The following is a 1,153,433-nucleotide window of genomic DNA, read 5'->3' on the forward strand; positions in this document are numbered from 1 at the left end:
ATGAATTACGGTTCCAGTTCATATAATCTCTCTGTATCAAAATCTTGAACTAAATCTTTCATCTTTCACTTTTGCATTTTGTTTCAGTGTCTTCTATCTCAATAAAACACTTCAATATGAAACTATACCTGCCTAAAAAGAAGGCCCTGGGCATTAATATTGTGCCACTTCTTTTTGATAGGGTTTGAACAATGTTCTGCAGTCTTCCCATGTGGTAATGGACCTCTCACTGGGCTTGCCTGGTACTCTGAGCCCAGGACTCCCCCTTTCTCTCTGTAGCCCTGAAGCCATATGTCATTTCAAGACTGCCAGGTTTGGGGTTTTTTTGGTGTGTGTTTGGACTTTTTTGGTTCTTTTTTTTTCGATGCTGCCCACACAGCTCTATGCTAAAATTGTAAAAACCATTCTTTCCAACTTTTCCTATCACACTGGCATCATAAACTGTGCTAAGGCGATGTAAGCAGTCTCTTAAAACCATATTTTCTTCAGTCCATTTTGTCCAAAAGTACCTTTACTTGCTATCACACTTGTTTTGAAGTCTAAAGTTTACCCTTTTCAGACTGTAGCCTATATGTTCATTTTCACAGGCCAAATCAATCTATTAGCAGCCTATTTTTACCTTTTTGGATTATCATAGAATAGTAAGGATTGGAAGGGACCTTAAAGATCATCTGGGTCCAACCCCCGTGCCATGAGCAGGGACATCTTCCACTAGACCAGATTGCTCAGAGCTCCATCCAACCTCACCTTGAACACTGACAGGGAGGGGGCATCCACAGCTTCTCTGGGCAACCTGTTCCAGTGTTTCACCACCCTCATGGTGAAGAATTTCTTCCTAATATCTAATCTAAATCTGCCCTCATTTAGTTTGAAGCTGTTCCCCCATGTCCTATCACTACACACCCTTGTGAAAAGTCCCTCTCCATCCTTCCTGTAGGCCCCCTTCAGGTACTGGAAGACTGCTATAAGGTCACACCGGAGCCTTCTCTTCTCCAGGCTGAACAGCCTCAAGTCTCTTAGGCTGTCCTCGTAGGAGAGGTACTCCAGCCCTCTGATCATTTTTGTGGCCCTCCTCTGAACCCGCTCCAACACATCCATGTCCTTCTGTTGGGGGCTCCAGAGCTGGACACAGGACTCCAGGTGGAGTCTCACAAGAGCGGAGTAAAGGGGCAGAATCGGCTCCCTCAACCTGCCGACCATGCTTCTCTTGATGCAGCCCAGGATACGGTTTGCTTTCTGGACTGCAAGCACACATTGTCGGCTCATGTTGAGCTTCTCATCCACCAGTACTGCCAAGTCTTTCTCCTCTGATCTGCTCTCAAGCCACTCTCCGCCCTGCCTGTACTTGTGTTTCGGATTGCCCCGACCCACATGCAGGACCTTGTACTTGGTCTTGTTGAACTTCTTGCAGTTCACACAGGCCCACCTCTCCAGCCTGTCAAGGTCCCTCTAAATGGTATCCCTTCCCTCCAGTGTGTCAACCACACCACACAGCTTGATGTCGTCGGCAAACTTGCTGAGGGTGCATGCAATCCCACTGTCCATGTCACCAACAAAGATATTAAACAGCACCGGCCCCAGTACCGACCCTTGAGGCACATACCACTCGTCACTGGTCTCCACCTGGACATCGAGCCATTGACTACAACTCTTTGAGTTAATCCATCAAGCCAGTTCCTTATCCAGTGAGTGGTCCGTCTGTCAAATCCATGTCCTTCCAATTTAGAGACAAGGACATCATGAGGGACAGTGTCGAATGCCTTGCACAAGTCCAGGTAGGTGATGTCAGGTGCCTGCCCTTTGTGCACCAACGCTGTAACCCCATCACAGAAGGATACCAAGCTGGTCAGGCATGATTTGCCCTTGGTAAAGCCCTGTTGGCTGTCCCCCATCACCTCCGTATTTTCCATGTGTCTTAGCATGGTTTCAAGGAGGATCTGCTCCACCATCTTGCCAGGCACAGAGGTGAGACTGACGTCCTTTTATCCCTTTTTGAAAATGGGGGTGATGTTGCCCCTTCTCCAGTCGGTGGGGACTTCCACAGACTGCCATGACCTCTCAAATATGACGGAGAGTGGTTTGGCAACTTTGTCCACCAGTTCCCTCAGGACCCGCGGGTGCATCTCATAAGGCCCCATGGATTTGTGCACCTTCAGGTTCCTTAGATGGTCTCAAACCTGGTCTTCTCCTACAGTGGGCAGTTCTTCATTCTCCCAGTCCCCACCTTTGCCTTCTGCAACTTGGGCGGTGTGGCCAGAGCACTTGCTGTTGAAGACTGAGGCAACAAAGTCGTTAAGCATCTCAGCTTTCTCCACGTCCCAGGTAACCAGGTCTCCAGCTTCCTTCCGGAGAGGGCCCACATCTCCCCTAGTCTTCCTTCCATCACTGACATACCTATAGCAGGCTTTCTTGTTCCTTTTGATGTCCCTGGCCAGATTTAATTCTGTCAGGGCTTTAGCTTAACTAACTTCCTCCTTGGCTGCTTGGGCGATGTCCTGGGTTTGGCCAGGACAGGGTTAATTTTCACCAGATTCCAGGAAGGGGCACAGCCGGGGGGTGGGGGCTGACCCCACCTGGCCAAACAGCCCGGTATTCCATACCATGTGACGTCACGCTGGGTTCCGGTGGGGGGGGCGGCGCGGCGGGAAGGCACTCGCGGCTTGGGGGGGCGCGGCGCCGGTCCTGTTTCGGGAGAGCGGCTGTCTGGGTCGTTACGGTTCGTTGTTGTGTTTTCTCCTTATTTGTATCGTTGTTGTTCCTGTTTCCCTCTGTTTGCTGTTCTGTTAAACTGCCCTTATCCTGACCCACCAGTTTCTGCCTTTTTCTTTCCATTCTCCTCCACACGCCGGAGGGGGAGGGGCGGCCGCGTGGCATTTTTGTTTGCCGGCGGCAGCCGAAACCGAAACATTAAATTGGCGCCCAGACGTGGAGCGGGGATAACGGCAGGGCTGAGCAGCAGGTGTTAAAACTGCTTTTATAGATTTTGTTAAAATTTATTATACGCATTTACTGTGTTAGTTAAAGTCGCCGGTAAAAATGTTTCTGACTTTGATCGAATATCTCTGCTACGTAAATCCTTACTTGCTGTATGTGTTTGCCGCCGTGCTGTTTGTTACCTCGGGAAAGAAGATCAGGATGATGATTTTACTGTACTGTATGATATCGACTTATGATATGATAACATCACTGTGCATGAAACTAGTCTTGTACTTGCATGCGGCACTGCGGTCATTTCCATACCTCGGATGCTATGTCTTAGAATTTGTTAATAATCAAACCCAGCCTGTGGGGAAAACCGAAGGGGATACCTTCCCCCACTCTTTCGCCCCCCCTCTCTCCCTCAGGCTGGTCCTAACTGCTTTTGAGAATTTCGAGTACCCCTGGGATGCTCACATCAGCGGGTTTCTATTGTTATGCTTCCTGAATGGGTTGCAGGTTTTGTTTAGGGTTAAACAAGTCGTTAAGAACATCGTGCAGAGACCTGCCCGGGGCCAGATAGCTGTGAGTGGCTGGGTGTGTGGGACAGCATGGGCAAGTACCTAGGGCAGTGGGCATCACCGGTGTTTTTTACACTCACCCCTGAACAAATTCAGAATCCGGAAAAACTAGTAAAATATCTGCAAAAAGTGTGCTGCCACCCTGGGAACTCCAGAGAGACACAGATCACAGCAACGTACTGGGGTCTGGCCCATGCCTACCGAGCTGCCCTGTTTAACACTGTTCAGTGCCCTAAAGGGGAAAGGGGGGGAAACGAAGCGGCAGGCACTGTGACTGGCGCTGCCCCCCCAGCCGGCCCTGCAGCCCCTCCAGCCCAGCAGACAGTCACAGCCCCCCTGACCAGCACCACCGCTGCCACAGCTGCAGGGTCTGCCTCAGTTTCCCCAGCGGGCACAGCAGCTGCTCCAGCCCCAGCTCCAGCTGCAGGCATCGCGGCTGAGCCCAATGACCAACCTGTGCCAGTAGCAGTCGCTCCTGTAAAACTAAAGAAAGACGCAAAGAGAGCAGATCGCTCCGGGAGGGATGACGATGAGCCAGGGTCATCGCGGGAGATAGAGACAGAGATCATCACCCGTTCCCTGTCCCTGGGTGAGCTGCGAGACATGCGGAAAGATTTCAGCCGCCACCCAGGCGAGCACATTGTCACCTGGCTGCTGCGGTGTTGGGATAACGGGGCCAGCAGCTTGGAGCTAGAGGGCAAGGAAGCCAAGCAGCTGGGATCCCTGGCCAGGGACGGGGGCATTGACAAGGCCATTGGGAAAAAGGAACAAGTCCTCAGCCTCTGGAGGAGACTTCTCTCAGGGGTGAGGGAGAGATACCCCTTCAGTGACGATTTTGTATGCTATCCTGGCAAGTGGACCAATATGGAAAGGGGTATTCAGTACTTGAGGGAATTAGCTGTGTGGGAGCTAGTTTATAATGAACCAGATGATGACCAGTTACCCACAGACCCAGATGAAGTCCAGTGCTCACAATCCATGTGGAGGAAGTTTGTGCGGAGCGCACCCTCCTCATATGCCAACTCACTGGCAGTTGTAAACTGGAAGGGTAAGGAGGCACCAACAGTGGATGAGGTGGCTGTCAGACTCCGGCAATATGAGGAAAGTGTCTCTTCCTCCCTTGTCTCAGCTGTAAATAAATTGTCCCAGAAGGTCCAGCGACTCGAACAGAGTATGTCCTACTCCCCACCTGTGCGGGCCCGCATCTCACCTATTAGGGGCAGGCGTTTCTCTGCTCAGGAGAGGGAATACAGAGGCTATACACCCCGGGGCACCCTGTGGTTTTACCTGCGTGACCACGGAGAGGACATGAGGAAGTGGGATGGAAAACCCACCTCAAGTCTAGAGGCACGAGTCCGTGAGTTGCGAGGTAAAACAATCACCAAAGGGGATTCTCTTAGGAAAAGTGCCGCTCCAGTTTCCAGAAGCCAGCTCTCCAGACCAGGTAGACAGTTTGACATTGATTCCAATCCTCTGGAGGGGACCTCCAAGTCATTTTTACAGCAAGTGAGCAGCAAATTCTCTGACCAGGATTAGAGGGGCCCTGCCTCCAGCCAGGTGGAGGAAAGGGACAACCGTGTCTATTGGACGGTGTGGATTCGGTGGCCTGGCACGTCAGATCCACAAGAGTATAAAGCTCTAGTGGACACTGGTGCACAGTGTACCTTAATGCCATCAGAGTTCAAAGGGTCAGAGTCCATTTGCATTTCTGGAGTGACAGGGGGGTCCCAAGAGCTGAGTGTACTGGAGGCTGAAGTGAGCCTCACTGGGCAGGACTGGCAGAAGCACCCCATTGCAGCTGGCCCCAAGGCTCCGTGCATCCTTGGGATAGACTATCTTAGGAGAGGCTATTTCAAGGACCCAAAGGGGCATCGGTGGGCTTTTGGCATAGCTGCAGTGGAGACGGAAGAAATTAAAGAGCTGTCCATTTTGCCTGGTCTCTCGGAGGATCCGTCCCTTCTGGGGTTGCTGAGGGTTGAAGAACAACAGGTACCCATCGCAACCACGATGGTGCACCGGCGACAGTATCGTACCAACCGAGACTCCCTTCTCCCCATTCATCAGCTGATCCACCAGCTGGAGAGTCAAGGAGTGATCACCAAAACTCGCTCACCCTTTAATAGTCCCATATGGCCAGTAAGAAAATCTACTGGAGAGTGGAGACTGACAACTACCGTGGCCTGAATGAAGTCACACCACCGCTGAGTGCTGCCGTGCCAGACATGCTAGAACTTCAATATCAGCTGGAGTCAAAGGCAGCCAAGTGGTATGCTACAATTGACATCGCTAATGCATTCTTCTCCATCCCTTTGGCAGCAGAGTGCAGGCCACAGTTTGCTTTCACCTGGAGGGGCATCCAGTACACCTGGAATCGACTGCCCCAGGGGTGGAAACACAGTCCCACCATTTGCCATGGACTAATCCAGACTGCACTGGAAAAGGGTGAAGCTCCAGAACATCTGCAGTACATCGATGACATCATTATATGGGGTGACACAGCAGAGGAAGTTTTTGAGAAAGGGGAGAAAATAGTTCAGATCCTTCTGAAAGCCGGTTTCGCCATTAAGCGAAGTAAAGTCAAGGGACCTGCGCAAGAGATCCAGTTTTGGGGGATAAAATGGCAGGATGGGCGCCGTCAAATCCCAATGGATGTCATCAACAAAATAGCAGCTATGTCTCCACCAACCAGCAAAAAGGAAGCACAGACCTTCCTGGGTGTTGTGGGTTTTTGGAGGATGCACATCCCAAATTACAGCCAAATTGTGACTCCTCTGTACCACGTGACCCGGAAGAAGAATGATTTTGAATGGGGCCCTGAGCAACGACAGGCATTTGAACAGATTAAACGGGAGATAGTTCATGCCCTTGGTCCAGTCCGGTCAGGGCAAGATGTTAAAAACGTGCTCTACACCGCAGCCGGGGAGAATGGCCCAACCTGGAGTCTCTGGCAGAAAGCACCAGGGGAGACTCGAGGTCGACCCCTGGGGTTCTGGAGCCGGGGATACAAAGGATCCGAGGCCCGCTATACTCCCACTGAAAAAGAGATTCTGGCAGCATATGAAGGCGTTTGAGCTGCTTCAGAAGTGGTCGGCACTGAAGCACAGCTCCTCCTAGCACCACGATTGCCGGTCCTGGGCTGGATGTTCAAAGAGAGGGTCCCCTCTACGCATCATGCCACCGATGCTACGTGGAGTAAGTGGGTCGCTCTGATCACCCAGCGCGCCCGAATGGGAAACCCCAGTCGCCCAGGAATTCTGGAGGTAATCATGGACTGGCCAGAAGGCAAAGATTTTGGAGCATCGCCAGAGGAGGAGGTGACACGTGCTGAAGAGGCCCCATTGTATAACCAGCTGCCATAAGATAAGAAACAGTATGCCCTGTTCACGGATGGGTCCTGTCGCATTGTGGGGAAGCAGCAGAGGTGGAAGGCTGCTATATGGAGCCCTACACGACAAGTCGCAGAAACTGCCGAGGGAGAAGGTGAGTCCAGCCAGTTTGCAGAGGTGAAAGCCATCCAGCTGGCTTTAGACATTGCCAGTCGAGAGAAGTGGCCAGTGCTCTATCTTTACACCGACTCTTGGATGGTGGCCAATGCCTTGTGGGGGTGGCTGCAGGAATGGAAGAAGAACAACTGGCAGCGCAGAGGCAAACCTGTCTGGGCTGCCCCATTGTGGCAAGATATTGCTGCCCGTCTGGAGCAGTTGGTTGTAAAAGTCCGTCACGTGGACGCCCACGTCCCTAAGAGTCCGGCCACTGAAGAACATCAAAACAACCACCAGGTAGATCAGGCTGCTAAGATTGAAGTGGCTCAGGTGGATCTGGACTGGCAACATAAGGGTGAACTGTTTATAGCTCTGTGGGCCCATGACACCTCGGGCCACCAAGGAAGAGACGCGACATACTGATGGGCTCATGACCGAGGGGTGGACTTGACCATGGACACTATTGCACAGGTTATCCATGAATGTGAGACATGCGCTGCAATCAAGCAAGCTAAGCGGGTAAAGCCTCAGTGGTATGGAGGACAATGGCTAAAATATAAATATGGGGAGGCTTGGCAGATTGACTATATCACACTGCCACAGACCCGCCAAGGCAAGCGCTACGTGCTCACAATGGTGGAGGCCACCACCGGATGGCTGGAAACCTACCCTGTGCCCCACGCCACCGCCCGGAATACCATCCTGGGCCTGGAAAAACAAGTCCTGTGGCGACATGGCACTCCCGAAAGAATCGAGTCGGACAACGGGACTCACTTTCGCAACAGCCTCATAGACACCTGGGCCAAAGAACACGGTATTGAGTGGGTGTATCATATCCCCTACCATGCACCAGCCTCTGGAAAGATCGAACGTTACAATGGGCTGCTAAAAACCACTTTGAGGGCAATGGGGTGTGAGACTTTCAAAAACTGGGATACCCATTTAGCAAAGGCCACCTGGTTGGTTAACACCAGAGGGTCCACCAACCGGGCTGGTCCTGCCCAGTCAAAACCTCAGCGCCCCGTAGAAGGAGATAAAGTCCCTGTAGTGCACATGCGGAACATGTTAGGGAAGACGGTTTGGGTTAATCCTGCCTCGGGCAAAGGCAAGCCCGTCCGCGGGATTGCTTTTGCTCAAGGACCTGGGTGTACCTGGTGGGTAATGTGGAAGGATGGGGAAGTCCGATGCGTACCTCATGGGGATTTAATTTTGGGCGAGAATAGTCCATAAATTAATTGTATAAAGTTAATTGTTAAATAACCCTGTCACTGTCTGTTATCACTGTTATGATTGTTATATTTTGTACCAGTAGTATCATAGTAAGAATCGTTCAGATTAAAGAAGGATGGACTTTTTCAATGAAAACCTAGCAGAGCACAGCGATGATGGAACTGGACCTGGTTTTCAACAACTGGCATCCAGCAACTTCATCAAGATCAAGATGTCCTGCAGACTGTGGGCACGGGCTGCACCAGATACATCAGCCGTGATCTCCGGATGCAGCAAGTGACCGCCCATCACCACACATCACCTCCCCTGCCACGGAAGACCATAACGACAGATGGAGCCTGAAGTCATGGATTAAACGAACTCAACGGACACTTTAGAGTGATGATCGATAGACTAAGGGAATGATATCTGGAGACAGGAGAAGTGGTGGTGATCAACTGGACAATGGGGGACCTGGGCATGATGTAGATGGTATGGAATAAGGGGTGGATAATGTCCTGGGTTTGGCCAGGACAGGGTTAATTTTCACCTGACTCCAGGAAGGGGCACAGCCGGGGGGTGGGGGCTGACCCCACCTGGCCAAACGGAGCCGGGTATTCCATACCATGTGACGTCATGCTGGGTTCCGGTGGGGGGGGCGGCGCGGCAGGAACGCACTCGCAGCTTGGGGGGGGGGGGGCGGCGCCGGTCCTGTTTCGGGAGAGCGGCTGTCTGGGTCGTTACGGTTCGTTGCTGTGTTTTCTCCTTATTTGTATCGTTGTTGTTCCTGTTTCCCTCTGTTTGCTGTTCTGTTAAACTGCCCTTATCCCGACCCACCAGTTTCTGCCTTTTTCTTTCCATTCTCCTCCGCACGCCGGCGGGGGGAGGGGCGGCCGCGTGGCGTTTTTGTTTGCCGGCGGCAGCCGAAACCGAAACAGGCGATTTCTCTGTATTCCTCCCAAGCTACCTATCCTTGCTTCCATCCTCTGTAGGCCTCCTTTTTCTGCTTCAGTTTGTCCAGCAGATCCTTGTTCAACCATGTAGGCCTCCTGGCGTATCTGCCTGACTTCTTCTTGGTCGGGATGCATCACTGCTGAGCTTGGAGGAGGTGATCCTTGAAAACTGACCAGGTTTCCTGGACCCCTCTTCCCTCCATGGCTTTATCCCATGGTTTTCTACCAAGCAGATCCCTGAAGAGGCCAAAGTCTGCTCTCCTGAAGTCCAGGTTAGTGAGCTTGCTGTGCGCCCTCCTTACTGCCCTAAGGATCTTGAAATGCACCATTTTGTGGTCACTGCAGCCAAGGCGGCCCTTGACTTTCACATTCCCCACCAGCCCCTCCTTGTTGGTGAGAACAAGGTCCAGCATCGCACCTCTAGTCATGGGCTCCTCTATCACTTGGAGGAGGAAGTGGTCATCAGTGCATTCCAGGAACCTCCTGGCTTGCCTATGCCCTGCTGTGTTGTCCCTCCAACAGATGTCCGGGTGGCTGAAGTCCCCCATGAGGACCAGGGCTTTTAATGTGAAGCTGCTCCTATCTGCCTATAGAGGGCCTCATCTGCTCGCTCGTGCTGGTCAGGTGACCGGTAGCAGACTCCCACAGTAATGTCACCAGTCCCTGCCCTGCCTTTAATCTTGACCCATAAGCTCTCCATGGGCTCCTCATCCAGTCCCAGGCAGAGCTCCATGCACTCCAGCTGATCTTTGACATAGAGGGTGACACCTCCTCCTCATCTCACCTGCCTGTCTTTCCTAAAGAGCCTGTATCCTCCCATCCCAACACTCCAGTCACAGGAGCTGTCCCAGCACTTCTCCGTGATGCCAATGATATCATAGCCTCACAGAGATGCGCACATCTCTAGCTCCTCTTGTTTATTCCCCATGCTATGTGCATTTGCATAAAGGCATTTGACCTGAGCCCCTGATGAAGCTGCACTGTTGCTGCCGCACAGCTCCCTGTTCCGTACCCTCACTGACTCAGCAGAGCGAAGGTCCTCACTAGCACACTGTCCACTAAGAGCTGAGTTGCCACCCCCAGGCTTTTTGCTAGCTAGCCTGGTTTTATTCCCTTCCCCCTTCAAATCTAGTTTAAAGCCCTATCAATGAGCCCTGCTAACTCCTGAGCTAGGATCCTCTTCCCCTTTTGTGACAGGTGTACCCCATCTATTGCCAGCAGGCCTGGTGCCATGTAAACTTACCCACGATTAAAGAACCCCAAATTTTGCCTATGACACCAGGCTTGGAGCCAGGTATTAATCTGTTGACTCCTCTTGTTTCTTCCCGCATCTTCCCCTGCAACTGGAGGGATAGAGGAGAACACTACTTGTGCTCCTGATCTCTTAACCTGTCACCCCAGAGCCCTGAAGTCTCTTGATTGCCTATGCGCTTTTGTCCCTAACCTCATCACTGCCAACCTGAACAACTAAGAGTGGGCAAAAGTCAGAGGGCTGTACCAGACCAGAGAGTTTCCTAGTGATATCTCTCACCCAGGCCCCAGGGAGGCAGCAGACTTCCCTGTGGGATGGGTCCGGTTGGCATGTCGGGCCCTCTGTTCCCTTCAGAAGGGAATCGCCTATGACAATTACCCTTCTTTTTTTCTCCGTGGAGGCAGTCGTGATGCGTGGGGCTGACTGTCTAGCTCTGGGCAACCCTGTATGTGGACTTTCGTCCGCCTCATCATTTGCCTGCCCCTCCGGTTCCAGAGCCTCATACCTATTGCATAAGGGCACCTGGGGTGGAGAGGGAGGCCGGAAGGGGATTCACCTGCCACCCTGAGCAGGGACCCGTTTCCATTCCCCCTTGTCTCTCAGGTCCTCTCCTTCTGCCTGGTGGCGAGAGAGCAGGGGATCTTCTGCTTCTTGTGGAGCATCCATCCTCTGCACTTATTTCGGGGATAGCAGGGCATGGCTCCACCAGTCTATTTCCCTCTCACACTCTCTGATGCTCCTTAACATTTCTACCTCCTCTTTGAGCTCTGCCACCAGGCTAAGGAGATCATCCATCTGGTCACAGTGCACACAGGTATTCTGTCTGCTGCCCTCCAATATCAGTGACAGGCTCAGGCACTTCTTGCAGCCAGGCCTGCTTTCGGCCGAGTGGAGGTCATAGCTCGATGTTTCCTAGCTGAGCAAGCCATGACCACCAGCTGAATTTACCCGGGGAGCTGGCCGAGCCTCGGGGCCCTGCGTGCTTGCCACGCCCTCTTTGTCCATCCTGTTCGCCATGCTCCGGGTCACTCGTGCTCCCCAGGGGCTGCTTTTGTGAAGGGGGAGGGTGCCGCTGTCACTCTTGTCCCCACCCACGCTGAGTCAGAGCCGCCGCTCGTCAGCGCTCAGCACTTCCCGCTCTTGGGTGGGGGTGGAGCCATACTCTCTCTCCCTGGCTTAGGTTCTGCTGCTTAAAAAAGGTTGATTGAACCAAACAAATAGACACTGGCTTAGGAGTTACACTCTAGCCTGTAAAATTTATGAATTTGAAATGACAGATTTCAACCAAAGCAGAATATAATTCAATTAACCAACTAAATAAACTGGAGCACAGATATTCATTTGATAAACTGTTGACTGTGATAATAAGTGGGCACAGTGACCATTTTTTTATGTACCTTGTCAGGCTATCTTATGAACTTCATCATAAAGGCTTAAATAAAGATGCAGTATGTCCTCTTCTTTTTATATATCCATTTATATATGGTATCATAATTATCAGTGTACTTATATGACAATTAAGGCAAATACACTTTTTCTAACCCTATTAAATTTATAATTAGTCATTTTCCACAGGATGATGGTGGAACCTCTGCTGATTGCCTACTTGGCTCAATGCTGAACTCCATCATCTCTTTTAGCTAAGTAATAGTACAAGTGATTTGTTCATGCTCAAGACTTGGAGAATACTTCTGATGCTATATTACCATCATGACCTGCTAGGAGAAGTGGTGTCTTGATTACTAAGTCACCAACTTTTACTTCTCTCTTATGACAATTTCCCAATCAATGTCTGCTCTAAACAAAATATGCTGCCTCTTAAAAATTCTTTACCAAATTATGGAAACAGTTTGTGAAGGAAAAAAAAGCCTCCAAATCTGCAAAGAAAGAAAACTTACTGAATAGGTATGAAGATACATAGACAACATCTACGTTAGAGCCTGACATTGCAGTAACATGGATCAGAAGAGAATCTGGTTTCCAGTAGCACAGAAGCCAGAAAAGATATGTGTATCTCGCAATATTTGCGACAAGAAACACGGATTTGCAACAACCCAGAAGAAATTAATTATAAAACACAGAATCTCTGCTCTTCTTACTGCCAACCACAGCACCAATGGTCATACTTTAACAAGCTAGACTTTGATCCAGCAAGATCCTTTCAAATTCTGATTAAACATGCCCGTTGTTTAACTGGTGTCATCTCTGACTACATTTTTTTTTTCTGTTGGAGGAGATGATTTTGTGAGCTTAATTGGATTTCTGTGGATAAAATAAATTTTGTATAATGGTGAAAAAAAGTTTACTTTTTCATATCAGGTCTGTAAATTGCTCTCATCTGGAGAGGATAAAAGGTGAAGTAGAACAAGCTCTTCCCATCAGTAAACAGCAGTCAAGTTATGTGACAGGTTGTCAGAGATGACAGGATCCCACTGTTCTTTATAATATAAAAATAGAGAATTGTCCATCTTCATCAAATTAGTAGGACATCCCTACTGTTCCATTCCTAATGGAATTACACTTATTCTGCAAAGGCAGTGGAATTTTAAAACACCCCTGGAGAAGAAATCAGAGAAGCTTATTGTAAGTACCCACTGTCAAAGAACCATACTATCTTCATTTGCTCTGTCTTTGTCTTGCTTTTGGCAGGGATAGAATTTATTTTCTTTCTGGTACTTGGTGTAGCGCTTTGCTTTGGATTTGGGGTGAAAATAATGTTGATATCATACTGATGTTTTTAGTTGTTGCTAAGTGGTCAAGGACTTTTTTGCTTCTCATGCTGGCCTGTCAGGTGCCTGGGAAGCGGGGAGGGGACATAGCTAGGATAGATGACCCAAAGTGACTAAAGGGATATTCCATACTACATGACATCATGCTCAGCATATAAGCTGAGGGAGTTGGCTGGGGGGCAGGGATTGCTGCTCAGGGACGGGCTGGGCATCTGTCAGCGGGTGGTGAGTGGTGAGCAACTGTATTGTGCATTACTCATTTTGTATATTCTATTGTTATTATTATTATTACTACTACTACTACTGCTATTATTACTATTGTCTTGTTCTTTGCTGTCCTATTAAACTGTGTTTAACTCAACCCATGAGTTCTAGATTTTTTTTTCCATTCTCCTCCTCATCCCATTGAGGGGCAGGGGGAGAGTGAGAGACCAGCTGCCTCGTATTTAGTTGCCAGCTAGGTTAAAGCTGGCACCCTCTTAAACAAAAACGCACACAAATAACCACCAAATTCCCAGTCCTTCTAGAAAGCTGGATTCTAATATCCGAAATTCACATACAATCAATGCAAATGTTGTTAGGCCAAGTACTCCTTTTTGTCCATTCCAACTGACTGGATTGTTGAGTTCGTGCACAGAAAAGTAATGTACTTTGGTTTGCTTTCAGGATCATGGGTTACCGAGCAATAGAGTCATTGAAATAATTCCTAAGTAGAAAAAATACAAATGACTTAAACATTAATCTTGGGGGAAAAAAAAATCAAATTAATTTGGCCAGCAGCACTGACTACATGGTTTTTAAAAAATCATTAGGACTAGTTATTGGCCTATTTAAAAATCAGCCAGATAGGAAAGAAGACAAGAAAAGAAAATGTATGTGTGAATAATGGAATGCAGAAGAAGACACACTGTATCTGGTAGAGGGTGAATCTACTATGGAACAATAATCCTCCCCATATGGGAGCCAAATATAAAGGGAAGGGAAAGAATGACAATTTCAACTCTTCTGCACAGGGGGACAAATGTTAAAGACATTTTGTAGGACTGAAGGAGAAAAGAGTTCTCCTGTGTATGAAGGAAAGTAATACAGGACATATTTGTATCACACTGTCCATGATCCTATCTTATAGGCTTATCTTCATATAAAAACCCAGCAACATACATAAATACAGGTTAAATACATAATTTCAGATTTTAAATCTATCATTTGCCCACCTGTTTTATTTGATCCTGAAGCTCTGTACAATTTCTTTATTGGCCTTGCTGACAAATTTATCACAGTCCCTTACTTAAGAGCATCACTACTAGTAGTATGTTTACTGTCAGAAAAAGAGACTATCCCTGTGTCAACCTGTATGGGATCCTGATTGTACAGCCATCTTAAGGAAATAGAAACAACAGCTATTTACAATTAAAATGAGAGACATAGACAATCAGTAAAATTAATATTTTTTATATGGTAACTTTCTCTTCTGATGTCTTAATAGCCATGATCATACTGGGGATAATCGAAGAACTGAAGTCAATTTTCTGTTGAATAAAAAGAAAAGAATGAAATATTACATATGGCGAGATAGTAAAAACGTCTGTAGAAACAAATTATCCACCAACAATCCAATTACTTGTTTCTTGCAGAACTTCAATTTGTTAATTACCTCCATTCTTTCTGAGTCACTTCTCCATTATTGACATTCATCAAATGTCCATTCTGGTCTCTGAATCTATTCAACATCTTCCGTGTCCAAGAAAGTACAGCATCATCAAGCTTTCACACCTCAAATTTAGGGTTATGTCCTTGGATATATTTATGTATTTTGCATTGTAGTCAAATAATTTGGAATACAATAACTGATCCACTATGTTTTTACTGTTTTATCACTATTCAGAAGTTTCTTTATGTATTTTTATGTTTACTGATATCAGCTGGAAATTAGCAGCAGTTTGATGCCTGTTTACCTACATATCTGAAAAAAATCAAATCTAGTATCCACATACAATCAGAGTTTTTTGCTTTTATTACATTTACCCCTCATTATGGTTCAGTATGTATTGAGAATAGTTGAGTTTTCACATTAAATATTTTTTTGAAAATGTGTATACATATAACTATTTAAAGATTTAGATGTGAATGGATGCATTCTAACAGACACTCAGTATGAAAATTGGATCCTAAGACTACAACAAACATTAGGACTTAACGTAAAATTTAGCCATCCTGATGACCAGAGGAACAGTAGGATCTTTACCACAACACAACAATTAGGATGAACATTTAGTCATAAAATAAATACAAAATTAATTTCCCCAAAATAGCAAACTGAGCAGCTTTGCAGGAAATACTAAGGTTTAGGAGGTTCCCAGGTCTGTCTTGCCAAAGGTACTGAGAATCCTCAACTGAAGCTAGAAAAAGATGCTATCTCTACTTGGGATTCACAAGAGCTGAAATAGAATTAGTACTTCTGACTTTGACTGAGGACACAGAAACAAATGTCCTCGCTTTGTTTAATATTTAACACAGTTATCAGGGATAAGGAAAACCAAGGTACTTATATAGCACTATATATGTAGCATATATATGTATATCGTATATGTGTTTTATTATCAAAGCATGTATTCATCCTTTTTCTGTGTTTCTGAAGCATATACAAATCAATGTATCCTTCGAGGCAGCTCTAGTTACTAAATACTCTGAATTATGTGTAGAAACTTGTCGCTAGTGAATGTGTATTAGCTCAAAATGGCTCATCACAAACAGTCAAGCACTGAAAAGAACCTCTCATTACACAAATGTTAGCAAGGTTTTCTGAGAAGTGTGATGTTATAATCAAATTTCAGTACGGAAAGACAGATGTGAAATTCATTTTTTTCATAACCCACACAACTATTCTAAGTGCCTGGATGGACAGTGCATGAAAAGGTGGGTATCGACTCTTTTATCTTCATCTACTTGTTCTGAGGATGCTGTTCTTTTGAAAAGGTAACCTCAGTAAAATCCCTGTGATACTTTAGCTCCTCACTGAAGCAAAAAAAAACTTCTTCATTGAGAAACTTTATTCAGAAAGTACTCTGCAATCATGAAAATATCTCTGTACTTTTTAATAATTAACATTTTCATATACTCTATTATTTATACACCTGGAATTGTGTAGGCAATATAACCTACTCCGCAGTTAGATACTAAGAACAATAGTAAAACTGATATTTTCCAACAAAGTAACTTAGAAAATAATGGTTTAGGCAAAACAGACTTCTTCCATACTGAATAACTGTGTTACATCCAAGCTTTTGAAAGCCCTGATCCTGCTATCCCAGAGATGCCTGGGTTTTTTTTAGCTAACTTATTTCAACTACTCCAGGCTATATTTGAAATAAAGAAAGCTGAATGGCCATACTCTGTATCTTACTAAAACATATCACAGTGTGTTACAGGTTAAATGAAGCCCAAATGACTAAGACAATTTTTGCTTTTAGGACACTGCAGAAATGTGGGATTTCTCTTTTTTGCCAGTTTGTCTTCTTTATCTTAATTGACACCGGATAAGTGGCTCCACTATGTCCCCTGTACTTCAAGGTGAACTTTCACATAACACCCTGTTTCCAGTCCGTGTTTTAATAGATAGCTAGATTGTTTTAATAGATGTGGAAACTCACTGAACTTTTTACTGCTTTCAGGAGTTCAGAAGAGAAACATTTCAGTGTGAATTTTGACTTTATTAACAAAAAGACCTTTAGAATAAAGTTTCCGGCTATACATTCAGTACTACATTGCCTGACTTTTCCAAGATCACTACTGAAGGTGTTAGAATTGGTACCTTAGACTCACCAAATATTCATTCTACTAGAGGAATATTATTCTTCTCCTATTTTCATGTGAATTTAACTATTGAGAAAACTATTTATTTAACTTTTTGGAGATTACTGCCTTTTTTCCAATAGACAAGAAGAGCTCTATGAGTAATAACATTTGAAATACCTCATTCTTAACACTCCTCGTCGCTATTACTGTAGCCTATACAGGATAAAATTTGTGATTTCCCCCCACTTACAGGAGAATAACCAGATTTGCACAGACATCATGGAAATAGAATTTGGCCACCAAATCTTTACGACCAATGAGTGTGAAAGACAAAACATTCAGTATTAATAGCAGACCACAAATTGCATTTGTAGCCTTAAGTCTAAAGAAAACCATCCAACTGTAATTACTAATCAGCTTTGAAGACAGCATTTGATCTGCAACCTCGGGAACATTTTGAAAGACCCCATATCATTCCAGTAGCTGTGTTTATATCTTCACAGAATTAATCTCCCTTAGAGCACAAACCTACTGGTTATCCCTGACAGTGATTTCCAGCAGAACCTGAGAAAACTTCCAACCAAACGTGGACTCAGTCCTTCCTGCAACAACATCACATAAAATGCTGGAGAGTTTCAAAAAGAATTGAACTACCCCAGAGATACATTCACACTGCATTGACAGCCACAAAGATGCCTTTCTAGGTCTCTCTTGATACAGTAAGTTAGGAGGCACAGCTTACATTTTTCACTCACACTATGGTTTGACAGATATGATAATGGATCCTATTCCAGTGTTTATGAAAAACCTGTAACATGCCAAGGGTGTCTTACAGCTTTGGTTGCATAACAGGCAGTTACGAGCTGTTAGTGTGAGCTATAGAGAATAACCTCATGAATTTACATGGCTTACTTTAAAAATTAAATTCTTTCTGTCTGAGAAATACTTCCTTAATATTCAGAAACCACTAATACTAAGACAGAAAACAGTTTAGTGGGGCAAATGCATTATACTGATATGAGAACAACCTTCTACACTTAGCTCCTTGAAAAGGATATAATTTCCAATACCTGATCAAATCAAATCTATTTCAAGATGTATTAGTCAGCCTTCTTGGAAGCCTATAATTAGTGAGCCATTAGTTAGGTCATCATTTTCATATGCAAAATCTGATGCTAAATAGTTTGTATTTCTTACATTTACTTTTTGTAAGTCACGCTGGGGAACACAAAATGAAATAATGCACTGTATATGAAATAAAAGCCTCACTAAAATTTCAGCTTATGATTTTTGGTATCAAGAGATAAAAACACAGAGAGTGTAATTTCCAAATGGACATGTATATATCTACTTAGGAAGAAGGACATAAATTCACAGGGTGGCAGTGTCAGCCAGTAAAATGCAGGAAGAAAGCCCTATTTATCCTCTTTCGATTCCACCATAGTCCCAAATTCTGTGAACCATCCACTTCACTACGCATGGCTAATAGCTTCAGAACAGAGATCTGATTTAAAAGTCACTGCAGGTTAAAGGGTGGTAATTAGCTCTGAAGTAAACATAAAAAAAGAGGGCAATGCAAGGTGTGTAAGCAGAGTTATTGTCAATAAACGGCCAATATGAATTTGTTTAAGCTCTAGAACCTTAAAGAATGTCAGTCTGAACTTTCTTTATTTGTGCTGTTGTCTTTGATAAATCCAGTGAGGAAGCCTGACAGCCTCGTACCAAGTTACTGGACTGGAGCTGTCCACTAAAGAGAGCATGAAAGATAAAAGAAAGCAAAGTTAAAAAAAACCCAACAAAAACCACACCGAAAAAAACAAATAAAGAATGAAAATATCTCTGGGAATCAATCAAAAGTTGACTGTTCAGTGCTAAACCCCTGCCAGACCATATTATCCTTGTAAATTTATTATTAAGAGTACAGCACCAAATGCATGCACATATCTACTAGTAAATACTACAAAAGATAAAATGACTCTGCTATTATCATTCTAACTTTTAAGCTTATGGGGAAATGGCATATTGGTTGGGTTCAAGTTCCACTACTGAACATGCAGAGAAAGGCTCCAAGCTAAGGAACTCACACCTAAGTCTAGAAAGGTCACATCTACTTAATTGTTAGCAAATGCTCTCCCCGATCATGCCCAAGAAATATTTGACCTTGCTGGCACAGTTCAAATTACCCTCAGAGAATGTGTTAAGATCTGTTCCCAGTTAGCACTTTCCATTCAGAAATATGTTTTGGAAATAACAAGAAAGTTTAGGAATGTAGACAAGATGAGCCATGCCACTTGACTCAGGGACAGAAAACACTTTCAGGACTAAATTCAAGCAGAGTCGTCAAATCTGGAGCCCAATGTTTATGTTTTTGTCCTAGAAGACAGATTTTAGCCCCATTACACTAAGAGAGTAACTGAATTTTGACCTCTTTTTTTGTCTGACAATTGTTGCAATAACTATTATAAGAAAGGTAAGAGAACATCACCACCACCTACAACTGAAGAGATTAGCTTGTTTCTGGCTGTAAATGGTTCCTGACTATACACCAGAAGTAGAGTAGCATTTCTCTGTAATTGCAAATTCTTCAGCTGTCAGGCGCAAAGAAAAGGGGAGGTAGGATCTTAGACACATCCACATTTGAATAGGTTCAAGGGGTTATGAGGCACCTTGATCAAAGCTAAGTTTTTGTATTAGTATATACAGAGGCACTTCATTCTCTCAATGTACTGTACTGAGAGTGGAGGCATATTTCTACCCTTGGTCTCCAAAAAATCCATAGGAGATAGTAGACCTGAGTGCCGCTTTACTGAAAGTCTCATCAAAAGTACTGCAAATCCATTGAATCTTTACTAAGTACTGGGTTAGCTTCTCATTTAATTGTGTAGGAATTCATTCATTCAAGTTCAGTCATTCTGCAACTAGTATAATTCTTTTGTAAAAAAGGTGTAAAATCTGTAGATGTAACAGGAAAAAAAGAATACTATACTTTGAGGTTGTAATTGATATTAGTCTAAGCTTGGAAAGTAGCAGATATGTATTCATTTTAGATTTATAAAAGGCACATACTGGACAACGTGACATAATTTACTCAACTGAAAAACAGACTTAGCTTAAAGACCACCCCAACCCTTGTCCTCTCACTATGTTACCTCTAGTACAGGAAGAAGATGGAAATGATATATAAGATTTACATCATGTACTGAATGTGAGGATTAACACACTCGGACTTTCTCGGACCAATTAGAAAACTAATTCCAGCATTAGTGAGTCTAAAGCAGGATACTTCTCAATTTCTACATACTTTCTTGGGATTAACTCATAGATTTATTTTGTCACTATGTAGGAAAGAAGCAAATAAACTACGCTTCAGTGAAATTGGTCTGGCATAAGCAAAACATGAGCAAGAGCCAGACCATACCTTGTTTTCCACTTGCAATTCAAGATTACAGGCCCTCAAACTTTGCAGTCCAAAGAATATCTTTCTGCATTATCTGTATCTCTGCATTAGCTGTCTCTAGAGATACTTGTAAATGTGATGTATGAGCTCATAAGGTGGCTGCCTCAGATCCTGTGCAGTTTAGGATCAGTGGAAATGTTGCAGAAAGCAGACATAGCAAGAATTTGGCAATCACCTACATGTGAATAATTTTAAAACGAGGGTCAGAGGTGTAAAGTAGAACAAAGTTATTAGATTGTATTCTTCAACATAGCGAGTTCTCTGTCCCTGTAACCTTCAGCCACCAGATTGCTGAACTGCCTGACGAGCAGTGCTTATATAAGGCAGAACAAAATCTTTTAAAATAAACACAATACTTGCAGATTATTTTAGCATAACTAAATTTAACACAACAGGGTATGCTGGCAAACAGAGCACCAGCTGTCAGCACTCAGAGCTGACATGGTTATTCTCTGTTCATTTAATTATCTAGGTTGGTTCATTGCTATATTGCAGTCTAATTATAGTAGAAGTTGTATGATCACTTCTTTCACTGCTCATTTGGCTCTCTGGATCAAATCTTACTTTCAAAAGCAGAATTCTCTTTTATATAAATCTGAAGCTTTAGGCTACAACAATGAGCACTGGGACTACTCTTCTCATTTTTGTTCATAATTTTAATGGCAGAAATTTATTGGGTTTTTTACTCATAAGACAATGACTTAGTTTCAGGTAAACAATATTATGCATAGTAGAACACTAAATTACACCTTAGATAGCCTCCTAGAGCTCTGAATGCTCTGAAATAGTTAGATTCTGGGAAATGTGAGACTTTGCAATATCTTTTTTGAGTGTAGGATCTATGTAGCTCCACACACAGCAATCACAAAAGGGACACCCTCAAAACACTTGTCTAAGAGTTTGTTCACTGTTGGCATCGTATGTAACAGGCTTTTGAAATTTGGTGGGAATCGGAAAGTTTTGACACAATAGGCTCAAATGCGTTTTTGTGTTATCAGTAGGCAAACCAACCCACACAGTCCATTCTTCTGCTCCTACTGGGAAGCAACAGAAATTTTATGAGACTAATGAATCAAGATATTAACAAGTGCTACTTCTGAATAAAAGGCAAGTGCTCACAAAAGCTAATTGTATCCATGTATTTGTATAGAGTCCTGTCATGCATGTTGATCATGTGGAATCATTAAACTGAAAGACACAGATTTTTCTTAGATTCTTTGGGCTTTAAGTAATTACTTCTCAGCTTCATATTTCTGCCATTTTTTATGGATTTCAAAACAGTGCCGATTATGTTATTTAGCCTGGGAGTACTGAGAAGTAAAATAAATGGGAATATACAGAGTCAGCACTTTAAAGAAAATTACTTACAGGGCATTTTTTTAAGAATTATGAAAATCAGAATGTTCAACAGAAAGGTTTCTGTTGCATCAGGTTTTGCGCATGCAAGAAAATGCTACTGAGGAATTATGAAAGCTTGTGTTTGTCCTTAATCTAAGAAAAAGCCTGTACTGAATGTCTCTCTAATGTGGCACTGCACCACACAAGAAGTTTTTATCTCTTCAATTCATAACATAAAAGTCCATTTATAGCACAGAATAATGGGCATATTTTATTTCCATTTAAGATTACTCATCTGTTCACACCCACAAAGATTTCTACTGTGCTTTTAATTTATCATTGCTTACTTTAAAGCACCCAGTTTAATCACAGTAGCACCAGGAATCAGATCATTATAACCAAAGCTGTACTGAACTAATTTAATCTTCTTGGGCGGGGGGGGAAGAGACTGTGAGAGAACATTTTAGATTCAAAATACTTGAGCTTTTCTTTTTACAACGTTACTTACCATCTCCCATTATGTTTTAAAACTGCTTAAAACAAAGAGGCCGACATATCAGTTTGACCACCCTGACTCCAAAAAACTGTTAACTCTCTATCCAGAACCATACAACATTGAAAAAGATATTACAAAGAGTTCATTTGATGTAGCACTAAACAACAACAACAAGAATGTAAAGGTCTTTTTAGATCTCGGCTTAGGACTAAAGTTTGTTAAAATGCCTTCGAACTGTCATGTTTTGTTTCAAACTTTTGCACATTTCAAAAGCACCATATAAGTTTTTCAATGTCTGTGTATTTCTGTGCAAGAGAGACCCAGATCCAGGGAACACAGTTATCCAACAAAGCTGCCTCAGGAGTATAAGAAAGTTATTTTAGAAACTGCTCCGAGACAAGACCAAAATGCTATGCTGAAATAGTAGAGAACTAGAGATAAGAATTACTACTGCTTGTGATATACAGAAGAGGTGAAGGAGTGCAAGTCCCGACATTGCAAATTCATGCAGGGTTAGGATTGTAGTGAATCACGGTAACAGCTGATGGATCCTCTCTCACAATCTTCTACTACGAAGGCATTTCCAGGACTGAAACGTCATGGTTGAAATATAGCATTTTAGAAGTAGACACTATTTAGGGTTAACTTTTTGCTGCTTGTTCAATTAGCTCCAAATCTTTCACTCAAGGAAACAGACGGCACAGGCTTTGTTCAATTAGCTCCAAATCTTTCACTCAAGGAAACAGAGGGCACAGGCTTGTTTTCTTGGTAAGAGCACCATACAGTAGAGATTTATTCATACTGGCTGCAAATGCTAGGTGCATTTTCATCTCTACAATGCAGCAATGCATCTCATGAATGAAAGTTTTTGAAGTTAGTAAATATATCTATTTTTGCCACAAGATAAAAAAAACATTGTCACTGATGCATACAGTTAGTTGAACTTATTTTCTAAGTGTGTACTTCTAAACCCAAGTTGGCATCAATATTGTAGTCACTTGGCAAGCTTTCTTATGAAGCCGTTAGTCAGCAAGAACTTCAATCAGCAGAGAAGCAAGAAGTTTCAAAGGTTATTTTCCAAAGTGAATGTTTTAGGATGTGAATACTTGCTGGCCTATGAGTTGCTCTGTTTATTGTCATGAAAAAAACTGTCTAGAGTGTTTCAAGGAAGTCCCAGGCAAGGAGCACAGAGCAGGGAAATGCTACTGTATTGACCCTTGACTCTATCTGTAGCCCCTTCAAACTGCAGCCTGCATAAACAAACACAACCTTCAGGATCTGAGACTAACCAGAGTAAAAATAACCACTGAAGAACAGAAAGATCATTGTAACTGGGATGGGATGCTATATGGATCTCCAGCAGCAGTGAAACTGTTTGTGAAATCTTAATACCAATACCAGCTTTACATATACACATTTCTGTTGAAGAAAGTCCTAGCAAGGAAAAAGAGAAGGTGAAGGACCAACGTGGCTCAGCAGCAAGTCTCAAAGACACAGAAATAAAGTTTCAAGAAGCGTTTCAAGCCAACAATAAAATCCAGCATTAGCTTTTACCATATTCAACTCCTAAGAAATGCCACAAGATGTAGAAACGCCTAGGCCTTAAATACTTTTAGAAGCCAGAGATAAAGCAACGTGCACAACTCTGGAGCTCGTGTCAGGAAATTAGATAGAAGTGCACGTAAGAATTTTCATCAGTAGGAACTGCACTGTCTTTTCCTTACAGGCTTTGTAACACTAGTTGCTTGCTATACATCAGCTTGTTGCTGTACTGGCAATGAAGCTTTTCCTATCAAGCCCGTTCAGCCTTCATTACTTATGGTAATGAGTGACTTAGTTCTTTTGCTCTTCTCTTCTTCATTTCTAATATTACCGTATAATAACTGATATGATTCTTTCTGTAAAGCAACTGTAATTTTCAGCCCAGATTGAAATATTTTTTTATTGTTCACCTGAAATAGATGACATTAGTCTTAATTTTTTCTTGCAGGTGCTCTACAAATAGAAATCTATTTACTGGTAAAAGGTGTTGTGGGAATATTGACACACAAATCATTAATCATCACCCCCATAAATAGTTATCACTAGCAATATACAAAATATCCATACCAGTCCTCAAATTATTTGTGTATAGATTTTGAAAGATTCCAGTGAACCCTACACCAGAAATCCAAGTGAATGCACTTTCAGACATTTTATAAAAATATGCCCACATTTTTAGCAAATGCATGTTAGGAGACATTTTTTAGCGTCCTTTCCTACAAGTAAGGTAGAGCCATCATGGTCTTTTGTATCTTCTATACATTGCAAGGGTTGAACAGTATTATCCTGCACTCCAAGACCCCCAATAACCTTACAAAGAAGTTCAGACTTGAAGTCTTCAGAGATACTGTAGAAAGGGAAGTCCTGTTGAAATATCACAGGAAAGACCTGTACTAGAGAAAAAAAAATGTGAAAAAACTATGGTTCATAAAGAGACACCCAAGACTGTAGAAATTGAAGGGCATTGGAAGGAAGAAAAAGAGCTAGAAAATAACAAGAATTTTAGTTGCATGAATTTGAATAATTGATTTAAAGACAATTCAGTATTCTACAGTAAACTGATCCTTCTAGTCAAAATCTGCTGGAGGTTGGAGTACATTGCTAAAAAGAAGGGGATTATGGGGATCAGGAGGGGCAAGTTCAATGCTGAACAGTGCTATGAATAAAGAGAACTTGATTCTGCAGAATTGTCAGTCTGGCCTTTTCACACAACATTAAAAAATTAAATAACAAGACCAAAGCATTTCTCTGCCTGAATTACTCCACTTTTCTCTGAAAGGGATAGAATATAATTATGCTCACATATGTAAAAGACTCCTGTAAAAAACAGAATCTATGAATCAGTTGATCAGGTCACTTCAATAGAACCTTTAATGGTGTGCATCCAGGGGTGTTCTATGAAAAGGCAAACTAGAAACTCAATTAATTAGGAATTACTTTAATAAATGACTTGTTGTTTGGGGTTTGCGTGACAAGGTTTTGGTAGCAGGGGGGCTACAGAGGTGGCTTCTGTGAGAAGCTGCCAGAAGCTTTCCCTATATCCTGTGGATCCAATCCCAGCCAGCTCCAAGATGGGCCTACCACTGGCCAAGGCCGAGCCCATCAGGGATGGTGGCAGAGCCTCAGTGATAATATATTTAAGAAGGGGAAAAAAAACCCTACAGCAGGATAAAGGAGTGAGACTGTGTGAGAGAAACAACTCTGCAGACACCAAGGTCAGTGAAGAAGGAGTGGGAGGAAATGCTCCAGGCACCGACTCTGTGGGTAAGGAGAGGCGAGCTTTTTCAATTCTCTGCACGGTATCCAGGAGTCACAACAATGACCCAAGAGGTTCAACTAAAAACAAAGCTTTACTTGCAATTCAGCAAAATTACAGAAGATGGTAACCTCACAACTTTATAATGACATTACTTTTAAGGCAGCAGGGTTATAACACATATTGACTTGGTGAAGCTTACAATGATATTATGTCTGATTTGGGGAAAGTATAACACATAGTGGATTGACAAACTTCAACATTACCCTAATGTACCTATAAATCAAGTCAAAAATAGAGAAAGAGAAAAACAAAAGGAGAGATAAGAGAAGAGATATCACCAGCCTTGGATCCAGCAGCAGTTTCTGCTGGTTGTCAGGGTCCTCTGGTGGCGGGTACACGCCAAGAGGCTTGCCCATTCTCCTTTTACGTCCTTCAAGTGCCTGTCATCCCTCCTCAGGGGAGGATTACTGTTGTGCACGTGCAGTCGTTCTTCTCACAATTTCACAAAAGTTCTCAAAATGAGTTGGCCGGCACAAGAGGTTCTTGGTAGTCTCACAATGCCTCGCTGCAAAGTAGACCGAATATTGACCTTCAGCCTCATGCAAGCTTTTAACTTCCTTGCCTAAGTGGCATCTCAGAGGGAGGGAGGTGGGTTTCATAAGACAGCATCCTGCCTCTGCAGTGTTCCACTTGCCTGCCATGGTCGCTTATTAAGTGAGGAAATTTGCTTGCAAAACTAAAAAGTACAATGTCTCATTTGTAAGTTTGATTTAAGCATGTCTGTTTCTCAAGTGTCCTGGGTTTGTCCAGGACAGGGTTAATTTTCACCGGACTCCAGGAAGGGGCACAGCCGGGGGGTGGGGGCTGACCCCACCTGGCCAAACAGAGCCCGGTATTCCACACCATGTGCCATCACGCTGGGTTCCGGTGGGTGGGGCGGAGCAGCGGGGACTCACTCACGGCTCGGGAGCGCGCGGCGCCAGTCCTGTCTGGGAGAGAGGGTCTGTTGTGCGAGTTTGTGTCGTATTTTCTCCTTATCTGTATCGTTGTTGTTACTGTTCCCCCTGTTTGCTGTTCTGTTAAACTGCCCTTATCCCAACCCACCAGTTTCTGCCTTTTTCTTTCCATTCTCCTGCGCACCACGGCGGGGGGAGGGGCGGCCATGTGGCGCTTTTGTTGCCGGCGGCACCTGAAACCAAAACATTAATTTGGCGCCCAAGCGTGGGGTGGGGATGTTGTGCGAGTTTGTGTCGTATTTTCTCCTTATCTGTATCGTTGTTGTTACTGTTCCCCCTGTTTGCTGTTCTGTTAAACTGCCCTTATCCCAACCCACCAGTTTCTGCCTTTTTCTTTCCATTCTCCTGCGCACCACGGCGGGGGGAGGGGCGGCCACGTGGCGCTTTTGTTGCCGGCGGCACCTGAAACCAAAACATTAATTTGGCGCCCAAGCGTGGGGTGGGGATAACGGCAGGGCTGAGCAGCGGGTGTTAAAACTGTTTTCTTAGATTTTCTTAAATTTTGTTATAACCATTTTTTCTGTGTTAAGTAGTCGCCGGTGGAAAAAAAAAAAGGTTTCTGACTTTGATCAAGTGGCTCTGCTATGTAAATCCATACTTGCACTATGTGTTCATTGCCATGCTGTTCATCATGGCTGGGAAAAAGATCAGGATGATGATTTTCCTCTACTGTACGATATCGACTTATGACATGATAACATCAATGTGCATGAAATTAGGCTTGTATTTGTATGCGGCACTGTGCTCATTTCCATATCTCAGATCCTATGTCTTAGAATTTGTTAATAATCAAACCAAATCTGTGGGGAAAACCGAAGAGGATACCTTCCCCCACTCTTTCGCCCCCCCTCTCTCCTTCAGGCTAGTCCTAATGGCTTTTGAGAATTTGGAGTACCTGTGGGATGCTCAGGCCAGCACTCTCCTTTTGCTCTGCCTCCTGAATGGGTTTCAGCTTTTGTTTAGGGTTAAACAAGTCGTTGAGAACATCGTGCAGAGACCTGCCCCGGGGCTGGATAGCTGTGAGTGGCTGGGTGTGTGGGACAGCATGGATAGGTGTCTAGAGCAGTGGGCACCTGGGGTGTGTTTTAAACTCACCCCTGAACAAATACAGAATCCGGACAATCTGGTAAAATATTTGAAAAAAGTGTGCTGCCACCCTGGGAACTCGAGAGAGACACAGATCACTGCAATGTGCTGGGGTCTGGCCCACGCCTACCAAGCTCTGTTCAACATGATTCAGTGCCCTAAAGGGGAAAGGGGGGGAAACGAAGCGGCAGGCACTGTGGCTGGCGCTGCCCCCCCAGCCGGCCCTGCAGCCCCTCCAGCCCAGCAGGCAGTCACAGGCCCCCCAACTGGCACCACGACTGCTGCAGCCACTGGCGTGGTCCCGGCTCCCCCAGTGGGCACAGCAGCTGCTCCAGCTCCAGTTCCAGGCACAGTGACTGAGCCCAATGACCAACCTGTCAGTCGCCCCTGTAAAACTAAAGAAAGACGCAAAGAGAGCAGATCGCTCCGGGAGGGATGACGATGAGCCAGGGTCATCGCGGGAGACAGAGATCATCACCCGGTCCCTGTCCCTGGGTGAGCTGCGAGACATGCGGAAAGATTTCAGCCGCCACCCAGGCGAGCACATTGCCACCTGGCTGCTGCGGTGCTGGGATAACGGGGCCAGCAGTGTGGAATTAGAGGACACGGAAGCCAAGCAGCTTTGATCCCTGGCCAGGGAAGGGGGCATTGACAAGGCCATTGGGAAAAAGGAACAAGTCCTCAGCCTCTGGAGGAGACTTCTCTCAGGCGTGAGGGACAGGTACCCCTTCAGTGATGATTTTGTATGTCATCCTGGTAAGTGGACCAATATGGAAAGGGGTATTCAGTACTTGAGGGAATTAGCTGTGCGGGAGCTGGTTTACTGTGACACAGACGATGAGCAGGTACCCACAGACCCAGATGAACTCCAGTGCTCACAATTCATGTGGAGGAAGTTTGTGCAGAGCGCACCCTCCTCATATGCCAACTCACTGGCAGTAGTAAATTGGAAAGGTAAAGAAGCACCAACAGTGGATGAGGTGGCTGTCAGGCTCCGGCAATATGAGGAAAGTCTCTCTTCCTCCCTTGTCTCAGCTGTGGAGAAACTGGCCCAGGAGGTGCGGCAAATCAATGAGAACATATCCTACTCCCCACCTGTACGGGCCAGTGTCTCACCTATTAGGGGCAAGCGTTTCTCTGCTCAGGAGAGGGAATACAGAGGCTACACAACACGGGGCACCCTGTGGTTTTACCTGCGTGACCACGGAGAGGACATGAGGAAGTGGGATGGAAAACCCACCTCAAGTCTAGAGGCACGAGTCCGTGAGTTGCGAGGTAAAACAATCACCAAAGGGGATTCTCTTAGGAAAAATGCCGCTCCAGTTTCCAGAAGCCAGCTCTCCGTACCAGGTAGACAGTTTGATTTTGATTCCGATCCTCTGGAGGTGACCTCCAAGTCTTTTTTACAGCAGGTGAGCAGCAATTTCTCTGACCAGGATTAGAGGGGCCCTGCCTCCAGCCAGGTGGAGGAAAGGGACAACCGCGTTTATTGGAAGGTGTGGATTCGGTGGCCTGGCACGTCAGATCCACAAGAGTATAAAGCTCTAGTGGACACTGGTGCACAGTGTACCTTAATGCCATCAGAGTTCCAAGGGTCAGAGTCCATTTGCATTTCTGGAGTGACAGGGGGGTCCCAAGAGCTGAGTGTATTGGAGGCTGAAGTGAGCCTCACTGGACAGGAGTGGCAGAAGCACCCCTTTGCAGCTGGCCCCGAGGCTCCGTGCATCCTTGGCATAGACTATTTTAGGACTGGGTATTTCAAGGACCCAAGGGGATATCGGTGGGCTTTCGGCATAGCTGCAGTGGAGACGAAAGAAATTAAACAGCTATCCATTTTGCCTGGTCTCTCGGAGCATCCTTCCATTGTGGGGTTGCTGAGGGTTGAAGAACAACAGGTGCCAATCGCGACCACAACGGTGCACCGGCGACAGTATTGTACCAACCGAGACTCCCTTCTCCCCATTCATCAGCTGATCCACCAGCTGGAGAGTCAAGGAGTGATCACCAAAACTCACTCACCCTTTAATAGTCCCATATGGCCAGTAAGAAAATCTACTGGAGAGTGGAGACTGACAATAGACTACTGTGGCCTGAATGAAGTCACACCACCGCTGAGCGCTGCCGTGCCAGACATGCTAGAACTTCAATATCAGCTGGAGTCAAAGGCAGCCAAGCGGTATGCGACAATTGACATCGCTAATGCATTCTTCTCCATCCCTTTGGCAGCAGAGTGCAGGCCACAGTTTGCTTTCACCTGGAGGGACATCTAGTACACCTGGAATCGACTGCCCCAGGGGTGGAAACACAGTCCCACCATTTGCCATGGACTAATCCAGACTGCACTGGAAAAGGGTGAAGCTCCAGAACATCTGCAGTACATCGACAACATCATTATATGGGGTGACACAGTGGAGGAGGTTTTTGAGAAAGGGGAGAAAATAGTTCAGATCCTTCTGAAAGCCGGTTTCGCCATTAAGCGAAATAAAGTCAAGGGACCTGCGCAAGAGATTCATTTTTTGGGAATAAAATGGCAGGATGGGCGCCGTCAAATCCCAATGGATGTCATCAACAAAACAGCAGCTATGTCTCCAGCAACCAGCAAAAAGGAAGCACAGACCTTCCTGGGTGTTGTGGGTTTTTGGAGGATGCGCATCCCAAATTACAGCCAGATTGTAAGTCCTATGTACCACGTGACCTGGAAGAAGAATGATTTTGAATGGGGCCCTGAGCAATGACAGGCATTTGAACAGATTAAACGGGAGATAGTTCATGCCGTAGCCCTTGGTCCAGTCCGGTCAGGGCAAGATGTTAAAAACGTGCTCTACACCACAGTCGGGGAGAAAGGCCCAACCTGGAGTCTCTGGCAGAAAGCACCAGAGGAGACTCGAGGTCGACCCCTGGGGTTCTGGAGCCGGGGATACAAAGGATCCGAGGCCCGCTATACTCCCACTGAAAAAGAGATTCTGGCAGCATATGAAGGCGTTTGAGCTGCTTCAGAAGTGGTCGGCACTGAAGCACAGCTCCTCCTAGCACCACGATTGCCGGTCCTGGGCTGGATGTTCAAAGAGAGGGTCCGCTCTACGCATCATGCCACCGATGCTACGTGGAGTAAGTGGGTCGCGCTGATCACCCAGCGCGCCCGAATGGGAAACCCCAGTCGCCCAGGAATTCTGGAGGTAATCATGGACTGGCCAGAAGGCAAAGATTTTGGAGCATCGCCAGAGGAGGAGGTGACACGTGCTGAAGAGGCCCCACTGTATAACCAGCTGCCAGAAGATGAGAAACAATATGCCCTGTTCACGGATGGGTCCTGTCGCATTGTGGGGAAGAAGCAGAGGTGGAAGGCTGCTGTATGGAGCCCTACATGAAAAGTCGCAGAAACTGCCGAGGGAGAAGGTGAGTCCAGCCAGTTTGCAGAGGTGAAAGCCATCCAGCTGGCTTTAGACATTGCCAGTCGAGAGAAGTGGCCAGTGCTCTATCTTTACACCGACTCTTGGATGGTGGCCAATGCCTTGTGGGGGCGGCTGCAGCAATGGAAGAAGAACAATTGGCAGCGCAGAGGCAAACCTGTCTGGGCTGCCCCATTGTGGCAAGATATTGCTGCCCGTCTGGAGCAGTTGGTTGTAAAATTCTGTCACGTGGACGCCTACATCCCTAAGAGTCAGGCCACTGAGGAACATCAAAACAACCACCAGGTAGATCAGGCTGCTAAGATTGAAGTGGCTCAGGTGGATCTGGACTGGCAACATAAGGGTGAACTGTTTATAGCTCGGTGGGCCCATGACACCTCGGGCCACCAAGGAAGAGACGCGACATACTGATGGGCTCGTGACCGAGGGGTGGACTTGACCATGGACACCATCGCACAGGTTATCCATGAATGTGAGACATGCGCTGCAATCAAGCAAGCCAAGCGGCTAAAGCCTCAGTGGTATGGAGGATGATGGCTTAAATATAAATATGGGGAGGCTTGGCAGATTGACTACATTACACTGCCACAAACCCGCCAAGGCAAGCGCTATGTGCTCACAATGGTGGAGGCCACCACCGGATGGCTGGAAACCTACCCTGTGCCCCATGCCACCGCCCGGAATACCATCCTGGGCCTGGAAAAACAAGTCCTGTGGCGACATGGCACTCCCGAAAGAATCGAGTCGGACAATGGGACTCACTTTCGCAACAGCCTCATAGACACCTGGGCCAAGGAACACGGTATTGAGTGGGTGTATCACATCCCCTACCATGCACCAGCCTCTGGAAAGATCAAGAGGTACAATGGGCTGCTAAAAACCACTTTGAGGGCAATGGGGTGTGGGACTTTCAAAAACTGGGATACTCATTTAGCAAAGGCCACCTTGTTGGTTAACACCAGAGGGTCCACCAACCGGGCTGGTCCTGCCCAGTCAAAACCTCAGCGCCCTGTAGAAGGAGATAAAGTCCCTGTAGTGCACATGCGGAACATGTTGGGGAAGACAGTTTGGGTTAATCCTGCCTCGGGCAAAGGCAAGCCCGTCCGGGGGATTGCTTTTGCTCAAGGACCTGGGTGTACCTGGTGGGTAATGCGGAAGGATGGGGAAGTCCGATGTGTACCTCATGGGGATTTGATTTTGGGCGAGAATAGTCCATAAATTAATTGTATAAAGTTAATTGTTAAATAACCCTGTCACTGTCTGTTATCACTGTTATAATTGTTATATTTTGTACCAGTAGTTGCATAGTAAGAATTGTCCAGATTAAAGAAGGATGGACTTTTTTTCGATGAAAACCTAGCAGAGCACAGTGATGATGGAACTGGACCTGGTTTTCAACAACTGGCATCCAGCAGCTTCATCAAGATCAACATGTCCTGCAGACTGTGGGCACGGGCCGCACCAGATACATCAGCCGTGAGCTCCGGATGCAGCAAGTGACCGCCCATCACCACACATCACCTCCCCTGCCACGGAAGACCATAACGACAGATGGAGCCTGAAGTCATGGATTAAACGAACTCAATGGACACTTTAGAGTGATGATCGATAGACTAAGGGAATGATATCTGGACACAGGAGACGTGGTCGTAATCAACTGGACAATGGGGGACCTGGGCATCACGTAGATGGCATGGAATAAGGGGTGGATAATGTCCTGGGTTTGGCCAGGACAGGGTTAATTTTCACCGGACTCCAGGAAGGGGCACAGCCGGGGGGTGGGGGCTGACCCCACCTGGCCAAACAGAGCCCGGTATTCCACACCATGTGCCATCACGCTGGGTTCCGGTGGGCGGGGCGGAGCAGCGGGGACTCACTCGCAGCTCAGGAGCGCGCGGCGCCGGTCCTGTCTGGGAGAGAGGGTCTGTTGTGCGAGTTTGTGTCGTATTTTCTCCTTATCTGTATCATTGTTGTTGCTGTTCCCCGTTTGCTGTTCTGTTAAACTGCCCTTATCCCAACCCACCAGTTTCTGCCTTTTTCTTTCCATTCTCCTCTGCACCGCGGCGGGGGGAGGGGCGGCCGCGTGGCGCTTTTGTTGCCGGCGGCAGACGAAACCAAAACATCAAGATAGACGTTTGTGACAATCTCTGCCTCCAACCTGGGGCTCTACAGTACTTGAGCAGAGATTCCCCTGCAGCCCGTAGAGAAGACTGAGGTAGACTGTCCCCCTGCAGCCCATGGACGTCCACGATGGAGCAGATGTCCACCTGCAGCCCGTGGAGGACCCCACGCCGGAGCAGGTGGATGCTCAAAGGAGGCTGTGACCCCATGGAGAGCTTGTGCTGGAGCAGGCTGCTGGCAGGACCTGTGCACCCATGGAAAGAGAAGCCCATGCTGGAGCAGGTTTGCTGGTAGGACTTGTGACCCTGCAGGAGATGCACGCTGGAACAGTCTGCTCCTGAAGGACTGCACGCCGTGGAATGGACATATACGGGAGTAGTTCATGAAGAACTGCAGCCCGTGGGAAGGACTCATGCTTGAGAAGTCTGTGGAAGACTGTCTCCTGCAGGAGGAACTCCACACTGGAGCAAGGAAAGACAGTGAGGAGGAAGAAGCAGAAGAGAGAATATGTGATAAACTGACCGCAATCCCCATTCCCCATCCCCCTGCACCACTTGGGGATGGGGAGGAGGTAGAGAATTCAGGAGTAAAGTTGAGCCCGGGAAGAAGGAAGAGGTGGGGGGAAGGTGTTTTTAAGATTTGGTTTTATTTCTTGTTACCCTACTCTGATTTGATTTGCAACAAATTAAACTAATTTCCCCAAGTTGAGTCTGTTTTACCCATGATGATAAATGGTGAGTGATCTCCCTGTCCTTACCTGAACCCATGAGCCTTTTGTAGTCCTTTTTTTTCTCCACTGTCTAGTTGAGGAGGGAGAGTGATAGAGCAGCTTAGGTGGGCATCTGGCATCCAGCCAAGCTAAACCATGACACTCCTAAGCCTGGATTTAAAGGAGCTATATATTTGCCAACATAGCAAATCAACATAGGTATGGCAACCCTAAAGCTAGGATTAACTGCTGCTGGAAACATCACAAAGAGCTGAGATTAAAAACTGATTTAATCTGAATCTAGAAAAAAATTGAAAGATACTGAATTTGGAGGATCCTAATAGGAATCTATGCCTGCAAGTCAAAGAGGAGGAAGTACGTATAACATGCTAACCATGCAGACTTCCTAGTGGTTACCAGCACACTAGGTATTTTTTAAGTGCAAAAACCTACAATAAGATAAACTAAAATTTGATTTAATTGACTTGAAAAAGAAAAGCTTACTGCAGGATTGAAGCTAAGTAGGCCACTTCATATATGATATGAACACTGACTGAAATCAGATACAGGAGTGAATATCAAGAAACGCCTGCATTTTGCATTCCTAATAACTCTGGCATATCGGCATACTCAAAACGTGAAGTTGCTGTGGGACCACATTACCATGCAGAACCAACATGGAGGTTTTAATGGTGCCTACAGAACTAATAACAATTTGGTTTTATGTAAGGACACAGCATTGTCTTTCCTGTCATTTAAAATTTGTTTTTAGGCTTTCTGTTGCTTAAATACTTACAGCTTACCAAGAGCTTTGTTGAGCTTAGATGAAAGGAAAATAAAAATTGTAAACTGCAGTCTCCCTAATTCCCTGAACTACTCAGAGATCTGTACAGTCAAGGCAATAAACTGTCATACAATATCATTGCTTATATGGGAAAGGAAAGAATTGTACTGTGCAAGGTACTTAGGTATGATCAGCTTTCTGCCTTTTGGTTATGCTGGCTCCCCCAGCAGCATAGTTTCCCTCCTGTTAGCCCTGCTTCTACATCTCAGTGAATCCTCACCCTTTCCAAGAGGTACTTACAAATGGCTCTGAGACCTTCACATTGCTCTACTTTTTCTGATAAGCAGGTGAAAGCCTCCCCAGGCATGTGACCAGAAAACAGAAAAGGGTGACTCATGAGATATAACACCATTTGATGGGAAAACATGTAGAATGCAGAAGCAAAGGAGGTGAGCGTAAGCTGGAACAACTTAATATTTAGCTGGATGTCTAGGCACAGAGCCCTCTGTGAATACTTCTCATCTAAAAGGTTTCCCAATGGAAAATTCTTACAACAGTTAATATGAACATATTGATCTGTCATCGTCTCTAGACTGTAGACTCAAGTGAGAAATCATATATTACTCCAAAATTGTTCCACTGTTTCTGGAGAATATTTTCCCCAAATGGATTTTTTTTTCCTCCCTATGTAGTTTTATAACATGGCATATTACTGTGCTCAACAGAAAGATTTTGAACAATTACCAAAGTAATTTTCTTATTGTAGTAAGTCTGCTACCCCTACGTTGCATGTGAAGCATATTTACCCTTTCTACTCATATTCATCTGATTTTTTTTTTTTTACTGAGTACCTTACCAAAGGTACTTAAACCCCACTTTCCTTGTTCTTTAGATTTATATCAACAAAATTGCTCTTGGAATACAAAGTGGAAAAATTGAGTGACCCATGACCAAAAATCAGATATGAGTAGCAGGCTTTGTTGAAACAAATGGCAGTTGTTGAATTCGTGGTATATTGGTGCCAGCCTGTGAGAGAATTGTTGCACTGCTGGAACAATTCAAGGACTCAAGGGTAGGAAGAGAAAAGGTAAAATGCTACAGCGTGGAGAAAGAAAACAGATTTGGGAAAATCAGAAAGCAAGTTTGTCTTACCCAGCTGGAAAAGGCTGAGGAAGAACCTGCCTAAGGAGTCCTGAGGATTTCCATAGCCTCGTTTACAGGGCCATTAGAGGATCAATTTACCTCAGTTTTTTTTAATTAGAAATTGGAAAAAGGCTCTGAAGTTTTAAATTTATCACATTGCTTTGTACCCAAAGATAGCATTACATCCCCTGAGTCCTCTGCACAAATGCCACTATTTGCACAGACTGCTTTACAGAAGCATACATATATTTCTGGTTCACACTTGAGGATGTGAAAGATATGAGGATGCACAATATGAAATGTAAATGCAAAGCTGGGTTTCATGTAAATGTGCATCTAGACCCAAAATCTATAGTAAGAGTAGTCATCTGCCATTCTATGCACTCAGACCCAGAGCTAACACTTATAATAAGAACCAAACTTCATAGCATGTACATTATACCAAAGTACAAAGACGTTCAACAGTACTGCCCCAAACCAAGAGCTAGTTAAGTTTCTTCTTTTGAAGGCCAGTTCTGCCAAAGTTTCAATACCTGATAAACCATGATGAACAAGCATCCTTAATAAAAGATGCAAAAATTCTGACCTCTCAACCACCTACTGTGAATTCTCTAATTTATTGTTCTCAGCCTGCTCTAGTTCATAAATGACATAATCAGCAGTTGCTAAACTGAAGTTCTAAGAAGTCACCACTGCTTGTAGCAAACATTGTGCCAGGCTTTACATAATTTTGTGACATTCAGTAGTTCGGTTATTTATCATTGGTGTTCTTTTATTAGTAGTAGTATTTGTTCCAACTTGGTCATGTTGTCAGGAAATATTAAGTGAATTACAGTAGCACAAAAGAAGTTCAGTTTTATATAGAGTTCTGTACATAAATTGCTGCCTTTCCACCACTATAGTGATTTTAGAGACCTGTGTTCAGATGTTGTCCAGAAGCACCCACAATCCTGCAGCCTTTAAGTTCCCATCACTGAGGTCCCCAGACATTGAGACCTGTACCCATGCTAGAATGGTCAACAGAGCCAGGACACTGGAACATGATCATCTGGTGAAAGGTTTTCTGAGAATGTGTTCTCATGCCCTTTTTAGCCCAGCTAGCACTCTCCTGAACAACAAGTGGTTGTCAAGCTCTTTTGTGCCCTCCTACTGAAGCTGTTCCAAGGACGAATGGGGTAAGCAAAATTTCACTGACCAAATGAGATTCAGCAAATGAGAGCTGATGAATGTGTGGGGCTACACCCAAGGAACAGAGAACTCTTTTAGGAGTAGGAAGCTCTGAACTTCTCATTTTGATCAATATTTGTTATAAAATAGTTTGATAGCTATTTGAGAACGGACTGGGATTTGTCTGCCATTGGGACCAATATGCTAACTAATGGGCCAGGGAAAACAGCAATATCAAAACAGAGATTCACAAGTGCGATGTCTGCACTGTGGGTCTTGGAAACATACAAACACTAATATCATTTCCCTATGGTTAAAAGCTAACAGATTTTTTTCATATTGCCTTATGTCTCTGTTGAAAGACTCCAGCTGAGTGTCTAGCACTCTGCAGTTTGTCTCTTTCAGAAAGGAATCTGCAGGTATTAGATCTATGCAGCAGTACAGACATCTTTCTCCCATAGCAAACAGTAATAATGTTACAACATTACTATTTGCACTAGAACAGAAAATTACATATGACTTTGATAAACTTCAAAGTTATAAATTATCATTTTTTCATTTGTCAAAAAGCTGAAATTACTTTGAGGCACTTCATAGTATTATTATTATTATTCTCAACCCAAATCCGCAGACACATTTCACAAAAGCGATCACAGACTGAAAAAATATATTAAAAATTAGGTGATTCTGCTTGTTTGTTTCTGTTATGGCTTACATTTTTATCTCATACTGTAATTGTTAATACCTATCGTAGTTTAACCTGAGAACTGGTAACTATGCAGTAGGCAGCTGCTCATTCACCCCTCCCCTTCCCCCCACAGCGCCATGGGGAGGAGAAATGTACAAAAGGGGAAACTCATGCACTGACATAAAGGCAGATTAATAAGGCAACAAAGCAAATACTAATGCTACTACTAATAACAATGATAACAACAATGTTAATAATAAATATGCAAAACAAACTGTACACAATACATTTTCTTCTCACCATGTGATGACTGATTCGCAGCCCAAAAAAAGTTTGAACTCCTGACCAAGAGAGGATTAAAAAAACCTCATGGAAACCAAGAAGAGACAATAGCTTCCTGCCCCCCAGCCAACCTCATTGATAAACTGAGCATGACATTTATGGTATGGAATATTTGCATTGGCCAGCTTGGCTATCTGTCTGGCTATGCTCCTTCCCAGTTCCTGCACACCTGTTTATTAGTTGAATGTGAGAAACTGGAAGAAGTCCTTGATTTATAGCAACAACTGAAAACATCAGTGTTGTCAAGATTCTTCTCGTACAGCAGCTACTGAGAAGAAAATCAACTCTATCTCAGCAAAAAACAGGACATAAATACATTCTCTTCACACTGATAAGGATAAAATTTTTAAAAGCCATTTGAGAACTAGGAGGTGTTAAATCATTCAGAAATTATACACAGTGCTAATAATACTTCTAGAGAGAGGAAGAAACAAGCAGCTCTGTCCTGCAATGTATTTCTACTAAATTCAGTAATTTGAAGGATCCATTCGACACCTGTTGAAATCAGTATGCATTGGCAAAGGTAGCACAGTGAAGAAATAATTAAGTGGTCTAAAATCATGCTTAATTTGCTTCTTACTTTAATGTAGGATTAAAGGGAATAATTTTTGTGTGCATGTGCATATTTACCTGAGCAAACTGGAAAGTTGTTCTTTCCACCATTAACCTTGATTATAATGTAGTTTGGCACGCAGTCACATATCCTTGTCTCTGCAGAAAATGGAAAATTAACACTGTGGAAATGCCTTGAAATCTTTAAATAAGACTGCAGAAAATATGAACAACTCAAAATTTAAAAAAAAAGAAAGTTTTTTTCTTGTTTCATTACTACAGAATTAAGCTGTGGTACTCATTGTCAATGGGAAGCTCTGAGGTCAAGAATATGAGACAGGCTGAAGGTTTTTAAGAAAGTCGAATTTATCCTGAATTATAAGAATCAACTCTTAAAAATTTGAAAGGAATATTAAACTTCGGGATAATCTCTGATTTAACAAATCAGAGACTACTAAACATAAACATAAGAATGGATGTGGATGTCTTACAGCTTTATCTGAAACATTAGATATTGGACATCACTGGATTTTTTTGGACATTGCACACACACACACACACTCACACAAATAGACAAAATAGATTCTGGAAGGGAAAAAGATATTAAAAAAGTAGTGATATCAGATTAGTGAAGTAGGAGAGATGGATTCAGGCTTGACTCTTCTTAATTAGTTTCTTTCTAACTCAGTGCAATCTACTTGGATTCTTTTCAAAGTTGTGACTAAAGATGTATCTTGTAACAGACTTGCTGACAAATAAGCACCTATGCTGTCTTCTGATGAGAATTATACTTTATTATTAAACTTTTGGCTTAACTGTCTATAATAAGCAATGACTATTAATAAGTTGATTTCTGAATGGCTAATCATTTTGAAAGCAACTGCATTTCAGAGTTCTGAAATGTCTGTTTACCTCTTTATAAATTCTGAAACTGAAAAATACTATTCACTTCAAACAACTGTCTGCCCTGAATAGTGACTTCCACATCAGTACTCCAGTGTAAAGCACAAAGATTTCTAATTTAAATTCACTATCTTAAAAAAGTTGTTCAACATCAGGTAATAAAAAACTAACAACTTATGTAAAATGCAAAAAAATATGATTTACAGATATAGATGCACATGTGCAAAAATTGTAAGCAAAACACGAGACATTTTTCTTGGATGCCTAGTACTTCTTGTGACTTTTAAGCAGAACATGAGAATAGAAGGCTGCTGCTAAATTTGGTGGGGTTTTTTAACGTCTTGAAATCCTTAGAGAGAAGTTAATAAAGAAAATACAGGGATCATTTAGTTTTTTCATGCCCTATGATTTTTTTGTTTGTTTGTTTTTTTAACGTGTAGGTGTTTCCTCCTTAGTTCTAGCACTGCTGATGTTGTGAAGGACTGGGAGAAACTCCAAGAAGCAGGCAATGGACAGACTGGGCCACTCCTGGGTGGCCAGTTGAGCTCCTATCTATGGATGAAGGATAAGGTTTCTTGATAAAATATATGATCTACTATTTTAGTAAGAGTAACCTCAAAAACACATTTCCCTCCAAATTTCTAGCCTGTTGTCATAATTATTTTATTATTAACATCAGATTGTATTAGGCCTTTTGAAACCATTAATTTTACTCTCCCACATTACTTTTTTTTCAAATCAAGTATAATGATTAGTTCTAAAGCAAAATAGTGTCAAACTCTTGACTGGTATTAAGGTATTAAAGGTATCAATTCACTAATGGTTTTATATTCTTTATTGTTTTATTTCTGGAAAGATTAAAGTAAGGTTTTTTTTCTTTTTCTACTAAAGATATATTTTTGTCTTCTAGTGTCAGACAAAAAGCAGTGGTCTAACTTATCATATACCCGCTTACAGATCCATTTAACTTGCATACCTACATGTGAGAGTCATTGGAATTTATATTCATACTGTTATCTGACAGTGGCAAGCAGCAGCTTTCACTTCAGATTTCCCTCTATGAATAATATTAGCCATCAGCTAATGTCTCCAAATATTAAGCACATTTGCAATGAGTTAGAAACACGCACATACACACCCATATGCTAACACAGGGGAAAACATTGTTTAGATTTAGGAGGTTAAAGGAACAAATTGCAGTTCCCTCCCTTTACAAGTTAAGTTGTAAACATCAGATAACTTCTACTGGGCAAGAAGAGCCTCAGAAGGCGGCTTTAAAATGACATCTAGAATAGCTCTGTGTAGTGGACACCACAGGGGACAGAAATAGCAAATAAGCAAACATCTCCAAAAGTCACTTGAACTAAATAAATTCTAAGTGTAGATAATACATGATACGCATTAGAATCCCACTACTTGCAATATTAAATTAATAGATAGTGATGAACAGAAAATCATGCTTGAAGCAATATACTATGCGTTACCTCACTCATTGTAAGGTCATTGCTGTAGAAACGAAAAAATTTTTTGGTCCCCAGAGTGGCACAAAATAAAAAGCATTTTGGTTTTCTTTCTTCTAAAGCACTACTTATAAGCAAAGCAACCAAAGATTAGTAAAACACAGTCAGCAGGTAATTCTTTACTCAGAAACAGCAGATAGCCTGAAGTGCAATTCTGCTGCATCACTGCAATCATTTCCTTCAAATGCTTCAAGAATTTTATTTCCTCTCATTCAACTGTAGAAAGTGTTCATCTTGCTTGTCACAGAAATTCAGTATGTTCAGTGCTTGGACTTTGAAAGTGCTTGGAACCACAAGGATTAATACAAATGGAAATTAAGAGTACAGTCTAGTAATTATACCTGAAATACAGAAACAAATTTCCTTGGTTCTGCCTTGTCCATGGTATCTTCAAAGCATGTACTTTTCCCTCAAGGCAAAAATTAATACTTGCAATGAACAGCGCTTATAATTCTGTGAAAAGAATAATTCTCTTTTATTCCACCCCCACTTTACGTGTGCGGAAAAAAAGTTTCCCTCAGAAGGGCATAACTAGTATAAAATCAATGAACTATAAAGCTGAATTTGTTTTTGTAGTTTATCACTGAATGCAAGAACACCGGTTCACAGTCTATTCTTTATCTTGCAGGCATAAAGTCTTTGACAATCTACAAGAAATTATTGGAGATTGCTCAACTCTTAAGAAATACATCAGTTTGTAAGGCTAAACTAACTGGAATTCCCTAAAAGTCAAGGCAATTAATTATTTTTTTTAAATTACTAAAACCCCACAACTTTCTAATGGGAAATAATTCAATCATTATACAAGACTCAATTACCATTTAAGGGCAAATTGTATTAAATCCTTTGGCTAACTGATATTTTCCAATTTTTAGTTAACTCAAGTTGTCATTCTGATATTTGTTCTGCCCCACTAGAAGAAAAATAATGAAATTTTCAAAAGTAGCCTTAATAGAATGGTAAAAATTAAGGGAGGAAGAAACAGGGAGTGTACTCTAATTATCCATGGTAAAAAAGTGAGTTAAAGCTGAGGAAGAGTCTCTCCAACCAGGGCTGTTAGACAGCTTGTTTTTCCAGCAATTCAATCTTATGGTGCAGATTTTCCAGAAGGAAAAAAAAAGGAAATGCATATCCAAAAAAAGTGCTTCTGACTACCAGTGATGATGAAAATCTATGAAAACTGGAACTTTTTGAAATAAGTACTAAAAAAATCAGTTGAGCTGAACTCCAATTTAGCCCTGAGTAAATCTATACTAGTACAATCTTGATTACTTAATGTCATTTAATTCAATTAACTTTTACATAAATAATTTTTCATATATCTAAGATGTACTGAATTTGAGTGACTCAAACACTTTTTGCTCTTACTACGCTGGTGTAAATCAAGATCGACTTTAGAGAAGTTAGTGTCAAGATCAAATTCAGTGAAGTCAGCTTTGAATTTAGGTTGTTATTAAGAGCAGAATCCTTTACATTTTCCCTATTTAATGTTTTGATGTCATTTACATGCAGAGCTGAGATATTAAGAATATATTCATCACCCTCTTTTTATTACTACATATTTAATTACCTTTCGAGAGAGTTCCAGATGAGTGTTACGGAAAGTACATGGTTGAATTAAAATCCTTTATAATGAAATGGAAATGTTTAATGCCCTAAAAAATTTAATGTCATCTATCATTTATTGTCATAATACATGGCATATTTAAGTTCAATCATATTATTTTCCAGCTTATGCATGGCTTTAAGAATTTCTGTGAATTCTGAATAAATCCTTTACTGCTCTGTGAGACTGCAAGCAACCTGGTACTAATGTTTATAGAAAAAACATGTTCACAAGGAAAGTTTTGTGTGTCTCAAGACTGTCCTTATTCTTTAAAGTATGAAGATGGAAAACTGAAAGTCTGTGTGGGGTCATTAAAATTGCTCTCCTTCTTTGACAGATGACTTCCTTGTGGCTTCTCATTCATAAATAATTTAAGCTACATCTTTAAATCAGCTACATTGTTTTCTCTGCTTCTCCTCTCCAAACTTGAGAAAGCCTCATGCCATCCTCCTTATAGGCTAAATTCACTCCCAGCCAATTTATCTCCATTTACTCTAGGTGCTGAAATTGTCCTTAAGCTTAAACGGCTTTCTTCATCTCTGATGTTTATCTTCTGAGACATTCATAGTGAGAAATCATCTCCCCTCTCAGCATTAGTTTTATTAGGTTAAACATCATGCTCGTGTAGTCCATAAAGCAGGATCTCTGTTCTCTTAATCATTTTATTCACTCTTGTCTATACCTGCTTTTCTTTGAACATACCAGTTATGGACGCTTACTCTGGATGCATTCTTATTAGAGATTTGTACAGTGGTATCAATACTTCTCTGCTGGTTCTGCAACGACTTTGCCTGCCAGACTGAAACAGTATGTCATTTTTCAATAGCTGCTTCACCTTGACAAGTTACAGTCTCTTCTAACTGCATTCCCCGGTGTTGGGATACACTTTATGGAACAATCTAATCTGACTACGATTAAAAAGTAATAGGTCTGAAACTGTATTAGCATGTGTTTAAACATCTTACATAATGTATGAAACTGCTAAGCAGCTTCTTTTCAGTAGAGCAATAATGTGCCTAAATCAAGTTGTTTAATTATCACTGTCTCAGAAAAACAATGCATGCTCAGCAAATTTGGCACAGCATGCAGTGTCCAGCCTCAGATAAAGCTTAGAGTGGCTTTGCTTTATGAATTAAAAAAAAAAATATTCTATGATATTGCTTTTGTCAGTATGGTTTTAACAATTCTGTTAGCTACAGTACTTTGGATCAAAGTACTGCAAACACTTTAATAATGAACTGTTCTCTTCAAAGGAAGCTTGGGAAATTCATGTTGCTTTTCATTGTCTCAAGTATTGTTCATGTCATAAGATTTTTTTATCACTCAAATCCATATAAAAAGTTGTGTTAATGTCCCACTGTCTGTGATCTCATTAGGGATCTCAGTATATGCTGGCAAGAGCAAGGATATGCTCTGTAGTGCAAAACAGTTGATGCCGAGGACCTGGCATCCACAGTGACATTACAGACGGGGTTTACTTTGGACTGACTCTAGTCTTGTCCCAGGGACCAAGCATCCATCAGCACCTGGAGTTACTAGTTTCCTCCTGGAGAACATCTCTTGATCGAATTTACTCTGAAATCAGGACTGACTGAAAGACTGTCATCAAAATCACATTCATGACCCAAATTGAAAGGATGGGTTAGATACATATTTAAGGGAAGTCTGTATGGGAGATCTCCACGTAACAAAGACACTATCTACTTTTAGTAACAGCATTAGATATAAAGTGATGTCTGGATTGCACTGCACAACAAAGTGATGAATAAGTTGCTATAAAGGAAGTGTAAAACGAGAGCTTGACACCTTGCAGTCATGATAGTCTACCCTCTAACAACACATTATCATCAGTGATCTTCAGTACAGAAGGATAAAATATATATCAAAGGACAAAAAAGGAGCACACGGGGTTTATTCACAATACATTTGAGGCTAACATTTCAGCTAGAATTTTGCCTGCCTTCCTAAGGCAAATGAAATTGTGATAGCTAAGGAATTGGTCCTAACATCCAAGTCAATCATACCTGCAGTGGCTCAGAACTTAGATAACAAAATCCAAATCCTTCCTAAGCAGGAATTCTACGTATCATCTTTACAATGTTAAACATGCAGTTGGTTTTCAGTGATATAAATCCTTTGGTGTCCAGAAAGAATTGTTCCCACCTTACCTGTAGTTTCAAAATGCAATATATTAGGTTACATTAGAAAGACAAGCACGTACTCCAGAAGAGCACAACATGCTGAAAAACACATGCTACTCTTGCGACAGCTTTAATATTGTGCTGTCATAGGGGTTAATGGGCAAGTAAGATTCTTATTCACAGCACATGTTTCAGTGAAACTTTAATGATGAATAGTGATTGGCTCCAATAACTATTAGTTACAGCATCTGCCACATATACTGCAGAAACACTCATATGACTTTCTTTGAATGTATTAAAGATAACACTGACCCAAACAGATCAAGATCTATATCCTTTTGCCTTACATTTGCAGAAGAAAACAAGCCTTCTTAGGGAGCTGTAAAGCAGGCAAGCCAGGAGACAAGCTTCACCTTACAAAGCATTTACTTAATTTAAATCTGGGGTGAAAGTAAGGTTAATTATCACTATGCCAGCCTTTTGTTTATGCATAGTTACACAGATTGTGCTGTTTAATTGCACTATACTATACCTGATTTTTTAAACTATTATGTACTAGAGGAAGATGGGAGTTTTCTGACTTTTTCATAGAATGATTCTTATCTCAGGAGAGACTGTCTTATGTATAGATTTCTATATACATATTTGTGTGTGTGTATATACTTATAGCGTGTGTGGTGTGTGTATATATACACACACACGCACATATACACCCCCCTATTCACAGTGTAGAGGAACTTACTGTAATCTTTTTTTACCTTATTTCAGCCTGAAGTAAGAATACATGCTGTCTAATCACTGACTGACTCTCTGGTTCATTTCACCTCCCAAACCTCAGTTAGTCTGTCCATAAAACTGCATTGCAGATAGAATTTGTCTGTCCATAACAACTTCTGAAGCACTTGAGATCTAGTTTAGAATCTATGTATTATTACCTGTAAAACTCAGTACATACATTTGGGGACATCTTTTGGGGGAGAAAAGAGTTACAAAATTAGACTGACGCATCTACTGTAATAAAAACATAACTGAGTAGTGAAATGACAGATTGTCACAGCCTCCTAGTTTTAACACCTATCAAGAACAACCTCTGATAAATTCCAGAAAACACAGTGCAGAATATTAAGCAGTCTCCTGCCACATGAAGCCTGAGTACAGGGACACTGATTACTAGTGCATTCAACCAGATAAAGGCAAGGATATTTTTGATAATGTTGGCAAAACCAAAGTGCTTTAAGCCACTGTGTTAATACAGAATGAGTTCACACACTTCTGATTATACTGCACATTATCACTGTTGGCATCCCTGTGATAACTCTCAAGACTGACTGAAAGAGGACAGCTATAAAAGGAATTCCAGCATTTTGTTCAAGGCTTCTTTCCATCCCAGATACACAGTGAAATTATGGTAAAACCTTAGAGCTTAATGAACTGACTCTACTTGGAGCATGGGAAGAAAACTAAGCTGGCAGGGTTTGTTCAGAATGCAGCTTTCCATTGCATGTCTCCAGCGGTTGCCACTGCCTTGTGGGTCCTTCTGTGCTGCACCATACCACTGCTCTAACTCTACCACCACCGTGAAGCCTGCACATGTAAACAGGGGCCACCAGTTGATTCATCACACAACTGATGAAAACATTAACAAGGAAAAAAGTTCTTGAGCCACTTCTCAAAAGTATTAGACTGTGCCCATTTTATTCTACTTTTTACCATCGGTTATGAAGCTGCCATTATATAAAAGGTTTGGGCTGAACTAACTCACCCTACTTCACATTTATCTCAGTGCAACACATTTACTTTGGGAGTGGTTGATAACAAATATATAATCCTGAAGTTATAAAAGAAAATAATGTGGCTTTATTTTAAACGCACCTTCTACCATTTTGCATTTCTAGATACCTGTTTCCTAATGATTTCCTCCCTCCCTAAGTATGAATTCCCTTAAGCAACTTGCAAGTGTACACCATTATTTGGCATAATAAACCCTATTAATCTATGTGGTCATGCTGAGCATAGATAATATGAAAACCTATTGAAATAGAAAAGTTATGAGAGAAAAGAAAGGGAAAGAGGATTTTTATCAAAGATGCTGAAGATTAGAAGACAAGTTCAGCCCCTATACAGTAGGATCTCTGAATTCACCCAAAGTATCCTTTGGGTGTTACAGAAACCATTCATAACAAAAAGATGAGTGATTGACTACATAAGTGTTTGCAAGACTGAACTGCTTGCTTGATCTGATCTTTACCATTTATCTATAGTATCCGTTACCAATTCTGTTCTCATTCTCAGTTCTGATTTAAGTTACCAGTGGAACTCGCATCAACTTCACTGAAAATATTTACCAGGCACTTAAAGATTCAGTTCTGCTGACTGAATGACGGCTGACCAATAAGACCAAGTTAGTTATTCCATTCTGTGCTTTACCAAGACATATGTTTGGTCCCTCCCAGCTTCAAGCCTGGGCTGGAGGACAGGGACGTCACCCCATCCCAAGGTGGTGATTTCAGAAGCTCTGGGCTTAGTCACAGCAGCAGTCTGGGGCCATAGTTCTGTTTCTTGATTTTTAACGCTGCTTCAGATTAACATATGTGAGGCGGAAGAAGATAATACTTCCCTGCCACAGACACTATTTAAATGCTATGATATGTTTGGTTACTATAATGACTAACACCAGGAATATAGATAATTTGACAAGTAACAGGCTGTAGAGTTATTTTTGTTACAGGGTGAACTCAGTACTCTAGAGAATAGTGTCTAGTGCAGAGGAATTTCAGAATTCTGATATGAGTGCTTTAAAAGCAGATAAAGAAGCAGCAGATGCATAATGCATTTTAAGAGGTACTTACATGTTAAACTGTAAGTTTATATTGTGGCATTATATTATTCTGAGACAGAGATTTGAATTTATATTCTTTGGATTTATGTATTTTTAAAGCCTTTTGATCTTGCTTGTTATAATTAAAGCAATGCAGCCTAGTTACACCTAATAGAAAGTGGCAGAACATGCCAACACACCTTTGGGAACACAATTGTGTGCTCCTTCTTGCAGCTTTGTTTAGTCTCAGAAAATTAATGCTAAGATTGATAAGCAACACTCCTCATAAATTCAGGTCAGATAGTGCTTCTTTGACTAATTCAGAGAGTAAAAATAATTTCAAAGACTTACTTCTCCTGTGCTGTGCTCAGAGGCTTGAATAACACCCAGGGCACCCAGTCGCCAGCAGGGTTTTGTCAATGGAACATCAAATTAAGCTTTAATTTAATGTGAATTTATATGTGTACGTGAAGATTTGGTGAGAAATGAGTACAATTTCACTTGACACTTAGGTATCTGTAAATAACAAATGGATTTGTTTCTTGACAGCAGGACTGGTGACTATTTTTTTTTTTTAATTTATCTTCCTTTAGAACTCAGGTGGAAAAAAAAAGATGTATAAATCTCTTCTTTGTTTTCAGTTTTATAAGAAGCAGAGCACATCTTTCAAGATAAATAATTTTTGAATCACAGATGAATTTTTCTGGGTAAACTCCAGGGATCTATAACAAGATACAGAGCATTTCACTCCTATGACATTGGTTTGAAATTAGCCCAGGTGAACAGGGAGCAGGAGTCTTTTTCATCTGATGTCTGTTCAGCAGCCTACACAAAATGAGTTGATGAGGTTTAATGCATGCATCTCCTTGGGGTCACACAGTCACTTCATAGAAACCAACATTAACCAGTAGCCAGCCTGAATTATGAATAGGCACAGACAAACTAGCAGTAGTATGCAAAGTAATCCACATGGGGTAAGAACTACTCTAACTAAACATACACAGTAACAGACTCTGCAGGAGAAAAATCTTGGTATCAGCATTTGTAGTTCTTTGAAATCATCAGCAATCAGAAAGGCAAGTGTTTAAAGTTACTAGGAAATACACAGGGAAAACAGGAAGCGCCATGGTTCCACTGTATGAATCCATGTTAGATCCACACCTGGAATATTATTTTTTTTCATTGCCACACCTTAAGAATACTGGAGTTCTAGACCAGTTCCTAGAAAAGACAAGTGAACAAGGACGATCTGAAGTATGAAGTATGGCACTTCTTGAAAACAGAGAAAGATTAATTAGACAATTCTTCATTTTGGAGGAGGGTCAATGAAGAATCACAGAATCATAGAGTCGTTAAGGTTGGAAAAGACCTCTAAGATCATCAAGTCCAACCATCAAGTCATCACCACCAACCATGCCTATTAACCCACATCCTGAAGTGCCACATCTACACGTTTTTGTGAACACTTCCAAGGATGTGACTCCACCACGTCCCTGGGCAGCCTGTTCCAATATTTTACAACTCTTTCAGTAAAGAAGATATATATGAAAAAGTAGTGAAATCATGAATGGCATGAAGAGGAAGAATTGGCATGTTTATTCACTTTTTCCACATAAAGGAAAAACTAGGAGACATCAAATGAAATTATTAGGCAGCAGGTATAAAATAAACAGATATACTTTTTCACGCTATACTTAATTAAATTATGGAACACACTGACACAGGATGTTACAAAATCTAAATGTGTTTAGAAAGCCGTTAAGAGAGCTTCTTGGAAGTAAGGCCCATCAAGGATAATTAACACTATGCAGCTGCAGCCTCTGGTGCTGGGATGCCTAAACTGCCATTTGCAAGTAGCTTAGAATATAAGCTTAGAGGAAGCATTTTTCTATGCTACCATTATTTTTCTGTTTTCCAGCAACATTTTTCTCCCCAGCATCTGCTATTGGCTCTGCCAAGAGAGGCTACTAGGTTAAATGATATGGTCATTTCTACAACTGTCTAGAAAGTCCTACTTGCCTAGTGTTTTTGTGAATATACTCAAAGCAAACAACCAATTGTTTATTGTGGAAAATGTATTTAAAAGTTATCTAACATCTCATTAAAGCGAGCACAGGAAGCAAATTATTCTCCAAAGGCAAAATAACTCTTAGAGGGTTTTTTTGTTGTTTGGGGAGTGGGCGCTAAATACAGCTGCTTTTTTATCATTAATTCAAAAGTGCTGTGATAATTGAATCTCTGAATATGCACACTGAGAAATACTTGGTGAATTTATTAGAGCAATAACATCAAATACGGGGGAAAAATCTGTTTAATACTTAAGACAGAAAACAATTTTCAGCACCTTTGTACTTAACACAAAAACGATTTGCTTCAAAATTTAACTTTCTGAATGCCAGTATTTTATAGAATCCTAAAGAATGCAAGGGCTCATTTCAAATGATCTCCTTCAGCATCCAGTATACTGCAATTTAGAGATGGATACGAAGATCTCTTCACGCTGAGATTGCCCTGTTCTTGGTATAAACTGGAATTGTGTATTATAACTTTTTTCTTACACTGCATTTTCAAAAGGAGAGTTCTTTCCCATATTTCTTACAGAGGAAGTTGTCATCTCTGACTGTGGAACCAACTATGTACATACACATTATGTATTCCTTCTGGACTGACTTTTCCTGGACTTTTTAGTTTCTCAGTATAAAAACCCCCACCAGTTATTTTATTTGTTTGCATGCTCGTGTGCGTAAGCCTACCATATGTAAGCATCTAGCATTTTCTTCTTTTAAATCCTTAGGTTTAAAACCTCGGTTTTACACAAACAGTTTTCAAGTATCTGACATAAAAACGTCTGCATTTTGCTTGGAAGCAAGCAAATAGCCCACAAAAAGGACAACGAAATAAGAGTTTCATTTGTGTCAAGGCAATGGCTGCAGGAGCAACCAGGACCAGTTTTAGAGTTCAGTTGATTTTCCAGCACACTTCTGCATGAAAGCCATAGATATTCACATATATCACCTATATTTTTGCTCAGAATCTTAACAAATATAGAATAATAGTTCACATTGAACTGGATATCCAGATGAATATTTAACTTTCTATACCCAGAATTTTGAAAGGAAAAGAATAAAAAAATACGGCAGTTTTACATGAAGGCACTAGTAAAAGCAATAGAACTTGTCATTATTGTAGTACTCATATTTGAATGTCTGGACCTTTATTGCACATAATAGATGGAATATTTTTTAAACTGTTATTTCTTTATTTAATTTGAAGTAGTTATGCATCCTGAGAAATCATTTTTGGACCTGATCTCTAAACTTATCACACACTGGGAGCTGTTCATCAAGGCTATTAAAATGATTTTTAAAAATAAATTCCTGATTAAATTCTAAGCTAACATGGAGCTTTGAAATCTCCAACCTGTCAAGAATCAAAAGGACCTTAACCATATATATGAAAGCCCAGAAAAAGTAGAGGATCAGTATCACACTGAAGGCTATTCCCATAACAATGGGAAACCAATGACAACTGAAAAAAAAACAGTTTGAGGCTGTTCCTAAAGGCCTCTTCCACACTGGGTACTGAAGACCTAGCTCCAGGGAAGGAGGTAGAAAGCTTATGCTGACCCCAAACAGCTTAATGAACAAATACCAACACATTAGAATATATTTAAACAGTACTATTCCTTCCAAATCATGCACATAGCTTCAGTTAGCTTCCCAAACACCTACTGAAATTAAATTGTTGTAGAAAATGATAAGCTATACTTGGAAATTTCGCACAGTCATCAAGGAAAAAAATCCAGTCAGCCTGACTACAGCGTGAACCTTAACTTCTACAGAAATGCTCTTTTAAATTTCAGTCACCAGAGGCTGCAGATCTTAGAAAAGAGAATGCAGATACCAATGATGTGAAGATGACAGATAACTCAAATCAACACATAGTGAGCACTGAGACTATGAAGACCGGACATGAAAAGGCCCCAGTAAAGGCACACGCCTGCATGGAAAGATTTTTGACTAGAGAGTAATCTACAATCTTTATTTCCCCCTTTCTGGACATGCTATTTATCTCCAGCAAATATATCTATATTTGGCAATAAATCCATTCTGTAATTAGTTGCATTCAATAAAGTCTTATTTTCACTTTGGATAGGATAAACTTTTCTGGGCCTTCTATTACGATTATATTTATCTAGCAGACTAGCTGAATAATTCCCATAAATAATGCACCTTCTTTTCTCTCTTATCTTTTGTGAGTCAAAAATCTCACCTCATAGATTTTAAGAAATGATGAAGATAGAAAAATGAAATAAATGAAAACCTCAGAGTTCCCCTCAACATATGCCTTCTTGCTGGGGTGCAGGCACAGTGCAGCTCTGGCTTTGGGACCCAATGCAGCCCAACATCTGCATGTGTGACTATGGAACAGGTTGCATCAGTATAAAAGTCTTTCTATATTTCCATATTTCTTCGCCTTTAGTTAATGAAGTTCTCCCTTGAATGTCTGACTACAGCAAGATAATCTCTAGTCTGTAAAGATTAACCCCATTAATACCAATTAACACATAACAAAGAAGGCTTTAAATGTTTTACAGCAGCAGGCTAAGGAGGATGGTATAGAAAAGGATTAGAGGGGATCACCTGTATCTTTAGTGTATGATATCTCATTAAATAATTTATAATAACTGTCAAACATTTTATATTGAAGAAGTTGTAAAAGTTTAAGCAGTAGGATCCATTAACTGCAGTGGAGAAGGGAAATTTCTCTCATACTGTTTAATACGTGGGAAAAGAGGAAATAGACAAGTAGGGCTGAGGTCCTAAGGAAAGTAAAAACTCAAAGATAGTACCTCCAGCATGTGGAGATGCTAGTCACTCTCCCACTACTGTGAAAGACAGCAATAACAAGTTATATCTTCTGTTTACAGTAAAGGAAAGCAATTCGGGACCACATTCAGGCAGCAGCTGCGGGCAGGCACTGCATTCAGCCATTATTTCAAGTGTTTTGCATGCACCCTCATCTTCCACTGATAACACTGTCACACAAGTGCCATACCAGCTCCGTGCTGGGTCAGACTGTCCTACAATAAACATGCTTGTAATGCAGTTAGTCTTATGACTGGAGTACAGCTATCGATGGCTACAGGCTGTTCAGAAGGGACAGGCAAGGAAGGAGGGGCAGAGGCATTGCCCTCTTTATCAAGAAATGGATGACTGATAAGAGCTGTCTCTGAAGAATAGCTATGAGCAGGTAGAAAACTTATGGGTAAGAGTTAGAGACTGAAGCAACAAAGGGAACCTTGTGGTTGGTGGCTACTACAGGCCACCTGATCAAGGGGAGCATACTGACGAATTCTTCTTACTCCAGCTACAGGAGGCATGGTGCTCGCAGGCTCTTGTCCTGCTGGGGGACTGCCCCGACATCTGCTGGAAAAGTAGCACAGAGAGCTGTAGGCAATCCAGGAGACTCCTGGAGTGCATTGAGGACAACTTCTTATGCCAGGCAGTAAACAGCCCTACCAAAGGGGATGTGATACTGGACCTGTTAGTCACCAATGCAAGGAAGCTAATCGGTGATGTCAAAACTGGAGGTAGCATGGGCTGCAGTGATCATGCACTGGTGGAGTTCACAGACCTGAGGGATATGGGTCAGACAAAGAGTAAAGTCAGGACCCTGAATTTTAGGAAAGCAAAATTCCATCTGTTCAAGGAGTTAGTCAATAAGACCCCTTGGGAAACTGCCCTCAGGGACAAGGGAACAGAAAAGAGCTGGCAGATCTTTAAGGACACTTTCCATAGAGCACAAGAGCTCTCCATCCCCAGACACAAGAAATCAGGCAAGGAAGGCAAGAGGCCGGCATGGCCGAGTCGAGACCTGCTGGTCAAATTAAAGGGCAAGACGGAAATGCACAGGCAGTGGAAGCAGAGACCGGTGTCCTGGGAAGAGCATAGGGACGCTCCCTGGATTTGTAGGGATGGAGTCAGGAAGACCAAGGCACAGATAGATTTGAAAGTGGCAAGGGATGCAAAGAATAATAAGAAGGGCTTCTACAGGCATGTCAGCCAGAAAAGGAAGGTCAAAGAGAGCATATCCCGCCGATGAACACAGAGAGCAAATAATAACGGAAGAGAAGGCTGAGGTACTCAACAACTTCTTTGCCTCAGTCCTCTCTGGCAACCTCTCTTCCCACACCTCTCGAGCACATGGACCTCGAGGCAAAGACTGGGGCAGCAAAGTCACTCCCACTGTAAAGAGAAGATCGGGTTGGTGACCGCATGAGGAACCTGAACATACAGAAGTCTATGGGACCTGACAAGATGCATCCCAGGGTCCTGAGGGAATTGGCTCATGTAGCTGCCAAGCCACTCTCCATGATGTTTAAAATGTCATGGCAGTCAGCTGAAGTCCCTGGTGACAGGAGAAAAGGAAAAATTGCACTCTTTTTTAAAAAGGGTAGAAAGGAGGACCCTGGGAACTACCGACCTCTCAGCCTCACCTCTGTGCCTAGGAAGATCATGGAACAGATACTCCCAGAAGTTCTACTAAGGCACATAGAGGACAGAGAGGTGCTTTGAGACAGTCAGCATGGCTTCACCAAGGGCAAGTCCTGCCTGACCAACCTTGTGGTCTTCTAAGATGGACTGACTACATCAGTGGACAAGGGCAGAGCTACAGATGTCATCTATCTGGACTTCTATAAGGCCTTTGACACGGTCCCTCACAACATCCTCTCTAAATTGGAGAGATGTGCATTTGATGAGTGGACTGATCAGTAAGCGAGGAATTGATTGGATGGTTGCAACCAGAAGGTAGTGATCAATGTCTTAAGGTCCAGATGGAGATCCCTGACAAGTGGTGTCCCTCAGGGGTCTGTACTGGGACAAATACTATTTAATATCTTCATCAGTGACATAGACAGCGAGATCGAGTACACTCTCAGGAAGTTTGCAGATGACACTAAGCCAAGTGGTGCAGTTGACATGCCTGAGGGACGGGATGCCATCCAGAGGGACCTGGACAAGCTCAAAAAGTGGGCCCCTGTGAACCTCATGAGGTTCAACAAGACCTAGTGCAGGGTCCTGCACATGGGTAAGGGCAACCTCTGGTATCAGTACAGGCTGGGGGATGAAGGGATTGAAAGAAGCCCTGAGGAGAAGGACTTGGGGGTACTGGCTAACAAGAAGCTCAACATGACCCAGCAGTGTGTGCTCGCAGCCCAGAAAGCCATCCGTAACCTGGGCTGCATCACAAAAAGCATGGCCAGCAGGTTGAGGGAGGTGATTCTGCCCCTGTACTCTGCTCTGGGGAGACCTCACCTGGAGTATCTGCATCCAGCTCTGGAGCCCTCAGCACAGGAAACACACGGACCTGTTGGAGCGGGTTCAGAGGAGGGGCACAAACGTGATCAGATGGATGGAACACCTCTCCTACAAGGACAGGATGAGAGAGTTGGGGTTGTTCAGCCTGGAGAAGAGAAGGCACTGGGAAGACCTTATAGCAGCCTCCCAGTACTTAAAAGGGGCTTATAGGAAACATGGGGACAAACTTTCTAGCAAGGCCTGTTATGACAGGACAAGGGGTAACAGCTTTAAACTAGAAGAGGGTAGATTTAGGCTAGCTATACGGAAGAAATTCTTGACTATGAATGTGGTGAAACAGTGGAACAAGTTGCCCAGAGATGTAACAGATGACACAACCCTGGAAACATTCAAAGTTAAGTTGGACAGGGCTCTGAGCTAGTTTAAGGGGGCCCCAAACTATTCTAAGATTCTATTTTATTCTATGAATAGGAGAATAAGTCATCCTGATACAACTTTGTAGACATCATACGAAAGAATTTGCCTAGAAAGCCGCACTTCTGATCGAAGGAGTTCGTACTGCAATATACATTTGTTTCCTTGATTATGGAAGAAAAAAAAAAAATCAAACCATAAACAAACAAAACACACTTTAAAGCATTCCTAGTTCAATGGAGAATTATCTTTTTTCTGACTACGGATAATGACTATACTGGCTCAATTTCTTCTTTGCATTTATCCCTAATTCTGCTGAAGAAAATCCCTGACCAATGCCAGTTAATTAATAAAATTTTCAGAATTAGATCTTGAAGTGTGTTATATTTCTCATTTAAACATGTAAATTTGCAAATAAAATTAGGATTTTATTTTCAAATTCAATTCATTACATTCTTCCTGGTGCTCAAATCAGTTCTTTCAAACTTTTACTTATCTGAGAATAGGGTCCTCCTGTGCTAGGGATCTCTACAACAATAATAGGGAAGAACCCCTGTCCTGAGGCATTTACAAAGGACATCAAAAAAGCAGATCTTAAAAAGAAATATTATTATCCTACACTTAAAGAATGAATTTATGACCTAGAAAATTTCTTATCTTTTTTTTTCCAAACAGTGCCATAACTGTTTCCCTCTCCCCTTTCTTATAGGTATGCTTGAACGCTCATAGGAAAATAATTTTACTGGACATGTTGACATCAGAATTTATTTTATAAACAACCACTGAATTACTAGTTTGTTTGGGGATTTTTTCCGCTTTCAGACACAGAAGTCAGAAATATTTGAATGGATCAATGAATATTGAAGTCCCTGGGAAATATATTTAATATTTCTAGTGCAGACATAAACTGTAAAAGGAATTTTCTTCCTCTGTACAAGACACTACCTTTAAAAGGCATGGAAAAAGTAGATCCTTGCATATTTAATAACAGCCAATTAATCTCCAGTCAAATGCTCTGTTCTGTTCTTCTGCTTTGCTACCCTCCCCTTCTGCTGGTATTTTATTCTTGTTTGAGAATATAATCGGCATAGAAGTTGACACTCTGGGGAGTTTATGTAAGGAAATGCTAGTTATTGCATTTCAGTAACCATATTCATTTTACAGAGCTACCTATATAAATACAGCAAGCTATATAAAGTCAGCTTTGCTGAACTGACACTGCTGCTGCCGCATATTGCCTCAGAGCCCTCCTGCTCCCCCACATCTTTCCTGCTTGTTGCTTGGTAACCAGAAGGATTTTGTAAGCCAGCCTAAAACTGGTTTCAGGTTTGGGTATGAACTACTGTAATTTGTTAACTAGCAAATACAGAAATCAGCATTTGTTAGCTGATGGCAAAATTCTGCCTTGAGGGTGTGTGTATGTGTGTACATGTTGTCCATGGAAGCAGAATCTTTTTGTCAGAATAGAGCCATGGTACCTTTTTTGTATATTCCACAGGGATATCAAGTGTAGCCATCTGCTAAAGAATGGCGTTATCTGCTATCTGAACATTGTGTACCTTCTCAGAATTTCAAGAGTCCATTATGAACAATGCGCTATTCAATAGCTGATATGTCAAACATGCTTTAAAACTTCAGATGCAGTAACAGAACACAGATAAGTACATATGTTTGTGTATATCATACTTCATTTAAGAAAACCTCCAAGTATTGTGAGAATACAGAAATAATGCATGTCTATGTAATTTTTCACTTCAGGAAGGATTCAGTCGCACCTTTGAGAAAAGAAAATGATAAAATATGTACACATGTTTAAGGACATCAATTTCCCACAACAAATTTGGTCACGGCATATTTTTCCCTTCATGTTACAGCCTCAAAGTTCATTAATCTCTCTGCCACCCGTTCTATAGTTACAGAAAGGGATATTTTACACCAATTCAATTGCTCAATTGGAGAAGATACACAGGCATCATGTTCATCATCCTCTCCTTCCTTTCCACAGAAGTACTCTCTTCAAAACTACCTTCTGACTTTCCTACTACAGCACTTGCCATTGAACTTTCAAATTCACAAATTCTGAGAGCCTGGAGATCCTTGTCTCTGTCCCAGTCTTCCACACTCTACTTTAGGTATTTCCTTAACAAGATGCATTTTCCAAAAGACTTGTAGCCCAAAGTTACCTGCTTGCTCTCTCCCAGAGAAACATTAGCAAATCATATGATGGTGCAAATTAGACAGCTGCCTGCAAATCACAGAATTTAAGAGGTGTGCTAACATAACATTGCTCACTTAGTCACCTGGCTTTCATTACATCCCGTCTCTTCATCACTAAATCATCACATCTCTTTATAAGAAATTCCCTTTGACTCCATTAGACTTTGTTCTCTGCTCACTGAGACGACCAGCAGTGACAGAATCCTTCCAATCCACAAACCCGGACTCAACACGTGGCACAATCAGGAACCAGGCAAAAAATGGAATATGATGCTCCATCTAAGTCCTCTATATTGTTTGTACCATGTAAATAGTAATGATGTCAAACAATATGTAAGTGCTATGTGAGTCCCGGGTTCAAGATTAAATGTTTGCCTCCTAGCTGTTGAAGATACTATAACCAGCTAAAATAACATTCCTGTACAACAGACAACAGCAAACATTTTCAAACCCCAAAACTCTGATCACACATGATTTAGCAGAAGATTCCTGTACAACAGACAACAGCAAACATTTTCAAACCCCAAAACTCCGATCACACATGATTTAGCAGAAGAACCCAATATTCAACATATCATCTTTTAAAAATAGCATAATACTTATGACTATATTGATGCTACCTGCCTGCAGTCTTCAATGTCTTTAAATTAAAATCAGGAACAGAATTCTCCATTTACCTAAGAAAACAAACAAACCAACAACACAAAATACCCCTCTATATTTTCTGGTATCTCCCATCCCTGACTGTCATTTGAATTGTTTCTCTGTGTTTCAGATACAACCCTGAGTAGCAAATTCTGGTCTGGCAATGATGTAAACTATGCACTGTCTGGATGATTGCAGTTGCCAAGGGGATCACGATGCAGAGTTCTCTTACCCTGGAGGTGTATAATTGCAGGTACTCAGAACAGACATGAATGCCTATCTAGCTTTAGATGATGTTCCATGATCTGCTTTATTATTTCACAGATAAGAAGGAACAGAGCAAAATTTAAAATGAAAGTGTACAACGGAGAGCGAGTGGATATTAATTTATCTAGTGTCACATACAAGATATTTGGATTAGATCCTCAAGTAGTGTAGCTCCTGAGAGGTCAGTATATATGCTCAACTCAGATATTTTCCACACAGAAACCCACATCACCATCAAAATATCAAATAGAGAGCAACGGCATAATATTTAGAAAGTTCTTGTGCAAAAACGTAAGTGCCTGCTGCTTCTTGGTGTGCAGACTAGGTCGTCATCTGGTACAGTCTGTCTGGCTTCAGCAGAGGCAAACCACTAAGTACCGAACAAAACTACAGCAATCCCCAGGGGAAGGTTTTGCCCAAGTGGCAATCTGAAGACCAATGTATATATGGAAAGTATGATTTATTTACGCAACACAGCGCTCTCGTGTTCGGGACTTACACCAGCACAGGTGTTTCTCCAGTGCAGAAAATGCAGAAACCTGTCAAGAGGTTTTGAGAAGCACTGTGTCAATGTGGTGATTTCACTTCATCGTAATTTGAGTTTCCATTTAAACTTTTCCTTTAGTCAAAGAAAAACTGATCCAAACAATACGTCGCTAATTCTTATTTCCACAAAATCCATGAAGTAATGTGAATGAAAGGTTCTTCCAAAACATATGATGACAAAGACACTGAATAATACACAGTTGCTCACTTGGATCAGCTGAAAAAGTTCTGCGTCTCTTTGACCACAATCCCTATGTTATTCCCCCTAACAGATTTCTGGAGCAAAAGTGCCAAATATTATATTTAAACCAGTCATCACATGTGATGCCTGAACATTGCTATGTCCATGTACTTAGATGGATGTATTCTGGAGGTGGAATTCATCATCATATACCATAAGATAGCTAAACGGTAAATTTCACATAAAATACTGATGAAAGTCACTGCTCTTAAATGATAACATAATTCTTCAAGAACAGAAATTGCCTTCAACGGTAAGTTTACTGAATTAAAATAGAACAGAATTTTATTTGCATGGTAAAAAAATTGTAAAACCTACAAAATGGTTGAACCCTACTATCACCAACAAAAAACTTCCAGCAAGTTTCAGTAAACTGCCCACAGCACCTGCCATAGCTAGGAGTCAAGACTGAAAAATACTGTATACTCAATTACATTTCTGAAAATGCATCTGTGTGAGAGACAATATCTTGCCTTTCACATTAAGGGTTAAGTTCAAATAATACGTTCCTTTAAAATGAATCCATTTACTAATAGAATTGTTCAGAAGAAAATAATAAGATTTGATTTAATGTTTCTGATAGGAAAAGCTTGAAAACCGTTGAGTGGATTGTTCAAAGTTGGACATTTATTTGGAGCTCAGTAGAAGTCACTTTAAATAGTAGCAGAATTTGCCATCAAAAGTAAACATCCTGGGAACACAATTTCATATATGCCTTTTTTTACTCTTATCCAGTTTTGGCTCCACTGAAAAACTGTAAGAAAAAATGAATTCTATTGACAACAAAGAAATTAAACTAAAACAAATAGAAAATAAGCAAAACAACCATAACACTAAGAATTCCTGATAAGCTTTAAAAGAGTCAACATGGGATAAATTTTGCATGGGGCTTAATGACTTCATTTATGATATATGAAAGTGTTAGCACATCCCTCAGCATGATTCAGCTCTCTCATCAAGCCATTAAGATATATAAATATCTATTTCATTGCTTCTCTAATGATATTTGAAGGTACTTGCTATCTCCCAAGAGTATGCGTTTAAAAAGAACAAATAAATAAATAAGCCCAAGCTGGTTTTTCTGCTTTACACTTAAAAGTTTTAGCTCACTTAGTGATAAAGGCCTACAGATTTGCCCCAAGAGCTTTAGAAGCTTATTAAATGGAAACTGTTCTCCAGTGCACACGCTGCGTATGAAAGATATGTTAAGACTGTATTCCATTTCATTGAAGGTATTTATATATGGAATTTCTCACAGATATCTACATACTCACACTCCACCTCTGCCCAAAGAGGCTCAATCATCAACTTCAAGTCAAATAAACGTATATGACTTCATCTGTGTGAGTGCTCTTCATTAAAAGTCTCTAACATTAATAATTTTACTCACAAACTGACAACTGAGAACAAGCATTTTACATTTTGAGAGAAGTTTGTAAATTCCAGTATTATGCGAGGCATATTTACACTGGCTATGAAAATCACCCATAATTTACCTTCACTATGAAGCCAAACTTCCTAATAAGTTATGTAATACATTATTTCGAAGAAAAAAGTAGTATTCTCAAACCTGCTGTTCCAGTTTTAATGAGCTATACCCAAGATACCTCTCTCTTCTGGAGATCCTTGACTTTCATGTGCCTTTTATGCCTCTCTACGTTTTGGTTGCTTGCTTCTTGGAACAAGTGAGACCACTAACATGATTTCATGCTGCTAGATCTCATCACCTTCCCTATGATTCTGCACATCCTCTCCCATATCCTAGCTTCGTACTTCGGAGAATGGAGTTAGCAAATTACATGCCATTTGGGAATTCAGTTTTTCTTTGAGTACTTTTTCACGCTAGATCCTTTTCAAAGCTAGGTTAACAATCTGCCCATACTAACCATCCAAGGGCAGCAGTCCTAATGGGGCTTTGTTGCATTCGGTTGTTGTTTTCTGTTCCATTTGGTAGTTACTTCCCAATGTTGTGTTGTTTTCCTATTTAATATATCACATCCTTACTTGTTCTCATGTACATATCAGAAACTGTGCTCTGTGGTCAACTTTCTAATTTGGGCAAGTGTAATCATAAACATTTCAAGCTATATTAGCTTCGGAAAACTAAAGATGCATGGGGCAAAAACAAATATATAAGAATAAATATATACATATATGTATATGTATAAGCAACCTAGCAGGGATTTGAGAGTGGGATTGGGGGGAAAGTCGATAACTGTAAGGAAAGGAAAAGCTTTGTTGCAGATCACAGGTGTATGCTGTGTGGAACCACTCTTTTTATCTTATGTAATTCCTTATTAGCAGGGAATGTTTGAAAATTAACAAAACTAAGTATTGGAAACCAAGTTGTAACCTATTTTCTGCAAACGATGGGAATTTTAATTTTTAGCTTTGAAAAATCCACCCTCAGAGACCTCAGTCAAGTTTATTATATGCCCTTGAGATCAATTCCTTTCATTCTTTGTAGGTAGCATTCTGTAGACTAAGCAACATAGCCCTCAACACAGACCTGGTCTGGCACTACTCTGCTTCAAACTCCAGTTGCAAATTCCTTGCAGCACTGGCAGGAAAAGCAAATTGAACACTCTTACAAAGATTAGGGAGAACTGTTTCCAATACACAAGACATGCACAGCTAATACAGTTCTTATATATGGCTATCTGGACTACAAAGTCACCCTGGCTTTATTACTGGAAGTCATTGTACAGCCATTACAAAAGAGAAGGCATAACACGTTTATGTATTCAAATAAATGTACAGATTTAATTTACTGGATTTCAATCAGAGGTGAATGTGGCTCTTCGCAGCACAATTCACTTACAGCATAATTCAACTCTTTTTGGTTACAAAGATCCTGCGATGGATGAGCTATGCTCTTTCTTCTACATTGCAACTAGATTGATTCATGGGCAAATCAGTGCAATTTAATCGCTTCTAGACTATATGGCCTACAGCATAAAAGAAGGTTAATAATCTCAGAAGCTTGAATGCATTCTGAGTGTTGACTATTTATTCAGAATTGAGATTTCAGGTCTCTTGGGTACTGCCTCACAATTCCTGTTTGTATCCTCAAATAATTGTCATCTAAAATGTACTTAAAACCAGCTCAATCTATTTCTTTCTCTACTCTTTGTGACAAGAATTGCATTGAGGAATGCAACATAATTGTGTTATTTCAGGCAATAAAATGGTCATCCGGCACAGAAAAATAATCAAGCAATTTAAAATGTGGTCATGGTTGCCTGAGAAGCCAGATTCTGATTCCAAAAGACCTAACTACATAACCCTGAGTAAGTATTGCCTTTTAGGGAAAAACCATCTTGCAGAAAAAATATTACTTGAATGAGGGAGGTGAGAAAGGAGTGTATAAAGCATTCATTGTTTTTGTGAGCATCTTGTCTTGTGGCTGGGTATAACAGCATGAGAAATTCCTAAATTCATAGGAATTTTAGGAAACTTCAGAGGTTTGCTCCTTCCCCCCCCCCCCCCCGTCTTCTTTTCACATACACAAGCTTTTTTTTTTTCTTTCAGTCTAAGACCTCAAGCTGTGGACTTTTTTGTTAATTTACTATGATACTGTGAGAAGTATGTGAAGCAGTTAACAAATCCTTCAGACAAGAAAGCAGTGGGAGAAGGCTGGAGGACAGATGATAGTTATATCAAGAAGAGCATGTTCTTCATAACAGAAGACTTGTCTATACAAACTTCACAGCCAGGTCTGAGGCACTGAATCCAAATGAAATAGACTGACATCATGTATACCAGCCATCAAGTTAGAATCTGCAAATTTATCTCCTAAGTATTTAAGTTTCTTTGGTTCAGACTTGACTTAGTTTTCTTAAGAGTTTAGGCCACAGCAAGCTGTAGCAGTAACAGGTGACAATGTTTGAATCTGGACTTTTTTAAAAGAAGTATCACTATCATATTAGGTAGCACAATTCTACTGAATTTTTTAGAATATAGGACCCATAAGAGAAAGGAGGAATGTGTAGATCTCTTCCTTCTCTTTAACCAATTTCATTTTGACCCTCAAATCTGATTTGCTGCAGGCCTTCACTCTGTAGTGAACCATATTTTCCAGCTTCCCAAGGTGTGCGCCCCCCTCCATTCCAGGACCTGCCCTTCCTATCCTTCATCCCTTAGACAAAGGATCTGCACTCTCAGTGTTCCCCATCTGACACCGTTTCTGCCTCAGGGCATGCAGAGCCTCATTTAACCTTATGAACTGCACCTGCGGCTCTTAAGTGGAAAGAAAAGGAAAATGAGAACACCATCTATCTTTTCATCTGTCTGTCCATCTTCACAACCACCTAGTCATCATTGCCAGAGCTAGGATCTTCAGTCAGGGGGCCCCAATTCTGATGAGAGAAATGGGGCAGAAGGCTAAAACAACGTGACCCTACATTGCAGGACTGGGCAACAGCCAATGACACAAAAAACCCAGCATCTCAAACAGGCACTGAACAGCTTTGGTATTGTTAGGTGTACCTCAAAACTGTGATTCTATTAAAGTAAAAATACATTGTCCAGCATCAAACAATAAACCAGCAAGAACAGCATGATTACATCAGATTGGTGTTTAATAAGATCGTCTGTCCCATTGTGCCCACTGCCTGCAGCACAGTGACAGCTCTCTCCTTTGCATATTACCAACCCCACAACTCGCTCGGAAACCATTTAATAATCTGTTCTCCATAGCTGGCTCGAAGCTAAGGCTTTCCCCTCCATAATCTACAGTTGTAATGAAGGCTCCTTTTATCACAGTTCAGTAACCACAGACTGCTCAATCTCCTTCATGGACTGTGATTTTTTTTTTATTAAAAGGCTTTGTTCATTAAAAAAAAATAACTATAGCGGAATAGTCTAAGCCACCAGCCCCCCAAAATCCCCAGAATGCTCAACTATAATGAAAATAAGGTTATTCTGATACTTCATAAAACCATATGGAATTATTCGTTTCTCCTTAAAACGAAATACTGTGAAAGTAAGTCCTATTCTTCCGCACAGAACTTTGTCATTGTCATTTCTGCCTTCACTCACATGGACAAGGGCAACAACAAAACTGTACCTGCCTATAAGTTATTTTTGTAGATTACTATTAGTGGGAAAAAAAGTAAGTTTTTATCCATACAACATATTTCTCTTAAGAGTCAGAATACTAATGCAAATACTTTGCAGTGACTGTTAATCTGTTCCAAAAGTGTTTTTCTATGATGAGACTGCGCTGAAAATTTCATACTTTGCCTTGGGAAAAAAATTTTGAGAGCCAGGCAAACTTGTGGCACCTCAGAGAGCATCACTATCCCCCAGACTTTTCCCTGTTTTTAAGTGAAACAAGGAGCTACAGAATATACCCGGGTTTCCCTCCACCCCCGCCCGCCCCCCCCCGAAATTAACAACCGTGCCAACATTAGAAGACAAAAAGTCAAATTGTCCATTGGTATCCACATGAGATTTTTACCATAAATTGGTCAGAAATAATAAAGTATTTCACTGTTTTCATACAGAAGTTTGGCTCATTATACTTTCTCGACTTTAGAACTATTTGCTAGTAGTAGCAATGTGCCAAGGTTAAACGCCACGCAAAGAAACATATTTAAACACTCAAGGTATGCTGGCTACGCGCTATGTTACAACACACTGTTGAGGAAGTAGGCTTCTCCACTAAACTTATTACAGAAATGTATTCAACCTCAATCAAAGGAGATGAACAGCAGGCAAAGAACTATGTTCAGCCTTGAAGAGTAAAACAGAATAGTAAAAAAACAATAAAAACCACCTTTTTGATCACATGATTTATCAACGATGAGCACTTGGGAGATTTACTGCCAAAAATAACAACACAGACTCAGATATTAAGCCTTCCAACTATTTCTTAGAAAACAACATTAATGTTAATGCAACAATCATCATATACTGCAGGACACTTATACCGCATATACTAGGGCCCAGAAGGAAGTAAATACAGCATTCACACAGTGAAAGGGAAAAGAAGAAATGATACTTTCTACTTGTGACACAGTGTAATTTAGATGATCTTTGTCCCAGATTGCTGTGTTATAAAATAAATATCATGCTTCACTACACAGAACCAAAAGCAGCCTGAACTTGGAGATGAATATAAGACCGCTCCCCACTCTCAGATCAAAGATGATAAAGAAATATTTTTAAAGACAAATGCCAGAAACTCTTAAATATATGTATATACACTAAAATAATAAGTTTTCTAAATAGATAAAAGCAAACTAGACTCATTTATAAATAAATCTCCCTCCCCTCGTTCACTGCACCCTTCACTCAACTCACTGTTAGCTGCAGACTCTGTGGCACCTCTGAGTTCCCGCATATTTCTTTTTCCACCACAGCAGGGTAAATCCCAGTGCTGTGTCCCGGCAGGGCCCCAGCGAGTCCGTTCCTCTTTCCGTCCAGGGGCTGCGAGAGCCTCCCCCAGCCGAGCAGCCCGGGCCCGGGCCCTGCCCGCGGAGGGTCGCCTACCCCCAGCGCTCGCTGCACTCGCACACTGGGAGCAAACCACTTGGACACCTCTTACCGAAACCTCCCTTCTCCCGCATGGTGAATAAATGTTTGTAAACTGCCTGAATGACCCTCATGGAAAGACTTGTGAAGCAGTAAATGACAGCAATTCCCCCTTACCCTTATCAGCATGAATATCCACTCTGCTTGTTTACACAGAGTTAAGTCCTGGTTCTTCAACGTGTGGCTTCCTTTGCACAAGGGCTTTCTGCCCTTTAGGTGAATCCATCTTCCTGAAGACAGAACACTTTGCAGTCCATACGTAAGATAAAGTTGAAACAGATAAGGCTGAATGCACTCCTAAAAGGAAAAAACCCACAACAATTTGCAAAAGCTTACTTGGGAGAAGCCTTTCTCTGTGAGGAAGGTGGGAAGCCATTTCCTACAGCTCTCCCCAGGTGAAGTGCATCTCCCGCAACTCTGCCTCTTCCGATTGTTTCCTGCCCTGCATCTGTGCCTGCACCTTTCCTGCATCCCTTCGCTTTCTCCCTTGTAGATGGAAAGCGCTGTTTGTTCTGCCCTTTCTCCCAAAACTAACGTTTCAGAAAGCTACAAGAGAAACAAGGGGTGCGTTGTGTGATTTGGTCACATCTCCCAACAACCGAAGGTGCTGTCACTGGCCACAGACCTTGGCAGTGCCGTCACAGGTGCACAACAAACACAAACTGTGCCATATCCATCAAGTAACACCACAGAACAATCTGGTTTACCTGGAGATCGTGACTTGCTAACCCTCCCACTTGAAATTCTCAAAGACAAGCGTTGAATGCTTGAGAAACACAAATGAAAAAAAAAAAAGTCTTCCAGCCTCAGCAAAAAGAGCAACAGCAGTAATGCCCAGCATTCACACTGCTTTTTGTGTTTCTGTTTCCCAACGCACTCTGCAAATGGGGAAACTGCTTCAAAAAGTCATGTGAAGAGTTTTTTACGTGGTGATTACACAGACCAGTGGCAAAATCAGAGTAACTACAGAGACACCCACCTTCTCCCACTGTCAGACACCTAAACTGGAGTGCTGTCAGCTGCCCGGCGGAGAGCCTTACCTTTTGCCTGTTTATACACAAGGAAACTGTCGCACAGCAGATCCTCCAGGCTTACTGCATTGTATGCACAGGGCCAGCTCTTACCTCAGTGGTAGCCGGGCCCTGTCCACGCCAGAAGTTTTACCTTTGGTGAAAGCTTTTTGTGTCTTGATTTCCTGCTCTGCCACGCATGCCAGTGGGCAACCAGCCACCCAGTGAGAAGTGCACTGCATCTCCACTGCAGCTACACTGCTTGCTCGCAAGAGCAGACCTGCTGAAAAGCATCACAGCCACAAAACAGTGTATGTATTTATCTATATGGATGTGTGTGTGTGTATAACAGAGGAAAGAATGGAGCTTCTGTTTGTTTTTAATCTTTTGTGTCTTGACTGCTCTGTTTCTTCTAATAGTTTTTTCAGGTCTCATTACGCAAACATTATCTGGATTCACATATGTCCTGGAAGCAAAATCACCAACTTCTTTCTTCTTGTCATCACTCGTGCCATTCCTTGGAAACACCCTGAGAAATGAAATGGAATAAAGAGAATTAATCTTATCAATTAGGATTGCAGAGAAACATGACTATTGGAAGTTTCTGTAAGGGATGGACAGACAGCAGTTTGTATCTGAGCAACGGATATAAAGTGACGACTCCTTTATATTTGCATGACTTACCCTCCAAGCACAGGCTCTTAGTGATCAAACACTTTGCAGCTGCACTAAAGTAGAGTGCTTGATAGAAACTGGAATGAAGATACAGAAAGCTAACCACAAGGACAAAGTCAGAAGGAAGAGATATTGTATTTATTACCCCACGATGAATATACTGTGGCCTATTTGCAATGTGTCTGATGATAGAGTTTGTATCTCAGTGTAAATGTTCTCATAGAAAACTGCATTTCTGATGGAAGATTGGTCACAAGAGAGCAGATACAGCAGCTGAACACTTCTCATACAGTTCTGGTGCACCCTTAAAGTCAAAGCTGCAACACCGTTGCAGCGAAGCAATGTGTAGGACTTGGTTCTCAGCCCAGCAACCCTCCTAGAACTTAAATAATATTTTAAAAAAGCAAATTAGTTTTCCCTACTGAACCATTACAGCAGCACATGTCAGATCACAACTTTAAAGTTAAACTGGAGCAACAGACCAATACCAGTAAATTAGATGCCACGAATTTGTACAACTGTAAAATTTTGGCATCATTCCTAGTAATGTGCTTCTATAATCATATTATCAGTACTTTACAGTCATTTAAAAAAAGACCCATAATTAACTGTGGTCAGCAGAAGGAAAATCCTTTTAAAAATAGGCTGATCCAATCCTTCAGTGATGTTAGCTGAATGCCAGTCTTGTGGCACCTCCATCACCCATGCACGAAATACGACTGCAGAAATCTAAACCACAAACAGGTTTCAGAAATTTTAAATAAGAAGACAGCTTGCTAAAAAAATCAGCTTCCTTTTTGCTAAGGTTGTCAAGCAAACTTTAGAGGAGACAGAGTATTCTGCTATTCAGGGATAGTATCTTCCCATGTTAAGATCTACACAAGAGACGAATTACCTCACACCACTCAGGCTGTTCTGCTGATATTCTGCAGCCAAACCCCAACTGCCACAGAAGCCTGGTAAGTTTGAGTTTATAGTGTTTTGCTGTTAAGCCTTGAAACAAGTGGTGGACGGTCATACTCTTCTACACTTCCACTTTGTGTTTGTGTGGAGGAAAGGTGCTTAATGACTTTATGGACTGACTCTCAGTCAGACACAAAGAGTGATACAACCAGATAATGCTACAGGGGCAGTGAATGAGAGCAGCTACTGCCATGAAGTTAGGGAGGATACATAGCAGGGCAATGCAGACTTAGATGCTACAACCATGTACCATGGAGAAAATACCTAACTAATGGAGAAAATACCTAATGAAAATAGACTCAGCTTCTGAGAAAATATGTTGAGTGAAAACTGAAGGTACAGAAAAAAGCTGAAATTGTAAATAAAGGAAAGGAAAAAGGTTTCTCATCTGAAACATAATAAAATTCATAGAAAATGGATTTGACCAGTGGAAGAAAAAAGCATATCCAAAACTAAAGAATCATGAAAAAAAATATAAGGAGGACTTCTCTGGGTTTCCTGCCCTTTTGTGACAGCAAATCAGAATGAAATTACGAAAATAGTAAGAACGTATAAATCTTGCACCTTCACAAACTTCATCATAGATTCAAGTTTTCTATCTTACTGTTTCATTTCCTTAACTTATATTTGTTTGCAAAAGCAAGAAAAAAGCAACTTAAAAAGTATGCAAGAGCATACTACCAAATTAGCAGGTGTTTCACAAGGTGTTTCACTTTTTTTCCAAAATTCTAATACCAGTTGCACTAGCCAGCCAAAAATGTTACCCCCACTCGAGGGGAGAAACGGGGAGAAAATGTACAAACAATCCTCTTTTTAGATCCTAATTAAAAATACTGTATTACTGAAAACAATCCCAGAGGATAGAAATGAAAGTTCTACTAAACTAAACATTTCACTACTACCATCCTTACCCATTCTATGCATTTTAGTGCTTCTTCCAGATTCATTTTAATGTACTAATCTTAAAATCAGTAGAGGTTAATGTTAAAATGATATTTACATGCAGAAATTGCCAGCTGGGTGCTTCCAGAATACAAATTTATACTTTCTGTCTTGGGAAACTATTTTTCACTTCTAAAGTATGAATAGTATTTTCAGAATTACAACTTAAATCTCTTGCTGCAGTAATCTCTTGGTGTCTTAGTACGATATCATAACATCCTAAATAGTCCTCTGAGACTGGTTGGACCCATGTAAGTCTAAAGACTGTTGCTTTTATGACTTATAAAATAATCCCTCAGACAATTTCCAACATGATTTATTTAGAATGCATTCATCAGTGTGTTCAGCTATTATCCAGCTATACCAGGAAACGAAATGCATGAAATGAGAAGAAAAGGAGGGGAAGAAAGGAGACAACAGCTTCTCATTACTTTTTGACTTCCTTCTTCTTTGTAAGATTTTTTTTTTTTCTTTCCCTGTAATACTTAGTTATCTTCTCAGGACTCTGGATTTTATTTTATTTTTCCATTACCACTGGATTTTATTTTATTTTTCCTTTCCTGATTCAGTCCTTTATTATTTCACTGTTGTGTTAGTTGGGCCAAAGCTTCCCTTTCAGTACAGAATTGATTGCTTCCCCACAGGAGTGTTTGAAGTCAGTAGGGAGTTGAAAAGGAGAACACCCAGAGCCACCATTTCTCCAGGCAGAAAAAAGAGGTGACAATGCGTCCAAAAATAATTACTCATATCCATCCTGATGGAAACATTGCTGATATAGGCAATAGAGTATGTAAAAAAAAAGCAGAACAAAATAATCTCTATCATGGAAGTCTCAGGAAAAGCCATGGAACTTGTCAGTGCCTCTGCTTTATTCAGTCTGATAAGGCCTTAGTGACTTTGCCAAGTCAAATAGAGAAACTGTTCTTAACCAAAAAAAAAAAGGGGGGGGGGGGGCAATGCCTAAACAACACAGTTTAGGCAATTGCATTCGAGGAATCTAAGAGCATTGTTATTTATTGCCTTTTTTTAAGTCTTATTTGATACATTTTGGAATCCTTTTACAGTCTGAATACCCAAAGACATAGAATTTTTCTCTCCAACCCTTTAGAATTTGATCAAATACTTCATCACAGAAAAGGTGTGTTCCATCAGGGAAAAAAAAAAAAGACTATTTCAACCTGAAAGATAGTTAATTGTCATATGGCAGGTGATCAAGAACCCTGAGCTTACATACAGTATTAAAAAACATATCAATGATTTATGAAACTGCCTTGCAGTATTGAATAGGAATTAGTTGTTTAGGAGTTAGTGGCCTTCAAAACCTAGTAGACAGATCTGCAGAGGCTCTACTTAGTTACACAACACTGACCTGTCTCCTGTCCCTTTGCCCACAGGAATTCAGTCCCAAGCAAGGCTGAAGAAATGAGTGCCTCAGGAAGACAATTTCAGAAAATGTTTGTTGAACAGCTAGGCAGAAATCACAAGCCAAGGAGAGCAGGGAAAATGAAGACCTACTTGATATCATGTGGGTACTATGAAAAACAGAACTCGGATTTCCACCTCCTTGCTCAAAAAACTAACTGTCCTTTTGAGGAATTAAATGAACAAATTAAATCAAATTGAATTACATATTAAAGAATTAAATTAGTAGTAGGGGTTGGAACAATTCTGTTCCACTAACTCCAGTTCCCTTTCACTAGACTCTCAGCTCCCTTATTCCCTCTCTGTTTTATACATTTCTTCTGTTATTCCTTTATTCTCACCTGTAGAATCACTTTTTAAATAATACATACAGACAGACACATGTCTGCATGCATAGCAACCCAAGATGTAGTTTCTATTTCTTAATTTATTTTTTTTTGGTAACTTAAGTGCATCTAACTGAGCTACTGTGAAAGGAATAGAAGTACTTTTAAAGTCAACAGAATTCAAAATTTGATCATAGAATCATAAAATCAAAATGGTTTGGGTTGGAAGGGACCTTAAGGATCATGTAGTTCCAACCCCCCTGCCATGGGCAGGGACACCTTCCACTAGACCAGGCTGCTCAAAGCTCCATCCAACCTGGCCTGGAATACTTCCAGCCACAACTCCTGTGGACAACCTCTTCCAGTGCCTCACCACCTTCATGATAAAAAATTTATTTCTTATATCTAGTCTAAATCTACCCTCATTTAGTGTAAAATTGTTACCCCTTGTCCTACCACTAAATGCCCCTGCAAGAAGTTCCTCTCCAGCTTTCTTGTAGGCCCTCTTTGGTTACTGGGAGGCTGCTATAAGGTCTCCCTGGAGCCTTCTCTTCTCCAGGCTGAACAACCCCAACTTTCTCAGCCTATCCTCATAGGAGAAGTGTTCCATCCCTCTGATCATTTTTGTGGTCCTCCTCTGGACCCGCTCCAATGGGTCTATGTCTTTTCTGTGCTGAGGGCTCCAGAGCTGGACACAGGACTCCAAGTGGGGTCTCCCCAGAGCAGAGTACAGGGGCAGAATCACCTACCTCAACCTGCTGGCCATGCTTCTTTTGATGCAGCCTAGGATATGGTTGGCTTTCTGGGCTGTGAGTGCACACTGCTGGGTCATGTTGAGCTTCTCGTCAGCCAGTACCCTCAAGTCCTTCTCCTCAGGACTGTTGTCGATCCATTCTCTGCCCAGCCTTTATTTGTGCTTGGGATTCCCCTGACCCAGGGGCAGGACCTTGTACTTGGCCTTGTTCAACTTCATGAGGTTCTCACAGGCCCACCTCTCAAGCCTGCCAAGGTCCCTCTGGATGGCATCCCTTCCCTCCAGCATGTCGATCACACCACACAGCTTGGTGTTGTCGGCAAACTTGCTGAGGGTGCATTCAGTACCACTGTCCATGTCCCCAGCAAAGATGTTACACAGCACTGGTCCGAATACTGACCCCTGAGGAATGTCACTTGTCACTGGTCTCCATTTGGACATTCAGCCATTGACTGCAACTCTTTGAGTGCAACCATCCAGCCATTTCCTCATCCACTGAGTGGTCCATCCATCAAATCCATGTCTCTCCAATTTAGAGACAAGGATTTTTTTACTTAAATAAAATATAATCACAATTATATTTTAAATGTTATGAAAATATAATCCATGCAAAAATATCTTCTCCAAATAGGTTACGAATCATATATTGTTACTGTAGTAGAGGAGCAGAGAAATTCAGGAATCTTTCACTGCACACGCCATTTCAAGCAGATTGAAAAAAGCCACAGAGAGTATTAAACAGGACCCTCCAATGGGTGAAGTTTGGTTCACTTTGCAGACTTCCCTTGCGTGCTCTGTCTGGGAATCTATCGCAGAGCTGAAAGCCCAGATTACATCATACATATACTGCAAAATTTAAGAAGAAAACAGAAAACTATGGATAGGGCAGCCAGAATCCTGGCACAAAATGAATGATACATAGAAAAGTAACTCAAATTTTTGAGTTTGAAAATTGTGTTGAAGAGCTATAAAGATTATCTGGCATATGACTCCCACTTCTTGCTTTAATCGTTACATCTTGCTGTTACTTTCAAGTCTAATAATGTCCTAAGTTCTTTTTTTTTACTAAGGTTTCCTATTTTTACCTAAGATTTGGTTTTTAAAGTTCTCAAAAATGACAAACTTTATTTTTCTCTTTCAGATTTTACAAAAGATAGCCACAAAAATAATCTTATGATGTCATTGTTTCAGTGTCTCTTTCTCATTCCAAAAATCCATACCTCCCTGGAATTACAGTATAGGAAAGACTTTTTTGTTATGAAAGTTAGGCAGGGTTCACTGATTCAGCCCTTTAGAGAACACTCCAATTAACAGTCTAGGTGTAAGTTATAAACATATGAAAGCGAGGACTAAACCCAAGACAAATTAAAAACAATATTTTGTTTAACAGATCTCACCTAAAAAAAATCAAAACTTATTTTGATTGAAGCAAATAGCATGTAGCTATTGAACCCCAGATATCATTTGTCTTAATAGATTTCTTAATACTGAAAAAACTTTCCCAGACACCTTCAAACCAGCATTAGTAACCATTTGTCAAAATGCGACCTTGCCACTTGTGTAAAACTTACACTGTAGATCTGTGACTTTTTTTATTCCTCAAGGTTTCAGTTGTTTAGTGTGCACTAAGATTTATGATTAAATGTGATAAACAATAAAAATGCTTCCCTCATTTTTATTCACACACGGCATGTCTGAAGCTGGGCTACTACACCCTGCTTACTTCAGCATTTATGCACTTCAGTGGGGAGCAGCCAATGGAGTTGTTCTAAACCAAAGCTATTCTGCCCTGCTGTCTGCCTCCAGCCTCAAACTACATACAACCACAGTGTTTCCCTGGGGCACCACTACAGAGTGAGACTGCAGGGCCAACAGAAATTGCAAATTTACTGGGTAGGTTTCCCAGAATCTCCCCAAGCCCACTCCCTGCTCATGAACTCTTGCTATTTCATTAGTGATGGCTGAGTGTTAGTCTACTACAATACTAACATATAATACCACATCCATAACAAAATATCCACCACTACCTTCAGGCTAACTGCAGATTGAATTTTAGATGCAAGTTTGAAATGGGATTTTTTTATTTTTGCAACACCTGCACAAATGAGAAAAAGATGCTTGAAATAATTCTACTAAGAAAAACAGAAACCCAGACATGGAAGTCTAACTTTTCTTATTATTTCTTGAAGTTAAAGATAAATTATTTCTTCATTTACTTCTTTTGCTGTGAAATTGCAAGGTAGATCCTAACATTTCCTAGACCTTCACCACCTGGAATTAGTAAAAAAATGAAACTTTCAAAAATGCTGTACTTAGCTTGTGAAAAAATGGAATACAAACTTTAGAGAAGGGCAAATAGGTTGAAAAGATTTTCCATTCTCATAACTGAAAAGACTACAATAATGGTCATATCCGACACATAAAAGCTTATAATAGCTGTTAGGAAATGTTTTCATGAGACTATGAAGCTAGTACAACTAAGTACAATATTAATTTAGTTATCTTTCCTCTAAAGCCATGATTAACCTATAATGCTGTCAGGGGGAACAGGGAATCCTGAAACCATTACATGTAGTTTTTAATGCATTAGAATATTTTAGCAAAAAAATGCAATTACTGTAATAATTTTCACACATTTAGCTCTTTTCAAAGTAAAATTAAATGTCCATCTTGAACGGTGAACTAAATGGAACTCACTTGCTTTGTTTTTCACATGCTATTTCTGCATATGGCAAGATTTGTAAGACTTGATGATAATTCCAGAAAGAAAATGGTTTGCATTCTGTATTTGTACAGGACAGGAGGCCAACATCTTCAAACTCCATCAACTGAACTGAAGAATAATACATCCCTTCTCGTGAGCCCACTGGAAAGTGACAGATCATAATCAAGACGACATTTTTTTGCACGATTTTTTTACATCACACATCATCTACAATGTGGTTACCTGCAAGAGAAATTTCATTACAGCTTTCTATCAGTTGTGTTTTGCTGTATAGGAGACCCAGGCTTCACTCTTAATATTGTAGTCTCTGGAGCAGTACCAGGCTGCAGTGGCACATGATTTGAGAACCAAAACAAGAGAGCACAGCACTCCTTTCACTTTATTGCAGAGCTGAAGTTCATAATTTAAACTGTGATGTTCTCTAACTCTGGAATTTAATTAATCTGCAAAAGTACTGGATGTTTTATGAAAGTAGGAAGGAGTCAGAAATTATCTCTGTGGTTCCAAGAAGGATATGGAAGAGGCTGGGAAAACCATAACTAATACGGTTTCAACATAATATGTATATACTCACTCAACCAAACACACGAAAACACTTTTTCTTTATCCTTATTATGAGTAAACAGGAGTGTCTGATTATTTTGATTAGCCAATAAAACTGGATTAACACTCATTAAGAATGTATATATTGTTTAAAACAGTCACTGATATTATTTTGTTTTACTCCAAAGATGAATAACGATTGTCACTGACCCAGTGTCCCACTTGGCAATAGCTATACCATTTTTTTCTTCAAGGCCTTCTACGCATAAACTTTGGGAGTTATTAAAAACTACCTGTTCATAAAACCATGATGACCATAACATAAACCTGTTGATTACAGATGGCCCAGATTTAAGTTTACAGGAAAGCATTTTTTCCATTTTCAGATATGCATTAGTCACGGAGATAATGTTACTAGCTAGATGGTCAAAGTACAAACAGCAATGTGTAATTGCAGTGTTTCTCTACAGACTCTATCACGATCCTGAAAAGAAATCACCAATGGAATGCTCTAATGCACTTTGAAGAAACAGGCAAAGCTAGGAATCACAACTTCAACATTTTACATTCAGGTCCATCTTTGTCCTCTATTAAAATTCCCTTAGAGTAGATACTATTTTTCACATAGTACATCAAAGTGTAATGTGTTACCAAATGTTTCTTTGAGATTATTATAGAACTTTGGGTTCATTCAGTATTATAGTTACCTGACTCTTTGCAGGGTGTGATTCATCAACACCTATTTCCACTGTGTCCTCTTTAAATGATAGAATCATAGAATGCTTTGGGTTGGAAGGGACCTTTAGAGGTCATCAAGCCCAATCCCCCTGCAGTGAGCAGGGATATCTTGAACTAGACCAGGTTGCTCAGAGCCCAGTCCAACGTGGCCTTCAACGTTTCTAGGGATGGGGCCTCCGCTACCTGTCTGTGCAACCCGTTCCAGTGTTTCACCACCCTTATTGTAAAAAATTTCTTCCTTACATTTAGTCTAAATCTACCCTCCTTTAGTTTAAAACCACTGCTCCTTGGCCTTCTTAATACAATATTCACTTGCAACCTTGAGAACTGTGCATCCAACAAGAGATATTTACCCCCTCAACCTAGCAGAAATTCCTTCTTAAATTTACAGAACTGGAGTCTTCATCCTGCATGCTATTGCATACTAGAAAGTTCTGAAGAGATTTTGATAAGAACAAAGAACACTATTTACCTGGCAAAGGACCCTGAAAACACACAGTAAGGGTGGTTAAGGAAGCTAACAGGTGAAAAGACATTCAGAGATGATATATAAGAATCTTCTTCCTCATCTAAATTGTCTTAAAATGCTTCTATTCAGTTGCCAATGCACAAAGTAGTTTAATTTGGCAGAAATACCACTTGGAAAAACACGGTGTCCTGAAGCTGGTTTCCTTATGCAAAGCCTTCTTTTTAGCTTTCAGCATGCAAAGTATACACCATTCCTATACCAGTAAGATAAATCCAGAGATCGTATACAAATAGAAAATAAAAGGGTGTACATTTCCTATTGAGAAATGAGTTTGAGTTTAAATTAATGTAAACTGGTTACTCTACAGGGAGTTCAATTGTGCAAAATACAGTAACCTATACTCTCCTCTGATTCGGCTGAGCTTGTTCTTGTATTTTTTAAAACCAAAATCCTTGGACTTCTTCCTGTGAGTTACTCCATTAGCATCATTTTGGTTTAATTTTGAACATAGCAATACAGCTCCTATCATAGGTATTGTAGATAGATCAGCATGTTTCATATTTATGTCTAGGAGTACCAGAACAACAGAACTGAAAACCACTAGCTGTAATGTAAAGGTTAATTTTCTTATGGACAGTTATAAATAACAAAAAGCAGCACAAACTTTTCAGCTTTGTCTAATAAATTCAGCGATGACTGACACTCCTTGAAAAAATTTTCCTGGCATTGTGAAATACATCTTGTGCTCTGATAGAGATAATTGAAAACACTATTAGAGAGAATGATCTTAATCTTGCGTTAAAAGTCAAACACCCTTGTTTGCCAGCATGTTTCTTACATAAACTAAAATAAAACCTATGCTATTCTTCAGTAATGATCCAAAATGGTTTTATTATTTTATTTAAAGTGATTGTGTTTTGGACCATCACAGCAGAATATCATAAGATTTTTAACAAACTTTTGATGTTTAAAACCACACTAGAAATGAGCTATATCCAAGTACAGAAAAAAACAATATTTTATTTATAACCTTAGTTTAGTGTTTGAACTACAAATTCTGGTTCTAGAATTCTTTAAAAGATCATGGGTTTTATAGGTTTTTCACAAGTAAATTAATTTCTTGTTTGTTTTTTTTTACTTTTTTTTCCATTTCTTCACAGAATGGTGTTTTTTGGTAAATACAGAGAAAATCATTACATGGGAAAAAAAAAAGTTTTGCTTGTTTGTTTTTTTCACTTATAAAGTTGCTGTTAATATTCCATTCCCTGTTGAATAATTTCAAAAAGGGAATAAGAAAACAAAAGAAAAAAAAGAAAAAAGTGACAAAATAGACCAAATCTCACCACTAGAACTCACCATAAAAATTCCCAAGTTTAACAGAATTCTTACAAAATTTCCTAGACCAGTTCTTTTAGGGAATCAAAATCTCTTATGAAAAATATGGCAAATGGGAATCAGGGTAGGCTGGGGAGGAAAAATGGAACGAGGAGGGTAAATAAGTGCAGCAAAAACAGGTTCTGAGGAATACACATATTTTTGTCTGCTTTAGATCACAATAGAATTTTTAATAAATAAATTTCTTTTTCTTTGTAAAGACACTTTTTTGAAACAGTAGATTTAGCCCAGTCATTTGTGTCATTTGTTTTATAAACCATCTTTTGTTGTACCCACCCCCACCCCATAATGTCATAAATGTTTTAGATTTGAGTCTCTTGTACATTGTCTTTCGAGTTCATTCGGATCAATAACGGTTCATGCACTGAACTGTGTATTGAATTTATTGTGTTAACTGTTGTTGTGTGGTTGAAAGGAGACTTATAAGAGTTATAGTGATTTAGGTGCTCATGCTCTATTGCTGGCATGGGCAAGTGACTCTCTATGGGTGTGTCACCTGTCAGCTCATCATCCACATTAATGATCTCTACAGTTCGTGTTGGAGCATGATGGTTCTGCCGGTGATGCTGTTTCCTCATTTTGTAGAAAATTACCAACATCACAGCAGCCATGAGTGTAATAGCCACAAAACAACCAATTATGATTTTGGTAGTCTTCATAACCTCATCTATTCCCGGGATCCCGTTGTTTGCGTCTGTCACAGGAATAGTAAACATTTTTTCTGTTGACCTTGTGCTCTGTGGAGTGAGTGAGGTTGTCATGTTAGTGGTCTCCCAGTTGGTAACTGGTGTGGGCCCAACCTGCTCTGTGGTTTGTGCCTCATCCTGAGAAGGTTCCACAGTCTCTACTGTGACAGTTGAAAAGTACGTGTAACCAGGGTTATCCAGGGCTGTCACATTCAGTGTGGCAGAAGCTGTGGTATTCCCAACAGAGTTACTCACCATGCATGTATACAAACCCGTGTCTTGTACAGTTACCTTTGTAAAATTTAATGTGCCATCACTAAGCACAGCAATCCGAACTCTGTATGCCCCATGCGTCATAACAGATCCATTAGGAGTAATCCATGATACAGAGGTCAGGGAGGTTGATGCCCGGCACTTCATCTCTGCAGCCATGCCTTCTGTGACGTTGAGGTCTGCTGGTGGCTCCACTATGACTGGAGCATAACACGTGAAGTAATTCAGGTCCAGCTCACCAATATACCTTCCTTTTAAACTGGGAGGTGTGTGGCAACGGGCACAACATGCAGTATTGGAGGGTGCCTTGTCTTTAATCCACCAGCTAAGCCAAAGGATGTCACAGTTGCAGTTCCAAGGATTGTGATGCAAGTGGATCCTTTCTAGGCGGAGTGGTGTGAAAAGGTCATGAGGCAGTAGCGTTAGATTGTTGTGTGCCAGATTGATCTCCACAAGTGACTGAAGGTTATCAAAAGCATTCCTTTCTATCACTTGAATCTGGGACTGTATCATCCACAATTTCTGAAGATGCATTAAGCCTTGGAAAGAACCTGGCCGGATGGCAGTCAGGTGATTCCCAGAAAGATCTAACTCATCCAGTTTTACAAGTGGGGTGAGGTTAGGAATCTCTCGAAGATTGCACATGGCAAGGTTCAAATACCTCAAGTTAGACAGACCTTCAAAGGCACCTTCTGAGATGTATGAAAGCCTTTTCAGTTCCCCCAAATCCAGCCTCCGGAGAGAAGGGATTCTGTTAAAAGCATAAGAAGGGATGCTCTCAATGGGGTTGTTTCTCAACCACAGTTCCTTCAGTTTTGACAGGTATACAAAAGCCCCATTTGGGATAGTGGTCAGACGATTGTCGAAGAGTTCCAAAGTGTTGAGATTTGCCAGACCATTGAAAGCTCCTATTTCAATTGTTCTGATGTGATTCCTGCTGAGCTGCAAGATTTCTAGGTGCCTCAGATGCTTGAAGCTATTAACTTTAATGATTTGGATCTGGTTCTCATGGAGATTGAGTAACCGGGTGTTGGTGGAGATGCCGTCTGGCACGTCTCTCAGATTTTTTCGTACACAAATCACTTTACTGAACTGGTTGCTGCAGGAGCAAACCGAAGGGCAAGTCTGAGCCCTCACTAGACCAGCCACCACAAGAAGCTGAAGAGCCAACAGCACCACAAGCAGGGGGTCAAATAGGGCCCTGTTAAACCTAGGACCTATCATTATCTGCTGTGGATGTAAGGTCATCTTGTTCAACATTCATAATTTATTTGGTGTTGGTCCTTCTGGAGTTTGAATAGCCTGAAAGAAAGAAAGAAGGGAGAAGGGGAACATTAAATTAATATCAAATATTTAAGTGTGCTCTCTAAACAAAGACTTCTCAAGTCCTTTCAGTCAACTCTACCATTTTCATGAAACTCTGTAGTGAGAATAGCTATGGAAAACCTATTATTTTTTCCCTGTACAGCTATGTCAGCTGTAATTGGCAATGAGATAAGAAAAAGCCAGACACTAGCTTCCCCTGCTCATTCCAGTGTATAACGCAGGTAGCTGGGTGGCAGATAACAAGTTCAACCACAGTGGATACCTAAAAGAAATGACTTAACTCAGGGGGAGAGTTGAAAGAAGTGACAAAGGCCTCAAAAGGCAAAAAAGGAATCATCAGAATATTCAAGGTGTTAACCGTCTTGAAATATTATAAGACAACAGATAATATGAAGAGCAAGTGGAGACTCTTGTTTTGTATGGATGAAAATCTTTGTCTATACAAACATGATTCCTGCATCGAAGTTTAACTAGAAGTAGAGCCTTTAATACTGAATCTAGCAGATCATGTAAATGCCAGGACAAGACCTTGCCTATTTTGAATTTAAAAAACAAAATACAAAAGAAACATGCCAAGCATCAGTTCTTCCCCGCCGTTAAACAGCATAATCCAATTTCATATCTCCTCCTCAATTCTTTTGTTTGGCACCAGCAGCAGAGAAACACTCATTAGTAAATGTGTGCTGAACACAGAAATAAGAATAGGCATTTAAATGTTGAAAAATATCTCTGTAGCTTCAGGGTTGGCAGTTTTATTGGCACCTTTAAAAAAATCCTACAGATCTTACTGTAAGGGGAAAAAAGACCTTTAAACTACAAATGATCATTACCATTTTAAGAATTTCAGTACTGATTCATTTGTGGTAGTTCTAAAACCCCCCAGCCCTCAGTTAATGTTCAATCTGCTGCTCAGTGCAAGGTCCCTCTGCTGTAGAGATTAATGAATAATTTCCTATAAATCAGCCAAAAGCAAAGCCTTATAAATTACAGCAAGCTTAAAGCATATTTATAACCTAGAGCACCCAGATGCATAATACATGTATTCAGTAAAACAAAATACTATAAGGCAATGGTTTTCCACTCCAGGCTCCACATTGTTTCATTCTGTGTAAAAAAAACTGTCTTTCTCAAAAAAAAGAAAAAAAAAACAAACAGGAAAAAATACATTAATTTACATCTCACAGCAATTCCTTTAATGAAAGAATTTTTACTAATTATATATTCAGCCAATGTGGTTTTGATAATTCCTGTCTGCATTTTTTAAAAACTCGTTATAGTGGTTCAGAACTAGCAAGAGTTCTCAACTCACTTTTAATAATTTACTGCAGAGAAAGCCAATATAATGGTTAAAAATCTGTGAATGGAATTGGAAAGTCTGGGCTGTATGTGTTAGATCTTCTCTGTGAGTGCTATTTATAAAACATCATTCTTGTTATCAAAGATTTATGAAACTAATGTGCTTTGCAACCTTGAACAAGTCACTCAACTTCTCTCTCTGTGGCTTGTACTTCTGCCATATGACTCTGGAGGACCCTGTGGCTGTAGAGTTAGATGTTATTGCGCCCTCATCTCCATTCCTTCCCTCTGCCAACAACCATACATCTGAACATCATCTTCATGGGTTTAGGATAATGTACTAGACTAGTTGAGGGGTGGATGCTGTACACACATTCCTTTTTACTGCAGGCTGTCAAGGTCACTTCGATCTTCAGAGGTTCTGAACACAATATATGGAGAAACACTTTCAAACTAATCACTGAAATATAAGTTCCCTTACATCAAAAATCCAACTGTAGTGAAACTATCTGAAAAAAGGAGCTGAAAAAAACCTGGTTTCCATCTTTCTTACACTGTCAGGAAGAAGAATCTGCCCGTTGTGGTCATAAGAATTATACCAAGGAGTTTAGTATCAATTCCAGGCTACTTAGGCAAGATCTGTGATCCGCGAATTTTGCTGTTGAATAGTAATTAAACATCTTCTGTGATAGTTAATGCAATTGTATTAACATTTTTGTTTGTCACTAGTTGTTTGTTTTATGCAGTAGATTTTCTTCTTTCTTTTCTCATTTTTTTAAAAATTCTTCTAAAACTTATCCCCTAAGGACTTGGATTGAATAATGAATTCCATTAAGAAGTAATAAAAGAGATACAGAAACACATCAAACCAGTTATTTTTATCATTGCACTGGTGCAATGTTATTGTCTTCACTGGAACTGAGATGAGAACTCAGCCCCCTATGTCCAGCTTCAGAGCTGCCAGTTATCCTTGTATGGCTGGTGTGGCACCGGGAGCACATGTGGCTTGTAGAGATACAGGAATCTTCTGTGTTCTGCCTCAAACCCATTCACTATTAAAGGCCAGCTTTGCAAGAGGCCATATGGTTTCTCTACCTTTCTTTTTGCTACTTTCCACTCTCATTCCTCTATCCTGGATACTCTGAAGGACCAGGAAAACAATGGGATTTGTAGAACAAGAAAGCATAGGAAAAATAAGAAAGGTCATGAGAGAGCAAGTGCCCTCAACATCAGCCAGTGCATGCATAAACTCCCTTTGGTTGCTTCTTTGTCAGCCTTCACAAAGCTGATGATGCCAAATCATGCTGCAAGCACTGCAAGGCCCCTCCCTCCTGCTCTGACTTCTTGCACTAGATGGTGTCTCCCAACGTTACCTTCACCTATTCCTTTATCTAGCAAATCTTCCCTTTCTATCACTACACATACGCTTCATGGATAAAAAAAAAGATAAAAATACTTTACTTGAATACAGTACTTCCATATAACAAATAAATTTTCCAGTTATGAGACTGATCAGCAGAAATTGTTCAGCCCAAACCAAAATGCTTCCATATCTCAGTTGCAAAAGGTTTTTGAAAGAAATTCTTGTGGTTTATCTTCTTAAATTTCCTATGTTCCTCCCATTTTTGGTTATTGACTCAAACAACAAATTAGTCACATAAAACAGATCTTTCCTTGTTCCGAAGGCCAAAATTGCCTGTGGCTTTTACGGTTACCTTTTTCCCTGGTCCTGTGCTAGGAATGTCTCAATCAAACATATGCCTTAGAACTATTGTCTATCAAAGATCCTCAGGGAATTCTGCAATCTTCAGGTTTCTGCAAAATTCAGATCTGTGTATACTTCAAGTACAAGCTCAGTCACTGACTACTTATTAGCTGCTCTGAGTGTACGATATTGAAGACAGGATCACCATGTTGTGAGATGTGGATGGAAAGTTCTAGATATGTTTTCATATGTGTTGGTGTGTTTGATTTTTCTGTGTCTAAGATGTATCTTATTTAATATACAGCTACAGAAGATCTGTATTGGCATTCCTCTGGAATGTTTTCTGGGAGGCAGTGAGAGCAAATCTCAGCTTTTGTAGCCATCATTTAATTTAATTTTGGATTTATTTACATTACTAAATTTTTTTCCCCCTTGTTTGGTAGTACATGAAGCAACAGGCACTATTTAGCAGAAGACCACACTAACTGAGCTTGGTACTGCTAGAGTACAGGGGAGCTGATGATTCAGAAGAGCCACCATGATCAGCAGAAGCTATGCTAGGCAATGGCTTGCAAGTCCTCAAGTCCAACTGGAGAGCTTCACATGAGGCTAACATACTGCAGTGAGCTTCCTAGTGGCAGCAGGAATGTATCAAAAAGGTCTTTTATACTGGTGATTTTCCACAGCTCAGACCTTCAGTATTTAGGAAGTCTTGGTGCAGTCATTTAACTTCAGGGTCATTTAAAATCATAAATACCCTGGAAATACCCTGGAAAAAAATCAGGCAGCACAAAAACACAGTGGAAAATTCATTTGAAGCCTTGAAGAACATTATGGAAATATTTTAACGGGCTTTACATAAAGACCCATTTGGAACTCCGTACTAGAGTAATTTATTATTCAGTACCTGTCTATTATGCTAGAGACATATGAAGGTTTAGCTTTATAAATCCACACATGGAACACATGCCATCCAGCTTCTGCAGCCTCTATTGTCAAGTAATAAAATATCAACTCTATGGTCAATTCAATAACACTAGTACCCTCTGCTGTACAGATTTAAAATGTAGTTTAAAATGCTAAGAATTTCCTTTCTGCACAGTCAGTTCCCCAGACACCGTACATTTATTAAATGTGTTTCCAAATATGACCTTAAGTCTGTCTGTGGCATTGCTCTAATTACCAAAGCATCTGCCATCTGGCATTTTAGTACAGTAATCTATATTCTCTTTATGGCCATGGAGACATACATATACATATATGGAGAGTTATTTATTTTGTTTTCTATTTCCACAGAACTTAAAAAGTCTTTTGTCAAATTGAGATTTGATAGGCATTTTTTCCTTTCTACAGCTTATCTCATACTTACTTAGTCTCGATTTACTATCCATTTTCCTCTGAGCATAAAGCACTACCATCTGTAAGATCCGAAGCAGAAGATGAAGCAAGGGATGACAAAGCTAATCTACCTCTGTAGATATGCACAGTGCAGCTTTCCTTAGGGATGGCTTGAAGGATGCTCATTGAAAGGCAACTTTGCCAAATGTGTATGCAGCCATGTCTTCCTTATGGGCATTGTACTGGAAACCGCAATTCATTTTTCTATTTTTTTGTAATTAGGTCTTAGGCCTCATGTGCTTTGATCCCTCTTTGTTATTTTACGAGGAGAAAGTGACTATACTCACTCTGATCTCTGAAGCACTTGCCTGTAACAGTGGGCTTCGATTACAAAAGAGAACTCTTACACCATTTCCAAAGATCTGTCCATACAGGTATGGCAGGTGGCAAAGAAACTTTTCCAAGCTCCAGTGACCCTTATCTGGATCACTGGCAGTTTAGTTGCTGTCGGCAACTCCTACTCAGCTCTCTCTGATGTCTGTGGGTCTATGAATAACTGTCTAAGCAGTGGAGCAGTGCAGCAAAGGCCATGGCTTTATCCGAATATATGGTTTATGATATGGTATGATCTAATACACTTTGTTTGGTGCTGTACATCTGCCACTAAAAAATGAGATGTGATGGTATATATCACTGCATTGAAAATATAGACAGACTCTATCAGCTGTCAAGTGATTAAACTATCACAGTAAAATTAAATCATCACAAGTACATCACAGTTAAATCTCAACTAAAGCACAGTTAAACCATCGCAAGTCCCCCTCACCTGTGCACCAGAAAATTTCAGCATCAGGAGCATTCAGATCACTTTTTACGACTTATTTCAAGTTGACAAATACGTGCATGCATTCAGAAAATGCACCTTTGCTTCACTTTATATAGCACAGTTATGTATGCTGTACATCACACCCTTTTAAAGAGGTTTTTGAGAGAAAAACCCTTTACAAAGATCTCTGCATTTTTTAGTAAACAAGCCACTCTACAGTTGCAAATTAAATGGCAGATTTCCAAACATATGAAGAGGAGTTAGGTGTGTCAAGCAGATAATCATGCTGGGAAGTCTCTTCTGGTAGTATCAGCACTAGAGAATTGCAAATAGTTTCCATATGGAACAGAGCATGGAGTACAGCAATAAAAATAGGTCTAAATCCCAGGATGACCTTATGCAGAAGTAACTCTTTTAACTCTCTTTTCAGGAACTCTGAATGCTTTCAGGGCCTGAGACTGATCGCCTTTTGGCAGCAATGCCAGCAGAGGAAGCCAAGGGAATTTCAGTGTAGATACCAGGAGACAAGCACACAATCTGTTTTAGCTCCACAAAATACTGAAACACATGAGGGTAAACCCTCGTCCCAGAACAGACTGAACTGTGGGCAGGAAGCTCCGCTGGGGTCAGAAATCCTCTACCAACATCTGCTCTGCAAATGCTTCTGCAGCCTCAGATGTGTCCCCTCACATGGCTGTGAAGGGCTGGGCTGATGGAACTATATTGCTTCTACATATACTCCCGCTCCCCTCCCTGCCTTTTCTGTCCTGAAATTCCTTTCCACCTGGCTGAATCCCCGAAGACTGGAGCCTTCAGTTCAAGAGAAGTACACTTTCCTTGCCCATATACAGTACAATGACACCATTTTTTTTCTCAGTTGAATATCTTTGCCACCAACAAAGGAGCACTATGTTCTTAATAGAGCATTACAATAATCATCATGCAAAATCAGTAAACTGGGTTACTGTAGATCTCATAGCTTTCTCTTCCTAACCTTACATTTTATTTTTCTCACAGATTGGCTCCCGTTTGAGGTGTTTGGTTTTTTTTAAAAAGACTGTTTTACAGTGAAAACCCATCACTGCAACTATATAGCTGTGTGTCTTTTCCTCCATTCTTAAAAATCGGTTTTCCCTTTTCACTGCTATAGGACTTTAAAAGTCTCAACAACAGTTTAGGGAGCCTTTGCAATAATGCCTAAAAACCTGGGAGGTTTCAAAGCCCAGAAGCTTTTATCTATTTGACTCTTATTTTATTTTTAGTTAAATACAGTGGAGGCCAAAGAGGGCTAGAGAGGCAGCCCTGCAATGCAAACTGATTACTCATGGGACCAGATAAATGAAAACTCTCACAATGCAAATTGTTCTCCTCTTTGCATGTTTCACTGTTTCACTCTGGGACACAGCCGGGATTTTCTATGGCCCCTTGAAGCATGTCAGTGTAGGAGACAGAGTGGATATTGCTATATCACAGATACTTCCCGGTTCTCTTCTGCAAGTCTTTTAAGACTCAGCTGAATCACTAAGACACTGACCTGAAAGACCTAAACATGATTGGACACATTCAATCCTCCTGAATCACCACTGATTTCAGGGGAGTTCAATCAAGAATGAGTTTGATCCAGTCTGCCTTTTTCTTCTTTTCTTTCATTTTGTTATACAGAAAACAGCTTTATTTCACACCCCTCTTTTTCCAGCATGATTTCATGTTTCCTCTCTCATGTCTTCCTAAGGTTTAAAATTTTCTCCTTAGCTTCAGGTAAAATAAATGAACATGAAATAGACATTTTAATAATGAGAGTTCTAGGCATGCATTGTTCTAGGCAAAAATATTTGCATTTTAACTGGAAATTCAGAGTTTTCATGGTGTTTTAAACTAAATCAGTCTGATATGTCCCTTTATTTACAGATATTTGTTTACTCTTAAGCATCATTTGCACTTCATATCCTCAGTACAACTCATAACATTGGCTAATTTTATACAAAAATCATAGGAAACATCAGACAATATGTAATTGATATTTCTTTAGGACATACTTATTTTTCTTAAGAGGAATTATTTGACTGCATTATTGACCCTTCCCTGGTTATCACACAAAGGGTGAAGAAGACAAAACAGTCCTAATCTCTCTGTTCAGACTGCTCACATAGGTATGAATAGGAGAAATCTATGAACTATTCACAATGAACTAACTTAAATTCTTTCATAAAAGCCACCGCAATACAGCTCAGTACTAGTCCACCTAGTAACATTCTAGAAATTTAACTGGAAATAACTTTTAAAGTGGGTTAATTATATTGCATTAAATCTTTGTGTGGACACTCTTATTTAGAATTTAATTTAAGCTAAATTGAATCAAGGCCACTGTAATTTCAATTAAGAGTGTCCATAAAAGAATGTAATGCAGTTTAGCTAGTCCCTTTTCAAAGTCAGTTTGGATTCATTTTCTTGAGACCCCATGTAGACATTAGGAACTTCTGTTCTGTATTGACTTGGGCTCAATTCAAACGAATTACGTAAAGGTAAAAAGGTTTTCTACCTCATCACTGATCCCTTGGGTTATTCAAGTCCCATTTTGCTCTTCTCACTTCACTAATTCTGTTGACAAAACACATTTCTCTGAACCTTTTTTGTTTGTTTCATCTTCTATATTTTTCTGGATGGATATTTATGTAGGGAAAAGAGGCAACTGTACAGAAGAAATTTTACAATAGCCCTGATAATAAAATTCTATTAATTCGAGCAGCATGTCATTACATCTCTTGCACCAACCATGATATAAGGAGAAGTCACATAAGTATCTTCAGGATTTCACTATCTTATGCCAGATATACTTCAGCAAACAACAATTAAACTGCAGTATATCTGTAACTATTGAAAGGATGCTTACTTAAGCACTTTTTAGTTTATTATCAAAGAAAAATCACAGAACCCAATTCAGAAGGCATCTGTGAACCACAACAAATTAAGTATAAAACCAATCCTTATTAAAAAATTATATGATGTTCTAAAGCACTGCTCCAAAGCTGTGCAATTTTCACTCCTGTCAAACTGGGATCATTATTTTGAAACTTTGTCATATTTCTTTGTTTTTAGCAGACTAGTAGTGATTCAAGACAACATATATTTAAAGATACTACAGTGATATTTCATTTAAAACAAACTAGCTTTGGTCTGGTAGAATATTATCAATTCATTACAGGGAAGTATTAAATTGTACAATTTAACATCCTTTTCAACAACATACTAAAGGATTTCAAACTAGCAGGCAAAAATCTGCAGGTTAAGTATATGAAATGTTAAAATGTCAAGTCTTTTAAAAGATGCAAAGGCAAAAAAGTGCAAAGCTGACAGAATCCAAGATGTTAGCCCCAATTCCTCCCCAAATTTTCTCTGTACTCACAAATTATCAAAACAGATATAGGAAATATCAGATCAGAACACCACATAGTCTAAGAATGCATATACAAAGGTAACTAGTAGAATGAAGAGCAACCAAAAAAAAAAGGTAATTAGAGTACATCCTTGCCCTTAAGAAAGTTTCATCCTAATCTTAGAGAATTGTAGTTTAGCTTTTAAAGCCAAAAACATCCTTTGCTAAATTAAAATATGTGCATCTGTCTACTGAATGTGCTAAAGCTGAATATTATTATTACCCACACAAATCATCCTTTGAGCCTTGCTGAGCTCTTGACCTCAGCAGGTAATGCAAACTAGAAGACAGAAATATTTCAGTTTGATGAACATATAATGCTGTTGTGGATCAATAGTACTTTCTATACGTTGGCAACAGAGATGCTCTGGTAAAATTTGGATTAATTTAGAAAGATTTTAAGATTATTTTGAGATTAGCAGATCAGAGGATTGTCCATTTCAGTGGCATAAAAAATTGAGTTTGTGCCTTAACAAGTCCAGTTTTTCCTAATGCATTTTGTAATATGTAAAATAGAGGAGACCAAGGTATGAAAGGGAATTATATTAAAGCAGCCATGCAAAATCTGCACCAATGTTTTTTAGGGTATGAATTAAAATAGGTATCTGCCTAAATACTTCTATGCCATAATGCTGTGTCAAGAAAGGTGTTTTCCTTTTTTTAAGGTTTAAATTATTTTATATTGAGTTGGAGAAATGCTTGATAGGCATTTCATAACCTTGGTAACTATAGGCTGTATTGCTAGTATGCATTGTTCTAAAATACATTCTGGGAAAAACATACCGAGCTAATAACACACTAAAGCACGGGAGTCCATTTTGCATCATTGCATTTGCAGTGGCTAACTGAGTCCAAATTACTCCCTCATTCTGTTAATAAACAAAGAGACAACAAGAAAAAGAGATGAGATAAAAAGTTAAGGCTGCATATAGCCTCGAGTCTGGCAGCTGATGGTTAAACTTCTTGTCCTTGGTAACTATGGAAACCCCTTAAGGTAAGAGAGGAACACAGGCATTTTGTGGTCTGCAATTTACAAGCTGTTTATTTAATTATGAAGGAATATGAAACTGTTAGGGGCAATGCAATTATCATACTGTGATAGTGTTTTGAGAGAAAAAATAGGTACAGAAAAAAACAAGCAGTTAATTTTTTGGAAAATGACTTGTTTTAGGACTTCTATGAAACTGCAGCACATCATTGTTTTTGACTGAGATTTGTGATTTTTTTTTCCAAAAGGACATGAGGAGCCAAAATTAGTAATACAACATTTTGCCATGATATCCCTCAGTAGATTCATAGTGATTATGTCCATTCTCTGCCTCATGAACAAAACCGAGGTCAGGGTGTATTTCAATTAAACCCTAGGTGTTACCAAAGAGCAGCATAGCCAGAACAGCAAGCACATTATTACCAGATCTATCACTGCTGGGCAATGAATAGGTCACAGGTGCTCTTGCATAAAGTATTTGTACGCCTTATATAAATATTATATATATATATAAATATTACAATTATTAAATATTACAATTATTAAATATTACAATTATATATATAAAAATATTACAAGTGGGAAAATGTTTCAGTTCAATTCAGGAGTCAGCTAGTGAAATAAAAGTAAGAGTGAAACTGTGATGATTCGGGGTGGGGGGGGTGGGGGTGTGGTGTACAACAACTGCTTACTAGTATTTTCCTGGACTTGAACAACAAACTTTGACCTGATATTGTTGGGAGTTGCATAAACACCGTGGCCCCAGGGCTCTCTGCATACAATGGGAGTTTTGGCAACAACCCATCCTTGATTGGATCACCTTAATGAGACATCAAACACAAGCACATCCTAGCAAGGCCTCTGCAAAAGGAGATAGGTAGTATCATTCTAGTTAATAGCTAAAGAAATTGAGGCAATAATGGATTAAATCAGTCAGCAAAATTTAGCATGTGTCTACATGATACTTTGCAGACATGAGTTTCACTCTCCATGCTGACTAGATGCAACGCATGTCGTTCCAAATGATAGCCATGTCGCAGCCGTTAGCCTGTTGCTGACCCCAGGCTAATGTGTTTCACAGCACTGCTCCAGCCTGGCCCTGAGACCACAGAGACTGAGTGTGCACCTGAGCAGAGTATGGATGAATCTTGCTCACAGCCATCCACAGGAGTCCAGGTGGATGAGCTGTAATTAAATGTGCCAGCAGCAGAGGCAGGACAGGTACCCAGAGATCCTGAATCACATTTCCACCAGAATGTAGACTTTATGTTCATAGATGATCAAGTTTTAGAAGACCAACACGCCATGACATTTAAAACTAAATTTGATTAAATATTAGAAAATGTTCTGTCCTATTCTACAGAGTCCTGTATTAGTCTTCTTATCATAGTATTTGTACACCTTAGAGAAACACATTAAATATGCTAAGTTTGTAATTTCATCTGTGTATTCTTTCTCTCATTCCTTCTCCTACAGGACTGTATTCAGACGGTGTTCTGTTTTGGCAGATGTTATTAAGCGTCTGCTGCAAGCTGTTGATACTACAAATGGCAAGTTTAAAGAAATACATTCTGAGTTTGTACTTACAATTGAAGATGTTTGCTATGCTATTCCTTCTTGAAATTCACTGGAAGTCTCATGAGAAGTGTTCCTCTCTTCTACCCAGAGAACAAGTCACAGACACTAGTATGGATCACCTGGGACCCAGTCCAATCCTTCCTACAATGGGAGTGGGCAGGGACTCCTGGGGACCTACTGTCACCTTTTCCCTGTGAACTGTTCTCAGAACTTCCTCTTGACAAGCTCTCCAGTATATGTGCTATGATCTTATCCTTGGCCACAGGAAAGCTTTCATATAAACCTCATGTCAGACAGGGTCTTGGAAAGCCCTGAACTGACTTTTAAATATAAATGTTTAAAACAACCTGAAAGAAAAATCCTGCCATAGAACTGTACAAGTGGCAAAAAGTGACGTTTCAAATTCATTACCCTTTGGGGTATCCAGCTAAGAAGATGTAAATCCCTTGAAAAAGAACAACAGTTCACATTCAGGGAGCTATCCTCACTAGCTGAAGAAGGAAAGGGAAGACAGTAGTAGTTAAGAGGTTCATAACTGTTTCACATGCAACTAGGCAAGGTATCTTCTGGCAGCACAGCATCAGTCCAGGACAACATGAACTCCACCTTTCCCATTTGCAATAACCATATCCTCTCAAGTGTCAGTCCTTCTGCACAAACATCTATTTCTGACCCAGTAAAGGACTGATGATGCTTCATGGACCACAGTACTTTTGAAAGATAGCATGTTGCAAAACCAATTTCACTCTAAAGTGACTAATAACGAATGATTTAATTACTAAATTCCAATAATAAGGGAATTAACCACCTGAATATATTTGCATAAAGCATAGTCATAGGGTCACACATGCATATATAAGACTATATTTGAATTACAGAAATGCTTCATACTGTGATTTCCACACTGACCTTAACAGGTAAAAAACATCCTTTCCCTTTACAGCTAGTCAAGCACTGGAAGCAAAACCAGAGAGACATAACTAAGTCAAATCGTATAATTGTGTTGTCTACTTTGAACTTTGCAAACAAAAATGGTTATGTACTTTTACTTTAACCTGTTTTAATTTTATTCAAATGTTAAATTAATTCTGAAGTAACTTGTTAATAGTGGAGCATTCTGTTTCCATATGTGGTGAAATGAGGCACCAGCACTGTCCCCTATCATCCCTCCCAATGTGTTTTCCTGGGGTATCCAAAACATAGAGCATATATTCACAGAATACGTGGTCTGATTCAAGAACTGATGATGTAGATCTGCCTCAAAAAGTTAGCATTAACAAAGAAATGTTTGAATGCATCTTGGTGAAAATCAAAGGCTTTAAAGGAGCTTGTGAGAAACAGTGGCAAATTATATGACTTATTTTCTTTCTTTCCAGCTCATCTATAAATCCAAGAATCATACATGATAGAGAAGAGGTTAATTCTCTGAAACTTTACACTGTGATAAGTCTTAGAGAGATAAATAATAGACTACTTCATATTTTCGTGTATACATGGCGTTTAAATTGATGAATATACATTTACACAATGCATTATCTGCTTATGTAGGTTGCTTATAGCCAGCTTATTGAAATCACCGGCCAAATTCAAAGTATTATTACATCAATATGAAAATCATACAAGATCCAGGAAACCTGGCATATACTTCTTTAACAAATAAACATTTTTACTGAAGTGCTGTTTATCTACTTCAAGTTAACCAACAGGACACAATGTCCAGTATCAGCAGCACTGCCTGCTTGTTCAGCTCTTCAGACTCTGAAGTGCTGATACGGTATTCTCTGTTCATGAGCCCACCACAGACTTTCATTTTTAACTAGATCCATGAGAGAAAATCATGGGTAAAAAATGACTCCTGCAGAAACCAATGGGACTTCTGTCTTTGATTTCAGTGGAGTCAGGACTCTGCCTCACATGTCACTAAAAATTTGCTATACAGAGCCAACGGTAGATTATTGCTGATGTAAGCACTAGGGCTTTGATGTCATTCTTTTAGGATAGTTTTCAGGAAGATGGAAATTTAATTTTCATTTAATTGACACTGTCATATAGCATAAAAAGAAAAGTAGTAACTGAGACAGCTAAAAAGACAGAGTTCATGTATATGAAAGCATGCTCTGAAATAAAAGTAATGGAATATCTTAAAATGTCACGTTATTAACATATTGGATTCTTAAAAGATTCCAAGAAATTACTCTGCTACTTTAAATATGTACAGCAAGAGAGTGAATCCAAGGTTCAAAACAAATTTGAAAATTATGTGTCCAAAGCAGAATAAATTTGATAGCTGATGATATTCAAGGCTATAAATATGCCTGTTTGCAGTAAAGCTTCCTATTACTATGCTGATTTGTATAGCAATACAAATATATTTGTCGTAGACAGCAGTGATACCACCTACTATTAAAGATGTCCAACATCTGCCATTGTGAAAAGCTGTTTTCAGTTTCTTACAGCTTTGCAAAATTTTAACCATTTACAGATTAAATGTTGTTTGCTAGGGATATACCTATGGTATAGTCACTGAAAGTTGTATAGACATATTCAACGCAGATTTATAGCGGCTATCATACCTCATGGTAAAAAGTAGTTACAAAAAAAAGGAGAACGTTACTGATAAAAACCCAAGTACTGAATTCAGGTTGTTTTTTTCATTCTGTACATTGAAAGATACAAAGTTACTATGGGAAAAATAAGATTTGGCCATATAGTTAAAGATAGTATTAAAACACAAAGCAGCCAATGAAGCTTGTGTTCAAATACACATATTTATGCATGCATAGGTCTACCTATAACACTTTGTAAAATACAGTTGAACACTATTTCTAATAAAAGTCTATTTGTTTCCTATCAGGAAAATATTTTCTGAAGTTTTAAATTCTAACTATTGTTCCAGCCTAAGCACATCAAAAATATAGTGGAATGGCAAAAGCGCTAATGTGTCCAGATCTCTCTGGCTGAGAACTATTTCCTGGATTTTTATTTGTACTCTCTAACTCCAGAATGATGCATGAGGATAAGTACATTAAGCATTTTCAGGAAGTCATTAGCAGAGGGCCATGTAAGCCCTTGAAGTGGACAAATACATTGATAAGGCAGCCCTCCCATGGAGTATACTGGTGAAGACTTTTGGCATCATCAGGCACTCTCTTACCACAGTATTCCATGCCAGTTCCACATGGCTGGGGGCTGCTAGGAATGATGATAAATATAAGTGCTAACTTTGCATTTAAATACCCATGCTGTATAGCATATATATCCCAGCACTGTTCTGCCTTATTCACCTACATCTCACGGTGAACTGTTTGGTCTGGAAGCTTACATAATTGATTGTAGATGTGGAGTATATTTTGTTATTTGCCTGATACTTCTAGCTATATCCACGGGTGCAAGCATGCCTAATGGTGGCTATTAGCAAGTAATTGGCTGTCAACATTTGACCTTGATTTGCAAGAATGATTTTAAAACCTGGGTTCAAGCATCTTCGGAACAACACCTTCATTTCTTTACTCATATTGCTCTCCATATGTTCAATACCTAAGAAAGCTCAGGAGGTGACAAGATGTAATAACAGCAGCTACAAGCAGCAAAGACTACAGGAGGTTATGTCTCACATTCTTCACACAGAAGCACAGAGATCTTCTTTACTAGGATTGGGATCTATATCTCAGTAGGATTTCATGGAAGACAGGAGAGTTGCTGGGGATCAGAGATAAAGAGCACGCACAGATTTCAAAACTTCCTTTAATACTACAGCCATAGATCTAAACTTAAGCTATATTACCAGGCAGGGGATGATGGAAAAAACAAATTTTTTTATAGGTGAGCTCCTCTCTGGCTCTGAGGAGAAAAAAAAAATTAGATACATAGCACATTCTTGCGGCTTCTGTTCTTTATAATCCTTTCCATTACAGAAGTGTGAAAACAATATTCTTTTCTGTAATTTTACAGAAATTGGCCAACTTCAGTCTGGTTCTCCAATAAGATAAATTGGCATTGCTCCATTCAAGTCAATGAAACCAGAATGATTTTTATTCTAGCTGAAGTTTGTGACCCTTGTTACCCTCTAGACTGATCCACTTTTGAGGAATACCAGGAGGTTCAGATAGCCAAATGATATGAAAATGGAGCTTTTATAAAACAGGCTTCAGAGTGTAAAGATAAGATGAATGCTTTTATTTTTAACTGTGTAATAAAGAAGATCTCTCTTCTGATTGCTGAAATGCTGAAAGAATGGTAATTGTACATTAAGAATGGCTTTAGTTTTAGTTCTTAAAAAAAATAAACTTTCCTTTTTCAAACAATATCACCCATGTTTTTTTTTTCTTCCTTAGTACCACAAAATACAGGGTTGCAGTGGTAGCTATGAAATAAAATCAGCAGACATATCTCACTATGAATGAAGAGAGCTCCTTATCTCCAACCACTCTAAAGTGTTACGTCTGGCGTACATAGGATTTAGGAGGTTTTACATTGACCAATAGATGGTAATAGCTTACAGTTATTTACTGACTTTTCTTTAGAAGTTTCTCTGTGAGCTCTAAATCCTACATTCACAAAGACCATATGTATATCAGAATTACCTCATTCACTGAAATCTAGCTATTTCTAGAGAGAAACATAGCAGTTTTCTTATAGTTTACAATGTTACAACAAGAAATACTGAAGACTGCTATCTTCAACTGAAACCGAAGGTAAACTTTAGAAATGTGGGGTACATATCTATGCTCAAATTTGAGGTTCAACATTAGGGTAAACTTCCCTAATGTTTTGGAAAGTACATTTTGGAAAAAAGGCTTGACTCCAAGTGGGGTGGATTTCTCATTCACTTGTATCATGTTAGAGAACAGTATTTGTGTCAGAATAGCACTAGAGCACTGCTGTAGGATTAGCTTGGAAGAATAATCTGCTTTTATGGAATTGCAAAAATAGCTTCTTACAACTCTGTGTCTTGTTCAGCAGATACAACCGATCTTTCTTCAGGACAGACAGAAATCATGGTATCCAATATGAGCAGACTAGCAGTCCACATCCTTGAGTCAACAGTAGCATATGCATAATGATAATCTGTCTTTCAGTATTTGCAGAAGCATGTGCTAGACAGTCTCTCTGACATTTGTCTTGAGTGAGCCAGAGCACGACTGATTAGTCGGGAAAGAGTTAGCCATGAATCATCTTTCCTCTTCTGAAAAGTAAAGACAAATACTGCAAGAAAGTAGCCATCATTTGGTGGGATCTATAAACATCCAGTATCTGCTGCTTAGACTGCCTTCAGCAACTGCTGCTTCTTTTCTTACTTAAAACAGGTAACAAATTCATGCTCCATGGCAAATTCCTGGATTTAAAATCCTTTCTATAGGAGAGAAAATTTGTACTAAAATCTTACTATATTTCTTTACAGCTCTTAATGGGGGGAAGTCTTCTGCTCCTCCACAGAGCAGCCCAGCAGTATAACCTGCAAGACTGCAGTATACTGCAGTCAGCACAACAGCCGTAATAGTTTCTCCTTAATGTATAAAAGTAGCACAGCAAGACACCTTTCAATGTAATTAAGGGTCTGCCAGGAACTTACAAACTTCATTTGTCCTTCTTAAAGAACATAAAATCCTCCTTTTAAAATTTCATTTACCTGCAGTACGGTATCCAAGTTGTCAGCATTTATTTTTTCCTTAAGTGTAGCACAAATTGCTAAGTCATTTCAAAATTACACAGCAGCAAAAAGAACAGATTTTTTCTTTTAATGGTTTGAGGTGCTTTTCTTCTCACCAGGATCATTCACATTTATACTAAATATGACTTCATTTTTCAAAATGAAATTTAACAAGCAGTACTTAAGAGGGAGAAAGGCACTTACTAGATCATATTCGATTGCTCTTCACTGCTATTCTTTATCTCCGAAATTTTACTGAAATTCAAAGTAAGAACATACTAGGGAGTGAGAGGAATAATTTCATTAGTGATTGCTGAATAGACAATGAAGACACAGCAGACAGTACACCTGAAAGCTGGTACAGGGCTACTACTAGAACTGGAAAATCTATCCCAGGGAGCGGCCTTGCAAAGACGTTGTACCTCACAAAGGTTGTTGGCCATGCCATTCTGCCCATTACATGGTGGCGCAATCATCAATAACACGAACAAAATTCAAAGATTCAGACTTTATACTTCAACTAAAGTGACCTGACTCTTCGTCCCCCTGAGAAAGAAGTTCTCTTTTCTGAACACCTGCTGAATTTTGTTATCTGGGCATTTTCTTTTAAAGGACAGTTTCCCATTTCAATTCAATGCACGACGATGAGGTCATTCAACACAAAATTAGTTATGGATGCTGAGCCAGTGCCCTATAGCATGAAGAATGCCTGTAGAAAGTCCTGACTGTGCTGTAATAGTATTTCCTGTCAAATATAAAATTCACAGGCCAGATCCACAGCTTGTATAAATCAGTGTAACTTCACTGCCACAGGATCTGGCTCACTGCATCCATTTAGACAGTTTCTCAAATCCCTGATCCTACATTTTTATCCAAGTGCTGGAGACAGACAACTGAGGGTGAATGGTCTTACACTTGTGAAAAACAACGACAAAAAAGGATACCACCTTTGTTCCTTGCTAATTCTCAAGAATGGAGATGAGTTTTTTAATGTCTGGTACTTAGTTCATTATATTCTTATGAAAATTATGTTTAATGCATTATTTCTCAAAAATGTTTTAACTTAATCAACATCAGGGTCAAAAAATTCCCCTACGGTTTTTTATGTCTCTGTCCTTTACAATGACTATTGGATTTCTGTCACAAGAAAGAAACAAAGGGAGGTTTCTAAAAGGTGTGGATGATGGTTATGCGGAATTCAGTATTTGATATGCATGTGAGTCTTCTCTCTGGAATGCAGACATTAAAGGGTGCAGAGTATAAGTATTTAAACTCCATTTTTCACTCCTCTCCTAATGCATTATGACTTTCCAAAGCTACACTGTAACTAACAAATTCAGGATCAGTACTCAAAGGTCCCAAGCTCAAGCTTTCTTTTTTTTTTTTGTCTAACTTATCTTGTCCTCTCAATAGTATTAAATCCGCCTTATGTTTACTTTCATGATCAGGCACCAAATGATCAGTTGTTTCAAACTGTAGAAGTCTAACTAATCACTTTATCTCTCCTATTTGCCCAGTCAGCTCACTCGAAGATAACTCATGTGTCATTGACCAATGAAGTGATTCAGAGGATTTCAAAAGGGAAATTGGAAATATTGCTTCTATGTGTTTCTGTTCCGTTGCTGTTCTCAACTTGCCCCTTCAAGCAAATGCCATACCCTTACCAATACCACATTCTCTTACACAATATGCAGAAATCTCACCTTTCTGTTTAAAGTTACAGATCCATCTTAAGCACAAGTTAATCATGTATATTGGAGAAGATCACAGCTTTCCATTATCTTGAATATTTGATCTTAATGAGGTCTGGCACCACTTCAACTGAGTTAGAAAAAGTGTGTGAAACTATCAGGACTGTATTAGAAAACAGTACCCACAATCTTTGATGTTTGATTCCCTTCTTACTCAAAGACAGGCGTGAAGTAATAGAATTTTTCTTGTTACTCAAAGCAGCTCGTTGAAAAATCTGGAAACTGCAAAAAGGTTTTGCCAAGAGATTGCACTTCAAAAATTATTCTATAGCTGATTGAAGACCTGAAGTTTATTTTCAAAATGCATCTAAATGTGAAATTTTTATACAGTTCACAGTATAACTCAAAATGTCAAAGTAGGAAAAAAATTATTCATACACACTTAACAGGGTATGCCTCTAGGTTTTCTAGACATGAAAATGGCTTTTGCCCAAATAAGCCACTCTGAGGATTTTTTTTTCCCTATACTTGCCTATATGTAGTATCAGACACACCTGTTGTACCTGAGCAACACCAAAGATCAGTCTTCACAATTTAAACTTAAACATGTTATGGAAAAACAGGGCTAAAACTTGGCCTTTGTAAGCAGTTTAGGGATTACTTACCCTATCACTTGTTCACTCACAGCAAAGCTGAGTGATGTGTGTGACAGTTGCCATTAGCTGCAGCTCATAGGTGAAGAAAATAGTCCTGCCCCACAGATAATGGAGTTATTCCTGTAATACAAGTAGCAGAACTTTGGTGCTGCAATACTGAAGATTACAAATTCACACACTGCTGCTGAAAGATGCTGGGGGGGGAGGTCATCACTCAGTCTGAGCTGAAGCTGATTTGATCTTGAAACTCAGCAGAGTAGCTTCCTGACTCAAGATCATAGAGTTATACAGTCTTCCTCTATAAAGGGTCAGATTAAAAAAAAGGGGGAAAAAAACCACAAAGAGCTCATCTCAGTTAATTACTACAGCCATATCTGGCTCATTAGTGCCATTGACTCACGTGGTGTGAAAAAACAACAGAAAAGGCTGCAATCGAGCAAACTAAATATGAAAAATGCTCTTTTGTACTCATGAATGAAATAGATTAATTGATTTACGGTTAATTAGTCTTTTGACCATCTGACATATTTATAGCTTAAGAGGTAAATAAATACACAATGCAAAAAAAACAGAGCTTGCAAAAAAAATAAATTAATTTAAATAGAAGACCTATTTTCTTTGTAGGTTGACTTCATTTTACTCTTTTTTATTTTTTCATCATCTCCTCCCCCATTGCAAAGCCACTGCCAATAGAATGTACTGAACAATAGCCTGTTATGCAATACACTGAAATACATCCAGTGGTTTTGATGATAATAAACAATTCAGAAGCCTGGAAATGCATTTTGCAGAGCCTGGGGATAAAAATCTAAAGAATTTAATTTCTGCAAACCTTACAAGAGAGTTTTATCCATCCTACAAGATAACCCCAAACCACTATCTAAAAGAAATCATTTTTAATTAGGTTCTGAGGAGGAAACGCTGGCCCCAGTAAAATCATTAGAAAAACACTTTCTTTCCACAAGAGGTTCATTATACTCCACATGTTTTTAGAAGAACAGAAATGCAGTCCTGTTAAATTTTTACAAGATCTCTATTCTCTTCATCCCTGTTAAAAGCTACATACGTCTCTCACCCATACGTATTTTCTTAAGGGTCAGTTACAGACAAGCATAGAAACTTGGAGACTTAAAAGATTGACACCAGCATACTTCACAATAACCAAATCTGTAATTCCTGAAGTAGGAATAAGGTATCTACCTAGTTTTGCAGATCTGAGCCAGAGCTACTCTTCGTGGCTTGTTATTGCATTGTTTACTGTAATTTTCCTGGAGTTTTTAAAGTCGTCTTATATTGGGTTCACTTGAGTAATATATAGATCACCTATTTCTAAGTTAGAAGGAGAACCATGTTGTGATGTCCTCTATCCCTAATTTAGTCTCATCCCTTTTTAAGTTCTTACTAGTGCTGCACTCCAGACAGAAATAAGAAAAATGATGGAGCTGAGACAGTGCAGAATTATAGTGTGCCATGGATGTTTATGCAGAGGGTCTGAAACCATTACCAGTCCTCTGAGACAGTCCTGAGAGACTAGGATTCACCCACTCGAATATTGTGCCATGCAAATGAAACAGAATTGCTTCTGGGGAGAGGTAATGAAATGAGAAGATGAGTGTCTTTGTTACCATTTTCTATTTCATAGAGTAATCATGCCTTAAAGCTGCTAAGACCATTTCCTCAGATACTTATTTGCAGTGTGGGGGTCCAGACAAATAATGACATTTACCAATGCTATTTCATCCTGCCAAGGATGTTAGCCCAACTGGCTATCTGTTCTGTTGTTAGCTGAGAGATGAATGCATATATGCATAAACATAAAAGCATACATATTTTGCAGACGCAAATGCTTTAAAAAGAGGTAGGGACTAGAATTAAGGTCTCAAAAGAGGAAATTAACTGACTTGCCTACTGATGCACCCTAGCCTAGCCTTGTTTGAGGGCAGACACATGTTCCATTAATTTGAAATCTAATTACACTCTACTGCTAAGTACAAATGCAGGGAACTGCATGTACCCAAGGAGACATTTCAAAGAGCTTTCCTCTGTGGAATGTCTGCAAAACCTATTTTCAAACCGGGACCCAAGATCTTGCCTTCACTGAAATGAAGCTAATCTCTACACAGTGAAACAAAAGAGCACTCTCCTAATTAGTGGTGTCTGTATTGGGCCAGACAAATACGACAGAATTCCATTTCAGTCCCCAGGATCAATCAAAATCTGATTCAAATGTGTCGTGTAGAACTGCCAAATACATGTTCATATGTGACTGAAAAAGATCACATATTTAAAAAAAAAGAAGTTGCTAGCTCCATGCTTTAATTACAGTGGCTGAAGAAAGTTTTGAGTTCTAGTTCATCTGCTGGACTGAACAACATTGGGAAACAAGTCTACCAGCAAAGGAACAAAGATCTGTACAGCCTATCTAAAATTCATCCTGCCTTTTCTAAGATTGAATCACTTGGAAAATCTTTCTTTGTTGAAGATCTGTTTCTTTTTAAAATATAAGTCTTATGCCATATTTGACATCCTTATGTCCACAAAATACTATAGGTTCTGGATTTAGTGTTTCATTTGAAATTATCTCCAGCAGCATAACAAAGACGTACATCTTACTGGGCTGAGATTCAGCATGCACTAAGATGACCTCCCGAAAATGCATCATCAAAGAGCTCATCTAAAAATCTCACACCCATGGGTTTGGTGCTTCTGAAACCTTGAAAATCAAATGACATTAAACACAGAACATCTTAGTCTTATTACCACCATGGGCATTATGCAATTAAATCAAAATTTTCACAGTCAATAAAAATCAGCAAAGAATTTTAAAAATCTGTTTTTAAAATTACATGATCACTAGAACGTGGAAATCACTATCAGCTTCGAAGAACAGCTGTAGACTGACAGTGCTTTTATAACCCATTAAAGGTATCTTAATTTGTACATCCTTATCAGGGTTCCACTATTTCAGCAAATTGGTGCTTCAGAGGAGCTTTATCTGAACACACAGTGTTCCATACCAGTGGCCCTGCAACTGGTGATAAAATATAATGAAACAATGTTAACAGCACAGTGTGCTAGCTTGAGCAGTGTGTAATTCAATGAGTTTTGTTAGTTTGGCTGGGGCAGTTCCAACCTGTCTGTAAATTCAGATAAAAAGATAGAAACGACATTTTTCACCAAGTCTGAGTTGCACGTGTCCTCCCTGGCTCTCACCATGTTTTTTTTTTTCCCAGACCAATTAAAGATAGTCCATCATTATTACTGAAATGTTCCTAAGTCCAGCTCCGGACACAGAAGGGACTCATGGCTCTGTGGTCTGTAACAGAAGTAACTGTGCTTTTGTTCCATAAGCACGCAGAGCCAGTAAAATAAACTCTTTTCTTCTGCCTCACACAACTCTCCACTTACATTGTTAGGTGCTTTCAGCTTCATTTGAAAGATCAAGTATTGCTCATTCCTTAAAGCAAAATACTGAACTTCATGGTTGTGTGACCTGATCCAGTGTGGTAAAACTTCTCCTCGCAGGCCGCGGGCTGCGAGGTCTCCCTATCAAACTGCAGCTGCTGCCTCAGCAATCACACTGCATGCAGTGTCTGCCCGGGGGAATTTATGGGTGCATGCTGCAGGCAAAGGGGGCCGGGAGCCGGGGGCAGAGCAGCCGGCGTGCAGCAAGATGGCAGAGGGCTGGGCTGTACCGCAGAAAAAAATGAGAGAGCAAGGGAGCTGCTGACAGCCCACAGACTGGATGATCGGTTTCTTTCTGAAATGAGGAAAGTAAAACAACACTCAGCAGTGATGAAAAGAAGTAAAAGAGCAGCCATGAACTATCACTTCTCTCAGCGTTGCAGGGACTGGCTCTGTGCCCAAGGCAAAATCACATCTAAACTCTCACACGCAGATGAGCAGCTGAGAGGGAAATGCTGGAGTATGCACAGACTATCTGACTTCTCATTTCTAACTGGTCCTAAAAGCAGCTGAAGATCCCAATGTCGGTATTCAGCCTAAATGTTATAAATGTATATTTTTTGTAGTCTGCTGCAGCCAAATGTAGTGTCGGTAAGTGATGCAGGAGTGCCCCTGTAGGAGACTTAAAACTCCTTCTTCAGGAAAGCTGCAGCTCACAGAAACTGTTCCCCAGCGCTGTGCTCCCATATCTGTGCTTCACTAAAAACCAAGGAACCTCTCTAAGCACTGACCCCCCCACCAACAAAGCAGCTAGTCTCTGCTACTCACCACTAAGAGGTACCAACAGGGGTAGAGGCTTACCCGGATTTAACTGTGACGGTCAGGGGGTGTTTGTCAGTATTGTGACCATCTGAAGTGCCTTAAAACCACAAGTTTACCCAAGTGAAATAAAAAGGTACAAAATCCTGCATTTCCAAGCAGGCATTGATATATATAATTCGATTAATTTAAAAGAAAACTCCTTCATGCACAGGTTATAACTGCCATCTGTGCAGGAATCCTATACTTCCCACTGAAGCACTCTGTCCTGCCCACTCTCAGGCATGGGGAAACGGATGAGAATAAACCCTAGGTTGAGGTAGTAAGGCGGTTCCTCAACTGTCTCCCTGTGTATGAGGGGACATATGAATGAAACTACAGATCAGCCAGCTCCAAGACAGACGAATTTTTCATTGCTCAAGATGATGAACACATTAGTTCATTACAGTCTGAAAGGTGAAGCTCCTCAGGTAGTTGAAATTGAAATCAATCTACCATTCTTCTCTCTCTTTCACGTCAATATCTGCATTTTTTTTCACTCAAGCAACAGACACCCTGACCAGCCATTTAAAACCATGTTGTTAGCTGTTCTTTATGCTGAATTAGGGTCACTGTCTGTGAGATCAGCCTACCTGACAATAATCAACACACTGTACCCAACTCTTGCCAGGGAGAAGAGAGCTGGTTTTATTTCCTCTCATTCCAAGTTTAATTTTCTCTTCTTAATATGAGTTTTAAAGGGTCTCATAGAAATGTCAACTCTGCATTGCTTGATGATGGAATTTCATTAGTCTAAGGTGACATTTTAGGTTTTGTTTTAATCATTTCTAGTGTTATTGCTTCCTGCAGTGAAGGATTCTTTTAAATCATCGACACATTGCTGTGCACAGTAGAGACCTCCCTTGGCAGGATATGAGAGAAAAATCACGTACTGACAGGTATTCATACCACAAAAGCGGACAGAGAGTAACAAGGAATAAAGCAGTCAGAGAAACTCTGAGCATGGCCATCTTTTGCAAACAGAGTAATCAGAGGACAAGGCATGTTCTAAAGTTGTTGAGGAAAACCTTTCGGCGTACAGAAGCAATTACAACTCCCTTGACTGTAGTCCAAAAACAAATCCACAGCATTTCCTTCTGCACCAAATTTAAAAATAAGTATGTATATACATATAGATAAAGCACATGTGAATACACTGCAACTCAATTTGTACCAGCAATATCCTTTAAATAGAACCAGAAATATTCAGCAAAATACGACACACAAGAATTGTAGGAAACTGTAACAAAATTCTCTAGACCACGGCTGTTGAAGTCCAGGTCTATATTTTCTAAGTTACCTTGCATTTTTACAAATTTACATTTACCTTAACCATCTGAATTCATTAAAATCAATGCCCAGCTCCCAAAAGCTATTCTATTAATTGTTCTAAAGAAAGTTAAACCCTAGAATGCAAGCTCAAGTGCTTGAACATAGCATGATCAGCATTTATTTGAGTTGTGTTTTATTGATGAAGCATATAAATAGGATTTAAGCATTCAAAAATTTAGTAAGATATAGAAATGACTGACAAAATTATCTTCGTATCTTTTGAGCTTGGACACAGGCAAACCTTTTTTTAATCACTTGTTTTCATAAATCTCTCTAGAGCTTAAGATCGCAGTTTAAAAAGGTATCTTTTTCCTACATACAAACAAAAATTATTTTTTGTTTATTGGAAAGATCATGAAGAGTGACACCACTCTTAATAATGAGATTATCAAAGCCGTTGGACACATATTAAAATTTTGCATTATTTACATATTTATACTTTCCATTAAGGAATATCAGAAGAACGTGCTGTCAAAAGAAAAATTGATTTAAACCCAAGAGATTATTTGCCCATTTTTCAACTCTTCTTCTTTATATTTTAACATTTTCCTGCAGTGCTATGATCACAAATAGCAGCATTTTGTTGGTGCACACGAACTGCAGAAACAAAACCTGATTGGTGTTCATTCATTGTCCAAGTGAAGAAAGTGCACAGTGTAAAGAGCACATGAATTAGCTATAAAAATTCTGTCAGCTTTAATAATTTACGTTATTATTAGTAACACTGTGTGAGCAGGCATGTTTCCCAGGATTCTCTATACTCAAGGCAGTCCAAAATTCATGCCTTTCCTGTGGTTAGGCTTTATTAGTGCATGAAAAAATAACTTAGCATTTCAAAATATGGATGTTTCTATATACACCTCCTCAAACTTAAACTGCTGGTAGTTCTCCTCCTTCAGAATGCCTTAATCTTTCCTCTTTAACAAAGCCATTCCTACCTCCTTTGTATTTAGGTCATGATAATGAGTTACCTGCCTCGGTGAGTCATTGTGCTGCTATTGACAATTCTTATGATTTTATAATGAGATATGATTTTTAAGCATCAAATTATATTACCATCTTGCAGTCAGTCATGAAGCTTTCCATACTTTGAAATGACTACTGGCCACACTTCCATACTGGCATTTGCTGCAGAAGCAGCTACAGTCCATATGTAAATATCCACTGCTTTTTGCTATTTTTAACAAAATAAAGCCAGGCTTCCCTGAGAGTTAATGGCCACCTCCTAGATTTGATTTTATGCTTAGTGGGCTGAATAATAAGACTGGTCAGGAATTTTACAAGACATTATTATTCTCACAAAATCCTTGGCAATAAGACAAATTTATCAGGGCTTCCAGTAAAGTGGGAAGCTCAGAAAGTGTCAACCCCTGTTTAGAGACAATATCGAAGACCATCCTTCTGCCTGCTGCAGAGTGAGGGGCCTAGTGGCCCTGGAGCATGTATCTCTGAAATTCTGTACGTCTGGCTTAAGCTGATTCTCCATGAGTTTCTTGTTGCCCATCTTTGCACCAAGGCTTATATAAGAAGGAATGCTGGTTTCCTCAGCATTTCAGGAATCTTAATAATTTTTTTTTTTTCTTACTTCAGTTTGCTTGAAACAATATCTCAGAGTTCCCAGGTCACATGGAATTTGTAAAGTTCATACTGTGATTAACATTTTTTTCTCTTATTTTTCATTTGTGCAGTAATGAGTTTCGGCATCCAGCCAGTTTTACTGCATAAAGGGATGTGCACATATAGGAAGAATGGGATAGTCTGCAGGAGGTTGAGGATAATGCAGATCAATGCATTCTGTAATGCATGGGAAAAGCTATGCAGAGAAGAATTTTGAAATCATAAAGGATAACTCTATGAAAACAATATTATAGCAGTCAAAAACACACAGTAACATCAAGAATTATTAGGGAAAGAATAGAAAACAAAAACATTGCCATTCCCTCTTTAAATGCTTGACATTCCTACTTCCTGAATACTATGCCACATTTTAGAAAGGATATAGTGGAACTGAAGACAGTTTACAGAGCAGTAGCTGAGATGATGAAAGACATGGAACAGATTCTGTACAGGAACACGACAAAATGGACCAGAATTCTGTATAAAGAAATGGAGGAGGGTAAAATAGTGGAAGTCTCTAAAACAACAATACAGAAATAATGAATAGGAATTGACCATTTTTTGCTACTTCTCTCTATAGAAGCAATAGCAAGCATAAAGTGAAGGTATCAGGACTCAAATGGAAATACTTCTTCAGACAACAGATAGTTAAACAAACGGATGCTGGACAAGTATTTGGAAGAGCAATTCAATAAGAGTTATTAAATATAATTCTACTTCAGGCTCAGAAATTCATCTGAGCTGAAAACAGTCAGAGACTGGAGAGTACCTAGCTAGGGAAGAAGCATAAATAGTTGACCAGCTCTAGCTCTTTGGTGTGTTCATATCATTCCTGCTGGAAAGAGAATACTAACATAGACAAACCTGGGGTGATACTGCACCATAGAATCATAGAATCATAGAAAGTTTTGGGTTGGAAGGGACCCCTAGAAGTCATCTAGTCCAACCCCCCCGCAGCGAGCAGGGACACCACTAACTAGATCAGGTTGCTCAGAGCCCTGTCCAACCTGGTCTTGAATGTTTCCAGGCATGGGGCCTCCACTGCCTCTCTGGGCAACCTGTTCCAGTGTTTCACAACCCTCATTGTAAAGAATTTCTTCCTTATATCTAGCCTAAACCTACCCTGTTTTAGTTTAAAACCATTACCCCTCGTCCTGTCACTGCTGTCTCTACTAAAAAGATTGTCCCCATCTTTCCTATAGGCTCCCTTTAAGTACTGAAAGGCTGCAATCAGGTCTCCCCGCAGCCTTCTCTTCTCCAGGCTGAACAAGCCGAACTCTCTCAGCCTGTCCTCATAGGAGAGGTGCTCCAGCCCTCGGATCATTTTTGTAGCCCTCCTTTGGACACGCTCCAACAGTTCCATGTCCTTCTTGTGCTGAGGGCTCCAGAGCTGAACGCAGTACTCCAGCTGAGGTCTCACCAGAGCAGAGTAGAGGGGCAGAATCACCTCTCTCAACCTGATGGCCACGCTTCTCCTGATGCAGCCCAGGACACGGTTGGCCCTCTGGGCTGCCAGCGCACATTGCCGGCTCATGTCCAGCCTTTCGTCTATCAGTACCCCCAAGTCCCTCTCAGCAGAGCTACTCTCGATCCTTTCATCCCCCAGCCTGTATTGATAGCGGGGATTACCCCGACCCAGGTGTAGGACCTTGCACTTGGCCGTGTTGAACCTCATGAGGTTCACACAGGCCCACCTCTCCAGCTTGTCCAGGTCCCTCTGGATGGCGTCCCGTCCTTCTGGTGTCTCGACCGTACCACTCAGCTTCGTGTCATCTGCAAACTTGCTGAGGGTACACTCGATGTCGCTGTCCATGTCATTGATGAATATATTGAACAGCACCGGTCCCAATAGGGACTCCTGAGGGACTCCACTCGTCACTGGTCTCCATCTGGACATTGAGCCTTTGACCACTACCCTTTGGCTGCGACCATCCAACCAATTCCTTATCCACCGAACGGTCCACCCATCAAATCCATGGCTCTCCAATTTAGAGAGAAGGATGTTGTGGGGGACCGTGTCAAAGGCTTTACAAAAATCCAGATAGATGACATCGATAGGTTTTCCCTTGTCCACCCTTGTTGTTACACCATCATAGAAAGCCACTAGGTTGGTGAGGCAGGACTTGCCCTTGGTGAAGCCATGCTGGCTGTCTCGAATCACCTCCCTGGCCTCCATGTGCCTTAGCATATCTACTAGGAGGATCTGTTCCATGATCTTCTCAGGCACAGAGGTGAGGCTGACAGGTCGGTAGTTCCCAGGGTCTTCCTTTCTACCCTTTTTGAAAAGGGGCACAATGTTTCCCTTTTTCTAGTCACTGGGAACTTCCCCTGACTGCCATGACTTTTCAAATATCATGGAGAGTGGCTTGGCAACTATGTCAGCCAGTTCCCTCAGGACTCTGGGATGCATCTCATCAGGTCCCATGGACTTCTGTACATTTAGGTTCTGCAGGAGGTCCCAAACCTGGTCTTCACTTACAGCTGGAGGGATTTTACCCTCCTGGTCTCCTTCATGCCATTCATCGACTCGGGAGGGGTGAGGAGAGAGGTTGCCAGTGAAGACTGAGGCAAAAAAGTTGTTGAGTACCTCAGCTTTCTCCTCATCTGCTGTTGCTAGTTTGCCGGTCTCGCTCATGAGCGGGGGTACGCTTTCTTTGACCATCTTTTTCCGGCTGACATACCTGTAGAAGCCCTTCTTGTTATTTTTCACATCCCTTGCCAAGTTCAGCTCCAGCTGTGCCTTGGCCTTCCTGACCCCATCCCTACACAAGCGGGCAGCTTCCCTATACTCTTCCCAGGAAGCTAGTCCCTGCTTCCACTGCCTGTGCAGTTCCCTCTTCTTCCTTAGTTTGACCAGCATCTCTTGTCTCAGCCATGCCGGTCTCTTCTCTTCTCTGCCCGACTTCTTACACTTGGGGATCGAGAGCTCTTGCGCTCTGTGGAATACATCCTTAAAGACCTGCCAGCTCTGTTCTGTTCCCCTGTCCCTGAGGAACGTTTCCCAGGGAGTCCTTCTGACTATCTCCTTGAAGAGCTGGAATTTTGCCCTCCTAAAATTTAGGGTCCTGACTATGCTCTTCGTTATTCCCATTTCCCTCCGTAGTGTTAGTTCCACCAGCGTGTGGTCACTGCAGCCCAGGCTACCTCTGATCTTGACATCCCCAAAGGGCTCACTCGCATTGGTGACTACCAGGTCTAGTATCGCGTCCCCTCGGGTAGGGGATCCAGTATCACCATTCTTGTAGTAGAGGCAGTCATCATGGTAAAAGCAGTTACCTGGGTAACCTTGCATTAAAAACTGAGGAGACAAGCTAGTAGAATGAAAAACTACCAGGAGTACTGCAAAAATAACATCCCAAAGACGTCCTAAGTTGAAAATACTGGAGATTAAATCAATAAATTATTATTATGCTTTTGTTCTTTTCCTATATTCCTTCCTACATATCTACTCTATGTTACTACAGGAAAAGGATACTGAACTACATGGATATATGGTCTGACTTGGAAAGACCTTTTCTATGTTCCTGTTGTTGAGAAAGGATTCCAGAGGTCAGAGACCAGAAATATTAGCAACATCATACGTTACAGGGAAGATGTTGATCAGAACTTCCAAAGGACTAATCTTCCTGAGTGAGAGACCTCCTAGTGAAACAAAAAAGGAAATAGCACAACGATACGAGAAGAAAATGGAAAGACCTAACACATAACTGACTTTGTTAGATATGAGAAGGTTTACCTTTTCAATTTTGTATTTCTGAATTAATTTGGGACTTCAATCTGAAAACAAGTGCATCATTAAAGCACAAAAAGAAAATGGAGAACACATCCCACAGAGTGTTGAAGACAGAACTCTTAAATACTTAACTTTGATAGTGGTGGAGTCAAGAGAACATAATAAACCCTGTCCTAACTGGATTGGTATTCGCATAATGAGTGGGATATTTTAATGTTGCTGGTACCATCTAGTTAGATGAATAATTTCCTTTTAACAAATCCAGTATCTTGGGTTTTTTTTCCACAAACTCACACCTCAAGAAATATCTCTTAATTCAAGCAGTGTAGAAAAATTTGTTGAGTCAGCGCAGATATTTTCCAATAACAGAGCAAAATAATAAACAATTCTACAGGCGGTCTAGGAGCCTGAAAGAAAAACTCTATCAAGTGTCTCTAGTGGATTTCTACTGGAGAATTCACCAGTCACTACCGTAGTACAAATAAAATATCTAAGCAATAATAGGATTCCATACTATTCACCACTAGTGCAGACAGAAATAATTTATTTTCCTGTTGTTAAATAGTTGACATACTATCAATTCTACAGAGTAACATAAGAAGACAAAAACAATGGATTTCTTTCTCCTCAAAACACATTTCAAAGTTAATCTTCATGACAAGAAAACACAATGAACAGAAATATTTGACATGAGATTGCTATACACTTATATTTGAAAACGCGCACACCTACACACCTGTGCGCACACATACAAATCCTTGCTTCTCATTCCCATCCATTCTGGAGTAAGTTTTCACCTCTTAAATCACTTTAAACAGCTGGAAAAAAGGTTCCTTTGATCCCTGTTTATGTGTTTGGCCAAAGTAGACCCAGCAGAGGAATTATCTCAGTGTTCGAATCCTTGATTTAGTGACTGTACCTACTAAAAATTGGACATGTTAACTGCCACTGCAACTTATTTTGCATTAAATACTAATTCTTTACTTATACCCCAAGATTCAATACAGGAGAACATCCTTTAGATTGCCTAACAGCTGAAACTGCAGAGCACATATATAGAAACAGAGCAAAACCTAAATGTAGGGAGATAAGCCAGCTCCTCAAAATAGCTCACGTTTTATTTTTATTTAGTGTTTATTTTTACTACATTGCATAATGTGGCCTTCTCATAATCTCACAAGCCAAGATGAATCGTGACCCATACTTGTTCCCAATTCCACTAATTCAATGAGGTTGGGGCAATTTCTGATTGTCTGATGGGGAACTTCCATTATTTCCATCCCAACGTTTCAGAACTGTTCTAGTAAGTGTTTTCTAGTAAGTGGTCATGAGGTTTTTTTGCTTGTTTTTGTTTTTTACCTACTGCTATTCATTAGAGACCTAGGAACATTTTATGACTCTACTCCATAGGCAATAAAAACCATTACATTTCCACTCAACATTAACCTAATTCTAGTGCCAGAGAAATCAATGAAGTGGGAGCAAAGATGATTCAACATCAAATGCTTGCAAATATTGCTCTCCTATCCATCATAGGCCTAGATATAAACAAATGATAACTCAGTTGAAAACCTCAGTGTTTACGTCCACTGAACTCTATGTCTTCTGTGGTTTAGAGTTCAAAATATTTTTAGTTGTATGCTGGAGAGTCACACAGGGATTTTTGTGCACTCACATATTAATTACATTTGTTTCTTCCTTTTTCTTTCTAGAGGAGCTGTCACCAAAATTAAAATTGTTGTTCAAAGCACATCTAAGCAAGAAGGGGATTTTGGGTTCATTATCTAATTGATCAAAACAACCTGCTAATTAAATATATCTGGGCCTAATCAAAGTAGAGACATTATGCAGAAACACAGTGAAACTGTCAGCTAGGTGCATGAGACTCAAACCATAAAGGCCACTGGAGCTCATTATGTTGCTTAATTACATTAAAGCTAAGATTTTCAAAGAAGCATAGCAGAGAGAATTGGCTGTGTATCTTACGTTGTCCTAGGTATGTAAGACCGTATTTTGGGAGCACCTACACCTTACAATAAGCTCTGTTTCACGACTGCTCTTGCCAAGATCGCTCAGCTCCTACAGTCTTGACTCAGCACATATGAGACTAGTATAAAATCTGGGCTGAATTCTCTAAGTGAATGGTCTTCATGGTTCCATAGTCAAAAAGTCAGACATATAGATCTGGTCTATCTCTAGTGTTCAGTAAAAACCCCCTTGTTTCTATTTTTTAAAAGTCATGAGCTACAACAAGGTATATGCAAAACTGCCTTATGCTGTTTCTTAACTATACAGCCAGTAGCATTTTATTTTTCATTAAGGCCTATTCCCATTCTGAAAATAAAAACAAGGATATGACTTAAACCATCTGCCAATACCTATGTCTCATCTAAAAAGAAAAGACAGGGGTGAAACAAGTGTATTCCCCACATGAATAGAACCTTTTCCATACTCAAATGATAAGACAAAGACAGCGACTGTGTCATTTGAGAACAGATTTAACAGTCTATGATTGATAACATGGGTTGGAGCCAGAGGTGGTAGAAGCTTAGGTCTATCTGAACAATGACAGGTTGGTCTTACCAATTCAAGACTAATTTATTCAACCAAGGATAACATATACTTTTCACTCAAATGGTTCTTATGCTAAGGTGAACAACATTATTTTTCACCACAGTTATTACATATATTGCAGTAACATCTGGAAGTACAAATCATAATGGTAATGCTGAAAGAATCCTACCCCAAAATTCACCTTAAAAGCAAGGACAGATGCAAGATTATTTGTTTAATGCCATGCAATAAAGGAGCACAACTATGACCCAAAGTCCCTGGCATCAGTCTTCTGCTCTAACTTGGCAAAATTCCAGTTGTTTAATGATGTGGATAAAAACTCGAAGGCATGGCTCTGCCTGGTGTCATTCCTGGTTAGTGAACAAATGTACATTGCCACAGTGTAGATTGCCCTGGAGCCCAGCACTGTTTCCCCCTTATTTTATAGAGTGACATCTCCACAATGGAAAAAAGTAGCCACTAATGCTGTTCACACACAGCTTGCCACTTATCCACTAATTGGTGGAGTATTTTCAAACTTTTAATTACTATGAAAGATATGTAGCAATAACCCCCAACAGAAGGATCTGTCTTCTGTCAGAGGTGATTTTCAGCCATTTGTCTGGGTATAGTAGAGATCTCCAGTAATAACTCATACGGAAATATTTCCATAATTCAAAGCAGGATGGATCTCACGCTGTGTCTCTTAAGGAGAAAACTGAAACAGATAGTATGGTTTTATAAATTTGAACTAAATAAAAGTAGGTTTCAAAGTAACAATTTAATGAAATTCACTTCCATGCCAATATAATAAGAGGTAAGAATAGGAGGGAAGAAAAATAAAAAGCCTATGTTGTTGCACAGACTTTGCAGTCAAGCCAGACCTCAGAAGCTCTACCTTTAATCATGATCTCAGACATTGTAATTGCTCCTTATGGGAAGCATCAGCTGGTTTTAAATCATCTTTCTTCTGAGATTAGTTCAATATATTAACTACAAGCTCCCCAGACGTGAACAATACACTGATTTGAACCTCAACCATTGTGGGAATATCTAACCACTGGATCTAAGTCTCCTATCAAATTCAGTGTCAGGCTGTTACAGCAAAAGAAATTACAACACAGCTCCTTTAATTGAAAACGTCTCAGCATTCAACAAAAATTTCCATGTAAAGTTCAGGCGTAGGTCAGGAGGAAATCATGTATGTACAGTAATAAATCTGTGTTTATATGTATATGACATCAAACATGAAATTCCAGTTATCAAAGAAATTTCATATCTGAACTGCAGTTTTTAGAGGCAGCAAACTGTTAATCACCAGTGCTACTCAATTCCCAGCAGTTCTTTCAGTTCTTTAGGTTGACTTTAGAGTTATTTTTACAAGGAAATTAAATGAATGACTTTGTCTGAAGTTAAAAAATAAAAATAAAACATATCTTAACATGTATGTGTAAAAAAAATTCAAAAAAATCTTGCAGCCTTTCTCTAGGTAATACAAGCCTAGCAAAAGGAAGCTTTAGTTCAGAGACAGAAGTTGCCTGCTGTTCCAAAAGTTTAGTGCAGCTAGCAATTTCATAGTCTACTGGATGGAGTCTATAAAACTCTAAAGTATTATGAAGGCTTCACTTTCTAATGTTTTGCTATATATAATTGAGGCAGAGGAAACATCACTGTTTCTCTCTCTTCACTGGTATGCTCCTTTATGCAACTGCTAACTTTGCTCGTTCCAGGATCCCCTTTTCCAATATTGAAAATCTGAAGAGCTCATTAGAAAGTAGTCCAAGACAAAAATGTTTTTCTTCATTTCGATGACAATGGATTGCCATTTTGGGGTTTCCATCTCCCTAAAGTTTTTTTTGGCCTCCAGAAGCCAAAGAGAAAGACATTTATATCCTCGAGTACTCTGTAAATGTGCTATTTACATATTATCTTACGTAGAGTGAGAAATTATATAAAAAAAAAAAGTCACTATAGACACAAGGGTGGCAACTAGCATTGATGAAGCCCGAGCAGTTTTACTGTAGCCAACAGTTTACCAAAAAAAGTCATTGCTCACAAAAATTAAAAAAGGACTTTTGATTTGACTTTGGATACACTTTCAAAAATATGCAAGAAATGAAGGAGGCAGGACCAGAAGACTTGCCTCTCGCTCCCACTCCATGCCTTTGCCAGAATGTCACCTTCCTTCTTGTCACAAAAAGAGGCATCCAGTCCCAAAATTCCTGCTTTATTAGATTTTCCAGCAATCAAGTGAGCGCAGGCATTTATTATTTTTTTCTATTTCTTCATTTATTCTATTTATTCAACCGATATGGCAAATATCTAGCAGCCTGTCCCTCGCTGTAAATACAGAGAAAGAGTACAAATACAGGAGCAAAGTAATCTCTCTTATGCTCTCCTTCTGAAATGTTGGCACTGCAGCAAAACATTAACACATATTGTAAAACATATCAGGGATGTTATGAAGGGAAAAAGCTATAGGAGTTCCTGTAGGGTGGAAATATAACTTACAGGGTAGAAATAACACATTGTGTCTTGAAAATTAAGTACTTGGATGTTCTATTGAAAGGGGTCATTGCCTCTCCTCTTTCTAGCCAAAGCGGAATCGAAGCAGGGAAAGGTGGGATGCCTTGGGCACAGACAGAGCAGAGAGATGAATTCAGATGTTTGACTTGCAACTCACTTTATTTTCTCCACAGCAGATGTATTATCTACCAAAGAGGGAGTTGATTCATCCAGATGAGTGAGTAATTGCTCTAGTCTTAATCCAGCAATCTGCATTTTACATTTCTTCACAGTTCTAACAAACACAGTGCAAGATGCTCAGCCAAATGAGAACACAGTTTTCTCTCCTTTCAAAAAGCAAATGATCCTTGCATGATTTGCAGTTACTGTATTAATTATGAAAAGATTTATTTACTTACAATTTTTCTAAACCACTCTAAAAGTAAAACCATTTAAAGATTGATTCAGTTTCAGTGTCCAAGTGAAGTGCCCCCAAGGAATCCCAGCCACTGAATTGCTTGAAAATGCCCTTGTAAATTAGCAAGCATTGCACAAACACTACTGGCAAATTCAATCACTTCTGTGTCATGCTGCACTGCTATCTTCTGCTCACTTAAAGAGCTGAAGTTCATTCTTCCTTAATTCCATGTAGGCTAGTGAGATGATATGAATGACTTTGCTTAAGTGGCACTGACTCTTTTAATATTTAACTACAGAGAACAAGAAAAACAGAGCAAAAAGGCTTAGGAATCAAGCTATGACTTGCATGGCATTTCCTCATGCTCTCTATTTTTTGTATATCTATTATCTCTCCAACAGTATTTTTCCATTTAAAAAAGTCCTTTGTACAGTAATGGTGTTTAATGTAGAGCTATTAGAAGAAGAAAATATAAAAGTTGAAAGGTTCAGCCTACAATAAATGTAACGTCTCTCAACCCCTATGGGTTTTCACAGAATTGAACAGGGCTAGGATTTTCAAAACAAATGCTTATGCCTAGGCCCAGTCACTGTAATATCACATATATTCTTTCAACAACAAAAGTAACAACAGCATGTGAAACTATTGTGTGAACCTCCTGTCAAAAATAGACAATAATATTCCTACTATAAATTTGCATTACACCTGCAAGCAGCCATTTATGAGTGCAAACTATAAAGTTAAAGGATAAAAAGTTATATTTGAAAATTTGTTCTCATATTTTACAAAATGTTTCTTAAAGTTCATACTTCCTGACTTCATAATTATTTTGATTGTGATATGAACTTATTAATTAATATGATCACATAAGTAAATATTTAAATGCCTGAGGTACTACTATAAGTTCAATACATATATAGAAAAAAAGGCTGTGTTCATAATTTTTTTTCAATTTTCAAGATTAGGAGACAGTTTCTAATTGTACAAAAGATACCCTGCTACACAGCTTTTCATTACAGCAGGGTTAAAAATGTTAACTCTCAGTGGAGCACTGAGAATTTAATTAAAGTTTGCAAACACTGTGTTTCAACTATTTGTAAAGGAGCATGAAAGATATGCAGAGTAATTCTTACTGTAGCATTACAAGTGTTATTCTCTGACAGTCTATTAATATATTCCTCATTTTATTCCCTAAATAATTCTGATATTGTTCTCAGACGTATTACAAACTTTCTGCCTCTTGTGTTATTTTACTTTCATAAACTCACAGCAATTGGTGATGTCTATATTTGTATAGAGAAGTAAACATTCTTTAATACTTGAGCAATCCTTTCTTGACTGATAAATAGGAATGATTAAGCAACAGTTCCATAGAGAACTACAGACCCAGTTGGCTGCCCCTCCTACAGCTAATATTTCAGCCTTAATGAATGAAGTTAGTCAGCTTACATTAGATATAATGGTGCTGGGCAAATTGTGAATGATGCCAATAACTTGTGCAATTTTCTGAAAAGCCACTTCAGCTGTTAAATTGTCCTACTTCTTCATTCTCATGATCTTGCTAATGGAATAATTTGAAATTAAGGCAAGCTAGAAGTATAAATAAGATATAAATAAAATGGAGTATGTTGCTATAACACAGGAGGAGGATGCCATTCCTGGGTCCTGATCTTACAAGAACTTAATACAGCCATGTTTTTACTTAAATATGAGATTTACTTACATTGTGAGGCTATATTCTCGTTACATACAAAACTGGAGTAGATTTTAGTATGGGAAGGATATTGAAATGGATAATTTTTCACTTATGATATTTAAGTAACTTATAACACTCAGCAGAACAGGAATGATGCCTTCAAATACAGGAACCTGTTGAAAATCAGATTAAGTCAGTTTAAAACTAGAATTACAATTGGACTTAAATGTTCTTCAGTAGTTCCTGCCACAATTTTGTATTCTGCACTATTATATGGTTTCCCTAGATTTAGTTGTGTTTCAGGGACAATGGCACACGTACAGCACTTGTATGGTATGGGGTTTTTTTGTCTCCAACAAAAAGCATGATGCTAAGGTCAAAAAGTAAGTTGGGATTTTGGTATTCTCTTTGAAATATTTCACGATATTTTGAAATATTTCACGATATCAAAAAGTACTAAGAAGTAATCCTCCACATGTTTTGGACTGTTTAAGACTCTCACTCAAGGAAGTATGCCTCACCTGTAAACAGTATATTTTCACTGCATGCTTCTAAACTTCAGACAAAGTTGAAAAGAGAATAATCTACATTTTTCAAGTATGACTCCAGTGGTTCATATGGAATATGAATAACAAATCTTTAAAATTCTCTTTGATAAATGTATGCACAAGAAGCAATCATTACTTACAGGTAGAACTAAGATGTGATATAACTTAGTTATGACCCACAAAAAGGAAGCACTGTATGTAGGGAAGATAAAACAGAAGTCCCAAATCTGTATGATATTGGGCTGAAAGCCAGGAAAGTAAATTAATTTACTGCTATGACTATTACATATTTATAAAGCACCTTATAAATGAAAACTTCAAAAGATTTTTCAAAGGATTCATTACTTAGATCACAATAGTCCAGTGAATTAAGTATTATGGTATTCATTTTAAAGACCATTAACTTCGACATGGACAGTTTAAGTGACATACTCAAGAGTGTATAATATAAAACAGTGGTAAAATAAAAACTTCAGCATATTAGTTCTCTTGAAAACTAAGAGCTGAGATTTCAACTTTCCGTTGAAAGGAAAAATGTATGTTCTGTGCATGGAGGGGGGATTTTGACCACCATGTATTTAAAAAAAAAGGTGCAGTAAAGAATCAAAACTGAGTGAGGAGCAACAAGCAGACTGAGCCTGGAAAAAATGGAGAGTAAATAGTAAGTTTTATCCGTGAAGTATGATTTAGTTATTAACTGAGACAAGAGCCTAATGTGAACTGGAGGTGGCATAGAATCATTAGAGGAAATTACAGGCAATATTTGGATTATTTTGATAGTAGACATTTGCTAGATACCCACCTGATCAGAAGAAGTAAAATGAGGAGGAGATGATAATTGAAATGAAAAACAGGCAGATGAAAAGACTACATAGGTTGCAATCAGTGGGAGGTTTCAACAGATACCCAGGCAAACGTTGGAATCCATTAAATTGGATTAGAAAATGTCACCAGTGCAGCAGCCAGTCAGATTCAGCTTATAGTAGTTTGGCACAGTAGAGAAGTCATGTTTCATTAGGATTAGTCCTGTTTCCTTTTAACATAGTTCCCGGAATATCATGCAAGAAGCGATACAGTTCCAATTTTTGCAACTTGTCATGTTTCTTCTGTGCACCACTGTCATTTTAAATACTTCTCTACAGAATATATTTTTGCTGTAGCTATGCTTGCAGCAATGTAATTGCATCTCCCACACTGCATATATCACTTAAGCAAGCAGTTAAAATTTTAAAATTCGAAACATCTAAACCTAGATAATCACAGAGCTCTCTAAGAAACAGTATAGACGCTTATCTTGTTTTCTTATACTTTCATTCTTTCCCATTCTATCTAATTCTGGATATTCACCATTGATCACTTGCTGCTCTGAAGTACTGTCCATAAAACTCTGGTCACCACCTTCATATTTCCTCTTCAGAAACCTACACTTTCTGAAGACATACATTAAAGCAGGCTACCATTCAACCATCAATACCAAATCAAACAGTCTCCATATTATTTTTAATTCCTCATCCAAAAGAAAAAACAGAATATTTTTAATATTACCTCCTGTTTTCTCATCATTTGTCTTACAGGCTCTATCTCCCCCATGGGCAGCTCTTTGCATGTGAGAGTCACGAATAAAGCAGCACTACTGATTAACTTGGCAATTAAATATATGTCCAGGTGTTTTATGAGCTCAGAGTGTAATAGGCACTATGACAAAATAAAACAAAATGCATATGGTAAGATTATTTCAAAATAATTTTCTACATTTTTGGTTTCAATATGCAGCCAATTTTTCCTCTTACATATATATTATGCCAAATATCTGAGCCTTCAGACACAAGAAGTTATGGAATTCAGCACTAAGATAGAGGTCTGAATTTTGGAAACCACAGATCACCCAAAAGCCTCACAACTAGAAAATAAATAATAGTACTTAGACCCTCAAAGTATCAGATGTGCTTATTACTCGAAGTGGTACAATGAAACTTCTTTGAATGCTCTGGGGTTCATAAAAATTAGCTATTTAATGGAACGACACTTGAACTGTTGTCCAAAGATGAGAGATGTGTTGGAAAGGTACAATGCCTTTACTTGGGTCTAAGGTTTAATCTTTCCGCCCAATTTTCTTGGGGTTTTCTCCTCAAAGCTATACCTGAACATCTTCCAAATCATATGAATTTTAACAGCAGAAATTGTCAAGTTCATTTGTTATTTGAACAGATTATGTGACTGAACAAACTGACCAAAAAGAAATCGGGAAGTAAAACACAAATGAAGAAAAATCCCTCCTATTGTCTAGAAAGGTGAAGGCGAATACTGCATGGCTGAAACAGCCATTTAACAGCTCAAACCAAATCATAGTCATATCTTGTAAGTATCAAATTTTACCTTGCTACAAACATGAAAAGCAATCAGTGAATATACCTCATGTTATTTCATCATACCAAGTCCACATTCTTGTGTTGAGGGACGTCTTGCAGCACTGGAAACAACTTAGAATTTCTGATGGGAATAATTTACTGTGATGAGCAATAACAGCAAGAACATTTGAGATGGAGCCAGTTTGGGATCAGCTCCAGAGAAATGCTGAGCGAGAATATAAGCACATATTTTAGGTCTATATCCCTCAGTGTGTTTGACCCACTTTTACCCAAATATATGATGTCTCAGGAAACAAGACAATTTTAATGAGATGGAACAGGTATTGCCCAGGACAATAGTACTCCGCAGAATAACCTGTGTGTGAAGTAAATTTTCCATGGTTGTTTACCAGTTAATAGCTTACAACACTGTATTTAAGTACACTGATGTAAAAATTTATGGACAGCACAAGGCCATTCAGACCTCAAATATTCAGAGTAATAGCCAAATGTAATAATTAATGATTAATTTAAAAGTCTGAGATTAGCAAAATTAATCAGACAGTACAGAAAACTTCACAAGTAGATAAGAAAAATTATATAGAGACAGAGGATGAGGCTGCACTGCCATTAGCTGCCCTCTATGATAGCTCATTAGGTTAGCTTTTACCAAAGGAGTCAAACCTAAGTATGTGTGTGTAGTAGATGAAACATAAAAAGCAAGCAGGAAGATCCTGCTGGGAACATAGGGAGAATAGCTCTCAGATTTCTCTGCATGAAGTCAGAGAAATGTTTGGGGATACGTTACCCTGTGGAGTTCGATAGCAAAGTAATCATTAAACAGCCAAAAGCATGGCACCAGCAAAGGAGAAAGACAAAAGGCAAACAAACAGCTTCTACAGCAGCAGATGTACTGTGCTAGCAACAAAAACTACAGCACTGGATCTAATGGTCATTACTGGTGTGCTGCAATGGCACTGAGGCGGATTAGCAAAGTATTAGAAGTGAACATAGGCTCAGAATAAGGACCAGGGACATTCTGTTGATGACATTCAGAATTATTCAAATAAAGATAGAAAATTTGTCTTGTCTATGCATGACTGCAAGGCAAGAGAAGGGAAAGAAACTTTCCTGTTGCTGGCCAGTGTAAATAATAAAAATAAGAAAAAAACAAATTATAAATTATAAGAGTAGAAACTGCAGTCTTGCTTGCCCACTGATGGGGAATAATACCCACGTTTTGTGAGTAAAAGGATGTCCTGGGTTTGGCCAGGACAGGGCTAATTTTCACTGGAATCCAGGAAGGGGCACAGCCGGGGTGGGCTGACCCCACCTGGCCAAACAGAGCCGGGTATTCCATACCATGTGCCGTCATGCTGGGTTCCAGTGGGGGGGAGCTGGGCGGGGGGAACTCACTCGCGGCTCGGGAGGGCTCAGCGGCGGTTCGGTCCGGGAGAACGGCTCTCTGGGTCGTGTGGTTTGTGTTGTGTTTTCTCCTTATCTGTATCGTTGTTGTTACTGTTCCCTCTGTTTGCTGTTCTGTTAAACTGCCCTTATCCCGACCCACCAGTTTCTGCCTGTTTTCTTTCCGTTCTCCTCTGCACCCTGGCGGGGGGAGGGGCAGCCGCATGGTGCTTTTGTTGCCAGCGGCAGCCAAACCAGAACACAGGATCACAAACTCTACATTTGAAAGGTAGCACAAGATCTTACTTTCTACACCTTACATCATCCCCACCAAAAATAAAATCCCTGACAAATCATAACGCTTGCAGCAGAATGGGACCCAGCGCGTCCTGTAGCAACACCGGTTTGGCATAATTTTATGAAACACACATCTCTGTCAGAGGAAACTCTAGGTAAGAAGGTGCGATCTTTATGCCGTCCCTTGGCCCTGAGGTTCTATCCAATTGGATCTTACATCCTGGGCTTCCATCTACTGTTTTCTTGTGGCTAGTTAACTTGAGCTGCTTAACAAACTCTATGCACGGCTTCACAGCCCTGCTGTAAATCTCCTACTAATATCGATACTACATGTTACATTCCTCCTAAGAATGACAGTGTTCCAAAAGAGAAGATTCATAAGAGCATCTGACACTTTTTACAGAAAGGTAACATCTGAGACCAGGAAGGGCACTGAGTGAGTACTGTTTTCTCTAACTGTGGGTCATAAATCCCTTGGAGGTCATACAGAGGTTAAAAAAGAGAGCTGTCCATGAGTAACATCTCAATCCCTGCAGGGCTGGGAAATAAGGACTATCATTATTTACTCCAATTTCTACACTTCCCGGAAAACTTCAAATTACCTTTAATTGCTGGAAACAGTTCAGCTCCTTCAAAACGAGCACAGTTGTTTTTCACTCTCCTGTTCTGGAGGGCCTGGTTCATACTGACTGTCAGAGATCACTCCAAAACAGATGAACTGAAAGGGCTTTTAATGTTCATCAAGTTGGTTATATATAATCATCATAGTAAAAGATCTAGGGATAGATAGCAAGGAAAACAGACCATTGTTCCACAGCCATTTCTCTTGGCAACTGTGTCTTACTTGGGAAGTGCCTGCCTCCTGTGATGCCAGCCACATGTTTCCATCCCCTGAATACCCATTCGGGTGTGCTGGTGTAATTCCACTCACTGCACAGATCTCCAGGGAACCAGGTTATAATTCCCAGGTTAATAACAAGCCTCCCCGTACAGGCAGAATATTTTTAAAAAATATTCAGTACTCTATCTGTTTCATCACGCAACCCCATAAACTGTCATAGGGGCAAACAACAGGCACAGCATCAACTTCAGCAGAATGAGCTACTGCTACTGAATCACTGCCTCAGGACAGAGTGGGAATAGAGCTAGGGGACACAAGGACAAGGACTGATTTCTAACTAGAACACCAATCTGGAAGACAGAATGACAGAGGGTGTCAGGAAACCACTGTACGCATCTGGGGCAGAGAAGGACGGGATGAGTCAGCAACAAGAGAAACAAAAAAATCATGATTTGATGCAAATGAAATCAATGAGACTTTGGCAGAACTGTTTCCAAGAAGAATGTTTTTTAGTGTTTTGCATGAGGTCTTTAGCAGAACCAAATATGATGAGGTTATTGAAGCTTGCAAGGACAGAACTACAAGTCCAAGAGAATACAGAAGTACTGATTGAGTGCAGAGGGAGGAGAGTAAGAGTACACCAAAGAAGACCAATTACATGTCTTCAGAATTGAGGAAGGAAAAAATTGGAAAGTTACTCAATTCTCCTTTTAACTTCCTCAAACAATACAAAGTTAAACCAATCCAAAACAAACACCATGTTATAAATGCATATCTGCTTCTTTTGGAGAGAAAGGAAGAAGAGTGTAAAATATGCAAACAGTAGCACAAGACAGAGCATCTGCAGTATTTAGTTCTTAACATCCCTCCTCTTTTTACTACCTACTGCCAGAGGAAGAAAAAAAAAAAGGTCAAGGGAAGCACCCTCCTTTTTCAGATGCAATGCTGAACTCAACTTGATAGTATGCTTCACATACAGATCTCCAGCTGTTTTTACTGGGAGTTCTGAGTACTCACTGATGGAGTTTAAACTTTCTAATAATAGCAGGAAAAAAATGTGAGTATGTGTGACATCTAAAATACATTACTCTCAAAAAAATGTAAGTTCTTTCAGTTGCAAAGACAAGTATTCAAAAAAGATTCCAGATTTTTTTTGTCTGCTGTTCCTTTTTTAAGTCATCTTCTGCAATGAATGAGGCAAGGTATCAATGGATAGTGAATATAAGGGAAAGAATGACTAAAACATGATCATGCATTTGAAAATAGCATCATAATATTTATGTTGATGTATACAGTATAAACACTACATCCCTTTCATACTTTACTGGAAATAAAAAATATTTTCTACCGCAGCAATCCTTACATATGGACTAAATTAATTTTGAAGAGAGGAGAAGAAGGAGGTGAAGAAGTATGGCAGAATTCTATTTCAGTGAGGCTTATCTAAGAAAATGCAGAAAGTAAAAAGTAGAGGTGTTAATGGATTGTGCATGCACACTTTTATTACAATTGTGATAGGAGTAACACAGTAAAAATAATTAAGAATATAATTAAAATATGAATAAAATCATAAAGCTAAAAAGTTTCAAATTAATTTACCATTGATAAGTTTCACAGCCCTCACAAATTTAGTTTCATTTTAATACTCATTATAATCAATATAGGTATGTATGGAGAAGGGTCAACACAGTTTTCTACATATCCTGTTCAATAAAATTTCTTACATGCACTAAATTAATAATGCCTGTGAATTAGGGAGTAAACAGAGAATACATAGCTTCTTCAAGTGGAGAACATAATGTGTAATAATGAGACTGAATTTCTCCTTTTCATCTGCAGGGCACTAGAGATAACTGTGGCATTCTTGGTACGACAGTGTGGTGGGCATCATTCTGAGCACCATACACTAATGGCTCTGAAACCTCCCTCCAACTTGAAGTAATTTAACTCTTGTTTTCCAGATAAAACTTCATTGTTACAGCCAAGAAATAGCTCTTCTGCATCCTAAGTCAGTCCTTCCTCTCCTTCATTTCAATTTTTTCCAACACTTCTGAAGTTTGTTTTATCTGTAGTAATGTGTAAATCATCAAAATACATATATACATACAGTTCAATCAACACTAAAGAAGTTCTCGCACCCCTCTTGAAAGTAAGAGCACACCTTTCCATCAGAATTAAGAGGTTTTGTATCCGGCTTTTTTTACAAAAGTGCTTTGCTTTCAGAAAATGTTCATTTTTTTCCTATTTCTTCGGTTTGTTCTACGATAAGTCCAGAGATCAGAAATAAAAAATGACTGAAAATACACACCAAAATCTGATTCTAAGTCTAAAAATGGAGGCTCTATCTTCATTATGAAGATATTAAAACAATTTTCTCATCTGGATGATCCCTAATTTAGTTTTTACATGTTTGTTGATTATAGCTACTTGTGCCAACATTTTTTTGTGTGCCTCACTTGAAAACAGAGGAATGAATAAAGTGATACCCACAAGAATACTGTGTCCTTTTTTGGGAAGTAATTTCTGAGCGTGATGGAATAAAGAATCCCTGTTATTTGATTCTGCAGACAAGACAGCATACAGTTTTAATTCTGAAATTCTCACCAAATTCCATATTAGACTCTCCTACAGGAAAATCTTTGTTCACACTTGGCTCAGGAAAATCTGAAACTTTGGCAGTAAGATAAGTAATGTTTAATATTCCTCCTTCACCACAGTCATGATCTTGGCCCGAGGCCCCGGACGTAAGAGAAGAAGCCCACAGAGAGGATGACTTTCCCTTGGTCGAGGAGGACTGTGTGAGGGATCGCTTAAGCGATCTGGATGTCCACAAATCCATGGGCCCCGATGGAATGCACCCACGAGTGCTGAGGGAGCTGGCGGATGTCACTTCTGAGCCACTCTCCATCATCTTTGAGAGGTCCTGGAGGGCACGAGAAGTGCCCAAGGACTGGAGAAGGGCCAATGTCACTACAGTCTTCAAAAAGGGCAAGGAGGAGGACCCAAGGAACTACAGGCTGGTCAGCCTCACCTCCATCCCGGGAAAGGTGATGGAGCAGCTCATCCTGGAGGTCATCAGCAAGCAAGTGGAAGAAAAGAAGGTTATCAGGAGTAGTCAGCATGGATTCACCAAGGGGAAATCATGCCTGACCAATCTGATGGCTTTCTATGATGACATGACTGGCTGGGTAGACGAAGGGAGAGCCATGGATGTTGTCTACCTCGACTTCAGTAAGGCTTTCGACACAGTCTCCCATAACATCCTCCTAGGGAAGCTCAGGAAGTGTGGGCTGGATGAGTGGGTAGTGAGGTGGATTGGGAACTGGCTGAATGGCAGAACTCAGAGGGTTGTCATCAGTGGCGCTGAGTCTAGTTGGAGGCTGGTACCTATCGGTGTCCCCCAAGGGTCAGTACTGGGCCCAGTCTTGTTTAACTTCTTCATCAATGATGTGGATGAAGAGTTAGAGTGTACCCTCAGCAAGTTTGCTGAGGACACCAAACTGGGAGCTGTGGTAGATACACCAGAAGGCTGTGCTGCCATTCAGCGTGACCTGGACAGGCTGGAAAGCTGGGCAGAGAGGAACCTGATGAGGTTCAACAAAGGCAAATGCAGGGTCCTGCACCTGGGGAGGAACAACCCCATGCATCAGTACAGGCCTGGGGCAGACCTGCTGGAGAGCAGCTCTGCGAAGAGGGACCTGGGTGTCCTAGTGGACGACAGGTTGACCATGAGCCAGCAGTGTGCCCTGGCTGCCAAGAAAGCTAATGAGATCCTGGGATGCATTAGGAGGAGTGTGGCCAGCAGGTCAAGGGAGGTTCTTCTTCCCATCTACACTGCCCTAGTGAGGCCCCATCTGGAGTACTGTGTCCAGTTCTGGGCTCCCCAGTTCAAGAAAGAGAAGGAGCTACTGGAGAGTGTCCAGCAGAGGGCTACAAGGATGGTGAGGGGACTGGAACATCTCTCCTACGAGGAGAGGCTGAGGGAGCTGGGCTTGTTTAGCCTGAAGAAGAGAAGGCTGCGAGGGGACCTAATAAATGCTTACAAATATCTCAAGGGTGGGTGTCAGGAGGATGGGGCCAAACTCTTTTCACTGGTGCCCAGTGACAGTACAAGGGGCAATGGGCACAAACTGAGGCACAGGAAGTTCTGTCTGAACATGAGGAAGAACTTCTTCCCTCTGAGGGTGATGGAGCACTGGAACAGGCTGCCCAGGGAGGTGGTGGAGTCTCCTTCTCAGGAGATATTCAAAACCCGTCTGGACGCGGTCCTGTGCAGTCTGCTGTAGGTGACCCTGCTTCGGCAGGAGGGTTGGACTAGATGACCCACAGAGGTCCCTTCCAACCCTTACCATTCTGTGATTCTGTACTGTATTTTTAAGTATTGATCAGAGTCTCATTGTGTTCAGAGAGGCACCTCTTGTTACCTCAGGCATCTGAAGGACTTAATGACTCTGAAGTGATCAAATGCTCTTGTAATCAGCCCACCAAAAAAAAGAAAATCATAGCCATAAATCAAGAGGATTAAATAAAGATATTGCTTCCCTCATTGTGGCATCTGAATGATTCAAAGCTCTCTTTTATTCTGTGCTCATATAGTTCTTTTCATAAACTGTCATAGGCACTACCACAATACAACAATGTTACAAAACTATTGGAAATAATATTGTGACAGTATATAATAGCCCACTTGGCCAACATAAAACCATGCTTTTATATATTAGAAATATGTTCACAGCTTAGCTTTAGTTCACCCATGTTAGCTACTATTTTTTATGTAGTATAAAATTAGCCTTGTCTGTACTGCTCATTTGCTTTATAGAAAAAATGCAGGGATTACCCCCAAATTAATTTTTATTTTACTTTAAGTCAATTCAAATATCTGTATGAACAAAATGAACAACAATTTACTGGATTAAAGTAATCTTCAGCCTAAAGAGGCACAGCATATCCAGGTCTGCCTGGTGATGTGGGCTGCCTCTTTGCCATCTGCTTCTAAGCAGGAAGAACAGAGGACTGTTATGCCAGAGGGAATTCCTTCCCAAAGGCTTATATCTGGCAGCCACAGTCCCCATACTGATGCTTAGCAGAACAGTAGGAAGCACTCTCAGCACCTGTCTCAAGGTGCAGTTCTGTTTCCACTACCTTCATACTACTTCTTCTGACTTTTTACCTCTAGCAATGTAGACAGTCCTACTGTTTCATTGTGATGTATCTTGCTCCCAGCACAGGACAGGCTTGAAGACAGAAAACAAAGCTATACCTAGCAAAACTTTAGATTAAGGTATTACATAGTGCAAGCAAACAGAGCACTGCAAGCAAAAAATAAAAAGTAAACCCCATAAAATACTGATCAAATTATGCTTACAACTGATTCATTCACACCCCTCATGCAAATTTCTTTCAGTGTGCTCTTGCTCAAAGACCACACAGTCATGAATTCCACCCCTTCCCCTCACTTCACGAGGCTCTGCCTGAATAACTTCCACCTTTGCTATGGGTTTAAATGCCCTGGGGAGTTCTAGCTGCAGTCAGACACCTTGTGTAAATTGCCTCCACTTCGCTTTTTTAATAATCTTTTTGCTAATCCAGGCTGTTCATATGGTAATCTTCAGTTCTTGTTACAGATCTCAATAACTTCATGAAAAATATTATATCAGACATTGGATACAAATAAAAGTCCCTATGCATCTGATCTCTGGTATATTAAAAACTTCTCACAGAGACCTCACCTTCTACAAACAGTACAAATGACAGACCAATAAAAAGTGATCTGCTGGATCCATCTGAGAGTAAATTCTTTCCCTCCCCTTTATCTTCCTTCAACATGGTTTCTTTTGTCAGAAGAGATTTAGTTTGCAGCTGAATTTTTGTTATCTATCAATTATATGTTTCCAAATCAACAGCTAATCTTTTGCAATTCCCGAAGATGTCAAGGGAATTAAGGAAAGAAATTCTATTATTTCATATTCAGATCAACTTTTCCACCACCAGTTTTATTCTATTGTAGTCAAAGTAAAATTTCCACTAAAGTACATGTTAAAAATTGCATGACAGGGGCCTAGAACAGTACAGGAACTAGAACATTCAGAAAAAGGTGTCTGAACAGTCAGTCTTGCAAAGAGCAAATACCCTAAACTATTCTCCTTCAGTATCAGATGACCATTTTTCTGCCACCTATCATAACAGAACTTGAGGAATGAAATGGGAAGTCGGGAAGAGAAGCATAATTAGTAAGAGATTAAATAATAATGGAGAAAAAGCAATAGAAAACAAAAGTGGCAGATGAACAAAACCCAACCCTAGAGAGCGGAATAAAAAAAAGAATTTGAGATATTGAATCATTTGCATCCTGACACACTAGAGGGGCCAGCTTTTCCACCTGTTTTTAATGAAGGAGAAATTTCATACAGTAAGTTTAAACAGAAAGAACACAGCACTTTTCTCCACAAAACATACCAAATTTATTATACACAGTGTTATCAGCTGTGGAGAGAGTAATGTATATGGCATTGAGTAATGTAGGTGAAGGCTACCTGGTAACTCATCTCTCTCATATTTGATGTCTCAGATCATTTCATAGATCGAATGTTCTATTCTTGTCATGTCACAGTCTTTAGTCTTTCACGAAATATTGAAGGAATTGCTGCTAAGTTATCCTGTCTCCATTTGTCTCTTGAGGGTTATTGACTTTGGTTCTGTCTACAGGTTCTTTCTTCTAAGATAAAATCCTAGAGGTCTCTTGGTGAAAAAGGAAAAAAAAAAAAAAGAAAAAAAAATAGAAAAAGACTGAACAGAAGCTTCTCATTTTTCACTTATAGATACAAAGAATATAAAAAATTACTTAGCTGAGCATTCCTTTCACCTGCTAGCAATGGGCACTGCCTACACAGTTTTGCATGGAAAACATCTCTGCTTAGTGACTGTAGTCTTATCAATCACCAGCTGTGTAGAGCTTGTCATGCACACACAGGTCAGTATCTATAGCCATTCAAAATACAAGCTTTGTTCTAAACATAGCTATATGAATTGTTATTAGGTGAAAAGAACTTCTGGTTTAATTCTAATATCTCATTTCTTCTGTTCCATTCCAAACTCTGGGACATGACTCATTCTCAGCTGAAGACGACAATAATTCATTCTGAAGCTGTATATCCTTAACTTAATTTGGAAGGTTTGAACTTCTCCATAAATCATGGAACACAACTGGTTTCTTAGCTGTTAGAAAAGGAAAAACAAAACTAAACCCAACTTGACTACTATAACTTTACTATAAATAGCCTTGAAGGGGCATAGCGATTGCCAAAAAAATAAAATTTAGAACCATTCATCTAAACTACACACAAAAAAAGTATGTATCACACAGAAGAGCAAAATACAACCACTTGCAAACTGACCAGCCAAGGAAATGCACCGACAGAGCTCCGTTTGCTGGAACAAAATGAAAGATTTGTGGTTCCCGCCAGAAGATGATTATGGTCAGAATTCAAGAATATATACTTGGTACTGACATCAGATCGATATCATTAGACTCCAGTGAAGATGAAAGCCTCTTACTGAAAATATAAATTACCTTTTACCATCAAGATTTCAAGTTATATTAAAACAGCACTCTTACCTTCTCCTTCCTTCAGTCAAAATGGCATTTCCGACAATAGTTCACATGAAACACAATTTAAGCAGTGAATCAGAGACTGAAATATCAATCCATTAAGCTTCCTGTTTCTCATTAAGTATAGGGGTGGAGAAGTTCAAACTTCACTATGTTGCAGATGAAGATATCACGATGTCATCTCACCTAATTTCAGGTTTTTTCCATATTTGCCCTGAAGGATTGTAACTTCTTTTCCCAGTGTAAAGACTTGAATCCAAACCATTCTCTATGGCATTGAGGTTAGATTCATCATAGAATATCTCAAGTTGGAAGGTACTCATACGGATCATCGTGTCCAACTCCCTGCTCCTCACAGGACTACCTAAAACTAAACCATATGACTAAGAGCATTGTCCAGATGCTCACTGAACTCTGATAGGCTTGGTGTCATGACCACTTCCCTGGGGAGCCTGTTCCAGTGACCGACCACTCTACCAGTGAAGAACTTTTTTCCTAATGTCCAATCTCAACTTCCCCTGGTGCAGCTTCATTACATTTCATCATGCCCTCTCGCTGGTCACCAGAGAGAGATGACCACCTCTCCGTCCGCTGCCCCCCTCAAAGAAGTTGTAGACTACAATGAGGTCAAACCTCAGCCTTCTCCTCTCCAAGCTGAACAAGCCAAGTGACCTCAGCCGCTCCCCATAAGCCTTGCCCTCAAGACCTTTCACCAATTTGGCTGCCCTCCTCTGGGCACACTGTAGTAGTTTGATGTCCTTCTTATACTGAGGTGCCCAAAACGGCACACAGTACTTGAAGTGGGGCCACACCAGTGCAGTGTAGAGTGGGACAATCTTCTCCCTCGACCAGTTAGCTATGCTGTGCTTGATGCCTTTTGGCTGCCGTGACACACTGTTGGCTCATATTCAACTTGCCGTCAACCCAAAATCCCAGATCTCCTTCCACAGGGCTTCTCTCCAGCCTCTTGTCCCCTAGTCTGTATGTATAACCAGGATTACCCCATGCCAGATGGAAAATCCGGCACTTGCTCTTGTTAATTTCATACGTTTGGTGACTGCCCAGCTCTCTAATCTATCCATATCTCTCTGTAAGGCCTCTCTACACTCAAGAGACTACATGGCTCCTTCTAGTTTAGTATCATTGGCAAACAGACCAATGTTATCTCTGATCCTCCTTTTGCTGTTAACATATTATTGTTGCCCTTTACAGTGCTGGCCAGCATGAACTCTGTTCAGACTTTGGCTGCACGAATTTTCTCCCTACATTGGTGAACAGCATCTCTGTAGTCCTCCCATGGTGCCTGTCCTTGCTTCCAATGTCCATACACTTTCCTTTTCTGCTTAAGTTCTGGAGTAAGATCCCTGATCATCCAAGCCAGCCCTCTTCCCCACTTTCTTGACTCCCAACACTTTGAAATTATCTGCTTCTGTGCTCTTAAGAGATGGCTCTTAAAAAGTGACCAGCTTTTATGGACCCAAATACCTTCAAAAGCAGATTCCCAGGGGACCTTACTAACTAGCTCCTTCAGCAGCCTGAATTCTGCTCCTCCCACATCCAGGGTTGAAGGTTTGCTGGCAGTTTTTCTCCTGTCACCAATGATATGAAACTCAACTACTTTGTGGTCACTGTGACAAAGACAGTCACCAATCGCCACTTTGCCCATGAGTCCCCCTCTGATAACAAACAACAAATCTAGGAGGCCACCTTTCCTAGCTGGCTGGCTCCCTTAGTACCTGCACCAAGTTATCTTCAATGTGCTTCAGAAATTTCCTGGACCTGTTTGTGTCCAGTGCATGATATTTCCAGCTGATATCTGGGAAGTTAAAATCACCCATAAGGACAAGAGCAGTTGATCTAGAGATATCCCTTCATCCATTGTAGAATAATTCATCGGTGTCATCATCCTGGTTGAGTGGTTGACAGTAGACTCCCACGACAACATCGACTTTCTTTACTTTCCCCTTCATCCTTACCCAGAGTCTCTCAACTGTTTCATCGCCAACTGTAAGCGCCATACAATCCAGCCACTCCCCTACACACAGTGCCACCCACCCACCTTGCCTGCCCTGCCTATCCCTCCTGAAGTGCCTATAATTGTCCATCACACACTCATCCCACCAGGTGTTGCTTATGCAAATGATGTCTTACCTCTGGGACTGGGCCAAAGCTGCTAGCTCCGCTTGTTTATTCCTCATGCTGCACACATTAGTATAAAGACATTTCAGACATGCTCCAGTGTACTCAGCACATCGTGGAGCAGTCTGAAGGACTTTGCTAGCACACTGTCCCTCAAACACTGGCACACGCCCACCCTTATCTATAGCAAGCCTGGTTTTATGCCTTTCTCCCTTCAAATCTAGTTTAAAGTTGTTTCAATGAGTGCTGACAAGTCTTGTGCAAAGATCGTTTCCCCCTTTGAGAAAGGATTATCACAAAAGCATCAACAAAAGAACAGTTTAGAACTTCCATGTGAGTCCACCCATTTTACAGGTAGAAGAATGCACCCAAGAAGACACCTGAAACACAGCTAGGGACTGTTGCCAGTTCCTCTGGATCTCAGACCAGTTCCAATGATAAGCAAGCTATTTTTGTCTTTTGTTTACAATAAACTACCTAAAACCAATTGGTGCAATTTTTTGTAAAGACTATTGGACTCTCATTAAAAAAAAGCCCTGTTAACTTAATTCTTCTAAATAACAGAAAATGAAATCAGGTCTAGAGAACCTAGGCTGAATTGATTAACAATAAATTTGACTGGGAGAGTCTTGAAAAGGAGATTATAAACTGGAAAATATCACCATTTGTACAAATGCAGAAGGCAAGACCTACGCTTACTCTCACTTTCTTATATCAAACCTTTTTTCTGTCACAAACGCATTTATAACTTCTGCCAGGTAATAAAGTAGTTTCTATTCTTTCCAGACGGGAAGGCTTTAGACTCTCTACCACAGCTACAGGTTATACAAAGTCATAACTCTCAGCAACGTTATATGAGTGCAGATTGGTCTGTTCTCTGGCAGCTGCCAAACCTGGTGAAGCATGGAAGTAATTTGTGAATTGCAGCAGTGGAATCTCTGAATGATTTCAATTAATGAATGCCAGAGAACTGGAGGGAGCTCACCAGCAACAAAAAGGAAGGTATTTCCCAGAGACATTTGAAAGCCTAAGCTAGTACTCAACCAGCCAAAACATCTATACTCCTGAGCAAAGAAAAAAGCTCTCTTAACTAAGTGGTGTTTTCTGCTTCTCTGGTGTCTCATGAGATGTGGGAATAGATCCTTATGAAAACTTTTGCATCAAGAATCCAATTTTGTTTTCCACCAGTGTGATTTTTCATTGTTAATATGCTTACACTCTGCATATGCTAATGCACATTAATAAATCGAAGCAGCAAGTCAACCTGTCAAATACTTCATAAAGTACCATGGGAAATGATTGGGTTAGGATGAGTGGAGAAAAATCTGTTTGTTCAGCAAACTTAATCTTAGCAGCCGATCAATAAATGTGGGCATATCATGGACATACTGAAAGTTAACTGGGGTCAGAAATACACCATATAGCTGAGCTTTTGGGGCAGCAGAAAAATGTAATGTTCTGGTACTTCATGGCTCAACTGTACCTTGTAACATGAAGGAAGAAGCATACAGTTACACTGAGAGATGACAGATCTTTAGCTTGCACATTCTCTTGGGCTTCTGTAATATTCACAACAAAAAAATCCATAGTGAAGGCTTCAGGGGAGAAAAAGATTCTGCACAAACACAATAGCTAAGCCCAGAAGGTGAGATTGAAATAAACCAATCAAACAAGATTATACACAGTTAAAAATAAAGCCATTTCACTGTGAAACAACATTTTATTACACTAAATTGTTATATGGCTGATAAAACTCATGAAAATGCCAGCTTAAGTCCTACAAGGAATTTCTTGGAAAGTTACTGTAAACTTGTGATCTGTATTCTTTAACAGGTCCACAGGAAGACAAGAAAACCCCTGTAAGATATAGCCTCCAAATTCTCCCTCACACAGGGAACAGGGTTGAAACTCAGTGCGGTTGAAGAAGCTCTTGAAAGATTTTCAGGAGACTTGGTATGAACATTCACACAGCATCAAAGGTATGTACTCCCATTTCCTACCAGTTTTCTGCCATACGCTCCAGCCGTGATACCCCCAGAACCTGAAAAGCTGACTGCATAACAATATCCTAGCATGAATTACCTTTTTGGTAGGTTTACCGTCTTGGGAGATGATGCTTCTCCTTGTTTCCCAAACTACCCCTGGACCTTCTCATCCTACTAGCCCATTGGAGACTGTTCCACAGAGCTGCCTGGACCCCCCCACAGCATCCACCCTGTGGAAGAAACAAATATTGAAAAAATGTGATGCAGCAATTAAGTCTTCTAGAGACATAATTTGAAGACCTTGGGAGAGAAAAACTAAAGCAGACTAAAACATGCTATAGAGCTGTCATTACACTATCTGAGAAGGGAGTTGTAGGATTATAGTATTCCCTCACTCAATGTACTTGTATGTATAATACAGCTGCTGAAGGCACAGTTAATTTCAAGAAGACTTTAAGACACAAATATAAGCAGAGAATTCAAAGGCAACAATTAGTCAATAATGTGATGACCTAATCTTGCATACGAAAACCTTGCCTGGTTTGGAAATGCCTGTATTTTTGCATGCTTAGCAGTAATAGGAAGCAGGGTGTGTGTTAGTGCTGTATTTCTCTAATGAGTAGCTTCACCAAACATTGTACAGGACACGGTGGTAGAAATTAGGTCTTTTCCTGTCACTAGCAACAGTGAAACACAGACACCTCTTGAGGGCAAGGTACACCTTCCACACTGGAAACTTACTTCATTTGGAGATTTATTGATGTAAAAATGAAAATTAAACAAAAATTTTAAAATTAATTACTCTGCTAAATAGTTTACAGGTTACAGCCTGGATATACTGCACCAAATTCCTGTTTCAGTCAATGAATAAATAAACATTAGAAATAATAATCACACATATAATTTCATAGTTTGAAAACACTCATAAAATGAGATATAAAACGGGCCTTTTATTTCAAACCTTTTAAAAACATTGCCTATTTACTAAAGAAAAATAAATTCTACTGTCTCTTGTTTATGACAAAAGATGACTGAGTAAATGGTGACTCCAGATAACCCATAAGTCACTGATTCTGTTTTTCAAAGACCTGTCTGCTTTGTATTTCTTTGGCCTCGGCTGCCTAGCAACCTCCACAGAGCTTTCTTAGTCTATAGTAATTCTGGAGAGTTTTCATTTATATATTTATTTTTGAGAATGTCTATAAGGAGGATACAGAAACAAAGAGCTGTTTGTTCCTTCCTTCTAACACTGGGCTCCAAACATGTCACCTCAGTGAAGGACATAGTCCTTAGTTTTGCAAAGAGAGGTACCTACCTCCTTGAAATCGCTTGGGAACTAAGCAAATCCCGCCTTCCATGAGGCAAAACCTGAGTCTCTGTAGGAAACTCCTGATGTAATGTGTACGGATATTTCTTGCCCTCCCTGTTGATTTGAATCTTTGATAAGCTTTTTCACCCTGAAACACTAGATGTTTTTGTAAGGCTCCTGTTTTCATGCAGCCTGGAACTTTTACTTAACATGATGACAGAATTTGTGATGCTGTTCTGGGTCACCAGCAGTTCCTGAATCATCCAAGCACTGGAGGGAAATGGAGATTAAAACTGATATCCTGCTGTGTCTGTGACTCGAAGTGGGACAATTTCAGAGTTATGGATGGGACTACTTATTACAGTAAGTAGTTTGAAACTGGATACGGACTGTGTCTCCCTGAACCAGTCATAAGCTTTTTGGTGAAAAGCCTATTTCCTCAAGACTTTTTTCCTTTATTATTAGTTCAAAATTGAGGATGCCACAGAAAATATCCCTATGCTACATAAGAAAATATTTATTTTCTTGCCAATTCTACTCAAACAGAACTTTGCAAATACTTTATGCCCTAATCAACACAGTCCTCTCCTCCAACTGGGAGGGGAGCGGGGGTGGAGAAGAGACAGAGAAAGAAATGGTCAAAGATGTGTCCTGAATAGCCTAAGAGGCTCATCCGAATGATGTGGTAAATGCATGCCAAGTGTTCATAGCTTGCAGTCGCATGGCAGTGATGTGGGTCTTGTGTCTCGCTATTACTGAACTAATCTAGAAAAGATTCCAGTTACTTCTGGATCAAACTGAAGCCTTAAACATAACAAACCAATGTCTTTTGAGATATAGCAAGATGCCTTGATCAATCCATTACATTGCTTTCTGATTAAGTTGACCTGTAGCTGTATTTTGTCATTAAGGAAAACACAGGGAATCTGTGACAGAATATGAATCTGAAACCACATCTCTTAATTTCCACTTCTTGGTTCTCACCAACAGAACTATATACATAAAGATAAGATTATTTTAAACATGACAACAACTGTACGATTATGGAAGAATTTGTAAATCTTGGTGTTTACTTATGCTTAGACATATGCTTAGACATCAATCTCCATTTACCCAAAATTTAATAGTATGAAATAAGTATAATTTAATAAAAGTATCCTTAATATTATAACAGGAAACAAAAAATATATTGGATGATATATCAGTGCCCAATGAAATGAAATATAAGCAACAACATGGATAACAGATAATTATTCAAAAATAACCTGCTGGTTAAAAGAGCTTCATTTTTCAGAGGTACTTATAAACAGTGAAAACATCCATGGAAACTGAAATGTGTGAAATGATTCACTGAACAGGAGGAAGAAAGATACTGGGAGTAAACATAGATCTGGGATTTCTTTTTCTATTCATGGACTCACTGTAAACAATTTTCTAAGTTGCTTTACCTCTGTCATTCTGCACAATGACCTAAGTTCCCAGCAAACCTGGGACAATTTGTATTCCTGAGAGTTCTTGTAATACAAATAAATTCCAGGTACAATCCACAATTAAGTAGTTGCTTATTGAGAAGCAGTTTCCCCATATATATGTTCATTTTTCAGAATATCATTATTAAAGCAAAAATTGAGGGCATGTTGCTTCCCTCCCTTGCAAAGCATGATCATGATTTCATATGCTCTTCAGTGTAAAGTCAAACATTCTGAAAATAAACCTAATGAAGAATACCAGACTTACATGTCTGTTTTCTCAACTTTTGTGAGGTCTGATTTTAATAAGTTCAAGAACATGTAAACAGACAACAGAAGAGAATTTTTTTCATGGATTTTTATAAAAATTGTTATAATAGTTTTTCCTACAGAATAAACAAAGTGAGAATTATGCCAAAGCAGCTATCAAAGGAAATCCTTTGGAAATAAGCAAAAACTAGGGAAAATTAAGTCTGTTGAGATATATGGAAAAATAAGCTGCAAGCAGTCTCACCCTAAATTTCAAAGACTATAACTAGGTACTAAATCTACTACATTTACACTGGAAAACCTCACCTGCCATGCATTTATGCTTACAAAAGAAGAGGTATACCAAAAAGACTGATTTTGGCCTCCTTCCTCCCTTCCTCTGTTCCTCAAAAGAAATGAGACAAACGCAAAATGGATTAGTTTTCTGGATATGTACTACAACAAAATGAAATGTTAAAGAAGATTTGGACAAAGGACGTTATGAGGAAAATGAAATTTTAGTAACAAAAAGATGAAAGTAATGTTATTGTTAATATAAAAGCATAATCTTTGCTTGAATAATTCACCAAGGAGAACTGCAAGAAATCTGAAAATAATCAACATTATTCATCCGATGCTCACTTCCTCATTTTAAGTGCACTGATTTTACTTCAGACTTCTGCCAATAACTGATCAAAATTTGGTCTAACATCTTTAAATATTTTCTAAAGATTTATTATGGCAATAAGTAACACAAACTCACTGAAGTTTTAACCAGGCTTTAGTAATTGCTCTCAAAGCAGATATTTTTTATAGATTGCAAAGGAATGAAAAAAGCTGCATTAAAAAGAAGACTTATTAAAGAAGAAATAAACAGAGTAGCATATGCTACCACGATGACACAGTAATCAAATAAGCAGAAGAGATCAAACACACAGTTCCTGCCATTTTTAATAAATATCACTAACAGGGTGGTATTCAACCGCTAAGAGAAAGCACATTTTTTAAGATACTCTGTATTACTATGTCTGGCCCCGAGTTGCTACTCCAGAAGAGCACAGGTTTCTTGTAGATCCTATGTCTTCTCTGCCTGCTCCTGTGGAAGTCTTGGATACCCTAGGACATATGAAACAGCATTAGATGCTTTTATTTATGAACCTGAACCACTTGCAAGCTGTCAGCAAAAATGTGTGTCAGCTCCGGGTATTTACATATTAGGTAACAAGGGTAAAGTTAACAAAACAGGAAAATCTCAGTGTACTATGTCCACCTAAGACTTTCAACAATCCCAGTGGGTACAGAGAGAAAATGCTACTCCAGACAGTTTCTTAAACAAAGAAAGATATCTTTATACAAAGTCTGTACTACCAGTGAATATGAAGAAGTTGTTAAATCTCATCTCTCAATAAATGCTGACTCACTGTGCAGTAAAACTAGCTACCAGTGTTTTCTTGGTGGTTTGAATAGGAATTCTTGACAGTTTTCATTCCCTTCAGTTGTTGACATATCCTGCTATTTCAGAACTCTATTTTATTTTATATGCTTATCAGACTAGAACCCTTTTACACTACGGAATTGGCCAAGCCTCCATAAACCTTGATTATTTATTGCAAGTTCGTAACTACATTTTTTCCCTGATCTTTTAGCTTAGTGAAATCCTGAGTAAGGATTATTCTCCTGCATGAGACCTATAATTGCTGTGTATACTGTACTGCTCATTTTTCTTCTCTCATGAATGTCAGATGGGAATAAAACAAAGAATAGTTGCATGTCTGGTATGCTAATATTTTTATACTTCTGCATTTGTGTTAAGCAGATGGAGATTAGGTAATTCTGCATGGCTATCTCTCCAAAACAAGTTGAGCTAAGGTATGAATACCAATTTCTAAAATCATTCTCAACTTTTCTGCGTGCTACAGCCAAGAAATTCACTCATATGTTTTTGTACATCTAATCAATAAACAAGTTAATCTGTGTTGAACTAATCTTCTAGACGATTTGTCTTATTCAGCCTAACTAATACAAAGCTGTGAGTGATTCATTTCACAGCACCAGTACAGTGTGAAAAACAGGTCTACTGTCTTTTCAATGTGAGTGCCTCTGTGTGTGTTTATAAATACAAAATATCATTAAAAATATTTCCCCCTGCCAATATTGCCCCCATTTTATGATCAGTTCTATTGACTACTAATAACAGTCTCCAGATACTTGTCTGACATATGGCTGTTTAATTTATTTTTTTACTATGAAAGATCTGACCTGTTTTGTTCATCTATCAATACACATTTTTGTGCTGTAGACACAAATATTCATTTGTGTTAGCTTTCATCCCTGCTGTGTTTGTACAACACAGTGTGACATTCACAAACAGAAAGAAAAGAGATTGAAGTGAAGAACATTTGATAGTGTCGCCGAGCATTTTAAATACAGCAAAATAAATAAATTAGTGCCGAATTCATCAACTGCTGATTTTAGTGTGGCTGAACAGAGAGTGGGCCAGAAAGAATAAAGCGAATCTTAGGTGAACAACCAACTCATATTGTCTACAAAGCAACAGGACGAGTGCTACTGAATTCTACTGAACTCTTAGTTTTAGACTTGGATTTTCCATCCCTACTAGGGTATCTGATATACCCTCGTTTATATGTTACTTACCATTTTAGCAATCTTTTACCTACTTAATGCACAGTTCCTAGAGCTTTCAATCATTAATTCAAAGTGAATTTATGAAAATCAGCTTCAGAAACAAAGCACGGAAGCCAACAATTGGAAAGGAGCTACAGGATACCCCTACTCTCTAGTTCATGTGGGCACTTCATAGTCACAATGCATTTCCCAGGTCAGAGAGTTTCCAAATACAAAGAATTTCAAATATATTAATAATACAAAAGACAGAGCCCATTATTTAATATTTTTTCTGCCCTTTGTACCCTCAAGATACTGCAAAAGAAGGTAACATCGGTTGCTGGTGTTACACATTGCAAAAAATTTCTTCCCTGAGGTATCAAAAAGAAAGGCTTTCGAAGATGTCTGCTTTTTAGCTGACGTGATTTCCTTCAGAAGGATATGAAGAACATAATTTGTCTTATGCTAATGAAGAAAATGATATGTCTTATACTATATATGCATAGCTACACATCATTGTTACACCTGTGAGAAGAATTCCAGGAAAGGGAAGTCTTCTCAGAAATTCACAAGATCTCATAATCTTAAAAAAAGGGGCTAGTGACAAAATGCATTCATTAGGCACCGCAGAGAAATAACTAAATGTTCATGCTTTCGCCAGTTCAAAACAGACAGTGGAGCACTCTTTATCAAGAACAATACAACTTCAGTTGATAGCTTACTGTTTAACCTAATGGCCATTCAGGGATTATATGATAATCGGTATTCTGGACAAAAGACTCATTATAAAAATAACAGAAGTAAACTAGTACTGAGATAGTTATACTCTGGAAGTAAATAGGGCTTCACTTACCTGGTGGAACTACTGCATCTCTTGAGTAATTCCACTTCCACCCAACAGAGGGAGTGATGTTCATACCACAGCTGTACATCTCATTATAAAACACACACCTGCACAGTTATTGATCAAATGACTGCCATAGAGCAACACACAAAATAGTTTACTTATAAGACATTACATATATTGTCCAGCAGTCATGCATGAAGCATATTGTTTTCTGAATTTGTAAAGTTGTGGCAAAATAGACATTTTAAGAATATTAATGAAGTGTTAAGTTGTACTTAGTAGTACCAATCTCACATAGCAAAATTGTCAGATACTGGTTTTAAATAAGATCTGTATTGGGTCTAATAGAATTAAAATCTCATTTTCAACCTATAGCAATTTACAATACTATCAACACATCATCACATGTGATACAAAAAATGGTCTCTCGTTATGAAATGTGCACAAAGTTGAATTCATAGACCATATAAAGGTATATATGATTTGGATTTCAAAGATGGTTTTATATACTATTTGGTAAACCAGAGCTCATTGCCTTTTTCTAACAAACAAGCAAATAAGAAAATACAAGAGTGGGCTAAGTAAAAGCACTGATAAGAACGTCAACAGTGTGTCACTAGTTATTTGCATGTATTACTTCTAAACTAATTTCTACATTTTTATGAAAAGGGGTGAATATAAGGTGGAGATTGACAAGTAGGGACTGATGCATAATGGATATTCCCTGCAACATATAGAGTAGAAATCACTGAAGCTTGTGTTAATGGGAGGTGCAATGAAATGTTACGTGCAGAAGAACAGGGAATAATCATGAAATTGTCATTAAAAACTACAAAAAAAAAACAACCAAAACAACCAGTGTGGAGCTATTAAAGATCAAAATGTTTTTGAGTGGTACTGCATCAGTATAGTCTACTCATATACAGCAAAGCAGTTAAAAGTATCAGTTACTTTCCTGTCTGTAAATTGTTCATAAAATAATGACATGCTTCCCTGCTAATAATGAAGTTTTCAATAACTTTCAAAAAATAAATATAACTAAAAAAAAAGGAAACCTATACATTGACAGATTGATTATGTGTGATTGCTCACATAGGTCATATAGTACAATGTTGGTGGTTCAGAATAGATGATACAGTCCAACAGAGAAAAATCAGTCAGAAGTATTTGGAAAAATAAATTTGGGCTTTAGAGCTGGAAAGGATGTCAAAATCCTTTTATTTCCTCTAAAAAAGGACATGATTTGGAAATAATCTGAAATTTAAAATAAATTCTGTTCCCTCAGAAGGATGAATTGTTACTGTGTCTCTACCAGGGACGTTTCACAGAATCACGGAATGGTAGGGGTTGGAAGGGACCTCTGTGGCTCATCTAGTCCAACCCTCCTGCCGAAGCAGGGTCACCTACAGCAGGCTGCACAGGACCATGTCCAGGCGGGTCTTGAATATCTCCTGAGAAGGAGACTCCACCACCTCCCTGGGCAGCCTGTTCCAGTGCTCCGTCACCCTCAAAGTAAAGAAGTTCTTCCTAATATTCAGACAGAACTTCCTATGCTTCAGTTTGTGCCCATTGCCCCTTGTCCTGTCGCTGGGCACCACTGAAAAGAGTTTGGCCCCATCCTCCTGACACCCACCCTTCAGATATTTGTAAGCATATATTACTTCCCCTCACAGCCTTCTCTTCTTCAGACTGAACAAGCCCAACTCCCTCAGCCTTTCCTCCTAGGAGAGATGCTCCTGTCCCCTCACCATCCTCGTAGCCCTCCGCTGGATTCTCTCCAGTAGCTCCTCCTCTTTCTTGAACTGGGGAGCCCAGAACTGGACACAGTACTCCAGATGGGGCCTCACTAGGGCAGTGTAGAGGGGAAGGAGAACCTCCCTCGACCTGCTGGCCACACTCCTCCTAATGCACCCCAGGATCCCATTAGCTTTCTTGGCAGCCAGGGCACACTGCTGGCTCATGGTCAACCTGTCATGCACCAGCACTCCCAGGTCCTTCTCCGCAGAGCTGCTCTCCAGCAGGTCCGCCCTAAGCTTGCACAGATGCATGGGGTTGTTCCTCCCCAGGTGCAGGACCCTGCACTTCCCCTTGTTGAACCTCATCAGGTTCCTCTCTGCCCAGCTTTCCAGCCTGTCCAGGTCACGCTGAATGGCAGCACAGCCTTCTGGTGTATCTACCACTCCTCCCAGTTTGGTGTCATCAGCAAACTTGATGAGGGTACATTCTAACTCTTCATCCACATCATTGATGAAGAAGTTAAACAAGGCTGGGCCCAGTACTGACCCTTGGGGGACACCACTAGTTACCGGCCTCCAATTAGACTCAGCGCCGCTGACGACAACCCTCTGAGTTCTGCCATTCAGCCAGTTCTCAATCCACTTCACCGACTACTCATCCAGCCCACACTTCCTGAGCTTCCCTAGGAGGATATCATGGTAGACTGTGTCGAAAGCCTTGCTGAAGTCAAGGTAGACAACATCTGCGGCTCTCCCTACGTCTACCCAGCCAGTCATGTCATCATAGAAAGCCATCAGATTGGTCAGGCATGATTTCCCCTTGGTGAATCCATGCTGACTACTCCTGATAACCTTCTTTTCCTCCACTTGCTTGCTGATGACCTCCAGGATAAGCTGCTCCATCACCTTTCCTGGGATGGCAGTGAGGCTGACGGGCCTGTAGTATCTTGGAATACGCCCCAGAAAACAATAGTTACATTCTACTTAACAGCATAGAGCACGAATACCTTTTGAACAGAGTTCAAGAAGAGATTCAAGCTCAGTTAAACCTAATGTAGACAAAACCCCTGCTTTTTATTCTTGATTGCTTAGTCATACTTCAAGAAGGAGGAAGAGAAGACTTCACTAACCTCTACCATACCTACCATAGTTCTTTTAACCTCCTGAATGATTATAGGCTATAAGCTTCATCACTCTCTTGATTTCTGTCTGAACTTTCACAACATTTCGTATGAGATGCTATTTTTATCCAAGATTAGGGAAAGTAAAAAAGAAAGAAAAAACAGTCACACCTTGTGTGACTGCATTTGTACAGGACTGTACTGTAAGGGAACTCATGGGGCAATCTCTTCACGGAACAGGTAACTGTGCTGTAGACCCGTTTCATTTGTCTTGTAGCAATGAACACAGCACCAGGGGACAGAGTTCAGAACATACAGAATAAAATAAAATCTCCACTATGTTCTACTCTTATATTCAGTAACATAAGAAAATCCACAATAGCTGTACCGAATTCCTGAGCGCAGAGATTAAGAATAAAAGAATGCTTCTAGGAATGAAAAATTACGGAGCTTCACAAACCATTCAAACCACTAATTCAAATTACAATCTACATGCAGCAAAATTTCAGCAGATATCAAAATATTAAAAAAGGAACTTGAAACTGCTTCAGTATTTTTGTTATAAAAATATCTCTATGAATACGGGACTTAAAAAACAAAAAAACCTCACTATTTTCCCCCCTTTCTTCACATGCTCTCCAGAAATAACATTTATTCCTTGGCTAAGAACCTGTATAATGAGGCCAAGTTTCAACTTGGGAAGAAGATTTTTGTATCCAAGCAATTAAATACCCCTAAAAAAACACAAATGCAACAAATTATGCTGTTATCAAACTTCAGAAATGGAAGTTCACAGAAAATTATATTTGTGACACATCTTTGTCTAAGATTGGTTTTAGTGGTTAAGAGAACTGTTAAATTCTCTCAGGAAGAATTTCAGACCTCTTCAGATCATTTTCCACATTTTCCCTGATACATTTCCCCCAGCCTGTGGCCCAGAATTCACAACTGGTGAGTTACAGCAACTGAGCTCCTGATGCAGTCACGTAGAGAGAGTAATTCCAACATATGCAGCTCTCCGTCTATTCTCTTGGCAGATGCTACATGTTATTATCTCCAAAGTCTGCATCTTCGTAAATCTAGATCATGCAATTCAGTCATGAGGTGAAAACTCACATTCTGCTGACTTGCTAGATGAGAGAGTAGCTGGAATACTTGGAACACATATCCCTAAACTACAAAACAATCCCAATTTTGAATTATATTCGGGATTATTATTTTTCTGTTGCTGCCAGGAAGTTTAACACAACTTGTGAAAGCTTGGAAATGGCAATGTAGTTGCCATTTCATTCATATTCATTCATTAGAAAATCAACGTTAGCAAAGTAAGGAAAATGGGCATATAGTTCTGGAAAGCAGTTCTAGAATGATGTAGAAACTTGCAGTCCCCTTAATTTCTATGCTAAAAGAATAACCAGTGCAGAGACAGAATACCTTATTTACAAACATTCATTCAATTCTTCACTTATCAGCTGAGATACTCAAGAGAAATGCCATTAGACAAAACTGATGTTTGCTCCAGTAGCAAAGGGAATGAGAACAGAACATTTTATAAACACCTCCAAGGAATTGATAAGGGATGATTGTAGTTATCTGCATCAGAGGCAGAGACAAGAAACTTGTCACCCCTTGCTAATGCCATAAGCTACCCAATCATTTCAGCTCTAATGACACTCATAGGAAAATATTTTGGGGCTAAACCTTTTTTTTTTTTTTTTTTTTTTTGGACATATGCCATACTCCACATACTTCCAAGACATACAGCACTGAGAGTTTCTTCCTCCTAAATATATGCTATAAAAGACTTTCTAATGAAGTACCAAACAAATTTATACATTCATAATTCAATTGGTTCCTGACTGCTTACTTCTTTCCAAGGCTCAGAGTTGCTAGTATCTAGAAATTTCTCTTTACTTTATGTGAAAGTGTTCTCTGGTTTTGTAAAAGGAGGATGCAAGTTCTACATTGTATCTTCCTTAACTTCCAGACCTTCACAGACAGCAGCACAGTGACAAATGTAACTTTCCTGAGTAGTCACAAACACACTAAAAAAATACAGCATACCTGGACTGTCATCTCAACTGACTTTTTCTACATGTGAATTATATTTTCAGAAATTAAATAATTATTGAAATAATTATTGTATCAGACATACAGGTAATGTCTCCTATTCCCATTGTAAGGAATATGTATAGCACAGAAAGATTTTGCTGTAGTGCAGCCATGGCAGGGTTATTTAAGCAACTGAAAATGCCTATTTAAGAGCTGGTTTCTTTCTGTGCTCATTCGCATCAGAGGGAAATAGAGCTAATGCTACGGTCTTATGAGTGCTTTATGCATTCTGACAAACCAAACGAGGTCTGTCAGGAGAGGCTCTAGGCAGCATGGAACTGCTGCAATTTTACATCTCATTGATTACAACAATGGGAACTGAAAACAGTTCTCTGCTTTCCACATGATATCAAAAATATTGTTGCAGACCTCAGAAAATATGCGCATGCTCTGGTAGAGAGAAAATGAGGAAAAACAACTTTGTACAGCATTGTTTCCTCATGAATTTGAGTCAGGCCCATCTGACCTTTATGAAGGCTAATAATAAAGCAATAAGGTGACATGCAGTAAAGCCTGTCATTCTGTGAGTAGTTCTGCAATAGGTCACATGGAACAAAAGGGCAGTTCAATGCCCTGAGGCTTTGGGGATATACTTCTTTTGTGGTAAGTGCATCCTGTGTACTGCTGGCATTACACAGAATATGTGGGAATGCACATGTCACAACAAACCATATTAAAAGAACAAGGACCTAACAAAACTGCTAAGAAAATGAAAATTTATTATTACTGTCACATCACCTCAGTCATTGACTGATTTGATTTTCTGGAGAGGTTTTCTATGAAATTTTCAGGGGACTAATTATTTTTATTGCTATTATATGAAAATCTCAAGTCTTTCCTCTTCCCACATCTCCAGTGACCTGTTTTTGCTGGATCCAGCAGTCCTCATCCACAGAATGTTACCATTTTGTAAGGGATGGACTCACAGTCTAAGCACAGCAAAACAATCCCAAAACCAGAGTAATTTATAGTGACAGCAGTAGAAGTCTGTTCTACTCAGAGATTGCAAATGACATATGTAGTACCGTGTGCTAAGCAAGCTGTGATAGTCACCAACACTTTGAGGTGCCTAGCAACCTTCAGTAGCATTCAGTGGGAAGAGAAGATTTCCAGCACTCTACAGAATTAAATTCCTAATAAAAGTGTTTACTCAGGATCAATCCTAGCAGCCCTCAATGCTCCCTAAAATCAGGTAGACGGAAGCATGCTTAGCATGAAAGAAGGGCAAGTCCTTAGGTACTCGTTACAATCACAGTGTCAAAACCAATTTAAGAAGGAGATCTTTGTATGAAAAACAATGTCAGTTTTATAGAAGTTCCAGTGGACTGGTCACCAGACTAGTAAATAGAAGATCAAAGTTCTGAATTTCACCATGCCTTTTGGATATTTTATTTTAACTATATTCTTATATTCATATATGAATACCTATAGCAATTCTATACATGTAGACCCAATCCAGGTACATTTTCAACACATATATAAGCAACTATTAACGATAACAAGCAAACTTAATCAATGGAGGTTGAAACAATAAAAAAAATGAAAATCAAGTTTCAGCAAGTTAATAACATCCGTGTTACTCCCACCAGGAATACCCAGTCACAGGAAGCTGGATGCAAGAACTAAACACAAGCACTCTCAGTGACTCCCATTAGAACATACTGGGATCTATGTATTGGGTAAAACTAGGCCTGCATGACAAAGAAACATGCCAATCAAAAAAAGAAACAAAACTCAAATGACATTCAAATACTTGCAAGTAGCCAGTAAGAACTAAGCTATTGGATATGTGAGGGTAACTGGTAGCTTGATCAGTGGCAGAACAGAGAAATCTAGGAAAAGAAGATCCCTCTCCCACCCAAAAGGCAGCTTTTGAGAATTTACAAGTACCTGTTCCCTGCCTGAAAAGGGTATGATAAAAGCAACGGTCCACTTAGAAATGCAGTAAGTAATCTCATTCATCATCTGAAGGACACAGAAATGCAAGAATAAATTTGGGTATAAAATATCCTCTTGGATGTCTTGATTCTGTGATATAAAGCCAAAGAAAAAGCAAGTAAGGCCCAGAGCAATACAGTGATGAGCCAAGACTCCTGAGTCCAGTTGAAAAAAAAAATTGTTGAAGTTAAGAACAAAAGTAATCTGCTAGTCAAAACTTGTAAGCATTTACTACTTCTGTAATAATAAGAATCTCGTTCACAATAAATGGTGTGCTGTGTGCAACGGCATCTGTGACAGCCGTTCTCACCTGTTGGTTATTGGTCTGCTGGAGAAGCATTAATTCCAACTGTAACACTAATGGAATAATTATAATCCTTGGGTTGTATATATATTATGTTAGTAACCTATCACCTACTACTTCATGTGGTAATGCTGCTTTATTGAACATAGCCCATTATAAACTTATTGCAACACTGAACACACAAAACACACTTTTCTATGATTTTCTTTATTTTTGTGCATGGCATATATCTATATAAACTAAAAGTTATAATACCAACAGCAAGTTAAAGTTGTGAGACACAGAAGATTTAAAAGGGGGAAAAAAAAAGATGTAAAAGAGTACTTTTTTATTTCGAATAATTATGACAGTTTCTAACACCAATAATGAGTTTTAGACTGGTTGTTCTTTGCTGTAACTGGCCAAATATACTTCTGGCTTCAACTGTTCCAGATGGTCATCAGCTGCCATGAAGTGCCTGACCCGATGATAATAGTCACTGTGAGTTCCATAAAGAAAGTGGTGAAATTTGGGCCACAGTAATTCCATGAATTTAGTGCTTACACAGAGCAGTGTATTGGCATATCACAGAATCACAGGATGGCTGAGGTTGGAAGGGACCTCTGGAGGTCATCTGGATCAACCCCTCTGCTCAGGCCCTGCAGGCTGAGAGGCCTCTGGCCCTGCACTGGTGCCTGGGGTCGTTCCTCTCCAGGTGCAGGACTTGGCACTTCCCCACGTTGAACTTTCCGAGATGCCTGTCAGCCCACTTCTCCAGCCTTTCAAGGTCCCTCTGGATGGCAGCACAACACTATCAATATGCATACATAACATATTCTTGGGTCACTTGTTTAATACACTGCTAATTTTGCTGCTTCTCTTATTTATTCTGTGAAACACTTTGTCCTTCTTCTTTTGAAGTTTATTGAATAGATAATATATACATGATGCAATTTTTTAGAAGAGGCTGAATTTGTTGTTTCTTTCTGGAAAGTATCTGTCACATTACAGATACTGCTACAAGCAAAAAACGCTGCAGCTTAGGCCCATTAGTCTCACAATGAATTCGCTTCATCTGAACACATAAAATCATGATTACATTGAAAAATGTGATATAATACATGAAATACCTGTAATCTGAACTTGGTTCTATACTGCAAGTCTAGGAGTCTAAAAGGCTGAATTATAGCCAAAGGGATTTTTTGGCTCTCTCTTTTGTTTGTTTTGTTGTGATTTTTTAAAAAAGAAATTAACTAAGGTTTCTTTTTTTTTTAACTTCTGATTTTTGGTATCCAGTGACAGAAACCTTATGGCCTGAACTTCAGGGTTACTAAACTCCCAATGATTTCAAAGGTATGTATCATCAGCATTTTGTAAATTCAGACTTTGCAGGAATTTAAACTTGGTTACTCATAAACAAATACATCCAACACAGACTGTTAAAAACAGTGGGGCAATCCCTTCCTTTAAAAAAGGATTATATATGTTTAACCAACTTCTAAGAAATCACATGATCATAATTACTGAACATCTATAAAATATTTCATAAATGGAATTCTACAGAACTGCTAAGTTTTATTATGCTGTTAACCACATTATTTTGATTTAAAATCAATTAAAATTAAATAAAGCAGGTATGAAACTTTAAATAACTTTAAAACTTTTAACTTTAAAATAAATATGCATTCCTAATACAGATATACTGCATCTCGTTTATGCTGTATTAATGGCAGTCACACTGAGAAGAAACTGTGTAGAAGAATGTATTAAAGCTAATTGACAAAAATACAAATTTCTCTCAAATTCAGCAACTTTGCCTTCGAGGCAGAGGGAGGCCAAATACTGTCCCTTGCCCCTGCTCTTTTCCTCTGGCACGAAATGATTGCCTCTGAGGAGGAGACACTGTCAGTCACCATAGCCTTGGTCATCTATATTACTTGCACCTGAGGCAATATTGGATTCAAAGCAATACTGGATGACCAACAGATTTTACCAGTATACTTCACACTAACCTAGTCTGTCATCTTCATCATATATACTACATGAGCCTGATGCAATCACAGGTGCAAAATCACCCTAAATCCACCAATCTGGTAACCAAAACGATAATGACAAACAGGATGTTCAGAGATGGAATAGTAATTAGAGTAACTTATTTTATGAGGACAGATTAGTCTAACATAGGTAAATAAAAAGATGGAATTTTATGGATTTCTGAAGATCTTGAGGAAGAAGATCTTTATTTAGCATGGTACAGGGAGAATGAAACTCCAAGAAAATAACAATAGTATAAAATGAAGATAATAAGCTGAATACTAGCGAAATATTTCATGAGACTGCAATCCATCCAATAGAGACATAATTCTGAAAGGCGAGAGGATTTGGAAATAGAGACGACAAAGCACGAGCAGCAAGAAACAAATGTATACTGATCACACTGAAGGCTAAACCATCTATATTTGCCTTTTTTGTCTTTGAGATTACTTCTTCTAGTCAATCATTCTGGAGCACCACTACAGTTTAACACCTCTTTCTTTCGTGTTCTCTCTCCCTTCCTCTTCCTTTTAAAAGCACTATCAAAATAGACGTGACCTCATTTCCCTTCCTTTTCATTCTGCTTTAAAGGAATTATTTGCATAATCACTATGTTTCCCTAATGTTTTCATATTTGATTCTTTATATGTGAAAACCTATTTTAAGCAACATCTGGACAGAGTGTTCAACATTCCTCCTTTATAATGTAGCTTTCTGTAGCCACATGATTTTTATAAGGTCACCTATTACAATAGTATCTCAGTGACCTTATTAAAAAAAAAAACAGATGGATGAATAAAGATTTGGGCTGAAGAAAATGCTACATATCATGACTATTTACCTTGTCCCTTCATCCACATACAGAATTCATTCACAAAGAGTAGACGAAGGCTCTTCCAAAGTGAGTGAAATGCCTACAAACCTGCAAGCATTTCATAGAAAAGATATAATGCTAACACAAGTCTAGAAAGTAGAATTCAAAAGCTTTTGATGCCAGCAGAAAATAAATACATCTTCCTCTGTGTTTCAAAAAAATCCAAACAGTTTTCCTTTTACCGGGAAACTGTATTTTAAATACCAGAAATATCTGTTATCTGTAAATCTTTGCTGAAATGCTCCACAATATAAATGGGAAGTGTGGTGAATTTCTAGGATTTTTTTAGTTATATTCATATTTTCTTCAATACATTTTTTTTCAAACACTTTCAAATGTCAAAGGCAAAGGGAGGCAAAATACAAAGATAGTCACTGATATCTTAATACTGTATTTTCCATCAATAGCTGCTAAAATTTAAATTCTCCACTAGCAGTATCCAGCTTGAAACTCTTATGAAATGCTTACAGTATCTGTTTTTCAATACAAAATTCATATTCTGCTTTCAGGATATCTTACAACTAGTGGCTGAAAAATAAAATTTATATATCTCAGTCCCCTCAACACTCTTACTATTACACTTAACAAACGGGAATTTTGTGTCATTCAGCAAAATGTCAAAGATTTTAGTCCTAATGAAAGAAATGAAAAATTAAATAATACTAAAAATCATTTTCACATTTTATTCAGTTTGCCAAACTTGCATTTTACTTGTAGTCATAAAAATAATAGTAAGTAATAAAATTAATTTGAGGTTTATCTAAGAGCCCCTACTGCCTTTTGGTGGGGTAAGTGCAGAAGAAATATTTATATATACACATATATTTTTATATACACATAGTCAGTTCTTTGACTTCTTGGTGTTTGGTGTGTAAGAGCAGAGTCTTTTAAAGAATGTATTAAATCTGTTCATATTTATTTCTGCTCACACAATAAAACGTGAGGTATAATTTAAACATTTTTTTTTTAAATTCTCAGGAGCTCTTATCATCATCCCTCCCATTTCAACTCCAGGAAAATAATGTTTTTTGATAGTCTGAAAGTATGATTTAAACTGATCTATTTCGCTCTCTCACACACACACTTTACTAAATTGATCTTAATTGCTGCATAATCTGGTGAAAATCAACAATTGGCAGACTGCACTCAAGACACACTTGAGAACGGAATAACAGGCTTTTTTGCAGATCTGGGACTGAGCTGCATAGCACACATGTTGGAAAGAAGATGTGATAGAAAGGGTTTACAATAATAAGAAAGTAAAAGAATAAATCATGTGTAGTGCTGCAGACTCATGCCTAACTGACACATTGTGTCATAGGAAGCTGCATGGAGCAGGAACTCTGGAGGGAACAACTTACAAAAAGTACTTGGAATTGAATACATATCCCCAGAAAGCTACACATACTGAACTAGTTTTGGAAAAAAAACACACAGAGTACTACGAAAGTATTGCTAACCCCCACTAAACACTACTCTTTGAATTCCAAGGAGATTTTAGAGTTTGGGTTTGCTCATTTGTAATACAATGAAAGGAAACATTGAAATTAAAAGTAATTTCAAGTAGAAAAAAACCCAGCCACAATATTTGCAGTTCTTTCTGATAAATGTGAATGAATGTTTCTAAAAAATTTTAACTAGTCATGGAATTTGACGTTAATTTAGTAAATACTTTATTCAGCTCTGAACTGTACATTTTTTAGTTTGGAGAAGAAGGGAGAGGAAGAAACAGGGAAATAACATTGTCTAGCTGGAGCACGTACCTGCTAATGACATTGCAACCAAAGCAGAAGCATTCATTTGCTATTTCAATAATACATTCTGACATACTAGGCTAGATGAGCTATTCTGTCGTGTGATAACCTTTACTGCTGTTTTTTCCAGTGCAGCCCAGCACACTTCTGAAAAACTGCAATTCAAAAGCTTAAAGAAAATGCAGCAATCTTTAGAAACACCAGTTGTCTTTCCTGATACTTTCCATGCCTAATACAACAACAAAACCTGATGCATCTACAAGACAGAATTTTGTGGAAAGTACAGCAAGACAGAACTAATGTGAGAGTTCATATTAAGAGATAGAATACATACTTTACCTCAAGATGCAGAAAATGGGTAACATAAAGCAGTCTATGGCAGTCAAGCAGAGTTTGGTGGGTTTCTTGTCCTGGTATATCACACAACCCTTACCACCTCTTGGGATAGTTATTGTTGTATAAGTGAATGATTGCCTCAGAAAAACAAATTATTTTTAGTCTAACTTGTCTCAAAGGCTCAGCCGTTTGTCAGATACAGTTAAATAAGAAATTATTCCCTCCACCCAGACTAATGTTACACTAATTACAGGGAGCATAATGCACAATGATGTGTTATACCTATTATGTATGGATCAAGGAGGAATTTTTCTGAAAATGACATATTTTATTCTAGGGAAAAGGGGTTTTGCTCTTTTTATGGAACATAGTCAACACTTCCAAAAGCTGTTTTACAATTAGTCCCTACTTGGCATTCTTTTTCTTTTTTTTTTTTCATCAGGTAATTCTCAGCATATTCAGGCTGCCAAGAGCCTCTCCTCACAGCAAAATATGTGAGTGACTAGAGTCACAATCTAATCTTAGCCTTGCTCTAATAGACATAAGAAGCCAAAGAAGGACCACAGCAGCACAGCACCCTGCACTTGGTTCCTTCTGCTGCCATGTTCTGGGCCTAGGTGCTCAAGTCCTGCCAAGAGTTGAAAAGTATCAACAATAATTGCCATTGACGGCATCTTACTGTTAGAATGGTCAGTCATATCAAAATACCAGATATATTTATCTTTATCATACACCTACAAAACAGAGAAATATATTAAGGAACATAGATAAAACTGTTTTCTTTAGTGAAACAGGGAAATGAACTCTAATTTATTGAATCTAGAAAGAATGAAACTAAGCTCGGAACCATATCTTCAAGTGCCACTACTTCTCTCATCTCCTGGAAGAAAAAGATTCCGAGAAACTTAGGAACTGAGTCAACAGTCATATCTTGCAGTTCAACAAGTGCAAATGTCTGCAACCACCATGGCTCAATACAGGCTGAGACAGACTGAGCAGCAGCCCTGAAGGAAAAAACCTGGAGGTCATAACGGATGCCAGGTTGAACACTTTCCCTGAGCACTGCCCACTGTAACTGCAAGTTTGCCAAACCACGTACGAGATTATTTTAGGAGCACAACAGCCAGCACATCAAGGGAAGTTATTAATTCTCCTTTCCTCCCTGGCGCTAGTGAGGCTTCAACTAAAATCCTAGATAGAGTTTTGGGCCCCAGATTTCAAAAAGAATGTGGAGAAATGGAAGAGGGCTCGGAGGAAGGCTGCCAAGACTGTCAGAGTCTAGACCAGATTTCTAGGAGGAGAGGTTGAGGGAGTAGGGCTGCTCTTATCTGGCAGATAGGAGCTTAAGGGGTGCTCCTCTGTTGGCAGCCTACATTCATTTAAGGGGATCTACAAAGATGACCACAGCAAAATCTTTTCAGGAATGACACATCAAAAAACGAGCAACCGCCAAAAATTAAAGGATAGTATTTAAGACTGGACTTTAGGAAAAAACTTCCCTATTAGGAGGGTGATGCACCACAGGAGCAAGAGGGATTGTGGAACATCTGTTCTTGAAAATTTAACAACTGAACTAGACAAAGCAAGGCCTAATTTGATGTACTACTATTGATAGCCCTACTTTGAGTGGACAAATGGTCTTGATTATTTCCAGTAGCCTTTTCCAACCAGTATTTTCTTGATTCTATGAAGTTATAACAGTAGAAACACTTGCACAGACATATTCACAAATATTTTGTCTTAAATACACAATAATATCAATAACTTAAAATATGCAAAAATTAAATAAGAGAAATGTAACAATTTTAGTAGTTTGAATGGTCTTTTTAGGCACTCTTGTTAAAAAAAACCTTAGAAAAAAAAAGGAGAAAAAATAAACTTTTTGTTATATAAACTTCCAGTTTACAGAAACAAAGTGGACAAAATGAATGTTTTAATGCTTTTACATAGACATTGATCCACTTTTATAGGTGTCAAACTAAATTTTATATCTGATACAATCCAATACTATGCACCATAATTAGAAGTTAAAAAATAATAACCACTATTTGGAACAAACAGAAGGCTTAGTTCTAAAACCATTTTCATTTGTTTAATATTCTTTACCAAGGGCCTAAAAGGTGCTGAAAAACTACAGCCTCTAATGACTTTGTAATCCAATTTTGCACTTGTCTTATTATAGAAACTTGCATTTCTCTTCCATGGCTCAGTCCTGCATTGTAGAGAGATCTAGTCCTGATCCAGTAAAGCACCCTGATTCCTGCAGGTCATATCCAGACCAGAGAGTCTCTAGGTATTTCCTTTTTAGTGAGGATGGTAAAAGAAGTGAGTAGAAGAAAGAGTATTAATATTGCTTCCTAACACAAAAGTAAGCTGAAAAATGCATATGTAAATGCAGATTGCATTAAATTGTTTTCCTATGGATCAAGGTATTGTCTGAGTTGGAACTGTAACAAAAGCACATTTCCCTTCCTGGGATTCTTCTTGGATATTCCTTCCCCTGCTGAAGGGCTGAACAACTGTTCAGCCTAGCTTTCAATTTATTCCCATCTGTATTGCCAAGTCATGCACAACAAAATCATTTGAATTTTCAAGCTCAGTTATTCATAAAGGTATGAGTTTTATGTTCTTTAACTAATTAAACTTATTAATACACTTTTTTGCTTTTATACAGATATTTAGGTTACCTTTAAGTGTACATTTTGTTACTTGATTTGTTATTAGCAATAGGTTTCCAGCCAAATAATGATATCTAATATTGACAATACATGCAACAGCAGTACTAAATTTTGCTGCACTTCTACTGCCCTACACAGAGGCAAGCAGGAAATGTTTGCCTTTTAGGAAGAGGACACCATTTAACATCAGTATCTCTGGATTACTGCATCTTGATGACTCTGGAACTCGTTCAGTCCACTTTATCTGTACAATCACTTAGAATAGTAGTAGAAGCTATGGAAAAAACAATTACAGAAAATGACAACTTTTTCTAAGAATTAACACTATATTAAATGCCATCAGAGGAGGAGGGGGGAAAGGGGAAATGGTTCTTTTAATGTATCAGGGTTCTCTATTTGACTTACATAAGATCTAGTGCATCCGTATGAACAATGAGAACAATTACTCAATTACTTTTGATTTCTCTTTCTTGGCCAGCTCTGGGACACTGCAAAAGAATCCCAGCTATTTCTTGATTGCACATTTTATATTATATGGTGTTATGTTTTGCTTAGTGCAAAGCAGAGAGTTACTAACACAGCAAGTCAGTTACTATGTATGTTCTCTGTAATATCCTGATCTTAGCAAAATTAAAGTAGATTTTATAAAAGAATCAGGTAAGGAATAAAAATGAAGCACACCATAGAAGTGCTTTGCATGTCACTAATATATTCTTAAACAGTAGGACTGGACTTAGAGTACACGTGTTACGTGTGTATAGATTGGATCTAGCAATAAATGCAATTGCACAGTTAAGCTAAACTACATTTATCAGTTCTATTTAATAAGTGTTTGCATAGCCTGTACCATAGGACTGCAGAGCGATCATTCATCTTCTAGTCTATTCAAGCACACTGACATATAATCTAGCAACATAATCTTTGAAAAGGCAAATGTAAAACCAAACTACACTAATTCTTTTTTGTTTGAAAGACAGGTCTGATGAAATACCTGATTTACTTCATGTTAGGAGTCAACATTGTTTAATGGTGTTCCAGGAGCTGAAATCCGTGAGAACCACAGCTGTTGAGATTCTGTGACAAAGGCAGATGACGTATGTAAACGTGTTCAGATAGGTTTACTTGTCCTATGCAAAGAATTGATGTTTGAGGGCTTCAGCTTATACCTTCTGCTATCAACGATACAGGTAGTAGCTAGTTCCCATGCCTTCTGGAACACTGGAGATAAAGAAACTAGAAATACAAAGTCCCTTAAATTTAAATTGAGGATTCCTTGTCCCAAGGCATTAATACCGTGTATCCTTGTTCTTTGAAGAGAATTGAACCCAGATCGTCAGTTTTTGCTTTTAGTCATGGTGCATAACAACTCATTTACTCACATCTCATTCACATTTATTCAAGAAGAATGAAACTAACTAGGAATAGCAACTTACACTCTTTGTGTAAGATTATTGGTAGTATGAGGCAAAATACAATTATCTTCAAAAGGAAATTTACATTTTAAAAAAATAGTTATTTTTTAATTTCAGCTCTTTCAAAACATTGCCTACTAGGATTTTAAAAATATGTATACATTCCTACTCGAGCACCAACTTTTTGAGGAATGAGAATTGTTCAATTTCATTTATTTTCCATCTGGTAACAGGAGCTTACTTCCTTCTAAAGAAGACTGATGTCCTGATCAGATTTCAATGCAAAAATATATTACTACTCAGGGCCAGCATTTTCCGTTCACATCTATGGTATTTAGGCAATACTTGTTCCAAAGAATGTTCTAGTTTTTCACCTATATTTAGAAAAGGTATTGTGTACCATGGTGAGATAGCCTGATTCCTGCCAGATATGAACAAAAAGGCAATACAATGTTAGATAATTTTAGTCATAATGACACCATTAGTGGAATCACAGTTATGCAATGCTATGTTTTCACAGCATTCTGGAGTTGTGGTAGGATACTAATTACTTGGCACTGCAGCACAATTATTTTCATCTATAGACTCAGAGGGCGAGTTCTGCCATGCTGAAATTCGAAGCAGTCCTATAGCTTTCCACTTTCAGTCCACTGTTGCACATAAATTATCACAATAGTGGAACAACTCGGTTATTACAGAAGAGGCAAATCAGACATTTGAAAAACGAATGAACACATTCACGGATTTTTGGATGAAGAGTAAAGCAAGGGAGTAGAGGGTGTAGGGGAGTCATGTCTGAAGCAGATCTGCTTTGTGGAAAGCAAACCAAAGCAAAATGCAAAAAAGAGTATGATCTTGTTCTCTCCATCAACAGCCATCTCTTTATCTAACACCCACCACAAAAATAAAGAAAAAACCAGTATGTTCGGGAGACCGAGGGTCAATTATTTTCTTTAAATTCCTAGACAGTCATAGCTCTGACTCACCCAATTTACTCAGTTTAATAAAATATAACCCTGTGGGTGTTGCAAAAATTCACCATAACTATCTTCTGCCTCCAATGTGAGAAACAAATTCTAAACGTGTGGATAATTTCTCCTTTGTTTGGTTCTTTAACTGTTGAGGTGTCTCAATGTAATGTCTATCCTTATCACTCTGGCAACGTAGAATTTAAGCAATGCACAAAACTATGATAAGGATTTCTGTATTAACGTAAACTTTATCCAGCAATTTAAAAAGAGGATGAAGTAATGCTAAGAGTGGGGAAAATAAAAGAATAACAAACTGAATAATTAGGAGATCAATAAACAATTAAGAAATTCATGAAAGCTATTCAAAGCACCTTCAAAACAAAAAGACAAAGACTCAATGTTAAACACAATTCTTAAAAGATACTTAATGTGCCAAACAGTAGCAAGCATGATGGTGATACCGATTTAGGAGTCTTAATTGTGTTGTTACCTCCACAGACAGCTCTAAGGGAAAAAAAAAAAAAAAAAAAAGGAGGAAAGAACCTAGCACTACATTTCTCCCCTACCAGACATCCGACTGAATTTCATTTTACTGAATTTGCGATTTATAAACAGTGACTCCCATACAGGAACAAGAATGGAAACTGTAATAGGAACCTTAAATTCAGCCAAAGATCTGCTCTTGAAAAGACTTTCTCAAATAAACAGTTTATACTCGCCAGAGTATTTCTAATTCAGTAGGAGACATGCCTTCCTTTGCAAACTCATAGCAACTAGCAAAGTGAGAAACTGAGACATCGCCAAGCTCTTGGGTTGTGCTGGGAAGTTCCTAAAGGCAGGTTGGTCACAGTAAATTGTCCTTAGCTGTGAATTTCGCTTTCCACCTAAGATTCTGAATCTCTTGACTTCTGACTCACATTTCAAAGACCACATACTAACCCAGGCTCTCTTGTCTGCTCATTTGCAGAGAAGGGAGGGGATAAGTGTCTGCGTAAGCAGATGGGAGGTTGAAAGGAGATGATTTGATACCAGAGAACTCACTACCATTTCAAAAACAATACATAATTCCAGTTACTGACTTTACACCTTTCCATACATATTGGCTATGACTAGAAAAGGCAATTCAACATTAGAGAAACAAAGCAATTATTTTCATGACTAAATACCTCCAACAAAAGTTAAGGTTAGCTGCATCAGGTCCTAGCCCTTAACACAGCCAAAGTTCTTACAGCCACTTGCAGATTTACATTATACTTGTAATTAGCTGTCTAGATCTTTCACACTGAATTGCTCCTAACCTTTCACTAAGACAAAGTAAAGAAATCACTTCCCTGGGTTGAAAGAAAAAAGGAAATCTATAAATTCATGGGGCACTACAGAAACCTTTCATCCAGCATTGGGCAGTTTATCTACTAAATGCACTACAAATTGACACCAAGAATTCAAATGGAACCAACCAAAGGTCTGAATTATGACAAAAAGAACTTTGCAATTCTTGAATGAACTACTACATGAAGTAGCAGTGAACTACTACAAGACGAACTACTACAAGATTGACAGAGTACATCTTCCAGGAAAAAGAGCATTTGGGCACTGTGTTTTTCAACCATCCCCATGTATATTATTCATTTATTTTCAATTTAATTTCAGTGTAAAATGTGTAGAAATGTGTAGGTTTTACTTGAATGCTCTTTATTCAATTGGTTAGAGCTAGAAAATCAAAGCAGTATTTGAATAAGAACATGTTTGCAAGTATTTACTCTTAACAGTAAGAACTGGCAGCTTAACTTTAAGGAAGGAATTTTTTGTTTATTTATTTGTTCAATTCAATTTATGCCTGGGGTAAAATAAGTCAAGAGGAGAAAAAATCAATAAAAGTCTGAATATAAAACACTTAGTGGTATCATGAAATTGCTGGCAGATTGAGAAAAACCTTTCTTAAGAATGGAAAGATAAAGAAGTTTCTGACCTATGTCTCCAGAACTGATTCACTAATGCAATATTTAAGGATAAAAGTTGTACGTGTTGTTTTGTTTTCCTCTGTTACTCCGAACTGAATCTGTGTTTTATGTACGGTGATACTGATTGCAATAAAAATTGTGCTTACAAATGCGTTTTATTCAAGGACCTTTCATGCAACTGAAGGCTTAAGTTCACAAAACCTCTTCTAAATTTCCAATCTCATTTCTTAAATTATATTAAACTCTTTTTCATGTCTGAACTTTCAAATAGAGTTCTGGCTGCATAAATTGTAGAAGAATCTGTCCTGCAATATGCAAATGTAATTCCTCTTAAATTACAGAGAGATAAAATGGAGCACGTAGAGTCTGTGTGATTTGTTTCAGGCAATGAGTCAGGGGCCACACAAAGACCAGAGTCAAGGAATGTCTAGTGGTGACCACTACAGTACACAAGACTGTCCATTCTACTGTATTTAAATGTCTCCTAATTACATTTTCACATTAAATGTTATCATTTGAAATGGTAGAGGGGGAAAGACATGACACGAGCTCTGATATTTTTTCTTGCTTTTGCAAGGTGGGGGATACTTCCATTCCTTGTTTTGAAAAAAAACTTACTCATTCTTAAACCTTTCTCAAAGCAGTTACTTTTTTACCTAGCTGCCATATAGTCAATGTTATAATTCTTCTAAGATCTACATGACTAATGTGTGGAGATTTCTATCCCACTCCTACACAGAGAGATATATGGAAGCAGGTGTTTTGCTCAATATATAAAAAAAATACTACTTCCCTGCTATTTTTCTATAATGCAACCACCTGTGCAAAGAATCGTCACTTTAGTATGTCATATGGCCAAATACGCTCCAAAACTTTCAAGGGTGATCTACTTTCTTAAACACACATGCACACACTTCTATGAATACATAGCTTTAGCAGTGGAAGTAGTTCAGCTCCTACCACTGAAATGAATCTGACAGCTCCTGCATTTTTTCCTCAATGTAGAATTTGCTTTAGTTTCAGTGAGTGAGGCTTCATTCTGATCCATAGCTCCATCTGCATGGAAAAGCTGGCAAGAACAGCATCGTATTTTGCAAGTTTTTAACTTTTCGGTAAAAAGAGTTAGAGAAATGCTCAGAAAAAGGCAAGTGTTAGCTTTCTTCCAGTCCTCAGACATCTCTCTCAATTGCCATGATCATTCAGTGACAGTCCTAGTTTTCAAGAGACCTTTGGCACCAAAGTTCTCTTTGGAAGCTCCACACGAGAAAAAGAGCTTCTGAACTCTGCCGTCACTGGGAGGGGATAAGCTATTGACAGACAACATTCATAAGGAACTCTAGTCAAGGAGTGAGGAGCAGCCCAGCCAAAGCTAGTTTTCCTAGTAAGCAAACTGAATCCATGCTGGCCTCGGCAGTCATTTGGCTGGTCCCACAGTAGGTCAATGGTTTGAGAAGTGGTTACATGAACCTCTGACAAAGGAATTGGAGAAGCAACTGGGAGAGAGAAAAGAGAAAGGGACCATCCCAGACATTATCTGCTAGATGTAGGCCTTTCTTTTTCAACTCCTAAATGGTCACCTACTGTAATAAGTCAACAGTATGATGATGTTAAGTTTTAGCAACACTTAATTAATTTCTTGTTTGATTTAAAATGTAAGGAATGAAGCACTGCACAAAGTGTGCAAAAAATGAAGGATATGTCAGAAAAGGATGCCTCATGAAATTACAAAACACTGGAGGAGCGGAGAGCACAAATAAAAACATTGTAAGAAAATTATCCTAGATGATCAATTTGGTAGGATTTCAGAAGTAGGGGAAGTTACTGGCTTCTGTGGGCACTGTAAAGGAACAACAAGAGACTTGTAACTTCCTTCCTTGAAAATTCATGACCACACTATATGGAACATACATGTGGAATAATGAGCGAGGATTAAAGTAGGGTATGAATTTTCAAAATGTTGATTATTACTCTGACTACCCAGACAGACATTCTTAGTCAGTATTAACAGTGCTTTTGGATAATGTAACCTAACATGCAGTAGCTATGCCAGCACTCTTAGTGCAAGCTCAGTGCAGGTTAGTATGTTATAATCACACTGTTTACATTGTTTTCTCCCATAAGCAAGCATGTGAGATCACTTAATTTTTGTAATCCCTGTAAAAGTAAGATTATCTATCAAAAGCCAGAGTACAGTAAAAGGGTGCAAAAAGAAGAACAATATAGAATATAATAGCAAGATTAGAAATATAACCTTGCCTCTAACCTCATCCTGAGCTTCCTAAAATTAGGAATATTTGAAAGGTCTGCAGGCTTTTTGTGGTCCCTGCGGTACTGAAAAGGGGTGACCCCCTCTGCAAAGAGTTCAAGTTTCCACTTTCTTGTACACAGCCTTTTTCACCTATGTTAGGAGAGCATAAAATACTACATTTTCAATTTTGTAGTGTCTGAATTCCATTGTCACCCAGTGATAAATGACGATATAACCCACAAGGAGAATCAGGCCTAATAAGTCTTGTATACACTGACACAGTAACTCTGAACGGCATCTCATGAAGCTGCATTACTAGAAGAATATGTCCTATTATCTTATCCAGTGACAGTGTAAACAGTAATGAGGAGACAATTAAATTGAGTATCAAAGAATATACCATTGATTCACACTTTCATTAGCTGCAGCTGATGTATACAGCATGGGTGGAGAGCAGTAAGTAACGGAAAGAAGGTTAAAGATTAAAAAGGAATTATGATTTTTACTTGTCACTTCAAAAATATGCCTCTTGCACACCAGTACTGCTGAAGCATCACAGGTGGAGAACGCACCCTCGAAGCAGTAATTAGGTCAAGATCTCCTAAGACTTGAAATTTTGTTGAGTTTTTCAGAAAAGATGGAAGAAATAAGGACTGGATATCTCAGGACACAGAATCTGTTAACAATCTATAGTTGATGGCAATTGAATATAGTTACCTTCAAAGGAATGCCCTTTGCTACCTCAGAGAATATTTTCTCACAGTCCACGACCTCTCAGGCTAACTACATTCAGCTGTAATAATGAAATGGCCTACTACTCCAGGAAGGCTCTTGAATGCAGGAAACAGAGTTTACACAAAAAAATTATTTGGACTATGAAACACACTATTAAACTCAAAACTAAACATAGAAAGTGACCACCAACCTCACCTGTAAGTATGAAATATATATCTTTGTTTTAGATTTCCATCGGTAATTTTTTCAGGTGAGTTTAGAACAAACCCTGTCCAAGAAATCAGGTGAACCAAGAAATCAGTAACTAGAAATACGAGAACACGGCCCACTGAGACCACACACAATTGCAGCCTACGCTACCAAAAGTCATTATGCAGACACACAAAGTCAAGCTTACTTGATTCTTTCCTCTTCTCTGTCTTCCCAAATCAAGTATATGCATTAGCAAAAGAAGCAGTAAAATCAAATCCACAAATTGACTTCTTATATGAAGACAGAAAAATAAATTTCTAGTCTAAAATGCTCAACGACCATTCACAGCAAGACAAAAACGTGAACAGAGCCATGTTCAGTGGCCTCTAAGCAGAGATAAACAGAGAGAAGGATATGCCAACTTTGACACCTCTATATTTAGTCCATCTCGGACTTGGAAAAGCCTGGCACCAAGACCAACTATTGCAGAAGTTCATATCTGGATTCATATCGGAAGCCTGAGCTAGAAAAAAGCTCTGAGACAATACATTTTATTTAGGTGTTGAACTCCTGTGCCAGCTTTAACAAATGGACTTTTTCAGGCTGGAGGGCCAGGTTGCTGATAACCCAGTGTTTCAGAGGTACAACACCCAAAGCCTGCAAATCTCTTCACTAGGAATAGAACTATGAAGGAGGTAGAAGCTTGCTCACACAAATAAGCTAGTGGATGGGCTACTGAGTGGACAAGTAAATATGCATAGTGAGTATTTGTTCACTCTCAGCACAACCTTTAAAATGAAACATTTCAGATTTGACAAATTAACAGATTTCAAAAGACATTTTCCTAATTAACGAGACAGAAGTCTCAGGTACTGAGACAGAGTCAGAGTACTGCCACAAAGAAGCAGTTCATCCAAAAACTTCTTGGGTCTTCTGCTAGCAATCTCAGCAGAGAGGAAATGATTGACTGGGTAGTGAAATCCTTTGGGGTGTTCTGTGCATTGCAAGCTAGACATGTTTGTTGATGATGGACATGATGATCTTAGAGGTCTTTTTCAACCTTAACGATTCTATGATTATGAATGCCCAAGCTACACTCCTTCTAGCTGCAGAATCACAGAGTTAGGGTACAGGAACCTCAGAACCACCTATTCTGCCCTCCTGAATTTCACAATAAAGTTTACCTCACTACAGCAGTCTTCCACAAAGACATCCAATCTGCGTACATGGATTCCAAGACACAGAGAAAATGCAACTTCTTCAAGCAATTATTAAAATGGTGAACTATTTTCACCATTAAAAATCTACTCTTAATTTCTAATCTGAATGTATGAGACCTCAGCTTCCAGCTATTAATTCTTAGAATTTTATTTCCTATAATAGAAAAGATTTAAACATCTATTTTTCCCTCATACACTAATCATTTCTGTTCTCAAGTTTTTAATCAATAGACTAAAGTTTGAGCACTATTTCCTTTTCTTCAGCACTGAGTAATTTTGTGTGTCTCTTCTTTCTTTTCAACAAAATTTTCAAAACGTGGATAAATTGCAATGTAAACAGCATTCCAGTTTTCCCATTGACATTGTTAAAATCCCTATTCTATCTCTATGCTTATTTATTAAATGGTACAACACAGTCTTTTTTTAACACTATCACTGTCAGAGCTCATATGGAATTTCTTGCCTGTTATGTTCTCAAATCCTTTTCACAGTTGCATTCACAGACCAACGTCCCTCATTCTGAAGGTATATCCTGTAGCCATCCTCCTTATACATAAGATTTTGCATCCACTATCTCTGCATGCTTGTCTTATTTATCAAGCTGCCAACAGTTACTGTTGCAAGGAAAAACTTTTCAATTCATGTGATTTAAATCACATCACTGTAACCAACAACATTTAATTAACCAGCACTCACTGCCAGCTCAGGATCAGCAATGCAACAGATAAACCACAATACTAGATACTTACCAAATGACAATAAACATCTAAAAACTTCTAAACACCCTTACATAATTAATCCCCCAAAGTAATATCACTCAGACGCCCTCACAAGCCATATGGCTTACAAGCACATCGCAGCTTCTGGGAGTGCTGGCTCCCCTACTTGTTCACTCCTCCTCTCAAGACATGGGTGGTCTAGCTTAGTGTGGTCCCATGCTATCTGATAATGCATAGGCTGGGAAGAAAGCTCTCACGGTTCACAGATGCCCTCACGAAGTGTGGGTCCCTCCTTGTTGCACCCTGTGCGGTCACTCCACTAGCTGGATGCTTGCTCCTTGGTATCCAGTGCAGAGGCAGCTCGGTGAGACCAAGCCAATGGTTGCAACAACACAGGCAAATGTCTGGCAGTGTCAAACGAGTTTTTTCGCTCACCTGCCCAGCCACTCACACTTAAAAAGGTTCATGCTTCTTTTACATCTTTTTTCAAGCTTTGTTTCAGAAGTTTTTTTGCGGGTTTTTGTTTGTTTATTTCTTTTTATGTGTTGTTTTTTTTTGGGGGGGGGGTGGGTTTTGGCGGGTTTTTTTGTTTTGTTTTGTTTAAATTCTCCTCTTATCAGTTTGGGGAAATGTCCTCTCAATCAGCTCAGTTATCTTATTCACACAGTTTACCCTCACATTCCCATACTAACAGACGTTCTTATCTTGGTCATTTTGCCAATGTGGGCCCTACGCTTAAGTGTAATTTCCTGTCAACGATCTGTCTAGATCTTTGATACAAATGTTGTAAAAAGAGTTACAATATCTGTATAATCCATTCAAACAGATTTCCCCACAATACTTATTTCTGAATATCTGATCAGTACTTCTAAGCTACTTTATTATCCTATGCAGTTCAAAGTTTAAGTGCACTATAATATCATGGTAACTTCCATCTACCAACCTTGCAGAATCATCATACTGTATGCTTGATAGAAAATACTTCTCATAATACCATACTATTGCCATTAAACATTTCACCTGCTTTAATTCTCTATCAGCTGAATCCCATGTTGGATTTGCTGTTATTTTGCCTACAATTTATGTCAGACTAAATGGTCAATGATTATCTAAAGTTCATTGCAATTGTATCATTGGAAAGTGGAAAGTATAGTAGGATTGTTGATTTAAAAATAATTATCCCTAGTAGATATTTTCCAGTATCCTTTCACTTGCTTTTTCTTCCAGTTGCAAGAATTTTTAATCATGATTTCTCCAGATACAGAATAGAAATATTAATTGAATAATTCCATCAGTTCTACACCACTACGGCCAATAACTCTTCATACGATGTCTCCAGTAAAAGCAGCAATAAGAACAGCAATAGTTCCTCATTTCTGGTATATTCTGAGCCCATCATACAACCTCAACATTTTTCTCCTATCAGATCAATTGCATTCTTTTTATACCTTATATTTTATAGGGGTTGTTATCTGTTTTCCTCTGTTTTTTTTACCTACTATATACTAGTTCGCTTCGATTTTGGTTTAATTGTTAAATTTTGGCTTCATTTGCCCTTGTATCAATGACAGACTCATAGCCAAATGTAAACTTTTATGATTTTATTTTTTTTCTGACGAAACACTTCATTCCTAGAAACTGTCCAGTTTATAATCACAGCCTTCTGTTTATATGTTCTCTCCAATTAATTTTTCTCATCGTTTTCCTCAAGTTTAGAAGATCGGTCTTTCCAAAGCAACGTCATTGGCTGCGTTTTATCTTTCATTTGCTATAGGCAATCATCAACTTCATCTGTCTTTGCCATAAAAAAAAAAAATCTTATTTAGATGACACTTTAAATCAGATGCAATACCTTTTGTGATAGGAAATTATTATCTATATTTCTCTGCAACTCTTAATGACGTTGTACTACTGCTGCATGAGATTTTCATACATATCCCCAAATCTGAAATGTCCCTTTAAAAAATGCAATTATTTTTTCCACGTGTCATCGAAAGTTACTTAAGGACTAAGACATCCTCTGCTATAGTTTGATCAGTAGTCTTTAACAGATACCTCCAGGCCTTTACTTAATGTATGTAACTCAATGTTCAGGGCCAGACTACTCAGTGAAATGTACATTACAGAAAGAAGGATATCAACATGAGCATTCACTGAAGGTGAGGTCTTTCGACTTCTTTCCAGTTCAAAAAAGAAATCTATTGTGGTTTTAATTCCCTGCACGATATACAGTCAAAACTCACGTGGGCATTAAATACAATGAAACTCTTATTGAAGTAGTAGACCGTGCACTGCATATGAGCAACCTGAAAGGCTAATGGGGTCACCATGCTACCCCTTTAATAGCTGTGTCATCAACAACCCTAACAAAGACGAACCTCATTTCTTTAAAAGACCTAACAAATATAAAAGCTTATCTCTTGAAAAATAATATAACCACTTCTAGAGGAACCTGTCTGTCCAAGAAGGGGTCACAAACAGTACTGACAGAGCAAATTCTTGTAAAATCAAATAGCCAAGTAAAAACCCCTTAACACAACATGTATGCCCTTTACCAAAGAAGCTCATGGAATTTAATACATTTTTGTGCGCTTCATTTGAAACTTGCATGCATTGACAGAGGAAAAACTATGGTTCCTTAAATTGACCCTTTTCTGTCTTTGTAGATCCTCTTCTGTAGCCTTTAAAATTCAGCCCTAAAATATGATGTTCTACAGAATATCTGGTTTTGTTAATATGGATTGAGGTTTTGCTGTGGCAGTAACAAGGGCCAGATGATTTAACTAATCCATTAATTATTACATTATACACTGATGAAAAAGAAGCATTAATACCTAGAATGTCATCAGGGACTGCAAAGGGAATAGGGAACACTTAGAAATTTAAGAGTTTATGGCATATAAATTCAAAACAGTATTTGGAGCACCTTTTCATGTCTGTAAATATAAATACTAATCCTAGTGTTTATTTCTGAAACTAAAACAGCTTTTGTACTTCATTTAGGAGAAGGAAAAAAATAAAACAAAACAGACACAGAGCAGGATCAATCCTGCTGAAGCAATTACTAAAGTTCCAGTTCAGATTAGTTGGAGCAGAACTGGGTTTATCTTTGCACAACAACAGAAGAGAAGAGAAAGAAAAGTGAAAGGAATTAAATTGTTTGCATGGGAGAGTTACTACAGAACCAACTATTTCGTGCATGTTGCATTGCTGCATCAGAACAGAAAAACGGGCACTAGTGAATAAAAATCAAAACAATCCTTTTAATTAATTCTCTGCAAGACAGAATTCTCACTTATACCAGTTCACAGAGACACTATCATCCCAGGCTCTTCCACCTGTCCACTAATAGTTGCTTCTGGAGATTAAAAAGAAACTAAAAAGTTGGTCTATAGCTGAGGAAGACCCAATAATGATGCAACTTTCATTCCTACTTCAAATTCCAGTCAAGACAATGGAATTTGATGAGCTTCAGTAATCTGATGAGTGGGCAGTACCACAGTGCAGAAGAAGCGAGGTGAGTACTTCCCATGCCCATCACATCTGGCCAGCTTTTTTGCTATCTCAAAGATTTGAGGGGAAGTTCAAGGTACATGAACAGAATTAGCGCCTGCTTAAGGTCCTCAGGTGTCTTTTGCTTAGGATCATGACTGAGGTACAGTGATAAGCAGTGTGAGGAATCCTGCACTGTTATTACTCATGCTGCACTCCATCGATAAACAAGCTCTTTATGTGCTCGGCTGTATTTCCCATTTCACATGGCACATGAATGAAGAGATTTTTGACACAGAAATGAAGAAAGGTTTGCAAGCAAAAATGAAGTATGCTGGAGATCTGAACAACACTACTACTTTTTGAAAATTACTACCACTGGCTTTCAGGATTAGGTCTGACCCTTACAACAATCATTCTTGTATGTATAGTGAAGGAAAAACAACAACTCCTGGGCCTTCTAGAAGTTGGTTCATATTATACTGTTCATACAAACATGAAAGTAAACCACGTCCATATTTCTGAGGGCTATTTTAATGCACAGGACTGTATGGACTGTATGTATAGCTGCCCAATAGCTGAAAAGAGGTCCCTCAAACACAAACAGCATTACTAAACACTCTGAATTGCTGCTGGTTTGCAGACAAAAACTCTTTCATTTCACTTATCTTGCTGTGATACTTCTGAGTAAGCTTTATCGAGTTGCATGTGAAACCATCGTTGCTGGAAATTTTTTGCTTTGTTTTGCAGTTGGTTGGTTTCCTTTTTAATTCTCCTGGTTTCCTGGTTATATTGCTCCCCCACAGTCCTGACATAACAAATACAAGCTCTGCAGCAAATAGTTTGGGAGATTTTATTCAGTGGTCTGATGTCGCCTCTCTGCCTTTCACATGCAGCAAGGGTAAATCTTGTCTCAGCACTGTGAAAACAGAATTTCAAGACTTCTTACACTGGTGTTAGTTTTTAAACTTACAGAAGCTCTGGTATATACCTGAAATGCATTTTAAACTACCCAGGGAATAGATTCAGTTCTGGGAATTTCACTGTTGTTTCTAATTGTCAGCGACTGCTACACTTTTCTTGCCTGCAGCTATCCAATTAACATAGCACCACTACACAAAATACTGTAATATACTCGATGTCCTAACAGCAAGAGCCTCACACTCCACTTCTATCCAAAAATTTCCTCCTAATTGGGTTTCTAACACATTAGCAAATGACAGGGAAAAACAGACAGACATATGCAAACAGATAACACAGCCTTCAAACAACTTCTCCTATTGCTGTGCAAAGTTACATGGAGATACCCCTGGTGTATAACGACAGACAGAAAAACCAAGAGAGGGAAGAAAAGCTCAACCCCAGAAGTGGAAAACATGTAACTTGTGCCCTGAGATATTTCTATGGCAACATTTAAACACTGAACAGAAAGCCCTGCAGGATTCTGCTCTCGCTTCCTTGGATACCAAATGTAAATCCTGATTCTCTTTTATTGTGTGCATGCACAAGCATCTGATTTTTGCCTTTTCCTCTAACAGACAGTAAAGTATCCAGGCCCCCTACCAGGAACTACACGTTAATTCACTTCCATATATTGCAGCTTGTGAGTATGCAATTAAAACACACCCCTAGCACAATCATCTCCTCTCGTGTCCCCATTTCTATCCCCCAAGTGAAAAAATAACCATAATAGTACAGCTACATAACAGATAGCCTTCTTTTCTGAATAAGATCATTAAATAAATCACTCCAAAACGCCACAAGCCAAGCCCCAATGTCTTCTGCCATTACAGGAAGTGGAGGCAGGATCCTTTCTAAGGGCAGTTCCTTGCCCATGCTGCTGGACTCGAGCATGTTGCAAGGCTGCCTTTCAGACCTCCATAGCTCCTGCTATTACTAAATCCTCTCATCTCGGTTGTCCTGCGGGGGCAGTGCTTTTATAACTGAAGGAGGCTTGTTTTTCATCATGATTTTCATAGCGCAGCTGGCAAGGGGATGCATGTGGATGCAGAAGGAGGGCCTCTGTCAACAGCAGCCCAATGTTCAGTCAGGTCACCTACTGAAGAAATGACACTGTGGGTCATTTTCATCCCAGACTGCAAGAGGCACTAATTCCAGTACCCTTCCCTCTCTCTGCGTTCCCTCACTAGCAATCAGAAACAAAGGGGTATCTCCAAGCCAAAGTGAAGGCACAGTGGCAAGGCCGAGATGGAGGCTCTCCCACACAGCTGCTGTGCACAGTGCATTCCTCCAGTGAATATATTGTGACTTGACTCTTGGACAGCTTGGCTTGTGAGTTTTCACCAGCACAAAGCTCTCTCAAAATGTACTAAAGTCCTGTCCTAAGCCCACTCAAAATCTTTCTGTCTCATATTGGTACAGCAAGAATCTCCATGTCAAATGGGAGACAGCTTTTTAGGTCACAGGCAAATAATTTTAAAGTCTATATGTAGGAAGCCACAGCAGCACCTTGGGAATCCCTTTCTTTTCATCTAGTCCCACACAATTGCTTGCTTTGGCTCACATCTAGAGCATTCTTTTTTGGGTTTCACCCATTCTGAAAGTCCATTTTTCACTCATCAGTGCTCTCAGGCTGGGAGATATTGTGACACAAAATTTGCTGCTCCAGCAAACTGAACATGCCCCTATTCTAGATAGTGCAGATCATTCCTGACATCAAAAGACATGGACTAGCTACCCCCTTGCATTACTAACCTACAGTTTGCAAAGAATACCTGAAGCTTGAGATGCATGATCTCTGACCTTCCGGAGAACAGTTAGAACAAACGCAGCAGGACCCTCCAACACAGCTTTCTGTTTCCTTCTGTACAAGCATCTGGTGTCTAAATACACCTATAATGGTTTCTTGTACAGTGCCAAAATCCAAGCTGCCTAGGGTCATTACCAAAAGGACTGTCCACAGTTTGAAGATGTAGGACCAGCATATGCTGCTGAATGATACACCTGTGCTCAGGCACTTGCAAGGGAAGCAGCAGGGACAGCCAGCTCTTGCCTCTGCTTGAGGAGAGTTGTTGCTCCTCATTTAGCTGGATGTTTGGATTGATGGTTTTGGCTATTTATTTTATGATCAGCCATTTGGGTTCTGGGTAAGTCCCAGCACAAATGCTGAAAAATGCTATACTCATTCCCATTATGAGACTGAATGAGTTAAACTCTGGGTTGTTCCATGTGTCTTTTGGCTACTGTATTAAGTGCATGATTCACTGAAGTGTGAAACTGTTGTCTCTTTAGCAGCAGACATGCACCCCGGGCTTTTTAATGTTGACAAGATTTGCCTATTTCAGCCCAAACCAGTGGCTAAATTTTCCCAATGCTTCCTTATCACATCAAGAAAATCCTCCTGCTAGTTATTGTGCAAAATGAATGAGGCATCTATGGCAGCTTTCTATTGTCAAAAACTAGAGTTGCTCTATCAAATTATCTGTTTATGTGTTCACTTGACAACAATCCAGGGAAAAGCTTGAAGATGCCTTTTCCTTAGCCAGCTTCTTTTTCCTTCAGTAATTACTGAGCAGCAGCTTAACATAAATTTAGCTGCTCTATTACTGCAACTGCTGATGTAAGTCTTGCCCACAATAGGGCACAGACTTATAATGACACATGAAGGAATGGAGAACAGAGTTTTGTGCTTATTTTCAGATGCTGACAAACTTATTACCCATTTAAGTGTTCCACTAGGAAATATGTTCCTAGAGAAATGAATGAGGCTAAAGCACTTGATACTAAAATGATTTAGCTATACTGAGAAAGATGAGAGTAATTGGAGCCAGAAGGAACATTTTTGCTGTGCCTGCTTTCTTCTTTTTCTACCCATAACAGCACAAAGGATCCGATTTGTTCATGTGGCCAAACAAAAACTCCCAGAGATGTCTGGGAGCAGAATTGCACCCTAAATCTTAATCTTTTACAAGCATCCAATGTTTAAGAGGCATGACCTCCAAACAGAAGCGCATGGGACACATCTGAGAGGCAGAAGGTCTCATTTCCATTATGTTAAAAGATTCAAGATGTTTACATGAAGTAACAGCGCTGATGTGAGTGAATGGAGAAAGGGGGAAAAAAGGGAAGATACTGATATTTATTTATTTATCCAGGGAAATTAGAGCTCTGGTTTATGTTGTTTCAAACAGGAAGTTTGTGAAGAGGGAAATGCTGCCAGAAAAAAATTCCAGATTAAGATCCAGCTCTACCAACACCTCTCCCATCCCTGCCTTCTTTCCCCTCCTCCAGAACACTGCAGCTAGAGAGAAGTATAATGAGTGGTAAAGCTAGTTCTGCACCTTACCGGCAAAAATATATCCACATCTATCCAATGGCTTGTTTAATTAGCTGTTTCTCTCTCTCTCTCTCTCTCCTTCTCCACCAGTTTCGGCCTAATACTTTCAGCTGGAACTTCTACATGTGAAGGCCAAGGCTGAGGAGGGTAGAGGTGAGGGAGGAGAGAAGGGGAAGAAAGAGAGAGAAAGCTCCCTATCTATAAGCTAAGCAGTCATGCCAGGAGAGGGGACGGAAGTGGCACTCTTCCCCACAGAAAACAAGGACCTCTGTTTTAAACACTTATCCTTTCTTTATTCCACACTCCCACACCACATTCCTCCAAGAAGAGACCGACCTTTACTGGTCTGTTACACATCATCGCTGATCTGTGAACCCCACCATCTACAAGCCACTTGGTTACTATTCTCTTTATCAGCATAATAACAAAAGCCTCCCAACACCACAGTATCCTCTCACTGCTTGTCAATCAAAGTAAATCTCCTTCAACTGCCATGAAAGTCCTAGGGGAGCCTGAAGGATTCACCACAAAATCACAAAGAATTTCCTCGGAGATCTGGAGGGCGTGCACAGCTAGTACAGCAGTTTCCTAAACTCCCCTTCAATAGAAGAATGTCGTCTCTCTGCCTGTTACTGCTTTTTCTTAGCAACAGAGAGTAAAACATGCCATTTGTCTCGGAGCTGCCTCCTCAAAATCCATTAAACCTCCTTGTCCTACACCCCCCCCATTCCCGCCAAAAGCCATCCTTCAACTCTCTGCTTGATTATAAAATTTTCCTGTTAATACACCATATCGATCTGCAGTGTCAGACTGGATATCAGCATTCAAATCGGAACCTTTCTCTATTTTAAACACTTACAAAATAAATAAATACACCTCCTCTGTGCATCCAATTCTATGCAACTTGCATCTGCTTGTACAGACTGGGCAATCAGGCAGCACCCCCCCACTCACTGCAGGGGCTTTCTCAAAAGATTTCTTCGCTAGTGAACATTTATAAATGCTAGAAAGCCATGCAGGCAGGCACCTGCAACATCTTACTAAGGTTGGAATTTTACTAACAGGAACATTGGAGCTACAGTGAGAATTCAGTTCCATCCTCATTCCTTCCCTTCTCCCTTCCCAATCGCCCCCCTCCAGCCATTATCAAAATCCAGTCAGATTCCTTACTCAGGTGGGCAAAAAGGCCAAGAAAATAGGGATAAGCAGGAAAAAAAATAGGTAATGGAGCATATTTCCTTTTCCAAAAAATAATAAAATGGAAAGTGTACTTACTGTATCCTCAAAGACTATCCGGCTGGAAAATCCAAACGGTTATGAAAAACCAGGCTGGGGGAGGGTTTAGGAAAACTATTTCATTTCAGCAACCAAACCAAAATTAAAAACATGAAAGGAAATACAAGTAAAGGACATCCAACTGCAAATTCCCAGCAATTTCAGTCCATACAGGTGCCGATCCAACCCAACACTGCTGAACTCTCCCTCTCCAGCAGTTTTGCTTTCTTCTTCTCTGTCCTTTATTTTCTCTGAGGCTTTCAACTTCTCTGCTTAAAATTGCTATAGTGGTAACGTTGACGTTTGCCTTCACTGGAGAAGAGTGGTTTAAAATAACAGGAAAAAAAAAGAAATCGTTGCAGAGGATGAATGGTCCTTCTCTTTTCTGAAACTTTTCATTCCACTGTGGATCCTTTGCCTAGTTTCCTTTTTCTGAGGTTTTCTGCCTCTCTGGCTCCACTGCTCTCCATTGCTCACTATTTGCGTTTCCTCTAGAGAGCAGAATGGGCTGTATTTCTTTTTAAGCAACCCTCCATCTGTATTCTTTTAATGTAATTTTGTTGTGACTGTTAAGATCCAGGTCTTGCCAGGCAATTTTCTTCTTCCCCCTTCTTTGCTGCACTATTAATTATCCAATCCATGTGTCTCCACATTAGAACAGGGATTCCCATTCTTCTTTTTCTTTATCCCCCACACTGCTTTAGAAAAGAATCTCTTTTTGCATTTAAATTTTTACTTGCGTCTGTCAAAACAATAAACTTTCAGTCTCTCTCCCCCCTCTCCAAAGATCTGATTAGATTTCCAATCACAACCCAGTGCGCAATTGGATTTTTGATTTCAGCAAGAAGCCAGCAATCCACAGCATCAGCACCCTCTCCTTGCTTCAAACTCCACGCTATATCCTTTTGCCTTCCCTCCAACTCCTCTGCATTTTCATAATCTCACATTAAATGGAATGAAAGAGGGAGAGAATAGAGAAAAATTCAAGGTTCCCACCAGCTGTCAAGAATAAATCCATCCCCTTGTTTTTTTAAACACTTGGGATGGGTGTTTTTAACACCCACTCTCCCCTTTGGCCCCCACACTTCTCAAAATCTTTCTGATGTTAAAACTCCCCCAACGGACCACAAAAGAATCTGGGGGAGGCGTGATTTGTCCTCTTAGCTGTAAATTTCACAAGAACCCTTTGCTTTTCGTTTCAGCTTCCTCTCCATCTTTTGTCCAGCAGCTATACAGATCCAGCAGCACCGAGACAGATAAATTTCTATTTCTCCTTTGAGGAAAGAGAGGGAAAGAAAGAGAAGAAGAAGGGTAAAGCTCTCCGGTCTCTGCCTCCCTTTTCCTCCCTTTCTCTAATTCAATGCAGGTCCGATCTCATTTCCAAGCTCAGTCTGGTGTATTTCAGATCTACAAGTTGGATTTCCCTTCTGCACAGCAGTGAGTTAGTCTCCCATCTTCTTCCACACGCCAGTTATCTTCCCCCTTTTCTTCCTTCCTTCCTGCCTGCCTCCCTCCCTCCCTTCCAACATGACACCTTTCCAGGAGCACAGCCGCTTCTTTCAGTTTTTAGTTTCATCCCTGAAATGCACAGCCCTTCGCACAGCCGAAACCCTTTCTCCCTCCCATTAGCTTCAGCTTCAATTCTCCCTGTGTGTGCATGTACGTACGCATGTATGTATATATCCAGTTCCTGACAGCTGCTGTTGTTGCTGCTGGGAGTAGCTCCGCTTTTCTGTTGCTCTGGCTTTGTCTTACTCCCCACCTTTCAGTGGCACCCTAGGATTTGCAAATGTCCCAGGGCCAGGCTTTCTGGCTACAGTCCTCCTTCTCCCCTTCGGTTCATCTCCCCTTTTCCCCTCCCCCCCTTTTCTCTGCTTGTGATCAGTAAAATACAATTACCCAATTACCTCCCATCATCTTAGCACTGATTGGTCAATTGCGTTAACACTTGATGTCGGGGAAAGGGGATGGGAGCTGCTCCGACAGGGCACTGCTGCCACCTGGTTGACAGTCTGGGAACAAACTCAGGCTTACCTTAAGAAACCTCCAAGTCGGAAAGCAGTAATTGAAAAACAAGGGATCATCTTAGGGAAAGGAATGTCAAAACTCATTTTCTTAAAAGCCTGCCTGATTCTGACAGTTCAACCAGTATTCACAGGTACCAGCCCAGCTGCTGCAGCAGAGGGAATGACAGTAAATTGAAAGCAGTTTTAAAGTTGTCTTTGCAAAAGAAGTACAGAACAACCAGTATCCATGGGTACCAACTGTAGCCACAGATGCAGAGGAATGACAATAAAATGAAAGAAGATATAAAGTTATCTTTGAAAAAAATGTAACAGTGGAAATAATATGCATAGAAAGACATCTCGTTTTCTAATTACAGAAATAAATGTTTAAAATTGTATATACATAAAAGTTACCTAAAACTCCATTTTGGCAGATGTTACAGGCCGAAAGCCCTATGAAACATCAAGGTTTCAGGGGGTTTAAGTGATGGCTCCAGTGAGCTGTGAAGTGACAGCAACACAGCAGTACAATGTCTAGGCTCTCCTATGAAATCTGCGGCAGTTTGATTAGGATGACTTCTGACCAGGATTTCTGAGGTTTCTAACCTGACTCCCTGATTTGAGCTAGTAAAGTACTGATATGTTTGTTATGTACTTAACTACTCACCATGGTATGTTAGATGTACTTATGTATGCTACCTAAAATGCTTAGAATCGTGCTTGTGTCTTCTTTTCTTCAGGGACTTAAATTCAACAGAAACTTTACAGAAAACTTTGCGTGTATAAAGCTACCCTCTCCAGGATCAAGGCAAACAGAATATGGATGATGTATGTGCCAGCATTTGTCTCTTCCAAAATCAGAAAGAAATTATTTATAGATCCAACTCCTCCATGCAACCCCAAAAAAAGGATTAGTCAGGAGTTTTCATGGTAATTATAGCACATTTTATATACTAAAGCAGTAACTCTGAGTTATTCCATACATGCAATAATATAGCTAGCTCTTTGCTCAGCTCTCTCTCAAACAACCAATTTGTGTTTGGTATCCTTACTTAGCCTTCAACTTTCGTGTGAAATGGGCATATTTGAAAATGAAATAAAACATGTTTTTAAGTTATACGTCATATTGTAAGTTTTTCTAGAATTATAAAATCCATAAGCTAGCTCAGTTCAGTCAAATAACACTTACTGAGTCATTAACATTGACTTTCAGTTTTATTCTACCGACTCAGCAGGCTTTCTGGTGAGAAAGTTCTACCAGATATAAGTGAAGCAACTGGAACTAGGTCCTTTATCACCGTTAGATCATCTAGCATCTGATGTTACCATCACTGAAATCAATGGCAAACACAAATTACGTACAATGGGTGAAAGACTGAGTGTGTAGTAATAATGAATAACCCAAACATAATGATCTTTCAAGAATGCTGAAAAAGACTTTGGGGGTTTTTGAAGAAGGCTGCAAGTGTGATAGGAGATGAAGTTGCTGACAAGTAACAATCTTTTTCTCAGTTGGTGAGCTTATTTTGTTCCTGTCTGATTCATTGATGCTGCTGGTATATTTTAAGCCTACAAAAGTCTTATGAGAGTCTTATTCTCTCCACTGCTTAAAATCTGAAAAAACACAAAGTTGTTCCTTTTCCCAGACAATAAAAACATCACAGTCTAATATATGTTTGCTCCAGTATTTCTTTAAAAAGCACCTGAAAAATTTTCTGCTAATATTAATAGCCTGTGAGCAAAAGTGAAGGTCTCTATAACTTAATTAAAAAAATATATGGGTGTCAAACACAGAAAACACACAGCTTTGAGGATCTAATCAGAATCTAAGACACAAGCATCTGCAATAGACATGGTATTTCTGTGGATACGAACTAATATTTCTCTTTTGATGGAGATGTGCACGTTTTGTATTTTTTATGTCATTCAAATGACATCAAAATACATACCTCTAACAGATGGCAGTACTTAAATACATGTACATAAATACATGGCAGTACTTAAATACATGTACATAAATACATTTGCTGACATAAATGTGACTGAACACAAAACTAGTATCAAGACTCTAATATGCTGTAGGCTATGATATAATATTTTCTCTTAAATATTGTTATTTTTAATATACCATTATGCTTTATCACCTAATTAAACGTAGAAGATAGTTATTAGCTTCTTAGAAAATAACTCTAAAGCAATCTAATTTGAGATATTTATGAGATGACACTGCTATATGAAAAGGTAAATGTGCTTTTACTAAGCAAAATAAATAACAGACTTGTATTATCTGTTTTACAAAAGTGTGTGCCACGTGCAAAATCTATTTAAAAAAATATTTTAGTTTTATCACAGTAAATAATTCACTAATCAAATGTTAAAAGGGTATCATTAGCACTGGACAAAACTGTTTGTATGACTTTTTTCCTGCCGTACGTTATGTGTTGTTGCCTCCAAACAATATTGTTTGTATATTGCCTTCAATCTTTCATTTCACACATTTTCTAGGCAAGAAAAACAATTCCCTGCATCTCAGTTCACAAAAGCCATCCAACATAGTGAGCTGATATTCAAAAGAACCACGGAAAATGGAAAACGCTGGATGATACACGACGCAATGTTTTACAAGAGCTAACAAGTTGAAACTGAGGAAATATCCTGGGGCCACTCTGTTCAGGTCCTAAACTAGGTTACTGCGATCCTTCATGCCCATTCTCCACCACTGGGCACACTCAGGTGAACAGCAAGTATTAACAGCAGCTGTTACGTGGTCCTTCCCCTGCCTGTGAGCTGCCCTTGCAGTGCTACCATTCAGCTTGCAGAATACTCACTGCTGCTACAGCACAAAATCCCAAACACACAACAGAGGTCACTGGGCCCTGGTTTCTCTCATGGACCAAGACTATCAAGCGTCAAAAGGGTGAACTCTGAAGAAAACTAAACACAGACTGGCAAGGGAACTTCTTCATATAATGGAACAAGCTTGCCTGATCCTGAGTATGGGAGGATAACATAACTGAAATGTATGTACTGGAAAATCTTCACACAACAATTATGGACAACAACAGATTGTTATAATACACCTTTTCCTTCCCGAAAGATAATGCGAGTTAAAGAATTGAAGTTCTGGAAAAGACTAGTGGAAAACACTAGATATTAAGAATTGTCAGTCATTTGGTGTAAGAGAAACATGACTAAAGCCAAATAAAAGAGAATTCTGACCAGTAGATAAAAGAGTAGAGAAATTTTAAAACTGGAAAGCATAACTAGAGTTTAAGGAAAAGAGTGAAACCAGAACTCTACAAAGTAAACTGTAAAGCAGTTTCGAGTTGTTCTAAGTCAGTGACAGCCCTGCCTTCCTTTTAAATAAACATGAAGAAATCATAAAGGAAACTGTGGAAGATAGTATTCTTTCTGTTCTATTAAGGATCGCTGACAAGAAGCTGCTTGCATATGGAGACCATACTTGAATCCTCTTATAGCTTACCACTTTCAAAAGCAACAAAAAGTGCTGACAAACACACTTTTGACTGCACGGGTTTAGTATCAAGCTTGTTGATCAATTTAGGGATTCAAGAGAGAGCCTAAAAAACTCAGACTATATAAAACATGTCATACATAATCTCACAAGGAGACTGTGATTTTTGTAATGTAATTGAAACTCGTTGTATATATTTTCCTGCATATGCGATTTCACTGATTATTCTTCAGTACTTTTAATATGAAAACCACTAAAATCTGGTGCATAACTATCAAAATTAGCAGCTGACTATAATACTGCCTCATTTATTAATTTTCACATATTTTTGTTCTGATGTTTAGAGTTCTAATGAGAAATTTTGTTCCATAGGTAATTATTTCACAGAGGCTGGGAAGAACTAAAAAAGATTTCCTCATTTCAGGAAAATCTGGGTAAAACCACAGCACATGTGATTTTGGCACATGGGGGTTTAAGTGACTGTTCAATAAACTCATCTCTCCATAATATCATAGTATCATAATATTTATTGTTTGTGGTAAAGGTGGAACTGAAAGGTGGTTTTCATTGAGTTGTTTGAAAGGAACCATATTCTCAGAAGTTCTATATGTCCATTGTCCAGCTGGGTTAAGAGGACAAGTTTAGAATTGTTCTAGAGTTGTTCAACAAATTTTCATCTTTGATGTTAACAATCCATCAATGAAAAGCAATCTGCCATCTAGAAAGACTTTCTAAAATTTCTGCTTATGGAACTTAATCCCATATTGTCAGTGTTTCCATTACAGTAGAAGACAACCAATTCACCAAGCTGAACACGAGCCGGAAATGTGCCCTTGCTGCAAAGAAGGCTAATGTTATCCTGGGTTGCACTAGGCATAGCATGGCCAGCAGGTTGAGGGAGGTGACCCTTCCCCCCTACTCAGCACTGGTTAGGCCACACCTGGAGTACTGTGTCCACTTCTGGGCTTCCCAGTACAAGAGAGACATGGACAAGCTGGAGAGAGTGCAACAAAGGGCCACAAAGATGATGAAGGGACTGGCCCATTTCTCGTATGAGGAAGGGCTAAGAGAGTTGGGACCGGTTAGCCTGGAGAGGAGAAGGCTCAGGGGGAATCTTATTAATGTCTATAAATACATGAAGGGATGGTGCAAAGAGGATGGAGCCAGGCTCTTCTCAGTGGTGCCCAGTGACAGGACCAAAGGCAATGGGCACAAACTAAAACACAGGAGGTTCCCTCTGAACATCAGGAAATACTTTTTTACTGTGAGAGTGACCAAGCACTGGCACAGGTTGCCCAGGGAAGTGGTGGAATCCTCCCCCTTGGAGACATTCAGAAGCCTTCTGAATAAGGTCACAGGCAATTGGTTCTAGGTGGCCCTGCTTGAGCAGTGGGGTTGGATGAGACAACCTTCAGAGGTCTCTTCCACCCTCAGCCATTCTAGGACTCTGTAATTTAATAGTTCATAAAAGTATTTACACAGAAAGAAAGTAAGAAGCCTTATACTTTTTTGGTAAAAATATTTTTTCTGATCTGCTCTCAGATTCTCTCATTCACTTGTGTGCCTAAGAGAATAATGTGCCTAGCATTCAACTCAGAACTAGAAGAGGAGATCTTTTTCTAAAACAAATGCTGCTTTGAGGAAGAAAAATATGAAAAAGACAAACCACTAACAAAAAAAGTTAAGTTTTCCCGACTTTGCTCTTGGGACTGTTGTGTTACAATTCTGAATAGGGCTTATATGTATACATATATAGCTAGTGTTAGAAGAATTATGAAATTATGTCCTTATCAAGGGGTTACTCTTTAGGGTTGGTAATCACTTTTAAGTTTATTGTAGCGTGACTTTAGGGTGCCTAACATTTAATAAAGTTAGAGTGTTAAACCTTTAGAATATAAATATACTCTCAAAAGTAACTTCAAATTTAACAAAGCAAAAGCTTCCTTTGTAGCCAGCAGAAGAATTCTGGTACCCCTGAGGTTAATGAAAAAATTTCTACTGACTTAAATAGGACCACAATTTTACAGAGCAACTTTTTTTCATGTGATTTTAAATTTTAACTTCCATTCCTAACTCTGTCTGTGAGTACAGCATCTTAAAGATCAACATTAATGTTCACTCTAACTTTTTTGCTACAGTTATTCCCATAACAACAGAGGACAAGCATTCTCTGTTTCTGAGTCACAAATAGCTCTTCACAATATGCACGCACATAAATGCATTTGTTCAAAAACACTGTCAATTCACCTTAATTTGGTTAGAAACAGACTGCATATATATGTTTCCTGAAATACTGGGCACACTTAATCTCTACTGTAACAGTAGCCGTGTAGCCCTTCAGTAATATTTTTTCACATCCTATTCCAATTTTTCCTTAAACTAATTAGTTCAGAGTAGGAAGAAATACATGTCAAAACCCCTATCCTATGACAAAATCAAATTGCAAAGTAGTACTATTATTGTTATAAATAAGAATAATAAAGAAGATTTTTCATTTTTCTATTCCAATTTCCAGTTCTTGGCAATGGTCATGCTTTTCAATGTCCTATAAAATGTGAACATTTTTAGCTCAAATTAACTGCTGTATTCAACATAAAAAATCTGTCTCAAAATTACTTAGAACAACATTTCTAGTGTTTTAATTCTAAAAGACTCCTGAGAAAAATGGCCCAAGTCCCGCCACTCTCCTATGGCACTAATTTCAAGCTTCAAATTTGAATCGAGACAACTTCTCTCCTTTTCAGGACTGAATGCCACTGATACAATACTGTTGTAAATTCACTCCACGGGGAGGAATAGCTCCTTTGATTTCAATGGAGTGTCTTCAGATTACTGCAGGCGTAGATGAGAATAGAGCATGGTCCTTCATTTTATATTCATGTCCCATTTAATATGTATTTTGTTTTGTAAATCATAGAATCCTAGAATCATTAGGTTGGAAAATGTCAGTAGTGTCCTGGTTTCAGTTGGGATAGAGCTCATTTTCCTCCCAGTAGCTGTTGTGTTTTGGATTTAGTATGAGAAGAACGTTGATAATGCACTGATGGTTTTAGTTGTTGCTAAGAAATCAAGGACTTTTTTCAGTTTCCCATGTTCAGCTAACAAGCAGGTGTGCAGGAACTGGGAGGGACCATAGCCAGGCAGCCAACTCAAGCTGGCTACTGGAAATACTCCATACCATAGTCATCATGCTCAGTTTAAAAATGGGAGTTGATTGGGGGGAAGGAATTTTTCCATGAGTTTGGTAAGTTCTGTGAGTTCTGCAAGCTCCATGAAATCTGTGTGTTCCATGAAGTCCATGAGTTCCATGATCACTGCTTGAGGACTGGCTGCACAATTAGTTGTCGGGCAGTTACAAAGGTGTATCATGTATCACTTGTTTTGCATATTCTTTTTATTATTATTATCATTGTTCCTTCCTTTGTTCTCTTATTAAACTCTTTTTACCTCAACCCATGGGTTTTACTTTTTGTCTATTCTCCTCCCCACCCCACTAGGGAGGAGAGGAGTGAGTGAGTGGCTGTCTGGTCCTAGTTGCTGGCTGACAGGTTAAAACATGACAAGTGAAAAAGGAGGACTGTTTCTTTTAAACTGGATTTTTAAGAACATAAAATAGACTTGGACTTGAATGATGCATCATTTTGGAAATAGTGTCCTTACAGTGTGACACCATTTATTTTCTTCAATGAATTTTAAATAACAAGAGTACAACACTCTTATACAGAGATGATTGCATCAGAAATCTTAATTTCTTCTCCTGTGGAGTTATTATGACTGGAAAATGCAATTTGCATTCATTGAGAATAAAATCTTTACTACGTATGCTTCAGAACATTACTGAGAAACAACCTAGCAGCCATATTTTTCTACCTTACCTTCATACATTCAAAGTGAAATTCTGGTATGGGGAAAAGACTTTCAGTTTAAACTCCGAGCCAAGGAAAAGGTAACATAGCAGATTTCTAAATTTTCATCACAGAAAGGAAAATAGCTTGCTTAAACCATGCAAGATCTCAAAGAAAGTTATAGCCTTTAATAAATTGCGGAAGAAAATAAATGTTGCATGAAAGAGATCATTGATAGACATAATTCCCAAAGTGGGGGTGGGAGGAAAAAGGTTCATGGCACATATAACACTAGTAAAGGACATAACTTTCACTTTCAAGATCTATTTTCAGGTACTTACAAGTTTCTATATAAATTACTTCAACTAAATATCTTCAGCATCCTCTATAACCAAAATCTGGACATCATTTTTACATCTTGAACAGATTTCCACTTAGCACTTATTTGTCATTATGAAAAAAACCCCATGTACCTTTTGAAGTGAATTTTTTCAACTATTTTGGGGTTTTTTTTCCTCTTTTTTGTCTTAAATCACTAACGACTTATCCTTGGACATTATGCAACAACAGAAAATTTTGGGGTTTTTTAGATTTATCCAAATTCAAATGGATTGAAATACTATAATGCATATAGTATACATAAGAACATATTTTCTTACCGTTGATGCTTGCAGGACTGTGGCCAGTGCTGAGGACATCAAAAGCATTATAGCCAGGACTCACCGGAATTGTATACCCAGAGTCTTTGCATGATCTCAAGATAGATTATTTGATTTCTCTGCATGCCTGTCACGCTGCCTGTAAAATAGAAATAATATTTACTGAATGTGTTAAACAGGATGGACTCACCATTTATTGGACTAGGGAGAGTAAAGTTTCACAGTTGTGTCTGTGCATGATGCGACATCATAGCCACCATAAGATGTGCACTATACCAGGCAAGCCAAACAGGAAAAACGCAAGGTAGCAGAGAGGGTAAAAACCCACCCCTCTAAATAATTATAATTCTTTTATGTACCCTAGCAGTCAATACCTGATATTAAATAATTTAAGATCTCTGAAAGCATTGTGATACAAATGTACTTTGACAGATGTTGACTCAAACTAGATGGATGAAAAAGTCAGGGAAAAATTTAAAACCTAGCAATGAATGAAGGCAGGAGGCACTACATTTATACTCATAAGTACTTTGAAATATGGTATAAGTTAGTTAAAAGATCAGTCTTTACCTTGAGTTCTCTGGATTTTCTCACCCAGTGTTCAGTGCTCCCTTCTATCTCCACATTCCCATTAAAATTCTATGTCATTTAAAGAGCATATGAAGTGTGAAATATCTAATCATCTTTCAGTATCATTTTAAAGAGGTGGATGAAAAACTGTAACACAATACCGAGCCTCTTGAAATTCTTTTGAAATTTACTTGGCTACTACCACTCCAGAACAGACCAATAGTCTGTCTAGTCCACTGTGGTGTCACTTCTAAAGAGAATACAGGATTATTCCATTTTAGGTAGTTCCACAACTTTCATTCCATAAAGCAGTATGAGTGGAAGAATAGCCCATACCCATTTGCAGTGGATTTGCACTTCAGCCCTGGAAAGGTTACAAGGGGAAAATGTAACTATATTTTGGAGACAATAAAAGGAAATAGGTTTAATACAAGTAAACACCTTTGTCCTCATTAGGATAGGATCCTTTGAGAAGTTCTAAAAGGAACTTGTGGTTGAGAACATTTCTCATTCTTTACTGACTGTATGTAGAAATTCTGATTAGAAGTTAAGAAATCCTGCCAGTCAAAACTGGTGAAGATGATGGCAAGAATAATGATTATTTAAAGTGTATATTTATTGGGTTTTTTTAAATCAGTGGTACTTTAGACTCATTTTTCCTACCATCTCACTGAGCTTCATTCCCAGTGGGTTGGACACAGTTTTAAATTGAAACTCACCTTACTAAATTAGGTCTGATTTTAAATATCTAGGGAAGAGTTTCTTGTTAAAGGGACTATTTCTCATGATGAAGAGGTTAAAAAACCTGCAAGGAATGGAACATTGTTTTAAGAAGCTGCACATCATGATAATAGGATTGTTCAGAGGCAGGGAAAAAACAAACAAACAAAAAAAAAAGGTGATACACAGGAGTCTGGATTTGGCCAACATTTGTATCAATGGCTTTTTGAGGTTTTTCAGACCTTCTATCTCTCTCTCCTGGCACTTCTCCACTGTCTTAGACTGATGCTGCATTTTCTTACAATTGTATTTGCTTTACACTCTTTTGTGCATGTAGGTGCAAATTATCTTTAACATGCTAATAAAAATACCTATCATTTAAGAAGTAAGACTAAGTATTAGCATCAAAAATTTACAGTATTAATAGTCTTCAGACAATAACAAGGGGTAATATTAAGAAAACTAGAATACTAGGCTGAAGTTTTCAAATTTTCCAAAATTGCTCACAAATACATTTGGTGAAAATTAGGAGGTCAAGGGATACAGGCTTTCAGTTTAAGTGTTTCAAGTGGGCCTTATTTTCAAAAGTAACCACAGCAATGTTTGTTAAATCCAGTCCCATTTAAAATGTGTGCTCCAAAGATGAGCCAACTAAAATTAATCATCACTTTTCAAAATGCATTTAATAACTCCATATATGAAGGCATAGACCTGGAAGCAAGAATTAACCATCTGTGGTCTGAAAGTACATACAATACATTTTACTAGAATTCCTTTTCTGGAAAAGAAATTTAGAAGAGAAGAGCTATTTAGGTTCAAAGTACAAATATAATGCAAACTCTCCCAAAAGTAAGGTTATAAAGCTGTTTCAACTTCCTATGAAAAACTTTCCTCAGAAATATGATAGTCAAGGACAGATTAATTTTGAAACAAAAATATTGATAATATCAAACTACTCCTATTTTAATAATTTGGTTTTTGTTATTTTTTTTTAAATTACTGCCCCTCCACCTAGTTATTCCATTTTCATCAAAATAAAAACAAATAAAACATCAATATATCAATCTATAGTTATTGATATAAAAATGAACATATTGTTCCAAAGTGATTAATGTTTTATGTATTTTCCCTTAACATTCTCTTAAGAATTCAAATAGTTATCAAAATCAGAGAATTACATTGAAATAGATGTTTAATTTCCTGCATGACTATCACAGATACAAGAATCAAGGACTGGTTAGTTTCTACCTTTTATAGGCATATGTAGATACATATATGTATCTGTGTACATACACATTTATCACAATAAATGGTAATGCTTAAATGTTGTCATTGGGACATTTTGTTATCGTCATTTCATAAAAGAACTTTTCAAACTTCTGTGAATCATAACTGGATAGTCTAGGATTTTCTGTTTGTTTGTAGGCAGAGTGGCATTGGAATTGTTACCATTAAATTATTGTGTGTAAGATAAGAAATTCGTATTGTTCACATAAGAACTTAAGCTTGCAGACATTCTTCAATATAAACTTTTTCTGAATAACATTAAAACATCACTAAACATGACTCTATTCTACAAACAAAGCCTCTAGGATAGATTTTAAAAGGTATTCAGGTTCTTAAATATGGTTTACAGATTTTGCCTGAGTGCATTAACCACCTAAGTCCCATATGTCTCCATCTTCAAGAGCCTTTCAAACAAGAAAACTGTTTGTTTGTTTGCTAATGTAACAGAAAATAACATGTGCTAAATGTTTAAGGTCCATGTGTGACATTGCAGGGGTAAGGAGTATTTCTTACACGTAGTCAGCACCATTCATGTCAGTTTAATCATACAAAGATGTCAGTGGTGATCTTATTTTTCGAAAGACAATTTCTGTTTCTTACTTCCTTTGAACAGAAGAAAACCAGCAGCTTGTCACTATGGTATTAGGTGGGAGGCCGTGCATGGCAGGATTATGAGTCAGTCATTAAGCCTGCTGGTCAGCAAAAGAAAACCAAATCCCAAAACAAACAAAAACTTGTCATAATGACTGGGGCAATTCTATGCAGAGAGAAAATGTATTAGACAAAATACTCACAGGTTTAAATTTATTTCCAGAATATTCTAATATTAAGACACAGAAGATATCCAAGATACCACTTCCCTATGCTGCGGCGGAAAACTTTAAAACACCTGCATCTTATACATTCCTGCTTTAGCAAACTGATTGATGTTTTTTCTGGGCTAGTTCTGTATTACACCCATGCCCACCTTCAGGATTTGATTCTGTAAGATATTTAAGTGGGATATTTATAGGGCAACCATGCTGATGAATACTTTGTATACTAAGCTCTAGAATGGCAAGGATTTCTGATTTGGTTAAATGAGAGCAAGTATATAAATATATCCCAGCCCTTTGTCAAAAAACTGTGTGGGAGTAGAGGAGTTTGTTAGCCAAGGTGTTAGAAGCGAGAGGGAAGCTCTAACTACTTGCAGCTATGACACATTATTATTCATTGTGTGGTGTGTCACTCAGACTGTCATCATGCACAGCAGAGAGCATGCACATTACCGGTGCTGAACAGTACTGAGAGTGATTTGCAGAGGCACAGGTCATTTGGGGGAAATACCTCTCTCATAGTCCAGGCACAGGTTTGCTGCTGTTCTTGGAATGGTTCTGGCAGCACAAGCTAGGGGATCATCAACTGATTACTAACAACTAACAAAATTAATTCATTACAGATCATGACATATTTGTAAAGGCTTCCTGAGGAGCAGTCAGAATTCCGTATGTAGAGTATTCACTAAATATTATTGAACCACATCTATTGGTCTTGGAGAAAGTGATTTGAACAAATAACAGGTCAAATGTGCAAACAGTTGTATGGATATGGGTGTCAGCACAACACTTTGCACTGAGGAAGAAGGTTGATAGGAGAAGGTAGAATCTGCAGGGTCAGAGAAGGCATAAATATAAAAATTTAAAATCATCCAGGAAGAACATAAAGAAATAAGGCAGCAAAGTAAGGAGATCAGACAGAGGCATGAGGCTGAAACATATACACACACAATACAGAAGAGGAAGCAATTAGACAAAGAAGGCAGTGTGAGTTTCTTGAATAAGAAAATCTCAAGTTATGGCTATAAAGAATTAAAAACTGGTTTTATACCTTTGAAAACTAGCTTATAAGAAGAAAACTTTATATGTGTTACTTCCACTAAAACTTGCTTCCTCAAATATTTGCAGAAGATGAAATTACAATAAGCAAATTAATTTCCCCGCCCCTCCAACCTCATCTTTAAAATTATTGCAATATTGAGATAATTTCTTCAATTTTTCTGCTTTTCTCTGTTTTCTACAGCAGCACTCTCTCTGTTTAGGGGTTTTGGGATTTTTTAGTTTCAGGTTTTTTCAAAAACTTTTAAAAATAAACTTCTGACTGGGAGTCAAGAATAAAAAAGCCCTCAAGAATAAAAAAAGTCAGACTCTGGCAGCAATTCAGAGAAATTATTCTCCAAAATAATTACCAGGTAAGGAAGCCTTAATGCAGTGCCATTGCAACCAGCCCTGCGTGAGACCTTCTAGCAGCTGGTATCAGCACTTCTAAACCTTATCTAGACTTCACTCATGCTAATATGCTTCTTTTAGAATACAGTGGATAACAAGATACAAATCACACTGTAACATTCCTTGTTAGAGCAATAGTTTGAGCAATAATGATTGAGGTGCAGAGCATTTCCTGGGAAAATACTAACAGAGGAGATAATGATCATTCCCCTTCCCATCAATAATACCAATTTTTTAGTAATACTATAATATTAAAAACCCTGTAAGCTTATTACCTTTAGATTAACAAAAAACCCATTAAATTGTATTCATGCAGGTTTTTTAATCACTGTGTGATTTAAATCATCACATAGAAACCATTCTACAGACCACCAAAATGTACCCACCTCAATGGTGGAGTATAACTTCTGGTAAATGATTCACAGTAGTACCACACAGAATTTTCATGTCAGGAACAAGAACTGGCATTCCAGCTCAATTTCTTTTAAAATTTTAGTAGGCAAAATACAATCATGTAAGTAGAATTCAATCACTGCACTGTCATTATTGTATCTTTCTAATTTCTGAATTGACCAGGAATTTAACGGTCTAAGCAGTCCAAACCATGTGTGACCGTTTCTTACCTCAGTAAATACTGAGAAGAACAGTAAGCTGACAATTTTGGACAATGTGGCTAATGGCAGATGTGGTATGGGAAGGTCAGGATGAATATCAAATTGAAATCTAGAAAGCGTTTATATATTTGTATCTTAATTAACAAATCCATTTCTTTCAACAAGCCCTGTACCATCCATGATTAATCTTTCATAACATTCAGAATTGTTATCCAATGACTTCTACCAAAATTTGGTATTAAAAACCCCAACTTTATGCTTTTTATGGAGCCAACAAGCAAGTTAAAGACAAATAAAAGAGAGAAAACATCCTATTTCAGTATGTGATGATCTGTCTACAGTATTCTGGGTTTTGGTGGCTTTTTTCATTAATCCTTACACGAGACAAATTAAATCACAGTCATAATTTTAGTTGGAAGGGAACTCCAGGGTTCCTCCAGTCCAGTCTCCCACTCAAAAGAGGCCTAATTAGAGCAGGTAACTCAGAGCATGTTCTGTGGAGACTTGAACAGCTACAAGAGCCCACAATGTCTCTGGCCAGTCTGTTCAGGTATTTAACCACCCCCCCAGTATTTTGTATTTGTTTCCCCTGTTACGCTGCCTTTGCTGTGCTTGGTGCTGAATTCGCCATGGCGAAGATGGTGCACATCGTCTACTGAATGGGAACATACCCTATTGTGTCAGAGGAAAAAACAGCGTCAGCTGTGCTAACCTATGCACCAGAAATGTTTAATGAGGAACAAAATACTAGACTTTTAAATTAAGAATGAAAATACTGAGGAGACAAGTTTAAAAACAGAAAAGGAGGGGCCACAGAATTAACAATTGACAGAGAAAATCTGTATATCCAGTATCCCAGCAGCGTTAGCCAAGGGAACTGATGGCCACTATGCAAAATTATTAGCTGTGCATTGTGAGACATTTGGCTACTTTCTGTCAGTTTTATTGATATCCTGCTGTTCCTTGGGATTCTCTGGTGTCTGGGACATATTCAACATTGAAAATCAAGTTAGAAGGAATGAAATTATCCAACATAGAAAAGCTCATGTCAAATTCCAGTCTTTAAAATACACATAAAGTATAACTCGCACAGTGTAACTATTACTTAAATGTGTCAGAAGCAGCTGCATTTTCTGTTACAAATTCCATTGGATCGTTCCAGATGAAACTGGTCTAATCTGGCCTACATAAATTTATACTGTTATTAGATATGATATGTGTTCCTGAATTATTAGGAGTCAGGTATTGTGATTAAACCTGGCAGCCAGCAACTAAGCACCAGACAGCCACTCGCTCATCTCCCCTTTCCCCCGCAGTGGGATGGGGAGGAGAACAGACAACAGGTAAAGCTCATGGGTTGAGATAAAGACAGTTTAACGAGACAACAAAAGAAATAAATAATAATAATAATAATTATAATAGAATATGTAAAACAAGCTATACACAACACAATTTTTCTCACCACCCGACAACCAACTGCGCAGCCGGTCCCTGAGCAGCGATTGCAGAACCTGTGGATTTCCCAGACCTCATGAATGTCATGGATTTCACCAAACTTGCGAATTTTGTAGAACTTGTCCAACTCGTGGAAAAAGACTGAACATCTGGAAAAGAGGCTCCTGCCCCCCAGCCAACCCCCATTAATAAACTGAGCGTGATGTCTATGCTATGGAATATTTCCATTAGCCAGCTTGGGCTGGCTGCCTGGCTGTGCTCCCTCCCAGTTCCTGCACACCTGCTCAGTAGCTGGACATGGGAAACTGAAAAATGTCCTTGACTTCATAGCAACAACTAAAACGATCAGTGCATTATCAACATTCTTCTCATACTAAATCCAAAACACAGCAGCTACTGGGAGGTAAATTATCCAAGTCGAAATCAGGACAGCAGGCTAAAAAGAAGATTCACAAAAGATAAAATGCAGCAACTTCTTTTTTTTTTTGTCTTGATAACAAAAATCTGTAAACGTTTTTCTAATACTGATACATAAGCTAGACTATGTTTCTTTTTCTTACAGAAAGCAAAAAATTTAAATCCAAATAAAATTACAGAAATTATGAGACTTAGTCATAGGTAAGTTTAAAACATGAATATACTAAGAAGTAGGTTTACTGAGTTCATAAAAATATTCTGCTTTTAAATGATACTTGAAAAAATGGCAAGAAGTGTAAGATAGTCTGTGGCCAAGCAATGTAAATGTCTATTGAAATGGGAGGCCATATGTGTCCTGATGATTAATTCTCAGATATTTCTAACTATTACTGGCCAGTTCCTACTTGATCTGCTCAAGCAAGTACACACAATGACTTTATGAGAATTACTTTCATTAGAAAAGCTGAATTATTTGTTCACCTATATAAAATTACTGTCAGCTATACTTACACCTACTTGTTTTATACATATATACATATGTGAAGAAACACACACTTACTTTGTCTGCTCCTTACAAGGAGCATATGAATAATTTTCTGTGCAAATATGGCCCCAAATATTAACCTTAAGAAAATAACTTGGGGATACTGATAAAATTGAACAGATTTCATACAAGGAAAGAGAAAATGAAATTATCAGAAGACATGAAAACTCTATTAGGGATCAGCATATAAATTGAGGTATTTCCTGACAACTGTCATTCTTGTGCCAAAGTTCAGAAAAGCAATAGAGATGCCTCGCTGTGCCAAAGTCTTTCTGTGCCATCTGCCAGCACTATCATAGTATTAAGGAAACTGAAACAGAACTGATTAGAAAACTAGAACAAAAGGAGATCCAATTGTTTCCTATTATCTGTTTACAAGAACAACTGTGTATTTCAAAGACCTCCAAAAGGATCCTTTTTTTAATGTTGTCTCATCAAGGAACTATCTCTGTACAGGCTTCAATAAAGGTGGTGCTGATGGAAAATGCAGCAGAATACCCTTCTGCCTGTGTATGCCTTTTTTTCCATGTATGTAAGACATGACCACAGACATGTAGAAGACTAGCTGTGAAATTGCAGAGCAATGTTTTGACTTATGCCTACTGGATTGTACATGACATCCTAAATGGCTTATTTAAGGTGTTAGGATATGTTGTCTTCAGCTCTCAAAATAACAGTTCATACAAACCCTTAATAGAATCACAATTTTCATGAGGTGTTAAAAAAAGCAAGACCGATTACTAACTATTCTCAACAGAAAAAAAAAACAACATAATTGTAAAACAGCTGGTAGCAGAAAATAAGCAAGACTAACTAGCATGCATATTATTATAAACTGACCTCTGTTAATTGTCCTTGACACTTGCATGAGTTAAAGCAAGAAATCCTTGGTGGGGGAGGAAAATTCTAGCTTGGAGAATACGTAACCACATCTTCTACAAACTACATAGTAATCTTAATTGTAACTGAAGTTCAAAAATGTTCAAATCACCTAACAGAAATAAATGAACTTGTATGTCCCCTATTCCAGGTAAACTCAGCAAACACATGAGTCAACTCTTTATTTTCTCGTTGCCCTCAATAACCACCCTAATGACACTCAAATCTGTCGCTATGTATTGACACTTTGCAGGAGAAAAAAGGTTGCACACAGACTCTCCCAAACATTTGTATTTGTATGACCTCAAATTACAAAGCACACATTTTATGCATGCATTTCTACATTTTTCAGCCTTATCTTAAATTTTGATACATGGAAATCAATTAATCCTTGACTAATTCTCAAGTTACTAGAAGAGTACAAGAGAAAATGAAGAAATACTAATGCCACGTGAATTTGCCACAAATTCAGAGACAGAAAACTAATTTTATCAACAACACTATTAAGAGCTGTACAATTATTCTGCAACAGGGTCTTAGATCCACGTTGTATCAGAGTAAAACAAACTTCAGTCATTCTCTTTGCTAATATGGAACCAAACCTTTTGAAGACTTCAGGTTCATGCTTAGTAGCCTTCCACGCAGACCAGCCCATCTACCAGATATGAAAATCTGCAATCTTTGTCACAGTAAAATAAATGAAAACTGCCCTGTAAAACTTTATGAGCTGAACTGTTGCCATTCCTGGTATGTATATACTTCCCCTGAAACATTTAGGTAAAATCCTACCTGCTTCTTTACAGCTGGAAAGCCAGCACATTCTCACTTGTGGAATCAAGCCTAGGAAGTCTGTGCTCTGAATGACACCAAAAAACTCTGTGTCACATTCTGTTGCAGTTTACTATAAGGGAGAGTCTGAAATGTACTTCAACGTAGGAAGCACGGCCTATAATAGTCATAAAGCTGTGGCAGCTATCTTAGCAAGAAGATGGCTAGGCAGGGAAGAGTATTTCCTTCCTTCATAGCTTCCCCAGAGTTTCCCAATGGTAAATGCCAATATTCCACATACATGAAAGTTACATGAATTTACATAACATGAGCTCAAGGGGCTGTAACAAGGAGCAGAGATAAACCTTCTGTGATACTTGCCCCTCCTGCTCTGACTCACATACAAAAAAAGAGTCAACATCCAGCTGTTTTAAATCACACTTGGTGCCTTCTTTGTCTTTGAAAGAACAGTTAATTGCTTCATTTAGCTCTTCACTTAAATGAGTATACTACTCTGCACTTCAGCTGCCACTCAAATGAAAAAGATGTAGTGCTGTGGGGAAAAACACTTAAGCATATCTCTTAAATGCACAATTGTTTCCCTCTGTGCAAAGCAATAACCTGCCTTTGAATTTATAAATAGCCACCTTGCCACTACAACTGGAGAAAAACCTCGATTTGCACACATCTACTTGTTAGAATGGCCTTATTCTAGTGATCTGCATTAGGTAAGTCCTAAATCAATTCATTTCCCTTGGCAAAAATTCCAAAATATTTATCTCAGTGGTTTCCTGATATTCTTGCACTTCATTCTCTGACCAGCTCCCACATGACCATAGACAGTTTATTTGCCTCTTGAAAGGGATTGTCATTAGTCTAAGCCACCAGCTTAATTATTTTATCTTATTATAATTGCTGTTTAAGGAAAATAAGTCATTCTTGCAACCTATGGGAACATCACTTCTGTTTTATAAGAGTGTAAAGAAAGGCTGTAAAAAGCAGAAATACATTATCATAATTTTCCAGTGAGAGAGGTAGTACAAACCAGTGTGTTCACAATTTCAGAACTATGACCAGCTTTGTACTTTGAATACCAATACAAAAAGAAACACTAAAAATTTAGAAATAAAGTAAGTTTATGAGGTTTGAGTCTAAAAACAGACATCAACTTGGCTCTAGAATCCATCTATCCTATTTTGTATTTAGAAAATTAGGCCCTTCAGAAGGTAATTTTTTTCATTAGTCTACCTCTTTCACAAGGTAAATTGTCATCCCATTTGATAAGCACTAACTTGTTCAGAAAGAATTCAGTGATAGATATTCCACTATCTCATAGTCCAATATTTCAATGTTGTTATTAGAAAGTGATTCCCAACATTAAACATTAAAAAATTTGCTACTGTGTAAACCCACTACATATCCTGCCCATAGTCAGCATGGATTACTCTTGTTTCCAATAATTTTGATGTGCTGAAAACTTTTATTGTTCCCCCTTTTCTATCCCTCATTCTTCTCTTCTTTTCAATGTCAATTGTTTCAGTTCTTTCTGAAATGCCAGTTTGCTAGACCTTGTTTCTCCTTTTTGCCATCATATGTAGTAGCTCATTATTGAAGCTGAATTTAAGATTTCATCAAAAAATTCAGAAATCCTGAACAAAATATAACTTTGTATTTCATATCAAACAAAATGTACCTTTTGGTCTGAAATTATTTTTTCAAGCTCGGTTTTAGTAGGAAGAGAAGAGAGAAAAATTTATTTTAATTTGTCTACAGTATACTTTTTGATTTTGTAGAGAGATGAGTTGGGAGATGAGTAATTTTTGTATCTCTACAAAAAATATGTGTGCACTCATGTTTTGTGTCTTTCAAAATGAGCAAGCTTTGCACAAACTTAAAGGTGAAAATGCAAACCCTTTCAATAACCTCAATATCCAAATTATTAACAGATACATAATCTGCACTTATAAAAGAATTTATTCATCAAAAATTGGCTTCCCAAGATTGCCATCTACATATTTAAAAACTACTTTTGAAAATGTCAAGCAGATTATAAATATTTTCTCCATATCCTCAAGTAATTCAGGGTTACTTCCTATATGCAATACTTTGTCATATTCAGTGTTAAGTAACTGTCAAGTCATTCTAGCAACACAGTTTTTATTTTATTCTTCAGATGGTTCTGTCTATACTTAACATTATGATTTTCCATCTAACTTTTCTTTCTTTGGTTTCCATTCCTTTTTCCCATTTGAAGCAACTGTATTCAACACCGTACTGGGTCTTGCAAGGATGAAAGACCACATACCATTTCTTTAATCATACTTGCTTAAATTCATATCCTTGCTCGTTTTAATCTTCTGACCAATGCATTACAGATACCCAGATCTCTTAATATTTGTAATTTGGATCAGCAATTTAGGAAAGAGAGAAATAAACATAATATATATTTTTTCAAAAAGTGAAGAAAGAAGAAAGTGAAGAAAAATGTCACTGTATATGACTCAGCCTGATGATTTTCAACTCTTCAAGCTACGTTTGAAAAGTGACAATGTTGATGCATGACAAGGTACAAATAACCATTACTTTCAGCGATGTCTTTGTCACTCCCTTGAAAATGCCCGTGTGGGTTTTATTAGGAGCAAAAAAACCAACCCTGTTTGAAAGTCTCTTTAGGTATGTTGCTGGGTTTAATAAAAGCATTAGTGCTGAGTATCATCCTACAGTGCAAGCTTTTTCAGCACTTACAATATATGAAACTTTTAATCCTAAATACAGCACATAACTCTCTAAAACTGAAATCTAATAACTAAAATATCTGTGGAGAGAAAATGGAAAATGGAAAATGCAAATGGCCTTAACCTACTGTTACCCAACAGATTACATCATAATTGATGCGAAATCACTAGAAAACAGGAGCAAATCATTTAGGTCTCTACTATCTGAATGGGCATATATAGAAAAATGATGTATCACATTTATGTTATGATGGTAACAGTCGAGGAAGTCATATCTCTACCTGTACAGGACTAAAGACTAAACTGGTTTCCATCTTGTAGTTTTCTTTTAAAAATGAATTACTGAAAACAAATATATCCTTGTAAACTCTACCATTCTAGACTGGTCTGGGCAGTTATGAAAAGCTTCTAATATTGGCACTTGTTGTGTGCTTGTCATAAAAAGGAAAGAAGGACTATTTCCCAAAAAAGCACAGAGGAAAAAACTTCTGAATATCTTATGTTGATTGTGTGCAATTCTCAAAAGCACTAGTGTTTAAATAATTAATTTCAGTACATATAATCCGAAACTATAAATTCACTGCAAAATTATCAAGTTCATCCCAATGACTCTTTTTGAATAATATTTTCAAACTAGAAGTTAAAATTTTGCATTTGGAAATCATTCAGTTTCCTACTAAGTCCCAGATTTCTTGAACTACTTAAATAAATCATTTAGCCTTGTTAGGGTTCAGTACCATCTCCTGTCAATGGGAGACTTTCAACTTCAAGTGCATTTTTGTAAATAAATGTTTTGAAGATTTCTGTTTGTTCAGTTAATGGGTAATGTTAACATAACAGAGGCTTTTTAACTAAGAAGGAGGAAAGCTTTGCTTCTGCCATTAGAAAAGTTATTCTAAGTTTTACATTTTCTCTGGTTTTAGATACAATTAAAATAATTCATTGCAGAGGTTTAATGCTCTGTGAGTCATAGCTAATTGCAAATGTACAATCACTTTTGGACGATCTAGTACAAATACAACCCTCACACAATGGGACACTTACTTATGTTCATAGCAGCTCTGTTTCATATTCAAAAAAAAATCTATGGAAAATATTCAGATTACATGCACTTCCTTACAAAAAAAAAAAAAATCTAAGCAGGAGAAGTAATAATCTCACTGAAAAGCACTGAGCTTCTGAAGTACTAAAAACATTTATATGACAATTTGCTAATTCTCTAATTTTAGGACCCTCTGCTTTTTCTTTAATTGCAATACCATAGCAATGAAGACAATTGTGTGCTGTGTACTGGAATACAGTGTGTATTTCAGTAACTATACAATAAATTCAATTTGAACATGGACTCCCAGTGTCAAAGCCCTTAATTTATCCCTGCAGTACAATACACAGTGGTGTAGAAATGAAACAGAAGACCTAGCAACTATTTACAAGCCACTTACGTTCTACCTCAGGATTTAAACAGTCTATAGTTCCTGTATGAATCTTTTGTACAGTGGAATATTTCATCTGCTGAGATAAAGAAGACTTCCTATTGATAAGTTAGTAGCAAGCTCCATGTTGAAGAACTCCTACATCCAAATGATGTGCATGTAAATTACTTATACTTTAATAATTACTGACTAACAGATTTCTGAAATACCTAGAACATCTGATTAGGCAAGGAGTATTTACAGCCTTCACAGTCAACTTTCTGAAGCTACGCATTATTTTTGTATTTTCAGCTTTCTGTACAAGTAAAGTTACAAAAAGTGTTAGTCTCAATTTTTTTTTTAATCAATGTATGTATGTTTGGCAAGACTAGGTAAAGGCCTAAGCACCCGATCTTCAGGACGTTTTCCTAGCCTTACCTGTATATTCCTCATTGTAAGAAGTACCATGTTGCAATTTCACTGAAGTGTATCACAGAATCACAGAATGGTAGGGGTTGGAAGTGACCTCTGTGGGTCATCTAGTCCAACCCTCCTGCCGAAGCAGGGTCACCTACAGAAGGCTGCACAGGACCGTGTCCAGGCGGGTCTTGAATATCTCCAGAGAAGGAGACTCCACAACCTCCCTGGGCAGCCTGTTCCAGTGCTCCGTCACCCTCAGAGGGAAGAAGCTCTTCCTCATGTTCAGATGGAACTTCCTGTGCTTCAGTTTGTGCCCATTGCCCCTTGTCATATCGGTGGGCACTACTGAAAAGAGCTTGGCCCCATCCTCCTGACACCCACCCTTCAGATATTTATAAGCATTTATTAGGTCCCCTCGCAGTCTTCTCTTCTTCAGGCTAAACAAGCCCAGCTCCCTCAGCCTCTCCTCATAGGAGAGACGTTCCTGTCCCCTCACCATCCTCGTAGCCCTCCGCTGGACTCTCTCCAGTAGCTCTTCATCTTTTTTGAACTGGGGAGCCCAGAACTGGACACAGTACTCCAGATGAAGCCTCACTAGGGCAGAGTAGAGGGGAAGGAGAACCTCACTTGACCTGCTGGCCACACTCTTCCTAATGCACCCCAGGATGCCACTGGCCTTCTTGGCAGCCAGGGCACACTGCTGGCTCATGGTAAACTTGTCGTTCACCAGGATACCCAGGTCCCTCTCCGCAGAGCTGCTCTCCAGCAGGTCCACCCCAAGCCTGTACTGATGCATGAGGTTGTTCCTCCCGAGGTGTAGGACCTTGCATTTGCCTTTGTTGAACCTCATCAGGTTCCTCTCTGCCCAACTTTCCAGTCTGCTGAGGTCATGCTGAATGGCAGCACAGCCTTCTGGTATATCTACCACTCCTCCCAGTTTGGTGTCCTCAGCAAACTTGCTGATGGTACATTCTAACTCTTCATCCAGGTCGTTGATGAAAAATTTAAACAAGACTGCGTAGCGTGTCAAGAATAACCAGCAATAAACTACAACCAAATCTTGCTATGGAACCACAATCTCCACGAAGCATGCAAAATTTCAACGAAGTCAGAAAGCCAAATTTACCATCTGAACACGCAATAATTTCACTCTTCAACCCCTTGAAAACCACCCCTAAGTATATAAAATAAGAACAGATATGTTTAGGGACAGAAAGATCAAATAAGAAGTTGCCCATAAATATTTATTGTTGATAACTTTATCTATTAACAGTGTAACTTGAGGCATTTTTTACTTCTTCTCTAGTCATAACTCAAAAATATTATGTTCCATACCATGTAGACTTTAATATTTAAAGCAGTATTAGTTATGAAAATAACAAGAGAATTGAAGCTGATAATACTGCATGATTTTAAGAAGAGTTTGAGGGAATTTCACTACAAATTTCTGAGATATTCCACAGAATCTAAATACAGAATTGACAAATCCAGTTGCCTTCGTGGACAGCTATCTGAAACATATTATGTCCACACCAGCTTTCTTTAGTGAAATATGTTGACATGCTTTCTGTTTTACTAACTAGCTAATAGCTGGTAAGAGAAACAGCAAAAAGCAACAAATGAGATTCAAGAAATTTCTACATTTACAAAGGAACAAAAGGCATCAAACTCTGGCAAAAGCTGTAATCAAATGTAGCATGAAGACACAACTTGAAAGTGAAAAATTTTCTTATATTCAATAATCAAAGAAAAAATAAGCCATCATTAAAATTCAAATATTCTTTCTGCATCTGCATGTATAAGAATGGATATTAGTCATTCATCATTAAAAGTACAGATGGGCAGACCATCATTAAGCAGTTCTGTGAAACTTTGCAAAATATATCCCAGCAACCATTAACAATAACTAGTAGAAATATTTACTTGAGATCATTGGGTCACAAAGGGCTGGATAAATATGGTGACATGTTCTTGGCATGACTGAAAAATGAGTTATGGCCTGGAGGAGGTCTCACATTTACATCCTGCAAGTCCAGCTAATGAGGCAGGACAATCATTAAACTTGGCTGAATTAATATGGCATGAATAAGAGAATCCGCAGATCCAGTGACAGAGATGAAAGTAGGTCGTATTCTCACAATTTAAATAGAAACTATCTAGACAGCATTAGCATGAGCCTCACAAGTCTTGTACTAAAACCCACAACACAAATCTGTAACATCTGTTATGACTGATAATAAATGTAACAATAGAAAAAACAAAAACAAAAAAGATCATCGATATATGTAAAATGAGAACAAAGAAAAATTGCTTTAGTTTTAGCTGACATTCACTGAAGTAAAAATGTTTAGAGCATACCCAGTAAATAATACGGTTTCTAATACGATCAAAAACAACTGATTTAACAATCATTTTGAGATCTTGTCTTTCATTTCAAATGCTGGTGACTGTAACAAAAAGCATATCTGTCTCTGTTATTATATACAAAATAGTAAAAAATATTGCATCACAATGAGAACAGACTAACAATATTTTACTAGGCTGTTTTTCTCTAAAGCTCTTGGTAGAATGCACAACTTAAAAAAAAAAGCACCAAATAACCCAACAAAAATATGTTGGTGTAAAGGAGTAAGAGGTCCTTGTCCATTCTTCTCCCTCACCTTCACTCTTTTCTTTTTTGAAAAAGATGCTAATGTGACGTTGAGTGGACATGGGTAGCAGCAACGACATGATGAAGACGAACAACTGAAATATGAAATTGCTAATATGAAATGCTGAAATATGAAAAATAGTTGTGTTTTTTCAAAAAAACATTTTCTAATACAGAAATGTTCTCAATTTAAATAAATGGAAGAATAATGTTTGCGCAGAGCTGTACATTGTGATTATTGTTCAATACCCATATAATACTTGGTCTGACCAGTTCTCAGGTGAAGTTTCTCTTAGAAATCTTTTGGTACCACAGAAACTGTCTTTTTCTGTGTGCCATTGTCCACATGCCCCTGCCCCGAAATGGAATAATGTGACAATGAAATAATTTTCAAAGTCATGAATATTATATAGTGTGTTGCAATGAGAAGACATTATTGCAGTAATTAGAAGGTTGCCTTTTTTGTGCTTATTTGATCTGTGTCCCAACATAAGGAGCACTGTACTGCTAATGGTAGTTTCTGAAACTGCAGTACCTTTTAAAAAAAGGTGTTAAGGTTCATTGTGTGGTCACATTGCCACTTTGGGTAGTTACATTCCACCAAAAACTTGTATTAGTTAAAGGCTACCTCACCTTTCTCAGCTTTCTGTTTTGTTTTTCTTTCCCTTCCAAACCTCCTTTGTAGAACAAATCAGATAGAATGTAATGGTGAATATTTGCATTCATTAAATTTGGGTTTTTTTATTACGTCATCAAGAGACGTAAGTCAGAGTTATCTGTGCACCGTATGTGTAATAAGTGAGTAGAGAATTACCATAGGACTTAAATCTGAAGCATATAAGCAACGGAATGGGCTGGGATCATACAACATTGTCTAATCTAGTCTAAAGCCACACACAGTTCAAACGTCCAAGTGTTTTGTTTTGATTTACTGTTGCACCCATTGGTATTTACTTGCTATTGATTGTGCATGCAGGAGCACTGTCAAGTAATGGTCAAAAACACATGAAGGACAGACATTGTAGTCTTGAGACAGATGTTCAGACCTGTTACAAAGAACTTACTGTGGGATTTCAGATACAATTAATTATGTTTCTGAACTTCACTTGTTTTGATCATATAACAACAAATGTCTAAATTATTTGTTTATTCAACAAATATTTGCTTATTTTTGCTGGGAAGAGACTTGCTCTATAAGGGGATAAGCAGAATTTCAAGTTTTTTAAAAAAAATCTTTTTTTTTTTCAAAAAATGAAAATCAGTGTTGTGAAAGAAATGTTTTAGCAAAACTTTCATTTTACTTTGGGGAAAGGAACAAAGGCAGAGAATAACGAAGAGGGAAAAAACTAAAAGCTATTTAGTTTTAGAAATGGAAATCAACGTACTAAAAAATTGATTTACTAACTTCAGCAAATAAATTTGAAATTGAAAAGTTGAAATTAAATGAAAGAGATAACTAAAATTCAAACGTTTTCAAATAAAACCCCTTTTTTGTATAAAAAGTATTCATTTTTCTCTCAATTAAGTTCTGTAGTTTTTTTAAATGATCTATTTTCCAGGCATTCCCAAACAAATAGTTACGCTGTTTTCAGTGAGGTAGAAGACCCTTTGCAACACAGTTAGGAAAACTATAAAGATTATTCTAAAAAGGCAAAGTGAAATTTTATAATCTAAAACCAAGGTAAATGCCTCAGCTTTAATGATTTTTTTAAGAACTACCTTTAGAAACGTAACAATAATACTAGATATTGACTAATTTTTTCCTATGCTCATATAATTTCTGAGCAGCTTAAAGTATTACTGATTTATCCACTGGATTTAGTCAAATGTACATATACTAGATTTTCACAGCTTTTTTCAACTATCCTTTCAAGACACATGTATAGTTTTGGTCCCCACAGCCACGATAGTTGAAACAGCAAGACCCTCAAACGTGAAAGAATTGATGCCGTAAATTTTGTCTTGAAGATATGAGGATGAAACCACAGAAATAAGCAATACCTTCAAACTCTTCTTGAGGTCAAAAAGCGAACCAAATATTTTATATATTTAAACCACAAGCTTGTTTCCAGTTCAGATTCAGGGGGAAAAAAAATAATCAAAAATTTACTTGGAGAGTTCTGAGAAGTAGACTAATTACCTTATACACCCCAATATCAAAAGCTACACAAGTTGAAAGACATCTGTCTTGGACACATTTTTATATGATTGTTAATCATGGATTTAAACCAAGATTCTTCCAGGCAGATTAAACAGCTTAACAGCCAGATGCTGCAGAGCAGTATCTGGCATATGTAGAGTTGATAAAGTTACCAACCTTGAAGTGAACAGGAGAGACTGCAAATATTCCAAATTGTTACAATCAAAACAGCAGAATGCATAGGTAAAAAATTTTAGTTGAGTAGTGTATGGCTTAAAGCAGAAGTAAATACCAACTGGTACATAGACATTTAGACTATATGGGTTTTTCTGATACCCAGCTCTTCTACTGCCAATTGTTCAAAATGATAACAAATGTAGTCAGGAAAAGAGACTTCTTCAGTCCAGTTAGGAAGATTTGTGATTTCTTTTTGTCCTGAAAATCTGGAGATGTCTCTAGATGGGCCAATAACGAAAGTTTCAGTTTTACTGAAAAGTATTTAGTATTTACTGAAGAGTATCGGAAGTTGATTCTTCTATTCTCATAGACTGACTTTATTCAGGGCTAAAAAGAAGGACTATATTGCTACTGATGTCAATAGATTTTTCAAAAATATAACATTTACTGAAAAACATTCAATTTTATGAATTCTAATGAGATCTACCTGATATATGCCTCAGAAAGAAGGATCTCCCCAGATTTCTAGGGTCAGTGGCTGCAGGATGAACAGGCAAACTACTTCTCAGACACTGTTACATTAGTTTTGCAGATAACAAAAATATTTCCGTTTTCCTTGTAAGGTAGCATTCTGGACCCAACTTTGCTACGGATAAGTGACATACATAATGTCCTGATCTCCTTCATCAAAATACCTCATTTTGTACTCAGTAGTGCAGCCTGTAAAAATACATCCTTCCCTGTTTTCGGAAGCAGAAAATTTCAGCAAAGCAATGCCAGCTGATATTTTCAAAATTTCCAGCCTGCTTTTGAAAAATCTCACCTGTGGTATCTGGTAAATACTGCTAACTATTTTGTTCAGCTGTGCAGAATTTAATTAAAACAGCTCCACAAAAAATGTTCCTGGGAGAACATTCCCAATACCTTTAACAAAATTTAAGGCAACTGAAAACTACCTGCTGGCAAAGATCTATACTTTATTCTATTATTTTCTTACAAGTCACCTACAACAATCAGGACAGCACCCATTCTTCCCCTTACAATTGCAACAACACTAGTGCTTTTCTTCCAAGCAATTTACAATATGGACTGGCAGGCCAACAATTATATTTTTATAGATGGGGGTATGCTATATGCCTTGCTGCAGTGCCAACAGTATAGAAAACCCCTTACTAGTAAGCCAGTGGGAAGAAATGCTTCATCTATCCCAGCAAGCAGACAGGGTTACTTATCACCTATTTGAAATAGATTAGCAGGTTTACCTTACCTCTCAAGGGAAAGATGCCATTGTCATAGGCAACATCAAGTTTAGAGCACTGGCTAGCATTTTTTGCAGTGAGACAAAGACTGTGACGCCCACAGAGAAAAAGGTTACAGTTCAGCTCCTAGAAGCAGTCCCTCTGGAGACCTCTTACAGGGCTTATTGAATGTCAGAAGACTTTGCTGTTGCTGTCGGCTAGACTTGTACTGCAGATAGACAGCAGGATTTCAGCATACAGTTTGCCTCTTTCTATCTGCTCCTAAATTCAATTAAAAGTGCCTATGGCACTTTTCTGCTAGGAAACATTTAGCGCTGCCACAGATACTCTTTCCGAGAAGAAGTCATTTCAAGGCACCAGAGTGCTTTTTAAAACCTTCGCTGTGTATGCATGAATGTCAGAGTCCACAAGTATCTGCACACAGTCATTATCAGAAAGAAGTTACCAATGGCCTCCATACACTGACTTAGAGGTGACAATAGAAATGAAACAATGTCCACGGCTGCTTTTGATTACAATTCTGTTATTTTGACAAAGCACCTCTGCCCATGTTCACAGCTGACACAAGACACACTTTTCCTTCTAAGTTTTATTTTTTCCCTATATATACTACAGTAGCTCAAAAGGGAACAGTGCATTGATATGTTCCACTCTGGCCAGTGAGATGTCCCATGAACATAAAACTAAAACCTATCTGATATACCATTTCAATTTCAAAGACCCGCCTTGTCACTTCATTTACTAACATTCAAGCAAATCCATGGTCACACCAACATATATTTTTTGTGATACCGTAAAGACCTCCAATCACTGGCATAACAGGGCCATTCTCCTTGCCCACATATCCACTACAATTCATTTTGCAGAAGAAAACCAGCATTTTAGGTCATCTACAGATTCCCCATGCAAGTTAATTACAAGAGCTTTGTGAGTCACAGCAAGGCAATGAGAACAAAGGTTTGAAATTCAGCTGAAGCTCAAATCTTTACCCTGAGCGAATAATTAGTATATTATTCAAACACAAATACTAAGATTCCAAGGAAGTGCATATTTTATTTTGATGAATATCGTTGTCATTGCCCCATATTATTCTTATGTGAAAACAGTAACTTAAATTCCTTTCCTAAGTCAAGCACAAACTATCTCCAGTAGATTCCATTTTCATCAGAGCTCCATGTTGACATGATAGTAGTAAAACTGCAATTCTGATGTATAAATGGGAGCTGTACAAGTTTTATCCAAATTCTACTTTCACTTGCACTCAGAGAACTTCATAGGAACTAAATTGTTTTCACAGAATCACAGAATGGTAGGGGTTGGAAGGGACCTCTGTGGGTCATCTACTCCAACCCTCCTGCCAAAGCAGGGTCACCTACAGCAGGCTGCATAGGACCTTGTCCAGGCAGGTCTTGAATATCTCCAGAGATTTTCATTTCTCGTATTTTCATTTTTTTCACATTTTTCATCACGAAAATGTTTTAATTTGCAACAGAAGCTATAACTCAGTCTTTGCTTAAAGACAAAGAAATAACAAAAATTACCATAAACTCTTCATCCTTCGAAACCTAATCAAGCAGTAAAGCCAAGTAGGATGAGACAGTAGACGTGAAAAACATAAACATTCATGTAGTTAACCCAGTTGAAGGTGATTTCCCTGTTACATTTATAACCATCAGTCAGGAAATTATGGAAGATAAAATACTATCTGCTGGTGGCTGTTTAGTAGCTTAGATGAAAACAGGTGGTGATCTCAGCTTCGTGATTTCAAAACATTTTTGAGAAGTATCTTCTATTTAGCTGATTCAGAAAAGAAGCCAGTGACAGGTTGGGTCACAGCTCACCCACTGAAAGTGATTCCTTCTGACTCAGTTATTTCAGAAGAGAGAGCAGCTTTCTTGAGTTTCAAATTTGCCAGTCCAATAGGTTTTAAAAAACTCCAATGATTCATATAAACAAAGAGAACACAGAGAAGAACTGCAATGAAAGATGCAGAATTGCTTGAAAACACTGAGATTATTGAAAGGGAAAGTGGTAGCACACAATACCCCCCCCTTTTTTTTTCATTTTTAAAGAAAAACGTATTTATGGTTGGAGTGGCATTCAATAAGGTTCTAACAGAAAAATCTAACCAATTGACATATTCAAATAGCATACTGAAAAATCTTACAGAATTTCCTGACAGACAAACATCTTCCGACTATTTTTCTATAATGGTTAACTACACAATTCATATTTAATCACAGAATGGCTTGGGTTGGAAGAGACCTTATAGATCATCTAGTTTCAACCCCCTTGTCACGGGCAGGGACATCTTCCCCTAGACCAGGTTGTATAAAGCCCCATCCAACTTGGCCTGGAACACTTCCAGGGAGCGGGCACCCACAGCTTCCCTGGGCAACCTGTGCCAGTGTCTCACCACTGCCATAGAAAATAATTTCTTTCTTATTTCTAAATCTAAATCTACCCTCTTTCAGTTTGAAACCAATACCCCTTGTCCTATCACTACATGCCTTTGCTAAAAGTTCCTCTCCAGCTCTCTTGTAGGCCCCCTTCGCATAATGGAAGGCTGCTATAAGGTCTCTCTGGAGCCTTCTCTTCTCCAGGCTGAACAGCCCCAGCTGTCGCACCCTTTCCTCACAGGAGAGGTATTCCATCCCTCTGATCACTGCTGTGGCCTTCCTTGGGACCTGCTCCAGCAGGTCCATGTCTTTCCTAGGCTCAGGGCTCTAGACCTGGATGCAGGACTCAACATGAGGTCTCCCCGGACCAGAGGGGCAGAATCCCCTCCCTCCACCTGCTGGCCATGCTTCTTTTGATACAGCCTAGGATATGGCTGGTCTTCTGGGCTGCAAGCTCACATTGCTGGGTCATGTCGAGCTTCTTGTCAGCCAACACCCCCAAGTCCTTCTCCTCAGGGCTGCTCTCAATCCATTCTCCTCCCAGCCTGTATTTGTGCATGGTCAGGACCTCGTACTTGGCCTTGTTGAACTTCATGAGGTTCGCACAGGCCTACCTCTCAAGCACATGAAGGTCCCTCCGGATGGCATCCCTTTCCTCCAGCATGTCAACCACACCACACAGCTTGGTGTCATCAGCAATGTTGCTGAGGGTGCACTTGATCCCACTGTCCATGTCACCGACAAAGATGTTAAACAGCGCTGGTCCAAAAGCATGATTAAGAGGATAAATGCATTTTCAGACCATGACATCATCCTAGTCAATAGATTAATTTTACTTAGAAGACAATTTATCCCCAGGTGAAAAGTGTTTACCTCGCAGTAGTTTTAAGTCAATTCCATTATATCTCTTGGAAAAAAACAAACTAGTAACAAAGTAAGGTTATTACGCAGAGACAAGTCTTAAAAGATAACTGACTTTTGGCAGTCTTTCTAATTAGTCTATCCTTCTTTAGATACACAATCTTAGAAGTAGGATGCTCAACTACATGAAAGCTACTGTGTTTACAAGAAGTTCAAGGGGAATCTCAGCAGCCCTTTATCATTTAGTGTGTAATCACCACTTGTGCAAGCAAGCACTGTAGGCTGTGGCTATGCTGAAGGCACCTAAGTATGTTCCTAACTGCACTCAGATGAAACAAGGCAGAGATAAGCATTACTCAAAGTAAAACTACTACTATATTCTTCCAGGGTGTTATTCTGGTTTCTGCCATAAATCAAAGCTAAAAAGCTTCTCTGTTCCAGTGGTTGCCAACAGAAGCAATTAGATACTCCTATCAGGGTGGGTTTCTGAAACGTAATAGGATGCTATTAAGAATATTCTTTTTCCTAGAAATATGATGGCATCAAGGGGAGAAGAAAGAAAGAATTCGTTTCTGCTCTGAACACTCATTCTAATGTAAATACACAACTTTGTTTAAAAGAAGAGTGGGGGCAAACTTTTAGACCCAGGGCCTGAGACCTCCAGATCTTCCTGTCCTGCTGCAATTATGCAGGAGGCTCACATTAGAGCTCCAGTTGTTTGTAGTGACTGCACATACACCTGCTACCAGGTCTGGGAAATATAGGCCTAAAGAAAAGAGGAATCAGTTAACTCATTTATATGAATCCCTTTCTGCTACCCACTCAGATTCTGAACACCACCAGCCACAGAGCTGAGAGGCAGTCTGCTGTTCAGGCTACCACAACTGCCTGACCTTCCCTTTAAGCATATTAGCCTACAGCAGATCCAGCCTTGGCAGCCTTCTGGGGCCATGGACTTTGTTGAGTTCTATCCAACCATCACTGTTCTGAGCCCCAGGCAAATCCTTCAGTGCTGCTCTTCTTATTACACAGTAATTACCTGGCCTTTCTTCAGACTGGTTTGAATTCATGGGTGGAACTCACCAAAAAGGTTAAGGAGTCAAAAACTCAAATTAGAACTTGTTTTCAGTCAGTTTTCCTGACTTCATACCAGATGGAGTCAGCAACTTGAGTAGTCTGACAGGCAACTTAACTATCAAGTGGTCAACTGATCACTTTCATGTTTGCCAAAAAGTTTAGGGATAAAAAACAGAAGTATATTCTATTGACATTAAAATACAAAGACTAGAGACAGATTTCTGAACTGACACAGTAAAATACTCTTGAGTGGGAGGATTTTTTACATAAGAACTAGAAGAGACTTTTCTCTCTAAGCAGAGTGACTGGTGACTATAAATGTTAAACAGTTTCATGTGGAGTTTTAGTCAGGGGAAGCACTCTGTAAACCAGAAAAGAAAACAATCATTTCTCTGAAGAGCTGGTTTATATTCTCTCCAAGAGACACTATTTGACTAATTAGCTGGAGAAGAATGGCCTAAGTAGTCCTGTAATACCTATATGCTATGCTCTTTCTTGTTCCAAGCACGCTTTTGTTCAGATCGCGTTGGATAAACACTGAAATCTGTGACATTTGCAGGTCACAACTCGATCATCAAACTAGTACAAATTGCTGAGCTACGTGAATTTATTCATTTGAGATGCTGTCATACTCAATGCAGATCCAATAGGATCCTTCAGTAGCCTTTCACTGAGGCGTGCCCTGCCCCCCGTCTCCTTACATTAGACAAGAGGCTTAGAAAGAACATATACTAAGACAAATATTGCCAACAATCTTTTTTTTTTAAAATATACTGCATCTCTCTAACCTTTCCAAATAACACAGTAAGAAGCTACCTAGTAAAGGATAAAGATGATAAATACTACGTTGGATGCTTTCATATTCATCTCATTTCACATGAAATTGATTTAAATTTAAAAATCAATGGCAATCCCTCCTGTCCATAAGTTGATATCTCAAATTATGAGATGTAGAAAAAGATCAAAATCTCACATTTCTGTTCTTAGGGAAAAAGAAAGCCTATTTAGATTGTTTGTGTAGAACCTTCTTTGAGAATATTTTGGTCAAATTTATAGTAATTCCTGTTATCGGATTAAGACAATGTGAAAATAATTAAAGAAATATGTAGCTATTTATTTCATCTTCATCTATATCTTTTTTGTATCAAGAACTAATCAAGACTATTACTTATAAAGTATTTTCATTTCTATGCTTCATAATGGACTCTTTGTCAGCTTGATACTCTAAGATTTAAAATTTTATAAAAATACTTAAGTTATACTTGTGACTGAGGGAAGCAGATTCACTTCTGAAAGCAAAAGCCTGCCAGAAGAAAACATTCAACTATATACAGTTGCTTTTTTTAATTCTTCCATCATTTCTTATAGCCCATCTGTTGTAATTCACACACAGACTCTGTGTGTGTGTGTATGTACGTACTCTATATGTTGTGATTCATATAGTTACCAGCATAATACATTAGTCTTCCATGTATGCAAAAAGTAGCAGATGTGACTACTGATGTTAGTACACTGAAGAGTTTACTATTCTCAGACATTCCTTTTTTTTTCCAGATTTTTTTTTAAATGAGCTATTTCAATGTCATGTTTTTATAAATTAAACCATAGTTCTCTTCCTCCTCCTCTGTAGTACGCACTTTATTGGACTAATTCATGTAGATTTAATAGTGTGCCTGTGCTATCTAAGTAAATAACTTCAATTTGGCGATCTACCCTAGAAAATACTTCAGTATAATACATCTCCAAGGCCACACTCAGGCTTGCAGTCAGAGACGTGAGGGAAGATATGTAGTGGAAGTTTATGAGCTCAGCAGATGTTCATTCCTGCTGTTTGACGTTGGTGACATCTGAAACTGGTCTTTTACCACTAACAAATCCAATAGAAGTCACAAAAGTAGCACACAAACTTCCTGCAATCACACTATTAATAAGACCATTATTAAAAGAAACTGGTAGGAATTTATGTGCAGGCAATTCTAAGAGCTTCTTTAGTAGTTTACTCCTCTTTGGTACATTCTCTTCCCTTCAAAACAGAACTCAGAATTGATCTATTGGTCAGGCTCATTTTAGGAAAGCTAAATATTTGACACTGTGTAACGCTTTTGGGTCTGAGAGTTCTCTACATAATCAGAAGGTTCTTGTGATGAAGTATCTCCAACTAGATCATAGGTATTTACTCCCATTGGACCTAAAATTTACTGAGTAAAATGGCTATTGTTTTAATTCCTGTAAAGTTTATTTTTCTGAAATATTTATATATATATATTCCTCTCAGATTCAATAGCAGATACCAGAAAATTTTATGCCTGTTTTGTAGCAAATCTGTAACATAAATACATTCAAGTAACTAAATTATTTATAAGCCTAAGCTCTGTTTTCCGAAGTGACAGTGGCACTTACAGACTTAAAACTAATTGATTGTCAATGGGGCTCTGGTTTCTACTTATGTAATTAATTTATGATTATGAGACTTAGGCTCCTAAGTCACATAAGAACCGTTAGCAAGTTTCTATTAAAGATTAATGAATAATTAAATCTACGAAGATTAAATGAACAACTACTTGACAGATACACTGAGGGATGAAAAGTTATTAGCATGATTGCTTGTAGTTGTCTGCTGATGCAACATCATTTTAGTTTCCGGACCATCACTTCCACAGAACATTCCTAAGTATTAACCTTTCTAGAAATAAATATGATTTCATCATATCAATGGAATTTAAGACTATCTATTACTGATCTTATAAGTAGGGCTTTTTTTTGGAGGGGACAAGACGAATACAGGAATGGCAGTTACCATGACGATTTCAATGAAGTGAAAGTAAGTTCCAGGTTTCAATGAAGGAAACTAGAGATGTAACATCTGCGAAGATTCATGCAGGTCAAAATATACAGCGAGAACAATTATCAACAGGTGAAATCTTTTGGTCACTAGATTTATACCACATACATAAAAAAGTCTCACTAGCTTCCATTACTCAAGTGACTGTATATATAACGTGGGAGGGAAGATGAAAGGGAAAAAAAATACCCCTGCAGCTTTCCAGCTTTATTTTTTTTTGTTAACAGCCACTACTAAATTAAATTCTGCAGTAGCAGATCCTTTCAACTGACTTCACTGCGCTTTAGATTAAGTTTTTAGTGACCAATGGGTAACAGAAAGAAATACAATGTATTATGTTAAGAATTCAGGCTCCTGTAACGATTATTAAGTGTGAAAATACATTCACACGGTATTTGCAAAACTTCCTTCTTTACAGTTCACTTCCCAGTACATGTACATATGTACATTTTAAAGGGTTACATCAACTGGAAAATAGAGACAAGACAGAAAAAAAACCTTCTTGTTCATATTGTTCTAAGCAAATACTGAACTCCTTCCCCAGCCCACAGCACCCGATCAGGATACTGTTCTCTGCAAAGAGCAAGCGAAAGGCACAGCAGAAGAAAATTCTTCATTACTTTACTAGAGGTGACAATAATAATTACAGAAGTCAAAATTCTTCTCCCTTTATGTATTCCCCTCTTCTATGCATTTACATCTCATTTTTAAGATAATTTGGTTTCTAGCCCAATACTTTTGTTTTGGCAGTTGCAAGTTTTCATTTTTGTTGTTGTTATGACTTACTGTGGGCAATGCAGCAGTAAAACAAAGTCAACAACCAATCTCCAAACAAATATGTGCAAAATCAACCTCATTTCCATGGAGTCATTTCTTTTTGCCTTAGCAATTTTCCACCTTATTTGAGCTCTTATGTTTAGTGTTTTGTACAGCATCACTGAATGGCCAAATCGCTGCAGCCCAGCAATGTTCTTTCACACATCCAGTTCCTAACTAGCCCCCTTAATCTTATTTCCTTTTCAATATGAAAGAAAAAGATCCTTATATGAGTAAAAACAGAATCTCTCCAGGACATTATTCTATCTGGGTTTGTTGTTGTCTCTCAGCTCCCTTAACCTTTATTCAGTAATATAGTTTTTGAAAACTGTTTTGCTGTGTTCTGTAAAATAATGGGGCCACAGACACTGTTAACCAGTCATGCCTCCTCATTTTTCTTGAGGAATTACATTCTGATTCCTTGCCCTGACTTTATTAGACTCCAAATGCACACAAATAGCCTTAATGGCCTAATAAAGTATTATTGGCTAAATAAATGTAACGAACAACTAACTAGGCCCAAGAAATTGACTCTTTTAATTCACACATTTGAGCCCTAGTCTTTTAATCTTCTAGATAAATCCTCACAGCTGGTTGGTACAATCTCCAAAACAACCCTTTTGAAATTTTCTCTGAAAAATACCATAATGCAATACATCTGCCTTTTGGCTAAACCGCTACTAAACTTCTAAACCACAGCACAAGGAGGAACGTACCTCAAAAAAACATCTTCCAGGATAAACTATGTGTCTGTGCTTTGGTACTTAGTGACTAAAAATAAAAGTTAAATGGATGGATCAGATAAAACTATATTAAGGATAAATTAAGTATTGATAAACTTGATAAATCATGATATTACTCTGGTGTGCCACAACACAGAATGACAAACGGCAGAACCAAATGTCATTTAGAATGCTGTAATGTGCCACAGACTTGAAACAGCCTAGTGATATCACAGGAATCCTAAATAACAAAATAAAAATCTGGAAGAGTTATCCCTAGTAGTGAAAGCTTTCAGCTTTTAGTTCTACTTTAACCAAATATAAGAATACAGACAAAAACCCCAAACCAAATCCACAACCCAGTAAATGCTATTATAACCTTTCTTCTTTATCCTTAGAGCAATAAAAATACCTCTCAATTTACATAATTGAACACTTGCTAGGAATGAGGATGAGGACAAATTTCAAAGTGAGGCTAGTAACTGACATTCAGATTGTTATTTTCTGCAATTAAGATCAATGTCACTGATTGAGGCAGGAAGACCATTTATCATGCAAGCTTACATATGAACACACAGAAAAACAGTAAGAAAAGTTTTCTGCTTTGGATACTACATAGTACTAAGAACATATTACTGAGACTTTAAAATCCTGTATGCATAAGTACTGTCTTGGTTCATTAACAAATCCTGTTTTCTAAAATACTGGATGTTTGTGTATGAACAATTATAAGAATAGTCCTCCAGTCTTTTAAGGAGATTTCTTTCTATTGAAAAGTCATAAAACTTTCTTTTCTTAAATATTCTTCATCTCAAAAGAGATATTTAGTCAAAACTGGCTTCATATTTCTGAGTTATGTGTATGATTTCTCTACTTCTAGCAGAAAAATAAGTATCATCAGAAATATGGTAGAAGCAGATATGATGTAATGGTTAACAGAGTAACACAACTCTTCAATAAATCATATGAGGTAGTTGTCACACACATTTTCACTTTCATGAGATCAGGGCTATACCTTCTGTACCAAAATCTACAGTCCTCACAAGTTGTCAGGATTTGACAAGGGACTCATCCAGGAAAGCATCGGAAAACAAAAATGAATTATTTGCTCCATGTAAGTACTTGATATCTGGATCTGAACTGAAACATGACCCTAAGAAATGAACAAATCTGCATTACAGAGATAATCTCAGTTTTCATTTCACACAGAGCAAAGAGCAAGTAGGTGAAAATGCATGTTTAAAAAGAAATAAAAATAAAATATTTCAGAAGCTTGACTTCTAAAGCAAAACAGTGGTGGTTAGTGTATTTAACGTTATATAGACTGGCAGCCCTGGAGACTGATATAATTTTCTTTAGCCAGAAAGCAAGCAGTGTCTCACAAGCTTTCAAATGAACTAAAGCTTGCAAGAACCATTTACACAGATGACAGGACATTAATTAATTCAAAAGGCCCTGAAAAGACTGTTAGGAAGAACAATATATTAACATAATTTTTATTTTATAAGCTATCATAGATCTTTTACATTATTTCTCCTATTTACCCAGTTCTCTCAACAATCACTTGCAATCACTTGCAAGAATTTCATTGCATGACCCGAGAGAGAGGTCCAGGCTCTGTACTACAGAATGTTACACAAAACCAACTAATCAACCAACCGAAAAAGTCCTTAGCATTCTAATAGTGGGCTAAAATTCCTCTCTAACCTCAGTCACTAACTAGTGATTGCTATAGCCCTGACATAGTTGATCTCAAATTTCTAACTATCAGACGCAATACTGTTTCCAGCCATTTAATTTCAGACAAAGCCATTTCTTTAAATTTCAAAGGAAGGAAAACACACTAGCTCCCGTGTTCTTCTCACCCAAGAAATCAGGTTAAAGCGCATATCTGTAGGGATATAATATATATAATTTACACTTAGAATGAAATAAATATAATGAAAACACTGTGAACAGACAATGATCAAGTCTTATTGAGGATATCAGCAGATAAGACTTTCATCAACTTAGTATGTCATCAGAAGACAGGAACAAATTAAAAGACTACAATTGAAAAAAGGGTCAAAAATATTAAAAAAAAAGTTGTTATCAGAAACAGGCTCTGTGAGGTTTCATATGACCTACTTGTCAGCCGAGGGATCCGGTGAAGTCTAGGAGGGGCTTTAAAGAATGGGTTAGATAAATACATGTCAGGAGTTAGTTGTATTTCATCTTAGTTTTGAAAAGACAGATGGCCTAGCTGACCTCTTTAAGTCTCGTTCAACAGAGTTCCACTTGTCGTGGATGACTGCCACACTACCCGTAGTGAGCTTCCTTGCTGTATAACACAGCGAAAACCTGTTAAGTAATTGTCATTGTCCGTTAAATATTATTAAATGATGAAGTAGCTAAGGGAAAATGTTATTCTAAATCAATGGAAATAAACATCTTCAATAGTCACCATTGAGTTTAATATTTCAGATGAGACTGACATTCTATGCAGTCAATCCTTGGCTACTACATATGAAATGGAACGTCAGATTGGCCATCTCCTAGTACACCACTTGTAGTGACGCACAGTGATGCCACAGCAGAGAACAAAAAGTTTCACAGTGTATTTAGCTAACAAAGTAAGATGCAGCCCTGCTTTGATGTCAATTTACACTATTGGTTTTAGGGTAAATTGAATAAAATTCTGGGCAAAAGAAGAACAATTTCTTCTTAATATTTTCCATGGGAGTCAACAGAAGCTTGAGATCCATTTGCCGTATGTTAATATGAATATTAAATTCAAATTGCTGTAGTCACAGTATATCCAATCTCCTTAAAAATATTTCCACAATTTTGACATTATAGTAAAAATGTTTGACCTAGACAAGAAGCAACATGAGAGATGTTATTATTTCCATCTGAACAACAGACAAAGTTGGTGACAAGCAAATGTAGACAAACTACCAGCTATGTGTCTGTTTTCCTTTAAATGGCAGTGCAAAAGAATGGATTGGCTCAAAATAGATACTGGGCAACTAGAATATAGAAAAACACGGAGACCTGCTACCAGCCAGTTGGAATAATTTTTTTCTTGACTTGAGGTAGTAACATGTTTTTAAGTATTGAAGCTGCAAACATGTTGAAGTAACCTGAAGATAATTTCACAATTTTACGTATACAGAGAGAAAAAGCTGAGGTAAGAGCAATCTATGTGGTGCCCAGGAGGATGATCCACCTAAGTTACAACATTTTCAAATCACAGAATCACAGAATCACAGAATAGTAGGGGTTGGAAGGGAACTCTGTGGCTCATCTAGTCCAAACCCCCTGCCGAAGCAGGGTCACCTACAGTAGGCTGCACAGGACCACGTCCAGGCGGGTCTTGAATATCTCCAGAGAAGGAGACTCCACAACCTCCCTGGGCAGCCTGTTCCAGTGCTCCGTCACCCTCAGAGGGAAGAAGTTCTTCCTCATGTTCAGACGGAACTTCCTATGCTTCAGTTTGTGCCCATTGCCCCTTGTCCTGTCACTGGGCACCACTGAAAAGAGCTTGGCCCCATCCTCCTGACACCCACCCTTCAGATATTTGTAGGCATTTATAAGGTCCCCTCGCAGCCTTCTCTTCTTCAGGCTGAACAAGCCCAGTTCCCTCAACCTCTCCTCGTAGGGGAGATGCTCCAGTCCCCTCATCATCCTTGTAGCCCTCCGCTGGACTCTCTCCAGTAGCTCTTCATCTTTCTTGAACTGGGGAGCCCAGAACTCGACACAGTACTCCAGATGAGGCCTCACCAGGGCAGTGTAGAGGGGAAGGAGAACCTCCCTCGTCCTGCTGGCCACACTCTTCTTGATGCACCCCAGGCATAATGTAAGTATTAATAGGACACAGGTGCTTTTGCTGTTGCATAGAAACAGTTGCACTGAGGCAAAACAAGTTATTTTTAATACAGTAATTTCCATTTCAGACAACATAAGGTGGAGATTCTAGAAACAGCTTCCAATTCTAAAGCACCTGATGCTGCCCACTAACACACACAAGTCTCCATCCTTTGTAGAAATACACTACCATGTTTCATTAAACATCAGAACTGGAGATAAGATAAAACCTTGGTGTCAAAAATTAATCCAGGAAACACTACTATTCAAGAGTATCTACCAGGCTAAAGGTCTAGAAAACAAAGAATTATGCCATTGAAAATACAACCAGCATGCAGATTAACCAAATTAAATCAATGTCATAAACAGGAAGAGGAGAAAAACGACAATTAGATATGCTGTAACAGTACCTTTATCTTGCACTATGACTTAAAATCTACGTAATTTTGTAAACACAATATGCTACCCTTACTGCAGACTGCTGTCATCACACTGCAGTGTAGTCTCAGGCTCTGACTGTAAAACAATGCTAGAGGAGGCTTACCTGTACTTGGATAGAAACGTCACAAAAAACACTGGGTATTTCTGCATGCAGTGTCAGCAATCTACTAGCCAGGTTGGAGTCTTTTTTAAAAGAAACAGTCTAAGCCAGCGTCTAAGATTGACACTTAAGACCTCTGATGTACACTACCCTTTCATCTCAGGTTCATCGCTAGCCACACGTAGTTATTGAAATGGCATGCCTTTTGAGAAATATGGCTATTATTAGCTTAGTCTTCAGAACGTTATTGTCTGAGGAAAGTAACCGCATTTTCAGCAAGTTCTTCTCTATTTCCTCACTTAAACTGTTTTGAGATATTGTTCAGTGCTAAGAAACAGTAATATTCCAACACAGAACAGTTCATTCAACTGCTAAGCAAATGATAAATAGCTACAATTAGTTGCATCCTGAGGGGGCAATGTTTTATGCTGATTACAGGTTTGGTACCTTAAATTCAGAAGAATTGGGCCTAATAGCATTTTGGCTGCAGAATATCACTAACTTCTGGTACCAGATTTGATCCATAATATCCAGTTCATGGGATATGCTTCCATATTTCTCTACGATCCAGAGGGATCTTCATTTCAGCTCCAGTATACCTCCAGTCCCTGTATATGCAAAGCTTTGTGGGAGCCTCTGAAGGTAAAAGGCTCCATAAAAAAATCATATCCACAGTCTATCAAACAGTATGACCAAAAGGTAAAGGAGAATTGGAGATGACAATGCGGATACAGATGGGTTATTAAAATTATAATTTTTCATCTTTTATTACAAATTAAGGCCTGTATTAACACTGGCCATAGCAGGAAAAATATAACAATGCTGAAAAGCACAAGAACGTTCCGGTAATAGCAAAATACCATATGCAGCCTTCATTATGGATTTAAATACCTAATATAGCTAGCAGAACCAATGTTAAGAGATAGGGGACTTAAGGGATGGCAAATTCTTGGGTCATTTCTCATCATGACTTAAAAAAACCCTGTATTTGTGAGTAAAGAAATCAGCTACTAAAGTTTTTCTAAGTTAACAGAGTTTTTATTAAAAGAATTTGAAGGGGTAGCTTGAGGTGTCTTCAAGACAACCATAATGACCAAATCCTGAAGCACGGAACCCTGATAATTATATAAGACCATACTTCATTTTTCCATGAATAAACAGCTTGCTATGATTTCTGAAAAGGTTATGCACAAGCTCCTTATTTCAGATAGTGCACCTCTCTTATAATGAGGGGAGAATTTTATATTAAACAAACTGGGAGGGTCATTTAAGTTTCTAAGTCCGCCATAGACTTGCTGCGTAATTTTGAATTTAATTTCACTGTAATTCATCTCCCCACCTGTTTTGAGAATGCTAAGTGACTACAATAATGAAGACCACAGAAGAAACTAGACATATGTATTGCAACCTTCCTTAGCAACAGAAAACTCGAAAGATTTATTATAATGGATAAGCAATCTTCGCATCCTGAGAAGAAATATTTTCATCAGGGATTTACTGTGTATCTTCATTAACTGCATATCTACAATATAAAAAATAAATGTCAGGGCCATTAGGTGAGAAATTGTAGATTTTTTTAGTTCAAAACTCATACTCCAAAATTATTAGAGTATTATATATTAAAAAAATAATCTAATACGTATGTATATGTAAAGAGTCTACAGCAATAATCCTCATAGATGGAAAAGGCTTTTGTAAGAAGTACACTCTCGAATTACATCCATCACATTCTTGTACACCATCTGCAACTAGCCACTTGTTTTAAAGATGTATGTCCTGATGAGATGAAGTTGTTGAGACCACGGAGATTAATTTGTTGATATTCTTAAAAAACACTGCTCAATGTTAAGACATTTTAACAAAGATCAATTTATGTAACTTCTTAACTCAGTCAGTTTTTATACCCTTTGTCCATCACTATCCTTTTTCCCTAATTTTATTCTACACTCATCAGTAAGACAAGGCACTAAAAGCACTAGCAACCGTGCAGAAAAGAAGATAGAACAAGGGTGGAGGAGGATGAAGTGAAGGGACCAAGCCATAAAAAGAAATATGATTGCTTCTATCTCTATTGTGAGTGCTGTAAGCTCTGACGCAATGTGTTCATCAGCACGTATTGTTTCTGATACTGTGCAGATGAATGTAATTTATGCTTACAGTAATTTATAAAGTATTCCAACATGTTATACTTATTCCACGCACAGTAATAGGTATGTGGAGAATGGTCCATAATGCTGGCTGCTTATTTTGCAAAAGAGTATTTCTTCCCTTTTGAGAACCTTTGATAATTGGCAACATTTAGAGAAGCAGACAACATTTTACATTAGAATTTCCAGCAGGTGCACTGCGATGATGGCTTTGTCAATTCATTTCCTTTGCAGAGTAATAGTATAGAAATGAAAATACCGCACATATTCAACTCACAAAATCAGAAGGAAGATGGACAGCACATTCCAACCACTGACCTGGTAGTATTGAGCTGAGATGGAGACAGTTCAAAGCCTCCCAATGTGACAAAATAATGAGTGGCCCTTCCAGAACCATCCTACTTCTCAGAAATAGAATTATTAACACCCCCAAAAATCCTAGAATATGTTTATTGTTAATGGGTATGGTTGCATTTTTGCAACAACTAGTGGTGCAAAATTAGCAGTAGACAGACAGCTGTTCATCCTCTCCAAGCAGACCAAGTACGTCTAAGTGATATGGAGTTCCTGTAACAAAGCATTCCTTTTATGAAGACCAATATTGTTTTAAGATGGAAAAAAAGAATACGCTACCTTAAACTGGAATTCATTTGGAAAACATACAGATGCCAGAATAGTGGCACTGATCACACTAGAATACTTCTAGACAGAAGGTGAAAAAATAATTAGTCTACTGAAACTGCAAAGCAAATGTAAATGGGCAGAATATAATTACCAGAGTTGGAATTTGGACAGCACACTGAGGTTCAGATTTACACTTGATGTGAAAGACAGCACATGGAGCATGGCATCTTCTCTAGGACAAAGGCCTTGGTTTCATCATGACTTGGACAGATGAGTGTTGTCTACTGAAATACAAATGCCAGTTGCTACACCTTTCTAATTATTTTTATCTCTGGGAGAAATCTGTGGCCCTGTTTCTTGATTTGAGTTATTGAAGGCAACAGGAACAATTGTAGATTTTGACATTTCCTTTGTAAACCACTACACAGCCACAGATCCTGCAGTAATTACTAACCAAGGGACACAAGCCAAAGATGTACAGCCCTGAAAAAAAACACAAACAAACAAACTTTCAACCCCGAAAATTCTCAGTTGGAACTTCCTACCTCTAAAACTGAATTCCCCCAAATTCCTTAAAACCATTATATTATTTCCTGTACACGTATTCTATGTGAAGAAATATATTTATACACTCTCCTGGGAAGAAATACAAAACAAAATTAACAGTATCATCAGACATAAGTGACCACATATTGCAAAGTGTGAACTGAGCCAAAAGTCTGCTTAAATATTCCCAGAGTTACCTACTTTTCCTTCCACTTTTGCAGTTTACAATGGTCAGCTGCTTTACTTCCCTCTCTCGTAAATCGAGTAATAAGCTCTCAAAAAGCAGGGCAATCAACCGATCCAATTATTTATATAAAATATTGTCCTTCCAACAAAAAGACCAAGATGAACATGCCTTCTCAGTGTTTTGTATATTTTTTCCATTTGCTTAATTTGCTTAATTTAGTCTAAACTGAATGAAATCTTTTAGCATGTTTCTTCAATGGATGTTACTTAAAGCACTAAGGGTGCCTACATCCTTGGAGACCTTGGTCTTAGAAAAAGCAGTTTTAACACAGGGCAAAGGCCATTCATCTTGGTCATTATCATTCTCAGATGTAAGCCTGTGGCTCAGTAGGACAGCATTCATGGAAACTATGCTCAGCAAAGGCAAGTCTGACAGATGGCTCCCTCCCTTCAAGAAGGGCAGGCTTTTAGAGAAACACTTTTCTCCTTATTTCTTCTGCGTAAGATAGGAACAGATGAAGGTAGTTCGTCATGATCTAAACACAAGGGAGGACCTGAACCTTGGTCTTTGAAATAGTTTTACCCACTGTATAGGAGACTGTGAACATTTTTTTAGCACAGTGAGCAAGATAAACTGTATAGATTTATACTGTGCTTTAGTACAGATGAAGGTGTTCCAGGGGGAAAAAATTATACCCGTATATTCAGTTGGTAGATAATACAACATAATACCATTAATATTGTTAGGAAAATATTAGTGCCTTAGGAATTCTCAGTGTTCACCCCAAAACTATTTTTTTTTTTTTTTGCATCTAAACTAATTTCTGATTTTTTCTCTGGAAATAGTCGAGTAAATTGGTTTACTAGGAGAGATCTTTCTCAAAAATAACCAGTAGGTTGCACATACTTACACTCAGAAACCTTCAATTCATCCTATGTATTTACTCATAGCAGAAGCTGAAGTTAAAGTCTTATAAGGTAGCACTAGATAATCTCTCCACTGTATTAGAAATTACCAACCTCTTTTCATATTTTAACATTTAAAAACTCACTGTAAGTTGCTGCTTATTGAACACTGCAGAAAGGAAGATATTTTTCAAGTTTTGCAGGTCAAAGGTATGATTCCTAAAAATTGTGAGGAAAATTTAAGTGAAGACAATGTTTCTTCCTTGGGATTAACAGTAATGACATTTAAACCAATTTTTTTTCTACTCTACTGTAATACTAGCCCCAGTCTGGGAAAGCATTTAAGCAGATGTGCAGCTTCGTTACATACAAAAAGACTACTTGTGTTCTTAAAGTTAAGCAAGGGCCCAAATAATTTAGTGGATGGAAGCCAATATCAAAAGTACACTGGTTAATACTTCAGACTAGAGCTGCAGAAAGGGAGAAACTCAATCCTTTTTACGAGTCATATGTATAAGTTATCACCTAGAATTTACCACCAGTTCACACGATTCCAGTTAAAGTATTCAATAACTAAAAAAATGTTAGTTTAGGCTATTCATGAAAACAAATAGCACAGACAAATTAAGTGGACGGATTCATATTTTTTCTAAAATTCTGAGTAAAGAATAATAGGGGAAAGGAAGCTTTTTGCCGTAGACGTGACGCAGTCTATAAACAACTACTTTGCAAATAAACAGGAATTACCTGTATTCTTGGAGTACACGCTCTTGTGGGAAATGCATACCTAAGGTGAACATAGAATCATAGAATCACAGGTTGGAAAAGACCTCTAAGATCATCAAGTCCAACCGTCACCCCAACACCACCATGCCTACTAAACCACAGAATCACAGAATCACAGAATAGTAGGGGTTGGAAGGGACCTCTGTGGGTCATCTAGTCCAACCCCCCCGCCGAAGCAGGGTCACCTACAGTAGGCTGCACAGGACCTTGTCCAGGCGGGTCTTGAATATCTCCAGAGAAGGAGACTCCACAACCTCCCTGGGAAGCCTGTTCCAGTGCTCCGTCACCCTCAGAGAGAAAAAGTTCCTCCTCATGTTCAGACGGAACTTCCTGTGCCTCAGTTTGTGCCCATTACCCCTTGTCCTGTCACTGGGCACCACTGAAAAGAGCTTGGCCCCATCCTCCTGACACCCACCCTTCAGATATTTGTAGGCATTTATAAGGTCCCCTCGCAGCCTTCTCTTCTTCAGGCTGAACAAGCCCAGTTCCCTCAACCTCTCCTCGTAGGGGAGATGCTCCAGTCCCCTCACCATCCTTGTAGCCCTCCGCTGGACTCTCTCCAGTAGCTCTTCATCCTTCTTGAACTGGGGAGCCCAGAACTGGACACAGTACTCCAGATGAGGCCTCACCAGGGCAGTGTAGAGGGGAAGGAGAACCTCCCTTGTCCTGCTGGCCACACTCTTCTTGATGCACCCCAGGATTCCATTCGCCTTCTTGGCAGCCAGGGCACACTGCTGGCTCATAGTTAACCTGTCGTCCACCAGGACACCCAGGTCCCTCTCCACAGAGCTGCTCTCCAGCAGGTCCACCCCAAGCCTGTACTGGTGCATGAGGTTGTTCCTCCCCAGGTGCAGGACCCTGCACTTGCCCTTGTTGAACCTCATCAGGTTCCTCTCTGCCCAACTTTCCAGCCTGTCCAGGTCACGCTGAATGGCAGCACAGCCTTCTGGTGTATCTACCACACCTCCCAGTTTGGTGTCGTCAGCAAACTTGCTGAGGGTACATTCTAACTCTTCATCCAGGTCGTTGATGAAGAAGTTAAACAAGGCTGGGCCCAGTACTGACCCCTGAGGGACACCACTTGTCACCAGCCTCCAACTACAGTCAGCGCCGCTGATGACAACCCTCTGAGTTCTGCCATTCAGCCAGTTCTCTATCCACTTCACCGACCACTCATCCAGCCCACTCTTCCTCAGCTTCCCCAGGAGGATATCATGGGAGACTGTGTCGAAAGCCTTGCTGAAGTCAAGGTAGACAACATCCACGGCTCTCCCTTCGTCTACCCAGCCAGTCATGTCATCGTAGAAAGCTATCAGATTGGTCAGGCATGATTTCCCCTTGGTGAATCCATGCTGACTACTCCTGATAACCTTCTTTTCTTCCACTTGCTTGATGATGGCCTCCAGGATAAGCTGCTCCATCACCTTTCCCGGGATGGAGGTGAGGCTGACCGGCCTGTAGTTCCCTGGGTCCTCCTTCTTGCCCTTTTTGAAGATTGGAGTGACATTGGCCTTTCTCCAGTCCTCGGGCACCTCTCCTGTCCTCCAGGACCTCTCAAAGATGATGGAGAGTGGCTCAGCAATGACATCCGCCAGCTCCCTCAGCACTCGTGGGTGCATTCCATCGGGGCCCATGGATTTGTGGACATCCAGATCGCTTAAGCGATCCCTCACACAGTCCTCCTCGACCAAGGGAAAGTCGTGCTCTTTGTAGGCTTCTTCTCTTACCTCCGGGGCCTGGGATTCCTGAGGGCCAGTCTTAGCACTGAAGACTGAAGCAATGTACTGAATTGCCACGTCTACACGCTTTTTGAACACCTTCAGGGATGGTGCCTCAACCACCTCTACGGGCAGCCTATTCCAATGCCTGACCACTCTTTCAGTAAAGAAATTTTTCCTAATATCCCATCTAAACCTCCCTATATGCGACTTGAGACCATTCCCTCTTGTCCTATAGCTAGGTACTTGGGAGAAGAGACCAACACCTGCCTCACTACAACCTCCTTTCTGGTAGTTGTAGAGAGCCATAAGGTCCCCCTTCAGCCGCATCTTCTCCAGACTAAACAGCCCCAGTTCCCTCAGCCACTCCTCATAAGACTTGTTCTCTAGACAAGTTTTCCATCATTAGCATCCCTAGCCTTCAGACATTTGGGAAGAATGTCTCCATTTTTCCAGTGATAATAGGAAAGGAGTTTATGAAACAAGCTGACACACAGTCTTCAAACTGATGTCTTAAAGCAGCTTCCTGTAACACCTATAATACTGAAAAACAGTATAAATGCATACGAGACTCCAATAGGATTAGAGAAGCTCTGTGTGTAAGACTTTTCAAACCCAAAATATTTCACAAAGCACATGGAAAACAAAAGCTTAAAAAAATTAATCTCTTTGTCCAAACAGTAGTTAAAAAGGCTTAATAAATTCCATTTTTTCCTCCCATTTGTACGGGAACCATCACTATTATCTAGAAGACAATTATGTTGTATTAGTTAATGCAGATGTTGTCCTTATGATGCCAACATTGAGTCATAAAATATTGCAAATGACAAATTTTAGATCCCTGCCCTAGACAAATGAAGGGATCAATATTAGTGGTTTCTTTCTTATTCTGAGCAAAGTGCACATGTGGAATAAGAGACACACTGAGGATGATGGATTTATCGTTTTGCTACTTGTTTTCAAAGGGTTATTTATCCCATCTGCCATCTGAGTTAGTATATGACTTAATGATATGTGTCTTTTCATACAGCTCCTTTCAAAACAGAAACACCTATTCTAGATATAAAGTCAGACATCGTCACAGATTTATCTGATGCTATGAAGATGCTGAGACCATGTACTTCAATCAAGAGTAAAGAGCAACAAAACCAAACCACAATTACCTTACAATCTGCACAACTAGATAATTAGAGTGATTGCTAAAGACACTGTAATCCAACATAAACTTGCGGATTTCAGTGGAGGCAAACCCCAAGCGTGTCATATTCATTTTCGTGTTTGTCAGCATTTGGAAACAGCCTATCTATTTTCATTTCACCTTGACCTTGAGATACTTAAATTCCTTTGACTGATTTACGTGTGCAGCACTCGTTTCTAGATTTCTTACAGCTAAATTCATTCTTCAAGAATGAACCATTTCAGTGTGCCAGATCAAAGGAAGCCTCTATAACTCATCAATTTAATGACAATTTGTCATTCATTTTTATTAGATTTCTTCTCTTTCTATCAAAATAAATATCAGCACTAGAGATTCATTTCTGCACACTTACACTAGTCTGGAGAGAGAAAGGAGAAGAAAATGGGTAGTGTGCTAGAGGAGTGGAAGAAATTAATTCAATCTCTTGTTACCCGCTAAAATTACTTGCATCATTTAAGAATAAAATAAAATTGTAGAAAAAACTATCAGTGAGCACTACTTTTATAATTTTACTTTGACCTAAGAAAACAATTCCAATGTGCAACCTCAATTAATATAGAGAATACTTTGACGAGCTAGAAAAATGCTGTAGGGCAGAAAGAGGAAGAAAAGTGGCCTTGATGTTCTTCAAAATTCTTCAGAAAATGTGAAGAAGGAAGCTTAATAGTTGAGCTCAAATAGTAATCAAAATCGAGATGGAAAATTGACATTTTCGGGGGGACATTCAGTAGAATGATCTTACTTTTGTGGAACGTGTTCGCATAGTCTTATAGCAGGTATGGGAAAGGTTTTGAATCTGAAAGTTGACACAAAGCTTCTGCACAAAAAATCTGGAGTGATGAATCCAGATTTGGGCTTTAACTCAGTTACTTTCAGTTCCAAGGGATCCAAAAAATCAGTTCATCAAAATCATGTGCCACTGTCAGGCTACTTGGCAGTGCTACTTACCTACAACTTTCACTGTTAAACTGCTTTGGTGTTTGGGCCTGATTGTGCCTGCCTCATAATACAGAACAGTGGAATAATTGTCTGCATTCAAGTTAGCCAGTACGAAAGGTCTGACATAAAACAAAAAACTACATGCTGTTTTCCATATCATCCTTTGACAGAAACACAGACCCTGAATGTCTTCTATTTCTCAAAAGACAGCATAACTTCTTTCTTTCTAGGACCTGAGCACTGAAAAGAATTCTCTGCATTGTCCACACTGAGTCTGTGACCAACTGTCACGGTTTAACCAGGCAGTGGGCAGCTAAGCACTAGACAGCCGTTCACTCACCTCTTCCCTCCCTCCACCCCAGTGGGATTTGCAGGAGAAATGGACAAAAGAGAAAACTCATGGGTTGTGATACAGTTTGATAAGACAACAAAGTAAATGCTAATACAAATACTACTACTACTACTAACAATAATAGTGATAATAGTCAGTATGCAAAAAAAACTATATGCAATACAATTTTCTAACCACCTGATGACCAATTCACAGCCAGTCCCCAAGCGGTGATCACTGAACCCCGAAATCCCAAATTTCCTGAAAAATTTTGAATGCCCAGACAAGAGAGCGTTTGAACTCACGGAAAACATGAAGAACCAACAGATTCCTTCCCCCAGCCAACCTCCACTCATGAACTGAGCACGAAGTCTATGGTATGGAATATTTCCATTGACCAGTCTGGCTATTTGTCTGGTTTTGCTCCCTCCCAGCTCCTTGATTTCATAGCAAAACCAGACAACATCAGTGTTATTAACATTCTTCTTGTACTAAATCCAAAACACAGCAGCTACTGGAGGAAAATTAACTCTATCCCAGCTGAAACCAGGACATTGAATAACACATTCCAGTCACTGCAGTTTATATCCCTTGTATATATTAAGACTGTTATATGCCTCTCCCTCTGGTCCTTTTTCCCCAACTCAATTCATTCTACTAAGCTATACACTATATATTTAGCTCATTTAATCTTTACTTGTAAATTAATCCTCTGGCCTCTAATCATTATTGGTGCTTTTATCCACACCCTAAATTTTTTTATTATCTCATCCTACCACCTCTGAGATTTTAAGGTCAGATCCTGAATATGTTCAACATATGGGGAAGTATGTCACCAATGTGAAGAAGGACACTAAAAACATTTGCAGAAATGTAGGGGAAGGTTTCCCCTCTCCACTGCTGTCATCTCCTTTGAAAATGATGCGTAATAATAAAGACACAGAAATCCTAACAGAACAATAAGAAGGTAGAATAAAAAATGAAAAAATTAACCATTACCCCTTTAAGAAGTCTTTAATTTGCTGTAGAAAATACTGATTGTCATTTGATTTTTATCATTGCTGTGAATAAGGCACCTGACATAACAATAAAATCTGCATGAGTTTCCTTCCCTCTGTGATCTAGCTTACACTTGTATTCTCTTTGCAGTCTAGCTTCTATTTCTATCTCCTACTGAGTAGAAGTTGCAGAATATGAGGGACTGACTTAATCACAATACATGACCTTTCAAGATGCTTTAAATACCTTAGCAAATTAAAATCTATTAGATCATGAACTCCACACAAGAGGTGGTACATTTAAATACCTATCTAATACAATTATTGTTAGTTATTGGAATAATCACAGAATCACAGAATAGTAGGGGTTGGAAGGGACCTCTGTGGGTCATCTAGTCCAATCCTCCTGCTGAAGCAGGGTCACCTACAGTAGGCTGCACAGGACCTTGTCCAGGCGGGTCCTGAATATCTCCAGAGAAGGAGACTCCACAACCTCCCTGGGCAGCCTGTTCCAGTGCTCTGTCACCCTCAGAGGGAAGAAGTTCTTCCTCATGTTCAGACGGAACTTCCTGTGCCTCAGTTTGTGCCCATTGCCCCTTGTCCTGTCACTGGGCACCACTGAAAAGAGCTTGGCCCCATCCTCCTGACACCCACCCTTCAGATATTTATAAGCATTTATTAGGTCCCCTTGCAGCCTTCTCTTCTTCAGGCTGAACAAGCCCAGCTCCCTCAGCCTCTCCTCGTAGGGGAGATGTTCCAGTCCCCTCATCATCCTTGTAGCCCTCCGCTGGACTCTCTCCAGTAGCTTTTCGTCTTTCTTGAAGTGGGGAGCCCAGAACTGGACACAGTACTCTAGATGAGGCCTCACCAGGGCAGTGTAGAGGGGAAGGAGAACCTCCCTCGACCTACTGGCCACACTCTTCTTGATGCACCCCAGGATTCCATTGGCTTTCTTGGCAGCCAGGGCACACTGCTGGCTCATGGTTAACCTGTCATCCACTAGGACGCCCAGGTCCCTCTCCGCAGAGCTACTCTCCAGCAGGTCCACCCCAAGCCTGTACTGGTGCATGAGGTTGTTCCTCCCCAGGTGCAGGACCTTGCATTTGGCTTTGTTGAACCTCATCAGGTTCCTCTCTGCCCAACTTTCCAGCCTGTCCAGGTCACGCTGAATGGCAGCACAGCCTTCTGGTGTATCTACCACACCTCCCAGTTTGGTGTCGTCAGCAACCTTGCTGAGGGTACATTCTAACTCTTCATCCAGGTCGTTGATGAAGAAGTTAAACAAGGCTGGGCCCAGTACTGACCCCTGGGGGACACCACTTGTTACCAGCCTCCAACTAGAGTCAGCGCCACTGATGACAACCCTCTGAGTTCTGCCATTCAGCCAGTTCTCAATCCACTTCACTGACTACTCATCCAGCCCACACTTCCTCAGCTTCCCTAGGAGGATATCATGGGAGACTGTGTCGAAAGCCTTCTGAAATCGAGGTAGACAACATCCACGGCTCTCCCTTCATCTACCCAGCCAGCCATGTCATCGTAGAAAGCCATCAGATTGGTCAGGCATGATTTCCCCTTGGTGAATCCATGCTGACTACTCCTGATAACCTTCTTTTCATCCACTTGCTTGATGATGACATCCAGGATGAGCTGCTCCATCACCTTTCCCGGGATGGAGGTGAGGCTGACCGGCCTGTAGTTCCCTGGGTCCTCCTTCTTGCCCTTTTTGAAGATTGGAGTGACCTTGGCCTTTCTCCAGTCCTCGGGCACCTCTCCTGTCCTCCAGGACCTCTCAAAGATGATGGAGAGTGGCTCAGCAATGACATCCGCCAGCTCTCTCAGCACTCGTGGGTGCATTCCATCGGGGCCCATGGATTTGTGGACGTCCAGATCACCTAAGCGATCCCTCACACAGTCCTCCTCGACCAAGGCAAAGTCATCCTCTTTGTAGGCTTCTTCTCTTACCTCCGGGGCCTGGGATTCCTGAGGGCCTGTCTTAGCACTGAAGACTGAAGTAAAGAAGGCATTCAGTAGCTCTGCCTTCTCTGCATCCTCCGTCACCAGGACACCCACCTCATTCAGCAGCGGCCCCACGTTGTCCCTAGCCTTCCTTTTGCTGCTGATGTAGTTGAAGAAGCCCTTCTTGTTGTTTTTGACATCCCTTGCCAGCTTCAGTTCCAGGTGGGCCTTGGCCTTCATCGTCGCATCCCTGCATGCTCTCACCACGTTTCTGTACTCTTCCCAAGTGGCCTGCCCCTCTTTCCACATTCCATGGACCTTTCTCTTCTGCCTGATCTCCGCTAGAATCTCCTTCTTCAACCATGCAAGTCTCCTGCCTCTTTTGCTCGATTTCTTTCTCAGGGGGATGCATTGCTCCTGTGCATGGAAGAAGTGTTGTTTAAAGAGCGACCAGCACTCATGGACCCCCCTGCCTTCGAGAGCCCTGGCCCACGGGATTCCTCCGAGTAGCTCCTTGAAGAGGCCAAAGTCAGCCCTCCTGAGGTCCAGGGTTTTGATCCTGCTTATGGCCCTGCTTCCTCCACACAGGATCCTGAACTCGACCATTTCATGGTCACTGCAGCCGAGTCTACCTCCGACCTTCACATCCTCCACCAGTCCCTCCTTGTTTGTTAACACAAGGTCCAGCAGCACGCCTTTCCTTGTTGGTTCCTCCACCACTTGCATCAGAAAGTTATCATCGATGCTCTGTAGGAACCTCCTGGATTGCGCCTGCCTAGCTGTATGGTATGTTCACACTAGAAACAAAAAATAAGGATTAGCATACCTTGTCATCATCTACTTTTTAAGAACAGATAAGCTGAGTCACAAAGTGCCAAGAGTATTTTTACGTGACCAAAATGATACACATTGTTCCAATGTACCATGCTGGTACTTTACACCAAATCCTACACAAATGAGACTTACCACATAGATGAAGATGCATGAAGATATGACACTTTCTACAAAAGCTGTCCTCCATGTCAGCTTGGTGTGTGCAGGCTGTGACTTCTTGTAAAGTAAAGCAACATTGTAAAGACAAAACTAATAAATAATTTTTAAAAAACATGTGAGCTATTAATAAGCAATACAACCTTGCCTCATGGCATCTTTGAAGTAGGCCAAACTCTAGTAAACAGGCCATACAGCGTAGTTATTAAAGACAAACATGGTTAGTTCAACATAGTACAGGCAGAAAGTGAACACTTCAACGAAATTTCACAAGACATAATTTACTGGTTTAGCTCCTCCCTTCAAAATATGCTGAAAGTAATTTTAAATACTTTGTTAGCTCTTTTAAGAAAGATTAATCTTTATAAAAGGCTTTGCAGGAATTTGAAATAGTATATGCTCTAGAAACTGAGAGCCTGTAGCACAAGCAAGAATAAAGAAAGAATAGATAAATTTGTTCACTTTGACCTGACATTCCCTGGACAATTTCTGAATAAAGTAAACTCAGCTTGAAGGAGAGAGACTGAAAAAACTCCTCAGCTGCCAGTCATAACACTAGCTGCAAATCTTTTCCCCTGCCCATGAGAAATATTTCCTATGAAGATGTTGAGTTACAAGGAACAATCACACAAAGGAACAAAACAATTCTAAAAACAGACAAACTGCTAGGACAGAAAGAAATTCTTAAGAAAGCAAGGAGGAGAATAACACGGGCTCAAATGTCTATTGCTTTGATTTGTGCAAAACTTGACATAAATGATCATGCTTTATCTGATAGTAATTATTTTTCTGTAATGTGATGAACAAGGTAATTTTGATGTGGCTTACAGAACACGAGAACTGTGGATTCTTACTGTATTTGACCAAACAAATTCAAAGGAAGAGGATGTTTCATGATACAGTATTTTGATAGGATATTTTAATGGTATTTGAGAAATTTTACTTTTTAATCCTTTCCAACTTTCTTGCTGAAATCTTAAAGTAATTTTAAATATACAGACTTTTACACAATAAATTTATACATTTCCATAAAATCTTATGGAAGAAGCTACAGAATATATCAGGGTTAATCTCAAACAGGAAAAAAAACAGCTTTTATAATAAAATATCCTGTTAAAATAACTTTGAAATCTATTTGCTCCTCTAATTTCAGGATAACGTTCCTTTAAATGCATAAAATACTCATCCATCATCTGTATTTTCTTCCTCAAACATGGTTCTTCCTCACAAAAGGACACAAGATTAAAATCTGTATTTCAATTAGCTCCTTTTGTTTGTTTGTTCAATGTTATACATATCTACTCCTAGTAATAAAATGGCTGAAACCCAGCACAGGCAGTGAATCCATTTTCACAGTGTCCAGAGATAATAATAAATCATCTTAAAGTCCAGGTTTATTGGAAATGACTGAAATACATTACAGGGCAGCAATAACTTCGATGGTTGGTTTGCCAACCAGTGGGGTGGAATTAAAAATGCATTAAAATTTATAGAAAGGAAAGTAAATAGTAGAGAGTTTAGATTGGTTTTGACATAGTTAAATGAAGCATTTTTTCTCTTTGTGTGGCTAATAAAATAAAACTCTACAGAACGGGAGAAACATTCTCTTTTAGAAGCTGAAAGGTGAAAAAAATCTGTTATTAATTAAATTTACTGCTTATTCCCTCCACTGCATGTCAGTGATGCATTTCAGAAAAAAAGTGCAACGAAAGATTCTTCTCTCTGCTTCCCCAGAGCATTAGCTACTCGTTTAGATTTTAACAAATGCATTTTGTCCAACTTTTACAGATACAAGTGTAAAACAAACACACATTTGCACAGGAAGATGAGTTCATTTACTGTAATAATAATGACATCTCACATTTATATAGCTACCTGACTCCCACAAGTTTCCCAAAGCTTGTCAGACCATTGGCCAAACTCTTCGCAGACAGAGGTGCATGAAATAATAAGAATGGAGATGTAGGAAGCACACTCTTCCTGTATAAGAAGAATTTTTAGGGAATTCTGGGGATGGTACTTAATTTTCTAAGGGCTCAGTTGTCCCACTGAGGCAGGGGCTGGCAGTGAATCTGTACAGCCATGCAGCTATGGAGCTGAGCACAGGATTGTTAAAGTTCACAGAACCACACTTCATTCAGCTTCTACAGAAAAAGGTAAAGATGGAACTGGAATTGCAACAGTTACAATATTTTATAGGGTTAAAAGAATTATGGATAGGCACCCATAACACAATGTTAAGAATAATCATCACAAACCAAGCAGGACGTATCCATCCATAGTTTTTTAAAAGGCAAGGTGAAATACACATATTTCCTGCAACAATATTACAGTATCTCTAGGAAAGATCACATTCCCACCTACCTTTGCATTCTCTTAACTTCTTCAAAGTTTCCAATAAAAATGAACCTTTATTCTTTCATATTAAATGCAAGGTCAGACAGAATAAGTGATTCCAAATGGCCATTACTTTCCTGTCATCAGCCCAATTAAGGTTTCCAGCTGTCAGTGTCTGATGCTGCCGCACCATTAAAAATAAAGGGACATTCAGATGCATTGATATGTATCAAAAGTGCTTTATTGGGGGAAAAAAGGGCAAAAATTACAATCATCTTAAAGTGTCAAACTATTAGACGAAAATATTAGAAGGAAGAAATGGAGAGACAGCTCTCCCACAGTTGTCCAGACATCAGCTGATGCAAATGAGCTAATTGTTGTCACACTCACCACTGCTCTTCACCTTTTACCAGGCACCCTGTCTTTGATGAGAAAGGTAAGACTTTCCAGAATATCCGAGGAGCTTATATGGTCCACCAAACCTATTGACTACTGGGAGATTTAGAAGGTATCTAGCAGGGGTATATATATTTTTCCACAAAACTATGTTTTCATTTTTATTTGACGCTTTAAAAAAAAAGCCTGACAGGTGTAAATTGAGGAATAAAAATGTGTAAATGTACTGGAAGCGTGGAGCATATCACAGAATCAAGCAACACAATGGTAAAATATCTGCATATAATGACATTTGATTAACTTTTTATTTTCTTCTATTTTGGAAGTTATCCAATCAATTGCAACACAAATATCTTTTTTTTTTAATCACTTCTGAAAAAAATCTATTATTTAGCATGAACTAATATAATAAGTCTTAAACAAAAATGTAACCCCCTTACTAACAACATATTCTTGTCTTTTCTTTCTCAATTTTGCTGAGCTTTTTTGTTATGTTTCGGGTTTTTTTGGAGTTTTTTAGAGTTTCTTTTTACAATTTAACAGGGGGAAGCAATTAACTTTTTCTATATTAAGAAAACGTTCAACATAGAATTCTGACTTCATAAAATAGATAGATTGTGTTTGAACTGTAGTAACCACCATAAAACAATCACTTCTTGCACCTGAAAAATAAGTACAAAAAGACAGAATAATGAACAATGTTCCAGGATCATATATTAGACACTATTGTAACAGCTAAAACACTATACATTATATGTTCCATATATTTTCTGTGTTCAATACATTCTTTGTAATCTGAATGTAAGAAAAATAAAAGCTGTTTCTTTCTTTGTTTCCTTAAGCTCATTCTAGTTCAGCTTCATGGCAGGGGATCAATAAAAAATCCAGATCTTCAGTACGTAAGGATCATACTATCAAACGTCAGCTAAAACCAGACAGTAAACCAGTGAAGCTTATAAATGATCCAAAACAGCTAACACCTCTAAGACCTTGATGAAATCAATGGGATTAGTGTTTACTAACATTGTTTTCATGGATGGCTGAATACCATTGTATATCTGCCCTGTTGCTTTTGAAAATTGAAAACCTTTAAAAATGGAAATATCAGTTAATTTGTCGTCTCCAAAGCAGCAGCTACACAAGAGGGAGAGTCTGATTGCATTACGTGGTGGAGGTGTGTACACCCTTCATTTCAAATTCACAGTAGAGACTTAATGCCTGCACTAAGTTGTTCAAACCTAGAGAACAGCCATGCTTTTTACCTTCTTGGGATTTCTCAACTGCTAGATCAGATATTCAGCCTGCTGACAAACAGTAAATATTTGACTTTCTTCTTAAATGACACATACAAAGGAAAGAGGTATCTTCTTTTACACCATCACTGAAAGTTTATGCTGGGCTTCTTTCAAGGTCAGAGGAAGGTAGCTGGGATAAAATCACTTTTAGATAACAGTCCAGAGTTTTTTAAATCATGTTGGTGTTGTGTGTGTATATAGCGATATATATATATATGAAATCTTTTATCAAAATACTTCAAGCAATATTGAATTCACTGTGATAAACCCTACCTCCTGCATTAGCAGATATTCTTTCATCATGGCTGGTTTTTAAAGTGAATATAGTGCTTTCAAAAATAAAAGCCAGATGATTTTCAGTACAAATATCGTGTGAGTAGTACATACTTTTTATATATTTCATTTAGGCAGCTAGTCTAATGCTGAACAATTCACATCATCTTCATTAAAGCCTTGGAAACCATTCTGATACAACTGTAACACTTTATTAGTGATACCTCTGTAAAATGTATAAAGATAAGTAAAATACTAGCAATCAAATCAAGATTTGTAAAATGTTAAAGGAATTTGCAGAGTTAACGTCAAATTAGTTTTCCATTAGGCTCAGCTTTAATGTAGATGCATGGCTTTTAAAGAATAAAGATTTCTTAGATATTTGAACTCCACTTTCTGGTTTGGTTGTGTGGTAGATTTTTTTTTGGTGACACAGTGTGATAATACTCCTTCTGGTACGGGAGGCAGCCCTGCCAGAAGGAACATGAAAATAAGACTGATATTTGTTGATGTTCTGCATTGGACACTTGAATCCAGCCATCCTCTGTTATACAGAACAATAGTTTATATCCGTTTTTTACAGAAGAGACACACAAAACCAGCCAATATTTCACTTTCAGAAGGTTTCTGAAACACAGCTATGAAATGGAAGTATCAAACATCCACAGTGAGACTATTCCTGTATATCTTGAAGTGTTTTGCACCTTAAACTGCTACACTTTTACATGGCAGGTGATCTTATAGCATGAGCTGTAAAACTAAGTCCTGCAACCATTAATTTCTAAGAATTTCATGACGCCATTCATGAGCAGATAGACCTTGTTCTTGATGATCTGAGAAACTTCTGAGATTCCTAGTGAGGTTCGAATAACCTCGTTTTCTCTTCCATTTTCAACTGGAGAATGTATTCAGTTTTTCACATCCCAATCCTTGTTGCACAGTAAAGTATGATGGCTGTTTAACTGTGTAGTAAGGATGAACACAGACCTTCATCTAGACACAGCCTGCAAAAACAGATTACACTTAAACCAAATTATCTGGCTTTTGAGCCACCACATCTCACCAGATATAGCCAGGGCTCTTCTCTATCTAGAAAGTCCACAACACCACAGGCAGTAGGCTTTTTAGAGGCTGCAATACTTGGGTGGCTTCCCGATGATACCTATAGCTCAGAAACATCACCTTGCATGGTCCTGATCTATTATGGTGGGTGTCGGTCTCTTTTCCCAAGTAACAAGTGATAGGACAAGAGGAAATGGCTTGAAGTTGCACTAGGGGAGGTTTAGAATGGATATTACGAAAAATTTCTTCACTGAAAGGGTTGTCAAGCACTGGAACAGGCTGCCCAGGGAAGTGGTTGAGTCACCATCCCTGGAGGTATTTAAAAGATGTGTATATGTGGCACTTAAGGACATAGTTTAGTGGTGCACTTGGCAGCATTAGGTTTACAGTTAGATTTGATGATCTTAAAGGTCTTTTACAAACTAAATGATCTTATGATGCTACAATTATGCTAATATGACAATATATTCTAGACCCTGGATGTATTTTTATTATCCATTTGGACCAGACAATACAGCTTCTTTACCCACCGCCCCAGAAAAGCACCAAACAAGCCAAAATGACCTGTCACAAACTACAAAGAGAACTTGTTGCAGAGACAGGAACTGAACTCTACCTATCCAAGTCCCACAGAGTTTCTGGTTCTCACTTCCACACTGTCCTACGGTTCTTGACCTCAGCCAGCATCTTTGGCCACAGGATGTACATTCACACCAATCACCTTAGACCATTAGTGCTGCATAAATGTAAATTGCCATACATACACAGCAACAGTAAGCACTCTGCTGTGTAATGAGCAAACCCAGTATAACTGCTATTTGTCTTCTGTACTATATCCACTCAGAAACAAAGTTGGCTCATTGTTCTCTGGCCTTGCCTATTGTAAGACATACTCAGCATGCCATTTCTGTTCTCTTGTTTTCCAAGGTGCTATGCAAACAACAGGCAACTGTACTGTTGTATTGCAATACATTGTATTCATTTTTCCCCTTCTGTTAAAGACAAATTGATATTTAAAACAGTTGAAATGACACTGGCTGTCTCAGTAGTAGTCTCTCCCCACAATTTCACTCTGAAATAAATGCAAAGAAACAATTGCATGAGGCAGACATCTCCCTTTTATCCAAGGTACTGAGTATAACAAAAGCTTTCTCATTACCAAATGAGAGTGTATTTTACCTGTAGGTAGTAGAAGAGTAGTGATACCTTTTCATTGGAAGGGAAAAAGTACTCTCATTTTAATTGTGAGCAAGTTTTTCCTCATTTTAACACTGCTTTAAAGGAGGAAAGAAAAGGATGTTTCTAAGGTTACCTTCATAGATCATTTCAAAATAGTAATGTTGTGGCATAACAATGTTTCCATTTGATGTATCTTGCATGGAGTACAAAATACATGCTGCTTTTACTCTCTGCAGAGAAATCTGTGGATACTCAGCAATTCTGAAAATAAAGCCAGAATTAGTTCAGTACAGATACATACAGCCAGTAAATACTTCTGAAACTTACAACTTTGGTCTCGCCGGGGAGAAATTCACCCCTATTTGAGAGTGGGCACAGAACTACTACCCACTTAAATCCTGATTGATTTGTTAGTTGGTGCACTGATTATGTACTAATGCTTTGTTAAAGAATTACTTTCCATTTTTGTACCTCATTTTATCAACACAGTAGGTATAATAATTGCTTTTAGGGCTACTATGAGATGTACTTTGTTAAGTCTGAATGACCTTGAGATTCATACACAGTAGTATCTGTCTAAATGCCAAGTATAATTCTCTAAAATGAAGGCTTAGCTATGGCTGTCCCTCAAGCCTTGAGTTTAGTACACTGTCCCACCAGGAAAGAGACTGTGATCTGGAGTACAAAAAACTATCTTCCCTCTCCTCCTGGACTGGGAGTAAATCCCACTCTGTCTGAGCAGGAGAGCCTACGTCTCCAAACCTCTACTCTAAAACATACAGCTGCATGGTGAGGTAGCAAGGGGCATTCATAGCGATGAACATCATGCTCTCCACTACACAGTTACTAACAGTATAAGTGGGCAAAGCAAAGGAGCAAGTAAGTGTATGTGTATGCAGGGGGATGGCTGCGTAGAGAACAGAGTAAGCAGAATTGAGACAAACTGTTGATGATTTCATTGTTTTATATTCTTTTCAATGAACATCCATCCTTCTATCATTGTGCAGTAATTGCATATTTTCTGTTTTGCAAAAGAATACCCTACATGCTGAAAATAATCACTTTGAACCCCTTAAACTTCGAAGTTAGCAGCAGAGTCCATTCTTTTTATGATAGGCTCACACTGGGTTTTTAGTTCATGTTGACATTGCTTGAGCAAGGGTCACTGAATTTTAGCATCACTGTGGCAAATTTTTGAATTTGTAAATTCAAAAATTTACAGTGAGATGAGCCCGAGAGCTCAGTGCAGCGTTATCAGAGTCTGATTCTGTTTTTCTCATAAAAAGGCAAAGGAAGCCCTGTTTGTGGTCATGATGAGAGAAGTTGATTAGTGTAGTTGCTTATTTGTCATGGCTAAGATTTTCTACCAGCCTTTTCTTCTTCCCCCCCCACACCAGCATGGGCTCAAGTACCAAGCCATAGATCTCTGCAGTATTTTGAAACAAATTCAGATTTTAGAAGCAAAATAAAGGGCTACGCTAACATATTCCCCACAACCAGTATGAGAGAATGCAGACAGATCACACAGGCAATTAAAAGAGCTAAAGTAAAGGAATCTGGCTCCTAGCTATACCTTATGGATATCAGTTTGAAACTGTGAGCTTCCATAAAAATGATCCATATTCTATTAAAAGCACTAAGCATAGCTGGGCGGGCTAGTTTTGTCCCTACCAGAGACTGAAACACCAGTTTTCCAAATGATTATTCATTTAAAAGAAATGATCATTAAGAGTTTCTAATCAGCATAAACTCCAGGCAGTAGGGACAAATTTAGTTATAGCCAACACATGAATTTCTACTCATGCAGGTAACATTTTACAATTTAACTAAATGGTTGTTGTCACAGCTGACTGCATACTTGATCCTTGTGCTCCTTCTGTTCTACATTTTTTCTGCTTATTGTGCACTGCCCCCCCATGATTTATACAGTTCTGCAGGCTGGTGAAGAATAAGAGCTGAAAATCTAATTGCACTGTCACAGACAGAACCTGTCATGGTGCATATAGTGTCCTCCCTTTTCTGGGACCTCCACAATTTAAGTCTGCACTCAGAGTCAGCTAGAAAACTGAATGCTTCAAAATTAGACAGTGCTATCATTCAACAATTGTTCATGACAAAATGAAAGTTAACTGAATCTAAGTACATATAAAATGCTATTAAATTATATTATATTTCTTTCAATCACTGCGATCTTTTTTATAAATGTTTTCATTTCAACTTGCAAAGGACTTCACAAAGTGCAGAGCAAAACATAAAAATCGTTGTATTGATCTTGAAATAAAGGCAAAAGTTTAGTAAAAGACTCAGCAATATTGCAGAACAATTACAAGTCATAAATGAATAACAATCTCTCTCATTCAGAAAAATATAGGGAGAAGTACTTAGGAAATAAGAATACAGTTATTAGCCAAATTGGACTTTGCACAGAAATCATACCATAACTTATAACAACCAAAACACTACAAAAATTGTGTGGAAACATTAATGAACACAAGTGACTCCTACTCCTTACAAAGCCTTGGCTTTAAATCTCATTCAGCATTCATATATTTCCTATTATTTTTAAAAGCAATTTCAGAAAAACACCAGATAGCTATTTTCTCAGTCATATGGTATCTTAGTTATAAATACGGTTTAACTCTACCAAAGGTTATGAATCTTTCACAGCTTCTCCTATGGTAACAAGATGAATTGAATCAGAATTAGATTAATTTTCTCAACTGTCCACAAAAAAAAAAAAAAAAAATCATCAAAATACCTGGAAATCCATAGCCATATATTGTAAGAAAACGTCCAGCCCATCAATCACCATGAAGCTTTATCTACACATGGCTTTAATAGGCAAATACACTGTAACCATGTAGCAGACTAGTAGCATATGCTACCCAACTGTTACCACCTTCATGCCATTATAGAAAGCAGCATGCATGCATACATGCAAGCTGTGTCTGATCTAATGATCAATGTAGGCATCAAACGATCCTCTGATTAAAGCCACAGGATATCCCAAAGAACAAGTTCATAAGTTTTCCAGAAAATGAACCTAAACATTTGTTGCTACCTTTCTCCACCTTCTATGAGGCAGAAGAGGAGAAAGGCATGGAAATCCTAACTCTTAATTTACTCTTTAACCCTCAGTGTATAACAGAGTGTATAAAATGAAATGGATTCAGTCTTGTGATAAGACAAAACATAGTTCTTAGGAATCTGGCTGTACAGTCAACTTACATCATTATTAGCTAAACTCAAATTTTCTGACCACCTTTTTATCTACAGATATGTATTTTCCTGGTCAGATAATCCAGTTTCTGTTTCTTTGGCAGTGTGAAAACATCTGATTAAAGGACAACAGAGAACCAATAAATTCAGCAGTAGTTTTGTCTTACATGTCACCTGATTACAATGGAAAGATATTATGGGAAGTCTGCATTTTCAGATTTTGAAGTATAGATTTTTAGTGGAAATGTGAGTGAATCACCCAATCAAAAAGGACTGAAAGTGCCATACTTGTTGAACAGCTCCTTCTTGACATCCCAAAACCATTGCAGTGGATTAATCCAATTCTAATTGACAAAACGTCTCCAGGTATGGAATAAGGATATCCAGTTGGGGATTTGATGCCAAACAGGCAGTTCAATTTTGCACTCACAGGCTAGCTGTATCAGAGGCATTTTCCTATACTACTCTACCAGAATGAGATGTTGACATACTGCATCCCCCAAGCAGGAGGACAGGTAAAGCTGAAGCTTTGTTCATAAAAACAACATCCCATAAACCTAACTCCAAACCTAGAAACAATCAATTTAATTCAATTATTAATTTAATCCACTCTCAGGAGCAGGAATGGAAAGGGAAGGGGAAAAGTGGAGTACCTTCTTAAAAAGCCACAGAATCTGGAGGCTCTGGGTTTGGACTTGCTAGACTTCAGAAAAGCCAAAGTTCATAACCATCATCTGATGAGGATCTCACTTCTTAGAGAATGTTCAAGATCTGATGATGACTCCAAAGCTTTACCAAGTAGCTGGGAAGCACTGGGAGCAGTTGATCAGCACAATATAGCAATGTTCCTCCTGCTGTGTTACAAGATGTCATTGGGCTGAACATGTATTGGGAAAACAAGGTGACAAGGTAGCGTTATCTACCAGCATCCTCCAGAGGTTTTGTTGTTTTTTTTCTCTGTAGCTGAAATTGTTCAAAAGCTGCTTCTCACTCATGAACCCATACGTTGATTATCCCCATGTAATAAGTGTCTTGGTCTTCAAAAGTTTCATAGGAAATCGTTTGCTCCTAGTTTGATGTCATCAGTAAATGGGAGAGTAAACTCTTGTCTAACCACTGTTCTCCCACCATTCACTCCTCAGGCAGTAAATGCCATGTTTAAAAATTCATCAAAAATATCCATTAGCTGCATGTACAACTTGCTTTCAAAAGCCATTCTCTATGCGATGTCAGTGCTTTCTGCAGATCTGTAATTGAAATAAGAAGTACACAACTGTATTTGGGGGCTGTTCTTGGTCTCTGCTGGCCAATTCATTTTATCTGTAAATTTAAAACAATGCGACGATGAATATTAATAGCACTGTTACTATGTAAAGGCAGCACTGATATTGATGGATGGCTAAAAGCACAAAATAAAAAGAAGGGATATTCCCTCTCTTCAGTTAATGTCATTTTCCCACTCCTCGATCCCCTTCCCCCACACTGCCTTTCATAATGTGCAACTATTTTTATAAATTTCTCAAGAGGAAGATACTTATTAAGTCTTTATAAAATTTTCCAGTAGTAGATCAGACATTTATACCCATATTCTGTCTTTCACACTTCATGTAGAACTTAAGCAGGAAAATGAGCAATTAGGAACATGTGTTGTTCTCTGTAGCAGATTTTATGCATTACGTATGAGTCTGTTATGAAGTAATGACTACAGATACATTACACTGTATTAGTTAATGAACTTCCTGACAGGACAGGTTAGATGTATTTTGGTTAGAAGCACTTTAAGTTCTGCTTCACAAGAAGCCATGATCTATATCTATCCTGATGATTGTGATTCTATATAATCATCAAAATGCCTGTGAGCAATATATTTAAATAAAAATGCACGATCGCCTGCTATCCCCCATCTCTTTGCGAAATTCCAGAATGTTTTATTCTGTAGTACTCTGCACCACAAGTCTTTCCTTCAGAAGCAGAGAAAAAGATAAACATGTCGAGTTCTTATGCTTCCAGATATTCCAAGGTCTTCTTTAATCCATATAACCCCTGAGGGTGTGCTCTGGAATAATTTCAAGCAGATGCAGATGATAGCTTCGTATTTCAATGTCTCCAAAGAATCACTAACTGAATCTGGTTTTTATTAGTCATAGGGTGAATGATCAAAATGAATGTGAGAAATGAACAGCAAGCACAGACAGACATCATCCTAAACTGTCACAGGTATCACGAGTCTTTCAGCTGCTATGTAACCTGGGAGACTTGCAAACAGATCTAAAATGCAAGACGCACAACAGACCCTGGTATCCCTCATCTGAGTATCTTAGCTACCCATCTGTACTTCAAAAGCTAATGGCTGGATTGCCTTCTTCCATGACCACACTTTGAAATGAAGGCAGCTATAGCTGATCCACTGTGCATTCCAATCCTATAGATTCACATATTCAGGAAGTTTTATTAATCTGGGTTTGGTTGACCGTACTAGTTACAAAGCTTCTTTTTACTGAGGCACAGGCAAAGCAAGTGCGACTCGTTTGCAATATATGAAAAAAATATAAAAAGACCCAAAGACAACAGTGAACTTCTATGGTCATCAATGTCCACATTTTACAGCTGCAGATCAAATCCATATCAATCTTAAAAGATGCTTATAATTTCTAATAACCAAGTCTTCCAATGCATGCACAATAGAGAATGCAAAATTTCATTTATGATGTGTTCAGTAAGTTCAAAGTGATATCCAGGATCTGAATATTAGAAACCCTTAGCCAGAAATGGCTACTCTGTATTTATCTTTAAAAGAAAACAACAATTTGACCATATTCTTTAACCTGCAATTTAACATATGTTTTTATTGCAAGCTAATCTTCCATCCAAAAATGAGATGTTTTTCAGATTAAAGAACTCGTAATGTCCCTTGGAAATTGATTAAATATATCTTGTTTTCACTGACACAAACTTGCAGCATAATCATTTTCATTTACACAAATCCCCACCACCAGTTCTCAAGGACCTGTCAGTCTTGTTCAACTTCCCATGCTCTATCACCATGTGCCAAAAAGAAAGCATTATGCCTTATTAAGTGACTTTACAAATAGAACCTTCACCTGAAAATGAAATGGAAAATAATTTTAAAATAACTGCCTAACAACCTCCTGTGGCTTTTAAAAATCCTTTCTTTTTTACAGAATCTAAAGTTAATTATTTTTACAGCCACTCAGGGAGAGAGTAACTACTTTTCTTAAATCTCAGGCACAGGAGTATGGTCTAACAGGCTGTTGGTGTAAAAGTGACTCCATATAGCATGACATCTCTGCTTATGTGCATCATAATTAAATTAGTCAGATTGCTGCCAGATACAACAGAGGACTGGAGTGTTTGCTTTGTAGTCGGGCCTTAAGTGAGCAAATATTTCAAGCAGCTGATAGCATACCAAGGCAAAAATTCATAAAAGGGAGCAGAAACTCATAAAAGTATCTCACAAAGCATATCTACGTTCCCATTACAAAACACACTATAATAATTGTCTCCTTGACAGCAATGACCTTGCTAGAAAATTCTGACACATTAATATGACAACGAAAGGAAAATATCTTCGTTTTGATACCCGTATTTCTTGCCATCTCCATAGCACAATTGGCTGCAGATACAGTTAATCACTCCACTCTTGCATCCACTTTTCATAAATCTGCCCTTCCCCTCATGCACAATATTTATGAAAGGGATTATATGATTTGACTGTTTACAATTGCAGGTGCTGGTTTTTATGACCCAAGTGCTCCAGTGGGGAGTTGTGCTTTTAAGGGCATAATCTAAGCGCAAAAACTTTTGAATAATGTTTAAACAGCTGGTAAAATAGGATTTACTAGTAAATCCTAAGGACCCTCCTTGCCTTGGGTCTCAAAAGTACGTAGACACTACTGTTGTGGCAATCAAGTGACTAAAGTCTCTGCTAGGAATGTCAATTTAGACACAGAACAATGCCCATGTAGCTACACATACTTAGGTTCCTGAATGAAGCCAACATTAACTCGGGTGTTTCTGGGGCACTTTTATGCTCTTTGAAGCTACGTTCTAAAGAACTAAGAAGTTCTAGCAAAAGGAACTTCCTTTCCATTTTGTTCTTGTCCATTTTGTATATATTTCCCTATACATTAAAAAGTAAACAAACAAATCACATTAGTCTCCTCTGAGAAGTGTAGGGACATCACAGGAGGAAACCAATAAATACAGCATTTCTTTTCTCTACCAGATGGCAACCTGTCACTTGTCTTTGCAAGCATAAATTGAGAAACCTACCTTTTGGAGTTGGTTGCTCCTTTTTGTTTGTTTGTTTGTTAAGCAAAGTAAAATTTTAAACTGATTACAGCAAGCAAATCTTACAGAGCAGACTAGACTGGCAATACAACTGGAGAAGCTGGCAAAACTCTTTAACACAAACCTATATGATTATTTTAAAAGAAGGGAAGAAGTTTATTTGCCCTGTCTCCAAGCTTTTTAATTTTTCCTCCTAGGCAAGGGTTATGGTTGCTTTTGTTTTACTACATCCCAGAGACAAATCCCTGCAGAGTTTCTGAAACTGTTATTGCATTTACATTTTTGCTAATAGTGCTGTAGCCAACAATTTTCCCGCTTCCTGGCAACAGGCACTTATTGTGTAACAGTTCAGAAAACAAACTGTAGATCTGAAACCATAATGAGAGTTTTTCTAAACAAAAGTTTGAAGTAGTCTTAGCTTACTCTCCAGTTAGGCGGAGCACGATTTTAAAACTATTTATGTGTCTGAAGAGGCAGACAGGCTTCTAATGGAATTTTGGAAGTTACCTACCTTCTACACCATATGACAGGGTTAGTTATTTCTGCGTAGAGCATTTGTTGCTCTTCTCCTGCAAACTTTCTTTTATCTATCTCATTTGCATTATAGCACTTTCAAGTCACAGCCCTGAAGATGTCATGTTTAATTTGCTTAATGCATATATGATAATTTCTGTCTGTCCTGTTGCTTGATGGTGCATAAATGTTCAGCTAGATCCATCATCTTCACTTTGTTTTCAAGGAAAAGACACCCTAAACTTGTGTTGTTGGTTTGCGTGGCAAGGTTTTGGTAGTGGGGGGGCTATAGAGTTGGCTTCTGTGAGAAGCTGCGAGAAGCTTCCCCCATATCTGATAAAGCCAGTGCCAGCTGGCTCTAAGATGGACCCACTGCTGGCTAAGGCCAAGCCAATCAGCAATGGTGGTAGTGCATCTGTAATAACATAGGTAAGAAGGGAAAAAAAACCTGCTGTGAAACGGCAGTCAAGAGGGAGGAGTGAGACTACGCGAGAGAAAGAACTCTGCAGACACCAAGGTCAGTGAAGAAGGAGGGGGAGGAGGTGCTCAAGATGTCACAGCAGAGAGTTTTCCCCTGCAGCCCATGATGAAGACCATGGTGAGGCAGGCTGTTCCCCTGCAGTCCATGGAGGTCCATGGTGGAGCAGATCTCCACCTGCAACCCGTGGAAGGGACCCCTTGACGGAGCAGGTGGACTCCTGAAGGAGGCTGTGACCCTGCGGGGAGCCCGCACTGGAGCAGGCTCCTGCCAGGACCTGCAGACCCATGAAAAGAGAAGCCTGTGCTGGAGCAGGTTTGCTGGCAGGGCTTGTGACCCCGTGGCGGGCCCACACTGGAGCAGACTGTTCCTGAAGGACTGAACCCCATGGAAGGGAGCCACGCTGGAGCAGTTCATGAAGAGCTGCAGCCCGTGGGAAGGACTCCTGTTGGGAAAGTTTGTGGAGAACTGTCTCCCATGAGAGGGACCTCATGCTGGAGCAGGGGCAGAGTGTGAGGAGACCTCTCCCTGAGGAGGAAGGAGCAGCAGAGACAACATGTGATGAACTGACTGTAACCCCCATTCCCCGTCCCCCTGCGCCGCTCGGGGGGAGAAGGGAGAGAAACGGGAGTGAAGTTAAGTATGGGAAGAAGGGAGGGGTGGGGGGAAGGTGTTTTAAGATTTAGTTTTATTTCTCATTACCCTACTCTGATTTGATTGGTGATAAATTAAACTTCCTTTTCCCCACAAGTTCAGTCTGTTTTGTCTGTGACGATAATTGGTGAGAGATCTCTCCCTGTCCTTATCTCGACCCTTGAGCCTTTCATCATATTTCCTCTCCCCTGTCCATTTGAGGAGGGGGAGTGATAGAGCGGTTTTGGTGAGTACCTGGCATTTATCCAGGCCAAACAAAAACAACTTGCAAAAGTTGAGATAAATGATAGTGCTTGGAAGAGCAAAGTGTGTCCAAAGGATGGAGACATGACTTCTGCTTTGTGACCTAATTCTCTAGCTTAATTGAATGAATAGCTTCACAGTAACAACATACTCTCTCTTGTAACTACTAAATAATTTGTAGCCGTTTAATATTTCTGAAGGTGGGTTCTGTTTGTCGTATTTCACAGGACAATGATGGAACAAAATAACTCCTATTTAAGACAAGACTGATTTTTCTTATTTTTTTGTGCACTGCATCTTTCAATTTCTAAGAAATTCTGCAAATGTTAACCATTTTAAATTTCTGTACTTAGTGATAGGGAAGGCATACCCAGTGTGATCTGTATTATGGACATTTTACTTTATTTCTTTATATATATATATAGTACTTGCAGTCATTAATGTAATCATTTTGATTGACCATAGGCAGTTATTCCAGATAACTGTTTCTGGTTGGTAGTATCACATTTCTAAGACGAAAAGTAAAATGTTATGTTTCTTAAATGTTAGATTATAATGAAAGTAATTTATCTTCAACTGCTCATTATTTTTTATTAAAACAGCATCTAAGTTCAATATGAGGTACAACATATGTTGTGGGAGCACAGTCAGCCTTGTTCCAATCTCTTATTCAGAAAGTGCATTGAAGTAATGAGCTTTTGTAGAATGTCAGTAATCTAAGAACACCCCTGTAAATTCCCCAAGACTGTATGTTATTATACAGAATGTAGGCAGAATTATCACACCTAATTAAACATCACAGATACAAAGAGCTGTGTTTATACCTCATGATAGCCTTTGAGTTTTGACACTAATCTTCAAACTAGCTATTTATATCAATGAATAAATAAGGTCTGATTCTTCACCATCATAGCAATTTTATGCCTTTTTTTTTTTTTAACCTGTTATAATCACCAGTGTCAGAATAAATGAAATGTATGTACAAGCCCAGTTACAAACACTAGGTAGTAAAGAATCTTATTTTGGAAGCACTATATACTCAATTCACATTCGTTTTGCTTCGTAGGCATTACAACACAAGACTCAGTGGGAAGCAAAGTTGTATTATGTGTGATCTAAAACATACTGCAGAGTGAAAAATCCAGAGTCCAGCTCCCAAAGATACCAGAGCTTCGGGGTTGCAAGATCAGAAAGTTTTCTTGTAGGCAAGAATTAAATGAGCAAAAATATATACTTTGCCTGAACATTACAAGGTTTTAGTAATCATTTTGAAACATTAAAAATACCAAGTGCGTACAAATGATTGCTGTTCTGTTCTCATCGTACCATGTAACTGGCACCCTAGACTTCTCTGTGTGACTTGTGATTTGCTGCTTGCTAGTTTCATCCTTGTGTAAGAGCTCAATACTACACTGACACATTTCTTTTTTTGATTCAACACAATTGTCACACACTCAAGTACATAAAGGGGAGAAGTTTAGTGTTTTAGCCATGTATATGTAACTGTTACAGGCAACACTTACAGGTCATTCACAAAGGAGGTGTTATCACTCACTGCCTACCTTGGGTTATTCCTGTGACTGGTTTTTGACGAAGTGACAAATAGTCAGACTACCTGTAGATACCTGACTGCATAGACACTGTTATCTATTAGTTTCAAAGAGCTGTATCTACTTTGGAAATAATTTCTGCAACACTCTTCCTGCTAGATCTTAATTTCTTGAGAACTTTCTATTAATAAGTACCACAGGTATTTTGTAAACATATATTTCTAGGACAGCTATACACTGATATTTATACACTCTTACTAGATACACCAGATGGTTTAATTATAAAATCAAAATATGCCAGATAAACATTACTGCTTGCTTTATACACGCATTTTCCTGTCAATAACTTGTCTTTCCAAGCTAAACACTTTTGTGTAATAGCTAATTATATTCTGTGAAAAACAAGTAATCCTTTAACCCTGCAGCACTTGGACCACCATTATCTATCAGCCACATATGCTAAAGCTGACACTACCAAATATGCTTTTGGACAGCCAAAAGAGAAAAACAGTTTTTTTGCTACAGAATAGTGCACATAGTATGTACATTATTTGTTATTTATGAAGATCCTCCATTTGCAAGTCACACACTGAAGCAACTGAAAATAGTAAGTGGTATGTGCTACAAAATGCAGGCTAACAACTAATACTACCACCGTGCACTCAGGCAAAAAAAGCAGTTAAATTCATATTAATCTAGTTACCTCCTACAGTGTGTGGCTGCAGAATTTACCAGTTCTGGTACTGAATAGCCTTTTAGTTCTCAATATCCTTCTCTAAGTATAACTTTCAAAGTAACATGGATACACAGCACAAGGTAAATGGGAAAAATACTGTTCAAAAGTACTTGAGCAAGGACTTTCACTTTGAAAAACAACCCTACCCTGGAATATCTGCTGTACACAAAGCATAGACATAGTGCTTACACACAAAACACAAAATCTCATGTGTTTTACCTGAAGGATTAAAAGCTGTCTCCAACTTGGCTGGGATTTCAGCCTATGGATAAATTTGTATCACATATTCATTGATACATCTCTTCACACACATCTGACCTCTAACATTCACACATTAAGTGGAATTTAGTTACTGGCTCTACAGGAATGAAAGTGAACAATTACAATTTTTTCAATTTTTTTTTTTTTTAATTCCCCACAAGCTGATAGTGCAGCTTGAGCAAAATATAAATGCAGCACCGCAAAAAATACAGGTATTTTGCAAATCACAAAGCTAGTCCAGAGCTGAAGAAGGAGGTTCTTGAAACTTGCCTTAGTACCTTCATTGCCTACAATCTTTAAGTCTTACTCCCACGGCATCACAGGCTTTCACCTGTGATTTTAAGTATCTAAAATCTTACATAGTATCAGCTATGTCTTTCCCTTTTTCTTTTCTTTTTTTTTTTTTTTAAAAACACCAACCAACACAAGTGGAATACTAGATGCCACATTTTATCATTTAAAGTTAAAAAACAGATTAAAAAAGACACTAATTAAAAAAGACAATATATTTTTTCTGAATCTATTGCCAACAAAACTGAAGCTCAGAAGATTCAGACAGTGAGATATGATGCAGCTGGCTTCCAACATCACATTGCATATAGGACTTTCAAGAGGCAAGAAACAACATCACATTGCTATAGGACTTTTAATAGACAAGAAAGAAATATATGGAGAAGCAGCCAGCCCAGAAGAGATGTGCACTTTCAAAGCATTTGGGGGAACAGTGCATTCTCAGACACTCTCCCCATGCCGTACTTCTCATTGGAGTCCGAGAGCATGGAAGCTACCCAGAAGGTGTTTCTACATAGTACAGCTGCTTCTAAATCACCTTTGCATTCCTTTAAGTTTTCATCTGGCTATTACACAAACACAAGCCTTTTTGCTTCACCTGACATAAACATTTATTTCATCCCAGGCACAAAGCAATCTTTAGAACTCCCCTACCGAGGCTTAGCTTGTGCCAAACAAATACCACAACCAAAGGCGTGGTTCTCCGTCAGAATTATGATGTCTTTGTGTCTAAAAGCAACAAGTAGTGTGAGTTAATTACAGCTAGCTGAATTACCTTGGGTGCCAAATATAGAGAGATTACCTAGCAGCTTTGTTCTGCTTGTGGAAAAAAAACAAAACACAAACCAACAACAAACCCTGCTTAGATTTTACTCCTCCTTGACCCCTCCTTCCCCCCCTCTAAGTACTTTTAAGAGCCTGTTCCTCTCCCTGTCTCATACACACACTTTAAGTGGAATCGGGAACATGAATGAGAAAGGAACAGGAGACAATCATACAAGGTACAAAACAAATATAAGATGCAAATTACAAAAGGCAATGGAAATCACTGAACTCTAAGAGTAACATTTTTGCAATGTTATAACACATGTCTGAACATGGTCTAATCATGATTTGGACAGTTTTGCTCACGCATGCATCCCAGCAGGGCACACAGGTCTATTGCTGCAAGTCACTTGGCAGAAGTGAGGTTTCACCTGCTAAACAGAATCAAGGAGTAATATCCTTGTTATTGTGCCCACCACACCTCTTTTCCTCTCCGCATGCTCTATAGCAGAACATTTCAGATCGCTGTGCTTCCCAGAGTGCTGCCACCTGTCCTGGGTCTGGCTGGGATCAGGTTAATTTTCACCAGAAGCCAGGCGGGCTGACCCAATCCAGCCAACCACATGGAACATTCGATACCATGTGACATCATGGTAAGTATTTAAGCAGGACAACTGGCTGGAAGATGGTGATTTGCTACTTGGGAGTGAGCTGAGCATTGGGAAAATTGCACTCTGTATATTCTTTTTATCACTATTCAGTTATTTTCTTTTCCCGTTGCTATTCTGTTAAACTGTTTTTGTCCCAGCCCATGAGTTTTGCCTTTTCCTTCTGATTCTGCTCCCCATCCCACCGAGGTGGGACCAGGAGCCGACCGTTTGTTCTTTATCTCCAGCTGGGGCTAAACCACCACACACCAAACTGAAGCTCTGATCCAACATCATATTTAAACCTGTACTTCACTTTAAATAGCAGAGACATCACAGAATGCATGAATGCATCGTGTAGGAAGGCCCAGAGTGCAGCCAAAGGGCAAAGCAGCCACCTGCCTACATTGCTCGCTCAAGCAAAATCCATGAGGCTGATTTGGCATATACGTGCTCATATTTAAAAGAAAAAACAATGGGTATTCCCAATGCTCATCTCAGAGTTCACAAACTCAACACTGTGCATCCTCTGGCAAAGCCCTCTGCATTTGCAGCACTGAGTTCAGGGTGAAAAAATGACTGGCTCTTCTCATCAAAGGCCTTTCTTATACTGCTCTCTAAAGGAAGACCTATGTCCCCAAATACAAAGAATGATCAAGTTTGCAGTAATTTAATTTCAGTCTTGAGTGCAGACTGCCAGAAAGGACAAATTTTGGTGCTAGGAACTGTCTGGAGTTCAGATCATGCAGCCATGTTGATTTTAGTAGTGCTATTCCCATATACAACATTATTCATGTTCACAAAATGTATTGTATAACGTGTGCTTCAGTCATGCTGCTGAGGTACTGTAAGCTGCCTTTTTTTCTCCCCCTCCAGAACACACTGAACCGAGTAGAATTGGCACAGTGGTTCTTAGTCATGGAACTGTTTCTTGTGTGTGCTGGGAGCAAACATATTGTGTGAATGACATCAGCGCTGCAGAAAGGTTGACAAAATATTACCAAAGACAGACATTTCTTCAAACCTTTCAAAGATTCAGATAGACTTCCAATTAACTTTTCATATCTTTGATGAATTTGCACATTGGTAAAATATTCAGCCTACCCTAAATAATTCCTGCCATTTCAGCTGGAGATAGGATTCTTCTGCCTTTTTTTCTATAAGCTTTGTAGTAACTTTCCACTAAACAACCCTCAACTTCTGTCCCAACCTCATCTATCTTCAACATTTTTACACAGCTTTGCTTAAAACTGTGAGACTATTTCACTTGCATGTTTCTTAGCCAGTCTGTTTTCTTCTAAATGACCTCCTTCCAAACACATAAAATTTGCAGAACAAGGTTCTGTTGAAATGAGAGCAAAGAAACAAAGAAAAAACCCTCTAGACCATGAATTAAGAATCCCCTTCAGTCCACACAATTAGTTCATCAATCAATTTAGACATCAATAAGGGGAAAAATAAATTTAATTTTAAGTTTTAATTGAGATCTTGTGAGGCCTTCACTGACAAGATCTATTGCCAAAGATTAAACATGCAGATGTGAAAGTGATGACCACACGAGCAAAGACTTTAGGAAGAGATGTTACTGTTATCATTATGTATCATGGCATCTTAGACAAAATATCTTGACCGTATCTCACCCAGTGTTTTTGCACTACAGTTCTACTTCAACTGTAGTTTATATTTTAATAAAACATCACATTTAAAGAAGTCATTGAGAATCACCACATCTGCAGGTACCTCCCAGTGTTGTTTACCAATGCAGATAAAAATAATTGTCCCACCTTTAGCTGGAATTCAGACTTCAATTAAACATTCTGATACCTACATGTACGTAGTCTGATTTCCAGAGGTGTTAAGCCTTGTTATTTATTGGAATGATGACAGTTCAGCATAGAGAACTTAAAATCTAAATCAAGACATCTGGGGATTCTTGGTCTCACTGTAAAACATGATGTAAATGTAAGTGACTGGAGGCTTGCAAAGAAGTCATGGAATCTTAGATCATGCTGTTTAGTGACTCAGGTGGAGGCTGACATAGTGGTGGGTAAGCATCTCAGACTACATAAAACATGCTAAAAGAGTCAAGAGGATTTTCTTTTTCCAAGGCGTTACAGTTAAAAAACATTGCCAAGTCTTACAATCACCATTTTCGGAAGAACTGCAACTAAAGACAAAGGTTATACCATCAGATATGAATGATTCACAGACAAAGCTGTGGGCTAAAGAGGTGGGTTTTTTCCTATCTATCCAGAATGTGAATTGGATCAGTGGGCAGCAATGGATCATAATTCCTTCATCTTAAAAAAAAACCAACGAAACAACCGAACAAAAAAAACCCCAAAAAACCCAAAAAAATTGCTGTTCTGATCATGTGAACTCACTAAATGGCAAGACGTTCCTTCTGTGTTCCTGACGGAACTCTGGAGTAGGTTTGATCAGGTGCTGCTGTCTGACCTGGAGTATCTTGCCTTGTTCATACAGAGGCAATATCATCTATGAGACATCAGGCTCAAGAGCATAACACTGTGTTCACACTTCTGTCTTTCACCTCAACCCCCTTCCTCCCACTTACAGCCCCATCTCTAGGCATTGTTTTTCACACATGAACGTCAGCAGCATTACAAAACCCTTTCTAGAAACACCAATGGTTACAAAAAACGGTATCATTCTTCCCACTCAGGTGCTACGAAAATGCAATTAATGTGACACTGATTCTTAGACAGTAAGCCCTCCTGAGAGTCAACATACTTTGTGTCAGTTTAGGCTCAACATCACACTAAGGTCACATGGTTTCCAATTAATACAAAAGCATTAAGCTTATTTTTATCTGCCCACAGCATGCCACATACACATATTTGATTTTAAGTGTTGCAATGGATTCAGAAATTGGAAGTTTGTTGCAGCTACTTTCTGTCAAAATTGCCAAAGTGTTTTAGATTATTTTAGCTTTGATTCAAATCAGCAATAATAGTAATATTTTCATTCTCAGTACTAATTCAATACTTCATGTCAGAGGGCCCAGTTGTGTTTACATTAACGCTGATGTTCCCCTAATATAGATCCACCAATTATAATTTCCAAGTTGAGATGAAATGAAATGGAGAAACACAATCAAAATAAAACACTACTTAGAAGAAAACCCCAGATTTTATTAATGTATTTCTTATTCATGTAATTATGGCTTTATTCCTGTTACATTAGCTCACTGCAAACTATTTTCACAATCCTTGATTAGCATACCATTAATTATGCAATTTTGAAATGTTTTGTTGGAAGTGATTTCTCTTGTTTGTTTGCTTCTATTCTTGTGATATTCAGTTTTATTTAAAAGATCACAAGAGGGTTTTGTTTTCTTTCATCTCCTGGGAAATATGAAGTGTCAAAAAACCACTGTTGGCTAGAATATATATTTTTTTCAATGCAGAATCTTAAAAAATGCAGGGGTTTATAATTTTTATCATGCTTTCACTTGTCCACTTGTTCTCTTTTCTACGGATTCTGAAGCCATTAATATAGAATACAAAAATGATGTAATGAATTAAGAATACTAGAAACAAAAACTTTTATTTTTTACCTGTCTCCAGTTTAAACACAGTCAGAAGTGCAAAAGATTTTCATGTGGAAAAAAATTTTGTTTAAGGTCCTTCAGGCCTCTACATTTCAATAAAACACTGACGGTTATTAAATGTTCCACAGAAGATATTGGAGTCTACGTAAATTCTTTCACCTTTCAATAACATCACTTTCAAATCAAGATAAACAAGTTCTATATTATAAAAATGTAGTTATATTTACTAGATGGTTTTCTTTCAAATTCTTAATAACTTACTTTGATTAGTGCAGGGGTTTTGCTTTTTAAAAAATCTGCTAATGCACCATATATTATGAAACTCTTACCTTCGATGGAAAATAAGAAGAACACGTACTGCTTTCAAAATACAAAATGCTAATTAAATGTAAGCAATTGACACTGCTGTGGAAACTGCTAGCCTCAAACAGAATCACTTCTTAATAATACAATGTGTTTGGTTATTTTTAATTTAAAGATTGGCTTAAGAAATTCAGTAAAAAAAGTACCTAGCTTTAAAGTGTGAGTATCTTTACATAAAGTTATTTGGTCTTCTGCAAGTTAGATACGGTATTTTGCCTTCTGACATAACTTAAATGCTCTAAATCAAGTTCTGGATGCACCTAACTGATTCCACTTTCTACATCAGGACTTAAATTTTGAAGCTTTGAGTTGCATTAGAGTCTATTAAACAGATGCCTGAGTAACCTAAAATTGATAGCAAGGATATGCCCCTTGTTATAGTTTGGCTGCAGCCGGCAACAAAAGCACCACGTGGCCGCCCCTCCCCCCGCCGGCGTGCGGAGGAGAATGGAAAGAAAACAGGCAGAAACTGGTGGGTTGGGATAAGGGTAGTTTAACAGAACAGCAAACAAAAGGAACAGGAACAACAACAATACAGATAAGGAGAAAACACAACACAAACCGCATGACTCAGAGAGCCGCTCTCCTGGACCAGATCGGTGCCCGCGCTCCAGAGCTGCGAGAGAGTTCCCGCCGCTCAGCTCCCCCCCACCAGAACCCAGCATGACGACACATGGTATGGAATACCCGGCTCTGTTTGGCCAGGTGGGGTCAGCCTGCCCGGCTGTGCCCCTTCCTGGAGTCCAGTGAAAATTAACTCTGTCCTGGCCAAACCCAGGACACCCCTGACTTTCAATTTCTCTTAATACTGAAGAGATGAAAACAGCTTTTTTTAAAAACTTTTTTTAAATTTTCTGAATAAAAGAAAAAAGCATTAAAACTTGAGAGTCTGAAAAACTACTGTCCCAGACATAAGGGTGATTAGCAGTGTATTACAAAGGTATTAAGCAAAAATGCATATTCATGAAGTGAGGACGTTACACCAACAAAAGAAAGCAATAACTTATTTACCCAAGTTTAAAACTAAATCTCTAGACTAAAAATTTTAGTAATTCTGCAGGTAAAGGTACTCAGCATTTAGTGACACAAAACATGCTTATCTAGCTCACATTTTTCCCCAATGAAATCAATAGTACTGTTTCTTTACCTCAGTGAGGCCAAAAAAATCACTCAAACTCCATTTCAGCAAAGCTTTCTGATATTCAATACAAATTCAATACCAGACAAAATCTCCTATGAGTACATATAAATCTTAATTAAATTCACCGCTAGTTCATCTGCTATTGGTGGAATAGCACTAGGATGTGATTAGCGTAAATAAAAGGACATTAATATTTAATATAATATAGAATACAATTTGTCTGAAAACCCCACAAAAATTTTTGCATGTTATAGTTTTTTCTTTCTTGACTACATGACTTTAAAATACAGGACAAGTCATATCTGGGAATGGATTTTTGGTTTGTACACAAGTTCCTCATTACAAATTTTCCCTCTCTACTAAGAATTTCATAAGATAAAGTTAGTTGTCACTAATAACTTTATCATGAAGAATTTACAAAAGCATATAGTAATATTTGGCCTCTGACAGTTAAAATTATTAAACATTAAAGTTAATTTCTGCTGAGCTAAAGACATGTTCCACATGGAAGTCCCAGCAAGGAGAGATGGCATTTCACAGCTAAGGATTAGAAGAGAAAATACTTTTTTTAATAATTCTAGAAAGTCATCATGTTTTGTTGCTGATTTTGCCATTTTCCATTTTAACCAGCTGTATTATTCTGGTCCTTAAATCTCTTTTGTCCTCAAATCTTTTTTTACAGTTAAAAATTAATAATGATATTGGGCAGAAATATTTAGGGGATAGTAATGCTTAGGTTATAGTGACATTGTTTAATTTTAGGCCGGACTACTTTGTGTAAACCATGCATGCCTTTCTAACAATTATGCCCTTGAAGTGGAGCTAACAGAGTGATGAAAGGGGAACATCTAGCTCAGAAGACACCACAACCTGGACGACCGCTGAAGCAGCATGAAGTTAACAAAGATCTAGGGTAACCAGGAAAAAAAATGTAAAGGTAGCAGGGGTAGATTGTGACCACCGACTCAATTCAGAACCAAAAAGACTGCACCCCCCCCCAGAGTGACAGCATGCATAGTTAAGTAAGGAAAGAGTATAGCTTTGAGATAAGCATGTAACGCGATAAACCAATCAGAATGTAATGAGTAATTTGTTTTTGTAAGAGTATATAGCCCTTGCAACTCTGTTAGGCAGTGTGCTAGCTTTGTGGAATTATCACCTAGCACCCATATCTGTGCAAAAATGCAATAAAGACAATACCTCTGCTCTGTGTGTATATTGGCTTATCACACACCGGGTAAATGATCCCACTTTTGGGGCCACAACAATTTAAAACTGGAAACATCATTACTTAAGATTGGGTACCTGGCAGTGAAGGCTCAGAACAGAGACAGAAATTTTCAATATTTACAATAAGAATCCAAGAACTTGCTGGTGCAAGACTATAGTCTGTAGGAATATATCCTGGGCCTCACAACTTGCGGCTTTCTGGGTAGGACTCAGGATTCTGTTTGTTTAATGACATCAAACACACTACTTGGTATTACAAGTGTGGTTGTAAGCATCCGATTTAATCAGATTCATTCTTTGCTCAAAGCTATGTCACAAAACTGGATCTTCTTTAATCAGGCCTTAGAAGTGAAATTCTAGATATTCTATTTATTGTAATTTGAGTTTACTGTTATTTTTCTTTCAACAGTTGTACCCAACCTCTAAAAAAGGGCCAGGAACCGCATCCTTTACATGAGACTAGTGTTCTTCTCGTGACAAAATGGTAAAGAATAAATCCCAGAGCTACATTATGGCAAGGAAACAAAGATTTTTGACTGATTGGTTTTGAAAAACTGAAGAATCATAGCACCTATTTCAGGCCTCCCCCACCTGGCTTAAATCATTACTGAATGTGAGCTATTCTTCTGAAGCCTTTGTTAAACCCTGATTAGATCTAGATGATAAAAAATTGTTTTCAGATCTGGACGAGAATAATGGTTTGAAGAAAAAGCTCTGTTTCCTGGGAAAACTTGTACAAAACCAGAACAACATCACAAAAAAAAGTTTTGCTCCCCAGTAGACACCATCACATACAGCACGAGCTCACCATTCTGTACAATATTGTGCTATTCTGCAAAATTATTTCAAGATCATCTTCACTTTGAAGACTCTTCATTGTTAAAGCGAGCTCTGCTAAACTGTTGTAGATGTGACAACCACACTTTCTGTTCCTATATCACAGAGTGAAGAGCTGTGTAACTAACAATATCCCATAAGTGCTTGCAAGAACTAATCTCTGAGAGACCTTCCAGAAATTCCACTGATGGATGTCACTTGCAGACATGTCGTGACCACAACTATGCACGTATGCATCTCCATACTTCTGTTTTATGTGTGTCTGTACAGGACTTATCAGAAGAAGAGGAAGACAGGGTCTTAGTCAGTGTTAGTTTTTCCATGCACTGTCCCTCACTTTCCAGTTACCAGTGGGGAATCACTCTTACCTCTAGTGCAACATGGCACACTGTCTTCTGTCCACTCCTTAGAAAGTCAGAGAAACTTGAGAGAAGTGATAGTGCATTACTGGAAAGGCAAACGGTAACCAGGTCCTAGCAGTTTAAGTAGGGAGCTATAATCTTTCCCTAGATGAAGTAATTTCTTTAATTCCATGTTCATTATGCAACTCTTAGTTGATGATGCATTTTCTACAGTGATCCAGTTCAAATCTAGTTTAATAAAATACATACTAATGAACTATTATTAGCCAGGACTAAAACTGAACCACAAAGGTTTCAATCAAAGCTAAACTTGAACTGGAACCGAAGAATTTTCTTGGTTTGATTCCCTAAAAGCGAGTTATTTCATTGTCTACCTCCAATATAGATCATGAAGCTCACACGGAGAATTTTGGGAGTGATCAGATGTGAATAAAGGATATAGGAAATTATCCATCATCTAAACTCATAATTTGGACGTTCTCTCTAACTCAGCCTTTATAGCAGCAAACTGTAGGATGTTCTAATGCATTTCTGAGGAATGCAAGAGCTTTAAAATGTTACCACAGAAATGAAGAAGGTAGGTTATCACGATTCTGGGGCCTCCAGATGAGAACACAAGCATGACATATCAGAAAACTATGATCAAGTCTTGATGCACCTGAATTGGGCCATAAATTTCCATCCCAGATCACATCAAATCAGGCAGGACAGCATGTTCATCTCATCCCTACCTGAAATCCTTAATTTTGTACTACATATTTATGCTTTCTTAACGGAAGTTTCATTGAAACCAATTCCGTTCCACTGTAGAGTTCAACTGCAGTGAGAGAGTATTTAGATACAAATTCTACTGGACAAAAATGAGCCGACCTACCAAAGCACTCTAACAGGAATCAGTCCACTTTTTCCTTTGCAGTTTACTGAAGATGTGGTCATTTGTACCTGTATAGAGCGGTAAAGCTCTTATCCAACCTTTTTCATTTTGTCTCTTGATCACTGAATTCTTCCATACTGATCCCTTGACCTTCTGGCAGTTAAATATGGACATTCTTTTAAATCTCACTTTCACAGCTTTTTGTCATGCTCACCTTTCCGTTTTACCTCTATTCCCATCATTTACACAGCTTGAAACAAGTTTCTCTTTCCCACATTAGAACACCTAAAAATTTTTCAGCATCTGAAGTTTTCTTGTTATACTCCTCTGATTTCTCTCCCACAATGATGCTTTGTACATTCATGTTTCCCATAAATAACTTTCAGAGGATTTTATGTTCATACATACATGCACACATATATAGTGTCATCTTCTCCATTTAAAAAAAAACCATTTATATTCTGCTTTATTCATAGTCCTGACAGACCACAAACATCTGGCACCTGTTGCCATTGAGACCACTGCTGTCAGTAATTACGGATTGCCCACATGTTACTACCATAACCTCAACCCTTTGCCTCTTTCTTGTTTGCCTGTTTAGTCTCTTCTCATGTTTTATCTAAACCTCTGACTGGAAGTTATTTTGGGGAGAGAACATCTTTATTCTCTGCCTATCCAGTACCAAGTATAATGAAGCCTTTTTCTGAATTTGACTCTCAGTCAACACTTTAGCAGAAGTAGTGATAACGGTGCTCCTAAATCCATGCAGATGATGGATGATTGCCTAATACCAAATCATACTCAGGCACTCATGAAGGTGCCTGCCAGTAATTATGATCATTATCACACAAGCCAATAACATGGTCTCAGGTGGGATGACATAACATGCAACAGCTCTACCTGACCACCAGCACCACAAACTTGAAAATGACCGCTCAAGGCTGATCTTTGAAGAAGTTTTAGAATCTGTTCACACCTTACACTGCCACTTATTCACTATTTCAGTGGGAACTGGAAAGAAATGATGAGTTACTTTACTTCAGCTTGTCATGAACGTAGCTGAGCCCTGGCAGAGTGATCAGTAACATAAAATCTGAAACCATATTGCAGACCTTCCTTTAGGGTTAGTGTACATGCCTTGTTTACAGAAATATTTTTCTATTTCTATTGCAAAATTTCTCCAAGTACATTTCAAAGATTTTTTTTTGTGTTTGGCCAAGATTTCCCTATGTCAAATTTTGTAGGAGAAACTTCTAATAGACTTCTGGACATGCTGGAGGCATCTGCTGTACATGTAGCTATCTAACACACAATTAATTCTTAAGGAATCCAATGTTAATTGGAAATATAGAGCACTATACTTATTTCTGTCTTGGACCTATTCAAGAAAAAAATACTTTTTTTTAGCAATCTGGAGTGGCTAAAAGCCATAAGCCAATGAACAAATATACTAGCTATCAAATTACATGTTAGTGCAGTGGTTTTGCAGTGTCCAGTTATGCAGACCACACCAATTTTATTGAAAGAGATACAGAAAGAATCTTTTGACTGAAAACAATAAATCAGAAGTTCCTTCCATACAAACATCAGAAACAGAAATGAATGATTATGCCATTCAATCCACTCCTTCCCCCACCAAGTACATTTCCTTACAGGCTATTTTCAAAAGTGTTTTGTTCAGTTGTAAACTTAAATATTTCTGTTATAATAAGATATAGGCAAAGAGAAAGAAACTAAGTTAAAGATTCATGTAGAAAAGCACAGCTTAAATACACAAAGTTGTAGATAGGTTTTTCTGTATTCCTTTCAGCAGTGTTTGGCCAAACTCCCACTGATCTCCCAGTTATTATTAGATAAAACATTCATCTGCCTTTTCATCTCTCACAGTCACAGGCATCACCTTAAATAAGATGCAATTGAACATGACATTTAATGTCAAGCTCAGCACTGCTAATGCAATTGCGATTGTCTCTAGAACAACCTGTAGCATGACCCCTTTCCGAGCCATGTGAGCTGTATATCCCTCTGTCCATCCTGTTTGATACTCCTGGCCCAGATATTCTACCTGGCTAACACTGAGTATCTTTTTTCCTCCATCTCACCTCCAATGCAAGCTGTTAGTGTCATTTCCTCAACACTACTTTCTCTTCCTCTAGTGCTTGACAGAAATAGACGCACATCTGCAGTCTCACATGAGAAAGCAAGTCACTCAATTTTTCCTGTGGTCAATGAGTGTTGGAGTTTTTTTCACTTATGAGTAGAAACAAATATAATTCATGCCCTTCCCCATGAACATTTCAAAAATTACAAACACACATTTATCTGGCAATAGCAGAGAGGATCCAGACAGTAGATGAGTTATAATGCAGGGAAAGAGTTCACTGAATTGCAACAGCTCTATGATTTCTGTTTCACAAGGACACACAAATAAACCCTTCTGAAAATACATTTGGTGACAGAGTAAGATATATTTGTATCACATTATGATCTTCTAATCTATTGCACTGCAGATGGTAACAAAGGGAAAATGAAAAGCACACTGTTGAAAGACTGTCACAGAAGACCCACTTTTGGGTTACCTAGTTTACTCATAGTTCACCATCCTTGAATATCAGTGTCCTGGAAATTTTTTTTATTATTTATAGATCTGCAGTAATGATGGAGTTCAAAGCAACCCATTAGAGTTCATTAAAAATTAGGATGACTCTGAGGAGAAAGAGTAAGATACTATTATTCCCATTACCAAGAAAGAGCTGCAAGACAGAAAACAGCAGAGACAACTTGATTTTTACAAACCATCCACAGAATGATGAAGTAGAGTCCAGGCAGGCAAGATACCTGTCAGTAAGAAAGAAAATTGTCTTGTTGTGACAAGGACAGCGTTCATCTTAATTGTACCTGTAATGGGGATATGATAACAGCTGGGGTGTCTGGTTGCCATTTCTTCATGTAAGGAACACTTCAGATAGTTCTACTGAAACAAGTACAAAAACCTAAAGAAATTTGTGTAGTCATTGTAAATAGTCCTTTGTACTATTTTCTGTTATTCCAGGGATGGCAATCTTGGCAAACATAGTACACAGGTATGAGATACAGAAAATGAATTGCTAAAAATGTCCATGTGCTTTAGCCAATAGCAACATATGCTCAGAAACCTAATGAAACAATTCTCACTTACAGATGGCAGGAAACAGGTAGCCAGCACTTTCCATATTAACTTAGACCTTTACAGGGGGATGATTTTAAGCCTATTTAAATACTATTTGAGGACTAATCTCTAATTTAGCACTGTGTTTGCCTTTGGAATAAAACAGATTTCACCCTATTCTCTCAGTTTCTGATGTCCCATGGAACATCATAAAGAAATTTGGTCAATCACTATAATATATTAATTCCACCAAGGAGAAAACCTTACTCTTCTGCAACTATTTTGGCATTTTATCTTGTCACCATTTACCACCAAGGGCTTTAAACAGAAAAATCAATAGCTACAGCAAAATCCCAGCATGGCTATAATGTTGTTTATCCTGTTGTAGGTTAAAATTCTGCTTGAAGGGATAATGCAATGAGGTTGAGAAAAAAATGGTGGAGTTTTTTTTCCCTTATCATTGTCAGCAATGCTGGATGGTTAACTTAGAATAGAAAGGAAGAGAAACAGCCTTTCCTAATTATAATGGCTTACTAAATTTGCCTGGACTCCACTGGAAGCCAGATCTCTAACTGAGAATGCCTCTTGCACAGTGGGTCACAGGGACACCACAGAGAAACCTAGAGGGATAAATTCGGTCTTTGATGCAATGACGATTAATTACTTTTAGAAATAATGGGTACGATAGCATAGCTTACTGGAGTCTGGATCTTATCCTGGAGGAAAGGTTAAAACTCCTTGAAAGTCTGAAATAAAGCATGAAAGTTATCATAATCGATGGTGCATCAAAGCTTACCAAGGAATCAAGCAGGAAGGTTAAACTTTCATGTCTTTGATTAATGGGGAGTCTGACTTCTGTGAAAGCTAGGGACAACAACTTGTCCTCTTATGTGTGTTTTCTGTTTTTCCCACCATCTTTCTTGTTTCTTCAATTTAAGCCAACGTATTCTTCAAGAAGCTCACTTCTTGTAAACATTTTGTTTTGCTCTTCGTCACGACATGTTATTGAATATATTCTTTGGGTAATTTGGTCCAGTTCAAAAAACTAAACCATATTCCTGAAGGCCACTGGTTTAAAGTAAATATTTTCTCACGTTTCCCAATTCTTTGTTTCTTCTGTGTCTCACAAACATTTTCTCAAGTCAGTTTGTTGTTAAAGAACTTCCCCTTTTCTTAAATCCCTTGTCTCCAGTCCTTCTAACATCATTGCTAAACATACTACCAGTAATTGCATGTGTCCTGGGTTCAGCTGGGATAGTGTTGATTTTCACAAGAAGCTGCTTGGGCTGATCCAAACCAGCCAATCAAATAAGATATTCAATACCATCGGACATCATGCTCGGTATTTAAGTGAGGAAGCTGGCCAGAGGAAGATAATTTGCTACTTCAGAGCAAGCTGAACATTGGGTGGTGAGAAAACTGCACTCTGTATATTCTTTTTATCAGTATTCTTGCTGTTATTTTCTTCTCCCTTTGCTGTTCTGTTATACTGCTTTTATCCCAACCCACGAGTTTTGCCTTTTGCTTCTGATTCTCCTCCCCATATGACCGGAGGAGTGAGATAGCGACCACATGGTTCTTTGTTTCCGGACAGGGCTAAACAACAACAGTCCTTTCTGGTGCACAATGTGGGGCACAAAGGGGTGTGTTAACAGCAGGTCTGACTACAGTATGTTAAAACAACTTTGTTCTAATTTGTTATACGCATTTATTATATTTGTATAAATAGTTGCTGGTCACAATGTTGTTTTCTTTGATCACATAGTTGTGTTATGTATTTTCTTATTTGCTGTATGTCTTCCCTATGGTGATGTTTATCACCTCTGGGAAAATGACCAGGATTATCATTTTGCTGTAGTGTTGTTCTGGTTTTCGGCTGCCGCTGGTAACAAAAGCGCCACGCGGCCGCCCCTCCCCCCACCAGGGTGCGGAGGAGAATGGAAAGAAACAGGCAGAAAACTGGTGGGTCGGGATAAGGGCAGTTTAACAGAACAACAAACAGAGGGAACAGTAACAACAACAATACAGATAAGGAGAAAACACAACAACGAACCGCACGTCCCAGAGAGCCGCTCTCCCGGACCAGACCGACGCCCGCGTTCCCGAGCCGCGAGTGAGTTCCCGCCGTGCCGCCCCCCCCACTGGAACCCACCATGACGGCACATGGTATGGAATACCCGGCTCTGTTTGGCCAGGTTGGAGTTGGGTCAGCCCACCCCGCTGTGCCCCTTCCTGGTTTCTGGTGAAAATTAACCCTGTCCTGGCCGAACCCAGGACAAGTGTATAATAACGATTTATGATATGATAACATCACTGGCCATGAAGTTAGGCTGGTATTTTCACGCGGCATTGCTGTCATGCCCGTACCTTGAGCGCTATCTGTCAGAATTTACTAATAATCTCACCCAATTTACGGGGATAAAGGTGGAGGGGTGTACTTTCCCTCGCTCTTTCACCTCCCCTTTCTCCTTCGGGCTAGATAAAACAGCTTTTGAGAATTTCTGAGAAGTTCAAGCTAGCACACTCCTATTGCTATGTATCCTGAATGTGTTTTAGGTCTTGTTTAGGGTTAAACAACTAGTTAAAAATATCACCCAGACATCTGCCCCGAGGCTGGATAGTTACAAGTAGCAGGGTGTGTGGGATAGTATGGGCAAGTATGTAGGACACTGGGCACCTCCGGTGTTTTTGAACCTCACTCCTGAACAAGTGAAGAATCCTTACAAGCTAGTAAAATATTTAGAAAAAGTATGTTGTCACCCCTGCAATTCCAGAGAGACACAAATCACTGCAACATGCTGGGGCCTCACCCATGCCTACTGAGCTGCCCTGTTCAACACTACTCAGTACTCTCAAGGGAAACAGAGGGAAAACAAACCGACAGGCACTGCAACTACTCCAAGCTCAGCAACAGGCACGGTGGCTAAAGCAGAAAACCAGCCTATGCCAGTATCCGTTCACCTAGCAAAGGATGATGATGAACCAGGGCTATCCTGAGAGCAGGAGGAAGAGGCAGAAGCAGAGATAATCACCTAATCCCTATCCCTGAGTGAGCTGCGAGAGGTGCAGAAAGATTTCAGCTGCCATCCAGGCAAGCATATCATTACCTGGCTGCTTTGATGCTGGGATACCAGGGCCAGTAGCTTGGAATTAGAGGGTGGGGAAGCCAAGCAGCTGGCATCCTCGGCCAGGGAAGAGGGTATTGACAATGCGATTGGAAAAAAGACACAAGCACTCAGCCTATGGAGGCAACTTCTGTTAGGCATGAAGGAAAGAAGCCCACTATAGAATTCAGTGAAGATGCTGTATGTTATCCCAGCAAGCGGACCACCATGTAGAGAGGTATACAGTACCTGAGGGAATTAGCCATGCAGGAGATGGTTTATTTTGACACGGACAATGCAGAGTTACCCGCAGATCCAGATGAAGTCCAATATACATGACCCATGTGGTGGAAGTCTGTATGGAGCAAAGCATCATCGTATGCCAACTCATTGGCAATAATGGACTAGAAAGGTGAAGAGACACCAACGGCGGATGAAGTGGCTGGCCAACTCTGGCAATACAAAGAAAGTCTCTCTTCCTCCCTCATCTTGGTTGTGGAAAAACTGTACCGGTAAGTCCAGCAGCTCAAAAAAAAATATGTCCTACTCACTACCTGAACACACCAGTATATCAGGTGTTATTAGTCAGTGTCCCCTGCTCAAGAAAGAGCGTATAGATGGTACACACCATGAGGCACCCTGTGGTTTTACCTGCATGACCACAGAGAGGACATGAGCAAGTGGGATGGAAAACCTACGTCAACCCTAGAGGCACGAGTACGTGAGTTGCAAGGAAAAACACTTAAAGGGGGCTCTTCTAGGAAAAATGCCACTCCGGTTTCCAGCAGGCAGTTCCCCATACAGAGAAGAAAGCCTGATCTTACTTCTGATTGTCTTGAAGGGACTTCTAAGTCATTTTTACAAGAAGTGAGCAATGAATACTCTGACCAGGATTAGAGGAGCTCTGCCTCCAGACACAAGAAGGAAATGGACAATGGAGTTTACTGGACTGTGTGGATTTGATGGCCTGGTATGTCATATCCACAACAGTACAAGGCTCTAGTGCACAGAGTACTCTAATATCATCAGATTACAAAGGGGCAGAATCTATCTGTATTTCTGGAGTGACAAGAGGATTTCAACAGCTAACTGTATTGGAGGATGAAGTCCTCCTAACCGGGAACAAGTGGCAAAAGCACCCCATTGTTGATTGGCCTAGAGGCTCTGTGCATCCGTGGCATAAACTACCTCAGGAGAGAATATTTCACGGGCCCAAAAGGACACTGGTGTGCTTTTGGTATAGCTTCCTTAGGGACGGAGGATATTAAACAGCTGTCTACCTTGTCCAGTCTCTTGGAGGACCCTTCTGTTGTGGGGTTGTTGAAAGTCGAAGAACAGGTGCCAATTGCTACCACAACAGTGCACCGGTGGCAATATCACACCAACTGGGACTCCCTGATCCTCATCCATAAGCTGATTCATGAACTGGAGAGTCAAGGAAGGATCAGCAAGACCCACTCATCCTTTAACAGCTGCATATGGCCAGTGCAAAAATCTAATGGAGAGTGGAGACCAACAGTAGTCTATATCATGGCCTGAATGAAGTCACACTGCTGTTGAGTGTTGCCGTGCTGCACAGGCTAAAACTTCAATATGAACTAGAGTCCAAGTCAGCCAAGTGGTATGCCACTACTGATACTGCTAATGTGTTTTTCTCAATCCCTTTGGCAGCAGAGTGCAGGCTACTGTTTGCTTGCACTTGGAGAGGCGTCCAGTACACTTGGAATCAACTGCCCCAGGGGCAGAAGCAGAGCCCTACCATCTTCCAAGCCCTGATCCAGACTGCACTGGAACAGGGTGAAGCTCCAGAACACCTACTAATACATTGACAACATCATTGTGAGGAGCAACACAGCAGAAGTTGTTTTTGAGAAAGGGAAGAAAATGGTCTAAATCCTTCTGAAAGCTGGTTTTCCCATGAAATGAAATAAGGTCAAGGCACCTGCACAGGAGATCCAGTTTTTAGGAATAAAATGGCAAGATGGACATCAACTGATCACAATGGATGCGATCAACAAAACAGCAGGTATGCCTCCACGAACTAGCAAAAAGGAAACACAAGCATTCTTAGGTGTTGGGGGTTTTTGGAGGATGTATATTCCAAACTACTGTCTGATTGTAAGCCCTCAGTGACCCAGAAGAACAATTTTGAATGGGGCCCTAAGCAATGACTAGCCTTTGAACAAATTAAATGGGAGATTGTTCATGCAGTAGCCCTTGGGCCAGTCTGGGCAGGACAAGATGTTAAAAACATGCTCTACACCACAGCTAGGGAGAATGGACCTACCTGGAGACTGGGAGAAAGCACCAGGGGGGACTCGAGGATGCTCAAATCCAGGTGTCCACTTAATTGCAGCAAGGACAGATTATTTTTAACAGAGCTGTTTTATAGTACTACAAACATATTTCACTTTTTTAAAAAAATAAAGTTAATGTAGTGAAACAAACTATTAAAAAGTCTCCCTGCGTTAAGATATTGTACATCAGATTCTTGAAAATACAAACAATGAAAAAGAAAATAGGGAAAGACTATCAAAAATGGTAACTCTAGCAGGACACTGTACAGTTAGACTACAGTTTTTTCCCTCAGCCAGTTATAGTCTTCACTGCATTCAGTCAAAAAGTCAAAGCAAATGTACAAGTGATGCCACCACAACATTCATTTCTGCATATTTCCTGGTAAAGATCAGGAGTCACCACATACTTTAGTACCAGGGCAACTGGGGGAAGAGAGTAAGCAAATATTTAACCGTTCAACAAGCCACCACCTAGCATTATCTTTACTCGACAGCAGCCTTTAGCCACCGCTTGTGTACCCTACTCTGTCCAGCTGAGGGGGAGCACCTAACTTCCAAAGTATAGATTTCCTATGTATATACAAAAATATCACAGAATCACAGAATGTTCAGGGTTGGAAGGGACCTCTGTGGGTCATCTAGTCCAACCCTCCTGCCGAAGCAGGGTCACCTACAGTAGGCTGCACAGGACCGCGTCCAGGTGGGTCTTGAATATCTCCAGAGAAGGAGACTCCACAACCTCCCTGGGCAGCCTGTTCCAGTGCTCCGTCACCCTCAGAGGGAAGAAGTTCTTCCTCATGTTCAGATGGAACCTCCTATGCTTCAATTTGTGCTCATTGCCCCTTGTCCTGTCGCTGAACACCACTGAAAAGACCTTGGCCCCATCCTCTTGACACCCACCCTTCAGATATTTGTAAGCATTTATTAGGTCCCCACACAGCCTTCTCTTCTTCAGGCTGAACAAGCCCAGCTCCCTCAGCCTTTCCTCCTAGGAGAGATGCTCCAGTCCCCTCACCATCCTCGTAGCCCTCCGCTGGACTCTCTCTGGTAGCTCTTCATCTTTCTTGAACTGGGGAGCCCAGAAATGGACACAGTACTCCAGATGAGGCCTCACCAGGGCAGTGTAGAGGGGAAGGAGAACCTCCCTCGACCTACTGGCCACACTCCTCCTAATGCACCCCAGGATCCCATTGGCTTTCTTGGCAGCCAGGGCACACTGCTGGCTAATGGTTAACCTGTCGTTCACCAGGACACCCAGGTCCCTCTCCACAGAGCTGCTCTCCAGCAGATCCACTCCAAGCCCGTACTAATGCATAGGGTTGTTCCTCCCCAGGTGCAGGACTCTGCACTTGGCCTTGTTGAACCTCATCAGGTTCCTCTCTACCCAACTTTCCAGCCTGTCCAGGTCACGCTGAATGGCAGCACAGCCTTCTAGTGTATCTACCAATCCTATAATATAGTGTCACCTAAACTACTGTGGTTTCATGTAAGTCAATAGCATTGACACAGTCCCACTATGGGTAATGAATTCATGTTTCTTCAAAGTTTTTTTCATGAAATGTTTTCCAACCAAATATGTTTCTTTTTTTCCCCCAGATAAATCTTGAGGATAATATAAGTGCTAAGATACTACAAAGGTATGTAGAAAAAAGAAAATATATGTTCTTAGATTTTCAGAAAAAAAAAAGAACACCCCCTAAAAAAAACAAAACCACATCAGAAGAATATTTACATCCTATGTTGCTTTTGTAAAAAAACCTTTCAAGTGCAGAAAGTAATAGATTGACCGGTTTTTCGGCTTATGAGATTAGTTACGGTTCCTTCAAATGAATACTTTCAGGTATCTTAGAATTGAGGAATATTTGCATTAAATAGTGAACGAGAAATTACTAGGTTGGTATAGGCGGTAAGTAAAGTAGCAGTACATAACTGTGGTATATGTGATTTCTGTATGTTAACATATGAAGCATCCAGTATTAGAATAAGTTGTGGCACTAGAACTTAGAAAAAGGAAACCATGTCACCTGCCAGAAAAGTTAGGCTGAAAAATGGTCATTTCAGAAGCTATTTTTAAGCAGGCTCAACACTCAAGACAACACCACTTCCCCTCCTCCTGACAAGAGATGGAGAAAATGAGATGTCAGCAATCACCAGAGCCAATACAGATTTGATCCTGCATCTGACAGCATTTATGTTAATAGCACTTTCTCATCCTACTGTCCAAAGAAATACGCTGTCAAAGCTCCTTGTGCAACTGGGACAATATTGCACTATGGCTGTCTCATCTTCAGATAAGAATCCCCTGACAAAAATTTGTACTACAGAAAATGTAGAAGTTAACCTTTCTTGTTTACCAGTGAAATCAATTCTTGAGGAATCTATAATGCAAACTTAAGTCAGAGCAAATATTACTTTGCTGCACCTTCTTTGAGCCAATTGGACATATGATGTCCTATTAAAATTTCAAAGCAGCTGATCATAAGGCATTTAAGGAGGTTTGATCCCATTCTGTTTCACTGAGCATTAAACACTGTATTTCTATCCTCCTAAAAAAATTACTGCATAGAGAAGTTTGTGTTTCATGAAATAGATTTTAAGCCAACATCATTAAAGGCCTACAGATTGTGGAAAGATGGACAGGCCACTTGAGGGGAGTACAGGAATGTTGTCAGAGCATGTAGGAATGCAATGAGGAAGGCTAAGGTCCACCTGGAACTGAATCTGGAAAGGGATGTGAAAGACAACTAGAAGGGCTTCTTCAAGCACATCAGCAGCAAGTGGAAGACTAGGGATAATGTGGGGCCACTGCTGCACGAGGTGGGTGTCCTGGTGACGGAGGATGCAGAGAAGGCAGAGCTACTGAATGCCTTCTTTGCTTCAGTCTTCAGTGCCAAGGCAGGCCCTCAGGAATCCCAGGCCCTGGAGGTAAGAGAGGAAGCCTACAGAGAGGATGACTTTCCCTTGGTTGAGGAGGACTGCGTGAGGGATCACTTGAGCAATCTGGATGCCCACAAATCCATGGGCCCCGATGGAATGCACCCACGAGTGCTGAGGGAGCTGGCAGATGTCACTTCTGGGCCACTCTCCATCATCTTTGAGAGGTCCTGGAGGACAGGAGAGGTGCCCGAGGACTGGAGAAAGGCCAAGGTCACTCCAATCTTCAAAAAGGGCAAGAAGGAGGACCCAGGGAACTACAGGCCCGTCAGCCTCACCTCCATCCCGGGAAAGATGATGGAGCAGCTCATCCTGGAGGTCATCAACAAGCAAGTGGAGGAAAAGAAGTTTACCAGGAGTAGTCAGCATGGATTCACCAAGGGGAAATCATGCTTGACCAATCTGATAGCTTTCTACAATGGTGTGACCGGCTGGGTAGATGAGGGGAGAGCCGTGGATGTTGTCTACCTCAATTTCAGCAAGGCTTTCGACACAGTCTCCCATCACATCCTCCTAGGGAAGCTGAGGAAGTGTGGGCTAGATGAGTGGTCAGTGAGGTGGACTGTAGTTGGAGGCCTGTACCTAGTGGTGTCCCTCATGGGTCAGCACTTGGCCCAGTCACATATAATCAATATATAATCAATAGCTAAATGAATTCATAAATGTTTGCCAACCCTGTAATCGGTAACTGTTTCACTTACCAGATCCAACGGGCCATTTTCTTCCCATGGATTTCAGTCTGCATCCTTCAACAGTTCTAAAATATCTTGTTACAGCGGAACTGCAAGAACTGGGTGAGAATTTTTTTCTTGCCTTACTAATATGTTAATTTTCTTGCCTCAAAAATATTTTAACCAAACAGTCAAGAACTTCTCAATAGGCTCAGCTGGGGACAGCAGAAACATTTTATTTTGCAATTTTGATCTTATTTTTTGGTTTTCTTAACCTAAATTTAACAGTATTTCAAACTAAAAATTGCTATTTAAAAAAATATTTTGAAATAGGACACTTCAACACTTTCAGAAATCCTATCCTTTCCATATATTATATTATTTCAAGTTGATTCATCAAAACTATTTCTGGTTTGAGCAATTTTGTTTCAGCAAAGATGCAAAATAAGAATAATTTTCTGTTTTTAAGAATAAACTTTTGACCTCTGAGAAATTAAACTGTAAAACCTACTTGCCCATATGAGAACAGCAAGATCAGAGGTTGTTTCTTAGGATTTAAATACAACTTTAGAAATCTCCATGCACTGTAAACAGTACCAAAATTAACCTCTGACACTAGCCCATACATATTGCAGATAGTCACAACCAAGAACTGTTCTAAAGTTTTAAGTGAATTTGAAACTTAAATGCATAGACACAAGATTTTGAAGGAGTTTTTATCGTTTGAGAGTACAGATACCATGCTTAGCCATATAAGTCATGCTACTTCCACAAAATCACTCCATACTACCACCTACATTTTGAGAACAGAACCTGGGTTTAGAAATTAAAGCATAGCTTAGTCTTTTTGAAAGATTGCTTCTAGATGATGCAGCTACCTAGTGCAACTGATGACTGACTGCGTTCATGATGTCTATGTCTACTGAATAAACGGACTAAGACAAACTGCTAGGAAATATTCTGTTAGTTATTCAACTAGAATGGATCTGTGCTAGTGACTCAAAAAATTAGCATCTGCATATCCCTTTTGCAATTCCCTGAGACACCAATCCCTATTGTTATACTATTCTGAATGCTATCTCACAGTAGGATTCTACCTAAATAGAGTAAGATCCCTTACTAGATTCATCTTCTAATGAAGTATCGAACTGCTGGAATCATAAAGGTTTTGTGTATCAGTCTGCCTTTCATATAAGTTTTGCCTTAAAACTAAGAGGAGATGAGGTAGGTTAAAGAATTTTCTTAAAGGTTTATGTAACTGAATTAGCCCATTTCACTTCATGTAAATTCCCAGTGATTGCTGAAAAACTCACAAATGAATACATTCATAAGTGGAGCAACCAGTTGCTTGAGTCTAGACTGCTTCAGCAGTCAGTGGTAGAATGGCCAATGGGAACATTTACTACTGTTTTACTCCTTCATCCTAAGAGCAAAGCCCTTCCAAAAATGCCATGTTCTTTCATACAGTAATGAATTCCTACTGCATACAGTTACAAACTATGATAGGTTGTTATATTGCAACAGAGCAGTAGAGATGCAATGTGCTAGTTGTGTGGAATCTATTTCTTACGTGTATAGTACGTATGTAATACTACGTACAATGATACAATAAATTTATAAACATAAATGACTGGACCAGGGAGCTGAAGATATTGTAAAATTAAGTACATTTTTTTATTTTATGTCTCTACACCTTAGTTTTACCAGGGTTTGGAGGAAAAAAGAAGCACAGAATGACTTCCTACACAAGAACACTCAACCTTGGAAGTTGTTTAAAAAATCAGACAGCTATTAAGTTTTAAAATTATTAATCCACAGAATGGAAAAGCTGTCTTTTACCAGAGCAAAGCACAAAAATATTTTAAAAGTTACTTCATTTCCAGTAAAATTTGCCATGGTCTGTGAGGTATGATATCAGTGAGCTCTGACAGGCAGACAAGCAGAGAGGGAAGCCTGGAAGTGTCTCTATGGAACGTTAGTCTAAGGTTCCCACATAAGTGGTCAAAGACCTACAGGCAAACAAGGACTTAGAAAAAGAGATAATTGTTTAAGATACACTCTTTCCAAAATACTTCAGTGTTACACAAGTATAGCTTTGTCTTGATTAAATTATTTGATTATAGACTATTGTGGTCATAATTCAAGGGGGAGGGGAGTTATAGAGCTGGACCCAAATCAGACCTGCTGAATGATCTAAGCTGAAGAACACAACTGCATTCTGTGAACTGCTTCCACCACATACAGTGGACGTCACCAGGGTGCTAAACTTGAGACTAAGCAAACTTGAGGACACGTAGCTGTAATTAATCCAGTAATGACAACACTTCTGTGCAGTCTCCATATCTCACTGGTTAGGTTGGACACATAACTGAGTCTCTCTCTGCCTTCAGAAAATAAGTAATGCTTACCTTCCCCCTGCCATGTCAGTATGATAAAAATACCAGTGTTTAGCAAGTATTTTTATTCTCTAGGAAGGCAGAAAAAAAAATAACCACTACCAGCAATGTCTAAAAATCAACTTTAATAGATCTGCAAGCTAGTTAAAAAACGTGACTGTGATCTCTTGATGTTAATACAATATCTCTTCTCACATTAAAGAGATCCAGCATATTTTTCACACGGTGTATATTGGAATAACTTCTTCTACCACCGAATGAAAATGTAGTGACTAAGTAACAAGATCATACAGTAGCAAATTGATAAATATCTCACCAAACAAGTATAACAGAGGGGAAAAAAAGGTGTTATGACACGTATAACGCATGGTTTGAGTTTGAGTTTCAAATCTTGTCTGAAATGCAGAATCTGTTATACCTGATGAAGACAAAATAGGGCAATGATAGAAAAGGATTCATCACTCGCATCTTGCAAGTCTAGTACACCTTAACCATAGCAGTACAGTAGCTCATACAAACAAGAAAAGGATCTTGCTAAGCAAGAAGCAGCACTGAACTGGTTATCTCTGTGTAGAGCCTTCCACTGCAAAAAAACTGATTTTCTCACAGTTTTCACTCAATAATATCAATGTCCTTACTGAAGTTTTAAGCTCCTTTTACATATATCTCAAAAGACTATGACCTGTGTTCCACTCCACAAATATAGAAAACCAGAACAAAGTCATATTCGGACTACGACTCTCAGCTTTACCTGAACTCCCTCTCTGAAACAGACAAAAAAGCCAGGCGTGGATTTGAAACTGGGTACGTATGTTAGCAGAGCAATGAGCCCAACAGGATTTCAGCACATAGCTCATAGAAGTTCCCGACTTCAGCTCCACAGACTTGAGAGACCTGTGGCTGTGTGTTCTTCATCATGTTCTTTACCTCTTCAATTCAAAGCTTACCTGCCTGTATTTAGGAGCAATTATATTAGCTTAATATGGAAAAGTCAGTGAAATAGATATGGCTAGACTGAATGACAGAAGAGTGACAGTGAACAGTGACAAGAGAAAAGTGTACTTTCTGAATAAAGGACTACGAGGCTTATATGGCAGATGTATCTTATTTCCAAAGTCAGGGACTCAAAAATCTAAACAGACTGTCTTAGAAATTAATTTTAAGCCATTTTACCTCTAAACTATTTAACCCAACAGTACCTAGTATAATGACAATATCTATTTCAAGGCTGCATGCAGTTTATGAACTTAGCAACCCCAAGAACAGCCAAGTGAAATAATTCTGCATGATGAATCAATTCACTACATGCCTGCTGAACCCATAAATTAAATGAAAGGGAAAAACCCAAAGACCTCAGAACTATAGATTACCCCTTTACACACTTATCTCAATTTTCTCTGTCATATTTGGCTTTGAGCACCCAATAAGATAGCTCTTTTAAGACAATTAAAGAAGGAACCAAACACATCTCTATTTATTTGCCTGAACTAGATTGAAGCAGTTTAATTTCTGTTGTTTTTTTTCCTCTCAACTCAGTATATTTATAAACCAACAATGATCTTGTACAGAGATCTGATCTCTGACAGTTTAACCTGCTTTATTTGGGGAAGGATCACATGCAAAAGACCATTGTCTCAGCAGAGAACTCAGATTTCATTAGTGAAACGGATAGGCATGCACAAATAACCGTCCTTACATAAACTCAGCAAACTGTTTGAAGTTATGGTTTATGTTGGGAGCAGTAAATTTCGAAACCCAGAGACTGGATTACAAAACTACCAGAGATCTGCTGGGTCCATTTGGAGAGAGGTTACTGTTTACATTTCATTTTTCTGTGCCAGAGGCACAAGACATGCAGGGAAAAACAGTAGCTTTGCCATCCCCACATGTCTTTGCAATCAGCCTTATCACTGATTTAGTCATAATTTCTTTGTAAATGTCCTCAGAAATATTTTATCCATTTTGGCAAGTATGCCTTCAATTGTAACATATACAACCTGAATATATAAGAATATTTTCATTCTAAAATCACAGCAAGAATTTTCTACTTATGCTACTATTCTACAGTAGTTCTGTTCTACACATAGATCAGAAACACAAGCCATTGCTGAACCAAGCCAACTTGCACAAAGCTTTCATGACAGCATGAACCATAAAAATATTGTTTAGATAAGTTCAACAACACCATCAGAAGTGCATGATGACAGGTGTTTTACACTTTCTTTAGGTGATACACGCTTTCTCTGTTAACTACTGTAATCTGAGTGCCACACTGATCTTTGTGTTAGATTTAAGTGAATATTTGGGGAATAAAGATGGCCAATAAAGATATTTTTGACAGCAATTCTGAAAAACTACAAGTGCATCAGACCACAATATTTTTCCTCAGCACTGATAAAATCAGTAACAGGTGCACAAGCTAAATCATTTCGATATAAGAGAAGATTCTGAGTGGATGAACCTTGTATTGAAAGGTAGGGTCACACAGAACAAGCTATATTAATTTCAACTAAGTCAGGCACATGAGGAAGAGAAAAACATAACTGCTTCAGAAAAACAATGAATAAGAAATTTAAATATTAGTTTTCTTTTGAATGAGAAAAAAATTAACAGTTATAAAATTAATTTCTTGCTAGGGTAGTAATGATAACCCACAAAACCTGTTTTCTTCTTGTAGACAAATCATTCTGAAGTTAAAACAAAACCAGTGACCACTGCATGCATATAAGTCTTCCAGGTTAGCCCGTACTTCAGACGAGTCTGTTGATAATTTTTATGGAGTCCATCATACATTTGAATACACTTCTGAGTTATTGTGCCCAGCGAGAGGTCATGGGGCAACAGGCACAAACGGAAGCATAGGAAGTTCCATCTGAACATGAGTAAGAACTTCCTCACTCTGAGGGTGACGGAGCACTGGAACAGGCTGCCCAGGGAGGTTGTGGAGTCTCCTTCTCTTGAGATATTCAAGATCCACCTGGACAAGGTGCTGTGCAGCCTGCTGTAGGTGACCCTGCTTCGGCAGGGGGGTTGGACTAGATGACCCACAGAGGTCCCTTCCAACCTCTATCATTCTGTGATTCTGTGATTCTGTGATTATATTATTATTTTATATTTTTAAAACAAAGCTACCATTAATTTCCATTTGATACTTTGTTTTTATCTGAGTTGTGCAGTGCACATGTTGTCTTCTAAGCCTGAATTAATATGACACAACAAAGTTTTAGTCTGTTTTCCCCTTCACTTAAAAAAAATGTATGTATTTCCTCTTACATGTTACTTGTTCTTATCAAAGGAACGTGACATTTTAAAAAGAAAACCCACACACTCATAAAACTAACTGGGCACCAATTCCCTGTGATATCCCTATGATAAAATTTTCCACTGGCTACTACAAAATTAGAGAGCACAAGAAAACTAAATAGAGCATAGTGTAAGAACACATATATGCAGATCTTTCAGGAATTTATTTGCAGATAAAACTGTACTGACATCACTTTCAGGGATGCTCTACTGCTCTAAACTGAGTACTCAATGCCTCAGAAGTAACTCAGTTTTCTAGAAACCGCATGTCTCAATGAGGACCTATAGTCAGTGCACAACAGAGGAACTCACAGCGTTTTAATGAAGCTACCCTAACTTCTTTCATGTGAGAGCAGAATGAGATCCCAGTGCGTAAGGAGAAGTACAGTAATACTTTGTGTGGAGATGCAGTCTTTTTTCTATGGAGAGACATGGATTCCAAGTAATGAACTGAGCTTACAAAACAGCCAACAATTCCAGAATTATCTAAATATTACACTATCTTTTGAAGCACTACTCTCCAATGTGTTATCTACCTTCAGTAAATGTTCTCTTGTACTCAAATTGTATCTGTCAAAGGATTGTTGAGAATGGAAGGGACTCTGGACATGCCCAAACACCTCCATGTTTGACTCTATATATATACACCCACAGATATTTACACTTATAAAGTCACACACACACACACGAAGGTTTGTATACATATGTATCTCTCTATATACATAAAGGTTTCCACAGTTCTTAGTTGGTTTTTCTCAGGGTGGAGACTGTCCCCACCCACTAGAGGAAATTAAAAACTGAAAATTATGGGGGATTTTTTTTTCGGTGGGTTTTTTTTCAGTTTTGATTTGGGGTTTGGTTTTTTTGTATTTGGTTTTGGTTTGGTTTTTTTTCAGATGCTGTTGTCTCAGTTGCTGTTTTGTAGCTATTTCCAAAAGCTGTCTAGAGGTAACAAGCTCTGTCTTTATTTCCAGTACTTCTCTTTCTCTTCTTTCACACTGCTAATGGTATTTTCATCTCTCAGCTATTCTCCAGACCTTAGTATCTCCATTCCATCTTTGTTTTCGTGCCCTAATCCTACATATTTTACAGGCTTCAGCCACTTATTCCACTGCAACAGCTTTAAAGTTTATCCTTTTCTTCTCTTCCCTACATTTCATTTTACACAATTCCATTCTTAATAATACATCATTATATATTAAGCAAACTCCCCTGATACTCAAACACATTTACATTACTTACTTTTTCTGTCTAAGGTGGTATTTCTCATTATTTTCAGAGCTGAATCTAATCTATGGCTATATAGATTTTCTATATTATAATTTCTATTTCTGCAATACTTGTTTGACTATGGTATGATACAGTCTCTAAATAACAGATTATTGCTTCTGCTAGGTAAGGGGATCAATATTTTGCCTTAATTGTAATGATTCTAATGGAGTGCTGAGTGTTCTTCATCGAGGAGCAGCCAGACTGATGAGACCTCATTAAAAAAATGATACCTGAGAAAAGGTTTCAGTAGTGTCAGTAACTTCATTATTACATTCATTTGCTCTAGCTGAGTTATATTTAGATCCCCTGAAAATTAAAAGGTGTTAAACTATGTACGAACTTAAAATGCAACAAAGTCCTGATATGGAAAGCCTTGACACCCTCATAGATGACAGATTCAAGTTAAAATGAAACAAATTTTTTCTTAGAAGTGGAGATTGGGAAGCCCTCCTCTTTCTTTTCATTTTAGATGTACAACAGGTGCTTATGGGAAAACCACTATTCTAACCTAATCATGCTCACTGTGATAAAATGCTAAGAGGCAACTCAGGGAGGAGAACGACAAAACACATTTGCACAGTTTGCACTGCAGATTTTATTTAATTTAGGAAGAAAGGCCTGTGAGGCTCACAGCATTGTCAAAAATTGTAAATATAAAGGTCCCTTTGGTATTTCTTTAAGTGCTAAGCAAAAGGTCCTTTGGATTCCAAGTTAAAGCCAAACTAACAAAATCAGTCTTCGCAGCCTTTTGAGTTGGTCTTTCAAGGGTGAGTGCAGTATGAGTAACCTTGAAAAGAGTTTCTGTTACTTCATTAGAAGAAACACCTCATTCACTCACTCTGGACTTACCAGACCGCATTCAACTGCAACTAAATAAGACATTTGTGGCAAATTCTAAAATAAATATACCCACAAAATAATATTTTTTTCCATTTGGTGCTGAGTGCTTACAAAAAGCACTAGATTACCACTAATGACTTCTTCCAGATTTATACACCTAATGTTTAAAAGTGTTACGTCCATATAACACACATGTGAAATAGTTCATTCAGTGTTTTCTCCTATCTTGGTTGATCCAAGTATCTCGCTTCAATATATATTCAGAGTTTTCTCGAATATGCTTGTGATTTAATCATCAAATTATCTAAATGCTATCTAGAACAAGCAGATTAACATGGGTACTGTCCAGGTCAGACAAGGGATTCCTAGACTCACTAAAAATGGCTGTTCATCAAAGCAGAAATGAAATACGACGGCTCCAGAAGGAAACACTGAGAAATACCTCAGGTGTGGAAGGCTGCGTTACGGTGCCTGAGGTGCTGCGAGCTGCAGCCCTGTTGCTCCCTTCTAGCCCAGCCTCAGAAGCCATGGGGCACCCTGGCCCCCCAGCGCTTAACCCACAGGGAGTGGGGCAGGCCAGGACAGGGGGACAGAGGTTCAGATGACAGCCCGGATGACCAGACAGACTCACGGGGATGAGGCAGGTGCAGTGAGAGCAGCCAGGGTCAGCCACAGGCCCAGGATGGCCAGGTCGGGCTGGGTCAGGCCAGGCCGTGGCCCAGCTGCAAGGCAATGGGCACGGGAGCTCCGGTGGGGCCCAGCGTTAGAGCCCTGGCCTAAAGCAGCTCCTGCAGGACAAGGGTTGGCCCTGGCCTCCCCGCAGCGCTACTGGGGGCCTCACCCCAAGGCCACCAGCGGGAAGGGGCAGCTCTGGGCTGTGCTGGCCCTGGGCCCCACTGCCAGGCCCTCAGGAGGGCAAACGTGCTCAGCGCCCTGGCACTACTTCATCTGGACATCTTACACCTATACAAGTACTGTGCCTATTTGATTACTGGGGGATAGAGATTTCCCTTCTTCACAGGCCCAACTCACTCTCCGCATACATATTTTGAAAAACCCTGAAGAGAAAGACAATTTAAACTTTCAAAAAGCGCTTTGGGGTTTTAAGCTGATTACCTACTCAGAGCTGGGTAAACACACAGATCAGGCAACAACACGGCCATCTACCCTGATCACAGGCGGAAACTAGCCATCAGAGAGAATAGAAAAACTACCACTGAAGACCAGGATACCTCTAGCTGTCAATAAAAGGTCTTCAAACACACTCATTAATTCTTCACCTGGTAATGGCAGCATACACGAATCAATATACAGGTGGGGATGCATAAGGCAACCTTAGGAGTCAATCCTTAAGTCCAATTTTCAAAGAACGTTTTATTCTTTCAAGCATATTTTAAAAGCTTCAGATAGGAAAATTACTCCTACTGGGGAAATTCAGTCCCTGAAAATGGTTTTACCCTCTAGTTCACATAATGAATTAATAAAAAAGAGTATATATAAGTTACATTTGATCAGAGAAATTCCATCACTTATCCTTCTATGCATTCCCACACAGAGTTTAGATATTGTCTCCTATTTCTATTTTGTTCCCACCCCCTCTTTTCTTCTTCTCCACCTCAAACTCCTTGAGATAATTTTTTCAAATTTATGCCTTAGTCTCAGAAACATGACAGGTTTAATTTGTCACACAGTCTTTTATATATGAAATCATCTTAGGAACATGCTATTTAAGCTAGCCAAACATCATAGCTGAAAGGAAAGCTTTCCTCTTCAGTAGGTGTTCAATAACCATGTGAGTGCATGCTCTCATACACTGCAATTTTTGCATTGCAATCTAATAACTTATGAAAATCAATTACCAAACATATGCAGAATTAAAGGGACAGGAACTAAAAGATTTCTGTATCACTATTTCTCCCAGCATTAGACTTATCAGATTTCCGCATACTGCTATAGCCCTGACAGTTCTTACTTTCAAAAAATTAACTAAAGAACCATTCTGGGAAATTAAGCCACCTAAACTTGGAGGGTTCTCATGCCCCTGAATTTTCACCCTCACACAGACTGTTAGATTCACCTTCTTCCTTTGTAGTTTGATACTATCAACATGAATATCAACTAGACAGTCATGGATTTTGTCAGCATTGTAAAGTGATTGCAATTACTGTCCAGATATAATTCTCTTCTGTTGCATGAGCAGTCAGTCATACTGTGCACTGTTCAGTAGCTTAGCTGACCCTGTCACAGTGGGAAAAGGCATACCAAGCAAAAAGACACTACATTCACTGAGTTAAGTGGACCAAGCAAGGGATGTAGCCAGAGTTAGGTCACGCTGGCAGTAAGAGCCATCCACAGTGATATTGTACTACGTCTTTCCAGCAGTTTCATGTACTGTTCTCTCAGTCTCAGATCACAGTTTATTACCCTCAGGTCTTGTTTGCATTGCCCTATTTGCAATGGCTTACCACACTTAGACCATTTGCCTTGGTCTCAGCTATTGGCCAAGGCACAGCTGCCATACATGTCATTTGGCATATTTGATTTACAGTAATGAAAGTTATAGTAATAAAGAATGCAGTTTTCAAACAGTAATCACCATTTGATATTTTAGCTCAAGCTGTTTTCTATCACTTTGTCATACAAGCTACTGGTATTTGTTCCACTTTTTATCCCAACTCATGAAAAGTTAGTTTTCATTAACTTTGTGCAAGCTACGATTCATGTTAGCTGTAGTCATTGTCACAGTGAATGAGCCCATTAGCACTTGTGGACTTAATCTATAACTCCTTGAAGGCTGCTTCCAGGCCAGGAAACAGAGCAATCCAGTAGCTATGACTCATAGCTACCGGAACACTCCAGACAATTTCCAGACTACCAAAGGATAGTTCCTTATAGACATAGCTCTTTAAATAGCGGTATTTCAAGTCATTATGGCCAAGTGAATTTAAATACTGACTGGACTTCCTGCTGTCAGAAATATGGAAGAAATTATTCCAAATCCTCAGTGACAGGTAAGTCAAAATGTTATTCTATATAGAATATAACCTGAACACAAAGAGAAGAGTGATGATTTTCAGGTTAACTGGTTGTTCTGGAAATACACTGGGCAGAAGATCACAAAACAACAGGAAAACCACAAAAGCAGTATTTTTCAGGTCTGGCCTCAGACTTTGAGTTAGAGGCTCAACTTGACTGAACGTTACTCTGTGCGCTCCATCTATGCACAGTACATCATACAATACAGCATGCCAGCTTTCCTGAATGATGCTCGAACTTCCAACTTAGGTATTCATGTTTTGCACTAAGGGAAGGCACTAACGCTTCACGCATTTTGACATTGGTTTTAATTGGAAAGTGCTAGGTTGCATTAATATTCCAACTGTCTCCTTTTCTTGTACATACCCCAAAAGTATTATTATCCAAAGGCAGAGACAAAAAATGAAGTGAAACAAGAAGTGGCTACTGGCTTTTTACAAGCAACACAATTCTTTGCTCATAGATAAAACAGTTAAATGCCCCTTAGTGCAGCTGTGAGGTTGGTCTAAATCCTGTGTTAAAATACCTAATCTATCTTTGGAGATAAGTACTTCAGGAGTAAGGATGCTTGTTTACAAGTGGAAACTTCTTTTAGAGGCATTTCTGTATCCAATATGCTTTTGAGCTAAGCAATGAATAAACTCTACTTAACAAAACTTTCTTCTGTTTCAAATAAATTTCAAAAGCCTAGTCTAGATCTGTCCTTCATTCTGGCAACTCACTTTAAAAGAATTTTTATTGTTACCAAAACATTTTGCTAAGGGCCCTTTCCCTTCAACACTCATTTGAAGTAGCTTTTTGTGCTAACTGAAAATCCATTACTGTTTTTTTCACTTGAGACTTGCAAAGATATCTCTCTGGATGTAAGAGACAATGAAAAGCTATGCTGATTTTTTTTTTCTTAAATCTGTGAAAAACAGACATAGATGCATTCTCAGATCTCATTTATTTAGCAAACGAGGAAAAAAAAAAAGAATGAGTCACAACAACCAACATCATGGACTGTAAACCATGAAGGTAAGTGGTTCTGTAGATCAGAAACTAGAATTGCAGGTCCCAAAATGTGCTGCATCATTTTACAATTCGTGTTCTAATCTTAACATTCTTACTTGTCTTCTGATGATATTGCCTAAGGGAACATTCCAGCTACTAAAAATAAATGTAATAAACAGAAGTGTAATAAACTGAGAAAATTGTACACTTGAGGTTTGGAATTTTATACCCTAGAAGCATGCAGTCAACAATTTCAGCTAATATGTTATGCAATATGCTTTGATCAGCTTACAGTACCTGCTCTCTCAAACATAGCACAGGCATGATACCATCCTGATAAGCAAACCAATACTTGAGTGATGAACAAATAAATAACCCGTTTTGTTTTGTTTTGCATGTCCAAGCTGCTTTCAAATGTGTAGTTTAATTACTGAATTTATTCCTTTTAATAAACATCAATATCTGTCGCGGAGGATGAACCGGACTCGACACGACGATCAACGTGATCAGGTACAAGCCGTTTATTAGCCCCAGATAGCTCACATTTATATTCCCCATTACATACGCGGCAATCTCCCATTGGCAATAATCAAATTAAATCACTTAGCAACCCGATTATGATTGGTATACATTACTTGTTCACGCGCTGTGCTCGTGGCCTTTTTGCAGGTGGCAGGTTCCGCTTCAGTATCCTGGACTTATTTTCTTTGCATTCATTGCCTTGTTTATACCACCGTTTGTCCTCTAGATGCCCTTGCGGCCTTATGCTAAGGCTCTGCGGCCTTATGCTAAGGCTTCATGGCCTCATAGAGAAAATGCTGGATTACTCACATGTCCCCAGTTCTTTAATGCTTCATCCTCCACAAATATCTACAGTACTTAGCCTATAATTTCCAATAAAATATTTTGCAGATTGTGTCACTGAGCATTTTAAGATTGTCTCACTTAGGTATTGGCTGTATCGGAGGAGCTTCAGAAGCATTTTGGGACATATTATTTGAAAGACAAAAAGGAGGGACAAGAATCATTGTTCAACTCCCTCTAAAAACATTTTAAAAGTCAAAACATACTGAACTGACACGTCAGTCTGAAGAACACCATTATTGCCTCCTCTACAATGCTTTCAACTTCAGAAGGCATCATACCTTCACATTTAGTGATACTGAAAACCACCGAGCCATCCTTCCAAAACTCGTACTGAACATAACAGAAAGTGCAGCTATCTTCATTGTACTAAATTAGATAGGATCCTCAATGATAATCTCACCAGGCTCTTCAAAAAACGCAGATTATGAAAGCATTATAAACAATTTTGAGATGTAGTTGTCTGACCAAATGGAGATGACAGCTGGGGGCCAGCCAGAACAGCTACTGGACAACTGAGGAATTTTATGCTTTTCTGTCATTTTTGGAAGGTATATATCTTTAACATGTATCTTACCACAGATATTATACCACAAATATATACCACAGATAGATTTTTAATCAAAGTCTGCTTTTCTAGCATCAGAAAATTTGTGGCTGACAGTCATTCTGATGATCAACAACTCCAACAGCCATTAGCAAGAGCAGTGCCCTCTATTCTTTAAGATTATACTATACTGTTTATTAGAAACCCCGTATCAGAGGCAAAGAGGTCTCCACTAAGTTGACAGTCATATTCTGCACTTCCAACAGCAAGGACGAGCAAGATGAGTCCTGTCTTCAGAATACCCAAGGACCTTACCATGAAAACCACTCTGATAAGAGCAGGAAAATCATATCAAGTCCTTCCACCAACCGGTGACTACACTTTCAAGAACTCTTCCCCAAAAATTCATAATGTTTCTATACCAGGAGGACAAATAAGCAAAATGTTAGTATTTCTATTACCCACAAGGTTTCCGTTTCCCTTGTTCACCTTCCAGAACAGATTCTGGCACCAGCTAACACAGGTGTTGTACATAGTCATGATGATGGGACTTTTTCCAGTAACTATATCCAGGAACTACTTCCTGATGGCATTCTCCAGTCCTGCATAAGGGCTGGCTAGCCAGCTTGGGTACACTTATGCAAGACTAGCAACCTGTGAAAATGGTATTTGATCCTGGCTGTTCTCATGTCTGGTATGATAAGCCAAATCCTATCTCCATAGTAAAGCATTCCCTAAGGTAGTCAGACTCAACACAGAGAGAACATATACAACACAGAAAGCAGCCAAAGGCATGACAGCAAGCAATGATCTGCCTTTAGTCTGTACTTGTCTCTTTCTTTAGCACCTGCAATTTGTGTCCTGCTGGTAACCCAGTGGTCACAAAATCCTACCTGAAAATCCTGTTCCACAGGAGAGGTCACTATTTTCAACAAAATGGATATTATTTGCAGCTCATTTTCCAAAGGTAGAATGTCTTCTGAATCCTGTTTAGTTTTCAGTCAAAACCTAAGCTTGCTAATAGAGCTCCACTTAATTTCTGTGCCTACTTTAAGAACTGAAACTTCAGAGGCTTCTCCCACTTTCTTTTCTGCTTATGTATCACGCAAAAGAAGGACATGACTTAAATTTGAAGAACGGTTTCATAATATTCTAAGGAAGCCTAAGAAAGACATCTGTATTTTAAACTCTTTGTTTCCTCGTTCTACTTTTGACTATCAGGTCACAAAGCATGGTGAGGAAGCTTTCAGAGACAGTAGTTCTCCTATCATTCCTCATCACATATCTGCATCCATAACAATCATCAGGGGACAGCAAGGGATAGCTGCCTCCTTAATAACAAGGAGACAGGACCCAAGTGAGATGAAAAAGTAAGTGGGGCAGGGCCATCTCAAAGAGGGAGCCAACCCAGGGATCATGACCTGGTTCAACCAAGAGTGCAGATGAGCAGGAAAGTTCATAGCAATAAGACTATGTCAGGAAAACAATCTGCAGCTCAAGAGCAGTTCACAGAATCACAGAATCAAAGAATAGTAGGGGTTGGAAGGGACCTCTGTGGGTCATCTAGTCCAACCCCCCTGCCGAAGCAGGGTCACCTACAGCAGGCCGCACAGGACCCCGTCCAGGCGGGTCTTGAATATCTCCAGAGAAGGAGACTCCACAACCTCCCTGGGCAGCCTGTTCCAGTGCTCCGTCACCCTCAGAGGGAAGAAGTTCCTCCTCATGTTCAGACGGAACTTCCTGTGCTTCAGTTTGTGCCCATTGCCCCTTGTCCTGTCACTGGGCACCACTGAAAAGAGCTTGTCCCCATCCTCCTGACACCCACCCTTCAGATATTTGTAGGCATTTATAAGGTCCCCTCGCAGCCTTCTCTTCTTCAGGCTGAACAAGCCCAGTTCCCTCAACCTCTCCTCGTAGGAGAGATGCTCCAGTCCCCTCACCATCCTCGTAGCCCTCCGCTGGACTCTCTCAAGTAGCTCTTCATCTTTCTTGAACTGGGGAGCCCAGAACTGGACACAGTACTCCAGATGAGGCCTCACCAGGGCAGTCTAGAGGGGAAGGAGAACCTCCTTCTTCCTGCTAGCCACACTCTTCTTGATGCACCCCAGGATCCCATTGGCTTTCTTGGCAGCCAGGGCACACTGCTGGCTCATGGTTAACCTGTCGTCCACCAGGACACCCAGGTCCCTCTCCGCAGAGCTGCTCTCCAGCAGGTCCACCCCAAGCCTGTACTGGTGCATGAGGTTGTTCCTCCCCAGGTGCAGGACCCTGCACTTGCCCTTGTTGAACCTCATCAGGTTCCTCTCTGCCCAGCTTCCCAGCCTATCCAGGTCACGCTGAATGGCAGCACAGCCTTCTGGTGTATCTACCACACCTCCCAGTTTGGTGTCGTCAGCAAACTTGCTGAGGGTACATTCTAACTCTTCATCCAGGTCGTTGATGAAGAAGTTAAACAAGACTGGGCCCAGTACTGACCCCTGGGGGACACCACTTGTCACCAGCCTCCAACTAGACTCAGCGCCGCTGATGACAACCCTCTGAGTTCTGCCATTCAGCCAGTTCTCTATCCACTTCACCGACCACTCATCCAGCCCACACTTCCTGAGCTTCCCTAGGAGGATATCATGGGAGACTGTGTCGAAAGCCTTGCTGAAGTCAAGGTAGACAACATCCACGGCTCTCCCTTCGTCTACCCAGCCAGTCATGTCATCGTAGAAAGCTATCAGATTGGTCAGGCATGATTTCCCTTTGGTGAATCCATGCTGACTACTCCTGATAACCTTCTTTTCTTCCACTTGCTTCATGATGGCCTCCAGGATAAGCTGCTTCATCACCTTTCCCGGGATGGAGGTGAGGCTGACCGGCCTGTAGTTCCCTGGGTCCTCCTTCTTGCCCTTTTTGAAGATTGGAGTGACCTTGGCCTTTCTCCAGTCCTCGGGCACCTCTCCTGTCCTCCAGGACCTCTCAAAGATGATGGAGAGTGGCTCAGCAATGACATCCGCCAGCTCCCTCAGCACTCGTGGGTGCATTCCATCGGGGCCCATGGATTTGTGGACATCCAGATCACTTAAGCGATCCCTCACACAGTCCTCCTCAACCAAGGGAAAGTCGTCCTCTTTGTAGGCTTCTTCTTTTACCTCCGGGGCTTGGGATTCCTGAGGGCCAGTCTTAGCACTGAAGACTGAAGCAAAGAAGGCATTCAGTACCTCTGCCTTCTCTGCATCCTCCGTCACCAGGACGCCCGCCTCATTCAGCAGCGGCCCCACGTTGTGTCTAGCCTTCCTTTTGCTGCTGATGTAGTTGAAGAAGCCCTTCTTGTTGTTTTTGACATCCCTTGCCAGCTTCAATTCCAGGTGAGCCTTGGCCTTCCTCGTCGCATCCCTGCATGCTCTCACCACGTTTCTGTACTCTTCCCAAGTGGCCTGTCCCTCTTTCCACATTCCATGGACCTTTCTCTTCTGCCTGATCTCCGCTAGAAGCTCCTTGTTTAACCATGCAGGTCTCCTGCCTCCTTTGCTCGATTTCTTTCTCAGGGGGATGCATTGCTCCTGTGCATGGAAGAAGTGTTGTTTAAAGAGCGACCAGCACTCATGGACCCCCCTGCCTTCGAGAGCCCTGGCCCACGGGATTCCTCCCAGTAGCTCCTTGAAGAGGGCAAAGTCAGCCCTCCTGAGGTCCAGGGTTTTGATCCTGCTTATCGCCCTGCTTCCTCCACGCAGGATCCTGAACTCGACCATTTCATGGTCACTGCAGCCGAGTCCACCTCCAACCTTCACATCCTCCACCAGTCCCTCCTTGTTTGTTAACACGAGGTCCAGCAGTGCACCTTTCCTTGTTGGTTCCTCCACCACTTGCATCAGAAAGTTATCATCGATGCTCTGTAGGAACCTCCTGGATTGCGCCTGCCTAGCTGTATGGTCTTCCCAGCTGATGTCAGGGTGGTTGAAGTCCCCCATGAGAACCAGGGCCTGTGACTGTGAGGCTGCTTGCAGCTGCCTGTAGAAGGCCTCATCAACCTCCTCCTCCTGGTCAGGTGGCCTGTAGTATACACCCACCGTAATGTCACCCGTGTGAGCCTGTCCCTTAATTCTAACCCACAAGCTTTCAACTCGTTCCTCATTTGCCCCCAGGCCAAGCTCAATGCATTCCAGTTGCTCCCTCACATATAGAGCAACTCCCCCACCTCTCCTTGTTGGTCTGTCTTTCCTAAAGAGTCTGTAGCCATCTATGACAGCATGCCAGTCATGCGAGTTGTCCCACCACATTTCTGTGATGGCGACCAAGTCGTAGCCGTCCTGCTGTATAATGGCTTCCAGCTCCTCCTGTTTATTGCCCATGCTACGTGCATTGGTGTAGACACACTTGAGCTGGGCTGTCAATCTCACCCCTGGCCTTGGCATTCCAAGCCTAGGCTCATCCCTAGTGAGCTGGGCAATATCCCCTTCCAGTTAAGGGTAATTAGGGTGAGATAATGTCCAAAGGTCACTGAGCAGGTTCATAGGGACAAGACAGACCAAGGCAGGTAGGGCCCAGATCAGCAGCATCCATGGCTAGGCACAGACATGGCTGAGCTCATGAGAGAGCGAGCCAGGTAGCTAGCTAGTGACCAACACTCCTACAGCACAGCTCAGACAAAGACTGAAGACTCAAGGCTGAGCTTAAATGGAGCCCTTGGGCCTATGGGCAGGGATGTGGAAGGCCTTGACATGGATGTTCTTGGCCACTTGTTAACAATCTGGAGATAACCTAATGATCTGCAGTAATTACACAGATATTCTGTCAATGCAAAAGAGATGCTCCAGTCTAGGCAACCCTCACTGACAGAGCTTCCCTGGAGTTTCTCGAAACAGCAGTGAAGATATAGATACACTTTTACTCCTCTTTGCCACTCACAGAAGAACACAATCAGGGTAATATTCACTTAAATCTAAAAGTGGCTTTTTGTAGAAAAGATGCTTTTTTTTTTAATTTAAAGCATAAAGTACCTTTAATCTATAGTTCTAGCTGTACTAAGCACAGAAAACAGGAGCTTAGCAGAATTCAGATAAGCATTAGACTTAATAGGTTTAATGAGAACGTTGGAAATAGAGTAATTTTTCAGAGACACAAATCCTCAAGCTCCAAGGCATATGTCAACCAGGAAATGAGAAAAGCTAAGTTCATTCCATTATGATCTACTTTTCAGAATAGGCATAAACAGAAGTGAGCACCTGATCACAGGTTTGATCCAGTGTGAAATCTTGCCTTTATTTATTTACTTTCATTATGGCTTTACTTACATATAAGATATCAGGACAAATTCTGACCTAAATATGTATTCTTAGTTCTTTCAATTTTTTCAACTTTAGCCAGAAATCAGTTAATTGGTTAATTTTTAGAAATTAGAATTTAATTTAGCCTGGAAAACTTGTACAGTGGTAAGATTTTGCCTTGGATTTAGCATACCTGGATCCAAACCTCTCTTCAGTATAGTTACCTAAGTTAAAGAGTAAAAGGTCAGTCACTGTTCCCATCACATGTGTGCCAGGCACTGGACTTTTAACCAGTAAAGCCCTGAGGGCACTGCTGTTTCTGACAACACTAAGCATTGTTTCCATCATGTCAGAACTGAGGCCATTCACATTGCCTCACATTGCTTTTTATGCCTAAACCTGAAATCCACAGATGAGGTATTTTATTCAGTGTAGCATGTACAAGGCCCAAAATAGTAAGCAAATGCTCACTTAAGAAATACCTACAGAATTAAGGTCGAAAGAAAACACAGTTGTATTCACCTGTTTCATGTGAAAGTTCAGCTTTGCTCTTTATTAAATTTTATGTGGCATGTAGGAGGTTTTGGTTGGTGCCTCTTCTTCCTCTTTTCAGAGAAACTGAAGAGCCCTCTTCAGTTTGTAAAAGGAACTACTTATTTCCAGTATAAACTGTTCTCATACTGGAGGGATTTTATAGTTCCCCTCTCATACTTACCATCATCATAACTATGGATACTCTCCAGATGGTGCACATACATAAAGCCTGTAGTTCAGATGCCTAACTTGGTTGCTAGTCCAAGAGTCAGGAATTTCCCTTTGTGGATCTAGTGTTCAGCCTGTGTCTTTTTTCCTCATTTGTGCAATAGCATTAATAACAGCTTTCTAGTTCACAGCATAAACAATATGTTATTGTGAGGGACACAGACATTAGAGAAATTAGGGCAGACAACAAATCAAGGTTGGGTTACTATTCAGCAAAGCACTTACAGACTCCCAGTGACCAACTTTCAACCATTATCTTACTCTCACTTTTCCACCTACAAAACAGACAGTCTTATAATTTTCAACAGGGGGGTGTAAGATCAGGGAATCATGAAATGCTCAATCTTAGGAAGTTACCAGGTGCCTGGATCAGGCTGCAAAATGCCATAACAAAGTGATCTTAATCCTGTGTTGTCTTCAGCAACAGCCTGTGTGGTTGGACTTTTAAAAGTTCCTTGGCTCACTTCATGTTCCAGAACCTTGCAGAAATACACCTTGTACTTTCCTGGCACACCTCCCATAAACTGTTGAAACAGAGAGTTCTGAAGAGCTAGCATTAGATTTTATTTATCTTTCCATACTCAGAGTTAAGCTTTCTCAGAGACAGCCTCTTAACTCTAAGAACCAAGAAGCCTATGTTTTTGCAATGCATTTGCACAAAGCGCGCCTTAATGGCCTGCCAGCCTCCACACTGAACTGACAGTCTGATTTGCATAAGTAGAGAAGCAGGAAGTGCAAGGAGACAGATGGGTGAATATTAATTAATGCTTATAAGGCTGGGGAAAAAAAGTAATTTGAAATCTCGAAACCCCACTTCCCAAACAACCTTGTCTTATTTACATTATCATGTAATGCTACCAGACAGAATGTACTAAATGCATAGCATTGTATAAGATGCAAGCTTTATGTTAAGTATTTCTTGAAATATAAGCACAGAGAGATGCACAGCTAAGACTATTCCAGTTCAGCCTCTCCAGATGCTGGCAGAGGGTAAAAGTAATTTCTTACGTGATAGAAACCTGTTATAACCAGAAAACTATGTCATTTAATCTTGCTGTTACATGGAGATTCCAACCAAAACTCACCAAAAAATAGAACTGTAATCAGATTTAATTCCTGATTAGATATCACAGATGTAGATGTGAATAGTAAAGGATAGAATATAAATGTAAAGTCTTATTGTCCATGGTTTCCAAAATGCAAACTTCATATACTATCTTTATGGCAAACAGTTACTATTACTGTGAAGCTCTTTCTCACTGCCAGATTAAGTACAGCACAGCAGCTGTAATGCTGAACATACTCCATACGTTACCTCAGAACACAGCAGCTTCAAGATCAGTTAAAATCAAACATTACATCTATATTATTTCTGAAAACTAGAGTATGTCCTCCCTAAACACGGCTAAAATTTTATTGGATATATAATGCTAGGAATGTGGCTATATTTTCTCTACCAGGTCAGTACATGTGCTGAATGACTATGTTAGTCTATCTACTGTGCTAGTATACGCACTAGATATTACTGCAGTCTGGTACATTTTTTGGTAAGCCTTCATTAAACACCTACTTATCATATTTCAGTATGAAAAGGGCAGCTTTTGCATGATTTGAAATGATGGCAGTATAAGTCAGATGAAAGAACAGCCTTGAAATGAAAATGTATTTTTCAATATTTTCAGGCTTCATTTCCTTTTTAGGCAGAAAGAACAGGACCTAAAACTGTATAACTGGAGAAAAAAAAGTTATGTCACTGACATGCAACAGGATGCTATTCTGTTCACACTCAGCAGGAACTCAATGGACCTGTTCACATGTAGATGAGTAAAGTCTAAAATTATATTAGTTTTGCTGTGAATTCATTCACAGTGTGCCTGGTAATGACTCTGAAAAGTTGAGAAAAATATATTAACAGCTCTAGAAACATTTGCAGATCATTTTTCATTTATAGTTTTTCAAATATGAACAAAAATGCCTTCTGCTATTTAGCATACATTTATGTAGCACCTTCTTGTAAAGCGATCCCGTAGTATTATATATGATTCAGTTCATAAACAAAAGAAAGGCAGCCACAACTGGGACAAAACACGTAAGAATACTGAGGGGCCACATTACTTCCACTGAGCAGACCTAGCATTGCTTTTAATAAAGGTAGGAACCAGCCTTAAAAAAAAAAAAAACAAAACAAAAGGGAAAAAAGAAAAAAGAAAAAAAGAAAAAAAAGGAATAAAGAAAAACAAGAAGGAGAAAGAGAAGGAGAAAGAGGAGGAGGAGGAGATCCTACAAAATATTTTAGCTAGGTAGATCCTTAACCTCAGGAAAATTGACAGAATTTTTCCAAAGGCACAGTAACCATTTAAAAAATTGGAATTCTGTTTGTATGTCATGATTGCTGCTCTTGACAAAAAAAAATTGCTGAGCAAAAGGTTTTAGAAATACCTTCCTATTTAACTTTCTTCCTTTCCTCTTTATTACAACCATCACATTTTCATTACACTAGAATTGTAACCTCCCTTAAAAAGAAGAGGGAATTGTTTCATCTTGCACAAATGCATAAAGAAATAAAAACTATATTTGTGTGTGTGTATTCACGTATCCATGCCTGGTATATGCACATACTCAAAACAGGAAAAAATAATTTAGACATTAATTCATGGTCCCTGAGAAAACTCACAAAAAGTTTCAGCTGTGATTTCTTGCCAGTTCATTGACCTGAAGAGGATTTCATGATAACAGTTTCAATTTCAGTCTACAGAGGTTCCCAATCACAGAATAACAACTGAAGTCTAAATGATGAACTGACAAACGCCACTAGTTTAAACACTCAGCTTTTCCCAATTTCTAGACTTATGGATGCTGGTTTACAGTATAAGATTTTGGGTAGAAATTTAAAGAATGAGAAATAGATTTTGTAAACATTTGCTAACACTAAGCATCTTTAACCTTTAAAACACATAGGACTTCTCCAGATAAAATACTAACTTCTTACATACTATTTCTTGCCCTACTGCCCTTTAGCTATCTACAGTATTCTGGTAGCCATCCTTACTTCATTTACACATTTTCAGACCGAGAAGTCTTCTCTAACCTTTGTAGTCTTCGGTTTTAGCTGTATTTAATCCTAATCTCAACATACCTCCTTCCATCCCTTTTGTTTCTTTGTATTTTTCCTCTTGGCTAGCTCAGCATACCTTCTCTGTTGGACTTTTACATTCCCACATCAACAACTCCATCTCTCTATTTTTTATAAGACTGTCTTACCCCTTAAAACAGTAATTCTCTGCATTTAGGCTGGATAAAAATAGTTGGCATACAGTCATGCCACTGTTCCACTTAGGCAACAGCTCTTTCGGTTTCAACAATCTTCAATGGTCCTTCAACCTCCAGACTATGTAGCCTGTCTTCTGTCTTCTGAATACAAGACATAAGGGGAAAGAATATAATAAAATAATAATAGTGGATTGAATATATAGTGTCAGAGAGCATTCGCAGACTGGTCACAGACTGATTCCCAACTCGTGACATATTTCTAAATCTAATTATAGAAAAAGGATGATGCAGACAAAAACATTACTATATTTTTTGTACTTTTGCTTTATATACAGAAAAAAGACAATTTCAGACTTTTGAAAGCTGTCATGCTTACTATGGCAGGGCTCATTCATTTTATTAAATTTCAAGCCCCTCAGAAGATGACAGCTGAGTTATATACCCTCCCCAAATTAGCTAGTTGGTGTTATAATGGAATCAAACATCACACACCTGAGAAGCACTGGCAGAGCCAGGTTTTCATGTGAAATGTTTCTTCTAATGATATAAAGAAGATAGAGACTTTATATAGTGGGCAGAAAAACTAGAGAGAAGAGTGGAGGTGGTAAAGCAAAAAAGTTAGGGATAGGAATAAATTCCAAATTGTCACTCATTCACTGGAGTACAAATGCAGCTGACCTAGCATCAGGAAGATTAGCAGGTGTTAGTTTGCCTCAAATGTTATAAACCACACATAAAAGAAGGGTTTGCATATGCCTCAGAAGACACTGCAGCTGAACTGATCCCCTAGCAGCTACAGCAACTGTGAGTATAAATCACAGCATGCCAAGTGAGGCTGGGATTTGAGGTTGAGCTGGAGCAGTTTAGAAAAAAACAGTCTAGTCTGCTCTTAGCTGTATTAATCTGCATGAATATCATGGGGGAAGACGAGGGAGGGGGAACAGAAAAGGATTAAGATGACAATAAAATCAAGACAGAGTGTTACAGAGTTTAACCCCAAAATGCTGGAATTGTGGGTTAATCCAAACCACACAGAGAGGAGCTGCTTTTCCTTCTATATTCCCAGACAATAAACTTAGAAGAGGACTTTGTTTAACAATCGTGTTACACCCTTTACAAGAAGTGAATCTAGGTGCTTGTTTGAAGACTTCATTCAGATTGCTTACTAATGATTAACAGAGAAGCTGGAGAATGTGCGCTCATCATTTGATGAGATAGTTGGGAATGAGAACTCCTAGATCATGTTTCACCATTTATCACAAGTGCTGGACAATCACTTATGTAAATGAATAAAAAAGGGCACAACAAATGATTTGAGAGTACCCATATAGCTTGAGGATTATGTCTGATATCTCTCAGATAAATTTGTTAGACAACCACAGGTAAAGTCATAAAATGAGACAGCATACATTGCTAACAGGCTTTTGAAGCGAACCTTATTAACAGTCAGAAAATATTAGAAAGTCCTTAGCTGAAAGCTGCAACAAGAAAACAAAGGGTCATTTTCTGTCAAATTCCCCAAGAGATGCTGAGCCTGCAGATTCCACTACTGGTGTAACTTGGGGGTGGCTTTTAGAACAGATTGCATCACTTGCTTGCTCATTTCAGAGGCAATCTAAAGAATCAGAGTCATCTAGAAAAAGCAGCAAATTCTGAGCCTTTAAGCATTCTACTTTGTTCCTGCCCAGAGGTGAATGCATATTTGAAGGTAAAATAATAAATGTTGTGCATACAGCCCTTAGGTACCCTCAAGGAACAAAAGGTTGTATATGAAAGTAAGGGATCATTTTGCATGTCTGAAATGAGCTAAGAAAGATAATGAATGGTCCCATTTAGAAAATGAGATGTGAAGTGAACAATTGAGAGAGTCTTTGGATCATGTGAGTTCTGATACTTCTGCTATTACATCCTTTTTTGATTGAAGCACTACTGTTTGATGAAGCATTTTCTTCTAAATGACATCATTGAAGACATTAATGAAGCAGGAGACCTAGTGAATTAAATTAACATTTAGAACTTTCAAAAGTTATCCTGATTAATATTAATCAGTTCACAGAAAGTATAATAGCTAACACTAAAAAATCTAGAATAACAAAATATTTAGTGGTTGTTTATTTGATTGACTCTGAGGCAAAAAAATTATTAGAAAAATATATCTTTGTCTATGCCCACTTCGTTTACATTCTGGCAAATTTTAGTTACTCCTCCATTCCAAGCACTGGCTGTCTCAGCCTGCTGTATAGCTACAGGTGATGTATTAACATTTAAATCCATCGTCCCTGCCCTTAGATCAAAAAAATACCCAAACAAAACACTCTACAGTGCAAAAAATCCAACAAACCAAACCCAAACAAATATGCAAATCATTTGAATTATGAAATTATTTTTAAATGAAAGATATGAATGTGATCTTCACACAGACATGCACAACTGGCAATACTCTGAAAGCTAAGATAAATTTGGAAGTTATTATAAAACACAGTTCTTGTGAAACAAAAGGATGTAAAAATAATGTCAGAGACTTTGTCACTAGTTTTCCTTTGACAATGCCATATCCACAATACCTCCCTTTTCAAGCCTTAATGCAGTAGGATATTTTATACACTAATATTCATGGCAACTACCGCAGACTAAGACTTCCTCTCCAGAACCTCATATTTTGTTTAGCAGTTCTTCTATAGACCCTGAGAAACCAGCTGATCATAGACCCATGTGTGCAGAATACCACAAGACAGTATGTGTAGGATTCCACTGGAGTTTTTTTCCCTTCTCTCCTTCTCTTTGCACGACCATCTGCTACTGATCACTAAGAAGTCAAATTACTTTGGTCTTCCTTCCAAAGTCACGCTCTGATAGATTAGATCACAGAATCACAGAATGTTCGGGGTTGGAAGGGAACTCTGTGGCTCATCTAGTCCAACCCCCCTGCCGAAGCAGGGTCACCTACAGCAGGCTGCACAGGACCACGTCCAGGCAGGTCTTCAACATCTCCAGAGAAGGAGAATCCACAACCTCCCTGGGCAGCCTGTTCCAGTGCTCCGTCACCCTCAGAGGGAAGAAGTTCTTCCTCATGTTCAGACGGAACTTCCTATGCTTCAGTTTGTGCCCATTGCCCCTTGTCCTGTCACTGGACACCACTGAAAAGAGTTTGGCCCCATCCTCCTGACACCCACCCTTCAGATATTTGTAAGCATATATTAGGTCTCCTCACAGCCTTCTCTTCTTCAGGTTGTACAAGCCCAGCTCCCTCAGCCTCTCCTCGTAGGGGAGATGCTCTAGTCCCCTCACCATCCTTGTAGCCCTCCGCTGGACTCTCTCCTCATCTTTCTTGAAGTTAGGAGCACAGAACTGGACACAGTACTCCAGATGGGGCCTCACTAGGGCAGTGTAGAGGGGAAGGAGAACCTTTTTTGACCTACTGGCCACACTCCTCCTAATGCACCCCAGGATCCCATTGGCCTTCTTGGCAGCCAGGGCACACTGCTGGCTCATGGTCAACCTGTCGTCTACCAGCACTCCCAGGTCCCTCTCCACAGAGCTGCTCTCCAGAAGGTCCGCCCCAAGCCTGTACTGATGCATGGGGTTGTTCCTCCCCAGGTGCAGGACCCCACATTTGGCCTTGTTGAACCTCATCATGTTCCTCTCTGCCCAACTTTCCAGGCTGTCCAGTCACGCTGAATAGCAGCACAGCCTTCTGGTGTATCTACCACTCCTCCCAGTTTGGTGTCATCATCAAACTTGCTGAGGGTACACTCTAACTCTTCATCCAGGTCATTGATGAAGAAGTTAAACAAGACTGGGCCCAGTTCTGACCCCTGGGGGACACCACTAGTTACCGGCCTCCAACTAGACTCAGCGCCGCTGATCACAACCCTCTGAGTTCTGCAATTCAGCCAGTTCCCAATCCACCTGACCTCTCATCTAGCCCACACTTCCTCAGCTTCCCTAGGAGGATGTGATGGGATATAGTGTCGAAAGCCTTGCTGAAATCAAGGTAGACAACATCCACGGCTCTCCCCTCATCTACCCAGCCGGTCACACCATTGTAGAAAGCTATCAGATTGGTCAGGCATGATTTCCCCTTGGTGAATCCATGCTGACTACTCCTGATAACCTTCTTTTCCTCCACTTGCTTGTTGATGAGCTCCAGGATAAGCTGCTCCATCACCTTTCCCAGGATGGAGGTGAGGCTGACGGGCCTGTAGTTCCCTGGGTCCTCCTCCTTGCCCTTTTTGAAGACTGGAGTGACACTGGCTTTTCCCCAGTCCTCGGGCACCTTTTGTGTCCTCCAGGACCTCTCAAAAATGAGGGAGAGCGGCTCAGAAGTGACATCTGCCAGCTCCCTCAGCACTCGTGGGTGCATTCCATCGGGGCCCATGGATTTGTGGGCATCCAGATTGCTCAAGTGATCCCTCACGCAGTCCTCCTCAACCAAGGCAAAGTCATCCTCTCTGTAGGCTTTCTCTCTTGCCTCCAGGGCCTGGGATTCCTGAGGGCCTGCCTTGGCACTGAGGACTGAAGCAAAGAAGGCATTCAATAGCTCTGCCTTCTCTGCATCCTCCGTCACCAGGACACCCACCTCATTCAGCAGCAGCCCCACATTGTCCCTAGTCTAAACCTATACCAGATACATAAATAAGCTTCCTTTCACCCAATTCACTGGCATTAACATCAGCATCACACTGCTGATTTGCAGCAAAGGTGCTTTTCCAAATGTGTTCTGGACAGGAAAAACATAAGATTACATATGATTTCTGTTCATTACTGTGCAACTGCTCTGCTCAAAAATAGGAGATGTTATAAAGAAGATTTTGAAATTGTGCACAGGGAAGAATAAAAATGGTGTCTGTATGAGAGGAGAGACACACATGAATGCAAAAAAAACCCTGCTTTAGCTGAAGATTTAAAAGCCTTTTTATACTTCTGCAAACTTCTCAATCTGAACTACATTAGGAACCGAAGAGCTGGTGTGAGGAAATACCTGTCTAGACTTCACTGAAAAACAGTAGTGGAATTTTCTAATGATAAGTGTTGACTCACTGAAGCTATTGATCAGGAGGGCTGGTCCTGAGCGAGCTCTTATTTATCTAAAATTGTTATAACGAAAGGATTTTAAAGCCTCTGTTTACAAAAAAAAAAGCTATTAAGTTTAATTATAAAAATGAACACAGGCTTATTTTAAAATTCAAAATTGAAGTTAATAGTTAAAGCATGTTTCAGAAAACCTATTCTGAATTTCATTTGGATTTACAGGTTAGAAAAAATTTAGGAATATTTTTGTCCCAATTTAAAATAAGGAACTGTGTTAAAATTTTGAAAATTGTTATAAAATTGAAGAAAAGCATTCTTTAAATACATCTTGTTTGCCTAGTATTCTTGTAAGCACTTGATTAAATTCTCACACAGATTCTTAACTATAATTAACTTTCATTCTCTTAATGGCCACTTATTTATTTAATGCATTTGAAAGAATTTTATCTCATTTATTACCAAAGCTAATTTTATATGTATCCTGTGTTGAACTTCATTCAAAATACCTCTAAAGACTGAAAATATATATGAATTTTTAAAGAGTTGACTGAAGTTCATGTCCTCACATTCTAAACTCAGCCCAACCCAAACAATTGTCACTTCAACACCATGAATGAAAATATTCACCAATACTAAAAAACTGAAATCAGTATTTATTTGTTCAGCTACTGGAACACCTAATCACCTTTAACAGTAGATGCTACAAAACTACAAACACCTAGGAAACCATAATGCCTGCTGCATAGCATTAGCAATTTCAGACCTCAGTAAAACAGAATGGGAGAACACATTCACACACACACATCTGCATACATAATTTTTACACTTCTACGCATACACACATACATGCTGTATTTTGAATACATTGGACAGATCTATTGCCATCACTATAAAACTTTTACATCCCAGGAAAAGTCAAACAATCTGACATTCAAGCTTAAAGATTATAGTGAGCCACCCAATCACTATCTTAATACACAGAAATCCACCTTACCGTTGTTATATTTCAAAATGTTCTCCCGTTATACTTTGAAAATAAAACTAAAGAGGGAGCATACTATTTGTTTGCTTCTAAATTTTGAGGCAGATCCAATAGAGAGTTCACAGTAAAACCCACAAATTATTTTACCTGTAAAAACTTCTAGACCAATTCTATATAACAAATGTCAGTCATATGATATCAAGAAATTCTAGAAAATATCAAATATCAATATACTTGATTTATTGTGTGATTAGAGGTTTGTCTTTTTTATTTCTCTGTTCTTTTCTGAACTTTAGGTTGCACTTGATGTACACCTGCGTATCTTTAGAGTCCTAATTACTAGGTGTTTTTAGCAGATAGGAGACTTACATTCACCTCCATGATTGTGGCACTAAGGAAGACCAATAAATACCCCAAGTTTTCAAGACTGACAGATTTGACAAGATACAGTATGATCAACACAAAGACTAGCTTTTGTGCAGCCTTACATTCCTGAAGTAGTCAAAAGCAAGCAAAAGCACATATGAGGTCAAATAAACCTGCAAAGCAGCCTCTACCATGCTGTCACCCTCCCCGCACCGGTGGATGTCACCCCACACTGTCGCCCATGCACCCACCGTGGTCTGCACATTTTCATACCTGTACACCTGCTGCTTTTGACATCCTTCACCAACCTACAGTAAACTCCTTTTTCACATTAAACAGGATGGAGATGAACACTCTCCACATTTTAAGTGAGAAGTGAAATCAATAAAATCCAAACGAACTGCAGCCAAATATGATCACTGTCCATTGAGACTGAAGCCGTCCACTCCCACTACATCTAGTCAGCTTGACAAATAGCTTTCTCTGCCTAAGTAACTCACAGATAGATTTAATTTTGTTTGGAACATTCAGTTAATGCTCAGGTCCTTCACTCACCTACCCATCCTACCCTGATTACAAGATACCATTTTGAGTTTCAAGACTAACTTCTCATTTGAAACTTATCTGAGCATACTATTTCAATGTTAGGTCCATTGTCCATTTAAGGCTACTGCAACTCTGTCAAAAGCTAGGACATCTTCCAGCTGGGGTACAGTGCAAAGATCTGACACACAGCTTTTACCCCAGGCCATTCTTACTCCTTATACGACCCTACCAGAGCCTCTTGGAGACAAATCAAACCAACTGCTGCCTCCCAGATTACAGAACCCTGAGAAATCACAGCCTAAGGTGGATCCAGGCTGTTTACATTTTATTTCTTTTGTGAAATAAAAATAATCTGCAGTTATGTTATTACCAACACTTCTGAAATGCCAGGCACAGGATTTATCTATAACTATATAATTTCCTACCTTACTATTTGTCCAAAGTCCTGGCCAAACCCAGGACACTATTACATGGGTCTTTTCCCTTTGAGCAGGAAGAATTCTCAGGGGAAAGGGAAACTCGGTTCTGATAGACAAATCACATTGAAAATTATGAACATCTAGACTACGCAATTATAGAAGCACAAGATTTTGCACGTACAAGCAGCTGTTACTATTTGCATATGCAAATTCTAGATAACAGCCCCACAAGCACAATTATTATCTGCTCTGTCTACCGGGATGAGTGGGTCCTGGGAACGTAAAGAGACACAGATGTTCTGAGAGTGCAATAGCTTCTTTGAAGCTTTACAGTTTTTCACCTGTTTTTGTTTACCGTGCTTGATAGTAAATTTCTTACTTATCAAAGTTCTTCTTTTCAAGTTGCTCCTTTGTACTGGGCACACACAGTTACCATTTTAATTTGTACAAACAAAATGGAGGGAGTATATTTTGCCTTTATCCAATTGCTTTTCTTCTAGTGAAGAATTAATATTGTAGAAATTTTCTTCAGCAGATTGTAAGTCCACATATTCTGAGAAACCAATCCTACATCACAAAAAGAAGGACTATTTTGACAAAACTATTTCTCAGTGACTTCTGTGAATCTTTGCTAAGGTGGTTTGGCCACCCCTGTGACACACAGCAAGAGACAAAATTAATCAACTATAATGTGCCACAGAAGGAGAACAGAAGAAATCAAAGATGACTGTAATGTCACACATAATTTACATAAGAATGAAAGCAAGGAATTCCTTAAACACGATTTCCAGATCACCCTAGAAAATGGACCTATACCTCCCCTCCCCCCAACCCCCACTCCCTGGTACAGGGAATGCAGAGAAGAAAAAACAAACCCTACCACAATTTTAAAAAGGACAGAACAAAAAAAGACAGCCATAGAACATACTAACTTGACAGCCAACTAACCTGAACTGAGGAGATTAAATTTCCTTCCGATTTTAAACATGGAGAGAAATTCAAACCTAAAAATATGAGTAGGATACACCAATGAACCAGTTAGGAGAATTTAATTCCAGTGTAACTTGCTACCATATTGTCTCTCCTTGGGTTTTAGTTCTAATCAGCTAAAAACTCAATTCTGCAACTACAGAAGAAAATGAAGAGGAGTAAAAACTCTCCATGGCTCCAACAAATGACCAGGAATGTTTAAGCTTAATACAAAAGTGCAAATTAGAGGCTGCCAAGACATTTTTCAACACCCTTTAGATATACTGGAACATCAGATATCAATATGTTCAGAATTCTTATGCCAGGAATTCTTGGACATATTTATATAACCCCTTTCATAGGCTTATTCCAAGCTTCACCTTAAAACCATTTAGATTCTTTGACTCCAGTCTACTGAGAAATCATTTTAGAACCTCACTTCACATCTTATTGCAGACCTCCTACAAATCTACTCTCAATTTATTTATGACAAGTTAATAATAATTTATATGGGTTTAACCTTATCCTTTAACAGAATTATTTTTCCCCTCCAATATGTTTATAGAAAATCACTTTACCTCCTCTCAATTTCAGATGGATTACACTACACAGGCCATGTCTTCTCATGTTCTCTGAACTACACTGTAACTCTCCCTACTCTGAGCCTGTTCCAAATCACATTATTTCTTCTTAGAATAGTATCCAACAGAGAATCACACAGAATCACAGAATAGTAGAGGTTGGAAGGGACCTCTGGGGATCATCTACTCCAACCCTCCTGCCAAAGCAGGGTCACCTACAGCAGGCAGCACAGGACCGCGTCCAGGTGGGTCTTGAATATCTCCAGAGAAGGAGACTCCACAACCTCCCTGGGAAGCCTGTTCCAGTGCTCTGTCACCCTCAGAGGGAAGAAGTTCTTCCTCATGTTCAGATGGAACCTCCTATGCTTCAGTCTGTGCCCATTGCCACTTGTCCTGTATCTGGGCACCACAAAAATAGTTTGAACCCATCCCCTTGACATCCACCCTTGATATATTTGTAAGCATTTGTACAATCCCATCTCAGCCTTCTCTTCTTCAGGCTGAACAAGCCCAACTCCCTCAGCCTTTCCTCATAGGAGAGAGACTCCAGTCCCCTCATCATCCTCGTAGCCCTCCGCCGGACTCTCTCCAGTAGCTCCTCATCTTTCTTGAACTGGGGAGCCCAGAACTGGACACAGTACTCCAGATGGGGCCTCACGAGGGCTGAGTAAAGAGGGAGAAGATCCTCCCTTGACCTGCTGGCCACACTCCTCCTAATGCAGCCCAGGACACCATTGGCCTTCTTGGCAGCCAGGGCACACTGGTAGCTCATAGTCAACCTGTTGTCCACCAGCACTCCCAGGTCCCTTTCCGCAGAGCTGCTCTCCAGCAGGTCAGCCTCTGGTCTGTACTGGTGCATGGGGTTGTTCTTCCTCGGGTGCAGGACCCTGCACTTGCCCTTGTTGAACTTCATCAGGTTCCTCTCCTCCAAAGTCTCCAGGCTGTCCAGCTCCCTCAGCACTTGTGCGTGCATCCCATCGGGGCCCATGGATTTGTGGGTGTCCAGTTTACTTAAATGATCTCTGATGGTACATCTTATCTGATGATGCGTCACACTGCATATTGCTTATCAAACAAATGCACTAATATTCCTCTAAGGCTGGTAATAGCACTCACTTAATGACTTCCAGAACCTCCTTTGTCATTTTCCTGCTACTTAATGCTCTCAGCAGACAGTTATTCTCTAACTGACCAATACGTTCAAATTCCCTCCTTCTCTCACCATCTCCTATTGTTGAGTTCCCAGGTTATACCTAAGTTCCTAGTAGAGGTCCCTTTCGTGTCAGACTTTAGTACTGAATTTTAATCTAAAGCAATTATTCAGAACAAGATCACCCCCTGGTTTTCAATGTTAAATGATACAACTAATCTGTGCCTAATGACACCTCTCAGACTTTTGAATATAGCCTTGTCGAAGAAATAATTTATCTTATTTAAATTAATTTATCATTTAAAAAGATATGAAGTCATATTTTTGCCTCCAGCTCTGAATCAGGCAAAATAAAAAAGTGCAAGTTTTATGTTATTACCATTATTTATCTGTCCTTTGATAACAAGTCATGATCTCATTCTTATTAGGACTACATGTGCACCCATATATATGTATTTACATATACTTCTATATATTTTAAAAGGCCCACCACATTAACAAATACAATCTGTACAGCTTGAAGGTGCAACACCGTATCTGTTTAACAGCTTGCCATGAAACTTAGACAGAGTTCCTCCAAATGCTATTTTAAAATTGAAATTACTGGTGAGAGAAGCATGCTTTCTAGCATTAAAATGCATCAGAAATTTAATCAATCAAAAACAAAATGCATAAAATATTTTCTAAACATTATACATTTTTTTTTCATGTTACAGTGTTTGTAAGCAATGTCTTCTTTTGTCCTTTTAAGTATTTGGGGGATTTTTAGGAAGTCATCAAAATATTCTGTATCATTTAGCAAAAATTAGATCAGTCACAAATCAGAAATGCCAATAAACATTTTCATAACATTTCCAATAAAAATGAATGCAAACAGTTTATCTGTAGAAAATGCTGAAACAAAAATAAAATGCCAAAAGCAACAGTTCCTTTTAAAAGTGTTATTAGGATTAATGACCTTTTCAAATGAAAAAACCCTTTCAAAAGCAATCAGCTCTACAAATTATTTAGCAGAACTACATTTAGAATGACTGTGAACTAATCAGTCAGGCTGAGCGCACAGTAAAATGACATGCTACATGATTTTGACACAGATGACATTGCTTCATGAACAAAGTAACTCAACGTGCTTAATCCAGCAGATGAGAATGGGGTACTGGCTGCTCTTCAGTCTGGCAAATGTCCATACAAGGACTATGTTCCTATGACATTTATTGAAGAGTCACTGTTAGGAAGTTCTTCATTCAGAAATACACATGCATAAGAATCAAATTTCCACAACAGTTACATGCATGATTTGAAAAACCTACGGTTATTTTGTCCCAGAATTCCAGTGCGCCTCACATCCTCTCCTTACAAATCAGGTTCACAATACATAATTTTTATTACTCTTAAGAGTCTTACCAAATAGGGTATGATGTTTGAATCAAAGTGGGCTGCTGAACATGTGCCAAGGAAGGCAGCAAAAGAACGAACTCCTTTATCATTTCAGCACTTCAGCCTTCTATTATGATTGCATTGGCACCTTTCCTAATGTATAAGTGAGCTTAATTTGCAGCAAAGCTATATGGAAAGTGTGCTGTACGACCCTTGAATTTCAATGTAAAACATTCTGGATAATTTTCCACACAGTATATGGAAATTAGTGAAGTTCATGCACTTGGCTGCCTCTAAATCTGAAAATGCCACAGATCTGTACAAAAACATGAGCAATTCTGAAAATGAATGATCGTCCTGTGGACATAAGAAATTCCAAGTGAATTAGTGACTTCAGGTATAGGAGATGTTGAATATGCAGCAAGCTTGCACTTTTTCTTTCTTGAAGTCATCTAACACCTAATGCTCAAGAGAAGAAATACAACATAAGTACAAATGCAAGATTCTTCCACCTTCCCTTACTTAATTCACTGTATTTCAACAAACTAATCACTGGAACATCAAGCCTTGTGACAAATGGCTTAACTCTCTCTTGCCTCTATGAGTCTCTGTAAGACCTATTTGCTTTGCTCTCTCTTATTATGTAGACTAGAAAGACCTGCAGGGGTAAGGGAAAATTAGCATTTCGAAAGTTGAAATACAATTACATGGTTGTAATCACTCTCCTTTTACAATCTCTATACTTTTCTTTCTATCCCTCTGCACCCATCAAGTTCTTCTTTACTTTGCCTACTAGACTGTCTTGCTTCATCATAGCTATGTTATCACCTATGTTGCAAGATACAGGATAGCCCTATGAGGCAGAAAATACCGTAACACTTAAAATGCATACAAGACCAAACTTTCTATCCTACCACCCTAGCTCAGATCACCCTGAAGTTAATAAGAGTTAACAGAGCAGATGATGTAACAGCAGATAATTTGCAAAACACTAGAAAGTTTTACAAAATTAAATCTTGCAGGCTTCTGTAATTAAACAATCGCACTGCATCCCAGATCACCAACATTCCTATTGTTTCAGTCCCCAGTTGCCCTGTCAACACAGCCCCTCTGCCTATACCAGACAGTTCTGTTCTTCCTTTCAAGCTGCCACACCAGCACTTTTGCAAAACAGTTTATTTCCACAGTTTCCAATGGGCTGCAGCATTTAGAAAACTCATTTTGTCAGTGGGCTCCATTAAATAATCACTGGCATCTCAGCCTACAGTTATATCTCCAGAAGTGGAAGATCGGTGGAGTAGCTTGTTTCATCACTCTTAGTTCCCAGGACAAGGCAATCCCCCAAAACACAACTACATGCATAGCAGAGGTACATCCCTCCTGTAATTCTTTTCACCCTAAACAAAACTCACTCCTGAAAGATGAATCAAATTGCACAGCAGATAACGAGTGCAATGTTTGAGCTGCCTTATGGCCTGTTAAGATCCTGTTTGATGGAACAGTCTTATCATTTCACAGGCACATGCTCAAATATTTCATCAGTGAAGGGAAAAAAAAAAAGTGTGTGTTTTTTTTTTTTTGTTTGGAGTTTTCTTCTTTCTCTACATGGAAGGAGCAGCATTTTAACAAAAGAAGCCAGCAGGAAAAGGATGGTACTGAAATATGTGTACGTGTCTGTATATTAAAAAAAGCAAATGATAGGTTATCAGCTTGGATATGCCACGCTTCATCTGATCATTGCTAGATGCGAGCAATGAAAACAGAGTTAATGTTCCATGCTGAAAGCAGAAGTGACAGTAATGCCTAGGAATGGACTTCTACACAAAGAACTCACTGGAAAAGCTCAAATGTCAAGTGTAACAGAAGTTTACATTACTTCAGGTTTTTGACTTTTGCCCCATGCTTCCTTTCTTTCTGTCCATACAAACATACACAGTAACAGAATTTACCATCTGGTTTTAGTACTGCACTTCATTTTTAGTGATAATCTGTACAGTGAATCAACATGATCCCCAATGTGTGTGAAAACTCCTTGAAGCTGGAGAAAACAGTTGTTATTCTGTCACCTTCATGGGCAGCGCTTGCCTTGAGGATGGACAGATAATAGCACAGGCAAAATTCAATTGGACCTGACATTTGTTAATGCTACTTGCCTGAACTAGAAAGGGGGTAAGTTCCAATACAGTTTTTTAGCCTTTGCCTACTCCTTACTGGAAGGGAATTGGTATTTAAAGCTTCAGTGGATCCCCGCAGCAAAGATCTTGCTCAGTTTCCCCAAACGTTTCATAAGCATTACCCAGCCCCTCCCATCTGTCCTAATGCATTATGTTTCTCTACCAGATGTATCAACATATTTAGAAAAACTGGAAATTGTAAACAACATGGAGGATCATAACACAGAAAATATATCTGGAAGCAAACACATTTTCAGAATGAAACTAGAAAGAAAAAAAATGAAAACACGATTCCCCGTAAACTGAATTATACCTGTGCATCACACACAACTGTGTATCTGTGGCTAGGTTGGTGGGCCTGCAGACTTTAAGATACAGCAGAATTTAATCCTATGTTTATAAATTCCTATGACGTATTAGAAATCACAGGTTTCATTTTCAGAGATAGTGAGCATGTCTCTTCCATGTACTTCACCTGGAGATGTGTGTGCTCTGCCAACTCTCCTGGAAATCAAAACCCAGTAACTGTACATGATATTAATGGCCAGATTTTCAGCCTTCAAATGAGCTACAGATTTGTATCAGCTAAGACCATGTCTCTCATGCTGTGTTTCTGGGTACTACAGCCTCTCCGCTTACAGTAAAACAGTTAGAAGTAAGATAAAGAAGATAAAGATAGATAAATTATATAAATTGGACAATAAGAAAAACATGATGTCATTTACACGCTCTGTCTTGATGCAAGACCTTATAAAGTTGGTGAAAAATAAAGTAAAGCAAACCCAGAGAATTACTATAAAGTATCTTGTTCTGGCAAAAACTTCTTTGCAAAGATCAAACTGTAAATGTGCAGCATGTGTAAATCATTCTTTCATTTTACGGACAAGAACTAAAGTAAGAGGGCTGCCTTCTGACAGATTTCAGAATCTATGACTATGACACAAACTTTAAGTCATTTGTGTATAATGGAACATAACATATAAAATCACTTTGCCTGAAAGATTAGTACACTTATAATTGGAGAAAAAAGGGAAAAAAAAAACAGGAAATCACAATGTTTGATAAATAAATTATTTATCTCTAAATTATTTTATCTATCAGAGCATCCCTGTGATACATGGCACTAGCAGCATATTACTGAATTCAGTTTGGTACACACATCTATCTAAATGCCACCCATGCACTTGAACGTTTGTTCTTGTAAGTATGAACAGCCCTGAAGAGATCAGAGGCAGCTCCTTTCCCTGCTCCCAGATGTAAGGAGTGGAAGGGAATGGAAGCACCTCCCTTCCCGAGGAAAGCATTGCTTTTGCTTACAGCTTGCCCGTTAACTCAGGTGTAATTAACTGGCTGATGCCACTTCTGCATCACACAATCTGAGGCTTTGGAAGGCATGGTTTGGCAGACACCTAGGCAGGCTTCTATGTAATATTATTTGCTACTACATGTATGTTTGTGAAGAGAGGGGAGGTGCTGTTGACACTGACACATTGAGGTCATGTGGGACTCAGGCTGCCCATCTGCAGGGGAATGAGATCAGGAGCTTCTGCCTTGTTCCATGCCAATCCTTGCCACTCAGTATTCTGATGTGCATGGCACATGTCCTGTCAAGATCACGTGGGCTGGCCACCATTGTGAAATGAACTGCTGGAAAGTTCAACTTCCTCATTTGCCTTTGGCAGGCTGCCACAGCCAATTCCTTCTTCCTTCCTGGTTTCCAAATACAACCAACCTGACCAGACACAAGCTCACTGCAAGACAATCAAAGCCTTTGCACTGAACTCCTCATTTCCTTGATCTAGATGCACAGATATGCAGACTGGCAGTGAATGGGATCTGCTACATCAGCTATTCTACATCACATAATCATCACTCACGTTCATGATACTGAAAAAACAGATTTTCATAGGTCACTGTTGTCCTGGGTTTGGCCAGGACAGGGCTAATTTTCACCAGACTCCAGGAAGGGGCACAGCCGGGGGGTGGGGGCTGACCCCACCTGGCCAAACAGAGCCGGGTATTCCATACCATGTGACGTCACGCTGGGTTCCGGTGGGGGGGGAGCGGCGCGGCGGGAACGCACTCGCGGCTTGGGCGGGCGCAGCGACGGTCCGGTTTCGGGAGAGCGGCTGTTGTACGGTTCGTGGTTGTGTTTTCTCCTTATTTGTATCGTTGTTGTTCCTGTTTTCCCTCTGTTTGCTGTTCTGTTAAACTGCCTTTATCCCGACCCACCAGTTTCTGCCTCTTTCTTTCCATTCTCCTCCGCACGCCGGTGGGGGGAGGGGCGGCCGCGTGGCGCTTTTGTTGCCGGCGGCAGCCGAAACCAAAACAACTGTTCATGCAAATCTTTCTAACATTCAGTCAATTTGCCTTAGAAGAATGTTTTCCTGTCTCACAAGGGTTGATTATATGTAGCAATTTTTGCCTTTCGAGTTACATAGGTTATCTGTACTTAGCTTTACTTTTTGGTGTATGAACGTTTGTCTCGGAGAAATATAGCATGATGTGGAAACAATGAATATTGTCCTTTGAATATCTACAGAGGTTTTCCGGCATCTGATAAGGAGGTGACATGATTGAATGATTGCAAGAGACTATTAGGACATGCAATTTTGATGTAACGTACTTTGATCTCAAACTGATAGTCTGGGAAATTCCCCACAGTCTCACAAGGGACACTACTCTGTACACATGACCATCTACAATAGTCATTCCTCCTTTTATAAGAATTTTATAAGCCCTAAAAATAAGGTGCTGAATTCTGGAAATACAAAGTTTCAGTTGTGTAGGTTGGAATTCTTAATCCCAGTTCAGATTTATTGATTTTGCTTCTAGAAATGAGACAGATGCAGACACAAACTCCTGTCAAAGCTATGCCAGGAAAAGCTGTTTCTCCTGAACTTCAGAATGAGTGTGCTTGTGCATTGGCGTAAGATTTATTTTTGTTGGTCAGACATTCACTTATTCCACTAGATTTGTTCTGCACAGGCACAGAGGAGCTGTGTGTGGCGATGACACATGGAGCTCCCCTGTACAGAAAATGCTTTTAGACTGGGTATCTATATTTCACTGAATGAGAAAGAAAGGATGTAGAAATTCATGTTTTCCCTCAGTTTGTATTACTTATCTGCAGAATAAATCTCACTTTGTCAAGTCTGTAGAACTTGTTCCCCTTAACTGTAAAGAAAGATGGTACAGAATTAGAAGAATTCCATGTCCAACTAGCCAACTCTGAATTCTCCATCTTTACTCTGCTATATCTAGTTCTCTCTCTCCTCCATGGAGAGTAGATGAGCGTCCTCAACTTTCAGAGAGGTATCTGCCTCAACTTACCGGCAGACACACTATGTTGCCCATGTCCTCTAGAAATGGCTGTTGATTGTTAGATTTTAGTTTCCACTGACCACTGTTCCCACTAGCTTTTAAAATTCTTCAATTCGAGTAACCAGAAGCTAGATGTCAGAATCATTTTACTTTTCCACTGTGCAGGTCCTATACCTGCTATCATCCACCACCAATATCACTACATCACTTATTAAACACCTAGATTCTAGCAATGTCCAATCTCTCTTCATTTTCCCATTTAATCTGATTTCACACCCCTACAGTGCATGCTTATATTCAGAAGCATTTAAATTGGCTGAATCAACTTGGCTAATTTCTATTGGGTACCACCTATCTAGTTTACCTCACACAGTCAAAATGAAATGACTATATTTTAACTACATAAACAATAACAAAGAAAAAAAAAATCCACAAGCATGAAAATATGTTTTGTGTTTAGCTCCTTCAGTGTTCTATAAACGGAAAGGATTTTTTTTCATATGCTGTATGAAATCATAAAACCACTTGTTAAAAGGTTTAACAAATTTGTTTCCATGTTAAAGACTCTAGAACTAAATTCATCTCAGAAATGACTTAACCCTTTTTAGGTCTGCAAAGCCAGCAATTTTAACAACTTAAATCTACAGACTTGAGAAGATCTATTCTCAGCACAGATATACATATAGCCATGTGAGTCTTACCAGTTGGTCTGTAGTGCTGTTTCGGTTGATGACTCATTTATTCTGTAGGTAGAAATAAGTATAGCTAATGAGATCACAGAAACCTTCTGACAGCTTTGATGTGAATACAATCCCTATATTAAGAGCAGTGTGTGGAGGAGTAAAGGGGGGATGTTCTCACTTGTTATTTGAAATAAGTTTGGTGGATCTCAGCATAGTGCATAGCAGACTGATGTTCAGAAAAATCACTGTCAACAGTCAAACTAAAACTGGCACCATTCTTGGCAACAGTAGCAAAAATTAATGATTAAACGGGCACAGTAAGATCAGAACAGGCTTGCAATGCATTTGCAGAAGGGAATGTGTCCTGGGAAACTTGATGTCAATCCCTATCTATGCAATGAGACCATTGTCAAGCCAACATTTTTAATTACAAAGAATTTTATGTTTTAAAATGTATGGAGTAAATTTAATTTACATTTTTAATTGCAAATATCTTTAATTACAAATAATTTTAGCTTTTTAAATGTATGGAGTAAATTTTCAGATGGCTTAAATCTGTGCTGCTCTATTGACTTCTGGAAAGCTACGCTGATCTGCAGCAACTGAAAATTCACCTCCAGTTTTTCAAAACTTCTCATGACATTCCTTAAAAAAATATTTGTAATTACCTACCACCTCAACTTTTTATTTGTTGTTGTATGGCTATGACAATTGTAAGGTGTTTTTCCCTCACAGCAGGTAATAGAAAGGTTTGCATTGAGCAAATTGAGATGGAAGTGAGTACTGAATTTTGCTTGAGTCACCTCCAGTGGAATTTATTTCACCTGACTTTAGGTACCTAAAAGTCAGGCAGTTGGTCTAAACTATATACCTAGGCAGCCTTTACACTTATTCGGCAAGGACAGGTGCCTCTCCAGAGGGCCATTAAATCCATCAAAGCCACTATTTCTCTCCTATTCACAGAGAGCTCCTAGGCAGCAAAGCAACCATGGTGTGGGTGCTGCTGAGCAAGACACATCTCTGTGGAAGGAGCTGTGCAGCTAACATCGCAGGGTTGCTCAGGAGTCCACTTGCATCTCCAGGCTAAGCCCCACCACTTAACAGGAAACTGAGAAGCCCTAAAAAGCAGTTCTCATCCTCCACCTGTGAACTACTCTGCTAATGCTAGTTTTCTGAGGTATATAGTATACATCTTGCAGCTCTCAGCCATATGAAGATTTTGGAACTGTAGGTCACAGGATCGGAAAACTTGTGATCTCTGCTACAGAATAAGCGAGCTTTTCAAAACACATGTTTAACATTCCCACTATCTTCCACCACAAAACAATAGCAGCACTGCTGCTGCATGGAAGCTGCTCCTTACATCTGAAGGCAAAGGTAGAAAAAAGCATTACACAGTTTTATACTCCACACTCTTCAAAAAAACCCAGTAGCAACATGAAAATTTTAATGTGATGCAAACCTTTTGTAAACCAAGTCGCATTAAAGTAATTTTCCTTCTCAAAACTGATCACTCTTCCATCTTTCTACAGAGCAGCATTGGAGAAAGGGGGGAAATTACATTTTCTTGCATGCAGAACCTAGGAGTTTCTAAAATCATTATTCATTTTTCTTTATCTGTACACAGGAACAATAAGTCAAAAATACTTTACATTACAAGCATGAAGCTGGGAGGAAGAAACCTTCTAAGCTCTCTCTGCAATGACAGAAATGGGAATAGGACTGAAGACACCTTGGACAAATGAAACAGACTGATCAGCCCCAGACAAGATGCTACTACATCTGTCTCCCCCTTCCTCACATTTGGATCCACTTTGACAGCATGACACCTAGAAGCCTTTACCACAGTCTGCACCATGACAAAACTTGCAAGTTTGATTTCTTCCTCTCATGCTTTGGCTTTTCATTCAGAACACCCTGACTTATTATTATTCTAAATATAGGAATATTTAACAGTCGATGAATTGCATAGAAATTCACTGAAACTTGACTACTTGGCCTGGACAGGAGATCTGACCTCCATTTATAGGGGGGGGAGGAGGAGGGGGGAAGTGCAAAACCTGTGCTTTTAGGGAAGTGTAATGGTCTTAAATACTGCATTCATGTGACTTGCAAAGATGTAAAAGTGTTTAGGAAGTACAAGTTATTTATTAAGCTAAATGTAGAGGTCACATAAAACCTATCCTTAATTTACATGTACACATTGTTTACATATCTAAGGTATAAGATCATGAAAATGAAAAAGCTGACAGAAATCATTCCTTTCTTCCTTATGATCATGTGTCCTTGTTACTCTGAGAGGAGTGCTAACATTAAAAAACTACTTCATGAGCACACAGCCCCCCAGTAATTACACTGTTTCACAGTCAGTCCTTATTTCCTTGTATGAGTGGAGGCTAAAGGATTGAAACCATTCTAATCCAATAAGAGGGCAGTTCCTCAAAGCTCTAAGAAGATAATACAGAATACCGACTTGTAGATCTCCACCTGGAGAACTGCTGCAAGATGCTTTCTTGTCTGAACTGCCTGCGTAGTTTCTGAAGTGAAACTCTACTGGAAGGAAGGATGCTGATAATTCAACAAAAGTCCTTTCAACAATGAGCTAACCTGCCTCTGGTCAAATCTTGTTCTTCATTTTTCCTACTTTTCCCAGTTTAGCTCAAGCTGACTGTGCTTTAACCAGTCTCAAAAACCTCAAAGAATTCAGTGAAACAAGCTATGAGTAGTCAAAAGAATAACCTCCCTGCCCTGCCTCAGTCTCAAGCACTGCATGGATTAATGAGGCTCAGCAGCAGAGGACAAAGAATGCTGCAAGGGTGTTCGTAGCAAACCAGCAGACCTGGGTTGATCGGGCACAACCTGAAGCTAGCACTGCTGGTAAGGGACTTTCCCTAAAAACAAACAAAAAATACAAGTCTACTGACTCTTTGAGCTCTCTGTCAATCTGCTAGCAAATACGCCACTTGGTGTTCCATACCATTTGGTATCAAATCATATTTTCAAAAAGATCAGAACATTTACTCTGAGCTTAACAATTGCTCTTCTCCTTACAAACCAAAATCAAGTTTAAGCCGTTAGAAATTAGAAAGCTCTAGGTACAGACATTCCCATAAATTAATGTCTCCTAGTGTAAAAAATATAATAAACAGCAGAAGAACTAACGAACAAAAAATACCCCCTCCCAATCACAAGTAAATAAGAAAATGGAGAAAACGTTAACAAACCAGAGTTATTTCTTCCAAATATGCATTTAGAATCAATACCAAAAGAGGAAAGATCTTCTTCATGGAAAACAGGGTTTTCACAAACTGCAGATTCCACCTGACCTGGGGAAGTACCTGCACATCAAGAGTTGGACTAAGTCCACACACTCTCTTCATAAATCACGTCATTCTGGCGTGAAGGACAGATGACAAGGAGAACAAGGAATATATCATCAAATGTGAGTGAATACAGTGCTGCATTGGACAAAACCACAGTTCAATGACTTTGCCTCATTCTTCTCTCCCACATGCTAGTTTGTTTTTTCTTGCTGAATTATATAAAGTATGCACTTTACTAGATCTATAGCCTTGTATAATTGGTGGAATAATCTCGTGAGTGATCTTCCCAGTCATACTGGCAGTGTTCCAGAAAAAGCACTATAGTAAACATTATGGTTTTAGCTTCCCTATTTATTGTTACAAACCTGTTTACAAAGCTAAACATCTTATGGCCCAGATCTGTAAGGCTACAAGCATCTGAGAATATCCTGTCAATGCAGTTGCTACAGAAGCTTTGACTCATCTAACGCTATCAGCTATTGCTAATATAGAATCCTAACCATACTAAGTTAGAAGTAAATCTCACTTGCCAAGTAACAGAAGGAACCAGATTAACAGTAATACTAAAGTATAACACAGCACTGTATTTTGATAGTAGCAGGAAGTAATAGAAAATTATATTCTTAGGGTTTTTCAAGAAATCTGGTGACAGATTGTTTAGGCATGAAAAGCGCAGTGGATTAAAATCTTACATCTGGAAAAAGGAAAAATAGATTAGTAGACAATAAGATATTTATATAAAGATACAGGTCAGTATTTTTTCAGACATACAGAACTCACTGCATATAATTCAGTAATTCTTTGTTTTGTTATTCAGTTTGTAGTTGTATCTATCTATCTACTACAAACCCCTGTAATTTTCATGTATGTTGATTCCCAAAATGCTGAAATTCATAATAAAGGCTGGTCTGAGTGGATAGGTGAGTTACGCTGGAATATCAACAAACTATACAAACAGAGCCTATTTTGAAAGTAAAATATTGATAGGCTTATCTACCATGGAGTCATCAAATTCCCCAAATCAAGACAGTCTGCTCAGTTCATATAAAAATACAAAAATCTCCATCAGCAACAATGAATAATAATACTGCTACTAATTCTGATGACAGCTACGGTAATGAGTTGTTCCCATAGCGCAGGTGCAGATGAGAGCTGCATTGTGCTAACTTTTTACAAATACAGGTGAACTGGATGGTAAATGCTGAGGAACAAGAACACAGCAATATGGCAGACAAAGAGCAAGAGGCTACTGATCCAGAGAAGTGTGGATCTCAGCACACCAGCAGTTTTGCACACAACACAGAACTATTACAGATACCGTGAAAAGAAAAGCTGTGAAGAGAGCTTTTAAAGAAGTCATCTCTGAAGACGTTTATGAGGAACTCATTGCAAGCATAAAGGCTGGTCTGGGAGAAAAAAATTCCAAGAAGCAACCTCATGCTATTTTCTAAAGTAGTGAATTATAATTGGTACAACAGAGGTAAATATTTTCAAGCACTAACAATAGAATATTTAACACAGAGACAGAATACAGTAACTGAAAACCAAATAAAGGTAAGTATGGCAAATCAAATAACTTGCCAGCATTATTATCACATGCATTCTTCAAAAAAATTTCTTTTTTCTGGAAATCTCCACATACCAAAACATGAACAGGAGCATTCTCATATTTCTCTGTATAAATGCAGGGGCTACCCATCAATTAATATGTATATTTCCAAAATCAATTACAATAGAGAAATAAGTATGTTAAAAGGTCAATAAGTGTTAGATTGGCAAAGATGGTAGTTGAAAATCTATATTTCTCCATCCACAGAATAGTTAACAGTTGTGCTAACTTCTGCTATACTTTCTTCTGCCTACGTGTCTTAACACTTACCCGGCTGCATCAACAAGATGACTTTATTTCCATTCTTACCTTCTGAACATACTCTTGAAAGCTAAGTGCATGTCAGTTGTACTTAGAGATAACTTGTTCACAAAAATAACTTTTGCCATATGAACATCCATCATTCATAACCTGGAATGATCACCACTACCATTAAAAAAAACCACCAAAAACAGAATTACTTTTCATAATCCTTTCTATGAAATGAAAGGAATAATCCAGAAGGAAAAAAGTAAGCTTCTGGTTACTGGATAGTTTAATCAATCATTTGTTAACACAGAACATTCTTAAATGTATGATCATTTAAAATATACATTTCCAGAAATATATTTTCTTCATCCATAGCACTATTCATATATGAAAATACAGGAACTGATTTCCTGAAATTCTTAGTGTCTTAGCTTCTCTTGACTTCGAATTTGCAGGAAATCAACAGCACTGGAAATTAGGTCAATGGCTTAGAAGTATAACCTCCCGAAGCTCATATATCCTCCTAGTAGAGGCAACCATTGCTCAAGCTAGGAAGAAGTTCTTTCTCTACTTCACTCACAAGGCCTTATATTCCCTGATCCAAACTGAAGCCTTTTTTGCAGTTAAAGAAATACATGAACCTACTGAGGTTTTACTGACCCAGTTGGCTCTAAAAAAAAGTCCCTGATGATACTTTGGCATTTGCTATCACTTGTGACCTTTATTTTCTAAGAAGGATTATTATTACCTCCTTGCATTGTACATTTCCCTACAGAATATCACCAGCCATATGTCAGCCTTTCTCAGGGGGTCGTCATATACAGCTCAAACAATTCTTCACATACTTCTAGTGTTCACTGAAAATTATGTACTATTTCACAGAATCACAGAATCACAGAATAGTAGGGGTTGGAAGGGACCTCTGTGGGTCATCTAGTCCAACCCTCCTGCCGAAGCAGGGTCACCTACAGTAGGCTGCACAGGATCTTGTCCAGGCGGGTCTTGAATATCTCCAGAGAAGGAGACTCCACAACCTCCCTGGGAAGCCTGTTCCAGTGCTCTGTCACCCTCAGAGGGAAGAAGTTCCTCCTCATGTTCAGACGGAACTTCCTGTGCCTCAGTTTGTGCCCATTGCCCCTTGTCCTGTCACTGGGCACCACTGAAAAGAGCTTGGCCCCATCCTCCTGACACCCACCCTTCAGATATTTGTAGGCATTTATAAGGTCCCCTCGCAGCCTTCTCCTCTTCAGGCTGAACAAGCCCAGTTCCCTCAACCTCTCCTCGTAGGGGAGATGCTCCAGTCCCCTCACCATCCTTGTAGCCCTCCGCTGGACTCTCTCCAGTAGCTCTTCATCCTTCTTGAACTGGGGAGCCCAGAACTGGACACAGTACTCCAGATGAGGCCTCACCAGGGCAGTCTAGAGGGGAAGGAGAACCTCCCTCGTCCTGCTGGCCACACTCTTCTTGATGCACCCCAGGATCCCATTGGCTTTCTTGGCAGCCAGGGCACACTGCTGGCTCATGGTTAACCTGTTGTCCACCAGGACACCCAGGTCCCTCTCCGCAGAGCTGCTCTCCAGCAGGTCCACCCCAAGCCTGTACTGGTGCATGAGGTTGTTCCTCCCCAGGTGCAGGACCCTGCACTTGCCCTTGTTGAACCTCATCAGGTTCCTCTCTGCCCAGCTTCCCAGCCTATCCAGGTCACGCTGAATGGCAGCACAGCCTTCTGGTGTATCTACCACTCCTCCCAGTTTGGTGTCATCAGCAAACTTGCTGAGGGTACATTCTAACTCTTCATCCAGGTCGTTGATGAAGAAGTTAAACAAGACTGGGCCCAGTACTGACCCCTGAGGGACACCACTTGTCACCAGCCTCCAACTAGACTCAGCGCCGCAGGTCAGTTCCTTGAGGACTAACTCTGAGCACTTCCAGCCAGTTCTTCATCATTCTGGAATAGCATCGTTTCCTCCTGAATGTCACATAAGGTCACATAGAAAAGCCTTAATCCAAAAGGGTTTCAAATATTTTAAAATGTATTTGCTCTAGCTCTTCACTTTTTGTGGAGGATGAAGCATTAAAGGACTGGGGACATGTGAGCAATCCAGCATTTTCTCTATGAGGCCATGAAGCCTTAGCATAAGGCCGCAAGGGCATCTAGAGGACAAACGGTGGTATAAACAAAGGAATGAATGCAAAGAAAAATGAGTCCAGAATACTGAAGCGGAACTTGGCACCTGGCAAGAAAGCCACGAGCACAGCGCGTGAACAAGTAATGCACACCACACATAATCGGGTTGCTATGTGATTTAATTTGATTATTGCCAATGGGAGATCGCCGCGTATGTAATGGGGGATATAAATGTGAGCTATCTGGGGCTAATAAACGGCTTGTACCTGATCACATTGATCGTCGTGTCGGGTCCGGTTCATCCTCTGTGACAACTTTTGACATTTGGACTTAGTCCTTTGCTTTTTTGCCCTCCCTCATTAGTCTCACAGTAATTAGTCTCTTCCACCTTCTAAGTCTGAGAAGTTAGAGAGTACCAATATTCTAATACTGAAGTTTAACATAAGAAAAGAAGCTGTTTCTAAAACAGCCTTTTAAATTTCATTCGTCAATTAGAAATTTTTTTGCAGGAAGGACAGTTTTCCAACAAGGTCAGGATATATAGATTTATGATTGCAAGGCCACCATTTCAAACACCAGTCTTTTAAGCATAGTACATTCATCATCAATCTGATCCTTCTGGGGCATAGCAAAGCTTATCTACATTCTATTTTCATCATTTTATTGCAGTGGATTTTGAGGACTATACTACCTGGATTACAAAGTAATTAAGTATTGAGCCATTACCTTCAATTTATGTTTTGTACTTCAAGCCTGCAGAAGCTGCAAGCATATCTGCTTTTCTCACAGTGCGTTTGTTCTCATCCCGCTCCTTGGGAAAAGCTCCAAGGAAATTTTGCTGATGCAAATGTCAAAGTCTGAGAGGACACAGGTTCAGAAGGCCCAATTCATTACCCAAGCTGAGTATGAAGGTTTGAAAATAAATGCTATTGACATATCACCTGTTGGTAGTTCATAACAAAAATTATTTGGAATGTTTGCCTTCTCTGAGAAAAGGGTGGTTGTCCAGACTCCAAGATGCAATGTGGAATTTGACCCACAAGAGCAAAATGCCTAAGGCACATCGATTTATCTTCTTTGGTGATGGAAGACAGAGATATAGCTCAGCCTAACAGCTTTCTGAGACATGTTTGAAAAGATTTTCTGCATTCAAAATAAACTTTAGATGGGCCAACTCATTCAGAAGGGAACTGCATTTTACATAAGCCCCTTCCTGTTCAAAAGATATGATAATTTTCAAGTTTTAAACCTTCCATTTTCTCAAGTTACACCCACTGAAGAAGATCAACTTACTTTTTGTTGTTAAGGCTTTCACGAAGGGATGTGGTTAAAATCCTTAACTGCTAACGTACAGGTAATGCACCTGAACATTTTTTGCTTTAAAAACTGTCATAAACTTTTCCATTTTCCATGTTTCCATTACAACAAAACTTCTTTAAACACTATGATATTATTTAAAGTTAAGCCAACCATGGAAAAAAAAAGGCAACACCATAACAAGTGTATTTATTGCACACTACTTTAAATGCTATAGTTTTGTCCAATCTATGTCCAATATTAGATAACAAGGTTTTGTTGATTCCGAAAAACCTTCAAATCTATCATTTGAGCTGAAGGGGGAAAAAAAAGTTTAACTGCTGAAACACATCCCTACATCTTCATGACAAGCCTGAAACTTTCCCATTTTATTCAGAAGGCAATAGTAACGGTAGTTAGAAGATAAAGACCATATATGCCATTTGTGTTTCCTCAAGCAATGTAAAAAAAACATATTTCAAGCAGACTTTTATGAATGTTAATAGGTAGACAACAATTCTCTCCTGCACTATAAGAAAGCAATCCTAGAATGTATTTTTTAAATATTTCTGTAAGTCTGAGACCAACAATGGTACTATCTGTACTCAGACAAGTTGAGGAATTTTCTATATTAGACAAAAAAACTCCCGATACGACCTATCAGTAAATAGTACGCAAAAAAACCCCACTGAAGCTGTAAGACACATACAAATAAATAAGCAGTATTACACCCAGAAGGTGGTACACAGATTGGAGATAAGAATTCTCAAAGACAAGTGGCAATAACAGAATAAATACCTATAGTACAAAGTTAGTTTTAACTCTGTTTTCCTAAGGAGAACAGAAAGAAACAGAAAATATCAAATCAGACAAGTCTACATCCATCATGCTTTCATGTTTATTAGATTTAGAAATTCATTTAGAATTTCTATCTTTCTTCAGTTTGCCTCTAAATTAATACTAACAAATGCAAATTTATTCAAATTTAGCTCATCACATCTTTGAAAGTTCTCCAATAGTATTGCATGAACACACCAAAAACTTCCATAAAACACCTCTCAGCAGTCTCGAAAACATGTGACATTCATCATTGCCCATCTATTTCTAATAGTGTCAGCACAGAATATAGTAACATTCTACTACAAGGCATACTAAATAATGTTCTTCAGTAAAATGATTTTCCATACATTTGAAAAGTACCAAAAATAAAAAAATTATTCGTCAGAAGAAAATAATGCTCTTCCTTGATTTATACAGATTGCTTTTTTTTGGGGGGGGAGATAATTGAAAAAGCCCCGATGTTCTTATAATATCATTATTTCTACTTCTATCAGTTTTTATCTGGAAAGCTTTTGTTAAGACCTGGATGGTTGTGGAACTCACAGTTCAAAATAATTGTCACTTAATAGCATACTCACATGGAGGAAAAAATATCTCAGAAAGCTCTAATAGAAGGAAAAACAAAATCAGAACTGATTGTTCACCACCAAAATGTTTCAAAATCCATTTAATTTTCTGAAACATGAAAATGTAAAATGCCAATTCCAGTGCTGGTAGCCATAAGAATTCGCTTTTCACAACCATGACTGTACAAAGATGCGAAGAAGTAAAAAAACAGACCCACAGTACAGAAGGATCTGTACCCTAAATTTCTCTCATGATTCAGTATTCCTCTGTACAAATACAAAACAAAAAACTATGCTTACATCAACATACTTCGATGTTCTAGTAAAAGGAACCATGCTTGCTGCCCCCCACACCCCTTGTACTGCATCCAGACTTTGAAATCCATTCCCTATAATTTACTTCCGTTGCCAATGGAGGGTGTACAGTCACCAATCTAAGAGTCAGTTTGAGATCTGTCCTAAAAATTGAACACCGATCACTCCTTTGAACGCTCTTTTCTTATAGAGCCATAAATGATTATACAAAGAGATACAGATGAAAAGCCAAGGATAATGTTCGGAAAGCAGTTAACAGCAGACCTTAGTAGACACACAATATTCATGAATGAAAGAATGGAAGGAAAGTGATTTTCAGTTTACCTGTCTTCAGTAATTCATGGTACAATTAACTATCCTCCATGCCAAAGTGTAGTGTATTTATTTTCTCAAATGGTATGCCATTTCTTAGGATACTTCCATATTAACAATCTCCTTTGCCCAATCCTTTTTTCTGGCAACCTGTGTGTGTTGGGGGGGGAAAAAATAACATTTTATGGTGTGGTGTGTATCATGCTGATGGAGTACCAAATTATAATGTACTTTATAATGAACACATTTAGAAATCTCATAATTAATTATGAAATAGAAACACCTCTGAAGTAGAAGTACTTAAAATTTCTTAGGCAGGCCACCTAAAATATACAATTCATAAACGTAGAAAATAAAAGAGAATTCATCTGGTTTTGACAAGAGGTTATATTCTGTTCTGCTTATCTTCATCAACAATAATATTCACAATAATATGGAACTTGTTCTTGAGACACCACAGAGAAGGTAGTCTATACTACAGCCATCCTCCCATTTACCAGACAAAACACCTGCATACTGTAGTGCCAACTCACACCACGACTCAATGACACAGCAAAATCATCATCCTTTTCTGAATTGCATACATAGACATGCAGTTAGTTACTTTCTTGTGGGGTGGGGGTTTTTGCAGCATTGACAGTGTTTTACAGCATTTGCAGGAGCTGTACATTCAACAATGCCAAATGTGCAATGGTAGGGACCACCTGTGAACTCGGGTACTCTTTGTGCTGAAACTGTCTCTGACACAGTTTAGCTACTTCCTGACATGAATTAAAAGCCAGGCATCCCCATGACATGCATAAATCTTCCCTACTAACTGAAGATCTGAAAAAAGACTTTTTTTTTTATCCCCTAGGACAATCTTTTCATCAGCCTGTAGTTTTATATATATGTGACAGTTGTTAATGGCTACTTATTTATTTTATTCATCTGAAACTACTTCATGCTATTTCACTGAAGAACACCAAAATTCTAAGACAGGTGTGTACTATATTAACCTACGTTAATTGTGCACATGATGCAGCTGTTCAAATACCTGGAAATATAATTTCTCTTTTGAAATAAAAAACATCTGGTAGTAAATATAATGGTGATCCCTAATTAATCAACAGATCACAGACTTATGGTATCTGAAAAGTTCATGCCAAAACCCAAATACTTCCACAGAAACCATGCTTAGTATAAGTCATTTGAATTCCCGAACACTCATTTTTTCTATGCTTGAAGGCAATGTGTGAAGGAAAATCCAGGGAGAAAAGCGGGGTAACATTCATTTATAACTAATACTGAGCTTAATTTGAGATATTGTAGCATTTCCAGTTTCTCTTTGAATTTCAGAAATTACAACAGTGCACATCACTAGCCATTGTGTATCATATCTCGCCAGTTATATATAATACTCCTGAATAACTGAAAATTACGTATCTAGTTAATATGCAGTATGGCAATAGAAGGAATGTTTTGATCATATCAGATATGTTTTCTCCAAACAGTGATTTTCTATTCTAAAGATATATTATCACCTGCTTTTAATAACTTATTGTGATCCAGTGGAATTATTAATAAACTGTAATTACATTATTCTATTGTCAGCTTCTTGTCTTTACTGACTGCTTCCTATGTAAAGAAGAAAAAATAGCTGCAGGATTTAGAAAAGCAATAAAATGTTATTTCAAACTTAACTGGAGGGATCTAGTAGTTTATTACCATCAGAAAGAATTTCCTTCTGGGCACAGATATTAAAAATAAATATATTCTTCATCAAATTTACAGAATATAAAAATGGAAATAGAAACATTTGATTCATAGAAAAAATATCTTAGCACAATATATAGGGAATACAATATAAAAGTAAAAAAGTATTCTTTAAAGTGTGAAAAAACCCTCCATACATACACCTACACCACTAATATTTTATTCATCTTCCATAACAAATTAGAATAATTGGGGGAAAAAATAGATACAAGAAACAAAAATGCATCTGATACATTCACAGCCACAGATTATACCACAGTTTATCTCACTATTATATAAGGGAAATCTACAGAGACTACTGCCATTCTAAAACTCAATCACTGGGTCCATTCCAAGAATTTCCCTGTAGGAATTGATTTTATTCCTGTGCTGCACGAAGATCAGAATTTAGCCTAATGTTACCATTAAAATTATGAAAGCCACTCTGCAAAAGGAGAACAGGGGGTACATTTCATCCTACAGTATTGCTTTACTAAATTTTAAATGAATGTCAAATATTTTACCTGCCATCAGTATTTTACCCTTTACAAGGATGTTATGAACTACCTCTGGCAGCAGTACAGGAACAGATCAGATGGCATTCCAGTCCCCAAGCCAGATCACATACTTTCCCTCTTTGCACAAAGATAGTGAATATTATTCTATCACTACAGAAATAACTGCCACTTGTTATTAAACGTGTTAAGGTATTGCTTCAATGGAAAACTTTCTTAATCTGTCCTGTCTTTTTTACTATATCACAGAAATAATTAGCACATAATAATCCAGCTTTACCAGTACAATGATTCCCGAAAGTGAGTTGAGGTATTTCAAAAACAACACAAATTTCACACTCACATGTGCACTGTATATACTGGCAAGTACTATCATCTCTCAATTCCTGTTCTGCTTTCAAATACAATTCAGGGAAAGGAGGGTGCAATGATTACTGATGAGACTGGGATGCTGACTACTGAGCTTCAGTTTCTAATTCACTCATACGTTTAAACTGGGTCACCAAGGGTCGTAATGGGCATTACGCATAGGAAAGCTTTGAAGACTTTATCTTTCAGCCTATGTTTCCCATCTGTAAAAAGGCAACCGTAAATCATCATACTAGTTACTTTATCTTATTATTTGTAAATAATAGAATTATTTGTACCATGAATATAACAGTGATAACAACCTGACATTGATGTTTTCACAATAAAAGTAATTAGAGCAGTAATCTTTTCATAGTTAAACAAGTATTACACTATAATTGCATTTGAGGAACTGCCTGGAGTATAAATAGAATTACATACATGATTAATTACTAAACAATTTTCATTCTATATTTGGGAATCACTGACAGAATCTTTGAAGTTCGAAGGGATGTGTGAAGACTATCTAATCCAACCTTCCTTGTTTGACCACCCAAACAGTAAAAGATTTTTATGTTTAAATGGAATTTTTTGTATTTCAATTTGTGCCTTTTGCCTCCTGTCTTCCCTGAAGCCAGGTTTCAAAGACATCTATAATATTTTAAGAAGGTGCTATTAAAGTGAGCATTTAGTTTGTTCATTTGTCAGACTTCCTCTAATGTCATGGAATCTTATTTCCTGGCCATGTTCCTATAATACGACAGTCACTGAAAAAAGGCTTGGTCTTTCATCCACCAGCTGCACAATATTTTCTTGTTATAACATCTGTCCCATTCTACTGTATTTCAACAACTTATTGGCATCTCAGAACTTCAGAAATTCTTATTGCGCTCTGCTTTCTGGTAGTTTGACAGGATGTATCACTACATCCTATTTTGTGTTATAAATGTTATGTCTCAATCTGATGAGCTCATCTTGCCACTGTTTATACAGCAAAGACTACTGATTGATTATGACAAATGCTCTCATCTATCACCATGTTGTATTGAAATAAAACCTTATTTTCACAGTCCTGATCATCCCTCCTAGAAATAACAAGGTCAAATTATTTCACATTATAATTTTTATGGACAAACCAGAAAAAATCCATTATATTATTGTTGCGTGATGAGTGGTGACAGACTGAACTATTTGGATTTTCTGTCCCGTTGCATAATGCTATGCATGTCTGTGTACTTGTGAAACAAAATGTATTCTGCAAGCTCATGTAGTTATCCAGTATTTCCTAAATGGCATGAATTTTTCAGCACCTTCTGCAGGGCAATTTCCTTGTTTTATGATGGTTCTATGCTGAAAATAACTACACTCCTAAATAGATTAGGTCAAAGTATCACATTGTAGGAATCTTGGTTGGACTTCTACTAGGGATTTTTATGGAAATCACTCCATTGTCCCTATGAAGCCAATAAGTCATGCAACCTGTTGGCATAGTCACAGTTGCAGAACGTGGCACAAAATATGCCCATGTATTTTTCTTACTTATTCCCTGGGGGGGGAAGAAGATTAAAATGTTTCCTATACTGTAATTCTGGCATGGACTTCTAGTACACTCATTGAAGTAAGATCACTCACCACTCAACTATAAGAATTTTTTAAAATGTTTTAGATTAAGATTATTTTTTTATTTTTTAAACAACCTTTATGTATTCACACACAAAAAAAATGCCTTGCATGCATGAACCACCATATAGCTTTTAGAGATATAGTTTCCAGCCATGTAAAAACAATTAATTAAAGACAGGCTGATAAACCATTTCTTCACTATGGCATAGGGTATAGGTAAAACTTTAGGCACTTTTTTTCAAATATGTTTTCCCTTTTGTCATTGCTTTAAACTACCCAATTTCTTTTGAGGGGGTGGGGGTTCTTCATTCTCAATGATAATTTCATTTCCCCCTTCTATAAAATTTTGGCTACCACTCCATTCCTAACAAAATAAACAGTAATGTCAACACAAGGGTAGGTAACTTTCACTGCTATGAACCACTCCTTTTTAATTAATTCTCTAGTGTCTGGCATTTGGCGGAGTCATTAACACCTGTGCAGAATGAATATTGTACAAGTGTACACTGCAAGCAAATCAGAATAGGAACATTTTATACCTGTCTTACACAGATGTAGAAGTCCACATATGTTGCAAGGCAGAGTGGAAACTGCTATATTTAATTATGGGTATATCCAGTTACAGCCCGGGATGTGTGTGCTTCCAAAGGACAACTGTAGCAGGAAAGCCTCCCCCTCACCCTTGCAGGGGAAGCCACATGGTCCAAACAAATGGGCAGAAGCAGCACCAGCTGATTCACAGTGCCCTCTCCCAAGCACAAAAGGTCTCCTCAGAGGAAATCTTTCCCATACCATGTTCAATTCTGTCCCTTCAGTGCCTAAATGTAACAGAAAGAGCTTGAGATGCTATGGTTTTGAGGTAGACTGGGAAACAGGACAGCGCAGAAGAGTTTTTCTACTGGTTGTAAAGCTTTTAAATCATGTTTCACATATACAGTTTGCATGAAATCGCAATGTGCAGACTAATGCTATTTTATGTCTCAGTGTGAACATTCCTAACTTTAACACCGCATTCTACTTATTTAAGTCCTTTTTAAGTCATTGATTTAAGTTCTTTTCAGCTGACTTAAACTAAATCAAAACATGACACATTCTGAAATATGAATGTCTACACTGGGGCTTATACTGAAAGAACTGAAGCTGTATGTCATTACTGGGTTTCAGTACAGATTTGTATCTGGACCTAAGTTGTTTTCTTATACTCTGGGACAGGTGCTGTTCACTTAGGAAAGGCAATATAGATCAATTCCCTTATCACAAAGAGGGAAAGCAACTTCTGGACCCAGTGAAAAGACATATCATAATTACTATTTATATATGCAGAAACAGAAACTATTTCTCACAGCGTCATCAACAAATTCAAATGATTTAATGTGTCAAGAGAGGACAATATTTAACTTTAATCAGGGTTTATCAAAGTAAAGGTGGCTATACCAGAAAGATTTTGTATTTATGTTGCTTAAAAAATAAGGTTTGTATTTGTTCATCAACAATGGAACAATCTATGTCACAGAATTTATTTGTATACACTCATATCACAAACATCTAAAATCTTAGTCCATAGCTAATTCATGTAAAAAAGAATTATCCTATTACCATAAATATATGGATATGCATAAATGCTATTTAAATAAGCAACATCGTACAATCAGATTATCCTGAGTTTATAGGAATTGCTATTGTATTTTACAAATGTTTTGGAAACAGAATTTGAGTCTTGTAGTAGGATGATACTGTAAAAAGTATTGTATTATCCCTCCCTTACAGCAGTGCACGCTCAGAATTAAAGACACGCTGAAACACATTCTGCAGTTTCTGAATATGAGACAGGTTACTATCCCTGAGAAAGTCAAAAGAAAACGTGCTATCATTATTACTTAGATATGACTGAAATTAAAAACAAAACAAGCAAGGAAGCAAACAAACAAGCAAACCACTCTGAAAACCTGTAACCTAAACTTCAGAGAAATATATTTTCCTTATATTCATTTGTAGGTTTACAGATTTAGTTCTTTACACTTCCTAGTAAAACAAATCCGTGTGTACTAGAAATAGCATACATCAAGCAAACATCAGTTTAAAACTCAGTTTTCTCAAAAGCTTTTGATCCAAAAATGTGATCTCTAACTGGATAGAGTCAATATATCTTATCTTCTGTATGAGCCTTTCACATGCAGCATTATACAGAAAGTCGCCATGTGGTTCTGCTTATGCTCAGTACAGTTTCATTTATTTCATAATATGCAGTTCAGTGCCGTATGAAGGCACTTCTTTCATATACTGCCCTAGGTCATTTCCCACCCTCCAGAGATCCATTTAAATTAAAAGACTTTTCTCATATCATAAAATACCATCAAACAGTTCTGGTGAAAGACACAAGATATTTTCCTAACAGCATTTCTTTTTTTCAGCCATAAAGCATCCCTTTAGGCTACAGATGAGGTTAAACAGAAAAAAAAACCCTTGTTTTTTTTCCTGAGACCCTACTGGTTTACTTTCCTTCCATATTCTCTTCCCAGATCCACCTACGAACAGAAACACTTTCAAGAGGGTCAAAATACAAATATGAGCCTCTTTAATAAATTTTGAAATAACCAAAAAAAGAAGTTGCCAGACAAATAAAAATAAAGCAAAAATGAGCACACAGACCATAACAACGATAACAAATACGACAGTAGTTTCATACAGGAGAGGTGCAAGATTTTATCACTCCTTTGTCCTTGAGTTTCCCCACAGGTGAATTATTGTTTCAACATTTTTCACCTCTTAATCATGACATTTTCATGATGCAGATGAACTGAGGATTACACAAAGTGCCCCTGGAAAATGAACCTGAGAAAAAGATCAGCGTATAGCACATCGATCCCTGAAGCAGTCAGCAGAAAATGAACACACATTGACCAATGAGTGAAATAATGGCTTTGCTGACAATCTCAGTAAGGTTCAACCTCTGCAACTAAGTGGACAGAGAGATAAAAAGATAGGGAGATGATTTTCATCATATCTCCATCACCTCTGCTGTCTGCTTTACACAATCATACCCCTTCAGCCGCATACCTGGCCAGATGGCCACAGATCAAGGATGGTACGTCACTTATGATCACAGTAGTTTCTTTGCCCCTCTGGCCAATGATGATATGAAGACACTTCATTCAACAGAAAATGATTCTACCTTGTCACATGGTATTACAGCTTATTGTAATAATTAATATTACTACACCCCTCTTCACTTCTTAATTAAATCCAGATGAAGTCAGCAAATCCACAGTGGACTTCTGGTCCCAATTTATACTTAAATCTTTTAAGGTCCCATGAGTATTATATAACCACCAATATGCCAGTTGCATGCGACTTTTCTAAATACATACGTTGCATAAGAAAAAAAAAAAGAATAATAAATCACTGTCTGAGATAGATGCAAAGCAACAAAGAGAGAAACTGTTACAAACATATCCAGAGATTAGATGGAATAAAAGACAATGATCACTTTTTTTCTGTGTAAGTAAACTTAAAGTAGCCTTAAACTTAACCTTGGTAGGGCATTAGAAATCATTTCAATTGTATTAAAATATAGTAACTCTGAAAGAAAATAAAAGCAGCTTTTTCTTTTTTCTAATCATAATAATCAATACTGCAGTGACATTGTCTTTATATCACTGCACCAGTGAGACAACAAGCTGTGGAGAGGTGTTTACAGCAGTGGAAAGCAAGACAGCCCTGCAGAGGGATAAAAATTTTAACGATACATTGTTTCTTTGCACTGAGTCCATTAATCAGGAGCATAGATGTCAGGGATATTTGATGGTGAAGTGGATGGGCTGTGTAGTCGGGATATCCCTTTGATGAAGAAAGGAGATCATTCTAGCCTCTTATTTCAGTCTTTATAGGAATTTAAGTAGATCCAGCTGGAAAACCAGAACTTTCTTTTGTGATAATTATTATGATTTCTGACTTTGAGATAGCAAATGCCAAGCTCTTTGAAAAAAAAAAAGGAAAAAAAGGAAGGAAGATCAAAGATCTTTATATAATCTACTAGTGCAGGCATATCTATTTGACTACAGATGAATGAATATCAAAGTTACTCAAAAGAAGTGGGAGTAATGCTCCCAAGAGCTTCAGATCTGGGAATTTTCAGAGCAAATTCAGAAGAAAAAATTAATCCAAGAGGAGGATACCCGAAAAATGTAATATAATGCAACGCAGTTTGATTAAAAGTACATTATCCATCCCTAACCTGACAGATATTTTTCATAAGAAAACACCTGTTTTTTTTCTATGCATATAAAGTCTGTTTATTTTTTTTGTCTTCACTCAAGCACGTGAAAAAGGAGTAATGAAATAGGATGACATTTAATGGTACATTTAAGATCTTTCACTCACTGACTAAAAAGAATTTCAGTTCTACAGTTCGATCTTATTAATTGCATATGGAAGGATTAAGGTGAAAAGTTTAATGCTTCTAGACAGTTACTAGATAACGAAGACAACATAGCCATAATGTATCTGGTCGTATTATTCCACTTCTAATGCAACTGCACAAAACCTCGTGTGGATTTCAGCAGATGATCATCCATGTGAAAGGAATATTAATTAAAGCTGTAGAAGATAATAAGATCATAATCAAAAGAACATAATCCGATCTTATAAGAGGATCTGGGAGTGCTTAACTCATCTACCATAGCAAAATGAAGGTTAAGAGAAGATATAATTAGTGTCTACAAATATATTGGACTAGTTAAAAGTAGACAGACACAGGGAATGTTTAATGTAAAGGACAGTGTCATAAAATCAGATGTGCACACCCTAACCCATTTAATTATAAAAACAGGAGAAGGTTTCTGAACGTTAAAATGGTGAATTTTCTGTAATAGCCCTACACTCAGAGAAGTGACGACAACCATTTGTTCCAATCTACAGTCAACTAAATTCAGAGAGTTTCATTTCTTAAGACAGACTATATTAATTTTAAGAAAGGGACTACATGATGTGGCGGTGTTGTACAAGGGGGAACTGGTGTCAACAATGAGTATTACAACAACAACAACCAAATCATAGTTTTACTTTGTTTTATTCTCTGGTCAGTTATATGATATACCTACACAAGGTAGGACTTGACAGACCATGTTCAGATACTTATTCCCCATGAGTAATTTTCAGAAATACGCATTTCTTCAGTTTGAGAATTGGTCAGTGACATAAACCACTTCACAAAATTCTGTTCATGTTCCATTATGATGCTCACAGGATTATCCTTAAAGTACAGTCTTCACTTCTGAAATCAAGAACCTTTCTGATACTCATTTGGCCTTCAGAAACAAAACAATGTTTAGAGATAGTGGTATATCAGGCACATTAAAATATAAATGGTCTCAAACCAGTCTGGAATACACGCAGAAATGAGATTCTACAATTATTCCTACTTATATGATCATTTACTTCAGTAGCTCCTACCGCTAGTCGTTTCTCATCACCCCCTGCTTTACTGATGGAGTTGTTATGGATGGGTACAATAATATGCATGAACACTGAGTGGGTGTTGCAATACTCTAGGCATTTTCTTTTACTGATTACCTGACAAACATTGAAAGTTGAATGTAGAAACATATTCTTACTAGATTTTGTTCACTGTGGCTTTGTTTTCTCTTTATTTTCTTCTAAATGTTTCAAAATAATAGTGCAGCTGAACTATATTAGCAATTCTAACACATAGTAAAAAGGACATGAATAGTACTGCTCTGCTTAACAACAAATTGGCTGAGGAAGGAAACAGAATGGCGTTTGGAAAAGTATTCAGAGCTGCACTCATAATTTGGTGAACATTAAATACAGACGTGTCACCATATCAACCTTCAAAGACAGCACTTCATAATCTATCCAGCTAAATATTTCTGCACAGATAATATTATGAAGGCCATGTTAGTAATTTCCCAGAGACAACATGCGGATAGAAACAAGGGTGTCATTTCCTTTCCTCGCAACAGAAGTATTTTATGTTCCATCTCAGAGCTTCACTTTATTGACTTTGCAAAAGTAAATACCTACCCCTGTCTGAATCCAGTAGCCAAAGGCAACTGCACTGTTGATTTATATAATTGCATAGCATTTTCAATATATTTCTTTATTCTTATGTGTGCTAGAACTTCCTCAGCTTCAATTACTGTATGCTAACTTCAAGATGCTTCATTTCCAGAGCAAGTGTCCACAACAATTCTAAAAAAGGCAGCCACTCTTGAGAGAGACATCATTTGGGCAGCTAAAATCAGAAACACCTGAAATCAACAGCACAGTATGAAAAATTTTGATTCTAGACTACCCTCTGTCTTCCTCCAATCTGTTTCCTCTGTTCTCTTTCTCTTCCTCCTCATGAGGCACACAGCACACAAATGACTTGAGCTTTCAACTGTCGTTAATCACTAAACTTGGTGATCCCTGTCCCCGTCCCTGCCTCCATCTCTTTCTCCCTCCACATCGTCGCTGCCCTGCTTTGGCAGGAGGGTTGGACTAGATGATCCACAGAGGTCCCTTCCAACCCTTACCATTCAGTGATTCTGTGGTTCTGTGATTTGCTTTCATTTCTGTGCTGCAGATCAAGCTTTTCCATATTTTCACTCTCTGTCTACGGCAATACTTAGGTGTCTTTCTCTCATCTGGTTCCAGTTAACCTGAAATCTGACAATGTGTATCAGCATATTCTGCTCCTTTTCATGATCAATGATATCAGTGGCAATTTTAATTAATAGAAGTTAACATTTTACTGATATGTAATAATTTTTATATGTGTGTATATATACATATATATATATATAAAACTTCATTGGCCTTTCATTCAGACCATCACCTAGTTAGCCAAAAATCAAGTTTAAAAGAGATGGATGGATGGAAGTTCACCATCCATCAAAAAGAGTCTGGAGAATTTATAGACACAGTTAAATTCTCTAGACTGATAATCTGAAGAATTTAGCCAACACCTTACCAAGTGTATTAATAAATTGTTTACTAAATTATTTTCAGCTTATATTTTCTTATCAATTCTGTTACTTTATAGGATACATGGTAGGATAAACAAATAAGCAAGGCAGTGAAGATTGGTCAGTTCTCCAAAGAAACAGAAACAGTAGGTCTGAGGAGTATGTACTGGCCTTCCACCAGTTATGCCACCATTAACATATACAAATAAACACCAGATTCATTCATCTGCAGAAGACTTTCCAAATCACTTGCATTAGATAATGATGTATGTGACAGAGACAAGAAATATAAAATGTAACTTGTCATGTTTTTTTCTATTAGTTTTTGTTGATATATATATATATAAAATAGTGACAGTTTTATTATAGTTTCAAAAAGTTATCAAAGTTTTTTTGAAATGTCTCTGGACTCTTGATGAGCAGTTAACCAAGGGGATGACGAAGAGAAGAGGATATGTCCACCTGTAACTATATACTGCTATAAAAATAACTAGCTTTTGAAGTACTGTGAAAATCTTGCAGTTTATGGCATTGAGAAGATACTCCACTCTGGTGCTCTGGTTTATAATCCTTGAGATGTGGAGGAAAAGTCGGAACATAGCTTTGGAGAGCTTCACTATATCATGGTAAGGATCTTAGACTGTTGTATTCTAGTACTTTTTTTCCTTAACAGATGGGGCTGGTGCTGGGAAGGGAATGTAATAACCTTGTTTGGTGAACAGATTCCCCAGGTCAAACGAAAACACACCCATTCAATTAAATGAAAAATTACTCACTTTTAAGCATTAATGAGATTTAACACAAAAACATAGCAACACTGACAAACCCCTCCACTCCTCAGACCTCGATCTCCTCACCTATACGGCACCTGCATTTTGGTTAAATACCAAAACGGAAAGAGTTGTCTGAAGCAGATTTCCCAAAAATACAGTATAATCAGTTGCTGAATCTTTCTGAAGGAGCTGCTGAATCTTTCTGAAGGAAAATAAGAATGTGAACTAGAATGATAAGACGGCATAGTCTGTACTCTTCCAAGGAATAAGACTGGCTGAGATGTCAAAAAGCCCTGCTGTGTCAAGGCTAGCTGAGTTACAGTTTTGCCACTGCCCAAACATACACTGGGACAACAGTCTCTGGCAACTGTTGTACTAGAAGACCATCATTTCCAGTAATTTTACAACAAAAAGAAAAAAAAAAAAAAAACAGCAATAACAAAAATCTCTCATTGAGACTACAGAGATTAAATGTAAAAATAACCAGGACCAGATGTTTTGTTTATATATAACCTTGTCTGGGTAAAACTAACATGACTTCTAGACAAGAATTCTTGACATTCAAATGACAAAATATACTTGCATGATTGTTTTTCCTCCTAAAGAAAAATTTAGCAAAAACTGGGAAAAAGGAAGGATGTCAGTTATCAAGTGTGTTCTTTTTACCCAATTGGCAGAAACTTCGTTATGGGAAATAGGAGAAACTCAAGTACAGAGACCATCTTAAAGAAAGAGGATGTTCTAAACACCTGTGGAATAGCTTAACCATTAATTTGTTCCATTTCCCTAGTACAGTTTGAAACATTCATTCATATTACATGCTATTACTTACTTTCTAAAGTACATATTAATGACACTATTAAAATCAGATACTTTTCCTTGATCGGTAACTCTTAGTCCTCTTCACTAGCAGTAATGTTCTCATTCTTTTGATGTGCTTTTACTGTGTTACCCTTAAATCAGAAGTAAGTCTTCTCCTCTTGCTCTCAGAAAAACATATGAAATGACCATGCACCTGCCTTTAACAAGACCTCTATAGTGTGAAGTGGAAGTCAAACCAATTCCATATTCAAAACTTACTCTGCCTACCGAGTCAGCTCAGAGATATGATAGTATCAGTTTGGAATATTAGTTTTGTCGTATTGATGCCTGTCACATACAGTGGCACAGGGCAAGTATGGTTTCAACTTTCAATTAATAACTAGTTGTCCTAGGCCCTTTATGAAAAATTCTGACAAAGATACGGAGCAATGAAGAAAAATGTCACTAGGAAGAACTTTGGATTTTATTTTAGTATAGTAAAGGAGGAGAATACTAACCTGATGAGCATGATAAATGGATGTTAAAATTCTTATTCTAAAAATGTTTGATTTTGCTTCTCCTTGCATTTTGTAGGAACAATTATTAAGCTCAATAGAGTGACGCTGGCATGTAGTCATGTTTCTAAATCCAGCTTAACCTCTTAAATTTGTAGATGAATCCAAATTTGAAATCTAAATACCTCTGATTACTGTTTGTATATGCTCAAATTTTAACTCACGTGTAGGTATCATATACTCATACATGCTGATATGCAATGGAGAAACACCTTGAAACTATTACAAAGGAAGTGGAAGACTCGTATGTGATTCCAAGATTTGCATGTGAAAAAGGTTTGAGAGGTACAATTTTCTGACATCAAGACATACACACAAGGTGCTAAACAGAAAGAGAGGCACATTAAATATATGTTATTCTCCCTGACTGATTTTTAACACGTTCTAATTAGGGGAAACCCCCCCCCAACCAATAAATAACAAGCTTTTCCACATACTACCAAGTACACTCATTTGCGTTTAGCATTTTCAATTCTCAGCATCAGTGCTGACTCCACTGTATGAAAAAAGAAGGAAAAAAAAACCTTTAATTTCTGCTTTTGGAATCCATCCAGCAAAAAAAAAAGGGCATTACACTGTGACCAGCAGGTGATGGCTGGATGAGAGACTGAAAAAATTTTGCATCCTGCTACAAACTCTGTCATTAACATCCCAATTCTCTGTCTTCTTCAACCTCTTCTTTCAGTTCCATTTCAAAGTTGAGAAAGATAGGAAAGGTATCATAAGAAACTTTGAAGAAACACTCAATGGATGAGATGCGTAGAGTTGAAAATGAAAGGCAAAGAAAAGACTAATCCATTTGGCAACACTACCACTGCACCTGTTACAGTGCTCTGGAAATTAGAAGGGAAAGATGCAAACCAGAATCCTTATGTTTCATCCTAGTCAAAAGCTACTGCAAACCTCTGTCTACGAATGCATCAATCCATTTTCACTATAACCTAAGTTTATGTCTATGTTACTTTCCTCTGACTCTTCAAGAATCTGAAATGTTTACAGAATCCTGCATCTAACAATTAGGTTAGTACTTGGGACAAAATGGTCTCCTTTTTTCTTGGTCAAATGAGTAACAAAATGTACATGTTTTTAAAAAGTTGTGCATTACATCTTCCTTGAACAAGCAGCATTACATATTAAGTACATATCAAAATAAAGTTACTATTATTAATTTAAAATGCAGTTAAGGAGAGTAATTGCTGAAAGGTCTCAGGAATGAGATCTAGAGCCTCAAGAGGAAATTTTAGGCCTCCTCAGTTCAACAGTAACATTAATATTGTCTTAATGGATCCAAGTCCACTTCAGGTTTGAGCCGTGGATCAGCCTCTAAACGCTTTGGCAAAAAAATGCTCCTCTGTGTCTCACTGGAGGGGTTCAGCTTTCTGTGACCCCACACTAGTTTTGACAGAGCACAGGTGCATAACATTGGCTAGGACTTTTTAGAAACCCACTATGTTACAGGAAAGAACTGTGACAAAGTGCACAGCCTAAAGCCATGCAAGACATGAAAGGTAAAACTGCAGACAGAGGTAAAATAGAGGAGAAAAACACTGTCAGCAGCTCAAGAATTCAAGAGTAAAACTAAGGATGTGAAAAAAAAGTATAAAAATCTAAGGGGAAAACCAGAGCTGGAATGGATGACGATTCAGGACCATAACAGATCATCCTGATTCAAACAGCAGCAACAGCTGATCCTTCCCCGCTTGGCCCACAAGGACTCACCAAGCACCTCATTAAGGCTGCTGCAGGGTATTACTCATTAGCCTAGTAGGTCACCAGTTCTTGCGTCTTCCTTTGTGTCTCAGCCAAGAAATTACTTTCTCCTTTTAAGAGCAGCATATCCTGCTTGCAGTCTCTCTGTGTATCACAGAAGTCATCCAGACTGATCCAGAGAGTGTAACACTATTTCTAGCGGACCTTTTCCTGTTTTTCTCAACACAGATTATACCAGTCTCTCCATGGCATGCCTCAAGTGGCAAACATTTTAATCAAGTCATCACATCATAATTTGACCCCTATTTTTTACAGTAAGTAGATATTTGATGAAAACTTTACCAGAATTTTTGCAGATTTAATTAAGTTGTTGTACTATAAACACCTAAATAAAATATGCATTTCATTATGTGAGCCAACACCAACACAATGGTACAACATGAATGTATAAGAATAACAACGTAAAAACGAAGACATTTACCTACTAATACTTTGTTTATTTTCTTTTGGGCTTGAATTACTACAGAAACACTGTCGAGAAGGAGGAACAAAGATGGATGGTTGCTCTTACTCTAAAACATATAATTTAACAGCAATTTTAAACAGTTTGGTTCTCCATATTTTGCATGTTGTTTCTCACTTTCACAGAGACTAACAAAAGACATCATGATAACTCAAATACAAATCACTTATTTGGAAAAACTCATAGGCTATTTAGATGGTCAGTAATTCCCTTCTGCTGTCAGAAGACAAATGCTTTCAATTTTCTTCCATATAATACTTTTTAAATTGTGAGAATGTCATCATGCTCTTTAAAAGGTAGAAGAGAAAGGGCTGGGGAGAAGCACATAATTCCAGTGTTACATTCTAGTACTGAAATGGATTGCTGCCAACTGTAAACATACTTAATTCATGTCTTGTTAGAAAAGAAGATGAAGGCCAGTTGTTAGATATATTATATGGTACCATACACATGTTGGCAGTATTCTACAGTGCTGTCCTATTCAAAAAAGTGATAACAGAAAATACGACATTTAATAGAATTGCTCCCTTTCTATTTTCAGAGAATGATCTCAACCATTTTTAACAATAATTTTCTGCTCCTTTGAACTTTACATAGCAAATATCATTAATAAAGAGTAAAGTACATTTTACCAAGCTTCCTTTCTGTGTTATTGTCAGCTAAATTGTGAAAGCAGTTCTGAAAGCAGAATCTTGGGATGGAGGGTAGCAGAGAGCATTGAACACTAGGAAAAAATAATCTGTTAACTCCTACCAAATGCAACTGGTGAAACAGTAGTACTTTTACAATATCTAGAACAGAAAATACAAACTAGACAACAATTTCTGAATTTTGAACTCATTTAAAATTTCAATCAAATATATGAAAACTTCTAACAATATTTCACGGAGACTCGGGCTAACTATTAAATATTTCCATTTTTTTTCTCAGCTTGAAATCATAACCTAAATTAATGAAATATAGGAATCTTCACAGGAGTTTGACCAATTCTACAAATTATAGAAATACACCCAATTCATTTATGTGGCTGTTGGTCACCATTTAAAACCAACACACAGAAAAAACAAACAAACAAACAACCCCAAAGAACAAAAAAACAATGAAGCATTAGTGAATTGCCACTGTCTACTGCTAATGACTATTGACCACAACTACAAAAGCATTCTTACTCGCTTCTAAATGAATCTCCTATTTAAGGAATGCATTCTTTTTTGTGCTGGAGTCTTCAGGTTTTATTAAATACAATAACTGAAAAATCAGCAGCATGCCTGATTATATGATGGAATGTCAAAGAAATCAAAAATAAAACACATATTCTAAAGCACTTAGTATTTTCACAGACCCACACACTGCAGGATGATCTAAAAATTCCCTAAAGCAATTTTTCCTGAAATCAGCGATTCATTTTTTTACCCTATAGAAATCATTTGGCATTCATAATTTGGAATCTGTAAATCTACTTCCTTTCTGTCAGGAACCAACTATTTCCTGTGATTCTGCACTAGGAACAATAATTACGTTACCTTATCTATAAATAATGAGTGGCCCAGACTATATTCTAATGGGTATCCTCTCTTTAACATGGAAAACAAATACTCCATAAATCAAAGGAAGAGGTAGTCTCTTACACACATTTGCTTGTCCCTCTCATGTAATAGTGGACGAAATTTCTCCATAAGGACTTTTCTGTACTCCATAAGGATTTATTTTTTTTTTTTTATCTTGACCGATTCAAGTGTACGTATTCTATGGAAAGGCCATTCCACCACCAAAAAAGTTTAATCTTGACATGAACTTTGATTATCAAAATCCAGTAAAATAATTGGGACTTTTTGGCAGATCAGCACTTCTCAGGATCAGGATAAAATACCCCACTAAAGAAGATTAGAAACTTGTTCATGAATGTGGACTAATGTATTCTTTAAAGAACAGCATGACTATGTTTCTGTGAGCTAAAGCAACCTGATGCTTTCCCAAGACCTCAATCATTTAATTAAGCCAGGACTATTTTTAATTTAATGTTTTTAACTTGAGACTTGCAGTACTTTCTGTTTGCCACAAACTATTTCAGAAAATGAGAGCCTATATAGCTTTGGTGTCTGCTCTCCAAGACAGAAGTTTGTCTTGTTTTTCACTTCTTGGTGTGGGCCTCCAAAATGGACTGTCATAGTAATCAGGAATTCAAAAGAGAGAAATATATGTAAAATCGATTTAATAAGAACATGAAATTTTACACAAAAGAAGAAGTCAAAGGAATAAACAAGCAGGAAAAACTATTTAAGTTCTAGCTGGCATAATTAAAAGCAATGCAATAACATTAAGAGGAGGAAAACATAGATAGCACATTATACAAAGGCTGGGTGGAGAGACTAAGGTCTCCTAAACGGAAGGTAGGAATACACTGAAAGATTTCCCTTCTTTGCTGTTTCTCTACAGGTGTAAACAGGGACTTCCTTCCAACGTAACAATGAATTAAATTGCAATAAGCAAGATCGTACCACATGCTCAGAATTGTGCCGTGTCTTTTCATTAACTAACATTCTCCAACAAATGTGGTGATGTCAGGCTACTCCTTTCACTCGTTGTAATGTGGAGATTCATTTGAAGGCAAACTTGCATCTCACATGAAATTTCTCACTAAGCATCTCACGATTCATGATTTTTATTATCATTTTAATAATCACCAGCTCTCTGTAAATTTGTGTGCCAACAGCAGGATAAACTAGCAGTTAGCTAGACTAACAATTTTAATCATTATTCTAAAATCTGTTTCATCATCCTGCATGTGACTTGTCTGTTTATACCACCAGGCGGTACTTCACTAATATTAGCAGATCTAAAGATCTTACAAGCCTTAGTTTTTCGTTTGAACTCTTCCCTGTCCTTTCTATTAAATAACTTTCCATATACTGTAGCGTCTCTTCTGTTTAAGGTCTCCTCTCTTTCTTCCCTTCATATTTCCCATAACTCTCTTTTTTCTTCTTAAATGGACTGACTTTTCTAGCCTTCTTTAGCAGAGCTCAAATCCAGTAACACTCGAGCATGAGCTCAGTATCTCTCACAACTTGGGAAAGTTGGGAGCCTTACACTGTACAAAGGCTATTGCCTCTTATCAAAACTGCATTTCTTGCTTAATAATGTCTCAACAAAAAACGTCCTTGCAAAGAAATAATAAAACCAGTGTGCATCAAAAAAAGCTTTAGGAGCAGCAAAGTGACTTTTCCTTAATAGACAATGTGTAACTAAAATACATAATTTCATTATTATTGAATGAAGGGACTTTCTGACTCTCTCAATAGTTCAGTTTTATCACATGCAACTCACCAAAAAATACTTTCAGAAACCTGATAAGCTTGATAAGTCGTCTTTCATATTATTTGCTTTAAAATCAATCAAATACCTTGCTGACAAATCTGACAAATCTTTTTTTGTGGAGTATAGGTAGGGATGAGAGAGAAAAAAAAAAACAGCAAGCCATCTACACGATGCGTACAAGTAAGCAGTGAACAGGGTTCTTATTGTTGTCACCCAATTAAAAATGAACACTTTGAAGCAACCGCTGATAAAAGACTGCAGGAAGCCAACTATGCTAAACTATTCATACATAATATTTGAAAAGAAACACCGGTTTGACATACAATTGGCAATAGAAAGCAAAAAGAGGAAAAAAAAAGGCGAGCAAGAAAGAAAAGGCAGGGAGGAAGTGAGGAACTCTTTTTTAGGAAGGTCCAGTATTTTAATAAAAAGATACACAATGATGATTAGTGAGGGGTTTTAAAACTATACCAGAAAAGCCAATGGAGAAAAATAGTTCCTAAAGACTGTTTACCAAGCTAGAAGATTAAGCAATACTACAAATCCAATGTCTAACTTAAAAAATATTTAAGTTCTTTCCAGTTAACCTCTGAGTTTCCCAGAAATACTGAGATTTAGGAGATTGAACCCTGGGTCCATTCCCATCCAAGGCAAAACTTCTACTGAGAAGAAAATGTCTGTCAAGTTTCAAACATTCCGGAGGATCTGAATCAAGCTTTCCTCTACCTCAGAGCATCTGCAATATGTTTTTTACATATATACTAAAAATTCTATTCTAGAATCTCACTTGAAAAATATAACTACAGAGCATTAAAATGTTTCAATATTTCTGTAAGTTGAAAGGAAGCCCGCTCAAGATCAAAATTTGTCAATCGTTAGAAGTCTTATTTTGTGAATAGAAACTTTAACTTCCAGATTAAATATTCCACAGAAAATGAATTTGTGCTTTATCTCATTATGTACCTAAGTTCATGAACACATTAGAGTTGCTGGGTATTAATCACTTCTGTTCATTTGTGACATTAATTAAATCAGGTTGGTTGGGGCAACAACTTCTTTGCTTCAGGTTAAAACCGTTGCAAAATATCCATTCTAAATAAAATTTCCAACAGTAATACAATTAGAGATATTTGCATGAAAGCGCTCCTTTTGTTTCAATATGTAACACCAACAAATGGAAAAGAAGAAACTGAAGTACTAAAGAAAAACATACTGTATAATGTTTAATGTTTATTTGTAACAGAAGCAATACTTAACTGTATCTGAGAATATGCTTTTCTCCTTTTACTCACTATTACCAGTTCACCATGTGTGTAAAATGCCACTGTTTTTGATGAAGCAGCATGCACTTACAAGTGAAATATTGTAATATTTAATCTAGATTGGAAAAAGACACCTGAGTCTGCAAATATGCACCTCAGGACCCAATCTTGACCATGCAAATAGTTTTCTAGATACCTAAACTTACAGATACAATTACTAAACATGCTGCTGTACCTAAGCATGAAGCTAGACTTCTCATTTTGAATCAAAAGAGTTTGAACAGTGGCTTTGGTCAAACAATTGCAAAAAGCCTCTATGGCTGTCTATGTTTCTATTTTCCACCCTAACAACCTCCTCATTACCGATTTCTGCCTTGCAACAAAAGTAATGTGTAGATAATAGTCCTCATCTGTGTCAATGCAAACTAGACACTCCGCACAAATGCGCTACAGTGTTCTCCAACTCAAAACCACACAAACTACATTAAACTGCTTCTGACACTAACAGAACAATCTATCCCATGGCCCAAGAGACGTGACGACAGAGAGTTGTTTAAACTACAGTTTACAGCAGAAACATCTTAAACATCTCTGTCCGTTTCTGCAGCAACTACTTGACCATTATCCACTTATCCATCTGATGTAGTAATACTTTTGGTTGACCATTATACACCATATGATACCATACACACAGTAATACAATAAAAAATTATATTTCACATATTTATCATTTATATATTTATGTTATTATTTATATTATCTAAATAACAGTATATAAGTATTAGTCATAATTTGACATGGCATAAAAAGAATTAATACACTTACTATTAATTAATCTAATTACTATTAGTATATGATAATTATAGAAATAAAATTTCACATTCATTTATATGAGTCAAGTCTCTGAAACAAGACTAAAAGATCAGAATAAGACTCCTCACCTTTCTCAAAATGTCAAGCAACTCTGCAAACAATAGGAGGGAATCAGCAAAAAAAGGGGCTGTAAAGCATTTAGAGCAAATAGGAACAAAACAAAGTGAAAATAATTTTGCAGATACTGCTTAGTGAAACTTAATGATTTGCACACGATGGTGAGATCCATGTTACCCACCATTACAGATGATCTCTGATACATAAGTCAAGAACATCAATCATTTGACACTACATCCCTATTGCTAATACTACTTTACATAGCTTTTTCTCTTCAAAACTCTTTTGGCATCACATACTATGTTTGATTACTAGCTGAGGGATATAGCCATGCAAGCAAATGCTATGCAACAAACCCTGCTAGTATAATTTCTCTACTTCAGACACAATAATGGTAATATATTAGACACTGTGAGACGTAAACAAGTTTCATTATTCAGGTGAAGCATTGTACTTACCCTAATGTTTGATATGTAATAATTTCAGTTACCAAAGCAGGTCTACATTATGATTTTCACACTGATGCACTTCAACGAAGTGTAATAATGCCACATGAAACATGATTTGAGCCTCACTTAAAAACCAAGGGATTGAGTTATTTATTAATTAACTACAATATTTTTCAAAAGCAGGTAAAAATATAACAGCAGTCAAGAGTAAAATCACTACCATCAATGAGCAAGAATTATTTCCAGCAGCTTTAAAAAATATCTGTTCTCTCATGAATACACAGTGCATATAGATGTAAGCTTCAGCATGGTTATACACCAACGTGACATATATCTTCAGTATATAGAGAAAACTATAATGCACAAGAGATGTAGCCAGGAGTGAGTTATACATCTCTTGATGAATGAAGATTAATGTCACAGAGCTAAGCTAACATATCCTAATGATATAACAATAATAATAGTTCCTAATGCTATAACATCTTTTATCTGTGAAGCACAGAGCATTTTACAAGCACTAACTGAAACTCACAACATCCCTTCAAGGTAGGTGCATTTTATTATCTGGGTTCTACAAACTGGAAAATGAAGGTACAGATAATTAAAACAGCTTGCCCCGGGTCACAGAGCAAGACATCAGCTAAACCAGAAATACAACTTTCAACTTTGCCTTTGAGTTCCCAGTTTTAATTCTCCTTCTTTAATCCTATATGCATAATGGTAATATTAATTAAACTTAATATTAATTAATTTAAAAAATAATTACTATTAATCAGCGTGACCTGGACAGGCTGGAAAGTTGGGCAAAGAGGAACCTGATGAGGTTCAACAAGGGCAAGTGCAGGGTCCTGCACCTGGGCAGGAACAACCTCATGCACCAGTACAGGCTTAGGGTGGATCTGCTGGAGAGCAGCTCTGTGGAGAGGGACCTGGGAGTGCTGGTAGACGACAGGTTGACTATGAGCCAGCAGTGTGCCCTGGCTGCCAAGAAAGCTAATGGGATCCTGGGGTGCATTAGGAGTGTGGCCAGCAGGTCGAGGGAGGTTCTCCTCCCCCTCTACACTGCCCTAGTGAGGCCTCATCTGCAGTACTCTGTCCAGTTCAGGGCTCCCCAGTTCAAGAAAGATGAAGAGCTACTGGAGAGAGTCCAGCGGAGGGCTACAAGGATGGTGAGGGGACTAGAGCATCTCCCCTACGAGGAGAGGCTGAGGGAGCTGGGCTTGTACAACCTGAAGAAGAGAAGGCTGTGAGGAGACCTAATATATGCTTACAAATATCTGAAGGGTGGGTGTCAGGAGGATGGGGCCAAACTCTTTTCAGTGGTGTCCAGTGACAGGACAAGGGGCAATGGGCACAAACTGAAGCATAGGAAGTTCCGTCTGAACATGAGGAAGAACTTCTTCCCTCTGAGGGTGACAGAGCACTGGAACAGGCTGCCCAGGGAGGTTGTGGAGTCTCCTTCTCTGGAGATATTCAAGACCCACCTGGACAAGGTCCTGTGCAGCCTTCTGTAGGTGACCCTGCTTCGGCAGGAGGGTTGGACTAGATGACCCACAGATCCCTTCCAACCCCTACCATTCTGTGATTCTGTGAAAACTTCTAACAGAACACAGTACTTAGCTCATTGAAATCAATGACAATACTGCTCATTTCATTGGTGAAAGTTCAGCTGTACCACTAAACAATTCCAAAACTATGCTAACATTCTAACGTGTAAGATGGCCAGCACATCTATGTACATGTACATGCATGGCCACATGTGTGTGTATGACTATCTCAAATTTGAATAAATTACTTCTCTGGAGACTCATCATCAGATGTTTGATGATATCTACATTAAGAAAACAATACAAAATTACAGAATCACAGAATGGATGAGGTTGGAAGTGACTTCTGGGGGTCATCTGGTCACACTACCCTGCTCAAGCAGTGTTACCTAGAGCAGGTTGCACAGGACAGTCTCCAGATGGCTTCTGAATATCTCCAAGGAAGGAGACTCCACAACCTGCCTGGGCAACCTATTCCAATGTTCAGTGTCCCTCACAGTGAAAAAATGTTTCCTGATGTTCGGACAGAACCTCTTGTATTTCAGTCTGTGCCCATTGCCTCTGGTCCTGTCACTGGGCACCACTGAGAAGAGCCTGGCTCCTTCTTTACAACCTCCTCTTCAGGTATTTATAGACATTAATAAGATTCCCCCTGAGCCTTCTTTTTTCCAGGCTAAACAGTCCCAACTCTCTCTGCCCTTCCTCATACGAGAGATGGGCCTGTCCCTTCATCATCTTTGTGGCCCTTTTGTTGGACTCTCTCCAGCCTGTCCATGTCTCTCTCGTACTGGGGAGCCCAGAACGGGACACAGTACTCCAGGTGTGGCCTCACTAGTGCTGAGCAGAGGGCAAGAATCACCTCCTTTGACCCGCTGGCAATACCGTCTAATGGCAGCCCAGGATACCACTAGTCTTCATTGCTACAAGGGCACATTGATTTCTCAGGTTCAGCTTGGTGTCCACCAGGACCCCTAGGTCCATATCTGCAAAGCTGTTTTCCACCTGGTTGGCCACCAGCATATACTAAACATAGAAACATAGAATGGTTTGGGTTGGAAGGGACTTTGAGAGGTCATCTAGTCCAACCATCCTGCAACAAACAGGGACGTCTTCAACTGGATCAGGTTGCTCAAAGTCCCATCCATCCTGGCTTTGAACACTTCCAGGGAGGAGGCATCCTCAGTTTCTCTGGGCAACCTGTAGCAGTGCCTCACCACCCTCAGAGTAAAGAATTTCTTCCTTAGATCTAATTTAAATCTACCCTCTTTTAGTTTAAAGACATTATCTCTTGTCCTCTCATTACAGGCGCTGCTATAAAGTCTGTCCCCATCTTTCCTATCAGCCCCCTTTAAGTACTGGAAGGCGGCAACAAGGTCACGCCAGAGCCTTCTCTTCTCCAGGCTGAACAGCCCCAAATCTCTCAGCCTTTCAGAGCTGCAGCCCTCTGATCATTTTTGTGGCCTTACTCTGGATTTTCCATGACTTTTCTCTTAGGTTTCTAACTAAATATGGTTGAACATAGAGAACAGTGTGTTTCAATTTCCATCTACAACTCCACAAATAATTTTTCTGTCTTATTATATAAGTACAGCTTGTTTGAGCACAATAATGAATTAAAAGGATAATAAATAAATGATAATATAATAGAGAATGGTATTTGTTTTTCTGAACTTATCAAGACACTTACTATGGATCATTTTAACCAGTTTTTTTCCTGAAGAAACAGCTGCATGAACAATCTAAAACTCAGAACTGCAGCTAAGAATTTTTCCATTAATTGGAAAGCCAGAAGATTAGACCCCAAATCCAAGGATGAAGAGATTATGCATATAATACCTAATAATTTTAACGATAATTAAATGTAGGAATAATTCCAATGATCTGAATGTAAGCTGTTTAGACAATATAAAGATGACTCCCATTATTTCTACCAGTCATTAGATTATAACTTCCTCCAGTGTTCTACATGATAACAGAACAGCTGTGTACCACATATTAAACAGAAGATTTATTCTGCTTGGAGTATAGAATGGGTTACTAATATTTTATAGCTACTTTATACAAATGTTCATAGAAATACTTATTTCAAAGGTTTCTAATGTTTTTATGAATCAAACTTATTTTTGTCTTTTCACAACCATTTTTTCTCCCCATGTTTTCTCTACAAAAATGTTAGATGTTCTTGTTAAAAACATAAATAAAATAATAATATTTTCAATAATGTTAAGATACATCAATTGTTTTCCAAGAACCAAAATTTATCACTTCGTCAATAAAGTTGCTAGTGCACAAACTAGCTGGCAGTAATACTCTCACAGTTACCATCCCAGATCTGAAATGCTGTAATGGGCAAGGTGACAGGTTTTGTTCTGTTTCAGTGCAAAGAAAAGCTTTAGTATAAAGAACTATGAGGATTTTTGTCTGTGGTAGTGTAAACTAAGGTCACTCACAGAGAGACTTAGTGAATTCCACAGAATACTGAAGTATGTTGGAGGGACAGTGATGGAACAGGTGAAAGGATTAAGGTCTTAAACTGCAACTAGCTAAGGAAAAACATATTCTTTTACTTCCCAAAATCTTTCACAGAAGAAAACCTAAAAGGTGGACATCAACAAATGTGAAAATCTTTGCCTTCTTCAGTGTAACAGACTACATTTAAGCTTTCTTGTGAGCTGTTTTTAAAAGCAGGGCTTGAACGGTTAGCATCACATACGTTTTCCTCCCACCTGCTCTTCTAACAGCTGTGATTTTTTTCCTCTGAAGATACAGAAAATTTCTTCTGAAGAAATGATAGCAGGTTTGCTGTCTTTACATTTTATTTTATAGCTAATTTGTTCACCAAAAAAACTAAAAGCAAATTTTAATTAATTCACAGTAACATTCACTTAGTTCCAGATTTGATTCACTCCTTCAAATGATATACTTTGAATCCACTTCTTCCTGAGCTAAAGCAAGTGAATACATGGTGCATATTCAGGAATGGTTTCTCAATATTCTTTTTGGATACTTTTCTCTTCAATATACTAATTTGGAGCAGAATTTTAGGTGAATGTTTAACATTCTCTCCAGTGAATGTTACAAAAAAAATATAAAGAATCACTTTTTCTACTTAGGGGAATATTCAGAAAATGAGTGTAGCTCATATAACGTCAATTATTAAAAGGGACATGACATATCTAAAGCACTTTAAAGAATAAAATTTAAGGGATCATTCTGAAGAGTAAGCAATACTGGGAAAAAACCCAAAAAGGTAAATAGAACCTAGATCTCAAAATATGAGGGAATGCCTCAGTCATTGCAGAAAAAAGTGAGGCCACTGTGTCTAATGTTAAGTGGCTTAAATTGAGTTTATCTGTTTGTCTATTTCTACATTAAATAGCTGTCTTGACCATATGATTTGATTCATCATTAAATCTTTTTCTCTTTTTTTCTTCATAAATAGGAAGCTGTCTGCAATTTTTGGTTGAGTCATCCTTTATTTATTCATACAACCCAGCAGCTGTCTCAAAGCATATGCATGAATGTATCAGTATAGGTAGGGTACTCATGATTGTTTCTCTAAATAAGATATTTTAAAAGTAATTAAGAGGAAAAGCTATCAGCACTGTCTACAGGAAAGGATGATTGTAGCATTTAAGGAAATTGGAGGGCAGGGGGTAGACTAAAGCACCTCTGTCTGCAGGATCTTCTCCCATGGTATAGTGCTATTTTATCTTGAATATTCCAATCAGTTCTGATTATTTCAACTCCTACTCATCAGGCATCAGTGGTTCAGGGTACTATGGGAAAGCACAGAGCTAAAAACAAGGGACAGGACTAAGAAAACAACCAAGCTATTTCTTCGCTACAAGGAAAAAGTACTTACTCCACTGGAAGACACAGAAGTGCCTGTAAACAGATAAGTCCATTAAATCAGTTGGTCAGTAAGTTCCCTTTTGATAGAGCAACGTGGAAAACATCTTCTCAGGTTTTACTTAACTTTCTGTACAAAGGGTGGACGCTGAGCCTCAGGGATCAGCTGGTGACACGAAAATCTATCTTCCAAATCACTTGGGTGTTTTTCAGTAATGAGTTCCACTTCCCTATCCCTGAAAGGCATGGCAAATAGAGTCATAGATCAAAGCAGAACGTAGCCGAGTGAGTACGGCTATGGAAGATAAAATGGCAGGGCTGCTGCATGGTAATGAAAAGGGTCATCACTAAGGGTTTACTCTGGAATTCAAAACTGTCACTTACGATTTGAAACAAGGGACCCATTAGTTTAGTGCACTTTTTATTGTTATTGATTTGCAATCCTTTACTTTCATTTAATTTCAAACTGTCATTAAATGCTTAACTCTTTTTTACTTCACAGAATAAGCCTTGATGATTTTGCTTTCAAATAATTATTCTCAAACCACATTTTCTTCCTGCATCAGCTTCTCTATGAGTTTCATTAAAATAGGCTTTCGTTTGCCTTAATTATGTTTTTGGCAGATTTGCTTTTAGCCACATCTCACCTTACCACAATAACATTTTGTCACATCCCCTGGTTAAGTCAGTGTGGCCCTGAACAATTACTTCTTTTCCTAAAGCAGTGTGTGTCAATAGAGGACTAAAGTGCATGGGCACATTTTTTCATACTTAATAAAAAAACCTGGACATTCTCTCACCTAACTTCAGTTGCAAGGAAATCAGGTACTTTTCCCCTTGTCTGCTAATGTAGGAACTAACCAAAACAGCACAACTAAAAGTGGCAGTGGGATTCCAGAGCTGCAAGCCCCAGATATCAAAACTATGTCAATAATCTGAGCCAAATATCAGGGTGAATTATATTTACACAGGACCCTACTATACAGCTGTAACACTGATATCTGCTTCACACCTTTGAATGGTTATTTTTTGCCTCAGTGCACTCAGTTCAGTTCAGCAAAGTAATGAGTATTTTTATCCCAATCCAGTGAAGCACTCGCATATACACCTAAATTTCAATATAAAACTAATACAAGGAGACTATTCATATAAATTAAATATATCCTTACACACTTTATTGGATCAGGGTCACAGTTCTCTGCAAGACTGAAGCCAATGTCACTAAACCTTAATCTGAGAAATCAGTTTAGCAATGCTGGAGATATGGGCTACTTTGCAAAGTTTCATTTCTGCTTCTTAATGGAAATTTGAGATTTCGCAGATACAAGCCCTGATCATGACACAAGCACATTTATATATGTATATGCACACCAAAAAAAGACCTCACATTTTTCAACTAGTATTGCTTTTGCATCCTTTCCCTCCTTTTCCCACATTCTTTCTTTGCCTTCTGCAGCTTTACCAAGTTACTCTTCTACTTTTTCATGGCATGGAATAGAGAATTAGATAGTCACTTACTGACATGATAGACACTAATTTAAAGTAAAAATTGCGTCATACAAGAACTGTACTTGTGAACCAGTCTCACTGGTATTAAACATGGTAGAAGTTTACACTGAAGTTTATACACCTTTGCTGAGCTATTACCCATCATTTTAAACAGATACCATGAATCTATCTTAACATTCTTACATTTTTGCAATATACAAAATGATTCAATTTTTTAAAGCACTAGTAGGGGATACTGCCATCTTAGATGGAGAATGACCATTCACTAGTGTTAATATTAGCATATTATTAATATAATATTATATTATGTTAACTTGACTTTTAAATATATTTTAAAATATAGTGGCACATGCACCTATTTTCTTTACAGCTAAACTAACAGACCAAAACCCAAAAGTATTTTGCTATATTGTAGCTCTCTCTGTGAAATATCATCAGAATACTCCTTCAACACCAGCTTTTAATTTGTCATTGCCAAACATCCACAGCTAACCAGAGGAGTCTAGTTTTGCTTCCTACATTCTCTTGTACTGGGTTTCCATAGCTCAAAGTCCTTGGCTACGGAAATTCCTGCCATAAAAGATGCAAAATACTTTATCTGCAGCTAACTCGGCTGATCTCCTAATTCGGAAGTCCATGTACTTCCAAAACACAACTCTTATGTTGAGAACACAGACGCAACCGGAGACCTAAAAATGTCCTTAAACTTGGTGCTGGCCACAAAAGTTCACTATCCATTTACACAGAATTTCTGGATTCTTGGCCCTGAACAATACCTCAGTAAACTTCTCCATCCCTGGAAGTGTTCAAGGCCAAGTTGGATGGGACTTTGAGCAACCTTATTTAGTAGAAGATGCCCCTGCTATTTGCAGGGGGCTTGAACTAGATGACCTTTACAGGTCCCTTCCAACCCAAACCATTCTATGATTCTACGAAACTCATTGTAATACCACCTTCAGACTTTAAATACTTCCCTGTAGTCTTATGTTTTGCCTTATTTAGACACTTTACTGTGACATGAAAGTTCAGGCTCACTTTATAATCAACAAAAGAGAGATACTTCAGAACATCTCAAAATGTGGTTTTATAAAATTAATTCTCTCAAAGAAATACATCATTAAATGTTTTCCTGAAAAAAAAGGTAATAGTTCTTCTAAAGACTGCATGACTTCGTAAAAAAATATATGATTTTATCACAGAAGAACCTGGTTTTGTCAAATGAGTAGCATTTCTCTGCTCTAATATAATTCATGATTCTACAGTATACTTCTTATTTTCTAGTGGCAACCAACTTTGAATTATATTTAGGGCTCAGGATGACTGCATTATTCTAATTTCTTCAGCAGCCACAAAAAATAACTCTGTACAAACTCTAGCCAATTTTAGATCTTCAGACCATTCCAAACTATCCCTTTATGATGTTTTCTTTCAACAGGCTCTCTCTCACTTTATTGTAATAGGTATTATTACATGAGGAATTACATTTGGGTACAGATATTTTAATGACAAGAGGCAGCCACATAATTTTTCTATTTATTTGTTCTATGGTAAACCAGAATAAATGAGGCAGACAATCTTTCGACAAAATGTTCCAGTTAGGAGTTAAATGAGGACTATTGAATATTTCCACAATTTTCACATATGATTAATTTGCTGAATTATTTTTTCTGTCTTTCATTTTCAGCATTTCCTTTAAATCTATCTAAACCCCTAAAAAAAGGAAACCTAGATCAAAAACAATCACTAGGAATCATATTCTATAAACAACTGACCCAGTGAAGTGAAATGCATTACACAAAAAACTATGGTAGAAAAATATGCATATTACCCTCGGATTTACTAAAAAGCACGTGAAGAATAAAATAAATCCTGTCTCAGAGCATTTCCTGGTTTTCTTCAGAGTTGCAAATTGAATTCGCCCACGTCAACATTGACAAGATAAAGGCACAATAGAGTAAGGAAGATGCCTCAAATCCTCCTGAATTAACTTTTTTTTCTCTCAAGTATCAGTTTAAAACCCCACACACAGGAAATATTTGGGATCTTAATTTGTCAGAGAACAGAAGGCCTATCAAATGACAAAGCTGGTAAAAATGTCAGGCCTCGATACTTCAGTTCAAATCCAATAGAGTTTAAAAAACAAGTAAATATTAACTGAGTAATTTATGCCTATGCATATTAAGGGCGCATCCCGATTTTGGCTGACTTACAGTTCATTTTCTTCCTGGTAGTTGGTGTAGTGCTGTGTTTTGGATTTGGGACCAAAATAATGTTGATAATATACTGATGTTTTCAGTTTTTGCCAAGTAATCAAGCACTTCCCAGCTTCTCATGCTGGTCTGCCAGGTGCATGGGAAGCTGTTAGGGGACACAGCTAGGACAGCTAACCCAAAGTGACTAAAGGGATATTCCATACCATACGACGTCATACTCAGTATGTAAGTTGGAGAAGTTGGCCAGTGGGCAGTGATTGCTTGGGGACAGGTTGGGTATCATTCATCAGGTGGGTGAGCAATTGCACTGTGCATCACTTGTTTTGTATATATTATTATTATTACCATCTCTTCTTCTGCTTTTCTACTAAACTGTCTTTATCCCAACACACAACATTTCTTTTTTTCCCTCCTCCCCATCCCACCAGGGAAGTAGGGGAAAGAAGTAAGCAAGTGGCTGCATGGTCCTAGTTGGTGGCTGGGGTTAAACTATGACAGAGTGTTTTCTTTTATATGGCAAAGATATTTTTTCACATGTTCCAGAGCATAAGACCTAGTTTTAAGAAGTTATGTGTTTATGTAAAATAGTACAGTTTGGCAATTTATTTGCTTTAACTGCTTATCAAACATATCCCTGTTGTTTCTCTGTAATGGTTTCCAGTGCACACAGTCTCTTCTGAATCTCCTCACACTTTCTGCCCTTAATATCACAAACACATTTCCCAGACATACATTCTCTGCCAGTTATTAAATGGTATTCAGCAAATCTATTGACTGCATTCCAACATACTCTAGCAAATTAAAAATACTCTTTCCAAAATCTCAAATACTCAGGTAGCCTTGGGCTTACACAAAAACAGTTCAGCATGGACTGGAGACAGAATTTTTGCACCAGTTTTTAAAACATCATTACTCTTTCTTCAGTACAAAAACACCCCACATACATTTATCCTTCCCCCCAAAATAAGAGCGACTCATGTATTTGAACATTCGATCCTACAGCCAGGGGAAAACTATGAAACACTTTGCAAGACACAGGCCAGAAACTAGAATTCATACATCCACAAAATATGAAGATCATGGACTCATTAAAGAGATTAATTTTATGGCACATTATAGTGTCTGCTGCTTAGCTAACCACTTCGTGTACCACAGCCTTCTCTACTACACAGATAACAACCACGTTTCCCTAGCAGATGGCCTAAAACAAGTCAAAGACCGTCTGTTTTCAACTTGTTTTTAACTTGTTACTTGCTGTTAATGCCCAGACTACTGTGTGTTTCGCTTCATTTAGACTTGATCCTGCAAACAAGTTGACACCAGGTGCTCAAGAAGATATGTACAGAACAGATTTTTAAAAGACATGTCAACAGTTGACCTGCCTGCTTTCCATGAAAATTTTACAGATTCCTAAATGTTGCCTTGGGTACCTAAACAGCTTTTAAAATACAGCTATAGTCAACTGCACTATACTCCCTTTTGGTACATGACCTAATCCATGTACATAATTGTGCCTTCGTGGAGTGTATTTGATCATCATAAATCTAATTTCCACAGCTGTAATTATCTGTCCTCCCAATTTACATTAAAATTTATCCATGCAATCTTATTTGAATTCACTGGAATAGCTCATTCCAAATTTTCAAAAAGCTTCTTTGTGGAGAAAAAGAGTGCAAAATGAGAAATATGTTAATGGGTACTGTAGACAGTGAACTCTAGACACCACTGAAAAATATTCTTTTCATCATGCAGGAAATGTCCACTACAAGCACATTGTTTGCTGCAGAGAGGAGTAACACAGAACTAACACAGACATACAAAACAAGCATTTTGACAGTTGCTTACATTTTCATGTTCCTTACTCAAATGAAGAACATCAGCACCAGCGAAAAACTAAGCAGCTTACATTTCCTCTGCCTTCCCCTTCTGGTGATAATTCTAGCAACTGTAACAGTTGTGCTGATGAACACAAAGAATGCAGCAATCACTGGTTTTAAGTCAAATTCACAGCTTGCATGCCTGATTTACAAAAAAAATACTAGTTCAGTAAAAGACTTACCACTCTAGGAAAGCCAGTCCGTGTATATGTATATGTACATGTATATATAAGAGAGGTACTGGTTTAATATGCTCAGCTTTTTTTCTCACATGTGTTTTCAGTTACCTCACTACTAATCAAATTTGTTCCTTAGGTACTGATCTGATAAAGAAAATAGTTATTTTAACAAGCAGCAATGTCAATGAGGATTCTTAGCAGCTGTTATGGCCTGCTCTTCAGTGGTTTGCACATAAAAGTAGCTGGCATGTACTTTAGGATCAGAAGTCTCTGCTGTATGCCTAATTAGTGCTCCTTGCTTGGTCCAAATTACCTTTAAAAATGTATTTTTAAAAAAGCACTTTTAACTAAACCTAGGGACTAGGCTTTGTCTACTTTCTTTAATGCATATATCCTTGCAAATTAATTTGTTTCAAATTTGGGAAGCTGTTACAAGTCTCCTTAATTTTTCTACTTTAAAATGTATACTGAATGTGCATATGTTTCTGTCATTCCACACTGCGGAATTAAGTTATAAGTAAAATTATGAGACCTTAATGTTTAAACTATAGTCACGCTCTCACTTCATCCTCTGCATCCTAGTTCTTTCAGCCTCCCAGATACATTCATCACTATTTTATGACATGGAGACTTTATTTCAAACATTTAGAGAAGTATGATGGATATATGAACATACATGAGTAACAACGTATGTTCATACATTGGCTCTAGGTAAAAATTTCCATATAAACCTCTCTTGATAGCCAAAATTTTCAGTTAAAAAATAACCTTGGTTTTGGGAGAAGTTTTTCATGTTTAAAATATTGTTAAAAATAATAAAAAAGTAGTCAGTCATACAAATTTTTAAACAGAATTCAATCCCTAGGTTTGACTTTAAACTATTTTACAGTATATTTAGAAAATGTTAATAACTTACTAAGTCTATTATTCAAAATCAGTAATGTTCACAGAATCACAGAATCATAGAATGGTAGGGGTTGGAAGGGACCTCTGTGGGTCATCTAGTCCAACCCTCCTGCCGAAGCAGGGTCATGTACAGCAGGCTGCACAGGACCCTGTCCAGGCAGGTCTTGAATATCTCCAGAGAAGGAGACTCCACAACCTCCCTGGGCAGCCTGTTCCAGTGCTCCGTCACCATCAGAGTGAAGTTCTTCCTCATGTTCAGACGGAACTTCCTGTGCCTCAGTTTGTGCCCATTACCCCTTGTCCTGTCTGTAAATTATTATTCTGTAAATTATTATATTTAATTAAGTTTTAGAGTAACTCAAACTATCTATCAGGAATAGTTGATATATTGAATAGTTGATAAATTGAATATATCCATCAGAAATAGTTGAATATCCACAGGAATTCTTGTGTTAAGGAAACACAGCACATCATGCAAGGGAAAAAGTGCTGTTTGCAGAAGTAGAATATCCATATAAAAACACACTAAAAGGTAGAAAGCTAAATCATATTATTTGACCTGTCAGTTAAGCTCTCTAAATACCATTTTCTGGGAGAGTGATAGATACGTCATCACAACAACCATTATTTCATGCCCTGTTTCCAGTCTTCATGCAATTTAGGTATTTGTTTCAAAAATTCCACTACTTTTGTAGAAAAATGTCTGAAATCAAGCATTTCTGATGGGTTCATTCAACCCGACATGACAAATGAAATGCTGGGAAAACCTGAAACCATTTAATTACGTTATTTTTCAGCAGGACTACTGAAAAAAGAATCAAATTATGTGAATAAACTATCTGCATAGCTCAACATGTTATTAAGTCAAAACATGACCAAATGTCAAGCATTTTTCAGCTGGGTACAGTGAGTCTATGCCAACAGTTGAACACCATACTGTAAAATAATATTGCATAGAAGCAAGAATTTAGTGGGAGTCCTTCCACTTGAGCATGCTTCACCAGGATTTTATTTTTCAAGGAGATAGCTACTTGACAATAAATAATTAAACTTGATAATAAGTAATCAAAATGAACAAACAGACCACCCGCTGCTAGACAGCAAACAAATCAAGTTTATGTTCTATTACGGTTTCCCCTTTAGCATCTCAAAAGACTACAAGTGTTGTAAGTATTTCGTAGAAAAGCCACTCCCCTTCAAATTTTGATTAATGAAATAACAGCATACCAAGTTAATTGTTCATTGCACTTGCGGCCTTTTGAAAGTAATTCCCTGAGAATAAGCACTGAAAAAATAAACAGACATTTTTTGTTGATTCCAGTCTCGCTTATCAGTCTTTGAAGTATTGGATCTGTAACCTTGGCAAAGAAAGAAGTCAACAAACTATTGCTAGACCTCATGATTGTGAAAGTAACTTTCTCTATGCAAACTTCATATACGGTAGTGTTGCTAACAGACAGCCTGAAAAAGACTGTGAAGATACATCAGAGAAAACATGTTTTCTTCATTCATTTCAATGGAGCTATTCACATTAATGATCATCTCTAGAACATAACAGTGAGTTTTAATAAGTTACTTGAGAAATATGATGTGAAAATCACAAGCCTGTCTTCACACTTCACTGATACTAAGAATAAGAACATGGCAGAATTTCACAGAAGCTCGTTTGCACTTACAGTATTGCATTCTCTGCAACTTCAAATGGTGAGGGTTGCAAAGGCAGCTTTACTTGAGGTCAATAAATTTTGTATAGGAAAGCACAGAGGGAACATAACTGAGTTCAGGACTATTTCAGTAACTGCCTCAGAGGATGTCTGAGAGCAATGTTGCTGAAGATTAAATATCTTGCGAGACTTCCCTTGTTTGGCTTACAAAAACATACTACATCCAAAAAGAATCTGGCATACTGTCTAAACTTCAGTCTCTCCAATAACATTTTTCTCCTAATGGTTTTTGCCTACTCAGAGCCACTAAAACATTCAATCCAATATCAGCAAAAAATGAAATACAAGCAGCATTGTAGTTTATGTATTTGTTGTCAGCTGAAGCCAATGCATATGATACAATCATAGAATCATTTGGGTTGGAAGGGACCTCAAAGATCAGCCAGTACAAACCCTCCTGCCATGGGCAGGTACCCCTTCCACTAGACCAGGTGGCTCAAAGGCCCATCCAACCTGGCCTGGAACACTGCCAGGGAAGGGGCATCCACAGCTTCTCTGGGCAACCTGTGCCAGGGCCTTACCATTCTCATTGTAAAACATTTCTTTCCTATTTCTAAATCTAAAACTACCCTAATTCAGTTTAAAGCCATTTCCACTTGTCCTATGACTACATGCCCTTGTAAAAAGTCCCTCTCCAGCTTTCTTGTAGGCCTCTTCAGGTACTGGGAGGCTGCTATGAGGTCTCCCTGAAGCCTTCTCTTCTCCACGCTGAGCAACCCCAACTGTCTCAGCCTTTCCTCATAGGAGAGGTGTTCCATCCCCCTGATTGTTTTTGTGGACCTCCTCTGGACTCACTCCAACAGGTCCTTGTCTTTCCTGTGCAGAAGGCTCCAGAGCTGGATGCAGGACTCCAGGTGGGGTCTCCCCGGAGCAGAGTACGGGGGCAGAATCACCTCCCTCAACCTGCTGGCCACACTTCTCTTTGATGCAGTCCAGGATACGGTTGGCCTTCTGGCCTGCGTGAGCACACTGCTGGGTTATGTCGAGCTTCTCCTCAACCAACACCCCAAGTCCTTGTCCTCAGGGCTGCTCTCAATCCATTCTCCACCTAGCCTGTGTTTGTGCTTGGGATTGCCCTGACCCAGGGGTGGGATCTTGTACTTGGCCTTGTTGAACTTCATGAGGTTCTCACAGACCCACCTCGCAAGCCTGTCAGGGTCCCTCTGGATGGCATCCCTTCCATCCAGTGTGTCGACTGCACCACGCAGCTTGGTGTTGTCAGCAAACTTGCTGAGGGTGCACTCAGTCCCACTGTCAAACAGCGCCAGTCCCAAGACCAGCCTCTGAGGAGCACCAATCATCAGTGGTCTCCACTTGGACATCGAGCCATTGACTGCAACTCTTTGACTGCGACCACCCAGACAATTCCTTATCCGTCAGTGTGGTCAGTCCACAGAATCCATGTCTCTCCAATTTAGAGACAAGGATGTCGTGCAGAACAGTGTCAAATGCTTTGCCCAGGTCCAGACAGATGACATCAGTTGCTCTTCCCTTATCCACCAGTGCTGTAACCCCATCGTAGAAGGCCACCTAAATTTGTCAGGCATGATTCACCCTTAGTGAAGCCATGTTGGCTGTCACCGATCGCCTCCTTATTTTCCATGTGCCTTAGCATAATTTCCAGGAGGATATGCTCTATGATCTTGCCAGGCACAGGAGTGAGACTGACCGGCCTGTAGTTCCTCAGCTCTTCCTTTTTACCCTTTGCAAAAATGGGAGTTACGTTTCCTCTTATCCTGCCACTAGGAACTCCACCAGACTGCCACGACTTCTCAGATATGATGGACAGAGGCTTAGCGACTTCAACTTCCAGTTCCCTCATGACCTGCAGATGCACCTCCTCAGGTCCCATGGACTTGTGCACCTTCAGGTTGCTTAGATGGTATCGAACCTGATCTTCTCCTACAGTGGGCAGTTCTTCATTCTCCCAGGCCCTGCCTTTGCCTTCTGTGACTTGGGCCGTGTGGCTGGAGTACTTGCTGGTGAAGACTGAGGCAGAAAAGTCATTGAGTACCGCAGCCTCCTCCATATCCTGAGTAACCAGGTCTCCTGTTTCCTTCCAGAAAGGGCCCACATTTCCCCTAGTCTTCCTTTTATCACTGAAGTACCTATATAAGCTTTTCTTGTTGCCCTTAGTGTACGTGGCCAGATTTAATTCTATCAGGGCTTTAGCTTTCCTAACCTGATACCTGGCTGCTCAGACAATTTTTCTGTATTCTTCCCAGGCTACCTGTCCTTGCTTCCACCCTCTGCTGGCTTCCTTTTTGTGCCTGAGCTTGTGCAGGAGCAACTTGTTCACCCATGCAGGCCTCCTGGCATTTTTGCCTGACTTCCTGTTTGATGGGATGCATTGCTACTGAGCTTGGAGGAGGTGATCCCTGAATATTAACCACTTTTCTCGGGCCCCTCTTCCCTCCAGAGCTTCATCCCATGGTACTTTACCAAGCAGATCCCTGCAGAGGCCAAAGTCTGCTCTCCTGAACTCCAGGGTAGTGAGCTTGCTGTGCACTCTCCTCGCTGCCCTAAGGATCTTTAACTCCACCATTTCGTGGTCACTGCAGCCACGGCTGCCCTTGACCTTTACATTCCCCATTAGCCCCTCCTTGTTGATGAGGACAAGGTCCAGCATAACACCTCTCATCGTGGTGATCTCCCCTATCACTTGGAGGAGGAAGTCATCACCAATGCATTCCCGGAACCTCCTGGAATACATATTTTAGTTGTTTTCAATTGAGCCCATAAGTCCTCTTTGTCAGTTTGTTCAGTATGTCAGATGCAAAAGTGTTATTTTTCTGTTTGGAATTATTATTGAGTTCTATGTTTGATAATCAGCAAGAAATAAGATCAAATGAATAGGAAACTTCAGAAGTATATAAAAGTCTCTCAACTGACTGAGTTAAACAAGGTTTGTGCAGTGGTTTTGTGTGAACAGTACTGTGAAGGAGTCGAGGAATATTCGGAATATGGTCCTCCACAGAACAGAGCACAAGTAATAATGAGTCAGCCAATCCAAACAGGAACTTCTGAAGCTAATCTAAATGCTACTCAAAGACAGCCTTGTTTCTTTATAATTATGTAAATCTGTGTCTTTACTAATCTGCAAAAATTTTGTTCCCTGTTTTCCACTTAATAAAAATAAAGCAAAACTCACCACTTTTTGTTTGTTAGTTTTCACTTTAACTCAGCTTGAATTACTGTGGTTTTTTAAAGTTAACTAATAGCTGATGAAGGGGATTTTAAGAAGTAATTTATTGGGACAATCAAGCAGGACCCCAACTCCTACATACTCTTTAAATTCCTGAGGATTTAGAAGATAAAGTGGGTATGTTTTCACATAAGCTATTCAGGCCTGTTTGAAAGTCTAAGAATAAGAAGAGATGTATTCTGAAGAAACAGCTAAACAAGGAAAGCTCTCTGACAGCACAATTGGGGAGCATACCTGAACATTTCTAAGAATTCTTAAAGTCTGTATGACTGTTCTTTTTGGAAGTGAAATACCTGATTACACACAGAACATAAGGTAGGGTTAAAGCTCAAAATATCATCTAGTCTGTCTTCACAAGGTGTGTTTATTCTTAAAACATTCCTGATTGATATTGTTCAATACATCCTTAATAACATTCAGGAAGTGAGGAACCTTAGTTCAGTAACCTTTTCAGATCAACCTAGGTTTTAGACCTCTACCTCTTTGTTTAAAACATTTTAAAAGTACCAGCGTGTTTGAGATTCCGGAACAGGTTGTCCAGAGAAGTTGTGGCTTCCCCCTCCCTGGAAGTGTTCAAGGTCAGGTTGGATGGAGCTCTGAGCAACCTGGTCTAGTGGAAGATGTCCCTGCTCATGGCAGGGGTGTTGGAATTAGATGATCTTTGAGGTCCCGTCCAACCCTTACCATGCTGTGATTCTATGCTTCTATGTCAGGAAGAGAACACGAGAATTAAAATATTTTTCTAATAAATGCAGGCCTTCCTATAGGAAAATTAATCTTTCTTCACATTTCCCTCACCTCCCCCCCAATATTCCCTTACCACTAGCATGTAGGACAGAAGTGACACTGTTTAGTCCTATCAACAGACTAGAATTTTGAGCATGCAAAACTTCATTTGTTCAGGGAAGTGTCATGATCAAAACAAAAGCCTCCCAAGGTAGGGGTTTCAAGAACCATACTCTTGGATTTAGGATTCTGAATTTACCTATGGGGACACTGGAGTATTCCTTAATTTTGATCCCCCCATACACCTCTGAGCATGAGGGGTATTGAGATCTGCCAAACCAGGGAGGCATCCAGTTGTCCTGGCTGACACAATCAGACCACTGTGTGCAGATGGTGCAGAATATGCTGCAATGAACCATTAACTGTAGCTTACCTCTATGGCTAGGCAATACAGATATTTTATTCTTCCTGTTCCTATGCTCTTCTCCTGAAATTGAGATTTCATTGTTAAATTAGTACATTTACTAAGTAGTATAAAATAATCAGGCATTCAAACAAAACATAGGGCAAAGGCATGCCAAGTTTATAAAAGTTTCCTTTCTTCCAGTAAACATGTTGGTTTCCTGCCAAAGAATTAAAAGTCATCTTCTCAGGAGAGCAAAGAAAAAAAAAATCTTCCTCTAGGCTTTTTACTTGTCAGAGGAAAGCCTGGAAATATACAGCTTCATAGCTCACTGCTGCTAACACTGAAGTTACCATCTCTGAAACACCATCAACAGGAAGAGTAAGAGATCACAGACTGCACAAATAAATATAGTAATATATCCTGCATTTTCTTGATAGGTGTGTATTTCTCTTAAAAACAAGGGTTTTTATCTCTGTGAACTTCTGTGTTGGTAGCCAGAAGAAAAGCCAAGATGCTCTGATATATTGAGTACAGAAAGGAAACATTCAGTTGTCTTCGAGAAGTCTGCAGCCTCTGAGCCCTGCCACCTCAAGAAACTGATCTATGTCATTACCAATGTGCTATCACTCTATACAAGTCTTATTAGAAATGTACTTTGAGACTGCTTTCTTAAAATCCACAATGGCAAAGAAAGACTCACACATGCTATCTAATATATCATTTGTCTTTCATTCATATGACTATTAATTACACTTAATGACCAAATTTATTAGTCACTTTTTAGAAAGCAGACAGTTTGAAAAAAGCACAAGTCTTACATCATTAGTAATGCTGACAGCTCCTCTTATTGCAGCACATATTTTGTTATGCTGGCTGTATCTTTAAAGCACTACTCCAAGAATGAATGTATTTCACAAAATCTTAATTTTCATACTTTTTGCAGAAATCACATTCTAATGCTACATTTATAGAAAGGAAAGAAAAACCCCAAACAAATCCAAAAAAATCCAAAAAAACCCAAACTTGAAAATACTATCCAATTACTTAGAGATTCAGAAACCAAGTGAATAGAGATTTTTAGGATCTAATTCAAGGTTTCAAATGCTTGAAATGGTGGGAATGTGCAATTGTGTTAATCTAGTTTAGCCCACAACATGACTAGCTTCTGTATACTCAAGTGAAACCTAAAAAATAAATCACTGTCTCACACCAGGAATGAGTTCTTCCTTGAAACAGTTTAACATGTCTTTTTCTGACATGTTTAATTACTGAAATATTTTGCCACTATGTCCCTAGAATCAACAGTGGTTTTTGCACAAGTTCTCCCAAAAAACATAGTTTATCATAGCTTAGTTTTCAGCAGTGACTTCATTCTTATTAGTCTGAGTAAGTTTCATTAAATCAATTGACTTCGCTGGAATCACTCACAGTAGTTAGTGTTTGCAGCATTGCAAGAATTAGCTGCACTGAAAGACTTGAGAACAACACAACTATTTCTGCCTACAGTGAATAAACTTGTGAGCTATTTGATTTACGATGCACAAATCCAAACAATCAGCTGAAAAGATATAATTCAATAGCTTTTATAATGACAGTCCATACACATAAAGAATATCAAGATTGATATTTTCTGAGCTTTTCTAAATAAAGTAGTAAGTGTATTTGTAATATTTTCTAATCTTAAAAAAAATGTATCAACTAAGCAGATACATTTCTACCCAGATCCATTACTTACAAGCATGAATGATAGCCTTGTGTTTGTGATCCTGTCATAGAAATCCTTCCTATCTGTACTCTATTTCAGACTACTCCTGTGACCCTAGGCAAATGGCTTGATTTCCTCAGGCCCCAGTTTCCTGTCCTGAAATCCTGCCCACATGCAAAATGTAATTGGCTTCTGTAAGAATTTTGCTGGGTTTGGATAACTTGAAAATAGCGCAACAGCAACATAACACAGCAGCTCAAACTCTACATACACAAGTGGATTTTTAAGAGGTCTAAGAAGTTGGTAGTTAAAGCATAATAAATCATCATAAATAATATAATAAAAGACATTTACAGGCACTAAGCCCTGTCTACTCAAGTTTTGCCTCAGCTATTTTTTGAGAAAACAAACTTGACATCATTTTCTTAAATTATCTTTTCATTATGTGGATAAATTTACTAACATTTGGGGCACACATTGTGTTCCAGTATGAAGCAGGAAAGAAAACTACAGAAGTGTAAGCACCTTCACAGATAAGAAGCCAACTTCTCTAAATAGATTTTCTTTCAGGGTTTAATTTTAGGCACCATAAATCCAAGCTTCAGATTTTCCATCAAAACTCACAACTTGGACATATTATTTGAGCATGTGGTTTTAAACACAATATTGACATCACTGCCACGGGGTGAGTCAAACTGTGACACAGTCCAAAGTGGTCTGTCTTCCATGAGAACTAATGGGAGACAATCAACCAAAATTCAGAAAACCCCACCTCTGATTCTTCATCAGAGAAATATCCTTGGCAATAATCAGTTTCTAAAGAATTACCATCCCAACTTGGTAACAATACCCCTGCCATCTGCTGCTTTTATTTCAAAGGACCTGTGAGTGCCCTCAGTAGGAAATCACCTTTCTTTGTCTGCTAATACTGTTTTATCTGCTCGGTATGTCCCTTTATGTCTCCTTTTTCTTGTATGACTAATTTATGATCTATGTCCTTCTTGGGCAGCACCAGCCTCATTAAAACTGACTCCTGTTGCCTTGGCTGAGTGTGGCTTCAATGGGAAAGCAACACCTGAGTGCACTGGTTGACCTGAAACTTACTCTTCAACTCCAGCCCAATCAGCTGTCAGATTTCTATCAAAAAGGAGGCACAACGTAAGAAGGGAAAGCTCTATCTACACTACTTAATTAGATATGTTTTAATAAAGACATGACCTACTGTCTCTCTTCCCACCTGCAAGCACTATAATTAAAGTTTCTCTAACAGAACAGTAAGGTATTTTTATTCTCTCGCCATTTTTAAAAATGTAATACAATTCTGCAGGAACTTGAGAAGTAAAAAATGAAAATCTGTCAACCCTAATACTTACTATGAAAAATCTGTATTTTTCTTGTGAATGCACAATTAAGGATTTAAATCAGTAGACAAAAAACCAAACAAATATAGGTAGCAACTATTCTAGAAGTTCTGTGTAGCATCTTGGCCTTTTTACTTTAGTCAGTAGGAAAATTTGTGGTGTAGAACCACTGAAAATGAACATGCTTTTGTTTATTTACCCATATATGGGTACTCAAGGTTCTTAGCATCAAAACTATCTGAACTTCCACAAGTTCTAAATACCTAATGCTTCTTACTTACATCAATACATGTGTAAGAAAGACAGTTACACACCTGATTCACTGATGATTTTAAGAATGAATCTGCTTATACTGATTTGTTTGGTTTGATGTAGAATTGACAAAACAACTAACATGAAAAAAAAAAAAAAGACCTCTAAGTGAATATGAATTTCATGAAATGGAGGAAAACATCACTTTTTCATCTTAGAGTGTTTCTATAAAATAATTTTTTTCTATAAATATCAATGAATAAAAAAAACCTAAGTAAAATGTTACAAAAATCAAGATGTTCTGGTTTTGAAAATGGTAAAAGAAAGAACTTCTCAAAATTGATTTGGTTTACCAAATTCACCACAGGTTTGATAAATCCCTAAAAGGCTATGTTAGAAGAATAATCTATTCAGAAACACACACAAACCAAACTGAATGAACAACCTTATCCCAAAATTGACAATCTGTGTTGTTATTTATTATTGATATGCAGGGTATCTAAATCATATATATGAGAGTTTCTAGCCAGAGAAAAAGCAACTCATTCTCCAAAGAACAGGAATATAAAGATAAAAATATGTAATTACAAGCATAAGTCAGTGAAATCCAAGTGTGTCTATACATATATACATAGTGGTTACACTTTGTGTTTCTTTTTCCACACACTAGCTGACAGAGCTAAAACAAAAACTAATGCCTCTAGTATAGATGGACAATAGCCCAAAGTTCTGATTCCAAACAGGCCTTAGTTTCATTCCTATGGTAGTATTATTTGAGGAGACAAAAAGTCAGTGGGTTTCCAAGAAAAAGGGTTTGAACTTCATATCCATTTCCTGACACATTGCGTGAATGACAGTGATGAGATGAAGCCAACCAAAAAAGACAAGACGTGTTACAAAAAGCCCACAGGCAGGTTGGTATACTACCAGATACTCTCAGCACGTTCCAGGAAACACATACATAAGTCTGTGAGTGAAGTTGTTTCAAATGAAGTGATGGAAGAGAGCATGTCTTAGCAGACTGCCTCTAAAGGGCTCAGCACAAAAACAGCATTCATAGCAGCAGTCGATGTGCCACTTTAAGTAAAACTGCTCCTGGTAAGTGAAATACTTAATGGATAGTAAGCTTCAACTCTCACTTGCAGAAGGGTTGTCAAGTCTTTCATCACATTTCTGAGCACAAAACCTAATCTTATCAAGATATACCAAGAGATAACAGAATATTCGCTACGGTTAAATAATTCAGACTGAAGTCTTCTCAGAAAGGACTGACCCATACAGATCAACAACAAAGGGAATATCGTGGATCAGAAACTGAACCCAAGCCAAAATCAGCAGCCTAATGAAAAAAAGTAATTACGAAAGCTCAACATATAGACTAGAAATTGTCTGTGAGACAAAGGAAATTGTATTTTTACTCTACCCTGCCCTGGTAAGGCTTCAGCTCAGAGTTATTTCTGTAATGGGAAGCCACACTGCTAGAAAGACGTCAATCAGTTTGAGAGAGTCAACAGAACATCAGACATTGATCTAGAATCCTTACTCTGTGACAGTAAATGAAAGGAATAGCTGTTGTTCAGTTTAGAGAAAACACAACTGATAAATATAAAAGACTATTACAAAGAGATTAAACTTTTCTCAGTAACCATTCTGGATAGCTCAACAATAAGTATGTAAGTGCCACAAAGATGACACACTTTGGGACAATTTCTGCAAGAAAGCAGTGAACACATAGTGTAGTTTGCATCACTAATCTTCTAAAATCCAGTTAGATGATCATGTTTCAGGAATTACACAGTGCAGGGGTTCTCTTCTAGAGGAGGTGGACAGAGAGATGCCCAGAGATGGGCTGAAGGATCTTCTGGTATCCTTTTGTACTTTTCTATGAGTCAGAGAGAAATATTTTTCTTATATATAAACGTTATTTAAAAGGTAATTTTTGTTTGACTATATCCCATTTTCTGCAGTCTCAGAAAGTGAAATTTGGAAAGTTCAGCAGTACAGAATGTCTCCTCTCTCTCATCCTCTGTTCCTCTACTCTGTTAAACAAGAGTCCTCATTTTTACGCAACTGTACTATTAATTCTGAAATGTATACATTCCTTTTAACAATGTATTCCCTCCAAAAAATAAGCCTTTTAAGTAATGTCTTCACTTCTTCACTCTCTGAAAACAGTGTAGGAAATTCAGGGTTTCTTACTGCATTTCCTAGGTTTATTTCTTCTTTGGATTTACTTAGTACAATGCAACAAGCTGCAATTATGACAAATGGGCAGAAGCATTAAATGTAACTCTTGCATACAATATCCAGTGAGATATGTATGAGATGTGACTGCCTGTACCCTTCCCTGCTACCCTTGCCATTCTCCATTTCTCAGGAAAAAGATGGACTTGCATTATTGCACTGGTGGTATTGATTTATATTCAGTAATAGCCCTGCTAAGTATTTGATTGCATTACAGCAAGAGGAAAGAAACACAGTTTCTTCAAGTCATGAATACACTAATACCTGCATAGTAATGAAGAGCAGTAATACTACCTTTCGAAAGCAGTCAGGGTGAACTGCTTCCCTACGGCTGAACTGTCCCTGAGAGAGTTCAGGTCTTGTGTAAAAGCTGGATGCTCATGTGCTTCTATCTCAGAATAATGCTTCACACAGGGTAAAATGTAACATACAGCAAAACCAGCACCATTCCCAAGGGGCTCCCACTCTGAGAGCAGCAACATAACACTGGCCTGCGTACCACAAAACACACAATATGAAAGTCCACAGTCAATCCCTCAAGAGACAGCAGAACCTACTATGTTAAACAAAGATAGCAGTTCAGACTCTGAATGATTCCATCAGATTTAGAACAGTGAGGGGAAGGGTTGTGTGAATTCATATTTGCATTTTGAGTTATTCTAGGAAAGTTCAGAAATCCAAATATATCCAGAAGACAACAGAGAATCAGATTGGCTGTAAAGAACAAAATCAAATCCAAATCCAAAGTCAAACTTCAGCAAAAGTAACAAATGTAGTGATAGAGAGCTAGTATAAGCCTTTTTTGTGGTAAGATGTATGGTGTTATCAATATCACAGGGCAAAGCAGGCACAGATAATGTTACCTACAGAGCAGCTGGGAATTCCATTTTTTTACTGAGCTGTGTCCTGCACTAGAAGTCACATCTTGCAAACAAAAAACGTATGATGTTTCCAAATAACTTCATTTAGGATTCTAAGTAAATGAATATATCAAACGTCTTACTCTCAATTATCTATCTTTCCATTCATCATCTTTTTTCAAAACTAGGTACAGACCCCTGAAAAATTTCAATTGCCATTTAGAGTAGTGACTTGTGGAAACACACATCTCAGTGTTCGGTCTAGCCTCCTAGCTATGATTTGTTGTGAGGGGCCATCATTCATTCATCACCAAGTTTTCCTGTAGTGTGATGAATTAGGATGCACTAGTACAATAACTACCAAACAGTCATTATTTAAAAAAGCCTTGAGAATAAGAATCTCCTTCTCTGGAGATATTCAAGACCCACCTAGACGCGGTCCTGTGCAGCCTGCTGTAGGTGACCCTGCTTCGACAGGGGGTTTGGGCTAGATGACCCACAGAAGTCCCTTCCAATCCCGAACATTCTGTGATTCTGTAATTCACACACCTGTGTACAGCAATAGGAAGAAATGGATGGAAAGGTGGTCTCATCTTCTTTACCTATTTTTAAACTCTAAATGATTGAGCTGGGTTGACCCTGGCTGGATGCCAGATGCCGACCAGGCCACTCTATCATTTCCCCATCCTCATCAGGACAGGGCAGAAAAAATATAAAGGCTTGTGGGTCAAGATAAGGACAGGGAGATATCACTCACCAATTACTGTCATGGGCAAAATGGATTTGACTCAGGGAATTAATTTAATTTATTGCCAATCAAAACCAGAGTAGGATAATGAGAAATAATAATCCATATCTTAAAACACCTTCCCCCCACCCCACCCTTCTTCCTGGGCTCAACTTCACTCCCAGCTTTCTCTACCTCCTTCTCCAGAGCTGTGCAGGAAAATGGGGAATGGGGGTTGCAGTCAGTTCATCACACATCATTCTCTGCTGCTCCTTACTCCTCATACTCTTCCCCTGCTCCAGCGTAGGTCTCTCCCACAGGAGACAGTCCTCTATGAAGGTCTCCAACGTGGGTCTTCACAAACTGCTCCAGCACAGGTGCTGCCCATGAGGTGCAGTCCTTCAGGCACATCCACCTGCTCTGTTGTGGGGTCCTCTCTGGGCTGCAGGTGAATATCTGCTACACCGTGGGAGGAGAGGGCTGCATGGGCTGCAGGGGTACAGCCTGCTTCACCAAGGTCTTCACCATGGGCTGCAGGGGAACCTCTGATCTGGCACCTGGAGCACCTCCTCTCCTTCCTTCTTCACTGACCTTAGTGTCTGCAGAGTTGTTTCTCTCACATATTCTCACTCCTCTCTCTCCAGCTGCTGTTCTGCAGCAGGTTATTGGTTTTTTTCCCATCTTAAATATGTTATCACAGAGGAGCTACCACTATCACTGATTGGTTCAGCTTTGGCCAGTGGTTCTACTGGGCATTGTGGAAGCTTTTCGCAGCTTCGTACAGAAGTCACCCCTGTAGCACCCTCAATAACAAAACCTTGCCACACAAACCCATTATACTTAGAAACCACTCTTAACACTCACATCACCACAGAAAAACGTTAGAACAAGAGTGACAAATGTAGCATGTAAGACCACTTCTTTCAGTATCCATGCCAACACACTGTCATCCATAACTGAAAGTCAAGCATTGCAAATAGGGCCTCTTTAGCTGCCATGAAAAATGCATGTGTCTGTGTCCAGTCATGTTCATGTTGATTGGCTGCTTTCTATGCAGGTATTCTCAGGTGAGTAAAAGTTGCTTTTCTTTCACTGTAGTTAAATGAAGATTCAGCAAACACCTACATTTAGCACACAAGAAAGTGTTGATTGTATGTTATTATGATTCACTGTTTTGTCTTTGAAACTAAATATACTTGAAAAGAGACAAGTTTCATTAAACAAGTAAAGCATATTTTACTATATTTTCTATGCGTTGGTATTTTACCATAGCTTTTCCATGGCTCTGCACTTCTTATCCATGTCTTTCACTTTGAAGAGTATTATTTAGTGATTTTTGGTGGACAATGAGATGTATGTCACAACATCATTACTGTCAACATCTTAATACATTGCAAAACATCAGTTGCATAACTTCCTGCTGTCATGCTTCTAAGAAGAAAACTTTCTAAGAACAGCAGCAAAACCTTGAACATTTCCATCTCTGAGCTACTCTCCACAGAGCACATAGTGCCTCTAAAAGAGACAGTGAAAACTACTAGCATTTCTGAACAATTTTCACTTTTGATAAATACAAGAAAGATGAGATGCTACATCGGATAGAGATGTCAAAATTCTACTGCTAAGGATGGCACGCACTCTGATGAAAGGGTGGTCAAAAACTATTACAAAGTCACAAAAAGATGAGATATCTAGAAGAGTATCACCAATAATATTAGAAAAGTTTATTAGATTAGAAATTATTATAGAGAAAAAGAACTGTAATGTATCCAAGACCAGGATTCTCAGCTTTTTATTGTCACATTCCACACCATTAAAAAATAAATAAATTATGAGCATTGAACATTTACTGAACATGCATTTTTTTCAAAGAAAAGTGAGAAGTAGGAAATAGAACAATCGATTTTTTATTTCAACATATGATATAGTAAATGTAAAGGGGTTGAAGATAACAGCTCATAACTAGATGCTTCTCAATAGTTCAACAAAAGATCCATGACATCTATATTGTATATTTTCTACACCTCAAATAGAAGGGACTTTTTACTGCAAATTACCTTTTTCAAATGCTCATGGAAGATAAAAAATAAAACTCCTCTGAGTATGTACCCATCAAGAGTGTACTCTTGCTTGAAATTCATGGCTTAAAACCTGTTACCTTTCTAAAATCTCCTCCTCCTCCAAGAAGTGGAATCACATCTGTTTCTCCATACAGCTCTCCCGCACCTAAATTCTGAGGCAGCATATGTCCGTCCTACTTGGGCTTCTCAACATGCTGTGACAAATAAGACTATCAAGTTCATGAAGATATATTTTCATAAATATATTACATCTGTGCTGACTAGTCAGCTTTTTATTTTCTGTTGAACTGTGTGTCAATGTACACAAACTGTAAATACATAATTTCTCAAATGCTTGTATAACAATAGGTAGCCTCAGAAGTTATCACTGTCAGTGATTGTGCTAATGTATAAAAATTGAGATCCTTAAGCAGTGAGCTAAATGGAAAAACAGACAAAGTAGAAGGCTAAGTGATATGACCAAGGCCAGATACAATGAAGCAGTGAAATGAATTTGATTCATGGCAGAGTCAAAAATTGAAACTTTGACTTTTCAGCTCCCATTTCTGCAACTTACCAACTAGCCTTAACTTGCTGTGCATTAAAGCTCTGGTAGAAGTTCAGTATCTATTATCTTTTTCCTAATATTTCATTTGTTGGGTAAATTGAAGATAATACGATCAGAAAAAACTACTATACTGCTCTATACTATATTATGTTATACTACTATAAATCATCTAAAATGAAGTAATTAGACCAAGTAAAGCCCTATCCTGAATTAGACCAAGTAAAGTCTGTCCTGAATTTTCTCATGAACATCATTCTCTCACATAACAATCTTCTTCATATTACTCATTGTTTACATTTGCTTCAAATGTAAACAAAGTCCTAAAGTCAAGATATACTTGAGCTGCTGTCTCTACATCCAGTTTTGCAGATTCAGTGAAGCTGAAAAGATCAGTATGCATTTTGTTTCTATAGGACTTTTGCAACTAAAACCCAACACTTCTGCCCTGTTTCAAGCTCTAGCTGTTTCTGCTGTCTTCCAGAAGAGAATAATGCCAAATTGTTTTCCCAGGGAGAGTGAGGTGAGGTAGATTATTGAAGCCACTTAAGAACACCATCAGCTTCTTCACAAACAGGGTAATTCAACAGAATGACAGGCAGGTACTCCATTGCATCTCTAGCGTGTCCTTTGAGTAGGAAGCTGAGACTGCATTTTCTGTCAAACATGCTTTATTGGAAGAGATAAGTGAGTGAGGTGTTAGGCCATTTGGAGGGTTCAGAAAGCAATATAGTGCATTCAGTCAAAGAAGGAAAACTTGACCCTTCAATGACCCTAATGCTTACTCCAGTCGATGCAATAATGTTTGCCACAATTCACCTGCTCAACTGTCAGGCAGAGCAACAAAAAGAACAGAATTTCTTAATGTCACTCAGGTGATTAGTTTATCCCGTAATTCCTTTTGACACTAAAATCAACAAATTAAACAGTAGGAAATGACACAGCAGCCAAATTTCAAACACCTGCTACCCATTTCAGCTGGGTTGCTGAACCACTCCAGAACCACATATCTACAACACACATAATGTCCAAAGAATCACTGCTAGAGTTTCTGTTTTACCCGATACGCTACAGTGGGGTTTTCTCCCATAAGAGAAAAAAAAAAATTTTACCAAAAGAGAGAATACCAGATACACACTCATGCAGGACTTTAAGGGTGAATGTGCAAATAGATCTCAGGATCCCTTCTCTCTAAAAACTACCTCCAGGGAAAATCCCCCCTAGCTACCAGCAGTATAAGGCTTATGAGATGCAGCTGAGCAGTGCCAACTTAGCTTGATAAATTTATGATGTATCTATACCACTTCATTCGAAAGAAAACAATAAGAAAACACTCATATTATTGCTATGTTTTGCAGTAGTTAACCTATGGCTAAAACAATAATTTAACTCTCTGTAAAGCTGTAATTATAAGTTTGTTATAAAAATAACTTTCAAATAACAAATTAGAAGAGCTCCAGAGGGAAGTATAATAATTGAGTACAATGAAGAAAGATCAATAACAACTTATTATAAGTCTGCAAATCTAGGGGAAAAAGTAATTACTGTCTTTACTACGTTCTTTCACACAAATTGAATTTTTATAAAACAATTTTAACAGAATCATTTAAGATAGGGAAAAGACCTTTAACAAAAACAGATAGCCTATATCTAGATTTTCTTTCCGCTATTTGTTAAGTTTAAAATGCAGCTTGCATCTCTAAGTCATATTTTACAATGCTCTCACATTCAGCATGCCTCTTGGCAGATTGGCCAGACTTCTCCTTGTACAGCATTACGTACATTTCAGCTTGAAATCTCATGACCGATATTTTACACCTTTTCCAGTACATATTGCATGCTTTTTCTTTATCCCCAACCCTATTTTTCAGTCTTCTCTTGTGGCTTAGAGCTGTAATCTGAACAGTAGAAGGAACAGTACTGACTACAGGAGACTAAAGAACCGTGGAGATGACGTTTAGCAAAACACCAGATTCATAATTTTTTACTGTTAGATAGTTTCCACTTTCCGGTCCCTCCACACAACCCAAGGTTTTCTCTTGACCTTTGCTCACTAGATGCTTCCCTCTGTCACTCCTAGCATCATACAGATGATTGTTACTAAGTTGTCAAAGAAGTTGGTAATAAAAATGGTAGCAACAGCACAAGAGGCAGTAAGATTTTTCCTGCTTCAACCTCATATTCTATGTCCTATACTAAAAGCATGAAGAAAATATGAGATAAAGTGACACTTTGTGTGCAGTCAAATAGAGGAATTGAACATTTAAAGGCAACACAGGAAAATGCAAAGTTCATAAAAAGACAGGGTTTGAGTCTGAAATATGGGACATTTCTTACAATTTTGCTTAACAGCCACAGAAAATAGGTTTAGGGAGAGGAAAGAACTGCCTATTTTAGCATTTTTAATCTGTCAAGCTACCTGTTTGAAAAATTAACACTACCATAGAATATACAAAGGGAAAGTATAATAATATTTCAGCTTGGTGACTCTAAACTGCTTGATTCTACATATGTGCTCCTCTTTGCCACCTCTAAGATGTTGTTTTCTTTTCTGAGATGGATACAATGATGTTTGGAATCCATAACTCTGTTCACAAGGCATATCTATAGAATATGCTCACCTGGGAAAAGAAATGTCATCACCAATTTTTACCATTCCTGGTGGCTGATCTCACAGATCTTAAATCCCACTGAAGGAAGAACGTGAAACTTCAGGCTTCTTTGCAGAATGGGAGGGGGTCTTCCCTTCGACATTTGGAGACATAGCAACAGATTAGTCTCCTCAAAATCCTACAGAAAATGGATTTACTTCAGTGATCTATGAGTACTAAGTTCAACAAAGATAAAGACCCTAGACCCACAAGCCTCAAAAATACAAATGTACATAACTATGCATTTGAGTGGCACTATTAAAATCAGTGATCCTACCTCTAAATATAAAAGTTAAGGATGAAGAGACATTTGCAGTCAAGAGGGTGAGACTCATAAGGGTGGTTCCCATAGTTTCTATGTGTGGGTGTATATATGGGGGAACTGTGTTTTATTTAAATGCAGACTGACAATGAAAATGTAGCAAAAACATTTCTGTGTGCTTTTGGATATGTTTTTCATAATTTCTAATTATTTTCAAATGAAGCAAATGCTAAGGACTAAATTAAATCACAACAGAGCAGTGTAAACACTACCTCCTGGTGATCTTTCACAAAAAAACCTTTTTACATAAGAGCCTATTTATCCCTGTATGAGGTAGGTAGTTCAAAATATCTAACACTTTATTATAAATGTGGCTATTTGTAAATATTTGCTTTCCCCAGTTGACAAGCTAAAATACAGATGTTCTAAGAAGACAAATGGTGTCCAATATGAGTCTTAGCTTTAGAAATTAAGATGTACAAGCTTTCAGTCACTGCTGACTTTTTTTGGCGCCACTAAAAATAATTGACTTTTTCACCTTTATATGTATATGTGACAAACAACAGGTCCAACTTGGTGAATTTTTACCTGATTTCATTTACTGCTAGTTAACACCAACTTCTGCTCACAAAGTCAGGTATGGGGGAAAAAACCCACAATCAATCACGCACTTAAGCAAACACCCTTCCTCCCTCTTCCTCTGGTTCACCTTAACTCAAACACATCTCCTCCCCACTTCCTAGTCTAAGCTTGCCTTGTTTTCACTGTAGGTTACCATTCCATTTCCACAGGGAAGTGACAGGCAGCACAGGATGTTAGGGTCACGGACACAACAGTTTCTCTCAAATGCTCTTTGCTTCTTCCCAGTTTCCTTCTCCACACTTGGCTCCTTGCCCCTTTTCTCAGATGCTCTTTGCTTCTTCAGGCTTTGCTGCAGCTCTGTTTCTTCATGTCCCTGGCACAGCATGGGTCACCCATGTGCCACAGTGCTTCAAGGCTGTTCCTGCCCTCTGTGGTGCCTCCTTCCAAGAGCATGTCTCCAGACGGGTGCTTCCACCCCCTCAGCTGTCTGCTTCTTTGTTAAATATGTTTTTGCAGTGTTGCTAGCACAACAGGTAACACTGTGGTTACTTCTGTGCCACCAGGAAACTTGACCCAAAATAAATTAATTGAGCTCATCTTTAGGAGAGTAAGAGAAAAGTTGCTCTCTACTTTATGGTGCCTAAGATCGGAACAGTAATTTACATCTGTACTTCTGCAATATTTGCATATAGCAGCAGGAGAAATCCTGTGTGCTGTTATCTCTCTGATGCATCGCACTTGTTGCTACTACCAGGAAGGAGGAGAGACTGGTAGAATGACTGTGTCCAAGTTTCTTGTGCTGCTTTACACTGAAGAACCACAAAAAAAGACCTCAGCCTATTGTTGTGGGATTTACTAAAATAAGTGCAAAATGGATTTCTACAAGCAAAGCCACACTAGTGACAGAAAGACACTTTTCAGAGTACAGGGAACCCAAAGTCCATATGGCTTAGCAAGAAGACTGAGAGAATGGAATATCATCACAGCATCACAGAATAGTTTGGGTTGGAAGGAACCTTGAAGGGTCATCTAGTCCAAATCCCTGTGCAATGAGCAGAGACATCTTCAACTAGATCAGGTTGCTCAGAGCCCCGTCCAGCCTGGCCTTGAACGTTTCCAGGGATGGGGCATCTGCCACCTCTCTGGGCAACCTCTTCCAGTGTTTCACCACCCTCATCGTAAGAAATGTCTTCCTTATATCCAGTCTAAATCTACCCGCTTTTAGTTTAAAACCATTACCCCCTATCCTATCGCACCAGGCCCTGCTAAAAAGTTTGTCCCCATCTTTCTTATAAGACCTCCTCCGGACCCACTCCAACAGGTCCACGTCTTTCCTGTGCTGAGGACTCCAGAGATGGACACAGGACTCCATGTGGGGTCTCACCAGAGCAGAGTAGAATCACCTCCCACGACCTGCTGGCCACGCTGCTTTTGATGCAGCCCAGGTTACAGTTGGCTGATCCCACACTAGTTTCCCCTCAGTAGGATTAGCCAATTTAGAATAGAATCTAAGTCCAAATTCACAGAAAAAAGATTTTTCAGACATTCAAAACTATTGTTTGTTGCAAGTTGTTGTTTTGAAAAGATACTCTGTACCTAAACATTTCCAGGAGACAGGGGGGAAATCAATAAAAAAGCACATTAAGAGCTGATACGTGCATTTTGCAATCAAAAATGTGCATATGTAATCACTAATCAGTGAAGATGTTTGTGGGCTTTATAGCTAGCAATGTCCTTGTTTTCTTGCATCAATCTCAGGGTTCCAGCTGAACCATGACCCACACTCCATGTGCTATACAAATTCATTCATAATCAGCAGTTCTCAGGATTTAAAAATGGAATTCGTCATGCACACATGTTTTCCTTTACATTTATCAAGAAATTTTGAAATGGCTTCTGCTAATCGAAATATCAGCAAGAAATGTACTTGACATTTCAGCTATTTTTCAGTATTTGTAACATTACTGCAAATGTATCATCTCTTAGATTATCTTGTGCTGGGATGCAGTTGATGAAAAATTTATCTTCTGTGTTGCATCCAATATTTGGAGATTGTATCACCTGGAATCTTTTTATTCAAGAACACCTGGTGCTGTCTCTCTTTTTAGCCTGTAATACAACTTCACCTTGCCTCTACCACGAAACATAATACCTGGTCTGTAGAGAAGCCTGTTTACTTCTAACCCAATGCTACATACCAAATATTGAGGAAAATGACTGAAAATTCATGAATACCATGAACTCCCAGTGCCATTGTACTGGAGTTTCTCTACCAATTTGAATGGGACTTTTGTTTTTATTTTGTACTTTTTATGTTTGTTTCACAAATGCCAGCAATGGTGAAAAGGACAAGGAAGCTAAAATTTTGTTACCAATGAGCAACTTTATTTTTCTGCTTTCTGTTTAGTTTCACTGTTTGCCAAACACTTCCTCGTCAGTGCGCATTTCCAGAAGAAACCCCGCCCTGAAATAAGAGGGTTTTTCCCTACAATTACATAACAGAAGGTACTTTAAACCCTGTGCACCTTAATGCAAGTCTTACTTCGGCAGCTCATATAAATTCCCTCTGCTAGGACCCAAACATCAAAAGAAATATTTTAAATGGGCTCACAGTATATTCTTCACACAAATGAAATCATTGTTTGAAAGCCAAATACCATAAAAATTGTAAGCCACATAGAGCTGAATATAATGTACATCATTAGAAGCAACACTAATCCATTTATCATCTGGTGATTCATCTTTGCCCTTCACTTCATTACAGTGGAAAACAATCTGTGATCCTTTTCCAGTACCCTGGCTTTGTAAAGTCCATGCTACAATATTTCATCAGTTCACTTTTCCCTAGCTAATTGTTCTTCAGATCATTGACGACAGAAGTAAACTTTATTTCAAAATTGTCAAATATTTAGTATAAAGTCAGAGACCAAAGAATGAAAATAACCTCTCACCGTTACCGTCCAAAAAGAAAACTTTTACATGCTATTTTTTGAATCCTTCTCTGTAATTTGTTTCTACTTTTATGCTGTCTCTCTGATATTGGTTTGTCTGGAAAAGAAATGTAAAATTCTGACAAATCTTCCCTCTGTTCCTGAACAACTGACAAAATGTAATCTGTGCATCTTGATCAGCCATCTTGCAGCAAGTATTTTCGCCTGGAATATTCCCTTCATGGTTTGGGTGGGGTTTTTTCCTTCTCCCTTCTGAATATCTAGGGGGGGTTCCAAAAGCAATTTGTGAGAACATTTCAAGGTTAGTTACAGTGGGCTAGCCTTCCTAAAACACCTCTGTTCTCATTTATCCTGTATTCTTATATCTTTTAGTAAAAAAAAAAAACAAACATTACTGGCAATCAACACTCTAGCAGAACATACACTACACTGATCTCCAACACTGACCTACAATACCATTGAACTCCCAGTGCAAAGTCTTAGTAGTTACCTACAACATTTTAACATCCATTTTCTCAGTGTGTCTGACTGTCACATAATTCAAGCACGCTGGAAGCTATTGTAACTTAATACCCACAATTTCATGGTCACTGCTCCCATCAGACTTCACAAGCCCGACCGCTTCTTCCTTTTTCAGCACCAGCAGGTCTACTAGACTGTCCTCCCTGGTCAGCTTCCTTATCTCCTGTATAAAAGCTGTCCTTGATGCTCACCAGAGATCTATAACGTTGTCTTTCCAGCTGACGTTCAAGTCAACAGTAAGGATCCGTTCTTGTGATTGTGACACTTTCTCTAGTTCTCCAAAAAGTGGCTACATCTACTTTTTCTTCTTGATCCGATTGTCCATAGGATGCTTCCCAAAATGTCACACATGCTGCTTTGGTCCTCGCTCTCAAGCTCCCAAAAGGCTCATCACCTATTCTGAAACACAGCTCCCAGCTTCTTATTGGACAAAGCACATCTCCTCTTCCTTACCTTCCTGATCCTTTCTAAAGAGCTTGCATCCACCCAAAGCAGCACACTAATTATGTAATCTATCCTACCACCACTTTGTGATTCCAGTTAGATCATAGCTCTCCAACTGTGGGTCAGTTTCTCATTTCTTCTGTGAGATTCCCATGCTGCAGGCATTCATGCACAGCATAAATGAAGCTTAGTAAAGAGAAATGCAAGGTCCTTGCATTTAGGATGCAATAACCTGTGCAACAGGACAGGCTAGACACCATCTGGATAGGAAGAAGGACAACAGTAGTATGTCCTTACGATAATGACCAAAAACATGCTGGACTATGTACAGTAATAGTGCATAAGGTCAGCAAGTTAACAGAAGTGATTATTCTCCTCCATTCAGTATTTTTGAGACCACATCTTCAATACTGTGTTTTATTTTGAGATTCCTAGCATAAGAAAGACATTGCCATACTGGAATGGGTCACCATTTCAGTAAATCCAGCAAAGGGTCACCAAGATGACTGTGGGCTAGAACACCTGATGTACTAGAAGATTCTGAGATAAATGGATTTGTTTAATCCCCAAAAAAAGAAAGCAAATATGGGAAATTTCCATCATCAGCTACCTAGTGAGAGGGTAGAGAAGACAGACCCAGAAATATCTTGGAGGTATACAGTGCCAGGGTGAGAGGCAACAGACAGACAACTGGCTACAAATGAAATTCAAATTAGCTCTAAAGAAAAAAAACATTTCACAATGACAGTGATCAAACACTAGAACAGGTTCCCAGAGAGGCTGAGGAATTTACATCTTTGGAGATGTTCAGAATTTAACTGAACAAGACTCAAGAGCAGCTTCATTTAATTAAGCTGATCCTGCTTCAAGTGGGCAGCCAGACAAGACAACATCCAGAGGTCCCTTCCAACCTACATTATTCTTGGATGCTACTGTATAATATCACTGTTGAGTTCACTAAAGCATGTCAGATAGAAATACTTTATTGTTTCTGCTTTGTAGTTTTGTGGAAAGTGCTGAATTTCCTTCCCACAAAATAGTGAAAAAGACCCCTGAAATTCCAAATTCCCTGAAGTTCCTATGCAATATCACACAATTCTGCATTAATTCCTCATACACTTAAACTTTAAAAAAGAAACAAAAGTAGGAAGCAAAACCCCCCCAAAATCCAGGTGAATCTATTTCCTTGCTATTCAAACATGTACTGTGCAATTATAAAAAGAAGTGGCAAGATAATTCTCAGTGTACCACTTCCTCAGTATTTGTTTCCTGTAAAGAGCTAAAAATAAGTAATAACGATAATGAAAATGCCAACATCTATTTTAAGTTTCCTCTTTTTTTTGAGGATAAAATGGTTATTTGCCGATCTGGCAAGCAGTCACAAAATATTTTACATCCTGACAGACCTCAAAGCACTTCGCAACTCTATAATAATAACATCACTCCATTTACTACTGAACTGCAGCCAATTCTGAGACAGAACACAGCAGTGGTTTAACAGCACAGTTGAACACTGTCAGCCCTTTAGAACAGCAGGTAGATGTAAATATCTTATCTTTAAAAACCATAGGGTACTTTGAGACACACAGAGTAGAATTAGCAAAGTAACCAAAAATAATATCCTTGTTCTTTGAGATGTATTCCTTTTTTTCTTTTTTTGAAATGTACAAATGTAGAATCACTAGGAAACATTACTAGGGATACATAAAAGCAGACGTATCCTTATTCCCAATGAATACTGGATCTAAGCTGAGTTTAGACAAAATGAATTCCATTGACTGAACTCAGACTAGGTTCCCCTTTGAAGATCTGCATTTAAATCCTGATCCATACTGGACAAACCTACTGAATTTGTTGTGATCCCAGGTCAGAAATATTTTTCTTTTCCACAGAGCTTCTTAATGTCGCTCAGTGAAGCTTAAGTGATGTACACTCTTGGTATTTAAACATACAGGGCTCAATCTGTTGCTTAAATATAAACAACTAATGCTATTTGGCATACTCGAGGATTATGCAAGACATTGTCAGGAGTCTGGCAGATATAACAGGATCTCTGGGAGACTCATGCCTGTCTGGAAAGGCAGCTGGAGGCTAGATTTAGGCAACTAAATCAAGCTTCCACTGCAAAGTCTAAAAAGCAGCAAGCTGGTGCTACATACACCACTTCTTTTCTACAATATCTGCCCATCTTATCTAGTGACAAAAATAAATAGAAATTATAATGAAAGTGCCAGCATAAAAATTTCTTTTGTTTTTAGAGTCTGAAAGGACTTCCTACAAGTGTATCTCTTAAAAGTTACAGCTATCACTTGCAAAGTTCTGGTTAAAAAATGTATCCTTGACAAATTAAGTCATCAGAATCTTAGTTTGCATTATGTTTAGCCATATATAATTTTATAATTAGTAGGAATAGATTAATATTGTACCGATATGTGTCATGTGAAGGACGTTAAAAGTATTAGCTGGTAAACTATTCTGGTAAGTATCACTGTTCAAATTGAGTGCAGCTAGACTGACGATGTATTTGACTGTAGCCACAAGGACTAATATTTCAATTCAATCATTGTGCAAAGACAGTTGAAGATGGATTGTGTGGTTTAGCTCCAGCTGGCAACAAAGAACCACATGGTCACTCTCTCACTCCTGCTCCCCCAGTGGGATGGGGAGGAGCATCAGAAGGAAAGGGAAAACTCGCGGGTCAGGATAACAGCAGTTTAACAGAATGGCAGAGAGAAGAAAATAACAAGAATACAGATAGAAAGAATATATGGAGTGCAATTTTCTCATCATCTGATGTTCATTCAGATTGCTCCTGAGTAGCAAATCACCCTCCTCTTCCTTACTTCTAGGTAACACATTAAATACAGGTATTCTCCTAGCTTGTGACACCTTAAGATGTTTAAGAGATAAATGTTGCTAATCCAAAGTTAATAAATACTGGAGAAGTACTAGCAGTCCATTGTTCAGACATGCAGCCTATGTCCTTATGTTACACATGGTGCAACAAATGGAAGAAGTAGTAGTTTAGGTTTAATTGGGTTTGCTACGTAAGAATTTTTTTTTTTTCTCGCTTTTCAGTATCTTAGAAGAGATAGTTTGTCTGAGTCATTCAACACCTTTTTTTCTCCTATTTGTCATGAATCATACCACATTGATAAGAAGGTCAGGGTATTTGCTACCAGCTCCTAGGCAAATACGTACACGAAAATAATGTTACAGAAAGACCAGATGACACAATATGAAGTTGTTCCCACAGATCCACTACAATGTGCATCATATGTACTCTATCTGTAAAAACTTCATTTAGTATGTTTTATCTAAGATACAACATTTTTTTAATAGCCAGAGAATGCATGAGATACTTTCATACTTGTTTACTGTGCAGGAGTAATTCCTAAAATTGAAATCAGAAAGATGAAAAATAGATTTAGCAATAATCTGTCTTACCTTTGAAATGGATACATAGATTGGATAAAAGATAGTAAAGATGGAGATAACTTTGTTCAAAATGTATGGTAAAATACGCACACAACCATCAATCTTCAGGCAAACTACCTTAAAACTCTAGGAGTTTTTTTCATTTATGGAAAAGTCCTAAAACAACTGATCTTCCTCTCATAGGTTGTGGTAATTCACTGTAATTGTGAAAGAAACTTTCAAAAAAGCTATGTCTTTCAAAGTTATATATGTATATAATAAAAATATTGCCTACTACTTTTCCAGTAAGGGATGGAGGTATCTTTGATGCAGTTTAATTTAAGCAAGCTACCTAAGATTTCGTGCTTGATTTTTAACTTACTCTTAGATGGACATACAAAGAGACAAAAAAATTATTTTTAAAGAACATGAATGGGGTTGATCATTTTATACTAGGGTATTAGCAGTCAAAAACTATATTCATTCCCTGTGTAAACTCTTATCAAGTATCTCAGCATCACAGCACCTCAACTGCCCTATCTGAAAATGAAAAGAACAATGATGTTTAGCTACCTTATGACCTTTAGATATTATTCAACTGCAAAACGTTGTGAATTGATCAGAGAGGCAATGCAGTAACTATGTACTGCTGAGTGCATTACCTGTTATGTTGTTCAATATATCCTATCCTTGACTCTATCAAAAACACATACAACCAAGACACTTGTGAACCTGGGCTGCTTTTGGTAGAAGGCTGTCTTTAGGGAGCAATGCACCACCAACTCAAAAACTCAGAGCAATGATTTTCCCTTTGAGAAATGAACATTGTATCATGCCCTTTAATACTGAACACAGAAACTCAGGCTGACTTTAATGTGGTGCAGAGAATAAAACAACAACTAAGCAAGCCGACACAAACAACAACCTACCATCAAAGACAAGTTTTATGGTTTGGGGAAATTTTTAATTAGGAGAGATCTTGGGGAGATCTCAGTGCTGGAGCAGGACATGAGCACAGTGAACAACACAAAGCACTGTAAAAATCCCCAGTACCCGGAAAAGTTTTCCAGCAAAGATGTGCTGCTGGAGAGCAGCGGGAGAGGTGATTCATCCACCCATCGGTACCCCTCAGTGCAGCGTGCACTGTCCAGTGGGGCCAAAAAGTCTCTCTGTCCCCCTAGGAACTGCATCTGTGTTTGTGCTTTTATCTTCTGCACAGACACACACACAGTAACCGTTCCAATATTCTGACTCAATTCTACAAGGACTTTCTTTGTGGATTAAACAGTTTCTAATTAAAACTTACTGTTGCCTTTTTAATTGCTTATTCCAGTTTGTCTTCAGGTTAACAGAAATTCCATTTAAAATATTTTTGCTTTAGTAACTTAGTCTTTTTTCCCTAGAAATATTGCATGGCCTATTAGATTTTTTGCTCTACAGACTATTTATGCTCTACTGTTGTTCCTTTTTATGAAGGAATTGAATATTGTGGTTTTATTATTATTAATCTGCAAGGCCTTTACCTCTCTCTCCACAGAATTCATACAGGAAAGAAAGAACTACTCACTGTATAAACTGTTTTCAAGATCTAAAACTGCATTCCAGAATTAGAACAATAAACTTGATTTTTTCACTTTTTCAATCTGAACATCTTAAAGCCACAGGGACTTCATAAATTATGTCAGAATTTGTATAGATAATTTAAGTCCAAACTCAGCTCTTTTAGCAAAGACAAAAAAAATGCTGGCTAAAACATCTTCTAGCATAGTTCTTCTTTCTGCACTGCACCATGACTGGCTTTGTAATCATTAATCTTGTTATCTTGGTGAGCAATCAAATTAACTGAAGAGTTAATTGAAATGCAGCAGCCAGCCACTGTGAGTTCCATTGTAACAGCACTTTACCAGTGATCTTTTAGTATGTGTATAACTGGCAACTCTTACAATGCCAGAAACCATGATTTTCCTGTTTGAACTCAGACAGCATAAGCTACAAATTCAAATACCAAATGCAAACCAATACAACAAGTATATAAATATTGTGTACAAACAAGAAATGTGTTTGTAATTTGAATCAGTTTCAAAATTCTGAATGGTTGTGCATAGCACAAATTTGCTAGGGGCAAGGACACGTGTAGGTGTGTGCACTTTTTAAACCAATAAAGTCCACATCAGTCAGATTCAGTGAAAGCCCGTAAGTGAAACTTAGTTCAAACTCAAACCTCAAAAGAACAGTGCAAATTGTCTAACACAATACACTAGTATTGGAAGAATATAATCAACACACTGACAAGCTCTAGGCTATCAATCAACTGTTTACCTCTAGGTTTCCTCATTTATATGGAATAAACTACTGTAACCATCTGGTGATTGCAGTGCTGCTTAAATAGAAAAACCAGAGGGATGAAGAATACTTCCTCTTAAATACCTATAAACCCTGCATTAAATTGGTTGCGGAGATGTAGCTTCTTCAGTTTATAAACAAGATTTCAATGGGTCAGTCTTGAGGTGCACTGACAGTTTCAAAAAACTTGTGTTGCATTTGAATACTATGTACCTGACCTGCAGACAGAGAAAGGATGATAGTCTTCAGGGTTCTTGACTGATAGCTTTCACCAGCACAAAAGTCATCACAAAGAAAGGAAGGACAATAACAGAACTACTGAACCTAATGAAAGAGAGAAAATTGTAAAGCATACACATCTGTGGCTGTGGCTGAATGAAGCACCACCCTTCCATGTTGTGAACACAAACATAGGCCATCTCCTTTCTCTGCACCAAACAGCCTGTTCTTCACACTCCAGTAGTTAAAGAACCTAAACAGTGGGTTTCCTTCTTTTTCAGTCTCAGAAGAACTACTGTGGAATGACCATTGTTTGATACATGACATCTGGTGGGTCTATCTTTGCTTCTGCCATTGCAAGCTAGCTAAAACCAGTAAAAAATTTAATTCTCTGCTGAACTGAAGCACATTTTCAATAGATATCAGATTAGCTGAAGTATGCTAAACATGGGCAAGGCAGAACATGAAATCTTAACCATATAGGATGCTGCTCTCCTACAAAGCCTCCAATATTCCAAGACAAATACCAAGGAAGATAGCCATAATATAGTGTTGGCACTTAAAAATATCCTTTTCCTCTTTGAAAATTCGTACAATTTAATAGCCCTCAAAAGATTTATTAACACAGAAGAAAACTAGCTGTAAAGGTTGACCCCATTCCAGGCCTTTTCAAGTGCATTGTGAAGTGAATTCTTAACAGATGAAATCTGAATTTCAACATTTGTAAAATAATTCAGCCCTGCGTAACAACAGGTTCTCTGAGGATTCCCTCAATTTTGCTTATTAACCTCTGTAAGTAGAAGAAAAAAAATTCTAGCACTGATCTGAAACAATGTTTCTCTTTTGTATACCTAATGCAGTGGTGACCATATGGTTACAATCCTGTCCTTTTAATCACTTTTTACTCTGCAGTATTTGTACATGTCATTGAAGCGCTGTCATACATCACCCCAGAGGAATAGCTATGCTTCAGTTTTGGATAATTGACTTGCTGTAGCATAATGATTCTTTACATTTATTTACCTTCTCAGCAAAGTCCTTAAAGACTGAACCATTCTAAAATACAAGACATTTACACAGTATCAGCTTGTTACATCCATTTCTGCTATTAATGTCTTTATTTTAATAATTTTATTTCATGAGACTTTGACATCAAGAATAAAAGAGAGTTAATAAGACACGATGCTCCCAGGATGTTCTGTATGTGGAACAGAGATCCAATGCTCCACAGGCTTCACCACGGAATTCAAACCATGCCCTGTTGGTTGAACCCATGGAGGGCTGTAAGACCATTCATATTTGCCTACAGTCTGTCTACCAAGAACTTCTCCTTTTAAAGATCTTTCAAACTTTTAAAATCAACAGATGTACTTTTGAGTTGGTCCCAACTGTTCAGATATAACAAGCGCACTCAGCAGAACAGCTGTTTTCATTCATGTTTGTAGCCTTCCTTTTGCTGTTATCCTAGAAGACCAACTGTCTGAAAGGAAAATGAAGAAAAATCCTCTTTCTCTCAGAAAACTAAACAGACAGCCATAGACAGAGGACAAGATTTTGCATATTGAGATGCCAGGGGTTAGAAGAAGAGAGGCAAACAGACAACTGAAATATACCTGAGAATGCAGAGGTCAGCGGATCCAGCTTCTTGCTGCAAAGTAACCGCAGTCATAATTATCAGAAGCTGTCAAGCACTGTGTTAAGAGGTATTAGATTTCTCCTTTTTTCCAGAAACTTAGCTCTTTGCTAGCTAGAATACAGAATACCTTTTTAAAATATTCCATCTAAATGTGTTCATGCTTAATTTCTCCACTTATTTATCTGCCTGCATTGTGTTTTAATAGTTTTCTTCCTGCTCTGGCACTTGTGTCTTCATGCATTTAGAGAAATTAAGCACAGTCCCCTCTCACTTCTCATTTTTCTCCATTAAATATGTCAACTGCTTCCAGATCTCCCTCGTAATGGAAGCCACTATTCCTCTGAGTACTGTAGATGCTTTACTCTAGATGTTTACTCTAATTTGAAATCACAACTTGAATATGGAACAGATAGAAGACACCTTAACAGTATAAACGTGCTATTGAATCTGTGTTTTCACACCTCCACTGGAAACTGTTCCATCACTGCCCGGAATATTTTAAGATTCAGTTTGCCTTTGGTGATCCTGTAGTCACCTAAGTCCCACTCAATGAAGTGAGAATTTTCAAAAATGCTGCCCTATATATATATGCTGATACTAGCCAAGAAATAAGGAGTAACAAAGAAAAAAAACAAAAAACATTACTTCTCCAGCAAATATTAAGTAAATAAACAAAACATTAACAAATACTAGAAACATTTATACCCTTATGAATAATACATGGCCATAAGTAAATATATAACCTTAACACTGATTTCTTGACAAGGATGGCTGGACTTTGCTGCATATCAAGCAATGCATTCATACTTTAGATTGTTATATTATCATTGTCTACCTCAACAATAAATGAATAACAATCTCATAAATTCAAAAGAAATATTGGATAACAATTCCTGGTATAGCTAATATTCAAAAAATGACTCCTTGTAAGAATGGCAAAAAAGAATCCCTAAACCAGGATTCTTTTATATTATCCTATAAAAATTGTATGGTACTGTGAAGTAAAAGTTTTATTCAGCAAAGATATGAAAGTTGGTCACCTACTGTAACCTACAGCCAATTTATGTTGCAAGAGAAACACTGCATGATTCAGGAGTTAGGAAGAGCGATGGGAATCACTAGGCTGATGCTCTGCATCTGTTTTGGCTAAAGGAAAGTAATTTTATTGGTTTATAGCTGTTTCTGTGGAATGCATTTTAGGGTAACAAGCACTTCCCTCATGGACAGAGGTTTGATTAAGAAGACCACCAAAGCAGCATATCACAAATAGCACAAAGTTCATTTTGTGGTCTGTGTAGACAAAAAAAGGCAAAACCTGGAAATATAAATATGTCAAATTTCCTCTAATTACAAAACCTCAGCCCCAAGTAAGTGCCTCTGACACAAAGTGGTTGGGAAAGCATAAAGTCATGCTATACAGGTCTCCAGGGTTCCTAGTACCACACCTTTAAAAAAAAAAGAAAAAAAGTAGCCCCTTCAAAGGACAAAAGAACGTCTATTCTCAGGCAAATAATGCAATCTTGATGAAATCAAAGAACACTTATCAGCTGTCACAGAAAGTCCTTTCTCAAATTTATTAATACTGTAGGCTTTTAATCACTCTACTTCATAATGTCATTGTTCTGTTAACAGCATAATGTCAAGTTTTATAGAGAATCGCATGAGTAGCACCAATAGATGAAACTGAAAACAGATTTAAACCCAACCTGACAAGCATTTAGATAGAACCTAAATCTAATCATGTAGAGGCCTGCCAACATTCAAGTGCCTAACGTGTATCTGGTTTTACACACCTCACACATATGGCTATGACAGAGCAGTCACTCTCCTCCACATGAGAGATGGCACAAAACAACTGTAGGAAGCCACTGGGAAGCTGCCAGATCTCTGCCATTGTATCAGCAATTTTCCTCTGAATCAACATAAAGTCTTCAATATGTTCCAGTTTTGCTTGGAAAATGGAACATGGCATAAGTATTTCTCTGACTGGGTCTTTCAAGTGAAAGACAACATGAGGTGGTCAAAACAAGGTGCTGGTGATCTGAAATTGAAAGTAGGGGGAATGCATTTATTTGAGCTGTAAAATGACACAAAAATAACTGCATTTTAGTGTGCTCCCATTAAAACCAATGGAGCTGAACTGCCATCTTATCCACCTACATGGTCTTCCAACTGTAGTATTTGTTTTCAGAGCCACAAAAAACACATGAAACATAACACGTCAGACTTTACAAACCTTAAATGTTAAATACAGCAACTGCTGCAAAAGATATTTGTGGATTTCGTATACTGCTTTATTCCATTTAACAAACATCATTAATGATTAGTTTAACTCTAAAAAGGGAAAAAGTACTTTGTTATACAAAACTATCATTAAGCAAGTCCTGTACCTGTACGAGTGTTATTGTTTGCTTATATTTTTATAAAATATAATTAAACAAGCACATACTTAAAAAGAAATCGAAACTATTATTTTAATATTATTTTGTTAGGATTTCTCAGTTGATTAAATCATGTCTTCTTATCTTCTCTTTCATTTCACCATAATTACGGTGGGATTTAATTTTTCTTGCCGATATCCCAAGTAAAACAATGGAGCACCTGGTGAAATATCATGTCTGTGTCTTCCGCACAATAAACGCTAGATAAATCCTGGATGGGTGAGTAACCCATCCTCCATTCTGAAAATCAGCGTGAGGAATAAATTTCCAGACAATTGAAAGAGGGTACATGTCCTGGTTTCAGCTGGGATAGAGTTAATTTTCTTCCTAAGAGTTGATAAAGTGCTGCGGGTTTGGATTTAGTAAGAGAATAATGTTGATAACACTGTTGGTTTTAGTTGTTGCTAAGCAGTCAAGGACTTTTCAGCTTCTCATGCTGGCCTGTCAGTGAGAGGGCAGGGGGTGCACAGGAAGCTGGGAGGGGACACAGATAGGACAGCTGACTCAAGCTGGCCAAAGCCATATGACATCATGCTCAGTATATAAGCTGGGGTGAGTTGGCTGGGGGGCAGCAATTGCTGCTTGGGAAGGGGTTGGGCATTGGTCATCAGGTGGTGAGCAATTGCACTGTGCGTCATTTGTTTTGCATATTCTTTTTAAATTATTCTTATTATTATTCTCTCTTCCTTTGTTGCCCCATTAAACTGCCTTAATCTCAATCCACGAGTTTTACATTTATCTTTTTTTTCTCCTGCTGCTCCCACTGGGGGAGGGGAGTGAAGTGAGCCAGCAGCTGTGTGGCGCTTAGTTGCTGGCTGGGGTTAAACTACCACAGTAGCCCCCCATTATATGAAGATGTTGACATGTAACTTTTTAGTATATTTTCTTATGAATATTACAGTTGCTACAAAATCTACTCTCTTCCCTCTTTTTTGTTTGAAGATTATTATTTAAGTGACGGCAAATCACCACCCTATCTGTAAAATATATGCATTGGGTACCCCTAAGTCTCTTTGTCTTGGCTGCATTAAAGATTTTCTATTACTTTCAATAAATTAAAGACAAGATCTGTTCTTTTTGTGGATGTGTTTTTTCCAGCTGTAGCACTGAGACGGTGCTTCAAGAAAGAAACACTTCTTTCTTGAGGGCTAACAGCCCTTACTTTCTTACTGGGGCTAACAGCTCTGCCAAAGGGGTGTAATTTGCCAACAAACCAAGTACCTGTTTTCTTACACGAAGCTCTCACTCTCTGGAAGACTTAATTATGCCTAGACATTAGATACTGGAAAATCACTATCTAATCTTCCTACGGAGTTTTAATGAGTATTTAAGGTTTTAGACCTTGCTCCTTTTAGACTTCATTCTCAATTGCGCCATACAGCAAAGTCTTTACAACAACACAAACAAAACACAACAGCTTTGAATAGTGCAGTTCATGCAAATTAGAGCTTTAAGGTTTTCCAAGACTAACTAAACATCTAGAGCTGTACTGGGCAGTATGTGTATTAACTGAGCAGCCAAAAAGAAAAAACGAGACAAAAAACTTTGACAGCTTTGAGAATTCTTGAAGACATTCAAGACCCCTTTGACAGTTTGTCTCCAGATTGAAGACTTTTATTTTCAGTAGAACTGCATGTGTATTGCTTTGTAACCTTATTTTTCAATTATTTATATTTAAAATAAGGGGGAAAATCATTTATTATTCATATGCAGAGAGATTAAAACCACACAAAAAAAAGTTGTCTATTGATATGAACTTACAAAAGAACGGACAGGGTAGTTCAATAGAATAATACGAGGCTGGAAGGGATCTCCTGTGCCATAGGGTCCCATTCTGTACTACCCCAGTAAACACGTTTGTGTAATCCCTTACCAAAACTGCATGGCAAGGAGTAAAATATTTACATGTCTTTTGGGTTTGGATTTTGTCATGTCAGTCTTTTTGAAAAGTTATTCCTTTTTGGTCTCACAGTTAGAAACGTTCTTTTCTTTGACAGCCTAAACTTATTCACAGCCAATATCTACTCATTTGTACTTGGGCCAGCATTGTTTCTTAGCTCTCATCTAGTAATTTACCTCCTACTATGGCTTAATCCCCCTTGGTCCTTGCTATTAAAATAAAAAGCCAAGTTCTTTTAGATTCTTACTACAAATAAGCTTTCCTTTCGTCTATTTACTGTTGTGACTTAACTCCAGGAATTCGACAACTATAGTTAGTTTTGATTACTCATGACAGGCACAACTTTACAATATTCTATATATGATCTCACTAATGTCCCATAAATTTCTTCCTCATGCTAGATGATTCACACTGAGCCAGATCTTTCTCTGTCACAACTGACTAAAAGCTTTAGCAAAAAATATGATTTGCTGTGACTCTAGTGCAGGACCTGCATTTTGCACTAATGAATGCCATCCCATTTCTGTTTCTCCGGTTTGTAAAATCACTAGATTATTTCTTGATATTAAAATCAGTCTTTCAATGAATAGGTGGATGGGATTTTATCTAATTTTGTGTCATCACATCAATAGCACACTGTTTAGCATTTTTTTATAACAAAGCTATTAACAATGTTAAATACCATTACAGTCAAAGACCAATTTAGAGGAGCCCAAATCATAACTTTCCTCCAGACTTACACTTTCATTTAACAAATTCCAGTCCTTGCCCTCCTTAAATTTATTCTGTTTTATATAAGGTGAAGTAGATAATTGCTATTCAGCCTGAGGGATTACATAATATAACCACCTATTTAAAAAACATGTTCGCAAAACCCCAAAATGCGTAACAGAACTGCTTAATTTCTGATTCAGTGACTTTTGGAGAACATATCTGTTGATTCTCAGACCTTGGCCTTACCATTACTAGTAGCATTTTTTCACCAGCCTCTTATATGTGAAATTAGAGTCTTCTGTAAGAACACAATTCCCACTCACACTTAGCCTTCTAATAACTTTCTACATATGTAAGGTAATCAACAATTAACTTTACTGACAATTGCTGGTTTGAGATTACCTTCTCTTCAGTGTTCATACATCTATCCTGTAATGTTCTGTTAGGCCTATATTTATACACTTACCTTGTATACAAAGGAAGCTATACAAATGCACAAATCTCTGAACGTCTGTTTTCTTTCCTTTTCATTTTAAAGCTCTTATAAGACATACACACCTCAATCCTAAAAGACTTGTACTTAGTGAAGATATTTCAAAGATTATCCATTTAATCATGCTATTACATAATTTCTCATTTTCCCTTTATTTAGTCACCTCCTCCAGTAAAAAGAAATATCAGCAAAACAAGCAGTTATTGAAACTATAAATCATCATCAAGTTATATATCACTGATACATTCTTTTCACCTGATGTTTGATAAATGAAGGAGTGATGACTCCAAAAAAAAGCCTATTCTGAGAAGTAACACTCAGGAGAATGATCTGGAACTACATTACCAGCTTCAATGGAGAGAACTATTCTCCATAATATACTCCTGCTTCTCAGAAATGTATCTCATTTAAATCTTGAAAATGTGGTGTACTGCTTTTCCTTTTGCAATTCTTTTCCAGTTGTGTAATCAAGAACCTTCACAGCACTGAGTGGTTTCAGTACGGTCCAACAGGCACAGAGAAATTTCTTTCTCTTGGGAAGCACCAATCTACATTAGAGCAATATGCAGACACATTTCCAGACTGCTTTCCATCCAAAGCCTGTTTTGGGGCTCTCAAGGGTTAACAGTATTTCCCCTTGACCTTGAAACCACTCAGTCACTACTGACTGAAATGTGGTGATGGTACATTTTGGGTGACAGAGGAATGCCCTCCCCAGAAGTCACAAACAAGTGCTTCAAGATCGTTTGGAGAGTGATGATGACTCTGGAGATACCAATGCAGTTATAGCCTCATCTTCTTCCTGTTGCTGTTCTACAACTTTGTCTTTGCCAGTTGGAACTGCTAGACAGTTCCAAAGCAAGATATTTCTCCCAGCTCTGCAAAGCTGTTTAATGAGTGATGAAAACTGATAACAGAAATAATTGTTATGTATACCACTCCAAAAGTGACAGAAGAAACACCTACGAACATTGTAATCCTATACTCTTTTCCAGAAAATAAAAAGATATATAAGAGCTTACAGGTTGTTCAACTGTGCACAACTATCTTCTTCCTTTTAGCATAATAATGGTCTTTATCCCTATAATTAAAGACAATTATAGACCATACAGCGATTAACCAAAACCAAGACGATGCTATGTGCTGCCAAGACAAAGACATCCATCACTGAAGTTCCTCCCTCTCCTGTTCAGAATTTTTCCCCATTCTATTTGTGCTGCCTTTGGCATTACAGTATTTCTGTAACTCTATAATACTAAAAAATCCAAGATTTTAAATGTACCGTGTTAAATATGAGCTGATTCATTATTTTATCCTTAATTTTACACCACAATGAGAATATTTTACAATTATACTGTAACCAAAGAAGCACATTTCTCCCTAATTCCTAAGATGTGTTTGATTTATGTCCTGGAATAATAAATGCTATAATCCATACAGACCTGCTCTTAATTAATCTCGTTGTAGATACTCTCATTATTAACTTTACATACCTAATCCCTTTCTGAATACTTGACTTCTGTAATTTCTATGATTGTATAGATTATTCAGGTTAGCTACACACAAAATATAATGATATTTCCTTCTTAACGCTATTTTCTCCATTCAATTTAACATACTGCACATTAACTACTTCTGACACATGCGAATTTGGAGAGGGGTATTTTAGGTATCTTTCTTTGAGGAAAAAAACAGACATCCTATCAAGGCTGCCCATATAATGACAAGAACACTTCCAAAACAGGTTACTATTTAATGAGAAAGATCTCAGAACTATTAATAACTGTGGAAATGAATTAAATTAAGTAAAAGATACTTTACATCTACAAAGAGATAAAATGGCCCAAGGGACCAAAAGAAATGCAAGGGAGAGATTTCAGGAAGCAACAAAAGATGCACTTAAATAGTACTGCCACGCTAATTTCCACATATGTTTGTTGAACAAAATGCAATGAAATACGTTGTTCAAATTTTTTTTAGATAGCGCTAAAATGTGGATTTCATAAGAATTATAGAATGGATTGGCTTGGAAGGGACCATAAAGATTATCATGTTCCAACCCCCCTGCCATGGGCAGGGACATCTTCCACTAGACCAGGTGGCTCAAAGGCCCATCCCACCCGGCCTGGAATACTGCCATGGAGGGGACATCCACAGATTCTCTGGGTAACGTGTGCCAGGGCCTCACAACCGCCATTTCTTTCTTATATCTAATCTAAATCTGCCCTCTTTCAGTTTAAAGCCATTTCCACTTGTCTATCAACACAAGCCCTTGCAAAAGTCCCTCTCCAGCTTTCTTGTAGGCCTCTTCAGGTACTGGGAGGCTGCTATGAGGTCTCCCTGAAGCCTTCTCTTCTCCACGCTGAACAACCCCAACTCTCTCAGTCTTTCCTCATAGGAGAGGTGTTCCATCCCCCTGATTGTTTTTGTGGACCTCCTCTGGACCCACACAATCAGCTCCATGTCTTTCCTGTGCTGAGGGCTCCAGAGCTGGATGCAGGACTCCAGGTGGGGTCTCCCCAGAGCAGAGTACAGGGGCAGAATCACCTACCTCAAACTACTGGCCATGCTTCTCTTGATGCAGCCCAGGATACGGTTGGCCTTCTGGGTTACAAGCACACACTGCCGGGTCATCTTGAGTTCCTCTTCAACCCCAAGTCCTTCTCCTCAGGGTTGCTCTCAATCTATTCTCTGGCCAGCCTGTATTTGTGCTTGGGATTGTCCTGACCCATGGGCAGGACCATGCACTTGGCCGTCTTGAACTTCATGAGGCTCACACAGGCCCACCTCTCAAGCCTATCAAGGTCCCTCCAGATGGCATCCGTTCCCTCCAGCATGTCGACTGCACCACACAGCTTGGTGTTGTCAGCAAACTTGCTGAGGGTGCACTCAGTCCCGCTGCCATGTCACCAACAAATATGTTAAACAGCACCGGTCCAAATACCAACCTCTGAGGAGCACCACTCATCAGTGGTCTCCACTTGGACATCAAGCCATTGACTGCAACTCTTTGACTGCGACCACCCAGACAATTCATTATTGACTGAGTGATCCAGCCATGAAATCCTTGTCTCTCCAATTTAGAGACAAGGATGTCGTGCAGAACAGTGTCAAATGCTTTGCCCAGGTCCAGACAGATGACATCAGTTGCTCTTCCCTTATCCACCAGTGCTGTAACCCCATCGTAGAAGGCCACCTAAATTTGTCAGCCATGATTCACCCTTAGTGAAGCCATGTTGGCTGTCACTGATCACCTCCTTATTTTCCATGTGCCTTAGCATAGTTTCCAGGAGGATATGCTCCATGATCTTACCAGGCACAGGAGTGAGACTGACTGCCCTGTAGTTCCTCAGCTCTTCCTTTTTACCCTTTGTAAAAATGGGTATATCCTCCATATCCTGAGTAACCAGGTCTCCTGTTTCCTTCCAGAAAGGGCCCACATTTCCCCTAGTCTTCCTTTTATCACTGAAGTACCTATACAAGCTTTTCTTGTTGCCCTTCGTGTCTGTGGCCAGATTTAATTCCATCAGGGCTTTAGCTTTCCTAACCTGATATCCGGCTGCTCAGACAACTTTTCTGTATTCTTCCCAGGCTACCTGTCCTTGTTTCCACTCTCTGCTGGCTTCCTTTTTGTTCTTGATTTCATGTATCTTAAGTTAAAAAATAAAAATGGAGTATCATGAAGCGAGGCTAGAAGATCAATAGTTATCATAACTTGTGGTTGTATTGGAGGTTAAAAACCATGACTAACAATTAGTATTCATGTAAACAAACAATAAACAATACTCCCACCATATAATGTAACCAGAAATACACAACTTTCCTCACAGGTTATTATTTGGAAACATCTTTTTTTTGTTTTGGTAGGAAGCATTAGGATTTTCTTATTTTCTCTACAGCTGTTTCGCTTAAATTCAAAGGACTTTTTGGATGCACTGTCACCATGGAAGTGCTTTATTTATATTTTAATTTCCAGTCCCTGTGTGGAGAATGCTACTGGACATTTAATTCATTCTGCTTTCACTGGAAAAGTGCACACTGCCTGTTTTCCTCTCTATGACTAAAAAAGGACACTAGTATTTGTGGGTTTCTACTCATGTATGTGTGACTGGCTCCATAGGTCTCATGGCACTGCATTCTCATTGAAATAGTAAGAGCAGAGCATAAAGAATTCTGGTCTCAGTTCAGGAATTATTCATTAACATCCCATGATTACTTTGTTAAAACACACTTGTTTCTCCTTTATTTCTAATTTTCACAACAGTATTTATTCGAAGGTGTCAGAAATACCAGTGGAACAAATCAGCAATCTGCATTTGCAAGAATGAATACTTTTGGTGCCATATTTACCCATTCTCAGTACTGCAAAAATCAGTGGATTAAGTTACTTGAAACATTTTTGATGGAATAACTCTTCTGCTTTGTTCATGTGAAGAAAGGAAGTGAAAATGCTACGTTTACACTGAATTGGAACAAGTTTGTCATTTTAATTCTTTTTTCAAGATGAAGGATGAAAAGGGTCACTCATTTCACACTACCATTTCTTGAACTTCTCAAAAATAAAAACAAATGTGGCTGCAGTCCAAGTAGCATAAGCGGTCTTCCCAGAAACTGACAGTCTCTTTTGGGAATGAAAAATGATTGTCAGCATGAGAGACAATGGGTGAAGAGATAAATCCCTTGCTGTTCTTAGTTTGCCTGTCATTATTTACTTCTAAGGTCTGACTAGTTTGGGGAGATGTCAAGGGAGCAGCTGTCAGACTGAAGGAAACAAGACTGGGAAAACAACCTAAATTCCTATTTGAATCATGATTATCATAACCTGTACCATGCAATTAGGTAAGTGTAACAAGGAGACAAAGCAATAAAAGTGGTTGTGCTATCTCAGTTAAAATATTAGCAATAGTAGAAACTAATTATCTAATTTATAGTTGGTCAGAAATGTTCTGCTAAAATGAGATCTCACTGGAAAATAATGATTTGTTGAAATTCAAGTCTCTTAAACTACAGAATGAGCTATAAGAAAAACTTATTTATACTCCTAACGGGTTTGCACTGGGACCAAAGAGGAGTGAAGATGGAGAATTACCTGAAACCTAAATATCGAGTCTTCATGCTTCCCTACAATTTTTCATCTCAAAGTATCTAATAAATAAAGTATCAGTAATTACAGTCTTCATTTTTACAGCTGAAGTAAGAAACAATGAGTTTAACAAATACCACAAAGCCACTAATGAAATCCCATGTTGAGAATGTATTATGCTTTTCTACTTCACAGTCTTAGAGTGGACCACGACTTTTATTCAGAAATTATTCATGCCCAAGCTGATCAGCTAATGATCTACCTCCTCCTTTAGAATGGAGCTGAACTCAGTCTATCAACTTATTTGATTTCTGCCATCTAAAGCTGATCAAGTGCTTTCACATGGTTTTTGGCTAAGGCCTCCGTTATCTGGGATTTTAAACTGATGGCTAATTCAAATAATGCACAGACCAAGAATTTTATACTCCTAAAATAAATATGGCATACCAGAAATTTATTTGCATATACACAAAATATATGCAGGCTTTTTAAAATATAAAATCTTTGAAGCCATGATATAACTACTGAACATTTTCTTGATTTTCTGCACAATAATCTTGAAGGATTAGTATTTGACAACTTTTTGCACCACTGAAGAAATTTAAGTAAAGAAGAACTATTCATTTTCAAACATCACAATTTCTTTTTTCACTACATTAGCAAAACATGAACATTTCAAATACTAAATGAAAGACTTCTGAAATTAACTGTCAATATCTCATAGCTTTACATACCAAGCTAGATTAAGAAACAAAAAAGAAATTATAAAAACATACATAATTATTTACTTGTTCCTGTGTCTTACTATCTACCAGTGTTCTAACTGCTTCTTTTCGCTGGATCTACCCCTCTCTCTGTAGAAAGCAGTATATGTCCCTTTCTCTTCCGCTTGTCTCAAAACCTTTTATGCTGACTACCAGAATATTAGACAATTTTTCACCTTTATAAATGCTTGATGTAAAAGTGGTGTAGCTTTGTTGATAAGCTGCAAAGGTTACTGAGTACGTGCAAAGATAACAGGCTGATTATTCATCTAATTTGTTAACAAATTGCTACCGCATATAGTAAGTGTAGCTTCTTATTGACAGAACCATTCTGAGCTTTCAAGGTTTCACTGCAATAAGCCTGTAACCACCAATTTCTTTGGTTCCTCCAGGAATTTTTGAAAAGCACAAATATAAATGTTGCATTCCTGCCCTGAATGTTCAACCACCTTCCCTCACTTATTAACAATATGCAGCCCATAAGAGCCAGTCAAGCCAATTTCTTTCTGTTTAATGAAGGAGGAAGTTATATACAAATCTTGCACAGTTTATCCTATCAGTAGAAAACCAGTAATGTTTTCACTCACTTTCCACAGCAGTTTGTGGTGTTATTTCAAAGGTTCTCTAACAATTCACCTGCAACAGATTAACACTTGCTTACAAGTACCAAACAAGGAAAAGAATTATTTGATGTTCAGGCAGTCAGTCAATGATACAATGAACAAACAGCAACTCTCAATACTGTTTTAACCTTTAAATACTGTTTTCTCTATCAGATTAGTGTTGGTAGCCCAATCAATGTCAAAATAAGTAACGCATCATGAAAATGCATCAGGATAAATCACTTGAACTTTATTAGAAAGTCCAAAAATGGCAAACCATCACAGAAAATTTAGCTCAATCTTCCCACGGATTACAATTTATCAGAAAACATCCTGAATTTTAGGCTATTATTGCTGATGTTCTACTTCCTGTGTGTTTCAGGCTCCAGTTTAAAAATTAATCATGCCTAGTACGGTAAGCTTTCAGAAAGACAAAGTAACAACAAGTGAGAAGCTACCTTTAAATATTACACATATTTCCTTGGGAAAACCTGAGAGTACAAAGCTTTGCACTTACACGGTTTACCATGAATACTGGGAAAAATCTTTTCCCCCAAAATCTGGAAACCACTCAAAAAAACAATGCTAAAACTGTTCTCCTTGGAAATTACTTTTTTCATTCTGCTTATTTTCACAATGAAACCACTCTGATTTGTAAACGAAATCTAGCTTTTACTTTTGTAGTTTTCAGATTATATTCTCTAATTCTCTGTGATCTTTCAGTGAGACTTTTACTGGTATTACCCCTCTTCATTTTATTCTCCTTGACCTCAAAAGTAACATCAATGAAGTTTGCTGGAATGTTTGCATTCACTAAAAATAGGCGTTCTTATTCGCTCAGAAGCTGCACACAAAGCAGCACAGAAGAAAACTCCTCAGCAGGGACAAATTGAGTTTTATAGGTCTTTCCCTACAGTAGCACACAAGCCTTGCATCTGTCCTGTCAAAACCAGTCTCCCGTCCGACAGCCTCTGTCTGAAAAACAAAAGTTCTCCTAAGGGGGTCTTGGAAGCCCAGCAAGCCTTACCAGGAAAGAAATGCTACTGCTCTGCCTTCAATTTTTCATTTCAAAAGTAACGTTATCCCTCTTGGTGAAAACAAAATACAAGGAAAAACTGCAAAGCACTTGTCATACACTATTTCTTCAGAGCCAGATACTATGTTCTACAAATATTCTTTGTTACTATTTCTTTTGTTGCTGTATTCTTCAAGCTTTCATTTGGAGTTTTATTCCCTGTAAGACTTCTTTCTGTAAGCTTATTTTTTCATGAAGATCCTCCAACATATCCAGACCCAAAAATTCAAGAGATGGGACAATCTAATCTATTAGTACATATAATGATCCCACTATTCCTGTAGCATTTTATGGATGAATTAGTGTGCCAGTTTGTCAATATATTGACAGATACCAACTCTTTCCCTTAAATATAATTAAATAAATACAACTGCTTCTACCATCCTGTTTATCAGGCTTCTTTGAACCCTTCTGTACCTATGACAGTTAAAGTTCCCCTGGATTCTCAGCCTCTTACAGCTTCAAAATACCATTTTAGACACTGATTCACTAATTTTGACTTTCTCCACATACTGCTGTTGTTTGGGTTTTTTTAATCTAGGTAAGAACCTCTACGTCTCACAGTCCATGAAGTTACCTTGACGCACTATATTTACACAGATATGAAGACTCCCTTTAACAAAGGGTTTTCAGCACCTGTCCACATGTTAAGGGTTATTACACATATGACATACAATGCTACTCACTTCCTATGCTGTATACAAGCAAATGCTTGAGGCAGTTTATACAGCTATGCTGCCAGCAGAAGTCAAGACATTGGTGGAATGGTATGCTTGACACAAAAAAAGAATTCCCCCCCTGCATTCTTTCCTGTCCTTTAACCCCTACCTGACTTTGCAACAGAATTGCCTACTGTAAGCTGGACAAGCCACACTTAACCTCAACAAATTCTGGATATTATGGGGAAACACATGTATAGCCTGTCACATCTTAAAAAGGCCATGGGAATATTTCTAAAGGTGTTCTGGGCTTTTTATTCTATGTGAAGAAATTGCCTTCTGTGCTTCAGCAGTGATCATAGGCATGTGAAAGCATGCACACAACGAAACACAGCAAAAGATAAATACTATAATGCCATCGTGGCAAGAAGCATAGTCGTCTTTGGATAATATCAAGCAAAGAACTAGTGTTTGATAAATAATTATCACCTGGGAAGTATTACACAAACCAGGAATATAGACAAAATGTCATGAAAGATAAGGAGCTAACACTCTGTAAAGCATGTCTTATTTGTTCTGCAAATCTCAAAATATATTTCAGGAATGTGTTTTTTCTAAAGAGAGTAAAAATATCACAGTTCTAAACATCAATTACTCTGTTCAAACAAAGCGAAAGATTACAAGGCCTTCCCAGTAGTGAAATCACAACCTATACTATGAATGAGGAGTAAAGAAGGTGAAGATAAACAGATTTCATTCCGTCTATGTTGTATAACACAGCTCCATCATCACTGTATCAACACAATTTTATCCTTCCGAATGGTCGACTGCCACTTAATGTTGCTGGATAGACTTTTTTGGTCCATTTTATATGTTTTTATGCCTTCTGGCTATATACATTAGAAAGAGAGACTTTCTCAGATTGTTGGCCATTCAGATATCTGTTTGTGAAGATAAAATAGAATTGAAAAAGTCATGTTCATAATACTGAGAGATTTTCTATGAGATGGAGGAGGAGTTAATGACATAGAAATTGAGTCAGTATGGTACCAAAGCTATTTTGTATTGTTCTTTAAAGTGCTTTAGGACTTATGAGGACAATAACATCAGGAAAATAGAAGGCATAACAAAGAATTACAAAAATATTACTCTGGCTCACCCAGAATGACATCTTTCTATATCTGTTCTCCGTTTTGCTGCTGATTCATAACATGCATTGAGGAGTAACCAATAAACATTTGCTCTGGCTTGGCAGAAAGGGCATCGAGAGTGCAGGAAGTTCGGGCTTGCTGCTCATATTGCTGATCCTTTTTCAATTTCTCTGGACAAATGCTTCTATGGAAGTTTGAAAAGTGGCTCCAAATAGTACTAATGCAGTAACTAGGAAACAAAATGCTTTTCTTTTACATTTTCTATTTTGTATCTAGGGAATGCAAATTAAGTGGCATTCACCATTGTTACACCACTATTTTTACTAACTGTTTTACTAGGATATTAACATTAAAAATCATGTACAGTAATTGGAGCATAAAACATGGGCATTTATCCAAGTTAACAGCTAGTGCTTGAAATAGAAAAAACAATGAAGTACTTTCTAATCAAAATGCAGAAACTATGAAGCTCGCATAAAATCCAGTCTTTTGGTAAGCAATGGTTTCTGTCTTCTAGGACTCTGAAACAGGACTGTTACCTTAGGAGGGATCCGAGGATCCTCAATAAGACTTCTTCAACACCCATTTTTCTGAGGTTAGTTAAAGTATTTGTCCTTTTGTTTTTAAATCAAACAGCTCAAAACTCACACAAACATTGTAGTTTTTATGAGACACCTTTTAAGATCTAAAATGGAATGGAAGGTGAGAAAAAACAAGACATGGGTCTAAATCTCTAATACCTATTGGCTAGGATTACACCTGCAGTAAGATGTCCAGCTCCCACAATTCAGATCATGGAAGCGGAATAGACTATTCTGAATCTTTAGCCATGTTATAATTCTGGTTTTGGTCTGGTATATTTTACTGCTTTTACTTAATTCAGCCCTATATGCACAAAAGGATGCCCCTATCGACTGTCTCCTATAATGTAAAAATGCCTCCTTGTCCCTGCATTTGTATTTGCTCACTCAAAGCTTGCAAGCTGATTTAAAAGGGCTGCTGCAGATCCATACAGAAAGTGCTCCCGAGGTTTTCTACGCCTGACGCAGCCAAGGAGGTTTCCAAGAATTACACCATCGTCAGGTTCATGGTGCACAACAGTGGGGACATCTAAAGCTACACTGCTTCTCTGATTCATCTCAGGCGTCTTTAGGGTGACAATAGCTGTATTCTTCACGTTTGCTTCATAGCATTCACAGCTTACTGTAGTCACAGGTCCCACCATGACTTCAGAGCCATAGCATATGAAGGAGATACCAATGAGGAGTTTTATGCAATCTAAGCTTATGCAGGGCTGGCAACAGAAGTGGGGTGACTGTTTAACAAAATGCCTGTTTATTAAAGCAATTTATAGCACTTAATTCTTTTGTGCTGAACTGTACATCTCATGAAATTTCAGATATTTTCTATTTTAAGGCATATTTGCCTTTCTCTGTATATGGTTACACAGCATATTTATGGAGATAAATGCAAGAAAACAAGCCAGAGAAATTTATGCTTTATTTATCAGTCATAGGCTTATTCATTAGCCAACTGTTTGTGATTTATGATGTATTTTTAACTACATCACCTAGTAACAAATCTTCTTCACCAGTATTTATTTTAATATTCCAACTGAAGTTTTAAGCAGTTTCTGTTTCTCATAATACACAATTTTACTAGCTCTTATTTTCCTCTCATACTATCCTCATTACAGTGAGAGTCAATGTAAGGAAAGCATATGGCTTCACCAGGTAGAAGTATGTGGTCATGCCCATAACACGATTAAAAGTATGGTTTTCTCCAGTTACAAGACATGTTGCTTTGAAAAAAAAGAACAAATATACATATATATCTGGACACAGGCCACCACAACTGAGAATAAATGAAGAGAGACAGACAGATAATTTTGATTGTAGACAGTATCTATCCAGAGGGATACGAAAGCACAAAACAGAGCTAAGTGGAAAACAGGAGTGAATGAGTACGTGTGTGATAGTGAGGATATTGGTAAATTAGTATTTCAGAACTCTGCATAGATTTGGAATTCAGTTCAGTGAAGAAAGAAAAACAATTTTATTTCAGCCAAACAGTATTATCCATACTTAATTACTCTTTCCTTACATTTTAAGTATTTTCATTTCCAGGACTGACAGTTCTCTAAGAAAATTCGCAACGAGTACTAGAACTGAAGTGACACATCTTCCCTATGACCGATATTTAGATTATGTAGACAGACATATAGATAAATCACAGCCGGACATTTTCTCTTCGAGAAGCAGATCTGCTAGAAAAATAACTGTGCACAACAAATACAAAACTACACTATCATCTGAAACGCATACATTTATCAGAATGTTTATGAGAAAAACATTGGAAATAGTTACAGCGGTCACAACATAAAAGCAGAAAGTAGGTTGGAAATTTTTCTCAGGCATAATACAGTTTCCTAGAGAAGAAAACCATGGCTGAAAATCTTGGTATCCATTCCACACACCACAGATACAGCTTTACCATATAAATTCTGCCCCTTTGCTTGACAAATGTGGTATATCTCTCATAAGAATCGCAAGAGTATCTGGCTTCTCTTTTAATAAAGCAGTTTGGAACGTTTACTGAGTGGAAGAATTATAACAGATTGAAACTTCAACAAACACAAGGACTGTCAGGAAGCCAGTAAAACAGCAGCATCAACAACAAAGCACCACGACAACAGCTATTTTGACATCAGTACCTCAAACTGGGGAATTTCAAATACCACTTTTTGGTACTAGTGAAAAGTGCAACTCTCTTCTGCCTCTTTGTTGCCCAAGATTCAAAGTATTGTAATACTTCACATCAAAATCTTCCTTCAAAACAAGATCATTTTATCACGTATATGGTCTTGGCCTACACCTCACCTCCAAAACAAACTGCTGCCCTGTGGGGTAGCACACCGTGCCCAGCCAGCTGCTACCTGCGCCGAGGGCCAGGTTGCCAGCTGCACAGCAGCAGCTCCGCACTCTGGGAACGGCGGCAAGCTCTATAGCACAGCACTCTTGAGTCTGTAACCAAGAAAACATCTCTGTTTAAGAGAAAAAGAGCCCGTAACAAGTATATACAAACACATAGTATTTTCTTAGTTTTCAGTTGCATTAGAGAGCTTATAATTCTTTGGTGCAAGAGATCACAGCACCACAGAAGAAAAAGAGTCCACAGTTAAACCTTCCTTCAAGTTTCTCTGCAAAACAGAGGATGCTCCGACTGGGGCAAATTCAGACCCAGAATTATTGTGCTGGTGTTTTAAAGAGGAGTCATGGAGAGTAAAAGTGCATTGCATGTTTTTATTTTTCATCTTCAGAAGGTGGTTGCAAGATTTATGTAAATATAGCAAAGCTTTAAGGACATTATGAAAAAAGCTAGGCATTTCCCAACATTTAGGGTATAACTTAAGAAGCTTCAACTAATAGATTGGTATCAATCACGCCCTATCTACCAGAAACAACATTTTAAATTTACAACTGGCGATGCACAGCATACGTTCCTATTTCTGCTCCGAAGGGACCTTCAAATCCGTGACAAAGTAACTTTCACAGTAACTTCACTGTCAGACAGATCCGCAGTCTGATAACAGAAAGCATACAAATGAGTCAATAGACCCTTCATTTTGGGGAATAGGGTTGTATTTAACATACAATACATGGTGCACATAATACACAGCGTACTATGTTGCTGAGGATGACAGCATCTGAGAAATGTAAATATTTTTAATTAACAGTATTAAAGTTAATGGAATTTAAACATATAAATAAATATTATTGCATCTGCACCTGTGTTTAATATACATGTACATTTATGATAACCAGACTGAAATAAAAGTGGTCTTGATGTAATTTAATCAAATACTTCTTTTCATTCTTTCACTTCCTGCCCTGAATGTGTGGAAATGACTTAGATATCTAATAATATTAGATATATTTTGCTGGGAACAACATCAGTGTTTGAAGCATTTAAAATCGATTTTTTTGCAAGCCCAGTACATCAACAGAAACATCCAGGTCCTCTTGTAATCTGACAAGCATGTTTTTTTGTCAGGAACTGAACAGAATCATACAGAGAACATGCTTAAAATACCACATTCTTCCATCACCTGAATGCTTTTCTTATACCCATACACATAATTAGATCAGATCACAGTGAAGGTGCAAAAGCAACAAAGTCTTGCAGCCATTAGTTTTGCTGTATTATGTTTAAAAGGATTCACTTTAAACGGTGGATCAGGAAAAACAACATGTAAAATTTGCAAATTCCTTTGACAGGCCACTGCAAAATACATATTTTAAGTGACCTACATAAAAGCCTCAGAAAATGGAGTATATTTTCTTTCTGAAACAACAATACCAACAGAATACCTCCAAAAGGTTTACATTTTGCTACTGGTAATTGCATGCTCCCAGACTAGAATTTGCTTACAAACTCTAAGCATGAGAATTAGCAGACCAAGAGGCAAAGATCGGGAAGATCTTTGGTGTCACTCCGCAACAAAGTGAAAGATTTAGGGGCAAAAAAAACCCACAGGAAAGCTCCTTGACTGAAGCAACACAGAGATGACGTCACATGGCTTTACAAGATATTAACATTTGAAGAGGTAAGACAGGTTCAATATTAAGCCAGCTCTGCATAAGTAGTAGTGCCACTCTCTGGGAATAATTATGATGCTGTAACAAAACGTGATAATTTTTTTCACAGTTTATACCTTGAAGCACAAAAGAAAAAGCATCTTTCAACATTCATTCACATACTGTACACAAGATGCCACAATAAATTACATCATGGGCAGAACTTGGAAAACTAAGTGTTCTGGTAGATCACAAGATAGAAGAGGTTTCTTATACTGACTGAAGTGTTATCAATCTGTCAAGCAAAATTTTATATCTGCAAAGGATGGGATTTTCTGTTTAAATTTAAATACGTAATGTATGTTGCTTAAGTCTGAAATAGTAACTGTAGACTCTTCTTAAAATTAATGGGGAAAAAAAGAAACAAAACAAACTTCTGTGGGACAAGTCATCATGCCTGTCTTAAAAACTCATGTAGAAAGCACCTTTTAGAGAAGTCAGCTTCTGTCAAATAAGCTGAATCTAACCCTAAATGCCTTGGTAATTATTAGTCCTGCTGATTCTTTCACATAACAATAATTATTCCACAGTGGCTGTCTCAAGGGTCTAACTGGTAAACTCTCATGCAATGAATCAAGGAAGAGATAAAGGTATCTTCAGTTGGACATTTGCAACTGACTATATAAACCTCATGTTCTCTTCAGTGAGTCCTGACCCAGCTCAGAAGCAAACTACTGTTGTGACTGCAAAAGAAAGTGAAGTTGTTCATTTGGCACCCTCCTTGTCAATGCAGGATAAGAAGCCAACTGGAGGCAAACTTTCGTAGTTTTGGGGAAGGAAAAAGAAACTAAAAGTGCTTTACATAACACACCATAAACATGTGGGAAGAAGCCAGCCTATGTTTGCATGAAATATTTTTTGTTGTTGTTTGAAATCACAAAACACATGAATAAATTTTTATCAGAAAAGACTACAGGGTCAGCAGGCAGCAAAGATCTTGCAACTCTGCTATGGTCTCCTCAACTGAGAAGCCCAAGGTGAGCAAGTACAATAGTGAGACAAAACCAAGCTATTAATAATGCTGACCATGTGGAAAAGCTCCCCTTCTTCAGACAGCTTCCTTTAGGAACATTCTTGAAAAATAAATTCTAGCTTTTCTTGAATGTTTTCTCTTTTAATATTCCGCAGAGATCATCAGCATGTAAATGACTGCAATCTGTATAATTTCCTTCGTGATGAAAATCAAGAACGCTGCCTTGATTAATTTGGATGAGAAAAAAACAAAATCTGAGGCCCCTCTTCAATCTCAAAACATGATACTATTCTTTTTGACATTTTTACAAACTTCCTATATTTCACTGCAGCACTAGATTTGGCCAGTATTCTATGAACATTTTTATTTAATTCTTCAGTGACATTTTAGTGGTTGTAGATTTTGCTGGAGAATTGCTTAGATTTTAGTATTATACAGACACTGTTGATAAAAGCATTAATCCAAGTATGCCCCACAGAAGCTGTGAACAATAGATGAAGTATCTACAGAAAAATACGATGCAAGGCAAGCAGTATGAAAATAACAAAACAAAAATCTCCAAAATAACACAGAGTAAAGGACATTAAGCAGACATTTTTTTGACCATAAGGCGACCCAAAGGATGGAATGTACCTGTCCATAAGAGGATGCATATGTAGTCTGATAAGTTTTGATCACTGTATAAAAACAGTTGTCAGAAACCATGCATGCTTAGTATTGGTCTCGGTAAGTCTGCGTAACTTTGTACTAATGCTTTGACAACACACAGCATGCACAAGCATCTTGTGTGTTAGATCATGAGCTTGTTAGGGTCATAACCTTGCAGACACTAAATATGGAGAAGCCATTGCCACTGAACCCAGTCTGCACTCCTTTATGAAAAAAAACAGTGCTGGAGTTCCCAGGCTAGTAAGTACTGGACCTCTGACCATAAATCAACAAAATAAACTAATACAAAAGCAATAGGATTGTTTTCTCTCTCCTCCTCTCTGAAAGGGTGAAATTAAAAGGGGATATTAAGTAGCTAAAAAAAGTCACAGCCAGATCAAAAGCAGGAGAAGAAACTAAGAAATGCTACTAAATTAGCAGTAAATTCTCAACATCATTGACAACAAAGTTAAGAGCCTTTTGTTCTTTAAGCTGGCCATAGAGACCAAAAAGATAATCACTGTAGCTGACCAAAAGCCCTGATATATAATTATATCAGTTGCTTTCTGTGTATTGCAAGAAAGTGGCTACTAGAAAGAAGCTTCATAAAGATGTTCAGTGGAGACTCTAATGGTACTAACCTATGCAGAATTTCTGCTGTGCAGAATGCACACAAAAGTGTTTGCCTGGGTACACATACTACAAATCCCACTACGTCAGACAGTATCCAAAACTGATCAAACATCGAAGATTTAAAATTACTTAAGACACAATCCCTACTGCCCCAAAAGAAAAAGTTTACCTTAGTACTTCAACCTACATATTAATTATCAGCCCTTATAATCTAAAATATTTATTAGGTCTTCAAATTCAACGTTCGTAGTGTACCTCCCACAGTTCCTTCACAAATTTGCTTAAATAGGAAAAATAATGTAAAAGTGCAACATTGTGCACGTTTACAAGTATGCATCGATACATTAGCAGCAAGTGAACACGTCATTATTATTATTACAAAATGCATGCCTGAAATTGCAAGGATTCAAAAGCACTTCTATTTCAAATCAGTTTTTAAAAGAGTATTGTTTGTCTAACATGTTATTAGGACCTTTTTAGATTAAAGGAGGAAAATGGATTGATAACAAAGAGCATATTGATTGAAACCTAATTTCTGTTATCAAGCTAAATGGTATTTTTGCATACAAGCTGAATCTGTGTATTTTGTGATACACAGTATCCTAACATACTGTCACTCAGTTCTCTGCTCTTTGTTTGATCCATTTTCTGTTGAACTGAAAATAACAGTGCCTCAAGTAACTATGCAGTACAAAATGCTTCCAATTAGCAGCCAATTCTCTAACAAGAGAAAGAAATAAATTAATCATTCCTAAACGGTATTTTCAGCTGAAGAATACTAACCACATAAAACTCCTTTAAAAATAATATACACCTGGGTTATTATCAGCACTACTCAGATGATCTTTTTTCCCCCCAAATTACACAGCAATAAAACTCCTAACACAGAAATTCTATTCCATGAAATAATGGTATTTTGTAAAAGCACTGAATCCTCTGAATCAGGAAGCACTCTAGCAAATGAAAGACATTAAAGACAGTAAGTAAACAAAACTAAAAATATCAGGAGCTGCCCCAGGTTCACAGACCCTCACTGCAGTGGCAGTACTGAAAAATCCTGTGCGCTGATCCAGAGAGCTGGGGTTAATTTGCCTCCCGAAGTGAAGCTCCCTGCCTGGGACCAGCCTTCTCACAGCACTGAGAACTCCAGCTCCAACCCCATCTTCCAGGCATTTGGGGTCACTGTCACAGACCTACTCCAGGGCGCTCCAGTCCCCCCTAGATCTGGGTTTCCAAGGCTGCCAAACACTCACGTTAGACTGCAGGGAGTCAGTAATCGGGAACCATCAGTTTGAACAGGGACTACCAGGGCTTGGTGTCTCTTCGTACTGGGAGAGCCTGGCACCAGAAAAGCACAGCTAGGAGCACAGCACAATTTCTACCCTCCATGCTTTGTGGCAGGCAGCTTTCATTATAGAGCTGCATTTAATTGGCTTCTCACCTATTGCTAAAGCACTAGTATTACTAAAAGTTATCAGGTGAGCTGTTGTGATGAGAAAGACTGAGGACACACGTTTTAGTTTCCGCCAATTTGCACTTTCAGATGTGAAAAAATTTTCTTGAAAAATGTAGATCAGTTCTCATCAGTAGCAGCATCACCCTGTTGCTACCCAAATACCTTTGACTGCTGAATGTGCTGAAAGTCAAATACACGCTGCACATGTGCTTAGTTATCTTGGTAAGGGCTATACTGAGGCATGTATAACTATGCTAGCACTGTTTGTAGTGCACCTTTTGCTACTCTTTTGTGGAAACTGAGACTAGGAGTCAGCACCTTCCAGAAAGCAGGGAGAAGAACTGGGCATCATAAAATTACACGGGTGGTAACAGCAGGAAATGCAAATGATGGGATGTCCTTTACCGAAAGCTGAAGCTTCCCAGTTACCTACAGGCGACAGCTACACAGTTGTAGTAGGCCAACTGCAATCTAACTTTTAGTCTGGACAATAAGGTGCTGCTAATCCATTTAATTTTGATTTCAGATTGATCTCTTCTCTCACAAAATCAAATGGGCACATCAAGTAAAGAATTCATCTTCACAACTCAGTGAAGAAAAATCTATTTTCATTCCTTAACAATGAAAAATTTGATCTTAAATCATGTGATCATAATACTGAAAGTATTTATGAACAACCACAACAAAAAAGATATAGACATTGGTAAGGGATGCATGGTGATTTTGTCTTTCCCCCATTCTAATCCTGCATGAAGCTACAAACACCTGTGTCAAGTTCCTAGCTAAAACAAGAATTTTGACACCACTCTTCCAATTTTTTGACCAGAAGACCACTCTTGCATCTTCTTCTTGTCAATATTTCAGCAGAGAACACAGGCACGCTGCAGTTCCCATTGCATAGCTTTTAGACTCCAGTTTTGGAATCCCTGCCCTAGTCTGCAGTTGAACAGACAGATTCAAAACACTCTTTCCTTCAGTTGATCAGTTATTTGGAATAAGACCACCTCTGATTAAATAATTTATTATTCAGAGTTGTTAGGAAAGTTCACATGAACAAAGACAAGCTGACTAGCTGTTTGGCAAACCTCACATTTAGTCTCTCACTAGTCACTATATCTGACACATCACCTCAGTCAACTGTTATAATCTCTACTTTTGGACTGGAGCTTTTCTAAAAAGAGTGACAGGAATCATGCTGAAAATACTGAATAACAGAATGCTCAAAATCCTCCTCCTGTGCTAGTGCATGACTATGTGAATGACAGATATCAATCCCCAAATACTGGAGCCAATAAAATCATCCCCACAAACGTTCACGCACAGAAGAGACTGAAACAACATCATGAACAAAGTTGAATCAATTAGTCTTTCAAAAGTCAAACAAATACTCAGAGATCCAGTATCAGTCTCAAGAACTGGACTTATATCAGGCAAGAAATGCTTATGGCCATGAAATCAAACACAAACAGAAGAAAATTTAACATTGTCATCCCACTAGCAATATCAGAAACAATATCATTCTTAAAGAGCAACAATGCTCAGTATATATTGCTATGGGAATGAATAAATGGCCTTTTTGCCTTCCCCGGTGTTCTAGTGCATTAAGTCTGTGAAGGTCACTAATATTACTTAGTGTCTTCTCAAAACTGAAAATTTTAATCAGAGTTTGCATTTCTGTCGCACATTGCATAGTCTTGCTTCTTCAGTTCCTACTGTAAAAGGTCATAATACTCCTATTTTGGGGAAGGATAACAAATAAAGGCGTTTATCTAGTGTCAGGTCATTTTGCTGATCAGGTAGGCCCTGTATAATTTTTTTTGAGCTTTGCTTATCAGTTACCATTAATGTTGACTTGTGCTGCTATGGACTTTCTTGAGTGAAGTTTATGAATGTGTAGCAGAGTCTGATAGAGATTAATGTGCAGAGTAAAACAAAGGGACAAAATACCTTCAGAAAGTTATGACCTCAGACACATTATGTCATTATACCTTATCTGCTGCTGTGATAAAAATCAATTAAGAAAGATCTCCAAGCAATGGTTTGTTAAAAGCAAATTATTATCACTAGCTAAATTGAACGTGTAATCAGTGTTACAGTAAATGTATTACACTTACATGTTGTTCAGAACACACAGTAGAACAACATCCCGTTTGCCTTCTGCATCAATAAATAATCATGATTTCTTGCAATAAAGAAATTCATCTCTGGAAAGACAAAAAACAAACAAACAAAGCTTGAGGTTAAATAATTGGCAATTTTTCTAGAAGTCGCACTGTGGTAGTATATGAAAACGTAAAATCTCCACCAGGAAATATACAGGAATTTGCTACAATTTCATTCAAAAACCTGCATAATTAAATCTTTATTTGTGAGTGTGAACATGCTATTTACATTTTATGAGAGTCAAGAATACATTTCTTACAAAGGTAAAAACTTATTTGAGATGCAGGGAGTTTCTTTTTTATTTCTGTTTTATTTTGTTCTGCCAGGAATAAAGTTTATGCTTTTCAGGAAGCATGCATTCCCAGTTTCAACCAAACTGACCTTTCACAAATACTCTAAAAGAAAATGGAATCTTAGCCAAAAAAACACATTTTTCTTATGAAAAAATTTTTCTTGAGTATTAATGGTAGAAGGATTTGAAGGAAAACCTGAAGATCATATCCCAGAGTACCTCCCTTTATCCCTTTTCAATATTTATTAATGAGACTACATGAAGAAAAGAAACAGGTAGGCTGAATAATAGACTTTTACAGTGAAATCAATTTAACAGTGGAGTAGACTCCCAGGAAAATGAGGAATCTCTGTAGGTAGATACAGTACAATTTATGAGATCCAGTTCATTCCGACCGCCCTGACAGAAGCCTGAGAGCTTAATATATCCTCTAGTAGGAAATAAGACTGATTTTAAAAATTTTTGCCTCTTGCACCTGTAAACAAATATCCTCTAGTTTGTGTCCTTAGTAAGTTCTATGTCTTGCTTATCCTAAAAAGTCAAAATATGGTAAGGTTTCCAGTCAGTGTTATGGAACGTTCCTTGCTGTCAACAGGGAATTTCAAACATTTTTGATAAGTGACTACTTTCCTGCAGATTCTTGAATTACAAATTTAAACCTGTTGACAATAGGCTTGGATTTTTTACAGATGAGTATGCTAAATACTAAGAAAAAATTACTTCAAAGCTTTTAGTAATTTTGAACCTGTCAAGGCGGAGAAAAAATACTACTGAGGGTGAGCTGCAGTGAGAAAATCTATTAGGTTGCGTAATAAGTCCGCTTAGTATCTAAAGCCTCACCAAATACTTACAAAGAAACAAGTGATGGCACATAGGTGCTCATTGAGTGCAGGTAGCATGACACTGCTCTCCAGTTTTGTCAGCCCTTCATGCAACAGTGATTCTGACATACTCCATTTATCTAGACATAAAGAAATGCAGACTGGCTGTAAGCACACATGGCCAAGTTTAGCTTGGCTTACAGCCTTGGAAATACAGATATGGGAATGCAGCAGCACAACTTCAATGATTAGAAACATCTCAAAAGAATCACCTTGCTCTGGTAATTTTCAGGCACACATCAGTAATCTGGACTTTTAACAAAACGCTTCATGAATTTTGCAGTGAAGCAAAGGAGAACAAATGTTAGAAGCCTAAAAAGGTATGAAATACAGGGTTACATATACAGGCTGATAACAGGGTATGCAAATTATTTGTCATTGATAGTTCAGTCCTGCCAGCTACCTGGAGAACCGCTTGCTCCTTTCAGAAGGTCCTCAGTGATTCCTGTTACTTAGCCAATTAGAAGGGGCTAATTTGTGCTCAGTTCCTTGACAATTGTGCACTGAGAACTAGAAATCAGTGTGATGATAAAGCACAAATTTGGAAGAAAAGGCATATATTTGAGAAGCACCTTATAAAGACCATGTGCTGTAGTGGAACTCTTCAATAAATCTCATGTGAAGAGCAAGTAAGGCAGGCCAGCCTGTGTTGGCAGAAAGCAATCAGAGCTATACCGATTAATTCTTCTGTTTAGGATACTCTCAATAACCCCTTGCCTGGTTTGACGACGTCCAGTTGTTCAAAAGTCATGTATGGGTTCACACGGATTAAAGAAAAACATCATATGAAACACAGTAAAATAATCTTAAAATTTCTAAGCTAGATATCTGTAGCCATTCCCTCACTGACCTATGTCTCCCACAAAAAAAAATTACATAGATGCATTCATGTGCAGCTCACCTCCTCTGACTCACACAGACTTGCCTCCACAGGATCAGGTAAAAGATAACTTACTCCTGTCTAAGGACGCAGCAGTTTGATGCAGCCTCTCAGCCTTGGATCATATAGTTAAGCTTTGTTTCACAGACAGGTATATGGCCATATAGTACTACGACTGCCACCTAAGAGTATAGGCACGGTTAGCGCCTGCAGATGACTACACAGAAATATCTAGCTGCTGGTGTCATCTACATACTGTGAATATACCGCATATGGAAGCATATACAGTATGCAAAGATGACTAGAATAAAAATATTATTGAGACAGAAAAACAATGAAATTAAACCACAGAAATGTAAAATTTTAGAAAAAACATCCATTTACTGACGTTTAAGAAGTCATCAGTATGGACCATCATAGCATACAGCTCTACGAAGAAGAAGAGTGTACTGTTTTTAGGAAATAAATCTGCAGTAAAAAGATTAAGTCCTTCAAAATACTTTATCTCATAGCTCGTTCTCAAATAGTGACCAAAACCATCACTACTAAACACAAAGAGCTGGAACCAATGAGCTTCTTATTTATTTTAAGCTTTAATAAACGTTATTGCAAGTTTGGTACTATGAGTTACAGGTTTAACAGTGGCAATTATAATAGCAATAGTAGAAAAAGTAGTAAGAGAAGAGTGTAAATGAAGGTGAGATAATCTAAAGGTTAAAACACATTTAAACAGCAAGATGCATTATTTCTGTCATTGTCGAATTTTTGTGCTGTTATTGTACTAATGTGTTTTACACAAACATTAGTCAAGGTTGTTATAATTAGTGATGTCTACACCATGGTGGGACTTCTGCCTGAAAAACTGTAGCTAAGAGAATGATAATGATTACATGTGGCAAGTTTAGAGACTTAGCAAAATATGTAAGATTTATCCAATATCCATATCCCCACAGTAATGCCACTTTTCTATATTAATTTCCTTGAAATACAGGATTTCAGGAGAATTCAACTCATCATCTAGCACATGCACTGATTTTTTGAAGCAAAGTCAAGGATCTTCAGACAGCCCTCTGCGCACTCGCCCTCTAGTTACTCCTAGAAACTATTAGCAAAGAGCATCTATGACATTATTTTTCCGTTGTTCTGTTATTCTTAATATCATTTTCCCAATGTCTTCAAGCAGCAAATAAAAACAATGACTCTTGTCTTACCTACAGCGAGCATGAAAATCACCAATCACAGCCCTCAGTGTTACAACCAACACTACAATGCTCTGGGGATTTCATCTCCATTTTTTTCCCTGCTCTCAGAACCTTCATATTTGTCAAAACTTCTCCAGATATAAACAAAATACCCCATCCACTGTTAAGTGGAGTGGAAACATTACTATGTCATACATACATTTCTGTTATATTTGCTCTTTTTTTATTTTTAATTGCCTTTTCAGCAGCAGGATAGTGTATCAAATGCATTTACTTTACAGTCTGTTGTAAGACCCAACTAGGTGCAATGCTGACCTTTTCAAGCCCTCCGCCCTACAAATTCTCCAAGATTAACAGTTCCTAGTTACTTAACTACTACAGGATATGATAAATATAAAACTTAGATATATCTGCATTAACTCATTTTCCATTATTTTTCCTGTATTTATTTGCTTTATTATTAACTATAAGCAGCTATAACTTCCTTACGCTCTTAACTGAATTTCTTTTTTGATGTTTAGATTTTTAAGAACTGAGGCCACCATGTTGCTTTTTGACACAAAGGCAACCCATAGCACTACCATGCTATGCAATGTAAATGAAGTTTTCTGGATGACAGAAGGAGCAACCAAGTTGATGCAAGGTCAGCCAGTTAGCCCACAACAAAACCTGAACCATCTGGATTTACAGTGTTCAGTGCTAGTAAGTCCCTTTAAATAAACTTAGAGGAGCATAAAGTAATAGTGTAGAGGGGACTAAAACAATGCTTATAATGAGCTGAATAGGAAGAAGATGGAACAACAGAGCTTTCTCTGCTAAAAAAAAAACACTGAATTGTGCCCTAATTTCAGCAGTGCTGGGGAAACAGAAGGCCAATTAAGGACTCGGCTTCAGGTTCAATTTTCATCTTGAAAATGGATTAGCATAACTGGATATTACATAACATTGCTCTTACATTTAAAATTAATTCTTTACCTTAAAAATATTATCAGGCCAATACAGCAGAGTGGCATGGACAACTACTCCATCAAAATTCCTCTGGGAATCTAGCACATAGCAACTGAGAGCCAACACAACAGCAGTACAAAACAATTCAAGTTAGCATTGGCTTTATTCAAACAGAAATTTCAGAAGTTATATAGCTATGCAGAACTAACTGTAAGAGCTCAGGTTTTAGTTTCATATTTCATCCAGAACAGAAGATGACAGCTTCAAACTCTTTTTCTAAGGCACTGGTTCAATACGGGTAGAGTAGTGCCTACAGTTCAGAAGCTCATCTCCTTACATATTTTGTTTCTTTGTTTTGCAACTGCAGCGTAAGGAACAGTTAGTGAAGGCCGCTCATAGGAAGGGCACTTTAAGCTTCCAGTTGTGCTACAGAGCTCGTGAGAAATGACTCAAATTACTGCAAAAAGTTCTGTGGCTGCAGGAACAGTCACAATGTTAGGTGGTGTTGCTTTGGGGTTTAACAGTTGTGCTATATCTCACAACTAAATTACAAAGGCTTAGTAATTTTTCTTTTGCAACACCACTGGATAGACTGACTCTTTCCTAGTATAACCTCCCCCTCTCTTTCCTGCCTAAAACAAATGTATTGGACAATGCCAAGTATTGCCCAGGCAAGACATTATTTTTAGTTCAATCAACCCATTTTCAGAATTTATCAATATCATGAAAGATTTTCGAATCTTTTCAGAGCCCAGCACAGGGCTGCTGTCTCCCAATAAGAGCCACTTCAAGCTGGCACACTGGCTGTTGAGGCAATACAGCAAATAATGTAGACATTAGCTGATGTTTTCCCCATTTTAGTCAAATGCTTTACATTTCTCTTTTGAACATTATTCCTGTAATTCCCATATTTCAGAAGTGCAGGATCAAAGCTCTGGAGAGAAAAAGAAGGCAAAAATAAAATTCTGCTTCATTTCTAGCAGTCTGTGTGTGTCACTGGGGAAAAAAAAAAAATCACAGAAAAACAGCCCAGGTATTTGTGAACCCTGGTCCCTGTGCTGGTTTTGGCTGGGATAGACTTAATTTTCTTCACAGTAGCTAGTATGGGGCTATGTTTTGGATTTGTGCTGAAAACAGTGTTGATAACACAAGGATGTTTTTGTTATTGCTGAGCAGTGCTTACACACAGACAAGGCCTTTTCTGCTTGACACACCATGCCACCAGTGAATAGGCTGGAGGTGCACAAGAAGTTGGGAGGGGACACAGCTGGGACAGCTGACCCCAACTGACCAGAGGGATATTCCATGTCATACGACATCATGCTCAGCACAAAAAGGTGGGGGAAGAAGAAGGAAGGTGGGGGAACGTTTAGAATTACGGTGCTTGTCTTCCCAAGTAATCAATACATGTGATGGAGCCCCGCTTTCCTGGAGATGGCTGAACACCTGCCTGCGGATGGGAAGAAGTGAATGAATTCCTTGTTTTGCTTTCCTTGCGTGCACAGCTTTTGCTTTACCTGTTAAACTGTATTTACCTCAACCCACAAGTTTCCTCACTTTTACTGTACTGATTCTCTTCCCATCCCATCAGAGGGAAGGTAAGCGAGCGGCTGTGTGGCTCTCCACTGCCAGCTGGGGTTAAACCACAACAGTCACTTCAGAACTGTGAGCTATTTTAAATCAATGGATTTTAGGATGCCCTGACAAGAAACAGCCAAAATTTTCAGGTTAATACATTCAAGATTCACTTCATTTTCCATATCTCCCTCGTGGACTTTGCCATGTTACTTAATCTTCCAATTTAGTGAGGGGAAAATAAAAGTTTCTAGAGATTACTGATGGTAAATAGGTACACAGGTCAGAAAGAATAAGGTCAGAGCACAAGTTTAAACAGACTTTACATGCTTTCTGGCCTGAAATTGCAGTTCTACATGTAAAGAAACTAAAGCCAGTTTGGTTGCAATATTGCTACTCTTTCAAAAGCAAGTAGAGAGGAGAGCCACCATTACATCATTTAAAACAGAACTGAGAAAATACATAAATGTTACATTTCATTCTGCGACTGCCTTATAATTAAAACATTGGGTGTTGCTTACTTTCCCTTTGTTGTGGTTTTAAACTTGTAATCCAATCATTGGCAATTTCTTAGAATTCTGTGAATGCTACAAAGTGCTTCTTTTCCAGCAGGTCTTGAAACATTGATTACATTCTTAGTATCAAAATACTTGCACGAAGTTACAAACAGCGTTAAAACAGTAGATAACATAAAAGCAGACCAGGCAATGTCACAGGAACTCAGTGTCATTCACACAAATTTGATGGATGGAGTATTTAAAAGATAAGAACCATGACTGTACAAACTGCAATAAAGTAACAATGTACTGTCAGTTATGATAAAACCAGTAGACAAATCTGAGGCAGCAAGCCATACAGTGATTTGTTCTTCAGATCTCATAGGGTGATGGTTACTATGTGACTTTTGTTAACTCAAAGATAAAAACTACAGATTATTTTCAAAAGTTCCTGCCAGTTGCTGAGACGCATGCTTTTCATAATAGTATCTCAAAGGCTAAAACTTTCATGAAATCAACGATCAAATAGTAATTGTAGTTCTATTGTACAACGTTTGCAGCCATTTGACTTAATTATACTCCGACCCTGGCATATAAGTGCCTGCACATATGACGATTATATTCAGAGCAGCCGACCCTGGCATATAAGTGCCTGCACATATGACGATTATATTCAGAGCAGAATTTACACATTTAAGATATATTCTGTAATATAATTGAAATTTTGTAAACTGAACTAAAATATTAATGTTCTGTTCAGAATAGAAATGGTCTTATGATTAGGCATAAGAGAGTCTTATAAAAGTTATGGGAAAAAAAAGCCAGAAGATAAGCACAGTGTTGTACTGAAATACAAATCCTAGGTGGCTTGATAACAACCAGAGCAGAAAGGGGTTAATTTTGAGAATAAATGCTTTCTGCATACTGTCATATTTATTTTGTTATGTTTCTTTATCTTTATTTAAATATTCATTTAGAAATTTTATTCAAATATTTCTGGTTTAGAGGTATTAGCCAAATTCTAACATATTTTTGAGGGTGTTATATATCAGTATTATCAGGGAAGAAACTAGCTATCATCAATAAATCTAAAATCAAATATTAGAAAGTATGCTGAAGTAAATTGAAAATCACATCAAAAATATCAAGAATCTAAATGACACCTACCACTTCCTCCAATACACAGTTCAAAACTTTCAGTTGTACTGACTAGTTATATAAACTTTCAATACAGAAATCAAACTGTGTAGATAATTGAAACTAATCAATTTAACAAGTTTAACTATGAGCTTGAAAGTATTTGTGAATTATCTACAGATGAACTGTTATGAACATGAAATAAATACTTATTAGAATATTATTAAGAAATTATCAACTTGTTAATTAAAAATGAGTTCACATTTGTTGACCTACATGTTTAAAAAGAGCTAATTATTCATCCGTAGTTTCAGAAAACCACAGTGTATTATCTGCACATTGATTACAGGGCACTGCATGAAACCTTGTAGCAATGTGTAAGCAGAATCTTGACTAATCCAGACAAACAGTCAAACAAATAAAACAACTTGACAAAATGGAATATTTATTATTATATTTTTGTGTAATCTTCTTTTAATTTAGAGTTTAAACAGGAATTATTTTACTGCTAACTGATTTTTAGTCACAATGGCTGGAAAGCAACCCATACTGAAAGCCTCTGCAAGAGTATGTACGGAAAGTTTGAAAGATGATCACAAGAATGGAAACTCAATGCAAGCAAGAGGTCACCCCAAGTACTAAAAGAAGCAGGAGAGAAGGCACAGTGATGAAAGTGAAAGACATAAAGGAAGGAAATCACGTGTGCAACTGAATGGATGCTGTGATTTAACCCCAGTAGGCAGCCAAGCACATACAGCTGCTGCTTACTTCTGTGCCTGCAATGGGATGGAGGAGTGTGAAAACTCATGGGTTGATATAGTTTAATATGAAAAGAAGGGGAAGGGAAAAAAACAAAAAAAACCCCAAGAAAAACAAGTGATGAAAACATCCTAATCAAACGCAATTGCTCACCACCAGCCAACCAATGTCCAGCCAGTCCCTGAGCAACAGCAGTCCCAGCAAACTTTCTCCCCCACCCAGTTTTTATCACCGAGCACGATGTCACACGGTATGGAACATCCCTTGGGTCAGTGGGGGTCAGCTGTCGCAGCTGTGTCCCCTCCCAGCTTCTCATGCACCCCCAGCCTACTCGCTGGCAGGGCAGTGTGAGAGGCAGACAAGGCCTTGATGCTGTGGAAGCACTGCTCAGAGGTAACGAAAACATCCTTGTGTTACCAACACTGTTTGCAGCACAAATCCATACAAGCCGCTATGAAGAAAATTAATGTTCTCCCTTCCAAAACCAGTACAATGGACTTCAGAGGGTAAGAACTAAAATATGTCAGGACTGAAACTATAAGGAAGTTAAGAATTGCAAAGAGCGCTGAAGGTGAACTTCAGGTTGTATGAGGCTAGAGGTCAGATGGGATTTGAGACAGACAACATGAGGTGAATTTAGTCAAACAATAAGGGAAGTGATTTCAGCAGATAACCCCTGAAAGACCTACTGGTCATAAAGGGAATTAGCTAGCATCACACTAGGGGAACGCCAATTATTATTTTTAAACGATGCAACTAATCTGGGGAGCAGACAACTTGCTGTTTCTTCTGAATTTGTGTCCATTCTTCTTGCACATCAAACAGTCTTTCTGCAATTCAGATTCACTTAGAAGTCCTCCCACCCTTCTCTCCTGCCCCGCTACTATGGCATAATGGTCATTCTGGTTTTAGATTGTCTTAGCTGAGTCATGATCTTACCCTGAACGAATATAGTCCATTCCCCCATCCTCATTACATGTTGTTAAAATGGCTTTAGGAATGTATATATAAAAATACACCGATTTTTATATAAAACTACATTTTCTCAGGTGCTCCAGTACAAGGCAAATAACTTCTGTAGGTGCAGCGAAGGCATTTCATGGAATTGTCTAGGTTGGAAGACACCTTTAAGATCATCAAGTCCAACCATAAGTAAGAATATATTAACACTGATTAGAATATAACAGCATAAGAATACATTAACAGCCATTACAAATGTGCAAGTCTACTCTCTATTCCTAGAAAAATAATGGAGCAAACAATAAGACTGAAGAAAAAAGCCCTGCAACTTCAGTAAAGAGCAAAGTTACAAACAATGTGTGTACCTATTATAGAACAGATTCTAAAAGATGATCCTGGCTGGTTTTAATGGCATTTTAAAAATCAGTGGACGGAGAGAAAACAAGTTTCTAACATAGCTGGCTTTTAGAAAATCATTGTCCAATAAAATTTAATCTGAAAATGAACCAAAATTAGTGTGGATAACATTGAAGAATAATAATGAAATTGTGGGTTTCAGTAAATATATGCTGTAGATTAGTATAACAGAAACTAGAAATAGCCTCCTTCTTACATATTTTAGTGTTAGATACCAATCCAATGTCACTATCAAATAGGGATGAAGAACTTCACAAGCTTTTTCCACCTAATTTTCATTTACAGGATGAAATAGCACAGATTTCTCTCTCAGTTTCTCCTTCAACAGGAGAATAAAATGGCCAAAAAAATTCAAAGAAATTTCAGTGAAGAATCTAGGCTAATAATTATAATTATTGTTATTTGTATGTTCTATTCCTTTGATTTTTAAGAATATATAAACATTTCCAGGGAAAAATTCTATTATGAAAAATTGCTCACGTTAAAGATATATTTTCTGGGCAAAACCAGACAGACAGATATTCAACATCCCAATTGAAGAGGGTAACTGTGGAAATTAGATCAGTTTGATATACTGACTTCAATGGAAAAAGTAAATGAGTGCAACAGAGCTCTGGTCTCCTCATGCCTACTGCATTCACTCCAGAATATCTGAAAGATGAGAAAAGCCTTAAGAATGCTGTTAGGAATTAATTGCATCTCCATAACAGATATCAGTTTCTCTACCCTGTTTCTTTCCCTTCTTATTGCCTCAAGGGCACTGACTGGAGAAATACTAGTAACAAGTATGGGAATTAGCAGTATATTTTGAGACTGTAGACTTAGTGGCAGCTGTGTTTTCTCAGAAGCCAGGCACTAAACCAGTGCAGTGTTGAATACTGCTTTCTTACACCAATAGTTGTTTTGATGAAAGAAGCAAGTGTCAGGCCATGAATCCACTTACAATGCACTAATTGAAGCACAAGTAGTCAAGCAGACAAATGTTCTAAACTCTGTACAGTTTTAAAGTTCGAGTACACCAGCAATTCTCAGTGCCAACACTTCAAGGGTATGAAATATCTATTCTAGAAACATTTTTACAGTGACTAACCTGTATTCCTGACAGCGACAACCCAAAACAGAAAACTGTGATTTCCTAAGACATGCTCAGACTTCTTCAGTAGAAGTAACCAGTAACAAGGCCTTGACCAGCAGTTTCCAGCTTAGGCACCGCAGCACAAGGGCTTTAAACACATACGTGACTAACTTCCCATGTACACCAGAGCTCCAAATGTGCAGCAACCAGCTGGTAAACACAACACAATCAATCCCAACACTTTCATTTCCTACCACATCCTGCGAGCTAATCTTTTAAAAGCTTACCCAGAAGACCAGTGCTCCACTCTTGTTTATCTCCTGCTCATTACAAAAGTACTATCTCCATCTATATGAAAACCAAAGGATACTGAATGAGATACTGAGAAGAGCCAGAAGTACAGACAAGCACAGAGCTTACTCAAACTCAAACTAGTAAGGACTGCATATTGAGCAGGCATTTAAACACAGAAATGATCAGGAGAGCAGAACACCCTTTCCTCCTCCCACATTATTTATTTCAGCAATAGAGAGCATAAAACATTGGGAAGGAAGGACTCTCCACAACAGCTGGTGGAATATGCCTCTAGATGTTTTGGAAGGAGATAAGAGCCAAAGAACGTGCCTAAACTTTCAGGAGAAACGTGTTCATCTTCTCATTAGAATACAGAAAAACTAGACATTTAAGGAAATAACTCTTTACAAAGTTATAATGGAAGCTTGTGGCAAATATCAGACAATTTAATAAGAGACCTAAAACCTCATGTTTCCAGAGTGGATTTAACCTTTCATTTTTAAGAGCAAGGGAGACAGCCAAGATGTCTGTGAGAGTGCACATCCCTAACAGCATTTCTTGCATATTATTTTCGAGAAGCTTTAGCTGGCCACTTTCAAAGCTCTGATGGATGCTCTACTGAATAAACAACCAGGAAGTATTCTGAAGAATCAGTTTTGTGCATCATAGGTATGCACTAGTCAGAATAAAATGCTTCTTTGATTTTCGAGATAAATCTTAAAACTAACTGCATCTTTATATCAGAATACTTTACTTACCAGGATTTCAAGTTTATTCATCACAATAAACTTCTTAAGCAGAATCAAAACAAAACATCAAGGAGCAAAAAACTCCATTCTCTTTAGCCAACACAACCAGGTATAGAAGCAGCAAATGGAGATATTTCATTTTGGAAGGGATTATGTATGAAGAAGTCAAAGGAATGCAGCACGTGACCAAATGTATGACACAGTGTGGATGTTATTCCTCCTGCAAACTGACCAAACTTCTCTAGTATTCAGAGACTCCACATATCAGATAACCAAAGACTGCTGTCCTCAGTAGTGCAGCAACAAGGAATTCATTACAGAAGATTAGAACACATATATACAAGGTCAACGGACTAATTCAGCTCCTGTGCTGCTATTTTTCTGTTCAATGTTGTCTCTAAGAATAAATTTTCTTGCCTGTTGACCAGTACATTAATAGGATAAATATAAAAGTTATGAGAAATTTCAGTATCCTGCAACCGATAACTCTCACAATTGCTGAGATTTTTCTTGAGTCCGCCTAAATTTATCATTCTTTAATTTATTTCTATAAAAATACATTACTGTGTTTTTACTGGAAGCAAGTAACACTAACATGTTTGAAGGTCAGGAAAAAGATTCCTTCAGTTTAATTTTATATGCCCTAGTAACAGTTTCTCAGCCAGCTACAGCACTGATGGTAATTGACAATTCCCACAGAGATGAATTTTCACTTCTGAAGCTTTCTGTGAAACACCTTCTAATGCAAAGATTAATTGGAGCAAAAATAGCTCTGACTATACCACTTTAATTCCTGTCAAAACTATTTTGTCAGAGAGTTTGAAAAAATCCCCCCAAAATGCATACGATTTAGAATGAACACAGGCTTATGGGAACCATGTATATTATTAAGAAGGTTTCAGAACATGCTATATCTTTAAGGTAACCCATAAAAAAGGATTTCAAGAAGAAGAAAGATGAGGACTTCTCTGAAAGTGTAAAGGGGAAAATACCCACAGTACAAGAAGCAGGAGATGAAGTGTTTCCAGGATGCTGGAAAATTCTGGTGCTCTGAAAAAGTCTCGAGTAACAAACACAGTAGTCCTGGCATGCAGAGAGCCACAGAGCAGATTATCTGGCTGAAGCCCAGAGTTTGCTCTTGGGTCAGCAAAGAAGAGCAAACTATGACTGCTGACAACAAAAACTTAAAAAAAGAGAAAAACTCTAAGTAATCTGGAATCTGGAGTTTTTCAAAGACACTGGAAACGAAGCTTAATCCAACAAAGAGAGCAGCAGCTGCTGAAAGTAGTTCTATTTGTTATATACTGAGGAATTATTATGTCACCTCCAGGATGCACATTAAACACTTAATCTGTATTGTCTGAACCCATATTTTCATTCCACAGCAGAGGTCCAAACTACAAATTCAAGGCAACAAATGTATAGGAAAAGTTTCTACCTATTTTCCTATAATTAACACCAATAAATAATTTTTTTTCTTAAAATTTTAAAGGTTAGATAATAATTGCTAACAAAATTACAGAGCAGAAGAAAGAGATCTTTTCCCAATCAAAATGCATGACAATTTCTGAATAGGAGAGAAAAAACAATTCAAGAAAGAAGTAGTGGAACAAAACAGCACCCTGTATATCCTGTGTCTGTGGAACTCAGTAACACAGTCACTTTTCAGCAAACTGGTAAATTTATTAAAAAATTAAAAAGTTGCGACACTGAACAGCTTTCTCACTCAGTTGATGTAAGCTGCTCAGCAGCACCACTCTGCATCCTACCTCTCTTCTAGATAATTACAACAGTGGAGTTACCAGAAGAAAAAAATACACCTTTCTATTTCCCTTATCAGCCATTTCTCTGTGCAGTTCAGAGACAGGCTGACTTGTTTCACTAACACAAACATCAACATCACAGAATCACAGAATGGAACGGGTTGGAAGGGACCTCTGTGGGTCATCTAGTCCAACCCCACTGCCGAAGCAGGGTCACCTACAGCAGGCTGCACAGGACCTTGTCCAGGCCGGTCTTGAATCTCTCCGGAGAAGGAGACTCTACAACCTCCCTGGGCAGCCTGTTCCACTGCTCTGTCACCCTCAAAGTAAAGAAGTTCTTCCTCATGTTCCTATGCTTCAGCTTGTGCCCGTTGCCCCTTGTCCTGTCGCTGGACATCACTGAAAAGAGTCTGGTGAACATACATCAACGTACTATACAGCTCCAAGTCACTACTACCACAGGTATGGAGGAGGGAAGTATACTCCAGCAGAGGGTATCACTCAAGCATAGGAGTGCCAGCAATTTCCTTAATGAGTGTACAAAACTGTTTTAAAAAGCAGAATGATCTCACTAAAACGTGTAGACTCGAGATTGACCTCATGATGTCAACCTACTGAAGATGGAATCCAAACAGTATCCAAAATTATAGCATTAGCAATTAAATACCAGTACCAGAAAATTATGATTAAATTCTGTTTAAAGACATTTAATTTAACTATGGACATTGTTTAAAGGTGAAATACTTTGGCAGTTCACAGAGCACATGATTAAAATGCAAGTCTGAGATTTCAGAAGGCTTTATTCTCGACTTCACTATGCATTCACTGTGGACAGGAATTCTCCATCCTCTTAAAGTTAAAAGGAACACAAGAAAGATTAATTTTATTAAAGCACCCAAGTGAATTAGGAACTTAATTTTTTTTTAAATACTAAAGATTCTGCAGTCATAGAAGCACATTATGAAATTTAAAGAGGAAAAAAGAAAAATAAATAGACAATTGTAACAATTCTCAGAAACTTAATTTTGATGCTTCTAAAACTCTTTTCCTAGCAAGATTTAACAGAATTGACTCAATTTTATTTGAATACCACGTAGTATTCAACAGGAAATTGCTCCATTGAGGGAGTATATGAATAAAGAGAAAGGTTCGATCTAGGGAAGGGGGCAAAAAAAACCCCAAACCAACAAAAAACAACAGGAAAAAACTTCCTTCACAAGTTGCTCAATTCATATTACCTCAGTTTGACTGACTATAAAGCTCTTTGTAATACATGAATCACATGAGAGACACGAATGAAATTAAATACTTCTACTGAGGACTAGATAAAATGATGGAGCAGCCTGCTGAACTGAAAATACCTTTTGCTAAGGCTGTTATCAGATGTGCTGTAAATACTGAGTCAGGTGGCTGGAAGTGATTGTCTAAGAACTGGTCCATCAAACTCGGTCCCTGAAATCACAGCAGCTAAAAGCATCTAGTCTAAAAGGATGCACCACTTTATCATTACCCAAACCACAGCATATTCCACAATATATTGTAGCAAACTTGAAACACGTAGTACAAGCAGGCAAAAAAATCAACAAGCTTGACAAAAGCATGAGAGATCAAATTAATGAAAAAGCAGTACTGCCTCTAACATCGAAATGACTCACAGAGGGGGAAAAATAGGTACCCTTCATTAAGTTAAGTAATCCTAAAATTAATAAATCATATCTATTTGAGTAAAGTGAATTAGAACATCCAAATGATTGGACACAGCAGAATTATATGCAGCTGTCAAACAAGTTAGTCTGAAAGTCAAAGGTGTAAGTCCTTGGCCATTTATCATTCATCTCAATCAAGTAATTTTTCTTCTTTTAGATTTTATGCAAAAATATCCATCCATCATTACACATTTCTCAGTATTCGTCATATAGATGAGCAGTTGGTGGTTAAAACCAAAGAGAAAATGAAGTTATGTCCTGAAGCCACTGTATGTTTATTTTAAGCTACTTTAGGTTTTATGTTCCTATGTTTTTCAATGGGAAATAAAAGGCGAGTAGAAGAGAGAAACAGTATTGAGGACATTTTTGCATCTACCCATTCCAATTTAATAGTACAAATGTTTTATTTATGTGTAATAGCTGACTGACTAATATTTACATTTTCCAGAGATGTAAATTTGCCTATAGCATAAGAACTGGCAATGTGAAAATATTGCTACAAAAAAGATGAAGGAAGAAGAAACAAGCAATGCTCACAGTGTCATAGTAACATTAAAAGGACAGACAGAGAAGCGCACTGAGGTGATTGATTATAATTCACGAAAACTGATGGAATCTGAGATTTGTGTCAACTTGCAGTCATTCATCTTCCAATGTGATACAAGATATTAATCTACCCAGTTTAAGTAAAGAATAAACATATTCTGATTCCTTTCAGCACTACATCGTTATTGAGTTTTGATAGTTTTATTTATAAGAATTCACAATACAGTAAAGAAAGCTCATTATTAAATTATATTAACAAATACAGTAAGAAAGAGATAAAAATTCAGTAAAAACCTAGTATTAATCCCATCTACTGTAAACACACAAGATTTTTTTGTGGTTTTCTTATCTAATCTTCTGTGGTTTACCTTGATTTCCTTTCCTACATTACAAGTTATTCAAAGATGACACATCAAAACAACAAAATTGATCATGACATCTACAACAAGAAATTTATATGAAATACAAGGCATACTGAATAGCATCTTATTCAAGTATCATGTTATGGTTTAAAGTTAACAGAGTGACCCCAACAGAAAACCTGCAAGTGAAAATTGGACTTAGTTTTACTGTCTACTTAAAAGTAAACAAAACCCCCCAAAAAGGAACTATAATAGTACTGTAATAAAGAGTCAATATATCATTTTAAAACTTTTTGCTCACTGAAATTATGAAAGAAATTGCATCAAAACGATTAGAGGACATACAACTACATATATGTATACATAACATAAGCATATCTGCCCTTAAGCTTTACTAAATTGTTTTCTGTATATTAGTTCTATGCTGTTATCTCCTTAGAGCTCTAAAATCCATATTGCATTCAATGGCAGTATGAAGCCATATAAAGCCATATAAAGTTCCCAAAGCATCACCGTCCCTTTGATAGCAATAAACAGAACTCATATGAAATAAATCTGAAACTACGTCTGCAACAAAGGTGAAAATGCCTCTAGCTTTACGTTGCAAGATCACAAATACTAAGGCAATTCTGAAAATGAAATTAAAAGCAAATTTATTATTCACTAAGATTGTTTAGAAAAACCTAGGGTGAAAGAGGAAGGAAGACGGTAGGAGAGAGTGGTCTCCACTGAACCATTGCAACAAGAATCCAGATCTACTGAGTGATTTTCTGCCTCTTCTCTTCCTAAACTAAAAATCTCATGTCAGAGGAGAGAGGAGAGCTTGTGCAGAGCTAGCAAGTGCTTTCTCTCCCCTCAGCAGGGTCTGGTTACACTCCACACAGCCATTTGTTAGCTCAAGCTGCCACTGCAGCCAGAGTCCAGTGGACCACGCAGTCCTTCATAAGGGTGTTACCTGTGTAGTTTCTGCATCCTGCAGAATCCCACTGAAGAGCTTAATACACATGATACTACAAACACAACAGTTACTGTGCTGAGGTGCTTGTATAGAGTGAATAAAGAAAATATTAGTTGGAGATGTTTATCCAAGATGCTATGGATGAAAAAATAAATGCCATTAATTCTAACAACAAATCCAAAATCTGAACTGAAAGACTGATCCTTCTTTCTGCATAAGAGTGCAAACACCTGGTTACTTTAGCAAGACACATCATACAACTTTTCAGAACTTTCTTCCATGCAGCAGAATTTATCATGCATTACGCCGATGCATACAGCAGATTTTTTGGTGGGCCTAAGCAGCCATTTTCTATATAGCTGACAGGTGTGATGCTATGCTAAGCAGAACCAACAACGTAGTTCCTGGTGAGAAACAAGTTGTCCTTGTTTTGGCTAAGATAATCTTCCTCCCAGTAGCTGCTGTATTTTGGATTTAGTATGAGAAGAATGTTTATAATACTCTGATGGTTTTAGTTGCTGCTAAAAAATAAAGGACTTTTTCCAGTTTCCCATGTCCATCTATTGAGCAGGTGTGCAGGAGCTGGGAGGGAGCACAGCCAGGCAGCCAGCCCAAGCTAGCCCATAGAAATATTCCATACCATTGAAGTCAAGCTCGATTTAAGAACGCTCAGTATATAAATGGGAGTCAGGAATTTTTTCTGTGAGTTTGGCAAGTTCCGTGAGCTCAGCACGCTCTGCAAAAACCGCGAGTTCCATGCTTGCTGCTTGGGGACTGGCTGTGCAATCAGTTGTCGGGCAATGACAAAAATTGTACTATGTATCACTTGTTTTGCATATTGTTTATTATTATGCCTTCCTTTGTTGTCTTATTAAACTGTCTTTATCTCAGCCCATGAGTTTTACTTTTTTCTTCTTCTCTTCCCCATCCCACTGTGCAGGGGAAGGGGCGAGTGAGTGGCTGTCTGGTGCTTAGCTGTGGGCTAAAACCACAACACAAGTCTACACAGCTATTACACTCAAATGACTTTCAGCAATTAGTTCTAAAATGTTCTTTTTTTTTTATTAATGTGTTACCATAAAATAAATTCTCCCTTTTTATCTCTAGCTGTATGCTTCATTATTTTAACGCTGCATGTCTGGAATTATTGCTGACCTACAGCCTTCAAGAATGCATGCGATGCCCCCACCATCTGCTCAGAGAAGCTCATATGGGCAGTAAGCTCACAGTTTTCCAGATTTACATGTCAGTATAACAAGAGGAAACACTCAGTCACTATTTATCTTCAGATACCTTAAGTGTCCATCCATAGAGACAAGATTTCAGGAGATTTCTCAGATTCAGCTTTATATCCAAAAAAGCATATAGCTAAAATTTCCTGGATGCCAGCGTAGTCAGGGTGCTTTTAGGAAACTTCAGCTAGCAAATGTGAGAATCTGAGTCACTTGTAAGGTGTAGAAGGCAGATATGTCAGATTTACAAACAATTTTATGAAGATCTAAGCTTTCACATGAATACAGCACAGGGAAATGTTTCTGACAGCAGACTGGTAGCCCCAATTACTGTGAACAGACATGTGGCCCAATGTGAAGTTAAAGGACTCTGTTCTTAAGTATCGATACAAGATTCACTGAAATTTAACACTGAAGTACTTCAAGTTTTAAACTTGCTAGAGACTTTTACACATGAGCACAGGACAGATGCAGCTCAAATGTGCATCAATCTAAGTAGAAAAAACCAACACCTCTTTTGAGTCAAAGATGATTATTGACAAAATCTCTTTTTTGCTTTTTTTTCTTTTTAAATGTATTAACAAGACAGTATAACAAGGGCAAAGTAACGCTTGGTTTCATTCAGGCAACTTAGCTCCAAATCTATGACTTTATTGTTAGTGGTGACTAGTGATATTACCTAAAGCCAAAAGAATATAGCCAGGTATCTAGATGCCGGTGCTGGCTAGATATCTCTAAGGCTAGTAAAAACTTTCACACTTAGAACACCAGATTTACAAGAGAAGCAAGACAAAAGAAAAAAAAAAAACAATACAGACTACAGGATTCATTTATGCCTCAAAGATATAAGAAGGTAACATCAAAACAACTTTTACCAAAATGTTGCATATTATGATATTTTTCTATTTGAAAAAATATGGCAACTATCTTAACATTTGAGCTAGTTACAGAAATTCAAAAGTTATTTTTTTATGAGTATCAAATGGTCTAATCACAGATATAGACATACGTGCTTTACTAAAAACCTAGCATTATACATTTAAATTATGTTCAGATATAAAGCAACATGTCAGTCAGCAAGCAGAATATAGCTGTGTTGTCTGCAGTAATTAAATTAAAAAAAATTTTTGTAAATTTGTTGTTGATTCTACCTTAGAAGGCCTTTGATGACTTAGGCACATCTCAGTGTATGTATGTATCGGCATTAATTTCAATGGGTTTGTATTTACAGAAATCAGAGTTTCCCACTTTTTCTTTCTTGAACTACAGTTCTGTTACTTGAAATGACATTAGAAACATAATCAGTGGCCACAGACAACTCTAAAAGTGCACATGAAGTTTTACTAGTATGAAAGTCAAGGAGGAGTAGGAAGGATAATCTTGTGATCAAGTTCAATTTCTAAAATGGTCAATACTTGAAATGTCCCTCCCATCAAAAAAGAATGATAATGTCAAGATACTGAAAATAAGTGTGGCTTATTTAACAGCAATGACTGTAATATTAATAATAAAGTGATAATTTATATTCTTCAGCAGGAAATTAAATAAGTCTGTTTTCTGGTCCTGACAGTGTACCGGCATTGACATTTGTTCAGTTTTGCCAAAACTTCTCCCTCTCCATATTTTGCTTTTTGGAACAGAACGAGGATAAAAATACAGTGGAATACAATGCACAGTAAGGATTTTCATAGTGTTTTTTCCTGTATAAAGCATTGCTAATTAAATTCAACATAGAGAAAGTTCCAGTGGAAACTAAAAATAGTTCTGTGATATCCTTGCACGAATATGCAGATTTCTTGGGGGTGGAGGTCTCAGTTTCATAAGTAAATGTGCTTTTCAGTTCAATGTAGAATATCACACAGCTAATGCTTCAGATCTAATTTCTTAACGGCATAGGGGTAGAGGACAGAGAGTTGGTGTTTTTCAGTGGGGTTAGGGGAAGAGTTTCATTGTTGCTATGGTAGCAAAGATATCTGTTTTGCTTTCTTTTGTCATACCCTACAGTTGACAGGCTTTAAGCTTCCAGACTGGACAATAAAGCTTCCTCTCCTACACATCAATGACTTGCCATAAAAAGCGGAAAAAAAGGGCTGCAATCACATCAAAATAAATTTGCTTGAAAATAAGTAGATTTTAAGCTTTTACAGGGCAAACCACAGTAGCTGACTGGATCACAGTAGGACGTGTTTCTGCAGTCTTGAGTAAATAAAACTTGTGATCCAAACAACCTCTAATGACAAATTTCTTTACGCTGGGGGGTGTTTGTGTGTGTGTGTAGAAATTGTACCATTTGGTAGGATTCCCAGTAGAGAGGAGGATGAGGTCTTTTCTGTGTTGTCCTTTTTTATATTCCATTGAGATGTCCCATGAAATCTGAAGAGAAGAGGCAAACTGCCAAGTCTGCTCTTTCCTCCAGGAAGTCTTCTGACTTTAGTGAGAAGCAGTGTGTCTTCAAAGAACTGGGGTCTAAGCTGAAATATCTCCAAATATAGTTATAAGAGGACACAAAAGCAGGATTTGTTAGTTTTTAATTACTGAAGACAACACATGCTAGTCTTTTCCAATACGAAAAAGACAAGAATAAACTGGAGCAAGTCCAGCAAAGGGCCACCGAGATCGTCGGGGTTGGGATCTCTTGTGCTGTGAGGAGAAACTGAGGGAGCTGGGCTTGTTTAGCCTAGGGAACAAATGACTTGCGGGGTTGGGGGGTGGCAGAGGCAGCTCCTACAGGAAGATATCTTCACACAAGTGCAAGGAACGAAGTCAAGAAACAACAGACATAAGCTGAAACAAGAGAGATTCTGACTTATCCACCATGAGAACAATGAAACATTGTATCAGGTTACCCACAGAAACTGCAGTCTTCATGTCCTTGGAGGTTTTCAAGACTCAGCTGGGTAAAGCCATGAGCAACCTAGTCCAACCCCATAGCTGTCCTGGCTTAGAGCAGGAGGCTTGACCTCCAGAGGTCCCTTCCAATCTCAGCTACCCTATAATGCTTTATATATCTGGAATTATTATTTCTGTGATCAGAAGTAAGCAGATCTTAAGCTGGGATGAAGGATTACTTTTGGAGAGTCTGTCTTTACTTTTTGTAGAGACATTCATTATAGGTTGTTCTTCTTATCTCTCTGAAGAGCAAATTCTGCTCTAAAAATTATTCTGTTAAAATGGTATTACACGTTTAGCGTGTGTGAGATCACATTCTATTTCGGATTTACAGAACTAAGTCTATTCTTCTCTAAATGCAAGCACCACACCTTCAATTTACAGCTACAAATCAACATGATTTCTTTTCTTAAAAAAAAAAATCTTTTATTTTCATAATAGCATAATATAAAGGATCCTTTCTAGAAGATTCTACCAATTCTTTCAAGCCTGTCTTATTTCTGAGAAGTCGGAATCTTCCCATTTTGTGTTAGTTGTACTTCAGTTGACTTAAGACATTTTTGAAAATGCTTTTTTTTCATATTTACTTTTCTTTGTAGTTAGTGGTAATAATTAGAATATCCTGTGTATTACACAGCTGTCTTCTCTTAATGAGTTCTGCTATATTATCTTCTGAACACTTCTTAAATGTTGTTTTAAATGAAAATTTAAGCTGCTGGCAAAAGAATGAAATCTTGCTGCTGAAGCACTCTTTCATCTGCATTGCAAATTAGCAGCTAAGAACACATGTCTACTTGGAAATAATGCAGCAGAGGTAGAGAAATCTCAAGTTTCAGGATGAGGTTATTCTTCCATAAAATCCTTGAACCTGAGCCCTAAGCACAGCTTTGTTCCTCATTAATATTCTCATTACTTTCACAGACTTACTAAATATTGTATGACATTAAAGGAACATATTTCAAGGTCCAAGCCTCTCTTCATGTTTGAAACTGTGTCCATCCTGCTTTACAACTGTAAACTCCTAGCGATAATTAAGTAAGATTTCAGTGATTAAACAGGCCTATGTACGAAGCAGCTGTTAGAATTCACATACAGAAACATGGGACCAAGTGTTATAATAGCCCAAACACCACACTGGTTACCCCGTAGATCATCTCAATTCTTTCTCTTTCAAGACCAAAAAACTGTGACAGCTTGTTTGAATCAGATGCTGTGTGAAAAAATCCTATTTTTGAATCAAGAATACTTTTTTTTAAACGTGCTTAAAACTGATTATGATAACGGCTTTTGTTAAATACCATTCTGAAAAAAATCAAGAATATACTTAGATAAAAATTGTCATCAGAACATATGATTACTATCAAGCAAACAACTTCAAAAAAAATCATCACAGGAGGAAAATCCTTATTGCCCTACACTTAATGCTAGCTTGCCTAAATCAGTCATTAAACTGCCTAAACAAAGTTACACTTCTGTTCCAGCTACTGAAATTACTGTGGACTTTCTGTTGCAGTTTCCACTTCATTGGGGTAATCACTCTGGATGACAGCTCTGCCATTGGTACGGTGGACACATAATGATGACAAGCTACTATTTTTTCCTATAGTATATAGGAGTGACAAAATACAACACAGTCATCTCTTGTGTGCTGTATGTGCCATGCTTCTATGTGTGATCAAGGCAAACCAGCCACCTATCTGTATATTGGCTTTTTTCATCTCCTCACAGCAGTAATGGCTGAACAGAGCAGTAAGACACCGCCTGTACCTCCCCGTCTTATTTTATGTTTTATTTGTTAAAGGAGACTAGAGTTTCAAAATCTGACAAAACAAATCAGTTTGGTAGCTGTAATTCAGACCTCATTCAGGAACCATCTGTGTCAATAAAGCCACTCAAATTCAGAAATGTGATGTTTTCCTTAGGAGACAGCATTACAGTAAATAGAAGAAGCAGGTCCCTGCTTTCCCGCTGAGGTTTCTTCACATCATTCTAACACATCAATAAAGCTGTCTGAGCACCTGCCTGTTGTTATGGGCTATAAATCCCACAGTGTTACCAACCCCTCCAACTTCATTTTAGCAAATGTCTGTTACTGACTAAATGTTCTGTGTTTCAGAGAGTTGCGTCTTCAGCTGAAAATGTATGGAAACAGCAAGGCTAACAAATCAGGCATTGAAAAGCACTAGAGACAGTTCTCAATGTTCTTGAAAGTGCTATCTTACACTCAGGTTACTGATATCTTCAAAATGTATCAATTAGCATAACTGGGAGACTGGAACCAGTGGGTCTTACTTTCTCCCATGCGAACCCTTGAGAACTTCGAGTGTATACTACAAGTAAAGAAAGAAGAAACGCTACTGTGCTGTGACACACTGAGTCTTCTTTCTAACCTCAGTTTGTTTCATATTTGAATTGTGAGGCCACATTTGCAACTTTGTGATAACAATCTATGTGCAATCTCTTCCTTACGAACATAATTGAAAATTATTATAACATCACCTCTTAATCATCATTTTGATAAATTCAGCAGACTGAATTTCTGAAGTCTTTCACTGGTAATGGTTCCCAGATTAGGGGTCATTCTTGAAACTCTTCTCTGAATTAATCTCAAAGTCTTTTACATTCTCATGAAAGCATACCTGATCTGGATATTAATGCATATAACAGTTACACTAATGTTCTACAGAAAAGCAATATCACCTTCAGGATCTTACTTGATGTTTGCCTTCTAACCCAACAATATTCTTGGGATAGAGGTCATTTTCAGTGCAATAAGAAGGTAATGAGAAATCAACACAAGATCACATGAGGTAAAACATGAAGCAAAATACCTTTAACTATTTAAATATTTCTGGCAAAACTCAAGAATTCAGACATCAAAATGTTTTCTATTTCCTGCTTCACCTAATGTTGGAACTTGCAAAACTGATCATTCACTCCTGCAACAGTTTGCGATTCTCTCTACCACGAATCATCTAATTCTACCTACATTGTCAATTAACAGTAGTACATGATGTGCATGATTTTCTTCTTTATTAGTTTAGCTTTTTGTTTAAATTTGGCAGACTTTAAAATGTCATGTCACATGTTTGCTATTAAAATAAATTCGTGAACAAGTACAATGCTGTTGCCTGCCTGTTTTTCATATACTAAAGATGAAGAGTGGAAGGAATGTAGAGATAGTCTCTCTAATACTGCTAAGTGGCTTGCATTAAATTCTAGTATTTCCTAATATTTCCTCAGCAATTACTGCATGTAATCATATACAGAGTTTTATCTTGACCCTATTTAATTGAAGATACCAGTGTTTCTTTTCTTGTTACCTTTGCTATTTGGGGTTTATATTCTTCAATGAAGTTCCACTTAAACACCACTCACTAGACTGCTTCCCCCCCTCCACCCCAGTTGAATTTTTTTTTAATTTCATATGGAATATCAGACATATGTACTATTAATTACTTCTCCCTTCACAGAATGTGCATTGATGGCTTGATTACAGTTGGGACACTTTTGTTTCTCCCTTTAAAGCATTTCTCTGATGAGGACCCTTATGCAAAACTGTATGTAATTAACAAACGTCTCTGCAATACAAATATCTACTGAATTTCAATTCTGACCTAGCTTGGCTTGCCACATTAATTGAATTAAAGAGGCTTCCTGGAAGGACACTCTTTATTGATGAGATGACCTAACGGAATGTTAGCTTGGCAGCTATACATAGTCAATATGAAGCCATATAGAAAACTGGGGTGGAAAAGCAATCAGATTGAAATTTGCTTTCCAGTTCCTTTTGAAATTAGGCTACTTCGACCCCTAAAACTCCATTTTGAAACATTTATAATATAACTCACACAAAGCTTTGGGAGATATACTGTTATTCAGGAGCCTGTGTCTGAAAATTTCTTCTAAAGCTACTGAATTCATCTGGTAAAAAAAAATCATGCAGATACTGATATTGCCAGGGACCTCTCTAAGAAGATAAAAGGTGCCTATAAAGCAAACAACAGTGGTGATGCAATCAGCTTTTGGGTTTTCAATCCTCTCAGTAAAAGGTACAGGGCTGTCCTGATGACCAATTCGCAGTCAGGTGCCAAGTAGCAACCACAGAACCCGGAAATCACGAATTTTGCTAAATTCCAAAAAAAAGTTCAAAGTCCTGGACAAAAGAGGATTCAAACTGACAGAAACAAGAAAGCCAAGATTCCTGCCCCCAGCCAACCCCCATTCCTAAACTGAGCATGACGTCTATGGTATGGAATATTTCCACTGACCAGCTTGAGTTGGCTGCCTGGATGTGCTCCCTCCCAGCTCTTGTAAACCTGCTCATTAGCCAAACATGGGAAACTGGAAAAAGTCCTTTATTTCATAGCAACAACTGAAAACATCAGTGTTATCAACATTCTTCCCGTACTGAATCCAAAACACAGAAGCTACTGGGAGGAAAATTAACTCTATCCCAGCCGAAACCAGGACAAGGGCTTAGGTGAAAAAGCAGATCCATCCTGAAGAAAATGTGTGTTTATGAAGAGGAGGGTTCAGAAAGGGTCTGGCTCCTTTGATCACAGGATGATGTTCACGACAACAGAATACAGCCCAGATAGATTAAAAAATATTTTGCTTACCAAATTACAAGCCTTCTCATGACTGAGGGGAGACAGTAACAGAAACCCATAGAGAGGCAGAAAAATTATAACTAATCCTAAAAATTTAGGAAGAATTGGAATATTTACAGCAAGGAAGAAAGGAAACACCACCACTGCATGTCAAGCATCTAAGCCAATCGCATATGAATCCAAGTATTATAAAGGTGATCAGCCTCTAGTAGGACCTAGTCACCTAGCACAGATTGCGAAACTAAGAAGATTAGGTGAACAGAAAGAATTAGGCCTTGTGATAATTAATAAATTTAATTAAATAGCTGGCTATTGGGAAAGGAATACTATGTGAAACAGACTGCTTATCAACATATACTATGTCCTATGACAGTTTTCTGATGCTTGACATCTTATTTTATATATTGTTAAACTTGCTATATTTCTACATAGCACAGGGGTGAACCAGACGAGCGCAAACACAGTTTCTACGCTTGGGAAAAAATGAAAGCTGAGGTGTTTCAGATTTTGAATTAAATTTCAGTTCTCAGAAAAATATGGAAAAAAAAAGAATAAAACAATTAAATGAGTAACTGCTAGTGATTTCTTTCTATGACAAGATTAAAGTTTTTTTGAGGGCTTTTATATACTGCCGTTTGAGTTCAGGGTTTTGACACTGCCTGAACTGATATGCTCATAAACAGGGGAGAAAGCATAGTCTAGATGAAAACAGATTATCACAGAGGCAAAGCTGCTTAGAGAACTATTCTCAGAAAGTTATCACCGATGTTATTTCATCAAAACAAAGCGATACATCTATTGAAGTTCCCTATCGATTTCAGGCCTACTCAGTGTTTTCATTAATGACAAGGATACTGAAAGATAAATGTGACAGTCAGCTGGGAGGATGAGCCTAGAACTGGAAGTTACCCTGACAATGTGGAACTATGCTTTGAAAAAACAAATTAAACCAAACCAGATTACCCTTAAACATGGGCAATATTCTGAATCTAGGGTCAGAACCTGGCACACAAACACAGCACGGAAAAACAGTTTCACAGTAAAGGATTTGGAAGTTTTTAGGGTTCAAGAGCTAAACGTAATTTTATGCTGTTGAAAATGCAGTAAATTGTATTTGGGACTTATCTGCTAATGCAGCCCATAAAAAGCAGGAAATTATCCTCTACAGTACCTTTCAAGAATAAAGACTCACACAGAATACTGTGTCAAATAAAAATAAAGATTAGGGTCAGCTGCAGCTAGTCCAGAGGAAACAAAAGGAATTACTTGTGAAAAAGGGAGGAGGACAGAAAAACAGAAAAGAGTAAGAGAAGCTTATGATAAGTTTCCATATACCTAAAGAGCTACTGCAGAGAGGATAGCATTAATTGATTTTTCCATGCCTAGGGATTACTTCACCAATAGTAACAACTTTAAACTGCATCAAAAGCAAGAACCAAATTAGTTCTAAGGAAAAAAAATCTCACCATGTGGAAAATAATACAGTAAAACATAATACAGAAATCGTGATGCCTCTATCCCCAGAATTAGTCCCTGCAGAGGGACTCTGGCATGCCACAGACATGGACTGACAGAGACTTAATGAAGTTTGACAAGGGCAAATGCAAAGTCCTGCCGCTGGGATGGAGTAACTCATGCCAACTGCACATGGGGCTGTATTAGCAAAGTGACAGCCAGCAGATTGAGAAAAGTGATTATTTCCCTCCACAGCAGTTGTGAGACTCAACTGTTGTCCATGTATACTTCTTGTATAAGACGCAGAGTACAAGACAGATGTTGATGTACTGAAGTGAATCCAATATGATTTAGAGCCTCGAGCACACAATGTACAAGCAGAGGGTGAAAACTGGGTTGTTCAGTCTTCAAAAAGGGAAAGGCTCGTGGGCCATCTTACCTGAACTGCCTAACAGGAAGCTGTTGAGAACAGAGAGCACCAGACCCTCCTAAGCAATGCCATTGACAGAGTAAAGGAGGTTAACACAAACTACAACAAGGGTGAGCTCCTTAGATGCAAGGAAGAAAAAAATTCACCATGAGGGTTGTCAAATACTGCAGCTGGTTGCCCAGAGAAGTTGCCGTATCTCTGTCTTTGGGGATATTAAAAACCTGGATGAACAAAGCCCTCAATAACCTGATCTAAGCTGGCCATACACTGAGTAGCAGCTGCACTAAATGACCTCCACAGGTGCCTGCCAGGTTATTCCAAGGATTCAAGTCCTCCTGAAAAAGCATTTATCAGGAATGAAGGAAGCATACCTGATTGTATCCTACGTCACAAGGATGACTACGTTACCTTGAGCAATTCTGTCAGCTCTATAATTTGAGAATTTTCCACCTTGCAGGGTGTCCTGATTTCAGCTGGGATACAGTTAATATTCCTCTCAGTAGTTGCCGTGTTTTGGATTTAGTACGAGAAGAATGTGTTGCTATGAAATCAAGGACTTTTTCCAGTTTCTCTTATTCAGCTAAAGAGAAGGTGTGCAGGAGTCAGGAGGGAGCATAGCCAGGCAGATAGCCCAAATTTGCCAATGGAAATATTCTATACCATAAATGTCATGATCCATTTGTGAATTGTGTTGGCCAGGGGGGCAGGAGGCTATCGGCTTTTCAGTTTTCTGCCAGTTTGAACAGTTCCGGGAGTTTGGCATTTTCTGGGAATTTTGTGACTTGTGCAAATATGGGGCTGTCCGTGATCTCTGCTCAGGGACTGGCTGCAGATCAGTTGTTGGGTGGTGAGAAAAATGGTATTGTTTATAGGTCGTTTTGCATTGTTATGACTATTGTTATCATTACCAATAGTAGTAGTATTTACTCCATTGCCTTATTAAACTGTCTTTATCTCAATCCATGAGTCTTTCCTTTTGTTCATTTCTTCTCCCCTTCCTGCTGGGAGGGAGGTGGAGGGGTGAGCGAGCAGCTGTCTGGTGCTTATTTGCCAGCTGCCAGGTTAAACCACGACAGGGTTATTTTGAGGATACATCAGCAGACAATTTCACAGAATGACAAGATAGTTTAAGTTAGAAGGGACCTCTAAACATCATCCAAGTCCAATCCCTGTCTCAAAATACAGTCAACCAACAGTTTACTCAGGATCATGTGTATCTGGTCCTTAGTATCTGGAATATCTCCAAGGATTGGGATAATATCAAGAACAGAAGACTGCTGGTAACCAGTTCAGCTTCCTGTTTTGCAAGTTCAGGTCTCACATGGTAAGTCAAGTTGGCACAGCACATACTCCTACTAGACCCACAGGCATTTGATGATGCCACATGAAAGTGTCACTCAAACAACGAACCTACCTTTAAACCAGGAAAACACTTGCAACTGCCTTGACTCACTTTTATTTTGCTATTTTTACCATCATCTTCATCACTTACAATAATAATGCAGGGAATTTGCTATCATACCTTAGCACAGCTGGAAAATTTATCTCAATTTTGCCTTACACTGCCCCTTTCCCGTGTACTCTGCATGCAGTTATTTGTCAGAAACAAATAAATTAGCCTTAAATGTTACGAGCACACAGACTGCTTTCAATTAGAGATGGCACCTTCAGACCCTGTTCGCTCAGCAGCAGGAGGACAGCAAAATATTTCTGTTATCGAACTCCTTGGCACTGTCTTGCTTGGGGATATTTATTTTAATAAACACAAGGTTGTTATGCTGGCATGAGGACACCACAGGTTCTCCCTAAGTGTTACTCTCTGATTACATGTTATCCATCTTGCTATTGTATATCTGACTGAATTTTGTCAGCCTCAACTGAGCAGCTCCTGTTAAAATTAGAAAAAACCTCAAGGGAGATCAGGCTCTTAAACAGAAGACTCTAATTCTGGACAGTTCGCAGATAGCTCCATACACAGTAACAGCTCCAGCTACCTTTGTGCTGCTTGCACTATCAAGCACCTGTCACCCCACAGTAAGCTGCAAGAATTGCATCTACGTATGCATACTAAGGACAAGGTTGCTGATGTCTTACTCACCTCTTTTATTTTGTATGCAGAATAGAACGTAACAATGGAGTTAGTGGTCATTAAGAAGCTTTTTAAAAAGCTAGAAATGTTAGAATATTATTCTGACTGAATCTAGAATGAACAATTACATACTCTGTTAAACATATCTCTTTTAGTAGACTAATTATACAGTCAGACCAGCCAAAGCCACTCAGTTTTATGGATATTTTGGTCCACTGCTGCTGCCACAAAGCACTAATTTGCCACAGTGCAGAACAAAAAAAGCAATATGATGAAAACTCATGCACGATCCTAAAAAATCTTGTGAAAAAGATCAGTATACCTCCAGTGAGAACGATCTCATTGTTACTTCTTTTCTATTTCAATGAATGGAGAACTAAATGTTCTTAAAAATATCTGAGATGGTACATCCTCTGTCAGTGGTGAAACAACCAGTGTTCTTTAACATTCAGAATGACAAAGCAAGAAAATAAAAAGATCATTGAGTGGAGAGGGAAAAAAAAGTAAGCTCTCAAGCCTTCAATTCCATTAACGCACCACTTACTAGAGATTGAGCTTTTTCTGAATCTAAATATAGAGATAACACACTATTATTCTGTATGTTGGAAAATATGAAGGAAACCTTGTTGGAATTCTGTTGACCTAACAGAGACAGGCAGTGGCTGCCTTCATCTGTGTATTGCATGCCACAATATTGCTGTTTGGTAAATAAAAATGTGCAGCAAGAATACTGGGGAGGGTGAATCTTTTTTGAATTACTTTAACCCAAGGAAAGTTTGGAGAAGATATTATTTCAAGCTGAAAAAAATACAATGCCTTACTATGCCTCACTTCTGGTTTTACTTTCAGCTCCTAGCATACGGATTTAAAAGAACCGATAGAAAAGGATGCATTCTTTTTTATTTTCCTAAGACATCAATTATTAATCAGAGTACTTATTAATCAGAGTACTCTTTCTAAAATCAGAATGAAGTTTCTAATGTTCATAGTAAACATGTATACTTTAGAACCTTTCATCTAGGACCTTCTGTTGCATTTGGGAAATCACATATACACTGTGCGTCTGTTTTCTTAGGCTCACAGAATGGTAAAAAACTTCTCAACAGTCATGGTAATGTGTAAGAATGCAAATACATTTGTGCTTTCTTCAAAAATGGACAAAAATTTGGCTGCTGCCAAAAGCGATTAATCTTCCTGCTAACTCTTCCATTTACAACAAAAACCTGTATTTCAAGAAACATTTTTAATTATCATTCACTTTGAGACTGTCAGCCACTATGGTAATACATTATATTTTCTTTGTTAGTAATGATCTTCAGAATATCTGGTTTTTTAAATGTTTTCTAGCTCTTTAGTTTCCACAAGATAAATAACTTGCTCTGTACTGTTGATGAAGACAGGCAACCAAGCTCTCATTTTCAAATCCCATCATTTTTCCTACATACACTATTCAATAACTGAAGCCTTCTATACTTGGAAGATTTGATCAAAATGGACAGTTTGGTCACAGCAAGAATTTCTCAGAGTTTGGTGCTGAAAAGATGCTTATACAAACAGGTTTCAGTGCATTTCTTTCAATGCTGAGTGTGACCATCAAACAACGCTTGCCGGAATACTTTGTAGTGCCCAAAGCACCACCTTGAGCAAATGCAATCCTGTGTCGTGTTTGTCATCAACTATTACTTCCACCTGGTATGTCTTGTACACTGATTTAGGTCCCTTTCTAAACTTAAAACACCGTAGGTATAAATTATCCTCTCAGTAATTCCAGCTACACAAATTGCTTCACAGTTTGCCTTTTAAAAATCTTATTTATCTGCATTGCAAATTTTTCTCCTTCTGTTTCTGATAACATTCATAACATCTCTTCTGAATCACTTCTATACCACATGTAAAGCACAATTGTCTTGGCTTTCTGTGCCTTTTAGTGCCATTTCTGCATGCACTCCATTTCCACTACATATTATTACATACATCCAGATACATTCAATCCATTATTCTCCTTGCAGTTCCCACATGTGATTCAATTGTTTTGTAAAACAGATGCTAGAGGAGATAATAAAAAAGGAGGAGAAGGAGGGGAAGGAGGGGAAGGAGGGGAAGGAGGAGAAGGGGAGGAAGTGCTGATTAAAGCTGTTTTTTTAGATAAAAATATATCTCTTCCTTGGTTTGCTATTGGCTTCGCTACAGGATCATTGCTACACACGTTGAACCTGTCTGGAAACAGATATCCTTCTTGCAGACATACTGCTTGGCATCTAAAATTTCCACAGATATATTTGTCCTTCAGCAAGGAAGTGTCCTGCTTTGAGTTCTGACTACTCTTTGTGAGGAGGGGAGTAGAGGAGGGAAGGAGTGCATTATTAACTCTTCATGAACTGCTGTACTACAAAAAGATAAATCAGAAACTTAAAATAATCAGGATTGTAAACTAGAATGTAATGTTAAACTGTTCAGGTTCTGTTCTTAAAAACTGTTCAGGAAAACAATGTAGAGTACATTTTTTCAATGCATTAATAGCATAACAAAACTAATTAATAACTGCAAAATACAGAAAAAGTGCTTGCTTGATGTTTAGACCACAAGCTTCAATTTGTGAGATTCAAATCTGACAATGCCATTGTTGAAGTGCATCTCTCCACATTGAAAATCTCTGTCTCATAAAGGAGTGTAATACCTTCTTTCGTCCATCCTCCTCCTATCATATAGTATCACTCAGTCTTAACTAATGTCCATGCTCAGTCACTGAGATCACGCCTTTACTTTGAGCAGATTTGCCCCAGGGATTAATTTAATAAAATTTAGAAAAGACTTTAATATCATCAAGCATGAGGTGTCGCATAAGGGGAAGGAGGGGGGAACCTATTATTTAATACAAGTTAGAGATTCAATAAAGAAATCCTCTGAGTAATCACATATTCCCAAATACTGCTGTGCATTTTCATTTAATAGCTCCAAAAGTAATTATTATGTAGCTACCTCAGTGTTTTGGAAAACATAACATGCAGTTATTTTGTGATTGCATGTTATTTTTTTGTATCAACCTTGTCACTTCAAGAGGCCTTAAAATATAATGAAAAGATCAGAGATCCTGTGATTAAGCTGAAGAGAGGCTTGTACTTTCAATATTTGGCACTCAGCTACATCACTTACTAGCTCTTCAGAAAATTTTAGCTTAGAAGATATTTAATAATAAGTATTTAATCAATCAGCAAAATGAACGGTTCCCATTTCTTTTATAGGTAGGTTATTACATTCAGGCATCAAGAACCACCTCTTTTTGAGCTGGTCTATAAGCACACTACAAATGGCAATGCAATAAACAAAAAAATCAGCCTGGAGGTATTCTGCCAGTGCGGCAGCTGAAGTACCAACCCATTCATAAAACCAAGGAAGCAAGGCTTGAGCAAACTGCCTATTCTTTATGCCATTCACAGCTCTTCCACAGAAAGAATAAGCAATTATTTGCAGACACAATGCACGCTACAAGACGTAGCTCAGAATTAGGACGTCACTGAAAAATCCAGATGATACATGCACACTTTCATAAATATAAAAGATATTTATCTTGTGATTCTAATCCATACAGTTTTTCTAAGTTACCTCTACCAACGTGCAGTCATACTAAAGCCTACTCTTAAGAAGTAGAACAACTATGCTAATTTTGAATGACACTGTCCAGGACATGAAAACAATCTAGCCAAAAAAATGTGGCACGGAGCTGCATTCACTTCCCTTATTCCCAGATACACAACTTCCCCAATAAGATATACCCCAAGCATCTCTACTGCAACCAAAAATTAATTCAGTAACCAAAATACGATGGTTTCAACGCAGCATGGTATTTTTTCATTAATCATCAGGAGTGTTGAAACATAAGGCTTTCAGCATTAAAGTACAGACCTTTGGAAAACACTAAATAAATTACTCCAACAACTTTGAACCGCAAGACATTAATGCATTAACGCATAATCTAAGTACAACACAACATAGTTTAAATGTATTTGCTCAGTATCATCTGGAGAATTTTTTTTTCTCTAAGATATGGACAGCAGAAGAACAGTATGAATTTCTTTTTTTTTTCTACTGCTTCACTCTTTTCAACTGGCAGGATAGACAGTAGAGGCAAGGACTGCAATATCACTATCATGTAAGTGTTACAGAGCAATTCACCTGCTGTCAGTGATCTACCATTCTTGGTCCTTCCAAGTCTCTTCCAGAGTACTGTAATGTAGAAGTGTCCTCTTCAGGCCCACAGAGCAGCTGTCAAAAGGTCTGCGGATTTCACACAGACAGGCTGTTATCGGTCTGAGACAGAGCAGAAAATTTGCTTGGGTATGAGTAATACCCTGTCCAGCATCCTAAACCCTGGAGAAACTCTCTTCACAACAGCAGAAACATCATGGTTGTTCAACATGCAAAGAGTGAACACCACAAACATTTCGCAACTGCACTTAAACATCCTTTGTCTTCTTGTGAACTGTTAAGACAGTGAACCTTCATACTGCTATAAAGGCACATTTCTGTTCCTGGGGAGCATCCTGAGAGATGGGAACATACATGCAGATGTGTTAGCATGTTTTCACCCACTATGTTGAGAACACTGACTCCTACATAGGACTGTACTTATTGGGATATTTCAGCTTCCCTGGAATTACCAGACTTGGCTCAAGCTATAAATTGAATGTCACCTCCTCATTGTGAGTAAAACTGCATTTTGTTAGACAGGTAGAAATATGTTACGACATTATTTAGATTAAATGTTATTTACTTAGCACATGGTATGTGACAGCTTCCTAATACCTTACTAATTGTTTATCAAGTTAATGAATTATTTTGTCTCTCTTTGTTGTACATTTTCTCATAGATTTATTGGAGTGAACTGAAGTAAACATCCTTGTGCAGGTCTAAAAATAAGATTGATATAAAGATATTCTGTAATGCCACCAACTAAATCTGAACGTAAATCCTTTATCTCCTTTGTCCTCAATACAGTTAGTTTCCCAGTGAAAACAGCCAATACCAAAATTATCCTCTTAAAGGTCAGTATTATGGCAAGAAAAAATCTGACAGTATTACATCCTTAAGATTGGATCGATAAAGAAAGCCTTGATGTATTTTTACCCATATACCAGTTCCACACATTGGGAATCTAAATCTTCACACCTATCACATGATTCCTTTTATTAACATCTAACAGTCTAATCTAAAGCACTAGAAATTAATACAAATGTTCTAGGAAAGAAAAGATAACCTTATATATTTTGGCACGCTCTATCCATGGGTATTCATGCAACACTAGACCTTAAACACATAAACAAGTTAAAAAGACTAAACTTCCTTGAAACCACTGTGAATTTCCCTTTTGTACATGTTCGGTTGTTATTATTACCTCTAATTACATTACGGTCTTAAAACGCTCTTTGAGGAGACCTTCCTCTGTTATCAGACGTTTCAAAAGTAACTGAAAACACCACGCGCTTGTTTATTTGTGATGCATTTGATGCAGTTATTATGTCGCTACAGGCCCGTCTCTTTGATGGAGCACACTTTTAAACTGCTGCTAAACTTTTGCTTGCACTTCACACCAAGATGCATTCTACTTTTCAAAAGCATCTAGCTGATGTGTTTTCTACAACTATCAACTATTAAAAAAAAAAGTCTGCATACTACATCTCCACAGGAAGGTAGCAAAGAATATGTGATCTAAAAAGGGGAACCGAGGCAAAAGAAATTTTGTATTTCCAGGTTTTGACCTGTAGAGGTGCAAGGCAGAACTAAAATAGCTTCTTACGATGGAGCACGGGCTTTTATTGAGATGCTTTTCCTCATCTCATCACTCCTCCATCAAAATGTGGATGCCTAATGTTCAAACTAAGATGTTTACTGGAGCTTCTGTACAAGCTATCACATTTTTATAACCTTAAAATTCGCTTGACAGGCACAACAAGAAGTTCTTTAAGATTCAGGTCAACGAAGACATCACTATCATCTAATAAAAGGTGATAACTTTGTGTAAATATTATTAGAGAATCCCACAGAAAATTGTAAACATGGTCAGATTTTTAATATTTAGAGAATTCCGATAGCATCTTTTGTGTTGAATTCTAAGATTCTCAGCAAGAGAAAAGAAAGGCAATAATCCACTTTAAATGTCAGAGTGAGGAAAAACACACATTTAATGACCCAAACTTTTACACTCATAACTTAAGTCTGTTTTAAACCTATTAATAAACAGCATCTTCAATTTAAACCAGGTCTTCTTTCAAAATTGTTTCCCCTCCTAGAACCACATTATGGACATTCTTATATCTGATTTTAAACATCTGAAGATTTCAAGGTGTAAGATCATTCCTAAGCAGTTAATATCTCACAGCTGAATGGACAAGATACTGTTAATTACTGTAGAGAGAAAAGATATTCTTGGTGCTCCAGATTCAGGCTGCTTGTAGCTTAAAAAATAATAAATACTGTAACAAAATAATTGATTATACAGCTTTAGATTTACCATATTCTTTCCACAGCTGTTGGCTGAAAACACTGTCAACAGTAGAAATAAGAAACAGAATTTACTGGCTACCAGGTAGCCTATATCTATGTGCTCATTCAATTTCCACTAGTCAGCTTCTGAAGGGTAATTTCCTCGCCATCATTTTTAAATAATTATCTGTAACAGAAAGTAAAACACAAAGCAATTATACCCTTTAAAATATTTCATATTCCTGTAGCTACTGCAGAAGGAGTAATGTAAGAAAAGACTATAAAAGTCTTCATTACTCCTACTGGGAACTGTAGATTGCTGATTTCTCTTAAAAATCCAGCAGCTATATAAAATAACTAGCACCAAGCATCCTCGGTTTGAAGATTGGGTCCAATTGGAGACATGGAGAACTTCTGGCTATCTTGCTCAATGTGTTTTTTCAGATCTAATGATTGTTAAAATGGACATTAACGCATGAACCAAGGTTCAAGTAATAACATCTCCAGGTGGCCAGAACAACAACTCTGTCAGGTATGAACATCACTGTGAAGGATACCAGCATATTGTCTCCCAAAATAAAACAGTGAATAATAAATCTTTTTTTCTCCCCACCCTTTTTTTTTTAAAAAGAAAAAAAGATTTCTGCTGAATGCATGGAAACACGACTGGGGATTTCCACTTTCATGCCATGGATCTCACAAGCCAGTTTGTGATTTCCCGATGTCTCACTTGATGTCCCAGCACACCTCTTAGCTCTCTACACTGATGAGCAAGCAGGAAACAAGCCTGTATCCAGAAAAAGTCTAGGACAGAATTTAGACCTGCTAACCCTACCCATAGGAATATTTCTATTTCCTTGACATAACCGAGATTTACTTGTCCTCACTGATTTCACAAATGCATAAATTATCTCAAAAAGAGGAAAAAAAAATTACAGATTTGTCTAATTCAGACATTTAGAAGTTGAGTCAGACCTTAAAATGCCTTGAAATTAATTAGCCCGAGCGAAGGAAGAGGTAAGGTACAGTAACTCTTCAGTCAGCTTCATCTTGTGAAACAAGAATCTCAGACACATCTGAAAGTTGAATGAGAAATCAGATCCTAGTAGTATGAAATGACAAATACACCAGCCAAAATGAAGTGTCATTAGTTAGGAGCGGCATGATAGTTCTCATAAACGTCTTAGCAGCTTCCCCTAACAGGAACCAGATAATGAACTCAAAGTTAAAAGGCCATATAACAGTGGCAGAGGACACTTAACTGTGAATACAAAATCCAGTGAATCACTGAGGACATGTGAAATGCACGATACAAAAGACATTATCCATGGAGCAGCAAACTTGAGCTTTAACTCATGTTCTGTCAGTAACCGACCTTCACTATGTGAAATGTTGCTGATACTAATTAGCAAGGCTACAAAACAAACTTTCTGGTGTAAGGAAATACTGTTCTCACTTTACACTTGGAAAACTGAGGCAAAACAGGTTAGAATCTGGTTGCAGTAATACGAGTATGCACGTACTACAGAAATCAAATGAAAACATTAATACCTGCTCTCAGCTACAAAGGAGAGTTCCAGCTGTCTGTGGAAGAGGAAAGATCGTACATTTACAAGCTGCTATGTAAAGAAGTGATCTACTTTATTTCACTTATTTACAAGGAGTGAGGTAAAGAGGAATCTTCTGAAGCAAGAGGTATGAATCACTGCAAGGACAACACACTCATGGTGTCACAGACAATCTGAATGAAGGGAGCCCAGATGGCTTTGAAGTAAATACACGTTCACTTCTGGCTACCTAAGATTACTTATCAATAGCAAGGCATATAGGAGTGACCAAGCCTACTGCATATCCATCATTTACACTTCTCCATTTCATTATAGACAGAAAATGCACTTACAATATGTCAAGCAGTCTTGGCATGAGTCAGAAAGGAAAAACCATAAAAGATCAGCCAGGAGGAAATGCAAAATCACGTAAAACTGGTAAAGTCTTTGTTTCTCCCAGTCTCTGGAAAAGGAAAATGCCTCATTTTGCAGAAAACCAAGTCAACAAAAAAGAAGAATATAAAATTTCTTATTTCCTGATTATTGTTGTAAAGTAATTTTTCTAACTACATCCTCCCTACTAGTTGCCCAAGAGAAGGATAGACATACAGACAAAATTGCTATGTTCTAGAATATGTCTTCTCTTTTTTTCCTTTCTTGCCTTTCACTTTCTTTAGGATTATTATGGTTTACTTACACTGAAGACATTAAGATGAGACAGAGAGGAAGGTGTTCCCATTTAATAAATCCAGTCTTAATATGGTTTCTTATGTTTACCGGGTTTAGTGTAGGTCATCCTTTGTTCTGTCTAGAGGCTGAGGCACACAAATGCTGTGTCTGCACTGCCTGCTAAATCCGTTCAAATATCCTGAAGTTCTGGTCCCCTAGCTGTTAAGGTTTGAATGCCATTGAAGTATCCTGCTGCACTTGTCCTGCCTACACACTATGACCTCCTTCCTATGGAAAATCAACAGCACACTACTCTCCATTTGCGATTCAAATGTGGCCAGGATGGAAAGAAAAAATATACATGATCAGAAAATCTGTTGTTTTGAGGGTGATGAGGGAATGCAAGGAAGTTGAAGAGTAAAACTTTCCATGCAATACAACTACTTCACGGACAGCAGCAACTCATACTTCCGCTAACGTTGTTGTTCCCAGTAAGTGACCCTGCCTTGGAGGCACCAACTCTGATTACTCATATAGCACCACCAGGAATACCCCTACTGCTATATGTACCAACACAGCAGATCAAATGATCACATAAGTGATACACTAATAAAGGGTATATAAAGAAATTTAATTAAAAAAAATATTCCTCACAGCTTTGTCATCTATTTAGTTCTGTTGACATATTTTACACATATGAGGTACAATGTTCCACATACTTTCTTTAGGGGGTTATCCTTGGGTTTCAGGCATATAAAATAATTAGCAGATCTCCCCATCAATACAAACATTTTTGTTTCAATGCATTAAACAACCTTAACTTTAACAGTCAAATGCTAATTTCTACTACCTGTCAGGAGGGTGTCTGCACCCAGCCCTTCCCATGCCATACAGAAAGGAAGTATGTAAGAAAGCAAAGCATGTCTAGCTGGTTTAACGTATAGGTAGATTGACCTAACAATCAAACCAACCCTTTTAATAGCTGAATACTGCAGTAATCGAGGTCTGGGCAAGCAGATGTACTAGTTTTCCCATCCTAAGAAATAAAAGATTAAAAAAAATACCAAAACCATAACAAAAACCAGTTTCTGCTAAAATAATGCCACTTTTTTTTTTTTGAGGCAAAAAAAGGGAGAATATGTACTCCAGAATAGGAAATAGCCCAGTGATTAGAATACTGCTTAAAACATGAGTACCACAACATTGGTATCCTTTTCTTAAACTTTCCTCTCTATGTATTCCACATTATAAAAAAAAAAAAAAACCAAAATAAACTATAGATCTCCACCACTCTACATCCCAAAAAATTAGTTCAAGGTTCAGACGCTATAAAACATCCCAGCTCATAGCTGAGTCCTGCCTTCTGCTTATAAGCAAAACCAGAGAAGGCAGATGGGAAACACACTGCAAAAAAAAGATTTTTCATACTTTTCTGCCTGAGGACATGTGTGACAGGCATGTGACAGATGTTAGTCACTACTGCTTAAGGCACATGGACATTGCAGTGACCTACATAGTGTAAAACTATGCATATTAGGACACAATAGTCTATCAGAGGGATAAGGTCAAGTTTCTGGATTGGTCAGCAAAATCCCAAACTCTCAAATTAGATTCAGAAGCAGTGAAAATACAATTGAACGTTTCTGCATGTTTTGGAATTTTACATTAAGATTTTTTTAAACAACTAGACCCTAGTGATCATATCCTTCCTCACAAGCTTCTGTACCCATGGTGAATCAAGACACAGTGATTTTATATGTCACAACATCGAACTATCATACTTCTCCGTTCTTTGCTTAAAGAAAAAAAATATATATAATTTTAGTATTTTTATCTTAACATTGGTATTTTCACTTCTTAGACACCAGGTTTGGTATTGCTAAGCTCTTCTAAGATTTTTCTGTCCTGTTCCAGGTGAGTGGATCAGAGGAAGACAACAGCAATACAACTGGAAAGAAAACAGATTGCCGTATTTTATTCGGTGGGTTTTTTTACGCACACACACAGCATCCATTGAGTGAGAAAAATACATCTCTGAAGAATGTAAACCAAAGGAAGAAACAGCATGATTTGCATGCAGAAAGATAGTTCCATGAAAATATTATTCTTCCACAAGGACTTGATCCCATGCTCAGTAAAACTGAAAACACAGAGCACACAACCGTTCTGGACGGATTAAGGATTCTGACTGATGCTTGTAGTCACAAGGAGAAAACCTAGATGCATAAGAATCAATTAGAAAGATCAAGTACTACAGACCTATAAGCTAGTACTGACCATCTGGGACACAGGGACTCGGCCATCTGTCGGTTTTTTGGAGGGAGACTGAAAGGGCTGGGGAGAACACACCAGAGAACCTGTGGCATCCATGCCTACACACGAGCCAGGTTAAGACACAAGCTACAATTTTTAGAAGGATATCGGAGTTCAATAAATGACCCGCTCACAATCAATCTTATCACTTTGAAAAGTAATTTTATTTACCGAGTAGAACAATATTTTAGTATTTCAGATTAATCTGAGGAAATAAGAGGAAGTCATCCAATTTTCCCTAATTTATTTTTCTAAGCTCAGCCACATTCGATCCAAGATGATTTTTATGCAAAGGGACAAAAAATTAAGATTACAATAAATTATATATTTTAATATGCTATGACCCATGTATTCAAGGAAAAGTTATTGAGCAAATTATCTACGTGTCTGAGAACACCACTTTCCTATAAGAATTGGTGAAAACTAACAAAAGAGTTTTCCATCAGAAAACTCAGCATTTTGCAGGAAGGATTGTTGTGGGCAGAATTTCATACAGAGCAATGTCAACATTAATTACTACACATTCCAATTTAATTTCAGTAATGTTAAAATATTGTTTTGATAAGGTACATAATAATCCTTAATATCTCCTTTATTTTGAACTATGACATTATAGATGTCATTTGAACTATATGCACGCAACGTCTTTTGGTATCATCAAAAAAAATTCTTTAAAAACCTAGAAATTTAGCTTTTCATCTCAACTTGGAAATGAAAGAAAACAATGCCAATTTGTTGGGACTTCCCATGGGAAAGATAATTCAAAGTTGTTTCTAACTTCCAAGGGCTGTTTGTGGATAAATATATTACACAGCGAAAAGCCTAAGAATATTATGATTTTGAGTATATACAAATGTAAAATATGGGTGTCTTAGTACTTCTGTAGCCACTAATAAATCCCTCACAGCTTCAGTGGTGGTCTGTATCCAAAAAAAAAAAAAAATCAAAGTCAAGATATGATCACCAAGAAATGTTATCAACTGTACTGCAAGATGGCTTTTGACATGTTACTTTTATTTTCTTGGTATATATCACTCACTGTTTTCATAATTAAAAGTCATAGGCTTTTATGTATATAGGTGTTCATTGTTGAAGCTTGTTTTTATAAGAAATTCATACATGGATTTTCAGGAAGACAGTCAGAAGAGCATGTTTACATTGCCTAACATTACACAGTGAAGTTAGATTAGTCTCCCTTGGGTCCCTATGTAGTCTGCAGCATGCAAAAGAATTCTTCAGAGAACAACTCGGACCTTTTCAATCAGGTTTCTATTCACAATCAGCTGCTGACAGATCCTCTTTGCCCTCTTTAGATAGCAGAGAATTCTCAAAGACTTCTGAAACATACCTGTAGGAACTGAACATTCTCACCTAAAGAACTACAAATATCCTTTCCTTTCTCTCAGTTTAAATGATATTCCAGTTCCTACTCATAAAAGAAAAAGATGGATACAAGAACCGGAAGCCAGGACTCGGGAGACAGATGTTTGTATTGGAGTTAAATCCTCATCCAGTCAAAAAGGATCAGGAGTTCACTACCAAATCATATTTCCACATTTGTCATTGATTAGCTATCACATAGAAAACAACTTTAAACTCTTTGAACATGTTTTCAGACACGCCAAAAGAACTCATTTTGGTTTGTTTCTCCATCTGTAAATAGACATGTTTGGGTTTAGGTTATATCCATCTCTACAACATACATATGAACAGACAGAAGTACACCCAGGTGCTGTTCACACTAATTGCTTAATAATTGTAAAGCACCTTCAGGATATGAAGCAGGCAAGCTCTTACCTCTTCTAAAAAGAAAGTTACTAGTGCTTGCAAAAGCAGAAATAACTCCCTATAATTAAACGACTAAGACCCCTGCTAGCTCTGCAGCATACGAGCCTGTACACCAGTCAGAATCCAGCACACTCAGGACCAATCCTGCTGAGCTGTCCTCATTACAGCAGGGCAAACAACGATGTTTTCTTTATGTTCTCTCCATAATTACATTTGATCTGCCTCGCTGAAGATCTCCTGCTAGCAATGAAAAGTATGAAGTGTTTCAATGGGTCAATCTCTAGCTGTTTTATTTTCATTTCAAACATAGCAGAGACTTCCTTTTTTAACTTCCAAAGCAATAACCAGCATAGTTTCCCCTCTTAAGCCTATTCAGTGACAATGAGCCAATTACACATCAAGTGCAAGCTCAGCTAGCAATTAATCCTAATTTACCAATGAGCACAAAGTAAAATATGCTTTTTGTAAGACTTCAGATGTTCTGTGACCATTATTATGCCCTGAAGAACTTTGAAGGTTCATCAAAGTTAGTGCAATGATTTTTTTTTTCCCCCTCTTGCTCAATCTGCAGTATACCTCTGCTTCAGAAACTGGTTGACTGAAAAGATTAAGGTTTATCTCTTAAAACAGATGTAAAAATAGATTCTTAACATGAAATATATGGGCTTAAAACAACATCCACTAACTTTAGCAAGCATTGTGACTGGTTAGTAGCTCTGAAAATCACAATCGTCATTGAAAGGACAATACTTTCAAGTACACAGTTTATCTAAGCAATTCTTCATACATTAAACACTCAGAGTTAAAGAACAAATAGTCCATCTTCAGCTCACACAGAGGGGCTAGACTGGAGGAAAGCAACATGAGTTTGCCAAGACCTGGAATTTGTTCCATAGGTGATTTCTAATATTATCATGCAACTCTGCTATGCAACAAACCACAAATACTGTAAAACCAAAAAGGTAGTATAAAACAGTTACCTGGAATACAACATAAATTTGAACAAAAATCTATTTCTGAAACAAAAAGCTTTTGTTCTATTCCATTCAGTTTTCATTTCTTGAAGAAACTTTATGGGTGTTAACACATTTCTAAACCCAACATTTCTAGTAAAAAACTAGAAAGATGTCCTACAAAGCCATTGAGAAGACTTATGAATTACATTCCTCATACTGCATGAAGACAGATAATGTAGTTCATAAAGACTACGATGTCCTAATCCTCCTTACAAGGAATGAACAAAAGGGAACTTTTCCACCAGCTCAATAGAGCACTGTCAAGTATTTGCAACTAAGAAATTTGGGGAGATTAAGCAGAAAAGAGGCATCCACAGAAGAGGATGGGTTCCTCTCACATTTATTGCTTTTCACGCACTGATTTTTAGACCGAAGAACAATAAGCACATTTGCCTTTGCACAAGTGGGATGGGAAAATAAGTCCAAAGACAATATATGAAATATTTGAAACTATACATTTAAAGTGAAAATAGATAAATCTAACTGCTGGAATCCTCCCAGCAGGGATCTTGTAGCTGAAGAAGTGTAAGTTCATTGCCGAGTAAAACGTAAAACTTGAGGAGATAAGACAATGAGCAGGATTTCCAAAGTACGTTCAACGTAAGGGAAGACAAACTGACTAGTAAGGTCATTTCATTACTTCCTGTAAAATTAGGGAGGGCGCAGGCAGTTTGTTTAAACAATATCTAAACAATTATTTCATAGCCTTTTAGTAAAGCTTCCAACTTAATATGACCCAGCCTACTTGAATCCTTGCCTGTTCAATGTCTTCTTTAGACAGTTCCAGGAACTGAGCCTTAGCTTAGATTCCAGTGATCATATGTTAGCATATGAGATGAGCATCCCTGAGTGCACACACTGTCAAAGAGCACTAACATAAATTAAAGCTTCCCTACTAGCATTAACCACTTAAGACTCATACTGTATGCTTACAAGAAGTGAAGTCTGGCTTTGATAAGTAATAAGGTAATACATCTTCTCAGAGCAAATTTTATACAAGCAGCTATGCACAGAATAACACCTCTTTGTTCCCCCACCATGGGCAGAGGCAGATTGCAAGGCACAGTAAAAACATGTCTACCTGCCAAGCCTTTGGCATCATGTCAGCAAAGACAGTTCCCACTATCACAAGCGCACATTTGACCTTGCGAAACACTTAGTGTTGACTAGTACCAAAGGGATAGTAAAAGCACCATTTTTTCAACAGTTTTCAATTACTTTGATGAGCAATTAAAATGCTAATTAAAAAACAATACAAAACTCACTACTCGGAAGGTTCTGAAATAATAAGCTTTTGTACACTCACTGCACTGGAAGCATTAAGAAGGTCACAATGCAGCTGGGGCACAAAGGTGCAAAAGAGCGGGACTGTGTTATGCTAGGGGTTATTTGTTTATTTATTAAAGATAAAAAGATACTTTAAATAGATCTTGCAATGTGTTTTCTAAGTTCTGGTTTAGACCAAAGGTTTATATAAAACAGTACGTTAGCAAATATTGGCTTCAGTTAGGATTTATCACACACAAAGGGAAAAAAAAGCACATGCACTCTGTTGTCATCTTCAGAACTTCAGAGTTATCAGTCAAGTTCTAAAATAATCTTGAAATTGTTTTAATAATCAGGAGATTTTTTTAAATGGCTAAAGTTTGGGCTTGCTTGCTTTCAGCTATGAAGCTCTTGTCTGCAATAAAGAGAATAAGAAATTTGCTTTTATTTCAACTTCCTGTTGTGACTCTCATGCAGTTGTAGAAATTTACAGCTTCGCATCTGAAGAAAGCCCCTAAATACTGTGAATCACAAAAAAGTTATGAGAGCTAGTAGCACTGTCTCCATCACCACGTGCCAATTAAGTACTGTTCTGGAGGATGAAGTGGCACACAGTAGCGTGTAGGAAAACAAAGCACTAAACAAAATTCACAAAAATTCTTTTCCTGTTGTTCATGCTCAAAAGAACAACTATTATTGCTTTGAATTAAATTTTTACAGGCTAGAGTACATCAAGCTGTGCAAACGAATCACTCCTTGTCATCCCACCTCGGAAGCCCCCAGACTAACCCTGGAATTCCCACATGCTGTACAGTCAGTGGTGAGAGCGGAGCCAGTTCCTGCTCACAAGTAACTCATTCTCCTATGAACAGGATTCAATCTGTTCCTCCAAAGCTACTTCTTGAGATCTTGTGCATTTACCAAGTCATGTTTTCCATCATAGCTATACCTATTTCCTACTAAAGTTTGGGGTTTTTTTAAATGCTGTCAGGTTGCATTTAATGCAGCACAGGAGACCAAAATCCTTGTTGCAATGCACTGATTTCTATTAATAACATTAATCTACAGAATAATCTGAAAATTAAAATTCAGATCCTTGAATTACACTTTCCACTTCAGTATATTAATAAGACTTTTTCTGATTAACGTCTCCAGGGCTATACATGGCAGCTGTTAAGAGGATCTGGTAATGGTGTAGGAAAGAAATAAACCTATTCCCTCCACTGGAAACTGCCAGGTGAAATTTGATCTGCTAACTGTAATTACCACCATTGGATTTCGGCCAAGACATTATGAACATTAACACTTAAAATTATGATATAGATGAAATTCACATTTCAAAGACACTTTACTATAACCATGCCATGAATTTTATTTGGATATATCTTCTGAAAAAAGGCGAATTTGTAATATAATTAAAAATAGTTTACTTAGCAATGAAATTTTCCAACGAGTAATATAAGCAAAAATAAAATGTGCATGCACTCATTTTTAGAAAAAAAACAGTCTCTAAGGTATTAGCGTTGTTCTCCTTTATTTCATTATAAATCCCCTTAAATCTTCTAATCCAGCTTCATGTCTCCAGCATCATTTACATTTTATATGCTAATTTCCCAGCACATTCTCACCGTTCCAGGTATTTTCCTTAGCAGAGTGTCATGTCTATGCCACAAATCCCTGTAATGCCACCTAAATAGCGTCATAGTACCTGCTAGTAAATTAGATCACATTTCTTAGTTGACAAAGTGAAAGCAGTCTTACTCTAATGCAAGAGAATCAAATAGAAAAGATAGTATTATTAGCATATTTAAGGAAAGATGATGGTTTCACCAACTTTGACAAAGTATAATTTCCTAATACTAACGCCATTAGTCAATAAAGAGCATGGAAGAAAGTCACTGAAGGAACTGAGCAGCACTCGGATTTTTAATTTATGTTTTCATCACATATATTAAGGAAGGAGAGCCACAAGGATGATCAGGGGCTGGAGTACTTCCCCTATGAGGACAGGCTGGGAGACTTGGGGTGGTTTAGCCTGGAGAAGAGAAGGCTCCAGGGAGACCTTATAGCAGCCTTCCAGTACTTCAAGGGGGCCTACAAGAGAGATGGGGAGGGACTCTCTATCAAGGAGTGTGGTGATACAACTAGGAGTGACAGCTGTAAACCAAAAGAGGGCTGATTCAGATCAGACAATAGGAAGAAATTCTTCACCACGAGGGTGGTGAGGCACTGGAACAGGTTGCCCAGAGAAGCTGTGGATGCCCCCTCCCTGAAAGCGCTTCAGGCTAGGTTGGATGGAGCTCTGAGCAACCTGGTCTAGTGGAAGGGGTCCCTTATGGGAGGGGGGATGGAACTAGACGGTATTTAAGGTCCCTTCCAGCACAAACCATTCTACGATTCTATGTCATTACACAAGACAACAACCATTTGTGGCATGGGCGAGAATACTGACTATAAACTACTTAACAGTACTAAGAACTGAACTGATCCAACTCCTACAAAAGCCAAATTTCATATAACCCGAGTTAAACAAGGAACTCTATCCGTAGCTTTCAGCAGCATAAAATCTAAAAGCCAGCAATGAAGAGTGTGTTTTTTTATACAGTCATTTGTAGTTTCTGCCTGAATGCACAGCTATTTGGTTAACTACAGTTTATTTGGGTTTCGATTAAATATGGTAAAAATACTAAGCTACTTTTCCTAAGATCAACAGTTGGTTTAGCGGTACTGGAAACATTTTCCTTCTTTCTCTAGGTTTCTCTAGCTTTCCTTTGTACTAATATGGAATGAGTTGTCCTGCTTAATCATCATCACAATAGCAAATAAAACTGTTAATATGTAGATTCTATGAAGAGCATTTCTCAATCTAGGCCCACAGTTCCAAGGACACTTCATCTGAAACAGGACAATATAACAAGAATAATTTGAGAAAAAAAAACAAAACCCAAACACAAATAGAAAGACTACTTACGGAATCCATGAACCTGAAAGAACTGAAAGGTTTTCAAAACAGACTATAAAAAGCAGGTAATATCAGAGAAGAGGAACAGGTAGGTGGGTTTCCACTTTCAAAATGTTAAACTGAGTAACTGCTTTCTCACAGAGATGGGCTCAAGTTCACTTTTCTGCAGTCTGCTACTAATATTTTTGGACTTGTTTTGTGTTACAGTAAAGAATGCATTACTGATACAGTTGATATTTAGTCTTGAGTTTAGACATCTGTTAGGGTTTAGATGCAGCCAGCAACAAAAGCGCCACGTGGCCGCCCCTCCCCCCACTGGGATGCGGAGGAGAATGGAAAGAAACAGGCAGAAACTGGTGGGTCGGGATAAGGGCAGTTTAACAGAACAGCAAACAAAAGGAACAGTAACAACAATGATACAGATAAGGAGAAAACACAACACAAACCACACAACACAGAAAGCCGCTCTCCCCGACTGCCGTCGTGCGCTCCCGAGCCGCGAGAGAGTTCCCTCCGCCCCGCTCATACCCTCCGGAACCCAGCATGACGGCACATGGTATAGAATACCCTGCTCTGTTTGGCCAGGTGGGGTCAGCCCGCCCGGCGGTGTCCCTTCCTGGATTCCGGTGAAAATTAACCCTGTCCTGGCCGAACCCAGGACAACATAGACCACTATCCATACTCCAAACCATATCTATAAGGTGTATATGGCTGAACTCCAGAGGTCCAATGCTCAGGTTTGAAGTCTACAGTTGTCACTTGGATTACTGATATTATTATTATCTATTATTATCAACATCCCCAAACTTCTGCTGAGATATCTCCACCACAAAATGAGGATTTATTTGGGTATTTTTATTAAAAAATAAAAGGAGAGGAGTCCCTGCAGAGAAGTCACGACTTATTCACCTCTGGAGATGAAAAAGAGAAAAAACTAGTTGGAGGCAGAAAGCAAAAAAGAAGGAAGCGTGACAGCATGGTTTCAGTAAATCACCTCTCCTGCTTGCTTTTTACTAGAGAAAAATAACTCTGTTGTATAAAACACAGGCATCCCTGTCTGCTGGGGTTTTAGATACTACAGCTGATTGCTGTTCATTCAAAATTACTTCATTCCAGGAACACGTAATTTGTGACTCCTTTTCTTCATGTGCCTTTTTTCTTCATTGTATTCCTCTGTTGTTCCCCGTTTCCCCTCCCCCAACATTTTCTATTCCTTTCCCTCCTAACATTCTCTTTAACATTGTTCTATTTCTTTTGCTGATATTTTTATATTGGTTTCTTTGAGCCAGACTGTAGTTTTATAGCCAAAATATTTCAGTTAATAGTATAAAAGACAGATGGCAGAGTTTGAAGTGTTCTAGGAGTGATGGTCTTTTCCTAGCAGTCTGCACACAGAGGAAGCAAAAGGTTGCCAAAACCATCTCCCACAAAATTTTGGATGTATGTAGAAACACTAGGAAATCCTAGAAAGCGTTTGGAAACTGCCTAGTAGAAACACTGAAAGGTGCAGACAGAGTAATCAAAAGTTGCGTGTGCATGCAAGGAATGCAGTTGGTTAGACCTGTCTTCATTACAGCCATTGTCAGTAATACCAGAGTTCACTGTTTCTTTTCCATAACAAAATGTTCTGATAAAAGCCACTCTTTGTTTACAGTTTGTAGGCAATTCCCACGTTATTACTACTTCATTACCGTTTCTGATCAAGTGGACAAGGAAGCAATACAAAAAGATTAGTTGTGTTTTTAAGGACATACGTAAAAAGACACAAAGCCCAAGGGCAGAAAAATTTGAAAGTTAACCTTCTACCAAAAGTGTCTGCAGGAACTACAGCTTGTAGATGACAGCGTGACAAATTGCTTTTCCTCGTATTTTTATTCTCTTAAATATTCCTTTTCTCAAAAGTATGAAACTACGAAGGCAGGCAAAAATGAGAAAAAGAACCACACGGTATCACCATATGGAGAGTAGGTGGAAATACTAAAATGGAGACATTTATTTTATAACGTGTATTTCCTCATTGCACCTCCCAGATGCACTCTTCCATGTTTTCTCTCTGGTATTTCGGAGCAGTCACCCACCTAATTTGTTATCATGTTTTTCAGCACATAAATGAAGCCTCCAGTTTGGTAATGGAGAATACAATTGTACCAGAAATTGCATGCTGACCCATATTTCATAGTTTAACATGAATCTGCACATAACATAGTAAACTTTGCTGCTGCCTCTTTTAGAACTTCCCAAGCTTTAAAAAGAAACAAAAGGAAAAAATAAAAATCAATCTTGTGCTAATTGACATGGATTGGTAATTTTCCATCAGCCGTGAACGTAATTACTTATAAACTGCACATAGCAGGGTTTGAACCTTTGCATTGCAATGAGCTTCTGCCACCTGTCTCCGACTCCTCCCTAAAGAGCACATTGGAAGCCCCAGCGCAGCAGCTCCAGTGAAGACAGAAGGGGAAAAAAAAGCGTGCCAATGGAATAAAGGAAAGGATTAGCACCAAGTTATGGTGCAGTATGCAAACATCCAGCTAAAGGCATGGTTCACAGTCACTTTTGTGAGTTAGCACATGGCTCCAGGTCTAACAGAAGAGGAAGGAACACCCTCACTCTGCATTTTGGTAGAAAGGTGGAAGCTCACTTCTCGGCTACTCCCAGATTCACAGTTTCAACATGGAACATCACAACAAAAGATCTTGTCACATCTCTTGAGTACAGTTTCCTCTCCACAAGCCAACAGTATGTACAACTCCCCATAGAGGGCCACTATGCACACACTCATCTTGTTATCAGACGTATTCTGTCTCAGTTAAACCTATTTTAATTTTAACAATAGACTTCTGCTACTCGATCACATTTGCCAGTTTCAGTTAACATCTGAAATCTCTATTCACATTCCACACCTTTACAATTGTCTAATAGCCCACTGGCTTTTGCACACATAAGTTTAACATTTTTTAAAAAACAATTTTACATAATTTTAGACTGCCAGGATGCTGGTCAGAGAGTCAGGAGACAAAAGCATAAGACTGCTTCAAACACAAGCGGAATCTCACTAAGACATTCACCTTTAACGTTACTATTTACCAAAATAATAGGAATATGGATAGAAGATGCAGATCACAGCAACCTTTCAAAAGTGTCGATTAACATGGCTACTTCAGGACGTTGGTTTTTATGCTTTTCCAGTCTGTCTATAAAATATGCATAGTTACTACTTGCACAGTGCTGATATTTAGATCTCATTTCCCTAGTTTGCCTCTGAATGTCATGTGCTTTTGTTTCCGTTTTTTGTACAATTACTGATTTTTCTCCGCAGCAGAGGAGGAATAATTTATCATTTTATCTTTAACATAATGTCTCTGAAAATCGTCATATCACCCATAAGCTGTTATGCCTTAAGTTCGTTTCCAAGAGGCCCATGGAAGCAGTGCTCTGTGCTGTAAACCTTGGTGCCAGCAGAACGGCGGCGGGGGGGGGGGATAAAAATCCCTTCTCATTTCTAAATCCATCAGATAATTCTACCAAATCTTCCATTTATGATATGCCAGATAAAGTAAATTAACAGATCTAGTAAACAATGAACTGCTAAGTAAATCTAACTCTCGTTCTTGTAACAGTTGTGTATTAATTGAGAGCAGTAGTGATCAGAAAAGGTATGACAGAGAAGGCAGACATAAAAGAGATTAAATACAGCATTTTGTATATGTATTCTTGGTATGACTTTGCAGCACTACAGGGTCTTGTGTAAATCCACTACATGTAAAATACAAACACAACTGTTAAAGTGAGTCTCCGTAGTCCAAAACATGAGTTCTTGCATCTTGTCACTGTGTAGGATCTCCTTGGTGGAGGGCTTGTCTTGTACACACTTCTCCCATTCATAACTCCATTGACTTCCTTCCCTCCTCCTGAGGAGTGCTCTTCCCTACCACTTCTCTACTTTTCCACCACTGGTAAAAGCACTGCGCAACTCCAGGTTTTTTACATTCAAACTGGAATACTTAGAGAATTGCACATGATAAGAACTTAAATAAATTAAAAACGTAACAGCTAGAAATCAGAACAGGAGTTGACTCTACATCACCACATTCATCATTCACAAGATTAAAAAGTTTTCAGACATCTATTAAAAAAAAATAACCAAGTTACGTAGAGAGCAACCTTACCCCAAGCAGCAAATAACCAAAGCAAATAAATTGCTCATTTTCAACGGTTCATTTCACGTCATTAGTTGAATATTGTTTGCTAAAAATAGCAGATATTTATAAAGAACTATGACAATCACAGAAATACATATGTATTGAAAGGTAAGGAAAAGAAGTGGCTGCATTTGTAATTAATAGCACTGATAACGAATAGTGTAACTATTCTGATCTGTCACGTGTTTTGTTTCAAGTCACCAGACTTGCTGAGTCTGAAATTATGTAAAATTATGACCGTATGCCTTGCAGTACAAATGGAAAGCAGATCAAGAAGCAACAACAGCTTTTACAGAGCACGCAGAAAGTTCTAGTGTTTTCAACCACATAATATGAAAGTGTGCAGAGGTGACAGATGGGTCTCAGTCCTGCCGTGGTCCATGTTACACTTTATTTTGTGCAAAGTGACTTTTCCATTCCTTAGTTCACACATGAAGTATAGCTAAAGAAAAACATTGTTGCTCTAAACCTAATGTTAGTGCTGTATGTTGTTTTCTTGACCCCTAAAAGCAAACCAACTGCACACTAGATCAAAAAACTCCTTCTGGAAAAGCCTCAATTTTTTGGTCAGTACTCCTCAGTTTCTAAACAAGCAGATCTCAGCAGATACCTGATGAAACTTCTAACCTTCTCTCCTGTCCAGCTTTCAAAGTGCTGAGCACATCAAAGGAAATTTTCTCATAGTGTGATGGAGATACCAAAAGTGATATATACTAAACAAGATGAATAAAAAACAGAGAATAATGAAGAAAAATAGCTTTTAAAACAATCTGCATGCATGATGTAGTTATTTCACAAACTTGAATAAAATACTTCTATGTCTGCGGCAAAAAATGAGTAAAACATGGTAATTTGTTAGACATGGCAATTTGCTAGAGGAGCTCCCAAATTCAAGATACTAAATGTTATTGTTTGTGAAGTGCTAAAGAATGGACTCAGCACATATGCTGAAGAGAAACTAATTACCTAATTTTAAGAATAAAACGTAACATGACAGAAATAGAAGTCAGCTGACATTTTATTTATATTTTCTACTGTGCCATAAGAATGGAATGCAAGATTGATCATACTGGTTCAACCCAAATGCTCCAGCCCAGTTCAGACAGTGGTCAAAAGTTGGTCTCATCAGAATGAACCAGTTGTGAGCAATCACATGTCGCACTTCCTCTATTATCTCCCAACCTCTAGCCACTCACAGCTCAGACACATGTTTAGATATTAAAGGTTTAGGTGATTAGGGGAATATAAAATATCCAAGATATGGGCAAACTCTGGATTTATACAGTGACACAATGAGTTGTCTGTTTTCTAGCAATTCTTAACAGTTACTTTGTTTTTCTGTTTCGAGTTGCTACCAGGTACTGAGCTGATACTTTTATGGGACTTTCTATAGTATAATCTCACACGTCTTGCTTCTGACTACTAAAAATCATCTCAGCATTCATCATTTCATATAAGACTTTAAAATTTACTCTTCCCATGTGAAGAAGCTTACCTTTACCTGCACCAAATTTCATCTTCCATTTTATTATGCAGCTATTGAGTTGCATAAGGTCCTCTTCCAATTCTTCAAATTAAATTTAGCATTTCCATTTACAGCCATCAACAAGCTTTGTTACTCCACCAGCTGCACATTGTTACATATGCTGGACAGCTCAGTTCCCAGCACGAATATCTTTGGAACTCCACTGGTGACTTACGGAACAGATCATTTGTTCCTGCCCTATATCGCCCATGCTTAAGTCACCGATTCACCCATTCAAGGACTTCCCTTCTTATTCCTCTGCTCCTTGCTTCCTTAAGTGCTTTCTCACAAGCCTTTAGAAGATGGAGCTGGGATTGTTTAATCTGAAGAGAAGGTTGAGGGGAGACCTTATTGCCCTCTACAGCTACCTGAAAGGAGGTTGTAGTGAGGCAGGTGTTGGTCTCTTCTCCCAAGAAACTAGCAATAGGACGAGAGGAAACAGCCTCAAGTTGCATCAGGGGAGGTTTGGATATTAAGAAAAATTTCTTTACTGAAAAAGTAGCCTAGCATTGGAACAGGCTGCCCAGGGAAGTGGTGGAGCCGTCATCCCTGGAGGTGTTTAAAAAAATGTGTAGATACGGCACTTCCAGACATGGTTTAGCAGGCATAGTGGTGATGGGTTGACAGTTGGACTTCATGATCTTAGAAGTCTTTTCCCACCTTAATGATACTATGATTAATTATCAGCCACACTGCTGTTCCTTCAGATGATTCCAGTACGCTTGTACAGCACAATTCAATTTACAGACGTTTTGCTGATCCTTCCCCCATGTATTTATCCACAAGGCCTTTTGTTTTTGACACAGACAAAGATCTGCCATGTATAGTTCACCAGATCTTACTGGACCCCTGTTTAGGAACTCGTATTTTGCACCTCACACCCTTCAAAGTACCTAGGCAGCAGGAAGCAAGAGGATGCTGTTTTGGTTTAGCCTGAATAAATGCCAGGTGCCCACCAAAACCACTCTATCACTCCCCCTCCTCAAATGGACAGGGGAGAGGAAATATGATGAAAGGCTTGAGAGTTGAGATAAGGACAGGGAAAGATCACTCACCAATTATCACCACAGATAAAACAGACTGAACTTGAGGAGAAAAGAAAGTTTAATTTAACACCAATCAAATCAGAGTAGCATAATGAGAAATAAAACAAAATCTTAAAAACACCTTCCGCCCACCCCTCCCTTCTTCCCATACTTAATTTCTCCTGCTTCTCTACCTCCTCCCCCTGAGCATCGCAGAGAGATGGAGAATGGGGCTTACGGTCAGTCCATCACATGTTGTCTGCCGCTCCTTCCTCCTCAGGGGGAGGTCTCCTCACACTCTGCCCCTGCTCCAGCATGAGGTCCCTCTCATGGGAGACAGTTCTCCACAAACTTCCCCAACAGGAGTCCTTCCCACGGGCTGCAGCTCTTCATGAACTGCTCCAGCGTGGGTCCCTTCCATGAGGTGCAGTCCTTCAGGAACAGGATGCTCCAGCGTGGGTCCCCCATGGGCTCACAAGTCCTGCCAGCAAACCTGCTCCAGCAAGGGCTTCTCTCTCTCCATGGGTCCACAGGTCCTGGCAGGAACCTGCTCCAGCACGGGCTGCCCACAGGGTCACAGCCTCCTTCAGGCATACATCTGCTCTGGCATGGAGTCTTTCACAGGCTGCAGGTGGATATCTGCTCCATCATGGACCTCCATGGGCTGCAGGGGGACAATCTGCCTCACCATGGTCTTCATCACGGGCTGCAGGGGAAAAATCTCTGTTCCGGTATCTGGAGCACCTCCACCCTCTCCTTCTTCACTGGCCTTGGTGTCTGCAGAGTTGTTTCTCCCACATAGTCTCATTCCTCTCTCTTTCAACTGTCGTTTCACTGCAGGTTGTTTTTTTTTTCCCTTTCATAAATATGTTACCACAGAGGTGCTACCACTGTCACTGATCGGCTTGGCTTTGGCTCGCAGCAGGTCCGTCTTAGAGCTGGGCTGGCATTAGCTCTATCAGAACATGGGGCAAGCTTCTCGCAGCTTCTTACGGAAGCCACCTCTATAGCCCCCCTGCTACCAAAACCTTGACACGTAAACCCACAACAGACACAAACCTCATTTATTGCTTATGTGTAGTGTAGTTTGGCTATTGTATCTTTGCTTTTCCATTGAGTTCTTTTCTGGTCCTGGCCTTTTAATTTCATCTCTTTGTTGCATAGCCTCTACTGCTGACAACATTTAGTCTCTGAAATGACATTTCAGAGCGTTCATTCAGTTTAAGCCCTCAAAAGCTGTCATTAACACAGGAAGACCAATCAAGGAACTATAGCATATCCCTCAGTAACCTCATTTTTTGGTTTCTTTATCATAAGCACTTTGTACTGATCACTCCATGCCCTGAAACACAAACAAAAGCTTATCCACAGGGACACAGTATCAGTAACTGGTGTTTCTCTTTTCAGCTTCATGTGCCACAGTTCTTTGATTATGTTTTGTATAGACTATGACTGTTGCTAATGAAGCCACAAGCAGATCCTATGGGCCATCAGCCTCAGCTAACTTTAATGGATGGGATCATTGGAACAGGCTGCCCAGGGAGGTTGTGGAGTCTCCTTCTCTGGAGATATTCAAGACTCGTCTGGACGCGGTCCTGTGCAGCCTGCTGTAGGTGACCCTGCTTCGCCAGTGGGGTTGGACTAGATGACCCACAGAGGTCCCTTCCAACCCCAAACATTCTGTGATTCTGTGATTAAAAAAAAAACCCCACACTTTTTGGTCTGTATCACTTCCATAATACTTTAAGCTACTTATTTTAATTTTAAATATTAAATATAATAATCTAGTTTTAATATACTTATTTAACATTTAATATATTTGCAAATGTATGACACAGTCTTACACATGCATTGTTCAGAACCGGAAAAAAAATTAAGCACAAGAGAGGCCTCAGACACCCCAGAAGGTATCTCAGCAGTCTGGGTAGTTTTCTGGATAGCTGCTGTAACTCTGTTCTAATCTATGCAAATTTTGGGCACAGAATGCCCAAAACTGTTCTTCTCAAATTTGAATTCCTCTGAGGTGGATGCAGAAACAGTGTTCCAACATGCACTGAACAGCCTGTTATTCTTCAAAGGACTGATAAAAGTGCAGATTCATAATTATACCTTTTTCTTTTTAGAGCACATTTCCATAGCAGCAACAGAACAGAACTTACCAATAAGGAAGCTAATCTAAATCATTACTAGAACTGGCAAAATAGCTTTGCAGACACGAAAAGTCAAGAATTTACGTGGACAAAATAACTCACGGTAAGTCAGCTTCCAGTTACTACTCAAATTCTCTCAGGTCCATTGGATATCAGCTGCATAATCCACATGCATCTCCTCCCCTCCTTCCCCTCCTGATTTTCTGCTGTCTCTTGACATTCAAAGTACGGCACTGAATAAAAGCAATCTTACCCATTATTAGCCTGGCATCTTCTTGTAAAAAACACATTTTGGCAAAAATAGTAGACCTTCCAGTATTCAACTCCTCCTACTCAGTGGTAGAATAAATACTTAATATTAATCCTTAATATAACAGATTCTCTTCCTATGGTTTATCACTGCGTTGGAGCCAGGACTTGTATTTCACATTGAAAATAAAGTGCTGACCCAAGAGAGGGGGCTATAGATTTCTCGTTGTGGGAAAGGAGGAAATCAAGGAAGAGAAAGGAGCATGATTTAACAAGTTAGATGACTAAATCCATCCCTAAAATAGCTCTACTGAAGGCAAAGGGGCTATTTCCAGAAAGGATGAATTCAGGCCAGAAATATCAGTTATTGGATTGCATTAGCAAATAGAGCTTTACAGCAGGGAAAATTGCTTGGATCCACAGCAGGGAACAGAAATGAAATAGATGTTTTTCAAGGCCACCGCTTCAGCCTTCCATGATGAACTTGGGACATAATCTGCCTGCAGTGTTCCTGCTGGAGTGACTCCCATCACCTGTCTGGATAAACAAAGCAAGGGAAAGGACAAAAGGACAAAGTGTCCTATAAAGAGATTAAGTGGTGGAAATGGGGGGTGAGGGGAGGATTGAGAATGCCTGGCTAGACAGTCTTAGAGCCAGCAGATCAGACAATAACTCAGGCAAATGCATTGCCCTCCTCTCCAGTAACGCGAGGCTGTGGTCAGAAACAGATGAGTTGCCACATTCAAGGAAGAATAGGGAAAGTGTTCAAACACCTTTTCCATGCTAAAACCAAAACGGCTGGGATAGAAATGATGAAGCAGGTAGGGAAAAGCACCACTTTAAAAACGGTGCTGAGCTTGACTTACTAACTCTACCACAAAAGATCTCCTCAAGGGAACTTTGTATATTGTACCAGAAAGGGGGGATCACAAGCTGTAAAACTGCAGGTACCAATGGTGCCAGTAAGCGCTGGATAGCTGCTGCTCTTCGATTACTTTCTGCTGCAGTTCTGTTTATAAACACTGACAATTCAGGACATTTTCTTTATTTGTTTTCAGTCAGTACCACCCAATTAGAAAAAAAGGGGCAATGTGTATCATGTGTTCAGAATTCACCCCAGTACTGCCAAGGCTCCCAATTTCCTCTTTCTAAAATACAAAATAATACACTTGCAGACCAAACAGCAGTAACGACTGCAGAAAAATGGGATTAAACAAAGTGTAAGGCACGATCTCTGCCAGAAATTTTGCATAGTATAAGTGACAAGACAGAAGAACACTCAAATGAGTTATCTTCCTGTCTTTTATGTGTAGGGGAGAAAATAAATCCTTAAAATAATCTACACAGAGACGTATTTGGAGAGAGAACTAAGTTGTGCATTCATTTATGAATTGATCATCAGGCTAAGTATTTACTGTAGAAGTTTTGCCTTGTGAGAAAATTGAACTCGGCCTGCTTGACTCAATTTCTGATTATAACAGAAAGACAATTCAAACTTTTCAAGGAGCATGAGAGAGCTTGTAGAAAAAAAAATGTACCATAAAAATAAGAATAATATATGCTCATGTGAAAACATGGCTTCAAAGCTACCCGGAAAATAACACTGTTTAAAAAAAATAATAATCAAAAAACTAAGTACATGTTCAGTAACTCTTCACTACAATGTCCCAGGATGTCCAACAGTTATTACACCACTTCTATGAATATACAAAATTCAACTACATAGTAGGGATATATATCAAATAAATCCCCTGGTAATATTACATTGAGAAATGTGATTTATCATTACCATTTTTAAGGAACCAAAAACACTTGTTACACATAACAAGGAACAAAGATTAATATATACTCTAAACTGACAACCTTGGAAGTATATACACATTAGACAGTGATTTGAACAGAATAAAATCTCAAAGAAATATACATATAGAGGAAGGGTAACTCAATACTGAAAAAATACATCTAGTCGAATTCGAATAAGATCTGATTATTTTGGAAATCAACTCTTCAATCAAGAACCAAAGATCATCAAAACAGACAATTACTATTTGATATAAATCTAAAACCTCATAAATACGAGACACGTTGTGTCACTAAAGTATAAAACCCTAAAAGATAGAAGATCTGTTTCTATACACACTATATCTAGAATCTATCTGACACTAAATCTAGAAAAGGCAAGTGGGAAGAAGTCATAAGTAACCTTGAAAGTATTCTACTTTTATTTAGTATTGAAAGTTCTTTATTATGTCTTTTCTGACTGCATCAGAAAAAAAAATATTTTGAAAATAAACTCATTAGCATTTGAAATATTTCCTGTTTCCTAGACCTGCAGCATAAGGCAATCCGTGGGCTTATGCTGCGTAATATGTGCACAATTTGCAAAAACAATATCAAATATACTACTAATATACGAATATAATATAAATCATAAAAGCTACTTATAAAATATTGACAAAATGCAGGTATTGAGCACAAATTTGGCTTCACATAAAATTCGGTGCGCAGCTAGCATTCTCCAGTGCATGCAACATTTTTTTGTTGCATAGTTCTTGAATCAAAGAATAGTAAAGATATGCATCTTGCTACAACTCTGTTCTGCTTTCACTGAAACCTTTTCGGGAAAATATCTCCAAGAACTCTGCAATATTTAATCAGGTCAACCCAACTACATTCACACAAGGTAACACTTGCTGTAAACGAGGAAACAAAGGCACACAAAGGCTTCTAAATTTAGACACCACACTAAACATTTAGGCATCTTACAGGCTAAATCACCAGAAATGCAGCTGTATGGTTTTATTTTAAAAACAGCTCTATGACTGTATACTTGCGTACCTTACATCATCCTGCAGCTAGTAGTCTGCTCCTCTGGATCAGTCCGGGTTGCATGTGGTGACCGAATGAAGTGTTCAAGTAGAGGACTGAGGAGAAACTCATGAGAGTAACTGAACTGCCTAACATCCCAGATCAGTTTTCTCACCTAACCTCAGACAGATTTTGCATGGGAAGCCTCAGCTAATCGTTCTCTTCTGCTTATTTATTCTAAGCAGACCACTTCGTACAGGTCCCCACCAAATATGAGAGCTAGTGAGGGCTTCCAGCTCTTACTGCAGGATGGTGTATCCCGGTCACGTACAGAGTATCAGGACGTGAAAGTAGTCTGGTACCTAACTGGGAGATACCCATAACTGCAACTTACACCACTGGGTAATTTAAGGTGCTCTGGGTTCAGGTGGAAGAGGAAAATGAATCATTGAAGCTAGTATTCTGATTATGCTGTAGGACTTCACCCTGCAAAAACATGCTGCTTACTGAGTGTCTAAAGAAGAGAAATAAGCCAATACTAATGGTTGTTACTAATTAGATTTTTAAAGAGCTCACTGAGAATTTGCAGCTAAAAATTACTATGCCAAACTCCAAAGAACTGGCCATATTTTAACCGCTTGACTGTGTGGCTGAAGCAGACAAAAATAGTCTTAAAATGTGGCATAATTATTTGGCTGTGCTAGTAGCTACTACTCAATGTTAATTATGCATTAAAAGCTAAGAGTGTTATTTATCACTGTTCCAGGCAATATTTATTTATAATATGTGCTCAGGCTTTCTGACAGAAGGCTACCTTATATATGCTCCATAATTAAGGGGTAGGAAAGAGGTCCTCAGATTTCATGTGTATGTATAGCTCTGATTTATTCCTGTATGGTAAATATAAGCAGTCACTCAAACTCATTTTTGGATCTAGAAGATGTTCAACCACCAATTAAAAGAGCAAGTTGACATGTAAATCTGCTATGCAACTGACACCAACTTTGAACACTCCTAAGAAAAGAGTATGTATGAAATACCTCCAACACCTTCCCCCTCACTGAATTTCTCAGGAAGTTACATGAAGCTCTGCAATGAATTCATGCAGCCATCAGCAAACACATCTTTTCACAATGTAATTTCACAAAAGACAGGGGATTAACAAAACCAAAACTGCTGAGTTTGATTTATTTTTTTTTTACCAAGAACTTGTTCCAGATCACTGTGAGCCATAACTAACCAATCACTAAATTTCTTTATCAAGATCCTGTGAATGTAATACTGCAAGTATTGCCACAGTGGCAAGCTCTAAAGTTCATTCTGCAAAGACCTGCTTTCCAGCATACTGTGACACAGTAGCAGACAGCAATACCAATTAACTATCCTAAATTCTATATAACGCTTGTTCTTGGGTAATAAAGTCAGAAAGAAGCATAACGGCGTAACATGCAGCAAGGTCTATTGGCTATTGTTCAAATTACATTTGACACAACAGCATTCCAGAGGGCTCTTTGGGGGAGACAGCAGAGAAGGGGAGAATTAAAAGGTTGAAAGACTAACAGATGTGAACATTTGAGAGCATATATTTTCAACACCATATTCAGGGGCACTGCATCAAAACTATGAATTCATAGTAATCCAGAAGCAGGCAAGTCTGGGCAGGAAGTATGTGGGCAGGAATTAGATATAATACAATTTTAAGTTGGCAAGAATTGTACACATAACTAAATTACTATCCATTCAGTCAAGATCAGATAGCTCATAAGAAATTTAGAATCAACACAAATTAACCAGAAATAGCCCTTTAGATTTGTTCTGCACATGAAAGGAACACATTTAAACCGCAATTCAGATGGTTTCAGACTGCTGCAGGCCACTACTTTCGAACTTAGGAAAACCAACAAATAGTCTGACAAAAGATAACAACAAACCTCTGTTTCTTTTTTGCCATAAACCTACCCAACTCAGAACTGAGAGAAAGAATCCTGATTTTCAACCAGTTCTCAGTTACAAGTGTTCCTGGTCACTTCTCCATTATTCAACCATGCTCATCTTTTTGCATATGTCTACTCCTACAGAACCTATATCTTTGAAGGAATAGCTACTGCTGTTTGTGAAGTTCCTGAAACAAAATTAGTAGAGAAGGACAGCACATACCTCCTTCCCTTTCCTTTAACACAAGACTTTGCACTGTAACTCTCTTAAAATCTGTTTTCACATCACGCCTCTACCTCTGGCTGCCCTTCATTGTCAGGATGGGTTAATAACCTGTCAAAGGGCAATACACTCCACTGTTCTTCTGCTCCAGGCTTTACTGGAAGACTACCTAGATTTGGGTTTGCTAAGGTTACTCTGAAAGGACAGGGAAAAGTTTATTCTCTATCTTTTTTTTTTTTTCCCCTCATGCTGCTGTTTCCATGAGTAATATAACCCTTGCCACTATTTTATAGTGAAACCTTCTCAGCAGACCTCTCTAACCTCTCTTTTTTACACAGAGAAGCAAAATGACTGTGATGGGACAGCTGAGACAGCATTCTTCTAGTTTCTCATGCCAAAGTATAAATTGTAAGGACTCAAACTGAGCAGCTTGCAATACTGAGGGAAAGTATGTTATTGCATCAAACCCCATCATAAAGTAAGCAGATTAGAAATACTGGAGTCTAAGCAAACTTGAAATCCTTGCTGGCTACCTCATTGCCCACAGGACTTCCAAGGCAGCTCAGGTAAAACAGCTATCCTTGCAGTCTCCAAAATCTCTACCTGTAATAATTTTCCTCTCATGAAGATTAGCATGTTTTTGTTAATAATAACAAGTTAAACCTCCCTGCAGAATCACAGCCTCTCATCTATCACACTCCAACCTGCATTTACTGCATGTACGTCCTCTTTTTCATGTTTAGATGAAAAACTACATTTAGTTGGGTTTTTTTCCTATCACACCATGCACAGATTCACAGGAAAGATTTCAGTGTCCTTTGCATACTACAAAAAGGGAGTGATACCATCTCCAAATAAGATATTGTGAATTTAACAAAAGATAAGGAAGTAAAGACCTTGACTCTGAATATGAGGTGGTAGGATAAATGCAACTTGCACATCCAGTTAAGAGGCCAGTTTGAAAAGGTGCTGCAAATGCAGTTCTCATTAGGTATGGCTAGAACTTTAGATGTTCAGCCTCATCAGCCAAACTCGAAGATGTTTAAAAAAAAAAGGCCACTACAATGTCAACAGAAATATGCTATCCAAGTTGCTGATCTTGACAGAGTTGCGTAACAGTACCACACACATCACTGACATCAAGTAATGTATGAATAAAAATGTCATTCAAAAAGCCTTCCAAATCTACCCTTTTAAAGTAGGCTTTCAAACGCAAAGCATGTACCATGAGGCACTGAATTATTTTTCCACTTTGGAAGATGTAAAACATGCAGAGCACTAAAATTAAAATACCTCTGCACTTGGATTTCTTTCTCCCCAATCTTTTGGATGAAAAATGTTGACCAAAGAGAAAAAAAATATTACCCTACCATTAGCTCTATAAAACTTCTATGGTAGCCGTAATAAACAAAGAACTACATTAATATAACCACAGATCTATGCAACTTACAACTCTGCTTCACCCGACATTCAAATTCCAATTCACAAACATAGGTGAATTTAATCTCACCTCTTGGCTAATCTTCCCACTGAGACTTTTAAAATGGAAATGACTGTTCTGACCTATCTTTCCAGATGTCTCCTGTCCTGGCTGCGGCCAGGACAGGGCTAATTTTCAACGGAATCCAGGAAAGGGGCACAGCAGGGCGGGCTGACCCCACCTGGGGGTATTCCATACCATGTGCCGTCATGCTGGGTTCCGGTGGGGGGGAGCTGGGCGGGGGGAACTCACTCGCAGCTCGGGAGAGTGCGGCAGCAGTCTGGTCCGGGAAAGCGGTTCTCTGGGTTGTGTGGTTTGTGTTGTGTTTTCTCCTTATCTGTATCATTGTTGTTCCTGTTCCCTTTGTTTGCTGTTCTGTTAAACTGCCCTTATCCTGACCCACCAGTTTCTGCCTGTTTCTTTCCATTCTCCTCCGCACCGCGGCGGGGGGAGGGGTGGCTGCGTGGCGCTTTTGTTGCCGGCCGCAGCCAAACCATAACATTAAATTTGGCACCAAAGCATGGGGCGGGGATAACGGCAGGGCTGAGCAGCATGTGTTAAAACAGCTTTCTTAGATTTTGTTAAAATTTATCATACGCATTTACTATGTTAGTTAAACAGTCGCCGGTAAAAATGTTTCTGACTTGGATCAGATGGCTCTGGTATTTGAATCCGTACTTCCTGAGTGTGTTCATTGCCATGCTGTTTATCATGGCTGGGAAAAGGATCAGGATTATGATTTTGCTCTACTGTACGATATAGCTTTATGACATGATAACATCACTGTGCATGAAATTAGGCTTGTATTTGCATGCGGCACTGCGGTCATTTCCGTACCTCGGATCCTATGTCTTAGAATTTGTTAATAATCGAACCCAATCTGTGTGGAAAACCGGAGGGGATACCTCCCCCCACTCTTTCGCACCCCCCTCTCTCCTTCAGGCTAGTCCTAGGCTTCTGAGAATTTCGAGTACCTGTGGGATGCTCAGGCCAGCACAATCCTATTGTTATGCCTCCTGAATGGGTTTCAGGTTTTGTTTAGGGTTAAACAAGTAGTTAAGAACATCATGTAGAGACCTGCCCGGGGCCGGATAGCTGTGAGTGGCTGCGTGTGTGGGACAGCATGGGCAGGTGTCTACAGCAGTGGGCACCCCCGGTGTCTTTGAAACTCATCCCTGAACAAGTACAGAATCCGGACAATCTGGTAAAATATCTGAAAAAATGTGCTGACACCCTGGGAACTCCAGAGAGACACAGATCACAGCAATGTGCTGGGGTCTGGCCCACCCCTACCCAGCCCTGTTCAACCTGATTGAATGCTCTACAGGGGAAAGGGGGGGAAACGAAGCGGCAGGCACTGCGACTGGCGCTGCCCCCCCAGCCGGCCCTGCAGCCCCTCCAGCCCAGCAGGCAGTCACAGCCCCCCTGACCGGCACCACGGCTGCCACTGCCACAATCGCAGGGGTGGCCCCGGTTGTCCCGGTGGGCACGGCAGCGGCTCCAGTTGCAGCTGCAGGCATCGCGGCTGAGCCCAATAACCAACCTGTGCCAGTAGCAGTTGCCCCTGTAACACTAAAGAAAGACGCAAAGAGAGCAGATTGCTCCAGGAAGGATAACAATGAGCCGGGGTCATCGCGGGAGATAGAGACAGAGATCATCACCCGGTCCCTGTACCTGAGCGAGCTGCGAGACATGCGGAAAGATTTCAGCCAAACACATCGTCACCTGGCTGCTGCGGTGCTGGGATAACGGGGCCAGCAGCTTGGAATTAGAGGGCAAGGAAGCCAAGCAGCTGGGATCCCTGGCCAGGGACGGGGGCATTGACAAGGCCATTGGGAAAAAGGAACAAGTCCTCAGCCTCTGGAGGAGACTTCTCTCAGGCGTGAGGGACAGGTACCCCTCCAGTGACGATTTTGTATTCTATCCTGGCTGGTGGACCAATATGGAAAGGGGTATTCAGTACTTGAGGGAATTAGCTGTGCGGGAGATCGTTTACTATGACACAGACGATGAGCAGGTACCCACAGACCCAGATGAAGTCCAGTGCACAGCATCTATGTGGAGGAAGTTTGTGAGGAGTGCACCATCCTCATATGCCAACTCACTGGCAATAGTAGACTGGAAAGGTAAAGACGCACCAACAGTGGATGAGGTGGCTGTCAGGCTCCGGCAATATGAGGAAAGTCTCTCTTCCTCCCTTGTCTCAGCTGTGGAGAAACTGGTCAAGCGACTCGAAAAGAATATGTCCTACTCCCCACTTGTACAGGCCAGCATCTCAGCTATTAGGGGCAGGCATTTGTCTGCTCAGGAGAGAGAATACAGAGGCTACACAACACGGGGCACCCTGTGGTTCTACCTGCGTGACCATGGAGAGGACATGAGGAAGTGAGATGGAAAACCTACCTCAACCCTAGAGGCACGAGTGCGTGAGTTGCGAGGTAAAACAATCACAAAAGGGGATTCTGCTAGGAAAAATGCAGCTCCAGTTTCCAGCAGTCAGCTCTCCATACCAGGTAGACAGTTTGATTTTGATTCTGATCCTCTGGAGGAGACCTCCAAGTCATTCTTACAGCAAGTGAGCAGCAAATTCTCTGACCAGGATTAGAGGGGCCCTGCCTTCAGCCAGGTGGAGGAAAGGGACAACCTCGTTTATTGGACAGTGTGGATTTGGTGGCCTGGCACATCAGTTCCCCAAGAGTATAAAGCTCTAGTGGACACTGGTGCACAGTGTACTTTAATGCCATCAGATTTCCAAGGGTCAGAGTCCATTTGCATTTTGGAAGTGACGGGGGGTCCCAAGAGCTGAGTGTATTGGAGGCTGAAGTGAGCCTCACTGGGCAGGAGTGGCAAAAGCACCCCATTGTAACTGGCCCCGAGGCTCCGTGCATCCTTGGTACAGACTATCTTAGGAGAGGGTATTTCAAGGACCCAAAGGGGTATCGGTGGGCTTTTGGCACAGCCGCTTTGAAGACGGAAGAAATTAAACAGCTGTCCATTTTGCCTGGTCTCTCGGAGGATCCTTCCGTTGTGGGGTTGCTGAGGGTTGAAGAACAACAGGTGCCAATCGCAACCACAACGGTGCACCGGCGACAGTATCGCACTAACTGAGACTCCCTTCTCCCCATTCATCAGCTGATCCGTCAACAGGAGAGTCAAGGAGTGATTAGCAAAGCTCACTCACCCTTTAATAGTCCCATATGGCCAGTGAGAAAATCTACTAGAGAGTGGAGACTGACAATAGATTACCGTGGCCTGAATGAAGTCACACCACTGCTGAGTGCTGCCATGCCAGACATGCTAGAACTTCAATATCAGCTGGGGTCAAAGGCAGCCAAGTGGTATGCGACAATTGACATTGCTAATGCATTCTTCTCCAACCCTTTGGCAGCAGAGTGCAGGCCACAGTTTGCTTTCACCTGGAGGGGCATCCAGTACACCTGGAATCGACTGCCCTAGGGGTGGAAACACAGTCCCACCATTTGCCATGGACTAATCCAGACTGCACTGGAAAAGGGTGAAGCTCCAGAACATCTGCAGTACATCGATGACATCATTGTATGGGGTGGCACAGCAGAGGAAGTTTTTGAGAAAGGGGAGAAAATAGTTCAGATCCTTCTGAAAGCCGGTTTCACCATTAAGCGAAGTAAAGTCAAGGGAACTGCGCAAGAGATCCAGTTTTTGGGAATAAAATGGCAGGATGGGTGCCGTCAAATTCCAATGGATGTCATCAACAAAATAGCAGCTATGTCTCCACCAACCAGCAAAAAGGAAGCACAGGCCTTCTTAGGTGTTGTGGGTTTTTGGAGGATGCACATCCCAAATTACAGCCAAATTGCAAGTCCTCTGTACCACGTGACCCGGAAGAAGAATGATTTTGAATGGGGCCCTGAGCAACGACAGGCATTTGAACAAATTAAATGGGAGATAGTTCATGCCGTAGCCCTTGGTCCAGTCCGGTCAGGGCAAGATGTTAAAAACGTGCTCTACACCACGTCCGGGGAGAATGGCCCAACCTGGAGTCTCTGGCAGAAAGCACCAGGGGAGACTCGAGGTCGACCCCTGCGGTTCTGGAGCCGGGGACACAAAGGATCCGAGGCCCGCTATACTCCCACTGAAAAAGAGATTCTGGCAGCATATGAAGGCGTTTGAGCTGCTTCAGAAGTGGTCGGCACTGAAGCACAGCTCCTCCTAGCACCACGATTGCCGGTCCTGGGCTGGATGTTCAAAGAGAGGGTCCGCTCTACGCATCATGCCACCGATGCTACGTGGAGTAAGCGGGTCGCGCTGATCACACAGCAGGCCCGAATGGGAAACCCCAGTCCCCCAGGAATTATGGAGGTAATCATGGACTGGCCAGAAGGCAAAGATTTTGGAGCATCGCCAGAGGAGGAGGTGACATGTGCTGAAGAGGCCCCACTGTATAACAAGGTGCCAGAAGATGAGAAACAATATGCCCTGTTCACGGATGGGTCCTGTCGCATTGTGGGGAAGCAGCGGAGGTGGAAGGCTGCTGTATGGAGCCCTACATGACAAGTCGCGGAAACTGCCGAGGGAGAAGGTGAGTCCAGCCAGTTTGCAGAGGTGAAAGCCATCCAGATGGCTTTAGACGTTGCCAGTCGAGAGAACTGGCCAGTGCTCTATCTTTACACCGACTCTTGGATGGTGGCCAATGCATTGTGGGGGTGGCTGCAGCAATGGAAGAAGAACAACTGGCAGCGCAGAGGCAAACCTATCTGGGCTGCCCCACTGTGGTAAGATATTGCTGCCCATCTGGAGCAGTTTGTTATAAAAGCCCGTCATGTGGACGCCCACGTCCCTAAGAGTCAGGTCACTGCGGAACATCAAAACAACCACCAGGTGGATCAGGCTGCCAAGATTGAAGTGGTTCAGGAGTGAACTGTTTATAGTTCGGTGGGCCCATGACACCTCGGGCCACCAAGGAAGAGATGCGACATACAGATGGGCTCATGACCGAGGGGTGGACTTGACCATGGACACTATTGCACAGGTTATCCATGAATGTGAAACATGCGCTGCAATCAAGCAAGCCAAGCGGGTAAAGCCTCAGTGGTATGGAGGACGATGGATGAAATATAAATATGGGGAGGCTTGGCAGATTGACTACATCACACTGCCACAAACCCGTCAAGGCAAGCGCTATGTGCTCACAATGGTGGAGGCCACCACCGGATGGCTGGAAACCTACCCTGTGCCCCATGCCACCGCCCGGAATACCATCCTGGGCCTGGAAAAACAAGTCCTGTGGCGACATGGCACCCCTGAAAGAACTGAGTCGGACAACGGGACTCACTTTCGTAACAGCCTCATAGACACCTGGGCCAAAGAACACAGTATTGAGTGGGTGTATCACATCCCCTACCATGCACCAGCCTCTAGAAAGATCGAGCGGTACAATGGGCTGCTAAAAACCACTTTGAGGGCAATGGGAGGTGGGACTTTCACAAACTGGGATACCCATTTAGCAAAGGCCACCTGGTTGGTTAACACCAGAGGGTCCACCAACCGGGCTGGTCCTGCCCAGTCAAAACCTCAGCGCCCCGTAGAAGGGGATAAAGTCCTTGTAGTGCACATGTTAGGGAAGCCAGTCTGGGTTAGTGCTGCCTCGGGCAAAGGCAAGCCCATTCGCGGGATTGCTTTTGCTCAAGGACCTGGGTGTACCTGGTGGGTAACGCGGAAGGATGGGGAAGTCCGATGTGTACCTCATGGGGATTTGATTTTGGATGAGAATAGTTCATAAATAAATTGTATAAAGTTAATTGTTAAATAACCCTGTCACTGTCTGTTATCACTGTTATAATTGTTCTATGTTATACCAGTAGTATCATAGTAAGAATCGTCCAGATTAAAGGAAGATGGACTTTTTGATGAAAACCTAGCAGAACACAGTGATGATGGGACTGGACCTGGTTTTCAACAACTGGCACCCAGCAACTTCATCTAGATCAACATCTCCAACCTGCATACTGTGGGCACGGGCCGCACCAGATACATCAGCCGTGAGCTCCGGATGCAGGAAGTGACCGCCCATCACCACACATCACCTCTCCTGCCACGGAAGACCATTACGACAGATGAAGCCCGAAGTCATGGATTAAATGAACTCAACAGACACTTTAGAGTGATGATCCATAGATTAAAGGAATGATATCTGGAGACAGGAGAAGTGGTGGTGATCAACTGGACAATGGGGGACCTGGGCATGATGTAGATGGTATGGAATAAGGGGTGGATAATGTCCTGGCTGCGGCCAGGACAGGGCTAATTTTCAACGGAATCCAGGAAAGGGGCACAGTGGGTGGGCTGACCCCACCTGCCAAACAGAGCAGGGTATTCCATACCATGTGCCGTCATGCTGGGTTCTGGTGGGGGGAGCTGGGCGGGGGGAACTCACTCGCGGCTCAGGAGAGTGCGGCGGCAGTCTGGTCCGGGAGAGAGGTTCTCTGGTTGTGTGGTTTGTGTTGTGTTTTCTCCTTATCTGTATCATTGTTGTTCCTGTTCCCTTTGTTTGCTGTTCTGTTAAACTGCCCTTATCCCGACCCACCAGTTTCTGCCTGTTTCTTTCCATTCTCCTCCGCACCCCAGCGGGGGGAGGGGCGGCTGTGTGGCGCTTTTGTTGCCAGCCGCAGCCAAACTATAACATCTCCTTAAATTTTTCAATGGCTGGACATCACTAATGATCTTTTGGTTTAACAAATAGGATAAAACATACACACACATCAGTAGGAGAAATGCTATCTTTGCATGAAAGTACCGGTGAAAGGTACCAATTGTGCATCACTTAGAACAAATTTCTTACTGTTTGAGAGGTGCTCAAAAATTATACACTTGACAAACATTTCCAGAGAAATCAAACATTCAAAATATCTGAAAGCCAAGTTCATTGCACACACAGTGGTCCCTTGACAAGCTCCCTGCTGCCCCTGCACTTCAGCCCTCTGGACACATCTGTCCTGGCCTTTTCCATGTCAGAAATCCCAGAACCTCCCTTCTCAAGTGATACAGGACATGCAACATGGGAGACATGAAAGAAATGAAAGGGCCCTGACTCTGTCCATAGAATTATTTGCTTTCTTTTTTTCTATTCTGTGTGTCTGCTTATACAGTCTGTATAATTAATAGCTATAGTATCTTGCTAGCCTTTTGCTGATGATGGAGGGAGTCCCTAACTTCTACAAGCCTTTTAATTCTCAGCAGACATCCTATTCTCCACTCGCTCCATAGCCTATTTATTTTTATTCTTATCCATCACAGTACTGCATATCCCATTTATGTCCCTTCTGCTTTTCCCCAAAACAGGAACATCCCATATCCTCAAAATGCTAACAGATGTATCAGTTTCTCAGTTCATCCTCTGCTGTACTTCTCACTTCTCTTATTCATTCCCACCACACAATCTTCATCCTGTTCATCTCTGAATCATGTCAGTCTTCATCTTTGTTTTCTAATCAACCAACTCCAAGTCCATAATAGCAATCCCTGTTATTTCCTATTCCCTTCACTGCCTTTAGGGTCTCCTAAGTATCTCAACAGCAGAGTTTGTATTCCCCATGGCAGACTTCACCACTGTTCTGCAAGGCCTTCTGAGCATGATATCAGTCCTCTCTTTTCTAATTCTTATTATCAGCTGTCAGGAAACTAAAACATTCAGCTGTCAAACAAGTTTTAGAGAATAAGCAAAAACAATTAAGGGGAATGTTGTGATGGTCACCCAGAACTGAGTAGTTCCAACTGCAAGCAATTGCTAATGTGCTTTAGCAGATAACTGCTATGATGACAGTCACATCATGTCTCTCCTGTTTTCTCTGACTTGATTTTCTGGGTTTTTAGTTATTTTCATTTTTGGATATGAGCAAACACATGAAATTTTTTCATTTCTGACATGAGGAAATACATTAAATGGTTGAAATAATATGAAAATATCTGATAATTGTCTAGAAATCAATCTAGAATACTTGAGGAATTTAACAGAGGAAAATTGGGCAAAGTAACTTTCTGTGAAAGAGACAATGGTTTACAATTATCTCCAAAAGATATGATAAAAATGAACATCAAGATGCTGAAGGAGCCTGGAAAGTCTCTCAAGGGTTAAAAAGGGGTCATGGCTGGGGACCATAAATTGATTAAGACTCTGGTAGCATAGCATATAACAAGGAACATTTTCAATATAAACAAGACCCTCGGAAACAAAGGGAAAAGATACAGTCCACTGACAAAAAAAGTATTTCCTTTTCCTCCACACAAGGAAACCAACTGTTAGTAAACACTTTCTCTGTAAAGAAAAGTTAGTCAAGAGAGCAGAAACAAGGGGACAAGGGGTGTCTTGCAGAACAATACAGTTTACAGCACAGGGCTTACAACAAGTGTTTTTTCTATTGTAATTCAGAAACATAACAACATACACAGTATTTTAATATTAACAGACGTATACAAGCTTTATAGAGCTGGCTTGCTTAATATTCTCTCCCAGTGTTCATCAGCTGTCTTCCCTTGCTATCTTCTTAAATCTGTTCAGAGTTACTAAATTAATAGTAAAAGAGCAATACAGAAATTTAAACTATTCTTAATTCTTTTTTCATCTAATGCATGACTCACCTCAAATCTATTTCAACACAGAATAGCCCTCACATTCATATTGTGATTCTATTCCTCATCGCAACATACAGCTTCGCTACAAAATTCAAACGCTAGCTTGCAAGATGGTGACTTCAGTGCTGCAGAACCTTTGCAGGCCCCATCCCAGAACCCATAAGCCTTAGATACAGGTACTGACAGCATCTCCACCAGATCTGTCCTACAAAACTCCTAGATTCTAGTACTGGTCTTGAAACCAGTGAATTATATTAAAATATGAGGGTTTGGTTTGCTCATTCATGTCCTATAAATTCAGGGAAACTGATGAACTTAGCCAAGCAGTGTCAAATAAAACCCCTCATCTGCATTAAATTTCTACAGAGACAGTGAGAGAAGAGTGTATTAGGCCACTCAGCCAGTCAGGTCCATCCTTAATTTTTTTTTTCTCCAAAATTGCAATACTTGTCTAAACAGTGATATTTCTCCACAGCAGGATAATTTGTATTCTCTAAAGCCTGCCTGAAGGTCTTTCTACTTTTTTATTTTTTTCTTTTTAACGTACAAAGTTGGCAATTATTTCTTGACAAAGAACCAGTTTTCCAAAAGAGATGCACAGGTTAGAGGGACTTCAGAAACACAAACAGGCAAGAATAGACTGGATTTCTATCATAACAATGGTGGTCATGATTACAACACGAACAGCCCTTCCCCTTAACACAGTCATTACCATATTTATTGACTAGCTAGGTAGGACACAAATGATCCTGCTTTGTTCTACCTAGGGCATTAACTAACAATTCAGTCATTAATTCCTGGTAACAACCATGTTTTTGAGAATTATTGTTGCAGGAATCTTCTGCCATAAAATACACGCAGCTGCTGACCATATCTCTACACTTTTGATATGAAAAGACGTTTATACCATGACACTAATAACACCTCCCTTTTACCCAACCTTGCATAATGAGAGAACACAGACTGTGTGAGATACGATGCCATTAGCAGCTCCTCACACGCGTGCTGCCTTTTTTCCTTCCATGCATATACATACATTCATCATCTCAGGACAACCACAGATTTCAGCCAATGTATGTAAGCATTTATGCTTAGGTATCTGAAAAAACAAATGAAAACCACTGATTTTTTTTCATTATTTTTTTGTGATAATAAGATAAGCTATGTTAGGTTGATAACAGAGGGAAAACAAGAATGTTTAGGAATGTTTCTGGGATCAGCATGTGTCAGATATTAGAAAATTAATCTCTTCAAGGGCACAAGATAAACCATGGACATTCACACACCATGTTCACTGCAGTTTTTCTGTCCTTGAACTTTGCTACTTAATAGTAAAAATGTTAACCACAAGCACTGTTTCTAGAGGAAGACACATTACAAGAGCAATCAAAAGTACTTACAGGTTCTTTGTGACAGGACAGGACACTGAGCCACAGTTTTCATTAAGCTGCCTGAGTCAAAGAATCTAATTGTTTTGGATGGTCAGGAGAAGCTGTAGTGTTTTCTATGCTGTCTCTTCCCACCTCCTCAAAGGAATTAATGAGTGGTTTGTGGCTGACTGGTTCTCTCTGATTTATTTTTTTGTTTGATTTGTCTTTCATTTGGTTTTTTTTAACAAAAAACTTATTGGGAAGGGGGGGGGAGCGGGGAAGAGACAGAGACACTCTATAGGGTCTTGTATCAAAGTGTGACTTGCAACAATGAAGGAAGCCCTGAAAATTCTTCAGGATATAGTGACAAGATAGAGTGTATTCTGAACAACAATCCCTAAATGTGATCCAAATAAACAAAATGAAAACCACTGTCTGCATACTACTGACAAAATACAATCTAAAAGCAGATAGGCTACATGAGACATTTAGCTCTCCACGAGAGTTAAAAAAACAGTACGTACGTTCTGGGTGAAGAGCCAAGCAGTCAGATAGCTCATGCATCTTGATCAGCACACAGATAGGTGCTGACAAGGAAACCAGATGGCATCCATCTAGTCCAAGTGGCTGGCTGCCTCCTAGTTGGCCACCCCATAGTGCTTCTATCCCTGCAGTAGATACATTGGCCTGCAAGTCACTTGCACTACGGTATCTTGGAGCCTTGCCACATTTAGGGGAGAGTCAATGGCAGACAGCATGTTAAGGGAAAAAGAAATTGGGAGTCCAGGGAGACACAACTTGATACCAGGAACAAGGCAAGAAGAATGGAGAGGGGCATGTACTACAGGACAAAGGTAAAGCCTGTCACCTAGATCAGCTGGAGTATTTAATTAATCATCTCTGCATCTAAGTTCAAAACTTTGACAAGAAAAAAAGCTATATTGACATTACAGCTCTTAATGGCCGCACCAAGTACATTTAGAGTATGAGGACACTGGACAAGGGAACAGGTAATTCTCTCTCCTGTCCTTTCCCTGAGCCAGAACTAAAGCTGTCATTCCTAAGCAGTCACAAAAACAAGATTTCTAAAAGGTTTCCTAGTCTCAGATCAGGACACAATCCTATTTTTTTTCCAGTTCACACAGTTGTAATCTCAGTGGGGAATCAAATGACTAGATGATCTTGGAGACTAACTTAAGGCACTGTGACTGGTACCAAATGTACTCTGGTGGTTTGCAAGAAAAAATATGAGAAATAGACACTAGGTAGGGAAATCTTATCCTGTCTACTGTTTCACCTAAGATTATGAGCAACTGTAGCCATGGCATTCACTTTTTGAACATTTGATCCTGAAATTCCTAAAATATCCTGTATTTTCATTTTTAGGATTTGTGATATTAAGTATTATTTCTTATTTAAAAAAAAAAAGCTACCCTATTTCCCATGCACACAGTAAAAGCAAACTGGTAACACTGCTTGGTGGTTTCCAGCGGAGGGCTACAAGGATGGTGAGGGGACTGGAGCATCTCCACTACGAGGAGAGGTTGAGGGAACTGGGCTTGTTCAGCCTGAAGAAGAGAAGGCTGCGAGGGGACCTTATAAATGCCTACAAATATCTGAAGGGTGGGTGTCAGGAGGATGGGGCTAAGCTCTTTTCAGTGGTGCCCAGTGACAGGACAAGGGGCAATGGGCACAAACTGAAGCATAGGAAGTTCCGTCTGAACATGAGGAGGAACTTCTTCCCTCTGAGGGTGACGGAGCACTGGAACAGGCTGCCCAGGGAGGTGGTGGAGTCTCCTTCTCTGGAGATATTCAAGACCCGCCTGGACAAGGTCCTGTGCAGCCTACTGTAGGTGACCCTGCTTCGGCAGGGGGGGTTGGACTAGATGACCCACAGAGGTCCCTTCCAACCCCTACTATTCTGTGATTCTGTGATTCTGTGAAGGCAACACAGATCATCACTTCTACCCCTTGAGCCAATAACACACACCTATGACAGATGACGATCTTCTGTGCAGAGTGTCAGTACTACTGCCTCTGAAAGAATTCTTCTGGTTTAACTTAGCTCATTCAATGCCACACAACACAGCTCCATAAAAAACCAGTTCTGTCAACTCAGCTGAGAAACTACTGAGCAACTGCTAGAGAAAACATCACAAGACTACACTGAGAAATAACACTGGCAATAGCTTGCTTAAGTGACTATCACAAAAGCAATGAGCAAAGTAAGATCAGGAACATAGTTCTCCCTTTCTACCCCCAAATGGTAATGTCAGGCACTTCTTGGAGTTGAGATCTAGCTATACCATCACATAGATACAAAAACACTACCCTGACAATCATGCGTCTGAAAACGCCAGTATTTGCCCTGACCTCAGCAGACTTGTATTTGTCCTGCAGCCTGGATACCTTTTCTTTTCCACTTGCTGAAAAGACACAGCCTGTGTTTCAAGTGGTTTTCATGTGAAGAACTTGAAACTACAGTAAAATTTCTCTTCTTCATTATAACTGTTTTTCCAAATCAGTCATTTCATACTGCCTGAGTTTTTCTCACTTAGCTGAAGAGATCAGAAGTTTGGCAGTACTTCTATCATTTGACCCATTTCAGTTCATACAGTGGGCATCAACTTAACAGTGATGTTATGCCTCATTGCTCTGCATTGCAGGAGTAATGGTTTTGATCACGGCCGATGAGGACCTGCTTAGTTCTCCCACTAAGGATCTGCCTCAGCCCTACGCACTCTGTGACTCAGTTTATTGGCTTCACATCTGAGTTCTTCTGATTTAACCCTACTGGGCAGGCTCCCAAACAGAGTTATCTTCCACTGACCTGGTGCAGCACCTCTAGTATTCTTTTCTGCACATAACAACTCTATAAATGCACAGCTTATATTCAGTTTCACTTTTTGTTCTTAAAGCTAGTCTATCAAAAAAATTTTACCTTCTGATGCTGTGCGCACAAAACACAACAGAACATCCATTGCAGATTTGATTAAGATTTAATCGCTTAAACAGTAAAGCACAGAAAAGACTTTCACAAATAACAGTATTAAACTTTACCAAGGAACAATCAACTGAAACATCGTAATTCTGTTTTTAACAGCTTGTCTTTGTACTGAATTGCTTTCAAGCCCTTTCTCACTGGGAAAGCTGCTATGATTTCAGTTTCATTAAAGCTGTAGTCCAGTCAACCCTTTTTGGTTGTAGGAGGTGTCAGTATGGGAAAAATAGGAGTGAAGTGCTTTAGTGGCATATGTGACATCCACTTCAAAGCCATAAATCCTACCAAAGTACCTCAGAGAATAACGGTCAGTCAAGACTTTAATCATCAGGAAAAGCTAGTTGAGAGAATAAGGAGGGTCCTAAGGGTAATAGCTGTAAAATGAAAGTGTCCACTGAGCACATTTTTTTCATTACAGACAATTGAGCCGTTTCTCAACCTTGTTTATCTTCAGCTTTTCCTGTTAGACCAGAGGGAGAGTAAGGGATATTACACCCATCTTCCTCCAGTGAAGTAAAATGAAAAACACTAGAAATGCTTTAATACAAGCAATGCGGTTTTCACAGATCTGGTTATGTGCCCTTTTTGGGGACAGGCTTTCAAGCTGAGTTCCAACCCGTGGTCCCTTGAACATCTAGAATCTGGCTGAAATCCAGGCTCTGTTCTTAGCCCAGGATACACAGCATACTTTGGATAACCTAGCATGCATTTCTGAGTTCTGAGACACATAATCCCATTATTCACATTATCCCCAAAAATACCATTGTCCCCGGAGCCTTGATCTGATCCTTCAGGCTGCCTTTTGGCTTAAACACACCCCACCCCAGAAGACTAGGGAGATGTGACAGACATGTAAAGATCTGTCACATGGATCAGTTTTGCCCCAGCTTCTAAAACCTTATCACTCCTTATTTAGTTGTGTGTGGAGGAAAAAAGTTTAGAAAGATCATCTGGAGATTTACTTTTCACTGGGGTCGGTAATGACAATTATATCTGAAATAACTGAACGCCATTTGGTTTCCTCTTCTTTTCTCTGCCAGTTTTTGCATAATAAATAGCTTTGTATTTATTCTCTAACTTCTGCAAAAGTCAAACAGCTGATATTGTAGTATCTGCATCTTTAGCAAAACAACCAGAACCACAAATGCTAGCAGAGTTTTTATAAACCAAGAGACTACATTTTTCATTTAACTTTGTTGACTATTAGTTTGCATTTATAATTCAAATTAATGTCTAGAAGACCAATTCAACACAACTCAATTCATTTAAACTCTATCCATTTATTGATGATGAACATGAAAGAGCAGAACTGATCAACAGTCTGAAAGCGTGTATTACCAACATTTGGTGTGTTACAGTTTAATAGCAGCAGAAAAGATCAGTTTCCAGCATACAGCCTATGGTTACACTGTAGCTGTATTTCTGGGATGTTATTAATTCCACCTACTTATCTTAGAAATAGGAAATGCAAAGCACGCAACAAAAAGTAATATTCTATTTGTCCGAAATTTTCTAAAAAAAATAACCAACCCTCAATACATGATAAGCTCTTGCTGGCTAAAGATAAAACTTCTTTTTGTGTTTTAAGCAAATTGCAAAACCAAAGGCCAGTATAAGTTTAAATTCATCTTTTGATACAAGAACTCAAACAGGATGAGTGATCCAAACATTAATAAAGAAGAAACATTCATAAGCTAAAATAGCTACCTAAGTAACCTTCCCTAGTTAACATAAAATAGGCTAGGAATATCTGTAATTTTTCAACCATATTGGCTTACTAATGTTGTGTGAAGTTGTTAGAAAGTGCACATTTACATCAGGTTCCAGGTTAAGCATTTTTCCATACTTCAGTGAGTTAAGACATGAATGGAGTTGGTACTCAGCATCTTTAAGGAACTAAAATCATTGTAGAAACTACTGTCCATCAAATTTCACCAGAACAACCCAGCCGTAACTGGGAAAAACGGGGAGTCTATTATTGTACCTTCCATCTCCCCCAAAATATTTAAAGAAAGATCTATTTATCTTTCTTTTCCTCTCAGGAACCATATTCTGATCTTGTAGGGACTCAGTGAGTTGGGTCACTTCAATCCATAAGGAAAGGATAAGGTAAAGTTTTTCTATATACTGAAATTCTTAAAGACAAAAGAAGTTCACCTTATTGGGGGGGGGGGAATTGGATATTACTAATGAACCAAAAAGTCAGCTGGAAAATGGAAGCAGACTGGTTCAATTTCAACACTGCATTTTGATTTCTTTTCCTTCATTTTTAACTTTTTCCTACTGTAAATTTAATTAACTATGGAATACAAGATCATGCATTTTTAAAACTATGAAATAGCAAAAATAGGATGCTTGCATAACAAATCATTTCAGTATTATTTTTTTCAGTAAAATAAACATTGGTTAAAAAAATCCTCATGAGAGCTGATTATAATCCTATGTCTTCTAAAAATATTGTTTAGAATAATAGCAAATGTTCATTTACTGCAATAAACACAATTAGCAGTTACTTTTGGAGGAATGAAGGGGGTATGTACTTCATTCCCAGTGGAGGTATAACCTTCTCAGCATCACTGAAGAACAAGACAGGAAGCAAAAAGAAAAACCAATAATACAGACTTTTGTAACCAAAACTTTCTAGTCTATCAGCGACTGGTCATTGTGGGAAGCTCCTTCTTCCCCCACCATCCAGTTGCTCACTCCTGTTCTCTCCCTGCAAATCTTACCATTTCTTCAGGTGTGCCAAGCGATCAGTTTACAAGATTACAACCTATTAGGACACAGAAAACCACATGGTGGAAACCTCACCTGCAGCAGGATACAAATGAGTAGCTGAAAAAGGAGCAGGCGAGTTGCAGGTCTATGTTAAATTACAAAGAAAGATAAACCAGCTGGATTTGGTAAAAATGGTAGTCCACAAGCCCTCTATTATTTAACAGCCCATTCAAAATTAGCCACTGTGCAATCACCTTGCACAAAGGCAACCCTTTTCAGATTAAGACAATCTGAACAGAGTTACACCTCCCAAGAAGAGAGAAAAATCAGAAATTTTTTCAGTCTCAATTGTATTATGTCTCATAGGCTCTCCACTTGCTTGTGCTCTCTTCCTTTGCACAGCACAAAGAAAACGCTGTTCTCTTAAAGACAAAGTACAGAAGATCGTACTAGTGCAGTTCATAGAATCTTATGTAATCTGCACCAGCAGCATAAATGCATACAAAATCATTTAGATTTCAGAAAGAATTTGGGAAGGGCTTAAGAAGTGGTTTTTCAGGTGTGACCATCTCAGTCAGAAAAAGACCTCACAACGACCCTGGTTTTGACATGTTGTAGAAATCTCCAGGGATCACCACTCAGATCCCATTCCACCATCCAGTAAGACTTCAAACATATCTAGGTCACATACACAACTCCATCCACCCCCCCTTCACACACCTCAGTTGCCCTGACAACTGTAAATATTTTATCATAGGGCTTTATATCCTGGCCTATTTCTTCAGGATATTTAGAACATGAAATAATCATTTGGCAGTAAACCACTTCCAATAAACCTTTTTCCCGTCACTCTAGCACTGTTGAAAACTGGCTGTTTCAGGGCAGAATATTGGATCTTCTTCCTGTCTCCCTGCCAAATAGAGGATTTCCCCATTTTAAAAGGTCTGTTTCCTCCCTGCTACTGGGCAAACTATCGAAAGTTATTGACAGATCCCACAGGCTACCAAACCCTTTCTTGGCAGCTCTAATTTGTTTGTTTCATTCCTGGTATGTTTATCTATCTCTGATTTCAAAGATTAATTCCCAATTAGCGTTCAGTGTAAAGTACCTACAACTGCTGGTCCATCAGGCCGCTCAGATGGCCACGCATCCCATTAAAGAGCTCAGCCTTGCACAGTGCACTTGCTGCACATGACTCCCTTTTATGTGCTGGTTAGTGAAGCTGCACGTAACCCTGCTGCTGCAGAAACATGCAGGGAAAAGTTACTGTAAATTAGAGTGTGGTGGGGAAGAGTTCAGATCCAAACTTTCTCCTCTAGCAATTAGTCACAGAAAGAGCAAATCCAACCCTTCAAGTGTACGGATTCTTAAGAAATTTGGATGTGATTTTTAGCCAGCAATCCTTGTGGGTCTGAGAATTCACCTTTATGAGAGTAGGAAAAGCATTCTTTATGCTACAGGAGAGAGAATTTGATGGAAACGTTGAAGATATGCACTGTTCACATGACAGATGGAGGATTTCCTTTGAATGATGAAGTGACCTTCACATTATTCATATTCTTATTTATATATAAATTGCAGCAGAAAATTTCCTTCCAAAACCAAAATGTTGATGTACACGTAATGGTTACTGAAGGAACAGTAGTGCTATGTGACTATTTACATATCCAACATGTTCCCCTTGTGCCTCAACTGAAGGGTATACATTAAACCAAGGTGATGGATTTATTTATTTCTGTAGTGCAAGGTACCTATCAAACATTCAAGACGGCAAGATCCACAGGACATTCCCTACAGGGAAAAAAAGTTACTGTAGTATCAGAGAAAGTTCATCATTATGAGTGATATTTTACTCCTTATTTCTTCTTCATTTTTTCTTTCCTCTGTCTCTTCATGTTCAAAGCAAGTACCAGATGTAAATGCTGGAGAAAATTTTGATCAAAAACAAGCAGCATGAAAAGAAATTTGCAGACCTTTTTTTCTTCCTTCATTTCTTCGTGAGTGGGGTGATATTTTAGGCAAGCTGAAAAATCCATAAGATTCTGTGCAAAATAAAGAAATAAAATGTGATGCTGCTGTAACCAGAGGATCACATCACTGTCCTGTAGCAAGAACAGACTGAAATGCTTGTCTTCATCTACTGCTTGGTCTTATCGACTGCTAATAAGGATCTCAAGGTGCAATCATAACAAACAGCACCCTAGGTACAGCCTGGCTGTCATCTGATGGACATGCATGAAAGCAAGTAGAATGCCCTTTTGTGATGCCCCAGACTCCTCTTCCCTGCAGGGCAAAGCTGAAAGAAAACTCAGCGTCGTGATACTCCCAGAATAGAGATGAGCTCAGAAAGAGACCTTCAGTTTCTGGAACTGTTCACTTAACACGAAGCAATAGCACAATATTACACAAAACCACCAAGAAATAGACCTTTTTCTGTCAATAGGGCTATGTAATTGAGTTTTAAAGTAAAGGGAATCTGAACTTTGAAGGAAAAAGAAATTCATCCTTATACTGGGGGCTTGCAAGAAGCCGCTCCTTAGGGTGCCCTCCTCTCTCACACAAGGTTGTGTCAGTGAAAGCTGTGGAAACTGAAACTACAGAAAAGGATCAAGTTAGTGCTCAAAAACGCTGGCTACATTTCCCCACAGCCTGGAATGACTTTTTACAGGAACTTAATTATCTGCATGGCTGCTGTGATAATGCTTCCTTAACTCACAAACAACCACAGAAGAAAAAAGTGTTAGAGGCTAAGAAATATTTCAGTCATTAAGTCTTTGAATGTAGTCCTAGTTTATAATCTAAAACAAACCAAATTGAAGGCAAGTTCACCCCTTTTCATAAAATCAGATATAGGTGCACAGAACGATTATGGCATATGTTTCATTCCTAACATCTATTTTCCAGAGGCTCTCCTCTACTCCTCAAGATGGACAGTTTGAAATGCAAATAAATCCCCCCCCAAAGGAAAAAAAAAGTGTTGTCACGTTATTCACAAGATTACATATGTTCTCGACTGAATTGGCCTTCCGTGGTGAGGCAAGGGAAACAAAACTAAATAAAAAAGAATCTGTTTAAGGAAGAAAAGCCTTGATCTATGCAAAATCACTTGGCAGATACGAACACAGTTTTTATTGCTATTGGGGGACAGGGGATGGAGAGAAAGGTATTTCTTTTTTCTTTTTTTCTTTTTTTTTTAATTCTGCTACTGCTGCTGGAAGAGATGACAGCCTAATAACATCTGCCTAGAAATGGATTGTAAGTTTACATTACACAGCATGTGTTCTGTCATTATTGCACTGTATGGTAGGATAATGGTTTTACTACACAGTGCCAGTGGCAGAAGATGCTTCTGAAAATCACTTAGGAATCAACATTGCAGAAGATAATCTGTTTTGGTTTTTTTTTACTATTATTACTTACCAAGATACAAATTCAAAATAATCATTATTCAAGAAGAGAAGCTAAAAATTGTGTATTTCCCTGCCATGCCACTCTAGCAGTATCCCGATCCAGGAACATTTGGTAATGGATCAGTGCAACAAGTTACCTGCTTCAAAAACACAGTATATCACCACCTTCAGAAGGCATTAAAGTGAAGGGAAATAAAAAACACAAGTCAAAGCTCATATCCATTATATAAAGTTCGGTCACATATTACTCCTCAGGTCTCAAACTGAAGCCATTTTCAGTTATAATGAGAAAACTGGGTGAAATAAATTCCATTGCAAAGACTAGAACAGAGTGAATGAAACCAGGACACATGTGAAGGATAAAAAAAGTACGGAGAAAAAGACATTTTTTTTCAGGAAGAGAATTTGTTTTTACAGTGCCAAGCATTTAGAACAGGAGACACTAGTGAAAATTCCGATTATATTAAATACTGATTTCTCCTAATGAAAAAAATAGTATTGAGGAAGGAAGGAAATATGGAATGCATTCCTAAAAAAATTATCATCTATTCTCTAATCAAAAGCCGTAATGAGCACTGCAGAACTGAATGATGAAACACACCATATCTATTTTAAGTATTCTAACACCCCAAATTCTAAATGAGGGGGCAAAGTATAGGAGAGCAGAGCACTGAAAGCATCCAGGTTTGGGCATGCTCTTCCTGTAGCTCTCCCCATCCCCAGGGCTTTCATGAACACTTATTGGAGACAGAATATTAGGCCACACTGACCATTGCTCTTCTGGCCCAGAGGGACATTTGCTATGGTTCTCCCGTAACTTCCTCCCTCTTCCTAGGCAACTGCAGAAAAATATGCCAGCACCACAGGATGGAGAGAATACATAACTTTAAGAAAAAGTTGCTTGATTTCTGTGATGCAGAGCAACTTCTCTTGTCTGACCTGCTTGTGGCTTTGAGCTAATAAGGTGCCTTCTGTAGGTACTGTACTTCCCTTGTGTACTTCCCCATGAGAAACACTGGTGCTTACAGAAGCGAGAAGGGAGAAATGATTCCTCATTTAGCCTTCCTCGGGTATGCTGTAAATTTACTTTCAACCGCCCATCCACTGAATCTGCTTGAAAACCCAAGATCTGACCATTCTGCGCAGCTGGAAACTACTCAGTCCCTGTGGAAAGTGATGACTTTCACCTCTCTATGAGGTCATCATAATGTCTAGTGTAAGATCCACATCAAATTCCAGTCAAATCTTTAAAAACACCACCAAAATAAGACTATATGTCTTCCTAACGTTTAACTGCACTCAGTTTGCAATACTATATTCAACAGTAATTTTCATAAACTTCTTAGCTTAATATCGTTAAAAAAATCGACTTCATCTCAATAGCTTACTTTCAGGAAAACGTAAAATAAAGATGACTAGCAAAATTATACTACTCATTATTATACAGGACTCTGTCACTAAGAACATGCTTTGGTACTCAGACAGCAGCTCATTTAATTTATGATATCCACCTTGATTGTAGACATTATATGGTTTAAAGGGTACATACTGGAAATTACAAATATTTGATTGCAGCTCACTAAAATCAAGCTAATGTTCTGATAAAACCAAAGATATCATCATTGCTCTGCACCAGGCTTGGCTTTGCATTTTCATCCCTCTAATATCAGAATAATAAAGAGCATTAATCATTCAGAAGAAAACCAATGCCCAAAATTTCTGGAAGGGAAGAAACAGCTAAAAATATTGTGCTGAAGATGGAAACATTCAGGGTTTGTTAGCTCAGGAATTTACATCCCTTCAAAACAAGGAAGCATGTCAAGAAGTATAATGCTTTTAATACTACATAATATTATGGTGTGTGCAAGGTATGATGAATTACTGTGAATTAATACTACAATTTTCAAGGTAAGAGCTAACTATACAAAATGTGACACTGCTGTAATCTTCCCTACTTAATCTTTTGCCTGCTTTCCTGAGCTACCTGCATTTTCCTTTTCATAGGTAGCAAAGCCAAAAAGAAGTATTTAAGAGTTCCATTAGAAAAAAACATGCAAAAAAAAGTGGCGGTATGGGGCTCAGTCCATTTGTCTTGTACGAATAAAGGGTTAAGCTTACAAGGAATTCAAGCTTATCTACTACAAAAAGCCTCCAACTTTTGTCAACCACCCAATAAAAACCAATACAGGTATGTTGATGCATGCCAGTGGATTATTAATAACTGAGAACTCAGCTTATGTGGTTCAAGAACATTAGAACATTAACAAACAACTAGAAAGTTTCCCATAACTTATCAAACAAACACAAACAAGCTGCTTTCGTCTACGAAAAGTGGCTGGGTAGTATGAGTATAGCATAACACTAAGCTTCTAGAAAGAGATAATGCACATTGTGTTACAATCTCCCTTTCTTTTGATCCTGTTAGCTTCAGGGCTTCCAGAGTCACTAATTTCTGTTAATAGTCGATGTGTTGTCTCTGTATTGAAACTAGTACCACCATCAAATCAACCAGTATTATTTCAGCATAATGTTGTGTTCCCACACTCAGAGCTGTTGATCTGCTATTTAGATCAGAAGCAACCCAGAGGAGAGAACAGTTCTGCCCTGGTCACTCAACACATGGCAGAGCTGGGTTGCACCGACTGCAATCTCACAGTTGACAAGTGCAGTTTGGGAGATTTCAACTCAATTCCAGCCACTCACTGATATTTCTTACTACAGCTTAGTAACCTCTTAAGCAAGTATTCATAGGAATGTACTTTAAAAAGAATTTCTGAAATGACCTGGTAGTAAAAAAGAGCAAAAAGCTGGGGGAATGAAAGGCTGCGTGACAGCAGAATTCTACTGAATTTGCCAATAGAGAAACAAATAATTTCTGTGATACCAAAACACTATTCTAACAAAAATAAACCAGAAAAACTGTAAGTATAGTAGAACTCTCTGCCAGCAGAGATGAACAAATAATGCTAATTACAAACAAGCCTTCATTCTAATTTAAAACATCAACCCTCTGTTCACATTCCCTACATTTCTTTCCAGTTGGGTATTCCGCTGAATGAGTTTATTCCTGAAAACGTGCACCAAAATTATGTTTGAACTCATTTAATTAAAGTTTGTAAAGTGCTCTAAGATCTATAAGCAGAGAGATGCTACGGAGGTAAAGTATTGGCTCGGACCTGCAAAAGTAAGAACTTTCATCAACTGAATGAGATTTCTCTCATTGATTTCAACTGGCTTTGAATAAGATCTAATATCCCACAAGTGTTATATTTTGCTTAGAAGTCACATGCTGAAGTAAACACTACTCCACTATATATCTACCACTAGCTGAATTATAGCTTCAGCTGAGGAATGTCTCCTTCCGTACATGGATTTAAATATTTCTGTTGTTTTCATACGCAAGTCAGAGTTCATCTTCAAAGTAGTAAGACTTCATCCAAGTTTAAGGCTCTTTCCGTTATCTTAACAGGCATAATTGATTTTCTTACTTCCTTTTACAGAAAGAATTCAGTACGATAATGAATTCCCAAGGAATGTCCCTGCCAAAGTTAGAATTATTGCAAAATCATTGCAGAGATGGTTTCTTTTTCTGAAATATATTGTTATAATTTAGAGTTCATTTGGCCTTTCTGAATGCACACAGAAAATGTGACATGGCCTAAACTGACAGCATCAAGGGCTAATAGAGAGCTACAGTCAAAAAAAAAGAGCATGCAATTTACAGTCTTCAGCTGGCTGGATTCACTTCTCGGGAATTACAAATCTCAACTGCTACTAAATTTTTAAGTACTGAAGAAGCCATGTGCTGGGACTGATCCTCCCACTGTTCATTCTGATTTGAACTTTGTGGTATTTGAAGAACATAGTCTGCTTATGAATTAAGAAGGTACTATTTTGTTCTTTCCTTGTTTCTCAGGGGGCAAGGAGCCTTTCAGATAGCTGCGTTTATACCTCCTGGCAAGAATCCTCACAAAGACATATGTACTTTTACCCTGAATTTCTGCCTCATACGTGGCTTCCCCGACCTTCTATTTCAGATCTGCCAACTTTGTTGTTCAGCCTTAATTATCAAAATGTCATTATGCCCCATCCCTTCCTCCAAGTCCTCCATCTATGACTGCACATAAAGTTCTCGTTTCCTTCTCATATGCTTCCTAGTCATTCATCCTCCCATTTAACATTTTACAAATTCTACCTCTGTACTGCCTTTAATACCATCCCATTTCTGTACTTTATTTGCTTACCTTTGCATTTCAGACCATACTAAATATTAACGTCTTTGTGACTATAAAAACTGTCTTTTGAAATAGTTGTCCAACAACAAGGCAAAAAAGTTGCCAAATACCATACACAAGAAAAAGAAGAGAGGGACTGACTACAAAACAGAGCTACAGTACTATAAGCTTTAGAAGTCTATGAATGTTCAGAAATTTTTAAACCACTTGCACTGCCTCAGTATGAAATTTTGACAAACATGAAAGGTACTCAGTGTCTTGTAAATGCATTAGTACCTGTCCCCTGTGTACATTAAAACCATGTTCTGTCCTTCAGACTCGAGCACATGTAAAATATACATTCACATGCAGAATTTCCATTCTCTTTCGCTGTGGTAGTTCAGAGAATCTACTTTATAAAATTCTGCACTTAGTGTGCTGCCCCTCCCTGCACACTGCATAGGCTCCTACTAGGTATCAGAAAATATTATAGATGCAGGGTTGTAACCTGTGACACAGTGTCACTTGAAGGCAAGTAACTATCAGTGTATCCCAGGGGTCAACACTGGGTCCAATACTGTTCGAGATTTTCATTAATGACCTGGATGATGGAAAAATATGTAACCCCAGTAAGTCTGCTGATGACACAAAGCTGGCAGGAGTACACCAGAGGGTTGTGCTGCCATCCAGAGGGACCTCAACAAGCTGGAGAAAAGGGCTGACAGGAATGCCATGCAGTTCAACAAAGGTAAGTGCAACGTGGGGAGGAAAAAACCCATGCAGGGCTGGGGACCAACAAGCTGGAAAACAGCTTGACAGAAAAGGACCCGAGGGTCCTGGTGGACACCAAGTTGAACATGAGCAAGCAATGCGTCCTTGCCACAAAGAAGGCTGCTGATATCCTGAGACTGCATTAAGCAAAGCAAAGCCAGCAGGTTGAGGGAGGCGATCCTTCCCCTCTACTCAGCACTAGTAAGGCCACACCTGGAGTACTATGTCCTCAGTAGAAGACAGACATGGACAGACTGGAGAGAGTCCAGTGAGGGCCATGAAGATGATAAAGGAATTGAACCACCTCTCCTGTAAGGAAAGGCTGAGAGAACTGGGACTGTTTAGCCTGGAGAAGAAAAGGCTCAGGGAGGGATCTTATCAAGGCATATAAATACCTGAAGGGAGAGTGCAAAGAGGAGAGCGCCACACTCTTTATAGCGGTGTCCAGCGACAAGACCAGAGGCATTACGCACAAACTGAAATACAGGAGGTTGTGTCTGAATATTAGGAAAACTTTTTCACTCTGAGGGTGAACAAGCACTGACACAGGTTGCCGAGGAGGGTGGTTGGAGTCTCCCTCCTTGGAGATATTCAAAAGCTGTCTGAACATGGTCCTGGGTAACTGTCTCTAGGTGGCCCTGCTTAAGCAGGTGGGTTGGGCAAGATGATCTCCAGAGGTCCCTTCCAACTTCAACCATTATGTGATTCTGTGAAATGTTATTATTTAGATCCGAAATTAAAAGGTGGTTTAGAAGCCCTATTTTACACAGTAAGCAACATTAAAAATGGATGCTATTTGCCTTCCTACCAAATGATTTAATTCCCCACCACACATATAATATTTCCTACATCTAAACCTAAATCAATTTGTTCATTTGTTTTAGCACTTTAACAGTCATTGGGGAAGTGTGAAATCATTGGAGGTTTAGTTCTCAGTAGGCAAGGCCCTTTATCAGAAGAGTTTACCTTCTTAAGTGGTTATAATTGGACATTTTATTATAAGATTCAACACAGAATATTACCTTACAATGCAAATCCTGAAGTCTCTGGGAACTGAGAACACATTCATACAACTGGATCAGAGAATAACTATTCTGCGTGGGGGAGAGGTTTGAATTAAAAAAAATCCAATGCAATTCACTGAAAAGAAAAAAAACATAGTCAATTACTTTTTTAATTGGAAATTACACAAATAGAAAATTGCAGGATGGTGGCATTTTTTTTGTTTGTTTTCTTAAGTGAAGAAATATGAAGAGTACGTTTGCTGGGCTACAGAGACACGTTCATATTCTGTCTTTACCAAGGTAAAGCCATTACTATGTGGAACATAGCATTAAACAGACAAAATTGGTTCACCAACACTACTAGATTAGTAGATTATTTACTAGATTAGTAATTTGGCCATCACAAAAAATTAGTGAGTAGAGCTTGTTCTTGAAAAGTGGGGTAAACTCAAAACATTTCAGAAACAGGGTATTTCAACAAAAATTCATTTCTCCACCTAATACATGCACACAATTTCTAATCTTGCACTGACATTCCAATTAAGATTTTGAATCTTTTTGTACAACCTTCAGCAATTCCATGATTTATTGGAAATGTCAAAGACTGTTCACCTTCACTGCTCAAATGAAAACAAAAATACAAAAGACTTCAGTATCTTGCGAAGTACGTTCCCCTGAAGAAAACCATAATTACATACTCACTTATCCACTTAACGATCCACAATGATTTTTGGCTTGGTATGTATAGCACCCATAAATCAAATGTCCACAGAAAATCCTCAAGTATAAGCATAACCTACCAGGCAGGCCACAAGATACACAGTTCTTAGCATAGTGCTGAATTGGGATGCAGGAGGTATTCTGTGCCCTTAAGTACCCGTTTGCACATACTAATGTGAGAACTAACACATTCTTTTTAATACGCAAATCGCACTGGGAACATAGCTTAGCAGACTCCTTTGAACACGCATTTCAATGTCAAGAAACTGATCAAGTGTTATACATTTTTGAAGCATCTCTGGCACTTGACATAACAATACAGACTCCATTCATGAGATTTAATGAAGGTGCAACTTTACAGAAGTACAGAGAAGAACAAGGCTTATAGCCAAGAACTGAATTTCTGTCTCAGATCCAAAAATACAAATGTCCTTTCAATTTTTTAATTACAGCTATTACTTTGTTGTCAGGGGAATTATATGACCTCACCTTTGAGAATAAGACCAGGAAAAGGGAGAAAAGGGAAGTTAATTCCTATTAAAAAAAAAAGGAAGGCCCATCTCACACTCAGAGTCAGTCCCTCCTGAAAACTTGAATGTCTGTTATGATTGTCCTCTCACCCATATTCCAGGTCAGACAAGAAAAGGAAAATATCCAATAATGTCAGGTAAGTGTATTGTGTTCTTCAAAGATCTTGTCTATATTCTGACAGAAAAGTTGTGTCTTCCTCTTTAATTCAATGAAAACTGTCATGGTATTCATTCTGAACTACCTTAATATTTACCAGGTCTTCACACACCAGGTTCTTATGAGGGTTGAGGCTAAGTATAAAGTAGTTATCTACACGTTTACTGTTCAAATTATTGATCTGTACATTGCCTTCCAGAGCACAGGTGATTAGAGAAGCACTAGAGTATTGGCTGCTTTGATAAATATTTCAGATTCAGTCTTTGTCAGCATTTTTGAGCCAAGGCTGAGAAGGGTGTGTAGAGCATGACAACTTGACAAAAATTTGGGACTAAAGGCTACTGAGCACAAGATGAACAGCTACTGACTGAACTGCTTCCAGTGGTGAACTGACAGAAGATTTAACCATGAGGGTGACTGACCTCTCCATCTGGTTCTGAAAATAGCACTATTTCTTAAGTGCTAAAGTTCACAGTCACATACACACCATACCCACTGAAGCTCTGCCTTTCCAGAGGAACAACAGATACTATTTGGTATGGAATAGACACCAGTTACTGCAAGTTACACCGAGTGCAAGAAATACTGAAGCAAAAATATGAAGTGTAACTACTAATCTACCATTCATTAAAGTTTTAATGGATGCAATAATTCTTAACACAACAAAACAATGACTACTAGCAACCATATATTTGTGATGTCCTATCCATCTACTGATGCACATGAACAACAAGGGAAAAGTAGTCTTCTCCATTATCTCTCGAGGGCTATCGAGGGAACACAAGCTGCAAATATTCTACTGTAACAGATACCAGGCCTCATGAATATATCAATTTTCATCCCTGAACAGATATTTTGAACAGCCCAACGGGAGTGCGCACATTTCAGTAAATATCCACATGCTCCAAAACCAAGAACATTACTTATGTGTAAGAGGACAACTACATTAGAAAGATTATTACAAGAAAATACTCAAGGGAGAAGTCAAGCTTAGCTTTCCTTTGTAATTAAACTTTATTTGAAACTGAAACAAAAGACTTCCTAAAAGAGAGACTTCTAAAGCTCTCAGAATAGTTTTCTCTCCTAATAGTCATGCAAGATTTAGCAAATTTTTGACTTTGCTCAGAAGTAGAGAACTAGTTTGATTCTTCCTTTCCAGAAGAAAAGGAGGGTTTTTCAGTGTAATAGGACAAAGGCAAACGCACTCTTCATGTTAGAAATGGTGTGGGCTTTTGCTCTCACTCACATGAACTACCATACTACCATCTTTCCTCCATTCAGCTGCCCACAAGAAGTTCTTAAAGAAAAGGTAGATTTCTTCTTTGGGTATTATCAGTATGAGGTTGATAGCAAAGAAACAGTGATGTAATACATCAAACTTCTCTTTATTCTACACAGCAGTTTTCACAAACTTGTTCTCAGAAGACACTATTTATAAGAATATTGTTTCCTTAAACTCATAATTATTTGCGTGCAACATGCAAATTCAGAAAATTCTCAAACAATCATGACATTCCAAATGCTTTTTCCCCAAATGCATCACACCTCCCGCTGCATTTGTTTTTGAGGGGTGAAAAGTTATTTCTAGAATTTCTGATATTTTTTCAGTATTTTCAGTCCACAAATATTTGAAAACTTGTTCCAATCCAAGACTTAAAAATTCTTTTCATGACTGAAATAACTTGCTGCACAAGGGAAAACTGACAGAGAAGGAATCATGAGATGAAACAGATGAAAAGAAGAAAGCTTTGACCCAATGGGAAAGACAGAGACATCCTTCTCAAACTTAAGGAGAAAATGTGAAAAAGTAGAAAGATTAATCTAAAGGAGAGGAAGCAAACACGATAGAAGTCTCAGTACCTAAGCTTGAGCTAGATGTGAGAGGCAGAATAAAATGCTAAAAAAGACCTATAAGACAGAACTAGCTATAGTTACCATTTCACTTCAGAAGACCTCATCAGATAATTAGGAGTGGATTAAAAGAGAAATGATTGCATGCAAAATGATTTCTGAATCCTTCTGCCTGATGATGACCTGGTTAAGAAGTATGAAAAATGTGACACCAAGGACTTTTGTTCTAGTCTTCTGTTAAGGTCTAGCCAAAGTGAAAGAAATTATTTTTATTCACACTATAAAGTCATCAGAAAAAAAGTTATCTAAGAAACAAAGGAAAAGCAGCGAGACAAAATAATTTCTCATTAGCAGATGAAACCTCAATTAAAATTACCATTACAAAGCTAGACAGTTATTCATATATCACAATTCTTAAGGAGAAAATAGACATTTCTTAAAAAACAAGTATTTTTGGTGCAAACAGACTCAACACAAGCACAAAACTTGCAACAAAAACATCAGTTGTGAAATTATATTCCAAGATGGCATATGACTAGTGGTCAGGAGAGCTAGCTGGATAGATAACAAGGGTTAGATTCATAGTCCAGTCACAATATTAAAAATAAATAAAAATGTGACACTCAGTGAACCCACCATTCCAATACCTTTCAGTATTCACCTGGTACCTTTGAAATTTTCATCCTAAAACGTCCCATTTCCTCTCGAAAGAGAGTTCAATAATCCCATCTGTGCAATACGCACATGGCAAGTGAGCATCCCCAAGATATGCACATGGGAAATCATAGGCTGGATGTACCCAGCCTCCATCCCAACCGATGCTCTCCAAAAGCCACACAAATATCCAAGGCACTTCATGTATTCCTGTGAGAGACGCTGAAATTCAGCAACTCATGTAAAATCAGGCAGGCAGACAAATAATAATAGACAAAGGCAATTTCTACTATCACAACAACAAATGAAAAGAAACTTCATGAAGACAAAAATCAGAAAAAAATATTCACTGAATCCGAAATTTGAGTGTGCAATTCAAACACTTAGAATTTCCTTTCGTGTGACAAATATTGACTATATAGATTCTAGAAGAGTTCCTATTAAAGCCAAAACCCAATTTACACCCTTACAAAACTATAAATTACTAAAGAGCAAACCTTCCCCTGTAAGTCACCAGCTACTCCCACATGGGGAATACGATTACTGTAAGCAAGAGCATTATCTTATCAGTTTCCAGTGCAACTCCAAGTAAACATAATATCTGCTTAAGAAGAAAACTTATCTCACACAGGAAAAATACTTAGGGAATTGAAGTTCACTGTAAAAAGGGACAGTGTGCAAACAGAAGAGAGACTGGTGAGTACTCTGGGATTAGTCTTGAAATTGCTTGCAGCTAAAACAAATGAACAAGCCTCTTAGAAGCCAAAATTCTTCTGAATCTGAAGAAAAAAATAGAGAACAAAAAAAATCAAGAAAGGAAGGACAAGGAGTTTAAAGACATACTGTAACCTTTCTTATTCTACTCTCTCCCCTCAGCCACACACAGAAAGAACCCTCCAACCACTTCAGCAAGAGAAACGAAAGCAAGACAAAATTTTCCTGCACAGATTGCAGAAGCACTCAGAAAAATAGGCAGTTTCAGTGAGTCCTCCTTACTGTTTCTCCAGCTGCAAGAAGGAGCAGCGAAAGTGAAGAAACTACTCTGAAAACAAGTGAAATCAGTTCAAATTGTGCTGAGGCAACAGTTGGGAATTAAATAAGGGTCGGAAAAGCTGTACTATGTTCTCCACTAGTTTAGTACTTAATATTCAAAAGAATGCTTACATTTTTCCTCAGTGTTACTTACAACTAGAGACAGAACACCAGGCAATGCTTATCACATCATTAACAACTGAAAGAGACGAAAGGAGAACCTTCTAAATCGGTGACACACACCTCCCAAAAGGTCTACAAGAAAGAAACTTCAAATTAATTGATCAGTGCACTCAATTATTTTTTTTTTTAGTGTCACAGGATTCAGGGCATTGTATAACAACATGGTAACAGCCAGGCAAGGAGGAAGAAAAGCCAGAAGCAAACATACACATAATTTTCCTTTAAATTAGACATCAGATACAGACAGAAGAAATAGCGTAGGGCAAAATCAAGTATAGAAAACATACAGGCTTTCTCCTATGAACTGTGTTTTCTCACATCACCAGACACTTTGAAGTCCCCAAAACTGATCACTAGTAAGATTTTGCTTTATTATATGCACAAATAATTACATAATTACTACACAACTTTACTGTGTCATAGGAACGCAGTATCCTGATATTGCCTTTGAAATAAAATGTTCCATAGGATTGTACCATCTACCTCACATATACAACCTGTATTGGATATAATCAAGGCTATCCAAATAAATTTGGTATTAAAAAACAATCTGCTGAATGACTCAACGAACTGGGGGAAGGTGAAGAGTTGTCTGAGTCACAGAGAGAATTCAACACTGTGCAGGCAGATTTTCTGTTTTATTAACTAGAACTGCGTAGGATTTAATGATTTGAATGAACCCTGTCTTCATGAAATGAACTCAACTGTCTTCCTAAAATGAGAACGTACACACATCCGTCAAAAGGTAATCATGACAGTACGTGTACTGCATATGTGCGTAGGTTGCCTATATTCTGACAATTAACCAAATAATTCAAAAGCTCTAAACATGGATTTGTGGTGTAGAATAACCACCTCTGTATTCATATTTGCTCGAGGTACATTGAACTAGAATAAATAACAGGAAAACAGTGTACAAAATAGAAGGTCATTTCTCTAAAAAACTAATTGGCGAGTGGAGAGTGTCCATAATAAGGTGCTTGCTATCACTTCGGCATCACCAGATTGAAGCAGGTAAAGAGGAAGAAATATGTTTGGTTTCACTGAAAAGTTACAATTCAAATGGCGTTTTAAAAATAGTAATGCTGTATTTTTCACTGATATTTCAATGACCTCGAGGGTTTGGCAAATCTTGTGGCTCAGTGTCAGAATTATTTTTCTGTGCTAATTGACAAGACGTTAAGAACAAGCCTGCTTATTTCTACATTGAACAAAGTCTATACAGATACATGCGGGGGGGGGGGGGGGTGTCCCCAAAAATAAGAATCTTTTTTTCAGAGAAAGTCATAATAAAAATTATTTGATGGTTTTAATGATTTAAACAATTATATAACTTCAAAATTACAGTTCTAAACGTAAAGTTGATGTCAAATTAATGATTTACTGATGACAGTATCTAGAGGACTGCTGCAGCTTCCTCATCAATCTTAAAAATAAACTGCACCTCTTGCCCAATACTGTGTTTCTAGTACAGAGGTTATTCATAATGTAAACACAGCAAGGATACTACAATTTGAAAGGGAAAGCTGGAGGAGCTGGACAAGAGCCATTGCCAGCAAGAAGAAAGTCTTCCAATTATGACGCTAGACTGAGTCTCAGAAAGCTTACTTCACACATATGCCACAGGATTTATTCCACACCCCACACAGCCACCCCCTGACACCTTCAACACTTGCTCTGTGTCTGTTCCTGACCAGAAAACTAGAAACAGTAATACTTCTCTGATGACAGCATAGTTGTTTTAGCCCCACAAGTAACACACTTCTTATTGGAAAGAGTGATCAAAAATGAACTGGGATTCTTCAGTACAGTCATAACCTCCTTTAGTGGATCAATGCATCAGAGAAATGATACTTCTTTTAGCACAATGTAGCCTAGTACCATCCAAAACAATCCTTCAGTTCTCCTCATCAGGAGGCAAAGAAAACATTGAATTAAAACCTAATAATATTTCACACTTAATTGCACAGTAATTGCTGCAATGACTGACAATAAGCAACCATAATAAAGGCTACATGAGCTGGAACATGCAAAGCTACCCACATTTCTCCAAATTCCCTAACAGGCTCATTTTGACTCTGTTAAGTTCAATTATATTACTGTCTATAGGGTTTATTATTACTTGACATTTGCCTAAAATGCCAGCAACATTTGACATAAAATCTATCACCTCTGACAGACCTATAAGAAAGTAAACATCTTGGTTGACCTGTGTATGATAGAGGGTGCAAGAATACACAGTCACAAAAAAAAAAAGTGGTTATGTTAAAATGTTACTAAAAATTACTTACATTATCATAAAGTCCTGTAACTTAAAATTTCAAAGGAAAATTAATACAAAATCAATAGAATTCAAGAGACAGATACAAAAAATGATTAAAGATATGGAAAGACTGTTACATGAAAATGCAATTTAAAAGTATGGATGAGAGAGAGATTGTTTCTTCCAGGTAGAAGATTAATCATGAATAGTTGCACCAGCATCCTTTCTCCTTCCCTCCTCACCCCGAATGTATCACCCTTGCACTGAAAATAGATCTATTCCAGGTTGATTAGAAGGTTCTGTACCTAGGACAGATACTACCCTGAACAACCTTGCCACCCTGACCAGAGCTGGGCCAAAAGTAGCAATTTTGATAAATAAATCAGCAGAGGAAAGGAGTAAGGAATCATGTAAATGGGTAATAATTCTAGTCCTTTATGGATAGCAATATGGATACAGGTTCATCAGATGGTATAATTTTGTTTCTTAGTGTAGAAAGATGATAAGAGTCATATTAAAACATAGCACCCATTAGCATTTTGTATTGGTATTTTTTAAATTAAGAGCATGGAACAAGTAATCGCAGTAAAACAAGCTTCCTTATCAGGATAAAAAAAGTAATGTGAATATGCATCAATCTTTCTTTAAGGCAAAAGTTACTGTTTATGTGGGAGAAGTACAGCAGTCCTACGGTTCTTTTGCGCCTCAAAGAAGGAAGAAACGCATTGTGTGAAAACCTTTGCTGCAGCTTCGTCGCCGAATGAACAAACCAATCTTTTGTGCTCCACAGGTAGCATGTTAATCACCTGCTGCAAGCTGAATGAGCAGCTCAGAGATTCCTACAGGGAGCACACTACTACGCAAGGACAGCACTACATGCTATGCTATAGCATTGCTCATGGTTTGCTCCAAGGCACATTTTCAACATACAAAAACTCAGTTATTTCGCTTGATGACATTGGTTCAGAAAAACAGCAAAACAATAAAGGCAGAACAAAGGATGAATGAGAGCAATTATTACTGAGTGAAAAATGATGACTCAGATAAGTTTGTTGATGAATGACAAAAGTTTGATAGCTGAACTCATTGTGTCTTCACTTTGTTTAGTGAATTTGTAACAGTTCAGGGGCCGTTCAGCTCAAATCAATTTGTTAGGAAATGAACTTTAATTATTTGTTTCAAATCAATGCAACTTTTAAGCTGATTCTAACAACTTTGCAGTATACTAGGGAAGAAAAGGTGAAAATCTCTGTACTGCTAATAGGCCTAACTCTCAAATCACAAATATAGAGAGATTAATAAAACGACAAAAGTCACCAAATAATTTCACTCCATGTGAGATACTGGGATATGTGAGAGAATCACACAAGCGTCAGCAAATACAAGATACCAATAATAGGAACAAATACATTGACCAGTCCAGGACAAAGCATCCGTTGTCAAAGTCCATATCTGCCAATGAAAGGGACCAGTTGGAAAGCTCTGGAGAAGCAGGCCTTAGGGTAACTCCAACAGTTTCACCAAGATACAAGGTAGTATCCTTTCCAAAAGATATCAATGACCTACCTAACACAAACTCCTTGATAACAGGTGAGACCTGAAACAGATGATAAGAGTAAGCTGTAAACCCCAAAAGCACACCAAATCATGTAACAGCATGCCATAAAATGTGGATTACTTTTTTTCTAGATCTTCTGAATAAAAGGACTGAAAACTCCTGACAATTTATGCTTGCTAGCCCAGGAGGCTCCTAAAACTCAGTTTCTAAATTGAACATTTTTCTGCTAATTTCTAAACCCATAATGTATCTGTTTCAGAGACTCTGGACCCAGTTATACACACCAAGGACATGTCCTACACAACATCTGTCTTTCACTTTGTCCTGTTTCACCAAAAGCTACTACTGGTAACAATTCTAAAACTTCACCTCTGAAGTAATACTGAACTTACTGAAGAGCAGCAAACTTGGAACTGAATGCTGCCGTAGCTGAAAATAAGTTCAGCTGAAATATATAAAAAAATACAGATCTTTTTCCTATCCTTCTTGGCACGAATACAGAATTAGTTCATAGTTCTCTTCCTGAGAATACGAATAATCAAAGCTAAAGCACACAAGGACATAAAATCTTCACAAAAATACCCCTTCAATTTAACCTCTGTTCAAGTTCTTAATGTAAATATGTTTGCATTAAAAATACACATCCCACAGCTACTAAATCTTTCATGAAGCCTTCATACACTGCAGTAAAGAAAAAAAAAAAAAGAAAATCACAGAATCACAGAATGTTCAGGGTTGGAAGGGACCTCTGTGGGTCATCTCGTCCAACCCCCCTGCCGAAGCAGGGTCACCTACAGAAGGCTGCACAGGACCGCGTCCAGACGGGTCTTGAACATCTCCAGAGAATGAGAATCCACAACCTCCCTGGGCAGCCTGTTCCAGTGCTCCGTCACCCTCAGAGGGAAGAAGTTCTTCCTCATGTTCAGACGGAACTTCCTATGCTTCAGTTTGTGCCCATTGCCCCTTGTCCTGTCTCTGGGCACCACTGAAAAGAGTTTGGCCCCATCCTCCTGACACCCACCCTTCAGATATTTACAAGCATTTATAGGTCCCCTTGCAGCCTTCTCTTCTTCAGGCTGAACAAACCCAGCTCCCTCAGCCTTTCCTCGTAGCAGAGGTGCTCCTGTCCCCTCACCATCCTCGTAGCCCCCCGCTGGACTCTCTCCAGTAGCTCCTCCTCTTTCTTGAAGTGGGGAGCCCAGAAATGGACAGAGTACTCCAGATGAGGCCTCAGTAGGGCTGAGTAGAGGGGGAGGAGAACCTCCCTCGACCTACTGGCCACACTCCTCCTAATGCACCCCAGAATCCCATTGGCCTTCTTGGCAGCCAGGGCACACTGCTGGCTCATGATCAACCTGTCGTCTACCAGCACTCCCAGGTCCCTCTCCACAGAGCTGCTCTCCAGCAGGTCCGTGCCAAGCCTGTACTGGTGCATGAGGTTGTTCCTCCCCAGGTGCAGGACCCTGCACTTGCCCTTGTTGAACCTCATCAGGTTCCTCTCTGCCCAACTTTCCAGCCTGTCCAGGTCACGCTGAATAGCAGCACAGCCTTCTGGTGTATCTACCACACCTCCCAGTTTGGTGTCATCAGCAAACTTGCTGAGGGTACACTCTAACTCTTCATCCAGGTCATTGATGAAGAAGTTAAACAAGACTGGGCCCAAATCTGACCCCTGGGGGACACCACTAGTTACCGGCCTCCAACTAGACTCAGCGCCGCTGATCACAACCCTCTGAGTTCTGCCATTCAGCCAGTTCTCAATCCACCTCACTGTCCACTCATCCAGCCCACGCTTCCTGAGCTTCCCTAGGAGGATGTGATGGGAGACAGTGTCGAAAGCCTTGCTGAAGTTGAGGTAGACAACATCCACGGCTCTCCCTTCATCTACCCAGCCAGTCATGTCATCGTAGAAAGCTATCAGATTGGTCAAGCATGATTTCCCCTTGGTGAATCCATGCTGACTACTCCTGATAACCTTCTTTTCTTCCACTTGCTTCATGATGACATCCAGGATGAGCTGCTCCATCACCTTTCCTGGGATGGAGGTGAGGCTGACCGGCCTGTAGTTCCCTGGGTCCTCCTCCTTGCCCTTTTTGAAGATTGGAGTGACATTGGCCTTTCTCCAGTCCTCGGGCACCTCTCCTGTCCTCCAGGACCTCTCAAAGATGAGGGAGAGTGGCTCAGCAATGACATCCGCTAGCTCCCTCAGCACTCGTGGGTGCATTCCATCGGGGCCCATGGATTTGTGGGCATCCAGATCACTTAAGTGATCCCTCACGCAATCCTCCTCAACCAAGGCAGTGTCATCCTCTCTCTAGGCTTCCTCTCTTACCTGCGGGTCCTGGGATTCCTGAGGGCCTGCCTTGGCACTGAGGACTGAAGCAAAGAAGGCATTCAGTAGCTCTGCCTTCTCCGCATCCTCCGTCGACAGGACACCCACCTCATTCAGCAGCGGCCCCACATTGTCCCTAGCCTTCCTTTTGCTACTGATGGAGTTGAAGAAGCCCTTCTTGTTGTTTTTGACATCCCTTGCCAGCTTCAATTCCAGGTGGGCCTTGGCCTTCCTCGTTTCATCCCTGCATGCTCTGACCACATTCCTGTACTCTTCCCAAGTGGCCTGCCCCTCTTTCCACATTCCATGGACCTTTCTTTTCCACCTGAGCTCCGCTAGAATCTCCTTCTTCAACCATGCTGGTCTCTTGCCTCCTTCGCTAGATTTCTTTCTCAGGGGGATGCACCGCTCCTGAGCATGGAGGAAGTGATGTTCAAACAGCGACCAGCACTCTTGGACCCCCCTGCCTTCGAGACCCCTGGCCCACGGGATTCCTCCCAGTAGCTCCTTGAAGAGGGCAAAGTCAGCCCTCCTGAAGTCCAAGGTTTTGATCCTACTTATCGCCCTGCTTCCTCCATGCAGGATCCTGAACTCCAGCATTTCATGGTCAGTGCAGCGGAGTCTTCACATCCTCCACCAGTCCCTCCTTGTTTGTTAGTACAAGGTCCAGCAGAGAGCCTTTCATTGTTGATTCCTCCACCACTTGCATCAGAAAGTTATCATCGATGCTCTGCAGGAACCTCCTGGACTGCGCGTGCCTAGTTGTGTTGTCTACCCAAGCATTTCCTTCACGCAAAATAAATCAGTAGATGTCTGAGGGCATTTGTAGAGATGAATGTTAAGGTGGCTAATGAAGCAATAAAGCGAATGTTTCTGGCAAGTACTCTCCAAAAGGCGGAAGGACAGAACAGGAAAAATGATCAATAGGCACAGTTGCAAATGTGATAAAATTGGTGAACTATAGTAGGGAGACAGCCTGTTAATATCACGTGAAACATGAGGCAATGAGAGGAAAGACAATGGATGATATTAAGCATGCGGTAACATGTGCTTCTGATTATGTAACAGATAGCTGGCCTCATATCTGCGTAGCAGTCATATCTTCATAGAGTCCGCTTCTTTGGAGATAGGTCTGGTAGTATGAAGGGCTGGGAATACAGACTTACGATAATGATTGGGAAAGAAAATTAATTAGAAACACTGCTTTATTTGTGTTGAGCTTCACGTGTGGGTCATACTTCTGCACACTGAGCAGACAGGCCAAGACTTCATTTTGGAGAGAAGTCAAATTTGAAATAAGAAGGTAGACAACAATTGTTGTTTCTTGTGGATACATCTGCAAAAATAAGCATCTACAGAAATCCCAGTGAACACTGGAAAGGTAAGTGACAGCTTGCTGAAGAAATGAATAGAAAAATATTAAAGAAGAACAGGAATTCAGAATCACAAGAGCTAGAAGAATAAAAGGGTGCAAAATTTTGGACAAAAAAGTTTTAAGTGGCTGGCAGACTAAGCAAGACAAGGGTGGAAACCTCATTCTAAGCTTTGAGCAAGAAAAGATTGTTCAGAAGCATAGCTGGACAATGCTCTTTATCTATGCCATACTGAAATGTTTTGTGCTGATTGGGGAAGGAACTGGTGCCCAAGCTAAGACGTAAGTGGAGACCTTGGGCTCACTGCTGAAATTGCCAGTGGGGAATGTACTTGCGTCTTATGAACTGTTCTAAAGTCCCTCATTCATCTCTTAAAAATCATCAGATAGTCTTTAGTAATTGCAGTGTTTTTAATAATGAAGATAAATCTTGAGTAGATCCTGCTGGAAGGCAGGCTTGACTTTAAATCTATTTCAAAGATAGAGGGGGGAAAAATGTAAGATATCCTACAGCCTAAAGCAAGATACCTTTATCTCTTTTGTTCTGACATATCTAAATATCTGCTGTGGATCTTTGGCACAGAAAAAAACCCTACCAATTTAGATAAAAGGTTTATGATTCTTTTCCTTCAGATGCTTTTAAGTAATTAAGTACTTGTTGTGGAAGAGGAATTTTTTTTAATTGAGGCTTTCAGAACATATCTACCACTCAAAAAAATAACAACAAAAATGATTGTTTGGTAGCTTTTGTAGGGCATTTAAAGATGTTTGGTTCTGTTCCTGCGCAGATAACTAGAACTTTCTCAGTATTCATCAGGGAAGAACATTTAAGGAAGAGAGTTTGAATATATCTCCACAATATGTCTCCAGATGGTAGAGCTTCGAGGAAAACATGAAGCCTTACTGGCAGAGATGAAGGGGAGGAGTTTGACCTTGTCATGGCCTCCACTGTGTTTTCTCATGAAAAATTCATTCTCCATTCCTAGCATTTCTTCAATGACAGCAAATGTATTTGAAGAAAAAGTATAACCATTTCTATACATACAGAAAGTAGGATAAATATAGTATAAATCTTAGTAGAAATACATTATTCTATAAAAATGGTGCTTGTGAAACAATTTTGATTTTCTAATGCTTACAATACTTAAAAAATGTAAAACATATGCAGAACAATCTCCAAGAATAATTACAAATTTTTCCCTGAATTACTCATAATAAAGTTTTTCTTGTGTTGAAATGTAGGGGATATTACCACCACATCTACTAGCCTGGTTTTTGAAGAATTTCTTTTGATTGAAGCACTATCTGGTTGTTTTCAATACTATTTTGTTCTTCACACAGGAAGGCCTCAGGCCAATTTTTCAACCTGATGAGGAATTCCTATTGTCTTTGGGGGATGGAAGGGATAATAGACTGTTTAAAGAATTGGATTAGACCTGCAGAAATCTTACAGACATTGATGTCCTGATAAGCAAGACCATGTAAACTCTGCTTGGCAGCTTCATTACTCTTAATTTATCCTTTTTTTCATCCAGTAGAGTTGACACTTCAGCTTGGCAAATATTTTAGTCATTTGCTAAAACTATCACCTGTACCTGGTGAGAAGAATCTGCTTTCTGTTTGTAAATATTACCATAGAGATGCATAGCTTCATAAGATCTCAGAATACAACAAATCGTATAGATTTATTCCAATACAAAATTGGGTGAAATTTACCCACGGCAACAAGGAGGCTCAGAAACTCTAAACGAAGTCCTTATAGACACTTTCCAAAATTAGGTTTAAATGGGATGAGGGAATCTAGTGCTGTAAAAAGGAAGAGGGATGGAAAAAGCTATATTTTGCAACCTATTGAAAAAATTAAAAAATAGTTCTTATGCCAAGTTTGTTGTTAGTAGTGACTCATGTTGACAGCAATTGATAGATCTGAATTTGTAGATGCCTACAGGATCAATTGTTATGTTAACTTTTGTATGTCAGACTATAATTCCATGTGACGTGGTATCAAAGCTATGCATGGTGATCTAAGGAGCTTACAAACTAACCTAAATCGTTGGGAAAAAGTTACATAAAGTGACAACAGTCCAGTAAGGTGTGTGTTTTACGTGGAAGTTGAAAGGCGTTCTTTGCCAGCCAGTAAAGCTTCCACTTTGATTCTAATGACTGAGAGAACCTGAGTATCTGCATGCTGGTTTTGATAGTGTCCTTCCTGTCTACCTGCTTATATACAGCACACAATTTTTGCCTATAAAGGTAGTAACTGAAGGCATATGAAGATTAAACCCTTGTCATGGAGACTGCTGTCCTCTAATAAGCAGAAGTGACTGTAGTATAATTTGTTTCAGAGAAGTTGTTTCATGAAAAGCTCTGGTAGCTCAGAGAGGTAAAATTTGTAAGTAATAAATAAAGGAGATTTCGGGGGGGGATTTCTTCCTCCTGGAAATGAGGAAGACCTAAATACCCACATACAGAAACTTAAATGAAAAAAGTTGACCTTTTTATTTTCAAGTTGCCTCGATAACCAGAGTTTAGTGAAAATTATTTTGGTATTCTTTCAGTCAAGAAATTATATTACTATTGCATGTGCATAAGTATATTATCATTAGAGCCTACATTAGAAACTAGAAGATGGCTAAATATTTGCTGGTTCAAGAAGATCTTTTGCCAGTGCCTTCATAGTCTGGCCTGAAGAGCATCCATGACTTGATAGAAAATTCATGTTAGGGGAAATGTCCGTGATGTTCCTGGACAGAAAGCATGGTTATTAAAATGTGGGATTTGTTTTGAAGGGGGGAGAAGAGGACGATGCGAAAACCATCTTTAACTTAGAAGTAACTCAAAAATCAAGCAAGCAAACGCTACAGTCTGTGCATCTTGGTATCCAAGTAAGTGGAATAAGCATTTTCTAAAGTGATTTTATGACAATACTATCTTCCAGCTTTATGTCTTTCTCATACCTTGTTTTCACAAGTTAAGACTAGTGAAAACTTGCACTATGGCGACCTTGACCTCATAAGAGTACTGCATCAGAGAGAAAACTCTTTTCACCAGTTTCTTCAATCTCTTATTTCAAAAGGGTGCTCTTTAGCCTACCCCAGTTGCAGTCCCCTGTCAGAGACCACTGAATCGTACAGTGATTTCTTGTACCAAGAAGAATACTGTCTGCACTGACCATGTGGTAGTCTCTAGTCAAGATAAGCAGTCCTATTTGAATTGCCTGAGAGTTTTATAAGCCTCATTCTGGGAAGCAGTTCATATCATTAACCTTACTGAACATGCTATCAACTGATAAGGAACATAATGTTTGAGCTTTGTGAAAAGAAAGGATGAGCTGTAGTGTGTCCTTGAGAAAGAAACCCCCACCCTTGCCTGGAGTATTGCCTTATACTAAAATTGACCACAAAAGCATGTACTCTCTAGGAATTACAGATACTACATTTCTCATTTTGCTAGCACAATTGCCAGTGGCAGCCTTCCTGTGGGATGGTACCCTGAGGAAGGTGTTTTGGACAGATGCCAGTGTAAGGCATCTTGAACATGCTTTGGCTGTTTCTCTGTTCACTCTTTATAACAGCACCTGGACTTCAGTAGAGCTTCATGCTCTTAAGGGAACACATCACAAGTGGCAATGGGTGCAGCGTGGACTGAAAATAAAATGGAGAGAAAAAATCTCTAGTGAATCTGTGAAATCTCTAGTGAATAGTGAAATATCTACTGAAGATATTTCCATAAGTGGAAACTATTTGGTTACTGAGAAAAAAATGTTTAGCAGCAAATGTGCTGTTAAGTTGTCAGCAATCCTGTTTACTTGGCGATAGCTTTATATTCATTGCAAATTAATTTAGATGTTAATGCTCCATAGCTTTAAATGAAATGCAGATAAAAGATGCAAATGACAGAAATATGATGTGCTATGCCTTCATGTAACTTTATACATTTAGAATCCAGTATTGCCCATGTTAAAAAAAAAAAGGGAGTCGTGGAAGAGCAACAAAAAGACAAGTAATCATTGATTTTTGTGAAAGGAAGAGTCTGGCTGTTCTTATGGATTTGGGATGACATTTGTAAATGGCATGCGTTAGTTGCAAGGCTTGTTTTACAAAGAAATCCAAACAAAAAAACTTCATTCAGGCCAGCATCAGCCTGTGATACCCAGTACAGATGGGTATCCCTTGAGTGAACTCCTCTGCTTAGAAAACTTGGATAGAAAAAGAATGATTAGGAAGCGATTCTGAGAAGGCTTAATTAGAATTAAACAAGTGTAGGGAGAATATCTACACTTGTACATACATAAGAAGTGTGGAAAGTGAATGCTTATCCCACAGTTCCTCCTCATTGTCCATTATTATCCAGGGTGTTCAATTTTTTTAACAAATCTTTAAATGAAAATAGTTGTAACAGTATAACAGTTCATTTATTTTATTTGTAAGTGGATCTGTTTGCTTATTTGAGAGTGTGAAAGAAGAAAACAGAAACAGGTGAGGATAAGGGAAAGCTCATAACCTGCCTGTCATCCTTAAGAGTAAGGGATGTTTATGATATCACACAGTAAAAAGAAATACCATATGTGAAAAATGAGCAGTTTCTCACAATGCTTTCAATTCAGGGAGGTGTGTCAGAATCTGAATGTATGTTTGAAAACGTTTCTTTCTCTGAAGAAGGAAGCTTCCTTTGCCTTTCTCCATTTTGTTGTATGAACTCTGACAACAACATTTCAATTTTATAAATAAATTTAAGTAATGAAGCACTGAAAAAACGCATTCATGGTTTTGTCCTGTTTCTCAAAGAAAAGCAGGAAGGTAACAGAAGCGTGTTATGAATGGTAGAGTTAAGTAGCAACTTCATGGTTTTGGTGCTTTACGTTTTGTAACTGAATCCAAAGCACTCTTGAGTGTTCATCCCTAACTACTCGGAGAAGGCTGGGCAGCCCAGTTAAAGGGAATAACACACTCCTTTGATCATTAGACACTCACAGGCATTTTAACAGCAGACTGACCATCATTATCTCTTCCAGCCATTCTGGTTATCAAATTGGAAATGGATTATTGCTTCATTTTGCATCACTTCACAATTTATAGTAATAAATGTTTTGTAATGGTCAAAGATGTCAGGCTATAATAATCAAGTGGAAACATAATGAATTGGGGCAGTGAGTTTCTGGGCTAGGACTCCTAAGTTAAAGGGGAAACAAACATTTTTAAGCAAGATATCCTGTCATTCTCTCAGCGAAATAAAGCTGCCTGCACGCCCTGTCCATTTTACCTTGATTGCCAATTGACTTCCAAATTTTATTCTGTATGCTCTCTGATTTTCTGAACAGAGTTAGTTTTGAATTAAACAACCAAATCTAGGCATGTCTGAATTTCAGCCTCTGGGAAGCATGAATAAACTCTGTGCCTGGACTACTTCCGAAAGCAGTATGAAAGCGAGGTTGTTTACTCTGTGGCATGCTTCAGCCTTACTGTACTAAAATGTCAACTATGGAACAAGTTTCCATGGTGTTTCTTAGCCACGTACCTTCCTCAATATAGCTAAGTTTAGCTCAGTATCTAAAGTCACTAAACAAGGTTCTGACATTCAGATACTGAAAGCACAGCTTCACACAGTTTGAAAAAGGTCTAAAACCAGTATTCCCTGGATCATCCAGCCCAACTGTAAAAACTAATTGTCAAACCTATTAGAAGTGTAAACTTCCACCTGTTTATCCCTACCCCAATCCTGGAAGGTCCCACTGAATTCCTTGACCAGTTATAATTCCAAATACTTCTGCTTAATTTCTTCCTCTTTTTCCAATTAGATTTCTCTGGCCCCACTGAATTCTTGATTGTCATTTAACTTCTGGAGCTAGATTTTGAAACAAAACAAAATGAAGCATCTTAACTGGTGTTGTGTTGGTTAGTTCAAGATTGAATCCTTGGTTTGTGACTTCTGTATTTCATTTTCCTATAGGTAAATCAAAAATTAATGCTAGAATTACTCTTATGGTGTTACTGTCTTTTTCCAGACCCTTTAATCTAAAGAATACTTGATTCTACAGAAATAGAACTGAATGGACAAGATCAATAACAAGATTAGGCAGTCTCTAAAATTTTCAGTCAGTAACTTTTGTCAGTAACTCCTTTTCAAATTGTAGTTGTTGCTGAACAAGTACCACTCCTACATGTCTTATTCAGAAGTGGATTGATAAGCCAAAGGTACCAATAAATGTGTAATACTTCATACTGCTTAGCCTTTTTCCATTAGGATCATCTCCTACGAATGGTGCCAGGTTCCAGGAGAATGACAATATCCTACTGCTCTCTAACCGTTGCAGTTATGTTTTAGAGCTTCCATTAAGCATGAAGTCAGAATCTATACTATTTTGCATGCTCACAAGCAGTGTCCTTTTTCAGGAGACTTTTTTGAATAGTTATCCTTGTATTTCTCACCTTCAAAAAAGTTACTTCTGTTAACTCATGGAGCAAGAGTAGAAAAACAGAATACCAAAGAGTAGAGCAAATAAAATATATTTATAGTTGGTTTTCTTGTTTTTAAACCTCTCTTAATGGTGCCTATAGCAATATGACAATGTCCCAGAATCAGATGATAAAAGGAATAAGTGGCCAGGTAGAATGCTCAAATGTATATAGTAGTGACCTCATTATGATTTCATGAGCAGATCAGTGGCTTACCAGACTGTTACTTGATTTGATGCTGTTATTTATGTCTTTCTAAAAAGTCAAAAGATGTTGACCACTCACTGCTCCTGTGAAATCAGTGGGAGCTGCAGATATTTAGCATCTAGAAAAATCCCTGTGGTTCTCAGAGTTTGAAACTCTGTACGGGAAAAAAAATTCCTTATATGTGCATTTGATAATAAAAATGTAGTAGTTACTACAGCCAAATTATCTTAAACCTTCAGAGATAAATGACCTACGAAGTTCAAATCACAAAATTGTTCATTTAGCATAGTTGATGATTTTCCCTTTGAAATTATACATGAATGAACAGATGGCAAGCAATCCAAACCCCTGACTGTTAGTGGAGTACTGTCATTTCAGATCAAGATTGCGGTTCATTAGCACAGAAGAAATAATCTTTTCTCTCTGTAATGGGACATCTTAGTATCAGGCTTGATCAGAAAGATTAATTAAACAGGAAAAGTTGCAAAAGGAGTTTCTGTTGATTACTAACTGTTGATATTGAAGCGCATGGCCTAAAGGATATGGTAGGGGACTTGGGTTCTTTTCTTGAATTTGTCACTAAATTACTTTGGACAAGTGACTCAATCATTCTTTCTTGATTCCTCTATCAGTGAAATGTGAAATTCTTCTCCAGGGTAGCATAAAATCTAATGAATACTTTTAAAGCACTATTAGTTTCTGAGGCACGCAAAACTTGCACATCACTATGATCGATATGTGTTGTGCGCTAAGTACTAATCTGGGAAAACCAGACAGAGCAGGAGATTCATAGCCAAAACCTAGTGTGCTTTCTTTTTCAACAGTGGACAAAGACAGCACAATGATACCTGACAACAGCAAGTCTTTCAAGCTGCTTTATGCATGTAGGAAAAGGAGTGGGGTAAAAAGAGCAGCGACTCTGCACGGATAGAGGCAAGAGATGGACTGCATTTTTCAGATCTGCTTACAGGTTCAGATTCTGCCCATTTGTGCAATCCCAATTCTGTGAAGGACAAAATGAGTTAGTAAATGGTAGGCAGCAGAAAACAGGACCTCTGTTAAGTGGTCTGTTTCTCAGCACAGCTCAGTTCCATGAAAGTTGAAATAATCATGGGACAGTTATGAATCACATAGAATAACTGCATTCTGAGATGGAGGAGATGACAGAGGCTGGACTGCAGAGGAGGAGGGATATTTTCCAGATGAAATTTAGAAAAGTTTTTGTAGCGAGGAGTTTACTGTTGTTAGAAGTTGCATGGGAAAAAAAGGTAAAGTAAGGATTATCACTACTTTCTTTAGGCTGACTGCCCTCCTGGCTACTCAAACAGTGGGCATCGCCCTTCCAGGAGATATTCTAACTATGGTTACTACCCACGGAAAAGCTGTTGCTAGGAGGAGTGTGGGGACCCAGACAGAGGCCCTGCACAATTCCACAGCTGTCCAGGTCTCTGGCTGCAGAGAGTGCCTTAACCTGGCACTCGTACCGGAGGACAGCAGAGACAACACCTACGTTTGGTGCGACCAGGTAAATGATCTGCTCAGCCTGGTGGTAGAGCTGAAGGAGGAAGTGGAGAGTTTAAGGAGCATCCGGGAGTGTGAGAGCGAGATCGACTGATGGTGTCGCACCTTGCATCTTTGAGGCCAAGGCAGCAGGAGGCGGCTCCATGAGAAGCAGAGAACCCCCTGCCCTCTTGCCACAAAGCAGAAAGAAGGGACCTAAGAGATGGGGGGGAATGGAAACGGGTCCCTGCTCGGGGTGGCAAGCGAATCCCCTCCCGGCCTCCCTCACCTGCCCAGTTGCCATTAAGCAACAGATACGGGGCTCTGGAATGTGAGGGACCGGCCACAGAGGATGTGGGTGAAGGTGAAGCTCCATCCAGGGGTTTGCCTAGGACAAGTCAGTCAGCCCCACATATTACGACTGCCTCAACTAAGAAAAAAAGGAGGGTAATTGTCATATGCAATTCCCTTCTGAGGGGAACAGAGGGCCCGATCTGCCGATCAGACCCATCCCACAGGGAAGTCTGCTGCCTCCCTGGGGCCCCGGTTAGGGATGTTGCGAAGAAACTCCCTGGTCTGGTGCGGCCTTCTGATTATTACCCCCTCTTGGTAATGCAGGTTGGTGGGGACAAGATCATGGAGAGAAGTCCCAAGGCCATCAAAAGGGACTTCAGGGCACTGGGGCGACTGGTTGAGGGATCAGGGGCGCAGGTGGTGTTTTCCTCCATCTCATCAGTGGCAGGGAACAGCATTGAAAAGGGCAGGAAAACTCACCTGGTTAACAGGTGGCTCAGGGACTGGTGCCATCAGTCAAATTTTGGTTTCTTTGATCACGGGGAAGTGTACACAGCACCGGGCCTGCTGATGACAGGTGCATTGCAGCTATCTCAAAGGGGAAAAAGGATTCTTGGCTACGAGCTGGCAGGGCTCATTGAGAGGACTTTAAACTAGGTTCGAAGGGGGAAGGGGTCATCGCCCACCTCACTAGGCACGAGCCCAGGTTTGGCATACCAGGGTCAGGGTTGAGATTGACAGCCCAGCTCAAGTGTGTCTATACCAATGCACGTAGCATGGGCAATAAACAGAAGGAGCTGGAAGCCATTATACAGCAGGACGGCTACGACTTGGTTGCTATCACAAAAACGTGGTGGGACAGCTCGCATGACTGGCATGCTGTTATGGATGGCTACAGACTCTTTAGGAAAGACAGACCAACAAGGAGAGGTGGGGGAGTTGCTCTATATGTGAGGGAGCAACTGGAATGCATTGAGCTTGGCCTGGGGGCAGATGAAGAAATAGTCAAGAGCTTACAGGTTAGAATTAAGGGACAGGCTCATATGGGTGATGTTATTGTGGGTGTGTACTACAGGCCACCTGACCAAGAGGAGGAAGTTGATGAGGCTTTCTACAAACAGCTGCAAGCAGCCTCACAGTCACAGGCCCTGGTTCTCATGGGGGACTTCAACCACTCTGACATCTGCTGGGAAGACCACACAGCTAGGTACGCGCAGTCCAGGAGGTTCCTGCAGAGCATCGTTGATAACTTTCTGATGCAAGTGGTGGAGGAATCAACAATGAAAGGCTCTCTGCTGGACCTTGTACTAACAAACAAGGAGGGACTGGTGGAGGATGTGAAGGTTAGAGGTAGACTCGGCTGCAGTGACCATGAAATGGTGGAGATCAGGATCCTGCGTGGAGGAAGCAGGGCGATAAGTAGGATCAAAACCTTGGACTTCAGGAGGGCTGACTTTGCCCTCTTCAAGGAGCTACTGGGAGGAATCCCGTGGGCCAGGAGTCTCGAAGGCAGGGGGGTCCAAGAGTGCTGGTCGCTGTTTGAACATCACTTCCTCCATGCTCAGGAGCGGTGCATCCCCCTGAGAAAGAAATCTAGCGAAGGAGGCAAGAGACCAGCATGGTTGAAGAAGGAGATTCTAGCGGAGCTCAGGTGGAAAAGAAAGGTCCATGGAATGTGGAAAGAGGGGCAGGCCACTTGGGAAGAGTACAGGAATGTGGTCAGAGCATGCAGGGATGCAACAAGGAAGGCCAAGGCCCACCTGGAATTGAAGCTGGCAAGGGATGTCAAAAACAACAAGAAGGGCTTCTTCAACTCCATCAGTAGCAAAAGGAAGGCTAGGGACAATGTGGGGCCGCTGCTGAATGAGGTGGGTGTCCTGTCGACGGAGGATGCGGAGAAGGCAGAGCTACTGAATGCCTTCTTTGCTTCAGTCCTCAGTGCCAAGGCAGGCCCTCAGGAATCCCAGGACCCGCAGGTAAGAGAGGAAGCCTAGAGAGAGGATGACTTTGCCTTGGTTGAGGAGGATTGCGTGAGGGATCACTTAAGTGATCTGGATGCTCACAAATCCATGGGCCCCGATGGAATGCACCCACGAGTGCTGAGAGAGCTGGCGGATGTCATTGCTGAGCCACTCTCCCTCATCTTTGAGAGGTCCTGGAGGACAGGAGAGGTGCCCGAGGACTGGAGAAAGGCCAATGTCACTCCAATCTTCAAAAAGGGCAAGGAGGAGGACCCAGGGAACTACAGGCCGGTCAGCCTCACCTCCATCCCAGGAAAGGTGATGGAGCAGCTCATCCTGGATGTCATCATCAAGCAAGTGGAGGAAAAGAAGGTTATCAGGAGTAGTCAGCATGGATTCACCAAGGGGAAATCATGCTTGACCAATCTGATAGCTTTCTACGATGACATGACTGGCTGGGTAGATGAAGGGAGAGCCGTGGATGTTGTCTACCTCAACTTCAGCAAGGCTTTCGACACTGTCTCCCATCACATCCTCCTAGGGAAGCTCAGGAAGCGTGGGCTGGATGAGTGGACAGTGAGGTGGATTGAGAACTGGCTGAATGGCAGAACTCAGAGGGTTGTGATCAGCGGCGCTGAGTCTAGTTGGAGGCCGGTAACTAGTGGTGTCCCCCAGGGGTCAGATTTGGGCCCAGTCTTGTTTAACTTCTTCATCAATGACCTGGATGAAGAGTTAGCATGTACCCTCAGCAAATTTGCTGATGACACCAAACTGGGAGGTGTGGTAGATACACCAGAAGGCTGTGCTGCTATTCAGCGTGACCTGGACAGGCTGGATAGTTGGGCAGAGAGGAACCTGATGAGGTTCAACAAGGGCAAGTGCAGGGTCCTGCACCTGGGGAGGAACAACCTCATGCACCAGTACAGGCTTGGCACGGACCTGCTGGAGAGCAGCTCTGTGGAGAGGGACCTGGGAGTGCTGGTAGACGACAGGTTGACCATGAGCCAGCAGTGTGCCCTGGCTGCCAAGAAGGCCAATGGGATCCTGGGGTGCATTAGGAGGAGTGTGGCCAGTAGGTCGAGGGAGGTTCTCCTTCCCCTCTACTCAGCCCTACTGAGGCCTCATCTGGAGTACTCTGTCCATTTCTGGGCTCCCCACTTCAAGAAAGAGGAGGAGCTACTGGAGAGAGTCCAGCGGGGGGCTACAAGGATGGTGAGGGGACTGGAACATCTCTCCTACAAGGAAAGGCTGAGGGAGCTGGGTTTGTTCAGCCTGAAGAAGAGAAGGCTGCAAGGGGACCTATAAATGCTTGTAAATATCTGAAGGGTGGGTGTCAGGAGGATGGGGCCAAACTCTTTTCAGTGGTGCCCAGAGACAGGACAAGGGGCAATGGGCACAAATTGAAGCATTGGAAGTTCCATCTGAACATGAGGAAGAACTTCTTCACTCTGAGGGTGACGGAGCACTGGAACAGGCTGCCCAGGGAGGCTGTGGATTCTCCTTCTCTGGAGATGTTCAAGACCTGCCTGGACGCGGTCCTGTGCAGCCTGCTGTAGGTGACCCTGCTTCGGCAGGGGGGTTGGACGAGATGACCCACACAGGTCCCTTCCAAGCCCGAACATTCTGTGATTCTGATAGCAAGGCACTGTGTGGTTATATTGACAGACAAACAGCAATTCGTACTTTCTGTGCACTTCTTCACTATCATATACATTTGTACTATAATATCTTGATACTAAGAACAAACCATTTTTGTCTGTAATTTCCTGGAGTCTAGTGTAAAGGTCATGATTCATGACAGATTCCTGCATTTGTCAGCAAAAATATTTCTAATAAAATAATAGTCCTACTATGAAGATCTGCCATTTTTTCAGGTGACTGCAATTGATAAGTCTGAGTCTGTGCAAGATATATCCAAAAGACAAAAATAAATTTGAAGCTATGATATAACAAAATAATTATATGCTTTCATTAGATCTGAATCAGAGTTTGAGCCTCACTATTTCTGTAATATCAGTTCATTGAATTCTTAAATCCTTAGTTTCTAAAAGTTAATTTCCAGCTATGAAATTGGCCCCTTCAGATATATAAGGAAGGCGGATTAGATATTTGATGGAATAATATATTTGAGTTTAATATTTTAAAGATATTACTGTTATTAAAAGACTTTGTGTACATGATAAAAATAATTGTATGCCATTATTTTGTCTCTAACAAGACATCGGGCTGCAGACAATCAAACTTTGGTTTTAATTTTTTTTTTTTAAACCCTTTACAGATTACATTGCCCTTCACTTTATTCAAGTAAACACTGAGCTGTAAGAGGTGACATTATTAAATCATTTATTTCTGCCTGCTTACAGGCCTTCATAAACTCACTAACCTAGCCATGTAAACTGCATATCAAATGTAGGTTCAGCTTTTGACCCTAATGGTCACGTAGCTGAAACCCTGCCATAGACTTTCCATTCTAGCATTTCCTTTATTCTTAGGGACATACAAGCTTCACGATGAGTTTAGAAAATAAAGCTCTGACCCGGATCCAAATAAATGTTTTGCTAAGCTACCTTTACAGGTAGCAAAAAAAACCAACATATACCACTTAACATAAAGCATATTTGCTGTTATCCATCTTTTAGACACTCCTGTGCTACACAATCAAGTTGGAAAGCAAATCAGACAGGTAACCTGCCCTTGCAGCTGTTCTGGATCACAGTATTTAAAGACAAAGTAGCTAAAAATCTGGCTGTAAGCAGGGTTTTATCAGTTTATGAAATATGAGTAACATTTGCCATCTTCCGAAATCTGCATTTTCTGTGTCCTCCTCACAGCAGATGTTTTGATCATCTTCCTCATGACTTGTACTCTATAGAGCCCATACCACATTTAAATTAGTGGCTTAGTGTCCTTCCCATCTCAAAATATTAAACTGTCTTTGCTTTCCTGCTAAAATGGGCAAAATTCAAGGGTCACGCCTAGACTGTTGCGTAGCAGTTTTTTCCTCAAGTAGTTTTGTTAATTAATCAAGAACAGCAGAATTATTATTTGTGAGTAACGTTTTCTTATTTGCAATTTATTTGTGAAATTCTTGAAGGATACAGCAGGAGCAATGCAAAAATCACAAGACTGTAGGTGAAGGTAAACAGCACGATATGAACAAAGGCTCAGGAAAGACACTTAAATATGTCACACTGTTTACAGGGTGGCTTAGACCCATTATAATCCTGCTCAGGTCTTGCGGCCCTGAGGGATTCTCCTCACCTTTCCCTGAATGAAAGCAGTCATTTGGTCAACGAGACCAGTCTGGTGACTGCAGCCTCCACTACATGTCCCACATTGCCTTCCCAGCTCTGATGACAGGTCCAGAAACTATCCTGTGAAAGACCATCCTGTGACTACCACAATGACAGAAGACCCAATAACATAATTTTCAAAACCGTGTGTTATTTTACCATGAACAGTGCATTACAAAGCGCACAGAAATTCTGACCTTTTTTTTTCCTACTTATCAGTGCTCGTGGTGTTATTGGGAAGCACTTAACCATTCTGGCTCAACACCATCATTTCAGTATCTATTTTCTCTCATGTTCATTTACTATTCTTTTGCTTCTAGCTTCAGTCCTAGAAAAACGGAGCTCATTTCAGACTCCCCATAGCCAAGTGAAAGGCTTTCTTAGCTAAACAGCCTTCCAACCAGTAACGACAAGTGACTCCTCTTAAAGAATTAAGAGTAAAATATAGCTTAACATGTCCATTCATAAAATATTACACCAGAAAACCTCTTAATTCACACACACACAACTTTACATTGAAAAAGCAGCATTGTCTTGTCATGCATGTATTCATATTTTGGAGTTATCAAATAATAATGCAAACCACAGAAAACACAGAGGATGGGGAACAGAGATAAAAAAAGAAATTAGAAAATTATTAATAGCTTTATTCCAGGTGCCAGCGTGTTTCACAGTTCCATTTATTTCAGCAGGACTTTTGAAAATCTAGCACTTTAAAGAAGACAATAAAATATTTAGTGGTAACTGAAAACTTGCCTACCTCGTGTGGACAATATAGACGGATTCCTAATCTGTTCCTAAACTCAATCTTTTTAAAGTAGAGCACACACTTATTGTAAATTTATGCAAGGAAAGGATGCCTTGGAGAAAGAAAGGTAAGGACACATCAAATAATTTGGATTCTGTTTCTGGCTGTGCTGTGCACTGAGTGCACAACCTTTTTTAAATTCTATAAATGTCAATTTTCAAGGCTTTGGAATGAGGATACACCGCTCCAGTTGCACACAACAAAAGTTATGATGCTCAAAAATCCTGAACCCTTAACAGTCATTCTTAATAAGATCTGACATAGTCCAGCAATAAATGTCATAGGAAAGATTTAAACTAAATAAATCATAAATTGCAAAGAAATATACAAAGCCAGGTGATGTTATATTACTGCTAATCTAACCACAAAACTGATTACCTCAGCAAGTGAAATAAATACCACCTCAGAACTATTACAAGGGGAAGAAAGTCATGAAAGTATTAAAATAATGATTATGTTTCAGTGTCTGTGTTTATATATTACGGCCAGCAGGTCGAGGGAGGTTCTCCTCCCCCTCTACTCAGCCCTACTGAGGCCCCATGTGGAGTACTCTGTCCAGTTCTGGGCTCCTCACTTCAAGAAAGAGGAGAAGCTACTGGAGAGAGTCCAGCGAGGGGCTACAGGATGGTGAGGGGACTGGAACATCTCTCCTACAAGGAAAGGCTGAGGGAGCTGGGTTTGTTCAGCCTGAAGAAGAGAAAGCTGCGAGGGGACCTAATAAATGCTTGTAAATATCTGAAGGGTGGGTGTCAGGAGGATGGGGCCAAACTCTTTTCAGTAGTGCCCAGAGACAGGACAAGGGGCAATGGGCACAAACTGAAGCATTGGAAGTTCCATCTGAACATGAGGAAGAACTTCTTCACTCTGAGGGTGACGGAGCACTGGAACAGGCTGCCCAGGGAGGCTGTGGAGTCTTCTTCTCAGGAGATGTTCAAGACCCTCCTGGACAAGGTCCTGTGCAGCCTGCTGTAGGTGACCCTGCTTCGGCAGGGGGGTTGGACTAGATGACCCACAGAGGTCCCTTCCAACCCTGAACATTCTGTGATTCTGTGATATACTGCTTGGATACTATGCAAGCATCTTGGAAAAATATTGTTTTGCCACTTTCATTCCACCGCATTGCGTTCTTCCAAGAATAACAAACATAGATCTGGCTACCCTTAAACTGTATTGCTGGCATAGTGCTAAGGAGGAGCACTGACAGTAACTGCATGCAGTGAATTCCGAGTTCAGCACCAGAAAAGAAGATGCTGCTTGTTTAATGTTGATATCAGTATCTAGAAGAGGGAAAGAGGAAGGGCAAAAATACTGGCTTTTTAGGAGACAATTCACTGCCATCAAGGTGTATATCCAGTCAGTGGAAATAAAGTTAGTCTTGAGCAATAATGAAGCAGAAAAGAGGAACAGCAGAGGGAAAATAAGAAGGAAGAGGACAACTTTTGAAAGCAAGCTAACTGCAGAAGTTGAATAGATTAAAGCTTTTGTCATCAATACACAAAAGGTGCAGTACAGAAAAGTTCATTCATTTCATCAGGGGGTGGGGTGGTGGTATAACTGAAATCACTCAGCAAGCCTGTTCAGCACAAGCTGCATCAATTTGAAGTACCAATTGTAAATAAATATGCCTCATTTTCATTTTTTTGGGGTATAAGAGATTTCCCATTTGTTTCATGATAATTACAGGTACTACACTGGTAGCATCAAGAATTTCTTTAACCCATGGTAGGCACAGCTTGGATGAAGGCATAACATCTGCTATGTCAAAATCCAGTGTATTACATACTCCTGCAATTTAAACTACTGTGAGGTATCTCCTGTTCAATGGTGGTACAACTAATTTCTATAAATACGTGCAATTCCTCTATCTTCAGTTTGAATTGTAAAGAAATTCTGACATGAAAATTTGAAATTTTTTTAATCTTTTCCACAGCATAAACATGGATTTCCTCCCTGTCCTCATTTTTTGGTTCTCACTATCGCCCTGTTTGCTGAAGATTTGCTGATAAGCAGCACATCTATTAAAAAAAGTCTCGGAGAAAAAGTTAATCTGAATTCAATTTATAAATACTGAACTTAAAATCCAATTAAATTAATATTTTGATGTAAAAGAGAACATTTCAAATACTGATTATTGTCTTATTCACAAAAGAGGGTTTGAGACACCATAATATTTTGCATCAGGAGATATTTTTAAAATCATGTATTTCATTCATAACAGAACTTTTTCAAAAATTACCTAAATTCAAAGGGAAAATACTTAAACTGAGTAGTGAAAAATATTTTTAAAAATGAGTTGTCTCAGTTCAGGTGTCAGGGCAGAACTGTTTTGACTGACCCTGAAACTATCTTTTTCCTTCCATTATTTGTGAGTTCTGCCATCAAACTGAATGTATTTCGTTCTTCCTTTTCTACTATATAGTGCTGATCTGCTTTTCCAAACTGCAGCAGGGGAAGATACCAAGAGAACATTTATTTGTGCAAGCTGTTAGGCAAAGACATGAAAGCAGCAAAAAACAGATAACCAATAACTCTCCTGACACCTGTGGTCCCCAAAATGAAATAGTGGCACAGACACAACGGAAGTACATTCTGTTAACGTTACCGAGGGATTTCTGATACTCAACATTTCAGATCAACATTTTTTAAAGGTAGTAATTATTTCTCTCCCGTATCAATGGTAATTCTACACCTAAACAAATTTTAAAATCTGCCCCTGTCATATCTAACCATCGGAGCAGATGCCCTTTATTTAGGTTTCGGATTTCCTGGTCGGGAAGCAAGTGGTTCCACCACATTTCTTAGGCAGATCTCCTGTACAGAAGAGTTTTAACAGGCTTGATATATCTACTATGCACTGAAATCACTGTGCACACATGGTAGAATTGATTTGCATACGTACACATTCATAAATTATTTTCAGAAAGAGTAGCAGAGTATTATAAATGAAACCTGGGCATCTGGTAGCGCTGCTTATGAGGACTCACACTTTTAGAAGGATTTGTTAAGAGTCATCCAGAATGACTGCGATACATGTTCTACAACACCAGTTAATTAAAACTGAAGTCACTTTTTGGTTGTACTCTTTGGTTGTTCTCATTACAGAGTCATCAAACCAAGCACAAAACAAGTTAAAGGACTGCCTGAAAAGAAATCTGCAGAGGTTAGTGGTCCTGCCATACAATAAAGCTTCTGTATGGTCAGGGCAGCTGAAGAGCATTAAACATTACTGCTTGTATCTGCAAGCGCTGTGTGGCTGCAAGAAACCCATGGCTACTGTTTCACAATAAGCAGTGCTAAAGCCAGGAAAAAGAGACTGTGAAACCAAATTCTGAGCTTTGCACTGAATGTAAAAAAGAGCAAAGGGAACATGGGTTTTACAGGAGAGAAAAAAAAGATTAGAAGTTTGTGAATGATCCAAGGCTGAGGACCAATCTTGCTATTTTCAAAGGCTGAGATAAGCATAACATACTAGGTTATAACTGCAATCTGAGAGTAAAAGCTCAGAAAGAGCCTGCTGAAAAATCCAGAATAAGCTATCAACAAAGCAACAGGAATCTGCTAAATAGCAAAAACCACCCAGTCCTGACTGTAACTTACACAGGATAGATTACGATCTGTCATGACAGAGAATTCAAAATGATGCAAAAAAAACACACAGACAGATAATCTATGAAGCCCAGAAGTCAAAGTCCATGCAAACAGCACATGGAACTATACATGCTGTGACGATGCCAACAAAAATAATGCTTTTCTGTACTGTGCAGGCAACCCACTCACCTTGTACTTTATAAACATTATTTCCACCCCCATCACTTAGACATGAGAGCCCTAAGCCAGCATGTGTCATCAAACCTCTTTTCATTGATCTTCCAAGAAATAACTACCTCCTCCTCTAAATCTGTTCTCTCATCTCTATCTCAGTGTTGTCAACAGTCATACATAAAAACATACCTTATCTACTTTGTCAGTCTCAATCATTTTATGGTAAATACACCGCGTTTAATATTCTGTTGAATTGCATCTTTTCCAATCATTTCTACCAACACATTTCCCCACAAATGAGGAATTTTTCATATCATGTTTACCTTGGTAGTTATAACTGCACAAAGACAAATAGCCTATCAGCCAAATACACAAGTGAAAAATTTATTGTTTATTGTGCTTAAGGTTAAAACCATGCAACCAAGATCTATTTTGGAATAAGTCAGTATCACCTTTATAACAACCCCATTTTATAACTAAAGTGAGACCTCAGCTCCAGTGTACGCTTAAAAATCGAGTGAAGTCATGGAAACCAATCAACTTGACAGAGCAGGCAGAAATTCACAATTTGAAAATTACCATGCTACAGCTTGGAAACATGGAAACTTCCACTCACATAACTACCCATGTTTTCAAGGAGAAAAAAAAAAAAAACCCAAACAGATTTTGGACAGAAAGGTAACCTAAAACCTGGGGGGTGGGAGGGTGCGATACAGATGGGAAGAGCTCCCCACCTCCAGCAAAGGTACAATGCATTACTGAATGCTTTTCAGACATGAAAAATCTCTTTTCTGTAGCTCTGCACAAACGCCTTATCTACTTCACTCCATGAAAGATGCAGATCTCAGTGTGAAACATTTTTGCCTAAAACTTGTTTATTTAAAAACATCTTTTTAAAAAAATCTACCAGTCTGTGGTTTTTCAAAGTGTTTATCCCCATGATAAAACAACCTTGCAATCTTAGGGGACAGATCAAAATGTCCTGAAAGCCATAATATTCTTCTACCCAACAATCTGCTGAACAGGGCACACATTTCTGTGAAGTTTGTGAGCTGCTCTTAAGCATCCCTTGCCCCTGGCCCCAAAAGAGCTATAATTCATAAGAACACTTAAGCTAATATGAAGTACTTCCTTTCCCCCTTTATTCCAATTTATACACTTTAAAAAAGAAAAGTAAAAATTGACTGTGTTTTTTCCTTCAGGAATACAATTCAGCTTTTTATGACACTGTCAAAATATTAAAACAAACAGTATCCTCCAAAAGCACTGTGAGGTCATTAGTTGACAAGAGGCAAGATTAGAGATGAAAATCCCTCCCCTCAGCCCCCCACTGCCACTTTTATTGCAATAGCCTGGTGCAAGTATCATGTTCTACTGTGTTGCTTTAGTTTCTGAATATATACACTAAAGAAAATTGAAACAGCAGACCACAAATTTATATCAATCAGTCTAGGCATGTTAAAAAATAGAACTCTAAACACAAAAAAGCACACAATAAATTCCTATAAATACAGTTCATGTAAAGTCATCCTCAAAACTCATCTGTAAAGAGAACTCTTCAAAATGGTCTAATGTCTTCTATGGTACATTTCTAATGAAAAACTTCTAGGTATTGTATAAGAAACTCTTTGAAATCAAGAGAGAGGGAAACATAAATAAACCATATTTCCTACATGCCAGAATAAAAAAAATAAACATATGCTTTCTCTGCTTGCATTCTTTTGTCATATCTTACCACTCCCAGGTGTCCTAAATTTTAAGTTACAGAAAACACTATTTCTCCACTTTTCCTCCTGCTCCTCAGTTTATCTTGCCCTAGTCCAGCAGCTCTTGTTTTAGTAATAGCAAATAAGACTGCCAGTTTCAAGGTTGAGATCCTTTACTCCTACTATTTTCCTTTCCAAGGTCTGTATGAAAACCACAGATATACTAAGTCTGTTTGAAAGGTTGACTTCTAAACCAAAACTGAGACAAACCACCAAATTTTCTAGTATGTACTAAGACCTTAAGGAGGAGCACGTTATTGCTGTTTTTCTAGGCTTGGTGAAACAATTCAGTAAATCACTAAAGTCCCAATACTTTTAATGAGGGCCACATGTCTATGGGGCAAGTCCCTGGGCCACACAAAGCACAATGGTCTTAGCAGGGACAACACAAGACTCCTGGTTCTAAACACATTGTGTGATACACGAAAGCACGTCATATAGGCAGCGTAACATACACATGACACCAGTGGTGTTTCACACCTAACACTATAGACAGTATTATGATCATTCAACCTATTCCAGATCAACCAAACACAAAGAGAGAAGCACACTCCTAATAATTGGCTTTACAGGCAATCATCCTTAGATGTTTGCAATGCATAGCCTATGAGGAAACTCATTAATTCCATTCAGCAAAGACATGCTCTGTGAAAGAAGGACACACCAATGTCAGAAAATCCCCAAGAAAAAGACTGTTAAAATGCAGCTTCTAACACTCTTTTCTAAGTAAATAGCTAGCAAAAGATAAGTCTCTGAAGGGATCAACACTGTGACAAGACTCCAAAAAATGTGACATTTGAGTGTCTTCTCAAAGTTCATTCAGACTACGCAAGCCCCTTGTATTTAAATGGTTCATTCCAGAGTGAACCACACCACAGACAAGGTGACTAGCAAAAAGTTTATGCTTCAGTAAAGCAAACAAGACTTTCTATTTTCTTTGTCTACTATTAATTGGTTTTTAATAGCAAATCAATTACAAGTGAGTGCTTTCAAGATTCAGACACTTGCACTGATCATGGAGTCCTGAAAGACAGAGATGAAAGAAAAAGGAAATATTCTCAAAGAAAATTTATGGGGTGCTTTTTTAGAAACTGAAATCGAGTTTAGAGCACAGCCCTAAAAGCAGCTGCATTACTCAGTTGAGTATAACAATCTGTAGTAGCTGATAAAGAGAACTAACAACTTGAGGCATGGCAGGATACTGCCCATCCCATATTACACGTAGGTACCAGTAAAACAGTGCTAGATAAAAATAATTTTCCTAACTGAAGATAGACTCTGTCAGCTATAAATTCTGGCTAACCCATTTCTGCCCACAGCTGGAGAGCCATGCAAATCAAAACTGTGAAATAATCTATATGTTTGGGGTTTTTTTGTTGTGTTTCTTTTTTTTTTTTTAAGAAAGGATCATGCCAGTATTCTGAAGGTGAAGGGTAAATTGTTGGCAGAGGAAAGTGGCCAGGAATGAGCTAGGAGTAGCTGGCCGGAAAAAGCATCAATGAGTGAAGGTTTGATTGGTCGAAGAGGGTCCACATGTACATCAACCATCATCCAACCTGTCTGAATAAAATGCAGAAAGACACTGGCACACACTAGGTCTGAAATGAATACATTAGGATTTCTTTACTACAAATGCAATGCTTGGGTTTTGTCCATTTTAGAAATATTATGATCTAATCATAGAACAGGTTGGGTTGGAAGGGACCTTTCAAGATCATCTAGTCCGACCCTTCTGAAATCCAGTAGCAAGAAAAGTCTGGTACTGCCTCTGAAGAGAGGACACCATGATCAACTCAATGCCTTTAACCAGCATTCTGTAAAACAAACCCAGGAAAACACAAATTCTTTATTACATTTTTCCATTTCCTGAGTGGTTCATATTTTTTTTAATAGTTGAAGCTTGATTTACATACATCATTTACCTTGCTCTATAAAACTTGCTTCCAGTTTGTTAAGATAAACCACAAGTGGCCAGAATATGAGGTAACGGGGACTTTCCAGTGACCGACAGCAAAAAATTTGTTAATAGAAAATTAGTTAAGTGAACCATTGCTCAGTCTGTCTCTTCATTCATTAAGCTAAGAAAGAACATCCTGATAAGCAGCCTTTTTTTCCTTCTATTAACTCATAGAATATTGGTACAGTATTTAACTCTTCATTAGCCCAACACTGTAATTTTGTGATAACTAAATTTTCCACTCCACATGTTTGTGCGGTTCATTTTCAAGCAAGTTAAATTCCATGGTGGAAAGATTCTAGACACCAGCCTCAACACTAGGAAAAAAAAAAATTAAGCTTGAATTAAGCTGTGAAATCCACAATTAAGGTAACCTAAAAAATATTTGAGTTCCATAATAATGAAACAGCAAAATATTTCTCATTTATCTACAGTATCTTGTCTCCTGTAACTCCCGAGGTACTTCTAAATGCCGCACTGCCTAATCACTTCTCATATATTTTGTACCTATGTATGTGCTTTCCTTTACATGTAGCACTTTCCACCTATTTTCACACAATTATGTATTTTTTCTGTTTAGGTCATTTCTCCCCATAAATATCAAAAAAAATGACACATTCTATTCCTGTCTTTCCAAGAATCCAATATTCCTCCCAAGATGACACCATGTACAAGTATATTAATTATTACTTCACGCACATTATTAGAGAAACTATTCAATCAAAAGAACGAGAAACTTTTCTGCTTCTTTAATTACCAGTAATATATTTTTCACCACCATGCTGAGCTGGGACAAAGAACACGGATTAGGGCCTCACTGTGCTAAACACTATGCAACAAACAGGCAGCCCCTGGAATAAAGCACTTGGTATAGGTACACAGCAAGACAACAAACGGACAAAGACCAACAGCAAAAAAAAAACAACTTTGAAAATGTATTTTAAATTTTTTGTATCTCAGCACATCACTGGTCTGAGATAACAGAATTCACACGTACGGAACAGAAACCCAAGAGAAGCTATTGTGTGAACTTGCAGCATATCTGTTACCATACTGCATTGGCCTACATACACTCACTTCTTTGTGAAGAACTTCCAAGGAAATCTGCCTCATATTTGTAAATGGATAATTCAGGTGAGAGACCAAGACCAAGCAGTTATGTCAAGATAGATAGCACACACCAAAATAAAAACATATTTTGTGGAACGGAGGGCACAACTCTGCTAACGTGGATACACTTGAGTATGAAGCACAAACATCACACTGATGGACAGATAATCGCATAATGTGCTACCCTGTAAGTGGGCTGTATACCCTTTTGCCTCTGGTCAATTCAAACTTGCCATAGTAAGGTTGCTGTTGTTTCTGACACCTGAAATGTCTGAGAAAAGTTGACACACATGACAATGATGTTTACGTATGCACCCAAGTAATACTTCAATTTCCAGCGCAGGAATTGTTCGTGTATGGAGGACAAGCATAAATCAACTTCAGAAAAGTGAGAAATGATTCACGGTATCTGAGTTTTCAGCTATGTACAAGCTTAGAACAAAACAGTAGGTTTAGTAGATTTCAAAGACCAAATCTACTTCATCACCTCTTAGGCATATAGTGTATGGTGCAAAGAAAGCTTTTTTCCTTTTGTAAAAAAAATCCCTATCAGAAGTTCTTCTTGACAACTAAAGCCTATGATCACAATGCTTAGCATTATGTACACCAGTTTTGTTTCTGTTTGTTTGTTTGGTTTGGTTTGATTTTTTTTTTTAAGTATTCACAATGTTGGATCAACATCAAGAACAGCAACACCCAGAACCACAGAATGGTTGAGTTTGGAAGTCACCTCTGGAGACCATCTAAATTCAACTGCCACCTACAGCAAGTTGTCCAGAACCATGTCCAAGTGGTAACCAGTATCTCTAAGAAGACTCTACAAACTCTCAGGGATTAATAACCTTGCAGTTAGAAGTTTTTTCTTATGCAAAACAAGAAATTCCAGCATTTCAAATTTGTGGCCACTTCCTCTTGCCCTTTCACTGGGAACCACTTACATGAGTCTGATTAATCTTCTTTGTTCCTGCCCATCAAGTATTTCTACATACTGGTAAAATGCCCCTGCTAAGGAGCTGTTCAGAAACTTTACAGTTTTGTGAGTGAGTGCAGCAGTGAAGTGACGAAAGAACACAGTGCAGCAGGTTTAATAAAAAAGATATTTGCCCTCATACTGATTTTGTATTCTCAATTCCCACAGTGATTTCCATATTATAAAACTAATTGCTATAAACAGAACATTTATTATTTGACACTGTGTTCAGTGCTTATGAAACCAAATTCTTGCAAGGGTCTTTCTGTATAAAAAGCTGCATTATATTTGGGGTTTTGGGTTTGTTGTTTTTTTTTTTTTTATTTGGCTCATTTGAGCTTTATATGAAAGAAGAATTGGAGTGTCATAAAAAAAACATTATGTTTTTCCCATATTACCAAGCACACCCACATGAAGCAATTTAAACACATTTTCCTAAGAAGGTCCGTGTGACTTGAGAATCTCTGTGATAGATCTCTATCATCTGAAATGAAAGAGGAGGTTATGTGACACCAGTCCCTTCTCACCCAGCAATGTGCACATGTACGAGTCTGACCTCTTGTGAAGGTTCTCGACACACTGGGCAGGCACATGGCAATTACAGCCTCTAAAATTAGCCTTTTTAGATACTAAACTACGTAAAGGAGGTGTCGTTCCTTCACTCAGCACCTCTGACAATCACTCATGCGTCAAGAGATGTTCCCAGCATGACACCTAGTGGCAGCACCGTATTTAGCCCGGTCAGTGGCTTTTAGACTGTTTCCAAGAGATTTACACCTATTTGTAAGTTTTTTTCCTAGCTTATCTGCAACAACTCGGATGCACTAAAGTAGTAAAAGCACGAGTATTCTCAAAATCAGGGAAATGCTCTGTTTTCTCCACTTTTAGCCAGAATTAACTGAGACACATCAGGAGCCTATTTAGAATATCAGTATCCAACAATCAAATATCCAGTTACTATTCACTTCTTCATAACTTCTTTTATTCTGTTTCTGAGCACACTCTCAGGAATAGGAATTGCTCAATTAAATGGTCTTAATGAGCATGTAAACGTCTATTCATGTGGAGATTTAATAGTACCTACAGACTTTCTAAATACTGCTTTGCTTCCACAACTTGAAATGAAACCTACAAAAATATTTAGCAATTCTTTCCCACTGTCTCACTAAGTCAGGAGATTCCGACATACAGCTTGAAATATAGCACACTAATATAGGTATATAAACTATAATTTATATAGACAGGTGTTATAGGTCTCACCTCTAGCATAACAGGAATTAGAGAGATTACTGATAATGGCCAGATTATAGACACATGTGCTCTCGAGATTGTAACCTTTTGAACAACACTAATAATACTGCCTTTTACGGCCCAATATCAGCTTTGTTTCTCAACTGGTACTTTGATACCAATTTTTAATCCTCTCATAGAAAAATAATTTATAGAATTAACATGATAATGTTCATCTCTAAGATCAGTACAAATTCAGTATGTCCACTAATGATAACAAAGGAAAGAAACTTCTTAACCAGAAATTGCTGGCCATTATTATTGGACAGTTACAACTGGATAAGAACTGTGTGCCTGTAATAGAAGCAATATTGTTCCTATCAGCTATATGGATGAACAAAAGACTATTGCAAACACATCATTTCTGTTTCCTTCATGTACAATTTTTTAAAAAGTAACAACAACAAAAATCATAGCAGCACTAAAGCAAGAGTCATAACTTCATTAAATTTTCAGGTGAGAAGAGGATCTTATAATATCACACTCTACAGCAGGCCAGGACTTAATATAAAAAAAAAAAAAAAAAAAAACCACTATTTCAAACAACACATTCTTAAATTTCAAGAAATACATTCTTAGATTGCAGTTATGCCCTTAAGGCTCAAGGTTCCTTATTAGTATATACAAATATGCGTGAAGAGTAGAAAGAAAAAAATAAACTAGAAATATTCCTTAAAAAACAGCATTTTGCTATTTTCTTCTTCATTAGTCTATACCAACCCCCCAAACACTAAACTCACAAATTGACTTGGTTTTTTTTTGTTTAAAAGGTTTTTTTGCTCTCTTAGAACACTAGAATTCCCTTAAAAATGTCTGCTAGCACTCATGATTGTGTGCATCAGCCTTATTCATCCTAATTTGTGACTCTCCCGTGCAGTAGCAACAGGTTCAGAGGAACCCTCTATCTTCTCAGGTTAGTTTTGTTCTGGAGTTAATGTGGTTTCATTGCCTAAGTGAAGGAGAGAGTCCCCTTTCAAGGTACCTCCCTCCAAGCATGCGCTCTCTTCTACAATCTTCGAGAAAGGCTGAAGAAAAACAGGAACACAGTGAATTTGCTAATAGTCTAGTGATGTACAAAAGCAGAAAACATTTGATATTGCAAAGCCTTTTCATTCTGACAAAGGCATTTAAAAAAACCTCAATAGCTGGAAGAAGTAGTCAGTAAAATTCAAACCATAAAAAAAAAAAGGAACAATGCAGATTGATGGTAGTAGTGAGTGAAACTACACTGAGATAGATTACTGTAGAAATAACAAAACCTTCACAACGTCAAGTCTTTAAAGCAAGATTGGCTGTCTTTCTAAACAAGATGCTACAAGTGTTAGGCATACAAGATATAATCCTGAAGAAATTCTATAAAATGGAAAGAGGATGGATATTAAAAAGGTTTTTTTAATCATGAGAGAACCGGTATTCTAGAACAGACTTCCAGCGGGAGTACTGAGGCCCCCTTTTAAAAAAAAATGATACATATATGAAAACAAATTTCAAGCAAGCTTATTATGTAAGACCAAGAATTGATCTTCATGACTTCAGATGTCCCATTGTCATATACCATTGATTTTAAATTTATCCACCCCCTCTTCTCGAGAAGTTACAAAACAGTCATTGTTAGGAAGGAATAATTTTGCTGTTGTTATGGATATTGAAAAAATTGTTTGAGGCTCAAACAAGTATCAGAACCCCCAGTGTGAAATACTCTGCACAAGCAGCATCTACTTTCAAAGTATACAAACTATCTGAAAAAAAAAAAAATTAGCAGGAAATGAAAGAAGACAGAAACATAAACCAGAAGTACACAACAGAAATGAAAATCTTTTGCTTTGGGTCAAATATTAAGAATATGAGAACAGCTTTATGTACCCTATGTACCCTTTGTCCCGTATCTGAACAGTGGCTAAAGACTGATGTCTAAAGAAAAAAAAAAATTGAGTAATTCTTCCCCTGAATACTCTTGCGTCCAATAGAGAAAATGTAAGCTAGGAACAGAACCCAAACCTTCTCATTTTTGATCCAACACTTTAAAAATGGGATCTGTACAGTGCACAATATTTTTTAAATATAGAACAAGTACATATCTGTAGGAACACTCCAGTGTAGAACATTTTAATTCCGGGAAGACAGAAATGCTGAAATAGTATAATTAATGAAACAATAATCTTCAAGAAATTGGCTATTACCATTATTTAAGACTATTTTTAGTTCATTATTTGAGCTGGTTAACTCTCTAATAATCTCACTTAATTTCCTTAATTGGCTATTTTTAAATTATAATTTTAGCAAACTACTCAGCTGGCAAAGAGATATCTATTCAGATCAATTCTTTTTACTTGAAGTTACTGCCAAGTGATTTTACCATCTGGACATCTACCTCTCCATCAAATGAGTCACCACCACCAAAATACTTAATTAGTGTCACATGAAGAGTTGCTCAAAGAGAAAAATAAATAAGAAAAAAAGTTTATTCTTCACAAGTCCCTAAGCAAGATACGAGCTGTTAAGTCCCATTTTCAGAAGGCACTGTTCATCTCATTTACTTTAAGTGAAGCTTAAAAGTATAGGCATTTAGCTTAAGTATGGTAGTTGAATGAGCTGCCACCTTTCAGCTGTGCCACAGTAACCAATAAAACTCATGTTCTTCAGACCAAAAGACTTCTCTCCAACCTACATGGACTCATAACAGACCTTCTGAAGTCTCCCCTACCCATCAGTCAGGCATTAGCCACAACTTACCCACTTCACAACTCAGCCAGTTAAACGCAAGAGGACAGTATTTTAACTGCTTCAGACACCTAGCAGTCCAAACCATACTACTTGCTTATTTAAACTAAAATTACTTTCAGTTCAGTGCATAAGTGATGTTCTGCTGACTGTGATTTTGGGGCGCAGCACCTGCCAGAATTTTAGAAGAGACAGCATGGGGCTGTAATTCACCAGTTCTAGCCATGGCAGATTGAACCTACACCTAAACGACTGCCTTTCCCCAGCACTGGCAAAACTTCTTCAATTAAGTAACATATCAAAATGTATCCTACATGGCAAAGTATGTAACCTTTCATTTCCAACTGAAAAACCAAGAAGAAAATTTTATTTAGTTTTACTTACTTTACAGACACCATCTAGGGGCAAGAGCAAAAAAAAAGTTTTGAGAGACAATTGAATGGATGATTTCAGTGTGCATAATGAATATAACAGTATAATGCAGTTCAATTGTCATGCTTCACAGCAGAAATAAACATGGATTTCAGAAAGAAATTTCCCCAAGATAATTAACTCCATAGTTTGAGGTGGTTTGTACATTTTGAAAAATATCGATTATTATAGCCCCCAAGACAAAATAGGTAGGTGTGCCACTAGTCTGACAAGACAGAGCAGCTCCTAGATACGCTCCTAGTTTAAATTGGCTGAGTGACCATAAACAGGAGGGGACTTTCCACCTCTTCTTATCTGCCCCCCCCCCCGCCTGGGTGGGGTGGGAGAACAGGGAAGGAAGCTGTTATTGATGAGACCTTTCGCAGGGGAGCTTGTTGTTTCAAATTTCACTGTAACCACTGTTGCTGCCATAGTTAGAGCTTCAGTAGACAGAAATTGCTGATCTCATTTACGAGTAACTTTTCCAGACCCCAGAGGAGGACACTCTCAGCACAGTGACAAAGGAAGATTGAACTGTTACAGCCACAGCAACACCAACTTCAAGATAAAGGGGTCATCACCGAACCCCACAGAGGTGACTCTGTACAAGTACATGTTACCACACAGCAGATGCAGGTCTGGATCTTTTGGATGTAACATTGCATAAGTCATCTAGTCAAATTCTGCATGATCTACAATACATAGCTATTACCAGTAATAACCAAGCTTTGCAAATACTGGTAAAAGCCAGACTGGTATTTTCTATGTTTATAGACAACATCAATGAAATTATAATTTCTTTGAAGCATTTTCATTACTCAGGTAAGGCACTGAGACAACATTAAAGACAACAGCCTAATAGAAGTAATTATTAATAATGAGATATAAAAATTTTAAAGGCAGCCTTCTGATCTATGTAATATAGTAGTCATTAATAGATAGCATTTCAATAATTAGTTTAATTTATTATAATCTTTAATTAGATTACTTTTCTGACTTGAGATAACAGATACAAATTAAAACACTCAAAAGGTGAATTGTCTCTGTTTCACTACGGTTATCTGCTCAGAGCAGAAGGTTTAGTAAGTTTGTACAGCATATGCTGTGAAGATCCACTAGTGTAAAACCTTTGTTAAAAAGTTCAGATATGACAATGACAAAGTACAGAATTAGAGTGTGAATATGAGTCGCTTTGGTTAGTTGTGAGGTTTAATTTGCAAGTTCAAGGTACATTATCTCTTTGTTTTTATTATCTATTTAAAATAGATAACATGATATATTTAAACCCAGAACTGGGATGACCTCAGAGCTGTAAACAGACTAAAAATTCAGAGTTCATGGACAAGACGCTGAAATAATTGGGGCAAAGTAAGCAAGCCTTTAGCACTCCTCGCTGAGCAGCTGAGAGCCCAGACCTGAGATCCTGGGCTATGGTGAGTCCCTCCATGTTTCTCTTGCTGCCAGATGCCTAGACCATGAGGACCAAAACCAGGACTGCCAGGGAACCTGCTGCAGAGGCAAGAGCCGGTATTCCTGCTCATGGCCTAATTCTGAGGACTCTGAGAGCACCCACCTGTGGGACAGAGGGACAGGTCCCAGATCAGAAAAGCTTTGATAACAAAGAATGAGAAAAACCACATGAGACTACATCCAGGGATCTCCTTTACGGTTTTCTCACAACTTTTTGATATCCTATTGTCAATCTGGGAGCTTAAAAGCCTTGAAAGACCTTAGCTAGATTTGCAGGCTAAACAGAGTGCTGGTTCCCCAAAAGAAGGAAGAATATCTTTGTTTGGGGTTGAGTGCTCCCCTTTGACCCAGAAATACTGATATTTGGCATGTTCCAGAGTCCAAATCAGGCCAGGCAGCAAGGCTGTCTACACCTTCCGACCCTGCCGTTTACCAGGTTGGAAGGAAACCAATACAACTCTCATGGCATATTTTTAATCACAAATTCAACAAAATTCTTGTATTTCTATGAAACACGAATACGAGAATCTGTAACTTCTTGCTAAAAACCTTAACAGTGGAAAATTACTAAATAATTCATCAGCCAACCCTATTAAAAACCAGCATTCAGAAAAGATCATCAGAATGACAATGAAAACTGGAGATAAATTCCATATTCAATTGAACAAGAACAAAAAGAATTTGGACAGGATAGCCTTGGATAAGAAGCCAAAGGACTCCTCTAGTCCCTGTTGCTGCTTCCACGACAAAAATCTGTGGGGGCAAGTTGCAGCAATTCTCAGAGCTGGCAGAGGGCTGGGCGTACCCAGGGGGGACCCAGGGGGCCTGGAAGGTACTGTGGCAAGTCTAGAAGCAGAGCCCAACCTCACAGCCTGTAGAAGCCACTTTGAGAGAAGGTGAACTAATTTTACTAGGAAGAAAAGGAAACTGAAGATCCAAGAAGAGAAATGTTTTGGAGTTTTGAAGACACAAAGGGAGTCTATCATGAGAATATTTAGTTATTACGGTGCCTGTACTTGGATAAGGGAAACACAAGAGGAAAGACTAAATACTGAAGGTGTCACACCACCTGGGAATGTCAGCCAGACTGTACTTTGTGTTTAATTTCAGCCTTTCTGGCACCATGCCTCACCGAGTGCCCACGTTTTCTGTGCTTAAAATCAGCCTGAAAAAACTATTTAACATCAACATCTAAAACAATAAGATACAGATTAAAATTCAGATAATAATTTAATCCAAATAGATTTGGTTCACACCACCATTCAATATTATACTGTTGAATTTATCCTCTTTCTCTGTTTTCTTTTCTGACAAGTATCTGCAAGTCTGCATCCCAGTCAGAACTGTGTGGGTTTTCATACAGGATTCATCACTATAGTAACCAAGCACAAATCATCAAGTGTGAGGGCTTTTCTGTTTCCCTCTTTTTCTTTTTTTTTTTTCTAAACTGACAGTGAAGTGGGACACAGAGAGATGGTTGATATTCTCAGAAACTTCCACAGAATTCCAGTGACATTTGTATTTATAAGCCCTCTGGAATCCATCAGAAATTCCTGTGTAAACGGAATCACATGGGAAGTCTCTGCAGTGCTTTAAGCCCATGACTACAATAGGACTAAATGCTGTTCCTAATAATTGTATTAATAGGAAGCACCAGGTAGATGAAAGGTTGTACTTAGGGGTTTTCTGGCATCATGTTCCAGATGAAAATCTTGACGATTTTGAGAGAAGTCACAAAACATGTCAAGGACCATTGACCACTGGTTAAACAGATCATAAAAAGCCTTAGCCCAACAATTTGAATAAAATCCAGGGATAAAATTGCCTGTCCTTTGTAGTTATTTCAAGAAAACATTTTAAGCAAAACAGTAGATTTTTTTTTTCCTCATAGAAATATTCCTAAATGTGATGGTCCTCAAAACATACACATAACTAAGCCATTGAACACAGTACTCAAGAAATGGTATTAACTGAAAGATCATGTTTGTATGTCCATGTATAAATAAATTTGTAATAAAAGATTCACAAAGGCCTCAGACTGCTCTGCAAAGATCAACTGAAAGAAATTGCCTACATTTGTCAGTTACAACAGAAAAGTTTTATTTAGTGTTTGTATTTATCCCCCAAATTAGCAGTGTTCCATATTTGGATTCTACTGTTCTTCAAGCAACTATGGACACAAAAATCCAACAAAATCCTTGTGCAATATACAGTATAATGAACAGATCTCTCACTTCACTTGCTTGCTAATCTTCCTAATAACATACCTTGCACTGAAGCATTGGAACAGGTATTAGCAGCATGCTGCAATCAGGCACAGATTTCTAACTCTGGTATGCAGCTCTAGGAACATTTGACATAATGTGGTCCAAAAATTGAATGACCAAATCTATGCTTAGCAAACAAACTCCCAAAGTCTGAATCATTCAAATCAATTTTAAAATGAAAAATAGCATTGAGTATCTGGTGATCAAAATTCAGTCAACAACTATATTAGCTAGCATCATAAATACACAGGTGTAGAGAAACAACATTTGAACAATCATAAGTTTCATCTTGAACCAAAATGAAACTGAACCTGCTTATATAGTCATTAGACATATTCATACAGTCATTAAACACAAAGGTATATATGCAAATGTAACAAATTGGTTAATCCCATTATTCAGCTTCCACCCTTTGCTAATTAGAATGTTTTCCTTCTTCAAATTTATCAGTACAGAAAAAAAATGTAATATGGTAGGAAGACTTGTGCGTTTATTTGTACAGGCAAGTAAAACCAAAACAAGATGACTGCATTAGCAGAAGGAATCAGAAACAGAGACAGAGCTGTTCAGGTTCAGTTAACCTAGAATGATAGAATAGTTTGGGTGGAAGGGACCTTAAAGATCATCGAGTTCTAATCCCCTTGCCATGGGCAGAGACATCTTCCACTAGACCAGGTTGATCAAATGCCCCTCCAACCCGGTCTGGAACTCTTCCGGGGAGGGGGCATCCATAGCTCCTCCGGACAACCTGTTCCTGTGCCTCACAACCCTCACCTACCTCATATACTACATCTATCTATCCTCATCAACCTAGTCCAGTCCTTTACCAAACAACAAAATATTTTAAGACTCTCCTGATTACTGGCTCATTTATAATGAAATTACTTTGCCAGATCTGGTTGCTTCCAGTAAGCAGCTATCCACATCCTGAAAAAGTCATCACATACGACACCAGATGCTGCTTACAGGAATGAAATCTCAGCTGGGATGACAAGATGCAGTAACAATAAGACACACACAGGTCTACTGAAGTGGCAGCATGGCAGGAAAGTTACAGTGCCATTTGTTCACAGCCTACAGGTTTGCATTTCATTTAAGGAGTTGCTACAGAAATGCAAAGATAGTCTCATTCTCCTACACTCAAGTACTTTTCTCTCAGTTTTCATGAATTTTTACAAATGGTACACAGTATTTTTTAAAACACAAGCTAGCGACAAAAACTATTATACCAAAATACTATTTATGGTCTGTTTCTTCTTGTGAACGATAAAATACATGAGAGGCTAATGAGGGAAAACTGCGCTGTTATTGATTTGTTAAAGTTGAGGATGAAGTGAGCATTCAGTCTAGTCTGACTTCCTGTCCGTCACCAATTCGCCTTCACACTGAGCTCATTAATTTGTATTTAATGAAAGTTTAACTTGTATTTGGCTAAGGCGTATTTTCTAAAAGTGCTATCAATGACATCGAAAGATGAGAAAATACACCTTCCATGACAGTTTATTCCAGCAGTTAATCATGTTAAAAAGTACCCACTTCTAATTTAAATTTGGCTGGCCTCAGCTTTCTAGGATAATTATCTCATTTTATCTCCTTACAAAAAGAGAAAGCAGTTACTCCCTTTCCAGCTTGATTAGAAAGCCCTACAGTATTTTGTAACAAGACATTTCTAACTAGAGGGTCATTCAGGATTAGTTTCTCCCCTCCCAATTAAAATTTCTGACAATCAGCATAGTGATTCTGACATCCAGAAAGATATAAATAATGAAAAATGAATGAAATGGCGAAAAGAATGAAGAATGATGAAAGTCTGGAATTACACCAAAAAAGTCACTTCTCCAGCTGGCCAAGATGAAAAATTACTAAATGAAAGAACTCTTCTTGGAATGAGCAGATGCAGGGAAAAATTAAGATCTATAGGTTAGATGGGAGGAGCTCAGTCCTGAAAAATGCCCGTAAGAGAGTGTTTGGAAAGGAAAAAAGTAAGCAGCACGCGAGTAAGAATTTTCAGACCACACAAGGACATAAAGACAGAACAACCAACACTTCCCTAGGAAGAAAGCTGTATACTTGTTGAAATGGCTTGTGAGGAACTGCTGAAAAATGCAGAATTAAGAGCCTGCATTCAGTTCCCCAAATTCAGCAATTGGCTAAGATGACACTAGCTGATTAAAATGGATTCCTGTTTTATGCATAGAAGAGCTACAGGAAGAGTAGATTGGGGTATAAGACTAATGGGGATGAGCAACTACAGCTATAAAAGAACTGTAAGAATGAATTATCACCCCAAGGATCAACCCATATAGATGCAGAGTTCTGTCACACAAAAAAAAGTGTGTTCTGTCATACGAGTTTACCACCTTGTATTTGTGGAATATGTATCACCAGTATTTGTGGAATTTAAAGCAAACAATCTTATTTTCTGTAGTAGCATTTTGGGAAAACAAATTTTACTCAGCATCGGGATATATAACAAGAAGAAATTAATTAAAATATTCACTCCATTAACAGCCATACTACTCTTGTAAATAAGAGAATTGCACAAGAAAATCTCTTTCTCAAATACAGGAAATGTCAGATTAACACCACCATCCCCCAAAGACAGCACCTAACTAATGAGAATAGATCTAATTTATGTCCAGTGACAGCTGTCTGTTACAAGCAGATACACTGATTCTCGATAACATTTTTCGAACTAGTTTCCGTAGCAACTGCCACCTCATAGTCTTATCCTTAAGGCACAAAACATCTAATAATATAATAATAGCAGCAACAATAACAACAGCAATACTATCTACTTCCACAACATCTATCAGAGTACATTAGATTTCTGCTGGGAAACAAGGCTGATTCTTACAGTGGGGATTCAATCTATTGCAAACACATTATAATGTATTTTTTGCTATTTATTTTGTTTTGTGGGATGGAAAACACAAGTGCACAACCCTCCAGAAAATTAAATCAGAGTGAACTGTCCTTTCATTCAAATCATTTGCTGCCATGGCAGTAATGAATTTCAGAAAGGAAAGCAGAGAAACATACAAAAGAGAAAAAGGAAACACAGCAAGAACAATAAAATAAGCTATAATTTTCACTTGTTGGTCAGGTTCTGTCCATTAGGAATTGATTTAGGCAGTTCTCCTGACAGGTGTTGAAAGAACTGGGAAGACCTGTTAACTTTTCAAGTAAGTGATGCCCATTATCAAGATCAGTGACATCTATTCTTTCTTTGGCAGCAGTGATAAAGGAGTGCAGTATTTTCTGGCTTTCAGAAAATTCCAGGAGAGTTGTAAAAACAGGTCCTTTGCTACAACTACTTCAACAGAGCATACGGTTTTAACCAAGTAGTACACCTGGTATAAAGCCTAGCAGAAACAGCACTGTATGATACCACAATAGTACCTTCTACTCATATAATCTCTTTCTATTCTCTCATGGATTACGCATGACCCATATATGCTTCATGACAACTCTAAAAGTGCTGAAAGCCTTCTCTCACAGTAGATGGATTAAATAAACGCAGATTCACAGATGTCTCACAATGTACCCATTAGTGGACAGACATTCTTCAGTGATTCCAAAGAGAGTCTGCTACAGAATTATTCAGTGCAGCTTTATTTAATACTTAAAAACTGATTATTTAACTAAAGACAAAAAAATATTTGAAGGTACAGTCTCAGGACAGCATGCACACCAACAGGATAGTAATAATGAGAATAGGTACTTTTACACAAAGATTTTATTATCAAAGTTCATAAAACAACCTCTATACATACACACTTTTTAATACAATGGGTTCAAGAATTTGACAAGAAGTGTAGTTTGCCTTGAAACTGTAGACTTTTAGGGTCACCACATACATTTACCTACACAAATTAATCAAGAAAAGTTACCAAGATTTGTGAGGGTGTAAATGGAGACTATTAAGCGTGGAAGTGATCTTAGTAATACACTGTACTGGTGTTTTGGCCAGCACTGATTGTATTCAAACTTCCAGAAAAATCAGTAAGTTCCAAAAGTAAAACAACCATCAAAAAACAACTTGGGGAATGAAAAACAAGTCTTACAATGCAATGGTGGAGCCCATTTGATCCAAACGCAAGCTGAGAAGTGGTTTCACATCTCTGTAGACAGACTTACACATGAAAAAGAGTAATTTGGAGGTTTTCTGTTCTCACTAGCAAAGCAGAACTGAAAAATTAAGTCTTGAAACAAAACACAATTTCCTAGGAATAAGGGAACTAACACTGAAATGATCTAAGAGCTGAAGGAAGAGACTACCACCATTTCCTGTTCCCAGAATCAAGGGACTTAAATTCACATTGTGAATACGCTTTCTGGGAACAGTTTTCAGTTTGGTTTTGAGATACAAAAATGTCAAGGCAGAGTAGTCTCTTCCATGCCTGTGATCACTGAATCCATTAATTTCCTTGTTTATCTGACTTTATAATCATGCGCTTTGCCCTAGCCGTGCTAACACTAGCTTTGTGTTCAGGTAACTATCATTAACTTTTCCACAATTCATTTGACACTTTATCTTTGAGTGTGACCCAGCTCTGAACACATAATCGAATCATTCAGTTACGTATCCAAGTATTAAGTTAATCATCAGATTTGGTGAGAGAAGACCAGCAGGAGAAACAATTGTTTCTGTTGGTGGTGATTTTTTTCCTTTGTCTCCTTTTGGAATATGAATTGTTAGTTAATCAACATACTGTCATGGCAAAGCCTTGCCTAACAGTGATACCATGTTCTCTCCTGTTCCTGCTTGTCTCACAAAAGAGATTAGTTGTAGTGTAACATGATAGTCCTAAGGAAATTAGAGCTATTGATTTCTCCATAGTATTATCTGAATAAAATTTAGTAGCCTAGTGAAGGCTAAAATAAAATTAAAGGGCCAACTTATCCCTTCCTGCTTTAAAATACACAACTTCCTTGAAACACTGCACAGTTAAAATAGTATAGTATGTGATGCAAGCTCTTAACTGCTAACTTTCCACACATTTCTAAACACACAGCTCAGACAACACTAAGACTAAAATATAGCTCTGCAAATTCTCTATGAGGAAAGCCTTGATTCTTCATCAGGTGCAGAGAAGAAAACTAGAAAACTGAAGAAAGCAGCAGTGAGGGGTGGCAGTGAGGGAGATGCAATCCGAGGGAGTAATCTGGCAAGCCCAGATCAGCACCTCTTTATATGATCCCCTGCACACTGTGTCCCTTTAAAAACTCAAGAGGATCAAATTTGCATGTGCAGCCAAGGAAGCAACAATAAACGACCACTACAGTGATCCTGTGCCTTGGGAAAGTGTGAGCACGTGTAAAGCAGAACGCTTCAGCAGGCAGACTGACTGCATCACTGCGTTGCTTGCTTTTAGGACACGATTGTGTTTTGTTTCAACAGGATGTAACTATCAGTTTCTGGCACTCAGTGAGTGCCACTCCAGGAGACTAAGCCTAGGTGACATCTCCAGTACAACCACGTTCACAGAGTAGTAGATACCACGCTGAAGTTCTGTGTGTCCTGTTCTTTCTCCATTCCTAACAACACTTACAGATATTTACACACAGAGACACACAATATACGTGAGCTGCACTTTAACATACGCTTCTGTTGGTATTGGGGCTTATCCTGATGCTGCAGCTTTTACCTCACTGAGACTGAGCTGGTTCCCCATGTTACATCTGCACAAGCTTAGCACAGGCATCTGTGCAGTTTGAGAAAGTTCTGAAATTACTAATCTTTTCTTTTTTTCCTCAGCCCTCTCCCTTGATTACTGTGTGTGAAAGAAAACAAGGGATAGAGATGAAAAGAAGCAGGCTATTTAAGGATTGACTTTCCAGAAATTCTCCAGTCTCTTTGTACACGAGCACCAGCAGTGTCTGGATATTCAGTTGTTCCTTCTCTACCACTGATTCATTATAAAAACTTTGGGTAAGTCATTTACATCCCTGTAACTTCTGTTCTATCATCTCCAAAACTCAATATGAAAGCTTATATTCATGCTGATATTAAATGCTAATGCTAAATTCATGCTAATATTAGTGCTTATATTAAAGCTAATATTAACACTTTCCTAATAAGCATTTGCAGATCTACTGTGAAGATATTTTAGCTAATAATGATAAAGGCACAACAAAACTTTGCTCTAAAATAGAGCCAGTTTACAAGTGACAATATATCCCTTTTGTATCTATCTTGAGCTCAAAGAGCTTATTACCTTAATAAGATAAAATTCACAGTGCCATTTTGATAGAGTTCAGACACAATAAGAGGACAGCAAAATTCCAACAGGCATTAATGCCATTTTATTAAATTTTAACACTAAAGCAGTAAACAGTTCCAAAATCACTATAGTTAATCTATTAAAGAAGTAACAACAATCTCAGTTGTCCCATCAGCTATGGCACAAGTTTATGGCTTTGTTTTGTTTCAAAGGAAGAAAGTTAGAAAAAATGTTCTTAAGCAGTTAATGAGAGAGACTGGATTCTGTTTTAAAGCTCCTGTAGAAGGAAATCCAAGTAAGAGGGGAGACTGGTGGCAGTTCTGTGTGTCATTTCAGCTAGAAGAGATGCATGGCTGCTGTGCACAGCTACAGACCTGTGCGATGCATATTATCCTAATTGAACAAGCATCTATCCAAGCTCACTATGGCACGCTGCCTAGCTGTGTGCAAGGCTTGGTCCTGGCAGGAGACAAAGTGCTCTCACTCTCTGGCGTAGCAGGCTGCCAGGGCATCGCTGCTGCAGAGCGAGCTGGGAGAAAGAGGATGGGGGAGGAGGAGGAGGAAGAGCAAAATTCCAGCTGCACTTGCTCACATAAGAGCTCCCTGTTCAACAGCCTTGGAAACAGCCACAGCACCAAGTTCAGAGGAAGCCTGCACGGTGCCAACTTGGCACCTGCTGGGGAGGAAAGGAAGTTAATAGGGAAAAAAAAACTAGAAAGAAAAAAGAGTGGTGAAGAGTCACTAGGAAGAAGTTAAATATTTAACAGAAGTATGGAAAAGGAACATTAAGTGCTGCTTTTGCACTAAGACTACAGTTTGGCAGGAAAATCTAAGTTAAAAGAGCCGAGAAAAAGGCAGCCTGTACTGTCTCGGGTATTGGTCTTGCTAAAGTATATAGGCTGGGCAAAGCACAACTTGGTGGACTGCTATGTAAGGCAGACGGAAGGTTAAATTAAATTACAGGAAGCCATGCCAAAGATGCAGAACATGGTGTTCTCCACCACATAAAAGAAACTAATTTCACTGGCAGATGCATCTTTTGGTCTAGGTATAAAACAGAATTAAAATTCTTCCCATTCATTAAAAAGTTCACAGAGTTTCAGATGTCTTCCCTAGTGCCCTAAACCAATTCAAGCACTGTAATTGCAATTTGCCTACTGAAATTTCACCAATGATTACATGGGAGCAGACAACTTGGGCTCCTGCAGCCTCTGAGGTAGCTCATATTATAAGAACCCTATCACCATTGTTTTTACTCTGGTAGCCAAAAGCCTTATATTTATAATCATTAAAATTAAATGTGCATGAGCATTACTGGATTCACGTACCTCCACATACTCACACACATAAAAAAAGGTGCTTTAACAAGTATTTTTTCAGGAATTAATTTAGCTAATTGAATGCTACACACTTTCTAAATAATATAAACACCAAATCACAATTATCAAAATGAGCCACCTGTAACAAACCGACTGTGGGACAGAATAGAGCAAGAGTATACTATTGGGGTCAGCAGAAAACTCTGGTGTCGAGGTATGCCTCTAAAAACTTTAGCAACCCCTAAAAAGGCAAATTTAAGAACATGTGAAGCTGTATTCTAAGCATTTGGCAATCACGATAATTTAGCCAGCATGATCATATGGAGATTTTGTAATTTGATCTGCAGCTCTCTTAAGCACTAATCCCAACCTTGAAGCCGAAGAGAAACTTCTCATCTTTGACAGCTACAACCACAAAACACTGTTTTTAAGTAGGAAACAAAGTGTGTCTCTTTGGCCACTTTATTCTGTCCCACAAGATGTCTTTTCAATTATTTTGCTAGAGTTTCCTAAATATTCTCTCTCCTTGGAGGCTTATATCTGCTTGTTACCACCAGGAACAAAATTGATAATATAGATTAATGCAAAAAAATCAAGCTAGGTAATAGAAAATTTCTCTGAGGAGTTATTTAAAGATAGTATGAATCTTGATATTACTCTACTTGAGATGAGAGCAGAAGAGGCATTAAATGTTCCTGCAACAGAGATGCGTATGGTGACTGGGCACTTCCTACTGCCCTATTAGCACCTGCCAGTTAAGAGAAAGAACAACCACATTGAGCTGGCGGCGCGAAGGGCAGGTGACACGATGTCCAGCACGGCTGGTGCTGGCTAGCAGAGAGCACAGGACCTCCAGGTCGAGCAGTGTCACGTGAACGTGCCACGTATACTCAGCGCAACATCTTAAGTGGAATATAAAGTAAAGCTCTTCATAAAACTCCTCTATTGTTTTCATTTGATGGCCGCACTGGGGACAGGAAGATGAGGGACAGAACTGTCAAGCTTTTTTTTATAAATTGTAACAAAAAAAGGAATTAAAATTTCCACAATGGCAAAACATACTTTGTTCACCCCAAAACAAATACTGAAGGAAGGCATGAGTAGCTTTTTTTTTTCCAATCAAGTAAACTTCTCAGAGAAAAACTTCACCTCAGAAGAAGAAAATAAAAGGTCAGCATTAAAACTCTTTGCTTAATTTGAGCCAAATCCACTGTTATGCTCAAAAAGATCTTTTTCATTAAATTTGATACATTTTCCCTAGCATTAAAAGCACTTAAAATCTAAACTTGCAGTGGAATGTATCGGTCTGTCCTTCTAGTTGGGAGTCAGAGCTCTGAATCATTAAATCGATTACACCCTGTTAAGCCTATGTTCTACAGACTTCCTTGGACAGTACATGAGATAAGAAACAGCAAAAAGGAGAAAGATTTAGGTAAGGTTTGCATTATATAAGCTCAGGCAGTATCGCTAATTGTAACTTTAGAAATAACAAAAATTTTGTGTATAGGTTTTATTGGCAGAAGATGGCAATATAACTTTGGACTAATTTTTAAAACCTCAAAAGATACATAAAAAAAACTAATATGCAGCTATGCCTGATTTGAAGATAACGGCTTTTAAGCAATTTGAATAAATAACATAGGAAGTTTAGGGGAATAAGGAAGAAAAAGATAGCACTAAATATGAAAAACTAACTCAAAATTATGTAAGACAATATATTCAGTAAATATTATGGAGTAAATACCGATTTACTTAAACTGATCCAGTAGCTTACTTTCATTAAAATGTTTGGTAATTAATGCTCCTGATGTAGCCTGTGTGCAAATAATTTGATACAAATACGTAACTGAAATGCGGCTTTTATTAATCTCAGACCTTTCATTTAGGAGACTCATTTCTAACCTGTTGTTATAAACGAGAAGACTGTTTCCAGCAAATTGTATTGCCCTCTGAAGTTCTGGTGGTTCTGAAGTTTCTCTCTCCAAAATTTTGCCCTGTAGATGAGTTCACTTATAGAAAATTTAATGGAAAATTTAATGGAAATGAATACATTTCTTTGGAAGCCTACAGTTTCAAACAAACTATACTTTTAACTGAACTATGTTTTGTGAAAAAATTGCAGAATAGTTTTAGTTTAATCACTTCTGAAACAGCTAAGTCAGGCTTCTTTTCCATTACTCAGTCAGCTCTAGAACTACACAAGTTAAATCGTAGTATTCCTAAATTCCTGATCATCATGCTAAAAAAAATGTAATTAAGGGTAGTTTTACATTTGCAAAAGTGGACAATTTAATGTACACATATTGATTTTCAGGAAACTTGATCGAAGTTTTCCCTAATTAATTCAGGCATAATCCATTCTAAAATTGTAAAAATTCTACTGTACATTTAACAGAGACTGCTGTACCCTGTGCAGGTGCAGCCCTACCTATACGCTTTATCCACACCAATTCCAGATGTGCTTTCCTAGTCACTGATCCACTTGGAAAGTAAATTTTTTTTTGCCAGGTTACTTTATTCTAACACATTAGTTCTGTGTTCTAATTCACTGTGTAGCCAAAACAAGCAATTGCACTTACATAAAAGGACAGTAAAGAAGAGAGAAAAACAGGGGATGGGGACTAGGAAAGGGATCATGAAAGCAGACATTGCCATCAAGTACATTGACTAAGTACGCAGAAATCAGTCAACTGAAATATTAGCTACTTTGAGCATTCAGCTTCATTTTCTCATCACCTGAGAGACGTTACACCGGTGAAAAAGGGTCACCATAGAAAAATCACCTAATAAATCATTAGCATAATCTACTTTAGAAAAAACTTTTGCCCAAGTTAGAAAAAAAATATCCACATGGCTTTTCATGAGAAAAGAGGCTACATCATAGCAGAAGATTAGGGAGTATAAATACAATAGTGAAATGGCTGCTGCTGAGGTGGATGAACTAGTGGGAGAAGAGAAAGCAGAAGTGGAATTTGGTATTTTTCTTAACTCCCAAGCAATCCCGTAATTTCAAAGCAACAATGAAAACCTCTACTTTGAAACAGTGGGAGGAAAGGTCCCTTAGTTTTGTAGAAGGGAAGGAGGTGGGAAGGAAAGGACACTGCCTTCATTCAGGATCCCGGAATTGCTTTGTAGGAAATGTACAATTAAAATTATTCGCATTTGAAGGTCAAACTTGGTGCCATGCATAAGCACAGTGAAACTCAGATTGTTCATTAAAACCTTCCATTGCTTTCAACTATAAAAAAAGACAAAATTAATATATCCACTAAATTAAACCTGACACAGTTTAAAATGGGATCCAATCTGTTTTCAATTCTGCAATCATTCATTGCTCCTGTTTTATTAAACCAAAAGACAGAACAAGCTTAAAATGCATTAACTTAGTTAAACAAAGCCTGATTTTATAACGCAAATGTCAGCCTTCACAGCTCAGTAAGTTCTTTTAAATGTTATATGACTTGTCTGCATTACCTCAGCTGACAGGTTTTTTTTATAGTTCTTTTTTCAGTATGTACCAGGGTCCCTGCTTCTACCACCCACAGCCATGGTGATCCAAACTTTATCTGAAGCTATGCACATTTACTTCACCAGAAGCTCCTAGTCTGCAGGCTGACAGACGGTAACCATCATATTCAGAGCAGCTCACAGGAGACATTCGGCACATCCCTCATGGAGAATGTTTTACTCCAAAAACGTTGAATGGAGATACATACATATCAGGTACAATCAAGTACCTACATTTTAAGTCTTCATATGCCAACCACCCCATGTATGTGTTTCCCATCTAGGAACCAAGGCACCATGAATTACATCACCTTCCTCCTCCTTCTCTTCATTAGCTGGGGGAATAAACCTCATACAGAAATTAAGTTGTCTGACTTTTCACTGGCTCCAAACAAGCAAGAAATAGTCAATATTAGGAAAAAAAAATCTTTTTATATTACTAGAAGAATATTTATAAATGAAGAAATTAATTATTCAAAAGCAGTGAGTCATATAAACCAAATACTGTATTTTAGAGACACTGTCACAGAAACTAAGAGTCATAAAAACTTTGGGCAGACATACAACTCCACGTATTGGTAAGGGAAATGAAGAAAACTGCCCCATTAAAATGCCAATAATCCCTGTAAGAATGTATTTAAAACAGCTCCTAATAAAGTAAGAGATGCTTCCAGTTTCAGCCACACCAGAGCACTTTAACCTTTGCAACATACAGAAACACCTTGCTCAGTAACAGAAGAGTTCAATTAATTTAGTTCATTTTTCTTTTGCTGGAAGACAAGCAGAGGGATTTAACTTTGCTGTAAAGCAAGTAATAAAAGAGAAGACTATACTGAATAAGGTTAGCATGAAGCAGAACTCGATGCCTTAGCTATACCATAGCCCAGTGTAAGCAGTGGATAGGTTATTTTAAATCACATCGCACAAACAAACAGTTTCTTTAAAGAGGCAGTTTATAAATCCAGAAGTGTCTGATATCCACCTTGTATAGTTGTGAAGAGCATAATTATCAGTCACATACGAAGCAAAAAGTAACATCTATCTGTTCAAGCTTAGCACTGAAGTAGAAGGTAAATTACTGATATTGATATGTGCCGTTACGAAATGGAAAAATATTTTCAAAATAGATATGCATAAGCAACAGGAAAAGAAAGAAGGTCCCTGTGTTGTGCTGCTGGGGAAAGACCGCCTTTTTCCTCTCCCACTCTAGGTGGTCACAAATCTACTTTGTCTTGCCCAAGTCCCCTCAGAAAGACCGTGTAAATTATGAAGTACTGCTAATGTACAAAAATAATCAGGATACACTACAGATTAGACTAAACTGTATGTAACTGCCACATGGCCATAGCTTTTCCACCAGAAGATGCAGAGGAACATGCAAGGAATTGTTTTGGTAGAATTCAGAGACTGTTTCGGAAAGCAAGCTTTCAGACTGCAGTTCCCTTCTCCTCTGCTTATTAATTCTGAGTTTGCAGGTTTGGAAAATTATCCATAACAATGACCTCCGTCAATACTCTGTGGAGTGGAGCTATCTGTCACTATATGCAACTAAAGATGGAGTACAGATGGGCAATAACTTTATTATGATGGAGAATAAATATTAAATAAAATCTATAATAGCATTATTAAATAACCTTATGAGTGTTTTAAACCTGAGCCCTGAGAGAAAATAAAAATTATATGACTGCCAAGAAAACACAAACTTCCATTGCTTCTTCCCATTTGAATGGCCTGTTCTTGTATGCAGAGAGCACTGTTCCCACCAACGCTTACCATGAGACAATTCACTACTACTACATTAATAACCAGGAATGTTTGTTACAGCAGGGACAGGTGTGTGTGGGGGGGGTGTCTACCTCCACCAACGCTTTTAGTCCTTCAACTCTTTCTACCTTTAATTTCCTTCCCGCATCAAGCATGGACAGCGCAGACATTCACACCAAGCAGGGCCCAGCAGCGACGCCAGAGGAGGCAGCCCAGGCAGGGACATACACAGCGTCTGTGCAGCAGCCCTCGCACAGGGGATCTCCACCAGCAAAATCGCACTACAGCTGCCGCTGCCAATTAAATCTGATTTCCATAAGGGTGCAGACTGAAACCTGTCAACAAAATTCTTCTCCTAGGTGAAATTAATCCTAGCTTTACGAAGCCTTTACGTTCCAAGCACATTATGTAGCCACATTTCCACATCTGAACAATTGCTCCAAACCCATTCTTTCTTTTTCTTAGAGTCATCCAACCATAAATAGAAATGGAACTGAAGTGCTACATTTAACCTGGAAGTTTCTCACCTCAGAACATCAGCTAAGATTTCCAAATAACTATAATGCATACTTATTACTCTTAAAGGTACATTAAAAAGCACACAAAAATGATGTATAAGGATTCCTTGTTTTCAATTTTTACTTTCTTGAGATAGTAATGGTCTAAATTATCCAGAAAGCCCAACAACTGACAAACAAGTAGGTAAAAAGTCATAGTTCCTATTCTTCAAGAAAATTAAGCATTTCAAATTACATTTTCATTTTCCATCAGGATTACCATTTACTTACAGACAGGACATTTAAGAACACCAGAAATGCCAGGACAAAGACCTTTGTTCATTGAAATGAAGAGTTTACCATTCTCGAGCAACACCGCCCATGTCAGCTCTATTTCAGACTGTATGGAGTCTGCTTGAGTCGCTGTAGTGCCCCATGACTTCTTCCTATTTGCTGGCCATCTTGCCTTTGAGCTGTGTCTCCTGTAGAATGACAAAATGGTTCATCCAGAGGTTAAACTGGCACAAAGATAGTTCTGGATGTAGTCCGGTTAGAGAGTCTAGTCCATGGACATATTCCTTAAAGACATCATAGCAGTTTAGAGGAAACAAATAAGTGAACTAATCCATCTGATTCAATTCAAATAAATTTGAAGGTTATGATTCAGGTCTACTGTACTCCATCTTGCTTTCACTTTCTCTCAGCGGAGGGGAGAAGGAAAGGAAGTTTACTATGCTATTTCTAACATATATGGAAACAGAACATATAAAATCATCTACCGAAGCTTTCAGCTATAGAAAAGCTAATAAGCAATCAACACCATTCAATAATTTCACATTTTAATTCAATATTTGGGGAAGCCATAGATATTACAACAGGAACCCTGTGCAGCATCTGATAGTCAAGTGTGCTGAGATCAAAGCTGGATCCCTTCTGAAATATGTTTTTAGTCAAAGTATAAGATCAGGCTCACAGAGACAAGTGGGTAAACTGAATAACACACAGACATTCAAATTAGGTGAAGTGCTGCCAAAGGTTTTGGACATTCTAGTTTTTGCTCCTGGATAATATGATAAGTTTAGAGTTTCTAAAGTACATCTTCTATCTAATGCATGCAATTGAATATTTGTTTGGAAGTAGATCAGTGGAGGGTAGCTCAAATTGAACACCTCAGTAGTGTCCTTAGAAAGTATCCCCATCTTCAATAAGGAAAAGTTGATTAATGATATTTAAACACCAATCAATTATCTAGAATGTTGTCGTCAATCTTGAAATTTTGAAGTTATGGCTTTTAATTTCTCCAAATCACTGTAAGCAGATAAAACAGCCTAAGCCTCATTTTTAACATGAAGGCAACAGATTAAAATAGTACAGGCAAAATTTTATTCTAACAGCTATCTAGTACCTAAAAATTTCATCAAAGTGCAGAAAATTATATCAGTGATAGCCTACTAGAAAACAATTATTATGGATAATACGATAAATGTTGGAGTGAAGCAGAAAGCACAGTTTTTAGAGCTAACTACTACTGAGTAGTCTGGTATGTTTAAAGTAGTCTTCACTCTGCCATGGCTAACTAAAATTACTGCTTTTCCTACACTGATGATTAAATAACAAATACAGCATTCTAACAGGGGAAGATAATGTAGAAGCCCATAGTGAACTGCATTTCTGTAGAACAGTAGTAATTCATTTCAACATGGAGTTCTATAAAATAAGCACAGTAATAAAAGAAATGTAAAGTTTATCGGGATAGTTCATGACAATTTTAACACTTGCTGTGTTTTCCTGCAAAGATTTTACTCCAGATATTCATCACTCAGACCTAACAGACACCGCAAAGAAAATTCAGACAACATCTGCACAGGAAAAAACACACTGTGATTCTAAAGAAATTCCAACATTACCTCTGGGGTGTGCCCACCACGTATACTCAATAACCAGTCTTCTGCTTTGACTGCTTTTTATCCCATTACCTTAACATACAGCATTACTCTTTAGGTGCCCTCTTCAAACTGCTTGCTAACGATGTGCACCGGCTTCCCACAGCACAGGAAGTGGGAGACACCGAGGTCAGCCAGGTCTTGTTATGCCACTACCTAACGTGTACTAAACAGAGTTTGCCTGGAACAGAAAATTGCTAATCACTACTGTTGAGTTTGTAAAAATATTTGTTACAGACAAAATCTAAGCTCTTGTGAGCTCATTTGCTGTATATTCTCAGCTCCTCCTGATACGCTGCTTCTTTCCTTCAATGGCATCTTTCATAAAAAAAATGTTATGTTCATACATATGCCACAGACCTGGAGGTCAACTGAAACATAGTTCCACCATCAATATCTGAAGCATAGGCTAGAGAATTATATGTGGCAAAGTTTCACTGCATTATCTCATAGTAAACATAAAAGGGACAACAGAGATATTTCTTAAAGAAGATTGTATCTCCCGAGAAAGACCATGCCCAGCCAGTGAAAAGGGAGTGTTGGAAGAAAGCGATCTGACAGCCACTGACTCTGCGTAACAAATATGCCAGTGCACTTGAGACACTACTGTGAAAATCTTCATGACATTTGTACGGAAGGTTTTGAAATACACACCAAAAAACATCTAGCTGCTGTTTATCTGCAAATTTATTGGATGCGCTTATGGGTAGCAAGCTATGATAATTTAAAATATCCACACCAGCTCATTTAAAAATAACTCCCACAATCCACTAAATATTCTGCATTAATATTTACCCATGCAGGTAACATTACAGACAAAATACCTATTCTGTCAAAAGGATGGTTTATGGTTGATAAAGACTATCATAACAGCTATCTGCCTTAAAGATTACAACCAATTTTCAAAGACATGCCAGACAGCATGATGTAACTACAACATCATGGTTCAGATGTGTCTGTGAAGAGATTGATAAAGGAGGAAGCAAGGGACTTCAGAGTCTGTAAAAACATATTCATTTGCAGGACACATAAGCATCTCAGCAGTAGGCCAGCTGAAATAGTTAAAGCCTCCTGGGCATCAACCTGAGCTAAACTTTTGCCAGGCTAAAGGGAAGCTAAGATGAAATTTTATACCAGCCCACAACTATTTGAAGGGAGTTAAAACTGATGTCAGAGATGCTTCTCTCCATACTGCATGATGCTACAACAATAACCTGTCATCACCACTCACAGCTTGGGAGGTTCTGATGAGACATTGGGAAAAGCTAATCAGGAGGGTGAAGCAGCCCAGGGACAGCTGCTGAAACCTCCATCCTCAGAAATTTTTTGGGTTTAGCATGTAATAGCACAGGCTTAGACAAGACTGTAAGAGGTTGCTTTTAACCAAAATTTCCAAGATTCTACAAAAAGCAGGAAAGGCAGAAAGAAAACAATATAAGTTTTATATATGTGCAATGGTATTAAGATAAGAATATAAAATTATGAAGACATTATTGCCAGATGTAGGTAAGGTATACCAGTGACTTGATACGACAAACTGTAGAAAGGTTTAGGATAAGTCTGTTTAATATATATTTGTTGTCTTCAGCAAAATTCAGTTAGAAATTCCTAAATTAATAAATTGAGTGTGCTTGAACTACTCTCTAGTTTTAGTACTTGATTTACTGATACCAAAGTGAGAAATTAGATTAAAAAAAATTTCTTTTATTTTCTGCTTCACCACATATATAAAATTAAATAATTCTCACATCCCATTTTCATAAATATCATTTTTTTCGCTGATGTTAAGATGTCAGTCTAAAGTAGAACTTCCAAAGAAAAGCTAAAACATGAACTGAAAGCAAGCTATGGAATGTTATTATGACAACCATGCTCCTGCTCATCAATAAAGAAATGAGGTGGAAAAATTACATGGAAAGTGTTCTAATTTTAAAGGACACCATGAAATATTTGTTGTGATAATAATAAGAATGACCTAACATCAGTATTGACCTAAGATACTTGATTTTATTGGGTTTAATGACCCATTATGCATAGTTAATAGCCCAGAGCTTTGCTCTAAGCAATCAGATCAAAGCATACTAATAGACAGAAAAACTCTACCTGCCATTTATTGTTCAGAACTTCTTTGCTGCTGACTTTCTGAAGTTTAAGAATAAACTGCAGCCTTACTTGCTAAATACCATTAATGAGATACCCCAATCCCAAAATACATGCCAACTGAACAGGACTATGGAAGACCACTCAGGCTAAATAACTTATTTCGCAGAAACAGTTCAAAACTATTCAAAGAGACTACCTTTATCTTAGCAACTATTACGAGGTATAAGAAAAATAATTGAAAATTAATGTCTTTCGCTGTCAGTGACTAGCTCAAGTCAAACGTGAATTCCTAGATGCAGAGTTTTCAGAAGAAATAAAAACGGCCTTAAAGACTGTAAACTTAAGTACAAGAAATTACATCAGAAACCCTCATTTTAGTACTCCGCAATTCTCAAATGATACTTTTAACACTAGAAGAACGTCTGATTTTTATGAAATATAATTTATTTTATTCAAACCGTTTATCCCTTGTTAAGACATTCAATTTTTAAACTGGTTGTTTCAGATTAATGTTGACATTTAAATAATGGCTTCTAACCTACAAAGTATGCATTTGTAGCCCATGTAGAAATACCAGAGCTGTTTTAGAGTAGTTAGTTTAGGTACCAGTGACAAAGGAGCCACAGAGAAGTTGGTTCAACATGTGCTGCTGTCTCACTATATCAATCATACACCTGGAGCGCTGTTCTGTGCCCAACTGTAACCCCCAACCCAACTAAATATGCAAAGATTACGGAAAATAGGCAAAGTCATGAAAGACTAAAAAAGTCAAAACAAAGTGTAATTTTTGATACAAGCATCCTTATCAGCTTAAAGATTTAATAGCAAATATATTGACATAAAAAGAATACAAAAAAAAAGATATTTGAAGGATGATAGAAGATTGGTCTGTTTCAAGGAGAAATAAAGGCCAGTTGCATCAACTCACTGAAGACTGCTGGCCAGCAGACACTTGTCAGCTAGCCCACCAGGGTCAGTAAATCTAATAATGCTACCTATTGTTCATATTGGCCAATACATATTTGTTGGCATTTTATATATCCTGCCCCTTTCCTGGTGGTAAAAAGTATCTTAACAAGACTGATCTGAACAGGGATTACCCTAGAATATACAGATCTTTTAAAGGCCACATGGATGCGACCATATGAGCTGCAATCACTGGTTGCCTACCACAGGTCGTACACGAATACCATCCTCAGTACAAAACAGCTTTTCAAAACTATTCTATTAGGCATCCAAACAAAAAATTTTAGTGAGAAAATACGAAAAATAAATATTACAGTAGAAAAATTATTAAAGCTTCATTATTTAAACTCTTCCACAGATAAATGCCGAAGTCCTTGAGATTAAAGCATGACATTTTTCATTGTGCATTTTCTCATTTAAAATGTGATTAACAAGATTTGAGAATTTGACCTCTGGAAGACAGCTGACATTTCCTTACTCTCAGTATTCATGCAACGAATAAAAGCTATGATACCTGGTGCACATACACAAAACCAAAAAAGGTATCACATGTAGAGTGAAATTCAAATACAATTCAGGCATAAAAGCAAGTAAGAGCTTAGTATAATTAGCTTTATACTTAGAATCATTAATATCTAATTCCATATATATCTATTAATTGACATTTCATGCAGCAGTATTTGGAAGGATTCGGTTCAAAGCGAAAAGAAAGAGCTCATGGGTAAGGAGACTGGAGTTCTGCTTGAGTGCTCCAGATCTCTGCACATTTGCAGGCAACAGCCAAGAACAACTTTTTCAGAAGGGTTTCAGAAGCTCCAGGAGCTTAAACCTTAACACAAGAAAACTGCCTGACAGGTCACATCTTCCCACCCTCTTGAAACTAGGCCGCTCAGAAAAAGTTAACATAGAATATCCAACAGATCAGAGACTATGTTTGAATTATTTGTCACACAAAATGGTAAAATTATCTTTTGTGTACTCTTTCCACCTAATCCTAGGTGTCCATTCACAGGTATCCCATACCAACTTTAATGCAATTTGTTAGTAACTATCATTACCTTTCTATCCAGATTGCATATATGATAATGTTGGTTTAATTTTCCTGGAAAGGCAGAGTTCAGGCTTACTCTTCATGGAGTTGAGCTGAGTTACGTAAAGAAAATAAATGTAATCACAATCTGTTCGCACAATGACATCCAGTCATTTCATTGGTAGTCTTATTTACTTCTAGCACTTCAATAGTTCTTTCCTATAATAAAAATTCATTACTACAGACTCTCTAATTCATAAATCTAGGAATAACTTAAGAATATCTATTAGACCTTAAAATATGAATAAAGTGCAATTGCTCAAAATCATTACTCCATTCCACAGGTCAACTCATGATGCAACAGATAAGTAACTAAGCACTTTATAAGCATACAACAAAGTCAACATTCACCAAGTGCTTATGTTTTTTGAGAACATGCTGAGAGCAGTTTAGTTCTTTAAATTCATACAGTAAGTCAGTACAGCTGCTGCTTCTCAGCTGTGGTAATCATAGGCAAGTCCTTTTTGAAAGCTTTTCAAAACCAAAAACTTTCTTTGTATTCTGCTGGTTTAATTTAATGCCAGCGTTCTCAATTCACAGATGCTAATTTTGTCTTTGACTTCTCTCAGCAAAAGTGATCCTTAGACAGGAGAGAGAAAAATGAAAAGTGTAAGGCTGTTCGTAATGGGATAGCTTTGCGTGTAAGCTGACTTGTGCTTTAGATAGCCTTGGACCTATTAACCAAGTAGCAAATTGCTAAGCAGGGGTTCAGGTACTCTGTCCTTGAAATTATATGTAGCGAACTGTTCATCTGTGGAAATTAAAGGATAGGGATAATGGTTATATCTAGGGGTAATGATTATATCTAGAAAATGGGAGAAACTAAGTTCCCAAAAAGTACTACTCAATGTACTAGAAGTATATTTGTTGAGTATAGCTAGGGACAGAAGAGAGAAAAATCTTCCATATTCTTCTGTTAGAAATAGGCAAATTCTTCCCTACCAGAAATGAAACTTGCTTTCCACTGAGCTCAAAGTGAACATGTTATTAAGTGTCATCCATTGAGTTAATCAATCATCTATAAACCAAAACATGTATTTATTCCAGAATATTGAACCTGTAAAAACAACCATGGAAGGTGAAAAACTAAAAGACAGAAAAAGAGAAATGGACATTCTGAAAAGGCAGGACATGCTACAAAGTCATTCCAGTTTTGCAGTTCTGCTATCAGGGCTCTCAAGCTCAGAATCCCTTTAATTCTCATTCCTATTCTTTTTCTACAAAGAAACATTTTCCCTTATTTATAGATTTAAAGGTTCAGCCCACACAATTCTTCCATGCAAAATTATCTGTATATTACAAAATGCTGTGTTAAGAGAAAAGTGCTTTTATATTCAATTACCAGTATTAATCCCTGAATTAAATCTTATCTTTGAAATTCAACAATAACATTAAGAACATGTTTAATGGCTAAAGTTAGAAACACACACATGAAGTACAAAGAAGTTCATACCTGGCACAATAGAAGTATACCAAAGGTCTTCATTAATTTACGAAAACTTCTGCCTATTTGTGAAAATAGGGGTATTTACCTTTCCTTTCTCATTGAAATTGAGAATTTACACGTGGCTGATATGAAGGAGCCTTTTTTTCCTTGAGGTATAAGCAATACATTGACTAAAAACAAACACCTTAGTCCGTTCATTCAAATCAATCACTTTTGTCAGTAACAGTAACGATGTATACTCAATTACCTGGCAGACAAAGCAAAGAATCGGTGCTCAACATTAAATTGCAAAGACCAATGACAATAGGAATTTGAAAGGATAGATGAGCATTTATTTCAATGAAATGGAAGAGACAGAAAACAATCATTTCCATGTGATGCAGGACCAAGGTGGGAGATGACACCAATTGTTGCATGCAGACTCCACAAACAGCAACAGAGGGCTGATGTCCCACCCCATCCTCACAGCCCTGCCCAGCCATCCCACAGTTGTATCTGACTCCAGTTCCCTTCACCAGGCCTAATCTTGACCCCCGCCTATGTCCCAAAGTCCCGGCCCGACCTTGGCCTGTCCCACGGAGGTGTCTGATGCCCCAGGGCAGGGGCTGCCCCCAGCCAGCCCCACAGCCCTGTCCCCTGGCAGGGACCCTGCTCCCAGGACAGGCCCTGGCTGGCAAGGCCCTGCCCTGCTGGGGGGACCCCACAGACCCCTGCCCCCCGGGAGCCCCCCAGCCTCACTGCGCCCTGGCAGTAAGCTTCAAAGTAAAAAAAAACAAACAAGTACCTGATAAAACATTTTCCAGTAAGCAATTTTGCCATAAGATCAACTCAAATGATGAGTGATATTCAGAAACACTCAAAGCACTAGAAATCTCACAGCTAATTCTTGCATGAAGGATATTACACAAGTTCCTCCAATCTTCAACTCAAAAACAGGCTTTTTGGAGAAGGTTTCCTCAGGTGGAGGAGACTCTTTGAGTAAGATTTTTCTCAGCTTATTCTAACCAAACACCCTCAAAACGCTAGGTGCATTCATCACATATCACCCTACTGAAAACAAAATAAATGAGAAAAAAAAAGAGGAGTCCATTAGCCTTAGGTAGCTTGTGAGGATGTTTGTGTTTCACATGGATAAATTTAATTAGTACTGTGGGTGGCAGAGCTTCATTGCTCTCTGCCTTTGTCCTTTGTAAAAATTACCCAGCTGCAATATGAACCCTATCCTTTAAACAACGCTCTACATTTCTATTCAGAAAACACAGACATATGGTCTGAGGTGCTCGTTCTAAAAAAATGAGCAAAACTATAGAGCATATAAGTAAAGTTAACCTATGTAATTGTAACCTACACGAAGTCTGGAGCCAACCGTGGTACCCACCAGATATCTCGGATATGCTATTCTGCACGTTACATCTTTAAAGAGAGTTACTGAAAGTTGACAGCATTTATAGAGAAATAAAAACAGCCTTTTTTGGCACAATGCTCTGCATTCTGTATCAGCATGAAAAGTCATTGTCTTTTCTATTTGCTTTTCTATAAACAGCTGCATTCACCGCAGAAGTATTAACCAAGCATAATCTATCCACAAAGGCAAAAAAAAAATCTGTACTGCTTACACTTGTATCAACACTGTGTGGCACCTTTTATTCCTCCCATGAAAGAATTTCATACAGACTCTCTGTATCTGCTTTATATTGTCAGTGATTCTAATTATAAATACAAAACTTTGTTCTCTATCATAGGCCACAAGGAAAGAGAGCTCTGTCTCTCTGAAATTTCAGCCAGAACAAGTCTGGAGTTCTTTAACCAGGTGTAACATGGGCCTAAACTTGCTCTCAAAAGCCACTGCATGTGCCTTGTGCTGGCTTGCACATAAAAGCCAGCCTAGAGGTATATTCATACTCCTCTCATATCGTGCCATGTGAATGTGCAATTCAAACGTGCTCAGAAAAGTCGCAGTATCTTTTAAGGGAAAAGATAGTTCTACAAAGCTTGAGCAATAGCTGCATTCATGTGTATCTCTTGCATTACATAAAAAATAAACTAGGTAGAAAGTGGGCCTACTGCTCCCAATCCTACTGATGAATCCTTGGCCAGTGGAGGAATAGACACTCTGTAAAGGAGTGGGAAAAGCTCTACAGGACTTCAGCCAGAAAATACTTTAATAGGAATGATCAATTGGCTATCACAAGGAACACATAGAAGCACATCATCATAAGACAAGCCTCTAACCAGATATGAATCTTGACTTATACTTTATAATCTCCTGAATAAACAGTAGGGTTTGTCTGGGATTTTGATGTTTGTTTTATACATATGCATACACCCACACCTATATAGAGATGTGTATTTGTAACGTAAGTGCAACAAATTAGGCCAAAGCCCATTGAAGAAACCCAAAAACACCATAAATTCAATTCCATTTTAAATCTTAAACTTTTTGTATCTAACACACACATTTCTTGACACGGTTGGTCTTCCTGAATTCACAATTCTAGGATTGCCTACCTTTGTTTGATCAGAATTGAATTTGCCATTAAGTTTCCCTTTCTCCTTTCCCCCAGTAAACTGGCATATACATAAGAACATAAATATAAACGACAAAAAGTCTTAAGCAAGACAAAAGGCCCTGCAAAATCAGTCATTAGTAGGTTAATTCTTCTGATTATTTTCAGAATAAATATTTTCTCTAACACTTGATATTGCAGGGATTTCCAACATTGTCCCACTCTTTGAGCAGTGCTGGAACTAATGCCACAAAATTTGCCATTCTTAAATAACTTTAACAGATTGTTCAGCCCAAGAGTTTAACATTTCAGGACACCCAAAAGCGTCTGCTCTGAACACTTACTTAGTTTGTAGGGGCTTAGTCGTAGTTATCTCAAGTGCAACATGGAAAGTCCAGTCAATGAACTCCAGCAGTGAAAGGTATTGAGACAATACTTGCTTCACCAAGGGCAAGTACTACCTGACCAACCTCATGACTTTCTAGGATGGCGTGACTAGATCAGTGGACAAAGGAAAGAGCTATGGATGTGATCTATCTGGACTTCTGTAAAGCCTTCGACACAGTCCCTTACAACCTCCTTCTCTCTAAATTGGAGAAATATGGATTTGATGGGTAGACTGTTCAGTGGATAAGGAATTGGTTGGAAGGTCGCAGCCAGAGGGTAGTAGTCAATGGCTCGATGTCCAAATGGAGACCGGTGACAGGTGGTGTCCCTCAGGGGTCCGTACTGGGACCGGTGCTGTTTAACATTTTCATCAATGACTTAGCGAGATCGAGTCCACCCTCAGCAAGTTTGCAGATGACACCAAGCTGAGTGGTGCAGCTGACACACCAGAAGGATCGGATGCCATTTGGAGGGTCCTGGACAAGCTGGAGAAGTGGGCCTGTGTGAACCTCATGAGGTTCAACAATGCCAAGTGCAGGGTCCTACACATGGGTCGTGGCAACACCCGCTATCAGTACAGGCTGGGGGATGAGGGGATTGAGAGCAGCCCTGACAAGAAGGACTTGGGGGTACTGGTGGATGAAAAGCTGGACATGAGCCACTAAAGTGTGCTCACAGCCCAGAAGGCCAACTGTACCCTGCGCTGCATCAAGAGAAGCGTGGCCAGCAGGTCGAGGGAGGGGATTCTGCCCTTCTACTCTACTCTGGTGAGACCTCACCTGGAGTCCTGTGTCCAGCTCTGGAGCCCTCAGCATAAGAAGGACATGGACCTGTTGGAGCGGGTCGAGAGAAGGGCCACAGAAATGATCCGGGGGCTGGAGCACTTCTCCTTAGAGGAAAAGCTAAGAGAGTTGGGGCTGTTCAGCCTGGAGAAGAGAAGGCTGTGGGGAGACCTTATAGCAGCCTTTCAGTACCTGAAGGAAGCCTATAGGAAAGGTGGGGAAAATATTTTCTGTAGGGCTTGTTGCGATAGGACAAGGAGTAATGGTTTTAAACTAAAAGAGGGTAAATTTAGACTTGACATAAGGAAGAATTTTTATACCATGAGGGTGGTGAAACACTGGAACAGGTTGCCCAGAGAGGCAGTGGAGGCCCCATCCCTGGAAACATTCAAGGCCAGGCTGGACAAGGCTCTGAGCAACCTGGTCTAGTTGAAGACATCCCTGCTTGCTGTAGGGGGAGTTGGGCTAGATGACCTCTAAAAGGTTCCTTCCAACCCAAAGCATTCTATGATTCTATAATAACAACTGTTGGATCTCACTAAATTTATTCACTCAGTCTCAACAGTCATAATTTCACAGATCCAACGTTCCATAGTTCCAGACATTTTTGTTTACTTGACTATCTTGAGAAACTACTCTTCCTCATCCTTGAGAATTGACTACAGTGATAGCACGCTAAGTCAACAGGGCTTTGCTCTACCAAATGCAGCCATCTCCAGCAGTGGCTGCTCACTTCCCAGGGAAAAAGCAAGTTCAGTGAATGCATAGGTCATATTTCCATCCCACACTGTCCCAACTTCCAACTGTTTTCACCTGAGAAAGTTCCTGAAATGAATGTGATGCCAATATATTCAGTAGCCTTCATTTAACTGTCTTCCATGAACTCATACAGTCTATCACTGAATTTTATTATATTATTATAAGATCATAATCCAGATGAGACTGACTGGAAGCAAAGGAAACCAATGAGCTAATCTTACAGCAACCATGGAGAGTGTTTGCCTTGGAATGGAAATGCAGATGTTGGAAACTGACCTAATCCTAGTCATTTTTCAGATTTTTCAAGATGCCTCTTTTCCTGAAAGTAAGGAGAGGTTTTTTGAACTGTCCTTGGGCCTCTATCTTCCAGACTGAAAATACCAACAATACTGTTTCCCCATTACTGACCTTCAGTTATCAGATGTGACAGTAGAAAACATACAAGAAATCTTCATAGATAAACAAAACCTGACTCAAGTCTCTGCAGATCTGGCTAGTAAAAATCAGCGTAGCTTATTTGCTAGATAAACTATTAACATTTTGCAGATTTTTGCCTGCATACTAGTAAAACCCCTCTGCTAAATCCACAATATTTGCAAGCTACAAACAGGGACAGTACAAAACAAGGAGAAAAGGTACACCTTTCAAAAATACTGAAACATGGTCTGAAAACATTTTTTGAGAGATTTTAAATAACGACATCCTTCTCATAAAAATAAGAACTCCTACAGAAGACAACATGTAGGTCTTGTCTTTTACATGGAGTAAAGAACATACACTGTAAACGTACACTAGGTTCCTGGTTTACCCGGATTCTGCAGTCCTCCTCTCCTTTTCTGTTCCCTCTCCATAAAGTAGAAGAGCAAATTTGCTACATAGGCTTAAGATAATTTATTCACCCTCAGATGAGGGATCCACTATGAAAGGAAGCACCACTGGCCAACTGCAGAATCCTCTAGTCTAGTTGGTACTAAGTGGCTAGTGGCAATAATGTATAGGAGTCCCAATCCCACTGCTGAAGACCTGCACCTTCTGCTCACTATAATCCAGGTTGTTTGCCTGAAGGAGAAACCAGAAAAGGTACAAGAAATTTGTAAATAGGTTTTCTAAACTGTGATACAGTGATTTGAAAATAGTATAGTTTTTCTTCAGTCTGTGCAGACAACAAAGGGTTACATTAAGACCAAAAACATGTAAAAATACCGTTCTTGAACATACTACCTGGACATAGCATATACTACTCAAGGTAATATCCAAGGGCAAATGTAATGCTCTAGTTGAGTGAATCAAGCAGTTAAAAAAAAATTCAATCGTGGTGTCCTGGTTCTTGTTAAAACAGAACCGATTCTCTTTTAGGGAATCTTCCTTACAGCTAAATTCTTCTAAGTAACTGCACTTTTCTGAAGCTGGCTGCATATTTTACAGACAGTGTCTACTCCAAAGCTGGTAACACCTAATGTTTATAGTTACACTGAGCTAACGGTAGGAAAGGAATGCAGAAAAAGGCCCCCGTTTATAATTATCACTATAGCAGCCAAGGTCACCGACATATCTCTTAGGTCCTGCAAGTGTGGAGTCTGAAGGGGTCGTACTTGGGGGGAGGGAAGAAGAGAACAGGTGACCCAATATTGCCCAACACGGTATTCCATGCCTTGCACGTCACACTGAGTTTAAAGCTGGAGGATCATGAGGGTCTCGCTCTCTTCATCCATGGCCGCTTTCTCAAGAGGACACTGCTCGTTGTTCTACCTGCAATCCCGATCCAGATTCCAATCCGTGCATCCCTGAGTCCAGTTCCTGCCCACTGCCGAGTCCAGTCTGGGACTTCCTGGTGCTGCCTGGCAGCTGCTGGTGGGACGACAGCACCCGGCACCCAACTCCAGGAAAGTCAGTATCGGTTTTGTTTAGTTTACATTATTTATCTTATTAATATTATTAGCATTATTAGTGTTACCAGTAAAACTTTTTATATTAAATTTTTAAGTCTCTCTCCTTTTTCCTCCTTTTCCCTTTCTCTGGTGGGAGGGTGGGGGTTAATAGAGAGCATCTGTCACTCAGTTTATTGACGCCCTGCTTTAAACCATGACACTTGGGAACGGAGAGGAAGAAGTCTATCCAATGCCCTTGTTTCCGATCCATTAATGGTTAGGTCACAGCTGACTTGACTTCTGAGGTTCAGTGTTTTTAATTCATAAGATCAACATAAAAGACACAGAGCTGACCTAAATCAAGGTTTTTCTCATGCAGTACTTCTGTTGCGTATCTTCGCATTGCCCTTTCACAGCATGTGGAAACGTTGAATGCTGACTGTTTGCTTTTTACACACAACATTATCTTTAAAATGTTTTCTTTATTGTATTTTGAGTACCTGTGATTCAAAGTTCAATTTCAACAACATTATCAGAGTAGCTTTCCTACAGCTATGGGATCTCCCTACATTTTTAATGCAAGCTATTCATCAGCACTTTTATAATTAGGAAAAACGTTCCAAGAAGCTAATAAGAGCAAAGAAGATACATTATCACATATCTTGATCTGACATTACACAACACAGCATCATTAAGAAAAGGGAAGAAGACAGGAAGAGAAAGATCAAAGTGACAATAGAAAGATGATTCTCAAAGGCAGCAACGCTCATGCAAAACTGTTCTCAAGTGTTAACTTTTTTCTTTAGCCTTCTTTCTGTTGACTAACCAGCAGAATCAAGTTTTTAGAAATACATGACAGATTAATCAATTTGGCATCAAGTTTTAAGCTTCAGGGTGCACTAGGCAGGACACAATTAGTCACTGCAGTAGGCCAAAAGCAGAGAGAAACTGTAAAATGGAATCAGAGCTAGACTAAAACAAGGTAAGAGAGAACAAGGATAAGAGCTTGAATTCATTCTAATGGTATATTTACTGAGCTAGACACATAAGTTAAACCTCCAGCATTGCAGAGCATTAAGGAACTGACTGCAGTAGATGTGGACTTCCTCCTCCTTTAAGTCATCAGGTCTTTGGTAGAAACTGGAGAGCAGATTTCCACTAGAATTATAAACACTGTCCTCTCTGATTCACTACTTTCATTCATCTTGCTGCTCTCTAATTTATAAAGATGCAGACAAAGTATAAATATGCACATCAATATGGACACAGACCATGTAACTTTCCTTCTTAGTTAGGAAAGGCTCAAACGTGAAATAGTGCTACAGACATGTTTTGAAAATGATATGCCTGACAGGTGAGTGAAGACTAAAATAAAGAATCATGCATTTAAATCCTGGAAGTGAACTACGTGACTTGTACAAAAACACAAAAGAAGAAAAACACTTCAATATTTATCCTTAAAAATCTTACACTTAGTGGTCTCTTCTCCCACAGGAAAGGTAAATATCATTACTAATCTTAACAGCTGCTAAACACTTCACAGGATCAGATCCTAGGAAGTTACAAATTCAGATGTGGTAAGACAGTTGGAGATATATATATTGTTTCCTGTAGAATAACAATGAACAACATATGTCAAGAACTCTGGTTATGTATCTTAACAGCTACTATTAAGCTGTGACAAACTGGATATCTAACAAACACCTGACTTCAGGAAATGCTATTAGAAGGCATCTAACATTACAGAGGAATGTCATCATAAAAATCTTACAGATACATCTTAAGCTTTTCAACAGAGGTCCCATTTATGCAGACACTTGAAATGGAAATACAGGAAAAATATAGTGACCAGACTTCAGGGTTTTCATGCTAATCTGGATCTGATGATATTAAAATTTCAAACATAAAGTCTTTCCTCTAGCCTGAGCTGAGAATTGGAAGACAATCTCCTTCAAATCATAACTACAGTTATCACCCACTCTAAACAAAGACTAAACTTCACTTTTCCTGAAAATTATCTTGTTTGGATTCCAGAACTTCAGATTTTCAAGATCCTCTTTGGCTCTTCATCTCAGAGTAATGACCAGCATTCACACAAAGAACTCAAGTTCATGACTGGTGAAGTCAGTCTGACTAATTTTAAAAAGTATTTTGTTTCAGGTTTTTTTTTGGGGGGGGTTATTTGTTTGTTTTTTAAGTATAGTAAGAAATGATTTTAAAATCTGGCTACAGAAAACATTCTAGATATTCTCCATGAAGTTATTACACAGCTTTGGTAAATTTACCATCAAGCCTGCTGAGGCAGGATTCAAACCCAAGATTGGCCAGAGAACACTGCATCATCCACACCAAATCAAAGAACCAGTTCTGGGTGAGAAGACTTGATTAAATGACTCAGACTCAACGTACAATCTTGAAAGTCAGTCACGCCAACATCTGGAAACTGAATCAGGTGAGAGGTAGCTTTTTGCCCGGCTTATCCAAATATCCTAAATCATTCTTGGCACTTTAACGAACATAACCACTTTCATTGAGAAATATACATAAAACCTCAAATCTCTCTATTGCAGGGCAAATGACTTCTTAAAGACTTATATAGTAAGAGGTATTGTGTCTAGTGGGGGATTGCACATTAGACTAGCTCCCTGTAAAGAAGTATTTGGCAGAAATCAGGATTTTGGAAACAAAAACTCAGAAGAAGTTTTCCAGCTTACTTATTCTACCTCCTGTCATTAAGACAATAGGTAGTGACCACTCGGAAATCTTTCAGAAACAAATTTACACTGAAACATTTATTTTCACTCTGTAGTTTAAGACATTGCCAAAATAACTGTATACAACAAATGGCAGGATTATATTTCTGTTGACGATATACTTCTGTTTGCTCACTAGATTAAAAAAAAAAAAGAAATCCCCCTTCCCTTTTGGATCTATTGAGATATTTAGCATTCCTGTTCCACTCCGCTCAGTTTCATTGCTCAACAGATTGTTCTTCATTCCCTGTCTCATTCAATTTACATGATTTTCAGACTGCAATTACAGTTCCAAGCCTTTAGCTAGTGGCTTACAAGATCAACACATCTTGTAATTGAAACAACTCTGTAGCAGGAAAGCTTTTTAGAATTAAAACCAAAAGTGCAAAGGGTTATAAATTTATTAAAGGCAGGGTCTCTTATACTAGCTTATTTTAGTCTGTATTACAAAAACAAGTTTGAGATCTGTGGGTTTTTTTCAGAGCTAAGTGCACAAGTGTGTCTTGTCTCACTCAGTGAGATACACACGATCAGCACTTGCTATGACAGTCCCCTCCACAAAAGAAAAGTGCTTTTCTCACGACTTGTATCACAATTTTTTATATTAAGCAAGGAAAAGAAATACAAAATAAGAGTGTGTGTGTGTACACATATATATACTGTGCCTATTTAGCAACTGAGCAGACTTTGAATCCCTTTGCTCTGTTACACAGATTTGTTGCCTATTTTTAAGCTATGAGCACGCACTACTGTTAGCAGGGACAAATAAGTTAAATTGGTTACATCGTGTACTGGGACGCAAGTGTTTCAACATGCAGTAGTCCACCCGCATGCTCTGTTCCTCCTCATTTATGTTATTTCCCTTACACACGAATTTTATCTTTTCTGGATTTTCATCTAGCCCTGGACAAGTCTTCTATTTTACTTTCCCCAGATAAAATACATGCAAACCTTTTATTCACTACACAATATCTATTCAATTACTTTTCCAAGGCCTGCAAAGCCATTTTGCTAAGAACCCCTAGGAAGGAACAACAAACCATCTTTATGCATCCTAGGGCTGGTATACTATCTTTACAACCAGTAACCTGAGGAATAAAATCTACCTGTACCCTAAGAAGACTGAAAAATAATAACACGGGCTGTCACGCAAGAACAGAACGCCTGAGACATTGGTGAGGCCTAGCAACAAGTTTATTTGTGGTCCAGACTGAAGTCCAACATTTGAATAATCCTGCATGACAGCTCAGTGGGTTTGCATTTCTGAAGTGCAATATCATAGCATTCTCTCAATAAAGCAAAAAAAAACTGAAAATGAGAAGTGTCTCAGCATTACCAGAATCAAATATACTTTTCAATTAAAATAAACTGGCAATAGCCATAGAATGAAAAGCTCTTTAAATCTTTATGAGTTATTCTGGGGGAGTTTAAAACCTAGTGAATCTTTCAGCTTTATCATCATCTTATTTAGATTAATACCTGACTTTGTTTTGTTCTTAGTAGCAGATGTTATTCCGAGAACAAAAAAGGAAGGACAGTGACACATACCCCAGGCATTTCTCATTTCTGCCAAACAAGGAAAAATCCACAGTCTTCCTGTGCAATTTGCGTTTTAACACATACTCCCCTCTCACAAATGCAGAGATACCTACAGCCATGTAGCCTTGGATAAACTGCTAGCAGCCCAGTTCAGACCATTGCCTTGCCTTAGAGTCAGCAAGGAGGAAACAGCAGAATGACAAAGTTATACTTGCTCTGGTAGCAGCCTGCTGCCCATTCAAATCAGACGAGATGTGCTTTAGCAAAGCCCAGACCTGCTTTCGGCGTGCAGATCCATTACATTTCGTATCAGCAATAGTTCAGTCATAGGACTCATCTTTCTCTTCCTCTAGAGCAATTTTGGTGGTCTGCGCAGAGAAAGAGATTGAATCCCAATGCTATGTTAAAGTTCTAAGCCGAAGAGTCAGTATTTATGGCCCTTTCACTGTAGCCTGCTTTGCTGCTTTGCACAAATTCACTACTTCAGTCAATGAAATATTTGAGGGAGCTATTTCTCCTCCCACACATGGTAGTATAATTCCTGTTGCAAAAAGTCCCTAATTTTTGTAAATTACTCAAGATAGTTTAATAATGCAAATTAGACTAGACGAAACCCCCAATCAACAATCAGATCACTTCTTAATGAAAGTCACATGAGGACTCCTTTAATCCAGTGGAAAAACAATGAAACTATGTGCACGATTAAAAAAAAAGAAAAAACACCCACAAACAGAAGATACGTTCATATTGGAATGATTACGTTTAGAGTGAAAGGATAATTAACATCCTGTCACTTTTAATGGCAGTATTTTTATTCTGTTATGTGTAATATATTTTGTAAAATGCTTCTACTATTAATCATATTAATGTTATCACCTACAATAATTCTCCTCCATCTTTTTAAATAGTAGAGGCTATACTGTGTTTCATTTTTCATTTCCTTGTGTGTATGTCAAGGGCAACCAAACGCAACACACAGAAGCACAACGTGATCCACAGGTATTTATGGTGGTACATGTTCTGTAACATATCCTCACAAAATTACTACAGCACAAAACTGACAAGGTTGAGGGTAAATAAGCTGATAATGTCATTGTGAACTAATTTTTAAAGGATTTTTAAAACAGCGAATACCGTAAGAGGTTCATATATGAATCTTCTACAAGAGAGACACATAACTGAGCCTCTGCAAGGGGTCTGTTTTGAAGTTGTTGCGCTTGGGAGGGATAAAGGATCTCCCCTTGCCTTTTTAAAGGCAGGCAGTCTCATGGGATACGTTAGGTTATCTGGTCATAGAAGCACAAAATATTACTGGTTCCAAAACCTACTCTTTCTGGAGATTTGGGCTTACCCTCTTTGATTCAGCTTTCCTGCCTGTAAAACAAGGATGAAACTGAACATCATCTTGTTATAAGGATTCTGTAACCAGCACTTATTTGCAAAGCACTATGAAGATGAAAAGCATAATTACCCAATTACTATGTATTACAATGCTCAGAAATACGTCTAGTTGAATGCCACCTAAAATAACTTATCTTTTGTGATTTTATGAACTATGAATAGAGAATGAGTTATTAGACAGTTGCATTGAACTTGATAACACAAGACCAGCTTCTTTTTCTTCCCTCTCCTCCTCCTTTCTAGAATATAGTCTTACATTCTACTTTTCCAAATCTTACTTCTAAACACTTAGCCACAGGAGCTACTGCCTGGATGAGTGGCTTGTGTTGAACATTTTCTTGTCCCTGCTGACGAATGTTAAGTCTGGCAGTTGTTGCGGGACCACGCACAATCACAGAATGTTCGGGGTTGGAAGGGACCTCTGGGGACCATCTACTCCAACCCCCTGTCGAAGCAGGGTCACCTACAGCAGGCTGCACAAGACCTCATCCAGGCAGGTTTTGAATATCTCCAAAGAAGACGACTCCACAACCCTCCTGGGCAGCCTGTTCCAGGGCTCCGTAAACATCAAAGTAAAGAAGTTCTTCCTCATGTTCAGACGGAACTTCCTATGCGTCAGTTTGTGCCCATTGCCCCGTCGCTGGGCACCACTGGAAAGAGTTTGGACCCATCTACCCTTGAGATATTTGTAAGCATTTATAAGATCCCCTCTCAGCCTTGTCTTCTTCAGGCTGAACAAGCACAGCTCCCTCAGCCTTCCCTCGTAGGACAGATGCTCCAGTCCCCTCATCATCCTCGTAGCCCTTCACTGGACTCTCTCCAGTAGCGCCTCCTCTTTCTTGAACTGGGGAGCCCAGAACTGGACACAGTACTCCAGATGGGGCCTCAGTAGGGCAGAGTAGAGAGGCAGGAGAACCTCCCTCAACCTGCTGGACATACTCTTCTTAATGCACCCCAGGACACCATTGGCCTTCTTGGCAACTAGGGCACACTGCTGGCTCATGGTTAACTTCTTGTCACAGAGAAACTGTTTTATTTCTTGTATACTAGTGAAGATTGGTACCCCAGTAGCTTTCCACAGAAAGTTTGCTTAATTCTAGAATTATACACCAGAAATAGTAAGATCTTTACCTATTTTTATTTAGAAAGATGAGAATTTTACTTGTGTAGAATATTCCATTACTGATATGAGAGCATTCATCAAATCCAAAGCATCAATTAAATATCTCTTTTAAGAATAACTTCAAAACAGGATACCATTCAAAATACTAAAATATTGTTTTTGGAAGGCTAATGTGCAACTGGATGTAGCAACTAAACTAAGTATTATAGAGGAATTGTTTGTGCAACACTGAGAATGATGGTAAGACTTAAGATGAGAAATTTATGTTCTTGCTTCATAGAAGACTGTCACATAAAACTCATCCCACTGCTACATTCAAAATGCTGGCCAGACAACCCACAGAAAAGTCACTCACTCTTAATTTCTCTGTCAAGATTAGTTCTGACACAACTTTATCATAGTCTGTGTAAACCCTGTTGGTTCTATTCCTGGTTAGTTCCTCACAATAACAATAATAAGAGTTTCCAGTAACTCTAATGTGGGTTTGTGAACTTAAACAGAAAATAAACTCATTCTTTTCTTTTACAAGGTCAAAGCTACAATCAAAACTACAATCACTCTCTTCAAATTCTGTATCGAATACACAAAGCATGCCTAGAGAGTTCCATTATTTTATTATTACAACTTTGATTTCATCTTTCTGTGAGAAAATCCAGTAAACAAATGATTTAGAAATGAAAGAGAATTAATTTAAGAACACATGTCCCAAGAACAAACCGCAGTGCAGGCTGCTGAAACAGACTAAATCTGTTTGTCCTTTGGCTTTAACAGGAGTAACTGCACTTGTAAGTTCCCAATAATTTGATATTTAAACATGTTCAAACAGAACCAATCAAACAACCGTTTATCCTCAAGGAGAACCGCCACTGTGCTGAGGAACTGAAGTAAATCAAAGCTTTCCAAGGCAGATGCATTTTTGAAGCTGCAGAGCAAGGACAGCTCACACCCTTCCGCCTCCTCGCGCACAGGGAGAGGTGTGGGAGGCTGACATTGCAGAAGAATCTTGAGATTTTATTTAATTAAAAATTAAGTCCATCAGATTTTCTTTGCAAACTGAAAGCATCCTGTTAAGAAGCATGACACGTCCAAGGCTTTATGAAAACATTTTCTTGTATTTGGAGCAAGAAGAAGTCAAGTTATCTCAGATTCCCCTCTGCTGAATGAACCAAGTCATTAAACTAGCATTTGCATTGAAAGGCTTTTCACAGGGCTTTCTGTCAGGCCTTTCAAACAGGAATGAAATGAATGAGGGCCAGCTTACAAATGATGCATTGTTGAATGTATGTGGGAGCAAACAGCCACCATTGTGAGTGCAGGTGGGAAAGAAAAATGAATAGACAAGGAAGCTCACGAAGATGGAGCATCTCATTATTGATGGACTATGTGCATGTCTTTAATGAAGTTTACCCAATAAAAGATGGATTTTCCCCTGATCCTCCTCTTAAAAAAATAATTACATAGAAAAAATATGCAATGGTAAAACATCTCAAATATTCTATATGCTTCTCTTTCGTCATTAAAATACTAATTAAGATCTAGAAACACTTCAAGTAAAAGTATTTCAAAACTCAGTTCAATCTCTTACAGAAATACCCTCATGGCCTTTCATTCAGATGGAGAAACCGAGCCATAAGTTACCAATAGCACACACAAAGAATAACCTAAAGCCTAGTATTTTTTAACTCCAGTCCTTTAACTAAGGAATTACACATTAGTCTTCATTTTATCTTCTCTAAAGTAGGATGGAACAACATGCCCTAATGCCAAAAGTTTAAACAAGAACAAAACCAGAAGTAACAGATTGCTTCAATGGCACTGCATGAAAAATATTATCTACCTGTCACAATCTTTTTCTCTGTAAATAGTCTCAGAATCTTCTGCCATATTCTTCACAGCTGCTTCATCAGTTTTCTCTCCTGTTGTCTGGTGGTAGCTTTTATCCACATTTTCCTCACTGAAAAGGCACTTCTCCAGGTCTAATTTGAAAACATTCCTTTGCTATTCTGTTTCCTTCCTCCTGCTTTTGTTTTGCAATGGAACACACTACAGCAGTACTTTTGTACTGTAGTTTCTGCATCATCTGCTTTTACAGTCTCTCACCATTTAATTTTGCAAGCCTCTATGTGTTACTATTTACAAGTAAAATGTTTAATTTACCAATTTTCAACTTACAAACTGTATCTCCCTTTCCTAAGAATATCACTACCTTCACTTGAGTCTTAAAAATTCCTTATTTTACTTCTCAACCTTCATGTCACCAGAGATCTTAGTTACTTTATAGTTTTCCTCTAGATTAATAACAATACACACTGTGAGATCAGGAACTGATCCCTGGTAGGCTGTAGTAGAAACACATCTGCAATAACCTTTTGAGATGATTGTGCCTTTTTAATGGAGTCAACACACACAGTGTTATTCTTCTATTATTCTATTTAAAATGTAATAACAGTGGCACCCTAAAATACGTTACAAAAGTCTAAGAACATGTTTCTGCCATACAATACATGTGATACCAAGTCACCTGAGCTACTGCCATCTTATCACAGAAAGTAACATCATCGCTGCATCAGCTCACTGAGACAATAAGCCTTGCAAGGAGAGATGAACATTTTACAGCTCTTTTACTTCCACTAGAAGAACCAACTAGTCCTTGAAATCAAAGGTCTGGCCCAAAACTGAAGTCAGGAAAGGAACGTAGGCTGCGAGTCTCTTTCGCCCATCTAGGGTGTCTAAATAGTCAAGATTCAGGCGTAATTCTTCATATCTTGCACACCTCAACTTTGTGTTAATTATGGATCTCATTTGCTGCTGATTGTCATGCATTCCAGAGATTATGCAAGTCTCATCTGGGACTAACGAGTGAACATGAGATTTTGAACCTAAAAAAGTTCAAAGTTAAAGCAATACCAGATACACTTGTCACAATTAAAAATAGAAAGCTAGCTAGCTTGACACCACTTTTTTAAAATTATTTCACTGGTTAGAATATAATTATATTACTTTTTACACTTAAAAGACAAATATTAGGTTGGACATTCATCCACTCTTCATTCTGCTACTGATACAGCACTATTAACCTTCTTCTGGAATTTCCCTAATGCTCCAAGATTTATGATACACCAGCGTTACAGGTGACTTGTCCAAGTAAGTTTTAAAATAGCTCCAAGAAGCTCAGCGCAAATATCTTCTTGGAACTCAAATGTTAAAAACATTATGCTTTAACAAATACACTAGGAAACTGGAAAATAATTCATTGTCAGTTAACTATATAAATCAGTACTTTTCCAAAGCAAACATATAAGATACATTCCTCTTCCTGAATTATTGGTAATACCACTTGTTTCATGTTGTTAGATTTATATCTTCTTATATTTCCTTTTATCCATAAGATATACATGCTTATTTATAAAAATATGGAATATATTTTATAAGACATATTTTAATTACATTTTCTATACATCATCTTTCTGTTTATTACCGGCATACCTCTTTGTGTTATTTTATGTTATTATCTGTAGTTCCCAAAACAATAAATATGTACTTTAAGATAATTTTTTTCTTTTTTTATTCTCATTTTCTCTATAAATTATTTGTTTTGACCCATGGAGCAGTCATAGTCCTATTGTATCATATGATTTTTACTTCTGTCATGCTTTATTCTGTCAGTTACGCCCAATATAAAACTCCCTGTGTTGTAGGGTTTTTGAACATTGCATCTGTAGTCTACAGAAGTGCTCAAGTTGGGGGGGCGGCACGGGGCAGGGGACACCACACACCACTGGCAGCACAACATCTCCAGCACATGCAATTCAAGCTGAAACCATCTATGCTAAAACACTTTTCTCCTGTCATTTTATAGATGGCAAAGAACTGAACATTCCATTCTCTTGTATCACTTGGCAATTGACAGAATAATAATAAATACTACATTTACATTTTATATCATGAACATGCAAGTATTCTAAAACATTTGCTCCTAGTTACCAGGAATCTGGAAATAAGTAACATCATTTTACAAGAATGCAACTTCATTTCTCTTTTCACCCACTTAGTCATTCTTAATAAGGTCATAAATATTTATTTTAACATTTCAATTCCAGGGACTGAAATAGCCATGTTTTAGTTACCACTTCATCAGGTTTAAATTTGGAAATGAGCAATTTCAATTAATCTAAAAAATAATAATAAGAATAATTAAGCTCCTAACATTGACTTTGGCTATTATATGATTTCTTTTCATATTCTGGCAGCCTGATCTTTGCCTTTCTCCATTTTGACTCTGTGCTAAATAAAACACATATCTACCCTGTTCCATTCCTCATCAGCACTTCAGTCATGAGTTTAAAGAGATTCTGATGTATCTAGAAGACTCATTCTTTGAAAATAATTTCCCTCTATGCTGGGCAAAAATCACAAGTTGTACAGCACCATGTTTGCATTGAAGATGAACCAAAATGCACTTGCTCAGTCCTTCATTGCCATTAAGTATCAGCCTCTATTTGTTGAGCAGAAAAGAGATACAGATTATTTGACATAATTTTCTTCTGTTTCCTCTGAGGTCTTTGAAGTGATCCGATTCTCCAGCAACTTTTTTTTTTTTTAAATTAAATCTCACCTACAAACCATAGGGAGTCCCTGTTCTTTGAGCAAGCTGTGTTTCATGTCCATCAGACAGTAATTTCTCTTGCTGTCTATCACTCTCTAGGAAAAGATTTCTTTTATTCACCTGAATATAAAATTTAAGTGAGTATTATCTGTCTTCTGGGCTTGTTTACTGGTATGATAGGTGTGAAATTGTAAGACTGTATACAATACTATTATACAGTACATCAATTATTAGAGTAACCTGTGTTCCTGTAAAAAACCCTGCCATCACTACCCCCTTTCCCCACAAAATAACAAGAAATATGGCACAAATTGAAAATCAGCAGTCATGATCTTTCTTTATGCTACAACTGTAGTGAGCATGGACCTGTACCTAAACAAGCCTCTCGAACTTCTCTTCCAAACATCCTTCAACCTGCTTCCCTGGAAATCCTTTTGGCCAGCTTCATTTATCCAAAAGCTGCTTGGCTGTTAAGCTTTGTTCCCAGTTGTCCTCCACGGTGTCATAACTTTTTTTTTTTCTTTTTAAGCTGTTCAAAATCAACCACTTTACTACACCTAGCTTCAGCCAACACTGCTGGCATCAAGATGCAAACACTACTGTTTTGTCTGTATTCTTCAAGGCCAGTAAGTCTTCAGCAAGGTCCTACTTCAAAGAGTGAATATTATCTCTTTGTAAACCAGATATAGTATTTTAACATTCAAATCAATATCTCTGATAAAAATTATCTGGAAAAAAAACATAAAGCTAAATTTCACGTAAACACACCAGCACTTCTAAGCTCTTCAGTTCCAAGCCCAATTTTGCTTGTTATTGAAATATTACGTATTTCAGACAGACATGATTGCATTATGCTCCACTAGCTCATGTACACACATACACCCCTTTATCTGTAATCTCTGTTGTCAGGAATTCAGTCCAAATTATTTGTTTTATACTACAGCTTAAATGAAAAGTTCTGTTTCATTACTATGCATAGTTCAGAACATAAAAAACATGAAATTATCTTGAAATCTTTAATATGCATATCATAAGCTCTTTAAAGTATGCCTCCCACCTCAGAATCACAGGCAACAGCTCAGAGAAAAGAGATTGGATTATTAAATCAAATGTTGAGTGCTCTGTCAGCTTAACAAGCAGCTAAACTAAACTGTAAAGATCCAACAGCATCAAGAGTGTGGAGCTCCTCTCCAACAAGAGTTAACAACAAGTAAATGGAAGCAACACCCTGAAACCCATAAACCTGACAGTAGGTGACGGAAAATAGAAAGGACTTTGTTACCAAGTCCGCCATCTGTTTTTACAGCATCATATGTCATTTATATAAAAAGTAGAGAAGAGATTTAAATCAGAAATATATTAGACTGCATGCTAATGATATATTCACTATACTGGCGGTATCAGTCACTCACCGAGATGAAGTACCTGATATTGGGTGAGTGTAGCCAGGCAGCAGTCAAACAACAGCTCTTGAACAGCCTACAGGCCAAAAGCTATCACCTACATGTAGCTATCACCTACAAAGCCAAAGGCCACTGCATCTCAAAATAAATACAGGAGTGGTATGAAAGTTGTCTTTAAAAATGGGTTCACGATTACCTTAGGCCAACTAAAGAGAAGGTTTCATAGGTTAGTACTTTGCTTCAGGCTAAACGCTAACAATGCAGAGACATGCAGCTTCCGTTTCCTGCAGATTTTTCAACTAATTACTCTGCTACTGGATTAGCAAACTAGTCTGATTATTTGTGCAGCTGCATAAATCAAAAATACAAAAAAACACACACACACCAAAACTTCTACAAAAGCAACGGTAGAAACAGCTAGCAGGAAAAAAGGAGAGCTCACCCCTCAGCTGCGTGTCGGTGTTAACTCCAGTGTAACACTGCTGTAGTTTGTAGCTTTCAACTGGGCATAAAAACTGTCAAGTAGTAATCAACCTACCACCATGTGCTTCTGCCCTACCAATTTCCATGCATCTTACAGACTCTGGAACAAATCCATCTGAGAGGTAACCAAGCAAAACAGTTTTACCTGCCACATCTGTTCCCTAATCTTGTTCAACAAAGTAGACACACAGCTCCCCTTACTTGCTGGCAGAAGTACTCACAAGGATACATTCATTTTCCACTCACTGATTCTCCTTCCCTTCCCCTTTACCGTGTGAACACAGAAAACAGAAACCTCAAGACAGCACTGAAAAGCTCCAGCATCAAGCCGTCCTGGTGATTTCCAGCTACACTGGTTTTGCCATATTTATGGCGACAAAAGATAAATACACTATGATAATCTCAAAAACCCACAAAATCAACAATCCTTCTTTTACAACCTTCCTTCCTAAACATTTATAACAAATTCAAGGATTATACTTGTCTTTCGAAAAGGATATTTTTAGTGTTAAAAACACTGTGGTTCATTACAGTTCCATGACCCCATAATTAACACCTTGGTTACATTTCCACTATACATGATCTATCATCGCTTTTGGTAGCGAAGCCTATTTTTATTAATGATAATAGAAGGCTACTTTAATAACTGAAAACCATCAGTCACTGTGTATAAAACCTCTCCATCACTTACTTTTCTAGTTGTTTTAAACCCTGTTTCAGAATTTGTCCTTGTCAGTACACAAAGTGAGATAAGGATCATTCCAGCCAAAATAACAAGCTGCTTCACAGGATGAAAACAGAGCTAGGCACCAGTACTGTGCATGAAAGCACAGGCTAAGGTGAGTTCTCCTAAATAGTTTTTATCATTATTGAGTGAAAAGGGCTGGACAACTTTTTTTCCTGATTATTATTTTGAACCAAATATTCACAATCATAAGCAAATACAACATCTCTCTTTATACAGACCTACAAACTGAGAAACTTTGAAACATTTTAATAGCCAAACTAATAACTGAAAAAATAACCCCTTTTAAATATGAGCTATTTGCTCAGAACATTGCTTTGATTCTTATTTGCCAGTGATTTAATGCATCTGATCCTCTAACATAGTATTTGACATCACTACCACAAGTACACCACTTGATATCACTGTAATCAATCAACTGCAAAGTCAGTCCTAGCAATTTTGTTGAGAATGAAGTTACCTGCAACACTAAACTGTTGTGCTAGAAGTGGCAAGTTCCTTGTTGTTGGAAACAGCCACTTAACTAGCACTCACAAAGAAGAGTAATGCTGCGATTTATTTGCATACACTAAAAGATAACAAAGCAGTCAGCGGGTTTTGACCTGTTTGGTTTTCTCGTTTTTTTTTTCCAAGTTCTTTTATATTTAAACATGCAGCTTGAGTGGAGCCGTTTGTGACTCATTTTGAAATGTCAAAACATCAGCATTATGCTCAAACTATTCCTTTTCTGCTTAAATAACTGTATTTTAAAATAAGTAAGCTCCTGTTGTAAGCAGAGATGTAGATTAGAATATTTTACCACTTTGCTATCTTTTGCATCTTTTCACTAAGCACAAGAGGCAATGTACAGAAGGACCTGGGAAATGACTACATCACACCATTTCACCAACTGGAAGAGAAAGCAATTTCATCAGATAGGGTCATATGTTTCATTAGCACTACTGTTTTTCTGCTTTTCTTCCATCTGGAGTACAGTAATTCCTTTCCTATTCTGCAGCAGATTACCAATGACTACATTATGACATGCAGGTGGCTCCTTGGCACCAGTAGACACAAGTTTCATCTGAAGGAAACACCAATTTTGACGAACAGTGAATAAACGACATTCTTTGTTCTTAATTTAGCAAACAGGTGTGGCTCCCACCAGCATTCAGGAAGACCTACCTTGCAAAAGGTAAGCAGAACAGCTTTTAGAAGAATACACACAAGCTTGTGCTACATTTATGTGTAGGAACAAGCAGGAAAGCAAGCAATCACTAGGACTGCTGTGACTGATACAAGACCAACATGTGATGTTTCCATCTCCTGAAGCTGGATGGACAGGCCCTGGACTACAGAAGAGCATGGCGCTCTTTGCACAGGAGAGATTAAGCAGGTTATCACAGTGAGAGGCACATTATAACACAGACTTTGAAAGAGGATATTAATCTAGGTTTGGAACATTTGCCATCTTGGAGTGCTTGACACGTGGGAGGGGAACATAATGTGCCATTCAGATTTTGCCCTGCAAAAGCTGGCCTAGGGGGACAAAAAAAAAAAAAAAAAAGGCAGAAATTCCAGCTCTGGTAAAAGCAAACTTTACTTTACTTTCCAGGGTGGAGGCCCGCGTTTCTTAATGGCACAAAACCAGACTTTGTCAGTGCCACTTGTGTATTATAACTGCAACTGCACAGGGATTTGCAAGTACAGGGTTTAAATACTGCTAAACAAAAACCTTCCTTTTGCATGTGCTGTTCAAGTTATTTGCTAAATCTTGTTTAAAGTCTCATAGAAATAACATTCAAGCCTTGCAAAAGGTAAAGTGAAAATCTAACTAGTCTGCTTATATTTTGCATATCAATAGTCAGTAGCCTATACTCAGACTTCACACATGTGGGGACACACCCCACCAGTATGAACATCACAACAGACTCACAAATTACACTGTCTATCACAATAGTTAACAAGGGCAAGAAATCCATTGCACACAGCAGCCTTGTCAGTGTGCAGATCCCAAGGACTATTTATGACTGCAGAGGCCAAAATCAGAAGGAGATAAAGTAGACTAAGTATTTGATCAGGTCAAAAGCAACAGACTTCATTAAATTACACACACACAACCACCTTTTCCTCTCCCTACCTCTTGCTTATTGTTTTTTCATGAAAGCGTATTCTGTGAGAAGACAGTATGTTCACTTCACGGTATATGCACCAGTCATTTTATTTTTTAAAAGGTAGGCTAATATTTACAAATTTTTCAAATAAAGCAGCAGTTGCATTAGAGAAGACTCCTGTCCCCAAGCATGTCTCAAAACAAAACAAAAACCCACCATACCACATCCTACATCCTTCATACATTCCTATCCACCACTTGCTGGATGAATGGCACCCAATGTACTCAAAAGTGATGGGTAGGCGCACTCCATTGCTATATCACGTGCAGATTACAGAAGACAGTCTCCTATTATTGCAAATTAATGGTCTAGACTGTGACAACAACAAAAGGATCCATCTAGACTTCCACACTGGAATTCAGATAATCTCTTGTCTTCACAGCTGGAGCATCAGTACTTTGTTGTTGTCTTTTAGCTTTTCCCTTCTTCCACAGATAAATTTTATGATCATAAAAATGGGGATCTTAACATAGACTCAGCTGAGAACAAACCATAATACAGGCTAAGACCATACAATACAAACTTAATCTCTTCACAATTATTTTAATGCATGCAAGTTGGAAAAAACATCTGCTATTCCAACCTTGGATAGCCATGGTACTTCATTACCATAGCGTAGTCCCAGTATAGAGTTTCTGTCCATACAGCTCCCGCTTCCTCATACTCCCACTGTCTTAATTTTTGGTCCTCCTTAACAGCAGACTCAGCAAGTCCTGTCCATCTCAACTCTAGCATACAAAAAAAATTTTATTAAACGTACAATGCAGCATAGACCCCATCCTTATTTAGTTATCTGTGCTCCACTTTTAGTAGCAGTTGCAAGCAAACGTCAATATGGATCCAGATGAAGAGTGATGTGTACCATTTCTCCTCCCCATATTCACAAACTATTTCCCATTTTCAGAAGGAAAAGGAGGGAGGGAAGGGAAGTTACAATAACAACCTACTAAAGTAAAACACCACTTCCGTATAACACTTGGTACCATCCCAACAAGCATGTAGACTTCTCATTGATTCTAAATGAGGAGGATGCTGAACATAACTTGCAGCAAGTCAGCAATGCATCACAGGAAAAAGGTCATACTCTTTCATCAAAGCAGAAGATTTTCTTTTTGAACTGTAGGTGTTATGCCTTCCTTTAAACTATCCTTTTCATTTTTCCCAAAAATTGCTCCTCATTCCAGTAAACACATGCAGTAGAAATCCATTCTGCAAAGCTTTCCTCATCCAAACTTCTCTACAGGGCAATGCCCTGCCCTTCTCTCTCTCTCCTAAACATTCATGCCACTGATTTGGCCTCTGCTTAAGGTCCCTAGTAGAGACTGATACAGCAGTGGGTTTCTATTTTATATTAACCATCTAGAAAAAAAAAGAGAATAATAAGATTTTTAAATTACTTGTTCCAATCCATTAACATTATCACCCCAAGAACTGCCATAGTAACTAACCAGCCTGCTAAACAGGTCCGCAATAGAAAAAAAAAACCAAACTGAGAAACAAGGAAACAAAAGAGAAAGAAAAAATGCTTTGATACAATTGAACACTCTCAGTAAGATTAATAACTCTGTAGTATGAAGTAGGGTTAAAGTGCAAATGATAACATCTATGTTCAGGGGCTGGCCTAAACATCCAGATCTGAATAGTAACCACCAAAGTCCTCTCCTGGCTTGACTGCCATATACAGGAGCTATCCTTCTCCTACCCACACTTTCACTGAGTATCTTTTTTGTACTTCTGCAAAAGAGGGAAACCAGACCTTGGATCCTAGTCATCTAACTGCTGAGACAAATGAGATAAGACAGTCAAGTGGTGACCTGGAAGCACTGTCAACAGCCACGTTTTGTCCTGTGCTATTTATGAAAAGAATGGATAGTAGTAATCAGAGGTTTTTTGTGTCCCCACTAGAGGAATACAGGTCAACGCTGTCAACGTTGCTGTCAACGAGCAATCTGCAAGCATTCATAATATGCTTTAAACAGTACCGCAACAGGCATTATCATTACGATCCATTCTTCCCATTAATTTAAAAGTCAAGATAAGAATTTAATAAAAAAATTTAAAGTATATAAAAAAGGACTGTTCTTAACCATCGCAGTCTCCACTAATGAATTTGTTGAAAAAAGCTTCTATTGGTTTCGCTGCTGTTAGTTCTGTAGTCAACTGAGCCAGCTGGACTCTATTCTGACTCATACAGCTTCATATCTAATTATGTTTCATTTATAGAATCAAACTCCTCCAGTGGTTATAACCTTGCAGAAGACACAGGGTCATTGACTTGTAAAAATCTTTTTACTCGTAGGTGTGATAAAGAAAAATACCTACTTTATTGTCACTTTTCAAAGCAAATAAGCACTGCTAGGTCATTCAACACAGTCATTCTCTGATACAGAATTATTCCCTAATATTGCTGTATAGCTTCCATTCTCTTTCCCAGATATTTCTTTTAGGAGCAGAGTTGGTCGCTGATTTATATATTCAGCAACTGTTACGCTGATAATTGAAGAGTTAATGGAAGCCATTAATGGAAGACGTAAAGGTACACTCATCTTCTGAAACACTGTGAAAAAGTCCTAGTTCTCAATTCACCAGAAATAAAAAGGCAACAATTTATGCATGTTTGCACCATAATTTGTTTCCGCAAATCAGCATTCACTGACATTCCTGGAGCCAGTATTAGAAAGCCAGTTATGAATTCTAACTGGAAACTTTCATTGTCCATTTGTGACCACAAGCAAGCTATAAATATATTTCTGGTGCAAAAAGTCTGTTATTTTTTTGAGTGACAGTATTAACACTACCCATAATATCACGACATTTGCTAACTTTTTAATTCTCATTCCTGAATTTCTTAACCAGAAAAGGAGTAGAAAAATAATTGGTGGGTAAACATGCACATTATTTTATGTAAAAAGAAGTTTGTCTAACTATATGATACCATAGGAGGAGTAAGAAAAGGGGAAGGTGACAAATAGTAAATAGGCAAATATATCTTATATTTTAAAATAAATTTTATCAAGATATCCAAAATCGCTGTTGTGCTGTTATTTTCAATACTGCATGAGAAAAAGCAAATGATTAATAACTCCCGAGTCCTGTAGTTCCTAGAATTATCAACATTTTTTTTAAGAAAGAGTTTCATCACAGCATTTAACTCAAAGCCAGTTCTAAAATCTATTTGTCCTCAAAAAGACTGATAACTAAAGTCCACTATTAAAGAATTTGATTTTTAATAATCAGTTGCAGCAGTGTAAAAAAAACAGTAGGAGTAATTACTAAAGTTTGATCCCTACAATGCCATTGCTGATGAAGTTTTACCCAAGTAAAATGTTTCACTTTTTTTGAGTTGCACCATCTTCGAAAGGAAGGTGCTTACACTAAAGCAGAACTGGTTGTGAAGACAAATTAATCTCCAAAGAACTTCAGAGATCTCACATTCGCATACCTCTTGACACATCTTGCTAGATTAATCTTACCATCCTTTCCTAAACATAAATAAATGTCAAATCAAAAAAATCTATGGATATTTGAAATAATTTCGATAATGGATAGGTTGCTTCGTTATTTTTTTCTTAATTGCCTCCAGAATACTAGCTGAACATCAAATATAATTTGTGGTAATAAAAAGACTTAATATCTCAAAATCATATACTTAACATATTTACAGCATAATCCTTTTACATCCCAGGCTATACATAGACATTAAAGTCATCTGCTAATTAACCAGAGATTAATGACAACACACAAATCTGACTGAGCTGAAAAACTAGCCAATATAGTCACACATTCCTTATCACCTTTTTGCAGTCAGTTCCAAGTGACACAACTCTCACTAAGATATGGAAAGGTTTAATGTAAAAGCTACATCTTACGACTGACATACATACAAGTGAAAATACTACATCCAAATATATTTCCAATTTTTGAAAAGTTTTAGATTAATCAGGACATGATATATCTTCATGCAAGGAGTATGAACTGAATCAAGAATTTGCATTTCATATTCTTGGCTTTATGGGTTTTGTTTTTATTATTATTATTGCCATTACATATAATTTTCTCTGAAGGTAACATGTCCCTCTTTAGTCGTAATAAATTCTTCCTTTTTAATGCAGACTAACAAGACAGTACCCACTTTAATACTTCAAATAAGAAGCTATATCTTATGGTTTAGTTGATAAAGAAAATCCAGAGGCACTAGAAATGTTCTTACAATTGCAACAGAGCTGTTTGTATGAGGGCTAATGTACCTTGCTTCCCTCATGTCTCTGCAGAAGTCACTCTTTTCCTTTTTCGTGTTATTCCAAGATCTTAATTCTATACCAGGTAGGATATCAGAAAAATATCTTTTTTGTATGTTTATTTAAACTATGAATACCAGTACCAATTTTTTTGTTTTAGTTAAATACCACATTGAACAAACCTACTACAGTACAGGTATTAGGGCAAGACGTGTATACCGGGCAATACGAGTAATAGATTAGCTACAGAAATGATGGCAGATGATTTAACTAGGTGATAGTGACTATGAGAGCTGTATTTAATTGCATAGCTGCTTTGAAGATAATTTAGCCACATACTGATACAGTTTAAACTTTGAGAAATTGCTTCCAAGACAGAATTGCTGGCATCAAGAATAGTCCGGCAATACTCCCGGCACACAGAGCCCTCGGCAGAGCACTGCGTACAGCCCAGCCTGCTGCGAGAGCTGCTCAGGCTCCTGCAACGCATCCAGGAACCAAACAGGTTGAAGTGTCCAACAGCTGGAGCTTGGGAATTTGGCTTAGCTAGATCAGAACTAGAAGTGCTGGATAATTCTGCAGATGGGAAGACCCCTGGACATTGTCAACGGCAAAGCACAGATGACTACTGTGTGCACACGTTTCAAGAGACGTGTGGTGAGAAGGCAGGAAACATTACTCAAAGACACTGCCAGAACAGGGTCTGTCAGAAGCACCAGCCATGACGTCCTCAGGGTAAGGTCAGATTCCTTATCAGCTAGTGATACTACAATAGCCAGAAAGCACTGGCACTCAGTTTTCATCTACTATAACAAAGTTTATTCCTACTTAACCAAGTGAACAAAGTAGCTGACAACATGAGGCTGAAACAATTCCTCCACAGCTGTTACAGACCTATGCACAGAATTACCAATAGTGGATGTATTTCAGGAAGGAACAAGTGGTTGAAGTTGCAGTCCTTTTGGGGTTGAAAGTGAATTTTTACTCAGACATGCTGCATTAGCCTTTGCTGTTAGGGTATCTCCATTTCAGAAACTGTAGGATGATACTGTTCATAATTTCACACCATTTTGGATGTTAACCGGTCAATTACCCATATAATAGCAGCAGTGACCACTTACATAAGCTAGTGGTGAGAGAAGGGATGGTAAGATGAGTTACTTGACCGTGTCATCATACGTTAAAAATCATTTGATAAACTTTTTTAAGAAGGCAATAGTATTCCCCTAAAGAAGGCATCCTGAGTATTTCTGACAATCAGGTCCTAAATACAAGTTAATATGCCAAATGACAAATGCCACAATACTCTGCCAGATCTGTTTACACCACCAAATGAGACAGAAGAATAAATGAGCAACTTTGACATCTGTGTGACAAAGAAACAGGCACTTCAGAAGACTGCTTTCGCCAGCACCAGCAGAGAACCAGTGGTGCTTCTGAAGCAGAGACCTGTTGCTCTCAAAGTGAAATCATACTCAGCAAGACATAATTAAGATTCAGGTGCCTTAAGCACAGGCATAAGAAAAATAAAATAGCACAACCAGCAAGAGCAGATAAGTAGCATGTGACATTGTTACACCACTAATTGCATAACCAGCAACAAGCATTTCTAACCCAGCTAAAAGTAAATAACATGAATTGCAAAGGGGCAAACAAACAATTATAATGGAGTTGCACAAATGAGAGAGTAAGACACATGCAAGAAATAAAATCTGCAAGGTAACAAAGAATGTCAAACAGATAGGAAAGACATTCTGCTGGACTATTTTGGATTCATCATGCAAACTGGAAAGATGCTTGGTGAAATTAGCAAATGAGACCATACTCTTATTTTGGGAAGAGGAAGATAAGATAACAATAACGAACAAAGAATAGAATGAAAGATGACACAACACTGGCTTCAACTTGACCTTCCTTCCTTCCTTCAAAAGAGCACCTAAGCAAGATCACTTCCACCTTCAAATAAGACCATCAAGGACTTGCATCTACTGGTGCCAAGAAAGTGGCATCACCTCTACTGGACTGTATGCTCACAGCTAAATTAGGATAGATTGTTATGGACTAACTGCGTAAATAGGTGGTGATAACGATTAAGAGGTAGCCATTGACAATGTGTATTGTTAATGACCCTCAATTAAGTAAAAGAAGTGCTATTTCCAAGGTTGAAACTGATCTATTGGTTTTCCTAACCATTCCCACCGTAGCACTGCGATCCCCTGAGACATGTATATTCTCCACTCTAGAACTGTGTTAAAGCAGAAATATTAATTCCTGATAAAGTTTGAACTTCTTGATGAAGAAACACAAATAGCAACAAATAGCACAAAACTGAATGAAAAAGAATCACGTGAGCAAAAAAAGTTAAGAAATAACTTCTTCTGGATGGAAAAACACTCATCTTTATTTGTCCTCCAAAATTCTCCAGCAGGCAGGAAAAACACACACTCTGTCACCTGACAGACGTTCAAGTCCACCGTCAAGCTGTGACAGATCCAGACTGAAAGTGCTGCTTTGTCTCAATCAGAGCACAGATTGTTTGGATTGTCTCAGAAATCCCAAGCCAATAAACTACAGAAATGCAGGCTTTGTATTCTCCTCCAAGCTGCTGACAGAGATGACAGTAAAAACCACAGGTCTCCATTAAAACTTTCTACTTAACCGAAAAGGTTCATAAATAAAGTTCACACAATTTCTAAATGAAAGCAGAAGCATTAGGTACTGACCACTAAAGAAAATGGTAACTGATTCATAACAGTTTCTCAATCCTGCTGGGTAGACAGAAAAAGCTTCAGACCAGATACAAGATGAGTTTTGCTAAACTGAAGCCTTCCTCATCTGAAGCCTGTGTAATATATTTAGCATGTTTGATACTTAGTGTATACTCTATAAAGAGTTATATACGGAAAGAGAGAGAATTAGGTGGCCAGTTTACTCAACTTTTTTTTTCTAATTTAGAAATAGTTAAAATTTGACAATCTCTTATGACAACTCCATAAATTAACTCAAATGTTATAAACCCTTTCTTATCCTTCCCACATACAATAACAAGTTTCTAAATAGTAGTCCAAAAAAGAATTAGTATTGTAAAGGAATAAAGTCAGAATTACTACTGAAAGTAGAGTAAGTTTTCTTGTGAAGGATGAAACTGCACTGAAATGTACTCTTGCTATTAAAAACTTTTGCTATAAACTGAGTTTTATGAACTGAGCTGGCCTAATCCTGCAGAGCAGTAGAACTTGACAGAACAGCCCAAGCAGATTGCCAAACCACCTCTCACTGCAGCGAAGGAGCTGACCTGAACCCCAACACCAGCACAACTAAGGCAGTGAACTTGCATCCACACAAAAGGACAACTTATGACCCTAAACCTATTAACTCACATTAAACAGACTGGAAGACCACGAGATTTTTTTTTTTTTCCCTCCTATGAATTTTGCAAGGACAAGACACTTTTGGCCCTTTTTTGTTAAATATTTTTCCAAGGCAAAAAAATCACTAACACAGTGAACATATCAAGCCTCTGGGGCTGCCAACATCCACACATGTTTCTTACCAGGTACAATCTGGAGGGAAACCAATAGGCAGACATGGTTGAAGAAAGAAACCTTGTGTGCTTCAATGAATATTCATTACATCCTCTAATTTATTATCATATTTACAGCCAAAACTGCAGAGCAAATTACATACTACAGAAGGTCCCGTGTGGGTTTTCATTTTTACAGCTTGGACTGGTACCAAAATAAAGCACATTAGAGAGAAATTGCAATGAGAGTCATTAATATTTAATGGACTAATAACAGCAGTGCTCCTCATGACAAAGAGGCAAGGCAGGGGAGGGATGGGAAGGATCATTCAGAGCTTTGCTCCACAAAATACTTTTCATTAAGCAAACTGAAATCAAACTGAAAAATATTCCAGGTGGCTTTCTAAAACAAAACAAAAAAACACCCCACAAAAAAAAGAAAAAAAAAATACACACCCACACAAAACCCCCCAAAACTCACACACAACAAAAAATGAACAACCACCCACCCAATATCAAGCATAAATAAGCAGCTAAAATTGGTCCCAGGAGATAACAGACAGCGCAAAGGAGAAATTAACTTATTATAGAAGCAGAGTAGAATTTCAAACTGCCCATGCATAGACGAAGAGTATCATATTGAGAAAACCCAAAATAATCGGTGGTGGTTAAGTGTAAACAAGTCAATGAACACGGTAACTCTGAAATTTACATTTCCTAGCGCAGGAAAAGATTCAAATTACCACTACAAGGGGATGGAATTAAAATACAGGGAAAAACAAGCATCCAGCAGCAGGCGGAGCTTTTACCACACTAACAGAAATGGCATAAACTTGTAATATTTTTCTAGTGATTCAAGTAGGATGGCAGAAGCAGCACAGTCAGTGCAAAGGGGATGACACATAATGATCTTCACACTGGTCTAGATTCATTTTCAAACCTTAAAGCAGACAGAGTAGGTCTCTTGCTTAAACCAGCATTTTGTACCCTGCCTGTTCATCACCGTTAGTGCGGAAATCCCCAACCACTATTGCTCCAACACTTTGTAAAGTGATAGTCATACAAATACAGTTGCACTTTCAGATTGCAACTGCAGCTCCGATGTAGCCTCCGAGCACTGACCAAGGACTATTGACCATCACCACCTGGACAACTTCCCTTTCTGTAGAAAAACTCTGTGCCCTTGCCCTTATTCGGTTATTCATGCACTGGTATTTTAAACCACCTGATCATTCTGGCTGCCTGGCCCTGCACAGACAGACTCGGGCATGCTGGTTTGATACCTGCTTATTTCAATCTCCCAATCAATGTTTCCACAGATAACTCAAATTTTGAGATACCATTGGCAGTTCTCATCCACAGTTTCTTACCTCCTATACTTTGTACCCCTCTGTGGAAAGATTGAGACTGGAGCTGTAGATTCCTTATCTGCCTGCTGGACATCCTTCTCTCCCTCTCTGGCACTTTCTACAGGGGCAAGATTCTCCGCAATAGAGCAGGCATATGGCTGGAAAGACTGAGGTTTCATCCTGCAATGGATATCACCAAGCCTCCACAAACCCAGTCCTGTTTCTCAGGGTATTGCACAGACCTCAAAGTTAAAGATCAGCAACAGCAGAAAACATTCTAAATGAGACAGTCTAAACGGCAATTAATTTGTTTAAGTGAAAGTATCTCCTAGCATGGCACAGAGATCAGAATTCACATCATGTTTCTGTCTTACCCTTTTAGTATCTTCTCTAGGATGTAGTTTTCCAAACTTACGAAGCTTTCACAGCTGGCATAGCAGCCAGTGGAACTACCAAAGATAGCTACAAAATACACACACAGGTCACTACAAATTAAGCAATATAGGTCCTTGTCTTTTTTTTGTTATACATTTTCCTGATCATACAATAAAACTGTAAGTTGTATGAAAAAGTGTTAACCATTAAGACAGTTGTTCCATTAACCTTTGTACTGAATGTCCCAGAGCATCATTAGGCTATTTCATGCTTGAAGTATTCTTCCAGAAAGAATTTAATCTTAAAAATGTATTTGAACTCTGACCTCTATTCAGTAAAAATAACAGAATAAATCCCAAAAAAATATGTTGGGGTTTTTTATTCACATTACAGAAGTGTGATTTGTTTTTGAAAGAAAACAACATAAACAGCAAAACAAAGGTTGTAACATCACTTGAATTCATTCAGTTTCAGTTTTACAAAAAACACTTGGTAAGGCCAGAAGTAAAAGTCCTGTCAACTCTCCTCACTGAGGTACTAACAGAGACAACTTTATCAGGTCCCCAGATTGCTGGCTTTTGATTTTCACTTTACTGTGGCCTTGCATTGAACCCCAGTCTTTATCGTCATCTTACGGGATATAAGGGCCCTTCACTGTGGGCCACTGTTGATATGAAACCGTCTCTCAATTGGACCTGTCCATTTTCACCCAAGTCCCACAAGTCAAAGAATGTTTCTTTGGCCAGAGCAACCTATACAGACCGAAGTCTGAAGGGTTGCTAACTCAGAAGTGGCAACAAGAGAAAAACCCAAGTTTCGAATGCTAAGAAAGAAGTTTCTCTCCAGAAGAGCTAAAGAAAAAAAACACTCAACGATTCTGCCACGCAGGAACGCTTCAGTTATAAGCAGGCAAGAGGCAACAGACAAAGATAGTGCCTTCCTAGGTAGAGGAGATTAAACTCCTCTGCTTCCCTGGGATTTGCAGACCCCAGGCAGTAGCGCTGCCCATGTTCACCCCAGTCAGAAAACTTTTCTGCTTTACAAACTGTAAACAGCACGTGGTATGGAGACAATTAAAAGATATCAGAGACTCTAACCTGCAACTCCCCTAAATCACGAGCTGGAGAACAGGTGTTCACTACAGAAATTCTCCTAGAAAACAAAAAGGTGTCAGTGGACAAACAGAAGACAGCACAGGCATCAGCATTCACCTTGTGCTTCCCATACCCAGCCAAAAAATATGAATAATGCAGGAAAATGAGGAAATTCAAGGCAGCAGATTAGACTGTTCATCTTCAACCTTGCAATTATCTTTCCTTCTGACTAATAATTTTTGGGAAGGGGTAAGAGCTGGTGAGTAAGTACACCCAGTTCCTCAGACACTCTCGAATACAAAGTAACTAACTTAAATGCTGGGTAACTATCTTTGTGTGAATGTGAAGCTGTGATGAAGCTATGTTGGACTTGGCAGAAGAGGTATCAGATGTAGTTGCTGGATCTGATTAGAATTGATTAGAGCAAGTTACAATGAACATGACCACTTTTAGAAATAGACTAGTTTCCCATTAAAACAAAATCAATATGTCAAATTCTCAGATTATAATTGATCAGCAGTAAGTTAATATATAGAAAAATAACCCTTTCAGTGTGAGGGTGTCTCATTTGCAATTCACTTCAGATAGGTATAGGGCACACAAGTAGTGTTTGTGTAGATGATGCTCCTGGATGAACGATATACTCTCGGGAGAGCTAGACAAATACAGGTCAAGGTTAAGAGCTGGAAAAGTGTTTGAAACTGGGTATGGCATAGAGGTCCCTTCCAGCTCCACACTTAGATGTGATTGAAGACGGTCTGATGTAGCCTGACTGCTGATACAGAGGTGGACAAACTGTGACTAGGATTTGATATTGAATCACAGATAGCTACACAGGCAGGGCTAACAGCATTCAACCCCAGCTGGGTACCTATGGAGGACAAACTGTGATTAACGTCCAAAGTCAAACCTGACAGCAGCTATTACTGAGTGGATTACACAGAAACATAACATAATATTACCAGACATGTCCCTCAATCAAGTCTATCTCCTGAAAAGAGTGATCAACACTAATCCCACTGCCATGCTATTACATTAGTAGACTCATATGCTTTCCATTCCTGTACACCACATAAATGTACAAAGCTGATGGCTCCTGGGCATTTGGAACATCAAAACGATAGGGACATTGTTCAGACTTTCCTGAACACTGCTAAAAGTCCTAAACATTAAATCAGTTCGAAAAATCTTAGCTAAGACTATATCCCTCAACGTACACAGCTGGGAAACCACACAGTATTCTCCACAGATGGCAGCAACGGACACCCTGAGCTAGCACATCCTTTTGCATCAACACGACAATCTACATTATAATCATTGTTTTTACACCACACAGGCTTAAGCAAGCAAAATGATAACAGCCACTTCACTAAATTGGCTAAATCCAAAGCAGAATTTGTGCAAACAAGTGTTGCCTAAGAAATTTTAGTCCAAATGGAAGTTTTATTATTTTGCCTAGTCATATGCCAAAAGACTCTGCAAGATATTTGTAAGAAATAAGAAAAATGTACTGTAGCTAATATTGTCTAATGAGAATTTCAATAAAATATACCCAATTTCCAAATGCAAAACATCCATAGCTCATAGACACTTGTTTTACTGCTTTTTTTCCTCTCTACTATTTTTAACCATCAGATTACTCTTTCAGTAATATTTAAGCATACTACAGAAGCAGCATTTACTAAGATCAACAATTTTTCCTTGTTTTGTTCTGTTGTCTAGGCCACAACTAGGAGTAAATAGACATAGGGACTGGAATTCTTTTATCTTTTTTCAACTTCCCTGATTTTTTTTGTCTTTTGAAATCACCCAGTGAAAGCTATGAAATTAATTTTTAAATTATTTTTGTGACATATTTTGTAAAGAGAAGGGGGTGAGTTAACATCAAGAAGTTGATGGGTGCCATACTAGATATTTATGTCTACATCTTTAAGAAATTAGCTGCAAGACACTAGTTGGCCTGCATATAAAAATCAATTTACAATCCAACTCATTTAATTTCATTAGGCTAAAGTACCTTTGAAAATGAATTGTTTAAGTAATCAATTTCTGGCAATATCTACTGCCAAAAATATGATTCACCATACCCTAAAATTAGGTGTGTAAAAAAATCTAGCTAGCAGGAATCATTTGACAGAAGCAATCTTTTCCCTGCCTTGACTTCATAGGAATAGGAGGAGGGATGGCACTACAGCCTCGGCCAGATGCTAAACTTTGAGCTAGACACATTTAGACGGCATAAATGATACCCCATCAAGTAATGATTTCAGCACTGACTGGCACTTTCCATCTTCAGGTCTTCTGTATCACAACCACCATGTTCTATATATGTAATATTATACCTCTCTGCATGGTTAAAGTAGTTCAGTCACACAGCTAAGGCATAGCAGGTTTGACGTGAACTTAACTGGAGTAAACAAACATCTTAAGTAACTGGCACTTAGTTCAAAGATTTATTCCTAACTGCATTAAGAATAACAGCGAGAGGCATTAACACATTCTCTCCCATAAGTACTTCAGAAAAACCCCTGTGATGCCGTACCAGCTGTGCTCAATACACACTTAAATCAGACCTTTAAAGTGTAGTTACTACATAACCTCATCACTAGGAACAAGAACCTCTTTGTCATAGCAATTTATCAGCTTCCAGCAGACGCCTCCTTCACAGGACAGCAAAGCCCAGAGCCCAAACTGCTTCAAGCACACAAGCACCTGCCTCAGACAGGCTCTCCAGGGCAGGCTCAGACCTTGCTCAGGCTGAGCATCAGTTTGCCAAATGGATCCTGACAGCTTGCCAGAGGAAAGGGCGCTGACTTGCTCACTTACATGCAGGCTCTTTTCCCGCATCTGCAGAACCTGCAGCTAAGCCTAATACCTCCAGCTGCTCGTACCTCTACTCCTCTCCCTAGTGCTCGGGCACCCAGAGGGCAACCACCACATCTGAACAACACATTTAATCAGAGAAAACTCAGTTCAAGTCACTACAAACTGAAAGGCATTCAAAACTCATTGACTTCCAACAGATATTGGGTCCTTATTATGAAAAGGAAAATGAACAAGAGCTAGGAGTTATTGGAGTCCTCTAACCATATTCCCACAGAGTCTCATTTCCTCAGAGTGAGCACCCTTGGGAGCTTAATATCACCTTTAGCATTATTTTTAGAGCCTACAATAATCAGATGTTCTTAAAACGCTAAAAAAAGGCTAGATATCCTTTAAACACAATGCAGCAAGTACTGTATGCTATCCAAAACTGAGTTCCTCTCCTCAGTTTCCCTTAATTTCTTGCAAGGAAACTTCTATTGCTTTCTCACTGTTACAGTTCTGGACCTCCCAGCCATTCATTATGCTCCCCAGAACAAAAAGCAAGAATCTTATTTTCTTATATTACAGATTCCATATCACAGATAACATAATGGTAGGGGTTGGAAGGGACCTCTGTGGGTCATCTAGTCCAACCCCCCTGCCAAAGCAGGGTCACCTACAGCAGGCTGCACAGGACCTTGTCCAGGTAGGTTTTGAATATCTCCAGAGAAGGAGACTCCACAACCCCTCTGGGCAGCCTGTTCCAGGGCTCCGTAAACATCAAAGTAAAGAAGTTCTTCCTCATGTTCAGACGGAACTTCCTATGCTACAGTTTGTGTCCATTGCCCCTTGTCCTGTTGCTGGGCACCACTGAAAAGAGTTTGGACCCACCTCCCCTTAAGATATTTATAAGCATTTATAACATTCCCTCTCAAGCTTCTTCAGGCAAGCCCTGCTCCCTCAGCCTTTCCTCGTAGGAGAGATGCTCCAGTCCCCTCATTATCTTTGTAACCCTCTTTTGGACTCTCTCTACCAGCTCCTCATCTTTCTTGAACTGAGGAGCCCAGAACTGGACACAGTACTCCAGGTGAGGCCTCACTAGGGCAGAGCAGAGGGGAAGGAGAACCTCCCTCGACCTACTGGCCACACTCTTCTTAATGCACCCCAGGATCCCATTGGCCTTCTTGGCAACAAGGGCACACTGCTGGCTCATGGTCATCCTGTCGTCCACCAGGACACACTCAGGTCCCTCTCCACAGAGCTGCTCTCCAGCAGGTCCGCCCCGAGCCTGTACTGATGTATGGGGTTATCCCTCCCCAGATCCAGGACCCTGCACTTGCCCTTGTTGAACTTCATCAGGTTTCTCTCCGCCCGACTCTCTACCTGCACCTCCACATTTTCTCACCAGCAGTATAACATGGAAAAGTAGTAGAAGATACTGTTCTACAGATGAAGAGGAATGTGCACAATAAAGATCTGCTACTCTTATTTGTGATATGGTATATCTTTACAGCTTAAAATACCTCAAGATTGGACAATGAATGGCAGGACACTGATCAGAGAAGATTTTTTTACCCAGAGTATTTAGTTCATTCAGACCATTATGACTATTTACCCACTCTCACTGCCCATGCCTCAGGAGAGCGAGCTTGCTGCTGATGCACGTGGCTCAGACACAGACCTCCACAGCTGGTGCTCCAGGAGTTTTCTCTGCCTTTAGCACTGCAGAAGGGAATTTCTATCAGGTTGCATTGATAAGGTCAAAAGGCTTGTTTGGAAAGACTTTCTCAGCTGCACAACCATGGATGAGTGTAAACATTTATGAGGTTAGAAAAGCATATAAAAATCTAGCATGAGCATGTATGGCCTTTGAAACACCCTATGCGACAAGCTTACACCATACCATTTGCAATACATGTTTCTCAACTCAGTAGATACAGAAAGCTACAAGAACTGGTATGATTTCACTATTGTGCAACAAAAGTGTCAGAGAAAGTTAATATTACTTACGTAAGCACACACATCCTTACTGGAAGGTTTAAAATACATGAAATTGGAGGTATTGCCTGAAGGCAGAAGTCATTTGTTTCTTCAGGGTTGAAAATTGTGCTGCAGCTATCTTTTTGTTCTTTGTACAAAGGTACACCAGTTGGTGCTTGAAAACCATACAAAAGCGGTCCAAATATAACAAGTACTGCGGGGGGGTTGGGGGGGTGGTGTTACAGCAAAATACTCAGCACACCACGAAAAGGATGTGGTCTTCAGCCAGAAATTTCCCAAACTTTTTTTTTTTTAATTTAAACTGGAACACAAAGATATTTCACCCATGCACTAAACATGACCGCTTCCCACAAGAAAACTTTAAAATATTTAAAATACTCAGGGCTCACAAGTATTCAAGATTACAAAGACTTTTTTTTTTAAATCGTATATAGGTACCATATGGATACTATATGGAAAAATTCAAGGTAAATAATGAAGTTACTCAAGATAAAAAAAAAAAAATCAATCATACTTTGACTTTCTAAAATAAAAAATGGTATCACATACAATAAAGAACTCTTTTTAGTAATTCCAAAAAAAGAAAGCAAATAGTTTCAGATCAAATTAATTTGTTTTCAGTATTAAACATGGTTTAACCTTTAAGATCTTTCAGTGTTTCTAAGGAGAGTTAAAAAAGCAGAATGTTTCATACAAATAAAAAGAACACTGAAATAAGATATTGTGAAATGTCCTTTTTCAAAAAAAAAGTAGCTATTTAACAAAACCAACAGAAACCTTTACGCACTAAAATGTGATGTTCAACAGCAGCACATCTATTTGTCATGTTTGCTCTACTTCAAGTAGAAAACACATGCACTTAAGGCTGCTTTGAAGACATTGGTCCAGCATTAACTCAGGACAAAAGCTCTAGTACCATTCCCCTCATAACAGAGTTCCTGTAAATAAAATAATTCATTTGATGTTCTACTTCAAGTTAGAACATGTTTTTGCAGTCTTTGCTCCCATGCCCCCAGCCTCATCCACAGGCATAATATCCTCTTTACTTCCCCCCTTCCCCTTTTTACCTATTACCAGCATCTTACATGTGCAGAAGAGTAATCTTGGCACCTTGCCACCTCCTGTCCATATTAATTTCCCAATATCTCTTTGATTCATCAATTCTCCTTCCCATCAGAAGAAAAAGCACTTTTATCTGCAAGCCCTCTCTCTGCTGCATAACACCTTCTTCTTCTCTCTCCCCTGTCAGTTTAATAAAGTTTAATGCCAGAGTAACACCACATTGCTCACCCCTCTGAAGCATTCTGAGGAACAGGTCTTGTATGAAAAATACCTTACACAGTATTTTATACAAACTTAACCAGTTCCTGCTTAGCTTGCAAGAATTTATGGAAATAGTACACAACAGTGTAGCTGCTGAAGTACTCTTTCAAAAAAGCATTATTTCATTTCATTCCCTCCCCTTAAATGTTTTTGATTCCCAAGCAGTCTCACTTCCACGGAATTACTACATAGATGCAGAGTAGCTGCTTCCTTAACCTTGCTAGCTCAGCTGGTTACATGACTTTTACTGGTGCTGATACCCTAACAGAATACAGCACAGCAACCACCAGGTACTATCCACCTGCAAACTATACATAAATCAAGCTCTATTTTCACTCAAATATTAGAAGCAGATGGACTTGGGGGATTACTCCACATGTTAACCAGAATATTAGACAGAGCAAACAACTGCTATCCTAAATTGACCTATGAAAACTAGGCTGATATTAAGGTTCTCTGCTATAGCTTAATAGCACTATATCATTGTTAAAAAGATTCAAAACACATATTTAGGGAGGGAAAAAAATGGCCAGGATTTTTCCCTTAAAGTTACAGCCATATATCTAATTAAGAGAGAAGCAGTCAATTAAAATTTCGCAAAAGAAACTGAAAACCAAGAAAAGTGTTGTGAGACAAAAAGGAAACATACACTGCAATTCAGCAATTGGGAATTTACAGTAAAAAGAAAATACAAGTGAAAAATCGGATCATTGCCACTTAAAAAAACCAAATAAATCCAAAGCATTACACAGCTTGGAGAAAAACACCTTCCATCAACACATCACAAAAACAGAGGTGAAGCGATCAGTACTGGGCCCAGCCTTGTTTAACTTCTTCATCAACGACCCGGATGAAGAGTTAGAGTGTACACTCAGCAAGTTTGCTGATGACACCAAACTGGGAGGTGTGGTAGATACACCAGAAGGCTGTGCTGCCATTCAGCGTGACCTGGACAGGCTGGAAAGTTGGGCAGAGAGGAACCTCATGAAATTCAACAAGGGCAAGTGCAGGGTACTGCACCTGGGGAGGGATAACCCCATGCATCAGTACAGGCTTGGGATGGACCTGCTGGAGAGCAGCTCTGCGGAGAGGGACCTGGGTGTCCTGGTGGATGACAAGTTGACCATGAGCCAGCAGTGTGCCCTGGTTGCCACGAAGGCCAATGGGATCCTGGGGTGCATTAGGAGGAGCGTGTCTCCTTCCCCTCTACACTGCCCTAGTGAGGCCTCATCTGGAGTACTGTGTCCAGTTCTGGGCTCCCCACTTCAAGAAAGATGAGGAGCTGCTAGAGAGTGTCCAGCGGAGGGCTATGAAGATCATGAGGGGACTGGAGCATCTCTCCTATGAGGAGAGGCTGAGGGAGCTGGGCTTGTTCAGCCTGAAGAAGAGAAGGCTGCGAGGGGACCTAATATATGCTTACAAATATCTGAAGGGTGGGTGTCAGGAGGATGGGGCCAAACTCTTTTCAGTGGTGCCCAGAGACAGGACAAGGGGCAATGGGCACAAACTGAAGCATAGGAAGTTCTGTCTGAACACGAGGAAGAATTTCTTCCCTCTGAGGGTGACGGAGCACTGGAACAGGCTGCCCAGGGAGGTTGTGGAGTTTCCTTCTCTGGCGATATTCAAGACCCGGCTGGACAAGGTCCTGTGCAGCCTGCTGTAGATGACCCTGCTTTGGCAGGAGGGTTGGACTAGATGACCCACAGAGGTCCCTTCCAACCCCTACCATTCTGTGATTCTGTTGCCTGTTCAAATCTAACTCGCTTTTAGTGATCATCACATTTGTTGCTACAGGAGCCAGTAACCTACAGCTTTGGTGCTAAAAGCTATACCTGCACTGACAAGCAACACTGCCAAGTAGGAGCTACAGCCCAGTAAGAGAGACTCAGCATTTGGGATGGTACACATGCCAAAGATGTTATTCTGGCTAGCCCCAGTCTGATCCCGCGAACTGAGCACTCATGCTGGGCTAGAACCCCGCTCGCCTTGGGTAGGCTCATCTAAAAGTCAGATTTTGTGCTCCATGACTAACCCATGAGATAAGCCAAAGAAGGCACGTGATGATGACTGGGGCATCAATATCAAAAGCTCACTCCTGATGTTAACCAGCTCACTATTGTAAACACATCCTTTTCAGTAGGCATGTGCACAGATTCTGACTGACACACAGCCAGCTTATGCAGGGTTAGAACTCAGAACATCACGAAACGGATGCTTTCCAGAGCTACTGGCTTGCATATGCAAGTTGCTGGAAGTATCTCACATTCCTCATCCACTGTGGAATATCAAATTACACAGGTATAGTCTGCTTTAGCAATAAATGAATAAATAAATCTCAATCAGCAGTGCCAATACATGTAGTCACCATTTCCATTGTGAAACTGCCTTGATAAGGTTATTTATGTATGGATTTTTTCCCATGGAAAAAATCTCTAGTCAACAATATGACCAGGAAACTTTTTGCTAGCTAAACTTTTTTCCTAGAAAGCTATGTCCCAATTTTCCATTCTGATCTTCTTCATTACACCCCTTAAAGTCCATTATTCCATTCTCCAGAAGATACTTGCACTACTCCATGTGTATAGCCCTGCAGCTTGTCAGTGAATGCCACAGATAAGTCTTCCAGATTTTTCACTCATTGATAAATCTCACGAAAGTCGGACTTTTACATTTATACAAAGCTGACCTTCAGTGTTACAGGGGCCACTAACATTGTCTCCAATTTTATAAGCATACAGTCTCTTTTTCCTCTCCCCTTCCTCCCATGCTTCCTCCATTGCTTATTTCTCCTCGTTCAGAAGGCAATACCACACATGCTATAAGGCTGTTGAAATTCAAACGAAAAGTGTAAGTAAAGGGGATCAATGAAAGGATTCACAAAGCCATCCAAAAAAGAGAGGAAATTCTCAACATTTCTATTGTTGATTATTATATTCATAGAGGCAAACGATAAATTATCTGGGTAAAAGAAAAAAGTTATATTGTAGAAGCAACAGAAAAGGTGGAGAAGAACATGAACAGTAAGTTAGGTAACCAAATCTGAATTTGTTTTCTCTGGTTGCCCTGAACCTGGTGTTATTTATGAAAATCAGGAACACAGCGGTCGCAATGGAATGACTAGAATAATGCCTGGCAATTATAATATTAAATCCATGTTGTTCTAATTATTCTCAGTGTGTAATCTGGTTCTCTCCTCAGTCTTGCTGTCTAAAAGCAGCTGGGCTTCCTTCATTCCAGCAGAGTAGAGCATGAAGACAGAAGTCACCTTTAATTTTTCTTGCTTATTCACTGGGTCACTGAACAGGAGGATACCTTTAGGTACAAAGGGAGGAAGGAAGTCACAAGGCAAGTACTTTGCCTCTGGTGAGTCTAAAAAAACAGTTTTGAAGCATTACCTGCAGCATTGTGTTACAACAAACACAGCAACGATACCCAGCAAGAGCTTAGCAAGGAAATAAGACAGCTTGACTAGCGAACAGAGAAGACTGAAGTCACCAAGGCAAGCAAACTGACACATTAATGGATTTAACAAAACATTCTGTGACGGAGCACTCGTACAGATTCAAAACAGTTCAATAAACAGAAAACAAGACACAGGGTATCAGGATGCTGTCTAATAACTCTCAAGCTTTGATCAAAGCTTCCCCTCCCAGAAATCAAGATATACGTTTTGTGATGGATTCTTTTCTACCTAATACGCTATACTTCCATCAGTACTCAAGTTTTTCTTCAGTCTGGATTTACTTGTACATCTATCCCACTCATTTTCATAAAAACTTTATTAATTAGTACCTTTGACGTCTGTACTCTTCCACGTTCAACTAATACCAGTGACAACCAGTTGAAAGACCAAGAAGTAGAAACATGCAGACAGGGGAAGGAAGTTTGTGTGCTTAATAAAAACTATAATGGATTCTATTTTAAAGAGTTCATTGAAACACAGTTGAACCATATTATGCTTTAGCATTCCAACTCTGACTACAGCATAGTGGCAGTAAAGATCCACAAAGCTTCAAAGAGAAGACAGAGCAATCCATTTGTTGCTCCACTTTTCTCATAAAGCAAAACAACCTGGAGGAAAAAACCAAAACAAAACCCACAAAAAACAAACAGAAATGTCTTAGAAACCGTAATTCTTTCAGTGATGTTTTCGGTGGGAATGGAACACATAAAAAGATACATGGAGGAAAAAAATTCAGGTGAAGGTGATGGGGAAAATAAGAGCTTCCGATGACTATTATTGGCAGACAAGTCAATGCTGTGCTTAGCATGTTGTTGACGGTTCAAGATACATCCCATTTTAACACAGGAAGTGTATGGAATGCCAATTAGCTCCATCATGAATTGAAAGGGAGAATCCTAAGGAAGCATAAAGATCCATAAAGAGCACTTCTTGCTACAAAAAATGGGTTGCATATATTAGCGTAAGCCACCACCCCCAAGCCTGTATGAAGGCTGCATTTATTTTACCATTACAACTTTCCTCTAAAACTGTACACAAGACTTTCCAGTTTATACGTTACTTTGCATTACTGTCCTTCCCCCAAAATGTTTAAAATAAAATCTACAGAAACTTTATAAATAGAAGGGGCTAGGGATCCTGAGCTGAGCACCTCAGCTGGACTTGCATGCTTTCAGCAATTTTATTCTCTGAAGTTAACTTCCCCCTTAATACAAATACCTGCAGCAAAATGCTGTGGGTTTTTTTTTTTTTACTGAATTCGGTTTATGTTCCCTGTATCTACTACCAATACACTATCATGAGCAGGAAAACACAGAATGTGAAGGATCCATACAGCCTCTCATGCTGGCCCAATGTAAGAGTTTGTTCAAGTCAATAACAACGATTACAGCAGTATGGATCCATTTCTATTTCAATTTGATACAGTTAAGTGGCTTGAGTATTTCTAAAGGTATTGTCTTCACCTTCCAGGCTACTGCAGAGGCCCACACAGGTGCTTATCTTCTTAGTCACCTTTAAAAAAAAACAGGGAGTTTTAATTCCTATAAAGCAGTAAAGGCATTTCAAGAAGCAACATAGTAAGTGTATCCTCTTCAAATAAGCAAGATACATTCAGTAAGTAGTTGCAGTTCCCATAGCATGAGTTGCTCCCAGCTGGTTATCCATGGAGCTAATTTTTGCAAGCTAACTGCAATTATTAGTCTAAAAAAAAAAAAACAGGAAAAAAATTCTGAGGATTCAATCAAGATGACCATAAATCCGTTTGGTAGTCTATTGATCCAGTCTGGTCCACTGTTTTGTACATTGATCAGGTTCCAATCAGAGTTTTTGTGTCAGGAAAAGCAATTCAGACAGGATGTCTTAGCACACAAAAACAGCTATCAAGTCACATACCATTAAATGTACAATTCTAGTACCTGAGGTTAACATAAGCTTAATAATTTAAGCAAACAAATTGAACAAGACTTGGAAGGATTACTGACTGATGCCTTTTCTTGGGCTGAACCCATCTTCCCTGAACAACAGCTGGAACAGAAGTTGACTGTGGAAGAGATGTCATTTACATATCCAGCACTAATATCTGTGAATATCATCTGAAACAACACACTAGTATTACTGACACTAAATAAGTACCATGACCTTCAAATCACAGCTGCTGCACAGGGTCTCCCCACATCAGGTAGCTACAGACACCTCCATCGTGTATCAGCTCGTGGTTTTCCAACTGAAGAGTGTGATCGAGGTCTTTGAAGTCTGAACGAGCAGGAAAGCTACTTCTCAGTACTTGTTACACCACCATCATCCTGATGCACATGTTGTAAATAGATTCCACTAAGAATTTTTCTGGCCAGGCTCAAGGAGAAATTGTAATCTCATCCTATTCTCGTGTCCATACTTGCACTTTCCTTTTGGGTTAGGTACCAGGGTAATGCAAGGTAACAGAAAAAGTCCAGAAGAATTCTGATTCGATAATGGCTATTGTCTAACATTAATCTCTCAACTAAATGATCGTAAACATAATTAAAGAGACATATACTGGTTTTCATCAAAGTTGATACAGAAAATGACAGCATGCCAGATAAACAGTTGTTCTAAGTTAAAAAAAACAAACAACAAACCTTTTTAGAGTTCATCTTACAGTTCTGTTACAAGTTAAACCAAGTATGATTAAGGAAAAACATATACAGAGAACATGCCACCACATATGAGCTAGTGAATCTTAAGTTTCATGTCCCAGCTCCATGGAGTAAAGAAACATTTAAAAAAATCTAGATAACTACATTCCTATGTGATCTCTGCTTCTTAAGCTGCAGCATTGCCTTCATATAACCCATTTATGTTAATCTCTATGCTAATTTTTTATTTATACAATCATATGAATAAAAATAGAACATATTCAACTGCTCACTACAATAAACAAAAAAGCAAATTCCAAAATCACAAATAACTGTATATATTACTACATCATTCACAATGATCAAACACAGAGCATTTGCTCATTGACAGATACAGCAAACAAGTTTCAGAACACAATTCTGTAATTCTTATTCTACAGAAAAGATCTAGATACAGGTAAAAAGATGTTGAAAGTTGATAGTATTTACAGACAGTTCTCTTTATAAAAGCTTTCAGTGGAAGGAACATTTATTTTTCTAGCATGCTTAGGTACAGTAAAAAATATTGGGTGGATAAAGTGCCCATGGACAGATGCTTTTAAGAATAACACATTATCTACCTAACTTCGCCGAGACTTTTACAAAGTAAAAGTAGAAAGAATTGGCATCTTAGCAGGAAAAATAAAAATGAATAAAAACTTAATGACATAACTAGAGCAGGGAAACAACAGTGAAACAATTAGCAGGCAAACACACTGGAAAGTTTAATTAATTACTTCTCCCTAACAATTACTCATGCTATAGTAATACTGTTCAAGATATTGAATCCTGATTAGACATATGCTGTAATCATGTATGCAGCAGGACAATTAATTGGAAACACTAATTTGCTACAGTACAACAGTTATCAGAGCGTTATCGTGAACATCTCTAACTGTGCTAACCCCTGACATGAATACTTTAGTCAGTTAAACTATATTTTAGAATTTAGCATACATAAGTGTCACATGTCGAATTATTTTCATAACCAGAAACAGTTCGATGTAGGTTCATGTACTACTGAGTTATGCAAATGTGCAGCAATAATAAACAGTGAAGCTTGCTTGCTTTTCTACGTGCCCAAGAACTGAAGTATTTTTGAAACTGCATTTTCTAACATGTTATTAGGGAGCTATACAGAATTTCCATTTTTAGATTCCTTAAGGCTGAAAATGTAAGTTGCCTAATAATGATTTTTTTCCACGGAAAACAAAGTCACAAGTAGAAAAAAAATCTCATCTTTCTACTCCATCAGACCTTCCTTAGTACTCTGATCTTTTGTGTTCTCTCTGAATTTCCAGTCCTGCCCAGCTGTGAGTAAAATAAAGTGAAAAGCCCTTCTACCACAGTTTTCCACCCAGACACTGAACTGAGAAGTTCAGTCCCAAGGAGCCTTTCCAGGACAACTTGTAGATAAGCTGGGTGAATTCACAAGCTTGAGCAAAGAATTCAAGATTCAGGATTTTCAACATTTTCAGCACAGCTAACTTTTCTCCAAAGAGAAAGAAGGAAAAAATCTCAAGAGACAAAGGAGAATACTTTCTCTAAACGAATCCCAAGGATACAGACGCAGCAAACAGACATAGCAGCCACCCTATCCATAAGTGAAACCAACTCTGCCACTGGCAAAAAACCCCACAATATTAAATAACTGGCTGAAAGCATACTGTTAACACTGGAAATCAAATAAATAAGTATTTTCACATTTCATATTCAATAAAATGTTATCACAGATTTAATACTTCTGACACAGTCCATTTTCAGTCATTTGAACACCTATAATGCACACATCTGAAATGCATAGAATTCCTCAGTGCGTAGTTACCCAGCACCCTGAAGACTGTAGTCCTAGCAAACAATTAGTACATACTCCTGTTGCGTGCTAAATTCATTACAGGGAATAATGGAGCACAATATTGCTCTAATTCTGTTGCCTTAGGCTGCTCATATCGTAAACCATAGGAGCTGTATCACTGATTCCATGAAACAGAATTGAAGCCATAATTTATGCATATTTTAAGACTGCAAAAGTAACATTTCAGGAACCTTTCTTTGCTCTTTATAATCTTTTAGAGAACACTACAGTTCTACGACATCCCAGTATGTTCTCTTTAGTACGTTTTGTATGTTTTCTATGGTATTTTATGTAGAAGATGATCCTTTGTATCAGGTCATGATAGAACAGTTGAAAAATACAGACCAGCCAAATGACATTATACAAAACCACATGCATGACACAGGCAATTACCACCAAACCAGCAATGTGCAAGACGTGGCTGTTGACCCAGGCTTCACGTTATCCATGAGCAGCAGGGCCTTTAGACTAAAGCAGAGGTAAGCTGTGGAGCTGAAGGTATCCCATGACCAAACAGGGAAAATAAGCCAGGGGTGTCTTACTAAAACCAGCACCCTGCCCAAAAGACATTTCAGGTAACAGGTCAATGCCACATTTCTCTGTCTTTGTAAGGAAATTGTAACAATGCCTCCCTCATATATACTTCTTCCCTGAGGAATTTTAACGATAACTAAGTAATACTGGCTCTGTGAGAAAAATATCTTCCTAAACCCAGTGATCAGCAGTTGGCATATATTTGAAGGCACAACAATTGGTATATCACAGCTTGCTCATAGTCCTATCATCATTATAAAAATCAGTGCACTTACGGATAAAGTTTTTCTTTCAAGAAATGTACTTTCTTCAATCAAATCCTGCCACAGAATCACCGAATCTTAGGGGTTGGAAGGGACCTCTGTGGGTCATCTAGTCCAACCCCCCTGCCAAAGCAGGGTCGCCTACAGCAGGCTGCACAGGACTGCTTCCAGGTGGGTCTTGAGTATCTCCAGAGTAGGAGAATCCACAACCTCCCTGGGCAACCTGTTCCAGTGCGCCGTCACTCTCAGAGTGAAGAAGTTCGTCCTCATGTTCAGGTGGAACTTTCCTATGCTTCAGTTTTTACTTTTTCCAGGTAAACCACTTTCTTGTGTTTTACCATCAAATTTATTTCATCCTCTTGTAGTGCTCTTAGAGACTTCCTTAAAAACCCACAAAAATAAACAAAGCAACAACACACTGGAGAAAAAAAAAAACACGTATAAATCTCTTGATTTTCTGTAGTTCTCCAATTTCGAGAAGCGTTTGCTTAGTCTCATTTATTTCATTTGTGGGGAGGTGGAAGGGAGAATGAAACAACAGACTTTTTTCCCATCCATTTTCTTGGTTTTGTTTTTGTTCAGGAAAGGTTCAGAGAAAAGAAAACATGAGATTCTCAAACTTTTTATGTTTCCACAGGAAATAAAATTAATTTCTCCATAAGAGTTGCTTCAAATACTATTTTTTCCACTCTCCTCATTAAATAAGCATGTTACCTTTACTTGTCCAAAAGCAGAAATCCATACATGCAGATGACAGTCCATATTTGTTTGTTTTTTTACTTTTCCTCATCTTGTAATATCTTACAATCCCTTGCAAAATCAGTGTTCTTGTTATCTTTATTATTCCCTATTTAAGAGGCTCATCATAATTCCCCCATAACAGCCCTGACGATGTATCCCCAAAGTAAATGGAAGCTTTTCCACTAAGACCAGAGAAAAATCCAGATTTTTTTATTGCTTTCCAACTTTTTCTCCCTAGCCCCCCTCCATTCTTTCATCTCTGAAATGAAGGAAGAAAAAGGACAAAAAAAAACCCCAAATATAGTAGATTCTTAATTCATTTCTTATTAAAAGGCCATTGTCAAGTGGCTTTTTTTTTTTAATAATTTTGACCACAGCTGAGCACTAAGCCAATATTTTCAGTAAGCCAGAAACACCAAAGCCCAAGACTATGTGAGAGAATAACAGGGTTTAATTTTGAACCCACCAGTGGGTTCAAGCATTTCAAGCCACTCTTTCTAAAGTTCATTACCCTGCACTTCTGTTTATTGGATTAGCTTTTTAACAACTTCATAAAGCTCTTTAAAAGCCACTTTGAACTTAAAAGACTCAAACCAAACAATTTTGTTGTTCTTCAAATCTTTGCCATTTCAGATGCCTTTTGTCACCTTTGTCCTTTCTTCCATTTTCCTCACTCAGAATAATCTTAACTAAAAAACTTGGAATAAGTTTCAGTTTTTCTTGGGTTTTTTGGGGTTTTTTACTGAAAATCAAAGTTTCAGTTTCCAATCTTTTTCCTATTTTCATACATTTAGAAGTGAGAAAAATAATCAGAAATAACAATTCCTAATAAGCATATGCAACAGCATACCTCGCTATATTATACAACTCTGAGACAAGATACTGCCAGCAGCTCTGCTTTGTTTATGGAAAACTGATCAATTCCAAACATTCTTCTGTTTCTCAACCAGCTTCTAATCTACAAATGCTATCCTTCAATATGCAAGTAATTCACTTCCCCTAATAAGCCTTTATAGAAAGCATACTGCAAAGAAGTTTAGCCCAAAGTATAATCCCCAATTCGGTTTTCTTTAATGTATTGACTCTGACAGAAACTTTATAATAGGCTTGCTAAAATGTTTTTCTCGACATAAACCACACTGGTTGATTTGGATCACGATGAAATAATGCAACAGCTTCTTTTCGTTCCCCAAAGGTTTACAAAAGGTGATAGTGGTCAGCAAATGTAACAGTGCTCTCCGAGCAACAAAGAAATTGTGTTTTTCTGTTTTACTAAACAAAACATCTATAAACTTTGCTGACCTTAAGTGCACAAACTCAGCTATACACAGAAGTCACCTTTTAATATTTAGAGATAAGGAATCACACCAACAAAAAAAGATTAAGGAACCAAAAACAGTAAGAACTGTGAAATCTTTACAAAGGTAAGAACAGAAGATAGTCTGAAATTGTCTGTAGAAACTTTAACCAATACTTTCAACACTAACACCTCAGAGGCTTTATAAATCCATGGACTAAAACAACATAGAGGAGCTAACACAGATCATACGAAGACCTAACAAAAATGATGAGCTGATGTATGATGGACAAGACTGATGCCATACCAGTTCTTGCTCCAAGATCTGGTTTGAGCAACAAGCTATAAACTCTTCAGCATACTGAAGGAATGGACAGCCGTCTAATAAAGCAACACCTTTATAACATCTGCTTAGGACAATGCCATGAAAACAGATGCTATTTTGAGGTTCATGTAGCTTTATTTAACTTGACTGACACCTCTGTGCACTTCTGCACTTTGAATTTTAAATGCAATGAAACAGAACCCTATGGAGCAAGCCAGCATCAAGCCTACATTAGGCTCACATAGGTCTTGATCAGAAGACAGCCCTGCAAACATGTGCTCATACATACACACACTCACAATGCTCCAGTGGGATTAAATTGACCATATACCAAAGTAAATCCCATTCTCAAAGTGTCAGAAGGAAAACAGCAGAAGCGAAACTTTTGATATTAATGTTGTGATGCCTAGAAGCAGGAACAGAAAATTTCAACATGCTCTGTGACTTCCTGCAATTTCAGACACAATTACATTTGAGAGATGTTAGATAAAGTTTGGTAAGCAATTCTGATTGTTGGAGAAAGGAAAACACAAAGGTACAGTCATCTCAGCAAGAAGGCACCTGTGAGATTTGTAGCACAAATATTCAGATTAGGGTCCTTGCTTTGCCTAATTGAGACCAGAAGCTTTCATCTGCCAAATGACTCTGCACGGGGCAAAACAGGTACCTGAATCTGAAGTTCCCACACTCTACAGCAATACCCTAATCCCCCAAGGAAAGCAAGAGAAAGGCACAAACATTTCACGGTAGGCTTTGGGTTTGTTCTAAATTGCTGTGTCTTAGATTTTCTGTTGGTCAGCTCTGCGAAATAGCAGCATTCTGTTAGCTACACAAAAGCACAGAGCTGATTCTTTGTTAAGGTACCAGTGTTCATGTATGGAGGGAAGTAACACGCTGCATATGGGGGTGTGCAGTGGAACAAGCACATGAAAATTATAGTATGCTGTAAATGAAAAAGAAAAATTGCCTTTAGGGTGACAAGCTATCCTTCAAGAAGAAAAGCCAAATAATATATGCCTGCAGAGGTACTGTAAGGCTCATATTTTAGCAGACAAAATTCCTCTCAATAATATAGCTGAGGCCCTGCAGGAAGGATCTATTAATCCTTTGAACGCTTCACTATTGTTTATTGAGCCAAAAGAAGCTGATATAAAACTTTAATGCCATTTTCTCACTCCAGTTTTTTTTCACTCAAAAATTTGAGGGGCTCTACTGATCAGATACGGCATTTAAAGACTGGAAGAACAGATGGCTGACATACAGCGAATAATTTCTACATCAAGAAAACCTTCACTGTTTGATACAAACTATGCAGAAGAACGATGCTCCTTTTAAAGCATCCCACCATGCAGATAAGAGTGAAGGATCAGAGACAATTAAACAAATGAACTCTCTATCGGCATCTAAAAAGTTGTTATGTCTACTCCACCACTAGCCATCAAGGCTGAGCTTGAAGGTGTATATTGCCAAATACAAAAGGCAGATTTCCATCTCTGAAATGAGACAAACAGAACAACACAGGCAAGCAGCAACTGGTCAAAACAGACCACAATATCCCCTCTTCCTTGAAAAATCCACTTATTTAGATGTGTTGATATCCATATAGGTGGCAAAGCTAAAGGAGGACACACATCTTGCCCAAAACAAGGCAAGTCTCTATTCTCTATGTTTTTTCTCCAGTTCTTCACATAATTAAAGGTCTGCAGAACGCTATAGGATTCACATTAGGCACTGAACTTGCAGCGCTGCATTTACATCAGCCTTCATGAGCTGTGAGAAACCACTGGAGCTGAAGACTAAAAATATCATGCAATATGACTACTGTTAATATTCCTCCTCCAAAATTTATCACTATGCCTTTCTCCAAAACTTCACGAAGACTTCAGAGTGTCACAGCGTCAGTCCTGCCCCTTTCTGTGGAAAAATAAACATTCAGAACAAAACAAGATCCTCCTGCACAAAATGTCATCAGCTTTCGTATCTGTAGCTATCAAAAGAAAAAGACACCCATAGAATCCTGTCTCTATACTAGTCTCTGTTCATCGCTTTTGAAAGTGTTTGGAAAAAAAGCCAGTCACTCACAAATGACTTATTTTGCTGAAAGTAGACTGGCATTTTCTTAAAACAAAACACTTTGAGCTCCCTATCTGCTGCCTTCCAAAGTCTCTAAATGCTGTAGGGCCTTTCTATAAGGACACTGACATGACACAGCCCGTGGGAAACTGATTGTTCTTTAGCAGTTTTAATCTCAATCTGTCTCCATCATAAGATGTGAAGGTGGCTGCGAATTTTAGAAGTGATCAAGTCAGTTATTTTTGAATACTTACCAATTTTCCAGAAAGTCACATAGCCGTAGGTACATAGGAAGCATTGCACTAACAACACAATTCATAACAAAGGTAACTCGAGATTTAAAAGCAATTACTGCCAGAACACCCTCTCTCTGCCACGTGGAGAGCAAGACTTGCAGATGGTTGTTCCGCGTATTTAACTATAGAAACCATATTCTTGAAGTGAGGAGAAATGGATGTGTTGACTACAGCCCTGGATGACTGGAAAGCAGTTTTCTTTGTTGAGATGAGAAACTAACTTCATAATCATTCTGCTCTGAGTATCGTGCCTTACAGTAACTCTACAGTGCCCACTGTACTAGATGGAGTTTTTAGATATATATATATAAAGGGGGGGGGGGGGGGGTATTTTTAAAGTTCTACAAGCTTTGCAGTCCAAAAAAAAAAACAACCCCACCATACACTTATTTCTAAAACTTACAATCAGTTAGATCTTAAAACGAACAGTTTATTCACAACGTAATAGTAGCAGAATATTATTAAACAGGCTATTTTACATCAATTTTACATTCACTCTGTCTGTTTCTGGTTGTTAAAGGACTAAATAGCATACAGCTGTGTGTTTCTCGGAGGAAGCCATTTGAGATTGTAACTAGCCATCAGGAAGCAGGAGAAGAGGAAGATACAGCAAGTGACCAGTCACTTCCCACACAGACATACAAATTTACTAAGACAAAGCCAAGGAAACAGGTTTGAATGATTCACCGAGATTCTTCCTCTGCAAGGCAAATGTCTCCATGTTATTGTTGCTTCAGCAAAACATGGGAGGGAATCAAAGACAAATAAATGTATAATAACCACTCAGGCAAAATATGCCTGATGGTGACAAATAACTGTTTAAATACATATTGGACAGCTGTGGTTATTGGCAGAATCTTGAAGGCATTTTTGTTTTTAAGCAGGGAACCAGTAGCAGCATTGTGTGAATATAGGATTTAGCTAGCATGGGGGGGCTTTTAGGCTGTGTCAGTCGGCATTTGGGTTTGTTACACCCACTGTTTCCCTTAACCTCCAGTGTATTTATTTGATCTGTAAAAGACGATCAAACAGAGTATTGCCAAAAGGGAAATTATGACTGTCTGAGCTCTTCACCTATTTTAAAAAACTCTCCTTCAAAGCCGAGCTATGAATACACATACAGCACTTCTGCAGCAGTGCTAAAAGATTCCTGGTGCATCATGAAGATGAAAAATGATTCTCAGTCAAGAGGGAAATTGCCAGAGGTGTCAGAAGACATGTTGCAGTGACGTAAACAGTGACAGAGACATTAATTTCAATAATCCCACAGTGAAACGGTGCATACCTGAGCTGCCTAATTCTTTATGATCTTCCTTCTTTCACAACAAGATTTTGCCCTTCGGACTCTTCAAAAGCCACATCTCCATCTTTCCCTAAGCTCCTCTCCCCCAAAGGAAAGCATCTAGACATTTCAGTCCAGCAGGGAGCTTTTCATTAATTATACTAAATAGACTGACGATCTGGAAAGGTCATATCAGCCTTTCAGCATGCCCTCTCTCACAGATAAGTAGCTGAAAAGTCCAATTGATTACCTTGTCTTTTAGGTTTGCATGATTCCGTCGCGCAGCAGCGCAAGTGGCATCAATAATGTTATTGATATTGCGATGAGCTACATCGCAACCTGGTGCAGCCTCCATTCCACATTATGTAGTGCTAAATTGCAATAGAGGTTGAAACCTTTAGAGTGACACCCTGGAAAGGAAGATATGGTGTTTGGAGAACTAGCACAACAGTTGGTAGTCCCATGACCCCATAATGTGGTGTAATGTACCCCCCAATGAGAGCCAACTGCTCTCTCACCAAGTTCTTCTTGTTGCCATGTGCTCTGTTACATCCACTAAAAACACCGAAAACAAACTGGGTTACTAAAAAGAGGTAGTCAGAGTTTCTTGGAAGTGTCCTTTGCTCATCTGCTTAAAAAGGAAAGATTCCCACATTAAAGATATTCACATGCTGATTTGTGAAGAAAGCCACATGCATGCTTTAGCATACAGCTCACCTCTTACAGTGCTATGCAACAACAGTGAAATCTACTTTCAAATGACTTTAGCTATCCCAATACATGCTCTATGCATTTTACCAGATCCACATCTACTAGAGACAGGTTCTCAGTATACGCCACTCATACATTCTTACCTGTGACAGCAGGTCTGTACCTGGTACCACACCAAAAATCTCCCTGTTGTGTATTTGCCCACTTGCCTATGACATTTCCCCATATCAAAGACATGGTAAACCACTGACTCTAGAAGAAAGGGTGTAGGGGTGTCTGTTTATAGGGACAGTCAAAGGCTTCGCTTCCCCGCACTGTCAGTTCAGCAGGGGACATGGACAGATGGTCACCTTGTACTGAGACAGCTCTGAAAATGCTTTTTCAAGTAAAAATATAAACGGGTCATGTCACTTTTAAAGTCTGAAATATTCCTCTGGCACCAGCTCAACTGGCTCTTAGTTAGGAGGTTTTTGTACAGTAAATAAGTTCGCAAAAGTGCTAGGTCAAAAAAAACCAAACCCAGTCAGCTGCTCCTGCCCCCATTTCTCTCATCATTACAACACACTCCGGCAACTTTCAACTTCAGGGAAATGCAAATTCTTCAATGATGAATTATGCAAGAGGAAAGAATTACATATGGGTATAGACATGACAGAAGAATCTCTTGCAGCACATACGGGATGACAACGTACAGAGACAGTGCTCTTCACTCTTCTGCAATTGAAAAGAGAATAGTTAAATTATACCTGTAGTGAGGTTTTATATACAGCCCTGAGCAACTCCACTATCAGCATCAGCACTGCAGAAAGGAACACATAATTTTTGAGCCCTTGGTTCCAGGATGACTGAAAGTGACCTGGATACACAGATATAAGTCCCACGTTTGTACTTCACTGCAGACTCTGCTGATGTGCTACGTTCTGCTTCAGACTTGGTGCAACACACACACTTCTACCCTGCCTGTTCAATATCCAACATAAATCAAGTCACTAATTGTCACTGGAGCTGCTTATTTCTACAAGGGCTTTGTACCACTGGTGTGCCAGACTGCAAAACTGTTCTTTGTTCTGCATAGTGTAAAGTCCCCAGCAAGGGGCAGAGAGTGGTGGGTGTTGAAACAGCAGAATGTATTTCAGACCAAAATGGTGGTCAAACACCTACAGAACTACACGAGATTCCACAAAAGCATCAGCATAAAGCAAGAAGTGGGTAAGAGACAAGGACTTCAGCTGAAGGGGGGTGGAAACCACAGGAGATGCGGTAGCTGGCAACATCCCACAGTACTGCTGGCGTTAGTGATTCACATCATCTTTACCGTGAATATTCCAGCATAGCCACAACGTTTCACAAGCATTCTCCCCAGAATGTACCCAGGTTGAGAGCAACAAAGTCAGAAGTTCTACCATGAGTCACACTAATATTACAAAAATTGACATAAAAAGTGAGTGCTTACTGATTCTGTCAGAGTATAAAGGAAAACTTTCTGGTTTTGCACTATTATAAACTTCACTTGAAGGCAAAAGGAAAACACACAAGCCATGGGAAGCAACTCACTCCCACTGTTCTTCAGCTGCACCAGTTACCTCAAGATGAAGATATTTCTTCACAGTTATAACAAGAAAATTGAGGGGGGCAGGGGAGAAGCCCAGCTGAGGCCTCACTGCAAGTGTGACACAAAACAGCAGCCACAAGTCTAAAGTGGTAAAGGCAGCAAGTCAAAAAAAGAGAAAGCGAACAGCATCAAGAAAAGCTCTCGGTGCCCCACCAGCCACCAATTGCATTCACTGTGGTGCAGCTGCTGCATCTGCCTCATTCTTTGCTGGGGATAAAGAGGGAAGAAAGCACCGTTTGTCTCTGGACATGCCACCAGCAGGGACCCCAGAGCTGTCCCCAGGCTCCCAACAGCAGAGAAGTGGGGCCGGTGGGCACTCCACTTCGGCAGGAGCCACCAGCAGCGCCCGAAAGGCAGGCAGCACCATTCGGCTCCTGCAAGCGGAACAGCAAAGCAGAGAAGGGGTTTGTCTCAGTTGATCAGCACGATAAGGAGCCGCTGAGGAACTTGCTCTTTCATCTGCCATAGACTCTCCATCCCTTTGCATTCGCAGGGCACTTTCTCAGGGAGCTGATTGCTACATTGCATCAGGTGATGCAGTTTTAATGTGTCTGTTGGAAAGGTGTGCAAAGGACTATAAATAGAGATCTGACTCCTGAAATAGATTTTTTTCCTTGCCTACATCATGTTTAATATGCTAAGCACACTTCACAAGCTCCATTTCCTTATCTGTGTGTCCGAACAATCTTTGGCCCCCATTCCACACATGAAAGCAGAGGATCTCGCAGGATGAAACCATCTTTCTCCTACATTTGCACAGCGTATAGCACAATAGGATTACCTTCTTGAGAGCCTAAGAACTAATGTAACAAAATAACAAGTAGAAAAAGGGTAACACATGATACATGAGACAGACAACTGAACAGCAACTGAACAAAAATAAGGATTCAGGAGAGGAAAAAGGAACACTTTCAATTATATTTTGAAAATCCAAATCAAAAACTCTGGGGGAAACATTCCTATAAGCTGGGATTCACATCAGAAAAGATCCATACCTGGGTGATAATCAGAAATAAAATAAAAAAAGGAGAAGAGGGACATGCAAAGTAGACACTACGACAAAATATTTTGTACTGCAACTGTGTACCGAGGTCTCTAAGCACTTTACAAACAGCAAGCATTTCCCCAGACAGCCAAACGCTGGTGAACGCTACATTCCCAGACCCAGCTTTACAGAAAGTTGTTTGAAGTTTGGGGTTGTTTTTTTGTTGGGGGGAGGGGTTGTGACAAAAACCTACTCACAAATCAGGGAGTAACATGCAGAAATCTCAATTTCTAGCCTCAAGCCAAGACCATTGCACAGCATTTCTCCCCACAGCCTAGATAAAAGGCTCAAAACCAACAAGCATCTGGAGCCAAGCAATCTCCTTGTTTATTTCTCCAAGTGCTCTATCTGGTTTGATAGTTTGATAGCAAGGCGTGAGGTTTTCAAGAACTGGCATGAGTCCCACCTTGTCCCATCTCTGTCCCTCCACTTTGTCAGTCAGGACTCAGACTAACTCCAGCCTTGGGAGAACATTTCTGCCCTATGTTCTCCTGCCCAGTCACTTCCTAGGTCAACAACTCTGATGTGGTTCTTCGTCTACAGAGCAAAGTAGTAAAGGGGCATGGTGGGAGGACACACCTGTAGCCAAAGGCAGAGCAAAGCAGCAAAAGCAGCATAGAAAGTATATGCTGAATCTAAAACGGTGTGTAAAGATAGCTGAGAGCATGCTTATACACAGTATTCTTTGATTCATTTCCTGCTCTCAAGCAACTTCTTTAGCTGTTTTCCTCTGATAATGACAGTGCCATCTGCTCTTACCGCTTATCTGGTATCCCTACCTTTAGCGTATGGCAACTTATCCCTCTCACATAAAGTATCATCAAATCCATTATGTGCTGTTTATGAAAACATATTCAGTTGCTGGAGGCAAGATCACGTGGTTATAAGGAAAACTACTTCAGATAGCCAACCACAAGATACTAGAAAGAAATTAAACCCTAAATACAAGTTCTTCACATGACTGTCCTCAGCAGCTGCCTCCTTCCTCAATCAACTTCCAGAAAAAATGCCTGCAATCTCCCCAGAACCAGCCCTGAGTGAAACCAAACCTCCAGGTTTCCCAGCAATAGTCTGACAATAAGCAAAACTGCACTGGGCATAGGAACATCAATCTCTGGCAGAATCTGCCACGCTCTAATTGAAGGACCATAATCTGTGAAATCATCAGGCACATGCTGATAGGAATAAGGATGAAGGTGTTGGTGCATGGACGAGGGCACTGACAGCATTCATGTTATTGGTTGTATTTATAATATTAAAGGTCTACAGGCAACTTCTCAGTGACAGCTCACTACCTTCAAGTAAAGGACAAATTTGCTTCGGGAGTTTGTGTAGTCTTCATCATTGGAGGTCTTTAAAAAGAAATTAGACACCTGCCAAAAGTGATGTGAGTATAGCTGATCCTTCTGTGGACAGACATATGGACTGCCACCATTCTGACATCTTTCCAAACCCTCAGCTCTGTGAAGCTCTCCTTTGATCTGCCTTCTTTTTAGCCTCAAAGTGGGCTGGCCTCTTCCGCCATAAACTCCATTTTCCCACAAATCTTTCCCAAAATGAATATAATTCCTAATAATATGAGACCTCACTGAACAGGAATCATAAAAAGCACACCCTGAAGCTTTGTGTATTTGAGGTTCACGAATCACTCTCCTCCCCAAATTGGATATGTTTAATTTAGAGACAGAAAGCCAATAACGCTATTCAGGCTCTGTTCAGACAATTTCTCCAAAAGAGTAGCTGTAAAGTGGGAACTAAGGCTCACTGGAAGCTAGCAAGCTAACAGAAAGGGGAATGATCTTCTTGTTAATTATTTATCAGCACCTCAGGACTTGAAAGAAAAGCAACACCTGGCTGGCTAAAAGCTCAACCCAGAGAGACAGGGACTATGGTTTCCCAGATATGCCAGTTAGCAACCCGAGTTTCATGACTACAAGCAATATTTTGTCCAAAACTACAAATAGATACAGCAGGGAGGGCGTAAAGCTAAAATATAACTGAATGTAAACAACGCCAGAGGGAAAAGAGGCCTGAATTTTTAAAAGCTCAATTACAATTCATGTGTCCAAATAAAGGTCAGGTTACAAAGAGTCATCTACTAAGCAGGCAAACCTTTTGAAACAAAATGTAGCTATTAATGCCACAATACAAATTTGCAAGTGTGTAGAACTCTTCAAAGTGACTTCTGCTTGCTTATGCAAAACGGGCACGCAAGGTCTAAGAAAATCCAGCTCTGAGATCTCTTGATAACTGCTCTCAAGTCTAAAGGCTCAAATATGTCACACAATTTCAAGCTCAGTACAGCTGTTCTGAGCACACTTCAGTTAACTAAGAATATCAATCAGCTAAACATTATTTCTTAATTCTTGGCAATGATGTATATAAATGCCCAAACAGCAAATTACACAGTTTATGATGCTTCTAAATTCATGTATCGAAACTCATTTGCAATAACCTTCTTCCAAACTCGAGGAGATATTTCATGAAAGTAGATATTTCTCCCGCTGCCACAAACTAAAATAATGACCAACAAAAAGATGCTTCCACAAATGCGATGTTATCTCAAAAACATAGGGAAAAGAACTTTGCACTTGCAGTAGCTGTTCAGCTACGTCATGATTTCTACCATAGTACCATCATACACATGAAATACACAGGTAAGGCATATTCCCCCATTCTCTGTCAGGTACATTTAATACCGGGAGTCAGCTGGCCAAACGTCTGCTTTCTTTTCCTAACATATGGCCCAATTACCACTTCGGCTACTATGCAAGCAATCTTTTTATCAATTAGCACGAACAGTCACTAGAGCCTGGGCTCAAGTGCTTATTTGATTACGTATCTGCCCAGAGCGCTCTGCATAATAAAGTAAAAGATACTCAATCTAGCACAGGAATCTCTTATTTCTTAAACATCCCATGCTTGACTAACAAAAGTTTTAGAAAACACACGACAACTCTGTTATGCCCAGAAAGCTGCCTTCACTTCTATTTTTCTTTGCAGAATAGCCATCACTAGGAACTCATCTGATGAAAGAGATCCTAGGTAAAAACTAAAGGACCATAACATTCAGTAACACAACTTGTGGGTCAGGTCACCTGTATTACAAACACTGCGCATTTGTAACTCCAAAACTCAATTTATTTGATTTTCCCAAGGCTCCTGGAACTTCGCACTCTTAGCAGCTTCCAGCCCCTTCAGTAAGGTGATCCTGCTGCCTCATCCTGTTTGCACAGCCACACTTTTTATCTTTTTTTTCTCACCAAAGAAGAAAGGCTTTATAGTTACTGAATTCCCGTAAGGTATATAGTGAAAGGTATATACCGTAAGGTATAAAGTGAAACCAAGTCTGAAAGTCTTCAGCAAAACTTACAAGTCATACTTCAACCACAAGGGTCACATCTCTATCTGTTTCTTGTCATTACAGATCTAAATGCTCACAACTGTGCAATATAAATGAAGAAGCAGTTATTTACTGTCCCCCCAACCAAGGGACCTACAGATAGCCTCCAACGCATTTCATTAGTCAATATCTGTAAGCACTTTGAACATTAAAAAGCAATGTAGTGTGCCAAGTATTACTACTGTGTAACCAGCAGCTCAAAGGCATGTTGCCAAAGTACAGCAACAAGCTTGTTCTTTTAAACCTGTTCATAATAATTATCGCTGTTAACAACAGATATTGTTCAGCTGAATGAACATGGTGAGACTTCAGCAAACAGCTCTCATCAATCTGACATCTTATAAACGTCCCTTGCTAAATGTCAAGTGAGATTTCTAGAGGGAAAGAAAATTGCCTTTCTTCCCAAAAAAGTACAAAGTTTATGCAGATAAGAAAAGAAAGTAAGATAGAAGTGGAAGCAAATGACTGTTTTGAAAAAAACTCTAAAATTACTGCCAACTACACAAACTATTAGTAAGGGCCCAGTTCTAGGCAGGAAATAGGATCAATTACAGTGCTGCAAATGGCATCTTTCAGACACTGATCTTACTCTCTTTGCAGCGAAAGAAAACAAACAAGAAGATATTGTGATTTTTTCCCTAATTCATGCATCTTTTTTACTCCTTTAATGTGTCATATGGAAGTAGCTTGCCATGTGATAACCGGTTTCTTCATTCTTAAACAGCCTAAAAAAAAAGAAAGATAAACATCTTAACTTGTGGCACACAGGTTCACCATGGTGCATTTCATTACAAGTTTATTTTATATGCACAACTTAAATATGCAGAAAGATTTTTCTGAAGGGGCATTTGCAATATCCAGTTAATTGAAGTATTGCACTGAACTTCTAGTTCACAGAATACCCCATATCTCCAAGATGCTTACTCTTATGAAAATATAATGAATGCGTGAGCATCAGCTTATTAGCAAGGAGCTCTTAAAGTGTTACCCCAACACAAACACACCAGAATTACCAATATCTCAATATTATTTTGTGTGAAAAGTGAACATTTACTGGATTTTATTACAAGGATGCTGAAAGAGACATTTTTAAATGGTTATAAAGTGCTTTTAAAGAGATAAACCTCTAGCATGCCGTACTATGAGCACCCACCTTCCCCCTTTCCCATGTGTATATTAGAATTAGGATCATTTCCATCATGTTAACGCATCTCATTACCAGTTACAGATGTATTATGGTCCTCTATGCATATAGTTTTGATTTGTGCCATGGCCTTTCATATACATGTAAAGTCCTGGCATCAGCTGCCATTTAAGTAGCTGCCACAAGGAGTAACGTATTTCCAGAAAAGCAAAGGCTGCTGATTCTCTATAAACTTTTAATAGTTGAAAGAAATCCAGAAGAAAAATAGTCCTGTTACTTTAAGACTTTTCAAGATAGTCCTGAAAGACTTCAAGGATTATTCTCTCCAAACTTACAAAACTTCACGGATACTTCCATTTTACAGGTACAGATTTTTTTTTTTTTTTGAAGGAGAGACAAGAAATAGAGCACATTGTATTTCTAGGTTGAGTCTAAAATTATTCATTCTTACACTAAAATAAGTAGAAAAGTGGAGTTTTTCATACTACTGTATTCATAAGTATTAATGACTTATGAAATCATTACGTTCGCCTGTAAATCAAGCCACTGAATTTCCTATTGCAAGAGTAGTTCAATATAGCAGGCAAGAATAGTAAGATATCAAGATATCATACTTCAAGAGTCTAGTTGATTAACACAAAAGATAACAGTTCTGCAAATACAGCCACATACTCTGTTATACTGCTAGTGAGATACACTATAGATACGTCATCACTTTCCATATAATTAGAGACTGGACGTGACCGGATTCCTGACAGATACTTAGGTTTCAATTTTATAGTCGTAACTCCTATCTGGGCCGGTTTTAAACTGAGATAATTAAAGAGAACTTCAATATTTTACAGCTGTGGAATCTGCACAAAGCTTATCCCTTTGCCATAGTGCTTTGGTGAAGAGCTTTCATTAGGATAGAACTGAAAATATCAAGTCTTCCCACTTTAATAACCTTATGACTTAAGAACCACCCTAAAAATATGACCCAGGTAAAAGTAATGGGATTATTCACACCAAAATCCACATGAATCATGAAACAACAATTCTGAACCTATGATCATTGTCTTAACAGGATTTTACTCCGATTCCTAATGATAACTAACCCTACTAGCTATTCTAGCATAAGCAGACAGCTAGTGTCTCTCTCTCTTGGGGAAATACTCATTGTACTTCTAGAAACTAAACAAGACACTGAATTGAAAAGTGCTTTGTAGATCCAAAGTACTGTTGTTTACTTTCTGACACTCCACGCTAACCAAATACATCCTGGCAAAAGAACCCTGTAGCAAACTGCAGAAAAAAATCAGAGGAAAAAATAAAAAGTGGGGGTGGAGCATCTGTGTTTTTCCATCTAGGAAAGAGAAATTTTTTATAATTTTAAAACATTTTCATTGTCCCAAAATGTGAATAACCATTACTCATTCTAGTTGCAAGACTGTGTTAGTCTCCTTCGTGGAACCAAGTACATTAAAGAACGACCTTTGCACCCCTAACACAGACAGGGGCAGAGATGGCTCACTGACTATTCACATTCGTCAGTCCAGTAACACACACAAAAACCATCAGAGGGAGTGATTAATACACCACAAGTGTCTTCTGACACTTTCTCTAAAGATGAAGGCTGCCGTTTTTGTCCAAAATAAGATTAGAATATTGTTGTGCCGCTCAGTTCCTTCCCTACTCCGTGAACTGATTCAGCAAGGTCAAGTCACTTTCATCAACATCTGTTCCTAACGAGTAATTAATAACCTGAACTTTAGCTAGCTTTTTAGGTCAAAAGTGGGTAACAATGAAATTAAATTTCTGCATTAAAGAAGTTATTGTTACAAGAAAAGGGGAGGAGGAGATCAAGAGAGGTAATGAACACATTTTACCTGCTTTTTATCGGATTGGTGTACTTGCCTGTAAGCATATTAAGCCACATCAACACGCGCAGCTAATGAAATAATTAGTTGTTGCAACCACCACCTTATGTTCGCTTAGAGGAACTCAGCTTTAATGAGGTGAGCGAGGCAGAGCCAGGAGGATCTCAGCAGGCACAGAGCCTGGCCCCTCAGCAGCCCCCCAGCGCCAAGGCCCACCACCGCACCCCCTGTGGGCCTTTGTACCCACTCCATTCCCTTTCCCGTTGCCATCAGGTGAGAGAAGCCAGGCTGAGTGGAGTGAGTGCTTCACGAGCCCTGCTGCCGACCTGGTGCTCCCAAGGCTTGAGATGCACCACAATAAATCAAATTCAGAAATCATGCTTCTTTAAGAGCTATGCATAAAACAGTTCTGGGTCACCAAGAAAACAGCTGGTCTTTAAACAGTGTGCTTTCAATCACGATAAAACTCAGTAAAGATTCCAGGAAAAACAGCAAGGGGAAAAGCTTGAAAGATTTAAAGTAGTGACAGGAGTCACTGAAATGCTGTCTTTTAATGCTTGGCTCCAGATGCAATCTTTCAAAAAGACTGACCAGAGGAAACACCACTCAGCTCTGCTCCTGTAAGCGAGGACGCAAAGGGCTATGGTAAGCAAATCTTGCAACTAACTTTGGTGACAAGGTGGGGGGGGAAGGGGAAACATTCATTACAACTCTTCAGTTGGAACTTGACCTTCTTGCCACAGGAGAAAGAAAAAAAGAAAAGGTCATCTAAAAACATTCCGACAGTTGTTCACCACAGAAGTACAAGAAATTTTAAGGTTTTGAACAGATAATGTGCTTCTATTGTAGAAGTGAGTATGACAGAAGCACTTGAACCTTCCAAAGAAGAAATAGAGAAGTGTGTGCATATACATATGCACACACACGCTCGCATTATTTCCAGCTGCAGACAGGAGAACAGGAATGCATTTCTAAATAAATATTGTGCTACTCCCTGACCAAAGTCTGGAAAAGTTAATGCTGTGCAGTGTTAAGAGAACCATGAAGAAAGCAGAGACAAGAGCGGTATCTCTATTTATGAAGATTTGAAATCAAAACGTGAAGTCAACTCAAGTTATTTCATAAAGCAAAGTAGCTCTAAGTATTTTGATACAGACACAACCTTGTTATGACAGTGACAGAACATCATAACAAGACTGAAGTGTTCTTAATTGCCTTATTTAAACTGTAGCTAGATTTATGTGGAGGATAATGGGGGCTATCTTGAAGGATTCAGTGCTTCATCACCTCATTCTGATTTGGAAAAAAAATTTTATTTAAAAAATTTCGAGAGGAAGAATATATGTACATTCTACTGAATGTATACACTTTGTTTCAGTTTTGCCTCCATTACATCTGAGAATTTAAATCTTTAAACCTCTCCACAGATTCATCAGTTCCTACCAGGTTGTAAGTTAATGCATTAATTTCCAAAAACAAAGTCAAAGCCACTGTCTTTAGGAAACTTCCTTCCCCATTTCACACACTCACAAACAACCTTTCTTACTTATACTGTTGTGATACTCATTTTACCTAATGTAGATGAAGTCTTAAATACAGAAGTAATGTTAACAGCACATTTAATTAACATTTTAAATGTATCCTCTGTACCACAACAGAAGTGATGGGGGTAAAAAGTTATACCATTCTTCTGTGCTTCAACCCTAGATAAAATCCTAAATGTAAATATATTTGCTCTGTAAGGAAGACACACTAAGGGGGGGAAGAAATCTACTTTTTAATCACAGTTTTCTATTTTTGGATCCTCCCATGAAGTTCAATAGAAAATTACATCCCAAACATTAAATGCTATGGGACAGTTCAACAAGACCTACAGGAAAGTGCTATGTTAACGTTTTATTACATTCCATAAATTTAAGAGTAATCACCATGTAGTCCTACTACTTTTCAGTGGAACCTTATAATCTTCACATCCATTAAATGCCATACGGATCTTCTTCAGAGGGCAGAGGTTCCTCTAAATCTGTGCCTGTAGATTCATGCACCACAGTATTACCTTCTTTAAAACTCTTGCTACAGGGGTTACTTCACGAAACACTAAGTAGACCCTTCGCTGGCATCAGCTGGCTGGACTGTTGCAGGGTCTCTAAGGCTCAGTGCTGCTGCAAGGTCCGGCTATTCTGAGTTTTACCTGTCAGTGTCCTCAAAGAATGGTCCCAGTCCTCCAGTTTCGCTATGCAGCTACAGAGCAATTAAAGCAGCTTGACACCTGCATGGGTTTTGTAATCTTCATCTCCATTATGCAAGCTGATCCCATAGTTCCACTTTTGTTGTTTCTACCCTTGACAGAAACACAATCAACCTTACTATTCCAGAGCATGATTTGTAACGTGATGTATTACTGTAAACTGCAGTACAGACTATGGCTGGAGCTTTACACCCACTGGGAACCAGGGGCTATGCAAAACAATGGAAAGCAAGCCATCACCTCCGATGATACAGCAAGTCAGAACTTCATGGCTGATTTAGTGACTCAGCTCTTGCTTAATGCTTCTCCAATTATTCTTGGACTAGCTGGTATGGAAGAGAATGAGTCAGAAGTTGCTTGCATATTTCGTTTCCATCCAGCATAGGGCAAGCAAGCAAACAAAAAGAATGAATTAACACTTGGTTTTGTTTCTAAACACTGCCAAAGTAACCTCGCTAATGAAGGTTGCCCGCCACCTTGACATGGTGACTCACCTTTATTGCCCTCTCATCCAATATGGACGGCAGTTACATCAGTTCCAGCCAGGGCACGGTGCAGGCAGTTCAGATGTAGGCATCTCCAATGTGAGGCATCTCCAATGTGACCCATTTCTCTGTCATCTCTGTCCTGCACCAGTGCAGTATAATTTTAAACCTATTTGGCCATTGAAGGTAATGCAGAAGGAAGCAGCAAGGCAGCGCCAGTGTTTTGATCCTCCCTCCTACCTGGGGAGGAGCAGCTTAATAGAATAATTTAGGCTTTAAAGGTCATAGATAGTAAGAGATCACATATCTGAACCACAGCCTTGACCCTTAAGGCAATGCATTGATTGTGCATCCTGTTTTGTTCCAGTTCCGCCAAGTTAAATAGTATAAATTCAGAAGGGAGGTGTTGCTTTGTCTCATGAAATGACTGAATTTTAACAGCCATTCAACAACAAATTAAAAAAAAAAAAAAAAAAAAAAGATGATTACTGCTTGCCAAGTGCCTGCAAGTAGAGATTGAAAGTCCAAGCAAGTAAAAGCATTTCTTCATCTTATGAACATCATGGCATTGTATGTATAACGAAATGCCATCAAATATAGTTGTTACTGTAATACAGAGAAAGCAAGTTAATCAAGAAATAGCACAAGTATGAGGAGCACACAAGGTGGTGGCAGGAAAGCTTCTCACTTCTGTCCTGAAGGCTCTCCTGGGGGAGCTTAATGCAATAGCTCAAGAACAGTTTTCGTAGTCTATACAGCATATAAATCTATACATTCTTCACCCTACAGGAAAACAGGTCATAGAGAAAGCAAAAGCAAGTAAGACAGATCAAAGAGTATCTGCACCTGGTTATACCAGATCAAACACAAGACTGTTCTTCCAACCACAGCTACCTGAACTTTGATAATGCCAACAGACACAGAAAAACGATGTGCTCCCACCAAAAGGGCCAGAGCACTACCCTAGGTTTAAAGGCAGTGCATGTTGCCCATTCTATTTAGGGTTAGTATGTCTAAGGAGGAGTAGAGCAACAGGAGTATTGATTAGGCATATTGGTTTTTTTTGTTAGGAGACAAAGTCTACATAAACTATGGAATTCAACAAAGACTCCCAATCTGTGGCAAAAGAGAGGGCAAAGAACATTAGTTTTGTTCCATATCACCTACACCTCAATTCCTTCTCAATATTAACCTCCAGTCATAAAAATCAAATTTAGACCTGTAGGAAGTAAAAAAAAGAAAATACTAGAGATGAAGTAGTGTTGTCTCAGACTACAGTAGCAGACCTTAAGATGGGATGTTAAAAAAAAAAAAACCACACAAAAAGAAAAAACAGTTTTACATTAGTAGTCTTGCCCAACACTTTTTTTAGTGTAGCTATGATAGCTTTTTGCTTTTTCCAACTATATTAGTTGTTTAAGAGGTATTACCTCCTAATAAGAGTTTCCATAAAAAGTACAAGCGTATTCATTTTTTGTTTTAGAAACTGAAACAATTAAAGCATTTCCCTTCCTTTGTAATACTAGAAAAAAAAAAAATCAGAGCATTACACTAACAGAAGGCAATTTCCAGTCCCATTACTAACAACAGTTTAAAGCCTGCGTAACCTTCAAATCTTAATGTTTTCTAGTGTCTCTATTATCCTACTAAAATCAAGTGCAATATCAGGGCCATTTGTGGAAGACATGCTCTTCTTCCACCAGTGACCTTTTTCCTCCACTGCTTCTTACAGTGCTTACCACTAGGCTTAAATAATTAAACATGCCAAAGCCTGAAGTGATTGCAGAAATGCACCTACATTTGAAAAAGACTATTTAGACAATTTGTAAAACAACAACCGGAGGCCAAATGCTTATTCTCATAAACTGACATCCTTATTGGAACTACCTACTCATTTCCACTGCCTGAGGGCCTAGGCAAGATCATGAAAACAGCCTTCTAGTACACCAATTACAGTTAAACAATATGGAAAGAAAGAAAAAGAGACAACTATCAGAATTTAAGTGTTAAAAGCTCAGGCATGGTTTCTGATAAAAAAAGAAAAAAAAATAAAGGAGAGCACCATTTAATCTGGACAAAATAACCTTAGGAAATAATTACTTATGTTACATTTTCATAGATTTACAAAAATCATGACTTTTCAAAATATACTTTCTCCTCACTCGATAGAACACAAAACTCCCTTCCATTAGCAAAGTAAACGTTTCTGCATATCAGAGTAGCAGCTTTATCCATTTCCACTTCCTCCGCATCCTCAAGACCATCACTTCATAACGTTTTGCTCCCGAAGTTTCCCTCCCCATATCGAAAGTGTGAAGAGGTGGTGGTGAAGAATATTTCCTGCTGACGACACAAGCAAAACTTCAAACTGGCTCATCCTTAGCCAGAGACAAGGACGTAGGTTTATGTTACAGACAGATAAGAGATGATAAAATAAGTAAGTTAGACTTCTCCACTGCTAGACCTCAAAAGCTTCCATTAAGTTCCAGATGGAACAAACATTGAAATGCTCATGGTTCATAGCAAAGCTTTGATTTCAAATGGGCAACTGCATTACATAAAAAGAAGTACTTCGGACAGATCTTTTACCAAATTTACCCTGTCTTTCTACATTCTGTAAACATGTCTAGTAGAACATACATATTCCATATGTCAAATAAGGTGTTCCATAAATAGACTCAAAGTTAATAATCTTGGAAAGTTTCACACAAGGCTTCACAAGAAGGAACTCACGGGATCAAGGAAATACACCCTCTTTCTAAATTTCTAATCTAACACTTCCCATAGAAGAAAACAGCATAATTAACATCATTTGCCTGGTTGCAAATATTCCCCTTGAAAGCACAAAGATTCAGATGTAGGTAGAAATGCAGAGATGCACCTCGCTAAAAACAGGACAAATCTAAAGCAGTAATCCACAACTTTTGATGATTCATGTAGTAGAAAGTGGTATCCCAAGCCTGCATGCTGCAGAATGGAGCTGATACATATGCTGACAGGTGTGAAGCTTCTCTATTCATCTAAATGAACAGAAAGATCTCGCATCTCCGCCTACTTCAGAAAAAGAGTATAAGAAGAAGAATTAAGGCAGATTAAGAGACTCTCTTAGGCAGATTAAGACCCTTAAATACACATTCCCAAACCAAGTATTTATAATATAAGGAGTCTCCTAGTTACCTCTCTCAACTGTCGCCGTTTTCAGTATTGCGTAAAGCTGCTTAAACTATAAAGCTGATTGTCAAGGGAATCCCCGTTTGAATGGATCTTTTGTGGTTTGAAAGGGTTGTGACTTATGTAAAAGGAGGGCATCAGGTTACTGCAGCAAGTCCTGAATATCAGTGACAAAGGAGAAAAAGGAAAGCTAGCAAGTCAGGCTATGCTGTCTCTCCCTTACTGCTCAGCTCAATCGCAAGGTAGTCACAGGACAGAGCCAAGGACTAGGGCAATCCTGCTCCCCTGAGGCCACTTTCTTCTCCAGTAAACAGTACCGATGCTCTGCTGCAGGTCACCGGAAAACAAGAGGTGCCTCTGAGCAGCCCTGCTACAAAACAGCCCACTCCACTGCAAGCAGCCGCTGAAATTCAGAGGCAAGAAACCCGAGTGGATCAGGCATGATGTGAAAAATGAAGCGGAGAAAATAAATGCATGATATTTACTGCCTGACAACTGGGTTACATTAACCCAGCCATACACTAACTCAGCCAAATTCCTTTACATATTCTATAGCTGATAATATAAAGCCATTCACGATTTTTTTTAGTCACTAAAAGTCTTCAAAGCTTACAGTTTTAACTTACGTTTTTCCACTGGAAGACATGTGCTTGATTACATAAAAATTGTGACACAGTCAAATATTCTAAGGTCCTTCTAGCCCACAAACACCAGAAATCATACTACCTGGTTTTCCAGACGTGAATTAAAACACCTACCCATTCAGTTACATTACTTTGTACTTCCTTTATGATAAAAGTTTTCAATGCATCAGTCATTTTATTTGCATGTTATCTCTGGATACTTAGGCTCTTGCATACCTACATATTAAATTTCCTCTTCTGCAAGCCCCAGTTTGCTTCAGACTTCCTGAATTCAGGTGATGGAAATGTTAACTCTTGTGAACCCACCACTCCCATAACTCTCCCAACAATCCTATCTAAACTCCAGTTTAGCACATAAGCATATAAACTTCTAACCACACAAAGCATCTTGTTTTCCTGGGCCTGCACCCTTCTCCAGTTCTCACACTCCTTTCACCCAGAACTGGTCTAAACTATGTCTCTCATATCTTTTGTTCTCAGAACTAGATTGCACTTCCACCCAAGGGGAATGATTGCACACTTGAACAGACAAAGAACATGACTTTAATAATTACAAACCCATTGTAAGACAATAATTGAAGAGTCTGTGGAGAGGCAGTATTCCCAGGAAGGTACGTTCTTACTTGATATTTATTCTTACTCAATATATATTCCTTTACTTAAGGAACTGTAGTTCATATTTCCTATTGAAGTCCAAGGCTTAAGTTTTCAATGCTTTTTCAAGAGACATCCAAATCCCTTACAGAGTTTTGATAATGCCACTTCTGTTATTAGCCTTGCTGTATCTACCCTTGTTCAAAATAAAAATGAAGACTTGGGACCAGACCAAGTGGCATTTCTGAAGCATGTACTTCAAATGCTTAAAAGAACACGCCGCAACCTTCTTTACCCCACCCAAAGCGCTGAAATACACTTTCACCACGTGCAAAAGTACAATTTTCTTCCACGTGCAGTCTGTACAGTGCAATCCCTGCTTGTACCCTTACAAGAATATGAAACTACTTTTGTCTTTGGGGTAATCTCTGCACCATTTTTTCTTCCTACCTTGAGTTCACCCATTCCACTCCTTTCACTCCAGTTTTTGTTACTGGATCTCTGCTTTTCAGAAGGCGGCTACTCTCGCAGGATTTAAGTAAATTGAAGCTAAATGATCTCTGCCTACAAAGTGTCTCATTTTCTTCCTGAAATAACTAAGGGTACAGTGAAGATTTTTACAGATTTACATGCAACACAAAGTTATTATAGCGAGTAGCTCCAGAGAAAAGCCTGGCAATAAAAATCGGTTGAAACAAATGCAGCCTTAATATGAGAGGTCAGAGCCTCTGCAGAAAGCCCCCTTCAACTGGAAGCTGCATGATGCTTGCAACAATCCTTCACTGATGAACAGCTGGGGGGGGTGGAAAATCACACAGGCAAAGAAGTGCCATCCATAGCTTTACCTAATAATACCAGATATTTAGTGCATAAGTGTTACTTTTCCTTCGCATTTGCCAATTTCTTTCTGGACAGCAGAAAAATAGTAAAGATTACATACTAGCAGACAAATTAGACAAAGAAAACCAAGATTATATGGAAAATATGCCCACTGCTTGAAAGCCCTATGTTGCAGTTACAAGATTTTTCTCTTGCGACTGAACAACAGAAAGGGGAGGACTCTTCTGCTCCCACAAGGAGTTAAATCAAATTAAGGAAGCATTTGCAAAAAAAAAAAAGAGTGACGGGTCTCCCACCTCACTTGTCTGTATCTTTACCTCGTACCAATTCAGCTATTTCAGAGGAGCTAAACAGCTAAGGATATAAGCCTGTTCTTACTCTTGTAAACAGGATGAAGAGGACTAGAATTGACAGTCTCTTAATAACTAGAACGTGCTGGACTTGAGCACTTGACATAAATTTAACCTATCAAAACAACATCTTAAATTACCAAAGAGGTTAGAATAACAGGCCTCATGGAAAATCTCTCTGCCACAGGTTGCAAGCTCAAAGCTATGTCAAAAACACAGCAACAGAAGCCCTTTATAATTACAACGATAAGGTTAATTTAAGCATGTTTTCATTTCACACTGGTGTTTCTGCTAGCCTATGCAATATACAAAGTATAAACAGAATGCCTACCACTGACAACCAATTGAGTGAAGAAACTTTGGCAAGTTACACAATAATTGTCGTCAGTACAAAAAGTTTTTTAGTACACACCAGGAAGGAGACCTAGATTCCTTGCTACAATTCTGCCTCTGAAGTGTGTGTTCTGAGAAGCAAAGTCTCCAGCTTCTGAAGAAACCTCTGCCCACCACCCTCCTCCAGGATCAACAGGATTCTACCTTATGTAACCACTCTTAGTTCGGCAGCAAGAGCTCTTCTATGGCAGCAACTTGCAGCTTGTGAGAACAAAGAAACAGTAAATTTCCTCCTCAGTAATATGAAATAGCTGTAGAAGACTCAGCATACCACTAGGGCATTTCAGTCTTCATGTGGAGAACGTCACCATCTCTACCTTATCAACCTGAACAGTGACAGTCTCTAGAAGCAAATACCTGCACATTGCTACCATGTGCTCAACAATCCTCTCACGGACCACTCCTGAAAGGTAAGGTGTCTAAGTCAACATTTTCTCATGTTTTTTTTTGTTATATAACTCAACAAAAATACGTGATCTTTTGTATTAATTTCATGAAAACATAAGGAATTCTTACTAGTAAAGGACGCCTTCTTGGATACCCCAGTCTGTGAAAAGCCAAATAACAGGCAGCAAGCACCACAAAGGCTGTCTTCCCTAAACAACCTGAGTAACTGTCCTTTTGGAAAGCTAAGAAATTAAAGAACCTCTCAAACAAAATCCATTTTCACATGTCCAACTAGGAGTACTGAAAGCAGAAAAATAATCAGCTTTATTTTGCTGCCTAAGAGTTTATCCAACACATTTGTTTGCCAGCCCAGGAACTGGAGAGTTCAGGTTCCGAGTCTCCTTCATTCCTAAACCTTATACTTTGACACAGAATTAAAAGAAATGGAGTTTGTGTGTGTGTGTAATTTACTGCAGTCAACTAATTTGTCAACTGAAAGGATATATTTGTAACTTCTTTTTTTCCTTAAGTGGCTAAAAGCAGTAAAATTTACTTGCTATTAATCCTCTTAGAGATTTAAGAACACTAGCTCTACTCGCAGGAATTTTCAGTGATCGTACCATTTGTCATTAGAGACATACACATTCATAAGCAGTGTGTGTTTACCGATAAACCACTCTTTTCCGGCTCCTTATTTCAAAGCCAGGCCCAGTGTCATCACATCAGCCTAAGATAATATTGCAGACCAATGTGATGAGTCAGCATGTTCTGCCACCTTGCAGAGCTTGTTCTTTTGGTTCAAGTCATGGAACATCTCCTCTCTTCCATCCTCCCGTTGCTTGCATGCCGCCGCCGAGCTCTAAGATTGACTTACCACTTGTCAGCCCAGCTTGTTTCAGAAGGAGGAGGAATTCATGTGTAAAGTACCCTGGGTCTCAGAGAAACATGTGCTTGAGAAGCTTAGCGCCTGGCTGGCTGACTTCAGCAATAAGAAAAGGAAGCTGCTAAATTAACTGGAACTAAGTGAAAAAGAAATTTCTGTTTTCTTTATCTTCCACTTACTCTTCAAACAACATTTAGATAATTCAGCTCATGAGAGTCTCATTGTACCCATATTCCTGCTGAGACATTTTACCTACGATACACTCACTGGAAGACCCTTGCAGGCCTTCTCTTCATATTTCAGCAAGAGGTACAATGCACAGTGGATCGAGCTCATATAAGCACCCAAACAGCACAGAGAAGAAAGCATTTTTCCTATTAGGTGAGACTGAAGGCATATGGGGCATTGCACTATGAATGTAATTAAAATGGAAGGGCCACTAAAATGAAACACTTGACAGTCTTTTCACAGTTCTTTTTAACTGAACATGAAAAAACCCACACACGGTCCAACTGGTGCTAAAGCCTGTTCCCACATAAAACCTGCTAGTACTGAGTTCTTGTGTGGCAAGCATTCTTGCCATAATAGCAGCTATGGTATTTGAAACCAAAACTGATCCCTTGATAGAACACATTATGTTCTATACAATATTGTGTATACTATAAGACACACAAACAAAAACAAAAAATAGCAAATATGACAGTATAATTAGGAAGTCAGAAATGAAATCCAGGAAAAATTCTTATCAAAATCTACTACAAACCAACAAAAATACTTAGGTAGGGTTGGAGAGAAAGAAGCATGAGGTTTCCTCTTCAGTGAATCTGTTAAAATGTAAAATAACCACCATTTGCTTTAGTCTGTAGTATATAAGGAGATAATCCTACATGCAAAAAAATCCACAAGAGTGTCACTTCTGTAGGGTTGATGATCAGAGACAGATGATTAATAACATCTGGATACCATTTCAAGAGAGCAGTGACACCTTTTTTTTTTTTCCAGCATACAGGTGACTACCCTCCCACTCAGTTTAGGGCATGCAACACTACTAAATTATATCCTACACATCAGAACAGGCAGAAATACTGGTGGAGCAAATGTGTCATCTTTTTCCCCAGAACATGAAAGTTGTTTCATCTCCAGGCAGAACATTTCCCCCCTGCTTTCATCCCGCCAATGTCTCTGCTTTGATGGACTCATTACATATTTCAGTTCTAAAACCAGGGTAAGGTTCTAAAAATCATGAGTCATCATTTCTCCACACACACACCCCCTTTTTGTTTTTTTAGCCCTCATTACACACAGGCTGTTCCCCATAGTTAAAAGAGAACATAGCTCATTTTCTGGTGAAATAGATGCATGTGCTACACGCAATGGGGCTTGAGTAAAGTACAATGAGGGAGAACTATGGCAAACTGCATCCTGCCCAGAAAGAGATTTGTTTGTCACAATCATATAGAGTAAAGGCATATGCAACACAGATCATCACTTCCAGAAAATGAGGGGAAAACACACCTATAACCAGTTCTTCTTTCTTCCTTAATCCCTCTTTAAAGCTATTATGCAAAACCAGCGGGAATTAGAGGGACTGACTGACAGGATGCAATAACATAAAGTGATTTGATTACGCTGAAGCAGAGCCTTTTCATTAAGTTTTTAGCTTTACAACACAGGATCTATTACAAGAGGGGTCATTACACTTCTTTGTGCCAAATGGCTCAAAGGTCCATCCTATTTGATGCGTCCTTGTATTTATCAATCTTACAAAACTTATTTATAAATGTCCCCTTTTCTTTATATACATTACATATGTACACAAATGCAAGCCCCTCAACATCTGATTATTCAGTAGAACTGCATTCTGATCCATGTCTTTTTACACTAAATAACCAGCTATGCAGTCTTTCAAATAGATACCATATCCTCCAATATTAGTCATTCATATTCATATAATTGAGAAGGAGCGAGTACCTAGCAATTCCATTTGGAGAAGCAAGCATCTTTGAAATGTATTTACAGATGGTTTTCTCACCTCCTTGGGAATGCTAAGTACTATCAGTGCAGCAATATAAAAAAGCTCAACCACAAGAGCTCCCATTCTATTGCAATGCAATGGTATTTTATTTCTATTATTAAACGTAAAGATGGGAAAGGCTACAACAGTCATACTGTTCCTGCAGAAACTGCACTGAGGGGTGGGTCGGGTGCGGGGGAAGGAGAAGTGCCAGGTTTAAAAACCGAGTAGCACCACAGCCATATGACTGGTAGATCTCCAGAAATACTGGAGTGCCATGAACCATGCCGGATGAGACGTTTACTTTGGTCACCTGAGCACTTGGTAGCACCTCCATCCCAAAAATCAAGGGCCCACAAGAACTAATTTGTGATCAGCACTCTGTTCCATATGAGTTATTACTGTTTGGCCCTACATGTTTCATAAATTCTGTAGCTGAAAAAAAATAAAGCAGCAGCATTCAAAAGGTTAATGAGAAGCAAACAGACAAACTTCACGTGATGCACAAATCCTGAATTTCCATTCTGCTACCTTCTACTTCCACTAACAGCAGCAGCAGAAGCAGCTTTTTACTTACATATTCATCATTCCAGAGCTGACCGAAATGCAGAGAAACAACTAGACAAGATTTATGGAGACTTATGTTGAAAATATTTTATGAGCTGTATTTCTTGCCCATTCTAGATACTTACCAAATATTTTAGCTGGTTTAATAAAAAGAATTATCTCCCTAGAAATTCTAATACCTCTGAAATGAAAGGAGCTTTCTAGTGCTATTTAACTAACATTTTCCAGCACTATAGATCATCATTTTGTAAGCATTTTTACCGTGCAAATGGCAGGGGGAGAAGAACCAAAAGAAAAAAAAAAACCACCAAACCAGAAAAGGAAGTGAAAAGGAGATACGAATTACAAGCACAGACTTTGCAAACACCACACTGCATATGCACCCGGTACTCCTGTTTTAGCTTTTTTCCCCAGCTCAAACAAGCAAGCAGGAAACAAACAAGGAAACAGAAGGGGCAGGCAAACCCCTGGACTTACCTTTTGTGCGGTCCCCCTGTAAACTTCTCCGAAAGAAATTTAAATTCCTCCAGCTGGATTTGATCCTCTTTGCTTTTCTCTTTCTCGAGTTACACAGAAGCAAAGCAATTAGTTTTCAGAGGTTCCATTTACTGCTCTTCCATCCCCAGCAAAATGCGTCCAGGAGACTATGTTAAAAGTAAGCCCAGAACTCAAAGGCAATCGGAGAAGGGAGCGTCGGGGGCTGCTGATGGATTCAGTAGCTTGAGCACAGAAATCTCCTACTGTACAATATACCTGGCTTCTCGCTTACCAAAAAACTGTAGTGCAAACTGTCAGTAGTAGCCTCCAATAGCTGCTGTGTGTGCTGCAGATGGTATGTCTCACTGTTACCTTCCCAGATGGGTAGAGGATTCAGAGAGCAGCAAAACCAGGGGGTCGCCTCCAAACCAGGTGGATTGCCAGCCACTCATTCACTCAGTCCAATTAATCAAGACAAGTACAGCTCAGTCACCAGAGGTGTCTCCTTCCAGGGTGCACAGGATTATGGCAAGGTTATTAATCTTGCTTTGCTGCATCCCCCCCACCCCCTACATTCAGCAGCCTGCACCGAGATGATTGCCAGCTCTGTCTCTGTCCCTGTTCTGCTGCATTTTGCTCAGCCCTCTGTTGCTGCAAGTGAAACACAGAGGAGGGAGGAATACTAATAAGGTGGTTAGCTACAGTTTCTTTAAGGCATTCTACATACTGTGTGTGCGTGTGGGTACGTGCATATGTGTTTGCATGCATTCTCCCTGGGGTGAGCCGGATTTCTCTACAGCTGAAATAGGACCTGTTTCTACATTGAAGTCTGAATTAATTGGGATTATCACTTAATGAATATCAGAGCCAGCAATTGTATTTTATGTAGGATAAGAGGAGGTTACTAAGTGGTCTAGAAGATTAGGATGGCACTAGTGGTTGGGGGGGGGGGGGGGGGAAGTGAGGCAATGGTTGTAGAAAAGCATGTTAGGTTAGAAAATTTGTTCCACAGCAACTAATTTTAGCACTATTTTAGAAGTCTTTCTGATATCCTGTAACAGTCAGGATTTTAAAATCCGCACTATATTATCCATCTAGATTAGACAGCAATATGCCGTCTCAGGTAAACACTTTCAGAAAAGAAAGGATTTCTGGCAGGAAAAGAGAAATTTAGAAAGTCGGCTGAGGCAGAAAACCAGCACTGCATTTATGAAGGTGCTTGAAATTCCCTCCTGTACTGAGAATTGTTCTGCTGAAGCCTTTCACTTGTGAAATGAGTTCAGAGTTCTCAGTCCAACAGCCAAAACAGATTTTCCATCCACTGTCTAAGAATCTGACTTGAATTAGCGCGTGAACCTGGGTATTCTGTTGTGGCAAGTAGAAGTCCTAGTTGTAATTCACTCCCAGGAAACAGGAGAGCAGTTACATTGCTTTTGCTTTCCCATAGGTAATTCAGACCCTCTGCATCAGGTTCAGGATGCAAGCACTGCTGTCTCACTTGGCATCCATAATTCCAACTTTTTGCAGCAGATGATGCTTTGAGACTTCTTCAGGAACCTAAAAGCAAAAATAAACCATTCTTCAGAAGCAGCTTGGGAAATACTACAGTAAGTTATAACTAGGTGGGACCAATAAGGAACCAGTTCGTAGGTCTGAGTAACTAAATACGTTCAATGGGGCTCCCTACCAAATGAGCTACATGAAGTGACTTTGGTGCTTCACATCACAAAAATAGCTAGCAACTAAACCGTGATTGAACAAGCATAGACATGCAAATGCCTGTGTAGTTTTAGATAGCCCATCCATAGGCTAGTTGGCAAGGAAACCTGGATGCACTGACCATGGCAATATTACTGTTACTTTAGCACAAAGGACTTCAATCTAATACAACACTGTCCATAAGCACTGTGCCACAATATTTAATACTAACACCTAGTAAACGCCTTCTACTGGTAAGTAAACCCTGCAGTTTTAACAGCCAGTGAACTTAGAAAACCACACAGCACAAAAAGGCTGGACGTCCATGGTATCTGGAAAGAGAAATACAGGTCACTGCAGGGAACTGTTTCAGAAGGTGGAAGGCCAGCCCTGTTCCACTAATCACAGGCAGTCACTTGGGCTTTTGTCTATTTTTTCAGCTTAACTTGCATTATAATTTAAATCTAAAATGATTTATTGATATGAAAGTCTACCGAACTAACAGGAGATGTAAATTGTAACTGATTTTGTTCTTCTTTGCTGTAATTATTTTTCTTCTCTTCTCCACAACCCATCCTATTCCCAACACTACATAACACTTTGTGTTGCTGTTTTCTTGACTTACGGATCTTTAACAGCATTCTCATTCATCCAGGAACATAGCCACGCCTATCCACATAGGAACATGAGCAGCCACAGTAGCTTGGACTGAAGGTCGTTGCTTCTGTTGGTCATTGTCACAGAGAACCATAAGATCCAGGGAAGCAAAGAGCGGTATTTTCCAAGTGCGCTGTCCCAGCCTTTAATCTGTGCCATGAAGAGTTGCAAGGTTAGAGACAGGCAAGCTCTGCACACGTGGGCATGCCACTCACAGCTTCATAGTCTTCTGTCATACCCTGCCTGGACTCATTTCTTCACACTGAGAAGCCCTGTTGTATTTAACTGTCCTTCATATTTACTTTGCTTTATTCACTGAAACACTCTTGTCACAAACCTTTTCCAGCTCGTGCAGCGTCCAAAATGCCACAGGCATGCCACAAGCTTATACCACAATGCTGATACTTCATGTTTTGAAACACATCATCCCAGAACACGCGCTAATGAAGCTAACGGTTCATGTTCTACTTTCTAAGACTATGCCATGAGTAATTTGGCTACTCTCAGAATATTAACTTTATCAGTGACATGACATATATATAGTTTGACTACATAGTTAAGCTTTCATAGGACAGACCTCAAGTCTAGACCAAAGACCACTGTAGACAGTTTTTTCCACCACCTTAAAGTGGTTTTCTCAGTGTAGTCAGAATCTCTTGAGTACATAAAAAAAGGTTGCACCAACGATAGTTCAACCAATCATACCTCTAATGTTTACAATCTATAGGATTGGAACAACAGCAAAAAGAACTAAAATGACTTGCATTCTAATTTCCCTGACAGACTACATGTTAAAGAAGAGGGGAAAGAAAATTAAGTGCTGTGCAAGAACAAGTTATTGTTAATAGTATCTTCCAAGTATTGCTCACCACAATCCCAAAGGTGCAGGCAAGGACCTCTGTCCTACCTCATCTGCCCTTGTATGTGTGTTACCTACCAGCTGATTTCTTTCATGTTAATCAAAAGGAAAAAACATCCTTTGCATTTCCAAGGGTCAGCTGGGTTTTGGTTTTCTCCCCTGGGGGACAGCACGTGTAGCACTTTGGACAAAACATCTCCTCATGCCCCTAACTACCACAGTCTTACAAGCATCTTTCTTCATATTCTTACATGATGCTTAAAAAAAAAAAGGCAGTTTACAAAACAATACAAACCGGGCAGATATACCACTCCCTGCCCCATCCCCCCCCCCAACAAAAACCAGCAACCCACTAAACCTTACTTTAACTCCCTCTCACTCGGGCCCTCAGTTAACTCAGCTGAACTTGATGACCCATCAGTTAACATAGCATCTCTGAAAACAACTTGTGAAATTCAGCACAAGTTAAGCACGTTAAGCTTATTGCTCAGCAAGGCCCTCAGTAGAGAAAGTACTGATGCAGCATGCATGCACACATGCAAAAACTCCAAAGTCCCTCAAAGATTTTCACAGTGTTTCACTTGGTTTAGATTATGTTAATCTGTTTTGATTTCATGAGCCCAAATGCATATGCTATTTCTCAGCCCAGCCCCCTTGCTTCTTAATTTTCAGCAACTTTATTAAGGAAAAGTCATATTTAAGACTACATTTTCCACACCGAGAGAGCTATTAGCAAGACCATAGCAGGGGTGAAAGACGATCTGAGAGGCTCATGTAGACAGTCCAAGGCTGTCACTGGGTACAACTGGGCACCTCTGGCTGATGAAGTTTGAGGAGTTACTACTGCCAGCTGTCTACACTACCCAGATGAACACCCTAGTAGCAATCAGCAGCAGCAAGTACATATCAGTTTCTCATCCACCAGTTTCCTCGCCCAGTCCTAACTTAGAGCCAGGATCAGCGGGTGGTGTAAACATATGTGCTGGCCTACAAACTGCAGGGACCGTGAAAAAGAACAGGTTGGTGTCTGCTGCCTGTGTTGGAGGGCAGCGGCAGCCGTTCCTATGGAAGCCCAGCACTGACTGACTCTGTTTGACTGAGGCACCTTCAGAGACAAACTGTACAATACTAAGAGCACTGTGATCGTTTTTGCACGAACCTTTCTCCCAGGAGCTGTGAAGCCTACTTGTAATCACAAAGATTTTCAGGAGATAAACAGTGAAAGTAAGTGGAAAAGCAGACAAGCAAGAGAACATATTATATGGGGGGGGGGGGGGGGGGGTGGCGGAATTAACTTTTGGCAAACTCCTGAAATGTTTGCAAATGTTATATTCAAGACAAACAGCAAACAGATTTCTACTGTGCTGAGCAGTCTGTAGAAAGTATAGGGTCAGGCTCTATCCATTCCTGTTGCAACAGGCATATGAATAGCGTAATAATTATTTCATCCTGAACCTCTCCTCTCCAGGGACCAAGTACAACAGCATAACTACAGCGAACAGATTCTTCATGTTCTTTGCGTCTTAAAACTCACAGTTATAGTCTAGTCAGCAACACAAGTGAGTTCCTCAGAGTTTGAGAAACACATTAGTTATTATATTTAGGAATTAACTACCCTAAAATAAAGACAGGCATGTCATGTAGTGGCAGTCTATTTTTTTCAAATTGAACAGTTTTCATTGTAGATATTTTTAGTTCCAACAGAGACTTACCACCAGATTCTAGCCTTCTGCTTAAAAGTTTACTCCAATTCAGTGTCTCAAGTCTGTGATTTGAAATTAATCCTGCAATGCTGAAATACAAATAATAATCACCTCGATTTTGTGCTATTTGGCTGCTATTACTTGAAGACATTTTCCAACCCTTATACAACCTTGATTTTGTGCTATTTGGCTGCTATTACTTGAAGACATTTTCCAACCCTTATACAATTTGATTAAGTCAGAAATTAAAAAAAAAAATGTTCATGTTTCCTTACCTATTCCTTTGTGGGGGGAGGGAAAAAAATGGTTTAAAGCCTTATTTTGAAAGTGTCAGAAAGACAGCTTACAGCTCATCATTATAAAAACAAAAAAAAAAACTACAACAGAAAACTATGCCCACAGAATTCAAACCCCCAAATCCTACATAGATGTTATATTCTGATTTATACCTGTTCCTTCACACCACCCAGCCCCCAAGGAAATTATATTTTTTCCTCTCTGGTCAAGAGACAGAAGAAAATACTTGAAGTATAGGGACACTGCCTGTGTTTGCCCTGCCTTTCCTCTCACAGAGGCATCTGCTCACAGCCACTGCCATGAGCAGAACACTCCGATACACAGATGCTCAGCTTCAGCTAATGCGACCATGCTTACATCTGCTTGCATTTACCTGTGATAGTTCTTAGCTCTTTTCCCCTCTGAAGAAAAATGGGTTGCAAGAATTAAAAAGTGCTGTACATCTCTTGTCAAAAACAGAATTAGTCAAATTGTTTGTCTGGATTTTACTCTCACACCACTGAGCACTTAGTAAAAACAACTGGATTGCTGAAGTATACAGGCAGCCTTAAATACTGCATCACTCTTTAAGAGAGAAGATCTAAGTTACTAAACTAAAACTGAATACCTTGGATTGATGTATTGTATACTAAAGAAGCACTGATAGCAAAAAAAATGGGGTATTACACTACTACATTCAAGTTCCCTACAAGATTTTTTGTTTCTAAGCAGCAAGGAGATTTTACTTTTATTTCTTTTTTAGCTGGTCATAAATCACTTCATGACCTTTAACTTAACATGCATTCAGGTAAAAAAAACATTAAGAAAACAGAAAGAAAAATTGGAAGCTGTGATTACTGCGTATATCTTAAACCAGTATTTCGAGTCCCAGATGCTTTAATGCTCCAGGAGCTTTGACTAACCTCTCTGTACCCTTTGTGCCCATCAGCAGTTTATTATTTACACTGACTCAAGTTTTACTGGCTGCAGTTAAGAATGCCTAAGGGACAGTTTCATCAATATTCCTGCTCTTGAGAGACAGCCATTTTCCTTACAGCCCCAACTCTAGGTTTCCTTTCAAGTCTCGCTTCTTTGCACAGGACTTCAGCAAACCAGCTTGATATTCAGTAGTGGGATAGGCATTGCTAAAGGAGGAAAAATATCAGTATCAGGGTAAAATTAGCTTTATTTTAACAAAAAGGTGTGTTTTCTATGTTTATCTGAACACTCTGCAGGCTGACTCTAGCTGACTACCAAGATCATCGGGAGAAGTCAGACTGTCTTCTCAGATGTTTATGCCTGTGCAGTATTTTGGAAAGTGGTTTTAGAATATTTACAAAGTTGCAAGCAGACGCACCAATAGTTAAGATTTGCTTGCATGCAAAAACAACTTACAGTGAATGAAAACAAAGGGAACAGTTAAAAAAACCCCTCATTTCAGGATTCACAAAAAAGGACAAAAAGACCTGAACCTTTTCAGGTTTTACATATATTCAGAAGAGTTCTGCAACAGTGAGCCTGCTCCTTCGCATATCAGTGCCACGTTGAAATATGGTATTTTAATACATTCTAGCTTAAGCCAAGCTAGGCCTGAAATAAGACATTTCACTTCACAAAGGGGACAAAGGCTCGTGAGAGCCTAACAGATCTGCAGCTACTGCAGAAGTTGCAAAATAAAAGCTACTTCAGCCTCAAAACAGAGAGGTGGCTGTGCTAATACAGCTGTTGGGATAGAAATTAATCAAAGCTTATTCACAACGGCACTTGCTAGACTTCAAGGGTTAGTATGCTCCATGAAGAAGGAAGTTGGCACATTAATGGGTAAAACCTAAAGAAGAAAATTAGTTACATGTTTAGGGTGATCAAGTAATAAGATTTGATTGTTACCCTGGAAGTTACCTCATGAAATTCAGAAATGGAAGAGATCTGTTAAGTCCATCTCTCTCAGCCATGTTCACCTCTCAGTTACTGCTCTCTAAGGTGCGCTCACCAGCTTGCAGTCTAGTTTTCAAAGTCTGAGAAATAGAATCTCCATTACTTTTCATGGGAGGCTGTTCCAGAGCCCAAACAGATGGGCTCTGGAACATTACAGAGTTAATGCTGTAAAGAGCCACTGCATGAGCACTGAGTTCTATTGTCTCAAAAATGCATATGCTGATAGAGGCTTAGACGACTAATTTTCCTGTTAAACATTTTTTGTCAGCCATTACATCCAAGTCCCTCATGTGCAATGAAGCATTTTCTGTACAAGAATTTCCTTTACTCTTCTTCCTAACACCTACATATCACCACGGGCAACAGACAGCAGAAAATTAGCTCTTCTTGTGCTAAATTCTAAGCTTACAGATGGCAGAAAAAAAGAGAAGATTGTTTCAGACTTCAAGGTAAGGCTGGTGGATTTTTTTCCTCCTCACTCAAACCAGTACAGCACTTCAAAGTACCTGCTTTAGCAATAACAATTTTCATAACATTATGATACCTACATACACATCTTTCTTACTGTTTTCAAAACAAATAGCATTTAGCTATCCTTAAAGGCAGCAGTCCTTTCGCTTGTGGTCATACACTACATGCAAGCTTGCCCTTTCTGGCTTGCTTCATCATCACTGTTAAAAAGTGCTGATACCCCAGGGCACTGTTCATTTGTTCCATTTTAGGCATCTACATTTGGTAGAAGGAGCCCAGACCCTCAAAGGCTGAGGAATGCTTGAGTGACCAGCTCAGACATAGATACCTTTCATGCAGGCGCTTACGTTTGGTGTTAGCCGATTGTTAACAAGGGTTGACCTGCAATCACTCTACTGGAAGTTTCCTGCCATATACATTGCATCGCAAATGGATAAGCTCCCTCTAAAGACCAAGAGGTCTGACAACTGTTGGTGCCAGCCATGAGAAAAGAATATTTCTTCAAAGTTTAACCCTAGAGAATAGTGTTTAGAAAAGTCAATTGCCTGTTCTTGTTAATGCTACCTCCGTGTTCTTTATCAGTCCTAGAGCAGGAACATGATACCTTCCTCTGCTTGACAATTTTTGGTCTATACCTACTTGGCCTGGATGACCCGGAGATAAAGTTTTCTCTGTACTGTGATCAATACACAGACTCACATCCCATTTCCGCCTCAATCACCTGCGTGCCCTGCAGTCTGCTGCAATTACCGAAAGCACAGTTAAGAGAACCTCAAGAGGTTCACGAAATACATTTTTGAGATGTAATGAAAACTGACAAAATTGTGTATGAACAACCTCTATTAGCTGCCATTATGGTGATCTTGTTCTTGTGCAATGGGCCAAAGAAAGAAAGAAAAGAGAGCGGGTGTGGGAAAGAAGAAGCTGTTGCAGAAAAACTTCTCCACAGATTTTGGGAAAGAAGAGTATAGACATCTTCGAATGAACACACAATACACCAGAGAGTATTGATTGGAGTGGTAGAAAAATGAAAGGGAAAAATGGGGGGGGGGGGGGGGTGGGGGGTGTGGGGAAACACATAGCAAATCAGCAAGTTTGAAAACTTCTCACTAAAAATGAAACCAAAAAAACCAAATTCAGGTTTCACGCGAACAGAGGTCTGAAAGGCTAAGCAAGAAACAAAGCACAATTAAGAAGTCTGGAAATCACAGTACAAGAGAGGAAGTACACATCTTAGAGAAAACTTTTAGGAATACAGCCTTATTTAGAATAATTCAAAATATCCAATCAAAACTTGCCTCCTTCCATAGCACACTACTCCATACAATAATGTTCATCAAAAATAAGTTGGGTTGATTCCAAGACTCACTGGGGTTCACTGGTTGCCCAGTTGCTACCACTGAGAGTTTGTTACAGGACTTTGGCTCAAGAGTAAATACAAGCTACTCACAATTTGACTTGAACTGCAAGTAACTTGTGTGGGAGAAAGAATATTTGCTCAGTTGTCTTGACTAATTCAGGAGTAAGAAGAGAAAAACTTCTTAGATTTAAACTTATTTAAGTCCATGGAAAGAGAAGACTGGCAGAAAACATAGGTCTTGGAGGTATACGTATCATGGAAATAAAATAACCATAAACTAACTTCTAATTGGGAGCTGAAAGTTAATTTACATCATAAAGAAGTTTTCACTAAGAATTGTTAGATGAAATTAAGGTAAATAAAAGTTTACGTTGTAAGGCACAAAACATGTATGATAGGTCATTTTCAGCTTTGGAAATGTCATTCAGAGGAAATACTGTAAACCCTAGCACAGGTCTCACTTTAAGTGAGACTGAACAAAATAATTGTACAATAGGGAACAATCTTGTGCTGAGGGTGAGAAGCATTAGGTAGCCTAATGAAGGAGGTCTTTTCCATTGGTAACTTCCATGATCCAACAGACAAAACCCAATAAGCTGAAGGCATTCTTCATAAAGACATGAATACAGAAGAACAACAAAGATTTGTTGCCACACGTGGTATTAGAAAGCTTCTGACAAGAAAGTGTTGTTCATTTCCATTTGCCTTTTCAGAAGCACTACATGCCAAACTGTTAAGAAGGTATTGATTATACCATGTATAATCAAGGTTACTTCATTACTCTGTTCACTCTAAGCAAAACAAAAAAACCCTAAAAATACTTTCTCATTGACAGTTTAGAATCTTACGAAACTGTAGCATTTTTGGATTACACATCCCCTGTCAAGTAGCTCCTTCAGGCTAATTTTCAAGAAAATTAATTCAGAAACTTCAGAAAGCAAAAATTACAGTAAAAATACTTTGATTTGCTAAGGACAGCGTTACAGCTAATCCACCTCATTTTTCTAGCATACTTGGACTTTGAAATAAGTTTTTTAATTTAGCAGGCTGCTCTCCTCAGTGTCAGAAAATTTCTGTCACCCATATTTTAAAAGCTTTATGAACTTGTAAAACAAGCATACTAAACCTAAATACATTCAGTTCACACCCATTCAATGGAGTTACCATGAGTTGGCAGCTGGCCTACCACCGACTGTAGGTCAGACTAGCTAAGAAAACAACACAGGCTGAAATAAGGGGGCAGGAAGATGAAGCTGAGTTTGCACCAAGTGTTAAGAGGGAAGGAGACAGTGAATGTCACAGAAGTCCAAGGGACCAGAGTACTCCTCCAAGAATTAAAAGCAGCAGACAAAAGCTCCTCACAGCGAGAAGGAGCCCATGTCACCTACTCCCCACACACCTAACCCAGCTGGTGTCATACAGAGAGAGCACATGTTTTCCCACCTGGTACTTCCTCACAGTTATTTTTGGATATCACATTACAGCAAATATAATAAAGTCTTACACAGTCTTTGAACACAGAATATTTACCCTCAGAAGGCTGCTCCAAACCACAGAAACATTCCATGAGTTTAGACATTTAAGGCTCCTAAAGAAGAGGAAGGATTTTATACACCCATTTTTTTCATTTCCATACACCATCCCACAATCAGTATTTCCCATTAGCAGGCCGACACCAACTTACATACAACACTGCATACACATTCCTCACAGTCCTGCCTTCAGCCTCTTCATGCGCTTCTCTACAGTTTCCCCAACAGGTCCCTTCCCCAGAACCAGAAGTCTTTCCCTCAAGCCCCAAGATGCACATAGCCCTACTGCTAGGTCTGAACAAGACACGACTCCTCAAAAAGAATAGGGAAAAAACCCCAAGCCCTCCCAGTTACCTGGAAGCCATTTGGTCACCACCAGCTCTTCCTCCTGCCCTCCCCAGCCACACCCAGCTGTGCCCTGATGGTCCCCAGAACCCCACCCAGCGCTGGCCCCACACAGCTGCTGGCCATCAGCACCCATCAGGGCTGGCCCTACAGGGCCTGACACCTGGCAGCCTGGGCTCCTCGCATCGCAGCTCTGTTTTTCAATCTGAAAAGTTCTGAGCTTCTGTTCCATATGTAAAATGGGGATCATAGTGCCACCTTATTACAGAAGAACAGAGGAAAATCACAGTGTAATATTAATATTCATGAAGCTCTCAGATGGTCTAAGGATAAACCCCATGGAACAGCCTGTTGCTTAATAATTCTGCTCCCAGGAAAGCACTTGAAGCGCTTGCAGTAAATAAGGCACAAGGTCAGGCACAGCAAAAACACAAGTTTAACAGCACATTGAATAAGCACAAGTTGTGCGGCCACCAGCATAAAACCAGGCAAAGGTTATTTCTGCAGCTCCAGATAGGCCACAGGAAACCTGTAAGTGGCTGGGCATGGCTGGAATGTTAGAACTACTCAAAGCGATGTCGCTGGTGGCCTGGTGGGCACGCTTTCTATGCCCGCTGCTTCCTCCCATTACGTGGCCTTAGGAAGTCACCTGAACTTCTGTGTGCTTCAGTTACGCATATGTGTTAATAGCCAATGGTACCTGGTCCTGATGAGGCATTCTTAGGACTTGTTTGTATTTCTGTTCTTTTAGGAAATCAATGTTTGAATGATCTACTTCTTTCTACTGACCTTAAGGTGTTTCCTTATGAAACTCTTGTGTTTCTGCTATGTGTTTACACACGAACCTGCACAGGTTTCCCATACGTGGCATGTACTGCTGTAAGAAAGCCATAATGCTAACCTGGTATAAGCTTTTCCTTTGGCCTTTAATGCTTACCGATATAAAAGTACGTTTATCAACTATTCCTGTGAACCTACATACGAGCACCTTCTTTCCCACATAGCTAGAGCTGCAGAAGATGAAGTCTGTGAGTACATAGCCTTGATCATTATCCTGTAAATATGAGCACCTGGACTGAGGTGCTCAGAGCAGCAAGTCACCCAGGGCTTAGACTTGTGGGGGTTTTACCATGTTTTAACGAGTTACTGAGTACAGCTGAGCAGAAATATTTTAACCCATTGCAAATGAAAGGTAAAATACCTCAGCCTTAATCTCTTCTACTGAGAGTTAAGCTAAAAGGATTTATTTTGCATCTGTTGTCATCTGCTAAGACACAATACAGCTGTGTATACCTGAGTCCTGTGTCTCAGCTGCCTGCACAGCACTGAGGGCAAATTGTCTTCAAAAAGATGTCATCTTAGTTCAAGAATTCTCTTCAGAAAAAAATTCATAATCGAAATGTCACTGTAGAAATCAGTGTAATTCAGAAAAACTTAGGATGGGGGACAACAAGGAAAAATAGAAAGCCCTATATGCTCAGTTGATAAAATTCAAGTTCAGAAAGATTGTGTTTCTCATTAGTAAGAGAAATATGCTTGTTATTTCGCAGAAGAAAAATACTGGTTATATATGTTTAACCTCAGGCTTTTAAAAGAGCCATTTCAGCAAGCTGTTTCCTCACACACCTTGATCCTAGCATCTCCAAGCTCTTTATGAGTAATCAACAGCCTGAACTGTACATGAGAGTTAGGTGACACATTATTTTCCCCAGTATGAAAAAAAAGCAGCCCTCAAAAGAGAATAGCTGCTATTGTTCAACCGAGCACAATAATGACTATATCTTAATTTGAAAAAAAATCTCCCATATATTCACAGATGCAGCGAACTTTTGGGCATTGTACATGGTGCAGACTTTACTCCAAAGTTAGCTAATCAAAATCAGCTTTGTCCCCACATATACTCTCACCTACCTAAACTGACTATAGTAATATAAATACCCTCTATCATTTTGTCTTCATTAGGATTTCAGGTTTTATGTCCAAATTTACTTTTGCAAGGACAATGCAGTCCAAGGAGTAGTTTTGGAAAAAAAGTGAGGAAGATCTAAAGGGAACCAAACCTTCAGAGTAAATGTTGCCATCTGAGCTGCAGCTATGACTTCCACCATTTTTACTCTCAAAAAAATGAAATGAGATCTCTAACAACAGATTATCTTACTGTCACAACCTGTATCCACTGAAGAGGTGGGATCTCCCACTGCACACCTGTCCTAAACGCCTTTCCAAGCACTGATGCAAAGAGAATCTCACTATTAGCAACTCACTGAAGCTTATTGTTGTATCTACACGCTATGTGGGGAGCTCTGACACCAGTTCAGAGCCACTGACCCTCCTGTCTCAGGTACGACAGAGTCAGCTTTTGGGACACAGCATTATCCCTTCTTAATGTTTTTTATGCTGTTGTTTAGCTACCCTATGACATTTTGTAGCGGGGATTTAATTTCCTAATTAAATTTTCTGAAATTCTAACAGAAGTCTATAGAAAAAACCCACAAACTATGAAGAAGTTGTCAGGTCCTGTTAAACTTTAGAAGAGTGTATTAGGCCTGGCTAAAGTTACAGGAGCTGCAGCAGTGCTTGGTACGGAAGGAGGGAATGAACTGCCCCAGGCCAGTCACAACCATTTCCAGATGGCTCCGGTACTGGTGTAAGCAACTTATCAAGCTCCAAAACCTCAATGGTGGGTGGCCCACGCTGGGGCAGGGGCACCCCCGAGTGACCGCATCTGTGAGTGACCCGAGGAGCAGCAGACAGAAACAACCCCCTGCACCACCCGTGGCCTCCCCAGAGGAATTGGGGTGGACTGAGTGTAACAGACAGCAAAGACTGAGGGAAGCTGAGCCTAGGAAGTGGGGAGGAGTGACATTTGACTTAAGCTGAGCCTAGAGAAAGTGGGGGAAAGGTCTTTTTCTCAGGGTTTATTTCATTCTGCACATTCTCCTTCTTTCTGACTATTCAAATCAGCGATTAGAAAGTTGTGTTAGTTGGCTGTAAGATAACAGCAAAGATTCTTCAAGTTGATTCTGTTCTCCTCATGACAGAACCCGTAACACTATTTGTGCCTCACAACCAATCCATACTAACCCGTCAGCCACCAGGATCACAGCTCATTCGATGTATCAACTACATCAATCATACAGACAATATATTCTTTGGAAAAGAAACACTGAGGTAGTTCTTTCCCAAAAAGCTCATGTATTGCATTTTTTAAACCTGCTATTTAAATCACTTTTTAAAAGACAATTTTTCTTATTGCTGACTATTTAGAAAGGCATATTTTCCCTAAACAAAGTCATCCTTAATCCCTGTTTAATTCACAATTACGGGCATTTCTGAAATTAGTGAACACCTACAACTCAATGGCTTCATTGAGCTATTCCAGGTTTAGAAGAGGAAGCTGATTTCTCATCTGTCACTCATCATCACCATTAAATTCTGTTTGAGCATCTTTATTGATTCTACATTTGGAATTTTGCATACTAAGTACATTTTGTTATAAAATCAGGTTCTGCTCTCCAGTGTAAATATGAGAAAATAACACATATGAAGCAAGGAAACTATTTTAGCTGTAGACTCACTTCAGTAATAAAATTCAAAGTGTCACAGGCTTCCTGGGGTATTACTCTTTAGATCAAGTGTGTTTTGGCAGACTTATACATTTAATCACCCCCAAAGAACCAAACTCTCCCTTAAAATACATTTCTCTCTGCTATCTGGAGCCAGAAATAACAAACAAAAAGAAAATTCCAGAGAAATTTATATTCAGTCTGGACTTGTGAGTCCAAAATACGGTACAGAGGGATTTGTATTACTGAAAGAGACAAAGACATTTAGTCTGAAAATGGATCTTTATTGTACATTACCCTAAGAAAGTATTTTGTTTCCCTACCTAGTCCAGAAGAATGTATATGTACACTGTATAGAAATCAATTGTAAATGTGTAAAATACAGTGCTTTCTGCATCTATTTCTCACCTCTCTATTAATTTGTAATTATCTGTAATTATTTCTGTAAACATCTTAAAAATATTACCCTTATTGTGTCTTGAAAAGAGACAGATGTTGGTAACTGAAAATGGCTAGTGAAGAACAGGGACCTGGTGAGTTTGAATAACTTAAACTAAGTCACAGAGTACTTTGTAGGGCATTCAAGAAAAAAGCTTGGGTTTTCTAAGGTCTGGTTCCTTGCTTATGTACAAAACCATGCACATTGCAGCATCACTCTGTTGCAATGCCATCAGCAGCATAGCATCTGTTTGCAGAGACAAAGGCCTACCTTATCAAAGTTTTTCAGGCATGTACCTTCTAATTAGTTGCCTAACTCTCAATGAAATTAATAGGATATGAACACCTAAGGAGTATAAGGTACTTTACCTACAACCCACTCCCTAAAGAATCCAAGTACAAAGAACAGTCATTATAATTATCAGTCAGATGATGAATGCCCAGGTAATAAACTTGTGGCCTTGTGAAGTGCAAGTGAAGTCCTTTAAGTACACTTTATGTGAGTGAAGAAAATGCGCACATGTAGCAGTAAAGCCTGGTCACAGTTATAAAGACTTTCCTCTTTAATCTAGGCTTGAAAGCAACTTGATTTAACACTGCAATAGCAACCAGTCATCTGTAGGCTCTCCTACGCCTGTCGGCAACCCTGTCCCTATCTCCACTCATAAGAGGCACGATATTGGGTTAGAAGGGTCCTCTGGTCTGACCAAGGACAACTACTCTTGGGTTCTGTGTTGCCTTTCACTATTTGATGCTCCAGTCTGCATGGGGACTGCTATCCACTTGCGGTTCTATACATTAGTGTGAAAGGACCTAGGGTCCAAAGGAGACTTTGCCTAGTGCAGAGTTCAGCAGCAACAGACCTCTAGGGCATGAGGTGTCCCGGAGAAGCTGACTGAATCACTCTAAGGTGCATTGCCTTGTTTTTCGTATTATCACAGCTAACACTGAACTGTTGTGGTTACCTTAATCTGATTAAGTTTCAAGTCATCTTAAAAAAGATCACAGCATTCCGCCTTACACTGTTTTTTTTGCCAATGTTTTCCCTGAAGCTTTGTAACATCCACCCTTCCAGACACCAAACGATATTTTTGTCTCTATATTGCTCCCATGTTGAAAGCTCCTCATTTGCAAATGGCAAGCTCTCTACAAGGCAGCAGGCTCAAGTCTGGCAAATTGTCATCCTTCAGGTTATTCCCCATCTTCTGACACTAAAATCTTACCTTCGTCAGGGAGCTTTCAATTTCCTCTTTACTTACAGGAGATAGAAGCCCTTATATTCCTCCCAGCAACAGGTTTCTCATCTTCTTTATGCTCACAATAGATTTCAGCTTTCTTCCCTCCAGCCCTGCCAATTCCCCTAATTATATTTCAGTGGTGCTAAGAGCTCCCACATCTATCACTCCCAGTCACTGTCATAGTTCAACATTGCTGCATCAGCTGTCTACCCTCCAGACAGCTTATAGCACTAACTTGGGGAAACCACCTCTCACAGCAAAGTGTATTACTAAATAACCCCCTCTCTTCTCTTTCTAAGCAACTCCTGCATGCCACTTCCAGCTGTCCTCCTCACTCTCCATAGTCCTAGTACTACACAATTGATTTCTAAGGGTGTTACACCCCCCTTTCAGTTGGTATTAAATGTTACACATGCTGTTTAACACAGTTTGCTGACTTCAAGATATGTTTCTGTATTCTTCCTCTTCAGTGTGGATTTCTACTTGCTGCACAAATTTTCTTGTGCCCCGGAAACAGTATTGTGGGTTTGATTTTAAAATGTCATGGTACCTTTATGAAAACTACAGGTGGATTTGAAACACCATGTTTACACTCCTCTGCTACCACTAGTCTGTGAATTTGGCGCAGTATTCAGAAGTAAGAATTTGCCTTGCAGTGGCAGGTGAAGGTACCTGTGTGCCTTTAATGTACACACTCTGCAAACGATTAAGGGAAGAGTTATAAACAGTCCCAGTAAATCCCTGGAATAACTCATGTACATAAAGTTACTCATGGATGTAATGATTTGTAGAAAGAGACCATATTTCATAGATTAGTACTGTTTTGTAGAATACCTGGAACTATTTTGAGCCATGGGATATTAAACTATATCAATACATTATTGTTTTCTAAAGAGTTGAAAAGAGAACAAAATTACTGTAAATCAAATAAAAATGTTTCTGAAGGCCATAATTTTAAAGTTATTTGACCACTGAATCAGATAACTCTGACAAGATGCTGAGTAGAAAGCTTACTTTTTCAGGCTGTCCTGAATGTTTCACGGATATTTCCAAGTATATTGTTTTAAATTATCGAAAGTAGTTTCTCCAAGAGGAACAGTGATTTTTCTTCTTCCAGTTGGTCAATAAAAAATGATGAGTTTCATTTACTGGAAGAGCTGGAGTCTTTGCTATTTCTCTTTTATTCTTCTTTTTATTTCGCTTTCTTTCTCAGTCTTATACACATATGAATGCATACGTGAAGAGGTGACCAGAAGACCAACTGGTTAACTTCGTTCTATACTGCTGCATTTAGCAGCTGTAGTATTGAATACTTTTAGTAGACTTCCAATACAAGAAGTAGTTACTGATTTCTGCATAGTGCTTATAAGTTGTAAAATGGTTGCTGTTAATGACTGGCAACATGTGTCTGAGGTACATGACTTAGGACTGAAAATATTTTTCAGTTCTATTCCCAGTATTATTAATTCAATGTGTATAGCTTCTTAAGGTATCTCTTCTACTTTTAACTTTTCCCAACCGTATGTTACTCCACTAAGTTGCTAATAGAGTTAATCCTTTAAGCTTTGATCCACAGCACACGGAAGACTGTGGAAAGACTCTCGTCAACTTCAGTATGTATTCAGTAGACACTTGATACTTTTTTTAAAGTGCTTTGTGATACTTTAGAGGACAGGTGGCATTTAAACAAACAATGTTATAAATTTATTTGTTTTCCTTTACTTTGTTATTGATGTGTCATGCTGTATATCAAAGAATGAATTCACATAACAAAGGAAAATAAATAAAAACAAACCAAACAAGCACAAGACTAGAATATATTGCTTTCTCTATACATGTCAGCAATAAATAACAGAGGAAATATAACAATTATGTTAGCAAACGACAGATTCTGATTTTTTACACACCAAACATTTTGATAGCTTATCAATTTGCTTTGCATTATCTATGAAATATTCTAATATTTACTTAAATATTAAGTAAATATTTAGCTAGCTAAGAATAATTTTTACTTTAACATAATTAGAAAATGCTGGGAAGACACTGGGGGCAAAGCATACTGTCTTACATGGTAAGAAGTAGTCTGAGATGCATAATCCCCAAAACAATCATTCTTCTTGGGACTTCATAATATGGCATTTGTAAGGGTGAAATTGACACACTGATAAATATAGCCAGGAATAATTTATATATATATGAGTTCTTTAAAAATAATATTTTCACAATATCATCACACAGAACCTCGCATCAGGGACCTGCGAGGTCCCAAGCCCATTGGTAGAAAGTGGGAGTTGCAGGTGAGGCGATCAGGACAACCAAAGCCTACGGATGCCCTCAGAGCCCTGGCGCTCAGCACTCTCATCAGAGCAGAAAGAATCACAGTCTTCAATCCATCTCATGTGAAAGGAATGGTGGAATTGTTCCAACAACAGAAAAAGAAATAGCTTTTGGCCTAGGATATATTTCCCATGTATGCACAACTGTGCTTGTAGCTTGTGTAGGCATATCTGAGCTACTCTAAAGCTGGTTATAAAAAGGGAGCGAGGAGAAAAAATCTGCTGATGATCGTAAATAATTCATGTAAACTGGCTTCTGCAAGCAGAGCAGGCCTAGCAGCATGCAGCTTATCTTGGGCTAAGAGCCCAAACATTAACTCAGCTTGGATAATTTTACAGCAAGCACTGATTTCTCAGCTTCCACAGCTTAAGTGGCCATCAGTACCAAAGCAAGTGTGCTCAGTGCTAACGCAGGGTTATCAGCATTGAAAGGCATTCACAGGAGTACACAACAGTGTACTAGGAAGTAATTCTTACTGTTTATTTTGTTGACTCAGATTGTCCATCAATCCCAAATGTTTTGGGACTTCTTGGTCATTTCCAGGCCATCTTCTCCTTGTCTATCTTAAAAAATGAAGTCGACGACCCATCGTGGATGAGTGCTGAACATGCCCTTAGGGCTCATAACCGTAAGGTGTCGCGGCTATTCAGGATACACCTGAGGAATCTATAGTTCCTCTCCTTCCTTGTCTCTGCCTCTGCAGTTGCACCACACACATTCAGGTATTGCTTGGAGTGCAAATAGCTGTATAGCTGTACAGCCATGCCCATCTCTTCGCATTTTTATTAGGGCAGTATGGCTTTCCAACTGCCCTCAGACTTTTCTCTCTGTCTGTGAGATTTTTGTGGTTAGGAAATCATCTTTCTTTTTTTCCAGGACAAACTACTGCTATAGGTTTTATAAACACCAAAGCCTCGTATATTCTCAGTGGTGAATAGCTCTTCTAAGAGCAGAAGCTTTTGACATGACAGTTGCATTAAAAAAGAAAAGAAACTACATGAATTCTATTCCACCATGAGAAAAATATTGTTACTGTTTGATAGACAAAACAGTAAAAATTCAGATTTTGTAGTCTTTTCACTTTGGAGAAGACACCTATTTCGCACTGTATATTTCATTGATGCAGTCCTGTTTATTTGCAGAGACCATGAACCTGACCACAGAAGGAAACAAACAACAAGAGGCAATTTATTTGCTCCCTGTTTCAAAGCAGGAGCTTTCAGGAGTTCTTTTACTTTCCCACTTGACCTTTTCTGGGCCAGATTACCATCCTTTCCTTTCCTTTCTCCATGGTTCTTTGCTGCATTTTCTGTTTGCTTCACCTGATGAATGGTACTCACAGCATCACCAAAGGGCATCAGAACTCTCCTTTTATGTGCAGTTTATTATGCAGATAATAAGTACAGATATTCTTAACATTCTTATATAAGTTTTTTCTGTATGTACACATGAAGATGCCACAAAGCTCTTGGGTTTTCAGTTCTCAAGAGTGCTAAACCTGTGTCTAATTCAATTTATTTTTCATTAAATCTACCTAGAAGGCAGGTGTTTTTCTAGATCTTAAAATTTTCCAGTCTTGTGTAGGCTTTTGATTGGGTGACAAATCTGTGTCTATTCCAAAAACCTAGATACTGAAGGAGGAATTAAGTTTTCACTGTTACTTAATTCTATGAGAATTTCTAATCATTAGTTACAGTTTATAATTTACTTGCCTTAAGTAGCTTTTCCTGTTATTCAGTGTCTCTGGCATTAGATTACTTTTACAAAATGTGTTCTGACATATTATTCAATCCTTAAGTTTATAATAGTTTTATTTCTTTTTAAAATTCTTTTAACATCCCTTACCATTTTTTTACCCCTAGCCCCTCTTGCTGCATGATAATTTTCCCTGAAATATGTCTATTCTTTGCCCTCCTGCCAAAATTATATTCTGCTGCCAGTTCCCTAGAAATACTGTTGTCAAAAATTTTGCAATGTTTCTCTAACTATGGAGCTGATCCCATTTGAAGTTTTTGCTGGTAGACCATTCTCCTTTGAAAAAAAGCTTTATTTTTTCTTACACTACTCTCAATATTTTTAAGATCAGTTTTAAATGACTATAGGAGCAGATAAAATTGCAGGGCACTACAGAGGTAGGAAAAAGGAGACAGAAATGTTTTGGGGATTTAACATAGTCTGAAAATTTTCTCATAGTCATATTTTGAGTTTGGAACATTGAAAAGGCAAATCAGTAGAAAAGATGTTAGGTTTGAATTGGGGGGGAGGGGGGCTGTGTGTTTGTTTCTTTCATAAGTTTAGCTCTGTCACTGATTTTCAGAAGTCTACGATGTGGTTAGGGCATCCATAGAGCATTATTCGTTGTCAAGACTCTGGATTAGAGCTGTGGTTCAATTTTCAAAAACAAGATGAAATTTAATTTTAGTTTCACATGAGATTAAAATGTTTACTTCCAGACACAGGCAAGCTGAAGTACTTTAAAAATTCCAGAATGTGGTAGACATTGATTTCAGCATATCCTCTACATAATACAGTAATTTAAAATTCCCTTTGTATGTAAATGTTTCGCTTGTATTACTTGTCATTTTAAGCTATTAAGGAATATGGGTCCTGTAAAAGACGATATACAAAACAAAGTGCCATTATTGTTTTGTACAATCTCCAGCTGAACAAGTGTTTCTGGTGTTCAGTCTACACCCTAACTCTTTAAAATCTTGATTGTTATAAAGAACAGATCCTTATGTGCTCTTTTTTGGAAACTGATTATATGCAACATTTACTTGGGTCTTATCACATTTCTCTTATTGTTCCTCTTTGTGAAAACTTCTACAAGGAAAAAAAAAATGCTGTATTTTTAAAATGGAAGAACATTTTCCATATGTACAGTTACTACAGCCAAATACAGAAATTTCTACCAGAGATTTTTTAGAGCTGAAGGTCAAGGTTATAATGTTATAATTGGAAGTGATAAAGATGACTCATATTAAAACACACTAGAGTGTTCATTCTTGCATGTTATTGTGACTCATGAGACCATAGGATGTTTAGTTCATTTGCGACTGAAGTATCTACAACTACCTGAGACGGCTACCATAACATGTGTACCCTCTTATTGCAGAGACACTACTTTGTTTGACCTCCTGTCTGGTTTTGCCAATATTGACAGGTGCCTGAGTGTTACAGGAGGAGCTGATCTTGTGGCTCAACATGAGGATTTGGGGCTCAATGCAAGGATTTGGGAACAGTGAGTGTGGTAAGAGCCTCCTCTGAGGTTCTTCTTCCTCAGTTAGGACAGTTGTTGAAAGCCGGTTAGCTTGGCAAACAATTGTTGCTTAACCTAAGGTCAGCAGTATCTTCAGTTTCTCTTAAGACAGGGTGAACACCCTGTGGACTGTTCTCAGAAGGAAACTGCTGATGAATCGTGAAAGAAGCAAATAGGAGGGCAGCGTCCCCCTACCTCCTGCCCATGCCAGCTTCTGGGCTTGACCTCACTGCTGACTTGTTTTGTTATAATGAAAATGTCAGTATCATTTTCCATTGAATTTGTGAATTAGAAGAGAAAGAATTCTTTACTACCTTCTATAGGTCATTGGAACAAATAGAAACACAATTGTTCTAACCTTGTTGCACACCATAAGCCTTTTTTAATTCAGTGTCCTTAGTTTTCAAAGCAACATTATAACACTGGGAATAGAGAATAAGCACAGCTAACACACAACAAGATGCATAAGACAGAGGCTCAGAAGAGGACCAAAAGGCATGTTTCCAGGAGAATTGAGCTGACACCTCTCTTCTACAAAACGCTTTTGTAGCAGCTGCAGTTCTGCACATTCCCACCAGAGGGGGAAAGAAGCTACACCATGGCAAGACATTTGCATGTAAAATCTAGTGCCGTGTGCTGTGAACGGGGAGGGAAGTGCTGGTTAGAATAAAAATTCAGCCCAGGAGCATAGAAACCCTGCATTTGCATTTTTCTATATATAATTGAGCTTAGCTAAAAGGAATAGATGATAAGTCTGGTCAAGTATGCACAGAACTGAGGACCTGGCATATATGTATGATACGAACATGAAATAAGCATTTTAAAACGACTGGCAGAAATGAATTGCTTGTGAGTACTGAACAGTCACCTAGCTCTCCTGAGTTATGCACAAGTACTTCATCCATGTATGCATTTTACCCTGACAGTATTTTTCCAGATATTTTTCTTTGTCCCTTTTCAAATTAAAATTCATTTGCACCACTTATATGAAATTTTTAGTCTTAGACTGCAGTCTTTCTTTACATCAATTGAATCATAATATTCATTGCTTTCATATTTTCTTCCTTTTAAATCCATTAGTCCTTCAATAGCTTTTTCTTACTTCATCCTAGGCCCAGTATGCCTCATGGTGTTATTCTTCTAATTTCTTTCCTAAGCAATGTTGTTTAGGTTTTAAATTCCCAAAGTATTTTCTCAGCAAATAGTAGGATCTGTGCCAAAATCTTCCAGAAGAATTGTTCAAGGAGGTTCCCTTAGCTATTTAACGGTACTGATCAGAAGAGGAAAAGTATGTCCCTGATTCCAGGTCTGTAATAACTGCATTCCTTTAATGTTCAAGAGAAATAAAGTGCTCTTAAATTCTTAAGTAAATATATATCCTATTTTTATCTTTTCTTTTTGCTCAATCGCAATTACATTGTGGTTTCTCTATGCCACAATTTAACTCTCAATATGAAATACTGTGGCAAAATTTCCACTATGCCTTTCCCACTCTCTGACTAAACACAGAAGATTATTCCAGACACAATTGGAATGATACATGTTGCAATATTTGTGTTTCAGCAATCAGAACCTGATAAGACTGTCTTTAAAAAGCCATGAACCATGTGCTCTCACATAAACCCTCCTAAACACACCTGGATTAATGACTTCAAATCCTGACCTGTGACAAGATTAAAAACATCATATTTCACAGTCAATGTGACCTGAAGACTTGAAACGAGGTGGCTACAACAGAAAATGTGTCATGCTTTTTAATGTTGCTTAGGTATCAAAACATCCTGTATCCTCTAAAGAAAATGTTTCATTTCTGATAACCAGGCAATACCCACCTGAACACCTAAAGAAATTCTTGTTTCTGTGTCGGATGTCCTGGAAAACCATAAACACATACATGCACACGACACTGCACAGCCTGCAAAGTCAGCCACTCTGAATGCTTTCAGCAGGGTTCACTCCAGGGACCCTGAAAGGTAAATTGGCTTCCCATTCCTTTCCAGCACTCCTGCTATTCTGCAAGCAAGTTCAAGACCTCATACTGATACAAGGCTATTGTCACATATGGTAACACCTATTATCTTCCCAACATCCAGATGAGGGCACTAACTTTTGGCCTGGTGAAGTAGGTGTCTACAATAGAATGTGAGGAAGAGAGAACAACGTATACCCTCTTTTAAGTTAAAGAAAAATGAAAATATATGGGGCAGAAGCAGTTTGTTCTTAAAAATACTGATCAGTTAGCAGACAAAACACAGCTTTGTCTCCCTCCTAGTCTCTCTAACAAAACATCATCTAATTTTTTGATGCAGTCTGTTTCTTCAGTCTCTAATTAGCACTTGTATCTGAGGGTTTAATCACAGGATTCTTCCTTTCTTAGGCAAGAAGCTGGGTTATAGTCCTGTGATACCAGTTCTTACCTAGTGCTGCAGGTCTGATTATGCCTATGCCCTGCAAACCTGTTCCCTTCAGGGAACTGTGTAATAGTAATCAATGTAATCAATGTGTGTAATAGTAATCATAGTAATCAATGGCTAAATTGTCCCTGCCCTAAGTAAAATATTTCTTTGCTTAGAACAAAAGCATTTCTGTGGAAAAAGAGATAACAAACGCTACAATATATTGTCTAGACTGTGAAGAGTACCATCCTTTGGGTATAAGTAGTCCCAAATTCTTTAGAATTTCTCTGCAAATTTTCTCTGTCAGCATGTTTTTTGGACAGTATGTAATATCTCACCTCATTTCATAAGGCTTTTAGTTCTTTAGCATTCAACTGAGAAAGGTTCCCAGACTTGGAAAGCAAACTAGAGGTGGCATTTTCACTGGAGACTGGAAGGTATCTGTGGCCATTCTGACTTCCCATAGCATCTCAAAATGCCAGGTCAATAAACTGTTGTAGAAGATTCAATATGCAGTATCTGCCATCTCTGATGCAGTCATACAAAGCCAACAATGCTCATAAAAATTGCTTCCTCTCAGTATTCTCGGATGTTATTACATATAGCAGTGCTTCTGTCATAGAGGGACTATCTATAAGAGGGATGGAGATAACCACAGCACATGGAATTCTGTTTATGAGGCATGAGCTACAAGATCTTACACAGGGTGGCTGATAAAAATACAAATACACAAAACCACAAGTATACGTGTATATTCCATTGCCTCTAGGCGGAGCCTTTGGCGTGCTTCAGTTGGCTCCATTAACTTCAGTTAATTTTAATCACTCAGTAGAGCAGATATCATAAGGAGCAAGTGTATCTTCTAGTAATATCTAAAACAAACAAGAAAACAGAAAAGCTTCTGCTTGTTCGAATCTGGTTGCATCCAAAGGGTAAGTCATCCTGGCACTATCCTTTCTAAGTGACTCATTTTACCATTCATTTCCATGGTATGGATATAGCGGGATAAGCCTAGCATCCCACAGTATCAAACTGGAAATCTGTAGGTTTGCATCCCTCTCTCCACATTCTCAGATCCTTAAGTGCTAAGACATCCTGTGCCAATCTGCTCACTGAGCATTTGGCATGAGAAATCATCCCAACTTTTTCCTGGATAACTTGTCCATTATCATGCTGGATTACTTGTGAAAAGTGAAATCTAAGTCCTTACTTCCAAGGGTATAGAGCAGGTCTGAATGCATAATCTCTCACAGGTAAATGGAGAAAGTTAAGCCCCAGCAGAGTGGTGAAAGTTATACTTTACCTCCATAAAGCCTGTATCCATTATTAGAAAGACCAGATGTACAGAATTAATATGATCCCATCAGTAGCTTTTGTCTCTGTCCTATAAAAACAATACACCAGTGGCTCTGCTCACCTTTGCGTAGGTCTTAGAATAAATATTATAGTCAGGAGCTATAGCAGCTCCCCTCCTCAGGGCTGCAGCTTTCCACCTCCTGGTATCTGTGGCTTCACCACAGAAAGCCATGAGGAGCCATTCTAATTGTGTTGCAGATATGGTGCAGCATGATAGCAGCAACATCACCAAGCAGCACTTCTACAAACACCTACATGGGTGCTCCAGTAGCTATTTCTTCTTATAATGTAGAGGAGTCTAGTGGGACTGATGTGGTAAGGGCAGTGTGTGTGTGCTGGAAAACTCCATTTAACAGGACCCAAAAATCAAATCATAGAGTTTGTCCAAATTTATTTCTCCTCAGGTGCAGTGTAGACATGCCAAGTGAACTAAAAGCTATGGTGTGGACACACCTTACACATGATACTCTGTAAGTTGCATTTGGAAAGAATTGTATCGCCCAAATTTAGCTGCTTAATTTCAGCTTCCTTTGTCTGAGTATTTTCAATGTTATTAGACTTTAGTAATACTTACATGCAGCTAGAACTAGAGAAAAACAGAATGGTAAAATTTGACCCAGTGGATATGCTGAACGGATCTGATGAAGCTAATGAGCAAACCTAGCCTCTGAATGTTTAAAAATTCAAGCAGTTTTTCACTTTCATTGACATCTGGCCTGCCTGGTTCCAGTTGGGAAGAGGTGATGAAATAATACCAAAAAGACCTAGTTTCTTCCCTCTCAGTGCTGCTGACTTAAACCATGCATATAGAATTTCACAAAAACTCATTACTCTTCACATAATCTTTAAAGAAACAGGCTATTTCACAGTTTTGAATTGCATGAAAGTTAAGATTTTGGAATGTGTTTTTGTTTAGTACCATTAAGTAACATTATTTCAACCCTTCAAAAAAAAGAACCCAATACTGTACTAAATAACGGAAAGAAATGTACTTTTCCCAGAGGATCACTGCCCCTGGCCTTCATGGCTGAGGATGGTTTTCATGTTTGAGAGGGGGCAACACCATGCTGCATGAAGTTCAAAAATCTTCTTAATAACACAACATGGCTCTCTAGGGATCCAGAGTCCACCAGTCTGGAGGACAACTGATATTCACCAAAACCAAATAATCTCTAGTCTCTTTAGAGCTTTTCATCTCAGTCTTCAGAAAAATAAGAAAAAGAATAATGAGACAGATTGCAACAGTCTGGAATGTAAGCAGTATTTTTACAATGGATAAGTGCTTTCTGTCTTTCAGCACATGATCTCTACTGGAAATGAGACCAGCTACCAACCAAGAGCAACTAGTAGAATACAGTATGCAAATACTGGTAATATCTATTTCTTGCTATAAAGCGTCTAGCAAATGTAACATTTTTCTCTAGCTAAATGCTGCAAGCAAAACAAATGTTATTATGCCAGTGTTCATACAAGTTTCAAATAGTATTACCTTAGAATTTTAATAAAACACATTATCCTTCACAATAATCTTTAAAGAAATAAGATTTTTTTAATGAAAGGGTTTAAAAACAGAACATTAAATTTTGAAATGTGTTTTTCTTCAGTGGAATTAAATAGAATGTTTTCATCCTTTAAAATTAAGTGCAAAAAAAATCTTAGTTTAAGACCACCAACTGTGATCATGCTTACAGCAATGGAATTCATGAAACAGGATACATAATTTTAATTCATGATTCTACCTCTTGTTTTTCAATTTCCCAGTTGCAGTTATGTTGTCAACTGGGTAAATCCTTTTTTTCTCCCCTTTTTTTTTTCCATAACAGATACTGCCATGTCATTTGTTTCATGAATAACCAACCCTACAGTGTCCTTTTATGACACTTCTAGCTACACTAGCGTTGGAAACAACTTGCAAAAAGATTAGTAAAATATGCAGCATAACTAGCTAGTGGAGAGAATTTCAGGTTGTATTTTTGCGTATTTTTACAATTGTTTATCAGGTTTGTATACACATAGAAAGACTAATTAACCTGGACACTAGGAGTCTATGGGAACACCCTATGTAAATGTAATGGATGAATTCTGTAAGCAAATGTTTCTGTGAAATAAATTATTCAACCATTTTGACAGAGAGCTTGTCCTTTATCCAATGCTTCAGTGGAAAGAAGAAGAAAAGGCAAGTGGGGTAGCCTTGTAAAGTAACATATGTAAATCTTTTCTGAGCTATTTGGTGGCAATTTAAATTCCCTTAAGCATGCAGACTGATGGTCTTGGTAATTGTTTTCCCCATCATTTGGGAATCTTCTAATCATTCCTTAAATTTTGCATCAGTAACACCTGTACTTTCTCATCAGCTCACACTTTCGTGCTGCTTTTGGAACTGTGGGCAGAACTAGCTGCTGATGTAACTCCAGATTTCACTGCAAAGAACATGTGTGCAGGCAGCACATGGAGTTGTTACCTACACATGAACAATGAGTATTAACAAGTCACTTCCTGCCGTGCAGGTTTAGGTAGAGTTGCTTTGAACTGTTAAAGAAATGTCAGTATTGTCTGTATGTCATGTATAAATCCATTCAGTAAACCTGAATGGCACTTAGGGAGTACACATTTCGATGAAAGGAGCTATAGAAATTGAGCTGATGCAGTGAATCTAAGTACAAGTTAATTCATTTGTCATGAGACAGATATCTTAACAGGTGAGTATTTTCCTATATCCCATTCAGCTTCTTTCACATTTTGCCATTGTTAGAAAAGACAAGATAAATCCTGGAAACTTTATCAGTTACCAAACTTTCTTTTCTTTTCATGTGACTGACAAAGAAAATAAAAATGATTGAGAATCAATTGTTCTTTTAAAGCTCTTTAGAATAGTCTGCAGTCTTCCAGCAGTTTTATTCACCTATATGAGCATCAGCCAACTATGGCCCTTTTGTTATTAATTAGATTTAATTAATTTTCAATATGCTTTCATTTATACATTCAATATTACAGAAATCAGCACCACTATACGCTCACCCCTGTCCTCATAGATTAGTCACACTCAGACAAGAAGTATCTTCACCACTGTCAGATCCAGAATCACCTTAGACGGAATGTCCCCAGTGGCTCATTGACTTCAGCAAAACTGTCACTGACTACAAAAAACAGATCTAACCTTCTGTTAGGGAAAGCTTTATAGGCTTGCGCCTGTGGCATCCATTTAAAGTGTTGCAGTATTCACGCTTTAGAGAAGTGGCTGTAGCAGATTGGCAAAAAGGTTCATCTAGCCTGGTACCCTGCCATGAGAGACGGCCATAAGTGAGTGCCTGCCTAGAGGTCACGTAGTGGTAACACTGATACACTTTCTCAGCTCCAGGGATTTGTGGCATTGAGATTTGCTGAACCAAAAATGTTATCCCTGTAGTTAATAACCCCCTCATGGATCTATTTTCCATTCTAATTTGTCTAATTGCTTTTCGACACTATGTAAATGTTTAAGCATCCACAGCGCCGTGTTGCAAGGAACGCTTCAGCTTAATTATGCATTGTGTGAACACAGAAAGTCTGGTCTGCAAAGGGCAAACTTAGCTCCTAAGAGACTTCACAGTTAGCCTGGCCTTTGGAAGGGATTTGGGACGAATTTACTGTGATGGGCTCTGTGATTAGAAATGCCATCTTGTACCTTATCTGGGACTAGATATCTGCAAAGAAGTTCCTGAAATGAGAGCTACAGGACACAGATATGCTCCTGCACTGGAATTAGGCTTCCTTAACAGGCAGCCTGGGTGAAGGGAAGAGCCACCAAGAGCAGGGGATGCCTGGTACTGCACAGAGCGCAAAGCATAAGAAGCAGAACCTGAGCTGGCGGTGTTACGGGTGAAAACGGAAACTGAGCTTGGCTCAGATTGTGGACTGGTATTAATCATCTGTGAGCTGGGGTAAAAGCTACCAGCATGCAATCTGTAACAGGAAGAAACCCTGTATTTGCTGTTATTCATGGAAGTTGTCACTTTTTCTTTTTTTTCTTTTAACAGAAAAGACTGTGTTAGGTATTGAGGCTCTGCCTCACAGAAGAGCTAGAAATAATGATCTTATATAAATGGATTAATGTAACATATTTAAAAATGAAAAGGATTAAGCTCTTGCTAAATTATTTAGTTCTGCTTATGAATATACATGCAAGTATAGACAGAGCTTTTCCTTTTATTTTTTACTCGAAGATTGGTTGTCTTAAGAAAAAGAATGAAAAAATCCATATCAAATAAGGATGAAATTGAAATCCTTCTCCCTTATTTAACTGAGCTTTGCTCTGTAAACAAATGTGACCCCTGTTTTGCATCAATGGCATTAAAGATGCTGGTTTCTGCATTCAGCCCCAGATATTTTTTCACTTGAGTTACAGGAAATGAGACGGGAACTTCTCCTCAGACAAAAATATAATTCCAACGTGATTCAAACACATTGTAAAGACAACTGCATTTCCACACAGACAAAGCTGTGAGCGACCATTGGGTCACTAGTATATCTATAAAGGCTAGTCGTGCTGCGACAGTGACAGGTGCATATATTAACACATCCCAAGCTGATAGTTAAGATTGGAATCTGAGGAATTTCAGGCTGAGTGATGCACAAATATATTACTAGAAAGGCAGCAGGGAAGTGACAACCAAAATTATAATTGAAGAGGGCTTTTTTCTAACTGCATGCTTCAACCATTCAAAAACCTCAAATACTCTATTTAGTGACTGAAATATTCCTAATTTTAGCATCTTCAACATGATACTAGAAATATCTGAGCAGGAACATTTCAGCCATTTCATTTGAATAGGAGGGTGAAAAAAAATGAATGCAACTTAGCCATTATAAAAAGATTATTTCAATGATCTTCTGAGCAGTTTAAATGATGAAACATCAGGAATTGTGAAGGTGAAATACAAAGAAACAACCTTCACTGAATGTGCATTCATATGTGTTCTAATTCACATCCATACAATGTAAAACTAACCGAAAATTGTCTTACATAGCACAGAAAAAATCAATATGGTAAAACCTGACATCTTCTGAGAAAAACGTTCCATTTTAACCAGCATCTTGTGTGTTGATTTATGACACTTTCTGTATCATAAATCACAACACGTTGTAGGCAATGTTATCTTGGTACCAGATAAAGATGTCAAAGAATCTCTTACACTAACATTGTTATATGTTATTTGAGAAACATAACTTACATCTCATACTGAATCTGATACAGAACAAGAGAAGTTCTGAGGTGATATTTACTTTATAATCTAAGAGATGAGAACGGTTGGGCTCTTTTGCTACACCCAATCAATTCTCCATGCAGTCTTACCTGAAGACAGGTAAGCTACCGAGCTAGACAGATAACAACATCAGCTTCATTCATTGGCCTTGCATGGGAAGCAAGTGATCCAGAAGCAAGTGGTCCAAATACTAAGTGTTTATTTCAACAAATAAATTGCATCTGTTTTTTTGATCCCACAGAATATAAGAATTCTGAATATTTTCAAGTAGTGACTGAAAATAAAAAGCAACCATCCTTGTTTAACAAATAGTGTCTGAACTTCAGCAGGTAGAGTTTTAGACACCCTAAGAAATCTTGCAAGGAGTTTTATAAAGACTTGAGGCCTGAGGATTTTTTAGCTTTCCTCATCTCATTTCCCCTGCCAGTAAGTGGAACTAAAAGACTTCAAGACTCAATAAAGCTTCAAAGTCTGACTAGTCATTTTAGTCCAGCTTCAATGTGTGGCACCTCCTCTTCTAAATCCTGATCCTTCTGGAACCAACTTTATATGGGGATATTTTGGCTTACCATAGCATCATACTGTGAGTATAAGAGAAGGGAAAGCTCTACTACATCATCCAACCAAGTGGAATAGATGCTACCCTGCATAACTCTTTCAGAATTTGTTACTCAAACATTCAGCCAACATATTAGCTGGTGCTAGGGAATTTATGCATCTTCAGACAGCTCTTTTCTTAGCACAGTTCCTTTTAATTATGTCATAATGTAACATCTCCTAATATTATTGATACTTCTTGGAACAGTACAAAAGCAATGTAAAAAATAAACACCTTTGCTTTTACTTGAGATAGGCCTTTCCCATTTACAATATACACCCACATCTCTGCCACAGACCTTTTTTCTTAAAGCTGCAGGATCAGGTATATCATGCTATGATAATGAAACTATGGTTTTCAACCTGTAGCATCAGATTCCCCATGTTATTCTCCCTACATGGGGAACACATTTACAGTTGATGAAAATGTAGAGGAATTTTAATAAATAAAGAGCATCCTCAGCATTCACATTTGCTGAAAGTTCATCTTCTTGTGTCACCATCAAGTTGAGATCAGCAAGCCAAAGTCTATGCAGTGAAAGGATAGGAGAAGCACAGGGTTCAGTTCCTTTTACACCTCAGCAGAATATTCAATACTTCCTCATTTTGTGACTGTTCAATGTTTTGTGCATGGTGGGAGAACAAAAGAGAAGAGTCATAAATTGAAACAGGGGAAATTCCAAATGGATGTAAGTGAAAAACAGAAATCACTGTGGGGATATAATGCAATCTCCATCTTGGAGATCTCCAAGACCTGAATGGACAAAACCTGAAGCAATCTGGTTTACATCCAGTATTGATCCTGCTCTGAGCAGCAGGCTTGACTAGAGAGCTCAGGAGGTCCCTTCCAACCCAACAGGATGCCTGATTCTGTGAACCCGTTTGATGCTCATCATTTTGAATACAGGAAAGAAAGGATTCGCTTCACTTTCTGTTTTTAAATACTATAAGAACATGATAGAAATATATGTAGCAGTAGCTGATTTGTACTCTGAATTTTTTTTTGTCAATGGATCAAGAAAGGGGTGTCAAGACTGGCTCTCTTAAAATCAGTGGCATAAATTCCTATGAGTAATGTCAGAGTTAGGATTTCATTTCATCTGTTATTTTGATAAGCACTCACCATACAAGTGCGAGCTGTTCATATCCAAACACTAAACATCATTACGCATCAAAAAAGTGCCAAAACTAAGCTACCAAGCTTAAAAGGAAATATGTACTCATCCATAGCACTGACTTTGGAGCTATGAGGAAAACAAAGAACTCTGTTTAGTCACCAGAACATTAGATATCTCAGTGTGGAAATGTTTGTCCTGTCCTGAGATTCAGTTTACGAATCTGCAAAGTAACCATATTATGAAGGCTATAAAAGCAACTATCAGACAGGGGTGTTATGCTACCTATAAGACTCTCACCTTGACAGTATTGCTAGTCGTCACATTGTATATGTGAGTTTAGAGTACAATTTCTTGATAAGGAAGATGCTGAAAAGAGGGAGAGAGAAAGATTGACCTTTTCTTAACCTCTCTAATAGGAGTCCACCATGGGGATAATGTTTCTTTTCTGGAAAACTGAATAGTGGAATTCAGTCTGAAACTACAAAATAATTATCTACTTTTTAATGGCCACCTCTTTTCAAATAAAATACATTTATAAATTCTCTAGACTGGATGTCAGCAACTTGTTATCCAAATAGAAACTGACCTGCAAATTTTTCAAGCTGAAAACTAGGAATTTTTCTGCAATTATGTTGTTATCTTAGTATAAATTTCAGTTTGATTGCATTTGAAATTCCTTCAGATATATATTCCGTGTGCATCAAGTCCTCATGCTTTGCTATCACAAATATTATGAAAAGACATTTGAAGCCTAAATAATTACTTTTTGTATGAAAGAAAAAGTAGATGAGATTTTCATAAGCTGATTTTAAAAGCAACAGATCACATACGTTATGCTGGATGGCAGTCTGACTCATTCAAGAGAGAAGAGCAATAACATGTCTTCCACAAGTAGTTATAATTAAACAACTACATCAATTTTTGGATTGGATACACTTAACAGGAGATAAGCCACCATTCATTGTCAATTCAGTTTATAATATACATTGGCATTTTCTATCATTATTTACCTATTTTTCAAAATTATCAGGTGAATATTATTTGCTGTTATGAGAACACCGATAAGCAAACATTTTTCTAGCATGAAAAGCATGTAACACCTTCTTCAGATAAACATACGTAGGTATTTTACTTTCTCTTAAGAAAATCCATGAAGAGAAAGAGGGCAATCATTCTTTATCTAGTTATTAAATTAATTTTATTGTGCAGCTGTTGTAAGGAAACTTATATAAAGAGGCCACAAAAAATAGTATTCTGTTTGGACAATGCTGCTTCATTTAAGAAACTAATTCACAAGAATCTGGAAATTCTGGCAACATTACAAAACATTTTCTTCAAAAATTCAAAGTTAGAATGCAGTAATGAATTCAGTATTTTTTCATTTTATGCTGACTTCTTATTTGTTTATATTATTTGCTGTGTTATGTCTACACTGTTGAAACTAAATACTTAATATTTGATGTTTTATCTTTTTTAAAAATACCTGTCTATGAAACTTTTTGAAATGTCAGCTTTTCCACTGCAAGACAAAAATTATTTTCAAAATGTGAGAGCTTCCAGACAAGTAGAATTTCTGTTTTCATATCAAAGCTAGCAGCGAAGCCTGCTGTTCAGAACAGTTTAAAAGGCTAATTTTTTTCTGCTCATCCTTCCGTGCTCTCATGACCGGGTCATTGGCTCCATGTGATCAAAAGTCCCTTCAGCTGACAGTAAATGCCTCCGAACCAGGAGAAGCCATCAGAGGCTGGGCAAGTGTCTATGCATCATCTTCTCCACTGCACACACAAATAATTTTACATGACTGATTTCCTCGGTACCTTCAATGCTGAAGAAATTATTTTTAGGGACAAAATGAAGTCTTCCAAAATACAGATAAAGGAGATAGATAGCCTTAATGAAAAACAAGCCAGTGACATGCTTATGTAAACTAAGATGGCAAAGTCAGTGGATCTTTTGAGAAAAAAAGAGAGAAAACTGTTAGTATGAATATACCAAGTTGCCTTGACCTTGACAATCAGATACACAGCTGGTACATAACACTGATAAGGTTGTCACCTGTTTGGCAAACACAAGACCATTTTCTTTGTTCAAAGGAAAGAGTGCAAATAATACTTCTCATAGATACTTTGCTACTCACTTAAAAGAAACTGTTTTAGGATGTATTAGAAGATTTTGTTCAAGAAGATTAAGAACCTACCCTTAAAAGTCCTGCTAACAAACTGGAACTCAATTGAGAAATGTATGAGAAAATCTCTATTTGAATTCAGTTACTTCAGATGGAAATGAAATGTCTTTTTTTCCAGCCTAAAATTGTATATTTGATTCTTTTCCATATATATTATTTGTGTTGCATTTTTTCCCAGACTCCTTTCCCTCTTTTCTTTCCTACTTGTTGACTCATCTCTAAGTTTCATGGGCTTTCTAGCTTCATGAACATGGAAAGTGTCAACATTAGGGATAGAAGATTCACTGGCTGTATGCCATGCATTTGAATTAAGAAAGAACATACAATTAGCTGTTTATTGGTTGTATGGACTGATGACTGGAATAGCATGGACATAGTCTATTAGTGAAACTTCAAAAATAAAGAGCTAGACAATAAAATATCATTAAGACAAAGAACTTTCACAGGTATTTTAGAATGTTTTTTGAAATTTGAGGGGGGGGAAGGGAAAAATAAATGTCTGATATGACTATTTCATTGCCAAATAATGTATTTATTTATTTTTATATGATGACCATTATGGAATCCTGGCTGGACAAGACAGGACGTGGTTTGGTGCTGTTGAGCAGCCCAGGTTCCGATCCGGAGGTGAGTCTTGAGAGCGGCGAACGTGGAGCCCTGTTGGGAGGGTGGAGCGACGAGCTTGGGGCACTGGAGCAGGGGGACTGTCACGTCGCCATTTCCTGCCGCACTGTCACTTCCCGTACTGTCACTTCCTGCCACGCTGTCGTTTCCTACCACAGCACTGCTTCCGCATCGAGATGCAGCTCTGCTCTAATCACAACGAGTGATTTGCCTATATATGGTTAGGGGTCTAACCAATCAGATGCTGTAATTGCTTTGCTATATAAACCTTGTTTTGCTGACTAATAAAGGTTGAACGATCAATACTCATATTGGGGTGACATCGTTAAAACGGATCCATAACCCACGCCAACATTTGGTAGCAGAGGATGGATGGTTTCCCTGCAGGAATCCCTGAGACTGTGGTGAGCAGCTAGAGGGGGGCGTGGGAACAATGACTGGGAGGGTGCTGCCTGGGTGCAGAGTCGCAGGGCAGACACGGACGGCCGCCTCCCAGGAGTTAATCAAGCCCCGCTGGTGCTGCCTGGCGCAGCTAAAATTGAACGTGGAGGCCGTGGTCGCAAGCACGGAGATAGGGGCTGCAGCAACGTTGCTCGTCGGTATGCTGTCTAAGAGAGGAATAGACGCAACAGCAAAGCAACTCGTGAAGTTGATTGGGCCGGGGAGGAGATGGGGTCCACACTGATATAGGAAGAGTCAGCAGTGGTTAAGCTCCTCCAACCCATCCTCTCTGTGAGAGGGTTACAATATGACTCAGCTACCTTGAATTTTCTGTTGCTGCTGCACGGAGAAAGGTCTTAAGCCGTTACTTCTGCTTTCGCTACATTAACACCCGAGGGAGGGACCTGCTTGGCAACAACTCTGCTGTTTCAGGGTCCTAGCCTCCCTATGCCACCTGTGAAAGCAGGAGGGGGTCCGAGTCAGCAGCCCGTGAAGGCAGGGAAACCTGCAGTCCAGGAAAAGCAGTACGCGCGGCGAGACCCACTGGCACAGGGGTTTCCACCCCCACCGCCAGAGTCACCACCACCGCCACCGCGTCGCGGAGAGGGATGTGCTGAGGCACCACTGCCCGCAGGTCGGCCGGGTGCCGCCGCTGCCCCTTCCGATCGTCCCACGTCCTCAAATCCTGTACCGCGGTATCCTCCACTTCCTCCGCAAAAAAAAAAAAAAAAAAAAAAAAAGTGGCCAGAGTCATTCAGAAAAGTCCTTTTGTTGTAAATGTATCACCTGAAGAAAGCCGTGAGCAGGGGCTGGGTCCAACAGACCCTGAAGAGAATCAGGTCTGTTCCCCCACCCACGGCTCGCTGGAAGATGGGACAGTCACCTAGAAAGGAGCGAAAGCTCCATCAAAAAATTTTTACAGTGAAGTTTGAAAGAACAAAGTCTTGCAGTTTAAAATCCCTGAGAAAATGATTACTTGGAAATCAGTGCATACAGCTTTAAATGCTCTAAAACTTACAGAGACTATCTTAGAAGCAGTTGCTACTCCTCCACTGTTATCTCAAAAGCAAGGACAGAGCAGCAGTCTGTTGAAATTTAACCCTACATACGACGAAATTCCTACCGAACATGAGAAATGCGGGAAGTAAATCTGCCAAAACCTGATGATCCTTTGAATCCAGAAAAATGGGAAGTGGGGTGCAAAAACCCGGCATCCCAAAAGTGTATGACAGGGTCTCTCTACAGCAATTGGCGTACCCGACCTGAGTTCAAAACGAAGTGAATTCCAACATAAAACTGCACAGTCCCTCAGACGCTGTACAGCCACCGCGCCAGCAGTCACAGCATCAAATGGGTTAGCAAACATTACACCTGGTGGGGCACATGGCCCCCCCCGGGCAACCGGTGGCACGGTTTCCCCCCCCTTCCCCCCCCCGCCCCCTTCCCTCGATCCCAGCGCGCCGGCCCGTCCCGGCCAGCCCAGAAGCGGCGCAGCGAGAACCATCTTTCTGACATTCAAGGACTTGGTTACAAAAAATGTATACAATTCAATTACTGCAATAGAATTCCTTGTGAACAAACAGCTGGACTTTATTATCTTTCCAGGATTCAGATGGTCTATCTAGATGATGTTATTCACCCTGCTGAAAGGTTAAAATATTGACATTACGGCTGAAGACTTGTCCCCTCTATTTACTCTGTTAAAAGGGACTCAGATTTATTATTTTCCTGAAGATCAATGACAAAAGCAAAAACTGTTTTACAAAAGGTTTCAGATAAAATTGCAATAGCCTTTACCTCTAATTACCAAAATTAATGTCGAATTGCCAACAAATTTGTATATAATTTATGAAGGTTTTGTTTTCCAGCCTTATCCTCTTTTCGATCAGCAGTGTGTTAACACGCAGGAGTTGAAGACTCTGGAATGGATCTTTTTGTCTCATAGTCCCATGAAAACGTTGACCACAAAGGTAGACATGATAGTGTCCTTAATAGCACAAGGCTGGAATCACTGTCAGCAAGTTGATACTGTTTGCCTGCTGCTGGCTAAAGATGACTTTGTGGTATTAAACAGTGAATCCTTATCGCTGCAAGCCGCTCTAGCTGGTTATTTAAATGACATACATTATACCCTTCCACAACATAAGCTGTTACATTCCCTCTCTCAAATTTCATTGCAGCCAAAAAGCCGATGTGTTCCTGTTCCTATTAAAGGAGCATGAACAGTGTTTCTGGACGGATCAAGGAAAAAACGCATAAAGCTGTAGTTGTGTGGAAACAAACAAATTCATCAGATTAGCAATCATCTCTTTTAGTCTTTGAAGGATCCACACAAATTGTTAAGCTATCAGCGTCCTTGCACGTCTTTGATTTGTTTTCGACTGAACCACTCAATGTTGTCACAGATTCTGCATATATTGTGGGTATCGTTCAACACATTGCAGATGCAATGATAAGAGAAGTCAATAACAAACAATTTTTTTTCCTTGCTATTGAAATTAGCTACACTACTTAAAAATCGTGTACATGTATATTTTATAATGCATATATGGTCACATACTACTCTACCAGGACCAATAACTGAAGGAAAGGCTGTAGCAGATAAATTGACAATGGCAGCACTACTGCCACACAGTTTTAAGCAAGCCCGATTATCTCATGACTTCTTTCATCAAAATGCCTCTTCCTTGCATAAACAATTTACTTTGTCCCAGGGGCAAGCCACAGAAAATGTTCATGCATGCCCTGATTGTCAATGTATTACACCCATACCATCGTGTGCAGGAGTGAACCATCGTGGTTTATGAGCTGATGAGTTGTGGCAAAGTGATGTTACACATATATCAACATTTGGTCGACTGCGTTGTGCACATGTTAGTGTGGATACTTTCTCAGGATTTCTGGTAGCCACAACACATACGGGAGAAAAGGAACGTTTCACGGACAATTTCTGTTTTCCTACAGGACTGGAGTATACAACATGTTACAGGTATACCACATTCTTCTACTGCACAAGCCATTGTCGAAAGTGTCCACCGGACCCTCAAAGCTATGCTAAATAAACAAAAAAGGGGGAATCCTATGGGCAGTGTTACCCCCCAGGAACAGTTAGACAAAGCATTATATGTACTTAATTTTTTAAATCGTTCTGATGATCAATTATTTACAACAGCAGCTGACCGTCAGTTGGGGATGGTCCCTCCATTTGTGGTTCGACCAAAGGTATGGTATAAAGAATTTGGGGAATCGCAATGGACAGGTCCTGTAGAACCAATAACGTGGGGAAGAGGGTATGCGTGTGTTCTTCTTTCAACAGGCCCTCGATGGTTACCAGCAAAATATGTGAAGCTATATCATGAGCTGAAAGAACATAACGCAGAATCCGATGCCAGAGGTGACCACGCTCACTCTCAGGGAGCAACCTCTGACATGGAAGCAGAAGAGATCCACTCTGGATGATCCTATTACACAGGGAACACTGAAAAAATTATACCAAACGCAAGTACTCTGATGACTGCAGTGGGTGCACCACCCACACCAATTAATACATTCCTTGCATATTTGGCAATTATCTCCGACCACAGCTTTTGTATAACGAAGCAATCTTGGAGGACACGGTATACGTGATTTTAGAACTGCATCTGCACAAGAGCAAAGGTCAACTAGCAGACACCGTGAGGAAAAGTATGAACCTTCACCTGAGGGCTCCCGACAACTGCCCAGAGGTGCCAATATGCATGTACAAAAGACATTAATATTAAAAAAAAAAAAAAAGGGGGGGGGGGGAGAAATGGAGAATGATAAGTAATTCGCAGAAATGTAATGATTATGTATGTTAGCATGGCATAAATATCTAATAAGAGTGTCTTTTTGTTACACACATTTGAGGAGAACTATTCCCTGTGCATTCAGTACTGCAGTAAAGAATGCCTGCTTTCTAGAACTCCAACATTAAGTTTTAGGAAGTTAATTATTTTGCTGCTTTCTAGTAATAGATTTTGGGTACCCAGGTAGGACGCTGCTCTTGAACTTCAATGGTCCAAGGGATTGCAGGACCTCCAGCCAGCACCGAGGGATTCTCAGGGAGAACCTCTGATCACTGGACCAAAAAGTTCTGAGCACGAACCATTAATAAGGCAAAGGCATTCTTCCAGTATTGTTTCTTGTTGCCTATTTGTTAGTCATAGTAAAAGCTTCACAGCATTGAGCTATATCCCTGATGAGAAGGGAAAGCGTCCTTTCTAATCCAGAATTGAAAAGAGAGTACTCTTCCTGAAACTGAAGCTTGGGAATTTGTCTGTTAAATGTTGAATATTATTGTAAGTCCTGTCTTTGCAATATTTGGATTTATGCTAAAAACTTGGTGTGCCTGTGTGTGTGTGTGTGGTTGTGACGATGAATGTGTGATTTTATGTTACCGTGTTTGTATTTCTGTGTTCTGATGGATTTATTTGGTTTCTGTGATCTAACGGATTTGTCTGGACTAAGTAACTGTTTTGTGTCTTTTGGTTTGGTAAGTTCTGCAGGTATTGACTATTTCTGGTTTTGACTTTAGATTGTTGTATCTGGATTCTGATTTCTCGGGGCTGCGGAAGCATTTGATGCAACAGAGAACAGATGGGCTAAAGTTTGCAGCTTTATGCTTTTATGTACATTAATTTTAGCCTATATAGTTAATGAGTCATAGCTCTAGATACATTGATCTTAACCTAGGTAATTAATATGGATAGCCAATACTAAATGTTATGGATGTTTGTATATGTGATAAGTATACCTATAACCCAAGTGCAAATTTACTGAGCTCATATTATTGATACACTGCTATTTCGACGCCTAACGCGGTGAGATGCATCCCCTCCAACTGACAATAATTATATGTTGTGGTCAAGCGGTACTTTAGTCCCACCATCCACACAGGAAGAAAATTGGATACAAGTAAATCCAGCAAGAAAATTGAATGCAAGTAAATCAATCTACACCCATATGCTAGGTAACAGATTTACCATCAGTATGTGTCATTCTCAAGTTAATTTGATCTTTCTTTATATCCAGCAGGTTATGGTATGCACTTCACATCTCTATGTCTTCAATTAGCATTTGTGTTCTTATATCTGTTAGTATTGTAGTTTGTGTGGGCCTCTGAAAAAGTGGTAGCAAGCTGAAGACCAAAATTATGTCAGCTCTCATCATCATCAACAACCTCATCAACTATACCTGGCTTGCTCAAAAAACAAAAAGGGGGAATTGTGGAGTCCTGGCTGGACGAGAGGGGACATAGTTTGGTGCTGTTGAGCAACCCAGGTTCCGATCCAGAGGTGAGCCTTGAGAGCGGCGAACACGGAACCCTGTTGGGAAGGTAGAGCGACGAGCTCAGGACACTGGAGCCGGGGAACCGTCACGTCGCCGTTTCCTGCCGCACTGTCACTTCCCGTACTGTCACTTCCTGCCATGCTGTCGTTTCCTGCCACAGCACTGCTTCCGCATCGAGATGCAGCTCTGCTCTAATCACAGCGAGTTGCAGCAGTTTTGCCTATATATGGTTAGGGGTCTAACCAATCAGATGCTGTAATTGCTTTGCTATATAAACCTTGTTTTGCTGACTAATAAAGGTTGAACGATCAATACTCATATTGGGGTGACATCGTTACAATGGATCCATAACCCATGCCAACAGACCATATTATGAATAATTGACACTTTATAGGTATTGCTAATATATTTGTGAAACAGAAAGCATACACTTACTATACTGAATAATGACAAATACACCTATTATTAATGACAAAACTATGTTACTGTCTCAGACATATACTTTTGGTCTAATGATATATTCCTGAAGATGTAAGAATAAAAATGTGAAAGGGAGTGATATCCCTGAATATCAGACAAAAACAAATGTTTATAAAGAGGACATGCAGAAGTAAGTAAGATCATAACATTACAATGCAAATATAGAAGAAAATTTTCTTCTAAATAAAATGTTTTGAAAATGTAGTGATATCCTGATGGACAGACATTGTAGTGGAGCTAGTCCAAAATAAAATTAAGTGTCAAAATTAAGTAGTTCCTTCTGCCTGCGGAATGTGAATGTATATGTATACATACACACACTTGGAAATAATTACATATACTTGTGTTTGTATGTAGATATATACACACATATATACTTGGAAATAAAGTAGCATCATGTTCAATATTTTTGGTAGTAATAAGTATTTTGAAGGACTGTAATGTAGTAATAAGATCAGTAATTAATAAGTAATCAGTAATGAGATCAGAATTTCCTTGAAAAATATTTTAACTCTATAGTCCAAGAAAAAAATATCTTAAAGGTTTTTTTTTTATTTTTCCCCAGCATTTCTAGTTTTATCTCACCAAGATCTTGTAAACATATTTTTTTCCTCTTCATTTTTTTTCTGGAAACCCTCAGACCTCTAATAATTTTTTATGTATTCCATTCCTATTTCTGCCACCAGAGTACTGCATATCAGCTGTCAAGTCTCTCTTCCTTGAAAGTGTTTACACTGTGTCTTATTGGTAATGCCAGGAATATTGTTTAAAAATAGAAGAAAGTAATAAATTCCATGTAATAATTCATTTGCTGCTTTTTCTATTAGAAAATAATCTCCTAACAGAACTTGATTTCTGAAACTACAGCTATGGTTTTAGTGAATTGCTCATATGTACCCTATGGATTTGGGCATTCTATAGTATTAGGCTAGTAATTGTTCACTGTTTGTTTGTAGACAATTTTTGATCCCAAGTTATGCACCAGATATAAAAAAATGGACTGCAAAGAACTTGTTTTTCAAGTTATGGCAGCCTTGCACAAAATACAGAAAGTTAGGGTCTAACAACAGCTGAAGGCAGTTTCTAAGAAGCTATACATTTTTCTATGAATCCTGCACTTTTCCTGCCACTTTCACATCCAGGTTACATTAAAAAGACAAGGTAACAATGATTCCAGGATCCATTCCTGTCCAAAATTCATACTTAATAAGAAAACGTGCTATCTGGTTGACTTCAGGCCTTTTGTGACACTTAGAAGGCACGTTTGCCTCAGAACAGGCATGAGTAATTTTACCTTCAATGCTTAGTAGTACAATTTATTCTTTGTCTGCAAAAATAACATAGTTACAGACAAAATTAATTACTTAATATTTTTTTCACCTCTTTACTTCTCCTTCCTACGTCTTTTTCCAGATCTCCTAACTTTTAAGTGCTATGATAGTTCAAGCTCATTTTAAATCAATTGAGAATATCGTGCCCTCTTTCTCTAGCCCATGGATTCAGTTATATGTCCTCTCTTTCAGCAATGCTGCTTGTCTAATCATGAGCAAGTCATTTCACTGAGATAGACTGGCAGAAAATGAGATCTTCAAAGAGAAAGGAGTGTCTGACCATGGGGGACACAGGAGGATGGCACTGCCATGCCAGTTTGGCTTGGAGCATGGTGCAATGGAACCACCACACAAGTGAAGGTGGGAGGTATATTTGCTAATATATGCAAGCACTTTAAAGGAATTGTAACCTATAAAAAGAAGTCTTCACTTTTTTTTTTTCTAGGAAAAAAGCTTTGTCCAAACTTTATCCCAATCTCTCTCCCAAGGGAAGATTAAAAAGTTGTGGTTCATTCCAAGTTCATATATCTCACTTTCCCTTTTTCTTTTTGCTCACTGTGAATACAATAATCCATGTAGAAGTTACAATAGAAAGTTCTGAGTAGCTTTTGAAGAATTAACTGCAATCTACTGAATTAGCAAGAGCTTAAAATGCTCACAAAATTGAGCAGAGTATACTGATGCTTTATTTAGAGAAGCTGACTCTGTTTTGTCCAAGTTCTCTCAGTAACTACCCAATCTTGGTTGTTTAATATTACTGCCAAAAAAAATCTGGAAACAACTCAATATGTAGTTTAGTCATAGAGCATTCCTTCAACATGATAACCACCTAGAAGCAATGCTAAATGACTTTTTCCTAATTTCTTATGGACAGGTAACTGATATGGAGGAAATTGTAAATGACAACAATTGAAAGAAAGTATTTGTAGCTAAAAGAAGTTGAAGAGAAAAGGATGCTGTCTATTCAGGAGGATTTTTCATGTCATGTTCCATATTTGCTTAAGACAATTACCATAAAAGCATGACTCAAGTCAGAGAAGCACCATGCTTTTTCTGAAGAGGAGGGAGGAATTTGTGTCACATGATCACAAACTACAGTATCTTGCAATTGAGGTCTCAGTAAGTACTCAGTACAGATCTACAGTCATCTAATAAACATTAAAAATGTTTGCCATGGCTAGTTGATTGAAAAATACCACTAAAATTTGCCAACAGGTGTATGTTTTCTAGAATGAAGACTACCTAAAAGATCTTGAAAAACAGTTTTCAGTATTGATATTCAACAAGGGAATTTCTCTTTGGCTCAATCGCGGATTGACACTATGCATCTGCTATGCTCCTACTATTAAGTTTTCTGTCAATGACATGAGGGAAAGCATGAAATCACTAATGAAAATTGCAAGTTGCAAGAAAAACAGGAAATGCTAAATAATAATAAGGACTGAGTAATTTGCTTGAATTACTGCATGCAACATTCTAAAGAGAATGTTTTCATGCAGTCAAAACTAAAGTTATGTATTATCTCAGAAAAAAACCTTCAAACCAGCAAAGCCAGCCAAATACATAGAATGAGGGCCTCATCTTAAGAATCAGATAAACGTAAAAGGGTCATAGCAGACTAGAAACTCAAGGTGAGCTTCTAGTATGTAGTTTTGTGAAATGGGCTATTAAGATCCCTGGATAGATAAACAGGTTGTAGTGAATACAAGTAAAGCATGACTGTGTGTGATTGATGGAATGAAAACCAGAAAATGATATGTATTCAGGTTCTCACATATTTAGAAAGTCTTAAAAAATTTAGAAGAGTGGAGGAAAGAACCTCAGAAATGTTATAAGGATTACAGAAATGGCTTACAGTGAGAAATTTAAAAAAATCAATCTGTTTATCTTATCAAAACTCAGCTGAAGAAATGACCTGATGATAGTGTAGAAGTACTTTTTGATTAGTGACAGAATAAAAGCACCTTTTTACCCATCTGTTTCATTCAGTCACCAATACATGCATACATCCTCCACATTTGCAGTCACTTGCACAGCCTTGACAATCACCCCTGCTAATAATCTACAGGGCAGATATAAAAAAGTGTTGAAGAATCAAGAAGAGAAGTGTTTCTCATTTGGATATTCCTGTATCAATAGACTGTTAATGATGTTGTTCCTTGGCCTCAGAAAACGCACGCAGACTGATAGTTTGAGGTAGGCAGGGACAGTTTCAATGACAACCTGAAAAGGGTGAGGAATTAATGACATATGGGTAAAACTAATTTATATTTCTATTTCTAAAATTGTCCATTAGAATGTCTGAGGAAACTGTTTAATAGCAACACGGTGATCAGGATTTAAAATCACTTATTGCAAATTACTAAAAAGAACAATTTCTTGTTGTCACAAGAAGTCATTCCAGAGCTACTGTAAACTATTCTGTCTCTGATCAATTTAAATTTATAACTGCACAAATCTAATAGTCTGCATTCATGCTGATGCTAATACCTGTATTAGTCAGCAGTTCTAAGCTGATATTGAAATGTGGAAGCTTTCTTTGAGGTCTTCTTTGTGGGTTTTTTGATTTGTTGGTACATAACTAATAAAAACTGTGATAGAATTAATATTCAGTCAAGGTTTGCTAGACAAACAGGTACTTTATTCTATACTTCACTATCATTTCTCTGGGCCTTGCCTATAAATCTGATGGGTTTGCTTAGGAGATTTTAGAGCTATGTCTAGTTTTTTGAAAACACCATCTATCTCATATTCAGTTTGAAACACAGTTCTACAAAGTGTGTAGGCTAAATTATCTGCTGTTTTGCCATTTGTAATCTGCCTCTGCACAGAATGTATAAGGTTTTGCCAGAGGTAGAACAGCTGTATTTTATATCTACTTTCTACTTGCTCTTTGCAAATGAGTTTAATTGTTCAAGGTGTTAAGTAGTAGAGAAATAAACTGTACATGGCCTAACTAGGAATCCTAGTGGAATTAATTTCTGTACCTCACTCTTTCCTCAAGTACTCCTCCCAGATGTACTTCTGCCCAAACAGGTTGTGTGGCTGAGCTGTTTCAAAGAATGATACAGTTGTGCAATTTTAGCGTCTGACCTGCTTGTGCGCTCATTGCAGTAAGCAGTAACATTTCTGTTCATTTGCCTGAAACATAGAAACCACATGAGTGGGTTGAATCAGTTTCCCACCTAGCCAAGAGCTCTGACCCCAATGCGATGCAACATCGTGTTGCAGAGTAATGTTCAAGAGACCTTGGAAGAAGCAGTTATGGAATTTCTGCTCATTCATATCCCAAAGCATTACTAAAATGTAGAGCTTGTCAACAACTATTCCAAACCTCTACTTCTGTAATTTTGCAGCTTCTCATTTCTTCAATATAGGAAGAAAAATGAACATCATATGGAAGATCAGAGCAGCAGACTGCAGATTGCAGACTTTGAAAAACAAATCCAGAACGTGCCTGTTGCATTCTGATTTCATTCAACAAACTGCAATCCACAAAACGTAAGCTTTCAATAAGATGTGTAGTACAAACTGGGTACAGATGGGCAGTAGTAAGAAAGTAGCTCCCAAGTTGGTAGTGAAATAACTTCGGCATAATCTACGCCATGGTGTGATAAGTACCTTTTAGAGATACTTTAAATAGGAACTGGAGGAGACCTAACAATGCCAGGCAGAGGTAATTTACGACTTGACTGAAAGATCTTTCAAGAAAGGAATAAGTTTTCTTCACACAGATAGCCCAGAGCTTCACCTCATAAAGAACAGAAATATTTGCAAAAAAAAGGGGAAAAGCTCTCAAGTTCCCTGTGATTTGCACTGTACTCCTTTATATCACTTCATCCACCTAACAAGTTCTAACACGCATGAAGCAGAGGGGCTGTATGGAAGCACCAATTAGGGATTTCACTGTTAAAGTAGCAGCTAGTGGAAGAAATATGGCTGTTGGCACTTAGCCAATGCATTCACTGGACTTTGGCAGCATTAGCAAAATTATAAAGATGGGCTGTCATCTGAAATGACATCAGTGGTAATAAGCCAAAAAAGTGAAGGAAGCAAAAAAACCTGATATCAAAACCAACACTTTAACTGCAATAATTAACTACCATTATTTTTTTAGGGAAAAATGGATGCAGCAAAATAACTGCTATTCTGACCATTCTTAACAAAAGCTGATGTGGCTGGTTGGAACAAGCTGCATTTAAATTTAAGGGTGAATCAGCAATGAATAGAGAAACATGAGATAATCTACAACAGTTTGCTTTAGATAAGTATCCCAAACTTTGCCTAAATGATTCAGCAGCTTGGCTAAATTGGCATGGGATTCTCACAGCCGCAGGATTTCCCCCAAGAGGCCTGTATTTGTCTGCTCTAGTATTCACTGTGGCCCTTCAGAGATAATTTTGATGGGACTCTTGTACTTGTTTTGGACAGTAAAGATCCAATCCTTACTTCATTCTGTTGGAAATTACAAATAACCTTCTTGAGTCTGCCAGAGTTTTACAGGTGTCAAACTTGCAGGAGAACAGATTGGACACCAGGAAATAAAATTAAATATGCAATCAAAAGAGTAAGTGTCTGGCAACATCAGAATGTCCATTGCTGATTTAGAATTAAATCAGATACAGTTCTGTAAAGTACTTCTGTTAAATAACTTTATTTCAGTGATGTGTAACACTCAGTAAGTAGATGCTTGGTGAAGCTAATGCCATTTTACAAAGATTTATTTCTAAATGTATATTTTGATTTATGGAAAAAAAAAGATCCCTCTAGGTGAATTTATTTTGCAATTAGATTCCATTTAACATCATACTGCCAACAACTGGCTGCAAAGGAAGCACACCTAAATTTATAACTGCAACCTCCTTCTATAAAAACATAAACACAAGGGTAACATCCAACATATTACCTTAGGAAGACTATAAACAAAACCTCATCACAGCTACTCTGCCACAGTCAAAAGACTAAATGAACAGATGGGGTTTCCACAGCCCCACAGAGGTTAGTGCAGTCTGGAGCTGTTGTGGGGATTTGGGAAGGCTGGCTACTGGCAACACGCTACCACAGAATCTCACATGGAAAGCATTCAGGCAGAGAGGAGAAATGTCGGATTGCCTAAGATCACCTGAACGCTGGTAAATAATAACTGAGATGGGCATACCCAGAGCTGGCCCTTAAGCCTGCAACTGGGAATTAAGTTTTGTTGCTGAAACACAGTTTCTGTTAAGATAAACTTCTGTTGTAATATGTCCTGTTTCTCCATCCAGCTGTTGCACTTCTGATATCCTTGAAATGTAATTATCATTCTCACCACAGTATTTATTCATGAACTTTGGAAGATGGACAGCTATCCCTTTAAAGGGGCCTTTCGTCTCACAGATCCCACGTGTGAAGATGGGCACAACCAAGGTACTGAAAATCAGTTTTCCCTTTGCCAGCACTGTCTGGAGCTGGATGAGGCATGATATTCCCTGGAAAGTATTTGGCGTTATCACACAACTGAGAATTTTGACATTTGACCCTGAGTTGCACCCCTACATGCCTCAGTGCTTTCAGTAGCAGGTTCCTGGAGCAGATTTCATTTGGACTTGTTCATTAGGCATGTTTTCTACTGGGACTGGTCCGCTGATACACAAGAGTCAGAGATTACTTTAATGATATCCTATGTGTCAGGCAATCACATGGGAAAGGGAAGAATCAAGCCCACAAGCCAATAAAAATTTTAAAATGTATCTCCAGTAGGACATGCAGAGACTAACATGAAGTAAGAATGATAAGGGAATAATTTTGAAAATACCGGCTACATATTAAATATAGGGTCACACAGCAAGTCAATAGCAAAAGCAGGCAGGCAAAACTCTTGTTTCTCATCACACATTCACTCCACTTAACAATGATCCAGCTGTGGGTGACACAAACCATGAGGCTTTCAGAGGTCAAAATGCAAATTAAGTTCAGACTTCAGAAATTATTTTTATATATATATATATATATATATACACACACACTCACACATGGGATGATCTTTTCCCTAGTTAAGCCTTTCCATGATCTTAGAGACAGAAAGGTCTGTAAGCTTGCCCAGTGAAGAATAGTCTCCTAGTAATTTGGTTACAGTATAACAGTGTCTGATCAAATTTAGAAAAGGAAAAAAACAACTTACCATATTTTTTTAAAATGCATTTGTCAAAGGTCTGCATTCCCCTGCCTTCAAAAGATTACTGTCAGACCCTTTCATACTAAAGTCAAGAATTTCTGAGGGATTATGGCCCTTAAATAAAGAAGAAGCTTGCCTTAGGCAGAATTGTGAAACTCTGCATGCTCTATTGTATTTTGGCTTCTCACAGATTCCCAACAATTAAAACTGGAAGCAGATCCAGAACTGTGGTCAATTTTGTCCATTATCAGTCAGAAAAAAGACTCCCTGCAGACTGTTTTTTGACAGGTCAGTTATACAGCCAAACTAAATGATGATGTATATGATGATAATGCTATTAAATATTCGTAGGTGCAAACCATTCGGTATGTTCGAATAAACTGGTCGTCTATATCATTGTCTCTCCATCCTTCAGGAGAGTAAAATCCCTGCCTCAGAGCTGAAAAAGAACTTCTAACAGCTTAAGCGTGCAACAATCTCTGTTTCCTTTAGTCTTTGTTTCATTGCACAGTCCTGTCTACTGGAGTTTCCTTGCAGGAAAGAGTTAAGTAAAAGAAGCCTACCAAATACCAAGACCTCAAACTTTGCGCTTCCTGCTGATCATTCATCTTTCTTCCATAGGAGGGGAGTGCTGGCAGCCTCCAGTGTTTTTCTAATGGAATTTATAACTATTATTTCTAAGACTTTGAACTTCCCAGGGATCAATACAGTTATAGGCAAGAAAAATGTTCAGTCCCCAAGCTGGAAATCCCACTTAGTTAATGGAAGATGCTTTTTACAACTAAAATAAAGGCAGGGAGGAAACCCATTTATATCACACACATTCCCATACTATAGCTTAAAGTAAGATGTAATACAGAAATTGTGGGGGAAAGAAGACTCTATTATTTCAATGCCGGCTTCTAATTTTGTTGTATTAAATTGAAATATTTAAGTATATTTAAAATATTCTTATAATTTTCCACTTGCTGTAACAATGTGTGAGATTCAAAGAGGTAATGCAAATGATTTAAAAATGTATTTAACAAGCTGTTAACTTTGCAAACTGATAAATAAAATAAAGATTCCAACCCAGTAAAAATATTTACCAGAGACAGTAGGACCAGTGAGGAGTGCAAGCACCGTGCCCAGAAGTAGCAGTTTATATATCTGGGTGAAGTCACAATAAATATCTGACATCAGTACTAAATTAGTCACATCATGTATTCTGAGCATCTTTGAGACACACATATAAATCGGAACATGTTAGCTTCTTCTGCACCCACAAACTGAAAACACAGCATTTGAACAGCTCATCATATTAAGAGAAAAATGTCTTCATTGCTTTATGTGTTTCTGAGAATGCAAAAAATGCATTTTTAAGTCCCTTTTTGGTATTAATGGAATTACACTCCTCTCAATACATGTAAAGGCAAAATAAATGCTGAACAGTAAGAAGCCCTAAAGCTCTGTCCCCTTGCTAGTGATCTGATGATAGGTTATAAAGTGATAGAAAACTCATCTGTCTTTAAAACAACATGAAAAAAAATTTTTCCAGCGATCACATGTAAAAGATTTCAAATAAGTTTCCAGTCCTATACTGGCTCTGCGTTCCACTGGAAAGCTCTGTAGCTATATTTTCAATGATTTTGATCCATGAAGTCTGTCATGAATAGACCCAGCAAAGTAATTTTCAGATGAAAGTGTTTCTCTTGACGCGATTAATTTTTAAGAAGGGTCTCTGTAAGTGCAAACCTTTCAAGTTACCAGAATTTTCTATAGCACAAAACCCACTCCATATTTCCAAAGGTTTATTTATTTTAATTTTTTTTTCCTTCTTCCTAGCTTGTTGCCTGTTCTTCACTAAAGCTAATTAAAAGTCATGTCAAAGTTCTGTCTTTCTAGTGACTCTTTGTCTTTCTGATATACTGTATCAACAGCACATTGGGAACAATTCAGATTGTTTTGGAACACAGAAATCATTTTGTCATTAAGGAGTTAGCTCCATTCTAGGTTTTATCAGAAATCAGAAAACGGTCAAAAAATCTTTACCTAAACCCAAGATTTGGTCCTGAAGGATTCAAGAGTGCCTTTCTAATGTGATTGCTTATGTAAAGTGTATTGTAATTGCTCAATTTTCTTCTGCTTTCTATAATCATAACATTAAGAAATTAATTATAGAGATTGACATATGTAATTTAATCTTAATTACGATACGTTTAGAAATACGCTGATAGATATTTTGCATTGATAGTGATTAGCAAATTTATCTTCATTGAAGACCTCCCCAGACCAGCCCTTTCCTCCTCTGTTCACCACCGAATCACGCTTCTTCCTGAATTTCATCCAGATGTATCCACTCCCACACTGTCTCTCAGTAACCCTAAACAGCATTTCTCAGCCCAGAAACTGTCCCTTTCCAGGGATCTGAATTTAAAGAAAAGCAGGGCTCTGATTCAACAAAGCCAACATCAGGTAGAACTGCAGAAAAGTGGTGATATTTACACTCTGTCTCTACCCTTCACTTTTAATGAGGAAATGCTCCCAGGGTAAAGCCTGTGACAAGCCTTTGTGGACACCTATGGAGTAGGAGTTCTTTTCATATGACAGATGAGAAGATCTTACTCATTCCCACAGCAGGGCATGCACTGTTAATTGTCTGGTTTGTTTGGATGCAGCCGAAGGCTACGTTTTTTTCTAAAACAAAACTTTCTTCTCCTCAGGCCTCCCTTCTCCACCAAGTCTTTCCATAATGAAGCATCGTCCATCACTCCTGCCAGCCCGGCTGCTCTGCTCTAACTGCCTCTGCACTGGACATAAGGGACCCCTTGCTCTGATACACAAGCATCTTGGGGACCGCTTCTGCAATGATTGCTCTTAAACCTTGCTGTCTGTCCTGTCTGACATTTACATGCACTATTCATGGAATAAAGCATGTTTTAAACGTACAGACAAATATCTTTCTTCTCCCAAAAATACATGCATGGAAAATGCATAGATCAGTAATCTCAGCAATGTGTACACAAAGAAAAAAGGAAGATCTGCTTTTGGGAGGAGGAAATCTACCCAGGAGAGGCATAGATGCTTCCTAATCCCCTTGAGTGTGGATGAGCCAGAAAGAGAGAGAATATCTCTGAATTTTAATAAATACTTTCTCCTCTGCACTGTTGTATCTCCTGAGAGGGACAAATGGGACATCTATGACCCAACAAGGTTCTCTCTTCTGGTTCCTTGTCCAGCACCAATATCTGCATGTGCTTAACTGAGAACCATGGGGAAACAAAGGTATTTGAGGAATTCCAGCTTGCTGGGGGCAGAATGAAAGCACGTGGCACTCACATGAATAACCCGAATAACCAGAAAAATTTCTTTTAGTAAGGTTGGGAAGACTTGCATTATATGAAGGGAGGAAAAAGAGTTCCAAACTTTGAATAATAAGCTGGAAAAGGAAATAGTACAGAAAAACCTTCACCTTTTTTTAATACCTCAAGCTGTTCTTTATTTATTTATTAAAAACTAATAAACAGAACTCCTTTTTCTTTTTTTCCAAAATTTTTGCATAACGTACTCTAGCCAGAGATCACTAATCTGAAGTTACAAACAATAGATACCACAGTTGTTACCTGATCCACTCAGGTAATGAGTGATTCTCCTCTTAGACTCTTGAAGTAAATTCAATTCCCAGACCTGGGCTGCAGCCTCCAGGTTTGCCCCAGCAATTAGGGAGCTATAAAAATCAAAGACTTTTCATTTTCAAAACCTATTTCACTTAGTAGTTAGTCGTTACCTGTCAAGTTAGAAAACCTTTTAGAGAGAGAGCTGGCAGACCTTTTACTGCTAGGCTGACTGTCCACTTGCAGAGAAGAAAGAAGTATCTCATCTCCTTATACTCCTCAGGTGGTAAGTTGCCACTGACAGGATGTGAAGAGATGAATCTCTCCTTTCCTGATCTTTGGCTTTATTCAGTATACAGACTAAGAAGAAAAGGTACAGCACAACCTCCATAAATTATACACGAGTCCCTTCAAAAAAGTCAAGTAAGCCAACATGAGGGGGATAAAAACTGGGGCGATGGAGGGGATTTCTGCTAATTCCTCAGAGGACTGGGCTAAGTGGTGGCAAGGTTATGGTGACACAGTACAGCATGTACTGATGTACTTTCACATTAAAAATGTAAGTAATTTTGGATGTTTGAGGCAGGCCTGGTATTAGTGATGTGTTTCTCTCCAAAATGATCTCAGGTTAATTGTTAAAATGAGGTCTGAGAGCTTCTTTATTCTCCATAAGTGTTTGTGTTCACATAACAATCTTTAAATAAAACTTACTGATCACTTTAAAAATCTGGAGGGTTATTTAAGTCATTAAATTCTGTACAAAAGTTTAATCGATTTCTAAATAATAAATCAACTCTGGGTGCTCTTAATAATCTTGTTGTAACACGTTCCAATCCAGAAGCACTACACACTGTTTATCTTTAATGAATAATAAATGAGACATTGGTATTGACTGAATAAATGATTAAATATTCCATCAGTAACAGAACATGGAAATAATTTTTAATTATTAATAAGCTACAGATTTTGCTTGTCAAGTGCCTTCATCTTTTTACATGAAAGACTTCTTTTCTTAGCTGTTATCATAGGGTAGATGAATACAAAAGACAATTAAGGTTACTATTGGACACTTCATACATAAAGGTTCTACCATCTGTCTCTGAGAAAGAAGAGCTATTTCACAAGATACTAGGGGTCTTACAGCCTCTCTCTTTCAGTGGGGTCTTCAGTTCTGAAATTCTGCTCTAAAATGTAGTCATATTTGTTAGAAAAAGACAGACACTGGGAGCCTTTAAAACAGATGGTCAGCTGTCCAGCCTAAGAGAAAGATTGAGCTGCTAGGCTTCTTTTGCAGCTTTTGCACTGGCTGCAGTTCTTCTGGTTCCCTAGCGAGTTTTTCACAGTAAGATTTCACTGCAAGTTGTGAAATTGCCTGAAACAAGGCTGCCACCAAAAATACCCCTGAACAGGATTTTTTCCTGTACTGCCTACCCTGAGGCCTATAAAGTCACCCATGAGCTATTGGAGTAGAACAATGTGCTCCTTGGCTGTACCTGCACCAATGGACCCTCTGCATTAGCCCGTCCTTCCAGTCTCTCAAAACCATATTGTTGCATCACCAAGTCCAAAATCCACATCGGCACTAGTGCGGCCCCTCCTCTTCCCCTGAATAAAAGGTTTTTGCATTTAGGCAAGAAAAAAAAGGCATTGCATGTTCTAGCCAGGATCAACAGCTCCAGCTGTGCATGACCAAAGGCCCAGCAGTATGACCTGGGCCACAATACGCAGCTGTCCCTCAATGCAGGTGGATCTATAATGGGCCATGGCAAATCTTCACTTACAATAAAGAAAGATTTTGCATGTGGCAATACGGTGTGTTCATAACTTGCTGTCACTTTCACTCAGTTATAACAAGTAATGAATACATTTGTTCCTTTACATCATACTACAATGTCACGTAGCACAAGCTGACAATTGTGTAAAAATCATCATCTGAAACTAGATTATTCTGCCATCCCCAGCCTATAGCAACCTTTCATGTTCAGCTGTAACTGACGAGACTGCTGTAACTGCTAACTGCCCAGTGTACTGGAGAGTAGTCTTAAAGTATATCTATAGTCAGAAAACAAGCCTTTACAAAGCAGCTACTCCTTTTCGATATATGTACTTGGTAGAGCACCTTTGAATTGTCTTCTGACTTTGTGACTGAACAAGTTTCCTCCCATTAGATTTGAAGGGCACAACCACTAAGATAGAATTAACTGGATCTTATTTTACCTCGTGAATTATTGAATTTTCTATCCAAGTCTCAAAATCTTTATTGCAACTGGTGAAGCTTTATTTGTTCTTCTTCCAGAAAATGAGTTTTTGTTAAAAAAGAAAACCTTTAACATGAATATGTCAATTTGACTGCATTTTCTTAAAGAAAAGTGAAAAAGGCTTCTTCATAAGCGAAATTGCTTCATTCTAAAATTTTTGGAACGGGATATTTCTCTTCTTTTTTTATTATTGAAGTGACCTTTTATTTTAAAGTTCATATTAATAGAAGTAAAAAGAAAACAAACTTTCTCATGACAAATTTTTTTCAAATTGAAATTTTTATTGCTGTACAGCAGTGTTATTTACAATTAGTAATTGGAGGCAGATTACCAAGAGAGCACTCTATTCTAGTTACAACTGCAGTTCGAAGGTTCTCATCCACCATTCCTTGAACACCAAAAGCCTGAGCGCTACAGAGCATGTGAGGAAAGCAAGCAATGTTGTCACAGGAATCACACATCAGAAAACTTGGTTCTATTCCCAGGTCTGTCATCGTCTCTGAGACTGACTGTAAGGAGGACAGATGACTTACCTGTGCCTATAGTTCCACAAATCTAATATAGAATTACTGATATTACTCTACTTTTAAGAAATATTTTTACTTTACATTTTACATAGGTCAGAATTAAATTCTACAAAGTCTACTGTAAATTTTACCAAATGAGATGTGTTAAACTTCCTATTATTTTACCAAATGAGATTTAGTGAAGCGTCCACAATTAAGCACTATACTAAGAGTCATGACAATTACTCTTTGAGGATTCATGCTGAAATAACGATGAGCTATGGGGTTGCTAACATTCCACAATTCACTTGTAGTTGCACAGAATAGAGGCAAAAGGAAGAAGGTCATCACACCTCAGAAACCCTAATAATTGTTCAGGATTTTTGTATAGCAGAAGCTACAGAGACTGGGAAAAGCTACACAGAAAGATGTATTAAAAATGAACCTTCCCATCCATTTTCATTCTTCTTGCAGTTTTCATAAAACTCGGTCCATTGAACTTGTGCCAGAAAAATGGATTATTGAGACTTGAGTCTCAGCTCATTTTTAAGGATTTATTTTTCTATATTTGTGTAAACGTAGAACTGATAAGGCTGCAGAACTGAACTGAAACTCTTCTTTGATGTGTCAGTCACAGAAATGGTGGGCTGGTGAGCTTCCAAGGCTGATTCTTCCCACCGTTCCAGATCAAATGGGACCAGTTCAAAAGTCAGGAAGAGTTATTCCTTTGTGTACATAGAAGACAAAGGCCACAAGAGCTATGTCTCCTTATTTGTGCCTCTTTACCTCTCCAAGCTTACAGACTACCCTAAAGAAATTGGTGCAGGCTTAATGGAGGGAAGTGTCATCCTGATGACACACTCCAAATCATTCAGCAAATCTAGTTGTTTTCCTTGGTGAAGTGAAATTCCACCAGCCCTTTTACAGACTTTTGTGCTAGAAAGGAGCTCAGTCAAACAAAATGGAACTTCCATTTTCTGCTCAGGGCAAAGCAAGCAAAGAATCTTTCACACAACTGTTTGGATCTGCATGTCTACTAAATATTAAAAACTTTCCTGTTCTGTGTATTGGAACTACATATGGGCCTGCAGAAGCACAAGGAACAAATCTGTTGTAAACAATATTACAGTGGCCAGTCTTGTTCTTGCTCCATCACAATTTTTCAGTAGCTATAACATAGCAGAAATAATATGGAAAGACTGGGAGAAAAATAATTGGAATGCATTCATCAGGCAAAAGTGCGTTAAATCACTAAATACATCAGAATGTTTCCTTTGATAAGCTTTTCTGAAGATGGGAATTAGGAAACAGATGACTATAAGTATAATCATATTTTTGTAACATTGATTTCTCCAATCTGGAGGATACATTTGCAATACACTGAGTATATCAATGACTCTGCAAAAGACAGCAAGTTATGTATATGTCTGTATCTAATACTTAAAAAGCTAGAAAAGACACTATTTCCATAATGTCTTTCTCCTCAGATTTTATCTTTGCTCATTAACTGTTTCTAAATTTGGAAAATATAGCCTGAGAAATACATTTCCACAGCCTGACTAAATATGGCAGTCCAGTTCTCTGCTAATAGCATTCATGATCTTTTGGTTTGGTTAGACTTCTGAGAGACAAGGTGATTTATTGTTATTTTACTCATAATTTGCAGTTTCATCTTGAAAAATTTAATTAGCACAATTTCAAGATTGCTAACAAGCACAATAGTTTGAGTTCAGAGTTAATTCCTGTAGACAAAGTGGCTGTTTCAGAAATTACATTTTATCGCATGATAAGATTCTGGATTAGTTCTGTTTCTCAAATAAAATTTCAGAAGGTGTCCTGTCAGGTGACCCTGAGGTCAAAGAAAAAATTTTTACATTGGTTGCACATATTTTAATTATTTTAGAGCAGCTTTGTTTAAAATAATAAAAAAGACAAGCTGCCAAACCTTTCTGCTCTTGAGAAAATTTTAAAATGGAGCTGGAGTACAAGAAAGGCAATTTCTAGGAAATTACATAAATTGTAATAGGGTCATAAAGGATTGTTAAGAGATAAATATAAAGCTGATGAAAGGAGAAATTTTTTAAACATGATGCACAATTAACCTGTGGAACTTGCTGCCACAGGATATAATCGAGGTTAAAAGCTTAAATTGAAGTAATAAAGAATTATACATTTACATGGATAATGAGAACTTCAACATGATAAAAATTTACTAGTACATAAACCTTCCTACCTAAGGGCAGAAGTTAACTGTTAACAGGTAGCAGCCTGAATGCCTCAAACAAGGTTCTATGACATTTAAATATATTTTGATTAAAGCCTATGTTTCTATCTTCTTAATTCTACTGGTACACTACACTGATTTTGCTTTGTATTTGTCTGCACTTTTGTTCTGCTGCCTGTATCATTAATTTCCAGGGATTGGTAAACATTTAGTTGCCCTAGTTTCTCCTAATATGCCCCTTGGTATGGAGAGGAAGAAAGACCTCATTTTAATATATTCCTTCAAATCTAATTTGCAGCACTTTTGCAGTCCCTGCTGTATCCTTATACTGATAACTAAATCTACTGCACACTTGAGAAACACGTTGTCAGGAGCTGATAACAGCAATGTGCAAGATGGAGTAGTAATGTGGTCAGACACAGAAGACAGAAGAACTGGGGAGCAACAAAGATGACATGGAAATGCAGTATCAAGAGGATAAGGCAAGCTAAGAAAGTGAGGAAAAAATTAATGGATACTGGGAAAAAAAGAAATCTATGTGAAACTCTGGGGTCACAGATATCTCAAAGGCTACCTTAGACTGAATGAAAGAAGATGGCAATAACTGCAGAGAAAAATATGAACAGGGACAATATGAAAAAATTGAAAGTTGTTAGTCCCACAAAAAATATTGTGATTTTTATGAAAGCATTAGCACAGCTGTACAGACTAGATACTCCCTTTGTGTTGTCAAGGGATATAGCTTGCAAGAGGCATTCGTTAACAGGCTTTTAGCTGTTTTGCTACAATAAAGCAGTGAATAAATACATTTGTTTGCCCTGAAAAGAATTCAGAACCTGCATGATATACAAATAAGTGGTGCTTTGTCAAGTCACGTCAGACCTTGACGGATCTGGAGAAGCAGAAGACATTTTCTCTGTGTCCAGATACTAGCACATGTCTGTGCTCTGTGAGTAAGACAGAATTGTACATCATGTAGTGATGGTCCTTAGAAGCCTTGCGATTAAATTTTAGGTTATTCTTTTCTGGAGACATGGCAAATATTAGGTACTACATTGTTGAAGTTCATATTGCTAGTGTGACCACTGCATATGGTCTTCTAGCAAAGTTACTTTGTAAAGAATTTTGTAAACTAACCTAAATCTGTTTTATTTCTATGTAACACTCAAATTCTTCAGACAATTTAATGAGAGGAGGATGAAGAAATCACTCGTGAGTTTTTGACAGGAAGTACCTCATGAGTATAAAGCAATGGAGTTGGGATGAAAGGAGGACTCCAAACAATTTACTAGAGAAACAGTGACTGCAGCCTTGGTGGATGCAACACAACTCAGTCATGTCTGCTGGGCAGGGGCATCCTCGAGGGGGGTTACCTGGTGCCTGAAGCATCTATCTGTGAGAGCTTCGTTACAAAGGGCAAAAACATCCTGTGGAGGTCTAGAAACTGTGAGTACTGAAGAAAATGTCTGCAACGCAGAACATCAGTATTTAAAGACGTTATCTACATTTATCACATTTGTCACTTGCTATTAATTTAAATTCCCGTTATGCATCTGTTCAGGAAATAATTTGGATTTTTATGCTGCAGTAAATATGCTTGTTCATCCATTAGTACAAAGCAGAAGATTAATTGCATTACAATGGGAATCAGGACTTACTGTATTTGGAACTACAGTGATAATGGTGACAGCTGCTCTGCCCATAATACTTTACTCCAGTAAGCTTCAAAACCAAGTATGGATGAGAAAATAATTAAAATCCTGACAAGGCAAGGTTATCCCTGTTCTTGTATGTGTAACCAGACAGACAACAACCAGAACAACAAGAGATCGCACTAAAACTAACAAAATCATATTATTCTAAAAGTTCTGTCGATCAGTCAGCTATTTTTATACACATAGGTTTATATACACAGATTCATACTCTATATTAATTCATTACATTTTATACAAAACTAGCCCGAGCTCTCTTTAAATACTTGCCGTAAAATTCCAAAATTTACTAAGACACTGTAAGGCTATATTGACTTGGCAATAAAGGTCTAGAAAGCTGAAAAAATCTTAACTGCCACTAACTAAAAATGGCATTGCAAAATTAGAGCCAAGATCAAAGATAATGGGTTGGAGAAAAGAGAGGCAGACAGCAGAAAAACACTGTAAATCTTGCCCCACATTGGTGTGTCTGGCTCAAGACAAAGGAACAACGGGGTGATGGACCTCCACACCATTCTTCAGTCCTAAATTGTTTATGAATGTCCCAAATTGTCCTCGTTGTTATAGAAACTGAGGAAACATGAGAATACTCCTTTCCCCCAAATTAAACATCTATAACTTATGCAAAAGTGTCACCTAAATGAGGGTCCTTGTAACAGCATTTGTTTGTGGGAATTGACTAAATCCACTGATAAATGCAGGGAAAATGTTTCATCTCAATGTACCAACCATTTGTGATTAGCCAGGGGTTTTGTGCAGCTAAAAGCCTGGTCGATATCTGAATGATTCATATCATTCTAGTGCATTATATCAAATAGGCTATGGAGGAGGTGAATTTTAGCTTATCAAAAGCTAGAAATTTTAGGTATATTTTGTGATACGCATAATGAGTTAAAATCATATCTAAGTTGGCAAGATTCTTACAGGTTTGGCAACTAGAAATCAGCTGTTAGACTCAAAGTACATTTGCTCTTTGGTGGCTGCTCAGTAAGTACGGCTCCATTGCCCTGACTAAAGATAAAGCATTTTTATTGCCACTATATTTGCTTGAATAATTTTTTGCAGCCAATGCAAAATCTTCGAAATTTAAATTTGTTGGTTGACTCACCTTGTGGCATGTAGCTCAGGCCAAAAGCAAAGAAGGTACTGCTCAAATTCAAAACTAGCTATATATTTTGCTTTTAAATTGGATTAATGCTTAAGAGATGGGTGCAACTGTCAATGGGAGATTCAGGATATTTCATGTCTAACAATTCTGTAGGGTTTTTTTAGGGATGATCAGTGTCTGACACATTTATCTATGCTACAGAGTTAGTGCAATTATCAGAGAGTAAAAAAAAATAATTGTGAAATATGTACGAAGTACCCTGAATTGATCTAGTCCATTTGACTTTGGTGTGGTAAACTAAGTCTAAACAAGAAGAATTTACTTCATTTGAACAGAAGACAGTAGATATAGATTGGTATGAAACACCTGCACAGCAGAATGTAAATAATGTTTTGCATGCCTAGAATAGAGCAAAACAGTTTTCAAAAGAAAAACTGAAGAGTAGCTGTCACTGAAGAGTAACTAATGGGCTATCAGGACAAATAGGTTGGAAACAAATCTTGACTTTCGTGACTGAGACCAGTACCCATTGAACTGCTGGGTAACAAGATCTGCCCCAAAAGGGCATCTGACCATTCCAGATTATATACTGACGTATTTTTCATTCCTGTGCTGTAGTCACTGGCTCATTTTGTAAACTATGTTTTGTGATAGCTCAACTTCAATAGCTGTTATCAGAAAAATGGATTTTCTCTTCCAGGGTGTGTTGAAGTGTTTAAATCTCTTTGGTCAATCTCTGTGTTATTATTCAGGATGCTAATATTGGCTGATCCTTCTCTATTTGATAATCTTTATAAGTCATCTGTCTCCCTCTCTTCTGAGGAATGAAATTAGGAATGCCTCTTTCTCCCTCTATAACTACTTATGAGCATCACAGATTTATGTGGAGCTTAAACAAAAGCAATCATACATTTGCAGCCATACACAGCACCCCTCACCCCAAACTTCTGTTGTCACGTGTAACTTCTTATACTGTTGCTAAAGTAGCCATACAAAAAAGGAGAGGGGGGAGACAGTCGATATCCACTTACAACACAGAGTCCTTTTGTATGGTAAACAGAGTTATCCAATAGATCAGTACTCCACTGACGGATTAGTAGAGTAGTTGCACACATGAAGTTAAGTACTCAGCACTTTAACATACCCCACCCCACTTCCCCTCTTCCATCTTGCCAGAGTATCGCTGTAAATTAATAACGAACGCCCACAAATTGTGGATCTAATGACTGGGAACACTGCACTTAATTCTAGTTCATTATGCTGGGCTGTGAACAACTATTTCCATGACAAATCCAGAACTGTTATATGTCATGAAGAAATGGATATGAAGACAAGCCCCAGAGTGGTGACCATATGGAGACTGGCAGAAGAAGTAGCAGAAGGGAGTGTTCCTTTTGCACTACATTATTCTGACACTTTTTCTCAGTATGAAGATTCACTATAACACAGACAAATCAGATTTGCATGATTAGTTTTCTTTATGATACTTAGGGCTTAAAATTACAAACCTTTTCTTGATTTTTTAAGGTCAGTAAAATATGATTTTATCATCTGAGTCAGACTTGCTGTCTAACAGATCACTGAATTCTACCCAGTCACTCCTGATTGCAGCCCAATAATTTGTCTTCATTGAAAAGGTGAAGAATGAACAATTTCCCCAAGTAATGTTTTGCAGTGGTTAGTTACCCTCACAGCTTAAGGTGCAGGCTATATCTCCAATTTTAATTCTTAAAATTATAGACATAATTTCTTGTTGCATATGTCTGTACTACACTGTAGACCTTCTTCAATATCTAGTATTTTCCTGTCAATGAAGATGCTTCACAATTATTGAGCATCTCTTAATTTTTTTTCTAATAGGATAAACAAATAAGCTTTCTTACTCTCTCTATATTTCTTTCATTCTTTATGTTCTATATTTTCTTCACTCTTTCCAACTGCCTCTCTCTTAAAAAGGTATGCTTTTTAGCACTTTCATGAGTGACAAGCACAGTAGTAAATGAATTTATTCTCTTCTAGTAATTACCCTTTCTTAAATATCCAAAGTTTATATTTTCCTTTTGTGCAATAACCTTCCAGTAAGAAAATTTCAAGAGTTCAAACAAATTTAAATTGCTGATTTTGGCCACTATTAATATGAAGAGTTCTAGGTACAACCTCCATTACATATTAAACTCTTTTGAGTGTGATGAAAAGGACCAAAAATAATTTCAGAGAGAGAGAGAGAACACATGCGTATTGGCTAAAATGCCTTCTCCTAAACTGTGCTTTTTGTGAGCAACCAGCAGGATATCCGGCACTGCTCAAAGCATCTTTGAAGATTTTTACTGTGGAAGCTGCAAAAAATGAGATAAATGTAATGCAGAACAGTGATTTTGCTGAAAAATACCCTTATATCCCAAATTTACATATGATTCTGATGGGAATATTCTCTCCAAAAATACCTTCTGAAAAGCTGACTGATAAAGCATACAAGAGCATCTGACTTCTTTTTTTTCCATGCCCTTATCACCACAGGAAGTATTGGCTGCTAATGGAAATAAAGGTGGGCATGTCCAGCCATAGCCTATGATTCCCACAGGCAAACAGTTGTACATAAGAGTTGCTGGTAGCATTCACAAAACAAAATATATACACACTGCTAGGAGAAGGGTCTGTGGTGTTTATTTTAATGTTGCCTTCATTTGTTTAAGCAAAGTCATTGATAAATATGTCTCAGAATAAGCTTGGGTGAGTTCATTGTATTACAGAAGAGGTCCCGAGCTTGTTGGAAGTGTAATGAACAACCTAGTAATCTTTGACTGGTTGACAGATATGCACATAGTTAGGACAGAGGCCATATGACCTTCATTTTAACTTAGTACATTTTTCTCATCTCTTCCTTTTTCTTTATTTTCTGCTCCTTGTTTATTGTTCAGAATTCTGCCCACCTTCATAATATGGGTTTATTTATCATGAGGTATGGGAATTTCAGCTGCCAACCTGACTCCTGTCTCTGGACTACGTGGAAAGCTTAACTGAACAGTCGAACAATGTCTCCAGCCACTCTTCTAACCATCTCTCTTGAATGAGGCATTCCTAGTGTCCAGTGTAGCCTGAACTGACAAGCAGAAATTATAATTTATCACATGACTGATAGAACAAAAATGCAGCATCTAGCCTTTGAGTCTTTTCTTGTCCCCATCTTCTGTCCCATGACTTCCATATGTTCAGTATCTGGTCTAATGGAATTACTTTTGCATTGTTGAATTAAAGATCAGACTTTGGTGAATAGCCTCTACATAGGGAAATTCCTCTTGCTGTTATGTAAAACCTTACTGATCATGAAAGAATTTCAGGATCTACACAGATCATACACTTTAAATTATGCTTAGGTATGCAGTTTTGATTAACCTGATTCCAGGGAGTTGTCGTTTACCTCAGGTCTTGAAGTCCATAACTGCAGACCCATATTATAACTCTGCTTTTACCTACTGCCTTATACTACAGCAGAAAGATCTACCATTAAATACTACAGAAACAATTTTGAAAAAGATTTCTTCTGAGGTAGATGCAAAGTCATTTTTTCTAATTGCCTACACAACTCACACAATATTAGAGTTAATTCCAGGTATGTATGCAATCCTGTTTATTAAAGGCAGAAGTTCTCCCCCTCTGTAGATTGGTTCGGTGGCTCTCTGTGCAAGAAGAGAGAAGAATGAGATTAGGGAATATTTATCTCCTGCTTCCATTGCCTTCTGTTCTGGCAGAGCACTTGCATATTAATCAAGGCCAAGACAATTTGCAATCTCACACATAACCGATAAATTATAACACTGCAGGAAATGTTACATTACCAGTAATGGTTCATGTAAAAGTTTATTTGAGGATTTTCGGTTTCAAACATCAAAATAAATTATATCAAATTTAGGTGTCATTTCCTATACTATATTCAGAGCCACTAGATGGTGGTATGCACTAGACCTGAGGAAAAGTACACAAACGGACTGATAACGTGTTCCTCCGCTGTCTGCACAGGTACTTTTTCATTCCTCACTTCCAAGTTTTCTTCTGGCTAACCTTTTTCCTATCAAATGCTTATTCAGAGGGTTGACTGTGATAATTATAAATCTCAGCTGAGGCTTTTTCCCAGCTTATTGACTGAGTTTGCATGACAATAAGATCTCATTTTGAGATAAATCTGAAAAGCCAAGAAGATGATGAAAAGTCAGAGAAGACCTACATGCATGAAATGAACAAAAAAATAAATAATTGTGCACAGCTTGACTCATGGTATCTATGAAAACTTTAATGAATGTCATTAGATGTAAATATTCTCCACATTTTTAATATTAAAAACTATCTGTTAAGTACAGATGATTCAGTGGCCAATCTTGTTTAATTACTAGGGTAGGACCAATATATTCAACAGCATTTTAGCATTCATGTTCACAAATTTCTTGGATGTCGTTTAATGTGTCTGTTTCTTCATATTAAGTTAAAAGACAGGCAAAGCTATATACAACTGGCTAATATACCTATCATTTGGGACATGAATTTTGCTCATCTGTCCCCCGCATTTTCAATTGTAAGGGAGATGTGCAAAATGAAAATCTGGGATTCTTTTCCACCAATGCCCAGTTGGAGTTGAAGACATTCACACAGCAAATCAATGGTAGAATAAGAAATTGTAGGACTCTGAATCCCCAGCCATCACTGTTACATGGTGATGTTATGTTTCCTCAGTCCTAATATTTGTCCTCTCCTGCCACCTATTTTTCCTCATTCCATCTTTGTCAACCTCCATATTGCTGATTTGGATCTGCCACTTGGCTCTGCTAACCCATGTAACAATTCTATACAGCTCAGTAAAAGACAACAAGTTAGAAGTCTGAGCTGCAGAAGAAAGATGTATGCAACCACAGCATCAGAAGAAAGTACAGACATGCATAGTATAATGCACTTTCAATTTCAGAGAGCTATAACACACGATAAGGTGATGAGAAAAATGAAAGAAATCATAATTCTATTTTTAGAAAATGCAATGATAGAAAATCAATAATATGCTGAAGCCCATTGAGACAAATGTCTTGTGATAGTAAACCTGTTAAAGAATGTGTCATTTATGCCACTATTTTTTATTATTATTTTCAATCTCAGATAAATTATTTCAAATGAACAAGATACAAATCAATTATTGTAAATGACATTTGAAAAATGAGGAGCAAATCTTAATGGGAATGAAAAGCTTTTATATTAAAATAATGATGTTTAAGACTCTTCACTTATTCCACGCTAGTTCTAGGAGAAAAAGCATGTTCGTCATTCAGCCACGAAACGTAACTTGATTGTGTGTGACATAGAGCCTGCTCATTAGAAAATGGAAGGTAGAAGAAAGCTTAACATGGGGAAAAAGAAAACAGTTTAGTGATCCTGTTGCAGCATAAGTGATGAACTCACACCTTAGCTACAGTTATTTTCTTTAATTCTGTGGAATAGATTTCTTTGCCCAGCCCTCCATCTTAATGACTTGCACTGCCTAGCTACATTACTGTATTTTGACAGCTATTGACATGTAGGAAACTGTGATGCAGTGTTGTAGCAACAAGGTAGCAAAGCGCAATAAGCAATATTGTAGTGGGAGAAGATAATTTCACTTTGAAACAAAACGGATTTCAGAAACTACCATTCACACATTTATACCCACATACTTACAGCACTACACATGTGCAGACAAATAGACTGTCCAGCAATCATGAAACCAAGAAGCATGTATCCAAGTGATCCATACAATATTTCTTGTGATAAAACAGACAACAAGGGAAATCAGCTAGTAAGACTTTACAAGCTCTCCTGCTTTTTTTAGGGTGGTTACTCCCTAATTAAAGGGTGATTAACCTCTCCATCCTGTCCACTGATGTCTGTCATCAGTGTTTACTCCCTGTCTTTCGTTTCCCCTCTGCAGGAATCTTGATGACCTCCTAATGTTGGTACCATCAACACCTGATATTCTCATTAGCTTCTCCCTCCCACCATTTTCTTCAGCGCCTTCCACACCCAGATTTTTCCATTCTCCGTTCATGCTTATCCTAACACTTGTATTACAACTGTCCACACACCAACAGGCCAGGGAACAGCCAGCTGTCAGGAGGCTGGAAGAAAACAAGGACAAAGAGTGGCAATAACACACTATGGTGTTAAGGCTGATGAAAAGTTCTTCTTTAAGGACATAAATCCATTCTAAACTTCATTGAGAAGAAATGTTTTATTTAGATGAATTGGAAGACTAGAGCACAGTGAGGCGTATTGTGGCAGAGCTACTAGGCTTCTTGCAGCCTCCTGCAATCTCAAAATGCTAGCTTGTTGTGCTCTTACCACTCATAAAACAGGTAAAGGTAACTACAGTGCATTGTGTAAAAAACATTTTTAAAAATAAAAGTGTTTGTACAGTTTCAATGTATAATCCCTTTACCATAAGCCCTCTGTAGTTTTAAGTTTTATATGAATGCAGCTTGCAATGGTACCATAACTAGACTTCCCATTTCTTTTCAGATTTCCGTAATGGGCAAATAGGAGATGGACTGTCTACAAAGAGTTGTCTTCCTATTACATTGTTCCACATGCAAATATGACAAGAGTTCACTGTCTTCCTGTCCTGTAAATCTCTACTGAATTCACAGTTATTTCAAATGACAAAAAACCATGGTTTCCAGTTATGTTTTCTCTTTGAAGTGTGTCGGGGCGAAGTTCTACCCCGGGGGTTGCTGTCCTGGAGAGACAGCGGAAGAATGCAGCCAACTCAATGTGAGTGATAAGCAAGCTTCGTTTATTACAGTTTGGTTACACAATTTATAGAGTGATTAATTAGCTACTACATATTGCAAAGTTAGAGCTCATTATTGGCTAGCCAGCTAAATGTCAACTCCGCCCATACTCCCTCATTCTTCTCCAGCTGCATCTTGTTTTTCACATTCTTGCTAACCACAGAGTTGATTTGTTAAATTCCTTGTTCTGTCAAGGACACCGTGTGCTAAGCTTAAAATGGATTTTCTACAACAAGCAATTCGGTCGAGCCTTGCCATCCCCCCACAGAAGTGTCAAAATATACCATGAGGAGCAAAAGTGAATCTATTCTTCCTCTTCTCCTGCATCATGCTTTTCACCACATGATTAACACACTGTATAATGAGGAAGAAATAGTCCGTCAGGACACATCAAACAACTCTGTTTCCAGTACCAGAATATTATACATGGTAGACTAGTAATCTCAGACCTTTAACTAGCTATCATGCTTCCCTTGTTCAAAACAAATGATGGCATATCAGTTGGGAACAGCATGACACTGTGTATTTAAGACTAGAAAGACAAGTAGTGTTGTTCAGTAGTCAAAATATGAAAATTGGGACTGGGTTTAGCAAGATTTGTTGCCTGACAAATTTCTTCTGCACCTCTGAAATAGAGTAGATCTTTTAGTTTTTACTGTGGGAAAATGTGGATAAAGCAGCGGATATATTTCACATTAGTCTCAGATGACAGGTGGTTTCACACTCTCTCTTTGTGTTTGTTTATACAAGCATACAAGTATAAATAAGGCTTAAGGAAAAACAATGTCATTTTCTTCAACTGAGTGTGAACCAAGCAGGACAGAGTGAAACTTTTAAGTATGTACTGGGACAAATTATGGAGAAAATGACAGCTTTAATGAATTACAAAAGTTACAGTTGGGAGTTAGCTTGAATGGTTAATAAATCAAAAGATAATTTCTAGGATAAGGATGCACTCATCCTCAAAGCACTGATTCTGTTGACCCACACAGAACGCTGAAATATCCAGAAAGCTCAAAGTCTACATTTAGAGGGCTTTTCCAAAACACTTTGTCACCATTCCCACTTCCTCATCTTAACTAGTGCATTGGCATAAATTATTAAACCGGAACTTGGTTTGCTAAGTAATTGCTAAGTAATTGTGTTGTGGTTTTACTGTTTTTATCTCATTTTTTAAATGTTTCCCTAGAGTCCTTATTTGGGGGCTGTATTTTTGAAAGACTTTTACACTTAGTCAAGCTGTAGAAAATTTTTTTATTAAACATAAATCACTTTTGCTTGTATGTATTTGTATCAGCTGTGTGGACAAATATCTGTGTGTGTCAAAACAAGTGTAGGAAAAGCATCATAAAATTGTAAGGTTTACCTACCTACCATTCTCTGACAAGATGCTATTCCAATGAACCTTCAGTGGAAATCTGTAAAACCCTGATTAGCTCCTCAAAAGTGTTCACTGCCTGCCGAGGTGGCAAGGGTAGGAAAGCAATTGCAATAGCAAATGGACAGCAGTTGAAAACAATGAACCAACAATTCAGGAACAATAGGAAGCAGAGGAGCTGCTAGGGATGGGATTAGTATGAAATATTGAAGTCAACCTGGATGCTACATGTGCAGTACAGGGTGGATAGGACAAGACATTTTTGTAAACTCAAGCTCCAGGAAATCTTGAAAGCACTTACAGAAATGAGAAATCAACAAATAGATCGCATCACCTTATAAATAAAGAATTGTTTCCTATAGTTTTATTTCTGCTACTTTGTCCTGGCTACTTGTGAATGTCTGATATAGGTCCAACACCACCCCATGGGACTATTCCACAGTCTACTTAAACTTCACTACCAGAGCTTATTTTTTTTATGAAATGCACCCTGATTTTTCTTCCCTTTATGCTCAACCCAGTAGTTCAAGCTAATATTCCTGTGTTGATCTCTATTAATACTCAGTGTTTATCTTTACCTTTATCCAAATTATATATAAATTTTTTGTTCTTTCGCATTGAAAATTGTTCAGGCAGCAGACTGTTTCTAGTGTTAAGAAGATGCAGACACCAAAAGCTGCAACCGATCAGTTAGCATATGTCAGAAATCAAATGTCTTGTAACACTTACCAATAGTAATGGCCCAGATTTCACAGTAAAAAGATTTGCCCTCCTTGAGCATGCACATTCTTTTCAGTGTATTATGTATTACCCTTTCTAGCTTACCAGAACAACACCAGCCTTTAATTTTGCCTTCACTTTTCAGATAAAACACCACAGATTTGTTTAACCACAGCATTTAATTTCTATCCAACGCAATATGATTGACTTACAGAAAGTCATGAGACAACCACACTAGAAAAAATTGTACTTTCTTGACGTTAGGACTGGCAGTTACAGCAGGTGTCCCTTTTAAACCTCTTTTGTCCTTCCTGGAATTTTTGCATGTTACAGAACTCAGACATCTAGCCTAAATTGCAATCATTGCTCCCAAACAACTGAGGTTCAAAAGATTTAAAAATGTGTGGGTTAAATGTGTTTTCAAATTTTATCATCCCTTAAAAATGACAGATGTAATGAAAATAACATGGTACATCATACAATCACATCCGCCACCTACACTACAGCCCATCAATAGAGTAATAACAATTACTTTGGTAATTTAGATATCAGGTTGACTGTATCTCTGTTATGAATACAGTATTCATATCCCACCTGTAAATGGCAAAAGACTAGCTAATTTATTCCTATTATTTTATTAATTTACTTGAAAGAAACAATATTCTTTGTTCCTCCTTCAGAGATTTGTTTTGTTCTGATTATATTTCTTAACATTTATATTTAGGCACAGTCAGCTTCCCTCTTCCTTTAAATCTCCCTGATCTGTCTATGTATTTTCTTTATTTGGGTCTCTGCCATTTTCCACGGAGAAGCTATACTGCAACTCAGAACTTAGTAGGGTTCATCTTCCATTCTGCTGCTCAGGGAATGGAAAGCTTTTGGCAGTGGGACATGTGTTTCTATGTCTGAAGCATTTCTCTTTAAACTTCACCTTGGTATTTCTCATTATGGCTCTCAAATTCTGCTGATTTGAGACACAAAGGAGAAATTCCAGAAGCATTAAAGAAGATCTATTCCTACAATAAAAAAGATGTAATCTTTTCTGTTTCTTTCTGTGAAACAGACAGGAAGGGTAAGAAAGAAGATTTTCCTTAAGGGGCTGATTGTGGGGGAAGGTGAAAGAAAAGGGGAAAAAAAGAAAAACAAAGAGAAACTTAGTTAACAATTTATATAAGCAATCAAATTCAGAGAAGTCACCCAAGATCTGCTTGCATACAAATTTAGCTAAATAAAGATGAAATTCATTATGTTTGGCTTCTTAAACAAATAAAAGAACTTAACATTTTCTTGTAATTTATTGTTACTTTTTTAAATTAGAGCATAAATCTTTTATAAAGATACTTGAAAAAATGAGATCTAGCTGAGAACTGTTCTAGTTTTCCAGCAAATTAATTGCTGGCTTTCTTTGATCACAGTTTTTTGATGCCTGTTAAGAAAATCAGAGTTATCTCATTGAAGATAAAATTAAGAAAATAAAATGAGAATATGAGAGCCATTAGTTAGACCGTTTTTTCGATGACTGAAGCCTAGATAAAGGGGTAAAAAGATCTGCTTTTATGCTTGGCTGAGCTAACAGTTTCCCATAAGCCCTAGAAAATATAAAGAAGCTTTCTGTTTCTTGGACATTATGAGATTAAGTTCATTAGGGATTGTAATGCTTTTTGAGATAACCTGATTTATGACTTTATAAAAGTGAAAACTATAATTACAATATGCAATGATTTTTGAACAGAAAATAAAACACCCTTTCTCATGCCAAGCCTTTTGGATTTTTCAGCTTTCTATGAGTTTGAAATGCTCAGTATTATGGATGTAGCCTCACCAGGCACTTGCAGGATTAAATCAAAGTCATTGTATTTTAATGGGGATACTTATTTTTTACGTAGCTTACGGTTGCCTCAGTTATAGGTTATACATACTGACTTTTCTCAGCAGTTAGCAGAGACTGCTCGAAGTGAGGCTGTTCATCCAGTGATTCCATTTTATATAGTAAAACTTGAGAAAAATAATACTTACGTAGCTTGCACTAAGGGAAACAGTAGATGTGTTTCTCCCTACTCTAAAATATCTGGCCCATATTTCTGCCTCCAAATAGAAGATAAGATTTTAAACATGACTTTTTATAGCATCTCTGTGGCATCTGTAAATATACCAGCCTCTATTGAAAGAAAAATCACCTTGAACTACAACTACTGGTCTAATTCAGAAGCAGTCTTACTCAAAGCATTCCACCCCGTGAAATGCAGTGCATTGAGTAATTATGCTGAGAAAAATTGCTGGAAAGGCTTTACTTCACCTTTTATTCATACAGTCATTCACAGCCAAATTCTCCAGTTTTGCGAATCCCTGAAGTTCAGCTTATATGCTTACATTCACATGCTTGGGATAATGCCTTTGTGATCTGCAAGTATGCCATCCCTGGTGTGTACAAGTGTGCAAGTGTATTCTGGCTGCTTCTTCCAAACATCTTGGCAACATCATGAATGTTAATATTGCATGAACAATTGTAGGCTTGGAGGCTGATGACTGTTACAGGGCAAAACCAGGTGGAGTAGGAAAAAGCCTTTATGTACATAGCAGATGATAAATAATAAATTACAACAAAAACTATAGGAATACTCTGTACAACATTAATGCTGCTTCCTCTTCCTTTTCCCAATTCAACAAGCTCACATGCCAAAAAACAGTCAATTAAGCTTTGCAATCCCTTCAAAGTCCACTCTGCACTCTCCCACAAGTAAAGAATTATCCTTATTACAATCATTTTTATAGCTGGAGAGACTGAAGAGTCGCTGCCCTAACAACGTGCCATTCCCTAATGGGGATTCCTCTTACGCTTCTGTGGGAAGTTACAGGGTACTGCAAAACATAATGGTGAGTATTAGCCAAACTCTGAAATTTTCTACTTGTTTGATCATTACAAGAGTATTTATTTACAAAAAATGTTTAATTTACACAGAGATTTTATGCAGCATGTGCAGCTCACTTAAAATATTATCTCCATTTGAACTACCAAAAGCCAGGGTGAGTGACACTGTCCCCAACTCTAAGCTGTAGTTCTTTCTAATCACCAGATGAGATATTACTTTTTTATTTACTATTTTATACATAATTTTCAATATCTATGCTCCCTAAAAAAATAACATCAACTTATCTGGAAATTGTGATATCTGAGAACTTCTTGGGTTTATACAAAAAATAATCAAACCAATTAATTAAGCATTATCTGTTTAGCAGTTGTTGACATTTGAGAATGTCATCGTTGACTTTAAGAATACTTTATGATGTTTGAATGTAGAGTAGAGCAGTTGCCACATATAATTGCCACAGCTAATTGCCCTAGAGGAAGAATTCTAAGAAAAGGAATGGGTTAAAATATTGCTTTGGGTTCTTTATTGAAAGGTTTCACCTAGAGCCAAATGGCCATTCACAAACTGGGTGAGGCAATAACCTGAGGTAAATACCTTTCCAGAAATAACTGAACACCTACCAGCCTTGTGCTGCTGATCGGATGAACTGTGTGAAAGACAGCTCTTGAAAGAAACTGCTGGAGAGTTAGTGAGGGAGAGGAAGGAAGACACAGACATCTTGAAAAATAGATTTAGAGGGTACTGGAGTAGTTGTGCTGTGCAACTGCCAGGACTCTGACAAAATGGAATTCTTGCTCAGGACCATTGCTTCTCTGTTCAGATGACCAATATATGCTGCATTGTGTAAAAATATATTATGCCCAGATGATATCCAAATGTCTGCGAAGGCTTCGATTCTCTTTACAGAGTCTGGAGGCATCACCAAATTGACAAGCTCAGGTCTATCCATAGAATCAAAGTAGTTGGAGTGGCATGTCCTGATACAGGGCAATACAAAGTTATAGCTGAATTTGGGTAACTCATGGAGATGTTGAATGGTTTGTGAATATAACAAAACATTCAGATGTGCAAGTCTTTGACAGTCTGCAATATGTAGTAGAAAATATTTAGCTCAGGTTTGTCTTTGACTTCAGGATCATTCTTGATCCTACGGGTGAGCTCCTTAGGAAGCCCGATAATAAATATAGAACAGCTTCGCTTCAGCGCCTTCTTCACCTGAGCACACTGACCTTTTACAGAGTGAAGCTGGACATTAATTTCATCATTATGGCATGATAAGGGAAAAAAATGCATTATTACTTAGTTGCAGTTCTATTCCTGTGTTTCTTCTTGCCGATTTCTGAAAGGTAAATCCAATTTGACTGTTTTTCCAGTTAGAGAAAGAAACTAGTACTTTAACCTTTAAGTTAAGTATTTTATCTTTAGACAATTCCAGACTAATAATGTTGTGCCTTAAATCCAGGAACTGGTTCGTGCCTGGTGCACTGGAGCCAACAAGCATACAAAGTTGAGATCCACTTTCTAACCTTTAATGCGGTTCTGTACCAAAAGGCATACTAGGCAATAATGCACAAAAGGTAGCACACCTCTTTGGAGAAGTTGTAGGCTTCTACACAAAAGAAGAAGTTGCACAATACTTGCTCATTGGTCAACTTGTAGTTACATAACTGGTGTACTCCTACGTGTGTTCTGATTAGTGATTAGTTCATTATACCAAGGTGGTCCCACATCAGCATGTAAGGTCTCCTCCCAGGGGTGTGATTTTTACCATGCTAATCAGCCTTAGGTTACCTTCAGGCAACCTTATCTCCTTCTCCCCCATCCCTGGTCATGTCATTCTTATCATTCCTGCATTATCTTGACGTGACTTTCTCACCTCGAGGAATATCAATATCAGTATCAATAAAGTAAATATGTCTGAGCACCTAGAACTCGGAGCCAGATCATCAAGTAGACTAGTACAGCAAGTCTTACTTTTCCTATGATGCACCTTTCTCAGTAATATTACTCTAGTCATAGCCCAGATGGAGTTTGTCAGAGAACACATGCATTTTATAACTGAGGTGGTCAGTCTTGGGCAACTGAAAGCAAAGCATGGTTTAAAACAGAAAAAGTTTAAATTGTAAGATTTCTTTCTCATCACACATTGAAAATTTTGGAATTCATGGAGCCTGAATCTGTACTCATTTGAGAAAGGCAACGCACTCTCCTGGCGGTAGGAAAAACAATGCAAATTGATAATTTCATTGTAGGTACCTATGATTTATAACTTACGGATTTAAGGGTGGGCAGCCACCAAAATGAACATCCCAATTTTTTCTCCACCTCTGTCAGGAATACTAAAACACGACACCTCTCTGTCTACAAATTTTTGTTAGGTCTGTGAGGAGCAGATATGTGTGCAGCACCAAATGGGAAAGAATAAGACTGACTGAAGGATTTTCCACCTCTTTGGCCCTTGCTTTTCTTCCCTTTTTGAGGTATTACTAATGCAGGAACACAGATCCCGATGCTATACTAAGGAATAAAAAGGAGAATCAAAATGTGAAATGATAATTGAAATTAACCAGACTATTGCTACTGTAGGTATTTTTGTAAAACCCTACCCTTATGAGAGTTAAAATTAACTACAGAAACTAAGAAACAGGATACTGAATGATATGTTATTGTTTCATTAGAAGGATGTACCTGTGCAAAGTAGAACCAGAGAGTGAGGAATCATAAGAATAGCTAATGAGCTACGAAAAGCTGCTGAGATTGACAAAAGAAACAGGTAACTAGGGGAAAGGTAATTCTGTCAGGGGGAGGTGGTGACCACTGACTCAAAGATCACTTACTCCAGTTATACCCCAGACTAAAAAGATGAAGAAACTGAGCATGCATACTGATTTACATGCTGAACGAAGAGACTTTGACCAATCATTTAATAGAATAACAGTGCATATGTATTAGGACAATGAATATGTTAATGTTAATTGTATAAATAACTGTCAATTTATGAACAAAGTGTGCTGTCTTGGGACAGACACCCATATTTGTGCAAATATGCAGTAAAATACCTTTGCTCTGTGTGTATATTGGCATACTGCACACTGGGTAAATGAACCCCAGGTTTTGGGAAAAGACCAAGATCCTGTGAAAGATGATCTGGCCTTATGTTGACAGTATTCCTGCTCTGAGTGTGTTGGTAGTGGACTATTTGACCTCTAGAGGCCCCTTTTGACAAGTATTCAGGATCTCTGGTCCTGTGATGCAATTGTATTTCTGTCATTGACTTTCCAGGATATTTTTTCTTCTCAAAATTATGAGTAGCAGGCAGGGCCTCCAATATATGCATTTAATGGAACTAAATTACTACAATTGTTGCAAAAGGAATATCATAAACAAAACACTCAGGGACTGATTTTCTCTTTCCACTTTTTGAAATAATTCACCTATTTCTTCCTCTTCTGTTTAAAGTTGTTTCAGCTGGGAAGCCCCGGGCAAAAGAACTGAAAGAACTAGCTCATCAGCATCAGCTAATTGTCAGCACGTGACTGGCTGCCAGCAAAAGAGTGCTGGCAAGTGGCCACTTACAAGATGAAAAGAGGAAATAAGAGAACTTCAGCTGAGATGCAGAATTTCATCAGTGAGTATCTTGAAAAACTGATTAAGGCTCAGTTATAGCAAGGCTTCGCTAAGTGTTCTTGAAACTATACACATAGTCCAAATATTTTCTAAAAGCTTATGGAAAGCTGGGGCCAAGTGTTTATTCTGGAGTCCAGAAATAACAGGGTGGGTGCAGATGTCTGTTTAGTTTTCTCTACCATTGAGCTTCCCTGATGCAGAGGCCATACTTGATGGATCTGTTAGCTGAACATGTGTTAAAGGATAAATCCTCATCTAAATCCTCTAAAATGATTTGGATCAGAATATTCCCTTTTTCTTGCAGAATGGAGTGCTTGAAGGTCAGAGATGGGTGTGTTAGAAGAAGTCTGATTTTGTCACAAGTTGCTGTTTTCGCTCTTGTCATGTCTGACCAAATGACATTCAGAACAGCATTAGTCCTCAGACAAAGCAATTTCTTTGTTTGTTCACTCAAGTGTATCCTTCATTTTTTGGAGTTAATGGTTCTGAGTTTAAATTTTGATAGGCCCATTTATGAAGTTTAGCTGTCGTAAGTATAGGCCATGTTTGTCCTCAGAATTATTACAGGTGGTTCCTGTATATATCATTAAATGTGTCCTATTAAACAGTACCTGGGGGAAACTAATCACTGTAGTCCATTCTGGGTATGTAGTCTGTTCAAAGTTTCTGAGGTGTTGTATTGTTATTGAGCTAGAGAGCAAAAGAGCAGAGTAAGATGAAATGTCCTACTCGTATTTGGTTACAGAGTGTATCATCTTTCATTCTGCTTTTAATATACTAATTCAGAATATGCTGAGGGGGTTAAATGAAAAAAAACCAAACCCAAATTCTTAAAGTGGGAGAAGCAGCACACATGATTAAAATTAATGGCAATATATAAATTTATTTTGACAGTTAATTGTCAGTTTATATGTGAGATTATTGCTTGGATTCACTGGATAACACCTGGAAGTAAGCTTTATGGTGTTGTTTTTTTTTATTTTATCTTAAATCAGAAAACTAATAGTTACAGTACCTGTTTTATAAGACTGATATAATGGTTAATACATTTAAGAGGCTCTTGAAAGCGTCAGGTAAAAAAGATACTTCTGAACAGCCATAAAGAACATTCAGGAAGTTTGCAGAAGTTTTTCTTGTTACACTGTAACTAATTCCCACCAATTTAAACTGTATTTGAGTGTATGAACACACCACTGTGAGGCAGATATTCTCCCTATTATTTCATCAAAGGATCAGGCAGAGGGAGAGGACTTCAGGCATAGCAACATTTTCAAAAGCAGTCAGTAAGTGTAAATATTTCAGATTTGGGAAATTTCATTTGGGACATCTTTACACCTAGTTTTATGTGATTCTAAGATCTAAGGTCTTACACCTTTAACAACATGTGTGACAGCCATTTTTCAAATTTCGCTAACATAGGACCCCTAATTCAGGAATTTCTGCTAATTTAGGGAGTTTTGTTTTGGTTTGGGTTTTTGCTATTCAGATTATCTCCCATTTTGCATGGTATCCAGAGTTTTTGTCAGGTCCCATTGATTTCTGCAGAAAAGTTTAAACCAAAAAAGAGCCTAGTTAAGTTGAAGAGTTCCAGGTGAGGCTTTCACATCTCTTTTGTGATGCTGTTAGATGCGCTTACTGTGTGGGGTGCCTTGTGATCAGTCTCTGGAGAGGTTTTGATTTCCCCAGCTCCCAGGAATGCACAGAGAGCCCTGGTGTGACAGCGTGACTCGCCAGTGCCCACAAAGCAGCAGGGTGCACTGTGTTGAAGCAGCTGCCAGAGCTGTGCAAAAAAAGGGGTGAGACAAGCAGTAGCAATTCTGTAATTCTGTCTCCCTTCTAAAGGAGGTCTCTGCAAGAGTGAAGTGCATTCACCGGTTGGAAATGTTTCCTTATTTGTTTCCTGTTAAGGAAGTGATGATGCTGTTGAATAAAGGGTAAGATGAAAGTCATGAGCACCTTGTTCTTAGGAGAAATAGCTAAAGTTTTTCATCTCTGCTACTGGTTTAGCCAGTAGCATTTTACATGGCTTCACAAACATGAATAAATTTTTTTCTGTACAAAAAATATCCAAACCGAGCAAAAATCAAGGGGTTAAAATTACCCTTTTTAAAGATATACAGCACTGTTTGATCCTGAAACCTTTATTTATACATATGTATGCATACATATATAAATATGTGCACACTTGTACAGACATGAAAAAAGCTCAAAGTAGCTCTAGGTTTATTAATGAATTTCGGGAGATTGAGTCCTCTAATCACTTTACGATTTGCTATGCATGTCTATAGCAAGAAAGATTTTTTAATATATTGAGTAGTCAAAGCAAGAGCAACAGGAGTCTCACAAGGATGTATAGACTCCTGCACGGTTCAGAGCTTCACTTCAGTTGTAGCAATGTACATTCCAAGTTGGACAAATAATTCTGTAGCTTGGTTTGTAGCTTTGCAAAGACAAGCTTTTACTTTATTTTCTTTTTTCTTTCCAAGCAGAGGTTTCAGCTGAGATCAAAAAGTCTGCAGATTCACACCAAGTTTCAAAGCTTTTTGGAAATTTATTGTCCAGATTAGCTATTTCCCACCCAAGCTTGCTACACATCTGATTTTGTAGGTGATTATCCAGCTCCATAGTATCCATCAGCTTATATAACTGTTATGAATGTTTTGGATGCCTTAAAAGTGGCAGACCAATCTTTTGCATAACCATATCTTGCAGAAAAATAATTACATTATTTGGTTTGTGGCAATTTTTTAATTGCAAATTAATTAGCTCCATCTGGTCCGTAATTTTCCACTTAGCAGGTAATAACTTTTGAAGCATCTGTTGCTTCTGAGACAGATAAGACAGTATTGATGATAGTTATTCTTATCCTTCCAATTTATCTGGTTAGACAGTGGTGGGTTTTTGAGACTTAGGCTTTTTTAAGTGAGATCTTCACTGTACTGAATTCTAAATATCTTCGTTTGCCATAAGTGCTTTTGGCTTGTTACTTGCTGCTCTATTTGCTGCTGATTAATGCAAGAAATTTTTAAAGCTGGAGATGTTTGATTGTTATATTTTTAATTCAAAATTGACTGACTGATAAACCTGCTTTATATAGGGTTTTCTGTTGATAAAGAATCTTTGCTACTGTACCTCGTGTTGAGCTACAGTTGAGGGGGGAAAAAATCTGCATTTCCTAAATGTAAATATCCTCATCCACAAACAGTTAAGTTAGATTTTACAGCAATGTCTCATCAAAGACTTGGTAGACCTCTTGAAGAAAAGGTAAACTTTTGTGGAGAGAAAGCAGGTTTCTCCTTTGGCTTTAGTAACGTACATATCCTCAAATCTCTGAGACAAATTCAGATGTTCAGTGATCGAGTCTGTCAATTCTTTCCAAAATCACATCTTGAATTTTTTGTGTTTATAGAGGTATCTTGCTTTTACATCTCTTCTTGTAACTGATACTGAGAACCATACTCTCATAAAATGCTTCCTGTTAGGATGTATATGGCAATGCATCCTTTTGACTGGAAATTTTGTAGCTTAGTATGACTCTGTATTTGTTGTAGGCAAATCTGGCCACTGATGTTCATTCATTTTATAGGTTTAGATGCAGATTTTTGCACAGATGTTCAGGAGTTCTCTCCAAAGCACACTAAAACTTGAATTTATGGAGGCACATTTTCTACAAGTCTGGCAAATATCCCTACTTTATGCTCTCACATCTATTTCTTAACACTCGTTTGATCATGTTTTCAAATACACCACGAATTAGTTCATCCTAACAACTGTTCCTAGTCACAAAGCTGATTTTTGTTTTTGAGGTCTGTGACACAAGAATCAATTGGTTTACCTGATGGTTTCTTGCTTGCAAAGAAAATAACTTTCCTCAAATGCCATTCTTGCCAAGATGAAAGTGTTCTTTCTGTTTTTTGAATGTCAGTGGCTGGCATTATCCTGGTCCTAATGAAATGTATCATAAAACTCCAGTGCCTCTCCAGTGCTTTTGACATTCAACAACAGAGGGATTAATTTATGTCTCTGTTCACCGTGCATTATTAATAATCTTGGGAAACCAGACTGATAGTTTAGGTGTCAAATAACCAAGTTTCTTCTTTATACATGTACAAGACTTAGTTACAGATGTACACTGGTACACTGCAGTTAAAGGTGCCACCAGGAAAATTCAGTCTTTTCTTTATTTCTCTGCCAAATTCCTTTAACGGGTGGCTTGATTTCCTACTTTACCATAGAGTTGTCTTCTGACACTTTATTGGAAGTGTGGTGAGAAGCAAAACTGATTTTAATCTCACATATTTGAACGAGATCCATGATACAGAGCATATCTTTGTCACAGGAGAGTGCTTAGTAGTCACTAAGGCACTAGTGATCTCTCTTACCACTCTATCTTCATCTCATAAATCTAGACAAAAGTGTGCTGGATCACAATACCCATACCAGAAATACCTTTGTCTCAATTGGCATTACTTGGTTCCTCTAACATCATTCACTGGTATGATTTAGGATCAATAACACATTAAATTCCTTTTTTGGGAAGTAGTTTCTACCTCTGCAAGGCAAGGCATTTTGGAGAAGCTCATGCTTTAGTTTCTCATGCTGTTTGCTTTGACCTTATTAATAGTCCTGTAGTAGTTACAGTCCAGCACAGCCAGACTGCAGCCCATGTCAGATCCCCAGTTTAGCAGCATTTTGAAGCAAGTCTGGACATTTTTCTCTAATATGCACCACTGCTCTTTCCATCAAAAACCTTGAGCTTCGGTAAGATTGCTGACCTAGAACTAGTTTGCAGTGAGCTGGATGGTGTCTGTATCCAATACTGCCACCTTCAGCATGAAAATACCTCTGCTTGATTTTCTCTTCAAGCAGCTTGACTCTTGCAAGGATGACGCGAACTCTTACCAGTACTGAGAGCTGATGAAAATCTCCTATTTCCCATTTCGTGAAAAACCTGGAGCAAGGAAACCAACACTCTGTGTCCTGTCTCATATACATTTAATCAACTGATGATTGAGTACAGAAACGTAGTGAGAGCATGCAGGGATGCGACGAGGAAGGCCAAGGCTCACCTGGAATTGAAGCTGGCAAGGGATGTCAAAAACAACAAGAAGGGCTTCTTCAACTACATCAGCAGCAAAAGGAAGGCTAGGGACAACGTGGGGCCGCTGCTGAATGAGGCGGGTGTCCTGGTGACGGAGGATGCGGAGAAGGCAGAGCTACTGAATGCCTTCTTTGCTTCAGTCTTCAGTGCTAAGACTGGCCCTCAGGAATCCCAGGCCCCGGAGGTAAGAGAAGAAGCCTACAAAGAGGACGACTTTCCCTTGGTCGAGGAGGACTGTGTGAGGGATTGCTTAAGTGATCTGGATGTCCACAAATCCATGGGCCCCGATGGAATGCACCCACGAGTGCTGAGGGAGCTGGCGGATGTCATTGCTGAGCCACTCTCCATCATCTTTGAGAGGTCCTGGAGGACAGGAGAGGTGCCCGAGGACTGGAGAAAGGCCAATGTCACTCCAATCTTCAAGAAGCGCAAGAAGGAGGACCCAGGGAACTACAGGCCGGTCAGCCTCACCTCCATCCCGGGAAAGGTGATGGAGCAGCTTATCCTGGAGGCCATCATGAAGCAAGTGGAAGAAAAGAAGGTTATCAGGAGTAGTCAGCATGGATTCACCAAGGGGAAATCATGCCTGACCAATCTGATAGCTTTCTACGATGACATGACTGGCTGGGTAGACGAAGGGAGAGCCGTGGATGTTATCTACCTTGACTTCAGCAAGGCTTTCGACACAGTCTCCCATGATATCCTCCTAGGGAAGCTGAGGAAGTGTGGGCTGGAGGAGTGGTCGGTGAAGTGGATTGAGAACTGGCTGAATGGCAGAACTCAGAGGGTTGTCATCAGCGGCGCTGAGTCTAGTTGGAGGCTGGTGACAAGTGGTGTCCCTCAGGGGTCAGTACTGGGCCCAGTCTTGTTTAACTTCTTCATCAACGACCTGGATGAAGAGTTAGAATGTACCCTCAGCAAGTTTGCTGGTGACACCAAACTGGGAGGTGTGGTAGATACACCAGAAGGCTGTGCTGCCATTCAGCGTGACCTGGATAGGCTGGAAAGCTGGGCAGAGAGGAACCTGATGAGGTTCAACAAGGGCAAATGCAGGGTCCTGCACCTGGGGAGGAACAACCTCATGCACCAGTACAGGCTTGGGGTGGACCTGCTGGAGAGCAGCTCTGCGGAGAGGGACCTGGGTGTCCTGGTGGACGACAGGTTAACCATGAGCCAGCAGTGTGCCCTGGCTGCCAAGAAAGCCAATGGGATCCTAGGGTGCATCAAGAAGAGTGTGGCCAGCAGGACAAGGGAGGTTCTCCTCCCCCTCTACACTGCCCTGGTGAGGCCTCATCTGGAGTACTGTGTCCAGTTCTGGGCTCCCCAGTTCAAGAAAGATGAAGAGCTACTGGAGAGAGTCCAGCAGAGGGCTACAAGGATGGTGAGGGGACTGGAGCATCTCCACTACGAGGAGAGGTTGAGGGAACTGGGCTTGTTCAGCCTGAAGAAGAGAAGGCTGAGAGGGGACCTTATAAATGCCTACAAATATCTGAAGGGTGGGTGTCAGGAGGATGGGGCCAAGCTCTTTTCAGTGGTGCCCAGTGACAGGACAAGGGGCAATGGGCACAAACTGAAGCACAGGAAGTTCCGTCTGAACATGAGGAAGAACTTCTTCCCTCTGAGGGTGACGGAGCACTGGAACAGGCTGCCCAGGGAGGTTGTGGAGTCTCCTTCTCTGGAGATATTCAAGACCCGCCTGGACAAGATCCTGTGCAGCCTACTGTAGGTGACCCTGCTTCGGCAGAGGGGTTGGACTAGATGACCCACAGAGGTCCCTTCCAACCCCTACTATTCTGTGATTCTGTGATTCTGTGAAGTATGTCACACTTCTTAAGTGAAATCATGCTTTATGAGAAAAGACTACACAAATGTCACAGAACAAATTATTTCCCTTAAGTAATACAATTACTTTTGTCAACACCATCTATGCGCAGCTGAGGAACTGATTTTCAGAAAAAGCACATGTGAAATCAGAATCCAAACAGAATCATGAACATCAAAGTATGAAGCAATTTATGCAAAACTCTGAGTGGCTTTCTTCCGACGGGAAAAAGCAAAACCAAAAATGAAAACCAAAAAACCACACCTCCCTTGAGTCTGGCCACGAAACATTAAAATAGCTGAACAAGGATATGACTGCAAACATTTCACCTACGAACTTTGCTGTCCAGGTTATTACTTCGAATGGATAGCATTCTTGGTGGTCAAAACTGAGACTGCACATCATACCAAAAAACTGCAGGAGTCCCTTAGTTTTGCTGAAAGTGATAGGTGGAGCAATACAAACTCAGGTAACTCTGAAATGCTCTCCAACCCACTCCCATGTCGCTACTGCCTAGGCAGGTAAAAGTGGATTCATTACAGACTGTTTCCAATTCATAAGAATTATCTACCCAAAGTATCGTGGAAGTGATATAAGAAAAGCCCACAGAACACATTTAGGCAAGGTATTTGGAAAAAATATTTGTAGACTTGCTAAAAGACAAAAAAGAGCTGAAAATTTTTCAATAAGCACTTTTTCAATTCAACTCCTTGTAACTAGAACAGGCAGAAAAGCTAGTATTTGTGAATCACTTGCAAACAACGTGAAGGGGAAAGAGCAGGCAAGAAAAATATTTAGTTCCTTTAGCAATATGCATAAATCAGCCTTTGTCAGGGGAAAATCAATAATCATAATTTCTATGGTAATGTAGTGTGGGAAGTACCCAAAACGAAAAGAAATTTGAATTTTGCCTCTCAGGAGATAACTGACTAATGTGTGAGTAAAAAAACCTACTGGTTTTTTTCTGGGGTATACTCTTTATAAACACAATGTGTCAGACATTCAGTTATTCTGATCTGGGGCTTTTTTCATTTTTAAACATGACTCTGTTTTGCACATATCTTCTTTGATAAATCACATTATCTCATGCTTGTAGGCCTTGCTCTTCCTTCCCCAACTGGCTGCTTTATTGACTTCTTTTACTTTTGTGGCATGATGTGTGAAAACAAGCTACAGCCTGTTCCTGAAAGCACAAGCAGGTCCTTCGGGTTCGCTCGGATTTTATCACCCTTCAGAACAAAAGAAAATTCCTTCCAGCTGCAGCTGCAAACATGGGGTTTGGGTGCTGTTCTGTTCCCGAAAGGTATTTAAATTTGTTCTAAAATGCAGTCAGGTGAAGTCCCTGCTGACTGGAAGAAGGGAAACATTGTGCCCATTATTAAAAAGAGCAGAAAGGAGGACCCCAGGAACTACTGACCTGTCAGCATCAGCTCTGTGCCCAGGAAAATCATGGAACAGATCCTCCCAGAAGCTACGCTAAGGCACATAGAGAACAGGGAGGTGATTCGAGACAGCCAGCATGGCTTCACGAAGGGCAAGTCCTGCCTGACCAACCTCATGGCCTTCTATGATGAAGTGACCACATCAACGGACAAGTGCAGAGCTATAAATGTCATCTATCTGGACTTCTTCTGTAAGGCCTTTGACAGGGTCCCCCACAGCATCCTTCTCTCTGAATTGGAGAGATATAGATTTGATGGGTGGACTGTTGGGTGGATGAGGAATTGGTTCGGTGGTTGCATCCAGAGGGTAGGTAGTGACCTAGACAATGGGATCAAGTGCACTCTCTGCAAGTTTGCAGATGACACTAAGCTGAATGGAGTGGTCGACATGCCTGAGGGAAGGGATGCCATCCAGAGGGACTTGGACAAGATCGAGAAGTGGGCCTGCATGAACCTCATGAGGTTCAACAAGGCCAAGTGCAAGGTCCTACACATGGCTCAGGGCAACCCTCGGTATCAATACAGGCTGGGGGATGAAGGGATTGAGAACAGCCCTGCTGAGGAGGACTTGGGGGCACTGGTGGATGAAAAGCTGGACATGAGCCAACAATGTGCACTCGCAGTCCCGAAAGGCCAACCGTATCCTGGGCTGCAACAAAAGCAGCATGGCCAGCAGGTTGAGGGAGGTGATTCTGCTCCTCTGCTCCGCTCTGGGGAAACCCCACCTGGAGTCCTATGTCTGGCTCTGGAGACCTCAGCACAGTAAAGACATGGACCTGTTGGAGTGAGTCCAGAGGAGGGCCACAAAAATGATCAGACGGATGGAGCACCTCTCCTATGAGGAAAGGCTGAGAGAGGTGGGGCTGTTCAGCCTGGAGAAAAGAAGCCTCCAGAGTGACCTGGCTGGAGCCTTTCAGTACTTAAAGGGGACTTACAAGAAAGATGGGGACAACCTTTTTAGCAAGGCCTGTTGTGACAGGACAAGGAGTAATAATTATAAACTAAGGGAGGGTAGATTTAGACTGGATATAAAGGAAGATATTTTTTGCAATGAGGGTGGTGAAACACTGGAACAGGTTGCCCAGAAAAGTGGTAGATGCACCGTCATTGGAAACATTCTAAGTCAGGTTGGATGGGGCTCTGAGCAACCTGATCTTGTTGAAGATGTCCCTTCTCATTGCATGGGTGCTTCTAAACCAAACCATTCAATGATTCTAGGATTCTAAAAATAGAGCATGTATATGAGTGAATAAAATCAGGTCTCCCTGAACAGCGGTATTATTTTCTCTCTGTAGAAGCAAGAGGCCTGGCTTTTCACCAGACAGAAATAGGAAAATAGGAACGCAGATCTCAGTTTCCGTTGATGAACTCAACTACCAGGGAAGTTACCAGTAAATTTGATTAATGGAACTTCTTTTCATTCAATTTAAATCTGCACTTCTATTCCCAGTTAATATTTTTACTGCCTTTACAAACATCATTTATTTTTACCTTTGAACACTGCAAAGGCTCCAGTCTCTCCTTTGGAGAGTTTTCATTGTTAACAGAAAGATAACCCTAGACCCCCAAGGATTTTAACTTCTTTTGAAGTACGCTATCATCAGCTCACCTGACACCTCTGGCTGAATGACTGAGCTGTTTGTCATGTCTCATCTAATAATTGTGCACACTCTGAATACACTGTATTCACCAAGGGGAAATAATGCCTGACCAATCTGATAGATTTCTACGATGGCATGACTGGCTAGGCAGATGAAGGGAGAGCCGTGGATGTTGTCTACCTTGACTTCAGCAAGGCTTTCGGCACGGTCTCCCATAACATCCTCCTAGGGAAGCTCAGGAAGTGTGGGCTGGATGAGTGGACAGTGAAGTGGATTGAGAACTGGCTGAATGGCAGAACTCAGAGGGTTGTCATCAGCGGCACTGAGTCTAGTTGGAGGCTGGTAACTAGTGGTGTCCCCCAGGGGTCAGTACTGGGCCCAGTCTTGTTTACGCTTCTTCATCAACGACCTGGATGAAGAGTTAGAATGTACCCTCAGCAAGTTTGCTGATGACACCAAACTGGGAGGTGTGGTAGATACACCAGAAGGCTGTGCTGCCATTCAGCGTGACCTGGACAGGCTGGAAAGTTGGGCAGAGAGGAACCTGATGAGGTTCAGCATGGGCAAATGCAGGGTCCTGCACCTGGGGAGGAACAGCCCCATGCACCAGTACAGGCTTGGGGTGCACCTGCTGGAGAGCAGCTCTGTGGAGAGGGATCTGGGTGTCTTGGTGGATGAGAGGTTAACCATGAGCCAGCAGTGTGCCCTGGCTGCAAAGAAGGCCAGTGGCATCCTGGGGTGCATTAGGAGGAGTGTGGCCAGTAGGTCGAGGGAGGTTCTCCTTCCCCTCTACTCTGCCCTAGTGAGGCCTCATCTGGAGTACTGTGTCCAGTTCTGGGCTCCCCAGTTCAAGAAAGATGAGGAGCTACTGGAGAGAGTCCAGCAGAGGGCTACGAGGATGGTGAGGGGACTGGAGCATTTCTCCTACGAGGAGAGGCTGAGGGAGCTGTGCTTGTTCAGCCTGAAGAAGAGAATGCTGAGAGGGGACCTTATAAATGCTTAGAAATATCTGAAGGTTGGGTGTCAGGAGGATGGGGCCAAACTCTTTTCAGTGGTGCCCAGCGACGGGACAAGGGGCAACGGGCACAAACTGAAGCACAGGAAGTTCCGTCTGAACATGAGGAAGAACTTCTTCCCTCTGAGGGTGACGGAACACTGGAACAGGCTGCCCAGGGAAGTTGTGGAGTCTCCTTCTCTGGAGATATTCAAGACCCTCCTGCACAAGGTCCTCTACAGCCTGCTGTAGGTGACGCTACCGGCAGGAGGGTTGGACTAGATGACCCACAGAGGTCCCTTCCAACCTCTACCATTCTGTGATTCTGTGATACTGTGCTCTTTAAGAAATTACAAAAATACAACTAGCAGGCATGTCCTGCATTTCAGGTTGTGATATTCCATGGCGCTTAAGGCTCATGTATCCATAACCGATTGCTTTTGTACTGGATGTCCGAAGTGTCCTGAGGAGCGCTGGGGACTGCCAGGCTGGAAAGTGTGTTTCTGTGAAAGTGAGGTAGCTGGGTGACATATTGAGGGTGCAGTTCAGCATGCCCCCTCTGAGATGAAGGTGACTTCAGTTGCTATGTGAAGAACGCTGTTGGCATGAAGAACAAATATCAGTTCAAGTCATAGTTAACAGCTGGAAACCTGAAACTTTACAATCAATCCACTGTGTGAGATCAGGGTTTCTTTAAAGCACGAACTTATTTTAAATAGAATTGAGCACCATGGCTGGTGGATTTTCTGCTGCTAACCAGTCCTCAATGTGCTACAAACCCTACGGTATGTTGCAAGACTGCAGTCCATAAATACTGCCAAGGTTTGTTGTTAACGTTTTGGAGTTCAATAAGGTAACTGTAGCTCTGCTTAAAGGCCAAAATCCTACAGAACCGGAGGAGCTCTCGGCAAAGGTACACTGTACCATGCAAGTCTACTCAAAGCCCATGGCACAATCCTGAGTTCATCCTGAGTGTATAAGTGATAAACTGAGTGTCTGTCTCAAAACTGTAGGCAAAGATGCCTTAAACAGTGTGAGAACATACTCATCCAAAGAATTTCTCTGGGTGCAGAAACGCTTTGCTCCTAGAAAACTGGCAGAGGTGACAAACTGTCTCTTGTGCCTGTTACCCACTGGATTAGATGAGATGGTCAGCAGAGTGTTGCTGTACTTTGATTTTCTTCATGAAAAGGTCTTTTTCTGGAATTTCAGCTCGCAGCAAAAGACAAATGCTGGCTACCTGGCCCTTAGGGTATTTGGGGCTAGGATTAGCTCACAACAGTCACCATTCTGCCTCCTGTCCAGTCAGAGCAAAGGATCAAGGGGTTTTAGCTTTGGAAGTAAATTCAGGTGAAATAGGTTAAGGGCCGTGAGGTGCAGGATTAAACAGTAGACATAAGGAGCAGCTTTTTGAACATCATGGACAGAGCAGCTGTGGTAGCCCAAAGAGGCAGCGTGGACGAATAGGAAAAGATCTTGTGAGTGAAGGCAAAACAACAACTCATAGTCAGAAAAAAAAGAAGAGTTTGATACAGGGAAAAGAAGTTAAGGGAAGAACACAAAAAGACTAAAACAATTTCTCTTACATACTGTGTATTGGAGAGACTGGTGTCACTGGTATTTATGTCAAGGAAACAAGCAGGTGAGGAGATGATAGTAAGCTGGGACATAACATGAAGACAATTTGGCAAGACAGTGGAACTGCTCCATCACCACAACAATTTAACCTATACACATTCTTCTTTCTGAGGTCTTCCACATAATAAGTATACTAAATTTGCTTTGCTTCTGATGAAAACACTCTTTGCTGTCAATAAAGGCAGTTTGACAATTCCTCTTTCCAAATGTGGAAGACATTTATTGACTCTCCAGTATAGAACAGAGCATGTCATTAAAAAGAAGCACCACTGTTTCCAAGATGAAAGTCTCTTCCATTTACTTATTTTTTTTTTATTAGGGGACGGGGAGGGAGAGCACATTTCAAAAACTGAAGAAGACTGTAGGTTTCTTTGAAATCTGCTTTCGTTCCTCCAATATTAAATATGTGTACAAGTGAGTCGCAAATAAAATGTTGCTCTGAAAATTCCCAGAACCCAAAGGTGACTTGAAGAAACCGACATTCAGCGAGGACAAAACAACCCAGTCGTCCCATTTGATCGCTCTAGCCAGCTGCCCTAGGCGAGTCTGGAGCTGCCACAAAGCTGCCTGGAGACCTCAGCCAATACACCAGATGTCACTCAGAGACAGAAGAGATAAGACAGATTGGGGGGGGGGGGGGAGAAACTTTCAAGCTGAATTTTTGAGGCTGACATTCTAGAGGAACATCGGAGGGTATCAAACTCATCATCTTTGCCTGTAGGAACAGAAAATGAGGGAAGGAGAAAGGATAAAGCTTTCAGAGAGACAGTTGAGAGCCTCAAGAGAAAGATAATTTCTGCGAAAAGCTCCTTAATGTTTGGCTTATGTTTCGGTCAGGAGAGCAACCATAAAATGTCACCTGCAGTCATAACAGGAGTTATAAGGGAGTATATGGACCCATTCGCAATAGCCCTGCTCCCTTCCTCTGCAAGATTTACTGGGGTTTTTTTAACTCTTATTTTATTTTCTCCGTCCTGCATCTATTTATTTGATTTCAGTGTCACTGCATTGATGCTCCACCAGCCACTTTCCACACTAATTAATTCCTCATATCCCACTGCCTTGTAGCTAGAGCCACAGTCACACAAAACCAGATAATTATGAAAAAGACAACACTGCCTAAGAAATACAAAAGAAAAAATGCCTCTCATATGCATGGAAGACAGACTCAGAAGAACTGTCACTTTCCCACCCTCTTTCCCCAGCTCCTTCTTCAGAAAAACTTCCCATAGCATGTGTCATGATCCTAGAGCAAAAGCAAACTCAGATGTCATGGCTGAAAATGACATTTCAAAGAACTAACACTTGCATTGGAACAATTTCTACAATCCATAATCTGTTTGATTCAAAGTTTAGGATAGTCTATATCTAGAAACTGGTGTCAAATTTCCTATGGTTTGTGGCTGAGACAATGTGAAACATGCAGTGTCTCCCCTCCCTACCAAGACCAACCAGAAGGTCCAGGAACTGCTTTTGTAGATGGGGTAGAAACAGAGTAAACCGGGCAAGTCATGACAAGGACCCTTTATGGTGAGAACAGTCTTCATGCAGGAAGTTCTACAATTCAGTGCTACAAAAATGTCCTGCCAATTTAGGTGCTATCACGGCTGTCAAACCGGCCCTTGGCAGCCCTAGAACTGGAGTGCCTCAAGGCTATATCTGTTAGTTTCTCTGGTCTCTACACTAGAACAACCGCATGATTCTCCTTGTGTTCAATCCTAGAAATGCAGCAGTCCTGGACTCCTGGAAGTGACTTGGTAGTTTTATACTCAAGAAACCAAGAGTTGTGAAATATCTCTACTGCTTTAAAAATTCTTCTGTCCAAATAAGGGACTAAGCAGGATTCAGCTTCTGATAAATCCCACTTAGAAAAACAGAAAAATATTAAATATTTTTCACTCCTAAATGTCATCTTTGTTATCCAATTATCAAAAATCTCATATTTCCACCAGCACGGTTTGGCCAAGTCAAAGTTTCTTTTTTCTGATTCTAGGTTCTCACACTTGCACATGATAAGATATTGCACAGGAGAAGATATATTTTTCTATCTGGATAAAGTCTTTACCAGTGAAGAAATTCCAGAAAACTTTTGTTAAAGGTATAAGCCTGTATCCCACTTTACTGCTATGCATGTTGGATTATTTTGCTCTTTCTTATCCTTGCATGTTATTTTAACAGGATAGCAGCAACAGCAGCAGCCACAGCAATGTGTCTTTCAGGAGCAGACTCTTGCTGGCATATTATGTCATCTCAATGAGTGGGCTATTAGGCTGCCTCGTTGTGAAGTGCTGGTACTGTGTATGAGTATGTGTTACTTGCTAATTTCCCCACTTGGGACTCCAACAATGAACAAGAACTCAGATTTCCCTCTCTGATCCCCAAAGGTACTGTGTGGATGGTGCAGTGTTTAAAAGGACCCTGATGGTGCTAATTGCTAATCCCACTAGATTTTCTTATTGAACGTCCTACAAAGGATTTTATGTTGATGCTTCATAATTAAAGACAACACAGGAGAAATCATCTTTTATCTCCAGTCCCTGTCTGACTCTGTTCCATCCCCCAAATTGTCATTTTGGTTTAATGGCTTTAGATCTGTGTTTTCATGCAAGCATAAAACAGTGTGTTGCTTGGGTTACATTTTAAAATAAGTGATGTGACCTATAAAAGTGGTCCAATTTCTTCTTGCAAAGGATTACTACAATAGCCTGATGTGACTGGCAATTCATATTGCTAGCCTTATTTCTAAATGACTAGAGCAGAAGTGAGTCTGTTCCTGGAGTTCCTGTTCTTGTTCACTGGAGTCTGCAAGAACAAATTTATAGAGGGCAGATAAAAGAAGGAGGGGCAGCAAAGAAGAAAGAGTAAACTCTCATTTCTGGAATATTATGGGTTTTCTGAAATAAAAATTCAATTTTAATTGGGCTGACAGCCACTTTGTCTCCTCCTGTAACTCTGCCCCTAAGTTCCTCCTATCACTCCGCTTTTCACCTTTCTATAAGTTTTCACTCAGTGGTTCTTCACCAGCCAGCTGTAACTGTTGAATCCAAAATACATGCAAGCTTCAGCAGAAACACAGATTTCTGACATGGAAGAAGAGTTTGCTGTGGGCAATATGTGCCCAAACAGGCCAACCTATTTGAGCACTGCTTTCAGGTCACAGACATAGACTTTCAATAGGCCTGACCAAAGCTCACATGGAGTTCCCAAATTATCAGCTCCTGCACACAGCAAAGGCATATAAATACTGCAAGTATTCATGACCGCGTGGAAAGTGAGAGAAAGTTAGAAATGTAGTCACAATAGTTCTGTCCTGGAGTCATCGAATCTTGTTAAAATAGGCTTTCTGGAATTCAGTGTGTTGATTTGAATTGAGAAGTGCCCTCTTTCTCTCTTCTTTATTATGCTATCCATCCTACAGGCACTGATATATAGTTACATCTTGCAATAGATACTCCCAGCAAGATTTCCCTGTTACGAACATGGCTTTGTTTTACCCCTGAAGAACCGCAGTAGCTGTACCAGGCTGTGCCATTTGTAGCATAATTCACCAGAATTATCTTCAAGGAGGAAAATTCATTTCCATACAGAGAAAAGCTGTCCTAGACATGAGAACAGAACAGGCAACACATAATTGATGACTATGTTGAGGGTACCATGACCAGTCAAGTTCCCCTATCTTGGCATGAGCCACATTTGTGTTTGTTCTTTACTTTTAATTACACTCTTATCAAGAAGGTGTATCTGAACAGTAGAAGGAATTTGTCATTAGTTCCCTGTAAGGAAGTTTGTAGCAGTGTCTTGACTTTGAAGGAATTGTGATGGAATATACTTTGAGCTATAATCTTCACTAGACACAGTCACATGTAGAACAAATGTGTCTGTACTCTGTAGCTTTTGTGAAGCCCTTTTGTGTGAAATGGATGGCATGACAATACAGATACCAGCTTTCAGATATTGCTTAATCCAAACTGTTCTTTACAGTCACTTCTCATTTCTTAATTTTTTATTCTTCTTAGCTGCCTTCTATTGTTATATTCTACCACTCTGTCAAAAATCAGGTGTTCTTAGCAAATTTAAGAGTGACACGGCACTATGTCTTCTTTTCTCCCACGCATTCTCAGTAATCACTTCCTACGTGGTGATTTTCCAGTGCCAGGTGGAATATCAGCTGAGCATTTTGGAGGAGTGAGGCATATGTGAGAGACTCTTCTAATGACACACTCCACCAAGCCAGCTCCATTCCATCAGAGTTGATGTATGAGCTCATACAAGAAAACTAACAGTCAGTTTAAACTTTTTTCCTGAATCTGCAGGTTTTTTTCTAAAAAGTAATTTTAAACTAGAAGAGATGGAGAACTCCTCTTTATCTTACAGTGCCTCCTTTCAGCTGCCAGGACTATGTCCCAGATCATTTAATCACTATTTGTTTTCTTGCTGAAAGAAGTGTGGTAATAAATTAATCTTTCCCATTTATACACAATCTTACATCTTGACAGGAAGCCAAAGTACACTGAAGAAAAACATAGGAACTTCATTTTGGACTTGTGGGAGCCTGGCACTTCAGAAAATTAAACATGCACCTCTCCCTCTTGCTCTCAGAGAAAATCTCCCTGTAGCAGACAATGAAAAAGAGAGATGGAGAGACTGAATGGGTGAAACATATGACTGTGTCCACTAACACAATGCAGCCATTTAATATGGCAAGCGGAAAACAGCAGCTGTTTAATTTCTTGCAACCACTCTGAACAACTGGTTAGGACAGGAAGTGACTAAGATTAGCTCATCTGGCCAAATGCAAGAAGGTTTATGTAAAAAGAAAGTAATTACCCAACAGTTTGCCCAGATGAAGTTCTAACACTGCTGCTTGTGTACAAAATCGCTTGTTGTCTTAAAAGCTTTAGTATAGCAAGAATATTGGTCTTGCGTTTCATTAACAATTCTGCAAAATGTAAGCGATAGTTTATATGCTGATGCTTGAGGCTCTGCTTTCAGTGAAAAATTGATCATTGCTAAAAAGGGGAAATAGCAATGACTAAGGCAATTGGAGGAATTTACTGAAAAGTTATCTGCATTATACAGATGTCACCAGCTTGACACATTGAAATTTCAGGCCAAGACATGCATGCAAAGATAACTAGGACACTGTTGTTTAATCTGCAATTAAAGGAAAGTATTTCATAACTCATATATGCTACAGGTAACTACTAGCATTTGTGATGGTTAGCATAATATTAGGTGGCACAGTTTATTTTGAACTGGTTTACTTCCCTGTAAATCAGCTGGCATGAGAAAAAGTTTGAGTCTTTTTTTGGGGAGTTTTGTATAACTGGGATTGTTTGTTTGATCCTTCAGTGAGATTTTTGATACAGAGCTGTGAGCACCTGTAACTAGACAAATATGGGAGTCCAAAGTCTGAACTGAAATAACAGTTGCAAAAATTAAACTGTCATCTCATTCATTCATATAATTTCCTACATAGTTTCTTATCTCTTTTCTTTGCTAATAGGTACAGTTATCTGAAAAAATAATATTTTTAAAGTCTGATGTATGAAAGAGTCTGAAGACCCCTTAGAGTCTGAAATTTAGCAAGCTTTCACATGCTGTCTACCTGCCTCTTTGCAAGGTCTGCTTCATTTATTGGCCATGTGTTCATGCACATACACTATATCTATTATTAAATATAATGTCTTCATGTGAAAGATATTACTGACACTAAGAAACACATAAATGCAAGAAATTTTTGTGCTGTTGTTGATAACTAAGATTAAGCATGAGATTGAGCACTAAAACTTGGAAGAATACACAGAATACACAGTTAGGGCTAAATTACCTTAAAGTTTTGGATAAGGAATGTTTCTTTTTAATACAAGTAGGATTCATATTTGAAGTTATAATTAACGGAATAAATTTTTTTGTACTTATTAACTGTGAGACTTGATGTTAGATCAGGGATGTGAAAAGATTATTTTCACCTGCTGGTTCTTCTGGTCTACCGGCAGCTGCCAGCTCAGGTAAAGGGGCCTGGAACCATGTCTCAAGAGACTGCTCATGCTGTTGTGCTGTGTGTTGTTTGTTGTTCTCCTCCCTAAATATTCTGAAACTAATGTTCTGCTGGTCATTTTCTGAGACAGCATCCTGGTCTACCCCAGTGTGGCAGTCTATACTCTTCCGAAGGATTTGACATTAGTTAGTGCAGAGATTGAAATAGCAGGGACCATTAGTTTGTTTGACAATGCCTATGTCATTACCATGGAGGGTGTGAAAGCAAAACAAAAGAAATTGCTTTTGTACAAAGGACACTATAACATTCAGTTTACAGCCCTATTTGATAGTAAAAGACAACCTGAAATTACATGTGGAAAACACTACTAAATAACCCTATTTGTTATTCTACTAATACAGTGTTTTTCTCTGAAGTGTTTCCTCATTGAAATAACCTTATTAGATACATCTGCCTTTCACAAAAATGTATTTCTTAATATTTTTTGCTTTGGTTTGCTTTTAAAGTCCCAAGGGATGAGGCTTCTGCTTCCTCCTTTCACAGTCTAGAATGCTTCTTTTTTTCAGAAAATTCTGCAACTATTCAGCTTAGATTTTTCTTTTCTCAATCTATTATATGCACTCAGACACCCAGATGTTTATAACTGGTCTTCTTTGTTGTTTTTGATACTCTTGAAATACTTGCAGACTGCTGTCTCGCAACATAACACAATTTAGTTGGGAGTTTATATATAGTGAGCAGCCATCTCCTTTCCTATCTCATATTGAGACTGAGATTTCTACATATTATAAAAATTTCTCTCTCCATGGGGGAGAGAATGACTATGGTTCAAAGACTAATTTAAAAAGAAAAAAAAATCATTTCTTTATTCATTTTGAAAGTCTTAGATTCATAATTAGCTAAGAGTTAAAGTGTTTAAACAGGCATACCTGACAGAAGAATGCTTTAAGACTCAGAAGGGAATATCAGAGGCAAAACAGAAAAACTTCTGATATCTCTTTCACAGACAAGAGAAGTTCACCAGCAACATTAGATGTTTAGCTTGGTATTCTTGTTTTCAGCCCAGATTTATAAAAAAATACTTGTCATGCACAGCATATCAGGTAATTCACATCAATACGTCATCAGCATCTTTTTTTGTATCTTTTCTTTTGCAATCTGCGTCACCCAAATATTTACAGAGTTAAATTAGTGAGGGAGTTAAACAGTAAATAAGGGCAGAGGAACTCTGAGTTTAAAGGCAAGCCATGGAGAACAAGATGGCCAGACCCTCAGCTGTCATCAGTTGACAGCCTTCAGCTGAAGTCACTGAGAACTTATTTATTTTCAGCTGTGATTAGAAAAAATGGAAGTTGCTGGAAAACTGTTGAAAAACAAGAATAAAAATTGATCGTGTACCTTATTAATCAGCAAGGCAGGACAGGCAGAATTGAAAAGATTCTTGTATGATGGACAACAAAGTCATATGGAAGATCCTGTATGAAACCAAATACAACTGAAAAGAGAAACAAGCAGAAATATCATATTAATATTTTCTTTTTCTTTTTACAAGCTCCTTCTGAATGAAGATATTATTAGATGAGTCAATTCAGCAAGAAATAAAATTGAAATATCATATTATCATCAGTTTGTCCACAGCTGTTCAGCACACACATCCTCAGCAACTTTGTATATATACATTACATGCAAACATGCTCAAGTCTGATGGCTTAGCTAGTGTAGGAGACATGAGAAGCACAGTGGTTTATATTACATCCAGACTGTCTTTCTGATCTTGTCATAAAGGGAGCTCTTGGACTGATGCCGGTTGGTACAGCCTGGCTTGTTCTCACAGTGCAAGTAAATTGCTCATATCTATACAGTGTTACACTTGGCCCTGGAGACTCTGGGTCCCCTCAGGCCTCCTGATGGCCCTGAGACAGAATGATTACCATCTGTGTGTTTGTGCACGTTTCCATTGCCAAGTGCCAGAAATAAAGAAAAGGCTTTGTTGCAGCCTTCAGAGTGGTATTTTTAAAAAATGCTGAGACTGTGTGTTGTGTGCAAGTTTTCTGGGATGACACTGGAATACTGTCCTACATAGAGGTAGGACATAAAGTCGACATAGTCCGTGTTTGTACAATCTATCTGTACTCGACACTGGAGAAAAGTCCTGTGGATTGTACATTCTCTTCTCCATCAGAAGCCAAACTGGGTCACTCCAGAAGGAACCTGCGACCAATCTAGTATACGTGCAGAAGAGACAATACAGGCACTAAGGCTCTGGACTGAGAAGGGACGAGAAATACATTGACAGCACAAGCACACTCTTTCTACTTTACACTGGGCTCATCTCTTTACCATCCGAGTTAAACATTAATTCTAAAGCAAGCTAAAGACCAACAGCCCATTGCCTATACACAGCTTGCAGCTTCATTCATTCAGTTTATAGACTGTAGCCTCATGGTTCACAGGCAGACAGACCATTACACACATGTACTAAAACAAGCCTGATCTGTTTTCCATTTTTCTGCTCCTCAGGAAATGTTGTTTTTTTTAATAAACAAACAAACAAAAAATCCACTTCACTTTGGGTGATATTTTCAAATGAATGAAATAATCATGCAGAAATTCTTTAAAACAAATGCCTTAACATCACTATGACCAGCTTGTAACTCCACAGTGATACGTGCATGTTTCTCAGCATACAGACCTTTCCCACTAACCTGGTGTTTGAATGAATTTGTCATGAGATACTGAAGAAGAATCATTAATGTTCGCTGGAGGAAAAAGACAGCAGTTTGGTTACAAAACAAAAACCTTCCACTAATGAACTGAAATCCTCAACCGCTTCAGAGTACCCAAAACAGTTCCTGGGAGAAATAAGTACGAGCTGAAATGCGAGGATATATAGCCATTTAGCTGGGCTGAAGTCTGAGATGCTACAGCTGAGCAGCCTGAATATACTTTGCTATCTTTTTCCACTACCTTGAGGTTTCTTTCAATAAGCAATCAATTTCAGTTTTTAAGTCTGTCAGCACATAGTTCCTTTCACTAGTGATGAAATGCACATGGTGATTTTTAAACTATTCTCGTAAAGAGTTTGGGAGCTCACAGGCCTAAGTGTCTCTGTTGGAAAATGAAAACAGAACTCTGAAGCTATAAGTTATATTTTTACAGTGGCAGGTGGGGTCTTTATTAGTACCAGAGAAAGTAATTTATACAAACCAGTTGGAAAGCACTTATCTCTGTAGTTTACTGCCGGTAAAACCGCAAACAAGCTGTTAATTTATATGCCTTGTAACCATACAACATAAATATAGGATATATTTATGTATTAAATAAATATGTTTTTCCTTAAAGTGAGTACTCCTTTTCTTTCTTTAATCTGTTATCCTCATTACACAAAAAAATTAATGAGAAGGAGAATTCCAAACTTTATTGGTGTTTGGAGAAATGATGATTACAGTTAAACAAGGTTGATAGCAATGGCAGCAGGTAATACTTCTGAAGTGAGAAATTCACAGAGGGCAATCCTGGACCCAAGTATGGCTCTGATGAAACCTCTTATGCTAAACAAGGCCATGCAGTGTCTTACTTTAAATTTCAACTACAATTCAACCTTGTGCATTTCTGTAAAGAATCATCTGACTAAAATAATCATACCAGGTATTAGGAGACTTTGATTTTATTTCTTTTACTAATGCTCCATTAACCTCCAACATCTGTTCCTTCTGTGCATGCTCAGCAACTCCACTAACCTCTCTTCTCTTCTCTTCTCTTCTCTTCTCTTCTCTTCTCTTCTCTTCTCTTCTCTTCTCTTCTCTTCTCTTCTCTTCTCTTCTCTTCTCTTCTCTTCTCTTCTCTTCTCTTCTCTTCTCTTCTCTTCTCTTCTCTTCTCTTCTCTTCTCTTCTCTCCTCTCCTCTCCTCTCCTCTCCTCTCCTCTCCTTTTCCTCTCCTCTCCTCTCCTCTCCTTTTCCTCTCCTTTCTCGTCGCCCCTCCCCTCTTCTTTCACGGTCAGCTGTTGCCTAGAAACGCTCCCATACCTTATGGGAGATCACCACATGGATCTGGGTTGGAGCAGACCTTAGAACAGCATTAAATGCCACATGGATAATTCACCTGAAACTAGCTGTTTAGCACTAAAATAAGGACCAGTTCAAAATATACCTTATAGTTTTAATATAACCTTAGTGTTAAATCAGCAGATTCATAAACTGAAGATGCATTAATTGACAAATTAGCGAGAAATTATTCTAAATTCTGTTCTACATAATCAGGATACTCTAATAAATTTATATTCTTCACAGTGGTTCACTATTTACTTAACATTCAGCCACCATCTTTTTAGGTCTAGATGAAGTGAATAGTGAAGCACACTTGACACAAATTGCCGATCATTGGTAACTGCTGGTTGCTGAAACCAAATAAAACTCACTCTGCACAAATTGAATCACTTCTCTTTTTCCTCTCCTCCTCATTCTTCCCACAATTACAACTAACTGTTCTGTGACAAGGTGCTCATGTCTGGTTGCACCAGTGCCTGAAATGTACAACTATATGCAGCATCAGCTTACACATGACTTGTAGCTCAACCTGTAGATAGAACAGCCAATAGCCACAGCCAAACCACAGCCTAGAAAGGACACAGTTTGTTCCTGAGTCCTAAACCATGACTTAGATGATGGCAATCCAAGAGACAGCAGTCAGCTTCTTTGTACACACATTCAAGGGCTGCCTGCCCATCCTGAGCATGGGGCTGCTCTCGCCATTCACTCCCCACACCTGACGTGGCCCCCACCACTGGCCTCCTCTTGGGCACGTGGCCACCTGAGCTGAGCTGTGCCAGGAGGCGCTTTCAATTGCAGCTGAAAAATGCTAGCGTCTGCAGTCCACCTTCGGGCACTGAGAGAGCAGACAGGCTGGAGAGTTGGGCAGAGAGGAACCTGATGAAATTCAACAGAGGCAAGTGCAGGGTCCTGCACCTGGGGAGGAACAACCTCATACACCAGTACAAGCTTGGGGCGGACCTGCTGGAGAGCAGCTCTGTGTAGAGGGACCTGGGTGTCTTGGTGGATGAGAGGTTGACCATGAGCCAATAGTGTGCCCTGGCTGTGAAGAAGGCCAATGGCATCCTGGGGTGCATTAGGAGGAGTGTGACCAGTAGGTCGAGGGAGGTTCTCCTTCCCCTCTACTCTGCCCTAGTGAGGCCTCATCTGGAGTACTGTGTCCAGTTCTGGGCTCCCCAGTTCAAGAAAGATGAGGAGCTACTGGAGAGAGTCCAGCAGAGGGCTATGAGGATGGTGAGGGGACTGGAGCATCTCTCCTATGAGGAGAGGTTGAGGGAGCTGTGCTTGTTCAGCCTGAAGAAGAGAATGCTGAGAGGGGACCTTATAAATGCTTAGAAATATCTCAAGGGTGGGTGTCAGGAGGATGGGGCCAAGCTCTTTTCAGTGATGCCCAGCAACAGGACAAGGGCCAACGGGCACAAACTGAAGTGTAGGAAGTTCCTTCTGAACATGAGGAAGAACTTCTTCCCTCTCAGGGTGACGGAACACTGGAACAGGCTGCCCAGGGAGGTTGTGGAGTCTCCTTCTCTGGAGATATTCAAGACCCGCCTGGACAAGGTCCTCTGCAGTCTGCTGTAGGTGACCCTACTTCGGCAGGGGGGTTGGACTAGATGACCCACAGAGGTCCCTTCCAACTCCTAACATTCTGTGATTCTGTGAATTGAGTTTCACAGCCTTTTCAAAAAATCTCCAGGGATGGTCTTGGCATTACGCAGAACCACCTCTGTTTTTAGGATTTATCCAGGCTTTTCCATGGTGGGAAAAATTCAGTCAGAAAAGTACTGTTTGGTACTGCTTTTCAGGAAGAACTCTGAAAATAATTGTGTTTTTTCACTTCAGCAGCCGAACTTAAAAAAAAACTCACAACTTTTGATCTGAACCAAATGTAGCATGTTTTCTTTTCTTATTTTCAATTAGACAGCTTCTGCCCTCCCTGCTGTTAGGAATACCAGCCAATTTAAAATAAAAATGTTTTATCTTTAGTGTTGGCAAAACCACCAAAAATCCGAACGCTTCCTATTTTGTGACTTTATCCTCCATTAGCATTATTTGATAATCAGATGAAATGACTCAGGAAATTCATTTTGATGTTGCAAATAGGCTGGGGATGTTGATTCCCGCAAGTTTTGTATTAGTCAAAAAAAAAAGAAAAAAAGAAGATGAAACAAACCCCCAAATCACTTAGCTCTTTTTTAGTGTAGGATCTGTGAAATGCCTCTGCTGTACAGTGGAGAAAAAGAAAGACACTGTAAAGAAGTATCGGGGACGAGTCTATATGCCTGTCCAATGTGCCCTTATCAAAATGCTGCTCATATTGTCCATGTATGCAACCTTTTCCTTCACAAGCAAGCAAGTTCTGAAGACACAGGATAGATCTAAATCATCAAGGGAAATTAAACACGTGAGGGGAAAAGGAGGAGGGGCAAATAAACCAGCTTTTTCAAGTTTTATCTATCTCATCTCAGTAGCATTTTTAGGTGAGAAAAAAGTTCAGAAGAAAATCTTACAGTGCTTTTAATAAAGTTTCCCCCAGCGACCAGCTTGTTTGCAAAGACCTAGGCAAAGCAAAACCAGTGATAGAAAATGGCTCCAGCAGTCTAATGTATCGTGGCTCCTTTAGCTTGTTCAGAATGATGGAATGGAAAAAGCACTAACAGGAACTCCTGCTTTCCCTTCCCAGTTCATGGAAGTGGCTGTGCTCTTCCAGCTGTAATAGTGTTTTCTGCCTGTGATCTACAGAAAATACTCTGACACACGAGGATCTTGCCAATGATGTTCAGAGAATGGAGTTGACCCAGTGCCATTGTGATTGCTGTGGGATCAGTGTGCAATGCAGATCAGACACAATGATGAGCCACGATCTAGCACCATGACTGAACACCAAGGGTCTAATTCCGCTTTTACCTTAAAGCACCCTATTAAAATAATTTGAACTGATGAATGTAAAATACCACTAACACTTTCACAAGTACTACAGACTTTCTGTGTTAGAAGATATTGATAGTCTTCTGACAGATTTTTTATGAAAGAAAATCACCTAGCCCTTCTAAAATTAGGTAAAGGAAAGAAGTCAACAGTTCTCTTATTTTTTTTTCACGAAAAAAGTGCATTTCCATAATATGACAAATTTTAAGACGTCCTTCAAGGAAAATATACAACTTTTTATTCTTTTCCCCAATATTGCCTCTGGTGAAAAACTTTATTTTGGAAAGCTGAGACAGTAAGCCTGCCTAATCCATGTGCTGGATTCTTCAGAATCTTTTCTCCCTGAGAAAGAGTAGCTTTCCAGAATATGAAAATTACTCTGTTGATTAACATTCCTTTATTTCAAAATGTCTTTTTATTGCTAAGTCACCACATAACTCATTAATTACTCTGTTATAATGAAAAATAAATAATTCTGGTAATCAAGCTCTTTCTTTATGCCCAGAAAACAGCTGTCCTAACTAGGTAACACACAAATGACAGAGAAAAAAGCAGAATTTAGGAATAAGGGATGTTTCATCATTTTGCATAAGAGATTTCTGTTCTTTTTTTTATGTTCCTTTTAAATGAAGTGAGTGGATGGACTCTAGGAGGCTATAAATATCTTCTAGGAAGAAAAGCATATTCAAGCAAAAAGCTAATATTTTTCAGAATAATCAGCTGAATTGTTTTATTGATTGTGCATTTATTAGGAGAACAACATGGGAAACATTTGTTGCCAAAATCAGAAACTTTCTGTAGCACGCAGCATGGAAAAACCACTATCCTGGAAACATGGTGATACAACATAATGTAACACAGAAATTAGAGAATGAGTCTGTAATTCAGCTTTACACTGATCCAAAGGCAAATTGCTTAAGTTACTTAGTTACTTGCCTGCTCCTTCATTTCCCAGTGTATGACTAAGAATAACTACTTTTGCTTGTAAAAGGATTACAATTTGTAGGCATTAGTACTAGTAATGATTAAAAAAAGCACCACTAAAAGTTTCCAGCAACGTTGCCATTATCATTCTTCAAATCAAGGAACACAGCGTAACAACTTTTACAAGACATTTTTAAAGAAGCTTCAAAATTTGAGGGTTTGAGAGCAGATATGAAAATGAAAAGACATGACAGAAGAGAGAGATCTCATCCCATTTTTCTTGTGCCTCTGATTCCTGGGCTTCACTGACTTTCCAGGCATCTGAACTTTGCCATGTAACTTTCTAGGAACATTCTAAGATGCCTTTTTATTATGACTCCTCTGCCTGCTTGCTTTAAAAGAAACTCCTCCTGGAGAGGTCCCAAATGAATGCTCTTTCAGTACAGTTGATAAAATGTTTCAATTTCATTCTGTTTTAAAACTGACAAAATGTAAATTTTAAAAGGTTGCTTTTGAATGTTTATTCTAAAAACATTTATAGAAACCATATAGACTTTTCCTAACATTTTTCCACTTGAAAGGTCTTTTTGTGATGAATTAGTATTTGGATAAATAAATGAGTCTTTTTCCTTGACCTGGTCTTCAGCTGGTAAACAATGGTCTAATTAGAGTGAGGTCAGCTTGTACCTGCAGAGGATGCTGCTTTTGGGGAAACAAAACCCCCATTTTTAAAAGGAGTGAAAACAAAGACCTCAGGAACTACAGGCCAGTCAGTCCCACCTCTGTGACCAGCAAGATCATGGAGCAGATCCTCCTGGAAACTATGCTAAGGCACATGGAAAATAAGGAGGTGATTGGTGACAGCCAGCATGGCTTCACTAAGGGCAAATTGTGCCTAACAAATTTGGTGGCCTTCTACGATGAGGTTACTGAGTTGATGGATAAGGGAAGAGCAACGAATGTCATCTACCTGGACTTGAGCAGAGCATTTGACACGGTCCTGCACGACAGCCTTGTCTCTAAATTGGAGAGGCATGGATTTCATGGATGGATCACTCAGTCAATAAGGAATTGGCTGGATGGTCGCAGTCAAAGAGTTGCAGTGAATGGCTCGATGTCCAAGTGGAGACCAGTGACAAGTGGTGCTCCTCAGGGGTCAGTATTGGGACCGGTGCTGTTTAACATCTTTGTCAGTGACATTGACATTGACATTGAGCGCACCCTCAGCAAGTCTGCCAACAACACCAAGCTGCATGGTGCAGTTCACACCTTGGAGGGAGGGAATGCCATCCAGAGGGACCTTGACAGGCTTGCGAGGCGGGCGTGTGAGAACCTCATGAAGTTCAACAAGGCCAAGTACAAGATCTCGCCCCTGGGTCAGGGCAGTCCGAAGTACAAATAAAGGCTGGGCAGAGTATGGATTGAGAGGAGCCCTGAGGAGAAGGACTTGGGGGAGTTGGCCGATGAGAAGTTCAACATGACCTGGCAGTGTGTGCTTGCAGTCCAGAAGGCCAACCGTATCCTGGGTTGCATCAAAAGAAGTGTGGCCAGCAGGTCGAGGGAGCTGATTCTGCCACTCTGCTCTGGTGAGACCCCACCTGGAGTTCTGTGTCCAGCTCTGGAGCCCTCAGCACAGGAAAGACATGGACCTTCTGGAGCGGGCCCAGAGGAGGTCCACAAAAACAATCAGGGGGATGGAACACCTCTCCTATGAGGAAAGGCTGAGAGAGTTGGGGCTGTTCAGCCTGGAGAAGAGATAGCTCCAGGGAGACTTTATTGTGGCCTTCCATTACCTGAAGGGGGTCTACAGGAAAGCTGGAAAGGGACTTTTTATAAGGGCATGTAGTGATAGGACAAGTGGAAATGGCTTTAAACTGAAAAAGGATAGATTTGGTTAGATATAAGAAAGAAATTCTTTACTATGAGGTTCATGAGACATGGGAACAGGTTGTCCAGACAGGCTGTGGATGCCCCCTCCCTGGAAGTGTTCAAGGTCAGGCTGGATGGGGCTTTGAGCAACAGAACAGAACAGTACAGTTTCTTTTCAAGTTTCTTCTCAAGTGTACTGCTAGACTACTTCTAGAGAGAGCAGGGAAACACGGAACAGAAAAATTTGTTTAACCATGTCACATTTAATTAAAAACAACGTGATCTGATTTTTGGTTGACCTTTCAAACAAGTTCCTGTTTCCCATAACCACTCACCTATTCACAGCAGATTAATCACTGGCCTTCATCTACATGGGGCTCTATAAAGTCAGTGTCAGGCTCTCTGTTGACTGCACTGAGTTTACTTATACATCCCTGTAAGAAGCTGGTTCGTTAGAATCTTTGAAGGCTGCTATTCTTTGCAAGACAGATTATGAATGTCACCATAAATCCAATAATTTCTAAAATGAGAGACTGCTAAAATATGCTTCAAAAGATGACTGCTGGTAAGGCATCTAAGAAGGGAAATTAAGTCAGGGAAGGTTTTGTTTTCATTCCTTTTATTTGTTCTTGAGGGGACAGAAAGAAATCCTACAGCCTTTGAAAAGATCAAGGCACAGGGATGGATGAAGATTGAGGTAATACTTCCTGCATATGAAAAACAATGTCTGAACAGTTCTCTGGAGGATGTATTGTAAATTCTCAAAATTAAGCACTTTTTTGAAGAATGATCTTAAAACTATATCTTCATCTTTCTTTCTTCTCATAACCTACTGCCTACTTTTCATGCTTCTACTGAATCCCGAGGGCTTACCATACATATTCAGCTCACAGGAAATCTCATTATCTTTCAGTGCTAGGCATCCCATCCCATTGTTGTTCCAGCAACACAGGCTACTTCTGTAAGATTCTGTATAGTATGTTATTTCCTACTGCTGGGTGTACATGAAACAGAAGAATATAGCCGTTCATCCTGTGGCCCATTTATTTACAGAAGTCAAAATTTTGTATACCTGCAACACAGCATATTATGTGCCTGGGAAAAGTCTTGGCAGAAGTGATGAACTACAAAAAGCATCCAAAACAGGGAAGTTTCTGTTCAGCACTTTGAAATGTGAACTCTCTGTGATCTATTCAATTTCTTCCAAGACTGAAATGCTTTCAAATGAAAAAACCTGTAAATGGAGCTCCAACCACCATAAGCGGCAGCAAATAATCATTAAGAATGACAAGTGGAGTATTTCTATAGTATATTTAGAGAATTCTTGAACATGCACAATACTTTTTAGCCTCCTTTATCCCCCATATAACTGCCAAGTCTTGCTGATGAGATTGCACACTTTACTATTCTTTCCCTAGTGTAGTACTTCGAATGAAAAGGAAATGACTTGAGGCTTTTTCTTCTACTCTAAGTGTTGCCTGGCTCCTGAATGGAGCAGCAGCAGAGCTGCATCTACCAGCCACTGACCAAATGCTAAAAAGGCACTTAGCTGGATACTGGAGTTTCTCAGCTGCTCAGTAAAAATGGGCCACATACGTCAGTACTATATTACAGCAGTTAGACTAAAGTGGGGTTCCTTGGGATCTTCACAGAATAACTAACCAGATAGAGGCAGCAATGAGTGAGCTCCAGTGAACCTTGGAGCTGGGCACTGAGCTACAGTACTGCGCAATAGACCTAACAGACTATGAGTTAAGGTAACACACTATGACCTAATGTAAAACAAGGAAACTGGGAAAGTTGCAGTAAAACGCAGACCAGCCAAAAGCCAGACTTCAAAAAGATGAAATGAGCTGTAGGACCACTAGGCAGTAATACTCGGATAGGTGCTCACAGTACAGCATTGTAGTTTACTATTGTAAATCCATGTAAAAAGCAAATAGTTATGTGAGTTAGCTACAGTCACCGAAAAAAAAGAGAAAGAAAGAAGAAAGAGGGAGCATCTGTTAGCATAACATCTCTCATAATTTGTTGATCTGTGTAACATTCTGTAGATGGCAGTGTGGGTAAACCATCTCTGAATTCATTATATTGCAGTGCTTGGCTTCTTTGCCAGCAATAGCTAAGTTAGCACAGACAGACTTTGTCAGTAAGAAAACACAGGGCATTTTTGGAAACAGAAGTCAACCATATGAAGTCATTCATATGGTGAAGACCTTCAGGATATACCTACTTTCCAAACTGCAGCTAGGTTCTCACTTCCTTTTTTAGGTATCATGATAAATCTAATTCTGAGTCATCTGAGATACACCTTATATTAATACTGGTACTTATACAGTCGCTTACAGAGCTGCACTGCCATTTAGGAATAACTGCAGAGTGGCTTCAGATAGCTGCTGCTCCCTTCCCATTGCTCGGGATCAAATCCAAGGCACAGCTCAGGAGTTAAAAGTCTCTTTACATTTCTGATCTTTGGAATTTTCAGCCCCAGTTTATGGGTTGAGATCAGGTCCTCTCTCAGCTACTGGTCTGGGATTTCCAGGCACATACATGAGATTCATAGACACAGTTGGCATGTCAGCCTAGCCCCGACCTGTTTCAGTAGGAAAAAAAACAACTAGCTTTTGCTAGGTTTCATTTCACAACTATTCCCAGATCCTGAAATGATGCTCCACACCACTTTCATTGCTGTACTAGGATTAAAACTGACATGACAAAATGAAAAAGCCTGATGCATACTATATTTCCACCAGGAGTCTGAAGTGAATGCTTTAAAGCCCTTTTTGCAATGTACCTGTATGTCTTAGTAAACCTAGGAGTTTTGAAATATTTAGAGCCATTTAAACCTATAACCAAAATACCTATTTGAGATGGAGAACAAAGGGTCTTTCTTAATTTCTTTCCTTTGCCAAATAAGAATCTTCATATAGTTTGGGAACAGTTCTGTTGGTCTTAAAGATTATGATAATCTCAGATCAGTTTTGGGCTCCAGACCAGCAGCCCAGGGCCAGGCTGTGGCCCAGCTGCAAGGCAGCAGGCACGGGAGCTCCAGTGGGGCCCAGCGTTAGAGCCCTGGCCTAAAGCAGCTCCTTCAGGACAAGGGTTGGCCCTAGCCCTGGCCTCCCCGCAGCGCTACTGGGGGCCTCACCCCAAGGCCACCAGCGAGAAGGGGCAGCTCTGGGCTGCACTGGCCCTGGGTCCCACTGCCAGGCCCCCAGGAGAGGCGGGATGTCCTTGGGGCCCTGTCCCTCCAGGTGCTTTTCTGTCAAAAGTCAATCCTACATAATGCAGCCGTTATTTTAAAGGTGAGCAAATAAAAAATGTGTTGGTTTGAATTCTTTGTTCAGTCCTTTCTCCCAGTAAGCAGGATGCTAGATAGTTGCATCCAAGTTTTAATTTGAACTCTGAACAGTTCTAGGATGAATGAGGCATGTTTGGCTCTTGCTTCCTAGTTTGGCTCATCCTTACTTTGTTTTAGATTAATGCTGACCTGATGCCGATTTGTCAATGAGAACAGTGTTTCTCCTCCACCAAGCCAGCACTGATGGAACTCAAACGGTGTAAAACATCCACTTTTGTGGTATAAACACAGGCCACCAAATCCTTTTAAAGGAGAACCCATTCATAACATGCAGAATACAAGCCTGAAATGAATTGATCTATATTTAGTGACGATGATTGATTTCTACCCAGAGGCAGGAGACAATTCATTGGTCTTTGTATTACCTTATGTAGCGTCTCCATCCTATTCATGTCAAATTGTCTGGCAGAATACAAATTAGAACTTTCAGTGCTTGAAACATAGAAATACTTTTCATTGCCAGCATGCCATTTTCTTTTCTTTACAAATTCTTTATTAAAATGGGCAAGTTCATATATTCAAAATAAAAAGATGAGCTGAAGATTTTGAGCTTTAGCAAGTGGAATAGCTACTAGTATTGGAAGTAGGATGCAGGTTCCCCAGAAAAAGATTTAACCTGAGATGTGAGGCTTATGCTCTTTCCTCAGATTGTGAAAAATATTAAGGTGACTTAGCACAATCCAGGCTTCAGCTTTCTATTTCAATTTAAAGTCAGCATATTCATCAACCCAATGCACCTTGTGCATTGATCCCTCACTGACATTCATTCAAAGCAATGATACGTTTCACAAAACTCAATCTAGATCCACCAACACTTCATGTGGTACTTGCTTTTCCCACACAAAATCTGCATCCAAAGTTGACCTCTGTTACAAAGCATTCTTGGCAGGTCACACCCATGGGGAATGGACACAGCTTTCCCCTGTTGCTAGTATTGTCTTTGAATTTAGCTGCTATGTTTCTTCTGTTTACTGAGTTAAAAGTCACAAATTTCACAGACTTTTTAATTATTATTATTGCTGTTGTTTTGTTTTTGTGGTAAGTATTAATGTAACCCAATAAAGAGAAAAGGGAAGTGCAGAGAAGAAAAAAGTTAAAACTTTGTCTCAAGTTATTTACTACTCTTTTCCTTTAATATCTAGCAGAAAAGGTTTTAAGGATCCTTAGGTATAATTCACAGAACACACACAGTAAGATATTTTAAAATAAAGAAACGTGGACATAACGTAAGCAGCTCCCTCCTGCTAGGCATTCATTATAAGAAACATTTATCAGAAAGTCCATTCCTCCTGCCATGTGATCTACCCATAAATCACCTACCTGCTCTTCTTCCTCCAGCAAACTTCCTAGTACTATCCTACAAAAACTTTTAGTTTATCTTTACAAATTTTTCATTGATTTATCTAGATATTTCTTTGGTTACTGTATTTCTAGTTGCTCACCCCTTCGTACCTCCTGGACTACAGGCAGTTTTGCATAGGGAAAGTACCAGAGTGGAGACTTGCTGGAGAGAGGGCGTGCTGATACTTTTGCTTGGCTGTGTCATGAAATAGCGTTCCCTCCTCTCACTTCAGCTCATGCCAGACTGGTCAGAGGCATATCTGTACTCTCCCTGCTTTGATTTCAGCTGAGGTTGCCTCACACAGTTAATGACAGACAAAATTCAAAGTAGTTTTGCTCTTCAGCACACAGCTGTTCAGAGGTAAGCTGTGTGATGATACGAATCCCTAACATTGGGAGAAGGTCTAGGTAAAATGTTCTTATGTTTGTGATGCCTCTGTTCATTTAAAAAGAAGTGTAAATTAGAAATACAATTAATTTTGCAGGATTATGCTCAGGACTTAACTCAGCAGAAAACATTGTAGGCATTATAGTAGACTATTTTTATCATTTCTTCTGACAGGCAAGATCCGTATCGCTGTGCATAGCACATTTGTGTTTGTTTAGCTTAAACTGACACTCTGCTCACCACCCCTGGAGCTGGCTTCTGGTAAGTATTTTTTCCAAAATGAAACTTTTTTCTATATTCAGATAAGGTTTGCAGTCTTGGTGTCTTTCATTTTCTAATAGTCATGTGCCCATGTTATTTCCTGATGAAGTTGCTTTGTCAATCATAAATACAACAAATATTTTTTTTCAGAAAGACCCAGAGTATATAATATATTTGTATACTGCCACCAGAATAAGATTTGGACAGACCTCCTCTTCATTTCCTGTACAGAAAGGAATTTTAATGACACTTGCTAAGGCTCTCTGACAGATTTAATCGATACTAAACATACAAATATAAAACAGAAGCAGGTCCTAAAAATTTTGGTTAAATTTATGTGACTGTGCAAAGAAGACTTAAAGACTTTTCTTCCTATTTTAAAGCTGAAAGTTAAGGTCCAACTACTCTGATTTTAAGGACTGTGGATCATGTCCCGTAAATTCTCGAGATTCCCACCGAAAATATAAAATTAATGCTAGTTTTGATGAGATACAAAATAACTTTGGAAAGTAATATTATGATTTTTTGCCAAGATAAAGATCAGAATTTACCTGAGCAAAACTTCCTGTCTTCCAGTGGCATTCCTTTTATATTCAAACATTTGTGCCAACTGCCTCGAAGTTTTTATTGACTTTGAGAAGGACAGGAGTGGGGATATAGTCTTACTGTCTTTTATTAGGTTTACCTGTACTTCATGGTGGCTTTTTAGCACAGTTACTGAAAGATCAGTTGTAATTCAAATAATTACGCACTCACAGAATGCACATATTTTAAAAACAGGGTTTTTTTCTTCACAGTAAAGATTTTATTGCTTTTTGAAACATGGCAATGATAGGATACATAAAACAAACCTGCAGTTGCAAGTTGCACATATGCCTGACTGAAGTTTATTTCTAGTTATATACACTAACAGTTTTGCATTAGTTTAGGTGCCTTTTCTTATTTAGGTTTGAAGAAAGTGGGAGGTTTTTTGGCTGTTTTTTTTCTCTCATATAATTGAAAGTGTCTGGCAAATTACATATTAAATTTTTATGACTGCAGTAAAAATTTGAGTCCTACTTATATTTATCCTGATTTACTTACAGGAAAAATAAAGCAGAGATGCATCTTTATGTCAGTTAGTCATCTGCATTCTCTGTCTTCACAAATTTTTTCGTTAATACATGAATACTGTCCCCAGGTAGGTTGAAATCCATTCTAAACTGACTTCTGTTAACAAGTAGTTGCCCTCCTTTCTTTTACACTCTGTACATAGTTCCTTCATATTGACAAAGACTTTATGATTTATTCTTATAATCTAATCAAGAGCATTCAGAGAGGGTAGCCTTGTGATAAAATCAATGGATTTACTCAGCAGAGTTTTAATCAGGAAGCAGGTTCCGTATAAACTTGTACACAAGTGAAAAATCTGTACATCAGTCTTGCATACAAACTGGGACTCAGTTCTAAAATTTTTTAAGTTTTGCAGAGTGTTGTATTATTTTGGAAGAAGTAAGTCTGGGAATCCATGTAAGTACTACTAGGGACCATAGTAGTCAAGGTTCAAGACCAGCCTGACCCAACTTTCACATGTTAGAGGCAATAGATGACTAATGTTCAAACACTGCAGCAAATGACCTAATGACTTGCTCTTCTGTGGTAAAGCTAGGATAAACCCAACAAAACTTTTCACATAGGAAAACATCTTTTTCTTCCAAAATGATGTCAGCTAAGTCATGCTGAACAATTTAATGTCTCTCCCATAGCAAGCTGTGTTTGGTATTATAAAAGACACATGTTCCACACAGCCATTTCCTCTGGTTCAATCTTCTGTTACTTTTAGTCCAGAATGATAACAAGTTATTTACATCAGCTAGAATAAATACACTTATTAATAACCCATGCAGGGCTGGCCCTTCCTGAGTTAGTCTTACTTGCAATTTATATCATGCTCTGGTTTTGTTTCACAAATAACATCTTCCATCAAAGTGACAAGTCCTTTTCTTTAACTTGCTTCCAGAATAAATATCCCACCTCTTAAATCTGTTCTCATTAGAAAAGACATGCATGAGGCAGAAAGGGCTTCTATGTGGGCAGAAGAAACCTTCATTTTCTGCAGATATTGTTGAATGTTTTCATTTGTGTTTTTACATCACTTCAGCATAATGCATCTTATTATGACTGACATGTCTGTAATGGGATTTTTTGCTGTTGTCAACAGGCTTCAGAAAACAACAGACAAGTTCTACCACTTTTCACTCGTAAACATTTGTCAACATTGGACTTATAAATTACTGTATATCTTTCAGCTACTACTTTGTTGTCAGGCATAAGTAAGAATGCTAATCACAATCCTGTAATTGATCCATTTTGGATTGTTCACTTCTCTGAAATTATTTTCTCTGTTTAGATCTTTAGTGAAATTCCTGCTTATCTGTTTTGAGACCACAGACACAATTTCCACTTACACAAGGAGATGGTGTAAGGCTTTTTTTAACTACCTCCAGGCTTTGTTTACTTTTTGATTCCATGGAGATTATCTGTCTTCTAGATTATCACATCTTCAGACAGAAACAATGTATTAAGTATTATACAAAGTTATTTTAAAATTTTATATCAAAGTAATAGAGTCAAGAAAACAGTGAAAAAACAATAACTAAACCAGTTTTTGTTGGACCAAAATGATGATTAATATCTTGTGCTTGGAAGATTAAAAAGACTCAAATGCTCATCTAAGCTTTTTTGGTTGGAGTTTTCTGATTGACTAGAGTACCTGGGTGCTTGATGATTGCCCCACACTGCTGCAAAAAAAACCTCAGATGAGAAAAGCCCAGTTCCATATCTCCATTGTGTGTTCTGTCTGCTAGGTTGTATTTTAATCAACATTGCCCATGGCTTTAAACAGTGTAATTAAAACTTAATTACCTGGCAAATAATAAGTGATATAGAATAGTAATACATCAAATGGGGAAAGTGCAATATCCGATTAGTAGGAAGCTGTTAACCCCATTAGATAATCATCAGCAGCAAATACACAAACAAGTGATAAATCAAGTGCTTCATCTAAAAATGCGAAAGCTCCAGAATGAATGGAAGAGTCAGTGCTTCATACTGCTTCCTTTCCAAAGGTAAAAAAACCCCAAAACCAAACACATCACATGCAGCTGTTAATTTCAAACACTATCAAAATATTACTTTTTGTAGACTGGATAGAAAAAGCTGGTTGACATGCACCGCACTGAAGAATGCCATGGTAAATGACAGCAGTCTGTATTGCCACATAGACGATTTCAGGAGAGCAAAATTGAAATCAGCTGGGAAAAAGCTGAGTATATAATGTATTTCCAAAAAGATGAAAATATCAGAATTCTTGCATTTTTTACAAAAATTACTAGAAAAAAAAAAAAAAGACCAACTTGTTTTCTTTTAAACAACTACCAGAGAAAGATAAAACAAAAGAGAGAGTAGGGACACCTCATACAACCTTATTCAGTATCTTCCATCAGAAGACAGACAGACAACATTAGCTAGCTAGCAGTTGCACAAATGCAGTGGCTAGCTGTTCATTAGTACCTGAAAATATGTGTGAGCCATGTGATACCACTCCCAAATGTGTGCGATGTTTAACTATAGCAATGTCTATGACATGAGTTGTAAACTTATGTGAGCATGATGGTATTGTATCTTTACAGAGCGATAACCCTTCTGCTTGGTTTTGGATTAGATTTTGCCAGGTACGGATACAGCAAAAGTAGAACGTATAAGCATTTGAGAAGCTTTGCATGTAAAAGAAACAAGATTTCTTAGCACCAACTACTTGGTCAATGCTTCATAAGTCAGGCTACTCTAGTGCTCTGAAAAGTGATCCACTACCTGTCATCAAGACCTGATGTTGCCTGACGTTGCCCAGTATTAGGCTAAGCAGTTGCCCAGACCCTGTGTTAATTGGGGGGTTGGGGGGGGGGGGAAGTACAACTGCAACCCACCCTCCCTTTCTTCCCCTATAAGTCTGTATTTACTGTTGTGTACCAGTCTGCAAGTTCATTTTCAGGCACCAATGATTTCTGAAACAAAGCTAGGGTTTTGAATACAATTGGTATTTGTACTTTGGTTTCAGGTGAAACCAAATCTTTTTAGGGAAACCTTGACTCATCTCAAAATTCCCTAGGCAATTGCTTGGATGGGTATATTTACCTGACAGGGTAAGGCTTTGGAAATACGTTCAATTTTTCAGGTGTATGTTGTAATGTAAAAAAAAGCCTAGATGCTGAACACCGTGAGAGGTTTTAGAACAGCTTTTACAACCTGAGTCTTCCTCTGCTTGCACCCAAACAGTGTTGATCCCACAATCTTTCCACACAGGTTCATCTAATAGGAAAATGCTGAAATATCTCTGTTGCCTGTTCTTTACAGTTGCTTCCCTTCTTGACAGTTGTATGGTGCCCGTCACTGTATTTGAGTTTCTATAATGTGTGGTAGCGATGAGTGTTAACGCTCTGAGGAAACGACAAGGCATTAGAATATATACTTCTACTTAACCACCTGTTCTGCAAAACAGAAAAAATGATATAAACCTTTTGCTTAGGAGAAAAGCCATCCTGACAGTTTGTGTTGCATGTTGAAATCATTTATTTCAAATGCTTTGATATTGTACTATGTCATATGATGGTGTAAAGAGCTTAAAATATTTTACTCAGGAAGAATAGATTTGGGTTTTTTAACAGAAAATCTTAAGATGTACGATTTAACTTTCACACATGATGAAGTACGACTCTGAAAGGGACAAGTCTGCTGAGGAATGGAATTTCATCCCCTCACAGTTTTTATCTTATGAGTGTTTGATCCAAGGTATGTTGTTTTAGCATGTGTTGTGCCTTCTGGCTGGTTAGTGTGTTTAGAAGTTCAGAACTACACATTTTTCTGGTAGTGACATACCAAACTTTATTCCCTAGGAGAAATCATTGTTCACTTTGTTGCCTTGTATATATACACATACATAAGTTTTTGCTTTTTTGCCTTAGAGAGACAAAATGTTTTAGAGAAGACTGAGTTCATCTCCTTATAGGAGGTAACTGTTTGGCTTTGGTATTAATTCTGATTAGTAACGCACGGAGTGAGTTCATATCAGATGGCAATTTGCAAACTACACGGACAAACAAGAAGAAATTCAACAAACCAACTATTTTGGTGCTTTCCCCATGGTTTGCAACATTTTGTTCCAATTTACTAGGCCATCAAGCTCAATTAGGGTCCTTCATAACAACCTGTCAGTCAATTTCTTGAAACTCTGTTATCTGTCACAGCAGCCTCCTCAATGTCTTTTCAGTCTCTTCCTTAAGCTATATGAGTGTGTTTCAAAGCATTAGGGTTGACATTTACTGATGCTATGGTTTCTTCTTCTTCTTGGTTACCCATAATAATACTTGTTGGCTTCTTTATCCTGAAGACCAGCTATGTTCTCTCTCACATTTGGTGCACTTTGCCTCAGTTACCAGAATCAGCAGGAAAGATGTCAGTAGAAGCATTGCACAAAAACCAAAGTCATTTTTATCTAGTATATGAATAACAAAACCTAAACCCCGTACTCTGACAGGAACCAGCCTAACTACAGTCAATTCACAAAAAAAAAAAAAAAAAATCTGAAATTAAGAGCAATGTTGCACTTAAATTCAGAAATGCATCTCTACAGTTGGACTCCACACTAGAATGATACCCATTTGTCCATGTACATGCAGGTGGCAATGAAACGAGGCAGAAGAATCCAGCATAATGAAGCGTGGAAAAAGTCATACCTCAAAAAGGTGGTAGTTAAAGGAAGCGATCACCTAAAAATATGAGATAACTTTTTTGAAGTAGAGTTAATTGATCCAATTTGGCTTTACAAAAGATGACATTTTTAACACATACGGCTTCGAAACATAGCAATGAAAGAAAAGTGGTAACTGAAGAGTAATTGTGCAAGTACAGTACCAGCAATGCTAAAACATGTATTTTACTTTAAAATACATTACTGATGTAAACAAACCGGAAAATACCAACCTACAGGAAGTGAACAGAATGATATAGACAGTGTAAAACAAGTAAGATACTGATTAAATTGGTAAGGTTACCTGGAATTGTATGAGCAGAAAGAATGTGAAGTCACAGAAATATTACTGAATATTTCTGCCATAATTAAATATTTCACAAGTGTGTAAAATCTGTACTGCTGTACAAGCTTGATGATGACAAAATAGGGAAAATACAGAAAAAAGGAATGAAACCACTATGACATAAGCAATCAGTGAGAAACACTATAGGCAAAACATAATGAAGCCTAACTTGGAAAAGAATGAGAAACTATGAAGCAGACAAGTAATAACTGTTGCAGGAAATAAAAAAAATAAATCTCAGTCTAAGATTTTATTCCAGCACTTTAAAAGGAAATTAAGCAGAAACTTTCAGTTCAGTCAGAAAAATCTTCAGACATACATAGAGATGCAACAACACCACAAGCAAAGTAGTTACAAAATGACAAGATGCTTTTTTCAGAGAGTTGGAGCATAAGGATGAGAAAAATACAGTGACAAATGAATAAAGTTTGACTGTTTTTTGGAAGAAAAACTGCGATAAAAAGCACCATGGATTGACAGAAATGAAGTTTGAGTCTAGTATAAAGCTTAGAGTGAAGCAATTGGAAATGTACATGAAGATGGATGAGCAAGACTTAGAAAAATACCTAACTGGAAAGCATGAGAAAGTAACAGAATTCACAATTACTGATTAAAGCTTTTAGCAAGCTTACATGCTCATCTCAGAATAAATTGACAAAAATGGTAGCATATGTACCCAACTGGATGGTAGGTGTTAATTAAAAACATGGGAAAGAAGCGTCTCATAAAACCACAAGACTTACTTGCCTATGATCTGGAAGCTATTAGTGGAATTATTAATAGAACAGGCATTATTCAAAAGGCATGAAAGACAATATAGGAATGAAATATCTAATGTCTCTGGGATTGTGACTGTAATCCCTACTGGTCTCATATTGGTTGGAGAAAGAAGTAGGAACAAAGAGTCACAGTCTTGGTTAGGAGTGGAAGGAAGTAGCAGTAAATTCTTAGAGGCACAGCACGAGTGGTATTAGAAGTCAGACTAAGGCCCCACAAGTCAAGCAATCAATGAATATCAAGTCCAAGAAGCAAATCAGGGACAGAATGGACAGCCAATTGGTCAGAATGCTGAAAAAGCCAAGCAGAAGGATCCGAGAATGGAAGCAGTTGCTTCTGATGGGAGTACTGCACTGGCACTGCGTAAATCGAAATTTCATTCTGTTACAAGATAATTGCTCCTTCACTAAAAAACCTTTACAGTGGTCTTTAAAATACTGAGGAAGATAAGAACTTTCTAAGCTTACCCTTAGGTGAAGCTGGACTTACATTAGAGGTTCTACCACAGATTTCCTCTTCCTCCTCCCTCAGATCCTGGTTGATGGACAGAAGCAGCAACAACACCACTTTAGATAACAATAATAGAAATAATAACCTTTCTGGCAATATATTTCACCCCAGGTATCAAAACTGCTGTTGTAGATGCCCTCCATTCAGACTGCCCAAGAGTCCCATTCACCAGTATAATAAACTATGCCAACTACCTTCTGTGAAGAACCTAGTATGCTTTAAGGTAGGGTCACAGCTTATATTTTCTGCTGGCATCATCACAAGACAGTGGTGGCTGTACAGCAGACAGCTTGAGTTTTCTCCAGGGAATTTGAAATGAGATGCCTCAGAACCTACCAGGAGGACACTTTTGCAAATCTTAACACAAGTTATCGGATAATTTGGTTTTGAGCATGTTCTGAGACAGCAATGCAGATACAACCAAAAAGACTGAGTTAGCACCCAGTCTTCTCAGTTTCTGATCATCTCAGATCCACCTTACTGGAAGATCCAGTCCTTTTTGTGTTAGCTCATAGCTGCTCCACAGTGAACTAAGTTACTCGTATTTTAACTCACTTCCTCAGATATCTCTAGCTTTTAAAAGAGATGTTTTTATCACCCTTTGCTTAGTTCCACTACCTTCCAGTCTTGCATGATTTTAAATAAGAGGAAAGAAAAGAGGCAAGCTTTCCAGGACATCCTGGGACAAGACTGACGGCTCTGCACTTTTTTGCTCATACCAGCTGCCTACCTATCATTGTTGAATAAACAAACACTAGAGAGACATATATAACCAAAAGTTGGCTGAATAGCACTTGAGTTTAAGCTCCGTGTTTAGAAAGACAAATCCAATTCCACCTGGATGTGCTGACTGACATTAAACTGTCTTCTGCAACATTTGGAAACTTCATTATCTAACCTTGGAAGTTCTGCCTGTAGGAAATGCAGAAAATCACAGCAGTTACACTGGAACCATCCAAACCATCCTCTGCTGACTGAAAGGCCTTAAATGGCTCTCTTGTACAGTCTGAAGTAATCTCTTTTTTTCTTTCTGGTCAAGGTTGCAGTTGTGACAAAATCTTACAACTATCTTACAACTTGTGACAAAACATGCATGTACTTCATCTTAGACTTTATCTAGAAGTACACAATTAAATTTTTCTAATCTCATGTCAATTCCGATCATTTTTCTTCATATGACATAAAATCATGCTTTCCTAGGGAATCCTGCCAAATCTGGAAAGTGAAAAACTATTTGGGACCATTTAGTTACAGATTTGTTCCTTCACGAACTCACTGCCTGCTATTCCTCAAATACAAGGGATAAAACCGGTTTACGTAGGTGTCTGTAAACGTGACATGAAGATCTTGACAAAAATCAAGATGAATCTGCAAGCTATTTCAATGTTGTTAAAACTCCCCAAACTTTCAGGCCTTACATTTCTGCTTAGTTTTATTCTTAGAGTGATTCTCTTCACATGTCCAAGGTAAGCATATATAGCTTATGCATACCAATATGGTTTTGATTTTATGGTGAGTACCCACATGAAACTGCTCTCCTCCAGAGCTGGATGGTTTTTCGTATTCGGGAATGCTGCACACTTCTCCAGAAGCAAAACAGGATTACACATTCTCTCACAGAGATTTTACTTTCACATTTGTTTCACAAGTAGTCCTTTGTGTCAAATAAATTTGATCTGTGGAAAAGCACAGCAATCTACCAATGTAGATTAGGATAAGACATAGTAAACGGGGACTAGGAGTGGTATCTATCATTCATTGAAGCACTGAATATTAAAGCACCCATGAAGTTCGCATTCTGTGCACCATGACTGCAAGTGGCTTTCACTGGTAAAACTTCGACTTCCTTCTTTTCTCAGTTAAGGTGCTTCTCTTTCTCCTACTTCACCAAGTCATTCAGGAAGACAGAGAAAGGAAAACTCTAACTGGTTTTATTCAAGGTATACTAAAAGGAGTCAGAAAAACTTAAGGAATTATTCTCAGTTTAAATCAATTGTAAATTTTTGGGCAAGTCATCTATACCATTTCTAGTATAGGGAAGTCTCTACATTTTATATTTATCCTGAGGCATCTTGAAGTGAATTTTTTTGAACTTGCTTGAATTCTCTTATAGCTGCCAGTGTTTTACATTTCTGAAAATCATGAAGGTGTGCAGTCCAAAAGAGTTCCCTCTCCAAATGAAAAGTCACATAAACTCTGTATAGGTTTTCTTTAACCATTTTGTTATTAATTTGCATGGTTGTAAGGGTTATGAATAAATTAATAAACTTCCATCAAATGTTTATGTGGGAGGTGTTCTATAAAAATTTAGTACTGTACAAATACATATCTGTTTTCATTAGTGGTTAGTGAAAGGTATTGTCATAAAGCATTAACATTCATCCAACCTGCAGGTAAAAAATAAAGCATTTAATTCTGTACACAGATATGGTAAGGCCACGGAATGGTTTTGAAAAATTTTCTTAGCATTCAGTTATTCACTTTATATAGAAATTATTCACTCTTTTATAAGATGGCAATTATTTTCATGCAGAAGTTATGTTCCTACATAACAATTACTTCATACAAACAATCTTACTTGCCAAAAGATACATCATTATTTCTGCCAACTCCTCTGTAGAACAAGATTAGTAATTGTTTTTTATCTATAGTGATCCACAGAAACATAAAAATTAATGATTTTATATTCTGATACTTTGAAAAACTCTAGACAATTGCAACGTCGTTGAAAAGATTACAGGATATTTTTCTCTGCATCAGAGTCTGAAATCAGCTCTACCCATGGACCACTTACTGTTTCTGTTTAATACAGGAAGGGAAGAATCAAAGAATCATGAAGATTTTATTTGTTTTTTTTTTTTTACAGAAGCATTTGACTCCTGTTCTTGATGTAATTTGACACATTTAGTTTGCTTCAAGTTGCAATTATGCCAGCACTTCTATCATAACAAATGCTTACCAGTAGATGGGAGACAGCTCTCCAAGTTTTAGGAGACCAGCTGCCAACTGCAGCATGTGAGGTTCTGACTGATAACCAGGTCCCCACATTTCCCTGAGCCAGATGCAGGCAACAACAAACAGGTGGAGCAGGTGGCCATGAGAGAGAAGGAAACTGGGGACTTATTTTGGTATCTGTCCTGGAACTCTGCTCTGAAATTCTACTGGGGCACCTGTTATAGATGCTCGCCTCCCGTGACGAATCCAAATTGAGGAGACAATTGTTAATTAATCAAGTGTGAATTTATTAGCAATAGAATTTATTTAAGCAAGCGATGAAGCAGGCAAAACAGCGCTGGGCGGCTGGGGAGTCTCTTGTTCCGCCAACGGTCCGCACCCCACCTCCCCCAGGGTCCCTTTTTATAGTTCAGTAGTTCCGGCTCCACGTAGCACATCCTGGTCTCCTTCTGTGGCTGCGCATGCTGTTGCTAGGGGGTCGCTCTGGTCCCTCTGGTGGTCGTGAGGATGAAGGCCGTAGTCTTCCTCCGCGTTGTGGATCAGTTCCTTTCCTTATTTGGTCATGTTGACTCAGTACATAGAAATCCCCGCTTTATTCTTTCGACAATGATTAAGGAAGTGTTTATGCAAGGGTTGCACATTAACAATACAGCAAATACCAAGGTAAGAGGGAAGGGGGGGTGGGCATCTTCACCTTCCAGCCGGTTTGAGAACAAATCTTATATGCTTTGGTTTATTACAGCACCTAAGAGAAAGGGTCTGTTTGTCATTTCCCAGAAGTTGCATGTTCACGTGAGCATGCACGTATCTAAGATGGACCAGTAAACCACAGGAAGGGCACTTGACTGACACTTCACTTGGGAACATTAACATGTGGGACTTGTCCTATGATAGCTGTTGGCTGTAACAGAAAGCTTTGAGAACTCCAGGATGTCACTTACAGGGCTGTCATTAATAGAAAAATTGTAATTACAGGTGCGCACAACAAAGCCTTCAGAAAAGAAGCAGCAAAATCTAAGTGGTTTGCTGAAGGCAAATCTACTGAAAGATGATGACAGGTCTTGGGCAGCTGTGGAGAAACTTGCGACCGATGAATATGACTACAATGCGTTTATCTGTTTGGGGGGTGGTGGTGGTGTGGGGTTTTTTGTTATTTACATAAGATCTATATTACTAGATGAAAGATTAACAAACAGATAATATGTACTATCCCTTTTTTACCTTCTCTGTTTTACAGAGAATCTGCAGCACAAGGGATTAAAAGTAAAATTCTCAAATATACATAACACACACTTCTACAGCATAAGCTGGGTGTCAGAGACTCCACACTGGTGCCAGATAAGCTGGCTTGGGAACTCTAACTACTAACATAGGGCTCAAAATCACCCTGCTAGGAGACAGAGCACGTTAATACAAAGACATACTGCTTCAAGCACATATGGCAGATTCTCTGTGTGATCCTGTCATTTGGCTTGTTTCGTTTTGCCTGTCTCACAGACAATTCAGGTGACCTTACAACAGCACTGCATTATGCTGTGTGGACACATATCAGGATACATCTTTTGAGACTAAGTTGATAAACAACAGAAAAAAAAAAGTCAGAAACCTCTGTGCAAGAGGAGTTGAGACTTTCAGTTCTCCAGGGAAATTTATGACTTGGTGTTTTTTTCAGTACCCCTTTAAATGTTATTTGAAATGCACTGAATTTTAGGCCTAAGTCCTTAAGGAATTTTAGATTATTTAACACTTACCAAAAACTATTACCCAGATGAGAAAAGAAACTATAGTGATGGAAAATTGAAAAACTTCTTTAGTATTCACAAATAATGATAGATACAAGTTCTCTGACCAAACCCGTACATGAAAAGCTTTCCTTTATCTTTATGTACTGCTCCGTCAGTATACACTCACAGATTCAGGCACATGATTAAGTAGCATTAGGAAGACATCAATCCTAAGCGTGTAATCACAATGTGTGCACTCTGTCTGTTTTGCATCTTACTGGAGGTTTTACCATACTGCAACTGGCTCTGCCTCGATATATCTAGATATATGCACATTTGCAGCAATACTATTTCCCTTAGGGCTTCCAAATATCTAACAAAAGGTGTTTGACAAGTAACGTGTGCAAAAAAAAATAGGAGGGAGCATATGTTCTCTTGTAAATAATTCCTGGATTTTTTTCCTTCTGTTCTTCAGCTAATTTGGAGTTGTTTGGAGAATATTTCCCCCTATTTAAAACATACACATGCCTCACAAATCATCTCAGATGTTACGGTATCTGGAATCATGCCAAAGGATCATCTGTTTGCAGATTCAATAATCTTGGGATATAGCTGACAGGAAATCAAGGTTTACACGTATTAGTCTTCTGGCATCTTGACTTGCTCAGGGATATCAGCTAATGGTCTGAGATGTTTAATTCCATAGTGCACAGATTCTGTGATGTGGTGGATAAAGTTAGAAAGGGCCAATTACTGCAGGAGATCATACTGAGAGCTCACAGTCACTGATTTCTCATGGCAAGAGCTCAAGGGATCCTCCGCATTGCTTCTTGCACTTGCTGTTCAGCACATAAATCAATCAGTCCCTATCAAAGTCTAAAAGCCAAGGAAAAAGCAAAATGTTTCAAAAAAGGTGCTAAGCCACTGTGTGGATTTTGTTCTGAACATTCCACACATGACGACTTTGACTACTGAAAAGCTGCAGTTTACTAAAGTCTCCATTTTGTCTAGAAAGCTATTTTAATACCTCAGAGCAGTAGTTACCAGAGAAGCAAAATAAGAATGAGTAGTCTCAGCACCAATACTTTAAAAACTTAATGTGGATTGTTCCTACAGACAAGAAGGATTTACCTTAATGGGAAGACTTAAGGGAAGCTATGAAATAACCAACATTCTCTGAAGCTTATCACATGCAATGGAATGTGAATATTGAAGGATGACACGCAGTCATGCAACTCTGGCACTTGTGATTGCTTTCAGGATTGTTTGGACAATGCTACAGAAGAGGCAGAATGCAAGTGGCTATTCTGTTTGTTGCAGGTGTAGTAACAGTACTGGAAGCCTAGAAGTTACAGTTCTGGTTATTACCATTCAACACTTAAAAGTACCATGTTAAGCTCAGAAAAACAGGAAAACATGCTAAGAACTTACAGTTGAAGTTCTAATTGCATATGAGAATGCAGTCACGGTATTTTACATGAATGCTTACATCAGACCAACAGTTGAAACATCAGACTAGTTTTGAAACACAGAAATGTTTAGATTGCAAAGCCTGTGTCAAGGCCATGTGGTCTTCAGTTAGCTCAGATAACAGAAAAACCTAATATAGATTCCCTAGACATTCTTAAAACCAAACACATTCTGGTGCCCTTATTCCTTGCTTTTGTTGCCATCATGTTTGTTAATCAAGTCAGGTGTTACAGCTCCTAAAGAACCACCTGTATGTCACAGCTATACAGACTGTTCTTCAGCTTATTCTGAAGTGCTGTGCAGGGCAACTGTATGCATTGCCAAACACCACACAGAAGAAGCTCAAGGTCAGTGGAAAGCTTCATTTGTGAAGGAAGCTGTGCAGGTTGTGGATCTGCATACAAAACATGAAACAATACGCCTACAGGTGAAAAAATGCTGACTTAGTTTCGAAAATTTGAAAAACTTCATTTGGTGCACTGGGCTTTTAATATCTTAGAGGTACAGCCCAAAACAGCACCAAAGATTTTAAAGATATCCAGAAATCTTTCAGTTTTAGGAGTGCTAATGTGCATCAAACTTCTTATCCTAAATATTTCCCCAACAAACTAGTTAATACAGAATGGTATAAGTTCTGCTGGCACAAAAGCATTATTACCCAGTAGTAGTTAGCTTGTCTTTTAGTTGCTAACTACTGAATTTTTGGCTAGTAATATAGACACTTCCTGTTCAGAGTAGAAATTTGCAGACACAAATTATAATATGGCATTCCCAAAGGAGTTCAACAGCTTATTTAAATGTACGTATCATTTAGTAGTTCAGAAGGAACAAGTGATAAATATTACTATTTTATCTCCTGTCAAGACTTCATCTGTACCAGGAAAACCAACCATACCATGGAATTCACAAAACCCCAGACATAAACATTCTGGCTTGTATCAGGAATAGTGTGGCCAGCAGGAGTAGGGAAGTGATCATCCCTCTGTACTCGGCACTGGTGAAGCAGTACCTCGAATACTGTGTTCAGTTTTGGGCCCCTCACTACAAGAAAGACATTTTGGTGCTGGAACATGTCCGGAGAAGAGCAACGAAGGTGGTGAAGAGTCTAGTCAACAGGTCTTATGAGGAGCAGCTGAGGGAACTGGGGTTGTTTAGTCTGGAGAAAAGGAGGCTCAGGGGAAACCTTATCGCTCTCTACAACTACCTGAAAGGAGGTTGTAGTGAGGTAGGAGTTGGTCTCTTTCCCATATAACAAGTGATAGGATAAGGGGAAATGGCCTCAAAGTGTGCCAGGAGAAGTTCAAATTGCATATTAGGAAAAATTTCATCACTGAAAGGGTTATAAAGCATTGGAACATATTGCTCAGTGAAGTGGTTGAGTCACCATCCCTGGAGGTATTTAAAAGACATGTAGATGTGATGCTTAGGGACATGGTTTAGTGCCGGAGTTGGCAATGTTCGGTTAACAGTTGGACTCGATGATCTTAAAGGTCTTTTCCAGCCTAAATGAGTCTATGATTTGCTAGATTTTTTTTTTTTTAAGAAAAACATAAGATTAAAGCAAATTTAAGAACAAAACCATTAAGCACTTGAATTGGAAGTGAAATCCATTATGCAGAGCAGTGAAATAAATAAAAAAGCATTGTATATTTTAACTGGGAAGAACAGGAGTGAAGCTGGCTGCTGCTACCAGTGGTAAACAAACTGGTAGAGTCTCCAAATGTCAAAGTGGCATGTAAGCAAGAGCCTTCTCATCCCAGATGAGAAAATTTCAGGCCATGTAATTGGATTAAGAAATTAATGAGAAAACAAATAAGTTTTCCAGAATTCAACAGAGCTCCAATAGGAGGAAATGCTTAATTGAAAAAAGGATGCCTCTGCAACTCAGCTCCTTAGGCCATTACTGTGTTCAGCTTACTTGGCCACTGTGAGTTAGCATTATCTGTGCTGGCCCCAGGGTCTGCAAAGGCTTTGCAAATGGAGAAGCAGAGCCGCGCTTGTCACGGTGAAAAAACAGATCTTCAACAGAGAGAGGAAAAGTAGGAAGAGATATAAACCCCAAAGCATAAATATTAATAGCACAACACTGGCTCTGAGTTTTTCTGCATACTCTGCAAGAATTTCACTACTAAGCTTGGATCTGAAGTGTAGCTGCTGACCCAGTCTTCATGGGACATGAGCTGCAAAAATTTTGCATCCACTGGGAAAACAAGCAAGATCCATCCTGCATGCATATCCTAGTCAACATGGCATGAATGCCACCATGGTGCTGTCATTTTACTACAGCAGAAACAGAATAAGAAATATGGGTCACTACAAGTCTAAACCCTAAACCCCCTATAAAATACATACTAACCCTCTATAATCTGTATACTTTGGTTTTACCTATTTGATTAATGAGGAAAGTAACACATTTGCTTAACGCATAGGGCCACTGAGATTAAACTGTAGAATTGAGAGTCTTTATTTCAACATATTTTGCCTTTTAACATAGTGTCCAAAGGGACACTATTCCAACTAATTCATCTTCCACTCCCTGAACTCTGGTGAAAGTCAACCTGCCTTGTCTATTACCTCTGCTTCATCCCTCAGAGCCACCTCAAGGTGGTTATGACTACTCTGCAATACATCACAAGAAATAGTTCTATGACCTCACGGGGCTCCAAATTACAGTGATAAAAGCCATGTTAGAACAGACAGTCATACATGGAGATGTCTAAGGTAGCTGTCCCTGCTCAATCAAAAGGAGAGTGAAAAGGCAATACACTAATAACTACCACAGAGTTTTGTCTCTCTGATGTTCAGAAGCTTTAGGGCACATTAGTTGTTGCCTTTAGATTTCTCCAGTTGCTGGTTTACCATTCCTATTAACCTGCCTGAACTCTTAATGACAGTGTCATATGATAGAATGTAAACCTTATCGATGCAGTTTTCAGCTTGCTCAAGACCTTAGGGGTGGGTACAAAAAGACAAGCTTTTTTGTCCCTTGATGGCTCCATTTCTCTCCCTAGAAAGATGATTTAAATTACAGTCAATTACACTATAAGCAGCACAGGCCTCAAATTCCTTTCCTGGAGCACCAATGAGAAAGGCTTGCTGAACCCATCCACCAGCTGCTGGCACTCAGAGTCATTCCTCTTTCAAATGTTGGCATCCACACTGTTCTTATCTGACTCCTCTTGGACTGAATTTCATTGATTTTGTTCCTGGCTCTATTGTCTGTATGTCCACATGTTTCAGTGATGTGCCAAAAAATTCCCAGCAGGATATGGAACTGTGCCTCCTTACAGAGATTTCAGTAAACTTTTGATCTGTAAAGAAACTCCAAGATAAATGTAGAAAGAGAATACAGTGAGGATGAAATTTAGGCTCTCTACAAGATAAATAGACAACAAAGCTGTTGCTTTCTGATATCTGCTAGGCATCTTATCAACTTGATTAGTAGGTGGCTTATATCCTTGCTAATCTTTTACTTTGAAATGATAGGATTTCTCAAAGCTAAATATAAAAAAAAAAAATCTGGCTTTTTCTCTCCTTGATATTTCTGGTCAAGGACTTCCTTTATAGATAGATGCTCCAGCACTCCAGACTTATTCACTTATGCTCCATGGAAGAGGGGAAGAACAAAGGAGACAGTTGTTTGTACTCACTGATGTAACATTAAATTTTACTGTACATGTTAGGATTCATTCAAGATGCTAATATCCTGGACCAGGGTATTTGCAAAAGGGAGGTCACAAGCTGTTGTATTGGCAGCTGTGCTCAGACACTCTTTAGTGGGAACACAGAAAAGAACATAGTTTCTTCAAGGTATGCATAAATCCTGTTGGCATGGTCATTTGGCCACACTGATGTTAAATCAATGATTAAGCCTGACAAAACTGTGACAGTAACTGTTTTGCCAAGGCAGTCCTTTTAATGGTAGAAAGGTGCTATATACATGGCCTGAATTTTGTTAAAGTGGGATGGCATTTGTTAAGGATAACCTGACTTCAGATCAAATAACCCAAAATGACTCTGCTACACTTCTGTTGCCTTCTGGTAAAGCCAGTAGAAATGGTTGCATACTCACATAAATCTCTCCTAGATGAAAATAAAATATAGCTTACAATGGAAAGAAATGTTTAGGTGCCTAGAATAGCTGCACAAGACATCTTAACCAGTTCAGAGATCTTTTCATTGAAGGAGCTAACTTTCCATATATGGAGCTAAGATAAGAACTTGCCAACTATTTCACACTCAGCTTATGTATATTCATTCCTGTGACCACGGCAGCCCTCGGGCTTCTCTGTTAAACTCTGACACAGAGCAGCACTGGAATTAGAGCTGTGAAACAGTGCTAAAAGCACCTATTTCCACGTCTTGAGTTACCACAGTCCCAAGTTCTGGACCATTCTGTAGGGAAATGGGGTTAACTTCCAGCGTAAGAAAAGTTCTTATGTGTTATAATTGCCAAAAGCAATATATTGAAGATGGCTGCAACGAAGAGCATTTACAAAGCTGATTTTCCATCATTTTGTGAACCATGCTGTGTTTAAACCATCCACACTTTTTTGTCGTGTTTGCACAGATCTGACAGAATTTACAAAATCCATTTATACACCATTTGTCCTGCAATGTGGTCTTTACAGCTTGTTTTGACTGACAGTTCAAAAAAATGTACATCATTGTGGAACAAGAGAAGGAAAATCTTTTCATGAAATGAATAACATGACCTAGTTTCTAAGTGTATAAAAATGGGGAGATTAACATCCTCCTACCTTCCTGAAGTGTTTTTAGGCTTTATAAATCAAGAATGTGCTACAGAAATGTCAAATATTATTTGGGATGCTGCAATCTAGATAAAGCCACCCTGACAGTTATATATACCTGCAGGCTAACTCTTACGTTTCTTTATCTGAAAGTTTGTGAGATTCCAGTATCTGAAGCCAAAATCTGTCCACATATGACTTCTACTAAGCCAGTGAGTCCCTTCAGAAGTTAATGAGCTATTCCTGAAGATTTTCTTTAGCGAATGCAAGACTTTGTTACTTTAAAAAGTAGCTTTTTTTTTTTTTTACCTCTGGAACTGGCATATATGAGGTAAAAACACAGTAAAGACAATAAACTTTAGTTTCCCAGAAAGTAAAAGCATCAAGGTCAATCCCTAGATAGGACCATAAAATAGTATATCTATATTAACTGAAAAGATAAGCTCTAAGCCTCTTATTTGACAAAATTTTACACTGGGGAGTAATGCCATTGAAAATACCTTCATCACAACCTTGAAGAGTCAATGATTGTATTATTTAGAGCTGTTGACTAACTATTCAGCTATGTACATCCAGAGGCTAATGCCCAGAACTTATGGGTACATACAAAATATTTATTTGAAAATCGAGTGCATTGTAGCTACAGAAAATCTAGAAAGACCAATTGCAATGATTAGTATTTAAAACAATCCTTCTATGGCTGGAGATCAACTTAGTTGTAATAGGAAACAACTTGAGAAAAAAAGACTTACTGTGGGCTAATTACTGCTGTTATCATTAAATCTTCTGAGGAAATACTGACAATTTTGAGTCGCCTTCATATAGTTGTCAAATGAAGTCCTTCACTTACACTTCTCTTTTCCTTAAAAAATTTTAGGGCACTTGTAAGCCCTGGCTTGTTATTGAAATATACTGATACTATTTGTGCAGTCTCTTTTTCTTTCTAGACAATTGATTAACTGGACACAAGTTGCCTGAATTCCTCAGATGGAAGGCATTAGAGAATCCATTTAATTACTGTGTGTATTTTAGTTTCCTAATCTTTTGACCAGCATAGTAGCATTAATTTGCCTCTGCAGTCTTCTGTTGACTTGATTCACACCTCCCTTGTAACTCTGGAATAAAAGGGCCTTTTGTACAAAGAGTGTTTACAATCAAAATTGAAATCATTATTTTCCTAAAGAGTAGAGCTAAATTCTTCCAAGATGCACTTGATTTTCTGTACCAGCTCCCACTTAGAGAACCACTTTAACTCTTCTAGGACTGAACTAGTAGTAATGTCCTTAGTAAACCTTAATTCAGAGAAATTTCTGACTTTGTCCAAAGGGCTAAATCAAAACCAAAGGCTCGGCTGTGTCTTAGCATCATAAAAGTACAAACAAAACTCAAATTCTACCTTTAGTCTTCAGGCTGTTTAGGCTGTTTTCCTTTCCTTCCCCCTGAAACATTCCAGGCCTTGCAAAACCAGCTAGGAATACTGCTAAAGGAAAAGGAAGAAAGGAGACCTCCCTCTTGGCCGAAAGAGTTTGATCACTTTTAAAGTATAAAAAATAAAAGCTCCCCAATTCTTAAGGCTGTTCCTGCTAGTGGCTCTAATGCTTCTTTCACCTAATACTGTATTATTAGTTATCAGTGTTCAGTGTGGCACCTCAAAGGGTGAGTCTAATAGTTTCACTTTACAGCTTCCTTTCAAAGACTAAAAGGGTAACAGCCCAGGCATTTTATGAAGACTTATTAGGCAACCTGCAACAGATAAGAGCAGTAGAACAATTAGCTACATTCATCAAGATCACCCGAACAAGGAACAGCATGTCAGACACATTTGTATCCACATCAAAAGAGCGTATAAATCCCATTATGTAAGTTTAGAAGACTTGTTAGACTTTCATGCCTTGACAATGTTGTATTTTCCTTTCATTCTACACCGTGATGGAATGCTAGCATGAAGTTACTTCTTTCAGTTCTGGAATCTAGCCAGGTTTGTCTGCAGTCGCGTGTCTCCCGGCCTAATAACAGTAGAAAAGAGATTCACTACATAAAGATAGTGATCTAGCTATGGGGAAAAACTGCAAGTACATTGAAGAGAAACAGTTGCAGTCAGGACCTGACAGATCTGAGATCAGTTAAGAAAGTCTGTTACACAGCTTGCAAGTCTCCAGATTTTCCTCCCTTTCCGAAACACAGTGGTTAGGAATACAAAACCAGTGTCAGCATTTCCAAGCTACAGCTCACGCTGTAACAATTAAAAACTTAATCACTTTTGCATCACATCCAATTAAAGGTAGGCTAATAAATGGAAATACACTTAATAGTAGAGGCAGTTTTTTTAAAGACACCTGCACATACTGATGTGAGACACTGAGGTAAGGAAGTATTAGGCGATCTATATTGAAACCCATGTTCACCAAAAACTTCCTGTAAGACTGAGCAAATCACTTTGAACTTCAGTTACCTGTCTGCAAAGTGAGGATATTGAAGGCTAGTGAGGAATGAGAAAACCCAGTATTCTAATTGCAGTCGTGTCAGTAAGAAACTCCTCTGGTAATCCAGAGTGAGTTTTAGAATGGCAGGCTTCAGATATTTTTCCTAAATACATCAGATTCATGACAGTTCTTTAATGTCCTGGAACAAATACTAAACTTACTTTTGAAGTCAACTTACTTATTAATAGGTCTGTAGTACTTACTAACAGACTAATAATAGATCTACCTTGCTAACTCCGACTAATAGTTTCCATGAAAAGCCTATTGAACTCAGGACACCTGTCATCACATTTGCCTCTGAACAGCAGTACAGTAGGTATTAAAATTATGAAGATGAAACTGGCTATTCCAAAGTAGCTCATCACCTTAGTAACCTCACTGGAAAAACCATTTTAATAAGGAGAATTATTTTTACAACTCAGCTGGAAAGCAGCACCAAACCATTGTTTCTAATAGCATTTATTTTATAAGGTAGCTGAGCAAGCTTAAATTAGGATGTTCAGTTGTCCCAGGGATTTTGGTATGATTTGTACTAAAATATGTAAACAACTTAAAATTCCATCTCAGTAGCTTTTTTTTAGCAGTATTGACTATCCACCAGTACCAATTCAAGTAGGAATTACTTGTCACTGACTTGCACAGGTCACATAGGAAACCAGTGCCAGAAATGTGAAAGCAGTTCAAAGATCGTTGATCTCACCACAGTCCAGTGATACTGCATATAACAGAGTAAACACTACGTGCTAAATAAGGAAATGAAGGGCACAAATATCTTCCTTATCAAAAGGGAGAAATAGCTGCACAAGAAATATCAATCTGAAATAAACAAGCACCAGAAAGACAGTAGTGTGTGCCATTTACTTTAATTAGTAGGTGGCTACTTGCTGTTCTAACAGAAAAGACATTTCAACAAAATAGAATGAACCTGCATGACTCCCTTGGCAAATGCAGAGCACAACTTTCTTATTAAAGAGGGTATAAAGATCACCACAAAGAAGGCAAAGACAAAAAGCATAAGAAATGCATCCTCAACAAAATGTTCAAGTGAACTACAAGGTGGATACTGTACAGATAGAATAATCTGAGAATGCAGACACTTTCCCACATCAACAGCTCCGAAAGAATCACAGCTGGGAAGTCCTTGCTAATGTTGCCGCAGGTGACACCCCTTTCACTAAATATTTTTAAGCTGGTTTTTAATTTTTTTTGAACAGAAAAGAACTCTTAAAAGAAAAAGTGTTAGTTAATACTTGAAGAATTCAAAGTTTATTATCTTTACTCTCAGTATCTTACCTTATGATAGTCATACTGGAAAGATCATACTGCTTGGGAAAGTAAAGCTACACATATGTACTAAACAACTCCAGTTCCAGAAGGCAGAGAGTAGCCACAGCTCACTGACTTCATTTCAGTATGGAACTTGCCTGCCAATGTAATGCACACCAAATTTAAGACATTGGCCTTGCCTTTTCTGGTTACAACATCACATCATGAGAAGGGCTTACTCGCTTGCTTTTTGAACTTTACACTGTAAAAGCAGATGCATTACTTACACATTTTGCTTTTAGTCATTGCTTTTCTCAGTCTTGGAGTCAAGTAAAAATTCCAGTGCTTCAATTTACATTACTGTAGGGAATGTTAATATTTTTTTTTTCCTTTTTTCTTATTTGGGATGTCTTTTAAATCATAAACATTCACTGCAAGGTGAACTATTACTCTTGTTATCCACAGTAAATTCTGTTTGTGCTTCGAGTAAAACAATGAAATCAGGGCTGTTCTCTCCCTACAGTAAGTAGTCCAAATGTTTACTTTCAATGAGATGGCTAAAGTCATCTGTTTGACACAGGCTCTTGAACTTCAACCAGGAATTACAAAGTGGAGACATGAGCAGAGAGGTTGAGGGAAGCAGTCCATGGAGTCACTGGGGAAGTTCTCTATCAAGTTACATTATTTACTTATAGTACACATGGGTATCCCTTTCAGTAGGATCAGAGAGCTCTGAGACAGCACCTGGGAAAACTTTGTCTGGAAAAACTTTAAAAAAAACCCCAAACCCAAAACAACAAGAAGAAAGTTGACTTTCAGGTTGACTCTTGCTATTTTCTCAGTCTTATGCAAGACTGAAACACTGAGTAGATCTAATGGAACTGAAAACAAACAGGTGCAATTGCATTTCTCCTTTTAGGACAAGGGAGAAGTTGCTACCTAGTTCCAGAGGAAATACGAGAATGTAATGATGCCCCAGTGGCGAAAGGCCCAAAAAGTGTTATCACAGTAGTGATGGTGGGGGAAATCAATTGTCTTAATCTGACTTTAATTAATTCTATAATGAGCACACAATTTCACCCTCCTGCAGTAAAGAACATATTAATTATGAGTATAAGAACAAAAACAATAAAATTAAAGCAAAATTAGAACTGTAATTTCCTTTCCTTCAAGTGCTAAATGGAGAAGGAAAAATAAGGCAGTAGCTCACAGCTTTCTAGCTGGTGCCTGATTAAAAAAAAATATACAAAAATCCTGACATAATTAGCTAAGCATGCAGCACATTAATTTTTCTAATTTAAATCTTTACTAGATGCTTTGGGGATTTTTTTTGCGCACAGATTTCATTATCTCAAAAAAATCTCACTGCTGAAATTGTTGGTCTTGCTTCAAGGCAAACAAAGTAACAAAATGCAAAGGGCCTGTATACATACAGAGAAATAGAAGAGGAGATATTACAGGATGAAAATATTTTACAAGTGTTTATTAGTTTGGTACAGTTTACAAGGCCAGAGTACAGACTTTGCTAATTGAATATTCTCATGAGTCTTTTGGATCTAGAGAAAATAGCCATGAAGCATCTTATTTGTGTTGAGTTGCTCAAGTCCACATTGTTAACAAAGATCAAAATAGGCACTTTTTCCAGACAACTGGTGTGACCAGTTACATCAGTCTCTTGTACTAAGATAACACGTGTCCAGATGTCATGGTATACTTCCTCCTTCACCCACCCATTGTCTATGGTCAACAACATACTTTTTGCTCTGCTTCTTTCTCTTTAGATATAGAAAAGCATGCCTAACTTCTGGACAATTTAGTAAGTGTGGATTCTGTTGGAATGGGTCACTGATTCTGTTGTGCAGCCCTATGAATAATTTCCCACAGACAGTATTTCCTGTATAAATGCATCGTATTATTACTTAACTTATAAATGCCACCTGAAATATCACCAAGGAAGCAGAAAACCTGTCTTGCACAAAGTCATCTGTCAGCTTGCACAATATTGTGACAAGCTTTGGTCACCTAAGTAGTAGCTATTCAAATCTCTGCAGTAACAACTAGGACAGATATGAACTTTCCCAAAGTAGTTTACTCATAGCAATGCTAACACCTGCCACATCAGAACTACTTTTTCCCCCACATAATTCTCCTCTTTTACAACTCCCCGCAATTAGAGTCTCTCACTCCTAATTTTCAGTGAAACAAATTAATGATAAGCAGCACCACACTCCAGTTCAGCAAAAAGGAAGCAGAATACAGACACACTTGCCAATCTGTCCCAGCTTTCAGTAGTGGATGACTGAATGACTTTTCTCACATTGCCATTAATCTCACATGTGTGACCCTGCAATCCACATGAAGATTAAAAAGCTCTTTATTCTAGCAATAGTGCTGAGAAATATTAAAATACACTGAAATAAGCTAAATAAAAAATTATATGAATATTCACCACAAGATTTTATTTCCTGGAGGTGACAAATCTCTTTGGAACTTTCACTTTGTCATTATGGAAAGGAGGGAAATACCCCTTTCCTCAGTTACTCTGCTTTGCTTTTGAACTAAGGGAATTATGCTGTCAAGAATTACAGATGACTTGACAGCACTTTGCCTCTTCTGTAAGTGGAGAGCAGAAAAGGGAAAGAAGGAAAAATAGAAAGTATGCATGAAAGCAAAAGAAGCAGAACTATCTAGAAAAACTCTGAAATCAAGAGGTACGACAAACAGAGGAATGTATCTGCAAGACTTGTCTTGCTAGTGTGCAAAGTTTTGATTCTGTTTGCTGGGGTGTGGTAAGTAAGGGGGTGAGAGCTATGCTTGTTTTTTTGGAACATTCACCACACGATAGGAGACACTCCTGTCTCCTAGTATGGGATATATTGAATCCAAGTGACACAGCTGACAAAAGGAGTTATCGAGCTCCATGAGCTTGTATATTTTTTTGCTTACATTAGCTAGTGGGAAAGAGAAAAAGGGATCTCAATGGGCTGTAAATCTTCACTGACACTCCTTGTGACATTGTCTCCTTGTATTAGGGAAAGTGAAGGTGACTTGTGGTATCTGCCTACCATGAGTATGGCCAGCATGAGATGTTTCTGATGCTCAGCTGTCCAACACCTCTCATAGCAGATAGCCAGAATCCAAGCATGGACTGAAGAGAACAAAATTGCCAGTACACCTTCTCAGAGACAAGTTTTACTTCTCGTTATCCATGTACTTACAGGAAGTATAAGGGAAAGGTTTTAAATTATTTGCAGATTCATACTAAAACAAAGGGCTTGGACTGAAAAAACATCAAAGCATAAACCTCACTGTTTTTTCCTTCAAAAAAGCAATCTGTAAAGGTCACTGACAAAACCCTACAAACTAGTTCTATTCACTTTGCTTTGCAGCAGCAGATCTAACAGCTGCCAAGTTACAACATTGCCTCCCACCAATTATCATGCTGTCAATGACTGTGTGTCACAAGGCGTAAGTTAGGCTGATTTGTCCATAATGGGGACATCAGGAAGCCTACCAGTGTGATGAGTGTTTTGGCTATATCCAGCAAATGAGCAGGGACACGGATACTGCTGGTTTTAAGCCTGCTGAGTCAGAATTAACAGCCTGCATTTAGATGGTTTGGACTTTTTCTACTTTCCTTTGGTATTTCTGCAGTCTGACACCAGCATTCCCAGCTGACTGCTAAACTGATGCAGACCAAAAAAACCAACAAGAATTAAGTACAAAAAGCATATTTCACCATTACTGAGTTTCTGACTTTTACCAGTCACTAACCAGCGTCTCTGAAGGCACAGAAGATACTTTTGCTTCTATATCCACATCTGACAGACCGTTGTAGTTCTGTTTGTGGTCTCAAGTGTCCAGTCAGAATTGGTTAGTTTAGAATGACTCACACTGAGTAACTGTGGTATTACCCAAACTCCTTTTCACAGCTACGAAGGTCAGCATCTTCCTGTTATCTTGTAGGTCTGGGGGAATAAGACTTTATCTTCTTTGCTTAAGAAAAGGCCTCAACACATGCCTTGCTTCTAATGATGCACCCTTTTACTGGTTAAGACCTAGAGAAACAGGAAATTAAGAGGGCTAAACTTGTGTGGCCCTCTTGTGTCATGTGAGATGGGATGGATTTAAAACGATTGGTCTCTTGCACATCCCTGTTAGCAATTTTGTTATTTCCACTTTAAGGCTGTTGCCTACTGTAATGCTAATGCCATTACCTCTGCTGCTGCAGCATGCTGTCATGCATGCCATAAAATTTCATACATATATGACATTACAAGCATGACAATTTGACATCTGCTCAATTTAAAGCATACTTACAAGATATCACACAAGCCAGGAGAGTTTATTAATCTTTCTTTCAGAGATTAGATTTGCTAGGCAAAGCCAAGAATAAATGTATCCTATGCATTGGGAAAGGCTGTCACTTGTTTCAACAAGTCAACATAGAGCTGTTTCCTGATAGCACTGGCTGCTGAAGCTATGTCTGTATAAGGCTGCTGAAAACAAACCAGCTAATTGCTATCTATGTGCAATGTGGAGTTCTCATCTAGAAGATACAGTATCAAAATAAAAGCAGCTTCGTATTTCTACTTGTCATAGTAGACTGCAATAATAGTAAGACCTCCTGGTTCTGTTTAGTACTGTTCAAAGTAATTTGTGATGTCATTTCCATTGCTCCGATTCCTACAGTGCTGAAACTGAGGCACAGAAAGAACAGATTATCTCCTTAGACTCAGTGAACTACCACAGCCATTCAGCATTAATTTTCTAGTACTCAATGTACATTGGCTGACAAACTTCAGGCATCAAAGTTCAAAGAATATCAGAATATGAGCATTAGGACAGTTATCTAAAACATGAACAAACCCTTTGGTTTCAGGAAAAACTGTTACTCTCCGAGAAAAACAGACTTCCTTCTGCAATGCCTAGTACTCATCCCTTCTTAGCTACAAGTCTATCCTCACTGTTTCTGAATGCTAGCAGAAAAAGGCATCAAGAGCACTTTCATTATCACTACTTTGAAGCTGTATTTCAGACAATTTTAAATTATATAGACAGTGTTAAAATGATCAGATTAAACAGATGTTAAAAAGAAACAATCTGCAAAGCAGTGTAATTGTTCACATTGTGCTCAGAGATCTCCTATTAAAGAAGTACACAACCACCTCAAAGATGTTAATGAACTTTGCTATTTCATTACAAGATAAAGAACTATTATCATCCCTATTTTACAGACATGATTCCACACCAGAAAGACTTGCATATGTTTGTCCAGGACATATGAGGCAGATCAGGTAATGGTTCACCTAAAGACTCTGTGCTATGCTTAGAGCGGAGCTCTAGGAATACAAATCATGGATCACAAAGCAGGTTTTCGGAGCACACTAACCTCCCATAACTGACATCCACATTGTATTCCTTGAGTGTGGCCTCTCTTGTTTCCACTCCTTCCAGCTTTCTAAGTACATTCCCATAGAAATTAATGCCCTCAACATACTTCTTGCACCGGAATGGAAAAGGAGATGCTGAATGCAGCTAGCACTAGCATTCTGTCGATATGGAAGTCTGGAGAGTTAGGATTTTGATGATGAAGGAACAATGCAGTAATGAATAGCCCTGTATGTTAGTGAAGGAACAATGCAGTAATGAATAGCCCTGTATGTTAGTGAGTGTTTTGATTGTCTAGAGCTTGATGATGGTGATGATAGGGTGAGTGTTTACGGGTAAGAATCAGGGGTAACGGCAATAAGGCAGATATCATGGTGGGAGTCTGTTATAGACCACCCAATCAAGATCAAGAGGAAGAAGAAATAGTCTATAAGCAGCTGGGGGAAGTCTCACAATCACTGGCTCTTGTTGTTGTGTGAGACCTTCAACTTAACAGATGTGTGCTGCAAATACAATACAGTGGATAGGAAACAGTCCAGAAGGTTCCTGGAGTGTGTGGAAGATAACTTCCTGACACAGCTGGTGAGTAAGCCAACTAGGGAAGGCACCCTGCTGGACCTGTTGTTTGCGAACAGGGAAGGACTTGTGATGGCTGGACGCCATCATGGGCACAGCAATCACGAAATGATAGTTATCAATTTTCAGAGAATTAAGGAGGGCTGTTTGCAGAACCGCCACCTGGGACTTCCAGAGGGCAGCCTTTAGCCTGTTTAGGACACTGGTTGTCAGAGACCCTTGGGAGGCCTTCCTGAAGGGCAAAGATGTCCAGGAAGGCTGGACACTCTTCAAGGAAGAAGTATTCAAGGTGCAGGGGCAGGCCACTGTGATGGGCCGAAAGACCAGACGGCAGGGAACAAGACCGGGCTGGCTGAACAGAGAGCTTTGACTGGAACACAGGGAAAAAAGGGAGAGTTTATGTCTTTTGAAAGAAGGGGCAGGCCACTCAGAAGGACTACAAGGATGTCACGAGGTTATGCAGGGAGACCTAGAACTTAGCCTTGCTACTGGCGTAAAAGACAATAGAAAAATGTTTCTGTAAATGCGTTAGCAACAACAGGAGAGTGAAGTAGAATCTCCATCCTCTATTAGATGCGGGGGGAAAATTAGTGACAAAAGATGAGGAAAAGGCCTCGGTAGAAAAGGCCTAGGTACTTAATACCTTCTTTGCCTCAGCCTTCAACAGTAAGGGAAGTTGTCCTCTGGACACCTGAGCAGGAAGACAGGGATGAGGAACAGAAGGAAGCCCCCAAAATCCAAGGGGAAACGGTCAATGACCTGCTACACCACATAGACACACACAAGTCTATGGGGCCAGATGGGATCCACCCAAGAGTACTTGAGGAGCTGGCAGATGTTCTCGCCAAGACACTTTCCATCATCTATCAGCAGTCCTTGCTAACTGGGGAGGTCCCAGCCAACTGGAAGTTAGTTAATATGATGCCCATCTACAAGAAGGGCCAGAAGGAGGATCCCAGGAACTACAGGCCTGTCAGTCTGACCTTGGCAACAGGCAAGATTATGGAGCAGATCGTCTTGAGTGCCATCACGTTGCACACACAGAAGAACAAGGTGATCAGGCCCAGTCAGCATGGGATTATGAAGGGCAGGCCCTGCTTGACTAACCTGATCACTTTCTACAATCAGATGACCTGCTTAGTGGATGAGGGGAGGGAAAGGCTGTGGATGTTGTCTACCTAGATTTAGCAAAGCCTTTGACATTGTTTCCCACAGCATCCTCCTGGAGAAACTGGCTGCTCATGGCTTGGATAGATGTACACTTTGCTGGGTAAAAAACTGGCTGGATGGCCGGGCCCAAAGAGTGGTGGTGAATGGAGTTAAATCCAGGTGGCAGCCAGTTACAAGTGGTGTTCCCCAGGGCTCAGTATTTGGGCCAGTTCTGTTCAACATCTTTATCAATGATCTGGATGAGGGGATCGAATGCACCCTCAGTAACTTTGCAGATGACACCAAGTTAGCTGGGAGTGTTGATCTGCTTGAGGGTAGAAAGATTCTACAGAGGGATCTGGACAGGCTGCATCGATGGGCCAAGGCCAATTGTATGAGGTTCAGTAAGACTAAGTTTTGCGCCCCTCACTACAGGAAGAACATTGAGTTGCTGGAGCATCTCCAGAGAAAGGCAACGAGGCTGGTGAAGGGGCTAGAACACAAGTCTTAAGAGGAGCAGCTGAGGGAACTGGGGTTGTTCAGTCTGGAGGAAAGGAGCCTGAGGGGAGACCTTACTGCTCTCTACAACTACCTGAATGAGGTTTTAGTGAGGTGGGTGTTGGTCTCTTCTCCCAAGTAACAGGCAACAGGACAAGGGGAAATGTCCTCAAGTTGCGCCAGGAGAGGTTTAGGTTTGATATTAGGAAAAATATCTTCACAGAAAGAGTTGTAAAGCTTTGGAACAGGCTGTCCAGGGAAGCGGTTGAGGCACCATCCCTGTTGGTGTTTAAAGACGTTTAGATGTGGAGCTTATGGATGAGGTTTAGTGATAGAATTGACAGTGTTAGGTTAATGGTTGGTCTCAATGATCTTGAAGGTCTCCTCTAACCTTGACGTTCTATGGAGGCAAGAGGGTGTAAAGAGAATGAGAGTGCCTACAGTGCAAACTCCAAACACAGGACAAATGAAAAAAAAAAAAGAAGTAAAATAGGGTAAAAATGCAATACATATGTAGTTTTCTTAAACCATTCTGCATGTATCCATGACTAATATTAGCTGCCTGCCAACAATGATTGGTGGATGTTTACAAGTCCAGCTAAACTTGTGTTTTATCATTTTTTGTTTCAATGCTTTACCTAACAAAATTTTGACATGATAATAAGGCTAAGGTGAGCAGCACACAATATTCATTGATCCCTTCATACTAGGTCAACTGACTTCTCCCCAAGAGACTGTCACATACACCTCTTAACACAGCTTGGAGCACTCCGTCATTTTCAGGAAAATCCTTACCATGGAGTACACAGAGCTAAGTATGTTTTATGGTTGATCTGAGATTTGGGATATTACAGAACATATTCCAGGAATGCTTTCAACAGACTCACCCAGGCTCTGCTTTGTAAAGTTACTGCATGTATATTTTATGTATATATAGATACATAGTGGTGAATAATTCAAAGAGCAGGATACACTTATTACAAGGGAGATGTGATGTGCTCATTTCATCTGCTTTGGTAAAATTATTTTCCATCACAAAATTTGAAGCAATGGTGTGCATTTTAAATATTTAATACTATGCAGAGACATCAGCATCTATTTTCCTTTTAAATTACTTAGTTCTATCAGTTTAAAATGATGGTGTTTAAGCCAAAATTGTTTAAATTAGGTTTAACATGGGCTAGAAAGTTTTTGCAAAAGTTAACGCTTTTTCAGCATCCTGTATATATTACATATTCCATGCACTTTTATGTGCAAGCCCAGTTATAAAACCTGGTCCATAAAAGTAAGATTTTGAAGCTCTATTTCCCCAATGATTCTGTGTACAGTTTGGCTGAATTTAGTAGTCAGAAGATGCGCACAGACATGCACACATACACAGACACTATAACTACCTGGGCTGTAAAGTGTATATAATCACTTGGCTCTTTCTTCTTCTATCATTCCTTCCCCCTTCAGCAAAGTAACAGTAAAACAGAATCCTATTTTACTGATAACTCATGAAACAGGAGGTGAAAAAGCTGAGTCCCTAACCTGGAATTAAGATTGAGTGTCTTTGATTTCAATATTTTATACAGTAATCATTACCTTTGTTCTGTTTTCTGATAGGACTTTTAAGGGCAGCTAAAGACAGAGGGCTTGTAAGGTATGCGTACAGATGTGCATTCTTTCTGATTGCATTTTGAGTTGGCTAGAGTGAGCCAGCTCTGGCTCAGAAGCCATATACAGCCATGTTATCAGAACACTGTGGCCAGAATACGAGTTTCCTCTGCTGTATTCTAACAGGGTACTTAAAGATTGTAAACAAGATATTTTCTCAGACACTGTACTACATATGACTCCTGGTTGAGAGTTAGGTTACACCTATCCACTTTGACTTTTGAGCAGAATAAACTAATGCAAGTATATGTGTCAATGTAAATCTGCACACAGCCTCATAGGACTGAATTAAAAGAATTCATTATATTCCTTTAAGTTAACTGCATAACACAGACAATAGAGTTTTAGCAAGTGTTTGCTACACCATTCGTGTATCTTCTGGTTGTGTGATAATGAGTCTTTCTAGAATGCTATCCAGTTTTAGTTTAAAGAAAAATGAGAAATATTTCCTGCATGGTTATTTCCCTAGTAGAACTTCAACATCATACCACATATGAGTAAAAGTCTGAAGCTTCAGGTCCTTTATTCTTGTACTGGTTAGATTAAAAGCACTTTTATCAGAAACAGGTCTCATATAGGTATTTACACCCTGCATTCAACTCACCACTTACCCCTTAGCCTGTGTTTACCAGCAGAAGGTCATTATCAACAGGGATTGAAGACAAATGGTCACTACCAGCAACCAAGAGAATAATTTCTGCCCTATGCCTAAGTGAAACAAGTTATAAGTGCTTTTGAGAGAAGTTGTCACATAAAGTGTTCTCTTTGACCAGATTCTCTGCCATCAGAGTAAAGACTAGATCCATATTGCACCTGGTATTTGACAGAATTTGACAAGCAACCTTGACTATTCATCTGATCCCTGACATCTACAAGTCCTCCACTGTAGCTTTTATGCCTTCACCTGTGCTACCCAAGCACAAACCCTTCCTTTCTTCCTAGCTATTGCAAAGCCAGTAAAAGTGTATAATCATACTTTTACAGTATAATCTTGTTCTGAAGTCATTAGAGGAATCAGTACACACGAAATCTTAGAACGTAGTGCAGCTGAATGAAATAGCTACAGACTCACTATAGTCAGACTGCTCTAGCTCAGTACACTCACTATCAGCACTCTTGAAAATTACCAAGTACTTAGAAATAACCTAGAAACTAAACATGAAAAGTGTTACTGAAGGGCATATCACTTCACCTAAACACAGCAAGGGATTGTTCCAAAAGCTACAGTTTCTATTGTTATCTGATTTTAAAGACTACAGAGATAAAAACCTTACATTTTTCCACAACAAAAAAATTTCTATGGTTGGGAAGTTTCCTTGATATACAGGCTAGATCTTTATCCTAAATCTCTATTACTGCTAGCCAAACTTCATTAAACCACAACAGATAATTCTTCATGTACTTTGGTGGACAAAGTGGTTGTACATAGCTTACCTTTTAACCAGTCCATTTTTATAGTCTCTGTTTATCTTTCTTCCTCAATCTCATGCTACCTTCCTAGGTTCCTACGCAATGCTGACAGAAGAAGTCACAAATTAGAAGTATTTCCATTGATCCAGTTGGCATGTGGTTCAGATTCATGATCTTCCTCAGCAAATATGAAAGAACTGCTCTTTTCTGTCACTATAGCCCATTTTCCAGCCAAGACTTCCAAAATCGTTGTACTTTACCGAAGAACACGTGGGAAAGGGTATCAAGAAAAGAAGTCCTTTAAGGTATACTTCTCTGCCTCATAATTAGTTCCACTGAGCTCCCATTCTTCATCGAAATTAATGACCCAAACAAATGTTCAATCTTTGTTGTTGGCTTAAAAAAAAACATGACAAAAAGCAATAGTATCTTCCTTCGTTTTTCAAAAAGAAAACAGACAACACATTTTTGCAGATTGACACTAACAGGCAGACACCATTCTCCTGAGGCAAGATTGAAACAATACAGCTGTACCTGAGCTACAAATGGAGTTTGTGTATCCAGGCACTATATAAATAGAGAAAGTAATCACTAAGTAGCAGAATGCCATGTAAAACCTTGGAAATCACTACAGTTTATCCCTTCCCCTCCAGAAAAGAACCGTATTTTGTCAGAAACATTAAAATATCAAGTGCTGTTGGAACACATTTGTTTCTCTCTGAGCAGAGTAGTGTAAAACCAATGTACCCAGACCATTTGGTTAAGGAAACAACAAGAGCTACCAAACGAGAACGGCTGTCTGCAGCCTTCCTTGTGGCCTTGCTTCCCGCCTCGGCTCCTGCCTCAGCCACTGGGCGTGGCCCTGGGCAAGCCACGTGCTGGGCCCTGCCCCTCACCCAGTCCTGCCCCCTGCCGGCAGCACCACAGCCCTCACTGCTCACTGGCCTCGGTGCCTGGGCCCAGCCTAAAGGGGGCTGCAGGGCCACGGGTGGGGTGCGGGTCCCACATGGGTCCGCTCAGGGCCATTAAAGACAATGAGAGTTCCCCCTGGGCTCTGACTCCTTCCTCAGTTTGTCTCTACGCCAGTCAGTGCTCCTGTTCGATAGATAATTACACTCAAATAGCCTCAGAACCATGGACAAAAACAGCTTAATAACTTTCGTTCTCACATTCCACTTCAATAGGTTGCTGTCATTAGTTAGCAAAACAAAAATTGTCAACACTGTGTTGTACACTAGTAAACAGTAGGGTAAAATCCCTTTCTTCATGCTGTTGTCTGTTTCTTCTAGTACTTGGCATTTTAATTTCCTTTCTCCCTCCCAGCGTGTATACCTAAGCCAGTTCTGCTGGGAGAAGCTGGAAATCACTCCGCAAAGAGCAGGATTATTCCACAAGTAGGAGAGAGCAATTAGGTCAAAAGCAGTTTGAGAGAATCCCACTAGCTCTTGGCCAAAAAGAGAGAGGGGGGAAAAAAAAAAAAAGAATAAGAAAAGGGATCAAAACCCAGACCCTAATATTCCTGCTATGATCTCCCTGAGCTGTCACTTGCTTCAGTCTTTCATCATCGTTCTGGTGGGCTGAGGACATTAAATGTCTTCTTCTCTCTACATTTAACATCACAGCTGAAGAAAATCAAGTATACAAGCAAAAAATGACTGAACAAAGTTAATTAACATCTCTGGTTGCTCTGCATGTATTAAGACATTTGTAGATGATGAAGTTGTCTATCATTAAAACTATCTGTGTCAATGAAAATTATGGCAGAAAGTTATTTCTTATAGCTTCTATTACCTGTGACCGTATGATATGTTTCTCAAGGTTGCTAGTGCTAGCACATAACAGCAGAAAGACACACCTAGAAAGACCACATAGGATATAGTCAGCTACTCTCTCAGTAAACTTATAGAAGAACATATATCCATTAATTATGCCTCATAAATCTGCACAGAATTTATTCTGTAGAAAAGTGGTAATTATGTTTGTTAAATCCTGGTCGTGAGGTCAGTCCTTTCACAATTTCACAATGCACGCACTTTGCAACAGGCTCCATCTCTGTATTACAAGTCATGATAACAGCTGGAAAACTGGTCGAAGATCTACGCTCCCTTTCCAGGCCATGGATGAGGCCTCTCTCCTGGCCTTGCATAATGTAGCTGGAAGTGTAATTTTATATGTAGTAATTTCAAGAGCCTCAAATTGTGCAGAAAGATAGGAAAGATTCCAGACTGTTGGAATATCAAATCTAGTGTAAGCGAAAGATGCCCCACTAGACCCTCACCGTATGACTGGGTCGATTTTCATATTTTCATTTTTAATTTATGCAGGTGAAGCAAATGTTACCCTGTGGGAACTGTGTAGTTAAAGAAGCTACATTCAGTGAAAATTTTGAAAGTACCAGATGGAGAAGGACCAGAAGGTACCCGTCACACAGTATCACAGAATGAGAACATAGATTGTTCTAAACTGCCCCTCTAACGGTTTTATTCCTAAAATGACTCAGGCAGCTCCATAGGAAATGAGAGGACAGAAGCTAATACACTTATTTTTGGCAGGTGAAATGCTGTCATTTAAAATTAAAGAAAAATGTAGGGTTTGGGTTGATTTTTTTTAATAGAATGTTGCGAGGAAGTAAGGGACCTGTCGTGATTTAACCTGGCAGCTGGCAGCTAAGCACTGGACATCCACTTGCCAGCAACTAGGATCACGCAGCCGCTCACTCACTCCTTCCCCCTCCCAGCAGTGGGATGGAGAGGAAATGGACAAAAAGTAAAACTCGTGGGTTGAGATAAAGGCAGTTGAATAAGACAACAAAGGAAGGAATAATAATAATAAAATAATAGAGTATGCAAAACATGAGATACACAATACAGTTTTTCTCAGTGCCCAACGACCAATTGTGCAGCAATCATGGAACTCACAGAGCCCTGCCCCTTGGCCAACCCCCATTCATATACTGAGCATGGCATCTATGGTATGGAATATTTCTGTTGGCCAGCTTGGGCTAGCTGCCTGGCTGTGTTCCCTCCCAGCTCTTGTACACCTGCTCATTATCCAAACATGGGAAAGTGAAAAAAGGTCCTTGATTTATTAGCAATAGCTGAGTGTATTATCAACATGCTTCTCGTACTAAACTCAAACCATGGCAGCTACTGGGAAGAAAATTAACTCTATCCGAGCTGAAACCAGGACAGCAGCCAAGCAAGAAAGAAAAATCTGATGCCTGATGAAAAAACAGCTGATGGAGAACACTGGGGATCAGCAAACCATTCCACGACTGAGCCTTCCATCCCTTTAAGAGAAAAATCAGGCACTGGACATGAGCACACCAACTGACAAACAGAGGCAGGGAGTAACAGATAAATTTTTTTCCCAGCCTGCATCACCACATATGCATGTCTGTGCACAAGACAGAAACTCTTGAGAATACAGGCAAAAGAAGGAAGCAGGAACAATTCATTTTTAAAGACCTATTTACCACTGGCAACAAAAAAAACAACAAGTACAGGTATCTTGGCCATGGAAGAACTCACAGCTGCAGTACATTTTCTACTGAGAGGTAATGGAGAAGGATGATTAAACCTCAAAGGCATTTTTCTGTCTTGAGCAATTTTTCTTTGAGTAGAAAACAAGCTTTGAGGCTGCCCCAAGAAACTTTTAGGTTTGCTATAGCCACAAATGCAAAGACAACAAATAAAGACACTGCATTGATCTGCTCCTCTTGTTTATGAGAGAAGGCACCTTAATACACACTTGGGACAAAGCACTGACAAAAAAGAAAAGAAAAAGAAAAAGCTGCCATTTCTATACTTAATGGAATAAGAAAGAATGTTTTTAAGAATTGCAGGGTTTTATTTTAAATCTTCAGCTGAAGGAGCCTGTCTTGGCTGTGAATATGTATATTTGCATGAGTAACAGCTGCCTGCTAGCTTTCATGCGGGGAAAAACTCCTAGGGATATTCACATAAAGTGATGCAAAAGAGCTAAACCAGAAGCCAAGTAAATTATGCGTCAATTATTTTTTAAATTCTGTGAATGCTTGGTTCTGAAATCAGCAGCAGTACAACACAAGTATCTGCTTTTATATTGTTAATTTCCATGCATTTGGCATGATCACCACACCTCACAGTTTAAAAGGCCTTCCAAGGAATTAAGGTAAAGCAACTTCCACAATGTTGAAATCTCACATTGTAACAGCCTTGTTACACTGACTTCCTTCTATATCCAGGAATCACATAAGCAGTTAGGGAGGCACACACACCTTGTTCCTGGAGGGTAGCAGCTGTTCAACTCCATGTAACCTCACAATGTTTTACCTCAGAAGGTATCTTCTACAACTGGTGTAAAACATTGGATCCATTTCGGCCAATGCAATGTTGTAGCATTGTGGCCTTTGGGGGTTGGGATTTCATGCTCTGAATCACTCCAAGTACACTGCAGCCTTTCCAGTTACATATTTTCTGTGGGTGCTTCACAGCAAGGCAGTCTGGGATCTTGTGTCACCCACTTCCCAAAATTTGTTAGAAGGGGACCCAGAAATGTGCCACTTGCTCTACTCTTTCATTAAACCCTGGTTTCTATGAAAGGTATCCCAGGGCCAGAGACCGCACAGACAAGCAGCAGACAGAAGTGACAGACTGCAAAGCTTTGTACAGAATGCCCCTGCACACAAGACAATTGCAGCCCATAGTAATTTTAACGTGCCTTGAATCAGGTCCTTTCTCTGAGAATGCCTTTGGACATGGATCTTGTGCTTTTTGCTTTAACTGGTGTTGCACATTTCTGAGAATGGTGATAGATAATATTTGTCTTGAAGTCAAGACAAATTACAGATTTTAAAAGGTCTCTCTCTTTGCAGTACACAAAGGGGTTTCTGATTTTCAAAGATGTCAAGCAAACCAAGAAGTGCCTTCAGAAAGAGCTGTATGCAGTCAGAATTTCAGGAAAGCAGACTTTCTATTATTTGAATGATAAGTCCCAAATTTTGAAGTGCTCTTCATGGATATCTTCAGGGGGTTAGTGTAATTATACACAGTTAGAAGAGAATCTGCTGGACAGCATTCTCCATTTGTGATTCTCTTGTAAACTTTAAGCTATCTTTTTTGCTTTTGTTACAGTCAAATGAATGCAGTAATTATTTAATGTTACTTTTGTTTCTGTTGCACTTTTTAATTTGTTTGTTTCTTTATTTACTTATTTATTTTGTTCATTTGTTTATTTATTTATTTATTTATTTATTTCCTCCAGGAAACAGTTTACCAACTTTTGGAAGTACAGAGATAGCCTGGGGATTCTTTCAGCTGTGCACAGCCCCAACATCAAAAGGATATTATCATAGAAAAAAGTTGCCAGGAGGCAAATACTATTTGTGGACCCTTTGGTCCTATAATGCTGTAATGATAAGAAATGTCACTGTGGCATATTGTGCTGAATAATAAACATTCCTTGCCGGCCCACTTTAAAAGTGCAAGGAGCTGAGGCTGCTGGTTATCATAAGAAAGAAAAAAGATATTTTGCCCTTTCTTCTTGGAAATACACTGAAAACCTTCCCGTTAACTGTATCTGTGGTGGAGCAAAGAGCGGAAAGTCCTGAGAATATCTACATTACGCACATGTAATATAGTTTTCCTATTTTAATTAAATAAGCTCTAAATATAACCCACTTTTATTCCACAAACTAATTAAAAATGTAATTAGTTAACACTGCTGTGTGACATCATTAACTAAATTGTTCATGTAAAAATGCAAAAAGCCCTATAGGAAACTTGGTGTGTTTACTGGGATCCTTCTATGATGTTAATAATGAACACTACAATGGTGTTCTGCATGCAAATTAATATATCCACTGGAAAACCTTTTGGCATTTTCAGGATGGTATTGCCTATGTTAAAAGTTACAACAATATAAGGTAGGAAGATAATAAAGCCCTTGAGTTACCTTGATACAACTTGCACTTCTTCTCGTATGCCTTTTTTTTTTTTTTCCAGTTTAACTTGCATTACTTTGGGAACACCCTAAGCTAAACTAAACGAAAGTGCCCATACAGAGGATAACACCAGCTATGAATGATTTACTGATAAGTGGAACCACAATTCTGAGTTCACACAATATGAAATTACACCAAAGTTAATACTTGCAGATATCATCACACCAGTCACCACATCATACATGCAAGACTTGTAGCTGTAATACAAGTCCTGCGCTATGGTCTCCTAAATCTTTCCAGATTCTGCTGGTTCCTGGTTTTCTTCATTGGTCTGGATTGTGACTGCACCTCTTTCCCTTACATGAGTTTCTGTCCCGCGCTATCATGTGCCTGATACTAGCAGTGCTTCTCTCCCTGCCTAGAAAGCAGCTGGTGGGTTTGAAGAGGGTAATGGGTTGATGAAGAACCTAACCTGGAGGATGGAGTAGGAGGCATTCCAAAGCTGCCTTGCAGTGGGGCTGGATGGAGCTCACCACACACAGTTCCAAGTCCAGCAGACAAAAACCAGTCAAGGCATTGTTTAATATCCTAACTGCAATTATGACAGTTTAACATTTCACAAATACAAACTCTGGCTTCCATTGCTGCCAGTATACCTGTTTTTCCATTGCTCTTGTCTTCTTTACCTTTTTACATTTGTCCAAAGACAGCACCATAGAGCAAGAACTCCTTATTAACATTACTCACACAAATTCATTTTTCCATAAACATGGTATGAAAGCAACAGAACACAGACATACAAGAATTCAATAGGGTGTATATACACACCCACTCACATGTAAAACAAAGATATGTTCATTGCTCTTTGGAAAATGGTGGTTTTTTCTGCTCAGCGATTATAGAAATGTTTGCATATGCAGTACTCCCACAGTCAATGGAATCTTCTCGGTCTGTACGTTGACATATGCACAACGTGGAAATTAAGATTACTTCAGTTTAATTACACAAATGTATGTGGAACTGAGCTCAAAAGGAGAAGGCATATGAATATATGAATCCATTTGAAAATATTAATGAAAATTTGTAGGAAATTTATATGTATTACTGGCTCAGCTCTGTTCAGCACAGAAGTAATTCTTGAATATTTCTAATGACTGCTATTTGAAAAGAATCCTTTCTCTTACTACAATAATAACCTGCTTGATATCCTGTCCTATTTTACACTTTCTTTTGCATTTATTTAAGTAGTAACCTAAATGGGACCTGACAAGATGCATCCCAGAGTCCTGAGGGAATTGGCTAATGTAGCTGCCAAGCCACTCTCCATGATACCTGACAAGTCATGGCAGTCAGGTGAAGACCCTGGTGACTGGAAAAAGGGAAAAAATGGACCCATTTTTGAAAATGGTAGAAAGGAGAACTCTGGGAACTAACAACCTGTCAGCCTCCCCTCTGTGCCCTGGAAAATCATGGAACAGAACCTCCCAGAAGCTATGCTAAAGCGCATGGAGGACAGGGAGGTGATTCAAGACAGCCAGCATGGCTCCACCAAGAGCAAGTCCTGCCTGACCAACCTCATGGCCTGCTAGGATGGAGTGACTACATCAACGGAAAAGGGAAAAGCAATGGATGTGATCTATCTGGATTTCTGTAAAGCCTTTGACACGGTCCCCCACAACATCTTTCTCTCTAAATTGAGGAGATATGGATTTGAAGGAGGACTGTTTGGTGGATGAGGAATTGGTTGGATGGTTGCAACCACAGGGTAGTGGTCAACGGCTCAATGTCCAATTCGAGATCAGTGACAAGTGGTGTCCCTCAGGGGTCCATGCTAGGACTGCTACTGTTTAGTATTTTCATCAGTGACGTAGACAGTGGGATCAAGTGCACCCTCAGCAAGTTTGCAGATGACACCAAGCGGAGTGGTGCAGTTGACATGCCAGAAGGAATGGATGTCATCCAGGGAGACCCGGACAAGCTTGAGAAGTCGGCCCGTATGAACCTCATGAGGCCAAGCGCAGGGTCCTGCACAGGGGTCTAGGCAAGCCCCAGTATCAATAGAGGCTGGGGGATGAAGAGATTGAGAGCAGCCCTGCTGAGAAGGACTTGGGGGTACTAGTGGATGAAAAGTTGGATATGAGCCAACAATGTGCGCTTGCACCCCAGAAGGCCAAATGTATCCTGGGCTGCATCAAAAGCAGTGTGGCCAACGGGTTGAGGGAGGTGATTCTGCCCCTCTACTCCACTCTGGTGAGACCCCAGCTGGAATCCTGCGTCCAGCTCTGGAGCCCTCAGCACAGGAAAGACTGTTGGGGTGAGTCCAGAGGGGGGCCACAAAAATGATCCGAGGGCTGGAACACCTCTCCTATGAGGAAAGGCTGAGAGAGTTGGGGCTGTTCAGCCTGGAGAAGAGAAGGCTCCGGGGACACCTTACAACCTGATCTAGTTATAGATGTCCCTGCGGGGTTGGGCTAGATGACCTCTGAAAGTCCCTTCCAACCTACAGCATTCTATGATTCAATGATTCTAAATATAAGGCAAACTAGAGAGAAATCTAAGAATATCTGTGATTTGGAGGAGACAGGAAAGGTGATTTTCTGAAGAACCTTTATTACAAGAATAGGGCCACATTCTGAGTCTTAGTGCTGCTTGATGTTAGGCATCCTAGTTGAAGAGAGACAACATTATCTGAAGTGGTCAGAAGAAGGTACTTCTAAATGTAGTGGTGTGAAGCCCATGAGCTGGCTGCTGTCCCGATGTCATACTGGATGTATTGGGATGCTGGGAATGACAGGTCAGAAGCATCTGCGAAAAGGGAATATACCTTCAAAGTGTTCCCCCCCTCAATATTACTGTTCATGGGATGAAATTGAGTCAAGAGTGCTTTAGGAATACCATTGAGAAAATCATAACTGTGTGAGGAAGTGTAAAGAAGACTCTCCCAGAGGAAAGATGGATTGTTCTTCATTTGGGTGCCTAGCATACATGAAAAACACATTGGAATTCTCTTAAAGGGATGGGGATAGAATAAAACTAAGAACAGAAAGAAAAGTAGACTAAACTAAGAACTTTGCACAGACAAAATATAACCAAGAAACAAGTATTCCTAAGGAAAAACATCATTGCTTAGAGTTATGTGGTCTGAAAGTGAATGATTCCTAGATGGACATGAGCAGATGATCTCAAGAGGTCCCTTCCAACCTAAATGATTCTGTTATTCTGCGACTTTAATCCTTCTCTGCGGACATGCATTTCACTTCAGAGATTCAGTACAACACAACACTGTATCATGGTGAATAAGTTATATTATGATCATTTAGTCACATGGAGAATTAAACACTGACATATATCTCTTCACATGGAGAATTAAACACTGACATATATCTCTATCTAACTGCTCATGCATGAAAGAAGACTATAAAGAGCCAACAATGAATTAAAATGCGAACTTTGGTGAATCTTAAGCAATACTCAAATTTATTACAGAAGTTAAAGTCATCGTAGCTCATTTTATTTTCCCTCATTTCTAGGGATAAATATATGGATGAAGCAGAGGAAGTTGCTGATTTAGGGTTATTGCCCATCTTTGTAAGTATTCAAACTACGTTTTGGCATGACATTTGAGATGGTCTTTGTCAGAGCCCTGAGCACACCAGCAGGGTCTAATTGCCCTAACCAGCCTGTACCCACCTTCTTCTTTGGTTTTCCTGTGCAACTTCTCCCCTCTGTCATCACAATCCTTGGTGTCTGCCCTGCTACAGTGCACCATGAACCAGGCTTCTGTGTAAACAGATAAGCTGTGAGAAAAAACTCAGAGAAGCCCCCCCTTGAGCCTCCACTTTTTGGCTCCAGAGCTGCACCTGAGCTAGTGTCCTGGCCTTGCTTTGTTGACCTGACTCCCTGGCTTTACCTTGGACCTCCATGGGATGGTGCCCTCGTCAGGGAGGTTCCTGTGCTGCCTTGCTGTCAGCTTGCCCTCCCTTGTGGGGCAGCCCCCTTGCTGCTCCCTTAGTAGTTTTGTGTTGAGAGCAGAAAAGTCAAATGAAATCTAGGCTCTAGATACTGGTCTGTTAAAAAGGTGGATTTCCGTAACAGTTAGGTTTCATTACAGTTAATGTCAATGTTGCACAAAGCCAGTTTCTTCAATTTCTAAGTTTTTGGTCAACAATTTCAAAAGAAGGAAGACTGCTTTTTTTCATTCCTATAACCTGTATTCTTACTAGCTAAACAGATGGTCTTTTATGTTTTCACAAGTTCTAGTCACGGCCTAAAATAACTCTTCTCCATGGCAAGTAAGTACAGAACTTTAACGTGCATAGAATCACAATGGAATCACACAAGGGGAATGTATGCCATTATCACAGCCATTAAAAAGCTATGTATAAGGCTCACAGATTCATCTACTTTTTCAGAAAACCAAAAGTGATTCCTTCTTAATTTGATTGACTATTTTAATTATGTATTACTCTGAGAGGTCTTATTGGTTTTGATGTATTTTAACTGCATGATTGTGAGGTAATTAGAAGTTTTTGTTGAACAACACCACAAAAATTAAATGCATTCTTGTTAAACTGTTACCTTTAGTGCTATCTGCTGAAAGCTCGATGGGATATTTTCATGAATCTCCCTGTGGGTTTCCGTTTGACAGTGAATCACAGTGCTGTTTCCTCACTTAAAAGATGCCTGCAAAGTTCCACTGTATGGCGATAGATTTTACCATGGTTATTACATTCATCTGAATAAACCACCAGCTTTAGAAAAAAATAAAACTTTGTTGTATCATATCTTTCATGCCATATATTAAGAACACCACCCATGGTGTTTCTCTCTCACCAATCAATTCTCAAGTTTAATTATCTTAAGGGGATATTTTTACTGTAAAATAAGTCACAAACAGGATATAGATATACTGTAGGCAATGATCACCAATGATCATCATCCTGATATAGTTTAAAAGCATTAAGAAAAAAAGCCTCACCTTTATAGGTGTTTGATATTTTCTGACACTTCTCTAAGTAAAAGTTTAATGCATGAAACACACAGATATATTTCAGTATTTAGAAATCATGAGGAACTTCCAATCATGAGGAACTTCCAATTTCATCTTCTGAGATACAGAAGGGGGGCTTTGGTTAAGAACAGTAAATATTTTTTTCCTTTGAGATAGACTATATTCCAGGAAGAAAATGTTCACAGAATTTCTTTATTGGCGTTTCTCCCTGCCATCCTGTCAGCAAGACAAAGTTTGCTTTCTCCCAAGGAAATAGCTATGAGATTGATCCACCACACATCTTGCAGTTCCTTACGGGTAGATCCTGTCAATATCTGTGTAAGTCTCTTGCTTTTCTATGTTCACTGTTTCCACAGCTGTGTATGTTTGCTGCCTTTGAAGCCTTTGATCTTTTCTCTATCTTTTTTCACATTGATTCTTCTTATGTTACAAATGACCACAAGAACTGGGCGAAGTGCAGAATATTTGGTGGTCCATTTTGTTTCAAATGAGCATTTGAAAGAAAACTTCTGTAATATCTTGCCTACATATCATTATAATGCAGACAATATAGCACTACTACAGTTTCTTGGCACCTGTGGGCTAAATAAACTGTATTCATATGCTACTCATCAGTAAAGTTACACACTTGCTAAAGAGCAAACTATATTTTTTGTGATTTTAATTATCCACAATTAAGACAGCAAATGCAAATGCGCAGACTTTTGTGATACCAGGAAATGACAAATTTAAAAAATGCTTTATGAAATTGTTCTGTTTCTGGACAGAGTTTTAATCAAACTTGTTCCATAGAGAAAGTACATCCTTATATGCATAAGCATACTATCTGCTTTCCTACAGTTATCTGCTGAGGATTTGTCCTCTGAAGCTCTATTGGAGCAAAGGTAGAAGCCATTTGAACCTGATGTGCCTCCCACCTGGTACCTGATACAAGAAGTGGATAAATAAATCCCAAACGGTATGATGTAACCCATTTGATTAATAAAAATAAAATCAGCTAATGGCAAGGGAAATACACCTACTAGAAAAGAAGTTGATTCAGGTTTTCTGGGTGTAACACTAACTAGATAACAAGGTCTCTCAAGACTGGTGAATCATAGCACAGCCTGGAGTGTTTATTTGTGGCCACAGGGTAACTGTATAAATGATATCAAACTATAATGTTTTCAGATCTAATAATTCCTCCTAATCTGTGGTCCTCTCTCCTCTGCTGTGTGTAAGGATCCTGTTACTATGTCTCTTCTGGAAGAGTGAGTCTCTAGATATTAGCATATGAAAGCATACTCTGATTCTACCTGTTGCAGGGAAATGAAATTGCTTTATTAAGGGAAGGGATTTATGGATTTGCCCAAGTTTAGCTGCTTTGCTGCACATATCTGATGTAGAGGTGATCACCCTCACCCTCCTCTTCCTCCTTTTGCTTCAGTGTAAGATGGATGGAAGTGATATAGAAAAGGATGTGATAATCCCTCAGATGAAAGGAAAAAGACTCCAGGGGAATACTGAAAAATGAAATTTGTACCTACAAAGATTCACTCAGCTACTTGCCCCTTGCACTAGTGCTAGAAGGTCATTCAATGAGATTTAGTTTTTATAGTAAGAAACCTTGTCATGCAGCAAATAATCAGTTATGCTCACTAGAATATACAAGTATTTTCATGCCTTTTACAGAAGATGTATGGCCTCTGTACTTCTTGGCTTGAAACTTTCTGATACACATTAAGCAAACACAATGCTTAACCTAAGCAGGGAGGTTTTTTTTGTTTCTTTCTTTAGAGGACCAAAACACTGAAAATTATCTGTATGGAGGAAAACTGATCCCCATGTTGTCAGACTAAATCTGAAACTGAATTAATCCTTAAATATTCATACATGTATTGCAATGGGCTCGCTCATGATGTTGTACAAGCAGTATTGAGTTCAGCTCTAGGATATCAAATTCCAAAATTATAAATAGAAGGAGGATTATTATAGATATAATTTTAGAAATACAGAAACTGAAACAAAGAGAAGTGTGATCACCTATCAAGGTGGTGAAAGAAGTCAGATTTCCTGAGCAGAGATAGTTCAATGGTTGTCTGTCCTGCAAGAAAATTCTACTTCCTAGGAAAGAAAGCTCTCTGTGTTTTGAAGGAATAGAAGGAATTGTAAGAATTTCCAAGTATGGAGAAATAAAATTGAAACCAAAATTACAGAAATAGTGCACTAAAAACTTTGCTTAAACAAAAGGAGACTGTAGAACCCAAAGTCCAAGGCCTCCAATCTCAACTATAGCTCCCTGTGCTTCTAATTTCCAAGCTACTCCCCATACCTAACGGGGGTCAGAAGTAGAAACCTTGCAACAAGTCCTGAGGTAGTAGCTGGGTTACAAATGAGTTAGAATATTTGAAAATCTTGAGGTCATCAGATCCAGAGTGATGCACATCCTAGCTGCCCATCCCAAGATACAGCTGATAAAAACCTCACAACCCGCAAAGCCTCATGTCAAGCAGGCCTCTGACCATTTTCAGGGGCTTTGGCAAAGACTCTGGACCCCTGACCCATAACTAGAACTTAAGTTGCACAGATGAACATGTGAGCCACAGACAACAGAATCCCAGCTGCAGTAGCAACCAGACTCCCAAGCAAATTTGCAGGAAACTAAGCAGTGCTTTTCCAGTGCACCATTTTCTTTTTGACAAATAAAAATTTCTGATTAAAATGTATTTTGTCATAAAGAAACTGCCTTTACTTTTGATTCCTAGCTCTTTAGGTACTGTACCATGGCTTACACGATCTCAGATGCGAAGACTAACAGTGTTTGGTGGTTTTTGAATATTGACTTTGTTACGGAGGGTCTAAATATAGTAATTTTTACTTTCATAGCATAATTTAAACTGCCTCGGTGGCAAAATACCCACCACATGTGAAAAAGTCTTGACTAAAATTAAGAATTTTGATGCAGAAAAAGTGTTAATTACCTGAGAGAAATTTATTGTATAGTAGATATCCCTAGACATTAACACATAGGATTTCTTGACCTTCCATATTTTTGTAGGGATTTATGGAATGTCCTTGGTACATAACTATGTCAGTCAATGTTTTGTTCTATTTACTTCAGTAACACTTGGGGATTGCTGAAAGTCAACGTTTAATTTAAAAAAAAAAAAAGTGCAATTTTTCATTCTTGTGTCAGCAATCAGCTCTAACTACATATTACTGTAGAAAGTTCTCAGTGCAGTAAACTGTGGCACCAGGAGCTATACTTCAGAGTGAGATGTAAACAATTATCAAAAATTATTTTGATTTTTACTACTGAAACAATGACTACATAGATCCTGTCCTCAATTTTTACCAAGGCCTTGTGCTGTTTTTAGACACAAGGTAGGCAACATAAAGTTTGTGAGAACGTGTTGCAAAATTGCATTCAAACTACATGAAGTGAGGATGGTATCAACTAATCAGAAGGAGTCACATGATTTATAACTGGAGTTAAGCTTGTCCTGAAAATAAGCTGGAGAGTGGAGGGCAGAAGTAAACATGCTCTGCTCCCTTGTGATCTTTGACAGTCTAATGGCACATTTGCCCTACTGTTGACATTTAACTCAGCATTTTATACAGCATTTTGGAGCCTCTTTTCTATTAAATATACATAGAAAAAAATGTACTGTCTATTTATCAGTAACCAGATGGCACAATTATTCCTTGACAAGGCTTATAACATATCACCTGCAGCAGTATGGTGGCCTCACACATATGAAAAAGTCTGGAAAAGAACAACTTTTTCCTGTCAGCTGCTATTTCAAATGTTCTTTGCAGGACTACACAACTCATAAGCGCTTCTTATCACTTTTATGCTCTATAGAACATTAAGGAAACCTATCTGCATTTACAACACAAAGCTTTTTCGATTACTATTATTATTGTCTGCAGTTGCTAGCTGCAACCAAAGAATGGCATAAAATGTGTACATCATGCCATTTAGACTTGATGAGTCCCTATAGTCTTTTTAAAAACATTCACCCTTCAAGGGTGGGAAGTAGTGAGAAGCAAAGACCAGAAAGACAGGTCTTTGAAAAGTTACTGGGATGGAAAAGTAGAGTTATGGAACTGGTCTCTGTGGAATAAAAGCATCTGTTCATGTGTTATGTTCATACTTTATTTTAAAATGTTATTTAATAAATTTTAAGAAAAAGAAAATTCAGCCTTTTGTCTTATTAGTGAAATCTGTCGTAGGTTCTTCTGAATTTGGTACTGGTCTCAAAATGAATTTCAGATAAAGATAATCTTTAAAATGGATCTTTAAGTGTCTTAATTCTTACCTCTTGGTATCAAAAACTTTATGTAAGATAGCTATCAGCTTCAGAAGTATTATAGTTCATTGTGTTGTATTTTGTGCCTAACTTTTTGATACATTTATCAGATCTCATTCTTCTTTTATAGCTATAATACTTTTCCTGCTTTGATTGTAATTTAATTTTAAAAGTACTTTTTGCTTCTGTTTGTTAGTTTCCTATATATTCTGAAAGAGAACTGTGCTCAAGCCCAAACCCAAACACGCAGAACTTCAGGAAAGTTCAAATCCACAGCTAAACTTTGAGGCTTATCTCTCTGTCTCTCTCTCGCCACTTACCTCCTTTGCTTCCTTCACCTAACATCACTTTGGGATCATAATAAGTATAGCAGAAAAACAGTCTAGGGTAGAGGATAACATTGGCAAGGCCTTGGCCATCATAAAGGGTAGTACAAGCAGTGCATTATGTAAGTCTGCTAAAATTGAAGGTCCACAGAGGCACAAGAGACCTCCTTGAGCAGGGACTTTCTTCGTGAAAATTACTTGAAATGGAGTATCAATACATGTTTAAAATGGTGAGGCACGTTCAGAAATAATGTGATAGGTTTAAAAGTTAGAACTAAAACTTTTTTTGATGTCTTGTCTCTTGATTTCAAATGTTTGGAAATCAACCATGCCATGCCATCCACGCATGCCAAACTGTTCTTCACAATCAAGACAGTGAGTAAGATCTTTCTGCATTTAGCAAACACTAAGTTTTCTTTTTAAATGTTTAAATTCTTATATATTCAGTTGACTGAACTTCCCAGAGCCAAAACATTAATATCATAGCAAAAAATAAAGGTCGTAACAAAATGGCAAGAGTTGAGAGTATAGAAATTATTTTCACCCAGAAGTCTCTGTTCTGATTTGGATTGAAAGATTAAGGAGTTGGGAGAGAAGTCCTTGACTTTAATATAGTGTTTCTTTTCACTAATAATAGAAACTCACTGAAAAAAAAAATCCTGTCATTGATAGTTTTCTGGGTGGGAAATACTAACATTTCATTCATAGTACAAAGGAATGGTGCCTGAAATTGATACGCAGTAAATTACGTACTCAAAATTATTTTTCTCTCATCTGCATATTTTTCAACATTAACAGTAGTAGTGTAGTAGTATTTGATTCTTGCTTTTTTTGTTGTTTTTTTGTTGTTGTTGTTGTTTTTCTAACCAGAAGGCTTTCTATGCTACGCTGGTTAGGGAACTGATTCAGAATGCACAAATCCAGATTCACGTCCATTCTACACCTGGCCCACATCAGCCTTACATGAAAAGCTTTGTACTGACTGTAAAGGAATAGGAGCCTGAGCTTCCTGCTGTATATGCCAATGCCTTATTTCGTAGATGACATACATATCTACCTCTTTTTGACGATATAAAAGTAAGACTTTGGTTCTGAATACATATGTCAGCATAATCCTGCATTTTGCAAATGTTCTCAAAAGATTTTTTTTCAGTTCTGCTGTGGAACAAAGAAAATAAAAATTGAAGACTTTGTCACAAAATGGAATTGTCAGCTTTGGTTAGCAGATACGTATTTCATCTCCTTGTGCCCTTCATTAGTAGTTCTTTGTAGGAGTAGATAATGAGCCACTATTCATATGGCACTTTGGAAAGTGTATAAATGTTCTCTTTTATGGGAATAAAAAGAGTTTCTGAGTCCAGTTCGAAAAGAACACGCTATTGTAATGAAAAAAATACTTCAGTAGTGGGGACATAACGACTGTAAGTCTGGAGCAAATTTATCATTAGGAAAAAATGCACCCACTTTTCCCAATAATTCTCTTTCATTAAGGCAATCTTTGGCATAGTGCTGTCTTACCTTGGCAAATCTACCTAGGTTTCCCACCTTCACAAATCTTATTCCCTCAAGACAGTTCTGTAATGAGAGTGAAGTGTTTTTATTATTGCTTTTGTTAATCATGCTCCCTGCATCCTGCAAAGTGCTTCTTATTCTGAACTGTGCCAGAATTATTGCGGAATTAATCAATACTTGTTACCAATCATGATCACAGCTGTTAATCACAGTTGTAATTACCAATTGATAAATTAGTGCAGCTCTGTTCAAAAGTCAGGAGCCATTAAAATTCCAGTACACATAACTTTAAATTCAGCCCAATACCCACAAAGCTCTACAATTACATTTCAACCTACTATAATTTATTACACACTGCTTTTTATTAATAACATTTATTATAGTATTTTCCAGTAACCCAAACTGGATTCCTTGTCTATATACAGTTTCTCATTGTATACCTACTCTAAATATAATAGTTCATTACAATTTCTAGGAATAAATGATGATAAGGTCAATGAAAACCCAACCTGTACATGTTTAGAGACCTTGCTTTGAATTATCCTTTCAGTGTGATAAATACCTTAGCTAAAGAACAACATTTGGGTGTATTCCAGAGGCTGATACGCTGAAGTTATTTACTTTCTTCTGCTAGCAAATGCAATTTATATTAGCAAAACAGCATTTCATTGTATTAACTTAGGTACTGGCTTATTTTTACTGGACAGTGCATACCATTTAATTAATAATTCATTGACCTTTTTTTCGCTATAGTTCCAAGTAAAAGAATCTGAAACCGTTGCTTGACGTTTTAACAAGGTGAAAGGAGCTAAGTTATCAGTTACAAAATAAACATATTTTCTTTATGTATGCTTATTACTTGGTAGATTTATAAAAAAATCCTGGTAAAATTAACAGTTTGCCTTCTGCTCTCACTGCTCCATTTAGATTACTTATATTCAAATTCAAAGGTCAATCACAAGGCCTTGTTTCATCTGCCTCCATTTTGACACATACAGCTACCGTGCCTTTTTTTTTCCTCCTTTCAAGTTAATTGTGCCTATGTCACATTGCCTTTGCTACGAGGAAGAACATATGACACAGCTTCTGTCAGACAATCCTTTGCTTATTCCATCTTTTTCCTGTAACTTGTGTGGTTGGTCTGTGCAAACAGCTGATTGCTATGGCCCTTGTGCGAGCTGTGGGAAGCACAGTAGACTTCACCGATACCTCCACCAGCCCCCGCCAGTCTGGATTTCCTTTATAAAGACTCTTGAGTCTCTCTGTAAACTGGCATTTGGTTTTCATGGCACCATCTGAATTACATTATGTTTCTTCAGTCTCTCACTGACTTAGTGTTTGACTTTGAATAAGACCTTTAAGGTCTAATACTGTAAGTTCTCATTCAAGTGCCAAGTCCTTTAATTCTGTGCAGCTACTCCTATTAAAAATTATTTTATGTCAGCAAAACAAGAATCATCTGGACTTGAGTATCTCAGAATAATTCATGAACACTATTTAAAATCTGTCACAAGCTGCTGCAGCCCACATGGAGTCCCTGAAACAGGATGGTCAGCAGACCTCTGTGCTTGATCCTTTTACCTGGCAAACTTCGATCCCGGTAATTCCCAATCTCTAGCTCACAGCTCCTCACAATACCTCGTCGACACAGAGGCTTTGTGTGATACCCTGCCCGGAATTCAAATCCTGCTGCCTTGTGCTGTCCGTTCTGCTGACGTAGCTGATCCCACAAAAGGTTCTATACTGCAAACATGCCTCTTCCTGGAGCACCATCTATGAGGAATTTGGGTTGGGGTTAACACTTCAGAGACTTCAAAGTGACAGGGCCCTGGACACACCCCTCTGCTCCTCGGGGTTTAGCTGCGAGGGCTCAGGGCCAACAGAGCGACCGGGCAGCTGGTGGCCTTGAAAGCAAGAGCTAGGAGATGGCTGTCCCCCATTCCCCTGGGAGCTGCTTCCGCTGAGGGTCTCGCCTTAGGCTCTGCGTGGCGGGGCCTCTGCCTGGCCTGTGCTCCCGCCTGGGGGCCAGGCTGCAGGCCGGAGCCCGGGCCTGAGCAGGGCAGGCTGCAAGGTGACGAGGGCTCCCAGCTGGCCTGGCTGCCACCAGCAACTGCTGGGCTGCTGGCAGGGAGGGAGGGTGCCCTGCGCCACCACGCTGCCAGCTCTCTGTTCACCCCTCGCCTTCCCGCAAGGGCCCCTGCCCTTCCGGATCCCTGACAGTGAAAGTGTTTTCATTTTCACTGGCGTCAAACACACATTGTTCTTCGAGACAGTACAAACCCCAGGTGGCTATAGGAATACTAAACAGAATGTCACTACTTCTTTTGTCTCATAACCTGAGTTTATATTTGGATTTTGGAATACAACTTTATATTGCAGGATGTGCTCACCCCACTGCTTTTCTGCCAATGACATCTCTCTACTTGACAGCCATCTTTTCCTTCTCCTCTTTGCTCTACCCACCCTCCTCTCTCCTTTACAATCACCAGTTTTTGTCATCAGATGCTATCAGTGATCTTCTACCCGATTACCATCTCCTGATAATTTTTAGACATGGGAAAGTGATCTACTACTGGCCATAATCCTCTCTTTCTGAAAGAATGTAGTATTTGAATGTATCACAACCAGTCGCACACCTAATATTTTATTATCCCCAAGTAAAGCACAAGGATTTTTCCTATCAGTTCCTATGACTTGCCAGTGTCAGAAAAGATTGCTGAAAACTATTCCGATGTTTAAAATAGTGTGCAGTGCCGCTAATACAGCACAGCAATCAAATGAAAATAATACTCTGCACATACACATATCTACCTGCCTTATTCACCCTAAGAAATCAAAAAAGGCTCAGCTCTAGGTAAGTGCAAAATTCTTTCATGGAATATATTGCTGTAACAAATTTCAAAATCTTTTTAATAGAGCCTCAGAAAAAATTGTTTCACTTTTTACTTCATATTCTATATATTTTCCATATGCTAAATATTATTTCACCATCTAATGAACACCAATATGAAATAAATTTACTTTATACATATTACTAATACTTAAGTATTTTAGCTAGAGAAAAATATGTATTTTAGGTTGATTTAAAGATATTTAACTGTAGCTAGACTTTATCTTTCTATATGAATCTGCTCATATAGAGATGTGTCTACTAACTGAGACATTGTACCGCTATTTCAGAGCTAGGGATTTTTTTTTTGTTCCAGATGTAGTTACATTGTCACACAGCATGTTTTTCACTTACCTTTCAACTGGATAAAGCGTAGTAGTGAAAATAGAAAGTATCAAAAATGTAATGGCTGGATCATTTGGATTTCCTGATAGTGTTACACATTATATCAATATTCAAAGCAAATAGCCTTAGCATAGAGATAATGGTGTCTTACAAAGAATGCCCAAGCATTTAGGGGCTACTAGCCAGCTGCTGAACAGTTCTGCAGTATCTCTGTGAGTTCTGAAGCTCGACTATGTCTGCTCTTCTCATTGGATCTCTGTTGCTGTCACTGATGTCCGTCCTAAGTGCTGTCATTACAGCCTGCAACTTGCTAAGCCATGCAAATTTCAATGCTTCTGGGAGCAGAATAATAAAGGTTATGCATTGTTAAAAGCATTGCTGATTCAACTTCCATTTCCCTCAGTACAATTTTATAGTGGATGTCCATTCAGCTTCACAGGGTGTGTTTTCAAGTAATATCCATCTAAAGGATGAGGTGTCATGGTCCTTTGGCAAGTGACTATTTCAATGGCAGAGCAGTTTGATTTGCAACAGTTATAAAACAGCTATTTCTGACTCTAGAGCATAGTTGAGTTAATTACGGTAGTAAGCAGTTTGTGATGCTTTAGTTGGCATAAGAAGAGATTTGTCAAAATGTACTAAGACAACTTCCCCAAATCCTACTTTATTTTCTAACTAAACAGTAAAAATCTTCTTGTTTTGTTATGACAGAGACAAAGTCTAACCAAGGGAAGGTGCGTCTTACTTAATCTATATATACTTGTCCTTAAGGCCATATTTCAGTTCCAAAGAGTGTTAGCTGACAAGCCAAACATGTTGTGCCGAGTCTTTCAGGAAAAGTAAAAAAATTTTTTATACTACAAGTTATAGAATGATGGCCTTTTGGCAAGGCTAGAGAAGACTTTCAGGGCTAAAGATGTTGTAAATGAAGCTCCCTGTCTTTTACCTGCCTCTTACTTTATCTTTTGTCTTCACTAGGTAGAAGTACTAGTGACTCAAGACAGCTATTTTCACCATTGTCTGGTTGGCAACCCTCTTGAATTGTTAAATAAGAATGAAATGTCATTGACAAGAATGCACAATTCCTGTGTGTATGTTTTACAATGGGTTATCAGAGAACATTTAATAGTGAAGGGCTGAGCAGAATGATAGATATTAGGTTCTAGCAAAATTTTCAGCAACTCACTTTCCCCAGCCCTGACTGCGTTTCACAGATCCCATAGCAGTTGCTACCCACAAGTTGAGAAAATTAACTTGAGCTGTACTAAGACACCATCAGGCTGAATATGTGCGTGGTGTTTAACAGGACTTCATTTGTCTGGAAGTTTCAACTCTGTATCTTTAGCTAAGCTCCTGTTTTGTGTTTTATTTCATCAAATTCTGCATACATAACTGAAATATCTGAGCCTCTCTATTTAAAAAGCTCAGTGTGACACTAACTTTAAGTTTGGATGGATCATTATTGTCTATATCTCCATTTGGTACCCACCTGACAGATGAGGAAAGAAAAAGAGTATTCAGGGCAATGAAATGAACATTTGTTTCTATCAGGTCACACTCATAAGACTAGGTAGCTGAAAACGTGAGATGAGAAAAATTAATCTGTTCCTATTCACTTTGTTACTAATTCAATTCTCTTTTTGCCCTCTATATGCTAACTGTCCCTCTCCCCTCTTTGTTTTGCCACAAGTCTAGAAGCACTGTGCTTCTGGACCTCACCTACTCCTCACAGCACTATGTTGTATATGATGTTGGTTCTAAGCAGCAGAGCGGCACTTACTGCACACACATCATTAAGAGCTCTCAAGGCACCATGCAATTCTTGCCAGTGAATAAAACATCATAAACTTCAGTTTATGAACCAAGCCTCTCAATTGGTCTTGGTTGGTGTCTGCCTAGTGGAGTAACAGCTATGGGAGGGAAAACTGACCTTTCTCATTTTCCTGCTTAATAGCTATTTTGTTTCAGAACAGCGGAATATCAATAAAAAGCAAAGCTATTTTACCACTCTCATTTACCAGAGCATGGTACTTTATGCTTTGCTGATCTGTATGACTCAGTTTTGACAGAGCTCATCAGCTCTCTTTTATAAACAAGGTGGACAATATCACATATTTTATATGAGAGAATAGAGGATCCAGATTTCAAATTCTTGACTACAGATAGCAGGACAAAAATGCCATCATTAATAGCTAAAATGAGGGCACAGACTTTGCATACAAGAACACACAGTCTAAGCAATGTATGTCCAGATTTAACATAGGTTTGAGCATCTTCCTTTCACATCAATTCCAAACAGGGTCTGTGAAAATGAGGCAAAAGGTCATCTGTCTAGCAGCTGAGTTGTCAAAGTCATTAACTGATTTGATATACATGGGCAATGATGACTTCCTGAGGGTGTCTTTGTTTAACCCTTTAGGTATTCTTATGTATATTTTAAACTTTAATTTATCTTCTCATATACTGTATTTTCAGTACTGTCCATTACTACAAACAGGAGGATGTAAACAGAATGAGAAAGAAATGTTTTAGAAGTGAAGTTTCATAAATTGATATCAGAGATTTCTCATGTCAGATTTTAAAAACAGAGAAGTTGATGAAGATTTGTATGCAAGTGTCTGCTATTTTGGAACATGCAGTTTAGCTGTCCCAAGGTAGAAGAGGAAGTTTTTATTAAGTCTATTGCAGTATCACAGAGTAAATATAACAGTCCTATAAAAGTAAAAGACATGTAGTGGTTAGACTTGGAATAAATACTGGAATACATACTTAATATAATTATGCTCCAAAACCTGCTGCAATATCTGACAGAGGTCCGGGTCCTTGAGGATGTGCTTGGAATTCATGCTATTGTAATTTATCTCACAGAAATAAAAATTATGCTGATTGATTCCTGGAAGGTGTCTTCCAGTAGAACAGTGATCTTTAGAAGTAGAATAATCACACAAATACAATCAGTGTACCATAAGCATAACTTCCTACAGACTGACTAAAGAAATAGACCGAACTACTCCCATAAATATACCCCCCCGCCACCGGCAAGGATTAAATCATGACAAGGTAAGCAAACCAAGTCATAATTCTGTTATTATTTTCCCTTAGCAGAGTCTGCAGACAGGTTCAGACCTCCTTAGGAACCTTCCTAACACAGACTCTCAAAGGCATGGCGAGATGGCCTAGTGGATGTACTTTTTCTCAATCTTCTGGTAAAAATTAACTGTATCCGAGCCACAGGTATGGAATACTGACCATTATATGTGCCTTGGCACGCTGCCATGCTATCCTCCAGAAGGGTTCCCTAGGACAGTTATTCTCTACATGAGTTTTCACTTACAGAAAGAAAAAAAAATAATGGTGGAGTGTCTATAACCCTCTTACCAAGTTACTTGAAGAAATTTGTAGTTTATGTGTGTACAAACCCCCATTTTATTTTCCTTCATGGCATGTGAGGGAATAAACGTTGGAATTATTTGTACAAGGTATACTTTCTTCTCAGCAGCTTCTTTTCCTTTCTCTGTGCAGGTACTGTCATGTCAAAGCACGGCCAGTTTTGGGAGAGGGGGAGTGGATGTTTCCAACTTACTGAAATGGCTCTTTTCCATAAAAAATTGGCAAGTACAGCCTTCCTAAGAGAGATCCAGCTGGCACATAAAGGCTTACAATAGCTACCAAAGCAGACTGTGGCAAATATGTAAGGGGGACAGTATTATTAAAGAAACTGAAGAAGCCAATTACCTGTGTGATTCTATGCATGACATAATTGTCAAGACCTTGCATTTTTTAGAAATTTTCCTAGATCTTCCATGAAACTTCCCCTGGAAGAAATAAGTACTGTATCTGCTACAGAGATTCTATTATTTGCTGCAACAAAAATGGAGTTGAAGTAGAATTTGGGAAGCAAGTATATTCCTAAAAAGTCTTCTTTTAAAATCCCAAAGCATGGGAAAGCTAGTTTCTGCAACAGGTGCAATCAAAACTTATTAGTATCAAGTTAAATCTGAACTCTATCAAGAAGTAACAAACTTCTGCAAGGACCCAATACCTCCCAGTGAAAACAAAGGATTGGCAATACATCTCTGTATCAGTGCAGAAAATGGATTGTTGTTCCAACATTTATTTCCCACTAGTTGGGACAAGATTTTCCTATGCCTCTATTCAGCTGTACTGACAAGAGGAATATGACCTCACTATATTCATTTACACAGTTTTGATCCAGGTAATAACTTCCATTTCCTGTTGTCTTGGCTGTGCCTTCTGTAAGTGCTGGCCGTGGGAACTGAGGAAGCCTGAGCAGGTGCATATGTTACACCTGACAAAATAAATTGGAGTAAGAGAAGAAATGGGAGTCTCTCATATTTCACTCTTTTCCTATAGTATAGTTGACTTTCAGACAGTGGAGGAAACTAAGGGAACTGCAACATTCCTTACCTGTGTTTTGCAGGATTATCTGGTGTTACAAAGTAATTTGTGACCTTTGTGGTTCATAGCCTCTCTTGTGACAGGCCCATGAAATTTCCTGGGTAATGCTGAGTAATGCTATCTCTACAGGCCAGTACTGTAGTTACTAAAAGAGCTTATGTCATTCAGCTGAGCTGTATTTTGCTGTTCTTTGGGTACTCCAGGGAAATGTATTAGGATGACAGTCTACTACTGTTCCAGTGATGAATGACACCATGACACCTGTAAGAAAGGCGTAACTTGATTTCAGCCATAGAACTTGAAATGATGCTTTTCTCATGTCAGATGAAAATAAAGACAGTAACAGAATTTATTGGGGGGGGGGGGGGGGAGGAAGAATAAACAGAATAAAAATACATTACAAGACTTTATCAGGACATGGACACCAGATGTTTAACGTTCTTCAAAGCTGAAGTATAAAATGTCCTTTCTCTTTGTCCAGTTGACAAGCTATAGCTGAAATAGCCTGAAGAGCCTGTCCTCAGGAAATAAGACTCAGCTGCAGAGGCATGGCAGCTCAAGAGCTGCCACTCTTCTTTGAGATTTTCTGGTTGGATCTTTCAAATTCAGTAGTGATGATGACTAGGGTGTGACTAATGCCCAAATGTGATTTTGAGGAGCATGTGACATATTGCTTAGTCAGAGATTCATAAGAGACCTTCTTTCTCTGCATGCTGCCCAGCAAAATGCTACAATCTGGCCGATTAGAAAAGTACACCATACGTGCATCTTGCATGTCTCATGAACAGGGTTTCTAGAGCTTTGCTGTTAAGTGCTGCCCAGGTTGTTCCCTGACAAATTGCCACTCTGCACAAAGAAAACAGCAATACCTGATAACAAACAACAAACTATTAGTGCTTCTTTTGTTATTCACTGTCATAACATTACTCACAATGCAAATTCCTTTGACATTGTTCATGTTCAGCTACTAACATTTACTGTTATGGGAGAAAGCTCAGTGACACTACTAATAACACAATGTGGATTTTTTAAGGTTTCCCCCCCAAATGCTTCTTATACATAGTCTGCCTATTTAAGGAGAGAGAAAGGGATAATAGTGCAGGAAATCTACGGGCAAGTGCTAATCCACTTTTCAAAAGTAGCCTCTCATTCTTGCTTGTCCATCATAAAAAGCCTCAAGCCAAATGAACAGAAGTGCTCAACACTCTGAGGTGCTAAACATTTTTCTTGACTCATGTCATCCTGATATCTCAGTCTGCTCATGTGTAGAACAGACTCAACGACTTGCCAGGTGTACTGTGGTCAGTGGGATTGATGAGCTACCTGAATGATAGTGGGTTTGCTGTCCCACCATACCGTTCACAGAAATCTAGCCTACCTGGAAGAAATAACAAGCCAATAAGGCTAGGCAAGTCACCTAAGGCATATTCTATTTCTTCACGTAATTCTCTGTATCTGCATGCACATGTACTTAGCAGTTAGATCCTCTGCTGCTTAAAGAAGATGAAGGTACACAGCTATTTTTATATACAGGGCTCCTGCAATTTCATATCAGTCAATGAAATGAATATAACTGAATGATAAAACTGCAGCAGTCATTGCTCATATTATTTAGAAGTCAACCATTCATCTTTATGTATAAGGCTGTCAGGTTTTTTCCCCCTCACATACAAGGAAAGAAAAAACAAGGCTTGATGCTTGCTCTTCCAAAGAACTGTGCCAAAATTAACTAAAAGCAGATGGAAGGTAATGATAGCCTGAAAAGGCCACACAAAATTTAATGCAGCTTTAAATATAGTTCATTCCTAGAAAAGTATAAGAAGATTAGAAAGAAATTTGCACTAAGGCCCTCGACATACTCTCCTATAACATGAGAGTAAATGTATTTGTGAAATAGTGTTGTTCTGGTCTGCTGGTATTATGCTCTCCCTTTGCATTGCTGTGAAGTAGCACAGAATTAGGCAATATTGAATCCAGGTTATTAAAGACAACACTGACACATATGGTGAGTGATAAAACAGAGATGAATATCCTTCTAGTGCCTAACACCCAGAAAACATGATGAATCTGTACCAGGAAAGGTATTTTATACCTTGTTTTCCTATTGTTTTCCAAAGATGAATCAAACTCAAGCTGTAGTAGAAAAGCTTGTAAGCAACCTCTTTTTTTTTTTTTAAAAAAAAGTCCAAAATTCATGAAAGAACCACTAACAATTAAGCACCACAACTCAAGTGTCCCTCTCTGTAGGCAGGTCAGAGAAGTATGCAGGCTGGCACAGTTGGCAAAGGTTTTTTCTCTTACTTTTTTTGTGAGACAACTTCTGGCATCACCTTGGTACTGATGGAATCGTTGTTATAACTCCTTGTGTTCAACTTCTCCAATGACTCTTTTACTTTGGACAAAAGATAAGATGGAATCAGTCTCTGACACATCTGGAGCATTACCTCATCAATAAAACTACTTCAATAACATGCCATAACTAATATTCAGATTCACAGTTCTTGAATTTTGAAAATCTGGATCTAGCTTTAAGTCCAGCTGGCTATTCAGGCCATCATCTGTTGAGAAAAGATGTCTGGAGACAGAAGCTTGGCTGTCAGAGTGCCTTTCTTTGTTACTTGTTTTGCAACACTGAGAAATTCGCAGCTTCACTTAACTTCTCAGTCCTAAACAGACTCTCGGGGTATCCCCAGGGAAGCTGTTGAGTTTGTTAATATTGTAGCATTGACACCACTTTTATCCACTTCTATTTTTGGCAGCTACCTACATCTCCATTTTCCAACCCTATGAATCATGCCTTCAAATGTACTAGTAATGCTTTTTCTAAAAGTCATCGATTTCAAAGAATTTTGTTTCTGAGAGTCAAATGGATCAGTGCAGAGGATGTCACAAAACTGAGAGGCCAGAATCGCTATTTTCAGAAATTTGGCTAAAGCTGCATGTTCTCTGTTCACAAGAAATCTGACACTATTTAATGCAACTGTACAAATAACCTGACCTAAATAGAAGAGTAGAGCAGAAGAGTCAGTACAGTTGCACAAGGCTCAGTTAGGCAAGTGCCTGGAGCACACCTTTTATTAAACAAGGAAAGGTAGATCCATTCTACCGTGTTCTGACTGTTCAGACACATGCTACAAGTGTTACAAGACCCATTGCAAATTACTGTTTCCACATTCATATCAGCTCCTATTATCTCTGCTCAGTCAGTGTGAGGCAGCCTAATCTATTCCTCACCATGCAGACCATTTTATTCTAACTACTAAATAGCATTTCCCATTTGGATTCTGATATCCAGCAATAGGGTCATTTGTTTAAAGACAGTTTCTACACACCTGACTAAAAATGACATTCTGCAGCCAGGGAATTTAAGCACTTTCCCAACCAGGAAGATTAACCCATTGGTTGTGAATGTGTGTATGTACTTACATACACATATAATTGTTATTTAAGGCAATGGCATAAGCAACAATGACCAAGTAGTACAGAGAAATTATGATTAATTGTCATCATAATGACTTTAAAAGATTCTTTTTACTGCTGAATCACAAGTAAAAATCCATTTATGAGCCCTAAGTTGCAAAGTACTTACACAGCTGCTTAATGTCAAGCAGTTACGTGTTCAGTAGGACTGGTCTAGAACTAACGTAGTTTTATATTACTATTAGATAATGGCTAGTTAGTGTATTTCAGCTTGATTTTTGATGAAAACAAATGTGGAAATATCAACATTTCCCATGGGAGAGAAATATAATTTTATATTTTATTTCTTCGCTGTCCATAAAGACTTAAACATGAACTGAAGGGAACACTTGGAAACATGATTTAGAGCTAAGTTCTGTGCTGTCCAGAAAATGAGCACCTACTCTAATACTGGGCATGCTCAGCCTGTAATTCATAGGTTATATGAGTTACATGAGGTTATAGGAGGCCAGCTAGGACTACTTACCTGGCCCTCCACCTGCTCTTCAGCCATTTTTTTTGAGATGGCCTTCTGGCAGCAGACTTTAAGCTAGGTAAATTATTGTGATGGTGACAGCCTGCTCCTGGCTGCCTTTTCCACCATTCTGAGCTGCATTTCTCATGTTACACTCTTTCAAGTGCTCAGATAAAGCTCTGAAAAAAGTGGTGGCCAAGAGCAAGCTACTTATCACTGCCGGAACTGTGAATCCATGAGTAGCTCCTTCTGCCTGTGCTCCAAATTGCCTGTGGGTCAGAGAAGAACTGGAAGTGCAAACTGTCTCTGTTGGAGGAAGTCACCAGTCATCTTTTTTCCTAGAGCAGCAACATGGCTCCTCATGCTCCAGCCTTAGGAAGAGCATGTTCTAAGCCTAATATTTTGGTGAAAATCAGCCCGAATGCATGAATGCGTAAATGTTAAGACTTCATTAATTTGTAATCACATAATTATAGTTTTTAATTTTCAGAGAAGTAAGGAGGGGAGTTAGCAGAACTACCACCTTGGACTTCTAGGGGGCAGCCTTTGGCCTGCTTAGGACACTGGTTGTCAGAGACCCTTGGGAGGCTGTCCTGAAGTGAAAAGATGTCCAGGACGGCTGGACACTCTTCAAGGAGGAAGTCTTAAAGGTGCAGGAGCAGGCCATTGCAATGTGCCGAAAGATGAGCCGGCGGGGAAGAAGACTGGTGTTGGTCTCTTCTCCCAAGTAACTAGTGATAGGACAAGTGGAAATGGCGTAAAGTTGCACCAGGAGAGGTTTAGATCGAATATTAGGAAAAAATTCTTCACTGAAAAAGTTGTAAAGCATTGGAACAGGCTGCCCAGGGAAGTTGTTGAGGCACCATCCCTGAAGGTATTTAAAAGACTTATAGATGCAGAGCTTAGGGACATGTTTATTGGTGGAATTGACAGTGTTAGTTTAATGGCTGGACTTGATGATACAGAATCACAGAATCACAGAATGGTAGGGGTTGGAAGGGACCTCTGTGGGTCATCTAGTCCAACCCCTCTGCCAAAGCAGGGTCACCTACAGCAGGCTGCACAGGATCTTGTCCAGGCGGGTCTTGAATATCTCCAGAGAAGGAGACTCCACAACCTCCCTGGGCAGCCTGTTCCAGTGCTCCGTCACCCTCAGAGGGAAGAAGTTCTTCCTCATGTTCAGACGGAACTTCCTGTGCTTCAGTTTGTGCCCATCCAGATACGTCAGATCAGATGCATCAGATATGTTCCTGAATTCAGGAGTGCAACTCATTTCAAGGAACAAGTCAGCAGATGTACAAAAATGTCATCTAGTATCACATGTCACTGAGGGTTAGAGACATGGGAATGTTTTTCTCATATTCAGCAGTGGTTTTCCTGGCAAAAATCTTGGAAACAGGAAGTGATGAGATACATCTTTTCACTTTTTTGCATGCAGTCTCGCTTAGATGTTATTAAAGGTATGGTAAGTTCACTACTAGAAGCTAAAGTATTAATTTCAAGCTGTTATTTGATGTTCTCTGACAGATTTTATGTATGCAAAACTGTTTAGTTTAAGAGATAGGCTGTTAATGACTGGTATGGGCCTTCAATTACATTGACTATAAACCATTTTATAATAGTGGAGAAAACAGAAGCTGCTTCTTGCTTTCATGATTAAAATTTCTTTCAAGACTTTAATAGTAGATCACCTCCCAAGGGTGCATTGCCTTTATTTTGGTTTCTTTTTGATTAGTAAAGAGTGAGAGAACTGATACACTCTCCCAAGAAACAAGGCTTTTTGAGCAAATTTTCTACTTTTGTAGGGAAGCTGATTAGCAGAAAGCAGTGATCCACCTAAAACTCCTCTAGTTAGAAATTACTTTTGAAATATCTATCATCAAAGAAAGTGAAGAATGCTTTGTTTTTAACTACATTTCAATCTTTCATTACTTTTCCAGCTTTAAATGATTTTGTGTTAATGATATCTACCAGATATGAAAATACTACCTGTACAAGAGATTTTCTTCTGACATTTTAGGACTTGTTTGTAAACTCCAGCACCACAGAGAAGCAGGGTTTACAAAATTATAAAAATCAACACTGATGACGTGCTATCTTTAAGGTATCAGAGTTACCAGTTCTCAGGGATGAAGTGAGTGTTGCACAGGTCAGATTGATCAGACTCAGGCATATTGTATTGTCAGGCTAACTTTCTGAGGCTTTGCATGCAATCCAGAGGCACACTGGCCTTGACTTTTATTAACAAATGAAAGGAAGCATATTCTGGTAAAATACAGGACTGAATTATACAAAAAAACCTCAAGCTGCTACTACAAAAGCAGGGAAAGGGAAGCACAGTAGGAGATTGATAAACCGGTTCTTCAGTTTAGGGGTGAACTTCTGCTGAAAGGATTGTGTGAAGGAAAAATAAGAGCTACCATCTTTTGTCTGAAAATGACCTTCCTGTAAGAAAGACAGAATTATTTTTGAAAGCCTCAAGGGGAGATAGCCACTTTTTGCAGTGCTACAGTGGTAAACTTCATTAGAACATATGTTCTTATGAGCACTGGTCAGGGACACAGCTGGCTTGCTTAATTTCAGAGGAGCACAATGTCACAAGTTAATGCAGCATCATGACAGGCATCTCATTTTTATTTGGCGTGTGCTGTATCATGAATCACAGTATTCAAGTTGGAATCCTCAGAATTGAACATCAGAATTTCAGACACCGATTCATGCTCTTACCTGAAAGCATTGCAACTGCAATTTCATGTCAGCTTGCATCCGAAGAGGGATGGAGGTTCAGCAAAAGCACAGAAGCTCCAGTCAAAACACTGCAGAAAGATATAGCAATGAAAGAACAAACAACTGGAAAAGCAAAAAGATAAAGTCAAGGATTTTTATGCTTCTCAAAACACTTGTCTTTCATTCAAGAGAAGAAAACCCAAGCAATCAAAGGAAAAGTCATCAGTGTAAAAATCACTCCATGGCACATTTAAAAAAAAATGTAAAAAAGAAAATGTTGCATTTTCTTTGCTAAATGCAATGTTCGAAAATATTTTGAAACAGCTGGTTCAAGTGGAAATGAATGATTTTACCTAGGTCATAGAATGACAGTAAATGTTTGTTGCATGCATACGTTAAGGAAAGATCAGAGACATATTTTATAACATAGCAGAACAATTTATCTGCCTCATAGACTCATGAATATTTGAATTGAGCATTTGTGACTGAGAAAGCAGTCTGAAATCTCAATCTGCTGTTATTTCCTCCAGTAACTATGGAGTTCTGATGCTTACCTTCACAAGGAAGTAAATCTGTTAAGAATTTTATCCTTATAAGAAAAGTACATATATTTACTGGGTAGCAGAGATGAAGCAGAGTTTGGATTTTATCCCAAACTCTGCGAGGTACACCTTTTGGTAAGGCAGGAGACAGAACTGTGAGACAAGATCTACAAATGTGGAGTACTCTTGTATCTGAAATGCCATTGGATTGTTGTCATATACCATGAATACTTTAAAATGCTTACCCGTCCCCATAAAAAATGTGAATGGAAGACAGAGAGAGAAAGAGAGAAAGATAGGAAGGCAGGAAGGACACAGATGTTGTATATACCAACGGCAGTGGAATGAGATCTAATGTATAGGGGTGCTTATCTGAATGAACTATGAGTGCTCTGAATTAGTTTATTAATTTCCATGACAAATTGAGAGTTGCAGTCTTCACCACAGTGATTTATAATATATTCTGGATAAGAAATGTATTGTAGCATACACACGATACAACCTATGAAATTATAAATATAGCTGCATAAATACTGTATAGATGAGTGGGATTTTTCCTCTATTGCTGGTAGCTTTTCTGCACAGAGAAACCTAATTCTGAGTTAGAAGTTCATTTTGAAGATATGTGAGGTGCTAGGCTTGTATTTTCTTAAATGAGTCGAGGTGGACTACAGAAATACATAAACAAATGGTCTTACAGAGTTCATTTTCATATAACAACTATTTATAAAATGTAAAAGGAAATAAGACTAGTCTGATGTTTTCTGTTATCACTGAACTTATGAGGATTAAATTATTCCTTTAGTTGAACATAAGATCCTTCTGCATTTTAACTTCATCCTCTTACTTTTAATCTGCATTTTTCAAAGTTCTAACACAGAGGTAATTGCCTGTCACTGCTGAGTAGAGTAACATACAGAAACAAAAAATGGATCCCACAAGCTTTAGCAATTCCAGCTCTTCACTCTTCAGGCACTGTGATGAGCTATCACTGGTAAACCACACTAGCATCTCTAACGCAGTGATCCTTTTTAAACAAAACCGACAAATAGAAGCTTTGAAACTTACATTTGGGTACACTTCATCTCAGTTACCTCCAGCTATTAACAACAGGCTCCAATCTGTGTTAATTATCTTGGTTTGATCTATAGTATGTAGTAAGACAAGAACTACTCTCTTTTAGGTTGTAGGGAGAGCATGGATGACTAGATACCTCATAACAACTAAGTGAAAAAAAATACTACCCTTAACCCCTTGTCTCCCTTTCTCTTTGTTATTGCAGTGTTCACACTTCTACTCACACTTTTACTGTGGTATTTCCTAGGATCAAGGGTTACTGCACATAGCACAGCAGTGTAACAGTCCTTGCCCAGCAAGCCAAGTATTAGATAAAAGACAGCAAGGAAGGTAAAAGTACTGTGATTGGACAATTTAATAATTATTTGTTAGGCTTCAAAGTTAGCACCCCGCTGAGGCATTTGTACTTGCCTAGGCACTTGCACAGAGAGAAGGACATTGCTGCAGCAGGTTATAACTGGCTTACAATAAGAAGTTATCCTTTTGCAGTCTGTGGCTTTGAGATTTTATTGTTGCAATCAAACAACCAAAAGCAACTCTGAATATTTCGTTCTGGATCATAAAACAGCCTCTAAAACCAACCAGTTCATCAGACTGCCTTTTACCAGCCTATTTTGATGAACACAGACAGATTAAAAAAAAAAAAGAAAAAGAGGAAGGTGCTTTGATCTTTCAGAATGTAAGGCAGTGGAGAAATTAGAGTGTACTCAACACAAATATTTATTGTAGCTGGGATTTTGCTAGAATTGGACAACTTTATGAGAGGTAACAGTGCTGGTATGACAGTAATACATGTTGCCAGATCTCATGATTTATGTCACAAATTAATATGTTATAATTTATTTTCCCTTTGTTGAAACACCGAGTATTGCTCTGTGTCAGAGACTTAATAACTTAGTGGAAAACATATAATACTTTAAAACACCTTTATCGTAACCACATTACATATACAATCTGAAATGCATACCATAGAAGATTTCATCAAAACCTTTGGAAATGCTGGAAGCTTCTGCACAGGTAGTTGTCCAGACCTACAGCTATTCACAGCACCATGTTAACTGGTAATGCTCTGAGAAGGATAAATATGTCACAGATGAACATGGCTTCTGCAGAAGTCACCATATTTATCCTATTGCCAATGACAATTTTCTTATCACATTCTCCAGAAGGCAAAGTCATGCACTATTGTGCTTGAAAAGCCATTAATGAGGTTCTTGCAAAACTATAAATAGGAGTGTAGAGTTAGAAAATGCTAAAACCAATGAGGAAACACTCCGATGACCAGAAGGCCATTTTTCTTCACATTCACATTTTAATAAAGGATTCAAGGAAACAGATTAATTTCTTTTTATTTCTCTTTTGTTGACCTACACATTTTGATCCCATTTTGAAATTCTGCTAAAATGTAGCAAGAATCAAGAAGGTGAAAATAATCTCTTTTTCTATCCCCAAAACCTGCAATTTCAGGTTCCACTCATACAATCAAAAGTGCAGACATCCACCTTCTTGATCTTGATTATGAGTTCAGGCACTTATGTCCCCTGCTCGCAAAATTCTCTCCTAATTCTGTTTTGTTTCTGGTCATACAATATGATAAAAAAGGTCAAAGAGGCTATTCAGCTTATACAAGTACTTGTTGCACAAACCGTATTGGGAAAATCTGGGACTTGTGAAAGAGAGATCAATCTCCTACTTTGGAACTGGAAAGGAAAAGAAGTAGCTCTCTAGTAATTCTGTTCTTCCCCATCAATAAAGGAATAGAGCGGTTCAATAAAGCATGTAGCAGAATACATCAAATCATCTACTGAACAGAATAAAAATAACTAACCCACTTTTTTTCCAGCTGCTCAGCAAATGGAAGCTGATTTTCTGGAGAAACTTTTAATACTTTCTGGCACACCAGAGTTGATTAGGGGGCAGGAAGGGAAGTATAAATCTAAATGAAGTCTACGTGCCTCCAATGGATCAACAATATAAAAAAAAGCAATAAGATTTGCTTTTGTGTAAATGACATTGAAAAAATGTAGTCTCTTACTATAGAAACTTTTTAACGACATACTGTAAAAATAATTAGTTGAAATGCCGGTTGACATGAAATACCTAATGACTTCCTTCTAATGCTTCTAATGCTTTCACTGGTTATTCTTTCTGAGTATTTTACAAACTCTGATATTTTACAAACTAGTGAACTACACTGCCTGGGCTTATATTTTAGTTTTATTCCATATGATTAATTTTAGAATGGAAGTTCTGGTAATAGACTGAGCAAAGTGTTAAACAGAAGATCTGTACTATTTCCAAGCAAAATATTCAGGTGTGTTACCCTCAAATTTTTTAATTTCAAAGTGAGATTTGGATATATATATTTGCAAGTATTTTTCTTTGTCTTTTTGTTCCTACCCCACTTGAAGGCATTTGGACCATACTTGAATTTTTCAGACTGACTACAAGGATTACAAATTTTTATATTTGTACATTTCATTGAAGTTTTCAGGGAAGTGCTAAACATGTTCCTTTAAAATGAACTAAAATTTCATATGACAGAGCTAAATGCATTTTGGCACAGAAACCCTGATTAAATCCTAACTCTAACATTGACCTTTGGTAAGGCTGTCTGAATGGGCTGACAACAGTCACACAGTCGTTGTTTTCATCAGTAGAACAGATTCTTCTAGGGATGGATCAGAAATGCGTAGAGATTAATCCATCCTAAGTAGACCTTTTCTGTTTTAGTGTGTATTCAGCCTATAGAAAGACAGTCAGTCCCCTCTTTATCTCCATCAGGCTTCCCTCTCCCTGTTTTGGAAGAGTAGCTTTGTGTTTATGAATTTATAACAGCCCAGTAACTCAAGGAAGCACTGTGACTTCCTTTTAGTGGAAAGGGAACTGCAGCACAATCTAGTAATAGGCCTATCTGCACAGGCAATTTGTGAGAGAAAGAGGATCCAAACCCTATCTGAATATCCCAAACCACCAACCAGGCCACTATCAGCCTCGTTCACGATGCCCCTTTTGTTTCAAAGCAAGATCTTCTAAAATACTCATACTGGTAGGTGGTACCAATGCTAAAGCAATGCATAAAACTGCCAGAGCAAAATATTTTACACAGTATTCGTTGTATAATTATAATTGAACAATATTAGGCATCATTCAATTTGAATACAGTAGGTTAGCTTTAGTTTACTTGTATTGACAGCAGTCAGGTTTTGCTAATAAAGGCTACTTGTTTTCTCCCCATTCAAAACACATCTCAGAAGCTTTGGTTTTCTTTTCCTTTTTGCAAAGCTCCTAACAGTGAAGGTATTTAGTGGAAACTAGCAGCTTGCTCTCAAGAGAGCTGGTCAGTCTTCCTCTGTTTGTCCATTTCATTTACATCCATGCTGGCACATTTTAAAACTGGAGACAGAAAAAAAAACTCAGCATTTTGTTTTAAAGTGGAGCTACAAGAAAAAATTCTTGCACATTACTGTACCTGCAGTCTTTCTGGTTGGCATTTTTCCTTTTTTTTAAGTGAGAAAAAATAAACAAAAGATATTGCAATATATTTCAAACTGTAAGCTTTTAAAAAGCATCATTATCCTTTTTTTCTCTCCTGTCATAGGAGCAGAGCAGCCCACAGGTGCTGTATAGGGTATTTTGCAGCCTCATTTATTTAGAAATTAATCTCACCTGGCAAAGTAAAAACTATTTGCTATTCCCAGCAGTGATAACCTAAAAAGTCAGCATTAAACAGTATTTGTTAGACATTTTATAATGTAATCAGGCCTCTTTATTGATGCTTGCTGCTGAGAAGGGCAGAAAGGTTCTCCCAGAGAAAGTAGTGGAAACTCGGGTTCAGCAAATCACTTAAGCAGGTGCTTATTTAAATATGTGTTTCAATTTAAGCAGATGCTTATATTCCATTAAAGTAAACTGGTCTCAGAAATGTACCTCAGTGCCATGCCAAAGCTGGGCTAGTACCCCGATTAAAGCCTAAATTTGAAAAAATACTTCTGGCTTTTCTTTCAAGTTCTTTGAGAATTTCGTTGCCCCTACTTACATGTTAACATCTCTGCAATGACTGAAAACATTTGCTTCCGGTAAAATATAGTTTAACATTACAAAAGACAAATCAGAACTCAAGTGTTATCTCGTCCATATTAAAAAATTTTAAGTCAAAAATGAGCTTTCATTCCCCTAGCAAGGTGAATAACTGTGCTCCTAATGAAGACTAGTTGTGCAGAAACGTAACATTCATGCAGACACTCTCATTCTCACCTCTGAGTCACAACTCAGCCTGAAAATAGATGTTCTCCCTTCGTGGGACCAGTAAAGGCCCCTCAACCTTTTCATAAGAGCGTGCGTCTGAGTCACAGCACCCTGCCCAGATGTCACTGGTGGTAACCACATTCAGCTTGACAAAATAGCCCATTTCTCTTCAGTCATTTCAAGAAAAATAGCTTATTCACATATTTTCTTAACCTCTGTACTGGCTCAGATTTACCACATTTCTATGACGAATGAAGAAGTTCTGTTTACCAAATCCTGAGTTCTAAATGTCTCAGATAAATTCATGGGAGTTATCCCTGAGTGGTATTGGTACAAGTAATACTGGTTAAAAGTATAACAAATATGTATAGTAAGTCATGCCTCTGCTACAAGGAGTTTTGTGTATTTACATGTGAGTAAATGAGTAAAGGAAAACTACATTTATGAAAGAAATGCAATAATACAGGAAGGAAAAAGAAATACCATTACAAAGTACAATGTTTTGAATGTTTGCTGTCAATAAATAAATATTTGGGGTTTTGGAAATGTAGTTTCCACTCTTGGTTTTATTTCTGATGTCCCAAAGGTTCTCTGTTTGAGTAATTTAACCTCCAGAAATTGATGTGGGCTTCTAGATAAAGACTACAGGATCATCAGACATACAGATGATAAAAAAGCTATAGTCCTTCTGGCTCAGACCTCCTGCATCAAGGATTTACATATGACAAAAAAGATCCAATTTCTAATTTGTAGAGTATTTGGGGTTTTTTTGAGATGAAAGGCACCATTCAAATATTAGCTATTACCATTGCAGAGGGCAATCTTTACTATCACAGTATGGGTAAGTGCTATAATCAGTGCCAGATAGTGTTGCTACTGTTATTCATTTATATTACTGACAGTTCTGAAATTATTTGAGAACAGATTCCTGATTATGATTCCTAATTAATTGAGTGTGTAATCCCTTAGAGACATATACTCGTTTACCTGAAATATTACAGTAGTTACTGTTAGCACGAATGCCAGTAAACTGTTCTTTATGTGCAGTGGGACACTGAATATGACATTGTAGTATTTTATGCTGTTACTTTCCTTTCAACTTCCAGGTTCAAGCTGCTACTACCTGTTCCATAACTTGTGTTCATTTATGTAGCAGTCATAATTCCTGCAACATAATTGAAAGGCTTGAAAACATTTAAGAACACTTCACCAACTCAGTTTACTTTTTCATCTCTTTTTTGGCAACACTGGTGTATATGGCTTTTGTACTTGAATATTAAACTTGGCATACAATGTTTATTCACCTGTAAGCAATGTCAGTTTTCAATATACAATTTATTTTAATATCAGAAATGCATACCCTGCCCTAGGAAAATTTCACTTGTCCAGTACTAAAGAACTGAAAAAAGCTCAGTATGACACAGGCAACCAGTAACAGAACTGCATCAAAGTCAGCATAACTGGCAACTTACGGATTTAACATGTTTATAGAGAACATTCAACATGTGTTGCGTAACTTGTGATTCATGAGAAGCATGCCTAATTCAACAAATAAATTATTTACTGTGAAAAAGGCTCTTTGATTATTTTTTATAATGGGCAAACATAAGATCCAGTGGATGCCTTCGTTTCTCTCGGCCTTATAGCATTAATAGCAGTTGAATTATTTTGTCAGCAGCTCAGGACCAGGTATTTACAATTTGTAAGAAACAGCTGGTTTTGAATACTCACTTTCATTTTTCTGTACTTGTAGACTTAACTAGATTCTCAAACTGATATGAATTAGAGCTGAGATACAGCATTGCAAGGGATGTAGGTATAGCCTTTCTCTTAAAATGAACAAGAGTACTTGTTAAGAAATTGTTCCTATTTCCTGAGGGTCTCCATACTGAATTTTCTTTGCAACACGTGAATCAGGATTCTGCATAGCATACATTGCACTGTATTGACAGCACGGATGTAAGCCAAAGAAAAATGTCAGTTGAGTATTTCCCGTGAAATATGTGATTATTTCCAACTGAACTTGAGAAATCATTTGAACTGCATTGATACTTGTCATACAGTATTTTAAGATACCAACATTGATTTCAATTTTATGAAAGCTGAAAATACAAATGTATGTGTGGCTTGTCTCAGTGACGTTTGAAAAAAATATGCTTTATCATTAATATGTTTACCATAGCAGAAATTGACAGGTACTTGGTATCGATGGATATAAATACTGATAATACTTACAGAACCTGGGGAAATTGTCTTAGTTCATCTTAATCTAGTGAGCTATCTTTACAACTTGAAGGATTGTTGATTTCAAACTCTTTATTTTTTTGTCAGGTTTGGTTTTCACTATGCCGATCACTGAATCATAGAATCATAGAATAGTTTGGCTTGGAAGGGACCTTTAAAACTGTTTTGGTTTGGCTGCGGCCGGCAACAAAAGCGCCACGCGGCCGCCCCTCCCCCCGCCGCGGTGCGGAGGAGAATGGAAAGAAACAGGCAGAAACTGGTGGGTCGGGATAAGGGCAGTTTGACAGAACAGCAAACAGAGGGAACAGCAACAACAACGATACAGAAAAGGGGATTATACAGAACAAACTAGCAGAGCAGAGCCCGCAGAACAGACCCGCTCTCTCGGACCGCACCGCCGCTGAGCCCTCCCGAGCCGCGAGAGAGTTCCCGCCGCGCCGCCCCCCCCACCGGAACCCCGCATGACGGCACATGGTATGGAATACCCGGCTCTGTTTGGCCAGATGGGGGTTGGGTCAGCCCACCCTACTGTGCCCCTTCCTGGAGTCTGGTGAAAATTAACCCTGTCCTGGCCAAACCCAGGACAAAAACTCACCTAGTCTAACCTCCCTGCAACAAGCAGGGATGTCTTCAAGTAGATCAGGTTGCTCAGGGCCCTGCCCAACCTGGCCATGAATGTTTCCAGGGATGGGGCATCTACCACCTCTCTGGGCAACCTGTGCCGGTGTTTCACCAACCTCATTGTAAAACATTTCTTCCTTATGCCCAGTCTAAATCTACCCTATCCATAGGGGATACATAGGGGACTACTGATGTAGTCACTCCATCTTTCTGTTCCTGTTCATAGTCTTTTCAGGTGCCTTAATATCCTTTGAGAGTGTTTGCAACTTCATGAAATCAGCAGCAGCAGCAAACTTCATTAATAAAAATGTTACCCCTTTGGTTCAGCTTATTAATGAGGATATTTAATAAGAACAGACACAAGATCCTGCACTACCACATTATTAATGGCATCAATATATTTATTTAATACTTGGAGACTACTCTGCTTTTTTTATGACATACTATATCTTCTCTATTAGACTGCTGTTCTTCTGTTGTGTAGCAAGCAGTCCAATTTGGTACTGCATATTTTGATTGCTTCTAATGCTCCTGTACACTAATATCCCTCACATTTATTTATGTCATAAATCAAGCTGTACATTCATGTTGCATTTTTTCCATATTGTGAGTGGAGATTAATTTTGGGTCGACTTTATTCATGTTGCATTGTTTCTGTATTAAGATTGTTCATGTTGCATTGTTTCTGTATCACAAGCAGAGATTAATTTAGGGCTCACTTTACTGCTGGTTCGGCAAAATTATATGTTTTGCAATGTACTGCAAACAATTTAGTTCATGACATATCCATTATGACAAATGTTAAAAACACTTTACTCTGAAGTGTAACTCATTTTTTTCAACTACATTTTATTTCAAATTTATTGCATGCTCTGTAACACTGCACCACTTTAAAGTATCCAGTAAGTTCTGTCACAGCCAGTCTAATATCCACATAGACAGCCAAAGATGCTTTTCTTTGCATTTGATGTTTTCGCTTCAGTTTATGTCAGAGCTCTGTGTGATTCTAAGAACAGTTAACATGTTACTCCAACTATTAATATTAATCCAACTACATATGACACATGTGGGGCCAGACTCTTTTCAGTAGTGCCCAGCGACAGGACAAGGGGCAATGGGCACAAATCGAAGCAGAGGAAGTTCCGTCTGAACATGAGGAAGAACTTCTTCCCTCTCAGGGTGACGGAGCACTGGAACAGGCTGCCCAGGGAGGTTGTGGAGTCTCCTTCTCTGGAGATATTCAAGACCCGCCTGGACAAGATCCTGTGCAGCCTGCTGTAGGTGACCCTGCTTTGGCAGAGGGGTTGGACTAGATGACCCACAGAGGTCCCTTCCAACCCCTACCATTCTGTGATTCTGTGATTTAAGCATGTTCTACTAATATACTCTAATTATTCATTATGATTAGATGTTTTTCATTTTACAAGTGTTTCTTTTGTGCAGTTATTATACCCACTTGCTCAGTAACAAAAAGTTCTTATTATATACCTATGGAGGCTATACAGATGTATACAGATGTAACAGAAGGAATAGCAATAATGTTCTCTGTCTAGCCATGTGATTTATACTGTAGCACCGACGTGTGCAAAAAGGAAGTGAGAAAGGCCAAAGGAATACATTTACTTTTTTCATTCTGCACAGCTGATTTCAGCCACTGTTTCAAAGTGTATTGTCTCTCTCTATATATATTCTTAATACGGAGCACTATGTGTGTGGTAGTGCTTATGTTATGCAGCAATGGTCACAGGATGGCTTTTACTGTTGAGTTTCTGGGCTCATCAGCTCATCCAAAAAGGCTCAGAAACAGATAAAAATAGTGCTTCTGGATAGCAGAGAAGTTAAGGAAATGTTTCCAAAAGTGGCTAGCAAGCTGTGACCATGAGCACACTGTGCAATGTCCTCTTCCCACTGCTCTACCCAGAGCAGTGCCCGTCACGGGAAGATCTGCCAGCTCTCCTAGTGGGTGGTTCAGGATCAGCTTGTGTCTGCTGTTGGGGTCTGGTCTGCACTTCTCTGCCATTTTAGGTATTGGCAACAGATTTCTGTCTTACTACAACTAGAGTCAAATCAGCTCTTCACTTGAAGGACGACATGCTGCTAGCTGTTTACTTGCAGAGTGCTGAAACATTTGGAGCTGATTCTGAGGATATATCACTCCTTTAAAGCTCCAAAGAGTCTAACTGTCACACAGTGTAAAATCTGAATACCCCACATAGGCTGAGAGATCACCTCAGCATGAGTACAGGACAGGTTTACTTGTCCATGACAGAGGACAAAGTTAAATATTTTGTTGCAACTTTGTTTGTGAAAAACTGTAAAGGCAACCAAGTGAAAATGTGTTTAAGTAACACCATTAGACTCATACCTACTACATGTGGCTTAAATCTATCAATAACAATCTACATTTCAAATTACAAGGCATTATACTATTTACTGTGTTAAACATTTACGGAGTTCAGTACTAGTCTTACCAAGGAACCATACAGCATTTTTCTTGCTGAGTCTGAAATACCTGAAATATCTCTGCTTATCAGATATTTAAAAAATAATAGCTTTTTATATCAGTCTCTCAAAAAATCAATATGCTACATTTAAGAAAACTTAAGGTCACGTGCAACAAAAAAACGCATGGAACTATTACGCATAACATGAATTGAATATTCCCTTGCCTGATTATATCATAGTAATGTTAAAAGTGATCAGTTTAACTTCCACATACTGAATATCCATTAAGTGCTTCCAAGCCATGTGGGAAATATAGAAATCAGTATGACAACTGGTGATTCAAGGGAAATTTCATCTTCTAACATGTATAAAATCAGAATAGCTAAAATGAGTTGTATTATAGTATAAGACACTGCACTTGCAGAAAAAAGAGGCCTTCAACATTTCCAAGATTATATGTTCCAGTGGGAGAGACTTTCTCCTTTATTGGTTCTCTGCAACCAATACCAAACTCAGTTCAGTCCCCTGCATTTCCCCATCAAAAAACTGGAAAATAATCAGTACCTTTTCTTCACAATCTTGAATCTTGTCTTTTTGAAAATAAAAACAAGCTACAGCTCTCCAAAATCAAAATCTGGTTGATCTCAAAACAGCCTAAGACTGTTTCTAAAACAACTCAAAACAGAGAAAAAGATCAAAAAATGCTATGTAACACTTTAAAGGTTGTTTGAAAGAGCAACCATTTCTCCCTTTCCATAGGAACTACTAACAATGACAAAGTTTTTCTTCTTTTCAGCATCAAGGTTTTGCTTTCTCTGAGATTTTCAAGTATTTTGCAAAGTGATTACAGAGTGAACCAGTTTCTTTTTCCAGGGTTGTTTTGTTGATGTAATGTGTGCTGCAGGTTCAGTTTCACAGCTGAGTGGGATCAGTGAACACCAGCCTGCTGCAAGAGGCTTTAGGAACATCCCACAAACTGAGTGGCAGATGGGAAAACAGTTTTTGGCAGCACTGGCTTTCTAATTACTGCAAGAAGAACCCAGCATCATGCCTCCACCCCAAACAGCTATACTTTAACTCACAATGGAAAAAATCCAATCAGATCTGTCTTTTCTCTCTCTTCACTTAATCCTTTCTGTTTTTATTTGTTTTAATGTGATCATATTATTTATTTGCTTTAATACTTAAAACTAAGTTTTGCTGGTTTTTTTAAGGATTGACTGCCAAGAATTGCCCTGTGATAGGATTACTTGGAGAAAAGCCACTGCCAAGAACTTCCTTAAGTATGATTGGATTATTTAGGGAACAAACTGTTGTCACGTTCCATCATCAAGATCTGGGATTCTAGGGGCAGGCTAAACTGCTCAAGCTGTAAAGTCACAAGTGTTTCAGGGAAGGCTCAAAATGAGGGCAACAAGCAAGAAACTGATGTTTCAGGGTAGTCAGAATGTAAAAGTATCTACTCTCTAGACAGAAAGCATCAAGCTTCCCAATTTCTCATTTCAGATGTAAATTAATGTACATATAAAAGAAATCAGAAGGCTTAGGTCTATGGCAAATAGACATGCTGGTGATTCCTTTCCTCAGATCTAGCAATCATCAGAGTTCTCACTATCTTCATTTGATTTCTTTTAGACATGTAATGCAGTCAGATCAGCCAGTTACGCTCACAGTGTCACCACACATCCCAGAACATTTCTTGCAAAAGAAATGGGCCTTATCATTTTCGTATGATAGCCATGCATACTACTACCCTCTCCAAGATGGAAGATTGCTTAACTTTGTTTTATAGGTTTCCCATGGCTACCAGCTAATAATATACATATTTGTGCTTTTGGAAAGAGACCATGAGAGTTTCCTTTAGTTACTGCAGCAAAATGTTGAGGTGTTATGTGTAAAGTGACAACCAGAGCAACATGTTAAGCACCAATTTTCTTGGTTTATTACATTGCAGAAGTAGGATTTGATGTGTAGACTCAATGTCTTTATCAGTTATTACATTCCACATGCAAGTGCATATTGCCTGTCTAAACAATCCAGAAGACTTGATGTAAATGCTCACATAAATCTGAAGTTAAAACTCATTTTCTCTAGAAAAAGTGACAATTTACATCTCAACACAGTCTCAAGAAGCTTTACTAGTTCACATGGAAGCAGCTCACATGTCTGCTTTGTCCTCACAAAATCTATTTTCTATCAGAAAAGTGAAAAAAAAAAATGTCGGTAAATGAGTTTTCTGCCTTTGCCTTATAAAACAACCTAAAGATTAACTTTTAATTAGCTAGATGGCATTTGTATACATTTTCTACCACCTTTTCTTCTTCAAAGAATCATGGAACTACTGCCTTCTTAGGACAGTAGAGAAAGTAGCTGGAAACCCACTGTTACCCACATCAGCAGCAGAATAAATCTACTTGCTCCCATTCTACTTTCCTAGCCCGTCCACCAAACTGATTTATCTTAAAATACAATATTTCATCAAAAACGTTTTATCTACACCATTTTTGAACTTGAGAGGACAGCAACAACTCTCAGTGTTTAAGATCTCAATCTATCTAGGGCTCCAATGTCTTCTGTTACAGCAATACCTACATAGTTCAGAAGTAAAGGTTCACCCATTCTGACATATACATAACAACCAGACCTATAGAAGCACTGATAGGAAGATAGTAAGGAGTTCACATATTGATGTTTTAATAAGCAGTTTATATTAACAGAACAAAACCCATATTTATGGCTTATATCTTAAAACAAAAGTGAGAAATATTCATTTTAGACTAGAGATACTGATTTTATCTAAACTTGTGATTAATTTTTGACCACTTCTTCCACTATTATTGCCCTGTTTTACAAAATGGAAACTGACTTAGTGAAAGACAAAGCCAGGGTACAATTAAAGTCTAAAATAAAGTTGAAATTTGAAGTCCTGATATGTGGGCTGAACCATAGGCTGAAAACAGACTTAAGTGTCCAAAGAAATCTTGTGCCAAGTCACAGCTCATGGGCTAGTTTCAACTCAGAACAAACAATGATAGAGCTGTATTTTCACCACCGTTACTATATCTGTATCTGTTCTTCTCCATGTCAGATAAATTGCTAAAGCGAATGGCCAAGAGAAAGATGTATATTTTTTCTCCAGAGAAAAGTGTTCCTAACAGGGAGCATCATAAGAACTGCAGGGAAGCATGTTCTAAGTAACCGGAAGTTAAAAGACAACTCATATTCTGGCATAAACAGAATTTTGCTGTATCAGAACCCCTCAGGAAATTATTCTGTTGCATATTAATTCCATTTCATTAAGTGGTGGTTGATGCCAAGAACATTGCCTTTGTTGTTAAAACATAACTAAAAGTAATGTATTAGCAAAACACATTCTGACAAGACAGTACAAGATAATCATTTTTATTTATTGTACCATAACACCCTTCCAGCTATAAGAAATAAGGATTAATACTGCACTATATTTTTTTCAGACTCTTTGCTTGATGAACTTTCAAACAGTGTCAACAGGCTTTTCATTTTAAAGCTAGTTTAAGAAATAAACATGACATGGCAATGATCTGCCTGTGTGAGACAGTATTTTATCTCTGTTTCCTGCTCAAACTTAATATTTTGCATTATTTGAAACTTTTCAACAGAAGTCAGTGGGAACAGGTCTGGGCTCATCTTCTCAGTTCTGTCAATGTTTGGGATGTGTGGTGACTGTTTAGTTTCATGGAGAGTGAAACAAAGTTAAATATTATAGAAAATAAACAGCATAGTAGTCTGTTTTAGCTCTGGGTCTTATATGGTCTAGACATCAAAATTTTCAGAGCCTGAATTTAAGATTCATGAACTATGGAATGATATTTTCCTGAGAGTTCCTAAACACAGCACACTATCCCATTCTCACGGTTGACCACTCATCACTAGTGAGAAGAAGGTAGAAATATGTTAGTGAATATCTGTCAACATCGGTCATATCTGGAAGAATAAAATGTACAGCTTCTATCAGTTCTGACCAACCTTTTATGGGATATCACTCCACCACACATTCAGCATATGAAGTTAGATGCAGCACATACTGCACATAAGGTGTTATAACAGGTGAAAAGGGCATTTACAGAGACACTATGATCGCATGAGTTTGACTCAGAGAAGCATATTATATTGCCCTCCAAGGAAGCTAAAAGTAATCAGCATTATACAGGATCAGGTACAACAATGCCCCCAGGAACATACAACATAATAAATGGCAGCATCTGAGGTACACAAAATTCCCTATTTGACAAGCAGTAGATTTACATAGAACTGTGAATCACATAGACTTCCAACTGGCAATTACTGACTGTTATATCTCTCCCTCTGTGCCAGAGTTATCTATCACAAAGCCTGGTAAGACAGAAGAGGAAGACTAAGGAAAATAGTGGTGATGAATCCACAAATGATACTATGGACTGCAGATAACTATACTGAAAAACTCAGAACAGAGCAATAGTCTAAACCAAATCTCACCCACACTACAGTAACCGTAATTTTGCAAAGCAGTAATCAGGCTTTAAACTCAATGGGCAGACTCACTGACCTCTAAAACATACAGCGGGGCAGGGGGGGATTGGATGTGCTTCAAGACCACTGTGTGGTCTTTTTAAAAAGTCACCGAGCCAAAGTGCAATTGAAACTGTCACACAGCAAGACAGTCATATGTGTCATATATATGAAACACTACATTGGAACTGCAAGGCAGCTGACACTTTAAAAACAGTCAAGCCCAAGTATTAGTCAAAATCATTAATCATATCCACATCACTGAAAAGGTATTTTCAGATAAGCGTAAGAATGTTACTTTCTTGCAGGCAGTGGGCAAATGAACAAAGCCACAGTGCAACAGAAGATTCTAAAATAGGAAAGAGCTAGCTGAAACAAGTTTTGAAGCTTAATCTATAGCAAATATCAATTAAAATATCTGTCTTTCCCCTCAGTCCCCCTTTACTGGCACACAATCATATGCACATTCGAGCAGACCTGTGACAATACCAATGCATACAAGAGGCCATTTTTAGAAGGAGAACACCCATGGTGAATGCTCCTTTCCATCCTTTTTGTCAGTGTATGGAAGCACTGTTTTTATTAGAAACTGGGAAGTAATTAAGGACTGCATATAAATCCAGACCACTGTCACTGTCCCTTCTACAAAATCATCCCTGTGAACCAGTACTGTGGACTTCATCATTTGTAGATCCTTTATATACATGTTGGAGCAAAGTCTCTAACAAATATTACAGGTATATGCATAAGCATAAAATCACATATATGAAAGTTTTATCTTATTAGTCAACTTTAAAAAATATTATTAATCTTTAAATAATAAGTAATATGGGTACCTGTGTCTTCAAGGCTATTGACAAATCATCTTTATTTCAGCTGGTACCCGGAAAACATAGGGACTTCTGTGTGCAACCCCTCAGTAATTATCAAAAGTCACTCTTGAAGCGGACTGTCACACCTTGTTGTGATTAGGCTAAAAAAAACCCCTAATTTACCTGAAGATCTTCCACCATCTGATACTAGCAGAACATACTACTGATGTGTGTTTTGTTTTCCTGCTCTATCCCCATGAATATCATTGTTCAGCATTTTCATGATGCTACAGCTTCATAAATTTGAAGTTCTGTGAAACCTTACACTCTGAATGAAGCAGCCTGTGCAATTTAAAATGCATGATTTTCCAGCTGCAGTTACGCTTCTTTTTGTGTAGGTAATAGAAACTCTAGCAAGATCTCTACTGTGCTACCCCTCTTGCTCTTTTCTTTGTCTCTGCTGAATTCCTACAATAATACTCACACACTCCTATAATGTTTACTTTTAGGTACAATTCAAAACCCTGTCAAAACAGACCTGTTTAGAATTAAACAATATCAGAGGATAGGAAAGAAAGGTTGGGGGTGTACTATTCATAATTCTTCACTGCTTTAAAGCTTACCTAGCTCAGCATGAATGGTTCAGTAGGTGAAACCTTTCTTTTTTACTGTCTTTAAACACAAAATGTGATCAATGTCATCACTGATTGCCTGACCTGAGATCTATTTCACTGGCATTTGCCTGTAGGGGTGGCAGCAGTGGAAAGGAGATCTCCATTTATGTTTCTCTTTGTAACAGACATTAAGCTGACATTGCTCCTGCTTCCTATTTGTTGGTGCTATACAACTACAAATAAGAAACATTAAATCTACTCTCTTTTCTTAGAAGAACAAATTGCTACACAGTCAGAAGCCCTATTGTTATTTAGCTTTTCAAAGTATTTTGTAAATACGTCAAACTTAAGTGGCAAAAATAATATAGATTTTTGGCACTAGTTAGGCCACAAAGACTGGCTATCAAAGCCAATGCATTGCAATATTTCATTCTGGTGTGTGAGCACTGATAAATGGCACTACTGGGAGAGGATACGATTCATATCACTATATTAATAGCTCATTGACATCACTCCACAGTTAGTTCTTCATTTGCAAATGCCAAGATTTATCCCCCAAAGCTGTCCCAAATTCCCCAACCAAAATTGTTTGAACTCTGCCTCCATTTTCCCAGCACTATCTGCAGGACTCTGCAGTTGTTACCAAACAAAACGTGGAGGATTGCACAAGAAACAGGAAAAGTGAGAGGTATTACATCTGCTAATGTCTGATAATAAAACTGCAAAACAGAAAACAACCTTCACAGGTCCTCTAATTCATTCACTGATGGAATAATCAGCTTGCCTACATCATTCTTTTTAAGTGCCTTTCTAACCTGTTCTGGATAGCATCTGATGAGGTAGACTCCATGATCTCTCCAGACCATTTATTGCAGGTATTACTTTCCTTGGAGTTAGAAAAAAAAAGATCATCTACCTTGAAATACTTGAATTCAAACTCATTACTTCTTGTCATGGAGAGCAGATTATTCTTTTCCTCTGTAGCAACGCCTGACAGTAATATCTTCACTCTTTATTTGTTTTTCTAGACTATATCACGACTTGAACTTTACATGAGGTCTTATTTTCTCGATCTTTGATCATCCTTACTGCTGTCTCTATGATGGGAATACAGGTGCACCTGTCTATATTCATTAACTTTCTCTTTCCCACAGCCCCTAATTTATGCAGATCATTTGCACTGTACTCACTTTTCCTATTTACCTGTAGTTCTTCCCAGGATTTGGTGTCACTTAGAAGTTCATTAAGCAACCAGTGATAGCATCATTTATGAAATAATTAAAGACTAGCAAATTCAGGAAAGCTCTCCAAAGAATTCCACTCTATTTGTTCTTCTATTATGAAAGCAAACACTGGTAAGTACTGTCTTAATATGGTATATAAGAAATGAAAATATGTTTCTTTCAGATTAAGTCAACATTTAGAGGCTCTAATTTGACTACAAATACTACTAAAAGATAATTATTCTGGAAAATGAAGATAAGGAGATAAGAAAGGTGACTGTGATAGTAGAAAAAAGGTGGTCTAACTCAGTGTACACAGGAAAATAGAATTGTGTGAAAATAAACTTGGAACTAGTTCCTTAACAGTGTTTGATAAGTATCCTCACTTTTCTTTAAATCTTTTCTAAAAATCAACTTGAGCAAAAACCCAAATTCGCTACATCAATGTTATCTTATTACAACTAGATGATGAGGTTTTCAGATTCCATTTTGCTTTGACACTAATTTTGGTTTGGCCCCTATTAGACATGGCACAGAGATAAATTATTATATGCAGAACTATTTCCTATCTTTCCTAAGAAACAGTTTAAATAATACTCTGGATCATTATATTTATATATATATATAACTCCTTACAATAACTCTTTTTCCTTGTCTGTAAATCATCTGGACTGCCTCTGCTGCTATATACAATGAGGAGGGAAGGAAGGTATTCTCAGATGACAGAACAAGTTAATGAAGAAATTCAGCATTTTACACTGCTAAATAATAGTAAGGATAGAAAACAACACTTAAGTCTTTTAGATCTTTTATCTGAACAACTTTACTATTGTTTTAGCCCCAGTATCTCCCAATATTAGAGTAGCATTTATTTTGATAGGACTTTTTCACGAAATATTTTACACCTATGAACTTCAAGCATCTTCAATGAACAGAAAAGGCAAATACCGTGGACTATTTGCATAAAGGGACTATTTTTAACTGCAGTGGTCTACAATAATTTGTAGACTGCTTAGCATTAGGTTATGTTAGTACGTAAAATTTATCAAAACAAGACATGATCTGATTGTCATAGTATGAAGCAGATACTAGATAGACACAACTACCTACTATAATTAGAGATGTCTTGGACATTGCTTTGAGACAATAAAAGTCACAAGATACCATCCCCCCCTCAACTAAATGGAAGAAAAATCCTTGTCAATTTATTTGTGACCTATGTTCCACCAATTTTCAGATTGGAATCCCTAATTATCTGAATATTTATATCCCAGACTTACAACTGTATTGATAGCAGAATCTATAATTCTGCAGGGCTATGTATAAATATTGGTTCATATATAAAGTGGTTTCAGATGAGGTACTTAGGTCTTCCTCTACTTCTGCATGCATTTTGCAATTATTTCAGTTATCCCTCAGTGCATAGCTGAGAAACAGAAAAGTTTGTTTCTGATTTGGGGTGGATGTTGGTGCAAGAAAACAAAAAGTATCCTCTCTTACCTCCTTGAAAGCACTAGGTAAACAGTTTTGCATGTTGCAGCTTAGTTTGTGAATATGAAAATCTTGAAACAGGAAGCCTACTAACAGAAGCTGAGACAGAGCAACTTCATGACTGTTGCAACATGGAACTGCATGACTGGAGTATTTGGACCAAAGTTGCTTCAAACAGTGTAGACAGAAATAAGATTTTAAGTGTGTTTCTATAAAATGATGACTGTTCACAGCTAGTAATTAGTTTATTTCATCTGCATCATCACTTTCTTAACTGTGAGATGTGCAACACACACTCTGTGGAGTTTTGCAAAGAATTCTATACAATCGTGGTCTTTGGAAGTTATCTTAACAGATAGCTAGTGGGTGATTTAAGCACTTGCTAATGTAATTCCTATGATTTTAAGAGATTCTCCAGGCTGGGTTCTTACTTGGATTGCTCTGTTTAGGATTCTAATTACCCATTAGGTCATGAAGAGGCTTCAATCTTGCGGAGACTGGCAAATTTAGATAGTTCTTTTCTTTTGAAATAGACACACACTTCTGCCCATATCCTTATGCAAACCTACTCAAGAATACAAAAGTCCTGACAGAAGTACTTGGCTTGAACACTGGGTAAAAGCTGAGCGTGAATGAAACATTATCTCTGGATGAAGAGGGGAAGGAGCACATAGAAACAAAGAATATTTCAATCCAGCCTTAACCAAGTGTATAACCTTGTAGGGAAGATTAAAAAAAAAACAAACCAACCAACCATAAAAAACAATATAAAATGCATAAAACAAGACAAACCTGGGAACAGATTTTGGGTCAAGATGCTGACTGACGTTTTGGTGCTGTAAGTCAAGGGAACTACTCATGACTTTTTGATTCCTCTTCTGCTCAATAGCAGTTGAATCCAAGCTACTCAGCTCTAAATTATTCTGTGAAATGGAAAGATCAAGAACATCCCATGATACCTGTCTCAGTCTAAGATTCATTAAAGACTACTTTCTAACTGAAATTCACTGGATTTCATTATAAACATCCGTTAGACAATGCAGAGTATTTCTGTTACGCAAAGGATAAGAAGACGAAACTGTAAGAGGGAAAACATACACGGGGAAGGATCACTGCTGGGGACAAACATATGAGAAGTAAAAGTGGAGGAAAGTCTCAATATTAGGAACACTTTGACAGTAAGATATCAGGCAATCTGCTGACATCAGACCACTATGGTCTAGACTGGCAGTAGAGACAAGGGTGGCCAGAGCTTGGACTGATGGATGAAGATGAGCTAATGATGTAGCTTAAGTAATCTTATTTCTCCAAGCTTGAGTCTTCTGTTAGTGCATGTCTTCTTTTATTCAAGTGAGCCATCAGTGACAGGGGCATTAGCGGATGCAATTTAACACAGCTGTACAGATCACTTTTGATCTTAACAAAGAGAAGGAAACTTCAAGCTATAAGATCTTTTTATATCAGAGGTAACATATATAATCAAGGACTGTTTTTTCTGTAAGCTACTTAATTACTTTTTGATACAGATATACAGCTGCCCCGCAAAATTACCTCAGAAGCTGTTCAATTTACTTGCTACAACACTTATGTCAAATACTGCATGTTCACAAGCAACAATTACAAATAAATTGCAGCTGGCAAAATTTATTGTGTAGCCCAGTGACTGAAATTAATTGGCCAGTTGGTTTCTACTGAAAAGACAAAAGTTTATGTTTGAAAGATCAGCTTGGTATTCTACTTTGTTCTGCTAAAAAATGGGTATTTAACATTACATGAATACAAAATCAGCTGAGTCATACCTGCCAGACTACATTGGTTCTATAGGCAACTCAATACAAAATGAGTTGATGGGTTGCAGTATTTTGGCAGCAATGGTGTCATACAAAACCCATTGTCACTGTCTCTGTGAAATGGCCTATGTTTTCATCAGAGAGACGGTGCATGTAAACCACAGTCCAGGAACTGATAGGAAAAATCTACAAACCACACTCTCAGTGATAAAAAGTGTTGTGATGCTGGTAGTTGTCATCCCTCGTGTTCCTCTCCAACACAAACATATTGGTATGTCACAGATGCTTGAAATTAAATGAAGGCATTACAAAACAAAGAAGAGGAAAATCAGAACAATATGCATATACTTAATTGTATGAGTTAACAGCTGAACTCCTAGGTGACAGAAGAAATTGTTACCCAAAACCTCATTGTAGAATAAACCAAATCTCAGAACTTTCTAAAGGATGTTGCTGTTGTATCACTGCTGTCCATGGCATGTGTGAAGTAATGTCACTGATGCTGAAACAGTTTTTATAATTTGTTTTCTCAGAATCGCTTTAACAAGGAACATTTTTCATGACTACTTATGAAAAGGAGAAGTTTCTATACAGGTATTAAAATACACACGTAGAGAAACAGCTAACAAAATGCTAAAAAATAGTAAAAGATTCACTGAAGCAGGACACGTGTAACCTGTTGAAAATAAATCACACAATGTCTTAAAAATATATTTTAAATGGAATATAAAACACTGGAGTAGATTATATAGAATCTTATGCTTAAAATGGATCTTGGAGAATGGAAAATATTGATATGTGTACTGTCTTCTTTCATATTACCAAAGCATCTCAGTATTTCTGCTAAAATGACATACAGTGAAAAGTCACAAAATCCTTAAGCTATTTGCACAAGCTCAGGAAGGCAATGAAATTAAATAAAGGATGAATTTTTGCTGTGGTAAGCCTTTGCTTTTTAAATTCCCATGTAGCTAGCAAAGCGACTAGTTTTAAAATAAGTGACCAAATGTAACATCAATGTACACGTTCTTTTTATTCTGGAAAAGTGCAGTACTTTGATATTTCAAGCCATAGTATTTTTAGGAAGAAAATTCTAACAAAGCAGAACATTTAACTAGATCATTTTGTGTCAATTGTTTCCACACTCTGAAAACTCATGCAGTCCTGATACCTCGTCTTAAAAACATTATTGTAAAACCAAAGATGATATAAGGGAGGATAACAAGAATAAATAATGTAGGAAAGAGCTAGAACACAAGGAATGGCTAAATAAAACCTTTCAATTTGGAAAAGAGACAGCTGGGATGGGCTGCATCCTACATGTCTACAAATCATAAAAGGAAAGCATGAAAAGAAAGCAGCAGCACAGGAACTAGAGGGCTCTCAGACAAATTGTGAAGAAAGAGTACTACTCATAAGAAAGGCAAGTACTTTCCTGTGTGGTACATATTCATCTGTGGAACTCACTGCCCTAAGTTCCCAGGTTCGCAGAAATACACATGAGCTAAAACTGTGATTAGAGAAATTTACTGAGAGCTCCCTCAGTAGCTCTTAAACATTGTAGTGAGGATTCAACTTCGGCTAAAAAGTCACACAGTACCACAGTATCACAGTATGTTCGGGGTTGGAAAGGACCTCTGTGGGTCATGTAGTCCAACCCTCCTGCCGAAGCAGGGTCACCTACAGCAGGCTGCACAGGACCGTGTCCAGGCGGGTCTTGAATATCTCCAGAGAAGGAGACTCCACAGCCTCCCTGGGCAGCCTTTTCCAGTGCTCCGTCACCCTCAGAGTGAAGAAGTTCTTCCTCATGTTCAGACAGAACTTCCTACGCTTCAGTTTGTGCCCGTTGCCCCTTGTCCTGTCGCTGGGCACCACTGAAAAGAGCTTGGCCCCATCCTCCTGACACCCACCCTTAAGATATTTATAAACATTTATTAGGTCCCCTCTCAGCCTTCTCTTCTTCAGGCTGAACAAGCCCAGCTCCCTCAGCCTTTCCTTGTAGGACAGATGCTCCAGTCCCCTCACCATCCTTGTAGCCCTCCGCTGGACTCTCTCCAGTAGCTCCTCCTCTTTCTTGAATTGGGGAGCCCAGAGCTGGACACAGTACTCCAGATGGGGCCTCACTAGGGCAGTGTAGAGGGGAAGGAGAACCTCCCTCGACCTGCTGGCCACACTCCTCCTAATGCATCCCAGGATCCCATTAGCTTTCTTTGCAGCCAGGGCACACTGCTGGCTCATGGTCAACCTGTCATAACAATTCAATAATGATTAACCCCTGGAAGCTGTCCAGATGTACAAGAGAAATTATCTCTCCACATAACATCCTGATCTGATCCACCTTTCAAACCATTTCCACAGCCACAGCGTCAGCCTAATCAGTATGGCATTTCTTTGGTTCTATGGCACATGAAGTGTGAGGATTGCCCATTTTGTCACATAAAGCTGATGGCTTGCTAGTAGTTCATATTTACTCTACAGAGTACTTGGAAATTTAGCAACTTCATAATCTCTTTACTATTTTCAAACAATGAGTTATATAGGGTGTTTTCTAACAGTCATAAAATTAGAACGTTAACGACTTCAACTGTATTTCAGTCTACTGTTTTGCTGAGTATTTCCTAGCTGAAAACAAAATATATAAATAAATCTCTGTTAACCAGTGTAAATATTATTAAAAATATACTTCAGATGCAAACATATAGGTCAGATTAAATACAGGGTGTAGACCTGTTTTGCTGAAGAAAGGCATTTTCACATGGTTATTCCTCTGACCAGAAGGTCTTTTAAAAATTCCCATTTACAATATGTCTATATTTCAAATTAATCAGGCATCATCATCTTGAAAAACTGGTGTCATATTGGCTTTCTTTAACATGTTCTTTTTGACACGACACTTAAACTAGGAAAGTATCTTATAGAATTTCTGACTTCATCATAATAAAATGCTTAATGAATTCAGAGGGAATTGGGGAGGAGTGGCTGGAAAGCTGCCTACAGAAAAGGATCTTGGGGTGCTGGTCGACAGCCAGCTGAACATGAGCCAGCAGTGAGCCCAGGTGGCCAAGAAGGCCAACAGCATCCTGGCTTGTATCAGGAATAGTGTGGCCAGCAGGAGGAGGGAGGTGATGGTCCCCCTGTACCTGGCATAAGTACGAGGCCACACCTGGAGTACTGTGTTCAGTTTTGGGCCCCTCACTACAAGAAGGACATTGAGTTGCTGGAGCGTGTCCAGAGAAGGGCAACGAGGCTGGTGAGGGGTCTAAAGAACAAGTCTTATGAGGAGCGGCTGAGGGAGCTGAGGCTGTTTATTCTGGAGAAGAGGAGGCTGAGGGGAGACCTTACTGCTCTCTACAGCTACCTGAAAGGAGGTTGTAGTGAGCCAGGTGTTGGTCTCTTCTCCCAAGTAACTAGCTATAGGACAAGAGGCACTGGCCTCAAGTTGCATCAGTGGATATTTAGATTGGATATTACGAAAAATTTCTTTATTGAAAGAGTGGTCAGGCATTGGAACAGGCTGCCCAGGGAGGTGGCTGAGTCACCATCCCTGGAGGTGTTCAAAAAGTGTATAGACATGGCACTTCGGGATATGGTTTAGTAGGAATGGTGGTGTTGGGTTGGCGGTTGGACTTGATGATCTTAGAGGTTTTTCCAACCTATGATTCTACGATTCTATGATGCAGAGTGTGTCTCATTTGGTTTAACTGTCATTTTAGTGACCTTTTTTTTGGTCATACTTGCATCTTCTGTACCTCTTTTTACCCCAAATTTATTCACATTCTTACAGTCTTCCTGCAATACTTCTACTTGTATTGTGTAGAAGCAGAAATGTTCCATGTCAGCTTGTTAACAGCTTTTGTATCTGGAGGCTATTGTCATACACATGTTTCTAAAATGCTTCAGAGTTTGTTGCTTACCTAAGGAGAGAAAAATAACCAGTATAACGTTTTTCTTTTCTTCAAAGAAAACTGACTTCCTAAACCAAGTGAACAGCAGGGTTGAAGCCAAAATATGGTTTAAATGTCCTGATTCCATCCTTTCCTCATTTCATGTTAAGGCTGTAAAACATACAGGGTTCCTCTCTCTGTCAGTTCTACAAAATGCTTAGCACAGGAGGAACTTAAAAAATTTCCAAGCTGCAATTCTTATCAAGCATTTCCTTCATTGTGTTTATACCAACTTTTTAAAACTATTTAATTCTATCACTCTGAGAGATTTTCAGTAATTCACGTAGCAAAGACACAGATGCACACAAATGCAGTGACAGCCTGGGACAGAGAGGCACTTGAACCTATGCAAAAAAAAAGTGCCTTGAATTTTCAGAAGCCTGACTTTTCGCAGTATGGCTAGACAACCATAAAACATTAATGCGGAAACAGCTTTAGGCATTAAGCAACAGAAAACGCATGATTAGGATGTCGAATAACAAGACTGTAAAATCAGTTCCAGATCGTACAGGGTGCTGACAGGGAGCGCAGCGCTGCTGTGTAGCAGGAGCCTGGCTTAGGCATTTGTTACCGAAAGCCATGCTCAGTCGATCCTGGGTAAGATCTGCAAAACAGCAAAACTCCTTCTCTAAGTCCTTAGAGCAGCAAAATCTACTTTTTATTACTGGGATGCATTGTCCTCAATTTGCATAAGAAATAAATGATGTTGTAGACCTGCATATTCATAGTTTTCCCTTGACAGCAATCTTGCATAAACTTGTGGAATTTATATAGAGTGGAACACGCACTGAATTTCTTAAGAATCACTTGTATTCTGGAACTGGAATGGTTCATTTCCTAACTCTTACATAACTGTCTTTATACAACCTGGGTTGACTTTTTCTGTATGAATTTTATTCACACAAACAGCTGTTATTTCTGTTCATCCACAGAAAAGGGGACTCAACAATCTTGAGAAAGCCTTCCCATGTGTAATGTCTGCGGTATGAGATCACAAAGACAAAAAGAATTGGAAAGGCATCCAAAACTTTTTGGTGCTTATCTTGCATAAACCACTCAATTTCTGTATCACTGAATGCATATTGATTTTGTTGCTTTGAGCTGCACTGGGATGTCTATAGACATAGATGTTAAAGCATCAAGTGGGGAATGATAGGTCCTGGAAATTCTACAGCTGTAGGCATTGGCAATATTAACTACCTGATTCAGTTCTTGCAGGAGACAACAGAACTTTTTCCTTTTATAGTGACCACAAGTGGAAAACAGGTATCACAAAGCTACCATAGCTACATCACAGCTATTGCTTCCCATCTTTCAGTAAAACAGCTGGAAAGTGCTGACATGTTAACAGAGACACTGCTGACTTGTAAACCCTTAACACAAGTCATCTTTTTAAAAATATAGTAGTGAACATTAGACTATGCAACAGGGAAGAACAAGAGAAAGTCCCCCAACTGTGCCAGCTGACTTCTATTCTCCAAGTAACACATGAGAACCAGAAACCCTTCGCTGTTCTAGGTAGCGTGCACCATGTCTTACATTTCCTAACTGACCACGCAGTTCTCACAGCTTCAGTGAACTCTTTGACATAAATGCATGTTTTACGCAAGGCAGCATAAAATGGCAAGACCATTTATAGTGAAGCAGAAGAATCTTTCACTCATCTTTTGCAAAACATGGTGTCAGTTTCAGAAGTCCAGCAGAGGAAGGAGCTTTTTGTGTACACGCGTCTGTCTTTCTCCGCATTTATCTGCTTTCAAAGGTAACAAGACTCACTTTACAGGAATTTGTAAGAGTCTTTAAAAACAACTGTCAAGTATGTGACTTCTTTCTATATTCGGCTACAACACCTGAGGGTAAGTTTTACAAGTTTCATAGACTTGATCTTTCCTGTCAACACTGTGTGTTACCTACTGTTTCAGAGCTATACACGCATGGTATGGAAACTGCTGCATCTGCTTCCTTAAACTTTGTGGTGGCACAAAGTGAATCTATCATTCAGGCAAAAGAAATTAAGAATCCAGTGGCATTTGATCCTTTTTATCATTTTGAAGGAAATACAAGGAAAAAGAGATCAAAAAGGTTCAATTATACACTTTGTGAAAAACAGAAAAACCTGAGCAATAATATTAATTTGAAGGCTTGCTTTTAATGGTTGTGTTGTTCACATCTCACATGCGTAGGACTTCTGCCTGTAGCAACTGATTTTTGCAATTTTTTACTTGAAATGGTTCTTATAAACAGGCTATAGATGGCAATAAAATTTCAGAGGTATTTTAAGCAAAAAGGTTTAAAAGCCATAACAGTATATCCACAGTGCCTAGGAAAAGAAGTCACGTGCCAGTGTTGGAAAAGAAGCTTTCTTCTCCTTAGTCAGCATATGGCCATCTCCTACTTTCTAGTTTTATAAATATATTAAAAAACAGAGAAGTACTTTTAACTTTAATTCAGTAAGAACTGAGGTGTAAGATCTTTTTCAAGATTCTGTCAGGTTTATTTGACAAGGTTTTGGTAGCAGGGGTGCAGGGAGGCTGCAGGGGTGGCTTCCATGGGAAGACTCCAGAAGCTGTCCTTGTGTCGGACAAAGCCAGTTCCTGCATTTGGGTCCCCAAAGCTAAGCCCATCAGCGATGCTGGTGGCACCTCTGTGATAACGTATTTAAGAAAGAGTAAAAAAGAAGAATTAGGAGGAGGAGGAGATGTGCCAGGTGCCACAGCAGAGATTCCCCTGCAGCCTGCGGAGAAAATCACGGTGACACAGGTTGTCCCCATGCAGACCACGGAGGTTAATGGTGGAGCAGCTATCCTTCTGCAGCCCATGGAGGATGCCACACTGCAGCAGGTGGATGTGCCCTGAACGAAGTGGCAGCCTGTGGAGAGCCCATGCCAGAGCAGGCTTTTGTCACAAACTGCAGCGCATAGAAAAGAGCCCACACAGGAGGAGGTTTTCTGGCAGTAACTGTGGCCCATGGGGGACTCACGCTGGAGCAGTCCATTCCTAATGGACTGTACCCCATGGAAATGACCCATCCTGGAAGCATTCTTGAAGAAGGATCCACACTGGAGCAGTTTGTGAGGGACTTTATCCTGTGGGAGGGATCCCAGACTGGAGCAGGGGAAGAGCATGCCAAGAAAGGAGAGGCAGAGACAAAGTGTTTTGAACTGGTCGCAGCCCCCATTCCCCATCCCCTGCGTTGTTCGGGGTGGGAGGAGGTAGAAGGGTCAGGAATGAAGGACTGAAGTTGAACCTAGGAAGAAGGAGGGGGGAAAGTGTTCTTAATTTTATCTTTGTTTCTCTCTATGCTACTATATTTTTAAATGGCAATTAGTTATCCCCAAGTCAAGTCTGTTTTGCCTGTGATGGTAATTCGCAATTGATCTCCGTCTTTATTGTGACCCGCAAGCTTTTTAATCTTATTTTCTGCACCCCCGTCCTGTTAAGGGGGAGTAAGAGAGTGGCTTAGCGGGTAGCTGGCATCCAGCCAAGGTTAACCCACCACAAAGACAGAAAATTTAACTTAGCTTTCTCAAATTAGAGTTTGGTGCTGTAAAAACTGGTCCTACCTCCATTTTTGTTTAGGCTAATTCAACCCCAATCTATGTCCCATTTACTACCACTGCTTAGATTTATTTAGTTTAAATAGACTACGGCCAAACCATGGACTTATTCCATCTATCCCATTCCTTTTCTGCTGTAATCTCGGAGAAGACAGAATATAATTATTAAAGCAGCACATTACACTGACAGGCAAAAAAATACTTATCATTGTAACCATGCATAGCTAGCAACAGCCTTTGCACTGTTGTTCCCTTTAACTCAATCCCCATTTTATCCACACTGCTCATGAAAAAGATCTAAAAAATGGTGTCTAGACTCAGCCATGAGAAAGATTTAACAGCATGCCTGAGAGGAACATTTTCTGCTTAACAAGAGTCTTCTCTGTCAATGACTTGCCATTCTCTGTAGGCTGCTGCAAAAAAAACAAAGAAGGAATTAAAAAAACTGTGTATTTAGGAAACGACCTTTAATTTTGAGTTCACAAATGTTTGAAAGATGATAATATTAAAAAGATACCCAGATAAGAAGCAGCAATGATAAGCTGCTGCAAAGACCGACACAAGCTTTGACAAATCTCACATTCCTATTAGAAGTCTTGCAATAGTCTTTAAGACAGACTCTGCAAAAAAGTGATCAAATAAGTATCCTAGTTTTCTTTTTAAGATCCAGAGTAATTATCTAGTTAAAATAAGAAAGGCAAAAATGCTATTTTATTTTTCAAAATCAACATAATTTTAAATGGATATTGTAATTTTTGAATATTGTTATAGACAGTACTGGATGCAGTCAATGACACCTAGTCCAAATATCTTAAGGAAAAAAACAACGACAGTGGTATTTGTGAGGTTCTAAGACAAGTGGAAAGCTGTTTTCCTGGCACAAATTTAATCTGATAGGGTATTTTTCCCCCCTGTGCTTCATACCCAATCTCGTCACTGGATAACCACCCTGTTTTGCATTTCTTTATTTCTGTGTTTTGTACAAAGCTTCCTTAAAACCAGCTACTATTGAGTGAGCTCTTAGTTTTTTCCTCAATGTAGTAATTACCTTTGTCCTATGTCCTTAATTTATGCTTCAATTAATCTGTTCTGTGTGCTCGCATTCCTTCTAGTCTCACGTATCTACCATTCCGGGCTTTGGCAGCTAACTGTAACCACAATCATGTTTATTGTTACTGACTGTAAGAAAAAGTGATTGACAATCATGGAATCAAGGCAGCAAGGGAAAGGAGTCCCAGGCTGCGAAATGGGACACAGCACATAAGAAAGCTGACCTCTCACACTGACAGTATGCAACACGGAAAAAAGTCCTTTCTAAAATTATACTTTTCTCTGCCAATTTAAGTAGGGAGTGATGAGGGTAGCTCATCACAGGAGGACCTGATGCCCTCCTGTCATTTGAGTATATAGGAGATACCTATTGTTTCAGCTTTTACTTTTACAACTTGAAAACTCAACGCCTTCCCATAAAATTGATTTTAAAGTACAGCCTTACTAGTTCCATGTTTCTCCAAATTGTACAGTACTTCTGTATAGAGAGTGCAGAAGATTTTCTTAACATTCCCACCATTTTTTGTATAAAAAAAGCAACCAAAGTACAATCTGAAGAAACTAGTTAATTCCTAAAGCTAAATATTTCTTGAAAGCCAAATAAATCCTTTAGAGATGGATCAGCAACAAGGATTTAGAAGTTAAATCTTGACTAGTTATGACAAGGAGAACAATTTAATGTTTCTTACTAGCATAAACATTATGAAGGTCCTCACTGAAGGGCAAATAGATAAGGTTCTTTCTTGCAGCCTGCCAATATTCTGAAAATAGAAGTGTATAACATTCTACAGTGTATTTCAATTACTGCTATTGCAGAGTGACTAGGTGAGCAGCAGTTATGTAGAAAACAATCAAAGGATTACATTGGTTCAGAAGTGGGATATGGGCCAACAAAATCATACTGCGGCAAAGACCAATAATCATACTAGGAAGTATATACAGAAATACTATGTTACATGTATGAAATAATGATTTGAACCCTCTCTACGCTGGTAAAGTTGCCCTTTCCAAGAGTCCTGTCTAGCTTTGCACATCAGATTTTAAGAAAGCAGACATGTAGAGAAAACAAAGGTCAGTGAAAATAATCAGAGATACAGTTGCTGAAATCTGTAAAGAGAGAAATGGAGGATGAGCCTATCGTAGGTTGTAGGGAGACTGTACATAATCTAAGAGTAAAACAACAAGGGAGACCATGTCAGTGCCAGATGTTCCAACGGTAAGGATAGTGAGCAGTAGTTTATTCTGCTTGGAGACCTTGAGAAATTTTAAAGAACAAGTCAAAGAATGTCTGTCAAGTGATATAGGCCCTAACTTCTGACGGTGAGGAGAGACAATTACTTCCAAGGTGCTTGCCATCTCTTTTCTAGGATTTCTCCAATTTTCATAGAATGAGTTGCTACGTTATTAGTGCATTCAGTTATTAACTTATTCACTACACTGGTTTCCTCTATATTCTAAATAATATAACAGGTCACTGCAGCACTGCCTGCTTTGTTCGCAGTGGCTGGAAATGCACACTAGTATTTCTCTCTCTTAGACATATAAATTCAGTCTTGAAGGAGAGCTGATCTGGTTCTACTTCAAGCTCTGCCTCTAACTGTAAAATCAGTAACTGATGTGTTAACCAGCCACTTTTAACTGAGAATTAGACTTCTTTAGTCTCTACTCATCTGCACTGATGCTCCCTTTTTCATTTGCATATCTTGATGATTCAGTGCCTAAACATGTTAATATTTCTTCAGCCAAAGTGGCTTCTCATGCCAGACGTGTTGGTATATTAGTACTCTTCTTCTAATATATGTTAAGCCAAACTCTGTTGAATTTCCCAAATAACTTGGTGAAGCAACTGCAGTGCAGCTATGGACTTTGAAAAAAAAAGTAGTCGGCTTCTAAGAATGCCCATGAGAGGATAAATCTATTATCAATAGACTGACTGCAATTAAATTCCTTGATGTATCTCTCTGTGCTTTTGATCAAATAGATCGGGGTTTCAGAAGAATATCAGTAGTAGTAAAAAATGTTTGACCTCAATGCAGTCTGCACTCTCAGGCCACTGATCCTTTCAATATCGGCAAGCCTGTCTATTAGTGTGAGATATTAATGTTCTGTCAGCTATCCCATTCACAAACAAAACTGCTGGAATAATGAGGAAAGAAATACAAATAAGGAAAGAAATGCAAATCTGGATTTTCTTTGAAGATGGATAGCTCAATGTTTTAGTACTTCATAGAGATTTTACAGGTCAAGACTAGCGGGCAGATTGACGTGGGTGCAGTTGTAGTGGGTATCTGCTATAGACCTCCTAATCAGGAAAAATGAAGAAAAAGATAACTGCCTTCTGAAAAGTTCTCCAGCCCAGGATTTGTTTGTGAGTAATCAAAATATTGACTGCTCCTTCTGGTAGTTCCCACTGGACATGTGGTCAGTAGGCCAGCTAGATCAAAAATTAAATCCAGTCAATTTAATTTCTAAGCAGTCAACATGGTTACATGAAGGGGAAACCACGCTTAACCAACATGGTAGCCATCTACAATAAGGCGACTAGATTGTTGGATGAGGGGAGAGTAGTGGATGTTGTTTATCTTCACAGATCACTTGCACATAATGCATCAAATTTTAAGGAATTTTCTCTGTTCATTAAATACTTTATTGCACCTTAGCAGAAAATAAGGTTTCCCACTCGTGTATTGTTCTCTGCAAGCTCCAACCATAAAAGTTTTTTTCAGGAAATATGCTAAAAAAGTTTGATTGAACTGATATGATATCACTATTTGACATGTAAGTAGAACAGAATCGGTCAAAGATGGTATAGGAAAAGGAGATTTTTTGGTTTGGGTTTACTCCAGACATGAAAGAGAAAAATACTGAGAGTAAAACATAAATATGGAGTCCCAAGCAGGTAAAATGCAATAAGTGAATGGGGGAAAGAAGTGTTCTATACTTTCTGAATACACAAAATCTCTTTAGTTTGATCAAGCCAATAATCTGTGTGTTAAAGTCACAGTGCTTTTAAATCATATCAGCAACTCTTTGCCAGTGCCTACAATAGTATAGTAAGTTAATGTTCCATAGCCTGTTGGACAATCTCAAATACATCCATTGAGATACTACTTTTTAAATGAAAATCTGCATTATATCTTCTCAAAACCTTAGTTGCAGTAAAAGCATAAATTATCTCTTCTGTGTTACACTCAATTGTGCTTTTGGATCTTAGCTGGAGCACTTGTGTTCTATCAATCTGATTGGAAAACCTATGGCAACTGTGCAAAGCAATAATTTTAGGTAAAGCAGGTGCAGTTTCAATTTTCTTGATTTAAAAGATACTGATTTTATCAATTCAAGATCAGATGTGTTAACAAAAAACACTGTTGATGCTAAAAATATTTTTTGGAAAAAAACAGTTTTAAAAAACTGATTCATATTTCACTGTGTATATCACACCGGGATGATTAAAGCAAATGTTCAGTGAGATAAAAGTGGCCAAATACACTGTTTATGCTCTGTTTCACTTTTGGACAAGTTTGTAAGACTACTGAAATTTCAGCCAAAGTGAAGCAGGATGTTTCAACACATTAAAAAATCTCCCTGCTTTAAAATTATTCCTGGTTCAAGTAAAATGGGAAGCATTTCAATTTATAATGGATTTTGTGAGCAATAGCCCAAACCTTCATTTATTTTTTAACATTATTCAGAATTTTAGTGGTTACATTTCTTGACAGAGCTCTTTTAAAGATTCATGTATTTTAGTGTACTGAGAAAGCTGTAGCTATATCAGTGTCCTGGCTTGAATAATCAAAAATTTGTAAATGGGTTATACATTATAAGAAAGTATCGGTAATTTTTAGAGGACTTGTATAGTAATCTGTATTTCTGTGCTATGTGCTGTCCTTGTAGGTAACATGCCTCTGCCTCTGCTAATATATTCAAATCCATACAAGTAGCCAATGCCGCTGCTGTCAGAGATCTTTTCAGTAGTTTACATGAAATAAACTGGTTCCTCAGGCATTCTCATAAAAATTGCTGCCAAAAGTGATACCCTTATGAATGTGCACCACTACTATCTGCGGCAGATCCCTGGAAGCTGAAAGCTGAGAGAAACAGTGATGCAGTTCAAACGAAGCCTTCAGTAATTCTGTCTGTTTGGTGTTGTTCAGCAAAGGAGTGCTTAGAGCTCAGTCAGTGAGCTTAGTGAGCTCAGTCAGTGCTTAGGTCGTCAGCTGGGCACCTGTAAGGCAGAAGGAAAAAGAGTCATCCTATATGCATAAGAAGTCACAATTGTAATGTCCTGTAGGTATGGTAAATGTTTTCAGCACCCTTCAGAGCTTTAAAATCTTTGTGAAATATACATGAAAAACTTTGTTTCATTTATTTCAAGTAAGGAGGAGATCAATGTCACCTGACACGTACACAAAGCTATTTGATAGCATCTCAGTGTCTTTGAGGCTTCTTGGGTGCCCAAGAACACATACATACGTGATCTATTACCGTCTCCTGGTGCACTTTAATATCCTCTTACTGAAAGCGTCATCTTACTTTAGGATGTAATAGCTGTAGAATTACATTTGGTTCCTATCTGGCAGAGACTGTTTCCTTGGTAAGAGCTTTGGCAATAATAATACTAGTCATTACAGACTGTGCTTTGAAAGGTGATAATTATTTGATCTCATTTGCACTGTTTTTTGCAAGAGACTGATAAAAATTTAACACAAGTGCCGCATGATGTTATTGATTTGCTTTCCAAGAAAAAATGTCCATTATTTTTTTTCTTTTATTTAAATGGACTCAGAATTATGGTTGCAGGCAGCAGTTGTGTAGGCAAAGAGTGAGGCACATTTTCTCTCAAGCACACTAGCAACGAATTCTCATGTGGTCCATTAGAATCCCCAATTGGTCCATTAGAATCCCCAATTAGAATTACAGTAGAGCCTGTAAACATGTTGCAAAAGCCATCTTACAGCATCTCCAGCACTACCTGCAACCTTAGCTGTTATTTCTGGTTCTGCATTCTCGCCACAGCTTGACTACTGCTCTTCAGACTTACTTGTCAGCATGCCCTCACACATCATCAGTGATCTGGATGAAGGGACAGAGTGTACCCTCAGCAAGTTTGCAGACTATACAAAACTGGGAGGACTGGCTGATACAATGGCAGGCTATGCTGCCATTCAGCGAGACCTGGACAGGCTGGAGAGCTGGGTGGGGAGGAACCTGATGAAGGTCAACAAGGGCAAGTGCAGGGTCCTGCACCTGGGGAGGAATAACCCCATGCATCAGTACAGGCTCAGGGCTGACCTGCTGAGAAGCAGCTCTGTGGAGAGGGACCTGGGTGTCCTGGTGGACGACAGGTTAACCATGAGCCAGCAGTGTGCCCTGGCTGCCAAGAAGGCCAATGGGATCCTGGGGTGGATTAAGAGGACTGTGGCCAGCAGGTCGAGGGAGGTTTTCCTCCCCCTCTGCTCTGCCCTAGTGAGGCCCCATCTGGAGTACTGTGTCCAGTTCTGGGCTCCCCACTTCAAGAAAGAGGAGGAGCTACTGGAGAGAGTCCAGTGGAGGGCTACGAGGATGATGAGGGGACTGGAGCATCTGTCCTACGAGGAAAGGCTGAGGGAGCTGGGCTTGTTCAGCCTGAAGAAGAGAAGGCTGAGAGGGGACCTTATAAATGTTTATAAATATCTTAAGGGTGGGTGTCAAGGAGATGAGGCCAGACTCTTTTCAGTAGTGCCCAGCGACAGGACAAGGGGCAACGGGCACAAACTGAAGCATAGGAAGTTCCATCTGAACATGAGGAAGAACTTCTTCCCTCTGAGGGTGACAGAGCACGGGAACAGGCTGCCCAGGGAGGTTGTGTAGTCTCCTTCTCTGGAGATATTCAAAACCCACCTGGACACGGTCCTGTGCAGCCTGCTTTGACAGGGAGGTTGGACTAGATGATCCCCAGAGGTCCCTTCCAACCCCTACCATTCTGTAATTCTGTGATTCTGTAATCACAGCCATTTCTGAGAGTAGGCTGGTCATTTCCTTGTCTAGTGGTGGTAACAGATAACAGGGGAGTGAAAGAATGTATCAAAGATAATTTTCAGTAAAAGAAAGGAAGAGCATTTCACTGATTAGTTGTGGAGGTGGTTGTTATAAGACTTTCAGGCTTGGCCTTAGAAAATATCATGACATAGAATTACCTATGACACAATGAGAAGAAATTATCTAAGCATCTCCATTGTCACACTGAAGTATAAAAGGAAGACTGTGCGCATGCACGCAGTGGATTAAACTGGTAGGACTTACACTTGTGGAGTCTGCCCCTTTGAGTACTAAACTAATCCTTATGTGGTTGATGCTGTTCTGCCCGGGATGCAAGCTTACAGTGAAATAAAGAATCACAATCACTAACCTACCTAGCCCCTCCTACTTAGTAAAGATCATGTGCCCTTTTCTTTACTACATGTCTTTTACTACATGTATATTTACTAATGTAGGGCTATTAGAAGAAACATTGTTGTGGGTTTGCATGAAAAGGTTTTGGTAGCACGGGGGGCTATAAGGGTGGCTTCTGTGAGAAGTTGCCAGATGCTTCCCCTTTGTCTGACAGAGCCAATGCCAGCTGGCTCCAAGATAGATCCACAGCTGGCCAAGACCAAGCCAGCCAGCAATGGTGGTAGCACCTCTGTGATAACATAATTAAGCAGGGGGAAAAAAACCTGCAGCAGGAGAGAGGAGTGAGACTATGTGAGAGAAACAACTCTGCAGACACCAGGGTCAGTGAAGAAGGAGAGGGAGGAGGTGCGCCAGGTGCCAGAGCAGAGATTCGCCTGCAGCCCGTGGAGAAGACCATGGTGAGGCAGGCTGTCCCTCTGCAGCCCATGGAGGGCCACAATGGAGGAGATGTCTGCCTGCACCCTGTGGAGGACCCCACACCAGAACAGGTGGATGCCTGAAGGAGGCTGTGACCCTGTAGAGTGGCCACACTGGAGCAGAATCCTGGTAGGACTTGTGAACCCATGAGGGACCCACACTGGAGCAGTCTGTTCCTGAAGGACCGTACCCCATGGAAAGGACCCACATTGGAGCAGATCATGAAGAACTGCAGTCTGTGGGAAGGACTCATGATGGATAAGCTCATGCAGAAACTGTCTCAGGAGGTCCAGCAACTCAAAGAGAATATGTGCTACTCCCCACCTGCACAGACTGGTAGCTCAGCTACTAGGAGTAAGCATTCCTCTGCTCAAGAGAGAGGCTATAGAGCGTACACACCGCGAGGCACCCTGTGGTTTTACTCCTGTGACCACAGAGTGGACATGAGGAAGTGGGATGGAAAACCTACCTCAACCCTGGAGGCATAAGTGTGCAAGTTGCGAGGAAAAACAATCACAAAAGGGGACTCTCCTACAAAAACTGTCACTCCAGTTTCCAGTGAGTAGATCTGCAGACAGAACAGATTCTGATCCTCTTGAAGGGACTACTAAGTCATTTTTACAAGAAGTGAATAAATGAATACTCTGACCAGGATTAGAAGTGCCCTGCCTCCAGCCAGGTGGAGGAAACGGAAAACCAGGTTTATTGGACTCTGCAGATTTGATGGCCTAACATGTCAGATCCAAAAGAGTACAAGGCTCTAGCAGACATGAGTGCACAGTGTGCCCCAATACCACCAAGTTATAAAGGGGCAGAATAAATCTGTATTTCTAGAGGGACAGGGGGATCCCAGCAGCTAACTGTATTGGAGGCTGAAGTGAGCCTAACTGGGAATGACTCCCAAAAGCACCCTATTGTGACTGGTGCCTAGCCACTTCCTTGAGACCAGCATCTTCAACCTGCAGACCATGGGTGTGGGCTGTGCCAGATACACCAGCCACAAGCTCCAGATGCAGCATGCGACCATCCAACACCACACATCACCTCTCCTGCCCTGAAAGACTGTTATGACAGATGGAGCCCAAAGTCCTGGATTAAATAAACTCAGTGGTCATTTTAGAGGGACAGCCCATAGACTGAGGGAATGATCTGTCTGTGTGTGTGTACATACATGTACCTCAAAGACAGGAAAAGCAATGGTAGTAAATTGGTAAGTGTGGGACCTGGGCATGATGTAGATGGTATAGAATAAGGGGTGGATAATGTCCTGGGTTTAGCTGGGATAGGGTTAGTTTTCACAAGAAGCCAGTTGAACTGACCCAATCTAGCCAATCAAATGAGATATTCAACACCATGCGATGTCATGCTCAGTGTTTAAGTGGGGGAGGTGGCCGGAGGGGGGTAATTTGCTAGTTGGGAGTGAGCTGAGCATTGGACAGTGAGAAAATTGCACTCCATATGTTCTTTTATCAGTATTCTTGTTGTTACTTTTTCTCTCTTTGCTGTTCTGTTAAACTGTTTTTATCCCAGTCCGTAAGTGTTGCCTTTTCCTTCCAATTCTCCTCCACGTCCTGTCGGGGGGGGGGACACGAGACAGCAACTGCGTGGTTCTTTGTTGTCAGCTGGGGCTAAACTGTGACAACCAGGAGTAAAACTATAGAAAATTTGCTCTGCAGTTCGAATTTTACACAAGTTTCTTTCTCTCCTTGTCTGAAACTCTAGCGCAACATTGCTGTGCTATTAAAGCCACTAAATAACAGTCTTATTACATACTAGAAATGGCTAAATTTCCATGACATGTGGTTTCCTAACATTAACTTCTGGGGTTTTAGCAGACACTATACACACAAAGATTAGTAGCAGTCTGATCTAGTAACAATGTTACAAGGAAAGCCTCATGATTGTTTATGAACCGTCTCTTTCAAGACTTTTTTTACTTTATGTGTCTAGAATAGCAATCCAGGCTGTTGGATTTCTGACAATCAGTTTAAAAAGCTTCACATAAAACTTGGGGTTTTTTTTCATCCTAGTGGCAGATTAAATCAGAGTGGAGTTATAATCTCTCTAAATTATTTCCGAAACTGGAAATCTTAGTGTGTACCATAATATTAAAAAAGAAAAAGATTAAAGCATCACCAAAAAAATAATGCTCCTGTAAGTCTACTACCAAACATCAGTCTGCTCTGTAATTGCCCTCTGCCATTTTTGCAGTTGCTACAGACCAAATTAAAAGTAGCAGGCCACAAAGGGCAAATCACAGGGACACCCAGTGCCATTAGTAATCGGAGGTGAGAATTAGTCAGAATGGCAGAGGAGACATTAAACTGTACTGTCATTAAGGAGAGACATACAGGCACAGAAATGTGGGCAATGTGAGAAAGAAAAAACAAGCAAAGCCCGAGTGGTCCTAAAAATATTTTCAGCTATAGCATCTGTATGCGAAGACCACCTAGTGAGTAAAAACCTGGCAGGTAAGTAACCAGCACATTGAAATTCTTCACATCATTTCAAGGGCTTTCTTCTCCCATCCCCATTATTTTCCAAAATACTTTCTTTTTACCTGCTTCAATTACTTACTTCCTTTCTTTTCACTTGTGAACTGGTGGGAAGTGTGAGACTGACAGATACAGTGACTGAAGTCCATATTAGTCTTTCCAAAAAGCACAGCATGGGCAGCAACTGAAGAAAATTTCTCCTTGCTACTATCTGCCAGCCTGTTCCATCTGTGTTGCAGACAAATCAAACCTCTTAAAAGTGAGAAAGTTTCTCTCCATTGCTTTAGCTAATCCTTTCAACCACAGCTAAGGAAGACAGAGTATTTACTGTAAATATGGTAATAACTAGTGTTTTCTGGATTCAGATAGAATAAAAACTATACATCAAGAGAGACATCAAGGTGATAGATGCAGTCAATGCATCAGGAGACTAGATGTATGCAAGCAACTGCCATCCCTCTAAATTAAAAAGGGATCTTCAGCCTTGACACGAATGTAGTGCAAAACCTGATGTGTGCCTTTGGAGCATGGCAAGATATTCTATGATGAGCAATCCTTATTAATATTGGTAGACTGTTCATGCTGCAATGTTTTGGTGCAGGTTGGTGAATGTGAACTATACACAAATTAAGACCCCTTTGCTTTTTGTTTTTTGTGTTTTTTTTAATCTTATAGAAGATCCCACACCCAGCTACTACCGGAACACATTAAAAAAGAGTACAACAATAGCAGTTTATGTGGTTATATCAAACTCTAGCTGTCATCTGTGATACACACAGTCTATAATAGCATGAACACTTTCAGAGCATCTCTACACCCAGATTTGTAGGTTTTATCAATAAAAAATAACATTACAAAATCATTCACAATATAAGCATGGTGCTCATCTAAATTACAGATAGTTAGGAAGACTTTGTGAGTAACAAGATCAACACATTCACAACATGTAGAATAGATATCTTTTTGCCATCTTCTTGGACCTTAATGACTGTGAAATACACAATTTTTTGAGAAGATATCCACAGCTGATATTTTTTAAGTCATGGAAATAAACATCAAGGAGATAAAATATATTAGAAGATTTAGAGAAGTATGTTTTTCCATGGCTAGGCCTTTAGAAGAAATACAAACAAGAAAGGAATCCTGATAGATGATACCTCAGGGATGAACTCTATATTGGGAATTTCCTAGGAGAAACTGCCTCGTCCACCAGAACCTTGATTTCAAAAACCTGTCAAAGTCAGTGGGTGGACAGAGATATTCTGTTCTGGCTTGTTTTACACATTATCGCCTTCTCCTCCTATTTTCTCTGCTCAGCTCTGCTCTGTTCTGCTCTGCTCTTCCTCCATTTGCCTTGGTTTTATTCACTCCTCTAACAAAAAGTCAAAATTCTTTCCTTGTACCTGACATTGAGCTCCCTCTCCCTCACACACCGACCTTTGCATTAAGCATTGTAGACACACTGGAATCTGTCCAATCAAGCCTCCTCCCAAGTGACATAGAAAGCTCAAAACACCACCTGCCATTCTAGGTAAGATTATTAGATGCAAGCTATATGCATCATTTAAAATCATTAGCATAAAATCAATAGCTCTAGGAAATAATTACAGTTTTCACCATGACCTTATCCCTCATGGTACTTCGTCCTCAAGGGTTATTTAATTAAGGCATACGAAGGATAGTTTTGCTCAGTGATTCTGCATGAAATTTAACTGACGTATAGATATCAAAAGATTTCCTTTCCTCCATTCTGAAAAGCCTGACAGCGTGATTGTGATTGCAAATAGCTTCAACTTGTGGTAAGTAATATTTAGGTAACATTTCTAATTATAACAGCACTGAAGCACTAGAATGAAGAGCTTACCAGAAGGATTAGAAAGGATGTGAATTTTCCTTTGTGAGCTACATTTAAAAATAAACTTGACTGCTGTTTATATACCACCATGGGATACTGCAGGTTTATCTACTCTACATGGTTCAAGAAGCATGGACTGAATGATATCCTGAAGCCCCTTCCTGCCCTACCTTTGAACAATTTATCTTCAATAAATAAATAGCTTTCTGTAATCACCTAATCCAACTCTTCTTTAGTTCTTTCACTATGATCCCAGCGTGTATCCAAAATCCGTGAAAATCAAAAGCTGTTCTTTTTTAACTGCCAGATTTATAAACTTCCCTTATGACAGAAATTTTCCTTTATTCCTGGACACCAACACTGGCAATAAAACCTCTGAATTCAGATCTTAGCTGAGACTGTTTATTTACTCTTTGAAATCAAACGTTCTCATAGACATAGCTTTCTAAGGCCCTCTACTCAGAACAGATGGGCTATAACTACGGTTTAACACATAGGACTAACATCTGCATGTCTATTTATTTCTAGTCCTAAAACTAGGACAGACTCCTTTCGTACTCTTGCGAAAGTCAGTTAAGCTTTCTCATTTCTCCAGAAAATACAATTGACTGTTTTCATTTCATGTACATAATAGAGTACACTGTTGACAGAAAGAACAGAGCTTCTTCAGGAGTACCTGAGCTCTCACAGAGGATTTATTCTTACCAGATTTCTAGCGTAAGTTTGCCAATTTAAGACACTTGCAAAGTTTAAAGAACTCAAGAGCTTTCCCAAAGTATGGCTACTATGAGATGTCTAGAACTTCAGAACAAAACAGCTGGGATTGATGCAAATTTCAAGAGGAAATGTTTGAATGCCATTGGAATATTAAAGTTATAAAAATGGAATGAAATTTTGAACAGGAAAATGTAGGCAATTTTGGCCTCAAAAGAAGAATTTTTAAAGACCATGTCTGTCCCTCTGTGTCTGCAACTGTGAATCAGTTCAAGTGGGATGAAGCATCTTGAGCTGGGAGAAGTTAGGAACATAACTGTTCCATTACTGCTACACCATAGCATTTTTACAGGATCATCATCTAAGAATTTGCCACTGATGGATAAAACTGATCAAGACTTGCTCAAGAGAGTAGTCTTAGAAAGGAGAAAGAGAAGAACCCTTCATTGTTGGTGTATAGGAGCCGAAAAAAAAAAGAAAAAAAGGAAAAAAAAATCACATACATCAGTTTTGGTTCTCATGGTGCTCCTGAGATGAAAGCCCTGGAGGCAGAGCACTGCTGAGTTCCCCAGTCTGTGACTGCGGTAGACAATGACCGCAGAAATGTTTTCCAGAAAAATATCTCATTCTTCTTTTAACTGACCTTTGGGTCTTTCTATCAATGTGGTCTGATTCCACAAGCTTTTAGAGGGAAGGGGTAGAAGTTGGGCTGGAAAATTTGAGGTTCAGACTTTGGCAATATAATAAAAAACGTGCAATTGCGTACCGTATTTCAATTTCCAGCAGCTATGATGCCATTGTTTTAGAGACCATCCAAAAATGTTTAGCAGCATTTAAATTAAAACCTAGTCCTAAATGACAAATACAGTATAAGGCTGGATACTAGCTCTTTTTATTTAATGAATATTGTCACCAGTGAGGCTGATTTCCCTGCCCTGCTCTGTCCTTGCAATGAGGCTTAATGAATGCTGACAATGATTACACAGAAATAAGATTTCAAGCAGGCCCAATGCAATCCTCGGAATGAATAAGATGCTTAATAAATATCCTACAACCATTACAGAGAAGACTGATTCTGAAATACGGCCTGTCTCAGGTGAAAGCTCTGACACTCTAGATACTTTCAGTACTGTGACATAAGAGATTCTTGTCTGAAATTCTCTCCCGTGCCTGTACCCAAAATATAGCCTTTACGTTCTGGTTCATGAGAGCTGCAATATGAACTGGTATGTCCTCTGCTGGGAGCTGCAGTCGCTTTATGCTCTCTGTGGATTCCTCCATTTCCAGGAAATTCACAGTCAGCCAGTTACCTTTCTAGACACTTTTTACCACCAGAGACACTGATTTCATACAGGATCTAGGAAAACCTTCACAGGAAAGAGGGAGGGTACTTCAATTTTCTCGATAGTGATTTTTTTTGATACTCAGATGTTATACCTGTTTTGTTACTAGTCTTCTAAATTGGAAGCTTTGATGTGGTGGGGCTACTCATAATAATAATGAAAAACTATTTCTATCATTCACCGGAAGCACTGTTTTCAGGCATTTTTTGTATAGTTGCATATATAAATAGGGCTGCACACGTGTTTTTGATAAACAGCTACAGTTGTACATGCAAATGAGGTCACTGTGCATGTATAATAGAGAATTAGGTATGTGATGGGCAATTTTCACATACACTTCTATTGAATTCCTCTTATCCACATCTTACAGCATTTAATTTAGGGACACAGTTCTGCACTCATTCTCTGAATTATCATAGCTGTCTTTTATATAAAATATTCTCAGTAATATATAAACAGGCTTTAATTGTTAATCCTTAAGTACCTTTGATGGCCATCAGGAAACATACAAATGGAGAAAAGTAGGATATACTGAAGTGTGGGGAACTGTTGGAGGCTCAGGTACCATTAAGCAGTACACACTATAATATAAACATCAACTAATCAACCTGGCTGACCTTCAATTTGCTGATAATTCAATCTGACATGAATGTTCTGGTATGGCGGGCAAGGTGACAGTGATTTATTTTAGAGACAAAACCTGAACTGATTTAGGGCTGTATAGAATTTAGGTTTTATATTATCAAACAAAGGGGGTAAGGAGGAGTAAGAACTCACTTTTATAGTTAACTGAGACATGGCTGACTGCTTAAAAACATGAATTATAGAAGTCATTAAAAAAAAACAGTGGGAGGCTTATTACTTGAATGCTCAAGCAACTCAAGTAACAAAAATTGATAGCAAAGATAAAACAGCAACTAAACAAAGAAACTGAAAGAAATGGGGAATGTCAGAAATAGGAGAAATTTTCCACAAGGAAGAGGCTGAAATCAAGAAATCCTCATTCAGGAAAGCAGAAGAGTAAAAAAACCCCAAACAAATCTGAACAAATACCCACAAAACTTATTGGCAAACTTTCTGCGAGTCCTGTGTCTGTGAGTGTAGAAATTGCTTTCCCTGTAATTTCAATGTTTGAGTGACTGATTTTGCTGAACATATGTCAAATGAATTAGACTTCCTAGCAGAAGCTATTCCTCATGTAACATACATCCAAACAAGAAAGAAAATCCAGCCAAAACTGTTCAGTGGAAATATTTGCAAGGAGAAATGTTCTGTTTGAAGATAATGTTTAGAATAAGTTTAATTGTTTTTAATCTATATTTTCTGAAAATTATTTCAAATTTTTAAAGTAGAGTTCTTAGACTATCTTTTGCTTGTAACAAAGTGGGTTTTATAACACAATTTTTAAATGCAATAAATAAGAGAGAGAAGTTCTGATGTATGACTACATCTACTTTTCAGGGCCTAATTTTCATACTCTTTATTTCCTTAAATCTCTCTGAAACTTCTGACTGGAGTGGTGTCTTTCCTGTCTTACATCAGTTAACTGGGAACAAAGTAAACTTCTGTATAAGATTGAAACTGTGTGTCAATGTACGCAAGTTTCATAAAACTTAAGCAATATCCACACAGATACATGCATTTGTGTGTGTGTGTGTGTATATTTACCCACCTCACATACTTTTGCATTACTTCTGTATACATTTCACTGTTCCATGCTGTCCCTTTACTGCATAAACAAGAGTTAGGCATACACATATGCCAGAATTTTCCCAGTGTTATTTGCCCAGATTCCTGTCCAGAACTGAACAAAGCGCCTCGGAATGCAGACTTCTTTCTGGCACTAGCAGATGCCCCACCAGAATGCATTTTGGGACAGCCCCTCTGCACAGCCTCTTCTAATGACCTGAAAGCCTAAAACCAAGCAGCCAAGGGGATTTGCGTGTGTTAAACCTTTAATACAAGCCAAATGCTGTGTCAGCACCAACTCTAGTTACTCCCTTTGGTGCTATTAGATACACATCACGAGACTTCATTCCTATCATGTTTATAGTTTCAGCATTGCCTAAGGGGGTTATAAAGACTAGTCGTGCCTGCGTAATTCTTGTGGCATGGCTAAAAGAATAGCTCTGAATTCTGAGAATGATGTCTGGATGTAAAGCAACATGGGTGATCATTCATTCCTTTCTTTTCTGGTTACGTGAAATAATACTTTGGTATTTAGACATAATTCACAATATGTAGATGCTGAGTGAGAGAGAAAAAGAAAAGTTCACTCAGTGTGACTGTAAATTCAAACACAAAGGTAAGAATACAAAAATTAACATCCTACACCCTGCTCCTCCCTGACTTAAAATTTGTTGAAATTGTCAAACCTCAAAAACTGCATAACTTCTCTCAGAGGTGGTAGCCCCTGAGAGGTGGGCAGATTAATTTCTGAGCATGAAGGTGTCATGTATTTTTCACTGAGACAGAAAAGGAAGATCGAATGAGAGTTTAGGATCACTTGGAAATGGCAAGGTTGTACAAGACAGGATTTTATACTGCTTTTTGTGTTTCACAATGTAGCTCTTCAATAAGTGCCATTGATACAAGATACTATTTAACATGAATAATGGTATCATTGTTTATACTGTAGCATAGAAACAATGCCATTTAGTGGCATTTAAAAAAATTCAGCTGAGCATTCAATTTTTTTGTTGTAAGAGATGGACCATAATGTTAACAAAATAGCAAAAGGAATGGTGTGATAACTGGAGCAGATGTCTTCTAACTTTGAAAACATCCACTTCAGACTTCACCAAAGACTTTGTGGTTGTGTCTAGCAGTGATTATATGTCATAGTTTGTACACTGTCCTAGTCACCAAATTAGTCTAAGTCCCTTGCACACTTGTGTTTCCTTCCAGTGGAACCTTCCATGACAGCGGGTAGATCCAAGTGGTGGTCTGTAAGGTGAACACTTGACTGGACCAGGGACTCTGAAACATTCCCATATCCACTAGTTTCGGGTTAGTTCAACCTTCCAACACTTCATTTCCCTGTTCCCATTTCTCTGTCCCAAATTTAAGAACAACAATTCTGTTCTCTTTATGCTGGAGTGGTTAAGGATACGTTTGTTAAGATTGATAAAATAATGGGCAGTGGGCCTTTCTTTACCCTAACTAGAGTAAACAAATAACGGTATATTAGGTAAGTACAGCCTGAAGACAGTCTCTAAGTCTCTTCTTGTATAATTGATGTGGTCAGCTGTTTTCTTAGAAATTACTTTTCTTTGGTTAACTATGACTGACTTCTCCCTGCTGTCCTGATTCAGGGAACAACACAAACACATCCTTATTTTAATGACATACTCAAACATGTGCTTCACCTAAAGCATATGCTCAAGCCTATCAATTTTTCAGCAAAGCACTGAAACATCACCTGTACTGCAAAGCTAATGAATAAAAAACAATTGGCTTTTGGCATCAGGGCACACTAAGTCCAGCTGCTCCCTGAGGGACAGTGCGCCAGAGGCCTCATGAGCCAGGGCCCAGCCCCGCTGTACCTGTGCAAGTAGGGCAGAGCCAGAGACTGTGGCCATGTTCAGTCGGGTGTCCAGATCATCAGGCGAGCTCACGGTGACGAGCAGGGGCCAGAGCCAGACCAGGATGTCAGCCCACAGGTGGGGTCAGGATCAGGCCTGGGGAGGGAAACCCACGTCGGACACAGCCCCAACACGGCCAGGCGGGGCCCATGGGGTGGGGGTGGGCACAGGCCAGGCCACGATGTCCGCCCGCAGGTCAGGCCCATCTCTGCAGGGCCCACGGCTGGGTTGGGCAGGGCTGTGGTGGGGCTGGGGGTGCTCACTCCTGCGGTATCACTGGGGCAGGGACTGATGGTCCTGGGCTGAGCTGAAATGGGACTCCCCATCCCAGGGTCAGGGGTTGGGGGAGGCTCCCGGGGAGGCTGGTCTGGTCCGGTGCGGGTTGTTACTGCCCTCAACGCCCTGACGTTAGGTTATGCAACATGAGAAGTTTCTATCCTGTCACTGCGCTGCAAAAATTAAAGACAACCCTAAAAGCTAGATAGGATATAAAGTAACAGCACTTTTTTTTTTCTTAAGTCCAGTAAATGTTTTGACATCTCTTTCTGATTTCCTCTATTTGGAAAACAGTAATTACAGAGATATTCTTAAATTTGTGTGGTAGGACATGGAAAATTTGAGGAGACTTTCTCTGTGATTCTGGCTTTTGAGTGAGGGAAATCTGGAATTAGTTCCAATGGTTTTGTATTAGTATATAACATTGCTATATGGGCAACACACTTATACAATACCTACTGATTTACAGCTTTAACCATTATAGTGATAGCTAAAGATTGCCAATGGATAAACGTTGCTAAGTATTTACTTCACCTCAGTGTACAGTTAGAACTTCAGCACTTTTCACACATAGGACATGTAAGGTAATTTTTTACTTCAGTTTAACACCTGTGATTTAAATAAATACTTACTTAGAAACATAACTGAAACAGCTGTCAGTGGTTCTTAAAAATGGCAGTATTCTCCTCTAAAAAAGCCTGTCTTTTTTATTTCTTGACATTGTAGATGAAAGAGTTGTGTCTAGGTCTAGTATCTTTGAAGACAAAAAAGGACCTTTCTCTAGGTGCACTTTTAGTAACTAATTTGTATTCTAACAAATCTGTGGCCACCTAGGATTTCACAGCTGTCACTCTGCAGCATTTCATGGTCACCTGGAACTTCATTAACAGGAACAGGAACCAGAACCTTGTGCTCTAAAATCACAAATACGTGTCACTGAATACCAGAAACAACTTTATTACCGTTACAAGTATAGAAGCAAAAAACTAAGTAACAAATCTGAGGAGTTCTGAGTGCATCTCGTCATGGCTAGTGAGTACCTACACTAGCTAGTCTCTTTGTTGAATGAAATAGAATTAGTATATACTAAGGATAATCTGTAACAGACAGAGTTTGAGATCTTATTTAAGAGGAGGATTTGTCTTGCTTTTAGTAATCCTGAGGCCTACAAAAAGGATTTGAATGGATTTTATTAAACACATTTATATCTTTCAGCACAAGTCCATAATATTGCATAGTCAGTACACATGATTTACATCTTCTGACAGAAGGAATCAACCATAGAATCATAGAATCATAGAATCATAGAAAGTTTTGGGTCGGAAGGGACCCCTAGAGGTCATCTAGTCCAACCCCCCTGCAGTGAGCAGGGACACTGCTAACTAGATCAGGTTGCTCAGAGCCCTGTCCAACCTGGTCTTGAATGTTTCCAGGGATGGGGCCTCCACTACCTCTCTGGGCAACCCGTTCCAGTGTTTCACAACCCTCATTGTAAAGAATTTCTTCCTTATATCCAGCCTAAACCTACCCTGTTTTAGTTTAAAACCATTACCCCTCGTCCTGTCACTGTTGTCTCTACTAAAAAGATTGTCCCCATCTTTCCTATAGGCTCCCTTTAAGTACTGAAAGGCTGCAATCAGGTCTCCCCGCAGCCTTCTCTTCTCCAGGCTGAACAAGCCCAACTCTCTCAGCCTGTCCTCATAGGAGAGGTGCTCCAGCCCTCGGATCATTTTTGTAGCCCTCCTTTGGACCCGCTCGAACAGTTCCATGTCCTTCTTGTGCTGAGGGCTCCAGAGCTGAACGCAGTACTCCAGGTGAGGTCTCACCAGAGCAGAGTAGAGGGGCAGAATCACCTCTCTCGACCTGCTGGCCACGCTTCTCCTGATGCAGCCCAGGACACGGTTGGCCCTCTGGGCTGCCAGCGCACATTGCCGGCTCACATCCAGCCTTTCGTCTGTCAGTACCCCCAAGTCCCTCTCAGCAGAGCTACTCTCGATCCTTTCATCCCCCAGCCTGTATTGATAGCGGGGATTACCCCGACCCAGGTGTAGGACCTTGCACTTGGCCTTGTTGAACCTCATGAGGTTCACACAGGCCCACCTCTCCAGCTTGTTCAGGTCCCTCTGAATGGCATCCCATCCTTCTGGTGTCTCGACTGTACCACTCAGCTTGGTGTCATCTGCAAACTTGCTGAGGGTACACTCGATGTCGCTGTCCATGTCATTGATGAATATATTGAACAGCACCGGTCCCAGTACGGACCTCTGAGGGACTCCACTCGTCACTGGTCTCCATCCGGACATTGAGCCTTTGACCACTACCCTTTGGCTGCGACTATCCAACCAATTCCTTATCCACCGAATGGTCCACCCATCAAATCCGTGGCTCTCCAATTTAGAGAGAAGGATGTTGTGGGGGACTGTGTCAAAGGCTTTACAAAAATCCAGATAGATGACGTCCATTGGTTTTCCCTTGTCCACTCTTGTTGTTACACCATCATAGAAAGCCACTAGGTCGGTGAGGCAGGACTTGCCCTTGGTGAAGCCAGGCTGGCTGTCTCGAATCACCTCCCTGGCCTCCATGTGCCTTAGCATATCTTCTAGGAGGATGTGTTCCATGATCTTCCCAGGCACGGAGGTGAGGCTGACAGGTCGGTAGTTCCCAGGGTCTTCCTTTCTACCCTTTTTGAAAAGGGGCACAATATTTCCCTTTTTCCAGTCACTGGGGACTTCCCCTGACTGCCATGACTTTTCAAATATCATGGAGAGTGCCTTGGCAACTACATCAACCAGTTACCTCAGGACTCTGGGATGCATCTCATCAGGTCCCATGGACTTCTGTACGTTTAGGTTCCTCAGCAGGTCCCGAACTTGGTCTTCACTTACAGCTGGAGGGATTTTACCCTCCTGGTCTCCTTCATGCCATCCATCAACTCAGGAGGGGTGAGGAGAGAGGTTGCCAGTGAAGACTGAGGCAAAAAAGTTGTTGAGTACCTCAGCTTTCTCCTCATCTGCTGTTACCGGTTTGCTGGTCTCGCTCATGAGCGGGGGTACGCTATCTTTGACCATCTTTTTCCGGCTGACATACCTGTAGAAGCCCTTCTTGTTATTTTTCGCATCCCTTGCCAAGTTCAGCTCCAGCTGTGCCTTGGCCTTCCTGACCCCATCCCTACACAACCAGGCAGCTTCCCTATGCTCTTCCCAGGAAGCCAGTCCCTGCTTCCACTGCCTGTGCAGTTCCCTCTTCTTCCTTAGTTTGACCAGCATCTCTTGCCTCAGCCATGCCGGTCTCTTCCCTTCTCTGCCCGACTTCTTACACTTGGGGATCGAGAGCTCTTGCGCTCTCTGGAATACATCCTTAAAGACCTGCCAGCTCTGTTCTGTTCCCCTGTCCCTGAGGACCGTTTCCCAGGGAGTCCTTCTGACTATCTCCTTGAAGAGCTGGAAGTTTGCCCTCCTAAAATTTAGGGTCCTGACTATGCTCTTTGGTATTCCCATTTCCCTCAATAGCATTAGTTCCACCAGCGCGTGGTCACTGCAGCCCAGGCTACCTCCGATCTTGACATCCTCAATGAGCTCACTTGCACTGGTGACCACCAGGTCTAGTATCGCATCCCCCAGGTAGGGGTGCTTATTACCTGGCTTAAGAAGTTGTCCTCAATGCATTCTAGGAACCTGCTGGATTGCCTACAGCTTGCCGTGTTGCTTTTCCAGCAGATGTCGGGGTGGTTGAAGTCCCCCAGTAGGACGAGAGCCTGCGAGCGTGAAGCCTCCTGGAGTTGGAGGAAGAACGCTTCATCTATCAGCTCCTCTTGATCTGGCGGCCTGTAGTAGAACCAACCACTAGGTTCCCTTTGTTGCCTCTCTCTCCGATTCTTACCCATAAGCTTTCGACCTGCTCGTGGTTATTCTTCAGGGACAGCTCTTCACTCTGTAGTGTTTTCTTGAGGTAAAGGGCAACGCCCCCGCCCCTCCTTCCTTGCGTGTCCCTTCTGAACAGCCTGTAGCCATCAAGAGCCACATTCCAGTCGTGGGATTCATCCCACCAAGTTTCCGTGATGGCAATCAGGTCGTAGCTTTCAAGCAGCACGATTGCTTCCAACTCCTCCTGTTTGTTTCCCATGCTGCGTGCATTTGTATAGAGGCATTTCATCTGAGCTGTCGGCCTCGTTACCTTCAAAGCAGAGCACCCCTTTTTTCCCTTGAGGTGTTTCATGGGTATTTTCTTGTTGGCACCTGATAGCTCAGGCGCCTCCAGCTCCCTTCTGCAAGACTTCCACATTACTGCAGTGTCCCTCGCATGCTGCTGGGCAACGGGTTGAGGCCTCCTACTAGCCCCCCATCCCTCTAACCATTGTGTATCCTTCCCTAGCCTGTCGCTGGCAAGCCTGATAGGTTCCCCTTCCCCCTTCACCTCTAGTTTAAAGCCCTGTCAATGATCCCCATGGCAAAGAATCTCAATTTACTGTTACGGTCAGAAAACTTCAAATTATCAAATACAAATTTTTTTTGCAAATCAATTTTGGAATGCTTAGTGTGACCTGTGGTAAGCAATTATTGATTTAAATTAAAGCAGAAACGTTTACATGCAAATCAAAACTAATTTAGTTGGTTGTTCACAGATAAATTTCTTCTCTATTCATACAAGTGGTGCTGAGAAAGTGAGAAAGAAAAAAAAAATTATAAAAAGATGTAAGACACACTACACTTGCTTTCAGAGTAACAAGCACCTTAGAAGAGATGAAAAATCCTGCCTTCTTTTGTCATTTACTATGTGTTTTCTGTACTAGCCACACATATGCCCACTTAACAAGACCCTCAGAACAGAGGAGTAGTGCCAACTCTGAATGACTGTCTGTATGAAACAGGCACAAAAAGGCAAAACTGATTACAGAACAATAGAGAAGGTGGCAGATTTTGGATGGATGGACGTGGTGAGTTCACGTGAAAAAACCCCACAATTAGCCTCTTTGTGCCCATAAATGAATTCATATTTCATATATGCAGGAGAAAGCGAATAAAACGAGAAGTCTTTTGACTTGTCATAACTAATCTCCAATTTGTGCTCCATTTATTTAGGGAAAAACATGACCCATTAATTTATTTATCTTGAACATCTTATCTGTTCTGATCCTGAATAGTGCTGTTTATTTTCTGTAGAGATTATACAACTTTACCTAGTCGCAGTGCATCTAAAATCAGAGTCTCTCTCAGTTAATGTTATCAATCATCGCATTCATTAACCTACCTTGTAGATGAGGAAGATGCTAAATCTTTTTATTGAAATTATTTTCTAAGAGTCTCGTTGTCCCAAAAGGGAGTGTTTCCACTTCTGCCTGCAGCTTAACACTGTAAATGCTTATCATAGTTTCTCGTGCTTCTGGACTGACAGTCCTGAACAACAGATCCTCTGTACAAAGCCCAGAATTACTACAAGCTTTTCTCCTAAGCAGCTACTTGTGCTATGGTCTAAAAATACCACCTCTGCACAGCATAGAAACAGTTGATTTTATACGGTATTTCCATCCCCAATCTTTTGCCTAGCAATGCTAAAGTGGGTAACAATCAGTTTTAGTTACCCTGGTGTGGTCTGAAAGTCAAACCATATTTCCTTAGAAACTGGTTTCAAAACTATTAAATCCTCTCCTAAAGCAACCATCTGGGGGAATCCTTCTGATTCTTTCTGATCTGAGCTGAATTAAACTGATGATCAAGATGAAACCTGCTTCACACTCCTGACTGCAGATACAAAGGAACAGAATTTATTTTATTTAATTTTTTATTTCTGGATTTTGTCAGATTTTCACACACGTGATAAATTAACATATCTAATCACAGATAAAGCAGCACCTGGATATATGCCCACTCAGCATAAAATTTCCCATAATTGTATAGAATAAATTAAAGTTCGTCTTTCTTTTCTATTTTCCTATGCTTATATTATTAATTGATAATATATGTAAGGTTCTCTTCCTCTAGACGTGATAGTAAAAAGCAGATAATCAGTTTTATTCAGGTATGAATCTTAATGCAACACCTTAGCACTGACCTCATATGTTGTAGTAATTGCACCAGTAAGCAGGACATCTCAGAGTCAAGCATTTTATACTTCACGGAATTTTATTTTGAAGCACACTACCTTTGGTAGACTTTTTTTTTTTTCCCCTGGATAAAAAGTTATAATCTGTTCTTTAGTCTGTATGCTGACATTCTAAGCATCAGCATTTTAAAAAAGAGTTCATGAAAACACAGGTCCCAGGGTATGTCTGGTTTCTTGCAATAAAGAACACCAAAAAGTAGAGAATTCTACGATAAATTGACACAATAGCATTTGTATCTATCCATTTATTAAAAAAAAAAACATTAAAAACCCAAAGATTTTTCCAGATATTTACACTGTGGTTTGCATTTTGTCATATATACAATATAAAGATTTAAAATTGACTACAATACATTTTTAAACACACCCATCATCACAGAGCCTTAATTAGATCATCCTCACTTTTGTTTCACTGAAAGGTATTAAATACAAATTCAGATCCCACTGAGCTATATTTTGGCTATAGATTTCAGTTTAGCCAAATTGTACTATCTATAAACATATAAAATTATTGTGCCACAATACTAGATGATAGATAAGAAAACTCCTTATGAGCCTTTTCAAACTAAAGCACCATCCAGACAAGGCAAATGGGTATATTCGCACTTACAGACTACGAGATGCACAAAAGAATCATAAAGCAACGTAATTACACTTCTGTCCATATTAGCTCTGCAAACCCATTTCATTCCTGACTGTCATTGCTCTCTGTTATTCTGCACCGTGGTTCCCAGGCAGTTCTGTGCCCTAATGCTAACTTACTGAATTTACCTTCAAAGCAAAACATACCATTCATGCTGAACTCTGCACAGCAAAGGATAGTAGTAGGAAAGGTCACAAAATTAATGTTCTCTAATGACCTAAGTATGTCTCCAAACACAAAAGACTTCTGCATTTGATCTGCCCTTCAGGTATTTTTGGTTTCTTTTTTGTTCCACCAAAAGGGATAAATAATCATGCCTCTAACCATTCCTTCTAACAGATCTTTAATCAATGCATACAGATGCGGGAACAAATGACAGATAAGAGATTTAAGAAAATACTTTTTGAAGGAATACTATTTATTTTATAGACTTTGAAGAGCACCTGATAGCAATCCATGATGCATGGCAAGCCTTATTAGCAGCAGTATAAAGAGAGCAAAGTGGTCTTGAAAATATGACCAGAATGGAACAACTGTAAACTTACGAAGGTTGATCTTTCGCCAGTAGATTCAATCCTGGTGGTAAAGAATAGTTAATTACAGAACTTTAGAAGGAACCGTGTAAAAACTGTTCATACATTTCTTCAAGGAAGTATGTAAATATGTTTGTAATTACAATGGCAGATGAAGAAACTTGAGAACTCAATTATGCAGAAAACAAAACAAAACAAAAAGTATTCCTTTGTAAAGCACAGATCACATTTGAGCAGGACTAAGATGTGTGGAACAGGAGATACTACAATACAGAGGCTGATTTTCAGTTCTTGTCCATGAACGGCAAAGTTCTGAATAGCTATCTTTCTGAATAGCCTTACTTTGCATCTGCTTCTCCTTATGTTAGGTTATAAGTAAAGCATAATACATGCAAGAATCTCCCATCCTCTCTCCCCCAGAGTTTTAGCATGCTTCTTGTTCTATCAGAGAATTTATTTTTAATACAGAAACACAACATTCCATGACAGTCAACCTACTGGACAGTAAAACCTCTAGGAATTTGTATAAGGATTTATTGTCACCGTACTGAAGATTCTGTGTACCACCTGAGAAACTACAGAAGGCAAAACAATTGAACTCCCTTTGCTTACAATACTTAAGGTGAAAGAAGACAGACTGGATTCAGAAGCAATCAGTCTTCCCATTGTCACCTTGACCCTTCAGTCTATAGTTTTTATTAAGTCCTACAAATTTGTTCAGCTCCTCATTGCTGTCAACAATGAACTCCTTAAAGGGAGGCAGGGAGATTGAAGAAACACATTTAAAAAACTTAGGAACTGCTTATTCCTATAACCAGTAATTCATCAGCTTCCAGTCTCTTTTTCCACACACACAGATACACCCTGGAGGCAAGGGGCAGGCAGTTGTCAGCTGGTGATAGATTCTGATTTGGAAGCATATTGTTTGCCAGCCTTTAAGTTCAAGTCCCTAATAACAACACCTTTTAATTCCTGGTTTATTACAAGTGGCACTGTGTTGTATCTGTCATTGGGTTTAGACCCCTTAGCACTTCTGTGAGATTTGCTGAGTGAGTTGGGGTTTTATTCTGCTTACTGGGTGTCTCTTAAGTTGTCAGCCAGATACTTCCTGGCACTGTTCCCTCAACAGGGCTAATGAATCATGACAGTTCATCTCAAATTGCCCAGCTCAAACATTTAAATGTCCACCACAATCTACCAATGAACCCATCCGACTGCCATTGGGGATCAGTGGGAGAAACTTATTAATACACATAAGATTTGGCAGCATGTCAGGTTTAATCTATCACAACAGCTGAGATAATACATTTGCACATTCCCCTCCCCTCCCTGTGGTGAGAGAAGAGAGCACCAGCAGTGTAATATCAGCACGGAGTGCAGGGGTACCATCCAGCTTTGCTGCATCTCACTCTCTACCCACTTCCTTACTTGGTATTCTGAGGAGTACTCAGTTCTTTCAGCAGAGAAGTGAAAGCTTTGCCAGAAGTGAAATAAACTTTTAAAAAAGTATCTTTCAGAAGTGTTTAGGAAATCTATAGCATTTTGATTAACAAACACAATACTCATACAATTCCCTCTTCTACGCTATAACTGTGATAGAACAACATGAGCCAATAACAAGCCTTTAATTTGATTTGCTAATGCAATTTTTTCAGTCAGAGAATCTCAGTATTACCACCACGAAGCAGCTGAAGGATAAAATGAAATGTCCTAATATGTAGCTCCAGGTGGCTACATTCTTTCCCCATATAGCCTCTAGAAGCAATTTGGGATAAAGACCTTTTCCTGTTGGAAGAGCATTACTGTGTCTTTGGTGTTGTCTATATATAGATCTATATTCTATACTATGAACTATTACTAATAATTGAAGACACATGATTTATTTCCAATCAATGAAAAAAAAAAAAAATCAGTTTTCTCAGAAGAAGCTACTGTGACCAAACGAAATTCACTTTTTTCCCCTTACGGTAGGGGTAATACCCAGTAGAGAGAAACTTTTTGATAACAGAAATGTCTCTGGAGACACATAATGGGAAAAAAAGCATGTTACAGTTCATTTACTTATAGCAGTCCTGTGTTAAATTGCGGATGAAATAAAATAGAATATAATTCTTTGAAAAAGGTAGCAGTGACAGCATTTGGAAATCTATCCCAAAAGAATTGCTCTTTGAGTTAATATTTATGGCTCAGTATTAAAATAATTACCCACATTATTGATCCTGCCTATGTGGTATGGGCATCCAAACAGCACCGTGTAATGTGCTTAGTCTTCTCCAGAAGACTAAGCCTTGGAGTGGATTTCTTTAACATGTTGTTCACAGAAGGGCTATGAAGAGGATTTCTTCAGTCAGCTTGCAATTCGTTTTCCCTTATGTCAGCAACAGCACAAAAGCTGAGAAAACTTTGTAAAAATCAGAAAAAGATTGTGTAAGATTTGTTTGCCATTATCAGCCCCTTCTTTCAACCATTTCTTCAATAAACTGCCACAAGTTTGATATTCAGAGATAGAAGAGAAAGATTCTAAGGCTTTCAACTGGGATGTTGGCATTTGTCCATGTCACACAGTGCATGACTAGGCTACATCAGCTGCCTTAGTGTGCAGTGATAGTGTGCTTTTGAAAAAAGTCCTCCACTTAACCCAGTTTGTCTTCTGTTGGTTTACTTTGCAGAGAAATTCTGATACGTATTAAATAGACTCTTTTGGGAGGGAACTATACCAGAATCTCTGGTCTGAGCATGCACCAAGCGTTCTCCAGCCATTCCCAGGGACAGCAGGGTCACAACCAGAGACTGGTCTTTTGGATAGTTTCAATCCATATGCATGGTGAGGATGACTGATCCAGCAGAAAAGATCTACTCACAAGTAAGATTCCCAAACTGCCTGTAATGTTGGTGTAGGCACCTCAACACCTTCTCTTTTTGTCTACTGATTTACTATGACTGTACCAAATTACTAACTAGTATAGATCTCATCACCAAGAATTACTTATTTGTAAGAGCTGCTGTCATCTCAGAAGATGTTAGAAAAGCAGTCATTTTCATCCACAGTTCCAGCTGCTCTTAGGGAAAGTTGGCAACAAAGCTGGTGGAAGGGCTGGAAGGAATGTCCTATGAGGAGCAGCTAAGGACTTTGGGCTTGTCTAGTTTGGAGAAAAGGAGGCTGAGGGGCGATCTCGTTGCTCTCTGCAGCTTCCTGAGGAGGGGACATGGAGAGGGAGGTGCTGATCTCCCTAGTATCCAGGGACAGGATGCGTGGGAACAGTTCAAAGCTGTGCCAGGGGAGGTTTAGACTGGACATTAGGAAGCATTTCTGGACAAATATGGGAACAGGCTTCCTAGACAGGTGGTCGATGCTCCAAGCCTGTCAATGTTTAAGAAGCATTTAGACAATGCCCTTAATACCGTACTTTAACTTGGTCAGCCTTTAATTGGTCAGGCAGCTGACCTGGCTGATCATTGTAGGTCCCTTACAATGGAAATAGTCTGGTCTGGTCTGGTCTGTTCTATTCTATTCTATTCTAGCCTAGCCTAGCCTAGCCTATTCTATTCCTTTCTCTCACAGAATTAGGAGGGTAAAGGTAACGGCAATGAAAGAATTCCCAGCCTAGGCTTGTATTTGCAACCATTTGAAAGCTTATTTCAAAACACAGTAAACTTCACTGCCTGACTGAGCTTTAGAATTCATTTATATCCTTTTCCTTTACTTTTTTCCTCTCCTTTCTCTTTGTTATCCCCAGATTGCATTATATTCCCAAAGAGCAGGAACCTCCTGCCTGTTTCTCCTGGTGGGTAAAGCCCTCCTTTTTCCCCTCACCCTAAATGTGATCCTTCACATTGCGTCAACACTGAAAGTTGTTGCAACGTGCGCTGTAGGAGATAGTTGCTAGGTGCTGGAGACCAGTTCTTGGTAAATGAGTGGTTTTTAGTTCTGGTGCAACCAGTTTAGAGTGTTTTAGTTCTGGTGAAAAGTGTTGGATCTGCATTCCTGTGTAATAAACTATTTCTTTATCTGCTAAATTTACAGCACAATGCTAAAAATGGTCCTAGCCACTATTCCATTGGGCTCATTCGCAATAGTGAGACCCTAAAGTCAGCAAGCATATCTTTAAATCCTTTTGAAGCAAACAGATTTTTTTTTTTATTTTTTAACAAAGAACTGGTGCACTTTCATAAATTGACTCCTAACTAAAGCCAACTAAACAGTCATGCATTTTTAAGGAAGACAAATTTTGTTCTCAGTCACTTTTGAGAATGATGGAAGGGGATATATGAAAAGTAATTAGTAGCTAAGTTTCCATGAAAGTAGCAGTCATGCAGAGAAGATAGTTGTCTTGGCACAATCAAAACATGAAGAAACAAAGCACAAGAGATTATTGTGTGAGGCTAAACTAAATTAAAATCTATGGGAAGAAAGATGAAAGTGCATGTAACTCCATGTATAAAGGACAAAGGTGTGAGGAGATGAAAAGCTGCGATTCTCCTCAACAGATTGTCTAAAGATCAAAATCTATATACATCAACTCTCATGCAGAAAACTGACCAATTCAGCTACAAGATGGGCACAATGCACTAGGTTTAGTGTACTAGCTATTAATGAATAAAGTAGCCCACAGGCAGGAAAATCTGAATTAAGTAAGTATTCCATCCAAACTGAGTATATATATCATAGACATACACATATATATATCTGTATACACATATATCCTTCCCAATGGGAGTAACTATTTGTCTTTCAGAATAGGATCCCACGGATTATTTGCTTCTTGCTACTATAAATAAATTTGCATATTCTTAAGACTCTTGATTCTAGAGGGTATTGCTTCAAAACCCTTCACACAGGTGGTAGCTCAATTTATGCCCAGATCTTGTCAGAAACCCAGTCATTTCTACAGTTCATTTAAAAATTTGGTGGTCTGCTTCATGTAAAACAGTTAGTTTTCCTGTTCTACTAAAGCTATTGAAGTTATCAACAACACTTTTAATTTCTGACTCCTTCTCTAGCTGCAGTTCCTTGCTGTAAAGACTGTCATACCTCTTGTCCTTTCCAGCTACTGGGCCCAGCACGGGTTCTGATTCTTTTTACCGTGCTGTGTTCTCTCTGGGACTTCCCGTCCCTTTTCCAGATCCACCAGTAAGCCCAATTCCAGCCTTACATCAGAATGGCTACACTCACTGGTGAACGGTATGAGCCACAACTACTCATATATTCATACATGCAGAACAAACAGAGCCATGATTTTCAGAAACATGAGTAAGAAAAGGTTTCTTCAAAAAAAAAAAAAGTAAGGTCTTCTGTGGTCTCAGCCTGTTACATATCAAGTTACAAGGAGAAGCAGCTCATGCTGGTATTCACTTCATTCCAGTATTTATATACCTCACTTATTCTGGCTGGTTACCATTCTGACAAGCCACTCCTACCTCTACAGGCAGGTAGAACTCTTATTTCATATCTCAACAATGAATGCTCCAAAAAATTTAATTCAATTCTCCACTGAAGCCTGTATCAGAGAAAAGTTTGAATAATGTATGTGCCTTTAATCCATGGCCCCATTGCTGCTCCTCCAGTCCTGTTTCTGCCTTGCTCTTGTTTTCCGGTAGCATTTTGAAACAGAAGGGATTATGCATAAGGGACCTTCACACAGTGCAAGCTACTTGAGAATTTAAACAAAGTCCTGTAGCTTAATTAGTGTTCTCCTGAGGTGATAAATGCCATATATGATGTTTGAAAGGAGATTTATGACCATGCTAATAACTGACATTTAACCATAAATTTCCTGAGCTGTGGTGGCAAACATGTAATTTCCCTGACTTCACTAATACAACAAAGCGTTAACTCACATTACAGACCCTGCAGGAAAGGTTATGAGAGGAACAGTGGCTTTGCTGCATTCGCATACCCAAGACACGCAGCTAATGACTGAGTATTAAAGCTTTTTACGGTTTCTTCGAGACTCTAAACAGGGAAAATCCTTAACTGATAGAAGGCCTAAGAAATTCTTAACACCGCTACTCTACTTGGGATGGAAATCTCACAGGAGAAAGCAATTTTAAAAGCAGGGGGCAGATGAATAATTCAGTAAAAAAGATGTCAGTAACCAAACAGAAAATGGAAGAACTACTGGGGTTTTGTTGTTATCCTTAGAGAGGAACGAACAGAGGTCACATCAGCCTTACAAAAAATAATAAACAGTTTTAGATAAATTAAAATGGGAGCCCTTTTGACATATGATCAGAACACAACAAGGGCAATACATTTTATAAGGACGCAATAAAAATCTTCTTTTTTACAACAGTTATCCTGTGGAGATTAGGGCCACAAAAATTGTTGAGACAAAAGGTTAACCGGCCTAAAAATGTATGTAAGTCAGATTTACATAGCAATTGTTAAATAAAGGATTATGTTAAGATAATTTCACTTTATGTAAATAAAGGAAACTACCCAGACTCAGTTAAGAGTGTGTGTGCATGCGTGCACAGATCCAGATGCATGTGTACAGTGGGATGACGGACGGGGAAGAGAATCAAATTAATGGAATATTCATTGTGATTTTGACCACCATGTTCTATTCCTTTATCTCATTTTTCAAATATTCTGCGATCTGAAGCGGGAGGTTGTTTTGTTTAGGGATTATAGCTCTTTGGAATACATAATATGTTTTCTTAATGTAAAATTTCATAACAGACTTCTCTTATAGAAGAAATAGGATAGAAATATTTCCCATGGTTCTCCCTTGTGGCTTTACTTCTGATTCTGCCTCCTCTGACCTTTTCCAGCTAGTTTGTCCTCCATCTTTGGAATGTATCTTTCTACGGGTGAGATGGGTTTGCAGAAAGAGGATGCGTTACTAAATCTAGGAGTAGTGAAAAACATTCTGGTGATATTACTGCTGCCAAAATCCTGCAACAAATGCAAGTGTTATTTTTACTTTTCCAAGGAATATTTAATGAACATCAAATATTCATAGAGGATAGATAATATTTAAATGACATCTTTAAATGATTAAAAATGTGCGACTCTGATAATGATTACTACATTAAGGTCTACAATACATTTTCATTAGGCACAAACTGTCTCCAAGGTGACATCAAGCAAAACGATTTGAGAACTCTCTGTGCTATTTGTAAAGAAGTTCACAACCAAGCCTGTCTTCAGCATGAAAAATCAGTGTTTGGGTCAGTAATAGGTAAGATGATAGACAAAATCAATAAACTGGTAAGGTAAAGCAAGTAAAGATCAACTCAGCCCATAACTTCCCCAGCCTAATTTCCATTTGGCTAGCCTTGATGTAAACAGCAGACATTGCCATTCTCAGTCATGATTCTATTCCAACAGGTCAAAAACCATTCAGATATGAGACCACAGGTAATGGCACAGGTGATCTAATATGAGCTGTCTATCTATATAATGTTTTAAGATGATGTTAAGATAATGGTGCCATTGTAAATGACTAAATACTGTGAATTAATAAGAATCAAGGAGAGAAATCTTTGATTTTCTAAATATTGATTTTTAATGGGAGAAGAGAATGTTAGGTCTACTCAACCCATTTTATCTGCTTCACTTCAGAGAGAAGTTCTGAATGAATTCAGGCTAGCAGATTTAGCTGAATTTTATTAATTGTTGGAGCATAGGAAACAGATAAACCTACTGTCTTAGAAGTGTTTACTTTCATTGCTCAGTAAGCCAAAATTCATAAAGCATTGAGGAAGAAGAAACAGTCTCCAAAACGCCATGCCAAAGAGTTGAATTTGCTATTACTGGAGATCCCGAGAAAACTCCTCCTGATAGGACTGAGACACAGAAGAGCATTTAGTCAGATTTTTTGATTTAATCTATTTTTATCGCCAGCTGTCAGGGACACAGAGAGGAGCCCTTGCCCAAGAATATTCCATTTTTCTTCTAACATTGTGGAAAAGAAGAGCAAGAGTCCTGAAAGCACCTTGATAAGCACTTGTTTCCTACAAGTGTCAGAGAGTGTGAGAGCGGAAACAGAACTGGCGGGGAAAATCTTCCAGAGTAGTCTCTAAGTGTATACCCTACTAACAAGTTTTATTTTACCAAGCACAGACAAATTGTTTTACAATACTTGTCTTTTCACTTGCTTCTAGTAACCTGTCTGAGATGATACTGAGATTGCAATCACTTTGGAAAAGCAACAGTGGATTTTTCCTCCCTCGGTGAAAGGGAGGAGGGAGAGGCGAGGTAGCAAAAGGAAAAGAAAAGCTGATGGTTTCAAGAGACCAGAATAAGAAGCTTCCTCTTTAGGCACAATGTACAATTACATTAGTATCAGGTGCTCTATGATACAACAAAGACTGCAGAACCACATTAAAAGAAAAAAAAAAGACAGCAAACTAAAACTAATTACTCTATTCTCTAGTTTCTCTACTTGCCCATGGTTCTTGTTCTCTGTTTCAAACCTCTTCCTAATAGGGTAAATACTTCAGGAACTAAGCATTAAGGACAGCAATAATGACTGAGAGATTTACCTAAATATCAGGAAGGTTAGCTATGGAATACCAAATGTTACACTTTCACTAAACTATCTGCAATATTCTGCATTTATAGAGCCACTGGAACATGTACAAGTGAAATGGATGGTATTTTCAGTCCCTGTATACCAAGGAGTTATTCCTTTTTCTTAAAGAGTTCCTGGTCTACCCTCTTGCATTCCATACCACAGGAGAAGCTTGGCAAGAAGAGTGCAGATCTATGGTTACCATGCTAAGTCAAACATTGTCAAGGAGTCTGCTACTGTGAGGACTTCGATCAGAACAATAAACCAGACATACAATCACACATGACTAAAATAGAGGTTTCCTGTCCCCAAGTAAAGTCTTTCCTTCATGTACATATATTTCCCTGCTATAAATCTTAATTCAGATGTAAACACACAGTGTCAGCCTTCTACCAGACACCAGCTACTAATCGATGAAGCGTAGTGAAAAGGTTGAGTGAATGCTGAGATATCCAGGCTTCCTCTTCTCATGGAAGAGGAAGTTTCTGATTTTAGAGCTCAGCTATTACCAGCTTTAACAATTGCATGCTTATTTTTGGATGCCCTAGGCAAATTATAGTGTGTATTGACTTTCTTAGCACACATTGTGAGTTTTTCTGTGTGCTGAGGCTGTTGTGAAGCTGATTATGTGGACTTAGAATTTCAACCTCACAAAGACAATAAAAAGGCAAATTTTTATGTTTTTCTTTAATATGCATTGTGTCTTTGAGACAATGATTTACTTGAAAAATTGCCAGGAGGTTGATAAATTCCCACAATGGTCTACCTGCAATAGTACAGTGTTGTATACTGAGAGATTTATAATGGAGAGAGGAAAAAGGTAAGGGCAAATGCATTCCTAGATAGGGAAAATATTGAATGTTTATAGCCAAAGACAGAATACATATAGTCAGGAGAGAAGGAATGTTGAATGTCTCTATCCTCACCCTTCTACAAATATCAGCTAATAAAAAACTACATTAATAAGACTGGTCCGTGCAGTGGGACAGAAACATCTTCATGTCTGGGATAACCATTAAACGTACTGTCCCCGTAAGTGCCAGGAGCAGGATTATTGTTCTGTCATTAACTTCCTATAAAGGTAGCTGGAGAACTGCCAGTTATAGAGAATATTTTCTCATCCTCAGGTGTTAAGTCAGCATTCTGTAGACTACATGAATTAGACTGAGAACCACAGCTTACTTGACCAGGCATTCAAAGCCCGAGTTATGCATCTCCCTCATCATATGGCTGTTTTCCTCCTACATTGTTTTGCAGTATGTGATAGACTTCTAGCAGAATAAAGCCATCCTGGAGACTCTCCAGGGACAGAAAATCTTCTGGGAAAATAAGATATGGAAGTATTGGCTACTCATACTGTCCAGTCCACACGGGTACTAGAGCCAGCTGGCACAGACAAGAAAATGGAACAAGCCCACGAAAAAAATCCCAATTCTGCAGCTGAGATGCTAAAATGTACCCTGTGTTGGGAGACATGGGGAGAGAGGAAATTTTCTTTTTTGCCCTGTTTATCAAGCAGGACTAATGAAGCTGAATGTATTACTTCATACTTTCACAGATAGTTTCCCTCTTACCTAAATCATAAGTCCATTCTAGCCACAGATAAGAGTTAAAAAGCAATACTTGCCTCTTATCAGTTTGCTTTTGTTTTTTTGGAGGTTATCCTTGGCAAGGGTGCTATTTTACTTTGAATGTTTTTGAAGAATGTATTTGATTACCCTTGGGATATGGCAATTTCTATTTCAAATGATCCCAGGTTCTGCTGCAGGAATCTTGTCTCTAAATTGTGCTATTTAGCTCAAATATTGGAAATTGGGCAAATCTGATATTGCTACACAGTGCCCAAATGCAGGTAAAAAAGAAGGCTTTTGCTATTTTACTGGTGGTATAAATGCTTTTGACCCATCTCTCTCATTCATTGACCTCACCTCATAAATGACTACACAGAAAAATGCTACCTAAAAGGACTGCACAACTGTTGAGTATAGTGGAGACATGGAATGGATTTCTCTAATTCTTCTGGATATACACACAGATCTAATTAAATCACTTGAACAGCTCCCTCAGGCATAATGTGAAGGCCAGTGCTGATACTCTGCATCTATAGGTCTAGTCTGCTAATCTCCGCTCATCTGTTTTGTATTTCTGTTCATATCGGTATTACTGGCAAGCTGCTTAAAGCCAGAATCATCTCTTATGACACCAGAGAACGTGTATGCCTCTGACATAGCCATTATAGACTGCTATGATACAGTGCAGATCCCAGAAGATCTCAACCTTCAGCAGCGTGGTTTAGAGTGAAAACATTAATGTTTATCATCCAGCCTATTACTGTCAAACTCTGCCTTTAGCTATGCAAGTATCAGGACAGTTCCATAGCATTTACATCAGGCAATTTTGTGAGGTCTTTGTGTGTGTCCTCAGGCAACAGAGAATATAAAGAAAAGTTGATGATGCTATGGGGTATTTTTGTGTGCTTATACAATATGAAACAAATAAATAAGATCAAGTATACACACTGGTATCTTTTCAAAGAAAATATTCTTAAAGAAACTTTCAAAAAATAAGGAATGTGCATTTGTTTTAGTTCAGACACTAGTCAGCAGGACTAGCCTCTCTACTCTTGAATGTCTTAGCTCTTCAACACTTGCTGCTTTCATTGATAAATTTGCATTGATGTTGCACAAACACTGAAAAAAAGATGTCCTTTACGTAGATAGCTTACAACTTAAATATGATATTAGATATCATTACCAAATTGTCATCACTCACTAAGTGGAAGCCCAGGGAGTAGGGAGACTTTTCCTTTACTTGCATATATTTATTGCTTTCCCTGATTCTCCTACTCTCAGTAAATGAAGATCCAGTGACAGAGAGAAATAATTAACTTCAGAGATGAAGTAAAATGATTTGACAAGAGTCCAAATCTAGCTGCTATATGTCCTTCTCTGCTCTTCATAAAAAACCTTGCATTTAAAACAGATAGCTGTTATATGCCATTGCCTTTGGATTTGGCAATGGCTGGAAAGCTAAGAGATCATCACTGTCAGAGGCAAAAAAGCTGTTCGTCTGAATAGCAGATGTAGCCCCAAAAATATGTAGTCACCTGTCTGAGAAAAATATTCAAATATCCAACAAGAATTAGTGTACCCTTTAAATAATTGCAATAGTTTGATTTCTTGTGCTGCAGAAAAGCCATCTTGTCCCTACTCCCATCTGCAGTGCAGGTATGCAGACAATGAGAAAATTAAATTGTCATTGATATTAATACCATCCATTTATCCTGATTTCTAGCTGCATATCAAATATGTGATAGAAACACATCTGCAAATGCCCTGCTGTTCCAGCTTTGTTCACCTCTTCAGTCAGACAGGTAGTTATCAGAGAAAATTTTCGAAGAGATTTCGTGGCTGCTGAGATAGAGGATCATACTCCTGTATCAAACCTGACATCTGAATTTCAGCTTGACATTTCACTGGAAAATATAAAAAAACCTCTGCCTTTGGCTCTGTTATAAGTGTTGTTGTTTTTCACAGGTCGCACTGTTGATCTTGAGTGTTCATATCTGAGACATGTAATGAACTGACTTGCATTCTGTGAGGGGCAAGGTCATAGGGATGTTTAGTTGATAAACGTTCTGTTTTGATGCTTTGGGTTCTTAACTCTGGTGCTTTGTCTCTAATCCACTTTTGAATCTGGGCTGCTGGGGAAAAATGCTGCTATTTCTGTACTAGTAAGGTCAGACAAATGAATTAGCATGAGAAAAAATATCAGTAATCTGTTGATTTTTTCCATTTCCCAATTTATCATGTAACAGGGGAAATACTACAACCAATCTTCTTACAGGACTGAAAATGCAGGTAGCTAAGATGAAACACTTACTCAGAGGGGCTATCACATATGCTTTTTTTTTTCCCCAAAAAAGTGTGTAATGATTACATTTGGTGAAACTTTGCATTCGGTGGATCAAGTCCTGAATATTTGAACAAGCATACTAGTTAAGAAATCTTTACAGCCAAATTCCTGGCTGACAATTTTCCACTCTCTGCATTTCAAATCACTTTGGTACGGTAGTTCTTCTGACTGCTTCTGTGTGCTGGCAACGACCCTGATTAAAAACCCATCTGAGAGCTTCTAAGGTGACAGCTTAAAGCTTTAACCCCCCCTGTGGTTTGCAAGAAGGAATGCATGCTGTTCTCAAAACACTTGAGCAGCTATTTTACAATGTGGCCAGCCCAAGTATCAAAATATAAGAATGCAAAAGAACTTACCTGTGCTGGCCACATATTCGTGACAAAAAGAGAATGTTTAATGTTAGAAGAAAATTCACAGCTGTCACCTTCATAGTAAAAAAAGGACGAGTAGAAACAAAGAACTGGATAGACACAGACCCTGAAGTTCCTACATTCTTTTTGTCCTTGCCACGTGAATGATGTTAGAACACAGAATGACAAGAAACATCAGATTATATTTATGCTGTTCAAATTCTAGCCAGCCTAGGCCTGCAGCAACCACTTCAGTACATTAGGATAGACCGAAGGTTTGCTATAATTTTATGGTTGTTTTATACTCATCTACAGGCTGTCTGGAAAGTAGAATTTCTATAGAGCACATATTATGAAAATATTCCCTCCCACCTCTGTCATTTCTGAGCCCAGTCTCAGCCTTGCCTCTCAGTATGCACCACTCTGTGGTGCTTGAATTCTTCTGTTGTAAGGAAATCCCTCACACCCTTGTTTGCCTCTTCATTTTCTAGTGGCCTAAAGGTAGCATATGCTGCTGAAATGTTAAAAGGAAAAAATTTTTCATTGCTTAATTACTAAGAGTATGCTAAGGTATATTTACACTGAGTAATATACTTAATATTTTTAATATATTTACACTGTTGAAATCAAGCTAAGAAACTTGAAAAAGCGACAACTAAGTAGCTTATCAGAAGCAGGATGAAGTGCACCTTGGGAGACTTCTTTTTTCTGATGTGTCTCCACCAGCTGAATCACCCTCTTACATGGTTTTTCAAATGGATTATAATATTTAAAGAACAATCTTATACTAATTAGGGAATAAACTGCATAATAAAAAGGGATGTTAAATTAAAAGAAGCAAAAAAATAAAATGCAATGTTATAGTGCCTTAGGAATATCATGGAGTACTGGAAAGCTACTCCTTCCTTACTTTTCCTTCATGTCTTTTTTTCCAGAACAAGCGATTGAAATAAATCAGGATATCTATCCAAATTGAGTACACTGGTCACCTTTGAAAAGACTCTTTTCCATTAGGTAGCCCATCCAAATTTGCAGATGGTAGAGACCAATCAATAAGATATGAACAAATAATGTTTCAGCAGTTAAGCTGGTACAGATTCTTGTTTTCCTGTAATCTTTCTTATCTCTGTCTCACTCAGTGAAAGCAGAACAAACAGCATATTTAAATTTCTCTGACTATTTTTTCCAGAGACTTAACATTACTGTTGTTTTTGTTCTGCTGTCTCCTTCTCACTATTTTCCTTCCTTGGTCTGCCTGCCATGACAAACTCGTTTGTGACATGAGATTAAGGGCTTCATTAACTGTAGAAAAGAGCAATTCAAAACATCCTAAATATTGGATGCACTTTTTTTTTTTAATCATAACTGCCCAAGAACTCTTCCTATTGTTGCTCAAACTCTACCTAAAATAAATTTTAAAAGTCAAAATTTGTTAACTATGTCTGCTTTCATACACATGATTATGTCAAAATATGAGTTTGAGCAGCATTTATAATAAAAGCAAAGATTTCAAGTATTCCATTCATATATTGATTAATGGATTTACTGATCCTCTGATCACTTTTCACACCACACTTCTGATCTGCTGAGATACTGGCCTAGTCTTGAACACCTATTAAGTGGTTATCTTCTTTTTTATGTCTAATCACTAAATAGCTCATGTGTCTATAACAATTCCTAGGTTCCTCAGAATGGAACACTGGCAATAACAGATTATGGAGTTGGCATGAAAGCCTAAATAAGTCCTTTTTGAAAGGAGGCTGTTGTCCTTCCTAGCTAGCCAGAATTAAATGTTATTAACCATCATATTTGCTTAAGTAGTCCCATTAATTGATCCAACTTGGAATTTGCAGGTAAGTAACATATTTGTGATAGTTATTTGCTGACACAATCTCTTTTCTAGTCATGAAGAGGACTGTTATGGCACTTAGAGACGAACTACGTAAATTCATTCTCTTTACTTTCCAGCTGCAAAAATAAACAGATACGTAGGCTTCTACATAAGCATGAAGGAAGGGATGAGAAGGGAATGGCAATTCACTGAACCAGTGACTAATAACAAACATGTCAGCAGCATTTTAGAATACTGATTTCTTTTCTAAATAAATCACATTTGCTTCTTCTATAAGTGAATGTGTAAGAAAGCTGCACTTCAGGAAAGCAAGCACTTCTTTTGCTATGCACATAGGGAACACAGAATCATAGAATGGTAGAATGGTTTGGGTTGGAAGGGACCTTAAAGATCATTGAGTTGCAACTCCCCTGCCATGGGCAGGGACACCTTCCACTAGATTAGGTTGCTCAAAGCCCCATACAATCTGGCCTGGAGCACTTCCAGGGTGGGGGCACCCACAACTACCCTGGGAAACCTGTTCCAGTGCCTCACCACCCTCATAGTAAAGAATTTCTCTCATGTCTAATCTAAATCTATTTACTGTTTCTCAGATTCTCTCTCTTTCAAATACACAAACACATAAACGACGTTGCTAAACAGTTTCCAGAAAAATCACAAGCACAAATGAAGACAGCAAAGACAGGCTGAAAGAATGAAAGGGATAATCCAGGCAGACATGCAATTAACCACGACCATACAGAGTTTGGGTCACCTCTTCAAGGACACTACTAAGCCACATAGTACGCTTCCTCTCTTTGTGCACTAGACTTTGTGTCTCTCAAAACCCTAAGGATAAACGACAGCATTAACCATACTCCCTAAAGGACAGGTAGGTTGGAAAAGGGATTGTCCCCCTGAGCTGCTTTCCCTCTGCGCAGTAGCTGCGAGTCATTGGGTTAGGCTCAGCCGCCAGCGGGCGCTGGGTTAGGATCAGGACAAGGGTTAGGAGGGAAACAAAAACCGGTGCTGCAATCGCAGCAGGGTTGCAAGAAGTCTCTCAAGGGAAAGTGTATGCTGAAAATGAAATGACAGATGAGAATTTGTTCCTCTGGGCCATAGGCTTGTCGCCATCCTTATAATTACCATCAAACTAGGGCCTGGCTTTGACTGAGTCTATCTCAAGGACCCACAGCCATGGAAAAAAACCTCAGGGGACAATTTTTTGTCAGCCTATGAATCCCCATTGAAACTGATTTACAACCCAACTACAACTGCAGCTCTACACTTTGTCTCTCTGCCAACCCCAAATGTAGATATAACATTTGCCTGAATAAAATCAAGGCCCCTCCAGTCATGGTCCAGAGGAAAAGGTTCATCAGGGATTATTTATTTGGTAGCCTGTTCCTCTTGTCAGTCCCTCACATTTCACTACGGGATCACAAAATCTTTAGTCAGAAATTTAAGTTTTATTCTCAAAATTCACCCAAAATTGTTCCAGCTATTCTGACACTTCTACAGTCTGCAGGAAGCCTACAGTCTGAAAATTACATTTGAAATGCTTTTTAATCTTCTTTTTCCAAACTAAATATAAACCAGAAGTCTCAGAAGATCTAAGGTCCTCAGAGGATTTATTCTGATAAAACAAAACAAAGAAAACAACAGAGGGACCTCCAAAAGTACTTCCCAAATGCAATTTCATCCACCTTACAACCCTCAACACAATGTAACTCTTACATTGTTTAGAATAATTACACAATTTCCTTGAAGGATACTGGAAAAATAGTCTGATCAAGGAGTTTCCTTCCCTTGTATCTTCTTCTCTTCTCAGGCAAAAGGGCTGGTTATCTTCCTGATCAAAATGTGGATATTATTATGGGATGCCTCTTGTCAGTAGGTGAGAAGAGTTACAAAATCAAATTAATGGAAGGATTTGAGGTACAGAAGCCTACACTTGCATGTACAATCAGGCACTAAATACTGAAGTGGAAGACAACACAAAGCCTTGCTCAAGTCTGAAGTATGCAACAAGTATCAGATGCAGGGCTACAGTTAATTATGCTGAAAGTAAGTTTTATTCAGGTTACATGCACTCAGTAAACAAGCTGTTTTCTTTCCTACAGACCACATCCATTTTTACAAACAACTTACTAGATATCCAATAACAGATGCGTTTTCTTTCCTTTAATCTCCTTATCCATACTATCTATCTGATAGGTCTTTGTACCTAAAACAACAGTAATTGTTTGTGGTAGCATAAGTAATTTCTGCCCCAATGATGTCCCATAGCACCAAAATTTCGTATTAGCTCAAGGTGAAGAAGCTAACAGGATAATAACAATAATCAGAATAATAATGGAGGAATTATACACCCAATTGCACAGAAGAGGTTGAAATTTTATCTTCGAGTGCTTATGATATTATAACTTTGAGAGCAAACCAAAAATGGTCATTAACATCAAAGACGTACCATCAAATCATCTGCTTATTGACAAAATCAACATCCTTAAACATGTTAGTGTATGAAATAAGTAGGAAAAAAACAAAGTATTGTTTATGAACATCACCTGAATCTTCTAATGCTCTGCATGGTATTTTACTTACAGTGCTAGTATTCCTCCCTCTTAGAGACAATCGCAGGTGGGTGGGTGGGATGGAGAAGGAATGTGTCTTAAAATTTCACAGAGAAGAATGTCCTGAATCAGACCATATTTCTCTCATGCCTGTGACCTGCCTTTGACGGTGTCTAAAATGAAAGATAAAAGCTTCCATATTCATAATACATCTATTAACAATGGAGTGCTTCTTTGGGACATAACTCCAGTATTATATTTATGGTTTTAAGCATGAGTTCAGCAATGTAAAAGCAATCTTGTTACTGGTTATAAAGAATATGCCGTTGCTATCATGTTAACTCACAGTTAAAGCTGCACAGAAGTCTGTATTAATCAGTTATCTACATTTCAGTATTAGCTTGAAAACTGGCTTAAATTTAGGGGAGCCCAGGCACTGGTAAAGAATGGTCAAAACCCAAACTCCTGGAACCTGCTAGGCAGACTCTAGCCAGCAACCTCCATCTTGACTGGTGGGACAGTCGCCACATGCTGCTCTTCCTACAGTGAGGGCAACATTTGGTGGGGCTGGAAGTTCTAACATGAGAGTCTTCCAACAGATGAGTCAAAGTGGACAGTCACAAGGATCAGTCAGGTAGTTCACACATCTGAACGCATCTCTTCTAAAGTGGAAAACAGGAAACGATTACATTATACTGTAAGTGTGCCTAATTTGGAGACACGGATTTATGAGCTTAAAGTCAAAGTACATTAATCAGACAGCATGCACAGGGCCAAAATTTCTACTGGCTGTTGAAAAATGAGTTTTAGTATTTTTTCATTATATTACTAACTATTGTAGTGACTTGTGCTTACACTTTTCTTGATTGCTTACTGAGGTTTATTTAAATAATTCTATATGTGTACTAATCTAAATATCCAGACATAATATCATAAACATGTGGAAGTGCTGGGACAAATCAAAGCATCATCCAATTATGTGTCCTGTCCTCCACGATGGCTAACAAAGATGCTTAGGGAGAAGTGTAAGAACAGAACAATCAGAGTTTTATTTCCTATATTATGCACACCGTATTCAAGAAGTGGTTAAACCAGGTTTTGTTCTTTGTCTCTTTTCTAATAATTTCTAACATTTGATTGCTTTTTCACAATTACTACACACTAAACTGGTGCTTTTATGCAGCTGTGAGTCATAACCCCCCGATCTTATTTCTGAGTGGTAATGGTCAGCTCTGAACCCATCATTTTACATATGAAGTATTATTTATGTTTCGTGTTATTTGATATCTGTCTACACTAGACTTCATTTTTTTCATTTTATTACCCAGTGAGTTTTATAAAGTTTATCATTCTGTGAAGATGGTCCTTATCTACACCATTCTGAAAATCTACTGTCATGGGCAAACATAGTCACCTTTATATTCCTTCTCCTTTTCCAGGTCATTTGCAAGTGTGAGGAAAACACAGTTGGATCCATTTAAATCAGCATTCTTTGAAAAAGACAATCCACAGTATTCTGGCAAGAGTATAAAATCAGAGCAAGAAGAGAAGGAATGCTTTGAATATTCTTCCAGAATCCAGCAGTTAACCATTTGGGGATTTTGCAACTGGAGGTGGAGCCCACAGCCCTCTTTCACAAGCACAGGGTGCAATCACTTCTCCACCTTGAGAAAAGAGGATAAAAAAAATATTGAAAATAAAAGGTCAAATTTTGCCTTTCTGTCTATGAGCAAAGAATATTTCTGTAGTTGTTGATTTTGCCCTTGCCACTTTAAATGATGTATTGAAATAATGAATCCTTTGTAGTTTTCCCTAGTGCAAATTCAGACTGGTTTTTGGAGAGTTAAATCAAACCACTACCTATGCTGTCTTGTTCCAGTGGAAAGCACGTGTTTCAATACTTTGTGTTTTGATAGTATCTCCATATGTTTCAGAATGAGGAAGATAGTCCTTGTTATAGTATAGTTTGACACCATATAGACATTAATTGATTGTAAGAAACTTAGTCAGTCAATATTCAACTCCAGTACATGAGTGAGGAAATATGAAAGAGCATGGCACATAGGCATATATATAATCATATATATACATAGGCATATATATAACCACTGTAATAAGGAATTTCAGATCAATAAGATAACCACCGAAACTCAAAAAAGGATTAACGGTAAACAGAAGGTAGAAACAGTCGCACCTGACTTGAGAAACTAAGGAAAAGCTTAACAACCCACATGAGTCCACAGTCTTTAGCACTGTAGCTGAATTCCACATGATCTGATTTCTGATTCTATGCTCAGGTGATTCTGTCATGCTTTCTGTAATTATTACTTATTGCTACTGTGTCAGGAAAACAGTATTGAACACCAATAAATTTGTGAACTTCATCGGTCAGTTATGTTTTACTATAAATAATAGCTTCCAAAGTAAAACAAACGGATGTGATTATCCTGAAATTATCTACTGTAGACAGCAGAGACAAAAAGGGGCCTTAGGAAGCCTTGGTATGTGCTCTATTTTTAGGCATCCTGGAGTATTCACTTAGTAAAAGGGAAATAGATGAGAAAGAGTACTGAAATGGACTCAATTGACTTAGGTGACATGCACACTAATGGCTCTGAGAGTGGAAAGCAGGGCAGGCTGCTTAATACTCAGTGTCAGAAAGCAATTAAATCTGCTAATTACCAAATGATTTGTGCAAATGCTCAAAGGCAAGCAACAGCAATAATGATTAACCATTTTGCAAAGAAATTCTTATATCTCTCTCTCTCCAACTGTTCCTGGGTATTCCCAAAAGATAACATTTTCACACGGGAGCAACTTCAGCTAGCTTAATGTCACACTAAATGACAGTGATAGCCTTTACTCTCTGCTTGGAGATGGCAGATTTAGTGATCCCCAAGTGTCAGGCTGTGAAACTGGACACTGTGTTTAACACAGCCAAAGTCACTATGGTAAGGAAATTTAGATCAGTTAATTTAGGAATTACCACTGGGGAATAGAGAGGTAGAGCTAATTCTATTGCTTTTAAAAAAGGAGGGGCGGGGGTTGGGGGGGAAGGGGGCGAGGAAGAAGTTGAAAAAAAAATTTCCTGTTCTGTTAAAATAAACTGGTAAAATCTTGGAATATTGCAAGAACGTGGGACCCTGTAGTGTCAGATTAAAGGTTTGTCATTTTCCGCCTTAAAAGAGGAAATGGTTTTTGCCAGAAAGTTTTTGCCATATTCTATACGAAGACAACTAAAGAAGAACAAAAATACTCCTTAGGAACCTTTTCTGACATATTTCCCTGAGCTCTAAGAACCCAAAGGCTGCTGAATCAAGCACATGGAGAGGCTATTGTCAGAGTCCAGTGCACAAGAATAGAACTCGGATTCACTAAATGAAAGTTAATCTGTGTCAATAAATGGTCAGTGCAACACCACCAGAACAAACTTAGCTTTCCAACTAACGCAGTTCCCTAGCATATTTATTACCCTCTAAGACATCATGCCAGCACGCTGCTGGAATGAGGTGGAGAAAGGCCTGCCCTAGAAACATTTGATGAGTGCTGAATTAGCTTCTCCTTTGCGCTGGAGCATCCATGTAGTCAGTGATATTGCATAAGGAAAGAGCACAAGGAAACACACGAGAGGAATAGCCCCGGTATGGATGTCAGCCTGCCACTTGGCCCCCAGATGCCCTTGAAGCCTATGTCTTCTTGAGTTCAAATGAAGTTAAACCGTATTTCCTAATTTTTACCAGATTTCTCCAATCATTTGGCAGTTAGAAGTAGTAATAAGTTTTTCAACAACTGAGGGTCAAACCAGTTTAAATAATCTTGCAGTAAAGAATGCTAAACTTCTGTGGCTTGACTACCACATTTAAATTCACATTTAAATTCGTCTCCCAAATTCCTTGTGTATGGTAGTTCAGCAAATGTTGACAGTTCAGAGTCTACTGGACTTTCTGAGTCATGGTATGCAGATGAGTGAATCTTTGCCATATGAAGCATGATTTTAAAAGAAATCCTTCATTTTCTCTACAGACAAATATCCTGTCTGTTTCAGTACTCTTCTGTTTGTTTGTTTCAAGATTTTCACCATTCTCTGCAGATTTACTGGATGAAGAAAAACACTCCAGTGAAGTTTCATTTTTCATGACACTTCAGCCTCTATCACTCACTGGGACCCATCGCAGCTGGGACCCAGCACACACCTGTTCTGTGCAGCATCTTTGTCATGCAGTGCGAAGCACAGAGTAAGTTCAAGGGAATATGTTGTGTTATCTCTGGTGTTTCAAAGATACATAGATATGTATTACACTTACGAATATGTGCCATCGGTCCTTTGAGACAAGATGGTAAAGACTAGAATGTCTTTCATGGGAATTTGTGCTTCCTTTTCTTCCACCTGTCCCCTTTGGCGTCTTCAGGTTTTTTTCAAATTTTGTGGCAGCAAGAGGGAAAGAGTATGTTGACTCTAAAATGAATCTTCAAAGGATTTAAAGAGTCCTACGTGCTTGTAATCATAAAGATTGTACGGAAAATTTAAAAATGTAGTCTTGAGCAACTTCTAACTGTTCAGTGGCACAACAAAGTATCTGCTCCCTCTTCTTCACATGCATGATGGAGTTTCCTACAATAGTAACAGATGGGAAGACCCAAGATTCATTAATGTTATCTGTATTTTAAAACGATGCAGTTTTATTGACTATTTCATAATCTGGCTAGTGTTATGAAAAATATTTTTTTTAGCCATTACAAAGAGTGGTATGTTATTACACAATCAAGTAACACATTAAAGAAGGCTAGGAAACTCTGGAATACAACATTACTATTAAAAATAATTGATGAAAACCAATCTTAATTTAACCTTTTAAATTTAACATGCTTTGAGGATTTAATGGGTTTGTTTAAATAGAGAAGTTTATGATGGGAGATACATCATTTGCAAGCAGGCCATCACAGAACCTGACCCTATAGAATTTTTAATAAATCTTAACACTTCTTCTGTTCATATATCAGTGATCTTCATTTTTAAGTTCTATTAAGTCTGTCAAGACACATGCAGGTAATTTTGGGACTGCCTTCCTTGATCACTTATTTTTCAAATTTGTACAATAAAAAGCAAATTTTGAACTTCTTGACTTGCTCAAGTTCTCACTTGCTAAATAACTGTTTTCAGTAATTCATATGGACTATTGTCATAGTGAGATAATATTCAATGACAGGAGTTAATAAATGGTCCCTAAACACAAAATAACTAATACCGTATCTGGAATAAAGAACAGGTGAATTGTCATCACTTACAACTTAAGAGTTCATCTGTGGCTTTGTAATTATTGTGTAATAAAGTTAAGATATTTTCATCTTTCATACATTCATCCCCATATATGTGACAGTGACTCCTTTTCTACACCTGCTAAACCATTTCCAGAATTTCCATCCCAGTTTCCCTATTTTTCAAAATGCAATTTAAAATATGTCTAGGTTTCACAGAAGATATGAGAATTAGCTGGTATTTGAAAAGTATCTGGGTACAAAATTCTTGGATACAATATTGGGCTATCTTGTTTCTGCACTGAAACACAGAGATGCATTGACACAGTTCTCTGTAGCATTTTCAAGAATCTGAAATACATGGAGCAAAAATACCCTCAACCCTCCAGCTTCTGAGACTCTGATGTCATTTACCATGTTCCTGCAAAGACTGTCAGCATGATCAGTGGATTGAAAACTTTTAAAATTGGCTGGAAATATCACATAATCCTGTTCCCAGTTTAACAGAAAATGGAAGCACTGAAGAGATTGTCTAGACTGAATTCAGTGAAGGTCTTTCGCAGTGATAGAGTGGATCCCTAGGAACAGACTGCATTTCTCAAGAAGAGAGAAAGAAAATGGATTATCATTCTCTGAATCTTAGATGATAAAGAAATTCAGTATGTTTGAAATTAGGTCCTAAAAGTATTTTGCCCTGTTAGCCAACAGAACTCCATAGAACTTTTTGTTGCCACACAGTGGGGTGCCATAACAATCTGTATTGTCTTTCAGTTTAGTATGTGTTTTTTCTCTCAAAGCAAAATAATACAGGACAGCAGTTGGCTCATTTTGTCTGGGCCGTCCTGCAGTTGCCTTCTGATTCTCATTTTATTGGCTCTGTAGAGAAGATGCCATTTAAAACTTTTAATTGCTAGAGAGGGTTGTGAAATATTCAGAGATTAACTGCTTTCCCTTTGTAACGTACCTTCACAGCAAAGTGACCCTGGTGGTTAGGAAGCATATTGTATAAATGGCAATTTAATGAGAGCTTGGAGACTATGAGGTCTCCAAAGAACACTTCATTTTGAAATTTTCTTGTTATGGAGTATTTTACGAAAAAAATCCTGCCAGGAATTCCAATGAAGATAATCGGAATCTTTAGCCAGAGACATTGCCAAAATGGAACAAAATTCTTACACGATACATTAAACACTGGTAAACTACAGATCTATGAAGTCCAATCTTGCAGTTTAACTGAACTGATGAAGAGAGGCACTAAAAGGAAAAAAGATCTCTATTTGCAGGATGTAAACCGGTCTGCATATTTTTCAAGTTGTTGGCAAGACAATCACAGTATTCATGATTCACAGTAAGAATAATAGTTCAGAACATAGCAAGTATGTGGATAGCTTTGCTGTCTTGAAGAATACCTGCATAATGCATAATAGATATATCTACTTTAACGCATAGATTTTTAAAATTCAAATTCTGCTGATAATCTACTGCAGTCTCTGCAAGAGGGAGTTAAATCACCTCATTTTATTGCTTGTTAACTCTGAAACATAAAAATGACCATTTATATGTCAATATTAGGTATTTCACTACTGATTATTTTCAGGAAGAAAATTGATTCCACAGTTTACTGAGGTGTTAAAACTCCTGTGCTCTTAAAACAAATCCTGTTGTGGGTTAACCCCAGTAGGCAGCTACACACCACACTGCCGCTTGCTCACCGCCCACAGTGTGATGGCGAAGAGAATCAGAAGGGTAAAAATGAGAAAACTTGTGGGTTGAGATAAGGACAGCTTAATAGGTAAATGACAAGCTGCATTAGCAAGCAAAGCAAAATAAAGGATTCATTCACCACTTCCCATCAGCAGGCAGACGTTTAGACGTTCCCAAGCAAGCAGGGCTACATCAACGTGTAACAGTCACTTGGGAAGACAAATGCCATAACTCTGAATGCCCCTGCCTTCCTCCTTAAATCGCCCAGCTTTTATTGCTGAGAACAATGTCATATGGTATGAGATGATACCCTTTGGTCAGCTGGGGTCAGCTGTCCTGGCTGTGTCCCCTCCCAAACTCTCGTGCAGCCCCAGCCTCCTCACTGGCAGAGCAGTATGAGAAACAGAAACGGCCTCAACACTGTGTAAGCACTGTTCAGCTATAGCTAAAACATTGGTGTGTTCATCACAAATGATTTCTTTATCACAAATCCAAACACAGCAGCATACAAGCTACTATGAAGAAAATTAACTCCATCCCAGCCCAAACCAGTACAGGTCCCCACTCTGCTGAGGTGTTAAACTTCTGTGCTCCTTTTAAAACATCTTGGTTCCTATTCCTTTCTATTTGACCATTCTGGAGATGCTCTTCTATATTACAAAGACAACTAGCATCAGCATTAATAAAAAATGGATAACTAAGAAAAATAGATAAATCAGAAAAAAATGCATAAGATAAATAATACAGATATAAGAATGGATAAATAAGAACTGTATTGCTAACCTAACACTTCAGTAGTTTTAGGACAAGGATATATGCCAAACAAATATATTTTTTTTAATCCAAACAAGCTTTATAAACTAAACCAATTGTATTTACCAGTATACAATCAATAGACTTTTGAAACGGAGACAGGGAGGGCTAGGTGAGGTCTTGCAAATTACGGGAATGATGTCATACTAATTCAGTATATATGTAGACATACCCTGAATATAGTAAAGCTTGTAATAGCCCTCTTACTTATAGCATATGATCATTAATGTCACAGAAACTGCTCTGAAAACTCTGTGAGAGACTGAAACGCAGAACATTATTTTTAAGGTTAAACGACAAGGTTATGTCCAAAATTGGATATACTGTATATGAAAACAAGACAGTTGTTACAAACAGGTTTTTGACCTTTGACATTGTTAGGACCAAGACCTGAGAGAAGAACTGTCCCTTTGAGCTGCTGACAAATCCTCAGACTAACTCAAGTCATTTCAATAGTCCTCTCACTTTGTTCTTGAGATTGTGATTATTGAGGATTCAAGCAAGCATCACAGGAGGTGAGAACCTAATTGGGCCCAGAAGACTGGAATTCAGCCAGAGAAATGAAAGTGTGCAGCGGCAAAAAAAAAACAAAACAGCTGCTATCCCTGTCTCTGTGAGATACCAAACAACAAACATGCGCAGGTAAGACCAGTGAGTGCTTAGACACTTTTGTCTAGAAAGGAAATACTTTGCCAGGCTGGATGTAAAGAAAATAAACTGGCAGATCCAACAAGAGAACAATCATCACTTCATAATGGCAGTTACCAGTGAAGTGAACCAATGACTTTCCAAAACGCCATTGCATGGAGTGACAAAACAGCCTTCATTCCCCCCTACCCCCAGCAGGGGTGTGGGAGCAGGTCTTGCGGCCACCAGGCCGAGGGAGGTGATTCTGTCCCTCTGCTCCACTCTGGTGAGACCCCACCTGGGATGCTGCATCCAGCTCTGGAGCCCTCAGCAGAGGAGAGACATGGACCTATTGGAGTGGGTCCACAGGAGAGCCACAAAAATGATCCGAGGGCTGGAACACGTCTCCTATGAGGACAGGCTGAGAGAGCTGGGGCCGTTCAGCCTGCAGCAGAGAAGGCTGCAGGGAGACCTGACTGCAGCCTTTCAGTACCTGAAGGTGGGGACAGGCTTTTTAGCAGGGCCTGTTGTGATAGGATGAGGGGTAATGGTTTTAAACTAAAAGACAGTAGATTCAGACTGGATATGAGGAAGAATATTTTTACAATGAGGGTGATGAGGCACTGGAACAGGCTGCCCAGAGAGGTGGTAGATGCCCCATCCCTGGAAACATGCAAGGTCAGGTTGGATGAGCAACCTGATCTAGTGGAAGCTGTCCCTGCCCATGGCAGGGGGGTTGGACTAGATGACTTTTGAAGGCCCTTTCCAACACAAACTATTCTATGATTCTTTGATACCCCCTCTTGCAATCTCAGATTCAACATGCACAAGCACCAGGAAACGAGCCCTGCTGGTCTTACACATTCCTTTGTGAAGCAGCAATTATACAACCCCTCTCAAGAAACCTTCTCATGTTTTTCCTTTTTTCTTCCATGTAGTTCCCTTGTTCTGGCATCTCTATGATTTCACAGAGTGGCACAAAAATCTCCCTTTCCCCAGAAAATCAAGGAAGATGTCACGCAGGGTGGTTCTTCCCAGCAGCCCGCAGGCTGCCTAGTCATGGCTGGGGGGACCCACCTGCCCACAATGGCATCCCAGCAGAGAGAGGGGGGCCAGGAACCTGTGCCCCCAGTGCTGACATGGGGCAGACAGGAGCCACCTATATCCATACATTAAGCTGGGCCAAGGATCCAGGCGGGAAAATGCCAGGAGCCTTGTCTAACACCACCACTGCACAGAAGTGTTGTTTCCTCAGCAAGTGAGGAGCTCCTGCCCGGCACAGGAGAGGTGTGACAGGCCCACAAAGTAGCTAGGAGCAGCCTCAGACAGGCCACCCCACAGTCCCCTCACACCCGGCGGGTGTGTGGCACACAAGGGGCAGGAACCGGTACCAGCAGCCCCTCACAAGCCCACCTGCAATGGCCTGCCTTCTCCAGCCCTCTCTTGTCACAGCTGCCTGGCTCCCAAGGGCTTTGCGGCAATTCAGCAGCTGTTGGAAGCTCCATCATGAGGCTCCTCCATGCTGCCCCCGGGCTATGGCCACGCAGGAGCTGCTCAGGTGGGCCCACACCTCCTTGGGGAGGAAAAGCTTTTGGAGACTCCTTCCTGCAGGGGAAGGGGACCATGCGCCAGCAGGCCCCACCTCCTGTCTCAGCAGTTTTGCTGTTTGCCAGGGACCAGGACCAGGGAAGCTGCAGAAATACTGGTGAGGCTTGGCAAGTCTTGTCACCTTTGCTGCTTTTCGGTATGCGTACCGGCGATGACGGCAGGGCTAACCTGGAGTCCATCTGGAATTACTGCAGAGCTCTAGGAGTGAGGGGAAGGGCAGGTGGCCTGGTGGTGCTCTTATGAATCCGGCTGGTGAGCGGAAAAGTTCAAATGGAATTAGGCATTTCCAGGGGGTCAACACCAGGCTGCACTGCTGGTGTCACAGCCAGACTCTTTGAGCAGCAAGTACTATCCAGTTGCCAACTAAGTGAGTAAACAGGCTTCCTAACGTAGTGAGAATGACTTTAAATGAGAAAAGCCAGGGGATGGTTACCATAACCTGAAGAGGAGTAAGGGAGCAAGGGATGGAGCAGATGTGTCTTGGGAGATGGCAGGACAGGCAGGCTTTCACACATCCCTTGTAAAAGCAGAATGACTGAGGACTGATTTCAAACAGCTGTATGCCAACGTGCATAGCATATGGAATAAACAAGGAACTGGCAGTCTGGCACAGCTGCTGACCTGTGACCTCGCTGGGATTACCCTCAGGAATCAATACTGGGACTGTCTTCATTAATGGCCTGGATGATGGGATGGAGTGTATTTTCAGCAAGTTTGTGGGTTACACCAAGTTTGAGGTAGCAGCTGCTATTCAGAGTGACTTGGACAAGCTGGAGAAATGGACTGACAGGAGCTTCAAAAGTTCATCAGAAGCAAATCCAAAGTCCTGCTGTTGTGGACAAACAACCCTGCACAACTGTGCAGTCTGGGACTGACTCTCTGAAACAGCTCTGAAGAAAAGGACATAAGCGTCCTGGTAGACAGCAAATGGAATGTGAGCCAGCGGTGCATCTTGGCAGCAAGTAAAACCAAAATGGTCCAGGGAAGGGATCCTTTCACTTAGCAACTGAGCAGACCATTCCTGGAGTCCCGTGTCCGAGTTTGGGTTCCTTGAGCCACAGTGCAACATTGTGTGCCTCCACACACAACCAGCAACTGCTTTCTTTGTTTCTTCTTCAAAGATACTTTTGACAGAGAAAGCTGGATCATTGACATCCTATAACTAAGACTGATGTTGGTTATAGGAGCACAAGGCAGACCCAGTGGCAGACCTGACAAGATCACAGAACCATAGAATCATTAAGGTTGGAAAAGATCTCTGAGATCATCAAGTCCAACCGTCCATCCAACACCACCATGCCTGCTAAACCATGTCCCAAAGTGCCACAACTACTCATTTTTTGAACACCTCCAGGGACAGTGACTCCACTGCTTTCCCGGGCAGCCTGTTCCACTGCTTTACAACTCTTTCAGGAAAGAAATTTTTCCTAATATCCAATCTAAGATTTAGATGGTAATACTTGTCCCGCAGGGAATGCAGCAGTGGCAGCTGGAGGCGCAGCCTATTGTCTCCGGGACCTCTGAGCAGACTTTGGCTCCATATGGCTGTTTTCAAAGCTTGACGGTGCAGACATGTGGTACATGAGGGCAGACAGATGGTTAGTGTGGCATGCTGAAGGGTGTTTGCATTAGGGATGCACAGTAGCTTCCGGAATATATTCTCAGCCAGCAATACTCCAAGTGCTATGCAGTGTAAATGTAGCAAATCGGTTTTAGAAGGAGCTAGCCATGAATGGAGTGGATGCACACTGCTCCAGATTAATTGGCTGGGGGAAACAGCATTTATTTGCCAATGTAGAACACAAGAACAGCATAGATGCAGCCTAAAAGATGCAAAGCCATTTCATTTAGCTAAGGCATGGGCTGAGATTGATTATTCCTTCATTTGTGTTATATAAAAACTAAAATGACCGTGTGTAACAAAAATTTCACATTATTTTTCTAAGTTGTTATGATATTATTATACTACGTGTTTATGGTTATTTTTGTTTTTATTTTCATTGCTTCTTTAAGTCTTATAAAAATGTCTTTAATTTTTTTGGAAGAGGATACTTTGATCCAAACTCCAGATTGGATTTAAATATTTTTCATCCCTTTTTCAATTTTGGGTAAAAATACATGAGAGCCACTGTTAACAAAAGTCAGCCTGACTTGAATTTCTCCTTTCCCACTATATCAGAAGTTACTGTCAAAATGTTGATCAAAGCTTTTAATAACCTCACATTGAATTTCAGTGATATGTTTAATCCAGATCAAAATTAAAATTAATTTTGGATTATATACTACCATTTTCAGAAACAAATCAATTTTATTTGGAGGCTTTATTTCATGTCCCTGAATATCATATGAAGAAGCAAGAAACATAATCTGTATAATCCATAATTTTATTCACTGAGAAGAACTAATACATTTACTACTCATCTCAATATTTTGTAAATGCACTAAAGAGACTACCAGTGCTAAGAAGGGAAAGAAAAGGTAGAATTGGAGGTTTCCCCTGACCAGTGATAGTATCTTGAGATTATTCTCTCAAGAAAGCACCATCAGACCAGTCATAAGTGACCAGTTCAAATTTAACCAGAGGGACCCTGATTGATTTTTTACAATATGTAGTGTAATGATTTGTGTTCATCTAGATAAAATGCCTTTTTGGACATGGGGAAATAGCTCAAGAGAGAGATACTCTCACTGGATAGGTTTTTTAACTGAAAAAATTTTCTGCCTGGTCTTTAGAAATCAATGCAGCAGCTCCTGGTTGGGTAGCTGTAGTTGAAGACAAAAGATTTTGATTATCAATGCCCTTGTTCTAATTTCTTTGGAATTATTTTAATCAACTCAGTGCATCTGGTAAGCGTGGGATAAGAGACCTGAAGAATGTCTTGTCCTTAGTTTCCCTGAAAATTTTCTGCTAGGGAACTTATTTCAATAGTAGATTCTGTTTTTTCAAGTGCTTCAAAATTACCTGCTTTTGCAAAAAAAAATACTTTTTTTTATTTTTACTGAGAAAGCATTAAAAAATCCAAAAGCTGCAGGGGAAAAAAATATTTTTAATTTGCAAATGTGTGAGTCAAAAAGTTATTTTTAATTTCCAGAAAATTATAAATATATTATTTGTTTCAGATTTTCAGGTTTCATAGAAAATTAAAAAACAGATATTGTCCTGTAAATTTTAAAAATCTGTGCTTTTTCCATTTTGAGGAAAAGAACAGAGGATACTTGGCTAGATGTCGGAACTACCAATTGGAAACCACTGTCAGAAGCCCTGATATCTTTAAAGATTATTAGCCTAACTTAAACTCCAAATGCTATGTCAAATACAATGAAATCTTTATGAACAATTATTTTTCAAAACCCAATCACTGAAGCAAAGCATCAGAATTAAGAGATACAAATGAGGCAAAAGTGACCCAGAATCGGTTCAGTAGACTATTTTGTCATTCTGGATAAATAATCAGTGTAGATTTATCTGAGAATGAAGAATAATTCTATTTTAGAGTGTTCTTTGGGATCTTTGGATGATCAGGGAACTCTGCAGTTCTGTGTTGTAAGTGTGCATCAGAATATTGACTCAATATATGAGCTCTATGTCCAAGTTAGAAACAATGCTCAAGCATTTATATATTATTAGCAGTATCAAAGGAACTTACTTTTTACCTATATGTTGAAAGATATGAGGATATATACATCACACTGGTCATGTATTACTCAATGTTGTCAGCAATATCTTACCTTATCTGGAAACCTGCTGTATTTAACCAGACTGCAGAATATTGAGGATAAAGAAATAATAAGTTACATACTTATTTACATACATATTTGAGGTGGATTGAGAACTGGCTGAATGGTAGAACGCAGAGGGTTGTCATCAGCGGCACTGAGTCTAGTTGGAGGCTGGTAACAAGTGGTGTCCCCCAGGGGTCAGTACTGGGCCCAGCCTTGTTTACACTTCTTCATCAACGACCTGGATGAAGAGTTAGAATGTACCTTCAGCAAGTTTGCTGATGACACCAAACTGGGAGCTGTGGTAGATACACCAGAAGGCTGTGCTGCCATTCAGCGTGACCTGGACAGGCTGGAAAGTTGGGCAGAGAGGAACCTGATGAGGTTCAACAAAGCCAAATGCAGGGCCCTGCACCTGGGGAGGAACAACCCCATGCATCAGTACAGGCTTGGGGTGGACCTGCTGGAGAGCAGCTCTGCGGAGATGGACCTGGGTGTCCTGGTGGACGACAGGTTAACCATGAGCCAGCAGTGTGCCCTGGCTGCGAAGAAGGCCAATGGGATCCTGGGGTGCATCAAGAAGAGTGTGGCCAGCAGGACGAGGGAGGTTCTCCTTCCCCTCTACACTGCCCTGGTGAGGCCCCATCTGGAGTACTGTGTCCAGTTCTGGGCTCCCCAGTTCAAGAAAGATGAAGAGCTACTGGAGAGAGTCCAGCAGAGGGCTACGAGGATGGTGAGGGGACTGGAGCATCTCCCCTACGAGGAGAGGCTGAGGGAGCTGGGCTTGTTCAGCCTGAAGAAGAGAAGGCTGCGAGGGGACCTAATATATACTTACAAATATCTCAGGGGTGGGTGTCAGGAGGATGGGGCCAAGCTCTTTTCAGTGGTACCCAGTGACAGGACAAGGGGCAATGGGCACAAACTGAGGCACAGGAAGTTCCGTCTGAACATGAGGAAGAACTTCTTCCCTCTCAGGGTGACGGAGCACTGGAACAGGCTGCCCAGGGAGGTTGTGGAGTTTCCTTCTCTGGAGATATTCAAGACCCGCCTGGACAAGGTCCTCTACAGCCTGCTGTAGGTGACCCTGCTTCGGCAGAGGGGTTGGACTAGATGACCCACAGAGGTCCCTTCCAACCCTTACCATTCTGTGATTCTGTGATTCTGTGATACAATTAAGGGATTTTGAATTAAAGACTGGGAAGACTATATATTTTCAGAACAATGAATCAACCTCAGAATCATAAAGTTTCAGTATAAAGAGTCTTGGTGACCCTGGTCAATTTTAATGAACTATAAAATTAATGTATAAAACCTTCTATATTATATATGTAAGATGGGAACTAGTTGAAATTGTCGAAAAGGATAGAATCAGCGAAATAACATTGAACAACTTAGTTCATTTTCCCAGGCAAACTGTAGCAACAGATGCACCCCAGCACTCCTGGTCTCCACAGTGCTGCCATCCACATTATACCCCACACACTTTATCTCAAAGTCTTTTCCTTGTTACCTTTTTCAGTATTTGTGCATGGCACTAATTTCTACTAAAGAATTCTTTACATTTTAATATCTTCATAAGGCTTTTTCTCTATGTGAAAAAATATTAATTCTGTGGGTTTTGTTCTTTTTTCCTCTTCCCCGTTTGCCGGTCAGTAAAACAACATTGACTACATAAAACATGGTAGTCTTGGCAATGGGAATATCTGTATTAGCTGGCTGTGGCAACCTGAAATGTATTAGCTAAAGTAATAATCACGTGCTATTGTACTAAACTTGACAGATAGATTTCTGGCTCTAGACTTTCTTTTACAAACTATAATTTCAAAAGGAACTCAGCTATTTTTCATGGGTACATGTTCTTTTGACTGTAATAAAATCAAACTGTGAGGAATGAATTTCTGGTTCTCTTTGGTATTATGACTATGTGGTGACTATTTAATATCACTAAGAATCAGATTCTGAAGCATTAAACTAGCAACAAAACATATATTATGCCATCTATTTGCATATTCTATTCCAATAACAGTAAGAGCTCTTTGGAGAAGGGCTAATATACATGTTCTGAACATTTGGGAGACTTTTTGCCGCTGGGTTCTGCCATAGGTAACTGAAGACATGGCATAATATTAATTTTCGAAATTGCATCTATCCATCTTTCTTTGCAGTAATATATGGCCAAAGAAGTAGAACCAGTTGCACTTTCTGTAACAGCTATGATCCAAACCTTTATCCAAATCATAAGGCTATTTCATGACTGAGTCCTGAGCTTTCCTGCCCCAAACTGCAGCATGCTTCCAACAACAGCTATGAGTCTTTTAAGATATCCATCATGTTGAATTTCAAAGTGCAAGCTAAATTCATTAGGTAAAACACATTTTTAACACCCTGGACTATCATATTTCTTGAAATGAATGAGTCTTTTGTCATACCTGAAATAACAGAACTGAAAATTGAGCGGATTCTTGGGTTTTGGATTGAAAAGTAAATACTACTGAAGAAATTTATTTTGTTTTCAAGAATGCTAAAGGATTGTTTTGCCATTAGCCATACAAAGCAGGTTATGACTTCAGATCAGATTTCTGGCCTCTCTTAGTCTATTGTTGACCTTGAAGTTGTCCTTTGGTCTACAACAGACAAACAGTACCCAGCTGATTGAGAAGTAACACTGTGGCATGGTTTTTGAAACATAAGAACATCAGCAGATAAGAATAACTCATGTAATACGTCGAGCTTTAGGATAGTTAGTCTGCGCACTTCAAAACAAAGACCTTGCTTATTAAAAGTCTTTATTCTTAGGTAAGTTTCTTAGTATAGAGCTTTTTAATGATATAGATGGTATATTTTACGGGCTGTTTTTTTTGTAAAGATACTTTGTAAATTCTGCTTTAGAAATTAAACTAGTCATGCTTACTGCTGCATGCATTTGAAGACTTTTTCATTTCCATGATTCATTTTTGTCACCCATGCAGCGCATTTTAGAGAGTTCAGGCTTCACAGATTTTCTGATGGGGATGATATTCAGTCCACTAAGAAGCTTTTCTGTTCAAGGACTTTATTTAAAACTGGAAGAAGTAAAGTTTAAGGACTAAAAAGATGCTTTGCAACTTTATTTAGTTCCCTGCTTCAGTCTGTCCTCTAACCTTGGAATGTCTTGATTTCTCTCTATGCCTGTCAAATGCTATAGGATACCATGTGGAGAAGCTAATATAACTGTTACTGCAGCTTCTCTTGATTTCTTGCTCAAACTGGATCCTTCTATGAGTGTACATCATAACGCTCACTTCCATCAGCGCTTTAGATATCAATTTGTCTGTGAAATCTCTTGTGATTTAGAAACTAGCATATGGATTTCTATTTCACTGCAAAAAACTGCATCTGGGTAGAAATGCGTGGGAAGCATACAGATATGTATATATGCACACATGCATGGATAGATTCTGGAAAACTAATCCACTGAGATTTCTAATGACATTTAGTTCAATCCTAGTTTCTCCCTATCTCTCTGGAGAAGGAATTAAAACATGGTTATTTATTCTCAGTTGTGTAAGAAGATTGAACTTCTATTTCCTTTTAACTAATTTTTAAGAGCTTCTGGTATGCTTAACACCACTTAAAAAAACAGAAAGACCACTCTTCTAAAATTCTTGTGATCTGTAAGCACACAGTAAAGGTGACCCACAGAAGAGGAGGAAAAGAAAGGGAAAAAAATGGAACGGTTTTATTTCATATAAAGAAGTTTCATGTAAAGAAGTGGATGGGAAAGTAAGCTAACCAGTCTAGATAAAGAGTCCATTTAGCTGACAGATCATCTGAAACCATTCTCCAGTTCGACTCAGACATGGTCCAAGGAGAACAGCTCCTACACAGACTTTTCAGAGTGTATTGCGTATGTAAAAGATGAGGGAAAGCCGAGGGAAACATATAGGAACTCTGTAGATGGCATTACACAGAAGAAATGTCATCACAGAAAAGAACATTAAATGATGTGGTGGCTTCCATATTTAGTGAAGTGCAAAGATAGGAGAAGACTTGCAGAATGCATAATAGAGGTAGGGACACTGAATCTTGATGTTACTGCTAATGCTGCTCATGGATGCACTGGCCCAGGCAAGTCATGGTAGGAAAACCAGTCAGGAGGGATTTTGCAGTTTGCACTTTTGTTTTACTTTTACTACAGTAAGGCCTATAAAGCTTTCATCAAAATATACATGTATAGTTCTCAAATCTTAACTGCATGCAAATAAAATACTTGAAAATACTTCCTAAAAACACTTACACAATATTTTCCTCCTATATTACAGGTTTCTTAATATCTCTCTGATTTTAAAAATTGCTTTGCTCTCTTCTACAAATTTTTAATACAGTTTTTCAACGCATTTTGCAAAACCCCATTTTAAAGATGAAAATGTACTTCACAATAAGCAAACCATTCCAATATAGACATTTTTGGTGACCTTTGTTCCCCAAAGTTTTATCAATTGCCACTCAGCCTGAAACATGCATTGACTCTGGCCTCAGGAACTGCATTCCATTCTCACCCCACTTTAGCAGGTGATAAATCAAAGGTGACACAGCAAAAGTGAACAAGAAGTGGGACTCTAGGGAGAGGGGTAGGGTAGTCCCTTCCAGCTGGCTGGAAAAAATAGCTTCCAAACAACTAAATCTCAGACTTAAGAAAGTTCTTCAGTGTTCAGAAGAAGTTTACCAGGTTGATATTTCCCAGTTGTCACATCTTCTTAAGAAAACAGTTTGTTTCTGAAAAGTATGAGTGTTCCTTTCTATGATTTACTAGCTTCTGTTTGATAGTCTTTCCATTGGCTCTTCAAACTGCTTCTTTCCGTACCTGCACCTTTTTATCATAGTGCAGTAATAAAGGCAAGAAAATGACTTTTGAACTCTGTCTAACCTTTTCCTCTGCCTCCTACTGGACTTCCTAGGAATTGTTCATCAGAGGACTGTCCCAAGTTGCCCTTTTTATCCCTGGGCAAACAGGAGAAGAGGTAAATAAGTGGCCACAAGCCTTAGGTTATTTTGAAGAAAAAAACCAATGATTTATTTACTTCAAAACCACTTATATTTGCTCTAACAACTAAAAGAAATAAAAGGCAAGCACCAAATTTCTTGAGCTACTTAATCAGATAATCACATGCACTGCATAGCACAATGGCTTAGAACAGAACAGAAAAGGTAGTGAGAAAGGGAGAGAAAATATATTTTAAAATTATTACATACAATTTCTCTTCATCTGCCATCCATGGCATGTATTTTCTTGACCACTAATTCGTATATTCAAGTCATTACTAGGTTCAGCAGCTGACTGAAGGGGCTGTGCTGGGAGGCTGATCCTGCTGTTTTAATCAACAGAACACAGGAAAACCAGCCAGAAGCCCAGCACATCCTTGAACAGCTGATGCACTGTTTACTTTAGGTACTGTGATGAAAATAAAATTAAGTCATAGTCTGTGAACCAACTGCTGTGGCTGTACAAGAGGGTAATGTAAGAAATTCTGTGTCACCTGCTAGCTGCTGCGCTCCAAGGCATGGTGAGTTTGAAAAGAGGATTCCCTTTGCCACTGAAATAATTATGTGACAGTAGCCTGGGGAAAGAGACTGCATACTCACAGTGGGAGATGCCTTCTTAAGGAGAAGGCCTTGCCTGTGCCAAGCAGGTGGAATCTCACACTTGTGCCCTTTTTGAAGTGGCTCAGTTGCCACTCTAACCCACTGCTACCTCAACAACTTCTTTTTCTTCAGTTTTTCATTCTCAGATATGCCCTCTTCTCCAGGCCATCTGTGCTGTGTCAGAAACCTTCCTATAACATCCTACCTCCAAAAACAACCATCCGTTTTCCTACAAATGTTCATCTTCTGTTCTCACTGGTTTATGCCTTTTCACCAGCACCCCCACAGCTCAGTGTCACATGTCTTTGAGTGTCTTCTTCCTTTTTGAAGGTTCCATGAATAAGTTTCAAGTATTTAGTTTTCCATGGAAGAAACTCCCACTTAACTTTATCTAGATGGAGGTTTCAGTTGCAGATGCCAGAAGATTTGAGTTCATTTCAACTTGTGCAAAGGGCTAATGTGTGCTTTTCAAGGTAATGAAAAGACTACTTCATAGCTGAACAAGTTTCATAAAGTGAAGCAGTGCTTATCTACATATCCTGGTTTCAGCTGGGATAGAGTTAATTTTCTTCCCAGTAGCTGCTGAGTTTTGGATTTAGTATGAGAAGAATGTTGATAATATACACTGACGTTTTTAGTTGTTGCTAAGAAATCAAGGACTTTTTTCAGTTTCCCATGCTCGGCTACTGAGTGCGGCAGCTGGGAGGGAGCAGAGCCAGGCAGCTAACCCAAGCTGGCAAACGGAAATATTCCATACCATAGACACCATGCTCAGTTTATAAATAGGAGTTGGCAGAAATCTGGAAGGTCCATGAGTTATACGAGTTCTACGATTGCTGCTTCAGGACAGGGTGTAGAATTAGTCATCGAGTGGTGAGAAAAGTTGTATTGTGAATCACTTGTTTTGCATATTCATTATTATTACTATTATTATTATTATTGTTATTATTATTTATTCCTTCCTTTGTTGTCTTATTAAACTGTCTTTATCTCAACCCACGAGTTTTACTTTTTGTCCATCCTCCTCCCCATCCCACTGCAGGGAGGAGGAGTGAGCAAGCAGCTGTCTGGTGCTCAAGCCTTCTATAGAGGGACCTTGCCGAAGCTAAAATACTTTAGGCCTCCTCCGAGGACCTGTGCTTTTGGAATAATCTTTGGCCTATCAGTTTTCAAATATCCTCCAAGTCAAGGATGTTGCTTTAGTAATTCATTACAGAACTTCATTGATTTTAAGTCAGCCTGTGTACTTCACTCCAAGTGTTCCAGAGTAAGTAAAATTTCAAAGTAATTCTTATCTACATTTTTTTACTCCTGGAGATTAAGTTCCAGGAAGCAGTGCTTATTTTATCCATTTTACCAAAAATACAATTCTAGTAAGTCCAAAACCAAGTTACATCATTTAGAATATTAATAAAGTTATTTCTGAGTTTTCTGTAGCCATTTTTATATATAGTTTCTGATTTTGTGTTCAACTGAAATTGTTTGTTCCACAGAATCCGTCTTCATTTCTTCTTTGCATCTATTCTCCTAAATCTTTGGCTTTCAATGCAGTAATTCCTTACTACTTCCTACCAGTGTGTTTCTGGGACTGTGCTTCCTCTAACATACTTCCCACAATATTCTTTGAATCATTTACACAGCTTAAGAGTTTGTGGCCTGCCCTTCTCTTCTCTCTCATAATTCCCAAGTCCCGTTTCCCACTTATTTTTTCTATTAACTTGTATCTCCAGGGGACTATGTACACTTCATGACACCTTTGGTTAAACTTTCAAATTTACCACTCTTTTATTCTATCTGTGCTTAATCCTGCATATCCACCTAACTAATTAACCCTCAGGGGATTTCTGCTGCTATTAGTTATTAAAGTAGTGTATAATGGGCTCCTTTTTTTTCTTACATAGTTTAACTACACCTGGTGGAAGTCCATAACATGAAGAGACTACATATTTTTACGAGAGGTTGTTTTCAGTGATTTGTTTTGTGATTGGTAGGGATTAGCAGAAAAAGTTCAAATTAATTTTAAGATTGAGGGGTTTCTCGTCAATGAAATACAGGAGAGTGTCCTCCTGCTCTGATCTTTACTGTGATTAGAAAGAGATCACATTAAATATTCATTTCCTTCAGGTTGCTAGATTATTAAGTGAGTAGGCTTCTTTCAAATAAATTTTGCTGTCAAAAGTACAGAGTACTTAATGTAAAATGTGTGACTGTCTCTGATGTTGCTACCATCATTGAATACAGGCAAGAGAAGGAGGATTCAGGATTTGGCAAAGTTCTATTTTTCTTAAATATTAATTCCTGTCAAAGATTTATACATTTCATCCTGCTTTTCAACTGAGTATTTCATATTATACCTTTATAAAGAACACTGGTAACATTTGGTAACCACTGGTAACACTGCCCTTTTACTCAAAAGAGAGGGCTTCTCTGCCTGGCTCTGCCACTTGACATTGTTTCCATTCTTGAAAATCTTGTGAATTCATTTCACAAATCTGTGCCTCAGTTTCCTCAAGACAAAAAAATGGGACAGTTTGCATGGAAAATAGTTTGAGTTCTATGGATTATGAGTACTTGGTGTTATTTGTGTTTTATTTTAAAAGAATATATTAGTTATTACTTCTATCACACAAGATAAAGCTTTACTCATGACTAGAAAGCAGCTGTTAATTAATTGAAGGATGGTAACTGGGCAACAGTAGATAGTAATGCCATGAACACTCCAAACTAGGAATTGAGAAATTAAAACTGCAGAGGGAACATAGGGAGACAAAATATAATTACTTGTTTGTAGATTACCTTTCTAATTATGGTTAACAAAGCAAGCCCAACTTCCTAATCTATGAGAAGACTTTGACTTGGGAAGAGGGGAGAAATGCTAGCAGGCACACCCGTGCTGTACTAGGATCAGTAGTTCAATTCAAACAGTGCAGAGAGATTTTTTAAGCAAAGAAATATGCAGACTTTACTGATAATCACAAAGCATTACTCTGCAATGGGTGGGCCAGGCATCCGGAAGAACCTTTTGACACCTTTGTACTGTTACTTCTTAGATCTGCTGTGAAGCCACGCACATTGCAAAAGGGCTTGTATCCAGTTCTAAGCTGCGAGATCTGACTTCTCTGCCACAGGAGAAATTCTTTCAGCTTTTCTGTGTTGCTTTTTTTGCATGGAATTATAGAAGGAATTAATACAGAATTAATACAATTTTTATCTTCTGAAGCATGTAACTTAGCTAGGGGTCCGTAGCCAACTCTTTTAGTACTACTACCCATCTGGAATTTCCAGACACTTCCTTTCATTCTGCTTTGAATTTTTGTGAAAGAAAAATTCATCATTTCTCTGAGATGTTTCCATGCCAGGCAGCTAAGCCAAGGCAGGGCTGTAAGTTACCTGCCCTTCAGAAGTCAAAGTACAGATCTACTGTGCACGCACTAAACCAACAGTCAGCACATTGTGGTCCGGGCTGTTGGTCTTATTATGCAAATAGTACACATAGTGTCCACCTATCTGTCTGCTCTGAAATTTTAGGACAGAAACATAGAGCCCTAACCTTCTAAACTATGGCAAGGTCTTCAAAAGGGTCTCAGGAAGGGGATTCTCTTTCTGCTGCCTACAGAAGGAGATTAATTGGCTTGAATAGGTAAATCAGGTTGTAAGAGTGTGTCCCTGAATCTTAAATTTATGAGATCTTTTTTCTTCTTTTTTCTTTGACTGCTGGGTGATTATATATTTAATACTTTTTTTTTTGTATCAGTAATTGCAGCCAATTCATGTAACAAGGAGGTTAACTACAACAATGAATTCTTCATCATTATTCCATGAGTTTCATACTCAGTACATGGCAGTGTCATTATTCTGAACTAACATGTTTTGCTACTTGTACTGACTACACACTCCTGTAGTCATAAGGTTAATTGCCTTGTTTACAATTTTTAACATCACTGTAATTGCAGAGCAGTTATGATGTGTTCAGTAGACTAACAATAAATTTTACAGGTAAAAAGAATAAAAGTTTAGTATAATCGAAGTCTCATAAAATCAGCTGTTCTAAAGAAAAAACTACAATCTTAGAATAGTAATTTAGGACTTGAGATGGAGCATTTTTCAAATCCAGCGCACTCCCTTCTTCTTGCTTAAAGACTCAAATCCTGTCATACATATGTCCTTCTCAAGACATATTTAGAGCTCTTTGTCAAAACAGGGTTGGCTGGTTTTTGGGTATCTTTTGTAAAGTACAACTGGAAACAGTACCAGCCAGTCTCTTTATAACAAGTGTTGCCCAGGGAGCCTTGTTCACTTCAAACCAAAAGAGATAAGTGTACTGACTGGAATACAGATGGCACAATTCATTCCTTGACAGAAGCAAAGCAAAGCTGACCTAGAAATGTTCCTGACTTAGGAACTGTGTCCAGCTCTTCTTACATGAAGGCAGGCAGATGTCATATACAGAACTTTCCTTAAGGAAGAGGAATTAAGCATAAAAGGAGTGGAATATAAGGGGACATTAGCATCTCTCACAAAACTATCACCGTATACCAGCTATTAATCTCCTTTTTAAAATTAAGACAAATAGCATTTTGTTAAAGAGAGATTCACAGCCCCCTTCCCTCACATTATGCCGTTGATCTGCATCTTCTCAGGTGAGTTCCCAGTACTTCAGCGCCATTGTCCTGGGTGTTTATTTGTTCTCTGTGCATTTGTGCATATTTGGCAGCTGCTAAATGGGTTTTTCACTTTTACCCACAAGCACTGGAGGAAAGTTGAACCCTTGGTTAATTGGCATAATGACAATTACAAGAGTTCTGCTTTTGTGAAGGAAACAGACACTTTGATTTAAAGACCATTACAGCCTTGAGTGAGCTGGGACACATCCTCCTCTATATTCATTATTTAGACAGTAAGTTGCCAATGATCATTGTGTTTAGCAGAAGAAGGAAAAGGAGAAAGCAAACCACCTGTGCAGCAGAGAGGAAGTGTTTTAATGGAGCCTGAGGAAGTGGTAGAGCAATCTGGACAGTAGAATCACTAGTGATTACAGAAAAAAATGGCGTCAGTTTAAGTGGCATGTCAGCCTTCATTAATTCCAATGCACTATCAATACGCTAACTACCAAATGCTTTCTCCGGAGGAATGGCCCTGATGGATCATAAAGCCTTTGTCTTCCCGGCATTATGTTTTGATACAAAGCCCTCCAGCTAAAGAAAGGCACATTCTCTTAGATGGATAAGGCACACGTTAACAGAAAGACAGATTTCATCCATTACTGAGCGAATCTTCTTTCAAAAGCTCACTAAAACTGTGTGGTGTGGTTGTTTATTTACTATACATAAGAGCAGTAAATTTTTACAGGTTTTGTAGCTCTTCTCTGGAAAGGCAATCTTTCAGAAGAATCAGGAAGAATTTCAATAGTTCCTTCACACCAAGAAAACAGATATATTTATTCATTTTATCTAATTCTGAAGCTACTTGAACATGGTGGATGGGGTACCCTGATATCAAATTATAAAGCTTGTGTTCCACCTAGTACAACTAAGTGATGGGATGGGAAATGAACACAAAAGAGAAGATAAAGAGATAAAGAACAAGCATCTAAAGAAATAAAAGATGGAAAATTAATATTAAGTAGAAGATAATGCAGAAAACAAATCTAAATAGTAGAGTGGATGGTATGCATAAGTCAGTCTATACTTTAAGGTGTAACACAACAATGTCAAAGTCAGGACAAAACTGCTTACATAACTTTAATACATAGTCAACCCACTCAAGCCCTGCCTTTCTGTAGGGATTAAACATGTCCTAATATTCCTTTCACCACAAGAATGCAGCAATAGAAGGATCATGTAACACTGATTTCTTTTAGAAAACTGTTTAAATATGGTTGCTTGCAGTGCCCTGGGCTGTCACCTGGTCTTCCTGGCTTCCTACAAAATCCTGCAGATATGTATAAAATACTCCGGGTCAACTTCTTATCCCGCTTCCAGTGACTGCTGCAAAATCAGGTAGACTTCTGCCATAAGTGGAAGAGTCCCCTGGCAGAGGGGCATTCTTTCATGGCTTAAAGCCACAACAACCAAAATAATACCAGAAGCAGGCAGAGCAACCTGCCATTTTTAATACAAGCCAGGTCATTTGGCTTCCATAGAGATCAGAATCAAGTCAGCCATAAAACTAGGTGTCATAGTTCTGTTTCCTTCCCCACTTTCCTTTTTGGCCTAATAGCTCACTGTAAAATTTCTGACCAATTATTAGCTAGGAGTCTGATTCTGCAGAAATGACATTTTAAACTCATGACAAGACATCTGAGAGTATAGTTCATAATGAGGAGCCAAACTGCAGTATTAGGCAGATAAAAAAATATACTTGTGAATCAACAATAATGGGATAATAGCAGTGTAAAAATGGATCACATCTAAAACGAGAATAGCACAAGGCTGTCATGACAGCACTAGGGGAGCCCCACAGATTAGACCACCTTCCTTCCACTCTGTCTCATAGCTAAAAATACACTGAAGAAACAGGTAAGAGGAAGGAAAACTGGGCAAGGATTGCATAAAGTAGGCATGGAAACTGAGAGACAGAACACAGCCATTGAGATTTGACCAAAGAGAATGAACTAAAGCCCTATAAAAGTGTAGTGAAAAGTAGATCAGTAGTTGTAACACTTGCAGATGGTTTTCTGAAAATTAAGACTAGAGAATGAGACAACAAACCAGTTGGTAAAGAGAGGAAGAATATAGATTTTTAGAATAAATTATTTTCTGTGCTTGACGCTACGTCAGTTGTACATCTCCAAATATTCTAAGAATCTGCTGCTGAAATCCAGTTTCTACCTTTAGAAGTCATGTCAAAACAGACACCCTCCAGCCTGACAGGCGCTTTTCCCCCCTCTCCAGTCTTACCTTGTTCTGCCATTCCTTTACTGCAACCCATCTGTGGGAAAAAAAAAAAAAGTAAATCCATTTTTTGTAATTTGCATTTTGCATATGTCAGAGCCACTCATCATGAAGATTTTGAGGCATATTTTTAAGAAATTATAATATTTCACTAAGTAAACATATATATAAATGTGGCAAGTATACTTTACACCAGCATCTTAAGCACTATTTTTATTTCAGGAATTAAAAAGAGAAAATAGTAACTACTGCAGTTCCATTATTGTGATTATTTTGTAATGAATACAGTGGGCTGAATCTTCATTTTGGAGCCATCCGTAACACTCCTGGGGACTAGATTTTCAGTTCCTTCATCTTTCCACAATCCTACAATTAGTTTTTCTTTTCCTAATGTTATTTAATATACATTGAGAACACAGTATTTTTTCAGTATAGCTGGTTGCAGTTTTGACTCAGATGATATATTTATTTCGCTAGAAACAGAAGTTACTGATCTAGAGCTTCTTACATAAATTCTAGTGGGACAGAAAGGCGACCAGGCCTGTCAAACAACAGCTTTGTTGTTCAGGCAGCCAGTCACAGCAGCGAGACCTGTTAAAGTCCCAGTTTGCAAATCCTGAACTCTTCTCCCTTCACACACGTATGACTCAGAGTAGTGAGTCACTTTCTTGCCTCAGTAAGTGCTAAATTATTTAGCACCACTGAAACAGCCCCAACAGGAGAGACTGAGAAAAATAAAACATTTGTCTCCTTAAACCAAAAGGTCTGAGTTGGATGTGCAGCATTTGGGTTTCAAGGTCCTGTTTTAAATTCCTTAAACAGCATTCCTGCAGTGCCGCAGCCACTGGGCTGTAAGTAGGCCAGTCTTTCTGTATTTTCCCACTTTCTTCCATATACAGATGAGGTGGGTTTTGTGCACTGGAATTCAAAAGATTTCAAATTTCCAAAATTTTTTCATTAAACATAATTCTCTTGCTCTGGCCAGACCTTTCTTCCAGATTGTTATGGCTAACGGAGACCATTACATTCTCAAGGCTGATATGACAACAGAAGGGAGAAACACACAGCCAACACAGGATGTACGGATATGGCTTTAGGAGCCTGTTGGGAACTTGCAGTGGGAATAAAGTCCGGTACAAAGTATACCTTTATCAACCTTTTGTAAACCCGTGCTTCCCAAAATGACTAACATGTCACCTGAAGTGACTGAATATGTCCTGATCAGAGACGTCCCTGAAGAAACCAACCAGCCATCAGACTGGGATGGCAGAAGGTGTCTTTTAGCAGTTTCAGACAGGAGTGGTTAGGGGGCTGAAGCTATCACCCAGTAAGAGACTGAAGCAGTTGGTGCCAGATGCTTCAGCTCTGGTGCCAACTAATGCACCTATGTTTGTTTTGGTAGCTTCCATCCAGATATCTATGTGTAAAATGCTGGGATCTCACTCACCATTGAGGTGGTATCAGAGGATCAAGGATCTTTCCAAGATAGTTTCTGAGATGTTCCGTGTCAACAGCACATGAGAGGTATTCTAAAAAAGGCAGGATAAATAAGTGAGTAGTACTGACTTCTGTCCTGTAACATTCTCTAAAACATTCCCTCAGCCTTCTTTCTGAGTTTGTAGCTCAGCAGTGTGAATACAAAGTAACTTCAGTTATGAATGTGTATAATCAAAACTCTATATAGACATTGACGTGGATTTTGGTGGAAGCTCAGAATTGTTCCAGATAGCTATTTGAGTAGATGGATAGTGTGGTTAAATTGAAGATAAATCAGGGACATTTTTTTTCTTTTCACAGCCTGTTAATGCACTGTCATTAAGCACAACCAAGAGGAAGTTCTGTGAAGGTTAATGGGATACTTTTGGGTATGGGCTTCACACCTTCCCTGAACCAGTTGACCACTCACACTAGCGGGTGTCAAATACACTGCATACTCTGCTAGTGTATCTTTTTATCATTGAGGAGGCTAGTTCTGCAGACACTGCTTGCCCTCAGAGATGAATGCTTGCTTGTTTAAAGCACTTGGTGTATATATGACTTGGTTGTCTCCTTTTACTGGGTGTTCTATAAGAAGGACCATTTTGTATCCCACGTTCTTCCCTGATAACAACCTGTTTCACGTTAGTCCCCCTTGGAAGTAACAACTTTGCTTACTCACTGTCCAGACTGACTTTGAATTGAGATCTAGATTTGGCCCTGTAATCTTATTAGCATTTCTCTAAGCTAGTCAGTTCACATCAATGCATGAAGATGGATGCATATGTCTGTTCCAAGCCATCTCTAATGAATACCTTCTTATTACTTTCAATGATACCATTTGCCTCTGTGGACCACAGAAAATGAGCCACCACTAAAAGCTGATTTAAAAAAAAAACATTCCCTCAATTGAAAACCTTAAAGGCTTCCCACAGCAGGGTTGTAGTTTTCCTAAAATCCTAATTATAGAGAATTAAATGACTAAAATGCTACTAATTACTTTTTAATTTCAAGAGAGATGTTTACAAAGCACAGCATAATGAGTAATACAGTACTTCAAATGATTACTAATGTTGCCATTTTGTCTGACTTAATCTCAATTACTATAAATCACAATGTCATCATCGCTAATTGCCATTCCTTTTGAGCAAAATGCTAATTTCTCTTTACAATCATACAATTGCTGTTTGTTTTTCCCTTAAATTATTCCATTTAAGAGGCCTTGATAGACGGAGTGTTCAGAATATTTTATTTTCTAGAGCTCAAAAAGAGAAAGCCATGGACTGAGGCTTTTTGGGTTTATTTTTCAGTGGTTTTGTCTTTTAAATTCATTTTTTTGCTATAATAAAAAAAAGCTTTCATCTCCAAATGAATCATCAAGCAAGATGTAAATTGCTATCAAACACCACTTTCAAGGGATTTTGCTTGTTTTACTGTTAGAAATTGTCTTTATTATCCATATCTGACATGAGGTTTTGAATTTTTTTCATGAAGAAAAAGCACGCTGTAAACTTAACTGTAGCTGTGTTCTTATAAGGTTCTCACTGTACCTGTGAAAAGTTAAATATCAACAGAGAAAGTTAAAATTATTTGTCCAAGGTCAGAGAATGTAAAAAGGGAGTGGCAGAGCTGAAATCAAGCATAGAGCTCCTTATCCTACTTGTGCACTGAGTAGCAGCATGTGCTCCAGCCCTCTAAAAGGCCCACAGAAGTGGATGTCAAAAGCTTGGGTCCTTCGAGCAGGGTATGCATTACAACGCCAGTGTATTTCTGTTCTGGTGTTATAGAAATGAATGGGGACAGGACATAGGACTTCAGTACTGCTATCTTCACCACTGTTAACCAAGATCAACTCTGAACCCTGAGCCACCAGAAATTATTAAAGCTCCATTTGTGTGCTGTGTCAGCTCACTCAAGGCATTGACCTGTCTCTTCAAAACCCCTGGTGCAATCAGAGTCAGCCATGTCATGGCACTTCCTCCTATTTCTCTGTATCATTACGGGAATATTTTGATCATCAAGGTCTATTAAACTGAATGGAGCTCGAAAGAGGCTCTAGAGAATGCCACAGTATGCTATTGTCTACTGTAAGTAATCATCATGCTTTTAATGTAAAATTAATAGTCCAGGACCTAGCCACTTTGCTGCACTTCGTACTAGAAATATGTATGAAAGACAACGAGAAAAATCCATCCCTCTATGTTGAGAGATGATGGAGCAGAATAGATCTAACAAGCTTATACTGACACCTTTCAACCATCTTCCATTGCGAGATCTATGAAAGCAGGAGTCCTGGAATACTGTATTCAGTTTTGGGCCTCACTATATAAAATAGATGTGGACAGGCTGCAGAGGGTCCAGAGAAGGGCCACGGAAATGATCAAAGGACAGGGAAGCCTGCCATATGAGGAAAGGCTGAGAGAACTGGGTTTGTTCAGCCTTGATAAAAGAAAGCTTAGGGGACACCTCATCCTCATGTTCCAGTATTTAAAGGATGACTACAAAGAAGATGGGGACTCCCTTTTTACAAGGAGTCACATGGAAATGATGGACACAGGCTACTCCTGGGGAGATTCTGACTGGACATGAGGAAAATTTTTCACAATGAGTACAATCAGCTGTTGGAATAATCCCTCCAAGGAAGTGGTGGATTCCCCAACATTGGACACTTAGAAGATTTGGTTGGACGGGGTGCTGGGCCTTCGTGTCTGGACCACACTTTTGCCGATAAAGGTTGGACCAGATGTCCCTTGAGCTCCCTTCCAACCTGGTATTCTATGATTCTGTGATTCTCTAGACCGTGCGCTTTAACTCCTGGTACTTGAGCAGTTCTCTGAAAAGCTGGATATTGTACAGAGGCCCAGTATTTATCTTTCATTAAGTCCTTTTTCTTTCCCTAGCCCAGTCGTAGTATTACTGCTGCTTAGAACAGATGCTTAGAGGTGAGCAATAGTCATAATTTTTAAGGCATAGTGCAGGTCATACAAATCCTGTAACTCTGTCTTCTAGGAATGAGCAAAGGATTCACTTTTTATATACTCTATACTTGCATTTTAGATAGAAAACGTATCAGTGAAAATGCAAGTAGTGTATTTTCCAAACAGAAACTAAGTTACATTCCTTTAATTCAGTAGTTGCATTTTAAGTATCACTTGATGGTTTGCTTCTAAACTCCGTTTGCACAGGTATTGCTAAACCTGTTGCAAGAAGTTTATTAGTTCAAAGTTCTGAGTTGAGAGGAGTGACAAGTCTGGAAAGCAGATTGTCCTTATGCCATCTTTAAGCATTCATTTCCCAGTCAGCCCAAAGAGAAAAATAAGAGGATGAAAAGCACTTTAGTTATCTCGCTGTTTACCAACTGCTGAATAAAGTCCTAAATCACCAGAGTTGGTAGGATTTCCAAGGCAAATGGTAAGAATTTGAATCTGTTTTCCAGATAGGAGTTAATTTGTTTACCTTATTATTTCAGATACAGTTTAGCTAACCGCCTCCAAAAACATAGTCATGCAGGATTCCTACTTCGTAAAAAAGATAGTGAAAGTCAAAACCCAGTAGAGCTAGCTGATCCTTAGGTGTGAGTGGAAAACACAAATCCAGATTAAGTCAGCAGAAGTACTCCTGCACCTGTGAAAAATCAAAGTGGGTAAAATTTAAGAAGGTAGTTCCCAGTATTCTGAGTAGCTACTGCAGAGACATTCCAGTCTCAGATACACAGTTTACACATTTCCTGCACGTTCCCAATGGCACTCACTACACAGCACGCACACAAGAACAGTGTCAGCAGTTTTTTGGATCTGTGTGAGCTCATGCTGAAATATTGTGAACTTCATCAGAGTTTTGCCACTCTCTTCAGCTTGAGCAGGCTGGGACCTAATCGGAGTTGTAGTTGATCTACCCACCAATATTCTGTGCGTTAAGCAGCCTTTTTCCCTCATGTAGAACTTTCTTTGTAAACTCTGTGAGTCACTGTGAAAGTAAAAAGCTTTCTTTTTTTTCCCAGCTCTCATTATAATGCAGTCAAATTGCCCTTCAAGATTTTTTTTGCATGCTGTTGGCTGAACTTTAGCTTTCATACTAGTATAGGCAATACCAATAGGACTATGACACTGCTGATGTAAAGAATGGGATTTAAAAAAATTACTGTGTCTAATCATTTTGCGTTTTCCAAGCTTGCACAATAAATAGACTGATCAATCTTCTAAGAAAACATGCCCCAGAAAGAACTGCGTTACAGAGTAAATAACACAGGTTTTATTAGCCTTGTGTTCCACTTACTTATCACCTATCTGTAGCAAATACCCGAAGGACATAAGCACAGCAACAGAGGTGACTAGTCACCCTCCTGAGATTCTTTGCCTAAAGTGTTCTGTTAGATTTTTTTTCTCACGTATTTTCACAGTTGTGGGGGGTAAGTGCACATCAAGGGATTAGAGCAAGAACTGCATATTACTTTTACTTTATTTTGCAAAAATTCTGCCCTCTCTTCCTGTTTGATTTTAAGCTTAAACCAGATATGTAAACTTGGTGTCTTCCTATGACAGGCAATACTGCCCAGCTGTGTAATTAGTAGCAAAATAATCTTTTTTGTTATTCTATTTTCCCACTGTATCTGTCACTGGAATATCTAACTGTCATACAAAATTCAATATTTATGTCGTATTTTTGTTTTCATTTAAATAAAGAACTGGAATTGTTGGATTGCTGTGTGGTAAATATCATAGACTCTTTGGTACCTGCAGTAAAAAGCCTTGTATATTTGTATACAGCTGAACTTTTTACACTGACATACTTTGTAGTACTCAGTCCTTTAACAAGGAATAGCTGTGATGAGCAAAGTCATCTATCTTTTTCTTATGTTCCTAAATAGCAGATATTGCCTCTCCCGTTATGAGAATTCCCTGAAGGTTGGACTGGCCTTGCTTCCAAGACTAGTATGTGATCAAGAGAGTCCCATCAGAACCCTACATTTTCCCAATTTTATAGTAATGAACAGTAAGAAGGAAAGTACATTTTCATAATTACAGCATTATGAAAATGAAAGACTTGTAGAAATGCTGCTTGGAAGTGACCTCTGAGAGGTTACATAGCACAACTACCCACATAAAGCAGGACTATTTTCAACACTAGATCAAATTAGCCATGGCTTTGTCCAGCAGGATCTTAAAAATTTCAAGGATGGAGATTCCACAACCTCTCTGGGTAATTTCTCCCAGTGCAATCCAGCTTCCTGGTGATTTTTTTTTCCTCAGTGTCCAGCCTGAATATACCAAGACACAGTTGGTGGCTTTTGCCCCTTTCTATACTGGCTTTAATGAGAAGAGTTGGGCTTCGTTATATTTTTAAGTACTGTTCAAATAGTTACGTGTTGCTATTAGATTGTGCCTTAGCTTCCTCTTCATCAGTCCAAATAAACCCAGTTTTCTCAACCTTTCCCCATAAGTTAGGTGCTCTAGGCCGCTGGTTATCCTCTCAGACTTCCACTGGAACCTCTCCAGTATCTCCACATCCCTCCTGAAGTGGAGGACCAAAACTAGCCACAGTATTTCAGGTGTGGCATCAGCAGCGTTGGGTGGAGGGGGCTAAAACCTTCCCCTGGTCCGCCTGCCATGCTTATTATGGGCATATAGTCCCTAATAGTCTCCTACAGTCCCCTACTCCCTGATAGTCCCCTCATCCCCCCTAGTCCAGTATGCGGTTTCCTTTACTCACAGTGAGACTGCTCTGTCGGTTGATACCTAATCTTATATCCACCATCAGCCCCGGGTTCTTTTCAGCAGGGCTGCCATTCAGCCAGTTGGTTCCCAGCCCCTGCAATGACGCAGGGGGTTACGCTGAGTACAAAATTTTGCCCCTTTCCTTGTTGAACTTCAAGAGATTTCTACTGGCACAATCCGCAAGTTTTACATGGAATTATGGATTGATTCTCTGCTTGTTATGTCAGCTACTTCTCCTACCAGCTGGTAGCTCATTACTATTGGCATTCCTTAGGGGTCAGTACTGGAGCTGATAGTGTTCATCATCTTTTTTACTTGTTTTGATGATGAGATGGATGTACCTTCAGCAAGTCCATGAATTGTGGACAGCTGTCGATACGCTGAAGCGTACAGCTGCTATACAGAGACCTCAACAAACTCGAGACGTGGGCTGACAGGAGCCGTACGAAGTTCATAAAAGGCAAATGCAGAGTCCTGTGCCTCAGATGTAATAACCCCAAGCAACAAGACAGGCTACATGCCAAGTCGCTAGACAGCAGCTGTGCAGAAATGGGCGGGTGGTCCTCATGAAGCACAAGTCGAACATGAGTTAGGAGTGCCTTAGACAAAGAAGGCCAGCCACACACCAAGCAGTGCTAGCAAGACTGTAGTTTGAGGGAAGTGATCATCCCCTTCTATTCAGCACACGTGCGACCACATTTGCAGTATTGTGTCCAGTTTTTCTCCATATTTAGTCCATGCTATGTGCACAGGGATTCTCCAGATCACATGAAATTAACCGTTCCAGTCTCCTGAAGCAATGAGAGAATTAAGAAGGCAAAACATCCAGATTAGCCTGCTAAACACATTCACACCCACTTTAACCCTGACAGTCTCCCTAGTGCTGATCTCCCAAAACAGCAGAAAGATCCCTCCAAACAGAGCCAAAGGTTGGGTTTTGACATTGAATAACATGTTGTCAAGATGAATCTATTACTGCTACTGAAAACTGGTCCTCTGTCAATATTAGGAGACGTCAGTGTCATATCTCATCAGACAGTGTAGTTTCCGAAGCAGAGGGAGGCTCAGATGTTACATTTCAAATCTTTATTTTAGTTCTGTCCCTCAGCAGGTGCCAGTGTTGATTTCTAGAAAAGACAAAAATGCTTTGCATTCTGTTTTCTAGCCTAGATAATAGCTAAACCTTGTAGAATATTTTGCAATGCATTCTGACAAAACAAGGCAGATGATCATCTAAGTTCCCATCTCTTGTGGGGTCCATTAACTGGGTGAACATAGAGATGGTAACATTATTTCAACTACCAGAACTGAAAATTAATCCATAGGAAACAGGAAAAATGATCACTGGCATTCTTTAGCACCAAAACTCTCCTATTCTGTAGTGCTTCAGCATTTTCTATTGCAGCTTTTATTTTTATTCCAAAAGCAATTATTATTCTGGCAAATAGTAGCTGTATTTTAAGACTGCTGATTGAATTGGAAGGAGTATCACAATCACAAACATGCCATACTTTCAGAGTGACTCTATTATTATTTCATGGTTCTTGTTGGCTTTTTTGCTTGTTTGCTTCTTTGTTTTCTTGCTGTGATAGAGGGATGGTATAAATGTAATGAAACCTTATGCAAGTACAACTGAGTGGGTAACAAAGACTCTTGTCTTCATTTTGTCAAGTGTCTTCATTGCCCCAGTAACAAGAACCCAACAGTGTCTAGACTTGACATATTATGAAAAGATCTAAGTTCTTTAATAAACTCTAAGAATATATATTTTCTTGTGCCTTATCAGCTCACCAAACTATCAAGTCTTATGTTTCTGTCATTGCCAATAGCAATAATTACTAACATGTTCTGATACAAGGTTGTTTTGTTTCACCTGAATAACCACTCTATACCTCTTTACCTGTAAATATACACTGATACATAAGATTTTATCACACTGGTTTAGGTGTTTGGGTTATAAATGCCAGAATTATTAATGTCCATTCATTCAGTGAGCTCCCTTTAAAATAAAACCATAGTAGAAGAACAAAGAATTGCTGTGTCAAATTTGAAGCACAGTTCCTTTAGTCAGGTCTTTTAGCCCCAGTACCTACCATCCCTAGATGATTCCAACACTGTTGCTATAAACTATGCGAGTCCAAATAGCTGTGAGACAGCTCGTTTACTGTGAAGATCTTGTTCTAATCTCAGTAATGAGAGACTTCCTTAACTGCTATGGTTCCTTAAAAGCATGGAGTTTTAGTTCCTTCCAAAAATCTTTTTTAGTAACACAGTTAGGTGGACTAAAGATGTTCTGAGCAGTGGTAAAACTGAGTGCCACTCTTCCACGTAGCATTAATACTTCTACAGGTCTGTACAGTAATCAGATGAAAAAAATCTTTGTTATCTAATGGTAACTACTACAGTGTCTGAGATCTGCTTTGCCCAGAGCAGTGGGTTAGCAATATATTTCTCAAACAGTGTGCTAGAGTTTTACAGCTGTCACTAAAATGTCAGCCATTGATCCAATGGTAGTATTATCTGAGATCCAATTACAGTAGATCAATGTTGGCTTCTTAACAAAAACTTTTGTAACATGCTGGGCAGCACTGGAAATATATCTTACTCCACATACCTTGTACCAATTGACAGCAGTGGTACTGTTCACATATACAAATGGGAAAAGAATAAACCATTCAAGAATGAACTTCCAAATCTTTAAGAAACTTTGAGCAATAAACTCTGTCCCAAAGGAATAAAGGAAAAATGTTATATTAAGTAGAGTCTGAGAAATTCTCAAACATTTGCCCAAATATTTTCCTTTTCATACATATATTCACTCACCCACAGAAAGATCGTGATTTCTAAATGGAAGAACAGTCTTTGAATTCAGAGAGTCCTTGATGTTACACTGAAATTTGTTTTTCTAGCAGTTCCCTCAAAAGAAGCCTGATTATTCCAGATAACACAATTCAGTATTTTCAGGCCTTTATTTGCAAGTTTATTTCTTTCTTTATCTGACTGGAAGAACGAATCACGGCACTAAGACTTACGTTCAGTTCCCATTGCAGGGTTCATGACTGATGACAGATAAATTCATTCTTTTCTATCAGAGGAACAGTAACAGTTTTTTTCCCCATGCTGTTATTTTAACCTGTGATTTTGTGCACAGACTGCACGTTACCAATGGCCAGTTGTGCAAACAAAGTCCTTATTTCAACTCCCAGGCATTTAAGTAGCATTGTGATGCAGAAAAATAAATTTAAAATTCTCCCAGTTTTAGAGGGAACTTTACACAGGTTTAAGGAAGTAATACCAGAGCAGATTATTTTTTCCTGATCTGTGGTTTTTCACAAAGCCTTCATGGGTCTACTAATTTTGTTATTTATCTTTATATGGGAAAGTTTTCTGCAGCACATAAATGGGCTGGGAAAATGTACTGTTCTTTCCTGTTCTCCACGTCCAGCTGCACTTATCCTTGGGTAGCTAAGGAAGATAAGAAATAGGAAAATTAGAAGAAAAAGGAGTATTCGTCATGAGAACCTCTCATACATTTTGGATTATTTAATTGTGGAATTAAAAGGTGTGAGTGTTAAAATGTCTTTATATATATGTATGTATATGCACCATACTATACTACCCAAGGGAAGGTTGAAATTGTTCAATACTCAGAGCTTTCTTTCCCATTAGCTAAGTTAACTTTGTGATTAATACTGACATAACATTGTTATACAAATAGTAATGCAACTCCATAGTCCTTTTTGTAATAATCTTTAGATCCCACAGAAGAAGATGACTAAAAGCTTTCCAAACCTTTTCAAATAAGGGATGGCTCCTACTTTCTACCACCTCCTATGGCTGTTAAAATAAAAACTACCCAAACTATGCTGTTCTATTTGTCTTAAATGACTCAAAAATTTAAAAATAGCAGTTCAATATATCTCTCCAGCTGTGTAGCTGTAGCTGAGCATCCCCATAATACCTGAGATATACTAAAGACAGTCTAAAATGAGGACTAGGTTAATATTGATGGTGGTAGGCGGGTATCATCAGGAACAAAGGTGACAGGACTTATGGATAGTATGCCAGCCTTTGCGCACGTGCAGAAATGTCTCCACCTCTTTCTCACTGGTCTTTCTATCATTCATCATCAGAATAAGATACAACCCTCTGATCCTAAGCACCTCCACAAATCAGGACGCAGTGGTCAGGAAGTGTCTGTACACACTGACGCCCACACAAATTTTAACAGAGCAGGGCGACAGCTCCTCGCAGGCATTTACTGCCCTGAAGCTGCCACGCTTGTGCAGGCTCAGGTTAAGGCTCTGTATTTACACAGAGTATCCGCATCAATGTAGCACTTGGAAATCATCCCCTCTCTCCCTGAAATGTTGTAGTAAATAAGAAAGGTAAAAGTGAACAATCAGTCAATACAGGGATTTTCAAGAAATGTGTTTCATACAAATGCAATGGTAGACTGAGCCAAACTAGGGCCAACCACTCTTAGGCTGTAGTTCAGGTAGGCCTTCATTTCCAGCGAGGAGGTATGGAAGGCTTCCTCTCTTAGGTCAGTGCAGTATCTAGCCTTTCTACCAGGTGTAGTCATTGATACAGCTTTACAATTGTCTTACTTGTCAAAGCAGTATCCAAGGGCTCCCTGGAAATCAAGGATAAATTCATAACTTCTCATTTCACCTGATTAAATGGGATAAAAAAGAAGGTGCAGAGAGTTTTCAAAGGCCTGCTTTTAGATCTGTTCAGCTATGTGACCATCATCTGGATTCCAGGATGATTTAAAGACGCTTTCTGGTTGTTAGCCACAGAAGTCACAAATGACAGGCCATGAAAGCCTGGGCTGCCTCGCTCATATCTGCCACATCCTGCATACCTGGAGAGCAGGAAGTTTGAATGTCTTCTCTTCCTCAGGCTTCAGGGACCTCCACCTCTTCTCTCCCCACACACTTTCAGAGAATGCAGAAAGCAACTTGGGATAGGAAAATACCACAGAGCTATATCAGCATGGCTGAGCCCCCTCCTGCCCAAAGGAAGAAAGATAAGCCTCTGAATCTAAGGGACAAGATCCCCTACGGATCTTGATCTTAAATCATGCAGGGTGCTCCTTGTCAAGAAGTTACAGATTAACCTCTTGACTCCTTCCAGCACTCTGGTGAAGAGGAAACCCTTAACTTGGTGACAAACCAGCACGTGCTGTGTTTCTTTGAAGGAAGCCTGGTTATTTCAAGCTAACTCATAATAGTGACGTGCTTGAGAACGTAGTCTTGATAGAAGTAAATACTAAATAACTGAAGTGTACACAGAGATAATTATCTCACTAGATTCAGACAGCAGAAATGCCACAGACAGACTTCACTGGTTTAACAAAGGTTGGAATTGGGTCCAGCATCTCTCCTCTCGTAAGTAAGCTCACCAGAAGAGTAAAGTTAGGAATTTGACAATAAAGTCCAGGATAATCAGCACTCACCTTCTAACATTCATCTGTCATTCAAATCTATCTAGATTTCTCTTTTTTTTTTCTTTTATGTTACAAGTGAATGGGATGGTTATATCTCTAAATGTCTAGTCTGAGACATATGGTCTCAGCCAAGGTGACACTTAATTCAAGCGTCATGCATCACTGACAGTGCTCACAGAATGCAGTGGTACTCAGTATATGAAAAAGAGGAGCAGGACAAGTCCTCCACTGTTAGCTAATTCCCCAAACTGAGCTCATCATTAAAAAAAGAGAAGAGCTCTGCCCTGGAGACTCTTGTAACCTTTAGCAAACACACTAACGACAAGACAATGACTTCAAAGTAGTCACACTTAAGGCTGTTGTTTGCTTCCAGGTTCTAGCTATCTGTAGGAATGTTAATTTAATTATCAGTCTGATCTCCCCCCTTGCTCCACTGGGAAAGTGTTCATCTGGGAGAAAAGTTATCCTGAAGTGTTGATTTCTGGGTAAAATTTTCACTTGTAGATGGAGTATTATCTTGTACTTTAAGAAGCCAGACTTAAAATGGAAAAATCAAAGTTTGCAGCCAGAAAGCTGTTAATGAAGTTGGTCAAATCATTAAGCTTTATTGTAGAAGACATTAAGACAGAAATATCTTCATTACTTGAAATTTAAGCTCTTCTTAGAAGATACCGGTTTTAAAATTTCATACAGGGTTTGTCCAGTGCTTGGATCAAATGGATCTCAGTAACTACTGGGCTACAAATGTACACCAGGAGTAGGTCTACTTACTTTTCACATGTAAGTCTATCCAGACTACTTCTTAGTCGTTGGCCTGTGGAATCTTTCTTTGCTTAATCATTAATTAGGTGGAGCAATATCCCAGTTAAAAAATATTGTCATAAAAGAAAGATGCTGTATATGCCTAGTGGGAGCTTCTCCATTAATTTTGTAGAAAAACTGTGAACTATAAAGAATATTGAGAGGAAAGGAGACATATGCACCCACATCTCAGACTAACATGCACTGTTCTGACAAGACATATTTGGAACAGATTTCTCTGGCATCTGAGTCACCACTTACTTTCCCTGTCATTTGGACAATGAAAGGAGAATGATGCTTTCTCCAGGCATAATGGAAAAAGGTGATGCCATTTGTAAAAGGTAGTGTAAAACCAACAGTAATTACTTACCTTTGTGGTACGATTCAGCGTTCTTCCCAAATACACTTTGTTTCAGAACACAGACATAAAAAATGCTGTATATACATCTTAAATCAGTGCTTCTTTATCCAAAACAGAGAGTGTAAACTTCCGCTGGCCATTAGTAGGATATCTTGGGGATTTCCAAAAGCAGCTTGAAAAAGAGAAATTGCTGCATATTTTGTTTTTTTCACAGCACTTAATCAGGAGCTTTATTGAGGTGCACGTTTTCTGCAGATCCCTTGGGCAGAGAGGTGTGTTTACGGGGATACTAATGAGGGTCAAACTGTATCTTCTTCATCAGATGTTCATAAATTACTTTCTCCTGCTTAGTTTAAACTGTGTGTTCTTTATTATAGAAACATATGGAGAATTCAAACCTATTACGGCAAATTACGGGGTCCTAATTTTTTCCTTTAAACGAGCCACTAGGAGATCTGAACTTCAGCACTGCCTCACATATACTAGCTGTAACTTGAGTGATAAGTTCTTTCATTCAAAAAACTCAGCTTGTCAATCAAAATATAGTAAGTGAGGCCAAGCAAAGAAAGAGAAGATACCGATGTGAGAGCTGAGTTCATTAGAAATTATGTTCTTTGCTGATTTTTTTTTTTTTTGCCTTGTTTGCCTATTCTACAAAATCAAGATATTAACACTTGTTGACTTTATGGGATGTTGTAAAGTTCTAAATTTGAAGAAGCTGTGAAGTACTAGATATGATTACTAATTAACACAGTCTTTAATTTAAATATGAATCGCTAGTTCCTTGTAGAAGGTGCAAATAAATGCGGTTAGGTAATTCTCATCTACAAACTTTCTGTGTACTTGTTAACAATTAATCTAACAAAGTTCACTTGCTAATGAGCATCAAGGTATTTGTATTTAAATTTCAAGACATGTTTCTGCTATTAAATGAGAATTTTTTAATGCCTGATTTAATGGAAATGAATCAGTCAGTCGGATATGTCCAGGATAATAGGAACACTGCAGTTATAAAGGCTGCGCAGAAATGTGGCATTTTTTAACAGCTTAATCTGGACATTCCTTCCTCAGTATATATTTCAAATTGCACTACATTGTTGTTGATATATGCCATGTGTTCAAGCTTTATTTCAGTCAATTTTTGCCAATGAAATTTAGCAGTTATCAGAATTGTCAATTTTGCTATTAAAGGAATAGTATTTTTACCAACATTTTCTACAAGTTTTGATGGAAGTTTGGTCTTACACCTGCAATTACAGACTACTTGTTTAAGATGTCCACTTTTATGAGGCTTAAGAAAGGCCTGAAGTTTGGGAAGAAATGTGACCTTGTGATTATAAGGAGAAAGGCTAAGGTTTGGTGGACAGGATTTCATACCATTTATTTAGTGGAACTGGGTACACAAAAAATGAGAACATATTTTCAAAAATTTGCCTGATAGTTTCTTCCCACTAGATTTCACTGCAATATTGATGCATTTTCGATGTGGAAAAAAATCAGCCAACAGTATTGCACTGGTTCATTGTCAGTAAATGTCAACCTGTACAGGTAATTAGACATATATTACAGTTAAACACATCAAACTGGGAAGAAATTGCTAAGAAAACTCTAATAGAATCAATGGCATCTTCTTCAGAAACATGCACTGGAGTAGTCTTCGGCAATTCGGTCACTTTTAGTTGCATCTTACTAATGAAGAAAACCGTGGCTCATTTACTTTATTCCTGAACATGATTTGTTCTACCTTTCAGTAAATAGACTTTGTTTAATCTTAGAAAGCTGTAAATAGTAAATTCAGCCGGTTTTGGCATTCCTTTGCTTTGATACAAGACATTATGTCAAGCTTTGTTGGCAGAGGACAGGACACAACCACTTTTTAGAATACTAGGCCTACCATTTGATGACATTGCTGCATAAGCAGTAAAATGAAGTCCCAATCCATTAGAAAATGCTAAATTCAGATTAACTTATGTGAATATTTTCAGCTCTAATAAATGGGGAAAATGCATTAAAAATCTACAAATACTCATTTATTTTTAGGATTGCTTAAATGCTCTGATGGGCATTTGACAATAAAACTTATCAACAACTCTTTTGTTGCAAAAAAAAATTTAAAAAATATTTAAAATACAAACACACGTGCTATTTTGTTTTGGATAAGGGAAATGTCTGGAAGGTGACCCAAAGAGATTTTTCTGCTTTAATTTCTGGGAGGGTTTTCCCAAAAATATTTCCATTCTCTAATTTTTTTCTTTTTTTGATTCAACATGAAGTGAATATTTTTCTGAAGTTTTCAATTTGTTTCTTGCACCAAGTGCCATTGTTGGCTGGCCACTGCAGTATTCTCCTGTGTTTGGAAGAGCCCTGTAACAACATAGCAAAAGCTGATGCTTCAAGGACAAACACAGTACTGTTTCACCCAGAGCTACTTTTTAACATATCTGAGGAAAAAAAAAAAATCACAAGGCTTGGATTTCAGTTTCAGCTGCCTTTGGATTCCATCCTCAAACTTTTCTTCACAATCACAAAAACTAGTCGGAGTGTTGCACTGTGTTTTACTGCAGAAGGGACATTTAAGCATTTCTGTGATGCAATCCATGTAAATTCTTAACATATGATAATAAGTCCTACATGCCTGAATACAGCATGAATAACAGAAGTGCTCTACCTCTTTTAATACTAAGAAACACACACTCAGTATTTTCCAAACTGTCTAGTTTATACTGCTCTCTCTTTATTGGTGTTTCCTCTTGCATTTCTAGCATACCGAGACACTTCTGGATACTTCTCTATTTACCATAACCATGTTTGTTACGCTAGACTAAAAGTTAGGATGTTAGTTTTGTTCTTTTCAGCAATTCCTGAAAATTCAAAATTTTCCACATTTTAGAATGAATAAAAGTCTGGCTTATGACCACTAATTTCTATTAATAATTAACCACATTAGTATTAATGTCTTTTAGAAAAACAAACAAGTAGATAAAATATTATATTTAAAATGGATAGACAACCTTCTAAAAGGAGAGTTGATATGGAGGTAGTTCCTCTTATTTAAGGAGAGTTGATCTAAAACTATTCCTTTACATATTCTGAAAGGTTTGTTCCTAACTTTTCAGCTGCAAAATACAACACCCAAAACTAATTGTTAGTTGAAAACTGCTGTAAACCGAAAATAGTATAGGCAATAAATTAACAGGTTCTGGAGTTGTTAGAAGTCTCGTTTTGTTTTTTTTAAGTTTTTTTACATCAAAATCTGAGGCAGGCATCAGTCAACAACACAATTTTTAATTAAAAGTTTACCAGCAAGTCTTTGACCAAGTATAATTTTAATGGTTACACTGTTGACAAACTGTATTTTTCAGAGCAAAATATGAATACGTTCTTTCAAAAAGGTCAAAAGATTGCAAGCACGCCCTGAAGGCAGATTTCCTTCATCACGTCCTTTTGTTATACTAGAGCACAAATAACCAGTAATAAATTTCCTGAAGAATTCCCGTGGCATTTTAGGGGAATTAGGTGAAAACAGAAAGAAAATAGATTTGTGTTTCACCTCTGAAACTCTTAAACTGCCTCCAGATTCAAGCTGGAAATTCACGACTTGTTCTTACCTCTTCTCAGGACCAGGCCAGAATCTGAAGTGCAACACCAGTAAACACTAGGAGCTCCTGAGACAGAACTTCTTCTGTCCTTACCAAGGCCGAAAGGGAAAACTCTGTATGTAATTAAGACAAACAGTCAAGGAGAGGAAGAGAGAAAAAGAAGCGCACACAACCCCAATGCACAGCTTCTCAAGGACACAGGGGGACTGTTCATTTCACCTGGGGAAATCTACAGATATTGAATTTGAGCTGTAAAAATATTATAATACTAGCTCAGATTTTCACCTGTTGTTCCACTCCACCCACATTTGCAATGTATTGGTTTTATTTTCTTTGATTAGCATTCTAATTGCTGCCGCTTTTATTATGAGTTTTTCCTCTTTTAAGAATTTTTAAACAACTTAGAGAGGACCAACATGAGGGAGTATGATTTAGACACCCTAATATACCATTTCTGTTCTTCTAATAGTAAAGTACTAAGAGCCAAGGCAGAACTTCAGAAAAGTGAAGTGTTTGAGTGAACAGCTTTGTCTGCCTTTGAGTAAGTCTTATAGTTTCTGTGAGCTGTTAGATGTTGTTCCAAGCCCCTTTCCTGCAGGATACAAGGCTAAGAAGGATTACTCAATCATCAAAGCCCCACTGGCTCAGTTTATGACATGGAATCCTCTAAACTCACCAGTGAAGCAGATGCATGTCTTCTGGGGTGCTTCAGGCCCAGTTTTTGTCTCTCTTGGTATTTCAGTTGGCAAAACTGCTTTCAAAGGTGAGCCCTACAATCAAAGGGGCAGTGGAAATATGAAATACATTGCCAGTAGCTGATTTATGCAGAAGTCAGAAATTATAGTTAGGCTAATTTCATGCTGAAATACGAATTCCACAGATTTCTTTTCTCACTTTCTCTGTGCCGCTGAGTCTTTTTCACAGTCAGGCTGCAGAGTGATGGGCTCTTCCTCGCATAAGATGAAGTAGCATCGCTCTGTGATCTGCAACAGAATTAGCATTGTGTTTAAAAGACACAGTCCCCTCATTCTCTCAGTTATTAGTGGGAAAACACATTACCTTTGGTAACATGCAATGCCTTCTCACACAGTTTTTATGACTACTTATGTCAGGCCAAAAATTGCCCCTATTTTATAGAAACAACGTCATCTGGAAGTTTCTAGCCACCTCCTGATTTGAATGACTCAGCACTCACATCAGGACTTCAAGGTACTAGAACATGTACAGACCAGTGATAAACAAAGCCTGCTGTAGTCTATTTGAGTACTCATTAGAAACAAACTTTGAAACAGGCACATCTCATTCAGTGGGTGTAAGGTAGAAGCACAAATCTATAATTTGTTCATTAAGTTTGGGATCAAGCCAGAAATTACACTTGCAAACATGAATCATAATTCCATGCGCACATCTGTTCTCACCTTTCGCATCACACCACCTGTCCATCAGTTTTGCAAACTAGTGAATTTCAAAAGAGCAACCAGAGCATTTGTAAACTGCGCAAGAGATCTGACAGTTTTCTTGCCCTTTACTTTTTGTCTAGTCAGACATTTGAACCTAAAAGGCACACTATTGGTAATTGATCCGTGATGAATGAGGCCATTGACTGACTTACTCCATGCTATTGACACAGCATGTTTGGTTTTTCTGCCCACAATACAGTCCTCACCTCCTGCATATATCTAAATGAATGTTATATGAAATGTAATGAATGTTAGATGAAATGTAATTGAACAATCACAGCTGAAACTGAATAGCAGAATTGTAGTCTGTGTTCAGACCATGAAGGCATCTTCCATTATGGTAGAGATTTTCCAGGCTACACAAGAAGGACTGATCCCAGAGCACTTACTATTTTGTCTTATCTTAAGGTAAAGATTCATATCTCTGGCTACCATCCATCATACTTCATTTACCTCTGCATGTATGTATTTTTGTTGTAAAAGAATCAGGCCACCTTTCACTTCCTAGGGTCAGGAAGTGTCAAGAACTGGCAGACCTCAAAAGAATTAATCAAGGAAAAAGGCAACCTCATGGATTTAGCTATATAACTGATGTCTCTGTCCTTGTTCTTTATTCCACATCCTCACCCCTACAGAACCTGCCTTTTGCAGAAATGGGCACTCAGTATGTGTGTTTTAACAGGCAGTGACCCAAACACAATGACCTGCCTGGAACATTGTAGTACAGTTTGTCCCAAAGAAAGGTATTTCACACTAGCAATGTTTCTTTATACTCTGTGAAATTCTGTTGGAGAGGGGTAGAGTGCAATGTGTACCTCTGAATGATTTCAGAGGTGAGAAGAGGAGGTGGCAAGGTACCTATAGAGTACACAAGTCTTTCGTAAATGCTGTACAGCCAAGTGAGATCTACACCTACAATAAAAAGGCCCGAGGCCCCGATCCAAAGTTAGAATAAAGAGATTTTGATAGTTCTTACTTCACGCTTCACCAGAATAGCTGGGTTCAACTTTCTGGCTGTCAATAGTCCCTGCCATTTATCACCTAATAACAGCTAGTACCATTGAATTTGCCTTTAGATTTGTTGAATCAAATGTTGAAGAGATAGAAATGTGGAATGTAAGACTAGATCTCTCCACACAAAATAGGAAGAGGCATTTTTTTAGCACAGACATCAACTGTTTGCCCTGCAAGATGAATGTAAAAGTTTCTTTCCTGCTCGACAGTGATTTCAAGTTTCCTTCTTCTTCCCACAGTAGCCGTTGTCCAATCACTAGATCCTCTAATATGACTATCATCAAATAATTGAGATGAAGAAAGAAAATGTTCAGTATTTCTAGGTTAGTTTTTGGCTATTTTTCCCTACGATCTTTGTGACTTTCACAAAAATGCCACACAATCCCCATGCCTCACCTTGATTCCATTTAGCATCTCCAAGCAAGATTTGATTGCTTAAGTCTTGTTCTCATCCTCTACGTATGGCTGAACTTCATCCCAGTGGAGGACTGTTGCTAACAAAACAATCTCCTCCGCTTTGTCCAATTAGGCTGTAAATGACTAAATCAATGTGACCTTCAGAAAAATCTCCTAGATGATTATTCTGTAGCTTTTACTGCCAATATGAAGCACTTCTCGTTTATCAGAGCTCTTCACAAAAGGGAATCCACTAATTGAACAGGTGGCTATTTATTTCAGAGTTGGGGAAACTGGGGTAGTTCCTGATACAAGATGACATAGAAAGTAACTTCTGGTGTATTGCTAAGAAATTTAATATACTGTTGCAGTCACACTCAGGCTGCCAGGTCCTGCCAGAACATAGACTGTGCAAAATCCTATTTTCCTCCTTGGCTGCTATGCCACTCTGCAACTTTATATCCATTTTATTCTTATTAGCCTCTAAGCCAGTTATGGCAGAACGGCTTTGCAAAGCTCTGATCTCTCAAATACCTCAGGCCCAGCCTACAAACATACACATTTGTTTAATTATTAATGAATAGCCCCACTGCAGGTATGGAGAATCAGAGCATGTTTAACATTACATTTCAAAGAACCTAGTGGGATAAAAATGGATTAATATCCACAGTGCTGCTAGATACTATAAATTTCAAGCTGCACTCCTTGGGACATAAGGCTATCTTTAGCTAGCCTGAGATTAGAAGACAACTTTGCACTATGCATCTACTACAGTGTACAGTGCTTGAACAAGTATCCTGTGTCTTTCTCTGATGCATCTGTTACCGATCACTGCTGAAAAGGAGACAGAAAAACTGGAATCTGTTGTCTAAACCAGTATCCAGCTCCTATGCTGCTACTGACTTCAGTGTAAAAGAAAATTTTGGGTAGGTTTTACGGTCCAATTCTAAATGACCACTCCGCACATGAAGAAAGGTAAAAGTAGTTTCAGAGAGACCCACTGCCCTGCAGGACTTAGCCGGACAGGCTTTTTAGGGCAATGAGAAAAAACCACTGTTTCTTGGTTTTCCTAAAGAGCTATAGAAGACATTTCATTTCAGGTTCTGGTTGCTTCTTCCATTTTATTTGATGCCTCATTAAATATAAATTTTAAAGGCAGCTCAGTAGATGAGACATTAGAAGAGCCTTATTAATTTTACCCCTTTTACGAATATTTTTCATTTCTCTCTTCTTTACCTTCCCAACACACTTGTCAAAAGCCATTTTAACTTCTATGCATAGACACAACATTTTGGTCATTCTTTTTGGATCTGCTTTTTCCTACACGCAGTAACTAACTCCACAGTGTTCTCCTTTCCCCTCTTTTTTCCCCTTTTCCAAACATTTCTATTCTCTCTTTACCAAGCCACTTTGGTAGCTTTTAGCCCTGACATGTAGAGCTGAGCAAGTAATGTGCAATGATTAACACACTCAGACAAAGCTTTCTTCCACTTGGGGACTACCTGCAAGAAGATCTTGATTTGAATTGAATTAGATACTTGAACACTTCCGATATTTTTAAAATTTTGTTAATCTCTGGTCAGTCACATGCTGCCTACTTTGTGACAGATTGGAAAAAAGTTGCGTAGCACTGATTGCTTCACAGGATTTTATACATGGAAAACCTGGAGGTCACAAATGCAGAAAAAGTGGGCGAAAGTATGAGTGAAAATTACTAGTTTGTAAACCTCAACATATTCACAAGCATATGTTTCTCTCAATCACTCTAATCTTTCCGCATTCTTGTTTGTTGGAATTTCAGCCTATGGTAGCTTTCAGCACAATACTTCCTGTTGATACCATAAGTCTACCTCCACAGCCATGCATTTCAATCCTTCTACCAGTCATCCTTGTTCAATCTGTTTCTGATTGGGAGAGCAATAACATTGCAGGAGCCCAGACAACATTTTTCACAGGCTACATCAAAGCAATTTCCAAATGGACAGTTACAGTGAGATGTTGTATTATTTCCTCTGTTCTGAAGGAGTGTGGTCAGTGCACAAAGTCAAGAGAGAAATAAAATGGTATCAAAGTACCACTGCACAACTACTGAGTCCTTGATTAACCCAAAAATATCTGGCCACTCTCTTTGTGATTGAAGAACCCTGGCATTCGGTTACCTTTCCAAAATACTTAAAGCCCAAAGCCTAAGAAGTTTTCACATGACTATTTTGTTTCAAGAATCTCAACTTTCTCCATATTTCACTAATGAAATTTCTTCATTCACAGCACTTGCTACTTGAAAGTGAAATGAATAAAGCATCTGGAAAGCCAGCAACAATGCAAAGAAACAACTGAGGTCTACACATAGACTTTCTTATAAAGGAAGAAATTTTGTTCAGGGAAATGTAGTCTTTCCATCTAGGAAATGTAGCTGATCAGCATTGCTCAATGACTGTATTGATCACTGGGACTTGAACTAGCATTCTCCCTGCAGCTTTTAAGATTTAACTCTACTTGAAAATCAGGTTTTCTAGTGCAGTCTGGTGACTAAAGCTGGGAAAAGCAGACGAGAAGAAACAAAATGGAGAGGCAAGGGTTCTGTGTCCTAGTCCCTCTTCTGCTACAGAGCTGCCGTGTGACCTTGGACAAGACACTTTGCATCCACGTCTTATTGCTTCCATTGCCAAAACAGACAAGCTGACCTGCCTTTGAGGGGGCTGTGAGCTTCAATTTTTTAACATCTTGGTACAAAACCACTCAAAACTGCAAAATAGAGGCTTTCATTGTGTAACTAAAAAATTGAGACATCAGCTCACTAAAAAATAAAAATCAGCACTTTCTTTTTGTAGCCCTAGGGATGATGACGTAGACCCACTTGAGTAAGTGCAGAAAGGCTCTGAGGGATGGGCAGGCTAAAAAATCACAGCGTAAATGAATGAACAGAACCATCCGGCACAAGTTTTCCTAGCTGTCCTCACCTCTGCTACTCTGATTAATAGGGAACAACGAAATAAACAGTGCTGGAGGACAAACCGGGTAGCAAAGAATTGTAACTGACAATTTGCTGCTAAAATACATCTTCCCTTGCAAAACCTATTGATTAATGGAGTCTCTCTACTAGCATAAAAAATTACACACACAACAGAGGGAAACAAATTCAAGTAAATACTCTCATTAGGAAACTCAGCACCATGCAGCATTTAATCTGTCTGCTATTCAATAACAGCAGTACACACTAGTAACTTCTCTCTTCTGTTATTACTCACATGGAGCTATTAATCATCAGGCAAGAAACAAAGGACCAAAAGGAGCGAGAAGGGATGAGCCTGTTTATCCCTCGATGCAGCTGCTGAAGAGGGCGGCGGAGCCAGGGAGGGATGGAAAGCCACCTCCCATCCCTGGCAGTGTGGGGATCACAGGGGTGTGTGCACTGGGGGTGCCAAAGGTGCACTCTGCCTGTCGCAGTGATACCGGGTGCCATCAGCAGGACCCTGGAGTCACCTTCCCTTGCCAGTCAAAGTTTTCAGTCCAACACTGCCATCTATTGCCTAAAGTTTCAGATCTGAAGGAGAGTGGGTATCACAAAGTAGTCTGTCTAGTGAGATGGTCCCAGATGTGAAACCATACGCAGCACCCCACTAGCCAAGCGCTGCAGAAGTTGCATCCCAGATGTATCCTTCGACCTCCCAGGCCAAGCATATTATCATGACAGGTTGCCAGCTCCAGGCTATGCAATGACAGATAAGCTGACCAGGCTGGACGTCTGCAGACAAGGATATGCGAAAGAGAAGAGGTGCTCTAACTGCTCTGTTCTGACTGAACCCTCTTGAATTAACGCGCATTAACCTTCTGACTACCACACTGAACTGGAGATTGTTTTGGAAGATGTACAATGGAGGAACCTGAAAAGCTGACTTGAAATGGTTACCGTATTAGCGCAATACTAAACAATTCAAAGGTCAAAGGAGAGAGAGGAGTTCTTATACCACTTACAGTCTTATTAACAGAACATTAAATCACTCTAAAGTAATACCTTAGCGGAGTGTAAATGCAGGCAAATGGTCTTCCCACTTCTAAAACAGGCTGTTTGAAAAGTTCACCAACTGCTTGTTATTCAGCCTGGTATGCACATTTCTTAATTCATTATTACACGCCACGTAGATGTGTAGAAATAAAACTCACAGTTTAGGCCATCATTTTTGGATCTATAACTGTCACAGTGCGGCTCCCAGAGAGAGAAAAGGATTCTGAGGCTGGTCAAGAAACACAGACCCACATGCAGATTGATGAATCCCTTAAATTCCAGTTTTGAAAAAGAGGAAGTTGTGTGCCTTGCCCTCCCAGGGAAACAAAATGAATTAGGTTTGTATGAGAGAGAGAATATAGAGGATTAGATTTTCTGTACTGGCAAGGAGTAGACCAGGACACAAAAATGGGTAGCATTAACAGTACGAAAGCTTTCATCCACAGGAAGGCCAGTTCCAGAAAGTGTAAAGAATTAAATTGAAATCTATCCATCTTCCTACTTTCTCAAACTGCAGGCAGTGCTATCCTACCAAAGTGATTAAAACTACTACATTAGATTTTACTGCTTTGTAAAGTTTTTTCTTTTGAAATGGGCTTGTTTAAATCTCTCTTGTGACCTGCACTATCCACCCAGACGAGCTCAGTCCTATGAGAAAATACATGAACTCTGGGGCAAGAGTCCTAGGGTCACAGACAATTGATAGTGAGGATATTCTAGGCCACATGAAGTCATATTTAATCTCATTGGGGCGAATTCTGGAAATACACTAGAGAATTGTCAGTAGGATAATTCACAAAAAATGTCGCCCCCATGTTCTCATGATGGAGTAACACTGATCACAAAGACAGAAAAGTCCACATCTCCTGTAGGCTCCCCCAGCTCACCGACCTCTTGGCCATTCTGTCACATTTCACAGCTGCCATGTTGATTGAATGGGAAGTTAACAGCTTGGTGTGATTTCTAAAAAGAGAAAGGAAAAAATTTGATTTTTTCCCCTACATTTTCTATGTGAGAAGTATTTTATGATTCATCTTCCTCCTAAAAAAACATTTTGTTTCCTTGATTGTAATTCTGTTACAGAGGCCTTTCCCAATTTATATTACATGTCTACCATTTTTGTCTTTTCACTTTATTATTTAAAAAAAAGGAGGAGGTTAGAGGACCAATGAAAGGAAAAACACTAAAGAAAAAGTGAAAAGAATTGATGGAAACAGACATTTGGTAGTGACACTAAATAATCAAACCCAAACTCTGAATTGTTTGATGAACCGCTTAAAGAAGCTGCAATCCTGATGACTGATAGACTTCTTTGTATCCTAGGTCAACAAAACTTAATGTGAATTGCAACTTCTTTCAGCAAGGTCCAGGATACTACCAAAGTGGGTCTGCACAGGCTCCATTATTACTAGCACAGTGTGGATTTATTTGTTATTTATAAATGTGTGTGATTGAAAATTCTGTATTCTCATATACATGTGGATTTACTTCATCAATGATACCATAATGCCTGTGTTTGGATTTATTAAGCTTTGATCTTTAGCATTCATCCAGAACTCTTCCAACCCCAGCTGATGTTTGGTGTGCAGGACACAGCTGACTCTGCAAATGAGCTGTGTTTTTTAAGACAATGTCACCATTCTCCCACACGCCCTCCCAGAAAGGAAGAGTTCTAACAGAGCTTTCACTAAGCAATCTACAAGGACTATGTCATCTCTAAAGAAGCTGTTGTGAAAAATAAGAGTGCATTGATGTAAAATAAGATTTTTACAGTCTAGCCCAATCAATATTTCGTCAGATATAAAAGTTTATATTTAAACATTTCAACCATAAAAATACTCATTGACTTCCCTTGTAAGAAAAGCGTTTTCAGTTTTGCCTGGGTATGTCTTACTGTTTCCAGGTAATCGAACAACTTCCTCCTATCTGAAGGTGAAGGACAGAAAGAAAAAAGAGACTGAAAAATTTAGGTACTGTAAAGAGCAAAGAAAGACCTCTTGTAACGTTTTTAAAGGTTAGAATGCTTACATGATTAAACCATATGGGGAAAAAAGAGCAGGTTCTAGAGGCTTCTAGTGGTTGTTGATTTTATGAAGAGGACACATATCTCCTCCAAATGCTGCTTCCCAAGTCATCTGAGAGGATAATTCTCTTCGTGTTGTCTCTCACCACCCACCAAAAGAAATTTTGGCTAGCGTCAATTCATGGATCTTAGACAAACCATAAGAATTTTTTGCCTGTTGTTCCAGCTGTCTGTCTGTGAGCCTAACTGGTTTTCCTTCAGCCTAAATTGGCTTTGAAGCAGAGCCATGTTTGACTTCAGCATTATCTGCAAGCAGGACAACACTACTTGCCACTTAGTTGCTCCTTATCTTTTGCTTGGTTACATTACAGGAACGCTATAGACCAATGGTGCAGCTGATGCAATAGCCTGTTCCTGATCACAGCAGGGGAAGAGTCCAAGTACAAGAAAAAGAATTTATTTATGCTGTCCATGTATTCTCAACACTCAGGACACAGCGAGGTCAGGTGCTGCACACGGAGTAGGAAGCTGGGAAAACGGTACCGTAGGCAACAGGGCAGGGCAGGTGCCAGGCAGGAGCCAGCCCCACCACACCTGAGCAGGAGAGAGCCCAGGGAGTCAGCATGGTGGCACGTCCAAAGCCAAGCCATGGAGACAACCCACAGGTCAGGTACAATGGGAGTCCCAGGATCGGACTCAGTCCGGTGATCACCATGCTGGTCCACGGTGACAAGGCCAGGCTGACAACAACAAGACAGGAGCAACAGGATAGTAAGCCAGGCACCGATAGGGCTAAACTAGAGACCAGCATCCCTCCATCATAGTTCAAGGAAGGTCCTAAGGCCCCAGGCTGAGCTTCAGTACAGTTACTGGGTCTATGTGCTGCAGGGGATACAGGAGAGGCCCCAGGTGAGGCTGGTTTCTCTTATTAAGGCCTATTAATGCCCTCAGGACCCTGACATTTGGCTTGTACACTTCCTGACACACTGCAGGAGACTTTATTTTTAATAGTCCCTTGGGAATTTTTCTTCTATAGAGCTGTCCAGTTGCTTTTTGATACACTGCAAGTTTATATGGTCGCAAATCCCAGTATTGTCTTTAATTTGTAAAACTAGATGAGCCCCTGGCTGAAAAACCTAACCTCGGCTCTTTCATCACTGAAAAAATGCAAATTCAAGTTGATTTTTATCAAGATGTTACAGGAAAAAATAATTGGAGCACTGATGTTCAGGTTTTCAGTATTAAACATTACTTTTTCAATTTTAAGTTGATATTTATTATTCAAATTTGTTTCTATTCCAAAGGAGCTTTTTTTCTAATGCTTTGGAAGCTCAAAACCAAATATATTTAAACATTTCAGTTTTCCATGAAATTCAGGAAAACGTGCTTAGCATTTTGACCAGAGGTATCATTTTCTATTTCTTAGAACTTTCAGATAACCAAAAGGAATAATTTAGTTACAGAGATTCAGCTATTCGCAACACTTCATGTATTTCTGTAGGGACCTGGGAATCTGGTTAACTGGAGCTGCAACCTTTGCAAGTTCAGAATGTGTCCAAAAGGCATCTGCATCTTCCAGCAATCGCTTTTCATCAGGTGCAGTAAGCACTGAAACGAAGATGGAGTCTCCTTCCCTTTAACACTGTGGTGCTAGACACTTGGTTTCCCAGAGAGGAAAACTGAACTTTGCAGCCCAGGTGACAATAATATCCCTTGACCCCAAGTGTTACGTGGACTCTAGGGAGGATGTCAGAGGTTTTTTACATCACCAAGATGCAAGAAGTTCTGTCAAACTGCACAACAGTGCTTTTAAGAGGCTGTAGTCCTAGTCCGTACTGTAAGCCTATCAGTCAGCTTGCAAACAAAATACTATGAGAAAAACAACACTAAAGTGGTTAGACATGAATCAACATGACTAACTCTATGACAGTTTCTGCCTCATGAGAAAAAATATCAGATGGGGCATATTCAAAGCCTCTACTCGTAATGCCTCTACTGCAATTCTGGCAGCAGGTCATGTAGCATTCATTTCTTCCAAGTCAGCTCGATCTCACACCCTGGCAGTTTTGATCTGCAGCCTCCGAGATTACTACAGCACAAACAACTTCCATTGTCACAGTTCACATCAAAGGATTTTAGAATAAGGATAATTGAGCCAAACTGTGCCACTGAGAGAGACAGGCACACAGTGCCATCAGAGTGTGGTATTTGGAATTCTTCCACAAAACACAACAGATGACTAAAAAACACAACAAATGTAATTTTTAAAGTTGTTCAGCCTGGCAGGGTATCAATTTATGCTTCTTATCCTCCTTAAATATTCTAGCTGTCAGTCAAGGGAAAACCTGTAGACTTTTTGTTGTAAATTCCAACAGAAAAGATGGGGTGTTTTTTAAATACATGTGGAACAAAGTTCTATTCCAGTAAAAATACATGTTCTGTGAAACAAGAAAGCTCATTTTGCAAAGATAAGAATTTCAAAGCTCATCCGAAACAAATAGTGAGAAAAGATCTGCATCCAGAGGATAACTATATGCAGAACAATATGTCTCCTCTAATTATATACTTTAAAAATTGTGCTTGAAATAACAATAGTTCTGGAAATTTTAAGAATATTTCTCATTACCAAAATTTTTCAGTATGTAGAACAGCAAAACAACAAAACATTATCCATTGATCTCTAGCATTAAATTGTGAGCTCTGTCATTCAGGAGATCATTGTGCAAATGGAGGCAATAAAAAAATGACTGGTCTATGTAACTCATAGTAAGCCCAGCTAATCTCAGAGAATTAAACACATTTTGTGATGTGTCCAGTTTTTCTCATTGAGTAACTCCCCATAAATTCAGCGGAAGGTGATAAGGGCCAAGGCCGCAGCACAGCAAAAACAAATGACAAAAAAGAAGCATTAAAGAGATGCTGTGTCTGGAGTCTGTCTGAAAATGTTTCACATCACATTAAAGCCAGCATCCAACATCTACAAACACCACGACTGAGCCACTGTTAAGATACAAACAGTTGCAGCATTTACGCTAAGAAAAACTCAACACCACATACATAAGTAGCCTGTCAGTCCCTTGAACCCTGTCTGCAGAGATTCAAGCCTGTTCCAGTCTCAGCTGCTGAACGATGTCTGTAATTCAGCCTGCAGAGGCTCAGATGTCTATGAAGACTGGCTACTGGTCCAGTCTCAAAGCACCAACCAAAACAGGAGCTGGCATGTACCGGGTGAAAGTACATGTCAAGATAGCTTTTTATGTCAATCTGCCAAGTGCTATGTTACACACACTTCATTCACAGCCCTGACGTGGATCCCTGATTGTGTAATGTCAAAGGTGAAAAAAATGTTTTTGTCTGAGCTTCTGCTGATCTGCATGGAGAACATTCCTTTCTTCTCAGACGGGTACTCTCCCAATGGGATCTACACCTGTCATATGGCCTCCACTGCCTTAACTGTTGCTTGTTTTCCTTTGCCTAATGAACTTTTCCACTCCTGAAGGAAAAGAAACCAAGCTCCGATTCCTTCAGGATACTGAAAGTTCAAATAGGAAGAGAAGCACAGTGGCCATTATGTGACAGTGCTGTGATATGTTACAATAGTTTTAAAGTACATCCACCTAGTTTATCAGGATCATCTATATAGTTGGCAACAAGAGTAACAAGGAATACAGAATGTTGATACAGTGAAATTTTATGAGCTAAGACACTAATTTAGAAGATATTCTTTTCTACTGCATCCATGGGGAACTACATCACGATGGGATAATCAAGATGTATTTTCAATGCATTTTACAAAAAAAAATCTCTAATGTCAGTTTTAAATGAAGTTGAAAGAAAAGGGGACTGCACTTTCTCCTGCCTTCAGCAGAGATACTACAGAGAGAGGGCATCAGCAATGCAGCTAGTCTATTACATATAGCACATTTTAAAGGTGTATACAATAGCCTGAATTGCAGTCTATTTTACTTTACGTCAAAAGGGAGTTAGAATTTCTTACTTTATATTCAGGGGCAAAATTATGGCTAACTCAAGCACACCTGGTTCTATGCCACTCCAGTTGTCTGCACATGTACATGTCCACCATACGCACTACTGGCATACATGGCAAAGTTTATACATTTTCAAACACTCTGATAATCCAAGTCCTCAGCAGCATTTGATCTGCTATTGTAGCTGCTATGCTGGGGTTGGACATAAAAAGCACAGCTATAAGGCCTTGCTCAGAAATGCCAATGTTTCTCCAGGGGGTCATAGCAGATCTAAACCATGAAATGTGTGCCTTCAGAAGCTTGAACTGAATCGCATCAGACCTCCTCTGTGTACCTGATCAGCATGCAGCAGATGGGCTTTTTTCTGTCTCATTCTATTTCTGGCTCTCTCAGGTATAAGGCAAAAGGTCCACAGCCATCAATACATTAGGTCATCTCCTGTCACTCAGTAGCAAGAGCTGTGTCAGACACGAGAGGCCTTGAGAGTTTTCTTACTTCTTCCGTGCTTTCCAGAATCTATGAGTTGGTCACATTTCCTTTATAATCTGGATGTCAGATCTGTTTTTTTGTAGAGAGCTATGTCTCTGCTCCTTTAATGAGACTCTAATCTCTGCAGTGTTTGTTATGCTGTCTACAATGTACCTCTGCTGAGCATGGTTTGCAGCAGGACTGGGAACCATAGGGTCTAATTCAACTCTCCTGTGCAGTACAGCACCCATCATTTCTCCAGGCTTTTTCTTTCTTGTCTGTTAAGTAGTGGCAATATTAAATGATAAGGTATATGACTATGGAGCATTTTCAGATTCAAATTTTGTACTCTTTTCCTTTTCACAAACAGAATCTTCAGGCAGGAAAGGATCTTAAAAACGGTAAGAGAATACCTCACATCAGTGACTGTGTAAGCAAGCTGGAAATGCAACACAATAGCCTTTCTTTTTCCACATCATAAAAACTCCGGCATTGTTCATTTTGCTATTCAGTTTATGAAATTTTTATCCTTGAAGAGAAGCCAGTTCACACTTCAGCTCCTAGCCATCATAGGGAGCTGGATGGTTGCTGAGATCCAGAACTGAAAGGGCAACTTCTACTTACAGGAATGCAACTGCCGTGTGTGCTTTAGGATGTGAACTGCTTTAATTACTTCAGCTTACCAGCCTAGCTTTCTGCTAGTTAAAGGTCGCAGGTATCTGGGAAAAGTGAGGAGGAGTACTGGAAGCTTAGGAGTTAAAAGAATGGCCCTTGCAGGAAGCTTTTACTTTATCCACTTTGCCCAGCTGTGATTCTGAGCTCCGAAGGATATGTCAAGCAAATAGGTTAGGGGCTTTTCTCCTGTCTATCTATGCTACATAGGAGCTTTTCTGCTTGTGTCACACATTTACCAAGAAATACAATTCTTTTTCTTTTGCTCCTCTCGGGTAACAGGGTTTGAACTGGAATACAGTCATGCTATACCAGTGTCTTAGATCTCTCCTCACTGAGTGCTAGAACTACTCGATTTCTTTCGGGCTAAATTGCCTCAGTCTAGCAACTAATTGCACTGGGACCATTTATACATGTTGGATTTATTATCTTCGGTTGCGTGGTTGGATGATTTTTCTGCATGCTGAAACGGAGCATAATTGGGCTATTTTTCATAACAAATGGAGTGTGCCTGTACTGAAGGGGCTGGCCTACATCAGGTTTTGCCTCACTATTTTTAATAGCTCCAGTAGAGAAGGGGTTTCACTCCTCTGTTGGGGTCTTTCCAGACTAAGGTTTCTCTGTTCATTTAATGTCACAGAAGTTCATCTCTGTCATATCGTTATGAGGGATAAAGTGTAAGTCCTGGTCATTTTTGCATTGTTTTTTGGAAACAAGGTGAACAAACAAAGTCCAGCAGGAAGTATCACTAGAAGTATATGAATTTTCTATACTAATGAGACTCTAGTGGCCCAGACTAGTGAGTTGCTTGCGAGAACAACTGAGTTTATTTTATTTTAACAAAAAATGGGAACGTATGATTGGGAGGCATTCCAGCCTGGCAGTCTGTCCCGGTTTCGGCTGGGATACAGTTAATTTTCTGCCCAGTAGCTGCTGTGTTTTGGATTTAGTAAGAGAATGTTGATAATATACTGATGTTTTCAGTCATTGCTAAGAAACCAAGGACTTTTTTCCAGTTTCCCATGTTCGGTTAATGAGCAGGTGTGCAGGACCTTGGAGTGAGCACAGCCAGGTAGCCAGCCCACGCTGGCCAACGGCAATATTCCACACCATAGACATCATGCTCAGTACATAAACAGGGGTTGGCCGGGGGCCAGGAACCCTCTCTTTTCCTGGGAGTTTAAACTTTTCCATGAGTTTGGTCTTTTTCCATGAGTTTGGCAAGTTCTGCAAAATTCGCAAGTTCGGCAAAATCTGTGAAATTCTTGTGCTCCGGGAAAACTATGGGTTCCACAATCACTGCTCAGGGACTGGCTATGCAATTGGTCGTCAGGCAGTGAGGAAAACTGTATTGTGTATCACTTGTTATGCATACTCAGTAGTAGTAATAGTAGTAGTAGTAGTAGTAGCAGTAGTAGTATTTCCTTTGTTATCTTATTAAACTATCTTTCTCTCAATCCACGAGTTTTACTTTTTGTCCCTTCTTCTCCCCATCCCGCTGTGGGCAGGAGAAGCGAGTGAGTGGCTGCGTGGTCCCAGCTGCCAGCTGCAGGGTTAAACCACACCACCGTCCTTTACTGGCGTTCCTGAAACCTATTAACGCTCGATTTGAAGTGGACATGTCCAGCAAAAAGGGAACTAATGCATCATGGTCTATGAATATATTCAGTATAGCAAGACTACTGCTTTAGTACCATCAATGAAACGGTTACCTGACCTGTGGTGCCCGACTTTTTTCTTTGCATATTATGTGGTATAGGTCACAGGCATGTTCCAGCAGAAAAGAAACGTTTAGAACATTTCAATGTCAATCAACCAGACTCTTCCTCTTTGAGCATCTGCTTTTGTTTGGGTTATGTTTTGCTGGTGATTATGAATCACAGCTAAGGAAGAGCCAGACACACAGGGAGAATATCAGGCACTGTCTTTATTCCTTTGTGCCTTCACTCACAAATAAGCTACTGGGTAGAGACGAGAGACACAGCAGGGTGGCAGCAATCAAATCTGCTTTCCAGCATATTCCTACGCTAGGCATCTCGTAAGGAACACAGATGTTCGTTTTATGTACTGTCTGTGTTGGACCTTCGGCTTAGGTGTATGTCTTCATGAAAAATGAGTGTTTATTATAACACAAAATGAGACTGTCACACTTTGTAATTCCATCCCCTTCTCCATGTAGTTCTGTGGTATATGCGTGTATATGTCTATGCACATGCTTCTCTGTGTGTGTGCATGCACTCATGAACTTGTATGAATGTGTTACGGTGCATTTCGAATCTTCATACAGTGGGATTACCTGGTAGGTTTTATCTTGGTCAGATCTGCCTTTCATTCAGTTTGATTTCCTTAATTGTGGTGAGCATGAACACAAAGACATCTCCCGCCTTCCTCTCTAACTCTGCAGTTCTGAAAGTCTGGTATTAGGCAAGCTTCAAGAGCGTCAAAAGTGTGCAAAAACTTAGAGTGAAGCCGTATTTCATCTCAATGACTCTTTGCATGAAATTCAGGTCACTACCTTCACTTCCAAAATATCCCTCTGTGTGTGGTCCTCACAGTATAGGCTCAGTGGCACACCTCTGAGAGTATGGATTCCATAAAATAAATACCCTTCCATAGAATAACTAACCTTGACATCAGTGCATTTTAGTAATTTGCACAATAGAGCACTTTTTGCTGAGGACTGAGAAAGGAAACAAATGTATTTCTTATTTCATTTATTTATTTGGTTTTATATCAACACTAGTTTTAAAGCAAAGACTTAGAGCTCCAAGCAATGTTGTAATCTATTAGAAATGTGTCCCCTAATGTGAACAAAACTCAGTACACCTTCTTCCAAAAATTATCTGAATGAAGTTAAACTCTAATCGACCCCAGTCTTATCTATTGTCATACATATGAACACTAACTCGTATCACAATTGTTTTTGTTACTGTAATGTGCAGAGACCTGATCCAAAATTAGGGCTTCACTCCATTTGTATGGTCCCACAGGGAAGAGACTAAGCTATTGTAGAACTCCATTGCAAGTAGTTGAGTTCTGTTAGAATCTGAGAAGATACAGAGAAAAGTACAGCTTTCATACAAAAAATAAGGTGAGACAAGACTACACAGCTAGAGATGAGTGAAGGTGAAAGTATAAGTCTCTTAAATCATGAAAATAAGGAAGAAGATAAAAGATAACAATTATTTATCTTTCCTAATGTCCTGGGTTCAGCTGGGATCGGGTTAATTTTCATAAGAAGCTGGGAGGGCTGACCCAAACCAGCCAACCAAATGGGATATTCTTACCACGTAATGTCATGTTCAGTATTTAAGTGGGGAACTGGTTGAAGGAAGGGGACTGGCTACTCAGGAGCAAGATGAGTATTAGGGAGTGAGAACACTGCATGCTATATATTCTTTTTATCAGTATTATTGTGTTTATGTTCTTCTCCCTTAGCTGTTCTGTTAAACTGCTTTCATCACAACCCATGACTTTTGCTTTTTCCTTCTGTTTCTCCTCCCCATCCCATGGGGGAGGAGCAAGAGAGAAACTGCATGGTTCTTTGTTGCCAACTGAGGCTAAACTACAACACCTATAAAGAAAAAACTATTGGGGACCCAATTAAATTATCAGACAGGAAGTTTAAAACAAATGAAAGACAGTACTGTTTCTAACAACAAGTACTAACACATACTGTGGTTTTCTTTCTCAGACCATAATAGAAGCCAAAAGGAGGAATGTTTCCAAAAAGGGATCACAGAACTGTGTTGAGGGTAAGTCAAATAGCAAAAAACCACAAAGGTCTGGATGCAGACTCTGGCACTTGGAGTCTTTGGATTACTGACTGCCAGAAGCTGGGAGGATGTATCGTGGAAAACGCATAGGACCAGTTGTTTACTGGAGCAGCCCAACATGGATATCAAATCTTATAAACTCCGTCTGTATCCCAGTCACCCCTTGCTGTGTCAGATTTATACTTGGAGGAGCATATATTTCAAGGAAAAAATACTGGGGCAAAAGGGCAGTCAATGAAGGAGTGAATCTCTAAGGAGTGTCTGTGTACATTCCCCTATCACTGTCTTTGTTGTAGCCACTCTAAAAGTAAAAATAACAGTTGTGATGGTCAAGTAATTGGCCTTAGTTGCATAGGCAAATGATGAGAAGGGAAATAGAGGCACAAGGAAGGAAAATTACTTCTCCAGACTGTATGTCAGTGGCAGAACTGGACAAAAAAATTTGTGTTTTTTTCTATTTCCTAGTCTGGTATCTCCCTTTCCTTTCTCCATTTGCTGTACCCTAGTGGTATCTACTGCACAGTTTGTCCTGAAGATCAATAGTAACTGATAGTCAGGATGCCTGCCTGAGGACTCCTTGATGGAAGGTCCTTTAAAACACAGGTGCTTTACCATGTTTGCTGATTGCAGCTGTGACATTATTGCAATGTCCTTCTGGTCTTCAGATTTGAAGACACAGGAGTCTTTATAGGTCAAAAACAATCATTTGTATTGCACTCGGAAATAGCACCCATGTTTCAGATAGGGCCTTCTGCATCAGCTCTGCCTCTTCTCTGATTTATGCTTTATTTCCATGTACAATGTATTGCAGTAATCCTATTCCGAAGTAACGCACGCATGGATAGTAGCAGCAGTGTCCTAGCATCTGAAAGAATTAGTTGCAGTCTACCAGCCAGGAGCAAATGCACAAGAAAGTAATTTTGGCATAAGAAGATCTAAGTGCAGCTAAGGATTCTTCAGCCCTGTGCCAGATGAAGAAAATATTGTGCACAACACTGACAAGCTGAGGGATTACTAAAATCAGAGAAATGCACTATATTAATAATTTACTTCCCTAACAACAAAATTAATGCCATGACTGGGGACACAGCCCTTTAATCAGGTTAAAATTGCATATTTCAAGTGCTACTGAAACCTGATTTTTTAATTTTTTTTCTCCCTTACCTAAAACAATAAAAGTTCTAATTGCACTGAGAACAAACTTTTGAGATGTATAACTTCCCAGAAATGTAGCAGAGTTAGATTACCTCTTTCTACTAATACTGTCTAATAAATAGGTTTCAGGAACACACATTAGTTAACATTAGAAATGCTTTCAAAAATTAAGCTAGCCCCAAATTTGCTTGTTCCAGCTGATCTGGTTTAATAATACTCAAACATGCACAATATGCTTACTTCTGCCTTGCATTTTTTTAGTGGTAACAGTGCATAGAAAAAAGCAATTCTTTTACAAGAAAAAAACTTTGCTTTCTTAAAGATGAGATTCATTCTTACTTTACATCAGTTTACACTTCACTGACTTTAACAATGCTTCTCCTTATTTTTGCCAGTCTAAGGGAGCTCTGAACCAGGCCTTAAATTTGTATTCGTTCATATAAATGCATAGCCAATTCTGATACAGACTAACAGAATCTGGCACACCAACCATTGTATATTTCTCACAGACAGTTTCCTGCTCTTGCATTTTTATTACAAGCCCTGCGATTTTGAGTGTTCTTTTCTTGAAATCCGAGTTTACAGAGTTATATTATTTTACAAGAAATTCAACTTTCAGTTTTCTTTTCAGAAAGTAAGCTTCAAGTTCTCATGGCTGCTAAGAGACATTTGGAAAGGTTAATCTGAAAGAGTCAAACACTAGAAGGCAAATAATGTAAAGATCCCAAGGGATATTACTTTTAAAATCTCATGATTTTTAAACCAGTTTTATGGGATTAAATTGCAGCAGGGGACATTGAGGTTAAACATTAAGAAAACCTTCTGTTGTAAGGATAGTTTAGTAGTAGGACAGTTTGTCTAGAGAGCTTATGGATTTTCTGCCAGTGGAGGTTTTTAAGATCAAACTGGACAGGTCTCTATCCAAGACTTTTAAGCTCGCATTGATTCTGCCTTAAGAGGTGGAGTAGTAATATGGGGTCATGTAGTGAGGTCATCTCTTGCCCCATTTTCAGTACTAATGACTTTTGTAGCCTGATTTACCATTTTGAATATATTTGGGTAACAATGATAAATGCAAAATTGCTTCATCTAAAATACAGGCAATCACTGCTTGTAATGAAATTTATCGACATAGCTTAGAACAATCTTTATAAAATTCAATGTCAGTTGTAAAAAATGAACGGATCCATTTGGAAAAGCTGAGGGGTTTCCCCAAAGTCCCTTCCGGGGGTCCTAAGGGATCTCTATTCAGGATATAGTCTGAAGACTCAAACTATATTTTATCAGCCCTGTGTAATCCCAATGAACAGGTTTTTGTTTCAATTTTCTACTCTCTTCTACATTTCTTATTTTGTTCTTACCCTACTATGATTCTATTTCCAGTGTGTTCATATTTTTTTAATTTTATTTATCATGGCTTTACAAGTTCTGTTGCACAGTGGCCCAATTGACATTTAAGACAGCAGCTTTCTTAAATGAAAATAAGACAAGGTTACCTTGTTAGCAACTGGAAAAATCAGGTCAATCAATACTTTGGCAATGACTTTTGAGATAATTTGCTATGTGTCAACTCTTTTAGCTGTTAGCAATGAATGCAGTGCACAGCATGTATAATATGTGCCCTTGATATAAGCAATCCTCAGAAATAACCAGCACTGTAAGAGAAAACAGAAAGGTCCAGAGGAGCCAGGATATTGCTTCCTGCCCCGCAGCCTAAGATCAGAACACACAGCTGAAAGCCTTGGAATGCAGCAGATACTCCCGTAGACATCCCAGTTACTACTTCTCTCTCATGTATCCAATATAATATGCAGAAAAGCTACATGAGGAGTATTTTGATCCAGCTGATAAGTCAATAATTTATATGGAGGAAAATGTCAGAAGCATTGTTCCTTGCCTAACGCTGAATCTGTACCATTCTGCACTCATTCTGGATAATGAAGGAGGCAAAGGTCCTTTATAGAAAAAAAGGTATCATAGCTTCTGCTATAATGCATACCTATAACAAAAGAAAAGTTGAAGTTTTCCCAATTTAATCAAGTATTATTTAGCTTTTCCATACTTCATGTTACAGTCTGTACATAATATACATTCTGATGATATTACCTATAATTATCCTATAATATTACTCTGAAGGTTTTTTCAAGAAAAGAAAAATATGCACCATTCCTCCTCACAACATTGCCAATAGGATTTTACTATCAGTCTTCAAAATAGACCTTTGCCTTTGGAGCTTATTTACTATTTATTTAATTGGGAGGAATCTTTCTATTTATGTATTTATTGTTATTATTTCTTAGTTGGCAGAAAGTTATCTGCAGTTGGTCTGGCATGCCTGAGGGAGAACAGTGAAACCATCTTATCCTTCTGCATCTCAAAAGGTGAGGGATTCCTAAACGTCATGTTGTGTGCTCTGTGGGTAGAAGAAACCATCTACCATGACCCAAGAAGTGGTTAGAAGAATTCCTAGAGATGGTCTTCTGAGGCCTGGTGCTGACTCCAAGCACCCCGCCAGTCAGTTATGTTCTTTCTATGCCTGCTAATACAATTGACTCAGCAGATTCTACAAAATCCTAATGCAGTGCTGTGCTGCTGGTGCTTTGGGTTGGGCACACGTTTATGGTAGAAACAAACAAAAAAGGCAAGTCTTAAACTGCAAATGCAGTGTGGTCTGTCTCAGCCTTAAATAACACAGAAGTTGTATGTCTCGGCTTTTAAATAAAAGGGACGTTATAATGAATTTGTTGTACTTGTCCTATTCCTGTCTTAAGAGTCCCAAACCAGGCACTGAAGAGTCCGAAAGCATCTGTCTTATAATGTGGGTATGACCATACCATTAATTCAACTGCAATTTGTCAGTTCAGGACAAGTAGAGTGCTTCCTGGTACTCCGTTCACTAAAGAGTGGAGTCAAGTACAGACACTCCATTCACTAGTAATCATATAATACATTCTTTGTTTCAGTTTTAGTGTCGCTTGCACTCAAACCAGTGTCCCCCAAACATCCCCAATCTACTGCGCACATGTATCCATCCCTCCAGCTCTACTTTATGCAAAAGAAACAAGCAATACATATTTTTGCACTAAACCTATAGTACGTTTGCTCTTAATAAAAGAATCTGGCTACCTCAGAGACTCTACACACGTTTTGTTCCTAGAGGGTGAAAAAGTTACTGAAAATCAATAGAACTACTTTTTCTTTTGCAATATCGAAGTTAATGCTGTTCAGCGGAAAAGACTCCACCTTTCAGAAATGTCTTTCTCAACATCTCTATTCTGAAACTTCACATACTCTCCTGAGAACTATAAAAAGTCAGCCTAAATATAAATACAGAAATATGTAACGTTCTTAGGAAGGGTTATAAAAATGAATCAAAGCAATATGCCTCTTGTTCCTCCAGCAACTATACCAAAAATGCAGTAGGCATCTTCCTAGTAAAAATGTAATTTGTTAGATACACAAAAGAAGACAAAGGGCCAAAACCTTCTGCCAGTTAAGCCTATCTAAATCTGAAGTAACCATTTTGTCATCCCAAACCCTCTACCTCAGGTCTATACTGGTGTAATTGACAGCAGATATTTAGCTCAAAAGATAGATCAAGTAGTTCCTGTGCCTCCCTCTGATTTTGAATAAAAACAGTCTGTAGTTTAAAGCTCTCCCTCCCTCTGCAACATAAATCTCCAATAGTGCCATTGAAGTCAGTGGATTTACTGTGAACATAGTATAACCCATAAATTTCACTTCCTTATCTCCAAATACATATAAGAATAAAGCCCAATTAGTTTTCGGGGGAGGAAGGGAATCTATTTCTAAAAGTATTTTATTTAGTTTTAAGGTAAAATAGAAGAATTAGTTCACTGTAAATAAATCTTTGCGGCATTCTAATTGTTCATTAGCCTTAACGGGAGTGGATTAGGAGTGTGAATGGAGTAGAAGAGCCAAAAGTTGATGCAGAGCTGAACTAAGGCACCAAGGCAAAAGCAAGGCTTAACTACAGAGTAGAGCAAGGAAGAAAGTTCAGAAAAGGCAAAAACCAGGAAGGAGCCTCAAGCAGCATCCTGCTGCACCCAGAGTTGAAAGATAAAAGACAAAAGGGTCCATGTCCAAAAGGTCAAACAAGACCCTTTCAGGGGCATCACTCTAATGTAATGATATTGTAGGAATGACAATGGCTATTGCTCACAGACATTGCTCATCTCCACTATGCTCCTCATTTCTTACTGTGAGTTCTTGTGATGATGTCATTGGTCAGCTCCAGCCAGAGAAGTATGTAATAGTGCTGGGGTTTTTTTAAGAGGTCTTAATGTCATGGTAGCCTGATTCCAATCCAGCTCTCCACAAATATACCGAATTATCAACAATCTGTGTTTTATATTGCTATTGGCATGCACTTGCAGGGTTGAGGTGGAATGCAAGCTCAAGTCCACTCGATGTTTCAGTTCTACAATTGTCTGAAGGTGATAGAATAGCATTAACATCTTCTTTGCTGAAGTGATTAATTGATTAATAATGGTAGCTGAGTGCATATAGTGATTTATTTGACAATTAATCATCCAGGTATTGTAGCACAGGATTAGGAGCACAGACTTCAGAGAACAGTCAAAGTCAGAGGTCAGGAAGGCATTTAGCAACCGTAGGAGAAGATGAAGAATCCAAAAGGTGAAAGGAAAAGAATATCATTAAATATCTGAGCAACGTGAAATAGCTTCTAATATTATTCTTCCCAATTCTAATTTAATTTTGAAAGCTTTGAGAGCTTCAAGGAGCAGGAGAACTCCGCAGCATAATAGTCTCTTGTCCTCTATTTTTGTTTAGAGGAGCACCTTGTGTCTACCTCTTTCTCACAACACAACATAGTTTGCATAATATTGGGAACAACACCTTTAAGTCGTGTAGCCACAAACACAGAAGTCTGGGGAATGACTGTAGGAACCCAACTACTACTATACAAAAGCAGATAAAGCTGGTATTTTTCAGGCATTTTAAACTAAGCACTGCATTGTGTCTGAAGCAAATGAACTGTAAAGAGAATTATACTCAATGGAGAAACAGAACTGTTCAAATTTTTAGAGCTGAATCTGTCTGGAATACAGTCACAAGAGAGTCAAACCTGTATCAACAAGCAATGGGCTTTTGGAAGACTGTTAGCAGATTGTATGATTTCTGACACTAAGAAGTTCACTTAGTATGTGAAACTTTTTCCTGTTGCTCCAGTGAAGCAGCTGTCATCATGAGGAGTATTTAAGGAGTATTTATTTACTCCTTTATTTAAGGAGTATCTATTTCACAAAAATTAAGCCCACAGGAGGTTTTGAACCTAAAGACACACCTAATATGTAGCCACGAACAAGATGGTGCTAAAAGAACCCAGCAGTAAGAAAATAAAAAGTAAAACTTAGGTCGTACAGGGGCCAGCTTACCCCTGTTAAGCAATAAACACACAGCATAGAGTTCAGCTGTGTACAGTTGAGGAGGAGTCAGAGGTCGGCTTCCAGAGAATAAAGAAGCTCTTAACAGAATAATGAATAAAGCTGGAAGAGCACAATCAATCTACAGTTTGTGTCCTGAGTTTCCTTTGCTTGAAAGTTGAGGGTCAAGAGAAACTAAATAGGTTCCTTGACTTGTAAATAGAAGAACCAGCATAGAAGACACATTTGATTAATGCAAAGGAAGAATCAGAATGCTTTGCTTGTACAGAGGTCCAAAAGCATTGAATAAAGATGTACAAAAGAAAACATGTTTAATAACCAATGAAGGAAGAAAATTTGAGCCATATGGCTGATGCCAAACAACTATTTAAAATAGATGCATCAGCCTGTGTCCTTATACCACCAGTGTACATGTTCAGAATTTTTAACACTCCTTTAAGGAATTACTGAAGACTGTTATTTGGATTTGTTTTGGACCATGAGGTGTTTCTTTGGAATATAAAACATTTTTATGGTATTGAGATTAAAAAGATCTAGTGACATTTTTATCTGGGAAAAAGCCAACATCTAGACACTCCTGGCAGGTCTTGGGGGAGAGGAAGAACTGTTTGGTTAAAGATCAAAAACAAACAAACAACCCCAAACCAGCTAAAAGTTTAAGAAAAAGTATACCTTGGAGTTAATACAGAGAGCTGCACAGACAAATCCTGGCAATTTTGAGATGATCATTAATACCATCCTCACAGAGGCGAGAATTTCACGCTTAACTGGAAATAGACACATGAAAAGATGTCAGTTTGCATTGTGACTTGAAAAACAACAGGTCAGTTTAAAAACTTTCAGGAAATAATTTAGAATATTAGTACAGATTGGCTGGTCACTCCCCAGATCAAAGCTCTAGTCCTAGGTGATGTGTTACTTCGACCATGATACATTACTTATTGGAGCAAACTAGGGAAAAAGGATCTTGAAGGTCATTGAGGGACTAAAAATCTAAAAAAAGCTACAGAAACTTTTTATGAATAATAACACTAAGGATAGTGGCTTGGCATGTTACAAATGCCAAAAATACATCAGAAAAACTACACAGGTCTCACATGAAAAAATTGCCCCCTGCAGCAAAGTAGGCAGAGATTTGTTTCTGTCAGCTACAGAACTGGGTACTCATTCTAGATCATTTTTCTTACTCCCCCAAGAGACTGCAACAAGACAATATTATACATAGGCATTTGCTCAAATGTGGGCTTTTTGCTAGATGTTACACATCTGATACTGGGAGTCATTCGGAGGAATATATAACTCAGGAAGTATTCAGTGAATTTCACCAGTGGACCGGGAGTAATATAAATGTCAGTAAAAATAGAGAAGTCAGATTCCTTTAGGTACCTACAGAACAGAACCAATGAAACCCAGTTTATCACCTGCAGAACTGGAAATTTGCAATCTTAGAAACTCCTCACTAAAATCTCAGGATTTTTTGAAGTAGACAACTCAGGAGGGACAAGACAAAAAATTCAGTATGACTTTAATATGGAAGCCACTAACCAGCAACATACACACTAGATACAAAGATCTAGTTCAGTGAACCACAGGCTACTGCAGGCTGGAAGGCAGAATTACTGCATTTTTGCCTTGTTCTTGTACACTTCCCTAGCTATTTCCTGCTGGCTGCTTTCAGAGAAAGGAGAGTGGCTATGCAGTTCTTCACTATACATTCTTTGCTCTATCCTGATATGGAATTTTCCATGCAGTGGACGCCCAAGGTAAGATAAAGCAGTGGTCTTGTATGATGTTTCCCCATTGACTTTGGATATTCTTTCTCTGGACAGACCCATAATGGACAGGAGAAACAGATAGGTTATCCAGTCCCTGAAGGGGAGGGAGGAAATGGATACAGAGTTGGCTATTTTGCTGAGAATTCCTTATTGAGGCAACAAAAAAAACAAACAAACCACAAAAAGCAATGGTAGCCCAGGCTCAAAAACATATGAACATATGAGCATATTCTTCATATATATGAAAAATTGTACTAATTCTTGAAACAGGAATACAAATATTTCAAAGGAGCTGCACAAATCTAAGCAGCAGGTGAAGGATAATTGGATGCCACCATGTAGTTTATTCCACAGGTTTACATAAATATTTGTTAGATAAATAATTTCCATTAAATATGAAGTTTTGACTGAGAAGGGAGAATGTGGTTAGGCTATACCACAGAAGTGAAGTGGTGACTATTCACATTAAAGGGAGAATTCACTAAGAGGCACCCCCTTTCCAGCCCTTACAGCCACTGTATCCCCAGCATCCTGCGGGTGCCCAGGCTAGGGAGCAGGCTGGGATCTCCTTACCCACCGCATGGCTGGTGGCTGGGCCGTTAGTGCCTGCACTGCAGAAGGGCGCTCTGAGCCCACCCAGGCAACATGCAACCTCTGCCAGCAGGCTGACAGGACTGTCAGTCACACCGTATCACTGCCAAGCCTGGTTGTGACACTGAAGTGGCTCGGACTTCAACAGCCCATGCAGACTGATGCAGACTGTGTTCCAAGCTCTTCTTACCGGCCCTCGCCACCAGCGGTGTCTGAAACCTGTCCCCTGGCCTCCAGAGGCAGGCATAGACCCACCCGCAGACGATGTGGGGCAGAGGTAGGAAGGCACCCATCTCTGTAATTGTGACACCTCTGAACGTTTGCTTGGGGTTTCTGAGTTTGGGCTCCCACTGTGATCAAATGTCTTTCCAGCAGACAGCAACTTAATGTTAAACCAGCAAGAACAAAGTGAGGATTTTGACAAGGTGTCATCAGAAAGACTTTTCCAAATGCATAGGGAGGCTGTCAGAGCTTTTGCAGTATCAATCCTAATGTGACAGGGACTAAAGCTGAACCCTTGGTCATTCATTCTAAATTTAAACCTTCCTGGGTCACTATGCTAAAACCACTCAAGGTAATTTTTAATGCAGAAGTCAAAGAAGGAATCAATGCAATTTAATTTGAACACCCGGGTTGTAAAACTAAGCGTCAGTTCTGAGAGGCGGACAGCATTGCACTGTCCTCTGATGAACATTGCAAATGTCACATTGCGGATGAGGGGCCCAGTAAAGAAGTCATAGCAATGACCAGCCTGTGGGATTTTCTTTTACAAAAAGCAAAGCATGTTATAAATAATCACCCTATTTTTCCAAGTAATTGGAGATGGATTTGTCATGTTGAAAACATAAAGTGATGCTGTAAACGACATTTTAATAAATTAGTACACACTTCACAAACTGCATTAGGATGCCAGACTGAACTGACTTACAGTACATCAGGTACTTTGGAACATAAATCAAATAATCTAATTGCCACTGTTTTGTATTCTCTGTACTATTGCAGCTCTATGAAGTTGAACGAGAAATAAGAGACCTAGATATTTCAATGGATAGCATTACCACAGTGGTTATGTGAAGTACACATATATTCATTATATGCCTCAGGGCACAGACTTCTCTGTGTGAACTACCCTTTTTCACAGAACAGGTTTAATTTTTGCACAGCAGTTCCCATCTGATGATAATACCACTTTCAGGGGGACTAGTCCTCTGCCTGACGCAGTGAAATCCTTCTTTTCTCACTGTCATCCTCAAGAGACAGTGATATGATAGCCTGTGGCTGTCTGCTTTGCAGGAATTTGAGAAACAAGCTGCAGTCTCTTTTTTTCATCCTGGACTTGAAGGTGGAACTTTCACCACCCTCTTTCTTTTGTAGACACTAGTGCTTCTCTCTGGCTGCAGTCATGAGCAAACCAGTATCTTACGTGGAAGACACAGGTGCAATTTAGCTTGAGCTCATGCACATTTAGGAATGCTGAAGAAATCCCACAAATATATCAATATATTTAACACACTGACCTATCAAGTGTACGGCTGAAGATGAAAAGATGGTTTAGACTTAGAGACAAACAACACTGTGACCTTTCTGCCAACAACACCAAAAAGCAGATCAGCTTTTGTTTCAGTAGTAGGGAGCTTATGCTGTGACTGCCTGCCTGACAGGAATGGGACTATGAATGTATTCTTTCTTATTTCCAATTCTTCTGACACATGATATGGAACAGTTTCCAGACTGAAATCGTCTTTCACTTAGCAGGGCTAGAGACAGAAAAAAAGCATAGTAAGGAGGCAATTCTGCTGATAAGACTGCCGACCTAAGTTAAATACTTCATAGTTGTAGAGAAATCACATGAAAAATAATAGGTTTAGTAGTCTTCCAGGATACGATATTCTGTCTTCAACTGAGACTAATGTTGAAAACATATGGGAGATTCCCAATTATGAATTCAGTGAACCCAACTTGAGTATCAAAGTGACACAGAAATAATGTAGTATTTGAGAGCCACTGAAGTCTTACTCCTGTGCAATATTATGCATAATGAACCATCTAAAAGTGAAGAAAGAATTAATGTTTTATAATAAAGTAATTGCAAAATTATATAAAATAAAAAGACAATTATAAAAGTCATCAACAATTTAAATTCTGTTATAAGGCATTTTTTGTGTGAAGGTCATTATAGCTTCAAGGTACTGATTTTCTTTTTTGTCATCTTTGCCACAAGAAGAAGGAAAGTAAGCAAAATGCAACTCAGCTCTTACTCAGACATAGGCCTGGGAGCTTCCAAGAGCAAATCAATTCCCCAGAAACAGGATTTTTATGGAATTGTGAAAAATTATATTCATGTAATCTCATTTATGCCAAACTACACTTTCATCTAAGTCAAATCCCTTGATTTCAGATTTATTGTATGCATCCAGTCAGTGGTGACACTGTTAAAATGGGTAAAAGATTCCATTACACGTACTTCAAATGTTTGCTTACTCTAGAAAATATCAAATACAGTTTGGATTTTAGAGAATTACAGATGCATTGACCCATCTGGGGTTTTTTTAATTCTTTTTAGTATCTCCTTTTCATAAAACATAGGAGACTCTGAATGTATCATACATCACCATAAACAGGTAGGTCAGAAATGCACAGCATTATGATGCTGCAGATCAGGGCAGGTTTTCAGGCACAATGACCACATTCAGCATCCTCTCAGAGAAGGTGGAAAAAAGTCCACAGGGAAAAGCTCGTTACATCAGTTGCCCAGATGGACCCGATCCCCGCATTTTCCAATGGGTTCACTGATGTATTTATTATGCCACAGGGGCTTACCTTCTCTGTCTAAGAAATACGTGCACACGCGTACAATTAGTGTGCCTCTTTCAGATCCAGTGTTCGTTATTAATTGCCATTGAAATAATTGGTTCATAAAAGCAATAATGTCCCAAACGTGTAAGCATGAAATCATATGTATTTACCGCAGAAATGATGTCTTAACCAACTCAAGATGTTATTAATACACTTAAAGTATCTGTCGGGCATGGATCCAACCTTGGTAATACCATTCAGCAGTGCCGTTTTGACCACAGCTTGAAACATTCAGAGTCTGCATGTTGTGTTGCCAGCGATCTGTCACGGGACCTATCTCCAAACTCCATCACTGAGTCTACATCATAGCATCTGAGAGGTACCTACTGTCTGTGATCCCCTGCTCATGTACATGAATTGAAGCCAATGGTGAAGAATATTCCCTGTCCTTTTCAAGGCTGGATTATTACCTGGGAATTACAGATTGAGAAAGTGGGATTGTGTAATCCCAAACACAAGTACAGACTAGGCGGAAAGTGGCTCGAGAGCAGCCCTGAGGAGAAGGACTTGGAGGTACTGGTGGATGAGAAGCTCAACATGTGTTGAGCCGGCAATGTGTGCTTGCAGCCCAGAAAGCCAACTGTATCCTGGGCCGCATCAAGAGAAGCGTGGCCAGCAGGTCGAGGAAGGTGATTCTGCCCCTTTACTCCACTCTCGTGAGACCCCACCTGGAGTCCTGCGTCCAGCTCTGGACTTCCCAACAGAAGAAGGACATAGATGTGTTGGAGTGGGTCCAGAGGAGGGCCACGAAGATGATCAGAGCGCTGGAGCACCTCTCCTATGAGGACAGGCTGAGGAAGCTGGGGCTGTTCAGCCTGGAGAAGAGAAGGCTGCGGGGTGACCTTACAGCAGCCTTCCAGTACCTGAAGGGGGCCTACAGGAAGGATGGAGAGGGACTTCTCACAAGGGTGTGTAGTGATAGGACAAGGGGGAATGGCTGTAAACTAAAAGAGGGCAGATTTAGATTAGGTATTAGGAAGAAATTCTTCTCCATGAGGGTGGTGAAACACTGGAACAGGTTGCCCAGAGAAGCTGTGGATGACCGCTCCCTGGCAAGTGTTCAAGGCCAGGCTGGATGGAGCTTTGAGCAACCTGGTCTAGTGGAAGATATCCCTGCTCATGGCAAGGGGGTTGGAACCAGATGATCTTTGAGGTTCCTTCCAACCCTTACCATTCTATGATTCTATGATTCAGCCTGTTCTGATTCAGTTTGTTGAAGGACAAAACAAAACAGTATCAAACCTGAGACAAGTATACGCAGAGCATAATAACTTCACCAATTTAATATCTTCATCCTTGACCGAGACAGTGGGATTGAGTGCACCCTCAGCAAGTCTGAAGATGACACCAAGCTGAATGGTGCGGCTGACGCGCCTGAGGGACAGCATGCCATCCAGAGGGACCTGAACAAGATTGAGAAATGGGCCTGCATGAACCTCATGAGGTTCAACAAGGCCAAGTGCAGGGTCCTGCACCTGGTTCGGGGTAAGCCCCAGTATCAACAGAGGCTGGGGGATGAAAGGGATTGAGAGCAGCCCTGCTGAGAAGGACTTGGGGGTACTGGTGGATGAAAGGATGGACATAAGCCAACAATGTGTGCTCGCAGCCCAGAAAGCCAATCGTATCCTGGGCTGCATCAAAAGAAGCACAGCCAGCAGGTTGAGGGGGGGGATTCTGCTCCTCTGCTCTGCTCTGGTGAGATCCCACCTGGAGTACTGCGTCCAGCTCTGCAGCCCTCAGCACAGGAAAGACATGGACCTGTTGGAGCGGGTCGAGAGGAGGGCCACAAAAATGATCAGATGGATGGAACACCTCTCCTATGAGGAAAGGCTGAGAGAGTTGGGGTTGTTCAGCCTCGAGAAGAGAAGGCTCTGGGGAGACCTGACTAGAGCCTTCCAGTACTTAAAGGGGGCTTGTAAGAAAGATGGGGACAGGTTTTTTAGCAGGGCCTGTTGCGACAGGACAAGGGGTAATAGTTTTAAACTGTAAGAAGGTAGATTTAGACTGGATATAAGGAAGAAATATTTTTACGATGAGGGTGGTGAAACACTGGAACGGGTTGCCCAGAGAGGTGGTAGATGCCCCATCCCTGGAAACATTCAAGTTCAGGTCTGACGGGGCTCTGAGCAACCTGGTCTAGTTTAAGATGTCCCTGCTCATTGCAGGGGGGTTGGACTACTTGACTTTTGAAGGTCCCTTCCAACCCAAACTGTTCTATGATTCTGTAAATACTACCCACACTGAAATTTTTCATGCAGGAATTGCCCTTAAATCTGGTATGGATGTCAACATTCTGTTTGAATTTTTTACAGTTTTTACTGAAGTAGCTTTATATTAATTGACTCAGTTCCCTCTCTCATTTGTTACCAGTAGATCATTCATGTGTAAATCTGTCACTTATTTATAAAGCATGTTGGAAGACATCATTTCCATTTGAGAGGAAATTCCAACAGTTCCATTTTTTTCTAATTCAGTGTCAGGACTAAAAAACAACATTCAAAAATATTTGTAGAAAAATTGAAATTGTACAATCATATCACTTTGTTACTTTGTTGAAACATTTAATGAGAAAATAAGTACAAGATGTAATTTAACACAATACATTATATATATTATTAAATTAAGATAAATATTTTATTATAATTTAAAAGACTAAAGGAATAATATCTAAACCATGAAGCTAAAACCAAGTTCTGCACATTACTGAAAAGGTTTTTAAAATTATTTTAGTAGTGTAAAACCAGAATGAAATCTGAAGACATTATCTTCTACTTTCTCATTCAAAAGTAGGACAAAATCTGTTTCTAAAAACTTTTTTAATTTAGTAAAATGGCATTTTCCAAGAAAACCACCTTCCTTTTTTCAATCAGTTCTTATGTAATTTGACTCAATTATACTCCTGAAAAAGCAAGACCCTTCAACATCTGGAAATGTTGCTCTACTATTTAAGATGTTCCTCTTCTTGGCCCATGACTGCAATGAGCCAAAGTGTAGATACACATGACAAGGATGGGTATAGTCCCAGTGCTAATTAATAAGCCTTTGGCCTATACACCAGATGATGCCCCAGGGTTGATTACAGACATATTTCCTTAGAGCAGCTCACAAAACTAGGATATCCTTACATGAGGCTTCAAAAGCCAGGCAGAAGGTACCTGATACTAATTGCAATACGGCACACCTATTCAGCCCTCTCACCTTTCACTGATGGACCTGCAGCTGTATGCATACTTTTACACATCTCTAAGCATGCATATATACAAACAGTATAGGCAGATAACAAACTAGAAGAAATGCATCATTTTTTCAGCCACAGATAAGTATTTGGTCCTGTCAGCAGTGACTGTAACTGAAGGTAAACAACAGTTCCACTGAATATTCAATTTATCCTACGACATGTCAGTAAAAATCAGAAAGATCTTTTTTGCTATAAATAACACAGATTACTCTTTCAGAATTTCATAAATTCAGCAATGCTGTCAGAAGTATGTAAGGCAAAATGCCCTGCAATATCAGTATTTCACATGTCACATTGACACCCCGCACAGCTTTTTCTTTAGGCTTCAATGGTTAGCGAGAAGATGGGCGAAGTGGCATTAACTAGCTCGAGTGCTTTACTGCCAGCTCTCATTCTGGACGACCTTGTTCAGGGACAGCCGGAATTTCTCAAAATTGCACAGTAGCCAACCATCATCTCTGGCTGTTGTGAGTACTGGAGAGAACAAAATAATTCATACTTTATTTTAAAAAAGTTATTTTGGAGCCACTTTAATTAGCAACTAATCACAAGTCTCTGGAGCAAAAGGGCTCATGTCTACCAAACAGATTCCAAATAGTCACATTAGAATGGGCGAGAAATGTGGTTTTCACGTTCATACCTTCCTTACCACTTCATAGATAATAATAGGATGGCCAAGGCACAATGCAGTGACATTCCTAATACCGCAGAGTATTGTAACACATCTCCCTAGCAACACAAGCTACTGAAAGCACATCAGATTTGTCCCCTGCTCAGTAAAACTGCTTACTGTAAAATACTGAATTGAGTTCAAGTTCACGGCTTCCCCTAAAAGCATTCAATTGCCTGGGCCTGGCATATCTGAAGTCCGAGCAGGAATGACAGTTTGGACCTTGAACACTTTTCAGTGATGGGAAAGTTCATATGTGCAGACGGAACTGTCTTCGAAATCAGTGTAAGGCTGCTATTGAGCTCTCCGAGGAACAAACGGCCATCACAAATCTCGCTGTTTCCAGCCCAAATGCAAGGTTTAATTCTTTGCTTTGCCTTCTCTAATGTATGTATCATCTCTAACAGATATTTTAAAGTAATATACCATTCAAAACAAGACATTCCAGGCTTCCTTTTACAGAAGGAGGGCAAGGGGACAAGCTACATATTGCAAACAGCCATTTATTGCCTAATGCTCCTAATTTCTTAGTGCAAGCGATATCAAAGACCACTTCTAAGGCAGCTGATCCACATGAACTTCCCCACCCTTCTCAGGCCCCTTGGGGTACTCTTCGGTTAGACAGAAAGAGGTAGAAGGCTCAAGACAAAGTGCAAGTGTGAAAAAATGCTTCAGTTAATCGGAAGGTAGATTGTCAACACAGCACTCCCGCATGCTCTGTAACCACATGCAGTAGCAGCAGCTGTTTGCTCTGTGCTTAAAAGCAATAGCTCTTCTGAAAACATAAATTCCATTAAAGAATATTAGTTATTTAAAAGGTGATTAGATTGTTCTAATTTATTCTAGTTCTATTACAATATTTTTTCCTAAGGGATCCTAAAGGGTTGTTCCTGTTTCTCATAAAGCACTTTTACTCCTAATAATCAACATCGATTTTACTGTATCACATTATCACTTAGATTTATTTTCTTGTTTTGTGTGGGATTTAGGTATTAATATCACTTAAAAGAAATGAGATAGAGTGTCCTGCTTCAAAATTTCACATTAAAAATAATTAGCTTTTCCTCTTATTTCCAAATAATACAGAAACATTTACACTGAACTGGAGATTTTACATATAATACATTTCTTCTGTTCTGAATAAATAAGGGGATAACAGGGCCTCTAGTTTGGCAACATAGAGGTAACAACAAAGCTTCCTCTCACCTCAGTGGGAATCTAGCTGAGGTGAGAATTAGGCCTCTCAGAAATTTGAGGAGCTGATACACAGTTCATTTCCAGTGTGTTATCAAGTGTTAATCTAAACCAGTGACACAATTCAGGCAATAAAGCTTTGACCAAAACCATTTTCTTTCTGAGAACACTTTATGCATGCCATCCCATATAATTAAGAAATTTTTTTTCTTTGTTGAGCCTTAATGGTAGTTGACTCAGTTCTGTGCCACAGTCCCACTTAGGTTTATCTGCCCCAGACAGTTTCTACCACAGTCTGCACAAAAAAAAAACAAAACGGTGGAGCAGAGTTTCCTCCAGAGTACTTTGCAGGCTCTTCTGTTCTGTGCTCTGCAGGGATATATTTTACATATCAGAAATGTGATGGCAAAGAAGAAGAAGCATTTTTCAAAAAGAATTTCGGTTTTTTACTTTCCGTGCATTCCAGGGCAAGTAGTTTTTCCACAGAAGCAGATTTCTTTTTGAAACAAGAATTAAAGGAAATTTAGTGCCCTATCCTCTGCAACTAGCTGATCTGATCTGTATTTACTGCAGAGACATCAGAAGCAATCGTACTGGAAGAAGCAAAGATTTATCTCTCTGTCTTGGAAGAAGTGGTGTGTGCTTGGCATTTTTTTTTAAAGCTATATACTAGTACAAAATGAACTTACTTCCATACTGTGAACGGGTGGGTAGCCAGGCCAAAACCCAGTTTACAATTCAACCCACTTTACACCTCTATTTTATAAGTTATCTGAAAAAACATCTTAAAAATAAACAAATTATAATGATGTCAGATTTATAGAATGTCTTTATATGGATTTCCAAAGCACTTTCAAACATTTGTCCAGAAAATAATAAGTATTAGAAAACAGTCATTTCAGGTGTGGTATATGGGTGATATTAAATGGCGAAGACAGACAGCACTAGATATCAAATTAAGACAAGGTGTGCAAAATAATATGAAGTATTTTTACACTGAATAAAGCAATGGGGTCTAGATCTGAGGTGAGGCCCCTAAAGGCATTCTTACAGTCACAATAAATAGCAACAATGTTATAACATCCTCTTTTAGAATTGTAAGAAGCGTGAAAAAATGTGTAAGAATTTTCATGAAACTATGATCGATTTTACAAGATTTCCCTTCTTAATCACATATCAGAGTATATAGTAAAGGTACTACATAATAGAAGCAGGCTGATGCTCTTTAAACACTCCTGACTATAAGCCAAAATTTTAATGAAGCATCAAAGCTCTTGGAAACATGATCTTCCAGGTCGTTTCCAATCTAAGCACTAACAGGCCTGATCCTGATTTGCAGAGAACTCAAGCACGTATTGCATGTCTTCCTGGGTATTTTGTCAAGGGAGATCAGGATATGTTGCCACAAGGACTTCAGTAATTAAGAAGAAATGAAATCAGAATTCTTTCAGTCTGTTCACATTCTGAATTTTGCAGGAACAGGAGGACTTCATCCAAATTCTTTTCACTATCCACTCACTTCACTGAGGCTTAGATAATATCTAAAGTAGGTGGGAGTAGGTTGTACTTATATCAAGCGCAGAATTTGCTTTATGATAGCAAATCACCTTCCCAGAATCGACTTCCAAGCTACAAATGAACATCAAATGCCAAATTGCCATGGATTTTTCACGTAGATTTCCTTATATTCTATGGGAAGGCATGACAGAGGAAGTATCATAAGGGAATCAGAATTCAACATACATTATACTCTTGCAGCTTTGCAACCAAGGTTTGCTCTGGGATCGCTGGGTGTTCTTTCCAGGGCAGAAAATAAAATAGAGGCTACACTTGCAGTTCTTTGTAGATGATAATACAAAAGGTCTCCGAACTGAATCACCACTTCACTCTATTCTCACTGGAGTTTACAGACCGAAATTTATCATCTTTCCCTTGTAATTCATTACAAAGTCAATGGAAAGTATATAGAAAATTACCAAACCAAAACTCCAGCCCTTTAGCAAACAAGAGGATAGGATGTTCATTCAATTGATATGAAGCCAAACAGGCCAATTCATTACATAGGACTATGCCTTTAAATATTCTGTTGTTTTTTCAGATGGAGGACTTCACTATCTACAACCTCACTATTCCTCTCTATAACTTGCTTTTGGTATCTATTAATATTTTATTAATTGTCAAGAAATTATGCAAAAATGGGCATTTAATACAGAATTTGACTTCTTACTTAAAATACTATTCTGTACAGTCCCATTGTAACTATCAGCCAAATAATTAAGTTCTAGCTATCTAGCTAATCTAGCTAGCTAATTTCTAATGTGACAGTGTCTCAGAAAAAAGAATGGTACCAATATGCAGTAAGTTTATCTTCTGGTTACCAACCAGACTGTGGGTCTGCAACATAATCACTTGTCTTTTCAACTCTTATCATCGTAGCAAGTGTTATAATTTCGTCTGTGTTCCATAATATTCCAACCACGCTACTGATTCGCAATAAATAATACTGGCATGAGCACACCTCCTGGTACTGCTACAGGCCCTAATCCACAGCGCAGTCTCTACGGCTTGTGTGGGTCATCACATAATTCCCCGCGTCATTAGGGTATTTCATAGATCATCCTTTGAAATTATGTCAGTCACATTGCAGCTAATGAAGACAGTGAGGCACCAATAAAAAGAGAAAATATCTACTGAAAAAATGTCACTGAGCAATAGAAATAAATCTTTATTTATCCCTCCAAGGAGAACTGTTGTCATCTGCAGAGGATCAAAGACATTCAGCAATAGCTCCAGTATAGTAGCGCCTCAAATCTGTGATTTTCTATCTTTCTTTTCTTGTCCTTTGCTTTTTACCTGAATCGGTACCTTCTAAAACATCAGTCTTTCTTCATTTAGGCTGTAGCAGTGGCAAAATAAGCAGGGAATGTGATAATAGCACTTGACTGTAAACACCGACAAAGTCCCAGTGGGGCTGATGTTTTGCTTCATCTGCTACAACCTATAGTTCTACAAGTTAGTAAAGGAACAGAACTCAAATATGAAACATATCCCCTGTCCCAGTACGGGCAAGATTATTTTTCTAGGGCTGTATATCCTCTTTGTTTCTAAACACAGAAGCCCTATACTTGGGCCTGGTACATAAATTACTCTGGGTCGTTTTCTTCCTCCAAAGGTCACCACAGCACCCATTGACACAAAGGGATATTTACTATATAGAAAATGAGCCCTTTTCTAAGGTGCTTGCATATGACGTTATAAACCTCAGTGTAGATACCATTTCTAGTCTAATAACTGTATTGATCTAATTGGTTTTTGAGTTACATAGCTATTGGATCAGAAATTATTTGGGGGGTGGAGGGGAAGGTCTATTTCTCATTTAATCATGAGTTCTGTTGCTGCTTTTGCTGTCTCCACACACTCACTAAATCACTAACCAATGTGTATTCCAGGTCCCACATGTGTTGAAAAGCGTTTACCTTCTGAATATTCACTTTTTGTAGGTTTTGGTGAAACTCATGATGAATGGCAGGCAATGGCACAAGACCTGGGAGAGATATTTAGATGATAATTTGCTTATAAACTCATAATGCTTTTGAGATGCATGAAAATTTTTGCTAATGAAATGCAACTTGTCTGAATGGTGAAGGGTATCACATATAATCTGACCCAACAACTAGCAGCTGGGTAAACTTGTCACATTTATCTGGGACAATGTTTGTGATTCATCCTCCTTGCCTAGGTACTATGAACACATAGAACCAAAGAATTCATTTTCTTTCTATTTGGACAATGCAAATTTTGCCTCAGAGGTGGTGAAAACTTCCCACAGTTTTTGCAAGCTTTAAAGCTTTTGACCCAGATGGACGAATGGGAAGGCATGGCTGGAAGCACTATTCCTTCTTGCTTTTGTGTTGATGCAGTGGTGAGGCTCTGACTCCTATGTGTCACGGAAATAACACATTAGTTCTTTACACTCTTGAGATTTACCTACATTGTCACAATTTTCAAGAAAGGTAAGAAGGAAGACCCTGGTAATTACAGGACTGTCAGTATCACTTCAGTGTCTGGTAAAATTATGGAGGAGGTTATTCTGGCAGTTATCAAAAAACGTTTGAGAGACAATGGAGTCATCGGTCATAGCCAACATGGGGTCAGGAGGGAAAAGTCCTGTGTAACTAACTTAATTTCCTTATCCCAGCCAAAACCAGGGCACTTTCCAGGTTACACTTCCCTTTCATTTAATCCACTGATAAAAAAAATTTGGAGCAAAAATACTGTTCCTAGGTTAGATCAACTCAGATGAAGCTGCTACACTACTGCACTCTCTCTGTCTTCCATTAGAACTCACTTCTGCTGCCTGGAAAGTGGGTGAGAAGACGCAAATTACAGCAGAGATTACAAACTATTTCCAGCCTTCTTTCCTTGAACAGTCCAGCCCTTGTGAATGCTGTAGATGCATGCAGAAGGCACACATTTCAAAATGGTGCAATTTTGGCAGTTTTATAAAAATCTATCTTTTCAGAACTGGTACAATATCTTCGCAGTAGGCATAATTCTTTTTCTTTAAGACAGAGTCCAAACAGCACAATGTGGGTAACCATAGGGAGTAGTCTTAGCATAAGATCCTGGAAAGCTATAAAGTAAATATTGAAGGAAAACTAATTAAGACTATTAAATGAAAATGGAATAAAATGCACCACTGATTTACTAAAGCTAGCTCATTTCAAACTATTTCCATAGCTCTTTTTGGCAAGACCTCTGATTTTGATCATTGCCATCTTCTAATAACCTTGCAAAGTGTGCATTCACCACAGTTCACCCCTCAAAAAACCACACCAGACTTCTGTGTTACAAGGAAGAGACATTCATATTCATTTCCCATTCAGATAAACCTTCCCACCTCCTCTTACATTTCATATATTGTCATCATGTTTACACCACACTCTCCTTTTAAATCTGGTTGTGCAGAATTTTATGTGGATTTAAAGCAGCATTTTCTCTGGTAACAGAGGTAGCAATGATTGGTAAATGTTGAATTATAAAGAGTTCTTCTCTAGCTTTTAAAATCATTAAATAAAAGGCTGCTTATACAGTGAATTGGTGAATACAATATATGTAAATAGATCATGTGAATACTGGAGGAAATGCATTGCCAGTCTAAAAAATATTACGAGTAAATGTGCAAATTTCTTATCTAAAATGGTGAGGAACATGGAACAACTGACTGGGTAGTTTACAAGAATCTGTTCCCATGTTTCTTTACCCTAAAAGAAAGATAGAGTGGTGGTTATTATCAAGTTCTGTAAAAGCTCACTTAAAGCCTGTGGTGGCTGACAGCAAACCAAGCTAGTTTAAATGAATCTTTTTGTATCAATAACTAATTACATCCTTGTTCTGCCTCAGTAACTCAGATTGATCGTTCCATTACGGTGTTTAATTAGAATTGTTTTTAATTTATCATTAAGAAATAGTCTAATTGGTGAAGAAACAGATGTTACAGGTCATGTGGCACCAGGATGACTGTGCTGGTGCAAAATCATCAACTGGGCTGTGAATGCCTCCCGGAATCCCTTTCAAAGAGAGGGGGGAGCCCACAGCCTGTTTGGTTTCATTTGGGGTTTTAGCAATTTTGCAGATGTTACCTGCAAAATCTGTGAAGTGCAGTCTCCTGCTGGGATGAACTCTACGTGGCTCCTAGGCAGAAAAAGGCTCAAACAGCAAAGCTGATAGCACCTTATTGTATCAAATCATGGTTTATGTCTCAACTACAGTCTTATGCTGCTGACAAAAGGCAAACATACTGACTGGGAGGAAGAGCCAATAACTGTATTTTTCATTATCATTTTCATTACCAGCTTTGACAGCTGGTAAATACAACAGATTCAGGACAGTGCAGGCAAAAAGTACTCTACTTAGGCCTCTCTCTATGCCGCGTTGCTTTCTGTCCTAAGCATGTGACAGACAAAGAATTATATCTTTCTTTTTTTTATATATATATCATGCTCTATTAACATGGACTCATGAGAGAGACATAGCACTATGTATTTGACAGAACTGACGGCTTGCAAGTACGATTTCAGGGAGATGAAGTGACATTTACATTTGGAACAGCCTTCACACCAAAGCGCTAACCTTCTGACTGCAGAGGTTGAATGCTGAATTGCTCAACAGAGCCTTGAACCTGTCTCTAAATTGAACTGAACAGGAATGAGAGCTTTACATTTTTTAATTTCAAATCAGGAAGACCTAGAATTTCAAAGCGACATAAAAATCCTCCAGATTATGTTCCCATAGAGGAAACAACTGTGGAAAGGTTTAGCACATTGGAAAAACAATCATTTGGCACTGATAATTTCCATCTACTTTACAGTCATTTTTTATTAAAAGCAAAATGTAATTAGAACAGTATTAGTTGATAATGATAATATAAGCAGCATAAAATGAAATGTTCAAAAGACAGGACAGTTCTGACTGAAATATCCCAGTAGTGAAAGCTCAGATTTATATCGTCACTGCCATCCCAAATGATACCAATTGCTCACTGTAAAGTAAATGGTGTGTGTAGGGGTCTGAACTAACTCCTGAACAAATACTGCTGAAAAGCAGCTACTGCAGGGTGCAATGCAGCAGCTGTTGAGCAGTGTCTGCCAATCAACTGTTTCAAAAATGGGGAAAAAACAGAATTCTGAATGCAGCAGAAACATTGGGAGAGTTTATGTCAACCAATGTAATTATTCTGGTGATTGCAGAAAACAGCATCACACTATGATCTCAAAGACAGAAGAGGTATGTCTCATCGAAAAAGATGCCAGGCCTCTACTAGTTAGAACGGGTGTTTGATCTAATACGTGGTGCTTTTTTCTCTACAGACATACACACACACTCCACTAACCTCCTGGCTGTTGAATTTGCTGGTGGCAGAGTAGGAGACCAAATGTCCCTGAGATTTGTTTGTTGCTGTGTAAAGACCTCGCAAGCCAAAGACGTTCTCTCAGATGGTGTGAGCGTGTCTCTCCCAGGACCCCAATCCTGAGCGGGAATCACGCACTCAATGTCAGGTTTTTGTCAAAAGGTGAGCTGATTTGCCAGGATCCTCCCCCCATCCTAAAGACTATGTATGGGGTTTTCACTCCTCACAGAAGGGCAAATTGTCCCTGAACCTAATCTGCAAATGCCATTGTATCACAAAGAATTCTTAATGAATTGGAATGATTATTAATATCCCTCTAACCATGAACTGTTTCATATATTAATAATATTTGCATATTTAATTGAAGCATGACATTCAACAGCAAGAAATGAAGCAGAAATCAAACACATAGGATGATATCTCTGGTACCTATCTTACAAATACTTATGAGACTATCCATTTGCCGTATACATGCAATTAGACAATATTTTCAGAACTGAGGCTTTAATCTCCCACTGAACTCAGTGAAAGCTTAGGCTAATTAAGACCCAAATAATATCTGAAGTAGTACTTCAGTATTTTGTCCAATTGTCTGCATGAAACAGAACAGCATCGTGTTTTTTTTCTTACTCTAAGTGTTCCAACAAAGCTGGACTTAAAATTGTAATTTTCAACCAGGATATGAAAAGTTTACCCATAAGGACAACTATTTTTTAGAAGTATTTCAATGTATTTTGAGATTACCAAAAGCAAATTTTTTTGTCATCTATTAAGCAGTATACGCCATGTCAGAGAGATTTTATAGGATAAAGTTTGCTGGAGAGGAAAGAACAACGAAGATCCTTGCTGTCATGCACATAAACCTTCCAGTTCATTATCTGCAGTTGACTCTCGCAGTATATAATGGCATGTATGCTTCCTCATTAAAAAGTGATACGCTTCAGTTTTTTAAGATGTTTATCTCTGTTTAGCATGACCATAATACCACAATCTTCTGTTAGCAGGGGATGTGTATCTGTCTCTTAATAACTCCAGATTACAGAACCTGCCCATGGTACAAAAGGTGGAAATAGGAGATATTTGCTTTTTTTCCAGGAAAGAAAGAAGAGTAGATGAGTGGATCATGGGGTCCACCACAGCAGCTACACAATAATCAAGGACTTTACTGATGAAGAAAAAGCATGCTGCTGGAATTTTACGCATTTTTTACTAGTTGGCATGAACCAATTGTGCTGGAGAACCAAGGAAGACGTGAGTGTTGACCAATTTGATAGATTTGAAAAGCACAGGAAACAACATAGGATGGTAGCACCTCAGCCTGAAAAAGCTATTATGGACATCTTTCACTTAGAAAAAAATGTATTGTCTCAGTAAGGTGTAGTACCAATACTGCCAAAAAGATTAATGCAAGTGTAGAGATGCCTGTGTAGTATCCTTTGTAGAATTTCTCCAGGAATAGCTGAGTGCCTTAGTTGAAGAAATGCATCTCCGGCTGGCACTCTGATGAACAGAGAAAAGTGAAATTAAAATGCTGGTTTGCCACACAAAACATTGTCACAATTAACTAGCAAATCATTTTACTGAAGTGCTGTGCTCTCAGTTTTGATCTCAAATGCTCATACATTACTTTCACTGACTTAGCAACTGGAAGTAGTCCTGACAGTTGATGATGTTCTTTGTCTAGATTATTTACATCAAGTATCTTATGCTAGATGTAGCGTAACATGCACAGAAGTCAATCCTGTCAAAGTTTGTACATCTCCAGTATAGGGGGTTCCTGACTACTTACTTTTAAGTTTGTCTCTTATGTCTCTGAATTCTACAGCAAACCTCATATATCCTGTCCTTTTTCTGCAGTTGACTTTATTGCAGAGCAAACTAAACATTTATACCTTTACATTTCAAAAATAAGATGATAATGAATATTTCTGTCATTTTAACTGTCACTTAGAAAGCATCATGTAATTATTTCTAGATCATTAATGTAGTGGCAAAATTCTGTGGAACCTGTTTATCTTGTACCACACTGAGACCTAATTAGGGCCTGTAGGTAGCATGAAGCTTTTTGTAAAATATCCTTATTTGTAAAATATTTCATTCTTACAGGTTTCGTTACTCAGTTTTACAGACCCATGAAAAAGAAGGAGCTTAGAAAAATTCAAGACATGGGGAAAATATTCCACTGTTTTTCTTCCTCCCCTGCATTTTCCCTTTGCTGTGCCTTCCCAATCAAATACAAAATTAATGGGCCCTTTGAACATATACTTAAATTCTGTAAAAATGTTTTCATTTCAGTTGTGTTATAAACATAGTTAATAAAATTGGCTTCATTTTATGGTCTGCCAGATAAGACATTCTTCATTTCCGAGATGACAAAATTAGATAACAAAATTTCGGGATTTGGGCCTCACCTTCCTACATGATATATGACACAACTATCACAGTACAGCCCTTCCGTGAGGGCCTGAGTGATATTTTCTTCGTATAAACAGTAATTTTACTTGTTTCATTAATACAAGAGTAGGGGCATAGAACTCTTTTTTTGGAACGCAAAGAGTCAGAACCAGCTGCTAGTCTTGTTATCTCCAGTAAGATATTTCCTTCTAGGGGGTTTCAGTCACCTCTCAAATAGCTCCTAAACTATTTCTGTTAACTGTCTATTTTGCTGTGGCAATGAGCTGTATCTTTAATTCTTTCTCTGATCATTAGACAACAGCTTTCCCCCCCTGCTCACATACCTTTTCATGTAATAGGAGCAACACATTTCTCCTCATGCTGTGCTAAGGAAGACTGTGATGGTGCAATGAACAAAATTGTCTGTTAAGCTGGTTTGCGCTTCGATGACTACCTATTCCAGCTGTCTAGCTTCAACAGCAGCTTGAGATATACAGAATACTGTTTGCGTGCATGTTTGGGGGTGGGGGAGTGTATATCTTAGCAGTAATTAGTTTCCTGGAAACAATGCTTCCCGCTTCCTCTGCAGAGCACCAGGCAGGTAGATTACGGTTTTGTGAATTACACCCAAGGGCTGTCTCTAACCTTCAAATGTGCTACCATATTATTTCATTTTCAGACAGTTTAATACAGTTCCTGATCGTTAATATGATTTTAATATGTGACAGTACAAAAGAGTAATAATGTTGTGAGGCTAAGAAAGTAGAAAAGAATAAAATAGTCGTCACCACTGGTGATTCACTGCTGGGATGCCATCCCTAGAAAACATATTTTATTGCCCCGGTATGTCTGCACAGCTCAGAGAAAGGATCAGTCATTCAGTTCTCAGACTTGTAAAAATTATTTTAAATCTGCTTCTGTTTGTTCCCACTCTTACCTCTTCCCCAAGCACTGTGCCAGATACCATCTGTGACCAGCAGGTCCCTCTCAGCCTCACACTTGCAGACATCTTTCACCAGCTGCAGGTTTTCCTCAGGAGCGTGACTGACAGCTACAGCACGTGCCTGGGGTGACTGGGGCTGAGGGGCAGTGACTGATAACAAACCACCTCCTTGCTTTGCTCAGGAGGTTCAAAAGTGTGACTCAAAACCATCTTGCTGGGGATATTTCTTGGTTGCTTCGTAATTCTCTTTCTAATCTGCCCTGTGTTTCCTTTTTCATTTTAGATTTTTATGGAGATTTAAATACACAATTGCAGGTCTTAAGTGGTCACACTGGTTACTAGAGATGGGGATCTCTGCCTTCTGTTCTCTCAAGTCCTGTCTGATTTACATGTAGTGGAAATTGGTACAGGGGTCCTGTGGCTAGCTCAGATGACCATCTAATGCTATATAACCATGTCACTGTGGCATTGCACCCTCACAAATAAAATTCAACTGAATGGCAGAACTGGTTGGCCTACATGCAATGCCACATTAATGCAGCCAATCTGCTTTTAGGATTGAAGATAACATCTGTATGAGACTGTAATATTCTCCACATACAGTTTAGTTCACTTAAGAGTCAGCTCAGGAAACTCTGTCTTGCACAGTATAGGCTCAACATCAGACTTGCAAGCTCTCTGAGGGAAAATCTGTCTTCTTTCCTGTGTTGCAACTACCAAAGAGTACAAGGCATGGCAAAGACTCCATTGGGTGACCTCCTTCCACTACCGACACTGACTATTCCTTCCCATTATTTTCTATCTTTGAACCAGTTAATTAACTGTGTGATGACTTTTGTTTTTACCTATGGCTGGCTAATTTAAGAACCCACGACAAAGGAACTTGTTCAATTACTTTTGAGAAACCAGTATACCAGAAAAATCAGTATGCTGCCATGGTTTAACCCACCAGCCAGTAACTACACACTAGACAAGTGCTCGCTCACGCCTCCCCTTCCACTCCCAGTGGAATGGGGAGGAGAAATGGACAAAAGATAAAACTGGTGGGTTGAGATAAAGGCATTTTAATAAGACAACAAAAGAAACACTATACTACTACTAATAATAATGAATATTCAAACGAAACTATATACAGTTGTTGGGGTTGATGTAGTTTGAGAGTTAGCATGACTAGGCCGCTTAAGCAAAACAGTTCGCATAACTGAACAGGCCGCTAGAAAGGACAGCTAAGAATAACAATTGAGAAAGTTCTGATAGTGCACATGATGTGGGTTAGCAAAAACAAGATGTGTTCAAGGACGTGCAGGCGGTCTGTTGCTGTTGGCGTTAGTGCATAGTTACCAACCATAAGGGAATGTGGGGTGCGTGAACAGCGCATGATTTATGTCTGTAGCCTATCCGAATAAGCATGATCGCATGTACAGATACAGAAAAATGTATATAACCACACAAGCAGAGCAATAAAGGGAACTGACTGTGCATTGCATCAATGTGTGAGAGTCGTTCCTGTCACTGCACGGATGCTGAAACTCGGCATACAATACAATTTTTCTCACCACCTGACAACAGAATAGTCAGTCCCCAAGCAGTGATCGCAGAACCCAGAATTCATAGATTTCACAAATTTCACAAAGAAAAAGTTCAAACTTCCCAGAAAAGTTCAAACTTCCAGAAAAAAAAAAGAATAAAAAAAATCATTCCTGCCCCCCAGCCAACCCACATTTATATACTGAGCATGACGTCTACGGTATGGAATACTTCCATTGGCCAGCCTGGGCTGGCTGCCTGGCTGTGTTCCCTCCCAGCTCCCGCACACCTGCTCACCAGCTGAATATCTGAAACTGGAAAAAGTCCTTGATTTCATAGCAACAACTGAAAACATCAACATTCTTCTTGTATTAAATCCAAAACATAGCAGCTACTGGGAGAAAAATTAACTCTATCTATCTCAGCCGAAATCAGGACAATACCAAATGATTCTTCCACGTCCACAGCCAGTGACTCCTTCAGAGAATGCAAATATATCTGTAAGCTCTGACTTTATTTGGTGTGTTTGTTGAAGAGCAATGATGTACCATATTTAATTAGGGGCTAGTTATATATTTAAAATAGTTTCTATCAGTGTGCTTGGTAGAATCATCTGGCTCATCTGTCCCCTGAAAGCCTTTAAATTCAGTGTAGCTAAGAAATCCATTATTTTAATCGTGGTAGGAAGGCCTTCGAAGAAGAGGATCTCCAAGAACATCTGCTGTGTAAGAGCAACTTCCAACCCTGTCCAGTATGCAGCCCTATAAGCAGCAGCCTCTGCCTTCTGACAATTTCTGCTCCAGTCATGGCACTAGGCAATCTACAAAAATACCTTCCTACAGACCTGGATCCGGCATGCAGCTTGCAGAGTTAGGCCTACAAACTCTGGCTGACCCGACTGCCTCAGTCATTTCACCTCATATTGCTTTCCTATTTGGTGGTAATAAATTAGATGATCATTACATGCAAAAGGATTATGAAGATTATTAACAAATGAGATTGTTGAAGGATTTATTGCTCTGGCCTGATCCTTCACCAGTTTCCCCAAGAAAAAGCATCATCTAGATCACATTTGCCAGTAATTAGCTTTGTCTTTATTGCATTGTAAATACTGCTTTAATTACTGCACTATTTAGCTCAGGAGATGAGATTCAATTGCAGTAACTTAAATGGGATTCTTGTGCTACCAATATTTTTCTTCCCTTAATTCATTTTATTCTAAACTCCTTTTAAGATAAACACACAACAAAGATTGGCAAAGACATCTGGATGTGTTTACATGATTAAAACCTTAAATAGGGATTCTCTAAGGGGGATGAACTCTGTTGTTAGACAAAAAACACACTCTTTCAAGGGACTGCGATAAAGGACCTGTGCTGCGAAACAGCCATTTTCTATTATTCCACCAGCATAAAGAGACAAGTGCTCTGCCACAGAATACTAGCAGAATATTTCCTTCGGTTACAGAAACTCCTACTGCTGTATATGCTTTGTACCAGCCCCTGTCTCTATCCCCCCAAACTCAATGACAAGATGTCATTTCAGTCTAGTAGATGTCACCAACATGAAGGAGGGACTGGCTGAGCATGTGAAGGTTGGAGGTAGACTTAGCTGCACTGACCATGACCTGACCAGTAAGGTTCAGGATCCTGCGTGGAGGAAGCAGGGCGATAAGCAGGATCAAAACCTTGGACTTCAGGAGAGCTAACTTTGGCCTCTTCAAGGAGCTACTTGGAGGAATCCCGTGGGCCAGCACTCTCGAAGGCAGGGGGGTCCAAGAGAGCTGGTCGCTCTTTAAACATCACTTCCTCCATGCTCAGGAGCAGTGCATACCCCCGAGAAAGAAATCTAGAACAGGAGGCAGGAGACCAGCATGGTTGAAGAAGGAGCTTCTAGCGGAGCTCAGGTGGAAGAGAAAGGTCCATGGAATGTGGAAAGAGGGACAGGCCACTTGGGAAGAGTACAGGAATACGGTCAGAGCACGCAGAGATGCAACGAGAAAGGCCAAGGTCCACCTGGAATCAAATCTGGCAAAGGATGTCAAAAACAACAAGAAGGGCTTCTTCAACTACATCAGCAGCAAAGGGAAGGCTAGGGACAATGTGGGGCCGCTGCTGAATGAGGCGGGTGTCCTGGTGACGGAGGATGCAGAGAAGGCAGAGCTACTGAATGCCTTCTTTGCTTCAGTCTTCAGTGCCAAGGCAGGCCCTCAGGAATCCCAGGCCCCGGAGGTAAGAGAGGAGGCCCACAGAGAGGATGACTTTCCCTTGGTTGAGGAGGACTGCGTGCGGGATCGCTTAAGCGATCTGGACGACCACAAATTCATAGGCCCCAATGGAATGCACCCATGAGTGCTGAGAGAGCTGGCGGATGTCATTGCTGAGCCACTCTCCATCATCTTTGAAAGGTCCTGGAGGACAGGAGAGGTGCCTGAGGACTGGAGAAAAGCCAGTGTCACTCCAATCTTCAAAAAGGGCAAGAAGGAGGACCCAGGGAACTACAGGCCGGTCAGCCTCACCTCCATCCCAGGAAAGGTGATGGAGCAGCTTATCCTGGATGTCATCAACAAGCAAGTGGAGGAAAAGAAGGTTATCAGGAGTAGTCAGCATGGATTCACCAAGGGGAAATCATGCCTGAACAATCTGATAGCTTTCTACGATGGTATGACTGGCTGGGTAGATGAGGGGAGAGCCATTGATGTTGTCTACCTCGACTTCAGCAAGGCTTTCGACACTGTCTCCCATAACATCCTCCTAGGGAAGCTGAGGAAGTGTGGGCTGGATGAGTGGTCGGTGAAGTGGATAGAGAACTGGCTGAATGGCAGAACGCAGAGGGTTGTCATCAGCGACACTGAGTCTAGTTGGAGGCTGGTAACTAGTGGTGTCCCCCAGGGGTCAGTACTGGGCCCAGTCTTGTTCAACTTCTTCATCAACGACCTGGATGAAGAGTTAGAATGTACCCTCAGCAAGTTTGCTGATGACACCAAACTGGGAGGAGTGGTGGATACACCAGAAGGCTGTGCTGCCATTCAGCGTGACCTGGACAGGCTGGAGAGTTGGGCAGAGAGGAACCGCATGAAATTCAACAAGGGCAAGTGCAGGGTCCTGCACCTGGGGAGGAACAACCCCATGCATCAGTACAGGCTTGGGGTGGACCTGCTGGAGAGCAGCTCTGCGGAGAGAGACCTGGGTGTCCTGGTGGATGACAAGTTGACCGTGAGCCAGCAGTGTGCCCTGGCTGCCAAGAAGGCCAATGGGATCCTGGGGTGCATTAAGAGGAGTGTGGCCAGCAGGTCGAGGGAGGTTCTCCTTCCCCTCTACACTGCCCTAGTGAGGCCCCATCTGGAGTACTGTGTCCAATTCTGGGCTCCCCAATTCAAGAAAGATGAAGAGCTACTGGAGAGAGTCCAGTGGAGGGCTACGAGGATGATGAGTGGACTGGAGCATTTGTCCTATGAGGAAAGGCTGAAGGAGCTGGGCTTGTTCAGCCTGAAGAAGAGAAGGCTGCGAGGGGACCTTATAAATGCCTATAAATATCTGAAGGGTGGGTGTCAGGAGGATGGGGCCAAACTCTTTTCTGTGGTGCCCAGTGACAGGACAAGGGGCAACGGGCACAAATTGAAGCATGGGAAGTTCCGTCTGAACATGAGGAAGAATTTATTCCCTCTGAGGGTGACGGAGCACTGGAACAGGTTGCCCAGGGAGGTTATGGAGTCTCCTTCTCTGGAGATATTCAAGACCCGCCTGGACAAGGTCCTCTACAGCCTGCTGTAGGTGACCCTGCTTCGGCAGTGGGGTTGGACTAGATGACCCACAGAGGTCTCTTCCAACCCTTACAATTCTGTGATTCTGTGATTCTGTGAACATGAAATTCTGATAAGCTTTTGCTGTGTTTCATCCATAGACAAAGCTAAGCAAAGACAAGGTCAAGCAAAGGAAGATAGCGCAGGAGAGAAGTGCTGATGTTCCTCACTCCTAACTCAGCCTTCTGTTGATGCAGAATTCCCACGGGAACCAAACTCAATGGAGCCATACAGTGTCAGGGTATGTGTTCTGCTGACACTGGGAAATATAAACTCCCCAACAGTTCTAACTCAGTGTATCATACCAGATCTAGTGACAGAAATGATGTGCCCTAATTCATCTGTCCCTGCATCCGATCAAGCCTACTAAAAGCTGTCTGTTTGACTAAAAGAGAATAGCTGTATGCCCACCATAAGAATTGTTAGGGGATCAGTCTATTCTGTTGGTAGAGTAAATGCTGCTTTCTCCTGCCCTTCTATGCAAGGGATTAAAATAATTTTAAGACTGCAAGGAAGCATGTCTACTTATCTGATGCTCAAAGAGAGACAGATAAAACCACTCCACTTCTCTTTTTCTAGCTTTGTCAACAGATGGGAACTATACAGTTTTGGCTGGAGTAGGAGACACTTCCTATCGGAGATAATCTGTTAGCTTCTGATTATCTTCAAGAAGAAATGTGTGGAACCTCATTACTTCAGATGTTTAAAACTAGACTAGACAAAACCCTGAATTTGCCATCATGGAGGACATCAGCAGGAAAAGTCCTTCAGCCCCTAGTGGAGTTCACATTGTTAAGTCATGAGGGAACAGTTGTGTTTAGTGTTTATAGTGGTCAGAAGCATTGATAAGAAAATTTTCGCTAGAGCCTAGAAATAACAGTGATTTGCACACATGTAAGCAGTAATTGAAATTGGATTGGAATTGTAGCCAGCTTTTATATAACACATTAAAAATTACTCTGATTATTTTCTTAAAAGAAGGCCTCCTTTTTTTCAGATATTTGTCTTAGACACAGCCTGGCATGCTAGCTCTGTTCTCTTAAAAGATCAAAGTTTACAAATTAAGTAGGATCAGTTAACAGGAAACTTGAAAACATTAGCAAGATTGAGACAGAATAATTTATAGTTGCATTTTTGTATTATGTCAACCCTGCCTGTGGAACTATGCAGGCTACCAGATACTTTTCCTTAAAAAGGAAAAAGAAGGGTGTTACCAAACCATGCAAATCAAATTCCAAAAACAGTTGGCATTCTGCCCACTATTTTCTCCTGCAAATGACAGTATGCCTTCACTTCTAGTCCTAAATTGCTGCTACTTTTGTTCTTTACCAAACAATCTGAAGGAACCACTCTAGTCAGTCTGTACTAAGTCTATTTAATAAAAACTTGCATGAATGAGACCTGAACAGTACTGTTTTTACTCTAACTGGCTTTGATGGCTCTTACGGTAAGGAGCATGCTAAACACCACTACGGGGTCCCCACATTCCTCACTGTTGAAAGAGGGTACCTCTGTATTCCCACATACTCCATTACAAAGCGTCTGTGGAGTTCTTTTCTTGGGGGTGGGTATGCTTCAGTTATGACAAAAGTGGCCCTCATTTATAGCAAATCCATTTAATTATTTTGAGAACTTCAGATCAAAGCCACTATATAAAATTGTGGCCCTATCAAAAATAAATGAGCCTTCTTATAAAGCAGGCCTGCCAGATTGAATATATTTGACCAGATGCTTCATACAAGGTACTGTGCCATAGTTCAGGTAGGAAACATCTATCATTTAATCCTCCCAACCTCCATTAGAGGCTTTGTGCCACATACTTCCATATTACCCCCGTGCCCTCATTCCTCTGCCATCAAACAGATTTACCATCCCAGCAACAGAAGGCTAGAGGTGGATGAAAGATGTGCCTGCACAGCTAGGAGTGCTCTGACGCCATTGTAATGTGGGCATAAAATCAAGGAACATATGTAGAGGCAGCTGCTCGCTGTTGTGAAGGCATGTAAAAAATATGGGACTGTTGAAAAACTTTGATAGGTTTTATAACTGGGGAACTATATATTTTTATTTTATACTATACGAACCCACAAAAAGTGATGCTTTCCTTTAGTACATTTATTCATTGCTCGTTTACAACTGAGTAATTCCATCATGCAACAAACTGGAAGGTTTATGCCTAGTCTCTTCACTGAGAGCTTTAAGTTCGTTGCACTGAATCTGTCTGACAGAGAAACCAGACAGTGACAAGGACTGGAGGCATTATAGAGAAGGCTGAAAGGAGCTCTTTTTTTATGGTGAATCCCTGGCCATATTTCAGTTCCATGCACACAGCTTCTTAAAGAAACTAGGGAAAACTTTTTTTTGGTGTCCGGAGTTGGGATTCTAGGGTGGATTGTTTAAGGGAAGGCTGGAAACCAAGTTTCAAGTTCTCCTCTGAAACAGCGTACAGTTCTAGTGAGTACACACCTAATCCTCCGGGATTATCTTCCCAACACCATCCTGATCTTTACCTTTGTTCTGAGAAGATGCATATACCCTGCAGATCTTCAGATGAGTATCCTCCTCATTCAGTAGATGAGATTTCTGCCTTTGAACGAAGACAAGATATAGAATATTGCTGAATTTACCATACTTTGGACCCTTCCCTTTTAAAGCAATCCAGGAGCTTTAACTGAAGAAAGGCAGAGGTAACCAGAGGACTAGCAAAGGAGAAACTACACAGAAGAGTGAACAACTATATACAGAAACACTGCAAAACTTTCTTGAAAGGGCAAGGATTATATATTTTTGAGGCAACCTCTCATTGTAATACCACTGGCCCTATCCTGGAAATTTGACTATTAAGTTTAGCATGGGTAGCATAAGATCCCCAATGCATAAGCATGCCACTGCAGACTAGGTATCACTTACCCTCACCTTGTGTGAGGCCATGAGAAAGATACCCATTTTGGCAGTCTCCTGATGTGCAAAATGAGTAAACAAAGTGACGTTGCTACCTTATAGACATACTGGAAGGATCATCTCGCTAACATGATCAAAGCACTTCTAAAGCGTATACACTTTCATTACAAACTAGTTGAGCCCTTCTCAAGAGACAGAAAATAGGATGTAATTATTAATTCTATGTCTGTCACTCACGTTCTAATTTGTTAATTGACATAAAATACCAGATGGAGAAACTGAGCAGTCTAATGGGAAGAGTTAGCTTTGCAGTAGCTGTATGCAATACTCTGTCTGGTTTTAGTGACAAAGCAGATGAGAGCCCAGGCAGAGAAAGATAGGACAGCAGGAACCCTAGGAGTTTATGGCAATGGGTCTCCATCAATAGTATCATCATCAGGGTGTGCTCCACTTAAAATCATTGGCACAATTAGAATGGATTAACTTGGCCCATAAGACTAATAGTTTGTAGAATCTGTCAAGGAACAGTTTCTTTGTGAAAATCTCTGCATTTGACACAAATTTTAATACACTGGAATGTTTATGTGTGCATGCAAATAGAGGTACTATGTTTTAAAACAGAAGAAATAGTCACTAAAAGAAATAATATCCATGGTGTGGGTAAACAACTGGCAAGCAAATCTTCCCTGCTAACACCGGTTCCTTCTCCCATCTCTAACGGTACAAAATAGCATAAACAGATGGACACAAAATTTCACCTCCTGACTATTGATTTGGAATTCAGACCAGATTAAGTCAAAAGGAAAGCAGACACCATCTTAAATATTTCTGATGAACTATGCAAAGCATTTAGACAGTCTCATTCTAATCTCAAACCACTATCATTGGTAGTTTCATAAGAAACAGGAAATAAATAAGCAATGTATAGCACTTCTAAGAAAAACACACAAAGGAAAGTTAATTGTTAGTAACGTATAGCACAATTCTATGCCATATTCTCCTGTGGATAATTAGAGGTCTTCAGTTGCCAAGAATAGAATTCCCAGCACTTTTATTAATGTTAAAAGTCCTTTCGCTTCCCTTTCACTTCTTTTTCAAAAAGTACTCTATGAGACTATGGTAGAAATCATTTTAGATTTCCTTCTCACCCTTCTTTCTCCAGATCCTATCACCCAGAACTAATCTGAAAGACTGTCAGACATTTCTTATCAGTGTTATGTTTTACCTGGTTCTTTGCCGCCTTTGAGACTCAATCAGAAAAACATGTGGCACATTTATCCACTGCTGCTGATATAATTCAGATCTTTCTAATCTTTCTCTCTTCCTCTTTCTTGCTATCAAAATGCTACTGATGAATTTATGTCCAAAAAGCACCTTGAAGATGTAAAACCCAACATAAGCACTAAATGTTTGGAGAACAGCAGAGTCAGTCCAGTTAAGCATTCCACAGTAAACCTGCAAGGATGCTGCTGAAATGGAGGCTGCAAGTGCCTTTATCTCCATACATTCCAAGCATGCTAATGCCAAGCTTCTGTCCTCCAGAATCCTCGTAATTCAACATCTACTACTTTTAGTGAAATTCCAACTTGTCTCCCAAGTCAGGAGGCTGTTGTCTTCCTCACCACATGGTCAGTCTGTCAAATTCCCTACATTTCTAACTACACAAAGAAAAAATCCTGGCTTTTCATAAAATTGAGAATATGAGGAAGTACGTTAACTTCAAGGACATCGAGACCTGGGACTTAGAATCCTTCAGTATCTTACCTCTCAATGTCACTCATGGTAACCCCTTTCTCAGCCATTCAGGGGTCCAGAGAGGGAGCACAAGGCTACTGGCTGAACCTGGGTGGAGGCAGCCAGCTTTGAACAAGGCCATAGTAGCTGTGCTTGGCACCTGATGGGGATATGTGCTGTCCTGAGCAGAACAGACAGCACGAGGGCTAGGTTTTCTTGAGCCTAGCACTACTTGCCAGGGAGCAGCAAGGGCTGGCTGCCCACGAAAAGGGGGTCAAGGCAGGAGCCACGCTGAGCCCCAGGCAGTTTGTGCACTCACCAAGAGGTACTGCGCTGTGGGGCCCCAGCCAAGCAGAGACAGCACCCTGCAACAGCCCCAGGCTTGGCAAGGGGACGAGGTCTTGCTGCCTCTGGGCAGTCTCAACAAAGGCTGCAGGAGACAGAGCTGTGGCGTGAAGCTGAGGGGCCCAGACAGAACTGGAAACAGGCAACTACACAGCATAGCCCAAGGAAGGGCTGAAGGTCCACACCTGACCTGAAATAGAGCCCCTGGTCCTGTGGGCAGCAGCCGAGGGGGGTGGATGGAGTTCCCAGGTGAGACTGTTCAGGGATGTTAAGGCCTGCAAGTGCCATCAGGGACCTGACACTAGCGCTGCCCTTACCTCACCTTTAAACTTGGGAAAATCAGTGATGCTTTGTAAAGTATCCACTGACCCTAAGGAAACAAATTTAAGGATTGTGCAGTTTTGCATGAGTGCTCAAACATCTGCATTATTCATCTGGCCCTCATCACTATACTGAGCTCTAGGGAAACTTTACAATACTGTCAAAATGTATTACTTACTGTATCTGTATGTTTTATAGGTCAAACCATTGCCCCTGTTTTACAGGTAGGATTTCAAAGTTCAGGCAGACTGCTGGCATGTCTGTACAGTGCAATGGAGTGTGAAACATACCTCCCTGAGACAGCAATGTTCATGGCTGCTTCAGAACCGGAAGCAGTACAGTTTCAGCACAGCCTCTGAACAAATAAACTGTAATGATTAAAGACTGAACTTACAAGGTCTGGCACAGCAATGTTAAATGTGGCCAGACTGCTTTCAGATCTCATGATTCTCTGCTCCTTACTAAGCAATGCCATGTGAATGCATCAGCTTGGAATCTCCATGCTGTACTTGACTGTACGTTGCAGGCATGCCCCAAGTGATTCACCCGCAAGCATTCAGGGAGTTGACGGCAGAACAGGAGACAGTTTTCAGAGGTTTCCTCCAACAGCCCTGGCTAATGCTAAATAGAAGACTACCTGGCGAATGCTAAATAGAAGACCACCTCCTGGGGTCACTGAAAGAACATGGGAATCGCTGCAGAAAAGCAGACGTTTCAGGGGTGGACAAGAGGTGAACATTTTTATGAAAAAATGTGTAGATCCTCCTGTTTCGGTTGAAACACAGAAACATCTCTTAACTCTCATTCAGATAAGAAAGGGAAAAAAAGGAACCTATCTCCTTCACAGAGCTTACCAACAGCATTACAGGCTGTGCTGCAGTTCTGGGATTTTCTCTCAGTTCATTTTATTAATTGAAAGAAATTATAAGAATAATCTGCATAGAGTAAAAAGAAGTTGAGCACATTCTGATCTGTACAGTGTGGTTAGCTAAATTTGCAGGCTCTGTTCTGCTGTTTTGCAGACTTTCCCCTCCTTCTCCCCCCCCCCTTTCCCGTTCCCTTTTCCTTTCCCTTTCGTTTTCTCTTTCCCTTTCCCTTTCTAGGCCATATAAAGCAATTGTTGAAAATGTTTCCATGACTGCATTACAGCAATCAAAAGTCCTGAGGGAGATACAATGACAAACAATGCACCATCATCAACAGCCACAAAGCAAAACGACTCGCTCTCAAATTGGTTGACTATTAGAGCTTTGTTTAAATTCAGTTCTGTCTGGGACTTGGAAAATATTAGTCCTGCTTTTTCATTCAACATGCAGCAACACATAAAGCCTGCCCTCTGTCCTCTATCAAATGCTTGGGTACCACATTGTCCTTTGTGTGAAATCTCTTGTAAATAAATTAAATCAGTTGAAGAAAAATTTAAGAATAAGCAATATTAACTCTAAGGTGGCAAGAGGAAAGGGGTGCAACTGTATGTTTTCGGCCTTTTAATATCTCTATCTTAATTCTAATAAAAAGAGAAAAAACATTGGAGGAAATAATAAGATAAGGCATTCAAAATATAAATTGGCACATGATGAAGATATGTACAGATACAGCTGGAGGTGTGCAAGTTCTACCTGTGTTGGCTTTACAGTGGTGTGTTTGAGACTCACTGAACACATTTCTTTACTTAGCATAAAGTACTTTTTATATAGCACCAAATCATCTTGGAAAGGAATAAAATGAGCTAATGATCTCATTTTTTCATGTTATTTTTACAGACTGTAGGGCAGTGACATTGTGCAGCATTCATAACATAGCATTTCAGTAGAGTTATTTTGTCCTGGAGGACATGAACAAAGAAAAAGCCCCTGAGTAAGGTTTAGCCTTTAGTATGAGGACTCTGTTCTTGCTGGGTAAATTACAAACCTAAGAACCCTAAGGCCTTGAGCATAAAACAGCAGTCTTCCATTTCTGGAAGAATTTTTCATTAGCATGTTTTCCCAATATTTTAATCTATTACTAGGCTTCAGAATAGTGTGAAGTGATGAATAATTTTGTAATGAAATGCTTGACATCTGACTGTGCTTTGATTTGTATTGGAAGCCCATCAGCGTTAGCACAAAATGCCCAGCTCAATAAATTGCTGTAAATCAGCATTAAATCTATGACAGTCGATGCATTTACACCAGTAGAAACACAATCAATAGTTGCCCCCATATTAAAAAATGCTTTACATTCCTTAGATTATTAGCAAATCAAATACTGCTTATAATATATATTATCTATATAATATATATTTATGCAAAGTGGAAATCTGAGTTTTCACTTATCTTGCATGTTTTAGTGCCTGAATTGGACTGACTTTGAGAAACTGATAAAATGAAAGTAATAAAATGGCAAAAAGATTCCCAAGTATTCATTGCTGAGATTTTGTTTTTGAACACATTACACAAAAATCTGAATTTGGAGCCAAAGTCCCTTGCAAGTTCCAGGTGGTGTGACATTTAGCCTTGCTGTGTCCCCCAACTGTGTTCACTGACATTGAAGGTGTGGATCTAGAAACAACAGTTTATCGTACAGTACAATAGCAAAAATAGAAATAAATGTCATTTATTTTTAAATGGTGTGGCAGTTTTTTAACAGAATTTTACTTGGTTCAGGGTCTATTTTATTCTCTGTTTCATGCTTTTTTCTGAAAACTAGTCTGGGAGTGTATTAAACTGCTTCAATGCAAGATGCGTCACTTTTCATTCCACTAAAGGCTTATTTTTACTGTAAGAATCCCTAGAGCTCATCTTCTGAGCTTTATTTGAATGTAGTTTCATATGTCCTCAGAGCAAAACATTGCAAATGGAATGACACAGTTGTGATTAATATGCTGTGTATAGGGGTGTCAGAAATAACATGTTAAGAGTTTTCAGATTTCCTTCTGCAAAAAAATCCAAAATGCACTGGTTAGTGACTACAGAGGTATTTTACGATCAGTCGGGGTTTGCTTTGGGGGTTTGTTTGTTTGTTTTTTAAAAAAGACAGAAAGAAAATTTCCTGGGTACTCAAAAATAGTTATAGGAGCTTGGATAATACAAATTAATCTGATAGCATACATGATAGTACAAGCTGTAGTATACGAGAGTCCTTCCCCTACCAACAGCTTTTCAAAACTTGTTCTTATAGCTCAGCAATTGTGTTGTCCTTGTATCATCATGTCTTGGCAACTTCTAAAAACAAAAGCAGTGTCAGAAATAAAAATGTGCATTTTCCATGTAACTAAACCTAGCAATTTATATCTATAGGTGCTACTATTCTGCATGCAATTCACACAAGGCTGTCCAATGTACAAAAGAATGCCTGCTACAGACTTCTACCATTTCACACAGCCAGAACGTTGACATAGAAAAATAATACCTATATATGCCTGAGCCTGGGACATGCCAGCACTATGGAAAATTCTGTCTCTATCAAAAATATAGAACAGTGGCAAGTAAAAGACCAAAGAACTGGAATTTAAATGTCTGGACTCCTTTTAAGCAGAGTGCCAATGGCAAAGTAGAGGGAAAGAGTGTGGTTGGCCTCAGTGGTTTTGTTCAGGTGAATATTTCAGCAGTATTTCAGCCAGCAGAAAAGAAGCTGAAACCATGGCAGACTAGAATGAAGCACTTTCCATATTTGTTACTTGCAAGTCACCAGCCATTAGACTTCAAATTCAGCTTTTTCTATTTACTAACTGATTGCAAATTTTCCTATTCATTTTTAACACACTTTTCTAAAAGTCACAAGAGGTATCTGAGGTAAGGGCTTTTGTGGACACTTAGCTCTATTAAATAGCCATTACATTAAATAATTCCAATGAGTTAGCAGTCCTAAAAGATGCACCTTAAGGAGACATCTCTTCACTACACTATTCATTGTCCCATAGTGACAACTTCTCCTTTGACTTTAGCAAGAGCGCAGGATTACTGTTTTAGACACTACACTAAAATGTAGAAGTTTGCACTCGGCTTTGTTAAATTGCATTCTGTTATTTCAAGCCATTCCCCCAGTACGTCAGCAAAGTTTCGAATTCTCATCCTATCATCATCATGCAGTATTATGTACAAATTTAAACAGGGATTTTCTCCAGTCAGTCACTCAGATATAACATACTCGACAAGACAGGTGACATTCACACACTACTTCCTACCATTTTGTACAGACAACATTCATAACGACTGCGAGGGCCCCGAGGGCAGCAACAGGCCTAACAGCACAGACGAGAGACACCAGCCTCACCCCGGGCATCCCCACAGCTCCTCCTGCCCATGGGCCCCGGGTAAGCTCAGCCTGGGGCCTTCAGCCTTGCCTGAGCTATGGCGGAGGGTTGTTGGCCTCTAGCTGAGGCACAGCTGTGCCGGGCAACGCCATTTCTGACCTGCGGCCTGACTTTTTGGCCCTGCACAGTCATCACCGGGCTGAGGCTGATCCTGGCCACCCTCACTGGACCTGACCTGTGGGTTGACTCCCCGGCTTGGCCTTGGGCCCGCCGCCATACTGCAGCCATGCCTGCTGATCCGGGCTCTTGGCTGAACCCGGGTGCTGCGGGGCTGGCTCCTGGCTGGCGAGGGCCTGCCCTGCCGGCTGCGGTACCGTGCTTGGCTCCCCTTCCCGTGGGGAGCAGCTGGTTCTCTAGCTATGTTTTTCTAATTGGATACTCACTCATACAGTAGTTCACTATGGAAGATGTTTTTGTGGACTATCTAGGAGCCGTATGGGATTGTCAGAGCTACCACTGAAGTCTAGCTCTGTAAATTCTGGTACTTTTCTCTTACCCTTAAAGCCTTCTATCTTGTTAGAGAATGTGCATAAGTAGATGTGATTTAATGTAATCATGACAGGCCTGCTAGCTGTCACTCATCTCCAGACCAAAATTCCAATGTTCATTAATACTATTTTTTGATTACTTCTTCAAGTACTTTAGGAACTTGAGAGTAAGCTGCTGGCTGTATCCCAAGGCTTGCCTTTTTCTTGCTCAAAGATGTGTCCTTTCTAGGCTTCTGATGCCTTATTTGTCTTGCATGAGTTATCAAAGATAATAGTTTAAAATCTGAGGCTGTTTCAGCCCACTCCAACTTATTTATTGTGAAATTCAACAGGATGAGACAACTTCAACTCCCAAAGAGAAAACCAAAAAACACCAAACATAAAATTGTATTGCCTTTATATTACCTTTCATTTAGATTTCAGTCTGAGGTGGTGCAGACCCACACGGAGTTTCTTGAAGTTTGTTGTTTTATTTTGTTTTCCATCCTTCCCTTGTGTCTTGCAAATGCTATATCTTTTTCACTCGGGCTTATTCCCACCTTCCCATATCCCTTCCTTTCTTGACAAACCATGGTTAGAAGAGTTTAAGAAGTTGTTGAATCACTTGTATGGGAGAAAGATGGACAAAACAGTAAGAATATCCCTAACTGAGGTGTTATGAATAGTCCTGGGAAGAAGTCTGTTATTAATTTGGGGTGAATAGCCTACCTCCATCCTCTGTCCTGCCATTTTTCTTTCCCAGCGCAAATCTGTATTTGGAATTCCTTCTTAATATATAGTCTTGTGCTAAAGATTACCTGTTAGGTACTCACAAAAGGCCTCATCTATAATACTATCCTGGTTTATTGATCTATCGGATCTCACTGTGGCAAGGCCCTTTTGTTTTCATCTCCTAAAAATATTTATCATGTCTCCAGTAAGCACCCTTGACATACAAGGCAAAATTCCTCCCTTTTCTGTATCCACGCCTTACTAATCAGTCATTATCTTTGCATTAATACTGCAGCTTGCCAATTACTCTGTCAAATACCTTCTTTCTAAAAGAAGTGGTAGCATTGATCATATCTTAAGAATACCAGTTCTTTGTCCCTTGTATCAGTTGAAGACATCTTCAACCGAGTCATAATTTCTCCTGCTGTTTTATGATCTGTTATCAGCAGCTGCACCTCTATTTCTCAGTCTCCCCCAAACACATATTATAAATTTTTTTCAAGGTCATTTGTGGGCATCTATCACAAAACTCTTCCCATATTACCTTAGAGTCCTTTTTAGTTGATCAACAATTCTTTTTTTAATGCTGATTTCAGCATGCATATTTCAAATCTTTCTCTATATGTAATGAAACTTAGATTTAAAACATGCCTATGGGGAAGGTATCTATTTAACACCATTTACATCCTGAGAAACAAAGGATGATTTACTCCAGGTTTCACTGGGATCTGGCTTTACTCTTGGTTACAGCAGTTGAGTACTAATGAAACCCTGTAGTGGAATATATGATTGTACATTGTGATGGTGGTAAACTGTGAGTAAGTGTTGAAATAAATAGATTTGATTTGCATGCACAGACTGAAATGCATAAAATACTACATTGATTTCAGTACACTAGCTTCATAATTATGCCAGTAAACAGGAGATCAAATATCAAAGGGAAAGCTGGTGGTGCGGACAATACAGCCAAGATCTCTTGAAATATAACCTCTTTCTAAATGCAGATCTTCCTTTACTGAAAAGAAGTAAGGTGAGGCGATTCTTTTTACTCAAATAGAACTAAAGACATTTTATGGTTTTTTAATATGCACCGTATGGAAAGAGTTTGGCCCCTTACTGTTTTAAACTTAGCCAGCTTTCCTTTATCTGAATTCCTTTACTTCTCAAAGGGTTGCTGCTTAATAGGTCTCATTTACTGTCCGTTTGAAGAAAAGTAGGATAATGGTATCCCAAAAGTGTTAAGTAAGGAAATCAGGAAGCAGCCCTCAAATTATATAAAACCATTGAGACAATTCTTCACATTCATCAAAATCACCATGAAGCACACTGAGGTATGCAATAGAGAAAATTTATATTCATGGTGGTGAAAGATGTAAACCTTGCTAAATGCAAAACTTCATTCAATTTCTTCTGGGTTTTCCACTAAAAAAAAGTAGACTGCTCCTATCTGATGTATTTTTCCTGCATGATGAAGACTAAATGTTCTTTTTCTTCCCTCCAATCATGTTCCTCCCCAAGGATTTAGGTTTGGGCTTATTCTTTCTCTGTAAGAATAGAACAATGACTGTAAACATAATTCACTCTAGAGGTTCTTCAGCTATTGTAGAAACAACTTGCCAACTGTCAAAGGTAGAAATGAAATGGATTTATTCGCATTGTCAAGGAGCCTGATATTTGCATTGTCAAGGAAGGGAACAGTAACATCACATGCATATCTATTCTATGGCATTAAGTAGGTTCAAGCATGCATTTCCTAACAGGGCTAGTAATCAAAAGGCAGAGAAAGACTAAGCAGGAAACAGCAGAATTTTGCCCACATACATTGTTTGACGGGGTTCTGAATGAGCGACCAGTATAAAAGAATATAGATTTCTTTCAATTGTTTGAGAACATCAAAGTGCTTTATAAGCTGCTTAGTAGCAAGGTACCATGAAATGAAGATGTAGAATTTATCTTTGAAGAAACAGATTAGTATTAGCTGTAAAATGAAATGAGTTGAGTAGTCTTACTATAGTATGTTCAAAGCATGAGTTTAGGGGGATTGCCTTTTGGAGAAAATTTAGTAGACTTCGCCCTGTACCTGCATCTCTTCCTGTTTATTTTCTGTAAAGTAAAATACAGAACATGTCTATTTATAAAATAGCTTTGCCGTTTCTACAGCTCTTTGAAAACAGAGGAAAGGATATACCTTTGGGCCTCTTAATTTATTAAATTCCTGGCCTACATGTCATTAATACCATTGTCTAAAAGTTGCAGCTGACAGCAAAAGTGAGTGAAGTCCCCAAGAGCAATAGAACTGTAGCGAGGGAGAGAGGGGAAAAGGTTTTCATTGTGCCATTTTCTTTAACTCAGTTTAATAAAACAAAAAAAAGAGATGCCAATTTTACTGATTTACTCAGCAAAGCCAAAGTTTGGAGAACAAAAGAAAGTAGCGTCAGTGCTTCAAACAGTATTTACAAGAAACCAATTTTGAATTATACAGAGCACCAGTAACTTGCTAGAGATAAGGAAAGAAAGCTAGTTTAGGTATTAGAGCCTCTAGTCAGTGGCCATGTGGGAAACAAGTGTATTTTGGCTTGCTTTGCTTTTGTAGTGTATGACTTTGAAAGCAGTGCTGACTGTGTTCACTGGAGCATCTTTCTCTACTGTCACTTGTTAAAGGGTCTTCTGACCATTTCCTTTTCCTCTAGACAGCACCAAAAGCATAATCTGATGCTACATCATGTTTCCAGTCATGTCTGGAAAACTTAATTCACCATGATATGGAACTTCTTAATTGGACAAAACTGAGTAATGCAGGGTAGACCATTCACTTCTGTTAATTCTCAGCTGGGAAATTCACACTTGTAGTTTTTAAGCTTATCAGATCAAAACTACAATCTGCTCTGAGAAGACACTAGTACCCATATTTCCACCATCTTCAGGATGGTAACCCTCGCTTTGGTGGGGGATCCACAGCAAAAGCATTGTGCTGTGCTGCAGATGACAAAGAATGCTGACATCAAAATGTAATTATCTTTCGGTAATTCCCGGCTCCTGGATCAGGGCTTGCTTTTCTTTACCAGGATTTCCCAGTAAATTTCAGCAGATGTACAAATTGAAATAAATGGCACACTGACAGTGCAAAATTTTCTCTAAATCTCTTAATTAGAAGCACAGAAGCTGATCCCTCCCTCCTCAGAAAAGAGAAGGAAAAAAGCATTGATTTCTCCAAATCCTATCCAGCCCATCTTCCTTCCAGTTCAGAAGAATAGCCCCATCCCAAGACTGAATCCAAACATTATCCTTGGAGACACTGTCTTCCTACGAGTGTAATCTCTATAGGACTTCATTGGAGTATGAACCTTAATGAGTATCCAATCCGATATATGGAAGACATGGAGATTAGTGGCAATCCAGTAATGCGACAGCAGGGTTAGCTTTGCAAACGTTTAGTTATCATTCAGTTACAGGTTGTGCAAAGTGAATCAGAAAACCAATTTAGCAAATGCATGAGCAGCACATAAACGATAGTAAAACTATAGGAACTTACATAAGAGACTGAGACCTAATAATCAATACTAAAAGCAGAAAGTGGACACTATGGAAAAAGTCATTACTTTGTTTTCCTGCTTCTGTGTCATGGGAGATTTATTCCCCCTCTCAACCATCACTGCAGGTTTCCTCCTTTTTTTCCTTCATGTGGTCCTTTCAGTTTAAGTCTCTGGACCGTGTTTCAGGTAAACATTTATTGCTGGAAGTCAGCAAATTATGGCAGCTGCTCTGACAGTCTTTCAGCTCATGTCCGTCATATCAATTTACAGTGCGGATACAGTGCAAGAATTAGGTTTAGAATGGAATAAAAAGTGATTATATTTTCCCTGAAGGAAATGTACCCAGAGCTTCTTTAACAGCTAGGTTCGTTGCACTGATAAAAGCCTTTGGAAGTAATTACACACAGGACACAGTCCACAGGATTTTACTTTCATATGCTATAAATAACCCAGGATCAATTGTAAGTCATAACAAAAAAGGCAGCATGCATTAATTTTACATAGTATAATAAATTTCAGGAGATGTGCAAGCTGATAACAAACTCATTGGTCTGCAGGGGGGAAAAGCTTCTTGCTACAGTGACTCATGAATCATACAATATCCTAGGAAGTGGTATTCTCTGTGCATACGTCAATAGTGCTTCCCTGACAGTTTCTCTCTTCGTAGAAACTGCTGGGTTTAATTGTGCATCTTTGGAAAGAAATCTTGACCTTCGTTTCCCACAGCCTCATGAACTAATCTTTCTTCCTACTCAGTGGCCAACTGACTCTCAGTAATAAGTCCCAACTGCTAGGTAACTGATTCAGTCCCCAAAGGCTCAAGTACCTGATGCAGAAAAGCAAGGCTCTTCATTCTTGCCTTTTACAGATGAGAAGCCAGAGGCCCAGGTAAATTAAATGCCGTCAGACCTCATCAGCAAGTAATTCAAAAGGCCAAATGAATATTGTAAGCCTAAGTTAAGCAAGACTGAAATGGGATTTTATTTTAAACGAGCTATGTCTTTGTGGAAGAGTACTGCTTCAGCATGTGAAAGCAGCATTGAAGGTCATGTAGATTTCACAGCTTCCTAAATATATGCATGCAGGTATGCATGCGTACATACATACAGGGACACACAATATGCCTTATTTATACGATGACCTCCAAGTTGAATCATGGTCTATATTTAAAGAAGCTGTAAACAGTTATCCTGAGGTTATCAAGCCACGCTGATAAGTTTAATAACTAAAATGTTAGGGCTGGGGGAGAGAATTCTGGCTCATTTAATCCTGAAATTCATTGAAGGTCATTTGAAAAAATCAGACAAACAGAAACAGAAACCACCAGAAGTCTCTATCTAGGGAAACTCAAAGCTATGCTTCATTAAGACAGTATAGCAACGTAAGGAAGAGGAAGGGTTTATAAAGCATAAAGAGCCTGTGGTCCAAATCAGAAAAGAGAATTTATCAACAATATGTCTTTGTATTTACACAACGTGTTTCATTGATCTCACATCTGAGAACTGCACGCCCTTGTCCCTAGATTCAGATTTAGTTACCTTCAGCTGAGTGTTCATTCCTTCCCCCAACCCTGGGTTAACTGCTGTAGGTCCCTCCTGCACACGGGTTTGAAATCACAGACCTTAAAAGTTCACCAGCGCCACCTACTCAGTCATTGAAACAGGACATGAAAACTTCCTCACTGTTTTCACTGGACACAGGAAGCACAGTTTTCCCCCACAAACCTCTGCCCCACCAGGTTGCTCTCACAAGGAAGTTACCTCCTCAGACACAGCAAAATAGTTTTTCAGTGACTGGGTCATCAAAGTTTACTCTCAGAAAAGATCAGAGTGATGACAAATGCTGACCTGACAGAACTGCAACATGCTTCTTGGACTGTGACCTGTTACAAATCACCCCCAGAGCTGCTTAGTGGTGGCAAGCGAGTGAGAGAGGAAGCAATTGTCTTTATGCCAATGCACGGTAACTGGCATTGTCCCAGGACCAGTGCTCTGTTGAAAAGTTGCTAAGACGGGCTCTTTGCAGCCAAAATAATGTGCAGAAGCCTTGCTTGTATCTTTGTTACCTTTAATATGCACATATTTTCAAATCTCAGTTGAAAGGGCATCCTTTCTATTCTAAATATAATCTCTTAATATTTCCTTCTACAAATACGCTGAACTGTGTGATTTTAGTTCATCATTCGGGATTAATTCTACAGGACCAAGTAAGGCTATCGACAACAGAATCCAGTAAGAACCAAAGTGCTTAAGAAGAGGGGAAGGCAGGAAGAGGCTCCAGAACACAGGAACTGTGAGAGTTAATAGTTTCATACCAGCATGCACGTGAAGGTGCAAGCGGTCAGAGCAGACTTTTTACTTGCTGTATTGAGGAACAGTGAAATATTAAATTCCCAGGAGAGCAATTGCAGATGTAGTAAGGGGTAAATGTACTTTGCATCATACAAGCAGAGGTATTTATATGTCAGTAAAAGCAGTCTTTTCCTACCATACAGCTTCACTCAGTACTTCTTTCTCATCGACTGATTGCCCAGGTACTCCAGTGGTATTTGTTGGGTGTTCCTACAGCTGCTAAAATCTGTCTCCAGTGGGGGAAGCGGCTCTCTTCAGTGGCAGAGGCTGAAATTTTCAAAGGAAGATCTGTGACTGCAAGGACCTCACTCATGGTTGAGGCGGTAAAACTCATTACCTTGTGAGGACAACAAGACGTCCTCTCAAAAGAAAACAAACACCATATTACCGTATTAAAAAGGCATTAGAATAGGGGTTTGCCTCTTGTTTCTCTAAGGAACGGGTCCCGTTAGGCGTCCATCAAACTGGCTGGAAAAACACTCAGGTGAAACATCCGAGCCGGACGCGAAGGAGTTCAGCAAAGCTCTGGGCCCCGACTGCCCGGGGCCGGGCGGGCGGCTCGGCGGGCCCCGCGCCCTCCCTGAGGGGGGGCCGCCTGCCGCCGGGACAGGGCCGGGGGACGCGGCCGGGAGCGGGCCCGGAGCCGGGACCCCGGCCCAGGCGCGGGCGGCGTGTGGGGGCTTCCCCTCGCCGCGAATGGAACTGTCGAGCCAGGCGTCCCGGGCAAGCGTCGTTTCAGGTATTTCTTCAGTTTCCCCAAATCCCGCCGAGCTCCAGTTCCTGCGCGTTCTGGGCTGCCTCAGGAGAAAGGCCGCCCTTGGCGAAGGGCCAGAGGAGGGTGCGGGCCCCGGCCCCGGCCCCGGCCCCGGCCCGGGGTCTGTCAGGCGTGCGCAGGCTCTGTGCCGGCTGCCAGCACAAGGCTGCCATTCACCTCCCTGTCCAAAGCTGTGAAGTAACGTTTTAGTACGCTCTTTCCAGTGACAAGGAGAATTATTCCTTTTATATTGTACGAAAAGTTGCTCAGCACATCTAGGTATTTTTGAATGAAAGGCATTTTATCTGTAGAAGATGATCACCATCTTCCCTGCTCAGATTTCAAGGGGTTTTTTAGGTTTCTGTGGCTATTTCAGTCTAAATTTGAGGGGGTTCATACTTCGACCACCCAGCCCACCAGCAGCAAGAGCATGAGGAATCGTTGCTGCTGCAGTTCTTTAATTGGCAGATTATCAGACAATACTGTGTTGCTTTAATGCTGCCGTAATTATCATTAATTTCAATGCAGATATGCTGGCATGAAGCTGGAGTAATACTGCGGCGAATCAGGTGCAGAAACTGTAGGTCTCTCAGCTGCAGGGAAAAGTAATTAATAGAAGTTATGGCTTCTGAAAGAGATATATAGCATTTTCAGTAAGAATGGATTGTAGTGATTCAGTAGCAAGGCTTTCAACTATACTCAAATACTGCTTTAGCTGCATTGATTTTTTTGCAATTTACAGATTTGCATTTTTCTTAATATTTACGTATGTTTCCTAACTCACTGGAAAACTTTTCTGCAATATTCTTAGTATTGAAATTGGATCAATGCAGTGAGTCCCAGCTACCTACGGAGAGTCCCCAAATAAGCCTGTTGCAAGTGTATCTTCACTCCATATTTCCCCATTTATCAGCATTTAAAAAATATAAGCAAAATATTAATAACAGCTTTTGCACCAAATGTGCTTGTTCATAGAAATGGCGGTACACACTTCAATATGTTAGAGAATTTGTATGTGGGAGAGTACTTTGATTCGGAGAAGCGTTTAAGCATGCAATTGACTTTTAACTTCAGGGATCTAAACAGCGGTTAAGCATGTGCTTACTTTCCTCTCCTGAGTGGAGAAGCAGGGCCTCAGCAAGAAGCCAATGGCAACAAGATTCAGTGGCCTTTGATGAAAATGAAGAACAGACGTTTTTGTGTCCAGCAGCTCTCCCCCTCTTCTCCCCAATAAACTAAGGAAGTCTTTTAGTTTCTTTAAAAAAGAACAACAAACAAAAAAAAAACCTACAAAAAAAAACACAAAGAAAGAAGGCTTAATGATAGTTCATTGAATAAGCATCTTCCTGAGTAGCCAGGGATATAGTGAAGAATGGTGCAGTCTAGGAAGACTGGAGCAAGGGAGCCTGGGCAGAGCTGAAAGTAGAAAAAATGAGGTGGAATTCCTTTTGCTATTCAGAAGGAAACTTTGCCTTCACTGTCTCATGTCAGTTGTTAGATTGTCACTGGGTGGCACTTACTTGCAAATTCATTGATTTGTACAAATAAATGAAGAGTAACAATTAATTACACACTCCATGAGTACAACTCAGTAGAAAGACAGAAGCTGTGCAGCCTTGCACAGCTCCCCCCCCCGCCCCCCCGCCTCCACATCCCTGCTGTGTGATCAGCATCCTTATTAATATGCCAGGCAATCTTTGGTGATTCCTGGTAGCTGTTTTTTATTACTCTTTTGATCATGAACATAGAGCCTGGCTGAGTTCGGTGGAGCCATCCAGCAGCCTGAATGCACGTAGCCTTTGGGGAAAAAAGTTACTCGTGCTACTAGAATGTACTAACTAGTAGTTACTACTACATGTTATATATGCTGCATAGGAAATTCCTGCATTTTATATTTTCTGTATAAGTTGTTTCTCGTCCTTGTCAGAGGACCTGATGGTAGCTATGGTGTATGGGAAACTCTATTCTGATCTGTAAGTGTAGCTCTCACCTGCTACATAAAGGAAATTGAAAAGTTGAGGTCAGGCATTTAGACAAGAAATTTCAAAGCTGCTGACATACCTTGTCAACCCTCAGACTCAAAGGACAGTGTCTGCTTTCCATGTAGGTAATTTTTAAAGGGAGACTAGATCTGTGACCTGTATGTTCAAACCAAAGGGCTTGCAGGTATGATGAAAGATACAGGTGACTAGCTGGGAGTTGCTATGAGCTGCTGCGGATTAATCGGAACAGCTTGAGAGCTGAGCGTTAGGTATGGGAAGGACACGTCGTACATAACTCTTTGGGAAAAGGCCTGAGGGAGCTCTGCCCAACTCCACGGCCAGCTGGAAAGGAGCATCAGAAAGAGCAGATGAGAAGGAATTAAAGAGAGGGAAGACTCGACAAAAGCAGGGCATTGGGATAATTTATGTATCAAAAAGGCCAGCCTTTTTGTGACATCTATCAGAAAGGCTGGCCTTTTTGATATATAAAAGAGAAGAAGCTATACGTTAAGGAAAACCTGACTGGGGTCAGAGGCTTATGAAGACAGTAGGAGTAGGTGCGAACACTTGACTTCTTGCCCTTACCATTAGGCGTTTGCATTTGTATCCGGACACATTGGTGCCTTCCTAGATGAGCCCTCTACAACTGCATGGTGAACCTACCTTTTCAGCCAGGCTGCACTACTTAGAGGCACAGTTGGTCTGACTGGGTTTTGGGAACTGTGGCTTTATTTCAAACAGTGATGAATATTCTGATATTCTTCCCAGTATTCCACGCTGAACACTCAGAATCATGAGCTGTAATCATCTCTTCAATTCTAATTGTATTCCTTACCTAAATTGGGAAACCTATGGTAAAATATTCTTTCAAGCAATTTGCTTCACAATTTACATTCAGTGGCAGGGGTAGGTTGCTGTAACATACCTTCTTGTTTGATGGACACGGTGTTCTGCTTCTACCTGAGCCTATGAAGAGCAGTATGAAAAAATAAAGTGCAGTAACTGGCTGAAGTCTATAGAAGCCTTCTGAATGTTGTTTTTTTCCCATCCGATGAATGATTTTGTTTGTATTCAGTTCATTCTTTGTTATCTCTGATATGTTTTCCCTGCAGTGTTTGTTGTGCTTAAGGCACAAGCGGAATGTTCATAAAGATATTCAACTATACTCAGTCAATAGAGGTGTTTTTCCTTCCCATTACCTACCCCAGTGCTGACATTTTATTGCTTGCTTAGATAGGAAACAACAAGGGGGAAAATTGAGTCATTTTATTCCCATATCTAAAAATAAAACCCCAAGAATCCTTTGCAAAAGAACAAGTAATTGCTGCAGAATTCACAAGCTCAGTTGTTCACTGAAGGGAGAATATTCTGGAGATGAAATATTTGGAACTGAGTAACTGTGATGTTACAAGTCTGTTGAAATGCTAAGACTTACGTGTGTCCTTTCTTTCAGTGTATGTCTTTACCTGATGTCGGCTAGATAGGGATATAAATGTCTTGTGACATCTTGAATGCTTTTTTCGTTGTAGCTGTAGAAAGCTTCACAAGTCTAACTTTCCAGCAACCTGAAGGTGGGGAAGTGTCTCTGGTTACAAATAGGGATGAAGGGGTGGTAGATGAAACAACTTGGTCAAGGTCACACAGCACGTTTTTGTCAAAAATGGATGAACCCAGATTTCTTGATCACTCAAAGAACAAAAATAATCTTTTCTCTGTGAAACGAGACAAATTTATAAACTTGGCCAAGCCTGAAGCCGTAAGTATGCAATGCAAATATCACTGTGCTCTGAAATCCACAGGGTTCTACTACACTTCTAGTCAGCCTTACCATGTTCTGAAAAGAAAGCTGTAAAGGCACATGTTCTACAGCCACCAGTTGCCATGGTGAGTAAGGAAAAAAGGTTGTCTTACTGCTTCTAAAAATGTGTTTGCAATGGGCAGGGAGAAATGAAGAAAAATAGCAAAGCAGAGACAAAGAAAATGGCTGTTAACTATGGTTGGTGTAAACCTTAGGGCCTCCTCAGAAATCTCAATCTATTAGGAGTTAAAAATACTAAGCTCCTCTTCTATAGTCAGTCTTTACTGGGAATACAGCATCTGAAAGGCAGTTTTGTTTTCTAATTTTAGTCAGATTTATGCTGACCCTGTCAAAGTCAAGAACAGTCTTGAGGTATCTCCCAAGTTTGGGAGTTCTTAGCAGCCCTGCTCAAAACCCTGTGTAAGTAAAAGGTTGCTGGGTAAGAGATGGGTTAAAGAACTGCACAATGAAAACCATTTGAAGTGCATGATTTTATTAACCTTACAAAACCTAGAATTTTGCTGCAGTCTTGAGCACCATCTACCGGACCTTTATTTGCTGACTCATTACTGCCTGTATGCCAACAGTATCAGGACTATTTCTGTTTGAGACTTTGCCCTGCCGTCAAGGTGTCCCTTAAATCAGACAGGTGAACAAGTAAGTGCTTGAAGAGCTACTTCTGCTGCACTGGCAAGATGCTAGCAGTATCTTCTTTCTTGAGTCAGTGAGGTGAAAAAAAGGTAGCGTGGTGCAATCCAGGATCTGTCCTGCAATGTAGTAATGAGCTCTTCATGGGCTCTTAATTCTGAACAACTTCTTGTCTGTTCTCTTCAGTGTATGTAAAATGTCAGGCAAAACAGGCAGAACAAACTGCATTCTCTGCCCTCTCAGAGTTTCTGTCAAGGCAAAAGAACTGTTGCAGGACAAATTTTTTATGCAGGATTGTAAACTCACATGGATTGGGATTCAGGTTTTGGCTGTGATTTGTCTGAAAGTGCTTCTGGATTTCGTGGCTGGGTTTTTTTAGTTTTTTCTTTCTCTCCAAGGTAGTTTATGGACAGAAAAGAATCTGTTCACCGAACTGGTATTTTTTTAAAAATCATTGAACATATGACCCGTGATTTCTAGGAAGCAAAGACAAATTTTCGGTAGACACTGATAAGTCCTGAGTCTGCAGTTTGATCATGCATCCAGCCATGTGCTAACAGATAAATGGCTTTTTACTTAATATTTTTCTTATGAGCTCAGTAAAATTTCACTATCCCAAATTGACTACTGTTTTGGAAAAAGCAGATATCAGTGCAGACATCCAGTTGAAGATCTAGTTTAACCTCACAAGCTGCCTTACAAATGAGTGATAACACAGTATCCATCCTGGGTTCTGCTTTCCAAAAGGATTAATCCTTAGTCAAAACACTCATGTCTGCAGGAAGAGCATTTCTTCTCTCTCCATTTCAAGGGATAGTTGCATCGAATGAACAGAAGTGCAGACAGGATTCTGTTCTTCGGAGGGAACTTAAGAAGTGGAGCATTTGGCTCCTCTTTCAATGTACTGGTTTGATTACCTTTTCAGTCCACTGAAGTCCTCTTTAAAGGTGGTTTTCTGGAGGTAATGGGACATGACTAGAGTAGGAGATTGGTAATAGGTCTGTCCCAAATCAGTACAGCTCCTTTGCCCCAGGAGCAGCCATCATCATTCATGTGCATTTTAATTCCTGGTCCTGGATCATTCTGACATTTTATCCTGTATTTCAAGCAACCATTTGCTGCTCCACCTCGCAGTCAGAGAAGCTTGGCACCTCAGAAAGAAACTAATGGAAACCAGTCTATCTAGAAAAAGGCCATCAAGAGCTGATTCCTTACTACATTTGAATTAACTTATTATAGGTCGCTGCTCCTGCATGTGAATCACACAGGGGAGCAGTATGCCCTGACACTTCAGGATCTACACAGTTCTAGGCTACTGTCTCCATTTACTTTTTGCTTTACAGCAGGCATAAGTGAAGTTATTAACTTGCCAAATGGGAGATACAGACTGCAGTTCAGCAGAGATAACCAAAAATAAAACATCAAGCAGAAATAAGGAGATTTCTGTCTTTCCATTAATCTCTAATCATTTTGCCACTTATTGGTTATTTAACCAATGAATTTATGTTCCAGGTTTGAGCAGCTGCAGGGAGCAAGGGCTGAGAAGAAGAGTGTTTGAAAGTGGCATCTGTCTGTTAGCAGTAATTAAGCCAAAATATGCAAAGTTTTAGAATTCTAACTGCTCCCGTTAAGCTGTTGATGAGCAGTAAAATCTCTGATTAAATTTTAAGCAGAGGGAAATGGGCCAGCCGCCTGATATGAGGAGGCTGATTGAGTGGAGCGTGGGTAATTACGGGTGCTGCATGCCTGTGCTAGAGGGAAGGCAATGTGTCCGGGTGCTGGGTCTCCAAGCCAGCACCAGCTCCCCACTGCTTCCCTGCAGAGCAGGGTCCCGGGCTCTGTTCTGTGCTGACTGCAGCCCCCAAAACATCAGCTGTTCACAGTGTGGTGGAGACATATGGGATGGGGTTGAATGACTGTCACACAGTCTGATTTTTCCAATATAGATACACACTTCAATCAGGGAGATTTTCTTTTTGTCTTTTTCTTAATTGCTGTCTCAAAGCGTGTGGATTACTCGGGCAAATCACATTGTGCTGGTGGACATTTCCCTATCTCAGAATGGTAATTGTGAAGGTTAATTAATGTTTTATAGCACTTTGAAAGCTCTAAAACACTGTGTAAAGGCAGTTAATTGTTATCCCAGTAAATATCAGTATTAATTATGATTATCTAACTTAGCCCTCCACCACTCCTGTCTGGCTCCCATCTCTTTTTTCCTAACAATGTGGCAGGCCACCTCCTGGAATGAACCAGAGGCATCATTCCCTAACATGTGAAGTGTCATGGAGCTCTATGAGTAATGAATGAGCCCATTACAACTTTACAGTAGAGGAAACAGGTTAATCCTTTGTCAAATCAGTGCACACAGTGTCCTCCTTCCTTGTTCCAGTTACTCAAGGGATGGCGGCAGTTTCTCATCCACAGCCTTTCAGGTAACCACTGATGCATGTTTAGGACAGAGATCGGTACGACACTGCACACAGGCCTTCAGATCCTGTCACAGGGGATCAAAGCTGACAGAAGCTGACAGCAGTGACTAATGCTCTGAGCTAATTTTCTTTGAAACAATCCTTTATAAAAAATAGCACAACAAACCAAGCCAAACAACAATGAAAAAAAAACTGTTTCAAGTTCTGAAGGATTCATTTAACTAAACATAAACCTTAAACATTCAAAACCAATTGCTTTATGAGACAGTTCTCTGTAGTGAGACTCATGTACATTTGTACAATCTTTCATCCTGTGGTTTCCCAGAGTTTGTTACAGGATCTTGCTATGAAGAGTAGCCACCTCAGAGGTGAAAATGACAGCTTTTCCTTACAGCAGAGAGTGCATAACCACACCACAGTGAAGGGAGGGAAACAGAATGTTGTATTGAACAGACACTGCAAGGTGGAGATCTTTTGAGGAAGGCACGTGTAGAGGACATCGGAACATCATCAGCTTTGTGTTTATTAACGTAGGAACCGTAACCAATTTAACCTTGGATTCCTTCTCCCAGATGACTTATGGACTTTGAGACACACTACTTATCAGATGAGAAAAGGAAAACCAAATTTTAATCCTACCTTTGTAGTCCTCACTTCTGGTGAGGATAGAGGGAAAATGGACACCTGTGCTTGGAGAGGGAGACAAGAATTGGCCTGTTTAGGAGGTAGAGTTTCCTGCAGAAATCTCAATAACCAGGGCTGGTTTGGATCACACCCTACAGAGTTGGTGACCATCTAGAATAATTTCTATATGGCCATTTTTATCAAGAGTCCAGGCAAGCGCAGGCTGTGCCACTTCCCCCGGCCCTAGGTCTACTGGTTCCATGACACTCAAAATTTTCACAAAACTGTGAAACAGCTTATGTTAAATTAGTATTGTTGTCCCTTCATGTACAAGAGTACTTGAAGAAGGCTTTACAATGCCTAGGATTTAGCCATGATTCAATTGTAAATGTTCCGCTAAGCATAAAAAGACACTGCTTAATTCCTTGCATTACTTCAAGTGGACGGATGGAATTACGTTCTCTTAACTACAGGGAGTTATGGCGTAAAGCTGTGAGCCTTCTACAACCTTTCTAGTTATATGCCTGTGCACCAGGGACAGGTGCACCAAAGAGACAATATTCCTATATGGATGAGCAGCAGTGGGGAGAAGACAAGTGCTTTATATAAAGACTGCTAAAAAACAGGAAACCTACTAGGAGGAATTAGAAACAGGTCAGTGCAAAGCTTCTTCTGCTGAAACTTAGTGACTGCTAAAGAAACATAAAGCTTCTTTAGCAGACATACGTTGCTGCAATGTCCATTCTTCTGGAATTGCTTTGGCTACCAAATCATCCAGGTTGAGCACACAGTGGTTGTTTGCTGTAACAAAGATTCACAGTGTTTGAGGACAGTAGAGAAGCTTCATACTCTGGGTTTGTTCTTGTAAACAGCTTTTATCTGGGTGTGAATTAAAGACTCGGTACAGCTCATTATCTTGATAATATGAAGGTAGGCTTAGCTAACTCTGTCACAGACTTACTAGCAGCTTAGTGTTTTGGTGGTCCAGGAAGGCGTCATCCAAGAGGGGTGCTTGTATGTTCTCTCTCAGTTTGTTAGGTGGATTATGAAGTAGCACTAGCCTCAAGAGCATGGGATTTGTAGATTGATCTCAGATTCCAATGGTTCAGTCCTGTGAGACAGGAGTTGTCCCGTTCCTGGGGGAAAAGGAAGAGTGAGTCACATAGCACCCAAAGAGATCAGTTGCCGTAATCAGTTATATCACATCATATGAAGTTTCTTTTCTGGCTCGTGTTGGATTGGGAAAATGATTTCTGCACTCTTGCTCAACCACATTTGGACTCATGAACTCACCAGCTTTTAAAAGGGTAAACCCAAACAGTGACAAAAGCTCTTCTTGCTGCTCTCCTTTTCATTTGTCCTTGCTTCTTTCTCCTGTTTGCACTGGAGCACCCTTTGAAGCCTGGTTGCATGTTAGCATCTTGATCAGCTTCACAGACACCATGACAACAAACCAAATGATCTGTCACTGATCTTTGCTACAAGTTGGTGCAAAGAACACACTACTGTGTGTTTGTAGCTATAACAGAATTAAGATGTATGCAGAGTCCTGGAAATTGTGGAGTGAGACTCCTAATTAGATTCCTGACAGAATTCATTCCAAAGGATTTTACAGAAATATTTTATTTCTCTTACATAGGAAAATAAAGTGGTTTATCGCGTTCAATTCAGTTGGTTCTATCTTCAAATAGCGATGAAAATGAATTGTTGTGAGCTGGAAGTGAAATGCACTGTTCAGGCGCAGACTTGGGTAAATGCTCTGCAGGATGTTGCCGCAGAGCTTCTTTCCAAATAAGAGAAAATGAAACAGGTTGATTTTGTGTGGGACTAGTGCTGAGGAAGGATATTATTTATTTTGGAAGTGATTCATTTGCTTTTTGTATTATAGAGTATACTTTCCTAGACAATCCCAGATGTGTGGTGTGATGCAGCAGGCTAGCATGAGGAAAACACCACCTGTTAGTTTTGGTAGACCAGACCTCAGATGCTTAGGAAGGGAGAAGGTCAAGCAGAGGAAGAAGGCGTTTCCTCAGCTTTGGGATTTGGTCTTTGACTCTTCTAGGCAAATAGCTTTTAGTCCAACCACCTAAATATGCTGTGTAGTAAGGTATCATGTCTGTCTCATCTGTTTTCTAGTCCTTGTATTTAACATGAGTCTTCAGGAGTACTGATTTGGTGAAAAAGAGTTGTTATTTGATCAGATACTTGGCATTTTGGCCATGGAGTTCATCTGTTTAGCAAACTATCGCCATCTGAATTTCTGAGCCTTTGTTTATGTGTTCTAAAAAAGCTTTCCAAAAGATTCTAGAGCTCTGAAGCTCTTGGGAACAAGAGATTTAGGAGAATATGAAAAAAAAAGGATGCACCTGGAACTATTCTCTGTATTGTTACAGAGCAAAAATAAAATAAAAGCAAAACAGCAGGCTGAAAGGATGTGATCTGCTTTTATAAAAGGTCATTAAGAAAAATCCTAGCTAAACAGTGGAGAGAAAGACAAATTCGACATACCCATTCCAACACATGCATTCTGCTCCAAGATGCTATCCTGGTCTCTTTCAGGCACCTTTTAACCTACTTCATCTCTGGATCAGAATGCACTTCATTTTATGGAAACAAATCTTGAAGTTGAGGCTGAAATATGAAGAATTTAATTGTAAAGATGGAACAATGCAAGTCCTTCCTGTCAGCTACTACTGTAAATAATCAATACGCTGTAAAATAACATATTAAAGAGAATCTGAAAATGGTTCAAGCTACTTTTTATAAATAAATAAGTGGCTGCCCCAGGCATTATTGTTTAAAGGCCTGATGAATCTTTGAGTTCTAGCCCCCATCTGACACTTATTTGATAGATTGCCTTGAAGAAGTCATGTCCACACATTATGTTTCATCCCCTTAATCTGTAAAATCAGTATGAAAATATTTACTCCCTAGGCTGTTGTGGAAATTAATTAACATTTCCATAGTTCTTTAAAGATGTAAAGTGCCAAGTAGTGTTATGATTATGCTGCCTCAGTCTATGTTTTTGTCAGATGTCACAAATAACATGGGTTGGTAGTTGGATGCAGACTTCCAGTGAAATTTAAGGGGTTTGCATGATGTAGTTGTGCAGTATTAAATAATAATAATTTTCAAGTTAAAAATAAAAAAGTCTTCAGCATTTTATATGAGGCATTATGCTGCCAGGTATGTCATTTTTCAATTTGAAAGTAAAATCAAGAAAAACCCCTAATATTTTGTGGTAATTAAATACTAATGGAACTTTTCCTGTAGATATATAGGTGCTATTAATGGTGTTTTAAACAAGATTCATGAGCGAATACTGCGTTTGGTTTCCATTAATTCCTGCTTTTTGTGGCAGAAGGCATTCTTCCTTGGTTTTGCCATCGTTCTTCTGTTTGACACTTGACAACTTCAGCGTTCTTCCTCAGAAGTGACTGCATTTTGGTGAAGAGTGATGTCATTTTCTCTCTCTGTTTCTGTCTCTCCCTGCTCTCTTAAATGGCTTTGATGCCCTTTGTGATGAAAGGCAATGTGGCAGTGTCAGCCATTACTATAAATTACTCAGAACTTTGATGAGGTGAGGTTTGAAACTGCTGGTTCTCTTTCTTCTCATACATTCCATAACGTAAGCGCTAAGGAGCGCTATCTTGCAAAATGGAATGATCTTGTTGAAAATGGGCTTAATTGAAAGTGATCCAGTAAAAACATGATTTAGTGAGATAATGGCTTTGCTGCTTCTTATTCTTGCAAATAGAGGAAGTTTTAAATTATTATCTGCTGATTTAGTTGAAGCTGATGAACTATCCAGGGAAATACTTTATTGACATAGTTGCAGCGTACAAGTGTCTATCAATTCTCCTTAGCCTTAAGGATAGTTTGCAGGTAACACATTTCTAGCCTCTTCCTCTCATCCAGAAGTCATGTGTAGAATTTCTTTTTTATGTCTGCTTGATTGTGGCTTCAGTTGACTGTGCCAGGTGACTCAACTTGCTTGTGTGGGTTGGATTTTAAGCCTCCAGGTTGGAGTTCAAGCTTTGCCTCACCTCCAGCCTGCCAGCCCATCTGACTTCCTCCAGATGTGAGTTGGCGTGGAAGCCCTAGGGAATCTGGACTGGAAGCACAGCTCACGTTACTAAGATAGTGCAGCTATGCTATGAGAGGTTTACACACCTTTCCAGCTGCAGAACTTGTTTGCTCTTAAGAACTCGTTACCAAGAAACACTGTGTTGGCAAACCTAGCTCTGTTGTTTGCTTTGATTTACTAATTAGCTAGATTTGCATGCTATCATTCCCTCTAGATAAGACAAAAGCTTGCTAAAAGTTCATTCTCTCCCATCAATATGCCTGTCACTTTTGATGAAGTAGTATATAGTGAAATTAAGAATAAATTAAGGGAAATCAAGGATCATTCAAAGGATAATTTCCACCAGAAGTGGTTTGGAGCTGTGGAATACTTCCCTTACATAAATCAGGCACCCAAAAAGATAGATTGTTTAAAATTCACAACTGAACATAATACTACTGAGTATGGAATAGAAAATTATCCTACAGTACCAAGGGAACCAATTAGATACAGCTCCTGTCCTGAAATGACAATGTTTTGAACTCACTCTGCACTTGCTTTGCACAGATGCAACTGGGTAAACAGGTTATCAGACATTACAGAATAAAGCCTGTCTTTGTCTATGAAAAGGTAAAGAGATCTCAGCCAAGCCCAGAACCAGGCCTGAAATTCTGTGGAGATCTACAGCTCCTGAGTCTCCCTTGCAGCTTTTCTTTTCAGTTCCAGTGTATAATCTCAGTCTTCTAGCTAAATCCAGATGCTTCTAACAAAAAGCAGATGTACGTTAACATTGCCATGATCCTGCCCTTCGTCCCAGCTCTGTGTTTCTGTCTCCAGACAAGTGCTCTTGCTCCATCTTTTGGTCCAGCTGAGGAGCTCGGCTTATATCACACAATGAGCCAATTCAGGGAACTAAACTGATGGAAAGCCACTCTTCTTTTTTTTTTTTTTCCTATAAGGATAGTTTTCTGCCGGTTTCACTCCTTGAACACATTCACCACAGGGTCAGACGAGCATCACAGCTGAAACAAGGGAGGAGAAGGAATTGATTAACCAGGGATTTTGATTTATCTCAATTTAAATTGTTACGGGATTAAATCACAGAATCACAGAATCGCAGAATAGTAGGGGTTGGAAGGGACCTCTGTGGGTCATCTAGTCCAACCCTCCTGCCGAAGCAGGGTCACCTACAGCAAGCTGCACAGGACCTTGTCCAGGCGGGTCTTGAATATCTCCAGAGAAGGAGACTCCACAACCTCCCTGGGCAGCCTGTTCCAGTGCTCCGTCACCCTCAGAGGGAAGAAGTTCTTCCTCATGTTCAGACGGAACTTCCTGTGCCTCAGTTTGTGCCCATTGCCCCTTGTCCTGTCACTGGGCACCACTGAAAAGAGCTTGGCCCCATCCTCCTGACACCCACCCTTCAGATATTTGTAAGCATTTATTAGGTCCCCTCGCAGCCTTCTCTTCTTCAGGCTGAACAAGCCCAGCTCCCTCAGCCTCTCCTCATAGGGGAGATGTCCCAGTCCCCCCATCATCCTCGTAGCCCTCCGCTGGACTCTCTCCAGTAGCTCTTCATCTTTCTTGAACTGGGGAGCCCAGAACTGGACACAGTACTCTAGATGAGGCCTCACCAGGGCAGTGTAGAGGGGAAGGAGAACCTCCCTCGTCCTGCTGGCCACACTCTTCTTGATGCACCCCAGGATCCCATTGGCCTTCTTGGCAGCCAGGGCACACTGCTGGCTCATGGTTAACCTGTCGTCCACCAGGACGCCCAGGTCCCTCTCCGCAGAGCTGCTCTCCAGCAGGTCCACCCCAAGCCTGTACTGATGCATGAGGTTGTTCCTCCCCAGGTGCAGGACCCTGCATTTGGCTTTGTTGAACCTCATCAGGTTCCTCTCTGCCCAGCTTTCCAGCCTATCCAGTCACGCTGAATGGCAACACAGCCTTCTGGTGTATCCACCACTCCTCCCAGTTTGGTGTCATCAGCAAACTTGATGAGGGTACATTCTAACTCTTCATCCAGGTCATTGATGAAGAAGTTAAACAAGGCTGGGCCCAGTACTGACCCCTGGGGGACACCACTAGTTACCAGCCTCCAACTAGACTCAGCGCCGCTGATGACAACCCTCTGAGTTCTGCCATTCAGTCAGTTCTCTATCCACTTCACCGACCACTCATCCAGCCCACACTTCCTCAGCTTCCCTAGGAGGATATCATGGGAGACTGCGTCGAAAGCCTTGCTGAAGTCAAGGCAGACAACATCCACGGCTCTCCCTTCGTCTACCCAGCCAGTCATGTCATCGTAGAAAGCTATCAGATTGGTCAGGCATGATTTCCCCTTGGTGAATCCATGCTGACTACTCCTGATAACCTTCTTTTCTTCCACTTGCTTGATGATGGCCTCCAGGATAAGCTGCTCCATCACCTTTCCCGGGATGGAGGTGAGGCTGACTGGCCTGTAGTTCCCTGGGTCCTCCTTCTTGCCCTTTTTGAAGATTGGAGTGACACTGGCCTTTCTCCAGTCCTCGGGCACCTCTCCTGTCCTCCATGACCTCTCAAAGATGAGGGAGAGTGGCTCAGCAATGACATCCGCCAGCTCTCTCAGCACTCGTGCGTGCATTCCATCGGGGCCCATGGATCTGTGGACGTCCAGATCGCTTAAGTGATCCCTCACACAGTCCTCCTCGACCAAGGGAAAGTCGTCCTCTTTGTAGGCTTCTTCTTTTACCTCCGGGGCTTGGGATTCCTGAGGGCCAGTCTTAGCACTGAAGACTGAAGCAAAGAAGGCATTCAGTAGCTCTGCCTTGTCCGCATCCTCCGTCACCAGGACACCCGCCTCATTCAGCAGCGGCCCCACATTGTGCCTAGCCTTCCTTTTGCTGCTGATGTAGTTGAAGAAGCCCTTCTTGTTGTTTTTGACATCCCTTGCCAGCTTCAATTCCAGGTGAGCCTTAGCCTTCCTCGTTGCATCCCTGCATGCTCTGACCACATTTCTGTACTCTTCCCAAGTGGCCTGTCCCTCTTTCCACATTCCATGGACGATACCCTGGGATAAATACCCTGGTAAGAGCCTTGATAGCCGGAGATTTCTTCTACGATCAGTGAAAAGGGCAAAGAGTAGCCTAAATCACTTTATATATCACTCTATATGGAACTTGATTTTTCTTTACTGGTTGTAGAGAGATCTTGGAGGTACAACCCTCTCAACCTAGCCACTACAGTTGTGTTACAGACAAAGCCAAAACAGTAAACTTTGGATTAATTTAGAGTTTTCCAGTCCAGCTTTTGTAAGTGCAGATGTTACGACATTTCCCTGTTTCTGCTTCTTCTCAGTCCCGATACTCCAGTAACAGAAACATAACTGTGCTCAGGGATGCATGTGGCAAGACCTATGTTTCTCATAACCAAAAGTACCCAATTTTTCAACTTATATTCCATTCTGACTACAGTAGTATGATGACTAAATACGTATAATATCATGCTTTTCTGCATATAACCAGACATTAGTATAAACTTACCTGCGATTCATTCATTGTACAGAGGAAAGCCCAACAACCATACTCACTGGTCTCAGGTTATCTTGGACATGAGTATGCCATTGTGGGGGGGAAGGGACCATTATGTAGTTCTTTTTATTCAAGGACTTGTGCTTTGCAAAGGAAAATTCAGCACAGTCACATATGGGAAAGCTGAGATGTTATCAGATTAAATGACTTGCCATTTTCCAGTCTCTGCTGTAGCATCAGAGACACACATAATTCAGGTACCCTTATTCCATTCACTTTGGCTGCTGTCTTGCATGGGAGTCACTTTGGACTTACGTTAGCACGGTGTGTATCAAGAATACTGTAATGGATACTGTCATGGTACTGAAATAGTCTGTCCTGCCTGTGTGATCTGGCCAGACTGTGCCAGTTTAAACCCTACAGATAACCAGTGATTTTTTTTTAGAAATGCCAGTGAGCTCTCTACCCACTGGAGTTCTCTCAGGATTCTGTAGACAGCAGTAGGATTTGCTGACACAGTCACAGACAAATTTATGTTGCCTAAATGCACACAGCATTTCAAGGCGTAGATTTCAAACAGTCAGGAAGATCTGTGGGTGTACTGTCTTATCCACATCCAGGGGGTCCAAACCCCATACTTCAGCTATGTCATGGCTGTACCTTCCTTACCCAGTTCTCTCTGCTGCACCCTCTGCTCCGTCAGCATGATCTCTCGGGGAGCCAGCACACAGATTCCTCTAACCCTCTGGGACACAGGCATGGTACAGTATCAGATCTCAGATTCTCAGTTCTATGAAAAAAGTAAACAAAGGCTAAAGAGCCCATTTTTCAAGGCTATATACCTATCTGGAGTACACCTGACCAGGCGGTGTTTGGTTTGAGGGATTTCCTTATCTAGGACATTGCCTTCCTCTCCTGAAAGTATCTTTTCAACAATCAGGTTTACTTTAGCCTCACAACAAGGAGAGAAAGAAGGAACACAAAAACATGCATATAGTCTTCATAGAAATTAGTAATGCATAGTCTTCATATAAATTAATACATCCAACACTGCATCAGAAAGATGCTTTGCAAGTTGCCCTGTATGCTTAATGCCAGTTGCTGTTTTAATCAGAAATCTAAATTTATCCTGGTTTCTTACATGACATTAGAATAGCTTTTACACCAGAGATAGTATTAGCCTGTGAAATTTTATATGAGATCCATGGTGGTTTGTGCAAAACTAAGTGAGAAGACCTCCATATAAATCAATGTCTCTTACTGTCTTATCTAAATGGTTGTCTTGCACACTACTTAGGGAAAAGCATCCTAATTACAGCATTTTATCAATTTTTTTTTCTGTTTAGGAACTAGTAGAACCATGTAGATTCTAATGCTCAAGTCAAAGACATTTGTGCTTTCTAATTCCCTGGAAATACATCATAGACTCACCCCAGGTCTAAGAACATCTCTCCCAGTGTAGTTATCGTGTAGCCTCATATTACCAAGTCTTAATCATATTTGTAAAGCGTGCTTCTACAGTTCATTTATGTACACTACAAATATCATCATAAGTAACTGCAACTCTGAAATTAAATAGAGACATTATATTCCATTCACTTCATTTGCTTGCTTTCTTAGTAATGCATAGACAACAGCATTTTCCATTCATACTCAGATTCCTATCTAAGAGTTTCTGTTGTAAGAGAGGAGGGAATGAAGTTATGGCATGACCAAATTGGTGCCTCTTCATCATATTCACGAAGATGGTCTTGACTGTAGTCTGATAACGCCAAAGTGGTGGGGATTTGGGATCTTTGTGCGACAATGTTGGTGGGAGTTAGCCCTAAAGAGCACGTGACTGAACCTGGCTTTTTGGGAGTGCCGTTTGGAGTAGCCCTCAGGATGTTCTAAACCAGCACAGTCAAGCTGGTGGCTTGCAAGCCAAATCTCTCCACTGGCATACTCCAGCCAGCCTCCTGCCTTTTCCTCAGAGGAGGAAGGGAAGAGCTGTTTGTGTGACAGATTAATATTTCCTCCTGTGGTAACCACTATTTCCGTATCACTCTGAATTTAGAGAGAGGGCTTCCAATGCCAACATCCATCCCCTGTGGTTGTCAGGCTTCGCCCACCTTGTCAGTAGGTGATTTTTAGAGCTCAGCAGTAGTCCAGTATCAGGAGAATTTAAAGGCTGCATTTCCCTCCTTTCCCTGCCTGGCTGTAGCTGAAGAAGTGGTCACAGTCTTTAGCACTGGCACACAATTTTACAGCCCAATTGCATGATGACTCAAGGGAATATGAGTAGAGAGTGTGATGTTTGCTATTTGGCATATCTGTCAAAGTCCTATAGATATTTCTTGGCATTTGTCCAGTTGCCTCCTTAATGTCTTATGACATGTGTTCCCAAAGAGGCTGAATTTTATGTTTACAACTCTCTGGCCAGAAAATGAGCACCAAAACAGATATTCCAAACCCGAGTTTATTAAGCAGTACAAGCCAAATACTCTCAAAATAATTTCATCTCCGTGCCTTATTTTCTCTACAGTTTCTCTTTTATGACAAACAGTGCTTGCTTTAAACAGGTGCAGAGCTGCCAAGGGACCAAGAGGGCTGCAGTCCCTCATTAACACACCCAATGCATCAGGCGCTTTAGCTAGAGCTATGGTAGTAAATGTAATGTGTGCAGGAATGTTCCCAGATACTGATGCCAGCTGGCAAAGAATGTCCCATGCCTATGCTGGTTTATTCTGTTAGCTTCTGAAACAGGGTGCTGCATGCAAACTGCTTATTGAGAATAAGCAAAGCCCAGGAGTAATCTGGGAAAGTGCTACTTGTCGTGGGCCAAATGCCAGGTGCCATTCTAGCAATCGAGTTTCAGTGCCCTTGGAATTTACCATGTATGTTGGGATTTATGAGTAGAGACAAAGTTACTGGGGAAGAGCTTGCATCATTTCACACCTTGTCATCTTCACCATCCGGACAGTGCTGCCTCCAGCTCAACTAGTAAAAGCTGATCTCAATTAAAGGCCAGTGCTGTGGCCATGTAAATCCATAGAGCTGCACTCCATAAAGCACTTTGATTTCTGTATTGTCCCTCTCCTTATACAATATCAGTGTAGAATCAGGAAGTTCCTGCTTGTGGTTTGTCCTACATAACACAATGGATGTGTTCTTAGTGCAAGAGTGATAGCATTATCAGCATCGAGTTTCAGTTTCCCTTAACATAGTCACAGCCCTTTTCCATGAGAAAAACTTACATGAAGCAAATATAGCTTGGTCATGAGGGTCAGTCTGATTTGTGTATTTTGAACATACAAGTATGTAAAAAGCATGTGTTGCAAACATAAAAAGTAATTGCTTTGATTCAAGTAAATGGATTAAATTCTGTTGAAGGGGCTTTTCAGTCTTCATTTTAAGTAAGTGAGCTATATGTGTAAGGAGTCCCTTTGAATGAAGTCAGAAAATCAAAAAGATATTATGGCTTCATTAACGGGATGGTTTTTATTGCCTGTGCTGAGACTATTTTCTGAACAGGCGAGTTCTAGGTCCATGTTTTAGCAGCCCTACCTGCTTTCTATTTTAGTTCCATCAGTATAGGGACAGTTTAAGAGGCCATTGCGTAAAGCAAAAGAATTGAAGGGGTTGCAGGACTTTTTAACCTAGAAAGCATTTTATTATTCCTTCAAATAGAAGAAGCAAGCACTTCAGTTAGTATTGTCTGACTTATCTCTTTCATGTTGCTGCCAAACTGCATTGAAAGGCTTTTATGACTTCTGCACCCCAGATCCCAGTGGGTCTACAACCTGCAAGTCTAAGATCTTATTTCCTAACATAGGCTCTTGGATCAGACTCATTTTAGCATAAAAGCATTCCTCAGCAGTTTGAAACAGCTAAAGCAAGGTGCTGTCTGCCAAGCCAATCACATGCTCTTCCTGACCACTCCTAATACACTGCGTAGCTGTGGATCTATTATGCAGGGACTGATGAGCCCAAGGCCATAGACATAAGCAAAGTAGGCTGCGGTTGAGGGCAGCAGACTATCGAGAGCAGTGAATAGTCACATTCCAGCCGTTCATTTCGCAATGCCTTTTGCCAGACCCAGAAAGTCAGGTTGGTTGATGCCAGCAGCAGGATCAGATGATGTTCGGAAGTAGCGATGCTACGTGGAGTACTTCTTCCCAGCAGCACCAGTAATTACTGCACTCGCACTCTAGAGTCCATCCCTCCAGCAGCTCTAAGAGCAGCTTGCTCACTACAGCTCTCAAGCCTAACTCGGCACAGCCCCCTGTCTCCCCTTCCCATGCCTGCAGCAGCCTGACTGCTCACTGTTGAAGCAGCAAAAATAAATAATGGCATTATTAAGTACTGACAATGGAAGTAATGAGATTGCTGAGAAACTCTGCCTAGTTGCCAGCAGGAAGCAACACGTGTGCTCCTTGCCATGTAATGGAGGAGCAACCACTTGGTAGTTGCTTTCCTATCCATTTCGCTGTTTCAAACTGCCGTGTATTTGGACGTTTACAAGACATAGTCTTCATAAAACACTCAAGAAACACAGGGATTGCTCCTTTTGTACATTATATACGATGAGTGCTGAGGCCAGTTTTACTGTTTGCACAAGGGAAACCAAACAACTGCTGTTCCACCTTGCTGTGTTGAAGGTGTATGGAAGCGAAGCTACCAAGTCTCATTCTCAGCATCTCAGTTTACTCCTCTCTTCTTGCATACTTCCTCCTGTGATTGCCAATTTGTTGCCCTCCTAATATGAAGAGAGTAAAAAGAAAAATTACTAACGGTGATGCTTTTCCAGAATGTTTAGTTAATAACTGTGTGTGTATAAAAAAAGGCTCTGTGACAAAAAATACTACAGAGACACTGTAGCTTTTTATACTGTATCACTTTAGGAGTTGTTTGGGCTGAGTTTCAGATCTATGCTCTGAGCACTGAAAAGGTTAAGTCACTGGTTTCAGGTTCTTCAGACTGAATTCAGTCTGCAGTGATTATTAAGTATACTTGCTGAAAACCTTGCTTTGCCCTCCAAACTCCTGCATCCTATTATACCTTCAGCCTGTAACTGCTCTTTCTGAAGCTGGGAACGTAGGAATTGCCCCTGACAAATGATGACAGATTGTCCCCACGAGGCGATCAAGAACTCCGACTGGTATCAGTCTTTCACAGCGCGCTGTCACTGAGAGGCAAAAGTTGTTCACAGCTCCAGAGTCCTGTCTCAGATCTCCTGGACAAAAGGAACTGCAGGATGAAGGACGCTTTTTTGCATGTATGTGTTGTTTCAATTCACAAGAAAAGCCACTTTTCACTGTTCTGGCCGTTTCCACAATAACTGAAAATGATACTCTATCAAGTTAGATCTATCAAGCAGAAAAAAATACAGTGTAATAACAGACAGTGAGCGCTACATTTAATTACATAGACACATCATAATCTGAAGCAAAAATCAAAGCTGCCCAGTGAAGAAGTCTTGCGGCTTTGCTTACTAAAGGTTGAATAATGTCCATAAGATGTTAAATATGATCCTGATGGCTTTTGTGAAATAGACAACTGTCCATACAGGGCAGAATTATAACTACCAGTCTCATTGTACATCGACATTTGGTGACAATTTGGGGGAAGTGACTTTTATTGAAGGCAGTGACTGGGATCTGTGGTAAAGTGGTGATGACTCGGGAGTTTTTGGAATCCTGCCTGCTATCAGATTGGGGTATAAAAAATCACCTTTTCTTTTGGTTAGTAGGAAAAATATTTCCAGTCAATAAGTAGATGGGGTTTTGGGAGGATGGATGATAAAGCACATACAGAACAGAAAGCTTTCAAGAAAGTGCAAAGTTACTACCCAGGGAAGAGGTAGAAAATGAGAAGAAACTATTTTTAATACATACCAAACCAAGAGGCTTTTATATGCCTGAGTTATTATTGAAATCTGGCTGGATGTGATTACAGGGAGCTGTTGTTTCATGAATGATTTTTAATCCTGCTGGCAGAGTCAGACAGGGTGTAAATTTGCAAGTCGATTTGTATGCAGATCACCCTGCTGCCTTGGTATTGATTTGAAAGATGCAGGATGAGTGTTCCCTGCTTTATAAGGAAAGCATCTGAAAAGGAAAAAGAGATGCTCTGAGTCCCAAGAGTTTTTGTTAAACACTGCTGAATGGGAGTATCAGCATCTAGAGGAGACACTGGATGTCATTCTAGGAACTGGAAGAAACGGTATCCGCGATGCTTCCTTAAAAGCAGAGGTGCCAACATGTAGTATGATGGTTACGGATATACAGACTAAGGGCGCTAGATGAACTCATTTGTTTTTCACCTCTGAGGACACTGGTTTGGCCCACAGTGCCTGTCACAGTGTAATGACACAAATGAATCCTCTTGCTGAGATCCCTTTTAGCAACTTTATCTGGCACCTCCTCTTTTAAAACCTCAGAATGACCTTACACAAATGTAGCCTCTCAATGACTCAGAGTGAAATGACAGAGGCATAGTTTGCTGGCAAAAATGAAGTGCACTGACTGGTTGCGTGGACCCAGCAATACCGGAACAGTAGAACTGGGTAGTTCAGGGCAGGAATACAGCTCATGGGAGGAGTGTCAGGGAGATCGTGACTCTCCTGATGGCTTCCCTCAACCAGATTTTAATAACCCTTTACTTCTGTAGACAGTATAATTGTCACAAATGTTCTATAAAAAATGGAAACTGAAGAAGAACTGTAGTTCTGATAAATTTACCATGCTCACATCCAGATTCTGCTGGTTTACTCACGATTTCCAGGGCTGCATGTTGTGCAGGTCATTGGGACCTTGGACCACTTTAAGAGCTCAGGTCTCCCCAGTGCCGCCCCACCAAAGCAAATGGAGCTGTACAGGTGCATACAAGTCAGTATCTGAACCACATTTCTGCATAACCAATTTCCAGACACATATCACTGAATTCAGAATATCTAGATCGCTAGTCCAAACTTAGACAGGTTAATCCTATCTGCAACTTTAATAAAATGATTGAAAACATAGAAACTGGAGATTTTGCCATCTGTGTAACCAGGCCAAAGACACAGTGAACACCAAAATAACACAAAGGACTAGAGTAAAACAATAGAAACTTCAGGTATACATTTCATGCAAAGTGCATGTTTCATGCATGAGATGCCAAACAAAACTGTAGTGGAGAGGCAAAGATTAAGAGAAAGTTCTGTTGAAATGAGCTGTGCAAAGGAGGCCAATCCAGAGGTTTAAACACTAATATTCTACATTCCCAGCATCCCCCCCGTTCTTCTGCCATGAGGCAGGCAGTGGTAGGTAAATGTATATTTAAATAAATGCTTTTAAACACACACGGAAGACCACTTGGGAGGAGTGTAAGTCTTTCTTCCAAGCGTTTTAAGTTCACATACATGTCAATGTTTCTAATGAAGAAAATGGGAAGAATCTAATATATACTGGAACTACTACAGGCTTACTCTGTTCTCACAAATCAGCCCTCATCTGAGTCTGGGATTGTTCTGTGCATACTTAGGTAGCTATTTGCCAGGTAGGTTGCATTGAAATCATTAAGCTAGCAGTAGATATGTAAGTCAAAACCTTGCCTTCATTCCTACTAGATGAAGAAATGGATCATGACTTTTTGGAAGGATAGAACAAGCATAGATGATGAGCAAATACGGAGTTTGTCTTTCACAAGTGTTAAATTATACTAGGGTTCATAGCTTGTGGGTTAGACATCACTGTCTTCTGGAGGACTATGGATTGAGCAATCTCATAGCAATTTCCATAGGTGTTGGCTTAATATCCCCAGACCCTAAAGCTGTTTGTGTTCATAATTATTTCTTTATGTGCAAATTTGCCATAGCTCCTTCACTGAAATACTCACCTGCTTTCAGTTTTGAAGTCCTTAACTCTTCTTCTGAGACTGCCAGCAAGGCAGATGCATAGAGTGGTTTTGTAATGTTGATGTTCACTGAGAGCAGTTCATCAATAAGACCTTGTAGCCAGCATGCATCACCAAGCCACAGAAATCTGTGCAGGTTCACCAAAGATCTTGTATTAATAAAGAGTAGGTCTGTGCACCTCTCTTTGCACTTTAAATTTTCCTTTATGTAAAATAAGGATGGTTTTCATTTTTTCCATTCTGAGCTCATTAATATTGGGAAAATGTTATTTTATTACTACATCTTTTTCCCTTTCAGCTTTACTAATTCATATCTCAAAACTCAGAAGAAATAAGTCTGGCAACAAGGCATAAAAATAAAATAGCAAACAAGGACATAGAGGAAAACATCCTCATGGACCACTTGAAAGAAACATTTGGTTAAAGACAGCCATCTTATTGTGGCAATAGTCCTGTACTGATTTCCAGTGAAACTGGAAGAAAAGGAGTCAGGTGAGTACGTGAAAATAAAGCACATCCTGACTTAAAGTAAATACTTGCCCAGTTCCATTCTTCAGGAGGCCTTGTTGTCTGTGTAACGGTTTGTATGAGTTTCATATGTAGTCCGTTGTTGATCCCAATAATTTTCTTCTGCTATGCACCTTTTCCTCCTTTTCACTTGCCAGCACTCATCTTCTTTCAGAACACAAGCAAATAATACATTGAGACCTAGCAACAAATTAAACTTAATCATTTTAACTGTGTCCTGTAAACCATGATCTAGCAAAATTAAGTCAGTCAGTCATCTTCAGGTAGAAAATTATACCTCTGTGGAGTGATGCGTCACCAAAATCTTGGTCAATATCAGCCTTGAAAACAGTTACCAAAGCAAAAGCTATTTTAGTTGAAAAAAGATGGAGCAATTATTAATTTTATCTGTCCCTAATTTGTTTTAATGATTGCATCAGAGCCACATTAAAAGCTCAGACTTCAGACTATCATAACCAGCCAATGCAGATAGAAGGTTGTGATAAATGTCATATGGGTAATTAAGTTTATGCATGAATAATTTGTAAAGTCATCTGGGGGCAATATGGCATTTTTTGGATGACATGTAAAATTAAGTCCTGGACATCTCACAGTTCTACTCACAAATAGTTAGATGTGGTCTCTAGGCAAGCTTCTGACAGTTCCTTATTTCGTGGTCTCCTAAGCCTTTTTGGCTATTTCAGCTGGGTGCTGGGTTCTGCAGATTCCAGCCATCACCTTCCATTACTTTGTGCTGCTAGAGACAGAGTAGAAGGTCCTTTTGCAGACAAGCATGTATTTTTTTGTGGGGCATTTTTGTGGGTATTTTATGTAGGGCTTGTTTTTGATTTCACATGTTCCAGCTTTAACTCTTCTGGCTAGAGAAGAATATCTTCTCCTACCCACATTCCCAAGTGAAATCAAACAGCAAACCTGTAAAGTGTTTAAGTCAATGTAAACAATGTGTTGTCTGAGGTTGTCTGAGGTGGAACGATTCTCAAACTAGTTTTGGTCTTAATGACTGGTGATAATCTTTGTTTTACTTAATGAGCTATACTGGTGAGTTTCATTCACTATGACTAAAGGTAGCTGAGTCGTGTCCTCACTCTGTGTGCATGTTCAGCAAACAGACAAATAGATATACAGTAGCTGTTTGTGATGCCACAGATTGTGTCACTGTGCTAAAGTTCCTATTTAACTGAAAGAAAATGGATATCGACCTGTATTACCTTGATTGCATGTCCAGTTCTGCACTTAGTTTGAATTATTAGGAATTAGCCAAGGAAAATTGATTGTATTTTAAAGGTCCTGGGATAAGTTTTACAGCTGCACATTAGGAAATGGTGTTAAGCAAATGAGAACTAATTGTTTACAGCAGTATTTATTAATTTTCCATTTTGCCTTACCTCTTCAAAGTGCATTAATTTTCTCTGAATGGGAACAATAAACGAAGCTTCAAAGTGCTGTTAGCTGCTGTGTAGGATCCACAGCAAGACACAATGCGGTATTTCCATCATTCAAGAGATTCATCTTGCTACACTGCGGATCTCAAAACCAAAGATACTCGAAGTCATGTATCACAAAACTAGTCATGAGCCAGACATGAGCACGCCCACCAACTTTGGTTTTTAATACTGAAAAAGTTGCAGTCAAACATCGATATGGTAGTCTCCAGTTGTGAATTACAGAGGAGCATGACCGCTCCACCACCCCTCAGCGCTGAGCCCTAGGTGTCCTGGCAGATCCAGGCAAATACCGAGCCTTGCCACTGCAGCAGGTGCTGGAGGACCTGAAGGCTGACGTGCACCACCATGGTGCCAGGAGCACATTCTCCAGGCTGGTACTAGAGCATGTTCTCCAGGCTGGTACCAGAGCACGTTCTCCAGGCTGCTACCAGTGCATTGGGCTAGTGCTGGCGCTCCCTCACTGAAGGTAAAAAGCCCACCAGGCAGAGTACCATAGCGGCACCAAGAATGGGAATTTGTGATTTGCCTGAGCCTGAAATGGGTGATTAATGAGGTTCCTGTCTACATTTTTCAAAGGCAGTCCTGTAATTCCATCAGCTCTGTCCAGTTACAGTGTCCGGCTTCGGACATGGGGGTTGTATACAAGTCAGTCTTTGATTAGGAAGATGCCTGCCTTGGCTTTCACTGCTAACATCAGCGTTAGCACTCATGTTCATATAAAAACTTGCATCATTTCTAACAATCATATGTCCCAGAAACAAAATTTCTCAAAATGCTGTTGCCAGGTTAGCCAAGTGGTATTTTTGGTGTTACAGAAGCTAACTTCCAGAACCGCCACTTTTTGGAGGGGGTGTGATCTCATTACATGTGCAGCTCTGCACTGAAAAGAGCAGGAAGAAACATAATCTCTGTGAGTGAGCTGCCAACAACCTGCCATTGTGAGCTAAAATACTTTCTGGAGCTGCTCCATATATAGAAGAGATTTTGTGCTTTATAACACTACTGTGAGAATACCACACATTAGCACATAGTAGAGGTGAAGATTACATTCATTTTAGTAGGACAGTTCGACAGCAGGACTTCAAAATTTCTACGATGTTAAGGCAAAGAGAAGGAAAGCTACAGAACAGTCATCCAAAATAGGCATGTTTCCCCAGCCTTGTCGTGCTTAATCTTTACCAATGTATTTTCATCCTGCCTTTGCACAATGTTGGAGTTTCTTTCTCGTCTGGTACCAGAGCTTGTCTGTGAAAGTATTCCTAAATGATCTAATAAAGAAGGTAAATAGTGAGGAGACAAAGTCTGCAGACAATACAACTATTCAAGAGACCAGACAATGAAGTGTTGTGGAAGGGTCTTGTGATACTAAGCAGCTGGGTTACAAAACAGCAAATGAAATTAAATGTAAAAAAATGCAAAGTAATGCATAAGGAGAAAGCAATGCACAATGACCATCTCTAAGTTACTATTTTTCTTAACACTTAAGAGACAGAGACACTGGAATTATTGTGGATAGCCCTCCAAAAATGTCAGCTTCATGCCCAGCAACAGTTTAAAATAATGTTATGAAGTGGAATTAAATGTAAAAAAATGAATAGAATATTATGACTTATGTATTAAGGAAGCATAGAGAGAAAAAATGGAAATTGTTACACCAGTGTGTAAATCCATTTATACCCAGACTCTGAATGCACTTTTGATCACCATGTCTTGAATAGGCTGTAACACAGCTAAAACAGTACAGAGAAGAGCAAAGGTGCCTGGAGTTCTTGAAATGCTTGAATGTATTTAATAATAGAACTCCTCAGCTCAGACAACAGATGACACAGAAATGGCAAGATACAGAGTGGGAAATACTGTTCTGTACTGGCTATACTCTTATGTTCATTCTTCACCTCAACTTCCACTACTGGACATTGTCAGATGCAGTTTAGTGAGCTTAGTGAGCTTGGGAGACTTTTGCCCTGTCCTGCTGTGAAGTTCTTATGGTCTTTTATTATTTTATCCTCTACTCTTTTCCCTGTCTCAAGACTAAATAAAATTGGCTAGAACAACTTAAGGCTCCTAGCAAACTGGGGCAGATTCCTGAGTGTTCGGAGGCATCCAAATTCTGGATGTTTCTGCAAATGCCGTCATGTTCTCCTCTGCCACATGCAACAAAAAGCAGCAACTCTTTGGTTTTTGTTCTGATGTATACATTGCTATTCATGCCAGGAGACAAAAACATATCTGGTCAGCAAAGCTGTCCCTCAAACTACAGCCATATGTCAATCACCAAAATCTTGAGTAATATCTTCTATTCATTTGGAGGTATATATCAGAGGAATGTAAATTTCTTATCACTGTTTCCTTGCATTTGCCAAGAGGCAGCATGTCAAATAAATAATTTAGACTGGCTGAGGCACCGCAGGAAAACAAAGCCATCAGTCATCTCAGCTACATTATTGATCACCAATAACAAGATACTTGCTAAGACAAATGGTTCTGTTGCTATGCTAGTGAATTTTAGTCTACCCTGACTAAATAAATCGTATTGAACTGTTTGTTGTTTTAAGATGTCCAAACATTTCTGTAATAATTTTTACTTTTCATTCTGTCCAGCCATCTATAGAACCTCTCTATTTGTCTGTTATTTGTTTGTCTACAGTCTTTCTCTAAGTACAGCTATGTACTTACTTACCTTAAAAAGCTGGATAAGGAATTTCATGTCTGTAGATGTACTTTTTATATCCACAAGATCTTCTTATTAATTTGAATGCAGAGGAGAGTGTGAACAAGGTGATTACATAAGTCAGGCGTTCCATCAGCTCTCAATACAAATGTATTTCTACTATCATATAGTAATGGAGCTTGTCAGGTTCTTGTATCTGGTGTTATTATATTATTATTTGTGCTTTACGTACAGCTTTTTCTCCATTATCAACATGTAATTATTGTAACAGCAGTGCCCAGAGGTTCTTAGTAGACTACTCCAGAGAAGCGCTTCAGTATCTCAGAAATATCTTTCTTCCTCTCACGTTCCTTACACTATCTGATAACTGAGAATTTGGCAGACCTATGCAGACTGCTGTGTGCTCCTCTATCAGTTGCTGGGTCATACTCTGGGGGAAGGTGAAGACGCCTCTCCACAGTGAATCTAACCAGTTCTAAAGATACAGGGAGGAAAACTTGATCCTGAGCCTCTAAAGTGTCAAATGCTGTTTGCAAGATGCTGTGCTGTCACAGCAATCAAGAGACAAGTTCTCAGCACCGTGTGGATGTGCAGAAGAAAAATTTACAGCGAAAGCATGGGCTGAGAATGACTCTCGCAAATCCTAAACCCCAGAGCTTCCCACATGATTTTTTTCCCAAGACTTTTATAAACTCTGGGACTGACTTTACCAGAATTTTTTGTTTCATGTTATATCTTGCCAGCTACCTTGGAGTACCTAAGTATTTTAAAGGATTAAGTTAGGCATTCTCCAGACATTTCATGAAAACTAAAGGCATATCTGGGCTAATTTGAATTATGGGCAGTAAGTTCCAAATACCACATTCCTAGGAAGAAAGTGATCTAAGAATGGAAGTGAATACAAATGAAGTAAGAAAATATGCTGGGTGGAAGACAAGAACAACAAAAACATTTCTACAATTACAAAGTTTGCAAAATGTGAAGGTGGTTGAAGCAATGCTTATTCTATAGCTGAATGCATCATCTGTGACTTGCTGACATTTTATTGAACAGAAAACTGAAAGCAAGACTTCCTTCACTGGTAGAAATACATACCAGAGTTTTTGGAGACTTACAGCAGTATAGAGAGACAGTGAAAGCAACCAAAAAACCCCCCAGTGTTTTTTGGTGTCTTGAAAGCTGCAACTACCTCAGGGACTTGCTGTTGTGCACCTCACTGGGAGAAATAGTACTGGTGTCACAAGAATCCACACCGGGATCAAATGAGATTGCCACCTTAGATGGCTATATATAAATGGCAAAACTAGAAGCACTAGGTCCAAAATCCCTAGCAGTGAAAAGCTGAAGTGGATCACAGTCAGTAAAGATCAAGAACACCAAGCCCCAGGACATAGCACAACCATGTTTAAGGGCCTTACAACCATCTAACACCACAACACTTGCTGTTCTGGGGGACAGTCCCTTGGCATTTCTGAGCCTAATTATGTATTGCAGTTCAGAAGGTTTAACTGTATGCCTGACATTCCGTGTCATGCTTATAATCACCGTTTTATTAACTTTAGCTGAAGAAGGAAGATGTAGATGTCTGCACTTGAAGGCTCTTGCAGGAGCCAGTTGCCAGATCATTGAAGAGCTCGCCTTAGCGATGCTAATCACTCACAATCTGGGCTCTTGATAAAACAGGTGACTGTTCAAAACTCCAGTTTCCAGGAAGAGAAGCTTATGTTAGGATCTTTTTTTCATTAAATCCCCTATGAAGCAAAACTTAGATACACGCTGGTCTGAGTTGGTAGAAAATGCCATAATCAAGATTTTTTGCCCTCTCATCTGGTTATACAAATATCAGCCGGGATTCTTACTACTGAGAGTCACGTAGCTGTCAATCATGCTGGCTCTGTAGACCTACGGAGATGTAAAAACAGCTGAAAATATGTTTATTCAAAACTCAGGAGATGAGTCTCTGAAACTAGAAATACAAAGTGAATAGTAATACAGAGCATGTTTTAGATCTTGAAACACTTCAGAAAGGTGACGAATGCTATTGTGATGTTAAAAACTGGTGTCAGTAAATTTTAACAGTATTTTGAGTTTTCTTAGGACTCCAAATTTTTTTTTACATATGAAAATGAAGGAGCACAGTTATAGCTGATGTCTGATTTTTAATTTCTTCAAAATGGTTTATACATTTTTATCCTGTAGGTGACCCAGCCTTGAGCAGTTTCTTCTTTCTCCTCATTAGAAATTCTTATGGAAAGCAGTGAGATTGCTACAGACAAAAGAACACCCTTGCCTGAAAAACTCTTCAGGTTTCCTTTCAAGAGCTAACATTTCTCCATCTAAAACATCCTCAGTGGATGTCAGTGACTAAATTCCCATTGATTTCAGTGACCCTAGTACTGCTAACTGATATTACTGAAAGATGCATCCTTTATCTAGAACATTGGCTCTTTCTCCTGCTACTATTGCTTGTCAACATTCACTTTAAAATTATTTAAAGAAAAAAATCCCTTTTAATGAAACTGAAAACAAGCACTAAACTAAAAAAGCAATGATAGGATTACTGAATAAAGGGCTATGCTCATATGTGACTAACATAAGGAGTTACCAATTCCCACACAGGTGTCTCAAACATGGGTTTATTATCATACTTGTTACTATTGCCATCATACAGATGACACTAAAAGACAAATAGGTTGGGGAGCTGACTGACATCCATCAGGCAGCACTTTGGAAAAAGCACTTACACTTTCCAACTTTCATATTACGGATATTTGCTATCCTGTACAAAAAGCTGGCCCAGTTGTTACCCGTAGAACTAAGCAAGCTAATGTATCATTAACCTTGTCTAAAGTTTTCTGTTCTTTGTCTTGGCAAAGCCCTTACACTCATCCACCTCTCCTTTCAAGATTTGCAAAAACATACTTGTCACGTTTGCTTCTCTGTTTCTTCATCTCCATAGGTCTGTACACTTCCAGGACAAGAATTCAAAGAGTCAAATTACCTTCACAGTTTCAAGCAACTATTTTTACCCACCTGGATGAGGTAGGTAAAAAAAGGTGAATAGGTAGATACTATGATCTAGCTACCTCAGGCAAAGCAGTAACAAACTATGCTACTTGTTGTAGTAAGAGCTCAAATGACTAGACGTGTAAATGCACGCTGCAAATCCACAGATTCCCTCCTCTGCTTCTTCAAAGAAGCATACACTTTCATGTTAGCCAAAGAAATAATGCAATCCTCCCTCCTTTTGGAATAGATTGATTTTCTGTGACGTATAGCCTTATGAATTCTCAGGGTGACTAATACCAAATCTGTGAAGCAAGGACACTGAAAATATTCTAGTGGCTGTGTTTCATAACCGGAGGGGCTTGCTTAGAACCTGCTGCCAAATCATCAGCCCAGGTGACACGACCTACTAGCTGGCTTCCACCTTATTCCAGAATCAGGCAAACTGCTTCAGTACTGTATGGAAAAAGGCACTGAATTCCTTTGAGAACTTTTGCAACACAGAAAGGTGACCAACATTTGAAATCATATTAGTATAGGTTACCTGCTTTACAGATGAGAGACAATGCATAAATCTAACCTAAACATTGATTCAGGAAAGTGACCTATTTTGTACTTTGATAGATAAGCCTGCAGGGATAAAGGGACACTCTTTTCAAATTGTATTAACATAAACAAATACATTACAGAATACAGAAACTTTATGTTTCTCAGCACCCTGGAGCAGAGCTGCATTCTGCTCCTAGCATTGCTTTCCTAAATGACATGAAAATTATCAGAAGGGGTGGATTATGTCTGCAGTAATCAACCATAACAATGCTTATAGAGTCACATTCATCCCCATTTCCTTTATATTTGCTAGCACCTTTCAAAAACTGATGGACAAATTGGCTTAGCAATCACTGTCCCTGCTTGGTGTGCCTTGATGGAGACTGACAGTCGAAGTGATTTAGCTTTTGTTACAGCACAAAGACAGTCCCTTTTTTCCTTTTCCTTCCAGGGAATAATAGACCCTGTCATAAGGTATTACCTTTTCTGATTAAAACAAAACAAAACAAAAAAACAAAGCAAAACTCCCTTCTCCTTTGGCACAAACACAAACCAATATTTGCAGATCATACACATCTTGGAGGGCATTTCCTCTGGGTCTCACAAACTCATATAGACAATAATTAAGCTCCTTGATGTAAATCTAGCACCCAGGAAAAGAAAGCATGATGTTGTCAGGTGGGATCTTTTTCAGAGAAGACAAAACTTGTCTGGTTTTGCTGTAGTTGCACTGCTTTCTCCCTGTTTATCCCCAGAAACGCGGGAAAGATAGATTAGTCGTGGGTAGGTTTATTATTATTATTCATTTATTACTTAAGGAAACTTGCGTGTCTCCAGACAATTCAGATTGAGGGCTTCTTGCCACGTCTGAATCGCTCTGTTTCACCTGCACCTTTTCTACTTTCTGAGTCAGCCACCAATCAACACTCTCACATACTTTTAACTTTTATTTTTGGAATTGGAATTCCTCCTGAATGAAATGGGATGTGAGATATTTTCCAAGGATCAGACACAGTAAACAGTTCTTCGGTCATTTAGTCCATTACCTTCCCTATACTGTGCCACTGCAACGTGTGAAATTATACTTTTCATGGGAAAATTTGGGTTAGCATCTTTTGCTGCAGTTCAGGGAGTTACAGGCTCCTGTCCTGAAGGGGCTTCAGGAACTCGTGGACAAAGTGTTGCTGCAGCTGCTGCCACATATCTAACAACTGGATGCATCCTATTTGTTTTTAACCATACTTCCTCAAATCCTCTGTCCAATACACTCGTTTGTCCTGCTTGTTCGGTATATTTTTTAAGTTTCTCATGTCTTTATTACTACATGTAGGGAATTACCACACTGGGATCCTGATCTGTACGATATCTAGGGTGTTCTTTACATACTATTATTAACAGTATTTTAATGCAATCAATAGAGAATAGTATTCTTAACACTGTATTCTCTCCTCCTGGTCTTATTAAATGAGATGAAGATTCCAGCTTCGAATTACAAATTTACCTCGTGAAGGGAAAGGAGTTATAAATACACAATAAAAAAAACCTAACTCCTGAATTAATTTAAAAGACTGCAATAAAACCTCGGTGTTCAAAAGGAAAAGCTGATCTGTATATATGCACTACGACTATTTCATAAATTCTGAGATCATAGGTTACCTGAACCACACCTGTACAGTACTCAGCTAAGGTTGCAGAAATAGTGTTACGTAGTCTCAGAAAGACAATTAAGCATTATTTGGAACTGGCTTAAACAGTTGTGCTAGTACGTTAGTAATTACGTACATTACAGAATCACAGAATCACAGAATGGTAGGAGTTGGAAGGGACCTCTGTGGGTCATCTAGTCCAACCCTCCTGCCGAAGCAGGGTCACCTACAGCAGGTGACCTACTACATTCTGATAGTGGAGTAGGTAGAGACAAGGATGAGTTGTTCAATTTTATGTTACACAGTCTGGTGTTGAGATGTGGTATCCCATCATTAAGGAGCCTTTGCTACAGGTTTGTGATTAGACACTTGCTCTCTTTAATGACCCACATCCAATAATCTTATGTGCCTTGTCAACTTCAGCAAGAGAAAACAAAAAAATCCACATAAGAATGATCCAATGTTCTCATCTCTCATTGCAATCTTGTGATCATCGTAAGAACAGACTAACACCTTGCCATTTTACCTTTGTTAGAGTCTTTGACATGAAAATTTTTATCACAGAATTTTAGTGAAAGATAGGTGCTTTCTGTCTTCCCAGATCACAGCCACTGTTCTCTGACAAATCTACTGATAGTCAAAACCTAGCCTTTTATATATGCGTTTTTTTTCATGGCAAATGATATAGTAAGAGTACACAGAAGCATCAAATTTATATATACCATTGACAATAGTGCTCAGAATTCTTCTTTCTACCTGGTAAAGAATGGCCACGAAAAGAAAGTGGTACACAACTGACATTTTTCTCTCTATATTGCCTCTGCTTGTGAGAACTAAGATAAAAAGTAACTCACTGTAATAGTTTACAGTGTGCCAATAGTTTTGGAGATTTTTTCCAAATCTTCATATTCCTCAATAACATCCCTGAAAGGGCTATTCCTACGGACCAAAGCATAGACTGGCTTTCAGTGTGTCTCGTGTGTACTTGATCAACACATCACAAGCATTTGGAAAAACTGCCAGTTGGGAGCATTAGGTACAGCTATGTTGGCAAATGGGATGGTATAATAGGAGTGGATATTGAAACAGTTGATGCTAAAGACCTGGAATCCACACAATTCACTTATCAGTGGTTCCATTTCAGACCAGCTCTAACTGGTCTTGTCCGATATCACGAGTACCCATTAGTAGCTGGAGCCTGGTAGGTACTCTGCTAGAGCACATTGTCTGGGTTTACCTCAGTCTGAAAGGAAGCCATTTAATGAGCTCTAAGATATTAAAAAAAAAAAAAAATGCAGTAAGTGGGGACACCCAGGAGATCTACATCAAAGCCTTATACTGACCAGAACTAAAGAAATATCTTTGACACACCCCTGGTTCTTCAAATAATACCGTCACAGTTTGTGCTTTTAACAATGATATTCATTTCCTGGAACAATTAAAATTATCTCCTTCTAATAGCGTGGCAACTGCTTAACTCTAAATGTTCTCCACTTCTTGGCTGCTGGAAAAATTGCATTCTGGATAAACAGCAATCTCTTCCAAGTGAGTGGGTTTATTGGAAATTCACAGTGTTGTCAGTTCTCAGAAAGTAAGCACAGGTAGGCCAAAGCAGACTTAGAAGACAACTTGTCCATTCAGTAACCAATGCCCTTCTTTCAGATTTAATACGAAATGAGTGTTCCTTCCAAGGGAGCTAATGTTCAAATGTGACAGAAAGCAAAAGGCTGGAAGCCATAAGTGGCATCTTGTACTGTTTCACTCAAGAGTATTTTTCATTTTTCCTTGAATGGCAAACCAATTGTAGATAGCCTGTTGAAGTTGGGTTCATAATAAGGATGAGAATCTAGTGAGGAATACTGATAGCAACCTCAGAGCATGGTTTCAGTGTTTGCATTTTGAGGGTTTGTCTGAATATGCACCAAAGTTGACTTAAGCTCTTTTGCGGATGTTTATACAATCCCAGGTCTTGATCACACACACAAAACTGCTGATGGAAGTTAAGTAGCACTTAACATTTGGTTTGCTTTGATGAGGTCGTGTCAGCTAAAGCCCATTATAAAATATTCAGCAACCTTCAAATTTCTAATAAAGCAGGTGGGCTTTCCATGTTTTCTATAGAGCTGCCTAGCTGAAACAGAAATAACCAAGAAGAGAACACACACTGCACCCTAACAGCAATGATACGTGGAAAGATTAAATGAAAAGAAAATGTAAAGCTTGACTCTACCAAGTACTAGGTTTGCAATGTCTCTCAAGACAAGAAGTGAAAGTCCCACTTTGCCATGGTAAGCAGCTGCGCACTTGCCATGGAAAGATTCGACTATGTAGGATTTTCCCCTGTAACACAGAATGGCATTATTCTATGTGATCTGTAAGTAAAAATTCAGATGCAGAAGTGCTTTGCTGCGATGCTAGTTAATGTTGAAGTGATACCTTGTGGTGTTCTCATAGTTCAACAGTTCCAAATATTTTCAAGCTATCATTTTGTAGTCGTAATTGTCTTCAGTGATGGACACTTTGGGAAATCTGATTAAGAGGAGCATTTTTGTATTGCTTTTACTTTGGACTGTCATTTCTATTTCTCCTCTCTGATTCCTTGAGGTGATTCTTGCTCAAGAACTTTTGCAAACTAAATTGTCTGTGCTTATCTTTGAGGGCATACACATATGCTTTGTGTTTGTTTTACTTTGACCCACACACCAAAATTAGATCACAAATGATCCAAACGAATTACTTATTGATCTATGAGTTGTTGTGTATGATTTCAGGCAAACCAACAAGGTTCAGAATAAGAAGAAAAATAATAAATTGATGTCAGTAGTGTATAAATTCAGAAAGATGAGTTAAAGGGATTGTATTGATAGTCGCTAAAACAGGAATTTAATTTTTTGAAAGCCTAAGACACCACCACAAGTTAGTGAAGAAAGATGAAATTGCCTTGTTAAAGGAAGAGAGAAAAGATACAGAATGCATGATATTGCTCTCTTGTAAGTGGAGTAGGAACACAATTCCATGCAAAACCATGACAATGGATAAATTACTAGCAGTAAAATTGTCAGAATGTTCTTGATATCATTTGCAGAGCATAGGCTGTAACCCTGTTGGGGTTGTACAGGTGAACAGGAGTATTAGCTTGTTGGGGTCTGTCTCCCTCGCTTGTCATTGCAGCTTTATGTCTTGCATCTTATTTGTTTCCTAGAGACCTCAGCTACATCTGCAGGTTAAAATTCATCCTACTTCTGATTTAATTTTCACTGCCTTTGTGCCATTCTAACTTTAGTGGAATTCCTGAATTAAAAAAGCAACACATGGATAAGCTAGTTATTTTCAGACCTAATTTTTAGGCAGAAAATCTGAGCCCAAAATAAAGTCGTTTACTTATGGTTGCAACAAGTCAGCCTGGGAGCTAGATAATCAGGTCTGTTTAGAAACACACCAGATGGATGGGTGAGCTAGAAATGGGATTTATGGGACAGATCCTCAGCTGCAGCAGTTGTGACAATTCATATAGGCTGAAAAGTGTCTGAATTTCTGGTTCTGCCACTAAACATTGACTTGTAAATAATGAACGTTCTCATGACACCAAGTCAAGTTTTAATACAAGTTTTAATGGAAAAAGCTGCCAGGAGTATAAGTTTTTGCTTCGGCTGAAGAACATAAATAAGCCTTATACATACAAATAAACAATGAAAGTGATAGTAGGTTTGTCTGCACTCTTTCCCCATGGGATAAACATTGTGTCTGAAAAACAAAGAGATGAGACAAAAGCAAGTACTCTTGCAAAGATATTTGCATATTGTTATTAAACAGCCAACCTTTACATAATGAAGAGCATATTTACAGTGCTGCTCAAATTGATTGCTCTAAGGCTGTTTTATGACATTAAAATATTTATAAATAGGTTTAATTCAGCTTCACCTCTGTCAGAAAACTCAATGGAAATCCTAATTACCATTTCTCTGCACAGATGAAAGGCAATCATACGTATGTATTGACATTCAGCTAACACTATTCACTAAAAGGTTCAATTGTTTAGCATGACTGCCAAATCATTAAATAAGGGCATAGGCTGGTTTGAAAAATAATGCTGACTGTATTCAGAGTGTTATAGGCCACACTTGAGTTGTACTGTCTAGGTGAATGAAATTGCCTATACCCTCTCTAGTACTGCCAGGCTTGAGATAAAATCGAATGATAGAAATTAATTTTTAGGCCTGTCATCCAGGGTATCTTTCACAAGCCTTAGCTTCAGTAAATATCAATATATTCATAATTTAAACACAGTATTCCCTGACGCTATTGATTAACCTGCACTCTTGAAACAGGCTCAGGTCTTTAATTCATTGAAACATTCTCTGCACTTGCCTTAGAAAATGAATAATCATAGTTTGAGACTGATGGGCAATGGGACGCACTGACAGATTTAATTTCCTCCTGTGCCCAACCTCCTGTCTCTGCTGGGCATGTTTAATTTTGCCATGTTTGCTGTCACAGAACATTTTCACGTTTGCTACTGGACCTGCATTTTATGGGAAGAGAAAGAGGAAAAGGCATAGTGCAGAATTATTATAAACTAGCTTTAGTGGGATCCACACAGCCAGAGAAGAAAAAAGAAATGCTGCTGTCCCTTGTGTTCCTGTAATAGGTGCATCGCCTCAGGCCAAGAATCTCTCTGGTACTTGAGACTTCCCCAAAATTCACTTGCTAAGCTTCTTACAAAACAAACACAATGTATGTGTTACTAGTTCTTGAGGTGATCTGTATAACAATGCTTTTCTGTATTTTATTGTGCTCTTTAAGCAGACTGATTTAATTCGAAGGGATTGAAACTACAGGATTTTGATCATTATTCAAATCAGTGAGTGGAAAAATTTGCTTTAAACATTTTGAATTCTGTTATTATTGGTGCACTCGAGATGATTTTCTAAGAGAAGGACATTTCTTGTGTACAGCATTTGTTTTTACCAACTCAGGAGGATAGGCTAAATGTACGGGCATTGATGTAAATCGTTTAGAAAGCTTAATCTGTAGCCACCCAATTCCTTATTTATCAAATTTAATGTGTTATAAAATGATTAATTCTACATTTTATTTATTACATGATTATCTTACAGTTTATGCCAAGCTGCATTTGAAAGGAAATTGAAATGCCATCAAAATCATGTTTTTATTTTTCATTTTCTTCTAAATCTAAGTGAAGTTGCTTTAGACCTGACTTCATGTAAGTCTTTCCAAACCACCAAGAAAGGTCTCTTAGTAGAAGAAGAAAACAGACTCTGTTATTAATGATGTGAAGAGATTGTTTCTAATTACCAGATCCTTTACCTTTCTAAAACTGGTTGATCTTCTCCTTTTTATACCCAGACTTTATTCATGGGCTGGAAGAGGAAACATAATTTTTACCTTGTTATCAAGTCTTTCCAAATTTCTTCCCTTAAACAGAATCAGTGATTGAAATAAACTTTGTGAATAATGACTTCTTTTCTGTACCACAGGAAGAGGCTGCAGCTATTTTGACTGAGTTAGCAAGTCAATAAAGTGGATTTTTGGAATTTGATAGTTTACTTTTACCAGCTTAGTGGTTTGGTGTGCATTAACACTATGATAGCAGACATACTACATTTTGCATTTGTATTTGATATGTATGCATTTAGTATACCAATAAATTAAGTCTTTATGTAAGTTTTCATAGCTTCAGGAATAAATAGAAATTATTTTGATATATTTTTTAAATCTAAAAGTTTTTTAATAATTACCTTTTATTTGGTCTCTCTTGAAGTGCTATTTTTTGGGGCAGTAAAATCCACAGAGCTCTGGGAATAGTTCGTACAAAGAATGACACAGGTTTGATGTCATTGAGCCACTTATCAGGATTAATAGAGACAAAAGTCTCCTTTTACTTTCCTTGTAAAGACAATATGAATGGAGGAGAGCAAATGTTTCTTCTGTTCTCACATATCATCAGTCAGTAACATAAGAGATGGAAGTAATATACGTGGGATTTGGAATCTAGCCTGGCTCTGAAAATCTGACAGAAAAAATATTCTGTCTCCTGAAGTGAGTCAGTTTGTTCTGACCTCCTTGACAGAGAGCAGATTTGGTACCCCACAATCTCACTTTGAGTGTTGCCTTCCAACCAAACCCACCCATAAGTTTACACTGCCATCAGTTTTGAAATATGGTGGTGTGAGAACAATTTACAGTACATGACAGGGTGCCACAAGCCAGCTCAGCCTCTTTTGAAATTTGCAGTTCAGAGGAAATGAGTTCTTACCACTGTTAGCAAGCTGTAAAAGCCTTGCTCGGAATGACAAAAACACATCACAGCAGTGCAACGGGGAAATATTCGGCAAGCTCTTAGGCTGGAGAAGAGCCCTGGGGGTGTGAGAGCTAGGGGGCAGCGCCTGGGCGGTGCAGAGAAGCACCTGACGGTTCACAGGACTAGGGATTCTTTGGGGCTTGGGGTCTGGGTTAAAACACTTCTCTTTTTGCTAAGCCTTTTTTCTCTTTTCGGGAATGTTAGCCTTCCAAAGGTGTGAGGAAGAAGAATATTAAAATTTGCTAAGCAAGAAATCCTTTTAACATTTTCGGGGGGGGAGTTATTTACTGAACCTACTTTGAAGTCTGAAAAGATGAGCTTGAAATCTTAGTGAAATGGCTCATGCCTGCAGTAATTGGGTGGTTCTTCTTGACTGGAACCCAGAGTTACAGAGCTACCATGAAAACAAGCAGTGTAGGAAAGAGAGTTAGCATACGTATTTCACAATATGAAGATCAGATCCGTGCCAAGGACAGGACAAGGGCTCAGACAGAACTTTTGCTTTTCAAGGGATAGAAGAATGTGGGCATAACAGTGCAGCAGTAGTGAAAAAAACCTCTGTGGCAGCAGTCTGTAGCACATGGAAGGAAAAACTAGGGGATCCAGAAAAAAGGGAGAGTGTTTGTCTAAACGGAGCAGAACTACAATGTAAACCAAATGTAATCACACTTTGAAGTTGTATCCCAACAAGTACTTGTATGTCAGATCATCGTTGGAGGGAACAGAAGGTGGCTTTGCTTGGTGCACACCAAACTTAAATTGTGAAACTCTGAGGATTTTTTTCTGTTTCTTCCACTGATTTGATTCAGCCTGAGGTGCTGGACAAATTATTTATTTAAGTACAGTGTTCATAGAAAGGGGTGATAATATTGTACTTAGCTGCTACACTGGACTCTCCTGATTGACTCATAGCTTGTGAAGCTCTTTGGCGTGGCACACAGTTGAAAAATGTTTTAGAAAGAAAAGGGTGTAAAATACATTAGACTTCAGTGTGTTTGTCTGAGATTTTCAGTAATTAAAATTGGCAGTATATTTACTATGTGAGCATTGATTGACTTTCTCCAGCATATAATTAAAAAGAAAGGAGAAGCAATTTTGCCTGACAAATGCTTTAATAAAGTCATGATTTCATTCCATACTGTGTCTGCTTTGTAATGCCTATCGTTACAATGTAAGTGACTAATTGATATCTGTGCAGAGATGTCTCTATTGGCACATTAGACATCTAGAAGAAAATTTCTTATTTGCAAACAACAATAAAAATACCAATAGAGAGACTTGTTTTTAATACCATACTGAATGCAGCCTGAACAAATGAAGAGTCTTGATGTGATTTAGTATAATGCCAACAGTGAACACAACTGTAAATTATTTTTGCAACCTGCTCTCAGAGACCCAAATTGCTTTTTTACTATCTGCATTCCTAATGATAGTTGATACATCCCAGGGAAAAAAAAAATACCGATCTCCTCTATCTTGATTTAGTTACTGGGCTGGGTTCTTCTATATATCGAAAAGCAAAAAGGACAGAATAAAATATTCTGCTTTTGCAATGTAATAATGTAAATACATTCTAAGAAAAGTGGAAGTCACTGTTCATGAGTAGAAAGCTTTTATAGTGGTAATTTAACCTGGCTGTTATTTACACTATATAACTGTCCCTATGTCTGAAGCAGTGTTTGCTAGAAAGATCAGAGAAGTTTTCTTGCTATTTTAGCTGGCTTTAAGGAAAGCAAACTTGTAAAGTCACAAACAATACTGTGCACAGACAGAAATGGTAAAGTTTTTAGAATATCTGTGACTTTGTAATGTGTAGGGTATTTCATTTCATTGCTAAACTTAGGAGTTTGAAGAAATGAATAACATCCTTCAAATGGAGACTAGAACAACTGTAGTTTGTTTGTCAATTTGCTGACCTAAAAATTTTTTCATTTACATAATGATCAGCTCCGCAGTATGCTGTGCCAGTTGTACCTTTTAGATATGTATCATAGTGTCCTAAATTTCTGAGGTGGGAGGAACGCGACAAACATGCTGGGAGACTTATATACTATGAACAAAATTTTTTTAATTAATCGTAACTACTTAAAGGCATATTTTCAGCTGGCTAAGTGACTTTTTGTGATGAAAGGTGTATCTGACTGCAGACAAAAGCACTTTTATGAAATGCCTGCATGAAGCAAGGAAGCATTCTGGAGACAAACCCTTGCTAAATATACTGCCCACATAATACCACAGTATCCTGAGCTAAGATACTAGCTCAGAGGTAGTATGTCATCACAGTACTACACTGAAGCTAATTAGCTTTTCTTCTTAGTTTGTATACCCAAGTGTGATTCCAGTGCTGAAACAGCACAGGCATACTGCCATTCAGGGGTATCTCTGGCACGTTTGGATGGTGGTGTGTTGCCTGATTTTGACGTGCCTTCACTATAGGTGAAAGTCGCAGGAGATGTGGATGAGATGTGGATTGCACTGCACACTTACTTCCACTTGTGGGCACGTCCTAAATATATAGCATTGTGTAGCTTCATCTGCACCCTCTTCGTGACTGGGAGATTTGCTCTGAGGTTAGTTCTTGCTGGCAAGGGCTGACTTCTGGACATGGAAAAGCATAGCTGTAAAATCAGTAGAACCCAGTCCCAAATGATGCTTTTGTATCATGATTCAGTAATAACACAGACGTGACTATGCACATTAGGAATCCACTTCCAGGTTTTACGTAGCAGAAACTGATTAGGTCAGCCCTGCAGCTGTATGTTAGAACCTTAGGGTAAAGCAGAACCAGTCGCAGGTTATCCTCAAGCTGTGCAATGCTATGGCAGAAGAGCTGCAATATCATGTAACTATCAATCATCTTCAGAGAACCTCTGCAAGGACCATGTGAGGAACTACGTCATTGATCCCAAGCAGAATCTTCCCTGACTAGGAATCAGAGCCCTTAGTTATCAGCCTTTCCACATTTACTTAAGGTAAAATTCAACCCGATATCAGAGAGAACAGTAGTGTATATAAGTGAATTACCTTAGGGCAGAAGTAGATATAAACAGTGTTGAGATGTGAGCTAGAGACTGACCTTTCAGATTTTATCAGGCCATTTCTGCTTCTCTGCCAAAACAAGGTCATTCTCATTCATACATTTTCCAGTGCCTACTCCTAAAATTCTTAAGTAATAGGGCTTTTCACCAGAAAGAAACTTTTCTTTTAACAGATATACGATGGGCCGTGACTCTCTGACATCTTATTGTTATTCTGACAATGTTCAGTATGTTGGCTTAGGGGATGTCACTCTCCTTTGTGATTTCAAAGATATTTTACCATTCACTGATGCCCTTGACAATAACATTCCTCCCCTCAGAAGCTGTGCGTGCAGCAGCAGTTTAGTATAAAGGAATGCAAGTATAGTATATATGACATATCTCCTGAAAATGACATTAAAAAAAATATCAAGTTTGCAAAGTCTAACACTCCGAAGTTAGGAAATGCCAGAATGAAGGTTTCCAGTCAATCTTTATTCAGATCCACTCTGCATATGCCTTTATGATAGTCTTTAATTACAAGATCAAATGTTTCCCGTGGGTACCTTGCCTCATTTAGTGCACAGATTGGATACTAGTTACTGAATGGTACATATTCAATAGTGCTTTCTAATCTTCACCATTTATTGCATAGTCTCCCATGCTTTATTTACTATATTCCATCCAATACCTTCAATGAACATTGAATTAAAGGCAATTCTACTGTATTAGTAATGTTGTGTCTTAGTTCTCTTAGTTCTTAGTGAATATATGAAAATTTATAGCAGCCATGTGACAAGAGTTATATTACTGCTCCATTTTACACATCGTAAGCAAAGCCATAGGTGTCCAACCCGAAAAACAATGTAGTATTCCAGACTATTTAATATTTGATAACAATTTCTCTGCCACTGGCACCTGCTATATTTGCTAGTAATGAGCACTTCAGCAAATCAGTCACCAAGTATTAAATTAGGCACCCTTAAAATAAGGAAGATTTTGGAAGAGAAGGTAACTTATTTTAAAGAATAAAGGATCCAGCCCACCTGTTCAGAATGAAGTCTCCTTCCTGTTGGAAGTAATGATCACAATCAAATGTCAGACAGTCCATATGGATAAATTATACCAAGAGCAGGGAAAGAAGCTTTTGCAGGAGGGAGGAAGGGAAGAAAGAGCAGGTAGAAACTCTGCTAAGATCTTGCAGCCTATAATGGGACAAAAAGGAGTGTTATAATATGGATTCTATTTAGGATAAAGAATCAGTAACTTTGTAAAAGTACATTAAATTGTTTTTGTGTAGTGTGCATTTGATGAGAAAAATCAGAATATTCTTCTTCTATTAAGAGATGAGGATTTTGTAACAGCAAGGTTGTGAAACTGCAGACATGTGCGTTGCTACTGCAGTGAGGAACTACTGATCTTCTTTTAAAGCAGTTTGGCAAAATAGTGTATTAGTGACTTCAAAGAGGGAGGGGAAGAAGAGGAACTCAAATGCCAAGACCTCGGGAAGAAAATCAGAGTGAATTGAGAATTTTTTTTTAAATACCATTGAAAGGTGTAATTGAAAAGAGGAGGGGAAATGTCCCTGTTTTACATACAATCACAGTTTAAGGCTGAACCTTGCCTGAGTTCATTTCTGACTAGTCTGGCTGTCTGCATGTCTTTCCATTTGGGACCTGAAAGTCATTCATGCAGTGAATGGTTTGACTTCAGGAGGCTATTTATAATTATTTACTAATCTTAATAGCAGATTCAAAACAGAACGGGATTCAGCACCACAAAGGAGTCTATTTTTCATCTGTCCTTTGATGTATCACCCAATGTTTAGTGCTTATACAACTAAATCTTTCTTCCTAGCAATCTCGGCTTCTCTCCGTCTGTATACTACTCTAAAGTTCTGGTGCTCAATTTTTCATTCTTGCAGTCTCCCTTTCTTTGGCTACATGCCAGGTTGCAGGTCTCGGTGAGATCAAAGTAAAACTTCAAAGCAGCTGGCACCCAAATTTTTTTCGAGTATTGTTAAATGTGACTGTATGGTATTGTTCACTGTGTAGCTTGTTTGCCACAGGTCTAAATGGATTTGTAATTCTTTGTGATCATATAGAGATCAATGTGATAGCAACCAAACTGTGATAATTCATTAATATAGGCATCTTGTATCCTTTTCATTCATAGATATATTATACTTGAGTTATTGGTCTCAAAATCCAGAGGCAAAATTAACAGCTAATCTAAACATTCACACTATTTTTGTATATGGGATGCTGTGAAAGATGAAGGCCAGCAAATTTTAACTCTCTGGTTGTAAACTGTTCAATTTAACACTGAGAGTCCATCACCTCTGGAGGAAATGTCCCTTTAACTACACTGCACGTTCTTCTCTAAAACGCTGATGGCACCTGCAGAGACCAACGTACAACTTGCTCCAGAATCAGCTCCTGACGTAGGGTGCCAAACTGAATGTGATCTGCTTCGGCCCTAGTGTAGGAATTGCCACTTTCTGTATTCTTAGACAACATCGAGACTCTTTGCCAACATTTGGCTGAGCTATGAACCATGGTGACCACCGTCAAGGGGACTGGCAAGCAGTAGACAGATGTTAACTGAAAGGTGTAACTGAATTATAGATACTAATCTTAGTTTCTTTTATTCTCCCATAGCAGAGACCCAGTCATATGTGTGAACTTCAACAGGCATACAAGCCGTAAGAACCCAACAGAACCATATTTTCACATCATGCATCACATCTCAAATATTAATCTACAAGTGAAGCTTCTATTCTTGTTGCCACCTTTCAGGGACAGCAAAAAGGGCAGCATTTTCTACAGTTTTCAAAGATGTAAGAATTAGTTTTGCTTTATTTCTGAGAAAGCTCCCATTTTTGCATTGATGATATACTTCTAAATTACTTCCACATGCTCGCCAAGTTTCCTAAATCTGCTGCTTCTTTTAGACTGCTATAGAGTGTATCTACTTCTAGCTAGTTTTAGTCTCAGTGACTGCACTGGTAAAAAATGGACTTGCTAGAAATGAAATAAAAAAATCAGATACAGATGAAAGGAAATGGAAGGGGCAAGCTACAATGAAGTACACTCAAACTGCCATCTAGTAGTTAGTTTCAATATGTACTTGATACTTAGGGCTCTACACGGTTTTACCAGGTCTTTTATTGCCAAGTTACTTCTGGGTAAATTACAAAAGCTATGTCTTGCATTTACTTGTGTAAATGGTAGTATTTATTATAAAAGTTCACACATGCTTAATGATTTGACAGTCTTTAGATTTCAAAACTGAGTATTTTTGTAGAGGTACTTTCAAAAAACCTTTATTTGGCACGAAAGAATATAAAATACTTTCTAAAAATCAAGTGCCCTGAAAGAATTCCAGATGCACTCCAAAGTTTGAAACAGTGCTAGTAGCTACCTGCTTTGCGAATAGAGGACAAAATATGTATCTTTCCAATGCAGTATGAAGCAATTAATGTTTCTTAAATGCTCACAGAACATATTTTCCTGTCCTCTTATCTACAAAACTGATTGGTTCCCAAGACTGGATAAAGTACATCATTATACTTCAGTGTACGTGAAGTGCACTCCCAAGGCGCAAGTACATGATTTCAGCAGCATTCTATTTTCATTCAAAAAATGGAATGAGATTGAATTATGCAGTTAGATCCTAGAGTCCTTGGTAACTTTTCTCTTAGAAATTCTTTCTCTTATTCAAAGTCTTGTCTGTTCATGATTAAATAATACGCTTATTTGTAGCCATAGGAAGCCTGTCTCCAGGGACACCACAGAATAGCTACAGCAGTTTCACCAGCTATCAAACCTAAATACATCTGTGCCAGGGAAAAAATACTGCACACTTGAGCTGTGACAGACAGAACAAATGTTCCCTAATTTTCTGTTGGAGGATTTGCAGTTTTCCACTTGAATTGATGATGCTGAAATGAGGATTTTCACTTTTTGAATATGACATAATTTATGAGGAAGACATGCAGTAAATATTTCAGCTGGAGTGGGTTTAAAATTAGCCCAAGCTCAAGAGGTTTAGAAAGTAACGTCTGTCTTTCCGGGGATTAAGCTGTGTGGGCTTGGATGGATCAGTGAATGACCACCTTGGGAAAGGGCTTTGCTTGGGAAGAGCATGCCATTTCCGCTGATCAGAAAGAGGTTTTCCCCTTTGCTTTCCCCTTCCCTTCCCTTCCCTTCCCTTCCCTTCCCTTCCCTTCCCTTCCCTTCCCTTCCCTTCCCTTCCCTTCCCTTCCCTTCCCTTCCCTTCCCTTCCCTTCGCTTCCCTTCCCTTCCCTTCCCTTCCCTTCCCTTCCCTTCCCTTCCCTTCGCTTCCCTTCCCTTCCCTTCCCTTCCCTTCCCTTCCCTTCCCTTCCCTTCCCTTCCCTTCCCTTCCCCTTCCCCTTCCCCTTCCCCTTCCCGTCTCCCCCTCCCCTTCCCCTTTTCCCCTCCCCTTTTCCCCTCCCCTCCCCTTTTCCCCTCCCCTCCCCTCCCCTCCCCTCCCTCTCCTTTTTTCTGGACTATTTTAAATATTGAAAGACTAAAAGTCTGAAAAATGTGAGCTGTCTTCATTATTGCTAAATAATCCTTTGATCTTCCTTACCCATCTAGTATTGTTAGCATATATATTGGAGTAAACTGGATATTACTATGTCCCTAAACATATAAGCTGTTGTCTAGCAGCACGTGTTGTTATGGAGGCCTGTAATTTAACAGATATTGTGGCAGCGATTGTGAGTATATTCTGTGCGTGAATATATTCTCTCCACCTCAGAAAAGAGGACTATACCAACAGGACAGAAACCAGAACACAGAGGTTATAGTGTATCCAGGGTGACTGTCATGTCTGTGAAAGATGCTCTTTGAGCATTTTGTCCTTCAGTCAAGTGATTCTCCCGCTCCTAGAGAAGGCCCTACCCGCATTTTCCCATATGCCAAGTATTTCAACACTTCTGACGTCAGTTTGGGGAATGCAGTTCTTCTTTCAGCTAGCACAGTGATGGCAGGGAGCAGACAACCCATTGAAAGCTAGGTATTATTTACTTCTGAGACTTCTGTGAAAACTTGCCTTTAAAATGCTAAGCCAACCTGAAGATTTGCATATCTGCCCTAAATTTTATCATCTGCTAGATCTGAGAAAAGTCTCTCTGTGGATCAGTCCCATTCCTCCCTGACAACACCTGCCAAATCGCTATTCTGCTTCTTCCAGTAAAGACTTTTAATTCACTGGAAGTTGCTTGAGACTTAATGTGAGACTGTTGAAGGTCTCAGCTTGCCCAGGTTTGTGTACCGTTTTGTACCAGTTTTGCACATATTCTTATGTCAAGTGCGCTAACTTCTTATTTTGTTTTTCCATAAACCTCCCCTAGACTAAACCAACACGTTCCTACAGAACGACTTTGTAAGTGAAGGTGCAGTAACTCCTCCGTGCTGACTGCATCTTTGCTGGCATTCAGAATGTCATTATATCCTGGTGTTCTTAAATGAAGTGTTCATATCTGTCACTGCGTATTCTTGTGCTGTCATAGACAAGTCACACAGTGGCTTCAGAAAGCTGTGACAGATTTGACAGTACTGGTGGGATTCTGCTATAACACCCATTTCCACAATGGCTCTTTTCCAAGTCAGTGCTTTCAACCTCCAGTGTTGCCTAGCATCAGTGCAGGAATTCTTCTGCCTGCCTGCAAGGTAGCAGGCAGATTTTTGTAATTTTTTTTATTATTCTCTTGCATCTGAAACAAATAATAGATGCGCTCTTTCCATTCCGGGAATCAAAGTGCAGTTAACTGCAGTTTATAAGCTTCCAGCATATGATGTTTAAAAGCCATTTGAATACATAATTCATCTTTGAAGGCAGTGGGCCAACCCTCTAAACTTCACTAGTGGTTGTGTGTGGTTTTGGGGAGGGGAGTCCTTTTTGTTCTTATGCTGAATAGAAAGATACTGAAGTTACTGTAAAGTTAAATCCTCGTTATATATGGTATTAATAAATGTGCCACTAAGACAGTCTGTTCTGTTAAGTAACTTTGCTAATCTGAGCACATTATGCTGGATTTATATTGTACAGGAAAATCTCTGGGGAAAACAATGAAACAACCTAATGCAGAGAATCCAGATTTATTGTTGTCTGTGCTTTTGTGGCACAGAGAGAGGGAGAAGAAAATGTAAAGGAAAAGAATTTGCATCAGAATGACTGCAGTGTGTTCTGTCATTGGTAATGAAAATGATGCTTTCTGGATTCTTCCAGTACCCCCGTGTTTCTAAACCATCCTTATTTCATCATAGTTTCAAAATGATCACCCCGTCGTAAAAAGGCTCATTTTTAAATATCAGTAAATATGCATTGATATTCCACAAGTATAAAGAGGACTTTGGTGCTGCAAGCCATGCACTTTTCCTATCAATCATCCCTTGGGGATCCCTGGAATATCCCTGAACTCCTCCAGGCACCTCTCAGCAAGCAGAGAAAGGACTGGTGAAAGGCCTTTGCTGACAGGTCCTGCGAAATGCAAGGTGGTTCTCACAAGAGGACAGGTGATGTACAAGTCAAAGCTCCTGGGTGTGCTGGGGCTTGAATTAAGGAACTTGTCATTAAAAAGCGCATTTCAATTACTTGGAACTGTTGGAAAATGTATTGTTAAAGTTTGTGCAACACAGAGACGAATTTCTTATTATGCCTTTACTGTGTATGCAGCCCCTGCGCCCTCAGATGGTATCAGCTCTGTACAGTCAGGTACTCCAGAGTGGATGTGTTCAGATTGCATTAGAGCTGAATCATTCAGTGTGCGCCTGTACAAAACATGGTTAGTTGGCCACTTCAGCATACTGTCTATCACCACATCACAAAGTAGGGCTCTAGAATCTCAGCTGAGACAAAATTTCTTTTACAGTTGTTGCTTGCTGTAGTTTAATCTTCTTTACAGATTTCCAGGTATCAGAGAGTTCAGCTAATGCCAGGGCCTGTCAGACAGCTTAGATGCAGCGAAGAACTCATGGCTTCAAATTTTTAAATTGTTGTATTTCAGTAACCCTTACAACCTAAAGGCAAATATCCATACACTGAACTAAGAGGAGAAAGCAGGTATTTTTCTTGCCACTGCCTCTTCTCTGCTCCTTTTCTTCTTTATCCCATCATTTCATATATCCAGCCTTGCATCGAGCACTGAGACCTGTCGTCCCAGAGATTAAGATGTTGCCATGATGCGTAACTCGCACTTCTGTAGCAAAGTAGTTTTCTTCTTTGCAACCAGCATGACAGTGCTGAAGTTTTCTGTAAACATCTGCGTGCGTGCACGCACTTAGGGACTTCAAGACGGAGCACAACAGTCATAAAACTTGGAGCACTCAAAAAATGAGTCTGAATGAAAAGCAAGGGAAAAAAAAGAGAAAAAGAATATTTAAATACATTAGAAGTTCAGGAGATATAGATTTGACAGGATGGTCCAATTTCATGCTACATTCATATAAATAGGTCTAATCTGATGCACATTTGTATTAGAATGATCTTTTATTTTTCAGGATCAAATTTCAGTATCCCGTGGCTATTTAAACAAAATCTCCTTGCTTTGACTTTAACCAAAATCCCTTTGGGGCAATGGGAGAGAATCTTTCAAGCAAGGCTATCTGTCCTACTTTCATGTAACACAGAAATACCAGTATATATGTGTCTCTGCTGCCTCCTTCAGCACAAAAATAATGCTATTTAAAGCTTTGTATCTGTCATCCTCCATTGACTGAAGAACCTCCAAAGTGTTTAGTTCTCTCAGTAGAGAAAAAAAATGGAGGTGTCCTGTTAGCTTTGACGTCTAGAGACTAGAGTTCAGTCAAAAACCTCGTTGTCTCTTCTCTTGTTAAAACATAACCTAGTGTTGCACATAGGAAATAGCTAACAGTACCCAATGGCAAACTTTGTTTATCCCATTCTTGGGTCTCTTCTTTTGATATTACACGTCTACTGGTGTATAGGCTGAGAGTATTTTGAAATGTCCCACAGGTACCGATTATGTAGAAGATGATCAGAGTACGTGTGTACAGCCATGCAGATTGCATTAGCCACAAAATTAAGAATTTCACATGAATGACATCATCCATCTTATAAAAAGGTATTTTCTTATTGAGGCTTTAATGTATTTCATACCTTTCAGAAGGAAATTTCAATATTTGAGCTGAATTTTTCAATTTGTCAGAAACAAAGTGCATACGCTTAACCATTTACAACTGGTTACAGTGCATACGCTTAACCATTTACAGCTGCTGGGTCTCAGCAGCTTCCAGGTGTACATGAACTATGCTGGAGTCATATGTTAGGAAGAAGGGAGAATCTAGCATCCCAAACTTTAATCTGTTGAGATTTTCCTTCTCATACTTATTATCTACTTACTGGATAAACTCTCTGGAATACCAGCTCTGTCTTTTTATTCATAAACACCCCTAGGAGCATGTAGCTCCCAGTTTGCTACATCCGGTAATTGCTGTTATTATACAAACAGTGATAAGAATGAAAAAATACAGAAACATGATGTACTTGAACTTGAAAAGGACTCTTTTTGTCAATCTTATGGAGAGGCCAAATAGTTTTAATCTGATATCAACTCTGCTCCTGTTTCTAGTCTTCTCATTTATGATTACCGGTCAAAAGGGATTGAGCACTTTCAGACACAATGAGGAAGCTCAGTAATGAGCTTAATGATCTTAACAAGAAGAGAGCTTAGGAGAGCTATTTAACCTGATTTAATAGAAACTGATACTTTGGTTTGCTTTGGTTTTTCATTTAAATTTTATCAAAGTAGAGTAAGATTTCGTCAGTGATGTCAGTCAGTCCTGCAGTTTCTTTACTAGATGTGTGGATCCCTGAGAGCTAATGATTTTTCTCATCTACAGATTCTTCAGGCACAAATTAAATTCAGATGCTAGTCTTTTAAAAAAACCCTCATTCTTTGATCTTGCCATTCCTCTCCTGTGCTGAAACTGTTTCTGCTTTTCTAGCTTCTCACACTTTTAAATTTCCCAGCCATTCTTCAGGTAACTTCACCATCACTCCTGTTCCATCAGTCTTAAACATTTTAGAAATTTAGTAATTCATCTTTTCCACCTGTAAGGCTTTAGCAAGTTGTCTATGACCACAATTCAAAAAATTTCTTTTGACTGAGCAATAAAAACATGCTTTCCTGGATCAAGTCACTGAGCACTTTATAGATCATTATTTTAGTAAGAACCTGATCCTGATATCCTTTCTTATAGTGATAGAAGTCTTAGGTACTTAGACTAGCCATAACTGTTCTGGAGGAAAGCACTGTAGGCTTTCAGAAAGGATAGAAGTAGATACTCATAACTTAAAACTAACATCTCTCCTTACAATTTTTGAACAGTTTTCCCTTTTTTTTTTCCGTGAGTGCTTAGCCATCTCAGTGATCACATATTGCTGAAACTCTGTGGCACCAAAGAGCATTGAAAATATCCTATTGTGTACTCCTTGCTTTCATCCATTTGCTACTATCCTCTTAGACTATGAAGTAAACTCTTGAGAAAGAACAAAGTGTCCTGTGCTCTCTTCATACCTGTTTAGGTCATCCAGAGTCTTGGTTTTGCCCTTCTTATACTCTTTTCTATCAATCAGATGTATGTACTTTGTAAAAGTGATTTTAGTGCCAGTATGATTTGTAGACTGGCAGCCCTGGAGACTGATGTTTATGCTCAGAAAAAGGCTGAGCACTGGCACTACTTCAAACATTTCTCTCTGTAGCCCTTCATCACCTCTGATGTGGAGAGACCACCTCGAGGCAGAAAGATACTGTGGTCTCTATGGGCATTCACTGGCTGGCATTGAAGGCACATTGGCAGAATTGTGTGAATGAAGCTTTTTTGCAAAGGAGTCCAATATTCAGGGCTGCCAGGCTGGTTCCTTTTGGCTCATTTCTGAATTTGAAAGTGAAAAAGAATTATAATGTGACCTTGTCTTCATTGTGTAGTGTGAACAGCAATATATTCAACAGAAACTTCTTCAGCCTTGAACCAGGACACCAAACATATTCTGCTGGTTTATTGCTGAGCTACTAGCATTGCAAACACATCCAGATCTTATAGAATTAAGCACTTTTTTCATCTTTGGAAGCTACATAATTCCTGCATCTCGGGACATCTTACCATAGACCTCAAATACCTGTTTGGCTTGGCTTGGCTAAGTTACAGAGAAGGCATAAAATACACGAGTGTTTGTTACTCCCTTTGTTACTCCCTTCAGACATCATTACTGCTCAAAGAGCCTGTGTCATGGGTCAGACAATTAAAACCCTCTTTTCAATGATTTAGGTGATTCCTAGTATAAACTATTGCTTTGTAAATGAATACCGGAACTGCAGTGGATGAAAAGGTGCCCTGTCAGTTGGCATCCTGATTAGCAGAGAGCAACCTGTTACTCATCATTCAGCCTGCCAGAGCATTTCCAACACTCTCTTCTCTGACACTGAAGGGAAAGAAACACAACCTAGCATGTCTCCACTCACTTTGCATAAATGCCAAGCCTTACAGCCCATGTAAAGAAATACAGAGAGACAGCAAATGCATGGAGAAGTCACAGGACTGGAATTCTGAAGATCTGGATTCCTGGCCTGGCTCTTCTGAAGATTTCCTATGTCATATTGGATACATCATGTTTAGTTCATTGCTACAGCCAAGTTAAATTTTTGAAGTACTTGAAGGTAAGTAGGCTAAATCCAAAAGGGCCTATGATTCTTACATGGAAGGTTCTTTGCATTTATAACATTACATATATATATATCTTTTAATATATCATGAAATCAAAGCTAACATCTGTATTTTGGTGATGGACTACTAAAAACTACATGTCACGTTTCTTTGTTGTTAATAATGTAATTTATGAGACTGGCAGAGAAGGAGCATTCCATTTCACAGATAATGCTTTGAAATATGATTTTGGGTTGATTCAAAATGAAACTCCACGTTGTTTAAATTCTCTGGGAAAGGGGATAAGGCTCTGACCCCCATGGTCTTCACAGCACAGATTCCTTGGGGCGTGCACCCCGTGGAAGTACTCTGCAGATTCGGCTGTCCCAGCAGCTGGGAGCCCTGGGAGTCCGGGCTGATAACAGCTGAGGGTGCTTGGGTTCCAGAGTGCTCATGCTCTCAACTCGAAGGAGCCCACTGGATGGGATGCTGAAGAGCCAGGCGTTCAGGTCCCAGGGCACCAGACTGGAGATCTGACGGCATCATGGTCAGGACACAACTCTGTCAAAATCAAATAACCTCTCCTGAATGTTTCAATTTCAGAAAACTGGCAGATTCTGCCAAAATTATGTTTTACTGAAAACTTCACAGCTACCTCTAGTTTCTGAAAGTGTTATACACATCAGTCATGTGCTTGCTTGTTCTCTCGTGCATGGATATATACAAGTTACAGTGATAAATAAGAGAGAATTGAAAGAAGGATACTGTGGAAAAGCGCTTTACAAATTCTTATTTATGTGTTAAAGCAACTTCCTGTTAGTCGTAAGGGACATAAAAGTAGACAGAAGATGGTTGTGATAGTGGCTGATTTAGTAGAAAAAGTGATTTTTCTCTGCTTAAGCTGGCTAATGCATTAGAAAGGCATCTGGCAATTCAGGTCTGTCATCAACGGTGGACAGTTTTTGTCTGGAAACTGTTTTCTCCGCTGGTGAGGCTGTTACTGACCCAGGCTGCCTGGCAGCTCATCTGTGGGGCTGCGGGCACCCAGCTCCTCTGCTGCAGCAGTCGCGGGACACCCAGAAACAGCACCTCACCAGTCTAACAAACTAGCATGAGCACTGGAGAATGGAAGTGAAGTGAGTGTTGAAGATGTGGAGACTGAGCTTCCTGTGGATGAACTTTATGCTTGATGTGCAATGGAATAAGTGGTGGCTTTTTTAAAAACTGGAATGTTATGTGACTGTCTGAAATCACGACATCTGAAAATGAAATTTCTAGAAACAGGAATTGCCATTTGAAAAGCAAAATATTTTCAGGGGAAAATTAAACATCTATTAGCTGTTGAAATAAAAAGCCTAGATATACTAGAACAGCAGGTAGTAGGAATATAAGCATAAGAAAATCATTTGAAGAAGCATATTTTATTCTTGCAAGGTGGCCCCTTTGTTTTATATCATCGCAACAAGGTCATGACGTGACAAATGTTGCTGCTTCTAAGCTTGATATCATGTCCAGGACTCTTCAGGCTGGTAAGTGAGCTGGCGCAGGAGCAGCCGAGAGACAGGGCTGGGCCAGCAGTCACCTCGTCTGCAGATTGCTCACGGGGGGGAGCAAACTGCTGAGGGTGTGGAGTTTGTTTTAGATGTGTGCACTTCAAGCCACACTAAATCTCCACGCTCATTACTCAGTGAATTGATTCTTGTTATTTTATTATATTAAGCAGCAGACTAGCTCGTGCTTAAGTTAGACGATGAATTCCCCTACAATCTTTTTCAGGATTTATGGATTTGTCATCAAGATTTCATGGCTGATGTGATGAATTGCTATTAGGACATCATCTCTAAAAGTACAAAGAAGGCCTTTCATACCTGAGTAATTCTGAAAATAACTGGAGAACTTAACTAAAGTGAAATGACTGCTAGAAGAATATTTCTTACTGTGTCCAGAGATGCTTCTATTTGCTAAACATTTTAAAGCTCAACTTCCCCTTTGACACAGAAATGAAGATATTACTCTGCACATAATGCATGTGACATCGATCAGTCATGGAGATCAGTGTATCCCTATACATGCTCCAGGCCCGAGGCCACATTAATATTTAAAAATAAGCAATCGCAATCTAGGCCCAGCTTGAACATTTATTCACTTTCGTCGTTTTGGTCTACTCACCACCATTTGTTATGGCACACTTTCCTCAGCTACAAAGGGGATTGTATAACTGATGGATATCTAGACCAGTATTAGCTGATGTCTGAAAAGACAGTGTTGTTCAGATCAGCATGACTTGTTGTGCATACGAGCATTACAGCTTCACTGTAGAAAAAGCAGCTAGATCATGAAGGAGCAGCTTTTTAATGGCTATGAAAATTAGCAAGTATGGTGTGAATCACTGTATTAGTCCTGTGAAGGATGAGTGAGTTAGTGTTTAACAGTCAGGACTGTCCAGAACTAACCCAAACAAGAAGTACAGCTAGCATCCTGTGGGAGATCATTTGGCTTTATAACTTCCCAGTTGTTGCTTTCAGACTTATTTTCAGCAGATTTTTTCCCTAAATCACTTTCTTGTTTTGTACCTTTCATTGGAGGAAATGAAAAATAATTCTGAGAGGTACAGAATTATAGAACGGGGCAGAATGGGATTATACTGGCATCGAAATACTGGCTATTTCAGCTGCAGGAGTTTTCTGTATTTAATGGATCACCTGGGTAGTTGTTAGCAGTAAAAGGACAGCATTGCCACTCTAGCTCTGTAGATGAAGCTACGTAGCAATTCCAGCTGAGCTGTACTGAGACAGTCTTTTGTTTTCTAAAAATAGTCAGTTTGTTAAACTGAATCATCTTTGTGATTGCCACAAAATCTCATGTGAAAAAGCTTCTGTATTCACGAAAGTGTGGGAAGTGGTTGTTCTTTATAATATCTGTATTCACATCAAACATCAGTAATCACTGGCCATTGTTTTCTCTCTGATGTGTGTTGTTGTTCTTGCAGTAATGCGCCACAAGCAAGGAGAAAAAAGTTTAGATGACAATCATGTGCCTTGATTACTTTTTAGAAGATAATGAAGTTCATGGGCAGCTCATAAGATGAAAACAATTCATTGCCACTGTCACTTACTTATGAATAGTAGACATATATAGATAAAGTCACAGTAGAGAGAGTTGGGAATGCTGTGGAACATACAGTAGTTATTATGATGCTGCTTTTAGGCATTTGCATGCAAGTGTGTATCTGGGATACTCAGAACTGCTGAGAAAGAGAGTGCATTGGTAATATTATTAACATATCATTCTTGCTGTAATAATAAGAGGTATAAGTCTGATTCAGGTTCCACTGTGCTTGTTGCTATTCATACTCAGTCAGGTTTACAGTTCAGTAGGATACAGAATTAGATACTTCCAGTGATTTAATGTTTTTATATTGCTTATTAATTCAGAGCTTCACAGTAATTATTTGCTATTTGAAGAGCATGCTGCTGATGGCTTGAATGTGGTCACTGGCTTTTTTGTTTAGAGGCAAGTAAGTAAATCTCTAAAAAAAACCCACAAAGAATGAAACTGGTTTTATAGTTTTGCATGGTTCCAAACTGAAAAATAACAAGAAAAATGTTAGTCAAACAAGAAGACAAAACCAATTGTGTTTACAATGTTTTATTACAAAGTCCTACAGCTTGACACATTTAATTTAACATTCTTTGTCTGGGGAAAAGGAAAGATGTGCATGACAATATTATGCATGGAAAGTGGTTTTGCACTACTTCCAAATAATTACTACCAAAAGGAGAAGGGAGAAAGGAGAAAAGGAGGAGAAGTCCAGGATTTTTACATTATTTGTTTTGTGAATGTAATGTTTCTAAACTAGAAAGAGAAAAGAAGAGAAGGAAAACAGACAATTTCTTTGGCTTTCAAGTGAAATATTCAGTAAGGAAAAAGCCTGAGATTCTGTGTGCTGTGTCACAATAGCTATTACATGGATAGGCTTACCAAATCAAACCCTGTGTCAAGGTGGAGAGATTAGCTTGACTACTGATGTTGGGACATAACCATCACCAGGGTGACAGAAGCAAGGAGAGAGAGACAGCAACTGCAAGGATAATAAGCTATGTGCGTGTAGAGGAATTTCATCTTTCTATGTGTAGGAAATGAGCTGGCACTTTCTCTCCCAGAGCATTTCTCTCTGTTGTCCAGAGGAGCAATCCTGCATTCCCTAGGTGTCTCTGCAATGTGTCTTACAGAAAGCATTATGATAGCACAGTATGGGAAGCAGCCCAGCGTGTGTAAAGAGCTTCAGAGTCACACACACATCAGGCCACTCCGAATGGAGGAAATGCTCACTGGTGGAGTGGGTCTCCCCAGCTTTTCACTATTCTTTGGAAACAGTACAGCTGCAAAGACCAGTATCATTATCTGTTCTGTTGCAGGAGACTGATAGTTCTCTTCCCCTTGGCCTCTATTGCATTTTCATGCTGGAAATTTAACAGCAATTACAGAATTTTCAAATTCATTTGTGTGGTAGGTGAATGGAGAACAAGACAGAAGGGGAAAGTAACAAGGAAAGCAGGTGATGGGATGGCATATTATCTGCATATCAGTAGAGCCAGGAACACTGCTGTTATCTACGCAGCTTTCCCCTGTAAGATTTCTCACCGCTGGTAGTCACTGGCAATGGCTGATGGAAAGCTAGGATAGACAAAGCATTACCTCCCAATGTTGTCTCAGTAGATCTTAAAACTAGGTCTTCAGAACACCACCAGCTCGCCTATGCTAGCAGGACTCTTTTGCCACCTGAAGCAGGACTGTTTTGTCACCTGGCACTAGAGCAGAAAGAGTACTGGTAGGAATTTTAAACTAAAAGAAGAAGCTTCAAACAGGACATCCAAGAGGAACAGGTCAAATCTCACCTGCTTTCCAGTAGCAAAATTCCTGTTGAAAACTGATAGTTTCACCTCAGTAAAGGTCATATAGCTCAGGGCAGAGAATTATAAAAGACAGAGAGACACACAGACACGGACATATAGGTGGAAAGCTAGTACGCACATCTACTTTTCTAAGAAGAATGACAGGTTGTACAGGAAGAAAAACCATTTCTGTGATGTAGATTTACATTTCTGTCTTGCTAATAAATGGGCCGATGAAACAGCTGACTGCTCCCCTATTGCAGGTGTGGGAGTTATTTACTTTCTAATCTTTTCCCTTTTAGCCCTGGCTGGACAAGAATGAAAATCCCTGGCATTAGGTATTAGAAGAGATGGAGAAAGCACAGGAACCAATTTGCAGGGTTTCACTTGACTGGTTTTCTTCATTTGACTCCTATTAGCTCTGATAATGTATCCTCACCATTAATCAGCTAGGGAGAGAAGAGTTGATGCTTGGTTTTTCATTTGCACAGGAGGATGTATGTACACCACAGCAATCTCAATGGAAAAAGGTCAGTACCTTGAAGTGTTTCCTTCAGGACTTAAAAGGCACAAAGGCACTGACCCTGAGCACTGAGACAGCTGTCAGCAGGCACAGAAGGTTTTGAAAGAATGTCTGAAATAAATGTTTGAGTTAGTGGTACCTTCAGCACAAACTCAATGGAACAAATCGATCCCTGCTGTAATCCCATTAGAAGCAGTGGGACCAAAGGCACTGTAGAGGCAACTGATATCGTTAGATGTGAACTTCTTCCAAGTAGTGAGATTCTCAGCACAAAACCACAGTCGCAGCAATCTAATAGCTGCGTTATCTAATAGTGATTGTTAACGGCAGGTACTTCTGGAGAACTCATGTTCTGCCTGTTCCTAGCTGCTCCTGAGGAGAAGGAACAGGCTCTGGGCTGAACAGCCCCTGACCCTTCATCTTTTGTGTCTTGCACTATAAAAACCAAATTGTTTCCTTCCATGGTATCTTCTATGCAGATATCAGAGCTTCATCAGTATGGAGCTTGTGTTATGTTTCTGCAAGTTATGCCAGTCACTAGTCAAGCTTGACAGCTCCTCATTGCTGGATCATTACACAGAAGTGTAAAAAAAATACAAAAGGTGTTGGTTGATTTCCATGAGATCTGATGCAAATGCATCGTCGCTAACATATTTTAAAAGTGTACTCAGTAAATTGCAGTAGTGTTGGTTTCCATAGCAATGATATCGACAGCAATGTCATTGAAATTTGGGATTTTGTCACACAAAAACAATGATGTCCATAATAAGTCAGAACAAAAGTCCAGCCAGCCCTGTACGTTATCTCGAACAGTGCCCTGGATAGATACCTGGGGCAGAATATAAGAGCAGGGCGTGTGCAGTGTAATATATACCAGAGAGACAGTAGCAGTATCCAGGGGCTTGCAGCTCAGAAACTTTCTGCTTTAGGGATGGTGTCTTTGTTTTCAATAGTCCTTGATGGATTTTTTGTTCATGAGTTTATTCTATTACTTTCTAAGACTGTTTAATTTTCTGCACCAGCTGTTTCTGTGTCTGCCACTTCCCCGCACTTCAAAAATCTTTACCAATATATACATATCAGAAAGAGACAGGTAAGCCAAAAGTCAAGGTGAGGTCTGCTCCAAGACTCACAAGACCAAATTTGAGCTTTTTCTTTTGCTAGCAGTTAAAATAACAATCTTGCCAGAAATTCCTCTCTCTGGCTACTAATTGAACTAGGGACAGTCAGGCCTGAGCTAGAGCAGCCCAAATACTCCCCAAAAGCTAAGCTAACTCATTGGAATACTGTGCATTTGGATTATTCCCAGGAGATCTAAGCCCCCTGAGGAGAAAGAAATAAGGCTTCATGTTGAACTGGACTCTGGCAATGCACAGATCTTCTCACTTAGGACTAGTATCAATCTGATCCAAACAGGGGACTGCAGGAGATTTACTCTGCTTCATTCGTGCTACCCCTTATGCCTGAACCAAGTCGAAAGGAGATTACAGCACAGAATCTGGGCCCTGCGTCTGGTTCAGTGTTTGCTTTCCATCACTCACTAGACCTGTTTCATTCAGACCCCACATTTGTTCCTGCCTGTTTAGAGAAAGAATTGTTTATTCAACAGCTGTATTTTAGCAGGGGGAAGTCCTGAAGAACCATATGGAGCCTGTGGTGTGGGACAAAGTATCACAGAAAGATCCTAAAATTAAATACTATGTAACATGGTAACTGAAAAAAAGAGAAAACTAAAAAAAACCCACAAACAAACAAAAAAACCCCACCTAATTTACTCTTCTGCCCAGTGCAGAAATATTTCTCTTTAAGGGAAAATGTCCCAGCAGCTAGTGAGTCTGGCCTTCTGTCTGCTGGAGCGGGCAGCTGGATCTGTGAAGGGCAATGTTGCTTCACCAGATTCTCGCTGAAAAGAACACTCTAAAATTGCAGCATGTTTCCCCAGCAAATCTGATTTGAGGATGTGTTCATAGCAAACAAATTCAATGTGTTCTTCCTGTGCTGTGTTCATGGCTGTTTCAAAGCAAGCACATAATATCTCTGAATGTCTCTACTAATAGTGACTATTCAGCAAAGGGTCCATAGAACAGCCCAAGAGCTATGCCCTGCAAGAGTTCACTGCCCGATGTTTGCAATGGATTTTATCATCTAAATTGCCTGGAATGTTACATGTTCCTGAGCGAGCGGCTGCAACTTTTTTAATGAGTGAATGAATAATAAATAACAAATATAAAGCAATGAAAACAAATGTCAGGTATTCTTATTCACCTATACTCATCCTCTCTCATTTACCAGTTTGGTCTGCATACAAGGAACCATTTCCTAAAATACTCTTGTGAACAGTCCTGGGCTGATGCATATGCATGAAGAATTTCAGTGACAGAGGAGAATATTCCAGTAAAATATTTGTGCGACTGCAGTATGTTAAAACAGAAGCTATTTTACTACTCCAGTGTTACGGTTTGAGAGGGCATCATGGGAATAGATGGCTGGGTAGAACTTTAATTTCAGAGCATCTGGATAGCTGGTGTTAGGAAGCCAAGCTCACAACCTTTATTACAGTTGACTATTGAGATGTGAGTGTCAAATTTCTGCTGATGTCAAATAAATCATCCTTACTGGGCCTCAGCATCCAGGCTGTGTGCCTTCCCTGGCTGTTGGAAGCTTACTGAGAAAACAGGGCAGACTTTGTAACATTAGTCACAGTACCACTGCTTTAATGTGCTCCTCTCCCTCATGACAGAGAAGATGGCATGATCCAAGGTAATTGTGATTATTCATGAGAAAGAAAGAATTATTCAAAAGTTACGGCAGTAGCCTAGCTCTTCAGCTATCTGCATTTGCACTGTGACTACCTGCAATTCACGGAGCTTCCTGATAGATCAAGCTTCTATTTTCAGCAGCACTGGGTGAATAAATGTGTTTTGACTGTTGTGTGCTCAGATGATGTAGTAACAAGGTTAGATAAATACCCACTACAAAGAGAGGCAAAGTCTTCTCCCTCTTTACCTCACCACAGTTATTCCTTCCATGTTACTGCAAAGACTGCTATGATGATTTAGGCTGCATTGCCTAGAAGAGATAATGTTTGGGGGGCTCTTTTTTATTCATAACCCTGATTTTATAACTTTGTCCTTTCAAAGATTCTCAGATTTACCTCAGGTTTCAGAGAGCTTGACTTGCAGCTACAGTCTCATGGAACAGAGGTCATCAGATGATTAGTTTCTCCTGGCAATGTCTGTAGACATCCCAAAAATATAAAGTATTCTGCAAGCAAATCGGCTGTTGGTTTTGTTCCATTCAAAGACAAAAGACTGAATCAAATTAAAAAAAAAAAAACAAACAACACAGGAACGTACATGCTACATTGTGAAGTTCAAGCATAGAAGTCCTGTGATTAGGAGAAGCAGAAACTGTTCAATGCTTTGGTCTCAGTCTCCTTGTGAGTAATCAGTAATAAAATAATTCTGCTTTCATGATGCACAAAAGGACACATTAAGATCTAGTGCAAAAAGCTTTGAATCTTTTATTCTTTTTTTTTCCTGCTGGATATGAAATTACCACTTAGAATGATTTAGTCAATTGGAAATGGTGTATGGCTTTAACTATTTATTTGCTGTTAAGTCTTTTTCAGTCCTCAGATTCCTGGGAAACTGTTTAGTGCAGGGAGCTGCTAAGACTGAGCTGTGCAAAAACTAATGAATATCTTACGTTTGGATAGCTGGTTTTGCCTTGATACTGATCACTGAAATTAAGAGCCTGGTGTACGTCTACACTATTCATTCATGCTGAGAAGTAGTTGCACCATCCTAATATCATCCCTAGATCCTGTGGAGCCCTAGAAGAGGAGAAGCTGAGGATTTTTCGTTGAGGTTAATAATACTTTGGAAGGTTAAAGTATGTGGGGAGTATTAGGATAGCAGTGAAAGTTACAGGTCTGGGGTGAGGTTTATTATCAAAGTGAATACAACAGGAACATCTGTGAGTCCTGAGAGTGAGTACAGCAGGAAACTGGGACAAAGCCAGTTCTGAAACACAAGAGAAATAATGATTGTAAATTAGAACTTAGTTTTATCAGTAGAAAACTGCAAATAATTCTTCCCACTGCAGCTATTGCAAAAGACTTTTTTTTTCTGAAGAGTTGCCTGAACTCAGGAAAAATATTTTCAGTTCCCACTTGTATTTGGGCAAGCCACTTACACTCTGGTATTCACGATCTGGTGTTTGGATACCTGCAGATGCAAATAGGTCTCCTATTGTACATGCTATTGAATTGTACATGTCTATTTGAATTGTAAACTTCTCAGGGTTGGAATTATGCCTTGTCACATGTTTTTATACTACCTGGCAAAAGCTTTCTAATTTTGATTGAAATCTCCAGGCATTATTGTAATGAAAATAACTGTAATTATCTTCAGTGGGACAAAATCCAACTGTCAAATTGAAATTGAAATGCTAAAATGGACATGGTGGCAGACAGGTACCTACAGTGCACTAGAAGCCCCTTGTATCACAGACACTGTTAAAAGATTACACTTCAAACGGCATTTTTTTAAATTACCCAAATAAATATTTCTACAATGAAGAGTTAATACATCATTGCATCAGGTTTTATGTAATTTCTAAATTGAGCTAGCCATAATCCATGTACATCCACAAGTACTTTCTTCTGACGGGTTTCTATACACCTAGTTTACAAACACCCATCCATCCCCTAAAAAAAGCTGGTTCTCTAAAAGTAGGTATCAGGAACAGAAGAGATCAGTGAAAAGCACAGAGTTATGAAGTGCAGACAAAACAAGGCAGTAAATGCCTGGAACCAAAAATTCTGCCTTCAGTTTAGGCTCTTTTCACCAACCAGGCCTCAAAGCTACTAACAACAATCTTCCTTATTGCTAAAATGTTACTCAAAATGTTAAAAAGTTTAAGTTTCTGTAGTTAGGCAAAGTTGGCTGGAAGTTAACACAGCAAACTACAAGACAATGCAGCTGTGCGTTGGTTCCATACCAGTGTGATCCTCCTGGAAGGATTCCTCCTAGGAATAAAGTAGAGAGGGGGAAGGGGAACAGGAGTCCTCTCCTTGTGTCATTGGGTGGACATATGAGAGAGAATTCATTTTCAGGAACAAAAAGAACAAAAAAAATATTTAGATAGTCAAAATAAATTGAGAACAGTTTTAGCAGATCTGCCCTTCTGTACAAGTGTTACTTCTGCTTCTAGAAGAAATGATGCCAAGCAGGTCACCAGGACTGATCTGATGCTCACAAAGTTTCTCAGCCTTATCAAGAATTTTTACAGGAATTTTTCTGATTTGTATTTACACTATCTTTTTGTGTCACATCTCTTTACTCTGTCTCCACCATCTTTGACCGGTTTTGTAGATTCCTGTCTTCATCTTCCCATCCTTTCTCCTGATCTTTTGAGAAGAAATAAGGCTTGTTAAAGGTGATCTTTCAATAAGGCATACTGAGTATTTGCTCAGTTAGACACAACCTGTTACTAGAATCACCATTTCTTTTCACTATTTTTTGTTTCCATTCTCATTCTTCCTCAAGGTTCTGGTTTTGTGTTGTAAAAACCAGTGACTCTATCACAATTTTTAAACTGCAGTGCTTTCTCAAGAAGTGTGCGTTACTATTTACAGTCAATATAACACCCAAGTTCTGTTATCAGGCATTAGACAGCTGAGAGAGTTGGGGTTGTTCAGCCTGGAGAAGCAAAGGCTCTGGGGGGACCTTATTGTGGCCTTTCAGTACTTGAAGGGGGCTTATAAGAAAGAGTGGGACAAACTTTTCAGCAGGCCCTGTTGCAAGAAGACAAGGGGTAATGGTTTTAAACTAAAAGAGGGTAGATTCAGACTGGATATAAGGAAGAAATGTTTTACGATGACAGTGGTGAAACACTGGAACAGGCTGCCCAGAGAGGCGGTCGATGCCTCATCCCTGGAAACATTCAAAATCAGGCTGGATGGTGCTCTGAGCAACCTGGTCTATTTGAAGATGTCCCTGCTCATTGCAGGGGGGTTGGACTAGATGACCTCTAAAGGTCCCTTCCAACCCCAGCTATTCTATGATTCTGTGATTCTACTGGAATTTACTTAAATGGTTATAATTATAAAATAGAAATGTTTTTTTGACCAGAGCATAGAGCAGTTTTCACTGGGTAACCTTTGGAGCTTTGGAGGATTGCTGGAGCACTTTAAAGGATATTTAAGCATTAACATCCCTAGCTAAATGGCATGAGAGATGGTTAAAAACTTAGGAGAAAAGCTTTGGGATGGGAGATTTGAAAAGCTTGCTGATTTGAGTCCACTAGTAACTGTGATTAAAGCACTAAATTTACTTTGTGCAAGTCTGTGACTATCTGGTAACAACAGGGGTTCACCAGAATGAGGACGAACAAGACATGCTAGCCCGGAGAGCTGTGAGGATGTAGTGTTTGGAATGAGAATGTAATAAGGCACATGTATTTTCTGAGTGACTTATATACAAGATCTTAATTGTATTGTAGTTCTGCCTGAGTAACGCAGAGAATAGACTGCATTGTTACTTTTGATAGAGACTGTGTTTAATTGTATTAAATGCCATTATATTGTAATTCTGCCTGAGCAATGCAGACAATGGAATTCATTATTACATTTAACAGAAAATGTATTTAATTTTCTAGTAAGTAATCTCATTGAAATTGAAATGGTCTACTAAAATATTTTCCCAAAACAAATTGCCTTTGGCTGTAATATTTTCGCAAAATAGAGCTGTCCATATTCAATTAAGTTAATTTCCTTTTAAGCCGAACTGCAGGGAAAAGTGATTTGCTTTTGATTTTATGTGGAATTGTTTCACATTTGATCTAAACATTACCCGTGTTTTATGCCCTAGTTATGAGCTTTCTGTATAAGAAGAAAAACAGAAGCATCCATGTACATATGTAGATATATTTACACAAAGGCTTTCTCGTTTAGTTCAGTGAGTGGGACAAAAAGAAACCTGTACGACTGGGTTTCCTTCCCAGGGTAAGAAGGCAACAGAAAAGAATAAAGTGCACTCCAAATGTAGTATGGAGTCTGAACATGTCCAGAAGTCTACCTAGATGCAGAAATCTGGAGAGTCCAGAAATCTGGAGGGTCCAGAATGGTGGATTAGAAAGTAGCTGCTGAGAGCTGTATATATTTAAAATACATCATTAAATGAGTAGGTTGATAGGTTGATTTAAAGAGAGGCCATTTAGAAGCAACAACTGTTCATGTGCACAGAGGCAACTGTGCCCACTGTCATCTGGGTCTGGTCAGAATGTCCACGTGAATTAAGATGCTAATTTGTGACTAGAACAGAGCACGTTTCAACCTGTGTTCTTGCAGCTGCTGCTGGGCTGCACAGACACCCTGCCTGTGCAAGATGGACAGCCCAGTATTAGACTAGCTCAGGCAAAGAATAGCTTGAAGGTAACATGACCAGGACTGTTTTTCCACTTCTGATCTCAACAGGAGCTCTGCTGAGTCCTTTCTCTTTTTTTCAGTCTCTTTCTACTCAGCCCACTTCTCCTCCCACTGCTTCATGTTCTTCTTAGAAGGAGAAAGAGAAGGTAGTGGGAATGCATTTTCATTAAAAAGTAACAACAAAAGATGAAATCCAAAAATGCAAATTCCAATAAAAAATTCAGTAAAAAACAACGCATTTTCTTTCCATAGCTCTCACAGGGACACTTTGAGAATGAATTCAGAACAGCATGTTCATTATACTTAGATCAAAGAAACTGGAGAAGGAAAGGCAATGGTTTGTAATTATTTTATTTATAGTTTGGTAGGATCAAGGACTTTCTGATGTGGATCAGGACCTCATTGTGCTGGACATTGTAAGCACAGAATAAAAAGATGATCTGTGCCTCGTGGAATTTATTACCTCTGTCAAATTTTGGCAATAGCAAAATGAATCTAGCTTGGAAAAGCAGATTTTGCGAACTTAAGTACTACATCCTTATTTTCTTAGGAGCTAATGATAACTATCCATTGTGAATCGTTTCAGCTATTTTTCTTTTCTCCTATTGTCAAAGTAAGCCTCCCAAGTTGATGGGTTTTTTATGGGCAGCAAAGGTTGGTAGTGAGATTTGTTGGGGGCCAGATAAGTGGGGCATTCATACTCATGATTCACATCTTGCTTCTGCTTGCATTGCAATTCTCAGGACTTCGCCTGCTGTCAGATTTATTGTTGGGAAACTGATTCAAACTTGACCTTAATAAAAACCTATTCTAATTATATATATTAAAAAAAATCCTGAAAAGCTCAGTTTGCTTCTTCCGGCCAGGCAAATTCCAACAAACAGCCCATGAAGCAGAAAATCACTTTGGATGGCATCACATGTTGAGAACCTAGCTTTTATATCTGCCCTAAACCTTTGAAAAAAATTGTCTTGTGTTGACATCCTTGACTTTAAGGAAATTTCTTTTTGTCATGAGATGAAATCAGGCTGAGATTTTTGGCTTCTCTGAAATCAGAATAAATTTTGCAAATGTCTCTGGAAGGAATAGGGGAAGACAGCAAGGTCAATAACATTCCTTCTCCACTGGTCAGCTGTGTAACTTCAGTGTCAATGGGAGAGAAGGCATTTTCCAAGTAGGTAGGGCATGACACAGAGAAGAAAACTGACACATGAAAATTAAGTAGCCACTGCAGTTCTAGTAACAGGGCCATCAAAGAACACAGTACTGTTAGTAGCACTGGCACACTAAGCGGGATACCAGACAACATTTGTCTCACTTTATGGTAAGTGAGTGCCATCTACTCAACAGCAGCAGAGAAGTGAAGTCTGAGGCAAGAACTCAAATTCTGAAACAGGCTTCACTCCCGCTCTTCTCATATACACACACCACTATGGTGGCACATTGCAATGGAGAACCATGGATGTACAATTCAGCAATTACCTTTCATGATGGATAGGCTCTTGGGGCTCCATTCTCCATGTAACCCTGGAGCCTGGGCTGCGACAGTGAAGACTCCATTAGTGTGACCCTGAGGACCTTAATCTCTCTGCTTGCCCAGGGGGGTTTGAAATGGCAAGTTTCACTCTGTCGCTAATCCCTCATCCCAGGAGATGACGAGAGCAGAGATGAGATGCTCACTCAGTGGGGAGTCCTCACTCTCCACTGTAATCTAGTCTGTATCTCCAGCTCCTGCATTCCTTCCAGCTGCCTGACTATGAAAGTCTCAAAAAGGAGATAAACACTGCAGTTCAGTCCAAGACCCTTTGAGGGCAAGATGCAGAGCAGAAGACAGCTACTGGCAGTCCCAAATGTCAGAGATTCAGAGATTTGCCTGCAGTACCTAACAGGTTATAGCAGCACGGGAAGAGTCCTGAAGTCAGTGGTACATTGGAGAAGTCCTGGATCTCAGTGTCACACACTTGCCCTTGCAGTTAGGCACTGAACCTGATGACAGGCACAACTCATGCCTCCCAGCACCACAGCTTCCTACTTGGCAGAAGAGCCAGCCCTTTTTTAAATGAAAGCTAAGCCATTCCCCAAAGCTTTGCAGCAAGGCAGAGATTCTGAAGCAAGAGTAACCTCCACAAAACTGAGAACATATTTGGGGATGATGTGGCTCCAGGGTAGTTTCAGAGCTACATAACCCTCATCACATCCAAAAGTACAGAAGAAAAGAGAGCAGAAGAACACATGGTACCACAGGAGTAAAAGGCAGTCCAGGAGAGGCACTTGATTCCTGAGTGCCCCATGATATTTCAGTTTTTCCCTTGCTTTGACAGCACTGCAATGAATAACAGACTATTCTAGATTTCTCTCTAGAAACTGCAGAAAGTTTCAGAACAGTTTCTTGTAACAGAAGTAGTTTGCCCTGTTGTCCTTGGCTGTAATTTTCCCCTCTCTATACAGTTTCTGCTAGTGCAGTGTTTTCGTGTTGCAGTTGTATTAACATAGTTTGAGAAACACTTCAGGACCATTCAGCTTGAGAAGAGCTATATTAATGTAAAATATTCTTCAATGAGTAAGTTAAACAGTAAACACTGTATTGATTCAATGCCTTGCAAGGTCTTACAAGAATTAATTCCGATAGGCTTGGATGTAAGCCTTTGTTGCATGGACTGTAAACTGGCTGAAGGCTTGCAAACAAATTGCAAAAATTAATGGCACTACAACTTGCTAGCAGCCTTCTCAAACACTTTTTCTGGGTGCCCTGAAACATTACGTACTTACGGTTACAAACCCTGGAAGTGGGAAGTTACTGTTGGGAGGTCATTCTGTTTTGCAGATGGGAAACAGAGAAGCCTGGAGAATCTTTGCAATGCGTTAGCCAGGATTTTGGTAAGAATTCAAGTTCAATCTAATACTCTAGTTGCAAGACCATCCTTTCAGACAAATCTTCCCCACATGTCTTTGGAGATACTGATATTAAATCTGCTTCTACCAGTTCTATAGCTGGTTTGAATTAACATATTTCTCAAGCTTTGACAAAAGTTAAACCAAAAATTAATGGTAGTTTTTCTCCATAACATTTCCATCACTTTCTCTGCTCTTTTTAGTTATACAATATTGAATATTATGACATAAAGTGCACCTTATAAAGCTTGTTTTCCATATTGATATTTTAAAATAGAGGAACATCAGAATAGCAGCAGCTGACAGAATCCTCTCTCTGACAGTGACAAGAAGAAGATGCTTATGGAAAGAATATGAAAAGTCAGCAAGTGTATACATTCCCAGCCCATAGTATATAGGCCAAAGACTAACTCAGTGGCTAAATCCACATTTTAGATTAATAGCTCGTAGTGTGCCTACCCTCTATCAGTTTTTCCAGCCACTTTTTAAACACTGTAATGATTATGGTCTCTTCATTCTGTGAGAGTGAATTCAAAAGTTTAATTACAGTTTAATTACACATTGAGTAAACAATTGCTTTCTTTTATTTCAAGCTTTTTAGGCTATTTCACTTAATAATCTCTGTTCCCTGTGTTGTAAACATAAGGCATAATCATGCCCTATTCACCTTCTTCAAGTCATTTGTCATCTTATATTTTTCACATACTCTCCCAGTATCTCTTTCTATGAGCCTATGTTCTTTTAAGATGAACAGACTTTTGGACAAGAGCATCATCAAAAGCTTTTTGGAAATCAAAATGCACCGTATCGAGAGGATGACACATGCCCAAAGATCTCAGCTGGATTTGTGAAGCACAGATTACTGTTTTTTTAAAGAAAAGCTCTACTGACTCTTCCTGAGAATGTCACATTTATCCACGTCTATTATTTTTATTCTTTGTCGCAGCTTCAGTCAATTTGCTTGATAAGAAAATCAGACTTATTTGTAGATTTCACAGCCTGCTTATTCCCCACCGCGTGCACCCCATGGGGTCCTTTTAAAAATGGGTGTTAGGCTTGCAACCTGCTCTTTCTCTGGTGTAAAGACTAATTTATTCAATAGTTCAACCAGAGTGGCTAGTAGTTCAGCAGCAACTAGGCTTGCAACCTGCTCTTTCTCTGGTGTAAAGACTAATTTATTCAATAGTTCAACCAGAGTGGCTAGTAGTTCAGCAGCAACTTTGAGAATTCTTGCATTAATACCATCTGTTTCTTATGGTGTTTGTTATTATACATTTTATTGATCTGTTCTAAAATCTCTTCTGCTGATACATCACTTTGAGACAGTTCTTGAGACTCATCCCCTATGAGCAAGGGCTTCAGTGCAACAACCTGTCTAAGTTCCTGTGTGGTTAACACTAATGTAAGTGGTTCTTTTAGCCTTTTTGCGATGGCCACAGCATCCTCCAGTGCTTCTTCCATAGCTCAGCCGTCTGTCAGCCCTACAGACTTGGGAAGGAATGCTTGGCTTCCATGTGTTTTGGAGAGATTTTATTAACAATTTCCATGCCTTTAGCAGCTTGCTTCTCAGAATCAGTTTAGACATAACTTGTTATGTTTTTACATTTAACATAACAGAATTTTAATGCATTTTGTGTTTTGCACTCTTGGATACAATTTCTGGTTTCTGAAGGATGTTATTTTACTTATAATTACCTCTTTCCCTCTGTTGTTTAACCACACACCTTCTTTTTGGTCATTTAGACTATTTTTTGACAGGGATAAACATTTACTTTGGGGCTGCAATACGGTTTCTTTAAATACTCTTGAAGGCATTTTACCCTTTTGATTACTCCCCTTCATCCTTTGAAATAGTTCCCTGGTTACCACAGTTACAATTTTGTAGTTAAATTTTACTGTAGAGTTTTTTTTTCACTTCTGTAAAGTTGCTGAATTTCAGTACATGTGGTTACTCTTCTTCCTTGTGAAGACAGTTACTTCAAGGAACACTCATCAGTGATTTCTAAGAATGTAATTTTTGCATAGTGCCTTAGCTTGACACTTAGCTAACATTCATGGGGAAAGGGAAGGTCTCATTACAGCTGCGTTTTCAGATCTTGCAGGTTGACTTATTGCTCATGGTACTGTGCAGTCATCATTCCTCTCCTGATCATGAAGTCAAGAGATTACATAGTATTTTCCTCATTTAAATACGAAATTTTAATGTGAAAAATTTCTGTAATTCAAATTGATTTTTCAAAGGTAGTTTCTATTAACCACGTACATCAGTCATGCAGACTTTTTGTCCTTATGGTTTCCGCAGCATAAAGCAGCAGGCACTAATTTGCTCCTTGAATTTTTAGTCTGCCACTAGTTATTACCCTTCCACCAAGTACCTGAAATGAATGTTATGCCGTCTCTTTCATAGCTGCAGTTTTTCCACATAACCCCACTGTTACTTCTCCCAGTGCTGCTGTTACATTCACCAACAGCTCCACAACAATATTCTCTAGGAAATTGTCCAGATGGCTCATGAAATTTGCCACTTCTGCACCTGGCAGAGAAGTCATCATGCATAATGTACTTATGTGGGTGTTTTTTATAAAACATGTCGTTTTTAAAATAAATAAATTAGGAAATAAAGCCCTTTTATTTTTGCTAGATCCTCTTGTTACAGAGAGTGTTTATATGTTGTTTCCTATGAGACATGGAGTAGAGAGAGTACAGACTCAAGAACCTTTGCATGAATATTTGCAAAGCTACTTAATTATCTCTTTCTTCAGAGCTATTGTTTGCCAATATGCTTATAACCGTTGATAATCATTAGGCTGTTAATGTGCGATCACTTTATCCTAAGCTAGTGTGCCAGTAGTTTCTTTGCATTTGACCCCGTTTATGTGCGTCCAGTCTCTTGCTTTTGACCTGATAGTCATATTGCAGGTCTTTGGGACAGAGTAGGAAGGCTTTCTCGTTATTCTGTATTTTCTGAGTTGCTATTAAAGTACAATGATAGTCCACAATTACCAATTCTATACAGGCTACGTGTTCATCCTGCCTGTGCTGGATGGACAGCTGCTCTTTATAACACAATCAGCACATACCTGTTCAGGTAGTTAAGTAGGCAGGGAGTTCCTATCATATGATTTTACAAACTCTCACACACACAGATTCCCACACACACAGACACCCATTGTAAGAATGAACTTACAGTTACTGTGTGATAAATGCATGTAACATCATCCATTGTCATGGTTTAACCTGGCAGCCAGCAGGTAGGCACCAGACAGCTGCTCCAGCCACTCTCTGGTAACTGGGACCACGCAGCCACTCACTCACTCCTCCCCCCTCCCTGCAGCAGGGTGGGGAGGAGAATGGACAAAAAGTAAAACTTGTGGGTTGAGATAAAGACAGTTTAATAAGACAACAAAGGAAGGAACAATAATAATAATAATAATAATGATAATAATAATAATAATAATAGACTATGCAAAACAAGCAATACACAATGCAATTTTTTTCACTGCCCAACAACCAGTTGCGCAGCCAGTCCCCAAGCAGTGATCATGGAACCCCAGACAACCCCGATTTATATACTGAGCATGATGTCTATGGTATGGAATATTTCCATTGGCCAGCTTGGGCTAGCTGTCTGGCTGTGCTCCCTCCCAGCTCCTGCACACCTGCTTGTTAGCCAAACATGGGAAACTCAAAAAAGGTCCTTGATTTCTTAGCTACAACTAAAAATATCAGGGTATTATCAACAATCTGGTGGTACTAAATCCAAAACACAGCAGCTACTAGGAAGAAAATTAACTCTATCCCAGCTGAAACCAAGACATCCATACACAAAAGTACTGAACTTGCGTGATACAATGCCAAGTCTTCAGTTAAGGACAGCTTTAAAAGTTTAGTTGGTGCAATACAGTCAGAGAGACTCTAACCAATAAATAATTTACATTTTCATCTGGTATGCAGCCTTAGCATAATAAATTAAAACACCTTCCAAATCTAAGATAGAACATTTACATAGAACTTTATATACATTCAATGTTCTTGTTATGGGGTTTAGTGTTTTTATGTACAGTATCTGGGTCTTTTTTACGTAGCTGAATGAAAAATTTAACAAGTGACTTAGAACTCACCCCAGGATGAATCTCAGTTGTTGCATTGGCGTTGACAGAACTTCTGAATCGGGTGATCACAAGCAGAGGCAAATGCTGTCATAAATTGATTTTACAGAGCTTACAGAAGCACACAAACCATTCAGTCAGGCCTGTAACATTATTCAGACCTCCTTCACCTGCAGGAGCAAATACACCTGCCCCTGTGCACTTGAAGACTGTAACAAGGAGTTCCAGTCCAAGATCCTTTAAACTTTCATTTCTTCTGTTTTCTTGTGGAAAATCAGAAATTCTGTGCTGCCTCGGCTTGTGTATTCCTTACTTCATCATTCTCTGTAACTGCAGTCCTTGTACACACATAGCATTTGAGCAACCCCCTTGCTTCCTTTGTGCTACTTTGTCTTTCACAGAAGATATGAATTCCCTTTTTCTTTGAGTCACTTGCTGTGAGAAAGAGGAATTCGCAGAGCTGACTGCAGCCTTGTTCCATCCAATGGCATACAGCACTCGCACAGAGGACTAAGGAGGGTGACTAATATCGGGATATATTTATTGCTTTACAGAAACCTATTAATTCTACTGAAAAGGTATTGGAAAAGTGGTTGGAAACTCAGTTTTAGAGAAAGATGGCTCATACCATGCCAGTAAGAAAATGACTCCGTGGCGACCCAGCATGCTCTGGAAATCATTTCTTATAAGATGTCAGAAGACACTGCACGTTTAGGCTATGTTAAAGCCTTTCTTTCCATTTCTGCTAGTTTATCTTTTGGAGTACATGCAGTAAGTATGTAAGTACATGCAGAATAAGGCATTGAAGGTGTTTCTGGATCTTTGTTGTACAATTTAAAGGTACAACTAACTGTAGCATTTACAAACAAAAGCAGTCTAGGGAACAATAATGGAGAGAATAATATTGCAAACATATAGAGTCTGGGTCATCCCCTCATTCATCTTCAGCTTGATGGAAGAAGGTCTGCAGTAAGTGAAGGATGGGCCTGCTGTAATGAAGCTGTCGGCGGTAACGGAAGTCGTTTGTGCATGGCTTACCACACTAAATTGCTACTGACTGCCTAAGACAGAGCTCTCATCAATCCAAACACACCTGCTGGGCAGGGCAATGTGGACCATGGGGTAAGATATCATTCTTCTCTCAGGGACGCCTCTGCTGGTACCATCTTCATCATCTTGCATCCCTCCTCTACATGAGTTATCATTGATCAAGTCACGTTATTTCTTCAGGTACGGAACCATGGTACATATAGTAACACCATTATATTCAAGACCCGCCTAGACATGGTCCTGTGCAGCCTGCTGTAGGTGACCTGGCTTCGGCACGGGGGTTGGGACTAGATGACCCACAGAGGTCCCTTCCAACCCCTACCATTCTGTGATTCTGTGATTCTGTGATTCATTACTCTTCCTTGCAATTCCCATCCACCTCTAAATTATTTCTTGCCCTTCCAAATGAGTTACTGTCCAACACCTAAGCGTCTAAGCTCTTCTTTTTTTTCCACTTGTGGCTTGAATAACAACGCTGGAAAACAAAAAGCAATGCTCCACTTAAATCTGTGCTTCCTAGAGTTTAGTCATTCACTATATATTCTCTAAAACAGCTGATTGGGCCAATTCTAATTAGCTTTTTTTAGTTGAGGTTCATGTACAGATTTTTTGTACAGTGGGCCTTGAACAAGAAACAGATCCAAATGTTACCAATCTGAATGCAAGGGCAATCCTCCATGTCAAAAAGTAAGGTTGGTCACGTGTGTAGCACAAAATTAAATTTCAGCAACATATCCCTTTGCTAGAAATGTCAGGAAAAGCAGTAACAGAGAGAAGCATTTGTTCAAAATTAATTCTGTGGAATTAATTTTTCTGTACAGGAGAGAAGGATGGTGTGCTGTTTACATAATAAGCACTCTAATTATATTCTTTCTGATGAACTCGTCACACCTTGACATTTACTTTGCATCACTTCCACTGCATCAAGTCTCAAAATGAAACGGACACTGAAATGTTTACTCCTGAATCTGTCTCCCGTGGATTTGCCTAGTCCCAGGGACTGCTTTGTCTGTAAATCGGCTGCCCAGCATCGTGAGAGGATTCACATTTCTAGTGAAATGAGCTGTTTGCTACGTAAACTTATGTTCAGTGCTGTTGGAACATCAGCTGTCTTTTCAGCTCTGTGTATAAAGACTGGCCACTTAGTACCAGCTTCAAATTACCTATCCTGCAGCCTGTGCTCCCATCCTCAGGCTCTGTATGAGCTCACCCTGCATGTGAGCCATACAAGGTTCTCGGTTAAAATAATATCAAATTGATGCTACGTCTGTGTGATCCCTATTTATTACTCATGTACATATTTCCCACAGCTTTCTATGCATTTGTTTGGAGCTGCATTCCGTGGATAACCCCCATTTGTCAAAACTTAGGCACTTCAGTCTAGATTTTGTAGCAAAGTTTCACTTTCTGGTTCTGATGGAGACCTGAAGTGAACACACCAAAAGACATCCTGAAAAGCTGCCCTTTGATAGGTATCAGAACTGATCAGAACAGCAGCGAGGTAATTCTGATTGCTCATCTTAAAACTGGTCATAAGTCATTGGCTTTCTTAAGATATTGGGCAGAGTATCGAGTACTCAGAGCCATTCTAAGGAAAAATCACATCATATTTCTGTATCTGTCACATATGCAAACTAAGCATAATCTTTACATATATATGTGACTGATTGACTCTCAACATTCCATTTTGTGTCATGGCAACACAGTTTTGCAATATCCATCACCTCTAACTTGCAGCATTGTTAGCTCTGTATTTTTAATATGGTTTTATTACCTGCATCAAATGTGCTTTGAGAGTCCAGCAATAAAAGTTATTAGCATCTGAAAAAACCTAATCCTTTTCATTTGCAAACATAACCCTGGCTCTATCATAAAAATCAATGAATGGAATTTATCAGGGAGAAATATGGGAAACTGCCAGGTTAATATTTTGGAATATTGGGGTGAAAATGTGGCTGGAGAAATGTATTTGGTTATATAGAAGAGTTTTGTCTTTTGTCTTTTGTCTATTAATATTCTTAACTATTTAACCTTACTACTGTCTAATGACTTACTACCTTATATAGTAAGTCATTAGACATAGCTTCCACATTTATAGTTATGAACTAGGTTGGACACTGGAAAGGGGTCAGAAGAAAGCCCAAAAACAACAAAAAGAGACAGAAATGTGTAAAAGAAAGACCCTGAGTTTTGCTTTAATTATGCTTATTTGGTGGATAGGATGTACTCTGTGATTGTGTGTATCTATGAGAGAATATGAATATATATTAATATGTGTTCATCAAAAAGAGATTATTGTGTGCACAATTTGAAGAATTTGATTGAAGTTTCAAGGGCAAGGATTGAAATTTAGGAAACAGCAGAATTAAGGTAGTGCCTGCAAATTTAGTTTGGCCTCTGGTATGTGTGCAGTATGATGCCGGTCTTAATCCTATGATCACCTGCTTTTATTTAGAGAGAACTGTTGTCTCATTCAGTGTTCAGAATTGACAGTGTGTACTTAATGAACAACTCTTTAATATTTTATTTTCTTCTTATTGTTCAGTATGTGCTCTTACTCCTTATTTACTGCATTACATTCAAACCCTGATCTAAATGGGCAACTTTTCATTTCCTCATGGACTTTTCTGTGGTGTTGATGACTAATATCTAAGTGCTTCACAAACATTAATGAATTTATCTTCTCAAAACCCAGGTGAGGTGAAGGCTGTCATTATTCTCTTTTTTGTAGACCGAAAACTGAGCCACTTAACAGTGAAACATAGCCACCAACATCAGGCACACTATCTGACATATGTAGGACCTAAATTTTCAGAGTATTTAGCAGTAGATTTTTTTGTATGCTGATTTTGTATGCTGAGAGCACATCTCTGATTGACTGCAGCTACAGTTGTGAACATTTTACACTCCTGCCAATCAGGAAAAGAGTCTCATGCTGGGCACCCTGGGAAGAAGGAACAAACTGTTAATGACCCCATCTGAAAACCCCACTTGGGTTTGAAGTCATTTGCTAAGCAACACATCAGAATTCAACAGAAAAGATGAGGATAAAACCTAATTCCCGAGCTCAGCATATGACTGTTTTAACTATGAGACTTTCCTTTCTCTGCTTAAAACTCCTGCCTTAGAAACCACACAACTTCTAAAAATGCACGACAAATGAAGGAACAACCCTATGCAGGTTTCTTCCACAATACCACATGCATTTCCTGTTCCTTATTCTTCAGAAAAGCAGATGTGATTTATCTTAAGTCATAGTTTAAACAATACACATCTGGAAGTCAATTTAAAACAAGCCCAGAATCTTTTGTCTGGATGTAATCTAGTTAGGAAAGTGTTGCTGTGAAGGGAAAGATAGGTGTCATCATGGACAATAAAAGCTGAGTGGAGTCACTTATTTCATGAGTGGTTAAAGATAGGTTTAGTCTTCTGTCCTTTCAGCATCTGTGACCTCAGAAACATGTCCTTGTCTCATATAACAGATGGAATTAAGCAAAGAGTTTTTGCCATGTAATATCACCACTTTTATCATAGGATCATAGTATCTAAGAATTATTTAGGTTGGAAGGGTCTTGAAGTTGTAGTCATCAACCTTTGCCATATTAAGCATGTCCCTAACTAACAGCGATTTAGAACCTTGCCTCTGATTCCATTAAGGACACATCCTCTGAGCTGCTCATTACTGAATGAGTGAGCAATATTATCAGCCCATCATCTGTCTACAGATTCCAAATTTCTAAATTACCTATCTAAAGACAGTCCCAGATAAAGAACCTGAACCTATAGCCTTGTTGCTCAACACAGAGGACTGGTAAACCTCCAGAGTCAGCTTGAATTAGCAGTAAATAATATGGACATCTTTTCTAAGGCTCATGTTGATGTTAAGTATGGTTAAATATAAAATATTACATAAACCTCGAACAAGTCTTAATGCAGCTAACAGAGGACAAAGGGAGTTTTCAGTGCTTTTTATACAAGTCGTGTCAAGAACAGTCATCTGAACAAAGCAGCCTCATGGGACATTTGCCAAATGACCATTTTAATGTCATTTAGTAGATTAAAACCAAAGGGGACCATGCTCAGTTTTGGAAGGAAGGATATGAGCAATTTCTAGCCCTACATTGATTGCAATGCTTTATTCCAGTGCAAGGAGTAGTCAGAATCAGCATCTGAATTATTATAAACAATATACAAGAGAAATTGATAGATTTCTTTATCTTGATCATAATAATACTGTTCAGTAATCGTTGCTGAAGAATGGAACACGGTGAACATTGTGAACACGCCCCGGAAAAGCTAAGAGATGGGGCAGGCTAATGAAATACATCAGATTGAAAGATCCTGCCAATAAAATTACCCAAGATATTACCAGCAGTTTTAAACCTGGGTTTTCTTCTAGTTTCTTTCTCTTGCTCTTTTTTCTTCAGTTTTGCCATACTCCACCTACAATTCCATCCTTCTAATGCTAAAATATTCTATTTATTTAGAAAATGTCATTGCAGAGGCCACTGTGCAAGGCAAATACTTCAGCAAAAGCTGCTGCTATTTCAGTGACAAGATAAGGTAGTTTCTAGTCTGAAATAGTCACACAAATGAGTTTATAGGTATTTAATGATCATCCTACAGAATCAAAGAGCTGATTAGGGACTACAATGGCTTTCCGTACCTCCTACATCCACTGGGTGCATGTTCCCTGAGAACAAAGGTATTGCAGTGCTATGAGTTTCTTTGGGTTTCCCCCATGCTTTTTTTTTATGCCTTTTGTCCTCTCCCTTTCAATATACTATATTTGTTTTCCCCAAATATTTTGTCCTAAGTCTTACTGCTTCCCTAATCTTCCCATTTATTCTTCCCTCTTTTCCAGTTCCTTTCTCACCTTCATATTTCTTTTTGTTTTCTTTCTGTCCTGTCTCTTCTTTTAAACCCGTTTTCAGTCTATATGCAGTTTTGTCCTCCTGTAACCTCAGTCTCTCAAGTCCACATCCCCACCTCTTTTTCAATGTAACCCTCTTTCTAGACTTACATTCCATTCTTTCTCCTGTAGTTTTCCTTGTCTTTTTTTCCTGTGACCCTAGTGACCAGTGGCCAGAGAAACAGGTAAATATTCAGAGCATTCACTATACCTTCCTCTCCCAAGTAATCCAGATTCTCTTTATGAGTATTATTTATATTTCAAAAGAAATGAGACACTCTAAGTGATCCCAAAAGCCTTGAGGGCTAGAAATAGTACGTGTAGGATAGTACATATAGGAATAGTGCATTAAGAAACAGTGTTTGTGCATAACAACTTTCAATCAAGTAAACAAGACCTACAAAAAGGAGAGAGAAGGGAATAGTATCACTATTTCAGCAAGATCAAATTTAAGTGATTTGAAAATTATTTCTGGAAGCCTTGGGAAAAAACGCATCAGATCTTGACTGAACTCAGATGTCCTCTGGTCCCTCTTGATCCCAATAGCTCAAGTATAAGCACACGTCTGTCTGCCTACTACTATGTGTTCTGTCCATTAATCCTTCAATCTGGATGATTGCCTTCGACTGTTACAAGGAAGAACAGGATCTGTCTGTCCGTCTGTTTTTGCATGTGGCTTTCACTTCTTTAAAGAATTGAGGCTCAAGTAGTTCCCATGAAGAAATCTGCATATAGCCCTAAGAAATAATTTGTTTTCATGTGTTTGCATTTTAATTGAAATCTGAAAGCAATGAGAATAAAAGAAGCAGCATGTGTAGTTCATGATTAAGAATTTGCAGCTAACCAAGATAACCCCAGCAAAGCTGAGAGAGGGAGTTCTCTCTGTGGGAATGCCTGATCTTTCAGGTCAAACCCTTTCTTCTAGTCCTTCCTTTCATGGCAGACGAATACGAACTTCAGTGGAGAGGCACAAGTAACTGCTGACTAGAGAGAATGGCAATTTGTGGTGAGGAATTAAAGACACTTCTCCTGTGCTCACATAGAAACAGTTAGTATATTTTTCTTCTCTGTCGTCTCATCAAATGGCAACAAAGCTACTTCTCTAGGCACCAATTATTCAACACAACTTCACTGGTACAAAGATAAAATGAATCAAATATACACAGCTCCATCTCTAAGACCTAATAATTAATCACCTCTAACCTACTTAACAACCCACCCCTAGTCAGCCTGAAATGGTCATTATTTAATGATACAATGGCAACATCAATACAAATTGAATTGCTGCTGAAGTATATCTGAAAGAATGGGGTAGAGTTAATAATTTCAAAAACAAAAAAGAAGCAAGATTCTTTTTAACACAGTTTTGTATAAGCAGAAAAAGAACAAGCTAAGACACAGACTACAAGCCTCTCTTCTCAAGCAGCTATATCCATTCAGTAAAAATGACTATGCCTTTGCTTTGGGTGCAAATTGCCAGAACTTTCTGTATTTTATGTAATTCTGCCCTGCAGTATTCTAATGCTGTCTGTATCACAGCTTTAAATTTTCACAAGTGATCCTAGCTGCAGGAGCAGCTGCTGTTCTGTGAGACCCTTGATATAACAATTTAACCTGTGTTCAGATATTCCCTGCCGTTTCGGCTGCATGGGTGAAACTAGAACATGCTACTAACCCAAGCTAGTTTGGTACCACATTTCTGTTGGGGCTTGCCCACCCCGCAGCAGGGCCAGCAGAAGGGAAGGAGCCTGTTTTGTGAGCAATCCTCATCTACTGCAGTGCAAGGAAAACATTTTAGCAGTGAAGGCTGTCTAAACTGAGCCAGCTGACTTTGCGCTGGAACAGAAAAATAACAATAAATGGCTGTGAGCCTGTAACAGCTCACATCATTGTGCACTGATCTGTGCAGATCAGATGATCACAAAGGGAGGAGATATATGCTGACTTCTTGTTTTCTCTTTTTGATTTCATTGTCCCCATGGCTAAAATGAGAGTTTGTTCAGAGTGAAAGCACCTCCATGCTTTCCATGCATGAAACATATAACGCATAGATGACCTTGAATTTGTGTATAGGCAGACTGTAGTTTGTACTTTGTGAATTGCTGTTGAATGCAATGCAATCTTCGATAAAATGTCAATTAGTCTTCTATTCATTTAAAACGTTTTTGTGAGCACTTTGCTGTATCCCAGGTAGTAGAACTGCTTCTAAAAGACAGTAGCAACCTTTATAGGTTTCGGAGATGTCAGCCTGCCCTGTATGAGAATGCAAACTAGCATACAGCCTGTGTGGAACTGGTCAGTGCCACCTGCAATCAGTCCGAAGACAATGTTTAACAATTAGAAGACACATAACCTGAGTTAGCAGATGTATCTTGTTTTCTCTTATCCCCTTGCCTGCCATACCTTAACACAATTTAGTCTGAAAAAACTCTTCTCTGAAATCACACCGTGCATGAGAGGTTTGGATAAGCTATTGCCATGTTAAGACATCTCTCCAAGGAGGATCTGAGGAGAAAGTGCAGAGACAAGGCCTTGCATTCATGCATATGAATTCAGTAACATATCAAGTTGCCTTTCCGCTAGGATGTGGAAATTCAAACAACACAGACATGGCTGATGTGGCTGGAGCTCAGAAACTGTCGCTGAGCTCCCAAAGCCTTGGCAGTCTTTCTTTTCTAACTGGCGTAGGTGATGTTTCTGGGGCAGAGTGGGGTATTTTTCCATCTCAGTTTTCTTCATCATACTTGAAATACTGACTGCTGGAGGCTGCTGTTGCAAGGTGTCAGTACTGTGATAAAGTCTTCCCGTTATTAATGCCACTGTTAACAAATTGTGTTTGTACAGTGAAAGAGACATAATTCACAGGAAGATGCATTTTTGTCTAGCAATAGTAAAGGGCTTGAAGTAGACAGAAGGAATTATTTCAATAAGAATTTTCACTCTCTACTGTGCTCAGCTGGAGGGAGAGCACATGACTGAGAGTTCTGTTGTCTGGCCCCTTCTCCAGGCAATCCAACCAAATCACCTAGTTCCATATTTTTCAAGTGCACTGTCTGCAGGGTAAGATTTGGCAGCTGATTTTCCTAAGCAGCTGCACATTTACAACTGCCCATGAAATCGGTGTATGTAGTGTCTCAAAAAAGGTGCCCAAGATTAAAGGATTTTTTGAAAAGCCAGAAAATGACTAAATTTCCTTGTGAGAAGGGAAAGGAAAGTAAGCGTAATGATACAAATACCTCTCAGTTTATTCCAGAATGAACAGCTTGTATTTTAATCAAAGAACCACGAGCATTTCAGATGAAGTGTAATACAGAAGTCAGTAACAGTTGCTGTTCAGGGCCCAGTTTCCTACGTTGCCATTGAATTAGCTAATTCACTTCAGGTACAAAAGATCTTTGTGTTTTCTCTTGATATTTTCTTAGTGGCAGTACTTTGTCACTGGGTGATTTTCAAATGATGGGATGAATAACTCTAGATACAGATGACACAGTCTAGTCTATTAAGGCCAGTTATTTCCTGCATCTAGGATGAATCATTCTATTCAGCATATATCACACACACGTGGTGTTTCTGGATCCAAATCCTCCTGAGATGCAGGTTCATAGTGTAGATGTTGTTTTTTTGTAGCTTGAGAATCTTGTTCATAGGGCTTCCTCAATGGAAACAGAGATATTTAGGGTTAATGATATGTGAAATAGGAAGTAAACAGTTTCTTCTTCCCATATGTATGCAGCAAAAAATACATGGTTATGACTTCTGTTTGACTTATGTCAATCCTAGACATTAGTATTGAGGAAGACCCACAAAAAGAACAGCATAAGATAAGGTTTTATCTTGCATCTGGTCCCACATACCAGGTGACGGTTTATGAAGCCACTAATGAACCTCAGTAGATCATTTCCCAGGCAGAAAATTTACCTCAGGAAAACAGGGCTTAAGACTTTGCAATTTTGCAGGAGAATCAAGATCAAAGGTGGGAGCAGTTGACTTTGCATGCAGAAGGGCAATAGAGATTGTAGCTGTACTGCAGCACATTAGTGCCATTCCCTGCAGGTTATACCTTCTGGTGTGAAGTCCAGTCTTCATTAATGGGGCCTTCAACAAATTCATGTCATTCCTCACAAGAATAGAGGTGTAAACCAATCTGGCCAAACTCCAACATACACAATAACTTTTTACTGAGTAAACTGCACTGGATTTTCAGCATTTTTCATCATTACTTGTCTTAAATGCTGTGTATCTTTGAATGGTGTTGAAGTTGCTGTTACATTCAGCACTAGAAGTGGCATCTTAGTTGTTTAAAAAAGCAGTTTCACTGAGCTAAGTAATAAAGTACCAAAACCACCCAAGGGCTCCAATGGAATCAGCATAAAACCTGTGTGAAGCTGAAAAGCAGGGAGTAATTTATGAAAGCAGAGCAATTATCAGAGATAGGATTCCATTGGGAGCATAGGAGCAAAACAACTTGACTCATATGGGAAATTGCAAGACTACCTTTAATGATGACAAAAGGTTAGGACCTTTGTTCTGTGTTTCTGGAAATATGGGAACATTGGCAGAGCAGCAGCTGTTTGGTGCCACATCACCTGGTTAAGATAAATAATCAGAGTGATGCCTTTGACACAAAGACATTGAAAAGATGGAGAGAAAGCATGCACACAAAATAGCTTATGTAAATTTCCTCTGGTGATGCTTTAAAATGCAGCCTAGGTGGATTAATCAGTGTTAAAAGAAATAGCCAGCAGAATAAAAATTGCTGTGATGTGTCTAGACTTCTCTTCAGGGAAAGAATATTTTGGTCCTGGGCCATGTCTCTTGATTTGTCCATGGAGTTGCAGGATCAGTTGTCATTAAGCACTCTTAAAAGATGAAAAGCTCAGTCTGGAAGCTGGGAGCTTGGATCTGGCAGGAGGAGGAGTGGCAGGTTGCTGGATTTCTGGAGCCAGTTTTCAACAGCATCTGGAGTAGGTCATTAAATTTATCACATGTGGACAGCTGTTTGCATCAACCTAATAGTGATGGCTATATCCCTGTGGGTTTGTACACCTCATTGAAATATGCTTCTATTGAGTATTATCTGTTAACATTGAGGACTTAATATTCCTGTGATAAGACTACTGGAAGATGTTGTCCCTTTACCCTGCTCCTGTTGGAGCCAGATGTTTTATGTATCATTTTGATTAATCGATATGTACAAAACAGCAGCTCTGACGTGACTCTAATTAAAACAGCAATATGGGCCAGATTCTCATTTGGCAGAAGTGGGTGCAGCTCTGTTGACTTCAGAAAAGTCATCCCTCATTCTTACCAGAGCAGCATCCAATCTCACAGCAAGACTAGTGTACAAAGCCAGAGCACACTCAATCAGCCCTAGAATGTCTCAATCCAGAGCTCTCCTGTGAAACAGTAACAAAACTCTGAGAGCACATATGTATGGCATCCCCGGACAGTGTTATATGCTCAGCCAGGTGGCATCAAAGATGATCTGCCATGAGCTAAGAAAAATGTATTTGTTACCCAGTTGATATTCCTTTTGGTGAAACTTGTACTATTTCTGTCCTATTTTTTCAATAACATAATTTGATGGCAACAAGAATCTCCAAACTGAAGTGATACTATATTATAACTCTGTTGCCACTGTAGGGAATAACTCCAGTGTATAAACATTGATTCTTTTGTGCTTGAAGAAAAGGCAGCTCAGGCCATGGGGAAAAAACTGTAGAGCCTTTCATCCCACAGTTCAGTTACTAGACTAGCACTAAGATATGCCAGTTCTAGCCATCTGATAAATGATTGCGGTCAGCAGAAAATCAGCTGGTGATCTCATTGCATTTCTACAGATCTAGAGGTTGCATCAGAAAAACTGGTATTAAATGGCTCTCTAACAGGTAGCCTTGCAAGGAATGAGAGTTGATGCAAAGGTTAAACTCTCATGTCATCTTGAGGTCATGATGGGGTAAACTGGTCATGGCCCGATTTGGAGCAAGTTTGCAGTGTTGTACATATTTACTCTCCACAAGGAAATCACCTGGAGAGAAGCCAGATGACAGTGACTAAAGCAGTTTGCAGGGCTGTTAATTTATTGTTCACACCTCTTGTGAAAGTGGAAGGAGTTGCTATAAAGTTCCAGCTATTCCAGATACTGATAAAAACTTTAAGTTGTTAACCTTAGTCAAAACTCAGAAGTTTGGGAATACTGAATTAAGACTGCACAGTAAAATATTGTCTCTCTGTGTATCAGACTGTGTATATATATATAGGATAAACTGAACTGGGATATCTTGTTCAATTTGCAGTCAGACACATCTACATCTGCATCCTCACTTAAAGTCAGTAAAGCAATTCCAGACAAATCTGCCACCTCTTAGTTTGCAGTCCTTTGACTTGGCTTTGTTGTAGACTGCTTTGCATTCTATGGAACAAGCTACATTTGCAGAAAATCAGTTCAATTCCTCTTCAAGTCTTTGCTCATTTGTTGTTATTACCAACTTCTAGCTTCATCCTTTTTTTATGATTTAGTTCTGCATCAAGGTCATAACAGTAAATTTATGCCATGGTAAACTTAATTTCATGCTTCCAGGTTGTCAAGTAAACAGAAGGTCATCCCAGAAGGAAAGGAAAAGTGGGTGAAGGCAGAATCTCTTTCTTCATAACAGTGTTACAAAGATGTTATTTTTCATTATTATTTTCTCTGTGCAACACTTTAAAATGCAAGCAATTCTGCTTGATGACAGTACTGTGAAAAGATTCAAGATGGCAGCTGGAAAAAGAAATCCCTATGTCACGCACCCTCATAACAAATTTGTGGGTTTTTTTTTATTTTCCACTGGATTTCTTTGATGTAAAATGAGTTGTTTATACTGAAAGTACCAGTTGCTTTTTGCATGGAAAACAGAACTGAGGAATTGCAGAGTAGGTCTTGCCAAGAAAGTTCAATTTTTAAAAATTATTCCAGACAAGTTTGCAGAGGTATAAAAAATCTCTCGTCTGTAACATTGTTAGATTATGTGCCATACTGTGACTGCAAAATATTGAAGCTGTTCATATGTTACCAACTGCCTGTATCTAGGGACATTCAGAAGGGCATTTCACAGTTATTCTGGATTCATTGTTTATCCTTGAACGGGCTTGATATGGGGAAGTTGGCTGAGTGCAAAATCCAGGTACCTGTGAGCTTCCGTGGAAGTGTGTCTTAATCTGTTCTAAAATAAAATCCTATTTAAACAAGAGCTGTTATAGCATCACAGTTCACAGAATCTACAAATAGGGGCAAAAAAACCCAAACAACAAATTCTGCTAAGTGGTCTTTGAGAAGGTTGATTCAAAATAAATTATAAGAGAGTCATATGGTCTCATTCGCTTATCTGCAAGTTTTGCGTTGTTGTTATTGCACCTTAGTAACACTAGACAAAAACTGGTGCAAATAATTAAGAATCAAGTTTACGTCACTTCAAGATGCCCTGGCAAAGTGATATACCTATGGTTATATACTGCAGGATGAAGAGGGGAGAAGAAAGGCATGGAGGAGTGACAGCTGGCTTTCATGGTTTAGCCGTGAGCGGATATTGATGCCTAGATCTCTGTGTGCGTGCACACTTAAATGTACACATGCACACTTTACATGGCAAAGAGAAAAAGAGGCAGCTTCAGAAGACAGTACCTGGGGCAGGGTCTTGTGGCATTTGCTTAGGGGAGCATCTCTCCTCTAATGCGCTGCGATGCTGCTCCATTAGAGGTTTGCTCTGCAGGCATCGGGGCAGCCCAGGCTGCAGCAGAGGGCAGGTTGCTTGTCGCCGGCCAGGCAAGGAGGGAGCCTGCCTCAGTATGGGCTTGATGTGTGCTGGCAACAGTGAAGGTACCCGACTGGAGGAAGGAGAAGGGGGATGCAGCGGTATCTAGATTTCTTTGAAAATAGTTGGGGATAAATGTGGTTAGGGAGAGAAAGATGAAGGCAGCAGGCTGATTTGCAGTATTTATGGAGTCCTCGTGAGGGCGTCAGAGAGTGAGGGCAGCTGCAAATTCTTTGTCCTCAGCCGGTTCGTGCCAGAGTTACTCCTGCGAGTGCCATCTTCCCTGGATTATTATGGTAGGCTAGACTACATAAAAATGCCAAGAAGCTGTGGCTGAGACCAGAATCCAGTTACAATGAGAAAGAAAAGCAGACCAAGACTTTGATCCAAGGGAAAGAGAGACATTACCAAAGCAACAGCTGTGAAAGGACAGAGATCTTTGAACAGCTCTGGAACATTGTATTGACTCAATAGAAAAACCAAAGACATTAATTCTTGTGAAAGGAGACAGCAGCAGGCCTTTAGGGATGTTAGACTAAGTTTGCGTAGCTTCTACCTTTTGTTTGGAGGTCAATGTCAGTCAGTGTAAAGAGCTGAAAAATCAAGTATTGCTGATGCAGGACTGATTAAATTTCATGACTTAGATCATTGAAATCAACAGAAGAAAAAAATCTATTCTACAGATATATTACTAGCTTTTTTCTGGACAACTCAGAGGTCATTCTTTTTGTTTCTGTTGTGTTCTGAATGGTGGAGGCGGGGTGCTTGCAAGAGGGTCTGAACAACTAAAGAGTCTTTTCATGTCCCTCTTTCCATATTAATACTTCTCATTTTCCAGCAGGGAAGAAATGTGCTGTGCAGGCAAACAGAAAATGAGCGTGTGCAAAAGTGTTTGTATTTGACTCTTGAAAAAACTCCTTTCAAAAATAGAAACACATGTACCATGAGGGTGGGAATAAGGGAGAAGGGAGAGTGAGGAAGTGGAGAAACACCTTATATTGGGACCTTTTGTTAAGAAAGATGTAAAAACACTTTCCTGTAGACAAGTTTGTTCAATCATTGGACTCGCCAAACTCTTTTTGATCACTGTGTTTTATCAGCTTTGGAAATGATGCTTCAGCAATACCCAACACAGGTGATATTATCAGAACTAGATAAACCCTCACAAACATCTCTTTCATTAATAAAAGAATTGCAACAAATGTATAATAAGAACAGGGCTACAGCAAGAATTTAGGCAGCAGGGCTTGCCTCCTCCTTCCCCAGCCTCTACTCATCCGCTGCTGCAGCCTGAGCAGAAGCCGTGGCTGCAGCAGCCAGTGCACCTTAGGCTTATTAACCTTCAGCTGATGTCCCACTCCAAGGACTGGAAGGACAGGCAGTCTTTTGTCCTTCCTTTGTTAAAGCTACTACCAGAAAACTGTTCCTGCATCTCTCAGTTTCTACCTGCTGTCATAGAAAAATGTCTTATAAAGGTAACAGCTGCTTTCTTACCTTCTGCCTTATACCTGGGGGGAGGAGGAGATATTCACTGTGCTGTTCTTCTACCTCAAAAAAAGAAATTTCCCCTGTCTCTCCACATGTCAAAATTGGACTTTTTATCCACTACTGTGCATAGAAATGTAATATTTCTGTTTGCAATTCCAATTTCACAGTTGAGCAGGATTTGCAGAGACAGAGAGTTATAATAAAATTGCAGAAACATTTAATGCAATGATTGGCAGATGGGGAAAGGGTTTGTGGCAGCTCCATTTTTCTGATTATGTTAACAAAACATGGCATGTGCTTTTCTAATGCATAGACAACGGTTTCATTTACAATTTAAATCTGATGACTGAAACGCTCATTAGATGACTTTTTTGGAGAATGTGTTTACCACCTGAATGATCTAATAATACGAAATAGTTATTTTTATTCCCTCAAATTAACGTTCCAGACTTGAAGTTTAATGAAGTTACACAAGGTAATTTCAAAAATTATCTAAGTGCAGCAATGCAATTTTGGTAAATTATTTATGCATACTTGATTTGGCAATTAGAAGGCGGTAGCCTGTTTTGATCCACACTAGGAAGTCCTTTAAATACTGATAGGCATTTCAGAGCACGAGTGGGGTAGGGGGATAGTACTAATAGAAAAGATGAGGAATCTGTGCAATGTCAACTACACAGGCTAATGTATAAAGTTTTCAAAATTTGTTACTAACAGTTTATTTGTATGAAATTAGTTTGGAAGTCTGGACACTTGAATAAGCTCTGCCTAGCTAGCTAACACCTCTTATTAACCTACTATCACAGCTCCTGGATCAAACATTCCAAGGTTTCCCAATGCTTTAATGTAGTTGTCTCAAATCTCACCTGTCTGATGTGTCAGTGCTCGTTTACACGTGTGGTCTGGTTTGCTGTAATCAGCAGTTGACATGTGTATCATCTCTGGTTCTGTTACCCAAAACTAATTCCTTCTTTTAAGACAGGATGCTGATTATTAAGTGGACAAAAGTATCAAATGTCGATGAGCGAGGAACTGGAGGAAGCACTGAAAGTCAGGCTGCACTGTCTGCATCAAGCAAACGCAGGCCTTGGAGAAAATGTATGCATGTTGGCTTTTGTTTGGGTTTGTTTCCTTTGGTTTCTCTAGCTGAATCAAAGCTCATTTTTAATGCAAGTTTAGAAACCAAGTGAAAATTACTTCAACTGATTTTAGCTGACCCATTGTGAGCCTCTAATAATTTAAGATTACAGGGGAGTTATCATGTGATTTGCCATGTGATTTATTCCTATAAATTATCATCAGGTCTCCGGATGACTGAAAATGTGAAGATAGTCCTTGAGGCACAGTTTGATTGGTGGTGCTGAAAGTCTGTGTTATGATCCCTTTCATTTATAATCTCATCCTTTCTCCTTTTCATTCCCAAATAACACCACTGCAGCAGTGGTGAGGCTAGCTAAAGTCTAGGACCATTATCCTGTATCTCTAATTAGTGGTCTTTTAATAATGGCACAGAGGAGGTAAGGGAAATTTGCCTTACTTATATTCATTCTGGCCTCATCCTAGACTTACACATCGGACTTAAGCTTCTAGCACTGCAAAGTCTTACATGAAAAGCATTTGAAACTGTATGGGTTGCAGTTACCAAGGAAATGCCTTACAGAAAATAGGTCCTGAAACACCACAGACTGCTAACGCCATCGAAATAAAAGCAGGAATCATCAGCAGTGATTCACAGGGCTTCATCATCGCTCTCCAAGCCAAGACTGTTTCGCCACACCCCCGCTCCCTTGGTTTGTCAGCAGGACCATGCCAGAGTCACAGAGCGGTAGACATATCTTCTGATCCCGTCCTTAGTCCTCCCCACTTTTTTCTTTCCCAGTGTGACACTGTCAGGCAACTCTTTGTCTCTCTTCTGTAAACACGGTTCTGTTCCCTTTCCATGCCTGTCTCCCCTCATTACGGAGCAGTCCTCCCGGTGTCCTCCCAGGCACCAAAGTGCAGCAGACAGGGCTGGCTCCTGCGACGCTTTGGTCCCTCACTGAGCACAGATCAAGTAAATGAACTCTCTGTCTTTCCTGGCCTCTGCATGTTATCCAGAAAAGTAGCTATCTAAAGATTGCACCTTCTAATTCAACAAATCTGCTCCCTGTGGAGGAAATTTAAGGGTGTGTTGCAGCAATTTATGCCAGCAGTTGAGGAGGTCAGCTAGCAGAGCTGGCATAAACTGGCAGCAAAATAGGCTTGAATGCTCTGAGGCAAAAATCCAGCCCTGACTGATGTGGAATCTGTACAGCCAGTTTTACACCAATGCCACCCCTCCCTGGGAGTCCTTTGTACAGTGTGAAAATCAGGAATGAGCATGGTTTGGGTGTTCATACATGCCAACCACGCTCAAATGCCAGAAGCTGCACACCCAGGCTGCCTAGAGTCAGAGGAGCATGGTGTCCCCTCCTTCACGGTCTGCACTGAGCACAAGCACGAGGGGAATTGCCAGTTGGGCTGTGAAGTCCTGTCCCTGTGCTGATTTGTGTACATTTTTCCACTCCCATTAATCACGTAAAGGAAAGTCAGCTGTGATCTCAGTGGCACCATGCATCTGCAGAAAAAATGGACAGAGAAATCTAGTCTCTTGGGTTACTTGTGCTGATTTCAGAGAGATTTATGCTGGTGGGTGTTCTGTGAATGGGGGGAATATATGCCTACCAACAGTCAGAAGAAAGCCAGGAAAGCTTCTGGCTTGGGAACTGAGCAATTCTGAGCGAAAGTGCTGATGAAGGAGGGATGTGGTACCATGGATGCTATTTCTAGAGTCACTTTCCAGAGCAGGAAAAACCTGACGTTTAAAATTGGTGAAACCTGACTTTAAACTGACATCTGAAGCTTGTAGCTCTGAAGAATTATTTTAAATGGAGTTTCAGAGAAGACTGTGAGCTGATATTGAAGGTTTCCACAGGGCACTGTGAAACGATGAGCTGAATAGCAGCAGCACAGCAAATCTGTGGGTAAATGTTGCAGATAACACATAGCGTAGGATATCTGGTACTGTTTTTTTCTGAAAGAGGGAAATTTTATAGTATCCTTCAGTAAAAAAAAGTGGGACGCACCTATGCTAAACATAAAGAGCTTTTTTATTGAGGATAAGTTTGTAACTGTCTTTATCTTTCAAATTGATGAAAATAGGTTGCAGTGTGTGATCTAAAATTATATCAGGTGACCTTGCGTGAGAGAAATTACACAATACATTACATAATCTTAAAAATATTGCAATCTGATTTTCGAGAGCTTGCAGACAGAAAAAGCTCAAGACGAATGAAAAATGACTGAAGTATTTTCTGCCACAGCTTTTATTTTCCCCTTTTTTGTGTGCTGTTTTTCTTTCTGTTTGGGCTTTTGGGTTTGTTTTCTGGTTGGGTGAGTTTTGGGGTTGTTTTTCACTTTCATAGCATTAGCAGGACTAGTAATACCACTGGACCTTGTTTTTATGAAATTTTCATTGTTGTCAGGCTGACAGATAACCCTGAGCTCTTCTTGAATTGAACTGAGCTAGACCTTTTGAACTCACCTTATCATCGTGCATGAAGTGGTACAACCATCTCCTGGTTCCACAGACAGTCATATTTTAAGACATGGACTGCCCTCAGTCTTTTTCCCACCTTTTCCAAGGTAAGGCTGTAGTAAGAATATTCTCTCTTGATTTTCAGTCTTCTTAGGAGTTCACCTTCTTTCTAGACAATCTGTGCTTCTTATCAGCCTTGCCTGTAGGGTGTGATTAGCAAGGCTTCTGACCATACCTATCTAGATGTAGCACTGCTGTAGCATTTACCCTGAGGCAGCGTCTAAAGATGAGTTTTCTTCATCTCAGAAATATTTTATGGGTTTTCTTAAGGGAGGGGGAACACGATTTTGAAATGTATTGTTTTCATCTTATGCAAAGTTCACCCTGACAGTCGGCTGGCAAGGATCAAAGCTTCATATGGCACATTGAAAGGTCAAAGCATGTATTAAATTGTGCACCGAAAAATCAAAGCTTTGTAATTTACAGGCAATAGCTCAGAAATTCGTACTTGAGGAGCGGGGTCAAAAGAAAGCTCTATTGCCTCTTAATTCAGTTGGCAGCACAGTTCCCTTCTGTGTCATAGCAGTGCCTCCTGCTGCTGCCACCATGCAGGTCTGTTGACATTTCTCCTAAAAATTTCAGGGCATGTAAGGCTCCATGCTTTCAGTCTGCCTCCTGCTATGACACACCTGTTTCAGGAGTTAAGGAAAAGGTACTTTTGGAAATGTTTGACAGCAGTTTTTCTATATCCCAATATCCTCTTCATAACATGAATGAAAAACTGTCCTCTACATGAAGTTTGTGAGGACTGTGTTTGCAAATAAGCTGTTGCATTTTTTGAGATGTCTTTGTGAAAGATCCAAATGATACATATACTTTATCCATGTATACAATAAATGCATTGTAAACAATAGCAATTCTAAATTAAAAAGCTTATTTCTAAGTAATACTGATTTTCTTCAAAAATCAACTTCCAATAGTTTTGCCTCACTTGATTGTAAAATTTTGAGAGGATGATGATTTAATGCAGGCTTGCTGACACAGTAAAGTTACATTGTTTTGGTTACAACCTAGGCATTGGTGTGGGTTTAGTTAAATTGCCAGTCTGGGTGCCAGTCTCTCTAGAGGCCTGCCTGCTTTACTGAAATGTTTCTTTCCCTCTGAAGCACCATGGAGAAGTGGTGGGGAAGAATTCGTATGCCTACAGCTCCTCTTTATTGTGTCCAGTGCAGGGTTTATGTATCCCATCTCATCAACCATGATTACCTGCTGATGTAGTATAGAGACCCTTGTATTACTGTAAGGGTGCCCTAAAGCTTATGTAAATATACTGCAAAGTTTTATTATGTCATCCAGGTCTGAAGAATAAGATCACCCTTTTTATCTTCTCAAAATTTCCACGATCTCTCAGGAGGAAAATGCTATGCCACCGTGCATACACAGATATCCGGTGTTTGCGGGAGAGTTGTCATATAGAGCTCCATATAGAACACAGTATTGATTTTCTTTAGATTTGCTGTACTGGTCATATTAGATAGGAAGATACCAACTGGCACAATAAACACAGAGAAGTTTCATGGATAACTAATGTGAACTGCTGTGTGTTACCCCTTCTGCAAAAGGTGGGGAGAGGATAGAGGGGAAGACATTTCAGCTAGAGAAGGAACAAAACCTGAAACAACAGCCCTCCCTCTAATTTCTGTAGTATAAATTCCCCTGCTGAAATATCTCAGCTGATCAGGGCAATAAACACAGAAAACAAAACTCTCTGAATAATTTAAAAATCCATAAGTCTATAGTACAAAGGAGCTATCAAGGCGAGCTGCTCGGAGGCTGTCAGGTCTGAGAGTAATTCCTACATGTCTACACAGCCTACATATCTACACAGCAGCCTCCTAATCTCCGTAAGTTGTTTGTGGGAGCCGTGCGGAGGCAGTCTGTAATCGCAGCCAACTCTCACCCCACTTCTGAAGTGAGGAGCTCATACAGAATAACACTCATATAGAAAGCTGAAACCAGCGTGAGATCTCAGGCCTAGGCTGCTGTGTCAGAAAGCAGAAGTGCCCCCACAAATCTTTTTGTTTGCCAGCAATGTATTCCACAGGGTGTAATGAATTATGAGCAGGCAGTTTGATCTATATAGTCCAACAGCAGAGTATCTGGCCATTTATCTGTTCAGGCAGTGCTCAGTCACTGCTCAAAGTGGGTGCAGGGCAGGGCAGCGGATAGGTTAGGAATCAGGCTCTTCTCCTCATGAGATTACTGAATCACCATGTGGCTTTGAGCTTTGCTTTGTGAGCTTTGCCCTTGGCTCTTTCTTCCATCCCTCTACAAACAGGGACAAAGAGGTGTTTGTGAGCAGAAAGTACTGATGCCTTGACAGGCTTTCAGGGAAGTTGAGAATGATCAAGGGACTGCAAAGCCACCAACCTGCATCTCACTTAAAGTTTTTTGCATGGTTGCAGCCAGCTTCACTGAAGACACAGAAGCCTGCAGCTATACATCACAGTGTATTTGCAGCACATTCACCATCGCTGCACATGCAAACGGAGTGATGAGTGTAGTACCATTGGGGACTGTGGGTTAGAAAGAAATGGCATGTTCACTCAGAAGGGTAATGGTAAGTAGCTTTTATTCATTTATTCTTTCTGACGTGCAAAACTCAATCTGCAAGCTAAGTTTGACAAACTCTATATCACCTCTGTTGCTAGTAGCTGAGGAGACGCTCCCCCCCCCCCCCCCCCCCATTTGTTCCTCTTTTCCAGATACAAGAAAGCAGCAAGAAAACAGGGAGAGGCAGAGAAGACCATTATGCCATGGTGGTGTCCATACTGTCTCACTCCCAGTGAGACCTGCGGCACTCAGCACACATAAACCAGAACACGTGTGAACCGTCCTGACCCATGCTCATATATTGTAAGTAAACCATACTGTTTTCTCCCTTTTAAGAAGTAAACCACTGATCTTTTGCCTTTTTGGGAATAGTGGCATTTTCCTTTGTATCTTGTGGAGCAAGAGATAGCTTTCAGAGTTTAATGGCAGAGCATCCAATCGCCAGTGTTGAGGTGTGCACTTACTATTCAAGTTCTTGTGTATTCATACAATAAAATTTCAAGGTGCGTCACTGGGTATAACAGGAAAAACTATTAGTGGTTTTAGGCACAACAGTATTGTTTTAAATTTAATGTCCTGCATGCCTGTTCTCACACTGCTTGTTGAGATTAATATACCTTTTATTGAATATTAATTAAATTGTGAAATAAATTATTCTCTACTAAGGATTTCCCAGTTGTCACTAACCAACCTAACCACACTGATGAACTGAAAAGCAGTAAGAGAGCGTAATCAGGCAAATCACCTTCTCTGTGAGCTGTAGAGGGCCCACAGGACAAGCGGATGTGTAGTTTTGACTGAGTTAGGCAGAATGGAGTAGTGAATGCATAGACTTACCAATTTATTTTAATACTAAGCTTACATGGTTCCCATACTTGCCCCATTCCTATAGGAAGAGTGTGCTTTGAGTGAAACACTGTAAGACTAGTAGTCACTTGTGCTGTTGCAGTGTCACAGCAGAGGAGCCAAGCACAGCATGGATGCTCAAGTTTGAAACCCTCCCTCATCCCTCTTCAGCTAGATTTGAAACCTACTGAAGTGAAAGACAAGCCTGCATGCTGCTCGCTGTAGCCTGACCACCGATAGTTAAAAAAAGCTTTATACCACTGAGGTTATTCAGACACCATATCGTTTCCAGATAAAGCTCATTTGCAAACACATTGCAAATTTTTTTCAGAACATGGCTTCAAAAGCTATGTAGTAATACTGAGAATGTTTTCCATTAACAGATAAAAATAATGGAGCAGAGAATGGAAGGGATTTGTGTATGTAGTAGTCATTTAGAAAATAATTTCAGGGTGCATTCTCCTCAGTGATCTCAGCTTAAATAAGCTCAGGAGCCAAAGGATTTAGCTCAGAGGTGCAGTTAACAAGTATTCCTCAAGATACTGCACCAGACTGCAGTGCCTGCCAATTAACTGTTATCAACTGAGAAAAGGAAATATGTTTCTTTTTTTCTCATGTGAATGAAATGAGGGGCTGAAGCAACCATTTTTATTGCTATATTTATATGAATAATATCAACATAAGCCAGTCAAAGTGAAGAAAATTATCTCTCGATTTTCAATCACCAACTGTACAATGTCCCTGGTTTGTAACATCGACTCAATCCTGTTTCACTGTTGCAAACATGAAGTAGATATCAGTTGATTTTAAAAACGAATGTGCTACAATTCAACAATAGCTGCAGGGCAGTGAATCAAAACTACTCACATGCTTGTGACTCTGTCTGTGTAGTGGCTGAAGCCCTACAAAGAGGATATCGGTTCGAATAATGCACAGCTGATCCAGTTTTTGGGTGGTTATCGCTGTCTGTGCATCCCAAACTTATCATATCTGTATTCACAGAGTGGACAAAGACTGCAGTTTCGCAGCATACTGGTTTGTCTGTTTTGATGAACTCATATATGAGATCTGTGAATGTAGCCAGAGAGTATTAAAGCTGCAAATCAGGGTAGGAAGATCCTCAAGTCTCCATAAAGGAGACCAGCATCTTTTGGGACAGGAAAAAACCCTCCAAACATACATTTTTCCACTAATAAGGCAGAAAACTTTGTGTTCTTCATGCCAGAAAAGGCTTTCAGAACAAGAAGAGTGGACCTTAAATTACAGTCTTTTTCCGGCTTCTCAGCACAGCATGTCCATATGCAATTTCTCCTCAGCAGCCCTGTGTCACTTCCTTTAAAATAACAGTCTGGAGCTGCTCGGTGAAATTGTTCAGCCTTTCAGAAACGTGAAGGTGCAGACTGCTGCTTCTCCCCTCTCCTGTGCAAACCTGCCCCACTCTGCCTCTCCCCATCTCGACATGCACTGTAGGACCAAGTCTCCAGCAATTTAACTGAGAACTACCCTTAAGTCATTTGCATGCAGTGTGAAATGGATTGGATGCAGAAGACTTTATAGCTGAATTTTCTTTTCCAAAGGAACCAGAAAGAATAGCTACTGTGTTTCTTTCAGTGGACAAAATTCAGTTCTGAATCCACCAGAGTTACTCCCCTTGTGACAGGACTGAATTTAGCCCAAAACATACTTGCTTCTTACTTTGCATTCAGTCAGATGTTTTATGACTTAACACTTGCATATAAAAATGAATTATACCTGTTTGACTTTTTGTTAATTCACGTACTCCACACAAGTATAAGGAAAAGAAACCTTACATCCATTTCTGTGCTTACTGTGTGTGGCTCTTTAGCTCCACTGTCTGGTAGTGATTCAAAATTTTGTAAAGAACAGTAAAATCATTTATTTTCTGATCTAAGTAAGATGTCACTGTTCTGCTCCACAAGACAGGGGATGTTTAAGGTTCCTGGATGGTATAGCTGGCTGTCGGATACAGTAGACGAAAAAGGTGTATTGAAGTTAGGTGTTTGCTTGCTCTTGAATTAAGCATGTTTAGTATTTTACTTGTTATGTTAATTAGAAATTAACTCAAGTTATAGAACTCAGATCTATTACTTCCACGGTTCTTGTGTATTGTGAATCAAAATCTTGGATTGCTCCATCTATGAGTTAAAGTAATTGGAAGCAATGCCTCTTGTATTTTCATAGGCAGTCTTCCTGGACTTAGATGTAGTAAGTAAATACAGGGATTTCTTTTCAACTGTGGGCCGAAAGATTGAACAGGAGCAATTTCCAAAACCAGCCTTCTCTAATAGGAGAACTTACATGGGGATAACAGTTCTTTTATTTCTTAAGAGAATAGCCTATTCTTAGATAAGCAGCCACATATTTATAAATAAGCATTTCAGTCTGGCATGTTGTACCTGTAGGGCTGATTATTCATACACCATTTCATTATATTTTCATAAAATGATTCCATTGTTCAGTGCATAACTGCAGGTTTGCTCTAATCTGTAAAATAGCTCCTTCCCCTCGGCGTTTGACCATTAGTTTAACTACAGGCTTTGGTGTGGAGCACGGGATCCTCCATGCAACATGTCTCACCTCTCATTTGTGTATTGAATGTCGAGTCTCTAGTTCTCAGACCCTCCTACCACTAACCACTTTTCTCTCTTTTGAAGGCCCACAGCTGCCTATTGATGAGAAACAAGTTTGATTTTTCAGGTGGTGGCATGGGACACAGCCTAGAAGTCCTGCTCCTCCACACTGCTGCCTTCCTGCCCTTCTCCCGAGGTGTGGGGCAGCTGTTTGGGCTCCCACTGCCTGCCCGTGTCCCACGCTCACCCCAAAGGCACTGCTGTGCCCCCAGTGCCAGTCTGCAATGGCAGCCACCGCCCTGCGCCTCCTGAGCCAGGCAGGGTAGGCACAAGGTGCCCACTGCTCCCATCTCTCCTGCTTCTCACCAGGCTTTCCTCCTTCTCTTCCAACTCTGAAGCCCAAAGAGGAGGGCTACGCAAACACCATGCCAAATGTTCATTAATATATTTCTGTGATAGCTCAGGAGATACTTGCCTTACCTATACATTATTTCCAAACAAAAGCACGAACGTAGGGAACCTGAAGAGATTTATCTGTGCCCTTAAAAATAGTGCAGTTGAGCACAGTATTTTACAGGTCATTTTTCTGGGCTGTCATCTTAGCTCTGCCTGAAGTCAGGACTTCAAGGGTTAAGCTGGGGATGGGTTTCAACCTTGAAGGTCTGTTCTGTTCCTAGGTCATTTTAAAATGCCAGCACTGAGATACTGCTAACTTATTACAACTGATCTTAAACAGTCTAGTGCTTCCCAGTTTCAAAACAAGCCTTTCCGTTCACCTACAGAATATATATTTTTTCCTGACAGATGGATAATGAGCACTTGGAAAAGATAGCTTTTATAAATGACCAATTGGACTTGAAAGTGTATGTTTTGTAATGCATAAAAATGTATACAGGCTGGCAGTGTCAAAGACTTAAAAGGAAAGATCATTATAGTTTCTGCTAAATGCAGCTATGCTGCTAAATTGCCTGTGATCCTAGAGAGCAAATCTTGCAAGAATAATCTGTTGTTTCCCAATCAGTTGTAAAAGTCAGGTTCCTTTGAACACAGTCTTCCTTCAATACAGCACTCCTGTCTCCATTACTTGACACACAGTTTTTCAAATATTAAAGCACTTTTTCAAACAGCTTTGTTGCCACACAAAGGACAACTCAAATTTGTAAAATATTTACAAGAACAAACTAAAAGGAAATGCAAATCAGAAAATATTCTAGTTATACTGGCCATGCCAGGCAGCAGCAGGCTCCCAGAAATTAGGATTTATTCTATAAGCAAGTGTTGAGACATTCCAACTACGTTGTGTGGAAAGTTGTTAAGCTGAACTGCTGTGTGGAAGATACGGTCTGTTACCTGACTGCAGTCTGAGCTTTCCTTTCACACCTTTTAAGGCAACTTCATTTGAAATAGGACAAGGAGCCTTCTACCCCTCTGTGATCAAATCATATCTGTGGAGGATCACAGTTATAAAATCATGACAAACGGAGGATTTTGCCATCTGGTGGTTGCCTAATTGTTGCTTTGCAGCAGGAACTGGTGGGGTTTGGCCCATTATATCAGGAGACAAATGTCCACCACTCCAAAGCTACTTTGCCAGTCTGTCAGTCTTGGGAAAGACACTAAGATTATGAGGACAGAAATTAATTCCTCTTGCATCCTGTAAGCTATCAAGGTTAATGTTAAGCCAACACCATGTAACACCAAGTCTAACTTTTGTTCTCAGTCTGGCTCCCTCAGTTCTGTAGCACCCAGCCATAATTTTTATGCTGGCATTTAATAATCAGTTTATGCCTTCTTCTAAGCATGAAGGCAGCCTCTGCCCAGATGGCACCAACCTTAGCACAACTGCCAGATACCAGCTAATCACAGGCTTTATCTGTTGTAAGCTCCTGGACTCCCCAGCTTTTCAAGCTAGCAGATCTCTCCTAAACTTCTATCCATTTCTCCTACCCTCAAATAAGTCTTGAGGTACATTCACTTAGTACCAACCGCGATTATTTGGTCCTGCAAAGCTTTTTTCTCCTGACAGCCTAATTAGTATCATCAAGTTACGATTTATTAAATAGACTGTTGTTCTAGAACGTCAGTATCCATTGAAAACAGACATTGAAAAACAAAGAGTCTATGCATATCTATCCATCTTCCGTTTGGGTGTCTAGCCTAACCATTGTACAGGCAGTCAGTGACTCAGGTCATTGGTGACATAATCTGTTCCCTTGATTTACAAATCAGGATATTAAGAGCATAGCTCCATGATATGCTAGCATTGGTGGAAAAATGATTCAGGTGTTTAAAACAATCTTACTGGATAACTTCTTTTTTTAACTCAGAGCATTTTAGCAATAAGGCTTATGGAGTATCCCAAAACAACAGTTTTATTGTTATAATGAAGAGAGGAAAAGCAACACATTGCTGCTGTTCTTGGGCAAGAATGACTGTGCAAGAATGGCTGAAACCAACTTTGCATGGTAGGAAACACCTGTTTTGAACCAAAATTACAAATCAGGGTTACCGACTTTCTGTCTTGTTCTGAGAGTTGTTATTCAAAGCTAGTCAAGACCAAATGCTATTACAAGTTTGTTTGATGGACTGGAAAGTAGATGGATGCCACTGACAGGAGCATGATGGATGAACTTGGGAAAAGAAAATGAAAATAACTGAGTCCAATATATAGCTTGCTTCTTAAAAGATAGATACTTGTAGTTGTTTATATTCTGCAAGATTCACAGGCAGCAAATATCCTTAACTATTTACTATAGTAACTATCCTTAACTATTTACTATATACTATAACTATTAACATGAATTTTTGTCTATTTTAAGCTTTCAGGCAAGCGGTGTATTAAAAAGTGACCTAAACATTAGATTCTGATAAGAATTTTTACAATACCCAGGGACTGACCTGCATAGGGAAGAATCTTACTTAGTTAAACAAGAGGCTGTTACATTTTTTTTAATCTATCCTTATGAGATTTTCTGAGTCACAAAGTTTTAAACAAAGCTAGAATCTGTTATTTCGAAATTCTAACATATCATATAAATGTAAATTACATCGCAATCAGAGGAATGAATTCATCATAAACAGCATCTTTATGGAAAATATTGAGGAGGAACACTGCAGATAAAGGAAGAAAATCTCATTACACCATTGTGAGAGTGTGTGATTGTAATAGTTCTTGACATCAGCCAGCTATATATCTTATGGAAAACCACAGAGGGAGTAAACACAGAAATTCTCATCAGAAACAAATTGATACTTAAAACTCTTGCAAGAAGGACTCTGAACGTGTCTCCTGGAGATGCTGCCTGAGAAGCTGTGGAAAGGAACCTGCAATATTGCAGAGGCAGGAACTGGGCAGGGGACATGTTCGCATGTCACCACCTGTCTTCTTCTGTCGGTACCAGAGCCACCAGAGGTAGACCATCAGCCTCCTGCCTCCATTACAGTTGTACTGCCGAGCGCATTCCTCTTTTCCTCTCTTCCTCACACAGAGAGGAAGAGCTGAAATGATGCAGCAGAGAGATGGTACAGTCCCAAAACACTGTGCGATGTTCTGTGCCCCGACCTTCATATAGTGTTAGTGGGGTGCTCAGGGCCAACGCTGTGCCCCGAGAGGCCAGAAGAGACTTGCCCTGTCCTGGGCATGTCACAGGTGAGCCCGTCCTGCCTTGGTGGGCCACCCCACAGGGACGATGGGTGACCTGAGCGCAAGGTGTACAGACCATGCCTGCCCTTCCTTTCAGACCACATCTTTCATTCAAGAGGGGGAGAAAACATGTCAGGCGCGAGTCTTGGTGAGGTAAAAGAGTAAATCATGAAGAGACCAGCAGCCCTCCCAGTTTAACAGGAAAATTCAAGATGGTGGAAGTTCTAGTTTTGAGGGATCATGTCAGAAGAACAATGGTTAGTCTTTACAGACCTGTTGAGTTGCTGACACTTCTAGGAAAACCAATTGAGTGCGGCAAAGATTTGTATTCAATGAAACATGTTCGGAGATAAAACTCAAGACTACGGAAAGGTCTGTGCTCCTACCTGGGTTATTCATAACACCCTTGGCTGTTAAAAAAGAGAAGATCTTGCACATCTAACATTTTCCTCAACATTTCTGTTTGTGTCCCAAAACCAAGAAGAAGAAGATAAGACCCTGTTCTGTTCTTCCTGTTTTCTCGTAATCTTGTAGCAATCCACCCATAAATGCTCTGAGTGGTTCAGGCTATCTGTATGTTAAAGAGTTTGCTTAGGAGATATGTCACTGTCCACAGCATTTTCTTTGAATATCTTGAAATTTCCAGACCACAATAATATTCATCAACCTAGCAACTGTTGTGGAATATATAACAGTTATTGTATGATGTATAATGGTATTTAAAACGGAAATCTTTGGCCATTGTGTGTCCAGCTGTAAAGTGGATGGAATAACCCATCTAGTTTATAACACAAGGGAATTCCAGCTCTTGTTTCTTATCTGAGATTTCCCTCTATCAGGGACCCTCCTGCACATTTTTATTTGGCATAGTGGAAAAAAAAAAAAAAGCTATGGAAAGGCACCAAAACAACTGTGCTAATGCATTTATAAACATCATGTAGAAACAAAAATCTGCTATTATTTTATTGAACATCCGGAATGAAAACATTTCTCAGGTTTCTGCAGAAAATGATTAGCACCTAAGTAAATATTGCTGGGATGTGTTTGAAGACACCATTTGCAATTCACATCTGATTTACTTTCTAATTAAACAATGCTTACAAAGGTAGTAATAATGAAATGCATGTAAAATCATCTAGTACAAATACCCAGTGATACATGTCTTCCCTTTTCCTACTTACCTTCAGAGCATTTATGAAATCCTGAGCCTCCAGCAGCTTTTCCCACATTGCATTCAGGCGGGGGGGAACGCATGCTGGGAGGAGGGGTGTGTGAAACATCAATGTTGCTTTAAAGGGACCTTGTGAAGTTATTTTAGTAAACGTGATTTGTTCTTTAAAGTAGACAAAGTTCAGGAGTAAAATCAACTTCATTAGAGAAGTTTTCCTGGAGAGCCATGCAGTAAATTTCAAGTATAGAAAATACCTCTTTAAATGTCATGTGCACCTGCCAGAAACCCACTCTTCAAGCACTTGTCCAGAACCTATCCTGCTGATACTGCACACAACATATAGGACAGAAGTACAGCATTCATTTCAGGAACAGAACTTCAGAAAGTTGAAAGATCTGACCTTGCTGGGATTTGGGATTCAAATGTGCTCTGCAGCAGCTATATCATCCCCAGGGCATTTGCAAGCCGGCTGGTAAAAGTTCAATAGAACTTGGTTATTTTTTATGCTAATCACAAACCACAGGTGTGAATTATTATAAAGGTTTATATATTAAGTTCAGATCTCTTTTCTGATTTGCAGAGCATATATGAATTGAATACGCTGAACAGACAGCACAAGGCAGACACTTCAAAAGTGTTTGGACACATTTTTGGAATAAAATGTGAATTCTCTTTCACAGGACCTGTGGACTACTTGTACAGGATTTACGAAGAACTTGTATAGCTTTTTTATGCTCACAAAAACATTTATAGAAAGGAAGAATCATGGGTATACATGTGAACATTTCTATATCATATTTATGCAACTGGCTTGAAAACGCCATGTGGGTTTGTGGAAGAAAACAGCCAACATGTGTGACTGACACTCTTGAGTAACCAAGAGACTAAGCTATGTTCAAAAAAACCAGTGAATTTATTTCAAGGCATAGCAAAGCAGAAAGTCAGTTCAGAGCTGAAATGGTGTTCAAAACAATTAGTATTCTAGTTGGATCCAGCTGTGTTCATTTCTTTACATATTCATAAAGCTGTGGAGGTACTAGGTAGCAAAGTCAAAACACTTATTTCAGTTAAGTACTCAGCCTGCTGTGACCCTTCAAGGCACTTTGTTCATGCACTCAGGTGAACAGCAGTGAAAGTATTTAACAGCTAGTCAGGTTCAAAATTGAAAACTCATTGGAAATCCAGCTTATTTCATTATGCTCCTTTAAACCATATTCACTTGTAATATTACCTGGATATTTTAAAGCACAAATATATTCCCCAAACCAGGTCAAGGATACTGCTGAGAGAACCTAGGATTTGGCAAATTCTGTTTGACCAGCACTGCAAATTTGAACAAATCAAAGTCTGTTCATGAATAATGTGTAAATACAGAAGGAGGCTAAATTTGTCAAACAAATTCTTAACTCTGCAATGTTTGCCCGAAGCTGCTCCCTACTCAGAATGCCCTTTGGTCTCAGCTGGTGTTCTTTATGTACTAAGTGCAGGAAAAAAATCCATACTGGGAATAACTGATGTGCTGTGAATTTCAGAGAAAAGAAGTTTACTACAACCTTCTATGCATGTATACATGGGTTTGACTGTGGTAAAATGCTGTTGCTTCTGCAGTCTGTTATCTTTATCTATACAACAAGAACAGTTTAACTTGAACAAAGGAAAGTCTCTCTGAAACAAAAAGCGGAGCTCAGCCCCTGTGGCTCAGCAAGCACACAACTGTTTCATTATGTCTGACCCTCAGACCCAAAGGATCAGTAACCCAAGCCAAGCAGTCCCTCTCCATATTCTATGTACTGGTATGTCCCACATGAGCAGAAGTGTGCAATGAAAGCCATCCATGCTTCAAACTGACTTCTCCATTTACCATATTATGATGGAAAGCAAGCATCCTTCATCCTATTCCCACCTGTCAGCTGAGGCAGAGAAACAGACCATGGGCCTCCTCTGAGTTCATCCCCAAGGTGAGTGAAACAAAATATACCACAGGCAGTATTCTTGTTTCTTGTTTTTTCATTTTATGTATGCTTGGCAGGGAGTAAGAAGACTAGTACTTTCATTATTCACAGCTATGGAGCTCCCCAGTACAACAGAAGCTCCAATTTTAAGCTGGAAATGTATTGCTCCAACGTAAGCAATGAAAACAGAATCCACTCTTCTTTCACTTTGTTTCTGTGAATTTAGGTAGGATGTGACTCTCACTCTGGGATAGCGTCCTTGTCTTCTGTGATCCCTGGATAATGTCTTTAATTTAGGTATTAGGCTGATCTAGTTAATTATAGCATACTCTTAAGGTCTCACTAAACCTGTCATGGACTTCTCATATGGTACTTAGCATAACTGTTCAACAGGCAGAAAAAGTCTTATCTTCTCTCCCCAGAGGCAGGTAACCTATCCTTTAAATCTAGCAAAACTTGGAACAACTATTGAAAAGTTACATGGGATGTCATAAGATCCACAAGCAAACTTTTCACTGCTAGTTTTCAGTTACTGTTTGAGCCTTGGATTCTATTTCTTTTTCAGTAACAAATGGTGACTGATGAAAGCTTTTCACTGCAAATCAAAGGCATTCATTTTGTTTTCTGTAAAAACTGGGGTAGTTACAAATCCAGAAATGCTTTGCCTGAATCTGTTCTTTGGAAGAACTCGCTTGGCCCAACATATATGTTTGATCACTGTAATATCTTTTACCCAGTGCGTGAAGCTAAAAGCAATTACTGGAAGAAGTTTAGTCTAGCGGTTAAGCAGAAGACTAGACTCCTGCTTTCTCTGGTTTGGCTCTGCCACTGAGGTTTATGTTTTCAAAGGTAGTGTTCAATTTATGAGGGGTTCAGTGTCTAAAACATCAAAGGTCCTTGTGTTTGGCAAGCAGAAAAAAAAATGCAAATGAAGTTAAAGAGCAGATTTTAAGGCTGCTCTAAAAGTCCTTCAAAGCATTGCCACTGATTTCAGTAATCATTGAGTCAATTGCTGGGGCCTTTACTTCTGTGCCTATCAGTTGGTAGCAGGAGACAGATGAAATGAATGCTCTGGACAGGCAGTGCAGTTAACTGGAGCTGCAGGTCAGGAAATTTATGTTCTGACCCTGCATGTGCCACTGATGCAAGCCTAGACAAATCATTACATGCCCCTCCATCTCAGTGGTAAAATGGGATGATACTTACACACCTTTTAAGGCATTGCACTTCATGCTCCATCAGCAATAATAATGCTATGACTAGGAGGCTTAGTTTTTTGAAACATTTTGAGATGTAAGATGCTCTGAAGCTATGAAGTGTGATCATTAATAATAATAATGGAAATGCAAAAAGAGTAATTTCCAGTAAATTAACACAGAACCACAGATCAGTTCCAGTCTTGAGGGTTTTAAGCATAGCGTTTCTTCCTGAGGGCTACAGCAGGATCTTTCCCTCTTCATTCATTTCAGCCAACGGTTAGGTTCAGATTGCCTTTTAAATATTTAATAACTGCTTGGGACATTTTATTTTATGGTAATTCCACATCATGCGTCCCTGGGCTTCTAAATTCAGTGCCAGGCTACAGAACAAACAAAGCCAGTTAATTCCTCTGTGTGTAGATCACACAACCCTCCCTTAGAGTTTCCTGAAGGTCAAGTGAAACATCCAAAGGAGGTTTTTTCATTTTTCACACCCTTCTTTCCACCCACCATCAAATCAAGCAAAGCTTCTCTTAATCATTATCAGGGAGACAAAAAGTTACAGTGTGGAGCAATGGACCAGAATTTCACACTCCATTTGCACAATAACTCTGAGGGCTGCTAATGTGCTGTTTGCTTTTTAGCAGGCATCTCTGCAGCCATCACTGAAACGCATTTTGGCACTGCTCCCAGGGAAACTTAACTATTTATGACAGCTTGTCTTGAAGTGCCTACATGAATGTTAGGATGTCCATGGCAATCTGCAAATTGACCCATCCACATGGCATTTGAGATCAGATGGAAGGAGCTTTAATAATGTAATGAAGGTTAGGGTAGATGTCATTTTTAATTTATCTTTTCTACTCATGCTCTAGCAGCAGCTCTGATTTTCCATCCCATCTTCTGGCCGGGATATGTCAAATGATGAAATCCTCCAATATTAACAGATGCTAATGACCTGACTCAGACTTGGACTGTCTTTTATTACACATTCAGTCAGACAATAAATGGGAAATATAAACTCCCACTCTGCGTAAACCATTTTCCTCCAGAGAGTGAACCTGCTACACCAGACCCAGCTGTTTGCTTATTGTCCAAGATGAGTGATGGATGAGTAATTTAAAAGACAGACATTCCTCATGACAGCTTTCATTTCCATGCTGCTGCGAGGTTCAGAGGTGGATTTTATTCTTCAATCTTCATTTCAACTTTTTATTCTCTCTCTTAGAAGCAAATCTGCCTAACAAAACAACACTTTCAGACACACATAATATCAGGGAAGAAGAAAACAAACTTCAGCTGAGATCCAAGTTCAGCCCCCAGCAAGAGCAAGGCATTATGTCAGGGAGATTCAGTAGGGTGAGAGAGGCCACAGCTCCCAATGCTGCTGCTGATTTATTCACAGAGCGGCCGGAGTTAAGCTACCTCACTTCATTAGGCCACACTTGCTCTGTTAAAGAATTGATGTGCATCAGGAGCTGTGAGAGAGGCAATTTGTTACAGAAAGTTATAGCAGAGGAAGATACAGAAAAAGAGTGAGTTACTTCCCATCTTTGCATCTTTGTTTCCCTTTACCTGGTTTGACTATAAATATTTTGTGTAGCTATCGGTTTTAAATATATGGCTGTTCTGTACACATTGCAATTTTCCCCATAACCCATCTCCTTAGGTGATAATTATCTTTCTCTCTCTTTTTCCCTCACAGGGCTAACAACATTCTCACCTCTCTCTTTGCTAACATCTTCCCTTCCATGGATACCAGTCACCTTTTCACTCCAACTCTCAAACTGATTAGCATAATTAAATTACGTTAGAGTCACTGATCCCAGCTTGCACTCCGTTTGAAGTTTGTTGCTTCTGTTCTAACGAGCTGAGGGTTTTGAGTATCGCAAAAGTGTTCATTTTTCTAACTATAAATAGATTCTAACAAAAGACAGTCTCTCTCATAATTATAGTCTTTTTTATAATCATAAACCACAAACCTAAACGTATAGGTCTGTATGTATATTTTTTGTTGAAGGATCTGTGTAACACCCCGCAAAATGTGACCTCAGCTTCAGCAAGAACTCCAGGTCCAACAGTGACTTAAAAACATTCATAACCTGAGAACTACAGAGGCCTTCAGGAATAAATGGGATTTTATCAGGTCCCTTTGAAATAATCCACTTTATATATCAAGGTGTGACCAGTTTCACAGTTAGAATCTAGGTCTATTAAAGGGGAGCAGAACAGCGGTGTACTCTGAGAAGGTGTCCATCTAGATAAGTTGCCTTAACCTGTTACACCATTACTGGTACTATTGGTACCAGTACATTAGTACCTTGGTACTACTCTGCCATTGCTAACATCACATGAAACATGAATAGGCTTCATATAACTGAGACGTATCTGGTTTAGGAAGTGTTACGGTTAAAATGCTGGCGATAAATCTGGACTAGTTTTTCTCTTGCTCTTGTGACAAGAAGGCTTGCACCAGTAATCACAGGAGCTGGGATAATTTAAGGAAAGGGAGATACAATGTGGTCAAGTACTATTGCAGATCAACATAGCAGTTTACTATGCACAATTAAAAGAAGTACAGTCAGAAAGCAGACGTCATGGTAACAAAAAATGATTATTCGAAGAAATGCATTGGTTTTGCTCTTCAGAGAGAAACATTTTAATTTTATTTGCTGTGGAAAGTTTAATTTACTCCTGATTATAAGTGCACCGCAAAAAGCTAAGCAATAAACAGCCCTTCATGCCTGAAGAAAAATGGCAGGAATTCATGGGGGAAACCCTCAACTGAAGCATGCTGGGGTGGCAAGAGCAAGGACAGGGCAGGGCCCCTGGGTGCCACCCTCCGCTGTGTGGAATCACCTCTGGTCAGCACTCTGCTGCTTTGGGCAACTAAAGATGCTCTTACACAACTGCTGAAAAAAGAGTTCTTGGTTTTTGAACAGTAAAATTTCAGTCTCTTCAGCCTTGCCTTAGAATGGGCTAATAGCAACAACCATTACAACTTCATTTGACACAGATTTCTTGCAGAAAGTTTCTCTGTGTAAAGTTGCACTGCATTCGACGTCCTAGAAAAAGGCACTTGTGAATTACAGTATTGGTCTGGAGGAGATCATCCTGGAAAGGTATTTTATTTTGCTTCGTTTTTATTTGGTTTTGCTTGCTTGTTTGTTTAAAGACAGATGAACAAAGAACAAGAAACAGGGTTAAAAAAGGGAGATTGTCATTACCTTAATCTCAGACTTTTGACAAGAGGTAATGTTTCCTGTGATTTAGTATGGTGGATGGAATTGTATCTTCTGAGAGAGACTACAGATTACAAAACATTCTTTCCTTGTGGCTGCAGACATTACTCAGCCCCAGCTTACTCAAGACAGCAGCAGGGATTCATTCCACAACTGTAATCATTCACAAAATAATTTTTTTTTTTTTTTTTTCCGAGGATCTGATCTAGTGTCAGTAGTCTCAGCAGTAAAGCTCTCATTGCCTAGGGAGTGGTGTCTGAAGCAATGGCTGTGAAGAATTCATCCCATTCCTGTCCTTCCTTGACAGACAAATGCGAGATCAGTTGTGCCTGAGCAGCGTTCTTGAACTCAGCACCAATGTGAGTTGTATTGGTCAGTCAATTTGCTTTGGCTGCTTTCAGTCCAGCTTAAAGGGAAGTGTTGCCTGACAGACTTTGGAGTTTTTATGTTATTTTTTACTACTGTGTCCTTGCGGCTCGAGAGGAATCACTCCAGCAGGCTAACTGGGAGCTGTCAGCTCACTGCCTAGTCTTTTATATAATGTCCACAGTCACAGAGGGGGTAAAGGTAGAAGTAATATGGAAGATTGTTTCTCACATAAAATTCTCACGTAAAGTTTTAGTATGTGCAGCATGCTAGGGAAGGAGTTCCAGAGTTTATATGTACATCATATGAAGAATCACTTCCATTGGAGAGTTCGGAGCCTGCCAGCTGGTAGGTCCTCTAGACAACCCTTAGATTATCCTCCTGGAAGACACTGCAAACAACTGGCCTGCGTTCACCATCTCTGTGACACTCATGGTTTTGTAGACCTCTGCCACATTCTGTCTCAAGTCATACCTTTGCCAGGCTCGAAGACTCCTAGGTCTCACAGTCACCCCTCATGTGAAAACAATACCTGACCTTTTTCTGAATCTTTTCAAATTCTATGATGCACTTTTCGAGATGAGGGGAATAGAGCTGCACACCATGCAACTGCAGCATGGCTTTCTATAGTGGCGTAATGATGCTCAGTATTTCATTCTCTGTATCTTTCTTAATTGGCCCTAACAACTAGATTGCTTTTCAGACTGTTGCTCAGCACTGAGCTAAAATTTTCCTGAAAGTTTTTATTATGACTGAAACATATCATTCTTGCATGGTCACAATAAGCTCAAAGTCCATAATTTTGTATAAATCAATACCAACCATATAAATAACTGATCATTTTATGTGAATGAAAGGAGCTACATAAATGAGAAACTTTTGACATCTCTCTGTAGCGTACTCATAACTTCAGCTTCAACATGCTCCAGCATGGTCTCATGTTTTGATCTGGTATTTGAAGGTCATTTTTATGGGGTGGAAAATATACAAATGTGTAAACAAATAATAAATAAATACTTCAAAAATTCTTTTTTCATTTCGTATAACATTCATGGAGAGTAAAGGCTGAGTGAAGATAAAGAGTATTACTTATAGAATGGAAGCAGAGCAAGCCTTCCTTACACAGCCTGCTTCAACGAGAGCTGTGTGAATATTTCAAAAGAAGTATTTTAGGTTCTGGTCATACCTTCTCATCTGTGGAAGAAGGACCTGATACCTGTAAAGAATCTTCACGACATCTCTGGCTCTGGGACACTAAGCTAACTCAAAGGTCTGCTGATTGGTTGGGCAGATCTTGAGCAAGCTCAAAACAATTTTGTTTCTTTTATTTCACTTCTGTATGCAGATTTTCATTAGGAAGCTATGGTTATCAACAAGCTCTTTTTATTGTCAGTGTGAGATTAGAAAAATAAAATACTTCTGGAGCCAACTGCATTCCATCTGCACATGTCATCAAAGTTGGGAGTAGCCACCTGTAATGATGAGTTTCCACCTCTCAACTTTTGCAGGTCCCCCTGTACACACCCACAGTGCTTTGCGTGTCTTTCCTCCATCCCTCTGTGCATTTCCCATAACATACATTATGCATAAGGCTTCCCTCACAGCTATTTTGGAAGAAAAACACACTATTTGTGTGTGAACAATTCCTGTGGCCAGCTGAGTGGCAGCATCTATCCACAGCTCCTGAGTGCCCGAGGGAAGCCAAGAGGTGTCCCAGCATTGAGTCCCTGCTGCTAAGCCCTTACCCAGTGCTGCCTCACTTCGAGCACAGTGATTTTTGAGAAGATAGGGCTGCTTGTTTCAACATACTGTTTTTAAGTTCCTTGCAAACCTGAAGGCAGCACCGAAGTTCATAAAATTCTCTCTCTGAGGTTTTTCTCAAGTCCAGGTGAAAAAAGTTCCTTCATTATGTGGGCAGGCACTTACTGGGATCTGAAGAATTTCACTATTTAAAATTTTTATGAAAGATAGATATATTTTCTGTTTTTTGAAATTGACAATGTGACAATTTGCATGATGACAAGCATGAAGGCTACTTGTATCTATCTGGAACTGAATATACAAACAGCCATGAAAAATATTGGAGTAGAAATGTTAAATAAACTCTTACAATCCCTAATTTCACAGTACAGTTTTATCAACAAACATTTTATCCTTCCTTAATTCATGGAAAAAACACTTTGCATTTTATTATGATGACATCTCATTAAAAAAAAAAAAACACAACAAAAAACAGCAAAAAAAAAGCCAAAAACAAAAACAAAACCCACCAAAATGCAAGATCTGAATGCTCTACTTAATTTAAACTATTAGAAACCATATTCTTTCCGCTGCTGACAAGCCTCTGCAGACAAACAACGCAGGGAGGTAAGGAGGGATTAAGCACTGAAAGAAACTGAGATGCCAAAAGAAATGTACAGCTTGTGTGGGGATCAGGGACTCTTTTCTCAGCAGTGTGTTCATAAATTTTATCCTGAGTGTATATCGTGAGCAGAAAGTCAAGGATTTAATATTGCTGGCAGTAAGCCAGCAGCACATTGGGAAGGTTTGATATTAACTCCCCACAAACCGCTCCGCTCTGCTGGTGCACCTCAGATTGATCTGCAGAGCCCCTTGCTACATCCATTCCAGCTCCCTCTTGCGCACACCTACTGGTACATCTCAGAGGAGGCTTATACAACACCTCACTACTTCAGCCCAAAAGGTCATCAGTGATTCTGCCATACGCACCATAATTTTGCGTTTCTTCTGAAACTCCCTGCAGCCTCTTTTGCTAAAGCACAACTCCATCATGCCAAGTCCCAGTTACTTTTTGACTTTTCATCCCTGTCGCTTTCACAGCAGCTAATCCTGTTCCTTACTTGTCGAAGGAAGAACTTTGGAAGCTGCTTGCCCGGGCTGAATTTGAATCAGCAGTCAGCCCTATATCCTGTTTAGAGCCACTTGAGCCATTCAGCCTGTAAGAACCATTAATCTCACTCTATCTGGAATTTCCATGAGTTCTCTAGCCAAGAAGTTCATCATTAAAATTATGCATATTTTATCTTATAGTACTGAAATGCTAAAGTGATGAAGGCCATATAAGCAATTTGCAGATCTAATGGGAATGCTAGCTAATATGAGTATTAAAGCTGAATAGTACGATATATTCTGTCAAAGCTGACTTTGGATGTTGCCTTGTTACTTTAGAGATGTATTCTGAATGTTTCCTTGACGACGAGAGTATCATTTACGTCAAAGTGCCAGATTCAAACACTCAAAGACTGACAAATGTCTTTCCTTGCAGTTAGTTCCAATGACTTCAAGAGAGGCATAGATCATGTTTTGGATTTCTGAACCACGGTATATTCTACTGTCTGCTCAGTGAAACAAAAGATACTGCCTAAAAAGGACAGGAATCTCCAGTGTAAATAATTTGCAGTCAGTGACATGACCCTCCCTGTACTGAGGACTAACTTTGTTTCATTTGAATTCCAGTAGACATCACCTGTTTAGGCATGGAGACATGGGAGTAGATGTGCTTCCATCAGTCCTGATTTCTAGGTCATCCAGGCTAAGGTGCAGCCTAATTACATAGGGGATTGTCTTCCCAGCGATGGCTGGGCCAGAGCAGCATGGAGGCATCAAAGCCAGCTCCCTGCCTTAGGACATGGTTTCCAGCCACAGGGTCACTTTGGTGGTTACATTTAGCAAAGCTGACCAGAATGAGTCTCGACAGAAATTATGGCATTTGAAGTCCTACTGAGCGATGTTGTTTTGTTATAAGGAATGCTTAAACTGTTTATTTGGGAAGTGAAGGAAACACCTTCTGAGTTTGAGAATAACAATATAAGAAAACAGAAAAGGAGAAAAACACTTGCTATGAGAATGTAAAGATTTTCAAAATTTTTTTTTCTTTTTTGGATTTTCAGATTTTTGAAGATTTTCAGTAATTTTTTCCTAGTCCGCATCCAAGTAAAGATTTGTTTCAATATTTTAGCTTGGAAATAAGCATATAAATAAATCATAAAACTATACACCTTCTTTATAATGCTGTCATATGAAGTTCTAATAACAAGCCCATTCTTCCTGCCTTTCTTTGCCAGTAAAGCCTGTCTTTGGCCAATGCATGTTTTATTATTATGAAAAAAGCAATTAGCTAATTATATGGGAGTGCTGATCTCAAGTGTCACTGAGAGTGGAATGGGAAATAAAATTCCTTCTTATGAGCAAGCAATCTAGTTTTCACAAAGGCCAAGCACGAAAACTTTAGCTGGAGGTAGCAGAATCTAGCTTCCATACACTAGCACTTTTTGCCACCTGGATTTCCATGTTCCAGTCATCTACTCTTCATTCAACCTCTTTCAGATCATTTCCTAGTTCCGTTGAGCACTGGTCCCTGAAACATGAATTTTGTTATTCATCCTCAGGAGATGGCTCAGCCAATTCTTGATGAATCAAACAATGGAAACAGAGTCTACATGAATCAAACAGGTTCCCAAAGCTTCTTATAATTGCATGATAATCATCTGCTGTTCACATTTGTGTATGCATGTATATACCAGTGTGTGTAATATGTGTGTATCTGTAACCACAGGAGAACAATGCCCTTTAATGAACAATATCGGAACAATGCAAGACTTTTGTCACCTTCCTTATTAGTTGGAGATTCTCCTTTAACTCACCCTTTAAATTGAATCAGTTGTTTCAAAGCTAGGTTCACACTGCCGGTGTCTACACAGTGCCTAGGTTATGTTCACAAACTTAATACAATATATAATGATGCACAAGCTTAAGATTATTTTGTTTGCCACAGCAAAGCCACTACTGGAGGATGCCCATAAGAACACAAAGGAAAGCTGGAAAGCCTCTTAGAAAAGGAAGCAAAGAAGAACACTGAAAATACCAAAGAAAGCTGAATAGACTCAACTGAATTACCTGAAGTGAAATTTTTGCGTGGTACCAGTAGCACCCCCTAAATGAAGCACAGTATCTGTAATCAGCACACTTGTAGACCTTGCTGAGGTGCAACATCTTTTCTACCACACAGCTGGTTCTGTGTCAGAAAGAAAATGACACCCACAGATTTCTAACATCCATTCAGCTGTAAATGTTCTTTCTGGGTCTCCTCAGTCTAATACTGACTGCCTGAACCTGGTTATCTTACAAGATCTGATGAACGTATGCTGCAAGACAGGACTGTTTAAGAAAAAAATGTTCTTGATACTGTTACAAATGCTTCAAGGTTGTGAGTTTTCCCAAAAGAGAAACTGTCTTTACAGTAACTACTGTGAAAAAATCCTGGCACATGGTGAGGTTTTTATATTGTGTCTTATTCCACAGTATCATTCAATCTCTTTAAAATTCCCCACTTGCCTGCTTGCAATCTATTTTGCAGCCAGCTCTGTGAAAGCACTGTCACTTCCTCTTCTGCCTTTCTCCTTAAGGCTGCTAGTAACCGCTACTATGAAGGAGGTGTGTAAAAATTAACCTATGTATACATCTTTGCGTCATACAGTTGTCAGAAGCACTACCTTAATACACAAGATTTCTCATTTCTGTAGAGCAAACACAGTGAGATCAAAGATCCATGCTTATTTCTTCTCACACACCATGCTAATTCAATCAACTCTCTTTTGTTAACTAAGTGTTATTCTGGAAAAAAAATCAATACTTAATTTGATAAAGTGGTATGGTGTATTTCAAGTGCAGGCTGGGAACAAACCTTTTGTAAGCTATGTCCTAAGACTTGCAGAGTGCTGTGCCATACCACCCAAAAAAAGCGGCACCGATGAATCGTACGAGTTTAGAAGGATCCACACAAAATGATGTAATTCTTCATCCCAGTGACATTATAGATTACCTTTAAGAAGACACTCAGCAGGATAAATTACTTATTGTTATCTGCAAACCAGACTTCTCATTCTTGAGTCCCAAATAAATTCTCTTAGATTTGTTGGTTATTTCAAGATCAATATACATAGCCTCATAATTGCAGAAAATTAGTTCATCAATAGGAATTGACCAGTGCATAATCCCAAAATTGCAGTTATGCAGATTAAAGTGGCTACTTTGTGTGTGCATGTGTGCGTGCGCGTGTGTGCGTGGGTAGGTGTGTATTGGTTCAAAAAAACTCCTTCCCTGATGTATCTGATCGTGAAATTCGAATTTTTCCATTCCAGAGCAGACCAAATCTAAGACTGCTAAATCTAGTAGAACTGAGGAAAACAAAGTCTGAGATGACACAGCCAGAGGCTTTGAAACTACGTTTTGTTTTCTGGATCTCTCCTGCACTGAAAAATCGAACATATGACAATGGAATTTTCTTGGGACCTTTTTCTATTCTTTTAATGTCTAGGTTCCAAAAAATATCCCTCAGAAAGGATCATCCCTTTGCACAGAGTGTATTCTTTGCTATGTGGAGAAGAGGGAGAGGAAAAGAAGGAGAGAACCAATTTGAAGAATAGGAACTCAGTTTCCCAGAGAACACAGTAAACATTACCTGTGAACCCCTCTGTGCACCACTGGCTTGGATAGTTGCTTACTTCCAGTGTGACTGCTTTAGAGCTTTACATGCGCATGGTATGTGAATGACAAACAGAGAAGACCCATTCATAGAAAAGAACATTAGGCTTTTCCTTTTCATTATATACATCTTTCAATTAGCTATCAACTTTAAACATTTGCGCCCTGTTTTAAACAGAATCCTTCTAACTCTGTTTGAAACACTAGAATCCCCTTGTTAAATGCAGGATAATCTGAATATCTGTAAAAATTGTGGATGATTACCATGGCTTCCATAAACCATAAAACAGCCAGAAAAACAGTTATTCAACTTTGTGGCTCAAGAACCATGAAAAGCAAGATTTAGATCTGAATTCTTATTTGTAGTTTATCTCAGTAATTTCATTCACTTGAGCCTATCACAATGGGTCAAGAAATCTTCTGGAAGAAAGGGCTTGCAAAATGTCCGATCTGCCGACCGGACCCATCCCACAGGGAAGTCTGCTGCCTCCCTGGGGCCCGGGTTAGGCATGTTGCTAAGGAACTCCCTGGTCTGGTGCGGCCTGATTACTACCCCCTCTTGGTAATGCAGGTTGGCGGGGACGAGATCGCAGAAAGAAGTCCCAAGGCCATCAAAAGGGACTTCAGGGCACTGGGGCGACTGGTTGAGGGATCAGGGGCGCAGGTGGTGTTTTCCTCCATCCCATCAGTGGCAGGGAACAGCACTGAAAGGGGCAGGAAAACTCATCTGGTTAACAGGTGGCTCAGGGACTGGTGCCATCGGTCAAATTTTGGCTTCTTTGATCATGGGGAGGTGTACACAGCACCGGGCCTGCTGGAGACAGGTGGAACTCAGCTATCTCAAAGGGGAAAAAGAATTCTTGGCCACGAGCTGGCGGGGCTCATTGAGAGGGCTTTAAACTAGGTTCGAAGGGGGAAGGGGATATTGCCCACCTCACTAGGGATGAGCCTAAGCTTGGCGTGCCAAGGCCAGGGGTGAGATTGACAGCCCAGCTCAAGTGTGTTTACACCAATGCACATAGCGTGGGCAATAAAGAGGAGGAGCTGGAAGCCATTATACAGCAGGACGGCTACGACTTGGTCGCCATCACAGAAACGTGGTGGGACAACTCACATGACTGGCGTGCTGTCATAGGTGGCTACAGACTCTTTAGGAAAGACAGACCAACAAGGAGAGGTGGGGGAGTTGCTCTGTATGTGAGGGAGCAAGTAGAATGCATTGAGCTTGGCCTGGGGGCAAATGAGGAACAAGTTGAAAGCTTGTGGGTTAGAATTAAGGGACAGGCTCATAAGAGTGACATTACGGTGGGTGTGTACTACAGGCCACCTGACCAGGAGGAGGAGGTTGATGAGGCCTTCTACAGGCAGCTGCAAGCAGCCTCACAGTCACAGGCCCTGGTTCTCATGGGGGACTTCAACCACCCTGACATCAGCTGGGAAGACCATACAGCTAGGCAGGCGCAATCCAGGCGGTTCCTACAGAGCATCGATGATAACTTTCTGATGCAAGTGGTGGAGGAACCAACAAGGAAAGGTGCACTGCTGGACCTTGTGTTAACAAACAAGGAGGGACTGGTGGAGGATGTGAAGGTCGGAGGTAGACTCGGCTGCAGTGACCACGAAATGGTCGAGTTCAGGATCCTGTGTGGAGGAAGCAGGGCGATAAGCAGGATCAAAACCCTGGACCTCAGGAGGGCTGACTTTGCCCTCTTCAAGGAGCTACTGGGAGGAATCCCGTGGGCCAGGGCTCTCGAAGGCAGGGGGGTCCATGAGTGCTGGTCGCTCTTTAAACCACACTTCTTTCATGCACAGGAGCAATGCATCCCCCTGAGAAAGAAATCTAGCAAAGGAGGCAGGAGACCTGCATGGTTAAACAAGGAGCTTCTAGCAGAGATCAGGCAGAAGAGAAAGGTCCATGGAATGTGGAAAGAGGGGCAGGCCACTTGGGAAGAGTACAGAAACCTGGTGAGAGCATGCAGGGATGCGATGAGGAAGGCCAAGGCCCACCTGGAATTGAAGCTGGCAAGGGATGTCAAAAACAACAAGAAGGGCTTCTTCAACTACATCAGCAGCAAAAGGAAGGCTAGGCACAATGTGGGGCCGCTGCTGAATGAGGCAGGTGTCCTGGTGACGGAGGATGCGGAGAAGGCAGAGCTACTGAATGCCTTCTTTGCTTCAGTCTTCAGTGCTAAGACAGGCCCTCAGGAATCCCAAGCCCCAGAGGTAAGAGAAGAAGCCTACAAAGAGGACGACTTTCCCTTGGTCGAGGAGGACTGTGTGAGGGATCACTTAAGTGATCTGGACGTCCACAAATCCATGGGCCCCGATGGAATGCACCCACGAGTGCTGAGAGAGCGGGCGGATGTCATTGCTGAGCCACTCTCCCTCATCTTTGAGAGGTCCTGGAGGACAGGAGAGGTGCCTGAGGACTGGAGAAAGGCCAATGTCACTCCAATCTTCAAAAAGGGCAAGAAGGAGGACCCAGGGAACTACAGGCCGGTCAGCCTCACCTCCATCCCGGGAAAGGTGATGGAGCACCTTATCCTGGAAGCCATCATCAAGCAAGTAGAAGAAAAGAAGGTTATCAGGAGTAGTCAGCATGGATTCACCAAGGGGAAATCATGCCTGACCAATCTAATAGCTTTCTACGATGACATGACTAGCTGGGTAGACGAAGGGAGAGCCGTGGATGTTGTCTACCTGGACTTCAGCAAGGCTTTCGACAGAGTCTCCCATGATATCCTCCTAGGGAAGCTGAGGAAGTGTGGGCTGGATGAGTGGTCGGTGAAGTGGATAGAGAACTGGCTGAATGGCAGAACTCAGAGGGTTGTCATCAGCGGCGCTGAGTCTAGTTGGAGGCTGGTAACAAGTGGTGTCCCCCAGGGGTCAGTACTGGCAGTCTTGTTTAACTTCATCAACGACCTGGATGAAGAGTTAGAATGTACTCTCAGCAAGTTTGCTGATGACACCAAACTGGGAGGTGTGGTAGATACACCAGAAGGCTGTGCTGCCATTCAGCGTGACCTGGATAGGCTGGAAAGCTGGGCAGAGAGGAACCTGATGAGGTTCAACAAAGCCAAATGCAGGGTCCTGCACCTGGGGAGGAACAACCTCATGCATCAGTACAGGCTTGGGCCGGACCTGCTGGAGAGCAGCTCTGCGGAGAGGGACCTGGGTGTCCTGGTGGACGACAGGTTAACCGTGAGCCAGCAGTGTGCCCTGGCTGCCAAGAAAGCCAATGGAATCCTGGGGTGCATCAAGAAGAGTGTGGCCAGCAGGACGAGGGAGGTTCTCCTCCCCCTCTACACTGCCCTAGTGAGGCCTGATCTGGAGTACTGTGTCCAGTTCTGGGCTCCCCAGTTCAAGAAAGATGAAGAGCTACTGGAGAGAGTCCAGCAGAGGGCTACAAGGATGATGAGGGGACTGGAACACCTGCCCTACGAGGAGAGGCTGAGGGAGCTGGGCTTGTTCAGCCTGAAGAAGAGAAGGCTGCAAGGGGACCTAATAAATGCTTACAAATATCTGAAGGGTGGGTGTCAGGAGGATGGGACCAAGTTCTTTTCAGTGGTGCCCAGTGACAGGACAAGGGGCAATGGGCACAAACTGAGGCACAGGAAGTTCCGTCTGAACATGAGGAAGAACTTCTTCCCTCTGAGGGTGACGGAGGACTGGAACAGGCTGCCCAGGGAGGTTGTGGAGTCTCCTTCTCTGGAGATATTCAAGACCCGCCTGGACAAGGTCCTGTGCAGCCTGCTGTGGGTGACCCTGCTTCGGCAGGAGGGTTGGACTAGATGACCCACAGAGGTCGCTTCCAACCCCTACCATTCTGTGATTCTGTGATTCTGTCTGGGACTTGTTCCTTCTGCTTGGACACTCTGCAGTGGGGGCCCAGGTACAGATGCAGAGTTTGACCAGGCAGAAAGGAAGCAGGAAAATTTTTAGAACATTTCCATCTTTCATAATATATCAGGATAGAGTCCTGGTTGAGACTGAGTTGCAAATGAAAGTTCAAGATAGTTTAACTCTGAGCATTAGCAAGCTGAAAAAGAAAGTTCAGGTTGATGCAGGAATTCATAGGAGTCTTGTTTCAAAAGTTCAAGGCAGGCATCTTATTATGGCCAAATCAGTGTATTTCCAGATGAGATCTCTGAAGTAAAACATTCAAAGCACCTAAGGACTTTCTGAAACATGTACCTCTTGTGACCTCAATTTCCAGCTCCATCTAAATACAGGACTATAATCTAGCTAATGCTTAAATTCAGGAGCAAAACTAATTATCTGTAGTTTATAGTTTTCTACCCTATTGTTTACTACTGTGTACATGAAATGTGCTGGAAATGTTTTTTTTCAGTGAAAAACGTTTTCACTAAATAAAGCCTCACACAGAGGTCATCCTCCAAACATGGAAATCATTTCAGTGACAGCTTTGCAAAACCCAAAAGTCAGTAGTGTCTTAATTCTGACCAATGGATGGAGACTCAGAAGAATTTCTTTTTGTGACCTTGTTCCCTTGTTCCCTTGTGTTTTAGGTAATTGAACACCATCTGCAGAGATACGGCTGCTCAAATGACTCACATCCGAGGCGGATGTCCTAACCACCTGTGCCATACGCTTGACTCAGTGTCTAGTCAAACCTTTTCTAGAGTGTGGAATACCTCCAAAAGAAGGATTTTTTTTTTACCTGATTTGAGGACACTCGCCTAAGATGTATTCCCCTGTTCCCTCACTCTGTTGATCCAATTGTATCACCAAGCAAGTGAATCAGTTTTCTTTCCTCGCTGTTGCTGGCCTGCATTTTTTTTTGCCCTGGTTCAGCAAGCAAAGCAAGAAGTCAATTATTTGTACAGCCCCATGTGAAGTTTTTCACACCAGGAATAGTGCTTCCATTTCACTGTCTTATTTGTCCTCACAGTTCTTCCTTTTGGGAACCAGATTATGGCCTCATAAACCTGTAGGATGCTGCTGAAATGGCTTAAATACAGCAACTATTAAAACAAATTGGAGCACTAATTGAATTCTAAGGGATTTTTCCATTCAGAAAGGTAAAAGGTACAGTCTCCTTATAACTCTGTTTGCCAATGTGTACACAATGTGACTTTAGCCAATTTCAGTAGTCCCTCTTTCTGTACATGTAACTGTTCATCTTGCAATTCTTGTTTATCAGCATGCATAAAAAGTTTTGATGAAGTACTGAACAGTATCCATAGATCTCACTCTCCAAAATTAGGAGTAAATAACAGGTGTCTATTCACCAAACATTATTCATCCTACTGCAGTGGGCAGCCAGCAGCTGGAGCAACCCCTGTCAGACCAGATCTTGTCAATCCACCTCTTCCTAGAGCTGATTCGTGTGAGCCCTCAGTGACAACAGGACCAACTGATTTGAGGACACCTGATGGGTCCAGCCTTGCTCACCTATTGCCAGATGGCCACCTACCTAAGGGCCTGAGGAGCAGTGCTCTCAGCCCAATGCTACACAGTGCCCACAAGCCTGAACCAATTTGTGGCTCCTCAGGCTGGTTCTGAGTACCTCTGACTGCTCCCCATGGCTCTTGAGACCCCTCTCTGCAAGAGCAGAAGGCCATGGAGGATCATAGAAGCTATTAGTCCTTGCCATTTAGGGGTAGAGGAGATGAATTGAGAGGGTTGTGTTCTGTCCTTTCTGCATATGTTAATCAAGCTCTAAGCAAGTACTGAAAGAGACTGCATTAAACCACTGAGAACCAGAAAATAATGAATTCCTAAAAATAACATTTCTTGCTGCATTGAGGAAAGAGACCTGAAAAAAGGCAAAAACTAATGCTAACCTGAAGAATCCTGCAGTCTCCCCAAAAGCTAAGTAAAATGCAGATTTCTGAAAAACAGGAAGGGAAAAGTTAAATGTCCATACCAGCTTGACTCAACCTTCTTCCCATTCAGCACTTCATGCATACTGTGCAGGCTTGCACTCTGGCCTTGAACCAATAGAATAGCAATCGTGTCTACCAGAAAACGAATCACACCTGTCAAACGCTACAGCCCTTCACCTCATTTTACAACCTTTCACGCATATGTATATGATGCCAGATAACATGACCCTCTCTCTTGCTCATCATTAAAAGCCAGGGTGGCTGCTGACACTCCTTGCAGCAAGGAGATCTCTATGTCCCAGTATTGTTACAGAACTGAAATCAAAGTACATACATTTTTTTACTTTGATCACAGAAAAGGCCATCAGCAGGAGCTCACGTCCCCTCCTAGCAGAGGTCCAGAATTCCCCATGATAAAGCACAGCCTGCCCAGGAGGCTCCAGCTGTTCACTGTGGCAACGAGTATGTCCACACCTGGTACAATGACCAGAGAGAATTCCTGTTGGCTGTTACTGCCTGCTCCAAGGAAACAAGTTAAATGAGCCTGGACATAAACATTACAGCTGTATTTCTGACATTCAGTGGACTGAGAGAAAATGGGTAACACTTTTGTTTCACAATTTTCAGAAGTGTTACCAGCTTCAGTGTCCTGAATGGTCTCAGGATGCCATTGGGTCCCCTTAGCACTGCGTAAACAAACAGCTTTGTCACCAAGGCCCTCAGCAAGAGAATTCCCCAGCTGCTTGGAGCCCATAAAGCTTGCTTATTTGCCTCACGACTGTTAGAAAAAGGAATCCCTTTTCCCTCTGCGTGTCTCAGGTGCGGATGCAGCCAAGTTGCTGTAGCCACAACTCACTATATGGGATTGTTTACTGCATCAACGGGTGCTAATATGCAGATGGGAATTAAAGCCCTCATAACCTCACTACTTATTCCCCATTAATAAGTGCCAGTATTTGTGCTCATGTCTTCATTATTAGAGGTGATTTATGCAACTTTTGTACTTTAAAGGCTTAGCGTCAAAAGGCTGAGCAAACCAAGTCCGTGGTTCTGCACTTTAAATGCATGTTCTGCAGATATTGAATTTAATTTATAGCAGAATTTTCTTCATTCTTTCTTAAAATCACGTAAATTGTGCACATCATGGGCCTCTAACTGTCTGATCATATTACTGCTGCCTTTATTGTCCTTCACTCTTTTACCATTTGTTGTCTATTCATTGTATCTTGCCAGATGCTAACAGGCAAAGTTTTCAGAGCAAAGAGGGTGTCTTCTTGGGTGCCTCTGTGTAGCCTACTGCAATGCGGGCATTCAGGTACTGCTGCAGTGTGGCCAGTAATCTGGAGTGTTTTCAGTGAGTGACACCAAACGTCCAGCATTCCTGGCTCCTGGCCGTGCACCCTAGGGAGTGCAGCACATAGGCATCCAGCTCAGTTCTGAGTTCAGCTGCAACTGAAGTCGTTTTGGTTCACACCCAGAATGGTTCAAACCTTAGTTTCGTGACCATAAAATAGTCAAGCAGCATTCACAAGAAAATAGTATTTTAAAAAGGAAAAGCTCATGTGACAGTTTTGTATCAGACAAGTCCCTGCTAAGGGATGCCTGTCTTTAGTCACACTGCTATTCTGAACCAGAGATGTTTGAGGTTCTTGGGTCCTATGTGGATTCAGCAAGGACTTCAGGCTAACAGTTCAAGTTGATTCGAGTTCTAGAAAAAATTGCAGTATCAATCATCTCAATCTTGGATTCAGCATGACTGGTTTTGGTACTCTGATGCCCCAGAGAGTCACCAAACCTCTTTTGGAGAATACAGAAGAGTAGAACAAATGTGAGAAAGATATTTGTGTAAAACTCTTTCTGTTTCATAAAACTTTGTTTTGGTTTGGTTTTATTCGCAAAAGCATATGCATGCAGATATGGCAATGAGTATTCTAGCCAGTGAACTCACACAGTCTGCCTCTGTCACTGCACGCACTTACAACTCCGCACCATGGAAGTCACCTCTTTCCCTTAGGGAACCAGGAACACACGTTGTTTAGAAAGCAATAGAGGGGGAGCTCCTACCCACAGTGCACTGAAGCATAACGAACAAAATCTCATTAGCCACATCTGTCTTCAGGACAGCTCCCAATAGTAGGAGGAGGTTTCACAAAATATCAGCCTTCTTCATCTGGGTATGATGGAATCATCAGGACCATATCTCCCCTAAGCAAATTCAGATGTCTTAGACAAAAGAATTTCTTGCACATGTCACCCTCTATCCATGCCTGGCACCCCTACCCTGCAGACAAGGACAGAATTAATTTTCCATTCTCCATTCACAGCAAATAAAGAATACAGTATTTGCTCTGCATCATTTTCATCTTTCATCTTAATTATCACTGCAAAGACTACAGAAATCATTATCTTTATGGTGATGAACATCCAATTAGCATTTCCCATATAAATTTCAGATCATGAAGGAGGCTGTAATGGATAACGCAAATTCCTAATGGTCTTTTTTTTTCCTAGCTGAAAAATTGAGGTGCTTAAGAAAATGAAATTTAATCTGAGCCATTTTGAAAAAAGTCAAGAACTTTAATTACTTGACAGGGAGGGGGCAAAGAAGAGGCTGAAGCTACATCTTAGAAACAGGCATATTTTAAAAGACCTTGCTTTTCCAGCCCGTTGCTCAAGCTTTCTCCTCCAGATAGCTAAACAGTTGTCTGGTTGTGCTCAATAAGTTTTACACTATTGTGAAAGCTGGTAAAAGCAATTTCTTTTATTAGTTATACTATTTAGTAAATCGAAAAATTATTCCAAGTAAACATTCCGTTGTCTCTAATATAGCATTTTAATTGATTCCTGTCCACAGTACTTCCATGTAGAGTGAAATTGCCAACAATTACATCATTGCCATTGCAAAGCAGTAAGAGACACAACACATCCCTGGTGCTGGTGAAGGTGCAGAGGTGTGTGTGGAGATATGCAAGTTGGATTCGTTCCTCCGGGATGGCTTTGGTTCTGAGGAAGATTAATTCAGCTGACAATTTTAGAAACATCTCAAGTATTGCTTGCACATAGGAGCTACAATTACGAATGAGTCATGGGGTCCACATAGTCCAGTTTGTCATCTCTGATTATAGATGGTAACTATTTCCCTGAGCCAGGAAAAAAAACAGACCTTTGCCTATGTCTTTCTATCTAAGCCTGCACATAATTGTAGTAACACAAAGCAAAACTATACCTGGCCCAAAAACAAAGTAGAGACCAGCTGCCTAGTCCCTTTTGCCTTTTTCTCTCCACTCTCCTTTTTTTCCAGAAAAAATGTACCTCTTCTTCTAGTCCATGCGACATGCAAGTATCTCTTCACACTTTCCAGGAGGCTTACCCTATGGCATGGGTGGACACACACGAACACACACGCAGTCTCTCCCACTCTCTCTCTCTCCTCCCCTTGCTCTTCTCCCCCCTCTTTCCTTCACAAATAGGTTCCAGGATACATTTTTCAGGTTCAAGATCTTGTTGACGAGATATGCAAGTAGAGATGCTGTAGGCATGTTGCTGTAGTAGGGTCTGTGAATTGCAGTGAAAGAATTTTTCAGCCTTGGGATGGTCTCGTTCAGAAAATGTCACCATTTCTGTGGGGAGCCATGGGAAAATGTGCGTCTAGGCAGTAAAGCCTTGCAGCATAAACTTTGCATATTATAGCAAAATACTCCATTAATTACAAAGCAAATAATTTCTCTAGGAAGGTATTCTCTCCTGAGAAGAAGCTGTGTGGTTATATGTCGTGTGACTTTCTTTAGTCTCTTCAGCCTTTAATCTACTCAGGACATGAAACATAGCTCTGACTTTGACTGCATTCATGGACGTGAAGGAATTGCAGAAATTTTTACTTTACTTTGATACTGGTACAGGCTGGTTGTCCCAAATCTGCTTGTTCCTTGTGACAACTCTTTTCTGTAGATTTAGCATTTATAATTCTTTTTAGGCCTTGTAAGGTCCATTAAGTGAGGGACTGTAAGTAATGTTTTAGTGTTGTTTTGTTACTGCATATAGTATGATACAGGTATAATTTTAATTTTAGCATATTTGGTAGATGCATGACATTGAATTACAAGAGCCTAAGAAGATGTGGCTACTGTAGCTGAAGATTGTGTGTTTATTATTCATATAAATGTCTAATGCATTTCTGAATACTCCTTTAAGTTTCATCTCAATCATGTCTAATGGCACCAGTAACTATTATTCATCTTAAAAAGCTTTTCTTCCCATCTATTTGCATAATAATTTTCACTAGTTTCTATTTGTTTTTCTTCATGAGAAAAAAGCAGGGAGGATTATCTGACTGTCATCTGCTTCCATTATTTTACACAATTCTTTTCCTTTTCTTTTCTGTAGTTATTGAATAGTCCCCATGTCTCCTTAGTGAGGAGATTTTTGTGTTTCTAATATTTTTTATGCCCTTTCCCCCACCCTTTGAATATGCATTTGGATGCTGAGAACTGGAGTCCCTCTTTTAGGTGATTACGAATTACCTCACTCTAGGGTCTTTTCCATCCACTACACCGCAATTACACAGCACAACTACATCTTTCCTTCAGCTTGTGTATTCCTCACAGGGAGGAGATCTGTGGTTTGGATGCACAGTGACAGGTCTACAAAAGCCTGAACTGTACTCAGACCAGAATCACACATATGATCTACTTAACTGAGGCCTGCAGAATCTAATTGACTGATTCCACATCCTTACAAATTAGCCATAGGGAATGCAAGTAAAAACAGTGAAGTTTTGTATATAATTTTCATTTCTTTTTAGACTGCTTTCTAAGGACACTGTGCAACTTTGCTCTACGCTTTTTTGCCCACTATTCTATTTCAGTACAGTTGACAGAGAAGTAGAATTATCAAAGATTGAGATTTTGCTAAGTTTCATGAAAATAGTTACTGAGGTAGCTTAAAGAAACAGTATTAGTGCCATTTGAGAGGGGGAAACTGTAGTCCTCACTGAACACCAGGGAATCCACCTAAGAAAGATGTTATAAATGCCTTAAACACAGGGAAAAAAACACACAGAAGAAAAACCTTGGCCAAGTAGCGAATTCCCTGGTGTCTACTTAAGAGCTCATTCCACTTGAAACTTTGTTCACTTTTTTCACATTTCACGTTTTTTCACGTTCGTTACATTGTCACTTCATTCCATGCCTATACAGATTCTCCAGTGTTAAATATAGGTTATAATCTTGCTTTGTCTTTAGTCACTGAAATAAATTAGTTTTCTGAGTAAGGCCTCTATCTGTGTGGTAAGGTTTTCTTAACATAGGCCAGAACAACATGCATAAGTGAGTATAACAGAAAGAACATGTTTGAGATCTACAAACAAGAAAGAATATATAACATCAATTTAGGGTCTGCTTATCATATAATGAAGAAAGAGGGCTTTATAGCTCTATAATTCTAAATGGTGGTCTCTTAAAAGCCCAACGGAATATATGAGAAGTTGGGACAGTTTTACTGCGTTAACAGATAAATAACCATACAGTCAAAGTTCCTGGTGGAAAGTGCAGAAGCAAATTGATGAATGGGTATCTGCAGCACAGTAGCTGATTTTTCAAGCTAAAAACTCATTAAGAAACCTTAATAGTGATTGGCAAGTTCCTTCAAACAGAAAGGCAAATAGGTGAACAGGAGTCTGCTTAAGAAGCTGTCGTGTCGTTGATTAGGAGTGAAAGCCATATCTAATATATTTTCTAGTAAATCTGCTTGTTGAGTAAACAAATTTAGCTCTTTCACACAGCAAAAATAAATGTGCTCCGATGAAGCCAGGTGTTACCTGGAACACACCACAATCTCAGCCTAAGCAGCCCTGGGCACCACCTGTGTGTGAGATGGTTTTGAAGTGCTGTGAGTCTGCAGAAAAACACCTTATGGACTGTGCAGCCTAATGCTTAGAGCTGAGAGAAAGAGCTAAGAATCCTTGGGTTTGTTTACATCTCTGTCTCCGCTCTCCTTGCTTGGCATTTTGCTGTTCAAGCTTTTCTCACTGTGAAAAACAGCCTTACTGATAGAGATGTGCCTGTGTTTTGGTGGGAAGTTATAACATTTAACCAGTCAGAGCCTGTTTTTATGCAACTGAAGCTAATGGAAATTTATTGTTTACTTTGGTGAATGCAAGAACAGAACATTATGGATTTTAAAGTCCTTTCATCCAAAATAAATAAGTACACATAAGTATAAAGCAGACCACAGTGAAAACTATTTTGCCAAGCACATGTGTTCAGCGCCATACACAGCATTCAGGTGCTTGAAGAGATCTTTCAATGGCCTTATTAGCCATTTGTTCTCATAAGCCGTATTTTAATTGTGGAAAATTGTTAGCCTATTAACATATATTTTGCTCCTTTTTTCCCATCAGAATAATAATCTTAAAAATAACAAAATGCCTTTGTCTCAGTAAGACTTTGCAATCTTCCCTGGACAACTCTGTGCCATTCACAAATTCGTATTTGCATAAGAGGCAAAGAAAATTTTATGGTGGAGACAGGGAAGTTAGTATAAACCTGGAAAATTAAGGACGGTGAAAATGTAATAATTCTAGTTCTTAACAACCATGGGACAATTTTGAAATAAGGTGTCTTCTCATCCTAACCCCATCAGCTAGTAGCTGACTCATGTGCTGGACTGTAAGGATTGTAGGTAGCTTTTAATTTTGATGAATGCACCTGCGAATGTTCTCATTATCCATGTTTTAATCGTGGTAAATTGTTGGCCATTGACAAACATTTTGCTGCTTCTAATAGAGTGCAATATTTTAGATTTGTTTAACAGTTTTCTCTCTCTTGGAATGCCAATAGAATTTATACATTTTGGAAACTATGTATTTATAGGAATGCAACATGGTGAGTGTTTAACAACACTTAGCAATAACCTATAACAGAAAATGATGACTGCTGTGTCAGCGTGGGAGGCCATGCGCATTAGCAGATGGTAATTAGATCACCTTCCAGTAATTTGATAATTAAGATACAATGTTTGATGAAAGGTACTTACACCACAGTTTGTAGAAAGAATTTCTGTCTGTGAAAAGCACCATGAGCTCTTTAAGGAATGCAAGCAGTCTGGTCTTTCATTTTATATTTCATCTGAAAGCTCATACCTAGTACAGACTCTTCACCCTTCGCTTCCCCACAGAACTGACACATTTCTGAGGGACAGTATCAGCCCAGTTTTCGGAAATTATTTCCAGATGTCATTTTACTTTGTCACTCAGGAACATAAACAGTCTGGTGTAAGCCAGGCAGACTCTTTTTTTCTTTCTGTTCTAGAAAAAAACATGTACTGCAGAAATATCCCTGTTTCACAAAATTATATCAATGAAGACCTATTCCATTTAACGTGAAAAAAATGTTCATTTTCTAAAGCAGGTTCTAATACTATCTATAAAAAAAAATCTGTTGCCTATAACTTAGCCATCATGAGGCAGGTGGTGGAATCTCAAGCAGAATATTTTTCTTTCTAGGAAATCCCATTTTCTAAACCTGCAATTTTCTACAAGAAATATCAGACAAATTTTTAGGCATAAAATCCAGGTAAAGCATTTTGTGCATGTCAGCATGACTCTTAGTATTTTATCCTCATGTTCATGTTGTTTAAAAAAGAATGATTTGGGAAGGATTCTACTTTAACAGTCCAGAGCTAGAAATACAGATGACCACTTTTTAGGAAATGTATAAATGTTTTGAGCGGAGTTCTTCAGTTCTCCCTAGTCAACTAGAGCAGGATGTTGAAAAACGAATATAATTTCAGTCATATGAGACAAATGGAAAGGTACAGTGGCATTCTAAATTTTAGTTGTGGCTCAAGTTAACTATTCATTAATAACTGTAATTTGTTCTCATAACCACTCAATGCCCAGTTGCTGCAGGTTATGTGGCAGCCTTGGCATCATATTCCCTTCTGAAACACGAAGCTCAAAATGTCCTGCAAAAGTAAATAGATTATAATTCCTGTCACAGCCATTGAAATTGCTCAAGTCAAGTGGCTGGAACCTGATATTTCAATATTAAATGAACACTAACAAGACTACAGTCAAGTCATCGACATGATTAACAGGCTGACAGCCTTTACTTCAGGATGAAATATCGTGCAAGCAACACTCTCAGCCAGTGATCCATTGCTTCTTGCTTTGGATTGGCAGCTTTGGCAGCTCTTTCGGTGAATTCGGGAGTGAATTTCATCCTTTGCCTGTTAGACCTTTTGACCATTAGGCCTGTCTTCTAATAACAGAGCTCAGCATCACTGGTAAGTTGCTCAGCTGGTAAGTGCTTGGTGGTTTATGTTTGTTTTAAGACTTGTCCAGAGGTGTAAAATCACTCCCTATAAAAAATTATAATTACAATAATAATGAAAACAACAATAATAATATCCATCTTTGTATAGTTTTAATCTGTAGAAATCAGGGTACTTCAGAGAAAAAAAATAATAGTTTGGTAGTTGTTATTGTGTGTTTTGTAATAACCATCTAGTGCACCTGCTGAGACAGACTTTTTCTTAAAGACAACAAAACTGAATTCAAGATGCAGATATTTATTGCATAAACAATACAAATAAATAATACCGCTGCTGTAGTACAGGGAGAGATCACAAAATGTGGAACATGGGAAACTTAAAACCCAGCCGACCAAGCAGAATTTTCACTCAGAATATGAGTGCTAAGTTAGGCTGGTTGAGCACCACCTAGTTTTATTCTTTTTTCATATTCAATGTGGTTTGCTCAGTTGTTTTTTGTCAAAGAGAAGAACCAGTGATGTGAAATCACAACAAGAAAGAATGGTTTTGTGGTTTTGCCACAAGAATTTCAAGATAGCTCACAAGGAAATTTAATTTCACTACAAGGTCAAAGTAGTAAAAATTCCGGAAGTCAAATTGCTCATCTTCTTACAGCTTACAGCTTATACTGTGGGAAAAACCTTATTTTGCTGGTCTACATCAGCTATGTTTTCTGGCTTTCAAATCTCTTCAAAAAGCACTAAAACTTCATTGAACTTCATCTAAACCTTAGAAGTATATCCAAATGGAATCTTCTTCCTGTCTTTCTTCCACCTGCTTCTCTGTCTTCACTAACCACCATGTTAAATACTGAATTCGAACTAATCAGTAAACAAATAATGAACTTTTAGATATATGTGTTCCTCACAAAGCTCTGACTGTAAACGGAAACTGGCATTTCTACCCTAGAAAACCTTGTGTTACCACTGGGTAAATAGTTGTCACACGCTTTAAAATGTGGTATGGGTCATAAAGGCTTAGCCATTCCCATTAATATGAGCACTTCCCAAGGATTCTAAGAAAATCCTGAAAAGGTGCCATCCTGGATGCTATCCAGAAGTGTATAAGCTTTTCAGAAAATCCATTGCAACATGTAAAGAAAAGCTCGTACCTCATATGATAAGCACAGAGTTCTCAAAATTGTTTTCTGTAGGTGAGCAAACAGAAAGACAGGTTTCTCTTTGGCTAGTTATTGTCATCTTCAGTGCAGGTAAATCACAGAACGTCAGTGTGCTATTGCCATGTAAACCTGCAACTAATACTGTACAATTACCTTTCTTAACATATTTCATTGTTTGCAACATCTTTCTTCAGTTTAGAAAGTTTAAGAAAAGTGATAAGAGAAATATCTCCAAAACGGTCCCAATAAGTAATCACGTTCAGATCCACTTTTTAGTGGGTCAGATTCTGATTTTCTGGACACTGACTCAAAATGCAGTTTTTGTTTCTGAGCCATATCCATCACTAAAGCTTTAATTTAACCCTGACATTCTATCCACACGTCTTTCAGGATGCTTCAAGAAGGGAATAAGTTATTGCATGTGGATTCTGTCTAGTTTGTCTAATTTTTCTAATCATTTGCTACATCCAAATCTATTCCTGGCTTTTTTTTTGTCATCACCTTTAGTTACTGTCCACAGCCATAATGTTTTACAGCCCTAGAGGGATCAGCTGGAACATAAATGTGGTGCTGCTATGCCCTCATTTCTATTTGATAACGTGCACATGGTTGTGCTATACCAATAAGCAACCTGCTGTGTCCACAAATTTGCCATGCTTCAGTCTGCTAAAACTTTATTGGGCACAGTATGGAAACTCAATTAATACTGGGAATTACATTGCCTAATGTCACCCAAGTTGCATACAGTTATTTTTTTCTTAATACCTTTTGTTCAATCCCAGGCTAACCTGAGTGAGTGGAGCCAGTGCCCTTCCCCTTCCAACAGCCCTTTGGTGGGAAGGCAGGGATCTGCTGGAGTGCCTCAGCGTCGAGCCCACTGGCACGGTGACGGCTGTAACCATTTCACATTTTCCCACAGCATCTCTGTTGCTGTGATGGAAACTAATAAATATTGAAATTTGGATGTTCAATAGATTTTGCTTCATAGCAGGCCCATTCAGATTACTCCTCTTGATGTCTTTAATTGGTTTTTATGTTGGGGTTTTTTTTTATTAATTTTTCCTAGGCTCTGGGTACCTGATCTCACAAACAGAAAATGCCATCATGCTAAGGAAAAGCACCCTAGGCAGCATCTGCCCTTCACATCTTAACTATGGAATACGGTGGAAAAATATAATAAAGAAGACCCCAAAACCCAAACACAACCCTCCACCAACCTTACCCTCCTTCAGAGCTTGACTGACTAGATTACATTAATATGATTCTATTCATAAATCTGTGCAGGTCATTAACTTCCAGCTATCTCAGGGAAAGTAAATGCAATCCTGCCATCACCTCTGCCTGATGGGATGATTAGCAGAGTACCTTTCACCACTGAGCTTTCAACCAAATATCCAAAATGGGTTCACTTCCTCCTGTCTCATGCACAGAAGTTTCTGCATGCTGAAAAAAAAAATGTTGAAATGCAAGCAATAAGCAGCACTTTAGCCTCTTTAGAGTATACCATGCATTTCACCTCAGAGAATATCACTGTACTGTAGTCATAGAATCCTAGAATCATTTAGATTGGAAAAGAGCCTTAAGATCATCATATAACACAAATTCCAGAAAATTACACTGTGAACAATTAGCAGAATTTTGCATTGGTTGGAACTACCTTTTTATCATCATTGAAACATGTGTTTGGGATAAGTGGTTAGAGAAACTAACAATAACTTTTTTAGACACACCAACAAAAATGATGTGATATTACTTAAGCCCAGCTGAAGACCTGGTTTCATGGGATGTGCAGTGCTTCAAGGGAACAAAAGCATTGTTTAAATATACTGTAGCTTATATGTTTGCCATATGTGTAAGGTCTGAGCTCTCTGCAAGGTGGAGAATTTGTCTTTTTCCCTGATTTTTTCCCTACCAGCTTGTCATTGGTTCAACTTTATGCTACTTGTTCTTTACTAGGAGCATATTGATTTCAGCAGCATCTGAAAGTGCAAGACTCTTGTCAGGCCCTTTGACTGAAAGCTGATGCCTGTTAATAAAACCCCACAGGAAATTAAAAAGCACCCCAATGTATGAAATCTGTGAATTTATTCTGAGATTCTTGATACTTTGGGTAGATTTCTGTGTCTATTTAGAGTTCTAAGATGTCACCAAATAGCTCCTTTTTTATGGTAATTAATTGCTGCATGTCACAAAATGCGCGGCACAGCTATTAGCAGTTTTGGTCCTGAGATTCTTCCCAACAGGGCTGAGAAACACAGAATGAAGCCTGCCCTGTTGGCCCTGTCCTCTTCCTGAACCCTCATGTATTGAGAACTTACTTAGGCATCTCTAAAACATTACGAATTATTTATTTTGAACATAAAATAACATGATTGTAGGAACTGACTTTCTGGTGAATCCTTGTCTCATGACTTAAGATATAGCTCTGTGTCTTTTGTATGCGATTTATATTTGTGCACACAATTTGTATAAAAATGCATACATGTTAAATAGGTCCATGCACTACCACAGAGGTGTGGTGCAAACTTTAACAAAAGTGAGGTTGCTTGCTCTTGTTGATTCTAAAGATGAACAGGAAATTTCACCACCCCCTTCAGGTTTTAGTATTTCCTAATTCTGATTGTCAGGAAAGATTGCAAAATCTGGTATTACATGTGCAGGGCTACCAAAGACAAAGCATCAGATAGATAGGTAAACAACCCCAAAACTCAGACAGCTGCCATTGCAGCTGCTACTGCAGTCATCGAAACAGATGGACCACGTGACCATTCGTCTGTACCAGCCTGCTGCTGGGCTGTCTTCAGGCACTGTCCCTCCACTTTTGCCCTTGGGCCAGCCTGTCCCACCTCCATCCTTCATGTCAGGACTCTGCTCACCCCCTTCCAACTGGTGCAAGAGAAGGAGACAGCGAAGGGGGTCTGAGGTAGTAGTGGCTCAGCGGAGCTTGAGGGCAGGCTTCAGTGCCCAGGAGAGGTATCTGTAAGTGTTCAGGCCAAAAGGCTATGTGTCAAAGGGGCAGAGACTGATTTCCCAATGTGATAGTTTTAGCTGCAATTTCACTTCTAAGAACTGCTGTTCATTCTCTTCCTTACCCCATCATCCCATGGAGCCACTCAGTTACCTTGACACACATGCTGGGATGGCTGCACTATAAACCAGATTAGTAAAACCCACCTGTAAAATAATCCTTTGGGATGGCACTATAAGTCTTCTTATGATGGAGCTCCTGGAAGGCTCCTAAAAGCCTGTGTGCAGTGATTCCAGCCAAGGCACCTCTGTTCAGGGCCCTGTACCTGGAAGGCAGGGTCAGGAAGAACTAATCAAGTAGCAAGAGCTCCTTCTAAAATTTTTAAGCAAGGTTAGAGGGTAGTTTAGCTGTGAAATTGGTCCAGGAAAATAGTCCTTTGTTTGCCCTCATCTTGGATTTCTGTACAGAATAGGCTTAGTGCAACTGAAAGGAGTTTTTGGAGCAATACTGAGCCTCAGAATGGGGATTTTTTAAAGAATTTTCAAATTACATTCAAGCTAAATGTTCAAATTGTATGTTTTTATCATCTCATGATTAAAAAGCAGTCTTACATATACAGTTTGAACAGCTATGACATAGGAACAGTGGCTGATGTGTTATGCTCATGCCATGTAATGTACATGCCCATGCACACAAGTTTGAAACTTAGAGAATTCCTTAAGACTACTTTTCCTTCTTACTGCTGCAGTCTTCTTTTTTTATTTTTAAGGTAACATTTGTCTTTTTACCAGTTTTCCCAGCTTAAGCTTTTCTGATGACGTAAAATGTAGTTAATAAAGTAATAGTGAGAAGCTATTGAGTAATCTGCCCAAAGCATTTAGAAATAATTTGCTTGTTCTACAACCTAATAATCATTTTAGCTTCAGGGTACAGTAAAACAGAAGTTCTAATTCAGTAGTGTTAAAGGAAGACTAATTACACAGAGGACACATCCTCTTCTGAGCTTAGTCACTTGTGACCTATTGTGCAGCTACCAGAGAAGAGTCAGGCACTCTCCTGTGCTGAATTATTCATAGGCTTGTCTGCTTCAGTGGGCTGATAGAAGCATTGTTCATACAGTTCTACTCAGCAGACTCTGGCTGCACTCTGCTTGGCACAATTTAAGAAGAATTATTCGAGTCATGAACATTCAGAAAGTGAAACACAGATTCATGTTCTATGTCATGTTCATCTGATTTTCAAACAAGTCAGAACATTTGCCCATAAATGAGACAGAATGTGTGAGAAAAGAGTAACAGGGAAAGTGTCATAAGCAAGCATGTCCATGGGTTATGATCGTGGGCTGCACTGAGATAAAACAACCTGTTCAGCTACAAGGGGAGCCCAAAAGCTCCCCTAAATCCATCACCTACAGGTATCTAACAGTCCCTTTATTTCATGAGCCATTTACTGTCATCATTACAGGAACCCAAGGACTGTACAAACCAAACAAATGTCTTCTGAAATGGGGTTTCTGTATTAAAAAAAACATTACCGACATTCAAGTAGAAAGCTTCCAAGTTGTGTCAGCAGCAAAACGGGATTCCTTCACATACCCTCACCTCCAGTGTGCAGCAGGTGTTGCTTGAGACATGAGAAGGAAATTCAGTCTCTATATACATTCAGTTCTTGACTCAAAAGCCGAACTTGGTAAGCAAGGTACAGTTTTACTTCATTTTAAGAGATGTGAGTGCCCATAAAAATAATTTCAGATGGTACCAAACAGCCTTAATAAAATAACGCTCTTAATTACTAATAGCCTTGGATGAAGCTAAAACAGCAATAACGAGGAGGAACAGTCTGTTGTATTGTGTTGTTTCTAAGCCACACAGACTCAATTATGCAGCTTTATTCCCTGTAAAAATTGAAGCATAAAAAAGAAAAAAATCTGTATTCCCCTGCATGTAATAAATCACTGAGCAGGGCTTTCTGTTTTGGACAAATTGTTACTTAAGGCCTTGACCATGCAGAGTGATTTAAAACTAGTGAGTTGCTTCACCTTTTTATACACACTTGAATTGAACAGGATGAAAAGTGCTGCACGTGTGCAGATTTTACATTCTAAGCCAGCTGACACATTGCATACAAGCAATTTATTGGTGCTGCCATCTCAGGCATCACACTTTTTAGTTCAATCACTTCTTACCACAGACAACCTGAAATAAGAGCCAGGTTGCAGGAGTTCCTTTCAGACTTCATGTGCTGCCTAAAACTGTTACAATGAAGGAGCCATATTTTTAACACATGCATGATTCTTTTTTAAAATGTGCCGTCTCAGGCCAAGGGAATAAAGCTACTGAGTCACTGAAGAGAGCTCCAAGCTGAATGGAAAACCAGCAAGCTTCACTCTACTAGAACTGTTTTCTAGTTCAGATAAAGTGAATTTTCCTGGTGGAATTAGAGATGTGAAGGCAGAGTAGGAGGACTCTGGTACACTCCTATAATCACCTAACCCCAGTGGTTACATATGCTTGTACATATATATAGAATATTTGTATCACAGTACTAAATTTCACAACGCATTGTCTGGATTGGGCCGATACATCTTTAAAAATGAGCTTTTAAAAAAAATTTTTAAAAATTCTTTAGCAGTTATAATCATACAAGGGATTTCTACTAAGTGTTGATGTGACCAAATACGCACCATTCCAGCAAGTCAATACATGCCAGTTTTGCATCTCTCTCTGACAGTGCTGACCTGCACTTCACTGTGAAGGCATTAAAACTCTTTCTCATTGATTTGTTTGTTTAGTTTTGAATTTGTCCTATGAAGAGATTCTCTGACAGCCTTATAATGGAACACAGCGCTCACTGGGAGAACCAGTGGAGAGCTTCGCTATGAATTTGTCAGGGCAGTGGAGTGGTATTGCATTAAAGAGCTGCTTTCAAATGCTGAGAGAGGACAACAGATGCATCCTTATGCACATAACTCTCATCAACAAAGGCAATGATATTTTCTACAATATTCTTATTTTCTCCAATAAAGGAGCTGCAGCCCAGAATAAAGCAGGCAATGGAGACCTCATTGTTCTTCTGGTTTTGTCCACCTTGCGTGACAAAACACTACCTCAATTTTGAGACATTCTTGCCAGGTTAACAAAGCAGTGTTATGTCTTTGTATCTTGATGCATCACTATTACAAATAAACACATCATAAATGTGTTGCAATACTGTTGCATTGCATCATGTACTGCACAGTGAGACTTACAAAGCTGAGGCTCTGCCATTACCACAAAGGTGGGGCTAGGGAAATAGGAGGGTCAGAATAGAAACCCAAAGATGCATTGGTCATGGCTCAGTGAGTGAAGGAATATCTCATTCCTTTGAAGCATCCAGTGTTGGATTTTGCCATGCACAGGTTTACCTGAGAGGATATACAGAAGTTACTGACCCCTCTGTAAGCAGCAGTACAGCAGATGGTTGCATGTTGCATGATGCTGTCTCAGCTCTGCAGTCCCCTGCTTAATTCAGAGCTCGGTGTGTTAGGAAGAAAACGTGATGGACAGAAACCTGAATGGACAAGGTAAAGTCTATGCTAGTTCGCTTCTTATAGTGCAGAATCTCCTGAAAAACTAGTTAGCACCAATACTTGCCCTTATTATGAAAATCCTAATGAAGATTCTTCAGGAACATGTCTACATACAAGGATAATATTAAGGCTTCAGATCAATTGTTCTTGTGTGTTGGAACAGACCTGAGATCTGCCAAAGGATCCAGAGGAGTCTATGGTTAGAAATCTTCTGTAGTCTGATTCGATCTGTATATGAATTTGCGTCCCTTTCATCTTTTCCCCTAGATACGTGCTCTGCAGCTGGAGGCTTATCTATCCATCTGTTTCAGTAAACACAGAATTAACTTTACGGCTGGAAAGTGCCAAGCACTGCACATTTAGTGCAAAGGTAATGAAAGGCACACTACTATTTTCACTGTCCACATTGGATATTTAACTACAACTGCCAAAACTCTTCTGTCTTTTGATGTGTTGTCTCCCACATACTTACAATTGTGGTGGTGTTCCTGCTTCCAGCACCGAACCTATCTTTAGCTATTATGGGTACGTCCAGCATGATATTGGTACCTTGGCTGACTCTTCGTGTTGCTGTGCTGTAGCACTTTGTAGTAAGCCACTTCTGAGTGTTTGGGCAAATAGTCTGTCACATCCCTAGATTCCAGCGTTTTCTGCCACTGCTGCTCTCCATTGTATCTTCATCCTAACGGTTGCGTTGGCATTTTAGAATGGATTGCTGTATCATCTCTGTGTCCAGAGAAAGGATCTTGTTGGAGTACACTGAAGAGCCTTCCTAGCTTTTGTGTGTGTTTCCCTGCGAGGAAACAAGGGCCCAGGGTAAGCTGCAGTGCACCCATGTCCCCTCCTGGCAGGCAGGAAGGCTGTCATGGCCGTGCACACTAGGCATCAGATCAGTGCCACGCTGCAGAGAGCATCACAGTCTAGGTAACATCTTCCTGCACCATCAAGGCTCATATTCAGCTCCCTCAGAGGTGGCTCAGCCTCTCCTGGCACTTGTGCCTTCTATTGGCCTCTTACAAAGCATCTCTCCATGACTTTGCTGTCCTTTTTTATGTCACAGTTCTCTCACTACATGTTCAGTCCTGCAAATGCACTCCTGAGCGAGCTGTGAGGACATGTGAGTTGCTCTGATTGTGTTTTCAGCTTCGCTTCTGTGAAGATATGAACAGCTGAATTTTGTTTGCTTTGTTAGGAGCTTATATTTTTCCAAATATAGAGTATTTTTCATGAATGAAAATTGTGAAAAGCTGCAGAAGCATAAAAATGTATTGTTCTGGACAGCTCATAGAAAATAGAAATCATATCAAATAACTCAGCCAACCAGTCAGGCGATGGATATTGTGAGCTCTCTGTAGTGATTGCTCTAAGGAATGCTTGTTATGAACAACCTAAGCAGCTCACCAGCTGAATTATGTCCATTAAGACAACTCCTCCTCAAAAAGAACAGCTGAAAAAAAACAAAAGCCAATCAGAGAAGAAAAAACATCTGGCTATCTGCAAATTAAAAAAAAAATATTAAAAAAGAACAAAACTAGCATCTCACTTCTCCACTTCTCTTCCTAGGCAGGCTGATCTTCCCTCACTTTCACATTCTGCCATGAAAGCCTGTTCAAAATGTAGCTAATGGACTAGGTTCCTTGAGCCTTGCCTTTCTGTTCTGTACTGCAACTAAGTGGAAAGCATTTATACAATACATGCAAATAAAAAGGCATTATGATTATCACTATTACTATCATCATCATTCTTATCATTATTATCACCATTAGCAGTAATATCATTATTATTAAACAAACTGCTATTTATTTCTGTCTCCATAGCTTTTAGGAGTTACAGCTGCGAATTAGGACTACACTATATTAGGTTTATCAAGTCAATCCAACTCCAGTTTATGGCCCTATTTACACCTGTGCCCAGCTGTGCAGGAGTGGGGTGTCAGTGGATGTCTGCCTTCCACACTTGGTTCCCTGGAGAAACAATAATTCTGTATTTGGCCTGAAAGTCGAGGGGACTCTAAATATTGATGAATGGATCTGGAATGATTTTTACATGAAAATCTCACTGTAAATCCTTCCCAGTGATGGACAGACCAGTATTTTAAAATGTCCGTGCTAGCGGCAACCCTTAATAAATTACGAAATGGCTGAACTATCCAGAGCTGCCACTGTCAACCTGCACATTTGCAGCAGAAAGTGTTTTATTGCTAGATAAATGCTTATGTGGTTGTATTTATGCGAGGAGACCATGGCATCCTGTGAGAAGTAAATCACCCGTGTCTATACCACTTCCTCTCCATCTTCTCTGAAAACAAGTCTCAGGGCACCAAGCACAGTGGCAGCTCCTGTCAAACTAAGAAGTGTTTGGGGTTACCCAGCACCAAAATTAAACAGAGTAAATCATATTAGACAAGAAAACTGTGAAGATGGAGCCTCTTCTGAAAGGTCCTTCATCTCATGCCATCAGTAGCAGTCTAGGCCTATGCACAAGTCTTTCCCTGAGGTCTAAGGTTTAACTGTGAAAGAAGGGAGGCAGTTACCGTTAGTCTGCTTAGGACTGTCCTTCACATACCTCTTGGTGGACTATATGTTCACTGCTGATGAATACCCAGCAGAGGCAGATTAACCTAGCCTTCAGTGAAACCACCTGCATTCAATTTCTTTGTGATTAGTGACATTGCCTGTTGCAAATGCCAAGACCTTGAGATCAACAAATTAAAATGTGAGCTTTCTTGTCTATGTTTCCTGAATTTGCCTTAGCCATTATGCTCAATTTTAAACCAAACATGAGCAAATGAAGCAGGTAGCACATGACAGGGTATGACATAGACCTACAGTTAGTAATACACTAAAGGGTAAGCAACTTCAAAGGACCACACGTCTACTCCAGGCTTAGGCATACATGTGGATAGTTTCTAGAGAAAAGCTTACAAGCTTCTGTACATTGTGAATCTGTGTCATGGAACTATAGACTGATACGGCGGTTCAGGTTGGAAGGGACCTCTGGAGGTCTCCAGTCCAGCCACCTGCTCAAAGGAGGGCTGGCTATGGGGTTGGACCAGACTGCTCAGTCAGATCTTGAAAACCTCGAGAAGTTTTTCCATATCGTATATTGCTATGCAATTCTGCTGTTGCTATGAGGCTGCATGTTGACAGCAAGTGACAAAGATCTATAGCCAAAGAAACTGAAAGCATCAATCAGTAGAGGCAGAACATTATTATTCTCATCCTGAATCGTGTCACAAGGTGGGACAGTACTTATAATGGGTGGGGCCAGGAACACACTCAGCATATTCTTGTTCTTCACAGCAGGAAAATTAAAGGAATTGGGAACTCCATGACCAGAAACTGTCACTGCACGGCCCCATGACCTCGCTGAGCCTCGCCTGCCTCCAATGCATCATCAGCCTGACACTTTACTACTTCATGTCTTAAGCCATAATAAATGCTTAGTGTGTTCATAGCCTTAAATGAAAGCACCATAGAAATGCAGTACTACTGATACACTTTGGGGCAAAGCATAGTTTCACCATGAAATAAAAACATAGCCGTAATATCAAGAAAAACCTGAAAGAAAGCAGAGAGGGAAACAGACACATTCTTCTACCTTGGTGGCCTGGCCTGTGTTCATTTGCAAGTCACATAACTTAGCAGACATGTATTTGACTCCAATTTATAGGATATGCACTAGCAACAAAATAATTTTCATTATTAAATGATGAGAATTTATGTTTCTCTACGAAATGCTTCGATAACATAAACCATCAGCTCAGAGAATATGTGACCAGGATACCTAACTTCTTCCTCTTTTATCTTTATAATAACTTTAAGGCTCTCTCCTGCAGCTTGTAACAAAGTAGAAAAGTATCATATGGCTTTCCCCTAATTTCTTTAGCATTTCTCAGTGGATATTTATGAAGATCACAAATAGACAACTGGGAGACAGCTGGCGTATTCGAAACATGCCACACTTTTCCACCACAAGAGAGAAACAGCCAGGGTATACAGAACAAAATCCTTTCTTTGTCTTCCTTCTGTGTTCAGGGCATTAGGCAAGTAGTCAGATACCAGCCTCATACGCATCACATAACAACTGGGCAGCAGTGAGGGTTTAGAAGAGTCAACTAGTGATAAAATGCAGAGGTCAAATCACCTACTGTATGCAAGAAAGTTTACCTTTGAGAATACATTTTGTTTCTTTCTTTTCAGTGGTCCTGCCAGACATTTTCAGCTATCAGTGTTTTAGTTTTTTTGATGTCTTTTATCCCAAAAGATCTTCAAAGGCACATCCAGCTGCACAAATACCCTCATCTTTGCTTGGTGTGAGGTTCTGAAACTATTAAATGATATGTACAAATGATGTGACTGCTCAAGGCAGGAAGTAGTATCCTGTAACAATTACTACCAGAATTTGATCAGGCAGTTTAATTTTTCTTCAAAAGTTTGGATGTTCTCTTTCCAGTGTCTTCAAAAGGAGCTTTTGACTATTGCCTTAGCAGAGTAACCTATCAAACTCCTTCTTCTGACTTTGACTTTAGCAGGTTTGAAATAATAGGTCCTAGACAGGCAGTAAAGATGGATTTAAGTCTTTTTCCTAATGTAGATTTCTTTAACCCACTTAAACGGCCAAGGCATCATGTTCAGTATTTATGAAACCATACCTGCTTCTATTGTACGAGAACCCAGTTTCTGTCTGGATCTCAATTCAGGGACCTCAGTGACTCTCCAGCCAGGTGGATCAGACAGATTTGAGTGCCCGGTTGATAGCTGGATAGACATGTCCAGTACCTGTGAGATAAGTCAGCAGGGCATCTCGTATCATATTTACCCAGTTGATACCTGTGTGTTCAAGCTCTATATTACTGCTTGGGATGTAGCGTCTTTTTCTAGTAATTCGGTAATCAAGCATTTTACCTATATATATATCTTTTGATTGCATGTACATGCATATTTTGTGTGTCTGTTAAAATCATATTGATAAGACTGTGCTGTTTCTTAAAGTCCCAGCTAGCTTTCCTGTACATCTTTAGGTAACTAAAAAGACATTTAAACATCTGGATACCAGCACACTGGGATACCAAAACCAGATAGAAAGGATTTAACGGTTTTCCTAAAACTTATTCCACATTGCATTTTTCAGACTTAAATTCTGATAATCAGAACTTTGCTATTGTTATGTAAAAACTCTTATGAATATTCATTGATATGCAAATTAGGATAGACATTATTTGCATTAGAGTTCTACATTTCTGTGCTTCTAACATGGATATGTATCAGCTTGCTGATTTTGCAAACTGAAACAGTTTGTTACATTTTATTCTTGGTAATTAGGCAGGACTAAAAAAGTTTGTTAGGAAGCTAGTGCCTAGATCATCATTAAGACTGGTGTGCTCAAAAAGTAGAGTTTTTACGGTTAGTAGCATGCAGGCAAGCACCAGCCTATCAGATCTATGACTTAGTTTTAAAGCAAAGCATTTTTTGTGTTTGTCACATGACCAGATTTAATTTGCAAATAGCAACAGACAATAAATATAGAACTGCAAGACATTTTATGATATGTTTTCATGAGTGTATGCTGAAAGAGGCTATTTTCTAGGTACCTAATGTATCATAATATTTCTCATTTTACTGACTTATAGACAAATGGCAAATATTTTACTGTTTAGAAAAGTACTAGTCCTAAGCATCCCTAGCAACTTTTTCTTCATTCAATGTAAGCAGAGTTCCTGCACTCAGAATGTCACTCATAGATTCTGAGTTGCAATTCCCAAAACAATAAGCAAAGCAGAGCTAGAAATACCAAATGTTACACTGTGAATCCACACGTAATCGGTTTTCACCCTAGCCACTCAAAAGTCTAACTTTTCTGTTCTGTTAGGGAGTATGAAGAAAAGGAGTAAGTCTGCAACAGAGGCTGGAAGTCTGAAGACCCTATCCCCAAAACATGGGTGATAGTGTTAGGAGCATAATTACTCTTTTAATGGTTATATTGTAATTACATCTCTAATTTTGTTTGAATGTAGATTAATTCACTTTGCTGAGATCCATAAGGAGAGATCCCTAGAGTTCCTTAAGAACTGTTGGAAGAATTTTAATTGCAGAAGATCATGTGGAGATGTTTCTTCCTACAGAAGAAATAAAATAATGAAAAGTTACTAGAAATTTTCATGCTCATTTAGAAGGATATCTAATGTTTGCCCCTAGAACGTCGCTTTGGTGGGTATAAATACAAAAAAAGATACAAGTTTTTCTAAGCAGTTTGTACTGGGTGCATGGAAAGCCAAAAATGCTGGTCTCAAATATCCGAATAAACAAGCTGGACATATTGGAAAAAAAGAAAGCGTCTGTTTTCATGAGCAATACAGCCCAAATGTGCATGCTTGAGAAGTTAAAATGACAATCCAGATTAAGCAGTCCTGTCTTTAAATTGACTATAATCCATAATGACCAGTTGTCTCACTATTTCAGTAAATTAGAATAAGTATTTCATCGTAGATACATCTGTCTCTAGCAGTGGAGTCCATAACATTTGTCCATGAAAAGTAAGAAGAAAGTAAAAAAAAAAATTTTTTTCCAGCTACACAGTTAACCTCCAGTGTACTTCTTAAGCATTTTCTCAGAGGTAACAAATACTGTAAGGAGAAAAAACTAGTCAACACATTTTTCATTTCTTAAATTAAATGAATGGTTTTCTTTCTTAAATGAATCTGGGAAACCCCCTGAAAGAGAAATCAGACACTGACAGCACACTTTTAAAGACCTGAGCCATTTCCTTTGAAGACCAGTGTGTTGCAAATAATCAGATCTCCAGTGCATAGGGTACAGGTCGAGCAGCAAAAAAATTTCAAAAGCCTTATAAAGAATCTTAACTTGTCATGGGTAAATGGAGAGAAATTTTGTCTCTTGATTTGTTTAGTTAGTCGCTTTTTCCTTGTGCTTTTTTCTAGACGACCTGCTGGAACAATGGTCACACAAAACTATTCCTGTCCTGGACAGGGGAAGAATGACAGGTAGGCATTTTCTGTTATATAAGAAGAAATTGGTTTCCCTCTGCAGTGGCAAGTGCCTTCCTTCCCACTTTAAAAAAAGAGTTGGCCAGGATTTCCCATGCATGAGAGTGTATAAAAAACGAGTTGCTATTTCTAAAACATTTCAAGTAGTCCTTCAGACATCAAAGTAACAAAAAAGATGCTCAATTTGTCAATAATCTCATTCTAATTGGATACTCAATTTGCAACTCTGGAGTTGCACAAAACATGTATAAATGAAACAGCAATTAATCTTTAGTTCTGAACATTTTTTTCTTCTACCCAACATGGGTCAGTTACCATAGAGATTATACCTACGTGATCTGCAGATGTAACTCAAAAACGGCTGGAGTCTCCATCTCAGCCACATCTCAGTATGGCACCAGGATAATTAAAAATCTGCTAAAAAAGAAATGAAAGTTCATCTGAAACACTAAGGGAAAAAAAAAGAAAAAAAAAACAGTTAAAAGGAAAATTACTGTGGGAGAAAAGATTTTGAAACTCTGGGAAAAAAGACTCCTTTCATCAAGACAAGACATCTTGTTCATACCCGGAGAGTCTTCTCTGGAGGTCAACGCACTGTGAACATTTGGTGTCTCCTGTGGTTCAGAGCCCAGCACAGAGCAAGGCCTGGTCCATTCACCAGCTGGGCTCAAAGTGGTCAGTGCTTGATAGCTGCAGCACACACCAACACCACACACTTATACTATAGAGCAATTGATTCCAGCTACCTCCAGGTGTGGCTCTCTGTAACTGTCCAAGGAGTACACTGAAACACTGAAATAACTGTTCTAGTCAATGTCTTATGAAGAATATGCTAAAATTAGTTGGCGAGAGAGATCATCCTTCCCTGATGAGATTTTCTCAAGGGCTTTTCACCAGCTTCCAGAAAAGCCTGAAAAAGAGCAAAAACATTGTGGGAGTATGCTGTAAGGAATCAAAGACAAAGAAGACTTCAGGGTCTTGATTAGCCTCCTAATTTTAGGTAGGATTGCTTTTTGGTTACCCTTCCAAAATTATCTGTATAAGCATTCATATGATACACTTGCCACAGAATCTGTACAACACCCTCTAAATGGAATAGCTTTGTGCACAGTTTCTTTTAGGCATCATCCGAGAGGCTTTGTTAAAAGTTCTTTCTGCACTGTGTTCAAAAGGAAATTTGGCTACACAGTGTTCACCTTTATGGCATGAATATTTCATTGAGATAAGTAATCTGGGCTTCACAGAGAGTGAAGAGTGCGCAGAGGGCTTGGAAAACACACATGGTCTTTTCTTCTGCGAAAGAAAGGAAATGTAAAGTACTGTCTGTGTCCCAAAGACTGGACCGTGTAGTGCATTGGCGCATTTTTATTGAAATCATCATCATAAGCTTCATGTAGCATCACTCATTAACGTATCACAGAAAGTTTTACAGCCTGAAGAACATCTAGAGAATTAAACAAATCATGCTAACAGTAACAGAACCAAGTCAATGAAATATTTATGGAGCCCTATTGAAGAGCTGTATGAGTGGATAATGCTACTCTGTGTGTACACGGTGTCTTTTACCTGACAGTTGCAACTTTGTATAAACTGGGAAACTGAGGCAAAGATACCTCACTCCTTTCACTCCAAAACAACTTCAGTCAGAAATACAGTCCACATTGCCTGTTACAGCCAGTGCTTCTAACAGGTGTATTGCATTGCCTTGAAGTTAAAGCTGGGGGGAAGAAGAACTCAAGAGATAAAAGTGTAGAAAAAGAGGATTTTCATCTGAAATACGAGCAAAGATATTGAATCAATTAGGTAAAGAGGCACAAAGCAGAATCTTGGTGAAAAAGCCTGATGTATTTGGCTTTCTTGAGGAGAAGATGAGAAAAGAATGTACCAGACTCCCAGAACTCCAGAAATGTTAATTGGTGTCTTGAGGAGCAGGAGTCAGTGGGGCATCCCTGCAACAACCTGTAACTCAGGTGATTTGCTTTAAACCAGTAGTTACAGCCACCCAGAACGCGATATGGAAAGGACTGATCACATGGAGCCTAATGCATCCTTCCTCAGTTTTATTTCTGAGATTACGGTGATAGAAATTACTATGAATTACTGTTTATACAGCACTTGGGCAATGTAAATCACTGTTTCTTTGTAAGTCCCATGCATTACTAGTGGTATCATCCTCATGAAGCTAAACATCTTTATTCTACTGGGCAAAGTGTGTAGAAATTAATAACGAAAAAAAAGTAGCATTTCTGTAGCAGAACAACACTTTTCTTCTTTTATTTGAAACGAGGCCAGGAAGTAATCCCAGATGGAGCTGAAGTACATGACATGGGAGGCTGAATATCACTTATGCTACCATGCTACGTCTGTGTGCGAGAGAGACAGAAGTGCCATTACCTCCACTTGTGCATGAAATCCTATTCAGAATGTTTCAGTGATAGGGAAAGGAAGGGTAAACCTGCCGCCTGGGATTGCTTAATGAACATTGTAATTAGCAAAACCAATTAACTAATTGTTAACCAGTCAGGAGACGGTGCAGAAGCAGCCAGCCTGCCTGCCTGTGTTGTCCTGAACAGTGTTTTAAAGCTGGAGAGTCTTGCAGCATCTTTACCTCACAGTTTGAAACCTATGGCTTGGGTGATTTTCGTAATACATCTATCTTACATGGAGTACCAGCACTGCCTTGAAACATTTCCTACATAGCAATCAGAAATTTGCAGTTTGCCAACCCTGACAACACTTCCAAGACAGGTAGAGTTTTTTTCTTTCTACCTCCTACTTTCCCTCAGGGAAAAAAACAAAGCAAAACAAAACAAAACTTGAAGGAAATTGAGATCGTAAGGGTCAAAGCTTTACATGAGGAGGAAATTATAGAACGACCAGTCCAGGCAGAGGTTCAGAGAAGTCCTGTACCCTAGAAGTGATGATGGCTTTTAGGAGCAACAGAATGACAGTTCCAGACCATGAAGCCAGCTAGTAGGAAGTTACAGTCCCGCTGTAGGTGCACAAGAGGAAGCACTGATCCACAAGTCCCCCACGAAACCCATGGCAGAGCCTGCAGTCTCCAACTCTACCGGTAACAGACTACCAGCAGGATGGTGCTGAGCACCCATGGCTGCCCCACCACTGAGCCCAGACTGCTCCTGGGGAGCTGCTGCAGCCCCTGGAGTCCAGGGGAATCTCCTAGGCCTGCTGATTTTTGTTGCTTCTTAAACCAAGTCCCGAATTTTACAAATGCATTGTAAATGTAAATGCTGTCAGCATTCTTGTAACAGATGGGTTTACTTTAACCACAGCTAAGCACAAGAAATTTTGCAATAGCAACTGCCATGATACATAGTAATCTGGACCTTTGCCATGAAGGAATTAAAAGAAACAGCATTTTATGAGAAAATCACTGGGGCTTCCACCTTACTTCCTTCAGATTTTTAGCAAAACGCAGATTTATTTCTGAATGAAGAAATCATAAAGTGCTGGTTGACGTAAGGAAACACAGTGATTTTAGCTAGAATTAAATACTTTCTCATTTTTCTACAGTCCCTAAGCACTTCTTCCTTAAATTTTACTCAAGCACACACATGTCAATCAATGAGCAGAACTGTGCTCCTCCACAACTTGGCTTTTTAGTCCAAAGCCACTCCCACTGTTCTACTGATCCCTTCACAGCAGCCTCTTGTGCTCCGGGCACCACGTCCCTCCCAGAGTGCTGCCAGCTTTAGCAGTGCGGATGTCTCTGTCTGAAAGTGTTGTGTTTCTTTATATGCCGGTAGTCCTTCAGCACTTCTGTGCGGTATTCCAGTGGGTTTGGAATCCCTGTATTCATGTCACACAAAAGATGCAACTTCTCTCCAAAACCACTTGCAAGCAGGAAGATGTATAACATTGAGAAGCAAAGAAAAGCAAAGAAAATTTAAAATGTGGTCTGTAATGTTAATTACAGTCTCTCAACCAGCTTATTTAGATAATTTCTAACTTTCTAACACTATGCAGTGGAATGGACTAACATTAAGTTAAATTTGGCAGACATTCAGTGGTACAGAGGGCTAAAATCACCATCCCAGAATGTTCAGTACATTTTGATACGCTGAATCTAGTTCTAATTACATGGCAGGTATATTTGTAGTCTGCAGAATTCAGTGTAGCATACAGAAACCTGAGCTGGCTTTAAAAAAAACTACCTTAGGTACCAAAAATAGCTTAGCTATGGCAACACAGGTCTCCATTTAGGTTAATCTACACTTTACCCAGGCAATCCTTACTGCAAGAGGATCACTCTTTCTGATGCAGCACTTGCAGGAAAAAAACCCTTGAAATTTGCAGTCCCAGGAATGAGGAAATAGGGCCAGGGAGAGCTAGAACAAAAGTCACTCTCTCTTATCCTCAATAGGAGGAGTCATCACCTGCAGCCCAGCTCCAGCAGCGGCAGCCTGCATGCTTTCTGGGGGTCTTTGCCTTTGCAAAATAAGGCAACAGTGGGACATGGCCTATGCCATTGCCCCTCTTGCTCGCCTTACCTTCTGGTTCCTGATCCACCTCCTGCATCTATTTAAAACCATTCCAGGTTCTTTGCACTGCATCACAGTCTGACCATCAGGTAGTCTTATCTGAAGTTTGACTTGGGGTGCTTCTGGTTCATTCAGCACCAAACATTCCTGTTATTACTGTCAACAAGCCTCATTTTGAGCATATCTGATGTTTGCATTGAATCGTCAAAACAAGCTGACAGTAGCCAATACCCTTGCTGACAGTTACATTGGAGATTTCTGCTTCCGAGGGGGCCATAAGGCATGAATAGCCCCTCTTCTTTAGCAGGGGCTCTGTAGGCAGCCTGGCAGGCTACTTCCTCTGATTGCTTCAAGCTCAGCTGTACCTACACTGATAAACTGAGAATTTGAATCTTCAGGGATATCAAAAAAGCTAGCACCTTCAATTAGCATTAAATTTTCTCAAAGTACTATATATAGGTGCCTTTTGTTTGACTTCTTCTTAGGGGTAAGATGACATCAATGAGTTTTACAGAGTTTAGGATTCTCTTATCTACCCTTCAGTGTCACTATATGTCCCATATTAGAAATTTCTATTAGGGAATGCACATCATGATGTTATTAGATTTCTACCCTGCAATAACAATAAAACAAAAATCCAGACCACCTAACTGTGTGCCAAGAGCACATCATTACTTATCTTTTCTATTTTTCAGTGTAAGACTGAGATTCTTTTATTGCCTAAAGTACTTTTTGCAGCTTATCTAGCTTCAAATGTGCTTTGAAATACAAAACCTGCGGTTTCACAGTAATAACTCTTTCACATCTTCTGATCACTTCTGGGAAATCAAAACTGAAAAGCATATTTGAATAGCAAGTTCGGGTCATGTGCCCATGCAATGGAATTCTTAGCTGGGACTTCAGGAGGTATGAACATTACAGGAAAAACAGAGGAGCTGCTCCGTGTTGTAAGATGTACATGGAGGACAAGAAAGTATGAAATGGCATAACACACTTATTCAAGGGTAAATCATTTGATAAGAATGAGGCTGTCGGAAGGAGAAGCAGCAAAGTTTAATACAAGAGGTTACGAAGGGTTAGAAATTTTTTTAAGTTTTTCTTTGCATTCTGAGCATCTCAGATCAACAGATCACAAAGTATCTCAGACAAAGGAGAATTTTATTCCTCATTCATACCCAGAAAAGGCAAGCAGACACATTTCATTTGTCCAGCATTGCACAACTAATGACAAAGGCAGAAGAAGAACCCAGGAAAGAATCCATAGCAAAGTCACCAAGCATGAGGGAGGTAGGGGCAGAATTTTCTGACTCCAAATCTAGTGTTGTACTTCACTAGATCTCTCTCCATTTGTTCCAAAAACCATTTCCTGAAAACATCAGCTGCTTGTTCGGAAGCAGCAAAAAGTAAACTTGAGATGATTGAGAAGTGTTTCAGAGGAACATTTTGTGGGGTTCATACTATTAAGGTGGGATTCTTCTGAAAATATTTCCAGATGTTCTAAATGCAAGTTGTCAAAGTTCAGATAATAGATGATGAGTGTTGGTTAAATAAAATGGATATGTAAGTACTGAACAACTTCAGGTATCCAGCCCTTAAACTTCCATTCGTGGCCTGAATGCAAAAAAAATTTGAATTTTTAAGTGGAAAAATGAACGACACCCTATGTAACTAACCTCCTCATTACTTTTTCCTCATTCTTCCTTTGGGCTTCCCGGTTCACTAGATAGCACTAAGTTAAGCTTACAGTGCTGCACAGTTGAACAGTCTGTATTTTCATCTTCTTCCCTGGGAACTGTCAAGGTCAATCTGCTAATCAGTTCATTTTTCTCAGAGATCCACAAGGGTTGATTACCCCAAGGGCATCACTAATTAATATTCAGGGTTGAAATAGAAGCCAGTTAAGCTTGATGCTAATTAAAGCTGGAGACTTTCATCCCCAGAAGCCCACAATGAAGTCAGCGTTAGAATGTTTTGCACATGTATTTTTTTTCCCTTTTACCATTTCAGAAATTTCTTACAGAAAGAAATGTGCCAGACTTTTTCTCTGTCCAGTTTAATCATCTGAGACACATTTGGTTAGCTTTAAAAATCTCTGCTACTATTTCAAAAGTCATCAGACACCTGACACATCTTTTTCCTCATGCGAGCTGGAGGGATATTTGTGAACATCCAGCAAACTCCACATCTTAAAGCTTTCACAACGCACAGAGTCTGCTTCCTCTTGCAGCTTTGTCCTTCACAAGAGATCTTAGTGGGCTGAATGAGTTCAGAGGATCAGAGAACTTTTCTTTGGCTGCACCTTTGGCTGCTCATGATATCCATGATATGTACACAAAGTTCACTGAAGACCTCTTCTAAACCCTGTAAAGTTAGCAGGAGGACTGCCGCCTATTTAAATGGACTTCAGATCACACCTTACGAAGACATGAAAAATGGAATTTTTATATGTCCCTAATGTATATTCATATTTTGAGATATCTTCACCTTATGGAGTTCCTGCCATTTCTCATTTACCCCCAGATACATAGAATAATTACTCTCGATACACTTCAGGAACTATCAATAGCCTATTAACTTGTCATTTCCAGATCTGTACACAGGGCGCTGCATCACCCTCTGTGTCACTGACATTTGATGTCCTGCTATTTGGTTTTCTTGATAGGGCCAGCGTCTCTGAGGGACAAAGAATTGGAAGTAGTGTGCTGCACCCATTAAAATTAATTGCATGCAAATATTAGAAACCAGCCACCCATTTCAGTCATGAAATATGGATAAGGATTTGCTGAAAGCCATTTATATAAAATTACTTTTATGATAATATTTAACTTTTTGTTATTAAATATTTAGTGCCCTTTTGCTTCCCCAATGTGATGAACCTTCAAGCTCCCATATTTTTGACCGAACTGCAGAAAGTGGCTCACTAGTACCTTCAACGCCTGTCTTTGAACCTACAAGGTGATTCTTGAGAGCAAGGATAGACAAATAAGCCAGAGCTATGAGCACCTGCATGATGCAGCACTGGACTAGGTGCCAACCAGTGCGAATTCGGATAGGGCATACATTCTTTGTCTGCACTGCATCCTTCCTCAGAAGATCTCAAAGGACATCACTAACTTGTATTAAGTTACCCTCCACATTCCCACCTGCATAAAAGGTATAAAAGATTTCCCATATCTGTGATGGTAGACCTTTGTCACCAGAGGAACCCATTCCTGATAGTGAGTCAGCAACGGACAGGCACAGTGCTCTGTCCTGCCCACCCCAGCTCCGCAATCAGTCCCAGGGCAGGGCTGTAGTGTCTGTACTTGTGTGTCTGTAGCAGCACATCTGCAGTCACTACCAGCCCAGGGGTCTTGCCAAGAGCTCACTGAGAGGTTTTGCTCTACTTTGGGGCATCAGAGAAATCTGTGGCCAAATGCAGAAAATCAAACGTCAGAAACCAGCTCCAGTCCCACTTCCATGTTACAGCCAAGAAGCCAAGAGAAAGCTTGGTGCTACAAAAGCAGCACCATTTAGCCCAGCTGGGAGCTCTCACCACAGTAGAGTCAGGATTGCCCCCCCCCTTACAAAACCTTTTTTCCGTCATAGCTTTTTTCCTTGATGTTCCTCACAGGGAAGGAAGAAAAAAAAAAAAAGAAAAAAAAAGAACATCAGAAGCAATTCTTCATCTTGACTCCACTTTTCTTCCCAGTTAAGCAAATTTGGTCTTGCCTTTAACTTCCTGGTTAGTTAACATGGGAGCTCTCTGTGTACCAGCTGCCTCTGCTAATATGACGATCACAACCAATAGCTCAGGTTATGTTTCACTACCAGCAAAAGAGATGCTTCAGCTGCTCATAAGGGAAAGACTGGAGTGGGATCAGCATTCATGGTGTTGAAATATTGGCCTCTGAACAGCCTGGAGAGATAATATGATACACAGAAAAGCACCCAGCTGCTGGTTGTGAACAGAATCTCAAGTGAAAGACCATGCAAATCAACCTCAGCTTATCACTGGCAGTATCAAAGATCATAGCAGGCACATTCACTGTGCTACACAAAGCTGCTCAGTCTTGGGGACACAGAGGAATTAACCACAGGAATATTAACTGACTGGGGACGCCGACGGTACTTGCCCTCTTGCTAAAGAAGTGTATAGGTGGCTGAAAAGCTGGCCAGAGCAGTTTAATCATGCCGGTGGCAAATATTTTGTATCGTTCGTAGACATCTATGCTTAGTTCACATTTAATTTCACTTAAATGAGAAACTACTGTGCAGTATTGAAATACTAAATTAATATTTATGGGTGTTTACTTAGCATTAACAGGAAGCAACTGTGTGGCGTATAAGTCCTGTGAATATAAAATCAGGTTACAAAATTAGAGGTGGAATCGGGCAAAGCCAGCTCAGAGTGCAGTCCATCTATTTTGTGTCTTTGAA

General features: G+C 39.2%; 1 protein-coding gene across 25 annotated transcripts; it reads right to left on the reverse strand.

Annotated features, from left to right (window-relative positions):
• Positions 1–77,306: 77,306 nt before the first annotated feature.
• On the reverse strand, positions 77,307–644,033 carry LRRC4C (leucine rich repeat containing 4C). 25 transcript variants are annotated; one of them, XM_075426763.1, is made up of 10 exons: positions 643,421–644,033; positions 412,347–412,436; positions 322,545–322,682; positions 241,430–242,096; positions 184,273–184,411; positions 140,906–141,003; positions 138,441–138,543; positions 136,530–136,602; positions 134,498–134,630; positions 77,307–79,927 (listed from the first exon to the last, which is right to left on the reverse strand). In XM_075426763.1, exon 10 carries the CDS (start codon positions 79,883–79,885, stop codon positions 77,969–77,971), a length of 1,917 nt encoding a protein of 638 aa, XP_075282878.1. In that variant the 5' UTR covers positions 79,886–79,927; positions 134,498–134,630; positions 136,530–136,602; positions 138,441–138,543; positions 140,906–141,003; positions 184,273–184,411; positions 241,430–242,096; positions 322,545–322,682; positions 412,347–412,436; positions 643,421–644,033; the 3' UTR covers positions 77,307–77,968. The 25 variants fall into 25 exon arrangements, with proteins under 25 accessions (XP_075282878.1, XP_075282881.1, XP_075282877.1 ...); XM_075426766.1 differs by lacking the exons at positions 136,530–136,602; positions 138,441–138,543; positions 140,906–141,003 and adding an exon at positions 559,405–559,526; XM_075426762.1 differs by lacking the exons at positions 136,530–136,602; positions 138,441–138,543; positions 140,906–141,003 and adding an exon at positions 559,378–559,526.
• Positions 644,034–1,153,433: the final 509,400 nt, after the last annotated feature.

The sequence above is a fragment of the Opisthocomus hoazin genome, chromosome 7, assembly GCF_030867145.1.
Source record: "Opisthocomus hoazin isolate bOpiHoa1 chromosome 7, bOpiHoa1.hap1, whole genome shotgun sequence".
NCBI lineage: Eukaryota > Metazoa > Chordata > Aves > Opisthocomiformes > Opisthocomidae > Opisthocomus > Opisthocomus hoazin.

Coding starts and splice junctions, on each gene's coding strand:
- LRRC4C (XM_075426769.1), bottom strand. CDS start 79,885: ATGTTGAACAAGATGACCTTACATCCACAGCAGATAATGATAGGTCCT.